This window comes from Hypanus sabinus, chromosome 1, assembly GCF_030144855.1.
Source record: "Hypanus sabinus isolate sHypSab1 chromosome 1, sHypSab1.hap1, whole genome shotgun sequence".
In the NCBI taxonomy this organism is placed as follows: domain Eukaryota; kingdom Metazoa; phylum Chordata; class Chondrichthyes; order Myliobatiformes; family Dasyatidae; genus Hypanus; species Hypanus sabinus.
The window spans coordinates 186329602-187417882 of NC_082706.1; the positions used below are offsets into that span (position 1 = coordinate 186329602).

Below are 1088281 nucleotides of genomic sequence, written 5' to 3' on the forward strand. Positions count from 1 at the left end.
AGGCTATCATGGCTTGCAGAGGGGTCTGCGTCAGAAGGAAAAATGGGCTGAAAATAGCAAATGCACTTCGGTAGGTCTTGCATAGAGAATGGTAGGGCACAGCACCATGTGGTAGAATGAAAGTATCTAGGAATATAGGTCCATAATCATTGAAAGTGGCGTCACAGGTAAATAGGGTCTTAAAGAAAGCTTTTGGCATATTGGCCTTCATAAGTTAATGTATTGGGTACAGGAAACGCGATGTTACGTTGAAGTTGTAGAAGTTGATGAGACCTAATTTCGAGTTTTGTGTGCAGTTTTGGTCACCTACCAAGGTTGAAAAAGTGAAAAAAAAAATTCACATGGACTTTGCCAGGTCTGGGGGACCTGAGTTATAAGAAAAGATTGAATAGGTTAGGACTGTATTCTTTTAGAATGTAGAAGTTTGAGAGGGATTTGATGGAGGTATATAACATTATGAGGGGTATGGATAGGGTAAATGCAAGCAGGCTCTTTCCACTGAGGTTGGGTGTGACTACAACTAGAGGTCATAGGTTAAGAGTGAAGGGTGAAAAGTTTAAGGGGAATATGAGGGAAAGCTTCATCACTCAGAGGGTCATGAGAGTGTGGAACAACTGCCAGGTGCATGCAAGCTCAATTTCAACATTTAACAGAAGTTTGGAAAGGTACATAGATAGTAAGGGTAAGGAGGTCTATGGTCCGAGTAAAGGCCAATATTAGTAGGCAGTTTAAATCATTTTGTCATAGACTATATTGGCCAAAGGTTTTGTTTTAGGTGCTGTACTGCTCATTTACAGAATATTTAAATGTTTGCATTTGACACAAACTTCTGGTAAAGGGAACATCTCAAGTGATGCCATGTTAACTTGTTGTTTCCTCACTCCATAACTTAATACCATTGCTGCAATTCGTGAGCAGTGTTTCATTGAGTTTATTTTTGAGGCTAATAGTAAAACAATGCAAATTCACATCTACTTTTAGCACATCATTTCCTTCCTGCAATCTTTTTCATTATTTAAGCATCAAAATGGTCTTGTGCAGTAAACTATCCAATGTTCTCCCAGAAAATTCTGTAACAGCTAACTTACGGAAATTACACAGGTTTTGCAAAAGCCAGATTTTGTGGATACTGATTAGAGTTTGAGCAGAACTGAAAAAAAGTTATCAGCTTGATGTACTAACAGTTTTAATCTACACATGCTGCGAACTTTTTTTTTACTTTTGTTTTTAATTTCAGAAAACGTAATTATTTTCAATAATGTCTCATAAAACTACTACTCAACCATCATTGAAAATGTAACCACGCTTTGAGGGCAGGTTTGGTAAAGTTGTCCAGGAGCTTTTAAACTGAATTACTGAATTGGCAGGAGGATCAGGACCGGAGGTACAGTGCTAAAGATGAGGTAGTTGGTTTACAAACAGAGGCAATGTATAGTGAGACACCTAGAGACGAGAGGCTGATGATGGGGCCAATTGCAGTGAACGGCACAAGTTGCAATGTAAAAGGCAGGCAAAGCCAAAAAAGGTAAATATGAGACTAAAAGTGTTATATTTGAATGCTTGCAGTATATGGAATAAGGTAGATGAACTTGTAGCACAGTTACAGATTGGCAGGCATGATATTGGCATCTCTGAATCATGTCTGAAAGAAGATTATCGCTGGGAGTTTAACATCCAAGGATACACATTTTATTGAAAGGATAGGCAGGTAGGCAGAGGCTTGGTTGGTTTAAAAAAAATGAAATCAAATCATTAGAAAGAGGTGACATAGAGTCAGAGGGTGTTGAATTGTTGTGGGTAGCGCTAAGAAATGGCAAGGGTTAAAAAAAACCATGGGGGAGTTGTATACAAACCCCCAAACAGTAGTAAGAATGTGGTCTACAAATTACAATGGGAGATAGAAAATGCATCCAAAAGGGCAATGTTACAATAGTCATGGAGGATTTCAATATGCAGGAAGATTGAGAAAAATCAGTCTGGTGCTAGATCTTAAGGGGGGTACTTCTGGAATGCTTAGGAGATGGCTTTTTAGAGCAGTTCATGGTTGAACCCACTAGGGGTTCAGCTATTCTGAATTGGGTGTTGTGCAATGAACCAGAATTGATTAGAGATCTTAAGGTAAAAGAACCCTTAGGGTAAAGTGATCATAATATGATCAAATTATCCATGAAATTTGAGGAGAAGCTAAAGTCAGCTGCATCAGTGTTACAGTGGAATAAAGAAAATTAGAGGCATGAGAGAGGTGTTGGCCAAAATTGATTAAAAAAGAACAGTGCTGCTCTGCCGTCATCCCTGCTAATGACTGGAATTTCTGGAAGCAATTCAGAAGACAAATAGGAAGAAGTATTCTAAAGGCAACAAGAATTAACCATGGCTAATAAGAGAAGTCAAAGCTAACATTAAACTAGGATCAGAGGACACAGCCTCAGAACATTGAAGCATTTTTTAGAACAGAAATGAGAAGGATTTCTTTTGCCAGTTAGTGGTGAATCTGTGGAGGTCCAGTCTTTAGGTACATTTAAGGCAAAGGTTGATAGATTCTTGATTGGTCAGGGCATGGAGGGATACGGGAAGGCAGGAGACTGTGGCTGAGAGGAAAACTGGATCAGCCATGATGAAATGGTGGAGCAGACTCGATGGTCAAAATGGCCTGATTCTGCTCCTATACCTTGTGTTCTTACCCTCTCAAGTCTAGGTTGCAGTGAGTGGCACATTCAGTAGAGGTCATTAGCTGTTAGCTACCAAATTAAGAGACCCGTTTATTCCCAGAGCGAAGAATAGAGCTGAAAAAATTACTGCTGACTCATCCCACACTAGCAGTCATTTATTTACCAAATTGCCATCAGGGAGACGTTGCAAGTCCATCATCACCAGGATCTCTGAAGCTTCTTTCCTGTAGCTATTCAGGTTCTCAACAAAACTCACTTAGGTGTAGTACCTCATCTGTCCCTGTACAACATCTGTTCAATGGTCCTTTTTTCTCCCCTTGTTCTGTTGATAATTATTGAGTCTGTTCATAAGCTCACATTTAGTAAATTTGATTGTTTAGGTTTGTGAATGTGACTGTTCTGCTAAATGTTGATTGCTCATGGCTGTTTGCATTATTGTCTTGTAAATTGTTGGTAGCCATTCTGTCTGTTATGGTATTGCCCTGTGGTTTTTGCTTCACATACTGGCAATAAAGTGATTTCAATTCTAATTCTCTAAGAATGGTGTATTGGGAAGATGGCATCCATCATTAAAGACCCTCACCACCCACCCAGGACATGCCCTCTTCTCATTGCCACTATCAGGAAGAGGGCACAGAAGCCTGACGGTATGCACTCAGTGATTCAGAACAGCTTCTTCCCCTCTACCATTACTAAATGGACGTTGAAACTATGAACACTACCTCACTACTTTTATTTGTATTTTTTGCACTAATTTTTAACATGCCTATTTAATAGACATATATACTTACTGTAATTCAGCATTTTTCTCTATTTCATTGTACTGCAGCCTGAAAGTCAATGAATATCATGACATATGCCAGTGATTTTAATCTGATTCTGATGTTCCCTGGATTAGAGTGAGATCTACCAGAAGTTTATAAGATTGCAAGGCATAGGCCAGACACAATATTAGTTTCCTAAGTTTTAAATGGCTAATACCAGAGGGTATGCATTTAAGGTGAAGGGGGAATTTCAAAGATGGGAGGGGCAATTAAAAAAAAAGTGATGGGTGCCAGGATTGCACTGCTTTGGGTGGTGGTAAAGGCAGATTAGGGACCCTTAAGAGATGTTTATATGGGCCCGAGAAATGCGAGGAAATTGAAAGATATGGACATTGTTTAGACAGATTAGTTTAGTTGACCATCTGATTACTGATTTATTTGGTTCAGCACAATACTGAGGGCTAAAGGACCTGTTCCTGTGCTCTACTGGTTTATGTTCCATGTTGTAACTGCTTGTATTAAGACAGCACAAGCTGTTTGCAATGGACAGTATTTCATAAGTTAGCTTGCTCTTTCCTGTAATATGTATTTATAACATTAGCTGTGTTGTTATTCATTTACCAAGTCATTAATTGATAAATTTTAAACACATAGTTGCCAATGACTTGTCTGCAGTGACTGGGAACAGAAAGCTATACAGTGGAGGATTGTTTGAAGATGTAAGAGCCATGTTCTTGAACTATTTCCAGGAAAAGAACAGGAAGCTCCAACTCTGGCTGCAGACTAACTGCAAATTGATTGGATTATGAGGAAATATGCTGAAAGTATGTAAGAAATAGCAGTAAGAGTTTGTTGCTGTTCCCTGAGATGGCTGCACCACTCAATAAAATTGCTGATCAGTTCTTGGCTTAACCCCAGTTTCCAGCTAACTTCCTCTTAGTTCAAACTGCTGTCAATAATAATCTTGAATATATTCAATGGTTGCTTTGGGATAGAGAACTTCAAAGATTCAAGACACTCAGAGAAGAAATTCCTTCACATCTCTCTATTAAATGGATTATATTCTGAAGCCGTAGCTCTAATTCTGGATCACCCTTCTAGAGGAAACATCTGTTCATTCAGAAAATATCCTTCAGAAACTTGCTTCATTTAAATTGCATCTCATTCTAAACTTCAAGTATAGGTTCAATTAATCACCATCTCTGGAATCAACCAATGAACTCTTTGCAGTTGCCAATGTAGACTGAATATGGAGACCAAAACTGTGCTTGGTATACCAGCTGTAAAGATAACTACACTTGCAAATGTGCATCAAAACCTCGGTACTTCATACTACTTGCAACAAAAACCCTAACCCTCACTTCACTAACCTTGCAGCATGTCCTGAATTGTAATTGAATAGATTAGAAATAGCTAAGTAACCGGCACCATTCCCTGTGGTATCCTCCTGTTTTCTAGATGAGAAACATACACAAAATGCTGAAGGAATGCAACATGTCAGGCAACACCTATGGAAATGAATAATGATGTTTTGGGCCAAGACCCTTTATCAGCACTAGAAAGAAAAAGATGCCAGAATAAAAAGCCGGGGGTGGGGAAGGACAAGCTGGATGATGATGGGTGAAGTTAGGTGGGAGGGAGGGGTTGAAATTAGAAACTGGGAAGAGCTAGGTGGAAATGGCAAAGGGCTGGAGAACAAAAAATTTGATGGGAGAGGAGAGTGAACCCTGGGAGAAAGGGCAGCATGGAGAGGTGATAGGCAGGTGAGAAGAGGTCAGAGTGGTGAACTGAAGAAGGGTAGGGAGAGGAAAAGATATTACTGGAGGGAGAAATTGATGTTCATGCCATTGTTTGGAGCTAGCTGGATGGAGTATGAGATGTTGCTCCTCCACTCTGAGTGTGGTCTCAATGTGGCAGAAGTATGGGGATATGAATTAAAATGGTGGGCAACTGGGAAGTTGTGCTTTTTGTGAATGGGGTGGAAGTGCTCACAAAGCAGTCCCCCAAATTACATTGGATCTCACCAATGCAGAAATACCAGATACAGTAGGTGATCCCAACAGATTTGCAGGTCAAGTGCTGCCTCACCTGGAAGGACTGTTTGGGGCTCTGAATTCAAGTGAATGGGCACTTCCTTTTGTAATACTCACTTAGAATGTACACTAATATATACAGTAAAAGATGCAATCACAGAAAGACTAAGAACTGTTACAAAACTGTGAGATTATGGGTAATATAAATTGTGCATGATAGAGGCTGCAAAAAACTAGCAATGAGACAGTACCATTGGCAAGAGTTTTCAACATGTCTAAATGTTCATCTAGAAAACACAAAGCATTTTGAATTTTGTATTTGACTTGCTTTAGCACTCAGCCCATTATAGTGCTTCCTATACTCATACTTACATTCAGCCACTAGACAGATCAACCTCTTAAGCTTTCGAAAGAAACCATATAGACATTGGTAAACAGCGTAGTTAACATGTGTGGAACATTATGTTTCACATCTGAATATTCAAATAAAATATACTTTTGATTTTGTTAGTCTGGCAGCTTTATAACTTTTAATTAATATATTTTCCTGATCAATTTTACAAGAACATTAATTTTCAATTCAAGGAAAAAAGGCTAAGAATCATCTCCATGCAGCCTGATTAGCACAGAAAGTAAACTGATGAGTGAAGGAGTTAAAGAAAACACCAGGCTGATTAACAGTTGGTTCTGTTGAAATGCTAATAGCAACCGAGTACTCAAATGATTTAAAAACAATGAGCACAAAATTTTTCTTTTCTCACATTCCTCAGATTGTCAACGTTTGTTATCTTCATCTAACTTAATTCAGTAAAACTGTAATCGGCTGAATATATGCAATGAAGGTGATTTCTCATGAAAATTGATGAATTCATGATCAGAAGGAAAGTTGAAGTTTTGAATTTTAGGCGATCCACTTTACAGTATTAAAGTATAATTTAAAGCAGAAGCAGTCATAGTATTTTCTAAAATAACTAACAAATTTACTCATTCGTACTAATAGTGAAAAGATGTGCAAATCATTTTATTTCCATTACAAGAATTTATACAACATGTTTAAATACTTTCTCAGTGGCTGTTATGTTAATGCTTTATACTTAATGGACATGTACACGATTCATTATTTTGTTAATTTTATGTTGTTTCTAATGAAAAGACACAAAATTTCATTTAAATATATAGGTTTTCCAATGATGGCCGAATTTAAGGGCACAGAAATGTAAATTTACAGTGTTTAATTATGTTAGTTACAAAGACTTTAGTACAAAGATGAAAGACATCAACAAGGTAGGCTGGGGAAGATTTCTTTTAGGTCAAGATGTCAACTACTTCAGCAGAAATCGTAACGGATACAGTTAGCAAGTGCTACATGATTCTATCAAAATTAGTATTCATTTGTGGATTAATGTGCCAAGTAGATGGGATAACATTACCAGAAACCATCCATTTTCAGGGATTTTCAATCACTAAATACAAGTATATCAAAAATAGCAAATGCTGTGAAAAAAATTCAGCCAGCTGCATCAATGAACTAGCATGAGCAGTTGGTTGGATAGTTTCTGAGCCTATAAGGAAACAAAGCAGAGCCACTCAGTTTTTTGAATTAGTTTTAAGATCCTCATGACATTATCATCTAATTCTGAAGGAAGCCTCCCATTATTATTTTCGACAGACTCTATAATAGGGAACAACAAGTGTTCTGTACTCCAGGAACCACAATGACAGCTGGCTTTCCCAAGCTGGAAGGTCAAATACATTTAGCTGTACTTAGAACAGGCTGTATCTGGAACTATTAATGAGTTTCAGAAGAAACAGTCACATGCACTCAGATGAAGCAGAAGTATTATAGATAATGAATATGTGGCAGGTGATGTCAGAGGGAGCCTGATAGCTACCTGAAAAATATTATGCAATTGGAAAAGCACAGGAGATCCAGAAATGGGCAGAGGATTGGGCTCAAAGACTTTCGTGAGGACAAGTGATCAAGTCTTGGGCAAGCTGAAAGAATCAATGGAAATCACAATTTATGACTGCACTACTACCATGGTGTCCTCTGTACCCTACCACGTATGGAAGACAGCAGTGGGTTAAAATGTGCAGGTGGCGTGAAATACATAATGAAACTGTTGTACAAATCCCCAGACAGTGCTCCACTGATTAATATGGGCGGAACAAAGTTACTGAATACCTGAAAGAGGTTATCAAATATGGATGGACCACATTTGTTGAACTCGCAACAACTGATGCTTTATAGAATATTTGTTGAAGAGAATGTGCTGAGGTTGATGGTGCCATTAGATACAGGAATAAAACGTAGCTCATCCAGGAGGGATGGTGAGAAGCAAGATAAATACAAGTATTCAATCAGTCAGCCACAGGAGGATGAATGTACCCAATATAAAGTGGCAACCACTGATTCTGACTGGTCCATTACACTGACTACCCTAACTGAAAGGCTCCAACACCTTAGCAGCACCCAAAAAGAACATCACACATGTGGACTGAGCATGGACAGTTGCCCAATATACATGCGGCATGTAAATCAACAGAATTTGCATTCATTCAATGAGTCAAATCTCAGGAAAGATGCTGCTGACCTACAGAACTTTACCAGCATTTTATATTTTTTGTTTCAGATTTTCTGCATCTACAATTAAAAAAAAATCACCTCTAGAAATGATAGTTGCTCCCTGGATAGGAAATTTAAGACAAGATAAACTTGGAGAATTTAATGTTAATTGTTACACTTGATGTTAATTAGCAATTACTTGCAACCAATTGGTGAAGGGCAGAAATGGGAAATGATGTACATTGAAGCCTTGTTTCATGAACTTAGACCGAAAGACATAGGAGCAAAATTAACCCATTTAGCCCAACTAGTCTGCTCCGCCATTTTATCATGACTGATCCATTTCCCTCTCAACCCCATTCTCCTGCTTTGTCTCCATAACCTTTGTTCTGACTAATCAAGAACCTGTCGACCTCCTCCTTAAATGCACCCAGTTACCTGTGGGAACAAATTCCACACGTTTATCACACTCTGGATAAAGAACTTTCTCCACATCTCTGTTCTAAATGGATGTCCCTTTATATTGAGGCTGTGCCCCCGATCCTAAATTCCTCCACCAAAGGAAACAACTTTTTCACATTCACCCAATCTAGCCCTTTCAACATTCGATAGGTTTCAACGAGATCCCCCCTTACTCTTAATTCCAGCGTGTACAGGCCCAGAGCCTTCAATTGCTGCTTTTATGATAACCCTTTCATTCATGACTTCTCAATGCCACAGCTGTTTCAGACATACAATGGTTCTCAAGTTAGTCAGAGTAAAGGATTTTTTTTAAACAAGAGTTACCATCCATCTACTTGTGCATCATGTAGAATCACAAACCACACACTCTGGAATAAAAAATGGTCAATTTGAGTATTTTATTTGGAAAGGAGCTGCTTTTATGATGTCCTCATGATGTGTCAAGGATACCATAAATGGTAAATGAAGTGGATCACCTTGTCATTTGTTCCATCTCTGAAACAGCTGATTTAGTTCAAATACTAGGTCAGTAAACAATATAATTAAATTTTCACATACATCTGGCCACCAAAGGTTGCATCTGTGTCTTGTCCTTTAATAAGGCATTGAGATGTCAACCTAGATAACATATTCAAATTCCAAAGTGGCCTTTAGGCAAATCTGCATTAGATTGATTGGTGAATGTTAGATGTCAAAGGTACTATATTTTGGATTTCAGTACTGCATTTAGGACAAGTAAAGTATGCATCAGATAGATAATTACTCTGAATGCAGTAATAACAAAAGACGTGCTTACAACCAATTACATGAGGCATTGTTGGCCAATCACCACAAATGGCACATTCTTTACAGTGGATTGATAGTGTGCCATCAGTGTCTTGGATATGGCCTACTGGAAGGAACCATGATGAAACAATTACTTTCAGCTTTCTGGTATTAATCAGTGGCAGAAGAAATATTAAGAATTCAGCAAAGCCATGCCATAAAAGTTCCCGATTCATATATTCAAAACCAACTTGACGAACACCTTGAGGTTTGCAGAACACAGCTCTGATTCCTATAAGTCGTTCTGGAAATGTGGCAAATCTACCATTCTGAAGAAAGATCAAAAAATTCAGTAGTCCAGCAACTTTCAGAAGTCCAAATGAAAAAGTTATGAAATATTTAAACTTGTGGATAATTGACTCTGGGGAACGACTAATTAAATCATGGGCTCTCTCTTGCAGCCACTTCCCTCCAATGGTACACAATGCATACCACAGCTTCTGACGTTTACTCATTGGTTTGTATTGTTGTCCTTGAGACAAGTCATTTTTATATCTGATGTTCAGAAGTGTCTGGCCAACTGTTGCATTTTGAGAATAGACTGTAAATCTCCATAACAAAATTTGCAGGATTGCTTTCAGTTCTGGTTCAAAGTTTGTAAGCAAGCCAGGTTTAAAACACTGGAAACACTGGGCAAATTGGGACCACACCAGCTGTTCTAAGGCTCTATCCAGTTCGAAAGCATCCAGTTGGCTTATTCTTAGTACTGGAGGCAGGGTACTTAAGTTGTCTTCCATGGAATCCATGTTTTCAGAAACCTACAAAAAAAATTGAAATATTGATGAAGTGAAAAACTGAAACACCAATGACAAGCAAAACAAATATGAAAAAAACTACTTACCAAAATTATGTAATGTCTTAAGTACCTTAACACATCAAGTTCCGATGTCTCAAACTGCTTCACAGGCAATGAAAATTATTTAAAATGAAGTCACCATTGTAAGAGAGGGTAACATAGTGGGTAATGCACATGACAAACTGCTACAATCAGCAATATGATCATTTTAATTCTGTCCTACTTTTCTTTAAGAGGGTGCTCATAATTCAACATATTCACAAAAGAAGACAAGGACTAAATCTGGCATCTCATCCAAATTGGGGTTTCAGTTTAACATCTCATCTAAAAGCTAACATCTCTGACAGTGCAACATTACCCCAGTACTGGAATGAAACGTCATACTTGATGAACATTGTTTGAATCAACCGATAATTCAAATATTAGTCACAGTTCTACAAAATATTTGATTACTATCAAGATATCCACCACATAAAATTAAAGGGAAAAAAAGCTGTACTGAAAATACATAAATGCAAGGTGCTGTTTTACAGAATTTCATTTTAATAGGAGTCAGTTACTAGTAGTACTGGATCCCACTGAATACCCATGACATATGGCAATATAGATTCCATTATTGGGACAGCCAAACATTTAGTTACTTAATTTAGAACACTTTCTTCACCACATGTGCTTGATACAAATACATTCTTGGCTAACCACATTCATTGGAGGATGCTGTAGAGGAAGATAATTTGAGTTATGAGCTAAAATAAACCAAAGAAACTACATTACTAGTTTTAGTCAAAATGACAAAAGATTCTTCACTCTGAAGCTAATTAATTGACCAGCAGTTTTGATAAGTAATGTATTTTACAATCAATTGAAAGCAAGAGCTTTCAGTTACATCCCATTGTGTGAAAATCTGCATTTAGCAATGATCTTGATTTTATATAATCCTTTTAATTAAGGATAACATTCCAAATTAGTTGGGGGCATAAACAAAAATATGCTCCTCAAATTATAGCAAGAAGGACGAGAAAAAGCAGAGCAAAAGGGATGAGTTCCAAAATCGTCATAAAGGGGAAGATGGATTGGGAGAGATGAAAAGGCTTTTGGTCCTTATACCAAGGTGAGCTAAAACATTTGAAATCATGCTGCTTGAGTCATACTGCTGCTGCAAAACAACAAATTTCACAACATATGTCAGTGATTAAAAAGACCTGATCCTGACTCTGCTTGGGTCAAATGGAGGGATGGAGGGATGAATAATGCACACCATTCTAGAGATCACAGAAAAAAAGGATAGGAGAAATTATGTTGTTGGAACTGTGATAGAGTAAGGACACAGAGGGATTTAAACACAAGGTTGAGAATGTTTAAGTATGTGGCTGAGAACCAAGAGTAAATGCAGATGATAGGCAAGTAGGACTTGGTTTAGCAATGGTTCTGCATGGACTGAAATTTTAGATATTTGGAAAGCTAGGAAAGCACTGGAATAATAAAGGTTAAAATGATGTATAACCTTGATGAATAAAGTGATGGTAATAAACAGTCATAGCGATGGAGAACAAGAAAGAATATCAGGATTTGAGAGAACATCAAGGCCTCCAGTATTCTGTTAAAAAAAAGCCATATTTGTAGAAGATGTCAAAATAGGTCAAGTCATAAATACTGTTCCAGAATAGCTCCCTTGCTTGTCTCAGATCAACACTACTCATAGGTCAGACAGGATGTTGTTTTAATGTCAGTCTGAAAGAAGGCATCTTTGACAATGCAGCTCAACTCCTTTGAGTTTGAACTGTGCTCAATTCTACGGAGTCACTTTGTATAGCCATTTTAATACTAAAACCAGATTCCTGAATGGGAAACTGTTGTATATGTGGCCTGTTTACACAACTATGTTATTTAATAAAAACACTGGAGACAGGAACTAAGTTTCATGGTTCTTTACTGGTAGAGTCTGAAGTTGACATACACGTACAGATCAATATGCGCCTAATAGTGCATGCATTGTCGTGTTACTACAACATAAAGCAGTCCCTTATCATAATGTAGGCTATACAGTACACTCCACCCCTTTTATTTTAAAAGTGTATCAACTTTCTTTTTACTGGGGCACTATGCTAAACAAAAATGTTTACCCTTAACATACAAACGCCTACCATTTGTTTACAAATTATAACAAAGTAACTTAATAATATCAAATTATAACAAGCCTTTTTCTTTTACTTTTTGTCTAAGACCCATTTAGAGCTGAAGTCCCTGGGGAGGTCTTCTCTGCCTCTCCGGGTAACGTCTGACCTAAAATGTTTGTTTTGGGGATTGAGACTCCACAGGTACATCAGGTGGTTCATCAGCACTGATGACAGGCTTATCTGTAGATGAGGCTGATGTGGTCACATCAGGAGTGTTTGCTTCTATGTCAGGGGAGTCTGGGCAAGGTGCTGTTGTGTTTTTCACCTGAGCATCCAGGATCTGGTCCACATGACGTCTCCGTACGTTGTCTCCCACCTCCACTGTATACATCAGTGCCCCATCTATGGCGGGAATTGTAGCCAGCTGCCACTTTTCAGTCCGGTAATCACATGCAAGAACTGACTGTCTCACACTGAATCTCTGTGTTGACTTAGTATTCAAGTGTTGGAACTGTCTGTTCTCCACATCACGCTGTACACCTGCTTTGAAAAGATCCATGCGGGACCTCAGGTTCCTGTTCAGAAATATCATCGCTGGATGTGGTTGCATGTACACCTTATCCTCGTTATATGTATCTTCAGACAACGCGGATTCAGTTATGCAAGGAACCTATTTCTACCAACGTCTCTTTATATTCATCCAAAACTCAGTTATGCGAGGAGCACTGCTTTCCTGCCAACACAAGTCACATGCGCACGCCTCACAGTCTCGCTGTTGGGATGAGAAGCACCGCCTTTCCCCCCAATACAAGTCAGATGCTCGCACCTCACAATCTCATTCTCGCCAGTCTCACATTGGCTTTGGCAAGGTGTGGATGTGGGATTTTACGCTCTTAAACTTTTGTTGGTTTTACCTATGGTGCAGTGATTTTGTGCTTGAAATACTTAACTATGCCTAAGCATCCAGTGTCATGTCCTGGGCCATCAGCCGAGCAGCAGAGAACTGCTTTAACACTTGAAAAAAAGTTGGAAATTATAAACAGTGTGGCATCAGGTGAAGGTAACACAGCTCTGGCGAAGCTACTACTGGGAACAGAATCTTGCCTTTAAAGTTCTTTTGTTGCTTGACAATGCGCCAGCCCATCCTAAACATTTGGACAGCATTCATCCTAACATAACAGTGCATTTCCAGCTGCCTAACACAACGTCGTTGATTCAACCACTCGACCAAGGTGTGATCCACATTCAAGGCTTATTTTTTTAAGGCGAACCATCTCTCAAGACGCTGCAAGCAACAGATGATTTTGAAAATCCCGGGAATTTACCAACAGTCAGGGAATGGTGGCAGTCAGAACACTTGGCACAAATGGTGATGGACATGGACCCAAGTTTAGAATGGAGTCAGCATTTCAGTCGTTCCCTGCCGTCAACCCTTCTTCCCTACAAATTTATGCTGAAAAACAAAATGCTGCCAAGCAAACAACTCTCACCACTTTCTTCAAACCAGTGTCATCTTCTGCTGCTGCCGGCAGTTCTAAGAGTTCTGTGAGTCTTCCTTCACCCCTTGCTGTGCTTGATATGATCCTGACGACCACAAGCATCCACCTTATACATGTAAAGCCACCTGAAACCACAACACTCACTCACCTCTTGGAGTGAACACACCTGCCACTATTGGTGAGTACTGTACACCCTAGTATACTAACTTCCTATGATTTAGTACATTGAATATTACCTTAAATTGATGAAATATTATACAAATGTTGCCTTGTGGTACAGCTTTTGTGTCGTATTGGTATGAAACTGAATAAATTACAGATAAAACATATTTAGGAAGCCCTCTGGAACGTATCCCTATTTTCTCCATTCAAATAATTACATTATGCGTCATTTGCGAAGAATGTATTCCCCACATATAATGAGGATAGGGTGTACTACATTATGATAGGCAAGGAGGAAGTTGCCTATCTTGTGTTGCATTCCTGGCGAACATGGCCCTCAGAACTGTAATGGTCTTTTCCAATGTGGTTGTCTTCATTTTGATGACCTCTGGCCATTTAGAATTTGCATCAACGGCGATTAAAAAGATAGAGTCCATGAATGGTCCAGCAAAGTCGATGTGCACTTGTTGCCATGGTGATAAGGGCCACTCCCATGGATGGAGAGGGGCTTGGTATGTTCTGGATCTTTTAACATCCCGAGCAGTTCTTGGTCAGGTCCTCAATCTGTTTATTGATTCCTGGCTACCACACATAGGCACGGGCAGGACTTTTCATCTTTATAGTATCCAGGTGCCCACTGTGCAGTTCCTCCAGCACTCTGGTACATAGCTTTGGAGGAATCACAACTCGTGAACCACACATTAGTGTTCCCCGACACACTGACAACTGCTCCTTCTTCACTGAGAAGGCTGGAAACAGTGTCTTACCATGCACAGGCCATCCCATTACCGTGATGTCATACACTTTTGACAACATAGGGTCATTGCATGTTTCTCTTTCACTGAGGCTGTTTTGTCACTGGTAATTGTTCAACTATTGTATGAAAGACCTCTGCTGAATCTGTTTGTGTAGTTATCTCTGAAGTTGGCAGTGGTAAATGTGACAAACCATCTGCATTGCCATGTTACTTGGTCCCATTGTGTTCAATGTTATACATGTGACCTCCTAAGAAAAGAGACCTTTGCTGCAGCCTTTGTGCTGTCATCACTGGAACGCCTTTCCTTGGGCTGAAGATTGACATGAGAGGCTAATGGTCAGTCAACAGAGTAAACTTTTGACCATACAAGTAGTGACTGAATTTCTTAACTTCCCACATAAGGCTTAGGGCCTCTCTGTCAATCTGTGCGTAGTTGCATTCAGTTGAAGTTAGCTTTCTTGAGGCAAAGGCTATTGGTCTTTTTGAGCCATCTGGAAACTTGTGCGATAACACAGCTCCTATCCCATAGGGTGAGGCATCAGCAGCCAGTCGGATTAGTAAGGAGGGGTCAAAGTGCGCAAGCACCCTTTCTGAAGTTATGAGTCTATGAGTTTCTTGAAACGCTTTCTCACAGCTCTAAGTCCACTTCCATTGTGTCCCTATCTGTAGTAGTTCATTTAGTGGGTGTAGGACTGTGGATAGGTTAGGCAAGAACTTGTGGTAGTAGTTCACTAATCCAAGATATGCTCTCAATTGAGACACATTTTCAGGTGGTGGTGCCTTAAGCACTACTTCTATCTTGTCTTGAGACATGTGTAAGCCATAAGCCATCCTCATTGATCACATGCTCACAGTATGAGTGAGAAAACAGTCATTGTAGTCATGTACAGAGATCACTATTAAAACTGAGCCTGTGTCCAACTCCATTTTCAATCTCACACCTGCCACTTGTATAGTGATCCATATTACTCTTCAATCATCTGTCTCTTTCACGTGTTACGTACCCTGTAACTGGGTCACTTATCAGCAAAGATAGAGAGGTCCGTTGAAGTCTGATGGTACTATTTTTAACACTATTTATTGATAAAAATACACAAAAATAATATCAATGCAAACATACAGATAATATACGTCGTCAACACTAAATCTAAAAGCACGGGTTTAATAATAATCAATAAGAAATATCATTGTCTAGGGGATAATGTATTGTCCGATGGAAATATAAGTCACTCAAGCTCATTCAAGCTGCAGCTTTTTGGTTGGAGAGAAAGACGGAGGTTTAACTTGCCCATTCCTTTTATGATGTCAATCCTTTCAGAGTCGTTGGGGAACTGATTTCCCCTTTTGTGGTTAGCTAAAGCCGTGCTTCCGTGGTAAAGACCCACCAATTCCGAGGCAAATGGAAAAGGACGCACGTGGGCTGTTTCCACCGGCTTTCGCTATTACGCTGTTACAGGAGTTCTAGCGTTTCTTCTGGTGCGTCTGAGAGGCTGTTCCCACAGACCCTCTTTTATCCTGACACACAGGGTCTCAGATGTCAATCAGGTTGGGATGATGCAATCCCTCCACCAACCCCCCCCCCCCCCCCCCGTGCTTCATTGCCTGGGGGCTTCGATGCATCATACAGGATTCAATACACAATTCCGTCTCCAAGAGACAATAGCCGGCTTTTTGGAGGCCAGGACACATTCCAAACTCTTTGTGGATTCTGCACGTCTTTCTCTTATTTCCTGGGTCTCCTGAACTGACTTAATAGTGATCTTGCGATTCTCAGAAAGGAGGGGCTACTTTGTACCCTTCGGCCCCTCAGAGTTGTGGCACATTCGTAACACCCCCTTTCTTCAAAGCGTTTTCACCAGTGGTGAAACCGTAGTACAGAGTCTTACAGGATTTTAGAATCTAACACAATAGTGTCAGAAACACACTGAGTCTCAGCAATTTGCAGAACGGTAAACTTTATTTTTCGAGTCTGCAGAGTCGGACCCAACCAGCTCCTGCTAGATTGAGTGCCGAATTACACTTTGCACAGTTTTTTTATACCCTAGTTGTTTACGACTTTGTGAGTTGCACCCATGTGAGGTGCAGACATTCTTCCTTAATCTCATTACAAAATTACAAATGTGACTACCCTTTGGCCCACTTATCAGCCTCAGCGCATTAACACCGTTATTGTTCAACCGTTAAGCATGTCTTCCCGTTACCTGTATCGCTTCTTTAATCAGCAAGCTATTGTTTCATCCTGATTTTGCAAATTGGTTTATACGTTGCCCTGCAAGTTGCTTTGCACGTTCTTTCTGTGTCAGCACATTCTAAATGGACTCCTTAAGAATCATTTCTCTCAATCCACCCTTTTTCTTTTTAGAATGTGCTATCAGTTGGGCTTTTGCCACGGGTTTACATAGGCTTCTTCCTCTAGCTCTATTTCCCTTTGTAGGAGTACCTGAACAGGATCAGCTGGGGCCCCTGGTTGCATGACTTGTCTTGCCACCCGAGCTACTAGCTCCCGCAAGCAGGGGATCAGACATGGTAGCAGAAGGAGGACCATCAATCCCCCTCCTATAACCCCTAAAGCGGTTCGCCACCAGCCTCCTTTCAACCATCCGTCCAGTCAGTCCCAATACCCCAGCGGCTTCCAGGTCTGTACCGGCACGTGGGCCAGTTTCCTTATTTTATCTGATATTTTTTGAACCACCTTTCCGTTGTCATCTATCTTTAAGCAGCAGTTGGTTAGATTAAACTTTCCACATACTCCTCCTTTTTGTTGTAGTCATAACATTTCTCGTTTACATGAGAGTGTGATACAAAGGACCCTGGAAAAACCGTCATGCCCACCCTTACCATCGTCCTGCACTTATCACATCCCCCTTCAGCGCTTCTCAACAATAGCAGTATTTACATTACAGTCCCAAAGTTCATTCTGTCCGTCTTTTGAGCTTTAGCACCATCGGGTCTTCTCCCTGGACGCAAGTCCATTCTGCACCTTCTTCGGGCTTTACGGGTCCCTTGATTCTCGCGGCGTGGGTCCACCCTTTTTCTTTTGTCCTTACTGCGGCTTCGGTGGTCAGTAGCACCTGGAATGGGCCTTCCCACTGCGGCTGTAACTTCTCTGGCTTCCAAGTCTTAATCAGGACCCAGTCACCGGGCTGAGTTCGGTGGAGTGCGAAGTCCAGAGGTGGGGTTTGTGCGAGTAACCCCTTCCTGCGCAATTCTGCAAAAGAACGAGATAGTGCCTGTAAATAGTCCCTTACAAAGACATCTCCCCCTTGCAGGGAAGGATAGCCCTCCACCTTGTTCCAATATGGAAGGCCAAACAACATTTCATAAGGGGATACTCCTGTATCTTTTCGAGGAGCCGTGCGGATTCTTAGTAGGGCCAGGGGTAGACACTTGGTCCAGGGTAGCTTGGTTTCCATCATTAGTTTTGTCAATTGCGTCTTCAAAGTACTGTTCATCCTCTCAACTCTTCCTGAGCTCTGAGGGTGCCAGGGGGTGTGCAGCTTCCACTGGATTCCTAAGGCGTCACAGATTAGCTGGTGTGTTTTTGAGGCAAAGTGTGTTCCCCTATCTGAATCAATAGACCCCATTATTCCATATCTCGGGACTATATTTTCTAATAGGATCCGTGCCACTGTAGGGGCGTCCGCTTTAGTGGTTGGGAATGCTTCCACCCACCTAGTGAAGTGATCCACAATTACTAACAGGTACTTCCATCTCTGAACTTGTGGTAGTTCCGTAAAGTCTATTTGGATCCGATGGAACGGTCGGACGGCTAGTGTTTGTCCCCCCTTATGGGTGGCACGCATCATTTTCTTGTTTACCTTTTGGCAGGTAACAGCCCCACACCTCCTGTTGAGCTAGTGTGAATATCCCTTTACAAACATAGTCCCTTAGGATAGTGTCGCAACATAGCTTGCACTCCCCAATGGCTTTGTTGGTGTAGTTGTTGCAGTATATGACGAGTTACTTCCTTATTCAGTACTTGCCGTCCGTCGGGGGTCTTCCACTCGCCTTCTGATGTTTGTCGGGCTCCCCTGTTGATTCCCCGTATAAGAACTGTGCCGGGTTACAACTATTGTTCCTTTCAAAGCTTACATCATCCCCGACCATCAGAATGGTTTCGTATTTCAGTATGCGAGAGTCCGTCAACCACCGCAGAGCTTTTTGGGCTAAGAGGGTGCTAACAGAGTGCTGGGTATACACCGTCATTCTTCCCCCAAAGGTTAATTTCCGTGCTTCTTCTACTAGTACGGCTGCTGCCGCTACGGCTTGTATGCACGTCGGCCATCCCCGGGATACCGGGTCTAACATTTTTGATAAAAAGGCCACAGGTTGCCGCTTTCCTTTTTCTTGGGTTAGTACTCCTAACGCAGTTCCTTCATTGTTTGTTGCATACAGCTGAAAGGGCTTTTCCAGTGCTGGCAGTGTTAATACCGGGGCCCGAATTAGTTGCCCTTTTATTTTCCTGAACTTCTGTTCTTCTTCTTCGGTCCAGCTGATTATTCCCCGGTCTTCCTTTGCCAATTTGTCGTACATAAACTTCACCAGGGGGGTATAATTCTCTATCCAAATCCGGCAATAGCCCACTAAGCCCAGAAATTGTCTTATTTCCTTCTTTGTCCTGGGAAGCGGTATTTTTAGTTATTCCCGCTATTCTTTCTGGGGTTATTTGGCGGTGCCCTTTACTGACTCTGTGTCCGAGATATGTTATTTCCTTCTCGACAAATTGCAGTTTCTTCTTGGACACCCGCAATCCTTTTTCTCCTAGGTAATTCAGGAGTCTTATAGTATCGTCTCGCACTACCTCCTCTGCTGGTCCCGATAGTAGTAGGTCATCGACATACTGTAATAGTTGGTTCTTTTCGGTACAATGGAATCCAGCCAATACTTGCTCCAGTACCTGTTCGAATAGGTTTGGGGACTCCGTGAACCCTTGGGGCAAGACGGTCCACCGGAGTTGCTTCTTCCGCCCAGTGAAGGGATTTTCCCATTCAAATGCGAACATATCTCGGCTACCTTCCTCCAACGGGCAACTCCAAAAGGCATCTTTTAGATCTATCACACTGAACCATTCATGTTCAGGAGGTATTTTGCTCATTAATGTATAGGGGTTAGGCACTACCGGGTATCGTGTTTGGACTACCGCATTTAAGCCTCTCAGATCTTGAACCATTCGATACGTGCCGTCGGGCTTTCGGACCGGTAGGATGGGGGTATTAAAGGGTGACATACATTCTTCCAGGAGTCCATCTGATACTAATGTCTCAATTACAGGTTGTAATCCCCTCCTCCCTTCCATGGCAATGGGATATTGCCGTCTTCTCTCTTCTGCTTGTTTGTCCCACTGTGGGTCGTTTACTGGAAATTTCCGGTCCCCCGGTAACTCATTCGGCTGTTCCCTTCCCCAAATTGATATTGCAGCTTGTCGTATCATTTGCCTCTCTTGTGCAGAAAATAGCGTTCCCATAATCGCATGCATTTCTTCCCAAGTGTAAACATTAGGTCCTAAGAATTGATCCAACTGTTCTGCCAGTCCCATTGGATCTTCTAATAAAGTTTTCATATCTTTCTTAAATCCTCGTACTTCGGTACTTGTCAGAGGGACGTTTACAAATCCTGTTCCTCCCCGTTCTCCTCCCATTGGAACCTCTCGAAGGGGACACAGCTGTACCTCTTCCTTTTTTAATTCGTCTTTCTTTTTCTTATCTGCTCCTGTCACACTCCTTGTTTCGATCCTTGCTTTTGCTTTTTCCCTAACATCCCTCTCTTCCCTCTCCGGGTCTATTTCTTCTGTTTTTTCACTTTCTTCACGTCCTCCCTCTGCTCCCGCAAGGGGCGCAGAAGGCTGGACATAGGGAGGGGGTAAATGATCGAGTGGGTCCCACTTCCGCTCCCCTTTAATGCCCAATTTAAAACTCTTTGTTGTTACTCCTGGCCAGGGAGCCCAACAAAAAGCATAAGCAATTTCTTCCGGTTTTACACTTGGTTTTGAATTAACGTAAATGTTTAAGGCTTGTCGTACCCAATCCTCCTCAGACCCAAGCCGCGGCCACCAGACCGCAGGTTTTTCTATCGGCTGTTTCGACCAAATTAAACAGTACTGTATCATTTTTTTCTTTTGTTTCCCTTTTAGTCTTCCACATCCCCAATTCTCAAACATTCTACCGAGGGGGCTATCAGGAGGAACCCCCGGGTATGGTCCCGGTCTCTCCGTTTCCTCTTTCTTTTTAGAGCCACCCCCTCCCATCTTATTCCGCTCTTACTTAATCCCGCACCCTTCTACTGCAACAGTAGGCACTTTACCCGGTGCGTCCCAAGGACTTTTATCAGGAGGACCCCCGGGTAGCGATCCCGGTCTTCTCCGTCCTTACTTATTCCCGCACCCTTCTACTATAATAGTAGGCACTTACCCGGTGCGTCCTGGGGACTTCCAGTACCAGGTACTGTCCCCTTCTCCCCGTTTACCGCTCTGCGCTGTCCGGATATCACTCGCTCAAGCCGCGTTGGAGCGACGAGCAAGGAGTCAGGGACCGCCAAACTCGGCGGGGTGCACCGTCTCCGATGTCCTTCCTCGTGTCCACCGCGACCGGAGTGTGGATCCCGGACGAGCCCCCACGTTGTCAGAAACACACTGAGTCTCAGCAATTTGCAGAACGGTAAACTTTATTTTTCGAGTCTGCAGAGTCGGACCCAACCAGCTCCTGCTAGATTGAGTGCCGAATTACACTTTGCACAGTTTTTTTATACCCTAGTTGTTTACGACTTTGTGAGTTGCACCCATGTGAGGTGCAGACATTCTTCCTTAATCTCATTACAAAATTACAAATGTGACTACCCTTTGGCCCACTTATCAGCCTCAGCGCATTAACACCGTTATTGTTCAACCGTTAAGCATGTCTTCCCGTTACCTGTATCGCTTCTTTAATCAGCAAGCTATTGTTTCATCCTGATTTTGCAAATTGGTTTATACGTTGCCCTGCAAGTTGCTTTGCACGTTCTTTCTGTGTCAGCACATTCTAAATGGACTCCTTAAGAATCATTTCTCTCAATAGAAAAGATTTTTTTTCTACAGAGTAATACAGTTATACATTCAATTCAGCATCTAAACAGTTAACAATTACAGTGTCTCTTCCTTTAATATCTTAACATCTTGTACCTTATTAAAATCTTGTAGTATCAGACTTCAATTTAATAACCACCTATTTTTATTTCTTTCCTTGAGCAAACAAAAACTAAAGAGTTGTGATCTTAGCTTATGTGTATACTACAAAAGTTCAAGCAAATACTAATCTTTATGTTGCTTTCAAACTTAACAGGCAGGCTTCCATGGGGTTGTCTTTATTATTCACATGCTTCGTCGAAATCCCGTAAAACTGGCTTTTGCTATTTAAAAATGGCGTTCCCATTAAGCCTCGCCTCTTTTCTGGTTAATTCCCACGTGGGGAGCTTGGGCCCCCTGGCGAAATAGGTTTTTGTCCGCTCCTTCCATAGGAGTTATTTTATCAACAATGTGTCCCAAACTTAGACCATCTTCTGAATTTCCACCCAATTCTTTAATTTTACGCAAGTTGCTAGTTTTCTCTTCAGGACCCTTCAGGCTATTAGTTTTCAGTTCGAACTCTTTGTTCAAACAGCATTTCAAATTCTGCCTTTTCACACCACACTCTGGAATAACAATAGCGTGTGGGGCCCCGTCACCTTCCAACTCAACCTGTAAGTGATCCGAAGGCTTTGTGGTATCACACCATTGTCTCTGTAGCCTGGTTGCTGCCTTTGACATCAATCCAGCCTTTAAATTTTCTTCATTCAATTTGGGAACTACATATTTCCCGTTTCCTTCAATAATAATATTCATCTCCCCACTTTTGATCTCCGCATTAACTTTTAACACACCTTCAAACATAAACACCTGGGAACTCTCACTTCCCACTATTACCAAGGTTAACCCTTTCTTCACTGAACCAAGTCTATCTGACCCACAAGGACTGCATTCCTTTTCAACTGAATCAAATACCTCAGACTTTTTCTGAGCTCCATTACTAGGTTCAGTACCACGTGCATCCACATCCTGGACACACTCAAATGGGACATTTGCCTCTTCCAGGCTTTCAATACCCATACCTGGTCCAAATTCTAAATTCCCAATTCTCCCAGCTACTCTCTGGGCAACTCCCTTCCGGAGTGAACTCAACCCTGCGGGCTGAAACAACCTCATCTGCCAACCCAGCAAACTTCTTCAAGGTAAGGGCACCCTTTTCATCTAGGGCAGCCCTCATTTCATTATCGGGAACACCTTTTGAATTTTCAACTTCTTCAAACAGTTCTGCCAAACCAGACAGATCATCCATGTCCAACTCTGGACCTTTTAACAGCTCTATCTGTTCCTCATCTTTATTTCCTGCCTCTAGAACTTTTCTCCTCGCTAAGGGCAGGTCTACCTCCTCTCCCTTACTTTCTTTCACTTTCCTACTCTTTGTTTTACCACCATCTAAAGCCTTGTGGTACAGGGTCGGTAAGAACGTCTCGGCCAAATCGATACTGGCCTGATTTAAACTGCTCTCTGTCTCAGCTGCCTTTCTCGACATGCTGCGAGTGACTGCGCATGCGGGATAGATCTTGGAATCTAGGGGCGGAGCCTCAACACTTACAGGCTGTTTTCTCAGCGTCATTGCTGCCCAAACCTTACCACTGGCTAAATCATTGCCCAAAAGGACATCCGCGTCAGTTCTTGGGAACTCTGATCGCACCCCCATTTCAACTGGTCCAGAGACTAGCTCACAATTCATAATGACCCTATGCAAGGGCACCATTTCCATCCCTTTGCCTATTCCTTTCACAGCTACCATTCCCGTCTTGCGACCAAAATCTAGTACCTTATTGCTGATCAATGATAGTTCAGCCCCCGTGTCTCTCCAGATCCGTACTGGAACTGGTGTGTCTCCCTCCCTCACAGACACGGTTCCGTTTGACGTACAAGTCTCGGACCCTTCCCATACTCTGTCTACCTGGGGATCTCTTGTCGATTTACTGATTACCACGGTACATCTGATAGGGACTGCTGCTTTCCTTTTTCCTGTCTCTTTCCTCGGAGCAAAGCACCTAGATGCAATATGCCCCCCCTTTGCGCAATTAAAACAGGTCAAGCCCAGAAATCTCTGGCCGTCTTGCCTTTCCCCCTCAATCTTACCACTAGCTCCCAGCGGGACCTCTGCCTCAGCCGGCGGGCTTTCTCGATCGTTCCCACAGTCTCTCTGGGAACTTTTATTCGAGGAAAACTTTGTCTTGTGGATTAGGGCGTATTCATCTGCGAACCTAGCAAATTCTGAAATGGACTTATTCGGCTTCTCATTCAAATACATCCAGATATCCTCCGAAACACAACCTTCAAATTCCTCAATCAGAATGAACTCCCTGAGATGCCAATAATCCTCGTCCACTATTTCTGCTGTACACCAACGGTCCAAGAGCACACCCTTCTCGTAGGCAAACTCGGTATACGTCTGATTCCGCTTTTTCTTTAAATTTCTGAACTTTTGTCTATACGCTTCAGGTACTAACTCATAACTCCGGAGAATGGCCACCTTTACTTTGTCATAACTCTCCTCCTCTTCCTCCTCCATAGACAACGCCGTATATGCTCATTGTGCCTTCCTTTTAACACACTTTGTAACACCACCACCCACTGCTCTTTGGGCCACTTCTGATTCACTGCCACCTTCTCAAAAAGCAAGAAATAACTGTCAACATCCGTCTCCTCGAACGGAGGTACTAGCCTCAACTCCCGACTAACATTAAACCGCTCCTCTCGGTCTGACCCTTGATCTTTTCGCCCTTGCCTTAACTTCTCCATCTCCAAGTCATGTTCCCTTTGTTTCTCTGCCTCCCCATACTCTCTCTCCTTCTCTTTCTCAGCTGCTTCCAGCTGTTTTAACTGAATTTCATGCTCTCTTTGTTTCTCAGCTCTTTCCTGCTCCCGTTTCACCTCTAACTCCTTTAGCTGGAGCGCATGCTCCCTTTCTCTCTCTTTCTCCTTCTCAGCTCTTTCCCTCTCTCTCCTTCTCAGCTCTTTCCCTCTCTTTCTCGGCTCTTTCTTTCTCCTTCTCAGCTGCTTTAACTTAATTGCATGTTCCAACTCTAATTTCTCCAACTCTAACTGAGCCACCCCACCAGCAGGTACCTTTTCAGGGATATTTTCCAATACCTTAGCTGCAAACACATTCTTCCCAATATAATACTGAGTTATTGCCCTTCCACCTCCCGCTTTTTCATGGACAACCTTACCTCTGCGAGGTTTAGCCCTTTTGCCAGATTTATCAAGTCCGATTTGGCGGCTGCCTCTAGTGCCTCTAGAGTCGGGTTTTCTATAAATTCATCCACGTCCATCTTTGCTGGTTTCCCGTCTGGCTACCCGCGTAACTAGATCCAAGTTTGGACTTACAAGCCCGATTCACCGGCCTCCCAATTTGGTGTCAAATCTCGAGACGAGAACCCCAATTGTTACGTACCCCGTAACTGGGTCATTTACCAGCAAAGATAGAGAGGTCCGTTGAAGTCTGATGGTACTATTTTTAACAGTATTTATTGATAAAAATACACAAAAATAATATCAATGCAAACATACAGATAATACATGTCGTCAATACTAAATCTAAAAGCGCGGGTATAATAATAATCAATAAGAAATAGCTCTATCATTGTCTAGGGGATAATGTATTGTCCGATGGAAATATAAAAGTCACTCAAGCTCATTCAAGCTGCAGCTTTTTGGTTGGAGAGAAAGATGGAAGTTTAACTTGCCCATCCCTTTTATGATGTCAATCCTTTCAGAGTCGTTGGGGAACTGATTTCCCCTTTTGTGGTTAGCTAAAGCCGTGCTTCCGTGGTAAAGACCCATCAATTCCGAGGCAAATGGAAAAGGACGCACGTGGGCTGTTTCCACCGGCTTTCGCTATTACGCTGTTACAGGAGTTCTAGCATTTCTTCTGGTGCGTCTGAGGGGCTGTTCCCACAGACCCTCTTTTATCCTGACTCAGAGGGTCTCAGATGTCAATCAGGTTGGGATGATGCAATCCCTCCACCAACCCCCCCCCCCCCCCCCCCGCGCTTCATTGCCTGGGGCAGGGGTCGGCAACGTTTACCACTGAAAGAGCCAATATGGACCCACTTCCAACAGAAAACACTGGGAGCCACAATACCCACTTGACATTTAAAATGAAATAACACTGCATACGTTTTTTTTTGCCTTTATGCTATGTATAAACAAGCTATAATGTATTGCATTTATGAAATTGATGAACTCCTGCAGAGAAAACGAAATTACATTTCTGCATGCAACAAAAACATTTTGAACTCCGGAAAAAAGACGTTGGGTTGAAGGTTACTCCATAGGTAGCCTACCTTGGATCGAAGAATTAAAAGAAAGTGCGCACTGGCAGGTGTCAGGCATTGGCAGTGGTGATGTATACTAATAGAGATAAAAAACACGTTGTAGTGGCGCTAAAATAAAGACACTGCAGTCAAAGGTAACTTTATTCGAACTAAACAGCCTTGATTTAAAGCCTCCCTCAACCCGTCCCCGTGGGCGCAGATGCTCCAAAAGACATGTACTCACAAACCCCCCCGTAGGCTATCTCCCTTAGCCGGAACGGTGGCTAATTGTGAGCCGGTTCGGATGTGCCAGGAAATGGGGTCTCCACAACGTTTTTAGATTGTACAAGATCACCATAATCTTCAAATTTCGAATTACATTTCAAAAACTAACAAACTACGGGAAGCCGCAGCACAGAGATCACGGAGCCGCGGGTTGCCGACCCTTGGCCTGGGGGCTTCGATGCATCATACAGGATTCAATACACAATTCCGTCTCCAAGAGACAATAGCCAGTATCAATGGTTTCGCCTTTTGGAGGCCAGGACACATTCCAAACTCTTTGTGGATTCTGCATGTCTTTCTCTCATTTCCTGGGTCTCCTGAACTGACTTAATAGTGATCTCGCGATTCTCAAAAAAGAGGGGGCTACTTTGTATCCTTCGGCCCCTCAGAGTTGTGGCACATTCATAACACATGCTATGAAGTTGCAGACAATACACTTTTGTCTGAGTCGTTTTCATCAGAACTGCTTTCTTCTTGTATTTTCCTTTCTGGGGTTTCTTGTTTCTCTGTATTTTGTCCTTTTTCTGCTATTTACTAGCTTTGTGTACTCTGCCAATGTGGCCCTGTTTGCCAGTTTCTGCATTCTTTGTTTTTAAACCAACAGTGTCAGGGTCATGTCACATGTTCTTACAATGGTAACGTTTCTTTGCTTCATTTCTGTTCAGTGACAATTTACTTGTAGCATATTACACAGATTTTTGTTGTATCTCTGTAGTACCTTGTGCTGCTGTTTCCAATGACATTGTAATGTTCAGTGCCTTCTCTAATGTAAGGTCTTTTTCACACAGGAGCTTCTTCAGTGTGGTTTCACAATGCATGCCACACACTAACCTGTCCCTCAATGTGTGCGATAGACCAACTCCAAATTGACAATGTTCTGAAACTTTGCACAATTCAGCACAATATTCAGAAATGCTTTCATTTTTGCTTGATTCTGTTTGTGAAATTTAAATCTTTCAGCAATGACCAGTTGTTTGGGGTTTGGGGTTTAAATGCTGATGGAGAACGTCTACTATTTGCTTGAACGTTTTGTCAGCTGTTTTTCAGGGGTTAACAAGCTCTGTAGCAGCCCGTATTTTTTAACTCCCATAATACTGAGTAAGGCTACGTCCACACTAGACCAGATAATTTTGAGAATGCCGGTTTTGCGTAAAAACGATAGGCGTCCACACTAGGTGTTTTAAAAAATATCTGTCCACATTGAAACGGATATTTTGGTGAATCTCCTCCTACTGCACATGTGCAGGACATATCTACTGAAAACAAGCGCCATGTTTGGTGTCGAATCTCGCTGCGTGTTTGTTCAGTTACAGACTAGAAAAACTTAAATGACGGGCAGCTGATGGCTCTTGCACAGGAGGACTTATAAGTTAAAAAAAAGCAAATACTGGAGCGTATGGAGGCAACCGATAGGGAGTTCACTGACAATATGACCCAGCTGACAATAAACATTGAAAACTGGCAAACTCTGTTGCATTAATAAAGCACATTGTTAAATGTGCAAAACATGTCTGCATCAGTATTATCTTGTATTACCATACAATGTTACATTAGGCTGTTACACATCTACTGTCAGAAGTATTTACATAAATAGGTAAAGCACCTTCATACAAGCAAGGACAGAAAACAGGGCAAAATGAGTATACTTATTTATTCAGTAAGTTATGGGTCAAAGTATTTGGTGAGTACATTTCTAACTCTTCTGGCTTCAGTCTCGTTGCCATCTGTTCTGAAATTGTTAGGTTGCGTTCAAGAAAACAATGAAATGGCGCGCTGCGGCCTGACAGCGTTTTTAGATTTCTCCGGTTACCGTCCACACTGATCTGCCCAAGTGGCCTTTTCAAAATTACACACCCTGGAGAACGTTTCAGAAAAGCTCTGGTTTCGGGGGACGAAAACGCCGTTTGAGTGTGGACAGAGGGTAAAAACGAAGAGAAAAAGCTTCGGTTACGGATTTATCCGGTGCAGTGTGGACGCTGGCTTTCTTTTCATTATTAACATAGTTAGCATCACAATATAACTCCACTCTTTCAATGTCAGGCTACGTCCACATTGCACCGGATAAATCCGTAACCAAAGCTTTTTCTCTTCATTTTTACTCTCTGTCCACACTAAAATGGTGATTTCATCCCCCAAAAGCTAGCTTTTCAGAAACACTCTCCAAAGTGTGTAATTTTGAAAACGCCGCTTGGGCAAATCAGTGTGGACGAGGTAACTAGAGAAATCTGAAAACGCTGTCAGACGGCAGCACGCCATTTCATTGTTTTCTTGAACGCAACCTAACAATTTCAGAGCAGACAGCAATGAGATGGAAGCCAGAAGAGTTAGAAATGTACTCACTAAATACTTTGACCCATAACTTACTGAATAAATAAGTATACTCACCTTACCGTTTTCTGTCCTTGCTTGTATGAACGTGGTTTACCTATTTATGCAAGTACTTCTGACAACAAATGTGTAATAGCCTAATGTAACATTGTATGGTAATACAACACTGATGCAGATATGTTTTATACATTTAACAAGGAGCTTTATTAATGCCACATAGTCAGCTTTTCAATGTTTGTCGTCATCCGGGTCAATCTGTCCATGAACTCCCTGTCGGTTGCCTCCATACGCTCCAGAATTTGTGTTTTTTGTTTACTTTTAAGTTCTCCTGCACGAGAACCAACAGCTGTCCATCGTTTTAAGTTTTTCTAGTCTGTAACTACACAAACACGCACTTTCACGACAAGATTCGACACCAAACATGTCGCTTGTTTTCGATAGGTGTGTGCCGCGCATGTGCAGGAGGAGATTCGCCGAAATCTCTGTTTCAATGTGGACAGAGATAATTCTAAAAACACTTGGCATGGACGCCTATAGTTTTTATGTGAAACCGGTGTTTTCAAAATTATCTGGTCTAGTGTGGATATAGCCTAAGTTACCCAGTTTTCAATGCTATTAAATGCTGTCATGGTTCCAATTATCACCATTACGTTAATTTAGTCCCATTTTCTTTTTAGCTAGCTTCTTGCAGTCACTGCATATTCTACTTGACTCATGTGTCCTTTTTGCTAGTGCCATGAGAGCACTCCGTCTAGGTGCATGTTGGCCTTCTTCATCGCCCTCTGTTCTCCTTCGAGTGTCGGTATCAACTAAAACATGGTGTTCTTATAAGATGTAGGTTCATAATTCTCGTCGCCAATTTGTTGTGTATGTAGCCTGTTTACACAACTACGCTATTTAATAGAAATGCTGGAGTTTTATGGTTCTTTACTGGTAGAGTCCAAACTTGACACACATATACAGATCAATAAATGCCTAACAGCGCATGCAACGATGTGTTACTACAACATAAAGTAGTCCCTTATTATAATGTAGTCTATGCAGTACAGAAACAAAGGTAACACCTCGTCTTATTTTCTGGGACTGGTATCAACTGTTTCTGGGGCATAAACAAAAATGCACCCATATAGTTAATCCAGATTAATTCACCACAAAAGCTTTAAAACTTTTATCATGAAACAATAAATGATGCCTGCCATTAAGTGTGAGCATTTCACTTTCAGCTTGGAGAAACTAACAAGACTGTCATAAAATTTGGTAATACCATGTGTTTTTAATGATATGGTATTAGTAGCCTTTGCTTGTTAAATGGCATCAGAATTACTGGACTCAGATCATGCCTTGAGTAAGTCAGTGCCAAGACGAAATAAGACAACTAAAAATCATTGCATTAAATTCAGGTTCTGAAAACATTACTCATTTGAAAAAGAACATTATCTGAAGCAAATGATCAAGAAACACATATATAGAAATGGTTAAAGGATTTATATTGAGCAAGTCTGAAACCATTAATAAGATAGAGGTGAAAGTAATTTGCTTTTTAGCCGATATGTTAAGGAAAGCAGTTATTGAAAATAAACAAATTGATTATTTTTTTCTTGGAAGAAATTTCAATGATGTGCAATTGTTGTATTTGGCTACTTGAAGCTATACTGTACTAAATCTAAACAAAGGTACTATCTGCTTCTGGAAATGGTTGCAGACAAGATGTTGACAGAGAATATTATAATACAGCCACCACACCTGAACCGATAGTGAAGTGATGAAAATTCGGTGATTCACAGTGCCAAGTTAGGAGAAAGACAAAGAACATGGGTAGATGCTCCTATGCCTTGTAAGTTACTTGGAAATGATGTATATTAATAGGTAGTTTCTATTGGAGATTTGTTTGGGTTTAACTTTCAAACATAGCCAGAATCAGACTGGAGCTTAAGGACAACTTTGCTTTTGATTACTTTGGGTCAAATTGGGTATCCACTTATAAAGAAAGTTTTTTATTTCACATATGCTCTCCCACCTAATTGCAAGCGTTTATTTTCGGTGCATTTGTTTATAAAGAACTGGACCTATCAGATCCAACCTGAGACTAAGGAGTTATAATAACTTTATTACCATAGTCACCCAAAACTTGACACGTAAAAGTTTTGGACACCCCAATCAAAATTTCTGTTACTGTGAATAGTTAAGTGAGTAGAAGATGAACTGATCTCCAAAAGTCATAAAGTTAAAGATGAAACATTCTTTTCAACATTTTAAGCAAGATTAGTGTATTATTTTTGTTTTGTACAATTTTTGGAGTAAAAAAAAGGAAAGGACCACCATGCAAAAGTTGGGGCACCCTAAGAGCTTTGAGCTCTCAGATGACTTTTCCCAAGGTCCCAGACCTTAATAATCTTGTTAGGGCTATGGCTTGTTCAGAGTCATTGTTAGGAAAGGCCAGGTGATGCAAATTTCAAAGCTTTATAAATACCCTGACTCCTCAAACCTTGTCCCAACAATCAGCAGCCATGGGCTCCTCTAAGCAGCTGCTTAGCACTCTGAAAATTACAATAAATGATGCCCACAAAGCAAGAAAAGGTTATAAGAAGATAGCAAAGCAGTTTCAGGTAGCCATTTCCTCAGTTCGTAATGTAATTAAGAAATGGCAGTTAGCATGAACAGTGGCGGTCAAGTTGAGGTCTGGAAGACTAAGAAAACTTTCCGCGAGAACTGCTCAAAGGATTGTTAGAAAGGCAAATCAAAACCCCTGCTTGACTGCAAAAGACCTTCAGGAAGACTTAGCAGACTCTGGATTGGTAGTGCACTGTTCTTCTTCTGGAAGAGTCATCAGAAGAAAACCTTTTCTGCGTCCTCACCACAAAATTCAGCATCAGAAGTTCGCAAAGGAAAATCTAAACAAGCCTGATGCATTTTGGAAACAAGTCCTGTGGACTGATGAAAGTTAAAATAGAACTTTTTGGCCATAATGAGCAAAGGTATGTTTGAAGAAAAAAGGGGTGCAGAATTTCATGAAAAGAACACCTGTCCAACTGTTAAGCATGGGGGAGGATCAATCATGCTTTGGGCTTGTGTTGTAGCCAGTGGCACAGGGAACATTTTACTGGTAAAGGGAAGAATGAAGTCAATTAAATACCAGCAAATTCTGGAAGCAAACATTACAGTGTCTGTAAAAAAGCTGAAGATGAAAAGAGGATGGCTTCTACAACAGGATAATGATCCTAAGCACACCTCAAAATCCACAATGGACTACCTCAAGAGGCACAAGCTGAAGCTTTTGCCATGGCCCTCACAGTCCCCCGACCTAAACATCATCAAAAATTTGTAGATAGACCTCAAAACAGCAGTGCATGCAAGCTGGCCCAAGAATCTCTCAGAACTAGAAGACTTTTGCAAGGAAGAATGGGTGCAAATCCCCCAAACAAGAATTGAAAGACTCTTAGCTGGCTACAGAAAGCACTTACAAGCTGTGATACTTGCCAAAGGGGGTGTTATTAAGTACTGACCATGCAGGGTGCCCAAACTTTTGCTTCGGGTTCTTTTCTTTTTTGTTATTTTGAAACTGTAAAAGATGGAAATAAAAAAAGTAATCTTGCTTAAAATATTAAAGAAATGTTTCATTTTTATCTTTATGCCTTTTGGAAATCAGGTCATTTTTTACTCGCTTAGCTATTCACAGTAACAGAAATTTTGTTCAGGGGTGCCCAAACTTTTGCATGCCACTGTATACTTGGGTCCTGTTGGGATTTGATTCAGGCAGCCAGGTTGAATTGGTTCTATTTCAAGATACACCCCTCTCCTGCTACTCTTGATAAGTCATTGGAATTTGAGTAGCCACGTAAGTGTAACGCCCTGATTAAGAATTCTACTGCTATACTGTAAGGTATTACGTTTCTGCAAAAGCAGTGTGCCCTGCTGGTAATATGTTTTGATTTTGGCTAAAGAAGCCCTGTTGTTCAACTTATGAATGATGTGTCTGCCAATTAGGATGGTGGCAGGTTCCGGGGAGGGGGGCGGGGGGGGGGGGGGGAGTTTTTTTGAAGGACAGTAGTGTGGTTTGAGATCTGTTGGCAGGAGCTGCAGAGTGGGACCAAAGGGAAGATGCTACAGAATGCTGTTGGAAGGAGAGTCTCTGCTACAAGAAGTGCTTTGTGCAGATGAATGGCTCCAAGGACGGAGAGTAAGAGAGAATGAGAATTTGCTTGAGAATGGTCTTTGAAGCGCGATTGAAAATGTAGTGGGTGTTGTCACGCAGACTCTGGGACCAGTGCATGAGGAAGAAAATATTCCAGTATGAGCTCCAATGGTTATGTGCACATTGGGCTGGTTTAATTGTAATGGGCCCTTTTATTTTTCCAATTAACTATGCGGTATACAATCTGTTATTTCATGCCGACCAATCACTGTGTTTGGACAGTATTTGCACATTTGTTTAAATCAAGGTTCTAGTAACTGGAACATCCCTATTTTCCTGTTTGGTCAAACCCCAAAACAAACTGACCCCAGATGTGTATTGTTTATAAAGGTTGCCTTCCCACTGCCGAGTCCCATGGCTGTTAGGCGAGTTAGCTATCAAGTCAAGTTTGCATACGAGCCCAGTGAGAAGGTTACGCAAGGTTTGAAGAAATTATCAGCAACTGCTCATATCATCTCCTTTCCAAACTCCTTCCATGGTCTGTTTCAAGTCCTTTGAGAATCTCTCTTGCTCTTAGCAGAAGCACAACTGCAAAGCTATTTTGGAACAACATCTGTTTTAGGGGGGATAAATCCCCCTAATACTTTAATGATTTGTTGAGTTTAGAAAGTTTGTGTTTAGCTAACTTTGAAGTAAAATCCTTTGTTAATCCACTTAAAACAAATACTATGTCAGACGACTTCCACACTATTTGTAAGTCAGCAATTTTATGCTGTATTACAAAAAGCTCCAGCAGTAACGTTTATCTTCTAAGTATATATTTTATAATGTATTAACTGCAACAGTATTTAACTGTGGGAACTTCCCTTGGTATTTTTTTCCTCAATGCAGTTATTGAGTAGTTTACAAATTATGAATTAATACATTTTATTTGGGAGCATATTATTGACAGAAACCCATCAATAGTAATGTGGCTATTGTCAGTAGCTTGTCAATATTAATGCAGTTATGATTTAGAGATCACACAGATGTAAGGCAGGCAGAACGATGTTTTCCCACAGGCTTCTATCAATAGCTACATTTCTATTGACAAGCTCCCAGGATGTACTTGGGGATCTATTACCATCAGAGTTTTCTGTCAATAGATTTTCCTTTTATTAAAAAAACACATCTGAATTTTCAAAGCTCAAGCTTATGGAGAAGCCAGTTTTGTTACAGCCACATATACTACAGGTAATTCCAACAAAGTATGAAAAATAAGCATTCTGCCTAGGTTACTGACAGCATTAAGTCAAGAATTAGACTAATTCAAAAGTTATTAAAAACAATACTGTCTAGATGTTGTCATTATGCAAGGAAAAAAACAGCTCTTTACTGTTGATTAAAAAATTCTATCTTGCTCTTATGTGAGAGGAAAATGAAGAAAACACATTCTTGAAATTATATTAGTTTGAAGTATTGCAAAATTGTTGAGACATGGATAACTTATTCCATGCTCAGGTTCCAGGAAAGGACATTTTAAATGTGACAATGTTTTCAATCATTGGTTACATGTACAGTTTTGTGGTGATATTAACAAACTTGAAGACCTGTTGCAATGGCTTACAATTTAATGTTGAAATGAGCTTGACTCACTGTGAGCGACTAGGTACATTTGTCATTACAAATCCTGAGCATTTATCCTTGCACAACTTTCATAGTCACAGACCTCAAATCCCAAAATGTTCTATTTATTTCAAATATTTTCTATTAACTGATCCTTACACCAGACAGATATTAACCCTAAAGTGAAAATCTTATTTTGTACAAAATTTTCATGTAGCAAACAACTGAATGCCTTCTGCATATTCAATTATACTGTGTATACTAAATTCCCTTAGCCCGCCAGACACACCTTTGGAAAAAAATTCTCCATAAGGATATCACTTTCATAACATGTTGACTTTCTCCAATTATAATCAGGACTTTGTCCTGTTGAAGGGCCTTAGCCAGAAATATCTGTTAATTCCCCTTCACAGATGCTGCCTGACTTGCTGAGATCCTCCAGCATTTTGTGTGTGTCATCCAATAATATTGTGACATGTTAAGTTGTCAGTACAGATACAATGCCTAGCCTTAAATAGTCCACTGGAAACAGCTTTCTCTTACCAATTCTATCCAAATACTTCCTAACCCTAAACACGTGCCCCACTGAGAACCATTTCTGTATCCCAAGCCTGTCAACAAATGCAAATTTCATTGGGTCATGACCCAATGGGTCCATGACTCTTCTGCAGCCCTGTGGCTCAAAGGAGTTGTTGAAAAATGATAATCCATACACCTTTATTTCACTTCTATGCCATAGAATACAACTGATCCATTCCCCAGAGTTGTATTTATGAATCACCTACCTCAGAGATCTGACAGTGACAGCAATCTAATATAAATGCTTCTCTGATAGACTAACTGATGAAGCACCGCTGCCACCCAGAGATGCTGAGCCATAAGTAGTACTTTTCTCTAGCAATTCCACAGCCATTAACTGATATTTTGCATTAGTAAAGTTCATGTGTTCATTTCTCTTTGCAACAGAAAGCCACTTTAAAATTTTCACATCAAAAGTTTAATGCAAAAACACCATGAAGTTACTGTAGTGAATTAGCACACTTTCTTATGGTGAAATGTTTGCAGCTTTTTTTTTCAGTATAATCAACCTGAAATTAAGCTTTAGCAATAAGGTCTGATTATCAAACTCACTATTTTAATGGTATATTGTAATATACTGTTTAAAGGACATAATATTTAATAAAGTCTTAGCCAATGTCTAACACAACTTTTTTTTTTACATTTTATTTCTTTGCATGAATATTTCAAAATATGGGATTTAAAGCAGCAGCTTCTTCAATCATAAGAACACGCTTTACTTGGTATGTTATAACCTTTGCTAAGTTAAAGCTTCTTAATTTCTTGACTGTGTGATTGGATGCAGAGCCAGCTTAGGAACATACTTCTTGAATTGATGAATAACAGGTCTCAGAATGAGAACATTTCTCAAAGCAAAGATCACCAAAACCTGTTTATTTCTAATCAGTGTAAAGTGCAGCAGCTTTACTAATGACGACAACCAGGTAAATACTGGATTTTATTTGTAGGGACCTAGCCTTACCCTATTTTTCCTCCCAGTAAAAAGATTTTAAGAATTTGTGTTGTAGGGAAAAGAATAATGAGGGCTAACAACTAGTAAATAGGGATATGGATTGTACTAGAGACAACCACAGACAAAGCCTAGAAGTAGAAACATTGAATGCAGCAGAGGATACCCAAGTTTTAGAACTTTACTCATTATGTTATACGTGGCCCTATTGTTGTAAAAGAAAATTGGAATTGCTATTAGACTTGTGCATAACTATTTTATTCTGTACCAGGACCTAGACCATTACTTAAGTTGTCCTGTAGATTCCATTCTGTTATTAAAATGTAATTACTTTGATAATCTTATCAACTGAGAATATAAAAGCTGTACCAAAATCATGCTCAGATAGATCAGCTTTAACGGGTCTCCTGGTGCATACCAGTTTTTAACAAATAGCCCATTACTTTGTGCACCAACTCCGTGTAGCCTTTCAGTTTACTCCTACAATTTGTACATACTGTAAAAGAACCGTTCTTTATACTTAAATTGTATTAATCTTATATTTGTAATGTCTGATTTGTCTTTTTCATTTTAATCAATATTCATTCAGTTAACACCAGATCTGGTTGCCTTTTCTGACCATCTACTTGAAGACCTCCCACTATACAATTGTTTTATTCCGTCATCTCATTGTGCACTCACAGTATCTGCACTAAAATTGCATGTTTATACATCATCTGCTTTGATTTAAAAATCAACAAAACCTTATATGTAATAATTCAAAAAGGTTTCTTCTACCATAAATTAAAAAAAGAAATAACTTCTTAATTTTCTTTTCAATTTAAAACAGCAAAGTTTGCAAATTCTGCTTATTGCAATAAATGTTAAAGAAGTTAAATATCAACCAACAGATGTCCTTGCCAAGAGCCAAAATTAATTTACATAATCTGGTTATTAGAATACCAGAATAATGACAAAATTTGGAACAGTAACAAAATACTGCCAAATATAAAAGTGGAGTAAAATTATATACTTATTGTAATATGTAATATATACATTTTCCATATGAAGGCTAAAAATAAGTAGCTCAACTGGGAATGGAGGATTCAAAATATTTGTTTAAGAAAAAATAATAGCCGAATCCAATTACTATAATTTTCTCCAAGTATCGTCACTATTTTACAGCAATACTCTTGGGAGACTGAAAATTGATAATGTTCTCACTACTTTCTCCAGGTGGAAAATATTACTCAAGTTATTTGGCTGGAGGCAAAACGTGCCATTACCCACATAAACTCTAGTAGAACGCAATTCTGGTCATTACAAAATTACTATCACTTTTTCCTGTTCACAACTAACAAGGCATTTCATGGGGAAAAGAAAATTGACTAAAATACAGATTGGGAGAACTGCTTCCTGGAATATACTAATTGCTTTAACAACTTTTGATTCAAACTTTAAAGAAAATCTGGCTTACAGCCAATTTAAAGTCATAAGAGAGAAGTGATTTCAATGCTCAACATGAATAATAGGACCAATGGGCTAGGAGAAATGAAGCTGAGTATTAGAGGATTTTAATGGAGAAGGGAGAAAAGGGTAAAGTGAATAACTAAACCGAAGTAAATATTTAAAAAAACATTGAGAATGGGGGCAAAAATAGGCATGAGTATTTTTCTAACCTTAGTTTCTGTACTGTAATCCACAAACAGACAATTTTAATTTCAAAACTCCCCACTCATATGCTTGTTACTTAGACAATATGCTGCAAGTCTTATTCCTCAGCTACTCTATTTACTATAAATTAGAAATGATGCAAAAATTATGAGTGTTCATAGATTAATACAGTTAACATTTTGAAAGGTTATACAGTGATTATTTCCAAGATCATATATCATTTTGAACTTCAGATGGAGTTAAAAACTTAAGAGGGCCTTGTAGAGGTTTATAAAACCATTAGGGGCAGAGATAATATGAATTGTCAGTCCTTTTCCCCACAAAAGGAGAGCCCAAGACTAGAGAATATAGGTGATAATTGCAAGCTTTAAAGGAGACTGAGACCAGATCTTTAAAGGGTTGTTGGTGCCAAGGAAATGGGAGAGCAATTACAATTACAATTAAAATATTTAGCATTAATATAAAAAGTATTAAGGGATATGAGCCACATGCAGGTAAATGGGACAAGCTCAAGAGGCAACTTTGGTCTACATGGATATTGGACACTATGACCTGTTCTGCGGTGTACCAAAAAGGATATATCATTATGAGCTGTATAAAAACACACACAAAATGCTAGAGGAACTCAGCGGGTCAGGCAGCATCTATGGAAATGAATAAACGGTTGACGTCTCAGGCAGACACCCTTCTTCAGGACTGGAAAGAAGGGGGAGGGGTGATAGGTAAAGTCAAGAGGTGGGAAAAGTAAAGGGCTGGATAAGAGGGAATCTGATAGAAGAGAGTGGACCAGAGGAGAAGGGGACATGAAGAAGTGTGATAATCAGGTGAGAAAAGGTAAGAGGCCAGAGTGAGGAATAGAAGAAGACAGGAAGGAGAGGAATTTTTTTTTACCAGAAGGGGAAATTGATTTTCATGCCATCAGGTCTGAGGCTACTCAGACAGAATATAAAGTGTTGCTCCTCCACCTGAAAGGTGGCCTCATTGTGGAACCAGAGGAGGCCATGGACCGACAAGACAGAACGGGAATGGGAATTGGAATTAAAACGTTTGGCCACCAGGAAGTTCCACTTTTGGTGGATGCAGGGGAGGTGTTCGATGAAATTTTTACGACCGGTCTTACTAATGTAGCGGAGACTGCATCAGAAGCACCAGATACAACAGACAACCTCAACAGACACCTGGAAGGACTGCTTGGGGCTCTGAATAGAGGTGAGGAAGATGGTGAATGGCTGGGTGCAGCACTTTGGCCACTTGCAGGGATAACAGCCAGGAGGGAGATTAGTGGGGAGGCACAAACAGACAAGGGAATCATGGAGGGAGCATGATCCCTGTGGAATTCTGAAAGATGTGGTTGTTGGGGGTGGGGGGGAGAGGAAAATAAAGATGTTTGGTGGTTGAATCCTGTTGAGGGTGATGGAATTTGTGAAGAAAGATGTGTTGGATTTGGAGGTGTATTAGGTGAGGACAAGAAGAGCTCTATCTGCTAGGGTGGTGGGAAGCTGGGGTGAGAGCAGATGTGTGAGAAATGGTGGGGATGTGGGTGAGGGCAGCAGCAATGGTAGAGGAAGGAAACCAGCATTCTTTGAAGAAAGAGAACATCTCTGATGTCCTAGAAAGGAATGCTTTATCCTAGGAACAGATGCAACAGAGATGAAGGAACTGAGAAAAGGGAATATTATTTTCACAGGAAACGAAGTGGGAAGGGGTATAGCTAAGATAGCTGTGGGAATTGGTAGGTTTAAAGATGTTGATAGACAGTTTATCTCCAGAGATGGTGACAGAGAGATGGAGAAAGGGGAGAAAGGAAACAGCCCAAGTGAATTAAGGGCAAGGCAGAAGGTAGAGGAAATGTTGTTGAAATTGACGTACTTAGCATAGGTACATGAAGCAGCATTCATTCAGTTGTTAATTTAGCATAGGAAGAGTTGGAGAGCACTACTAGGGAAAAGCTGGAAGACAGCTGTTTTATGGAGCTAACAAGAATGGCAGCATAGCTGGGGCAGTTTGGAGAAAGTGGGAGGAGCTGGAGGAGATTGTTGAGGTTGAAGACCAGTTCTGGCAGACTGGAGGAGGGTGGTGGTAGAGTCTTTTGTTGAGAAAGAATCAGAGAGATTTAAGGCCTTGATGAAGTATAGAAATGTATAAGGACATCCATAGTGAAAAGGAGGCGATCATGGACAGGGAACTGAAATTTGTTGAGGGGATTGACAGCTCAAGAAGTGTCATGAATGTAGGTAGGAAGGGACAAAACCAAAAGTGATAGAATCCAGTCAAGGTATGCAGACACAAATTCAGTGGACGGGAGCAGGCAGACTATGGGCCTAGTGGATCTTGGGTAGGAGGAAGAAATGAGCAGTGCATGGTAAGGAATGAGTTCAGTGGCAGTTTATGGGAGTTCTCTAGAGTTGATGAGGTTAGTGACGGTGTCAGAGAGAATTTCCTGATGGTCTGGAGTGGGGTCCTTTAAGGGGCAAGGCAAAGCATACAGAACAGAATTTTAAGTTTCTGAGGGAAATAGTAAGGTGATCCTACATTTAAAAAACAATTTCTCAGTTAGGAAAGAACAAAATATTTCAATTATCAGACAGGAGAAACTACTTATGCTAGAATCCGCACCAATAAACATTCCCGCCGCAGGAACTCTGCGATCCGAGCAGCATCGGGGGTGGGGATAAACTGGAAGTTTCGGCTCGAAACCTTGTATGGCGGGGTTCAATTAGCAATTATTACTTATCTCACATTAAAATATGTCTGTTTGGTAATAATTTGATATCACTTACCCAAAACATCAAGGTTAATACCTATGAAATTCGTGTGAAAGCGAGCAAATCAAATTTGTAACAGATGTTAAGCAAAATTGCCCCATAATACCGCAGGTAGGCCTCGGCTTAATTCAACGTCCTTTTTGAATTGACAGACTCAAACGCTGAGGCCGATTGTGCAGGCAGCAACGGCGCAGAAAGGTACGGAGAAGATAAAACCCGGTAAATAAGACACGCTTCGCCGACTGCAAGGCCTTTTTACCTGTCACCAACTCCGGCGCGGGCCAGCCAATCCCGCGGAGCGCGCGTTGTCACGTGCACGCGGGTCTCTCTCTCTCTCTCCCCCCTCCCCCGATGTAAACACGGGCGGTCGTCATGCGAGACGGGGTCAGTTGGCATCCTTCGGTGCCTGCAGCTTGACCCAGCCCGGCTGCGGACGGCGCCGCTCAGCCCGCCTCAAGCTCGCTGCCCGCCCCGGCCGTTGCAGTGACGTGGGCGGCCCCGAGCAACCCGCCCGGCCAATGAGAGCAGGGGGAGCGACTGTTCCGCGAGCGCGTCCGTTGGTTTCGAAGTGGGGCGGGGGCGCGCCGGGGGTGATGGTCGGCCGGCCCTGGGGCTGGCTGGAAGGGGCTTGGTGTGCCCCAGCTATCGGAGAGCAGCGGCCGTATGGAAGTCAGCTCTGACAGCGGGTTGGTGAAATGCCGTGATGCTGCTGGCGTTGGTTGTTGGTGGCGGGACGTGGACCTGTTAGGAGCGGGAGGCAGGAGATCGGCGTTATCGCCAGCGTCGGGAGTCAGGCAAAACATGAAGCACTTGTTGAACGAGCTCAGAGACATGTACGAAGAAAAATTGAGACATATGGGGAAAAAAGATGAAAGCAAAGATACGCTAAAGGTGAGCAGTCTATTGAAAACGAGAATAAATTTGTAAAGAACAAGGATGCAAAGTGTCTCTTTTAATCTCATTTTAGCAAAATAAATTTCTGGAAGCTTGATGTTATTTTCTTTCTTTGCCATGACGAATTGTACTGAATTGCACATTGCTGGTGCTGTCCACCTGTCCCATGATAAACAAAGTTCCAGAAGACAGTACATCTACGAAATGAATTCATCATATGAGGTTCAACTGCAGATCTCTGGATTAATTAGTTGTTACGCACTTACAGACCCTCTTGCAAAGATTTGTAGTGCTTGTTTACCCGTTGACGCCAAATTCAACTTTATTTCCTCATTCCAGATTTGTTTCGAAGAATTATATTCTTCTAACATTATTTCTGCTTCGATGCAATTGTGCAATAAAATAAACTGAATTTTCCGGTGCCATTATTGAACATTGTACTCTGGGATTCTGGTTTGGAAAAGAGATCACCAATTATGATAGTTGAATCTTGACGGTATAACTTAAGAATTTTTGTCAAATTTCATAACTAGCTCACTTGTTAAACTACACTCTTCAAATGTATTTGTATTGGAGCAAAATGTTTTTTTTCCAGAGCTATTCTTGTATATTTTTATATTTTGGAAAAGATATGAAACTCAGTGCATTACTGAGGAGGATGTTAGACTTCAGAGTTGGGATATAATAGACTACTGGTAGACAAAAAAAAGTACTGCACTAGAGCAGGAAGAATAAGATGAAACAATGTAAACTGAAATATAGAATTTTGAAGGGTCTGGAAGACCATCCTCTTCAGAATGATTAGTGTCACTGCTTTTCCTGACATCTGGAACTTGCTTCTACCCTCAGATCACTTTATTAGGTACAGGAATGGAACCCCCCTATGGTCTTCTGCTGCTATAGCCCATCCACTTCAAGATTCAAAGTGTGGTGCATTCAGAGATGCTTTTCTGCACACCCATGGTTATTTGAGTTGCTGCCATCACCTTGTCTGTTTAACCAATCTGGCCATTCTCTTCACTCCTCGTGGTAACCAGGTGTTTTCACACACAGAACTGCTGCTTACTGGATTTATTTTGTTTTTCGCACCATTCTCTGTAAACTCTAGAGACAGTTATGTGTGAATATCCCAGGAGACTGGAGTTTGGCAGAACAATCATTCCAATGTCAAAGTCACTTAGATCACTGAACAACAACTGAATTTTGCCCATGCTCTGCATGATTTGTTCATTGATTTGCTGGTTAAATATTTGCATTAATGAGCAGGTGTACCTACTGAAGTGGCCATTAAGTATATATTCACACAAATGAAGAATGAAAATAAACAAACAGTAATTGAGTACTGATCAAAGCGAAATGCAACCTGCCACTATCACCATCTGCCTCCTGTCAACAAGTGAATTTTGGAGCAAATTTGCCAACTTTCCCTGAGCTCTAATAGCTCTGGCCAATCTCATGCAGAAAAAAAGTGAACTACTAGAGGAACTTGGAGGTTGGAGCCAAAGGGTTAGTTGATGTTTGGGGTTGAGACTGTGTATCACAATAGGAGTGACCAATCTCACACCTAGGGTCTTATTGAAAGCTTTATAAACACCAGCCACACTATATTGATGCACTTAGTTAACTTTTGAAAGATTTAGTCAGATTATTCAGGCAAGATGCTATGCTGACCAACTGAAAGGAGACATAAGACTGCTAAAATGAGAAAATCTGCAGATGCTGTAAATCCAAAACAACGCACACAAAATGCTGGAGGAACTCTAACAACTCCCAGATTTCCAAACCCTCAGATTTACTTTGGGGGTCGATGTGCCTGATTTGTTTTTTTTGTGTGGGAGGAGGGATTTGAGGGTCAATGTGCCTGTTCTGTTTTCGTTTGTTTTTGTGTGGGGAGGTGGGACTTGGGGGTTGATGATCGTGCTACTTTTTTTTCCTTCCTTGGTTTCAGGGTTAACTGGAGAATTGAAGAATCTCAGAGTTGTATACTTTGTTTAAAAAGTGAACCTTTGAATTCAGTCCTTTAGAAATTTGTCCAATGATTTTCTTATCACTGACGTCAGACTCCGCGATCTGTAATTGCTACCTTATTCTTACTGCCCTTCTGAATAAAGCTACTACATTTGCTGACCTCCTGTCATCTGATGCCTCGCTTACCGGTAGCCAAAATTTTAAAATCTTTATAGAAGCCCTATTAATTACCCTTCTTGCCTCCTGTCACAATTGGTATAGATCTAATCAGGTTCTGTACATTTAGCCACTTATTGAGTCTGCTTTGACTCTAGTACCTTTTTAGTAATAGATTATTCTGGAATTTCAATGTCGTGTGGCTTGATTTCTTCAATTATGATGTCTTCATATTCATGTAAGACCATTTCTATGGTCTCTGGCTCTGTTATTCTTAATTACTCTCTTGCCTCAATACAGTTGCAAAATGGATTTTAGTGTTATTTATTGCTTTCTCTTTGTCAGCCAAATTTCTTTTCGAAGTACCCCCTCAGTACTTCCTATACTGTTGCCACCCTTCCCTTTTTCAGTTCTCATTAGCTTACTTTTAAAATTTATTACTATGCATCCTTGATACCCAGTATTCCTTAGACTTGTTGTTCTTACCTTGCATCTTAATGGGAACACTAGATCCTGAACACCCAATTTCATCAGGATCAAAATCAGGTTTATTGTATTTTTGAATAACCCTCATTTGTTGGATGTAGGCTAACCTACAAGTAAGTGTTGCCAGTCTACTTTTGCCAAGATCTGACTTGTGGTTGTGTACTTATCAGTTGGGTGTCAATCAATGAGCAATTTCTTTCATTAAAATTTGATCAAAAATCATCTTAATCAGCTACAGTCAAAATCTGCACCTTCTTTCACCATTATTTAAATTTAACAGTGACTTGTATAACAGAAATCTGTTACCTGTGAATGTACAATCTAAGTGTCAGGTTTTGCTTTAGGGTTTGCATGTAATTTATATCCAAAATGTTACTAAGAATGCCTGTTTTCAGCTCTGCAGGTTTACTTGTTCTAATCAATCTTCCATCATTCTGCTGAAATCTTATACAAATATCAGTCTGTAGATTCAAAGATTGTCTCCTGCTAAATCTCTGAAATTTAAATCTGTTGTGACTTTTGTCTGGGACTAATAGCTCCGTGTATCCTAACAAATCAGAAGTAAAATCAAAACTTTGTTGTCATGTAAATGAAGTTCCTCCCTCCCCCCCAAGTGTAGAGGATAACAAAGGAAAGAGTGCAACCACCAATCAGCCATTACCTTTTTTTATATCACAAAGACAATGGAGACACTGTAGTTTGAAAAGAAATATATACATACAAGAGAAGAGAAATTAAGGGGGTTTGCAACTTTCAAATCAGATATGTTTCATCCAAGTTTGGCAATTTATTCAAAACTGCTAAGAAATGCAAGGGAGAACACCTGTCATTTTCCAATGGTGTTTGGGCCTGTGAATGGTGCTGGAGATGTGCTGAGTTTGTGCCATTCTTCACAAAAAGGATATAAGGAAGTCTGAGTAATTAATAGCCTAACTGCAACGGCTGTGAGGGTCTATTATTTTGATGACACAGATTAGGTTATTGAGGTGCAGTGTTCTTGATATAGCCTGCAAGTACTTTAGCCAAGCTTTTGAAAAGATCTTATGTGGCAGATTACCAAAAATGTAGAAGGCTCAAAGGAAATGACTTTGAGGAAATGAAAGGTAAGAAGTGAAAGCTAATATTTTACAATAGTTTTTGTGACTGGAAAACAGTTTCTGCAGGTATATTGTTGGTAGGATACTAAGGAGTGGCATTTCAATATCCCATGGGAGAGTTTCTGGAAGTTGGCAGAACAGACATTAAAGATGGTTAAGACGAAAAGCAGAATATTTTCATTTATTAGCAGAGACATAGGAAAAGCAATTATATGTCAGTTGTAATGAGCATGTTAACAGACAATTTGGAATGTTGCTTATAGTTATTAAGTCAAAGATTTGTGAAGCACAGAAATAGACCATTTTGTCCATCAACACTAATATGCTTTATTTATGTGCATTTCTAAATGTCTTGTATGTATTATTTGTGTCTGATTCCTCTGGCATCACATTCCAGATATCAACTGCTCTGTGTTTTTTTTTGTAAAGCAACTTACCCCTAAGGTAACACACACAAAATGCTGGTGCGGGGGTCGGCAACCTGCGGCTCCCGAGCCATTTGTGGCTCTTTCACCTCTGTGCTGCGGCTCCCTGTGGCTTTGGGAAATAATTGGTCAGTATTTAATTAAAATGTATTTTATGTTAGTTTGTTAGCTTTTGAAATGTAATTCTAAATTTGAAGATTATGGTGATCTTGTACAATCTAAGTGTGGCGACACATTTCCTGGCACATCCGAAACGGCTCACAATTAGCCAGCATTCAGGCTAAGGGAGATAGCCTACGGGGGTTTGTGAGTACGCGTCTTTTGCAGCATCTGCGTCCATGGGGGCTGGGTTGAGGGAGGCTTAAAAGCAAGGCTGTTTAGTTCGAATAAAGTTATTCGACTGCAGTTTACTGACTGCGTGAGCACACCGCTACAACGTGTTTTTATCGCTATTAATATACGTCACCACTGCCAATACCTGACACCCGCCAGTGCGCGATTTCTTTAATTTTTCGATCCAAGGTAAGCCAACTATGGAGAATTCTAAAAAAAGAAAAGTGACTGAAGAAAACAGAACGTTTAATGATACGTGGACAGATTCATTTGCTTTCACTGTTGACGAGACTGGTTTACCGGTATGCTTAATATGCAATGAGAAACTAGCAAACAACAAAAAGTCAAATGTCGCAAGGCATTTCCAGAATAAACACGCAGCCTTTGCTCAAAAATATCCGGATGGAGATGAGAGAAAAAAAGCCGTTTCGGAACTGATGCGGAAGGTTGATCTGAGCAAAAATCATTTCCAGAAATGGATGAAGTCTGGAAAATCAACGACATACGCCAGTTATATTGCCGCTCAGGAAATAGTCAGGCACGGGAAGCAGTTTACAGATGGTGAATATATAAAAGAATCTTTCATTAAGATTTCAGAACATCTATTCACGGACTTTAAAAACAAGAGTGAAATTGTGCAGAAAATCAGGGATATGCCCCTCTCTGCAAAGACTGTCAAAGACAGAACCATAAAAATGGCAGAAGACATCACAAGACAGCAAATTAAAGACATCAATTCAGCTGTGGCCTACTCGATTGCCTGTGACGAGTCTAAAGACAAAGGTGATATTGAACAAATAGCGTTGTTCTGCCGGTATGTAAACTCTGCCGGGCCACAGGAAGAACTGATTGAGTTGATACCTCTAAAAGACCAAACACGGGGGGAGGACATCTGTGAGGCTGTCTTGAATTGTTTAAGAGCCAAAGGAATAAAGACCACCCATCTGGTGTCAGTAGCTACTGATGGGGCACCGAATATGACGGGAACGCACAAGGGATTTGTGGCTTTACTGCAGAAGTCGCTGGACAGAAAGCTGCTGACTTTTCACTGCATCTTGCACCAAGAGGCACTGTGCGCTCAAACATTTCCTCCGGAATGCACAGAAGTAATGGATGTTGTCATTCAGATTGTCAATAAAATAATGGCAAAAAGTTTAAATCACCGTCAATTCCGTTTGTTACTGGACGAGCTGGAAAGCGCATATTCTGATCTCCTGCTGCACAACAAAGTCCGGTGGCTGTCCAAAGGGGAGGTGCTGAAACGCTTTGTCGCGTGTCTGGAAGAAGTGAAAACTTTCCTGGGCAGCAAAGGGCTCAACTTTCCTGGGCAGCAAAGGGCTCAACTTTCCTGAGCTGGAACAGCCAGAGTGGCTGGAAAAGCTACACTTCATGGTAGACATGACAGCGCACCTGAACACGCTGAACACAGCTCTTCAACGGGGTAAGGACGTACAGCCCTGCACATGTTGGAGGATGTTTTGGCATTCGAGCGCAAGTTGACGTTGCTTGCCAGAGATTTACAGAAAGGCACATTGTCTCACTTCCCCAATTTGAGAGAGTTCAAACAAGGTCACGACATGATAAATTCGGAGTATTTACATTCTGCAATCATCGCAATGCAAACATCGTTTGGGAAACGCTTCTGTGAGTTCAGAGAGGAAAAAAACACATTATCCTTCCCGGTCACTCCCCTAAGCATCGATCCATCCCTACTAAATACGACTGCATTGTCAGGTGTGAGTCAACCTGAACAAGTATGATAAATATTTTAATTGCCTATTATTTTACGTATATTCATATGTTTTCATTGTTCAGTGAAATAGTCCTTTTATTTTTCAGGTTGACAGCTGGCTGACGTTATTTTTGGTTTGCTGCTGGCGGCAAATTTAAGTTTGGCGTTTTTCATAAATACAAGAAGGACTCAAATAGACGTTGAGTATTTTACTTAAAAGTAACCTTCAACCCAACGTCTTTTTTTCGGAGTTCAAAATGTTTTTGTTGCATGCAGAAATGTAATTTCATTTTCTCTGCAGGAGTTCATCAATTTCATAAATGCAACACATTATAGTTTGTTTATACATAGCATAAAGGCAAAACAAAACGTTGTATGCAGTGTTATTTCATTTTAAATGTCAAGCGGGTTTTGCGGCTCCCAGTGTTTTCTTTTCTGTGGGAAACGGGTCCAAGTGGCTCTTTCAGTGGTAAAGGTTGCTGACCCCTGTGCTGGTGGAATGCAGCAGGCCAGGCAGCATCTATAGGAAGAAGCACTGTTGACGTTTTGGGCCGAGACCCTTCGTCAGGACTAACAAATAAAAGATAGTAAGAGATTTTAAAGTAGGAGGGGGAGGGGAAAATCCAAAATGACAGGAGAAGACAGGAGGGGGTGGGGTGAAGCTAAGAGCTGGAAAGGTGATTGGCAAAAGGGATACAGAGCTGGAGAAGAGAAAGGATCATGGGATGGGAGGCCTAGAGAGAAAGAAAGGGGGAGGGGAGCACCAGAGGAAGATGGAGAACAAGCAAAGAGCGATGGGCAGAGAGAGGGAAAAAAAAGGGGGAATAAATAAATCAGAGTTGGGGTAAGAAGGGGAGGAGGAGCATTAACGGAAGTTAGAGAAATCAGTGTTCATGTCATCAGGTTGGAGACTACCCAGACGGAATATAAGGTGTTCCTCTAAACTGAGTGTAGCTTCATCTTGACAGAAGAGGAGGCCGTGGATAGACATATATGGGAATAGGACGTGGAATTAAAACGTGTGGCCACTGGGAAATCGTGCTTTCTCTGGTGGACAGAGTGTAGGTGTTCAGCGAAACGGTCTCCCAGTCTGTGTCGGGTCTCACCAATATATAAAAGGCTGCACCGGACGCAATATACCACACCAGCCGACTCACAGGTGAAGTGTTGCCTCAGCTGGAAGGACTGTCTGGGGCCCTGAATGGTGGTGAGGGAGGAAGTGTAAGGGCAGGTGTAGCACTTGTTCTGCTTATAAGGATAAGTGCCAGGAGGGAGATCGGTGGGAAAGGATGGGGGGGACGAATGGACAAGGGAGTCGCGTAGAGACTGCAGGGATCGCTCCCAGACAACAAACTGCAAATACAAAAGAAAAAATGTAATAAATACCAATAATATGAGATGAAGAGCTCTTGAAAATGAGTCCATAGGTTATGGGAACAATTCAGTGATGGGGCAAGTGAAGTTGAGTGAGATGATCCCCACTGGTTCAAGATTTAACCACTCGGTCAAATCGCAGCAAGAGGCAGAGAGGGAAGAGGTAAAAGAAGCTCGGAGAGAAGCTTTTTTTAAACTAATCACGGCAAAGAGGCTTGACTGCGCAGGTGAGTGATGTAGCGCGCCAAAGGTTTAAAAAGGAAGACCGCCATATACAGCGGCTATCGTCGTAGCAGACTGAGGCAGAGTGGGACGGCTTTGGCTCAAAAGGCTTCTGCGAGAACAGGCAGAGGCGAGGTTGAATGGGGCACAACTGTGCAAGCGCGTGAAAGTCAGCCCGTGAGGCAGCGGGAGAATTTAAATAGCGAGCAGAGGCTGAGTACCAGCTTCTCTCCAGGTAAGATAAGGCCGGGTAAGTCCTTTAATTAATCTAAATAGATTAGGAGTAGGTAATGGAGGCAGCAGTTAGGGCAGTTGAGTGCTCTGTTTGCAGTATGTGGGAAGTCAGGGTGAACACTGTTGTCCCTGATGGCTACACCTGCAAAAGGTGCATCCAGCTGCAGCTCCTGACAAACTGTTAGGGAACTGGAGCTGGAGCTGGATAAACTATGGATCATTCAGGAGGCAGAGGCAGAAATAGACAGGAGTTTCATGGAGATAGTCACCCTTAGGAGTCAGGAGACATGTAGTTGGGTGACTGTCAGGAGAGGGGAGGGGAATAGACAGGAAGAGCAGAGCACCCCTGTGGCCGTTCCCATCAACAATAAGTATACCGTTCTGGATGCTGTTGGTGGGGACGACCTACCAGGGACAAGTTGCAGTAGTTGCGTTTCTGACACAGAGACTGAACCCTCAGCTCAGAAGGGAAGGAGGGAAAAGAGGAGAGCAGTAGTGATAGGGGATTTGATAGTTAGGGGGACAGATAGGAGGTTCTGTAGAAGGGATGGAGAATCTTGGATAGTCTGTTGCCTCCCTGATACCAGGGTCCACAATATCTTGGATCGAGTTCTCAGTATTCTTAAGAGGGAGGGTGAGCAGCCAGATGTCATGGCCCATGTAGGGACCAATGACGTGGGTAGGAAGAGTGATGAGGCCCTGAAAGGTGAGTTAGGTGAAATAGGTCAGATGATGGAGGTATGTGTTGGGGAGCACTTTGGGTCCAGTGATCACAATGCCATTACTTTCAGTATAATTATAGAGAAGGATAGGACTGGACCCAGGGTTGACATTTTTGATTGGAGAAAGGCTAACTTTGAGGAGATGTGAAAGGATTTAGAAGGAGTGGATTGGGACATTTTGTTTTATGGGAAGGATGTAATAGAGAAATGGCGGTCATTTAAAGGTGAAATTTTGAGGGTACAGAATCTTTATGTTCCTGTTAGGTTGAAAGGAAAGGTTTAAAGTTTGAGAGAGCCATAGTTTGCAAGGGATATTGGAAACTTGGTTAGGTAAAAGAGAGATATCTGCAATAAATATAGGCAGCATGGAGTAAACGAGATTCTCGAAGAATATAAAGAATGTAAGAAGAAACTTAAGAAAGAAATTAGGAAAGCTAAAAGAAGATACGAGGTTGCTTTGGTAAGTAAGGTGAAAATAAATACGAAGGGTTTCTACAGTTATATTAATAGCAAAAGGATAGTGAGGGGTAAAATTGGTCCCTTAGAGAATCAGAGTGGACAGCTATGTGTGGAGCTGAAAGAGATGGGGGAGATATTGAACAATTCTTCGGTATTCACTAAGGAGAAGGATATTGAATTGTGTAAGGTAAGGGAAACAAATAGGGAAGTTATGGAAACTATGATGATCAAAGAGGAGGAAGTACTGGCGCTTTTAGGGAATATAAAAGTGGATAAATCTCTGGGTCCTGACAAGATATTCCCTACGACCTTGAGGGAGGCTAGTGTAGAAATAGCAGGGGCTCTGACAGAAATATTTCAAATGTCATTAGAAACTGGGATGGTGCCAGAGGATTGGCGTATTGCTTATGTGGTTCCATTGTTTAAAAAGGGTTCTAAGAGTAAACTTAGCAATTATAGGCCTGTCAGTTTGACATCAGTGGTGAGTAAATTAATGGAAAGTAGTCTTAGAGATGGTATATAATCTGGGTAGACAGGGTCTGATTAGGAACAGTCAACAGATTTGTGCATGGAAGGTCATGTTTGACAAATTTTATTGAATTTTTTGAAGAGGTTACAAGGAAAGTTGAGGGTAAAGCAGTGGATGTTGTCCATATGGACTTCAGTAAGGCCTTTGACAAGGTTCCGCACGGAAGGTTAGTTAGGAAGGTTCAATTGTTAGGTATTAATATTGAAGTAGTAAAATGGATTCAACAGTGGCTGGATGGGAGATGCCAGAGAGTAGTGGTGGATAACTGTTTGTCAGGTTGGAAGCTGGTGACTAGTGGTGTGCCTCAGGGATCTGTACTGAGTCCAATGTTGTTTGACATATTAATTAATGATCTGGATAATGGGGTGGTAAATTGAATTAGTAAGTATGCAGATGAACTAAGATAGGCGGCGTTGTGGATAATGAAGTAGGTTTTCAAAGCTTGCAGAGAGATTTAGGCCAATTAGAAGAGTGGGCTGAACGATGGCAGATAGAGTTTAATGCTGATAAATGTGAGGTGCTGCATTTTGGTAGGAATAATCCAAATAGGACATACATGGTAAATGGTAGGGCATTGAGGAATGCAGTAGAACAGAGTGATCTAGGAATAATAGTGCATAGTTCCCTGAAGGTGGACTCTCATGTGGATAGGGTAGTGAAGAAAGCTTTTGGTATGCTGGCCTTTATAAATCAGAGCATTGAGTATAGGAGTTGGGATGTAATGTTAAAATTGTACAAGGCATTGGTAAGGCCGAATTTGGAGTATTGTGTACAGTTCTGGTCACTGAATTATAGGAAAGATGTCAACAAAATAGAGTACAGAGAAGACTTACTAGAATGTTACCTGGGTTTTAGCACCTAAGTTTCAGGGAAAGATTGAATGAGTTAGGTCTTTATTCTTTGGAGCGTAGAAGATTGAGGGGGGACTTAATAGAGGTATTTAAAATTATGAGGGGGATAGGTAGAGTTGACGTGGATAGGCTTTTTCCATTGAAAGTAGGGGAGATTCAAACGAGGACATGAGTTGAGAGGGGCAAAAGTTTAAGGGTAACACAAGGGGGAATTTCTTTACTCAGAGAGTGGTAGCTGTGTGGAACGAGCTTCCAGTAGAAGTGGTAGAGGCAGGTTCGGTATTGTCATTTAAAGTAAAATGGGATAGGTATATGGACCGGAAAGGAATGGACGGTTATGGGCTGAGTGCGGGTCAGTGGGACTAGGTGACAGTAAGCGCTCGGCACGGACTAGAAGGGCCAAGATGGCCTGTTTCCATGCTGTAATTGTTAGATGGTTATATGGTTATAAGAGCCTGATGATTGAAGGCTAATAACTTTCCCAGAACCTGGTGCTGTGGGGCACTTCTGCAACTTAACATGCATTGTGATTATTTTTCAAATTAGTCTTGTATTAGTAACTGCGCATTTGCATTTTCATTGAACCAAGGATGGGAAGGCTTATGCTCTTAACGTGATTGAAGTTACAAATCCACTTTTCTGTGAAGGACAGTTCATTCCCTACCAAAGTATACACACTTCGATTAGGGTAAATCACAAAGAGTGTTGACCTGGTATATCAGGTTCTGGACCTGCTGTGTTTATTTTGTTAGGACTGTTGTAGCAGTTGTGGGATAGATTTGGAAACAGATGGAGAGCATTCCATCTTCCATTCGTAGGCCAGGACTACTAGCTGATCTGAGAGAGCTATTCTTGATGTTCAGAAAATTCAAAGCAAATTTATTATCAAAGTACATATATGTTGTCATATACTATCCTGAGATTTATTTTCTTTATTTTGTAATTGAAGAAGTACAATAGAATTGATGAAAAACAACACACAGCAAAAATGGAAGACACAACCAATGTACAAAAGACAACAAATTGTAAATACAAAAAAAATCAAAATAAATAAATATGGAATAAATATGAAAAAATGAATCTGATAGTGATAGTTAGATAATCCTTGAAAATGTGTCCATAGATTATCGTATCAGTTCAGTGTAGGGGTGAGTGAAGTTATCTCCCTTGGTTCAGGAGCCTGATGGTTGAGGGGTATAACCGTTCCTGAACCTTGTGATATGGGACCTGAGGCTTCTGCATCTCCTTCCTGACGGCAGTAGTGAGAAGAGAACTTAGATAGAGAGATACTTTATTAATCCCAAGGGTATTACAGTGTCACTGTAGCATTAGAAGGAGCATGGTGTCAATTTACTGTGTGTTGGATATTCCTAATATGACCTTCTCCTAAGGATTTTTAGTATTTTCCACTTCTATTTTACCAAAAGGAAAAGAGAAATTATATTTTAGAAGGTCACATTAGGAATATCAGTCAGCATTGTGCAGAGAAATAGAATTAGCATTTCAAGTTGGATTTGATTTGGTTTCGAGATACTGTGAAATAAGAAGGAAGGAGCACGAAGAAAATTTATGAATTAAGGAAGCTGCAAATTTGAGAAGCAGAATTAATATTTGAAATTAAAAAAAAAATCATCTGGATGGTGGAATTCTAAACTAAAACAATGAAAATTCTGGAATACTGTTTACCTGAAATTGCCAAACTCTGAGTCTGGTAGTCTATAATCTGCTATTTCTTAAACTAGGTTCACTGGAACAGCACTGGAGAACTGCTGACCAGCAAAGTTTTCCAGCATTCTCTGTTTTATTTCTGATTTCACTGGGCAACAAAGATTTTACATTTGGGTGTATCTTACGGATTTTGGGCTGTTAAAGTCATCATGAAATTTCCTTATCATGTGAAGTATCATGGAGTATGCCTGCTTATCATGGATGAATGCCTCACAGTGTGTCCTCAACCAGCTTGACTCCATTCAAAGAAAGGCTCTCAGGATTATAGGTGTAGATGAAGCCACAGCTCATGAGAAGTTAACCATCAGTAGCTTACACCACAGATGACAGGTTGCTGTAGCTACTGTGTTATACAAAATGCACACCAGCCACAGCCCTGCAGACTTTCGCGCCATACTGCCTTCATCTTATGAGAGACAGTGCACCACATCATCAAGTTTATCTATGCCTGTTCATGCTGTTATTATGCCTGATGTGAGAACCTACACACTGGATAGAAGCTTCCTTCAATGTGCTATCAGAATTTAGAACAACCTTCCAGATGCTGTGGTTGGAAACATCTGTGACAATCGGGTCCAAGCCTTCAAGAGTTGAGTGCACAAACACCTATCATCTCTGGGTGGGAGTCACATGGTTCTTCATAACATATCATGAAGGGAACCAGGATGGCAATGCTTGGTTGTTGGCAGGTAGGGTTAATACCTGACTTTCAAGAGCACTTGTGAGTTATGTTCCGGCTGAACTTAGTCCTTAAACTGCTGAAGAACAGTGCAGAATGATCAGGTGCTGTTTTTTCCCGGTAGGGATTAGTTTTTAGTTCCAAGTGCTCCTGTCACGTTTTGTCACCCTGTAACCTTATCCTTCAATCTCTCTAAATTATGGAGGACAGCATGTGCATACATGTCTCTCTCTAGCAGACTTCATCATGATCATCACAACTGCAGTATTTCTACTTTTTTTTAATGTTTCTTAATTGTACATTTTTTTTAATGTTCTATCGCTGAGCACCAGTAAACCATCTGATTGGCCTATCAGAGTTCTCTTTGGGAACTAGTTGACTTAATCAGCATTTCTGATCTGGCTATTGTTCACAATTGCACTTAATAAAAAAATGCAGCATTTTTTTGAAATCCCTATATTTGTTATTTTTATTCATAATACAAGTAAATTAAAATGTACAACGTAAGCTGCAAACTTTTTTTTCTTTTCCTGGTATGCCTGGGCATGCTTAGGCAGGGTGGATGCTGCATGGCAGGACAGGCTTTAGAAAGGCTATAAATTTCCATGAAGGATTTTGATGTTTGAAACAGATGTTTCCTAGAATAACTGATGGTAAGATTAAGGAAGGCAGTTTTGTTGGTCCACAAGTCAAACGTGTCATCAATGACTGGCAATTTGAAGAACTTCTTATGGGACTGGAGAAAATTGCATGGAAAGCATTTAAGGATGTTGAAAATTTCCATGGCAACTACAGAGCACCAAGCTGGTTGATGTGCTTAAAGCATACAAAACCATGATGTGCAACATGCCACTAAAGATTCATTTTCTGTGTTCCTTCAAATCTTGGCATGGTCAGTGACAAGCATGGTGAAAAATTTCACCAGGACATTGTGGTTATAGAGAAATAGTATCAGGCCAACTGGAATCCATCAATGCTAGCTGATTGTTTTTGGCCCTTGAGTAAGAAGCCTCAGTCACTGAGTACAAGTGAAAATCATCAACAAAACATTCTTAGCTTAGTTGAACTATTGCAAAGCATCAGCACTATTATACAATTAAACACATTATATTCAATAAAAATTAATTTCTTGTTTCTCCGAATTCCTACATTATACAAGTAGTCTAAAATTATAGTTGTGATCAGCTTCGAGCGGTCTATCATAGCCAAAAAAAAAATTCCAAAGAAAGCAGCACTTTTGAAGAAATTCGTTGTCCATTGTTTTTAGCATCCGTAGTGTCTTAGAAAAATAGAGGGCTGTGGGTAACCCTAGGCAATTAATAAAGTAAGTACATGTTCAGCACAGCTTTGTGGACTGAAGGGTCTGTGCTTTGCTGTAGGTTTTCTATGTTTCTTTGGTATTTTAGAAATCTCAATACCAAGTAAGTAGTGGAAGGAACAATTTACTTCATAAGTAAATACTGTATCCTTAATATTGTTTTGGTATCTTTCTGCAATTCATTTGTATTTATTTGTTGAAGTAGCTCACTGACAACTGGTGTTTATAAAGGTGGAAGGAAAATTGCGGTGGTGTTTTTTCAAAAAGAATTTCTAACTTTTGTTGACCTCCCTCCACTTCCACAAAGTTGGGCGTTGACAGTTAAACCTGTGCAGAATTGCTAATGGACTTCTACAAATGCTATTTTGGAAGTCCAGTGTAACAAGACTTCCTCCTTTTAGACTTCCTTTCTTACAGGAGAGGTGTTTGCCATTAAGTTGAAAGTCCTGTGGATATAATTTCCTTACAAGTTTAAATTCTGTTTGCCCTGTCATGCTAGTAAATCTTTGTGTCATAATATAGAATTATTCAGAGAATTGCTTATATAAATAGTTTGATTTGAAGTTGATTATATTCCATAAAACAATTAATTACATAATTTAAAAAAATTGAGCATACAGCATCATTGTATTTGAAAAGACTTTTTCACATTTATTTACAAGAAATTAAATTCTGTATTGTTCAGCACACTTGGTGACACCTTGTGGATTCCTCATTAAAACTGCCAGATGATAGCATGTGACGATAGCATGTAAAAGCGATGCCATAATCCAGGATAAAGATCTCAATCTGCCTGGACTACTGCAAAAGATGTGCTAATTTCCAGTACTATTTAATTTGCAATTTTGTACACGTAGCAATAATTATTGGTTACGTTGTTTGTGAATCAAGTTGCTGTTATAGTCATTGAACACTACAGCAAAAAACAAGCCCTTCAGCCCATCTAATCTGTTCCAAACCATTCATCTACCTAGTCCCTTTGGCCTGCACCTGGGCCATAGTCCTCCATGTACCTCCCATTCATGTACTGATCCAAATTTCTCTTAAATGTTGAAATTGAACCCACATCTGCCACTTTCACTGACAACTCGTACCACACTCTCATCACCCTGTAATTGAAGAAATTCCCCTTCTTGTTCCTCATAAACATTCCATCTTTCACCCTTAACCCATGACCTTTAGCTGTAGTTTCACCCAACCGTGGTGGAAAAAGCCTGTTAGCATTTACCCTATCGGCATCCCTCATAATTTTGTATACCTCCCATTCCAGGTAATAAAATTCTAACCTATTCACCCTTTCCCTATAACTTCAGTCCCCAAATCCTTACAAAGTCTTTGCAAATTTTCTCAGCACTCTTTCAATCCTATTACATCTTTCCTGTAGGGTAGGTGACCAAAAACTGCACACAATACTCCAAGTTAGGCCTCATCAATGTCTTATACAATTTCATCGTAATATCCCATCTCCTGGACTTAGTAGAATGATAAATGAAGGCCATTGTGCCAAAAACTTTCGTTATAACCCTATCTACTCTATCCACTTTGAAGAAATTATGGATCCTGCACCTATTTTCTATGTTTCCATCTGTGTTCCCAGATCCTTCTTTTCTATCGCACTCCTCACGAACATAATTCAGTCTGAATGTATGTACGTGTGAAGGTAGAATTCAAGTGAGTTTGAAGAGATTTCTGTAAGCATGAACAAGAAAGCTAAAATGAATCCTGCTTGATTTGACTTGAAAATTGGGCAAAATGTACATAATTCCATATGTTCTCTGATACCAGTCACAACTTGGATTTCAGATGAAGGATAACATTGTTCAATCTGCTCAGGCCTTCAGGTTGAAGTAAGCTTGGTGGTAATCATCGTGGCAAAAATTCAGTGGTCTAAAGTGTCTGGTTTAACTGATTTGGTTTTATTTGTAGATGAAGGCAAGGATTCTTCAGTCTTATATAAATGATCTTGGCAACCAAAACAAAATCTTGGTTCAGACAATCGAAGACCTTGAAAAAGAAGCAAATGAAAAGATTGTGAATCTGGATACCAGACTGCAGAGAGATGACCAACTATTAAATGTAAGATTATGTGTATATTCTTATTTCTTAGCTGTTGAAATTTGGGTCTGATAATTTGAAAATGCTTGGCGGGCTCTGTTGAAGTAATTGATGCTTGATTCTTGATTATTGTAGTCTGGGTAATGTTACTGGGTGGAATGTGAATGATTCCTTTAAACATAGATAGACGTGTACAACATATCCATTCCATAGCAGTCTGAACTTTTAGACCAACAATTTCTATTCTTACCCTAATAGAATACCAAACATTTCACATTTTAATGCTTTCTTGGGAACAAAGCATTGTAATTTGTACATATTAAGTACTGGAGGTAATAAATTTCTCAAACTTCATAAAACCTGTATAATTTCTTTGCCTTTAGTTTCACAGATTTCTGTCTGAAAGCAATGTGTTCAACATTGCTGGTCTTGGATTTAATGCATTTAATTCTATATCCGGTTTGAAAATAAATGCACATAAAATGACTATTCCACTCAGTCCAATAATCATTTTTTTTTATGGGGTAGTTGGTGCAGAAGAAAGTGATTAATATATTAATTTTTCCAATTTGTCTATGCTTGGGCACTGTGGTTTTCATTGGAGAAACATTAATTGAGGGGAATAAGCTGCTTCCTAGCTAGAGTATTTGAAATTCATAGGAGAAGGGAAACTAGAAGCCATTCAGATACATATACACCAAAATGTCATTTACATTTTCTTAAATTTTCTACTAACCTGAAATCCTTTCTTAAGCTCCTGATAAAGAAGGACTTTATATTTTGTAAAGTAAATGACAACTATTCTTTTGAGGATTGGAAAATTTATTGGGAACTTTTTGGAGATTGGAGATGACATTTGAAAATAAATTTGTCAAAAACAAGTTTATGGATCAGATACAGGCATTGTTTCAAAGGTTTCTAGAAAGAGTCTATTGTTTTCCCTTGTGTGTCTACTATTTCCTATAGATAAGATATGATCTGAAATATGCTGAAGAGGAGGGAAACAAATTCAGTCAGGGCTTTCAAAAAGGTAATGGATAAGCATTGAGGGGAAAAATAATTTACAGGCTAATGGCATATGAGCAAAGCTATGACCCTGTGAGAGTTATTAATTGAGGTACAAGTGCGGGCTCAATGGGCAGAATGCTGTCCTGTGTTGCGATAATACAGTGATTTCTGCATCTGGGATCCTGAATATTATAAAAAGCAATTTTATATTATTGGCAAGAACATATTTAAGATAATATGGCTGACTTTAAGGAGGGTGTCAAGGCCTTGGAGAATGTGAAAGCATTTGCCGTTGGGAAGTAATTTATAAGCATTGCTAATGAGTCACTCATTAGTATTTGAATTTGTGCCAGTAATGGTGATGGAACTGAATGGTAGAAACTTTTAAAGGGAATCTAGATTAACATTTGTAAAATAAAGAAGTTTGGCAATACACTGCTTTAGTTCCGCACATGATTATTAATTATGGGCAGGGGCTGTGTCAGGGTATTGAGGTTGTTAGTCTGTTTTACAGGATTCATTAAATGCGGATACAAAACTATAAACATTAATCAAAAAGATTAATGGAATATTTGCTTTGATCAGTTCCCATCTGAAATGTTGTATTCGTTTTAGGTTTGGGACCTCAAGAAATTAATGGTCTTCAAAGAATGCAATGATCTGTGATTGTGTTGTTAATATCTAAATATTGTTAACATTGGTATACTTCTCTTCAGAATGGTGAACGGGATCTTTATCATTTATGTGGTAAAAGGTTATGTGGTAGACCCACTTAAAACCAGATGTTTAACATTTCACTTGAAATAGGGTGTGTCGGTACATTATTCTCTTGGTGCTCATGTCAGTAGGTTTTCAATGGGTCTACCAGATTACCTTTCAACATTACATGGATTAACAGTGCTGCTGCAATCGAGATGTAGGTCCCTGCCCTGCTGTTTACGTATGTTAGTATATTATTTCTGCTAGGTTGGATGACTAGTTATTAAGGTATATATTGCATTGGATAGGTATTTGAGATTCCTATTTCAGCAAAGCAAACTTCTTAATGGCCAGACATTTTAATTCCCATTCCCAGATCATCATGTTGCCATCTCTTTTGCCAAGAGGAAGTCACCATCAGTGGAGGAGCAACACCTTATATTCCATCTGGTTGCCTCCAACCTGATGGTGATAACAGATCCGTCCTTTCAGTAATTTTCCTTTCCCCCCTCCTCCCCTCTTCTGTTCCCTTTTATCTCTTCTCACCTGCCTATCACTTCCTCCTGGGTCTCTTCTTCCTTTCCTTTCTCCTTTTATCCACTCTCCTCTCCTATCAGATTCCTTCATCTCCAGCCCTTTGCAACATACACAAAATGCTGAAGGAACTCAGTGGGTCGGGCAGCATCTGTGGAAAGGAATAAACAGTCAATGTTTTGGGATGGAAACCTTCATTTGGACTGGGAAAAAGGATGAGAAGTCAGAGTAAGAAGGTGGGAGGGGGAGGGAAAAGTACTAGGTGATTGGTGAAAGTGGGAAGAGGAGTGGGTGAAGTAAAGAGCTGGGAAGTTGATTGGTGAAAGGAGGATGGGAAATCTGATACAAGAGGGTAGAAGACCATGGAAGATGAGGAAGGAGGAGGAGCACCAGAGGGAAGTGATGGACAAGCAAGGAAAAAAGTGGCAGATGGAATATAACCATATAACAATCACAGCATGGAAACAGGCCATCTTGGCCCTCCTAGTCCGTGCTGAACCCTTAATCTCACCTAGTCCCACCTACCCGCACTCAGCCCATAACCCTCCACTCCTTTCCTGTCCATATACCTATCCAATTTTACCTTAAATGACACAACTGAACTGGTCTCTACTACTTCTACAGGAAGCTCATTCCACACAGCTATCACTGAGTAAAGAAATACCCCCTCGTGTTTCCCTTAAACTTCTGCCCCCTAACTCTCAAATCATGTCCTCTAGTTTGAATCTCCCCTACTCTCAATGGAAACAGCCTGTTCACGTCAACTCTATCTATCCCTCTCAAAATTTTAAATATCAAATCCCCCCTCAACCTTCTACGCTCCAATGAATAGAGACCTAACTTGTTCAACCTTTCTCTGTAACTTAAGTGCTGAAACCCAAGTAACATCCTAGTAAATCGTCTCTGCACTCTCTCTAATTTATTGATATCTTTCCTACAATTCAGTGACCAGAACTGCACACAATATTCCAAATTTGGCCTTACCAATGCCTTGTACAACTTTAGCATTACATCCCAACTTCTGTACTCAATGCTTTGATTTATAAAGGCCAGCATTCCAAAAGCCCTCTTCACCACCCTATCTACATGAGACTCCACTTTCAGGGAACTATGCACAGTTATTCCTAGATCTCTCTGTTCCTCTGCATTCTTCAATGCCCTACCATTTACTCTGTATGTTCTATTTGGATTATTCCTGCCAAAATGTAGAACCTCACACTTCTCAGCATTAAACTCCATCTGCCAACATTCAGCCCATTCTTCTAACCGGCATAAATCTCCCTGCAGGCTTTGAAAATCCACCTCATTATCCACAACACCTCCTACCTTAGTATCATCGGCATACTTACTAATCCAATTTACCACCCCATCATCCAGATCATTTATGTATATTACAAACAACATTGGGCCCAAAACAGATCCCTGAGGCACCCCGCTAGTCACCGGCCTCCATCCCGATAAATAATTATCCACCACTACTCTCTGGCATCTCCCATCTAGCCACTGTTGAATCCATTTTATTACTCCAGCATTAATACCTAACGACTGAACCTTCTTAACTAACCTTCCATGTGGAACCATGTGTAGTCCATATAGACTACATCCACTGCCTTACCCTTGTCAACATTCCTCGTAACTTCTTCAAAAAATTCAATAAGGTTTGTCAAACATGACCTTCCACGCACAAATCCATGCTGGCTACTTCTAATCAGATCCTGTCTATCCAGATAATTATAAATACTATCTCTAAGAATACTTTCCATTAATTTACCCACCACTGATGTCAAACTGACAGGTCTATAATTGCTAGGCTTCCTTCTAGAACCCTTTTTAAACAATGGAACCACATGAGCAATACGCCAATCCTCCGGCACAATCCCCGTTTCTAATGACATATTAAAGATCTCCGTCAGAGCTCCTGCTATTTCTACACAAGCTTCCCTCAAGGTCCTGGGGAATATCCTGTCAGGACCCGAAGATTTATCCACTTTTAAATTTCTTAAAAGCGCCAGTACCTCCACCTCTTTAATTGTCATAGGTTCCATAACTTCCTTACTTGTTTCCCACACCTTAGACAATTCAATATCCTTCTCCTTAGTGAATACCGAAGAGAAGAAATCATTCAAAATCTCTCCCATCTCCTTCGGTTCATAGCTGACCACTCTGATTCTCTAAGGGGCCAATTTTATCCCTCACTAGTCTCTTGCTTTTAATATAACTGTAGAAACCTTTCGGATTTACTTTCACCTTATTTGCCAAACCAACCTCGTATCTTCTTTTAGCTTTTCTAATCTCTTTCTTAAGATTCCTTTTACATTCTTTATATTCCTCGAGCAATTCCTTTACTCCATGCTGCCTATATCTATTGTAGACAACCCTCTTTTTCTGAACCAAATTTCTAATATCCCTTGAAAACCATGGTGCTCTCAAACCTTTAACCTTTCCTTTCACCCTAACAGGAACATAAAGATTCTGTACCCTCATAATTTCACCCTTAAATGACCTCCATTTCTCTATTACATCCTTCCCATAAAACAACTTGACCCAATCCACTCTCTCTAAATCCCTTCGCATCCCCTCAAAGTTAGCCTTTCTCCAATCAAAAATCTCAACTCTAGGTCCAGTCCTGTCCTTCTCCATAATTATATTGAAGCTAATGCTATTGTGATCACTGGACCCGAAGTGACACATACATCTGTCAGCTGACCTATCGCATTCCCTAACAGGAGATCCAACACTGCCCCATCTCTAGTCGGTACTTCTATGTATTGTTGCAAAAAACTATCCTGCACACATTTCACAAACTCTAAACCATCCAGCCCTTTTACAGAATGAGCTTCCCAGTCTACGTGTGGAAAATTAAAATCTCCCACAATCACCACCTTGTGTTTACTACAATTATCTGCTATCTCCTTACACATTTGCTCTTCCAACTCACGCGCCCCATTAGGTGGCCTATAATACACTCCTATCAGTGTTACTGCACCTTTCCCATTCTTCAATTCCACCCAAATGGCCTCCCTAGAGGAGCTCTCTAATCTATCCTTCCAAAGCACCGCCATAAGATTTTCTCGGACAAGCAATGCAACACCTCCTCCTCTGGCCCCTCCTACTCTAACACACCTGAAACAACTAAATCCAGGAATATTTAGTTGCCAATCACACCCTTCCTGCAACCATGTTTCACTAATAGCTACAACATCATAATTCCAGGTATCAATCCACGCTTTAAGCTCATCCACCTTTCTTACAATGCTCCTAGCATTAAAATAGATACATTTAAGATACTCTCCATCTCCTCCTCTCTTTCCATCCCTAACAAAGCATTCAAATTTATTATCCTTTTCTTTCTTCTCCCCTACATCTTCGGGCTGAGCGCATCCCTTCTCCATCACCTGCCTTTCCTCCCTCACACACTGTCTATTTACTTGCTCCACTGGTGAACTAACCTCCTCTCCCATAGTCTCCTCAAATAGTCTCCCGCCCCCCCATCTTATTAGTTTAAAGTCCGCCCTGTAGCCCTAGCAAACCTCCCCGCTAGGATATTGGTCCCCCCACGATTCAAGTGTAACCCGTCCTTCTTGAACAGGTCGCTCCTGCCCCAGAAGAGGTCCCAGTGATCCAGAAACTTGAATCCCTGCCCCCTGCTCCAATCCCACAGCCACGCATTCATCCTTCACCTAATTCTATTCCTACTCTCACTGTCTCGTGGCACAGGCAGTAATCCCGAGATTACTACCTTTGCGGTCCTTCTTCTTAACTGCCTTCCTAACTCCCTATACTCTCGTTTCAGGACCTCTTCCCCTTTCCTTCCTATGTCATTGGTACCTACATGTACCACGACCTCTGGCTCTTCACCCTCCCACTTCAGGATATCTTGGACGCTATCAGAAACGTCCCGAACCCTGGCACCAGGGAGGCAAATTACTATCCGGGACTCCCGGTCACCTCCACAGAAACGCCTGTCTGAGCCCCTGACTATTGAGTCCCCTATTACTATGGACCTCTTTCTTCTAACCCTACCCTTCTGAGCTACAGGGCCGTCCTCTGTGCCGGAGGCTCGGCCACTGTCACTCCCACCAGGTAGGCTGTCCCCCCCAACAGTACTCAAACATGAGTACTTATTGTCAAGGGGTACAGCCACTGGGGTACTCTCTAGTACCTGCCTCTTCCCCTTCCTGACTGTAACCCACCTATCTGCCTCCCGTGGTCCGGAGTGACCACCTGCCTGTAACTCCTCTCTATCACCTCCTCACTCTCCCTGACCAGGCGAAGGTCATCGAGCTGCAGCTCCAGTTCCCTAACTCAGTCCCTCAGGAGCTGCAGTTCGGCGCACCTGGCGCAGATGTGGACGTCCGGGAGGCTCGGAGACTCCAGGATCTCCCACATCCGACACCGAGAACAACAAGCTGCCCTCACACTCATACCTCCCAAATAACTGACAATAACAAGAACTAAAAGATAAGCCTACTCTGCCCTCTTCCGCCTAAGCCCTCTGAGCCCAAGCCCTACACTCTGCGTCCGGCTCACTCCGCTGCCCGCAAATGAAGCTGCCCGCTTCTTAAGGCGGCGTTCTTTATATATCTTCCCTCCTTCCTGAGCCTCCTTCACGCGCCTGCGCAGTCCTACCTCTCAGAACTCCGATCTGAGAAGCAATTGGACAATTTGAAAATGGCCGCCGCCGCACTTCCTCTCAAGCCTCGCTGTCCTCTTCCAAAAGAGAACTACCTCACTCAGTATCTCCTTTATATATCTTCCCTCCTTCCCGGGCCTCCTTCACGCGCCTGCGCAGTCCCGCCTCTCAGAAATATGGAATTGTCTCTCTAACCTTAGTGTGGCCCCATTACGATAGAAGAAGGTACCATGGAGGTGACATGTTAGAATAGGAATGGGAAGCAGAATTGAGATGGTTGGCTACTGGGAGATCCTGCTTTTTCTGGCCGACAGAGTAGGTGCTCAGTGAAGCAGTTTCTCAATCTATATCAGGTCTCACCGATACACAGGAGGCCACACCAGGAGCACTGGATGTAGTAGGCGACCCCAGCGGACTCAGATGAAGTGTCACCTCACCTGAAAGAACTGTTGGGGGCGTGAATGAGGGAGGAGGTGTAGGAGCAGGTGTAGCACTTGTTTTGCTTGCCAGGAGGAAGATCAGTAGGGAAGGTTGATACAGGAGTCGCACAGGGAGTGATCCCTGTAGAAAGTGAAAGTTGGGGGGTGAGGGGAGGGAAGGATGTGTATGGTGGTGGGATCCCATTGAAGTTGGTGGAACTTAGGAGAATTATGTTCTGGACACAGAGACTAATTGGGTTGCAGGTGAGGACAAGAGGAACCCAATCCCTGGTATTGCAGCAGAAGGATGGGATGAGGGCAGATGTGTGCGAAATGTAAGAGATGCAGGTGATGGCGACGTGGGTGGTGGAGGAAGGAAGGCCCTTTCCTTTGAAGGAAGAGGACATCTCTTACTTCTGGAATGAAAAGCCCCATCCTGAGAACAGATGCGGTGAAGATGGAGGAACTGAGAGAAGGGGATGGCATTTTTACAAGTGACATAGTAGGAAGAGGAATTGATCAGCTGGCTGCGAGAATCTGGTTTTATAAAAGATATCGGTGGACAGACTGTCAACAGAGATAGAGAAATCAAGAAAGGGGTGTCGGAAATGGACCAAGCCCTTTACCTTTCCCACCCAGCTGGCTTCACCTATCACTTTCTAACTAGCCTCCTTCCCCTCCCTCAACTGGTGACTTCCTCTTTCTATTTCCATAAGACATAGGAGCAGAATTAGGCCATTCAGACCATTAAGTCTGCTCAGCTGTTCCATCGTGGCTGTTCCTGGATCCCACTCAACCTTATACACCTGCCTTCTCGCCATATTTTTTGATGCCCTGACTGATCAAAAAACGATCAACTTCTGCCTTAAATATACGCATGGACTTTGCCTCTACCACAACCTGTGGCAGAGCATTCCACAGATTTACTGCTCTCTGGCCTCTCTGACTAAAGAAATTCCTCCTTCCCTCTGTTCTAAAGGATTGCCCCTCAATTTTAAGGCTATGTCCTCTAGTTCTGGATACCCCACCACAGGAAACATCCTCTCCACATCTACTCTATCTAGACCTTTCAACATTCTATAGGTTTCAATGAGATATTCCCCCCCCACCCCAAATTCTTCAAAATTTCAGTGAGTACAGGCATTAAGCTGCCAAATGCTCCTCATATGTTAACCCCTTCATTCCCGGATTAATTCTCATGAACTTTCTCTGGATTCTCTCTAATGATAATACATCCTTTCTGAGATATGGGGCCCAAGACTGTTGACAATACATTGAGCCTTTATAAGACAATGTTATCTCCTTGCTTTTATATTCTATTCTCCTTGAAGTAAATGTCAACGTTGCGTTTATCTTTTCTACCACAGACTCAACCTGTAAATTAACCTTCTGGGAGTCTTGCACGAGGACTTCTAAGTCCCTCTGCACCTCTGATGTTTGAACCTTCTCCCCATTTAGATAATAGTCTGCACTATTGTTCCGTTTACCAAAATGCATCGTCATACATTTCGTAACACTGTATTCCATCTGCCACTTTTTGCCCACTCTTCCAATTTGACTTAAGTTCTGCTGCAATCGCATTGCTTCCTTGGCACTACCTACACCCTCCATCTATCTCTATTATCTGTAAACTTTGCCACAAAGCCATCAATTCTATTATCTAAATCATTGACAAACAATGTGAAAAGTAGCAGTTTCCATACTGACCCCTGAGGATCACCACTAGTCACCAGGAGCTAACCAGAAAAGGCCCCTTTTATTCCCACTCCCTGCCTCCTGCCTGTAAGCCATTCCTCTATCCATGCCAGTATCTTTCTTGTAATGCCATAGGATTTTATCTTGTTAACCAGCCTCATGCACCTTATTAAATGCATTCTGAAAATCCAAGTAAATGACATCCACTGCCTCTCCTGTGTCTACCTTGCTTGTTACTTTCTTGAAGAACTCTAACAGATTTGTCAGGCAAGATTTCCTTTGACAGAAACCATGCTGATTTTGACTCATTTTATCATTGGTCTCCAAGTACTTCAAAACCTCATTGTTAATAATAAACTCCACCACTTTCCCAACAACTGAGGTTAAGGCTAATTGGCCTGTAATTTCATTTCTTTTGCCTTCCTCCCTTCTTAAAGAGTGGAGTGACACTTGGAGTCTTCCAGTCCTCTGGGACCATGCCAGAATCAAGTGATTCTTGACCAATGCATCTGTTATCTCTTCAACAACCTCTCTCAGAAGTCTGGGATGTAGTCCATCTGCCCCAGGTGACTTATGCCTGTGAGTTTGCCTAGCACTTTTTCCTTTGTAATAGCTATGGCACTTCCTCCTGCTACCTGACACTCACAGACCTCTGGCACACTGCTAGTGTCTTCCACAGTGAAGACAGATGCAAAGTACTCATTAAGTTCTTTTGCCACTTCTTTGTTCCCTATTACTATCTCACCAGCATCATTTCCCTGTGGTCTAACATCAACTCTCACCTCCCTTTTACTCTTTAAATTACTGAAAAAAAATACTGGTATCCTGCTTTATTTCAGGAAAAGATATCTGGTATTCTCCTTTATTTCAGTCCTGAAGAAGGGTCTCTCCCTGAAGCATTGAATATTTGTTCATTTCCATAGATGCTCCCTGATCTACTGAGTTCCTCCAATGTTTTGTGTGTGAAACTAAAATACGGTTTACGATATTTTTTATTTGACAGGAACAACAATTAAAATGGGAAGCATCCAAAGAAGAAATTGATCGTCTACGTGGAGAAAACATGAATGTAAAAATTGATCTCAACACTCTGGTTTGTGCTATACAGCAAGCTGAAAAATCACAGAAATTTGATGTAGGTGATCTCTTTTTTTATAATACCCTTAGAGCGTAAATATGTACAGTGCATAGTTCACTATTTTAATGCTTCTTTGCTATTGCAGTCCAGAGTTGTTGTTATTGCCCTATACAATCCAGGTAGTTCAGTAACCTCTCAGCCTCAAATATTTAGCTACTTTTCATTGAAGTATATTTTGATCTCCTGCCTCACTTGTTCTGTGGTGTTCATGACTGAAAGGTGGTATTTCAGTCTATGCTATGGAGTCTCAATCTTTGGCTAGTTAAGTGCTTAGCAGGCTTTCAGTCAAACTGCACATATGCATTCATTTAAATTGGGTATACAGCCAATGCTTGTGATTTTTGTGTTGGTCTTACCCCAAAATAAATTATTTCATATTAATTCCTGTAATCATTTCTGATGACTGAAATCCATTTCCACTATGTGCTCCGTGATATTCTGAAGACTTTGTTCGCATTGTCAATTTGTCAAACCTAATTGTATTGTTATCATAGTATTGTATACCAAGAACAACCATGAATTTTCATAATAACTTTTGGGATATACTCCCAGTCATCTTTGCCTCCAATTTAAGAAAGTTTACAGTATTTCACCTGAATATTCCTTTCTAAACCTTTCATTATTTCACTTTTATTACCTTTTGAATACTAACAATATTCCAAAGCATTAACACCCCTCAGTTTTGTACCTTCCTTGGAATGAACCTAAAGTCCCTGACCTTTTAGCAACTGCACTTTTTTTAATATGACAACAACTAAGAATGGACCACTTGCCCTCATTCTTTCCTTCCCTTCTAGCCCCCATCACCAAAGCATCTCCACCATTCATAGATAATGTCTGATCTCATGGTAACCTCAACACCATTTCAATCGTCCATGCTCCCAATGACCTTTTGTCCTCATTAGCTCTCCCACCTTTCAGTAGCACCTTTAGGAATTTATCTAGTATGCCTTTTCATAACTATTCAAAAATACTATTTCCACTGCTGTTTGAGAAAGGCAATTCTAAAGATTCACAGCCTTCTTGAGAGAAAAAAAATCAATTGATCTGTCTAAAGCAGCCAGTCCTTATTTTCTTAAACTGTGACCTCTGGTTCTAGATTTTCTTGAAAGAGAAAATATTTGTAGTGTTCTTGCTTGGGTGTAACAGAACGCCGAACTAAACACCGAGTTAAACCTTTGTCAATGACGACAGGATCACAGTAAGATTAACCATTTACTGTTCACTCTTCCACATTAACGTATGGTGAAAACTGTTGATAAAACAATACAAGATTTGTACAGCATTTGTTTCCTTCTTGATATTACATTTATATTGTAAAGACTTGCAAAAGTAAAACTACAACTACTACATTACATTAAAGTGCAGCATACAGTCAGAATCTACCTACGCCATTGACTGCTTTAAATACACTTCAACGCAAACTATCCGCAACTCTTTAACTAACGAAAACATAAACCTTATCGACCGTTGTTACTTTTAACAGGATCGGCGTTGACATTTTAATTCAACATATTGATTATCTCATGACTTACAGCGTTGCTCTCACTATGTTCCTAGTGCGTAGAAAGAAAACTTTGCTGCTGCTTGCGCTCGCACATGTCTCGATCCCCACCTTCCCATTTCTCCAAACCGGTATTTTCCCACAGGATGCGGCGAAACCAGATGTGACATCATCGCATGCCGCGATATTATCACAGAAAACGAATTTACTTTAAACAATCCTAACTTTAACTAGAATGCTAACAAATGAATTACTAAGTAAAAATATCATAAACTAAATAACTGCCATAAAGGCAACACAATATTCTTTTCACATTCTCTATGTGAAGACTCCTGAGGATCTTGTGCATAGTCAATTCTTCCAGTTCTTTTAAACATTGGCAGATTTGAGTCTAACCTTTCCAAACATTCCCATGCCAGGTATCAGTCTAAGTTAATTACAGTGCACTAATATCCTCTTTTTAAATAAGGAGATCTGTCCTAAACATTGAAAACAAAACCTTCCTATTTTTGCATTAACTTGTTCTGTAACTTGTTAAGTCTGTTTTACAAGTTATGAGCCCATGGTTTTGCAGGACATACTCTACCATGGATAAAGCAATGGCTGATTTGCAGGAGGCAAAATGTGGGAATAAATGGAGACTTTTCTGGTTAGCTGCCAGTGACCAGTGGTGTTCCACAAGGGTCTGTGTTTGGCATCGATTCTTTTTATGATATATGTCAATGATTTGGATGACAAAATTGATAGCTTTGTTGCAGTTTGATACATAGCTAGGTGGAGGGGCAGGTAGTTTTGAGGAAGTAGAGAGGCAACAGAAGGACTTGCACAGATTCGGAGAATGGGAAAGAAGTGGCAGATAGAATACAGTGTCAGGAAGCGTATGCACTTTAGTAGAAGGAATGAAAGGGGTAACTATTTTCTAAATGGAGAGAAAATTCAAAAAAACAATTGAGGTGCAAAGGGACTTGGAAGTCCTCATGCACGATTCCTAAAGGGTCATTTTCAGGTTGAGTCTGGTGAGGAAGGCAAATGCAATGTTCACATTCTTTTCAAGAGGACTAGAATATAAAAGCAAGAATGTAATGTTGAGAGCTCACTTGGACTATTGTGAACAGTTTTGTGCCCCTTATCTTGGAAGGGACATGTTGAAACTGGAGAGGATTCAAAGAAGGTTCATGAAAATGATTCCAGGATTGAACAGCTTGTCATATAAAGAGTGTATGATGGCTCTGGGCTGTATTCACTAATTCAAAAGAGTGAGGGGTCTCCTCTTTGAAACCTATTGAATGGTGAAAGACCTTGATAGAGTGGTTCAGAGGACACAGCCTCAGAATAGAGGGGCATCCTTTTAGAATGGAGAGGAGGAGCCAAAGAGTGGTGAATCTGTGGAATTTGTTGCCATGGCGGAGGCCAAGTCTTTAATGTATCTTTAAGGCAGAGGTTGATTCTTGATTGTTCAGGGCATGAAGGGATACTGAGAGAAGGCAGGATGTTGGGGCTCAGAGGGAAAATGGATCAGCCATGATGAAATGGTGGAGCAGACTTGATAGGCCAAATGGCCTAATTCTGCTCTTGTGTCTCATGGTTTTAAATTTCCTTCAAAATGAAGGTGACGGAACTACTAACTAACACATACAAAATGCTGTAGGAACTTAGCAGAGTAGGCAGTCACTATGGAACAGAGTGAACTATGGACATTTCGGTCTGAAGGGTCTCAGCCCGAAATATTGTCTGTTTACTCTTTTCCATAGTACTGCCCGACCTGCTGAGTTCCTCTGGCATTTTGCATGTGTTGCTAGGATTTCCAGCATCTGCAGATTTTCTTGTGTTTGTGAGGACAGCTAATTATCTGCTGTACTTTTATAATTGCTCTTCATGAGCCTTGAAGAAATACACTCGGATCCCACAGCATCTTAGAGCTCTGCAATGTATCACCACTTAGATAATACAATAAAACCCCATTAATTGGATGTTCTTGGAACTCTGGTGGTGGCAGACTGTCAATTTTAACAGACTGTTGGATGTTAATCCAATTAATACTCCAACACACATTTTCTATTTGCACATTTTTTAAAAAGATTATTGGTATAATGTATATATTATACATTATATATAATATATATTATATTATAAAAGATTATATATTGGTATAATGTTTTCCAGTACTTTCAGTAAGTTTAAAGGGACTGCAGGAAATAAGTCTGTATTGAGTTTAAAGGGAATGCCAGACTAGTGCCCCATTGAGGTATAGAATCATAGAACACTACAGGACGGAAACGGACCCTTCAGCCTATCTAGTCTGTGCTGACCCATTACTCTGCCTAGTCCCATTGATCTACACCAGAACCAAAAACGCCCTGTACTCCCATCCATGTACCTATCCAAATTTTGACCCCACATCCACCAGTTGCCCTGGCAGCTCATTCCACACTTTCACTAAGTTCAAGTTCAAGTTTATTGTCATCTGACTGTACATATAGAGACATAGAGAAGTACAGCACAGAAGCAGGCCCTTTGGCCCATTTAGCCTATGCCGAAATCATTTAAACTACCTACTCCCATCAACCTGTACTGGGACCATCACCCTCCCTATCCCTACTATCCATGCGCCTATCCAAACTTCTCTTAAACATTGAAATTGAGCTCGTGTGCACCTTTTGCGCTGGCAGCTCATTCCATACTCTCATGACCCTCTGAATGAAAAAATTTGCCCTCATGTTTCTTTTAAAGTTCTCACCTTTCACCCTTAACCCATGACCTCTGGTTGTAATCACACTAAATCTCAGTGGAAAAACCTGCTTGCATTTACCCTATCCATACCCCTCGTAATTTTGTATACCTCTATCAAATCTCCTCTCAATCTTCTACATTCTTAAGAGTACAGTCTTAAATTATTTAATCTTTCTTTATAACTTAAGTCTTCCAGATCCGGCAACATCCTTGTAAATTTTCTCTGTGCTCTTTCAACCTTGTTTACATCCTCCCTGTAAGGTAAGTAACTAAAACTGCACACAAAACTCCAAATTAGGCCTCACCAACCTCAACGTAACATCCCATCTTCTGTCCTCAATACATTGATTTATGTGGCCAAAGGGCCAAAAGCTTTCTTTATGACCCTATGTACCTGTGATACCACTTTCAATAGATTATGTAACTGTATTCCCAGATCCCTTTGTCATACCGTACTCCTCAGTGCCCTACCATTTACCGTGTAAGACTTACCCTGGTTGGTCCTGCTGAAGTGCAAAACATCACATTTGTCTGCATTAAATTCCATCTGCTAGTTTTCAGCTCATTTTTCTAGCTGATGCAGATCCCTCTGCAAGCCATGGTACCCTCCATTGTCCATTGCACCCTAAATTTTGGTGTCATCTGCAAATTTTGCTGATCCAGTTAACTACATTATCATACAGATATAGATGACAAACAACAAAGCACAGCACTAGACCCAGGCATCCAGTCAGAGAGGCCATCCTCTACTGATATTGATCTGGTATTGTCTCTTGTCACCCCTGATGGTTTTATTAAGCTGTACCTAGATTAGGGTCAAGGTTTGAAGGCCTCAGACCTGGACTTCATTAGGGAATGGATCTCTCTGTTCATCCATGGTTTCCAGTCAGGGAACACTTGAATGTCCCCTTTGGGACACAGTCCTCGACATACTTACTGATGAAATCTTTGACAACAGTAGCATATTCATTTTGTTTGGTCGCTGTGATATGGAGCAGTCACTTGACTTGATGCAGTCATGTAGAAGCTTATTTATTGCCTCTGACCAGTTTGGCTGTCTATATCACATCCATGTGGACGGTCCAATGAGAGGAGGGTCCTTATTGGACTTGTTGTTGGATAATGAGTCTCGCCAGGTGACTGATCTTTTAGTGGATGAACAGTTAGGGAACGGTCATCACAATTCCTTAACTTTTAGGCTAGCTATAGATAAAGAAGATTTAATTGGGACATCTTTTCTCTGGCAAGTCCACATTAGATGTGGAGGCTATTTAAAGAAAAATGGCTCTGAGTACAGTAAGGATATCTTCCTGTTAGAAGCAAAGATGGGGGTGGAAAGATAAGTGAACCTTGAATGCCCAAGAGATGATGAATTTAGTCAAGAAGAAAAAGGAAAATTATGTAAAACTTCAGAAGTCAGGATCCAATGAAGCACATGAGTATAAAGAAGCCAGAAAAGAACTAAAGAAGAGAATTAGGGAATTCAGGAAGGACCATGAAAAATCCTTGGCAAGTAGGATTACATACTACATACATGTGTGCATAAACGGAGTAAATGGATAACTATGGAGAGGGTGGGATCAGTCAAGGATAAAGGAGGGAATATTTGCCTGGATGCAGAGAATGTGGGTGAGGTACTTAATGAGAACCTTGCTTCAGTATTACCAAGGGAAAGGATTTGGAAGACCAGGAGATCAGTGTTGTGTGTATAAATACCTTTGAGCATTTAGAGGCCAAGGAGAAGGAAGTTTTAGACCTCCTAAGGAGTATTAAGGTGAATAAGTCTGCAGGGCCTGATGGGATTTACCCCATGTTTTTGAAGAAGGCAAGAGACCTCTCTAGCCACAGGTAAAGTCCCAGAGGTCTGACGAGTGGCTAATGTTGTACCTCTTTTTAAGAAGAGGGCAAGGGAAAATCCTGGAAACTATAGACTGGTGAGTCTCACGCCAGTTGTAGGGAAATTGCTGGAGAAAGCTCTTAGGGGTAGGATGTATGAGCATTTGAAAACCCATGGCCTAATTAAGGAGAGCCAGCACAGCTTTGTGTGTGGCAGGTCGTGCCTTAACAACTTGATTGAGCTTTTTGACAAGGGACAAAAGAGATTGAAGGTAGAGCAGAGGATTTTAGGAAGGTGTTTACAAAGTCCCTCATGGGAGGCTAATCCAGAAGATAAAGATGAATGGGATCCATGGCAAATTGGCTGTTTGGTTCAGAACTGTGTTGCACGTAGAAGACAGAGGATAGGGATTGAAGGGACTTACATGAGCTGGCGGTCTGTAATTGGTGGAGTTCTGCAGGGATCTGTGCTTGGACTTCTGTTGTTGTAATGTACTGTATATAAATTTCCTGGGTTAGTAAATTTGCAGATGATATCAAGATTGGTGGAGTTGTGGATAGTGTAGAAAACTGCCAAAGAATATAGCACGATATGGACCAGTTGCAAATATAGGCTGAGAAATGACAGATGGAGTTTAACCCAGATAAATGTGAGGTGTTGCATTTCAGTAGGACAGTTGGAAGGAGGCAGTACACTGTTAAGGGAAAGGTGATTAACAGTGTTACTGAGCAGAGAGATCTTGGGATCCAAGTTCATTGCTCCTTGAAAGTGGCTACACAGGTTGATAGGTGGGTTAAAAAGGCTTATAGAATGATTGCTTTTATTAGTTGAAGCATTGAGTTCCAAGGTCAGGAGGTTTTGTTGCATCTTTATAAAACACTGGATAGGCCGCATCTGGAGTATTGTGTGCAGTTTGGTTGCCCCACTGTAGGAAGTATGTTGAGGCTTTGGAGAGGGTTTTGAAGAAGTTCACCAGATGCTGTTTGATTCAGAGGGCTTGTGCTATCAGGAGATGCTGGATAAACGTGGGCTGTTTTCTCTGAAGTGTCGGAGGCTGAGGGGAGATCTGATAGGGGTTTACTAGACCATGATAGGCATAGATAGAGTGGCCAGAGAGTATCTGTTTCCCAGGGTTAAAATGTCTAATACCAGAAGGCATGCATTAAAGGTGAGAGGGGGTAGGTTTAAGGGGGATTTGCAGGGTAAGTTGTGGATGCCTGGAATGTGCTGCTGATTATTAGATCATAAGACATAGAAGCCGAATTAGGCCATTTGGCCTATTGAGTCTGGTCCACCATTCAATCATGGATGATCCTTTCTCCCTCTCCTCAACCCCATTCCTCGGCCTTCTCCCTGTAACCTTTGATGCCGTGTCCAATCGAGAACCTACTCATCTCTGCCTTAAGTATACCTAACGACCTGGTCTCCACAGCTACATGTTGTTACAGATTGGTCAAAGTCACCACCCTATGGCTAAAGCAATTTCTCCACATCTCTGTTTTAAATGGACATCCTTCTATCCTGAGGCTGTGTCCTCTTTTCCTAGACTCCCTGACCAGTCAGGGACAAGAGGGTGTACCTGCCTGTAAGGTGAGTAGTGCTGGAGGAGCCTCAGCCCTTGAGCTTGACAAACAGGTTTCAGATTCTTGCTCTCTGTGGATGAAAGTGGGGATTATACGAAGGGTGAACAACCTAACTGGCATCGTAGTTCAGGGAGCCATTCAAGAGGGGGGAGAGAAGAGAAATGTGGTAATTGGGGATGGTATTGTCAGAGAATAGACGAGAGTTCTCTGTCACAAGTATAGAGCATCCTGAAGGCTGTGTTGCCTGTCTGGTGTCTGGGTTCGCGACATTTTATCTAACCTGCAGAGGAATTTGCATGGGAGAGGAAAGATTAAGTTGTCATGCTCCATGTGGGTACTAGTGACATAGGTGGAATGAAGAAAGAGATTCTGCTGAGGGAATTTGAGCAGCCAGGGACTAAATTAAAAAACAGAAGCAAAAAGATGGTAACCTCTGGATTACTACCTGAGCCATTTTTTAAATTGGCATAGGGTCAAGAATGTTAGTTAAATGCATGGCTCAAGGATTGGTGTGGGAGAAGTGGGTTTGAATTCATGGGAAATTGGCACCGGTATTGCGGAAGTGGGGAGCAGTACCAATGGGGTGGGCTCCACCCAAACCATGATGGGACTTGTATCCTTGCGAATTGCATAACTAGAGCTGTGGATAGGGCTTTAAACTAAATAGTAGGGGATTGGGTTCAACAGATGGTAGAAGTATGGATAAAGTAAAAAAAAAGTATGGATCAAAATAAAATAAAAGCAAAAGATAGAAAAGAGAAAAGAGTGAAGATAACTCAAGTACAAAAGAGTAAAAGATTTCAAGATTTTTAAAGCACAGTGAATGTAAGGGCACTTTATTTGAATGCCCATAGTATTCGCAACAAGGTCAGTGAACTTATGGAACAAATCAGTACAAAGGGGTATGATTTAGTGGGCATTTCAGAGATGTGGTTGCGGGGTGGAGAGGACTGGGAATTAAATATCCAAGGATATCAGGTAATACAGATGGATAGGCAGGAAGGTAAGGGAGGTGGGGTAGCTCCCTTAATTAAAGATGAGATGAGGACAACAGTGAGAGATGATTTAAGATCTAAGGTGCAGAACATTGAATCAATCTGGGTAGAGGTTAGGAATAGTAAAGGGAAAAAAATCACTTGTGGGAGTTGTCTATCGGCCACCGAATAATAACATTATAGTGGTACAGCCAATAAACAGAGAAATATTTGAGGCATGTAAGAATGGAACAGCAGTTATCATGGGGCATTTTAACTTGCATGTAGATAGGGTGAATCAAGATGGTCGACGCAGACTTGAGGAGGACTTCATAGAATGCATCCAGGTTGGCTTTCTTGAATAGTTTGTTACTGAACCTACAAGGGAATGTGCTATCTTAGTTCTGGTTTTGTGCAATGAGACAGGTTAAAGTGATCTCAGTATGATTGAGTTTCTCGTTAAAATGGAGGGTGCAATAGTTCGATTGAAAACCAGTGTATTATGCCTAAACAATGGAGATTACAATGAGAAGAGGGAAGATTTGGCTAGTGTAGACTGGGAACACTGGCTATATCATAAGATGGTTGAAGAACAGTGGAAGACTTTCAAAAAGGCTTTTTCACAGTGCTCAACAAAAGTATATTCCAAGTAAAAGCAAGGACAGTAAGGGGATGGAAGAGCCAGCCTTGGATAACTAAGGAAATAAAAGAAGGCATCAAATTAATAGCTTGTGCATGCAAAGTCGCCAAGAGTAGTAGGAAACTGGAAGACCGGGTAAACTTTAAAAAGCAATAAACAATCACTAAGTGAGCAATAAAGGAAGGGTAGATAGATTATTCAGATTCAGATTCAGTTTCAGTTAAAAAATGAGACAACGTTCCTCCAGAATTGTATCACAAAAGCATATGACAAAACAGACTACACTAGAAAATCCGCATAACGTTTGGCTGTCCCCAATTCAGAGTCCGGAGAGGCTGCTGCATATTAATATTGCGCTACTGTCTTAGTGCGTTCCCTGGAAAGGAGCTCCAAATCCACCAGACAAACAAGACCGAAAACTAAAGCTACAAGACCTGCACAAAACCACATAATTACAACATATAGTTACAACAGTGCAAACAATAGCATAATTGATAAAAAAACAGACTATGGGCACAGTAAAAATAGTCCGAAGATGTTAAAGGACTATAAGTTCAAAAGAAACCACCACACAGTTTCCTCAAGTCCCCAGGGTCCCGACAGACTCACCATGCCATGCCGGCAGCAGAAGGGAATACCCCTGCTATGGACTTCCACGGCACCGCCCGACTCAGCCTCGCAGACGCAGCACACACTGAAAGCGACCTGACTGTAGCGGACTCCGAGTCTGTCGAACCTCCGAGCCGGCGACCATCCCCTCCGGCAGAGCTTCTCTGAGCACCATCCTTTGCCGAGCATATTAAGACGGCCCTGCCAATGGCCATCAGCAATGTGACCCCTGTGACCACTGTGAGGACTGGGGGCCCTTTCTTCCCAGCAGAGACCCAGACCTCACAGCAGCAGCAGCAATGAAGAAGGTCTTCCTGGAGATTTCTGGATGTTCCTCCATGCTCCCACGTCCGTTTTCAACCAATTATGATTGCGCACGCCACCCCACTTCACAAATAACAGATAATCTGCTCTGGAGTGGCAGCTGCAAGCTGCGTCGTGCCACCATCTTGGAATATTATTATGTAAGTAAACTAGCACAAAATATAAAAACAGTAGAAGTTTTTATAATAATGTAAAATGGAAAAGGGTGGCTAAAGTGAACGTAGGTTCCTTGGAGAACAAGAAGGGGGAATTGATATTGGATAATGAGGAAATCACCAAGGCTTTGAATGACTATTTTCTGTTGGTCTTCACAGTAGAGGACATATCTAACATGCCAAAGAGAGATGGTATGGATGTGATGGGAGGTGAGGACCTTGATACAATAGCTATCACTAAAGAGGTAGTGCTGAGCAAACTGTGGGCTTGAAGTTAGATAAGTCCCCTGGTCCTGTTGGAATGAGGCCCAGGGTACTGAAGGAAATGGCAGAAGTTATAGTAGAGTCTTTGGTGATAATTTACCAAAGTTCTCTAGAATCTGGGCAGGTCCAGGCATATTGGAAGATGGCGAATGTCACACCACTGTTCAAAAAAAGGTGTAGGCAAAAGGCAAGTTAACTACAGGCCAGTTAGTTTAACATCTGTAGTTGGGGAAAAATGCTTGAAATAATGAGGCATCCGGAAAGAAATGGATCCATCAGGCAGATGCAGCATGGACTCAGCAAAGGCAGGTCCTATTTGACACACTTACTGGAGTTCTTTGAGGATATAATGAGTGTAGTCAATAGAGGGGAACAGATAGACATTATTTACTTGGATTTCCAGAAGGCAATTGATAAGGTGCCATATAAAAGACATTCACAAGATAAGGATACATGAATTTGGAGGTGATGTATTAGCACGGATAGAGGATTGGTTAACCAATAGAAAGCAGGGAGTTGGAATACATGGGTGTTACTCTGGTTGGCATTCACTGGTGAGCAGAGTGCTGCAGGAGTCGTTGCTGGGCCAGCAACTGTTCATGATATACATTAACAACCTGGAAGAGGGAACCGAGTGTAGTGCATCTAAGTTTGCTGATGACACTAAATTGAGTGGAAAAGCAAATTGCAGAAGATATGAAGTGTCTGCAAAGAGACATAGATAGGTTAAGTGAATGGGCAAGGGTCTGGTAGATGGAGTACAATGGTGGTAAGTGCAAGGTTATCCATTTTAGAAGGAAAAATGGAAGATCAGATTATTTGAATGGTAAAAAATTGCAGCATGCTTCTGTGCAGAGAGACTTGGGACTGCTTGTGCATGAATCACAAAAAGTTGGTTTGCAGGTGCAGCAGGCTATCATGAAGGCAAATAGCGTTATGGCCTTCATTGTTAGAAGGATTAGATTTAAGAACAGGGAGGTTATACAGCAACTGTACACGGTACTGGTGAGTACACCTGCAGTACTGTGTGCAGTTCTGGTCTCCTTACTTGAGGAAGGATATTTTGGCTTTGGAGGTGGTGCAAAGGAGTTTCACGAGGTTGATTCCAGAGATGAAGGGTTTAGATTGTGTGGAGAGATTGAGTCACCAGGGATTGTACTCGCTGGAATTCAGAAGAATTAGATGAAATCTTAGAGAAACATAAAATTATGAAAGGGATATGTAAGGTAGAGGCAGGAAAGTTATTTCCTATGCAAACACGAGGAAATCTGCAGATGCTGGAAATTCAAGTAACACACGCAAAAAGCTGGTGGAACGCAGCAGGCCAGGCAGTATCTATAGGAAGAAGTACAGTTGACGTTTCGGGCCGAGACGCTTTGAAAGAAAAGATAGTAAGAGATTTGAAAGTAAGAGGGGGAGGGGAAATCCAAAATGATAGGAGAAGACAGGAGGGGGGTGGGGTGATGCTAAGAACTGCAAAGGTGGTTGGCAAAAGGGATGCACAGCTGGAAAGGATCATGGGATGGGAAGCCTAAGGAGAAAGAAAGGGGGAGGGGAGCATCAGAGGGAGATGGAGAACAGGCAAAGAGTGATAGGCAGAGAGAGGGAAAAAATGGAAGGGAGGGAAAATAAGTAAATCAGGGATGGGGTAAGAAGGGGAGGAGGGGCATTAACAGAAGTTAGAGAAATCAGTATTCATGCCAGCAGGTTGGAGGCTACCCAGACGGAATATAAGGTGTTGTTCCTCCAATCTGAGTGTGGCTTCAGACCAGTTATTTCCACTGGTAGGTGAGAATATAACTAGGGGACATAGCTTCAATATTCAGGGGAGTAGATTTAAGACTGATTTGTGGAGGAACTACTTTTTCCAGAGAGTGATGAATCTGTGGAATTCTGTGTCCAATGGAGGCTACCTCAGTAAATGTACTTAAGACAAGGTTGGATGGATTTTTGCAAAGTAGGGGAATTTAAGGGTTACAGTGTAAAAGCAAGTAGTTGGAGATGAGACCATGGCCAGATCCGCCGTGATCTTATTGAATGGTTGAGCTGGCTCAACGGGCCAGATGGCCTACTCCTACCCCTGTTTATGTTCTTATAAGAAACATCCTTTCCACGTCTACTCTGTCTAGGTCTTTTAACATACCTTATCATCCCTCTTAATTCCAGCAACTGCAGACCCATGGCCATCAAGTATTCCTCATATGATAACCCTTTAATTCCCGGAATCATCCTTGTGAACTGCCTTTGACCCTCTTCAATGTCAGCATATCTTTTCTTAGATGAGAAGCCCAAAGGTGAAGGTGAAGGGCCCACAAGTACCCGATAAAGCCTCAGCACCTACATCATTGCTCCTGTATTCTGGACTTCTTTAAATGAATGCTAACATTGCATTTGTATTCCTCACCGTTAACTCAACCTGCAAGTTAACCTTTAGGGTGTTTTGTACAAGGACTCCCAAGTCCCTTTGCATCTCAGATTTTTGGATTTTCTCCCCATTTAGAAAATAGTCTGCACGTTTATTTTTACTACTGAAGTGCATGATCATGCATTTTCCAACATTGTATTTCACTTGCCACTTTCTTTCCCTTTCTCCTAATCTGTCTAAGTAGTAAGTATGGTGGTAAAGGCAAATACATTAAAAGTTTTTAAGAGACATCTGGTTTGTCATGTGGATGTAAGGAAAATGGAGAGATATGGGCAACGTGTAGGTAGGAGGGATTAGTGTTTGGGTGTTTTTGATTGCTTTTTAGCTGGTTCTGCACAACATTGTGTTCCTGTGCTGTATTCTTCTATATTCTATGTTCTGCCTTCATGTTTCAGTTTCTGAACTAGGCTTTATATGGAGTAGGGCTTTTAGGGAAGCACAATAGCACAGATTGTTGGGCTGCTGCTTCATAGCTCCAGGGATCTGTGTTAAATCCTGACATCTGGAATTTACATATTTCACTTTTGAACCCATGGACTTGCTGTGGGTGATGTGGTTTCCTTCCAAAATGTGTGTGACTTGGCCACTGTATATTTGTGAGTGTTAGAATTTGGGGGAGTTGATGAGAATACTGTTACTAATATGAATGAATGTTTGATGGTTGGCGTGGATGCACTGGGTGAAGGGCAATCTTTATAGACTAGTGAAGAGAAGTGAGTAGAATTTCTAATGTCCTTTAAGTTTAGATATAAAAATAGTATGTTTCCTGGTGGTTGCAGGTGTAACAGAAAGCACATGGGCAAATGTTGGCCTGGAAGTTTGCAATAATAAATGTTGTTGAAGGTTTGCTCGATACAACAACGTTGATAAAAGTATTGTACTTGCCTGAATTATGCTGCTGAATGTCAGTATTTTAAAATCTCCCTTTTTGACCATTATTGATCATGATCAAGTTGAAATTCAAGTATATTTTCATTTATTTGTATGCACGTGTACTGCTAAACAAAACAACGTTCCTCCAGATCAATGTACACAACACAGTGCATGTAAATTGCATACAAAGCATAAAGGAATATTACCATAAATAAATTAACACATAATAAAATACATTCCATAAAATTGACATTTAGCATGAGGCGCATTACAACACAAGTTAGAAAGTATACAATATAATGCTATGGGTAGTGATATGGCAAATACTCATATAAAAACATGATAATGCAAATAGAATGCTTTTCAGTTCTTAGTGGGGAAATTTTCAGATTCATTAATTTGTCCACCTAACATTTATTATCCAGTCAACATAATTAAACTCTGAATATCTCTTTAAATTTTTCTTCTTTCTACTTTTGGAATCTTGCTCTTCCTAAATTGACTGTCATATTTCCTTAATTTACAAAAGTGACTTGACTTTTAAAACCAATTTTGCTGTAAATTATTTCAAAAAAGGTCTTGATGTCATGGAATGTAAAATGTGTATGTGAAGTTTCTGTTTTTCTGTTTTGTCATCTGTAGGCTAAATTTACCTGGTCCATTTCCGATACCTCCCTCCCATTTCTTAATCTTTCTGTCTCCATCTCTGGAGACGGCTTATCTACTGATATCTACTATAAGCCTACAGACTCTCACAGCTACCTGGACTATTCCTCTTCCCACCCTGTCTCTTGCAAAAATGCTATCCCCTTCTCATAATTCCTCTGTCTCTGCCGCATCTGCTCTCAGGATGAGGCTTTTCATTCCAGGATGAAGGAGATGTCTTCCTTTTTTAAACAAAGGGACTTCCCTTCTTCCACCATCAACTCTGCTCTCAAATGCATTTCTCCCATTTCCCGCACATCTGCCCTCACCCCATCTGCCTGCCGCCCCACTCAGGATAGGGTTTCCCTTGTCCTCACCTACCACCCCACCAGCCTCCAGGTCCAACGTATAATTCTCCGTAACTTCTGCCATCTCCAACGGGATCCCACTACCAAGCACAGCTTTCCCTCCCCTCCTCTTTCTGCTTTCTGCAGGGATCTACGCGACTCCCTTATCCACTCGTTCCCCCCCCCCCCCCCATCCCTACCCACCGATCTCCCTTCTGGTACTTATCCTTGTAAGCGGAACAAGTGCTACACCTGCCCTTACACTTCCTCCATCACCACCATTCAGGGCCCCAGACAGTCCTTCCAGGTGAGGCGACATTTCACCTGTGAGTCGGCTGGTGTGGTATACTGTGTCTGGTGCTCCCGGTGTGGCTTTTTATATGTTGGTGAGACCCGACGCAGACTGGGAGACCGTTTCGCTGAATACCTACACTCGGTCTGCCAGAAAAAGCAGGATCTCCCAGTGGCCACACTTTAATTCCACGTCCCATTCCCATTCTGATATGTCTATTCATGGCCTCCTCTACTGTCAAAATGAATCCAAACTCAGGTTGGAGGAACAACACCTTATATACCAGCTGGGTAGCCTCCAACCTGATGGCATGAACATTGACTTATCTAACTTCCGTTAATGCCCTTCCTCCCCTTCTTACCCCATCCCTGACATATTTAGTTGTTTGCCTGTTCTCCATCTCCCTCTGGTGCTTCCCTCCTTTTTTTCTCCCGATGCCTCCCGTCCCATGATCCTTTCCCTTCTCCAGCCCAGTATCTCTTCCACCAATCACCTTTCCAGCTCTTAGCTTCATCCCACCCACTCCGGTCTTCTCCTATCATTTTGCATTTCCCCCTCCCCCACTACCTTCAAATCTCGTACTATCTTTCCTTTCAGTTAGTCCTGACGAAGGGTCTCGGCCCGAAACGTTGACAGTGCTTCTCCTATAGATGCTACCTGGCCTGCTGTGTTCCACCAGCATTTTGTGTGTGTTGTTGTTTGAACATCCTTGTAAATCTTCTCTGCACCCTTTCTATAGTTTCCATATCTTTCCTGTAGTGAGTTGACCAGAACTGAGCACAGTACTCCAAGTGGGGTCTGAACAGGGTCCTATGTAGCTGCAACATTACTTCTTGGCTCCTAAATTCAATCCCGTGGTTGATGAAGGTCAATGCACCGTATGCCTTCTTAATCACACAGTCAACCTGTGCAGCAACTTTGAGTGTCCTATGAACTTGGACCCCAAGATTCCCCTGATTCTTCACACTGCCAAGAGTCTTACCATTAATGCTATATTCTGTCATCATATTTGACCTACTGTGATGAACTACATATACCTGTCTGGACATGCCCCCTGCTGACTGCTCCTGTGGCTCCTCCCACAGACCCTGGTATAAAGGCGATTGAGGCCTGAGCCCGGCCTCATTCTCCAGGATGTAGTATGGTGGTCAGCTACTGCTTGTTCTTTCTTCCAGTCAATAAAAGCCAATATCTCGACTTCACGTCTCAGAGAGAGTTATTGATGGTGCATCACCTACCAAAATGAACCACCTCACAATTATCTGGGTTGAACTCCAACTGCCACTTCTCAGTCAGTTTTGCATCCTATTGATGTTCCGCTGTAACTTTTGACACTATCCACAACACCCCCAACATTTGTGTTATCAGTAATTTACTAACCCATCCCTCCAATTCCTCATCCAAGTCATTTATAAAAATCATGAAGAGAAGGGGTCCCAGAATAGATCCCTGAGACACACCACTGGCCATTGACTTCCATGCAGAATATGTCCTGTTTGCATCCATTCTTTGCCGTCTGTGGGCAAGCCAAATCTGGATCCACAAAGCAATCCCTTGGATCCCATGCTTCCTTACTTTCTCAATAAGCTCAAGCTTTTCAGTCTGCTGTAACTCATCTGTACAATCGCCAAGATCCTTTTCTGTAGTGAATAGTGAAGCAAAGTATTCATTAAGTACCTCAGCTACCTCCTCCAGTTCCATACATACTTTTCCACTGTCACACTCAAATGGTCCTATTCTCTCACGTCTTATCCTCTCGCTCATCACGTACTTGTAGAATGCCTTGGGGTTTTCTTCAATCCTGCTCACCAAGGCCTTCTCATGGACCCTTTTGGCTCTCCTAATTTCATTCTTAAGCTTTTTCCTGCTAGCCTTATAATCTTCTAGTTCTCTATCATTACCTAATTTTTTGAACCTTTTATAAGCTTTTACTTTCTTCTTGACTAGATTTTCAACAGCTTTTGTACATCACAGTTCCTGTATCCTACTATCCTTTCCTTGTCTCATTGGAATGTACCTATGCAGAACTTCATGCAAATATCTCCTGCAAATTTGCCACATTTCTGCTGTACATTTCCCTGAGAATGTCTGTTCCCAATTTATGCTTCTAAGTCCTACCTGATAGCCTCATATTTCCCCTTACTCCAATTAAATGCTTTTGTAACTTGGCCCTCCCCAGTGCTATAGTAAAGGAGATAGAATTGTGAACACAATCTCCAAAATGCTCTCCCACTGAGAGACCTGACTCCTGACCAGGTTCATTTCCCAATACCAGATCAATTGCAGCCTCTCTTCTTGTAGGCTTATCTACATACTGTGTCAAGAAACCTTCCTGAACACACCTAACAAACACACCATCTAAACCCCTTGCTCTAGGGAGATGTCAATCAATATTTGGGAAATTTAAATCCGCCACGACAACCCTGTTATTATTACACCTTTCTAGAATCTGTCTCCCTATCTGCTGCTCGATGTCCCTGTTACTATTGGGTGGTCTATAAAAAAACACCCAGTAGGGTTATTGACCCCTTCCTATTTCTAACTTACCCTTACAGAGACTCCGTAGACAATCCCTCCATGTCTTCCTCCTTTTCTGCAGCCGTGGTCAGCAGTGCCACGCCTCTGCCTCTTTTACCTCCCTCCCTGTCCTTTCTGAAAAATCTAAAGCCTGGCAGTCTAAGTAACTATTTCTGCCCTTGAGCCATCCAAGTCTCTGTAATAGCCACATCATAGCTCCAAGTACTGATCCATACTCTTAAGCTCATCCGCTTTGTTCATGATGCTTCTTGCATCAAAATAGACACATCTCAAGCTATCGGTCTGAGTGTATCCCTTCCTTATCACCTGCCTATCCTCCTTCTCACACTGTCTCCAAGCTTTCTCTATATGTGAGCCAACTGCCCCTTCCTTTGTCTCTTCAGTTCAGTTCCCACCCCTCCAGCAATTCTAGTTTAAACTCTCTGCAATAGCCTTAGCAAGCTTCCGTGCCAGGATATTGGTCTCTCTCAGATTCAACGCAGCCTGTCTTTTTGTACAAGTCACACTTGATCCAAAAGAGGTCCCAATGATCCAGAAATCTGAATCCCTGCTGCCTTCTCCAATCCTTCAGCCACGCATTTAAACTTCACTTCATTCTATTCCTATATTCACTGTCGCATGGCACAGGCAGTAATCTCGACATTACTGCCTTTGATGTCCTGCTTCTCAACTTCCTTCCTAACTCCCTGTAGTCTGTTTTCAGGACCTCCTCCCTTTTCCTATCTATGTCATTGGTACCAATATGTACCACGACCTCTGGCTGTTCACCTTCCCATTTCAGGATATCGTGGTCGCGATCAGAAACATCCTGGACCCTGGCACCTGGGAGACAAACTACCATCCGCGTTTCTTTCCTCCGTCCACAGAATCGCCTGTCTGAACTCCTAACTATAGAGTCCCCTATCACTCTTGCCTTCTTCCTTTCCCTACCCTTCTGAACCACAGGGCCAGACTCTGTGCTTCCCCCAGGTAGGCTCTTCCCCACCCCCAACAGTACTCAAACAGGAGTACTTATTGTTAAGGGGGACAGCCACAGGGGTACTCTATGGTATCTGACTTTTGCCGTTCCTATCATTGAAACATCCGGGAGTAAAGGAGTTAATATATAAGCAGCGTTTGGCAGATTTGGTCCTGTGCTCACTGGAATTTAGAAGAATATGTGGGGATCTCATTGAAACCTACCAAATGTTGTATGGACTAGATATGTTGGATGCGGAGAGGATGTTTCTTATAATGGGTACATCCAGAACTAGATGGCACAACCTCACAATTGAGGGGTGATCCTTTAGAACAGAGGTAAAGAGGAATTTTTTTTAGCCAGAGAGTAGTAAATCTGTGGATTGCTCTGCCACAGACTGTGGTGGAGGCCAAGCCTGTGGGTATATTTAAGGCGGAAGTTAATAGTTTCCTGATTGGTCAGGGCATCAAAGGAGATGGCGAGAAGGCATGGTATGGGGTTGAGTGGGATCTGGATGGAATGGCAGAGCAGACTTGATGGGCTGAATGACTTAATTCTGCTCCTATGTTTTATGGTCTTATGATCTAAGGAGCACAGGCATTAGCAGAACATTGCATTTGCAATGGCTATAGGATTGAGTTTGACAGAACAACTCTACTGTGTTTCACCAAAGTCTTTTGGGACCGCTTGGTTAAGGAAGCCAATGAAATAAAACACGAGGAAAAGAATTTGAATAAAGATGAAGGTCTAGCTCCTAAGTATGAGCTAGAGTTTGATTTTAAACCAGTTTGGACAGTGGAGACATGCCCAGGCATGCAAAGGTATTTATCCCTCATTAAGAAGGTAGAGTTTGTCATCGAAATGTTGGTTAAAATTGGTACCTGTGTCCAGCTGAAATCCCGGGAAGAGTTTATTCATCATATATACCGGGAAAGCACTAACTCCTTTTTCATACCTAATGTTGTTCCATTGTTTTAAGTTCTAAGAATAAGCCAGGAAATTATAGGCAGATGAGGCTGACATCAGTAAGTGGGAAAGTTATTGGAAAGTATTCTGAGGGACCAGACTTATCAATGTTTGGATAGACAGGAACTGCTTAAGGATAGTCAACATGGCTTTGTAAATTTTACATTGTGTCCAACCAATCTTGTAGAGATTTTTTTTGAGGCTGTTGCCAGGAAAGTTGATGAAGGCAAGGCAGTGGATGTTGCCTACATGCATTTCGGTAAGACCTTTGACAAGGTCCTGCTTGGGAGTTTGGTCATGAAGGTTCAGTCACTTGGCATTCAAGATGAGGTAGTATATTGAATTAGTCATTGGATTCATGGGAGAAGCCAGAGGGTGGTAGTAGATGGTTGCATCTGTGACTGAAAGCCTGCAGCTAGTGGAGTGCTACGGGGATCAATGTTAAGTCTCTTGTTGCTTGTCATCAATATCAATGATCTGGATGATAATGTAGTTAACTGGATCAGCAAATTTGCAGATGACTCTAAGATTCAGGGTATAGCGGACAATGAGAAAGACTATCAAAGTTTGCAGTAGAATCAGGACCAGCTGGAAAAATGGGCGGAAAATGGTGGATGGGATTTAATGCGGACAAGTGTGAGATGTTGCACTTTGGGCAAACCAACGTAGGGTAGGTCTTACATGGTGAAGGGTCGGGCACTGGGGAGTGTGGTAGAACAGATGGATCTAGAAATGCAGATGTCACAGGTAGAAAGGGTTGTAATGAAAGCTTTTGGTACATTGACCTTCATAAATCCGTGTATTGAGTACAGGAGTTGGGATGTTGAAATTGTACGAGACATTGGTGAGGCCTAATTTGGAGTAATGTGTGCGGTTTTGTTTACCTACGTACATGAAACGTGTAAATTAGATTGAAAGAGTACGGAGAAAATTTACAAGGGTGTTGCAAGGATCTGAGGAACTGAGTTATAGTGAAAGGTTGAATAGGTTAGGACTTTATTCCCTAGAATGTAGAAGAATGAGGGGAGATTTGACAGAGGTATGCAAAATTATGAGGGATGTAGATAGCGTAAATACAGCAGGCTTTTTCTACTGTGGTTGGGTGAGTCTACAACTAGAGGTAATCGGTTAAGGGTGTAATGTGAAATGTCTAAGGGGTCAAATGTCTTGAGGGGGATCTTCTTCTCTCAGTGGGTGGTGAGTGTGGAATGAGTTGTCAGCTGAAGTGGTGGATGTGAGTTTCATTTCAACATTATATTGAAATTTGGATAAGTATGGAGGGCTATGGTCTAGGTGTTGGTTGTTGGGATTTGGCAGATTCGTGATTCAGCATGGACTATATAGGCCAAAAGGCCTGATTCTGTGTTTATAGTGTTCTCTGACCTATGACTCTTACGTGTGGCACTGCAGACCTGTCTGAGAAACAGTAGCACCTCTAACTAAACTACTCCAGGGTGAATCTTGTATGACCTTGGCATCCACCTCGCATTGACTGGGCATGTTCTTCCAACAAGTAAATGTACAGGCCTATCTGCCTAATAAAACAATGAATGATTTTGTAGATGGTACATTTGGATGCTGTTTACTCATAGTAACTTGGTGTTTCAGTGTTTAATATTGCTTCTTCTAGGATCAATTAGCTCCATAATGGATGATTATGTGACGGGTGGCAAAGTGGTTAAGGCGTTGGACTAGTGATCTGAAGGTTGTGAGTTTGAGCCCCAGCCGAGGCTGCGTGTTGTGTCCTTGAGCAATGTTCTTAACCACACATTGCGCCAGCCCACCCAGCGGAAAATGGGCACTGGCAAAATGCTGGAGGTTAATCTCGCAATAGACTGCCGTCCTATCCGGGGGGGGTTGGGGGGGGGGTGGGGGAAGCCTCGTACTCTCAGTTGCTTCATGCAACCGGCTTAAACACTGGCCTGATGAGCCTATAAGGCTTGGGACAGACTTTAACTTTTAATAATGGATGATTCAAAAATAGGTTAATGAGCTGATGTAAGGTAGGGTAATGCCTTTTGAAGTTAATGGCAGATTTTACTGAATGTTGTGCCAAGAATCCCTAATAACATAGTAGCCAAGAAAAAACTATTTGGAACACTCACTGCAGGCTGGAGTCGTGCCTGGTGCAAAGGAAGATGGTTGTAATTGTGGAAGACATGTCAAGTCATCTCAGCTTCAGAGCAGTGTTCTAGGCTCTGCTGCAAATTCCCCACCTGCTGCAAATTCCCTTTCCAGTTGGACACAATCCTGACTTGGAAATATATTGCAAATCCTTCATTGTCATCAAGTTAAAATTCAGGGGCTTCTTTACTGACAGCACGGGATATATCATTAACACAGCCTGTGCTGGTTTAAGTCAATGTCTCACCATCACCTTCTCAAGAATAATTATAGATGGAGTAAATGCTGGTCCTGCTTGATATCTACATGTAACCGTGCATGTACTTCATTTGTCATGTCAGTGGCATTTTCTTGTGAATGACATCAAGTTCTATAAGCATTTAGTTAAATTAACAGGAAGTTGTGATCCACCATTAAAGAAATAAGAGTTTAGCTATGAATGGTTTGAACTTCCTTACCAGTCTAATCGAATAGAATTGGGTGGACCAGAGAAATAATTGATGAAAATGAGCAGATGCTTTGTGAAACAGAACTCAATTTTCTTGAATTTTAGTAGCATTAAATAAAATAATTTTGCTGGAAGCTAACTAAGCTGCTGGTGTGAAATAAAGTTGATGATTTTGTTGACTGTGGCTCTTTGGAAAGAGTCTTCAGTTTCTTTTTATTAGATGTACCAGTGGAAGCATGTTTTAAAAATGTTATTTAGTTAAAATTAACTTTCTAAACTTTACGCTAATTAAACTAGAAAACTAGTTCAGATTAGATTCTTAGGTTGCCTCTACTTTTGAAATTAGTTTATATGTAGATGGAGTAATAAACATTTAGATTAAAATAAGTACTTTTTCTGTGAGGTTCATATTCACACTGCTACCACCTTCTTGCACTCAATAGTTTTTTGTTGCATTGAAAAATATATTCTGTAATGCCAACTAGTTTCTGGAATAGATTGAAAGGAAGTTAAATCCATTTAAGAATAATGAATATTCAAACATGAGATTTGTTTAGAGCAATAAATTTATGACAATATGAAAAATTGTAAATATTGCAGATTAAATTTACTTGAGGCCGCCCAGTGGCCAGATTGTGCAAGTATGTTGAAAATCATCCCATGAGCCACCTAGTGACTCTGACTTGTAATTGTGTCAATTTACAGGAGCATTAATTGGGAAATATTTGTATCAATTTACTATGGGAAAGGTTGATGCAAGTATGAAGGAAAAATGACTAATAAAATAATACTAGATAGGATGTAATTTTTGACAGTCTATTTGAGGGAATATCAAATCTCCATTGAATGTGCTTGCTATACATTGGCTCAGATACTTAAAAGATCTTGCTCTGACATGAATTATTCACTCTGATGCACTTCAGCCGCCTTTGTGCATTTGCTGATTTGCATTAATGATCACCTAATCCTGAGTTTGTATATGTACAGATCAAATAATCTGATACTTATTCCTAAGATAACTTGCAAATGCTTCTTCCCATCCTGAAAATTAAATCCTATTTTCTACAACATTCAGCTGTTGAAGAACTCAGGGAATCTATTCCTGGCTATTATAACTATCTTCTCAAATGAACTCGATAGAAGGTTGAATTAGTTGTGCTTTGATATGCAATAGCGTTTTGAGTTTAAGCAGAGAATAGATACTTGCAATGTAGTCTAATATATCTATAGGTATTATCAGAAACTGAGAGGCTGATTCATGCTTTTTTCCACGGTTGGAATTTGTGGGGCCACTTAAAAGTCCACTCAAAATTTAAGATAGTAAACCTAACTGCTATTTGTTGAAGGTTATGTCATTTGGATGAAACTGGTTATGACTAAATGTCATACATGAAGAAGATCAAGCTGTGGATCCATCTAAATATGTCTGCATCTGACTGATGACAATAAAATTCTCACCTTACCACATTTAATTGTAATCGATAATGAGTTAACAGCTAGCAGAGAAAAAAAACATGAATATCACAGTTGTCAGCTTTGTGAAAACCCAGCATAAGTGACAGTGTTTAACAGTTATTTCCCACTCTTATTTGTATCTGGGTTCCCACAGTCATACTCGATATGGTCCAGCTAATTTTGTTCACTCTAGTCTAATTAACTTCCTTTTGTTCATTGTATAATTTTCAAGTATAAATTCTAAGCATACACTATCTTTTTAAATCCATCAAAATTCAAGGCCATGGCATAAGGTTTTTACAGAAACATGTTTTAGAAACAAAAATGTCTGCAGATGCTGGAAATCCAAGCAACACATACATAAAATGCTGGAAGAACTCAGCAGGCCAGATAGCATCTCTGCAAAAGAGTAAACAGTCAATGTTTCGGACCAAGACCCTTCATCAGGACTGGAGAAAAAAAGAAGAGAAGTCAGAGTAAGAAGGTGGGGGAGGGGAGGAAGAAATGCAAATGCTGGTGATCGGTGAAACCAGGAGTTGGGGAGGGGTGAAGTAAAGAGCTGTGTTGATTAGTGAAGGAGATAAAGGGCTGGGGAAGGAGGAATCTGATAGGAGTGGACAGAAGGCCATGGAAGAAGGGAGGGGAAAGTACCAGAGGGAGGTAATAGGCCAGTAAGGAGATAAGTTGGAAGAGTGAAACAGGAATGGGGAATTCTGAAGGGGGGGAGGGGGTGCTGACATTACCAGAAGTTTGAGAAATCGATCTTCATGTTAACAGGTTGGAGGCTACCCACACGAAATATCGGTGTTGCTTCTCTAACCTGAGTGTGGCCTCATTGCATAGTAGTAGTCAAGGCCATGGACTGACATATTGGAATGGGAAGTGGAATTAACATGGGTGGCCACTGGGAGACCCTGCTTTTTTTGGTGGACAGTGCATAGTGCTCGCCAAAGTGGTCTCCCAATCTAAGTTGGATCTCAAGAGGCCACACCGAGAACACCAGATACAGTAGATGACTCCAACAGACTCACAGGTGAAGTGTCACATTACCTTGAAGGACTGTTTGGGGTCTTGAATGGTAGTGAGGGAGGAGGTGTAAGGGTAGGTGTAACACTTGTTCCGCTTGTAAGGGTCAGTGCCAGGAGAGAGATCATTGGGGAGGAATGAATGGACAAGGGAGTCACATTGGGAACAATCTCTGCAGAGGGCAGCAAGTTGTGAGGGGGAGAGGAAAGATCTGATTGGTGGTGGGATCCTGTTGGAGATGGCAGAAGTTATGGAGAATTATGTGCTGGATGTGGAGGCTGGTGGGGTGATATGTGAAGACAGGAACAACCCTATCTCTGGTATAGTGGCGGGAGCATGGGGTGAGGGTAGACGTGCAAAATGGAAGAGGTGCGGTTGAGGGTATTGTTGATGGTAGAGGAAAGAAAGACTCTTTCTTTGAAGAAGGTGGACATCTGCTTAGTTCTGGAATGAAAAGCCTCATCCTGAGAGCAGATGTGGCTGAGTGGATGAATTGAGAGAAAGGGATGGCTTTTTTTATAACCGGGTGGGAAGAGGTATAGTCCAGATAGCAGTGAAGGTCAGTGGGTTTATAAAAGATATTAGTAGATAAGCTGTCTCCAGAGATGGAGACAGAGAGATCAAGAAAGGGGAAGGAGATGTTGGAAATGGACCAGGTAAATTTGAGGACAGGGTGGAAGTTGGAGGCAAAGTTGATGAAGACGACGGACTTGGCATGGGTGCAGGAAGCAACACCAAGTCAGTTGTTGATGTAACATAGGAAAAGTTGGGGAGTGATACCAATGTAGACTTGGAATAAAGACTGTTTCTTGCAGTTGTCAAAAAGGCAGGTATAGCTGGGACCCACGCGAGTACCCATGGTTACAGCTTTTGTTTGCAGGAAGTGGGAGGAGCTGAAGGAGAAGTTATTGGTAATGAGGACCAGTTCCACCAGATGGAGGATAGTGGTGGTGGAGTGGAACTGGTTGGGTCTGGTGTCCAGAAAGAAACAGAGGGTTTTGAGGCCTTCCTGATAGGGGATGGAGGCGTATAGGGACTGGGCATCCTTAGTGAAAATAAGATGATCGGGGCCAGGGAACTTGAAATTATTGAAAAGTTAAAGAGCGTGTGAAATGTCACAAATGTAGGTAGGAAGGGACTGAACCAGCGGAGATAAAATTGAGTTGAGTTATGCAGATATAAGTTCAGTGGGGCAGGAAAAACAGAATTAATAGGTTTACCTGGACAGGCAGGCTTGTGGATCTTGGGGAGGTATTAGCTATGGGAGGTGCGTGGTGAGATAACCAACATTGATGGCAGTGCAGTCCACATTCTGAATCTGTTCGGGATCATTTTAGGAATATTGTTTAGGAGGAAAGGATGTGAAAGGTTAAGACAGGAACATGAAGGTCTTAAGGACATGGCAGTTAATATGCATAGGCACAGTTGATGGAGTGACTAAATTTAAGCAAAATGCCAAATTAGAAGGCTTATAAGGTTGGATAATATTATAGACATGGGAAGAGAGGAAATGAAAAAATGAGAATGAGAATTTTCAAATTAATGCATTGCTCAATCAGAAGCCAGTATATGTCAGGAAACACCCAGGGTGGTTAAACAGACTCTGAGTATTTTGGATCAGAGTGTGTACAGGGAAGAAGCCTGGTTAAAGATGCTTTGGATTGACAAGTATATTTACAGCAAAGATATGAAGGTTGCAGCAACAGATGAAGTCAGGCTAGGCTGAGATTATAGGTGGTCTTAGCAGTGGTATTAGTATGTAGTCCAAAGATCAACTGTGGGTGAAATGTGATATCGAAGCAGTAAATAATCTGCTTCAGTTTCAGACAACTGAAAGGGAATAGTCTGGCCCATTGACTAATGGTGGTCAAAGACTATTACTAAAGTCCTGAATCTACATCTGTGATACTTCACACACTCTTGATCTCTTCAATGATTTCAAGTTCTTTGGCCCCGATCATCTTATTTTTACTAAGGATGCCCAGTCCCTATACACCTCCATCCCCTATCAGGAAGGCCTCAAAGTTCTCTGTTTCTTTTTGGACACCAGGCCCAACCAGTTCCGCTCCATCACCATTATCCTTCGTCTGGTGGAACTGGTCTCATCATCAAAAATTTCTCCTTCAGCTTCTTCCACTTCCTTGAAACAAAAAGTGTAGCCATGAGTACTTACATAGGTCCCAGCTATGTTTGCCTTTTTGTCAGCTACATGAAACAGTCTATGTTACAAGCCTACACTGGTATCACTCTGCAACATTTCCTACATTGACAACTGAATTGGTGCTGCTTCTTGCACCCATGCCGAGCTCATCAACTTCATCAACTTTGCCTCCAACTTCCACCCTGTCCTCAAATTTACCTGGTCCATTTCCAACACTTCCTTCCCCTTTGTCGATCTCTCCTCTGGAGACTGATGTCTATTTTAGTCGATTAACTCTCACTGCGACCTGGACTATACCTCTTCCCACCCTGTTACTTGTAAAAATGCCATCCACTTCTCTCAATTTCTTCATCTCCACTGCATCTGATCTCAGGATGAGACCTTTCATTTCAGAACAAAGGAGATCTCCTCCTTCAAAGAACGGGGCTTTCCTTCCTCCAGCATCAACGTGCCCTCAACTGTATCTCTTCCATTTCATACACGTTTAGTCTCGCCCCATCCTCCCTCTACCCTACCAGGGATAGGGTTACTCTTGTCCTCACCTACCATCCCACCACCTCTTTGTCCAGCACATAATTCTCCATAAATTCTGCAACCTCCAACAGATACTACCATCAAGCACAGATTTTCCTCTCTCCCACTCCCTTGTCCATTCATCCAACCTCACTGATTTTCCTCCTTACACTTACCCTTGCAAGCTGAACAAATGCTACACTTGACCTGACACCTCTCTGCCATTTAGGGCCCCAAATAGACCTTCCAGGTGAGGTGACACTTCATCTGTGATTCTGTTAGGGGTCATCTACTGTAGTTAGTACTCCTGGTGTGGCTTCCTTTGTATCAGTGAGGCCCAACACAGATTGGGAATCCGCTTCACTGAGCACCTACGCTTCGTCCACCAGAAAAAGTGGGATCTCTCAGTGGTCACTCATTTTAATTTCACTTCCTATTCCCATTCTGACATGTCAATCCAAGGCTTCCTCTACTGTCATGATGAGGCCATTCTCTGGTTGGAGGAGCAAAACCCTATATTCCGTCTGGGCAGCCTTCAACCTGATGGCATGAACATCGAATTCTCGAACTTCCAGTATTGGCCTGTCCTCTACACCATTCCCCATTCCCTTTTTCCTCTTTCACATTATCTCCTTGCCTGCCCATCATCTCCCTCCAGTGCTTCCCCCCACCCCCTTTTCTTTCTTCCATGGCCTTCTGTCTTCTATTAGATTCCCTCTTCTCCAGCCTTGTATCTCTCTTGCCAATCAATTTCCCAGCTCTTTACTTTCCCCTTCCCCCCCCTCACAGTTTCACGTATTACCTGGTGTTTCTCCCTCCCCTTCCCTCACCTTCTAACTCTGACTCCTCATCTTGCTGAAGGGTCTTGTTAGATGATCTTGATAAATGTAAATTAATGAAATTAGTGGTCTAGTGATAAATCTTAATTAGGTGTAATGGTGTCGACATGAGAAAAGGAGTAAGTACGGTACTCAAAATTCCTTCACCAGGTAAACACAGAATATTCTTTATAATTGGGGCATCAGGTATGCATCCGTGCTGAATATTATGTTGAATATTCAACATCAGTATTAGCTTCTTCCCAAAATACCCCATTTGGCCATCTACTCAGTACAAAAAAAAGAGACCTACATCGAATCTGTATTTGAAGCAGAGTTCCTATATTTTTTCTATATACAGTATATCTGACCTGAATCAGGCAGATATAAACCAGTCCAATCCTTTCAGTCTCTGGTAAAGACTTGGGTAAAGTGCTGAGCCTTTAATTAAAAAAATACAATATCTGCCCCAATTCCAAGGACAAATATTTTTTAATAATACCTGACTTGATTGGAACCTGTTTGGTTTGGGTGGCCAGGCTTCTCTTTGTTAAATTTGCAAGTTGAAAAGTTGTCTTCTTCCAGCCATAAAAAGCAGAAAAAAATCTAACTCAATGTTATTAAGAACTTTCACAAGCAAAAGCAAATCTGCAGATGCTGAAAATCCAAGCAACACACACAAAATGTTGGAGATACTCGGCATGCCAGGGAGCATCTATGGAAAGGAGTATAGTGGACGTTTGCAGCCGAGACCCTTCATCAGGACCACAAGCAAAAGAAAGTCGGCAGATGCTGGAAATCACAAGCAAAAGAAAATCTGCAGATGCTGGAAATCATCTGATGAAGGATCACGATGATGGATCTCAGCCCGAAACATTGACTATACTCATTTCTATTGATGTTGTCTGGCCTGCTGAGTACCTACCGCATTTTGTGTATTAAGAACATTGCCACTACAAATCACACAGCAGGGTAAACCTGGAAGTTCAAAGAGCAGAAGTGGGAACAAGTCCACAGTAAGGCATTATTTGTCTGAAGACGATGTCGATGAACCTCAATAAAACTGAAGTCTGTAGTATAAAGACTTTCAACTACACTTGTGTTGCTGAGTCCCCTCTATTAGAGATTTGCTGACTTCTGATGCTTTAACATTCTTTCAACATTTCCAAAGGTTAAATTGAAGGTAAATAATTTTCTCCTGTGGGTGGACATAGCTGAAATGAGTCTCAAGTTCAATGTCAGAGTAATTTTGTTTATTCAGTTATTTTCTCTCATCTGTCAATGGTTTCAATACGGAAGTTTAATTAGAATATTGTGATTTCAGTATTTTCTGCCTACAAGACACTTCGTTTTATCACTTTGACTCAGGCAAAATTATGAGTTAGAAATTGTACCATGTCTGAAGAAAGACATGTTCACTAACATTGTATGGTGGTGGGGAAACTGGTTTAGTCTGAGGGTTGCTGGAAGTAATTCTTTTGTGCGTATAGCCAAGAAAAAGGCTTTGCCTATGTTATGAGCACAAATGCCTTTCATCTGCTAGCTAATACTTAGGTTGCAGTTTGCAAAGTGTGTGAGGATCATTGGGAGGAAACAGACAAACATAGGTTTGGAAAGATGCAGAGGATTCAATGAAGGTTCATTTGGAGAGGAATTCTGGGTGAAAATCAGTGGCGGGGTGGTCAGAAAGATGCTTGGGACCCTGAAGAGACACTGGGAAGGTTGCGTGGTGTTGGGGGTATAAGTTGAATAAAAGTGAGCACTAATCACCATTGAAAGGATGACTACTTCATTTCAAAGCTCAGGTACCTTGGCAATGAAGGTAGTGGATTAGTTATGTTTAAGCTCCCTTTAACAGTGAACAAAGCCTCAAGGCTTTGGTGCATGTGCTCCAAGTATTTGTGGATCTCTTGTATGTAGAAAAATCATGCTCAGAATGAGAACTGCAATGTATTTTATTGGTTCTTGAGGTATTTCTGTATAAATGATCTGTGTACCTGGTTGGCCTGAGTCTAATTTAAGAAAGTGTGCTAATTTCGATTGGATTTTTTTGATAATATTAATTTGGGTGGTACTCAAAAGTATTTCTTAATGTGATAGACTATTCAAGCCATCTTTCACCAAAATATCAAACATAAGACTAATGGCCCATTGTTTTTACTAATTTATTTTTAGTAGCTCAATAAATATGCATTTATCTGTTGAAAGTTAGCTATATCTCTATGGTTACTCTATAGTTAGGGGGTCAGACAGGCAATTCTGTGGATGCAGGAAAGAAACACGGATGGTAGTTTGCCTCCCAGATGCTAGGGTCTGGGATGTTTTTGATCATGTTCATGACATCCTGAAGTGAGAAGGAGAACAGCCAGAGTTGTGGTACATATTAGTACCAATGACATAGGTATGAAAAGGGAGGAGGTCCTGAAAACAGACTACAGGGAGTGAGGAAGGAAGTTGAGAAGCAGAACCTCAAAGGTAGTAATCTTGGGATTACTGCCTGTGCCACATGACAGTGAGTATAGGAATAGAATGAGGTGGAGGATAAATGTGTGGCTGAGGGATTGAAGCAGGGGGCAGGGATTCAGATTTCTGGATCATTGGGACCTCTTTAGGAGCAGTTGTGACCTGTATGAAAAGGACAGGTTGTGCTTGAATCCAAGGGGGACCTGGCGGGGAGGTTTGCTAAGGTTATTGGGGAGAGTTTAAAGCAGAATTGCCAGGGGGTGGGAACTGAACTGAAGAGATGGAGGAAGAGGTGCTTGGCTCACAAATAGAGAAAGCTTGTAGACAGTGCGAGAGGGAAGATAGGCAGGTGATAGAGAAGGGACGTGCTCAGACTGATGGTTTGAGATGTGTCTATTTTAATGCAAGAAGCATCATGAACAAAGTGGATGAGCTTACAGCATGGATCAGTACTTGGACGGCTCAGGGGCAGGAATGGTTACTTAGAGTGTCAGGCTTTAGATTTTTCAAAAAGGACAGGGAGGGAGGCAAAAGAGGTGGGGGCATGGCACTGCTGGTCAGAGATAGTGTCACGGCTGCAGAAAAGGAGGAAGTCGTGGAGGGTTTGTCTATGGAGTCTCTGTGGTTAGAAGTTAGGAACAGGAAGGGGCCAATAACTCTATTGGGTGTTTTTTATAGACCACCCAGTAGTAACAAGGACATCTAGGAGCAGATAAGGAGACAGATTCTGGAAAGGTGTAATAAAACCAGGGTAGTCACGGTTGGAGATTTTAATTTTCCAAATATTGTCTGGCACCTCCCTAGAGCAAGGGGTTTAGATGGTGTGGAGTTTGTTAGGTGCATTCAGGAAGGTTTCTTGATACAATATGTAGATAAGCCTACAAGAGGAGAGGCTGCACTTGATCTGGTATTGGTAAATGAATCTGGTCAGGTGTCAGATCTCTCAGTGGGAGAGCATTTTGGAGATAGTAATCACAATTCTATCTTCTTTACCATAACATTGGAGAAGGATAGGAAAGGACAAGTTATGAAAGCATTTAATTGGAGTAAGGGGAAATATGAAGCTATCAGGCTGGACTTGGAAGTATAAATGGGTAACAGACATTCTCAGGGAAATGTACGGCAGAAATGTGGCAAATTTTCAGGAGATATCTTCATGAAGTTCTGCATAGGTACATTCCAATGAGACAAGGAAAGGATAGTAGGGTACAGGAACTATGGTGTACAAAGGCTGTTGAAACTCTAATCAAGAAGAAAAGAAAAGCTTATAAAAGGTTCAAAAATTAGGTAATGATAAAGATCTAGAAAATTATAAAGCTAGCAGGAAGGAGTTTAAGAATAAAATTAGGAGAGCCAAAAGGGGCTATGTGAAGGCCTTGGCAGACAGGATTAAGGAAAATCCCAAGGCATTCTACAAGTATGTGAAGAGCAAGTGGATAAGACGTGAGAGAATTGCATCAATCAAGTTTGACAGTGGAAAAGTGTGCATGGTACCAGAGGAGATTGCAGAGGTACTTAATGAATACTTTGCTTCAGTATTCATTATGGAAAAGGATCTTGGCAATTGTAGGGATGACTTACAGCGGACTGAAAAGCTTGAGCATATAAATATTAAGAAAGAGGATGTGCTGGAGTTTTTGGAAAGCATCAAGTTGGATAAGTCATCGGGACCAGATGACATGTATCCCAGGCTACTGTGGGAGGTGAGTGAGGAGGTTGCTAAGCCTGTGGCAAAAACCTTTGCACCATCAATGGGCACAGGAATTGTTCTGGAGGATTGGAGGGTTGTGGATGTTGTTCTCGTTTTCAAGAAAGGGAGTAGAGATAGCCCAGGAAATTATAAACCAGTGAGTCTTACTTCCGTGGTTGGTAAGTTGATGGAAAACATCCTGAGAGGCAGGATTTATGAACATTTGGAGAGGTATAATTATATGATTAGGAATAGGCAGCATGGCTTTGTGAAAGGCAGGTTGTGCCTTACAAGCCTGATGGAATTTTTGAGTATGTGGCTAAACACATTGATGATGGTAGAGCAGTACATGTAGTGTATATGGATTTCAGCAAGGCATTTGATAAGGTATCCCATGCAAGGCTTATTGAGAAAGTAAAGAGCTTTGTGGATCCTGAATTGGCATGTCCACAGAAGGCAAAAAGTGGTTGTAGACGGGTCGTATTCTGCATGGAGGTCGGTGACCAGTGATGTGCCTCAGGGATCTGTTCTGGGACCCCCTACTCTTAGTGATTTTTATAAAGGACCTGGATGAGGAAGTGGAGGGATGTGTTAGTAAATTTGCTGATGACACAAAGGTTGGGTGTGTTGTGGATAGTGTGGAGGGCTGATGTTACAGTGGGACATCAATAGGATGCAAAACTGGGCTGAGAAGTAGCAGATGAAATTCATCCCAGGTAAGTGTGAGGTGATTCATTTTGGTAGGTCAAATATGATGGTAGAATATAGTATTAATGGTAAGACTCAGCAGTGTGGAGGTTCAGAAGGATCTTGGAGTCCGAGTCCGTAGGACACTCAAAGCTACTGTGTGGGTTGACTCTGTGGTTAAGAAGGCATACGGTTCATTGTCCTTCATCAGTTGTGGTATTGAGTTCAAGAGCTGAGAGGTAATGTTGCAGCTATATAGCACCCTGGTCAGACCCTACTTGGAGTGTTGTGCTCAGTTCTGGTCGCCTCACTACAGGAAGGATGTGGTGCAGAGGAGATTTACAAGGATGTTGCCCGGATTGGGGAGCATGCCTTACAAGGATAGTTTGAGTGAATTTGGCCTTTTCTCCTTGGAGCAACGGAGAATGAGAGGTGACCTGATAGACGTGTACAGAATGATGATGATTTGATCAAATTGATCATGTGGACAGTGAGAGGATTTTTCCCAGGGCTGAAATGACTAACACGAGAGGGCACAGTTTCAAGATGCTTGGAAGTAGGTACAGAGGAGATGTCAGGGGTAAGTTTTTTACAGGAGAGAGTGGTGAGTGCACGGAATGGGCTGCTCGTTATGGTGGTGGAGGCGGATACGATAGGTTCTTTTAAGAGACTCCTGGATAGGTACATGGAGTTTAGAAAAATAGAGTGCTATGGGTAACCCTAGGTAATATCTAAAGTAAGTACATGTTCGGCACAACATTGTGGGCCGTAGGGCCTGTATAGTGCTGTATTCCATCTATCTATATCATAGCTCAACTACTTTTGGCAACACTAATTACAACTGTAACCCTCTCTTCTGGGCTCGTATTCAGTCTTGACTGGTTAGCTTGGAATCTCATGTGGATAGAGTGGTGAAGAAAACTTTTGGTATGCTGGCCTTTATAAATCAGAGCATTGAGTATAGGAGTTGGGATGTAATGTTAAAATTGTACAAGGCATTGGTGAGGCCAAATTTGAAGTATTGTGTACAGTTCTGGTCACCGAATTATAGGAAAGATGTCAACAAAATAGAGAGAGTACAGAGGAGATTTACTAGAATGTTACTTGGGTTTCAGCACCTAAGTTACAGGGAAAGGTTGAACAAGCTAGGTCTTTATTCTTTGGAGCGTAGAAGGTTGAGGGGTGATTTGATAGAGGTATTTAAAATTATGAGGGGGATAGATAGAGTTGACGTGGATAGGCTTTTTCCATTGAGAGTAGGAGAGATTCAAACAAGAGGACATGAGTTGAGGTTTAAGGGGCAAAAGTTTAGGGGTAACACGAGGGGGAACTTCTTTACTCAGAGAGTGGTAGCTGCGTGGAATGAGCTTCCAGTAAAAGTGGTAGAGGCAGGTTTGATTGTGTCATTTAAAAAAAAATTGAATAGGTATATGGACAGGAAAGTAATGGAGGCTTATGGGCTGAGGCAGATAGGTGGGACTAGGTGAGAGTAAGCATTCGGCATGGACTAGAAGGGCTGAGATGGCCTGTTTCTGTGCTGTAATTGTTATATGGTACTCTGCTAACAGCCACATGATTCAGCGGTGAGAAGGCCACCTTTTATAACTTATGTATATATATATGTATATAGGGTTGGTATGATTTGGGGTTCTACCAAACAGGAACATTGTCATGTTCCAATTAAAAGAACCTAAAGAACCTTGATTTGAGCAAGTGCTGTGTAAGTATTACCCGTAGACATGTAGCGGTAGCCTGGAAATGACGGATCATACGCCAGCATAAAATAATAAAAGTATATTTACCAAATTTTCAATATTAACTAACAGTTACAGAAAAAGAAAAGAAAAATAAAATGGCCCATTACAGTTAAACCAGTCCATTGTACACATAAATATTTGAGCACATTCTGGAGTTGTTAGGGATATATCTGTTACTCACGTACTAGACCCACAGTCTGCGTGAAAGCACCCACCACATTCTGATTATCCCTGGAAGACAAATTTGAACAAACTGGCTATCTCTCAGGAGTACTGGCCCTTCCTCCTGTACCATTAATTGGCAAAAAACACTTCTTGCAATGGGGATGCCTTCCTACGGCATTCTGCGGCACCTATGCACCGCTCCACAGTTCCCGCCTGAAGACCCTAAATCATACTACTGTCCTTCAGAAAACTCTTCCTCACAGCTCTGTGAAACCTTCTCTCACATCCTATGATCCAGATTGGCTGACACACAGTGAACATGGCTCCTTATCTTTAGTGAAGCTAAACACACTTTCCAGCATGGCACACTGCTTTTACAGAAAACTGCTAAAATCAACTACCTCATAGCACACCAGAAGAAATCTTAGCCAGGGACTTACACACTTGTGGCAATGGTAATTCATTTGCTGAAACAGAAGATGTAGAATAACAAACAAAGAAATGTTGGAAGAACCCAGAGGGTCAAACAGTAGTCAAGCAACAATTTGTAAGTTCTGATGAAGAAACTTCAACTCAAAAAATTAATTATTTTCTCATTCCACTGATACTGAATGACTCTTCCTGCAATCCCAACATCTGCAGTTTTATTTGCTTTCCAAGATATAGGCTAACTTGTACTTTAAATTCAGATTTTAATGATGTTGCCATATGTACACCTGAAGGATGCGTGTTTAACCCATTACTCTACTCATGACAGTGTGGCCAGGCACAGCTCAAACCTCACCTCTAAGTTCATCGGAGGTATTATTGTTGTTTGTAGGATCTCTGATGGTATGAAGATACGTATAGGAGTACGATAGATTAATGTTTTAATTGTGTTGCAACAACAACCTAGCACCCAGCATTAGTAAGACCAAGGAATTGATTGTTTACTTTAGGAGAAGTTGGAAGAACACACATCAGTCTTCATTGAGGGGTCATTGGTGGAAAGGGTTAATAGCTTCAAGCTCCTTTGCATCAACATCCTGATCCCATTGATGCAGTCATAAAGAAAGTGTTTGTGAATATTTGATGTCACCGAAGACTCTAGCAAATTTCTGCAGATGTACAGTGGAGAACTTTCTGACTGATTGCCTGGTACAGAGGCTCCAACATGCAGGATCAAAAGAGGAAGCAGATGGTTAGGCAGCTCCATCATGGGCACTGACCTCCCCAGCATCCAGGACACCTTCAAAAGGTAATGCCCCAAATAAGAGGCATCGATCTTTAAGGACTCCCATCATGCAGGACATGCTGTCTTCTCATTGCTGCTGTCAAGGAGAAAGTACAGGAGCCTGAAGACATACACTCAATGTTTCCCTTATGCTATCAGATGTCTGAATGAACAATGAACCATGAATCCTCCCTTTGTATTTTTCCCTCTCCTTTTAGCACTACTTATTTAATTTAATTTTCCATCTTTTTTTTAATATATACTATCTTTTGTAATTTATGGTTTTAATTATTATGTATTGAAATGTACTACTGCTGCAAAACAAATTTCATGACATATGCCAATGATTAAACCTGATTCTGGTTCTGACCCCTCCCCACCAGTGAGGACATCTTCCAGAGGCAGTCCCTCAATGAAGCAGCATCCGTCATTAAGGACCCTCACCATCCGAGTCATGCCCTTGTCTCATTACTACCATTGGGCAGGATGTAAAGGAGAATAAAGATCTATGCTCAATTTTTCAGGAACGGCTTCTTCCCCTGTGCCATCAGATTTATGAACAGTCCATGAACCCATGAATACTACCTTGTTTTACTTTTACAGTATTTATTTTTGTAACTTATAACAAATTTTTATGTCTTGCACTGTACTTCCACAAAAAAAATCTCAACATGTGTCAGTGATAATAAAACTGATTCTGATACTAATAAGTGGCAGGCACATTAATTGGGAAGTTAACAAAATAGCATTTTAAAAAATTATCTATTCTTCTTTACTTTGTGAAGACAGAGATGTCTGACATTTTTCTTTCTACAGTTGCTGTTAGTGCCATTGTGTGATCATAGAATATGTATTGTTTTGTGGTATGACGGGTTCGTGCAAGTTTTTGTATTGTTCTGTTGCTGTTGAATACTCCATCTAGTGGCTGGGACAGGAAATGGGCAGTATGTGAAAACAGGTGATTCGATTTTAGTGAAGTTACATTTTAAAGTTTATTTCCATATTTCCCTAATATTTCCATTCTTTCCCTAATACAAGTTAAACCAAATGTATCAAGTATGACAGAGGAATCAGGAACACTAAAATTTTCAGATGAGAATTTACAGCAGATGCAGTTTTTAATTATTTCGTGTGATTCAAGGGATTTCTTAATGGAGGATTAAAATCCTACAAATAGAGATCAAGGCAAATCCAGATTCTGCAGAGAGTAAGATATTAACATATAGGTGAAGTTAGTTTTGGTGTTGTATGTCATAGCTGGTAAGTTTGTTTTCATCTATAATGCAGAGGCTTTATGAATTAATGTCTAATCTGCAAGCCTGTAAAACATGTTGCTTAAAGTTTGGAAATCAGTCAGTCATTTTCATTTTATTTGTTAGGTATTAGTCTTAAACATGAAGAATATGATCACTCAGTTGGTGTAAAATTGTTGGCTATTGCTGGTGATTCCAACCACAACTGCTGGCAATTTGCTTCTTGGCCATAAATTTAAGGTTTCTGTGCATGTGCCGTCAAATGTGGAAATCTTGGACTTATCAGAGCACCAAGCCAGCTACTTTGGGTCACTGCTGCCCTAAGCAGTGGAGCCCAGTCTTGCAGAGATTCCCCAGAATTTGTATTGTATCATATACCAGATCAGACCTGCTGCAAAATCTGCATTAACTTCAGTATGGATTGTATGGCTGTGGATGCAACAAAGAGAGAAGAGTGTCCTATTTTAAAAATTATTTAACTTTAATATACTTTTTAACCTTTGAAATTAGAAATGTAATAGGTTTGGATTGTAAAGTAGGAATCTAAGCTTTTGAAGGTGGGGGTTCCTTCCTGGTTCTTCCACTGCATATTCTATACTGGAATGTGGGATGTTCTAGGCTCCCTGCATCCATGCCAGTTAACTACAAACCTAGAGAGATCATGAGCAGTCAAAAACTTGGACTTATTCTCGAACATTTTCTCCAGATAGATGACACTTGGAGTTAAAATTTGTGTCATACAATAGAAGACATAGAGCACAGAAACAGTTCTGGCCCACCATTCCTTGCTGATTGTCAGAGTAAGTTCAACATAATCGTTTACCAGGATGTATTGGTTTTATTAAGTCATCTGCAATAATGATTTTTTTCCTTCTAGCTTGTAGCTTTTTCAAATAAAAGTAATAATAACCATTTTAACATTGACATTCTTACAGATAGATTGTTCCATTTTTATCATCTTTCTGAATTGAAACTTGTCATGATTATTTTTTTCCCAAATTGCTCAGAAGTCAGTGGGGTAAGGATGTATTAATAATGTTATTGCTCATGCTGATTATTCAAAGGCTGTAATGAGCCCAGATGGAAGATAAGACACTTCAAGCTTACATTGGGCCTCATTGGAACAATGTTAGAAGCCCCAATCAAGTAGATCAGAGCAGGAATAAAAAGGTGAATTCAAGTGATAGGCAATAAGAAGCTCAAGAAATTCAACAATTTCATTTAAATCCCTTGCTGTTTGTACCAGAACTGACTAGTTTTGTGTAAGTTATCCATTTGTAATGTTTACTCATTTTTTTTCTTTCCCTATTATTTCACGCTATTAATTAATAGTTGACGAAAATGATTCCAGAATTGAAAAACTTATCATATGAAGAGCGTTTGATGGCTCTGGGCCTGTATTCACTGGAATTCAGAAGAATGAGGGGTGACCTTATTGAAACCTATTGAATAGTGAAAGGCCTTGACAAAGTGGATGTGGGTAGCATGTTTCCAATGGTGACCAGAGGACACAGCCACAGATTAGAGAAACGTCCTTTTAGAACAGAGATGAGGAAGAATTTCTTAAGCCAGAGAGTGGTGAATCTGTGGAATTCTTTACCACAGGCAGATGGAGGGGCCAAGTCTTTATATATAAAGCAAAGCTTGATAGGTGCTGATTTGTCAGAGCATGGAAGGATACGGAGAGAATGTAGGAGAGCTGAGGGTGAACCTGCAGGTTTAAAAGTAGATGATATGTAATATGATTGTAAGGAAGGAGAAGCCAATGATTGAGTACAACTGCAGACTAAGCAAAAAGTTAAGTTGTATCACAGAGGCAAATTTCATAAAGGTGAAAAATGCAGGACTAAAGGTGTTGCATTTAAATGCACTTTGCATTTGGAATAGGGTGGATGAACTTGTGGTACAATTAGAGATTGGTTGGTATGATGTTGTGGGCATCACTGAGTCGTGGCTGAAAGAAGGTCATGGGAGTTTAATATCGAAGAATATACTTTGAATCGAAAGGACAGGCAGGAAGGTGTAGGCGATAATGTGGCTCTATTGGTAAGAAATGGAATTCCATCTTTAGAAGCAGATGACATAGGGTCAGAGAATGTCGAAACTTTGTGGGTGGAGCTAAGAACCTGCAAGGGTAAAAGAACCATTATGGATATCATATATTGGCCTCCAAGTAGTAGCCAAGATGTAGGGTTGAGATTGCAAAGGGAGCTGGGAAAGGCATGTAATAAGGGTAATGCCACAATTGTTATGGGGGACTTCAGTATGCAAGGGGATTGGTGTCAGATCGCAAGAAGGGGAATTTGTTGAATGCTTTCAAAATGGCTTTTTAGAGCAGCTTGTGCTTGAGCCTACTAGGGGAAAGGCTAACTTAGATTGTTGTGTTGTGTAATAACCCAGATTTTATTGGTCAGTTTAATGTAAAGGAATCCTTAGGAGGCAATGATCACAATATGATTGAATTCATACTGCAATCTGAAAGGGAGAAGCATATGTCACATGTGTCAGTATTGCAATGGAATAAAGGGAATTACAGAGGCATGAGAAAGCAGCTTGCCCAGGTGGATTGGAGGGAGATACTGGTGGGGATGATAGCAGAGCAGAGTTGGTTAAGTTTCTGGGAATAGTTCACAAAGTGCAGGATAGATATGTCCCATAGAGGAAGTAGTTCTCAAATGGCAGGGGTAAGCAACTGTGGCCGACGAGGGAAGTTATGGACTGCATAAAAACCAATAAAGGGTATAAAAGAAAGCAAAAGTGATGAAGTTGGATGATTGGGAATAGAATATAAAAACAAGGAGAACAAGCTGATCTTAATAAGACAATAGGCAGGTCGCAGTATTGTTAACAGTTTTGGGCCCCCTTATTCTCAGAAAAGATGTATTGTTATTGGAGAGCGTCTAGAGGAGGTTCACAAGGTTGATTCTGGGAATGAGGGGGTTAACATATGAGGAGCATTTGGCAGCTTTGGGCCAGTATTCTCTGGAATTTAGAAGAATGTGGGGGTGGTGGGGGCGGGGGAATCTCATTAAAATCTAACGAATGTTGAAAGGACTAGTACTAGAGGGCACAGCCTCATAATTGAGGGGTGACCTTTTAGAAGAAAAGTAAGGAGGAATATTTTTTATCAAAGAGTGGTGAATCTGTGGAAAGCTCTGCCACAGACTGCGGTGGAGGCCAAGTCCGTGGGTATATTCAAAGCGGAAGTTGATAGGTTCTTGATTGGTTGGAGCATCAAGGGGTATGATGAGAGAACAGGTGTATGGGATTGAATGGGATCTGGGATCAGCTGTGATGAAATGGCAGAGTGGACTTGTTGGGCTGAATGGCCTAATTTTGCTGCTATGTCTCATAGTGTTATGGTCTTATTGGGGCTGAGACGAAGATTGGATCAGCCATGATGAAATGTTGGAGCAGATGCGATGGACCAAATGGCCTAATTCTGCTTCTGTATCTTATGATCTTAGCTGTTGGTATTTGGTTCAAGATAAAATAGATTAAATAGCTTGCCAAATTGAAATGAACCATGAATAAGTATTTCAGTACATCAATTTCTACAGTCTGCTTCAAAGTCTGGTAGTTCTCAAGAAATGATGAGAATGAAGAAATGTATTGATATATAGAGACTTTCTTTCTAATTGCTTAGTAACTTTAAAATTCCTAAAAGAATGCATCAATGTGAGATCTTTTAATTCAAAGTTGATTTTTTATTTACACGGAGTGGTGGATGCCTGGATTGTACTGCCAGTGTGGTGGTGGAGACAGATAAATCAGAGGTGTTTAAGAGACTCTGAGTAGATACATGGATATGTAGAGAATAGAGGTATATGGCCTTTGTACAGACACAAAGGATTAGTATAACTTAGCATCATTAGCTTAGTTAGCTTGGTACAACTTCATGAGCTAAAGGGCCAGTTCATGTCCTGTTCTGTATTGTTCAATGTTCTAAGTTCTAAACACCTTTATAACTATGATAATAGTTCTGGTTCAATGGCCTGACTAGATTTCTAGTCATTATCTCACTTCTGGGGTAAGTAATATTTTGCATGCGTGCAACATAATTTTCTTGTTATCAATATATAGATAAATAAATTTCCATTTATTGTTATTTGTTTCTTGATTTATTCCCCCTGAAATGTGACTTCTGTTCTAACTTTTTGAAATCCTTGACTGATCAAAATGGAGAAGGAATATCCAGGAAGGGACTGTAACCACCTATTTCTTTGTTGGAGGCACAGGCCAGTCTGAAAATGGCAGAAGGAGTACACTACCTCCCATAGTACACATTTGCTTGTTTATTAAACATTAGCTGTGTACTTGTGGCAAAGTTGCAGATCCCACATAGCCCTCCTCAGCCAGTTGAGAATTCACAGAAGAGTGATACAAGAAATCATTGTTGACTCCAAGGAATCAGTCAACCCCTTGTTGACTGAAGGAAAAGACCATTAGCTTGACCATAATCTTTTGTAGTCTTGCATTCTTTGTGATAGTTTGAAGATTTTAAATTACAAAACATAGTATAAGAACAGTGACATTTGTGAACTCTGCAACATCTTGAATTGATTCAGTAGATGTTGGTGTCAATGTATTGCTATATGTATTGTTTATTGTAATGTTATATGTTCATATTTATCAGAATTGGCAATCAGCACATTTTTGATTTTAAAATGTATTAATATGTTCTTTAAAATTACTAATCTCCTTTTGCATTTTCTATTTAAAAAAACAAGAATTTCTCTGTAATGTTGTTTTCCATTTTCATTTGGAACATGTACCTTCCTAACTTTATCCACCATCATAATGATGAGAAAAATTGTGATTTCCATATTGAAATACCATAACCCAGTGGTCCCCAACCACCACTGCCATGGCCCAACCTTTTCTATAGTTATTGTTAAGTATATGTAGAATAGCCATAGAAGTATTTTCTAGTCAGTTTTCAATTGTTGTTTGAAAAGAGCTAATCTATGTATTTAATCACAGCACTGTTGACAGGTGGCATTTTTTTGGTTACAGAGTTAGTGCCAGGAAAATTCCCATCTTCACCCCTTATACTGAGGTGAATTATTAAAACTGCTATGACAATGGTCTTCCCTGTACTTAAAAATTTGGTTGGTTTCCCTCGATGAAATAACTTTCAACCTATCAGTCCAGGTTGAATTTGTTTTCATCTGTTTGAGTTCAGTTGGGTTTTGTGGAGTGGTATAAAAATACTGGTTTAGATTTGCTTCATGATGAGATAAACTAAAGCTATCATTTAGTCCTGGGGTTGTATATATGAGGACATTCATATAGTATGCACTATCACAACCATGAATTTAGGCAAAACTAACACCTGATGTTTGAAGTTTGACTAATGCTGTAACATTTTGAAGAATATGTATGATCAAAGTAATGAACAAAATAATACAAGGAAGATAGTGGCATAGATCGTGTGGATAGAATAGATCTTGTGGAATGCCCTGCCAGAGGAGGTAGTAGAGGCACAGACACTGGGGCATTTAAGAAATTTTTGGATAGGAAAATAGATGATAGAAGAATAGAGAATTATGTAGAAGGGAAGAGTTAAATTGATTTTAGAGCAGGTTAAAAGAATGGCGCAACATCGTGTGCCAAAGGACTTGTACCATGTTATCATGTTCTATACTGTGGCTTGGCTAACTTGTGGATCAGTGTAAATTTTGAACTATTTATGTGAAATGAAATTGAGGAATAAAACATGAGTAAGTTGGTTTGGTTCATTGTAACAGTAACATTTTTATTTAGCTGTGTTACAATGTATTTTTGTTTTGACAAATAAGAATAAAAAATGTAATGAATTTAATATCTTAAAAAAGAAGCACTAATTCTCAAAATTCAATTTAGAAGTTCATCTTAGACATGCAGTTCTATCCAGCAGTCTGCTGCAGTGGGATTTGAATTTTCATGTAACTGACAAAATTGTTAATCATTGCTGTGCATTCTGCTTCTTATAAACTGACAGAGCTGTGTTTACCCTTCTTAATAGCTTCCTTTATTGTTGCTAATTGATTTGCTTCATTATCATATTAAACCTTGATAATATGCCATTAGTGTAGTGGAATGCAGTAAATGAGCTGTTTGATGCTGGAGCTTAATGAACTAATTAGACTAATTAAAATCAATATGTGTGCAAATATCTAACCAGGAGTTCTGAATGCTACTTCTATCTGTGGAAGTCACCAACTAAGTAACTGTGATCTAACACTGATTTATGAGTGCCTGATGATCATTAGTTGGAATAAATTGCTTGTAGTAGCAGAAGCAGTATTATTTCAAGTAGATGATACTAAGTGCATTGTTAGGTCAGCAAACAGGGCAGGCTTACACATGTTGTAGATTGTCACCTTAAGCCCCAGTTCGTATATCAGACTGCTGATGTGAACAATAACTTCACACTTGTACTATGTTATTAAATGGCATGAATGAAATTGGTTCTTGATTGTATTTCACTAGTTGAACAAATGTTAAACATCAGACTGTTGTTTGCTCCAAATTAATATAATAGAGAAAAACAAATCTAAAAACATCATTGACAAGTTACTCTTTACAATGTTTCTAAATGCTACTAACAAATCCCACACGTGTTTGATGCATTCACATTTGCTTTGCTTTAGTGGAAGTTTTGGTGCTTTGTAAATGAGCTCCATGCACATTTAATACTACATCGAAATGTTAAATTCTGTAATTTGTTATTATTTTAGTAGTGGGTCATTTCACAAAGTGCTTAGAATTTGGGGAAGAAAATCAATAGAACAGAAGAAATGGATGTAAAAGAAATGTGCTTTTTGTGTAGCCTATGGAGGAATTTTGGTAAAGAGTTTTTCTGCATCCAGAAATGTCTGAAGGCATAACCATCAATGCTAAATGAGTACACAGAAGTGATTATTTAGAACAAAAGGAAGAAATAAGATTTGTAGTTTGATACAGCAAGATTCTGGAAATATGTTGGGATGAGGTTGTGGAAGGATTTGGAAATTGGGACAAGACTTTCAGAATCAGATAATCTGGCCTGGATGGGAATTGGGATGAGATCATTCAGAAATTTTGTAATGAGATAGGAAGCAGGTGCAAGTTTTGGGGGCAGAGAGAGGGAGAATACTGAATTTGAGATGATGACAAACGGAGAAATATATTCAATGTAACGTGCAAAAGAATGAACATCAAAGTTCGAAGTAAATTTATTAGCAAAGCATATGTGTATATGTGTATATCTATCTATATATATGTGTGTGTGTGTATACCGTATATGTACAACCCTGAGATTCATTTACTTGTAGGCATACTCAGTAAATCCAAGAAACATTAGAAAGACCACACCCAACAGGAAGGACAAACAACCAATGTGTAAAAGACAACAAACTGTACAAATATAAAAGAAAAAAAGAAATAATAAAAATAAATAAATAAGCAACAACTATTGAGAGCATGAGATGAGGAGTCTTTGAAGGTGAGTTCAGTGATTAGGCGAGTGAAGTTATCCCTTCTGTTTCAAAAGCCTGATGGTTGAGGGGTAATAACTGTTCCTGGACCTGCTAGTGTGGGTCCGAAGGATAGATTTAGGTTTAAAATGTAATTTGGGGCTAAGCAGGATCTGTTCATTTTCTTCCAAGATTTTATTGGAAGAAATATCAGAAAACAAAAGCATATCCCAATTAGCAACAGTAACATTTATATAGTCTGCAGTGGAGGGTTTATGTTAACTTAGTCATCACTATGCTTTTTAAGTGTAAATGGTTATTTCTAATAAACTACTGATGACAAAGTTTGGTGGTCTTTGGTAGAACTTTTTTCTGGTTCATTGGCCTTATGTGTTCATGTAAAAGGTTTCAATCCAAGACCGTGCAGACACAGCAGGCATTGCGCTCTACAACAGACTTTCCCATAGTGCACACTCTATTTACATTGTCATCAAGACAGATGGATGCCATTGTAAGATTTCATAAGTTCATAAAATTGGTAAAATGTTTGACACGTTGATATAAATTTTATAACTGGGATTAGGTAAAACAGATGTGAGAAGATGACTTCCATCCCCCCTTTATTTGTACTTACTATCTTGCAACTGTCTCTCAGTTGTAAAATTCAAGAAGATAACTGATTAATTACAGGCAAATAGTTAACTTGTTTTTTTCCCTTTGCACAATTTCATATATTTGGTGGAAGAGAGCAGGATAGCAAACTATGTTGATAGACTTTTTTATACTAAGATTTGGGTTAGAGGCTCAGTAACTATTACCCTGTTCCTGACAGATATAAATCGAATTTGTGTTATCTCATCAAGTACCTTTTTAATGTCAATACAAAACATGGAAACTGGCATAAGTTGGCAGTAAAAATGAGTAAATACTGAAAACAGGGGATAAATTTATACCAGGACAGTGTTAGGAGTATGTTGATTTTGCAGGCTTGTCTTCTTCTCCAGAGCCGAGAAGAATTAATCATGAAGAATGGACTTCAAATATTCTTTGAGATCCTTTCTTCAGTTCTTTGTTTTACTGCATGAAGCATGAACATATTATTCTTTTATCAGTGCAGTTATATGAGTTTAGAAATTAGGATTTTTCACAATTCTAGCTATTTCAATCACAATTTTTGATCAGATATTGTGGCACTCCAATTATTGTCCTTCATGTACTGTGAACTGTTAACTTTTATTATGTTTGTAGATCATTGTAGTGCCATGCTTTTGAGTTATTGGATGCTATCATCTAAGATCACCTTGGTGGATGAAACTTCTAATCCCTACTTTAAGACATAGACCAGTTTGGATCTTTTGACACTTGATGTTGCCATGGTATTCAGCCATTTTATTTAGTCTGTTCTTGTCATAGTGATGGGTTTTAACATCTGATCTTATAACACTGTTTAATGAGAGGTTTTTACATCTGTACTTATACAAGTGTTTATTAATGATGCACTATACTTTTGAGTTGAACTATATTAAATGGCAGGATGTACAGGCTTAGAAATATAAATTGTGTAGGCCAGTTATTGGCTTGTTGTGTACAGTGTGCAATAAAGGTTGGCATTATTTATCATCCCCAGAGCTTGTGTACTGGATGTCCAAGCCTGTTTTAAGTGTATCATGAAGAAGGTAAGCCAAATAGAACTTGATCTATTTCCTTCAGTGATTTCTGACTTCCTTTTGTTAATAGGTGTTTTACTTCGTCATCCTTATTCTATGTTAGAGTTCCATGAATATTCTGCAAATAATATTGTTTTAAAGGAAACCAACAACATTTCTTTTACCACGTTTCTTTTCTTATGCTCTTCAGTTTTCCAGTCTTAACTTGAGAAGTATTCAGCTGGAGAAAGTTGCAAGTCCAGCATTTCATAGTTCAATCATGTAAGTGTAGAGCTATATAAATTTAGTCTAACGTCAGTTGTTTTTGTTAGTGTTACTAAGTACTCTAAGATTGAATTGAAGTAACTTAACCTTTGCTTTGGTATACTATAGGCCCAACCAGCAATCTTTAATAGACTGTAGGAGGCTGCTCTACAAAAGGCTAATATGCAGTTTTTAACTTTGTGACCCAATGTGTTCCTGCAGAGTCTACAAATAAATCCTGTCTCACTGCTGGCTCATTTGGTTCTCCATTTAGGACTTTTTTTCCTCCTACCCCTAGACCTGATCTTTGTCTTCCTCTGACTAGTTCAATATTCAGTTGAGCCACATCATGTGTTTTTAACCTTAAAGCTACAGGAGGGCATCAGTTTGGTATATAATGTTTGGTGCATTAAAGCTGATCTGTCACCAAAAAAATGTTTTGGTCAAAAGTCATTTTTTTCCTTCCAATAACTTGTGCTTCCAGAAAGAGCCACACACTCCATTGTAATCTTGTAAATATTTTTTGTACCTCCCTGTTTTAAATGATTCAGGCTTAGGTGGTCTGGTTGTAGATTTGAACATGAAAGGATCGCTGCTGTGGTTATATTCCCTACTTGCATTTGCATAGGATCAGTTTACATAGGATTACATAGGACTGCATTTACATAGGATCAGTTAGTGTAACAACAGGCAATGAATATGAAACTTCTTGAAGTATTTGTTGTGGGCTTAAAATCATTGGAGTTCTCTCTGTTGTTCAGCCTTCCTCAGCTGGAAAAAATTGACATCTGCTGGTTTGGCACTTGACTGAATAGTTGTCAGCAGCAGGGTAGCTGCATACAGTAGCAGTTGGCTAGATGGCTGCATGCCAGCTTGTACCATCTGTGCACCTGACATTTCCTTCTAATTAACAGAAGGGTTAATTGTTCTGGCAGCCTCAAATGTAGTGTCTAACATTACCCAAGGGAGAAATGTACAAGTGCAGGAGTGGCAGGGGATTGGAGATGGCGGACCTAACATGCCATTTTCAAACAATAGTTAACAGCAACTGGTTTTACTGGCCAGGCATTTGCAATAAGGTTGAACATTTTCTTGATGAATTATCCCAGGCTTAGATAGATATAGAGAGAATTGTGCTAGCAAGGGAAAGACCACTGCTCGAGGCAATTATGGAGGAACAATTTGCATCCTATTACTGTATATTCCAACCTAATTTTGTTAGGTTGTGTTAATAGGATAGTATGACAGACAGAAAGCCCAGCATCAAGTGTATTGTCAATAAAGGTTTTGGGCTTCCTCTTTGTGTCAGTAGCAAATAATAATTATTTAGGTACAGATGTAGAAAGTGACAGTACAAACATTTGTTAGCCAGATAATCTAATTTTATAAAGCTATAATTTGTGAGGTTTGTTTCAGATAATAGTCAGTGTGGTAATGATGCAAAATTCACTGCAATTAAAATATGAAATAGTCTGAAATGAACAAAATATATATTAAGGTATTGGCATTCTCTCAATTATTATGCTCTCAGGTTTGAATTCTATGAGCTTGCTTTTTTGATTAAACCAAGATATTAAAATAAAGTTTACTTTTTAAATAGAATTTTAATGCTTAATTATGTAGTTACAATTACTAATTACAATTATAGATACATCAATTTATGCTTTGTTAATATGTTAGCTGGTGTTAGTTATATTACCAGTACCAGAGAGATGCTATAAATTGGAAATACATTAACATAATTAGTGTAAGTGCAATTAAAAAAGGAAGTATGATCATCAAAATAATGCAGGAGATGATTAATAATCAGTAATGTATTTGTGTTATACTTTATTTCTTTAAATACTTATAAATAAATTAGGGAAACTCTTTATTTTATGTTGACTATGAACTACAGCTATATATTTTTACCTAGCAGGAAAAAATCAGAAATCTCAAAGCCCCTTCTGGGAGCAATATTTCATTTGGAAACTAATGATGTGATGGGTAGAAGTCTTCATGAGGAATTAAAAGATGCATGGTGTGAAAGTGAACAAAGTGAGCTTGAGGTATGTTTATTTTTCTTCTTTCACTGATAATATGTGTAGCAGAAGAGAATGGGAACACAGTAGGCCAGTCAGTCTTTGTGGAGAGAATAATCAAGTGAAAGTACTTTGCATGAAGGTTTTTTCTCATTGAGGGCCTGTATCCAAATGTTAGCCCAAAACTTGCTTCCTCTACTGACCTACATAATTAGTATGACTTTACCATTTCCAGATGCAACAGTTTTGATATTGCCGCAAGCCATACCAATTCCAAATGCCAAAGCCCTCTGTGATAGCAGGGTATCATGCAGTGTAATATTGCATGGTGGACAGGCCTGTTCAAGCTTTGCATGTATATCAGCAAAATTTTAACCTGCAAATCTTGCTCTAAACTGTCAAGGGATTTGAAAGCTTCTGAATTACCTTGACATTCAATACAATGAAAAAATATAAAAACCAAAAAAAACCCAGTGAAATGCTCTAAACTTCAAAGTTGAAAATAAAATTTATTATCATAATATATACATGCCACCACATACAGGTTCTTTTTCTGTGGGGATACTTAGCAAATCTATAGAACAGTAACTATAAACAAGCTGTGTAAATGCAGATAGTCAATAAATAATGAGCATGTAACAACATGACAGAAGAGTCCTTAAGTGAGTGTAGCTATCCCCTTTTGTCCAAGAGCCTGATGGTTGAGGAGTTGTAACTGTTCTTGAACCTGGTGGTGTGAGTCTTGAGGCGCCTGTACATTATACCTGTTGGTACCAGTGAGAAAAGAGCATGGCCTGGGTGGTGAGGATCTTCGATGAATGCTGCTTTTCTACAGCAATGTTTCATGTTGATGTGTTCAATGGTTAAAGTGCTCAAAGTGATTTTAAATTAATGTAATGAACTAAAAAATAAATTGTCTAATATTTAGGCAATTTCCTTGCAGCTGTCCTCTCCATTGAGTTTAATAATTTGCAGTTCCTCTAACTTGGCACTAGTTTAGCAGGCAGATACTACATTGTAAGTGTTGGGGAACTGCAGCAGGTTGTTGCGTTACTGCTGAATTTCATGAGGAGTCCCAATGATGGAGCACAGTCAGCAAAAATATTTATATATTTTTTATTTATTGAGATACAGTGCAGAGTTGGCCCTTCGAGCCATGTCGCCCAACAACCTCCGATTTAACCCTAGCTTAATCACAAAGCAATTTGCAATGACCAATTAACCTATCAACCAATACGTCTTGGGACTGTGGAAGGAAATTGGAGCGCCCCAATGAAACCCACATGGTTATGGGGAGAACATTCAAATTCCTTACAGGCAACAGCAGGAATTGAAACTGAGTTGCCTGTACCATAAAGCAATGTGCTAACCACTTTGCTACTGTACTGTCCCAATTGATGGACAGCTCACAAATTTGGGATATTTCTGTTTATGAGGCAGTGTAAATTTTCTGCCACTTATGGAAGTAGTTTGACATGGAACTGTTAGCATTTCTCACCAAGTTTATTAATTTATCTACTTGTTACTTTTAATATATTGTAGAAGTTCATGTGAATTTACATCTGTTATTTTTTGCATTATTATTTAAGCTTCAATGCATCTCTTTCTCTCTTATAGTTCCCTGATATTCAGCATTTTCCTATAAAACACCTAATATAAATAATCACAAACAAGAGAAAATCTGCAGATGCTGGAACTCCAAGCAACACATTGAAGTAATTTCTCCGCATCTCAGTTCTAAAAGGATGTCCTTCAAACCTGAAGTCATGCCCTCTTGTCCTAGAATTCCCTATCATGGTTAACAACTTTGCCAAATCTAATCAGTTCAGGCCTTTTAACATTCGAAATGTTCCTATGAGATTCCCCCCCCCCCCCCCCCTCACCATTCTCCTGAATTCCAGGAATACAGCCCAAGAGCTGCCAGACGTTCCTCATACAGTAACCCTTTAATTCCTGGAATCATTCTCGTGAATCTTCTCTGAACCCTCTCCAATTTCAGATTATCCTTTCTAAAATAAGGATCCCAAAACTACAGACAATACCCCAAATGTGGTCTCACGAGTGCTTATAGAACCTCAACATCACATCCCTGCTCTTATATTCTATACCTCTGGAAATGAATGCCATCATTGCATTTGTCTTCTTCACAACCGACTCAACCTGGAGTTTGACCTTTAGGGTATCTTGCACAATGACTCCCAAGTCCCTTTGCATCTCCGCATTTTGAATTCTCTCCCCATCTAAAGAATAGTCTGCCTGTTTATTTCTTCCATCATAGTACATGACCATGCACTTTCCCACATTGTATTTCATTTGCCACTTTTTTTGCCCATTCCCCTAAACTATCTAAGTCTCTCTGCAGGTTCTCTGTTTACTCAACACTACTCGCTCCTCCACCTATCTTTGTATCATTGGCAAATTTAGCCACAAATCCATTAATACCATAGTCCATATCATTGACATACATTGTGAAAAGCAGCAGACCCAACACCGACCCTCTGTGGAACTCGACTGGTAACCGGCAGCCCCCCAGGATAGGATCCCTTTATTCCCACTCTCTGTTTTCTGCCGACCAGCCAATGCTCCACCCACACTAGTAACTTCCCTGTAATTTCATGGGCTCTTATCTTGCTAAGCAGCCTCATGTGTGGCACCTTGTCAAAGGCCTTCTGAAAATCCAAGTACACCACCTCTACTGTATCTCCTTTGTCAACCCTGCTAGTAATTTCCTCAGAGAATTGCTTTAGGTTTGTCAGGCAGGATTTTCCTTTCAGGAAACCATGCGGGCTTTGGCCTGTCTTGTCATGTGTACTCTGTAATCTCATCCCTATCAATCGATTCCAACAACTTCTCAACCACTGATGTCAGGCTAACAGGTCTATAGTTCCCTTTCTGCTGCCTCTCACCCTTGTTAAATAGTGGAGTAACATTTGCAATTTTTCAGTCATCTGGTACAATGCCAGAATCTATCAATTCTTGAAAGATCATCATTAATGCCTCCGCAATCTCTCCAACTACTTCCTTCAGAACCCAAGGATGAATTCCATCAGGTCCAGATTTATTCACCCTCAGAAAATTAGGGTTCCTGAGCACCTTCTCAGTCATAACTTTCACTGCACAAACTTCATTTCCCTGACACTCTTGAATGTCCGGTATACTGCAGACATCTTCCATTGTGAGGACTGATGCAAAATATGCATTCAGTTCCTCTGCCATCTCTGCATCTCTCATTACAACATCTCCAGTGTTACTTTGTATTGGTCCTATAATCTACCCTTGACTCTCTTTTACCCTTTATATACTGAAAAATGCTTTTGGTGTCTTTGATATTAGCTGCTAGCTTCCTCTCATAATTGATCTTTTCCTTCCAAATGACCTTCTTAGTTTCCTTCTGCAAGTTTTTAAAAGCTCTCCAATCCTCTATCTTTCCACTAGCTCTGGCGTCCTTCTATGTCCTCTCTTTTGCTTTTACTTTGGCTCTGATTTCACTTGTCAGCCATGGTAGTGTCCTTCTTCCTTTTGAAAGTGTCTTCTTATTTCAAACATATGTCTTGTACTTCCCTCATTTTTCACAGAAACTCCAGCCATTGCTGCTCTGCTAATATAAATAATGCAATATTAGTAACATGTTACATATTGAATTTTACATAATAAAGTAAATCACTAAGAATGTATTGACAGTGTTGTGTAAAGAGTATGGCCAGGTCACTGACCTTTCAGTGGGTGAGGGCTAGGGAACAATGACCAAAAATCTTCAAGTTTTAACATGGCTATCAATGATGACAAGTATGAACCTTGTCAGTCAGTATTAAATTGGAGCAGCGCCAAGTCCAAGAGCATTAGGCAGGATCTAGGGAGAGTTAATTAGAACAGCTGTTTTTGAGTAAGTCCACATCCAACATGGTAGCATAGTAGCGCGATGTTATTGCAGCTCAGGGTGTTAGAGTTTGGAGTTCAATCCTGGCGTCCTCTGTCAGATCACAGACAAGAGAAAATCTACAGATGCTGGAAATTCGAGCAACACACACAAAATGCTGGAGGAACTCAGCAGGCCAAGCAGCACCTATAGAAAAAAGTACAGTCGACATTTGAGGTCAAAACAGTTAGGAAGAATGAACACCGATTTCTCAAACTTTCAGTAATGTCACCCCCTTCACCATTTCCCATCCCCTTTTCCCTCCCTCATGTTATCTCCTTGCCCGTCCATCGCCTCCCTCTGGTGCTCCTCCCCCCCTTTTTTCTTTCTTCCATGGCCTTCTGTCACTTTTACGAATCAACTTACTAGCTCTTTGCTTCATTCCTCCCCCTCCAACTTTCACCTATCGCCTGGTGTTTCCATCTCCCCTCCCCCCACCTTTCAAGTCTACTCCTCAGCTTTCTTTCTTCAGTCCTACCGAAAGGTTTTGGTGTGAAATGTCGACAGTACTTTTTTCTATAGATGCTGCCGGGCCTGCTGATTTCCTGCAGCATTTTGTGTGTGGTCCTCTGTCAGATGTTTGTACAATCCCCTCCAACCCCCGCCACCTCGTGGAATGTGTGGGTTTTCTTTGGGTACTCCAGTTTCCTCCCAAAGACGTATCAGGTTAACTCAGAATTTTTGGGAATTGCTGGGTGGCATGTATCAAAAGGCCAGAGGGGCCTATTCCATGCTGTATCTCCAAGTAAATAACTTAGACATAAAAATCATAAATGGGTTTCAGTAGCATTATCACAGCAAATATAAAATTTAAATTCTTATTTTAAAGGTAGTCATGACAGTTGTTCCGAACAGTGAAAATTCGCTCTTCAGTACTTTAATATCACCATTCTTGAACTAGATATTGCAGTCAATATTCTTGAAAAAAATATTTACAATAAACCTGAGCTTTTTCTTATTCATCTATTCAAAATAGTAGTGATTTTAATAGTGCTTGCATTTTTATGAGTGTCTCTGTTGAAACATCATTAATATACTGTACATTTTCTAATAAATCAACAATTTTTGCAGATTCTCATCAGTGTAAGCATTATTTTCACAGATCTTTTAAAGCAATAACCAAAATATTGTTATAGGTACACAGTGCCTATAAAAATTATTCACTCCCCTTAGATGTTCTCATGTTTTATTGTTTTACAACATTGAATCACAGTGGATTTAATTTGACTGTTTTTACACTGATCAACAGAAAAGGAATTTTTTGTGTAAAACTGAAAACAAATCTCTACCAAGTCATCTAAATTAATTACAAATATAAAACATAAAATAATTATTGCATAAGTATTTGCACCCTTCAAGTCAGTATTTAGTAGATACACCTTTGGTAGCAATTACAGCCTTGAGTCTGTGTGGATACTGTAGGTCTCTATCAGCTTTGTACATCTGGACAGTGTAATTTTTTCCCCCAACCTTATTTACCAAACTGCTCAAGTTCTGTCAGATTGCATGGGGATCATGAATGAAGAGACCTTTTCAAATCCAGCCACAAATTCTCAATTGGATTGAGGTCTGGACTCTGACTTGCCACTCCAGGATATTAATTTTGTTGTTGTTAAGCCTATGAAGCTTTGACTTTATGTTTGGAGTCATTATCTTGCTGGAAAACAAATCTTCCAACTCGTAGTTCCCTTGCAGACTGCATCAGGTTTTCCTCTAGGATTTCCCTGTATTTTGCTGCATTCATTTTACCCTTTACCTTCACAAGCCTTCCAGGGCCTGCTACAGAGAAGCATCCCTTAGCATGAGGCAGTCTTCACCATGCTTTATAGTAGGGATGGTGTGCTTTTCATGCTGTGCGGTGTATAGCTTATGCCAAACATAACATTTAGTCTGATGGGCGAAACGCTCAATTTTGGTTTCATCAGTCCATACAACATTCTTCTAGCTGATATCAGAGTCTCCCACATGCCTTCTGGCAAACTGTAGCAGAAATTTCATTTGAGCATTTTCCAACAGAGGCTTTCCCTTTGCCGCTCTCCCATAAAGCTGTGACTAGTGAAACACCCGGGCAACAGTTGTTGTATATGCAGTCTCTCCCACCTTATCCACTGAAGCTTGTAACTCAGCCAGATTTGACATAGGCCTCTTGGTAGCCTCCCTCACTAGTCCCCTTCCTTCACAGTCACTCAGTTTTTGAGGATGCCCTGTTCTAGGGTGATTTACAGCTGTGCCATATTCTTTCCATTTCTTGGCAATTGCATTAACTGTACTCCAAGGGATATTCAGTGACTTTGAAATTTTCTTGTATCCATCTCCTGACTTGTGCTTTTTAATAACCTTTTTGTGGAGTTGCTTGGAGTGTTCTTTTATCTTCATGGTGTAATTTTTGCCAGGATACTGATTCATCAGCAGTTTGACCTTCCAAATACAGGTGTATTTTTACTACAATCAATTGAAACACCTTGACTGCAATGGTCTCCAAACCATTTAACAAATTATGTGACTTCTAAAACCAATTGGCTAAACCGTGATGATTTGGTGCATCATATTAAAGGGGGGGGGGTGAATACTTATGCAATCAATTATTTTGTGTTTTATATTTGTAATTAATTTTAGATCACTTTTTAGAGATCTGTTTTCACTTTGACACAGAAGTATCTTTTTCTGTTCATCAGTATCAAAAAAGCCAAGTTAAATCAATGTTGTAAAACAATAAAACATAAAAAGTTCTGGGTGGGGGGAGGTGGGGAATATTTTTTATAGGCACTGTATGTGATTTGGTGTAGTGTTAGTAGTTGATGATCTGTAGTATTTTTATAACTTGGTGCTTTAGGATGAAATTATTATCATTAACATTTTAAATTTCCAATTCACAAAACAAATGGTACTAAAAACATCATAAGGTCAAAACAAAGTGACAATATATCATTCTGTATGCATTTAACTTTCATCTGAGGACAGTCCAGTCCTGGGTGACACTGGCTGACCTGGGTGTCAGCACTTGTTCTTTTTTGGCAAGTTGTCGACCTAAGGGAAAGCTTTAGTTTTGTATTAAGTGAGGAGAAATGGCAACTTCATTTCTCTTTATTCAGACAAGCTCACTTCATGATGAGGATGAATATCTTATCACTTGTGTCAGAGATTTGTATGACGCTTATTAATGATGGAAGATGCGGGAACTTGGTCTTTCTTGTCTACAGTATTGATTGCCTTGTACTGTGTAGCTGCTGACTAAGATGGATGGACACATGTGGCACAGTACCATAAAGTTTCCTGTGATCAACTAATATTGCAATGCTGACATCCATCAGATACTCTGCTTTGATAACTATCTTTTTAAAATATATTTTGTTGCTGTGATCCCAGCATCTAAACCTTTTGACACATCATGTATTGCTATTTTTATGATACTTTCACGTTCTGTTAAGTAAGGGCTGTTCTTGAGTTTTGAGAATGTTAATATTGTTGCTTCATCCATATTTTGCCCTTAGTGAATATATCAATTGGGACTGTAAGATGTAACAAGATTATTTGGAAGGCATAATAATTTGTTTTTCTACTTTGCTCATTCTGACCAGATGATCAGAGCCTGTTAAAATATTGGATGTTGAAGAGTTTTATTAGTTTTAGATTCAATATAACAGATCAGTGAATCCATCTTATGAGTTAGAGACTCATTTATTTACCATATCCATATAGTATTCGTCTATTTTTTTTGTCAAAAATTGAATCCATTTTACTTAGGTTATGGATGAGGACTACCTATCACCTCACCTCTATATCCTCACATGTGACTGCCTATAACCTCACAGTATACCCTCACAGGTGGCTGCCTATCAGCTCACAGTATGCCTTCACAGGTGATGGCCTATCACCTCGCCTCTATATCTGCACAGGTGACTGCCTATCACCACACAGTATATCCTCACATGTGACTGCCTATCACCTCACAGGTGACTGCTTGTCACCTCCTGTTGATGAGAAGTATAATTTAATTAATGTGAATTAATTGGCCCTGGGTGCCATCAGACCATGGGTGCCACTGTCACGAAATCTGGCTCAAATGACCTCATGAAGCTCTTGACCTCAGAACTCACCAACGCCAACTGTGGTTCCACCAACCCAACAGACTGCAAATTACGTGGCCCATAGCTTCGGTTCCAGCCCCAAATTTGGCTCCAGACCCAAACCTTTCTTGCTTCTGCTAGGCTGCTGGGCTCCTCTTCCTTCACTAATACTCCCAACCCCGGGTCTCTCAGGCTCCCTGTCACCTCTTGGGCCTTCAGAGCCTCCATCTTCTTCCCACCCTACCTTTCCTGAAGGTCCTAATCCTCCCCTCTTCTCTGACGCCACCAACGCTGTCCTCCGCCCCCCGCCTCCCTGATCCCAGCTCTAATCCCTGCCCTGTTCTCATCATTCCCTTTTGATTTTCCCCTCTCTTTAAGGTGGAACGTTCTGACTTCAGCAGGGGCCTTACCTCTTATTCCCTTCATTTGTACCTCAGTGAGTACAGTGCCTGTCACGATGCTGAGCTCCTCTTCCATCACTTCTATCTCCAAGCCCACTTCTTTGGCAAGGATTCCCAACTGATGTCCCCCTTCTTTCATTTCCAACCCTCATCCTCAACTTGTACATCTTGGTCTGGTTTTCTGCCTGATCTGGATCTTTCTATCTTTAATTGCTGATGAGACATCAACTGGCTCGACATTAGCACTCCTCTCTCCTCTTTGAACTTTACTCCCTCTGATCACACTGCTCACTCTTTCCTCATCAATCCCAACCTCACCATCAAACCTGCAGGCAAAGTGGGTGCTGTTGTACTGTGGTGGACTGACCTCTACCTTGCTAAGACCAGGCAGCAACTTGCAGAAACATCCTCTTGTTTAGCCCTTGAACAAGACGCCACTGAAGACCATCAGGCCATTGTCTCCTGCACCATCACCAACCTCATCAACTCTGGAATTCTCCCATTCACTGCCACCAACCTCATAGTTCCCTTACCTTGCATTGCTTGTTTCTACCTCCTACCCAGTAACCACAAGATCCATTGTTTCTGCCTGCTCCTGTCCCACTGAACTTTTGTCCACGTACCTCAACTCCATTTTATCCCCCTTGGTGGTTCATTCTCTTCCAACCTACATCCATGACATTTCACATACTCTCAAGCAACTTCCAAATCCTTATCACCGATCACTTTATTTCCACCACGTATGTCCTGTCCCTATACATTTATAATCCCCATTTTAAAAAACCCTTAAAAGCTCTCCAGTTCTTTCTTGACACCAGACCCAACCAGTTCCCCTCCATCACCATCCTTCTCTGTCTGGTGAAACTGGTACTCACCCTCAACAATTTCTTTGACTCCTCCTACTTTCTCCAAACTCAAGGTGCAGCCATGGGCACCCGCTTGGGCCCCAGTGAAACCCTGCCTTTTCATTGGTTATGTTGAGCAGTCCATGTTCCAAGCTTTCCCTGACAATTATCCCCAACTCTTCCTGCGCTACATTGTGACTGCATTGGTACTTCTTCATGCACCCATGCTGATCTTGTCAATTTCATCAATTTTGCCTCCAGCTTCCATCCTGCCCTTAAATTCACTTGGTCAACTTCTGACACCTCTTTCCCTTTTATTGATCTCTGTGTCTCCATCTTTGGAGACCAGCTGTCCACAGATAACTTTTATAAACCTACTGATATCCCACGGATATCTTGACTGTACCTCTCCCACATGTAAAAATGACATTCAGTTCTTTGATCTCTGCTGCATTGGTTTCTAGGATGAGTCTTTCCAGAACAACAGGGATATTCTCCTTTTCCCACCATTGATGCTGCCCTCATGCTCATTTCCTCCATTTCCTGGACATCCGTGTCATTCCCATCTGGAAGACTTTAAGAGTGATAGAGTTCTTCTTGTCCTCACCTACCACCCCATGAGCCTCCCCATCTAGTATATCATTCTCTGCAATTTCTGTCATCTTCAACAGGACTCTACCACCGAGCACATCTTTACCTCTCTCCCACTCTCTACTTTCTGCAGGGATTGCTCCCTCAGTGATTCCCTTGTCCTTTTGTCCCTCCTCACTAATGTCCCTCCTTACGTTTATTCCTGCAAGCAGCTGAAATGCTATACCTGCTTTTCACTACCCCTCTCTCCTCCATTCAGGGCCCCAAACATGTCTTTCCAAGTGAGGCAACACTTTTGTTGCACATCTTTTGGGCTTGTCTACTGTGCCTGGTGCTCCCGATGCAACCTCTTCATTGTTGAGACCCGGGGTAGATTGGGGAATCACTTTGTTGAGTATATCCACTCCATCCACAAAAAGTGGGATTTCCCAGTGGCCAACCATTTCAATTCCTATCCCAGTTCCTGTTTTGACATGTCAGTCCATGGCCTTCACTTCTGCCACAATGAATCTCAGTTTGGAGGAGCAACATCTCATATTCCGTCTAGGTTGCTTCCAACCTAATGGCATACCATCAATTTGTCCAACTTCTAGTATTTTTTTCACCTCCCGCTTCCCTCTTCTTCAATACCCCACTTTGTCTTCTCACTTCTTTTCCTCACTTGCCTATCACCTCCCCCTGGTGCCCTTCCCTTTCTCCCACAGTTCACTCTCCCCTCCTATCAGATTCCTTCTTCTCAAGCCCTTTGCCTTTTCCACCCTTATACGTTTGTTTGGGATTACTCTTTAGGATAGTGGACTCACCAGGAAAGGTTGGAGCTCTTTTAACTAGAATTGTATTTAATCGAAGCAACATTTATCTTGAAAATCCATGGAAGAATGCACACTTTCACAATGTACAATATTTTGATTCAAGATTCTTTAGTGTCATTGCCTGTACGCAAGTATAAAGGAGAACAAAATGGTTGTTAATCTAGATCTGATGCAGTACTAACAAAAAACATAAAAGAAAGAACAAAATAATAATAATTAAAAACACAACGAATATCAATATAACAGATAGGTTATTTGCATACATTGTTCAGTATGTCCAGAAAGTAACGCTAGGCACAGGAATGTCTGTATGTAAGGTGACTGACATAAAATAATAAAGTAGTGGTGTTTGGGGGCATGGAGGTCTGGGTTAGTGTGTAGAGATGTTGAACAGGTTTACAGCTTGGGAAAAGTAGCTGTTTTTGAGTCTGGTGGTCCTGGTATCCTGAGTTGATAACTTAAATTTTGTTACTACTGTTATGTTTGCAGCTCCAAAACATAAAACTAATCTAAATAAAAACATGGAGACAGGAATAATTTGTTTAACTTGGTTTTTACTTTAAGCAAAGCATGCTTGTATGGCGTGGTGGCTTAATGACTTATGCCATTCATGTACTTTTACATATAACTGTAATTAATTACTGTATGTAAACAGCAAAGATTGCTTAATCAATATACTTAACAGTATTTCTTAAATATTACTGAAATATTAAATACACAACTACCATTCTTCAACTATATTTAGATTCCCTAATCCACCTAATCTACATGCGGCTGGTGAATTAGTAAGGCAGAATGTTAAATTACCTGTGGATTCTTTGAACTTCTATTCTTTGAAATAGAACAATAAGGAAACTAGACTCTTTATCTAGTCCACGATACTTTTTATCTCTAATTGTGTACTCACACGTTTACTCATTGTCTTTGGATATACATACATTCATCTCATTTTCACCTATCCATTCTAATCTTGTTTATTGACATATTATTGTGTAAATTAATTTCATAGTCATGCATTAATGCAGGGTTTCTCAACTGGAGTTCTGTGAGAGCTCACAATTTAAGTAATCGAAACATTGTTTTTTGAACTTTGCACGATGCTATTGCTCGCAGTGGTGGGCAGTGACCAAGCAGCTCCATTAGCAATCTTGTTAGCGGTCTCTCAGCCTAGTACGGCAGTATGCAGTAGGGCTGTGTCCATCCTCAGTTTTTGATATGAGGTAGTGGAGGCTGTTGATAATTGGTGAGTGTTGTGTTGGTGCATGGAGGGGAGGATGGAAGGCTGATAAGAGAGTGAAGTGTGTTTTCCGAGCATTGAATGGAATCACCCAACCTGGGCTGTGACATCAGCCTCTCCCTCCTGAGTTACCTCCCCGAAACAAGCAAAGGCCAAGATATATTTAATGTTTTGTCTTCATATTGAAAACAGAAGGTCTGTCTTGGAGGAACTGTGTTGACATCTGTACTGATGTCAATGGTTGACTCCATGAGAGATTTCATTTGTAAAAACAGAAAATCTTAATGTCACAACACACTGCTCTCTTCATGGAGAGATGCAGATGTCAAAAACTCTTAGAGATGAAATAAAGCAAGTTCTGGATGCTACAAAAATGGTTAACTTTATTAAACAAAGAGCAGTGCAGTCAGGAATGTTTAAAAAAACTGTGAAAACCTGGACAAAGAGCACAACAGTCTCCTGCTATAGACAGAAATCCAATGGTTTAGCAGGGAAGAGTTCTCAACAGGATGTTTGAGCTGGAAGTTGAATTGCAGGAGTACTTTCATAGAAAATAGTAGTCCAGATTTTGCTAAGTGTTTTGAAGATGAAGAATGGCTGCAGAAGCTAGCCTACTTAGCAGACATCTTGCATAATTTGAACCAGTTGAACGAGTCTTTGCAAAACCCTGGAGAAAATGTTTTGACTACAAGAGACATAGTTCTTGGATTTAGAAGGAAACTGGATCTTTGGAAAAATCATGTTGCAAAAGGAAATCTTAAAATGCTTCTACTGCTGCTTGATCTTGAGAGTGAGGAAAGGTACCAGAAAGTCTTGAGTCTTATTGAAAATCACCTGGAAGAACTGCAGAACTAAATTGAACAGTATTTTTCCTCCCTTTCAACACAAGTGCATGACTGGGTGAGGGACCCTTTCTCTGAATCTTCTGCTCTGTCTGAGAACTTGACTTTGAGAGATGAGGAAGAACTTTGTGAGCTGCAGTCTGATCATGCACTCAAAATGAGATTTACCAACCTGCCCTGGACAAGTTCTGGATTTCTGTGAAAGAAGAGTTTTCATAGGAAAGCAATGAAAATTTTGCTGCAGTTCTTGACTTCTTGTATATGTGAGCAAGCTTTTTCTTCTTTAACATGCATTAAGAGCAAAGATAGAAATTATTTCATTTCAGTTGAAGGTGAAATCCAAGTGTGCTTATCTGATGTTCAACCCAGAATTGAGTATTTGTACAGCAAAATGTAGTGCACAGGTCTCGCATGCTAGGCCTATATTTGAGCCTGATCATGTCACTTAGTAAGAAAATGTTTTGTTAAAGTCTTGTATAAAATTATGACATGTTATATTTTTATTCATATTGCTTTGGCTAATGATTTTTAGTAACTTTACTATTCAACATTGTCATTAAATTAAAATCAATTTACAACTTTTATTTAAATCAAACCTACTGAGCCTACTGTTAAAAAAATCCATTTTGACTTAAGCCAGATATTTAATAGAAATTTATTTTGCTTGGCTTATGAGTTTTTAAAATTTATAAAAGAGAAAGAAAGAGGTTAATGTCAAGAAAGGTAAACTAAGCTTAACTACAAACAAGAGAAAGTCTACCGATGCTGGAGATCCAAACAACACACACAAAATGCTGGAGGAACTCCAGGCAGCATCTATGGAAAAGAGTACAGTTGATGTTTCGGGCCGATACCCTTCATCAACCCCCTCAGTGCTAATCACTAAGCTTCAGAACCTGGGCCTCTGTACCTCCCTCTGCAGCTGGATCCTCGATTTCCTTAACAGGAGACCACAGTTATTGTGAATTGGTAATATCATCTTCTCCTTGATGATAATCATTTCAAGTGCACCTCAAGAATATGTGCTTAGCCCACTGCTCCACTCTCTCCATATTTATGACTGTGTGACAAAACACACCGTCTATAAATTTGCCAGTAATTCCACTGTTAGGCGAATCTCAACGTTATGAGGAGGTGTACAGGATCGAGTTAGATTGGCTGGTTGGATAGAGTCTCAACAACCCACACTCAATGTCAGCAAAACTATGGAATTGATTGTGGACTTCAGGAGAGAAGTTAGGGAGAATACATACCTGTAACATTAAGGCGTGAAAACAGTGAGGAGCTTTTAGTTGTTGGGCTCAATGCATTGATGCAATACTTATTTAGGAGTTTGAGGAGATTTGATACCAAAGTCGCCTATAAATTTTTGTAAGTGTACAGTGAAAAACATTCTGTCTGGTTGCATCACTGCAGAGTGTACAGGCTCCAATGCACAGGATCAGAAGAGGACCCAGCCAACTCCGTCATTGACATAACTCTTTCCACCATCTGGGAAATCTTCAGGAGGGAGTGTATCAAGGCAGTGGCATCTATCATTAAGGATCCTCACCATCTGGAAACCTGCCCTTATTACTGTACTGTCATCGAGGAGGTGGTACAGGAGCCTGAAGGCACAGCTTCTTCACTTCCGCCATCAAATTTATGAATTGTCCATGAAGCTATCAACACTACCTTGCCTTTCCTTTATTTTGCCTTAGTTATTTATTTTTGAATTAATATAATTTTTATGCTTTGTCCTGTACTACTGCAGCAAAGTTTCAGATATCAAGTTGTATAAGTCAATGATAAGAAACCTGATGGTGATTCTAATTTTGAAAATAAAATCAGATCAGTATTTAAATGGCTTGAGTCAAATGAGTGCTGATGCTCAGTAAGATCCATCTGGCTATCCTTTAAAGGAGAGCCACCAGTTAGTTAGGGAGGAAAATTGCAAGGGGAACTGTTGCTATAATCGACAATGTTTTTGTGAGACTTCACCTGGAGTCCAATGTGTAGTTTTGGTTTTCTGGTAGGTGGAATATCAAAGTGGCTCATGGTGTGCTTCTATTGCTTGGCTATTGGATGCATCAATATTAGTGCTGATCTCATTTTTAAAAAAACCTGTTGCATCTCTGTGGATCAACTTATCTTCACACTATCAGAACAAGATCATGGACAATGATAGGTATAGACAAAACTTAAGAGATTTTTCTGGTTTTGGGTACAGGTGAAGAAACTCACAACACCTGGTTCATACTAGGCAGGAGAATATGAAGGCAAACAATCTCGTGATCAGAGCACTCTGAAAAGTATTTCCTTCAGCCACGACTATGCAGAGATGCTGCTAACAAGCGGTATCACTATATGGTACAGAAACTGCACAGCAGGGGCAGGAAGGTTCTGTAATGGGTAGTCAGGGACATGCATACAGAAAGATGATGGCAAAGGGCAGTTACATCATGAAGATTTCACCCTCTGATCATGGACTGTTTGTCCCTTCCCATCAGGGAGGAGGCAATGCAGCATCCAAGTCAGGACCACCGACTTAAAAAATGGTACTTTCCCCCAGTTGTAAGGCTGATCGACACTTCCACTCACTAACCCACCTGTCCACGCCCCCGACCTATTACTTCCTGTCAGAATCATCTTATGCACAGGCACTCCTGTGCCTGTCATCACTTTATGGATGTGCAGTTGATCTATGTATATAAGTTATCTTTTGTATTTATATTTATTATGTTTTAATTATTATGTTCTTTATCTTATTCTTTTTTTGTGTTGCATCAGATCCAGAGTAACAATTATTTTGTTCTCCTTTATACTTGTGTACTGGAAATGACATTAAGCAATCTTAAATCTATAATATAGAAACAGTTCAGTGCCCACATAGAACAATTCTTATAATGTAAAGTCTTATTCCACTTTGTTCAGTCTTGCACTACCCATTGAACCCATAATTTTCAGGGTGGCTGGCAACTATTTTAACATTGAGGAATATGTGGATTCTGTGACCAGCTACATAGAGAAGAGTACTGAGGATGTTGCCACCACTTAACACATCCGTGTAAGGGCAAATCAGAAGCCATGACTTACTGCAGAGGTCCGTGCATGGCTGAGGGATTGCTATGCTGTGTTTAGATCCTGGGACATGACAGCTTTCAGTGAAGAAAGAACTGTGCTTTCCCACTCCATCATGAAGGTGAAATGGGAACATTCTCAGAGTATGTACAACCACTTCTGTTATACCAGAGACACGAGGCGCATGTGGCAGAGAATTCAGAGGATTACAGACTACAAGTCTAACCTATGTGTCAGCGACCAGAATGCCTCATTCCCCGACAGGCTAAATGTCCTATACGCCCAGTTTGATGCACAGAATAAAGTATTGGCAAGGAAGCTACACCCTCCCCCCAGGGGAGCAGACACTCTCTCTCTTTGAAGCTGAGATGAGAAAGACTCAGGCTAGGGTCAACTCACATAAAGCTGTGGGGCCCAGTATCTTACCAGGTTGGGTTCTGAAACACTGCGCAGCCCAGCTAATCGAGGTGCTGATGGATATATTCAGCATTTCTCTGGTGCAGTCCATTGTCTGCTTGGTTTTCAAGGCAACAACTGTCATTCCAGTGCCAAAGAAAGCAACAATAACCTGATTAAATGACTATCATCCAGTGACATCGACATCAACCATTATGGAATGCTTTGAGCGAGTAGTCATGGAGCATATTAAAGCCTTTCTTCTAGCTACACTGTACCTTTTCCAGTACACTTCTCACTCAGATTGAACCACTGACAATGCAATAGTCTCTGCTTTCCACACTGTCCTGTCCTATCTGGAAAATAGGGTCTCGAATGCCAGGCTGCTATTTATAGATTTCAGTTTGACATTTAAAACCATCATACTCCAGAAGCTTGTGGCCCCCACTGGGTCTCAGCACATCCCTCTGTAATTGGATCCTAGTTTTCTTTACAGAATGACCCCAGTCAGTCCGTGTGGGCAGTTATGTCTCTGGTCTCGTTACACTGAACACTGGTACTCCCCAGGGCTGTGTGCTCAGCATGCTACTGTTCACACTGCTGACTGTGTAACTTGATTCAATTCAAACCATATCATCAAGTTTGCGAATGATACAACTGTGGTTGGCCTCGTTAACAACAATGATGAGTTAGAGTACAGAAAGGAAGTGGAGTGGCTGGTGGACTGGTGTGAGAACAGCAGCAAACATTTAAATGCAGAGAAGACCAGGGAAATGATTGTGAACTTTAGAAAGGTGCAAATGAACAATCCCCCTCTGTGCATACATGGCTCCTCCATAGAGAGAATTAAGTGCACCGAGTTCCTGGGAGTTCACATCATGGACAACCTCATCTGGCCCCTCAATATCATCTCCTTGAAGAAGGAGGTACCATTTCCTGAGGAAATTGAGACAAATGAGACTCATCCCTAGCCCCCATCTTAAAAAAGTGTTCTGACAAGCTGCATCTCCACCTGGTATGGGAACACCAGAGCATCGGATTGGAAGTCCCTACAAAGGACTGTGAGAGGATCATGGGGGTCTCCTTATCTTCCATCAGGGACATTTATCAGGAGTGCTGCGTACACAGGGCCCTTAGTCTTCTGACCTCCCTGCTATATTTGAAATATCACCAGATAATTTCTACCATACTGAACAGTATTTAATTTATGTACTTTACTTTCTTTATCTCTGCATAATTCATTTATAGATGTAATTTTTACTTTTCCAAGTTATTGTGTTGTTATATGTACACTAATGTGCTTTCCACCCTGGTCTGGAGAAATGTCTTATTTGATGGTATACATGTATGTAGTTAGATGACAATAAACTTAACTTGACAATTATGACCTTTCCCTTTCATTGCCAGTGACCTCCCTCAATCACATCTCTGAACTTCAATTCACCTGTTCCTACAGTGGCCCTCTGCACCTGCTCTTCTCTTAACTGTAAATTATTCATCTTCTCATATCACAGTAATATTTCACATAACTACAACACAATTTCACCTTGCCATGAGCATCCTGAAAACTGTCCATTATTCTTAATAGACATCTTTCATGAAAAATAAGCTCACAGAAATAACCATAACCAGTGTAAGATTTCAAAGTGATTCAACTGGATGAGAGAACACATTAGAATCTGTTTATTTAAATAATGCGACAGTTGCGTAACACTGGGAGTGAAACAAAGCAGATGCATTGGAAGGAACTAAAGTATTAACAACCCAATGAGACCATATGGCTGTCAGCAGTGTATCAATGCATTTTCCATTGCTTCTTTTTTGACTGCCCTGAATCTTTATTTTAAATGGTCTTCCACTGAACAGAGACACAATCTTGTGATGTAGATATACAGTACAAACTGTTCTAAACTATAATCCTGAAGCAAACAGCCATTTGACATCTCTTTTCTTTTAACTATGGGATGCAGACTCTTTGACTGTCCATAAAACTGAATAACAAATTGTTATCAGTTATTTTTTCACTTCAGTACAGTTGGCCCTCCTTATCCGCGGGTTCTGCATGCGCTGATTCAACCAACTGCAGATTGGGAAAACCCGGAAGTTCTCTCTCCAGCACTTGTTGTTTGAGCATGTACAGACTTTTTTTTCTTGTCATTATTCCCTAAACACTACAGTATAACAACTATTTACATAGCATTTACATTGTATTAGGTATTATAAGTAATCTAGAGATGATTTCAAGTATACGGGAAGATGTGCATAGGTTACCGCGGATTGGGAATCGAAAAAAAAATGGGAGTTCTCTAAGTCGGAACAGGTACATCCAGTATTATTTAGTGTCAGTTAGTCAAACGTTTGTCTTAGTATACAGTAGTGGTTGCCAACCCGTGGATCACAATTAACTCATTGATCTTTGAGACTTTCCCAGTAGATCCCAAAAAAAATGGAAAACAAATACTGTTGAGAGATTGTTTCCAGGTTGCGGGGTTTTAGTTCCATTCTTTCTGCCTAGTGCGCATGTGTATAGCTCCCCTGCCAGGCACTACACAGTGTACTTCAGTGGTCCCCAACCACCAGGCCGCGAGGAAACGATATGAGTCAGCTGCACCTTTCCTCATTCCCTGTCACACCCACTGTTGAACTTGAAAGCACACAAGGCCATTAGTCGCCTAAATGCAGTGATACCCTCGCGCCAGTGATCACTGGTTGGCTCGGGTAACTGGCCAGTGAGAAGTGCTGTTGGTACTGGCATGGAGCATGGACAGATGGGTGCCGCCTCTAGACCTGTTTAGCACACCGAATGTTCGTGGGGAACCCGATGCTAAAATATTCGCAGATGACCTAATTCGGGCTCAGGGTTTCATAACTAGCAGAGCAGCTACCTTGCTGCGATCTACTGAAAGTCATCCCTCGAGCCAAACTTTTGTCGGCTGATAAATCCTGCCTATCTACAAGGGGGGGGGGGGGGGGCGGGCGGGTGCGTGCCCTGTCGCACTCCTTGCTCGGTCAGTCGCCCTCTCCAGACTGCGACTGCCGCGGCCCTGTTATGGGGACCTATGGCTGTTACCTTGTCCTCTCACCCCACCCACGACCAGCGGCACCTGGCCAAGGCATCTGGTGGCGGGCGCGCAGAGGCTGGAGTTCCAGCCCGGAGGCTGTCTAATGAGGCAATGAAGCACTTAAAACTGCTTCAGTACCCTGAATCCAAGCACTCTGCACTTAAAGACAAACCAGTTGAGTTTTTTGAGCGGAAAAAATGTGAGCAAGCAGGATAGAAGCAAGGGCTGAGAGCCACGTAAATTAAATTGTGGAATAGATTGGACGCAAGGAACCTGCTTTGAGTATCGCTGTATTCCGGGTGTGTTTAACACCCCTACCCCCCTCGGTCGCCCGGTCCGCAAGAATATTGTTAATACTAAACCGGTCTGCGGTGCAAAAAAGAGTGGTGACCCCTGGTGTACATACATTATTTCTACTTACGGGTTGCGGGTTTTACTTCTGGTCTTTTCTGCCCAGTGCGCATGCGTGTGACTAACCAATTTAGTAGGTCAATCTTGCCTTTCACTAAGGCTAAGGTAGGGGAGCTTGGGCTTAAAAAGGTTGGTGACCACTAGTATATAGTATATATTTTACCTTTCTATATATGTGCGTGTATATATATAAAAACACTTAAGAAATGTATGTATTTCAGTAATTAAACCACTGAGTTGCTTAGTAATAATTATATCTTTCATCGGGGCAGGGCCTTCACATGCTCCATTATTCTCACTTTATCCTGACTGTAGCCTAACGCTTTTCCAGTGACCGATGGTATTTCAGCTCTTTCAGATCGCTTTATTATTTCCACTTTATTTTCAATCGTGATCATTTTCCAGAACAGAAACACTGCAGGCGGCGGGTCCCGAGCTCTGCCAGGTCCTAAAGTCCACCACACTGAGACAGGTTAAATAAGCACTGGGGCTCCGCAGGGTCTTAAAGTCCACTGCACTGAGTTAGGTTAAATGAGCTTTGGAGCTCCGCCGGGTCCTAAAGTCCACCGACTTGAGCATCCGTGTTTTTTGGTATCCGTGGTGGTGGTGGGGGGGGCGGGGTCCCAGAACCAATCCCCCACGGATAAGGAGGGCTGACTGTATTTACATCTTATACATTCCAATTCTTGAAACTTCTTTGAAAACCATTATGAATAACAAAGTCTTTAGAATATTTAAATGACCCCTTCTGATTTAACAGTACATTTTATGACATTTTTCCTTTTAAGAAACCTATTCCATATTTGGCCAAACATCTAACATCTCATGAAATGATTGTTTGGTTTTTGAAGGATTTTTTTCTGTATCTGCTAAAGGGCAGAGTGGAGATAGCCAACTACGGGCAGAGATCCCTACTGCTGAAATCGTAAGTCCTATTAGCGTAACAATGTGGCCAGGACCATGGTGTTTTTAAAGTCTTGCAAGCATGTCCTAAAACATATTTCCCTTCCCTTTATCAATTACTTTTCACCATGCACATTACATACATGGCACTTGATAAATGTCTGCATCTTTTTAAAGTCCCTCATTAGTCTCTCCTTGCCCTTAGCAGAACTTGCTGACTACTTTCTTTGACCCAGAAGCACCACAAGTACCTTTGGAGCAGGGAAAAAAAAATGAGCAGTAGTTCATTGAACCAGATTCCAGCTCAGAGACAGGAACCTATATAGCAGAAAGGGTTTTATGGAGGGCATTGCACTGAGAAGATGAATTGTCATTAGTTGTCTGTTCTACTGGGATAAGTATAACATTTTCTCTATAATACTTGCCCCAGTCAATTTATTTGCATGTTGGTTACCTGGGCATTAGTAATATGCTCAGTCATGTAGTCTCCTTAACCAAATGAATGTCACCTAAGGTTGCACATACTTTGCCTTAACATTCCTGATATATAAGCAAAAATATATATTACAAAAAGGGATGCGTCATTTTTTTGCCTCAATCTTTCCTGATTTTCAATAATTAAAATAGACCTGGATAGAAATCTGTGCATTTTTAAAGTAGAAATTACAATTGAATTTAATGATTCTTAAGAATAAGTGTTTATATATCTTAATTATTTTTAACAAACAGATATTTACAGTACTGTGCAAAAGTCTTAGGCACATATAGCTAGGGTGCCTAAGATTTTTGCATAGTCTGTAAATTATGATTTTCCAGTTACAAAATAAATTTAATACTACTGAGCAAATACAAGGCTAAGTGCTCATATTTCTGTTTCCCAACCACCTTCCTATTTTAACCAATATATAGTACTGTGCAAAAGTCATAGAGAAGTACAGGATAGAAGCAGGCCTTTCAACTCATCTAGTCCATGTTGAAAGCATTTAAACTGCCTACTTCCATTGACCTGCACAGGGACCATAGCCCCCGATACCCCTACTATCCTTGCACCTATCCAAACTTTAATTGTTGAAATCAAGCTTGCATGCACCATGTGTGCTGGCAGCTCATCCCACATCCTTGCGACCCTCTGCTTGATGAAGTTTTCCCTCACATTCCCCTAAAATTTTTCACCTTTCACCCTTAACCCATGCGCTCTAGTTGGAGTCCCACCCAACCTCAGAGGAAAAAGCCTGCTTGCATTTACTCTATCTATACCCTTCATAATTTTGTATACCTTGATCAAGTCTCCTGTCAACCTTTTACATTCTATGGAAAAATGTCATGACCTATTCAATCTTTCCTTATAACTCAGGTCCTCCAGACCCGTCAACATTCTTGTAAATTTTCTGTGTACTCTTTCAATTTTATTTACATCTTTCCCATAGGTAGGTGACCAAAACTGCACACAGAACTCCAAATTAGGTCTTATTAATGTCTTGTGCAACTTCAATATCCCATTCTATCTCTTGTATTCATTACTTTGATTTATGAAGGCCAATATTGCAAAAGCTTTATTTACAACCCTGTCTACCTGTGACACCACTTTCAATGAATTCTGGACTTGTATTCACAGATTCTTTTGTTTGACCACAGTCCTCAGCGCCCTACCATTCACTGTGCAAGACCAACTCTGGTTGGTCCTACTGAAGTGCAGTACCTTGCACTTGTCCATATTAAATTCCACCTATCATTTTTCTAGCTGATTCAGATCCTTCTGCAAGCCATGATAGCCTTCCTCACTGTCCACTACACTCCCAATCTTGGTGTCATCCACAAATTTGTTGATCACATTATCTAGACTACATTATCATCCAGATCGTTGGTATAGATGACAAACAACAACAGACCCAGCACGGATCCCTAGTCACAGGCCTCCAGTTAGAGAGACAACTATTATTTCCACTCTCTGGTTTCTCCCACAAAGCCAATGTCTGATCTAATTTACTACCTCATCTTGAATGCCAAGCAACTGTACCTTCTTGACCAACTTCCCATGCAGGACCTTGTCAAAAGCCTTGCTGAAGTCCACGTAGGGAACATTGTCCACTTTCCTGGTAACTTCTGCAAAAAAATTCTAAGATTGGTTAGAATGATCTACCACATGCTAAACCATGCTGACGTCCCTTGATCAGTCCATGCCTATCCAAATAATATATCCACTCCCTCCCTTTAATGCCTTAATACCTTCCAAGAATTTTCCCACAACTGATGTCAGACTCACTGGCCCATAATTTTTTGGTTTATATGTTTAAAGCCTTTCTTAAACAGTGGAACAACATTGGCTATCCTCCAATCCTCTGGTAGATGCCCTGTCTCTAAGGATGCTTTAAATATCTCTGCTATGGTCCTGGCAATTCCTACACTTGCCTCTCTTAGGGTCCAAGGAACACCTTGTCAGGCCCTGGGGATTACTCCACCCTTATTTGCTTCAAGATAGCTCTCCTCATCCTCTGTAATCTGTACTGGGTCTATGAAGTTGATGCCATTTTGCCTCACTTCTGTTGATTCGATTTGCTTCTCCTGAGTATATACAGGTGCAAAAAATTTAAGATCTCTCCTATTTGTTTTGGATTACCATTCTGATTTTCCATAGAGCCTGTTTTGTCCCTTGCAATCCTTTTGCTGTTAACAATCTGTAGAAAACCCTTAGTATTCTCCTTCACCTTGTCTGCTAGAACTATTTCCTCCCTTCTTTTAGCGCCAATTTCTTTTTTTAGTATTCTCTTGCATTTCTTATACTCCATCAGCATCTCATTTGTTCCCACCTGCCTATATTTGCTATGCTCCTCTTTTTTTTTCCCCTCTCTTAATATCTCTTGAAAACCAAGGTTCTCTCCAATTGTTATCTGTACCTTTTATTCTGACAGGTACATACATGCTTTGTACTCTCAGAATTTCACTTTTAAAGACCCCCCACTTATCAAGTATGCCTTTGCCAGAAAACAGCCTGTTCCAATGCACACTTGCAAAATAATTTCTGCTACCCTCAAAGCTGACCTTTCTCCAATTCAGAATCTTAATCTGTGGACCAGACCTATCACTTTTACATATTTTCTTTAAAACAAATGGCATTGTGGTCACTACATGCAAAGTGTTCCCTTTCACATATTTCTGACACCTGCTCTGTCTCGTTCCCTAATAGCAGATCCAGTATCACCCACTCTTTCATTGGGGTGTCTATGTACTATAACACTTTCCTGAACACATTTGACAAATTCTATCCCATCTAGTCCTTTGACAGTATAGGAGTCCCAGTCAATATGTGGAAAGTTAAAATCACCTAATAAAACAACCTTATGTTTCTTGCAACAGTCTGTGATCTGTCTACAAATTTGTTCCTCTAAATTTTTCAGACTGTTGGGTGGTCAGCAGTATAGCTTTAGTAACATGGTCATGGTTCCACCTATAACACCTCACTAGATGAGTTCTCCTGTCTGTCCTGATGGAGCAGTGCCATGAAATTTTCCCTGGCTCATGATGCCACACCTCCTCCTTTAATGCCTCCCATTCTGTTATGTGTAAAACAATGGAACCCTAGAATATTGAGCTGCCAGTCAATATTCTCACTAATGGCTACAATATAATAATTCCAGGCGTTTATCTATGCCCTGAGCACATCCGCCTTTCCTACGGTACTTCTTGCAATGAAATATATGCAGCTGAGGACACCGATCGTACCATGCTTAACCTTTTGATTCTTGAGTTTTTACCAACATCTGTCTCTACAACCTCTCAACTAACTGTTCTGGTACTATGGTTCGCATACCCTTGCAACTCTAAACCCCACCGTGCAGCATTAGTAAACCTTCCTGCTAGGTTATTAGTCCCCTTCCAGTTCAAACAGTCTCCTCTGTGCAGGTCACACCTTCTCTGGAAGAGAGCCCAGTGATCCAAAAATCTGAAGCCCTCCCTTCTACACCAACTCCTTAGTCTTGCGGTTCTTCCTATTGCTGGCCTCAATAGCGTGTGGCACAGGTAGCAATCCTGAGATCATAAGCCTGGAAATCTTGCTCTTTAACTAAGCACCTATGAATCTCAACCCATGGTATTGAGTACAGAAGATGGGATGTTATGTTGAAGTTGTATAAGATGTTGGTGATGCACCATCAATAACTCACACTGAGACGTAAGGTGAGATATCGGCTTTCATTGACTGGAAGAAGGAACCAGGAGTGAGTGTCCATTATACTATGTCCTGGAGACTGAGGCCGAGCGTCAGGCCTCAGATCGTCTTTATACAGGGGCCTGTGGGAGGAGCCACAGGAGCAGTCAGCAGGGGGCGTGTCCAGACAGGCACATAGTTCACCACAGTTGGTGAGGCCGAATTTGGAGTATTGCGCATGCATTTTTGGTCACCTAGCTACAGGAAAGATGTAAACAAGGTTGAAAGAGTGCAGAGAAAATCTACAAAATGTTGCCAGGTCCGGAGGACCTGAGTTATAAGGAAAGATTGAATAGTTAGGACTGTATTCTTTAGAACGTAGAAGATTGAGAGGAAGTTTGATACAGGTATACAAAACTATGAGGGGTATAGATAAGGTAAGTGCAAGTAGCTTTTTCCACTGAGATTGGGTGGGACTACAAACAGAGGTCATGGATTAAGGGTGAAAGGTGAGAAGCTTAAGGGGCACATGAGGGGAAACTTGTTCACTCAGCAGGTCATGATAATGTGGAATGAGCTTTCAGCAGAAGTGGTCAATTTGGATGTTTAAGAGAAGTTTGGACAGGTGCATGGATAGTAGGGGTATGAAGGACTATAGACCCTGTGCAGGTCGATGGGAGTAGGCAGTTTAAATAGTTTCAGTATGGACAAGATGGACTGAAGGGCCTGTTTCTGTGCTGTACTTCTCTATGACTCTAACACCCTGAATTCCCTTTGCAGAACCTCGTCACACACATTACTCATATCATTGGTACCTAGAACAGTCACAACCTCTGGTTGTTCATCCTCCTACCTGAGAATGCTGAAGCGTGATCTGACATGTCCTGGTCCTTGGCACCCAGGATGCAACATACATTCTAGGAATCTCATTCTTGCCCAGAGAACATCCTTTCTGTTCCCCTAACTGACAAATCCCCTATCACCTCAGCCCACCTCTTCTCCCCCCCCCACCTTCCCTGAGACACAGAGCCAGACTCAGTGCCAGAAATTCAACTGCTGTGACTTTCCTCTGCCAGGTCATTCCTCCCAGCAATATCCAAAGCGATACACTGTATCTTTGGTTGAGGGAGATGGCCACAGGGGTATTCTGCACTGGCTACTTAACCCTTTTCCCCTTCCTGATGGTCACTCAGTTTCCTGTGTCCTTCATCTTGGGTGTAACCACCTCTCTCTATGTCCTATCTATTATGCCCTTACCTTCTGAATGATTTGGAGTTCATCCAGTCCCAGCTCTTAACTCCTTAACACAGTTTGTTAGAAACTGAAGCTGGATGAACTTCTTGGGGGTGCAGTTGTTAGGGACATTGGAGGTCTACTGCCTGGCATCTCTGTTGCCCTAACCTAGCAAATATCAAGGGACGTGGGTGGAAAACTGCTACCTACTGCCTTTTCTTTTTGCCTTCTCTGACTGAAGCTCCTCTTCACTGAAGCTTTGAAGAGCTAAAGCCTCAAAATCTAAACTCTGACGATGGCCGCTCCACTTTTTATTTTTCTTGCTAATCAATACCAAACACCAATTGGCTGCTGCTCAAAGCTTCAAAAAAACTGCCGTGGCTCACTGCCTTTAAGTCGATCAGCGAATCTGAGTGAATTACGTCCTCTGAAGCTTCAGATCTCTCTGAACGGTTGCTGGTCAAAACTACAGAAATTGTTGTGAGTTGCTGCTTTTAATAACTGATCAGCAAGCCTGAGTGAATTACGTCCTGTTAAGCTTCTGATCTCTCTGGGTGCTGGTTGAAGTATTGGGCACTCTAGTTATATACATGTGCTTCAGACTTTTGCACAGTGCTGTATCTAGTTTTTCAGTTTATTAAAATAATCTACTTCTCCTGTCAGTTTAGGCTGCTGAGCTGTATATTCACTACTCTCTGCAAAGGCTATGAAATAAAAACAAAAGTCTGCTTTTCTTTTAACCATGAATTGTTTCCCTTGAATTTATTACTGTATCAAACATTTAGATTTAGTTTTTCTAAACCCCAGGCGCTTACATTGCAGCCATCTGGACTCGTATTGTAACTTAAGATCTTGTTGGCTTTCTTTACTGCTGCACATACTACACTGATAGTTTTATGCAATTTATCTCAATTGTTTCCAGATTCTTTGAGCTCTATTCTGTAAACTAATATAGCTCCATTACAATTGTTGGTACTGATCACAGTACCTCACTATTCATGTCGACAATGTTGTAAAAGCAATAATGACTATTTTCTGTATAGTGAAATTCTCAGTTTGAACTTTTGATACTTTAGATTTAAAATAATTGCAACAGTTAACTTATAAAGATAGCTCAGTACAGTGTTAGGTTAATCGACTTATACCACTTTTTATCTGATTGCGTTTTTAATACTAATGCCTCCAGTGTGTTATTTTGTTAATTCTAGTATTGAAGCCCTTTACTGCCAGCATTATATTCACCAAAGAGATAATGTTTCTGACTTTCACGTCTGTGTACAGTACTGCTGCAGACCTGGCACATATCCCTCCAGGCAACAGAAATGCCACACTTGCCTATTCACATCCTTCCTTACCTTCGTTCAAGGTCTCAAAACGTCCTTCCAGGTGAGGCTAAGTAGCCTTCAACCTGATGGCATAAACATCAATATTTCCATCCAGTCATTTTTTTTTCTCTCCCCCTTCCCTTCTCCTTCTGGTCCCCACCTTGACTTCTTACTTCTTCTCAGTTTTGTATCACCTCCCCCAGTGCCCTTCCTTCTTCCCTTTCTCCTAGGGTTCATTCTCCTCTCATATATCAGATTCCTTCTTCTCCAGCCCTTTACCTTTCCCACCAACTTCACCCGCCATCTTCTAGCTAGCCCTCCTTCCCTTCCTACCTTCTTATTCTGTCTTCCCCCTTCCCTTCCAATCCTGAAGAAGGGCCTTGGCCCAAAATGTCAACTGTTTGTTTATTTCCGTAGATGCTGCCTGACCTGCTGAATTCTTCCAGCATTTTGCGTGTGTTGCTGTAGACCTGTATGATATTGTGAACCTATAGAATCTTATTACTGTGCTTTGGATGACCTTCTTTCTTTCATATATAGTGAATTCAGTATTGTGTTAGAAACAATATTCTTGAAGAATCTCTTCACTTTTCATTTCACATCAAAAAGTACTAGATAGATTGAAAAATAATTGCATTCTTTCCAATTTTTCCATAAATTTAAACTAACACAGGCTGTATATGACCAGTGGTGCAATGGAACATATTTTTTAGAGATACAGCATAGTAACAGGCTCTTCTGTTCCAATGAGTCCATGCCGCTGAATTACACCCATGTGACCAATTAACTTGCATGGCTTTGGAATGTGGAAGGAAACCAGAACACCCAGAGGAAACCCACACAGTCAGGGAGAATATGCAAACTCCTTATGGTAGCAGAATTGAACCTGAGTCACTGGCTCTGTAATAATGTTACATTAATCGCTATAGTAATGACATATACCTGTCAATACCTGTCAATTATCTCAAATTGGATTCTTAATCAGGGCAGGGCTATATCATAATTTACTTAAGTATTGTAATTGGTAATATGTACAAAACCATATATACAGAATATGAATATCTGGGCAGCAAAATCATGCCACCATCTTCAGTGTTCTGAGTTTTTATAAGACTATGAAACCATAAGACGTAGGAGCAGAATTAAGCCATCTGGTCCATCGAGTCTGCTCTGCCATTCAATCATGGCTGATCCTTTTTTTTCCCCCTCAAATCCAGTTCCTAGCCTTCTCCCCGTAACCTTTGATACCATGTTCAATCAAGAACTTATCAATCTTTGCCTTAAATACAGCCAATGACCTGTCCTCCACAGCTGCATGTGGCAACAAATTCCATAAATTCACCACACTTTGGCTAAAACAATTTCTCTGCATCTCCGTTTTGAAAGGGAGCCCCTCTGTCTTGAGGCTGTGCCTTCTTGTCCTGGACTCTTTCACCATGGGAAACATCTTTTCCATAACTACTCTGTCTAGGCCTTTCAGTATTCAAAAGGTTTCTATAAGATCCTCCCTCATCCTTCTGAATTCCGGCAAGTGCAGACCCAGAGCCATCAAACGTTCCTCATATGATAACTCTTTCGTTCCTGGAATCATCCTTGTGAACCTCCTCTGGACTCTCTCCAAAGCCAGCACATCTTTTCTTAGATGAGGGGCCCAAAAATGTTCACAGTACCTCAGGGTGGGGCCTCATCAGTGCCTTATAAAGCCTCAGCATCACACCATTGCTCCTGTATTCTAGACCTCTTGAAATGAATGCTAACATGGCATTTTCCTTCCTCACCACCAGCTCAGCCTGCAAGTTAACCTTCAGGGTGTTCTGCACAAGAACTCCCAAGTCCCTCTGCATCTCAGATTCCTGGATTTTTTCGCTGTTTAGAAAATAGTCCGCACATTTATTTCTACTATCAAAGTGCATGACCGAGCATTTTCCAACATTGTATTTCATAAGGGTCCATAATCCTAAATCTGGCCTTTGGCTACAAAACAATGGTCCAAAAGCATTGCTCTTGTTGTTTGAGTGTATAAGGGGCCTTTCTGTCGTTAATGCTTGAATAAGCCAAAGTCAAGATTAGGACTTTTAATTGTAGCAGATAGTGCTTACTGTAATTTAAAGTCCTTGGTGTAATTAATTTGACCTCTTTAGTTGAGTGTACAATGCTAATGCAAGGATAACAGCATGAGGACTCAATAACATGTTATGTTTCTCCTATGAATTTTGATGAAATGTTGGAATGTTGACTCTTCATTCCCCTCTATAGATGCTGCCTGACCTGGTGAGTTTCTCCAGCATTTTTTTTGTGTTGCTCTGGATTTTCTGCATCTCCAGAACCTCTTGTGTTTATGTTCCTCCTATGCTATCAGGGAAATCAGGACAATTCCAGTGTATCTAGTGACCAAATGTGTAGAATATTGTTAAGTACCTTTTTGCTACTTCTTATAAAAAAACAAGTTAACTCAGATGGTTCAATCATATGTGCATTTACTTTACTTGCAACAAAGGAAGACTAGCACTGTACAAGAACCAGTGATAGCTGCGAAAAAAAAACAGACAACTACCCATGCCTCAGTTCAAGCAAAGGGTGCATTCTCTTCATTTGCTTAATCAGTATATTTGCCATTTTCCCAGTAATGCATCTGCTGGTCTGCCGTTTGTCAAAGACTCGGGTTCTATCAGCATAATGTTGCCCGAACACTATGAGGAAAGTACTCTGATACTACACAGGTTTCATTTTGTTGCAGACAGAAGTGCTATTTTGTTACTACAAATAAAGTACATTTTCACAATGTGGGTCCAGCTGCAACTCCTGACTGACTATATTGCTCAAGTAGAGGTGTGGATGGATTCACTATGGAGATGTATTCTATTGAATATCAATGGGAAAAAATGGTTTCTAGGGGTAAAACAATAGAGGTCAAGTTTATGGCATTATGAATGGCTTTGTTGTACAGGAGAAGAGGAGAAAAATTAGGAGAGCTGTGGGTATAGGGGGTTTCAGTTGTCAGAAGAACAGACAGACATTTCTATGGTGGCAAACAAGATTCCCAGGGGAGGTTGTCTTTGTGATGCCTCAGAAAGACTATGCAACATTCTGAAAGGGAAGGCTGAAGTGCATCGTCCATTTTGGTACTAATGTAAAAGAGGATTGAGATCCTGCAACATGAATTTAGAGCACTAGTTCATAGATGAAAGAGATGGATTTTTAAGAATGTAATCTCAGGAGATTCCTTTGGTCACACATGCTAATATCAACAAAGATAGGAGGATGTGTCAGATGAATGTCTAAAATAATGTGTAGGAGGGACAGCTTAAGATTTCTGGATTGACAGGACTACTGGGGAATGTGGGTTCTGTACTAGTTAGATAGGTGCACTGAACCATAACTGGACTAACATCCTAGCAGCAAAGATTGTCGTTGTTATTGGAGAGTGTTGGCAGGGAACCAGTACAGATTGGGTATGCAGTTCAAGGGATGCCACTTTGAAATATTGTACAAAATTAAGTCAGTCCAGTAAGCAGAGAGAACATGGGCATGTTAAATAATATGAGAAGAATTCCAAGTTAAATTGCAATTAATTTAATTTAAAGAGTCTGACTACTAAGGCAGATGAAGTTAGACCATAGATCGGTACATGGGAATATGATAAATATGACTATCACAGAGATGTGGTTGCAGGAAGGACAGGACTGGAAGCTCAATATTCCACAGTATTGACTCTTCAGGTGTGGCAAACTTGCTGGGGATGGGGAGTGGGGAATGGTGGTAATATAGAAAAGAATGCAGTTTGTGGTTCTGCAGTATTGATTGAGTCCTCTGCTGTAATATGAGCATAGATATCCTGGAAAGCTCTCAAATGAAGCTGTATGTATAGAATTTAGAAATTAAAGAAAGGACAATCACTTTGTTGGCCCTATACCACAGGTCTCCTAACATTCAGTATGGCAAATCACAGAAATGCAAGGAAATATTCTTGTAGGGATTTCAGCTTCCTCAATGTTCCCTAGGATTGTTTTGCTGTGAAAGACTTGGCAGAGGTGAGGGGGGCTGGTTAGTAAAATCTTTGAAGTGCATCCTGGAGAGATTTTTGAGACCAGATGTAGAAAGGACAGTACTATATCTAATCTTGTAATGGTGAAAGGAAATAACAGTAAGTTAGGGAGTCCTGAATGTCAATTGATATCAAGGGCTGGAAGAGGGGTGGGGGGAGACAAGCATATGACAGATACAGAGGATTATAAAAGGAGAGGCCCTTCAGGAATTTAGGAAGTGTTGGAAAGTACTTAAAAGAAATCAGGAGGGCAAGGCTTCAATAAGCTTCAAGACCTTGGCCTCAGTATCTCCTTCTGCAATTGGTTCCTCAATTTTCTCACTTTCAGGCTTCAGTCAGTTTGCATTGGCAACATCTGCTCCGCTATCTCTATCAGCACAGGTGCACCACAAAACTGTGTGCTTATCCCCCTGCTCTACTCACTTTATATTTATGACTTGAGGCTAAGCACAGCTCCAATGCCATATTTAAGTTTGTTATTGACTGAATCAAAGGTGGTGATGAATCAGCATATAGGAGGGAGATTGAAAATCTGGCTGAGTGGTGCCACAACCACAACCTCTCACTCAATGTCAGCATGACCAAGGAACAGGCTATTAAGTTCAGGATAAGGAAGCTCGAGGACAATGAACCAATCCACGTTGTGGGATCAGAGCAACTTTAAGTTCCTCTGTATCTGTCCTGGGCCTAGCACATATGTGCCATAATGCAGTAAGTATGGCAGTGCCTGAACTTCCTTGGAAATCTGTGAAGATTTGGTATGACATGTAAAACTTCGACTAACTTCCGTAGATGTGTGTTGGAAAGTATATTGACTGGTTGTATCACGGCTTGGTATGGAAACACCAATGCCCACGAATGGGAAATCCTACAAAAAATAGTAGCTATGGCTCAGTCCATCAAGAGTAAAGCCCTTCCTACGATTGAGCAGATCTACACAGAGCACTGTTGCAGTAGAGCAGTATATATTATTAAGGACCCCCACCATCCTGGCCATGCTCTCTTCTGGCTGCTGCTATCAGGAAGAAGGTACAGCCCACACCACTAGGTTCAGAAAAAGTTATTACCCCTCAGCCATTCAGATTTTAATAATTGTTTAAGAAAAAACACTTTTCTCTCATTCTTTGTCTTGCTTATATTGAATATTATTTGGACTCTGCATTTCTCTCTGAGAACTAAAAACAACCCAAATTCTAGAAATACGAAATAAAAACTGCCAAGAAAACAGGAGATTAGAAAACATCCATGGAAAGAGAAACATTTTAATATTTCAGATCCAGGACCGTACATCAGAACATTTTCTATTAGATCTCTTTATTTTACTTGGTTGAGGAAATAGGTCACTATTTCTTCATAATCCCATTAATTCCCGATAGAGGATACCACATTGACGATACCACGATTGACCCGGCAGGAACCAGGTATTGATAGTAGATGATCAGCCATGATCTCAGAATGGCGGTGCAGGCTCGAAGAGCTGAAAGGTCTACTTCTGCACCTGTTGTCTATATAATCACTCCATGCTGATCAAAATGTTTGATAGAAACTTAGTTAGAAAGGTGGTTATTTTCCTTCATAGCTTACTGTAAAATCAGATTCAGTTGTTCTAAAATGTGGTAAAGTTCTTCACATTTGGAAGCTCTAGAAATTTCAACAACATCATGATTCATTTACTGATTCATATAGGAATATAGCAAAAGTTACTAGAATCTATGGTTTTGAAATACAGGTGTTATTATCAGTCCTTTCACACTTATTTTCATTTAACTAAAAGACTATCCCTGAGGTATGAAGTATAATCACATTGATGCAGAGGCCAATCAACAACTTTTCTGTGCTAATTAAGTGCTTAACTTTCAGGATAGCATTTTCTTTCTGACAAGGAGCTAAGTATGGCGACAGTCAATGCAGAGTTACTACATCTAAACAAAAGGAAAATATTATGGACACTTGACATAGTAAGCAAGACAAGGACATGCTGCAACACTGAAGGTTAAGCAGCATTGATAGGAGCAACAGTAAAGATTTCAAGCTAAAGACCTTTATTGAGCTGAATAATATTAGAGCCTGGTAGGTCTGGACAATATTATAAAGATTGACAAAAATGGAGGAGAGGAGACTAGAAAAATACAAGGGTGATAGGGTAGAGGTAAAGAGTGATTAAGTAATTGTTCAATGATACCAGGCAAAAATGGGGTTATAGTGGACAATTAAAAGAATAGAAAGTGAGTCCAGAAGAGAATATTTATGCCAAAAAGTAGGTTATGTTAGCTTCATTTGTCATGTGTACATCGAAACATTCTGTGAAATGTATTGTTTGCATCAACAACCAAAACAAAATCTGAGATGTGCTGTGGTAGCCCGTAGGTGTCGCCATGTCAATGTAGCATGCCCTTTACTTAACCCTAACTTGTACATCTTTGGAATATTGGAGGAAACCAGAGAACCTGTAATGACTGGGTTGATCAAACCAAAAAAAAGACAAACAATTTGAGTGTCTGGGAGATTTGGTAATAAGCATACAAGCACAACAAAGTAACTTAAGCCTGATTTATCATAAAATAAAAAGCGCAAATAAACAACCCAAAATACTCTATAGTAAGTTACAAAGATTTCAGGCCTCATGGTTCGTAGCCTCCACTTGATTGTTGCTATCGTCATGGACTAGGTTGTTGTTGTCATTGGAGGAACTCCGAATTCTGACTCAGTCAGTGTATCAAGACACAAATGCTGGAATCTGTTGCAACAGCAATCTGCTAGAACAGGGGTCGGCAACCCGCGGCTCTGCAGCCGCATGCGCCTCTTTCATCTCTGTGCTGCGGCTCCCTGTGGCTTTGGAAAGTAAATGATGAGTATTTAATTAAAATGCATTTTATGTTAGTTTATTAGTTTTTGAAATGTAATTCTAAATTTGAAGATTATGGTGATCTTGTACAATCTAAATAAAACATTGTGGCGACCCATTTCCTGGCACATTTGAACCGGCTCACAATTAGCCAGCGTTCTGGCTAAGGGAGATAACCTACGGGGGTTTGTGAGTACGTGTCTTTTGGAGCATCCGCGCCCATGGGGGTGGGGGGGGGTGGGTTGAGGGAGGCTTAAAAGCAAGGCTGTTTAGTTCGAATAAAGTTATCTTTGACTGCAGTTTACTGACTCCGTGTCGTTATTTTAGTGCTGCGTGTAGCACACCGCTACAACGTGTTTTTTATCACTATTAATATACGTCACCACTACCAATGCCTGACACCCGCCAGTGTGCGATTTCTTTTAATTTTTTGACCCAAGGTAGGCTAACTATGGAGTAACCTTCAACCCAACGTCTTTTTTTCGGAGTTCAAAATGTTTTTGTTGCATGCAGAAATGTAGTTTAGTTTTCTCTGCAGGAGTTCATCGATTTCATAAATGCAACACGTTATATTTTGTTTATACATAGCTTAAAGGCAAAAAAAAGTATGCAGTGTTATTTCATTTTAAATGTCAAACGGGTTTTGTGGCTCCCAGTGTTTTCTTTTCTGTGGGAAATGGGTCCATATGGCTCTTTCAGTGGTAAAGGTTGCCGACCCCTGTGCTAGAAAATCTCACTTGGTTAAGAATCACCTCTGGTGCAAAAGGAATTAAAGTCCTTCATTGAGCCAAAACATCAATAATTCATTTTCTATCTACAGATGCTGCTCGAACTGCTGTTTTTCTCCAGAAGATTGTTAGTTAGTGTGTCTTGTTTTTGCATGCATCCATAAAGCATCTTTTGTTAGTTAGCAAATACCAACTAAGTATAGCTTCAATGCACCTTGAACTTTTGATGCTTATTAATTGTCATAGAACAAATAGGATTTGATAGGTGAAACGGTGGGGGAGGTTGGATTCAGGGTTAGAATTCTTTGTATCTTTTGTCATTCTGTCTGACTCCCAAATAAAATCAAGGCTTTGATATTGAGGATAGATATGGTCCTAGAGATTTTTGCAGCATAAGGAAATCTGGAAAAACTTGAACTGAACAAAGTATTATGCAAAAGTAAGCAGAACTATCCAGCAAATCATACAGTGTTTTCTGGAACGAGGAACAGTAAACAAATCAGGTCAGCAATCTTTTATCAAAACCAGTACCTCTGTCATATTTCGAGAATCTACAATACAGTTTAAATTATTGGGCACAGTTGTGGTCTTCATACTACGTGAACAAAACATTGGATGTAGCGAATGATACAAAGAAGGATTGGAACTACTTTAATGAAACTGGCTGGGTCTTTTTTTTTTCCTGAGTAGATCGCAAGATGTTCCTTTTATAAAAAGTACCTTCCAGTAGTGAAGATGTCCAAAGCTGGTGGACGTAAACAATTGCTGAAATATATTAAATGACAAGTTCAGCAGTAAGTTCTTTTAAGTTCAGACTGGTGAGGATATGGAATGCATAACAACAGAAATAGCTGAAATAAATATCTTTACATGTTTTAAATGGCATAGTTTAATTGAGAATGGAATTTATTAAAATACTTTGGGAGATAGAAATAAAGTGAAAGGTGCAATGATTACCTGAATCTAAAGTTTAGATGTATTAAGTAATGATGTTACACTGAAAAATATAAAAGTAAGTTATCTGACTTAATTGAGTTCATGAATAATAATTTTAAAAATTAATCATGAGTTTGGTTTCATCAATATAATTAAAATTAATTTATATTTATGTATTGAAATAATATTGAATTAAGCAGTTAGAATTATTTATTAAACTGGTTAAATATTTATAAAACTGAAGTTACATACCCTTCAAAAATATTAATCATTTATTGAAATAACTGGGTAAAGTGCTGGGTAGGTGGATTAGTGTTCCATGTGTTTTAGACTCTGTTTAGAGGATGCTTCTCAGTGCTGGAGATACCAGACCCAGTAGCACAATCTCAAAACAGAGCCCATTAATCGTAAGATAAGTAATGTATTAAAAGCTGGAGGAGCTCAATGGGTCAGGCCGTATCAATGGAGGGAAATGGACAGGTGATTTCCTAAGAACAAATGGAGGGTGCTGACCTGAAACATTGACTGGGTCCAGATGAAGCGTCTTACTCTGAAATTTCGACTGTCCATTTCATCCCATAGATGCTGCCTGACTTACTGTTCCTCCAGCTGTTTGTGTGTTGTTTCAGTGCCCAGCATCTGCGGACTTCTGTACCTCCAAGTGAAGGTAAAGGTTTTTAGTGGAGGGTTAACTCAATAAAAAAATTAATCTTAGTGGTTAAGTACTATGATATTGCTATTAAGTATGGAGGGTAAGTGTGAGATGTGGGAATTGAACAAATGGATGTATAGAAGAGTATGTACTGGAGATGGAGTTGAAATCTAGTAGCAAATGGAAATTGTTCCAAAGAATGCTGGAATGACTCTATTCCCAACCATGGGACAATTGGAAGTTTTCCCAGTAAGGCAAACAGGATGACGTGGAGAAAATATTAGATGTATAATAAAACAAAAAAAAAGGATTGTGAAAAAGTGGGAAGAACTGAGGTGAGACCTGTTCCTGAAAACTGATGGATTGTTTTAATGAAAATATTAAAATTGAGAAAAATTGACATGATCAACTTTTTTTCAAAATGTGTTAGCTGACTGGTTAGAATACCACCTGTAACGTGGGTCTGCTTTATTAACACATGATGGAATTGTACTGATTATCTGGAAGTATTGAAGTTGGTCTTCAATGGTGCAACTAGAAGCATGAAAGGAAATAATGAGATGTATTTCTTGAAATCAATAAATTGATATAATGCTGGAATGCTTAACAGATCAGTCAGCTTCTGTGGGGTAGGTGGGTGGGGGAAGAAAGAGATGGTATCTGACCTACTGGTATCTTCTACTTTGATTTCCGATTTCTAGCCACTACAGCACTTTGATTGTCAGAGTTATGTTAACACTGGAAAACTCCTTGAGGAGTTTTACCTATGTTTAAAATGATGTTTGTGATATACCCACTTGCCTGGAAATTCAGAGGTGTAGTACTGCCATCTTTACGTGCTGTGAATGTGAACATATGTCTTTCTTGGCGTGGAATGCATTAATCATGGTTGTATAGCGGTGTGCTACACGCAGCGCTAAAATAACGACACGTAGTCGGTAAACTGCAGTTAAAGAAGATTTTATTCGAACTTCACAGCCTTGCTTTAAAGCCTCCCTGATCCCGCCCTCCCCAGGCGCGGATGCTGTAGGGGGCACGTACTCATAATCCCGCGCAGGCTTTTCCCTTTGTTGGTGAAGCAGACCTGGCGCCCTTTCGGGACTGGCCTTTCTGCCGTCGCGCTGGCTATTTGTGAGCCGGTTCGAGTGTGCTAGGAAGTGGGTCACCACAGTTGCATTATTTAATTGTGCTGTTGTGAAATTTTGACCAGATGCTTTCTGTTGCAAATTACACTTGAGTTCAATGTTCTCTAGCACAATTGTAGTAGAAGCAACACATACAAATTGAGTGAGACCATAAGACATAGGAGCAGAATTAGGCCATCTAGCCCATCAAGGCTGCTCCGCCATTCAGTCATGGTTGATCCTATTTTTTTTAAAATCTCATGCTCATTCCCAGTTCTTGGCCTTCTCCCTATAACCTTTGATGCCATGTCCGATCAAGAACCTATCAATCTCTGCCTTAAATACATCTAATGACCTGGCCTCCATAGCTGCATGTGAACAAATTCCATAAATTCACCACCTTTGGGCTAAAGAAATGTCTCTGCATCTCTGTTTTGAAAAGGCGCCCTTCTATACTGAGGCTCTACCCTTTTGTCCTAGACACTCCCATATGGGAAACATTCTTTCCACATCTACTCTGTCCAGGCCTTTCAACATTCGAAAGGTTTCATTGAGAACCCCTCTCGTCCTTTTGAGTTTCAGCGAATACAGACCCAGAGCCATCAAACGTTCTTTGTATGATAACCCTTTCATTCCTAGAATCATCCTTGGGAACCTCCTCTGGACACTCTTCAATACCAGCCCATCTTTCCTAAGATAAAGCGCCCAAAACTGTTCACAATACTCAAGGTGAGGCCTCACCAGTGCCTTATAAAGCTTCAGCATCACATTCTTGCTCTTGTATTATAGACCTCTTGAAATGAATGTTATCATGGAGTTATGAAATCCCGTAACTGGATCACTTACCAGCAAAGATAGAGAGGTCCGTTGAAGTCTGATGGTACTATTTTTAAAAGTATTTATTGATAAAGGGCACAAAATTAAGATTAATGCAAACATACAGATAATATACGTCGTCAATACTAAATCTAAAGCGCGGGTATAATAATAATCAATAAGAAATAGCTCTATCGTTTTCTAGGGGATAATGTATTGTCCGATGGAAAAATAACAGTCACTATCAGTTCGTTCAAGCTGCAGCGTTGTTGGGTTTAAAAGCGATGCGGTTTAAACTTGCCCAAGTCTTTTATGATGCCAATCCGTGGAGTCCGGAGCGGATTCCCCCGTTGTTAGCTAAAAGCCGTTTTCCATGGTTCCAGCCACCAATTCCAGCCACGGAATTGAATGCACGTGGCCTCTTTCCGATGACTTCCTGCTGTTACATGGTCGCTTAACGTTTCTTCTGGTGCATCTGAGGGACTGTTCCTACAGACCCTCTTTTATCCTGACTCGCAGGGTCGTAGATGTCAATCAGGTTGGGGGTGTGCACTCTCTCCCTCAGCCATCCCACTTTGCCTGAGGGCATTCACGTAGTATAGTAGCTCAATCCACAAATTGGTCTCCAAGAGACAATGGCCATGTCCCGTAGCTTTACATCGCCGGGGAAACGAGCCAGTCTGCACGTCTCTTTTCCCATTTCCTGGGCCCCTTGACCCAACCCAACAGTGATCTGGCGATTCTCACAAAGGAGGGGGCTACGGACATAACAATGGCATTTGCCTTCCTCACCACTAACTCGACCTACAAGTTAACCTTCAGGGTGTTCTGCACAAGGATTCCCAAGTCCATCTGCATCTCAGATTCCTGAATTTTCTCCCCGTTTAGAAAATAGCCCACACATTTATTTCTACTACCAAAGTGCATGACCATGCATTTTCCAACATTGTATTTCATTTGCCACTTTCTTGCCCATTTTCCTAAGCTGTCTGAGTCCTTCTGCATCCTACCTGCTTCCTTAATACTACCTGCCTCTCCACCAATCTTTGTATCATCTGCAAACTTCATGCCATCAGGTTGGAGGCTACACAAAGGGAATAAAATGTGTTGCTTCTCCATCCTGAGGATGGCCTCATCTTGGCACAAGCAAAGGCCATGGACTGACATTTTGGAATAGGAATGGGAATTGGAATTAAAAGGTATTCTTCAATTATGTGAAGAACAAAAGGATGACAGGAGTGAAGGTAGGACCGATTAGAGATGAAAGTGGAAAGATGTGCCTGGAGGCTGTGGAAGTGAGCGAGGTCCTCAATGAATACTTCTCTTCGGTATTCACCACTGAGAGGGAACTTGATGACAGTGAGGACAATGTGAGTGAGGTTGATGTTCTGGAGCATGTTGATATTAAGGGAGAGGAGGTGTTGGAGTTGTTAAAATACATTAGGACGGATAAGTCCCCGGGGCCTGATGGAATATTCCCCAGGCAGCTCCACGATGCGAGGGAAGAGATTGCTGAGCCTCTAGCTAGGATCTTTATGTCCTCATTGTCCACGAGAATGGTACCAGAGGATTGGCGGGAGGTGAATGTTGTCCCCTTGTTCAAAAAAGGCAGTAGGGATAGTTGAGGTGATTATAGACCAGTGAGCCTTATGTCTGTGGTGGGAAAGCTGTTGGAAAAGATTCATAGAGATAGGATCTATGGGCATTCAGAGAATTATGGTCTGATCAGGGACAGTCAGCATGGCTTTGTGAAGGGCAGATCATGCCTAACAAGCCTGATAGAGTTCTTTGAGGAGGTGACCAGGCATATAGATGAGGGTAGTGCAGTGGATGTGATCTACATGGATTTTAGTAAGGCATTTGACAAGGTTCCACATGGTAGGCTTATTCAGAAAGTCAGAAGGCATGGGATCCAGGGAAGTTTGGCCAGGTGGATTCAGAATTGGCTTGCCTGCAGAAGGCAGAGGGTTGTGGTGGAGGGAGTTACATTCAGATTGGAGGTTTATGACTAGTGGTGTCCCACAAGGATCTGTTCTGGGACATCTACTTTTCGTGATTTTTATTAACGACCTGGATGTAGGGTTAGAAGGGTGCGTTGGCAAGTTTGCAGTCGACACAAAGGTGTTGTAGGTAGTGCAGAGGATTGTCGAAGATTGCGGACAGACATTGATAGGATGCAGAAGAGGGCTGAGAAGTGGCAGATGGAGTTCAACCCGGAGAAATGTGAGGTGGTACACTTTGGAAGGACAAACTCCAAGGCAGATTACAAAGTAAATGGCAGGATACTTGGTAGTGTGGAGGAACAGAGGGATCTGGGGGTACATGTCCACAGATCCCTGAAAGTTGCCTCACAGGTAGATAGGGTAGTTAAGAAAGCTTATGGGGTGTTAGCTTTCATAAATTGAGGGATAGAGTTTAAGAGACGCAATGTAATGATGCAGCTCTATAACACTCTAGTTAGGCCACACTTGGAGTACTGTGTCCAGTTCTGGTCGTCTCAGTATAGGAAGGATGTGGAAGCATTGGAAAGGGTACAGAGGAGATTTAGCAGGATGCTGCCTGGTTTAGAGAGTATGGATTATGATCAGAGATTAAGGGAGCTAGGGCTTTACTCTTTGGAGAGAAGGAGGATGAGAGGAGACATGATAGAGGTGTACAAGATAATAGGAGGAATAGACAGAGTGGACAGCCAGCGCCTCTTCCCCAGGTAACCACTGCTCAGTACAAGAGAACATGGCTTTAAGGTAAGGGGAGGGAAGTTCAAGGGGGATATTAGAGGAAGGTTTTTCACTCAGAGTGGTTGGTGTGTGGAATGCACTCCCTGAGTCAGTGGTGGAGGCAGACACACTAGTGAAGTTTAAGAGACTACTAGATAGGTATATGGAGGAATTTAAAGTGGAGGGTTATATGTGAGGCAGGGTTTGAGGGTTGGCACAGCATTGTGGGCTGAAGGGCCTGTAATGTGCTGTACTATTCTATGTTCCATGTTCTAAAATGTTTGGCAAGCAGGAAGTTCTGCTTTTGGCAGATGGAGTGGAGCCATTCAACGACTCAGTCCCTCAATTTACAACAGGTCTCACCAATGTAGAGGAGGCTGCACCAGGAGCCCTGGACACAACAGATTTGCAGGTGAAGTGATCCCTCATCCGGAAGGACTGTTTGGTTCTGAATGGTGGTGAGGGAGGAGGTGAATGGGCAGGCGTAGCACTTTGGCTGATTGCAGAGATATGTGCCACGATAGAGATTAGTGGGGAGGGATGAATGAAATGGGAAATCATGGAGGGAGCAATCCCTGTGGAAAGCAGAGAGAGAAGGGGAGGTAATGATATGCTTGGTGGTAGGATCCCTTTGGAGATGGCGGAAGTTTTAGTAGAGTTCACTTTCTGTTAGACGCTCAATTCCAGTGCCATTTCCTCTTTAGTGATATTACATTAAAGGAGCTGTAGCAAGTGCAAGCCCAGTGCCTGGAACACAACTTTAGCAGGTTTTCCAATTTATTTGGTTGTTAGACTTTGGCTGTCTCCCCCACCTCTCACCTTCCATAGCATTGACTTTTATCCCCACCATCTCACATTCATATCTTCACTCCACCATGGTTCTGCCATGGTCTTAAATTTCCCAAGCACTTTCTCAGACTGATCACATAACCTTCATCTAGCCCAGGCCCTGATGCATCACTCTCCTTCCAACACATCTTGTGATCTATACACCCTCATCCCAATACTGATCATCACTGTGAACAGGCCCCACCCATTTTCGCTTATATACCCAGCATAAGTACATTTTTAGGCGGCAGATCCGCAACCATAAATATCATGGATGCAGCATGTAACTATTAAAAGCGTTGGTAAATTATAGCCAGTTTCTTTTCATCTATTAAAGATGCATGAACATGAGTACGAAACTGAAATTGGATGAAAGATGGTAATGAATGTTGAAGTATTACTCCCTACAAAATGTTGAGTTCTGGTGTACACAAATAATTTGTTGTACTCATATGTTGGGTTTGGTAAAATTGAACTAAAAACTGTTGGCAGGGTTTCAGTCCCACAATGTGTTGAAAAATTGATTTACTTTTAAAAATTAGTGCAAAATGACATGAAGGAAAATAGCATGGCTTTTTTGATCCATTTGGGAATAGGTTTTCACCTATTCCTTCCAGAATCTTTTTAAAATTGTCATACTGATATTGCATCGGTCTAAGTTGGTGAGCTTTGCTTGATTGCCCTTTAAGGTCTCTAGTAGCTGAAGCTGAAATTGAAATCCAGCAACACTGCATCTCATTTCCACATATTTTAAATAATTTGTCATTTCAGTGGAGTTGGGCTTTTTTTTAAATTTTAGAAACTTCTTAGATTCTGCTGACAAAGATATACCTTTTAAGATGCGCAGATTTGCTTGTTTTTAAAGTACTTGGCAAGTGTCAATTTTTCAAATTTATGTTAAGTGAATTCCTAACATTCGACTTCACAGTTTTAAAGTAGCCCTATTGAATTGAAAATTGTGTAGTAGTAGTATCATTACAATCTTGTCTTTCTACCTCTTTCCTCTCCCACCTAAATATCTATGTAGAACACTTAAAATTGTCCAGTTAATTGATGAAATAGTGATTCTTGAAATGATTAGATACAGTTCTAGCTTCCATTTATTTACCAAATATTAAGCTGTTCCTATAATTTCAATAGCATGCATATTTGAATTTGATGTCCTTGCCAAGATACGTTTAATTGATGTTAGTTAAATTTGGACAACATTCTTCATAAACTTTCAGGCAATCATGGACAGTGGAATGTTTTCAGCATGTGTTGTTTATGTAATCAAGGTGTACAAAGGAATCATATGACCAAGTAGATAATTGAATCCATCCTATCTTAACTTCTGAAATATGTAAATAAACGCCAGGATGTAAAATTGTCATGAATTGATGCTCTGAATAATATTTACCCGTATTGTGTCCTGGTCCTACTCTTTTCTCTCAGAACAGTTACTCTGATCTTTTCAATTATATGTGATTATAAGAATCATGCAGCATGTTTGCATATTGGGATAGATGAAAATGACTAAACATGAGAATGTCCTTTGTTTCCATCCCACTATCTCAAATTGTGTTTCATGTATAATACGGTTTTGCAAAAGAATTCAGGTAACACTTGAGTTGACAAGGTGTTTGCTTTCAGTCTAATTTAATTTCTCCCTTCCTTTATAGTTTAGTTTATTTATCTCCTTGTTATCTACACTCTTTATCTCCCTCTCTTGCTCCTTAACAGTAGTGTTAGTAGTGTTACGAATCCCGTAACTGGATAACTTACCAGCAAAGATAGAGAGGTCTGTTGAAGTCTGGTGTCACTATTTTCAAACGTTTTTATTTATAAAGGGACACAAAAGTAGGGTTAATACATACATTCAGATAGTGCACATCGTCAACATTCAATCTAAAGCGCGGGTATAGTGATAATCCTCATTAAGTGAGCTCTGCTGATGTCTAGGGGTTAATAGATTGTCCATTGGAAATATAAAAGTCACTCCGAAAGTCTGCTGGCCTCAGCCCTTTGAAAATCACTGGGTTTTGCGTGGGGCGACCGAGAGAGAGAGATTGGGGGGGAGAAGAGAAAGAACTTGCCGAGTCTCGATGAATCTTCCGTGAAATCGGGGGAGCGTTGGTTTCCTCTCCCCGATGTTAGTTAAAGCGGTTTCCTGTGATTTCAGCCACAAATTCCAATCCCGGAATCTAACGCACGTGGCTTCCTTCAGAATGGCTTCCCGCTGCTGCGGGAACACTCTCGTGTCTTCTGGGTGCGTCTGAGGGGCTGTCCCCCTGAGACTCTCCGTTATACTTCCTCACGGGGTCGCAGGTGTCAATCAGGTTGGGATGATGCAATCTCTCTCTCAACCAGCCCACCTTGCCCGAGGGCTTTTCACGTGGTCTCCATGAGACAATAGTCGCTGGCATCTTATTCTGTATTCCTCGTGGGACGTGCAATTTTTCACGTTTCTCTCTCTCTCACTTCCTGGGTCTACTGACCCCCCCCCCCCTCAACGGGTGCTCTTGCGATTCTCACAAAGGAGGGGGCTGGGATCATAACACCTCCCATCTTAAAAAGACGTTTTACCAGTGGTTAAAACGGAGTGGTCCACAGTCTTACAGGAGTTTTGGATCTAACTCAATACACAAGTTTTTCTTTTCACAAAATACTACCGTTATACATTCAAGTCAGTATCTAAATAGTTAACGATTACAGTGTCTCTTTCTTTCATATCTTAACATTGCGAACCGTACATCAGACTTCAATTCAATAACCACCTATTTAATTTTTTTTTCTAAGCAACAAAACTAAGGAGGTGTGACCTTAGCTTAGGTGCATTTACAAAAGTTTACGCGAATACTAATCGTTTCAGTCGTTTAACTTAACCGGCAGGTCTCCAAAGGGCTGTCTTTATTATTCACAGGCTTTGGCTCAAACCTGTTCAACCTGCCTGGCTGTCTAACAATGGCATCTCCATTAACCGTCGCCTCTTTTCCGGCGAGCCCCCCCGTGGGGAACTTGAGTAGTTTTGCGTGGTGAACTCCCGCCCGCCCCGCTCATCGGGGTTATTTTAGCAACCCCATGCCCCAGACTTAGACCATTTCCACCCAACTCTTTGATTTTACCCAGGTGGCTGGCCTTTTTATCAGTACCCTTCAGGCTATTGGTGTTTGATTCAAACTCTTCACTCAAATAGCCTGTCGAAGGCAGCCTTTTCACACCCCATCCTGGCGTAACAATAGAGTGGGGGGCCCCGCTATTCCCCAGCTCACTCTGTGAGCGATCTGCCAGGTTTAAGATTTCTTCCTTCGATTTGGAAACTACAGGCTTTTCGTTTCCTTCGCCAACAATCCTCACCCCCCCCCCATTCTTAAATTCTGCATTAACTTTGAACACTCCTTCGAGTACAGACGCCGGGGAGCTCACACTTTCCCCGGTTACCAAGGTTAACCCTTTTCCCACTGAACCGAGTCCATCTGACCCACAAGGACGGCCGCCCCGTTCCACTGAATCAGATACCTCAGACTCCTTCTGAGCTCTGTTACCAGGTTCAGCACCTCGTGCATCCCCATCTCGGACACACTCAAACGGGACATTGGCCTCTTCCAGGCTTTCAACACCCGTACCTTTTTCAAATTCTAACTTCCCCCGATCCTCCCAGTTACTCTCTGGGCAGCTCCCACCTGGGGAAGGCGCAACCCTGCGAGCTGAAACAACCTCCTCGGCCTTTTCAGCAGACTCCTTCGAGGCAAGGGTATCCTTTCCATCTAGGACTGCCCTCCTCTCGTTATCGGTAACACCTTTAGAACTCTCAAGTTCTTCAAACAATTCTGCCAAACCAGACAGAAAGGTCCAACTCTGGACCTTTTAACAGCTTTATCTGTTTCTCATCTTTATTTCCTACCTTTAGGACCTTTCTCTTCGCTAAAGGCAGATCTATCTCCTCTCCCTTACCCCCTTTCACTTTACTACTCTTCGTCTTACCACCCTCGAAACCCTCATGGCACAGGGTCGGCAAAGACGTCTCGGCCAAATCAAAACTGGCCAGATTTAAACTGCTCTCATTCACAGCTCTCTCTCTCGACAGGCTGCGAGTGACCACGCCGGCGAGAGGGTCCTTGGGCGCTAGGGACGGGGCCACCACACTCTCCGGTCGGCAGGTCGGCAGCATGGCTGACCAAACCTTACCCCCTGCTAAGTCATTTCCCAGCAGGATGTCCACGTCATCTCTCGGGAATTCTGAGGGCACCCCTACTTCAACTGATCCATACATCAGCTCACAATCCAGAATGACCTTATATAAGGGCACCATTTCCATACGTTTATTTATTCCTTCCACCTTTACCATGCCCGTTTCCCGACCAAATTCTAGTACCTTACGGCTAACCAGGGATAATTCAGAGTTCGTATCCCTCCAGATTCGTACGGAAACTGGTGTGTCTCCCTCCGTCACAGACACGGTTCCGTGTGACAGACAACTCCCAGAGCCTTCTCGTACTCTGTCTACCCTCGGCTCTCTGGTCGATTTGCTGATTACCACGGCACACCTGATAGGGACTGCGGCTTTCCCTCTTCCTATCTCCTTCCTCGGAGCAAAGCATCGAGATGCAATGTGCCCCTCCTTTCCACAATTAAAACAGGTCAAACCCGGAGCCCTCTGGCCGTCTTGCTTTTCCCCCTCAACCTTACCACTAGCTCCCGGTGGGACCTCTGCCTCACTCGTCGGACTTTCTCGATCGTTCCCACGGTCTCTCTGGGGACCTTTATTCGAGGGAGTCTTTGTCTTGTGGGTTAGGGCATATTCGTCCACCAACCTACCAAATTCTGAAATAGACTTATCCGGCTTCTCATTCAAATACACCCGGATCTCCTCCGGAACACAACTTTTGAATTCCTCAATCAAAAATAACTCCCTGAGACGCCCATAATCCTCGCCCACTCTTTCCGCGGTGCACCAACGGTCCAAGAGCACCCCCTTCTCATGGGCTAGCTCGGTATACGTTTGATTCCACCCTTTCCTTAAATTTCTAAACTTTTGTCTATAGGCCTCAAGTACCAATTCGTAAGCCCGGAGAATGACCTTTTTTACATCATAATTCTCCGCTCCTCCCTCCCCCAGGGACAAAGCCGCATATGCTCGTTGGGCTTTCCCCTTTAACACACTTTGTAACAATGCCACCCATTGCTCTTTTGGCCACTTCTGATTTACTGCCACCTTTTCAAAAAGCAAAAAATAGCTATCGATATCTGTCTCCTCGAACGGGGGCACCAATCTCAACTCCCTACTAATACTAAACCGCTCTGCTTGGTCTAACCCTTGATCTCTTCACTCGTTTCTCATCTTCTCAATTTCCCTGTCATGTTGCCTCTGTTTCTCTTCTGCTTCTAGCTTCTTTAGGTGAATTTCATGCTGCCTTTCCCTCTCTCTCTCCTGCCTTACCCTTTCTCTCTCTCTCTCAGCCGCTTCCAGCTCTTTTAACTTAATTTCACGTTCCAACTTCAATTTCTCCACCTCTAACTGAACCGTCCCACTTGATGGTACCTCTTCAGGGATATCTCCCAATACCTCAGCTTCAAACACCTTCTTCCCAATGTAATACTGAGTTATGGCCCTTCGTACCTCCTGCTTTTTCATGGACGACCTCACTTCTGTGAGGTTCAACCCCTTCGCTAAATTTAACAAGTCTGATTTTGTGGCCGCCTCTAGCGCCCCTACCATCGGGTTTTCCATAAATTCACCCACGTCCATCTTTGCTGGTTTCCCGTCTGGCTACCCGCGTAACCAGATTCAAGTTTTTTTTTTGATTTACAAGCCCAATTCACTGGCCTCCCAATTTGGTGTCAAATCCCGGACGAGAAACCCAATTGTTACGAATCCCGTAACTGGATAACTTACCAGCAAAGATAGAGAGGTCTGTTGAAGTCTGGTGTCACTATTTTCAAACATTTTTATTTATAAAGGGACACAAAAGTAGGGTTAATACATACATTCAGATAGTGCACATCGTCAACATTCAATCTAAAGCACGGGTATAGTGATAATCCTCATTAAGTGAGCTCTGCTGATGTCTAGGGGTTAATAGATTGTCCGTTGGAAATATAAAAGTCACTCCGAAAGTCTGCTGGCCTCAGCCCTTTGAAAATCACTGGGTTTTGCGTGGGGCGACCGAGAGAGAGAGATTGGGGTGGAGAAGAGAAAGAACTTGCCGAGTCTCGATGAATCTTCCGTGAAATCGGGGGAGCGTTGGTTTCCTCTCCCCGATGTTAGTTAAAGCGGTTTCCTGTGATTTCAGCCACAAATTCCAATCCCGGAATCTAACGCACGTGGCTTCCTTCAGAATGGCTTCCCGCTGCTGCGGGAACACTCTCGTGTCTTCTGGGTGCGTCTGAGGGGCTGTCCCCCTGAGACTCTCCGTTATACTTCCTCACGGGGTCGCAGGTGTCAATCAGGTTGGGATGATGCAATTCTCTCTCAACCAGCCCACCTTGCCCGAGGGCTTTTCACGTGGTCTCCATGAGACAATAGTCGCTGGCATCTTATTCTGTATTCCTCGTGGGACGTGCAATTTTTCACGTTTCTCTCTCTCTCACTTCCTGGGTCTACTGACCTCCCCCCCCCCCCCCAAACGGGTGCTCTTGTGATTCTCACAAAGGAGGGGGCTGGGATCATAACAGTAGAAAGCAACAACTATATTGAAATCGACTTGTGTTTGAACCTTGAGATGTACTGAAAGTTGAAATGCTAATGCCACTACACTCCTTTGGTTAGACTTGGGACAGTAGTTAAGGGTAATGATGCTCTCTGTGTTTGTTTCCTTCATTGACTTGAATGTGAACACCCAAGATTAATAACTAACAGGAATGAGGAATGCAACCATATTTATCAAACCCACCACATTCCATGTCACTTAATCTCCAGTTCTTTAATTTGTAGCACTTCTTGAATTTCAAAACTATGTGGTGCAAATATTGAATTCTTGTTCGGATATAATTTGGTGCTGTGTGAACTTGCATTCATGCAAAATCAGCCTGTTTTGTATTTGGCACAAGATAGAATATGCCACTACTATATTCTCTCCTAATATCCCCAGTGAATTAGATTCTAAATCAGTATTTTATTTAATCCTCTCAGGCCTTGTCTCTTCTTACCTTTGCAACTCTGCAGCTTCGTCATCTCAAAGTGGAAGTAGAATGAATGCACATCAACCAGTGAACAAACCTTAAACAATCTTATACCATTCTGTAATTCCTGCTTTGAACTGGATTTTCTTGTTACATGCTTCACAATTTAAATTAACTTGTGAAGTCCCCTGTTACTTCCACGTGTGGAGTTCAGTCAGTTAATGATGCTCTGTGATGTGGATTTTGATTTTTAAATAAACATTCTATTACTTGGGTGCCAGAATATGTCTGTTGGGGTAGTGGGTGTGGTTGTAGGAAAAATGGAGATGCCAAATTGATAGAATGTTACAGGTCGCCCATGGTGGTTTTACTTTCTTATGTAAGCTTCCAAAGTGCTAATTTCAGCTTGGTCCACAAGTAATGCTCTTGACTATGTAAGTAGGTTGTTGTTCAAGCCTTGATCTATTTGAATTCACAGTTAAGATACTTATGTATTGAGGGAGATGAAGGGCCTTTTCAGGAAAATATGAACGTTTTCAAGCCATTATACTGCTAAAAAGAGCACAATCAATAGACAATAGACAGTAGGTGCAGGAGTAGGCCATTTGGCCCTTCTAGCCAGCACCGCCATTCACTGTGATCATGGCTGATCATACACAATCAGTACCCCGTTCCTGCCCTCTCCCCATATCCCTTGACCCCGCTATCTATAAGAGCTCTATCTAACGCTCTCTTGAATGCATCCAGAGACTTGGCCTCCACTGCCTTCTGGGGCAGAGCATTTCACATATCCACCACCAAGTTTTTCCGCATCTCTGTTCTAAATGGCCTACTCCTTATTCTTAAACTGTGGCCTCTAGTTCTGGACTCACCCATCAGCGGGAACATGCTTCCTGCCTCCAGTGTGTCCAATCCCTTAATAATCTTATATGTTTCAATCAGATCCCCTCTCATCCTTCTAAATTCCAGTGTATACAAGCCCAATCACTCCAATCTTTCAACATATGACAGTCCTGCCATTCTGGGAATTAACCTTGTGAACCTACGCTGCACTCCCTCAATAGCAAGAATGTCCTTCCTCAAATTTGGAGACCAAAACTGCACACAATACTCCAGGTGGGGTCTCACCAGGGCCCTGTACAGCTGCAGAAGGACCTCTTTACTCCTATACTCAATTCCTCTTGTTATAAAAGCCAGCATGCCATTAGCTTTCTTCACTGCCTGCTGTACCTGCATGCTTGCTTTCATTGACTGATGTACAAGAACACCTAGATCTTGCTGTACTTCCCCTTTTCCTAACTTGACTCCATTTAGATAGTAATCTGTCTTCCTGTTCTTGCCTCCGAAGTGGATAACCTCACAATTATCCACATTAAACTGCATAAATGTTTGAATCTTTGAAATCTTGTTAATAATTATGGCTCAACTGTTTGTGGAACCTTGTTACTACATTTGCCAAAATGGCAGTTCTCTCATTTACCAGAGTAAAATTTCGGAATAGGGTAACAAAGCATCGTCAAGGAATTTCTCAGCCACAAAGTTTTGTTTGAATTTCTCCCTTCTAACTTCTCTGTCATTTAAAAGCCATATCAATTGACAAGTTTGGCTGCCTTTTGACGTTGAATGTTCTGGAAAAAGCAAAACAAGGAATAAGGAGGTTTAAGAATGGTGTGTGGGGGAATGTGTTTTTACATTCAGTTTATTAGGGAAATGAGATGTGACTTGATAGAGGTGTATAAAATGATAAGGGGGAGAAGTAGAGTGGATAGCCAGTGCCTTTTTCCCAGAGTGGTAATGGCCAATATGAGAGAACATATTTTCAAGGTGAATGGAGCAAAGTATAGGGAGACATCAGAAATAGATTTTTTTACACAGTGGTAATGCATGGAAAGCACTGCCAGAGATGGTGATCGTTTGAGTACCTATCAACTGGGCTAATGAGACTTGTGGTGGAAAATGGCATCTGGTTGTAGTTCAGTTACAACACAAAGTGGTTGATATGAAAGTGTTTGAAAAGACTAGGAGCTGTCCCAGTCTTATACCCTGTTCGATTATAATACCATAAGACATAGGAGAACTATTGGGCCATTTTGCCCATCGAGTCTGCTCCACCATTCAATCATGGCTGATCCTTTTATCCCCCCTCCTCAACCCTATTCTCTGGCCTTCTCCCCATAATCTTTGATGCCATGTCCAAACAAGAGTCTATCAATTTCTGCCTTAAATACACCCAAAGCCCTGGCCTCACAGCTGCCTGTGGAAAAAAATTACCTAAATTCACCACCCTCTGGCTAAAGAAATTTCTCTGCAGCTCTGCTTTAAATGGACACCCCTCTATCCTCAGGCTGTGCTCTCTTGTCCTAGACTCCCCCACCGTAGGAAACATCCTTTACACATCTACTCTGTCTAGGCCATTCAACATTCAAAAAGGTTTCAATGAAATCCCTACCATTCATCTAAATTCCAGTGAGTACAGAAATAGAGCCATCAAATGTTCCTCGTATGATAACCCTTTCAGTCACGGAATCATCTTGTGACCCACCTCTGGACCCTTTCCAATGCCAGCACATCTTTTTTAAGATGACGGGTCCAAAACTGTTCACAGTGCTCAAGGTGAGGCCTCACCAGTGCCAGTATTCCTGCTTTTGTATTTAAGACCTCTTTGCATTTCCCTTCCTCACCACCAACTCAACCTACAAGTTAACATTTAGGGTGTCTGCACAAGGGCTCCCAACTCCCTTTGCATCTCAGATTTTTGGATTTTCTTCCCACTTAGAAAATAGTCTGCACATTTATTTCTACAAACGTTTGTACTACCAAAGTGCATGCCCATGCATTTTCCAACATTGTTTTTGATTTGCCACTTTCTTGCCCATTCTCCTAACCCAGGGGTCGGCAACCCGCGGCTCCGGAGCCACATGTGGCTCTTTTACGTCTCTGCTGCGGCTCCCTGTTGCTTTGGGAAATAATCGGTTGTGGCGACCCTTTTCCTGGCACATCCGAACCGACTCACAATTAGATAGCCTACGGGGGTTTGCGAGCACAGAGCTTTGGAGCCTCTGCGCCATGGGGGGCAGGTTGAGGGAGGCTTAAAAGTGAGGCTGAAGATTTCGAATAAAGTTTTTTCCTTCGACTGCAGTTACCGACTCCATGTCGTAATTTTAGCGCTGCGTGTAGCACACCGCTACATGGTCAGTATTTAATTAAAATGTATTTTATGTTAGTTTGTTAGTTTTTGAAATGTAATTCTAAATTTGAAGATTATGGTGATCTTGTACAATCTAAATAAGATGTTGTGGCAACCCATTTCCTGACACATCCAAACCGGCTCACAATTAGCCAGCGTTCAGGCTAAGGGAGATAGCTTACGGGGGTTTATGAGTACGTGTCTTTTGCAGCATCCGCGCCCATGGGGGGCGGGTTGAGGGAGGCTTAAAAGCAAGGCTGTTTAGTTCGAATAAAGCTATCTTTGACTGCAGTTTACTGACTGCGTGTAGCACACTGCTGCAACATGTTTTTATCGCTGGCTGTCCAGAGGGGAGGTGCTGAAATGCTTTGTCGCGTGTCTGGAAGAAGTGAAAACTTTCCTGGGCAGCAAAGGGCTCAACTTTCCTGAGCTGGAACAGCCAGAGTGGCTGGAAAAGCTACACTTCATGGTAGACATGACAGTGCACCTGAACACAGCTCTTCAACGGGGTAAGGACGTACAGCCCTGCACATGTTGGAGGATGTTTTGGCATTCGAGCGCAAGTTGACGTTGCTTGCCAGAGATTTACAGAAAGGCACATTGTCTCACTTCCCCAATTTGAGAGAGTTCAAACAAGGTCACGACATGATAAATTCGGAGTATTTACATTCTGCAATCATCGCAATGCAAACATCGTTTGGGAAACGCTTCTGTGAGTTCAGAGAGGAAAAAAACACATTATCCTTCCCGGTCACTCCCCTAAGCATCGATCCATCCCTCCTGAATATGACTGCATTGTCAGGTGTGAGTCAACCTGAACAAGTATGATAAATATTTTAATTGCCTATTATTTTACGTATATTCATATGTTTTCATTGTTCAGTGAAATAGTCCTTTCATTTTTCAGGTTGACAGCTGGCTGACATTATTTTTGGTTTGCTGCTGGCGGCAAATTTAAGTTTGGCGTTTTTCATAAATACAAGAAGGACTCAAATAGACGTTGAGTATTTTACTTAAAAGTAACCTTCAACCCAACGTCTTTTTTTCGGAGTTCAAAATGTTTTTGTTGCATGCAGAAATGTAATTTCGTTTTCTCTGCAGGAGTTCATCAATTTCATAAATGCAACACATTATAGTTTGTTTATACATAGCATAAAGGCAAAACAAAACGTTGTATGCAGTGTTATTTCATTTTAAATGTCAAACGGGTTTTGCGGCTCCCAGTGTTTTCTTTTCTGTGGGAAATGGGTTCAAGTGGCTCTTTCAGTGGTAAAGGTTGCTGACCCCTGTCCTAACCTATCTTAAGTCAATCTGCACCCTACCTGTTTCCTGAACAGTACCTGCCCCTCCACCAATCTTTGTATCGTCTGCAAACTTGGCAACAAAGCCATCTTTCCATTATCTAAATCATTGATAGATGGCATATAAAGGAGTGGCCCCAACACTGACCCCTGCGGAACACCACCAGTCACTAGCAGCCAACCAGACAAGGATCCTTTTGTTCCCACTCACTGCCTCCTACCAATCAGGCAATGCCCTAACCATGTTAGTAATTTCTTGTAATATCAAGGGCTCTTACCTTGATAAGCAGCCTCATGTGTGGCATCTTATCAAAGGCCTTTTGAAAGTCCAAATATACAACATTCACTGCATCCCCTTCATCTATGCTCAAATCTCCTCAAAGAATTCCAACAGGTTTGTCAGATGAGATTTTCCCTTAAGGAAACCACGCTGACTTTGTCCTATCTTGTCCTGTGTCACCGAGTGCTCCATAACCTCTCCTTAACAATTGACTCCCAACGCCTTCCCAACCACTGAGGTCAAGCTAACTGGTGTATAATTTCTTTTCTGCTGCCTTACTCCTTTCTTAAAGAGTGGAGTGACATTTGCAATTTTCCAGTTCTCTGGCACCATGCTAGAGACAAATGATTTTTAAAAGATCATTGGTAATGCCTCTACAATCTCTAATGCTACCTAATTCAGAACCCTAGTGTCAGTAGGTTCAGGAATGGCCCAAGTGCCGAGAGAGAGAGACACTGAAGTGAGTTAAAAGTTCACAGAGTTTAATGCGAACAGAGTAGAGGGAAAGGAAAACAATAAACACTAAGCTAAACAGGGCTGTTAACTATTACTCTCAAATGGAAAATTGAGAGTGAGGAATGAAAAATTAACACTGTGGCTGAAAGGATTAACTAAATGTAAAATGAAAGCCTCTAGTGTTCAGAGCCAATTGACTTGACCGTCCAATTTCTCAGGCAAAGCCAAATTCAAGCAGGTAGCGAAATGTTGCTATGCTTTGCTCAGGTCTCAACAAGTGCTACAGTGATAACAATAGAGCTACATACCATCACATTGAAATAATAATTGGTTGACACATGCATATTCACGAGTGGAATTGCCATATCTGCTGCGCTGCCGTATCTGTGGTTGTGACAGGGACCCCATACCTAGGAGCTGCCCCTGAGGCACCACAGACCTCCGTCCATTGAACAACTTGTTCAAGATGTCCTTTACTGGGATTCAAGAATGTGCTTTTGGACCAAACCCATCCCAGCCACAAGGTACTGGACCTTAACACATACCCAGCAAGATGCCAGAGGCGCCACATTGTATAGACCAGGGAACCATCTACCAAGTGGGGAGAAGGGGGAGGAGTGGGACTGAGGCCAGGGGAAAGGTAGTAACCAGCTTGAGCTGAGACACATGGACTATTGGATGGATCTTCAATGATGCTGGTAGATGTAATTTATATGACACCTTGTTAACAGCCTTCTTCCCTACAGATGGTCCCATGTAGTGCTGTATTAACTTGCAGCTCTCAGCTTTCAGGGGAAGATTCTTCGATATCAACCAGACCTCCTCTTCTGGCTTGAATGGCCTTGCCTGTCGGTGGAGTCAATCAGCCTGCCAGGCACGTCGTTTCTGGGAGTGCAGCAGAGAAACTGTGGCTCATCTCCAGGTGTGCTTGTAGTGCTGGATCAGCTGTTCTGGAATCCCTTCTGGCATTCAAAGGGAGATATATCTATGGAGGACGAATCAAAGTTATTGTGGGCGACCTCTCTCCAAACCAGTTGGGAAATCCAGGATGTGGGGTTGGAAGAGACAAGGCAACGCAGGGCTTCCTCCAACTTCAGTTTCAGTTTCGCAGTCTGGCCTTTGGATTGGGGATGGAAATCAGAAGAGAGGCTAGCTGTGGCTCCTACAAGAGAGCAAAAAGCCTTCCAAAAGAAGGAAGTGACCTGTGGTCCACAATCATACACTATGTCTTGAGGAAAGCCGTGGAGCCTGAACACATGTTGAACCATGAATGTTGCAGTCTCACAAGCCAATGTGAGCTTTGGGAGGGCAATGAAGTGGGAAACCTTGTAAAATCAATCCATAATGACCAAAATGGTGGTGTTTCCATTCGACATGGGCAGCCCAGTGCTGAAATCTACTGAGAGGTGGGACCAGGGGCGGTGGGGCACAGGCAGTGGATATAACAGACCTGCAGGATGCTTGTGTGATATCTTGTTCTGAGTGCAGTGGGACAGGCAGATACAAGGTCATGGACGTCCTGGGACATAGATGACCACCAAAATTGTCTCTTTATAAACTCCTGGGTCCATTGAATTCCTGGATGTCCAGCCAGACGGGAGGAGTGACCCCATTCCAATGCTTTGGAACACACCGCAGCAGGGACAAACAGCCAGTTTGGGAGGACCACCACCCGGGTCTGGGTCCGACTGTTGGACAACCCTTACCTCTTCCTCTATTCCCCAGATCACCGGAGCAGTGATACATGAGCAAGGAAGAATGAGCTCTGGATTGGCGTTGACCCAGAACAAAACCCCGGAACCCTGAAGGCAAGCTCATCTTCCAGGCTGTGTCTTTGGGATATCAAAAAGCAACTAGTCATGAGGCCCTGAAAGTGGGTACCATCCCTGAAAAGAACCAAAATCAGTGTAACTCCAGATCATGGTCTTCAAAAGAGCCCCCCCACACACTGAAAAGGGAAGATATCAAAGGTAGAAATAAAGCTGTTTTTGAAGATGCAAGCAAAGGAGTCGCTGTTTAACTACAACTTAACTTTGCCCCACCTCATAGTGGCCATTAGATATGTTGAAAGCTGTCTTCCACTCATCTCCTATCATGTGAAACAGATTGTAAGCATTGCGCGGATCAATTTTGGAAAACATGGTTGCTCCCTGGACATGCTCAAACATAGATGCCAGCAGGATAAGACGGAAGTGGTTCTTCATAGTGATGTTGTTTAGAGGTCAATAATTGATATAGGGATGGAACTTGCCTTCTTTCTTGCTCACTAAAAAGAAGTCCGCTCCTGCCAGTGAGGTTGAAGGGTGGAAAAACCCCATAGCCAATGCCTCCTTGATGTATTCCTCCATGGCCACCATTTCAGGATGAGAGAGGGACAAGAGACTGCTCTGGGGAGGACTAGTGCCAGGTTGAAGATCTATGGCACAGTCGTACAGCCGGTGTGGGGGCAGAGAGGTGGCCTTGCTTTCACTGAAGACCTCAAGAAGATCCACATGTTCAGCTGAAATCCCAGACAGGCCCACATCTTTAGCTTACACAGGAGGGGATTCATGGAATGGAGCTTGAGCTGGACCCAGACAGGTAGACAGGCATGCTGGTCCCCACTCTTGGAGTACCTTCAGACACCAATCGATTTGTGGGTTACGTTGGGATAACCAGGGAAGACCAAGTACCAGTGGCAGTTCAGACAAATCAACTAGATAGAAGGAGAGTCCTTCACTATGTTTGCCTTTAAACACAAGGTTGAGGAGCACGGTGGAAAGGTGGATCTGGCCGGAGCCCAGAGGTTGACCGTCCAGTGCCTTGATGTTGATCTTTTCTCTTAATTCCTGAATAGGAACTCCCTAACTTTGAGCTAGAGAGATGTCCATGAGATCTGCGGCTGCACCGGAATTGATAAATGCCTTAGGTTCATGGGTCTGAGATCTTCACAACAAGGAAGCTGCAAGCATTACACAGTTAGAGGAAACTGACTGAAGAGTAAACCAACCCATCAGGACTCCCTTCCCTGCTGGTGGGTATCCTCTTTTTCTGGACACTTGGGGCATGCAACCTGGAAATGTCCTGGATCACTACAGTAGAGGCAGGAACATGTTCTCCTGCACCATTCTTATTCCTCCTGGGGCAGGCGCATGTGCCCTACTTGCATAGGCTCCTCTGTGGTCTGGGAGCTGGGTGGTGAGGGCGGAGGAAAGGGCAAGGAAAGATGGTGATTGGACGGCACATAGGAAGCTTGAAACATTCTTTTCTTGTGCACCTGGTCGTCAACTCAAATAGCCAGTTTAATCAGGTCATCCAGACTAACCTGTTAGTCCCAGATGGTGATCTCGTGCCAAACCCTTGCATTCAGTTCATGCTGGAAGGCAGTGTGTAGAGATCTCTTATTTCAACCTGTCTCTACTGCAAGTGTGTGGCATTTGACTGCATAGGCTCTCACTGTCCCTCTGCCTTGGCTCAGGTCCAAGAGTCAGTGAGCACCCATACTGGAAGGTCAAAAATCCTCCTGAACTCTGTAATGAAATGACAGAATGACTGGGCTGCAGGGTATCCTTGCTACCATAAAGCATTGAGCTGGCTGAGTGGAGGTCCATCTAGGAGATTGACTATGTACACCAGTTACCATGCATCATCACCAAAACGACCAGCTTGGGCTTGGAACGTCAGCATGCATTGGGTAATAAAATTCCTGCAGCCATCCGAATCACCAGAATATCTGCCTGGTGGTGGAATGCTAAGTTGCTGTACGGACATGGGAGTCAGTTCTGGTCTGGGCACAGAAGCGAGAGCATTAGTAGCAGAGGTTGTTGGGCAACAGAGAAAGAGGACCTGTGAGATGCTGGGTGTGGGTCTGACCATTGCCAGAGGCTACTGAATTGCGTTGGCGAGAACGTTAATAGCAGTCAGCTGACGCTAGCTGGTTGCAGTGAGCTCATGGACGGCGGCTGTGAGAGCAGAAGTTGCAGACACCCGAGTCCAATTGTCTGCAGTGAACTGTTGAATAGTTGTGGCTAGGGATGATACCTGTTCTTCCAGATGAAACTGGGCTTGTCGGTACAAGATTATCTGCCTCATTGCTTCGGTAATTTCACTCATTACAGATGCAATTGCCTGTAGCTTGTCCCCTACCTTACCAATGAATCTCAGGGCCAAGGTCAGCTGATCTCTGTCTGCTGGGTCCATTTTTGTGTATTCGAGACTTGCTGTCAGTACATTCAGGCATGGCTCAAGTGCCGAGAGAGAGAGACACTGAAGTGGGTCAATAGTTCACAGACTTTAATGTGAACAGAGTAGAGGGAAAGGAAAACAATAAATGCTAGGCCAAACATGGCTGTTAACTATTACTCTCAAATGGAAAATGAAGCCATCACTGCAGCTGAAATGAATAGCTAAATATTAAATGAAAACTGCGAGACTTCAGAGCCAGTTAAATTGACAGTCCAATTTCTCAGGCAGGGCCGAATTCAAGCAGGCTGTGAAACGTTGCTGTGCTTTGCTCAGGTCTCGACAAGCGCTACAACAAAAACAATGGAATTAAATACCATCACAGCGAAATGATAATTAGCTGACACGTGCATGTGCATGAACACAATTGCCGTATCTGCTGTACTGTGGAATTCGTGGTTGTGACACCTAGGATGCAGTTCATCTGGTATGGGTGACTTATGTACCCTTAGGTCTTTTAGCTTTTTGAGCACCTTCTCTCTTATATTAGTATCTGCACTTATTTCTCTTCCTTTACACATTACAACATCTGGAACACCTCTACTGCCTTTTGCAATGAAGACTGATGCAAATTACTCATTTAGGTTATCTACCATTTCCTTGTCCCCTGTATTTCTCTGTCTTCATTTTCTAGTGGTCCTATATCCATTCTCTTTCTTTTATTTTTTACGTACTTGGAAAAAGCTTTTACCGTCCACTGTCATATTGTTTGCTAGCTTGTTTTCATGTTACCTTAAGTTTCCGAATCGCTCCGGTTCATGACATAGTACACATTCCAGTCTAGCTGATCCCCTAGTAGGCTCAATGACAAACTGCTCTAAAAAGCTACCTTGTAGGCATTCAACAATTCACTCTCTTGAGGTCCATTACCAACCTGATTTTTCAATCGACCTGCATGTTACAATCTCCCATGACTGTCCCAGCATTAACCATTTGACACGCCTTTTGTATTTTCCGTTGTAATTTGTGGTCTACATCCCAACTACTACTGGGAGGCCTGTATATAACTGCCAATAGGGTCCGTTTGCCCGTGCAGGTTCTTAACTCAACCCACAAGGATTCAACATCTACTGATCCTATGTCACATCTTTTGACTGATTTGTTGCCATACTTTACCAGCAGAGTCACATCACCCCTTTTGCCTACCTTCCTATCCCTCTGATACAAAGTGTAACCTTGGACATTCAGATCCTGACTACAACCATCATTCAGTAATGGCTGCAACATTATACCTGACAATCTGTAATAGTGCAACAAGATCATCCACTTTATTTCTTATATTCTGTGCATTCAGATATAACTCAGTGCTTTATTTGATATCTTTTTTGATTTTACATTCCTAATGCATCAATACTTTTCTGATGGCTGCAATTTTGTCCTACATCTCCCTGCCCTTCCTGATAGTCTGACTGCATGTTATCTTTGCTTTTTGTGTTGTTGGTTGTGGGTTGCAGGAGGAATGGAGACGGGCTAACCTCTATTGACATCAATGGATCTGGGGTTGAGAGAATAAACAGCTTCAAGTTCCTTGGCACCCACATCACCAAGGATGTCAAGTGGTCTGTACACACCAGCTGTGTGGTGAAAAAGGCACAATAGTGCCTCTTTCACCTCAGATGGTTGAGGAAATTTGGTATGAGCCCCCAAATCCTAAGGGCTTTCTACAGGGGCACAATTAAGAGCATGCTGACTGGCTGTGTGACTGCCTGGTATGAGAACTGTACCTCTCTTAATCGCAGGACTCTGCAGAGAGTGGTACGGACAGCCTAGCGCATCTGTAGTTGTGAACTTCACATGATTCAAGACATTTACAGGGAGAGGTGTGTAAAAAGGGCCCGTAGGATCCTTGAGGACCCAAGTCCATCCCAACCACAATCTATTCCAGCTGTTACCATCTGAGAAGCGGTACCGCAGCATAAAAGCCAGGACCAACAGGCTCTGGCATAGCTTCCACCAGGCCATCAGTCTGATGAACTCATGCTGATTTGAGTGTACTCTATATTACATTGAATGTTCTATTTATTATTATAAATTACTATGATTGCACATGGAGACATAACATAAAGATCTTTTACTCCTCATGCATGTGAAGGATATAAGAAATAAAGTCAATTCAATTCAATTTCCATCCGTCCTATCCTGAATCCCTTCATTATGGTTCCCACTCCTCTGCTAAATTAGTTTAAACTTTCCCCAACTGCTCTAACAAACCTGCCTGCGAGATTATTGGCCCCCCTTTGGTTTAGCTGCAACCTGTCCTTTTGTACAGGGCTTACCTCCCCCAGAAGAGATCCCAATGATTCAAGAACCTGAAGCCCTGCCCCCCACACCAGCTTCTCAGCCACGCATTCATCTGCCAGATCATCCTGTTTAAGATATCATAAATATACCCCAATAGGCTTTAAAAATGTGTCTATTCAACTGATTGTTTCTATGGATAATTCATAGGGAGAGTCCTATTGAATCCCTCACAATTAATGTGAATGGAAAGATAAACATTTTTTATAAAGCACTTTACTCACTGTGCACCTTGTATCTAGCAGGAAGGTACATATTGCGAGTTTTGACTATAGCAACAAAATCCCTTGTGGCTCCAAATACTTCTATTTTCTAATTTATTTTGCTTTAATGAAAACAAATGTGTTTTTCTGCCACTATGTAACCCATTGATGGATAGACAGTTGGTTGGGGGAAGGCTGAGAGAGACATATGATTGGAGAAGGGTAAGGAAGTGAGAGAAGTATCATGCTGATCTGTCTAGCTGTATATTATCCGTCAATCTTTTCAACAGTTACAGCTACGAATCCTGCCGCTTTTGTGCCACACTCCTCTCTTGTACACATCCTATAGAAAATGGCAGTATTATTTAGTGAATCCTGTGAAGAACAGACCAAAAATACAGTAAGTCCAGTACAGTAAGAATACTGACGGTCCAACTTAAAAAAAAACAAAGTCACAAAATTACTGATCCTTGGATAAAAAGTTATTGAACACTACAGCATAGAAACAGTTTCTTCAGCCCATCTAGTTCACACCAAACTATTAATCTGGTAGTCCCATCAACCTGCACCTGGAGCATAGCTGATTCTATTCATGTACCTATCCAAATTTTTCTTAAATGTTGAAATCGAAGCCACATCCACTGGCAGCCCGTTCCACATTATCACCAGCTTGTTCCACACTCTGATCACCCTCTGAATGAAGAAGTTCCCCTTAAACATTTCAATTTCTCCCATAACTCATAACCTCTAGTTCGAGTCTCACCCAGCCTCAGTGGAAAAAGTCTGTTTGCACTTATCCTATATATATATATCCCTCATAATTTAGTAGTCCTCTATCACATCTCCCCTCATTTGCCTATGCTCCAAGGCAGGGGTTCCTAATCTGGTGTCCACGGACCAATTACTTAATGGTATTGGACCATGGCATAAAAAAAAAATTGGGAATAAAGTCCTAACCTATTTAACCTTTCTCTATAACTCAGGTTCTCAAGTCCTGTTGATATCCTTATAAGTTATTGCTTCAGTCTTTCAAACTTATTGACATCTTTCCTATATGTAGGTGATCAAAACTGCACACAATACTCCAATGTCTAATGCAAATTTAACATAGGATCCCAACTCCTGTACTCATACATTGATTCACGAAGACCAGTGTGCCAGAAGCTTTCTTTACAACCTTATTCACCTGTGATGTCACTTTCAAGGAATTGTGGATCTATCTTTCGAGATCCCTCTGTTCTACCAGACTCCTCAGTGCCCTACCGTTCACCATATTGTACCTACCTTGGTTTGTCCTCCTCACACTTGTCTGCATTAAATTCCATCTGTCATTTTTAGCACATTTTTCTAGCTGGTCTAGATCCCACTGTAAGCTTTGGCAGCCTTCCTCACTGTCCACTACGCCCCTAATCTTGGTGTTATCTGAAAATTTACAAATTTATTAATCCAGTTTACTATATTATCATCCAGATCATTGATACAGATGTGAAACAACAATGGATCCAGCACCAAACCCTATAGAACACCATTAATCACAGGCCTCCGGTCAGAGATGCAATCTTCTACTACCACTCTGGCTTCTCTCACAAAGCCAATGTCTAATCCAATTTAACACTTCTTCCTGAAAGCCAAGGCATTGAACCTTCTTGACCAACCTCCTTTCTGGAACTTTGTCAGAGGCCTTGCTGAAATCCATGTAGAGAACATCCATTTCCTTGACTTCATCAATTTTCCTGGTAACTTCCATGAAAAACTCTTTAAGATTGGTCAGACACAACCTATCATACACAAAGCCATTTCAACAATCCCTCATCTGTCCCTATCTATCCAAGTACTTATATATGCTTCCTTAGAATACCTTCCAATCACTTGTCCACTACTTAGGAAAAGGGGAAATACAACGAGATCTAGGTGTCCTTGTTCATCAGTCACTGAAAGTAAGCATGCAGGTGCAGCAGGCAGTGAAGAAAGCTAATGGCATGTTGGCCTTCATAACAAGGGGAGTTGAGTATAGGAGCAAAGAGGTCTTTCTGCAGTTGTACAGGGCTCTGGTGAGACCACACCTGGAGTATTGTGTGCAGTTTTGGTCTCCAAGTTTGAAGAAGGACATTCTTGCTATTGAGGGAGTGCAGCGTAAGTTCACGAGGTTGATTCCTGGGATGGCGGGACTGTCATATGTTGAAAGATTGGAGCAACTGGGCTTGTTTACACTGGAATTTAGAAGGATGAGAGGGGATCTGATTGAAACATATAAGATTATTAAGGGATTGGACACGCTAGAGGCAGGAAACATGTTCCCGATGTTGGGGGAGTCCAGAACCAGAGGCCAGCATTTAAGAATAAGGAGTAGGCCATTTAGAATGGAGTTCAGGAAAAACTTTTTTCACTCAGAGAGTTGTGGATCTATGGAATGCTCTGCCTCAAGGCAGTGGAGGCCAATTCTTGGATGCTTTCAAGAAAGAGTTAGATAGAGGTCGTAAAGATAGGGAGTCAAGGGATATGGGGAGAAGGCAGGAATGGGGTACTAATTGTGGATGATCAGCCATGATCACATTGAATGGCGCTGCTGACTCGAAGGGCCATATGGCCTACTCCTGCACCTATTGTCTACTGAAGTCAGGCTCACCAGCCTATACAGCGCCTATAAAAAGTATTCACCCCCACAGAAGTTTGCATGTTTTATTGTTTTACAACATTGAATCACAGTAGATTTAATTTTGCTTATTTTTACATTTGACTTTTTTGTGTCAAAGTAAAAACAGATCTCTTCAAAGTGATCTAAATTAATTATAAATATAGAACACATAGCCAAGGAAACAGGAACTACAAGAGTAGACTTGCAAGAAACATAGAAATAATCCATAAGAGCTTCCATAAATATGTAAAAAAAGGAGAAAAAGAATGATTTTAGCCATTGTGAAACCTTTACAGATGAGAGAAATTAAGCAAGAAGAAAATGGTGAGGAAATTAAGCAAATATGTTGTGTCCGTCTTCATAGAGGACGCAGCAAGCTTTCTATAAATGGAGTTGATCTCAAGGGAAATGTTCAAAAAGGTCATACATGGCAAAAATTTGAGAAATTAATGGGATTGTAAGGTGATACATCCAAAGAATGCAATAATTTGAATCTTATTGGAAGTGTTTATTGATATAGTTCATCCCCAAGATGTAACATTCCAAAATTCCTTAAATCATAAAATAGTACTCACAGGTTAGAAGGTATCAAAAATCACTATTTAAAATAAGTGGGAAGATTAAAAACAGGTATTTGTATAACACTTAACTTGACATCAGGTGTAGGAGAATATATTATTGAAGAAGTGGTAATAAGACACTTAGAATTTTATAATAGAATTGTTTAGAGTCACCATGAACTTATGAAAAGAAGATCAAGACTAAATGAGGACAACCCAGTTGATTTAGTGTATTTGGATTTCCCAATGGCTTTTAGTAAGATTCCACCCAAGAGATTATGAAGCACAATTAGTGTAACTTGCTGGTGTAATAGAAAGTAAGTAAAAGTGAGGTTACAGGAATATGAAACATGAATATAAATGCTGGAAAAACAATCTGTTTCAAAGAGGAAAAATGCAAATTATTTTCCTAAGTTACAAAATTATGTGAGATTGTGGACTTTGAGGTGAATGTAATGAAGTTTCAGGGTGATATAGACTGTGTGCAAAGATATAGACTGTAAAGCTGAAAATATGGGGTTGTCCTGTATGTTAAAGAAAGTAGAAAAGTAGTACATTTCTAAATGGTAAGCAGTTTTTGGATTTTTCTGTTCAGAGGGACCTGAACATTATTCTTATGGTCTTATAACATTAGGAGTCAGATAATATTTTAAGTACACCAGGCAACTTTTGCCGTAGTAGAGTGTGGAGGATTCTCTCTACAATCTCATTCAGAGCAGAGCCTCACATTGTCATATGCCATTAGAACCATTCTCCAACTGTACTAAGAATGCACCATCTGTAGAATGGTGTCACATTAGTAGGAGGCATATACCAGCAGTGCTTTTCCTGTGCTGACTTTGTTCCAGTAGATACACAAACAGTAGTGTTGTACCTTACTGATAATGCCACTATACACCTGAGTTGACATGCCTGGACAGTGTTGGATTCTAATAGTGCTGTGCTCAGCATTTTGTGGGTAAGGAAGAATTTTAATATAATGTAATTTAAAAATTTATGGAAGCTTCTTGTTGGTGTAGCATGGAGATCTTTTGTGCATGGTTGATGCCTATGGGCTAGGGGGCAAAGAAACAACTTAATGTCTGCTCTTGCTCAATTCTCAAGGCATGATGACAGAACAATTCAGATTCAGTTATCCTATTCATTACAATCAAAAAGTTTCTGAGATCCAAACAGCAGCATCCTGGAGAACTAATTTTCATTAAGTCCCCAATATTTGAAGGATGCAGGAGAGGAAAAGACCTGTGAAGGAAAATTATTCTTCACTTTTAGTTTCCTTGCGCATAGACTACACATATGCATATTTTTCTCTGACCCATAGTAGGATTAATTTTTGAGTCCATTATCTCAGAGATAATGAAGAATTTAGTTTACAGTTGTTGCTTACATTATTGGCTGTAGGCTACTGCATCAGGCTCTGTTTGTGGGATGCAATGACTCATTCCATTGCTGCCTTGATGGCCAATTGCGTGGACCAGTCACAATACAAAGGCAAGTCAATTTCTTTGGGAATTGAGGAGCTTAGTCTGCACTGCCACGAAGCACCAGAGGGATTGACATCTATTGAAATTGAAGTGTTAGTAGTTCAGTCAAGTGTGGCTGCACTAAGTTATGGTCTTCCAACACAAAAGGCTGGTAAATGTAGCCAGTCACTGCCATTGCTAGAGGACCATCCAGCCCATTTCATTATTATTTAAAGGTACGATTAAAGCTGCAGTTAACCCTTGATTAATTTTTAAAGTAATGGTTTTTTCAATTGTATTTTTACAATTTGTTAGTGATAAATATAGAAAATGTATCATACTGTGTGCACCCTCATAGATTAATTAGTTAGGCAAAAGAGGATCAGTGGTTGGATATCTAACAAAATTCACAAAAGAAATTCTAGATGTCGCATTGATCTTCTTTTCATGGGTGACAGAAAATCTACAGAACACATTTTTGTTTGTGAACTTTTCTATTCCTTTAGAAAAGAACCTGTTCATTTTCTTCTACCAGAGAAGGTAGATACTAAAATCCATATAATAGTGGAATACTATGTAAATAAAGAATTTTAAAATTACTGTGAACATAGAAGTAATTTTTAGAATTAAAAAAAAACAATTAAAACCAATTCAGAATAAGACTATTTAAAATTGGTAACAACTTTCCTGACCTCTTCCTAATCCCTAGGTTTAGATTCCTTATTGAAATTTTTGGTGCCTCAGTTCTCCCACTTTGATCCTGGCAAACCCAAGGAAGGTAGGGTTCTACCATTGGATTTCATCTTAGAGGCAGTAACAGAGTGCTGCAGGTGCCAACTATTGGTTGTTTTTCTTCTTCATCATCTTTTTTTTCTTGACTAGATTTTCAACAGCCTTTGTACACCATGGATCCTGTACCCTACCATCCTTTCCTGTCGCCTTGGAACGTACCTATGCAGAATACCACACAAATATTCCCTGCACATTCACCACATTTCTGCCGTACATTTCCCTGAGAACATCTGCTCCCATTTTATACTTTAAAGTTCCTACCAGGTAGCTTCATATTTCCCCTTACTCCACTTAACTGTTTTCCTACTTTGTCTGCTCCTATCCCTCTCCAGTGCTGTGGCAATGGAGAGAGAATTGTGATCACTATCTCCAAAATGCTCTCCCACTGAGAGACCTGACACCTGACCAGGTTCATTTCCCAATACCAGATCAAGTACAACCTCTCCTCTTGTAGGCTTATCCACATTCTGTGTCAAGAAACCTTCCTGACCCACCTAACAACTCCTCACCATCTAAACTCCTTGCTCTAGGGAGATGCCTATCAATACTGGGGAAATTAAAGTCCCCCATCACGACAACCCTATTATTATTGCACCGTTCCAGAATCTGTCTCCCTATCTGCTCCTCAATGACCCTTCCTGTTTCTAACTTCCACCCACAGAGACTCAGTAGACAATCTCTCCATGACTTCCTCCTGTTCTGCAGCCATGACACTATCTCTTATCAACAGTGCCATGCCGCCATCTCTTGCTCCACTCCCTGTCCTTTCTGAAACATCTAAAGCCTGGCACTCTAAGTAGGCACTTCTGCCCCTGAGTCAACCAAGTCTTTGTAATGGCCACAACATCATATCTCCAAGTAGTGATTCATTCTCTAAGCTCAACCGCTTTGTTCATAATACTTACACTAAAATAGACGCATCTCAAACCATCAGTCTGAGAACCCTTCTCTATCACCTGCTTATCCTCCCTCTCACACTGCCTATTAGCTTTCTCAATTTGTGAGCCAACCACCCCTTCCTCCGTCTCTCCAGTTCTGTTCCCACACCCTCAGCAATTCTATTTTAAACTCTCACCAATTGCCATATCAAGCTTTCCTGCCAGGATATTGGTACCCCTCGGATTCAGATGGATCCCATCCTTATTGTACAGTCACGGCTGCCTGAAAAGAAGTTCCAGTGATTCAGAAATCTGAATCCCTGCCCCCTGTTTCAATCTCTCAACCACACATTCATCCTCCACCTCACTCTATTCTTATACTCACTGTCACATAGCACAGGCAGTAATCCTGAGATTACTAGTCTTGTTGTCCTGCTTCTCAACTTCTTTCCTAACTCCCTGTAGTCTGTTTTCAAGACCTCCTCAGTTTTTCTGCCTATGTCGTTGGTACCAATAAGTACCACAACCTCTGGTTGTTCTCCTTTCCACTTCAGGATATTGTGGATGTGGTCAGAAACATCCCAGACCCTGGCATCTGATAAGCAAACTACCATCCATGTTTCTTTCCTGTGTCCACAGAATCGCCCAACTGACCCCCAACTATAGAGTCCCCTATCACAACTGCCATTCTCTTCCTTTCCCTACCCTTCTGAGTCACAGTGCCGGACTCTGTGCCAGAGGTACGCCCACTGTTGTTTCCCCCAGATAGGTTGTTCCCCCCAACAGTATTCAAACAGGAGTACTTATTGTTATGGGGGACAGCCACAGGGGTACTCTCTAGTATCTGAATCTTTCCAAGCTCCTGACTGTTACCCACTTATCTGTCCCCCGAGGCCCCAGTGTGACTACTTGCCTATAGCTTTTCTCTATCACCTCCTCACTTTCCGTGACCAGACGAGGGTCATCGAGCTGCATCTCCATTTCCCTAACCTGATCCCTATGGAACTGCAGCTTGACGCACCTGGCACAGGTGTAGCCGCCTGGGAGGCTGGGAGTCTCCTAGACATCCCACATCTGACACCCAGTACAGAACACCGGCCTCGCAGACATACTTCCTATTCCTATTCTTCACAAGTAACTTGCCTCGCCTCGACCCGTTATTGCCGAAGCCCCATTGAGCCAAAGCCCTCCTGCTCTGACTTCTACTTTGGCGCTCGCTCTATAAAGCTGTCTTCTTTTTAAATTCTTCTGGCTGGTCTATGTGCCTGCTCAGTTGTGCCTCGATCAAGGCACTGAAGAAAAATGCTCTCCTTTTAAATTCTTCCTGCTGGTCTAACTTGCTGATGTCTACATGCCTGCTCAGTCATGCCTCAGTCTGCAATATTACCAGTAAATCTATGGTTTTCAGTAGTGGGAAGCATTAGAGACACAAGAGATTACAGATGCTGGAATATGGAGAAAAGAAAAACAATCTGTTGGAGGAACTCCATGGACTAAGCAGCATCTGTAGTTGAAAAGACATTGTTGACGTTTAGGACTGACATAATACAGGGTCCTGACCATTATTGTAAGTTCTTTCCTACAATGCACAATATTTTGTCTCAGAAATAGCCTTGTTTTTTCTCTTACAAATCTCCATGACATGCCACAGGAGTAATTTCACATAGACTGAAACAATTCACCAAGGCTGCTCACCATAATCTTCTCACTTTAAAATAGGGAAGTGCAGTAAATGCTACCCTTGGTAGTGAACACATGTCTGTGATCTTCTGTGGCTATAGCCCATTCACTTCAAGGTTCAGCGTGTAGTGCATTCAGAGACGATTTTCTGCACACCGCTGTTATGGCATGTGGTTATTTGAGTTACTGTTGCCTTCCTGCTAGCTTGAACGAGTCTGGCCATTCTCCTCTCTCATTAACAAGGTGTTTTCGCAACAGAATTGCCACTCCCTGGATTTTTTTTGTTTTTTGCACCATTCTTTATAAACTCTAGAAAGTGTTGTATGTGAAAATCCCAGGAGATGAGCAGTTCCTGAGATACTCAAGCTACCCAGTCTGGCGCCCACAATCATTCCACCATCAAAGTCACTTAGATCACATTTCTTCCCCATTCTGCTGCTTTGTATGAACAACAACTGAACCTCTTGAACATCTTTGCATGATTTAATGCATTAAGTTGTTGCCACATGATAAGATGATTAGATATTTACATTAATCTATAGGTGTACTAATAAAGTAGCCTGTGTATATATTTTAATATATATAAGCGTAAAAGGATAAAATGTTAATGAAAAGTTACACAAACTTATAAAGCTATTGTAAATTTAACTTTGGTTTCCTACTTTTTAAATTTGTGCTGTTTATACTAATTTTTTTCCAGATATGGTTGTGTGTTATGTATAGGTTTATCTCCTTTTTCGTAGGTATGCATTATATTTTGAGAGAATAAATTGTGACTTGCCTTAAGTCTAGAAAACAACCGATTCATGACTTGAAATAAATATTGTTATGTCACATAACTGAAGGGTGTCCATTAATATAGCATTCTCACTTGACCTACTGTGCATGGACTAGGTGCCTCACCATGGTAACCTTGGCCTTGTGAATTTCAAATCGGTAAATCATTTAAACCCTTTCCATGTAATGCTTTTAATGGCTGTGCAATTGAAATGTCATGCTTCACAAACAAAAAGGCTAGTAATTTCTTATGGGTGATTAAACTATCTTTATAATGTAGGAGTGTGTATAGAAGTGTAATACCATCAGTCAAAGTAAAATTCAGTATTTCTTTCCAAAATCCTATTGTAGGCATGCTTTTCAGTTTATGTTATGTTGTATTTCATTTACTTATGTTTTGATAAGTGATGTTTGTTTTAGGAATCTCTTTTTAACACCTGTAAAGAAATAAAGCTTACATTGATTTTCTAAAAATATTGTGGTGAGCATTTGGTCCATAATGACAGACAAGGAAGCTTGTTGAACTCAACAACTGTTTTATTTTATAAACACAAAACAGATCGGGCACTATGACCTGGAGAGTGAACCCCACCCAGTCTCACACAGATGGAGGAGGTGACCATCACACATCCGGGTTAAAATTAGGGTGACCAACAAATACACAAGCAAATAACTGTATAAACCAAGCTAAAATGTGACAATGAATAAACTGCTCACCATAATCCCACAATAATTCTATTTAATATCATAAAATGTATACAATATACAACCTGAAATTCAGAAGAGTGCCCCAAAGAATGACAGACAGTAAAAATATTAGAATCCCAAAGCCACCCTACCCTACCCCCTCCCACCTTTGCACACACAAGCAGCAGCAAATAATCAATCTTTCCCCCCCCCCCACTTATTTAATGCAATGTTCTGCTACCACTGATTTCTCTAGGTAACTCAGCGGATACACTTCTGGAGAAGTTGGTGGTAGCAGAACTTTGCATTCGCAATGGCTATAGGATTGACTTCGACAGCACAAAACTACTGTGCTGTGCCAATCTTTTTTGGGACTGCCTGGTAAAGGAGGACATTGAAATAAAACTAGAGGAAAAGAATTTTAACAAAGATACAAACCTCGCTCTAAGAAAGAATTGGAATTGATTATAAACAAGGTGGGACAACGGAAAGCTGATCAGTTGATGACTAACCTGCATTGCACTTTCTCTGCGATTGTTGCACTTAATTTTGCATTGTTATTATTTTACCTTGTATTACCTCAATGTATCATGCAATGATTTGATCTTTATGAGGAGAATGCAAGACAAATTCTTCACTGTACTTTGTTACATGCGACAATAATAAATCAATTCCAATTCCAGTGCTGCAATGTTTTGTGATTTGGACTAATTTTCCTGCTGAATTTTGAAAACTCCATGCAAATTGAACACACTGCATACTACGATTTGGTAGTATTGGTATCAAATTAACTTTGCTTTTAGATGTCACATTCTGTCTATCTGCCTTGCATAATTCTGGCGTATGTAAGATATTGGAGAGTTCTTCTAAATACAACTAGCAGAACAGATTGCTCTACAAATCTACGTGCATCACACTAAATTAGTACATGAACATCTGCCAATCCACTGAAACCTCCTCAAACAATCTGAAATTAACCTATGATCTCTTTCCTATGTAAAGTCCTTGAGCAGTTCTCTTAAGTTGTTTGACTCCATCTAAAAGCTCCATACTAGATTATCAGCTGGTATATATATGTGTATCTAATTACAGTTGATTCTGAGTATTTATATATATTTTTACAGTTGTATATATTGTCACTTTATTTTTAATGATTTGCCCGAGATATTTAAGACCATAAGACATAGGAGCAGAATTAGGCTATTTGGCTCATCAAGTCTGCTCTGCCATTCCACCATGGCTGATTCACTATCCTCTCATCCCTATTTTCCTGCCTTCTCCCCATACCTTTGACACCTTTACTAATCAAAATCCTATCCACTTCTGTTTTAAGTCTACACAATGACTTGGCTTCGACAGCAGTCTGTGGCAATGAATTACACAGATTCAACACTATCTGGCTGAAGAAATTTCTCCTCATCTCTGTTCAAAAGGGATGTTCCTCTATTCTGAGACTGTGCCCTCTGGCCCTAGACTGCACCACTATAGGAATCATTCTCTCCAATCTATCTAAGCCTTTAAATATTCAACAAGTTTCAGTGAAATTCCACCACCCACCCATTCCCTAAACTCCAGCGAGTACAGGTCCAGAACCATTGAATACTCCTCATGATCTATTCCTTTCATTCCCAGAATAATGCTCATGAACCTCCTTTGGTCCCTTTGTGTAGGACTAACCAGGATAGGTCTTACACAGTAAATGGTAGGGCACTGAGGAGCATGGTAGAACAAGTGGACTTGGGATACAGGTCCATAATTCATTTATTGGGTTGTAAAGAAAGATTTTGGCACTTTGCCCTTCATAAATCAATATATTGAGTACACAAGATAAGATGTTATGTTGAAGTTGTATAAGATGTTGGTGAGGCCCAATTTGGAGTCTTCTGTGCAGTTTTGGTCACCTACCTATAGGAAAGATGTAAGCAAGGTTGAAAGAATACAGAGATAGTTTACAAGGACATTGCCGGGTCTGGAGGAGCTGAGTTATAAGGAAAGATTAAATAGGTTAGGACTGTATTCTTTAGAACATAGGAGACTGAGAGGAGATTTGAGAGAGGTATGCAAAATTATGAGGAGTATAGATAGAGTAAATGCAAGCAGGCTTTTTCCACTGAGGTTGGGTGGGACTCTAACTAGTATTCATGGGTTAAGTGTGAAAGGTGAGCATTTTAAGGATAACACGATGGGAAACTTCTTCACTCAGAGAGTTGTGAGAGTGCGGAATGAACTGCCAGCAGAAGTGCTGCATGCAGACTTGATTTCCACTTTTAAGGGAACTTTGGATATGTACATGGATAGTAGGGGTATGGAGGGCTGTGGTTCTGGTGCAGGTTAATGGGATTAGTTAGTTTAAATAGTTTAGGCATGGACTAGATTGGTTGAAGGGCTGGTTTCTGTGCTATATTTCTCTATGATTCTCCAATGCCAGCATATCTTTTCTTAGATAGATAAGGGGCTCAAAACTGTTCACAATACTCCAAATGCAATCTGACCATGCTTGATAAAGTCTCGGCATTTCATCCTTTCTTTTATGTTCTAGCCCTCTAAAAGTTAATGCTAACAGTGCATTAAGACTCCCAAGCCTTTTGCACCTCTGCTTACCTGCACTACATTCCATCTGCCAATACTTTGCCCATTCTCCCAATGTGTTGAAGTCCTTCTGCAGTCTCTCTGCTTCCTTAACATGACCTGCCCCTCCACCTATTTTCAAATCGTTTGAAAATTTGGCCACAAAGCCATCAATTCCTTGATTTTGCTGACACTTTCAGAATTGAATGCTGTCACTATCCATTTTTCAGTGTAAGCTTTATTGGTCTCTTAATTTCTCTCAATATTCCTTACTGTTATATCTGCAGGAGGCTGACCACAATATGTTAAAACAATGTTTGTTAAAAAGGTAGATTTATTTAACAAATGCATCTAAATAACTAAGTTTAACCACTACAAAAAAGTCACTTATAAATGGGAGCAAATGCTGTAAAATTATGCTGTAAAATCAGTAAAATTATGACTCCTCACATGGGTGGTTGGTCAGGAAGATTCAGTTGCTTGGCATTCTCCCACATTGGCATTGTGGGAGAAGCCAGAGAGTAGTTGCAAATGGTTGCCTCTCTTACTGGAGGCCTGAGACTAGTGGAAAGCTCCAGGGATCGGTACTTGGTCCTTAGTTGTTTGTCATGTGCAATACCTATAAAGAGTATTCACCCCCCTTTGAATTTTTCATGTTCAAGTTATTTGAAATATTACAGGAAACTCGAGATCTAGATTCAAAAGACCTCCACCTAATCAGAAATCTGTACTAGAACCAGACTGCCACTGTAAGAATAGATGAAGAAGTGAGTCTGTTTACGAAAATTAAGAGAGGCGTTAGAGAAGGGTGTGTTTTCTTCCCTGATTTGTTTAATGTGTACAGTAAAACAATGTTACAAAAAATAAGAGACATCTTGGGAATCAAAGTTGGCGGTGAAAACATCAACAATTTCAGATAGGTGGATGACACTGTGTTAATTGCAAGTACAGAGGAAGAACTACAAAACAATTGATATAGTTGTTGAAGAAAGTGCAAGAATGGGTCCATTTGCAAAAAGACAGAATGTATGGTGATATCCAAAAAGAAGTAGCATCCTATCTGCAGGCTGAGAATAAATGGGGAAGACATAAAAAAAGTACAGAACTTTTGCTACTTAGGAAGCTGGGTGACATCAGATGGCAGGTGCGACATGGACATCAAAAGAAGAATAAGGATGGCAAAAGACACCTTTACGAGAATGAAGAGTATACTGATCAACACTAAACTAGGCATGACAACCCGCCTCAGAGTACTGAAATGTTACATTTATCCAGTTATGTTATATGGATCAGAATGTTGGACAATATCTAGTAACATGAAGATACAAATTGAAACAGCAGAGATGTGGTTTTTGAGGAGGATGCAAAGAATATCATGGATGAAACGAAACATCATCTAATGAGGATGTCACAAACAGAGCCAAGACAAAAAGAGAGATAATGTATGAGATCATGAAAAGGCAACGTAACTTCATTGGATATGTGATTAGGAAAGAGGAGTTAGAATGCATGGTAATTATGGGAAAGATTGAAGGGAAGAAAGCAAGAGGAAGGTAAAAACAAATGATGATGGAGACAACAGCCAGAGAACTGGAAGTGAACATCAATGAATTGATCCACATGACCCAAAACAGGAGTGTGTGGGCCATGCCAGTCAAAACTCCAACTGGGGATGGCACCTGATGATGATGATCTAAATTAATTACAAGTACAAAACACAAAATAGTTGATTGCATATGTATTCACCCCCTTTAATATGATACAACAAATCATCACTGGTGCAGCCAATTAGTTTTAGAAGTCACATAGTTAGTTAAATGGAGATCACAATGTGCAGTTAATGTGTTCCAGTTGATTGTAAGTAAAAATACAGCTGTATCTGGAAGGTCCAAATGCTGGTGAATCAATATCCTGGCAAAAATTACACCATGAAACAAAAGAACACTCCAAGCAACTCTGCTTAAAGGTTACTGAAAAGCACAAGTCAGGAGGTGGATATAAGAAAATTTATAAGTCACTGAATATCCTTTGAAGTACAGATAAGAAATGAAAAGAATATGACACAACTGTACACCTGCTTTGAACAGTCTGTCCTCAAAAACTGAGTAACCATGCTAGAAGGGGACTAGTAAGGGAGGCCACCAAGAGACCTATGACAATTCTGGAGGATTTACAAGCTTCAGTGGCTAAAATGGGAGAAACTGCGTATACAACAACTGTTGCTCGGGTGTTTCACGGGTTGCAGCTTTATGGGAGAGTGACAAAGAGAAAGCCGTTGTTGAAAAAAACTCACATGAAATCTTAGCTAGAGTTTGCCAGAAGGCATGTGGAAGACTCTGAAATCAGCTGGAAGAAGGTTCCATAGTTTGATAAAACAAAAATTGAGTCTTTTAGCCATCAGAGTAAATACTATGTTTGGCATAATTCAAACAGCACACATCATCAAAAACATACCATCCCTAAAGTGAAGTGTGGTAGTGGCTGAAGTGGGATGTTTCACTGCAGCAGGTCCTGGAAGGCTGTAAAGTTAGAGGGTAATATAAATGCTGCAAAATACATGGAAATCCTCGAGGAAAACCTGATGCAGTCTGCAAGAGAATTGCGACTTGGAAGAAAATTTGTTTTTCAGCAAGACAATAACCCCAAGCATAAAGCCAAAGTTACACAGGAATGGCTTAAAAACAACTAAGTTAATGTTCTGAAGTGGCCATTTCAGAGTCCATGCCTCAATCCAATTGAGCATTTGTGGCTGGACTTGAAAAGGATGTTCACTCATGATCCTCGTGCATTCTGACAGAGTTTGGGCAGTTCGTAAAGAAGAATGGGGGAAAATTGCAGTGTCCAAATGTATGAAGCTGATATAGACCTATCCACACAAACTCAAGGTTGTAATTACTGCCAAAAGTGCATCTACTAAATACTGACTTGAAGGGGGTGAATACATATGCCATCAGTTATTTTGTATTTTATATTTGTTGTTCATTCAGATTAGTTAGCAGAGATCTGTTTTCACTTTGACATGGAAGAGTCTTTTACTGTTGATCAGTGGGAAAAAAAATCAAATTAAATCCACTGAGATTCAATGTTGTAAAACAATAAAACATGAACACTTCCATAATAATGTCCTTAATAATATTGCCATCGACCTGCACTAGGACCATAGCCCTCCATAACTCTACCAATTCGGTAGGACCAAACAGTTAAGTCTTACACAGTGAAATATAGGGCACTGAGAATTGTGGTAGAACAAAGGGAACTGAAAATACAAATCCATAATTCACTGAAAGTGGCATCATAGGGTTGTACAGAAAGCTTTTTGGCACATTGGCCTTCATAAATCAAAGTATTGAGTACAGGAGATGGTATCCTATGTTGAAGTAGTATAAGACATTTTGAGGCCTAACTTTTGAGTATTGTGTAGTTTTGATTACCTACCTACAGGAAAGACAGAAACAAGTTTGAAAGAGTACAGAAAAAATTACAAGGATGTTGCAGGGTCTGGAATTATAAGGAAAGATTGAATGGGTTAGGACTTTATTCCTTGGAATGTAGAAGATTGACCACATTGAGTACCTTGCTAACCCACCAGCTGCCTACACCAGAAGTAAACCCATACTGTGATGGGGAGAATATGCAAACACTGTGTAAACAGTGTGGTACATGTTGAATTCAAATCCTTATACAATAAAAGTGAACATACTGCTTCCTAACTGCTTGTTCGACTTTCTTGTTAATATGTAGTAATTCATGTTTAGCATCCGTTTGAAACCAATACCTTCAATTTGTCACTAAATAAAGAAGAATACCTGGCTGTTCTATTTTTCTTTCTGCTGAAATCAAGAAGCTCATACTTAACATTGCTATATTCTATGTGCCATGTCTTTGTTTATTCAGTTTTCTTGTTTGTTGTTCAATGATAAGTCACCATGCTCAAGTTGGCAAGATACCGTTAACTTCCCTTCTCAGTTCTATAATCCTAAAGAAAAGGCAGGATCTACAGGAGTGTCTAAAGGTTGCTAGATATGGAATCACTTCTGCAAATGTTTTCATTGTTTCATTGATCTGCCTGTATTTTAATCATTCTGTCTTACTAGAGTGAACTCTATGTATATTGCATTTGTTGAATGTGGTCTAGTGTAATACACATATAACCTTCATTTAGGGTTGGAAATGAATCTGGAATAATTCGGTGATGGTCCTTGGGCAGTTTACACTGGTAACACACAAAGCTGTATGACGTACTAAACGAGGGATGAAATGCACTATTTAAGTGGGCTATAGATGCGAATCTTCAATAAGGATTTGGCCTCATGAGAGAAACTTGAATAAATTCTTAATAATGCTTTGTTAAATTATCCTTTTCCCTGTTTTTTTTCACATTTGTTCTAATTATAGTGCTTCTGTGCCGACAGCACAAAATGCTTCTGGGTCTCAATTTTCACTTGATTACTTTACATCATCATGTCATGTGCCAAGTCATATGACATGGGCAAGCCATCTGTCTTTAATCTGAGAAGTTCTAACAATCTCCTCAAAACATTTGCCTGTCCATCCCTTGACATGGGTGCCATGTGCTGTCAACCACGACTTTTCCTTCCATCAATTTTTCCTGCAAGATGTTTGAGCTTCTCTTTCCTCAGTACATGTTCCGAACATGTATTTTATGTACACTTACATATATACATATAATCTTAATTCTTATTTGTTGTAGCTGAAGGGATGTGGTAAGTGTTTTGAATTTCAAGCTCTGCTTTATTATTGAAATTGTGGTTTTTGATCACTGATGCCACGAGTTTTAAATTGTCACTATTCTGTATGTGAAAACAACAACAGTAATGTCTGTTTGCATGTGTGTGGGCATGTTTGACAGGACTGAGTGGGCAGGATTGCAAAATTGACATGAAAGTGTAGCACTTAAAGTGTGAAGTTGCAATACAAAATATTCTGAGACGTACCCTATGTTATAATACCCAATATATTCTGACTTTCTGATTCCATATTCTTATCTAAAAGAACTTCAGAGTACCATCTGAGAAAATTTGCAATATCTCAGTCATAAAGCTGTGCTGAGCAGAAAATGGGCCCTCCAGCCCAAATTGTTCAAGCTTACAAAGTTGCTTAAACCTGTACTAGTCCCACTTGCCTCCATTTGATCCATATCCTTCCAAATCTTTCCAATCATGTACCTGTCCACGTTAGATCCTTGAGCTCACAGTCTACCAGTAGCTTGTCCTGGTCAACCACATAGGTGCTACAGCAAAGAAAATTTACAAACTTCTCTACCTCATCGGAAGGCTAAAGAGACTTGTCAAACCTTATACATTTTTATCAATGCATCCGAGAAAGCATTCTGTCCAGATGCACCGTGGTTTGCTATGGCACCTGCTGTACCCTTGACAGCAAAAAAACTGCAGAGTTTGGACACAGCTCAGCACATCTAGAAATCGGCCTCCTCACGATGGACTTTGGCTGTACTACTTGCAGCCTCACTGTCTGCCTTATTACAATCATACACCTTATTGTTGACCTACATTGCACTTCTCTGTAGGTATTACACTTTATACTGCATTGTTATTGTTTTGTCTTGTTCTACTTCATACCATGGAATAATGATCTGATTTGAACCGTTCACTTTTCCTGTATCTCAATATATGTGATGATAATAAACCATTTCCAATTGTATTTTAAATACCATATTTGTACCTGCCTTTACCACTTTATATGGGAGCACATTTCATAAAGAGTCACCTTCTGTGTGGAAAAAGTTGCCCCTCAAGTTCCATTTAAACCTTGCCTCTCTCATTTTAAATTGTTGACCTACAGTTTTTGGCTCTGCTACCCCCTGGAAATGACTGGCTATTCGTTGCATCTAAGTGGCTTATGATTTTATGAATAATAATAAAGATTATTCAATCAAAGAATTTTACTGAGTAATAGAGGAATGAAAATTACTTGTATGAATATTCACAATAAGTATGGAAAACTGGCTTATTTTTGTTAAACAAAATAGCAAAATTTTCAAATCTCATTTTCAGTGAAATTTTCACTCACCCTTATTGATCTGAGGAAATAGCAGTTCTTTACTCATAGACTAACCAAATTTTCCTAATACTATATGTTCCTAATGTCGAAATGCTATTTAAATACCAATAAGACTTAAACTAGATTTCTAGCAAATGACTGCTGTTATGTTCTGTAACTCCAAAAACTAATCAAAAGAGAAACATGGGAGACCCAGGCATTAGTGAGGCAAGGCTGATGATAGGGCAAAATTGCAGTCAATAGGATAAGTTGCAATGTAAAAGGCAGACAAAATTATATGTGAATGCATGCAGTATACGGAATAAGGTAGATGAACTTGTAACACAACTGTAGATTGGCATCTATGATGTTGTAGGCATCACTGAATGTATGGCTGAAAGAAGATGATATTTGGGAGCTTATCGTCCAAAGATGCACATTGTATCAAAAGAATAGGTAGAAGGCAGAGGGGGTGGTGTTGCTCTGTTTATAAAAAATGAAATCAAATCATTAGAAAGAGATGACATAGGGTCGGAAGGTGTTGAATCATTGTGGATAGAGCTAAGGAGCTGCAAGAGTAAAAACTGATGGGAGTTGTATACGAATGCCCAAGCAATAGTAAGGATGTGGTCTATAAATTACAATGGGAAATAGAAAATGCATGCCAAAAGAATAATGTTACAATAGTCATGGGGGATTTCAATATGCAGGTAGATTGGGAAGATCAGGTTGGTGCTGGATTCCAAGGGGAAAATTTCTAGAATGCACACAAGGTAGCTTTTTAGAGCATCTTATGGTTGAGCCCACTAGGGGACCAGCTATTCTGGACTGGGTGTTGTGCAATGAATTGGAATTAATTAGAAAGTTTAAGGTGAAAGAACCCGTAGGGGAAAGTGTTCATAATATAATCAAATTCACCCTGCAATATGAGAAAGAGAAGCTAAAGTCAGATGTATCAGTATTACAGTGGAGTAAGTGGAATTACAGAACCATGAGAGAGGAGTTGGCCAGAATTGATTGGGAAAGAACAATAGCAGGGATAATGGTAGAGCAGCAATGGCTGGAATTTCTGAAAGCAATTCAGAAGGCACAGGATATATACATCCCAAAGAGGAAGAAGTATTCTAAAGGCAAGATGACACACACTGAGACTAACAAGAGAAATCAAAGCTAACATAAACGGAGGGCACATAATAGAGCAAAAATTAGTGGAAAGTTAAAGGATGGGAAGCTTTTAAAAACCAACAGAAGGCAATTAAGAAAGTCATTAAGTGGATAGAGATTCAATATAAATGTAGGCTAGCAAATAATATTAGGGCGACCAATCTGGCACTCAATGTCAGTAAGACGAAAGAGCCGATTGTGGATTTCAGGAAGGGTAAGACAAAGGAACACATACCAATCCTCATAGAGGGATCAGAAGTGGAAAGAGTGAGCAGTTTCAAGTTCTTGGGTGTTAAGATCTCTGAGGATCTAACCTGGTCCCAACATATCAATGCAGTTATAAAGAAGGCAAGACAGTGACTATACTTCATTTGGAGTTTGAAGGGATTTGGTATGCCAACAAATATACTCTAAAACTTGTATAGATGTGCCGTGGAGAGCATTCTGACAGGCTGCATCACTGTCTGGTATGGGAGGGTTGCTGTACAGGACTGAAAGAAGCAGCAGAGGGTTGTAAATTTAGTCAGTTCCATCTTGGGTGCCAGCCTACAAAGTACCCAGGACATCTTCAGGGAGAGGTGTCTCAGAAAGGCAGCGTCCATTATTAAGGACCTCCACCACCCAGGGCATGCCCTTTTCTCACTGTTACCATCAAGTAGGAGATACAGAAGCCTGAAGGCACACACTCAGCAATGCAGGAACAGCTTCTTCCCCTCTATCATCTGATTCCTACATGGACATTGAATCCTTGAATACTACCTCACCTTTTTAATATATATTATTTCTGCTTTTTGTACGATTTTTAATCTATTCAATATACGTATACTGTAATTGACTTATTTATTTATTATTATCTTAGTTTATTTCTTCTATATTATGTATTGCATTGAACCGCTGTTGCTAAGTTAACAAATTTCACGACACATGCTAGTGATAATAAACCTGATTATGATTCTGATATTAAAGAGGATACCAAATGTTTCTGCAGATTCATTAAGTGTTAAAGAGAAATGAGAGTGGATATCGAACCACTGGAAAATAATGCTGGAGAGGTATTAATGGCAAGAAAATGGCAGAAGAGCTGAATAAGTATTTTGCATTAGTCTTCACTGTGGAAGACACAAGCAGTATTGTGGACGTTCCAGATGTCAGGGGTCATGAAGTGTGTGAAGTTATGATAACTAGGAAGAAAGTTCTTGGGAAGCTGAAGGATCTGAAGGTAGATAAATCACCTCGACCAGATAGTGTACATCCCAGGGTTCTGAAAGAGGTGGCTGAAGAGACTATGGAGGCATTTGTAATGATCTTACAAGTATCACTAGATTCTGGAATGGTTCCAGAAGACTGGAATATTGTAAATGTCACTCCACTCTTCTGAGAGAAGTAGAAGTATGGAAACTGTAGGCCAGTTAGTCTGACCTCAGTGGTTAGAAGCATAGAAAACCTACAGCACAATACAGGCCCTTCGGCCCACAAAGCTGTGCCGAACATGTCCTTACCTTAGAAATTACCTAGGGTTACCCATAGCTCTCTATTTTTCTGAGCTCCATGTACCTATCCAGGAGTGTCTTAAGACCCTTTCATTTCCACCTCCACCACTGTCGCTGACAGCCCATTCCATGCATTCACCACTCTCTGTGTAAAAACTTACCACTGTCATCTCCTCTGAACCCACTTCCAAGCACCATAAAACTGTGCCCTCTTGTGCTAGCCATTTCAGCCCTGGGAAAAAGCCTCTGACTATCCACACAATCAATGCTTCTCAGCATCTTATACACCTCTATCAGGTCACCTCTCATCCAATGTCGCTCCAAGGAAAAAAGGCCAAGTTCACTCAACCTATTCTCATAAGGCATGCTCCCTAGTCCAGGCAACATCCTTGTAAATCTTTGGGACTGCAGGAAGTAGTTCTGACAGCTCTGGCCACCTTTCTTCCCTACCAATTGACACTGCTCTCCTCATCTGATCGATGTGTTTTCTCCAGTTAACATCAGATGCTATCTCTTGTGTAGGAAAGTGGTCCAGTCCTGCCATTAATCCAAGTACCTGCTTTTGATCACCTCTGTAGTCCTTTGCCAGGACTGCTTGTCCAGGTGCGAAACATCAGACCTCTTTTGTCTGAGGGGCCCTCAATTTTTCTTGCAAACTCCTGAGTTTGAGTTTGAGGAGCCCTGGCTAATCAAGATCCTATCTATCTCTGCCTTAAATGCACCCTATGACTTGGCATCCACAGATTTACCACCCTCTGACTGAAGTAATTTCTCTGCATCTCAGTTCTAAAAGGACATCCTTCAATCCTGAAGTTGTGTCCCCTTGTCCTAGATTATCCTACCTTGGGAAATAACTTTGCCATATCTAATCTGTTAAGGCCTTTCAACATTTAGAATGTTTCTATGAGATCCCGCCTCATTCTCTTGAACTCCAGGGAATACAGCCTCAACATAAACAAAATGCTGGTGGAACGCAGCAGGCCAGGCAGTATCTATAGGAAGAAGTACCTTTGACGTTTCGGGCTGAGACCTTTCGTCAGGGCTAACTGAAAGAAGGCATAGTAAAAGATCTGAAAGTGCAAGGGGGAGGGGGAGATCCAAAATGATAGGAGAAGACAGAAGGGGGAGTGATGAAGCTAAGAGCTGGAAAGTTGATTGGCAAAAGGGATACAGAGCTGGAGAAGGGAGAGGATCATGGGTCAAGAGGGCTGGGAAGAAAGAAGGGGGGAGGGGAGCACCAGAGAAAGATGTGCCAGGAGTGATTGTGAGAGGGACAGAGAGAGAAGAAAAAAAGGGGGGAAATAGATAAATAAATAAGGGATGGGCTAAGAAGGGAGGAGGGGCATTAATGGAAGTTAGAGAAATAAATCCTTTTTTTTCTATTTCTTTTTTCTCTCTCTGTACCATATGTACCAAGACTTCTGGCTGTTCACCCTCTCCCTTCAGAATACTGTGCACCTGATCTGAGACATCCTGTACCCTGGCACCTGGGAGGCAGCATACCATGCGGGTATCTCTATCAGACTGACGGAACCTCCTGTCTGTTCCCTTCACTATGGAATCACCTATGACTACCGTATTCCTTATCTTCTTCTCTCCCTTCTGCACAATGGAAGTCTGATCAGTGCCAGAGACCTGATCGCCATGGTCATCCTCAGTCAGGTCATCCCCTTCAATAGTATCCAAAACAAAATATCGATAACTAAGGAGGATGGCCACAGGGGTGCTCTCTACTATCTGAGCTCTTCCCATTCCTTTCTTGACAGTCGCCCACTTATCTAACTCCTGCAGCCTCGGCATGATACTTTCTTGTAGCTCCTATCTATCTCCTGCTGACTTTCCCTAGTAAGCTGTAGGTCATCAAGCCGCAGCTCCAGACCCCTAACAGGGTCTCTCAGAAACGGCATCTTGGTGCACTTGGAGACTGGAAGATTCCCAGGATTCCCGTATTTGACACCCAGAGCAAACTATAGACTTGCTTTCTATTCCTCCAAAAAATATGCAAGGAAAAAATGAAGTCCGCTTACCTCACCGAAGCCCAAATGAGCCAACGCCCTACCACTCTGACTCAGACCACTCCGTCGATGACCGTTCCTTTAATGACCACTCTGCTAGGCAGTGTCTCCCTTTTATGCCTGAACCTTCCCTGCTCTCCGACTCATGATTGGTGCTCTGGTTATAGCCAAGTTTCCACAAAGCTTTCCCCTTTTAAACTTCACTCCCAGACCTGTGCACCGCCTCCTCTCTCAGATCTCTCCAACTCACGACTGGTGCGCCAGTTGTTGGTTGTGACATGTGCTGCAATGTGATATGCAAGGAGGAAATTGGCTCATTGATGATTCAGTGTCAGTGTGGTATATTCTGTTGACATTGCTTGCAGTACATTTTTTTAGACTCCAGACAAACCTTTTTGACAAGCCAAGAAGAAGGTGGCACCTGCAAACAGCACAACTAAAAGTGACATTCTTCTGACAGTTGACAAAACTACTTTTACTTTGTCTTCTTTCAAATATCCTGCTACGATTACAACCTGTGATTTACATTTATGTGGAGTGTTTTTGGGCTGATTGGGTGATCTAGTGCTTTGCTATCTACGAGGGAGTTCGGTGACATTTCGAGCAGACCTGGAGATGGGGTGCAATCACATGATCGTCTCCATTTCTTGCTGATATTGCTGATTAAAACATCAAACAAGATGTTCAGCAGGTGTCTTGTGCCGCCTGCCTGTGTTGTACTGGTCTGTCTGTCTCTCTCTCTCTCTCTCTCTCTCTCTCTCTCTCACCCTCTCACCTTCTCTCTCCATTCAACAATTACAGGTGTAATGCCCTAGTTAAGATTTCTGCTGCTATACAGTGAGCTGTTTTATTTTAGCAGTTTTCTGTAGAAGAAGTGTGTCCTGCTGGAAAGAGTTTTTTGGCTTCGGCTAAAGATAAGGAACCATGTTGCCATGTTGTCCAACTTAGGAATGTTGTGTCAGCCAGTCAGGATCATAGGATGCGAGAGAACATTCTAGAGGGCTGCGAGGAAGAGTTTTCTGATGGATGGTAGTCTGGTTTGTGGTCACAAGGGAAGGTGCCACAGAATGCCGTTGGAAGTAGAGGCCCGGTTGCAAGAAGTGCCTCATGCAGATGAATGGCTCCAAGGAGTGGCCAGTACTCCTGAGAGAAGCCAATTTGTTCAAGATGGTCTTCAAGAGAAGTTCAGAATGTGGAGGGTGCTTTCATGTAGTCTTTGGGTCCAGTATTTGAGTAAAAAGATATACCTCCGACTACTCCGGAATGAACCCCAATGTTTATGTGCATATTGGACTGTTTAACTGTAAAGGGCCCTTTTATTTTTTATTTTTGTTTTCTGTAACTGGTTGTTAAAGTCGAAAATTTAGTAAATATGCTTTCATTAAAATATAAGCTGTTGTACGTTCTGGTCATTTCTGGGCTGCCAATAACAGTGTGTAGGCAGCATTTACACAACGTTCACTACAACTTATGTTCCTTAATTGGAACATCCTAATTTTCTTGTCTGGTTGAACTCCAAATCATACCAATCTTAAACGTATATTGTTTATGAAAGGTGGCCTTCTCATCAGTGGCTATTAGCAGTTAGCTAATGAGCCAAGTTGGTGTACGAGCCCGAGTGAGACGCTTGCACAGGCAACTATACATTCCAGCCCTATTGAATTTATTCATGATTTCAAATGTACTGAGACCACAATGATTTTTCTCCCCTAAATGGGAAGCTCAAACTCTCAAATTACTTTGCAACCTCATAAATGCATTTCAATAAGATATCAATCAGAGGTATTAACTTTGTCATTGTTAGTTCATATTTAAATCAAAGTGATGTTTTGTATTTATGCACACAACTTCTATTTTTCACACATATTATGTATGCATCTTGAATTAATTTCATCAGACAGTGAATGTGTCAATGGTAACCAATTATTCCTATTTAATATCTTTGCAGCTTCTCATCAAATGGCCTGTGTCAGAACATTTGTAGTCAAGCACACTAATGGATGTTTTACATTAGAATGATGTAACATAGCAAAATTATGTAATGAGGTCAGAATTGCATTTAATAATTTTGGAGTCATATGACATGGAAACATTTGTTCCCACCCCCACATCCAGGCCAACTAGTTGCAGCCATCTGTGTTAATCCTGTCTTCCAGCATTTCGTCCATAACCTTCTACGCCTAGACAATTTATGTGATCAGAGGCTTCTTAATTGCTGTCAGAGTTTTAAGTTTTTAAGTTTTTTTTAATTTAGAGCATAGCCTTTCCCTGTATCACCTCATATTTATGAGGATTAAATGCCTTATGGTATATTTCAGCCCATTTCACCAACATTTTAATATCACCCTGCAACCTAAAACTATGCTCCACACTGAACTATCATTTATGAGCTCACTGATTATGCCTCCAACAGCCAAATCTAAATCTTTGTATACATTACAAACAGTAATGGTCCCAGTACTAGTCTCTGGAACATCACTCGGTCTCAGGTACCTAGGCACTGACCTACCCCTCTACTATTACCCTCTATCTCCTACTGTAGGCTATTTTTGTATCCAGTCTGTCGACTTACCCTAGATGCCATGGGTCCTAAACTTTTGGACCAGGATCCCTCTGGGACCATGTAAAAGGCCTTCTGAAGTCCATGTAAACTACATCTATTGCATTTCCCTCATTAATACACTTATTACCCCCCCCCCCAAAAGAATTCAGTTAAAATTTCATGATCTGTACATGCCAGAGCCATGCCATACTCATCATGTTTAATCAGTTCCTTCCTTTCCAAATGACCAGTAATCCTGCCCCTCAGAAGATTTTCCAATAACGTTCTTCAAAGTTCAAAATAAAATTTATTTTCAGAGTATATAGGTGTCACCACATACAATCCTGAGATTTTTTTTCCTGTAGGCATACTTAGCAAATTTATGGAACAGTAACTGTAAACAGGATCAACGAAAAACAAACTGTGCAAATACAAATAGAAGTAAATGGTAATAAATAATGAGAGCATGAAATAACAAGATAAATAATCCTTAAAACGAGACAATTTGGTTGTGGGAACACCAGAAATAGAATGAGTGTAGTTATCCCCTTTTGTTCAAGAGCCTGTTGGTTGAGGAGCAGAAACTGTTCTTGAACCTGGTGGTGTGAGTCCTGTGGCACTTGTACCTTCTACCTGATGAGCGCAGGGAGAAAAGAGCATGGCCTGGGTGAGGAGAATTGTTGATGACAGATGACCCTCTCCACCTCTGATCCTTTGATGAGAGTGGCTTATGGACCTCTGATTTCCCTCTCCTGAATCTACCAATCAGTTCCTTGGTCTTATCTTTTCTAATGCAACGTTTCATGTAGATATGCTCAATGGCTGGGAGGGCTTTACCCATGATGTACCAAGCCAAATTAACTACCTTTTGTAGAACTTTCCACTCAAAGGCATTGGTGTTCCCATACTAGGCCATAATGCAGCCAGTCAGAACAGTTTCCAGCACAGTCTATAGACCTTTACCAAAGTTCATGATGATATTCCAATTCTTCACAGACTTCTGAGGAAGTATTGGTGCTCTCGTGCTTTCTTTGCAATTAGATCTATATGATGGGTCTAGGGTAGGTCCCCTGAAATAGTGACACCCAGGAATTTAAAGTTACTGACCCTCTCCGCCTCTGATCCTTTGATGAGAGTGGCTCATGGACTTCTGATTTCCCTCTCCTGAATCTACCAATCAGTTCCTTGGTCTTATTTAAACTGAGGAGAGGTTGTTGTTATTACACCACTCAGCCAAATTTTCAATCTCCCTCTTCCATGCTGATTTATCACCACCTTTGATAGGGCCCACATCAGCAAACGTATATATGTATCCTATTCAGAATGTTAATCTCATTGGTCTATAATTAACAGGCTTTTCTCTGCTGCCTTTCTTGAAAAAAGGGATCACATTTGCTGTTTTCCAGTGTTTTAGTACCTCATTTGTGGTCAGCAAAACTTAAAAAATTTCAGCAAGAGCCACAACAGTTGCTCCCTTTCTTCCTATCACTGACTTCTGGTCTCCACATTACACCTCATAGTACTAAGTGTGCCAAAGCAACCACCATCCCCTTGCCCTTCACCTACAGGCTCCTGATCCTGTACATCTTCTGTATGACTGCTGCCTTTCTATTCTAAAACTGTTTGTGCTATGTGTAAGAATCTCTTCCTCAGACTTCACAGTTGGGAGCAAGTCCAAGAGCAGAGATAATAATGGAGCAAGAACAGATGGGTGCAGCACAGAGTGAGAATGGGAGAGAGCTGTGGAGAGGGATTGTCAGCGAGAGCAGTAGACAGACAGGCATGTGGAGAGAGGGAAAGGAGCAGACTGACAGAAATGGAGGGGGAGAAAGTAAGGGGTACATAGACAGGATGAGCACCAGAGGACTGCAGAACAGACCAAGGAGAGAGAGGAAGTTATTCATTTTGTAGTTTTACTATTTGATCTGACCTACCATGTTTGAAGTTGAATTTATTATCTGTGATCGTGGGTAGATCAAAATTATGATGGTGGAATTTCATGTTTAAAGTTACAAACTAACTCAAGAATTTAAATTATTCACAGTTTTAAGGATTCCTCCATCAGTGAAATTTAAAGTTCAAATTAAATTTACAATGTCTATAAAAAGTATTCACACCCACCCCCTGAAAGTTTCATGTTTTATTGTTTTACAACATTGAATCGCAGTGGATTTAATTTGGATTTTTTTGACACTGATCAACAGAAAAAGGCTCTTTCGTAGCTGTGTGGATAGGTCTCTATCAGCTTTGCACATCTCGCCACTGCAATTTTTCCCCATTCTTCTTTACAACACTGCTCAAGCTTTGCCAGATTGCATGGGGATCATGAATGAATAGTCCTTTTCAAGTCCAGCCACAAATTCTCAATTGGATCGAGGTCCAGACTCTGACTTGGTCTTGCTAGAAATCTTCTCCCAAGTTAAAGTTCTCTTGCAGACTGCATCAGGATTTCCTCTAGGATTTCCATGTATTTTGCTACATTTATTTTACCCTCTACCTTCACAAGTCTTCCAGGGCCTGCTGCAGTGATGCATCCCCACAGCATGATGCAACTATCACTATGCTTCACAGTAGTGATGGTGTGTTTTTGATTTTGTGTGGTGTTTGGCTTACGTCAAACATGACATTTAGTCTGATGGCCAAAAAAGCTCAATTTTGGTTTGATCAGACCATAGAACCTTCTTCCAGCTGACTTCATAATCTCCCACATGCCTTCTGGCAAACTCTAGCTGAGATTTCACATGAGTTTTTTTCAACAGTGGCTTTCCTTTTGTCGCCACTCTGCCACAAAGCTGCGACTGGTGAGGCACATGGGCAACAGTTGTTGGATGTGCAGTCTCTCCCATCTCGGCCATTGAAGCTTGTAACTCCTCCAGAGTTGTCATATGTCTCTTGCTACCCTCCCTCACTAATCCCCTTCTTGCACGGTCACTCAGTTTTTGAGGACGGCCTGCTCGAGGCAGATCTACAGTGGTGACATATTCTTTCCATTTCTTGATGATTGACTTAACTGTACTCCGAGAGTGACTTGGAAATTTTCTTGTATGCATCTCTTGACTTGTGCTTTTCAATAACCTTTTCACAGTGTAGCTTGGAGTGTTCTTTTATCTTTATGGTGTCGTTTTTGCTAGGAGACTGATTCAACAGCAGTTGGATACAGATTTATTTTTACTACAAAGGTCTCCAAAAACAGATCTCCATTTAACTAATTATGTGACTTCTAAAACTAATTGGCTGCACCAGTGATAAAGGGGGGGGGGGGGCATTGTTGTTGAATACTTATGCAATCAATTATTTTGTGTTTTATATTTGTCATTAATTTAGATCTTTTTGTAGAGATCTGTTTGCACTTTGACATGAAAGAGTCTTTTCCTGTTAATCAGTGTCAAAAAAGCCAAATTAAATCCATTGTGATTCAATGTTGTAAAACAATAAAACATGAAACCTTCTGGGGGGGGGGGGTGAATACTTTTTATAGGCGCTGTTTTATCAAAGTACTTATACAGTACTGTGTAAAGTCTTAGACATATAGAAAGAACTAGTGCCTAAAACATTTAATCGGTACCTTAGTAATTTTATGTATTACACGGTACTGCTGCCACAAAAAGAAACTAATTTCATGACCTATGTGGGTGATCATAACTGTGATTCTGATATGGGTTTCTATTGTGGACTGAGAGTGGGAAGGTGCAGGGAGAAGGACTATCATGGTTGGGAAAAGGGGAAGGGAAAGAGAAAGGACGGGAAGCACCAGAGATACATTTTGTAATAAGGAATAAACCAATTGTTTGGAATCAAATGACCTTGTCTGGTCTCAGAGCTGGGTGTGTCCCATCTTGCGTCATCCAATTGATCTTTAGTTGAGAGGACAAAGACATTAACTATTTTTTAATTCAGTACTGCTTGTATCAATCTCCTGAGCATTACCTGTATTTTCAGTTTTTGTTTCTGATTTCTAGCATTTGCGGTTTTCTGATTTTCTGTTGAATTCATACTGCTTTTCTATTAGGACTGCTAACTTTGACTTCAAAAATTTCTGCTTTTTCTGATAGGATTTCTGTTTGCCTCATTCACTGGCAGTAGTTTCTGTTCCCTTTTTCTTTGATAAATAATGAACAAAATCTCTCTATCAGAGCTGCATCTCCTTCCTTGGCTGTTGTCTCTGACTTCTGTTCTAATTCATCTCATGCGGATTCTAAATGAAATTCCACCCATCACAATTTGTATCTACTCAGGATCATAGGTAATTGTGACTTCTGGTTAATATGGTGCTACTGAATGCATGCAACAGCTCTGAAGTAGTTAAAAAGCTAAGAAAACCAACTAAAAACATCACTAAAAATACTTTTTCTGAGGTAATTTGTGTTACCTTATCACCACAAACAGTGAAGTGGCAAGTGATGGTGAGGCAAGTTCAGAAGATGATGAGCGGAAATGGTGTGTTGCAGAATTATTGCAGGTGGAGTTCTGATGCCCGAACAAATAGCCCAGGAGCGAGATTGGATCACTCTGGGTGCCGAAAGGAGAAGTTGTGGCCCAAGCAGAGGAGATTTGGTGCTCTTACAACTGACTGGGGTGTGAAGATGGATCACTTTGATTTAAAGAACTTGAGAACAGCTTCGGGCTGGGCAGTGAAATCTGGGCCTGGAGTGAGCCATTGGGTGGTGTGGTCTAGGCCTGGAGACTGGCTGCAGCAGTGCCCAGGTCCTGGTGTGGGGTACAATTCACTGTTCAGACAATTTAAGTGCCAGCTCAGATTGGTGGCGAGAGCAGTTTTTTGTTCATCCTCTGTAATGATCATTTCTCTCCCCATGGCACTGAGGCTATGAAGACTGCCCTGGCTCCTGTGCTCTGTGCCTGTTAATATAATGACAGCAAGGGTTTGGACCTGAGAACTCTTATTTTGGTTTGGAATGTGGTTATTCGCTTCAATTGTTTGCATGTTTTGTGTGTTTTGTTTGTTCTCTTGGTGTAGGTCTTTTATTTTATTTTTTTTAAATTGGGTTCTTTCAGGTTTCTTGCTTTGTGGCTACCTGTAAACAAGCAAATCTCAAGTTGTATGATTTACACATTCTTTGATAATAAATATACTTGAATCTTGAATCTGAATCTTGAACTATTCCATTGTCACTGTTCAAAGATTCAAAGTACATTCATTATCAAAGTATACATACAGAATTGAATTGAATTGACTTTATTTCTTTCATCCTTCACGTACATGAGGAGTAAAGATCTTTACGTTATGCCTCCATCTGAATGTACAATGTGCAATTCATAGTAATTTATAATAAATAGTATGTAGAACAGGACAGTCACTATAGTTTAGAAATACAATTGTGTCTGCGTGAATTAATCAGTTGGCCTGGTGGAAGAAGCTGTCCCGGAGCCTGGTAGTCCTGGTTTTAATGCTGTGATGCCAATTCCCAGATGGTAGCAGCTGGAATAGTTCGAGGTTCGGGTGACTCGGGTCCCCAATGATCCTTCGGGCCCTTTTTTACATACCCGTCGCTGTAAATGTGCTGAATAGTGGAAAGTTCACATCCACAGATGCGCTGGGCTGTCTGCACCACTCTCTGCAGAGTTCTGCGATTGAGTTAAGTACAGTTCCCATACCAGGCAGTGATGCAGCCAGTCAGGATGCTCTCAATCGTGCCCCTTAGAAAGTCCTTAGGATTTGGGGACTCATGCTGAACTTCTTCAACCATCTGAGGTAAAAGAAGTGCTGTTGTGCTTTTTTCATCACCACACAGCTGGTATGTAGAGACTATGTGAGGTCCTCAGTGATGTGTATACCAGGGAACATAAAGCCCAGATCCATTGATGACAATAGGTGTCTCCATTCCTCCTGTAGTCCACAACCAGCTCCTCTGTTTTTGCGACATTGATGGAGAGGTTGTTTTCTTGACACCACTGTGTCAGGGTGATGATCTCTTCTCTGTAGGCTGTACACTATTGTTTGAGGTAAGGCCAGTCAATGTAGTATCATTTGCAAATTTAGTTAGGAGATTGGAGCTGTGGGTGGTGAGCCAGTCCTGGGGGCTTTACAGAGAGTAAAGGCGGGGGCTTACAACTGTGAAATTTGTCCTCCTGCAGGCAGCCATGAAACAAAGAAACATCATGGAATCCATTCAAGAAAACGTCAATCCCAATGTGTGAAAAAAGAACAATTTACGCAAATGGCAAAAAGCGTGCGAACAACACATAGAGTATCAAACATCAAACCAGGAGTCCAGTATTCAGCTTAGTTCAGTTCAATTCCACTAGTCCACTGCAGGCCTGTGCCCCCATCCACATCACTCTCCCTGATCAGACCACTCAAAAGCATCCAAAAAAGGGGGTAACCAGAATCCAGGAACACATGCAGTGTGAACCTCAAAGTCCCCCAATGCGAGTCCACACCCTTGTCGATCAATCCTTGCAACATGGATCCCAAGATCCCTGCACTTTCCATGAATAATGTTGTTCTTGACCTCTTTTAGCAATAACATGACTTTACTTAAAGCTGCTGTCCATAGTTCCAGTTTATTCTTTGCTGTTGAATCCTAATGCAGGGTTTCACCCTGAAACATCAACAATTCCTTTCCTCTTGCAGATGTTGCTCCACCCACTGGCACAGACTAGAAGGGCCAACATGGCCTGTTTCCATGCTGTAACTGTTATATGTTATATGGTTACTTCAGCAGATTTCACTGGACAGCAAAGATTCTGTTTACTGAATCCTTTTGGGTGTATCTTATGCATTTTGGGCTGCTAATATGAAAATCACTAAGAGATTTCTCTATCACACACCATTTATTTGAAATTACCTACATTTGTTATTTCAGGTTATAATTCAAGTCAATTAATATGTTGTTCACAATGTAAGCTGAAAAGTTTTTTATCTTGTTCTGGTGTACCCGGGCATGTTTAGATAGGGTGGATGCTGCATGGCAGGGCTGGTTTTGGAAAGGCTATAAAACCATCATGCACACACCATTCTATGCTTTGTGTTTGCATGCACTGCGGTTTGTGATCACATTTATGTGCTTGTTCTATGCGCACAGCATATTGTGTGTACTTATTACGATTAAGTACTTGTATTTTCAGGAGTATTTGTGATAGCAAAATGTCTCATCAGTGTTGCAACAGCTGCAATACTTTCTATTATATTTGTGGTGAGTATACGATTAAATCTTATAGACGGAGCATGACTCCTCTTATTAAGGAAGCCTATGAGCTCTACCTTTGGTGTAAAATTGGTGACCAGGCCAAAGCCTGGGCTCCTCACATTTGTTGCGTAACATGACCTGTCGATCTTAGAGCTTGGCTCAAAGATACTCAGAAGTCAATGCCATTCGTTCTCCCAATTATGTGGTGAGAACAGAAGGATCATGTGACAGACTGCTACTCCTGTCTGACCAGTGTGTCTGGTTTCTCTGCTAAAAACAAGAAATCTATTGAATACCCCAATCTCCCTTTGGCTTTAAGACCTGTGTCGCATGGCACAGTCTGCCAGTACTGAAACCACAAGAGACATGGAATCTAAAGGAGGCAGACGAAGATGCCACAATGCATGAGCCAGAAATGGAAAATAACATTGATACTGATATAGATATTGAACACTGTATGTTGAGTGAGCCTCATCTGATAACTCAGTCTGAGTTAAATGACCTGATCAGAGACTTGGGTTTGCCAAAGGCAAAAGCAGAATTACTGGGTTCAAGACAGCAGGAATGGAATCCGCGGTCACCAGACTCTGAAATTTTTGAGACAGCTGTTCCCCAGAATAACTGATGCCAAGATTAAGGAAGGCATTTTTGTTGGTCCACAAATCAAACAGGTCTTCAAAGACAGGCAATTTGAAGAACCTCTTGTGGGACCAGAGAAAATCGCATGGAAGGCATGTTTTTGAAAATTTTCTCGGTAACTACAGGGCACCAAACTACATGCAGATAGTTGACAATGTGCTTCAAGCATACAAAAGCATAAAGTGCAACATATCACTAAAGATTCATTTTCTGCATTCCCATTTAGACTTCTTCCCTGCAAATCAATGACGAGCATGTTGAAAGTATTCACCAAGACATACTGGTCATGGAGAAATAGTACCAGGGCAACTGGAATCTATTAGTGCTGGCTGATTATTGTTGGACACTTAAGTGAGAAGCCTCAGACACTGGGTACAAATGAAAATCATCAACAAAACATTTTTAGTTGGGTTGAACTATTGCAAAGCATCAGCACCATTATTTAATTAAAGGCATTACATTCAATAAAAGTTAATTTCTTGGTTTCTCCAAATTTCTATGTGATACACATAGTCTGAAATAATATTTTTTGTTCAGCTTCAAGTGATCTGTCATAACCAAAAAGTTCTGAGGAAAGCAAGACTTTTGAAAAAATATGCTTTCCGGTGAAATCAGTCAATCATTTTCATTTTATTTGTTAGGTATCAGTGTTAAACATGGAGAGTATGATCATTCAGTGACTGTAAAATTGTTAGCTATTGCTGGCAATTCCAACTGCAACAGCTTCTCAGCCATACATTTTATCCTTTCCCACATTTGGCGATGCAGCATATGTCTTTTTCTCCTCTCTTTCAACTCTAAAAAATTAATAACGTCAGCAACTCTTGAATTTCACTACAACAGATTTTTCCCCCTTTATTTTCCTCTGACTTCAGTTTTTCTCCTCCAGTTCCACCTCCTGCTGTGTTTGCTGTCTTTTATCTACCCCTTTCTGATCCTGAGTGATCTGACCTTAGCAGAGGTATCCAGTGAATACCCCTATGCTAACATTTTAATTAATTTTGAACCTGACATTATGTTGAAATACTACCAATTGCCAGGAATTACGGGAGTCTTAGATCCCACAACACTAGGTTGGAACAGTTAATACCCTACAACCATCAGGCTTATGGACCAGCATGGATAACTTCATTGTGAATTCACCTGTGAATTGACTCCACAGTCTACGGAGTCAATTTCAAGGACTTTACAACTCATTTTCTCATTACTTACTGTTTATCTTTCTATCTATCTATTATTTACTTTCTCGGTTATTTTGCACAATGTATCTTCTTTATCATATTAGTATTAGAACATAGAATAGTATAGCACATTGCAGGCCCTTTGGCCCACGATGTTGTGCCAACCTTCAAACCCTGCCTCCCATATAACCCCCCTCCACCTTAAATTCCTCCATATACCTGTCTAGTAGTCTCTTGAACCTCACTCATCTATCTGCCTCCACCACAGATCCAGGCAGTGCATTCCACGAACCAACCACTCTCTGAGTAAAAAACCTTCCTCTAATATCCCCCTTGAACTTCCTTCCCCTTACCTTAAAGCCTATTAATTGCTAATAGAACTGTAGTATCATTGGTAAGTTGAGGAATGTCATGAAAACTATTCAATATGTTGTACAAAGTGTAGCACTACTGATGTTTCTGTGTGTTTCAGCATCGCACCAGGTATAATTTAATTTTTAACACGTGTTTGAGTCACTTCTTTCTGAGGTTTCTGAGCCTGTTAATTGCTAATAGAACTGTAGTATCATTGGTAAGTTGAGGAATGTCATGAAAACTATTCAATATGTTGTACAAAGTGTAGCACTACTGATGTTTCTATGTGTTTCAGCATCGCACCAGGTATAATTTCATTTTTAACACGTGTTTGAGTCACTTCTTTCTGAGGTTTCTGAGCCTGTTAATTGCTAATAGAACTGTAGTATCATTGGTAAGTTGAGGAATGTCATGAAAACTATTCAATATGTTGTACAAAGTGTAGCACTACTGATGTTTCTGTGTGTTTCAGCATCGCACCAGGTATAATTTCATTTTTAACACGTGTTTGAGTCACTTCTTTCTGAGGTTTCTGAGCCTGTTAATTGCTAATAGAACTGTAGTATCATTGGTAAGTTGAGGAATGTCATGAAAACTATTCAATATGTTGTACAAAGTGTAGCACTACTGATGTTTCTGTGTGTTTCAGCATCGCACCAGGTATAATTTCATTTTTAACACGTGTTTGAGTCACTTCTTTCTGAGGTTTCTGAGCCTGTTAATTGCTAATAGAACTGTAGTATCATTGGTAAGTTGAGGAATGTCATGAAAACTATTCAATATGTTGTACAAAGTGTAGCACTACTGATGTTTCTGTGTGTTTCAGCATCGCACCAGGTATAATTTCATTTTTAACATGTGTTTGAGTCACTTCTTTCTGAGGTTATTATAATATGTAGAGGCAATGAAGAATTATAATTGATTGTTATTGCTTTATCAAAAAATGTTTATTATAAATGTCATTTTCAGATTCAGTTGAAGAGAAGCAGCTTCAAGTCGTTTTTTTTTTCTCTCTTTCGAAAACATAGACACAGAAAAAGACAAGTGCCTGAGAATTTTAGTTGGCAGTAAATTAATGATATCAACTTGATCTAAGAAGAATGATTTAAGGGAATCCGTAAATGGACTGTAATTCCACTATCCATGTAGAACTCCTGTACATTGGGAAACCTAAGCCAGCACCATGAGAAAAATTATGTAAAGAATCATTTTTTAAAATACTCATTATGTTAAAAAGCTTAAATCCCCCGATTCCATGCTTTATAAAAAGCTTGCCCAGCTGAAAGCGTTGATTATGTTTGCTTAGGATTAATGTTGGTGTTTAAATCAAATAAATCCTAGTTGGAGAAAAATTAAGACATTGGGATAATAATATCTCTAATAATTTTTCCAGGTATCCCTTAGACATTTCAATATTTAAGAATGCATTGCTGGATCCTTTTAGAATGTTGTCAAATTCTTTTGTAAATACTTTTTTTTTGTCAAATTCTTCCAATTTTTACTAAGAACTGCTGCCTACATTAATATTAAGTCTGGACTATGCCTTTCTGTGGAGCTGTTATGAAACACTGTGAATGCATGCAATATCAGTAATGACAGCTACTGGGCATTTTTCTGCCTTTTCATCACAATTGGCACCCTATTGTTCCAGGTCCATCTCTAGTTTTAGCACATCAACAGTGACCCTCCATTGGTCATCTCATAAAGCACTGGGTGTGATATTTCTCGGAGTACTTAATCAAATATGAAGCTATGTGTATACTCTGCCTAGTTTAAAACTGAACCCTTGTACCTTGTGGTATGGCTACTGTGGCCACATTAGGGACTTTGATTATGATATATTTCTTCTAATTCTAATGCTTTTATCATAAATTTGAATCAGCAAAAGACCTGCTTTTACCAGCATTGATACAATCTTTGAGGAAAGTATAAGGTTCTTTGGAAAAACTGAGTCAAAATAGTGTCACGATCTTAAGTCATTCAGGTAATTATGTCCAGGAGACTTTCCATAGATCCAAAGGATGCCTCCATTCCCTTTGTGATTCAATGTAAAATGACGTGTCTTACATGTTTTGCACTTTAACTAATTAGTATGAAGTACTTGATTTTTGTGACTTTCAGTTTTTTAATAAATGGCATAAAGTTGGGATAACATTGTGTTGATATTATTTATTCATTCATCCATCCATCCAGCAAGTAGTCATCATATCCTAGGAACTTAGCTTTATTGACTACAATCCCATCTGGAAATGTAGCAAGGTGTGATTATTGAAAATGGCAACTTTGTATTTCCCAGAAAAATCTCTTTTGCTTGCAGATTTATTTGCAGCATTGATCTGTGTTATATGCATTTTCTTGGTCTGCTATCAGTACCTAATTTGATTACCATACACATTTTCTTATTTGTGAGATTACTGTCATTAAAGCCATTATATTAGTGGTTTTGATGCAAACTTTCATTTTTCTAGTAAATGGAAGGGTTCTCTTGTAGATGCTCCAAATGAAATTCTACAACCAATCTTAATAAATAGGAAATAATGCGGATAAACTAAACTGAATCAAAACTAAGAGATCACTAAGACCTTAAGTTATAACAACATGCTTGAGAATGGACCTGAGGCAGATCACACAGTGATTGTTCTGTCTCTAGAGATGTTGTTCATTTTGTATGCAGTTAGTTTTGTACAAACATCACTTCCTGTTTGTAAGCTGTTTTGTACATCATGTCCTGCGTGGGTTAATTTGGATTTCGACTTGGAACAAACACAGTAGAAAGACATACATCTCCATTCACTCTTTATTTTCCCTTTATACACCAATCTCTGTGACACTTAAGCTTTCTTAGTATTGATAAAGATTTGGTAGATGGCTCTGATGACTACACGTGTGGTAAGTTTATCCAGCTACAGCTTGTAATGATCCACATTAAGGAGTTGGAGCTGGAACTGGATGAATTCAGAAGGCTGAAGGAGTAATAGATAGAACATATAGAGAGCTAAAAGAGGACCTATTGCTCGTTACAACAAAGGTGCAGGAGACAGAAAACTGGGTGATAGTCAGGAAGGGAAAAGGGGTTAAGGAGCCAGTGCAGGGTCCAGGATATCTCAGATTGAGTCATCAACATTCTTAAGTGGGAGGGTTAATAGCTAGAGGTCATAGTTCATGTAGGCATCAATGGCATAGGTAGAAAGAGTGACGAGTTTCTGCAAAGTGAGTTAGGTGTTAAGTTAAAAGACAGGAACTCCAGGGTTGTGATCTCAGGATTGCTACCTGTGCCATGTGCTAGTGAAGCCAGAAATAGGAAGAGTATACAGTTTAACACATGGCTAAGGGCTTGGTGTAGGAGGGAAGGTTTCAGATTTCTGGATCATTGAGCTCCCTTCCAGGGAAGGTGAGATCTCTGCAGAAGAGATGGTTTGCACCTGAACTGGAAGAGGACTAATGTCCTTGCGGGAAGATTGCTAGTAAGAAGTATTGTAGGAAAGATAGATTTATGGATCAACACCTGAAATTATGATATTGTAGCCATTAGTGAGATTTGGTTGCAGGAGGGGCAGGACTAGCAGCTCAATATTCTGGGCTTCTGCTGCTTTAGACATGACGAGGCGGGAGAGATTAAAGAGGAGGGGTGACATTACTAGTCAGGGAAAATGTTATGGCAGTGCTTTGTCAGGACAGACTGGAGATCTTGTCTAGTGAGATGTTATAGGTGGAACTGAAAAATAAGAAAGGTATGCAATACACACAAAAACCAGTCCTGATGAAGGGTCTTAGGCCGAAACATTGACTGTTTACTCTTTACCATAGATGCTGCCTGGCCTGCTGAGTTCCTCCATCTCTTGTTTGTAATAAGAAAGGGATGACCATGTTAATGGGCCTATATTATCGACCCCAACAATCTAAGGAATTTAGAGGAACAAATTTGTAGAGAGATTGCAGACTATTACAAAAAACATGAAGTTGTTAGAGTGGTTGATTTTATTTTTCCACATATTGACTGGGACCCCCAAACTGTAAAAGGACTAGATGGGATAGAGTCTGTCAAATGTGTTCAAGAAAGTTTGGAATAGGCAGCCTAAATGGTTTGGCATGGACTAGATGGGCTGAAGGCCTGTTTCTGTGTACTTTTCTTTAACTTTATGTACTTTGAAGAAGGTATTATGGTTAACACTCTTCACTATTAAGCTATTGTTGTGCCACAAGTTCATTCTGATTTACGGCATATTTCCAACTACCGGTAAGTGTCTCTCCCTCAGGAGAAGATAGAATGTAGCTCTGTAAAGTACCTTGGAATATATTGAGGTTGTGTGAGTTTCCATTTTTTCCTTGGCAATGCCATTAAGTGTTAGTGGCAGTTGGCTGAGCTCTCTCTTAATCAAAATAGACATTAACTGGTGGTTATGTGGTATGAATAATACCTGTAATGTCATTTGTATACAGCTTAAGCCTGACACTAGTTGCTTTATTAATGAACTTTATTAACCCCCGCTGATTTTCATTATCAACCCGTTACTGCGTGTACTGCAAAGGATATTTAACTTGGTTTTGATACTTAGATTTTTTCACTGGATTAAGATGACTAAAATAATCTTTATTTAAGGATATTTTGTAAAATCAAGAAGGAATTTGATGGTGAGCATTTGTGGTTGGAGAATTGGTGGGGAACGATGATACTTTAAAGTTATCATTCAATGAGGAAAAAGCTTAGGAGGAATTTCTTTCCACCTAGGTTTTGGACATGGCAGGGCCAGAGGAGAGGGACTAGAGATTGAGTTGTTACAGGAATGAGGCTCTTTTCCCCTCTCTGTAATAACAGCCTAATAAGGAATATGGCCACTGCTCTGGCACTGGGATAAAGGAGGTGCCATGGGCATTTCTGTCAGCCAGAGGTTCTTAATTCATATGGGTGCCGAAGGTCACGGATGAGTGGTGAATCTGTTGAATTCATTGCCACAGCCTTCTGTGTAGACCAAATCATTGGGTATATTTAAGGCAGAGGATGATAAGCATGAAGGGATATGGAGAGAAAGCAGGAGACTGAGGCTGAGAGGGAAAATGGATCTGCCATGATGAAATGGCAGAGCAGACTCGATGGCCTAATTCTGCTCCTATATGTTATGGTCTTATGGATTCCTTTCCAGAAACGATTGGCAAATAAAGTGTTGCATGGAAACTTTTTAAAATGTTCCGTACAGAAGGAATTACATTGGTGCTATGTGCTCAGATTAGAACATTCCATTTCAACTTCCATAATATAATGCATTCTCTTCTCCTACCTCAGCTGAAACTCAGCATGTCAAGATAGGGCTTCCCTCTTTCTACTTTACCTAAATTCAAGGTATTCTAGAATGTTGTTGCCTGTGATCTAACTCCTATCAAATGCTGTTCACCCATCACATTTGTGCCTTCGGACATGCCTCCAAGTAACACAATGCTTCAATTTTAAATTCTCCTTGAATATTTCAAATATCATTTTACCAATAATAATCGTGTCTTCAGTTTCCTAGTTCTAAACTCGTGAAGTCTTTTTTGAAATTTCTTTTGTTTTTCTTTCCTCCATTCAGACTCTCATTGAATCATTTAAATTTGACAAAGCTTTTTCTGTGCTGATACCTCCTTTAGTGACTTGTCTTTAATTTTTATTTGATCATGCTTCCGAGAAGCTATTTGGGAAGTTTTGCTGCGATAAAGGAATTTTATTAGTAGTCAACATTATTTAAATAAGGAACATGTCCTGAGATAATACACAGGCAAGGCTTCCTTTTGTATTGTGTACTTGTTCCTGTGTTCGATATGGATAAAAGGAATCTCCCTGAAATAGTTATATTTCCTTATGTAAATGTAATTTTTTAATGCTCTTGAGAAGGTTTGTTGAATTCCAAGAAATAATACTCTAAACTTTCTTTTTCAATCTTTTTATTAAATTTCATATATAAAAAAAAACAACACAAAATAATGAATAGATTACAGATTCAATAAACTTGAGATTACATTAGTAATAGGATAATAATATCCTATTAAAACATCCATCAACAAAAGGTACATAAATCAATCAAGTCTATATAAATATATATGAAAAAAAAAACAAAAATAATCGTCGAAAAAAGAAAAAAAAAATTGAAATTATATATGAGAAAAAATATATATTGAAAAAAAATACTAAACTAAAACTAACATGGGCAATAATAGCACTTTATAAATATATAAAGGTGTCAAGAAAAGAACTCCAGAACTCCATACCTGAACAAGTATAAGTAGAGAAAAGGATCTGAAATAAGCCAAATTAATTCATATGAAAGTGTCGAATAAATGGTCCCCAGGTTTCTTCAAATTTAATTGAAGAATCAAAGATACTCTAAACTATGCTCACAGAAGAAAACTTTTCAGTCATATCTGTTTCTGTGGTGGAGGAACCTTTTATGGACCAGAGTATGTTGAGGGATTTTGGCAATTATGCACTAAAATCCTTTTAATCATTTTGTTGTCAGAAAATTTGGCACTCAAACAAGTTATAAACCTACAGGATAAGCTGTACTGGAAGTTTACCTGAGTTTTTGCACTAATCTTGTGGTTGCACACCATGGAATCAACAAGCCCATTTGTCTGACTGGAGACCAAGAACTGAAAGACAAAGGCAAATATTCTGTAATTTCCATCAATATATAGTACTTAGCTGAGTTTGCGTAAATATAAACAGTTTAAAATGCTAGATTTTAAGTATGTATCAATTTATCTTAATTGCTTCATATCTTTTTATTTTTTGAGTGTTTGGTAGACAGCATAGCTGGATGTCAGGTTTGTTTACTATTCATTTTTTGGATGGGGCTTGTTTCGGTCTGTTCACTTTGTGATGTGTTATGCAAAGCCCTGCTTTTCTGCTTGGCTTAGTTACTTTGGATCAGGACAGATAGAACATAGAATGTAGAACATAGAAATTTAGAGCACATTACAGGCCCTTCAGCCCACATGTTGTGCAGAGCATGCAACCTACTCCAGAAACTGCTTTGAATTTCCCTACCGCATAACCCTCTATTTTTCTACGCTCTATGTACCTGTCTAAGAGTCTCTAAAAGATCCTATTGTATCTGCCTCTACCACCGTTGCTGGCAGTATGTTCCCCACACCCACTGCTCTCTGTGTGAAAAACTTACCTCTGACATCCTTCCTGTACCTACTTCCAAGCACCTTAAAACTATGCCCCCTCATGTTAGCCATTTCAGCCCTGGCTATCTACATGATCAATGCCTCTCATCATCTTATACACCTCTATCAGATCACCTCTCATCCTCTGTCACTCCAAGGAGAAAAGGCCAAGTTCACTCAACCTACTTTCATTAGGCATGCTCTCCATTCGAGGCAATACCTTTGTAAACCTCCTCTGCACTCTCTCTATGGTATCCACATCCTTCCTATAGTCAGGTGATCAGAGCTGAACACAGTACTAAGGTACTAGTGAGTTCTTGTATAGTTGTAACATTGCATCACAGCTTTTGAACTCTATCCCACAGTTGATGAAGGCCAACATACCATATGCATTCTTAACAACACTGTCAACCTGTGCAGCAGCTTTGAGTGTCCTATGGACATGGATCCCAAGATCTCTTTGATCCTGCACATTACCAAGAGTATTACCATTAGTATTATATTCTGTCTTCAAATTTGACCAAAATTAACTACTTCATACTTTGCTGGGTTGAACTCCATCTGACACTTAAAGTCAAGTCAAATCAAGTCACTTTTTATTGTCATTTCGACCATAACTGTTGGTACAGTACATAGTAAAAATGAGACAACGTTTTTTCAGGACCATGGTGTTACATGACACAGTACAAAACTAGACTGAACTACATAAAAAACGACATAGAAAAAAAACTACACTAGACTACAGACCTACCCAGGACTGCATAAAGTGCACAAAACAGTGCAGGCATTACAATAAATCATAAACAAGACAATAGTGCAATAGGACTTCTCAGCCCAATTCTGCATCCTATCGATTTTATCATCCTTTTCCTGCCTTAATGGAACATACCTATGCAGAATGCCATGCAAATGTTCCCTGAACATTCACCATATTTCTGCCATGCATTTCCCTGAGAACATCTGCTCCCGATTTAGATTCCCAAGTTCCTGCCTAATAACATCATATTTCCCCCTACCCAATTAAATGTTTTTCCAATTGCCTGCTCCTATCCCTGTCCAGCACTATGACATAGAGTTGTGATCACTACCTTCAAAACGCTCTCCCACCGAGAAATCTGACAACTGATCAAGTACACTTCACAATACCAGATCAAGTACAGCCTCTTCTCTGATTGGCTTATCTACATATTGCATCAGGGAACCTTCATGAACACACCTCCAAACACCTTGCTCTAGGGAGATGCCAGTCAATATTGGGAATGTTAAAATCATCTATCTCAACAACCCTATTATTATTGCACCATTCCACAATCTGCTTCCCTATCTGTTCATTATTGTCTCTTTTTTTGGGGGGGGGGTTATAAAAACACCCAGTAGAGTTATTGCCCCCTTCCTGTTTCTGATTTCCATCCACAATGACTCCATGGACAATCCCTCCATGACTTCCTTCTATTCTGTAGCCGTGATACAATCCCTGATTAGCAATGCCATGCCCCACCTCTTTTGCCTCCATCCCAGCCATTTTTGAAACATCTAAAGCCCAGCACACTCAGCACCCATTTCTGCCCCTGAGACATCGAAGTCTCTGTAATGATTCCATCACTAAATTCATAATGGTCAATCTATAAAAGGTAAGGCTGTATTTCTCATACATGTGAGCATGACCTAATGTGTTAGAATGAATTAATAGCATGCATGATCCCTAATGATTAACTAGAATTTTTTTATTGAAGGTCACACCACCTCAAGCATAACTGTTGCAATAAGATTGTTTTATAAATAAACCAAAAATTTTAAATTACTTCCTTAAGTATATTTAAAAGGTACTTTAAGGATAGAGAAGGTTTGGAAGGATTTGGGCCAAATGTGGGCAAATGAGACTGGTTTAGATGGGAATCGTGTCAGCATGAACTGTTGAGCTGAAGGGTCTGTTCCCATGCTGTTCAATTCAATGAGTCTAAGAATTTTTTTAAATCAATGTGATTAATTTCATAATTAAAATTTTTAGGCCATAAGACATACGAGCAGAAATAGGCAATTTGGCTGCACCATTTGATCATGTTTGATTTATTTTACCACACAACCCCATTCTTCTTGCCTTCTCCCTGTAACTTCTGATGCTTTGGCTAATCAGGAACCTATCAACATCTGCTTTGAATAGACACAGTGGCTTGGCCTTCATAGCCATGTGTGGCAACAAATTCTACAGATTCACCATCCTCTGGCTAAAGAACTTTTTTCTCATCTTTGTTCTGAGGTAGTACACTAGACTCCCCCGCTATTGAAAACCTCCTCTCCACATCCACTTTATTAAGGCCTTTCAATATTCAGTTGATTGCCATGAGATCCTCCCTCATTCTTCTAGATGCCACTGAATACAGGCCCAGAGCCATCAAATGCTCCTGATACATTAACCCTTATATTCCCTGGATCAAAGGTTATGGGGAGAAGGCAGTAGAATGGGTTTGGGAGAGATAATAAGTCTACCAAGGTGGATTGGCAGAGCAGACCCAATGGCCTGAATGGCCTAATTCTGCTCCTATGTCTTAAGGACTTATGGAAACATCTGGTGAAATGCATTGTTTACATTTATAAGCAACACAATCTAGGGATTTGCAGGGCGGCATAGGTGGGGAGTAGTGGGAGGGGGATGGTGAACAGCATGTAAGTGTTTGGCTGAATAACACAGAACACAAGAAACTACAAGACAACAATAGCAAACCAGCTACCTATACACACAGATATCTCCCAACCCTTGGACGGGCATCCGGCATCCAATCTCCAAGTTTTGACTTCCAGACTACCAATCAACTTTTGGGCTTCAATCTTCAGTATTGACCCTCAGACTAGCCAATGATGGGACTCGAAACTCCAAGGTCAAACCCACTGATCAGCACTAGTGCCTCCTTGTGCATTCTGCTTACATGGACTCCTGGTCGTTGGCCTTCAGGTGTGGAACAGTGGCCTGGATTGCAGATGTCCTAAGTAATCTGACCATGCCACTGACTTTCGAGTATGAGTGGAGGCCTGGAATATGGATATTCTTCATCACCTGTCACTGGACTTTAATGTGGAAGAAGTAGCATAGGGTGGAGATTAGATCTCTAACTCCTCCACATCCCTATTAATAAACCCTACTCTAGCCTCTAATGTCTCCACATAACTGTTCCTAAATCTCCTCTCTGGCCCCAGAAACCATCCTTAATAACTTAAAAAAATAACTGACAGCATCTGTTAACCATAAGCTGGAACAATTTGATTCATACTGGGAAAAATGGTTTAACTACACAATGCCTCATAGGCCTGATTTTATTCTCACAAATCAATGAATCTGTTGTAAAAAAAAGATCACTCCCTACTTGTTTATAGTTCTTTCCTTTTGCTTGTTTTTTCTTTCCACTCTTTTCTATAAGGGTATACCTCAGATAAATACTTTATGGAGATTTGTGATATATATGATTATATGATATATATGTACAATGTCTGAAATATATCCTATGGAAATGTTTGATGATGAATTTCAATAAAAAATAAATTACAAAATAAATTTTAAAAGAAGAACTGAATTGGAGTGACAACCTTGATGGAGACTGCAGCTGAGCGCTATCTTGAAATTAAAATGGTTCCAAATTTGAGAAGGATATGCTGGTATTGGAGAGGGTTAAAATAGTTATCCCAGGAATGAAAGGGTTAATGTATGAGGAGTGTTTGATAACTCTGGGCCTGTACTCGCTGGTGTTTAGAACTATGAGGGGGGATCTCATTGAAATTTTCCAAATATAGAAAGGCCTAGATAAAGTGGATGTGCAGAGGATATTTCCAATAATGAGAAACTCTAGGACCAAAGGGCACAGCCTCAGAGCAGAAAGACCTCCCTTCAGAATGGTGGTGTCAGGGATTTCCATAGCCAGAGAGTGGTGAATCTGTGGAATCGCCACAGACAGCTTTGGAAGCCAAGTTACTGGGTATCATTAAAATGGAGGGTCATAGGTTATTGATTAGTAAGAGCATCAAAGGATATGGGGAGAAGGCAGGAGAAAAGGGTTGAGAGGGAAAGTGAATCAGCCATGGTCAAAATGCGGAACAGACTGGATGGGTTGAATGGCCTAATTCTGCTCCTGTGTTATCATGTATGGTCATGTTTAATTAATGTAATAATTAAACCATCAGGGTTCTCAACTCCTAACCAGAGTGAATAACTTCACTCACCCAACACTGAACTAATTCCCGAACCTATGGAATCACTTTCTAGGACTCTACAACTCAAGCTCTCAATGTTTGTTTATTTATTATTATTATTTAGTTTTTTCTTTTACATTTGCGCAATTTGTTGTCTTGCATATTGGTTGCTCGTCCATCTTTCTGTGCAGTTTTTTCATTGTGTGCAGTGTTTCTTTTATTTACTGTGAATATCTGTAAGAAAATGAATCTCAGGGTAGTATATGGTGGCATATATGTACTTAGATAATAAATTTACTTTGAACTTTGAAATAATTTGCAGACTTAGAAAGTGTACAAACTGTACAGCTCAGGCTTAAGCCACTTAGGAAATTTGTCTTAAAGCTCTGCCGCATTATTGGCTTTTGGGATATGTTCCACTGCTTTTCACGAACAACTTTCCCTTCAGTGGTTAATATTCTTTTTGTATTTTATTTCAAATAAAATTGGGATCATCTGCAACAATTGATCAATCTGATTGGAATAAAAATGCTCACTTCATTAACAATATAACCAGTGAAAGAGGATGCCTTCAGCAGATAAAAGCTTCTGACAATTAGTCGGAAGCAACATTTTTTTCTGTCTGGGTCCTCTCTACAGAAGTTCTCTAGTTAGCATTTATTAAAATAATTAATCTCAAAAGAAATTATCTCATTAACTACAGAGCTTAATTTAATTGATACCCTTCAAAAATGTGATTATATGACTGTTATATTGACAGTTATGTTCCAGCTACTAAGGATATCTTTTCACTAACAAAAGAATTTACCTTAAAATATTTGAAGTGAAATTTAAATACAATTAATAACATTGTGTAGAAATCGATTATCATGGTAAGGGTTTAATTGCTTAAAACAGCATTTGTCAGCTTTATGTTTTATTGACAAACTTTATCGATTTATCCAAATTTGGACTTTGACTTGTCTCTGGTACATAAAATTCGCATGTGCTGTTCAAATGGGAAATGGTTGTATTGATTTCCTTGACTTCAGCTGAAATGCTAAAGATTTTTGGATAAGCGTTCTCATTACTTAAGTCAAAATCAATATAAAAGAGCTTCTTTTAATGAAAGAGCAGTCTCAACACCTACTGTTGAAATGGAGTCCTGTTCATCCTTTGCCTTGGGTATTGATCACCTGGGTTGTATTACGGATGTCCAATTGGTTGACATTGTGGCTTAGTTATGTGTGTAAACTTGCAGGTTCAGAAAAGAGAAGGCACGATAAGAGTCAAACATGTAAAATCCATTTCTTGCAATGGAAAATGGTTGGGTGTTTTTTATAGGCATAATTTCAAAAACAAACTGTAAGATAACTGGGTTACAACATTCTATTAAATAATTTGTGATTTAGTTACAATCTGAGATGTTCTTTGTGTTATTTACTTATGTTGGCATGAGGGAAATGAAGGAATCTAAACTGAGTTTTCAGTTTTCGTATCTGTAAACAGTATTTTTCATTGCATCATAAAATCCACATTCAGTGTCTGATTTCCCTTATTGAAAGTCCATTTGTTCTATTGTTGGTTGATTACTTTGTTTATCTAATTATTTTCTGGATTTCTTTCAGCCTGAAGTGAAGGAGCACAGAGCTTGTGATCTTGAAGCAGAACATCAAACTAGGAAGACCCAAGCTCAAATGACAGCACTGCAAAACTGGAGTGAAACAAATGTTAACCACAAGTCATTTCAGCAAGACCAACATAAGGTATTCTGCATGGATACAATTAATTATTCCATACTACATAAATTGTCCAATTACCCTGGAGTTAATTAAGTGAAATAGACATTGATACATAGACAGATGCAGGTGTCATGTTATTGTGTTGTAAATTTACTCCCTTTTAGTTAATGGGCCCAGCATGTAAGCTTCCTAATAACAAAGCTACATAAAATTATATTATAATTAGAACTGTTTTGACCCATAGCTAGAAAATTGTATTTTCATGTACCTATCATTTTTGTTCAACTTTAGGTCAATTCATGTTTCCTGTTTTATTTTAAACTTCATGATGTTCAAAACCTGATTGGTTTTATGTTGTTTCTATGAGTAAGCATCTAAAAATAAATCTATATTTTAACAGGCTTAATTACACAGGTAAGTTATAGGAAAATGCATCTAGCTTTTATACATTCTTCAATCTTACATTCGTATTAGATGTGTTTCAATAAACTTCTATTTAAATTGTGCATTTTTTCATGAATGCTGTCTAGCATAAACTTGCAGGATGTAATAACCAATATCTCTGTCAATTGCAAAATCTGGAAGGATCTGGATTGACAATATTTTTGAATATTTTCTCTGTTATCCTGGTATTATCTTCCCCTGAAACGACATAGAAAACAATGTAATTTTCAGCATTTTGGTGTTGGGCATGTGAATGATGCGATCTGCCCAACACAGTTCTGTATCTAATTCTCATGAAAATGTTAGGGATGTTGGCTGAGGAGGAAGCAGTGACCTTTGCTGCTTATCATTTAAATAGTTTTTTTGGATATTGTGGCGACATTTTTATTGGCTGTATTATCACAAAATATAGGCACGGATCACTGATCACAAACAAGGGAAAATCTGCTGATGCTGGAAATCCAACTCACACAAAATACTGGAGGAGCTTAGCAGGACAAGCAGCATCTATGGAAAAGAGTATAGTTGATGTTTCAGGCTCAGACCCTTCATCAGGTCTAGATATGGGCTACAAATTACAAATGGAGATGGAAAAAGCATGTCAAAAGAGTAAAGTTACGAGAGTCAAGAGGGATTTCAATGTGCAGGTAGGTTGGGCAAATCAGTTTAGTGCTGACTCCCAAGAGAGAGAATTTGTAGAATGCCTATGAGATGGCTTTTTAGAGCAGCTTGTGGTTGAGCCCATACGGGATCAGCTATTTTGGATTGGGTATTGTGTAATAACCAGATTTGATTAGGGAGCCTAAGGTAGATGAACCCTTAGGAGACAGTGATCATAATTCACCCTGCAATTGAGAGAGAGAAACAAAAGTCAGATGTATTGGTATTACAGTTGAGTATTGGAAATTACATAGGCACGAGAGGGGAGTTGGACAAAGTGGATTGGAAGGGGACAGTAGCAGGGACGATAGTAAAGCAACAGTTGGTGGAGTTTCTGGAAGCAATTTGGAAGGTGCAGGATAGATACATCCCCAAGAAGTAGTAGGATTCTAAAGGCAGGATGATGCAACTGTGGATGACAAGGGAAGTCAAAGCCAACATAAAAGCAAAAGAGAGGACAAGTAATAGAGCAAAAGTTAATGGGAAGTTAGAAGATTGGGAATCTTTTAAAAACCAACAGAAGGCAACTAAAAAGTCATAAAGGGGGAAAAGATTAAGTATGATGATAAGCTTACCAAAAATATCAGATGATACCAAAAGATTTTTTTTTGACAGACAGACATACTTTATTGATCCCGAGGGAAATTGGGTTTCGTTACAGTCGCACCACCAAGAATAGTGTAGAAATATAGCAATATAAACCCATAAATAATTAAATAATAATAAGTAAATAATTCCAAGTGGAAATAAGTCCAGGACCAGCCTATTGGCTCAGGGTGTCTGACACTCCGAGGGAGGAGTTGTAAAGTTTGATGGCCATAGGCAAGAATTACTTCCTATGACGCTCAGTGTTGTATCTCCGTAGAATGAGTCTCTGGCTGAACGTACTCCTGTGCCTAACCAGTACATTATGGATTGGATGGGAGACATTGTCCAAGATGGCATGCAACTTGGACAGCATCCTCTTTTCAGACACCACCATCAGAAAGTCCAGTTCTACCCCCATAACATCACTGGCCTTACAAATGAGTTTGTTGATTCTGTTGGTGTCCGCTACCCTCAGCCTGCTGCCCCAGCACACAACAGCAAACATGATAGCACTGGCCACCACAGACTTGTAGAACATCATCAGCATCGTCCAGCAGATGTTAAAGGACCTCAGTCTCCTCAGGAAGTAGATACGGCTCTGACCCTTCTTGTAGACAGCCTCAGTGTTCTTTGACCAGTCCAGTTTATTGTCAATTCGTATCCCCAGGTATTTGTAATCCTCCACCATGTCCACACTGACCCCTTGGATGGAAACAGGGGTCACTGGTGCCTTAGCCCTCCTCAGGTCCACCACCAGCTCCTTAGTCTTTTTCACATTAAGCTGCAGATGATTCTGCTCACACCATGTGACAAAGTTTCCCACCGTAGCCCTGTACTCCACCTCATCTCCCTTGCTGATGCATCCAACTATGGCAGAGTCATCAGAAAACTTCTGAAGATGGCAAGACTCTGTGCAGTAGTTGAAGTCTGAGGTGTAGATGGTGAAGAGAAAGGGAGACAGGACAGTCCCCTGTAGAGCCCCAGTGCTGCTGACCACTCTGTCTGATACATAGATACATAGAGAGTAAAAGAGAGGTGAGAGTAATCATTGGATTGCTAGAAAATGATGCTGGTGAGATAGTAATGGGGAGAAGAAAATGGCGGAAAAACTGACTAAGTATTTTTCATCAGTCTTCACTGTAGAAGACAGAAGCACTATACCAGAAGTTCAAGAGTATCGAGGGCAGAAGTGAGTGCAGTTGGAATTACTGTACTTGGGAGAAGGTGATTGGGAAACTGAAAGGTCTGAAGGTAGCTAATTCACCTGGACTTAAGGGACTACAGCCCCGGGGTTCTGAAAGAGATAGCTGAAGGGATTGTGGAGCCAGTATTAATGATTTTTCAAGAATCAATGGATTCTGGATTTTCAAATTTCAAATGTGACTCCACCCTTCAACAAGGTAGAGAGGCAGAAAAAAAGAAATTATAGGCCAGTTAGTCTGACCTCAGTGGTTGGGCAGATGTTAGAGTAAATTTTTAAGGACATGGTTTTGGGGTACTTGGAGGCGTGTGATAAAACCAGCATAGCTTCCTCAAGGGAAAATCTTGCCTGACAAATCTGGTGGAATTCCTTGAGGAAGTACATGCAGGAGTGAGAAAGAAGAATCTGTGGATGTTGCGTACTTGGATTTTCAGAGTACAGTGATATGGTGCTGCACATGAGGCTGTTTAACAAGGTAAGAGCCCATGGTATTACAGGAAAGATACTAACATGGATAGAGTATTAGCTGATTTGCAGGAGGCAATGAGTGGGAATAAATGGAGCCTTTTCTGATTGGCTGCCGGTGACTTGTGTTCTGCAGGGGTTAGTGTTGCTTCTTTTTACGTTGTACATCAGTGATTTGGATGGATGAATCAATGGCTTTGTGCCCAAGTTAGTAGATGATACAAAGATCAGTGGATGGGTAGGTAGTGTTGAGGAAACAGCAGGGCTGCAGAAAGACTCCTAAAGATTAGAACTATGGCCATAAATGTGGCAGATTGTATACAGTATTTAATTTGCAGGTTGAGTCAGTGGTAGGGAAGACAAATGCAATGTTAGCATTCATTTTGGGAGGATTAGAATATAAAAGTAAGGATGTAATGCTGAAACTTTATAAGGCACTGGTGAGGTCTCATGTGGAGTATTGTTTGCAGTTTTTGGCCTCTTACTTAAGAAAGGATGTACTGATGTCAGAGCAGGTTCAGAAGAATGATTCTGAGAATGAATGGCTGATTATTTGAGGAGTGATTGATGGCTCAGCCTTTACTAACTAATATTTAGTGAAGAGAGAGAGGATCTCATTGAAAACTATCGACTGTGGAAAGGCCCAGGTAGAGTGGATATGGGGAGAATGTTTCCTATAGTAGGGTAGTCAAGGACCAGAGGATACATCCTCGGAAAAGAGGGACATTCATGTAGAATGGAGATGAGGAGGAATTTCTTTAGCCAGAGCATGGTGAATCCGTGGAATTCATTGCTACAGGCATCTGTGCAGGCCAGGTCTTTGGGTGTATTTAAAGTGGAAGTTGATAGGTTCTTGATTGTCAGGGCTTGAAAGGTTGTATGAGGAAGGCAAGAGAATGGAGTTGAGAGGAAAATAGATCAGCCATGATGGAATGGCGGAACTTACTCAATGAGTCAATTAACCTAATGCTGCTCCTTTCTTATTGGTCTTAAGACTCCACAACTCATGTTCTCAGTATTGTGCATTTACTTGTTTATTTTTTATTAACATTATTTGTTTTTTTTTCTACATTTGCACAGTCTGCTTCCTTTTGCCCATTGGTTGCTTGTTTGCATTTGCGTGCAGTTTTTCATTCATTCTGTTGTGTTTCTTTGTTCTGCTGAGAATGCCTGCAAGAAAATAAATCTCAAGGGGTAGTATATGGTAACATGTATATATTTGATAATAAAAATTTTCTTTGAACTTTTTACTTTGAAAAATTCTGCCTTCTCCTGTACTTTCACCATAAAGTGATGCCAGTTAGCACAGAGAAGTCCAATCCTCTGCTGCTCGCAGTCTTCTTTATGATGCACATACTTATTTATTCTCTGTCTACTGCAGGCTACTTGGAAGCAAACCCTCAGCAAAGTATTGCTCCTTTTTATCTGGATTTAGAATTCACCCTAAGTTTCTTGGATATTCTCAGCTCTTACAACAGTAAAGGACTTATTGATAAATATTACAATGCCACCTCTTGCTTGACATTGCTTTCTGTTCTATCTGAGCAGTATATACCTTGGTTGATTGTCTTGCCCATCTTGCAACTACGTCTCAAAGATGGGAACAATGTTTTGTTGCTATCTTTAATTATAGGCGTGATGTAACGAGCTCTGCTTTATAATGCATTAAAATAGATGCATTTCAGCCTTGCATTCCTCCTTTGTGTCTAGAGACTTGGTTTTTCCCCTACATTTATCTGTTCCTTGGCTACCTCTTTATTCGTACCCTGTGTTCGGTTTCTAGCCAATTTATTTAAACCCTCCCCAGAAGATCTATAAATCTATACTGTAAATCCTTTTTTAAGGGCATTAGACATGATTTAGACGCAACCCGTCAATCTGGTACCAGCCTCACCTTTCCCAGAAACAGTTCCAGTTATCCAAAAATCTGACTTTTGAATTTAATAATATTATGGGAGTTCGTCAATATGCATAGGTGTCCATTTGTCAGGTGCTCATTGCCTAGGAGTAGCCTGTATATGCTTCCCTCATTCATTTAAGGATGTTGATGTTGACCTTACCTTGATTGAGATTTATTTTTCCTTCATGGTCACAGTGTTTACAATTTGTTACTGGAACTTGGTTGGAGAGACTGAAAAAAAAATGGCATTGTCATTTACTAATTAAGATAGACATCTCAGCAGTTAGGAAATTAATTGGTTTTCAAAGGATGTTCTTTTTACTAATTAAATGTTATAAATCAGATGATTTTAATCCACAAGCTCTGATATCAGTCTGTGGGCTGAACAGGAAATGAAACATGCTAGTATTCTAATTTTGCTGGCTTTTGTTTTACATCGCAAGGAGCTTGCCTAAAGCTAATGGGGATTCACTAATGGATGGAATTCAAGGCATTAACTAATACTTCAGTGCTGTTTAAAACTTGATAGAAGTAAAACTTAGAGAGATTGATGCCACAGAGACAGTGAAAGTGCTATTGGACCATAGAATCCATATGCTGTTGCTGGACTGGATTCCAATTCGAAGCTTATTCCAATTCTAAGTCAATAAAGGAAATTTCAAGATTGGATTGCTAAGCTCATTTAAAGCTTTAAAATTATTTTTAAATAATTTTATCTGTGGCATGATGTGCACCATAATAAAGCATATAAATGTGCTGTTTAGAGTTATATTGTATTGCATATAGTAGCAGGAGCTTCATCCTTTATAGTCAATATGAATGATGACAAAAGCCATTCCTAGCAACTAGGTGGTATTGGCCAAGAATGGGGTGCTTCAATTCAACTAAAGAGCATTGCATCAGGAGTCTGTGCTCTGTATGGAAGATCATTGAGTCTCCTTGCAGTACAATGTGATGTCGACTGATGCCTAATGGATTATAACCAAAGGTTTGTTATTCAACACATTTGTAGCTTTTCTCTACTAGAAATAAGAAAATAGTTGTTGCAAGCAGCTGTCACAATTCTTTTATCCAGCAACACTAAACTTCAGTCCAATATTCCATCCTTCTGGAAAACTGAAAGGTTTATTGCTGAGAAACGAGGAATGATGATACATGTATGCCTCATGAAAGCCTTGTGCTCATTATTGTAGCTGAACAACATGTGCATAAATTAAACCATGGAACCAGTAGGAGCAAAATTAAACACATAATAGGATTTTCCATACAGAAATTCATATCTTGTTAGGCTAAACGTGCTAAACGTGGGATGTAGAATATTGGTTCTCAGGGGTTTATTGATTTATTTTAGTCAAGCAAAGTTCTCTAGTAGTATTTTTCACTAATATCTATTGCATTCAGTTCCTCATTTTTATTTAATCCTTAGTCCTTTGGTATTTTTGGCACGTTTTTGGTATATTCTTCTATGAAGACAAACTCAAAGTAGTGATTCTCTTATTTCTTTAAGTGCACCCATATCTGTCCACAAATGACTCACATTTGCCTTCCCTACTCTATTCCTTTTTATATACTTCTTAAGGCCAGAGTCCAACCTGATATTACACTGATATATGAACAATGTAATCCATGAGGTATGAGTCTGTAAAGTTGCACTGCTTTCTTTCTGGCACAGGAGATGCCAATTACTAACATAAGATGTAGTGGATTTCAGGCGGCCCCCAGGCTGAGTCATAAAAGTGCAACACTAGAATGCATATGGCAGGGAAATTAGGCATGCTAATGAATTCATCATAAGATTGCATACATTTTTATATGTAGAGATATATTCAGTAGTACATGTTAGCATTTATCTTCTCTGAGAGTAATAGTTAAAATTCTATTTTCTTACTTTCGTTCCAAAGTTCTCATTTCCCTTTCCAACTACTAGCTATTCTTAATGTTAATACTTTCACTGCTTCAGTCAATAAATTTGGTAGTGTTGCCATAGCCTAATAACCACATGTGACAAAAACATTTCTCCACTTTTTTCCCTAAATCTTATCTAATTTCTTACTATCAAATCAGCTTTAATCTCCTTTTCTAATAAGCAGTTGTTACCCAGCTTATAGTTCAAATTCAAGTCTGAGTCATAGAAAACCACAGAACAATATTAGGCTCTTCAGCCCATTTAGTCCATGCCAAGCCATTTAAGCTGCTTAGTCCTATCAACCTGCACCCAGATCATAGTCTTCCATGCCCCTCTCATCCATATACATACGTATGCAAACTTATCTGAAATATTAAAATCAAGATTGCTTCCACCACTTGGCTGGCATCTAATTCTACACACTCACTGCCCTTTGAATGAAGAAGTTGCCATTCATGTTCCCTTAAACATTTCACCTTTCACACTTAACCCATTATCTTTAGTTGTAGTCTCACACAACCTCAGTGGAAAAAGCCTGCTTACATTTACCCCATCCATACCCCTCATAATTTTGTATACCTCTATCAAATTTCCCTTCAATCATCTACATTCTAGGGAGTAAAGTTCTAACCTATTCAATCTTGCCTTAGAACTCAAATCCTTCAATCCTAGAAACATCCTTGTAAAATTTCCCTGTACTCATTCAATCTTGTTTACCTCTTTGCTGTAGGTTGGTGACCAAAACTTCACACAATACTCCAAATTAGGCCTCACAAATGCCTTATACAACTTCAACATAACATCCCATTTCCTGTACTCAGTGCCTTGATTTATGAAGGCCAATATGCAAAAAGATTTCTTAACAACCCTATTTACCTGTGATGCCACTTTTAATGAATTATGGACCTGTATTTCCAGATCCCTTTGTTCTGCCACACTCCTCAGTGCTCTGCTGCTCACTGTGTAAGACCTACTCTGGTTGGTCCTTCCAAAGTGCAACAACTCACACTTGTCTGCATTAAATTCTATCTTCCATTTGTCAGCTCATTTTTCCAGCAGGTTCAGGTCCTGCTGCAAGCCCTGATAGTCTTCTTTGCTGTCCACTACACCCCTAATCTTGGTGCCATCTACAAATTTGCTTATCCAGTTAACCACATTGTCGTCCAGATGACAAACAGCAACAGACCCAGCGCCGATCCCTGCAGCACTCCACTAGCCAGAGGCCTTCAGTGAGGGAGGCAACCATCTACCATTCTCTGGACTCTTCTGCAAAAATGTCTAATCCAATTTACTACATTATTTTGAATACTAAGCAACTGAACCTTCTTGACCAACTTCCCATGCAGGACCCTATCAAATACCTTGCTGAAATCCACGTAGACAACATTCACTGCCTTACCTTCATCAACTTTACTGGTATCTTCCTTGATAAACTCCATAAGATTGGTTAGACATGACCTTCCAAGCACAAAGCCATGTTGACTATCACCAATCAGCCCCTGTCTGTCCAAATACTCATATATCCATTCCCTTAGAGTACCTTCCAATAACTTTCCCACTATTGCTCACTGGCCCTTTTGATGGCTCTTGGTCTGTACTTGCTGGAATTCAGAAGGATGAAGGGGGATCTCATTGAAAGATTTTGAATTTTGAAAGGCCTAGACAGAGTAGATGTGGAAAGGATATTTCCCATGGTGGGAGAGTCTAGGACAAGAGGGCACAGCCTCAGGATAGAGGGGCGCCATTTCAAAACAGAGATGCGGAGAAATTTCTTTAGCCAAAGGGTGGTGAATTTGTGGAAATTATTGTCACATGCAGCTGTGGAAGCCAGGTCATTGGATGTATTTAAGGCAGAGATTGATAGGTTTTTGATTGGACATGGCATCAAAGGTTACAGGGAGAAGGCCGGGAACTGCGGGTGAGGAGGAGATAGAAAAAAAGGATCAGCGATGATTGAATGGCGGAGCAGACTCAATGGGTCAAATGGCCTAATTCTGCTCCTATGTCTTATGGTCTTATGGTCTATAATCTCCTAGGTTATTTTGAGTGCCTTTTTCAAATGGTGGAAAAACATTAGCTATCCTCTAATCTTCCAGTACTTCACCTGTTGCTAAGGAATACTTAAATATCTCTGCTAGGGTCCCTGAAATTTCTGCACTGGACTCCCACAGGGCTCAAGGGAACACCTTGTCAGGCCCTGGGGATTTATCCACCCCAATGCATCAAGATAGCAATGCCTCCTCCTCTGTAACCTGTAGTGGGTCCATAACCTTACTGCTGCTTTGCCTCACTTCTATAGACTCTGTGTCTATCTCCCGAGTAAATACAGATGCAAAAATTCCAGTTAAGGTTTCTTCCATCACTTTTGGTTCCATTCATGGATCTTCCAGAGGGTCAGTTTTGTCCCTTGCAATCACTTTGCTCTTAACGTATATGCAGAAACCTTTAGGGTTCTCCTTCACTTTGTCTGCTAGAGGCACCTCATGCCTTCTTAACTACAAAGTGTTTCTTGTTTAAAATTACTTATCTATGAGGCATATTTTCGGGGTCCCACAGTCGCGTGACTATTACAGCTGTGGGCGTTGGAGTTTGGAGTTTAATGTCAGTGTCCCTGTCAATGTCATCATCCCTGTGGAATGCATGGGTTTTGTCCAGGTGCTTTGGTTTCCTCCCACAGGTTAGTAGGTTAATTGGTTATTGTAATTTGTTGCTGGGTGGCTCAGCGCAAAGTCAGAACAGCTTATTTTGCACTTTGTCTCTAAATTTAAAAAAAGCCTCTAAAATGCTCCCACTATTTCATTAGATACGTAAATCATAGAACCATAGAAAACTACAGCACAGTACAGGCCCTTCAGCCTTCCATGTTTTGCCGACCCATATAATCCTTAAAAAATGTACTAAACCCACACTACCCCATAACCCTCCATTTTTCTTTCGTCCATGTGCCTGTCCAAGAGGCTCTTAAATACCCCTAATGTTTTAGCCTCCACCACCATCCCTGGCAAGCCATTCCAGGCACTCACAACCCTCTGTGCAAAAAACTGACCCCTGATGTCTCCCCTAAACTTCCCTCCCTTAATTTTGTACATATGCCTTCTGGTGTTTGCTTTTGGTGCCCTGGGAAACAGGTACTGACTATCCACCCTATCTATGCCTCTCATAATCTTGTAGACCTCTATCACCCATAAGACTCCGTGGAAATACCACTCTCGTGCCTTTGGTGTAAGAGCAAAGTCATTCTTGTTGATTCTGTGCAAAGCTGCAATGGAACACACAGGTGCTGCTAATATTAGTGGAATCCAGTCACCATGGCAATAAATTTAAGAAAATATTCATTTTTTAATAAAAGAAATGTAATTATAGTTACAGCCTCAGTTTTTTTTTACAAAATAAATGAATGGTTGGTACAAAATCTGTTTTTCTGGATGTACACTTTGCTCTTGTTCTTAACTAACTGACCTTTTTAAAACAGGTTTTCTGGGAGACACAAAGGTGTAAATATTGTTGCACCAACCTTATGCTGCAAGCACGGTATTATAAAACTTTGGCTATGAAAGATTAAGGCAATTGTATATTTAATTGTAATTTTTATTGAATATCATGAATGTTATAATTTAAAGTGAAAAGAAAAATTGTCAAATTACTTAAAACAGCTATTTTGTAATTCCATTGGTACTCAGATTGATTCTATGGAACTTCATGAGGCCCTGACAAACAAATCTGAAAAAAAATCATGAAATTATGAAGTTTATTGTCATTGCTTGCTTATATATATTTGATTAAACAAAATACATATTTATATATATATATTTTGTGTTGTGTTAACTATAAATACCTGCTGCACACTTGTAACAAAATTGTGTGAGGATATTGTGCAGTAGAAAGTCTGTAAAGAATATACACATGGGAAGGATGTAAAACATATGGCATATTAGTGGTTATGGTATGAAGCTTTCTGATCTTATCTTTGCTTTCTTTAATAACACAAGGGTATATTACAAAATACAATGGAATTTTCTTTATTGTTCATAGTGAATCAAAGATCTTGTGTAGTGCTGTGGAGACTGATTTACCAGCATTGGGGTCAGTAAAGTAGAACTGAGAAAGAGCCTTTGCAATTTTTCAAGTGATGTTCCATGGTTAGCAGTTGGAATGGCATGCATCATTTGAGAACCTGGAAGGGAAGTTTATAACGATAGCGACATGAATATATACTTGGGAATAGCAAAGCTATGTTGGAATGGATTCAGTGTATGACGAATATTAAGTGCACTATTTCTGTTCAGGAAAGAAAATGAAGTTGGTCATGTTAGCCTGACAGATTGCTGGGAATGGGAAAAAGGCAAAATCTTTTTGTGAGAAAGTGTTACCGAGGCATTTAGAAAATTATTATTTATTTATGTTGGACACAAGAACTTGAGGAGGCTATTTAGCCTTCAAGCCTGCCAAACTGTGGTGTAATAACAACAATTCACCTAAAATGTATCTCTTTATAATTCAGTTTGTTCTTAAATCTATTGCTCAAATAGGGAGGGATGCTGTGGGAGAAGCTCCTTAATGATTACAATACTGTAGCACCACCTTCTGGTGTGTATTCCCTGAAGAATAAGTTTTGTGATTTGCTCTGCTGAAACTTGGCATTACTTTGCAGGATGAAGCAAAATCAAGCATAATATTTATAAAGAGAAAAAAACTACAAATTTTAAAATAATTAATGCTGTTAATGTGACCTTCCACATATTGTATTAACTCACAGAAGGTTTTTTTTCAGGAATAAAAGCAGGATATGCTTCAAGGTAATCAGCCAATCAGATGGCAACTGTGGAGAGGGAAACAGAACTGATGCAACAGGTCGATGCCCTTTAACTGTTGCCTATCTGCTGAGCATATTCTCATGTTTATTTCTGATTTCCCTTTTTTTTTGGTTATTTTTGTCTTCCCAGTTATTATTTTTCCTTTTTACATTTTAATATTTCAGTGTCAGTTTGGCCACGTTGTACTTTGATGCCACAAGTCATTATCATGATTTGTCCATCGTTGTTTTACATTTCAGATTTTTCTATATCATTCTATGAACATTGACCTTCCTTTTGGTCCCTATTCATGTTGAACCCCTATGAGTGTACATTCAGTAAATGTCATTCACCGGAATTATGTCGTATTCTCGTAAATAGGCAAAATCTGTACTGTTATTATATTGTATTTGATTCCAGTACCAGTGTTTATGTTCCCAAATGATAGATTTCAATGCCGTCAGCCAAAACATTACAAGTATTTTGGATGATACAGTAGTCTCTGATTTTCATCTAAATTACTGGAAATATTTGATTTACAATTATGTTACAAGTGAGATCGTAAATAGAGTGAACTAGGACCAATAAATAACAATAATCCCATCATGAGAATTTGACATAGGTTGGAAATTCTGTCATAAAATTCTTGCCTTGAATCACATGGAAAACAGTGGTTCAAGGATGGTTGCTTACTGCCACTTTTTCAAGGAAAATAAATTCTGGCTTGGCGATAATATCCATAACATATGCATTAATTTTTAGGAAGTAGTTCGTTAATTGTCAGGATATCAAATTTGTAAGATATTTATAGTAAGCATTTCCATTCAAGAAATGGCAAGGACACATGGTTCATATGTGAAAATTTTGAATTAATATTCTTTAAGAAGAATTAAGTTTGTAAAGCACCTCCAACCATGACAAAATAAACTTGGTATCGCAAAGTCTGAATGTGCTCTGATACATCAGGTTTCTGATTAAACCAGTTAAAAGTTTGTCACCCATTAAGAGATGGTAATTCTGCTTCTCGGAAATGTGTTGTCACACAAAGAACACTTCAGCAGAGTTTCTCATCTGGTATACTATCAACAATTTGCAGGTGACACTGGGGGTGTAGTGACAGTGAGAAAGGTTATCATAGTTTGTGGAGGAATCTGCATCAGCTGGATAAATGGGCTGGAAAATGGCAGATAGAATTTAATGCAGTGTGAGGTTTTGCATTTTGGTAGGACCAATCAGAGTAGGTCTTACACAGTGAACAACAGGGCACTGAGGAGTGTGGTAGAGCAAAACAATATGGGAATACAGGTACATAATTTGTTGAAAATGTTATCACTGGTAGATAGGGTTGTAAAGAAAGCTTTTGACACATTGGCCTTCATGAATTGATGTAATAGTACAGGAGATGGGATGTTATGTTGAAGTTGTATAAGACAATGGTGAGACTTTATTTGGAGTATTGTGTGCAGTGTTGGTCATCTACTTACAGGAAAATTGTAAACAACGTTGAAAGAGTGCAGAGAAAATATAGAAGGATGTTGCCAGGTGTGGAGGACCTGAGTTAAAAGGAAAGTTTGAATAGCTTAAGACTGTATTCTTTAGAATGTACTAAAATAAGAGGAGATTTAATAGAGGGGTATAGATCGGGTAAGTGCAAGCAAGCTTTTTCCATTGAGGTTGGGTGGGACTACAACCAGAGATCATCGGTTAAGGGTGAAAGGTGAGAAGTTTAAGGGGAACATGAGGGGAAATTTCTTCACTCAGAAGGTTGTTAGAGTGTGGAATGAGCTGCAGGCACATATTGTGCATGTGAGCTCAATTTCAACTTTTAAGAGAAGTTTGGATAGGTATGTAGATAGGAGGGATATGGAGGACTATGGTCCAGCTATAGGTCATTGGGAGTAGGCAGTTTAAATTGTTTCGGCATGGATATGTGATATGGTGCAACTCAAACTACCTGCGTCTCATTATCACCAAGACCAAGGAGATGGTGGTGGACTTTAGGAGACCTAGGCCTCATATGGAGCCAGTGATCATTAATGGAGAATGTGTGGAGCAGGTTAAGACCTACAAGTATCTGGGAGTGCAATTAGACGAGAAGCTAGACTGGACTGCCAACAGATGCCCTGTGCAGGAAAGCACAGAGTCGACTGTACTTCCTCAGAAGACTGGCGTCATTCAATGTTTATAGTGAGATGCTGAAGATGTTCTACCAGTCAGTTGTGGAGAGCGCCCTCTTCTTTGTGGTGGCGTGCTGGGGAGACAGCATTAAGAAGAGCGACGCCTCACGTCTTAATAAGCTGGTAAGGAAGGCGGGCTCTGTCGTGAGCACAGAACTGGAGAGTATGACATCGGTAGCAGAGCGGAGGGCGCTGAGTAGGTTACGGTCAATCATGGAAAACCCTGAACATCCTCTGCACAGCACCATCCAGAGACGGAGAAGCAGCTTCAGCGGCAGGTTGCTGTCAATGCAATGCTCCTCAGACAGGATGAAGAGATCATTACTCCCCAACGCCATTCAGCTCTACAATTCAACCACCAGGGGCAAGACATGTTAAAGTGCCGGGGTTAGGACTGAGCTCAAGTTACCGCTCAATGCACTTTAGTAAACTATTTAAGAACTTTTTAAAAGCTATTTATTAATGCTTTTTGAGAGGGTGATTTTAGATGCATATCATATTTATACTGTTAAATACTGTATGTAATTAGTTTTGCTACAATAAGTGTATGGGACACTGGAAAAATGTTGAATTTCCCCTTGGGGATGAATAAAGTATCTATCTATCTGTCTATCTATCTACCTCGACTGTATAGGCTGAAGGGCCTGTTTCCATGACTGACTCTCTAAGTGAGAAATATCAAACAATAAAGCTTTTTTCCTCACTCAGACCATTGAAGATTATTTTTATGCCAGAAAAGCATGAATTCTATTCCCCTATACAGCAGTTGTAATAACGTTCATTATTTAGATCTCCAGGTCCTGAATATTTTGAGTCAATGACTCAGTGACTTTCCAACACATTATCACAGAATTTAGACTAATTAGTCAGCAGCAAATCACAAAGAATAGGACTCACCTTTGCTAAAGCCCAGGGTTAAAGATCTATTTTTGTGGTGATAGTCCTTGTGATGTGAAGGAGGTTCCCTACACAGATGCTCCACAGGTGACTGCAGTATTCCATTCCTGTGAACTGTTTATAACACGGTTTGCAAGCTGGAAATGCAACTACAAATACCTGCAGTCAAGTGGCAGCTAGCAAATGGTTCTCCTCCATTTCCCAAATGTTCATTTGTATGTGCAGGCTGTACCCAAGTCAAACATTTGTGAGCTGGGAGGGACCTGTATGCACATTTTGATAATTGTTAATAGGCTTGTTAATAAAAGCGATCAGAACTGGCATACTTGTCATGCAGTTTTTCACTCTTCACTTGAACCAGCTTGCTGCAATTCATCAGACATACGGGATGAATAGTTAATATAGCAGAAAGACTTTTATATTAGTCAAAGCAGGTAATTCAAAGAAGTTAAGGTGAGTGGTGGCATTGAATTAAACAACGCACAGTTTATTTTGATTTTTTATTTTCCGTTAGTCCTCATTCTTACACTTAATTTCTTAAATCTGGATGTATTACTTTATTTTTATTGTTTACTTTATCATCCTGCTTGAAGGCCTCCTTTTGAAGAATGGTGAATTTGCTATGACTGTATTCAAATTCTTCAAAAATTATTTGAAGTCTGAACCCACTTGGTAAGCAGGTCATTGGTAAGTTTTTGTATGAATTGATTGGATTGTTTTTTAATGCTTTGAGGGCCACAGTGGACTAACTGGAAAGATGGACCATTGAGTCTGCCAAAGTAAATATCCCCTTGCTGTTATTTTGTTCTCATGTGTATCAACACTTGGGACAATAGTAAAGAATAGTTTCAGGGAGTACATTTATCTAGCAGATAATTAAACAAAGCTCAGGATAATTATAAAGTCTTTGTTTGATCTGTATCTGCAACATGTTTGGCAGATACTTAAATTATAGTTTGGTTCATTTCATTCTCTGCCAGACACAACTAAATTTCTTTTTCCCTCAGTTTCTCTTTTTTAAAACTTCCTTCTTAGAATTTATTTCTGTTTTACAATCCAAAGCACTGGATAATTTGATGCATCTTTTCACCTAGTTTGAATCACCTGACTTAAATAAAAGGTTTCCTGCTACCCCTTTGTCTTCTATGATTGATGCATAGATAACCTTGATCATTCATTAAAACATTACTGACCAATACAAAGTCCAAGAGACCTCAAAGTCTCCAGGCCTCCACTCAATTAACTACTATTGATGACTTCATTGGCATCATCACTCAAGTAAATTTCCATTCTTATTTTAAACATGTTAACACTGGTCATTTACTATCTTAAATGAACTTGTTGATTGTTGCCTTATTTCAACAAATTTCCTGAACCACGTACCATTGATCCAAACCAACAAAATGGACTCTTGACTATTGCTGATATTTGCTTTCTGGGTGCATTACGATGGACTCTATATTGTAATTCAGTCCTGCTTTTTGGCATGCAGGGCTAATTTGGGGATTTTGCATTCCTGGCAGGCAGCCTTGCCCACCAAAGTGTGTGCAGGGAGCTCTTGTACAGATCAACAAACATTATTCTGTCACAACAAGTAATAAAGAACACAATTACTTTAAATTTCTTATATAAATAACCCAGTATGCTTTATTTTTGACTTTTTTTTGTACTTTTCTGATCTAATAGATCTTTTCATTACTTTGACCTATCCATCTGTGCCAGGGACTTAACTAAAAGCACTCTAGCATCTTGCTTTAATCATACCTGCCATTCTATTGCCTCTTGTAACCTGACTCCTGAATAGTGTTTTGATCAGTCTGAACTATTCCCAGCTAAGTTTATCTCCTGCTGCAATTTTTGTGAATGTTATATAGGAGTACTATGTATATAACTGCATTAATCAGAGGCAACTTCTATCTTGATGCTTAGTCATGTCCCTTGCCAATTTTCAGATATTGTAAATGAATCTCCTTTTCTGTCTTCAAGGTATGATGACTGAATCATGAAAAACACAGGAGGCAGCTGTTTTGCCTATGCAGGAACCATCCATTGGTTCCGTCCCTTGGTCTTTCCCCACAGATTTGCTTTTTAATGTTAACTTTGAATCACTTTTCAAGATCCAGAGCACAACTCACTGTGCAAAGGAAATGTTTAAAATTTCTCCATTCACCCTTTGACACAGGTGGGGTCCTACCTAAGGAATTGGCTGGTGTAGTTCACCTTACTTCATAGTTCAGGTAGAGATTTCCTATTTGTTGTTTAGTTTATTTCAGCATCTTTAACGGAGTGTGGTAGTACTTGGAAGATTTGCTCTGAACTAATGACTGTGTGACAAGTGGGACCATGTAGATAACTGCATTCACTATTTCACATACATAGAACATAGAACAGTACAGCACAATGCAGGTCCTTTAGCCCATGATGATATGCTGACACTTTAACCTTCTCCAAGATCAATCTAACACTGCCCTCTCACATAGCCTCCATTTCTCTTTCATTCATATACCCATCTAAGAGTCTCTCAAATATTCCTAATATATCTGTCCCCACCACCACCTCTGCAAACCATTGCACACACTTACCACTTTGTGTAAAATAACTAGATCTGACAACAACTTCCCCACCCCATACTTTCCTCTCAACAACTTTAAATGCCCCCTTGTATTAAGCATTTCTACCCTGGGATAAAAACTCTGGCTGTCCACTCGATCTATGCCTCTCATCCACCTTCTCTCCAATGAGAAAAGCCCTAGTTCCCTCAGCCTATCCTCATATGCTGTCTAATCCAGGTAGCATCCTGGTAAATCTCCTCTGCACCTTTTTTAAGGCTTCCACATCCTTTCTATAATGAAGTGACTAGAACTGACCACAATATTCCAAATATGGTCTAACCAGGATTTTATAGAGCTGCACCATTACTTCGTGGCTCTTGAACTCAGTCCCTTGACTAATAAAGGTTAACTCTCCATATGCCTTCTGAACCATCCTATCAACTTGCACTGCAACTTTGAGGGATCACTCAAGATCACTCTGTTCCTCAATACTGTTAAGAATTCTGCCATCAGTCCTGTATTTTGCTTTCAAATATGTCCTTCACAAGTAAATCACTTCACACTTTTACCAGACTGAACTCCATCCACCACTTCTCAGCCCAGCCTTGCATCTGATCAATGTCCCATTGTAAATTGCTACAACCCTCTACAACATGCACGACGCTACTAATTTTTGTGTCATTTTCAAGCACACTATTCACTTCTACTTCCACATCCAAATCATTTATAAAAGTCACAAAGAACAGATCCCTGTGGAACACAACTGGTCACCGACCTCTAGGCAGATAATACTGCATCTACTACCATCCTTTGCCTTCTGTCCAAATTCACACAGCCAAGTTTCCTTCCATGTTTCCTAACTATATTCCTACACATTCATGTAATTCCATTGTTACCTCATTACAAGTTATGATTTTTGTTGCTCATCATTCTTAATTCATGCATTGAACTAGGGTTAGAATGGCTCACAGTAAAACATTATCCATCATAACAGATTATGTCCATGCATACTTACTTTCTAATAAATACTCATTTTCCATTTTGTGGATCTGTTCTTACTATGATTTACATAGCACAGCATGATGCCACACTAACTAACAAGGTAAAAGACAAAAATAAGACACTGTTTAGCCATCCTTGCCAAATTTTCCAAAAATCAAAATTAATCCCACAGAAATTTTAAAATTTAGTTTCTTCCATGAAAGATAGTATTTGAACATTTGACAAGCAAAAATAAGAAATATATATAGGATTTCACTGTTCTCTTGCATTTAAGGGTGTGATGTATAAAATAGGAGCTTTCATTGGCCGTTTGACCCTTCCATATAGCATTCAGTAAAATTGTGTTTGATTTGAGCTTGACCTCAGCTCTGCTTTATTCTGTGTCCTATATCTTTGACTCCTTGGTAGAAGAAAAAAAGTGTTAATTTCACCCTCAAACATATTCAATAATTTGGGTCTCTGAAAGAATTTTCTGCTCGTCACTATCTTAAAAGTTAAATTTTGAGTTCTGAAACTGTCCCTGAAGACGGGAAATATCCTCAGCATCTTCCTATCAGAATCTCCCTCAGAATCTTACATATTTTAACAATATCACTTCATACTATAAACTCATGAAACAACCTAATGCATCTCCAGAATCAATCTCATGAACTTTCTTTGACCCATTTACATTGCAAGTATATTCCTCCTTAAATAGGCAAATTGAACACAGTACATCAGTAATGCTGTTGCCAAAGTTTCCTTCTTTAATCTTTATTTAATGGTTCTGGTTATTTAATTCTCCATTCACTCTGCAACAAAGGCCATCAGTCCATTTACCTTCCCCAGTATTTGCTGTAGCTGCATATTTACTTCATATTGTCAGCAAATATGACCATAATACACATGGTTCCTTCATCTGAGTCATTAATAGATTATAAATAATCATGGCTCACTAGTGAGTCATGTGGCATCCCAATAGTTACAGCTTGTCAACCTGAAAATGACCCATCGTTCCCAACCTTCTATTTTCTATTAGTTATTCAATCCTCTAACCATGCTAATATATTCCCCCAATAACTTCCATGACCTGATTTATGTGGTGTATCATAATCGAGGAATATTCTGAACAGCGTTACAGCCAATGAATACTTCTCTTGACCATGGTTTTGATGTAATAAGTACAGCAGCCATGTTCTGGAAACAGCAGTGAGATTATGACTAGATTTTCATGAAAATTAGATTATAACATTCAAATCACCAAGGAAGTTTAATTCCTTCTGCCAGTAGTTTAACCAGGGTATTAACATGAGGGTATAGTACTAAAAAATCATAATTTGGATTTATTTTATTATATATGACTGAGAACACATTCATATTAAAATGAACTCAAAATGTCATGATTTGGTTTTATTCTTACTTGCTGACTTCCTTCAAATTTAAATAATCATGGCTTAATTGAATATTTTCTTCTCAGCTGCCTTAAAAAAATATTCCAAGTATCAAAACTGTTGAAGATGCAAAACCTGAAATTTTTACACTACTGAAACTAGTTTTATAATTAAGAACCTTTGACTATATTGGTTATCCAGGCAATGTGCTAAGGGAGCAGCTCTCAACTCAAAATGCCAGTCATGTTTTTGTAATGTATGGCACTGGAACAAAATCATGTTCCGTGAAGAGACACAAAGACTTAGTTTACAAATCCTGGAATTTAGTTTGAGGCACAGCTATTTAATGAATAATAAGTGAAATGCTTGTTGCACATAGGTTCATCAGGAAAGGTTTAGGTTGGTAGAGGGCTCTACTGTAAATAATGAATTGTGAAATGCAACCAGGCTTGTAGAAAGTAACTATTTGAGGGATGGTGCATGACGAAAGCTGTAATTTTGACAGGTGGCAAGGTGTCATGTCATCAGCCCTTCTGAAGTCTTATATCTCATACTCATTGATTAATGGCTCTAATTAAGGAATTAAATCAAGCATGTGAAGACAGGGGATCGCTTTAGGTCGTTGTTTGGTGGTTTTCTCTTCCAGGTGCACAGCTCATCCATCTAAATATCACTGCTTTTTCATTTATTATAGCTGGATGATACCAAACAATAACTAGAGGGGATTCAGACTGATTTGAACATTGCTAACCATGTAACACAGTGAATCTGAATAATAAGTGCATTGTAAAAATGGCCAGTGCATTAAATTTTGAAATTACTTCTCTAGTGTGGTCCACATAATTTTTAATACCATTCCAGTTTTAACCAAGTACACATTCTTATTCTTTCACACCTATTCATTTCTTAGTAACCAGATTTGAAAATTACATTTAATTTTTGTTAAATGTAAGAAAAAAAACCTGCTGAAATAATTGAAAGAAAGAACAGTAAATTATCTGCTAGAAAACATCATATTTTAAAGCTAAAGAGGAAGGAAACATATTTTTAGAAATGGAGAAAAGGATTTCTAAAAAATCCTATTAAACCTGGTTAAATTAATGATTTCAGTGCTGTGTGTTTGTTCTGCAAGCGAAGCCACACAAACTGCCTACTAACAAGGCTCAAAGTCAGGCATTACATTGCACTGCTAAATAAGTCCCCAGAGAGGGTAAGCAGCTGCTTTTGGCCTGCATTATAATGCTTTATTATTGAATCCCCTATTGGTTTTAGGGCTGGGGTTGTGAGAGAGAGCCACCGCCTGGAATCTCTAGTCTATAAAAAGGAATTTTAGGTTACTTGAAATGTTTCACAAAATTCTCCATGAATGCTCTGCTGCACACATACACACAAAGCGCCTGAACATGTATTTAAATTAGTATGCTTTAGTTTGCCAACTTAAATAAACAAAAACAAAAATGTGTTTAGCACGAGGATAAAAACCTACAACTATCTTTTGTCTTCCCTCAAATAATAATTGATACTCTATTTGTAAAATGATTTTAAATTCTTAAAAATTGGATTTACCTAACTGCATTTATATATTATATTATGTTCCTTTAGCATCTACAAAACAAAAAAATGTATTTCTGATGAGTTCTTGCATGACCATATGTGGCATTAGTCAGTGTGAGGTATTGCTAGCAAGCTCATTGCTTTCAAAAATCAAAGTTAAATGGTTCATCTATCATCAGAATTTGTGGCTGGGAGACTTGTCTGAACATCAGTATGATTTATGGTTTGAATTGGAGGAATCAACCATGCATGTTTCTTAGTTTATCGTTTTATGCTGTCTTCAATTAAATGTCTATAAACATGGTGATGGCTTTACGACATTGTCCATCAATAAAGACCATCCGGTTTTTGCATGAGAATATGTAATTTTCAGGAAAATATTGCCCTTCTGACTTCTGATAAAGTAGATTCTACATATGGTTTGTATTATACGGAGACTTAAAAGCTGGTCTCATCATACTTTGATTTCAGTCTTCCAGCATAATTAGGTCAGTAGCCAGCATAATAATTTTATTTATATTTGATGTGCTGTGCCTTTATCCTGTATCTAAGGACGTTTGTGAAATACATTTTTAACCTATTAAGGTCTGGATCTGTGATTTATGTCTATGTTTGTATGCACCCATTAAGGCTAAAAATGAAGCTCATGGAATGAGTTTGTATGTTTGAATTTTACAAAAGGATTTAACTTTTTTAAATATAGTCAATATATAAAGGAATACCACAATGGATATGTACAGTATGAGATTATAAATATATTGCAATGGCTAACCAAAATCTATATAAGTGCTTCAGCAAAAGGAATGATATTCAGGCTTTTATTTTCTTTGGGGATGTTGAATCACATCATTGTCCTTTTCCATGTTTAATTCCTGTGGCATTCATGATAGCAGCATGTCATTCTAGATCATTATATGTGCAGCTATGCCTCAATATGACTCTCAACAGCTCAACCTTTGTGGCTGTGATATACATTCAGTAGGATATTTCATAGCTTTTTCAGAATAAAATATATTTGTTATTTTAATTGCTTTGATACATCAATAATCATTTAACATTAGAATTTTAAAAATAAAATTAATATCGACATATTAAAAGATGATTGCATGATCAAGAGGATGTATGAAGGATGGGAAAGAGAAGAAATTGGGTGGGAGAATAGAGTCAGGGAACAGAGTGAGAGTGAAATTATTGAAGAAAAGGATGTTACCAGAAAATATAACCTCTAACTGTTGAACTATTTCTATATTTTTAACTGAAAATGCCTAAGGCTCCATGAGTTGTTTAAAAATTTTAATGATCCAGGTTAATACACCAAAATAAAGTCAGAGCTATGCCTTCTAAAGCTAGTTATTTCTTTTTAGGTAAATACAGAAAATGTATTTCCCCAGTTATTTTCTTTGATGCCACCTTAACTTTGACATAATAGAACTTGTTCTTTCTAGGTTTTGGTCAGTAGCACACACAAAATGCTGGAGGAACCCAGCAGGTCAGTTGCATCTATGGAAAGGAATAAACAAAGTTTCTGGCTGACACCCTACACCCTTCACGTGCTTGTTAGAGCAGGAATTGTACAAATGAATGAGTGGATGAGGAAGTGGTGCAGGGGGCAGGGTTTCAGAATTCTGGATCTTTGGGATCTCTTCTGGGGAAGGTGCAGTCTGATCTGCACAAAGTGGACGGTTTACATCTGAACCCAATGGGGACCAATCTCCTTGCAGGCAGTTTTGCTCAAACTGTTGGGGAGGAGTTAAGCTAAGTTGGCAGGGGGAAAGGGAACCACATAGTAGGGCCGAGGATGGGGCATTTGGTATACATGCTGATGCACTGTTTAGTAAGACTGTGAGGTAGGACAAGCAGATGATAGGACAAAATTGCAGTCAGTATAATGAGTTGAAGTGTAACTTGTGGCAGAATTGAAAAGGGTGATGAATACAGGCCTGAAGGAGTTATATTTGAATGCATGCAGTATACGGAATAAGGTAGATGATTGTGTAACACATTTACAGATTGACAATATATGACAATATGACATTATCGGCATCACTGAGTCATGGCTGAAAGAAGTTCAGTTGGGAGTTTAATATCCAAGAATACATGGTGTATCAAAAGGACTGGCAAATAAGCAGAAGGAGTGAGTGCCTCTGTTGTTAAAGAATGAAATCTAATCCTTAAAAAGAGGTGACATAGGATTGGAAGATGAATCCTTGAGGGTAGAGTTAAGAAGCTTAAGAGTAAAAAGGCCCTGATGTGAGTTATATTTAGGCCCCCGTAAGTAGCCAGAAAGTCGAATATAAATTTCAACAGGAAGTAATAAAGGCATCTGACAAGAGCAGTGTTACAACAGTCATGGGGGATTTAAATATGCAGGAAGATTGGGAAATCAGAATGATGTTGGATACCAAGGAGCTTGGAGATGGCTTTCCAGAGCAGCTTGCAGTTGACTCCACTAGGGAAAAGGTAGTTCTGGTAAGGAACCAGATTTGATTAGGGGGTTTAAGATAAAATAACTCTTCGGAGGAAGTGATCAAAATATGATAGCATTCAACCTGCGGTTTGAGAGGGAGAAGATAATGTCAGATGTTTCAGTATTACAGTGGATTAAAGGGAATTACAGTGGCATGGGAGAAGAGCTGCCAAAGTTCATGGAAGGGGACACTTGCAGGGGTGACATAAGAACAGAAAGGCTGGAGTTTCTGTGGGCATACAATATACAGTGCCTCTAAAAGGTGTTCACCCCCCTCGGATGTTTTCATGTTTTATTGTTTTAAAACATTGAACTCAGTGGATTTAATTTGGCTTTTTTGACACTGATCAACAGAAAAGACTCATGTCAAAGCGAAAACAAATTTCTACAAATTGGTCTAAATTTGTTACAGCTATTAAAAACAAAATACTTGATTGCATAATTACTCACACCCCTTCAAGTCAGTATTTAGTAAAGGCACCTTTGGCAGCAATTTCTGAAATTGTCTGTGCGGATATGTCTCTATCAGCTTCACACATCTGGACACAGCAATTTTTCCCCATTCTTCTTCTTTACAAAACTGCTCAAGCTCTTTCAGATTGCATAGGATTGTGAGTGAACAACCACAAATTCTCAATTGGATTGAGGTTTAGACTCTGACTTGGCCATTCCAGGACATTAACTTTGTTGTTTTGAAGCCATTACTGTGTAGCTTTGGCTTTATGCTTTGTGGCTTCAAAATTACTGGAAAACAGATTTTCTTCCAGGTTGCAGATCTCTTGCAGACTGCATCAGGTTTTCCTCCAGGATTTCCCTGTATTTTGCTTTCTACAATTGAGAGCATCCTGACTGGCTGCATTACTGCCTGGTATGGGAACCTCATTCGCAGGACTCTGCAACAAGTTGCGCGGACAGCCCACCACATCTCTAGATCTCAACTTCCCACTATTCAGGACATTTATAAAGACAGGTATGTAAAAAGGGCCTGAAGAATCATTGGGGACCTGAGTCACCCCAAACACAAACTGTTCCAGCTGTTGCTATCCGGGAATAGGTACTGCAGCAGAAAAGCCAGGACCAACATTCTCCGAGACAACTTCTTCCACTAGGCCATCAGACTGATTAATTCACACTGATACAATTGTATTTCTATGTTATATTGATTGTCCTGTTGCACATACTATTTATTACAAATTATTATAATGGCACACTTAGACAAAGACGTAACATAAAGATTTTTACTCATATATACGGAGTAAGTAATAAAGTCAATGCAATTCAATTCATTGACAGACCTGCCAGGGCCTGCTGCAGTGAAGCTTCTCCACAGCACAATGCAGCCACCACTATGCTTCATGGTAGGGATGGTGTGTTTCTGATAATGTGCTGTGTTTGGCTTACACCAAACATGGCATTTAGTCAGATGGCCAGAAAGCTAAATTTGGGTTTCATCACACCATAAAACCTTCTTCCAGCTGATTTCAGAGTCTTCCACGTGCCTTCTGATATTTTTACTACAATCAATTGAAGCGCCTTGTCTGTGCACAAGTAGTCTCATTTAACTAATTATGTGACTACTAAAACCAATTGGCTGCACCAGTGATGATTTGGTGTGTCATATTAAAGGGGGTGCATACTAATGCAATGAATTATTTTGTGTTATATATTTGTGATTAATTCAGATCATTTTGTAGAGATCTGTTTTCACTTTGAAGAAAAGAGCCTTCTTCTGTTGATCAATGTCAAAAAATCAAACTAAATCCACTATGATTCAATGTTTTAAAACAAAAAAAACTTGAAAACTTCCAAGGGGGGAGGTGTTGAATACTTTTAATCACTGTATAGCAAAAAAATTAGTGGAAATTTAGAGGATAAGTTTTAAATCCAACAGAAGGCAACTCAAAAAAGTTATAAATTGAGAAAAGGTGAAATATCTGAAAAAAATCCTGGTATCCTCTTTGATATTAGGGATACAAGTGAGTCTTGAACCAAAGGGCACTGACTTAGAATAGAGCAGTGTCCATTTTGAACAGATATGAGAAGGAGTTTCTTTAGCCGGGGAGTGGTGAATCTGTGGAACTCAATGCCATGAATGGCTGTGGAGGCTAAGTCATTGAGTATAATTAACATAGAATTAGTTAGGTTCTTGGTTAGTCAGGGCATCAAATTTTATGAAGAGAAGGCAGGAGAATGAGGTTCAGAAGAATAATAAATCAGCCATGATGAAACAGCTGAGTAGATTCAATGTCCTGACTGGCCTTATTTTGCTCTTATATCTTTTGAGTCCTGATGAAGGATCTCAGCTAAGGTTGACTGTTTATTCCTTTTCATTGATGCTGTCTGACCAGCTGAGTTTCTCCAGCTTTTGTGTATGTTCCTGTGTATTCCAGCAACTGCAGAATCTGATTTGTTTATGTTATTGCCCAGTAAACCTTCTTTGAATTGCTTTCAATGGATTAACATCCATATATAAATAGCAGTGAAGAAAAAATGGCAAGTTCTTTCATGGGGAAAATTTGACACCCAGGCTTATATCTGGTGGAGCGTTGGACTGCGAAACTGGCATTGAGTGAAACATTTTGGATTCTGAGGGGCTTGAAAAAGTGGATTTTGAGAGAATGCTTCATTTTATGGAATAATCTAGAAACAGGAATCACTGTTTACAATTAAGTGTTCAACTTTTAAGACAAAAATTAGTTAATTTTGTTTTCTTTCTCTGAGGATTGTGCGTCTTTAGAACTATCTGAATATTTTTTAAGGCAGAGGCAGAAGTAGATGGAAGTATAGAGTTGAGATCACATTCAGATGAGCCATGATTTTATTAAATGGTGGAGAGGGCTTAAGGACACCAAGTCATCTATTTTGTTGCTAGTTTACATCTATGATCATCTGAAGTTCAGATTCTTTTTTTATAAGAAGCTCTAGAAAAAAAATATCTTAAGTCCTTTGACATGCTTGACAGTCTTTGGATTTACTAGGGTTTTCAGATGGCCTTTGATGAAGTGCCGCACATGAGATTGTTAAACAAGATATAAGTCCATGGTATCACAGGAAATATACAAGCATGAATAGAAGATTGACTGACTGGCAGGAGGCAAAGATTGAGAATAAAAAGGACCTTTTCTGGTAAAATCCCGGCGCCGTCCTTGTCAATGATTTTCTTTCTTCTCATTTCCAATGAAGACAAACAAAGACATTGTATTAAGGAAGATGTATACCATACAAATATATTTGTATTTTAATTGAATCCCTTAAATTAAGGCTAGTTGAGTGACAACACTTTTCTGTTGCCCAAGAAGGGAGTGGATAGCTTTGAAACTCACTAGCAGCAATAAGCAAACAGTGTGGGAATGACAACAGAAACACCAAGGAGCAGGTCAAGTGTGGGTGAGATTGACTGAAAGATGCTGTGATTTGAATGCTGATAGGAATGTGACAAGAAACTTACTTGTGATGTGCAATACTGTGCAAAAGTTTTAGGTAAATTTCATGACATACGTTAGTGATGATAAACCTGAACCCGATATGGGTCTCTATTGTGAAATAAGAATGGGAAGGGGGCAGAGAGAAGGGAGTGGGAAGCACCAGAGAGACATTCTATAATAATCAATAAACTAGTTGTTTGGAATCAAATCCCCTTGCCTGGTGTCTCATGGCTGGGTGTGTATGCATCTGCACTGCTCCTGCCCTTGGCACTCCTCTGCCACCTGTCCCACAACCCTCCGCAGTGCTCCACAGATTTAGAAACCCGCTGTCCACTCTACATTGACAAACATAGTACCGTGCAAAAGTCTTAGGCACCCCAGCTATATACAGTGGCATGCAAAAGATGGGCACCCCAGTCGAAATTTCTGTTACTGTGAATAGCTGAGCGAGTAAAAGATGACCTGATTTCCAAAAGGCATAAAGATAAAGATGACACATTTCTTTAATATTTCAAGTAATATTACTTTTTTATTTCCATCTTTTACAGTTTCAAAATAACAAAAAAAAGGAAAAGGGCCTGAAGCAAAAGTTTGGGCACCCTGCATGGTCAGTACTTAGTACCCCTTTGGCAAGTATCACAGCTTGTAAAAGCTTTCTGTAGCCAACTAAGAGTTTTTCAATTATTGTTTGAGGGATTTTCATCCATTCTTCCTTGCAAAAGTCTTTTAGTTCTGTGAGATTTTTGGGCCGTCTTACACGCACTGCTCTTTTGAGGTCTATCCAAAGATTTTCGATAATGTTTAGGTGGGGGATAGTGAGGGCTCTGGCAAAACCTTCAGCTTATGCCTCTTGAGGCAGTCCATTGTGAATTTTGAGGTCTGTTTAGGATCATTATCCTGTTGTAGAAGCCATCCTCTTTTCATCTTCAGCTTTTTTTTTACAGATGGTGTGATGTTTGCTTTCAGAATTTGCTGGTATTTAATTGTATTCATTTTTCCCTCTACCAGTGAAATGTTTCCCGTACGACTAACTGCAATACAAGCCCAAAGCATGATCGATTTCCTCCCCTCTACACCCCGCCCCTGTGCTTAACAGTTGGGGAGGTGTTCTTTTCATGCAATTCTGCACCCTATTTTGTCCAAACATACCTTTGCTCATTGTGGCCAAAAAGTTCTATTTTAACTTCATCAGCCCACAGGACTTGTTTCTAAAATGCATCAGGCTTGTTTAGATGTTCCATTGCAAACTTGTCACTGAATTTTGTGGTGAGAACGCAGGAAAGGTTTTCTTCTGATGACTCTTCCATGAAGGTCATATTTGTGCAGGTGTCGCCGCACAGTAGAACAGTGCACCACCACTCCAGAGTCTGCTAAATCTTCCTAAAGGTCTATAAGAAGATAACAAAGTGTTTTCAGGTAGACATTTCCTCAGTTTGTAATGTAATTAAGAAATGGCAGTTTAACAGGAATGGTGGAGATCTAAGTTGAGGGCTGGAAGACCAAGAAAACTTTCCGAGAGAACTGCTCGTAGGATTGCTAGAAAGGCAAATCAAGACCCCCGCTTGACTGCAAAACACCTTCAAGAAGAATTACTGTTCTACTGTGCAGTGATACCTGCACAAATATGACCTCCATGGAAGAGTCATCAGAAGAAAACCTTTCCTGCGTCCTCACCACAAAATTCAGCATCAGAAATTTGCAAGAGAACATCTAAACAAGCCTGATGCATTTTGGAAACAAGTCCTGTGGACTGATGAAGTTAAAATAGAACTTTTTGGCCACAATGAGCAAAGGTACGTTTGGAGAAAAAAGGGGTGTAGAATTTCATGAAAAGAACACCTCTCCCACTGTTAAGCACGGGGTGGGGTGTGGAGGGGGGGATAATCGATTATGCTTTGGGCTTGTGTTGCAGCCAGTCGCACGGGGAACATTTCACTAGTAGAGGGAAGAATGAATTCAATTAAATACCAGCAAATTCTGGAAGCAAACATCACACCGTCTGTAAAAAAGCTAAAGATGAAAAGGAAGGTTTCTACAACAGGATAATGATCCTAAGCACACCTCAAAATCCACAATGGACTACCTCAAGAGGCACAAGCTGAAGGTTTTGCCATGGCCCTCACTGTCCCCCAACCAAAACATCATTGAAAATCTTTGGATAGACCTCAAAAGAGCAGTGCATACAAGATGGCCCAAGAATCTCACAGAACTAGAAGCCTTTTGCAAGGAAGAATGGGTGAAAATCCCCCAAAGAATTGAAAGACTTTATTTGGCTACAGAAAGTGTTCACAAGCTGTGATACTTGCCAAAGGGGGTGTTACTAAGTACCGACCATGCAGGGTTCCCAAACTTTTGCTTCAGGCCCTTTTCCTTTTTTGTTATTTTGAAACTGTAAAAGATGGAAATAAAAAAGTAATCTTGCTTAAAATATTAAAGAAATGTATCATCTTTATGCCTTTTGGAAATCAGGTCATCTTTTACTAGCTTAGCTATTCACAGTAACAGAAATTTTTGTCCAAATTTTTGCTTGCCACTGTACTTTGTTCTCCTTTACATTTGTCTACTGGAAATGACATTAAACAATCTTGAAAAACTTAATCATAAGTTTTAACCAATTTTCTTATATTTTTTACTTCTGCTTTCATAATTAGCTTAAATATGAGGTTCATTTCTAATAATAGAATGTCTTGGCTTTGCAGATTATTATGACAAGGGTCTTATGACAAATAGTTATTTAATCATTGAAACAGAAAAAAGATTGTAATTTTTTTCAGAATTGTAAAGGAAGTTCATTATTATGTTATGATTACATCAGGCACTTTGTAAATGTTTACATAATGCAAATTTATAAGTATTGTTAAAGAATATTATTGGACATTTATTTCCTAACTGAAGGTTCTAAACAAGAAAAACACCTTCACTGAATTGAAAGATGAAATGAGACAACTTCAGCAGCAATACAATGAAACAGTAGAAGAAAATGGACGTTTACAGGCCCGGCTTGAAGCTTGGATGATCACTGCTCAGAGTGAACACGAAATTCTATCAAAAGAAGTAATTTATTAAATTGTTTAACAAACATTCAAATAAATCTATCTAAAGATCTTTTTAGCATATTCAATTTGTAAATCTGCAGGTACTTTGTAAGGAAGACATTATCCATAAACTACGAATGAAGCAATTAAGTCAAGATGAAAAATGCAATACAGCAGAAGAAAAGGCAAGCTTCCTTTTTTACATTCATATACACTCATCCAGACAACTTTGATGGTTTTAATTATTTTCAGACAAAACACATATATGTATATCAAATGCTAATTTTATTTTAAACGTGCTTTGATAGAATGCAAATTCATATATCCTAATCAAAATTAGCCAATGTTTTTGTGTTCTACCAAAATATCTGTGGTATGTTTCCTCATTCAACGTTCTTCACTTACTCAAGAGAAGGTGCTGGTTATTTTTGGAAAAATATTCCCAACGTGATAATTTAAGGAAGATAAACACAGAAGTATTGTTGGTGCTGGAACAAGCTTGATTAAGTTATGATACTAATTAACCTGTTTCCATTGTTTTCAGTGATAGCATGATGCCAGCAGGCAATTGACTGGAGGAGATATTGCCATGTCTGGGAATTTTGGATGAGTAGGAGAGATGTGTTTTAACTACCTGGTAGACTAAGACTATGGGCCATTTTGCAATGATAGTTAGTACCTGTAATGCAGCTCCAGTTACCTGAAAGTAAAGTCACAAGAGAAGGATTTCATGCTTATAGTCAAACAGTGAGTGGATCATCAAAAGCTACAGACCAACCAGTAGTTACATAGAACAGTACAGCACAGGAACAGGTGCTTTGGCTTACAAACTGTTGCCAAACCAACTAAATTAATAATCAAATGGCCAGCTAAACTAATCTCTTCTGCCTACACAGTATCCATATCCTTCTATTTTCCTGAATTTATGTATCTCTCTAAAAGTCTGCTAAATGTTCCTAATATATCTGCCTCTACCATGACGACAAGGCAGTACATTCCAGGCATCCACCAATGTTTGTGTAAAAAAAACTTGTCCCTCACATCTGCTTTGAAATTACACTCTCTCATCTTAAATGTATGCCCTTGGGTATTAGACATTTCAATCCTGGGAAAAAGATACTGTCTGTCTACTCTACCTATGCCTTTCATAGAAAACCTACAGCACAATACAGGCCCTTTGGACCACAATGTTGTGCCAAACATGTCCCTACTTTAGCAATTACTAGGCTTACCCATAGCCCTGTATTTTTCTAAGCTCCATGTACCTATCTACAAGTCTCTTAAAAGAACCTATCGTATTGCTGGCAGCCCATTCCATGCACTCACCATCCGCTGCGTAAAAAACTTACAGACTGACATCTACTCTGTACCTACTCCCCAGCACCTTAAACTTGTGTCCTCTTGTGGCAACCATTTCAGCCCTGGGAAAATAAAAATCCTATAAATATCTACCAGAACACCCCTCAGCCTCCACCGCTCCAAAGAAATTAACACAAGTTTGTCTAACCTCAAAACTAAGCAATGCCCTCTAAACCAGGCAGTGTCCTGCTAAATGTCTTCTGCACCCTCTCCAAAGCCTCAATGTCCTTTGTAGAATAGGGTGACTAGTTCTGTATGCAATACTGCCAATGCAGCTTAATTGGAGTTTCATAAAGCTGAAACATAGCTTCCTGACTTTAGGACTCAACTAATGCCTCGATTAATAATGGCAAGCATGCCACATGCTTTCTTAACCACTCTAGCACTCTGTGTAGCCACTTACAGAGAATCATGAATTTGGACCCAAAATCTGTCTGCTCATAATCATTGTTAAGTGTGTTGCCATTAACGGTGTACCGTCTATTTACATTTCACCTGTCAAGGTGCAACACTTCATATTTGGCTGTGTTTAACTCTGTTGGCCATTTCTCCATCCATATCTGCAACTGATCTATATCCCACTGAATCTGTGCCAGTCTCTTATGCTATCTTCAACACCACCAATCTTCGTACATCTGCAAACTTACTAACCCACCCATCTACATCCTTATCCAGGCTATTTATGTACGTACATTACAAACAGCAGAGGTACCAGTACAGATCCCTGTGGAACACTACTAATGACAGACCTCCAGCTAAAACAAGTCTCTTCAACCATTACCTCCTAAATCCAAACAGCCAATTTATCATGGATCCCATGATTCTTCCTCTTCTGGATGAACCTGTCATGAGAAACCTTGCCAAATGACTTGTGGACAGCATCCACAGCTCTACTTTCATCAATCACCCTCATCGCCTCATCATAAAACTCAATCAAGTTAGTAAGAAATGCACAAAGCTATGCTGGCTCTCCCTAATTTAACCATGGTTTTCCAACTCATAAATCATAAATCCTATCCCTAAGAATTCTCTTCAGTAATTTCACTACCACTGAAATGAGACTCACTGGTCTGTAGCTTCCAGGATCATCCCTGGTTGTCTTCTTGAATAATGGAACAACATTATCTTCTTGCCAGTCCTCTGGGATCTTGCCTATGGCTAGAGAGGACACGAAGATAGTGGTCAAAGCCCCAGCTATTTCTACTCTTGCCTTTCTCAGTAACCTGGGATATAGCTCATCAGGCCCTGGAGACTTATCCCCCTTAATGCTTCCACGCACACTTCCTCCTCCTTTACCTCAAGATGCCCTACCATATCAATACACTGGAGCCTGTTTTTCCGATCTCCCAAACCTCCATATACTTCTGATTTAAAGTACTCATTAAGAATCCTCTGAATTCAAGCAAGTGTTCCTCAGTTATTCTCTTGTTCTTGATATATATATATGTATACACACACTGTTGAAAGCCTTACGATTCTCTTTAATCCTACTTGCCAAGCACTTTTGACTTTTCCCATCATGACCTTCCTAATTCCCTTTCTGAGTTCCTTTCTAGCTTCTTTATAATCCTCAAGGGCTCTGTTTGATTATATTTTCTTAAGCTTTATATGCTTTCCCTTTGTCTTCTTGACTAAATTCATCACCTCTCTCGACCTCCAAGGTTCTCTTACCTTTCCATCCTTGTCTGACTGGAACATACCTGTCTTGTACTCTGTGGAGTAGGTCATTCAGCACCTTCCATATGTCAGATGTGGACTTGCTCAAACAATTGTTCCCAATTAACTATCAGTATTTTCTTGCTTTTATAATATTCTATTCCCCTTGAAATATGATAAGTTTTTATCTGCAATTTGAGAAGGATAAGGGCAGCTCGGAGGTGTCAGTGTTGCAGTTGAACAGGGGAAACTATGGAGCCATGAGGGAGGAGCTGGCCAAAGTTGACTGGACGGATAGCCTAGCAGAAAAGACAGTGGAACAGCAATGGCAGGTATTCTTGGGAATAATGCACAAGGTGCAAAATCAGTTCATCCCCCAGAGAAGGAAGGATTCAAAGGAGGGAAAGGTGCCACAGTGGTTGACAAAGGAAGTCAGAGATTGCATAGCATTAAAAAGAAGGAAGTATGACAGAGCTAAGGTGAGTGGGAGGACAGATGATTGGGAAGTTTTTAAGGAACAACAGAATTTAACTAAAAAGACAATATGGGGAGAAAAATTGAGGTACGAATGCAAGCTAGCCAGGAATATAAAGGAAGATAGCAAAAGCTTTTTTAGGTATATGAAGAGAAAGAAAATAGTTAAGAACAATGTTGGGCCCTTGAAGAATGAATTGGGTGAAATTGTTATGGGAAACAGAGAAATGGCAGAACAATTTAATGAGTACTTTAGATCTGTTTTCACTAAGGAAGGTACAAGCAATCTCCCAGATGTATGGATGGGCCAAGCACATAGGGTAACAGAGGAAATTAAACAGATTGACGTTAGGAAGGAAACGGTGATGAGAAGACTGATGGGATTGAAGACTGTCAAATCCCCAGGTCCACATCCTAGGGTACTAAAGGAGGTGGCCCTGGAAATTGCGGATGCATTGGTAATCATTTTCCAATGTTCCTTAGATTCAGGATCAGTTCCTGAGGATTGGAGAATGACTAATGTTATCCCACTTTTTAAGAAAGGAGGGAGGGAGAAAACAGAGAACTATCGACCTGTCAGCCTGACATCGGTGGTGGGGAAGATGCTAGAGTCCATTATTAAGGATGAAATAGTGGGGTATCTAGATAGCGGTGGTAGGACTGGACCGAGCCAGCATGGATTTACCAAGGGTAAATCATGCTTGACTAATCTGTTGGAGTTTTTCGAGGATGTAACCAGGAAGTTAGACGGGGGAGATCCAGTGGATGTAGTGTACCTCGGTTTTCAGAAGGCATTTGATAAGGTCCCACATAGGAGATTGGTAGGTAAAATCAAAGCTCATGGCATTGGGGGGAAGACATTGACATGGATAGAAAACTGGTTGGCAGATAGAAAGCAAAGGGTAGCGGTGAATGGGTGTTTCTCGGAATGGCAGGTGGTGACTAGTGGGGTGCCACAGGGCTCAGTATTGAGACCACAGCTGTTTACAATTTACGTCAACGATTTGGAAGAAGGCATTGAAAATAACATCAGCAAATTTGCTGATGATACTAAGTTGGGTGGAAGTGTGACATGTGATGAGGATGTTAGGAGAATTCAGGGTGACTTGGGTAGGCTTGGTGAGTGGGCAGATACTTGGCAGATGACGTTTAATGTGAATAAGTGTGAGGTTATCCACTTTGGGAGTAAGAACAGGAAGGCAGATTATTATCTGAACGATGTAGAGTTAGGTAAGGGAGAAATACAAAGAAATCTAGGAGTCCTTGTTCATCAGTCACTGAAGGTGAATGAGCAAGTGCAGCAGGCAGTGAAGAAGGCTAAAGGAATGTTGGCCTTTATTACAAAGGGAATTGAGTACAAGAGCAAGGAAATCCTCTTGCATTTGTACAGAGCCCTGGTGAGACCACACCTGGAGTATTGTGTACAGTTGTGTATTGTGTTGAATTTCCCCTTGGGGATGAATAAAGTATCTATCTATCTATCTATCTATCTATCTAGTTTTGGTCTCCAGGGTTAAGGAAGGACATCCAGGCTATAGAGGAAGTGCAGCGTAGATTCACGAGGTTAATTCCTGGGATGTCTGGACTGTCTTACGCAGAGAGGTTAGAGAGACTGGGCTTGTACACGCTGGAATTAAGGAGATTGAGAGGGGATCTGATAGAAACATATAAGATTATTAAGGGATTGGACGAGATAGAGGCAGGAAATATGTTCCAGATGCTGGGAGAGTCCAGTACCAGAGGGCATGGTTTGAGAATAAGGGGTAGATCATTTAGGACAGAGTTAAGGAAAAACTTCTTCTCCCAGAGAGTTGTGGGGGTCTGGAATGCACTGCCTCGGAAGGTAGTAGAGGCCAATTCTCTGGGTGCTTTCAAGAAGGAGCTAGATCGATATCTTATGGATAGGGGACTCAAGGGATATGGGGACAAGGCAGGAACCGGGTATTGATAGTAGTTGATCAGCCATGATCTCAAAATGGCGGTGCAGGCTCGAAGGGCCGAATGGTCTACTTCTGCACCTATTGTCTGTTGTCTATTGTCTAAATGCCAATGTTGTATTTGCCTTTTTTACCACAGACTCAACCTGTAAATTAACCTGTTAGGAGTCTTGCACGAGTACTCCTAAGTCCCTCTGTAGCTCTGATGTTTGAACCTTCTTCCGATTTAAATACCAGTTCCCACCAGCGTTCCTTTTACCAAAATGAGTCCGTGCTCTAAGTTCATCACCTTTACTCATAATACTCATAGCATTAAAATAAACACACTTCAACCTATCCCTCCCATCATATCTATTACTTTGCTCCTGCCTGTTTTTACTGGCCTTCAGATCTACCTTTCTCTCCACCCTCCTCTTTCTGCCTTGGTGTTCTGGTTTCCATACCCCACCAAACTAGTATAAACCATCTTGAATAGCACGAGTGAACCTTGGGACCAGGATATTGGCTCTCTTCCAGTTTAGGTGCAACTCTTGCCTCTTTTACAGGTTACCTCTGCTCAGAAGAGGTTCCAGTGTTCCAAGAACATGAAACACTTACCCCTACACTAATTCCTCAGCCACTCAGTCATCTGTTTTGCAGCCATCATTCATCCAGTGTAAGATGGTGCTACTGAAGGTGTGCGACTGTTTGCTGGCAGTTCAAATGGCAAGAAATTCAACTAAAAATATTACTAATAACACCTTTTCTGAAGTAAATTGTGGTAGATTATCACTGCAAACAATGAAGAGGTGAGCAAAGGTGAAGCAAATTGGAGAGATGAGCCACTTTGGTGTGTTGCAAAAATCGATGCAGATGGAGTAAATGATTTGGAAAGGAAAAGTCAAGGCAGAGGAGTTTTGATGTCTGTAAAACTAACCTGGGTAAGAGGTTGGTTTGCATTCAGTGCTGACCCAATTTGCAGAGGTTGAGAATGACTTCAGCCTGGGCAGTGAAATCTAGACTCAGAGTGAATCAGTGGGCGATGTGGTCAAGGCCTGGTGCATTTCACTGCACTGGGGCCCGGGTCCTAATGTGAGGTACAATCCATTGTCTAGACAATTTAAACAGAGGTCCAGATAGACCGGAAAGGCAGTGTGTTAGGAACAGAGGCAAGAGTAGGGCAGATTTCGCTCATTCTCCTGTGACATTCACTTCTCCCTCCATGGAACTGAGGCAGAGAGACTGCCCCTAGCTGCTGTGCTTCTGACTGTGAGGTTCGCAATTATTTTCCCAGCTAATATGATGAACTGATACCAAGGCTTTGGGCCTACTCCAGGCTGCTCTGGGGATTCGGATCTAAGGACTCAATTTTGTTTAGAATGCTGTTGCTCGCTTCAGTTATTTGCATGATTATTTTCTCTTTCTCTGCACATTGGGCTTTATTTCTTTTAAATGGGTTCCTTTGGGGTTCTTTCTTTGTGGCTGCCTGTAAGCAGACAAATATCAAGCTTGTATAATTTATAATCTTTAATATTAATCTTTGGTAATAAATGTGCTTTGAATCTTAGAATTTGTACTATCTTTCTATTCCTGCCCTGGCAAGCACATGGTATTGGGAGTAATCTTGAGACTACTGCCTTCCTAACTCCCTATACTTACTGCGCAATACTGCCTTTTTATTTTTATCTATGACATTGGTGCCAACATGTACCATGATCTCTGGATACTCCCCTTACCCCTAGAACATATTCTGCAGCCACTCTGAGACATCCTGGACCCTTAGCACCTGGGAGGCAACACACCATCCTGATGTCTCTTTTACAGCCACAGAATCCCCTGTCCATCCCCCTAACTATTGAGAATCCTATCACCATCTGACCGACTTTACTGCTGAGCCTCAGAGTCAGCCAAGAGCCACTGGCCTAGCTGCTGCTGCTGTGCTCAAGTAGGTCATTCTCCCCTGCCCTTGCCACCACCCCTGCAGCACTATGGAAAGGGTGTACTTAGTTGCACGGAGTGACTGAGGAGAACCCAAGTGCAGGACGCAGGCACAGAGATTGGGTTGGGGATGCTGGTGCAGACGAGAACGTTGAAGTGCAAAAAGGTCAGCTTAGCAGAGCAGGGCTATGCGTGTGTCTTCTCAGATCTTGTGACACCAGTGGAGATGGGCCTGAACAGAAGGCACAGCAATATCCTCTTCATGAGCGGAGAACAGAGTGTGTTGGTAACTGAGGGAGCATTGAAAGGGAGACATTCTGGTGGTGGTGCTGACCAGGGAGTTGTGGGCGTACTCTACCCAAGTGAGATGGGTGCTCCAGGCAGACAGGTTGTTGGCAGTGCAGTGCTGCTTCTAAATCCTGGTTAGCTCACTCTGTTTGACTGTTCATCTGCGGATGAAAGCTGGACGACAGACTTACTGAGGCACCAGGGGCTTGACAAAAAGATCTCCAGACTTAAGAGATGAATTGGGAACCCCGGTCAGAAATAATGTCCGAAGAAATCCCGTGAAGGCAGAAGACATGATGCACGAGAAGGTCAGCTGTTTCCTGAGCTGTAGGGAGTTTGGGAAGGGCTACAAAGTGCACAGCTTTGGAGAAGTGGTCCACCGCAGTGAGTACGGCAGTGTTCCTTTGTGAAGGGGGTAATCCCATAATGAAATCCAGTGCTATGTGAGACCAAGGAAAGCTAGAAACAGGTAGGGGATGAAGCAATCCAGCAGATGATCGGTGGGAGGCTTTTCCCACAGGCACAAACAGAACAGGCAGAGACAATGGAGCATCCATGGAGGCCCACCAGAAGTGCCTCTTCAGAAGGGACAGCGTCCAATCAATCCCGGGATGGCAGGCGAAACGAGACGTGTGCCCTCACTGGAGAACCTGAGATCGAACGGAATTGGGCACAGAAAGTCGATTGGAGGGTCCATTGCCTGGGTTAGGTTGGGCCCGTTGGGCCTCTTTGTCTATGGCCTCGATCTCCCAGGTGAGGGCAGCCACTACACAGGATGGCGGAAGGATGGTCTCGGGGTTGGGAAGGACCTCCTCGGAAATGTATTGATAGGAGAGAACATTGGGCTTCCCGGTCCTGGACCCCAGACTATAGGTAAGTGTAAACCTGAACCGGCCAAAAAATAATGCCTAATGGGCTTGGCAGGAATTCAGTCGTTTGGTAGTTTGGATGTATTCAAAGTTCTTGTGCTCGGTCCAGACAATAAACGGATGTTCCGCTCCCTCCAGCCAGTGCCTCCACTCCTCCAAAGCAAGTTTGACTGCCAGTAACTCCTGGTTCCCTACTTTGTAATTTCATTCAGCAGGGGACAGCCGGTGAGAAAAGAAGGCACAGAGATTAAGTTTCTGATCAGGGCCTGAACGTTGGGAGAGGACCACTCCCACCCAGAGTCAGAGGTGTTGACCTCCATAATGAATTAACAAGAGGGGTGTGGTTGGTCCAGGATGGGAGCGGATGTGAAACACCTCTTCAGCTCTGAGAATGCTGAGTCAGTTTCGGAGTCCCAATGAAAAGGCATCATAGGTGAGGTGAGTTGGGTAAGGGGCGCTGCCACCCAACTATAATCCCTGATGAACCGGTGATAGAAGTTCACAAATCTCAGAAATCACTGGGGTTGCTTGCGTGTCGTGGGTCTTGGCCACTTTGCCACCACCCGGATCTTCTCGGGATCTGCTCTCAGTTGCCCGTTCTCGATGATGTACCCTAAGAAGCTGACTGAGGAGACATGGAACTCACACTTCTCAGCTTTAACGAATAATGTGTTCTTCCAAAGCCTCTGTAGAACCTGACGGACATGATGGATGTGTTCCTGGAAACTGTTGGAGAAGATTAGTATGTCATCCAGATAAACAAACACAAAGCAGTTAATAAAGTCACTTAGGACATCGTTGATCAGGGCTTGGAACACGGCGGGAGCATTGCTGAGGCCGAATGGCATGACCAGGTATTCGAAGTGGCCTAGAGGGGTATTGAATGCTGTTTTCCACTCATCTCCCTCCCTTATTCTGACCAGATGGTAGGCACTTTGTAGATCCAACTTGGAGAAGATGGTGGCTCCGTGAAGTGGTTCGAAAGCGGAGTTTATGAGTGGCAGTGGATACTTGTTCTTTATGGTTATATTATTTAGGCCTTGGTAGTCAATACAGGGACGTAGTGAACCATCCTTCGTCCCCACAAAGAAGAACTCTGCACCCAAGGGGGAGGATGAGAGTCGGATAATGCCCACCGTGAAAGATTCACTGATGTAACCCTCCATTGTTTCCCTCTCTGGCCGGGATAGGTTATACAGCTGACCGGTGGGTAGAGGAGCTCCGGGGAGAAGGTCAATAGCACAATCGTATGGTTGGTGTGGAGGCAGGGAAAGGGCCTGTTGCTTACTAAACACTTGTCCCAGGTCGTGGTACTCCAATGGAACCCTGGACAAGTCAGGGGGTTCAGCAGCAGATGAAGTCTCGGTGGCTTTTACAGGGGAAAGGGCCGACTGTAGACAAGTGGAGTGAAAAAACCTACTCCAGCTGGCTATCTTCCCGGTGGACCAATCAATGTGGGGATTATGGCAGCTTAACCAGGGGTACTCAAGAAGTATAGGAGCTCGAGGAGAGGAAATTAGGTTAAATTGTACCTGTTCCCAATGGTTCCCAGAGAGAATCAAAGACAGTGGTGATGTACAGTGAGTGCTCGGGCAAGAAGTCTTCTGTCCAGTGCCCGGACTTCCAGAGGGGTACTCAATGGCTCATGAGGAATTCCGGCCCAGGAAACTATGTCTTTTTCCAACTGATATCCCTCGGCACTGGAGTCCACCAAGGCGGACAAAAACAGGGACTGTTGGTGGTAGCTTACAATAGCTTGAATCTGCATCCAGGTTTGGGGGACAGAAGGGAATGTTGTCTGACTCACCCGGGTCCCCCTTTCAACTGGTGAGCCCTCCCTTTTCGCTGAAGGGAACGTAGCACGAAAATGGCCAGACTGACCACAATAGAGACAATCCCCTGCTCTTAATCTTCAGAGTCGCTCTGTGGGAGAAAGACAGATCCGTCCCAGCTGCATTGGTTCCTCTCCTGGGATGGTGGAAATGGTCGGACTGGGAGCTATTCTAGGAGCGGGAGGAGGAGAGAGGCTAGGGCTGGGAGAAGATGGTAAAGCATGCTGAGGGGTGAACAAAGGTATAGGACAACCAGTCTTCTCTCTCTGACGTTCTCGGAGTCGATTGTCCAGCCTGGTGGCTAGGGAGATCAATGAATCTGGGCTGTTAGTGTCATCCCTAGCCACCAACCCATCCTTTACCATGTCACAGAGGCCTTGCCGAAATACCTCCTGGAGTGCCTCATCATTCCACCCTGAGTCGGCCACATGCGTCCAGAACTCCACGGAGTATTTGGCAACACTGCGTGAGCCCTGATGGAGGGTGAGTAGATGCTTAGCAGCATGTTTACTGCGGATGGGATGGTCAAAAATCTTCCTCATTTCTGAGATGAAGGTGGGGAATGAAGAGCAGGTCTCTGGCTGATTATCCCAAATCACAGTGGCCCACGCTAAGGCACTTCATCACAATAACCCCATGATATAAGCTATCTTTGATCTGTCTGTGGCATATGTGGATGACTGCTGCTCAAACACCAAGGAGCATGGCAGCAGAAAGCCTGACACTTCCCCAGATCCCCAGCGTAGGGTTCTGGTTCAGGTACATGTGGCTCTCTTAGTGGTCATGTTATCGACACATAGGGCGTTGTCACTACAGGCTGTCTGAGCTGGTCAGACAGAGTTCCCGGAGTGGACAGGGTAAGATGAGCGGATACTTGGTCAACCTGTTCATTGACCTTTCTTACATTCACTGACAAGGAACAGAGGTTCTCCATGACATCCTGGAGTAGCTGATCATGCAAGCCCAGTAAGGAGCCCTGGCTGGCAAGAGCTTGTTGCAGGGAATTCGTGTCTGCTGGGTTCATTGTGGCCAGTTCATTCTGTTGACAGAGCAACTGAGGAGAACCCAAGTGCAGGACACAGGCACAGAGATTGAGTTGGGATGCTGGCGCAGATGTGAACATTGTACAGCAAACGGGAGGAATCTTGACACGGAGGCAGGGTTTTCAGGGAATATCTTGAAACTGGAGCTGAACTTAGAACTAATAGTTCTAATCAGTCAGGAAGCAAAGTAACACAAAGGAGTAGACTAACAAACTGGTGATCAGTGGTTGTAACACCAGGGTTCTTATACTGCATTTCTTGATGGAGACCAGGTGTGCTGTCATCAAGTGAATTAACAGTAAATAGGAAATTAACGATTGGAATCAAGGCATAATCAAAGGAGATTGGGGCAAAATAGGGAATTAACAATCGGGACCATGACAACTTGTTACTGAGGGGAATGGCTACAGGGAAACCCTGTACTGACTGCTGACTCCCCTTATTCTTCTAGTGGTCACTCATCCACTATTTGACACCTGCACCCTGGGTGTGATCAACTCAGTAAAAGTTTCATCTATGAGTTTTCCAGCCTCCTGGAAGGTCCTGAGTGTATCCAGCTTCAGTTTTAGTTCCTTGACCTTGTCTGTCAGCAGTTGAAGTTGGGTGCACTTCCAGCAGAACCATTTGGCTTTATAAAGTGAATATGGTAATATATGGTAATATAATAACAGTTGGAATATGGTAACAAATTTCTGGCCTATATATGAGGAAAGATATGTTCGCGCTGGGGAGTGTCTAGGAGGGATCTCATTGAAAACTACCAGAGGCTGAAAGGCCGGGAAGGAGTGGATTTAGAGAGGATGTTTCCATTAACTAGAGAGTCTAGGATCTAAGGATACAACCTCAGAATAAAGAGATGTCCCTTTAAAATTAAAATGAGGAGGAATTTGTTCAGCTAGAAGCTAGTGACTGTAATTTGTTGCCACAGTGGGCTGTGGAGTCCAAGTTATTGGGTTTATCTAAGGTGAGTTGAAAGAGGGATTGAGGGTTATGGAGAAAAGGGAGAATGCAGTTGAAAGAAAAATCAGCCATGATTAAATGGTAGAGAAGACTCAATAGACGAATGGCCTAAATTCTGATTATATTTTTGTTCTTAATATTCTCAGTAAATGCTTTGCACACCATTCCCCATTACATACCTCCCTACAGCCTCCAGCATTTTGAATTCATATTTAATGTGCAATATGTAGATTACCCTTCCCTTCACATATGTGTCTCTGATTTCCAGTTTAAGATGGTGCTGATGAGTATCAGGCTACGTCCACACTAGACCAGATAATTTTGAAAATGCCTGTTTCACGTAAGAACGATATGCGTCCACACCAAGCGTTTTTGAAAATACCTCCGTCCACATTAAAACGGGTATTTGGGCGAATCTCCTCCTACTGGGCATGCGCAGGACACATCTACAGAAAACAAGCGACATGTTTGGTGTCAAATCTCACAGTGAAAGCCCGCGTTTGTGCATTTATAGACTAGAAAATCTTAAAATGAAATTGCCAAACGACGGACAGCTGTTGGCACTCGCGCAGGAGGACTTAAAACTAAAAAAAAACAAATACTGGAGCGTATGGAGGCAACTGACAGGGAGTTCACGGAAAGTATGAACTGGCTGATGATGAACATTAAAAAACTGAATAACTGTTGCATTAATAAAGCACCTTGTTAAATTTATAAAACATGTCTGCATCAGTGTTATCTTGTATTTCCATACAATGTTACATTAGGCTGTTACACATCTATTGCCAGAGAAGTACTGGCATAAATAGGTAAAACACCTTCATACGAGCAAGGACAGGAAACAGGGCAAAGTGAGTATACTTATTTATTCAGTAAGTTATGGGTCAAAGTATTTGGTGAGTACATTTCTAACTCTTCTGGCTTTAGCCTCGTTGCTGTCTATTCAGAAATTGTTAGGTTGTGTGGGGGTTGCGTTCAGGAAAACAATGAAATGCCGCCATCTATTCTGGCACGTCATGACGCCATTTCTAGAAATCTCCGGTTACCCCGTCCACATTGCTCTGGCCCGTCGGCGTTTTCAAATTTACACACTCTGGAGGGCGTTTTAGAAAAGCTCCGATTTTGGGGGAGGAAAATGCCATTTCAGTGTGGACAGAGGGTCAAAATGAAGAGCAAACGCTTCGGTTACAGATTTATCTGGTTCAGTGTGGATGTAGCCTCAGTGACTTCTGGCTGGCGGTTAACCAAACAAAGAAAACAATTAAATACTTTGTTAATCACCTTTTTTCTGGTTAATGATCACCACAGGCAATGGCCTGTAACGTCCCTTTGGACTTGGAAGCAATTCAATGTGGCAGAACCAAGGTGAGGCAAGTCAGCAGGCCCATCGCCAAGAGCGAGAAATGCCCAAGGTTCCATCAATTTAAACACTAGGCCAAATTGGAAAGGTTGGTTGCAGGCTGAATCCAGGCATCATATTGAAACAACTGAATGCAATGACTGGATGAGGATTTAAGTGCAAGGCTGAATTGGAAAGGTCAGGTTCAGGCCAAATTGAGGCGGTGCGGTCCAAGTCCCTGAGTGTACCAAAGTGCTTGAAGCTGATGTTTGGGCCACTTAGTGCTGGGCCAGATTGAAATGGTGAAGATGACCGGACCCAAGGCAAGGGATGGGCCAGTTCAGTTTGCTGTTCCACTCTGCACTGAACTAAGGGTCTTTGGACAGGACTGTCTTTGTGGACTTCAGTTCAGAATGTCATTTGCTTGTGTTTATTGTTTGCATGATTTGTTTTTTTTCTGTGTACACTGGGTGTTTGATGATCTTTTTTTACTGTCTCTTTGGGTTTCTTTGTTTCATGGCTGCCTTTTATGGGACAGATCTCAAGATTGAATAATGCATGCCTACTTTGAAAATAAACGTATATTGAACTTTGATTTTTATGTCATATCTGCATACGTACATTTCATAGCCTGTATACAGAGGCAACTATTGAACAATGGCGCACACACATGCCAAGTACTCATTGCACTGTTCTCCTTTTTAGCGGGATAATGCATTGTATAGTGATGAGGGGTAAAAGTCATAGCTGCATGATAATGCCACTTTTAAAAGACAATGATCGCCATCACAGTGCTGATCGTCACCGTTGGTCTTGAGGAGACCTGGCCAGTAATGATGCTAAAGGATAGAAAATCATGTGCCTTCATTGTTAATCCTCTCAGCTTACCTCTTCCTTATCCCACACATTCTTCTGATTTAGAAGCCTAATATATGTAAACATTGGTCAAAGAATCATAGGTTCATTTTATTGTCAAATAATGCATGTACAATACAACTCTGATATTTGTCTGCACCAGATAGCCATCAAGTACAGGAAGACCATGGATGTTGATGAAAGAAACTCCCCCCACACCAGCACTAAAGATAAAAGGAACAGAATTCTCAGACCCTAAAATCCTCCCCCCCCCACCCCAAGCAAAAAACAACCACAACAACAATCACTGACCCCCTGCTTATAACAATTCCCAACCCCCTCACTTGCAGAAAAGAACAGAGACAGTAGCATGGATTCGTACTCTGCTTGCAACCTCTGCTCAACCCTTCCTCATTACCCCCGTAGTATAACTTTACCTTTATGCCCTTCTTTTTTCAGGACTTCAAACACTTCAACCCGACAATGGTAGGGAAACAAAAGGCTCCATAGTAAGGATAACTATCTTCCCTCAGCATTGCATTCATAGCAGCTAGCTCAGATAGGGATAGATAATAATTTTGCAGACAAATTAGGGATATTATTTGCACATAGTGTGACACTAAACATGATTGGTCCACTGCTAGACCACAGATAAATTGATGCAGATGCCAGTTTTTCAAAGCCCAAGGTCACAAACAATTTCTGTGACAAAGGACTCAGATGAGAACTTCACCAGGGCAGGCTGCAGAAATGGTTTTAACTTTGGTATATTAGCATGTCTGGAAGAGAATTTGCATCTATTGTCTAGCAGCACAGAGGACAAACCTTGCACTTGTCTTTCCGCCAACCCTGGGTCCATCTTTTTCAGCTGTAGGTGATGGACATTCCCTTTCGTGCATTTCCAAAGGATTATTTCTCAGCCTCCAGTGCAGCACATTTATTGTCACCCATTTTCTTGGGGCTTCCATTCTTCTACACATGGTCAGACAGCTTCCCCACTGCTACAGAGTGTTTATGCAGGATGTTACAACTCTCCAGGAATTTGTTTTCTAGCAGATTGTTGAGGTACCTTCCTGGTTAAATTGGTAGCGGTATTATGGAGCACAAGCCTATTGTCCTTTCTTAGGGAAACACTGTTTATCTTCTCACTGCTACCGTATGCTATTATTTCCAGCAATTGAACTGTGACTTCTGCATCTGAAGTTGTCTGCAGTCTTTTCCACTGAAGGTCAGTTTACACTTTATCAGTAGTAACAACAGTACAGAAAAACACATTGAAACTAAGTCTACAGGGAATGTCCAAATATAATTCCTTAACAATTCTATGTAATATGACATGCTTTGGTTTGAAATGTTTATTTTGTAAGTTTTCTATTATTCCTTTGTGTCCATGTGGATGCTGGGATAGTCAGTAGAAGTGGGAGGGTGCATTATAATGCCCCCAGTGGTTGGAGATTGGGAGTTACATTTACTAGTGCCTAAGTTCCAGTGAAAGCCAAGAGGAACCTGGTTGTCTAGATTGTTTCTTCCCTCCTTCCTTCATCTTATCACATATAATGGGACAGAATAGATTTTGTAGCATGCCTCATATCCATGTGTATGTACACAGATGACCAACTAGAGTCATAAACCATGTCATATGTGGACAGACCTTGTCATTCTCTATTCACCCTTTGGTTTGTCATTTAGACTTAAAAACCAATGACCTAGTAAACTGTCACTGTGGAGTTTTGACTTGTAGGATTCACTGTCTTTGGTCACATCAGAGTTAATGATATCCTACATCCTGGGGTTACTGTACTTCTTTCAAAGCAATGTGGCCTAACAAGTGAAAGTGAAATTTAGTTTTCTCACTTAGAATAGGGAATGTTAATGATCTTCAGATCCCCATACTTAGCCTGCAGCCAGATACACAGTCATTCATTACCATAAATATCTTGAAAGCCAGTGGTACTACTTATACTTCTCTACAGTTGCAATTGTAGTTGTGGTAGTTGGAAGATATTACTGAGAACACCTTTGATAAAGTGGAGATAACCTCCACACACAAATCTTCAGTAAGGTAAAGCTGAGATAATTGCTCCTTGAATTCTTCTATCTACCCTCTCATTCCTCATTCCTGCTCCTCCTGTTGTACCTCTCTTTTTGCACGTTGAGCTGCTACTGAGTTCATTTTTCCTCTCATTTTTTGTTTAGAGTCCTCATTTTCCAACTGGTCTTCTCACCTGGGAGCAACATTTTTTTGCAAAAGACTTCAAGTCAGATAATGCCTTTCTGTGTCTCCAACAATTCTTGTAGACTTTTGCAGCCTTACTAAAACGCTGCTTACGCAGCACTCCATTCAATTGAAATCAGTCAGTAACTAACTTTAAAGTAAATTATAATCTCTTTCATTAACACTGGTCAGGATCATTTCTGCTCAGAAAACAAGTTAACTGGAATGCAATGCTTCAAAATTACATTATCACTTAATTCTAATTTACATTTGCCAGCTTCTGATAGCTGATAATAATTACCTGTTTGCTGATGACCTTGTCGATGTCGTCCACTGTGGTTTTCAACAACTGTGCACGTTTGCATTGGATTCTGTCTTTTTATGTAAATGAAACATGCATTGTCTAAAATAACAGAAGTTACACCTGTTTTTCATCCTTGCTCTTCTTTGGCATTGACAAAATAGCATCTTATTGCATTTTCTACTTTCAGTCTGTTTTATGTACTTTTCTCCATTGTTAGGAGAGTAAGAAAAGGATAAAAAGAAGGATAAATTGGAACAATTATATTGCCAGAACATTTGAGCCAGGAATGATGTATGTGTGTGTGTGTGTGTGTGTGTGTGTGTGTGTGTGTGTGTGTGCGTGCGTGCGTGCATGTGTGTGTGTACAAAATACTTAAATTTTTTTTTAAAGATATACTCCCTTAGTTTATTGAGGATTTATACAGCTTAACAGCCTTTATACAACTTTTTTTTAGCTGAGGTAGGACTTAATTGAAAATGGAATTGGGCCTTGCCAGTATTGTATATAGTTGATGAGGAATCAGTAACCTCTTATACATAATTCTTATATCCCTTTCTATTAATGTCAGTAGAAAATATAATTGGATTCATTGTAAAACAGACTGCCTATTCATTTTGTGCTATTGGCAAAAGACCAGCTTAATTTCTAATATCCATGGTTATGCTATTTTCAGAGGAGATAGATAGGGAAGAAAAAAGAAACAGATGGGGTTCAGAACTTCTGTTGGGAATTGATTCTCTGTGTATAGGATTAAGTACCAGAAGGAAACAGAAAAGCTGCTTGAAATGGCGATGCAGTGGTTAACTTATCTGACTAGCAATCCAGATGTCTCAGATTACAGTTTTGCGAACTGAGTAGAAATCCCATCTTCTCAATTGGAAAATTTAAATTTTGTTACTTACTGTATATACGTTCAAATTAAACCATCTGGTACACCAGTGTCCTTTAGAGAAGCAATCTGCATTCCATTATTTGGTCTGCTCTACACTGGAATCCATTCCTGTGGTATTGTGAACCATATGTGCAATGGAATGTGCAATGACCATTAGCATTGGTTGTGACTGAATTATCATGCAACCAATGGATAAAATGTTTTATAGACTCGATCCAAAGACCTAAATTTCCAAAGTGAGGTTATTTTTTATTAGAAACTCAACTAGGCTAGCTATGAAAATGCAATGGCTGAAAAAGCTAGCAAGAGGCTGGATATACTGTGGCAAGTGATTCAGTTGTGGATGCTCAAAGCCTTTACTTCTCTACAGTGCAGTACTTAGGAGTGCGATTGAACATATTCTACTTCCTGGAGGAGTAAATAGTATGTCTATCAGATATATATTTATTATATGGAGAAAAAAAGATTTTATCACAAAAATAAACATATCTCAATGACCTGATTTTAAATAACTGAAATTATCTTTAAAATGAAATTGTTTGTGCTGCATTTATGTGCAGTTAGTTGTCAGAAAAATGTTTAAACTCTTCTAAGATGAGCCTGTTATTGCCCGAGAGCCTTCTCAGATGTCCTTAAATAGATGTAATTGGTATAATTTTCCCTTGGTTATTAATCGATTGTGGAATATTGCCAGTAGAATGTTTGGGCAGGGCTGGGTCTAATGAGGTTTCTTTCCTACCAATGAAAAAAAAATCTGGAATGAAAACTGTAGTACACATAAATTTGTACTTGAAATTCCTCGACTTTTTGCATTGTGTTTTGTTGATTTTAGGTAAGTTACATTCCAAGTATGTGCAGCCTGGTGGAAGATCCTTGCCTGTTTTGCATAGAAACATAGAAAACATAGAAAATAGGTGCAGGAGTAGGCTGTTCGGCCCTTTGAGCCTGCACTGCCATTCAGTATGATCATGGCTGATCATCCAACTCAGAACCCTGTACTTGCTTTCTCTCCATACCCCCTGATCCCTTTAGCCACAAGGGCCATTTCTAACTTCCTCTTAAATATAGCCAATGAACCGGCCTCAACTGTTTCCTGTGGCAGAGAATTCCACAGATTCACCACTCTCTGTGTGAAGAAGTTTTTCCTCATCTCGGTCCTGAAAGGCTTCTCCTTTATCCTTAAACTGTGACCCCTTGTTCTGGACTTCCCCAACATCGGAAACAATCTTCCTGCATCTAGTCTGTCGAATCCCTTTAGAATTTTATACGTTTCAATAAGATCCCCCCTCAATCTTCTAAATTCCAGTGAGTATAAGCCTAGTCAATCCAGTCTTTCTTCATTTGAAAGTCCTGCCATCCCAGAAATCAATCTGGTGAACCTTCTCTGTACTCCCTCTATGGCAAGAATGTCTTTCCTCAGATTAGGGGACCAAAACTGCACACAATATTCTAGGTGCGGTCTCACCAAGGCCTTGTACAACTGCAGTAGAACCTCCCTGCTCCTGTACTCAAATCCTTTTGCTATGAATGCCAACATACCATTTGCCTTTTTCACTGCCTGCTGTACCTGTATGCCCACCTTCAATGACTGGTGTACAATAACACCCAGGTCTCGTTGCATCTCCCCTTTTCCTAATTGGCCACCATTCAGAAAATAATCTGTTTTCCTGTTCTTGCAACCAAAGTGGATAACCTCACATTTACCCACATTAAATTGCATCTGCCATGAATTTGCCCACTCACCTAACCTATCCAAGTCACCCTGCATCCTCTTAGCATCCTCCTCACAGCTAACACCACCGCCCAGCTTCGTGTCATCCACAAACTTGGAGATGCTGCATTTAATTCCCTTGTCTAAATCATTAATATATATTGTAAACAACTGGGGTCCCAACACTGAGCCTTGCAGTACCCCACTAGTCACTGCCTGCCATTCTGAAAAGGTCCCATTTACTCCCACTCTGCTTCCTGTCTGCCAACCAATTCTCTATCCACATCAATACTATACCCCCAATACCATGTGCTTTAAGTTTGCACACTAATCTCTTGTGTGGGACCTTGTCAAAAGCCTTTTGAAAATCTAAATATACCACATTCACTGGCTCTCCCCATCCACTCTACTAGTTACAGCTTCAAAAAATTCTATAAGATTCGTCAGACATGATTTTCCTTTCAGAAATCCATGCTGACTTTGTCCGATGATTTCACCTCTTTCCAAATGTGCTATTATCACATCTTTGATAACCAACTCCAGCATTTTCCCCACCACCGACGTCAGACTAACCGGTCTATAATTCCCCAGTTTCTCTCTCCCTCCTTTTTTAAAAAATGAGATTTAGTTTAGTCCAAACACTGGCTGTGACATGGAGGCAATTAGCATTTCATTCAAAGTTTTATTGTTAAGAGCAAAACTACGCAACTAACTTTTTAAAAAAATCAGTTATGGTTTAGTTAAAATGATAATATTTCATTCAAAACAAAGTAATAAAACTTTTTATGTGTTCTCTTGAAGCACACATTTTGCATTAGTCAGAGCACTGAAAACACCATTAAATGATAGAATGCCAGCAGTCTCTTGGTTATGCAAGGGTTACTTTCTGGGAACTGCCTGTAAACCAGTTTTTCTGTACATCTGAAATTTAACAGTGAGGGTCAATTCATATGAACATCTATTTGTTATCTGTATATTTATATTTACCCTGTATATTTACAATGGTGCAGAATCAACTTGTCCCATATCCAATGGCTATCTTCTACGGCTTTGAAGTATCAATGGGTGTTACATTGTTTGATGAACTATTTTTCAAGTGTCAAGAGTTTTGTCTTGTCATTTTCATTAGGAAATCTCTCCCGCTACAAACAGCTGCTGCATTCATAAAGATAATGTATTTGAGGTTACATGAAAACAATTTGTTTTGAAGATTTGCCATCTTTAGATTTAACTAGCTGCCATCCCTTGTTCTGAAGATGTTTACATTTCTGTAACTATTTTTCCTGTCTTGAAAATACTGTGGGAGAGTTTACATAATTGATTTCCATAAATCAGATCTGCTGTAGTCTAGGGAGCCCCTCAGTACTGTATGGTTACACACACAAAATGTTGGAGGAACTCAGCAGGTCAGGCAGCATCTATGGAAATGAACAAACAGTCGACGTTTTTGGACTGAGACCCTTTATCAGGAAAAAAAGGTGAAAAATCAGAGTAAGAGGTGGGAGGAGGGGAGAAGGAAGTACAAGATAGTAGGTGATAGGTGAAACCGGGAGACAGGGAGGGGTGAAGTAAAGAGCTGTGAGGTTGATTGGTGAAAGAGATAAAGGGCTAGAGGAGGGGGGATCTGATAGGAGAGGATAGAAAATCATGGAAGAAAGGGGAGGAAGAGGAGCACCAGAGGGAGGTGATGGGCAGGTAAGGAGATAGGAGAGCGAGTGAAACATGAATGGGGAATGGTGAAGGGGGGGGGTGCAATTCTGAAACTATATGGTTAGCACAATAAGTTTGTACAGGTATTTATGCTCGATAAGCTAAATGTTGTAAATTATTAATTATGTTCAGTCATCCTGCTGGATAGGATCTATGTGCTTCATGTTTTTGAGTTGACAAGATCATGTAAATATATCACTTGTAATTAAGCAGATCTTATTATATAAAATTTATTTTAGATCCAGCATCAGGAGACGCTGCTGAATCAACTACATCAAAAGTATTTAACTGCAGTTAGTGTAGTTGAAAACCAACAACGGATGATTCATTCTTTGGAACAGGATCTTCAAACTGCCGTGTTCACTGAAAAGGAAATGACCACTGGGGTAAATCAACAACTTTTTTGAAACGGGTTATAGCTTCTCTTTGTTACTGCGGGTAATGCCAAGCCAATAAATGCAGTTTCATGTCATAACTAGCTATATCAAAAATAATTGCATCATGATGAATTAGGCGCAATAGATTTTGTAAAATTGTTTCCTAGCGTTCTATTTATTTAATTCTATTATCAAATCTTCAAAAACATAACATAAATTATACATTATATTTTCTTATTTTACATTTAAAATGTCTTTGGAAAGTGATTTTCCATTTCTTGTGAATAGAAGATTTTTTAATGGGAGAGGAAGTGTTTTCTAGATTTTTTGGATTTGTGGTCCAAACTTGCTGCTTAAATATACTATGTTAATAATGGAAGAAGCATGTTTAAAACAAATGGCTAATTGTGGCTGCTCTACTATTCAGTAAGACAAGGCCTGTCATGAGGTTGCTCTTTTTCATCTGATTATCACCCCACCCTGCCACGCCTGATGTAGTGATGTTTAAAAGATTAAATCTGCTATATTCCAGACAAAACAAAAACGCCACATGAAGATGGCTCTAACTTCAGTCTGTAGTACTTCCAAGTTTTTTATCTTAACACCAAATATCCATTTTCTGGCTCTTAGTTTGGTCCAACTCTCCATATCACCTTTATCAAATTTCTGATCTACTTCCAACAAAAAGGGCTGAAGAGAAATTTCATACAAGGTTACAAAATCTTGATAAGATTGGATGGGATAAAACATCTAGAAAGAAATCATTGTCATTAGAGAAGGGGGTCAAAGATTTAATGTGATTGGCAAACAAACCAGGAATGGCATATGGAGAATTTTTTCATGCAGTTGGTGATTGTTAAACATAAGAGCAGAATTAGGCTATTTGGCCCATCAACTCTGCTCTATAATTTGGAACCCATGGTTTCAAAGTGTAATTGATGCAGCTTCAATGGTTGTTTTCAATGAGGAATTAAATCAATATTCAAGAGTAAAATTTTGGTTTTGCTTTGAGAAAAGACATGGGATTGACATTTACAGGACTGCTTTGCCAGGAGTCAACATGCTCTCAAAATGCCAAAGGTTAACTTGTCTGCCATGATTACTTATGATGCAATGATCTCACATTGAGCACTCTTATTAATGATTGATAAATCCACAATTTTAATAGGGCAGTGTGATACTTTGTAATTAATTAAATTTTAATAAGTTCTTAATAAATTTGTATTCTTCAAAAAATATAACTTAAGTTTGATTGTATTTTTCTGATTGTTTTTCCTTCTTGTTTGCTTTACGTGGACAATTTGAAAGTTCATGGACAGAATATAGATGGCAAAAATGAACTACACCTTCAGAAAATGCAGTTATATTTTCTGTTCACTTGTAGTAATTAAATGAAATAGCAATTGTCAAATAAATGTGATCAGTTGAACTTGTCATCAGTTTTGGCTGGATTATAGATAATAACATAATTTTCCCATCTCCCAAGTGTGCAAGCACAGGAATTATAGAAATGAAAAAATAAACAATCATGTGCTTTTTTGCCCTTTCACTGCTGATTACTATCTCTATGTCTTAACCTTGTGGTATTGTGCATACTTTTATTGAAGTAGAATAATGAACATATTATTGGAATTGTGTCTTGAGTTGCCATCTGAAGAATACAATAATGTAAACAGATTATAACACAAAAAATGCTGGAGCAATTCAGCAAATCAGGCAGCATCTATGGAAAGGAATAAACAATCAACATTTTGGGCTGAGACCCTTCACCAGGATATAGAAGGAAGGGGGAAGAAACCCACACGGTTACCTGTAAAAAAAAATGTTATTCCCTTTTCTCAGTCTTTTGTCTGTGGTGCATCAGTTTCCAGAGTGAGGTTTCCTTTTCAGAAATTTATTGGTGTCATCCTTCTTCAAAGAATTAGGACTCCATTCCTCCACCATTGATGCTGACCCTACTGCATCTCCTCCATTTCCCAGACATCCACACTCACCCCATCTTCCCGCTGACTTAACAGGGAAGCTCCCTCTCCTTTCCATGGTCCACACTCCTCTTCTATCACATTCCTTCTTCTTCAGCCCTTTACCTCTTTCACCTATCACTTCCCAGCTTCTCATTTCATTCCCCCTACCCCAACAAGCTGTCTTCACCCATCACCTCCTAGCTTGTACTCCTCCTCCTCCCCCTTTCTTATTTTGGCTTCTTTCCCCTTCCTTTCCAGTCCTGAAGGTCTTGACTCAAACCGTCAACTGTTTATTCCTTTCCACAGACACTGCCTGACCTGCTGAATTTCTCCTGCATTTTGTATTTGTTACTCTGAATTTCCAGGAGCTGCAGGATCTCTTGTGTATAGGTGTATAAATAATCTATTGATTTCATTCAAGCTGCAAGGAAAATACAATGTGCTCCCCTTCAATTAGGTCAGAACAAGGTATATTTGTTTATACTTATGGTGATCAGTGATCAATGGAGTTTGTTTTTGCCATGGAAAGCAGACTGTTGAGATCTCACATTAGGTTTCTTTCATATACTTTATTTTTTTATAGTTTTGAGTACAATACTAGGCAATTCCACAAGTTAGTCACATCCTTGCCTTTCAGATGTAAGTGAAGGACTTGTTTTTATAGTACGAACCCAGCAGCTTTTGAGTATATTCCTGTGATTGCCTTCAGATCTGCATTATCTCATAATTTGCTATGAAGCAAAGTGAACTTTTGACCTCTACGTTGACAGTTTAGTACTATAACCAATTTACTGGCACACATTTAGAATGATTTACATTTGATGCACAATATTAACATGCATATATGCTGCTTTCCAAATATGAAACCTCTTTGTTAAAAGTCATATATAATAAATATATATGTTCAGCTAAAACTAATTATTGATTAAACTATGCCAAGATCTGAGTAAATCAGGGCTTAAATAGGGTACATGCCGGCAGAATGATTTGAACTTTACACTATATTTTCATCTTTCTCTCTTTATTTGTGATCATTGACAAAGTTCTTGATATATTGCATGCAAAAATACCATTTTTTGCAGCAGAGTTATCCCTTTGAGATCCATGTTAGCTTGTAAATTATTTTTATAGTGAAAGTTGGCTGTCATTTTTCTTCATATAGGTGGCTGAGTGTGAAGAAACCATTAAACATTTGGAAATGGAATTATCTTCATTACATTCAGCACAAGAATTGGACAATAAGACCATTACCCAAAAGAAGCAGGTTATTCATGAGCTACACCAAGAAAGCAATTCACTGAAGCAGAAATTGAAAGAAGCCCTTTGCAAGGTAAATGATATTTAGTGATTATTTATATTACATTAGTTATATCTATATCCATTTTAAAATAAAATGTAGCATGTGTTTTCCCTGATAACAAGGTTTACCTTCTTGTGCTGAAATTGTCTTCTACCTTTCTGTGCCATCCTTTGCAATTGTTAACTTTTAATTCCACATTTCCTACCAAGTTCTATTTTATTTTTATTTATTTAGTGATACAGCATGGAGTAGGCCTGACCCTTTGACTCACACTGCCCCAACAACGCTCGACAAACCTGATGAACTCTAACATAATCATGGGACAACTTACAATAAACAATTAACCTACCCAGTGTGTCTTTGGACCTTGGGAGGAAACTGGAGCACCCAAGGAAAACCAACACGTTCTATGGGGAGGACATACAGACTCCTCACAGATGGCACCGGAATTGAACTCAAAACTCCAAACACATGCTAACCACTATCAGGCTAGGCAGTTTAAATGGTTTGGCATGACTATATGGGCCAGAAAGTATGTTTCTGTGCTGTAATTTTCTTTGACTCTATTAGTCATAAGATGAATCTCATAAGATCAGCTATTGTTTCTCTGCTATATTATGTACAGAAAGTACAGTAAACCTTATTACACATACAAATGGCATTTCCACCACAGAGTTACTGTGGTACAACAGGACCAAATCTGACAACAGACTGCTTCTGACTACAGATAACAAATCTGACTATTTTTTCCCCTGTAAAGAACTCAAAATATTTTCTGAACTGAAGTTTCTGCATGATTCCTCCTGGTCAGAAATTTATTATGGTCAAAAACTTGTGTTCACTGCTGATCTCTAGAAAATTCTGACCTTGTTCATCCACTGTTGTCACCAGCACTGGGTCTTTTGTGACTTTTACAGTTTTCAGGGAGCCTGGATAAAGGCCCATCCACAAAGCAGTTGAAATGACATTTAATAGGTAACACAACCTTATCATCACTTATGCAGCTGTCAAAATATATCATATTTCTGATATTTAGGTAAACATTAGAAGCTTTTAGAAACTATTCAAACTATTAAAATAATTTGTAAAGATTCATTTTTTAAAAATGTGAGATCAACATGCCACTGGCAATGGCAACATTTTGCGGGCAGTTCACTAAACCAGCAGGTATAGGCAGTCCCCGGGTTATGTACGAGTTCCGTTTCTGATTCCGGCTTTAAGTCGGATTTGTACATAAGTTGGAACAAGTACATCCGGTAATATTTAGAGTCAGTTAGTCAAACATTTGTCGTAGTATATAGTATATATTTTACCTTTCTGTGCATATAAAACACTTAAGAAACGTATGTATTCCAATAATTAAACCACTGCGTTGCTCAGTAATGATTGTAGCTTTCATCGGGGCACGGCCTTTCACATGCTCCATTATTCTCACTTTATCCGTTATCCTTTAAAATTGTTCTGATCGTTGACCAACTGTAGCATAATGCTCTTCCAATGACCGATGGCATTTCACCTGTTTCCAGACGCTTTATTATTTCCATTTTATTTTTAATCGCGATTGCTTCCTGTCAAAGGAACTGATACTCTGTGGGTGGCAGGTCCAGAGCTGCGTCGGCTGCCGAGGTCCGCACTGAATTCCCCGGGTCCTAAACTCCACCGCACTGAGACAGGTTAAATGGAACAAGTGAGGGGCTGTGCTGGGTGTGGGTATTTGATTCTCCACAATATTCCGTGTGGGAATTTAAACTGGAGGTGACAGTGTTTTTTTTACAAGGTCAAGTTGCGAGCTCGACATCAACGGATGGTACGGGAGTCACTGGTTCAACGTCAACCCGGCACGGGAGTGGTCTGTCATTAAATTGAACTTGGGAACCTCCGATCTCCAGCTCGGCGCTGATCTCACTGCACCACCAGCCGACCAGATTGGGGTGGGGGGGTACAGGGTCAGGGTGAATTTTACTAAGAAAAATATAAGCCAAATACAAAGTTAAACACTCAACACAGTGTCAATGGCAATGACTTAAAATGGCGGATGGCGTTCACCTTCCTCAGTTCATAAGTACGAGTTGTCCGTAAGTTGGACGTTCGAAACTCAGGGACTACCTGTACTTGTTTTAAGCTACTTTGAACGTTGAAATGTGAAGCATGCAGAAATACTTAAATATAATGAAGTAATTAAAAAGGACTACCTGGAATAATGCTTAGCAATGAATCAGAATCAGATTTAATATTACTGTTGTATATCATGAAATTTGTTGTTTTGTGCAGCAGTACATTGCAATACATAATAACAAAAACTATAAATTGCAATAAGTTGTACACATATAAAAAGAAAATTAAATTAAATCAGTAGTGGAAAAAGAGAGGTAAAATACTGAGGTAATGTTCATGGGTTCCATAAGACATAGGAACAGAATTAGGCTCTTTGACCCATCGATTCAGCTCCACCATTCACTCATGGCTGAACCTTTCTTCCTCTCCTCAACCCCATTCCCTAGCCTTCTCCTCGTAATCTTTGATGCCATGTCCAATCAAGAACCTATCAACCTCTGGCTTTTATACACCCATTGGCCTGGCCTCCACAGCTGCCTGTGGTAACAAGTTCCGCAAATTCATCACTCTCTGGCTAAAGAAATTTCTCCGCATTTCTGTTTTAAGTGGATGATCGTCTATCCTGAGGCTGTGCCCTCTTGGCCTAGACTCCCCCCACCATGGGAAACATCCTTTTCACGACTCTATCTAAGCCTTTCAACATTTGAAAGGTTTTAATGAGATCTCCCCGATCCTTTTAAATTCCAGCGAGTACAGACCCGGAGCCATCAATTGTTCCTCATATGATAACTCTTTCATTCTGCCGCTAGACCCTCTCCTCACCCTTTCTTAGATAAGGAGCCAAAAACTGTTCATGATACTCAAGGTGAGGCCTCACCAGTGCCTTATAAGGGCTCTTGTATTCCAGACCTCTTGAAATGAATGCTAACATTGCATTTGCCTTCCTCACTACTGACTCAACCTGCAAGTTAACCTTTACAGTGTTCTGCACAAGGACTTCCAAGTCCCTTTGCATTTCAGATTTCTGGATTTTCTCCCCATTTAGAAAACAGTATGCACATTTATTTCAATTACCAAAGCCGCATGACCATGCATTTTCCAACATGGTATTTCATTTGCCACTTTCTTGCTCATTCTCTGAATCTGTCTAAGTCCTTCTGCAGCCTAGCTGTTTCCTCAACACTACCTGCCCCTCCACCAGTCTTTGTATCATCTGAAAACTTGGCAACAAAAAGCCATCTATTCTATCATCTAGATCATTGATATACAGCATAAAAAGAAGTGGTCCCAACACCGACCCCTGTTACTCCATAACCTCATTCTTAACAATTGACTCCCAACATTTTTCCAACCACAGTCCTTTGGCACCATATCAGAGTCCAATGTTCTTTGAAAGATCATTGCTAATGCAGCCACAATCTCTAATGGTACCTCTTTCAGAACCCTAGAGTACAGTTCTTCTCCCGTGTAATAGTAACTGCACTCACTTCTCTTCTGTCAGATATTACCACCTCTGGCACACTGCTAGTGTCTTCAGTAGTGAAGACTGATGGCAAAATTCTCAATTAGTTCATCTGCCATCTCCTTGTCCCCCATTATTATTTCTCTGGCCTCGTTTTCTAGGGGTCTTATTGTCCAGTACCCACTCTCCTCTCTCTTTTATTTTTCACATACTTGAAAAAGCTTCTAATATCCATTTTGATATTGTTTGCTAGCTTACTTTCACATTTCATCTTTTCCCTTCTAAGTTCCTCTCTCTCTAGGCTTTTAGAAGCTTCCCAATCCTCTAACTCTCCCTAATTTTTACTTTGTTGTATGCCCCCTCTTTTGTTCTTACATTACCTTTGGCTTCTCTTGTCAGCCACAGTGGCTCTATTTTGCCATTTGAGTATTTTTTTTGTTTTTTGGAGTACATCTGTTCTGCTCTGTCTTCATTTTTCCCAGATCCTCATGGCATTGCTGCTGTGCTGTCATCCCTGCGAGCAGCTCCTTCCAATTTACTTTGGCCAACTCCTCTCTTTTACCACTGTAATTTCCTTTACTCAGCAGAAATACTGCTATGTCAGACTTTACTTTCTCCCTATCAAATTTCAAGTTAAACTCAATCATATTGTGATCACTGGTTCCTAAGGGCTGTTTTACCTTAATCTCCCTAATCGCCTCCGGTTCATGACATAACACCCAATCTAGTATAGCTGATCCCCTAGAAGGCTCAACGAGAAACTGCTTTAAAAAGCCATCTTGTGGGCATTCAACAAGCTCTTTTGAGATCCATTACCAATCTGATTTTCCCAATCGACCTGTATGTTCAAATCTCCCATGACTGTCATAACATTGCCCTTTTAATATGCCTTTTCTATTTCCTGTTGTAATCTGTGGTCCACATCCCAGCTACTGTTGGGCCTGTGTATAACTGCCATCAGGATCCTTTTACCCTTGCAGTTTCTTAACTCAACCCACAAGGATTCCACATCTTCTGATCCTATGTAATATCTTTCCACTGATTTGATGTGATTTTTGACTAGAAGAGCCATGCCACCCCCCTCTGCCTTCCTTCCTATCTCTCCGATACAACGTGTAACCTTGGACATTCAGCTCCCAGCTACAACCATCCTTCATCCATGAATCAGTGATGACCACAATATCATACCTGATAATCTGTAATAGTGCAACACGAGCATCCACCTTATTTCATTGTCTATTCAAAAATCTTCTGGTGAAGGGGAAAATAAACTATTCCTTTTTTAAAATAATGTTTTTAATTGAATTTTCAAATGGTTACAGAAGGAAAAAAATTATCAACCCTTCTCCCCTCCCCCCTAACATATCCCAGTAGAAAGAGGAAATAAGAGAAAAAAAAGAAAGAAAGAAAGAATGCCTGGATATCAGAAGATCCCTACATGCTCCATGGAGTTCATAATAGCTTTAGTATATATATTTATTTATTTTCCCAAATAACCAATAATTTTATCTTCAGAGCACCTATATATTTAATCCTATCTTTTGTAAATAAGGGCGCCAAATTTTCAGAAATATTTCATATTTATCTCTTAAATTATAAGTAATTTTTTCAAATGGAATGCAGCTAAAAGCTACATCTATTTTCATTTTCTTAATGTATGTTAAAATTCTTTTTTCTTTTCACTAGTCCATTAAGCCCATTAACATTGAAACTTTAAAAATTCAGTAAATTAGTCATTATTTTTAACAGGGTTACTCCAGTCTATAGTAATACCTAATGTTTCAACCCTAACGTTTCAACTTTCATTTTAAAATTCTCTGTGTTGCTATGTGTCTCCCCCCCCACCCGGATTGTCCAGGCAAAGAAAGAAAGATTAAAGAAAAATAGATCATAAAGAAAAAAATAACAAAATACCCCCCTACTAATGTTGTGAACAAAAAAAACCCCACAACATTACCCCCCTCTGTTGTACGGGTCATGGCAATCGCCATGATTACGCATGTGAATCCCGTAGCAATTGATCCGAAGTTCCCCCAGCTCCCCATAACATAAAAAAGTATATATAAGAGAAGAAAAAATAATATCACTACTCTCAATTAATATTTCTCAAATTTTTACCTTCCTCCCCCTGTATCATATAATTAAGAATATATTTAAATATTCTTCTGTCCTTAAACATTCATCAACCCCATTCACTGTCCCTGTCTTCATCTTTAATCCATTTCACTTTTAAATCTCTGGATGTGGTTAGCGACTATTTGTGAGTTCTTGTGCAAATTCTTCTGTATCCGGATAATCAGTAAAAGATCTTCTTTTTCCGTCATCCAAAAAAATTATCAGGGTTGCTGTGTGGCGCAATATAAATTTATAACCCTTTTCCCATAAAACTTTTTTTGCTGGGTTAAATTCCTTCTTTCTCTTCAAAAGTTCATAACTTCTATCAGGGTAGAAAATAACTGTTTTCCCTTCTATCTATCATCAATGGCCCATTTCTCTTTCTGGCACGTCGGGCAGCCGCCTTCAGGATCTTTTCTTTATCTTGATAACTTAAGCATTTTATCAAGATTGATCGTGGGTTTTGATCAACTTGTGGTCTTGATCTTAAGGCTCTGTGAGCCCTTTCAATTTCAATTAACTGGGTTCCTTCCTCCATTTCCAAAATTTCCGGAATCCATTTTTGAAAAAAATTTATGAATCCTCTCCCTCTATACCTTCTTTAAGTCTAACAATCTTAATATTATTTCATCTGCTAAAATTTTCAAGTACATCCACTTTTTCCAACAACCATTTGCTTTCTGATGTACAGGCAGAAATATTATCTTCCCTTTTATTCATTCTATCAATGGTGTCTCCAGTTGTTTCTTCCAAGTTTTTAATTTTCTTGTCCATTTTGTCCTGTCTTTTCATAATTTTATCAAACATAATCTTCATATTTTTAATATCTTTTTTATTACTTTTAATGCTTTTAATTCATGCATTATTTGCACCAAAGATTTTTTAATGTCTCCAATATCACCTCCAACCTCTTACTGTTGCTCTTCTTTGTTTGTCTCTTCATCTTCGTCTGATTTATCCAGAGAATCTGATTCCACCTCATATTCACTTTCACTTTCAGTTCCAATCATAGCTGGGATTTGTAGTTTGGGTTGCTTGTGTTTGCGCACGCCCCTTCCTTCATGCATGCGCAATTCCTGTTGCTCTTTTTTTTTGGAAACGGTTGATGTTGCCGCAGTTTCCTGTTCTGTATCACCGGAGGTAAAATGCACTTGAGCCCGAGGCTCTTTCATGGCTGCCGGCCTTGATTCTTTTCCAACTTGTGTTGTCGTCAAAGTAGTAGTTTTCTTCTGCTTCTGTTTAGAAGACATATCTTAAGACAATCCTGAGTAGTTTATAAGTAATTTTTAAAAAGTATTTACTAACTTTTCTTCACTTAAACATTATTTTACTGGTTTTTTACGGGAGAGCTGGATTTCCACGTCTCGCTCCTATGTCATCACGTGACGTGTCCCCCCCCCCCCCAAATAAACTATTCCTGAAACACTGAGTGTGTGTCTTCAGGCTGCTGTACCTCTTCCTCAATGGTAGCAATGAGAAGAGGGCATGTCCTGGGTGATGGGGATCTTAATGATGGATACCACCTTTTTGAGGTATTACTTTTTGAAGCATCCTGGAGGGTGGGAAGGCTAGAGCCAATATGGAACTGGCTGAGTTGACAACTTTCTGCAGTTTTTTCTGATCCTGTGCAGTGGCCTCTTGATACCAGATGGTGATGCAACGAGTTGAATGTTTTCCATGGTACATTTGTACAAATTTGGCAGTGATATATTAATTCTCCTCAAATTCCTAATGAAATATAGCCACTGTTGTGCCTTCTTTATAATTGTATAAATGTGTTGGGCCCGGGATAAATCATCTGGAATGTTAACACACAGGAACTTGAAACTGGTCATCCTTTCCACTTCTGATCCCTCAATGAGAACTTGGGTGTGTTCTCTTGTCTTCCCCTTCCTGTGGTCCACAATTAATTCCTTTGTCTCACTGACACTGAGTGCATAGTTTTTGTGTCACTGCTCAACCAGCTGATCTATCTCTCTCCTGTACAACTCCTCATCACCATCTGAAATGGTTGTGTCATTGGCAGTTTTATAGATGCCGTTTAAACTATGCCTAGCCACATAGTTGTGGGTTTAAAGACAGTAGAGCAGTGGGCTAAGCACACATTAGTGAGATGTATCTGTACTGATAGACAGCAAAGAGGATACGTCATTTTCTTTCCACACAGACTATGGTTGCTTGGTGAGGAAGTCAAAGATTTAGTTGCAGAGAAGGGTACAGAGACCCAAATTTTAGAGCCTGTTGATTTGAACTGAGGGTGTGATTGTGTTGAATGTTGAACCTTATGTATTCATGTAATGCATGTCAATAAGCAGCAGGCTATTTTCTAGCTGATCCAAGGCCAAGTGGAGAGCCAGTGAGATTGCATCCGCTGTAGCCCTGTTGTGGCTATAGGCAAATTACAGTGGGTCTAGGTCCTTAACTCGGCAAGAGTTGCTTGAAGCCGTGACCAATCTTTCTGTTATGTTTGTTCTTTGTAAAAACAAACAGCATGGGTAGAAACACAAACACGAGAAAATCTGCAGATGCTGGAAATTCAAGTAACATACACAAAATGCTGGTGGAACGCAGCAGGTCCACCAGCAATTTGTCTGTAGCATGGGTAGAAATATTTTATTTACAGATTTACCACAGTGGCTTTTGCTTCAGTCCAAGCACGTGTGACAAGCTCACTTGCGTCATTTCTGGTTCCGGGTGAACTACCCACATTACCCACTGGGAACTGAAGTATACACAAGTATACATTAAATTATGAATGTACATAGTAACACATCTTCCCCCTTTAATGAAAAACAAACAATACTATGCCCCCATAAACATGCAAGAAATAATATTCCTTTGCAACAAAGATATTTATATTCTGTAGCCAGTCTCCTTTTTGACTTAGCAGCTTTCAGTCAGTCTCTGAGATGATTTAATGATCCTTTTTGGTCTTCTACATGTTTCACAGGTGTATTGCTTGTATTTGGTGCATTGATATTTGTGTCTTCCTGAAAATTCTGATCAACAAGTTTATTCTTTCCATCTTTTGTCCCCTTTGGAGTACTGACTGGTGATGTGCCACAGGGATGGACCTTGTTGTCATAGGTTCACACGGTTCCTTCGCATAGGTGTTTCTCACTCCATCTGGATCTAGTAGGAATGTAGAGCAACTTCCTCTTGTAAATATCTTTGCATTGATCATGTACCAGAATCATGATCTCGAATTTGCAATTGATCTCTGGGCTTCAGGATTGGTCGGCTTTTCACAGTATTGTTGTGATAATATTTTTGTTTCTCTTTCCCTTTTACTTTAGCCAATTTTACCTTGTGTGCTCCTTTAGGTGTCAACAGGATTTCATGCACTGGAAAATTAGTGCAAATGCATCAACCCATCAGCATTTGGGCTTGTGAAAGGTCATTCTGCAGTGGCACACTTCTATAAATCATCAAACTGTTGTGGAAATCCTCTTGTCCATCTTTTGCTTTTTCCATAAGACCCTTCACAACTTTGACCACACTCCTTGCTAGGCCATTAGATTTTGGTTGATATGGGCTTGAAGTTATATGTTGAAACCCCCAATTGTTGGCAAAGGATTTGAATTTACAGCTTGAAAATTGTGGACCATTGTCTAATACCACTTCACATGGAACTCCGTCCCTCACAAACACAGGTTTTAGGAAGGTGATGACCACTTTGCTGGATGCTGATTGGAGTGCTGTAGCCTCTGGGTAAATGGAAGTAAGTCTGTTACAACATTACATTCAAACAAATCCACTCTGACTTTGAAGTACGGCCTGGTTGGTACAGGGTGTGGTGTCAGCAGTTCTACTTGCAGCTTTGGTCTGTAGGTAAGACAGTGAATCAGTGGTGTGGCTGATGTTTTGGTTCATTCTTAGGCAGTACATTACCCCTTAAGTACTTTGTTTACAATTTTCCTCACTAAGACACCCTTCATGTATCTTCTGGATCACTTCCTTGATTAGCAACACTGAAATCACAAACCTGTTCCCTTTGAAAACTAGTATCTTCCACTACTGACAGTGCAGCTCTGCATGCCCAATAATCCTGAATACACATTGGGCAGTTGTTCTTAGTTGCTGGCCATCCTTTCTGTATTTTCTGTTTGAGTACTTTCATTGTTTCATCTGTCCCTACTGCTATCCTAAACTTCTCTGTTCTATTAGGAGATACGAGAATGTAGTTGATAATCATGTCAACATAGAACCATAGAACACTACAGCACAGTACAGGTCCTTCAGCCTTCCATGTTGTGCTGACCCATATAATCCTTAAAGTACTCAACCCACACTACCCCATAACCCTCCATTTTTCTTTCATCCATGTGCCTGTCCAAGAGGCTCTTAAGTACCCCTAATGTTTTAGCCTCCACCACCTTTGCTGACAAGTCATTCCAGGCACTCACAACCCTCTGTGTAAAAAAACTTACCTCTGACATCTCCCCTAAACTTCCTTCCCTTAATTTTATACATATGCCCTCTGGTGTTTGCTATTGGTGCCCTGGGAAACAGGTACTGACTATCCAAATTATCTATGTCTCTCATAATCTTGTAAAACTCTATCAAGTCCCCTCTCATTCTTCTACGCTCCAAAGAGAAAAGTCTCAGCTCTGCTAACCTTGCTTCATATGACTTGTTCTCCAAACGAGGCAACATCCTGGTAAATCTCCTCTGCACCCTCTCCATAGTTTCCACATTTTTCCTATAATGAGGTGACCAGAATTGAACACAATACTCTGTGCAATCTCACCAGAGATTTGTAGAGTTGCAACATGACCTCTCTACTCTTGAACTCAGTCCCCGTGTTAATGAAGCCTAGCATCCTTCTTAACCACCTATCAATCTGTGCAGCGACGTTGAGGGATGTACGGATTTGAACCCCAAGGTCCCTCTGTTCATCCACGTTATTAAGTAAATGACCATTAATCCTGTACTCAGTCTTCTGGTTTGTCCTTCCAAAATGCATCACCTCACACTTGTCCAGATTGAACTCCATCTGCCATTTTTCTGCCCAACTCTGTAGCCTGTCTGTATCCTCTTGTAACCTTCGACCACCTACAGCTCCATCCACAACTCCACCAATCTTCGTGTCATCCGCGAACTTACTCACCCATCCTTTCGCCTCTACACCCAGGTCATTTATAAAAATCACAAATAGCAGGGGTCTCAGGACAGATCCCTACAGCACTCCACTAGTCACCGACCTCCAGGCAGAATACTTTCCTTCCACAATTACCCTCTGCTTTCTTCCTTTAAGCCAATTTTTCATCCAAACGGCCAAGGTTCCACTGATCCCATGCCTCATGACTTTCTGGATGAGTCTCTCATGAGGGACCTTGTCAAATGCTTTGCTGAAGTCCATCTAGACCACATCCACTGCCCTACCCTTATCAATTTCTTTTGTTACCTCTTCAAAAAACTCAATCAGGCTCATGAGGCATGATCTTCCCTTCACAAAGCCATGTTGACTATCCATGAGTAGACTGTACTTCTCCAAATGGTCATAGATCCTATCCTTAAGAATCCTTTCCAGTAGTTTGCATACCACCGATGAAAGATACACCGGTCTATAGTTCCCAGGTTTCTCCCTATTAACTTTTTTAAACAAGGGAACTACATTTGCCATTCTCCAGCCCTCCGGCACTTCCCCTACAGCCAAAGAGGATTCAAAGATCATAGCTAATGCTCCTACGATCTCTTCTCTCAATTCCCACAACAACCTGGGGTGTATCATATCCGGCCCTGGGGATTTATCAATCTTAATGTTTTTAAGAAGATTCAGCACTTCTTCTTCCTTAATCTCCACATTTTCCAGCACACAGGCCCGCTTTACTTCGACCTCATCCTGATCAAGATCCTTTTCACTTGTGAATACTGAAGCAAAGTATTCATTTAGGACCTGCCCAACCTCCTCTGCCTCCATACACATGTTACCCTCTTTATCCTTCAGCGGTGCCTCTTTCGTTCTCATCATCCTCCTATTCCTCACATATGCATAGAATGTCTTAGGGTTCTCTTTAATCCTACATGCCAAGGCCTTCTTATGCCCCCTTCAATCTCTCCTAAGTCCTTTCTTTAGCTCCTTCCTGGCTACCCTATATTTCTCATAAGCCCCTCCTATTTCCTGCTTCTTATATCTAACATATGCTCCCTTTTTCCTCTTGACGAGTTGCCTCACCTGTTTTTTCAGCCATGGTTCCCTTTTCCTACCATTTTTTCCTTGCCTCAGTGGGACAAACCTATCCTGAAGCCAGCTCAAGTTGTCCCTAAACTTCTCCCATATTATGTCTGTGCTTTCCCCTTTGAACTTCTGTTTACAATTTATTCTCGCTAGTTCCTGCCTCATCCCTTCCAAGTTAGCCTTTCCCCAGTTAAGCACTTTACCATTTCATCTGATTTTATCCCTTTCCATAGCCTGCTGAAGCTAAGGGAGTTGTGGTCACTTTCACTAAAATGCTCCCCCACCAAGAGGTCTGTCACCTGACCAGGTTCATTACCCAGAACTAGATCCAGTATGGCCTCTCCTCTCGTCGGGTGGTCCACATACTGTGTCAGGAATCCTTCTTGAACACACCTGACAAATTCAGCCCCATCTATCCCCCTTGCACTTAGGAGGTGCCAGTCAATATGAGGGAAGTTGAAATCACCTATAACTACTACCCTGTATTTCCTGCACCATTCTAAAATCTGCCTGCTCCTTGGTGTCCCGAGGGCTATTTGGGGGCCTGTGGACTACTCCCAGCACAGTGATTGATCCCTTCCTATTTCTGACTTCCACCAGACTGACTCTGTGGACACTCCTTCTGCAGCATCATCCCTTTCTATAGCCGTGATACAATCCCTGACCAGCAATGCCACTCCCCCCCCTCCTTTCTACCTCCCATCCTGTTCCTTATAAAACACCTGAACCCGGGGACCTGCATCATCCAATCCTGCCCTTCCTCCAACTAAGTTTCAGTAGTGGCCACAACATTGTAGTTCCACGTACTAATCCATGCTCTAAGTTCATTCTCCTTGTTCCTAATACTCTGAGCATTGAAATAGACGCATTTCAATCCCATAAATTGGCTACAATTATGATCTGTCCCCTGCCTGTCCTTCCTCATCAACTCAGAAATGTTAGCATCATGCCCTTGTCCTTCTACCTTAATCCCTGCACTCACATTCTGATTCCCACCTCCCTGCCAAACTAGTTTAAACCTTCCCCAATAGTTCTAACCTGCCCACCAGGATATTGGTTCCCCTGGGATTCAAGTGCAACCCGTCCTTTTTGTACAGGTCACACCTGCCCCAAAGAGGTCCCGATGATCCAGAAATCTGAATCCCTGCCCCCTGCTCCAATCCCTCAGCCACGCATTTATCCTCCACCTCATCCTATTCCTATACTCACTGTCGCGTGGCACAGCTAGTAATCCGGAGATTACTACCTTTGAGGTCCTACTTTTCAACTTCCTTCCTAACTCCCTGTAGTCTTCTTTCAGGACCTCTTCCCTTTTCCTACCTATGTCATTGGTACCAATATGTACCATGACCTCTGGCTGTTCTCCCTCCTGCCGCAGGATATCTTGGATGCGATCAGAAACATCCTGGACCCTGGCACCTGTGAGGAAACTACTATCCGAGTTTCTTTCCTGCGTCTACAGAATCACCTGTCTGAACCCCTGACTATAGAGTCCCCTATCACTACTGCCTTCCTCTTCTTTTCCCTACCCTTCTGAGCCACAGGACCAGACTCTGTGCCAGAGGCACGGTCTCTGTTGCTTCCCCCAGGTAGGCTGTCCCCCACCAATAGTAGTCAAACAGGAGTACTTATTGTCAAGGGGTACTGTCTAGTACCTGACCCTTCCCCTTCCCTCTCCTAACTGTGAACCATTTCTCTGTCCCCCGTGGCCCCAGAGTGACCACCTGTCTGTAACTCCTCTCTATCACCTCCTCACTCTCCCTGATCAGATGAAGGTCATCAAGCTGCAGCTCCAGTTCCCTAACACGGTCCTTTAGGAGTTGCATCTTGATGCACTGGGTGCAGATGTGGCTGTCTGGGATGCCAGGAGACTCCATTACCTCCCACATCTGACACCAACCACAGAAAACTGGCCTCACATACATACTACCTCCTTTAGCAATCAACAACTGCCTCACCTCGTCCCATTACTGCCGAAACCCGTGGAGCCAAAGCCTCTGCTGCCTCTCACTCTGCTGCCCGCTGGATATGGCTGCCTTCTTTTTAAATTGTTCGTGCTCAACTGGCTGACGTCACGCGCCTGCGCAGTCTGGCCTCTCTCTTCCCCCGAGAACTCAAAATGTCTTCCTGCTGGAAATCCTTAGGTGCTCTCTTGCTGCCTTCTTGTTCCGAATCAAAAATCAACATATCTACATGAATCTCTTTGTCACCCTTTTCTTGTTGACTGCTTGATACAGCACATCAGCAGCAAACATAAATTTTCCCTATGTGTACATCTTTTTCATGTCATATATTTGCAACCTCATCAACATGTGCTGTATCCTCGTGGGAGTCATTTAGTGGTATGGACATAATTGAGACCAGTGGTTTATGGTCTGTCTCCATTTCAAAAGCTGTCCATAAATGTACAATGGAACTTTCACATGCATCTGTGCTGGTGAGAAGCTCTTTCTTTATTTGTGCATTGTTGACTTCTGCAATTGATGCATAGGCCCCAGGTTGCCATGTGTCATCATGCTGCTGCAGTAGTACTGCTCCAAGGCCGTACCAGTACAAGATCCTAGTACACCTTTCTGGATCATAAAACTTCAGAACATGGAAAGGACTCTTTTCAGCAAATGTAAACACTCTTCTTCCATGTGAAACAAAATCCACTCATTTTCTGCTCAAGGTGTGACCTAGGTGGTGCTGACATAAGTAGACAGTTGAGGGATGAACTTACCCAAGAAGTCACCTTCCCCAAGAAACATCACACCTATTCCTTGTTTTGGGGCCTGTCTATGTCTTCAATGGCTGACATCTTTCTTGGGTTAGGCTTCATTCTTCTGATATGACATCTCCTATGAAAGTCAATGAAATCACACCTCTTATGAAATCACATTTCTCTTAATTTAATTTCAAATTGACATTATGTCATCCATCATAGCCTTAACACCATCAAAGACCATATGGATGGTTTATGGTAGAGTTCTGGTGTGGACAGAATTCCATATGGTACCTAAGAAAACAATATCTTCCCTTTGATGTGTCAAAAGTGCACATTCTCTAACTTGCCTTATGCAGCTTCATCTTCCAAAATCCAGATGCCACATTGAGTTTGCTATCCAATTGACACCTACAAACCAGGACATGATAATCCTCACATGTTGGCGATTAAAAATACTCTGTCTTGATGGCTTTATTGAGATCTCTTGGGTCTAGCCATATTCACAATGCTCCATTTTTCTTTTGTGTAATTGTTACGAACCCCGTACTGGGTCACTTACCAGCAAAGATAGAGAGGCCCGTTGAAGTCTGATGGTACTATTTTTAAAAGTCTTTATTTATAAAGGGGCACAAAAATAAGATTAATACAGACATTCAGATAACATACATCGTTAATACTCAATCTAAAAACGCGGGTATACTAATAATCATCAATTAAGCAATAGCTCTATCGTTTGTCTAGGGGATATTGTATTGTCCAATGGAAAGATAAAAGTCACTGTCCTTTCAAGCTGCATCTCTTTGGGTTTAAGAGAGACGGTTTTAAACTTGCCCGGGTCTTTTATGAGGCCAATCTGCTGAGTCGAGGGAGTTGGTTCCCCATTGTTAGTTCCAAGTCATTTTCCGTGGTACCAGCCACCAGCTCCCAGGCAAGGGAACCGAACGCACGTGGCTTCCTTCAAATGGCTTCCCGCTATTACGGGATCGCTAGCGTTTCTTCTGGTGCATCTGAGGGGCTGTGCCTACAGCCCTCTTTTATCTTAACTCGCAGGGTAGTAGATGTCAATCAGGTTGGGGTGATGCAATCTCTCTCTCAACCAGCCCACTTTGCCCGAGGGCTTGCACGTAGCATAGTCCCCAATCCACAAACGTTGTCTCCAGGAGACAATGGCCATGTCTCTCTCTCATTTCCTGGGTCCTCTGACCCAACCCAATAATGCTCTTGCGATTCTCACAAAGGAGGGGGCTACCCCGCATCCTTCAGCCCCTCAGAGCTGTGGTACATTCATAACATAATGAACAATTTTCGGTGTGTCATTTATCTATTCTATGCATGCTAGTTCTTATTTAAGTGTGTCTCTAAGCGCAAATGGATCTTTCCTGCTTACACAGACATCAGGAGCTACTGTCTCACCTGTATGGATTCTGTGCATACCAGATAGACATCCAAGCTTTTCACATGCACTTAGACCTAATATTGGTTATACTTTCACAGATTTACCTGGACTCCAGTGTTAAGCTTGAATAGAATTACTGAGTAACTCACAGTCATTGGGACAATCCATTGTTCTACCAACACCAGCAGTCAGCAGAAAATCTACAAAGACTTCCTCCACTTCCTCAGCAACCAGATGCACTTTTTACTTGGTATCCCCACCTTTGCAGCACTTTCCAAAATGATTCTTCTTCCCACAATTACTTTTTATAAGCAGGAGATATCTTTGGGATGTGCCGCATTTGCTGTTTGAGCCTTCCTTTTCGCTTTGGTGGCGCTTTGGGAAATGCCTTGTGCTCTGCCCTGTTTTCACAGCATGCACAGTTCCAGGTGAACTATCAGCATTTCAGTGTCTGCTTGTGTACAACTCATAAATGTAAGAATCAAGAAGTAAGCATACCAATTTATGCATTGACTATCACAGCTATTGTTCTGCATCAAAATTAATTCAAATATTTATCTTGAGTCAGAAGTGAAAGACCAGAGCAAAATTACAAAGATGCTGCTATATGGGTCTTGCTTTATATAAATATTATGTAAAAAATCACGGTAGCTGACCACAATTCAAAGATCTATGCATTTATGCAAGAATGATAAAGCTGCTACTGATTTCCTGTGTAACTATATTTGTTAAATACATGCATAAAGTGTCTTCACTCTTCTACTACTTTTATTACAGTTGTTATTTGACACCACCTTCACTCTAAAATTTGGACTGAACTTTGATATACTTTGCCCAAATCTGAGCAATTTCTAATCTGTCAGCAGGTGCGGTGCCATTAAGTCTGCACACCTTCTAGTAGATTTTTCTTATCAGCTATTTTCTGAATTGTTGGGATAAAATATGAGGACAAATTTCAACCGTTTTATTCATTCATAACATTTAAAAACATATCTTGGTGTATATTTTATTTCCTGTTAAACTTACAAAATGGCATTAAAATGAATGGTGCAAAAATCTGTGACTTATGGTTTCAGATAAAACAACACCTTCTGTGACAAAGGATCAGAAACAGGTCTAATATCACCAGCATACGTCGTGTAATTTGTTATTATGGGGGAGCAATACATTGCAATACATAACACTAAAGACTGAATTACAAAAGTTATATATCCTATATAAAATAGTTAAATTAAATAAGTAGTGGATGTGCCAAATAGCAGAGTTGTGCCATAGCAACAACCTGGCGCTTAACGTCAGTAAGACAAAAGAGCTGATTGTGGAGTTCGGGAAGGGTAGGACAAAGGAGCACATACCAATCCTCATAGAGGACCAGAAGTGGAGAGAGTGAGCAGCTTCAAGTTCCTGGGTGTCAAGATCTCTGAAGATCTAACCTGGTCCCAGCATAGCAATGCAATTTTAAAGAAGGCAAGACAGCGGCTATACTTCATTAGGAGTTTGAAGAGACTGGCATGTCAACAAATACACTCAAAAACTTCTATAGATGTACCATAGAGAGCATTCTGGCAGGCTGCATCACTATTTGGTATGGGAGGGTTACTTCACAGGACCAAAAGAAGCTGCAGAGGGTAGCTCCATCTTGGGTACTAGCCTACAAATTACCAAGGACATCTTCAGGAAGTGGTGTCTCAGAAAGGCAGCGTCCATAAGTAAGGACCTCCAGCACCCAGGGCATGCCCTTTTCTCACTGTTACCATCAGGTAGGAGGTACAGAAGCCTGAAGGCACACACTCAGCGATTCAGGAACAGCTCCTTCCCCGCTGCCATCCAATTCCTAAATAGACATTGAATGTTTGGACACCACCTCACTTTTTTAATATACAGTTTTTATGTTTTTGCACATTTTAAAAATATCTATTCAATATATGTATACTGTAATTGATTTACTTGTTTAGTTATTATTATTTTTTTCTCTGCTAGATTATGTGTTGCATTGAACTGCTGCTGCTAAGTTCATATCACATGTCAGTGTTAATAAACCTAAATCTGATTCTGATAGTGCAAAAATAAAAGTAGTGGGGTGGTGTCCGTGGGTTAAATGTCCATTCAGAGATCTTACTATCTCTCATTTGCTTATTATTTTAGTGTCTGCTTGAGCACAACTCATAAAAGCAAGAATCAAAAATTAAGCATAACAATGTATGCATTCAATCAATACCAAACCATACAATTGTTGGCTAATAAACATTGTGTATTTATATAATGCACATCTCCCGCTTGCTATTGCTATTCCAATTACTTTTTCAAAATATTCCCTCAGTAGAGATGGTTGCTCATTTGCTTTGGAAGACGATGCTGATAGCCATTAAGATTATCAGATTATCTTTAGTCCTGCTGGCTCTGCTTTGAATTGGACTCCATTACCATGTGAGGCAACAGTCTGCTGATTGGCAACACTAAAGTCAATATCAAAAAGGCAGATCAAAAAATAAATGTTATCACCCTGTGGACAGCATTCCACTCTACTCCACTAGGCCAGAATATTAATGATTCTCAGAATCTACTGAAGAACAATTTCTTGGAGTACTATCACACTTCGAAAGTCCATTTGAACCCTGGAGTCCAAAGCCATGGTAGTAGCAGTTTTTGCTTGGATGACAATAATTTTCACTGCTACGCTCAATACAAAGTGGATATGAAAGATTAGAACTGAAGGCATGACACACAAGCTTAAAAGCAACCCTGACAGTACCTTAAACAACTAAACGTGCATGCTTTCCAGTCTCTTCCTATAGGTAGCAGCATCATGGTTTTCAGAAGGGTACTCCAGAGCAGAGCTGGTGTTGAAATAGCACTCTTTGTTATTTTCCCTGTACTTTGCTGAAGTCTACTCATGCCGGGTGACTTATCCACGTAGATTTCAATTCTAACCTGCAGTCTGCTGTTGATAGATGCCAACAACTGAGCTAAATTTATAATTATCAGAGGATTGACTTGGTGCTTTCATCTAGAGGCTTATCCCTACAGGATTCCTTGTGCATCCAAGTTGAGAAATGGTTGCAGTGAGGTGAGGAGTATGTTAGAGAAGTATGCTTGTTAACATCCAAACCATATAATGTGGAAGAGATAACACACACAAAATGCTGGTGGAACACAGCAGGCCAGGCAGCATCTATAGGGAGAAGCGCTGTCGACGTTTCGGGCTGAGACCCTTCGTCAGTAATGTGGAAGAGATTGTGGGATTAGGAAAAACGGGTTCTGTCAGTGATCTGCAAGTATGGGAATAGCTATTTGAAGCTAAGTTATGTAAAACATCTTCACACAGAGGTGGTGAATCCCTGGAATTCTGTACCCCAGAGAGTTGTGCAGTCTGGGTCGTTAGGCGTATTTAAAAAAAAGATGTAAACACATTTTTGAAAGTCAGAGAATTGAGGATTATAGGGAAATGACACTGAAGATGAAATGAGCCCTATGCAGGTCAGCCTTAATCATATTGAACGGTGAGTAGACTTGATGAGCTCAGAAATGACTTCTCCTAATATCTTATGCTTTTATGTTCATATTGTTGCGGGGGGGGGGGGGTGCGACTGAGGAGAACCCAAGTGCAGGACATTGCTTTTCACAATTTCTGATAACTGCTGGTCAAGATCTTAATTGAAGGTTAATCATCCACACCCTCTTCATTCTGACTAACAGATGGTGTAGATGGTACCAATTTGGAGCAGTTGTACATCACTGCTTTCTACAAGAGATAGTAGAACTTAAGTGAGTGCTTCACAATATTTCTGGGAAATGTGATAGCTTATCATGTGTTCCACTCAACACATTTGGTCTGGACAATCTTAAACTGTGTCTTTTGAGACGCAGTCATAATTTGAATCACTCAAATGACTTTCAACTGGGATTGCTGAAATGATTTCCTGGTACTGTATACTGTTGCATAAAATTGTGTGATTATTGCTCCTTTGAAGTTGAAATCATGTATGTACTTAATTGTGCAGACTGAGGAGGCGGTGAGCATAATATCATATAATTCAGCCAGCAGTGTGAGAGGGAAAATGTAAAAGTGAGATGTATCGGTATTACAGTGGAGTAAAGCAAATTAGAGAGGCATGAGAGAGGAGCTGGCCGAAGTTGATTGGAAGGGGACACTAGCAGGGATGATGGCAGAACAACAATGTCTGCTGTTTCTGGGAGCAATTCGGAAGGCACAAGAAAGATACATATTAAAGATGAAGAAGTACTGTAAAAGGTGGATGAAGCAACCATGGCTGACAAGGGAAGTCAAAGAAGCATAAAAGCAAAAGGAAGGACAGGTAATATATCAAACATTAGTGAGAAGCTTTTAAAAACCAACAGTAGGCAACTGAACAGCCATAAAGAGATAGGAGAACTATGAAGATAAGAAAGCCTATAAAGTAAAAGAAGATACAAAATGATTTTCACATATATAAAAAGTAAAAGAGAGAAGGGAATGGATATTGGACCATTGTCAAATGACGTTGGGGAGTTAGTAATAGGGAACAAACAAATTGTGGCAAACTGAATAAGTAATTTGCATTAGTCTTCACTTTGGGAGACACTAGTAGAATGCCAGAAATGCCAGAGCGTTGGGGGCAGAAGTGAGTGTCATTGCTATTACTAAGGAATAGGTGCTTTAGAAGCTGAAGGTTGATAAGTCACCTGGACTAGATGTACTACATCCTAAGATTCTGAAAGAGGAGGCTGATTAGTAATGGTCTTACAAGAAAAACTGGATTCTGGAATGGTTCCAGAGGACTGGAAAATTGCAAATGTCACTCTAGTCGTTAAGAAGGGAGGGAGGCAGAAGAAAGGCACTTATTGTCCAGTTAGCCTGACTTCAGTGGTTGGGAAGATATTGGAGTGTGTAATAAATGATGACTTTCAGGGTACTTGGGGGCACATGACAAAGTAGGCCAATCAGCATGTTTTCCTTAAGGGGAAATCTTGCCTGACAAATTAGTTGGATTTCTTTGAGGAAATATCAGACAAGATCAACAAAGGAGTCAGTGAATGTTGTTTACTTGGATTTTCAGAAGGCCTTTGGCAAGGTGAGGCTGCTTAACAAGATAAGAGCCCACTGTATTACAGGCATATACTAGCATGGATAGAAGATTGGCTGATTGGCAAGTGGCGAGGCTAGGAATAAAGGGGACCAATTCCGGTTAGCACCCAGTGTCTCGTGGTATTCTACAGGGATCAGTTTTGGGACCATTTCTTTTTGTGTTATATGTCAGCGATTTAGATAACAGCATTGATGGCCAAGTTGTGGACAATTCAAAGATAGGTGGGCAAGTAGTGCAAGCAGGGTTGCTGCAGAAGATCTTAGACAGATTGGGAGAATGGATAAAGAAGTGGCAAATGGAAAACAGTGTAGCAAAGTGCATGCCCACGCACTTTGGTAGTAGGAATAAAAGCATGAATTATTTTCTAAATGGGGAGAAGTTTAAAAAATCAAAGGTACTATGGGACGGGAGTTTCATACAGGATTCCCTGAAGATTAACATGTAGGTTGAGTCATTGGTAAGGAAGGCAAATGCAATGTTAGCATTCATTTTGAGTGGATTAGAATACAAGTGCAAGGTTGTTAATGCTGAGGCTTTATAAGGCATTGGTCAGAATACACTTATTTGGTTTGGTCCCCTTATTTATGCTGGCATTGGAAAGGATCCAGAGAAGGTTCACATGAATGATGCAGAAATGAAAGGGTTAACATATGAGGCCCTGGGCCAGTACTCAGTGGAGTTTAGAAGAATGAGGGGATCTCATTGAAACCTACCAGATATTGAAAAGCCTCTATAGAGTGGATATAGAGAGGATGCTTCCTATAGTGGGGGTGTCTAGGATTTGATGGTGCTGCCTCAGAACAGAGGGATGTACATTTACACCAGAGTTAAGGAAAAAATTCTTTAACCAGATGGGGTGAATTTGTGGACTTCTCTCCCATAAATGGCTATGCAGGCCAAGTCATTGGGTATATTTAAGGAAGAGTTTAATTGTTACTTGAATAATTAGGGTGTCAAAGATTAATCAGGGAAGAAGGCAGGAAAATGAGTTTGACAGGAATAATAAATCAGCCAAGATGGAATGGCAGAACAGACTTGATAGGCTGAATGGCCTAGTTCTGCTTCTCTTTCCTATGGTCTTATGGCTGAATGGATTTTACCAAGAATGAATCTACTTCAAACTCATTATATTTTATTTGGAAACCAACAAGGATATTGTGCTCTGTGAATGCCTAATGGCATCATATCTCCTTGCAGTGGTGGGGGGGGGGCAGTGGGGGAGAAGCCAGCTGGATACACCAGGAAAACAGAGCTGGAGGGAGCACAGACATTTTCTGCTTCTGGATTCAATGTAGGAAGTGGATCATGGAGGGTGGACACAACAAAGAGCTCCCAATAAAAGATGACTCTGAAATAATATGTTGTAACTGTTCATGTGCTATAGTGATCACTGATTATTTATGATTTCTACCAATGACAGTTGAAGGGACTGATTGCAGTGTAGCCAACTTCGCTCTTAATACAAAGATAGTTAGGAAAGCAAGTGTGAGGAGGGCATGCCCTATCTTGAAGGTGATGTAGATATGCTGAGCAAGTGGGCAAAAACTTGGCTGATGAATGAACTATGAAGTAAGGATATAAGATTGTCCATTTTCTAGGAAGAACAGAAAACCAGAGTCCTGTATGACTGGAGAGAGATTACAGAACAGCTGTACAGAGGGAGCTAGATATCCTTGTAAATGTAGCTCATGAATTTAGCATGTAGATGTACTGTAAGAAGAAGGAAGGCAATTGAGTGTTGGCCGTTATTAGTAAATACCGTAGATGGAGATTAAAAGTAATAGGTTTGACTTCAATTGTATGGGATGTTGGGGAGACCATTCTTGGAATTCTGCATATAGTTTTAATTTTTTAAGACTCTTTTATACTTTATCTTTTATACTCACATTCTAGATAGGTCTAAGAAGCTTCACTAGGTTGATGCCTGGGATGATGCCACTGTTATGTGAAGGTAACGTAGGTTAAATAGCTTGGGCCCAGAAAATTCTGAGAGGGCTTTATGGTGACATAAAGATCTCCCCTCTCTCCTATTCCGTTGGAGAATTAAGAATTAATCTGCACAGTTTTAGAGTAAGAGATTGTCCATTTAAGATGGGGGTTTGGAGGAAATTTTCTGCCTGAGGGTCATGAGTCAATGGAATTATTTGCCCATGACATTGTGAAAGTTAGGTCAGTGAATATCACTAAAGCTAAAAAAGGTAGATTTTAAGACTATACAGTGGTCAAGTGTTATGGGGGGCATGCAGAAAAGTGGAGGTGAAAGCAAGATCAGGTCAGCAATGATTTTTTTGAATCGTGAAGCAGGCTTGACTGACACAATGCTCGGATGCTCGCCAGCTGCTCCTATTTTTTTGTATTCTAATAGTTAGTTAGTAGCAGAGTTGGGAAATAGAAGAAAGATACAATTCAGAGTGATCTCATTCAGTGATAAAATAGGGTTGAGAGAATGGATGGTCTTTTGATCATATGAGTCAAGTTTTCTTCGTAACATAATGCACACTGAATTATTAGAGACTAGAAATAAATTGTGTTACAAAGCGACTTCTACTTTTCTCATAGCGTCCATTTTTCTAGGGTGCTACTATATTTCACAAGGTTTACTTGCGGCTGAATAATTGTCATTTTTAAGTCAAGTTCAAATATTAAAATACCACAAAAAAACTGCAAAAATGTTGGGTATGCGAACAGGTTCGACAGCATCTGTGAGAAAGCTCTAAGTTGATTCAAGCAAAATGTAACATAAATGTAGTGTAAATAAAGGCAGGATTTGTCCTCTGGTAGGGGAGTATATATTTGTGGATTTCGCCTTCAGCAATTTACTAAAGTTTTTTTGATAATCTTGAAAGTATAATAAGTTGATAGGAGGAATTCATGTATACGTGGTCTGGTGTCCCTTGAAAGGAGTTGTATCCAAATATGTTTTTTGCTGTAGTGAGAAGTGGTGTAGACTGTAGATGGAATTTTTGTTTTCATTTTTTAGTCTTTCGTTTCTGTTGCACATTTAGAGCAGTGGGATACCAGATAGGATAGTGGAATGCTGTATTTGCAGGATGTGGGAAGACAGGGAGATCTCTAGTATCCCTGATGACTACACCTGCAACAAATACAGCTGGCTGCAGCTTCTAATGGACCATGTTAAGGAATTGGAGCTGGAACTGGATGAACTCTGATTCAATTGGGAGGCTGATGGGTTGATGGTCAGTACATACAAGGAAGTAGTTATACCCAAGGTGCACGACACATTAAACTGGGTGACCCGTCAGGAGGGAGAATGGGGGTAGGCAGCTAATGTAGAGTACCCCTACGGCAGTTCCCCTCAATAGCAGGTATAATGTTTTGGATATTGTTGGCAGGGTGGGAGGAGGAGGCAATCAGTTTGCAGAGGAAAGCCACTGTGATCATATCTCTGGCACTGAGTCTGGCTCTGTGGTTCAGAGGGGAAGGGGTGGTGGGTGAGAAGATTTGAGCTGTAGTGATAGGGGATTTGTTGGTTAGGGAACAGAAAGGAGGTTCTGTGGACAAGAATGAGATTTCCAGATGGTATGTTGCCTCCTGGGTGCCAGGGTCAGGAACATCTTGGATTGAGTCCACAGCATTCTTAAGTGAGAGGGTGAGCAGCCAGAAGTTGTGGTCAATGGCGGTACCAGTGACAGAGGTTGGATGGTTGACAAAGTGCTGCAAAGTGAGTTCAGGTAGTTAGGTGCTAAATTAAAAGATAGGACCTCCAGGGTTATGATCTCAGGATTATCACCCGTATCATGTGCTATTGAGGCCAGAAATAGGAAGATTATGTAGTTTAACATATGGCACAGGAGATAGTCATAGAGAAGTACAGCACAGGGACAGGCCCTTTGCTAAACCCTTTAAACTGCCTACTCCCATTGACCTGCACCAGAATCATAGCCCTCCAAGCCTATCCAAACTTCACTTGTGTTGAAATCAAACTTGCATGCAGCACTTATGCTGGTAATTCATTCCACACTCTCACAACCATCTGAGTGACAGTTTCCCCCATGTTCCCCTTAAACTTTTCACCTTTCACCCTTAACCCACGACCTCTGATTGTAGTCCCACCCATCCTCAATGGAAAAAGCCTGCTTCCATTTACCCTATCTATACCCCTCATAACTTTGAATACCTCTATCAATTCTCCACTTAATCTATGTTTGAAGGAATAAAGCTCTAACCTATTCATCTTTCCTTATAACTTAGGTCCTCTAGACCTAGAAACAACTTTGTAATTTTTTTTCTGTAGTCTTTCAACCTTAATTATATCTTTCCTGTAGGTAGGTGTCCAAAATTGCACACAAGACTCCAAATTAAGTCTCACCAATGTCTTATGCAACTTCGGCATAACATAGTATCTCCTTTATTCGATTGATTTAGGAAGGCCAATGTGCCAAAAGCTTTCTTTACAACCCTATCTATTTGTGATGCCACTTTCAACAGATTTTGGACCTGTTTTCTCAGATCCCTTTGTTCTGCCACACTCCTCAGTGCTCTAGCATTCAATGTGAAAAACCTACCCTGGCTGGTCCTAACAAAGTGTAATACCTCACACTTGTCTGCATTAAATCTCATCTGCCATTTTTCAGCCCATTTTGCCAGCTGATGCAGATACCTCTGCAGGCCATGATAACCTTCCTCGCTGTCCACTACATCCCAATCTTGATGCCATCTGTAAATTTGCTGGTCCAGTTAACCACATTATCATCCAGATTGTTGATATAGATGACAAACACTGAAGGACCCAGCACCGACCCTTGTGGCACACCACTACTAAAGGCCTCCAGTCAGAGAGGCGACTTTCTATTACAATTACTACATCATCTTGAATTCTGAGCAATAGTGGAGGAGGGAATGCTTCAGACTTTTGTGTCATTGAGTTCTATTCCAGCAAAAGTGGGACCTGTACAGAAAGGACAGTTTGCACCTGAACTGCAGGATGACCACTATTCTATTGGGAAGATTTGCTAGTGCTGCATGGGTAGTGGGGGGTAGGGTGGGTGCGGTGAGCAAGTTTAAACCAGAGTTGCAACAGTTCGGAATAAGTGGGCCAGAACAGATAGTGGAGTGGTTGTGAGAATGATGTACAAAGCAAAGGCAGGAATCAAAAGATTGACCAGGATAGAATTAATGTTCTGAGCTGCGTATATTTCAATGCAAGGAATATTATGGGAAAGGTAAGGGAGTTGAGGGCATAGATCGGCATGTGGAATTATGACATTGTAAACATTAGTGAGATTTGGTTTCAGGAGGGGCAGGCCTGGCTGCTCGGTGTTCTGAGGTTCTGTTGTTAAAGACGTGATAGAACCAGAATGGATTTAAAGAGGAGTGATGGCATTAACAGTCAGGAAAATGCCACAGCAGTGCTCAGCCAGGACACGTTGGAGAACTTGTCTGGTGAGGCTTTATGGGTAGAATTGAGGAATAAGAAATGTATGACCATGTCAATGGGATTATCTTATAAACCACCAAACAGTCCACAGAATTTAGAGGGGAGATCACAGGCTGTTGCAAGAAACATAAAGTTGTGATAGCAGGTGATTTTAAACTTTCCACATATTGACTGGGACTCCCATACTGAAAAAGGGGTGGATGGGAAAAAGTTCTTTAAATGTGCTCAAGAAAGTTTCTTTAATCAGTACGTAACAATCCCAACCAGAGAAAGTGCAACACTAGATGTCCTATTAAGGAATAAGACACAATTGACAGAAGGATTATTTAGGATAGATTCCACTCTCCTGAACTGATCGATGTGCCATCTCCAGATGACATAAGATGCAATACCCACTATGTAGGAGAGTGGTCCAGTTTGATCCTTAATCCTTCCAAGTATTCACCTGATCACCTCTGTAGTCCCTTGCCAGGACTGCTTGTCCAGGAGTGAAATATTGAACCTCCTGGCTTGAGGAGCCCTCAGTTTGTCTCAGCTGTTTGTCCTTTTGAGATTGGGTTTAAGAAGATCCAAGTGTGAACACAAGGGATGATGTAGGAAAAGCACGTCTGGTGAGTTGTTGATTGCGGAGTGTACTGCATTGTGATATGCAAGGAAGAAATTGGTGAGCTTCTGGTTCCATGTAAGTGTTGTGTCTTCTGCTGACACTGCTTGTAGAGTTTTCTTTAGTCCTTGGACAAACATTTCTGCCAGGCCATTTGTTGTTGAGCTATACGGTGTCAGTGTAATATGTCTTACTCCATTCATTTTCAGGAATGACTGAAACTGTTCAGCAACAATTTGTGGTCCATTGTCACTGACTAAGTATTCTGGAACTCCAGTCCTTGAGAAGAGGCTTCTTAACACATCAGCAATGTACAAGGCCATGGTGGAGGCTATTTGGAACAGTTCTGGATACTATGTAGGCTACCAAGAAATATATCCTAATGAATGGTCCATTAAAATCCATATGAATCCTTTGCCAGGGAATGCAGTTCATTCCCATGGATAGATAAGCACTGTTCTTGGCATTCTGAATAGTGTATAGCAAGCTGCTCAATCTGTTGATCAAGCCTAGACCACCAGACAGAGCTTCAAACTGATGTTTTTATTTTGACCATGCCTAGATGACCGACATATAGCACCTCCAACACCTTAGTTCTCAGCTTGGAAGGTACAACTCTCAGTCTCCATACAAAGCCATCCCCATTGAGGGCCTGCTCATCCTGGCATTGGTAAAAATGGGGGAACTGGAGTTTTTGCTGTACTTTCCAGCCATTTCGGGTGGTCATGTAGACCTGTGGCAGTGTGGAGTCATTTCTGTTAACCTTTTGGATCATCTCTACCATAATAGGGAGACTTATGACTTGCATTAGGGAGAATACATTAAGAGCAGTGCGCTCTTTTGCAAATTTTTCCGGTATTTCCTTTCCCAAGGGTAAATGCAACAATCCACCAACATTTCCATGATTAGTTGTCCTCTTGAATTCGATCTTATAATTGTATCCTCCAAGAAACAGAGCCCATCTCTGCATTCGTGCTGCTGCTTTTAGTGGAACACCCTTCTCTCAATTGAAAATGGTCACCAGTGGTTGATGATCAGTAATGAAGGTAAACTCTCTCCCATGCAATAACTGGATGAAACATTTCATACCCCAAAACAGACTCAAGGCCCCTCTGTCAATCTGTGTGTAATATTTCTCTGCAACGGTAACGATATTGATGCACCATCAATAAGTCAGAGACATGAGGCGAGATATAGGCTTTTATTGGCTGGAAGAAAGAACAAGCAGCACGTGACCACCACACTACATCCTGGAGACTGAGGCTGGGGCTGTGTCTCCAATCGCCTTTATACCGGGGTCCTTGGGAGGAGCCACGGTCTGTGGGAGGAGCCACTGGAGCAGTCAGCAGGGGGGCGTGTCCAGGCAGGTATATGTAGTTCACCACAGATATGTAATGCAAAGTTTATGGGGTGTTCATTTCCATCATTCATTATATTACATGACTGCACCTGTACCGTAAGGTGAAGCATTACAGGCAAGTTTCATAATGCGTGAGAACAGTGTCTGACATCACCATTTTCTATCTCCCATTGTAATTTGTAGTCCACGTCTTTACTACAGTTTGGGGGTCTCTATATAACTCCTATTAGCGTCTTTTTACCCTTTCAGTTCCTTCCGACAACTTCGAACGCTATGTAATTTCTTTCTAATGATTTGATTTCATTTTTTATGAACAGAGGAACACCACCCTTCTACCTGCTTGCCATGAACATCAAGTTTCTAGATCTAATCTTCTTTTAGCCATGATTCAGTGATGCCTACCACGTAATACCTTCCAATTTCTAACTGTGCTACAAGTTCATCTACCTTATTCCAGATACTGCGTACATTGAAGTATAACACCTTAAGTACTGTATTCACAAGGAAATCTGCAGATGCTGGAAATTCAAGCAACACACACAGAATGCTGGTGGAACGCAGCAGGCCAGGCAGCATCTATAGGGAGGAGCACTGTCGACGTTTCGAGCCGTGACCCTTCGTCAGGACTAACTGAAAGGAAAGATACCTGACGAAGGTTCTCAACCCGAAATGTTGACAGTGCTTCTCCCTATACATGCTGTCTGGCCTGCTGAAGTCCTGTACTCACCCTTTTTGATTTTGTCTACTTTATATGTTGCAACTCAGCCTGTTGACTGCAATTTTGCCCTATCATCAGGCTCTCCTTGCTAGGAAGCTCACTACACATTGCCTCTGTTTCTAAACCAACTGCTTCATCTTCAGCAATATCACTCCCGTTGCCATCCCCCTTAGTCTAAACCTACCCGAAGAATTCTAGCCCACTTGCCTACATGGCTATTGGACCCTGTTGGGTTCAGGTATAACCCATCTCTTTTGTATAGGTCATACCTTCCCCAGAAGAGATCCCAATGATCCCTGCACTCGTTCTTCGGCCACACATTCACCTGTCAAATCATTCTATTCTTACCCTTACTGGCATGTGGCAGAGGCAGCAATACACAGATTGCTACCCTAGAGGCCCTATTCCTCAGCCATCAATCTAGCTCCCTAAATTCTCTCTTCTGGACCAAGTGGTGTCTCATGCTCGGCTTGAGAATGCCATGGACCCTCTCTGAGAAGTCCCTAATTCTGGCACCAGGGAGCAACATACCATCTGGATGTCCATATCATGCCCACAGAACCTTTACTCTCTTCCCCTGACTAGGGAATCTCCTATCAACACTACAGTCCTCTTCACCACTCTGTTCTTCTTTTCCACAGCACCAGACAATGCCAGAGACCCAGTCACTGTGGCTTCCCCCAGTAGGTTGTCCCCCTCAATAGTATTTAAAGTTGTGTATTTATTGTTGAAGGTGTACTTTGCACTGGCTGTGCATTTCACCTCCTTCTCATGACAGTCACATAGTTACCTATCTCCTCCAACCTAACGGTGACTACTTCCCTGTAGCTCCTTTTGTCACCTCCTCATTCTCCTATATGATTCATAAGTTATTGAGCTGCAGCTCCAGTTCCTTAATATGTTCTCTCAGGTGCTGCAACTTGGTGCACCTGGTGCAGATGTGTTTACCTGGGAGACTAGAGACTTCTCACATGTTAGAGTACAAAACACTTACCCTGTAGTCACATTCCCTAATCTTCTATGCCCTAACAGATGAGGAATGAACAAATAAGGACAGGGAGCGAGAATCTTTCAAGATAATGTTCCTCACCCAAAACCTGATCTTGACTAAGCCTGATGAGCCAAAGCCACTTTTTACGCACTGCCTCTTGCTGACTGACTGGTCACTATTCAATTTCAGTTATATCAGTAAAACTTATTTTGGCTGGTTTGGTTGGAGCACTAAAACTTCTCAGCAAATGGTAAGCTTTTCCACCCAATGCACGCAGAAAAATGGGCACTCACTTTTCAATGGCTATTTCATTTGCTTCAAAAATACTGTTTAATTCATTCAGTCTAGAACAACTAGTTATCTCTTGTGCAATTAAATGTGTCTATCTTTCTGATGTAGGGAACAATTTCTGCTTTTTTTTAAAGATTTATGATTATTATCACCTGGCATTCACCATTTATGAAGCTGTGAATTTTACATATAACCTATTATGAATTATTTAAACAAAGAATGCTTAATCAAACAATATATTTACAATATTACTCAAGCATTGCTGAAATATTAAATACACAACAAATAGGTTTAGGGGTCCTTGGTTTTCCAGAGGCCCTCATTAAGTAAGTAAAGATGGGTAGGAATAAATGAAGTACTTGAGGAGTATAGGAACTGCAAGAGAACAATTAAGAAGGAAGTCAGGAGGGCTGAAAAAAGGCATGAGGTTGTTCTAGCACACAAGGTGAAGGTGAATCCCAAGGGATTCTACAGATATGTTAAGAGCAAAAGGATTTCAAGGGACAAAATTGCTCCTCTGTAAAATCAGAATGGTAATCTGGTGTATGCATGGAGCTGTAAGAGATTGAGAAGGACTTAAATGGGTTATTTTGCATTTGTATTTACTTGGGATATGGACACGGAATCTATAGAAGTATGACAAAGCAGCAGCAAGATCATGGACCCTATACAGATTACAGAGGAGGAGGTGTTTGCTGTTTTGAGGCAAATTAAGATGGACAAATCCTCAAGGCATGACAAGATGTCCCTTAAATCCTGTAGGAGGCTAGTTCAGAAATTGCAGGGTCCCTAGCAAAGATATTTCAAACATTCTTAGCCATGGGTGAGGTGCTGGAGGATTCCATTGTTTAAGAAAGGCTCTAAGAGTAAGCCAGGATATTATAGGCAGATGAGCCTGACATCGGTAGTGGGAAAGTTTCTGGAAGGACCAGATATATAAATAAGTATTGGATAGACAGGGACTGATAGGGATAGCCAAGATGCATCCCTATCAGTCCCTGTCTATCCAATACTTATATATCTGGTAAGCCAGGTTCATGGTAGGTCATATCTAACCAATCTTCTGGAGTTTTTAGAAGAAGTTACCTGGAAAGTTGATTATGGCAAGGCAGTGGTTTTGTCTACATGGACTTTAGCAAGAACTTTAACAAGGTCCCGCATGGGAGGTTAGTCAAGAAGTTTCAGTCACTTGACATTCAAGATGAGTTAGCAAATTGAGTTTGACATTGACTTCGTCGGAGATGCCAGAGAATGGTAGTAGATGGTTACCTCTGACTGGAGGCCTGTGACTAGTGGTGTGCTGCAGGATCGGTGCTGTGTTCATTATTGTTTGTTATTTATATCAATGATCGGAATGATGATGTGGTTAACAGGATCTGCAAATTTGCAGATGGCACCAAGAATGGGGGTATAGTGGACAGTGAAAGAGACTATTGAAGCCTGCACCGGGATCTGGACCAGCTGGGAAAATGGACTGAAAATGGCAGATGGAATTTAATGCAGACAAATATGAGGTATTGCACTTTGGGAGGACCAACAAGGGTAGGTCTTACACAATGAGAGGTGGGGCGTTGAGGAGTGCAGTAGAATGGAGGGACCTGGGAATACAGATCCATAATTCCATAAAAGTGGCATTACAGGTAGATAGGGTCATAAATATATCATTTGGCACATTGGTCATCATAAGTCAATGTATTGAGTACATGCATTGAATGTTGTGTTTAAATTGTATACAATTTTTGTGAAGCCTATTTTGGAGAATAGTGTGTGGTCTTCATCACCTACCTACAGGAAAGATGTAAATAAGGTGAAGGATTGCAAAGAAAATTTACAAGGATGTTGCTGGGAATTGAGGACCTGAGTTATAGGGAAAGGTTGAATAGATTAGGACCTTATTCCCTAGAACATAGAAGATTGAGGGAGATTCCTTTTGTTTATTTAAAACCATAGAACACAACAGCACAGTACAGGCCCTTCATCCCTCCATGTTGTGCCGACTCATATAAAACTTAAAAAAAGTACTAAACCCACACTACCCCATAGCCCTCCATTTTTCTTTCATCCATGTGCCTGTCCAAGAGGCTCTTAAATATCCCTAATGTTTTGGCCTCCACCACCATCCCTGGCAAGTCATTCCAGGCACTCACAACCCTCTGTATAAAAAACCTACCCCTGTTGTCTCCCCTAAACTTCCCTCCCTTAATTTTGTACATTTTTATCTGGTGTTTGCTATTGGTGCCCTGGGAAACAGGTACTGACTATCCACCCTATCTATGCCTCTCATAATCTTGTAGACCTCTATCATTCCCTCTCATTCTTCTATGTTCCAAAGAGAAGAGTCCCAGCTCTACTAACCTTGCTTCATATGACTTGTTCTCCAAACGAGGCAACATCCTGGTAAATCTCCTCTGCACCCTCTCCATAGCTTCCATATCCTTCCTATAATGAGGTGACCAGAATTGAACACAATACTCTTAAGTGCGGTCTCACCAGAGATTTGTAGAGTTGCAACATGACCTCTCTACTCTTGAACTCAATCCCCCTGTTAATGAAGCCTAGCATGCTATAGGCCTTCTTAACCACCCTATCAACCTGTGCAGCGACGTTGAGGGATGTACTGATTTGAACCCCAAGGTCCCTCTGTTCATCCACATTCTTAAGTAAATGATCATTAATCCTGTACTAGTCTTCTGGTTTGTCCTTCCAAAATGCATCACCTCACACTTGACTGGATTGAACTCCATCTGCCATTTTTCTGCCCAACTCTGCAGCCTGTCTATATCCTCTTGTAACCTTCGACAACCTACAGCTCCATCCACAACTCCTCCAATCTTCATGTCATCCGCAAACTTACTCACCCATCCTTCTGCCTCTATACCCAGGTCATTTATAAAAATCACAAATAGCAGGGGTCTCAGGGCAGATCCCTGTGGCACTCCACTAGTCACTGACCTCCAGGCAGAATACTTCCCTTCCACAACTACCCTCTGCTTTCTTCTTTTAAGCTAATTTTTTTATCCAAACAGCCAAGGTTCCACTGATCCCATGCCTCAGGACTTTCTGGATGAGTCTCTCAGGAAGGACCTTGTCAAATGCTTTGCTAAAGTCCATGTAGACCACATCCACTGCCCTACCCTCATCAATTTCTTTTGTTACCTCTTCAAAAAACTCAATCAGGCTTGTGAGGCACGATCTTCCCTTCACAAAGCCATGTTGACTACCCATGAGTAGACTGTACTTCTCCAAATGCTCGTAGTCAACGTAAGACTCACCGGTCTATAGTTCCCAGGTTTCTCCCTATTACCTTTTTTAAACGAGAACTACATTTGCCATTCTCCAGTCCTCTGGCACTTCCCCTACAGCCAAAGAGGATTACAGCATTAGCTATAGTTCATAGCTAATGCTCCTGCGATCTCTTCTCTCAATTCCCACAACAACCTGGGGTGTATCATATCAGGCCCTGGGAATTTATCAATCTTAATGTTTTTAAGAAGATCCAGCACTTCTTCTTCCTTAATCTCCACATTGTCCAGCACACAGGCCTGCTCAACTTCGACCTCATCCTGATCAAGATCCTTTTCACTTGTGATTACTGAAGCAAAGTATTCATTTAGGACCTCCCCAACCTCCTCTGCCTCCAGGCATATGTTGCCCTCTTTATCCTTTAGCAGTCCCACTTTCGTTCTCATCATCCTCCTATTCCTCACATATGCATAGAATGTCTTAGGGTTCTCTTTAATCCTACATGCCAAGGCCTTCTTATGCCCCCTTCAATCTCTCCTAAGTCCTTTCTTTAGCTCCTTCCTGGCTACCCTATATTTGTCATAAGCCCCTCCTATTTCCTGCTTCTTATATCTAACATATGCTCCCTTTTTCCTCTTGACGAGTTGTCTCACCTGTTTTGTCAGCCATGGTTCCCTTTTCCTACCATTTTTTCCTTGCTTCAGTGGAACAAACCTATCCTGAAGCCAGCTCAAGTGGTCCCTAAACTTCTCCCATATTATTTCTGGTCTTTCCCCTTTGAACTTCTGTTTCCAATTTATTCTTGCTAGTTTCAGCCTCATCCCTTCCAAGTTAGCCTTTCCTCAGTTAAGCACTTTACCATTTTGTCTGATTTTATCCCTTTCCGTAGCCTGCTGAAGCTAAGGGAGTTGTGGTCACTCTCACTAAAATGCTCCCCCACCAAGAGGTCTGTCACCTGACCAGGTTCATTACCCATAACTAGATACAGAATAGCCTCTCTTCTCATCGGCCGGTCCACATACTGTGTCAGGAATCCTTCTTGAACACACCTGACAAATTCAGCCCCATCTATTCCCCCTTGCACTCAGGAGGTGCCAGTCAATATGAGGGAAGTTGAAATCACCCATAACTACTACCCTGTATTTCCCGCACCATTCTAAAATCTGCCTGCTTATCTGCTCCTTGGTGTCCCGAGGTCTATATGGGGGCCTATAGACTACTCCCAGCACAGTGATTGATTCCTTCCTATTTCTGACTTCCACCAGACTGACTCTGTGGACACTCCTTCTGCAGCATCATCCCTTTCTATAGCCGTGATACAATCCCTGACCAGCAATGCCACTCCCCCCCCTTTCCTACCTCTCTTCCTGTTCCTTTTAAAACACCTGAACCCGAGGACCTGCATCATCCAATCCTGCCCTTCCTCCAACTAAGTTTCAGGAACGGCCACAATATCGTAGTTCCATGTTCTAATCCATGCTCTAAATTCATCCTCCTTGTTCCCAATACTCCTAGCATTGAAACAAACACATTTCAACCCCTTTAACTGGCTATGATTATGATCTGTCCCCTGCCTGTCCTTCATCATCAACTCAGAACTCTTAGCATCATGCCCTTGTCCTTCCACCTTAATCCTTGCACTCACATTCTAATTCCCACCCCCCTGCCAAACTAGTTTAAACCCTCCCCAACAGTTCTATCAAACCTACCTGCCAGGATATTGGTCCCCCTGGAATTCAAGTGCAACCCGTCCTTTTTGTACAGGTCACACCTCACCCGAAAAGAGGTCCCAATCATCCAGAAATCTGAATCCCTGCCCCCTGCTCTAATCCCTCAGCCACGCATTTATCCACCTCATTCTACTCCTATTCTCACTGTCGCGTGGCACAGGCAGTAATCCCAAGATTACTACCTTTGAGGTCCTGCTTTTCCTCTCTAACTCCCTGTAGTCTTCTTTCAGGACCTCTTCTCTTTTCCTACTTATGACATTGGTACCGATATGTACCATGACCTCTGGCTGTTCTCCCTCCCACCGCAGGATATCTTGGACGCGATCAGAAACATCCCGGACCCTGGCACCTGGGAGGCAAACTACCATCCGAGTTTCTTTCCTGCGTCCACAGAATCGCCTGTCTGAACCCCTGACTATAGAGTCCCCTATCACTGCTGCCTTCCTTTCTTTTCCTACCCTTCTGAGCCACAGGGCCAGACTCTGCGCCAGAGGCATGTCCTCTGTTGCTTCCCCCAGGTAGGCTATTCCCCCCCCCCCCCCTCAACATGTCACTTGTTTTTGGTAGATGTGCCCTGCGCATGCGTAGTAGGAGGAGATTCGCTGAATTCTCTGTTTCAATGATGACAGAGATTGTTACGAAATTCCTGTAACTGGATCACTTACCAGCAAAGATAGAGAGGTCCGCTGAAGTCTGATGGTACTATTTTTAAAAGTCTTTATTTATAAAGGGACACAAAATAAGATTAATACAGACATTCAGTTAATATACGTCGTCAATACTCAATCTAAAAAACGCGGATTTAATAATAATCATCAATTAAGCAATAGCTCTATCGTTTGTCTAGGGGATATTGTATTGTCTGATGGAAAGATAAAAGTCACTGTCCTTTCAAGCTGCAGCTCTTTGGGTTTAAGAGAGAGACGCTTTGAAATTTGCCCGGGTCTTTTATGAGGTCAAACCGTTGAGTCGGGGGGAGTTGGTTCCCTGTTGTTAGTTCCAAGTCGTTTTCCGTGGTACCAGCCACCAGTCCCCAGGCAAGGGAACCGAACACATGTGGCTTCCTTCAAATGGCTTCCTTCTATTACGGGATCGCTAGCGTTTCTTCTGGTGCGTCTGAAGGGGTTGTTCCCCCAGACCCTCTTTTATACTTCCTCACGGGGTCTCAGATGTCAATCAGGTTGGGATGATGCAATCCCTCTCTCAACCAGCCCACTTTGCCCAATCCACAAGTTGTCTCCAGGAGACAATGGCCATGTCTCTCTCTCTCATTTCCTGGGTCCTCTGACCCAACCCAATAATGCTCTTGCGATTCTCACAAAGGAGGGTGCTACCCCACACCCTTCGGCCCCTCAGAGCTGTGGTACATTCATAACAAGATATTTTTAAAAACTCCTAGTGTGGACACTTATCGTTTTTACATGAAACCAGCATTTTCCAAATTATCCGGTCTAGTGTGGATGTAGTGTAAGTCAAGTGTATTTACAAGTGTGGATGAACAGGGTTAAGCTTGAGAACTGGAGGTTGGCAGAATCATGGGGAGAGCATGATAAAAAAACAGAATGGGTCTGTCTTTGTTCTAACAATAGATCATGTCAACAATGAGGACCCAATTGTACAGTTGCTATTGTCTGAGAGGCAATGTGATTAACAGATTGTTTGGTACTCTGATCAAAGAGAAACCAATTGTTGTGTAAATGTTGTGTAAATTGTAGAAACTGTCTGGAGACTGGCTGACCTAGTGTCATTAGATTTACTGTAAAATTTGAATTATAACCTTGCGTTGGGGGAGATGTGTGGAACGGCTCCTCGTGAATTCACGAAATAAAAGTGGTAACTAGTTTTGAGGTCTTTGCCTTCTTTGTGTTTGATTGGTACTAAATTCTCCAACACCAAGTCTATGGGTGGGTTTAGCGACCTGCTGAGTAAGATCTAGGCTGTTCACTAAGCTCATGAATTCAGCTGCCATAGAGTTTGCATTTGAGATATCATTAATATAAATATTGAAATCACTAACTATGACAATCCTGTCATAGTTCAATATAATAGAGGATAAAAAATTTGAGAATTTAGAGAGAAAACAAGCATTGGATTTAGGAAGGGGATAAATGATAACACAGATGACAGGACCCATATAACAAATTCTAAACATTATACTTCAAAACTTGAAAAATTGTCGACAGAGATTAGATTGCTCTTTGAACACAGTGGCAAACCTGCTATCTTGGCCACTAGCCTTGGTATGCTGAAACCATCATAGTCAGGGGGACACAGTTCATTTAACTGGCTGTACTCGTTTGGCTTGAACCAGATCTCAGTTAAGAACATAAAATCAAGGTCTATATAGGTGATAACATCATTTAAGGTAAAAGCAACACACAGAAAATGCTGGTGAAACACAGCAGGCCAGGCAGCATCTATAGGGAGAAGTACAGTCGACGTTTTGGGCCGAGACCCTTCGTCAGGACTAACTGAAAGAAAAGATAGTAAGAGATTTGAAAGTAGGAGGGTGGGGGGATGATGCGAAATGATAGGAGAAGACCAAAGGAGGTGGGGTGAAGCTGAGAGCCAGAAAGGTGATTGGCAAAAGGGATACAGAGCTAGAGAAGGGAAAGGATAATGGGAGAAGAGGCCTTGGGAGAAAGAAAGGGGGAGGGGAGCACCAGAGGGAGATGGAGAATAGGCAGAGTGATGGGCAGAGAGAGAAAGAAAAAACAGGAGGGGAAAAAAAAGAAAAAACTAAATATATCAGGGATGAGGTATGAAGGGGAGGAGGGGCATTAAAGGCAGTTAGAGAAGTCAATGTTCATGCCAACAGGTTGGAGGCTACCCAGCCGGTATATAAGGTGTTGTTCCTCCAACCTGAGTTTGGATTCATTTTGACAGTAGATGAGGCCATAGATAGACATATCAGAATGGGAATGGGACGTGGAATTAAAATGTGTGTCCACCGGGAGATCCTGCTTTTTCTGACAGACCGAGCATAGATGTTCAGCGAAACAGTCTCCCAGTCTGCATCGGGTCTCACCAATATATAAAAGGCCACACTGGGAGCACCAGACGCAGTATACCACACCAGCCAACTCACAGGTGAAGTGTTGCCTCACCTTGAAGGACTCTCTGGGGCCCTGAATGGTGGTGATGGAGGAAGTGTAAGGGCAGGTGTAGCACTTGTTCCGCTTACAAGGATAAGTGCCAGGAGGGAGTCGGTGGGAAGGGATGGGGGGTGGGGGGAATGAACGGACAAGGGAGTCGCATAGGGAGCGATCCCTGCAGAAAGCAGAAAGAGACGGGAGGGAAGCTATTTAACGTAAAAGTCTTATTTGAAAGGGATCTCACACTTCAAAGAGCTAGCCTAAACAAAGTAGCCTAGAGTTGTGGAACAGGGGAGGTAGATTTTAAAAGTAGGAGGTTATTTCTGTTTATACCTGTAATAAGATAGTTCAATCGGGAGGGTCTTCAAGGAACAATGGTCTGAATAAGAGGGGTAACATTTACAGAACTGGTGGATGGTGAGGAAGAAGTTGATCATGATAGGGTGCGGTAGAATATGTTTGCAGACAGCATCCATGAACTCATGTTTGGGTGAAGATCGTAGGGTTTAAAAAATGTGGCGCATTCCCAAAATAGATTAAAACTGACAAGCCAAAGTTGAGTGATCGACATTATGTCTAAAGCCAATCATGCAGACTGAGAAGCCTGCTCAAATGCCCAGAGTCGAGACCCAGCTTAACAATTGGTCCGGAGATAAAAACGTCCTTGCCACTGATTTTTAGAAATTCAAGGAGATCACTAAAGTCACGATTAAACACTCAGACTGTCGCTGAATAATGTCATCTTGCCAATGATGTCAAATAATCGGAGGAAACTAATATCAAATCTGAGATAGGAGTTCCACACAGTTAACAAAAGCAAGAATTAGTGTTGCCAAACATAAATGCACTTAAGGGTATTATATTTCCAGGAATAGACGGTTTCCATTCCAAAGGTTTATGAATATTTATGGAAATGTTACTCAAATCCTAATAATAATTTGTCTAATCCAGGAATTATTCCTTTAGATTGGTTTAAACTAATATGGCAGGGGGATGGGAACCAGTGTAATGGAGCTGAGGATGCGCCTGTGGGTTTAAGAGTAGATAATGTAATATGAATGTAAGGAAGGGCAAGCCAATGATTGGATACAACTACAGATAGAGCAGAATTAAGTTGTATCACAGAAGCAAAATTAAAAAGGGCGAAGAATGCAGGACTGAAAGTGTTGTATTTAAATGTGCATAGCATTCCGAATAAGATGGACAAACTTGTGGCGCAGTTAGAGGTTGGTCGATAATGACATTGTGGGCATCATTGAGTCATGGCTGAAACTCCCATAGATGGGAGTTTAACATCAAAGGATATACTTTGTATCAAAAGAACAGGCAGGAAGGCATAGCCGCTGGTGTGGCTCGATAATTAAGAGATGGAATGACACCTTTAGAAAGAGGTGACATTGGATCAGAGAATGTCTAATCTTTGTGGGTGGAGTTAAGAAACTGCATGGGTAAAAGAATAACATTATAAAAATTGTATATAGGCCTCCAAATAGTAGCCAAGATGTGGGGTTGAGATTGCAAAGGGAACTGGAAAGGGCAAGTAATAAGGGTAATGTCACAAATGGGAGACTTCAATATGCAAAGGGATTGGGAAAGTCAGGTTGGTGTCCGATCATAAGAGAGGGAATTTGTTAAAATGAGATGGATTTTTAAAGCAGCTTATGCTCGAGCTTATAGGGGAAAGGTTATCTTAGATTGGGTGTTGAGTAATAACCCAGATTTCATTAGACAGCTTAACAGAAAGGAACCCTTAGGAGGCAGTGATCATAATATAATTGAATTCATACTATAATTTGAGAGGGAGAAGCATAAGTCACATGTATCAGTATCACAATGGAATAAAGGGAGTTATAGAGACATGAGAGAGGAGCTTGCCCAGGTGGATTGGAGGGGTATACTGGTGGGGATGACAGCAGAACAGAGGTGGCGGAAATTTCTGGGAATAGTTCGCAAGGCGGAGGATAGATATGTCCCGCAGAGGAAGAAGTTCTCAACTGGCAGGCATAGCCAACCATGGCTGACAAGGGAAGTTAAAGGACTGCATAAAAGCCAATGAAAAGGCATACAGGTGTTCCCCACTTTACGAATGTTCACTTTATGCCACTTCACTTTTACAAAAGACCTACATTAGTAACCTGTTTTCACATTACAAAGAGGATTTTCGCTTATACTAAAATTTTATCCATATTAATCAATGGCTTTACGCCATTTTGGCTTAAGAAAGGTTTCATAGGAATGCTGTACCTTTGTAAGGGGGGGGGGGCACCTGTATAAGGTAGCAAAAGTGAGTGTGAGGTTGGCTGATTGGGAAGCCTTTAAAATCCAACAAAAGGGAACTTTAAAAACTGTAAGAAGGCAAAAGATAATATGTGAGGGCAAACCAGCTGATAATGTAAAGCAGGATACTAAAAGTTTTTCAGTAATATAAAAAATAAAAGGTAGGTGAGAATTAATATTGGACCACTGAAAAATGATGTTGCTGAGGTAGTAATCAGGGACAAAGAAATGGCAGATGAAGTTAATGAGTACTTTACTTCAGACTTTATTGTGGAAGGCACTCGCTGTATGCCAAAGGTCCATGAACAGGAGTGAGTGCCATTGCTATTACAAAGGGACAAAGTACTAGGGAAACTCAAAGGTCTTAAGGTCTCAAAGGACAAAAGATGAATTACATCCCAGAGTCCTGAGAGAGTTTGTTGAAGAGATAAAGGATGCATTGTTCATAATCTTTCAAGATCATTTGATTCTGGCATGGTCCCAGAAGACTGGAAAATTGCAAATGTCACATCCACTCTTTAAGAAGGGAGGAAGACAAAAGAAAGGAAGTTATAGGCCTGTTAGCCTAATATTAGTGGACGGGAAAGTGTTGGAGTCCATTATTAAGGACGAGGTTTCGAGGTACTTAGAGACTAAAATAAGTAAAAGTCAGCAAGGTTTCTGTAAAAGGAAATGTTCGCTGCCAGTGACTAATGGTGTTCCTCAAGAGTCAGTATTGGGACCACTACTTTTCACATTTTTGTCAGTGATTTAGATAGTGGAATTGATGGCTTTATGACAAAGTTTGCAAGTGATATGGAAGGGTAGGTATGCTGTGGAAACAATGTGATTGCCCAGAACGTAGACAAATTGGAAGAATAGGCAAATAAGTGGCAGATGGAATACAGTGTTGGGAAATGTGTAATAATACATTTTGGTAACAGGATTAATAGTGCAGACTGTTATCCAAATAGGGAGAAAATTCAAACATCAAAGGTACAGAGGGACTTTCGAGTCCTTGTGCAAGACTCTCAAAAGGTTAATTCACAGGTTGAGTCTGTGGTAAAGAAGGCAAATGCAATGTTGGCATTTATTTCAAGGGGAATAGAATATAAAAACAAGGAGATAAGACACTAGACAGTCCACACTTCAAGTGTTGTCAACAGTTTTGGGCTCTTATGTCAGAAAGGATGTGTTGTCATTGGAAAGAGTCCAGAGGAGGTTCAGGAAAATGATTCTGGGAACGAAGGGGTTAACATATGAGGGGCATTTGGTAACTTTTGGCCTGTGTTCACTGGAATTCGGAAGAATGCGGGGGGATCTAATTGAAACCTACCAATAGGACTAGATAGGGTGGATGTGGTAAGGATGTTTTCTGTTGTGGTGTTATCCAAAACTAAAGGCACAGCCTCAAAATTGAGGGCTGACCCTTTAGAACAGAGGCAAGGAGGAATTTTTTTAGCCAGAGAGTTGAAATCTGTGGAATGCTCTTCCACAGACTGTGGTAGAGGCCAAGTCCATGTGTATGTTTAAGGTGGAAGTTGATCATTTCCTGAACGGGTTAGGGCATCAATGAGTATGGCTACAAGGCAAGTGTGTGGGGTCAGCCATGATGCAGTGGCAGAGCAGACTTGATGGGCTGAATGGCCTCATCTTACTCCTATTGCTCATGGTCTATGGTCTAAAAACTGCATGTCAGCTAATTAGTAAAGTTAGAGGTAAATTGGTTACCCTAAAATTAATTGTTGACAAATTGTTGGAATTTATAATATAAGGTAGGACTCCTGAATACTTTCAAAATCGTAACTAATCAGAGGGAACATTCCAGAATTAGGAAGAGGTAGGTTCTGTCAGGCAAACTGGAATTACAGGTTTTCACTGCTATTCGAAGGTAGAGTGTTCCTATGAAATGGTTCGTAAGCCTGAATGTCGTAAAGTGAAGAAGAAATTACCATTAATTTATATGGGAAAAATTTGTGAGCGTTTGCAGACCCACAAAATAACCTACCCAATCATGCCAAATAACACATAAAACCTAAACTAACAGTAACATATATTAAAAGCAAGAATGATCTGCTAAATACACTGCCTATATAATGTAGGAATACTTTTCTACAATTATTTCACCACTGTCCACCGCAGCAAAAATCTCAAGCAAGCACTCTCGGCAGAAACACATGGCGCACGCGCTCCCAGCAGAAACACTCCTTCCAGTAACCTTTAAGCTATGAAGCTGCCAAATAACACATAAAAATGCACAGCCTATATAAAGTAGAAATAATGTACGCCCAGTGTAGTTTCACTTACTGGAATCGGGAAGACAGTGAGCACACTGATGATGGTGTGTTAGGCTGAGTCATCGGAGGTTGGGGTGGTGGGAGGTAGAGGAGACTGGGGTGACATCTCATCATCGCCTGTTTCCATCAGGGCTGGCAGATCACCTTCTTCTATGTCTGCCTGCCTCAATGTCAAAGGTCGAGTTTTGTTGTCTGCTGTGGCTGATGTGGAAGGCTTGAAAAACGACAGTATGCTTGACTGCTTAGCCTCACGCATTTTTCTATCATACAGTTCTTTGTAAGCACTCAAACCATTGTGCAAATAAGCCCTAAACCTACATACCCTTTCAAAATTAAAGTCATATTTTTCAGTAATCATTACAGCGTTGTCAATCGCTGCAAAAATCTCACGTAATTGCTTCCCGTTGAGTTCCTGGACGACTTCACTTTCAGGCCGTTCACTACTGCATTCAGTTTCTATTGTTATCCTTTTCTCTTCATCAGCTCTTCATCTCTCAGTTCTTGGTCATGGGATGCCAAAACCTCTTCAACATCATCTTCGTCAATTTCCACAAACCCTTAGCCAAACTCACTATGTCCTTACTTCGTTCAACACAATCGAAAATCTTAATTATGTCTCGTTTTACGCTAAGTGTAACACCCATACTTGTTCTTTTAGGCTTTTCTGATACCTTAGAACTTATCTTGCTAACAGATGCACAAAATAAATCGACATAAAGCACAGATGCTCACAGGCAGGTGTTTAAGCAATGCCGGCTAGAATGCAGTTCCGGGGGAGGAACTTGGCTGCTCGCCGCGCGCTGCCTTTTTTCGTAACAGTGAAAACACCTTCTGTTAGCAAAAACAGTTAACTAATGTAGGTCTTTTGTAACAACAAGTTGACATAAAGCAAACGTTTGAAAAATGGGGGACACCTGTAATCGTTTTGAGGAGGCAACAAATCAGCAGATAACTACTTTTGTAGGCATAGAGAAGGCATTAGTTAAAATTTTTCAGAAGTTGATATTAAAAGAATTGAAGGTGAATTGTTGAATTGGCTTAGGGATTACTAAAGACAGGAGTTAGAGGAGGGATGTCTGTCAGACCTTGTAGCTGGCAAGATATAATGAGTGGTGTTTTTGGAATACATAGGATAATAGATTGGGTTTGATCGAGGCACAACTGCGCAAGCGTGTGAACGTCAACGTGTTAGACCGGCAGGAAGGATTTAAAAGAAGAGTTTTTCTTTAGTTTGATCGAGGCACAACTGTGCAAGCACGTGGATGTTAGCAAGTTAGACTGGCGGGAAGGATTTAAAAAGAAGACAGCTTTATAGAGTGGGTGTCAGAGGAACAGGCGACAGAGTAGAGGGAGTCAGAGTAGGAGGGCTTTGGCTCAGTGGGGCTTCGGCAGTAACAGGTCGAGGTGAGGTAAGTTACTTGTGAAGAATAGGAATAGGAAGTATGTTTGGGAGCCGGTGTTCAGTACTGGATGTCAGATGTGGGATATCCGGGAGTCTCACAGCCTCTGCACATCTGCAGCTAGAACGCTGAGCTGCAGTTCCTTAGGGACTGGGTTAGGGAAATGGAGATGCAGCTGTATGACCTTTGTCTGGTCAGGGGAAGTGAGGAGGTGATAGAGAGAAGCTACGTATAGGCAAGTAGTCAGACCAGGCCTCGGGAAACAGAGAAGTGGGTAACAGTCAGGAGAGGTAAGGGCAAGAGTGAGATACTAGAGGGTACCCCTGTGGTTGTCCCCCTCAACAATAAGTACTCCTGTTTGAGTACAGTTGGGGGGGGGGGGAACAGCCTATCTGGGGGAAGCACCAGTGGCCGTGGCTCTGGCACAGAGTCTGGCCCTGTGGCTCAGAAGGGTAGGGAGAGGAAGAGGATGGCAGCAGGGATAGGGGATTCTAATTAGGGGGGCAGACAGGTGATTCTGTGGACGCAGGAAAGAAATACGGATAGTAGGGATCTGTTCTGGGACCCCTTCTCTTTGTGATTTTTATAAATGACCTGAACGAGGAAGTGGAGGGATGGGTTAGTAAATTTGCAGATGACACAAGGGTTGGGGGAGTTTTGGATAGCGTAAAGGCTGTCAGTGGTTACAGCAGGACATTAATAGGATGCAAAACTGGGCTAAGAAGTGGCAGATGAAGTTCAACCCAGATAAGTGTGAGGTGGTTGATTTTGGTAGGTCAAATATGGTTAAGAAGATGTATGGTGTATTGACCTTCATCAATCATGGAATTGAATTTAAGAGCCAAGAGGTAATGTTGCAGCTGTATAGGACCCTGGTCAGACCCCACTTGGAGTACTGTGTTCAGTTCTGGTCACCTCACTACAAGAAGGATGTGAAAGCCATAGAAAGGGTGCAGAGGAAATTTACAAAGATGTTGCCCTGATTGCTGAGCATACCTTATGAGAATAGGTTGAGTGAATTTGGCCTTTTTTCCTTGGAGCAACATAGGATGAGAGGTGACTAGATAGAGGTGTATAAGATGATGATAGGCATTGATCGTGTGGTTAGTCAGAGGTTTTCTCCCAGGGCTGAAATAAATAACACAAGAGGACACAGTTTTAAGGTGCTTGGAAGTAGGCACAGAAGAAATGTTGCGGTAAGTTATTTTACACAGAGTGGTGAGTGCGTGGATTGGGCTGCCGGCAACGGTGGTGGAGGCAGATACCATAGGGTTTTTTAAGAGGCTTTTAGATAAGTACATGGAGCTTAGTTAAATAGAGGGCTGTGGGTAACCCTAGATAATTTCTAATGTATGTACATGTTCAGCATAGCTTTGTGAGCCAAAGGGCCTATATCGTGCTGCAGGTTTTCTGTGTTGTATATTCTATGTTCTATAAGTGTTTCTACTGATTTTGGAAATTGAAAACAACGCACAGAAAATGCTGGAGGTACTCATCTGGACAGGCAGCATCTATGGAAATGAATGAACTGTCGATGTTTTTTTATCGCTGAGACACCTCATCAGGACTGGAAAGGAAAGCGGAATAAGAAGGTGGGGGGAAGGGAAATAAAGGACAAACTAGAAGTTTATTGAATTGAACTGACTTTATTTCTTATATCCTTCACATACATGAGGAGTAAAAAAATCTATATGTTACATCTCCATTTAAATTTATGGGTGAAATCAGGTGGGCAGGGGGAGAACAATGAGGTAACAAGCTGGAATGAGATAAAAGGCAACGGGCTGGAGAGTAAGGAATCTGATAGGAGAGGAGAGTGGGCCACGAGAAAAAGGGGAGGAGGAGGGACAGCAGGAGAAGATGACAGGCAGGTGAGAAGAGGTAAGAGACCAAATTAGGGAATTGAAGAAGAGGGAAGGGGGAGGGGAAAATTATCAGAAGATGGAGAAATCAATGTTCATGCCCAGGTTGGAGGCCACCGGCAAGAATATGGAGTGTTGTTTCTCCAAACTGAGCATGGCTTCCTTGTGGCAGAAGAGGAGGCCTTGAAATGACATGTTGATACGGGAATAGGGAGAGGAATGAACATTTTTGGCCACTATAAAATTACGCTTTTTGTGGATGGAGCAGAGGTGATTAACAAAGTGTTTCCTCAATCTGTGTCGGGTCTCACCAACATAGGGGAGGCCACATCAGAATCACTGGATATATTAGGCAACCCCAACAGATTCACAGGTTAAGTCTCACCTCACCTGGAAGGATTGTTTGGATCTCTGAATGGAGATGAGTGAAGAGGTGAATGAGCAGGTGTAGCACTTATGCTGCTTGCTGTGATAAGCCATATATCTGGGTCTGTTAATGGAACTAATTTCAGGAGCATTGCAAGCAATGTAGAGAAACACAAAACAAATAAACAGAGCAGTAGTAAATGGATTTCAGTGCATGCATATATGAGGCTAGCCATTTTGGACCTAAAATGTATCGGAGAATCACGGGGAATTTTGGAAGTCCAAGAAGACAATCTATAGAAATCATTAAAATGTTTTTAATAAGTACAGGAAATAGCCAAAAAGAGTTACAATGTAATAGACCTCAGATGGTGGAATCTGGAACAGGACTGCGAGTCATGTTCCAAACCTAGTCCAGCATCACCGCTGTACTCTCCACTATTACATTGACAACTGCACTGGGGTGCTGCCTGCAAAATACATCAACTTCATCAACCACTACCAATTTCATCCCTGTCCGTCAAATTTACTTGATCCATTTCTGATACTACCTTTCTTCCCTTTCTTGATCTCTTTGTCTCCATTTCAGCAGAAAGATGATCCATTAATATTTACTACTGGCTCCTTGACTTCACCAAGACTGCACCTCCTCTCAATTGACCATGGGTTTTGTCTCACTGAATGTGTTGTCACTATGAACCTACCACTTTAGTGGACAATGTTTACCTGACCCACTAAAATACACATTAACTTTGCAGAGGATGGGATAAGATCCTTGCCACCCACACAAGCTTTGCATTATGAGATACAAACAATTTTAAGATGGCATTTTGCCTCACTGTTTGTGGAAAGACCATGACTCCAGATGGTCCCAACACTGAGTTATGTGCCAGGTCATACTTTGCACTGGAGTCCACGTACATGGGTTTTGGAATCTAGTCTCAAATGTGAGCATGAACAACTGCCCACACAGTTTCTGCAACACCATTACATTATGCCTGTCTATTGTATATTCTTGTTTTAATAATTATATAAGTGATCACTCAGCATATTTGAATAGCTACCTTCACGAGTGAAGAACAGAAAAAGAGAGCCTTGTTCTTTGGCCATTTACAAGCAAACCTCAAAATGGCAGCCCAAGCATTATCATTCTCCCTCTCACTACTTAATGTTTGGACAACATCAATTGTTATTCATCCAGAGGACTTCTGCTTAGACAAGTAAACTGAGGAAATAAAGACAGTCCAGTTAAGACTAAGCAAATACATTCAAATGATAAAAAATAATCTTTGACGAATAAAAAAATAATTTTCAATCAATTTTCATTGAGTAATTGTTTATTTGGTGGAACTTAGAAGTAATGGATATCATCAGTATTTGAACCATGGGCCATGCACCTTGAGTGCATGATTCTTGCTGTTAGTTATGAGGAGTGTGTATTTGTATACATGATTTTCTTCAGAAAGCGAACCAATGATTCTGTAATATGTACAGTATGTTTATACTATGGATACTGTTCATCTAATATTTCTGAGAACATGACCTTGATGCTGACCTAAATATCAGACTTAACTTCTAGTTGGCAATAGATCAAGAATAGTATTGCTCAGACAAAATTACTGCACTAACAGTTGTCTAAATAATAAGATCATCAATCAAAAGCTGGCTTGGGTCACATAAATAGAAATAGTTTACTAAAAGCAACTGTTTACATGATCCCACCATTATTGAGCCAAGTAACTTGCTGGATATGACAAATTCATCAGTTTTACTATAAATTTGGGGTAAAAATGTTCTAATACTGTAATTTAGATAAAATTACTTGCTAGAATTCTTGAATTTTGGAAATGCTTATTTTTCCCCACATCACTTAATTATTTTTTGTTCTAGTATTTTTGTCACATCCTTTTTTCCCATGAACCCTAAAAATAAAGCAGGTCATCAAAAGGATGTTTCCTGGATTGGAGAGCATGCCTTATGAGAATAGGTTGAGAGAACATGGCCTTTTCTCCTTGCAGCGACGGAGGATGAGAGGTGACCCAATTGAGGTATATAAGATCATGAGAGGAATTGTGGATAGGCAGAGGCTTTATCCCAGGGCGGAAATGGCTAACACAAGGGGGCAAAGTTTTAAGGTGCTTGGATGTAGGTACAAGTGGGATGTCAGAGGTAAGTTTTTCCACACAGAGAGTGGTGGGTGTGTGGAATGCACTGCCAGCGACAGTCGTAGAGGTGGATAAAATTGGGTCTTTTAAGAGGCTCTTAGATAAATACATAGAACTTAGAAAAATGAGGACTATGCAGTAGGGAAATCCTAGGCAGTTTCTGGAATAGGTTACATGGTTGGCACAACATTGTGGGCTGAAGGGCCTGTAATGTTCTGTAGATTTCTATGTTCTATGTTATATCAATGACAACCCTGGAGGAGTTTGCTCAAATGGGAGAGACTGCAAATACTACAACTGTTGCCTGGGTGCTTCACTAATCAAAGCTTTATGGGAGACTGGCAAAGAGAAAGTCACTGTTGAAAAAAATTCTCATGAAATCTCAGCTAGAGTTTGTTGGGAGGCATGTAGGAAACTCTGAAGACAGCTGGAAGCTGGACAGCTGATGAAACCAAAATTGAGTTTTTTGGCCATCAAACTAAACACTATGTTTGGCATAAGCCAAACACTGCACATCATCAAAAATACACCATCCCTACAGTGAAGTATGGTTGTGGCTGCATCATGCTGTGGGGATGCTTTGCTGCAACAGGCCCTGAAAGGCCTGTAAAGGGTAGAGGGTAAAATGAATGCTGCAAAATACAGGGGAATTCTAGAGGAAAACCTGATGCAATTTCAAGAGAACTCTGACTTGAGAGAAGATTTGTTTTCCTGCAGCACAATGACCCCAAGCATAAAGCGAAAGCCACACAGGAATGGCTTCAAAACAACAAAGATGATGCCCTGGAATGGCCAAGTCATGGTCCAGACCTCAATCCAAATGAGAATTTGTGGCTGGACTTGAAAAGTCCATCCCCATACAATCTGAGAGAGCTTGAGCAGTTTTGTAAAGAAGAATGGGGAAAAATTGCAGTGTCTATTTGTGCAAAGCTAATAGAGACCCATCCAGACATACTCAAGGTTGTAATTGCTGCCAAAGGTGCATCTACTAAACACTGACTTGAAGTGGAAGAGTAATCATTTATTTTGTGTTTAATAATTGTAATAAATTTAGACCAATTTGAAGAAACTTATTTTCACTTTGGTATGAAAGAGTTGATCAATTAGTTGTCAAAAGAGCCAAATTAAATCCACTGTGATTGAATGTTGTACGCAGGATGATTGATAAGTCTGTGGCCTAAGGTAGATGGAATCAATTTTAGAAAACCTAGCACATTTATTTTTCAACAACCTCCTACATTTACACACTTAGTCCAATAGTCGTGGAGTGTATGGATTTTGAAAGTGTCCACAGCAGGGGTGATTGATAAGTTTGTGGCCTAAGGTAGAAGGAGATGAGTTATTAACTTCAAACTTCCTGCATAATCACTGAAAGAGTTGACCTGCATGTGCATGTAACAAGAGCTGTATAACTCATCTCCTTCTACCTTAGGCCACGGACCTATCAATCACCCCTCATAAAACAATAGAACAAGAAAACTTGCAAAGGCTGATGAATACTTTTTATAGGCACTGTACTTGACTGGTGAATTAATATTAAAGGTTTTCATAAAATATTGTGTATTTGATTAGTCTTCTATGAAAGCTTATTCATTAATAAGTTGGAGCTGCTCAAACTATAATTATAGAACATATTACGTAATTACATCGCAGTACTGGCCCTTAAGCCGATGATGTGCTGACATTGTAACCCACTCCAAGATCAAACTAACTCTCCCTGTCACATACCCCTCCATTTTCTTTCATCTATATGCCTATCTAAGGGTCTCTGGGGAAAACGTTGCTGGCTATCCTCTCTATTTATGCGTCCTTTCATTTTATACACCTTTGTCAAGTTGGCTCTTATCGTTCTTTGCTCCAAAGCTAAAAGCCCAAGCTCACTAACTTCTCATCATAAAACATGGAGCATCCTGATAAATCTCCTCTGCAAACTCTCTGTAAAGATTCCATATCCTTCCCATAATGGAGGAAGCAGAACCGAACACAATACTCCAATTGTGGTATAATTTTATAGAACTACAACATTACCTCATGGTGCTTGAACTCAGTTCCCTAACTAATGAAGCCAAGCACACCATATGTCTTCTTAACCAGCCTATTAACTTACATGGCATCTTTGAGGAATCTATGGATTTGAACCCCGGATCCTCCTGTTCCTCTACGCTGCTAAGATTCTTGCAGTTGTCTTTGTACGCTCCCTTCAAGTTTGACCTTCCAAAATCGTCACTTCACACTTCTCCAGACTTAATTTACCACATCACTGACCAGCTCTGCATCCTAACAATGTCTTATTATAGCCTACAAGGACCTTCTGCCCTATCCACAACATTAGTAGCCTTCATGTCATTCACAAATTGGATATCTTCCCAATCCAAGATATTTATAAAAAACACAAAGAGCAAGAATCCCAGAACAAATCTCTCTAGAATACCACTCGTCACAGACCTCCATCTACTACTACCCTCTGCCTTTTGTAGATAAGCCAATTCTGAATTCATATAAGCCATGTATACCTGGATCCCATGCCTCCTGACTTTTTGTATAAGCCTACCATGAGAAACCTTGTCAAATACCTTACTAAAATCCATGTACACCACATCCAGTGCTCTACCTTTATCAATCTGTTTTGTCACTTCCTCGAAGAAGTCAATCAGACTCGAGAGGCATGTCTTACCCTTTACAAGGCCACTGACTATTACTAATAAACTATGTTTTTCTAAATGCTTATAAATCTTGCCTCTAAAATTTCTGTCCAGTAGTTTGCCCGTGACTCATATAAGTGACAGTGGTCTATAATTCCCAGGGCTATTCCTATTTCTTTTCTTGAACAGAGTAATATCATTTGCCACCTTCCGATCTTCTGATGCTACTCCTATGTCCAACGAGGACACAAAGATCGTTGCTAAAGGTGCAACAATCTCTTTCTTAATTTTTGGTAGTAACCTGAGTTATATTCCATTTTATCCCAGGGATTCATCTGACCTAATGCTTTTTTTTTCAAGTTCCAGTACATCCTCTTTCTTAACCTCACATTTATCACTGGTGAATACTGAAATGACATATTCATTAAGGGTTTACCCTACCTTCTGAGTCCAGACAGAGGTTTTCTCTTTTATCCCTGATCAGTCCTGTCCTCAATCTAGTCATCCTTATATTCTTTACATATGTGTATAATGCCTTGAGATTTTCCTTAATCCTACTCATTTTCTCATGTTTCCTTCTAGCTCTCCTAAGTCCTTTCTTATGCTTCTCCTGGCTACCTTTTACTTCTTAAGAACCCTGTCTGATCCTTGCTTCCTTCTGAGTAATATAGCCTCTCCTCTAGTTAGTGTGTCCACGTATTGCGTCAGTAATCCTTCCTCAACACCCCTAACAAATTTTGCTTAATCTAAACCTTTGACACAAAGGAGACATCCACATTTACTACCTAACCATAAATATTTTAACTTCAATTTTGTTAATATTATTGCCATCCTTACATCTCACACTATTATATGTATGAGATCATTCATTTTGATACAAATTTATTTTGTTTTTACAGATGGTGAACACATTTTTGATTCATAGTAAAGCAAAAAATAGGAACTATACCTGTATTGAATGTCAATGATGTATTTTCAGGCATCTAGAAAGATAAAAAGAAATATAAAGAGTATAATCCTTCAGTAGTAAAATTTTATTGTCGAAGATAACATACTGTATGTTTCCATTTTATCTTTAAGGATATTTCTCAAAAACAAGGGAAAATAAGACTAGAACAGGGGTTCCCAAACTTTTTATGCCATGGGCCAATGCCATTAAGCAAGGGGTCTGTGGACCCCAGTTGGGAACCTCTGGTCTAGAATTAGAAGCTAATTGGTTGCTTTGCAGTGGAGCAACAACCATTTTGGTTATGGACCCATTGATAATTGAAAGGAGACTAGGTTTGGCAAATGTTGCAAGCTAATGAGGAGAATGGATGTGGAAGGAGAGGTGAGGGTGTACTGGATGCTGGGTTAAAGTCAGTGAATAAATCTTATCTTGTATTCATAACACCAAAGAAAAATGCTATTCAGTCTATCACATCCTTGCCAATCCTGAGCGGAGCAATTGCATTAATCCAATTCCTCTTCGTACCTTCTGCAACTCAGAATCAGAATTAAGTTTATTATCACTTACATATGTCATGAAATATGTTTTTTTAGCAATAGTACAGTGCAAGACAGAAAAATTACTGCTAGTTACAAAATAAATAAATAGTGCAAAAGATCAATAACAAAGTAGTGTTCATGGGTTCATGGACCATTCAGAAATCTGATTCCCTTTGATTCCTTTTGCCTTCAACATACACAATGGAATAATTTGCAGTAGCCAATTAAGCTATCTAGGTAGAAGAAAACCAGAACACCCAGAATAAATCCATGTGTTCACAAGAAGAGAAGTGCCAGCATTGTGTTTGTTGCCAGGTTGGGACCTGCTCGAGGATATGGGTATGTGGGACAAGAGTAAGCTCTGCAACTATATATAGCTTACTCCATTATGAATTAAAATGCTGAAAATGTGCATTGCACTTTGTTGGATATTACTGTGCATGTAATTCCTAATTCTTTAATGCATAAGGCAATAGATGCATGGAGGAGACTAAATGAAAATCATGAATTTTGTGAGGCATAAAAAGTCCCTGATTATAAGGGATTATTTTACTTAGAAATGGGTTTTGTGTGTGGATTACTTTTATCTGTATTATATTTCAGTATAAGAAATATAGATGTTATCAGGGAAATGCTTGTTTATAATATGTTGCTAAGTGAACATAAATTTAAATGTTTCTGTTGTGGTTAGCAATTGTTAATATACCAAGATTTCTCCTTGAATTATGTAAAATTAGGTTTTGTAAGGTAATAGCTATGTCGAAATACAAAAGTTGTAGTCTTATTTCCAGTGTAGATTAAATTCATCATTTTAAAAAATGTGCCTATTTATTTGGTATGACCTTGCTGTTATATAGTCCCCTAAAGCAATTATTCAAGTGGATCATCTTAAAAGTAACAAAAAGTGGTCATGTAATTTTGAATTGGTACAATTCTAGATGTGAGCAGTTTTAGAAAATTATTTATTATTTATTGAGAAGGAACCTGAGGTAATTAAATCTTAGCATATGATTGTGACATATATATATATATATATATATATATAGAAACAAACCTATAACGTGAAATGAAATAAAAAGGACAGTCTCCAAAAACTTGCATCATGCTCTCTCATCTGAGACCATACTTCACGAGTGCAGGGTGAAGGTCAAGGAGCTATCTTAACTCCATCAATCCTGTGGACAGTTACAAATGACCTTTCACTTTCTATAAGACATTCAATATTCTGAATTGTGGGGATACATTTTTCTGTGTTTAGAAAATGGGAAAATAAAAGACTTTCATGCTGCTAAAGGTGCAGGATCTTCTGAACGCTTCATTCACCCTGTGTGCTGATACAAACTAATATCTAATTTACACCGACTGAGCCATATTCTGAAAAATTGAATTTCTAAAATTGTTATTGAAACCATAGGTAAACTTTCAGCATATAGAGTAGGTTATTAGTCACTAGATTGGGCATTTTATCATTCTAAATGGAAACAGAGAATTTGTGTATTTTTTTATTTCTATCTTATATTGAAATATTAAATTATACAGTCTGTATGTTCAGCAGTGGATTATTTTCAATATTTTCATAAAGAAGTGTGATATTAAGCCGGGTATAGGAGGGCAAATATTTGTAGATTAGCATTATAAAGATCTCAAAAAATTGTACTATTATGCTTTAATTTTGTAGATTCATCAGAAAGAAAGCAAAATTAGTGTTTTGGAAGAAAAGCTGTTGGATGCCCGAAAGCAAAATTCTGTTCACTATGAAGAGGTATTAATTTTAAGAATAAATAAATGTTGCAACCTTTTTAATGACTTACTAGTTAGTAAGGACTGCTGCTCCAATCTTTTACAATAGCTTACTAAATTGGACGGATTGTATGCTGAAGAAAATATAAGGCAATATTATCTGTGATGTTTTATAAGACCATAAGACATAGAAGCAGAACAAGGCCATTCAGCCTATCAAATCTGTTCTACGATTCCATCATTGCTGATCCCGAATTCCACTTAACCCCATACGCCTGCCTTCCCGCCATGTCCCTTGATGCCCTGACCAATCAGGAAATTATCAACTTCCGCTTTAAATATACCCATTGTCTCGTCCTCCACTGTGGTCTGTGGTAGAGTGTTCCACAGATTCACCACCCTCTAGCTAAAAAAATTCCTCCTTACCTCTGTTCTAAAAGGTCACCCCTCAATTTTGAGGCTGTACCCTGTAGTTCTGAATACTCCCATCAGAGTAAACATCTTCTCTGCATCCGCCTTATCTAGTCATTTCGATATTTGGTGGGTTTAAAAGAGATCCCCACACATTGTTCTATATTCCAATGAGTACAGGCCAAAAACTGCCAAATGTGCCTCATATGTTAACCCCTTCATTCCTAGAGTTATCCTTGTGAGCCTCCTTTGGATTTTCTCCAACGATAACACATCCTGTCCGAGATATGGGGCCCAAAACTGTCGACAGTGCTCCAAGTGCAGCCTGAGTAGTGTCTTATAAAACCTCAGCATTATCACCTTGTTTTTATATTTTATTCCTTTTGAAATAAATGCCAACATTATAAAGTGTGAATATTTTCTGGCATAGAATATCTTACAATATACTCTATTAGACTTGTTTATGTGCATTTAGATTTTAAAATGTTTGTCTTTCATCAGCTGTAAATGAACTAATTCAGGTGAAGTGGAGTAACAGAGCATCTGGACTCTGGTGAACAACGGAACAAACAATGTACCTCTTAATTAATGGTTGAGGACTGAAATAAATAAATAAATATTTGCAAAAATCTGCAAATACCATGATGCATAACATTTTTATTCCTTATTACTAGTTGCTGAATAATTGCTGGGCTTTTTAACAGCAGTATCTGAGCCATTTGAGTCACAATGTTAATGAACCATAGTAAACTTATTCTAAGAATAGTAGAATCATGATTGTCCACAGTTCTCTGATTCCCAGACGTGAGGGATAGAAAAGATATTCTGAAAGTACTGAGGGATAAAGTAGTTTTGTTATTAAATGGAAAAGGTTTCAGCCCAAAAGATCGACTGTACTCTTTTCCACAGATGCTGCCTGGCCTGCTGAGTTGCTCCAGCATTTTGTGTGTGTTGCTAGTGTGTGTTTCCAGCATCTGCAGATTTTCTCTATTATTAAATGTTGAGATCGCCGCACTGTGCAAGGACAGATGCTCAGGATGGAGAAACAATTGGTTGAGATAAGCCATACAATAAGTTATTAGTGGAGATAGTACATAGGCTCCAAAATAGAAATTATAAAGGACAGAGCAGAAATCAAGAAATAAGGAGACATTCCAATGTGCCTGCAATAATTTTGACTATTTATATCATATATGTAGATTAGACAAATCAAATTTGCAATGATAACCTTGAATACAAGCTCACAGACGGTTTCTTAGAGTAAAATGCTGAGATACCAGTCAAGGAGATGAGTATCTAAGGTTTTGTGTAATGAGATCAGTTTAAAGAGGATCTAGTTCTTTCCCAGCGTATATGACGAATAAACATTTTTCGTGCTTCCAGCCGTGTAAAGTTATCAATTGTAGTAGATGATTCAATAACAGACTCTGCTGTCATCATCAGGGATGATACCTGGGCATGTCCAGTCCAGTGGCATTTATAACCCCAGAGTCCACCCCTCCTGATTGGTTAGTCCTCATCCAATCAGGTTTCCTCTGGTTTTATTTCAATGAGACATGGTGGAAACTTGTATCAAGGAGCACAGGAGGTGTATTTGTTTGGGTTACCCAGAGAAATCGTGGTACATTCGCAATAGCCCTAGGTTTGACTTTGATGGCACAAAACTACTGTTCCGTGCCAATGGCCTTTGGAACTGCATGGTAAAGGAAACTTGAAATGGAGACACCTCTTTCTCCCTTCTTAGGGAGAGAGAGGGAGAGGGAGAGGGAGAGAGAGAGAGGGGGAGAGAGAGAGAGAGAGAGAGAGAGAGAGAGAGAGAGAGAGAGAGAGGGGGGAGAGAGAGAGAGAGAGAGAGAGAGAGAGAGGGGGGGAGAGAGAGAGGGGGAGAGAGAGAGGGGGAGAGAGAGAGAGAGAGAGAGAGAGAGAGAGATTGATTTGAGAATGAGAAACCTGGATCTGTTGTCTTAAATTTAAACAAAAGCCATTTACAATGGTATGAGTACAGTTGGCCAAAGTGATTGAAAAAATACTTTTAAAGGGTAAGTAGAGAGACTTGCAAGAGTAGACATTTAAGGATACATTTCATAAGTCTCAGAAAGGTATATTCTGTTGAGAAAGTAAGGCTCTGCGGGAAGGGCACACATTTGCAGCCAAATAAGGATGTTAAAGAAAGTATTCAAATGAAGGGAAAAAATCCCATAATGTTGCAAAGGTTAAGGGCAGACATTCTAAATAATTATTTTGGACTAGCCTTCATGTAGAAGATACTAAAAACATCAGAAGTATCAAAGAAGGGAGGAATGTAAAATATTCCATTTTATTCAAGTAAAAGTACTAGGCAAATTTATGGGGCCAAAGGTATGCAAGTTTACTGGATCTGATAGTTGGTGTCACAAGATATTAAGGGAAAAGTTGCTTTTGCTGTAATAACCAAAACTCCACAGTTATGTCCAAGTGTGCATCGCCCATGATCTTACTGAAGGTTGGAACAATCTCAGGACTCTGTTGGCCTAGTCCTGCTCCTCATCCTGTCTCTAATGATTGCATCTTAGTTTGATAATACATGTATACCTAAAAGTTTGTGAAATGGTATTAAAAAGTATTATGCTGTAAAAGCAAGGAACTGCAAATGCTGGACACCTGAAATGAGAAATCATTCTGATTATCAACTTGAAATGATAATTTTCTAAGTTCCTCTCTCCATGCATGTTCCCTTTCCTGCTCAATATTTCCATCATTTTTCTGTTTTCATTGTGTGTTATACTTATTGAGTTATATTAGCAAGCTGAATAATGGTTACTGACAAGATATTTTAATGCTTATTCCAAGATCTAGTTTATAAGTAAATTTTTGTAGGACAAAATAAAAGAGGATACATCTTAAACACCACTTTGTGCCATAATTATTCTTCCCAAAACTATAGGCTATATTCTGATCTGCGCCAAAGGCAGTCCATGATGTTGTTTTGAACATTGGATTTCACCGTTAGCCTGACCATTTACTAGGCCTCAGACACAACCCTTTTGGCTGCCACTTCAGTGTGCAGATGGTGGGAATGGAGAATAATCCTGGAACTTACTCACTGTCTGGTCTCATTGCCTGCAATCTCTGCCCATCCACTCTTACTTCTTGGAGATGTAGAGGGCCAGAGGTGACATTGAAGCTGACGGGTGTCCCTTGAGATAGCATTGCCTATGAACAATGTAGACTTTAAGATGCTGCAAAGTGAGATTCTGCACTGGAATGCCTTGTGAACCTTTTGCAGGCAGCTTCCTACCATAGGATTTTAAAATTTATTTTGAATATGTTTGATCAACAGAAACATTTAAAATCTATGACTGATGTTTTACTTATTTATTTAACAATACAGTGCAGAGTAGTCCCTTCCAGGCCTTTGAGCCATGCTGCCCCAGCAACCCCACAATCCTGATTAATCCTAACCTAATAACAATTTACAATGACCAATTAACCTACCCAGTACATCTTTTGATTATGGGAGGAAACTGGAACACCTAAAGAAAACCCACACTCTATAGGGGGAGGACGTACAGAGATTCATTACAGAACAAACTTGTTTAGAAATAATAATACTTCAAAACTGATACAACAAATAACTTTCAAAATTAAAGCATTGAAATACAGTGAAACCAGTCAAGGAAATATTTGCGCTTACCTTTTCCATGACTTTGGTGACCTCATTCAAATGGGTAGGTTGCTGTTTGTACATCAGCCCTTCCTGCCATAAAGCTGAGCATGTGAAGTCCCTTTGTTGCCTTTCACTCTACATTTGTAGGAGTACAGGATGTGGTCATGAATAGCTGATAGCTGCCAGTTTGATCTGTAGGATGTAAATATTATTAATGAGTTTTATGGCTAAATGTTATATGTATCTTAATGCATTCCTGCTTCTTCAAAGGAGTGAAGCTCAAAGTTGGACTGACAAAAAAGAAGTAGATTACATATTATGATTCAGCCAGCAGAATAGAGGGAATTTGCACCCTGTTGAAGCTAGTGATGGAAACAAGGATGGAGAATTTTTATTAATGTACATCAGTTGCATAGGATAAGTATTTATGTATTTCAAAGTCTTGAATTATGCTTTCCTGCACCCTTTTGCCTTCACTTAACCTCACCTGAACTTCCTGAATGCATTTTAGGATTGAACACAATGATACAGACTCCTTAGGGGCATCAGGAACATCAATGAAATTATCAGTTTTATGGGAAGGGTGGAGGAAAGAAGGATGTGGGAGAGAGAAAGGATTGAGAGAAGGATATTATGAAGAGGAGGAGTAGAATATTTAAACTCCATATCTCTCAAAAATACTTTTTCCTAGACAACTGCTGAATAAGGCAGATTTTCAGATCACACAGAGGTTACTGCTACTGTAAATATTACAAAACAATGTCATAAGATAAACAAGTAGCTGCAGCAGATGAAATAATTTGCCTCCACCAGGGTCAATTAGGTTGTTAATCAGCAGCAGAACAGCTGATGCATGACAGGTTTTAGTAATCTTGATTATCTTCACAAGTTTATTTAGTTGCTAGACCAGGGCCAGAATAGGATCCACCTCAAAGATTTCTTGGCTTTTAGTAGTCTGTCCATACTTAATCTTCTTGGCAGATTAGATTCTATCTTCTGAGAGGTTGGAAAAATGCTCCCAATCCATTGGTATCTGAATTATTCTATCCGATTACTGAACCCATCATTAGCAGCATGTATTGAACATGAACTCTTACCCATTTTTGTCCTCTTCTCAAGATTTAAGAAGAAACTAGGCTGCTAAACAAACAACTGAAAAAGAAAAGTTAAAAATAAAAAAAAAATTGGAACTATTCAGCAGTTTATGCAAAAACCTGCTTAGAGGAAAATAGACTTAACTTTTTAGATCAATGCAAGTTTTTTTTCTTTGGTGGTCCTTTTACCAATTTCAAGAAAGTTATGAACTCAAGTCGGATGCTAGCAAGATGGTGCCAGTGACCAAAGCAACTAACAGTGACATTCTGCACACAGTTCATGAAGCTACTACTTCTTCTTCTCTGCTTGTAAACATACTTCTACTACTACTCAGTGGATGATTCGAGCCTGTAATTTACATTTTGATAATGTGTTTCTGGTCCGTCTGAGGAATCTGATGCTTTTGCTGTCTCTGAGGGAATACGGTGTGGTTGAGAGCGAAATTGAGAACAGAGCGTGCAACCTAATGATGGAGTGCGAGCCCATGATTGACGCCATTACCTGACAATCTGGCCGATTGAGGTGTTGAGCAAGATTGAAATCAATGAGGACAAAAGCAGAAGGGGATAGGGTGTTCAGCGGCATATGCTTGTGTTTGACCAGTTTCTGTCTCCTTCTGAGCTGTCTGAGCAAGGTTCTGGAGTCTTGGGTCCTGGGCACAGTTTGTGAATTGGTCTCATTTTTAGAGGACTGTGCATTTTATGTTACATGTGGTTCTATTGTTATTTTGCACAAATTTGATCAGGGCACTTTGACACAGACTGGATCTGCGGTCTGCAGTCAAATGTAACGCAGTGCTAAATTGAACTGAATTGAACTATGCTGCATATTTCTAGACTGTTTCGAGGACCGTGGTTTAATGTTTAATCTTCTGTGCGTTATTTGCTGTTCTTTTGCTGTTTTGCATGACTTGTTCTTTTTATTGCATGCTGGGTGTTTGATGTTTTCTTTGAATGGGTTCCACTGTGTTTCTTTGTTTAGTAGCTGCCTGCAGGAAGATGAATCTCAGGGTTGTATATTGCGTACATGTTTAGATAATAAATCTACTTTTAACTTGGGACATTAAGTCATTAAATCTCTCTTCACAGATGCTACCTGACTGGCTGAGTATTTCTAGGATTATTTATATATGACTTCAGGTAGCCATCTTTAAAGAAATTTCATACCTTGAATGTGAACTTTGTTGTTAGTTAAGTGACAGTTCTTTGACATTTGAAGAGCTTTCTATGTAATGGTACATAAGCTATCTTTACTGGTTAGCTGCAGTTTTTATCCTTTGTGGCTTCACAAGAAATGCAGCTTGTCTGAAAGCATCTAATCATAAATATGCATGTCATAAGTAAGAGTTCAGCTCACTTTAATATTCATTCCATTGTTACAGAAACAGGAGCACTTTAACTGACATGTTACAAGGTTTTATTTTCATATTCTGGCATATTACCATCTGAAGACATGGAAGGTGCTTCTACTTCGTCAAGCAAATATAATTGCTTATTAATAGAGATGTAAAGCAGCAAACAGGTGCACACTCTTCATCATAGAGTCTGAACTTTGACAGCTCTTCCTGATTTATTACATAACACGATCCTGCTGCCGTAGTATTTTAAGAGTAACTGGATGGCTGCTTCTGATTGAATTAGGGAACAAATTCTTCCACAACATTAACAGAATACTTATTACTAGGTTGGATATGTGAAGCTGCAACAAGAATTAAGGGGCCAAATAGGAGTTGACCATTTAGCTCTTGAACCTGTTCTGTCAATCAGATGGATAATTCATGACAGAACTTAAAATGTATGCTCTTTCTTATATCTTCACATAACATTAATAGAATCTAGCAGCATTAGTCGTTGTTTGCTGAAGGGGTTCCAAAATCCATCTTTTCCAAGGAAAAGTGTTTACTAACCACCTTTCAGGAACGTTTTAGGAATAGTCTTCCCCTCTGCCATCAGATTTCTGAACGGTCCATGAACTCTACTTCACTATTGATCTTTTGCGTTATTTCTTTAGTTTTGCTTTTTATTGTAACTTATAGTAGTGTTTTTTTTTTGTCTTCCATTGTTCTGCTGCCACAAAACACAAGAAATTTCAGAATATATGTCAGTGATAATAAACCTAATTTTTATTCTAAGTTGCAGGCTGGCACTGTCCTGGACCCAACAACCAAAGGAAACAATTTAACATATACACTATATCCCTTAGCATCCAACAAACTCTTAAACTTCTAACTTTTAGTCAATCTAACTCTAATGTGTTACCTTCCTTTTTAACTTACACTGAGAGCCCAGATGTCATGCTGGTAAACTAGTGCTGCTGTCCTAAACTGTGTCTCTCTAGAACTTTGTATGGCAAGCATGCAATTTGTTCTGATTATTTTCCCTGTTAATCATTCTTGAACTCTTCTTGCCTAAAGAGAAGATACCTCTTTATTGAAATGCTTCAGAAGACTTGACCATCCTAATTCCAGAAGCTAACCCGAAAAATGGAACATGGTGTTTATGAAACTTCATTAAAATTAGGATAATTTAAATACTGTATATTGTGTGTATTTGTGCTGGATTATACCATTGACTGCTGTATTTCTCCAAGATTGTTGTCATGTGTATTATTATTCCATCTGCTTCCTTTTGATTTGATTACTCCTGCTTTTAAGAAATTTTCAAATTCTTACTGAAGATAATTTATAAACATTTCTTCAAAATATTTTTTGAGAACAGTCATCATTAACTCCATTCAGGCCCAAAGAATGCACTTTATTCTTAGCTACTCTCATATCTTGCTTCTGGCACTATTCAAGCAGATCCTGTCCCCTCGCAATCTAGTTATTTCACCATATTCCCATTAACTGCTGACCATTTATCTTCTGGGCTGCATGAAAGCCTCTGTTATTAGACAGATCGGGCAGAATGTGGAAAACACCTGGAAACAAAGTCCGATATTGTCACTTATGGCTATTCGTAGCTTTGAGAAGCCATGTTTAATTCATTCTATCCGGAGTTTTTCAATGATTTCTGTGCAGAGGCATGCGCTGTTTTTGTGCCTGCAACAGCTAGAAGCCCAATGTCTAGATTTTCTTGTGTGACTGGTAGGTCTGCATTTCACGAGGAGAGATGTAGTGAAGTTGTAACATATGGTCAGACAACTTTTAAGGATTGTGATGTTCTGATAATTTAAGGAAAATATGAACATGCACCAAGAATTTCAAATAATTCTTGGTAGAAGAGGTGCAAATTAAGGGTAAGATCCTGCATATACAGAGTTAAACAAGCAATGGGAAGGAAACAGCAGATGATATTAATGCCAGAGTGTTGCTTATCAATCACAAATGCATAGTGGTAACAAATGATTTTACAAGAATTGTCAAAGTGAATTTATCTTCAAATGGGATATTCTGTCATCTGCACCACTAACTTCATCCACTGCTTAACGCACGTGACTTGCACCACTCACTTACTACTAATCTCTCAATCGGGATTCAATCCTGATATTCATATGGTTTACTTGTTCTCGCCCCATTAGCAATGTTGCCGGTTTCACACTCATGACATGTAGGTTTTGCATATTGCAACACATACACAAAATGCTGGAGGAACTCAATAAATAGGTCAGCATCTATGGACATGAGTAAACAGTCAGCGTTTTGGACTAAGACCCTTCATCCTGACTGTTGAAAACACGAGGAAATCTGCAGATGCTGGAAATACAAACAACACACACAAAATGCTGCTGGAACGCAGCAGGCCAGGCAGCATCTATAGGAAGAAGTATAGTCGACGTTTTGGGTGGAGACCCTTCGTCAGGACGGGTCTCGGCCCGAAACGTCAACTGTACTTCTTCCTATAGATGCTGTCTGACCTGCTGAGTTCTTCCAGCATTTTATGTGTGCTGCTTTGGATTTCCAGCACCTACAGATTTTCTTGTGTTTCTGGTGCTTTTGCACATTGATGGCTATGCAACCATAATAGCAAAAGCACCTAAAGAATGGAATATGTTAACCAAGGGGCAATACTTGGGTTATGGTAATGCTGAGTGATTCATATCAAAGTACAGTATATGTATACATATTTAATCTTCTTTTCCTCATCTCTATTGTAGCTAATCTCTCTCACTGATTATTTCAGGGCAGTCTCTGTGAAGGGGTATGCTGATGTTAGACCATAAGACATAAGAGCAGAATTGGGCCATTCAGCCCATTGAGTCTGTTCCACCATTCTATCATAGCTGATCTCAGATTCCATTCAACCTCATACACCACCCTCTCACTAAATCCCTTGATGCCCTGACCAATCAGGAATCTATCAACTTCTGCTTTGAATATACCCACGGACTAGGCCTCCACCACGGTTTGTGACAAACATTCCACAGATTCACCATTTTTTGCTAAAATATTCCTCCTTACTTCTGTTCTAACAGATTGCTGCCGAAATTGCACCCTCTAGCTCTGAATACCTACAATAGAGGAAAATCTTCTCCACATCCACCTTATCTGGTTTTTTAACATTGGGGAGGTTTCAATGAAATCCCCATGCATTTTACCAAGTTCCAATGAGTATAGGCCCAAAGCTGCCAAATGCTCCTCATATGTTAACTCCTTCATTTCAGGAATAACCCTTGTGCACCTCCTCTGGAATCTCTCCAATGATGATACATCCTTTCTGAGATATGGGGCCCGAAACTGTTGACAATATCCAAGTGCAGCCTGACTAGTGTCTGATAAATCTTCAGTCTTATCTCCTTGTTTTTATATTCTATTCCCTTTGAAATAAATGTCAATATTGCATTTGCCTTCTTTACTACTTACTCAACCTGTGAATTAACTTTCTGGGAGTCTTTCACAGGGACTCGAAAGTCCCTCTGTACCTCTGATGTTTGAATTTTCTGCCCATTTGGATAATAGTCTGCACTATTGTTCCTTTTACCAAAACACATTATCATACATTTTCCAACACGGTATTCCATCTGCCACTTTTTTGCCCATTCTTCCGATTTGTCTAAGACCTGCTGCAATCGCATTGCTTCCTCAATACTACCTACCCTCCACCTATCTTTGTATCATCTGCAAACATTGCCACAAAGCCATCAACTCCACTACCTAAATGACTGACCAACAATGTGAAAAGTAGCGGTCCCAATACTGAACCCTAAGGAACACCACTAGTCACCGGCAGCCAACCAGAAAAGGTCCCCTTTATTCCCTTTGTTCCCTCCTGTTTCTCAGCTATTCCTCTATCGATACCAGTATATTTCCTGTAATAACAAAGGATTTTATCTTGTTAAACAGCTTCATGTGAGGCACCTTAATCAAATGCTTTCTGAAAATCCAAGTAAATAACATCCACTGCTGCTCCTTTGTCCACCCTACTTGTTACTTCCTCGAAGAATCCTAACAGATTTGTCGGGCAAGATTTCCCCTCACAGAAACGATGCAGACTTTGACTTATTTTATCATTAGTCTCCAAGTTCCCTGAAACCTCATCCTTAATAATGGACTCCAACACTTTCCCATTCACTGATGTTAGGCTAATTTGTCTATAATTTCTTCTCTTTTGTCTTCCTCTCCTCTTAGAGTGCAGTGACATTTGCAATTTTCCTATCCTCTCGGACCATGCCAGAATCAAGTGATCCTTGAAAGAGCATGACCAATGCATCCATTATCTCTTCAGCAACCTCTCTCAGGACTCTTGGATGTAGTCCATCTAGTCCAGGTGTCTTATCCACCTTAAGGCCTTTAGTTTGCCTAGCTCTTTTTGTTGTTCTCTCATGTGTCCTTCTACACATGTGCATAAAGTATGTGCATCTGAACCAAGCTCAAGACATTACTGTACAGTAACTGTAGTCAAATGCATCTGGCACTGTTACAAAGGGAGGGTCCAGTAACTGTTGTCAGGCTATGACAGTATTCTGCTAGTGGTTTCATGTAGCTGAACACTGTGGAAATGACCTGACTCGGGATTCAGCAAAAAGTCATGGTTGATGTAAGGCATATGCAAAGTAGTGTTTGTGTGGTCAACACCACCCTGAACTATGGGAAGACTGCAATCTGAGCAAAGCTTTGTGTTCACTCTTTCTACAAATCTGTGGCAAGAAGTAGTTAGATGAAATAGCCTCCCTTCATACAGATGGCACCACACAGTTGCATCAGGCTGACTACAAAGTTTTTCTTACAATGAGATTTGAAAAAAAAACAAATACTTAAATTAAAATCTGGACTTGTTTTGATAATCAACGATTACGAGGCCCTTTGAAATTTGACATTGTCAGGTTTTACTAACACTTCAGTAACAAACTAAAGGAACTTCCTGAATTTCTCCTGTTTTGAAGTTTAATTAAGAAAAATTATCCCTAAACATCCTGTATCAATATCAGATCATGCTTGGGAACTTCTAGCAGATTGTAGTCAAGCTTAGTGAGAAGGCTCTTTCTGTCATCATGTCTGGAGGATACTAATTTTGGTAAAGTCTTTAAACCTCCATAACCATTTTTTATTATCAGCCATTCCACTCCGTGTAGACTAAAGAAACTTTACAAATATAGTTAAGCTCTAAAAATGTCTAAAACACAGTAATCCATGTGTTAACGTGTACCTGGCTCATGGTGCGGTGGCAGAGTCAGTGTAAGCTTAAGGTCCTTCATGCTGTTGAAGACTTGATGAACTGTGAGGGGTTAAAAGAGGCCATTGGCCGGAGCATGCTGTTTGAAAATATCAATGCTGGTGTCAAATCAATGTTGCACACTGATTGACATTATAAATGACTTGCTCTCCATGCTGGCTGTGTGCACACAATTTCCTTTTTACCAAAATGGCACCCACTACAGTCCCCATCAGAGAAATTGCAAAGGTTTCTCAGCTTGAAATATGGTTGACTCGTTGTGACAGGCATGTTGTTGATGTGAGCTGCAGCATTAGTACTGTGAAGTGCAGGAAGGACAGAATTCTTTATCAAGTAATTGATGCAGCATTGATTCCACTTTGGGAGCCAGAGAACTGAGAATCAGGTCCTGCCCTGCACCACCACACTGGTACTTCACATTCTCCATCCTTATCTTTTTACCTCCATTTAGTCATAGCTCCCATTAGCCCTGCTAAAATCTATACATGGGTTAGAATCATTTGAGGCTCTTCAAAAGCATTTTGGTATTTTTGTGCCATCATTTTGTAATATTTCCCCTTAAACATTCTCATCAGTATAAATTTGATTCCTACGCAATTTTACTTTCATTACACTAATATACACCTCAGATCAATCTTGGTACTGTAAGTAGTGCTGGTTATAAGATATACTGGAGAACTGAATGCTATTTGCAATTGACCTTTCAGAAAGTATTTCTTTACTGGTTGGAAATGACTGGAAGTGAGCGTTGGCCCTATTCTATATTTTTTTAAATTAGAAGAACAGTAAAAAATAATCTATGTCATTATATATTGAACCATCAAAGAAGAAACTTACTTGACAGTACAACGCCACAGAGCTGTAATGTGTCAGCAGAACATTCCAGAAAATTGTTCAAGGTTTGTTTTCTGTCTGTGAACGAAATATATTTCATTTGAAAAAGGATAGCTATATTTGCTGTCAATAATGTATTATGAATGACTGTAACTCTGAGTTCTTCGAATATATTCATGCTGAAAATTGTAATAGTTGTTAGAATTCAAGAACATAATGAATATGATTTGAAATAATGGCTGCAACGTTCAATTTTGATCTTAGTTCCTCCACAGAGAAAAATTCATGCAGAAGTTAAAAGAAGAAACTGTAGAGTTGACAGACCAAATAAAAAAGCATTCCCAGGATATCAGTGCACTCAGTGCTGAGAAGCAGAAAATAGAACTGGAGATGACAGTAATTACTGAGAAGTATAGAACTGCTCAACAAGAGGTATATTAGACTTGTCAATAAAAAAATATAAATTGTGCTGTCACTCTCTCCATATTTTTATTAATATTTGGGTAGAGTGAATTTCCTACACTGAAATTAACCTTAAGTTAAAATTGTTGTGCTGTTATTAAAAATGTAGAAGATTTTAAGTAGCTGTTAATGAAATGAGGTTAAAATGGTCACAATTAATTCTACATTGTTTTCCCAATATTACAAAAAAAACAATGCTAGAAGAACTCAGTAGGTCAAACAGCATTTATGGAGGCAAAAAGTGTAAGGTGCAACCCTACAAAAGGACTGAGAGGGAACAGGCAGGATTGGAGGATGGGATAGAGGCTGGAGAGAGATAGATGGAACCAATTAGAGAGGTGATTATGGGTAGATGAAATTAGGTAGGGGGAAGGGGCTGGAAGGATGAACAAGGGACAAGAAATAAATATGCATTTTTATATAAAATTATATGCACACAGTTTATATGGAAACCTCACACATATTTCCCCAATTTCCCATATGTCTGCACTGATAACCCCCTCCTTCATCCTGAAACCTGGCAAAAATGATAGAGTTCCCTTGGTCCTCACCTTTTACCCTGTCAGGCTCTGCATCAAACTTATTCTCCTCTGCCATTTCTGCTGGCCTCAATATGATCCCACTGCCAGTTATATCTCCCTGCCACCCCTGTTTTCCACTGGCAGCACTGTCTGTGAATTAATGGTCTGATCATACCCCTTTCCAGCCCTTCCTGTCCTTGTAACTGAAAAGGAGTTGTAACACCCGTCCCTATATCTCCCTCCTCATCATCATCCAAGGATCTACAGAGTTACTCATCCACTTGCTACAGAGAGGTCAAGTGCAAATTGCTTCATATGACACCTCGTATTCCACTTGGATTACTTTTGTATGAACATTGTATTTTCCAATTTCAAGTAACCCACACTCGCTGTTCTTTTCTCGCGTATACTTACACATCCACCTAGTTTGTTTCTCCCTTTGTTCATCCCTTCTGTCCACCTTACATCACTTCCTCTGCCAGTTCCACTTATCAACTGTCCCTCGCCAAATCCCCAACATGGTTCTATCTGCCCAATGTCCTCTTCCCACCTGCATTCTTTCCTACTCTTTGTATTGTTCTATACTGTACTGGCAATCTTTTCTATTCCCTCTCTGTTCTGTACTAGGTCCTCAATGTGAAACATTAATTTACAGCTTTTGCCTCCATGGATGCTCCTGAGTTCTTCATGTCTAATTATTTTTATGGCAGAATCCAGCATCCGCCATATTTTTTGCATTCATGTCAACATTACAGTCCAGCTGTTGTTTCTATGATCAGTTTTCATGGTTTATGGCAGATCGTGCTTGTTCAGGATATAGCTGTAATTCTTGGCAATTTATTTAAAGCACATCACTGGTGTTACAGAGTGAGAAATAATCGGTTCTAGTTAGATGTATTTTTTGTAAGCATAACATATTAAAATCAAATTTAAGATGGTACATAGGGGAATTTTGTTAAGATTCATTTTTACTCCATTCATTCAGCTGTATGGAACTTGACAACCTTATCTGAAATTGGAACATATGCAGTAGCAAGAAGTTTAACAAATAAAAAGACTTGTTACATGTAGCAGATGCTAAATACTGATTATAGAACATAGGCTTTGAACAGTATAGCACAATTCAATGTACAAGAAGAAATTTAAACGGTAGTGGAATTAATTTTACAATGTACTGCACTCATGATCTTTGTAGTGCCCATTTCTAATTATTTTCTACTCTCTGTTGTGGGCACTAATATGTTTTGTGGATTAGTGCTTATTGTTGCACTTTTTAATATGCTAAACAAAAGAATGGAAATCTTTCTGCTGAAGCTGACCGAATCTCTCTCCTGAATTCTGGTGGTCAATGATGTCAAATAATTAATTAATAATCCTAATTGCATAACTTCAGATGGAATTATTCAGTTTGCAATACATGCTTTATTCAGTTTATAAGCACCTGCATATTCACATTTGTGCTGTGTTATTTGAAATCCAGGTCAGCAAACGAGATGAGATTATTCTAAAACTAAAGACCGATTTGAAAACTGCACAAAAAAAATATGGGGGAGCACAAGAAGATGTATGTATCCACTGAGATTTTGATTTAGTTTTACAAATATTGATTGCTTTTCAACTATTTAATTTCCTCATAAATTATTATCCTATTTTTACCTTAATTAAGCCCCCCTTCTCTGTGGTGTTATTATACTCTTTGCAATGCTGTATAAGATATAATAAGGTAAGATTCATTTGTCACATGTACATCAAAAAATCAAAACATACAGTGAAATGCATTATTTGCATCAACGAGCAACTGTACACAGTCAAAGTTTGAGCTGGAGGCAGCCCCTGTCAGACCTATACATGCAAGCTCCTCCCAGTCTCTACCCTGCTACCAGGAGTCTCCTGCCACTCGTTTACAACTCATTACCTGCAGCCTATTTAAACCAGCTCTCGTCAACAATCCTTGTTCACTGGTATGAACCAGCCAGCCTCAACCATTTGGTCCTAGCCTTCACTTACCATGTTGCCTTGTCATGTTAAGTATCTGATCACTCACGTTTTGTGGCCCCTTGTGGCTTGTTATTTTGTAGTTTATTATTAAAGTTATCGCTCACCATAAATTGTCTCCACTGCTCTGAGTGTGGGGCAAGTCTCCTCTACATTTCCTAACAGCCTGCAAGTGTCACCATGCCTCCGGTGTCAAGATAGAATGCCCACAACATACTAATCTTATTCTGTTCATCTTTAGCATGTGGGAGAAAACCAGAGCATTGAGAGGAAACTCTCAGTCACAGGGAGAGTGTACAAATTCTTTAGACAGTGGCAAGAATTGAACCCTCTTTGCTGTTCCTGTAAAGCATTAAGCTAACCAATGTGATTTTGTTATGTTTCTCCATTTTCACGTACTAATATGATAATAAAGACACTCCACAAGCATTCTGAAACCTTTTGGCTTATTGGTTAGTATAAGCTTTGTCTCATATGATAGCCTCTTGGGTTTTGTGTAAAGGTTTTGAATTCAAGATCCTAATCAGACATAAGCCCCAAAAAATTGACATGAACAAATCCATTGATTGGGGGAAGAGGTCGAATTATCTAGGGTGCTGCTTTGAGATTCAGATAGTAAACAGATTTCCTTTAAGACTTTTAAGACTGACAGAAAAAATCCCATGCCACTACTCTGAAGAAAATAGAACAAGTGAGATATCTTAGAATCCCTGGTCAAAATCTATCCATCACTCAACATTCATTTAAAAACATAATTTGTTTATTATCATGTTAGTAGTGTGGGAGCTTATATATAAACTAACTGTTTTGTTTCCTATGTTACATGATTGTCTACAAACTTTTACAAAAGTGTCTTTGCTTATTAACTACTTTAGAGCATTTTGAAAAGCCTATGAAAAGACATGCTACAGAAGTGCTAGTCTTTCATTGTCAATAGAAATTCCTCTATTTACAGAATGAAAAAAAATAAATTCTTATCTTCAACTGTTTGCGACTTGACTTCTCCCAACTTCTGGCTGTGGCTGATTACCATGGTTTTCTCCAACCTCACTTCAACCCTATAGTGTTACTATCACACCTTCAATGTGTTTCCAACCCTTGGCTCAGAGTACATGTGTAAATATGTTGCCAGTTCCTGGCTTCAGCCATGCGTCATCACATATTCACAACTCCTGGAGCATTTTACTTCATTAATGTAAACTTGTCTGCCCAGTTAAATTAGAGTCCAGTTTATGCTTGCAAATGATTGCATGAAACCCCTGGCACTAACCTACGGGTCTACCAGCTAACATTGGTATCAAACAATTAAATATCATAACATCAATACTTCTCAATGTTTTTGCTAAAATGTTGCACCTCATCTCACCTCTAATAAACTTCCTTTGGAGTGAAGTTGTAATTCAGAACTAATAGGAAACTCTTCAACATCAAACAATACAGTAGACCCTTCAGCCCACGGTGTTGTGCCAAACCAAATAAATTTGTAATGAAATTGGCCACTAACATAATCCCCTATGGCTGCACAATATCCATATCCTTCCATCTTCCTCACATTCACGTGCCTACTGCGTCTAAACATCTCTAATGTACCTACCTCTACCACCACTTCAGCCAGTGCATTCCAGTTACCCACCATTCTCTATCTAAAAAATAAACTTGCCCCTCACATATCCTTTAAAATTACCCCCTCTTACCTTAAATGCATGCTGTCTGGTATTGGACATATCAACCCTGGGATAAAAGAAACTGTCTGTCTGCTCTATGCCTTTTATAATCTTATAAACCTCTGTCAGATCTCTCCCCAGCCTCTGTTGCTCCAGAGAAAACAACCCAAGTCTGTCCTTTAATCCAGGCAATATCATGGTAAATCTCTTTCTGCATCCTCTCCAAACTTCACCATCCTTCCTATAATGGGGCAACCAGAACTGTATGCAATACTCCAGATGCAGCCTAACTAGAGCTTTATGAAGCTGCAATATAACTCTTGACTTTTGAACTCATTGCATTGAAAAATAAAGGCCAATGCCATGTTAGTGTCACATGCCTTCTTAACCACCCTATCAACTTGGGATGGCCACTTTCAGGGAACTATGATCTTGGTCCCCAAGATCCCTTAGCTCATCAATGCTGTTAAGTACCTTTGTCATTAACATTGTACTTTCTCTTTACATTTGACCTATCACAGTGCAACACTTCATATTTGGCCAGGTTAAAATCCATCTGCTATTTCTCCACCCATATCTGTAACTGATTTATATCCCACTGTATTCTTTGACAGTATCTATGTTATCCACAATACCACCAATCTTCATAACAGCATTAGGGTTAACCTTTCTAACCTACCTTTTCATCCCAGGTAATTTGTATACAGTGCATACAGCAAAAAGGTCCCAGTACAGATCCCTGTAGAGCACCACTAATCACAGACCTCCAGCTTGAATAAGTCCCTTCGACCACCACCCTAGTCTTCTTTCGCAAGCCTCTTCTGAATCTAAGTAGCCAATTCACCATGGATCCTATGCATCCTAGTCTTCTGGATGAGCCTCAATTGCGGAATCTTGTCAAACTCCTTGCTAACATCCATGTAGACAGCATCAGCAGCTCCATCTTCATCAATTACCCATGTCACCTCATCAAAAAAACTCAATCAAGTTAGTAAGATGTGACCTGACCCACATAAAGCAATGCTAGCACTCCCTAATTAGGCCATGATTTACCAAATGTTCATGAATCCTACCCTGAGAATATTATCCAGTAACTTCCCTACAACTGACATGAGACTCACCAGTCTGTGGTTCCCTGGTTCACTTCTTGAATAATGGAACAGCTTTAGCTACAGTCTTCCAGAACCGCACCTGTGACTAGAAATGACACAAAGATATTGGTCAAGGACCCTGCAGTTTCTTCATTTGCCTCCCTCAATAACCTGGGGTCTGTCTCATCAGGCTCTGGGGACTTAGCCAGCTTAATGCTCTTTAAGTGATCCAATACTACCTCCTGCTTTACCTCAAAATGGCCTAGCTTAATAATGCTCAGGGCACAGATCTGCCTATAATCCACATCCTTCTTGGTAAATACTGATGTAAAGTGCTCATTAAGAACCTCACCAATCAGAATCAGAATCAGGTTTATTATAACCGGCATGTGACATGAAATTTGTTAACTTAGCAGCAGCAGGTCAATGCAATACATAATGTGTTCCTTCGTCTTACCCTTCTTGAAGTCCACAGTCAGCTCTTTCGTCTTACTGACATGCACATGTTCCCCTTTCATCCCACCCACTCCCTAGTTATCCTCTTGCTCCTGATGTATGCATAGAATACTTCGGGATTCCCTACTTCCAAAGATTTTTCATGGCCCCTTCTGGCGTTCCTGATTCCCTTCTTGAACTTTTCTCTGGCTTTTTTATAATCCTGAAAGGCTCTGATTGATTGAAGTTTCTTAAGTTTTACATCCTTTATCTTTGGTAATATCCCAAGCTATGGTTACCACAGCATCAGTAATTGTGCTCTAGTATGCAAACGATGCTTGTGTTTCCACACATTCTGAGGCTGTCTTATTCACTAAAGCATTTGAGAAGGCCTAAGACTTAACACCCTAAATCCAATGCACTCTACCAACTGGCCCCCAATGCACCACACAAAAACCCAATGATAAAGGTTTACAGTGTGACCCTGGAAAATGTGGACCACTTCCTATAATGAGGGAGACATTTCTCATGATGAAAGTCATTAGTTTCTTCAATTTGCCAATACAGCCTTTGGTCAATTGAGGGAATGGGTGTTTGAAGTTCAGGATCTTAGACCCTATGTAACAGTCATGGTCTAGCAAACAACCGAGATCACTGTCTCCTACGGTATCTGCTCCTGAGACCATGACTACCTAGATCATGCAACTTCAAAAAAATTCAGAACTATCATCCGCACTCCATAGATCTTCCAGATTAACTTGACCAATGTCAGATTCAGATTTATTTATCTCATGTGCATTGAACCATATAATAAATAGATCTGTAATGGTGTCCCTTACCAGACCAATGTCCCAAACCACACTTAGTTGGCTATATTAGGCAGGCCATGCTGTTCACATGTCCAATACTAGAATCTCGAAGTGGACGTTTTATTTTGTGCTCCCCACCATTTGTGGGAATCTCTGGCCCATGACCATTCAAAGTGGAGAAGAAACATACAGAACGGTATTGAGAACCCAAATCCAGACATAATGTATCAAGGTACGGTGAAAACCTTGTCTAGCATACTGTTATCATTACATTGTGCATTGAAGTAGAATCAAGTAAAACAGTAACAATGTAGAATAAATTGTCAAATCTCCCAAAAAAGTGCAGTGCAGGTAAGTGATAAAGCTCAACATCCTAACGAAGTAGCTTGTAAGGCCAAGAGTTCAAGTTATTGTATAAGAGGTCTGTTTAAGAGTCTGAAGACAGTGGGATAAAACCTATCCTTGAGCCTGGTGGTACATGCTTTCATGCTTTTGTATCTTCTATTTAACTACTTCATATTCTGCAAAACTAGAGTGGAAGCAATTTATTCTTTATTATGAGGTACTGCCAAAATGAAGGTCCCTAATTTCAGTTTAATAGATATCAATTATTGATTTAAAGCAATTTCTTAATGTTCTCTGTTGGTTCCTACAGTTGGCACATAAAAATTAGAAAATATGCATTAGTCTCAGCTGGAGACTGTTAATCCTTTAGGGGAATACTATTCCATAAACACTTTACTCAGGAGGAGGATAACACTTGAATGGTAGTTCAGCCTTTAGTCAAAGCATGTGGAGGATGTTACTTAGAGTAGCAAATGTATGTGTGAACCTCATGCAAAGATATCCAGAGTACCTTGAGGAAATCCATGCAGTCATGGAGAGGACGTATAAATTCCTTACAGACACTTCTGGGAATTGAACCTGGGTCACTGATACTGTAAAGCATTGTGCAAACCACTACACAACTACTGTAGTTAGGACATTGGTGCCACCACATCCGAAATGTACAGTATTGTTTTCTTTACTTAAGAAAAAAATTAATGTATTATAAACAATTTGGGGAAGGTTACTGGACTAATTGAGGAACAGGTTGATTGTCTTATGAGGAAATATTGAACAAGCTGGGTTTTACCCACTGAAATTAGAAAAGTGAGAAAAAATGATGGAAATATATAGAATGCTGGAGAGCCTTGATAAAATTTGGCGAAAAAGATATTGTAGAACATGCCAGAACTGAAGACTGCCTTTGAGTCATCCATTTAAGACAGATTAGGCATTTTTTCTGTCAGAGGAATGTGCATCTTTGTCACTCGTTCCCTCAAAATATTGATGGAATTGTCTTTGAGTATTATTAAGGCAAAGGTTGAAAAATGATTAATAAGCAAGGGAATTAAAAGTTCCTCTGTTAGGAATATAGAGTTAAGATTACAATCAATTCAACCATGATCTTGTTAAAGCTAGTGTGTGATTTAGGGCCAAGTGGCCTAATCGTTTGGATATGACTTTTTATCTTTTATGACTTAATCCAGGACCTTGTGTGTTTGGTTTCATCTGAGTGAAATATAATTCAACTGTTTGTAATACACCATTATCCAGTGAGTTACAAGGACCAGCATTTATGCTTTTAACTGTCCCTCCAAGCATAAATTCATTACACGTTTATTCCCAATGCTATTTTTGGGACTTTATTCTGCACCGATCAGCTTTCTACATAACCAAAGCGACCAACTCAAAATTAATGGATTAACTTTAATCCTTTAAAATGCTTTTGCCAGATATGAAAGATGCTATATCAATGGGTTTTCTTTTATTCTAACATTTGGTACAATTGTCTTTTGAGCTTCACTGGATAATTAATCAAGGGTACTTTTTGTTGATATATAACATTTTTCTTTTTTATATCTCACCGTTTGTAAGTTCAAGAAGATCACAGTGTAATTTTGCATTCATGGAAGCTGAAGGACTTTCATGACATGCCCTATTCTATATTCTAAGCAACTTCTATAAAATTCATTGCATCCTTGAGCATTGTACAGAGGACAGGCAATGCTTAGCATTTAAAATAATAATAGCTACTGTCAGTTTCAAAAAAGAATTCCTATAAGGTATAAGAACCCAACAGAAGAGTGACTCATCCATTGCTGACAAAAGAATTTGAAGATTAAGTCCAAGGGAGAGGATTAAAAAGTTTCCAGAAGTTGCTTAAGGATTCTGAGTGATTTAGGGCTCACTACAGCAGGACCAAACAATTGATAAATAAAGCCAACATGAGGCTAGACTGGGACAGAAGTAAGTGTAATGTAATAATTTCTAAGTAAAAAGAAATAATAATGGGACAAGTATAACACCCTTACAAACAGCACTGGAGTACTTTTGATTGGAAACAGAAATAACAAACGAGTGAAACAATTAATTTGCCAAAGAAGGCAGCAAAATCTGCCTGAAATATCAAGGAATCAAGGGCAAGAATAAGGAACTGAAAGGAATAAGTAATTGTATAAAAATATAAACTGAGCAGTTGGTGAGGTCCAGAGACCACAATCCCAGAGATCTAATGATCTACCTGCAGAGTTCAGAAGGAGGTTGTCATAAAGTTAGTGCATATTCTGGTTATCATCTTCCAAAATTCTGTATATTCTGGAGTTATTCCTGTGGATTGAATGGTATCAATTGTAACCCATTATTTAAGAAAGAAGAAGACAGTAAATAAAAGAGGGATTACAAACGGGTAATAATGCTAAGGATGTGGTAACAAAATGGGTTGAAAAGATTAATATGACTGATCAGGGATGACATAGAGTTATAAAAGAAAAATTATGTTTGAATAATCTGTTGGAGTTCTTTAAGGATGTGATGAGCAGAATAGAGAAGGAGAAAATCAATGCAAGAATTATATCTGGAATAGTCTTCCTGCTTGACTAGTGTAACCACAACTAAACTGAACAAGCTTGACATTATACACTGCTTACTAGCCTGTTCAGTCGATACTGCGTCTATCATCCTCAAACTTCACTTCTTCCTCTCTTATCTCATTTCTGGTACATTTGTGGAACATTCGATGTGGTGCGTACATGGATGTAGCAAACACAAGCTCTTACAAGGCAAACTAATTAGAAAATATCAGTCCAGGGCATCCAAAGGAAAGTGGAAAGATGAATGTAAAATTATTTCTGAGCTAGGAAGCAAAAGTTAAAAGCAGTAAGAGCTCGAGTAATTGTGTGACCCTTAAAAATGATTTATTTTTAAATAATGGGACTGTGCTCAGAGGTTTGCACTCAATGAAAAAATTGGCCATATGGATGATAATGGAGAAGAAATCTGTAGTTACCAGCATAGCACCAATGGGCTGATTAAGTGGACAGAAAATTGGGGTAATGTAGTGATTAGAGCAATGCTTTACTGTAGTACCAGCAATCTGGTACTGCCTGTAAGGAGTTTGTACGTTCTTCCGTGACCTAGTGGGTTTTGTCTGTGAGCTCCAGTTTCCTCCCACACTCCAAAGATGTACAGGTTCATAGGTTAATTGGTTATTGTGAATTATCCTGTGATTAGGCTAGAATTAAATCGGGGGATTGCTGGGTGTCATGGCTCGAAGGGCTGGAAGGGTCTATTCTGCGCCTTGTCTTAATAAGATCATAAGATATAGGAGCAGAAGTAGGCCATTCGGCCCATCACATCTGCTCTGCCATTCATTCATGGGCTGATCCATTTCTTCCAGTCATCCCCACTCCCCTCCTTTCTCTCCATACCCTTTGATGCCCTGGTTAATCAAGAACCTATCTATCTCCACTTTAACCTATCTATCTCTGCTTTAAATGCATCCAATGACTTGGGCTCCACAGCTGCTCATAGCAACAAATTCCACAGATTTAGCACCCTCTGAATAAAGTAATTTCTCTGCTTCTCAGTTCTAAATGGATGTCCTTCAATCCCGAAGTTGTGCCCTCGTGTCCATGGGAAATAACTTTGCCATATCTAATCTGTTCAATAAATAAAAAGTTTAAAAATTTAAGAAGTGGCAAATGGAATTTAGTCTGGGGAAGAGTGACGTGATGTGTTTGGGGAGGACACACAAGGCAAAAGAATGCATAATGAATAGCAGGATGCTGAGAAGTGTAGAAGACCAGAAATTATCTGCCAGCTTGTATTTCACTTCCCCTAAACTTCTATTCTGGCTTCTTCCCCCTTCTTTTCTAGTCTTGATGAAGGGTTTCAGTCTGAAATGTTGACTGTTTATTACCCTCTTTAGTTGCTGCCAGCATTTTATGCGTGTTGCTCAAGAAAAATTGATGCATGTTTACAGGTTCCTGAATCAGACAGTAAGTAGGTTAAAATTGGCTGTTGTATACTTTCCTTAATTCTTTCTTTAGTTTTCCTCATGCTGTAAAAAAAGGCAACGGCCATGGCTGGAGAACTACATTCAGATTTAGTCATCATGTAATTGCATCAGATAGGATTAAAAGGGATTTCTCACCTTTGTTGCAAAGGACAGAAAATGTTAATTGTTAGTAAAGGATTGTCCCTGTTATGGGGTTATGCTATACTTGAGGGTAGATTCTGTTAATAGGAAAGACATGTTGCCTTTAGTAGAGTGGTTCACAGTTAGAATAACAGAAAAGGTTTACAAGAATGCTGCCAGAACTTGAGGAACTGAGTTATAAGGAGAGGTTGGACAGGCTAGGACTTAGTTTCTTAGAATATAAGACTGAGAGGTGAGCTTATAGAGCAGCATAGACAAGGTGAATATACTCAGTCTTTTCCTCAGAGTTGGCATATCAAGAACTAGAGGGCATAGGTTTAAAGCGAGAGGGAAAAGATTTAAGAACTTGACGGTGAAATTTTTTACATAAAGGATTGTATCTGTGGAATCAGCTGCCAGAAGAAGTGTTTGAGGCAGGTACAATAATAACTTTAAAAAGACAAATGGATAGATGGATGGGAAAGGTTTAATACGCTTTGAGCCAAATGCTGACAAATGGATTTAAAGATTAACAAGTAGCTTTATTTGTCATCTGTAATGTATCACTTAAATTAGGACTAACCTGGATGGAGCATCTTGGTTGGCATAGACCAGTTGGACTCAAGAGCCTATTTCTGTGCTGTATGACTTTATGACTCTAATTTAGGTGCATGAATTAAAGATATTTAATAAATGAATGAGGGAGCGGCCGATAAATTTTTCATCATCAACTGAGGGAGTCTGGAATTTTCTATCTTAAAAAGGTGATTGAGACAGAAAACATCAAAGAGCACTTAGATCAGAAGTTCCCAACTTTTTTAATGCCACGGACCCCTAACATTAACCAAGAGGTTCATGAATCCCAGGTTGGGAACTCCCGACTTAGAGGATACGTGATGTGGTGTAACCTACAAAGTTACAAACAGCACGATCATATCAAAAAATAGAATAGAGTCATTTCGATACTGCACAGAAACAGGCTCTTCAGCTCCCCAACAATGTATCAAGTATCAAGCACATTTTCACAGTAATCGTACCATGACCCATTTCATTTTCCCCACATTTCTCATATGACCTCTTGGATTCTACTAGTCATCCATATACTTGGGGGAATTTGTGGTGAACAAATAACCCATTATCCTGTACATCTTTGTAGGAGGAAACTGGAGCAATGAGGCAGCATCTCTACCAGATGTGCTACTGTGGCTGTAGATAAACTTGGCTGAACTTAAACTGTTCAAGGCAATTGGGGACAATGAATGCTGCCATTAACAACTAATCTGCATTTTGTGAATGAATAAATAAAAAAAAACACTGACTTTCCTTTGACAGTCCAGATGTGATGGGTGAAATGGCCTCCTTCTTAACAATGAATTTCAATGATCGTGTATGTCATCTACAAAATGCACAATAGCAATTTTTTAAGCTTCCTTGGAAAGCCAGCAATCTCTACTACATGGAACAATAAAAGCAGCAATTGCAAGAATGCAACACCACCTGTAAGATAGCCTGCAGGTCATTAACATCTCCTAAATTAAAATTATATCTGTAAGCCACTGTGTCAAGATTCTGCAGACACCCTCTTTACAGCATTCTGGTGGGACTTCTATTGTTAGCAGGTTAAGGAGCTCCCTTGCATCCATCTCCAAGGTACTTAGGAATGACCACAGAGACTTAAAGGATAGAGGAAGACCATTCAGCACATATGTTCATGCCAGTTGGTAAAGGATATTTGGGTATTCCCTCAATTAATCGTGGCATATCGTATACATATTAATAAACTTTTTAAACTGATGGAACATTCTGGACATGCTGTGTTGGTGCCAAAATGTGTGGTAATACCTGAGGGCTGTCTGCAGCCCATCCTTGGTTGTGTTGATTGTTAACACAAATGACACATTTCACTATAAGTTTCTATATACATGTGCTAAGTAAATATGAATCTAATTTCTGTCTGTGCCATCTTTCAGCAGACTCTGACCCTATCATTCTTCAGTGGAAAACAGATTTTTGATTTCCTCCTTAAATGAAATCAGTCCTCCTATTTCATTGTGTCCAAAGCTCTTATGATTTTATATAACCCTATTTAAAGCTAGTCTCTTTCAATCCAGAGAAAATAACCCATTTTCAATCAATTAGAAAGATTTAGGTGTCCTCCTCAGCATTGGTTCAGTGGAGATGAACTGGTAGTCAGCTCTCAGGATAATATTATTTGTGATCATGATGTCTTGTGACTGAAATTATCCAACTTTGGATAATTTTATAACTTTGGATAAAGGGTAATGCTACACCCTTAAATTTGGTGACCAGAACTATACTCTGTAACTCAACTGTGGTCTAATTAGTGGAAAAAAAAGGAGTAGACAGGACTGCTCAAGAAAAAGAATTGACCAATAACTTGCAGTCCGGTATTCAATTTAGGATTTGCAAGAACGACTTACCTCCAGACCCCATTGTAGCTCTGATTCAAAGTTAATCAAAATAGGTAATTTTTAGAGGTGAAACAAGAATGGTGATCCTTGGAATCAAGGAACCATTTGACTGAGTAGAATCCAAGAATAAAGTGAATGAAATCAAGAGGGGAATTCTGCAGTGGTTAATCACATTTTCTAGCACTTGGTTTGTCATGGCATTTTAAGTCCCTATCTAAGTACTTAAATATTGTAAGAGCACTTGCCTCTGCCAACCCCTCAGTAAGTGAATTCCAGTTTTCTCAAGCATCCTCCAAAATTTCTCACTGCTTACCTGTAACCTATACATTCTTGGCTAGTTGCTTGACTGGTGACAGCAAATTTGCTAGCAGGTTTGTAGAATAGCAGTGCAACCATCATAAATAATAGCATCCTTGGAGAGGAGAGTCAGTTCTCTCTCCTCTGAGCCACTGGCCCTATCTTAGAGGGACACCTCAATCATCTTAATATCTGTAGGCAAATGGGCTGCTGGAAAACTGTGGGATCCTCAAAGCCTCTTTAAGCATTGTACCAGTCCACCCCAGTTTACAAGTGCCCAACTTACATTCACCGCTACATATGAACAAGCATTTGGGAAACCAGTGGATGGATTTCCTGACTGCTTCAAGGCTGCTGGCACCTTCTAATGTATGGTCCATGGCTGTCAATTTTTAAGGTTGCAAATGGTTCACAAGAATGGAACCCTATCACAACCTGGAGAGGACATGTATCTGGAATCATTACAGCAGTAAATAAAAGTTCAGGCTTGTGTAACATAAGTTTCATATTCTAGTTGTTGACCTCTTCCATGGTTAAAATTCCTCCATCAATGCAGCCTTCAGTCATGTCCATATGCAGCAAAAATAGGGGCTTCTAATGTGGATAGGGTGAGGATACTTCATCTGTCCCTGGGCGTAAATTACTGGTAAAATCAGGAGGATTTTTATTAATGCTTATACTAGTTTCAAAATCAAAACTACAGTTCTCTGGATTCATCTTTGATTTGACTTATAAGGAAGTACAATGATGAGTATTTAAGCATTATTGTCTTCAGATGACAGGGACAAAATGTAAGTCATGAAAATTCCTTCTTCTAATAAACAGATTGGAGTTCAAACAGCTGAGCTCAACAGACTTACTGAAAAATTAACAAATTTGCAGCATGAAGTTTGCAAGCTAAGGAACATTGGTGATGTACAGCAAGAACAGTTGAATGAAGCTGGAAAGTCAATTCAGGAATTTGAAAGTGAACGGAAAATGCTCATGGAGGAGGTTAGTGGAGGGCAAAGTGAGCCTCCCAAATTTAAATACTGAGTGTAATGGTGATTTTAACCAGTTATTCATAAAATATTTTATAATATGCAAGTCTTTCTATGAAAAATCACTGGAAATAATTGACTATACCTTCTAATTTTTGTCACAGCTTATATATTTTATGTACTTTACTATCCTACCGGCCGCCTGTGGCTATCAAGTTCCATATAAAGCTCGTCCTTCAAAAGCTCCCTTAGATGGACATCATTTAGTTGGGAACCTTGTCTATTGAAGTCATTTGCCTATTGAACACAGCAAAATGGTGGGCAAGCCTAAATTGACATAAAAGTGCACACACTATCAACAGAAGTCTCTGGGAAACATTTGGAGGAACTGATCTTCCTTTTTCTAACCAAAATGCTAAATAGAGCTTGGAAATGATGCCAACTGAATCCACAATGTAATTGTTTTAATTATAGAATTCTATATAGATTTATCAATTTGGTAAAGTCTATGTGTTTTAATTATAGATCCAAACCAAGGAAATGAAAATAGTTCAGTTGCACAAAGATTTAGATGTCTCAAAGCAATCTTACACTGATGACTTAGAACGATGGTCACAGAAAAACACTTTGCTGCAAAATTCTTTGGATTCAACTATCACTGAATTACAGGATACTCGTAGCAAAGTGCAAGAATACAAAACAATTGGAATAAACCTCAAAGAAGACTTGAAGAAGCAAAAGCTTCTTCAACAGGAAACTGCAAAATTAGTAAGTATTGTAAAATGGACCTTTGATTAAATCTTTCTTCATTTACATTTTTAAAAATTATGTATGAAGCTCAGTCTATGTGGAAAATACTCTTCTACGTATTTTCATTCTTGCATATATAAGTAAGCATTGACAAATATATTTAAGCAAATTAGGTGGACTGACGGTTCAGTTGGTGAATTTTAATAATTGGCATCATTTGTTTAATTTCATAAGCGTGAAGTGAAAAGCCGTTTCTGGAAGGTAAGATAGAACATCAGTGAAGCTGGTTCTTGGCAATTTTCCATGTATGCGTAGTTGTTTTTATAAGCAATTACTACCTCATCAAATATTGCTGCAAAACTGATATCAGGTTTATTTAAATTAATTTTCTACAAAGGAGCATCTAATATTGCTGTAATGTTTAAATAAAAAGTTGGCACATATTTAAAGTTGCAGTTGCTGAGGTCATTTAATATAATTTATGTCTTTTGATTTTGGAGTTAATCTGCAGGAACTGAATTGAAAAGGTGTGGAAAGCATGCTCTGGGATTGTGATACCAATTAACCTGTGCTCAGTGCCAGGTGCATAGAAAAATTGTGCTTTCTTCCTTGTTATTACAATTTAATGTCCAGAAAGCTCTTGACTGGCTTTTGCTATATGTATCCACTGGATCCAGTTTTATGAATTTCTATCACCGTTTGTATTTGACCAATGTATACTTAAATGGAGATCCATAATATTTGCACTCAGTCGTGGGGATAATTCTGAATTGTTTGGGTATTTGATGGAAGCCATAGCAGAGCATAAATGAGAGATGGCTGATTATCAAGCTGGCCCCTTACTATTGCATAAGATTTTTGCTTGAAAATCCAATATGGGTGCATTCAAGCATACTAAACAACTTTGCACTCAATGTCAGTAAGACCAAAGAGCTGATTGTGGACTTAAGAAAGGGTAGAATGAAGGATCACAAGCCAATTCTCATAGAGGGATCAGAAATGGAGAGAATGAGCAATTTCAAGTTCCTGGGTGTCAAGATTTCTGAGAATCTAACCTGGTCCCAACAACTATGAAGAAGGCAAGACAGTGACTGTATTTTATTTGGAGTTTGAGGAGATTAGGTTTGTCACCTAAAACAGTCGAAGACCTCTACAGCTGTATTGTGGAGAGCATTCTGACTGGCTGCATCACTGTCTGAGATAAGGGAAGAGAGGTGGCTGATATACAGGATCGAAAGAAGCTACAGAAAGTTGTAAATTTAGTCAACTCCATCTTGAGTACTAGTCTCCATAGTATCCAAGACATTTTCAAGGAGCAATGTCTCAGAAAGGCCTTGTGCATCATTAAGGACCCCCATTAGCCAGTACTTCACTTTTATTATTTTATTATTATTATAGAAATATATATTTACTGTAATTGGTTTACTCATTTTTTTCCCTATATTATCATGTATTGCATTGTACTGCTGCTGCTAAGTTAATAAATTTCACGATATATGCCGATGATATTAAACCTGATTCTGATTCTGATATGGATGTTCTTATTGTTGGTGAATCCCTATTGATTTGCTGACTGCCACCGTGTATCTCAGAAGAGATAACTTCCCTCTCTGCATATAGATATCCTCTGTCAGTTCCAGATTATAATGCAATGTATACTGTGACTCCAAAATCACCTTTGTCTACACTGACTTAATGCTAACAAACATACTGAGGGTCATGGTTACTTACTACTAAACATTTGTAGGAACAATTGTGGGAGATCTTGGCCATCAAATCCAAGCAAAGCTCCTCTGGTGACGCAGACATCGCACAGCTCTATGCATGCAAAAATTTCTCTAAAGTGGGAATTGAGGATGCCTTGCATCCACTCTATGATTCTGCATTAAGAGGTGGTTAACGAAGCCAATGTGGGAACAGCAGGCTCTTTCACTAATGTGGCAGCAGGTAGTTGATGGAGCAAGTGGCTGGGTTATTTTTTTGAGGTGGTGCTCTACTTCTGCCAATTACACAGTGCTTCTGTCTGCTTCCTGTGCGATGCTCGAAGTTCTCAATGCCATCCTGAATGCTCCCTTTGCATTAGGACTGGTCATGGGCTAGAGATTCCCGTGAATCAGTAGGAACATTTTATGTTTTTCTCTGTCTACCTTGTGAACTTGTTCCATGATAGGGCTCACAATGGAGTGTTGGCTTTGGCTGCCATCCATTTGAAATTTAAAGTGGTTTGTCCACCCTAATCGAGCCATCTTAGAGTATTGATAGCCTCACTGCTAAGGTTGTTGGCCTGGGAGAGGATGCTGATGTCAGTTTCCTCTTCCTCTGCTGAACTTGGAAGTTATACCTATTTGGTTTAAAATATTCTTATAACAGGTTGCCTTGCTATCTGAGATCCTTACAGCTTCTCTCTTAGGCTTAAAGGAATGAACAACAATTTCACATTTATACCAGCAAATACATAATAGGCAAAAGTATAATTTGAGAACATGTTATCAACTCTTTCCAAAGCACTTTCCATACTGCATGGTGAAAATTACCCCGATGTTGCAATTAAGAATCACAGTTTTCTCCCACTGAATTCCAAATCAAATATTAACCAAACTAGAAACCTTTCTAAATCCCTTTGAATTAGACAAGAAGTTCTTAATGTTGTTTGACCAAAGTTTAACATCTTATATTAACTGGATTGCTAAGGCCCAACGTGACACCACACTATCCAATTTGCTAAGCAATGTCAAATGTGTCAAAGTTGAGTTTATTGTCATCTTCACAATACATGTATACACAGTTGCATCAGAAAAACTTACTTGCAGTAGCGACATAGCACATCACATCTTCTTCTTGGAAGTCCGTTGGGAACAATGATGACATCAGTGACATCTCTCATGAGAGTGAGACTTGAACTGGGAAGCGTATCAGATAAGCAGCATTGACAAGAAAGTAATTAATTAAGCACTAGTTATGAGCTAGAAGGCAATTTGAACAATAAAAATGAATTATAGTGCAAAGTGATCAAAGTGGTCATAGTGTTTCTATACTGAGGTAGTGATTAATATTGTGCTGATTGGTTCAAGCTGTACCTGAGCCTGGTGGTCTGGTATTTCAGGCTTTTCTACCTCCTGCTAGATGATAGCTGTAAGAAGAATGCATGGCCCAGATGTTAGGCATCTTGATGACAACTGTTGCCTTTTTAAGACAGCACCTATGTAGATATTACCAATGGTGTGAGGGATGTGACTATGATGCATTGGGGTGAATCCACTACTCTCTCATTTTTATGTTAAATCATAAACAAAACTGGGAAGAAATCTGACTTATTGCACCATAAAAAGCAGAGCTATGCTGCAGTTTCCTAGTTTGCATTTTATAATGATTTGACATTATTCTTTACACAAATTATTTCTGGAGAATACAGATGACCCACATGTTGTAGGAGAGATTGGGTGTCTAGAAAAAATAGGTGTGTCCTGATTTTCTGTAAAGCATAGCCACATTATGTGCACAAGTATCAAAATATGTCTTTATGTACTTATTTTTCTGAACAATTCCGTAAGAGTAAATTTTGATTCTATATCCCAGATCTTTTGGTAATAATTTGTGAATTTTATGAAGGAAAAATGTATACAAACTGTTTTAATGCATGAGACTGCCTGTACACCCATTAATATGTCAATTTCTGAAAAGCTAAACAGCCTGTCACAAGACAAGGAAAATTGCAACTGCCTTTTAACAAAGTAAGCTAATTGTTTCATAGGTTGAAAAGCATGAAGATACCATTAAAAAACAGAAATCTGAGGATATGCATTTAAGAAAGCAGATTGAACTTCTAAAAAATCAAGTTACAGAAAGTCACAATCAGGCATTGACTTCTGAATCCACTGCAGATCTATACAAACAGAAATATCAGACAAGCACTGATAGGATACATCACCTGGAGAATCATGTGCAGAACCTTAAAGAACAATCAAATCATCAGGTAGGTGTTATGTTTGACTCATCTGTTTGTTTCTAAGTTGCATAACTACTCGGTTTCAAATCCTTGTCTTCCAATCCATCAGCTGCATAGTCAATCCCACCATTTCCAGTACCCCCAATGTAATGCTATCAGCACATATCTCTCCATGCTTCCTCTGTCAGCATTATGAAGGATCTGTGGTGCAATACTGTACATTAACTTATTCTCCTATCACTATTACACATCTTTCCCTTACCATGCAAATGCTGGAGATGCAACATTCTCCTTTTACCTCCTTCTTTTCTCATTCTTTGCAAACTGATGCACCATCAATAACTCACTCTGAGACGTAAGGCGAGATATCGGTTTTTATTGACTGGAAGAACGAACAAGCAGTGAGTGACCACCATACTACATCCTGGAGACTGAGAGGCCGGGCTCAGGCCTTGATCGCCTTTATACAGGTGTCTGTGGGAGGAGCCACAGGAGCAGTCAGCAGGGGGCGTGTCCAGACAGGTATATGTAGTTCACCACACAAACCCAAATGTACTCTTGAGATGAAATTGTGATATACTTGCATTTCCTTCGCCATACTTTCCTGCATTCATTGCTAACAATTCAACCTGTTCTGTAATGGGGAAAACCCTCTTTTCAGTCTAAAATCATGACTGAACTTCTGATCGTGCACCCCTATAATTCTCCTTCAATTCCTACTTTGACTTACTCTGTTCAGTCTCTTCAGTCTCCTACACTGCTCCAATGAAGCTCAATCTGAGCTTAGGGTCATGTTTCAACCATGTATTTTGCAGTGTTTTTTAGATTCAACAATGAGTTCAACACTTTCAGATAAAGGTTCGTTCCTTGTGGTTATATCTCTTCTAATTCAATCTTTTTTTTAATTCCATTATCAATCTCTTTTATCTTGTCTCAGTGTGTCTTTTAACCTAGTGTAATTCCTCACTGCCTTAGAAACAATTTGACACAACGTATTATTTTTTTCTTATAGGAACTACAGTATATGCAGTTAAATTATTCTGTTTTCACTGATGGTAAAAGAATCTGAAGTACTTATTTACTGCTCTACCTTCTACCATAGAATATCAATGCAAAATGTGGCTGGACTTAGTGTGATATCAATTAAGCTGTTTCTTAAGATCACATTACTCATCATGCCCCAGAGGCATAATAGAAATTAGTCGTAATTAGACTTTACAAATTAATGATAAATGTCACTCACAAGGCTACTTAAGTTATATGTACTGGATGTGTTTTCCTTTGAGCATAAAGTTTAAAAACAGTTAATTATTTTCTGGTCAATAAACTGACTAGAGTACACCAGTTGTCCTGAGTAGGTTTTATTGACAGTTTTAATTATTTAAAATCAATTAACCAAATGTTGGATTAGAGTCTGCTTTTATTCCCTCCATATTATATCAACTCTATTTGCTTCTATATTCCTTCTTGTTACTCCATGTCATTTGGCTACCTTCATATAAAAATTTATTTATCTCTGTCTTTATGACTGTGATCAACTTAACCTCCTTAGCACTTTGGATGGTTGATTCCAAAGATTCAAAGAGTCAGTCATGGAATCATTCATCACAGAAATGGACCCTTTGACTCACTAAGTCCCTGCCATCTTTTTTGCCCATCCACACTAATCCTATTTGCTGTATTAGCAGCGTATTATTTAATGCTTTGCCTGTTTAAATACCTTGGAAGTGAGACATGCTATCTCTTTCCACCACTTCCTTTGGCAGCATGTTCTAACTATCAGCCACTCTTTGTGTAAAAAAAAAACTTCCCCTTCAAGTTCCTTTTGTAAAGCCCTGGTTCATTTTTTTTTACTGTTATGCTGTTCTGGATTTGGTTTTTGTGCTGTTCTCTGCAAGCTGCTTGTTTGGGTTACCATTGAAGATAGGAGATAGGAGAATTGTGTGTCATCCAAATAGGATAGCCAAATTATGGGGAGGTTTCTCTGGTGAGGGACATTAAGGTTAGGCTTGGGGCATTTGTTAAGAAGAGGAAGAGAGAAGCTGCCGGAGAGAAGAGGTCATAGATTCGACCCAGAGCAGGGCCATGATTCGATGAAGCCCGGGGTGAGATCGAAGGAGGATCAACGAAGGGGAAGCCGTGAGCTCCAACTTGTGCACATTAGACTGCTTCATTAAAATGGGCCCTTTTCTTTTTTTTTTGTTCTTTCTTTACTAACCCTTTGGTCAAATTAAGAATTATAAAGCTAAATCGTTTAATTGTAGTGTACTGCCTGTTATTTCGTGGCACTTATTTGTAATGAATCACGCAGCATCCACACAAACAGGGGTTTTGGGTTGGGCTTGCACCTCAAACTCACGTGTTTGGCAGGGCCAGTGCTTGTCTTCCCTAGACTTGCGCAGCTGACAGAACCAGTGTTTCACTTTCAAAACTCCTTCTCACTTCAAACTGATGCCCTTTTGAGTTTGACATCCCTACCAAAGAAAATAGATTTTGACTCTTCCCTGTGCTTCTCATAATTTTATATACTTCTGTCATCTTCCCTCTCTTGAATTAGGGAAAAGAAATTACTCCTCATCTCTCCCCGAAATGACATATCTATTATTTTCAAACTGTGACCCATGCTTTGAGCTGATTCTTTAGTGGGGTTTCTTTACAGTGTTTATTGTATTCTGCTATTGTTGTTTAGCACCCATTTAACTTCACCAGGATAAGACAGTGATGCTCCCTGTAGCTCTCACTGCTCTCCATATTAAACCAAGACTGGCCTCTTTGTTAAATTGGCAGAGTAAAAGGTAAGTTATGGATAAGAGTTTATAATTTATAGGAGAATTTTTTTTGCTGATAGCCCAGATCCAGATAGATGAGCTTCTGGTTATTTTGTATATCTAAACTATTTAGAAGCATTGTAGTTTTTTTAAATCCTTTTTTGAAATTTGCATATCAATGGCAAGTCCAACATTTATTGCCAATTGCTAATTATCCTTGAGCCATTTTCTTGTAACTTTGTCGTCTGTCTGGTGTGTAGTAATTTCCACGATTTACAACCAGGGATTATGAAGTAACAGTGATATATTTCCACTTTGCAATTGTGTATGATTTGGAAGAAGACACTGTTGGTGGTAGTGTTTCTACGCACCTAGTATTTTTACCTTTCCTAGTGGTAGGAAGCATTGTTGGTGTAGCTGGTCAAGTTATTGTAGAGCAATTTATAGATATATATGTTACTGCCATTGTGTGGTCATGTTAGAGAAAAGGGATGTTTACAGTGGGGCAGCAGATGCCAATTAAAGAAGCACCTTATCATGGATGATGTCACATTGATCATCTGTTGTTGGAGTTGAACTTATGTGGGCAAGTGAAGATTATTCCATGGCACTCTGAACTCATGCTTTGTTAATAGTAGGTTATCCAGCTGTAAGCTGTTCAATGCAGGTTTCCCAACTTCTTATTCATTTCTGACCTGTATTTATGTGGCTTGTTAAGATTCTGGTCAGTGCTGATCCCCAAAATGTTGAAAATGGGGATGTGGCAATGGTAAAGGAATTGTGTGTCAGGAGTAAGGGTTTGGACTGTCTATTTTTTTATATGGTCGTTATATATGTGACTAAACTCTCCCACATTGTAGATGGTTACAGGTTGGCACTTATGTGGCATATGGCTTACTTTCAAACTATCAGACTCTAGTTAAGTATTGTGTATGTCTTGCAATATTTCAAATGTTTCAAAGGTACATTTAATGTCAGAGAAATGTATACAATATATATCCTGAAATTCTTTTTCTTCGCACCCATCCAGGAAAACAGAAGAGTGCCCCAAAGAATAAATGACAGTTAAATGTTAGAACCCCAAAGTCCTCCCACAATTCCCCCGTCATTGCAGCAAAGCAATGATCCCCCCTTCCCCCCGCAACAAAAGTATCTGCACCTCCTCCCCCCAACGAGCACTCAAGCGTGCAGCAAGCATCAATAAAGACACAGACTTGCAGTGCCCTAAAGACTACTTGTTCACCCAGTAATTCAGCTCTCTCTCTTTCTCTGTCTGTAATAAGGGAAAAAGATGTGTCTCTGTTTCACAGTAAGAGGGGGGACAACAAACATGTAACATTTTATTCAGAGGTGTAGTGTTTCTGAGCTAGTCTTGAAATTCATCGCCAAAAGTAAAGTGTTTACCATTACAATTCTTAATACATCCTTCAATTGTTGTTAAGTGGGGTATTATTGATTCTTCTGCTGAAGACCCAAGGTGTTAACTGACAGATGCCAACTACATTGTTACATATAACATGGAGACCTAGCTGGAAACAAGTGACAGATTCTATTCTCAGAAGGGAATTAGTGAATCAGACATGTTTGGTTCCCACTATTACCTTCTCAATTGGCCCAGATCATTTAGCATACTGAATTTAAATTCCCCAACTGGATTTAAACCTATATTCAAAATTCATTAGCCAAGAACTTTGAACAACAACTTTGGAAATTTAGCTATTTTATCTCCATCCTCCTTGGGACCTTTTGGAACATCTTCTTTGAATTTCTAGCCCATTATCTGTCCAAATGATAATTCACTTCTCAGAAGAGAGATTTGCAATATCTTGCTACTCTTCTTTCATGCTAAGGGCAAAGATGATGTAATAGAAATATATATTTCTAAAAATTACAAATAATTGATGCATTTGAAATTAGATTGTTTTTTCTTGGAAATTTGTATTGGTAGATATTAGCAACAAATGAAACCATCTGTAATTTATAAGATGAAATAGTGGCTTTGCAACGTCAATATGAAGAAAATTGCAGCCAATTGGAAACCTGCAAAGAGATGATTGATCAGCTGTCAGAGAAATTAAATAGAAATCAAAAAGACTTTCAAAGTAACAAGGACTATACTCAGCAATGCGAAGAATTAATCCAGCGATTACAAAATGAGGCCCAAAAGATCCAAACAGAGGTTAAAATATTTCACTTACATTTTGTGTGTATCCAATATTAAACCTGAAGTAAACATGGTGAAGTATTGACTTAGAAGTAATTGAAGATAAGGTGCTGAATGTTAGTGTCATTACATGTGGATGGATTTCTGTCTCTGGAGAGTTTGAGTCTAGATAAACCTACATAGAGCCAGCAGATGCCAGGTGGCTTGAATGGCATCCTTCCATGTTGTGAACTCTCCATGATGCTGTGTTTCTATAATGCACAAAACATTCCATTCATTACATTTCATCAGCTTTCGTATGTATTGCAAATGAACTTTTTATTTTTTTAAACATCACCCAGAATCTTTCAAACACTAACTTTCTCCAGCCTCTCATGGTTTAAATAACACATTTCTGTTTTTCTACTGAAGTGGATAACCAAACATTTCCTTGCATTAGTCTCCCATCTGCCATTTTGTTGGCTTCTTAAAATGGTTCATGTCCTTTGCAAACATTGTATGTTCTCCTCACAATATGTATTCCTACCTATCCATCTATAAATCAGCAACACACATGAATTTTTGGATTCAAGATACTGTACTTAAATCATTAGAGCAAAATGTAAATAGCTGTGGCTATTGCACCAATCCCTGTGGGATTCTATGGGTTGTAGTCATTTTCATTGCAGATTTCCAGGATCTGTATATTTTCATCTGTTATAGCATTGTTGCTTAAGTAGTTCAGAGAATTCGGTGCAAACTCAAGGATACTGATAGATAATGCACCTGATGTAAAGTGAAAAAGTCTGACTGATCTTTGTGCATGATTTACTAGGATCGATTAAACTCTAGGCAGGATGTAAAGATAATGTAGAAGAACAGCTAGCAAACATGAACTCTGCAAATGCATTCTCTTCTTTTAAATCTTGTTTGACCATTTTATGCTCTATTCTGATTGGAATTTTGAACTGGACATCTGATGTGTATACTATCCTTGCTAGTTACTTTGATATTTATCTGCAGCTTCTTAGTTAGCTGACTCAGTTCACCAATGAGCCATTCTTAAAAATTCTTCACCACCCCTCAGCGCGATGTATTGATTTGTTGTCTGCGCATACGCTGTCATCTGTGTTTTGTTATCTCTCTCTTGCTGCAATGTGAATACACCAGTTAAAATAATCTATTGTGTGCCAGCTTTTATGTAATATATACAGTGTTTATGAAAAGTATTCACCCCTCCTTGGAAGTTTTTATGTTTTACTGTTTTACAACAACAGTGGATTTAAGTTGACATTTTGACAACCTTGAACAGAAAAAAGGACTCTTTTGTATCAGAGTGAAAAGGGATCTCTACAAAGTGATCTAAATTAATTACAAATTCAAAACACAAAATAACTGATTGCATAAGTATTCACCTCCTTTTAATATGACACACTAAATCATTATAGGTGCAGCCAATTGACTTTAGAAGTCACAAAATTAGTTAGGTGGCCTGGCTATATACAGATCTGTGTGCAGTCAAGCTGTTTCAATTGATTGTGGTAAAAAAAAAACACCTGTATTTGGAAGGTCTAACTGCTGGTGAGTCAGTATCCTGGCAAAAACTACACCATGAAGACAAGCAAACACTTCAAGCAACTCTGTGAAAAAGTTATTGAAAAGCACAATTCAGGAGATGGATACAAGAAAATTTCCGAATCACTGAATGTCCCTTGGAATACAATTGTCTGTCATCAAGAAATGGAAAGAATATTGCACAGCTTTAAATCTGCCTAGAGAAAGCTGTCCTTAGAAACTGTGCAAGAAAGAGAAAAGACCACTAAGAGACTCATGCCAACTCTGGAGGAGTTACAACCTTCAGTGCCTGAGGTGGGAGAGAGTGCGCATACACCTGTTGCCCAGGTGCTTCACCAGTTGCAGCTTTATAGGAGAGTGGAAAAGAGAAGCCACTGTTGAAAAAAAAACTCACCTGAAATCTTGACTGGAGTTTACCAGAAGGCAAGTGGGAGATTCTGAAGACACCTAGAAGAAGTTTCTACGGTCTGATGAAACCAAAATTGAGCTTTTTGGCCATCAGATTAAGTGCTATGTTGGTGTAAGCCAAACGCCGCACATCATTTGTTACATGGCCACAGTTTCGATTCTCATAAGTGTCACGTGATTTTAGTTTTGTTTACTGGTCTGTATTGTTGGAAGCTCTTAGTTTTGATTGCTGGGACATCATGTGATTAACTGGGAATCCATGATTTTATTTCTGTGAGCGATATGTGATGACATATCCCAATGGTATATAAGAGCAATGCCAATTGCTCTGAGGAGCCGTGTTGGAAGAAGTTGCAATCGGCATGGACAGGAGTCATTGAGTCAACGGGAGAAGAGTGAGAATGAAGATTGCAATGAACCCAAAAGGAATGGGTTAGACGGCAGCATGCTGCGCATTTCAAATTGTGAATGACATTTCAAGAAATCCATATGTGGATTTGTGGCACCCACTTTTGGTTAACCTCGCATGGTCTCGGGTTCTGTGTGGAGGCCATTCCGGCGAAAGGGACAGCCCCTGTCAGTTACGTTGTGAAATCTCGCTCTTTGTGGACTCTTCAGAACATTACGTCACGGCTGGGAGTGGCTGCAACTCCTACTTCATTTACCCAGCGTTCAAACTCTGTGGACTTCGGGAAAGATGCTTTGTGCTGCTGCAAACTTATGTAACTGTTGCTTTGCCTCTTCAAGATCACTTCCCTGCTGTATTTTTGAATCTTTGTTCCTTCAAATATTGCCTCTTTGCCACATTTTAGATTTAAAAGTCTCTCCTCTCAACTACCCTATGATTCACTGAAACTTTTGAACTGCCATTCTGAAACTGTGCTTGAGTAAGACTTTGTTAAGAATTGTTTCTAAGTTTAACTGTTAGGAGCCATAGACGCATAGTGCTGTTAACTTATGTTTAAGTTAGTCGTTTGTTTAACTTTCTATGTTTCTGCGTGAGTGTTAATAAATTCCGTTGTTCTTCAATAATTTCCCGACTCCATTCCATATCTATTGTTGCTGGTTCCACGTAACATAAAATTGGAGGCTTGTCCGGGATTGGAACAACTTAGAGCTTATTAGTTAATTATTGATCTGACTGGGGAAGGGAAATACCCAATTCTTTTTGTTTGCTTGGTTTGTGTGTAGACTTAAGCAGCAATGGATATTGGAAATTTTCTGGAAACACCAACCCCTGTGACATTAGGAAAAGCGAAAACGGGTGAGTTGCTGGAAATTGCTAAACAGTTTAAGCTTGCAGGGATAACAACGGCCACAACAAAGCCAGTGATTCAGAGGAAGATAGTTGAGCACTATACAGCTACGGAAGTGTTTGATGAGGAGTTGTTAGAGAAATTTCCAGTAATTAACCTTGAGATGCAGCTACATTTGGAACAAATGAAGTTAGAGAGATTTAAAGTAGAGGTTGCGGAAAGGAAGAGAGATAAAGAGAGACAAGCTGCAGAGAAACAAAGGCAATTTGAAGCTAGAAAAGCAGATAAAAAGATGGAATCTGAGCTAGCAATGGAGGGGTTAAGGTCTGAGAATCAGGCTTCTGGTTCTATGAAACAGTTTGTTGCTGGTCAAGAAGTTAAATTGGTTCCTCCATTTAATGAGGCGGAAGTTGATAAGTACTTCCAGCATTTTGAGAAAGTTGCTCAGTTCCAAATGGCCAAAAGATAGCTGGCCAATCCTTTTACAAAGTGTAATTAAAGGTAAAGCACAACAAGTTTATACAGCTTTACCCGTTGAACAGGCAGCTAATTATGATTTTGTGAAGAAGTTTATAGTTAAGGCTTTTTAGCTGGTTCCAGAAGCTTATAGACTAAGGTTTAGAAATCTAAAGAAATCTGTGAACCAGACTTATGTAGAATTTGCATATGACAAATCTGTGTATTTGGAGAGATGGTGCACATCCAAAAATGTGGATGATGACTTGGACAACTTAGAAGAGTTGGTTCTAATTGAGGAATTTAAAAGGTGCGTCCCTAATGACATGAAGGTATATTTGGATGACAAGGGCGCTACCATATTACAAGAGTCTGCGAACTTGGCTGATGAGTTTGCCCTAACCCACAGAATTAAGTTTACCCCGAGTAAAACTTTCCAAAAAGTAACATGGATAGTCAGGGTAAACCTGGAATTAAATTGGGAACTAGTGAAAAAGGTAAGGATGAAGGGAAGCAAGTGAAGGGAAAGCATTTTGGTCCTATTTGTCACTATTTTAGGAAATCTGGGCATGTTATGGCTGTCTGTTTCTGTCTGAAGAAGGAAAAAGGAGGCAGATCCAGATGCCTGTGTGCAACACTTTGAGACACCCATAAACCAACAGGTCCTTCAAATGAAGCTCAGCCCCTGACTGAAATGTCTGACTGAGTCAGAGAGGAATTTGCTCCTTTTGTGTCAGAGGGATTGGTGTCAGTGAATGAAGGGTCCACCCCGGTACCAGTAAAACTTCTTCGGGATACTGGGGCTTCTCAATCACTTATATTAGACAGTGTTATAAAGTTTAGTGATGAGACTGACACTGGTGAGGTAAATCTTATTCGAGGTATCGGGGTGACGTTATGCCTGTATCTCTGCACAGAATAAATTTTGTGTCAGGGTTGGGTTCAGGACTTTCTACAATAGGGCTAAGATCCAGTTTACTGGTGGGGAGGGGGGGTTCTTTGTTGTTAGGGGCTGATCTAGCAGGTGGAAAAGTTGTTCCAACTAAGCCCATCACTGATGATCCAAAGATGGATTCTAGCATTTATCCCTCCTGTGTGGTAACCTGACCTATGACCAAGAAGTCTGTCAATGCAGGTGGTTTGCTGCAGCATGGTTCTGCTGCCAATGATAGTTCAAATCGGGACTCAGATTTTGATGATTTGTGTAACTTTCCTACCTTCATTGTTTGAGCAAGATCCTTGCAGTAAGTCTGATAATACAGATTTGTCTCTGTCTAGGCAGGAGCTTATAGCGGAGCGAAGCAGAGATCCTGAGATTGCCACCTTAAGAGGACACGCTGTTCCAGAAAATGAGATTGTGAAGGTGCCAGTAGGGTATTATTTCCAGGGTGAGTGTTAATGAGGAAGTGGAGACCACCTAAGATTCCTGCAAGTGAGGATTGGGCAGTTGTTCACCAGGTAGTAGATCCTAAATTCTATAGGAATGAGATTTTAACTTTGGCTCATAGTATGCCCTTAGGTGGCCACCTTGGTGTGAATAAAACTGTGAACAAGGTTTCTAAACACTTCTGGCCTGGGTTGAGGAAAGATGTGGTGACATTTTGCCAAACTTGTCACACTTGTCAGGCTGTGGGTAAACCTAAACAAGTCACCCAGGTGGCCCCACTGCAACCAATTCCTGCATTTGAACTATTTTCTAAAGTTATTGTAGGTTGTGTTGGGCCATTTGCTAACCATCATGTGCACAGCATCTAGATTCCCCGAAGCCATACCTCTCAGAAGTATAAAAGCTAAAACTGTGTCAAAAGCTGTCATAAAGTTTTTTAATTTATTTAGTTTGCCTAAAGAAATCCAGTCTGATCAAGGAAGAAACTTTATTCATCCAGAATCACTAGGAGCCTTAGAAAAGTTCCATTCTACCCTCAAAACCATGATTAGGACATTCTGTGTTGAAAATGAGAAGGATGGGATGAGGGAGTATATTTGCTTTTGTTTGCAGTGAGGGAGTCTGCAGGCTTTAGCCCCTTTGAACTTGTGTTTGGGCACCAGGTCCGAGAACCTTTGGCATTGTTAAATGAGCAGTAGGTAAACAAGGAACTACATACTAATTTGCTAGATGTCTTAAGATTTAAGGAAAGATTGCAAAAAGTTTGCAGTTTAGCAAAGGAAAATTTAAAATTTACTCAGGAAAGCAAATGGTTATATCGTTATAAGAATGAAAACTTGGTATGAGAAGGAAGCTAGAAGGAGGTAATTTAAGCCAGAAGATAAGGTGTCAGTGCAAATGAACCCTTTACAAGCTAAATTTCAACCCTTTTCCCAGTGCAAATGAACCCTTTACAAGCTAAATTTCATGGTCCTTACAAGATTATATCTGAAGTTGATAATGTAGACTATGTAGTTAAAATACCCGATCAACAAAGGCCAATGCAGCTTTGCCATGTGAACATGTTAAAACCGTATTATGAAAAACAGCCCACCGTGGTGACTGTTGTCAATAACAATGAGTCTGACCTCTCTGGGAACTTGGTAGCTGATCCATCTGAGACCTATTTTAAGCCGAACATTATTTCCGCCAGACTGGCAAACTCCACAACTTTGGAAAATATTGATGAGAAATTGGCTCATTTGCAGCCACAGCAGAGGCAGCAAATGAAGCAGTTAATTATGAAATTTATATTTCCTGACGTTCCAAAAAGAACCACGGTAATCTCACCTGATGTAGATGTTGGAAATGCCAAACCCATAAAACAACATCCATATCGAATAGACATGGAAAAATGTAGAAGAGCTGAACAAGAAATTGAATAGTGTTAGAGCATAATATTATTAAACCCTGTTCTTCAGATTGGAGTTCACCTTGTGTCATGGTACCTAAACCAGATGGTAGTTTTTGGTTTTATACTGATTACCAGAAGGTGAATGCTGTAACAAAAACAGATGCGTATCCAATCCCTGGAGTGGATGATTGTGTGGACAAGGTGGGAAAAGCTAAGTTTCCTACAAAGATTGATCTGTTGAAAGGGTATTGGTGTGTTCCACTAATGGATAAAGGTAGAGAAATCTCTGCACTTGTAACACCATTTAGGTTGTATGAATACAATGTTTTGCCATATGGAATGAAGAATGCTCCAGAAACCTTCCAGAGAATGATTAATTCTGTAATCCAAGGGTTACAACACACAGATGCCTATATTGATGATTTAGTCACAGGGAAATTCACTTGGGAAGCACACATCTCTGCAGTGGAAAAACCGTTTGAAAGGCTTTCAGAAGCTAACTTAACTGTTAATTTAGCTAAAAATGAATTTGGCCATGTCACTGTGACATTGCTGTGACACTGTTTTGTTCACTGAGTATGACGTACCTATGGTCTTGTATTGTTCAAAGCTCTTTGTTTCAATTCCTGGGATGTCACTTGATTTACTTGGGAATCCATGATTTTATTTCTGTGAGCGATATGTGATGACATAACCTAACGGTATATAAGAGAAACGCTGATTGCTCTGAGAAGTCGTGTTGGAAGAAGTCACAGTCAGCGTAGACAGGAGTCATTGAGTCAACAGGAAAAGAGTGAGAGTGAAGATTGCAACGAATCCAAAAGGAGTGGGTTGGTTGGCAGCACGCTCTGCATTTCGAATTGTGACTAACATTTCGAGAAATCCGTACGTGGATTTGAGGCACTCACTTTTGGTTAACCCCTGCATGGTCTCGGGTTTTGTGTGGAGGCCATTCCAGCGAAAGGGGCAGCCCCTGTCAGTTACGTTGTGAAATCTCATTCTTTGTGGACTCTTCAGGGACTCTTTGGAACATTACGTCATGGCTGGGAGTGGCTGCAACTGCTACTTCATTTACCCAGCATCCGAACTCCATGGACATTGGGAAAGGTACTTTGCACTGCTGTAACTGTTGTTTTGCCTCTGCAAGATCACTTCTCCGCTGTATTTGTGTACCTCTGCAAGACTGCTGTGTTTGTGTATCTCTGCAAGATCGCTTCCCTGCGGTATTGTGTATCTCCAAGATTGCTTCTCCATTGTATTTTTGAATCTTCATTCCTTCAAGAATCACCTCTTCGCCACATTTTGAGTTTAAAAGTCTATTCTCTCAACTACCCCGTGAATCACTGAAACTTTTTGAACTGCCATTATGAAACTGTGCTTGAGTAAGACTTTGTTAAGAATTATTTCTAAGTTTAACTGTTTAGGAGCTATAGACACAGTGCTGTTAACTTCTGTTTGAGTTAGTCGCTTGTTTAACTTCCTATGTTTCTGCGTGAGGGTTAATAAATTCTGTTGTTTTTCAATAATTTCCCAACTCCATTCCACATCTATTGTTGCTGGTTCCACGTAACACATTAAAAACACACCATCCTACCGTGAAGCATGGTATGGGGATACTTCAGTGCAGCAGGCCCTGGAAGGCTTGTGAAGGTAGAGGGTAAAATGAATGTCGCAAAATACAGGGAAATCCTGGAAGAAAACCTATTGCAGCCTGCAAGGGATCTGCAACTTGGGAGATTTGTTTTCCAGAAAAATAATGACCCAAGCATAAAGCTATGCAGGAATAGCTTAAAAACAACAAAAATAATGTCCTGGTCAATTCAGAGTCCAGACTTCAATCTAATTGAGAATTTGTGGCTTGACTTGAAGAGGGTGGTTCACTCACAATCCCTATGCAACCTGACAGAGCTTGAGCAGTTTTGTAAAGAAGAATGGGAAAAATATGCAATGTCCAGATAGCTGATAGAGAGCTATCCACACACTCAAGGCTGTAATTGCTGCCTAAGGTGCATCTACTAAATATTGACTTGAAGAGTGTGAATGTTTATGCAATTAATTATTTTGTGTTTTATATTTGTAATTGATTTAAATCACTTTGTAGAGATCTGTTTTCACTTTGACATGGAAGAGTCTTTTTTCTGCTGCTCAGTGTCAAAAAAAAGCCAAATTAAACCCACTGTGATTCAATGTTGTAAAACAATAAAATATGAAAACTTCCAAGGGGTGAATACTTTTTATAGGCACTGTATGCAATGAGATGCAACAAATTAGACAGGTGTGCGATATGTCTCCTAATGGTATTGTCATTACAAAAGATAGATCTGACCGCTGGGTACGTTTGCTTCAAGGTCTCTAACATGTGCAGAACGCAACTACGCACAGATCGACCGAGAGGCCTTTAGTCTAGTCTGAGGAGTAAGGAAGTTCCACCACTACCTTGACAGACAAAATTTTGTGCTAGTGACAGATCACCAGACTCTTGTGTCCATTTTCAATCCAGGGAAGGAAATTCCAGTAATGACTGCTACCCGGTTACACTGTTGAGCACTATTCCTGGGAGCCCACTCCTATGACATACAGTTCAAGTCTACCAAATGACACAGCAAAGCGGGCGGCTTGTCACATCTCCCACTGTTGACAACTGAAGAAAATAAATCTTCATACTGTGACCCAGTAGAAGTTTTCCACACTGGGTGGACCAGTTGCCGGGAACAAATTCTGAAGTACGAAGGGAAACAAGGAATTTCTCAACATTGTCAAAAGTCTATGAAATCACCATGCAAGGATGGCCAGCTCCTGGTAACCCTATGTTTCCAGAGTTCTCAGCAAGAAGAGTCTAACTGTCAGTATGTCAAAGAACGCTGATCTGTTGTGGTTCTCTCTAAACTGGGCACTAGAGTGTTAGAAAATCTGTATGAAGGACACCTGGGTACAGTAAAGATGAAGAGTCTCTCCAGGAGCTACTTGTGGTGACCAGAAATAGATAAACAGATTGAAGACTTGGCCAGAAGTTCAAAATGCACCCCCACAGGCACCATTACACCCATGGGAGTGGCCATCTTTACCATGGCAAAGAGTACATATTGACTTTGCTGGGCCATTTATGGACTCCATGTTTTTGATTCCTGTGGATGCTCATTTGAAGTGTCTGGAGATTATATCAATGAAGTCAGCCACCTCAGAAAAAATTGTCTCCAGTCTGAGGACTATCTTTGACAGAAATGGCTTACCAGAGCAAATTGTGAGTGACATCGTATCACAATACACATCAGAAGAATTCTGACTGTTCATGAAGTAAAATGCCATCAGACATTTCAGGTCTGCTCCTCAGCACTCAGCAACAATTGGGTTAACTGAAAGGTTTATCCAAACTTTCAAGAAATCCATTAAAGCGGTGGTCAACGAGGATATTTCTCTACAGCACAAGGTGGGCAACTTCCTTTTTGGGAATCGGAACTCTGTTCATGTGCCAACAAATCGAACACCTGCAATGCTGTTCATGAACAGGAATCTGAGATCTCAGATAGAAACCAGATCTATGGAGGGAAGTGTAGGATAAGCAATTCAGCTAGTTGCCAAGTAAAGTAGCAAGGAGCTTCAAGATTGGACAGGAAGTCCTAGTGTGTGATTACTGAGAAGACAAGTGGACACCCAATAGTATAGGTACAAGAACTGGACCAGTGGCTGATGGAGATCAGATATGGTACAGTCATGTGGACCAGATACTGGAAGCTAAGAACACATCTACATTGACTGCACCCAACAGGCAGACAGATTACAGTCACCGGACTTACCTCTCAGTGATGATGTCACTGACAGCACACGTAACAGTAAAAACTGAGAACATTGTCTTAGACAAGACACCTACCAAACCTGAAACCACTCCATAGATCCGGACGTACAACGAGAATGTTATTGTTGACAAGACACCTGCCAAACCTGATGCCACTCCACAGGTCCAGGGGCGCTATCCTGAAAGAAACATAGTGCCAGGCAAAAGACTGAACCTTTAGAACTGTGAAGTTAGTTATGGACTGTTATTGTGAAAGTATGTTTATTTTTTAATATGGGTTTATGAAAGGGAAATTGAATGTTCTGTGCAGATACAGTTTTATGTTGCATTAATCTAAAGGGGGAGGAAGTGGAATGTATGAATCTATTTCTTTTAGAGCAACAGCAATGACCCCGGCCCCCAGTGCTACCTATTGATCTGTTGTCTGCGTATGCACTGTTGTCTGTACATACGCATTGTTCTCTCTCTCGCTGCAAAGTGAATACACCACTTAAAGCTATCTACTGCACGTATGCTTTTATTTAATATATATGTAGTTGTGCACAGCCACAACATGTACTAAGCCAGGGAACAATAACCTAGTCAGCCTGACATCAGCAGTGATGAACATGCTTGAGGACATTCAGAGGGACAGAGTTTACCAGGATTCTCCCTGTAACTTTTGATGCCCTTACAAATCAAGAACCTATCAACCTCCACTTTAAAGATACCACATGAATTGACCTCCACAGTTGTTTGTGGCAATGACTTCCACAGATTCACCACCCCCTAGTTAAAGAAATTCCTTCTCATCTCTGTACTGAAGGGATACCCCTTCATTCTGAGTCTGTGCCCTCTGGTCCTAGACTCTACACTATAGGAAACATCCTCTCCACACCCATTCATCTGTGTCTTTCAATATTCAGTAAGTTTCAATGAGATACTTTACTAAATGAGATGAGAATTCTTCCAATCTACAGGAGTACATGCCCAGAGCCATCAAAATGCTCCTCATATGGTAGCCCTTTAATTCTTGGATTCATTCTCATGAACCTCCACTCAACTCTCTACAATACCAGCACATCTTCTCTCAGATATGGTGCCCAAAACTGCTAATAGTACTCCAAGTGTGATCTGACCAATAATAATAATGTATATAGAGGGTTTGTTGGCACGTGGCCTAGTGGATAAGGCATCGGTCTAGTGATCTGAAGGTCACTGGTTCGAGCTTCAGCTGAGGCAGCGTGTTGTGTCTTTGAGCAAGGCACTAAACACCACATTGCTCTGCAATGACACCAGTGCCAAGCTGCTTGGGTCCTAGCGCCCTTCCCTTGGACAACATCATTGGCGTGGAGAAGGGAAGGCTTGCAGCATGGGCAACTGCCGGTCTCCCATACAACCCCATCCAGGCCTGCACCCTGGAAACCTTCCAAGGAGCAAATCCATGGTCTCACAAGACTAACGGATACCTATTAGAGGGTTTATGCTTGATAACCCTTTTGAGATTTTGAAGAGGGCAGTGAATGTTTTCTGTTTGAATTTTAGCAAGGCCTTTGACAATATTTTCATAACTTTAAGAAATATTATTCATACTTTGAATAACATTGAATACTGCTTTCATAAAGGTAATCAATTTCCACAACTTTAGGAAACGTTATTCAGAAGTTCTTTTTCTTATTTTCCATTTTTAACGATTTAAGATCATATAATTTTGTATGCATTTATCAGGTGGCATCTGCCATAGACAATGCTTTTACTATCATTGACATCCATGGTGCCACAAGAACCAATTACTCAGATTTTAGTTATGATGTCCAGCCCTGCCACTCCTCAGCTCATCTGCTGCTGAAATCTTCATCTGTGTTATTGTCATTTCTGGTCCATACTATTCCAAGGCATTCTTATTTTAGCCTTGCTGTTTCATTTTCTCTGTACATAAGGCCATCCAATATAGACTCCAGACTCAAAATTCCACCAGATCCCATTCAACCACTTTTTCATTGCTTGCTAGCCTATATTGACTCACATTTAAGCACTACTTCAATTAAAAAGTCAACTTTGTTTTCAAGTTCCTTAACTGCTTCATCCTATTTCTCATCTCTTCCTTTCCTATAATCCAGCTAGTTTATATGCATTCTTCCAATGCTTACTTCTTGACTATCCCTGAATTTAATTGCATCACCACTATTTATCAAGCCTTCAACTATTGAGAACCTAACTTTTAGAATGTCCTACTAAACCTTGAAAAGTCAGTAATTCATTTTCCTACTTTAAGATACATCAGATTTTTTTCTTTTATTTTCCTCCTTTATGGTGCATCTTTAAGATCTTTCACTATGCAAAGTCCTTGATTTTCAGCTGTAGTCTCATCTTTGCCGGCCTAGTATCAGAATTGATAAAGAATATTTGAAGCACCTGGGAATATGTTGCAAATTTAGCAATGCTGCATAAATACAAGCTGGTGTCTTCCATTGTTGAATCTTCTTTGGACAATATGTATCTATTAAATTAACAGCCTGAGCCGAGGGGGCAGTGAGCTAACTTTGCATGATTAAAGTTGCTAGTGCAATCCTTATGCATTGAATGACTTCAGGCTTTGTCGCAGTAAAAATGGTGTTCTTGAAACAGCAACACTTCCCACAGAAAGAAAGAGTGCTATTTGTATTGTGTATGTCATTTTGTGAGCAAGAGCTGCCAAGCTAAATGCTGACAGCCACATAATTTTTCAATAGTTCAAGCAATTCATGGACTAAAACAGTGTATCAAGTTACATAGAAATCCAGCAATGGGATTCTAGAAATCACATGTCAGAACATCGGCACCTCTGATGGAACTTAAAAACAGCCTTTGTGTGCAAGACAATACTGTTATTGCACCATTGAAACATGGAACAGAATTTGTGGGCTCAGTTGTGTTTCAGTGATGTTGAGACCCAACTATTAGAACAATAAGACTATTCCTCTGCAATGTAAGTACCTATTGTCATCAAAATTTGAAATTAGCCGGGACCATTTACTCCATGGCAATTAGAGCACACACATACATATGACACCGTCTAGCTTCAGTAACCTCTGGTCTAATGTCACTAAACTGTAAAAGAGGATGAAGTATGCTTAGACCATAAGACATAGGAGTAGAATTAAGCCATTCAGCCTATCAAGTATGCTGTGCCATTCCATTTTGGCTGATTCATTATCCTTCTCAATACCATTCTGCTTTCTTCCTATCAGCTTTGATACCCTGGCTAACCAACAAACCTATCAAGCTCTGCTTTTAATATACCAAATGCCCTCCACATCCATCTGTGGGAATAAATTTCACAGAATCATCACCCTCTGACTAAATGAAATTCCTCCTCATCTCTGTTCTAAATGGACATTCATTCCTGTGTTCTGAGGCTGTGCCCTTTGGTCCTAGGCTCTTGCAATATAGCAAACATCCTCTCCACATCCACTCTATCTCGGACTTGCATTATTCCTCAGGTTTCAATGAGGTCCCCTTGCATTCATCTGAACTCCAGCGAGAACAGGCCTAGAGCCATCAGACACTCCCCATGCTAACCTGTTCATTCTTGGAATCATTCTCATGAACATCCTCTAGACTCTCTCAAATGCCTGCATATCTTTTCTTTGCTATGAGATCCATAACTGCTCACAATACTCCAAAAGTGGTCTGTCAAATACCTTATAAAGCATCAGTATTACATCCTTGTTCTTGTATTCTAGTCCTCTCAAAATTAATGCTAACATTGCATTTGTCTTCCTTCCTACCAATTCAACTGCAAGTTATCCTTTAGGGAATCCTGCAAAAGTACTCACAAGTCACTTTGAAACTCAGATTTTTGCATTTTCTCCCCATTTAGAAAATAGTCTTCACCTTTATGTTGTACCAAAATGCACGACCATACACTTCCCTACATTTTATTCCATCTGCTACTTCTTTGCCCATTCTCCCAATCTGCCCTAAGTAATTCTGAAGACTCCATTTCCTCAAAACAACCTGCTCCTAAGCTTATCTTCATATCATCTACAAACTTGGCAATAAAGCCATCAATTCTATCTTCCAAATCATTGACATATAACGTGAAAAGAAACTGTCCCAACACTGAACACCATGGAGCACCAGTAAACACCGGCAACCACAAGGGAAAGCCCTTTATTCCCACTCTTTTTCTCCTGCCAGTCAACCAATGCTCTATCTATGCTGCCATCTTCACTGTAACACCATCGGTTCTTATCTTGTTAGGGAGCCACATGTGTGGCACCTTGTTCAAAGACCTTCTGAAAATCCATGTAAACAACATGCACTGACTCTCTTTTGTCTATCTTGCTTTTTCTTTTGTCAAAGAATTCCAACAAATTTGCAGGCAAGATTTCCCCTTAAGGAAACCATGCTGACTTTTAGCCTATTTTATCATTGCCTCAGAGTTCCCTGAAACTTCATCCTTAACAGTAGATTCCGAATATCTTCCCGACCACTGGAGCCAGGCTAACTGGCCTATAATTTCCACTTTTCTGTCTTTCTCCTTTTCTAAAGAGTGGAGTGACATTTCCAATTTTCCAGTTTTCAGGAATCATTCTGGAATCTAGCGATTCTTGAAAGATCATTACTAATGCCTCTACAGTCTCAACTAGCTCTTTCAGAACCCAGGTGTATTATCCACCTTCACACTTTTGAGTTTTCCAAGCACCTTCTCCTCAGAAATAACGGTGACACTTCAGTTCTTCTCCCTGTCACTCTCACATTTCTGGCATTTCTGCTAGCGTCTTCCACAGTAAAGATTGATACAGTATACTCACTCAGTTCATCCTCCAGTTTTTGTCCCGCATTATTAGCACTCTGGCATCATTTTCCAGTGATCCAATATCTACTCTTGCCTCTCTTTTACTCTTCATATATTTGAAAAAAAACTATTTATTTACTCTTTTATATTATTAGCTAGCTTACTTTCATATTCTGTCTTTTCTCTCCTTATGCCTTTTTAGTCGCCTTCTGTTGGTTTTTAAAATCCTCTTAATCCTCTCATTTAACACTTTTTCTCTATATTATATGCCATCTCTTTTGCTTTCATATTGTCTTTGACCTGCCTTGTCTGCCTCCATTGCCTCATCCCCCCTTTAGAATACTTCTTTTGGATGTATTTATCCTGCGACTTCCAAATTGGCTGTAGCTTTGCCTCCACAGATGCTGCTTGACCTGCTGAGTTCTTCCTGAAATTTCTATTTGCTCTAAATACTGGCATGTAGGTACACAGATGTTTGAATGTGACGGGGCAACTTGAAATGGTAAAATGAATCCTTACTTTTGTTAATAGAGGTATAGTTCAGGAAAGAAATATAGTTATGCTAAACCTTTGATAACATTGATCAGGGTTTAGTAGGTGACAGGGCTTTATGAAGGGTGACAGGAAATTGGAGAGACTGCTAAAAATGTCTCTGAAAGGATTTCAAAGTTTTGTGCAGAATATAGGGTTATTACTCTTTTGGTGGAGAAGATTGACAGCAGTCTTTAAAATCATGAAGCATTTTGATAAAGAAAGTGAGTAATTGACATGGACAGAAAGGAGAGTAAATACAGGATGTATATTTAAGATAATTGTCAAAGGTGTCAAAGCAACATTTATGAAGTACTTTAGTTTGATTTAATTTTACCACCTGAAAGCATAGCAAAAGTTTGTTCTGTAGTAACTTACAAGAGTGAATTTTAAAAAATAATTGAAGGAGAGAAGTTTGAGTTCTTACAAGAAAAGAGCAAGTCAATGGACCTGAGGCAAGATAAGCCAAATGGCTTCCATCAGTGTTAGATTATTCCCCCAAGAGTAATCCAAAGGGCAGTGAATACTTAATGGAATGACTTAGTAGAAACACGATCAGTGGTCAATTTATAACATACTTTAACTCCAACTTAGTAATTAAATAAAAATAATGACCACTTAATCCAATTATATTTCAGTAATTGAAGAAATTAAAAATTAGCACCTACAAAATATATTAGTTAAAGTAAAGAAGTAGACTTTGAATCCAAGAGGATCGAATTAAAATTTATGAATGAAATAAAAGGAAGAAATATATTGTGCCTTTGCTGAAATACATTAATAAAGTAAGATCAACAGGAATCAATTATGCAACGGCCATGAGTGGATTGGGAATATTTTCAGATCTATTTATGTAATGGCAGAGATTTTAAAATAATTTTATGGGATAGATATAGAGAAGGGTTTTCACAATGGTCAAATCCACAGTACATAATTTATGGATTTTCTGGAACCACAAGAGACTGCAAATGATAGAATACAGAGTGTTAGAGGATTAAATAGGTCAAGCAACATCTCTGGAGGGTCAAGACCCTGGGTCAGGACTCAATGTAGTGGGGAGATTACCATTATAATAAAGAGTTAAAGGGGAATGGTGAAGCAGGGGCTGGAAGGCTATAGGGGGAACCAGGTGAGGAGATGGATAATGGATAGCTAGAATCAGCAATAGAGATGGAAGCAGGAAGGAAATATAGAGACACATGAGGCTGCAGTTGCTCAAATTTGCTAAGTTAGGAAGGAGTTAAGTGGAACAAGATAAGAGAGGGATAATGGAACCAGTCTGGAGAGGAGATAGGATATGCAAAAAAGGTTGGAGGAAGGGTGGTTTGGAAAAGGGGTATGAGAGATCTTAGGGTAATTAGGAGAGAGAAAGGGTTACCTGAAATTAGAAAATTCTATGTTCATACCATCAGATTATAGATAATCCGGGTGAACTATGAAGTTTTTTCCTTCAAGTTTGTGTTTGGCTTAATTATTGCAGTGAGGAAGACTGGAGATAGACAGGAATGGGAATGAGGGTTGAAGTGGCATGCAGCTGGAAGGTCAAGATGGCTATTGTGGATAGAGCAAGGATGTTCCACAATACAGTTATTTTGTCCATGCTGGGTCTCGGCAGTGTGGAAGAGGCTACATGGAGAACGCCGAATGCAGTAGGCATGTTTGGAGAAGGTGCATGTGAACCACTGCCTGTTCTGGAAACACTATTTAGCTCACTTGGGATGTCTGTTGCACTTCCTATGGTTCCTATGTTTGTGTGTATAAGCACAGGAATGGGTGGGTGGAAGATGGAAAGGGATAATTAGAACTGCTTTTAAACTAGTCCACTTCAGCAAAGGGCATTTATCTCTCCAAACTTGACTCTGAGATTAATTTTCTTGCAGGTATTATCAGTAAGTACAAAGAAACACATTACAATCAATGAAAAACCACAGACAAAACAGATAAACAACCGATATGCAAAAGACAACAAACTGTGCAAATACAAAAATAAAATCATAACAATAATTATTATAATAATAAATAACTAAGCAATAAGTATCAAACACATTAGATGAAGAGTCCTTGAAAGTGATGGATTGTGGGTACAGTTCAGTGATGGGGTGAGTGAAGTTGAATGAAGTTATCCCCTCTGGTTCAGTAACTGTTCCTGAACCAAGTGGTGTGGGTTTTGAGGCTCCTGTACCTCTTTCCTGATGGCAGCAGTGGGATGAGAAAATGGCCTGAGTGGTGGAGATCCTTGAAGATGGATGTTGCTTTCCTTCAACAGCTCTCCTTGTAGATGTGGCTCAATAGATGGGAGGGCTTTACCCATGATGGACTGGGCTGTATCCATTACTTTTTTGTAGGCTTTTCATTCAAGAGCATTGATGCAACCAATCATGATATTCTTCACTTCTCATCAATAGTAATTCATCAAAATTTTAGATAACGTACCAAATCTTCACAAACTTCTAAGAAAATTGAGACAATGCAGTCCCTTCTTTGTAATGACACTTAGACACTGGACCCAGTAAAAGATCCTCTAAAATGATAACACCAAGGAACTTAAAGTTGCGGAGTTTCTCAACCTCTGATTCCCCCAATGAGGATTGACTCACAGACCCCCAGTTTCCTCCTCCGGTAGTCAATAATCAGCTCGTTGGTCTTGCTGACATTGAGCGAGGAGCTGTGTTGTGGCACCAGTCAGCCAGATTTCCATTCTCTAAGCTGATTCATCACCATCTTTGATTTGGCCAACGACAGTAGTGTCATAAACACTATTACATACAGTATCCATCTGGAATCCACCTAAGAAGGTATGAAGAAAAAGTTATGTATTTAGGTACATTCTGTGCAATGGTATTGAAATGATGCTGCTATTACTAACATTGGGTCAGAAATGATTTCGGAGTGTGTTAGAAATTCACTGCTCTGAGTGTAATGACAAGGGATGTGCACCTTATGTGGCACAGAAATATTGAGAACTTAGAAGTGTTCCAACAATAGTCTTGAGATGTGAGAGCCTTTGGAGAGTGGCAGAAATGTATACAACTTTCAAAAAATGATTACTCAGTATAGTTACTGGGAAAAAAGGATCTTGAAATGGTAGCAGAGCAGAGGTGATTCATTGCACTATATTTGAAAGCTCTTGGAAACATTAGGATATCAGGGCTAAAATGTTGTAAACTGAATTCTTAAAATCATATTATCATAAAGCAACATAGTAGGAAATAATTGTGTCAGTTACAGGAAATGTCACCAATTTTTATTCTATACTATTTATGCTTTATTGCTTAGATTGCAGAAAAAGATGAAGAGATTCTACAACTCCAGTCACGCTTAATACAGTATCAGATCAACCATGGTCATTCCAATGAAGAATATGATGGACAGGTTGCTCTTGTTAAACACCTAGAGAAGGTCAGTTTTGTACTAAACAACTGAATAATAAAAGAGAACTCAATAAAGGACTGAATTTAATTTTAGCTACACAATACTGTTAGCAATCTATTGTAGCTTCCATTCTAAATAATAGAGCATGAACAAAATAATAGAGGGTTACATCACTTCTAACTGAAACGTATTCATTAAACCACAGGTACTTGCCCAGACCTTTGGATTACATGACCGGTGAGGGTTCAAGTCATGATAAAATTATGTATCTGATTCATAAATGTTCTTCATTAGATTTGAAATTTTTATTTAAATTATTCTAGAAATGCTTTCTTTAAAACTGTGAATTTCCACTTGAATTGAATGAATTGAATTGAATTGAATTTCGGTTTATTGTCATTTAGAAACCACAACTGCAATGCAGTTAAAAAAATGAAACACCATTCCTCCAGAATGATATCACAAAAGCACAGGACAAAACAGACTACACCAGAAAATCCACATAATGTTGGGCAATCCCCAAATCCAGAGTCCGGAGAGGCTGCTTCTTATTAATATCGTGCTACCATCTTAGCACATTCCCCAGAAAGGAGCTCCAAACCCACCAGACAAAACAAGACTACCCAGACACACCAAGTCAGGAGACCAACTCTACCACCCAACAAACCAAAAACTAAAGCTACAAGACCTACACAAAACCACATAATTACAACATATAGGTACAACAGTGCAAACAATACCATAATTGATAAAAAAAAAACAGACCATCAGCAGGTGGCAAAAGGGAATACCCGCGCTATGGACTTCCACGGCTCGCTGGACCCAGCCTCACAGACGCAGCACACAGTGAAAGTGTCCTGACCGTAGCAGACTCCGAGTCCGTCAAACCTCCAAGCCTCCAACCATCCCCTCCAGCACAGCCTTTCTGAGCACCATCCTCTGCTGAGTGCACTACGACACCACCAGCAATGTGACCCCAAGGACTAGGGACCTGTTCTTCCCAGCAGAGACCTGGACCTCACAGCAGCAGCAACGAGTGACTTCCCATTTTGTCATATAATACTTCAAATATCTGTTTCTTTTAAAATGTTTTTTGCTTCTTTAGAGACATCGTATTTCCATATAAAAAATAGCTAACTTTGAGTCAAGGATAAACACAGTTTATTTGAAACTGCTATTTTATCTTTCCAATGATGGTTTTAACTCTTTGAAAAGGATACATTGTGACACATAGTACTTTATTTTTTGACATCAAAACCTGTCCCAGGCAGTCTTCTGAAGAAAACTTTTCTTCCTTGGCTCCATGAGAGCTCTGCACGGAAGGGATATGAACAGTTTCAATGTGATTCTAATGGTTTATAGATGGATTTATAAGACAGGCCAGTTTATCACCATGTTTACATATGGATACTTGGTGCCTTTGAGATAATCCATTGTCTCCTACCTCAGAGAACTTTTGGCCTCACAATCAACATTATTATGATCTTGCACTTTGTTATTAATCTGCACTGCACTCTCTCTGTAGTTTTTATACTTAATTCTGCATTGTAATTGTTTAACCATGTTTGATCTCAATGCATCATGAACATTATATAAGACAAGCTTTTCACTGTATATATGTACCAATAATAAATAATCAAGGAAAACCAGGACTGGAACAAAAAATGATAGCCAAATTCGCACTGCTGGCACTCTTGGTATGTTACATCCTTGTATCAGTAGTAAAGATTACTTAAATACAATCTGATATAATGTGCATCTCATGGCAAAAGTGACACTCACATCTAAGATCTCATATTTCTATAATAAATATAGTGTGAATATGATTAACTTGATAATATTCATTGGAGTGAGATTAAACAGTAATACAAACCAGCTGGTTATTTTATATCCTGTTTCATTTTCTTTCTCTGATTTACTCTCTTAAATAATAAAGTAAATCAGGCAGAATGTAAACTCTCCTGCCAATAGATTGTACATGTTTTGCATCTTCAAATCACACCTTGTTGTTTAAGCAAAATAAAATTATAGAATGCATGAGACAATAATGACTCACTTAAAGGAATTTTATATTTCTGGAAAAGGCATTGATCATATGAGTAATTTTATCAATTTAGCAAGCTTTATACAAACATCACTTAACAAGTGATTTTATTATGTACTTATTATAAAAACATAAAGCCATTTATTACTCATAGTCAGCTGTACTTTTATAATTATCATGTATTAATTCTGATATTTTACACATTATTATTCAGAAGATGGGTTTGATTGGCTATATGATGTCTCTTTGTTCCGTTTTAACCTTCATGTTTTATCTTATGGTTGCCAGGAACTTGAATTGGTGAAAAGTACTTGTAATGAAAAAAATAGTAGAATTGGAGAATGTGAACAAACAATCCTTGATCTCAGAGCAGAAATAACAAAATCTGACAATCAGCAAAAGAATTGTGTCCTTGAAGTACAAAAACTTGAACAAGCTTTGCAAAATCTTAATCTGAATTCAGCAGATTCCGAAAATAAGTACAAGCTGGAACTTGTACAACTGCAAAAGCAAATTACCCAACTCGAAAGCAACCTCACAGATTCCCAGGAAAGCTGCAACCAGATGCAACAGGTCTGTTTACATGCTTGCTAATGAAAATTCTTAAAATACTCACTGCAACTGCAGTGAGAGACCAATTTCCCTGTAATTTTGCAAATCAGTGGTGAAGTTACAGTGATTAATCAGAAGAACCCTCAAGATTATTTGCAATAGAATTGATTTTTCTAACCTATAAGGAAAAAAATGATATAATTTCAAAGGTAAAATAAATGTGTTGCCTCTAATACAGTTACGGTTGGATAATGATGAAAATTTAGCTGGTGTATCAGCTACATTATCAGTTATTCATTCCCTGGCTTCCTTAGTTGTTGGGCCAGATCTTGCTAGCCCAATGCCTCACACAGCATTGCTTCCTGCTACAACTCATCCTGACTCTTAATTAATACATATATTAAAGTCAATGTTCTAAGCCTTACACAACATCTTGGTCTCAGCCATTCTGCATGCGATGCCAGAGACTCAAAGTAGCTCACCGGTCAAATACAGAGCTTTGATTTGGTGCATGCCTTTTAAACATAAGCACAAGCCAATACTTTTACTGAGGTTTAAAAGAAACATTACTTTTTGAAGCTTGAACCCTGTGTAATTAGATGGAAAATGGAAAACCTACAACATCTGTAATCAAAGATCCCCAGCATCCAGATCATGCCCAGCATCTCACAGACATTCCATTAGACAAGAGGCACTGAAGCCTGATATCCCACAACACAGGTTCAAGAACAGCCTTTCAATCATTCAGTTCTTGAGCTTGCCTGCACAATACTAATCCCTACCTCTGTAACAGCAATACAGCGACTACTTGCACTACAAATGGATGTGGAATTCTGTTCAGTTTGTTTCTTTTTCCTTCTAAAAATTGTGTATAACTTATGTTTAATTTATGTTCTTTTTTCCTTGTGAATGCTGCTCATGATGCTGTGTGCCTGTGATGTTGCCAGAAGTAAGTTTTTCATTGCACCTGTGCAAGCATTTACTTGTACATATGACAATAAACTCAACTTTGACTTTAACAACACAATTGATAGCCAGTTTTGAGCCACAAAATCCATTATGAATGGAACCCATTCAATTTAGTCATGAAGCCACACAAGGAAATAAAGGCTGTAGTCAAGATGAAAATTGAGGTAACAGAACTATACAGCAATTAATTCTGCTAATAGTGTTACAGAAAGATGCATCTGTAATAGATAGATTGGTGAGGATGAGATCAGTTACATTTATCCTGCATGTTAGTTGGCTCATCACCTGCTGAAGAGGTGTAGTGTTCTCTATCACAGGTGTAAAATCTCTGAACTAAACACCACTAAACTAAACGAATGCCATAAGGGCAACACAGAGGTATTCTGAATGTTATTTCCAAGGTTTGGCCAGACCAGACAGCTGAGATGCTTGTGGATTAGTTTCCTACCCAATATGCATTCTGCATCTTTGCTCTTTTCTACAATTCTTCAAATATCTTTCAACATAGAGGTGCTGAGAGAGTATGGTAGATTGTAATCAAGTTGAGATCTGATGTCATGTAACATCATAGGATTCAAAGGCAATTTGGAAACACCATTCCTCTTGCAATTTATACCACTGAGCAAAAACTTTGATTGACCTACCCTCTAGTTGGACAGCCCGCAGCTAAGAACCATAGTGCAAAAATGTGAGATGCTAGCTTTAACTTACTGCAGTAATGCAATATTTTATAAGACTTCTCCATGTTATATCATGTATAGCAAACTAAATTTTGAAAGTCAATTAGATTTAGTTTGAGCACTGGGTATTTCTCAGATGTTTAGCACTGAATTCAAAGGTGTAATAACAGAGTATCACTTTGCCTTGACCAACATGAATAAGAAAGAACAAAAGTTTGCTTAGTTACACTTACTAATTTTAAAAAAAAGCTTGGACCATGAATTATAGAACATGGAACTGATGGAAGGATATTTCAGAAAACAAATAGACTCTTCCACTATTAATTTAGCTATATGTGATCTGTACTTTTGAACCCATCAAACAACCCATTGTTGATTAGAATTCCTTGAAACCATTATTAATAAAATATCTACCTTCAAAACAATCAGTTTACACAGCGGTCATGTTGCATGAAGCAAAAAAAATGACATGAATAACTTTATGGATATCAGCTGAACAGTACATATTGGAAAAAATGTCCTCTGTTGCTCTTTGAATCGTACAATGGAATGTTTTCCATCTACCTGAGTGGTTAGCTGGGATCTTGGTGTAATATCTCATCTTAAAGTTGGTATTTCTGAAAGTGTAGTATTCTTTCAGCCCTACATTGATGTTTCAAGTTGGTTAATTTGTTTTGAATTATGTTAGGGATGAAAGAGTTAAATTGCAAATATTCATAAACATAGAGTATGAGGGCGTATGGTGAGGCAAATCAAGAAAAGGTTTACAACATTATGTGCTTTGAATCATTTACAAGATAACAAATACAGATTTTCTTGACTTTAGTTTTTAATGGATATTGATATCACAAAATGATATTAATATTACAGCTGCTGAGTGGAGTACTATAATAGTACAGGATTGAGGAACTAAATAGAGTACATTTCTTAGAAAACCAACAGCACAATGCAGGCTCTTCGACCTACAAAGCTATGTTGAACATGTCCTTAACTTAGAAATTACCTAGGGTTACCCATAACCCTCTATTTTTCTAAGCTACATATACCTATCTAGCAGAATCTTAAAAGACCCTATCATATCAGTCTCCATCACTGTCACCATTCCACACACTTGCTCTCTGTGTAATGAATGTACCCCTGATATCTCCTCTGTACCGACTTAAAACTGTGCTCTCTCGTGGCAACCATTTTAACCCTGGAAAATAGCCTCTGACTATCCACACGATCAATGCTTCTCATCATCTTATACACTTCTATCAGGTCATCTCTCATCCAAGGAGAAAAGGCCCAGTTCACTCAACCTATATGCATAAAGCATGGTCCCCAATCCAGGCAACATCCTTGTAAATCTCTCCACCCCTTCTTGGTTTCCATATCCTTCCTGTGGTGAGGCGGCCAGAACTGAGCACAGTACTCCAAGTGAGGTCTGACCAGGGTCCTATATAGCTGCAACATTACATCGCTCCTAAACTCAATCCCACGATAATGAAGGCCAATGCACCGTATGCTTTCTTAACCGCAGAGTCATCTTATGCAGCGGCTTTGAGAGTCCCATGGACTCAGGTCCCAAAATCCTTCTGATCCTCCACACTGCCAAGAGACTTACCATTAATACTATATTCTGCCAACATATTTGACCTACCAAAATGAACCACTTCGCACATATCTGGGTTGAGCTCCATCTGCCACTTCACAGCCCAGTTATGCATCCTATCAATGCCCTGCTGTAACCTCTGATAGCCCTCCATACAATCCACAGTATCCCCTACTTTTGTGTCATCAGCAAATTTATTAACCCATCCCTCCACTTCCTCATCCAGGTCATTTTTTAATACTCACAAAGAGAAGGGATCCCAGAACAGATCCCTGAGGCACTCCACTGGTGACCGACCTCCACGCAGAGTATGACGCGTCTACAACCACACTGTGTAAGGCAGTTCTGGATCCACAAAACAAGTTCCCCTTGGTTCCCATGCCTCCTTACTTTCTCAATAAGCCTTGCATGTGGTACCTTATCAAGTGCCTTGCTGAAATCCATATACACTACATCTTCTGCTCTTCCTTCATCAATATGTTTAGTCACATCCTCAAAATATTCAATCAGGCTCGTAAGGAACAACCTGCCTTTGACAAAGCTATGCTGACTATTCCTAATCATATTATGCCTCTCTAAATTTTCATAAATCCTGCCTCTGAGGATCTTCTCCATCAACTGACCAACTACTAAAGTAAGGTTCACTAGTCTATAATTTCTTGGGCTATCTCTACTCCCTTTCTTAAATAAGGGAACAAAATCCCCAACTCTCCAATCCTCTGGGACCTCTCCCATCCCCACTGATGATGCAAAGATCATCGCCAGAGGCTCAGCAATCTCCCCTCTCACCTCCCACAGAAGCTTGGGGTACATCTCGTCCAGTCCTGGGGACTTATCCAACGTGATGCTTTTCAAAAGCTCCAGCACATCCTCTTTCTTAATATCTACGTGTTTTTCAGTCCACTCCAAGTCATCCCTACAATCGCCAAGATCCTTTTCCATAGTGAATACTGAAGCAAAGTATTCATTAAGAACCTCTGCTATCTCCTCCGGTTCCATACACACTTTTCCACTGTCACACATGATTGGTCCTATTCTCTCACGTCTTATCCTCTTGCTCTTCTCATACTTGTAGAATGCCTTGGGGTTTTCCTTAATCCTGTCCACTAAGGTCTTTCTCATGACCCCTTCTGGCTCTCCTTATTTTGTTCTTATGCTCCTTCCCGCTAGCCTTATATTCTTCTAGATCTCTATCATTACCTAGTTCTTTGAACCTTTCGTAAGCTCTTCGTTTCTTCTTGACTAGATTTACAACCGCCTTTGTACACCAGGGTTTCTGTACCTTACTATCTTTTCTCTGTCTCATTGGAATATACCTATGCAGAACTCACACAAATATTCCCTGAAAATTTGCCACATTTCTCCCATACATATCCTTGAGAACATCCGTTCCCAATTTATGCTTCCAAGTTCCTGCCTGATAGCCTCATATTTCTCCTTACTCCAATTAAACTCCCATAATTTCTTAAGCTCCAGCTTAGCCATTGTTACTATCATGTGCTTTTGAAATGCTTCTTTTGTTTAAAGTTAATGGATAAAGTGTATTTAATTTCTGTTGTGATAGGCAATATGGGAAAGAGATGACCTTCTACAGCAACGAGAAGCCGAACTTCAGGAGTCCCAAGAAAATGTCAAAAAGAAAATGTCAGAGATGAAGGTTTTGGACAACATTGTGACAGACCTGCAAATAGAACTGCAGAATTTGCAGATTCACAAGATTCAAACTCAAAATGAAAATACAATACTAAGAGCTGATATTCAACAATTAAACCAGAAACTGCAGGGACTCCATCAACAGTACAGAGAGAAAGGTAAACTTTATTTTTCTAAAATAAGATACATCACAGTACAAATAATTCACTCGCTTGCCTTGCTATAGTTTTGAAATATGTAGTAATTTATATACAACATGAAGACTAAATGTAGATTATGACAATCATGCCTAGTGATGACTCACATTATCAATTGGCTATTTTAATCAATTCCCCTTTAAATATGTGCACACTTAAGATTTATTACAAAAAGATATGGACTTTTATCTAAAGTTTGTTGAAGTATTATATTAAACAGGTGGGGGTTCAGAATTTTAACAGAGGTTATATTTGGTACTTCACTCATGGAGGCACATTCAAAACCTCTTTGGAAAAAAAATATATTAAGAGAATACAAGAGATCTTGCAGGTGCTGGAAATCCAAATTGTAAATGCTGGAGGAACTCAGCAAGTCAGGCAGCATCTATGGAGAGGAATAAATAAACAAAATTATTTTTGTGGCTGCACTGTGACCATATCTTTATACTTTTCTGAAAAACTGAAGCAAACACCCAATCATAATAGATGCTTCCACTTCTTCAGTCGAAAACTGGCATTTCACTCACTGAATCCACAGCGGTTGCTTTAGTTGTTGTACTTGCTTTGGAGATTTTATACAGCAGAAAGAATCAATAAGGTACTGCACTTCAGAATATTGCTTAACCTTAATTGATTTTTTCAGTGTCAATGTCTATTCCTCAGTAAAATGTTGAGTATGTAGTAATGTACCTGCATCAGGAAGTCCATCTTACACCCACTATCCGCTATCTGCAAGAGTCGTTCCTACTCCTTTGATTTAGCGTATGGTGTATGTTTAACTAAGCTAACAATTAAGATTTACTGCACTTGTCACATTCTATAAATAGTTTCTTACAGCTTTGATAGTATCCTCAGCTTTATTATTTGATTGTGTATATAAAGATGAAGTTATCACGTGTTTATAAAACTCTATCTCTGAGTAGACACAGCTAATTTTACATATATAAATTGTGATTTATTATCAATAGCTAGGATGGCTAGTATTTTAAATCTAGCAAACGCTATTTGAAGTTCTATGAAAACATGCTAATACTTATTGAAATAAGTCCAGACACTTCAATGAAGTCAGTGTAATAATTCCAGACAAGCAGAGTAAGATAATGTAACTTGCAAAAGTAAATCCCAGTATTTGTTAAGCCTTTTCACAGTATTGTGCTGAAATGGAGGTTACTTGGCAAACGTCATTGTGCCAAACAAATAATACATTTTGAAAAATAGTATTCAATCTCAAATGCCAACCTTAGCCAATAGGAAATTATCATACTTTAGAAATACAACTTTTAAGATGATAAATACTGAATGAGCAACTGCCATTAACTCTTAATACAATCCAATTGGTTCTATGAAGTGTTGCTCAGAATATTTGTATTTGTGTCAGGATAAGTCCAAAGACAAAAGCAAGAATATTGAGTACAACAGCAAGGAAATCCTCTTGCATTTGTACAGGGCCCTGGTGAGACCACACCTGGAGTATTGTGTACAGTTTTGGTCTCCAGGGTGAAAGAAGGACATCCTGGCTGTAGAGGAAGTGCAGCGTAGATTCACAAGGTTAATTCCTGGGATGTCCGGACTGTCTTACGCAGAGAGGGATCTGATTGCAACATATAAGATTATTAAGGGATTGGACAAGATAGAGGCAGGAAATATGTTCCAGATGCTGGGAGAGTCCAGTACCAGAGGGCATGGTTTGAGAATAAGGGGTAGGTCATTTAGGACAGAGTTAAGGAAAAACTTCTTCTCCCAGAGAGTTGTGGGGTTGTGGAATGCACTGCCTCAGAAGGCAGTGGAGGCCAATTCTCTGGATGCTTTCAAGAAGGAGCTAGATAGGTATCTTATGGATGGGGAATCAAGGGATATGGGGACAAGGCAGGAACCGGGTATTGATAGTAGATGATCAGCCATGATCTCAAAATGGCGGTGCAGGCTCGAAGGGCCGAATGGTCTCCTTATGCACCTATTGTCTATTGTCTGTTGTCTAAAAGAGCGATACTAACTTGACCCTAGCCCTTGCTGGTTTAATGACAACCCACATTTGCCCCTGATGTTAATCATCTGTGGCTGTATGATTGAGCCATACTCTGGATACACGTGGAAGAGTTTCACAGTGATCAATTTCTTTCAGACTTTGTACAAAATATTGGGTATAAACCTCTGTCATGTACGCTTTGCTCTGTGTATCTGCCAGGGCTATTTTTTCCCATTTGTGTACAGTACCTTCAGAGAAAACCTGTAATATCAACAGCATCCTCAGTAATCTTTTGAGTACATTATTTAGTGTTTTGAGAATAAATGTCTCTAACGTTTGATTGTTTGTTTCAACGTTTACTGTCTCATCTGAAAATATTCTGTTAAAGCTGACCTCAGACAAATAAAAGTGGCAAGAGTTCCTTTTTGACTTCTGCATATCTCATCTCTGCCTCTGTTGATGTCCTTGATGCATAGGTAACTGGTTGTCTGTTCTGCGTCATTATTGGTCCATGTCCATTCTGAGAATCATCAGATTGTAAACATGTCTTCCTTATGAAAATTATATCTAATTATTGATGTGTTAGTGTCTGTTATTTAATATTTTTCAGTACCACTTCTTGGCATTTTTTCCAGAACTACTTTGTATTTTTCCATTTTAAATCTTTTCTTCAATGGAGAGATTTATTTTGATGTTGAACAAGTTCCAATACATATAGAGTTCCCATCACATCAATGTAGGCATTTCCAAACCTGGCTTAGTTTTGGCTAAGTGTACACAAAGTTCTTGGTCTGTGTGAATAAGTCACATAAAAACAACCTCCTTCCTCAAGCTTTAACTTTATTTAGTATTATTTCACACTCACTGCAACGTTGAAGATTGTTTCCAATGATCTTCCATTCTTTATTTCAACATTTCTCCAAAACCTATGGCCAAAGTATTATTAGGAATGACTTCAGTATCTTGAAGTCCTTCCATCAATTCATGCATTTTCCTTTTTCTGGCGCAAAGCTGATCTTCAATAGCACTCACTTCCAGCTGTATCTCAAGAAGTGAATGGAATGCTATTAGGTATGACAACTGTCATCTCAACTTGCATGTCAACACTCATTTTGAACCTGTTATCCATTACATAGACAGTGGATAATGATGTCTTTTAACAACAGACCATCTAGCATTAGTTACAGTTCATCCCTTAGAGCTACTTGCAGCTTACAAGGTGCATTTTACACCACGTCTTATTTTAATTCAGGTTTAAGTTAAATATCGTCATGTAACATAAAACTATAATTTGGCATCAGACAATCTGTTGTTAATGGCTTAGTTATTTAACTCAAATATTGTGACTCCAGTGGATGGTGTTCTATCCATTGCTTCTTAATTTTTCTATTTGTTAAGATCCATGTACAAACATACAAACGTTTGTACCATGCTGAACAGGCCTAAGAGTCATGCTGTGCAAAAATTTGCAGTCCATCAGAGGTGATATAGAGGAGTTATAAGCAGGTGGTAACACCGGGGCCACAGGAGACAGACAAGTGGGTAACACTCAGGAGAGGGAAGTGTAAGAGTCAGGTACTAGAGAGTGGATGTTCCCCTTGACAATGAGTACTCTTGTTTGAGTACTGTTGGCGGGGACAGCCTACTTGGGGGAAGCAACAGTGGCCGTGCCTCCGGCACAGAGTCTAGTCCTGTAGCTCAGAAGGGTAGGGAAAGGAAGAGGAAGGCAGTAGTGATAGGGGACTCCATAGTTAGGGGGTCAGACAGGCGATTCTGTGGTCGCAGGAAAGAAACTTTACCTCCCAGGTGTCAGGGTCCAGGATGTTTCAGATTGCATCCAAGATATCCTGCAGTGGGACGGAGAACAGCCAGAAGTCGTAGAATATATTGGTACCAACGACATAGCTAGGAAAAGGGAAGAGGTCCTGAAAAAAGGCTACAGGGAGTAAGGAAGGAAGTTGACAAGCAGGGCTGCAAAGGTAGTAATCTTGGGATTACTACCTGTGCCGCACGACAGTGAGGATAGGAATAGAATGAGCTGGAGGTTAAATGCGTGCCTGAGGGATTGGAACAGGGGGCAGGGATTCAAATTTCTGGATCATTGGGACCTCTTTTGGGGCAGGTGTGACCTGAACAAAAAGGACGGGTTGTACTTGAATCCCAGGGGGACCAATATCCTGGTGGGGAGGTTTGCTAAGGCTACTGGAGTAAGTTTAAACTAGAATTGTTGGCGGGTGGGAGCCAAACTGAAGAGACTGGGGAAGAGATGGCTGGCTCACAGATAGGGAAAGCTAAGAGACAGTGTGTGAGGGAGAATAGGCAGGTGATAGAGAAGGGACGTGCTCAGACTGAAAGTATGAGATGTATCTATTTTAATGCAAGGAGTGTTGTGAACAAAGCGGATGAGCTTGGAGCATGGATCAGTACTTGGAGATATGATGTGGTGGCCTTTACAGAGACTTGGATGGCTCAGGGACAGGAATGGTTACTTCAAGTGCCTAGTTTTAGATGTTTCAGAAAGGACAGCAAAAGAGATAGGGGTGTGGCACCGTTGATCAGAGATAGTGGCACGACTGCAGAAAAGGTGGACGCCATGGAGGGATTGTCTACGGAGTCTCTGTGGGTGGAGATCAGGAACAGGAAAGGGTCAATAACTTTACTGGGTGTTTTTAATAGGCCGCCCAATAGTAACAGGGATATTGAGGAGCAGATAGGGAAACAGATCCTGGAAAGGTGTAATAATAACAGATTTGTCTTGATGAGAGATTTTAATTTCCCAAATATCAATTGGCATCTCCCTACAGCAAGGGGTTTAGATGGGGTGGAATTTGTTAGGTGTATTCAGGAAGGTTTCTTGACACAATAAGCCTACAAAAGGAGAGACTGTACTTGATTTGGTATTGGGAAATGAATCTGGTTAGGTGTCAGATCTCTCATTTTGGGGAGTGTGATCATAATTCTGGCTCCTTTGCAATAAGCATTGGAGAGAGATAGGAACAGACAAGTTAGAAAAGTGTTTAATTGGAGTAAGCGGAATTATGAGGCTATCAGGCAGGAAATTGAAAGCTTAAGTTGGAAGCAGATGTTCTCGGGAAAAAGTACAGAAGAAATGTGGCAAATGTTCAGGGAATATTTGTGTGGAGTTCTGCATAGGTATAGACAGGGAAGTTATGGTAGGGTACAAGAACCGTGGCGTACAAAGGTTGTAATAAATCTAGTCAAGAAGAAAAGAAAAGCATACAAAAGGTTCAGAGAACTATGTACAAGTAGGGAGTGATCTTTTGTTTTTACAACAGATTCATTGATTTCTGAGAATAAAGTGAGGCCTATGAGGCATTATTTAGTTAAACCATTTTTCCCAGTATGAATCAAATTGTTCCAAATTGGATAAAATTCTCTTATGTTTGATTGGATTTAATAGCCCATTGACATTAAAAGCAATGAATTTTACCTTGTCCTTAGCCATCTGTGTTTATCTGTCAATGTATCATTGAAATTAGAATAAAACTTAATTGATCTACTCCCTGAACAAATACGAACCAAGAAACGCAGATAATAACAAAAATGGCAACGAACATGTGATTCCAAGGCTGAGGTCACATAGTTCTTCCCTTTTGCTTGTTTTTTCTCTCCACTCTTTTTTCTATAAGTGTGTACCTCAGATAAATACTTTGTGGAGATTTGTGATATATGGTTATAATATATAGGTACAATGTCTGAAACACATCTTATAGAAATGTTTGTTTGATGATGAACTTCAATAAAAAATAAATTACAAAAAAAAACAAAAGGTTCAGACAGCTAGGTAATGTTAGAGATCTGGAAGATTATAAGGCTAACAGGAAGGAGCTTAAGAAGGAAATTAGGAGAGCCAGAAAGGACCATGAGAAGGCCTAGGCTGGCAGGAGTAAGGAAAACCCCAAGGCATTCTACAAGTATGTGAAGAGCAGGAGGATAAGTTGTGAAAGAATGGGACCTATCAAGAATGACAGTGGAAAAGTGTGTATGGAACTGGAAGAAATAGCAGAGTTACTTAACGAATACTTTCCTTCAGTATTCACTATGGAAAAGGATCTTGGTGATAGTGATGATTTGCAGCAGACAGAAAAGCTTGATCATGTAGATATTAAGAAAAAGGGTGTGCTGGCGCTTTTGAAAAGCATCAAGTTGGATAAATCGCCGGGACCAAATGAGATGTACCCCAGTCTACTGTGGGAGGTGAGGGTGGAGGTTGCTGAGCCTCTGGCAATGATCTTTACATCATCAATGGGGACGGGAGAGGTGCCAGAGGATTGGAGGGTTGCAAATGTTGTTCCTTTATTGAATTGAATTGAATTCGGTTTATTGTCATTTAAAAACCACAACTGTAATGCAGTTAAAAAATGAAACAATGTTCCTCCGGAATGATATCACGAAAGTACACGACAAAAACAGACTACACCAGAAAACCCACATAACGTTGGGCAATCCCCAAATCCAGAGTCCGGAGAGGCTGCTGCGTATTAATATCGTGCTACCATCTTAACACATTCCACAAAAAGGAGCTCCAAATCCACCAGACAAAACAAGACTACCCAGACACACCAAGGCAGGAGACCAACTCTACCACCCAACAAACCAAAAATTAAAGCTACAAGACCTACACAAAACCACATAGTTAAAACATATAGCTACAACAGTGCAAACAATACCATAATTGATAAAAAAAAACAGACCATGGGCACAGTAAAAATAGTCCAAAGATACCCCGAGGACTGGGGGCCTGTTCTTCCCAGCTGAGACCCAGAACTCACAACAGCAGCAGCAACAAAGAAGGCCTTCCGAGGAGATTTCCAGATGTTCCTCCGTGCTCCCACGTCCGTTTTTCGTCAGATTAAGATTGTGCATGGCACCCCGCTTAACAAATTCAAGAAAGGGAGTAGAGATAACCCAGGAAATTATAAACCAGTGAGTCTTGGTAAGTGGTTGGTAAGTTGATGGAGAAGATCCTGAGAGGCAGGATTTATGAACATTTGGAGCGGTATAATATGATTAGGAATAGTCAGTATGGCTTTGTCAGGGGCAGGTCGTGCCTTACGAGCCTGATTGAATTTTTTGAGGATGTGACTAAACGCATTGGTAAAGGAAGAGCAGTAGATGTAATGTATATGGATTTCAGCAAGGCATTTGATAAGGTACCCCATGCAAGGCTTATTGAGAAAGTAAGGAGGCGTGGGATCCAAAGGGATCTTGCTTTGTGGATCCAGAACTGCCTTGCCCACAGAAGGCAAAGAGTGGTTGTAGACGAGTCATATTCTGCATGGAGGACAGTCACCAGTGGAGTGCCTCAAGGATCTGTTCTGGGACCCTTACTCCAGTGATTTTTATAAATGACCTGGATGAGGAAGTGGAGGGATGGATTAGTAAGTTTGCTGATGACACAAAGGTTGAAGGTGTTGTGGATAGTGTGGAGGGCTATCAGAGGTTACAGCGGGACAATGATACAATACAAAAATGGGCTGAGAAGTGGCAGATGGAGTTCAACCCAGATAAGTGTGAAGTGGTTCATTTTGGTAGGTCAAATATGACGGCAGAGTATAGTATTAATGTTAAGACTCTTGGCAGTGTGGAGGATCAGAGGGAATTTGGGTCCGAGTCCATAGGACTCTCAAAGCCGCTGCACAGGTTGATTCTGTGGTTAAGAGGGTGTATGGTGTATTGGCATTCATCAATCATCGAATTGAATTTAAGAGTCAAGAGGTAATGTTGTAGCTGTATAGGGCCCTGGTCAGACCCCACTTGGAGTACTGTGTTCAGTTCTGGTCGCCTCACTACAAGAAGGATGTGAAAGCCATAGAAAGGGTGCAGAGGAAATTTACAAAGATGTTGCCTCGATTGGGGAGCATGCCTTATGAGAATGGGTTGAGTGAAATCTGCCTTTTCTCCTTGGAGTGACGGAGGACGTGAGGTGACCTGATAGAGGTGTATAAGATGATGAGAGGCTTTGATCGTGTGGATAGTCAAAGGCTTTTTCCCAGGTCTGAAATGGCTGCCACAAGAGGACACAGGTTTAAGGTGCTGGGGAGGAGGTGAAGAGGAGATGTCAAGAGGAAGTTTTTTATTCATAGAGTGGTGAGTGCGTGGAATGGGCTGCCGGCAAAGGTAGTGACGCGGATACGATAGGGTCTTTTAAGAGACTTTTGGATAGGTACATGGAGCTTAGAAAAATAAGGGCTATGGGGAAGCCTAGTAATTTCTATGGTAGGGACATGTTCGGCACAACTTTGTGGGCCGAAGGGCCTGTATTGTGCTTTAGATTTACTATGTTTCTATCTGGGAAATGGCCTGGATTGGAATGTCTGGGTCATTAACAGGGATTGGACAGGCTAGGTCTCTTCTCCTTCAAGTGAAAGAAGTAGAGGTGACAAAAGAAGTATATAAAATTGTAGGATAAACATAGAAACATAGAAAATAGGTGCAGGAGTAGGCCATTCGGCCCTTTGAGCCTGCACCGCCATTCAGTATGATGATGACTGATCATCCAACTCAGAACCCTGTATCTGCCTTCTCTCCATACCCTTTGATCCCTTTAGCCACAAGGGCCATATCTAACTTCCTCTTAAATATAGCCAATGAACTGTCCTCAACTTTTTCCTGTGGCAGAGAATTCCAAAGATTCACCACTTTCTGTGTGAAGTTTCTCCTCATTTTGGTCCTAAAAGGCTTCCCTTTTATCCTCAAACTGTGACCCCTCGTTCTGGACTTCCGCAACATCGTGAACAATCTTCCTGCATCTATCCTTTCCAATCCCTTTAGAATTTTATACGTTTCAATAAGATCCCCCCTCAATCTTCTAAATTCCAGCGAGTATAAGCTCAGATGATCAAAACAGATTGGTGCTATACCCTCCACTCCCCACCCCAGTGTTCACTTGAAAATGGACTCGGTCTGAATTATGCGTGTGTGTATAATTTGTATGCTTGTTTGTATTTAACTGATATCCTATGTGTGCTTACTGTCTTGTATGTGCAAGGGCTATGCCTCAGGCCGCAGAGTCACTTGTTTACAGCTGTTGGAGACAGGTGTCGGAGCCGGTGTGCTTCACTGGTGGTGGCGTGGCACTGCGTTGGTGTTGCTCTCGGTTCACTCGGCAGAAGACAAGCTCTGTTGTGGTGGCATGTAGATTTTTGCAGCATTGGATGGGTTGAGTTTGGATTCTCATTTCGTGGCTTTGTCTTTCTATGTGCTTTGTGCTGTGGGTGACTGTTGGTACCTTGGCTCCAGGGTAATGCAGTCTTGTTTGACTGTATTCATGAATATTCTTATTGAATAACCATAAGATATAGGAGCAGAATTAGGCCATTTGGCCCTTTGAATAAGCTCCACAGATTCCGCAAATGACAATTAAACTTGAATTGAATTGAATTGGACAGATAGTCACTTCTGATTTTCAATATAAGTGTATCTGAAACTAGAGAGAATAAGTTGAAATTGAGAGGGATGAGATATAATAAATATCTAAGGAGTTAATTTTTCACACAAAAAGCAGTTGATATCTGGAATGATCTGCCACTGGAGATGATGGAGGAAGGAATATTAACAATGATGAAGAGGCATCTTGGTAGATACTTGAATGAGCATGAGATTGAGGGATATGAAATTAATGCAGGGAAGTGGGATTAGTACAGACACATTTCACTTTATGTTTCAATGTACATGTGACAGTGAAGATAATCTCTAATCTCATAATGATGGGCTATGTAGTGTCTGTTTTTTGACTGCGCAACTCTATGGGTCTATGACTAACTTACTTTATATAATCACTAAGTTGAACTAACAATAAAATCTGTTTTTAAAACTTAAAGATGAATGCCACTATCTGATATGATTACACAGTTGTATTAAGTGGTTAAGCAAGTTTACAGTTGTATTCTTGTGTAAGTGAAATGAAATTATGTTACTCCTGTATCTATTTGAAATCTCAGGTAGTTGTTTGATTCTGAGTGTAACAAATTTCATCATTCAAACCATAAGGACTTACCTCATTGTGACAAAAACTATTGATCCTGGTTCTTTATCAACTGTTCTGGTGGCTTGTTCATGTCTACTTGATTTTTTTTTTCTCCATAGCATTTCTTTGCAATTTGATTGTCCTAGAAATATCAAAGGCAAGACACGCTTGTCCCCTGTGAAACTCATATTTCCTCTTAGAGTTCTAGCATTCCTGTACTGTTTTGAGTTTTCCTATCCCTACTTGAAGCTATTTTCCTGTCGAATCCTGAAGACTTCTTTACCTTTATATACTGAACTCTCGTTGATAGCTTAGTAATCAAACTCCTATGTTTCTGATGTATGCCAAACATCTATTTTCTTTTAGGTCAATTAGATTTCTTAAAATAATTCTTCTTACACCCTTGAGTCTGTAATTATATACACAAATCCATCTTTTGACATTTCTTCCAGTATGGAACTGATAATGTTTTGGTGGGTTTAGAGAGGTGTTCTCTATTGATTGTATCATTCCCCAATAACTTGTCTTTGCCTCAAAAAATAGTATTTCTCTCAATATTTTGTGCATGATTGAAAATATTTCTGTAAAATGGGTACAATATTTTTAATGAGTTTTTACAATGCAATGAAACAAAAAACAATAAAGAAAAAGAGGTTTATACAGAGCAAAATGTACAATTCATAACAATTAAGCAAAGCACCCATAGTAGAATCATGTGAAGTTAGTTACCTCCCTAGCCTCCCACTACCCAACTCCAAGCCAACCTTGCAACATATAAAAAAGTTAATCAGAACTGTATCACCACAAAGCTGTATTTATAAATAGAAGGTATATAGCCTACTACCAGTTTATACTTTTATACTCCTCTTCAGTTTGGCTGTGGAATACATTTTGAATTTCTTCTATCTCTTGAATAGTATGTACTGCTGCTTCCTGGTCTCATTTTGTCTTTTGCTGCAGCATGATTACTACAGTATAATCCTATCAAACTAGCTTAAGTACCTTCTGTTGTAGTGGACTCATCCTGTTGTATATTTCAAGGGCTTGTTCTGGAGAAAAAGTACTTCTTGACTCCATCATCCCTGTAGTTTAAACAACACAACCAACTCAGAAATGCACACCAATATAATTTGAGAAGCACTTTACACAATCTTATGCAGTTGCTGCCACCATTTATTGATCTAACTTTAATTAACAAGCATAGTTGAGATTATTTTTAACCAAATTATATTTTTATTTAAAGTAGCTACATTTAAATGAGGAAAATGTGATATTTTACAGATCCTTGCAGCTTCACACAATGCCAAGATCCTACTCATGAGATCTGACTAAACACTGCCAGAGTATTTGCTTATTGAGCTCATAGACCCCTTCACATATTGCCAATTCATAAGAAAATGTGATGAAACATGTCATAATCAACGTGTAAGGTACTGCCAGGTTTTGAATTTGGTTTCAAGACTGATCTCATCTGCAGTGGCGTTTTTCTTACTTGTAAAGACTTATTCATCTTTATCAACTAGGACAATGATGGAAAAGTGACAACCATCTCAATGACAAGAGTGAATATGTTGTCTTTATTTATATTCATATGACATTTCCCTATGGCATTTCTTTTTGCATTTCTTGCATAAGGCCGCATCAAATGAGCTACATTTTAAACCCAAACATCAACGTTAACTTTCATCACTGTATAAAATTCTGGCAGTTGCTGGTTGGCTATCCACAATACTTTTCATCCAATTTCCCTTTCTTTTAGCAATCAACAGAGACCACAGCTGTTCCACAAAATTGAGCTGATTTTTCATTGCTCAAATTAGGTGTCCAGCTAGGTCCATCTACCCTACTCTGACTGCACTGGCTTCAGTATCCAGGACCATCTTTGGCCTAGTAGATCAACATACTGGAGGCAGTGTAAGGACTTGATCTATGTATAAATCTAGTTGGGTTGCAAAGGACAATTCCAGTCTAGTGAGAGAGAGATTGTGGGCAGGCAGCCAGTTGCAGTGCCAGTTCAATTTGAGGTTTTATCCACCTAATTTTTTTTACAAACCATCAGTATTTTCAATTAGTGGCAATTAGTTCATGTATTTAAATGAAACTATCCCAATTCAGCCTGAACCACAGGACTATTCATACTCTTCAGACATAAAAGCTCAATCTTGGCACTTAAAGTTGGGTCCAGTGGAGACTGCAAATCTGAAGACAAATCAAGAAACACTGAATCTTCTCTGCAAGACAGGCTGCAATGAGGGAGGGAAAAACAGATCAGATTTCAGGCAACACACTCAAAATGCTGGAGGAACTCAGAAGGCCAGGCAGCTTCTCTGAAAAAGAGTGAAGTCGACATTTCATGCCAAGACCCTTCATCAGGAACTGGAAGATTTCAGGTCCTGGTCCTACTAACAGTACACCAGAAGATCAGTCATATGAAATATAGGGTCCTACATTCTGCCCCAAAGCGACATTCAATACCACTTGGACCCTATTACCAGACTCATTCAATTATTAATATTAAATAATAAAACTAATAAACATCCACTCACTCTTACAAATACACATATTCACACACTTAAGAACAATTTAAAATACTTCATCTGGTTAAACCAATTAAAAACAATAATTTACCCTTACTCTTTCACTTGAACAGGCCCACTATACTTGCACCTGGTCTAACCTGATGAAGCCCAAATAGGCAAATTTCCCTGCCAAATGTTGAGGAATGGATGAGGAGAGAGTAAGTTGTAATGAGAGAGACTGTAGGGAGAATAGAGTGGGGTTTGAGTGAGGAGAGGTGAGGCTGGTGGCAAAGGAAGGAATGAGAGAAGGGGAGGACTGCACTGATGTTGGCCAAAAGCTCTGGTGTCAATACCCGAGTCAGGACGGAATACTTATTTTCAGTAATCTCCTGAAAGATGCAATGCAGGGACACACCATAGGACTATTTGATTCATGTTTGTAGTTATGGTCCAGTTGAGTCCCCTCCATAACCTCCTCTTCTTTTCCTTGTAAGGTTTAATTGCAGTTGACAGACCAACATAAGGTGCATTACCACCACTGCTGAGTTGGAGTGTGGAGCAAAGAGACAAGAAGTATACCCACTAAATTTCTTCCCCCAATAAAATGCTTTTCAGAACATCAAATATGCATACATATACATTATATTGGCAGTGATATCCTAACAAACTTTTGATGTTAAACTACAACAAATAAGAAAAAATCTGCAGTTGCTGCAAATCTATGGAAAAGAGTAAACAGTCGATGTTTCGGGATGAGGCCCTTCAACAGGACTGGAGAAAAAAAGATGAGAGAAAAGATACAACCACTCAATATGCACATCAAAAACTTCAGTCGACCACAATGTCCCTGGTGGAGTGCAGTGGCCCTGCCCCTCACCAACCCCGTGTGATACCACAGCTTGAGGCCCAGTCCGTGCATTTACAAGATAACAAGCCCAAACAGAATAACAGTAAAACATACTATCACACAAAATATACAAGTATATTGTTAGGTACCCGTGGGTATCTTGTGACTGTCACATGACCATGATGTAATTGAGGCTCTGCTGGGCATGATGTAATGGTCTTGAAATGGTGGAGTGATGTAATTTTCCCACCAGTGAGAGGTCATGTGATGGCCTGTTTCAACAGGGTATAAAAGGAGAACCCCTCCCTGTGACGCAGGTCAGTTCATGGTTTAATTCGTCAGTGACTCCGTTCTGCTGCGTATTTGATTTTATGATGCAGTTTTAAAAGTGGAGTTTTAATTTTTACTGTAAGAATTGTTGTGCCAGCAGTTCTGAAAATTGCTGCCAGTTAAAGTTTAGTCGGAGAGTGAAGAATTATCAAAGTTCGAAAAACCCGAGGGATTGAGAAAAGTTGGTGTTGTAGTCGGTGAAACAGGTTCAACCTTATTTAATCTTCATTTGGAAAGAATTAGTAACCTGAATCCAAGATATTCCCTGCTAAAGAGCAGAAAGGACTAGAGCAAGGTTTCACTAAGGAAAGGTCAGTGCGTTTAAGCTGTTTTATTTCCTTCATCTTAAATCCTTTTGATAAGGCATACTTCAGCTGGGATCAGCAGTAATGTCACGTAAGAGAATTTATTACATCAAGGGAAGTCTCTCCTAACGGACTGTGTAAATCATTTTGACTTTTGCATCTACTACTTTAAAGAACTGAGTTCGCATTTCTTGCTTTAAGAACTGTTCGAGCCGTCGTATAGCAGCCGACTTCTGGTTAAATTAGTTGTTAGTTTACTTTTGGGTTTTTTTGAGCAGTATTTAATAAATGTTTTATTTGTTATAAAAAACCTGTCTGAATTATATATTCATTGTTGCTGGATCATAACAGTATAGTCCTGATCTTTGAAATCTTCAGTTGACTACTGTCAATGGGACCTATTTCTATCAGTAATGCTGAAATTGGGGATGATTTAATAGCACCACAACATAAGCTCAGTGTTTGAGCTTGAACTTTATCTAGGTGCTTTAAGATCACTGGTGAGGCTGACCAATCAGCAATACACCCATAATCAAAGACAGATATGATTAAAGCAATCTCCATTTTATAATTGACCACCTACTTGCACCCCAATCATTCCCAAAAGAACACCTGAACACATGAAGGGCTTTAAACACTTCTCTAGAATTTTATTCACATGCACCTTCCATGACCATCCACATACCTAGAAGCTTTATTTCTAACTCTTGTTTCATAGATTTACCATTAAACTTGAGATTAATTGTAGGTGTTATTCTAGTATTCCATTGTAAGATTAGAAAAACTATTAACAATACTCCTTTGAAGTCTGAACATTATCTGCTCCTCCTTGTATGGCATCATTAATAACTTCTAGAATTAAGTCTTTTATCTATAGATGTTTTTCTGCAGCATTCAATATAATCTTATTCTGCTACTTTTAGTTTGTGCTGTATAATTTATTTATCACATCTGCCATGAAAGAGACAAAATACAGTTTATCAAGAATCAACGAGTCCTTTGTTAAATCAGGCACTTCACAAACTGTCTTTAATCTATCTGTATTCTGGTTATTACTTGGTCCCATTGACACTGTCTTCTGGACTTATTGCACAGCCTCTGCATATGATATGCCCATTTACACCCAAGCACGCTGTATATCCATAGCTTTCTTATACACAGGAACCCCGAATAAGCAGAATTGTGTTCTTCTCCACATTTGCTACATTTTTTTTACAGCAGAACAGCTATGTCTGGTGTTTCTGGGATCAATTCAGCAGGTGCAGGATAGACACATCCCAAAGAAGTATTCTAAGTGCAGGGTGAGGCAACCACGAGTGACAAGGGAAGTCAAACTCAATAAAAAGCAGAAGAGAGGGCATATAAGAGAGCAAAAATTGGTGAGAAGTTAGAGGACTGGGAAGTTTTAAAAACCAACAGAAGGCAACAAAAGCCATAAGGAGTGAAAAGATAAAATACGATGGTAAGGTAGTCAATAATATCAAAGAGGATACCAAAAGATTTTTTTTAGAAAGAGTAAAAGAAAAGTGAGAGTAGATAGAGGACCACTGGAAAATGATGCTGGAAAGGTATTAATGGCGGGGGTGGGGTGGCAAGGAAATGGGTGATGAACTGAATAAGTATTTTGCATCAGTCTTTGCTGTGGAAGACACTAGGAGTATGCCAGAAGTTTAAGAATGTTGAAGTGCAGAAGTGAGTTCAGTTTCTATTACCAGGGAGAAAGTGCTTGGGAATCTGAAAAGTCAGAAGGTAGATAAATCATCTGGACCAGATGGATGACACCTGAGGGTTCTGAAAAGGTAGCTGAAGAGATTGTGGAGGCATTAGTAATGATCTTTCAAGAAACTCTAGTTTCTGCATTGTTCTGGAGGACTAAAAAATTGCAAACGTCACTTCACTCTTTGAGGAGGGAAGAAGGCAGAAGAAAAGGAATTATAAGCCAATTAGCCTGACTTCGGTGATTGGGAAGATGTTGGAGTCTATTATTAAGACTGAGGTTTCAGGATGCTTGAAGAAACACAATAAAATGGGCCAAAGTCAGAGGGTGGTGAATCTCTGGAATTCATTGCCACAGGTGGCTGCGGAGGCCAGGTCTTGAGTATATTTAAGGGCAAGATGGATTTATTCTTACTGTCAGGGAGTGAAAAGTTATGGGGAGAAGGCAGGATAATGGGGTTCAGAGGGAAATGGATGAAATGGCAATGCAGTCTTGATGTGCCAAGTGGCTTAATTCTGCTCCAACGCCTTATGATCTTTTAGTCTATGTATATAAGCTATCTTATATATTTATATTTATTGTACTTTTTATTATTGTGTTCTTTATCATATTGTGCTTTTTTGTGTTGCATCCGATCTAGAGTAACAATTATTTTGTTCTCCTTTACACTTGTGTCCTGGAAATGATATTAAACAATCTTGAATCTCTCTCTGATCCAGCCTAATAACCCTTCCAACTATCTGAGAGGAAGGAGACCACTGTTCATGTTTCTGGGGCCATCTCCCAGTATTGTTGCCTTTCTTGTAAACCTCTTTTGCGACTTTTCTGGTGCCTCTCTGTCCTTATGATGCAAAAGGATCTCTTGGCAGAAGCTTTATCCAGATTATAAATCCATTGTGTTTTTGTGTATCTGCAGTATGATGTATTACCATATTTCATAAGCAATAAATGATAAGAACCTATATTAAACTTCTAGAAACATTTACTTATTTATTTAACTGCCAACATTTGGAATTATTTCTTGAAGAAACTAGCTTGTAAAGTTCATGGGTTTTGAAATATAAATGTTTATATTGGAGATCGCCGACTGTAATGAGTTCATTAAAAAGAATAGAGAAAACTAGCCATGACATTGCTGCTTAATGACATTGTAGTGGGGCAAGGGAGGTGGGATGTGGACTCTTGAAGAGCTGCAGTACCCACAACTGCAATACTAGGAGGTTTAAATACAGTACACCAGACTTGAGTGGAAACCTGTCAAGTCCCTGCTATGTGCAAGCTCCATCACCATCTTCACTTAGGTAGTAAAATGTACACAAAATATTATTCTAAGCAGAAATCCCCTGCATCATTGATATCCACATTGGTGGAGGGGCGGCCCACTGGTGTGGCTTACAGCCGCTAAATTTAGATTCAGTCCCGACCTCAGGTGCAGCATTTATGAGTTTACATATTCTGCCTGTGACCACATTGGTTTCTCCTAGGTGCTTCAGTTTCTTCCTACAAAACAAAATTGTCGAATTTGGTTGGCAATTGTAAATCATGAAGTTTATTTTTGTGAAAAATTGATAGGAATTTAGCCCATAAGATTATAAGACCTAGAAACATAATTAAGTCACTCAGCCTATCGAGCTTGCTCTGCCATCCCATCATTGTTGGTTTAGTATCCCCTTCAACCCCTTTTTCCTGCCTTCTCCCTATAACCTTTGATGTGTTGACTAACCAAGGACCTATCAACCTTTGCTTTAAATATACTCAATGACCTGGCCTTTACAGCTGTCCATGGAATTGAAATCCACAGATTCAGCACCCCTGGCTAAAAAAGCTCCTTCTCATCTCCGATGTACATGGACATCCCTCTATTCTGAGGATGTGCCCTCTGGTCCTGAAACCATTTCATTCCCGTAATCATTCTCATGAACCTCCTCTGGACTCTCTGCAATGCCAGCAGATCTTTTCTTAGAGAAAGGGACCCAAATCTGTTCATGATACTCCAAGTGCAGTCTGACCAATGCCTGATCGAGTTTCAGAATCACATCCTTCTTCTTAAATTTTACTTTCCTTGAAATGAATGCTAATATTGTATTTGCCTTCCTTACTACCATATCAACCTGCATGTTAAACATTAGGGGATCCTGCACAAGGACTCCCAAGTCCCCTTGCAACCTCAGATATTTGAAATTTCTCCCCATTAGAAAATAATCTATACCTTTATTCCTTCTACCAAAGAGTATGACCATACACTTCCATCTGTCCAAGCCCTTCTGGAGACTCCCTACTTCCTCAACACTAGCTGCTCCTCCACCAATTTTTGTATCATCTGCAATCTTAGTGGAAAAAAAACAGCAATTCCATTATCCAAATAGTTGGCATATAATGTAAAAAGGTGCATTCCCAATGCCATCTCCTGAGGAACACCACTTGACCCCGGTAGCCATCCAGAATAGGCCCCCTTTACCCTGACTCTTTGCCTCCTGCTAGTCAGATAGTCTTCTATTCATGCTAGTCTCTTTCCTGTAATACCATGTGCTCTTACCTTGTTGAGCAGCCTCATGTGTTGTACCTTATCAAAGGACTTATGAAAATCCGAGTAAACAACATACACTGACTCTCCTTTGTCTATCTTGCCTGTTATTTCCTTAATGAGTTCCAACAGATTTGTCAGGCAAGATTTCTCCTTAAGGAAACCATGCTGACTTTGGCCCAGTTTATCATGGGCGTCCAGTTATCCCGAAACTTCATCCTTAATAATCGTCTATAGCTTCTTCCCAATCATTGAAGTCAGGGTAACAGGCAATAATTTCTTTTCTCCTGCTTCCCTCCCTTCTTAAATAGTGGAGTGACATTTCCAATTTTACAGTCCTCCTGAACTATTCCAAAATGCAGTGATTCTTGAAAGGTCATTTCTAATGCCTGCACAATCTCTTCAGCTACCTCTTTCAGAACCCTGGGGTGTAGTCCATATGGTCCAGGTGATGTATCTACCTTCAGAGCTTTCAGCTTCACAAGCAGCTCCTGCTTAGTAATAGCAACTACACTTCCCTTTGCTTCCTGACACCCTTGAACTTCTGGCATATTGCTAGTGTCTTCCACAGTAAAGACTGAGGCAAAAGATTTATGAAGTTCTTCTGCCATTTGTTTGTTCCCCATTTCTGTCATTTTAGAGTGGTCCAATATCAATTCTCTCATCTCTTTTACTCTTCATATATCAGAAAAAAAAACTTCTGGGATTTTCTTTGATATTTTTAGAAAACATACCTTCATGTTTATTTTTTCTCTTATTTTTTTTATTTGCCTTCTGTTGGTTCCCACTATTTTTTGCTATATTGTATGCCCTCTCTTTTGCTTTTATGCTGTCTTGGACTTTCTTTGACACCCATGGTTGCCTCTTCATCCCTTTAGGATTTATCTATCCTGTGCCTTCTAATTTGTCCCCAGAATTTCCAGCCATTGCTATTCTGCCATTATTCCTGGTATCGTCCACTTCCAATCAACCCCTCTCTTGCTTCTGTAATTCCCTTTCCTCCACTGTAATAGTTATATGTCTTACTTTATCTTCTCCCTCTCAAACTGCAGGGTGAATTCTATCATATTAAGATCACTGTCTTCTAAGGCTTCCTTTATCTTAAGCTCCCTAATCAAATCTAACTCATTGCGCAACATCCAGTCCAGAATTCCCTTTCCCCCAGTGGGCCCTTGCAGTTTCTGAACACTACCCACAAGGATTCTATATCTTCTGATCCTATGGTACCTCTTTCTAAGATTTTGATTTCATTTTTTACCAACAAAGCCACCTCATTGCCTGTGCTGACGTGCCTGTCCTTTTGACACAAGGTATATTCTTGGATCTTAAGCTTCCAACTATGACCTTCTTTCAGCTACATCTCAGTGTTGCCTACAACATTATACCTGCTAATCTCTAACTGTGCTATAAGATCAGCTACCTTATTCTGTATACATTCAAATATAATACCTTCAGTCCTGTATTCTTCACCTTTTTCAATTTGCACCCAAGTTGAACTTAATCTTATCCCACTGACTGCAATTTTGCCCTATCATCTGCCTGACCTTCTTCACAGTCTTACTACACACTACCCCATACTCAGATCTATCAGTCCAGATCCCATCCCCCTGCCAATTCCTCAACAGCTCAGGCAAACCTGACTACAAAGATATTGAGCCCCCTCGGATTCAGGTTTAACCCATCCGTCTTATACAGATCATACTTTCCCTAAAAGAGATCCCAATGATCCAGACCTGCACCACTTCCTCAGCCACTCATTCATCTATACCATTATCTTATTCTTGCTTTGACTAGCATGTGGCACTGACTGTAATCCAGAGATTGCTACATTGGAGGTCCTGTTCTTCTGTGCTTTCCCCAGCTCCCTATACTCACTCTGCAGGACCTCTTCCTCCTTTCTACCTAAGTCATTTGCTGCTAATGTGCTCTATGACATCTGGCTGCTCACCCTCCTCCTTGTGAATCTTCTGCAGCCATTCTGAGACATCCTGGACCGTAGCACCTAGGAGGCAACACACCATCCTAGCTTCTCTTTCAAGGCCACAGAATCTCCTGTCTGTCCCCTTACTCTTGGGGGAGAAATATGTAGGTAGAATACTGGTAGATTATGATTGATAAAAAATAAGCTATACACTTAAAGTGTGCCATGAAAGACCTCGTACAGCGGTGTGTTAAGCTTTGAATAATCATCCCTGCCCCAGACTCTCTCTTAGATTTTATTCTTGTGGCATATGTATCTAAACTTGTGAGATGCTGCCGTTTATGGTAGTTACAGCAACTACGGTGGAAAGGTGAACAAATTTATGTACCTGGATATCAGCATTTCAAAGGATCTATCCTGCACCCAACACATTTATGAAATCATGAAGATGGCATGATAGAAGTTTGTAGAGACTTGGTACATCACCAAGGACTGTAGCAAATTTCTATTGATTTTCAATAAAGAGAATTCAGACTGGTGGCATCACTATGTGGTATGAAGACTGTTCAGCTGCAGGATCTCCTTTTCAGTAGTGCACTGACTCTGATTTCAGCCATAAATTGTCCCTGTTTGTTATAATTTCATATCAGAGTTAATATCAGAGTTCTATGTTGGGTAGTTGACCTTGCTCTGACTTGATTTACTAGAGGATTGCTCATTATAGAGTTGTGCCTTTTCTAAGTTAGCACAGTCACCACCAGGTTAGAAAAGCATAACTGGCTTTTTCCACATAGTTTGAATAGAAGTCAAGATTCTATAATTGAGTGTATCAGTCTTTCTGGAATCTTGCAATTTGCAATTATAAAGATATTGCCTTAATGGATGAGTAATATTTAAACTTTTCAAATCATTAAATGTTTTTTTTTCACAGACTCCAAATCTATGTGCATTGTTTTATCAATTCTTTGAAGAAAACTTATAGAACAAATTTTAAAACCTCTGTTTAGATAAAAGTTCAAATGGAACATAACAGACTGAACTGATCTGACAACCGTTTGTTGCACCCTTTCCTTTTGAGATAATGATTTGATGCTTGACTTTTCCTGTACTAGCATCTGATTCCAGATAAGTATTTGGATGTTGTATTGATTTAGAATCATTGTGCACAGGAAATTGTTTTTTTCCCAAAAAGTAAAATAATTCCCCCTTTTTTTGGTTCTAATTCATGAATGTACTTCCTGTAACTATTACCTGTGAGAAAGGCAAGGTGAAAACATGTGAAAAATTGCCTTTTGACAAGAATCTATTATTGATCTTATATCAAAAGAATATGTTTGACATAAGATTGCTTACCAGTATGAACACCAGGTACACTGTAATAGCCCTAGGCAGTTGTAAGGCTGCCAAAGGGATTATAAGTAAAGCATGCTATTTTGTTGCCTGTGCCCCGAAACCAACTAAGGTAAGGCAGAGAATCAAAATAAAACTGCAGGTACTAGAAATCTAAAATACAAACTGAAAATCCTGGTGTCTGGTGTCAATCCTGATGAAGGATCTTGGTCCAAAGCATTAAATGTCCATTTTCACCCAGAGATGGTGCCTGGCCCATTGAATTCCTAAAGTGTGTGTGTAAATGCTCAGCAAGTCAGGCTGCATCTGTTGGAAGAGAAGCAGAGCTAATGTGTCAGGTCAAAGATCCTTCTTTAGAACTACAAAATTTTGGTTTATATTAAACAATTGATATAAAATAAAGTTTTTTTTATAATTCTCTCTTTTAATTATATTATTTATATTACATTGTTAATCTGTAAAAGCAAATAATCCTTCAACTTGATGGGAAATTTATGATTATCCATAAGGATATGTAACATGTTAATAGTTAAATGCTAGTCAGTAGTAGGGAGGGAAGACATGCTAAGATTTCTTGTGCTCTTTTTGAGTTTGAGGAGTCACCAACAAAATCACTACACATGAATGGTGAGGGTAATGTTGAGGGTTGGGGGTGTTGTGGATAGTGTGGAGGGCTGTCAGAGGTTACAGTGGGACATATAAAGCCTGCAAAACTGGGCTGCAAAAAGTGGCAGATGGAGTTCAACCCAGACAAGTGTGAGGTGGTTCATTTTAGTAGGTCAAGTATGATGGCAGAATATGGTAATAATGGTAAGACTCTTGGCAGTGTGGAGGATCAGAAGGATCTTGGGGTCCAAGTCCATAGGATGCTCAAAGCTGTTGCACAGATTGACTCTGTGGCTAAAAAGACATATGGTGCATTGGCCTTCATCAACCATGAAGGATTAAGTTTAAGAGCTGAGAGGTAATGTTACAGCTATATAGAACCCTGGTCAGACCCCACTTGGTGTACTGTGCTCAGTTCTGGTCACCTCACTACAGGAAGGGTGTGGAAACTATAGAATGGATGCAGATTTACAAAGATTTACAAAGATGTTGCCTGGATTGGGGAGCATGCCTTATGAGAATAGGTTGAGTGAACGCAGCCTTTTCTCCTTGGAGCAGTGGAGGTGACCTGATAGAGGTGTATAAAACAATGAGATGCATTGATCGTGAGGACAGTCAGGGGCTTTTCCCCAGGGCTGAAATGGCTAATACGAGAGGGTACAATTTTAAAGTGCTTGGAGGTAGGTACAGAGGAGATGTCAGGGGTAAGTATTTAACACAGAGAGTGGTGAGTGAGTGAGTGGAATGGGTTGCTTGCGACAGTGGTAGGGGTGGACACAATAGCGCTTTTTTAAGAGACTCCAGGATAGGTACATGGGGCTTGGAAAAATTGAGGGCTACGAGTGACTCTAGGTAATTTCTAAAGTAACTGCATGTTCGGCACAGCATCGTGGGCTGAAGGCCCTGTATTGTGCTGTAGGTTTTCTATGTTTCTGTGTAAGCATCCCTCATGTCAGACCTCATGATATTGGTGCCAGCAATGAGCTTGGTTTCTTTAGTATGAAGTGGTTGGGAAGAGTAGAGATGAAGAAGAAAAGGGAAGGCATTGAAATAGAAACCAGTGGAGGAAAACAGAGATTGTGGAGATCGATAAATAGAACGTAGAACAGAAAAACACAATACAGAAATAGGCTTTTAGCCCACAATGTCCACGCTGAGCAAGAAGTCAAATTAAATTTATCCATTCTGTCTGCATGTGAGCCATATCCCACCATTCCCTGCATAGGAATACCACTATAATACCTGCTTCCACTGCCACCCTGACAGTCATTCCAGGCACCAAACACCCTTTAAACTTCCCGCCTTACCTTACCTTTACCATAAAGACCGAATCTGGAGTATGCAACATTTGTTTTCTGGATAAAAGAATCTGGCTGTCTATTCTATCTGTGCTGCTCATAATGTTACAGACCTCTAGCATGACTTGCCTCAGCCTATAATGCTCCAGATAAAGCAATCTCCAGTTGGTCTAATCTCTTATTATAACTAATAACCTGTAGTTCAGGCAGGATCTGGGTAAACCCATTATAAGTCATCTCCAAAACCTCCTTATCCTTTCTGTAATGGGGAAACCAGGACTCCATCTAACCAAGGTTTTATACAACTACAACTTAACTTTCCTGGTGCTTATATTCAGTGCTCCGAGTGATGAACATAAATGTACTGTATGCCTTCTTTACCACTGTATCTATTGGCATTGCCATTTTAATAGAGGTATGCACTTGCACCCTAAAATCCCTCTGTACTTCAGTGTTGTTAAACTGTATACTTTCCCCTTACATTTGCCCTTCCAAAATACAATACCTCATACTTGGCCAGATTAAACTCAATCTGTCATTCCTCTGCTAATTATAAACTGATTAATATCCATACAGTTAATGACTTGTAATCCTGAATAACTAGAAAGCAATGGAGGGTGTAATTGGTAATGAGCATCTGGGAGGTGTAGATGATTGGTGGACTTCTGGGATGCTGGTTTCTTCAAATGTGTGGGATCATATTGCTTACTTCTTGAAATCAAGTATTGTTTCATGTTTTATGTAAACCCAAAACCTGATTTTCCTAAATGTCCCTCATGCTGTATACTCACAGAGGAATCAGAAATGGAAAGAGTGAGCAATTACAAGTTTGTCGATGTCAATATCCATGAGGACCTAATCTGGATGCAACAAATTGATGCAGCTGTAAAGAAGGCAAGACAGCAGCTATATTTCATTAGGAGTTTGAGGAAATTTGATTTGTCAACTGAAACACTCAAAAACTTCTACAAATGTACCGTGGAGAGCATTCTGACTGGCTGCTTCATTGCCTGGAATGGGCGTTGGGTGGTGGGGTGGAGTGTGGCTACTGCACAAGATCGAAATAAGTTGCAGAAACTTGTAAAATTAGTCAGCTCCATCATGGGTACTAATCTCCATAGTATCCAAGACATTGTCAAGATCTTAGGAAGGTGGCCTCCGTCATCAAGGATCTCCACCACCTAGGACATGCCCTTTTATTGTTACTGTTGGGAAGGAAGTACAGGAGCTTGAAGGCACACACTTAGTTATTTAGGAACAGCTTCTTCCCTTCTGCCATCAGATTTCTAAAGGAAGATTGAGCCCATGAACTCTACCTCACTACTTTTTTATTTCTTTTTTTTTTTGCACTGCTTATTTCAACTTAACTATTTAATGGACATTTATATACTGAATGTAACTCAGTTTTTTGGTCTATATTTATTTATCATGTATTTCATTGTACTACTGCCATAAAGTTAATAAATTTCACATCAATGCCAGTGATATTAAATCTGATTCTGATTCTGCTATCACCAACTACCTCAGGTCAAACCAATTAGAACCTTGCCTTAAATATGCAAACAGGCCACTCAGGTCTGAGATTGTTTAATATTTTTTTTCTGTTAACTGAGTTTATTGTCCTGTATACCTGAACTGCTAACTTGTGTTCTGTAAACCCGGATTCCTCATACAGTCATCAATAAATGAGCAACAAATATTTGCATTCTTAAGAATTTAGTAATCAATGTCACCTGAGTGATTTCCTAAGGCAGAGCTAAAATGTTTCTGTACTGCAGACACATATTAATCATGAGTGCTGTATAATTTTACATTACAATTTTTTCCACAACAAAATTATGTGAATCTTCTGGGTACACTTGGCTTGATTTTATTGTGTTTAATAATTCATGTTAATTTCCATTTACTAACACATATTAAATAATGTTTCCTTGTATATTTGACAATGATTTTTATTTTAGTCTGTGAGCTGAAATAATGGTGCAAAAAATTAAAAGGGTCTTCACAAGATGATACACTATGTCTTCATTCAAAAATACATCTGAGGCATTTTTTTTAATTGTCCAATTAAAAGAACTATAATATGATGCTTGAATCTTACATCTTAATGTTACCAAGTTTTGCCAAGTTATTTTGATGTTTGTTTTCTCTGTGACCAGAAATATAGCGCCATCTATTGCTTTATTATCATTACAAGGTGTAGGCAGTATTTTCCTCTTGCCCTCCAATTGAGTATTTTCTTTCCTTCCTCTGAAAGTTTTGCATTATATATACTGAAATATAACTGGCAATTAGAACAGTTGGCTGTCGATGCAACTTATTAATTATTATCTCACAATCAGACATTATGATTTGCAGAGGTAATTTGTAGGTCAACCATTATCTGTTGTCAAAATAATCCAGATTACTTCTAAAATACAAAACAAATGTTCCAATATTACAATTTGTTCAACAATAGCACCTATAAATTAACAGCATTTACAAGAAAACATGCAAGTTAATTGGCAGATGTGAACCCAGTTGCTGCACATGGCTTCGGTTTTGAGCAAAACCAGAGATCCTTTCTGCCTACTCTCCAAGACTTTTGTTAGAAATGTATGTATGAGGTTAGACTTGTTGCCCTTAATTAAGACCTAAAATCCATCGTCAAGATGTGCCACAAATCCTGCTTATTGTAACAAACAGCAAAACACCAATGAAATTAGGCTTACAAAACCAATGTTTCATGTAAGGAAAGGAAAAGGCAACTGTAGATGGGGGAGAAATCAGACATGCACTTAATTCGCAAACACGAGAAAATCTGCAGATGCTAGAAATTCAAACAACACACACAAAATGCTGGTGGAACACAGCAGGCCAGGCGGGAGAAGCGCTGTCGACGTTTCGGGCCGAGACCTTCATCAGGACTAGCCAAAATCTTTCCTTTTGGTTAGTCATTACTAAGGGTCTCGGTTCGAAACATCGACAGCGCTTCTCCCTGTAGATGCTGCCTGGCCTGCTGTGTTCCACCAGCATTTTGTGTGTGTTGTTGTATGCATTTAATTCATTGGTTTGCGGTATCAAATATTAAAATGTTGAAGTGTTAAAAGTAATTGTCCAGAAGTGTGCAAGTTATGAGCATTTTGATATTAAAAGTTATTGCTGTCTAATTATAGCACAAAAGCTTACAAATCAAGAAGAGAAATTAATTTTACTGGAGTCAAACCTACTAGCTACAGAGAAGCAGCTAAATAACCAAACATCTGAGGCAGTCCATCAAGAGCAAAAACAACAAACATTGCACATGCAAATAAGAACACTGAAAAAACAGCTTGAAACCACAGAAGAAGAGATGAACAAATACAAGTAAGCTATTGTTTCTTTAAAAGTTTCTTTTCTGTTTGATGTGTTTATTATTGTGTTTCTTAGATCAAATTTATATCATTTCTTAAATCATTGCACAAACGAAAATAATTTATTTTCTTAGCTGTCTAAGTAAATCTGCTTTACCCTTATCAACTCTCACAGCTAACTCAGCTTCAGGACTGAGAACGTTGAGGGAAGATAGCTAATATACAGAAGTGAGAAGGAGGGATGAGACGGGATGATAGATGATAGGGGAAATCTGTTGAGAAGAGATGATGGGTCGGTGGAAGAGAGGGTGGTATCAGGCAGAGGCTGGCAGGTGAAAGATGCCAACATAAGAAAAAATTAGACAGATAGATTCAGATACGGGAGGGTAGGGGGCTGGATAGAGACAGAGGTTGGTAGGTGATACGTGGAATCAGATAAGGGAGAGATAGGGGGAAGATGGCAGATGTGGAGGGCCACTGTGAGACTCGATGTAGATTGGGAAACCGCTTCGCTGAGCATCTGCGCTCCATCCGCCAGAACAAGTGGGATCTCCCAGTGGCCAGCCATTTTAATTCCACTTCCCATTCCTATTCTGATATGTCCACCCATGGCTGTCGTGATAAGGGCACAGTTAGGTTGGAGGAACAACACCTTATATTCTGTTTGGGTAGCCTCCAACATGATGGCATGAACATTGATTTCTCAAACTTTTCCCTCTCTCATGTTATTTCCTTGCCCGCCCATCAACTCCTTCTGGTGCTCCTCTCCCTCCTCCATTTCATTCTTCCTTCTATGGCCTTTTGTCACTTTCACTAATCAACTTCCCCCCCCTCCAAGTTTCACCTTCTCTCTCTCTCTCTCTCTCTCCCTCCCCACCTTTCAAATCTACTCCTCAGCTTTTTTTCTCTAGCCCTGCCAAAGGGTTTCGGCCCAAAACGCCAACTGTACCAAAAATAATGTCTTGGTTTCTCTTGCAAATAACAAGCTTTGTAGAGTGGATCAATGGAAATGACCTATAACTTACTTTAAAATGGTTTGATGTAGAGTTTTTCTTAAATGAGGAAGACTTTGATTTTTGCAAGATTTTCAGGTGAAAATGGTGAAGACAACTAAAAGAATCTCTGATCTGTTTTGGTATGATGGAGCAGGGGATCTACCAAATGTCAGTCAGAGAGCAACAGTAGGCATATGGGAGATAAGGTTAGAGGAAATTTTGTATCAATGATGGAGCTGGTCCATGAAAATTTTGAGCTTAAGGTTTAACATTGCATTGTCCAACAATGAATCAATGTTAATTCACAAACATTAGAATGTGTTGGTGCTTGGCCAAGTGGTTAAGGCATTGGTCTAGTGATCTGAAGGTCGCTAGTTCGAGCCTCAACTGAGACAGCTTGTTGTGTCCTTGAGCAAGGCACTTAACCATACATTGCTCTGCGAAGACACTGGTGCCAAGCCGTATTGATCCTAGTGCCCTTGCCTTGGACAACATTGGTGGTGTGGAGAGGGGAGATTTGTAGCATGGGCAACTGCCGGTCTTCCATACAACTTTGCCCAGGCCTACGCCTTGGAAGCCTTTCAAGGTGCAAATCTATGGTCTTATGAGACTAACAGATGCCAATTAGAATGAGAAATTAACTATAATTAGCTGGGCCACAGAATGGAGTAATAAATTTTCCACTAGCAGGATTCTGGGGAAGGTACAGAAATGATGATTCAAGGTGATATTAAGTGGGCTTATGGGCTCATCTCACCTTTACAATCTTTGACCTTGGGTTGGGGCTCTCATCTGTAGTTATTGACCATCAAATTTCAGTTAGTTTGACAATCAATTCACCCTGATTCTGAAAACCAGTACTCCCAGAACAGATCTGACATATTCTAACATTGAACTCTTCAAGGGATGATCAAACTCCTGCTCCAGGTAGCTTCTCGGCAGTGACATTGAAAAATCAACCTATTCGACTTACAACAGATCTAATCTTGGTCTTATCCTATCCCATCAAATATTTGTACTATCCATCTCTCCCCATCCTCTCTGCAACTTAAAACTAACTTGTTTTCTTCTTTATCATTTCTGAAGAAGAGTCTTTGATCTGAGACTCTTGTTTCTCTTCCGTCAATGTATCCTGACTTACTGAGGGTTTACAGCATTTTCTGTTTTATTTCAACTTTCCAGCATCATCAGTTATTTTGATTTTCTAACCTGATGCAAGTTCAGTCACTCCCTTACTTCATGGGAGGGAAATAATTTCCAGTATTTTCTATTTTGTAACATATTTTAATTTTTACATGAATAACATGGTATTTAATAATAGTTGAATATTTAAGATTGTTATGGACTTAGTGGCTAGATAGCTCTGACTCCATCAATGGCTTAACCAGATCAGTAGTGACCAGACAAGTTTCATGCACATAATTCTTGTTGGAAGGTTCATTCCTGGAGAGTGCAGAACAAGCTGTAGTTAACCACATTCATTGGGAGTTACTTCTTGGCTGGGGCCCAGTTCTTTAGCACACTGCCACTGTGTAAAGAGAAACAAAACTATTACAGATATGTGCAGTAAAAAAATAGAGTAAATGTAATCTTCCATGTTGACCTTTCCCCCGTTAGTGGTTATCACTGTTATCCTTGCAAATCAAGATATGAATTTCATAATCTCCAAAAAAAATCTTGACAGATAAAATCAGTGTACGTGCAAACAAATAAATCATAGACCATAGAACAATACTGCACAGAAACAGACCATTCAGCCCACTATGTTGTGCCAGACCAATTAAGTTAGAAATCAAATGGTCAACTAAACTAATTTCTTCTAATCAGAGAATTAAAAAAATGGAACTGTGGGGACTACACATTCCGTATCAGCCCTCTATGCACAGTAGCCACTTTAGTAGGTATGTTCTATACTTAATAAAGTGACCAGTGATATTCTGCTGTAGCCCATCCACTGTAAGGTTTGACGTGTTGTGTTTTCAGCGATGCTCTTCTGCACACCACTGTTGTAACGCATAGCTATTTGAGTTACTATTGGCATCCTGTCAGCTTGAACCAGTCTGACCATTCTCCTCTGGCCTCTCGCATTAACAAGGTGTTTACAGCCATAAAACTGCCACTCACTGGATGCTTATTTCTTTTTATTTTTCACACAATTCTCTGTAAACTCTCGAGACTGTTGTGCATGAAAATCCCAAGAGATCAGCAGTTTCTGAGTTACTCAAATCACTCCATCTGCCACCAACAACTATTCCACCTGTCAAAGTCACTTAGATCATATTTCTTCATCATTCTGATGTCTGGTCTGAACAATAACTAAACCATAACCATGTTGCATGTTTTTATGCATTGAGCTGCCACCACGTGATTGGCTGATAGATATTTGCATAATGAGCAGGTGTAAAGGTGTACCTAATAAAGTGGCCATTGTATGTATGTTCCTTTGACGTGAGCTGAATGTAACAGGTCTCTGAGTTCTTTCAACCCAATGGGCTTCACATTCATATGCTGCTGAAAGCTTTCAAACTGGATGCAACGTTGAAGCATTTCCACCGAGGGAGATAGCAACATTTTGCCCCAGTGTGCTCACAAAGAAGAACTGCTAAACGTGCAACTTCCTAAAGTATTCTCTGCATCTGGAAGCTAATACAGGCTAATGCTTCAATGTCAATGAGCAGATATGTTGTACTGCATCAAATACCCCTGTTGTTATCGTGACAATACGTACAAATAGAAGATCATTTATTTCTTATTTAGAGATACTGCACGTATCAGGCCCCACCAGCCCAATGAGTTACACTGCCCAACAATCCATTCAACCCTAGCCTAATCACAGGATAATTTACAATGACCAGTTAATCTACCAACCGGTACATCTTTGGACTGTGAGATGAAACTTGGAGCACCCAGAGGCAACCCACACACACACCGAAAGAACATACAAACTTTCTTACAGAGGATGCCGATATTGAACGCTGAACTCTGACACTTGAGCTGTAATAGCGTTGCGTTAACTGCTACGCTACTGTGCTGCCTTCATTATCATTCTGTTATTAACGATATTTATGGCTTTCAGTCAAATGGATACATTAAAGGTGCATTCAACCATGCACGGTGATTGATATGTCAACATTTGTAAATTCCATACTGTAATATAACTGCCTATAACAATTACCATAAAAATGCTTCTATGATTACTTGAATTTCAGTTATTCTCAGCATTCTCTTAAGCCAGTTAGCCATGCAATAGACCTGCTAGAGCTACAAATAATGCAATCAACTGCTGGAATATTGACTTTAAAACACTTTATGTTGTTTAAGATCTTTAGATGTCTGTGTTAGTTTTTGCAGTTCTAGCAGCTCATCTCTAAACCTGAGCAAATGAGTGCAAATACTTGTAATGCTCAGGCTCAATTGGCGGCGATAATGTCCATTGGCTGAGCCCTGCTTCAGCCCTTGCAGGGTTCCACTGCAACCCAGGCTGTCCACAGATAGCCCCCCCTCCCTCCAATCTCACCTGATTCAGTATGAGAATGGTTGCAAGTCTCTTCTTCAATCAATGGGGAGTTAGTGAAAGGCAGGATATACCACACCTCCAGGTCCTCATCCTCCGAATCAGTATCTCATTTAGGGGCAGGGGCCAGTCTAATCTCTCCTGCTATTGATCCTTCAGTGGTCCTGCATCACAACAGAGTCCTTTTACTAGGTGTATGCTCCAGTCGGGCTCTGGTTCAACCTGCTCCTCTTGTCCCAGAGACAGAAGGTGGTTCTGATGGAGAATCTTGACAGGCCCTTTCTTATCCTCTGGTTTCATCTGGGAAACTGGTACATTTGGCATCTGACTCTTCACTACATTGGGTATAGCCACCCAGCGGTCGTCCAACTTATGCTTCCCAAGTAGCCCCAAATTCCTTAAGAGGACTCCTTAAGATTCCTTAAGAGTTGTGAGAACCTCACCTTTTAATTGTACCTCCTCTTATTTCCTTGATTCTGTTTGGCAAGTGTGACCTCAACTAACTCATAAGCCTTTCTCAACTCCCTTCTCATATCAGACACCTACGTTAGATGAGTCTTTGGTGGTAGGTTGTCCTCGTCAGTCCCATCATATGGAGCAGGGGGAGGTCACACTCACTGATAACAACTAGGACATCTCAGTTCTCAAATCTGCCACAATCTCCTCCACCTCTCCTGGGGGCAAGCTATACGTGGTCACCTCACCGCAGGGGATCACTACCGAGGACTGTACCCTGCTGACGGAGGCTTCCTGCGCCTCTGACACATTCTCCTCCTCTCGTACTTCTCTGATCAGCTGAGCAAATGAGGGAGAGGGGCGCATCTTACGAGACAGTTGGAGACCCCAAGCAATCAGGTCTTTGGACTGGGCTTCCTTGGCTATCTGGTCCATCCTTAGCTGATCCACCTCAGCTGCCTGAATAACCCCTCTGCACCGCAAACAATTTAGCTGCCTCTCTAGCTGAAAGATGTATGCAGAAAGCTTCTCCTCCTTCTTCTGGTGCTCTGAAACCCCGTCATCAGCTCCATTTGGCTTCCTGTTGTGCCAAATGCATTTTCCAGTGCTCCCATGTAATCGACAGCTTTAGCTAGGGGGTACCAGAACTTCACAGCTCTCACCACGTCGATAGCCCACCCACTCAAGCTTTCAACCAAATTCTGTTGCTTTGCATCATCAGAGCACTGCCACACTCATCTAATAACTGAGAGTTCTGCTCCGCCCAAATCAAATACTCCTGTTCCCCCTTAGGGGCGGGTGTTATTCCAGAGAATAGGCGGAGCCTACCATAGCTGGGACTTTGAACCTGGGCATTTTTCCATTTATTCGCCAGAGAGGTAAGGATGATACTAACTCAGAATTCTCACTCTTCCCTGGGGGACAGGGACTAATTAGACATTCCAAATCCGACCACTCCTTCCCCTCACTCCTCAGAAACAATAGAACCATGTCTTTGAAGTCTCACCCCCAGCTACAGGAAACTTGACTTGTGATTCGGTCCGCTTCGCTGCCATTACATCAGTGCTAGTCTGCGGTAAAACAAGGGCTGTGCCCACCATTTTAACAGACCTCCACCCCGCAATCATAACTTCAGCAGTACTTAACAGGCGAATTAACAATTCATCCAGAGTACGAATATCTACCCCACTCAACATGCACTCATTAGTTACCCATAACCCCCGTGGATGAACACCACCACTCCACTCCGGCATCATCCATACCAGCACAGATTTAAAACATACAACCCACTGGTTCAGTGCTCAGGGTAATCACATGGTAACCAATGAAATCAATCCCAGAACGATACCCCCAATTGTAAGCCTCAGGTTCAGCCGACGGCATTAATCTAGGGGAAGACACTCTCTGGCCCGCCAAATTTGTGAAGTCGCATTTGTGTGGATGCTGCGCGATGTTTTCCCCTGTTACAAATCAGTACCACAAAATAACAAACAGTGCACCATATGCAATTAAACGATTTAGCTTTATAATTCTTAATTTGACTAGGGGTTTGTTTGTTACATCTCCCCGCTTGCTAGGAAAGTGGAGACACCCCTTTCGGCCTTATCAGGGAGAGAGAGAACCTGTGGTATGTCGAATACTGGGTGAAACGTGAAGTCTTTAGGGTAACTGTGAGCCTGTGTATTTGCTGTGGCTTTGCTCAAGCTTGATTGCTTGGTGGCAGTGCTGATGATTTTTTTTGCTGGTGGGGGGGAGTTTGGGGTTCTAACATTTAGCTCGTTCATTCTTTGAGGCACTCCTTTGTTTTCATGGATGGTTGCAAAGAAAAAGCATTTTTCAGGATGTATATTGTATATATTTCTCTGTCATTAAATTGTATCTTTGAACTTTCGAACCTTGAAGGTTACTAAAGAAAACAAAAAGAAAAGGGCCCATTTTAATGAAACAGTCTAAAATGCACATTGGAGCTCACAATTTTCCCACTTGTTCATTCTACATCGATTTCCCCTGGGTGTCGTTGACTCCCAACCCCATTCCACTTCCACTCAGTCCTACAGTCTATGGCCTCTCCATTCTGGTATTTTCTCTCTCTGTCTTCTGCCAAACTAAAGCCCGCCAATACCTTGCTCTCGGGCACACAAGAAAGAACAACCCTCCCCTCATTGGACACCGGTATCTCAAGCCATAACCCAAACACTGCTGCTACAGAGGAACCATTACATTAGCAGTGAAACCTTTCCCAGGGCGTTACACACTTCAGAACATCAGGTTAATGAGTGCAAGCACTTCAGAAAAGATGGGTACCAAAGATCCTGCAATGGTAAAATTATGCACATTTTAGACAAACTCAAAAATGGACATCAGGAGAATGAATGTGAAGGTTTGATTTGGCAACATACTTGGGCATGTTGATACAGTGGATACCTTACAACCTTGCATGAAGTGAATAAGATCTCAGCATGGGTAGGAATTCTCAACAAATAATGACTAATTATTCACACTGTATGTTGGATTTCCTTTTGCCTTATTGCATCATTGACTTTTGTTAGGTTTATCAATGTCTTTGAAATGACTACCTATACCTAAGCACATTTATTCATTAGAAATTGGTCTAGTCCAATTAAAAAACTACCACTGTGGAAGACACTAGTGGTGTGCCAGATGTTGAAGGGTGTAACGGAAGAGAAGTGAATACAGTTACTATTACAGTGCAGAAGGTGTTCAAAAAACTGAATGACCAAAAGGTGCATAGGCCACCTTGACCTTAGCTAATTGGTAGGAGGCAACAGGTGGGAATAAAAGGATCCTTTTCTGGTTGGCTGCCTGTGACTAGTGGTATTCCGCAGGGATTGGAGTTGGGACTGCTTTTTTATGCTGAATATCAATGATGTAGATGATGGAAAAATGGCTTTGTTGCCAAGTTTACAGATGATACGAAGATTGGTGGAGGGGCAGGTTATGTTGAGGAAACAGGAAGGCCACAGAAGAACTTAGACAGGTTAGAAGAATGGGCAAGAAAGTGGTGAATGAAATACAATGTTGGAAAATGCATGTTTATACACTTTGGTAAAAAAAATGTACTATTTTCTAAACATGGAGAAATTACAAAAATCTGAGATGCAAAAGGACTTGGGAGACCTTGTGCAGAATATCCTAAAGGTTAACTTGCAGGTAGAGTTGATGGTGAGGAAGGCAAATGCCATGTTAGCATTCATTTCAAGAGTTCTTGAATATAAGAGCAGCGATGTGATGTTGAGACTCTATAAGGCACTGGTGAGGCCTCACCTTGAGTATTGTGAACAGTTTTGGGTTTCTTATCTAAGACAAGATGTGCTGGCATTGGGAGGATTCGAGGGGGTTCACAAGGATGATTCCTGGAATGAAAGGGACATATGAGAAACATTTGATTGCCCTGGGCCTGTACTCACTGCAATTTAGAAGGATCTCACTGAAACCTTTTAAAAGTTGAAAGGCCTAGACAGAGTAGATGTGGAAAGGTTGTTTCCCATGGTGTGAGAGTCCAGGACAAGAGGGCAGAGCATCAGCATTTAAAATAGAGATGCAGAGAAATTTCTTTTGTCAGAGGGTGATGAATTTGTGGAATTTGTTATCACAGGCAATTGTGGAGGCCAGGTTGTTAGGTATATTTAAGGCAGAGATTGATAGTTTCTTGATTGGCCATGCCATTAAAGATTATGGGAGAAGGCTGGGGAGTTGGGCTGAGGAGAGTAAAAAACAGGATCAGCCATGATTGAATGGTGGAGCAGACTCGTTGGGCCAAATGGCTTAATTCTGCACCTATGTCTTATGGTCTTAGTGATGCTGTGATGCACTTGCCACATGCTTCCTGACAAAATTACATTGCTAGCATTTGTGCAAAACTGAAAGCTGTTTGTGTTCAAGGAAACACAAGGAGTGCATGAATCATTGAATGTTAGCATCAAACAATTAGGAAGACAGAAAGTATGTTGACATTTATTAGCAAAAGGATTTGAATTCAAAGGTAAAAAATTGCCATGTTCTAGTTATATGGAGCCCTGATGAAACAAACTGGATTATTGTGCACAGGTCTCCACTCCCCTTTACTAAGGAACTGTGATAAACGGCTTGCATCAAAGGTTCGTTGGACTGATTCCTGGGAAGGCAGGTTTATTGTATGAGGAGACATTAAACTGGCCAGGCTTATGTTTGAGAAGAACAAGAGATGATCTCACTGAAAGCTATAACATTCTAGAGGGACTTGACAAAGTGGATGTACAGAGAAGGTTAGGGTGACAAGTATAAAGGGCCACATTCTTAAAATAGGGATTGGTTCTTCAGATGAGATTAACAAGAAACATCTTAGCCCAGAACAAAGTGAATCTTTGAAATTCTGTACCACAGGTAGGCTGTGAAGGCTCTTTCACTAAGTATATTAGAGATCAATATATTAAGGGAATTAAGAGATATATCCTGTAGAGTTAGTGGAAGAAAGTAGTGCTGAGGTAAAGAAACAGCCATGATCTTAATGTAACAGGTTGCAGAACAGTTCAACTATCGGAGGATTATGATATGTAAGATTTTCAGTGCAGCACTAAAGGTTTGATGGAGGAAGTTCAAACGATAAAATATGTCAATCTACAGCAGGGGTTCCCAACCTTTTTTATACCATGGGCCAATACCATTCAGCAAGGGGTCTGTAGACCCCAGGTTGAGAACCGCTGATGTACAGAAAGAGGATCATACTTTGTCCTCTGTTGTATCCTCTTGTATCAGCCAGGTATGGAAACACCAATGTCCTTGAACAGAAAATACTACAAAAAGGAGTAAATACGACCCAGTTCATCACAGGTAAAGCCCTCCCACTATTGACGATATCTACAAGGAGTACTGAGAAATTCTAAGGGTAGAAAGACCCTAATGGGAGTTATCTACAGGCCCCCAAACAGTAGTCTGGATGTAGGGTGTAAGTTGAATGAAGAGTTAAAATTGGCATGTCGCAAAGGTAGTGATACGGTTGTCATTGGGTTTTCAACATGCAGGTAGACTGGGAGAATCAGAATGGCACTGGACCCCAACAAAGGGATTTTGTGGAGTGCCTCTGAGATGGATTCTTAGAACAGCTTGTACTGGAGCCTACCAGGGAGAAGGCAATTCTAGATTTAGTATTATGCAATGAACCAGATTTGATCAGGGACCTCGAGGTAAAGGAACCATTAGGAGGTAGTGACCATAATATGATATGTTTTAACCTACAATTTGAGAAGGAGAAGGGAAAATCGGATGTGTCAGTATTACAGTTGAACAAAGGGAACTGTGGAGCTATGAGGGAGGAGCTGGCCAAAGTTCAATGGAACAATACCCTAGCAGGGAAGACAGTGGAACAACAATGTCAGGTATTTCTGGGAATAATGCAGAAGGTGCAGGATCGGTTCATTCCAAAGAGGAAGAAAGATCCTAAGGGGAGTAAGGGGCGGCCGTGGCTGACGAGGGAAGTAAAGGGCAGTATAAAAATAAAAGAGAAGAAGTATAACATAGCAAAGATGAGCGGGAAACTGGAGGACTGGGAAGCTTTTAAAGAGCAACAGAAGATAACAAAAAAGGCAATACGCCAAGAAAAAATGAGGTATGAAGGTAAACTAACCAAGAATATAAAGAAGGATAGTAAAAGCTTCTTTAGGTATGTGAATAGCAAAAAAAATAGTTAAGACCAAAATTGGGCCATTGAAGATAGAAATGGGTGAATTTATCATGGGGAACAAGGAAATGGCAGACGAGTTGAACAGGTACTTTGGATCTGTCTTCACTAGGGAAGACACAAACAATCTCCCAGATGTAATAGTGGCCAAAGGAACTAGGGTAAAGGATGAACTGAAGGAAATTTATATTAGGCAAGAAACGGTGTTGGATAGACTGTTGAGTCTGAAGGCTGATAATTCTCCGGGACCTGATGGTCTGCATCCCAGGGTACTTAAAGAGGTGACTCTAGAAATCGTGGATGCATTGGTAATCATTTTCCAATGTTCTATAGATTCAGGAACAGTTCCTGCTGATTGGAGGGTGGCTAATGTTGTCCCACTTTTCAAGAAAGGAGGGAGAGAGAAAACAGGGAATTATAGACCGGTTAGCCTGATGTCAGTGGTGGGAAAGATGCTGGAGTCAATTATAAAAGAGGAAATTATGACACATTTGGATAGCAGTAGAAGGATCAGTCTGAGTCAGCATGGATTTACGAAGGGATAATCATGCTTGACTAATCTTCTGGAGTTTTTTGAGGATGTAACTATGAAAATGGACAAGGAAGAACCAGTGGATGTAGTGTACCTGGACTTCCAGAAAGCTTTTGATAAAGTCCCACATAGGAGATCAGTGGGCAAAATTAGGGCACATGGTATTGGGGGCAGAACTGACATGGATTGAAAATTGGCTGGCTGACAGGAAACAAAGAGTAGCGATTAATGGGTCCCTTTTGGAAAGGCAGGCTGTGACCAGTGGGGTACTGCAAGGTTCAGTGCTGGGACCGCAGCTGTTTACAATATATGTTAATGATTTAGATGAAGGGATTGAAAGTAACATTAGCAAATTTGCCAATGACACAAAGCTGGGTGGCAGTGTGAAATGTCAGGAAGATGTTATGAGAATGCAGGGTGACTTGGACAGGTTGGGTGAGTGGGCAAATGTATGGCAGATGCAGTTTAATGTGGATAAATGTGAGGTTATCCACTTTGGTGGCAAGAACAGGAAGGCAGATTACTATCTAAATGGAGTCAAGTTAGGAAAAGGGGAAGTACAATGAGATCTAGGTGTTCTTGTACATCAGTCAATGAAAGCAAGCCTGCAGGTACAGCAGGCAGTGAAGAAAGCTAATGGCATGCTGGCCTTCATAACAAGAGGAATTGAGTATAAGAGTAAAGAGGTCCTTCTGCAGCTGTACAGGGCCCTGGTGAGACCCCACCTGGAGTATTGTGTGCAGCTTTGATCTCCAAATTTGAGGAAGGACGTTCTTGCTACTGAGGGAGTGCAGCGTAGGTTCACAAGGTTAATTCCCGGAATGGCAGGACTGTCATATGTTGAAAGATTGGAGTGACTGGGCTTGTATACACTGGAATTTAGAAGGATGAGAGGGGATCTGAATGAAACATATAAGATTATTAAGGGATTGGACACACTGGAGGCAGGAAGCATGTTCCTGCTGATGGGTGAGTCCAGAACTAGAGGCTACAGTTTAAGATTAAGGGGTAAGCCGTTTAGAACAGAGGTGCGGAAACACTTTTTCACCGAGAGAGTGGTGGATATGTGGAATGCTCTGCCGTAGTAGGCAGTGGAGGCCAAGTCTCTGTATGCATTCAAGAGAGAGTTAGATACTCTTATAGATAGCGGGGTCAAGGGATATGGGGAGAGGGCAGGAACAGGGTACTGATTGTGTATGATCAGCCATGATCACAGTGAATGGTGGTTCTGGCTAGTGTGGCTGAATGGCCTACTCCTGCACCTACTGTCTATTATCTACTGTCACAGGAAAGCAGCATCCATCATCAAAGACCCTACAACCCCTCCCCCACCCAGGCCAGGCTCTTTTCGTGCTGCTGACATTAGGAAGAAGAATCAGAAACCTCAGGATCCACACTACCAGGTTCAGGAACAGTTTTTACCTCTCAACCATCAGGCCTCAATGCTGAATTGACTCAGTGATTGTGTTCTACAAACATTTGTCTCCTGGGCAGGCTGAAACCCTGAACCAACACCAAGGCTGTGGACTCACTTTCAGGCACTCTGTACTTAATGTTGTGTGTATTATTTGTTTACTTTTATTTGATTGTTTGCACATTTTTTTTTCTCACATTGGATGTTTGACTGTCTTTGTGGTGTTGGTTTTTTTGTGAATTCTATTGTCTTTCTTTGTCTTGTGGCTGCCTGCAAGCTTGTATATGGTGTACATAATTTGATAATAAATGTACTTTGAAATTTGAATATCCATCTCCTTTCCTTCCTCCAAACCAAATTGGATCTCATCAGTGTCATTGACCAAGCGCAGTTTTCTCTTGCTAACATCTAAAAGGCATTCAAAAATTGCGAAATACAAAAGGTTCCAAGGTTAATTTATTATCAAATTATGTATGCAGTGTACAACTCTGAGATTTTTCTTACCCCGATATCCACAAAATCAAAAAAACCATGCAAGTCAATTCAGAGAGAAACAGCAAACCCACCCCACTCCCAGCACAAATTAGAAGAGCAACACAACCGTAACCCCTCCCTAACTTCTTTCCCCCGCACAAAACACAACAAGAGCATTGGCCATAAAATCCCCCTCTCCTCACACAAAAAGCTAACAAAAAATGCAGCAAGAACATCAAACCTCAAACTCTCCTCCCCTGCACAAAACGCCACAAGGCACTTACAGAAAATATCTGGTATGAATAATAATAACCTTGACGAAGTTTGTCAAAATGGTGTGGAGAATTTTCAAATATATTTCAAAATTCCTCTTTGACCTCTAGCAACAAGTGCACTACAAAGTGACGTACCATTTGGCACTGCTCAAAGTCCTTTGTAATGACTGTATTATCTCCAACATCAGGTAGTTGTTCAGTGGTAAACTTCAGAACCTGCTTCTCTATCAAATCGGCAAAAAAAAGTATGTAGAAGCTTGTAGGCTTACTGCTCTGGACATCTAAGTTCAAAAATCTGAAACTTAATCTGACAATAGACTGACACTTAAGTACTGAGGAAATAGTAACTTCCATAGGAGACTTTGAACTTCACATAACATAAGAATTTTTGTCACCATATCCAGGAAAGAATACTTTAGCATATACCAATGTTTATCACAAAATATACTTTATTAATAATACATTATCTGGTCATTATCAGATTGTTATTTGTTCTGCACAAGTTGGCTTTAACATTTACAACAATACAGCAATAACAACTCACTGGCTGTAAGGCACTTTGCACTAACAAGACGTTATGAAAGGCATAGCGTTAAAGCATACATTTCTTTCTTTAACCAGCAGTGACATTTTAAGACCTCCACCTTGACCACTTTGAATAATGTTTGTTGCCTAAAATATACTGAAGGAATCTTCTTTATTCTTTTCCTCTGCATCTTACCTTCTATTTTATGAACAAGTCCAGCTTTACAGCCAGAGAAAGGGAGAAAATTAATATATAAACACCATTAACTGAAAGTTTGGAAGGAATTATTTCACTATTTCAAATTCTAATGCTTCTTGCAGCTGTTAAAAGTTGTTAGAACATCCATCTAAGAAGCTGGAAATTGTAATAATTTGTAGAATTGATTGTTTGAAGCTGTGTGTTGTAGCCCCTTGTGGAAAGGCAGAAATAGACATAATATTGATTAAATTTTGTAGCCATACTTTTAAGGCATAATTTTCACCTCTCATCTGTGTGCTGCTGACAATAGTTTTGTTCATATCAAATAACTCATTACTTGTCTACCCAAGGGACAAAGGGGAGTCCTGCCTCCTGTATATTCACTTCAGTCACAATCTATTGAAATAATTGTTCTAGTTACACATGCTCATACTGCAGCTTTTCTCAAGCATTTCAAAAGCTTCAAAAGTTTGTTTCCTATGTTATTTCAAACACCAAAATTCTATTTTAACTTATTAATTGATTGCATGTCTGCTCAAATATGCCTAACTCAATAATGAATAATCTCATTATTCACTGAAACATACTTTTGAAGAATAAGCCTGGTAATTTATTAACATGTACATCAGGATTTCCTGGAATGCTGTAGTGCCATCATAAACTAACTGTTAATTTCTATATGTTACCATTACCATTAATTCAATAACAATGACAGTTGTTATTGTTTTGCGAGTTCATTTAATATTAAAATCAATTTTAAAAGAATAATTTATTTTGAGAAAATCATATATTGAAACAATTACTGATATTAGATCTTATTAGTCAAATAATAAAATATTGCAGCATGGAATGAGATTATTCAAATCATACGTGTGCTATCACTCTGAAAAATCTAGTTGTCCAATCAACCTGCCCCTTCACTAATATATATTTTTTTCCTTTTTGCAAATGTTTATATGCTTACTTTTTAAAAGTAATTGAAGAATCTGTTGTTATCCTAAGCAAAACCTCTCGTAATCTGTTTTTTTTTATTTACTTGATACTAAATATTCTATTGAAAGGTATAATTTGAGTATGTCAGAGTGTCTCTTGGCTATGTTGGCCACAGCTCTCTCAAATCCAGCATTAGTTAATGAAGTAGACTTTAAAGCAACAAGTTTTGGTGTATTTCTGTCCTATCTATTGCCTAGTTTGATGCCAGGTTGTCAAACTGACCTTGTTGTCAATGGTTTTGCCTCTTCAGTTAAAAGTGTTATGTTATGTGCCAGCAGCCATAGACCACAGACACAGATTTTAATGTAAAACAAATATATTTTGAATACCTACCCAAAATATAGACAACCAAAACAATTGCTCCTTTAACCAAAAATTTACAGTGCGATGCATCTTAGCTCACAAATTCTGGAGGTCTGGAAACAGTTCCTCCCAAGTCTTACTCAAACAGAGTCCTAGGATGGCAATCCAGAAGGTTCTGGAATCCATGGGAACAGGTACAGGTGTCTGTGAGGAAGGGTTCATAAATCCATATTAAGATGACACAAGGGAAGTTCCAGAGGACAAGTGATTGTCACGTAACACGCTGGATCCACGCAGGGATAACGAGTTGACAGTCACAGAAGATTCCAGAAGTTGAGTGGTCGTCACTTAAATACTAGAGTCAACGCAGGGATAACAAAGTGATGCCTAAGTTCCAAAATCCACATAGGGATATCACAAGGTGATGGTCACAGAATATTCCTTAACACAAGTGGTTGCCCATGTAACACACCTGAATCCATGTATGGATTAACAAAAAGTGGTCACCACTGAACACTCCAGAAATCTAAGTATGGATCATACAAAGTGACAATCACGTATCCAATATGCACTAGGTGCCACAAATTATCACAATCTTCTGGACACAGAGAAATATTGGGAACGCCCACTGCTGTAGTGCACTCTTCAACTAACTTAACTCAACACTCTCTCTCGCTGGTAACTCACAGTCTGTTGCATCATCTAGCTGCAGAAATGATCAGAAACCTCACGAATTCAATAGAAAAAGCCTACACTCATTTGTTAAATGACGTCATCCCCAAGCCCCTTCCATGCTCACCTAAATGGACACTTACGGTTAATCCAAGCAACATTGACAGCTAACTAGACTCATGTGCAGGTCAGATATCTTAAGGCAGCGAGTTCTTTCCTTGAAGGACATTAATAAACCATATGAATTTAATGAGAATCCAATACTTCAGCATAATCAATAGTACCAATGCTTTTAGCTTTGAAATTTTATTTTAAAATTGGGACTTGTACTCCTTTTTAATCAAAAGTCCAGTTTAGTCTTGTAAGGTAAACAAATTGCCACTGAGCCCATTAGTTACTGACTTTCCAAGCAGTGAAAACCATACTTTATCAAAAAATTAATTTTATGGTCTTTGTTTTTGAAAACATTAGTTTTTTTTAAACACTTTTCATAACAGGATCTCTAAAGCCTAAAACATGTTCTACAATTGGTAAATTAGTTTATTATTTGTCACGTGTTGTGATACAGTGTAAAACTTGTCTTGCCTACCACTCATACAGATCCATTCATTACAATGAAGCGTTGAGGTATAGTGCAAGGTAAAACAAAGGCAGTGCAGAATAACATGTGTCAGCTATGGAGAAAGTACAGTGCTGGTAGACAATAAGGTGCAATGTCTTTATAAGGAGGGTTGTGAGATCAAAAGTCTATCTTATCATACTAAGGAACCATCCATAATCTCACAACAGCAGTGTAGAAGCTGTCTATGAGCCTGGTGGTATATGCTTTATGTCTTTTATATCTTCTGCCCAACAGAGAGGGGGTGGGGAAGAAGGGAGACCAATGGGAATAGGTGGGTCTTTGATCATGGAGGCTGCTTTACCAAGGCAGTGAGAAGTATAGACAGAGACCATGGTAGAAATAACATTTCTATCAATGTGATAGGAAGTACCACATAGTCCATCCAGGTAGCCTGGATGGGATAAAGGTAAGAGCAGGAATATGAAAGTTTGAAAGCATTGTGTATACTTACGCATTTTATTCTACACTGTTTTGAGTTAGATATTGTTGCACTGTTTGGGATAAATATTTCCCTTGTAAAGCTCCTAAGTCCCTATTGGCAATTTAAAAATAGGTAATCAATTTTGGTGCAGGAAACTCATTCAACCTTGATTATTAAACAATGTTATTGTTTAAGTTGTTGATTTGAGTCACTGCCCTCAGGGGGGCCACTGATTTGAGTCACTTCCCTCGGAGGGACTGCTGGTTCAAGTTGCTTCCCTCAGAGGGTCTACTGGTTTGAATCACTACCCTCAGAGAGGCTGCTGTGTCCCAATGCTCTTGGAGGTGTTATCAAAATTCTAAGATTTGTGGATTGGACTGTAGCTCAAACTAACTGTAGTTTATATTGGATTCTTTCAGTTCTATGTTTTTTTCTCATGTTCTTGCCAATTCTTGCTTGTTGCCAATTGGTGAGCTGAGGGTTAGGGGTTTCATGTTCTTATTGTTTCTCCATCTGTGTATTCTGTTAGTTTTGTGCAAGGGAGGAGTGGGGGGGTTTGGGATTTGTGAGTTATTGTTTCTTTTTGTTCTTATGCGGGAGGGATTGATGTCTTTCTTTCAACTATTTCTACGGTTTTCTATATTTTATGGCTATCTAGAGAAGGCAAATCTCAGAGTTGTATTTTGCACACGCTCTTTGATAATAAAATGAACCTTTGAAGTACATTCACCATACACAGTTGGAGCAGGTGGTGAATTAATCAAAGAAATACAGTGATAAGTGGGTATCACTCAAATCCATATTGAACCAATGCAAGAAAGTGTGGTAGTGAATGGGATGAGGATTGTTCAAAACTGAACAACATAGATAAGATGCAATGTAATGGAAAAGGACAAGGAAAGTCAAGTTCACCAAAATAAGGGATCTAGAAATATACTGGCAGAAAAGTTAGTAAATAAATTAATGGATTCTTGGGTGAAATCTATTAAATGACAATTTGAACCCTCAGAGTTCATATCTACTGTATATCTTCTTCAAGATACGGATTGCTAAATTTTACTTTTTATAAATTCCTAAGAAAATTTTAGAGTATTTCTTTTTAAGGCATAGTGACTCTTGGAATTGTTAGCATGCTGCAGATGTGGGAAACTTTGGCTGCGATATCAAATCACTAATTGGAATATTTCCAGTAGAACAGAGTTTTTACATGTTGGATATCGATAAAGTGGAGACTTTTTCTTTTGGTTCTGGAATTAGAGCCAAAGGATCAGCAGTTTAAGGTTCTCATTGAGAGTGTGAACAAAAATGATAGAAGGACTCCTTCATCTGTAGATTGTTGGAGTTTAGAACTTGTTACCAATCAAACTTACCAGTGTACTCTTTTAAATCAAAACATTGACACACAAAGGTGGATTTTAACATGAATTGCTCTAGCAAAAAGTTTGCACAGACATAATGAAATAACTAGTCTTTTTGTGCCCCAAACATCTGCAGACCAATAATTGTGAATTATTTCATTGCATTGTTTCCAAGCAACCCACAATACCTAATCACCAACATTAAGTACTGCCCTTGATCATGTATGAAAATGCTATTTTTGTTATTTACCCAGACAAGAACATGAGGAATTGAGAAATGAACTGAATATGATAAAGCAACAGCAGGAAATCCTGGACCACCATGATGACAGTCAAAGCACCTTGATGGAACTGGGAAACACTAAAGATCAGATCCAAACTCTACGGCAGCAGGTAATCAGTTATCAGATCTGAGTGTAAAATGCTTGCAGTTTAAGGAAAATAAATCTGTATGGATACGCAACAGAATATGGAGTCATGGGAAAGTACAACACAAAACCAGACCCTTTGGCCCATCTAGTCCATGCCAAAAACATTTAAGCTGTGTGCTCCCATCTACTACACGGGGACCACATCGTCCACGTACCTATCCAAACTTTGCTTAAATGTTGAAATCGTGCTCGCTGCACTACTTGTGGTGACGGCTTGTTCCACACTCTGATGGCCCTGTATTCTCTCATGAATATGTATTTATTTTGGCTCATTCATGGTCATTCTTTTTTTAATGTACTCTTGCTTTGGTGATTTTGTCTACTTTGTCAGTTTCTCACCTGCAACAGAAAAATCTAGGGCACTACATCAATTTACTAATTAATTTATGGAGATCTTAATAACAGTAATATCAAATATGAATGACAAGTGATAAAGTGTGAAATTATATGCAAGTTATTTAAGTTTGTAGCAAACTTCTAGATTTCATATAGTGGTTGAAATGAATAAAGTCATAGAAAGACACAGAACAAGCTGAGACAATCAGAATGGGGAATAGATAATAACTTTTCCCTCAGCAAATGTTTACAATGGTACTGAAGCTGAGAGGGATGAGAAAATATTATATACAGATCCAGTCTTCAGAGTATTTATGTGTTTAATGCCAAATCTCACTCATCGATTGCATAATAAGTGTGATTTAATGTGAAATTCATGCAATTTACTTGCAAAGATAAAAACAGATTTTGACAGTTAAAACATTCAAATAGCAAAAGTACCAATGATTATTTTGTGCCTGAAAATAAATCCATATTACAAATTCCTTCAGTGAAAACTGGATGAGCAGATAATCTTAGTATTGAATTTCAGATTCCTCTGAAACCAGATGGGGAGAAGAAGGTATAGTCTGACTAAGGAGGTTTTCATAATCAATACTGCGCAAAATATATTTGACTGGTTTTTACAATAATACTCAGAAAGAAGTTAAACTTCAAAAAGTATTTAAAAGGTCTGAGCACTTTTATGATAATTTATATTTTTCATATGCATAAAATCCAGCATAAATGTTGTGCAGTAATATTTGCATGTTATCCACCGTTAGCGTTTAATTTATTTTCAAGCTAATAAGACATCAAAACATCTTGTCTTTAGGTAAGAGATCTGTCCTTGACCACTATCCAATAATGCAGCATGTTACAATGTTCTCTATTACTATTGAAGGAAAGTTACCTTCAGTAGCAATAGAGAGCATCCTGACATGTTGGATCACTGCATGGTATGGCTAGTGAACTGCAGTGGACAGGAAGGTTCTATAATAGAGAGTCAAACTACCCAATGCTTTGCCGGCACCAACCTATCCATCATCAAGGACATTTATACAAGAAGGTGCTGGAAAAATGCTAGTAATATCACGAAGGATCTCACCAACCCTGCTCATGGACTGTTTGTCTTATTCCCAACTGGAAGTCGGCTACGTGGCATCCATGCCAGGGCCACCAGACTCAAAAATAGTTACCTTCCCCAAGCAGTAAGTCTGATCAATACCTCCACATACTAACAGACCCTCCTGCCCCCCACCACATCTACTTTATCATTTCCTGTCAGAGTCACTTTATTTACAGATGCTCATGTGCCTAATATTACTTTATGAACATAATATCAATCTATGTATATAAGCTACCTTATGTATTTATAGTTATTGTGTGTTTTTATTATTATGTGCTTTATCTTATGTTTTTTGTGCTGCATCAGATCCAGAGTAACAATTATTTTGTTCTCTTTTACACTTGTCTACTGGAAATTACATTAAACAATTTTGAATCTTGAATCACATGTACACTGGCTAGTGTAGGTTTTATTTTTCCATTCTTGACTTTGACCACTTCACTATAAGCATTGAAAGGGGTGTCACAGACATGTCATAAACAAACTGATGGAGTTACTCAGTAGGTCAGAATTTATCTGTGGAGGCAGAGGATAGTTGATGTTTCAGGTCAAGGCCCTTTATCAGATCCTGATACAAAGTCGCAACCAAAATTATCAATGACCCCTTTGCCTCCAGTCATGCTGCCTGACTCACTGAGCTCCCCCAGCAGCTTGATTATTTTTTGCATTGCAAACTGCCTCTAACTCTCTGGCTAAAAATTACCCGTAATGAAACATTGTAAAGACCAACCTTTTGACTTCCACTCTTACTACAAATTCCATTCTCAGGCTGTTAATCCCATTGAGTATAGACATACGAAATATAGCTGCAATACATATTTTAAAAATGAATGATTCTGCTGAATCTTGCGTTCTTTCTATCAGTAATATTGTTGAATTTCTGACCGGTAATATTAGTCTCTGCTTTATCCTAGCCCATTTGCTGCTACCCATTCTTCTATAATTTGAGTTCAATTATTATAATATTCTCAAGATCTGCTTTGGTTCCTCCCTGTTGCTTGAACTGTAACCTTTGATGAGTTATATTCTCCCATCAACTCATAGTTAATATGTTACATCATAGTCATGAACATTGATAAAATATCATTCACCATATCTCCAATTTACAATGTTCATCCTTTTGTTCACATGCCCTTCTTTCTGATTCTCTCCAATGAAATAACCATCTGAGAACTCCATGTTCCTCTAATCTCTTGTTCCTGACAGATGTCCTTTACCCCTTAATTGACATGTACCTTCAGTTTGTTAGGGTTGAATTCTATGTAGATTCCTTTACTATGCTTCTTAAAAATTTGCCTGATTAAAAAATCTTTCTAGTTGATGGTGTGCTTTCCTTTCCTGATTATACCAAGTCCAGCATCTTAAGATAATTTACTAATTTTTGTATGTTGAGATATTTTACTAATTAAGTATTACTACATAAATGAAATTTGTTGTGCGGGCTAAGCACTTTACCAAGAGATTATGCATGGTAGGGTGGACCTTAGCTTCTGGAAACTCCTTTCTATTGGTTTTCCTTTACCTTAGTTTACCAATTTTTATCAATGTGCTATGAAAGGTGCCCTATCTGGATGCATAAAGACTTGGTACAGTAACTGTTCTGCGCATGACTGCAAGGAACTTCAGTGAGTTGCGGACACAGTTTAGCACATCCCAAAAACCAGCTTTGCCTCCATGGACCCTGTCAGTACTTCTCACCAAAGCAGCCAACATAATCAAAGACCCTACCCATTCCCAGAAACTCTCTCTTTTCCCCTCTCCTATTAGGCAGAAGATACAGAAGCAGTATGTAGCAACAAATAGTAATAAAAATTATAAATTAAAATATGAAGTATGTATTAAAATAAATTAAATACAGAGTGCAAAATGAGAAGGAAAAAAGTACTGAGATAGTTCATACTTCATTCAGAAATCTGATGGCAGAGGGGGAGATGCTGTTCCTGAAATGTTGAGGGTCCTGTACCTCCTTCTTGATGGTAGCATTAAGTAAAGCGCATGTTGTGGGTGATGGGGGTCCTTATTGATGGATGGTGCCTTTTTGAGGCATTACCTTCTGAAGGTGTCCTGCATGCTGAGTAACTAGTCCCCATGATGGAACTAGCTAAGTTTACAACTTTCTGCAGCTTTTTCATATTCCATGCAGTGGCACTGCCATGCAAGACAATGATGCACTCGTTAGAATGCTCTCCACGGTATATCTACAGAAATTTGCAAGTGTCTTTAGTGACTTACCAATTTTCTTCAAACTCCTAACGTAATATAGCTGCTTCGTTGTACCTTCTTTGTAATTGCATCAATATGTGGGGTCCAGAAAAGATCCTCAGAGATTTTGACACCCAGGAACTTGAAACTGCTCCCTCTTTCCAATTCTGATCCCTTGACGAGGACTGGTATGTGTTCCCTCGACTTCCCCTTCCTGGTCCATAATGAATTCATTGGTCTTACTGACATTGAGTGCAAGGTTGTTACTGCAACACCAATCAACCTACTGATCTGTCTCACTCCTGTACACCTCCTCATCACTATCTGAAATTATGCCAACAATAGCTGTGTTGTTGGCAAATTTATAGCTGGTGTATGAGCTGTTCCTAGCCATACGGTTGTGGGTGTAGAGAGAGTAGAGCAGTGGGCTAAACATGCGTCCTAGAGGTACATCAGTGTTGCTTATCAGTGAGGAGGAGAAATTATTTATGTGGTCTTCTGGTGAGGAAGTCAAAGATCCAGTTGCAGAGACCTAAGTTTTGGAGATGTTTGATTAGAACTCAGGTTATGGCTGTACTGAATGCTGGAGTGCAGCCAATAAACAGCAGCCTGATGCAAGTATTGCTGTTGTCCAGGTGATCCAAGGCCAAGGGAAGAGCCATTGAGATTGCGTCCGCTGTAGACCAATTGTGGCGATAGGCAAATTGCAGCAGGTCTTGGTTATTGCTTAGGCAGAAGTTGCTTTTGGCCATGACCAACCTTTCAAAGTGATTCATCACAGTAAGTGTGAGTGGCACTGGCCAATAGTCATTGAGACAGCTCACCAATCTCTTCTTGGGCACTGGTATGATTGTTGCACTTCTGAAGCAGGTGGGAACCTCCGACTGCAGCAATGAGAGACTGAAGATGTCCTTGCACATTCCCAACTGCTGATAGGCAAAGGTTTTCAGAGCCTGGACACACAAGATGTGCCATCAAAAATACCATGATATAGGTTTACTTGCCACGTCTGAAGATTGATGTTACTCTGCCATCTTATAAAGCTATATAGTGTTTTAAACATTTTGTCAAGTTTTTAATCAATTCTGTAAACAATAAAGCATGGGACTGGTGATATGAGGATAAATGAGTTAATATAGATAATGCTGGGGTTGCTTATTGCATCCAGTGCTCCTGATGCAGGGAACCCCTTCATCGAACACCTCTGTTCCATCCGCCAAAAGCGGAATTTCACAATAGCCAAACATTTTATTTTCTGTTCTGACATGTTGGGCCACGGCCTTCTTTTATGCCACTCTCAGGGTGAAGGAGCCACACCTTGTTTCTGTCTGGGTAGCCTCTGACCTGATGGCATGACCATTAATTTCTCCTTCTGGTTAAAAAAAAATTCCTCACCCTGCTCTTTTCTTCTATTCCCTACTCTGGCCTCTTACCTCTTCTCAGTTGCTTATCACCTCCCCCGATGCCTCTCCTTCCCTTTCTCCTATAGTCCACTCTCATTTCCTATCAGATTCCGTCCTCTCCAGCCCTTTACCTTTCCCACCACCTGACTTCACCTATCACCTTCTAGCTATCCTCCTTCAATACCCCCCCCCCACCTTTTTATTCTGGCATTTCCCCCTTCCTTTCCAGTTCAGAAGAAGGGTCTTGGCCCGGAATGTCGACTGATTGTTCATTTCCATGGATGCTGTCTGATCTGTTAAGTTCCTCCAGCATTTTGTATGTGTTGCTTTGGGTGTCCCATCTGAAGAATTCCTCGTGTTTATCACACGGATGTCCAGTTAACACCAGCAGAAGAAATGTCAGCTCAGGAGATAATGACTAACCATGTTTTTCCTCTTTGGCCCTTCATCCATTTCCACTAACATCACATGTCCATGATAAAGAGTGCATAGAGAATAAAACCAAATGCTGCTTGGAAGCCCGTAGCAAAATCAGACCAGTCAGGACTCTATGAAGGATTAAAGCCAGCTGTGATTTTGTAGCAGAGAGAAAAAAAGAATATGCAAATGATCAGAAGAATGCTGGCTGAGGAAAAGCCTGCTGAAAATATAGAAGAGCTACATCCATGACACAGTCACAAACTAACATAGCATTAACATGGCAATTTCAAGGATCGTTTAAAGGGAGATGCAAATAAAGAGTGATTGAGTTGCAAAGGTCAAATGGTAATTTCTTTGTCAAATCTTTGGAATGCATATTAATGTGTAGGTGTACAGGCTGAAGGACTTGATTAATGTTGAGAAACCCAGATAGATATGATGTTTATTTGTCAGTAATGTTTTAACACAGCTAAAACAACATCATATGGTTTATGGTTATCCTAACCAATTAGTATCTGTATGCATTATAATGATCCTCCATTGGGAACAGGTTCTCTTTATTCACTTGGTTTTAGGTTTTTCTTGATAGAACACATCTATCAAGGCTTTTTAAAGGAGAGTATCCCACCTACTTCTTCCACCCACATAATTAAACCATGAATCTATTCCTGTACCTTTACTAAATCTTCTCAGCCTTCCTGAAGCTCAGTCTTCAGAAATAAACATGATACTTCAGTAATGCCAACCCAAGATGTTATAGAGGTTTAACCTAGCTCGTTTTCTTTTCTCTTATAAAAGGTTTTTATTAAAACCCCAAAATTCTGTTTTTTCCATCTACTTTATCAATCTTATTACCATCTTCAAAGAGTTTTGTACATATGCATCCAGGTCTTTCTGTTGGAATTCTATTCTTATTGTATTATTTATACTTATTCTTCCCAACAAAATTTACTTACTTGGGGATACAGCACAGAATAGGTTATTTTGACCCTTTGGCCCACACCTCCTAGTAACACCCCACAAAATCTCATTTAACCCTAACCTAATCCTGGGACAATTTACAATGATCATTTAACCTACCTGGTGCATCTTTAGACTGTGGGAAGAAACCAGAGGATCCTGATAAAACCCACATATTCCACAGGAAGGACATACAGAAACTCCTTACAAAGAAGGAGTTAGATAGTGTAGAGGATTGTCAAAGATTGCAGAGAGACATTGATAGGATGCAGAAGTGGGCTGAGAAGTGGCAGATGGAGTTCAACCTGGAGAAGTATGAGGTGGTACATTTTGGAAGGACAAACTCCAAGGCTGAGTACAAAGTAAATGGCAGGATACTTGGTAGTGTGGAGAAGCAGAGGGATCTGGGGGTACATGTCCACAGATCCCGGAAAGTTGCCTCACAGGTAGTTAGGGTAGTTAAGAAAGCTTATGGGGTGTTAGCTTTTATAAGTCGAGGGATAGAGTTTAAGAGATGCGATGTAATGATACAGCTCTACAAAACTCTAGATAGGCCACACTTGGAGTACTGTGTCCAGTTCTGGTCTCCTCAGCATAGGAAGGATGTGGAAGCATTGGAAAGGGTACAGAGGAGATTTAGCAGGATGCTGCCTGGTTTAGAGAGTATGGATTATGATCAGAGATTAAGGGAGCTAGGGCTTTACTCTTTGGAGAGAAGGAGGATGAGAGGAGACATGATAGAGGTGTACAAGATAATAGGAGGAATAGACAGAGTGGACAGCCAGCACCTCTTCCCCAGGGCACCACTGCTCAGTACAAGAGGACATGGCTTTAAGGTAAGGGGAGGGAGGTTCAAGGGGATATCAGAGGAGGGTTTTTTACTCAGAGAGTGGTTGGTGTGTGGAATGCACTGCCTGAGTCAGTGGTGGAGGCAGATACACTAGTGAAGTTTAAGAGACTACTAGACAGGTATATGGAGGAATTTAAGGTGGGGGGTTATATGGGAGGCAGGGTTTGAAGGTCAGCACAACATTGTGGGCCAAATGGCATGTAATGTGCTGTACTGTTCTATGTTCTATGTTCTAAGAATGCCAGAATTGAACTCTGAACAGTGGGCTCTTTAAAATTGTGTCCTGTTTTCTCAGGTTTAAGCCATTAATTAACAAAAGCTGTTCTGAAAGGGACATATCATGGTACAAACAACACTCTTCCAGATACCGTGGTGAATCACAACTGAATCAATGATGCTGCAAGTGAGGAGAGAAAGGGTGAAGCAGATTGATCCATTGGAGTAAGGCAGACTTAGACAGGCTGGTAGAGACCATTGCCTGCAGGAAACATGAGGATAACAAAGATCTGACAGGACATGGGGAGGGATACTTCTGTGAAGATATCTATGCCCGTCTGGGGAAGACAGCTGTGAAGCCAATGACTGTGCCCACTGTGTCAACTCTCCTAAGCTGAAGGAACAGTGATGAAGCATCCTCCTTTTATATTGATATGAAATAACAGCAGCAGAAGCTGAGGTACTGAGGTGGCCCTGGCATCCATGGGGAAAACAGTTCAGGTGTATAAATGAGATTGCATTGTATGTCAGAGATCTTGTCGAGGGCAAACAGAGTTTGAATGTTGGTCCTTTAATGGGCACAGTTCCAGGTGAAAACAGTGTTAATAAAATATTGTTGTTCAACAAGTAAAAAGAAGTAGTTGTTTTTCAGATCAATGTTTTCACTAGAAACACATTTTGCATGTTGCACTATTGTCATTACCTGGGAAGCATTACATCAGGAAAAAATATACTACAGCAAACAAAAGTTATACTAAAGCATTAAGAGTTGAATTTCACAATAGAAAAGTGTACAGGTTATGTCATTTTTCAAATCGCAGCATTTTCATTTGGAGTTGTGCAAAGCTTTCTAAGCCCAGTATCATCTTATTCATCCTAATTAATTATACCTTCAGCAAATTCCTGGTAACCTGTCATTTTTAATTTTATGCTGAGAAACTGTGCAAACACAAAAGAAAGGAAGATAGACAGATAGATAGATAGATAGATAGATAAATAAGCAAGCAATAAGTATCAAGAACGTGAGATGAAGAGTCCTTGAAAGTGAATCCATAAGCTGTCAGAACAGTTCAGTGATGGGTTGAGTGAGGTTGATTTAAGTTATCCACACCAGTTCAAGAACCTGATGGCAAGTAATAACCTGGTGTATGGGTTCTGAAGCTCCTATGCCTTCTTCCTGATGGATGGAATGAAAAGAGAGCTTGCCCTGGGTGGTGGGGTGCTTGATGACGGATGCTGCTTTCCTATGAAACTGCTCCATGTAGATGAGCTCAACGGTGGGAAAGGCAGTATCCACTACTTTTTGTAGGATTTTCCATTCATGCAATCAGTCAATATGCACTTCATCACACATCTATAGAAGTTGCCAAAGTTTCAGATATTATGCTGAATCTTCACTAATTTCTAAGGAAATGACAGCTTTCTTCATATTGACGCTTATGTGATGTGCTGATTATGCACTTATTGCTGACCCTTTCCATCTCTTGATAAGGACTGGCTCATGCACCCCTGGTTCCCTCCTCCTGAAGTCAATAATCAACTCCTTGGTCTTGGTGTCATTGAGAGAGATGTTGTTGTTGTGGCACCACTCAGATTTTCAACCTCCCTCTTATATGCTGATTCATCACCACCTTTGATTCAGAAAACAATAGTAGTGTCATCAGCAAACTTAAATATGGCATCGGAGCTGTGTCACGGTCAAAAGTATAAAGCAAGTCAAGCCGGGGTCTAAGCACACTGCATTGTGCACTACATTGTCCACCTTCCAGTGCTCTGGCACCAATATCATCAAAGTTGCAACTCCATCTGCACCCTTTGCTGGATTTGTGAAATAAAAGCTTTATCTAATAGCGCACGATTCAGTTGCTAAGTGACTCTAGTGATGGTCAAAAAATTCAAGGGAATGTGAGATAGAACACTTTTCTGCAGAGCAGTTACTGTATAATCTGGTCTCAATGTCTGTGGCAGTGGTGGAAACATACACTCAGTGCTATCCAAAGGGATTTGGATCAGCGCTGAAAAAAAACCTTTTGGGGAAGTGGATAGAGATGTTGCTCCATAATGAGGCAACACAGACTCAATAGGCCAATGGCTGCCCTTGTTCTTTGTCCTACTGCTTCAATGATTCTAACTGATCTTGCAAATCTGCTGCAAAACTGCACCTCTGGAGATCTTTCATGTGTTCTGACACATGAGAGCAGCTCACATACACACAGGTGGCAGCACAAAGGTGATTCAAAATGAGATGTCTTTAAGGTGTGACTGCACTTGCTTGGCGTTGTTCCTTTGATGATTTTCCTCCAGAAATTACAAATAAAGACGTGTGCCCATAGGAATTCTGCTGACAGCATCAGCTCTATATAATATCATAGAAAGAAGATGCAGTACAGATTTAATTAGCTGTCAAGAAGAGATCTTCAATTTTTTCTAATCATCAACAGTTTCAAAATAGTCAGTTGCTCAGAGTCAGCAATGTATCTTTAACAATAAGCATCTCAATGAAGTGAGCAGGTTCTCTTATATTGTTAGTGATTTCATAAAATGACTGACTTTGATTGGAAAACTGCTCATACGACTTTAATCCAGTGGGAATGTTCACAGAATCTGCACCTGTCTTTTTCCTGAAAGATTGTCCATTTACGCCTGAGCCCATCTTCTGAATATTTTGTGTTGATATGATTGTTTATACCAAGTTGACTACCTTAAGTTCATTCTCCAAAATGGGAATAAAACCATCCACTTAGTATGCTTGTATAAAAGCAGCTATTCCAATTCCTTACATGAGGCTGTCATCTGTGCTGCTACTGTCACCATGGTGTGACTTTTTGGTATTTCCATGGCCATATTCTTTCATACAAATGCATCCAGACTTTCTGCCTATGCCATGCAAATTTATGCGAACCCTATTTTCTATCCTCCTGGATGCCGCAGCATGTGTCTTCCCTCATGATGCATGTGCATGTTTGCTTTTTTGCATCCTCAGATGGCACCATGCCTTCTTCGAAAAGCTCTCTAATTCGAGCATCTCCTGTGTTACTGAATCTGATGCCTCTTTTGCGTGAAGTCCTTTGAGAATCAGCAAAGTAAATAGTTATATTAATGTAAGTCTTCTGTATCACTGTAATTTTTAGTATGTAGTTCATAGTTTTTACTACTTTTATTATTGTCACACTTACCAACATATAGTGAAAGTCTTTTGTTTGTGTGCCATCTAGTCAGATCATGCCATACATACATACTGTAAGTTTGCTGAGCTGGTAAAACAAAACACAGAATGAAGAATATAGTATCATGACTACAAAGAAAGTGTAAACAATCAAAGTGCAAGGACAAGTTCGAACAAGATAAGGAGATCAAGAGTTTAGTGTTAAGAGTCTGATAGCAGCAGGGTAGAAGTGTGGTGAACTACATATACCTGTCTGGACACACCCCTGCTGACTACTCCTGTGGCTCCTCCCACAGACCCCTGTATAAAGGCGATCAAGGCCTGAGCCCAGCCTCTCAGTCTCCAGGATGTAGTATGGTGGTCACTCACTGCTTGTTCCTTCTTCCAGTCAATAAAAGCCGATATCTCGCCTTACATCTCAGAGTGAGTTATTGATGGTACATCAAGAAGATGTTGTTGACTCAGGTGGTATGTGCTTTCAAGCTTTGATATTTTTAGCTATTGAGAAAGGGGAGAAGAGAGAATGACTGGAATAGGAATGGTCCTTGATTGTATTGGCTGTTTTCCCAAGGCAGCTGAGAGTGACTGTGAACATGTGAGTTGACATTCCAAAGACAGACCAGTTAGTAGGTTAATTGATCATTGTAAATTGTCCTGTGATTAGGCAAGGGTTAAGTGGGTGGGTTGCTGGGCAATGCAACTTGATTGGCCAAAAAGGCCAGTTCTGTGCTAAATAAATGATAAATAAATATGTCATTGTTAATAAACCTAAGTCTGATTCTTAAGTGGAGTGCAACAGCAGATAAACTGGCAAAACTGGTATTGTGAATCTGTTGGTAAAATTTCAAGTTCTTTATTTGACAGTACATGCACTAAAATCCTGTCCACTGTTTAAACCAATAAATACAATTAGTTCTAAAAAAAAATCAGTTGAGTTCAATATCAAAACAGCAAGATCATTTTTATAAATGTGTGTGTTGTGTTCATGAAACAATAAGCACCAGTTCATTGCCACATACTGACTTAAGTACTCTCTTTTGACTTTTTATTATCTGGTTTTAGAATATTGAGAAGTTACCATGCAAGCTGCACCAGATTTAACATTATCCTGACTTTAACCCAGCAAGATGCCACCCATTTGTCCAGAGCAGGTGGAGAAGAGCATTGAGAACACATTTTGGGTTGCTAAACAGGAAGTCACTGGCAGGATGCTCTCCAGTTGCCTCCACCCAGCAGCTTACAAGCTGCTCCCAGGATCAGAGTATGAATTCTGTCCATTAAGAGCTGCAGTTGGCATGATCATCATTGCTAACCAATTTTTTTTAAGTTGCAGAGAGCAAATTTTAATGAAGTTTTTCACTCTATTCATGGAAAGGGACTGTATAGAATATTTCCCAGATTTAACTACCATCAGAATTTCTCTCCATCCATGTCTGCTTCATGATTGCATGCAAGTGTGATTCTAACCAGCAGGTCCAGCACTGATCCATTCACAGTTTAGTTTGGAGTCAATCAACACATTCCTCAATTTTTCTTACAGCATAATTTTGTTGGAATTAAACTAATCAACAAGATGAATAAGAAAGCATTTGGTAAAATACCCCATGCAAGGCTAATTGAGAAAGTAAGGAGGCAAGGGGACGATGCTTTGTGGATCCAGAACTGGCTTGCCCACAGAAGGCAAAGAGTGGTTGTAGATGGGTCATGTTCTGCATGGAGGCTGGTGACCAGTGAAGTGCCTCAAGAATCTGTTCTGGGATCCCTACTGTTTGTGATTTTTATAAATGACCTAGATGAGGAAGTGGAGGGATGGGTTGTAAATTTGCTGATGACACAAAGGTTGGGGGTGTTGTGGATAGTGTGGAAGGCTGTTAGTGGTTACAGCTGGACATTGATAGGATGCAAAACTGGACTGAGAAGTGGTAGATGGAGTTCAACCCAGATACATGTGAGGTGGTTTATTATGGTAGGTCAAAATGATGGCAGAATATAGCATTAGTGGCAAGACTCCTGGCAGTATGGAGGATCAGAGGGATCTTGAGGTCTGAATCCATAGGACACTCAAAGCTGCTACACAGGTTGACTCTGTGGGTAAGAAGGCATATGGTGCATTGGCCTTCATCAATCGTGGGATTGACTTTAAGAGGCAAGAGGTAATGTTGCAGCTGTATAGGGCCCTAGTCAGACCTCACTTGGAGTACTGTGCTCAGTTCTGGTCACCTCTACAGGAAGGATGTGGAAACCATAGAAAGGGTGCAAAGGAGATTTACAAGGATGTTGCCTGGATTGGGGAGCATGCCTTATGAGAATAGGTTGAGTGAACTTGGCCTTTTCTCCTTGGAGTGATGGAAGATGAGAGGTGAACTGATAGAGGTGTATAAGATGATGAGAGGCATTGATCGTGTGGATAGTCAGAGGCTTTTTCCCAGGGCTGAAATGGTTGCTGCAAGAGGACACAGGTTTGTGCTGGGGAGTAGGTACAGAGGAGATGTCAGGGATAAGTTTTTTATTCAGAGAGTGGTGAGTGTGTGGAATGGGCTGCCGGCGGCGGCAGTGGAGGTGGAAACGATGGGGTATTTTAAAAGACTCCTGGATGGGTACATGGAGCTTAGAAAAATTGAGGGCTATGGCTAAGCCTAGGTAGTTCTAAGATAAGGACATGTTGGGCACAACTTTGTGGGCCGAATGGCCTGTATTGTGCTGTAGGTTTTCTATGTTTCTATACTGCGTTTTCTGCCTCTACTCAGGTTGACTCTACAGTGGTTGAGACAGATGCATTAGAGGTATCTAAGAAACTTAGTTAGGCAGATGGATGGGAGAAAAAAATGGAGGGTTATAAAGGAGGCAAAGGTTAAGTTGATCTTAGAGTAGGTTAAGAGGTCAGAACAACATTGTGGGCCTAAGGGCCTGTGGTGTGCTATTAATCAAAACCACTCTGGCCTCACTTAGCCAAGCAGCAGCTTGTAGGCAGCAAGATGAGAGGCTGAGCTCTACCTGCTCTCTGACAAAAAAGTGCACAGTGAAAGCCTGGAAACTCTTGAAGTATGTTTTGTCTATTTTCTTACAGTGAAGGTAAACAGTGTTCTGTTCCTTCTTCAAAGTGCCAGCACAGACCACGCCCAGTTGAGGAAAGTGCATTAGAAGATCATGAGTCCATAATTTACACAAAACTGATATTTCAGATCATGTGTCCCAAGACTAAATGTTGATCAAAGCTCCTATTTCTCATTTTTAACTGTATGTGCCAATATTATCTACTGGAGGCCAACATCTACTGGTATGACCTCTTTGCTTTTCCCTCCACTAATTAAATCACTTAACAAGCAGTCTTAATCAGTTTGGTTCCGATTACTATTGTCTATAAGGAAAGGATTACCAGTGGTGATTAGGACCCAAGAAGCAGTTAGTACTTTTTCAATTATAACAACCATATTTGCCTACATTACTACTGTTGCAAATGATTAATAAATATCTTTTGATCACAAATACTACAAGGCTGCCAAATACATTATGTCCTAATTAAAGTAACTAGAACATTTTGGTGCCTGCACAGATTAAGGAAGAAGAGATCGCATATCTGAGAAACAAATATTATAATATCTGCTTGGAGCTAATGAAAGAGAAGTCTCAAGTCAAAGATCTTCAATTAAAGTTGGCTACAGAGGAGGAAAAGGTACAAAGCCACAAAGGAGAGGTAGATTATAATTTATTTTTCAGAAAAAGAAACTGCATTACCACCAGTTATTTATTTACCTTTCAGAAATCCTGTTCATTTCATTTGGAGCTGATGCAGCTGTTAAAACAGAACTTGAAATACACTTTAACACAATAGTAGTTAAATAAGCTGGTTTTGGTAACATTAATGAAGAATGGTTCATTTAATTGGAGTAAAAATATTCATTGAATCTCTATTACCAACTAAGCTATTTACAGGACCAATTTCATCTCGAGCTCTGTGCCTTTCAGAAATCTTCTCACTTTGCAATCAGCTACTAATTTGGTTTTATAACACATTGTGTTATTAGCAGATCATTGTTTCTTGCATAAGAAGATGTCAATGGCCACGTATTAGTTTTCATCAGTATTTTTTTATTTCCAAAAATTCGCTGCTGTTCTGAATTGCTCTCTTTTAGACCTGTTTTCTCCCCTTAAGTCCCCTGCAATCATTTTTAAATCAACACAAGAGATTCTGCAATTACTGGAAGTCTTGAGCAAAACAAACAAAATGCTGGAGAAGCTCAGCAAGCCAGGCCTTCATTAGGACTGGATAGAAAGGGGGCAGAAGCCAGAATAAGGAGGTGGGGAGAGGGGAAGGAGAACAAGCTGGCAAGTGATAGGTGAGACGGTAGGTATGTGGGTGGGATAGGGAGATGAAATAAGAAGTTGGTGGGAGAGGTAAAGAGCTGAAGTAAAAGGAATATGACAGGAAAGGACAGTAGACTCTGGAAGAAAGAAAAGGAGGAGGACCAGAGGAAAGTGATGGGCAGGTGAGCAGAAGAGAAAGGATGAGAAAATAACCAGAATTGGAAATGGAGAAGGAGAGAAGGGGGAGACATTTGCCTGCTTCAGTCCTTCAGTGTTCGTTTGGTGGAAGGACTGGGGGATCAAGTCTACAGTCATGCCATTCAGGGACTTGGACTATATTATTTTCTTTATTTTGCCTGTATGCTTTCTTCTGAAATCATAACCAAATGTGCCATTTTTGTTATATGCTATGTGTTGTTGGTGATGTGCATTGTACCTTGGCCTCGGAGGAACGCTGTTTTGTTTGGCTGTATTCATGTATGGTTGAATGATAATCAAACTTCAACTTGACAGGACGATGGAGAAATCGATGTTCATACCATCAGGTTGGAGGCTACCCAGACAGAACGTGAGGTATTGTCCCTCCAACCTGAGTTTGACTTCATCGCGACATTTGAGGATGCCACAGACATGTCAAAATTGGAATGGGAAGTCAAATTGAAATGGGTATCTACCAGGAGATCCTGCCTTTTGCACTGGATAAAGCAAAGGTGCTCGACAAAGCGGTCCCCCAGTCTATGTCGGATCTCACTGCTGTAGAGGAGTACACACCTGGAGCACTGAATGACATAGATGACCTGCACATACTTGAAAGTGAAGTGTTGGCTCACCCGGAAGGACTGTTTGGGAACATGAATGAGGGAGGACATGTAAGGGCAGATATATCACTTGTCATGCCTGTAGGAGTAATTGCCAGAAGGGAGATCACTGAGTGAGGACAAGAGGACTATGCAGTCCAAAGAGAGAAATTCGTCCAGAAAGTAGAGAAAAAAGGGTAGGGAAAGATATGCTTACTAGTATGATCTCATTGGAAATGGCGGAAGTTACAGAGAATAATATCCTGTATCGGACTGCAAAGAACTCCAGCGTGTGGTGAAAATTGCCCAGCGGATTATCGGCACCCAGTTGCCCACCATTGAGAACATCTACCATAAATGCTGCCTGGGCAGGGCGAAAAGCATTATCAAGGATGCATCTCACCCTAACTATGGACTTTTTACTCTCCTTCCATCCAGTAGGTGCTACAGGAGCCTCCACTCCTGTATCAGCAGGCACAGGAAGAGCTTCTTCCCCTAGGCTGTGACCCTGCTGAACCTCACATTAAGGCACTAGTAGTACTGCACCCATATTGTACTCTCTCAGTACTTTTACATTTGTGTGCTTAGCACTTACTTTTTATTCGCAGTTATTTTGAAAATAACACTATTCTTTGCATTTCTGGTTAGATGCTAGCTGCATTTCATTGGCTTTGTATCTGTACTTGGCATAATGACAATAAAGTTGGATCTAATCTACCCTAATCTAATCTAATGTGCTGGATATGCAGGCTCACGTGGTGGTAGGCAAGGACAGGGGGATCCCTGTCCCTGTTAAGACAGCAGGAGGGTGGGCTGGGAGTAGATGTGTGGGAAATGGAGGGATGCGGGTGAGAAGCAAGAGAAAATCTGCAGATGCTGGAAATCCGAGCAGCACAAACAAAATGCTTGAGGAACTCAGCAGGCCAGGCAGCATCTATGGAAAAGAGTACAGTTTAACATTTCAGCCTGCATTCTGTACAGCGTTTTGTATGGGATACGGGTGAGGACAGCATCAGTGATGATGGAAAGGAACCCTGTTTGAAATAAACAAGAACATCTCAAATGTTCTAGAATCGAAAACCTCATCCGGACAACAGATGTGGTGGAGATGGAGAAACCTCCTCCCCCTCCCTTTCTTTTAAAATTAAAACTTCTAGATTGAATAGTGCTATATATTTGTCCTCGGTCTTTCTTCAGTGAAACAGAAGACATTTTCAAAATAAAAATATGGACTTATGGTTATTTACATGAATTCTGTATTCTTTCTTTCCAGTCATATTTTTGATGATACAGAAAAATTGATTTTGTCTCACTGAATATTATCTGACCCACAGAGTAATCATATTCCCTGACTAGTTTTCATGAGTAATCTGTTCTCTCCATATTCCCATCAACTGCACCAGATTCTAGCACCTGCTTACACTCAGGACAAATTAACCGACCAACCAGCACCTCACACTGAAGGTGAGGATTGAATCTGCATCGTTGGAGCTGTAACTCAATAATTTGCCCTGACACACACAGGGCAACCTAAGCAATGTACTACTTGCCCTGATACCACCTCTGTGAATGGACCACTCATGAAGAAGTTTCGGCTTGATGGGGTTGGATGCTGCTGACAGCCAGCTGATGGTTCTGTGGAGATTCTTCAGCTGGAGTTAGTACATGGATTACCATGTCCCAGATTTTCAATTTAATGATGCTAGTTACCGTACATTATTAGCAGTTTTATGTATATTTTATTTGACTTTTTTTCAAAATATGGCAGTAAAAAGGATGGGGTTTTAGGAAGATTGTCTTGAGGCTTGGTTATTATTGATGTCTGCTCCACTCACAAATCTGATTTGTTTGCAGCACACATGTAATGTGGCTAGTGGGCTCATGCAGTGGTGAGCCCCAGCAGTGGGTTGGATCAAATCAAGCACAATCCAAATGCTGCATGACTCACTGAGTATCTTCAGTAGACTTTTTCTTAAGTATCTTCTCTTGTGTTGCTGTTAAATTTTATTTGATCTTACTTCTTTGAAGCACCTTGGGATATTTCAAGGAACAATGCAAATGAAAATTGTTGCTGGTTATTAATGATGCAGACTCATATCATCACTTGTATTAGTAATCACAGTGTCCATCAAAGAATTGTTTCTCCAACTGGAAAATAGTTAGGTGTGGGACATGAAGAAGGAATGCATGGCATGTTATGTCACTAAACAGGGTAGGAATCATCTTGTGTGTTCACATTAGTGGGTTTGTGAGCTCTGAGTTAACTGATGTTCATATGCTCGAGGCAAAGTAACTAAAGAACACTCTTACCTAAGGAACATTCCCCACCACACTGTTGGTAATGCTCACTCTATACCAAATTCTTGCTCCAAGTTATTGGTATAGCTGCAAGATACTTCTTTTTGCTTCCTCTTGTATTTGTAGCTGTTGATTGACATCGGAATCTTCCCTCTTCTTTCAGAAAACAAATTGCTCTTGCTCAAATGAGGTCATGTTTTGTGGAAGAAGTGGACAGTCAGCTGAGCTTCTACTCTCTCGTAACGCGATCATGTTGCCTTTCAAAATATCTTAGATAATTATTTAAAAATTAGAACGATTTCAATGATTGATGGAAACCATGCATACATTATATAATCCATTACAATCTTTGTTATAACAAACGAACCTGAAGGATGTCACTTTCACTAACTGTTCCTTGTTTACTTTTAATATATGTAAATTAAGTTATTATATCCTCTTGAGAGTGCTGGATAGCCTAAAGGCTTATGTTTTAAGTGCAGTATTTGCATTTGCAAATCATTATTTTTGGTGAGGCCTGAAAGAATTTGATGGTATGGTGTCAGTGTCTGTCTCTATGTCATTGTGAGTGTAATTGATAATGATACTAGCTGTAATTGCTCATGCATGCAAATGAAAGTCTTTGAAATTTTAGCTGAATGTAAGTAAGATTTTAATTTTAGATAGTTATTTTTTAGGACTGCGTTGATATCAAACTTTATCTTGTTAGAATTATCACGATGCCATTAATATAAGTTGAAATGCATTCAAAGATGAATAGTTGTAATATTCTAATTAGTGTTTTCATTTGCTAAGCTAATGAGATTTAACTAGTATCACAAATGGCCTGCAGTATATGACAGCAGCCAAGCAACTGGAAATTACATCTTATTGACAAAACCGGTTGCATTATAAGCTGTTAACGGGCTACTTTGTTGCTATAAAATCAGCATTCAGTTTGTTGATCAGCAAATGTGAAATTCTGTTTAATAAGGATAATGCTAGTGAACAGTATTAAGAAAGGAATTAGTAATAAAGAATTTACTTTAAGTGTAATAAAAATATCTTTGAACATTTACATCCCTATGAACATTTGAATATTTACATCCCAAGTATATTATTAAGGTGAACCAGTAATCACAGAGGGATCTCAAGTTCAGTTCAGTCTAGCATAAAAGTAGAAAGTTTCCAGTTAAATCATTTATCAATGGCTTCAACTTCTGTAAAAGGTGAAAGCCAATACTATTGTTATTAAGTAGCTCTTCAAAAAAACTCACATGAGAACATGGTGAGATCAAACCTGGACTTGGCACAAATGCTGGAGTCAAGAATGTAAAACCAGTATAACTTGAAAAGAATAATAGAATTGAATCAAGTGAACATGGGTTTATAAAATGAAAGTCACATTTGACTAACCCGCTGAAGCTCTTTGAGAACATAATGAGTTGAATAAAAAATGGGGTAACCTTGGGATGTGGTGTATTTGGATTTTAAAGCAATTTGATAGGTTCCCACACAGAACATTGATCAACGAAGTTAAGTCTCTTAAGTTTGGGGATAATATATTGATCTTGATTGAGAATTACTACTGGGGCTAAAGCAAATAGTAGGAAATAGATGTATTATTCTCAAGCTGGCAGGCCTGGACTCGTGGATTACCATAGTTATCAGTGCTGAAGTTCCAGAATTTTACAATCTACATTGAGAAGACAAAATGCCATGTTTCCTGGTTTGCTGATAATACTAAACATGGTGGATAATGAATTTAGAGGAAGATTACAGTAATTTCAAGGGTAAATGGACAAGTTGAATCAGTGAGAAAATATATAATAATGGAATGCAATGTGGAAAATATTCTGGTATCTATATCAGAAAGGCAAAGTCTGTTAAATGATCAGAGACTGGTTAACATGTTCACAAGGACCAAAGTATGCTTGTGTACACATCACTGAAGACCAATGCACAGGTGCACTAAGCAATTAAAAGGGCAAATGGTATATTGGTTTCTATTATGAGAAGATTTGAATGCAGAAGTAAGTAAGTAAGCCCTATCAGAGGACCCTGGTGTATGACATTAGTCTCTTTATCTAAAGGGTGTAATTGTGATAGAGGGACTGCAGTGATGATCCCAGGTTCCGGGGAAAACAGACTTGCTGTTTGAGGAGAGGTTGCTTAGGTGGAGAGTGTATTCCCTAGTACATAGACGAATCAGAGCAGATCCAATTCAAATTTGATCCCCGACAAAGGAGATGAGAACATGCGGCACAATATCAGAACATGTAGGTTGCTTAGTACTGGGGTGATGAAAAACTCCTCAATTCGGAGTGAGATGAATCTTTACCTAAAAGCACTTTGGAGGTTTCAACAATGCATCCAGTCAAAACACAGTGGCACTTTTCTGGACATTAATGAAATAAAGGGGTGTGAATGCATACTGTATGTTGGAGGCACTGAGATAGTAGATCAGCTATGAATTTAGTGAATGATGGAGCACACTTGAAGGGTCAGGTAGCTTACTCCTACTCCTTCTCCTACTTCTTATGTAACAATCTATGCAGAGTAACTGAATAAGAGCAGCTTTAGCTACTTGATAGATTATACAGCAGTGAAGGAAGAAGGTTGTCAAAGAAGAAAATAGTAGTTGAAGGGAGAAGGCATCTAGCTTGAAATAGAGAGCCGATTCTTCTTTGGAAATATTACCCTCTCCTTCCACATGTTGAGAATATTGCTGTAGTTTGTTTTACTCTTTGTGGGGAAAATTGATTTCTGCGAAATGGAAATCAATTATAAAAGTATCATACATGTTTCATAACAAGCAGATAATACAATATTCAACTCCAATTAAAATTTTGTTATTGAAGTGAACTGTTTCTTTTAAAATTTGCAACCAACATGTTCTATGCATATTTTTGACTATGTTCTTCCAAATGTGTCCAATAACAGATTTTAAGTGTACAATTTGCATTCTTTCCATTTTTAATGCATTTTAAAGTATGTTCCTAATAGGTAAGCTCATATGTTTCTGGATAAATAAAACATTATAATGAGAATTTTGCTTTCCTACATAACTTATACATTTTTACTAATTTTTATTCCCCTTACATTTATTGATCTCGATTTTCCTGTGAAATTTCACCAGTTCCATGTGAGTTTCAGGAAGTTCATGATCTCCATGTTAGTTTATTTCAGTGCATTTAATCTACTTAACAGCATTGGGATTGTCACAGCCAAATCTAATCTTATTTTCCCGTATCTTTTGAATTGCAAACTTCTTTAGGGTTTGTTGCATTATTAACAGAAACACAAAAGTAATAAAATCAGCCAAGATTGGTGAGATCTTCTTACTGCAGAAATCAATGAAATTAATTTGAAGGAAGACAGTTAATTATGAAGCTTCAGATACTTATACTTACTTCTGTGAATATCTGATTTACACTGCACCCAAAAGGAAGTTATATAATACAATACTAGCAGAACATTTTTTCAAGAACTATTTACCTATGCAAAGGATTGTACAAGTCAATGGAGCACTCCCAATTATGCAGTGATCCTTTTTGAGCCAGTAGCTATTTGAACTGCGGACATGAAACAGTAAAAGCAAGCCTGATGCTGCTGAATATTTTAATAAAGCAAATACAGCTGTGCTCAGTAAAATGTCTTACTAAATATGCACTCTTAACCAATTGGAAAAAATGTTATTTCAGTCATTAAAGCAGCCATGTAATCTTGTTAAGGGTCACCTGTCAAATCCAAGATGAAATATTTAATCTAATGAATGATCTCCCTTTATAAAGAAGATGCAGAGTGATGGGCAGAAAGAGAGCAAAAAGGAGGAGGGGGAAAAAAGCTAAATATATCAGGGATGGGGTAAGATGGGGAGGAGGAACATTAATGGAAGTTAGAGAAATCAATGTTCATGCTAACTTCCGTTACTGCCCCTCCTCCCCCTTCTTACCCCATCCCCATCCCTGACATATTTAGCTTCCCCCTCTCCTTTTTTTTCTCTCTTTCTGCCCATCACTCTGCCTGTTCTCCATCCCCCTCTGGTGCTCTCCTCCCCCTTTTTTCCTTCTGTCCCATGATCCTTTCCTTTCTCTAGCTCTGCCAATCACCTTTTGCCAATCACCTTTCTGGCTCTCAGCTTCACCCCACCCCCTCCATTCTATCATTCACATTTTCTCCTCCCCCTCCTACTTTCAAATCTCTTACCATCTTGCCTTTCAGTTAGTCCTGACGAAGGGTCTCGGCCCAAAACGTCAACTGTGCTTCTCCCTATAGATGCTGCCTGGCCTGCTGCATTCCACCAGCATTTTGTGTGAGTTGCTTGAATTTCCAGCATCTGCAGATTTCTCATATCTCCCTTTATAATGCATCTTTTCTATTTTTATAACTGACTGTGCAAATAATAATTACTATTATATTGTTAATGCTGTTAATAAAGATTGAACAATGTAAATAAACTTCAGGAAGTTTTCACTCTGGCCAAAATTAGGGGAATACATTGAGAGAACACCTAAAAAGCAACTGAAAATTACGACCTTACTGACAAGTCACGCACATGATATAGAATAGGTCCTATAGGGTAGATAGATACTTCAACGTGCTTTATGAACTGCTGCGGAACTTATATCTAAAAGACAAAAAAATCATAACCTATTCCATTTATCAAACTCAAATTGGCCCCATTGCAAGCATTTCAACTTTGATAGTGGTTGGTTACCTGTTCATTTCCTACATGAAGCTCATAAACTGTCCTATAGGATAGTCTATCCACCTCTCTGACCCCTGGTGATGCATAACTCTATGAAGGGAATTCTGTTTCACTACCTACCATTTATCAATCCTATCTATACTGCTAATAATTCTGTATACTTCGGTCAGGAAACCTCCCCCTTTGCTCCTCTACTGCAAGGAAATAAATCCAGTCTAGTCCCTTCTCATAACTAAAATATACCATTTCAGGCAACATTCCAAGATTTTATCCCCCCAGTGCAATCATGTCTTCTTTCCTGTAGTTTGGTGACCAGAGCAACACAATAATATTTCAATGATGGCTTAACCAATATTTTATAAAATTAAACAACAGCCTTCTTACTTTTCTATTCCATGCCTTACTAATGAGAACAAGGATCCCAAATGCCTTCTTCACCACCTTATCTACTTGTGATGCCACCATCAGAAATTCTTGATCTTGTACACCATGGACTGTCTGTTTCCCAATATATCCTAGGATCCTGCCAATAATTGTGTATGTTTCTTTGTCATTAGTCCTACCAGGTTACATCATCTCACATTTATATCCTGAATGCCAACCTTCATGACTAGCCTACCATGTGGGACCTTGTCAAAGACCTTGCTAAAATCCATGTAGACAACATTTGCTGCCTTTCCTTTATCAACTTTCCAAATAACCTCCTGGAGTGATTTTATAAGATTGGTTAGACACAACCTACCATCCACAAAGCCATGTTGGTAATATCTAATCAGATCCTGTTAATATTTATCCTGTCCCTTAGAATACTTCCCAATACCTTACCCACTCCTGACATCAGGCTCACTGACCAATAATTTCCAGGCTTTTTCATAGAGCCTTTCTGAAACAACAGAACAGCAAAAGGTATCTTGCAATCCTTTGGCACCTCACCCATGGCTAAGAACATTTTAATTCCTCTGATGGGCCCCTACACTGCACTAGCCTTTATCAAGGTCTGAGGTGACACCTTGTCAGGCACTAGAGATTTATCCACCCTAACTTAGCCTAATGACAGCAAGCACCCCATCTTCTGTAATCTGTATGCAGTTATTGACCTCACTGCTGTCTTGCTTCACTTCTACAGACTCTGTGTCCATCTCCCAAGTAAATACAATTGCCAAAAATCCATTTAACATCTCCCTCAAATCTTTCATCTCTATGCATAGGTGACCACTCTGATCATCCAGAGGACCAGTTTTATCCCTTGCTGTCCTCTTGCTCTTAATGTATCTGTAGAAGCTGTTAGCATTCTCCTTCACCTTGTCTGCCAGAGCAACCTCATGCTTTCTTTCAGCTTCCCTGATTTCCCTCTTTACTGTTCCCTTGCATTTCTTATGTTCCTCGTACCTTATTTGTGTCTTGCTGCCTATACTATACCTGCAATTCTCCTCCTTCTTAATATCTCTTGATCCTACGTGAGAGAAACCTCTCTCAATATCTCTCAAAACCAAGTTACTGTAAACCTGTTATCTTTGTCTTTTACTCTGACAAGAGTGTACAAACTCTGTACTCTCAAAATTTCACTTTTGAAGGTCTCCCACTTACCAAGCTCATCTTTACCAGAAAATAATCTATCCCAATCTACACTCCCCAGATCCTTTCTGACACCATAAAAAAATGAGCCTTTCTCCAATTTAGAATGTCACCCTAAGAACCAGACATATCCCCATCCATAATTATCTTGAATAAATGAAATTATGATCCCCGTCAGAAGTATTTGCCCACACACACTTTTGTCATCTGCCCTGTCTCAGTATCTAATTGATCCAGTATTGCACCATCTCTAATTGGATCCTCTGTATATTGATGAACACACTTGCCACACCCTATCCCAGCCAGGCCTTTTACAATATGGGAGTCCCAATCAATATGTGGAAAGTTAAAAACACATGCTATCACAACCTTATGTTTCTTGCAATTGTTTGCTCTTCTAAATTCCTTTGACTATTGGGTGGTTTACAATTTAAAGTTCAAGCTCAATTTATTGTTATTCTACTGTACACATGTATATAGCTAAACAAAATAATGTTCTCAGGGACCAAGGTGCAAAACACACTATGTATAATCACATAAAGTAATGTTAACATAATAATATTAATAGATAAAGGTATTCTGTAGACATAGAAGTTGACATAAAGTACATATGTAGTTACATATACAACAGTGTTACTTTTACTTGCAAATTTCGACCAATATAGAGTAGGTTAAGCAATGTGGTGAATAACATGGCAGGAAGAATATTTATTTTGTGTGGGGACTACAGGAAACCCTCAACCCCTCCCAGAGGTAGAGTAGGAAGTTGACAAATAGGTCACTGAAAGGCACTGAGTGCAGTGTATGAATGACTGCACTTTGGGGAAATCTGCACTAAAATAAAATCCTCATGCCTATCTCCCTACATTCCTGCTCTTGTAGGTTAAGCAAAATGCAAGTAACATTTCCTTGAGTTTGGGATGTGGATGACATTCCTAAGGAGGTAGTGAACATTCAACTATGTTATGATATATGGCAGAGATCAAATGGAAAGCTGGAAAGGCTGGGACCCTAAAATTGTAAATATGGACATCGGATGTCAGAGATCCAAGAATTTGAATCAGGTTTATTATCAGTGTCTTATATGACATTAAATTTGTTGCTTTGTGGCAGCAGTACAGTGAAAAGACATAAAATTGCTATACATTACAAAATAAATATATAGTACAAAAATGGGAATAATCAGGTAGTGTTCATGGGTTCGTGGACGAGTTCATAAATCTAATGGAGGAGGGGGAGAAGCTGTTCCTAAGTCATTGAGTGTAGGTCTTTAGGCTACTATACCTAGGCTGGTGGTAACGCACAAAGGCCATGTTCCAGATGATGAAGGATCCTTAATGATGAATACTGCCTTCTTCAGCCATCTCCTCTTGCAGAGGCCCTTGATGTGTAAAGAGCTGTGTCCACGGTAGGAGAGGCTGATTCTACAACTCTCTACAGCCTCCTGTAGGAGCTTTCAAGCCAGGTTGTAATGCAACCAATCAGAATGTTCTGTTCATCTAGAAAATTGCAACAGTATTTGATGACAGAATTTATTTCTTCAGACTCCTAACAAAGCAGTGCAACTCCCATGCCTTCTTCTTGCGTGCAACAATGTATTGGTGCCCAGGATAAATCGTACAAAATGTTGACATCCAGGAGCTTGAAGCCACCCACTCTTTCCACCGCTGACCATCTCTGAGGATGGACGTGTGTTCTCCAGACTTCTTCTCCCTGAAGTCTACAATCTGATGTTGAGAGCATAGTTGTTGTAGTGAAACCATTCAACTATCTCATTCCTGTACATTCCCTCATCACCATCTTAGATTTTTTCAATAACTGTGGTGTCCTCTTCAAATTTACAGATGGAGTTTGAGTTATGCTCAATAAGCACAATGAATCCATTATGGATTTTGGCTCTTTAAGTAGTAGAGTTTCAGGGGAATTTAGACTTGGTGATTTTGAGTAAAAATAAGAATTGTTAGTTTGAAGATCTGATTGCAGACACATTTTATCTGTTGACCTATATTTGGATGAGATCTTACGCTGTAACAGAAAATGCCAGGAAGAACAAAACTCCCACTGATAGTCAAGACATTTCCTGATTAACACAAAGACATAACATCTGCATTGATTTCATGATGGTTCTGATAGACCTGCACGACAGTCAGAATGTACATACAGTAGGCACTTTATCAAGTACATCTGTACACTGCTCTGTAATGCAATTGTGCAGCAGCAACTCAATGCATAAAAGCATGTAGACATGGTCCAGAGGTTCAGTTGTTATTCTCACCAAACAACAGAATGGGGAAGAGATGTGGTCTAAGTGATTTTGACAATAGAATTATTGTTGGTCAGAGGGGTTGGTTTGAGTATCTCAGAAACAGCTGATCTCCTGGGATTTTCACAAACAACAGTCTCTAGAGTTTACAGAGAATGGTGCAACCCCCCCCCCCAAAAAAAAACATTCAGTGAGTGGCAGTTCTGTTGGCAAAAATACCTTGTTAATGAGAGAGATCAGGGAAGAATGGCAAAAGTGGTTCATGTTGTCTGGAAGGTGACAGTAATTCAAATAACTACACTGTGCAATGGTAGTATACAGAAGAACAATTCAGAACACACAACATGTTGAACCTTGAAGAGGACGGGCTACATCAACAGAAGACTACAAATACACATTCAGTGGCTACTTTATTAGGTACGAGGGTGCCTAATAAATTGGTCATTGAGCCTAAATTAAAAAAGCCTATTCATTTTAATTGTGCATGTTCATATGGCTATTGGAAATATTAGAAACATAAAGAGAGATTATAAAATTACCAGAATATTTCAACTATAGAAATCAACTTGGAAGTCTTTTTTGTACCACAACCACATATGAGAAAGTTTCAATACAAAGTAGACACATGACTCAATTAATTTAACACCCGATTCCTCTGTACAAATACAATTCTTCTTAATGTTTAGTTGAGTTTTTTCATATATAAGCAGTGCTTACTCATGGCCATTGAACATGAGTTAGCCTGTCCCACCATGTTATAATGCCTTTGGCCAAACAATTTGAAAAAGCACATCGGTATTGCAACATGGTTGAAAGATTAAGTTTAAGCTTAAATACTGTGATGGTGCACAATGGAGGTTTCACTTCTAATAGTTAAGTACAAAATGTCCATTAGTCATGCAGTTTTAATTCCCAAGCTCTCTAGGCCTAAATTAGTCTCCATCAAAAATCTCTTAAAATCTTTCCTTTCAGTTAGTCTTGACGAAGGGTCTCGGCCCGAACATCGACAGCGCTTCTCCCTATAGATGCTGCCTGGCCTGCTGCGTTCCACCAGCATTTTGTGTGTGTTGCTTGAATTTCCAGCATCTGCAGATTTCCTCATGTTTGTCCATTTAAAATATGGCTTTTTCAACATAATTTGTTTAAATACTTTGTCTAATTAGTCAAATAAATGTGAGCAGAGTGGGCCTTGAATATCTTTCATTCTGACCATTGTCAAGTTTTATCGTGATAATAATGAAAATTAATTTCTGGATCTTTTAGACCATAAAACAATGATATATGAGCAGACTATGCTATTCGGCCTATCTAGTCTGTTTGTCATTCTATTGTGGCTGATTTATCCCTCTCAACTCCATTTGAATTTATGACATCTGACTTTCCGTAATTCTTTGTAATGTTTTTTTTTATTTTTATGTTTTAATAGCCATTGAGGAAGGATTAACTAAATTATATGAATATTTTCCAATGAGGTAATCAAATCTGATTGACTCATCAGATATTATTAATGGGCACCTTTATATTTTGGTGATTAAGCCAGTGTCTCCTGACCATACATTTATTTCTTTCAACAACTTTGGTGCGTTAGCACGGTCAACTACCATAATTAACATTCACATTTCATTAGCAAACATCTCAGATCAGTGAATAACTTCCAAATAATGATTCTTATCTGTTTGCTTCCATAATAGATTTATGGTAACATATGGCCCAGATTATAGTTAGCGGTAGACTGTGTGTCTGTCACCACTTCAGCCTTATGTAAAGCTCTTCTCCAAAATGTACTTATACTCTTCATTTGTCATAAAAATCACACTAAATCCAGCTTCCTAGGAAGTACCTTAATAGGAAATTATTGAGGTTCAGTGAGGTTAAGAGAAGTTTTTTTTAATGCTTTATTTTGCTTTTCAAGATCTCTCTATCAAGTAAATGTGTGCAGTCTTTGTGTTGATTTTGTTACGTTTTCAAAGAGGACTATTTCATTTATACTGTAGAAAGGCAAGGTAATAATCATAAACACAAGAGATTCTGCAGATGCTGGAAATCCAGAGCAACACACAAAATGTTAGAGGAACTCAGCAGGTCAAGCAGCCTCTATGGGAATATATAAACAGTCGACCTTTCAGCAGAGACCTTCAATAATCATGTCCTTTGTCAGTGAATTGAACACTGCAAAAATTGTAATTTTATCTTGAATAATGCTTAATATACTTTAGGACCACTAATCATGATTAATTGTTCTGGTTACAGTGTAGTCATTAAGAAGGTTTAAGCTTTTTAAGTGTCTGCTTATGCTGTTGCCTGCTAGCACCCACCTCCCACTTCTTTCTTTGCATTTCTTGGACTCCTCCCCACAAGATCCTGAGTCACATCCTGGACTCCTCTTGAACTCTCTTCCAACATTTCACCCCAACTATAATTAGCTACTTTCCAGATCCATGCTCTGAACAGCACATTAATAATACCAAGAAAATACCAAGATACTGCTGCTCACAAACAAGAGAAAATCTGCAGATGCTGGAATTCCAAGCAACACACACACACACCATGCTGGAGGAACTCAGCAGGCCAGGCAGCATCTATGGAAAAGAGTAAACAGTCGATGTTTTGGGCCCAGGCCCTTCATCATAATGGGAGAAAAAGATGGGAAGTCAGCATATGAAGGTAGGGAAGGGGAGGAAGAAATACAAGGTAGTAGGTAGTAGGGAATGGGAAGTGGAATTAAAATGGAGATCCCACTTTTACTGGCAGATGAAGCATAAGTGCTCGGTGAAGTGGTTTCCCAATCTATGATGGATCTCACAAAGGTAACAACAGCTACTTCTTTGTTTTAACACTATTTCCTATTTTTAGGATATTTTCTTTTTGGGAATTACATAGCATACTGGCAATAATGTCACATTTCCCTCGAAGCTTGAGAATTAATTTCCTTTGGAATTTCAAAGTTTTTTAATGTTTTTGACATTCAGACATCAAAGTAGAGGGAGAAAAATTGTTTAGAAGTTAATTATTTTGTTATCAATGCAAAGGAGTCCATTTAACTAACTGCCCTTAGTAAGGCTACAGCCTCATGTGCTTCCTAGTTTCTATATGATAAGTTATTGTGTGTTTGCTTGAACATTATTTATAAAGCTCAGCCTGCTGCATCTTTCCACTTTTGGGTATTATGCATCTTTACAATTGATTTAAATATCAATATCAAATAAATCAATTGAAAATTTAGATATGATTAGATTAGATTAGGTTCAACTTTATTGTCATTGTGCCAAGTACAGATACAAAATCAATGAAATGCAATTAGCATCCAACTAGAAATGCAAAGAATAGTGTTATTTACAAAATAACTGCGAATAAAAAGTAAGTGCTACAGCACACAAATGTAAAAGTACAGAGATAGTACAATACGGGTGCAATACTGCTCAGCGCCATAACGTGAGGTTCAGCAGGGTCACAGCCTCAGGGGAGAAGCCCTTCCTGTGCCTACTGGTGTGGGAGTGGAGGCTTCTATAGTGCCTACCGGATGGGAGGAGAGTAAAAAGTCCATGGTTAAGGTGAGATGCATCCTTGATAATGCTTTTCACCCTGCCCAGGCAGCGTTTATGGTAGATGTTCTCAATGGTGGGCAATTGGGTGCCAATAATCCGCTGGGCAGTTTTCACCCCACGCTGGAGTGCTTTGTGGTCCAATACGGGACAATTGCCATACCACACTGAGATGCAGTTGGTGAGTATGCTCTCAATGGTACAGCGGTAAAAGTCCATCAGTTTCCTGGGACAGAGGTGAGCTTCCTTGATGCTCCACAGGAAATAAAGGTGCTGTTGCACCTTTTTGATCAGGATGGAGGAGTTCGGGGACCAGGTGAGATCCTTGGAAATGTGGACACCAAGGAATCTGAAGCTCGATACATGCTCCACTACAGCTCCATTGATGTAGACAGGGACGTGAGAGTGGTTCCTAGCATGCCTTAAGTCCACAGTGATCTCCTTTGTCTTCTGGGTATTAAGGGCTAGGTTCATGTCAGCAATCCATGCGGCCAGGTACTGGACCTTGTCCCTGTAGGCTGTCTCATCATCCCCTCTGATCAGGCCAATCACCATGGTGTCGCATGCGAACTTGATTATGGAGTTAGAACCATGTACAGGAATGCAGTCATAAGTGAAAAGGGAGTACAGAAGAGGGTTCAGCACACAGCCTTGAGGCACGCCAGTGTTCAGGATGAAAGTGGAGGAGGAGAGGTTGTCTAACTTAACAGATTGGGGTCTGTTAGTCAGAAAGTCCAAGGTCCAACAGCAGAGGGATGAGCTGATACCAAGCTGGAAAAGTTTGGCAATCAGCTTGGAGAGGTCACAGTATTGAATGCTGAACTAAATGATCCATTTAGTATTATACAAAGAAAGATTTCAATTCAGAGCCTTAAATGTTTTTGATAGTCTGAGGCAGCACAATAACGTTGTGGTTAGCCCAATGCTTTACGGTACAGGGCACCTAAGTTCAATTTGCACCACTGCATGTTTGTACATTCTCCCTGTGACCACATGGGTTTCTGCTAGGTGCTCTGGTTTCCTCCCACAGTCCAAAGATGTACCAGTTGGTAGGTTAATTGATCATTGTAAATTGTTCTATGGTTAGGCTAGGATTTAATCTGGGGATTACTGGGCTGCATGGCTCGAAGGGCCTATTCAATGCTGTATCTCAAAAAGAAACATTAAAAAATATGTATCTTCTCTCTGAAATTTCAGAAGGAGCATATTATGCTCTTGCTCTGACAATCTTGAAAACAGTACAGTATAATGATCTACAAAACTGGACCATTTAAGTATGCATAATGTTCAGTTTCTGATCTTTTCTGTTCATTCTGTCTTGAGTAATGCATATTGAGTACCCTTACTGCATAGTGTTATGGACTGAAGATGATTTTGGAACCAGTAATTTTGTATTGCAAGGTAGCAAGTAAGTTGACAAATATTATAGCAATTGACAGCCCTTCTTCTGTATGTTCCATCAGCAGCATGTATACACCATGGGCTGAAAAATAAAGTAAATCAATCAGGATTACCAGTAGCAGCTCTTTAACCCCTTGTTTTCCATGGATAGATATGGTTTTCGTAGATGGGATCAAATAATATCAAACTTCCATAATAAAACAAAGGAATTATCAAAGCTTTGAATTATTTAGAATGTCCACAGGGAGAGTTTTTTTAACTTTTATGATCAGATTAATACTTTTAAAGTATAGAGTTCAGAAAGTTGCCATGGCTCATTTGTTCTGGGAATCTGAAAGAACTAAAAAATGGAAGGCTTCTTTTTTAGAAAGAAGTCATTCTCTGACAGAAGGACCAGATAATATTGCAGGTTGATCAAAGAAGTTACATGTTACATATATTACACAAAACTGTGGGAAAATATTTTGGTTTTATAACTATTCAGTCGTTGAAACAAGCTCCCTAAGAAGATGGGGGAATCAGTTAATGTTTAGATTTTTTTGGAACATTATGGTTTCAGTATCATTAACTTGAGGATTAATATGCAATAAATTTAGTTTGCTTGCAAGGAACAGGTTAATTAGACCTGTGTTTCTCAAATGTGCATCAGCGACAGCTGTAGATTAATTGATAAGCATTGATTCCTCAATACTCTGCTACCTTTATAACGTGATCACCATCAGTGAAGGGAAAGTTTGTTCGAATCCACAATTATTAAGGGACTTGAGGAGAAGATACAGTGTAGATGTCTGTACAGGCCTTGAATCAGGAGTATCATGAACCAGGAGATCACGTTCTCATTATAGGGATTGTACATTCAAATTAGAGATAGGAAAGTTTCTTCACCCAAATGACAACAAATCTTTGGAACTCTGTACCCGAGAGGGTCATGGAGGCTTAGTTGCTGAATGTACTTAAGAAACAGGCCAATGGATTTTTGGATTTGAAGGGAATTGAGGAATATGCTGTATATGCAGGAGTGTGTGCCTAAGCTGAAAGATCAGCCATGATTTTTTTTTACCTGAGTTGGGCAGTTGCACGTCACCAAAGGGTACACTTATGTTTCTGTTTCTTCCTTTAAGGGTTTATTTCCCATCTAGCATTTCCTTAATCCCCAGAAACGTCTCCTTAAAATTCTGCTTTCAAATGATGCTCATGCCACGCAAGAATAGCAATGAAACATCATGGAATTAATTCAGATGTAACTATATACTGCCAGGGGGTGCACTTGTGAAGAGACAAACAATGTGACAAGGAAGAGTTATGTATTAAGTACAGTATTCATAATATTGGGTTTCTATCACTCCAAATCCAGTGCGTGTGTGAGTATGATCAATTTTGTTTATTAAGTTCTAAAATCATCCAGTATAACCTTAAATCAGTTCTGTTTAGTGTTTGCTTATAGTGAGGGAAAATACATTACTTGTCTGTAAATACAACTTCTGTCTTACCGACGGTATTTATTTACCAATATATAATCTTTTTTTACACACCACTATGTTTCTGTTTCAAAGCTCCCAATGTCAGTTGTTATCATTTAATATGTCTGTATATTTTATAGATAAAAGCAAACAGATAATAAATATGTAAGTTCATTAATATTAGTCAGCTTATGAAAATGTTTTAGGACTGCACAAGCAGTTTGGATTTTACAATTTACCCTTTAAGGAATTTACAATAAGGCACCTTGGTCAACCTTTATTCTGTCCACAGCTCTGGCAGCTGGTTGAAAGAAAAAGAGCTACAAGTAATCAAAATATCTGTATTGTATGGCCATTTAGAGTTCCCTATCAAGTCACAGAAAAATGTTAATTTTAGAAGATTTATTTTATGACCTGTAATTACTGTTATTAAGAAAGCTCTAGAGACTAACATGGAGCTTTGACTGAAATTTAGCTTGACACATTCCATAATTAATGCTGAATTAAAATCCTACATTATGTGCCAGACAAAATTACTTTCCTTGCATGCAGCTAGAAATGCATTCAAAACAAAAACTATGTAATGCTATACTGGTTAGCAAATAGCATCTCAGGAAGCTGAAAATCAAAAAAAAAACTTTTCAGAGTAATGAAATCCAAAGGATAAAAGGAATATTCTTTTCTATTAGCAAGAATTGCTAAGATTGATAAACCAAAATCCATGGTTTCTAAATAGAATGATGAGCAAAAGGTTTATAATTTCATAAGATAATTTTATTGTTCACAATTTATAGTGGAAGCTGCAAATAAGCCTTTTGAAAGAATGTGTTGTACACAAATAGAGCTTAGTGACAAAATGTATTGATTTATATATTTATAGGAAAAAGAAGATAATAAAACCTTGCATAATTTTCTCCAGGCTAAGGTCAGATAGGCAGCAACAATCATATTTGTTATGCAAAGTTCTCTGAATGCGATGAATGTCGTCCCATGCATAACAAATAATAGGAAAGTTCTATCTTGACAAGTTGAACTGCATCTAATTGAGTTATCAATTTCAAAGTCTACGAATGTATGAAGTTCAAATACATGACTCTTATTTCAAATTGAGTCTTTTTTCACTTTAATAATGTTAATAGGAATTTGTGATTGTAATAACCAAACTATTGTCATTAACTTTAATTATAGATTCAAAGCTTTTCCATATGATTGCAGCCTTTCCCCATCAGAGTCAAAGGCAACTGGCTGAATTACCTTCAGGTTTATATAAACCAGTCACACAATGTAATGATAAGTTTAAGTGTCATACAGCACAGAATAAGGTCCTTCATTTCACGAATCCGTGCTGACATTTTTTGCCTATCATGCAAAACTTTTGCCCACATTCAGTCTGAATGCTGATGCCTTAAGTGTCTGCCTGAATGTCTTTGAAATACAGTGATTGAATCTGTTTCCACACTTCCTCTGGCAGTGAGTTCCCAATTTCAATGAATCTCTGTATAAAACAACTTTCAAAACTCCAATTTAAAACACCTTCCTCTGTATTTAAACCTGCACCATCTTGTTTTTGATATTCCTTCCACAGGAAAAAGTTTGTGACTATCAACCCTATTTATGCCTCTTAGAAATTTATATTCTTTCTGGTCTCCCCACCCTCCTTCTCTCCACAGAACACTCAATAAGGAACTCAGGAAAGCTAAGAGAAAACTTGAGGTTGCTCTAGCAGACAAGGTGAAGGAGGGCTCCTACAGATTTCCTCCCCCTCCTCTTTATCTCTATTTCCCACTCTGGCCTTTTAACACTTCTCACCTGCCTGTCGCCTCCCCTGGGTCCACCCACCTCTCCAATCAGATTCTTTCTTCTGCAACCCTTTACCTTTCCCATCAACCTGACTTCACCTATCACCTTCCAGCTAGCCTTCTTCCAATCCCCCCCCCCCCAGCTTTTCATTCTGACATCTTCCCCCTTCTCAGTCCTGATGAAGAGTCTCAACCTGAAAGTTTGGCTGTTTATTCATTTCCATAGATGAACCTGACCTGCTGAGTTCCTCCAGCATTTTGTGTGTGTTGTTTTATATGCTATACCCTAGCCTATGAAGGCATGCTATCTACCTTCTTGCTGACACCCTCTCACTCTCTTTGTGAATGCTGTTCTTCTGGAAGGTTTACTTGATTTTTTTTTCATTCTTTAGCAGGGCAATGCTTCACCAGTGAGTTGTTGAGAGAAATATCTCTCTTTGCTTGGCTCCCTAGCTCCTTGAGAATATTAATTGAACCGAAGAACAAGGCTGCTTGGAACTAAATGCAGAATGCTTATCAAGGTTCCTGAGATTTCCTGCTCATAATTTCTTCCAGAGAATGTCTAATATTTTCAGTCATTTGTGTACTGTGCAATTCAGTCATAATGGGGGACCAGTTTCTGTTAGTGCACCCTCCCCAAAGTAACCAGAGCAGTGAAAAGATAAGAAGCAAGACAGAAGGCAAACTGCCTGAGATACAGTCAGTTCCCCAGCTATATACCCAAACAGTCTGGCATTCCCTCACCTCGTACTGTATTGAATCGACTTAGAATCCACCTGTCCCTGCCTTTCTGTATTCACCTGAGCTGGATGTGGTGAGTCAAACAAGTTGATTGGAAGTTACAAACAAGGCATAGAAAAGCTTCAATGACAACAAGGCCCCAGTCTTGGTAGCCCAGAGGCCACACTCTCCAAACTAAATGGTGCTTTTGACTGGAGGCAATACTGCAAGTGGAGTTTTACAAATACATCTGATATTCATTGATATTTTTAAAATAATTAGAAAATATACATGTAGTATCTATGTAGTATATATAGAAAATAAAAAGAACTCTTGTAATCTCAGAAGTTCCAAAATGATTGTGAGGTCTGTCTGCAACCAGATCATTAGGTCTTCTGTTGGTCGGGGTTGACCATGGATGTTGCGTCCTAGCTGTCTACATGAAACTTATAAGACCATATACATAAGATATAGGAGTAGAATTAGGCCATTCAGGCCATCGAGTCTGCTCCGCCATTCCATCATGGCTGATCCCAGTTCCCACTCAACCCTATATATCTGCCTTCTCACCATATCCTTTGATGCCTTGACTGATCAGCAAACGATCAATTTATGCCTTAAATATATGCACGGCCTTGGCCTCCACCACAGTCTGTGGCAGAGCATTCCACAGATTCACTACTCTCTGGCTGAAAAAATTTCCTCCTTACCTCTGTTCTAAAGGGTTGCCCCACAGTTTTGAGGCTGTGATCTACAGCGCTGGATACCCTCACCATAGGAAACATCCTCTCCACATCCTCCCTATCTTGTCCTTTCTACATTTTGTAGGTTTCAATGAGATTCCCCACATTCTTATAAATTCTAGTGAATACAGGTCCAAAGCTGCCAAATGCTCTTCATATGTTAATAAGGATATGTAGCAAGCTCCTCCTCTTTACGCATGATGAATTCAAAGGATATTCAGAGACCGATACAGTCTGACACCAGCAGTATCGCAGCAGTTGGCAGACAGTGTTGAACTCAACATAGGACAGCCTTAGGTACTCCAATTCAGGATTTTTCCCTAGGTGTTTACTCCTGAAGCCTTCCCAATGAGTGGGTATAGCTGCAAGGCAGCTGAGGTTTACCTTCTCGGAGATAAACTGTCAACTGTCATCTGCCCGAAGCAACTGATTTTAAGGCACCAGTATCCCACTTTGTTTCTTCTCCTGTCAGTAGAAACGCTTCCACTGGACTTAGTAGCTAAGCCAGATGTGAAGGCCTGGAGCTAGTCTTGGTTGTCAGAGGCTATTTGCGATGCATGTCATTGCAAGGACAGCTGGATCGCAGGAGTGCCCAGCATAAAGCCAGGCTTCCAGTATGTCTAAGCTCTATCTTTAGACTCCTGTCCATTATTTTTGGAGAGATTTTGCTCTGTAATCCTGGTTAATTGGGCCAGCGGTTCTTCAGGCCAACTGTTTCTTTGGGAAAACTGTTAAAGAACAAAAACTAATCGAGAATATAGCCAGAATTCACTTCGTTTATTGGGACACTATGCCGTTTAATTGGAGCAAGAGACCACTGTCAAACAGTTCTAACTAGCATCAGTGCATGCACTTTGTGAGGCCGTTAGATACCACAGTCAAACAAAAGAATGTGGCAGCATACTCTGGATGCATTCCTCCATTGATAACTATTAGAAACTAATACATAGTTTTCTTGTACTGTCGTACAGTTCTAATTTGTTCTGTATTTCAATTTTTTAATAACTTTTTAATTATTTCCATGAAACTTTAGCTAATTTGGTGGCTGTTTAATTAGGCCCGATGTGTCCCAATTTACTGGAATCCACTGTATTTAATTCCTGACCCAATTCTGTCAGCCACTGTCACCATATTAAGTTTATATGTTTCAATGTCCAAGTTTGCTTTCTGAAAGGGGCAGGTGAAAGCCAGGGCCAGATCCACGTGTGTGCAGTTATTTATATGTGCACATGATTCACTTACACTAGAGTATTTTGAGTAAACGCAAGTAATATGATTTCTTGTGCAATCAATTTCTACCTGATGCTGTGCCTTGTGCACAACTTCTGATGAACAGTTAACATATTCAACTGGCCATATTCAGCTCTTGTGGGTATATTGAGCAAAATACATGGCAAGGAGGAGGTAGATTCCAACTTGATCCAGCACACTATATCATTTGTTGTACTTTAATAACATCCATATAATCATTATAAGAATATATATTTCATTAAATTGATTTTTGTGGAACTGCTGAAAACATAAGCTCAAAATTTATTGTGTGAGTTTCTGTAAGTTATGTGTGAACTTGAGCAAAGCCAAGAACCAGATTTTATGTGAGTTTAAACAGAGCCTACAACCACACATCGAAAGGATACTAACATTATTGTAAATTGTCTGGGCACCCCTTCTAATCAAGACAGAAAAATATTAAGGTCCAATGACTGCCTCTGTTCTGACAACTTTATATGTCATTTGGAGTATTTGCATGTAGAATTTATCTAATACAGAACATGTTAATTTTTGCAAGTTATCAAGCATGTTTTCACTACTAAACTACAGGTTATTACATTAATTAAATTGAATTTGACAACTTGGTGGCTATTTAAACTAGTTATTGAATTGTTTATCCTTTTGTCACCTCACGTTACTGCAAGGATTTGAAAGAGAACTATGAATCTTAATTTTTGGAAGAGTTTAAAAAATTCAAAACAAAATTAACTGAACTTAATAAGTGGTTTAATCAAACATTGATAAAGAACTAGGAAAGCTTTAAAGATTTAATTACTAAAAATGAGCAACTGATTATGCAAAAGGAGATGGCAATGTTACAAGAAAAGCTGTAAGGCAACAAAGTGGAGATATAGTGCTGATGGTACTGTAGCACTTTGATGAATATATAATTCTACATATTCTAGAAAATGATAAAATTATTGCCATTCTTTTGTTAGTAACTCATTACTCCTCTTTCTTGTGATATCTTAAAGATTACTTTGAAATCGTTGAAGAAAGTCTGCACACAAGACCGAGTGTCCTCGTTGTATCAAAAGGACAGGCAGGTAGGCAGAGGAGGGTGACGTGGCTCTGCTGATAAAAACTGAAATAGTATCCTTAGAAAGAGGTGACATAGGATCAGAAGAAGTAAAATCCTAGTGGGTAGAGTTAAGGAACTGCAAAGGTAAAGATATCTTGATGGGAGTTATATTGCCAGTCTCCAAACAGTAGCCAGGATGAGGGCTACAAATTTCAATGGGAGATAGAAATCGCATGTCAAAAGGGCAATATTACCATAGTCAAGGGGGCTTTCAATATGCAGGTAGATTGGGAAAATCAGGTTGGTACTAGGTCACAAGAGAGGGAATTTATAGAATGCTTATGAGGTGGCTTTTTAGATGAGCTTGTGGTTGAGCCCACAAGGGTAATGAACAGTAATAATGAAATGGATTTGATTAGTGAGCTTAAGGTAAAGGAATATGGTAAAGGAGAAATAATCATAATATAATAGAATTCATGCTGCAATTTGAGGGAGAAGTTAAAATCAGATATGTCAGTATGACAGTGGAATAAAAGGAATTATGTAAACATGAGTGAGAAGCTGGCTGAAGTTACCTTAAGGGAAAATCTTGCCCAACAAATATGTTGAAATTCTCTGAGGAAATAACAAGCAGGATGGACAAAGGAGAATCAGTGGAGGTTGTGTACTTGGATTTTCAGAATGACTGACAAGGCGCTGCACATGAGACTGCTTAAAAAGATAAGAGCAAATGGTATTACAGGAAAGTTGGATGGAGGATTGTCTGATTGGCAGGAGGCAAAGAATGGGAATAAAAGGAGCCTTTCCTGGTTGGCGGCCATTGACTAATGGTTCAGGGCTCAGTTTGGGACCACTTCTTTTCATGGTATATCTCAATAATTTGGATAACAGAATTGATGGCTTTGTAGCCAAGTTTGTGCATGATATGAACAGAGGTGGAGGGGCAGGTCATGCTGAGGAAGCAGGGAAACTGTAGAAGGACTTACACAGATTAGGAAAATGGGCAAAAAGTAGCAGTTGGAATATATTGTCGGGAAATGTATGGTCAAGTTCTTTGGTAGAAGGAATATGAAGAGCAATTGATGGCTCTGGGCCTTTACTCACTGGAATTTAGAAGAATGCGGGGGGATCTCATTCAAACATATTGAATGTTGAAAGACCTAGATAAAGTGAACCTCATGACGATGTTCCCTTTGATGAGGGAGCCTAGGACCAGAGGATACTGCCTCAGAATAGGAGACATCCATTTATAATATTATAATTATTATAATAAAGGAATTTCCTTAGCCTGTGGATGGTGAATCTGTGGAATTTGTTGCGATAGGTGGCTGTGGAAGCCAGATCATTGGGAGTATTTAAGGTGGAGATTGATAGGTTCTTGATTAGTCAGGGCGTGAAAGGTTATGAGCAAGAGGCAGGAGAATGGGGTTGAGATAGAAAACAAATCACCAAGGATGAAATGGCGGAGCAAATTTGATGGGCCAAATGGCTTAATTCTGCTCCTATGTTTAATAGTCCTTTTGTCCTCAAATCTATCCCCTACTTTAATTCAATTCCCTAGCCCAATTTTGTGCTGACTTCCCCAATAACATCTATTCCTATGATCTGCAAAGTGCACCTTTTCAATCTAATGCTTGTCTATTGTACTTAATGCATTGCCGCTCATGTCTAATGTGGTTTTCTGAGTGCCCAGGAATTTCTAGCAAATCTCGCAAATGTAAAATATTTTTGTAGTCCTTCCATCATATTTTTGAGATGAGGTAGTTCTTAGACACTGATGATTTGCTTCAGCATTTTGTGTGTGTATCCCATTCTAGTTGGGACCTACAGAATTTGCATAGGAGGAGCAGGAAGTGCAGGAGTGGGCAAATGGGTAGTTTGGGAGGAATTGAGCTCCTTCTATCATTCAATCTGGGCTTCAGTTTACTCCTAATTAGAGTTGAAGCTTCTCAATGGTATCTCAAATCCTCCACCTTTTTAATTGCCACTTTAATATTTGACACTTTCAGCCCTCTAAAGCTGTCTACCAGTCCTTAACTGAATTTCTATTTTAATGAATTCAAAGTCTTCTGAACATACAGATTCCTATCAAGCATTACACATGACTTCAAAATTGCAAACTGGATAATCACTTACATACACACAATGCTAGAAAAACTGATGAAGGGTCTCACTTTGAAGCGTTGACAGTTTATTTCCCTCTATAGATGTTGTCTGACCTGTTAGGTTCCTTGAGCATTTCATATGTGAAGCTCAAGATTTCCAGCATCTGCAGAATCTTTTGTTCTGTGGATAGTCACATGGTTTCTTGCTGACTTGACAAAGAACTGCTAAATCTTCAAGACTAGATGTTACTTGTATAATTTATGAATGATAGGTATGATTAAACAGAACGTAAGTAGGAACATTTTTGAATTTGATGCAAGAGTAATCAGTCAGCTTCTCAATATATTCATAACTGATCATGTTATTACTAAATCTGACCATTCAGCCCTCCCAGTCCATGCCGTACTTATGTTCAACATGAGCCTTCCTTCCACCGTTATTCATCTGAATAGGATTATTTTTCTGTCCCATCTACCTGTCCAGCTTCACCATAAATATATCTTTTTGGTCTTCAACCATTCCCAGTGGTAGTAAGTTCCATATTCTTGCCTCTTTCAACTAAAGAATTATGATTTTTTTTCCTCTGAATTCCCTACTTGATTTCTTTGTGACTATCTTATAAGAACAACATCAATGAGAATATTCATTCTAAATCCATTATTTTAATTTTGTGGTGTAATTTTTAAAACCCTTACTCAATAAGCCACCAGTTTCTTAAGAAAACAGACTATCTACTTTAACAGCCCTTCCAGGTGAGGCAGAAAACATCATGCATCTTCTATCACTTGGTCTTTCATATTCAGTGCTCACCATGTAACCTCCAGTAGAGAGGTAAGACCAAGCATAGATTATGTGCCTGTTTTCACAGCAGCTACATTTTGTCCACAGTGACCTTATTGAGCTTCCAATGTCTTGTCCCTTCCTATTCCCACGCATTCTACCTTCACCCTTCTCCATTGCCATAGTGAGGTCAAACTAGAAGAACAGTGCCTCAGATTTTGCTTGGGTAGTTTAGATTCTAATGGTATGAACATTGAATGTTACAAATCCAAGTAATGCACTCCCTTGGTCTTTTCCCACTCCCACCAGTGCACAGAACCTGAGATTCTGCTTTTTAGTTAGAGTCTAGCTCTTGGTATTCTTCCTGCAGGGCACTCTCCCTGTTCCTCCTTATGTAATCTGTTCCATTGTGGAGCCCAACAACTGGGTGCATTCTTGCCTTTTTCAGGATCATTTCCATTAGCTAAGACATCCCTTGCTCAATCACAGAGGAGTCACTACACTCATCATGGATTCTCTTCCTTGGTTACAGAGGATTCTATCTATTCGCCCTGATAATAGAGTACCCATCATGACAACATTTCGAATCCACTCATCCCACCCCTCCTTCAATGTTCTCCCACATATACCCTTCTTTCCAGCACCCCTCTCCTGATCTCTAGCTCACAGTGCTTTTATCCCCTATCCAATCCATCTGCCATTACCAATACACTTCTCCCACTCCGTCCCTCCCTCTACAGTTCCCATCTAGCCACTATCCCTCAGTCATTTAGTTTCTCTTCAGCTTTCTTTCATATCATATTCCACAATCTTCAGCCATTTGCCTCCACCCATCTCCTCCCAGCCTTTGCTGCTATCTCCAACCTTACCTTCCAAATGCCCCCGAGTATTCATTACCCCTCCTTGCTGACATTCTGATCACTTGCCAGCTCTTGCCCCACCCCTTCTTGATATTGGCCATCTCTCCTCTTTTACTCAAGATGAAAAGTCTTGACTCAAAACACTTCCCTCCACAGATGCTGTCAGACCTGTTGAGCTCCTCTATCAGTTTGTTTCTTTACTCCATGTTCTAGCATCTATCGTCCCTTGTGTCTACAGACATTTTTCTGGCAGTAATTGTCTAAAAGCATCAGCTCTCTTTCTTCTGATACATGGTTTGATATATAATGTATATAGTGCCTTACTGTTCGATGAATAAAATCCAACATCATGACAATAATGTCATTCTTGCAGTTTGTAAATGGCACTTATTAATTCACTGAAGCAATTTGGAAAGTGAATTCTGACAGGGTAACTATTTATTGAATTAGAGACATTTGTGTCAAAAAGTATCCTACTACACCAGTACAGTGGTGCTGGTAAAAATGGCTTTGAAGATGATAGATTGTTATATAAATCCAACTAGTTCATTAATGTTCAAGAAGGAAGATAACTTGTCTAATATAATTAGACCTAAATGTAACTCCAGTCTCATGCCCATGTGGTTGACATTTTACTGTAGTGAGAGATACTTCTGTGCCCACAGCAAACCTAATTAAAGATGGGCTATCAGGTGGCAGAAATATCATTATCCTGAAATCAGGAGCATTATTTATTAATAACACTATTCATTTGGTAAGCTCCCACATCTGTTTCCTACTAGAATTTGTCAGAATGTCAAGGAAAGGATGATAATTTGTCAGAAATAGCTTTTCTCAAAAATTCTTCCCACTCTGTCCAATTATATTGCACTAATTTCACAATGAATATTCAAACTAGAAATTATGTGCCCCTACATTTATTATTATAGCTTTGGCTATAATAATAAATGTAGATTAGCTGTACAATAAAAAGCATTGTTGATCATACACCTGAGAACAGTTACAATTTTGCTTTTAGTGAATAATCCTTTGGTGTATAATCTGAGTCAGCCTTTGATTAATGAAAGTTTAAGGGGTCTAATGTAAATGTATAACAGTTCTGTCGGTTATGTTCCATTTCTAACTGTAAAGTGTTGCTGCAACAAAAAAAAACATCTTTACATCTGTGCCTGAACATGGTTCAACTCATATTTTTTTCTCTGATTCAAATCAAATTCAAACATATCTACATATGTCATCCACATTATTATCGTTACGTGTTCTCACAGTCTTGATGTCTTTCATACTGATTATTCATAAGAAAACTAAACATAATGTATTAAATAAAAAACTTAAATTGATTAAATAAATAAATGAGCATTGATGGTCAAAGAAACCAGATTTTAGAGATTATATTTGTTAATACAAAATAGAGAGATGTCAATAACTTGCATTTGTAAAGTAAATATCATGACACTTATGTAACAAAATATAACATGCACAAAACATGACCACTCCGACCAACATAAGACTAGCCACATAACATGACCAAAACCAAGAAATACTAAATAAAATACCGTAGATGGGGATCCCAGAATCAAATAAGAGATGCAGAGTACTTGAAGTTTGGCAAGAGACCATGAAGAGCTACAGGGGAATAGCTCATGATCGCATGCTTCTTGGTTCAGTGATCTGTTTTCTGATGTCCGGTCAGAGTTCCACAGAAGAGACTTAAATAATTGGAGCACATAATCAAAGACACGGCCACTCTGCTCTTTTTCCCTTTGAGCAGAGGATACGGGGGCTTGGGACCCCTGGCACCAAGCTCAGGTCAGCTTTTACTGGTGTCCAACATTTGAACAACATCTCACATGATAAAACCCGAACTCTTAATCTTGCAGTCTACCCTGTTGGGTTCTTGCACTTTGTACACTGCTCTTTCTGTGTTCTTGCACATCTACACTCAGTAGCCATTTTATTAGGTACCCCTTGTGCCTAATAAAGTCACCACTGAGTACATTCATGGTCTTCCTCTGTTGTGGCTGATGTTATGCATTCAGAGATTCCTTCTGCACACCACTGTCGTAGGAAGAGGTTATTTGAGTTATTGTCACCTTCCTAACAGTTTGAAGCAGTCTGACCATTCTAATCTGACTTCTCTCAATAACAGGGTGTTTCTTGTCCAGAGAACTGCCACTCACTGGATGCTTCTTTTCATTTGCACCATTCTCTGTAAACTCTAGAGACCTTTGTGCTTGAAAATCCCAGGAGCTCAGAAGTTCCTGGGGTGCTCAAACCACCCTGTCTTGGAGATAGGGAGAAATTTAAAAGCTAGATACCAAAGTTAGTAATTTTTACAATATTCACAAAATGCTGAAGGAACCCAGCATGTCAGGCAGCATTCATGGAAGTGATCAAACAATTGACGTTTCTTCAGGACCGGAAAGGAAAGCGGAAGGCGCCACTATTTTAGTAATTTTTGGACGGCTACAGTCCTTCACATCATTCAATACAGGAATAGGAGGAAAGGTCAAAGAATGGGTGACAAAAAATGTGTTGTTTGGAGTGATGGGTTGGATTCTTGTGGCAGTTCAGGGGAGATAAAATACTTAATAACCAGACATGTTGCATGTCATTAGGGCCAGGACCAATATTCTTCAAATGTCATTAGAAGTTAGACCAGCTTGTCCATGAGAAGGAAATAACACATGTTGAGTGGTGTCGCAGCAACAAGTTTGCACCCAACATCAGTAAGACCAAAGCGCCAAATGTGGACTTCAGGAAGGCTAAGGAGAGGGAACATAAACTAATCCTCATAGAGGGATCAGAAGTGGAGAATGAGGAATTTTAAGTTCTAGGTGTCAATATCTCTGAGCACCTAATGATGCAGCTATAAAGAAGACAAGACAGTGGCTACATTTTAGTGTGTCAACTAAAGCACTCAAAAACTTTTACAAATATACACTGGAGAGCATTCTGATTGGCTGCATCATTGTCTGGTACGGGGTGGGGGGGTACTGCACAAGATAGTAAGTTGCAGAACCTTGTAAAATTAGTCAGCTCCATCATTGGTACTAGCCTCTGTAGTATCCAAGATATCTTCAAGGAATGGTGCCTGAGGAAGGCGGCAGCCATCATTAAGGATCCCCACCACCCAGAACATGTCCTCTTCACACTGTTACCATTTCAATGAAGTACAGAAGCCTGAAGACACACACTCAGTGATTCAGGAACAGCTTCTTCCCCACTGCCATCAGATTTCTAAATAGCCATTGAACTTATGAACACTACCTCTCCACTTTTTATTTCTTGGTTTTTTCTTTTGCACTACTTATTTTAACTTAACTGCTTAATAGGCATTTATATACTTAATGTAATGGCCGTTTTTTTCTCTATATTTATTTATCATGCATTGCATTGTACTGCTGCTGTAAAGTTAACAAATTTCATGACAAATGCCAGTGATATTAAATCTGATTCTGATTCTGATACAAAATCAGAAGAGGCCAAACTGGATTTAGAAAGTAAGCGTGGAGTAAACAATCCTACTGGCCCCTGTCTTACCCTCCCTCTCCTCTTTCTACCTCACAAATCAACTTTTAAATTTTACCTCTCTCACCTTAAATCCCTTTTGCCACTGTTTAAAGAACGTCATAAATGAATTGTAATCAGTTTAATAAGCTTTATTAGAATGATTCATGGAATGGGAATCTTAGCTGTGAAAAGGTTGGACAGGCAAGGCTTATATCTGCTGCAGTTTAGAAAAGTGAGAGAGGACTTGATTGAAATATACAAGATCCTGGAGGTTCTTAGCAAGGTAACTGTGGAGAGAATATTTCTTCTAATGGGAAAAATATTGAACTATTTAAACTCTTTAAGTCAGAGAAAAGGCAATTTTTTCCCTGTAACTTCTGAGTCTTGGAACTCTTCCTCAAAGAGTAGTAGTGGGAGAGGCTTTGAAAATTTCTTAGGCAGCACTTGACAGGTTTTTTTGAATTGTGAGGCGTTAAAGGCTCAGTGGAATACAAAACTGAGGTAACAATAAGATCAGCCATGATTTTATTGAATGGCGGAACATGCTTGAGGAGCCGAGTGGCCTATTCCTGCTCCTAATTTATAACTTCATGTGCCATTACAGTGCAAAAAGGATATGATTGCACGAGAGACAGCCCAGAGCAGTATTAAGAGGATGTTGTCTGAGCTGGAGAATTATAGTTATGTGCAGAAACTGTCTAGACTGAGATTGGTATCTTTGAACAAAGGAGACAGGGGACACTTAATTGTGGAGTATGACATTTGAAGAGAATCTCAGTCAGCTTGAGAATTTGTGAGAGAATAAAACATTGTCATTTGCTGCATGTATGCCCTCGGAACCACAGTCCTGACTGAGAATTCTGTTGTTACCTCCTGCTGTTACCTGACTCTTTCCTGCTCCCTCTGAACATACAGGGTCATTCTACTCCTTTTCACCACTACTACCAAAACCTTCATGCATAATTATTATAAAAACATATTTGAAAAGATTCAATTTTAAAATAACACACCACTTTTTGCAACCACAGTTATCTCTCCTTTATGAGGTATGGATGTATTTAAGCTGCAGCATCTAAGTCATGCCTAACAGAATCTGTGCAACCAGTAAAGTCTGGAGGCTTGCTGTCTGCACACGGCAATATAAGTTAACACAGAGATGATAGTTGCTATTTTCATGATATTCTCTACAGTTCTATAGGATAGGGAATATCATGGAAAAAGTTAATAAGCTCTATTATAAATTTCCCTTCTATACCTTGGTGTGAGGTGTTGGTGTGGAGATGTTTTGGAGCTTTATGTTGTGTTGAATTTTTCCAAGAATCAGGTTGAGAATGAGATACTTGGATAAGCAAGGAAACAGAAATACAATCTGTATCAGGGGTTTTGAAGTTCACAGGAGAGCGAGATCGGGGTTGGAGAAGAAGCCTAATGGCGATCAGAAGATTGTAGACTGGGCTTTAGGGGAATATTATATGCTCAGGATAAAGATCAATGGGGTTTGGGGAGAAAGTGGCAGGGGACGGTTATTGCAATGCAGTAGTCTCAATGTGAAATTGAGGGGCATTCCAGCAAAGCACTCATGGGACAACGAAGATTATATAGTTGTCCAAGGAGTGCCCAATGATATTTACTCTGGAGTGAGGATGGTTCACCTTCCAATGTTTAAAAAAAAAGTGATAGCCTCCAGGGTTAGTAATATCACTTATGCCCAGAAGTGGAAATCAACTCAGGGATGATTCACCCAGAATTATCTAGTGGTATATCTGGAGTGATGTGTAGTAAACTAGAAATTGTTTTCTTTTCAGTTCACTCCCAATAATATACAGATGCACATTGTTGAAGAGTATAAACAAATTTTAGAGCATTTCTTTTTTACATAGTGTAGCTTGCTTTGTGAAGAGCTTTATTCACACTAAAATGGGATTTCAAAATAAAATATTGCAAGCAAATTTGAGGGAGATCTTGGAAATTTGGGAAGACCAGAACACTCCTAGGCAAAGAAAAATTTGATGTAGACACTTGAGTTTGAGATTTAAATGATTTCTCTCCCTCTTTTATCTGTCTTCACCCACAGCTGGAAGCCCAGAAACAAGCACTGGAAGCTGCACAGAGTGACAACAATCGGCTCCAAGAAGAAAGTGAATTAATGGTTTCGAGTGTTAAAGAATGGATCACAGAGCAAGGGTGAGGAAAACTTATCATTGCTTAACTTTGGAATCTTACAGTACAGAAGGATGTCATTCAGTCCATTTTGCCTCAATATTATTGTGACATTATAATATATTTAGCCCTCATGCCTGAATCTGCCATACAAAAAAATTCTTATTTTTCACTTTAAATCCGTTTCACCCCATTACCCTTAATATCTTTAGTTAGCTGTAATCTCAGATTTAAAATTGACATTGACCAAGCATGAATTGTTACAAAGCTCTCCAGTTCAACTACCTTCTCGTGGCATTCATGTGATATAGCTTTGCTCCACCTGCTTTGTCTATCAGATGTCCTATCTGCCTGAACCAGTGGTTGCGAAAGATCTCACAGTACTTTTTGAAAGGGAAAGAGAAGCTCTTCCAATGATCCTGATCAACAACTGTCCTTCAGTCAACACTAACAAGAATAAGTTTAATGGTTGCTCTCATAATCACAGTTTGCAGGACATACATGTGCACAAATTGGGTATCAATTATGTCTCTAAAGCAAGGGTTCCCAACCTGGGATCCATGGACCCCTTGGTTAATGGTAGGGGTCTGTGGCATAAAAAAGGTTGGGAACCCCTGCTCTAAAGCAACATAGAACACACTTTAAAAATAAAAGGAAAGATCACTGTACAAAAACAAATACAGTGGATTCCAGTTAATTGGGACACATCGGGACCAGTTACATTTTGGCCAAACTTTCATGGAAATAGTTAAAATGGATACAAAAGACAAACTACTGTTTAACTGAGTAACAAATTATGCATTCAAATGAAATACAAAACAAATTAGAAGGCTACCAATATTACTGGTGGTTGCCCATTGTATACCACAATTACAGGAAACCTGAGGAAGAGAGTTTTTAAAGGAGGACAAGCTGTTTTACTGGGGCAGTTCTACTCTCTCAACCTCGGTAGTATAGGTTTATGGTACAAGTAGTCATCACATCTCGGATTTTCCCTGGTTGCAGTGGATTACCATCACTTCTGGGCCTCATCATGCTCTTCAATCTCCATGGGGCATTGCAGAACCATCTTCCTGACCCTTGAATCTCTCAGTTTGCCAGAGTTGACTTTGCCTGCTAGGACTGCCATGTCCCAGTCTCACCAGGCTATGAAAATCGCTGGCTACCCTCACATTGTTTAGCCCACCTATTAAAGCAGTTGTACCAGGGTGTGGCCATTGTTGCATACAAAAAAATCTACTTGGAGCCACAGATGAGAGTTGAGTGTCCAGGGAGAACAAAGGTAACATTCATGATGATTACCAATACCTTCAAATTCTTCATTATTCTTAACTTGTTGAAGTAGTGAAATCATTTTAGTTTCATTCCCGGCCACTTCTGACATCTCGAAGCCTGAATGCTTGAAAACTGCAGAGAGCAAAACAGTTCTGAATTGGCTTACTGCTTATTTAATGCTAACTATCAGTGACAAAGATCACTGGTTTTACAACACAAACGCATGCAACTGACACTATTTAGAAACTGTTCACTCTAAGTATGGTGTGGCGTCTTAACAGCCACACAAGTGCATGCTGCTGACACAAGTGAGAACCTGTTCAGCAAGTTTCCTGTCCGGATTCAGGAGCATAATATCACAAATAAACAAAAGGAATCCGGGCAATTTTCTCGATTAGTTTTTGTTCTTTAAGAGTTGCCCCAGATAAGTAATTGCTCTGATTAACCAATGGCCCAATTAACTGGAATCCACTGTACTTAATTATCAGCAAGAGAAAACAAAAAAAATGAAGTAGCATGCAATTTACAGAGGAAACGTAAGAATTATTGTGTCTCCATAACTAAGAAAATGACATTTTATTTGATTAAGGTAACAGTCACCCATGCAAAGGCAGTACTTACATATGACAAAAAAAATAGCAGTTTCACCTTATATACATCCATATCATTGACGAGTAAACTTCTTTTCTTTCTAAATCTTTTTATTAATATTAGTAATATGGACAGAATACAGATGATATATTGATAAAGAAATTACCAACATAGACATTCCATTACATATGAAAAAAAAACATACATAATAGTTACAATATAAATGAGTTTACCAAGACATAAGCCATAAGATATATGTATGGACATAGTAAATCTAAATATTTCATAATGTATAATATAAAAAAAAACAGAAAAAAGAAAGAAAAAAAAACAAAAAAAAATTATATAATGCAGAACTAGCTAATCTAATCTAATAACTATAACTAATAAGTAATATAAAAGAAAAAAAAACAAAAAAGAAGGAAAAAAAAAACGGCCTTTTATAATATCTCACAAAAATAAGTATTCATCAATGCCGTCACTTCCGGTCCTCTCAAAATACATAAGCTGAAAACTGGGAAATCAAATGAACTTGGCACAGGGTCATATTACATCATATGAAAATGTTGAATAAATGGTCTCCATAACTTTTCAAATTTAATAGAAGTCTCAAAAGTACCACTTCTAATTTTTTCTAAATTTAAACATAACATAGTTTGAGAGAACCAATTAAATACAGTGAGAGGATCAATTTCTTTCCAATTCAACAATATAGATCTTCTAGCCATCAGAGTTAGAAATGCAATCATTCGACGGGCTGAAGAAGATAAATGCAGTGAATCTAACATTGGTAAACCAAAAATTGCGGTAATAGGATGAGGTTGTAAATCAATATTCAAAACCGCAGAAATAATATCAAAAATATCTTTCCAATATTTCTCCAAAAATGAACACGACCAAAACATGTGAGTTAAAGACGCAATTTCAGAATGACATCTATCACAAATAGGACTTATATGAGAGTAAAAATGAGCTAATTTATCCTTGGACATATGGGCCCTATGTACGACCTTAAATTGTATTAGTGAATGTTTGGCACATAACGATGATGTATTAACTAATTGAAGAATTCTATCCCAATTCTCACTAGAAATACTAAAACTAAGCTCTCTTTCCCAATCCTGTTTAGTCTTATAAAGAGGCTCTGAACGTATCTTCATAATTATATTATATTATATTATATTATATTAGACCCTTTTTGAAAAGGGTCTAATTCAAATAAACTCTCCAAAGTATCTGAAGGCACAAAATTTGGAAATGTAGAGAGTACAGAACTTAAAAAATGTCTAATCTGTAAATATCTAAAAAAATGAAATCTCGGCAAGTTATATTTGTTGGATAATTGTTCAAAAGACATGAAACAATTATCTAAAAATAAATCAGAAAATCTTAGTAATCCCTTAGTTTTCCAAGCTGAATAAGCTTGATCTATAATGGAAGGATGAAAAAAACAATTAGATACAATAGGACTATTTAAAACGAATTGAGTCAACCCAAAAAATCTCCGAAATTGAAACCATATACGCAATGTATGTTTAACTATCGGGTTGTCAATTCATTTCGGCAATTTAGAAAGAGCAAAAGGGAGAGAAGTCCCTAAAATAGAACCCAAAGCATAAGCTGATACCGATTTAGTTTCTAAACTCACCCAACAAGGGTCAAAAGATCCACCCCCATCTTTCAACCAACATAACAAATAACTAATATTAACTGCCCAATAGTAAAATCTGATATTAGGTAATGCTAACCAACCTTCCTTTTTTGTCTTCTGTAAATATGTTTTACCTAACCTGGGATTTTTATACTGCCATATATATGAAGAAATTTTAGAGTCAACATTAGTAAAAAAAGATTTCGGGATAAAAATTGGTATCGCTTGAAAAATATATAAAAACTTAGGTAAAATAACCATCTTAATAGCATTAATCCTACCAATTAGGGATAGAGACAAAGGTGACCACTTAGTAAACAAACCTTTAATCTGATCAATTAAGGGTAAAAAATTAAATCTAAACAAATCTTTATGGTTTTTTGTGATTTTGATCCCTAAATAAGTAAAAGAGTCATTAACTAATTTAAAGGGTAAATTTCCATAAATTGGGACCCGTTTATTCAATGGAAACAATTCACTTTTATTAAGATTTAACTTATACCCAGAAAACTCACTAAATTGAGCCAATAATGATAAAACTGCTGGAATGGATTTCTCCGGGTTAGAAATGAATAATAATAAATCATCTGCATACAAAGATAACTTATGAATATCTGTCCCACGATTAATACCCAAAATATCCTGTGATTGTCTGATGGCAATTGCCAAAGGTTCTAAGGCAATGTTAAATAGTAATGGACTAAGAGGACATCCCTGTCTAGTGCCCCGAAATAGGCGAAAAAAGGGAGATCTTTGATTATTGGTAACCACTGAGGCTACTGGAGTATGATAAATCAATTTAATCCATGATATAAATATCGGACTAAAATTAAACTTCTCCAACACATTAAATAAGTAAGGCCATTCAACTCTGTCAAATGCTTTCTCCGCATCTAATGAAATCACGCATTCTGAAGTATCATGTGAGGGAGTATAAACAATATTCAACAATCTCCTAATGTTAAAAAAAGAATAACGATTTTTAATAAAGCCAGTTTGATCATCTGAAATAATTTTGGGTAATACCTTCTCCAATCTAGATGCCAGTAACTTAGAAAAAATCTTGGAGTCTACATTCAATATAGGTCTATAAGAAGCACAATTAGTAGGGTCTTTATCTTTCTTCAATATTAGAGAAATGGAAGCTCTATAAAAAGATTGTGGCAAATTCCCTAATCTAATGGCCTCCTCAAAAACCTTACCTAACCAAGGGGAAAGAGTAGCGGAAACGAGTAAACTTCTGACAGCATTTCTAACAAATACACCAAGAGTTAATTTGGGATGCTGTGTGAGGAAGGTTATTGCTTATTAATGCATAAATATTCATTTATGCCAAGATTTCTTTTTTACAAATGCAACCAATGCAACATAAACTCTTGGACTTGGCTTCAAAAATGGATGTTATTGTTTTCTTCCTCTTAAACAAGTTGTATTTACATTTGCACTTCTCACATAAACACCAACTTTTCCATAAGACTATAAGATATAGGAGCAGAATTAGGCCATTTGGCCCATAGAATCCGCTCCACCATTTCACCGTGGCTGATCCATTTCTCCTCTCAGCCCGAATCTCTGGCCTTCTGACCATAACCTTTCATGCCCTGACCAGTCAAGAATCTAACAACCTGTGCCTTGAATATGCATGAAGACTTGGCCTCCACAGATGCACGTGCCATTGAATTCCACAGAAGCAACACTTCCTGGCTAAAAAAATTTCTCTTCATCTCCAGTTTAAAAGGACACCCCTCTATTTTGATGCAGTGTCCTCTGGTCTTAGACACTCCTACCACAGGAAACATCCCTTCCGCATCCATTCTATCAAGGCCTTTTACCATTCAATATGTTTCAATTAGTTCACCCTCATTCTTCCAAATTCCAGTGACGACAGGCCCAGAGCCATCAAACACTTTTAATATGACAAACTGTTTAATCCTGGAATCATTTTTGTGGACCTGCCTTGTAACCTCTCTAGGTTCAGCACGTCCTTTCTAAGATAAGAGGCCCAAAACTGCACACAATACTCCAAGTGAGTCCTAACTTTATTAAGTCTCCTTGCTTTTATATTCAGTCCTCTTGAAATTAATGCTAATATTGTGAAACCACCTGGTTTCCTTGGCTGCGTTAATCTAAGAAATACACATTCTGGTCCCACCAAACATGTGAGATTGAGATGGCTCTCCCACACAAAACCCTGATTTGTGTGGATGCTGTGTAATCTGCTACCCTTTTACAACTCAGTGCCAAGAAATAACAGACAGCACACTGCATACAATTGAATGAATTATATTTATGAATCTTTACTAAAGAGTTAGTAAAGAAAAGAAAGAAAAAACAAAATGGGGCCATTGTAATTAAACAGTAAAATGCGCACAAGTTGGAGTTCAACTCTACCAAAAGTAACGCATATTCACCAATCCTCAGCAAACCCTGGCACTTTGCTCCATCAAATCATGGTCCCCTATACAACCATAGAACATTACAGCACAGAAACAGGCCTTTTAGCCCTTCTTGGCTTTGCGGAACCATTTTCCTGCCTAGTCCCACTGACCTGCACCTGGGCCATATCCTTCCAAATCCCTCTCATCCATATACCTGTCCAAGTTTTTCTTAAATGTCAAAAATGAGCCCGCATTCACCACTTCATCTGGCAGCTCTTTCCACACTCTCACCACTCTCTGTGTGAAGAAACCCCCCATAATGTTCCCTTTAGATGATTTAGATGAGGGAATTAAATGCAGCATCTCCAAGTTTGCAGATGACACAAAGCTGGGCGGCAGTGTTAGCTGTGAAGAGGATGCTAAGAGGATGCAGGGTGACTTGGATAGGTTAGGTGAGTGGGCAAATTCATGGCAGATGCAATTTAATCTGGATAAATGTGAGGTTATCCACTTTGGTGGCAAGAACAGGAAAACAGATTATTATCTGAATGGTGGCCAATTAGGAAAAGGGAAGATGCCGAGAGCTGCGAAAACTAAATTGGGGAATAGACTGGACATAAGGACCTGCTTCGAGTATCACTGTATTCCCACCGTGTTTAACACCACCCCCTCCCCGTCAGCCGGTCCGCAAGAATATTGTCAATATTAAACCGGTCCGCGGTGCTAAAAAAGGGTGGGTACCCCTGGTGTTTATACATTATTTCTACTTCCAAGTTGCGGGGTTTTACTTTCGGTGTTTTCTGCACCAGTGCGCATGCGTGTAACTAAATTGATCTGGGGTTGATCTTGCCTTTTACTAAGGCCAAGGTAGGGCATCTTAGTCTTAAAAAGGTTGGTGACTACTATTCTAGCTTATCACTTTTCAAGTTCTCATCCAAGTACATTTGAATGTGATGAGATCTTGGACTTCACTCTTTCAAGTAATGAGTTCCAGTACCCTTCTACATTTTGCTGAAATCATTTTTCTCAGCCCTCCTCCATACCAAGGTCCTTTGTTATGGACATCTTATGCAAGGTACACAGGGCAGTTGTGCTCATAGCTTTATCCTTTCAAAAAAATCACAGCACTTACATAACCACTTACAACTTAGTTACTATCCTTGTAAATCTACAAGTGTTATTGCATCCTTTCTGCAGTGTGGTTACCAGAATTGTACACAAAACCTCTATTGTGACAGAACTAAGAATGTACATTTCCAGCATGACTTTCCTGCTCCTATCTAATCCTAGCTATCTGCTAATGAAGACAAGAATCCCATATGTCTTCTTAACTAATATATCTACTTATTCTGCCACCTGTGGGCATATGCTACAAGGTTCTTCTTGGTATTTTTTGATCTTGGTATTATGTAATATCGTGTTACCCTTTTGGTATTACCCTTTGTAATAGCCTAACTTCACAGCTTTATCATTAAATTCCATTTGCCATATTCATGTCCAACAAGCTACTTTCTGATATCGTAAATAATTAGAATTGAATTGAATTAAATTTCGGTTCATTGTCATTTAAAAACCACAACCTGCAATGCAGTTAAAAAATGAAACAATATTACTCCAGAATGATATCACAAAAGCACATGACAAAACAGACTACATCAGAAAATCCACATAATGTTTGGCAATCCTCAAATCCAGAGTCTGGAGAGGCTGCTGTGTATTAATAACGTGCTACCATCTTAGTGCGTTTCCCAGAAAGGAGCGCCAAATCCACCAGACAAAACAAGACTACCCAGACACATCAAGTCAGGAGACCAACTCTATGATCCAACAAACCAAAAACTAAAACTACAAGATCTACACAAAACCACATAGTTACAACTGTGAAAACAATACCATAATTGATAAAAAAAAACAGACCATGGACACAGTAAAAGTAGTCCAAAGATGTTAAAAGACTATAAGTTCGAAGGAAACCAGTACACAATTTCCACAAGTCCTCAGGGTCCCAATAGACTCATCATCCCATGCAGACAGCAGAAGGGAATACCCCCACTGTGGACTTCCACGGCTCCATCAAACCCAGCCTCGCAGACACAGCACAAGTTGAAAGCGCCCTGACTGCAGTGGACTCCGAGTCCATCGAACCTCCGAGCTTCCGACCATCCCCTGCAGCACAGCCTCTCTGAGCACCATCCTCAGCCGAGTGCACTATGACACCCCACCACCGGCCACCAGCAACGCAACCCCAAGGACTGGGGGCCTGTTCTTCCCAGCAGAGACCCGGACCTCACAACAGCAGCAGCAACGAAGAAGGCCTTCCTGGAGATTTCCAGATATTTCTCCATGCTCCCACATCCATTTTTCGTTAGATTAGGATTGTGTACAGCACTCAGCTTGACAAATAACAGATAGAACTGGCAGAGGCAGTTCAGCCCATCATGTATATGCTCAGTCCCACCAGAGCATCATTCCCCTGCTCTTTCCTCATAAGTTTGCAAACTGTTCTTTCACAGGCATCCATTCAGTGTGCATGTGTATACTTATGTGTATACTTACGTCATCATATCCTTTAATCAAAATTTTAAATCTGCAATCGTTGGCCATTAGGCCTTCTGAGAATTGTAAAAGTTCCATTATTTACTTTCTCTAAACCACTCCTTTATCAATTACCTTCTATCAATCTTTGCGCAATCTGCAAATTTTATCCTATCCGTCACCTTCCCTCTTGGTATCATTTACAAGCTTCCTATTTACTGTATGGTGGTCTTATTTAAGTCTGTGTCATTAATCTGTATCTTTAAAAGCAAAAAGTTGAGCCCTAGAGATTAAAGTGGGATAACTTGCCATGATTATAGTCACTGAGACGGGAAGTAAAAGGGAAAGAAAACTGCACATTGAGTTGCTTTTATCAGCACGATGTAAATGACAAATAGATTATTACTCTTATATTAAACAGGATAGAATTTTTTGACTTATTAATTTATGCAGTATACTTAACTCTTAGAAAAGATAAAGTAATCTTGCACTTTTTTTCTCTTTAGGCATGCAAATAATATTTTGAGTTCAAAAATCCAACAGCAAAACCAACTTGTCTCACGCTTAACTATGGATAAAGTGTAAGCAATCAAATATCTCTGCATTTAATATATGTTGTAACGTATGTCATAGTTTGTCCTCCTGCTGTGCTTTTAACAAATCCTGTGTTATTCTATCTATGTTCTCATTTGCTAACTGCTCCCATTCACTTATTGGTCAGATAAAGGCATGTCCTCATGATCAGCTCAGTTTTATCCTAAAAGAGACAATCTTCTTTCCCATCCTCCATACAGCTTAACAGTCTTTTTTTGGTTACTCTGTTCTGATGGGGGGTCTTGAACCTGAAATGCCAACTCTTTTTCTCTTTGACAGATACAGCCTGACCTGTATCAGTCCTGTATTTTCTATATTTTCTGTTTTTGTTTTACTGGTTGGAAGTTAATTAACCCAGTTTAAATACTGTGATTAAACATAAAATAATGAAAACCATGAAGGTTATCTTTTAAAATGGCAAATTAAGTGATTCAAATATTGTCTCATTTAATAAAGTGGCATATGATTAAAGTGCATACAGAAAAGGGTTTGAAAACAGTAAATGAACTAATGAGATTGTAGATTGTATTCAAGAACTAATAGGGCAGATCTTCCAATTAATGGCAAATCAGGCACGCATGCATTCCCTCTGGACTGTTTCTTCAGACATGTTCCCAGGCACAACCTCCCAAGGTGAATATAGCTGATTGGCAAAGACTGTTCCAGGTGAAGTCCTTCCAACCTAAGTGGCCAGCTTCTCTCCTCAGTATTTAGACATCTGGAAAGGCCTCACCCCAACTCACTGGCTTTTTAAGACGTTAGGTTACATATGTAAGACAGGTGGGTGTTGATCTACTACAGTCAACCTACACAGCTGCTTTGAGTGTCCTATGGACTCGGACCCCAAGATCCCTCCGATCCTCCACACTGCCAAGCGTCTTACCATTGATACTATATTCTGTCATCATATTTGACCTACCAAAATGAACCACTTCACACTTATCTGGGTTGAACTCCATCTGTCACTTCTCAGCCCAGTTTTGCATCCTATCAATGTCCCGCTGTAACCTCTGACGGCCCTAAACACTATCCACAACACCTCCAGCCTTTGTGTCATCAGCAAATTTACTAACCCATCCCTCCACTTCCTCATCTAGGTCATTTTTAAAAACCACAAAGAGTAGTGGCGCCAGAACAGATCCCTGCGGCACCCCACTGGTGAGCGACCTCCATGCAGAATATGACCCATCTACAACCACTCTTTGCCTTCTGTGGGCAAGCCAGTTCTGGATCCACAAAGCAATGTCCCCTTGGATCCCATGCCTCCTTACTTTCTGAATAAGCCTTGCATGGGGTACCTTATCAAATGCCTTGCTGAAATCCATATACACTACATCTACTGCTCTTTCTTCATCAATGTGTTTAGTCACATCCTCAAAATATTCAATCAGGCTCATAAGGCACAACCTGCCTTTGACAACGCCATGCTGACTATTCCTAATCATATTATATCTCTCCAAATGTTCATAAATCCTGCCTCTCAGGATCTTCTCCATCAACTCACCAACCACTGAAGTTAGCCTCACTGTTCTATAATTTCCTGGGCTATCTCTACTCCCTTTGTTGAATAAAAGAACAACATCCACAACCCTCCAATCCTCCGGAACCTCTCCGGTCCCCATTGATGATTCAAAGATCATCGCCAGAAGCTCAGCAATCTCCTCCCTCTCCTCCCATAGTAGCCTGGGGTACATCTCATCTGGTCCCGGCGACTTATCTAACTTGATGCTTTCCAAGAGCTCCAGCACATCCTCTTTCTTAATATCTACATGCTCAAGCTTTTCAGTTTTCGATGGCATTTGATAAGGTCCCACATAGGAGATTGGTGGGTAAAATCAGAGCTCATGGCATTGGGGGGAAGATATTGACATGGATAGAAAACTGGTTGGCAGATAGAAAGCAAAGGGTAACGGTGAATGGGTGTTTCTCAGAATGGCAGGTGGTAACTAGTGGGGTGCCACAGGGCTCGGTATTGGGACAGCTGTTTACAATTTACATCAACGATTTAGATGAAGGCATTGAGAATAACATCAGCAAGTTTGCTGATGATACTAAGCTGGGTGGCAATGTGACATGTGATGAAGATGTTAGGAGAATTCAGCGTGACGGGTAGGCTGAGTGAGTGGGCAGATACTTGGCAGATGATGCTTAATGTGAGTAAGTGTGAGGTTATCCACTTTGGGAGTAAGAACAGGAAGGCAGATTATTATCTGAACAGTGTAGAGTTAGGTAAGGGAGAAATACAAAGAGATCTAGGAGTCCTTGTTCATCAGTCACTGAAGGTGAATGAGCAAGTGCAGCAGGCAGTGAAGAAGGCTAATGGAATGTTGGCCTTTATTACAAAGGGAATTAAGTACAAGAGCAAGGAAATCCTTTTGCATTTGTACAGGGCCCTGGTGAGACCACACCTGGAGTATTGTGTACAGTTTTGGTCTCCAGGGTTAAGGAAGGACATCCTGGCTATAGAGGAAGTGCAGTGTAGATTCACGAGGTTAATTCCTGGGATGTCCGGACTGTCTTACGCAGAGAGGTTAGAGACACTGGGCTTGTACATGCTGGAATTAAGGAGATTGAGGGGGGATCTGATTGCAACATATAAGATTACTAGGGGATTGGACAAGATAGAGGCAGGAAATATGTTCCAGATGCTGGGAGAGTCCAGTACCAGAGGGCATGGTTTGAAAATAAGGGGTAGGTCATTTAGGACAGAGTTAAGGAAAAACTTCTTCTCCCAGAGAGTTGTGGGTGTCTGGAATGCACTGCCTGAAAAGGCAGTGGAGGCCAATTCTCTGGATGCTTTCAAGAAGGAGCTAGATAAGTACCTTATGGATAGGGGAATCAAGGGATATGGGGGCAAGGCAGGAACCGGGTATTGATAGTAGAAGATCAGCCATGATCTCAGAATGGTGGTGCAGGCTCGAAGGGCCGAATGGTCTACTTCTGCACCTATTGTCTATTGTCTATTGTCTAAGTCTGCACTACAATCACCAAGATCCTTTTCTATAGTGAATACTGAAGTAAAGTATTAATTAAGTACCCCTGCTATTTCCGCCGGTTCCATACACATTTTCCCACTGTCACATTTGATAGGTCCTATTCTCTCACGTCTTATTGAGGAAGTTTAGGTTTAGGATAAAGAGGCTTAGGCAAGAATGGCTGAAGGCTATAGGTCGATTTTCTCTTTTTAAAGTTTCTTTCTTTCGTATTGCACAGTTATATTAGTGGGAATGCCTCTCAGGATAGTGAAATCCTCCTGTTGTGAGATATGGGACAGCAGGGAGATCTCCAGTGTCCAAATGACTACAGCTGCAAGATGTGCACCCAACTGCAGCTTCTTACTTACTGTGTTCAGGAATTGGAGCTGGAGCTGGAGTTGGATGAAATCTCAATCATTCAGGAGGCTGATGGGTTGATCAACAGGTGATACCGTGGGGTAGTTATACCCAAAATGCAGTACACAGGTAACTGGGCGATAGTCAGGTGGGGGAACAGGAATAGGCAGCCAATTCAGAGTATCCCTGTGGCTATTCTCCTCAACAACAGGTATAGCACTTGGGATACTGTTGAGGGGATCTCCTAGCAGAGGAGCCAGGTCTCTGTGGCTCAGAAAGGAAGGGATGAGAAGAGGCAAGCTGTAGTGAAACATAAAACCAAAAGCTGTGGATGAACCATAAGCTACGCCATTTGCTGACAGCTAGATCTATGGCATTTAAGTCTGGTGACCCAGGTCTGTCCAAGGTATGACTTGTGGAGGGCTATTTCAAGAGCAAAGATACAATTCTGAGAAAGGTTGGAGGCTACATTCGATTCATGTCAACTCTGGCAGGGCTTGCAAGGCATTACGTCCTACCAAGCGAAACCCAGTAGCTTAAATGGCAGTGATGCTTCACTACCAGATGAAGTCAAAGCTTTCTATGCCTGCTTTGAAAGGGGAAATATAATTACAGCTGTGAGGATCCCTGCTGCAAATGGTGACCCCAGGACCTCTGTCTCGGAGGCTGATGTTAAGCTGTCTTAAAGGAGGGTAAACCCTGGGCCTCTGTACTTCCCTCTGCAATTGAATCCTTGACTTCCTAACCAGAAGACCAAAATCTGTACTGATCGGTGATAATATCTCCTCTTAGCTGACAGTCAGCATTGGTGTGTGCTTAACCCACTGCTCTACTCCCTGTATATTAATGATTGCATGGCTAGGTATAGCTCAAATGCCATCTGTAAAGTTACTGATGATACAACTGCTGTCAGTAGAATCTCAGATGGAGATGATAGTGCATACAAAAGCAAGATATACCAGCTAGTTGAGTGGTGTTGCAGCAACAATCCTGCACTCATTGTTAGTAAGATGAAAGAGCTGATTGTGGATTTCAGGAAAGATAAGATGAGGGAACATCAACCAATTCTCTTAGAGGGATTGGAAGGGAAGAGAGTGAGTAATTTCAAATTCCTGGATGTCAAGATTTCTGAGGGTCTAACCTTATCCAATATATTGATGCAGTTATAAAGAAGACACAACAGTGGCTATATTTCATTAGGAGTTTGAAAAGATTCAATTTGTCACCTAAAACACTTGAAAACTTCATTAGATGTACCATGGAGACCATTCTGACAGGTTGCATCACTTCTGGTATGGGGATGGGTCCTACTGCACAGGCCCAAACAGGAAGTTGTAAAATTAGTCAGCTCCATCTTTGGTACTGGCCTTCATAGAATCCAGGACATCTTCAAGGAGTGGTGCCTCAAAAAGGCTATGTCCATTATTAAGGACCCCAATCACCCAGGGTATGCCCTCTTCTCATTGTCACCATCAGGAATGGGGTACAGAAGCCTGAAGGCACATACTGAGTGATTCAGGAACAGCTTCTTCACCTCTGCCATTTGATTCCTCAATGGATATTCAACCCATGAATACTACCCTACTTTTTTTTTCCTTCTTTAAAACATATTATTTCTGTTATTACAAATTTTAACCTATTCTATATATGTGTATTCACTGTAATTGATTTACTTGGTTATATATTTATTTTTCTGTCTAGATTATCACATATTGCATTGAACTGCTGTTAAGTTAACAAATTTCACGACACTTGCAGGTGATAAACCTGATTCTGATAGGGGACCCAATGGTTAGGGGAACTGACAAGAGTGCTGTGGACAAAAATGAGTTTCCCAGGTGGTACTCTATGTTTCCTCCTGAGTACCTGGCTCAGGAACATCTTGGATTGAATTCCTAGCTTTCTTAAGTGAGAGAGTGGGCAGCCAGAGGTCATGGTCTATGTCACTACCAACGAAATGGCTAGAAAGGGTGATAAGGGCTTGCAAAGTCAGTTAGGGAGTTAGGTGCCAAGTTAAAGGACAGAACCTCCAGAGTCATAATTGCAGTATTGCTACCCGTGCTACCTGCTAGCAAGGCCAGAAATAAGAAGATCATACAGTTTAACATGTGCCTAAGGAGTTGCCTTATGAGGAAGTGCTTCAGATTTTTGGATCATTGGGCTCTCTTCCAGGGAAGATGGACTTGTACAAAAGGGATGTTTGCACCTGTACTGGAGGAAAAATCCCTAAAGGAAGGTTTGCTCATGCTGCATGGTGGTGTGTGGGGAGGGGGGGGGGAAGAGGACAGGCTGAAGAGCTCATCTACAGAAGCTACAAGGGTGGAACAGAAGAGTAAGAAAGGTATGACTATGTTCATGGGATTATATTATAGACTTCCCAATAGGTAGTGGGATTTACAGGATCCAAGTTGTGGAGAGATTCTGGACTGTTATAAGATATATGAGATTATGATAATAGGTGATTTTAACTTTCCAGAAATTGATTGGGACTTCCATACTGTAAAAGGGCTGGTTAGGATAGTATTTGTCAACTGTGTTCAGGAAAGTGTACTTAATACGTAGAGTTTCCAACTAGAAAGGGTATAATATTAGATCTCCAATTAGGGAATGAGACAGGGAAGGTGACAGAAATTTGTGCAGGGAATACTTTGTATCGGGTGATCAGAATGCCATCAGTTTCAACATAACTCTGGAGAAGGATAGGTCTGATCCTTGGGATGAGATTCTAACTTGGAAAACGTCTCATTTTGATGGTATCAGAAAGGATCTAACAAGTATGGATTGGTGCAGGTTGTTTTCTGGCAAAGACATGCTTGATAAATGGAAGGCCTTCAAAGATGATATTTTGAGGGTACAGAGTTTGTATATACCTGTCAGAAAAGAAGACACGAATAACAGGTTTAGAGAACCTTGGTTTTCAAGAGCTATCGAAGCCCTAGTTAAGAAGAATAAGGAACAAATGAGGCACTTGAGGAGTATAAGAAATACAAGAGAACACTTAAGAAATATATTAGGAGGATTAAAAGAAGGCATGAGATTGCTCTAGCAGACAAGGTGAAGGAGAATCCCAACAGCTTCTACAGATACATTATGAACAAAATGATAGTAGGGACAAAATTGATTCTCTTGCTAATCAGAGTGGTCATCTATGCATGGAGCTGAAAGAAGTGGGGGTGATCTTAAATGGATTTTTTTGCATCTGTATTTACTCGGGAGACAGACACAAAGTCTATAGATGTGAGGCAAAACAGCAGTGAGGTCATGGGCCATATACAAATTACAGAGAAGGAGCAGTTTGCTGTCTTGAGGCAAATTGAAGTGGATAAATCTCCAAGGCCAGACATTGTGTTCCCTTGGATCTTGTTGAAGGCTAGTGCCGATATTGTAAGGGCCCTAGCAGAGATATTTAAAATGTCTTTTGCACTAAGTGAGGTGCCTGAGAATTGAAGGATCGCCAATGTTATTCCATTTTATAAGAAAGGCTCTAAGAATAAGACAGGAAATTATAAGCCAGTGAGCTTGATATCACTAGTGGGTTTATTATTGGAAGGTACTCTAAGGGACCAGATGTATAAGTATTTGGATAGACAGGAACTGATTAGGGATAGTCAACATGGCATTGTGCATGGTAGGTTGTGTTTAACCAATGTTCTGGAGTTTTTTAAGGAAGTAACCAGGAAAGTTGATGAAGGCCTAGTAGTGGATGTTGTCTACATGCACTTTAGTAAGGCAAATGACAAAGTCCCGCAGGGGAGGATGGTCAAGAAGGTTCAGTCACTCGGCATTCAGGATGAGGTAGCAAATTAGATTAGACAGTTGTGCTTGCAGGAGAAGCCAAGGAGTGGTAGTAGATGGTTGCTTCTCTGACTGAAGGCCTGCAACTAGTGGTATGCCAGAGTGATCGGTGCTGGGTCCATTGTTGTTTGTCATCTATATCAATGATCTGGATGATACTGTAATAAACTGTATCAGCAAATTTGCAGATGACATGAAGATCAGGGGTGTAGTGGACAGCAGGAAAGCTATCAAGACTTGTAGCAGGATCGGGACCAGTGGGAAAATGGGCTGAAAAATGACAGATGGAATTTAATGCTGACAGATATGAGCTGCTGCACCTTGGGAGGACATACCAGGGTAGAGCGTTAAGGAGTACAGTAGAACAAAGAGATCTGGGAATCCAGATGCGTAATTCCAAGAAAGTAGCATCATAGGTAGATAGGGTAGTAAAGAGAGCTTTTGTTACATTCGCCTTAATAAATCAAAATACTGAGTACAGGAGTTGAGATGTTGAGATGATACAGGAGGCCGAATCTGGTATTGTGTGTATTGTGTACAATTCTGGTCATCTACCTACAGAAAAGATATCAAAAGGATTGAAAGAGTGCAGAGGAAATATATGAGATGTTGCTAGGCCATAAAGACCCAAGTTAAAGAGAAAGGTTCTAAAGTGTAGGAGAATGAGGGGAGATTTGATAGAGGTACAGCATAAGCAATTATGGGGTGTGTAGCTGGAGTAAATGCAAGCAGACTTTTTTTTTCCCCACTGAGGTTTGGGTGAGACTAGAACTCGAGTTCATGTTTTAAGGTTGAAAGGGGTCTTCTTCACTTAGAGGGTTGTGAGAGGGTGGAACGAATTGCCAGCAGAAGTGGTGGATATGGGTTTGATTTCAATATTTTAGAGTCATTTGGATATTGGAATATCGATGGGAGGGGTATAGAGGGCTTCAGGCTGGGTACAGGTCAATGGGACTAGGCAGATTAATAGTTCAGCATGGACTAGATGAGACTTAAAGTCTGTTTCTGTGCTGTAGACTCCCTAATATTTCATTCAACTCTCTAATGTTTCATTTAAAAGTTCAAATGAGAATGATCCAGAGTAATTTGATAGTTTCAGTAAGAATCTTGCTTCTAATTAAATCTTTGTAACAAATGTATTTCTTAATGATTACAATGTCACAATATTGTTTCACAGTTGTTTACAGGAAACCATTAAAAATTTGAACCAAGAATTGAAGGTGGTAAAAACTGAGATGGAAGAAAAGAAGAACAAAACAGAACAATTAAAGATATATAAAGTACAGTATACGGTATTTCCATTGCGCAGTTTTAGCAGTAATTAATGTGATTTGAGCAGTAATTGATCTTATCCAATTTCATATTCCATTCTGCCTTCAAATCATAAAGTTGTGAACTTTCACATTTCCAGTGCCTTGTTTATTTTTATGAATAAACCTAATCTTTCCAGTTAAAAGGCATAAATTGTAAAATAAAATCTTTTTTGTTTTAGCAAAGTCTCTTGTTCTAAAATTTAAATATTACTAGCATTCAAAAACAGTAACACACACAAAATGATGGAGAAACTCATTAGGCCAGGCAGCATCTATGGAAACAGTACAATCAAGGTTTTGGCCCAAAACATCAACTGTACTTTTTTCCACAGATGCTACCTGGCCTGCTGAGATCCTCCAGCATTTTATGTGTGTTACTCAGATTTCCAGCATCTGCAGATTTTTTTGTTTAGTGTTCTGTAATTATTGTTTGTGTTTCCTTCATGTGTATAGTACTTGATAAGCTTTAATAGTCAGAATACTCAATGACTATAATAGTGGTTCTTTTTAATAGGCATCCCGCTTGGTGGTGCAATAACATCAGCGCTGGACTCTGGAGCAAAGGTTCCCGAGTTTGAATCCAAGTCGGGTTGAGTGTCAAGCTAGCAACTTGGCCTCACATAAACAAGAATAGCTTGCTACGGAAACACCGTCATGACAGTGCCCTGATAACTCCACTGCCAAGTTAAGGGCTATTCTTCTTCTTCTTCTTCTTTTAATAGGCATTACAGAGTCACGGTGGCAGTCAACAAATACTGCTCAATCAACACGATAGTCAACTGAAGGATCAAGAGTAAGTGATTATGTCATATCTACACTTAAATACTGTATCTTCTACTGCATTTGTTTATAAGTAATATTTTTAGCATATTAGTAATTTCACTACGCCCAATGAGCTTTAGCTAAGCTTTTCTGTTTCAGTAACATTCAGAATGAACCACTAAAACTATATTTTAATATTTCTAAAAAGTAATTGAAAGTCAAAGCAAAAGTCAGTTTTATTCGAGTTCAACATAATTAAAATTTGTTCCTTTTTATTGTGTTTTAAGATGGATTTGGTTTACAACAATATAAATAAAGGTGAGCACCACATGGCCTTTCTGAGGCAGCTGACTCTGTAATTGGAAATTCAATGCTGGCGGTGTTGTCCCAGAGAGAGTGGTGAGGATGGGCTGCCAATCACTCCAACAGATTTGGAGTATTTACAGAGAGAGTATTGGTGCTTTATGGATCACTGAAAATAGCATTTGCCTCTTGGTAGAAATGTTGGTATCTTTTATGCTTAAGTCATTGCTTTATTGTATGAAAAGATGCTTCACTGAAGAATTAAGTAACTGTTTAAACTGTTCAGTCGAGATATAAGAGATTGCAAATGTTGGAATTAGCACCTGCAGTTCAATGCATAGACACTGCTGTACTCTCCGGGTTCCTCCAGAAGATTTTTTGTTTTTTTCAGATTCCAATGAAATTTCACGACACATGCTGGTGATAATAAATCTGACTCTGCAATTGCTAATATTTTGGTCTCTCCTCTGACGTTAAACCTATGGCCTCTAGTTATAACTCCTCTGACCTGGAAAAGATTCTGACTAACCTCACATAAACTTAATATTCATTTGTTCATTATGTGCCATGTCACATGATGTGGGAAATCATGGTCTTTCCATTACCATGATTGTTCTTGGCAAATTTTTCTACTGAAGTGGTTTGCCATTGCCTTCTTCTGGGCAATGTCTTTACAAGACGGGTGCTTGGCATCTGTGGTTGCATAACCAGAACTTGTGATATGCACCATCTGCTCATATGAACATCCACCACCTGCTTCCTTTACAGGGAGAAGGCAGGAGAATGAGATTGAGAGGGATAATAAATTAGCCACAATGGAATGGCAGGGCAGTCTTGATGGACCAAATGGCCTAATACTGCTCCTGTGTCCTTCTGAGACATCATCCTGATGAATCTCTCCTGCACTCTTATTATTGTTACCAAATCCTTCCTGTAGTATGGTAACCAAAACAGTACACTTGCCTTGAAATTGAGTGTCACATAACTGAAAATCAGTGAAATATGGCTATAACTGTGTTCTGTGGAAAGTTGCCTATTTCCAAGCGTGACTTAGCTTGTGCCTCTGATTTTAGTAATTGCAGTGGAACTTGTTATGTCTGGAGTGACTGTCATTAGACACTGAAAAGACAGTGTGTTCTTACCAGCACATTGCTAGATTGGGAAGCTTATCAGTTGTCATTCATTTACCATGCATGCTTCAGCATCCCCAATCTAATTCCATCCAGTGTGTGGAGTTACAATGATATAATCGAAGATTTGTCAGACTGGCAAACAAATGCAGTGAATGCAGCCAATGGTTGTGTTAATCCTTGAGAGCTACTGTAGAATTGGTGGAGGGTTATGAAGTGGCATTAGGTTGCAGCAACTGGATCTATCTTCAAAGATGCATGTGGATTTCTGTTTGCCCAGTCTTTGCAAGGCATTGATAGGTTCACACCAATGAGTATAATGGAAGCTATTAGAGCAGAACATCTACAATAAACTGCAATAAAATTAATCAAAAACATGATTCCTAACTTCAAGTTCAAGTTTAATTATCATTCAACCATACATGAATACCCATGAATACAGCCAAACAAAACAGCATTCCTCCGGGGCCAGGGTGCAAAACACATTACCAAGAGCCATTTGTGTGCAAGTGTAAAAGAAACAGCATAAAGTAAAAAAAAATGAAATTTAACCATTTATGGCTCAATAAAAGAATCCATTCATTTTCTCATGTTCACACTGGCCACAATGGAACAAATTGGTCTGCTTCCACTTTGCAACTTTAAAGCTGTGAGTTTCATACTCCACATTCTTTAGTAAAGAAATTCCTCCATTCCCCTCTAATCATTATATCAATTTGTTTAAATCCATTGTCCCTAGTTTTGACTGTTTCACTAACAGAAATAAGATCTTTCTGTTCACCCTGACTGGGCCTCACATGATTTTCTGTACTTCATTTACATTACACTCCTAAACAATCATAATTCTATCAACTTATCCAAAGCCTTGCAAATCTGCTCTGTGCCCTCTCAAGTGCTGTTGCATCCTCGTTGCAGTGGTGTATTGAGGCCTTTGAAACATATAAAATTCCAAGGCAATTCAACTGGGTAAATGCAGGGTTGATACTTCCCCTGGATAAGGAAGCCAGAACTAAGAAGGTGATCATCTAAAAATAAGTGGTTGATCCTCAGAATTCAGAGGATAATGAGTCTTCAAAATTATTCCTGTGAAGGCCAATCATTGCTTGCAAACCAAACAATGATCGGTATATTCCTGATGATAAAAGAATTAAGTGATATGGGGATAGACAGGAAAATAGTGCTTTAGGTCAACCATGATCTTGTTGGATGCTAGGCAATCTAGAGTAGGCACAAGACATACTCCTGCTCCTTCTCATGTTGTGTTTTTGTATTGTAGAACATAAGCATTCTATATGGTGACATAAACAACATATCTACCAATTCCACAGCCTACAGGAGTCCGCAGATTTACACTCCAGATCTGTTGTACTTTTCATTGCTTTATGTGCCATGCCCAAATACATTATCTCAAGCTTCTCGAGGATCGCTTTTGGTTGGCACATTTGTGCGTACTTAACTAGTTTTGCTGCAGATTTCCACATTCATATTTCATAAAAAGCAAAAGAACTGATATTGAGCTCTGCAGAATCACATTGCACACAGCCTTGCAGTTACCAAAACTCCTGTAGACATTATGCTTTTCTTTATCTGTTGAACCAATTTTTAATTTAACATGCCACTTTCCCTTGAATGTGATGGGCTCTTATCTTCTGGATCAATTTACCATATGATACCAAATGTCTTGCTAAAATGTATGTAAATACATCAAATATTACCCTCACCCCTGTCTCCTTCTAAAAGCTTCCATGCTGGAAGTTGTCTTTGATCAACTTGTGCTTCTCGTAATGCTGATTAATGCTCCCCCCTGGGAATTTTTTTACAATGATTTGCCCATTGTCAGTGTACAGCTGACCAATCTTACTGATCTATCCCTTTCTCCATTTTTTACCCCATAGCACTGATCCTGTGCTATTTTTTTCATTGCTTCTTTTGAGAACCCAGGAAACACATCTTTTAACCGGCTATTATGATTTACCCATTTTTGAAGTACCTGGCCCCTTAACATATCCTGTCACAAATAAGAGATCCCATAAAAAATTATTAATATTATTATCATTATTCATGTTATTCACTGAATAACATTTTCTCATGAACTTGCAGATGTTTCTTTTCACAAATAAAATCTCAATTCTAAAACTATGATGGATGAAATTATGGTATAGTATAATGGATGCTAAGTCAATGCTCTCATTATAAAAACATATAAAATTTGTTGAGCCTTAATTGGAAACTCAACTGTGATGCCATCAAAAAGACAACCTCTTTCTATTCAGATCAGAGGTAACATGTAGATTTTTATTCTCTGCATCAAAGAAGATTAAATATCTTAACTGGATAATTTCACAGTGATGGACCTCTGACTGGTTGACATTTTCAGTTATAAAGTTCTCCAGCTATAGTATCACATATCAAATAGAGGGCTGTTCCTTTGCTTACCTTTCATACTATTGATGATGTTCTTGAAGAACTAATCAAACAAAACCAGGCTTTGTCCATTTTTTTTGTCATTACAACTTTTCTTTAGAAATGATAAATAATTAAAACAACATTAAAATTTGTTACAGCAAGCTACGTTTTTTTCCTTTTGACAAATATTATTTTCCCTTACCGTCTATGGGAGAGCTGCTTTTAATCTAAAGGTATTATCATATCCAATCTACTGTGTTTGCATTTTAGATAGAGTTGAATTTGGCTTCATCTGTCTGTTCTTTCCTAAAACGGCTTTCCAGTTATGTCCAACATCAAATTTAACTTAACAGTCTATGATTTGAATTATCTGTGTAAATGTATTCTGCATTTGAACCTGCTGCCATATGTGACTTGAATCTTCAAAGAGATGTCTTTTGGTTGAGTTCTGAGATAGATTCTAACATGCCAAAAATTATTAGTGAGCAACAAGCACTTGTCATCGATTTCTCCTTCAAATAAATTCTCCAGGCTTCTTCTGTCCTGAAGCCAATGGCAAATTCCTAAGTAGTCACTCAATCACTTCAGAATGATCTTAATTTAATGCCAATAAGTATGTTCTACAAAGACCATTGAACCTTTTTAATGTTAATTTCACTGTTCATGATATTTGCTAATCCTTGTTTTGCTTTCCACAAGAAGAGAAAATGTGCTTGTTTGTCTTCATAACTTACCTCATTTTATTATACCCACTCCAACAGAATTTTTTTTCTTTTAAAGTGCTATACCACACAGGATATTACATTCTGCTTGGCAGTTGTTATAAGAGATGAAATGCAGCTGCATAGGTCACTGAGCATACCTTTTTAAACATTCTTGAACTAGCCAGTTAAACAAAACAAGGAAGACAGTACTTAGCACAGGCTCAGCTGCATTTAAACAAGGTCTTTTAGTCCTTGGATTACAAGGGCACTGTTTCCTTTGGCATAACATTAAATACCCATTATATTCGCTTCACTAAAAGAGCTTAAAGAAACAGATGGGAAAATACAGCTATTTTAATTAAGAACAAAGACACTTATTCCAATAAGTACCATGCTAATATTTAAGTCAGATAGTATGCAGTTTTAACTATGCTATACAGGAGTAATGTATCATAACTACCATGCAACTACGAAATACGCAACTATGACCTTTCATGTCTAAGTGTCTAAATGTTCTTCTTAGACAGTCCATGAGGATTGAGGATGGCTTACTTCCTCTCTGAATCTTTGGGTTCTGAAGTGACTGATGAGGCCAATGTAGAACTACAGACTCTTTCACAGATGGGGCAGGAGATTGCTGGTGGCAAGCAACAGCTCATGCAGAGATACTGTAGGATTCCAATACAGGGCTTCAGAACTCTGAATGCCATCCAAAATGTTCCATCTACACCCAGAGCAGCCATGGATCAGGCATTATTGGAAAAGGATGTTGCCTTGTCTTAACGAAGCTTCAAGAGCATCCTTGAAATTTTCTTCAGTCATCCCTTTGAAACTTCGACCTATCACATGGCTTCAGGCATTATTTCCATTCACCCTTCAAAAGGCAACAATTATACCAGTGCCTAAGAAAAATAATGTGAGCTGCCTTAATGACTATCACCCTGTAGCACTCACATCTATAGTGCTGAAATGCTTTGAGAGGTTGGTCATGACTAGACTGAACTCCTACCTCAGCAAGGACCTAGATACGTTGCAATTCACCTATCGCCACAATAGGTCAATGGCAGACGCAATCTCAATGGCTCTGCACACAGCTTTAGACCACATGGACAACACAAACACTTATGTCAGGATGCCGTTCATCGACTATAGCTCAACATTTAACACCATCATTCCCACAATCCTGATTGAGAAGTTGCAGAACCTGGGCCTCTGTACCTCCCTTTGCAATTGGATCCTCGACTTCCTAACCACAATCTGTGTGGATTGGTGATAACGTATTCACCTTGCTGACAGTCAACACTGGTGCACCTCATGGATGTGTGCTTAGCCTACTGCTCTACTCTCTATATACACATGACAGTGTGGCCAGGCATAGCTTAAATACCATCTATAAATTTGTTGGTGATACAACCATTGTTTGTAGAATCTCAGGTGGTGATGACAGGGCATACAGGAGTGAGATATGCCAACTAGTGGTGCGTGGTGTCACACCAACAACCTGGCACACAATGTCAGTAAAACAAAAAAGCAGATTGTGGACTTCAGGAAGGGTAAAGCGAAGGAACACATACCAATCCTCATAGAGGGATCAAAAGTGGAGAGAGTGAGCAGTTTCAAGTTCCTGGGTGTCAAGATCTCCAAAGATCTAACCTGGTCCCAACATATCGATGCCATTATAAAGAAGGCAAGACAGCAGTTATATTTCATTAGGAGTTTGAAGAGATTGGCATGTCAACAAATACATTCAAAAACTTCTATAGTTGTACCATGGAGAGCATTCTGACAGGTTGCATCACTGTCTGGTATGGAGGGACTACTGCACAGGACCGAAAGAAGCTGCAGAAGGTTGTAAATCTAGTCAGCTCCATCTTCGGCACTAGCTTACAAAGTACCCAGGAAATGGGACCTTTTCAGAATGGCAGGCAGTGACTAGTGGGGTACTGCAAGGCCCAGTGCTGGGACCCCAGTTGTTTACAATATATTTTAATGATTTAGACGAGAGAATTAAATGCAGCATCTCCAAGTTTGCTGATGACACGAAGCTGGGCGGCGGTGTTGGCTGTGAGGAGGATGCTCAGAGGATGCAGGGTGACTTGGATAGGTTAGGTGAGTGGGCAAATTCATGGCAGATGCAATTTAATGTGGATAAATGTGAGGTTATCCACTTTGGTTGCAAGAACAGGAAAACAGATTATTATCTGAACGGTGGCCAATTAGGAAAAGGACAGATGCAAAGAGACATGGGTGTCATTATGCACCAGTCATTGAAGGTGGGCATGCAGGTACAGCAGGTGGTGAAAAAGGCAAATGGTATGTTGGCATTCATAGCAAAAGGATTTGAGTACAGGAGCAGGGAGGTTCTACTACAGTTGTACAAGGCCTTAGTAAGACTGCACCTAGAATATTGTGTGCAGTTTTGGTCCCCTAATCTGATGAAAGACATTCTTGCCATAGAGGGAGTACAGAGAAGGTTCACCAGATTGATTCCTGGGATGGCAGGACTTTCATATGAAGAAAGACTGGATCGACTAGGCTTATACTCACTGGAATTTAGAAGATTGAGGGGGGATCTTATTGAAACGTATAAAATTCTAAAGGGATTTGGCAGGCTAGATGCAGGAAGATTGTTTCCAATGCTGGGGAAGTCCAGAACGAGGGGTCACAGTTTAAGGATAAAGGGGAAGCCTTTTAGGACCGAGATGAGGAAAAACTTCGTCACACAGAGAGTGGTGAATCTGTGGAATTCTCTGCCACAGGAAACAGTTGAGGCCGGTTCATTGGCTACATTTAAGAGGAAGTTAGATATGGCCCTTGTGGCTAAAGGGATCAGGGGGTATGGAGAGAAAGCAGGTACAGGGTTCTGAGTTGGATGATCAGCCATGATCATACTGAATGGCGGTGCAGGCTCGAAGGGCCAAATGGCCTACTCCTGCACCTATTTTCTATGTTTCTATCTTTAGGGAGCGGTGTCTCAGAAAGGCAGCATCTATTATTAAGGACCTCCAGCACCCAGGGTATGCCCTTTTCTCACTGTTACCATCAGGCAGGAGTTACAGAAGCCTGAAGGCACAAACTCAGCGATTCAGGAGCAGCTTCTTCCCCTCTGCCATCCAATTCCTAAATGGACATTGAACCCTTGGACACTACCTCACCTTTTTAATATACGGTATTTCTGTTTTTTGCACGACTTTTAATTTATTCAATATACGTATACAGTAATCGGTTTACTTATTTATTTATTATTATTTTTATTTTATATTTTGTCTTCTATATTATGTATTGCATTGAACTGCTTCTGCTAAGTTAGCAAATCTCATGTCACACGCCGGTGATAACAAGACGAAGGCAACAGAATGAGATTGAGAGAGAGATAATAAATCAGCCATTATAAATTGGCAGGAGAGATTCGATGGGCCGAATGGCTTAACTCCTGCTCCTGTGTCTCATAAGATCTATTATATCCCCATACAAGAGAGGCCAGGCTTATTTAAACGCCTCATTGAAAAGGCAGAATATCCATAATAATGGGCAAGTAAAATATTTTTAAAATTAAAACCAGTATATGATGTTTTTCTTCCCATTCAACACCTAACTTTGTCAGATTGAGAGTCTGCTTTTGGCATAGTAATTATGCTGTGGACTGACACCAATTATCAGAATAATGTAACAATTGATGTGTAGGTCAGATGTACAGCACATTTTCAGGCGCTTTTATTTCACTTCAGTTACCACTTCCCTTTCTAATCTCCAGACTCAGGACTGTGTAGACTGATAATAAGGGCAGCTGGACTTGGGAGAGAATGAGGCTCTTGTCTCTCCAGATGGCAACACATTCACCCCAAATGAACCCTTCACTGCCCTGTGACCTTAACAATGAAAAAACAACTTCAAGCAAACATATGGGCTCGTGCTACCTAAAGTGGAGCCCCTTTGATCTCCAGGGCCTCTCTTTGATACTCGGCCGACACCAACTCCCACCACAGGGAATGCATGACAAGATTCACCGCTTTATTTGTGGAGACCAAAGACAAAAATGCTAACAGAAGGAAGAACACTATAGGAATGCACAGTAGAATCTGGCAGAGCTAGGCTGAGTAAGTGAGTGTTACATTTTAAGGCCCTTTTTCATTTCCTGAACTGCCCTTTCCCTTGTACTATTTCTCCTGATGCGTGTTGATGACTCTTGCCCTAACCCTACCTCATCACAACTTCTTCAGTATTTTCAGATATTTTAGTCATTTTCAGACACTTCTCTAGATATTTTGCTTGTCTATCATACAGCATAGAATGTACGAACAATTATTGCCACCCATCAATTTCTCTTCATGTCAATTGAGGTAGAGCATTGTGATCTCAAGAGCTGATCTCATTATGAGCTGTTCTCAGCCTCATATTTATTTGATCACCAAAATTGCTGACATAAGCCTTCCTAATATTGCCTATCTCTATTATTACCTTCCCCGCCTATTCCTTAAGTCTACATCCAAGTCAAGTCAAGTTCAATCCATTGTCAAGTACACCTGCACCTACAATGAAAAATTTGCTTGCAGCAGCATCACAGCTACACAGGTTTAGATGACAATAGGCCATAAATTATACCACTTGAGTTTCTATGTAAAGTCTTGGTGGAACTCAACAGATCAAGCAACATCTGCAGAGATTAATAAACCATTGATGTTTCTGGCAGAGACACATCATCGGGACTGGAAAGGAAGGGAGAAGATGCCAGAACAAAAAGGTGGGCAGAAGGGGATGAGGACAGACAAAAAGGTGACAGATGAAGTCAGGTGCTAGGTCAGGAAGGTTGATGTAAGAAGCTGGGAGGTGATAAGTCTAAAAGACAAAGGGCTGGAGAAGAAGGAACCTGATAGGAGAGGAGAGATCATCATGGAAGAAAGAGAAGGAAGGGCACCAGGAGGAGGTGATAGGTAGGTGAGGGGAAGAGGTAAAAGGCCAGATTGGGAAAATGAAGAAGGGGGAGCAGAAAAACTACCAGAAGTTAGAGAAATCAATATTCATGCCATCAAGTTGAAGGCTACCTAGATGGAAAATAAGGTGATGCTCCTCCAATCTCAGAGTGGCTTCATTATGGCTGAAGAGGAGGCCATGGAACCGGCATGTCAGAAAACCTCCTCCCCATCCACCCACCTTCGCCTACCCAGTCTCACCTATCACCTGCCAGCTTGTACTCCTTCCCCTTTCCCTTCCCCACCACCTTATTCGAGGTTCTGCCCCTTCCTTTCCAGTACTGCTGAAAGGTCTCAGCCTGAAATGTTTATTCCCTCTTCATAGTTGACTTGCTGAGTTCCTCCATCATTGTGTGTGTTACATAGAAACATAGAAAACCTGCAGCATAATACAGGCCCTTCGGCCCACAAAGTTGTGCCAAAAATATCCTTACCTTAGACATTACTAGTCTTACCTATAGCCCTCTATTTTACTAAGTTCCATGTACCTATCTAAAAGCCTCTTAAAAGACCCTATCATATCCGCCTCCACCAACATCGCTGGCAGCCCATTCCACGCACTCACCACTCTTTGAGTAAAAAACTTACCCCTGACATCTCCTCTGTACCTACTCCCCAGAACTTAGACCAGGGAAAAAGTCTCTGACTATCCATCTCATCATCTTAGACATCTCTATCAGATCACCTCTCATCCTCCTTCATTCCAAGGAGAAAAGGCCGAGTTCACCCAACCTATGCTCAGAAGGCATGCTCCCCAGTCCAGGCAACATCCTTGTAAATCCCCTCTGCATCCTTTCTGTGGCTTCCACATCCGTCCTGTAGTGAAGCGACCAGAACTGAGCACAGTACTCCAAGTGGGGTATGACCAGGGTCCTGTATAGCTGCAACATTACCTCTCAGCTCCTAAATTCAATTCCACAATTGATGAAGGCCAATACACCATACACCTTCTTCACCACAGAGTCAACCTGTGCAGCTGCTTTGAGTGTCCTATGGACTCGGACCCCAAGATCCCTCTGATCCTCCACACTACCAAGAGTCTTACCGTTAATACTATATTCTGCCATCATATTTGACCTATCAAAATGAACCACTTCACACCTACCTGGGTTGAGTTCCATCTGCCACTTCTCAGCCCAGTTTTGCATCCTATCAATGTCCTGCTATAACCTCTAACAGCCCTGCACACTATCCACAACACCTTCAACCTTCGTGTTGCTCATAATGTCCAACAATTGTGAATGGAATAAAGTTTGTGCTTCTCTTATTGAGCCATTTGGGATTATTCTGTGGGTTAGAATGGCCAGTTGGTGCTGTTATTTAAAATGATTCATATTTAGAACCATGAAGACATTCACATTGATGAATGAGTGTGTATTTCATACTTGAAATGTTATCTCCTTGGTGTATCACCATGACCATTAAATTGCAATCTGATTCAAAGCTCTAAGTACATTTATTATCAAATGCATACATGTCACCATATACAACCTTGAGATTTATTTTCTCGTGGGCATTTTAGCAAATCTATTGAATAGTAATGATAACAGGATTGATGAAAGAGCAACCAGAGTACAGAAGATGACAAATTCTGCAAAAACAAATATAAATAAATAGCAATAAATAATGAGATAAAGAGTCCTTAAAGTGAGATCATTAGTTTGTAGGAACATTTCAATGATGGGGCAAGTCAGTGTAGTTTTCCCCTTTTATTCAAGAACTGATGGTTGAGGAGTAGTAATTGTTCTTGAACCTGGTAATGTGAGTCCTGAGGCCCTATACCTTCTATTTGATGGCAGCAGAGAGAAAAGAACGTGATCTAGGTGGTGGGGATCTCTGATGAAGGATGCTGCTTTCCTATGACAGTGTTTCATGTAGATGTGCTCAATGGTTGGGATGGCTTTACCAGTGATGTACTGGGCCGAATCCACTACATTTTGTAGAATTTTACATACAAAGGCATTGGTATTGCAATACCAGGCCGTGATGCAGCCAGTCAACATACTGTCCACCACACATCAATAGAAGTTTGTCAAAGTCTTAGATCTCCGCAGACATCTAAGAAAGTAGAGACGCTGTCATGCTTTCTTGGTAATTACACTTATGTACTGATTCAGATATTGTGCACACAAGAAAATCTGCAAATGCTTGAAGTCCAAAGCAACACACACAAAAAATTGTGAAGTGTCTTTCTTAGAAATGAATTGGCTGAAACGTCCAACAACATAAGAAAATACTTCTGATGATTTGCAAACATCTGTAAATTGAGGGAGTGAGAACATTTCCTGATGGTGGGTGTAAATTTGCAGTCTATTAATGGGATTCCTTTTGTATGTTTTCATTTAATGGCTGCCTCGTGGATGTTATCACAGTGTGTTGCATGCTTCACAACATTGCCAGCTGTAGACAGCAGCCAATGCCAGAAAGCAAAGTTGTCTGAAACAAAAGGGCAGTGATAGGAAGTGAGAGGTAGAAGACTTAGATGGGATCTGAAGGGGAATTCTTCCACACCAAGAGCAGTTGGAATCTGGTGTGCATTACCTGAGGAGTAACGGTGAAAGATATTCTCACATCTAGACAATCTTTTCATTCACTAAAGCATAAACATAATGAAGGTCAGTGGGACAAGTACAGATATATACATATATAAGAGGCTAATCACAAATAACTGCTTCCTAAAAATGGGACAAAAATGAAATTCTTCTGGTGATTTGCAAACATCTCTGTATTGAGGGAGTGAATTACTTTCCTGATGTTGAGCATAAAGCTGTTGTTTATTAATGGGAGCTATTATGTATGAGTTTATTTGATGGCTTTCTCATGGAAGTCAGTAATACTGAGATGCCCTTTCTCTTGACTAAAATCAAAGTATCTGAAATCATTCCTTTGTGAATACAGGCAACCCCCACATTACAGGGCACTGTGTTCCATCAGTACTTACAGTATTGTGATTTTCTGTATCACAAAATCATGTTATCTGCACATGCATCAAGTATCATGAGTTGAAAAAATATTTTTATTTATTTACTTTTTTCCTTACATACATTTAGTAAGAGTGGATTTTTTGCTGTATTTCATAATCTTGGGTAGTGATTTCTGAACTCTGTAAAGGTGAATTTCTATTATCTTAACAGCCATAATACAGTGGTTGCCTCCACATGTCCCAGTGGCCTTTCAGATGCTGAGAAATTTGCAAAGAACAGACAAAGGGCTGGGGAGTGGAACTAGTAGATTGCTCTGGTACAGAGCTGCTGTAGACGTGATTGGCGAAGTGCTCAACCCCTATTCTGTAATCATTCGATGATTCTCTAAAATTGAGGGACAGCTGGAAAGATCCTGCAACAAGGAGGCTGAAGTTAACTTTACTGACCTCCACATTGATAGTAATGGAGCAAAGGTCTCCTTGCAGAATTTTGCATTTTTCTTTGCAACAATCTTGTAAAAGCTGAGCTTGTGAATACATTACTTACATAGAAAGAGGCATGTGGAATAGGAGTGGGCTCTTCATGGAGTGTTGTGTCTTTGCTTCTGCTAAGGCTTCCATGAGATCCAACCGGCTTGATCAGTCATGTTCATAACACCAGATCCAGTAGTGATATCAACAAAAACAGCTCCTACCTAGATTGCCAAAAGCTTCCATTCCTGTGACAGTTCACAAGTCAGAAATGTGGCCACAAAAGCTAGCAACTCCATTGTGCTGATCTACCAAATGTTCCTTCGTATGTATGGGTAGTGCATAAATCAGAGGATCAGAACCTGGGGAAGACCTGTATTACTTTTCATTGTGAGAAAAGCAACAAACGACTCCAATGAATTCCTAGTTCAAATATGTTCCATGACACCTATTACATGAAGCTTTGAACTCCAATTGATATCAGCAGAGTCGGAAACAGGTGTGCATTGGATATACCTGGTCCAATTTCACAAATGTACCATTGCATCTTGAACTGATTACTGATGGCTCGCTCTGAGTGAATTGAAAGGATTGTGTAGTACTCTTTATTTCAACATTGCATGATTCAATTTCTCAGCAATTTGACCACAGCAATAAGAGAAGTTCAAAAGAAAAAGTCTGATTGTGAAATATTTGTATACTGATTTTTTAAATCACTCCTTTACAGGGCACAACTTTGTAAAATCAATGTACTGTATAACTGTACCTAGAAAAAGAAGCAGCATTTGTTATTATCCTGAAGTAGTTATTACTGTAATTTCAATAAATCCTCAGCAAGGGTTAAAAAAAACCTGATGCACATAACTGTGTTATGTACACAAACATGGCTGAAAGATAAAGCCCATTTGTCTGTAAAGATATTGACAGAGGAAATTATTTTCAAGAAGCTGTTTCTAATACAAATGAACTTATTAAAAATGATAGCTCAGGGCTGATTCTGGCTAAGCAAAAAAGCATCTGGCTTGATATTTTGGGCAGCAAGCCAGAAAAATATGGTCTGGGCCCCTTTTTTATTTTTGTTGGTATGCTAACAATTACTGTACCATTTTTGTTTAGACACTAGTTTACTGGCTTTAGCAACTTCCAAAATACAGAGATATTACCATTTGCTGTGCATTGGCCAAACAAAAGCATGTTTCGAAAGGACATGTTTCAATGTGTTTTATTGTATTAAAATTTTGAATCTGCCTTCAGCACTATGGGTTTTTTAGTGCTTGCAGTGCTGAATGTTTACATAAGTTGCAATCGATGTGCTGTCTGCCAGTTAATCCATTACAGTTCTAATATACTGTATGTTATGGCATTAAGCAGTAATGATTCACTTAAAATTATGCAGCAGAATTTATAGTTGTACATGCAGTTCTGTAATTTTTCATTTCAAAGTGGAAGTGATATTACTTCATTTCTCAATATCTACATTGCAAAACATCAAAACAAATTGAATCTCACCAAGAATGGGTGAAAGTATGGGAAAAGACAACCTACTTGGCAATTTAAACACTTTATATTTACCCTGCTTGATCTTCTGAAGGACATGAAAGTTATTCTCCAGGTTCCATTTTTAAGCAGTCATTCTCTGTAAAAGCTCACTCTGCCTAGTACATGATCTTGATTCAAATGAATATGAAATTTTACTGGCCTAATTATTTGGTACTTTGCCCCTCAGATGATATTTTAATGATTTCATAGAAGTTAAGGTATTGCCTTATTGCCTTATTCCAAGATGTGTTTTTATACCAGCTCACTTTCAATTATAAACACAATCATTATAACTTAGCTCATCAAAACAATGCTCTTAACACTGACAGAAAATACAATCTCAAGCTTTGTTTTACTTAAGTATTGATAGTTTTACATTTTCCTCTATTAAACAATCTACTGTACCTACCCCTTATTTAAAAAAAAGCTTTCGGTTTACATTTTGCTTCTGACCATTTTAATTCCTCATGTTGCCAACTTTATGTGTGAAGTCTTGTGTCACATAGTTAATCCCAGTCAGCGTACTCTGAATTCTCCTTTTATTTCAATGTCAGTTTTGTAATATATTCCAACAGTTTGTACAATATGCTAAATATTAATTAAATCAGACAGATTTCTCCCCATGTAATCTATAGAAGTAGTAGGTTAATTTAATTGAAGTTCTTCAGAATTTCTTTCTACTTTATACACTTTTAAGTTTTTTAGGATGCATGCCTCTAGTCTGTTCTCTTCCCCGAGACCACTGTTACCAGCAAACTACTGAGAACTAAGCAGCATCTTATAAAGTTGATTTTCCCTTTTGAGCCTCAGTTTGCTCACTTGCAGTTTGCCTTATAACTAATCAATAGGAATAGGGTACTTTCAGCCGAGAGTCAGCAGTAATACCCAATGCCTTGGACCAGGGCAAAATATCAATCCAGCAAGCTAATAGAATGTTGGTTTTACCTCAGGGCTGCAATACAAATAGGAAGAAGTTATGCTCCAGTTGTAAGGAACTATAGTTAAAAATAATCTGGAACTTTGCATACAAATTGGGACACTGCACCTCAGGAAAAATACATTGGCCTTGGAAAGATTCATTTGATTGATATTAATGTGAAGTAATGAGGACAGGCTGTACCATGTACTATAATATTCCCTTGCAATAAGAATACTGAGAGGGGATCAATTAATTTGTTTAAAGGATTTGATCAGATAAATACAGGGTAACTATTTTCTGCAGTTGGGAGTACAAAAGATGAGAGTTTAATGCATAGATTAGAGGTCGTTCAAGAATGAAATTGAAAAGCACTCTTTCAATAAGTGATGAGTGGAAATCTGAAATTCAGACTACAAAAGGCTATGGATGCTGGATCTGGTTTTCAAAACTAAAATCAACAGACTTTTGTTAAGAATGTCAAGGAGCATTGAACAAATAAGGAACTGTACATAAAACATTGGAACAGTCTTTAGGGGCTGAAAGACCTCCTCCTGTTTGTAGTTATTGATTATATATAGCTAAACGGCTCCAGGTAGGTCATACAAAGGCTATAATTGCCATTCATTTTATCCAGTAAATGGACCTCCTCAGATTAAGAATGGAGAGAAGATAAAATCTGTTGTATATTCAATGTTTTAGTAGTATTGAGTAATGTTATACATAAATATATATAATATACAAAGCATAGCAAAATCATTTAAGTCAATTATCTGTTTAAAACAATGGTAAGACAGTTAATAACCAAATAACAGTTGCCTCTCCTCCTTCCTCTCATCATTAATTTCTTGAGTTATGAGAACTTTATTTTTTCATTTGAGAGAAGGAAATGCTCAGCTGGTCAAGAAGTTACAGTTAAATTTTTAAGTTGATGACCATCCTGAGGAAAAGTCATGGACCTGAAATAAAGTGTTTATTCTGTTTCTCACTCCACACATGATGTATGACCTACTCCATACTTTCAGCATTTTCTTGTTTTATTTTAGATTTCCCATGTTTACAAACTTTTATTTTCAGTTATTGGTAGACTCATATTGGTTCTTTATTGGAGTTCCATGATATTTCAAAGACACCTATAATTAATGACATTTCATTAAGAAAGGTGTTCAATTCCACAAAAACAGTACATTTCATGACTTTCTGTAAGACACAGCCATATTATGTAAATTCCATCAAGAAACATGAGTGAAAAAAAGATGGGACACAGATTCTATGAGGTGAATTTGTTTCCATTTCTCAGATTTTTGTTAGTTATTTGTGAATTGTAACTGCCATAACTCAGCGATGGCCTGAATTCTTCTGATCATTTAATTCACAAACATTGATCCTTGGGTCTTTATGTTTAAATTATTGTACTTAAGACTGGTGCCAGGTCAACCTAGAGTGGCATTGGAAATTAATTATGAGTGGCTATAAAAATGTATATTTTTGTTATTAATCTTGTGTTAAAAATGGGGATAGAGATTGGAGCAGACAAAACCATGAACATTTCTTAAGTCGGCATCAAGAGTAAAGCCTTGGGAAACCCAGTTATAAATTATTGGTGACTGCATTACCTTTAGAGTCATGGAGTGATAGAGTCTATATCATAGAACATAGTAATCTACAGCAAATTACAGGCCCTTTGGCCCACAATGTTGTGCCGACCATGTCGCCTACTCTAGAAACTGCCTAGAATTTCCCTAGAGCATACCCTCTATTTTCCTAAGCTCCATGTACCTATATAAGAGGCTATTAAAAGACCCTATTGTATCTACTTCCACCACTACTACCGGCAGTTCATTCCACACATCCACCACTTTGTGTGAAAAACTTACCCTGACATCCCCTCAGTACCTATTTCCAAGCAGTTTAAAATTATGCCCCTTCGTGTTAGCCATTTCAACCCTGGGAAAAAGCTTATGGCTATCCACACGATCAATACCCCTCATCATGTTATACACCTCTATCAGGTCACCTCTCATCCTTCATTGCTCCAAGGAGAAAAAGTCAAGTTCACTCAAACTATTCTCATTGGTTATGCCCTCCAATTCAGGCAATATCCTTGTATATCTCCTCTGCACTCTCTCTATAGTATCCACATTCTTTCTGTAGTGAGGTGACCAGAACTGAACACAGTATTCCAAGAGGGGTCTGACCATGGTCTTATATAGCTGTAACATTACCTCACAGATCTTGAACTCAATCCCATGACTGATGAATGTTAGAATTGGATCAGCCCATGATTGATGGTGGAGTAGACACGATGGACCAAATGGCCTACATCTATTCCTATATCTTATGGTCTTATGAACCTGATTGAATTCTTTGAGGATGTAACAAAGCACATTGATGAAGGTAGAGCAGTGGATATAGTGTTTATGGATTTCATACCACACCATACACCTTCTCAACAACAATGTCAACCTATGCAGCAGCTTTGAGTGTCCTATGAACACAGAACCCAAGATCTCTCCGATCCTCCATACTGTCAAGTCTTACCATTAATATTACATTCTGTCTTCGAAATTGACCTACCAATACAAACCACTTCACACTTATCTGGGGTGAAGTCCATCTGCCACTTCTCAGCCCAATTCTGCATCCTATCGATGTCCCCCTGTAAACTCTGACAACCCTCCAGACTATCCACAACACCCCAAACCTTTGTTCATGAGCAAACTTATTAACCCACCCTTCTACTTCTTCAGCTAGATCATTTATAAAAATCACAAAGAGGAGGGGTCCCAGAACAAATCTCTGTGGAACACCACTGGTCACCAACCTACATCAAAGGTTCAAAGATCCAATTTAATGACAGAGAAATGTATACAATATACATCCTGAAATACTTTTTCTTTGCAAACATTCACAAAAACAAAGAAGTGTCCTAAAGAATGAACAACAGTCATACGTAAGAACCCCAAAGTTCCCCCCTTCAGCAGAAAAGAAGCAAGCATCGGCACCGTCATTGAACGTGCTAGCATGAACAAAGCAATAGCAAAGACACAGACTTCCGGTTACCCCAAAGACTTCGCATTTCACCCGGCATTCAACATCCCACAGGTTCTACATGCAGAATATGAAACTCCTACAACCACCCTTTGCCTTCTGTGGGCAAGCCAATTCTGGATCCACAAAGCAGGGTCTCCTTGAATCCCATGCCTGCTTACCTTCTGAAGGAGCCTTATCAAAAGCCTTACTGAAATCCATAAACACTATATCCACTGCCCTACCTTCATCAATGTGTTTTGTTACATCCTCAAAGAATTCAATCAGGTTCATAAGACCATAAGATATAGTAGATGTAGGCCATTTGGTCCATCGTGTCTACTCCACCATCAATCGTGGGCTGATCCAATTCTAACAGTCATCCCCACTCCCCTGCCTTCTCCCCATACCCATTGATGCCCTGGCTAGTCAAGAACCTTTCTATCTCTGCCTTAAATACACCCAATGACTTGGCCTCTACAGCCACTCCTGACAACAAATTCTACAAATTTACCACCCTCTGGCTAACATAATTTCTCCAGATCTCTGTTCTAAATGGACATCCTTTAATCCTGAAGTCTTATCCTAGACTCCCCTACCATGGGAAATAACTTTGCCATATCTAATCTGTTCAGGCCTTTTAAAATTGAGAATTTTAAAATTGAGAATGAGATCCCCCCTCATTCTTCTGAACTCCAGGGAATCCAGCCCAAGAGCTGCCAGACATTCCTCATACAGTAACCCTTTCATTCCTGGAATCATTGTCGTGAATCTTCTCTGAATCCTCTCCAATGTCAGTATATCCCTTCTAAAATAAGGAGCCCAAAACTGCACACAATACTCAAGTGTGGTCTCACAAGTGTCTTATAGAGCCTCAACATCACATCCCTGCTCTTATATTTTATACCACTAGAAATAAATGCCAACATTGCATTTGACTTCTTCACCACTGACTGAACCTGGAGGTTAATCTTTAGGGTATCCAGAACGAGGGGTCACAGTTTAAGGATAAAGGGGAAGCCTTTTAGTACCGAGATGAGGAAAAACTTCTTCACACAGAGAGTGGTGAATCTGTGGAATTCTCTGCCACAGAAAACAGTTGAGGCTGGTTCATTGGCTATATTTAAGAGGAAGTTAGATATGGCCCTTGTGGCTAAAGGGATCAGGGGGTATGGAGAGAAAGCAGGTACAGGGTTCTGAGTTGGATGATCAGCCATGATCATACTGAATGGCGGTGCAGGCTCGAAGGGCCAAATGGCCTACTCCTGCACCTATTTTCTATGTTTCTATCCTGCACAAAGACTCCCAAGTCCCTTTGCATCAAGGCATGACCTGTCCTTGACAAAGCCATGCTGACTATCCCTAATCAGATTATGTTTCTCCAAATGTTCATAAGTCCCACCTTTTTTACCTCCCTCTCTGTTCTTTTTGGAACATCTAAAGCCTGGCACGCTCAGCAGCCACTCCTGCTCCTAAGACATCCAAGTCTCTGTAATAGCCACAATGTCATAGTTCCACCTATTGGTCTGCACTCTAAGTTCATCCGCCTTGTTTATGATACTCCTTGCATTAAAATAGGCACATCTCAACCATCAGGCTGAGGGCATCTTTGCTGTAATACCTGCCTATACTTCCTCCCAAACTCCCTACAAGCTGTCTCTACTTGTGCTCCAACCATCCTCTGCCTCTTCACTTCAGTTCCCACCCCTCCAGTTTATCTGGTTTAAACCTTCAACAGCTTTAGCAAACCTCCCTGCCAGGGTATTGGTCCCGTTCAAGCACAACCAGTCCTTTTTGTACAGGTCATATCTGCCCAGAAGAGATCCCAGTGATTCAAAAATCTGAATCCATGTCCCTGCTCCAATCCTTCAGCCACATTCTCATTCTGTTCCTTTACTCACTGTCATGTGGCACAGGGAGCAATCCCAAGATTACTACCTTTGAGGTCCTGCTTCTTAGCTTCCTTCCTAACTCCCTCTATTCTGCTTTCAGGACCTCCACTCTTTTCTACCTATGTGTTTGGTACCAATAGGTACCACGACCTCTGGCTGCTCACCCTCCCATTTCAGGATATTGTGTATGTGCTCAGAAATATCATGAACCCTGGCACATAGGAGGCAAACTATCATCTGTGTTTCTTTTTCACATCCCCAAAATCGCCTATCTGTCTTTCTATCTATAGAATCCACTACTACCACTGCCCTTCTCTTCCATTCCCTGCCTCGTTGGGCCACTGTTTCTTCCCCAGGTAGGTCGCCCCCCCCACAACAGCACTCAAACTGGAGCACTTATTGTTAAGGGGGACAACCACAGAGATGCCCTCCACAATCTGTTGCCCTCCCTTCCTTCTAATGGTCACCCACTTACTTGTCTCCTGTAGCCCCGGGGTAACTGTCTGCCTGTAGCTCCTGTCTATCACCTCCTCCCTCTCCCTAACAAGCCGAAGATCATCGAGCTGTGGCTCCAGTTTCCTAACTTAATTTCTAAGGAGCTACAGCTCGATACACCTGGCACAGATGTGGCCATCAGGCAGGCTGGAAGTCTCCTGGACATCCCACATCTGACACCCAGTATGGAAAACTGTCCTCTCCGTCATACCCACGATATTCTTGATGGGGGGGAGAAAAAGTTAACCTACCTTGCCTTGGCTCATCCTCGCCAAAGCTCCAATGAGCCAAAGCCCTACTACTCTGACTTACACTACTCCGATGACTGCTTGCTAGGCAGTGTCTCTCTTTTATTTTGGAGTTTTCTCAAACGTCCTTGTGTGATGATGAGCTACTGTGTCTGCACACTTCTCCACGAACTGTGAAAAGCTCACTCTTTCTTTGAATTGATTGGTCTGCTGCTAATGCGCCAAGCCCTGCAAAATGCTCCTTTTTTAAAACTTTTCTCCCTGTGACCTGTGTGAAGCTGTCTCTCTCTTTGAACCAATTGGTCCACCATTAATATCCTTCAAAGCCTTTCTTATTTAATGTAACAATTCTATATGATTCCATCACCTTTTGTGGCAGTACATTCCAGATATCAACTATTCTCATGATACCCATAAGATTCCATTTAAATCTCCTACATCTCGCCTTAAAGCTATGCCCTCTTGTTTTTGATCTGCCTGCTACCGAGAAAAGATTTTGACTATCAAACCTATCTATGACTCTCATTATCTTAAAGATTTCAGAATCAGAATCAGGTTTACTATTACTGGCATGTGTTGTGAAATTTGTTAACTTAGCAGCAGCAGTCCAATGCAATACATAAAATAGAAGAAAAAAACAAAATAAAATATCAGAATAAATAAATAATAAATTAATTACAGTGTATGTATATTGAATAGATTGAAAATCCTGCAAAAGTGGGAATAGTATATATTTTAAAAGTGAGGCTGTAGCCAAGGGTTCAATACCTCCTACCTGATAGTAACAATGAGAAAAGGGTATGCCCTGGGTGTTGGAGGTCCTTAATATTGGACGCTGTCTTTCTCAGACACCGCTCCCTGAAGATGACCTGGGTACTTTGTAGACTAATACCCAAGATGGAGCCGACTAAATTTACAATCCTGTGCAGCTTCTGTTGGTCCTGTGCAGCAGCCCCCCTACACCAGACTGTGATGCAGCCTGTCAGAATGCTCTCCACGGTACATCTATAGAAGGTTTTGATTGTATTTGTTGACATACCAAGTCTCTTCAAACTCCTAATGAAGTATAGTCACTGTCTTTCCATCTTTACATAGAACACAGAAACATAGAAAAAACTACAGCTCAATACAGGCCCTTCAGCCCACAATGCTATGCCGATTATGTACTTACTTTAGAAATTACCTAGGGTTATCCATAGCCCTCTATTTTTTCAAGCTTCATGTACCTAAACAGGAGTCTTTTAAAAGACCCTATCGTATTTCGTACTTTTTTTTAAGGATTATATGGGTCGGCACAACATGGAGGGCTGAAGGGTCTGTACTGTGCTGTAGTGTTCTATGGTTCTATGGTATCCGCCTTCACCACCATCACCAACAGCCCATTCCATGCACTCACCACACTGCGTAAAAAACTTACCCCTGACATCTCCTCTGTACCTACTTCCAAGCACCTTAAAACTGTGCCCTCTCATGATAGCCATTTCAGCACTGGGGAAAAAGTCTCTGACTATCCACATGATCAATGTCTGTCATTATCTTATACACCTCTATCAGGTCATCTCTCATCCTCCCATCGCTCCAAGGAGAAAGGGCCAAGTTCACTCAACCTATTCTCATTAGGCATGCTCCCCAAACCAGGCAACATCATTGTAAATCTCCTCTGCACCCTTTCCATAGTTTCCACATCCTTCTTGTAGTGAAGTGACCAGAACTGAGCACAGTACTCCAAGTAGGGTTTGACCAGGGTCCTATATAGCTGCAACATTACCTCTCAGCACGGAAACTCAATCCCATGGTTGATGAAGGCCAATGCACCGTATGCTTTCTTAACCACAGAGTGAACCTGCGCAGCAGCTTCGAGTGTCCTATGGACTCGGACCCCAAGATCCCTCTGATCCTCCACACTGCCAAGAGTCTTACTATTAATACTATATTCTGCCATTATATATGACCTACCAAAATGAACCACGTGGCACTTATCTGGGTTGAACTCCATCTGCCACTTCTCAGCCCATTTTTGCATCCTAACAATGTCCCGCTGTAAACTCTGACAACCCTTCACACTATCCACAACACCCCTAACCTTTGTGTCATCAGCAAATTTACTGACCCATCCCTCCACTTCCTCATTCATGTCATTTATAAAAATCACAAAGAGAAGGGATCCCAGAACAGATCCCTGAGGAAGTCCACGAATCACCAACCTCTATGCAGAATATGACCCGTCTACAACCACTCTGCCTTCTGTGGGTGAGCCAGTTCTGGATCCACAAAGCTAGGTCCCCTTGGATCCCATGCCTCCAGATTTTCACTATAAGCCTTGCATGGGGTACCTTGTCAAGTGCTTTACTGAAATCCATTTACACTACACCTACTGCTCTACCTTCATCAACGTGTTTGGTCACATACTCAAAAAGTTGAATCAAGTGCGTAAGGCACAACTTGCCTTTGACAAAGCCAGGTTGACTACTCCTAATATTATGCCTCTCCAAATGTTCATAACTCCTGCCTCTCAGGGTCTTTTCCATCAACTTACCAACCACTGAAGTAAGACTCACCAGTCTATAATTTCCTGGGCTATCACAATGCCCTTTCTTGAATAAGGGAACAACATCTGCAATCCTCTGGAACCTGCTTTGTCCCCATTAAGGTGCAAAGATCATTGTCAGAGGCTCAGCAATCTCCTCCCTGGCCTCCCACAGTAGCCTGGGGTACATCTCGTCTGGTCCTGGAGACCTATCCAACTTGATGCTTTCCAAAATCTCCAGCACATCCTCTTTCTTAATGTCCATATGCTCAAGCTTTTCAATCCACTGTAAGTCTTCCCTACAGTCGCCAGGATACTATTCTGTAGTAAACAGCGAAGCAAAGTATTCATTAAATACATCTGCTATCTCCTCTGTTTCCATACACACTTTTCCACCGTCACACTTGATTGGTCCTAGTCTCTCACATCTTATCCTCTTGCTCTTCACATACTTGTAGAATGCCTTGGGGTTTTTCTTAATCCTGTTCGCCAAGTCCTTCTCATGGCCCCTTCTAGCTCTCCTAATTTCATTCTTAAGTTCCTTCCTGCCAGCCTTCTAATTTTCGAGAACTCTATCATTACCTAGGTTTTTGAACCTTCCTTAAACATTTCTTCTTAACTAGATTTTCAACTGCATTTTTACAAAATGGTTCCTGTACCCTACCAACCCTTCCCTGTCTCATTGGAATGTACCTATGCAGAACGCCCACGCAAATAACCCCTGAACATTTTCCACATTTCTGTTGTATATTTCCCTGAGAACATTTGTTCCCAATTTTTGCTTCCAAGTTCCTGCCTGATAGCTTCATATTTCCCCTTACTCTAATTAAACACTTTCTTAACTTGTTTGTTCCTATCCTTCTCCAATGCTATAGCAAAAGAGGTAGAATTGTGATCACTATTCCAAAATGCTCTCCCACAGAGAGACCTGACACCTGACCAGGTTCATTTCTCAATTCCAGATCAAGTACAGCCTCTCCTCTTGTAAGCTGATCTACATATTGTGTCAGGAAAGCTTCCTGAACACACCTAACAAATTCCACCTCATCTAAACCCCTTCCTGTAGGGAGATACCAATCAATATTTGGGAAATTAAAATCTCCCACCACGACAACCCTGTTATTATTACACCTTTTCAGAATTTGTCTCCCTATCTGCTCCTCGATGTTTCTGTTACTATTGGGTGGTCTATAAAAAATACCCACTAAAGTTATTGACCTCTTCCTGTTTCTAACTTCCATCCAGCAAGACTCAGTAGACAATCCCTCCGTGACTTCCTTCTTTTCTGCAACCGTAACACTATCTCTGATCAGCAGTGCCACTCCCCCACCTCTTTTGCCTCCTTCCCTGTCCTTTCTGAAACATCTAAAACCTGGCACTTTAAGTAACCATTCCTGCCCCTGAGCCATCCTAGTCTCTGTAATAGCCATAACATCATAGATCCAATTTCTGATTCATGCTCTAAGCTCATCCGCTTTGTTCGTGATGCTTCTTGCATTAAAATAAGCACATCTCAAGCCATCATTCTGAGTGTATCCCTTCTCTATTTCCTAATGGGAACAAGTTAGTGATCTTGACTCCCAGGAACAAGAAACTGCTCACTCTGATCACCTGCTCTCAGACTCCTTCACTTCAGTGAAAACAATCCTGGTAAGTCTTCCTTCTACTTTCCCCAGTTCTATTACATTGTTGTATTTTGGTCTAGATAGTGCAGAAACTTCTATGTTACTTTTAGGTAACAATTTCCAGAATTTTTCATCAATGTAGTCACATCCTCCCTGTAGTGTAGTAAAGGGAACTGTGCTGAATACTGCAATTATGGCCTAAACAGTGTTTTATAAAGTCCCAACTCATATATTCTAAGACCTATGAAGGCAGATATGCCTCTGTCTTCTTTGCCACCATATCCACATGTATTGCCACTTCCAGTGATCTAGTGTGACACAGTTATACTACAGAGTGAATTATGCACCCTCTCTGTCTGTTCATTAGCATTCCTTAGTGCCCTGCCATTCAACTTTGCTGGTGATCCAGTTATATGGCACACGATCGAAAACTTTCTGGACAATTTCTTACTCAATATTTACTGTATTGCTCTCATTAACTCAATCTGTTATCTCATCAAACAATTCCATTAAGCTGTTTGCTAACCATGTAAATTTTTGTACAATGGAGAATATATGGAATGTTTTGGAATTTCCATCCATATCATGTGACATCTTGTTCCATATTTTGCCACCTAATTGTTTGCTTCTATCATACCTGTGAATATTTATACAACAAAGAATATTTCAGTTGCTCTAATTTATTACTCTGTAGGGAACTGCAAGTCTGAAAAAAATCAAACATGGCATGTGGTTACCAGTGGCAAGGCCAACACAGAGTCATAAAATTGTTCAGCACAGCAGTAGGTCCTTCAAATCCTCATGTCTGAGCTACGAACCAACCAATCTGCTGGAGGAATTCAGTGGGTCAACAGCAACTGTGGCATGAAAGGAATTGCCTACATTTCCAGTTGAAACCCATGTCTGTTTCAACCTTTTAGTCCTTATACATGGATCCTACTTGTCCACATCAGGCCTGTATCCCACACAATGCCTATTTATCTCTGTCCAAATGTAATATTATATCAAATTCCTCGAACAGGATAAGGTTTACACAATAATGAGAGACATTGATCATGTGGATAGTCAAAGGCTTTTTCCCAGGGCTGAAATGGCTAGCAAGAGAGGGCATAGTTTTAAGCAGGAGATGTCAGGGGTATGTTTTTTATGCAGAGAGTGGTGAGTGTGTGGAATGGGCTGCCGGCAGCAGTGGTGGAGGCGGAAGCAATAGGGTCTTTTAAGAGATTCCTGGATGGCTTCATGGAGCTTAGAAAAATAGAGGGCTGTGGGTAAGCCTAGGTAGTTCTAAGGTAAGGACGTGTTCGGCACAGCTTTGTGGGCTGAAGGGTGTGTATTGTGTTGTAGGTTTTTTATGTTTCTATGAACTCATCTAACAGTGAGTTCCAGATATCAGCAACACTCAGAACAGGTTTCTTATCATCGGCACGTGATGTGAAATTTGTTAATTTAGCAGCAGCAGTTCAATGCAATACATAAGTTAGCAGAGAGAAAAAAAATAAACAAGTAAATCAATTATGTATACAGTATTGAATAGATTTTTAAAAAAACATGCAAAAACAGAAATACTGTATATTAAAAAAAGAAAGTTAGTGTCCACAGCTTCAATGTCCATTTAGGAATCGGATGGCAAAGGGGAAGAAGCTGCTCCTGAATTGCTAGGTGTGAGCCTTCAGGCTTCTGTAACTCCTGCCCGATAGTAACTGGTAACTGATGGTAAAAGGGTATGCCCTGGGTGCTGGAGGTCCTTAATAATAGACGCTGCCTTTCTGAGACACCGCTCCCTGAAGATGTCCTGGGCACTTCGTAGGCTAGTGTCCAAGATGGAGCTGACTAGATTTACAACCTTCTGCAGCTTCTTTCGGTCCTGTGTGGTAGCCCCTCCATTCCAGACAGTGATGCAACCTGTCAGAATGCTGTCCACGGTACAACTATAGAAGTTTTTGAGTGTATTTGTTGACATGCCAAATCTCTTCAAACTCCTAATAAAATATAACCGTTGTCTTGCCTTCTTTATAACTACGTCAATGTGTTGGGACAAGGTTAGATCCTCAGAGATCTTGACACACAAGAACTAAAAATTGCTCACTCACTTCACTTCTGATCCCTCTATGAGGGTTGGTATGTGTTCCTTTGTCTTACCTTTCCTGAAGTCCACAATCAGCTTTTTCATCTTACTGATGTTGAGTGCCAGGTTGTTGCTGCAGCACAATTCTACTAGTTGGCATATCTCACTCCTGTATGCCCTCTTGTCACCACCTGATTCTACCCACAGTGGTGGTATAATCAGCAAATTTATAGATGGTATTCGAGCTATGCCTAGCCACACATTCATGTGTATATATAAAGTAGAGCAGTGGACTAAGCACACACTCCTGAGGTGTGCCAGTGTTGATTGTCAATTAAGAGAATATGTTATTACCAATCCACACATACTGTGGTCTTCCAGTTTGGAAGTCGAGGATCCAATTGCAGAGAGAGGTACAGAGGCCCAGGTTCTGCAACTTCTCAATCAGGATTGCGGGAATGACGATATTAAATGTTGAGTTATAGTTGATGAACAGCATCCTGACGCAGGTGTTTGTGTTGTCCATGTGGTCTAAAGCCGTGTGGAGAGCCATTGAGATTGTGTCTGCCGTTGACCTATTGTGGTGATAGGCAAATTGCAATGGGTCCAGGTCCTTGCTGAAGCAGGAGTTCAGTCTTGTCATAACCAACCTCTCAAAGCATTTCATCACTATTGATGTGAGTGCTACCGGGCAATAGTCATTAGGGTAGCCCACATTATTCTGCTTAGGCACTGGTATAATTGTTGCCTTTTTGAAGCAAGTGGGAATTTCTGCTTGTAGCAGTGAGAGGTTGAAAACGTCCTTGAATAGTCTTGCCAGTTGGTTGGCACAGGTTTTCAGAGCCGTACCCGATACTCCATCAGGACCTTCCGCCTTGCGAGGGTTCACTCTCTTTAAAGACAGTCTAACATCAGCCTCTGAGACGGAGATCACAGGGTCAGCAGCGATCTTCACAGCTGTAGTTGTGTTCTCCCTTTCAAAACGGGCATAGAAAGTGTTGAGTTCATCTGGTAGTGAAGCATCACTGTTATTCACACTATTGGGTTTTGCTTTGTAGAGTTGCTGTGCATCTAAAATCGCCTCCAACCTCATTTGAAATCGTCTCTTCGCCCTTGAAATAGCCCTCCACAAATCATACCTGGATTTCTGGTACAGGCCTGGGTTGTCAGACTTGAATGTCACAGATCTAGCCTTCATCAGACGACGTACCTCCTGGTTCATCCATGGCTTTTGGTTTAGGAATGTACAGTAAGTCTTTGTTGGCACACACTCATCCACACAGGTTTTAATGAAGTCAGTAACAACTGCAGCTTACTTATCCAGATTCAAAGATGAATCCATGAATACAGTCCAATCCACCGATTCAAAGCAATCATGTATATGCTGCTGTGCTTCCTTTGTCCAAACTTTCTTGGTCCTCACTGCTGGTGCTGTAGTCTTCAGTCTCTGCCTATACTCAGGGAGTAGAAGTACAGCCAGGTGATCAGACTTCCCAAAGTGAGGGTGTGGAATAGCAGGGTAGACATTCTTGATAGTGGTGTAGCAGTGGTCCAGTGTGTTGGTTCCTCTAGTATTGCAAGTGATCTGTTGATGGTAATTGCTTAGTGATTTTTTTTCAGATTGGCCTTGTTAAAATCTCCCAAAAAGATGGTGAAGGCATTAGGGTGTTCTGTTTCGTGCATGTTGACCCCATTACTCGGATCATCTAAAGCCTGAGGTGGAATGTAAACTGCTTTCAAAATGATCCCAGAGAACTCTCGTAAAAAGGATGGCACTTAACTGCTAGATATTGCAGGTCTGGAGAGCAGAATTGGGACAGCACTGATATTTGAAGAGTTGATCATGAGGCATACTCCTCCACCTCTGCTTCTGAGAGACTCTATAGATCTATCCTGACGGTGTATAGTAAACCCGTCGATCTGAATCGCTACATCTGGTATGAAAGGGATTAACCAGGATTCCGTGAAACAAAGGACACACGTGGTCCTAAGGTCCCTCTGATTCAGCACCCTGGCTCTGAGATCATTGATTTCATTCACCAGAGACTGCACATTTGCCAGCAAGATAGTCAATACAGGGAGCTTAATAACCTGCTTCCTTAAACACACTTGTAACCCCGATCTACAGCCACGCTTCCTCCGAGATGTCCTCTGTGGGCACTTCCGACCACAAACAATGTTGTTTCCATCATTTGCAGCAATATTTTGTTTAAATGCATTAAGACATCTTTGCTGACTGTACTAACATTACTAGTAACTAACTGTACTAAAACTAACATTTTAGCTGTAACAGGCTGAAACGGGAATATTTAATTGTATTCATTGAGAGAACTGCTGCTACTCGAGTTGCCCCTAGGTGTATCCCCTATAAAGCTCCTTCTTCTTGCCTTAAGTCTACTGTGTGCCCTCTTAATTTTCATACCCCTATCATAAGGAGAAAGATTCTGACCATCTACCTTACCTATGCATCTCATAATCTTTTAGGCTTCTAATAGGTCATCCATTAGTCACATTCGCTCCGGGAAAAACTGGCCCAGATTATCCAATCTCTCCCTGTAACTAAAATCCTTTAATCCAGGTAACATCCTGGTTCATCTCCTCTTCACTCTCTCCAGCACATTCACATTTTCCTATGATGAACCATGGCAGTCCAGGTAGTAAAGAAACTTGTGTATTGCTCTTTAGACAGGGAGTTCCAGGACTTATGGCCAATAATAGTGAAAGAATGGCAATATATTTGCCAAGTCAGGAGATTTGTAATTTGAAGGGTAACTTAGAAGGGCTTTCACATGCCTTTGCATTTTCTGTGCTCACTTTCTGAAGTACTGAATTGGAAAGTGCAGTCAGAGAAACCCCGATGAGTTATCTCCATACATCTTGTAGATTCTATGAACTACAGCAGCAAATGCTAATGTTACAGGGAGGGGATATTCTGTGTGGTTAATCAATATGTTGTTTTGTCCTAAGCACCATTGAGCTTTTTGAATATTTTGAATATTGATGGAGTTGCATTTATTTGGACAAGTGAGGAGCAGCACTATTCACTTTTGATAGCTTTAAGGAAACAAAGGCTCATTCAGTTCAATAATCCAGACCTAGAAATCCCATCATGCAATCCAGCTTAATTTTTGAGAACTGCGGCATCATCACTAGAATTGGAAACAGTAGTTTGCATTGAGATTTTTGATAGTTCTGTTCATAACTTCCACAACAAGTTGACAATGTATTGTTCCTATAAAAACAACATGTTTCCTTGAAAAAGGATCAAGTGCTTTCACAGCATTATGATGAATAAACTCTTCATGGGTTTCCACCCAAGTACAGGTATCAATTTTACCAACATTTTGATGAAGATGGTAGTATTTATTATCAAAACGTCAATTAAAATTGATATCTGTCCCGGCTGGAAGCCTGCAAAGAGTTTATTCGTAAATATGTTTCATTACTTAAAATGTAAGCTTATTAATCGTTGTGTTCTTGTGAGTTCCCAGAATGCTGTTCAGTATCATTTGAATATCTATAAATGTTTACCCTCAGTGTCTATACATTCAACCGTTTCTGGCATAATTTATCCATTTCTGTTTAACACTCCAAGTTTGTGAGTGAGACAATAATAAGCTTCTGTTATTGTGCAAGTTTGCCGAGTCGGGAGATGGGCTAACATAATGTTTGATTTGGCATCTCTGGCTCTAATGTCAATAAGACTTTTGCTTTGTTCACTTTGGAAGTGCATTCAGATTCCCCCAAAGGAAACACTTTCCTCACCACACCATTCAGTGTAATTGAAATACCAGAGGTTATTGGGGCAAATCTATCAAAATTCTTGCCAGTAATTTTAGATTTTTCTTCATGGATAAAAATACAGATGACAGAATTAATATTTTTCATGTAAAGGCTGATGGAGATGCACAACTAGATGGTCAGTGTACTGATAGGCTTGCCTCACTGAATGGCAGAAATAGCAAAGGATGCAGAATATATCCTCAAGTTAACACAGGTTTTTTTTGTGGACCCTTTCAACCAGAATTCCATTGTGAGGAATGCACACACTTCATTATTGAGTAGTACTAACAATCCCGTCATAAAGCATTTCCTGTTTTGGTTGACAGCGGTTATAAAGGAACCAAGTTTTGCTGCCTCTACTAAGTTTTCCATTATCCAGCTGGAGCTCTGACTCAGCCACATCTAGGTAATTTACAACTCTTTAAAAGCAATATACCATTGGAGAACAACTTGATGATTTCACTGAGCAGAGAAGTTCCAGTTGTAAGTACTGTATATTATACTTCTCAGAGGATAAAGGAATTGTGCCCATGAGTGCTTCCAATTCTACACGGGCAAAAGGAGGATGCACAGCTGCAGTCCTGTTTGGGCAAAAAATGTGGGAGCATCACCAGGCAAGATTCCCTCCATATTGCAGATAATCCTCTCTTGGTAATATATTGCCATTCTGAACACAATACCTGGAGTATTGTGTTCAGTTTTGCTCTCCAAATTTGAGGAAGGACATTCTTGTTATTGAGGGAGTGCGGCGTAGGTTCACGAGGTTGATTCCCGGGATGGCAAGACTGTCATATGTTGAAAGATTGGAGTGACTGGACTTGTATACACTGGAATTTAGAAGGATGAGAGGGGATCTGATTGAAACATATAAGATTATTAAGGGATTGGACACGCTAGAGGCAGGAAACATGTTCCCGATGTTGGGGGAGTCCAGAACCAGAGGCCACAGTTTAAGAATAAGGGGTAAACCATTTAGAATGGAGTTCAGAAAAAACTTTTTCACCCAGTTAGTTGTGGATCTATGGAATGCTCTGCCTCAGAAGGCAGTGGAGGCCAATTCTCTGGATGCTTTCAAGGAAGAGTTAGATAGAGGTCTTAAAGATAGCAGAGTCAAGGGATATGGGGAGAAGGCAGGAACTGGGTACTGATTGTGAATGATCAGCCATGATCACATTGAATGGCTGTGCTGGCTCAAAGGCCAAATGGCCTACTCCTGCACCTATTGTCTATCATCTATTATCTTTCTTCATACCTCCATAACCAACAGAATCAAGTGAATATCTTCCCCAAACATACTCTAGTGGTTTAAGAAGGAGGTTCACCACTACTTTCGTAAAGGCAATGGAGGATAACAACTTCTCAGAACAATTAATGGAGAAGATGTGTCCCAACCCCCCTTCACCAACTCACCCCATCCTATCCTTACACTTTTTTTCATGATCAGAGTCCCATTATGACTACAAAGAGCTGACTCTGAGGAAAGAACTGCAGATACAACACCTGTGATGTAAGTGGGGTGGGGGGGAAGTTCTGTTGTTTGGATCAAATTCGGTTAAAATGGTAGTAGAACATCTGTGTGCCAAAAAGCTGTTGGATTATAGACAATAGACAATAAGTGCAGAAGTAGACCATTCAGCCCTTCGAGCCTGCACCGCCATTCTGAGATCATGGCTGATCTTCTACCTTCAATACCCAGTTCCTGTCTTGTCCCCATATCCCTTGATTCCCCTATCCATAAGATACCTATCTAGCTCCTTCTTGAAGGCATCCAGACAATTGGCCTCCACTGCCTTCCTAGGCAGTGCATTCCAGACCCCCACAACTCTCTGAGAGAAGAAGTTTTTCCTTAACTCTGTCCTAAATGACCTACCCCTTATTCTCAAACCATGCCCTCTGGTACTGGACTCTCCCAGCATCTGGAACATACTTCCTGCCTCTATCTTGTCCAATCCCCTAGTAATCTTATATGTTGCAATCAGATCCCCCCTCAATCTCCTTAATTCCAGCATGTAAAAGCCCAGTGTCTCTAACCTCTCTGCGTAAGACAGTCCAGACATCCCAGGAATTAACCTTGTGAGTCTACGCTGCACTTCCTCTATAGCCAGGATGTCCTTCCTTAACTCTGGAGACCAAAACTGTACACAGTACTCCAGGTGTGGTCTCACCAGGGCCCTGTATAAATACAAAAGAATTTCCTTGCTCTTGTACTTAATTCCCTTTGTAATAAAGGCCAACATTCTATTAGCCTTCTTCACTGCACTTGCTCATTCACCTTCAGTGACTGATGAACAAGTACTCCTAGATCTCTTTGTATTTCTCCCTTACCTAACTCTACACCTTTCAGATAATAATCTGCCTTCCTGTTCTTACTCCCAAAGTGGATAACCTCACACTTATTCACATTAAACATCATCTGCCAAGTATCTGCCCATTCACTCAGTCTATCCACGTCACCATGAATTCTCCTAACATCTTCATCACAACTTCCTGACGGTTTGCCAAGTTCAGACCATTGATGTCCATCTTTGCTCTGTTAAAAATACAAGTCAAAATGTTCCTAAAGGTAAATAATACTGACGGTGCAAAGGAGGACCGCAAAACTAGTAATACTGCAGACATGTGAGATATTGATGTGTTTATTTGCACCACAAATTATGGATAAAATCTATTGCAAAGATGTTATAAAAGTTCTGACAATTCAACCTCGCACGTTCAAAGATTTTTGATAGTTTAAGTTCACGTTTATTGCATTTCAACCATAAACATGTACACCACCAAATGAGACAACATTCCTCCAGACCAAGATGCACAATACAGCACATATGACTCACACACAAAAAATATAAAGAAGTATTACAGGTTTCCCCAGCAATCCAAAGGTAGAGCATTCCTATGAAACCGTTTGTAATTTGAAATGTCATAAATCGAAGAGGCAATTACCATTAATTTATATGGGAAAAATTTTTGAGGATTCCCAGATCCAAAAAATAACCTACTAAATCAAAGCAAATAATACATACAACCTAAAATAACACTGACACATAGTAAAAGCAGGAATTATATGATAAATGCACATCCTATATAAAGTAGAAATATTGTAGGTACGGTGTAGTTTCACTTATCAAACTCAAGAAGACAGCAAGCCAAAATCGATTTGGAGAATAAAATCGGCACGTACACACATGCGCAAACAACTGCCTGCACAAGACTTCACAGTCATTGTAGTCTTTCTCGGGGTAAACACACATATAAGGCGAGCGTCTTTTTTTCGTAAAAGTGAAAATCCTCTTTGGTTAGTGAAAACAGGTACTAATGTAGGTCTTTCGTAACAGCGAGTTGTCGTAAAGTGAACGTTCGAAAAGCGGGGGCCACTGGTACCACAAATAAATTAACAAATAATAAGGTGCATATACGGTACAAGTTAAAAAGTAAACAAGTATACTGGCACTTCATGCATGATGGGACTCAGGTAGTGGTAGGGAATTCAGTAGTTTCATGGCCTGGGATTTGAAGCTGTACCCCATCCTAACAGTTCTTGTCCTAATGCTATGATACATCCTGTCTGATATTAGGGGATTAAAGGGTTTGTTAGATAGATGGGAGGGATCACTGACAATGCTAAAGGCCCTGCATACACAGTGCCCCTGAGAAATATCTCTCATTGATTGGTGCTGCTGTGCTTTCTTGACCAAAGAGGTAGTGTTGAGGGACCAGTTGAAATTATCTGTTATGTGCACTCCCAGAAACCTGGTGCTCCTAACTCTCTCCATTGAGGAACCAGGTATGTGTAGTGAGGAGTGGTCAGCCTGCACCTTCCTAAATTCCACAATCATCTCTTTGATATTGTCCATATTGAGACCCAAGCTGCTGTACTTGCACCATTCTATCAGCCGCATAATCACCTCTCTGTATACCATCTCGTCATTGTTGATGAGGCCAGTCACTGTTGTGTCATCAGTGAAATTGATTTGTTTGGAACTGGATTTGGCAATGCAGTCATTCATCAGCAGTATGAGCAGCAGCAGACTGAGTACAGAGCATTGGGAAGTGCCAATGCTGGTTAGCATGTGTAACCAGGGCCAAGTTCAAGTTTAATTTTATTATCTTAGACATATATACTCAGGGTTTATATTCCACAAAATTTTGCTTTTTGCAGCAGGAACACAGTACATTCCAAATATGACAAACAGGAGTTAATGTAACCTTAACATCAATTATAAGTAATTTACTTGGCAAAATAAATATAATGACACCAATGTAAATTGAGAGTCTGATTTATATAGTTTGAGGTAGGATTAGGGTTTTCAGATCAGTTCAAGAACCTGATGGCAGTGGGGAAGGAGCTGTTGTTAAACCATGAATGGGTTTTCAGGCTCCAGTATTTGACTGAGTTCCCTACACTCTGCATTCCTGTGCATTGAAGTTTCCATACCTGGCCGGGATACAAACAGTCAGAATGCTTTCCATACATCTGTAGTTTTGTCAGAGTCTTCAATGATATGTCAAATCTCCTGAAAGTAGAAACACTGGGGCATCTTCTTTATGGTTGCCTCTTTGTGATGCACTTAGGATGACTCCTCCAAGATGAACTAGAAGTAGCTCATCCTTTCCACCACAAACCCTTCATTGAGGACTAGTGCATGTTCAGCTTCCTTCCACTCTCTAAAAACATAGAAAACCTACAGCACAACACAGGGCCTTCAGCCCACAATGCTATGCCAAACATGTACTTACTTTATAAATGATCTAGGGTTATCCAAAGCACTTTACTTTTATAAGTTTCATGTACCTATCCAGGAGTCTCTTAAAAGGCCCTATCATACCTACAGTCGCCGACAGCCCATTCCACGTACTCACCACCCTCTGCATAAAAAACTTACGCCTGACATCTCCTCTGTACCTGCTTCCAAGCACCTTAAACCTGTGCCCTCTCGTACCAGCCATTTCAGAACTGGGAAAAAGCCTCTGACTATCCACATGATCCTCAATGTCCACAATCAGTTCATAGAACATAGAACATAGAATTCTATAGCACATTACAAGCCCTTCAGCCCACAAAGCTGTGCTGAACATGTCCTTACCTTAGAACTACCTAGGCTTACCAATAGCCCTCTATTTTGCTAAGCTCCATGTACCTATCCATGAGCCTCTTAAAAGACCCTATCGTTTCCGCCTCCACCACCACCACTGGCAGCCCTTTCCATGCACACACCACTCTTTGTGTAAAAAACGTACCCCTGACATCTCCTCTGTACCTACTTCCAAGCACCTTAAAACTATGCCCTCTCATACTAGCCATTTCAACCCTGGGAAAAAGCCTCTGACTATCCACAGGATTAATGCCTCTCATAATCTTGTACACCTCTATCAGGTCACTTCTCATCCTCCGTCGCTCCAAGGAGAAAAGGCCGAGTTCACTCAACCTGTCTTCATAAGGCATGCTCCCCAATCCAGGCAACATCTTTGCAAATCTCCTCTGCATCCTTTCTATGGTTTTTATGTCCTTCCTGTAGTGAGGCGACCAGAATTGAGCATAGTGCTCCAAGTGGGGTCTGACCAGGGTCCTATATAGCTGCAACATTACCTCTCAGCTCTTAAAGTAGTTTGCCAACCTACTCTGGAAACTGCCTAGAATTTCCTTAGCACATAGCCCTCTATTTTCCTAAGCTCCGTGTACCTGTCTAAGAGTCTCTTAGAAGACCGTGTTGTATCTGCCTCCACCATCATCACCAGCAGTGTGTTCCATACTTTTCAAAAGCTCCAGCACATCCTCTTTCTTAATGTCTATATGCTCAAGCATTTCAGTCTGCTGTAAGTTCCTTGGTTTTGCTAATCTTGTTATGACAACACCCAACCAGCGAACTTACCTCACTGATGTACACCTGCTCTTACCATCTGTAATTCTGCCAACAACAGTGGTATCATTGGCAAATGTATTGATGGTGTTAGAGCTGATTAACCACACAGTTGTAGAAACAGAGAGGGTCTAGCAGAGGGCAAAGCACACAGCCATGAGGTTTTTAATCTTAACAGATTGTGCTGTCACAGTGGGAAGTTGAGTATCTGATTGTAGCATCTTTGGTCTTAGAGCTTAATAATAGGTTTTGTGGGGATGATGATATAGAACATAGAGTTAATGAACAACAGCCTGACATACCTGTTCCTGTTGTGTAGGTGGGCCAGAGCAGAATAGAGAGCCAACCAGATAATATATATCTAAAATTAGAGAATTAGAGAAATTGAATTGGGTCCAGATTCATACAGAGACAGAAGATGATTCGAGCCATAAACAACCTTTGAAAATACTTCATTATTATAGGTGTAAGCATTACCAGATGGTAGAGGTTGAGACAGGTCTTCCAGCTCTTCTTTGCCTTTGAGATAATAAATATCTTCTTGAAGCAGATGGGAATATCAGACTGCAGAAGGAGAAGGCTGAAGATGTCCCTGACAGTTGGTCAGCACAGGGTTTTAGCTCCCAACCAGAAACAGCGTCAGGGTCTGACATCTTGCAAGGGTCTGCTCTCCTGAGGAATGTTCTGATGGCATTTTCCGACACTGAGATCACAGGGTCATTTTATGTTTATTTATTGATTTAACAATGCAGCCTGGAGCAGACGCTAATTGCCACCCATACCGGTACACATCAGGGTATGTCGTTATTCTCCCACTCAAAGTGTACAGAAAAGGCATTAAGCTCATCAAGGTGTTTATTATAAACACAAGAAAATCTGCAGATGCTGGAAATCCAAAACAATACACACACACACAAAATGCTGGAGGAACTCAGCAGGTCAGGCATCATCTATGAAATCACTCAATGTTCCGGGACTGGGAAGGAAAGAGGAAGACACCAGAATAAAATGTGGGGGGAGGGAAAGGAGGATAGATAGAAGGTGATAGGTAAAGTCAGGGGGTAGGAAAGGAAAAGGGCTGGAGATGATAGGAGAGGAGCGTGGATCATAGGCGAAAGGGAAGGAGGAGGAGGTACACCAGGGGCAGGTGAGAGGAGGTAAGATGCTGGAGTGAGTAACAATAAAAGAGAGGAGGGGGAGGGATTTTTTTTGCCAGAAAGCGAAATTGATATTCATGCCATCAGGTTGGAAGCTATCCAGATGGAATAAGGTGTTCTTCCTCCACCCTGGAATAGATATTGTGGCAATTTAGTTTATAGTTTTAAGTGCATAATTTGGAAACTAGAACAAGAGCAGATTTATTTTTAATTACATTTATAATTGTTGACTACAAGTATATTTCCTTGAAATAATTAGTAAATTTTTCATGTACTTAAGCAGTTAATTGGCAAAAGAAATTATGCTGTGTATGTAGTAGCTGGGAAGGGATTGTTAACTTTTTCAAAGGGAAAACAATGCTGAAGTGTGTGTGTGAGTGTGTGTGTGTGTGTGTGTGTGTGTGTGTGTGAGAGAGTGTGTGTGTGTGTGTGTGTGTGTGTGTGTGTGTAATTGTACTGTTGCTTGAGCATCAATTGATGACAATAAAAGAGGTTAGGTAGCTCTATCCCTATTTTTTGACTTGCTATGCAGTGATACATATAGATGTTGGCATTAATTCAAATAAGCACTGTAAATTTTGCAATCTGTTTAAGCAGTCTGCAGTGAACTTTGGAGTGAGCTAGAGGGGTCTGTGGATAAGGGCAGCCTGTCCTTTAAATGGAGAATCACCATTGATGGGACTTGTGGGTCTGAATAACCTGCATATTACCACACAATCTGATCGCAAGGCATTCAAGCCATACTGACGTGGCATGGTGTACTTCTAGCTGTGCAGTAGTTGTTTAACAAAGGCAGCAGATTGTGCCCAAAAGCTGTGGTTTATCTTAGTAAGGGAGGAAATGACTGGTAACTTCACTAGCTGCGTGTCTGATACAAGCCAAACATCAGATGCCAAGGTGAATTGTACACTGAAGTGCCGGGGCCAATTGCCCAATAGGTGTAATTTCACATGGAAATAGTCACTGGTACAATCTACCCCAGGGTGAAAAAAACTCTTCACATGTAATTTGCACTTTCAGAACACATGTTAATTGATCCAATTCCTATGTTTAATTGTCATCACTCTAGTCTAGTTCATCACTGTTACTTTGCCAGCTATTTACAATTCATTCATTTATCTCCTGCTCTCCTTCCTGTAGAACCTCTTGTCCAGCTTCCTCAGCAATGCCATATTTAAAATAAAATCCTCAGATCACAACTGTTTATTATTCCGCATCCAAATTGCCTCGATTTTTATTTCTCCTACTTTGACTGATGTGCTCTGTTTATTTTCTCCTAATGCAAACAACCTCAAGACACCTTACTTGCAAATGATGAACGTTACTGACACGTAGGTTAATTCTGCCGCTGTTAAATGAAATCTTGTTATCTCAGTAAAATTAATCAGTGTAGTTGCAAGCAAAAAGATGAAAATAATGATCCAGGTAAGGTTTCTGTTTAGTGTTGCCTACATCAAAAAATGCTCTTTCTAACAGTGTACATATTTCCCAACATGCAATGCTTTTCTTCCACTCTAAGAGTAATTGAGAACAGCAGCGTGTGTTGGTCTTAATCATTCAGCAGTTACACCAGTCAGGTCCTCAGAGAAAAGAAAATTCCCTCCCTGCCTGCAGAAACTGAAGTGGTGATAAATAATAAGCTAAGAGATGATTTCCATAACCAGCAAGAAACCTGATAGCCTGTAGGAGGCGGTTATGTTGCCAATGCATGTCTGCAGGACTGCCAGTAAATCACATTTTCAAAAACATTCTTTCCAGTGGAAACAAATTTTAAGGAAGCATAGTCCCTAAAGCGCTTTATTGATAGAAGACAGTGAATTGTTTCTGTTCTTTTTGCATTAGGTATGAGTGGGCAAATCTCATAGCGGAAAAAGTTGAAACTATTGAAGATATGCATAACAGATTGAAAACCAGTATTCAGTCAATGCAACTCCTGCACCAACAGGTAAAAGTACATAGAAAGATCCAATTTTAATACAATAAGTGATTAAATGCTCAATAAATATTGTTTGATTACCTTAAGTCTTAAGGAATTGCACTTTGTGAAGACAAACTGGGGTAGGACTTGCACAGTGAATGGTAGGGCAATGAAGAGTGTGGTAGAACAAAGGGATCTGGGAATACAGATCCATAATTCCTTGAAAGTGGCATCACGGGTAGATAAGATTGTAAAGAGAGCTTTTCGCACATTTGACTTCTTAAATCAAAGTGTGGGCTGAATGGCCTTAATCTGCTCCTATATCTTCTGGACTACGGTCTTATTGAGTACAGGAATTGGGACATTGTATTGAAGTTGTATTAAGATTTTGGTGAGGCCTAATTTGGAGTATTGTGCCCAGCTCTGGTCACCTACCACAGGAAGTTATCAATGAGGCTGAAAGAGTGCAGAGAAAATTTACAAGGATGTTGCAAGGCTTTGAGGACCTGAGTTATAGGAAAAGGTTGAATAGGTTATGGCTTTATTCCCTAGAAAGTAGAAGATTGAGGGGAAATTTAATAGAAGAATACAAAATAGAATGGGTGAATGTAATCAGGCTTGAGGTTAGGTGAGACTAGAACTAGAGGTCATAGAACACAGGTGAAAGGTGAAATGTTTAAGAGGAACCCCAGTGGGAGCTTCTTCACTCAGAGGGTGTTGAGAATGTGGGATGAGCTGCCAATGGAATGGTGAATGCAGGTTCAATTTCAACTTGTAAGAGAAATTTGGATGGATATACGGTGGGAGGGATATGAAGAGCAAAGGTCCTGATGCAGATCGATGGGGCTAGGCAGATTAATAGTTCAGTATGGACTAGATGGACAAAGGGCCTATTTCTGTGCTGTAGTGTTGACTCTATATTGTTTCACATTTCTTTACAGGAGACCATTGGGCTGTAGTACATTCTATGACTCTATGAATGAAGAGGGTTTGTTTTTAGGACTTAATATTCTGATTAACAGACGACTGACTAAATAGGTTTGAGGTAACGATGACCACTTACCTTGTATAAACCTAAATGAACTAGGCTGTAATAGATTTATATTACACAAACACCTACACTTGTAAATGTCCATCTAATTGATAACTATGGAAGTATTTGTATATCTATCTGTCACGTGCAGATGCAATAAGATTATGAAAAGCGGTTTCATAAATTGCTCTAAGATAGTTTTCTGGAAGGTTAGTTGGAAGAACATTTGTTTGCAGATTGTTTATCTGCTGTTCTTAACTGGAACAGATGCATAAGTCTGTGAGATCATATCTTTTTGTATAAAAGCATTCATAGAGCACAGAAACAGCCTAATTATATTTGCCAAAAGGCCACAAAATAGATCAAATCAAATCCTTCCAAATAATCCATGATAGCTTTTATGTACATCTGTATAACTCAACATCTCATCCAAAAGATGATTTGGGGTTGATGTATAATACAGCCTTTGTTAATTGTAGAGGTTGCACATGCAGACCACTTCAGAAATTAAATTCCATTGATTTTCATCTGCATCCAAGGAGCAGATGTGGTGACCGTTCTTCCCTAGAAACCCTTCCCTTCACCTTGATATTAAACTTCCTGTCTACCATAAAAAAGGACCATTAGATGAAAATTGCCCAGATGATATAAAGTGTAATTTTTAAACAAGGTCTAAACAATCTATCACTTGTACAATTCCTGCCCCATTTCACCATGAGAACAAATCTCCAAGCAGTAGTAAAAATGGAAGAGGAATCTGTTAACACTTCTTAATGGATTTGCTGTCCATTCACTTTTCTATCTCTCCCGTCAACCTAATCCAGAGAGGAAAATATAGCTTTAATTTTTTATTGCAGTATTGAAAATGTGTACTTCACACTGGTGACCCATTTGTCCAGAACTCCAATAATCATGCACAGAGTGGTGAACGACTGTGCCAGCTCTGAAAAAATATGAACACTGTCAATCGTGTAAAGCATTGGTGGTAAAGTGTTATATAATTTACAAAAATTATGAAACCACAAATTTCAGAATTGTGGTTTTTCAAGAGTTAAGGTTTATATAAAATGTTTATCTGAGTCCAAAGTTCTTCACTGAGATCAGTATTGGCAATAATTTTGTTTCTTCTTTATAGTTAAAAGAAATATCAGTAAAAATTTTATAACTAAAATGCTTTTTTATCCTCCTAATTTTAAATGCTGTTTCATATGATCCAATTGTATTGCTTATAATTCTGTCAGAGATTAGGTTTATATTTAAGTTATTTTCTATTAATTCGGAATGTCTGATTTTTGTCTTAAGTTAACAGAATCAGCTTAAGAGAGTTAATACGGCAGCATAGGAATAAGTCATTAGACTGTTTTGGGAATAAGAAGTGAAAGAGGCAAGTTGTGAAAGATTCACACTATAGGCCATCTCAGTAATTATCTGACATCTACAGATGGAGTCAGTTCTTAATCAAAAGAATGAATCATTACAGATATTGATTCAAACTAAGTTGTTTCAAATAATGAGGCCAGTCAAGTCAGTACAAATTCAGGAGGAAATTCTGCAAATTTGACTGCAGAGTCTTAGCTTAAATAATTTTAAATTACCTAATTTTACTTCATTGTTATAATTAAAACAGTATAAGGACTTTGTTAGAAAATTTGGGCTATATTTACAGATGAATATGTATAACATTAAGTTTACTATTAAAGTATTTAGATGGCTTTTTGAAATCTTTATAATTATTCTTATAATATTGAGGTAATTATAGAAATCAACAACTATCTTGAAAATTCATTTCAACCATAATTCCATATCTACAAACTGTGCTATTTCTCAGTGATACATTTTTATTTCTGAAGAATAGGGTAATTTTTTTTTAAAGAATAAGCCTTACCCCAACCATTCTAAATTACATCTGTATGTAATTCAAAATCTGAAACATAATGAAAAATAATTTCCTACTCTAGTCTTATTCCTTGTATGCAGGAATGCTTTAATAAATTTTACAACATCTTTTGCCTATTTTAAGATTTAAAGCATCTGTGTGCATGGAATGTAAGTAAATTGTTCAATAAAGTAAGTTCTCAGGTTTAAAAAAAACTATCAAAGCACAATGGTGCAATTTAGAGTACCTAAGATTTTCTTTCCTTAAAGACAAATGTAAAGACAACTTGAAGAGAGGCCTTTACTTGTTTACAGTCTATTATTAGCACCCTTCCCATTAAACTGTACCTTAATATTAGCATCCTTCATTTTAACAAAAGTTAATTACCTGCACCAGTTTGTGCACTTTTTACTCAAAAATTTAAAAAACTGGATAAAGAAGGGAATGACGGATTTATTCTTTTAATTTACCTTACATTTCCAAAAGAATTTAAAAACCCACATCTTTGCATAGCATTTATTCATTGTGTCCAAATGTATTTTACTATTACAAAATTTATGATTTCCTGATAAAGAAAAATGCAAGGAATAAAGGAGGAAATTTGTTGTAAGTACATGTGGATGGAAAGGTCGAAAAAGCATGTGTGTCTTTAACTCAAATGGAAACAAGTTTCAGATATAACAATTAAGCATGGAGACAGAGAAAGAGATATTGCAGAAAGAACAAAAAGAATCTCTGATAAGGTAAAACAGATAACATTAAGTGGTAAAAGCTATGGAATTGTAAGTCTGAAGGGTGTAGTAATAGGTTTCTATGATTCCATTCATTGAGTCCATGAAGGCATAAAAAAGCAATAGCAAGATCATTGATATGTGGAGTTCTCCAAGATTAATAGGGTGGTGTTAAGATCTAAGTTCACTGTTGAGTGAAAGGTGCTGTTTCTCTTATGTATGGTGAACTTCCATAGACTGATGTCAGTGACTTAGGACAGATGCCTTTAGCTTGGTGTTTCACAGAGGAAGACCATAACAGATTATTAACGTTTAGCATTAACCCAAAATGTGAAGCTTTTCCTCAAAGAGTCTGTGATATGGGTTTGAAATGATGGGCAGTGAGAAGACAGAAAGTAAAATGACATCTCCTACTGTTGCATGAGCAAGTGTCAGAGCATGTGGGTGGTAATTGGGTGGTCCACTCACAATGTTAAGGGGGAGAAAATATGTTTGATGATTTTGTCTTGTTAAAGGCAGAGGATAATCTATTGAATATGAGCCTCAATAGGAGCAAAAAATGGCTATATGCTCACTTTGTCAACCTCTACCATTCTGTAAGGTCACGTCCAATCTAAACTTTGGTCTCAAGGTTTTCCTGTCTGATCCAATTACTCTGGGATCAAAGTTCAAAGTAAATCTTTTTATCAGAGTACAAATATGTCATCACATGCAACCCTGAAATTTTCCTGCGAACATACTCAGCAAATCTATAGAATAATAACTATAACATGATCAATGAAAGATCAAGTAGAGTACAGAAGATAACAAACTCTGCAAATGCAAATATAAATAAGTTGCAAGAAATAACAAGAACATGAAATAACAAGATAAAGAGTCCTTAAAATGAGATCATTAGTTGTGGGAACATCTCAATGGATGGGCAAATGAGTGTAGTTATCTTCTTTTCTTCAATACCCTGATGGTTAAATTGTAGTAACTATTCTTGAGCCTGGAGATGCAAGCCCTGAGCCTCTTGTCCCTTCTACCTAATGACATAAGCGAGAAAAGAGCATGAGTGGTGAGGATCTCTGATGATGGATGCTGTTTTACTATGACAGTGTTTCATGTAGATGTGTGCGATAGTTGGGAGGGCTTTGCCCATGATGTACTAGGCCAAATCCACTACCTTCTGTAGGGTTTTCCATTCAAAGGCATTGCTGCTTCCATACCAAGCTGTGATGCAGATAGTCACTATACTCTCCACTGATGCTGTTATTCAGAAATCTAATTATTGGAGCCTTGAAATTAAAAATAACAAGATGACTTGACATACAAAGAATTCCAGAACTCCAAAGCCACAGAAGAAAAGAATTTCTCCTCATCAGGTGACAATGGTGACCACTAATCTTACAACAATGGTCCCTGCCTCTAGATTCTACCTCTCAAGAAAAGCATTATTAGAGCAGTGATGCTATGAAGCTCTCACAGAATCACATAAGCTTCAGAGAAATCACCTACCATTCTTCTGAACTCAACTTATTATAGTCTAATTCTACTCAATCTGTCCTCATGGGGCAATCTTCTCATCCAGGAATTAATTTGCAGAATCTTCACTCTATTATCCAATGTAAACCCATCTTTCTTTAAATAAGAAGAACATAACTTATGTCATATTCCATGTGTGATCTCCTGAAATTAGATAATAGTGTTTTGTACTGTATACTCATTGCAATTAAAGGCTATATGACATACTGATTGGTATTGTACCCACCTGCTGACATACAAACATAAAAAAAAGCAAAATACAGGCCCTTCAGCCCACAATGTTGTGCTGAACCCATAGCCCTCTATTTTTCAAAGCTCCATGTACCTATCCAGGAGTCTCTTAAAAGACCCTATTGTATTCGCCTCCACCACCGTTGCTGGCAGCCCATTCCATGCATTCACCACTCTCTGCGTAAAAAAACTTACCCCTGACATCTCCTCTGTACTTACTTCCAATCAGCTACTGGGAAAACCCTCTGACTATCCACACGATCAATGTATCTCAACTCAAAGGAGAAAAGGCCAAGTTCACTCAACCTATTCTCATAAAGCATGCTCCCCAATCTAGGCAACACCTTTGGAAATCTCTTCTGCACCCTTTCTATCGTTTCCACATCCTTCCTGTAGTGAGGTGACCAGAACTGAGCACAGTACTCCAAGTGGGTTCTGACCAGGGTCCTATATAGCTGTAATATTACCTCTCAGCACTTGAACTCAATCCCACGGTTGATGAAGACCAATACACCGTATGCCTTCTTAACCACACAGTCAACCTGCGCAGTAGCTTTTAGTATCCTATGGACTCGGACCCCAATCCCTCCATGGTGTCCTCCTTTTCTGCAGCCGTGACACTATCTCTGATCAGCAGTGCCATGCCCCCACCTCCTTTGCCTCCCTCCCTGTCCTTTCTGAAACATCTAAAGCCTGGTTCTCTAAGTAACTACTCCTGCCCCTGAGCCATTCTCGTTTCTGTAATGGCCACATCATCGTAGCTCCAAGTACTGATCCACACTCTAAACTCATCTGCTTTGTTCATGATACTCCTTACATTAAAATAGGCATATTTCAAACCATCAGTCAGAGCACGTCCCTTCTCTATCACCTGCCTATCCTCCCTCTCACGCCACCTACAAACTTTCTCTATTTGTAAGCCAACCGGCCCTTCCTCCATCTCTTCAGTTTGTTTTCCGATAACATTGCAGATAGCTCTCCACACGAGCATTAAATAGCCTCACATCATTTAAGTCTATTTGTCCGTTCTTCTTGTGTTGCATTTCCCACATGTTTCCCTATTCGTCATTTCGTTGCCCTTTCACTTCAACTGTCTGCATCTTTTTTACAGACACTTCATGCTTTCCTCATCAAAATATTTCACACCTACCTTTATGTCATCAGCAAATGTATAATGAAATTCAAGCCCTTCATCTAGAACAGTAATGTAGGGTATAAATAGCAACATCATTTTGGAAGGTGGCATCATCAGAGCAGATACAAAGGTGATTAGTACGCTATGAGAAGGGAAATGACTTGTAGGAAGTGCCACAGTGAAAATGAAAGCAAAGTAGCAGGGAGCCAGATGATTATTAGTCTATAGCCCATCACCAGAGACAAGTTAATAAATAGAAGAGAAGACAGAGATGGTCCATGTTTAGTTACTCATTTATTTGGAGGTACAGCATAGAAAAGGCCCTGTTGGCCTAGTAAGTCGTGCTACCCAGCAACCCACTTATTTAACCCTAGCCTAATCACAGGACAATTTCCAATGACCAATTAACCTACTAACCAGTACACTTTTTGACTCTGGGAGGAAACTGGAACACCCAGAGCAAACTAGAGTACCCGGAGGAAACCCATGGAAAGAGCGTACAATCTCCTTACAGGGGATGCCGGAATTGAACTCTGAACTCCAGCGCCCTGAGCTGTAAATAGCATTGTGCTAACCATTACACATACCATGAATATACTTGTTGAAAAAGTAGGTTTATATATGATTTTTCATATAATATAATTTTCATATTTATAAATATATATTTAAACTACATTGTGTTAGTTTCAGAGTGAGCAATGTTTCATCCCATTCTGTGAAATATGTGAATGTTTTAACCTCAGATCAAATAATCCTGTTTTCTCCATTTTAATGTTGTCTTGAAAAATGAGCAGAAATAACTAGTGTGCATGGTCCTAATTGCTTTAAAAGTTTTTGCAAACTTCCAAGAATATCTGTCCCCAGACACCATCTGCTGGATGTTAAACCTTATTACAATATTTGAATAAAAATATTCATATGGCAATAAATTGGAATTGTTATCAGTCCTTTTTTGTGTACTACAATACTCCAAGAGCTGCTAGAGATTAATTGTGCCATGCAGTAGATAAGATAGAATGCCTGTGCAAACTGGCTGACTTCTTGCAATGTGCCATCCACCCTTGCTTAAGCATGGTTAGTGAACATCTTTGTTTAAACCGAGAGAACCAAATTTAAGCACCACCTGTCAGAGATGAGAAAATAAGGAGAACATGTGTTTTTTTCATCAGGAATGCAGGCTTCTCCCATAGTGAATCAGCATGAAGTTTATATAGTACATCTCAACAATCCTGTACACCAGAAGTGAAAAGGATTCATCACCCCGAAATTATAGTTGTTGTGTGACAATAACTGTTACTCATGGCAGTCAATGCTTGGATTATTACAGTAGTTTGTCTGTTCCTCTGCAATCCAAACTCAAAGTGACTACATGGGCTATCTGTTGATGCTGTTTCTTATACACTGCATGTGGACAATAAAACATGCCTAATGCGCTGAAGATCTGGTGCTGGGCAGTGATATACTATTTATACAGAGCATTGATAAGAACCCACTGAGAACATTGCATTCAGTTTTTAATGCTGCCCATCACAAAGGATATGTTGACCTATATTTTGGCTAAAGCACCATTTTCCATTGACCAAGGTGTGCGGTACGCCCAGTCTCAGTGGCCACTCCAGCTCCAACTAATGGTGCAATTGTTTGTCCTTATGCCCATGATTGCAGAACACTGCTGGATATTCAGAACACCGCGTACTCCAGGTCTACCTCACTAGAGCTGTTGGATAGCAGATGAACTCCACAGCATGGGCTTGTTGCGTTCCGTGTTGTCTCTTGCGACAGCCATCCAGGAGAGATGCCATCTGAAGCGGTGCGTGAGGAACCAAAGTACAGAAAATGCACTGGTATTCATGCAATACTGAAGGCAAAACCCTGCAGGCCAGCTCTCCCATCAATTTTACTTTCAAATGTTTAATCGCTGGAAAATAAACTAGGCTACCTGTGTCTGAGACTGAATCAGAGTGAGATGAATGACAGATATGTGCTCATCTTGACGGAAACATGGTTCCAGGATACCACTCCTGAAGCAGCTATCTAACTAGAGTGTTTCATCCCCTTCTGGACAGACAGAATTCACATGAATTGTCGTAAGACCCATGGTGGAGGTGTATGTATCTACGTTAATAAGAACTGGTGTGTGAACACTTCGGTAGTGAAGACCCATAGTTCACATATAGTAGAGTACTTAATGATGAAACATGGGCCCTTCTATTTACCAAAGGAGTTCACTGCTATTGTGATTGAGGCTGTATATGTCCCCCAACCACCCCCCGCCATGAGCTCTATGGTGGCATCAGTGACTTACAAACCACACCCCGATAGTTTCTTTATTGTTGTTGGCAACTTCAACCATGCTGTCTTAAAAATAGTCCTGCCTAAGTCAGCGCATTGATTTTGTTTCCAGAGGTGAGAACACATTATACCAACATCGGAATCAGGTTTCTTATCTCCAGCATTTGTCATGGAATTTGTTAACATAGCAACAGCAGTTCAATGTAATACATAATATATAAGTAAACAAAAATAATAAATAAATAAATATAGAAAAAAATCCATTACAGTATATGTATATTGAATAGATAAAAAATCATGTAAAAACAAATAATATATATTCAAGAAGAGAGGTAGTGTTCTAAGGTTCAGTATCTGTTTAGGAATCAGTTGACGCAGGAGAAGAAGCTGTTCCTGAATCGCTGAGTGTGTGCCTTCAGCCTTCTGTACCTCCTATCTGATGGTAACAGTGATGTCCTTAATAATGGACACTGCCTTTCTGAGACACTTCTCCTTGAAAATGTCCTGGGTACTTTGTAGGCTAGTACCCAAGATGGAGCCGACTAAATTTACAACCCTCTGCAGCTTCTTTCGGTCCTGTGCAGTAGCCCAAATCAGACAGGATGCAGCCTGTCAGAATGCTCTTCCCAGTAAATCTATTGAGGTTTTTGAGTGTATCTGTTGACATACATAGAGAAATACATTTAGGACAACACCATTATTAAATGCATCTATGTGAGGGCAAATCAGAAACCATGGCTTAAATGTTGTGTGTTGATCTGGACTAGATTCTGCATACTAGGGAACCCCAACCTTAATAATGTTCTTTCCTTCCTTTGATACAATTTAAAACTCATTATAGTACTACAAGCAGGTTTTAAGCAGCCCTCTTCTTTGATGTCTGATCTTTTGCAAAGTTGGTCAATGAACTCTACGACTATTATTTTTAGACATGCACTCACTTTAGAATATTTGTATAAGTGGACTGTCAAATCCTGTTGCTCTTCTACACCATGTGGTTATTCACCAGTTACGAAGCACTCTGTTATTTTCTCTTGGGCCTGTAGTTGGTCAACTCAACTTTTTCATCATAAACACTGCCATTTTCTGCCAACTCAATTTTATTTAATGTCCCTTTACAAACTTTCTGCTTGTATCTCTACTATTTACCCAACCTATTTGAAAACTAGAGACAAGATTTCCAGTATTAGTGCAATGAGCCAATTTTGATGTTTATTCTGATGCATTCTAATTGAAAGACAAAGGAGCGGCAACATTTTCTCTTAATACAAAAATGCATTAAACCTGATATGTATAAGGTATGAAATTTACCAGGAAGAGAATGAGATGACTAAGCATAGAAAACCAGTTGTAATATAATGAGTAACTTTACATGTTTAGTTGACTTGACAGTATAAAATGCAATATTGTTTTCCTCAGAAAAGGAAACATCTATTGTGCCACAGCTTCAGTCACGTCATTTTTTCTGAATAAATGTTATTTATTGGGAAGTAAAGTTAATCTACAATATAGCTTTAAATATTTCATATATACTGCAGCACAAATATATTCCCAGCATTACAGATTTGATTTTATATCTTTGGCCTATAAATAATGTGAAACATACTGTATATTTATAGGGTTGATTTTTTTCCCTTATTTATGTGTGTATGTAAAAGCAATGGAAATTAACTAGTACAAGCATTTTTGTTGCTTTTGAACAGCTGCATACACTTGACAGAGAAAATCCGAAACATGAAAGACGGCTGGAAAAGGAACAGACCCACCATCATCAGCTGGAATTGCAGTTGGAAACCCTTGGTCAGACCATCGCATCCCTTAGGACCCAGCTGAAAAGTCAAAGATTAGCTGGTAAGCGAGTAACTTCACTTGATGGGAAATTGGCTTCCACTCTTTTAAGTGGAACAAAAATCAGTCAGTGTTCCCCAAAAACAAAGAGATGAAATTTTAACTAGAGAAGCTTTAGTTATAGTAATACTGGAAAATACAAATATTACTGATCCAGTCATACTAGACAAATTTTATTGGATCCAGAAAGTTGGGGAACTTTCTACTGAGCTGCAAAAAGGCATTGAATAGCTCAGTCAAAATATATGAGCTAACAAAGAAAATTGAGTATTTTAATCCCGTTTTTCCCACTGAATAATAGGTTCTGATTGAATAAATTCAGAGAGCAAAATAGCGGCATAAGTTTCTTTACTTGATAGAGACAATGTCCACAAGAACTGTTAATAGAGATAAAATGATACTGTTGATTTCATCCATAAACCATTTGTAATGTAGAACTTACACAAAATATTTATCAATTGCAGATTCACAGGAAAAAACCTGTGCAATATCAAAAAGAAGAGTTCATAAAAATTCTAAGCAACTCTATCCAGACCTCTAAAAAGACTGCTGAAGAAAGTCAAGGAAGTGTTATGTATTCTGCATAATTAAAACTCCTTAAGGTTTAAAAACAATATATTTGATTTATTTTTTTCTCTGAAAGGGAGCCATTTTTAAGATGAAGAAATGAAATGTGAAGCAGTTGAGTAGTTGATTTGTTTTAACTGGATATGCAATGTTGTCACCAGAGATGATTTAACATCTCAGCAGCTGCTAGTGAAGAGGATGAGGTCCTATTTATTAAATTTATTACAAGATTCCACATATTTAAACAATAATAAATATGAATCGCTTGTGAAGTCCATGAAAAGTTATGAATAAAGGTATTAGAATGTTGAAATAAAACTGAAAGCTGGTAAGTCACAACAGGGCAGTCAGCATCTGTGGAGAAAGAAACAGGATTTACAAACAATGGTTTAAAAAAGACACATGACCCAGAAAGGGGAAAGGAGAAATCTGGACAAAAGAGAAATGTAGTGATAGAATGGAATGCAGGTGAGATTAAATGATAATGATGTCTGGCAAGGTGGGTGTTAATCAGATGTAATGAAGCTAGGATGGACCTACAGGGTTGGAGTGGGGAGGGTCATAGCCTTATACAGGCCTCAGACACACCATAAACATGCCTGCCATCAGATATCTAACTATGCTAATACCATCTACTAGCATTCAGCCTACAGCCTTATATGAGATAGCATTTCAAGTGATAATCAAAATACTTCTTAAGTTTTGTAAGAATGTATGCCTTCACCAACCCCTCAGGCAGTCCTCAGGTTATGACAGGTTTCCAATCCTGCAAAATGTTCATAACCCAAACTGTTCCTGTTGTAAATGTACAAAGTCAGTGTGTGAGAGAGGATCGCAGAAGCAGCTGTGATGGGAGAGTGAACAGACACAAGAAGAGTGGCCACCTACTGGCCTCTTTAAATTAGTGAGTGAGTGAGTCTGCCCTGTGCCCCCAGTTCCACTCAGTATGACTTGGCCCTCAGTTGTTACAGCTTGGAGGTGCCAGGAGAAGTAGGGTAGGGAAAGAAGACAAATGGAAATGTCCCATTATCACCCAGCAGAAGATCCCCGTCCAGTCTCCCAAACCCTCATTCACATGTACAAGGTGTCCTTAATCTAGGTGTTCAAAACCTGCAGACAACCTGCAAGTGGAATGGTAGAATCATAATCTGAGATAGATGGATTCTAGATGGTGGCAATCTGCAGGTCTGAAAGGTGAAGTTCTGGTCTATTGGATTTCATTAGAAATGTATAGAAAGTTAGGGACAGAAGGGTCAATCAGGAACAGGGAAACCCAGGACCAGGCCTGCAGACTGAGTGTAGAGTTCCACAAGGCTGTTGTCCAATGTACTTTTGGTCTCTCCATTGTCGGGGAATGTTGTCAAGATCTGTAAATTAAATGACATTCCCCAACAAAAGAGAGAAAAGTTTGCCTGAAAAGGATGCCTGAGACCTAGACAGGTACAGAACCCATAGTAATGGAACAACCAACTCAGTGACTTTAATGACATGCTGTAAGAACTCCATTCCTTTCTCCCAGTTTCTACCAGAGATCCCAGCAGTGGAATCAATGTTTCTGCTTCGTCGCGTTTCTTGTAACAATATGGTATTCACTGTATGCACGTTTCCAAGAAGTGAGTGTGAAGCTCTCTGGAATCAACATCCAGGTCATCAAAGGGAATCCTCCAGACCAAGAACTCCCTGTTGCTTTGTTCAGATTGAAGTCATTCATCAAATCAGTGATTGAAGATAACCTGCCTGCTGTCAAGAAGCTAGGTACTGAGTTACTTGATGCTCTGTATGTGCTATACAGCAGCTGGCTGTTGATACTGTGAAATCATGTCCAGACTCCGTACATCTCAGAATTAGTGTGACATCCATGGTGTAGCTTTTGTGTAGTCAGTGGCAGAAATTATTATAGAAAAGCTCACTAACCTGGTAAAAAACATGATTACTCCATGTGAAGCTCGTTTAGTCTCCCAGGAGACCCTTAAGTTTATCTAGATTGAAAGCTATTTGCTAATCTTCAGCCAATACACTTAGCTGATTAGGATCTCCCTCTAATCTTTCATTACCTTGTACCCTCTCTACAATACAAACTATTTTAGTATCATCTGTAAATTTCTGAACTGTGCCTTGTACATTCACATCAAAATCATTTATATAAATTACAAACAACAAAGGTCCCAGCATGAACTCGTGGCATACCACAATGATCTCCAGCCTGAAGAGCAACTCTCAACCATCACCCTCTGCTTCCTACCACCGAGCCAATTATAAACTCAATCCGCTATCTCCTGGATGCTATATAATTCAACCTTCCACACTGGCCTTGTAAAAGGCCTTCTCTAAGGTTGGAGCACGTGTCATATTTCATAAAGATACTTCTCGCCCGATATGTAAGCAAAAAAAATACTACCTGAAAATGACCTCCCGCTCAGAGCCTGCCCAACCTCCTCTTCCTCCTGGGTCTTTGGAAGCTTTGTTCTGCTCCACTCCTCCACCTCTCCTTTCCTTGTGTTCTGTTCAATCTCCCAGACATCCTTCACACTAAAGAGAAATAGCAATTTGCACATCCATTGATCTGTATGGAAACTTGGAACCAAGCCAACAGCCTTTAGCTCTTTACATAGCACTCCATGCACATTTAAAAAGATGTTATCAACAGCCAGACTCATGTATAGTTCAGGCAGCAGTTTGTAGGTAGTATTCCCAAGCTAACTCAATAATCCATTAAAAAATCTGATTATTCAGTTGGGGTTTGAGGGGAGGGTGTGAAAATTATTCATACTGTGGAACACTAATTTATCAGTGCTAGGTTTGAAAAGGCCGTTAGCTAACTGTTGAACTCCATTTGGGCATCACTGACTATTAATGGTATAATCCTACATTTCCACAGGATTTACCTTTGCAGTAGCTTTACATTTCAACATGTGTGTGTGAGCTTGCAAAATTCATAGTGCAAGCAAATCAATATGCATGCTGTTGACTAAATCACAAGCAACTCAATCATCAGCACTACAGACCCAATTATTGGGACTTACATCTTTGCAGCACAGAATTCGGTCAAATTTACTCAGCCCAGGACTGCCCTTTGAATACTATACATCGCTGTAATCAATCCATGGCTCACATTTACCTGGCTCTATCCAGGAGGTTTTGATTTCTTGGCAGAGTAGGCAGTGCAAACATTCGCTAAGGCCAGTAGTTACAAGGGTGAGAGGTGAATCATCAGCAAAGGGCATCTGGGGCACCTCAGTAGCATAGCGATTCGTGCAAAGGTATACAGCTCAGGGTGCTCCCGAGTTTGGAGTTCAATTCTGGCACTGTTGTGCAAGGTGCTGTCTGTGTGTCCTCCCTGTGGATTGAGCAGGTTTTCCCCAGGTGTTCTGTTTCCTCCCACAGTCCAAAGACATAATGGGTAGGTTATTTGGTCATTGTAAAGTGTACTGTGATTAGGTTAGGGTTAATTGGGGTTGTGGGGGTTGCTGGCGTTCTGGAGCAGCATGGCTTGAAAGGCTGGAAGGACTTACTCCATGGAGTTAAACTAAACAAGATAAATAAATAAACCCATCCTCGAAAATTCCCTGAACGCAGCTTAAACTTCTGAATTAACTACCCTCTGAAATACTTTTGAAAAAATATTTTAAAAATTGACTGTAAAAATTTGCAAATTTCTAGCAATTTTTCCAATATTCCAAAAGCATCATTAGGTTTGGGGTTTGGCCTGACCCAAGCTCCCCAACTTCACAGCACTTTAGCAGGGATAACTTTGGAAATTTTCTGCCAAGCTGTCCGCATCTACCAGCAGGATCGAACCCATTCTTTTTCAACAATGGCTTGCTGGTAAGGTTTGGTGTATGCGATATTAGCCTTGAGCAATAATTGTTACCTTAAGGATATCACCAGAATGTATCAAGTGTACGATAAAGACACCGATAAAGCTTCACTTCATGTGTGGTGTACAGTTAGAATAATAAGATGTCATCCCATTGGAATTTATACAGTTCTTCCAGGGTTCAACAGGTGGATGCAGGGAGGCCATTTCCCATATCAGAAAAGTTTGGCACCAGGTCTATCAATTTCAGCATTAGGGAAAGATCATTTGGGACTGAGATGAGGAGAAACTTCTTCACCCAGAGGGTAGTGAGACTTGAATTTTCCTACCTGCAAGCTGTGAAAGCTAGGTGACTGAGTTCATTTAAAGCAGAGATCAGTCGAGAGCTGGATATTCAGGAAATCAAGGGATATGGAGCTAGGTCAGGAAAATGAAGTTAAGGTAGAAGATCCACCATGATCGAATTCAAGAGCCAAATGGCAGCACTGGTTGTTAGTAATGCAGTGAAGAATTTCAAAAGCTGTCTGTGTCACACACAGTCTAGTTTGAGTTCCTTGAAATTTTGTTCAAAGTTGGGAACCACTTTTCACACATGCTTTGCAGTAAGGAATATGTGAAATGGATGTGAATATTCACTAATTTTAAGAAATTATCTAATTGCTCTGATATAATTGAGTTACACCAGCTAGTAGTTTATATTTATTTATAACTATGTTTGGAGAAATCACTTAACTTTGCTCACTATATATTAAAGGATATAAGATTTTATAAGTACAAAAATCATTAAACCATTTGACACAAAATATTACATACTATTTAAATAAACTTTACATAATACATCTAGTCTTTTATGGCCAAGTTCCAACTGAGGTTAGGTAGGGCTTTGCCTTTTTACTATTGATTCTGAGTGTATTTAAAGGTTGATTAACTGTCACCAGAAAAAGAGTGGCTATCTTTATACTTATAACATTTTTTAACGACTCATAAATTTTCCAGAACTTTATAAAGGGGAAGTGTGGTTGCAAGATTGGAAGGCGAGCAATTATAGAATTAGCGTGTGTATTCATATTTCACCTCCCAATTTTATCAGAGCACTTTTTTATACAGTAATTGTTTTGCAGTTTAGCATTAAAAAGTAAATGTCAGTTTTAAACCGAGGAATATAGATGGTGGATTACACTTCTCTATGATGCAGCAACACCCATTATAGTAGTCACCAAATTGGATCCTTTATATTTCTACTATAATGTACTTCAAATGCAAACAGACTTTCAGGAGCAAATTAGTCTACACTACAGGTATCAAAAGGCTGCAGACTTACACTGGCAGCTTCTATTGTAAAATAGATGGACAAATGTTAACATAGTGTACAAAGATGCAACTTCTTAGTGTATCTATATAAAATCAAAATATGATTGAATAATTTCCAAGGATATGATTTCTCTATATCTATATCCTGTCTGATTGCCTATATTTAAGAGTTTATGTATGAAAACAAAATAGGAATACTGTTGAAATTAAACTTCAGGGTGACTATTCCCATTACATTGACTGTTCTATTTATTATAAATTGCTATGATTGCACATGGCACAGACAGATGGAGACGTAACATAAAGATTTTTACTCCCCATGTATGTGAAGGATGTAAGAAATAAAGTCAATTCAGCAGTGTTTTCTACTGGAAGATGAGGACATTGCCCACATCAGTGCTGTCAGAAAATTTGGCTTCTAATGCAAAGCCACAAAGCCCCAGTATATTGGAGAGATTTCACTTTTATTTGGATTAAACATAATTCCTTACAAATTACATCATGGAAATCAGCCGTAGAAAGATATTCCATAAGACACTCATCTCTCTGTATCACCCTATCCTTTCAATCTCATGTAGCTTTAACTTAAGTAGTATTTATGATATTTGAATTAAATGCTTAATGAGAACCAGGGTTCAAATTTCTCAAGTTTAACTACAGAGTACACTCCAGGTGATATTATTTGTGTATAAAAAGCATCGAATTGTAACTAATTGTTAAAAGAAGCTGACAGTTTCCATCTTTGAACCAGTTATTTTAAAAATATTGATAAGTAATTGACAAACTAATGACTTTATTTCATAAGGTTTCTAATATGATATTATTAGGCAAACCTTGTTCTTTTTTTGAAATTTGATTACTGAATTCTTTTACATTTTAAATACAGATCTATTTAATTCTGATCATGGTTTAATTTGAAAACCTGACAAAATTTCCAAAGACGTTAGGGGCTGTTTCACTAACAATATTCTGAGTAGTTGAAATGTATTTGATGAAAAATTTAATCCCATTCTCTGGCGACATTCTGTTTCTATTTGCTTCTTCAATTATCAAGAGGTGCAAAATTATCAGGTGTACATCATGACTCAGTATAAGTCATCTGATTCTCTTTCTGAGTTGCGATTTGTTGACAATTTCATCATGTAGTATAATATATTTTAATGCAGTCTGCATATAATATTCCTTAACACCTTTGATTAACCATGATATCAAACAGGCTTACATCTATTTTTATATATTCAACTAACTCAAGAGTAAAGTTGCTTATTATTCATAATGATGAGAGTTGATTAAGTTAAAGAAAAATAAGACCTGATATTCAAAGAATGGCATTATTTTCAATACTCTAATAGTACTGCTTTGGGTAGCAACAATTCCGTCATGGTGATGACTGCTGTATACAACAAACTCAGCAGAATACAGACAAGTGACCACTATTAACTAATTTTGTTCTGCAATGAATTTTTTACAGTGTGTTTATGTGTCTTGTCAGAAAAATAATAAAATGATGAACAGAAAATATTGAAAACTATTAAACCTGGTTTGTGGCAAGATTCTTTATTTTACTGATGTGGTTACTTTCCAAATAAAATAATTTAAATAAACATGAATATGAGTTATGTAGTTATTAGTTCCAATATATTATAGCACACCATTAGTTAGTTGGGTTATGATTATGATTTTCATATGTTTAACATCAGAATTAAGTACCAAATATTTAATGAAGAGTAATGTTTGAATATTTGCTATTTTTCACTCTGGGTTTGGATTCACATAGTTTCACATGTGAAAGTTAAGTGCAAAAATCAGAATATGCTGCTCACAAGCAGAAGTATAACATTCCTTTGATTCTCCAATTTCTTTGTTAAATATGATTTCCATAATATTGGCACAGTTTTTAAAAATGAAAGCACTTCAGTTGGATTGATTTCTGATTGAGGTTAAAATGTCTCTCAGCACATATGAATATAAGATGATAGAAATTAGCTATCACCACAGCAAATAATCTCTTATTGAAATAAACATGGTGAATCTTTCTACTTTGTCTTCATAGATTTATCATGTACCTCAAGGACTTACTAATACTGTGCTCCATCTTTGTATATCTGTAATGGAAATTGAAGACCACTATAATTTCTCATTTAAATGAAGAGCTACCAGGAATCAACGCATGAATATCAACCAAATTCTGTTTGGACTTCCATAAATATCACAATTCAATTATATTATGTGCCATACAACATTTCCTTTCCTTTTCTTCAATAACACTCATAGCAACTTCAAAGATAGTGCCTTTAGTGCCTTATCACATTAATCATAAGGAATAATTTATTATTGCTTAATGTAACAACAGAAAATGGACTATTATGGTAACACCAGATTAAAATTCACTTTGCTCTGATCTGGAGTTAGCCTGGTTTGTTTTAATGTTATAATCTTGAAATTACATTTATACCATTAAATAGACATATAACAATGGTAAAATTGCTTTCTGAATAATATTCTATTAATACTAGGAATGACAAAATTTGGAGGAAGTATGCTGGTAAAAGACAAATCTCTATATTTGCTAAATGGGCAGAAGTCAATACAAGAGTTGGGGTTTTACAAACCAAAATATCTTGATCACTTTCAGGTGCCATCTATATAGTTCCATTTTTTAAAATCAAATTCTAATTCTAATTCTGAAACTGTCAATTATTAACCAGAACTTCTGAATTACCAGACTACTAATATCCTCCGTAGTATCCAAAACATCTTCAACGAGCAGTGCCTCAGGGAGCTGGTGTCCATCATTAAAGACCCTGACCACCCAGGACATGCCGTCTTCTCATTGTTGCCATCAGGAGGGAGGCACAGAAGCTTAAAGGCAAACACTCAACAATTCAGGAACAGCTTCTTCCCCTCTGCTATTCAATTTCTAAATGGACCTTGAACCCATGAATACTACCTCACTACTTTTTCTATTTATTTCAGTTTTTGCACTATTTTACATACACATATATATATACTTACTGTAATTCAGTTTTTAAAAAGATATTTATCATGTGTTGCAGTGTACTGCTGCCACAAAATTAACAGATTTCACGACATGCGGATCATATTAAACCTGATTCTCACATCAATGCATCTGAATTGGATGGTCCTAGAAAATTAATTTCACCATTAAACCTGATGCAGGCAGCACACAAAATTGTGCTGGCTGCTTATGGTCATGGTTTATGTGTTATCAATTTCCTTAGTGTATTAATAGGAGATATAGTTTTGGGAGTGATGAACCCAAGTTCGGGCTAGTCAGAGTAGATTGAAGCCAACTTGCATGGTAACAAGACCAGTGATGTTATTCATTCTCAGGTTTCAGCAAATTGCTGGAGGTAATGGTAGAACTTGGGAGAGAAAATGGGACTTGGATTTTCAGGCATAATATTGAAAGTCTTGGTAAACTCGAGAGAAAAAAAGAGAGGCCTTCCACTTGTTAGAAGGGATTGGAAGGCCCCCCAGAAACAAACTAAAACTGCATTGTGAAGAGACAATAGTTAATAATAAAGTTTGGAATGCAGCACTAATGACCATAAGTTGTTAATCACCTCCAATTACAAAGGTTGATGTATGCGCCTTTGAACATCACGTCATGCCATCTGCAACACCAGCCCCAACACTCAATGTGCCAATTATCATTTTTAAGGACAGGACTTAACTTACATTTTGCACAGCACACCTTCACAAAGGCACCCACCTACAACCAAGTCAAGCCTCAAGGCCTCATCCCATGTACGGCTAGTCATGTTGCATCACCCACACGCATTAATGTTGCTCACTATTATGCTTCTCTGTTCTCTGCAGGAGAGATCCTTGTCATGTAGTTATGTCAATGTAATATAATCAGGTGACTGTAAAGGCATCATCATACCTGTGTTTATATCAATGATGTAAATATAATTTACTGGGCATTTCTGTAATTAGAGTTAGAATAACAGCCTTGTTTGAAGTTCCTGTATAGTGTAATTGTTCATATATGTAGAAATTAACCAGTCTCTGGTGGTTTTCCATGGTACTACTGGACTTTACACGAAGATATATTACAACCATTGATGCAATAGGTGACAATGATAAGAAAAAGCTTTTAAAAAATCATTTCACAGCATTGACCTTATCCACTGGCCCCTGAAAGCTCCACAGTTCCAAGCAAAATGACAAAAAAATACCCTAAAGGTAGAAACTTCTCACTGCGGGCTCAGTCAGCGTATCCTCTGCCGAATCTGAGGATCAGGTCAAGGGCAGATAACGAGAGCTCCACACATATTTTTCACATGTTCCTGAGGCTCCACCTATCAGTGAGTTAAGGAAAATTAATGTTACATAGAGAGGATAAATGTGTAAACAGTGAAACAGGCTGAAAGTAAACATGCAAACACAGGCTGAAAGAAAACTAGAGTGGCATAGCACAGTTTTGGCAAAAAAAAGTCAGAAAATAGCAAGTCTGCAGATGCTGGAAATCCAGAGCAACACACACACAAAATGCTGGAGGAGATCAGCAGGTCAGGCAGTATCTACAGAAATGAATACATGGTTGACGTTTTGGGCCAAGAGCCTTCTTTGGGACTGAGAAGGAAGGGGCAAGATGCCAGAATAAAAAGGTTGGGGGGGGGGAGTGAAGGAGGCTAGCTTGAAGTTGATAGGTGAAGATATGTGGCTATGGTAGTGAGTCTGGGTGAGTACACGGTTGAAGAGTCAGAGAGTGGCAGAGATCACAGAGGCTGCACTGAACTCCTGTGGAAGAGGATTTAAACTTCTTCAGGGTAGGCATCACTTGAATAGACTTTGTAGTAGAGTAGCAAATCATAAACACGAGATTGTCTGCAGATGCTAGAAATCCAGAGTAACACACACAAAGTGCTGGAGAAACTCATCAGGCCAGGCAGCATCTATGGCAAGCAAGTTTCACAGGCAACTTGAGAGTAAAACAAGGCATGTCAATCAAGCCATAGGGTTATGCAGCACTGACTCAGGCCCTTTGGCCCATCTTACCTATGCTGTCAAACAAGAGAAAATTTGCAGATGCTGGAAATCCAAGCAACACACACAAAATGCTGGAGGAACTCAGCGGGTCAGGCAGCATCTATGGAAAAGAATAAACGTTTCAGGCCAAGACCCTTCATCAGGATTCATGAGATGAAACTTCAACTGTTCACACTTTTCCACAGATACCATCTGGCCTGCTGAGTTCCTTAAACATCTTGTGTGTTTCTCATCTATGCTGACCAAGTTATCTACCTGAGCTAGTCCCGTTTGCCTGTGTTTGGCACATATCCCCCTAAATCTTTCCTATACATTTATTAAACTAAATGTCTTTTAAACGCTGTAATTGCATCTGCCTGTTCCACTTTCTTTAATAGCTTGTTTCATCTACCTACCACCCTCTGTGCAAAAAAGTCTCCCTATTTATGCATTTTAAATCTCTGCCCTCTACTTGAAGACTCCCTTACCCTGGGACCATCCACCTTATCTGTGCCTTCAATAAGGTCAATATAAATACAACATAATAAATACCTCAATGTGTAAGTAGACGGTGTTTATGTAGTGTGGCTTTGTAACTCCTATTCAGTCCTCCAAGAGGGAACAGCAAGAGATTTCAGCCAGGAAGCAACACACAAGTAGTATCAGTTCCACACTGTTTTATAGAACAGCACAAACAACAGGCTCTCCAGCCCATGATGACTGTGCTAACCATAAAGCCAATTTAAGCTAATTGTATCTGCCTGCACGTGGTCCATATTCCTCTGTTCTGTACTGTCTAAATACTTTTCAAATGTTGCGACGGAATCGGCTTCCACTACCTCACCAGGCAGTGCTCCAGGCACCTTCTACAGGCTGTGCAAAAAACTTGCCTCATAAATCCTGCCCCTCCCATACACATAGCTCATACCTTTTATCTACATCTGCTAGTATCTGACATTTCCACCTAAGAGATAGGACTCTATCTACCCTGTCTATGCCTCTCATAAATGTGTATACGTTCTATCAGATCACTCGTCAGCCTCCGAGAAAACGATGAAAGTTTGTCCAGTCAATCCATATCACCAGTATTCACTAATCCAGGCCACGTCTCGGTGAACCTCCTCTGCACCCTCTCTAAAGCCTGCACATTCTTCCAGTCATGTGGTGGAGAATACAATACACAATACTGCAAGTGTTGCCAAACCTACGTTTTAAAAAGCTTGCCAACTTTTTACACTTAATCCTTTCAGTATAAAGCCCCAACCTATGAAGGCCATCTTCACCAATCAATCCTCTTGTGTTGCCACTTCCACAAAGCTATGGGCACGAGCCCCAAGATCCCTCTGTAACTGGTCCTGTCATTTATTCATGCTCTTTCATTTGACCTACCAAAGTGCGACACCTCACATTTGTCTGGATTAAACTCCATCTGTAGTTCCAACTGATCTATATCATGCTGTGTCGTTTGACAACTTCCCTCACTATCCACAATTCTGCCAATTTTTGTGTTTTCTGCAAGCTTACTAATCAGCCCAATTACATTTTTGTTTGGATTATTTATACGGGTGATGTCAAAGACAAGTTCTTTACACAGAAAGTGGTGGGTGTGTAGAAAATATTGATGAGGGTGTTGATAGAGGCAGCTACATTAGGGGCACTTAAGAAATTCTTAGATAGGAACCCAGATGATAGAAAACAATTAAGCCTATGTAGGAGAGAAGGATTAGATCAGGAGACCACAGACACTTTGCTTAATGGTATTGGTCCATAACATTAAAAAGTTTGGGAACTGCTGGGTTAGACTGAATTTAGAGGACGTTAAAATGTTGGCACAACCTTTTAACTGAAGGGAGTGTGCCATGCTCTAATGTTTTATGTTCTAAATATAACAAACATCAGGGGTCCATACCTACTGAATGCCACTGGTGCCAAACTTACAGCCTGAATAAGATCTCTCCACAGCAGCACTCTTCTATGACCAAGCTAATACTGATTAATAATTCTCCTGCTGTCCCATATGTCTTAATCTTCTAGATCAGCATACCATGAACATTGGTTATTCTCCTGTCCTCAGAAATTAAAGGTCCCTGCAATTCTCTCCTGACTTCCTCAACAACCTGGGATAGATCCCATCAGAGCTGATGACTTATCCAACCTACTGTTCTCCAAGAAACCCAAATAGCTCCTCCTTCTTGACATCAACATACCTGAGAGAATCTGGTTACCCCTTTATGATCTCACTATCCTTCTCCATAGTGAATATTGATGTGAGATACTCTATTAGTATCTCAACCATTTCTTCTGGCTCCAAGCCTCCTTTGATCTTGAGTGCCCCTGCACACTTTGTAGCTATGCTTTTTGCTTTTTAATGCATGGTAGGGTAGTGGTTAGAATAACGCTTTACAGTACTTGCAACCCTGGTCAATTCCCGCCACCAGCTGTAAGGAATTTGTACGTTCTCCCTGTGACTGTGTGGGTTTCCTCCAGGTGCTCCAATTGCCTTCCACAGTCCAAAGATGTACTGGTTGGTAGGTTAATTGTTAGGTGATTAGGCTAGGGTTAAATCGGGGTTTGCTGTGTGGCACAACTCAAACGGCCGGAAGAGCCTGTCCTGCACTATATCTCAATAAATTAAAAAAATTGATAACTTACTTTCAGATTCCCTCTAATCCTACTCAACAAGGTTATTGGCCCCTTTTAGCCCTACTGATTCCCTATTTTAAAAAAGATCTGTAACTCACTTGGTTCAAAGTTCTTGAACCTGGCTATCCTCATTTTTCTTCTTCGTAGAAACAAGTTGGTCCTGAATTTGGACAAGTTGGCCATTAAATGACATACACTTGTCAGGTGTGGACATGCCTTTAAGATAAGGGGAGGGAAGTTCAAGAGGGATATTAGAGGAAGGTTTTATACTCAGAGAGTGGTTGGTGTGTGGAATGCACTGCCTGAGTTAGTGGTGGAGGCAGATACACTAGTGAAGTTTAAGAGACTACTAAGCAGTAATATGGAGGAATTTAAGGTGGGGGGTTATATGGGAGGCAGGGTTTGAGGGTCGGCACAACATTGTGGGCTGAAGGGCCTGTAATGTGCTGTATTATTCTATGTATTCTATATATGTCTATGTGTGGGCTTACCCATTAACAACTGCTCCCAATCTAATTTCCTCAGCTCCTGCCTAACACTGTTGTAATTATCCTTCCCCAAATTTAGCACTTTCTTCCCAAATTCTTGTCTTATCTTTATCCATCTGGGATCTGAATAATTACAGAGTTATTATCACTCTTCGCAAGATGCTCTCCACTGAAACGCTAACCAATTGGACAGGTCTATAGATCTAATATTGGCCAAGATCTAATATGGGCCCTTCCCTGGCTTGAGTATTTACATACTGTTTCAACAGCTTTCCTGGTTTCACCAAAGTCTATTCCATCTAACCTCTGGCACTAAGGAAGTCCCTGTCTGTGAACTAATGGTTTATGAAGAGCACAGAGCAGATCTCAACCTACTAGAGAGGTTCTGACATCAGCAACAGGCTCAAGATCACTTGGACAGCTTTTGAGGAATTCAGCAGTGAAGGTCCATAGAAAATAATTTCTCCATTGTGCAAGTTTCTTCTTTGTGTTAACATCCTAAGCAGTGACCCACTCATGCCATGTGATTAGTTACCTTTCTTGCCTTTCCAATGTCTTTCAGGACTCTCAGATAATTTCCAACTGTTCTCCAACTCCAACCCACACAATGTTCTACCAGCTCCTACCTCATCAACTGTCTTCCTACCCTAGCCAACAATATATCCAAACTTTCTGACACCGTGATCTCCTCCCCGCTCACTCACAGAACTCCTTGGTCCTTCCTAACTTCCCCCCTATTTTCCCAACCATCTCATACCTCACCTCCTCCACTGATATCCTACCAAGCCCCACTAATCTTCTTGCTGCAATGCCAGACTTTTCACCTGGTGCTGAAAGCCGTGCCCCATGTTCTCACTTCCTATTCATCTCCCCACCACCCTGGAAGGAATATCCTACTCTTGTCACTCTGTACTCTCCCATCTTTTATCCCATTGCCCCAATCTTTTCCCCATCCTCTTCATCCCTCCTGCATGGCTTTTCTATGCCCTCAGCCATTTGAACAAATATCCTGCCCCCTTTGCTAAGGTGGGAGATAATGGAGGCATGTGGTTCTGAGCTAATATGCCTGCCTAGCCTAGGACTGTTCATTCTAGCGTAATACTATGAGCATAGTATGTATTAGCCTATCAAGCCCGGGGGTCCTCTTTAGAAACTGGTGAAAGTCCTCATTACAGTGCTCCTTCAATATGTATTTCCATGTATTGAAGGATTCTAGCTTTATAGAATTATTAAATGAAGAGGATCAATAAAGTAATTTACATGGATTTTCAAAATTTATTTGATATAGTGCCACATCATTATGGCAAATATTAATGAACCTTGGTTGATGAAGTCATATTAATAAAGCGTGGTTTCCTGGCCAAAAGGATTTTGTGAAAGTACCCTGCAAGGTCATGATACATAAGTGATTAAAAATTGAAGGAATGCTTAAAAACCTGGTGATGATAGCGCTTTGAGAAGTTACGACAAGTTGGACAAGCTGTAGTGAAGATTGTGAATCACTTGAAGGAGGACTTAGATAAACAAGTTGCAAATGCATGATCATACACTTTAGAAAAATTGCAGTGGTACGTTTGAATATTAAGGAAACTTGATAAATAATGCCTTAAACAGAGTTGAAGCTCCTTTGAAGATATGTTTAAAAATGTAATAAGTATCGCAACATTATTACGGTATGTCTGGAGGCATATTAAACAAAAATAAAAAGCTGATGTTGAACCCGTTCAAGGATTTATTTATCTCGTTTCTCTGAGCATTGTATTTGAGTTTTCATGTTTCTATTAGCAAAAGGACAAAAAAATGGAAAGGAAATATGTAACATGGTTGCATTTGGCCATATTTAGAAAAGATAAGAAGCTGACAGTTCATTTTACCTGAGCAGAAAAGTTTAATAGGTAACTTAGTTCAAAATAATGAAGAGTATTAAGTGTTTAAACATAAGTAAATTGTTTCACTTTGATAAATGGGGAAGAAATAATAGTGTAGAACAATTACTAAAAAAAATAAATGGGGAAGCTGGAAAAACAATTTTGCACAGAGGGAGGTGAGAATATAGAATTCTCAGCCACAAGCTCCTTCAGATCTGAATTCAGAACATTCATCTTCAGCCGTAATGTAAAATGATCATTACAGCTCACTCCAGTATAGTGGAACAATAGGGGTCCTACAATCGGAGTAAACATTCAGTATATATGCGCATATATTGAAGAATATGTGGATCGACATTTCAAAATGCATTGCACATATACAGTTACCTTAGTAACAAGCTGTCAGCTGGAACAATTCAACTGGGGGAGGGGTAGTTTTATAAAAAGGTAGCAACTTACAGATTGTGAAAATTCATAGCAATTCTTAAAACACTAGCTCTCTAAAGTTCCCCCTTCTAAATGTATGAGTTGGATAACAACAGCTGGAGGTATTTGAGTCTGTCTATAATGTGTAATGTGATCTCTTTGACTCGCTCCTATGTACCGTGGATCTGTTGACTGATGTCTCAGTTCCTTGTGCAGAATTTGTGTTCACAATATATTTTTTAATGGAAATAAGTACTTCTAACTGACATCACAAAACTGTTGTCATTTTGAGAGCAACTTTTCATATGACACCTAATTTACAGTTTAAGATTTTTAGTATAATCTTTTTATGCTATCTGGCAACCATTCTGTCAGCAGAAACTTATTCTCAATGGATCTGGAATATGCATATGTTTTGTCTGCTCACAACTTTACACACAAGTATGTAGGGTGAGGCAGTCAGTGGCAAGGCCACCATTTATTGTCCACACCTAATTACCCTTCAGAAGACACTGGTGCGGCACCTCCTGAACCATTGCAGCTATAATGGTGAAGGTGTTCTCCCAATGCCGTTGGTAGGGAATTCCATGATTATGACAAATGCTGCTTTGTTTCCAAATCAAGATGGTGCACACCTTGGAGCGATACCTGGAGGTGGCAGTGTTTCCATGTGCCTGGTGTTCTTGCCCTTCCTGATGGTAGAGGTTTGAGAGGCACTGTCACAGTGTCCTGAGTGAGTACTTGATACACATTGCAGACAGTAAGGGTTGAGTGAGGGAATTCTCTTCAATGGGAATTCAGTGAGACCCTGAGTCATTGCTCCCCTTCTGCGGTCTCTGCTGCTCTCTGATAGCTATCCCCTCTCTGCTACCTATCACCTTCCCACTTGTCCTCCCTCCCCACCTCCCCCCACATCTTCCTATTCTGCTTTCTTCGCCCTTCTTTTCCAGTCCTAATGAAGGGTCTCGGCTCAGAAACTGGCTCTTTATTCCTCTCCACAGATGTTGCCTGGCCCGCCGAGTTCCTTCTGCATTTGTGTGTGTGGCCCAATTTTCAAGAGTCTGACTGGCTGGAAGCAACTTTAATGAATATCAGTCTAGAGACTGGATTAGCTTCCAATTATTAATTTCCAGAATTGTTAATTACCTGAACTTAAATTGATACACTTCCCATGATAGGATTTGAACTCAAGTCTCCGGATTGTTAGTCCAAGCCCCGGATGCATTTATTGAAACGATATTGATCCCAGATCAGCAATAATCTGATATTAAATCTTCAATTTTTGCAACTTACTTTTCTTGATTTCCGCATTAGCTGTGTAACTCTCCATGGATCTTGTGTTTGGTTACCACTGCAGTCAGTGCTTTAAGCTGCTTTAGGCACTATGCTTTGAAATTATCTCCAATACCAGTTTGCCTCTGTACCTTCCCCTTCTCGTTTAATGTAGTCCATAAAACCTACCTCAATATCAAAGCTTTCTTGACCCATCTAATATTCCTGTCCATGGTATGGTGTGTTTGTTTGATAGTGCTCTGGGGAAACTCCTGGCATACAATGATTGAAGTGCTATTTGAATGCAGATTTTTATTGTTGTTCTTCTGTGTACTATCCACATGTTATGAGAGGCAAGTGATTATTTTGACTAATCCCTAAACTGCAATTAAAGCCTTTTTTTATAATAATTTGTTCAATGTTGAAGACATTAGACATTTAATTAAAAAAGTAAAATTACAAAATATTGCAGGAGTCAGAAATCTTAATTGAAAACAGAAAATGATGGAAGTGTACTGCGGATCCAGCAGCAAGACAATTCTCACATTTTGTACAGTTTTGGTCTCCTTATCTAAGAAAGGGTTTAGAGTGCCATTCAGAGAGTGCTGCTACAATTCACAAAAGTGGGTCCAGAGATACTGGGTTTACTGTAGGACACTTTAATTCGACTGTATTCTCCAGAGGCTGCAAGCAAGAGGCGCAGGCCCAATGCAGAAAATGGGATTAACATCAATAGGCCTGGATGAAGCACACAGGAGAGAAGGGTTCGATTGGTCTTAGAGTTGGTGAAAATGTTGGGGACAATGTCTTGGGATGAAGGGTCTGTACTGTGTTCTAATGACCTACATTCTATGAGGTGGGATGTAAGGCATTGTTTCTGTGATGTACATATCTATGGTTCTATGATTCAAAGACCGATTTGTGCTTTGGGTTTCCAGTATCTACAAACTTTACCTTGACTCTGATTCAATTACCTATTTCTGCTATTGTTCCTTAATTTCTGATGGTTATCCAAAAAGGCTGCTAAAGCTTATTTCTTATATGGGACTGATCTTGAACTTTGGACAGCTGACCAAAAGATTGGACAATTTGGCTATCCATACCAGGAATAGGAGGCGAGGGAGATGTAGCTATGATATGGAGGGCAAGCCCTACCTGAATTAGTATCAGTGTAAACTGCTTTACAAAATCTTCATTGATGTGAAAATTGGCTCCTATATGTGTAGAAATTTCCTTTAAAATTGCTGATACTCTAGTACCCCCTACGTAGCGAAAGTGATATTGATATTATCTACTGAGAGACAAAAGCCATTGCACGTGCAGGACAAATTAATTTGTTAATTAATTGGTTCAATGCTTCTATATTGAATAAACTAATTATTTATGTTGAGGGAAGCCACCAGCTAATTAAATCATGGTCATTTGCTATTTAGATCACAGGTACTATTTAACTATTACAACCAAGCAGAAAAGCAAATCAGATGAATAGTAGCTCAGATTTTGTCCAAAGCTGCAAAATCAAACTTACTTTTCTCAGTCTCCTCGCATCCCAGTAATCAACTGACACATTTAAATTTCAATGTATTGAAGAATCCACACAGTTACTACCAATCCATATGAAAGATAATTTGATTCTTGAATTATTAATATAGGTGAGTGGAGGAGCAGGTAGTACTGAGGAAGCAGGGAATCTGCAAAGGATTTAGACAGATTGGGAAAATGGGCAAAGAAGTAGCAGATGAGATACAGTGTAGGGTAGTGTATGGTTGTGCACTTTGGTAGAAAGATTGAAAGTATGGAATATTTTGTAAATGGAGAGAAAATTCAAAAATCAGAGCTGCCAAGGAATCCTCGTACAGGATTCCCTAAAGGTGAACTTGCAGGTTGAGCTGTTGGTAAGGAAGGCAAATGCAATGTTAACTTTCACTTTGAGAGGACTACAATATAAGAGCAAGGCTGTAATGCTGTGGCTTTGTAAGTTATTGGTCAGATCACACTTGGAGTATTGTGAGAAGTTTTGGTCCTCTTATATTAGAAAAGTCCTTCCAGGTGAGGCAACACTTCACCTGTGGATCTGCTAGGCTCATCTGTTGCGTCTAGTGTTCCCAATGTGGCCTTCTCTACATTGGTGAGACACGCTATCTCCACTCCATCTGTCAAAAGCAGAACTTCCTGGTGGTTAGATATTTTAATTCCTATTCCAACATGTCGGCCCATGGCCTCTGCCAAGATGAGGCCATCCACAGGGTGAAGGAGAAACACCTTATATTCCATTTGGGTAGCCTCTAAACCGATGGCATGAATATCGATTTCTCCTTCCAGTTAAAAAAAATTCCTTCACCCTCCCCTCTTCTTCCATTCATACTCTGGCATCTTATCTCTCCTCACCTGCCTGTTCCTTCCTCTGAACAACACACACAAAATGCTGGAACAACTCAGCAAGCCAGGCAGCATCTCGGAACAAAGTACAGTCAATGTTTCGGGCTGAAACCCTTTGGCAGGACTGGTTCCCCTCCTCCTTCCCTTTCTCCTATAGTTCACTCTCCTCTTCTATCAGATCCCTTCCTCTCCAGCCCTTTATCTTTCCTACCCATCTGACTTCACCTATCACCTTCTAGCTATCCTTTTCACCCTCACCCCATCTTTTTACTGCAGACGGCTCTCAGCCCAAAATGTCAATTATTTATTCATTTCCATAGATGCTGCCTAGCCTGCTGAGTTCCTCCAACATTTTATGCGTGTTGCGCAAAGTGAGGATACAAAATGTATTTTCAGATATATAAAAGGACAAGAGTGGATATCAGACTGCTAGAAAATGAGGCTGGAGAGGCGTAATGAGGGGCAAAGTAATGAGGTTTAAGGGAAGGAGGCAGCAAAAGTTAATAAATATTTTGTGTCAGTCCTCACTGTGGAAGACACTAACTGAATACCAGAAATGTGAAAGTGTCAGGGGACAGAAGTAAGTGCCATTGCTATTACTAAGAAGAAGGGGCCTGGGAAGCTGAAAAGATTGCTTTACAAGCAGGGTACTCGATTGGATAGAAGATTGGGTGGCAGGCAGAAGGCAAAGAGTGGGAATAAAGTGGTTAGCTCTCAGTGACTAGTAATGTTCCCAGAGGTCAGTGGTGGGTTCACTTCTTTTAATGTTGTATGTCAATGATTTGGAAGAAGGAATTGATGGTTTTGTAGCCAAGTTTCAAGATGATACAAAGATAGGTGGAAGGGCACATAGTGTTGAGAAACAGTAAGTCTACAGAAGAACTTAGACAGATTGGGGATGGGCAAAGAGATGCAGATGGAATATGATGTCGGGAATTGTATGGTCATAAACATTGGTAGAAGGACTAAAGGTGTCTAAATGGGGAGAAAATTCTAAATCAGAGGTGCAAAGGGTCTTGGGAGTGCAGGATACCCTGATGGTTAGCTTGCAAGTAAGTAAGGCAAACGCAATGGTCGCTTTCAGTTTGAGAGGACTAGAGTACAAAAGCAGAAGTGTGATGCTGAAACTTTATTAGTTACTTACCCCTGACATCTCCTCTATATCTACTCCCCAGCACCTTAAACCTGTACCCTCTTGTGGCAGCCATTTCAGCCCTGTGAAAAAGCCTCTGACTATCCACACGATCAATGCCTCTCATCACCTTATACACCTCTATCAGGTCATCTCTCATCCTCAGTTGCTCCAAGGAGAAAAGGCCAAGTTTACTCAACTTTACCATTAATACTATATTCTGCCATCATATTTGACCCACCAAAATGAACCACTTCACACTTATCTGGGTTGAACTCCATCTGCCACTTCTCAGCCCAGTTTTGCATCCTATCAATGTCCCACTGTAACCTCTGACAGCTTTCCACACTATCCACAACACCTTCAACCTTTGTGTTATCAGCAAACTTACCCCAAGCCTTGCAAGGGGTACCTTATCAAATGCCTTGCTGAAATCCATATAGACTACATCTACTGCTCTTCCTTCATCAATGTGTTTAGTCACATTCTAAAAAAATTCAATCAGGCTCATAAGGCACAACCTGCCCTTGACAAAGCCATGCTGACTATTCCTATTCATATTATACCTCTCTAAATGTTAATAAATCCTGCCTCTCAGGATCTTCTCCATCTTACCAACCACTGAAGTAAGACTCACTGGTTCATATTATAGTTTCCTGGGCTATCTCTACTCCCTTTCTTGAATAAGGGAACAACAACATCCGCAACCCTCCAATCCTCTGGAACCTCTCCCATCCCCATTGATGATGCAAAGATCATTGCCAGAGGCTCAGCAACCTCCTCCCTTGCCTCCTACAGTAGCCTGGGGTACATCTCATTCAGTTCTGACAACTTATCCAACTTGATGCTTTCCAAAAGCTCCAGCACATCCTCTTTCTTAATATCTACATGCTCAAGCTTTTAAGTCTGCTGCAAGTTAACAATACAATCACCAAGATCTTAATTTGCACCCAAATGCACCACCTCCTTCATCCTTTCAATTACCACAGCACTTGTAAGTTACTGATGGAAAGTAAGGTTAGGGCAAACAGGCAATAACTGAATTTTTATGATAGTCTCATTGAATGTGCAATGAAACCTCTGTTAAATTTGCCTATGCTAAGAAATGCCAGCAAGTTTCCTTTATAAGATCATCAGATCCAAAGTATTTTTTTAATATCTGAGACTTTTAAACATAGCTTGCAAACACAGCTTTGTTTTGGAGCTCTACCCTGGAGTCACTTTACCTGGTAATAAATGCAGATGTGCGTTTGTTACCTGTGAAGATGTAGAAGAGAAAGGTCTGGTCTTAGTACTGTGAAAATTGAGTTCAATTTTGGATGAGTGAGTCTTCTATTGGGTTCAGCTATCTGTTCACTTTGAATAACAAGTTGTTTATACATTGATGTGGGGAAAATCTGTTGCTTGATTTTTCAAATTAACAACCTATGAACAGAAACTAATTAGTCAAAAGGTTAAGGATTACAGAGAAATGCGGCATTTATGTCAATGACCAACACAGTCTGAGGATATGCTGGGGAAGGCCTGCAATTGTCTCTATGCTTCCAGTGAATATGCCCACAACTTATTCACCCTAACCAGTTCATCTTTGGAATGCCTGAGGGAACCAGAGCACCCGGAGGAAACCCACACAGTCACAGAGAGAATCAGAGAGCAGTGGAATTGAACTGGGGTCACTAGCAGTGTAATAGTGCTACATTAACCACATTTTCATTTACATTTAGAGATACACTGTGGAACAGGCCCTTCTCGTCCATGAGTCACACCACCCAGCAACACATTTAAACACCGGACAATTTACAATGACCAATTAGCTTACTAATCAATACGTCTTTGGACTATGGGTGGAAACCGGAGCATGTGGAGAAAACCCATGTAGACACGGGGAGAACATACAAAGCTCTTACAGAAGATGCCGGAATTGAACTCTAAATTCTGACACCCCATGCTGTCAAAGTATTGTGCTGCTATGCTACATTACAGTGCCACCCTACTTCATGCAGACAGAAGTAGATAATACAATCATAACTGTTGTGTTCATTCCTATGTATTCCATTACTTCCCAACCATGGCCCAATACCATTAAGCAAGGTGTCTATGGACCCCAGGTGGGGAACCCCTGACCTTGGAAGTGCTTGCAAACAAAAATAATATCTCCTTTCCCATGAGCCTCTGTTTTGCTGGCACTTGTCCTTTACCGTGTTTGTCTTCCAGTGTGTGGCCAGGGAAAATGGGGCCAGGAATGAGTGGACAATAATGGTAAGATGTGTTTGGGTGAATCTTACTGATGTTGCAATGTGTCTGTGGTTCAGTGTATTAAAAATGTTTTACTGATCCAAAGTTCGAGAGCATTTGGAGCACATGTAGATGAGAGGGAAACTGGGGGAGCATGCAGCCAGAGAAGTTGGCATGTGGATTGTGAGACTGATTCAGGTGAGTGTATCATGCAGTGTACACTATGAATGTAGAGCAAAAGGGGAGTCTGGCAAGGCCTGAACATAAAGCTGGCCTGAGAAGCATGTAGATGGGAACTAAGAGCTAGAAGAATTTCAAAGTTATTGTTGAAGTATATGCTATATACAATCTTGATATTGGTCTCCTTACAGGCAGCCACAAAACAAAGAAACCCGATAGAATCTATTAAAAAAAGACTGTCAAACACCCAATGAGCAAAAAAAGGAACAAATTGCGCAAACAGTAAAAGAAAGCAATTATTATTCAGAACTGAAATTCACAGAAGTGAGTCCACAGCCATGAAGCCATCGCTACAGACAGTCCATTAGCCTGTTAGTTGCAGACCATAGCCTCATCTCAGTGCAGATTTGAGTAAACCTCTTGGAACAGCGAGCTGAGCACCAGCCTGCTCCTCATCTCCAACTTTTAAACCCTGACCTTTTCAATCTGGCCAGGCACTTAAATTGATCAAACCTCAGCTCTTTCCTCAGTCTCAGGCCTGGGCCCTTCCCCCATCTTGATTCAGCCTGTACCCAACCTGTTCGATCTGGCCAGTTAAACATCGGCTCATTTCTTACTCTGCAGCAAGGGTCACATCGCTTTGAATTGGCTTCAGATCTGCTCCAGTAATGGCCATACTTTGGCGCATCCCTCACTCTCGGGCCCCACTGCCATGATTTGGCCTCTACATGCCATGCCACAACCGACCTTCAGTTCACACTGCAAAAATGCCAGGTCGTACTGGTAGTTCATAGGCTCAATGCCGAAAGGGAAGTTACAGACGATTGACTGCAGTGATCATACTTTGAACTTTGATGTCCTCCGAAGTGACTGTCTTTGGAGGGTCCTCAGCTGGCTGTAGAGGCCGATCCTGAATTCACATATTCTGGTGCAGTGTGAGCAAGATTGTTCCCTGTAGTATTTCGTTCTTGTGTAGCACAGGTCCCTGTATCTACTGAGAGCAGAGTCTTCCCCGTTCTTAGACATAATGTTGAATTTCATCAGACTGATTTTGATGTTATCCTTGAAGCATTTCCTTTGCCCGCTGGGAGCTTGTTGACCTTCCTTCAACTGGGTGTAAAGGATCTGTTTGGGGAGACGTAAGTTAGGCACCCAGATGCCAAGCTTATCCATGACATATCCAGCTGACAAAACAATCAAAAGTTATACTACATGACATACATAGTTCGAACTAATGCACTCACATTCATACACACAGACTGCCACCATTTTAAAATGTAATAAACCCATGCAAAACACAAATTAACTTCAGACATTTAAATAATGTTTCCAATTGACAATTAACTGATTGATTGTACAGACAGTTTTTAAATTTAGCAGAATTTTTAAAAAATTTACTTTATTGAGAGATATAGCACAGTACCAGACACTTCTAGCCCACGAGCCTGTGCTGCTCAGTTACACCTATGTGACCAATTAACCTGTTAATCTGTATGCCTTTGGGATGTGGGAGGAAAGTGGAGCACCCGGGGGGGGGGGGGGGGGGGGAAACAATCAGGCAGTCGCAGGAAGAATGTACGAAGTCCAAACAGACAGCGTAGGAACCGTTACACTACCATCTCTACACTGAAGTACCTATTCCAGGTACAGAGAATCACTTATGCAAATACATTGCATACAAAGCCTACTTTACAACCTGTACTACAATTGTCATCTTAACCATGGATAATCATAAAAATATTGTATTTTTTACAGTATTAACCCTAATCCTCCATGAATATTAGCTATCAAGGCTAACAATTCCTGTTAAACCTTTCATCACATCCAAAAATGCATAGTTTCTGTAACATTCTTAAATTTAAAAATACTGATTAAATTATACTTCTTCTTGGAACTCCCAATCTCTGTGCCTCTGCAATCCATCTGTGATGGAGATACTCTATCCAGAGAAAGGGGACCATTTTGCCAAGCTCAGCTGACACTTGAAGAGACAAAGAGTTGTTTTTCAGTGAGTTAAGCTTCCAACCAATATTCTTTGTTCAGCTTCTTGTTGTAAACAGGAGCTAGTTTTCAGTTTTAAAAATGTAAATGGCAAGCAATAAGCAGTCTCAAGTTAAGAGGACAAACAAACAGCACTGCCTATCGAGCGCAGACTGCTGGCCCACAGCACAAAGCTGATTGCTCAAGAGATGTAGTGTAAGACAATGGAGCTGTGTTAATTGGCCCTACATCAAACCAGACAACATTGGCTAAGTTATTTCATTCAAGGAAGTCTGCAGGTCAGATTGATACCATCATTTAGCACATAAAATAACTGATCTATCAATAGCTGGAAGATTTGTGTACTCAGAGAGTCAGCATTCACTGCATTAATTTTTGGTGTCTGGGACCTTTGCTCTGAGAAGCTTTTAAATCATCTGTGTGAAAAGGTAAGTGAAACACGTGAGTGAAGTCAACAAGTGGCAGAAAATGTATAAATGTTAGAGAGCAGCCATGCTTGTTAGGAATGATCAGGGTACTGCAAGAGGAATGACAGGGATGGGGTGACCAGAATCCATTTCTCTGCCTTCAATTTTTGCTACAGATGACTTGTTTGTCTGCAACTTGTTGGTATGCCCTTCTAGCTCATAGGAATTGTACCTGCATTTTGGAAGTTCTTTTTATTTCAGAAATCTGTTCTAATTTACAAATCTCTTATAAGAAAGAAAACCTCTATGATTAATGTGGTGAACTACATATACCTGTCTGGACATGCCCCCTGCTGACTGCTCCTGTGGCTCCTCCCACAGACCGTGGCTCCTCCCACAGACCCCTGTATAAAGGCGATTGAGGCCTGAGCCCAGCCTCTCAGTCTCCAGGATGTAGTATGGCGGTCACTCACTGCTTGTTCCTTCTTCCAGTCAATAAAAGCCGATATCTCGCCTTTACGTCTCAGAGAGAGTTATTGATGGTGCATCAATTAACCTTTGTGTGCTTTAACAATTTTGTCAGGATTTAAACATGTACGTTATAACTAAAAATAAATGAAATGTGTTTAAACTGGAAGTTAACTCTTGTTAGCTGGAAGTGCCTCCTCCTTGGTGGGAGGGAGTCCCCACCACTCAAACAGTTGGTATTGACAACTAAACAACTAAACTGGGAAGTGATCTAGCTTTTGAACAGTAGGTGGCTGCAGAACACATAGCCTAGAGTGCCTTGTAAAAGTATTCTGCCCCCAACTCTTTGTTCACATAAATGAGTATTATAACCAGGGATTTTAACCAATTTAGCCGAGAATTTTTATTTGTGAATCATATGCTCCATTTTAGAGTAGAGCCCATAAGGCAGGGAAAATTATAAAGCATGAAAAAAAAATTCAAAAACAGAATGTCAGCAGTTCAAAAGTATTCAGCCCCTTTGCTCAGTACTTACACTGCCTCCCAAAGATATTCAGCCCCCACAACTATACTCATATTTTACTGTCCATTTTCTAAATATAGAATATATTACATTGAAGTAGGATTTTGGAGAAAATCTACAAAACATTGTGTATCATGTCAAATCAGAGGAAAAATTCCAAATACTGTCAACAATTGTACTAAAAAATTAAAAACCAAAATTGTGAGGCTGAAGAAGTAATCATCGCCTTTGTAATTACTATGTTAACTTGCCTCAGGTGAAATTCTATACCAAATCATCCACTGTGTTAATATAGAAAACTGGAGAATCACCTGAATAAATACCCCCTCTCTCTGTAAGGTAGATTTTCATCAGACCAAATCAAAATGAAGACAAAAGAGCATTCAAGGCAAGTCAGGGAAATGATAATAGAGAAACACAAATCTGGGGAAGGGCACAAGACCATCTCAAAGGGACTGAACATAGCTTAGAGCTCAGAGCAGACCATCGTGAAAAACTGTATAAAATATGAAACCACAGCCACACTGCCAAGGTCAGGACACCACTCTAAACTTAATTGCTGGAGAAGTATGGCACTTGCAAGAGAAGCTACTGTGACACCAAGTTACTCTGAGTGAGAGGTGAAGTTCATTACTTCAGGCTTTGAACATAAAGGGTGTTTGTGGGAGACCATAAGACATAGGGGCAGAATGAGACCATTTGGCCCATCAAGTCTGCTCCACCATTCAATCACAACTGACCATTTCTACCCCCCTCTTAGTCCTATAAGAGTGGCAAGGAAGAAGCCCTGGCTGAAAATAAAGCATTTCCTTGCCCAGAAAGACTTTGCAAAGTGTCATTTCGATGATACTGTACAGATGTGGAAGGTCTTGTGTCGAATGAGACTAAATTGGAAATTTTTGGCTTCAACACTAAGTGATCCACAAGGCATAAATATAATACTGGACATCAGTCAGATAACACCATCCCTACTGTAAAGTATGGTGGAGGTGGCATCATGCTATGGGGATGCTTTTCAGCAGCAGGGACTGGAAATCTGCTCAGGGTTGATGGGAAGATGAATGTTCCTAAATGCAGAGAGATCCTGGATAAAAACCAACTAGCCTCTGTCAGAAAGCTTAAACTGGGGAGGAAATTTGTACTTCAGCAGGACAATGACCCAAAGTACACTGCCAGAGAAACTATGGAGTAGCTTCAAGGGAAGGAAACTGATGTCCTGGAGTGGCCTTAACCCATCTGAACATCTCCGGCAAGACCTCAAGATTTTTGCTCACTGCTGCTGCCCAACTAACCCAGCACAGCTTGAGCAATTTTGCAAGGAAGAATGAACAAATCTTGCTCCACCATGTTGTGCAAAGGTTAATAGAAACACATCCAAAAAGGTTACTGACTGTGATAGTTTCAACCACATATTCCATTCAGCATTTCCAATTCCACCTCTTCATCATCAGAAACCTGCATATTTTAGTAAGAGCAACGCACACAAAATGCTGGAGGAGCTCAGCAGGTCTGGCAGCATCTATGGAGAGGAATAAAGAGTTGACGTTTTGGGCCAAGGCCCTTCACCAGGATTGGAAAGGAAGGAGATGGAAGCCAGAATAAGAAGTTGGGGAGAGGGTGGGGGGTGGGGGGGAGAGAGGTGGCTTAGTTGAATGTGTCTACACCATTGCAATCTTGGGTCAGATCAGGTGTGGGGCCCATTCTCCACCAGCACATACTTTTGGTGGGTGTAATACATCCTATACGATGATGATTATAACACTGTAATCTTGTACAGAAATTCTGAGATCCCTCAATTCTGAAAGCTCTCTTAGCAGGGCCTCCTGTTTCTCTTCCTGATGTGACTTGTACCCTCCCTGCCTGTGGCAATCAAGCGACCTTTGTATTTTCCACTAGTAGATTTACATAACACACAGACAAAATAGACCACAGTACCATTCCCCTTTCTGTGGCCTTGTTTTTCAGCTGTACCAGAGAATCATGCTCCAAGCAAGACTGTTTCACGGTGCTGGCTCCATGTGGGTGTCTATTCCCCTTGCTGCTTCAAATGCTAAGTACAGCATACCATAAGGTTTTGCTTTCATACGCCAGCTGGAAAAATAACATTTGAAGATGGTACTATTTAGCCTGACCGCATATTCATTAACAATTTCCTCCTGTCCCTGGCTGCATCTTGAAATTTTCTATTAGTGCTGCATTAAACGCCTTTTCAAGGATTAGTATAGTAAGAGATCACATCCATGGTTTGTTGTACTCGTACTCTCTCCAACCTCTCATGTGTCTCTGGTTTTATCATCAATAAAATTACTAATTTCATCTTTCTATGTTCCATACCCAGGATCTTGGCGCTATTGTTTTGCCTCAGAAATATCTCTGGGTCAAATGGCTTAAGATCTTTAATAATTCTCAAACTCCCTGACCTTTCTACCATCACATCAGCTTTACCTCAGAAATTAAGGTCTCTCTTTACTTGTATTTGATCACTGTCCTCCAGTTTCTCCAAACAGAGACATCTCAAGCCTGTCACTGCCCATAAAGGCAAGCCACAGAGGTAAGGCTACCAACAGAACCTCCTTTCTCAAAGGCATGATCACTTAACTAACAACAGTGGTTGCTACAGCAATGCATCAAAAATAACACCATGTGGTTACTTATAGACTGTTGTTAAAGATCCATTCATATTTATTTATTCACTGCCTAGCAGTGCCAACTTTTGACATTTACAGGTCAGAAGAGCCTCACCAGCACAGAGAACACCAAAACAACAGAGTGATGCTTTGGGGAAAATATATCAGAAAGGGCACTTTTGCTGAAGAAAAGACTTCTCTTGTCTTGGCTTTCTCTTGTCTTTATTCCTACATTCTGATTGTTGTTTAAGTTCCATCGGACAAATGTACAAGTCTTCAAATTATTTCATATTGGAAGTGGACACATGGTTTTAATGAGACAGTGCTAATATGTAGTTAACTAGTCTGTGAATTTCCTTTTCAATCAAGCATTCGTTTGATAAAAAAAATGTTCTCTAAAATTGAAAAATTCCAGTCTTTTGCTATTATATGACCTGAAGGTGACCTCGTGTCATCTTCTGTTCATGTACAGTTATCTAATAGAAATAGTTAGAGACATTGTTTGGACAGTGACCATTTTGAAATTAAGTACGTACTGTCACCCAGAAATCTGAATTACTGGATGGTTGTAAAGGTGACCTGCATAATTTTAGACCAAATGAAGTGAAGCCAATGTCCAACCTGTCATTATCCAATCATTTATAAATAAAGCCCTCTTTTGCGAAGTTTAGGCACTGAGGCTTCATTTCACAAAGCATTCTCTGATTTGCTAACATATTTCATCTTTATAGTTTCTCTCACAAGTGGTGGTTCTTGATTGCCCCGAGCAATTTTTTTTTCCACTTTGGCATTTTCAGAGTAATTGTTGAGAGATGCATTAGTAACAGCTTTATGAATGCTAGCCTTAATTATGCAAGAAGCCACTAGTTTTGTAACACCATCAGTAATTGGTTAACATTAAAATAAAATAGCTGCAACAACCTACAGTCATTGCTATTTAATTGTCAAGCAGGAAGCTATTGAGCGTTTTTGTCCCCATTCAAATTCACATGAGGGAAATAGATTTTTTTTGTCCATATTGAAATTCACATGACATTGCTTTGTCCTATAATAACTAGGCTGTCATCTTGGATGCCACTGCTCAAAATGCATTTCAGCATCAGTTCGCATCCTCTTACCCAAAGGACTGACGCTCTAATTGAGATTATAACCCCTGCTAAGAAATGCGAATGGCAAGAACCGGTAACATAATTTCGTGGTGTAATTCACTGCGAGTAAATCCATTTCAGCAATCAATTTAGACCCTCAACTACAACAAATGGTTTGAAGTTCACAGGAATTTACTTTCGGACTTATTTTGTGCTGTTTCTGTGTCAGAGAAAAATGGGACTAAATGGACAGAAGTTTTTTTTTAGTCGAGCAATTGTTCATTGTTCTTTCTGTCGGATACCAAGACCTTTAATTTTCTGTTTCATTGCACAGACGTGTAAGTATCTCATGAAAGTGGTAATTTCAGAATTGTAATGAACTAGGGTGCAGCGTAAGACTTTCATTCCACACCAGGTGGTATTTTGAACTTTAAGCCTAGAAGGGAGGTGACCTTTATCCTTATATGCTCAGTCATTTTTATCAAGCCTCTCCAAAGGGACTCATCATATGCAGAGCTGTGTGAAGAAGAAGAAGAATATTGTCCTTATCACCTCCTTCCAGAAAGTGGCAGAGTAATAGGACTTTGTAAGTAAAAATGAAGCTCAGTCTGATTGCTGCTGATTAAAAATTGACTCTGCCACATCAAAGAAGAGTTGAAGGTGAAAATGATGATCACTTCCTTCTCCCTGGGATATTGCACTGTTTCCTTTATTCAACCTTGAAAGGTCCTTTCTGAATAAGATAATATCCCATGGGTCTATCCAGCTAGGCAGTATGAAAATGAATATCAGAATATCTGTTCTTTGTGGAAAATAATATGCCATTTTGTTAATGACATGGCACTTTAAAGCTTTTGCTGCCTATCCTAAATGCAACAAAATTAATTCTTGGCTAACAGTGCAACTTAAAATTGAAGGTTAGCTTAATTACTGACTTCTGTTTAGTCAGAGATTTAATAAGATGGCAATCAGAGTCACTAAGTCCATTAATTTCTCAGAAGCAAAATATTAAGATTGACACCATTTGTGTAGAATAAAAATCTACCAAGAACAGGAATTTTATATAACACTTTGAGGCACAGGACTGTGCTTTATGATGGTTTTAATGACAAGTGATGCAGAGTTGAACTGTTGGACACTTGTGCCGTCTTGTCATTATTGCTTTGATTTGGTTGAGCTGAGGTCAGACATAATGACAACTTTGCCCAAACTTGTCTGCATTTAGTTTCCAACTTAACAGTGCCATCCTACATTTTTAGTTAGCAACGTGTCGAACAGTTTGTATTCATTTAATTATAACCTAGCACGTTGATTCCCGAGTATCAAAAGGCTATGAACTCAAGGTGATGATTAACTGCTCTGTCAAATAATTGCAAAAACGATTGCTTATAGAGGGCTACATTATCCTTTTGAACAGTGTGATCATTAACTCCTTAAGGAAAAATGAAATGTGAAAGTGCAGTTTAAGCTGCTTTATTTTCTTTTCAAAAATCTCAAGGCTTTTAAGGTAAGGTTACTTAAAAGACACCAAAATTCTAATTTCAGATATAATTAAGTATAGTTCTATTGAAACATAAAAAGATGATTAAATTTCAACAAACAGCATTGTAAAATGCTTAATAAGACAGAATAATATTATTCATCCCATAGCACTTAACAATTACACATAATATTCATATCTTACCAATATCTCTTTTGATATATTTATAAGCTTTAAGATTTATTTTAACATTTCTAATGTTCCTCATTAGCAATGCAGTAATAGAATAATTTATAATACAAATGCAATTTTCTTTTCATAGAATAGTAAAATTGATTCTGACTACAAGCCTACTTAAAATATGCAATGCTGGAAGTATAAAATATGTATGAAATTATGCAAATCTAGTGGAAAAAGACTTCTGGCAAATTATGTCTACCAGATTTCAGAAGGTTTGCCAAATAGAAATAGAATGAGCATTCAGAAGAATGTTGGGACATCTGGTTACTTTTTCTCTTAATTTGAGGAAAATATTCTTTATGCACTTAGAAGCACTGCTACAATTGCTATTAGCATTTAAGGGAGCAGTGCATGCATTGTGAGTCCTGCTATAGTTAACACAATTCCTTAAAGAAATTCAGGAACGTGCCCTGCTCTTCCTCATTTTACTCCTCGTTTTAAGATTCAAGAGCTTGAAACAAAATTGCAATGACATACCTCGCCCCCCTCTAAAACAGGTGCAGATTAAGCAGTGTAGGATTAATGCCAATTTTTTGCTCCATTACACACGTCATGCCAATTCTATGCTACCTTCTGATTTGATTTGCAAAAATTGCAGCATCCAAATAGTGTTGGAATGGTCGCACACCACAGCAGGGGTCCATTATTGTGCATGACTGGTTTCTGTTAAAGCTAAATGCAAAACATCTCAGAAATAAACTGGAAAATTCCAGAAATAGTCAGCAGGTCAGACAGCATCTGTGGAGAGTGAAACAACATTAATATTTCATATTTGTTAACCTGATACATGAAGCAGAATTAGAATTTATCTTCAATGGAAGCCTACCACCAGACACATTTTTACCTCCCCTTCTTTCTCTGCTTTCCACATGGATTGCTCCTTCCATGATGATCTTGACCATACATCCCTCCACACGTACAGTATCCCCCTCCTGGCACTCATCCCTACAAGCTGAAGTGCTATACCTGCTCATTCATCTTCTCCCTCACCATCGTTGGGGTCCTAAACAGTCCTTCCTCGTGAAGCAACATTTCACCTGCAAATCTGTTGGGGTCATCTGTTGTATCTGGTGCTTCCCGTGCTGGCTCTTCTGCATTGATGTAGATTCGGGGACTGCTTTGTCGAGCACTTTCACTCCACTCGCAAAAAGTAGGATTTCCTGCTGACTAACCATCTTAATTCCAGTCCCCATTTGGACATGGCCTTCTCTACTGCCAAGATGAAGCCGCTGTCAGGTTGGAGAAACAACACCTCATATTCCGCCTGGGTAGCCACCAGCCTGATGGCATGAACATCGATTTTCCCTACTTCAGGTAACATTCCCCCTCCCCCTTCCCTCTTCTTCAATTCTCCACTCTGGCCTCTTACCTTCTCTTCTCCTCACCTGCCTATCTCCTCCCCTGGTGCCCTTCCTCCTTCCCTTTCCACCATGGTCCAGTCTCTAATCCTATCAGATTCTTCCTGCTTCATCCCTCTGCGTTTGCCACCAATCATCTCCTAGCTTCTTATTTCATCCCTCCTCCTCCACCCACCTGTCTTCACCTATCACCTCCCACTTTGTACTCCTTCCCCTCCCCCTACCTTCTTATTCTAGGTTTCCAATCCCGATGGAGGGCCTCAGCCCGAGACATTGACTGTTTATTAATTTCCATGGAGGCTGGCTGACCTGCAGAGTTTCTCCAGCTTTTTGTAGTGTTGCTCACAATCAGAACTCTCTTTGCATCTCTTAAAGTGAGGTGTATTGCAACTTCACAGAGATTTGGAAGCTGTTCTGACATGAAAAAAAAGGTGTAGTAGTGAAATAATTTAGAATAGACACACATTGCACAGTAGATCGTGGTCATGAGAGTGGAGAGGAATGGAAACATGGTTTTTCTACAGGTAACCAGAAAGCCTTTTGAGCAATAAAAGGCAATGGGAGAAAATATTGAGCCCTGAGGGTACAGATACAGCACTGTAAGTTCAGTAAAACATGGTGAAAGTCAGTGAATTCATCTTCAAAGGTCATGCTCCAGTAACTGTCCCAGCGCAGCTCAGTACACATTCTTATTATCAAAGAATGTATATTATATACCACCTTGAGATTTGTCTCCTTACAGGCAGCCACAAAACTAAGAAACCCAATAGAACCCATTTAAAAAAAAGGCCAGTAAACACCCAACATGCAGAAATAAAAAAACAAATCATGCAAACAATAAAAAGTAAACAAATGACATTCAGAACCGAAGTTTATGAAAGTGAGTCCACAGTCATGAAGCCATCATCATTGCAGTTGGTCCATTAGCCCATTAGTTGCAGGCCACAGCTTCAGTTCAGTGCAGAGATGAGTAAACCTCATGAGCAGTGAGCTGAAGACAGGTCCATCCCTTGTCTCTGGCCCCAACACCCTGACCTTTTCAACTTCCCTGGTACTTAAATTGGCCAAACACAGGCCCTGCCACTTTGATACGCTTTCAGGCCCAGGCTCTGGCACCTCGATATGCTCTCAGGCCTGACCTGGAGCCTGGTGTGGCTTGGTGCCTAAATTGGTCAAACCCTGGCTTGTTTGTTGCTCTCAGACCCAGGCCCCACCACCTTGACTCTGCCTTGCCGTGGTTCTGCCTCTTATAATCGCCTCCAAGTGCAACCTAACAATGGCCAAATATTGTCTTATTCCTCGCTCTTGGCTTTGGTCCCTACTTACTCGATTCAGCCTGTAAATGCCACAGTGGAACCACCCTGCTCCTTTGTAACTTCAGTTCACACCACAGACATGCACGGTTGTACTGGTGGTTCAAAAGATTAACTCTGGAAGGGAAGTTACAGGCTGTTTTCTGCAGTGATGGTTTTCGAGGAACTGAGTGATCAAGAAAGTAGTTAATAGTTATGTTTGCTGCCAACAAGTCGTCGCTGTGCTTCACCAGTGCCATCTTAATCAGGATTTGTGACTAATCCTCCTATGCATTACTGCACCCTCACAGATTTATCACTCCTGCAGAGTACAACCAGCACCTTACGACTAGCAAACATTGACAGCTGGGACTGGGGCTGTACAAGATCAATTCCTTGATGATGCTTCCTCCTCCCATGCTATACTCCTTTATCCTGTGACCTGTTCAAATATCCAAGCTGCAAATGCTATGTAAAGGTACTTCATCCTAGGAGTCCATTCACTTGGAACTAGTAGACTCCACTCCTCAAATCTGCTAGCCCTACAATCTGATCCTCAAGGTGCTTTCTGAGAAGGATAAGTGCAGCAGCTGTATCTACAAGGACTCCATCCTTAGATAATAGGGGCCTATTGCAGACAACTAGTTAAATTTGTTACACAAACACACAGAGATTTTAATTCAGGAAGCCTTTAGAGAAAATTGGATATTGCTCAAACTGTTTCAAATTGACTGGAAAATTTTTTCACTGAGGGCAATAAACAATTGATATTTTGGCTGAGACATTTCATCAGGACTGAAACGAAAGGAGGCAGGAGCCAGAATAAGAACGTGGGGTGGTGGGCAGGGGGGAGGGGAAGGAGAAATAGATGATATTTGCCGACTGCTAACTCGCAAAATGGCCGCTCAAAAGTCAAACTTGCATCAAAGTAGCACAGATTATCTACTCTATACACATTTAGGCATTACCAGCTCCACACCAATGTGGCATCTGGCACAACTTTGTGAGTGTCATTCTGGAACTGAAATCTAACCTGCAGCGACCCCAACTCAGTACCCTTGGAGAAACCGGTCCTTCAGTTTGCTTTTAAAAGCTGATGCACATGAGCAGCAAACGAAGCCAAGAGCTTAATCAGAGATTGTTTAGAGATGCCAGCAGACACCATTCTCACTTCTGGTTTTACGTAATCTGGGAATGACTAAACCACATGCCAAACATCTGCTTCCATTTAGGACAAAGACGTCAAGATCATTATGAATCCATAGTATCGGAAACTGTGGAAGCTATTAATGCATTTGTACTGCTGGAGCTGCCTGGTCTGCCCACACACACGCACACACACACGCGTGCACGCGCACACGCACACACACACACACACACACACACACACACACACACACACACACACACACGCACACACACACGCACACACACACGCACACACACACACACACACACACACACACACACACACACACGCACACACACACACACGCACACACACGCACACACACACACACACACACATACACACACACACAGAGTTATACTGTATATCTCAAGTTAATAGTGATCCCTTTTCTAATTTTAATGTTCCTTAATAAATTCTTACCTAAAAAGTTATTAAATGTGTGGCATGTTGAATTCTATTCAATATACTGGACGTAATTGTTCACAATGAGTGTGTAAAATTTCTGAAGAGTCAGTTCGATAGGTATAGCAATAATCTCATAATACCTGTAGAAATATAGTTTAATTAACAATAAGGATTAAATGTGTTTTCAGAAAAATAGAGGATTATGTGATATTGCTCATCTTAGCAGCCTGTTCACTTGGAACCAGTAGAATTAATCCTACAGCTCCCCCAAAAGTATGATTTAGTTCTGCTGAGCTGAATATTAGAATATTGGCTGTTATCCTGAGTCAACATACACAAAGTTTTTAAATAAGTTGGAACAACGTTCATAAGCTTTCCAGTCTACTTGCCCTCGTATTCACTCGGTGCTGTCCTCCAGTGTTCACTCTATGGAAAGACAAGCTGGACCAGGGCAACTTGCCATCAATTCTTGCAGTTATGTCACTTAGGGACTTGGGCTATATATTTTTTTCTTTATGACTGTATATATTTTCTGAAATCATAACCATATGTGATAATTGTGCTGTGCGCTGTTGGTGGCGTGTTTTGCATTTGGCCCCAGAGGAATGCTCTTTCATTTGGCTATATTTATATGTGATACAATGATAATTGTATGATCGTGGTAATCGTATGATAATTGTGTGATCGCGCACTGTCACAGCAGGAGGAGAAGTGAGGGTCTCGGGGGAGCACTGAGTGCTGGGAAGCAGCTGAGGAGCTGAGGTGAATGTGCTTTAAAAGGAGCGTGCAGGGCAACTGAAGGATTAAGCAGAGTATTGATTAGTTGATTAGAGGGAATGAGTACGAGATAATTGGCAGGGACAAATAAGAGGAGGGGTAGCTGAAAAGGAGTGGCCAGTGTGTGAGTGCCTCAGGGTAGGAGTGGAGATTTGAGGCTTTGGTGAGCAGAGACTGAGGATGCGCTTTCTCCCAGTGAGGTAAGGCCGGGTAAGTTCCTTTAATTAATTTATATATCTTAGGAGTAGGTAATGGAGACAGCAGTTAGGGCAGTCGAGTGCTCCATATGCAGGATGTGGGCAGTCAGGGACAGCAATTGTCCCTGATGACTACACCTGTAAAAAGTGCATCCAGCTGCAGCTCCTGTCAAACTGAGTTAGGGAACTGGAGCTGGATGAACTTTGGATCATTTGTGAGGTAGAGACAGAAATAGACAGGAGTTTCAGGGAGACAGTCATCCCTAAAAGTCAGGAGGTAGGTAAATGGGTGACTGTCAGGAGAGGGAAGAGGAACAGACAGAATGAGCAGAGCACCCCTGTGGCCATTCCCATCAACAATAAGTATACTGTTTTGGATAATGTTGGTGGGGATGACCAACCAGGGACAAGTTGTAGCGGTTGTGTCTCTGGATGAAAGGGGGAGTAGTGGCATTACTAGTCAGGGAAAATATCACAGCTATGCTTAGACTGGACAGCCCAGAGGGCTTGTCTACAGAGGCCATATGGGAGGAGCTGAGGAACAGGAAAGGTGTGACCACACTAACAGCACTGTATTATAGACAGCCCAATAGTCAGAGAGAATTGGAGGAGCAAATCTGTAGAGAGATAGCAAACCGATGTAAGAAACAGAAAGTTGTAACAGTAGGGGATTAACTTTCCACATATTGACTGGGACTCCCACACTTGAAAGGGAACCTTGGCTTTCAAGGAATATTGGCAATCTGGTTAAGAAATAGAGAGAGGTGTATAGCAGGTATAGGCAGCAAGGAACAAATGAGGTACTTGAAGAGTATAGAAAATGTAAGAAAATACTAAAGAAGGAAATCAGGAAGGCAAAAAGGAAATATGAGGTTGCTTTGGCAGATAATGTGAAGGTAGACCCGAAGGGTTTCTACAAGTATATGTAAATGGATAGTAAGGGACAAAATTGGTCCCCTAGGAGATCAGAGTGGTCATCTATGTGTGGAGCCTCACAAGATGGGGGAGATCTTAAACAGTTTTTTTGCATCAGTATTTACTCAGGAAACTGGCATAGCCAGTGGTATATGGAAGGAAGGGAAACAAGCAGTAATGTCATGGAACATATAGAGATTAAAGAGGAGGAGTTGCTTGCTGTCTTACAGCGAATAAAGGAAGATAAATCCCCTGGGACTGACATGATATTTCCTCAGACCTTGAGAGAGACTAGTGTAGAAATTGCAGGGGCCCTGGCAGAAATATTTAAAAAGTCCTTAGCCATGGGTGCAGTGCGGGATGATTGGAGCTCATGTTGTTCTGTTTTTTTAAAAAAGGCTCCAAAAGTAAACCAGTAATTACAGGCCGGTGAGCTTGACTTCAGTAGTAGGTAAATTATTGGAAGGTGTTCTGAGAGATCAGATATACAAGCCTTTGGACAGCCAAGAGCTGATTAAGGATAGTCAGCATGGCTTTGTGCCTGGTAGATCGTGTTTAACAAACCTTGTAGAGTTTTTTGAAGAGGTTACCAAGAAAGTAGATGAAGAAAAGGCTGTGGATGTTGTGTACATGGACTTTAGTAAGGCATTTGACAAGATCCCACATGGGAGGTTAGTTCAGAAGGTCCAGACTCTAGGTATCTATGGAGTAGTTGTAAACTAGATTCAAAATTGGCTGTGTGAGAGAAGACAGAGTGGTAGTGGATGATTAAAAATTAAAATCTCTGTGTGTTCTAACAATTTTAGATTTTTTTTTTAGGAAATAGAATGGAACACAATAAAGGGTTTGGCCTGAAGCATTGACCGTTTACTCTCTTCTTTAGATGCTGCCTGACTCACTGCGATCCACCAGCATCTTGTGTGCGTTGCTTTGGAGTTCCAGCATCTATAGATTTTCTTCTGTTTGTGAGGCCTCTATTACACTTTGTAATTATATCTGAACAAATATTCACTGGTGCATTTATCTTTCCATTGCCTGACTGAGATCAACAGTTTTAGCATGGAAGAGTCAGGCAGCAATCCTTTTACATCCTTTGTCTTGATCGTTCTGGTGACTTTCAACTCATGAAGAGTTCTGTATATGTGAGCTTGCCTCTGGAACCAGTATTCCAGTAAGATGGTGGTGCAATTGAATGCAGCGTCCTCTCTTGGGCCAACCTAAGGTGCACTTTTCTTTTCAAAATGCATTTTTTATGGTTGTAAGATTATACTGGACTCCAAGAATTGCGGGGAAAGCAGGCCTACTGCATCAGTGATCTGCTTGTTGTTCAGAGCAGCCAGCCGGAGTGCAGAAAGCGTTAGTGCTTGCGTTGGAGAAGGAGAAGCTGGCGGTCGGGTCAGAGATGGAGAATCCGGCAATCAGGCTGGAGAAGCCGAAGCCGGTGGGCACCCGGGTGAAGGAAAGCCAGCGGTGGGCTGGAGAGGAGCAGACCTGTGTGCAGACACGTGCTGCTGCCCGCTACTTGAAAACATCGAAGTTGGTGTGCGAAAGCAGCGCGCAGTGTAACTGTGAGTGATGTTGCTCTTGCGATTGCAAGTCCCTGTTGGATATTGATAATGTATGATGCGGCATGGCCTGTTTCCCTCGTTTGGTGGTGAGGCACGTGACAAGGCAGCAGTGTGGCCTCGGTTGTAGCAAAGACTGAGTCTCAAGCCGCCAACTTGCCTGCTGCTGCGGTCCAGGCGAGGAGACGTAGTGAATTGTGGCACCATGCTCAGGTAGAGGCTGTCCTCTCTCGTCAGTGCTGCTCTCCAGTGTCTGACTGGTGGAATGACCAGTCGGATTGCCAGGAATTGTACCATCAATTTGTATGCTACTTGGGACCTTGGACTATACAGATCCAATACTTCTTGTGTAATGATATGTGTTTTTTTTCCTTCTCACTATTTTGAATGTATGCTGTGCCCCTAGGCCCCAGAGGAATGCTGTCTCGTTCGACTGTATCCAGGTATGGTTTGAATGATAATTAAACCTGATTTGATTTAATTTGATTCATTTTCCATGTAATATAGCTGAAATAAACTGAGAATGCAAGGCAGAGCTGAGTAAACATATAGGCTTTTGGTGAAGATAAAAATATTTAGTTCTGTGCACATCCTGTTACTCAAGAGTCACTGGAAGTGTGGAATCGGCTCTACCGGCCTTTCAAGCCTCGCTGCCCAGCAGTCCCCCAATTTAATCCTAGCCTATTCACGGGACAATTTACAATGACTATTTAGCCTACCAACTGGTATGTCTTTGGACTGTGGGAGGAAACTGGTGCAACTGGAGAAACCCACGAGGTCACAGGAAGAACCTACAAACTCCTTACTGGCAGCAGTGAGAATTGAACCCGGGTCTCCTGTACTGTAAAACATTGTGCTAATCACTGCACTACTGTGCTTTGTAGCTGCTTTTGAACTGTTTTAACATTCGTTTACCATAAACAGAGACTTTGGTGGATGTTGCTGTCAAGTCCAAGCATCTATACTGTACATGGTTTTGAATTGAAAATCTATGTTGCAATTGACTGGTTCTCCACTTGCCTTAACTTAGTAAGCCTGTGCTCTTTAGAATTTATACTAAAGAAGTTATCTCTTTAAAACAAATGTGAAGCTAGGATATTTGACAGACTAATAATCGCTGTGTGGATGTAGCTCTACTGTGAGTGTCTGGAATAAATGGACTCATCCTGGTATTCAAACCAAAGTAAAATCCTTCTTTCAGTCAGCTTGTAGGCTTTCTCAAATAAAATGAAGTGAGGCGTTTTATGTTTAACGAAACCCGTAATACTTTCTATTGAACTCCAAAACATAAACACCAAAGCGTGCTGAAACACTTTATGTAAAAACGTCATCATATCAGACCAGCCTCTTAAAGTGAAATGCCAACTCAATGTCAGTGGTTGTGAATTATGTACTATTTTCCCATTACCGCCCCCCCCCCCAAGAATTCATTGGCATTGTGAGCCTGTCTGGAGTTCAAATGAGCTGTCCAGCTCAGGTCCTGTTCTCCTCGGATGGAGAAAAAACAGGTGCCTGTGGCTTGTCCAGACCTGTGTCGACCTGCTCGTGGTCATGTGCTGGTTGCGGCTTGGCAGTGGAATACTCCAAATCTTGGTGGGCCAGGTTAAGGCAATCTACTTAAGTTGATCAGGTTTACCCTTCTTATCTGTATAAAAGCCTTTTTCTCCCTGTTCCAAAATGCAGAACAGGCCATCAAAAGGAGCCCTAAGGGGACGTTGGTGAACATCATAGCGGAATGTAGATCAACAGGAATCTACAAGTGCTGTACGCCATGATGGGAGGTAGGAATAGGTGAAAAGGAAGTGAATTTACTGAAGAGAGGAACCAGGCAGCAATGGCATCAGTAATGGGATCACCTGGCACTTGTAACAGCTGCCCATGTACCAACTCAGCTGCGGGCTACTGTAGCTCTTCTTTTGGAGCTGTTCTGAGCCCCTGCAAGACCTAACGGAAATGATCAAGCTCTCAGAGCTGCCTTGAGGAGCAGTGAAACTGCTGGCGTAGGCCATTGGACTGCGGGTGTTACGCCGCGGTGCGATGGAGCCTAATGCCGAGGTTCTGAGCCGACGCACCCCAGAGAGGTCTCTGAATTAGAGACTATGGTCAGAGGAAGTATCAGATAGTGTCGAACCGAGCAATCCAAGGCCAATGAATGCCCAAGCCTTGTCTGCAGCTGTCGTTGACGCCAGGAGGATGACCTCTGGCCACCTGGTGGAACAGTCCACCGTGGGAAGGAGATGCATGAAACCACGGGAGGGGAGAAGAGGACCAACAAGGTCCACATTGATGTGGTCAAACCATCAATTAGGGACCTCAAAAGGTGCCAAAGACACCTGAACATGATATTTAAATTTTGCCCACTGGTGCTCCACACAGGCTGCAGTCCAATCATGTGTATCATTTCTGAGGCTGTGCCAAACAAACCTTAGTGCAATCAGATTCTGCGAGGCCTTCCAGTCCAGATGCGAAAGGCCTTGTACAGAGTTCAAAATAGTCTATCTCCAGTTTGCGGGCAAGGAAGACAAGTTGAAAAAATGGACAGGATAGAAACCCCAGTTTCTCCAAACTTAATATTAGCCAGCCGGGGGCCCAGGACTGCTGTTCAGTAAGCCTGAATGTTTGGGTCACTAATTTGGTTGGCTGCCATGCCAGCATTGTCAACACCTATGTGTACGGTCTCCGAGGCTGGCCATGAGAGGCAATCAGCCACGGCATTACTTTTCCCCATGGTATGTTATACATCCATTGTGAACTTGGCTACGCAGGTCAGGTGGCATTGCTGCCGTGCAGACCAAGGCTCTGATATTTTGACCATTGTGCGCACGGGGGGTGGGGGGAGAGGTGGTGTGGTTATGGTCAACAAATGCTGTGAAATGGCGAGCCTCTGGAAGAAAGACTGAGAAGCTCACAGTCAAACATGCTGTACTTCCTTTCAGAGGGATAGAGCTTTCGGTTGAAGAAGGCGAGCGGCTGCTACACGTCTCTAACCAACTGTACAAGCACAGCACCCACAGCATAGTCTGAGGCATCAGTAGTAATGGCTATAGGTGCATTGAGGAGTGGGTGCACCAGTAGGGTCGCGTTAGAAAGGGCTTGTTTGGTATCATCAAATGCCCTGGTCATGTTCACTGATTAAGGCTATTGCCTTTAAGTACACTATACACAGGGAGCATAAGTTCAGCAACTCGCGGAATGAAGTGGTGACAGAAATTCACCATGCCTGAAAACTCCGGTAGTTTTTTAGTAGTGGCTACTTCTGATGGGAGGAGTTTCAGACCTTCTGTGGAGATGTGATAGTCAAGAATGTCAATGGTTGACAACCCAAACTGGCTTTTAGCAGGGTTAATAATCAATCCGTGCTGGCTTAAGTGCTCAAAAAATGTGTGGAGATGAGATACGTGTTTGGATTTGGACCCATGTAAGCAAAAAGAAAATCTACGTCTTTTAATACAGAGTCCATCAGCTATTGGAAAATCTGTACTCCATTTTCCAGTCCAAATGGCATGCACAGGAACTCACATAGGCCAAATGGGGTTACCACTGCCATTTTTAGAATGCCCTCTAAACACACGGGCACCTGATGGTAGCCCCTAACTAGATCGACTTAGGGGGAAAAAAATTACCTTTCCTGCTAAATGTACCGAAAAGTCTTGGATGTGTGGGCTGGGTAATAATTGGGGATAGTGGCCTTGTTCAGGTGTCTGTAATTCCCATTGGCAACTACCATCGGATTTAGGGACCACATGGAGGAGTGAAGCCCAGGGGTTAATGACGTACAATGGGTATCTTTCCATGTTGGCAAACTACATCCTTCATAGTTGCCTGTTCTTCTGGGTCCAGTCTACACACATGGGCATGGACTGGCAGGGAACATGGTGCTTAACCCCATATCTTGTGACTGTAGTGGCAAATGTGTGCTTTGTGAGGTCTGGGAATTTGCCTAGCAATTGATAAGGTCACATGCGGTGATTATTTCCTTCACAGAGTTGTTGTGGGCAATTTACTGGAGGGGCAGGGTAATGACCCAAAGTCCTTGACATCCACAAGCCAGCAGTTCTTACAATTAATCAATAATCCTTGGGCACACAGGAAATCTGCACTTATCAGTGGTCTAGCCACCTGAGCCAGGACAAAGTCCCAAGTGTAACGTCGCCCACTGAAGCAGAGTGTCAGCTGCTGTGTCCTGTAAATTTGGATCTTGCCGTCATTGGTGGCCTCCTGCGAATTTTCGTCACTCTGCCTTCTCGTCAATAGGTGACGCTGGCAGTACACTCACTTGAGCACCCATGTTGCCCTGGAAGGGTGTCGGTAATGAACAGTAGATGACGCTGGCATCTGAAATCCACAGAAGTGATGCACCGCTGCCTAGCTGAGTGTAGACTATCAACCATCTTGGTAAGTTCCCTATAGTCCTTCACAGGTGCATTAGTGAGGGCTATGCAAACTTGATCAGGTATTTGTTGCATGAAGCGTTCTTTAAAAATAAAACAAGGATGGTGATTTTCCAGGAGGGATGGCATGTGATCTACTAACTCTGCAGGCTTACCATTGCTAAGACTGGGTAAGGAGAGCATTTAACGCGCTAAGACACCGATAGTCCAGAAGTCTGTAAGAAGTGAGTTTTCAGCCATCGGTATTGATCATATTTAAGCAGGTGTTCAAGCAGACTCACCGCTCTCACAGCCATGGAGTTTCCAAGCGACGCTACCACGCAGTAGAGTTTGGAGTCATCGGCAGATATTTCTCGCAGAGTGAACTGGGCATCGGCTTGTACAAACCAAGCAACGGCATTTTGCTCCCAAAACTCTGGCAGTTTCAAAGTGACTGCATTGGCCGACATGTTCAACAATTCCAGAATCGTCAGGGCCACCAATGTATGTTTCTGCAAATAAAACCAATTGAGGCATTTTATGCTTAACGAAACCTGTAACTTATTCTATTGAACACCAAAAGCTAAACACCAAAGTGCACTAAGCATCTTTACATAATGATACCATAGTGTCAGACCAGCCACTTAAAGCAAAACCCCACCTCAGTGTTGGTGGTAGTGAATTATGTACATTTCTCCCAGTTCCATTACCCTACAAGCTTCATAATTGTAAATGTTTTCTCAGTAGATGTAGTTTGTAATTATGACAATAGAAATATGTATTCCCACATTTTAGAAATAACCCAGGGGTCCAGGAGCCAGTAATCATCGGAGGATCAGAGGTAGAAAAGATCAATAACTTTAAATTCCTGGATGACACTATCTCAGAGGACCTGTCCTGAACCCATCATATAAAGATAATGCAAAGAAAGCATGACAGTGCCTGTACTTCCTCAGGAAGTTTGCATCGAAAAAGTTGGCAAACTTCTATAGATGTGAGAAGCTAAGTGTGCTGACCGGCTGCATTACAGCCTGGTATGGGAACACCAATACCTTTAAAAGGAAAATCCTACAAATGCTAGTGGATTTGCACCAGTCCATCATCAAAGACCTTCCCCACCCAGACCATGTTCTTTTCTCACTGCTAAAGGTACAAGTGCCTCAGAACAGTTACTACCCCTCAACCATCAGGACCTTGAACAAAAGTGGATAACTGCACTCATTCTACTTCTGGTCTTTCCACAACTGATAGGCTCACTTTATGAACTCTTTAATAAATTAATAAATTACTGTATATGTATATTTAATTAAAAACCATGCAAAAAACAGAAATGTTGTATATTAAAAAAGTGAGGTAGTGTCCAAGGGTTCAATGTCTATGTAGGAATCGGATGGCAGAGGGGAAGAAGCTGTTCCTGAATCGCTGAGTGTGTGCCTTCAGGCTTCTGTATCTCCTGCCTGATGGTAACAGTGAGAAAAGGACATGCCCTGGGTGCTGGAGGTCCTTAATAATGGACGCTGCCTTTCTGAGACACTACTCCCTGAAGATGTCCTGGGTACTTTGTAGGAGCTGACTAGATTTACAAGTCTCTTCAGCTTCTTTCAGTCCTGTGCAGTAGCCCACTCCCCATACTAGGCATTAATGCAGCCTGTCAGAATGCTCTCCATGGTAAATCTATAGAAGTTTTTGGGTGTATTTGTTGACATACCAAATCTTTTCAAACTCCTAATGAAGTATAGCCGCTGTCTTGCCTTCTTTATAACTGCATCAATAAGTTGGCACCAGGTTAAATCCTCAGAGATCTTGACACCCAAGAACTAAAAATTGCTCACTCTCTCCACTTCTGATCCCTCTGTGAGGATTGGTATGTGTTCCTTCGTCTTACCCTTCCTGGAGTCCACAATCAGCTCTTTTGTCTTACTGACATTGAGTGCCAGGTTGTTGCTGTGGCACCATTCCACTAGTTGGCATATCTCACTTCTGTACACCCACTCATCACCATCTGAGATTCTACCAACAATGGGTGTATCGTCAGCAAATTTATAGATGGTATTTGAGCTAAGCCTAGCCACACAGTCATGTGTATATAGACAGTAGAGTAGTGGGCTAAGCACACACCCCTGAGGTGCACCAGTGTTGATCGTCAGCAAGGAGCATATGTTATCACCAATCTGCATGGATTGTGGTCTTCCGGGTAGGAACTTTAGGATCCAATTGTAGAGGGAGATACGGAGGCCCAGGTTCTGCAACTTATCAATTAGGATTGTGGGAACGATGGTATTAAATACAAGTCTCTAGCATTTACAGAGAATGGTGCAAAAAAAACTAATGATCCGTTGTTCGATGGGCAAAAATGCCTTGATAATGAGAGAGGGTAGAGGTGAATGGCTTGACTGGTGGTTCAAGCTGAAAGAAAAGCGACAGTAACTCAAATAACCACATTACAACAGTGGTGTGCAAAAAAGAATCTCTGAATGCACAACACAATGAAACTTGAAGTGGATGGGCTACAGCAGCAGAAGACCATGAACATACACTCAGTTTTCACTTTATTTTGTACAGACCATGTATAAAGACCATGTGATCTGTCATTGCCTCTTATACGCTACTTTCGAAGACAAAATGATCGCTGGGAAGCTCAACTTATTAATATGCAATATACATAAAATATAAATGTACCACTAAATGTAATTTCATTGCTTGGGATAATATATGATTAAGTTAGCAGCAATGCATTATTATAAAAAGTAACTAGGTTAGAGCATTTTGTTATTGTAATAAACTTTAATACAAATGAATAGCCATAGGAACTATTTTCATCACAACATGGTAATCTGAAAACCTGCTGCCACTATGTGTATTAACTTTGTTTTTGCAACATTCATTGAACCAACCAAACTTGAATCAAGGATCCTCCATTGTAGATGGCATGTGTAAAATTATGAGGGCCCCAGAAAGCTGAAGGATCAAAAACTATGAGGCATGCAGGAGGAAAATAGGTATTTATTTTTCAACCTAAGGAAAGGATGGGTGTCGAGCTCAGAGTCTGAAAGATAGTGGAAACAGAATTATTCATCATATTTAGAAAGTGCCTGCATACTTACTTGAAGACCTTACCTGCAGGAGCTATGGGCAAGTAGTGAAAGACAAGATTGACATTTCTTTTCTGACCAACATGTTAATGATAGACTGAATAGTTTCCTTCTGTGTTATAAATTTTCTATGATTCTATGAAGATATTCCTTCTTCTTTCTTCTTTTACCCATTATGCCACTGGCGTTTAGGATAGCAATGAAGGTCCTCCATCTCTGATGGTGTTCAAGGCTTCCTTTATCATGTCAATAAATTTCTCTCAGCTTACTGCCAGTCATGCAACTTCTGGATGCAGACTCAGGAATACTGTTGTACACAGATGCAGAAGGATTCTTCATAGCTGTTTTTGTGACAGTTTTGTGTGATCAGTCAGGATTATTAGCACTGAGCTGAACCCCCAAACCTAGAGGATCGGTGAACCACTCTTAGTTTGGTCTCTTTCCTCTCATCTGTTTGGCATGGCTTACCATACCAAGAGCCAAAGCATAGCTCTCTGGGTAATTGAGGCTCATGGGCTTCCAAACCACAATGAGGTTTTGGTCCTCTTTGAGGGCAGATATTCCTTACTGAAACATATATGAAAATAACTGCATAATTCATGATTGTAATTTGGGATGTGTAATGCCTGGCTCATATTTTTACTGTTATGCTGTATGTATTTCACTTTGGCAGTTCTGTAAGAGCAGTTTGCTCCATTTTCGGCTTGTTTGGGTTATTGTTGAAGATAAGAGATGAGGAGAGATGTGTACCATCCAATTAGATAAGTCGAAAAGGGCAGGTTTCTCTGGTGAGGGACTCTAAGGTTGGACTTGCAGATTTTGTTCAAGAGGAGATGAAGAGGGAAGACACGGGAGAAAAAAGGTCATAGGTTTCAACCCGGAGTGGGACCGTGATTCGACGAAGCCAGGGGTGAGATCGATTGAGGATTGGTGACTACGGAGAAACCGTGAGCTCCAACTTGTGCACATTAGAGTGTTTCATCAAAATGGGCCCTTTTCTTTTTTTTTGTTCTTTTCTTTATTAACCCTTTAGTCAAATTAGGAATCATAAAGATAATCTTTTAATCGTACGCGATGTACTGTCTTATCTCATGGCACTAATTTGTAACAGGGTAGCGGATTTCACAGCATCCACACAAACGGGGTTTCAGATGTAAACGCAATGAAATAAAATAGAAACCAGTATGTCAATATTTTTGTCTAATTCTCTGTGATACATCTGGTAATTTATTTGAAAGGATTGACATTGAGTTCTGATTGTTCTACTAAGGCTGGATCTTAAAGCCATGAGTAGTTCTGCCAGGTTTTGTAAAGTACTTTATGGGGCTGCAGGAATGCATTGCTGAGCTACTTAAAATTACAAAGAAATATCCAAACTAAATTTTTGACACAAACTACACCATTGTTTTTTCCCAGGCACTGTTTTAATAAGGTGTATGAAGATTCAAATTTGTCTGTTTTGAATTACAGCCTTAGGAAGGCCAAGAAGAAGGAACGCTTAATCGATCATATTAGATTTGTTCTATCCCCAAGCAGCATGTATCGTTCTGGATTTCTTTATTGTAGGACATACTTTAAACATTTTACTATGGAATATTAGAAAAATAACAGGCACCTAGGAATGCAGATAATATTTCTACAGCCATTTTCTCTAAGATTCTAACATGAAAGTTATAATCTTTTTGAAGTTATACAAAGATGATGTGAACGTTTTCAAAGGGTTGATTCTGGAGAATGTGCTCGATTGATATTCCATCTGCCTTACAGGTAGGTGAAGAAGTGGATAATCCAACATTTGATATTTATTGGCAGTGTTCAGTTGAGATGACAGCAAATAGACACAACAAAGGAATACCAGGGTTTGTTTTACAAAGTGTCTAGATCAGTTAAGTAATGCTTAATCCTATTAAAACTGTATTGGTTAGGGATTTGCTAACCTCTATGGATGAAGTGATTTCAGAAATAGTCCCCAGTTCATTAGTTATTCAATATTATCTCAATTAGGCTTCAGGTGCAAGTTTATTAGCATAGAATATTCTTTAAGATACAGCAAACTGCTAAGCTTCAAAAGATAACCATAAGGTAATTTAAATTATGTATGTCTTTCAATGAAGTATTTCACATCTTTAAGCATAATATAATTTGTACTTTAGAATGTAACTTTACTTCATGTCATAGAATGTTAATCTTACCATAACACGATTAATAAAAACATCTTGTTATTTAATTCGATACTTCCTACTAACTTTTGATTTTATAGCAGCTGATAAGCTAGCTTCTATTTTTTTACCTATGTGAATTAACAGTAAATATAGGGTAATAATATTTATTTTTAATTGGTAGAAATAATGTAAGCATGCTAATTCCAGGAATATAAAAATCCTGATAAAAATACAAAACATCCTCAGCAGATAGTGCAGATTGTAAACTTTATAGCTGCAGCTTATTATTTCAACACTTGACAATTTTTGCATAAAGTCCCTTGCAATATATTTTGCATAAAGTTCAATTTTGCCCAGAAATTGGATTTTTTAATATAAAATCTATAAAAATATTATGTCAATAATGACCCCACAGTTGCTGATTATAAGGATAGTTTATTTTTTTTTATAAATTCAAACTTTTAATTCTGAAATAATTTTATTCTGAGCTATTTTCTTTATGTGAAAAGCCATTGGTTTTATAAAGATTGATATGAGCAATCAAAATATTATTAAGGTAATCCCTTTTGATGCTTAACAAGAGTGAAACTGAATTTCTATGAGATTGATAATGTCTCCTAAAATACCTGTAAGAACTAAAATTAATTATTTTGTTAGGAGTGTAATTTACTGGAGTTCAATAGGCAGATATGTCAGCCATTTTCACACAGCAAAATGGCTGCCACAAGCAGGAAAACAAATGGAAAACTAATGAACCTGATTTGCTGGCTAATGCAGGGACATTGGGAGGATTCTGCTCTTTGAATAGCATTTTTTAAAAATATTTGCATCAAATTCCCAATGTATGTGTCTAATATAAAATGAACTTTTAAAGCTGTACCTATTCCTTGGCAAAGCATGGGAACCTTGGAAAAATATAGCTGAATAAAATGTTAATTTTGTAGAATTTCAACCAAGTGGTTAACTAATTTGCAGCTTTAAATATGAATTTATTTTTCTTTGTCACCACCTGCTTTACAAACAAAAACTACTCCAGTTGTCAGTCTATCCACCCTGAGGAGTTATTCTAATTTGCAGTGCTCAAAACTGCCTAGACCTTATCCTTTTCTGACAAAGATCACACAGCTGACATGAGATCCCATCTCTGCTCCTGTGCTCCCCATATTAAGCCGTTGCTTCTAGCAATCATGCCAATCATTTCAAACCACACATCTAGTTCTTAAGATTCACCTGGCATATTGTATGTTGAAAGTGTACTGAAACTTGATCTCTTCAACATCTTGATTTAAAGCTATGTGACATCCAGAGTTTCTGATTTACAAGCAATGAATTTCTGACAATATATGACTCTAAATCTTGGGTTTATCCGCTTGAAGTTTTCATCTTGTATTCGTTTTGACGAAGAATCTGTAGGTATGCTACGAACTTCCATTGGGGCACACAACGCAAAATTTTCTGCCCATTTGTCATAAATTGTGCCGAAGTATTGTACACAAGCTGGAAAAAAAAAGATCAGTGAACTGGATATGCACAGGAACAAGAGCCAAATTATCTCTAAAAATAGATGTAATGATTTGCTGTAATGATCCTTGCTGGATGTAACATCGAAGGCAAATACTTCAGAACAGAATTGAAAAAAAATCTTTCATACACAGTAGGCCAATCATTGCTCTAAGATACTGTTAAGATCTTTAAGTTAATTTTACATACTTTAGATACAAGATTTCCTATTCAGAATGAGGTGATCTTGGTGATGAATACTATCGGGCCTCAGCCCAAAATGTTGACTGCTTATTCCCATCCATAGATGCTGCCTGACCTGCTGAGCTCCTCCAGCAGATTGTGTGTTTTACTGCCGTCTTTATCTGCGATAGAGGAGCTGTTGTTCACCCATTTCAGCAAAGAAGCTCAGTAAGATACAAACTGAAGACAGGAATTTGGAAGAATTATCAAACTTTTTTGCAGATATATATTCTAAGTATATACATAGTTATGTTGTACATGTGACCTTTTGCTTTGCATTTACTTTGAGTACTGTTCAAATGCTTAATTAAATTTTATTTGTAAAAGATTGGAAAACATTTTTGGCTTTTAAACCCTTTTCTAACTTCCCTTTATGTAGAATTATTTCCTAACGTCCACTCATTTTCTTTACCTGTTGAATGATTGTACACTTTATCCGCATGAGCTATTAAACTATTGAACCGTTCAAATTATGGTTTAATTAGCATCAATTGTTCCATTCTGAATTAAGACCAAGAAGCCTTGACAGCCTACTAGAGACATGACCCTTTATTAAATCATACCTTGTCCAAGCCTACAGTTCAGGTTTATTGTTAATGAATATTTATTAGGGTATATTTTGACAGGCTGCATCACTGTCTGGTATGGAGGGGCTTCTGCACAGGACCGAAAGAAGCTGCAGAAGGTTGTAAATCTAGTCAGCTCCATCTTGGGTACTAGCCTACAAAGTACACAGGACATCTTCAGGGAGCGATGTCTCAGAAAGGCAGCGTCCATTAATAAGGACCTCCTGCACCCAGGGCGTAATACAAGTGCACCCAGTGGTGGGTGCGTGGAATGTACTGCCAGAGAAGGTGGTGGAGGCGGATACAACAGGGTCTTAAGAGTCTCTTAGACAGGTACATGGAGCTTAGAAAAATAGAGGGCTTTGCAGTAGGGAAATTCTAGGCAGCTTCTAGAGTAGGTTACATGGTCGGCTCAACAGTGTGGGTCGAAGGGCCTGTAATGTGCTGTAGATTTCTATGTTTCTATGTAATACCATTCTGTCCATTAAATCTGCTCAGCAATTCCATCATGGCTGATTTATTATCCCTTTCTACCCTATTCTCCTGCCTTTTCCCATAACCTTTGACACCCTTTCTAATCAAGAACCTATCCACCTCAGAATCAGGTTTATTAATACAGGCATGTGACATTAAATTTGTTAACTTAGCTGCAGCAGTTCAATGCAATACATAATCTAGCAGAGAGAAGAAAAAATAAATAATAATAATAAATAAAATAAAACAATAATGAGTAAACAAGTAAATCAATTGCGTATTTTGAATAGATTTTAAAAATGTGCAAGAGGAGAAATACTGTATATTAAAAAAGTGAGGTAGTGTCCAAAGCTTCAATGTCCATTTAGGAATCTGATGACAGAGGGGAAGAAGCTGTTCCTGAATTGCTGAGTCTGTGCCTTCAGGCTTCTGTACCTCCTACCTGATGGTAACAGTGAGTAACTATTTGTGTCGTGTGCTGTGAGTGTCTGTGTGTACCGTGTTTTGCACCTTGGACCCAGGGGAATGCTGTTTTGTTTATCTGTACACATATGTGTGGTTGAATAACAATTAAACACGAACTTGAAAAATGAAAAGGGATCCATTAAAATGTGTCATAGTCGAGGAAAGATTGGCAATAGCCTTCCAGGATTTTTAGCGAGGATTGTAGGTAGCGAACAACAAAAAAAGTCTTGCCCCATGCTTGACCAAAGTCTCTATAGCTCCAGAACTTTCTGGTAGGATTTGCCAAAGGATGCCGACAGATAAATTTGAGATATGATATGAAAGATATAAATCCATGAACATGAATATAAAAAGAAAGTGCTTATGCTGGAAATCAGAAATAAAAGCAGAAAAAGCTGGAAATACTCCGCAGCATGTGTAGACTGACAAACAGAGTTATTGCTTCAGTTGGGAGGCACTCCACCAAGATAAAGGATCTTGAACATGCAGTGCTAATGTTTCTTTTTCCACAGATGCTGTATGATCTGATGAGTGCTTCGAGCATTTTCTGTTTACAGACCTGTGAATAGACTTATGGAAAGGCTTGCCTAGGGTCTACCAAAGGCATGCCTGAATATGATATTACATTTACATTGTTTTGTAACAGATTTAATATAAATTATTTCAGATGTTAGGATTATTTTAGACCAAAATGAACAAGAAATCATTCATGAACATAGAACATAAGAACTTACAGCACAGAATAGGCTCAATGGCCCATGAGGTTGTGTTGAATTTTTAACCTACTGTAAGGGAAACATAGCCTTTCCCTCCTATATAGCCCTCCATTTTTTGATTATCCATGTGCCTCTCTACGAGTCTCTTATATATCCCTAATGTATTTGTCTCTATCACTACTAGTAGCTGGGCATTCCAGGCGCTCAGCTGTCTTTATGTAAAGAACTTACCTCTGACATCCCCCTATACTTCCCTCCACTCACCTTCAAATTAGGCTCCCTTGTAGCAGCGATTTCCACCCCGGGGAAAGGTCTCTGACTGTCCATTCTATCTATTCATCTTCTCATCTTGTAGTGCGATCATACAGGTCGAGAATGATGTTCCCTTAAGTGATTGTCCTTTGGTAGGTCCTCAGGTGGTGCAGAGGCCGATCCGGGATCCTTGCGTCCTGGTGCAACGTGGACAAGAGTAAGTAGTGGCTGGGTCTTTGGATTGTTCAGTCCCTCCTTTCTCAGCTGCTATTTGTTCTCCACAACACAGTGGAGGTTCCTCACATGCAGTGCAGCTCCCTCTTGAACAGATCTCCTCCAGTTGTATCTATTGAGTGCAGTTTTTAGATCTGACTTTAATTTTGCCTTTGGAATGTTTCCTATGCCCACCAGGGGCTTGCTAACCTTCTTTCAACTGGGAGTAAAGGATCTGCTTGGAGAGATGTGGGTTAGACATCTGAATGGTATGCCCTATGCATTGCAGTTAGTGTTGCATTATCATTGTGGAGATGTTGTTCATATTGGCCTCCTCCAGCCTCCAGTACATGGGTGTTGGTGTGTCTGTCCTTCCATCTGGCCCTCAAAATCTTTTATAAGGTTCTTTGGTGGCATTGTTCCAGTGTTTTCAGGTGCCTACCGTAGGTGGTCCATGATGTAGATCTATATAGTAATATAGGAAGGACAACTGCTCTATAGACCAAAAGTTTTGTTTGACTTGTACATTCTGGTCTTCAAAGACTCTTTTCTGTAATCTTACATAGGCTCCACTAATACTACTTAGGCAGTGGTTGATCTCTGAGTCGATGTCTGCTTTTGAGGGGAGACTGCTGCCAAGGTAGTGAAAGTGGTTTATACTTTCAAGAGCGATATCGTCAACTTTTATTAAGGGCTGGATAAATGGCTGGTTGAACAGTGGCTGATACAGAACCTAAGGCCTGAGTCTTTTTTGTATATGCTTTGGCAGAGATGTTCAAGATACATTTGGGTTTTCAGATTGTGCTGCAATGGCATTATCATCGGCATTCTGGAACTCCATGCTACTGATAATGTTAACCTTGTTCTTGGCCTTGAACCAGTTGAGATTGAAATGCCTGTTGTCCATAAGACCATCAGACCATAAGAAACAGGAGCAGAATGAGGCCATTTGGCCCATCGAGACTGCCATGATTGACTGTTCCTTTATTCCCCTCCTGAGCCTCACTCCCCAGCCCTCTCCCCACATAACCTTTGATGCCATTTCCAATCAAGAACCTATCAATCGCTGCCTTAAATACACCCAATGACCCAGCCTCCACAGCTGCCTGTGGCAACAAATTCCACAAATTCTATACACGATTGGGAATTCCCTGCGGCAGGTCTTACTCAATGAGATGAAGGACGGCAGTAATAAAGACTGCAAACAGGGTGGAAAGCACTAGCTAAAGGATCAGAAGGCTATCAACGATCGACGGAGAGAGCAATTTCGTTACCATGATGGGACTGCTGAACCAAAGATTACTGACTAAATCCTCTCAAGACCTGTGAGAGAAGACATGGGGAAGCCTCCCAGTATGAAAGAGGTCCATGACACCACCAGGAACCTGAAAAGCAACAAAACCATTGGTCCTAACAGGATCCCAGCAGAGATCCTCGAAGGTGGACAAGCACTCCTGTACCACATCAGTGCCCTGCTCCTGAAGGTCTGGAAAAAGGAACAACCATCCTCAGAGCTCATGGATGCTCTATTAGTAACCATATTCAAGAAGAGAGACAAGGCAGATTGTGGTAATTATAGAGGCAGCTCCCTCATATCAACAGCAGGCAAAGTGCTTGCATGTATCCTTGTTAACTTGCTTGTTCTGCTATCTGAAGAAGTACAGAACTGCATTGTGATTTCCACCCATCTAGAGATGTTGCTGACATAATCTTCACAGCACACAAATTACAGGAGAAGTGGCAAGAGCAAAGACAACCCTTGTACTTGGCTTTCAGAGATTTGACAAAGGCATTTAATACAGTCGCTCTCTGGCGTATACTACATGGCTACCCTGACAATTACTTACAAATACAGAGGCTACTGCATAATGGCATGCCAGTCACAGTAGTCTGCAATTGTGGTGCTGAATCAGAACCCTTCACTGTCGTGACAGGAGTCAAACAGGGCTGTATCATTGCACCCACCCTATTTGCCATCTTTATTGCTCCCATCCTTCATCTCATTGAGCAAGACCTGCCTCAGAAAACTGCATTAGTGTATAGAATGGACAACCTGCTTTTCAACCTCAACTATCATCTCGTACACCCCCATAAAGTCATCTCTCATCTTCCCTCACTCTAAAGAGAAAAGCTCTAGCTTGCTCAATCGGCCTTTATAACACCTAAGAACCAAATGATGAAAGCATTGTTGTCATTGCAGCAGACATCAGTTGATTAGATCCCCCACTTAAATGAATTTAAATCTAATTTCCAGACCATGGTCAGGGCCTCCGGATTGCTGGCCTGCTAACAACCACCGTAGGTATAGGCAGTGAGCAGAATCACAAGACCATTCAGAAATCTTGCACCTGTCCAGTAGAGCTTGAGTGATGAGTAAAACATGAGAAAGAATATAATGCACCAGAATAAACTACAGGTGTACGAAACCAAAGTGAAATGGGGCAACAATGTGTGATCTACATCAGGATGGGGATGGCAGATATGATGAGACTAGTAACCATTCTCACCTCTCTTGATAGTCTAACCATGCTTGCAGCCTCATAAATGAGAACCATCAATACAACAGTGATTATACAGTAATTGCACCTACTCAGAATGCGTTAGAGTTTGTTCATGGCTTGGCAAATGAAAGCGCGGAAGCAGGATTTCAGGTAGGATCATCAGATCTCCAGTTATAAATCTGGCTGTTCAGTAGAGTTCAGCAGAACCCTATTAGAAATGGCCATTAGAGACTTTGCTAAAGTTATGATAGATATCAAGCAAAGCCTCAGTGGAATTTGCAGTGAAACTGATAATCCAACAACCTTGGGAATCTGATGATGCTGCCAAATTTTTGGGACGAAAGGGTAATTATTCCTATTGAAATTCTGAAACATCTTAAAATAATTTATTCTTGGCTATTAAACAATGGCATAATGATATTATACGATAGTGTGATACATTTTCTAGTGAATCTGATTAATTTAAAGGGATAGAAGGGGTTTAGAGTGATACAAGTTAAACACAAGCAAATGGGACTATCTTGGTGGACACAGCATGGATGAGTTGGGCCAAATGGCCTGTTTGCCATAAGATATAGAAGCAGAATTAGGACTTCATAATTCAATGAGTGCAGGAAACAGAACCAAGGTTCCTGAACAATTGCCTGGCAGCCTAGCAGAGTTTTATAGTACTGAGTGGTTCCTTAAGGATGTGATAGCCAGGCTGATAATGGGGAGAAGTTCCCACTACCTATGAAAAGCTCCCAATGGCATGCATCTCAAATAGCCTCTGACAACCAAGTCCAGCTCCTGACCTTGATGTGTGGCTTAGCTACTAAGCTCAGTGGAACCATTCCTACTCAGAGGAGAAGGGGCAAAGGCAGGCTGCTGGTGCCTTAAGGCCAGTCGCTTTGGGCAGATGGGGCTCGTCAGCCATGGTTGGCAGCTCATCTAGGAGAAGGAAAACTCTGATCTCAAACCTCCGCTACCTTGCGGCTACACCCACCAATGGGGACGGTTTGGGAGTAAACCTCAAGGGAAAGATCCAGAGCTGGAGTCCCTAGGACAGTCCTACATTGTGTTCAGTGCTGACTGACAGCTCCTTGTGATGCTGTGGTGCCAATCGGTATAGGTGTCTTCTGTTCTTTTGGGTTCATCAGCTGCATGGAGAGACAGAGAGAGCTTGCAACATGGGCAATAGCTTGCTTCCCATACCTTGCATATCGAGGCAGCTGGGATACAATATCCATGATTAACCCTGACCAATAGAGGCTCCTCTTGTTGTACTGAGAACTGCTTTTATGACTGAAGCAGGGTTAGTTCAAAAGTACTGAGGCGCTTGCAAACTTTCCTTTGTTTCAGCAATGGATTGTGACTGGGATGTCAAGGGAGAATTGGGTTTCCTACTGTATGAATTCGACTTCAGTCAGAGCCTAATTGTAGGCAACCTACTGCTCTTTTAATAGCAATGTTAGAAGTCACATAACATGCAGGGGTGAACTATGCTCACTGGAGACAGTGATTCTGGCTGGAATTTTCACTATTCAGCTGTTTAAACACCAGTTCTACAATTTCTATTCATCCACTGACAAATTTCCAATAATGAAATTTACTGAGTGTCTGCTAGCTTCTTCATCTCATATTCTCAATATTTATTTCTTATTCATTATTATTATTTCTTTCTTTTTGTATTTGCACATTTTGTTCTCTCCTTCACTCTGGTTGTACACCCACGTTGAACGGTCTTTCATTGGTTCTGTGACGGCTATTGTTCTGTAGATTTATTGTGTATGCCCACAAGAAGATGGATCTCCAGGTTGTATATGGTGACATATAGGTACTTTGAACTTTCACATCTGTTGCGCGCTCTATTAATCCATAAAATCTAGTGATGAGTTGCAGAACTGAGGCCCTCTCGAGAAGAACAGTGAGGAATCCCCAATCCTAAATCAGGCCAGACTGCATAGGGTCTGACACTCTACTCACTGCAACAGAGCTCTAGGATTTAGAAACAAAAGGGAAAGTAAGCATTTTTTAAAATATTTTATGGAGAGACATGGCATCAGAGAACATTTTAACAGGCTCTTCAGTGCACTGAGTCCACGCCTTGTACTAATCCCATATGATTTTTCCATCAACTTCTCCTCCAGTTACCTACACATTAAGGTCAAAGTAAATTCATTATCAAGTATACTATTAATATAGGCATCCGTTAGTCTCCAGAGACCATGGATTTGCGTCTTGGAAAGTTTCCAGGGTGCAGGCCTGGACAGGGTTGTATGGGAGATCGGCTGTTGCTCACGCTGCAAGTCTCCCCTCTCCATGCCACCGATGTTCTCCAAGGGAAGGGCAAGGGCTGATACAGCTTGGCACCAGTGTCGTCGCAGAACAATGTGTGGTTAAGTGCCTTGCTCAAGGATACAACATGCTACCTCAGCTGAGGCTCGAACTAGTGACCTTCAGATCACTAGACCAACGCCTTAATCACTTGGCCACGTGCCAACATCAAAGTATATGTCACCCTATACTACCCTGAGATCCATTTTCTTGCAGGTATTTATAGGAAAATAAAGAAATACATTGGAATTTATGAAAAGCTATACATAAACGAAGACTGACAAGCAACCTATGCAAAAGATACAAGTTGAGTAAATAAAAAAATAAGACTGAGACATGTGTTTTTGAGCCTTGAAACTGAGTGACTAGATTGTGGAATCAGTTCAGAGTTGAGGTGAGTGAAGTTATCCACGCTGGTTCAGGGGCCTGATGGTTATAGGATAATGACTGTTCCTGAAGCTGCTGGTGTGAGACCTAAAGCTCCTGTACTTCTGCCTGACGGTAGCAGTGAGAAGGGAGCCAGGCTTGGATGGTGGGGTTTCCTGTGGCAGTGCTCTTATAAATATGCTCAGTAGTGGGGAGAGCTTTGCCTGTGATGCACTGGGGCAATTAGTCTTCTAACCCTACTCCAATAATTAAATTCTTTCAGCTTAATGCTTTTAATTCTTCCCACTTTTCTTTGTTGTTCTTAATTAACAAAACCTTTTTAAAATTTGCATTGTTTTTATCAATTCTCGTAGATTTTAATCTTCAAGTCAGAGAAAAGCTGTGGAATGGCTTTATAGCTATTAGAGGTCCAGGTTTCGACTCCATTAGAGGCCGTCAGTGGTGACAGGAAACTCAGCTCAAGGTGATTCCACCTATAGCCTAAACCAGCACAAGGGACTGGAGAGTCAACAACATTCTCGCAGGAAATGTAGCTGACAATTCTGAGTAAGGGGGTGGTGTCAAGCAAAAGCTGGCCTATCTGCATTTATAAATGCTCAATCTGCATACCAAAACCATCATTAATCTGGTCTATATGGTTTTTTTTGGATTCCAGTCTTTTTTTGAAATATTTCATTCCTGTTTGACCTTCACCTTTTCTGGAGTGATGTGACCTTACAAGGACTGTCTTCTTTAATGTTCGGTAGTCTATTTCTTCTTGGAAACAATCTTGTACCTCCTATTTTGTTCCTCCTATAGTTGAAGGAGCCTTGATTTCCCCTAAACACAAGTTTTGTGATATATAAACATTAACTTGTATTCAAGCAACCCCCACAAAATGCTGCTGGAGCTCAGCAGGCCAGGCAGCATCTATGGAAAGGAGTACAGTCGACAACCCTTCATCAGGACTGGAAAAAAGACGACGAGTCAGAGTGAGAAAGTGGGGGGAGGGTTCTCAGTTTGAAACATCACTGAAGTGTGATGAGTGTGTTGTTTGGATTTCCAGCATCTGCAGATTTTATCTTCTTTGTGATTAGCTTGTGTTCTTTTGTCTTGCTGGTTTTTACTGAGAAGCTGAATATTCCAAAAGTATTAACTAACACTGCTGATCAAAGGGACGTTGCATGGAGGATAGATTGGTTTTAGCGCAATCATGATGCACCATCAATAACTCACACTGAGACGTAGGCGAGATATCGGCTTTTATTGACTGGAAGAAGGAACCAGGAGTGAGTGTCTATCATACAAGGTCTTGGAGACTGAGGCCGAGCGTCAGGCCGCAGATCTCCTTTATACAGGGGCCTGTGGGAGGAGCCACAGGAGCAGTCAGCAGGGGCGTGTCCCGACAGGCACATAGTTCACCACAAATCAACAGAGTCCTGTACTCAGGCAACGAAGAAAATTTAGGAAAACCAGTTTTGCCTTTCTCGCTGGTGTTAACTGCAGCCCGAGATAAACAATCGACCTTGTTATCACGATGTTGCAGCAGGAGTCTCAGTCATTGGTTAGGAACATGCTGCCTGCATATTCTGCTTGATTCTAGGACCTCACATAAGTGTGGGTCATACTTTTAAAGTGCAGCTTCTTTATGCATTGTTTCTTTGGAAGACTTTCATTATTCTGGTGGGAGTTGCATACAGACCCCTCCAAACAGTAATAAGGAGGTTGCCTACAAATTACAACAGGAGATAGAAAATACATGGCAAAATGGCAATGTTACAACAGTCATGGGGCATTTCATTATGCAGGTAGATTGGGGAAGTCAGGTTGGTGCTGGATTACAGGAGAGAGAAATTCTAGAGTGCTACAAGAAGGCTTTTTAGAGCAGCTCATGGTTGAGCCCACTAGAAGATAACCTATTCTGGACTGGGTGTTGTGCAATGAACTGGAATAGATTAGTTAATAGAAACATAGAAAACCTACTGCTCAATACAGGCCTTTTGGCCCACAAAGTTGTGTCAAACATGTCCCTACCTTAGAAATTACTAGTCTTACATATAGCCCTCTACTTTTCTAAGCTCCATGTAGCTATCTGAAAGTCTCTTAAAAGACCCTATCATTGCTGGCAGCCCATTCCATGCACTCACCACTCTATGAGTAAAAAACTTACCTCGGACATCTCCTCTGTACCTACTCCCCAGCACCTTAAACCTGTGTCCTCTTGTGGCAGCCATTTCAGCCATGGGAAAAAGCCTCTGACTATCCACATGATCAGTGCCTCTCATCATCTTAGAGGTTACCTCTCATCCTCCATTGCTCCAAGGAGAAAAGGCTGAGTTCACTCTATCTATTTTCATAAGGCATGATCCCCAATCCAGGCAACATCCTTGTAAATCACATTTCTTTAAGGTGAAATAAAAGAACCCTTGTGGGTCAAGTGATCATAATATGATCGGATTTGCGCTGAAATTTGAGAAGGAGAAGCTAAAGTCAGATGTATCAGTATTATAGTGGAGTAAAGGGAATTACACAGAGGTATGAGAGAGGACTGGTCAGAAATTATTAGAAAAGAACACTGGCAGGGATGACAGCAGAGCAGCAATGGCAGGGGTTTCTAGAAGCAATTTGGAAGACACAGGATATATACGTCCTAAAGAGGAAGAAGTATTCTAATGGAACGATGAAACAACCATAGCTAACAAGGAAAGTCAAAGCCAATGTAAAAGCTAAAGAGAGAGCATATAATAAAAGATTAGTGAGAAGTTTAGAGGATTGGGAAAACCAACAGAAAGCAACTAAAAATGTCATTAAGGTAAGGATGGAGTAAGAAAATAAGCGAGCCAGCAATATTAAAGAGGATACCAGAAGTTTCTTCAGATATATAAACAGTAAATAAGAGACAAGAGTGGATATTGGACTTCTGGCAAATGATACTGGAGAAGTACTAATTGGGGACAATGAAATAATGGATGAACTGAATTAGTCTTCACTGTGGAAAATGCTAGCAGTATGGTGGAAGTTCCAGGTGTCAGGGGTCATGAAGTATGTGAAGGGGCAGGTAGTTTTGAGGAAATAGAGAGGCTACAGAAAGACTTAGACAGATTAGGAGGATAGGCAAAGAAATGGCAGACATAATACAGTGTTAGGAAGTGTATGGTCTCGCACTTTGGTAGAACAAATGAAAGAGTTGACTATTTTCTCAATGGAGAGAAAATACTAATTACTGAGGCACAGAGGGACTTGGAAATCTTTGTGCAGGATTCCTTAAATGTTAAGTTGCAGGTTGAACCTGTGGTGAGGAAGGCAAATGTAATGTTAGCATTCATTTCAAGAGGTCGAGAATATAAAAGCAAGGATGTAATGTTGGGTCTTTATAAAGCACTGGAGAGGCCTGACTTGGAGTATTGTGAGCAGTTTTGGGCCCCTTATCTTAGAAAGGATGTGCTGAACCTGGAGAGGGCTCAAAGGAAGTTCACAAAAATGATTCCAGGATTGAATGGCTTGTCATATGAAGACTGTCTGATGGCTCTGGGGCTGTATTTACTAGAATTCGGAAGAATAACGCATGACCTCATTGAAGCCTATTGAATGGTGAAAGGCCTTGATAGAGCAGATGTGGAGAGGATGTTTCCTATGGTGGGAGAGTATAAGACCAGAGGGCACAGCCTCAGAATAGAGGGGTATCCTTGTAGAATGGAAATGAGGAGGAATTTCTTTAGCCAAAGAGTGGTGAATCTGTGGAATTCTTTGCTACACTGTGGAGGCCAAGTCTTTATGTATATTTAAGGCAGAGGTTGACAGATTCTTGATTAGTCTGGGCGTGAAGGGAATCGGGGAGAAGGCAGGAGATTGGGGCTGAGAGGAAAATTGGATCAGCCATGATGAAATGCGGAACAGACTGGATGGTCAAATGGCCTAATTCTGCTCCTATATCTTTATCTTATGGTCTTATGCAGACAGTATTTTGAGAACAGAATGGCGCACACAAGGTTGAACGAAGTGTAAGTGGATTCCTGGCTCACTTGGCAAGGTTTCCTCTACATTTGAGAAATCGAACGCTGAATTCTGTCCATAAGAGTGACTCTGAACTTCTGGTCGCTACCACTTTTAACTGCTCCTCTTTCCAGGGATGAAACCTGGCCTGCTGACTTCTTCCAGCATTTTCCCTTTCTCTTTTGGGTTCCCCGCACTTTTTCATTTTCCCTTCATTCCCGCCTGTAGCTAGTGTGGGCCTAATTCCTGCCCTTCCAACAACAAAGGAACTTCCGAAGCTGATCCCTTCCATTGGCAGGACTCTGAGAAGGAATTAATAACAATGTCCTTTCCCTTCAACCTGTAAGTACATGTTTTTCAGGGTGAGCAAAGAGGCTCCAACCTCTCAGTTTTGCACATATCCCTGTAACGCATGGAAAGGTGTAAGGTAAACACAACCTCTAAGTGTCTGTTAAGCATCAGCTGATGCATGTTTGAATAAATCAGTTGCATATGTTCTAGCAGCTCTCTGTATCTCTTCATTTTTCACTACTCAACATTGGTCGGAGTTGAAAGAAAAAGCATGCGCACAGACACTTTACAGTTGACACATTTTGAAGCCTGCCCAGTTCAAGGGGGTCTGCAGCAAAGAAGGCACATCAGAGCCTGAATGAGAAGTACAACCGAGTTCACGTCCATTCTGAAGTGCAGCACAACTCCCTTTACCCTTTATGTGATTTGTCTTCAGACAGCCTTTCAATTCTCAAAGGAGTGCCTGACAATTCTCGCTATAAGTGGGTAATTCGGCAGTGCATCTACCAAAAATGAGACATTACCTGTCTCCTCAGCTTTAACAACTGGTGCCGAATCTGGATGACATGGATAGAAAGGGGTAACAGGTCCTGTGTAGTGAGTATGGAGAGTTAGGGAAGATGTTGAAGAGCAGGACCTCCAAGGTAGTAATCTTTGGATTATCCCCAGTCACATGTTCTAGTCAAGGCAGGAATACAATGATAGTATAAATGAGTGAGAGGGTGAGGAAGTGGTGCAGGGAGCAGAGTTTCCGATTTCTGGATTATTGGGATCTCTTCTGGGGAAGGTAAGACCTGTACAAAAGCGACAGATTACACCTGAAGCTGAGGGGGATCAATATCCTTGCTCGAGCTGTTGGGGAGGTTTTAAACTAATTGGACAGGGGGCTGGGAACCGGTGTGATAGGACTGAGGATGGGGTAGTTGGTGTACAAGTAGATGCAGCGTGCAGTGAGACTGTGAGGAAGGACAGGCAGATGATGGGGAAAATTGCAGTCTGTAGGATGGGTTGAAGTGCAACATGCGGGCAAAATCAAAAAAGGGTGATGAATGCATCACTCTTGTGAATGTTATATGTGAATGCACACAGTATACAGAATAAGGTAGATAATCCTGTAATCATATATCCTGTATGATGTTGCCGGCATCACAGAGTCGCAGCTAAAGGAAGAACATAGTTGAGAGATTAATATCCAAGGATACACATTATATTGAAAGAACAGACAGATAGGCAGAGCAGGTGTGGTGGCTGTGCTGGTGACAAATGAAATCAGAAATGGTGATACAGTATCAAAAGATTTAGAATCTTTGTGGGTAGAGTTAAGAAATTGCAAGGATAAAAAGACTCTGATGGGAGTTATATACAGTCTCTGAACTGTGGGATATGAATTACAATGGAAGGTCGAAAAGGTATGTAAGAAGAGCAATGTTAAGATAGTGATAAGGGATTGCAATATGGAGGTAGATTGGGAAAATCAGGCTGATACTGGATACCAGGAGAAAAAGATTATAGAAAGTCTATGAGATGGCTTTTTAGAGTCGGTTGTGGTTGAGCCTACTTGGGGAAAGACAAATCTGGATTGGGTGTTGTCTCATGAACCAGATTCATTTAGGGAGCTAGAGGTAAAGGAACCATGAGGAGGTAGTGATCATAACATGACAGAATTCACTCAGCAGCTTGAGAAGGAGAAGATAAAGTCAGATGTATCACTAATACAGTGGAGTAAAGAGAAATAGAGAGACATGAGGGGGGAAGATGGCCAAAGTTGATTGGAAGGGGACACTAACAAGGATGATGGCAGAACAGCAATGGCTGGAATTTCTGGGGTGAATTCAGAAGGTGCAGGATAGACACATCCCAAGGATGAAGTATTCTAAAGACCAAATGAGGGAACCGTGGCTGACAAGGGAAGTCAAAGACAGCATAAAAGCAAAAGGAAGGTCATATAATATAACAAAAGTCAGAGAGAAGTTAGTAGATTGGGAATCTTTTAGAACCAACAGAAGGCAACTGAAAAAGCCATAAGGAGAGAAAGATGGAATATGAAGGTAAGCTAGCTAATAATATAAAAGAGGATACAAAATCTTTTCTCAGATATATAAAGAGTAAAAGAGAGGCAAGAGTGGATAAGAGAGGCAGAGTGTTGGACAATAACGTAGGAGAGTTAGTAATGGAGGACAAAGAAATGGCAGATGAATTTAATAAGTATTTTGCATCAGTCTTCACTGTGAAAGATACTAGCAGTATCCCAGAAATTTGAGCATGTTAGTGGGAAGAAATGAGTATAGTTGCTATGGAGAAGGTGCTTGGGAAGCTAAAGAGTGTGAAGGTAGATAACTCACTGGGACCAAATGCACTAACCCCATGGCTGTGAAAGAGATAGCTGGAGAGATTGTGGAGGCATTAATAATGATCTTTCAAGAATCACTAGATTCTGGAATGGTTCCAGAAGACTGGAAAAGTGAAAATGTTGCTCCACTCTTTAAGAAGAAAAGAAATTATAGGCTAGTTAGCATTATTTCAGTGGTTGGGATGATGTTGCAGTCCATTATTAGGGAAGAGGTTTCTGAGTATTAGGAGGCACATGATAAAATAGGCCCACCTCAGTATGTCTTCCTAAGGGGAGATCTTGCCTAACAAATATGTTGGTAATTTTTGAGGATATAACAGGCAAGATAGACAAAAGACAGCCAGTGGAGGTTACTTACTTGGATTTTCAGAAGGACTTTGGCAAAATGCTGCACATGAGGCTACTTAACAAGATAAGAGTGCATTTTATTGCTGGGAAGATACTAGTGTGGATAGAAGATTGTTTGAACGGCAGAAGGCAAAGGGGGCCTTTTCTGTTTGGCTGGCGGTGACTAGTGTTATTCCACAGGTATCAATGTTGGGTCTGCTCCTTTTCACGTTTTATGTCAATGATTTGGATGATGGAATTGATGGCTTGTGGCCAAGTTTGTGGATGATACAAGGGTAGGTGGAGGGGCAGGTTGTGTTGAGGAAGCAGAAAGTCTGCAGAAGAACTTAGACAAATTAGCCAGGAGAATAAGCAAAGAAGTGGCAAATGGTATATAGTGTAGGGAAATGAATGGTCATGTATTTTGGTAGAAGGAACAAGTATGTAGACTATTTACTAAATGGGAGAAAATTCAAATATCAGAGGTGCAAAAGGACTTGTGAGTCCTGAGGCTTTATATGGCATTGGTCAGACCACACTTGGTGTATTGTGAACAGTTTGGATGTCTTATCTAAGAAAGGATGTGCTGGCATCAGAGGAGGCACATGAGAATAATTCTGGGAATGAAGGGCTTAACATATGAGGAGCATTTGATGGCTCTGGGCTTGTACTGCTGGACTTCAGAAGAATGAAAACAGTGAAACCTACTGAATATTGAACGGCTTAGACAGAGCAGATATAGAAGGGATGTTTCCTGTAGTGGCTGAGTTGAGGACCAAAGGCACAGACCCAGAATAGAAGGACATCCATTTAGAACAGAGATTAGAAGGATTTTCTTTAGCCAGAGGGTAGTGAATCTCTGGAATTCATTGCCACAGATAGCTGCGGAAGTCAATCATTTGGAGTATTTAAAACAGAGGTTGATAGATTCTTAATTAGTGAGGGTGTCAAGGGTTACAGGCAGAAGGGAGAGGAATAGAGTTGAGAGAGATAATAAATCAGCAAAGATGGAATGGTGGAGCTGACTCAATGGGCTGAATGGCCTAATTCTCCTCCTATGTCTTATGGTTTTATGGTCTTATTTATATTCAACAAAGAAAACATGCTGTAATTTAATAATGCAGGATAGATACCGACGATATCTATATTTAAGTAATCTCATGTAGGACTGAAGTGAATCTTGAATAAATTTACATGTTTTACTATTAAACATACTAACAAATAATACATTGGCATCATATACTTTTATTGGTCATATTAGAAATATCTACTTATACGAGGCAATATAAATGATGGACAAAAGTTAATAGCCACTACATTACACAAACTACAAAGAAATTTCTATTAAGAAAAATCTTTCGGAACATCAGAATATTTTCAATTTTTGAAGTAAAGGGTATGTAATTCATGCCAAAGGAACTTATCAGCTATATATGGACAATTCAGTTATTTATCGTAGCTTTATGCATAATTAATACCGCCTCTGTTTTCATACTTAGTAAGTGGAGAGCAATGATTATTAAAATAAAATCCAATAGGTTTGCAAGATGCTTCCATAAGACCATAAGATATAGGAGCAGAATTAGGCCATTTGGCCCATCAAGTCTACTTCACCATATCATCACGACTGATGCATTTTCTTCTCAGCCCCAGTGTTCTGCCTTCTCCCAATGTCACTTCATGCCCTGACTAATTAAGAATAAATTAACCTCTGCCTTAAATATAGTGGCAAAGTCAAAAATACCTAACATAGCTTTGTTGCTCCTAGGTAGATGAAATGTAGGGATAAACCTTCAACTTTGATGTCAGATACATAGGAAAAGTCTAGGACTACAGTACCCAGCCTCAGAATAGAGGGGTTTTAGAATGGAGATAAGGAGGAATTCCTTCATCCAGAGACTCGTGAATCTGTGGAATTTGTTGCCACAGGCAGCTGTGAAGGCCAACTCTTTGCGTACCTTTAAGGCAGAGGTTGATAGATTCTTGATTGGTCAGGGCATGGAGGGATACAGGGAAAAGGCAGGAGGTATGATAGAACATTGAACATAGAATAGTACAGCACATTACAGGCCCTTTGGCCCACAATGTTGTGCCGACTTTCAAACCCTGCCTCCCATATAACCCCCCACCTTAAATTCCTCCATATACCTGTCCAGTAGTCTCCTAAACTTCATTAGTGTATCTGCCTCCACCACTGACTCAGGCAGTGCATTCCACGCACCAACCACTCTCTGAGTGAAAAACCTTCCTCTAATATCCCCCTTGAACTTCCCTCTCCTTACCTTAAAGCCATGTCCTCTTGTACTGAGCAGTGGTGCCCTGGGGAAGAGGCGCTGGCTGTCCACTCTGTCTATTCCTCTTAATATCTTGTACACCTCTATCATGTCTCCTCTCATTCTCCTTCTCTCTAAAGAGTAAAGCCCTAGCTCCCTTAATCTCTGATCATAATCCATACTCTCTAAACCAGGCAGCATCCTGGTAAATCTCCTCTGTACCCTTTCCAATGCTTCCACATCCTTCCTATAGTGAGGTGACCAGAACTGGACACAGTACTCCAAGTGTGGCCTAACTAGAGTTTTATAGAGCTGCATCATTACATCTCGTCTCTTAAACTGTATCCCTCGACTTATGAAAGCTAACACCCCATAAGCTTTCTTAACTACCCTATCTACTTGTGAGGCAACTTTCAGGGATCTGTGGACATGTACCCCCAGATCCCTCTGCTCCTCCACACTACCAAGTATCCTGCCATTTACTTTGTACTCTGCCTTGGAGTTTGTCCTTCCAAAGTGTACCACCTCACACTTCTCCGGGTTGAACTCCATCTGCCACTTCTCAGCCCACTTCTGCATCCTATCAATGTCTTTCTGCAATCTTCGGCAATCCTCTACACTATCTACAATACCACCAACCTTTGTGTCATCTTCAAACTTGCCAACCCACCCTTCTACCCCCACATCCAGGTCATTAATAAAAATCACAAAAAGTAGAGGTCCCAGAACAGATCCTTGTGGGACACCACTAGTCACAACCCTCCAATCTGAATGTACTCCCTCCACCATGACCCTCTGCCTTCTGCAGGCAAGCCAATTCTGAATCCACCTGGCCAAGCATCCCTGGATCCCATGCCTTCTGACTTTCTGAATAAGCCTACCATGTGGAATCTTGTTAAATGCCTTACTAAAATCCATGTAGATCACATCCACTGCACTACCCTCATCTATATGCCTGGTCACTTCCTCAAAGAACTCTATCAGGCTTGTGAGGCACAGTCTTCCCTCCACAAAGCCATGCTAACTGTCCCTGATCAGACCATGATTCTCTAAATGCCCAAAGATCCTATCTCTAAGAATCTTTTCCAACAGCTTTCCCACCACAGATGTAAGGCTCACTGGTCTATAATTACCTGGACTATCCCTACTACCTTTTTTGAAAAAGGGGACAACATTGGCCTCCCTCCAATCCTCCGGTACCATTCCCGTGGACAACGAGGGTAAAAAGATCCTAGCCAGAGGTTCAGCAATCTCTTCCCTTGCCTCATGGAGGAGCCTGGGGAATATTCCGACAGTCCCCGGGGACTTATCCGTCCTAATGTATTTTAACAACTCCAATGCCTTCTCTCCCTTAATATTAACATGCTCCAGAACATCAACCTCCTCTAATCAGTCCTACCTTCACTCCTGTCATCCTTTTGTTCTTCACATAATTGAAGGATGCTTTGGGGTTTTCCTTTACCCTGCTCGCCAAGGCCTTTTCATGCCCCCTTCTTGCTCTTCTCAGCCCCTTCTTAAGCTCCTTTCTTGCTACCCTATATTCTTCAATAGACTCATCTGATCCTTGCTTCCTAAACCTCATGTATGCTGTCTTCTTCCACCTGACTAGACTTTCCACTTCACTTGTCACCCATGGTTCCTTCACCCTACCATTCTTTATCTTCCTCACCGGGACAAATTTATCCCTAACATCCTGCAAGATATCCCTAAACATCAACCACATGTCCATAGTACATTTCCCTGCAAAAACATCATCCCAATTCACACCTGCAATTTCTAGCCTGATAGCCTCATAATTTGCCCTTCCCCAATTAAAAATTTTCCTGTCCTCTCTGATTCTATCCTTTTCCATGATAATGCTAAAGGTCAGGGAGCGGTGATCACTGTCCCCCAGATGCTCACCCACTGACAGATCTGTGACCTGACCTGGTTCGTTACCCAATACTAGATCTAGTATGGCATTCCCCCTAGTCGGCCTGTCAACATACTGTGATAGGAATCTATCCTGGACACACTTAACAAACTCTGCCCCATCTAAACCCTTGGAACTACTCAAGTGCCAATCAATATTAGGGAAGTTAAAGTCACCCATGATAACAACCTTGTTATTTTTGCACCTTTCCAAAATCTGCCTCCCAATCTGCTCCTTGGTATCTCTGCTCCTACCAGGGGGCCTACAGAATACCCCCAGTAGAGTAACTGCTCCCTTCCTGTTCCTGACTTCCATCCATACTGACTCAAAAGAGGATCCTGCTACATTACCCACCCTTTCTGCAGCTGTAATAGTATCAGGGATAATGCCACCCCTCCTCCCCTTTTCCCCCCTCTCTATTCCTTTTAAAGCACTGAATTTCAGGAATATTGAGAATCCATTCCTGCCCTGGTGCCAGCCAAGTCTCCATAATGGCCACTACATCATAATTCCATGTAAGTATACAAGCTCTCAGTTCATCACCTTTGTTCCTAATGCTTCTTGCATTGAAGTACATACACTTTAGCCCTTCTACCTTACTACCTTTATACCCTTTATTCTGCTGCTCTTTCCTCAAAGTCTCTCTATTTATTGGATCTGGCTTTACTCCATGCACTTCTTTCACTGTTCTATCGCTCCGGGTCCCATCCCGCTTACAAATTAGTTTAAACCCTCCCGAACCATGCTAGTAAATCTACCAGCAAGGATATTGCTCCACATCGAGTTCAGGTGCAACCCATCCAATCTGTACAGATCCCACCTTCCCCAGAAGAGATCCCAATGGTCCAAAAATCTAAAACCCTGCCCCCTGCACCAACTCCTCAGCCATGCATTCAACTGCCATCTCCTTCAATTCTTACCATCACTATCACGTAGCACTGGCAGCAATCCTGAGAACGCCACCCTTGATGTCCTGTTCTTCAGCCTTCTGCCTAGTTCCTGAAACTCACACTTCAGGATCTCATCCCTCTTCCTGCCTGTGTCATTGGTCCCAACATGTATCACAACTTCTGGTTGCTTTCCCTCTCGTACCAGGATGTCATGCATCCGGTCAGAGACATCCTGGACCCTGGCACCCGGGAGGCAACAAACCATACGGGTTTCCTTCTCACGTCCACAAAATCTCCTGTCTACTCCCCTGACTATAGAGTCTCCAATGACGACAGCTCTCCTCTTCTCCGTCCCATCCTTCTGCACCACAAGGTCAGACTCAGGGACAGAGGCCCTGCCACCGTGGCTCACACCTGGTCGGTCGTCCTCACCAACAGCATCCAGGACGGTAAACTTATTATTCAGGGGAATGGCTACAGGGGTGCTCTGCACTACCTGTCTACTCTCCTTCGCTTTCCCCCCTTGGACTGTCACCCAACAACCTGCTTCCGGCAGCCTAGGTGTGACTACCTCCCTGTAGCTCTCATCTATGACTGCCTCAATCTCCCTTATGAGTCGAAGGTCATCCAGCTGCTGCTCCAGATTCCTCACACGGGCTTCCAGATCACCCAGCCGCAAGCACTTCTGGCAGAAGTGTCCATGCGGGAGAGGGAAGTTCCCCCAAGTCTGCCACATATCACAGGAGAGGAACATCACCGTCTCAGGAGGCATTGTAAAGACTAACTGGGAACAAGCTCGTCCTCCGCCTCCTCTCGTCGAAGCCTCTCGAGTCAAAGCCTCAAATCTCCACTCCTTCACTGGCCCACTCACTCAATGGCCGCTTTCCTGATCTGAGAGGAAAATTGGATCAGCCATGATGAAATGGCAGAGCAGACACAGTGAGCCAAATGGCCAATTCTGCTCCTATATCTAATCATCTTATGGACATGATGATAAACCTGATTCTGATTTTGGTCTCTATTGTGGACTGAGAGTGGGAAGGGGAAAGGGAGAGCAGAGTCATGGTGGGGAAAGGGGGAAGGGAGAAGGGAGCCAGCAGAAAGCACTAGAGGTACATACTGTAATGATTAACAAACCAAGTGTTTGGAATCAAATGGCTTTGCCTGCTGTCTGAGGAATGGGTGTGTCTGCACCCAACTGCCCACTGCTCTTGGCACTCCTTCTCTGCCACCTGTCCCATTCTCCACACACGGCGCTCCACCCTCCTTCTCTGCCACCTGTCCCATTCTCCACACACGGCGCTCCACCCTCATCATTCCCAACATCCTTTGCTCTTGCTAGATGTACGAGTTTACTCTGCTCCATATTGACAAACACAGTACTGTGCAAAAGTCTTATGCACCCCAGTGTGTGCTCTCTCTCTCTCCCCTCCCTCCCTCTCCCTTCCTCCCTCTCCCTCTCTATCTCATGCCTAAGACTTTTGCACAGTACTGTACATGTTCCAGTTCCCTTTACTGTACAGTAAAATGAATCAACATGTGGGGACAGTTAACATTTCAGACTCAGTGCAAGTGTCTCTGGTGATTTATTTAGATTCAACAGAAAAATCAAATGATTTAACTTTCTCACACGCTTCCAATACCTTCCTTGGAGACCAATTAGAAGTTTTAGGATGAAGAAAAAGCATTGAAAGTTCAAAGTAAATTTATTATCAAATTATGTCTGTACATGCCACTATAAACCACCCTGAGATACATTTTTGTAGGCATTCACTGTAGAACAAAGAAGTACAATAGAATCAAGGATAAACTACACACAAAGGCTGATAATCTACCAATGTGCAAATCCAAAAATAACAAATAAACACACAAGCAAACAAATTAATGGATAGATAGATAGATGTATAAATAAATACTGAGAACATGTGTTGTAGAATCATTGACAATGAATTCATAGATTGTGGACTCAGTTCAGAAGGTGAAAATTAAATTTAAAACCTGTATCCACCCATGAGGTATGTCATTTCGATGTCAACAGATGGTGGTGGAGCACATTTCAGATGGACAGAGAGTTCAGGTGTCCAGCATAATTCCTCTGGCAACAGTTTGCAGATGAGTAAAGCAACTGGCATTCTCAATGTAGTTTCTGTGAACAGCATGAAGCACTACATTTTAATTTCACAAATGCAAGACCCATAAACACAAAATAAATTATCAAAACTTCTGGGAAATCAGCATCACATTCCTCCCACAAGATGCAATAGACTCCACCAGCCTGTCCCTTTGTGTCTAGCATGCTATTTTTTTCTTTTGCAGCATGCAATGGGAATACCATGATCACAGACTTATTTAATAATGTTATGCAAAGAACTGCTCACTGCTCTGCAAAGTTAGAGGCAATTGCTAGCCATTGTTAATTTTATTTCTATTTTTTGTCCTAGCTATAAATAAATCAGATTTTTCTTCTTCTTGTCCCCAGGGAAATAAGTGTCAACCATGGTTCCCATGTTTGTCTCCCAGCTTTTGAGTGAAAATCTGTGCAGGTTCATAATGCTGCAGCTAACACTTGAGCACTTAATCCAGAATGCCACACCACACCATGCTATGAGAGTGCCACACTTTTGAGCATGTCTTCTTTCAGGAGAGATATACTGCCAGATAAACACAAAGTTCCTATGGCACTTTTCAAAGAAGAGCAGGGCAGTTGTCCTTGTGTCCTGACAACCACCATCACTGAAATAAATTGTCTGATCATTATCTCATGCTGTTTGTACAAACTGGTTCCACGTGTATTGACTGCTAAATTTCCTCCATTCTAACAATGACTACATATTGAAGAGTTCTTCAATTGATGTGAGGGAAATGGAATATATTGCCTTCATGCCATGTGTTGTATGGGTTTGGAAAGCCAAATCCTGTTAGCTCTAGCCTTCAACGATAATGAGAAACAAAGCTGACAAAGGCAAATCCAATTACACTGGCATTTCTGCAAGTGTCTGAAATCATTGTGTATGCTTATATATAACTGGTGGCAGAGTAGTGTAGAGCTGCGTGTAACACCATTACTGTGTGGGCAACTCTGGTCCAATACCACAGCTGTCTGTGGAGTTTGTACTTTCACCCCATGGCTTTCCTGTTTCTTCCCACATTCCAAAGACATGCGAGTTAATAGGTTAATTGGTCACATAGGTGTAATTGGGCAGAGTGAGCTTATTGTGTTGTAAGAGCTTGTTACCCCACTGGTATCTCTAAACTAAACCAGGCTTATACCCCAAAATTCAGTAATGTACCAAATAATATTTAATTGCAATGTGTTTAAAGTGTAGAGTGAAATCAATTAAGATCAGGATGTAATAGTGCACATCTTGCAAAATGTGAATGCGTCCTTTTGATGTCTATTATTTACCCAATTGAGCCCTGTGAAATTGATTCTTATACATGTCATGATCATAGATGCCCAGGGAAGCAGATCTGAACTGTAGTGACAAGCTCTGAAACAACGCAAATGAAAAATTGTCAATCAGTTTCAAGTATTTTGGGGTGGTAATCACTCTGTCAAAGATGCATGAAGACTCTTGCTGGAGACATTGAGAAAAATTTTGATGAACCCTGTTATGGAGAATGGAAGCATCAGTCAGGGACTGCTGAGCCTACAACATTAACTGGAGCAGAGGGAGAGGACCCAATGAAAAGCCTCATTTATAGGCCACACAAACAAGGGCGATGATACAAATAACTTCCTGAAAGTGAAATACACTGTAAAGTCACTAGATGGGTAGAGTTTGTCAAAAGTGTTCAGGAAACTTTCCTTAATCAGTTTGTGGAAGAATGGGATTGTGTGTGATACTCAATCTCCTATTAGGGAATGAGACAGGACAGGTAACAGATGTTTATGTAGGAGAACGTTTTGCATCCAGTGACCACAATGCCAATGGTTTCAAAATAAATACGAACAAACATAGGCCTGGTCTGCCGGTTGAGATCCTAAATTGAAGAAAGGCCAATTTTAATGGTATCAGAAATAATCTGGCAAGTGTGGCTTGGGGCAGACCGTTTACTGGCAAAGGTGTACTTGGTAAGTGGGAGGCCTTCAAAAATGAAATTTTGAGAGTACAAAGCTTATATGTGCCCATCAGAATAAAAGGTAAAGACAACAAGTGTAGGGAATCTTCGTTTTCAAGATACGAGGGGTGATTGATAAGTTTGTGGCCTAAGGTAGAAGGAGTCCATTTTAGAAAACCTAGCACATTTATTTTGCAACATAGTCCCCTCCTACATTTACACACTTCGTCCAGCGGTCGTGAAGCATACAGATCTTGGACCTCCAGAAAGTGTCCACAGATGGGTGATTGATAAGTTTGTGGCCTGGCTAGAAGAAGATGAGTTATACAGCTCTCGTTACATCCACATGAAGCTCAACTCTTTGCGTGAGTATGCAGAAAGTTTGAAGTTAATAACTCATCTCCTTCTACCTTAGGCCATGAACTTATCATTCACCCCTGCTGTGGACACTTTCTGGAGGTAACAGGGGCTTTGGAATGTGCGCCGTCCAATGTTGTATTTTGTCGTGTGCCTGAGACTAAGGTGATCTGGGTCTTTTGTTCAGCAGAACATGAAGAGAGAATATGCCAGAAAGGAGAGGTCATGGACAGCAGGAAAGAATGGACCAAGAGTGGGATGGCAGTTGATGAAGCCCGGGGAACTCGATGGAGGACTGGTGGAAAGGAAACTGTGAGCTCCAACTCATGCACAGTAGACTGGTTCATTAAAATGGAACTTTTTCTTTTTATGTTACTTTACTGACCCTTTAGTCAAATTAAGAATTATAAAACTAAATCATTTAATTGCATATGGTGCACTGTCAGCTATTTCATGCAACTGATTTGTAACAGGGTAACACATCACGCCAACCAAACAGGTTTTGCACTTCAATCTCGTACATTTGGTAGAGCCAGAGATTATCTTCCCTAGACTTCCGCAGCCGACAAAATCTGAGCATTACACAGTTATAGGCAGGAAGGAACAAATGAGATGCTTTTGGAGTATAAGAAATGTAAGACAACACTTAAGAAATAAATCAGGAGGGCTAAACGAAGGCATGAGGTTGCCCTGGCAGACAAGGTGAAAGAGAATCCTAAGGATATCCAGATATGTTAAGGGAAACATTGGTCCTTTGGAAAATCAGAATGGTAATCAATGCACGGAGCCAAAAGAATGGGGGAGATCTTAAATTAAATTTTTTTGCATCTGTATTTACTCAGGAGCCTATGGAGGTGAAGCAGAGTGGCGTTGACTTCATGGAACCTACATAGATTACAGAGGAGGAGGTGTTTGCTGTCTTGAGGCAAATTAGGGTGGATAAACCCCCAGGGCTTGACAAATTGTTCCCTCAGATCTTTGGAATGCAATTGCAGAAATTGCTGGGGGCCCAGCAGAGATGCTTACATCATCCTTAGTGACAGGAGAGATACCAGAGGATTGGAGGATAGCCAATGTTGTCCCGATGTTTAAGAAAGGCTCTAAACATAAGCCAGGAATTTATAAGCTGTTAAGCCTGATATCAGTGGTGGGAATGCCATTGAAAGGTATTCTAAAGGACTCGATATATGAGTATTTGGGTAGACATGCACTGATTAAGGAAAGTTTGCATGGCTTTTTGTGAGGTAGGTTGTGTTGAACTAATCTTTTTTCAAGGAAAATACCAGGAAAGTTGATGAAGGCAAGGCAGTGGATGTTTCCCACAAAGACTTTAGTCAGGCGTTTGACAAGCTCCTGCATAGGAGATTGTCAAAGAAGGTTCAGTTGTCTGGCAATCAAGCTGAGGTGATAAATTGGATTAGACATTGGCTTTGTGGCAGAAGCTACAGAGTTGTAGTAGCTGATTGCTTCTCTGACTGGAGGCCTTTGACTGTTGGAGTGCCATAGGGATTGGTGCTGGGTCCATTGAAAGGTGGCCGGAGATGGGGACGTTGTAAGCGGTGTGTGAAGAAGCAGAAGCAAGCCGAGCCGGCAGGAGTCCGTGCCAGGAAAAAAATAAGCCCTAGTCGGCCGGCCCTCCTGCCCATTCTGATCTCCGATGTCTGCTTGCTGAGGGAATCGGGCCTGCAGTCCTCGGGTCCATTGTTGTTTGTCATATTTACCAATGATCTGGATGATAATGTGGTTAACTGGATCAGCGTGTTTGTGATTGACACCAAGACGGGGGTGTAGTGGACGACAAGGAAGAATATCATGCCTTGCAGCGGGATCTTCTAGGCGGCACGGCGCACGGCAGCAGCGGCCTTTCGGATCTGGTGCTACTTTTATTTCATTTTTTAATTTAATTTTACGGCACGATTAGGGTTTAGGGCAATGGATAACAGAGTGACTATCTACCATCGCCAGTTACTGCTACAGTACAGAGATCGCTCAAAAACAAACCTTCATGAAAATCTGCTGGTTACATTGCGCAACCTCGGCTTGCTGAGGGAATCAGGCCTGCAGTCCTTGGAGTCGCCGAATGCTGGGGGCTGGAGGTGGGGACAGCGTAAGCGGTGTGTGAGGAAGCGAGGCGAGCGGGCAGGAGTCTGTGCCAGGAAAAAAGCAAGTCCTAGCTGGCTGGCTCTCCTGTCCATTCTGCTCTCCAATGCCTGCTTGCTGAGGGAATCGGGCCTGCAGTCCTCGGAGTCGCCTGATGCTGGGGGCCGGAGATGGGGACGTCGTAAGCAGTGTGTGAGGAAATGGAAGCGAGGCAAGCGGGCAGGAGTCCATGCCAGGAAAAAAGCAAGTCCTAATCAGCCAGCTGTCCCATCCATTCTGATCTCCAATGGACATTAAATTGGACTACATCTGTGGCAACAAAATCCTCAGTGGGAGTACAGAAATGGACACAATCCCAGATGCTGCCATTCAGCTACCAAACTACTGCCCTCTGCTGTGCCTATTGTCTTGTTTATAATTTATTGTAAAGCCTGCACTGTTCTGTGTACTTTATGCGGTCCTGGGTAGGTGTGTAGTCTCGTGTCGTTTTTGAGTTGGTTTACGTAGTTCAGTGTAGCTTTTGTATTGTTCATGTAGCACCATGGTCCTGAAAAACATTGTCTCGTTTTTACTGTGTACTGTACCAGTAGTTATAGTTGAAATGACAATAAAAAAGCTGCTTGACTTGACTTGACTTGGGATCTGGACTGGCAGGAAAAATGGGCTGAGAAATGGCAGATGGGATTTAATGCAGGCAAGTACAAGATTTTTCACTTGGTAGGACCAACCTGGGTAGGTTTTATACAGTGAATGGTAGGGCACTGAAGAGTACAGTAGAACAAAGTGACCTGGCAATACAGGTCCATAATTCAATATGTCTTCATAGGTGGATAAGTTCGTAAAGAAAGCCTTGAGCACATTGGCCTTCATTAATAAATGTATTGAGTACAGGACATGGGATGTTATGTTGAAGTTGCATAAGACATTGGTGAGGCCTAATTTGGAGGATTGTGTGCATCTTTGGTCACCTACCTAAAGGAAAGATGTGAATAAGCTTGACAGAGTAAAGAGAAATCACCATTTTCACAGCAACAAAGAAAAACCGTGTGAGAATGGAAAAGTATCATGTGTTTGGTTTTGATACTAATTTGGAGAACAGGAAAAAAGGGAGCTGCAACCGAAAATTAGACATTTAAGTAAAGGAAATCTTGAACAATTGAGAACCAAATTGTCTATAAGATGGTGGCTTTGCCAAATTGACACACTGTGGGAAGAAGTGAATGAAACAACTTATACGGTACAAAACCACTGTAAAAAAAATCAACAAGGGAAATTATTTCACATTTTAGGCAAAAAATATTTCAAAAATGAAAACAATTTATTTGATTGTAAGCACAAATAGATCTAGGGTGGATAGAATGATAAAGGAAACAGAGATACCATGGTAGCAAAAGTCAGAAAGAAATAAAAAATGAAATTGCAAGCTAATAATAGATATTCAGGCATTTATTGCAATATTTTGTTTATGCAAATTAATTTAATTCAGTGTCTAATTAATAAACACATTTAAGTCCTGTGTGCATGAAAATTTTTCCTAGGTCATCAGTATATTTGACACATGTAAGCCTGGAGGCAGCTAGGAATTCAGAATGGCATCAAATGCTGCACATTCCCTCCACAGATGCTACCTGACCAGCTGATTACTTCAGTATTATCTTTTTAAAGAAGAACTTACTAATAATGTAATTAACTGCCCACATAAAAAATGGTCTTCCTATTACAATGCATGTGCGTTATGCCCCATCTCAGAAATTCTGTTTTTTTATCAATGTTGAAAGTGTAGTACTATATTATACATTTATTTCAAGTATCCAAGATTTTTTTTTGCCTCCAGACTAATTATCTGAGCCAGGAGTTCAAATCCCACCACAGCAGCTGGGGAATTTAAATTTGGTTAATTAATTAATCTATAATTAAAAGCTAATGCCATTGATAGTGACGGGATCATGATCTGTCTCACAAATGCCTTTAGGGAAGGAAATCTGCCAACCTTATCCAACCCAGTACCAGGTTAGCCAGTGTGGCTAATTTTGAAATGCCTAACAGGCTATTTATTTCAAGGGCAAGTAGCCCTTGCCAGTCACACCGTCTTCCTGTGAATAAGAAACACAAGCAAAGGAACTTAGAGGTGAACACGAGAAAATCTACAGATGCTGGAAATTCAAACAACAACACACACAAATTGCTGGTGGAACACAGCAGGCCAGGCAGCATCTATAGGGAGAAGCACTGTCGACGTTTCGGGCCGAGACCCTTTGTCAGGACTAACTGAAAAGAAAAATAGTAAGAAATTTGAAAGTAGTGGGGGGAGGGGGAAATGTGAAATGATAGAAGACCGGAGGGGGTGGGATGAAGCTAAGAGCTGGAAATGTGATTGGCAAAAGGGATACAGAGCTGGAGAAGAGAAAGGATCATGGGACTGGAGGTCTAGGGAGAAAGAAAGGGGGAGGAGAGCACCAGAGGAAGATGGGGAGCAGGCAAAGAGTTATTGTGAGAGGGACAGAGAGAAGAAAAAAAGGGGGAAATAGATAAATAAATAAGGGATGGGGTAAGAAGGGGAGGGGGGCATTAACAGAAGTTAAAGAAATCAATGTTCATGCCATCAGGTTGGAGGCTACCCAGACAGAATATAAGGTGTTGTCCCTCCAACCTGATTGTGGCTTCATCTTGACAGTAGAGGAGGCCGTGGATTGACATATCAGAATGGGAATGGGACGTGGATTTAAAATGTGTGGCCACTGGAAGATCCTGCTTTCTCTGGTGGACAGAGCATAGGTGTTCAGTGAACCAGTCTTCCAGTCTGTGTCGCGTCTCACCAATATATAGAAGGCCGCACTGGGAGCACCGGACGTAGTATATCACACCAGCCAACTCACCTGGAAGGACTGTCTGGGGCTCTGAATGGTGGTGAGGGAGCAAGTGTAAGGGCAGGTCCGATTCCCATCCCACTCCCATTCTGGTATTTCAATTCATGGCCTCCTCTACTGTCAAGATGAAGCCACACTCAGATTAGAGGAACAACACCTTATATTCTGTCTGGGTAGCTTCCAACCTGATGGCATGAACATTGATTTCTCTAACTTCCGTTAATGCCCCTCCTCCCTTTCTTACCCCATCCCTGATATATTTAGTTTTTCCCCCCCTCCTCTCTTTTTTCTGTCTCTCTGCCCATCACTCTGCCAGTTCTCCATCTCCCTCTGGTGCTCCCCTCCCCCTTTCTTTCTCCCTGGGCCTCCCGTCCTATGATCCTCCCCCTTCTCCAGCTGTGCATCCCTTTTGCCAATCAACTTTCCAGCTCTTAGCTTCATCCCTCCCCCTCCTGTCTTCTCCTATCATTTTGGATCTCCCCCTCCCACTCCCACTTTCAAAGCTCTTACTATCTCTTCTTTCAGTTAGTCCTGAAGAAAGGTCTCGGCTCGAAACGTCGACTGTACTTCTCCCTATAGATGCTGCCTGGCCTGCTGTGTTCCACCAGCATTTTGTGTGTGTTGCTTGAACTTAGATGTGAGTTGTCTCAGATGACAATAACGCAAGTACTAAAGATAAAGCTTTGCTTCCCACTGGCAACTTTCTGTGGGCTCTTTCTTGAAGGATCCAATTAATGTGGTTGAACTTTATAAGGAATTTGTATACACTTAGTGGCCACGTTATGAAGTGGACGCTGAGTGCATGTTCATGGTCTCTTGCTGCTGCCCGCTTCAAAGTCCAAAGTTTTGTTCTTTCAGAGTTGTTTCTGTAATGCCGTTACAGAAACATTAATTAGACACATGTAGAGCCATTCTGTAATGATCAACAAGCCAATCAAATGACCTTATGTGGTGTCTCAGGACTTGGTGTGTCTGCATCCATGCCCCCACCCCCCTAATGGGACATTCCTTGTCTGGCACATTGCTCCACACTCACTATTCCCAGTATCCTTTACTCCCATGAGATTTAAAAACTTGCTTTCTGCACCAGGTTGACAAATACAGTACTGTGCAAAAGTCTTGGGCACTCTAGCTATATACGTACATATGTGCCAAAGACTTTTGCATAGTACTGTAGAGTGAAGGGAAGAATGAAAGTATGCATTCAGTAGAAAGGCACTGAAATGTGTTACTGATTCAGAGATTTAAAAGTTAAGATATACAGTTTTTACAAAGTGTGAGTACAATAGATAAATATTCGTGATTTTTAATTGGCACAAAGAATACGAGAAAAATGAGTTTAATGAACTTATTGAAAATATTAGTTAAGTGATAGATAAAGACCTGTCTGTAATATTAAGCATTGTATTTTAGAAAGGAGTTTTAAACCAGGATCAATTCACAGAATAATGCCAGGGAAAGATTTAACTACAAATGTAAAAACTGCAAATATTGAGGATTCACAAGATACTTTCAACAGTGCAAGGAAGACAGATGTGGAAAAAGCTTTCAAAATTCTGAAGGGATTTCCTTTAGAGTGAATTGAGAAAGAATATTGCTGATGGGGGTTCATCACTTTAAAGTTTTAATTGAGTGAGCAAGCAAAGAGGTTGAGATAAATTACAGAGAATGGTGATTGGAAAGGGAAATGTTTTCCTCTAGGTTAAAGCTGAGTCAGAGGGCATTTCATCATTTTAAAAGAAAGTGCAATAGGAATTTGAAGCAGGGAAGCATACTCAATGGAGAGATTTTCGGGCAGTGCAACTGATCCAGCAAATGGTTAGCAAAGACTTGATGGGCCAAAATATTTCTTTCAACTCTTCAAAGGTTTGGTGGCTTATTATAGGGAGTTTTCATAACCCTGTGCATTTGCCTGTAAGGCACTGCCTTCCATCAAACTCTATGGATGCTAAAAGTCCTGTGCATCCTCCACTTGGTACATCTGTTTTACAATGAAGTAATATTGCACTCTGCAGATGATAGTGGTCTGAAACCTGAAAATCTCTTCATGTTTAGCCTGATTCTTTCACAAGCTGGCCTTTTGCTCTATGTAATGTCACCCTATCATTCTAGAACACAGAGCATTGGACATACAACACAGAAAATCTACAACACATTACAGACCCTTCGGCCCACAATGTTGTGCCGACCATGTAACCTACTCCAGAAACTGCCTTGAATTTCACAACTGCATAGCCCTCTACTTTCTAAGCTAGTCTCTAAAGAATGCTTTTGTATTCTTCCTATAATGCAAGAAGTATATTACTACAAAGGGATTTTGAGTCTTTCAACACGAGACACCAAAACAGAAGTAGTTTCTGTTTTCCACCGGTTACCATTTATCAGACAGAACTGGTCCTCACACTCAATACTTCCTCCTTCAGCTGCTCTCACTTTCTCCCAACTCAAGGTGTAGCCATGGCATCCACATGGGCACTGACTTCGCCTGCCTTTTTGTTGACTACATGGAACATTTCATGTTCCAAGTCTTCCCCAGTAATGTTCTTCAGCTCCTTCTGAGCTGCATTGATGATGGCATTGGTGCTGCTTCATGAATCCTTGCTGAGCTCATCAATTTTATTAACTTTTTCTCCAACTTTCACCTTGCCCATAAAATCATTTGGTTTATTTCTGACACCTCTCTTTCTCAATGTCTGTCTCCTTCTGTAGAGACAAACTCTTTACCAGCATTGTTTATAAACCTACCAATTCCTATGGCTACCTTGGCTATACCTCTCCCCACCCTACCTCCTATGAAAATGCCATTCCCTTTTCTCAGTTCCTCTGTCTCCACCTTAGCTGTTCCCATGATGAACCTTTCCTTTCTAGGACATTGAAGATGTCTTCTTTCTTTGAAGAATGGGGTCTCCCTTGCTCCACCATTAATGCAGCTTTCACCCCCATCTTCTCCATTTCCAAGACATCTGTGCTCACCCCATCTTCCCCCCATCTTAACAGGAATAGAGTTTCTCTCGTTTGAACCTACCACCCCATAAGCCTCTGCATCCAAACACATTATTCTCTACAACTTCCGCCATCTTCAATGGGACCCTACCACCAAACAGATCTTTACCCGCACTGCTTTCAGCAGGGATCGCTTCCTCCTTGGTGCCATTGTCCATTTGTCACTCCCCACTAATCTCCCTTGTGGCACTTATCCCTCCAAATGTCAGAAGTGGTACAACAACCCATTCACCTTCTCCCTCACCTCCATTCTTACCAGGTAAGGCAGCAGTTCACCTGTGGGCCTGTTGGGGTCATTTACTGTATGCAGTGCTATTGGTGCGGCCTCCTTTACATTGGTCAGACTCGACATAGATTGGGGGACTGCCTTTGCAGTCCAGTACCTTTGCTCCACCCACAAAAAGCAGGATTTCCTGGTGGTTAACCATTCCAATCCCCATTCCCATTTTGATATGTTGGTCCGTGACGGCTTCTTCTGCCATGATGAGGCCACTCTCAGGTTAGAGGAACAACAACTCTGCCATATAGGAGGCCTCCAAGCTGTTGGCATAAATATCTCCCTTCCCTCTTCAATTCCCCATGTTGGTCTCTACACTCCTCCTCATCTTCCTCTCACCTCCCCCTAATGCTCCTCTTCCTTTCCTCTCCAATCAGATTCCGTCTTCTCCATCCATTTGCCTCTTCCACCTATCAGCTCTCAGCTTCTTACTTCACTTCCACCTCCACCACTTGGCTTCACCTGTCATTTTCTAGCTTATTGTACTTCTCCACCCCACCCCCCCCCCCCCCCCGCCTCTAATTTCTGGCATCGTCTTCCTTCCGATCTGGTCCTGATAAAGGGTCTTGGCCCAAAACATTGACTATTTATCTTTTCCATAGATGCTGCCTGACCTGCTGAATTCACAGAAACATAGAAACATAGAAAACCTACAGCACAATACAGGCCCTTCAGCCCACAAATTTGTGCTGAATATGTCCTTACCTTAGAAATTACTAGGCTTACCTATAGCCCTCAATTTTACTAAGCTCAAGTACCTATCTAAAAGTCTCTTAAAAGACCCTACCATATCCGCCTCCACCACTGTTGCCGGCAGCCCATTCCACACACTCAACACTCTCTAAGTAAAAAACTTACCCCTGACATCTATCAGGTCACCTCTCATGCTCCGTCATTCCAAGGAGAAAAGGCTGAGTTCACTCAACCTATTCTCATAAGGCGTGCTCGCCAATCCAGGCAACATCCTTGTAAATCTCCTCTGCACCCTTTCTATGGCTTCCACATCCTTCCTGTAGTGAGGTGACCAGAATTGAGCACAGTACTCCAAGTGGGGTCTGACCAGGGTCCCATATAGCTGCAACATTACCTCTTGGCTCCTAAATTCAATTCCACGATTGATGAAGGCCGATACACCATACGCCTTCTTAACCACAGAGTCAACCCGCACAGCTGCTTTGAGTGTCCTATAGACTCAGACTCCAAGATCTCTCTGATCCTCCACACTTCCAAGAGTCTTACCATTAATACTATACTCTGCCATCATATTTGACCTAACAAAATGAACCACTTCACACCTATCTGGGTTGAACTCCATCTGCCACTTCTCAGCCCAGTTTTGCATCCTATCAACATCCTGCTGTAACCTCTGACAGCTCTCCACACTATTCATAGCACCTCCAAACTTTGTGTCATCAGCAAACTTACTAACCCATCCCTCCACTTTCTCATCCAGGTCATCTATAAAAATCACGAAGAGTAAGGGTCCCAGAACAGATCCCTGAGGCACCCTACTGGTGTCTGACCTCCATGCAGAATATGACCCGTCTACAACCACTCTTTGCCTTCTGTGGGCAAGCCAGTTCTGGATCCACAAAGCAATGTCCCTTTGGATCCCATGCCTCTTTACTTTCTCAATAAGCCTTGCATGGGGTACCTTATCAAATGCCTTGCTGAAATCCATATACACTACATCTACTGCTCTTCCCTCATCAACGTGTTTAGTCACATCCTCAAAAATTCAATCAGGATCGTAGGGCATGACCTGCCTTTGACAAAGCCATGCTGACTACTCCTAATCATATTATACCTCTCCAAATGTTCATAAATCCTGCCTCTCAGGATCTTCTCCATCATCTTGCCAACCACCGAGTTAAAACTCACTGGTCTAAAATTTCCTGGGCTATCTCTACTCCCTTTCTTGAACAAAGGAACATTTGCAACCCTCCAATCCTCCAGACCCTCTCCCCATCCCCATTGATGATTCTTCCAACATTTCTCTGTGTTACAATAGTTTCAATCTAATAATTTAAAAAAGGTATGAAAGACAGACCTCTGGACTGCCTTCAAATTTCCACTGAAGTGAAAGAGCCTTTCAACCAAAGAGGGAAGTTATGATACAATAGTATGATGGGTATAAATAGGGTAAATACAAGCAAGCCCTTTCCACTGAGGTTGGACGAGGCTCGAACTAGAGGTCATGGGTTAAGGATCAAAGGCAAAATGTTGTACGGAGAGCTATGGTCCTGGTACAGGTCGATGGGGCTAGGCAGATTAATAGTTCAGCATGGACTAGAAGGGCCAAAGGACCTGTTTCCGTGCTGTAGTGTTCTATGACTCCGTGTAACTATACCAGCGATGAGTTTCAATATTAAACGCTCCCTAGTAATTTTAAGCTGATGAGTAGATCTTTGGATATACATATGCAAACTGAGATTTGCTATTTCTCTGAGTGGACTTGTACCTTCCACAAATCACGTGTTTGGTTCATGAGACAGCAGCACTGGGTATCCTGTAGATCTGACCATCCCTTCCGTGTGGATAATGTAGGTTTTTGGGATGGGAGGACCACAGTTAAGTAAACTGTAATCAGTAGTCCTTGTCAGAATAGTTTTATTAAAAGGGCCACCTTTTTATTTAAATGCCATAACCTCAGAAAAAAGTCACCTGAGTAAAGACTTTGTTAATTAATTTTCAGATTATTTGGTGAGTATTAGTCATTTCACACCATTTACTATCAAACTTTCTTTGAACAATTAGTCCAGACTGAGGCTATTCCTCAGAGAAAAGATATGACTCAAAGAGTTTACTTTGATCTTGCCTATTTGAATAGATAAAGAGGAGTTTTACCAAATTAATTGAATACTGACTGCACCTACAGAGCTAACATTAAAATAATCGCAATGACAAGTAAGTGAACTGGAATGTGCTTACTTGTAATCTTAACCCTTTAGGTAAACTCGGCTGTACTCCAACATTAAATAGATGTTGAGTTACTGCCTAGGCATCAGTACTTACTGCAAGATGTATCATTTTCCTTTGAAAAGCCCATTAATTTTGAAATTGCTGAAGAGAAAGGCATGGATGCAAACATTGCTTTGTTGATAAAATAGCAAAAGATTTCTTTGAAGCATCCAGCTGAGGAGACAGCAAGGATCAGTACATGAATAAGATAATATAGACCAAATAAAACAAACAAATTTATCGTTCTCTTGGTGTAGTAGGTAGGAAAAATCTATTACAATGCAGCACAAATGAAGGTTCTGCATATCACTGCAACATTAAATCACAGTACAAATGGAATACTTAATGGCATTTTGATGTTCTCTGGTTAACTCTTTCATTAAGAAAATAGGTTATATATTTTCACCATTTCTCAATAGAACATAAAATGAAGAATTTGTTAACATTTTTATTACTATGTAATTATGAGGTGATTTGAACTTCCATTCTTTCAATGAATCTTATTATTTTTCTGCTTCTAAAATTACTGTAGAGAATGATCAAAGCGTACAATGCAATCCAAGCATATTTCTTCAGAAGCAGAAGATGGTGGGTTCATTCCAATAAATAGTGCATGTGGAAAGGTTTCATCTCTAAAACTCTATGCTATGTAATTTTCAGATTAGAAGTTAGCCTTTGCTTTCATTGAAAGTATTGCATCTGGAAAAATATGTTTGCAGAAAGTCACTTATTAATTAAATGTGTTTTGCAAATTATGAACAACATAATTATTCTTGTAATCATTATACAGTTGAGATTAATTCTTAATTCTCCAGTGTTTTCTTCTCATTGTCTGCAAAATCAAGACTAATTTTAATGAATGAACCTTCTGGGACTGCCTACATAAATGCCACCTCTTATCTTCTCTGCACCCAGAACTATATTAAAACGAACACCATTTATTCATATTTTGGGGTTATTGTGTTGAAATAAAGTAAAAATCAACATATAAATATGTAATTATATTTCCCATCACATTCACTGTTACAAGATCTTTATTTTGGACTCTATCAGAGTTGATGATATGCCCTTTTAAAATTTAAAGGTTGCAAATCCTATGCATTTGATCAGTAAATTAATAAATATATTGGCCTAAGTACAAAAATCCCTTAAAGCTAAATGTTTTATTTTTATTTAACTTACGAACAGGAGCACTGGGTTTCTGATGAATTTGCCATACCAGTTTTCATTTCCAGCACTATAGACCATAAGCTGTAGGAGCAGAATTAGGTCATTCGGCCTATCAAGTCTGCTCCACCATTCAATCATGATATCTCTCAACCTCATTCTCCTGCTCTCCCCCTATAACCTTTGATGTCCTTACTAATCAAGAACCTATCAAACTCCACTTTAAGTACAGCCAATAGCTTGACCTCCACAGCTGTACGTGGCAATGAATCCCACAGAGTCATTACCTCTGGCAAAAGAAATTCCAACCCATCTCTATTCTAAAGACTCTTCTTTGTATTTTGAAGCTCTGCCCTCTGGTCCTAAATCAACCACTATAGGTTTGATCTTCTCCATGCCTACTCTATCTAGGCATTTCAATATTCGATAGGTTTCAATGAGATGTCCACTCATTTTTTTAACCCCTGCAAGTACAGGCCCAAATCTATAAAATGCTCCTCATGCATTTACCCATTCGTTCCTGGGATCATTTTTGTGAACCTCCTCTGGACCCTCTACCAAGCCAGGAAAACTAGCAAATGTAATCCCAATGTCCAGTTAATCTATATCTACTGTCATGGTCGTCTTAACAGCCGAATATCCGGAGGCCATGAGGTTAGATACAAAATAATTTGAATTCATCTGAAAGGAAGGTCAGCAATTCAAAGCTGGTGTCAGCAAAGAAATATGTACACAAACACAAAAAATACCTGTAGATATATGCACATGCCTGAAAAACAGAAAATGCGTCAAAGGGATGATAGGTCAGGCACATTTTGGCGTGTGGCCGAGTGGTTGAGGCTTTTGGCTGGCGATCTGAAGGTTGTTAGTTCGAACCTCAGCCGAGCTAACGTGTGTATCCTTGAGCAAGGCACTTAACCGCACACTGCGCCTGCATGCTTTTAACCCGGTGGCGGTTGGTGCAGTATGAACATGACATCATCTTGAGACAGAGAAAGAGTTCATGCTTCAGTCGATGATTCTTCATCATGTGTACTTTGCAGGAAAGCATTCTGGGCCTCCTTCATTGGCCTTGTCTATATGCTATCAAATTCATGCAGCACAATGATTGCACTTCAGCTTTCAAATACGTCATTTCTATACAACATTATGAAAGCACCTCTTCGCACAACAGTTAAAAGCACATCACCTTAGTCTCGATGAAACTAAGAATGGTCAAATAAGTTCTGGTTTGGCTATCATTACCACATCCTGAAAATGAGTGAACTTTGCTGTGTTGTAAATTATCATGATGAGTGTCAAGCATCATCTAGAGTTGGTCTGGTTGTACATGGAATGGACCAAACCTTGTTATCATCCTGGTGCCTTAGCAGATGCATTAACTTTTCATCGCCGATGAACATGCACAATGAGGTAACTACAAGGCTAATATAACTGCCCTGGTTGTTCTGCTTGGTGGAATGGGCTACAGAACCTGAAGAAGGATCTCAACTGAAACATTGACTGTTTATTAAATTCCATAGATGCTGCCTGATTTGCTGAGTTCCTCCAGAATTTTGTGTGCGTCACTCTGATTTCCTGCTTCTGCATAATATTTTGTATTTTTGTCTATGTAGAGAACTTTTTTTTGTAATTTTTATTGCATTTCTTTATTGTCCTCTAAGTGCCTGCAAGAAATTGAATTTCAAGGCAGTATATAAACGTCTTTAAAAAAAAAGCATCTCAAGGTATGGTGACATATACGTACTTTGAAAATACATTAGCACTGCAGTTAGTGTACCACTATCACAGCACCAGTGAACCAGGTTCAATTCCCGCCGCTGTCTGTAGGGAGTTTATACGTTCTCCCTGTGGCCGCATGGTTTCCACCCACATTCCACAGATGTGTGTGGTTAGTAGCTTAATTAGACACAAAGGTGGAATTGGGCAGTGCAGTCGCGTGTGGCTGCAAGGGCCTGTTACCGTGCTATAATGCAAAATAAAGAAATAAATTTACTTTGATTTACACCGTCATTGACATTAGGCTTCCAAGTTATATCACTGGTATTTTGAGTTTGTTTTCCTGGGAAGGAAGGAAGAAGGGCGGTGGAGGGGGGGGGGGGGGGGGAGACACATGAGATGTCCAAATTTAAGAGGAGCTGACCTAGGAATGACAGTAGCAGTTGTAGAGTCTTTGAGGTATAGAACACTGCAGCACAGAAGAAGGCCCTTTGGCCCATTTAGTCTATGCTGAATTAATATTCTGCCTAGTTATATCGACCTTCACCCGGTACCCCTCCCATCCATGCACTTATCTTACTTAGCTAAATGTCCCTTAAATGTTGAAATTGAACCCGCATCTGCTGTCAGCTCAGTCCATACTCTCGCAACCCTCTGCGTGAAGAGATTTTCCCTCATGTTCCCCTTAAAAGCTTCACTTAGCCCATGTCCTCTAGTTCTAGTCTCACTCAACTTCAATGCTTGCAATTGCCCTATCTACACCCTCATAATTTTTTTTATTAAATCTCCCATCATTCTCCTATAATCTAGATAATAAGGTGCAAGCCTATTCAGCTTTCCCTATAACTTAGATCTTCAAATCCCAGCAACATCCTTGTAAATTTTCTCTGCATTCTTTCAATCTTATTAATATCATTCCTATAGATAAGTGACTAGAAATGCGCACAACATTTGAAATTTGTCTCACTAATGTCTTATACAGCTTAAACATAACCTCCTAACTCCTATATTCAATACTTTGAAGGCAGGATGGGAAAATGGGAGCATTCTCAGAGAATATACAGCCACTTCTGCAATACCAGGGACATGAGGCACATGTGGCAGGGAGTTCAGAGGATTACAGGCCGCAGGTCCACCCTGCGCATCAGTGACCAGGATGCTTCACCCCCTGAGAGGCTGAATGTCTTCTACACTCAGCTTGATGCGCAGAACAAAGTGCAGGTGAGGAAGGCACCTTCTCCCCAGGGGAGCAGACACTCCGTCTGGCTGAAGCTGAGGAGAGGAAGACCTTGGCCAGAGTCAACCCACACAAAGCTGCAGAGTCTGATAATATACCAGGTCAGGTTCTGAAAGACTGTGCAGCCCAGCTGACCGAGGTGCTGACAGGTATATCCAGCATTTCCCTGGACAGCCCATTGTCCCTTCGGTTTTTGAGGCAGCCACCATCATTCCTGTGCCAAAGAAGGTGACAGTAACCTGTCTAAATGACTATTGTCCAGTGACATTAACATCAACCATTATACAATGCTTTGAGCGGCACATTAGAGCCTTTCTCCTGGTTACACTGGATTCTTTCCAGTTTACTTATCCCTCAAATCAATCTACTGATGATGCAATAGTGTCTGCCTTCTTCTCTGTCCTGTCCCACCTGGAAAATGGGGTCTCATGTGCCAGGCTGCTGTTTACAGACTTCAATTCGGCATTTAACATCACAGAAACTGGTGGGGAAACTGTCCTCGCTGGGTCTCAACACTTCCCTCTGCAATTGGATACTGGACTTCTTAGCAGAAAGGCCACAGTCAGTCGGTGTGGGCAGCAACATCTCTTGTCCCTTTACACCGAGCACTGACACTCCCCAAGACGATGTGCTCAGTCCACAGCTGTTCACACTGCTGACTCATGATGGTGTCGCAAGATCCAGCTCAAACTGTGTCATCAAGTTTGTGTATGACACCGCAATGGTTGGCCTCATCAACAACAATGACAAGGAGTACAGAGAGGAGGAGAAGGAGCGGCCGGTGGATTGGCATAAGAAGTCTGAACATGGAGAAGACCAAGGAAATCATTGTGGATTTCAGGAAGGTGCAGATGAACTGTCCTCCTCTGTGAATATGGCTCCTCTGTAGAGAGAGTTAAGTGCACCAAGTTCTTGGGAGTTCACATCATGGATGACCTCACCTGGTCTCTTAATATCACCTCCCTGAACAAGAAGGCACAGCAGCGCCTCCACTTCCTAAGGAGATTGAGGCAAGCGAGTTTCTGCCCTTCCCCCACCCCACTCCATCTGAACTGCATTTTACCGGAGCACCATCAAGAGTGTCCTGACAAGCCGCTTCTTCATCTGGTATGGGAGCAGCAGAGCATCAGAGCAGTGGTCCCTACAAGTGACTGTAAGGATGGATGAGAGGATCATGGAGGTTTCCCTAGCATCCCTGGGGAACATTAATCAGGAGCACTGCATACACAGGGCCCTTAGTATTATTAAGGGTCCCACCCATCCATCCAACCTCCTCTTTGACTTTCTACCATCAGGCAGGAGACTCTGACGCAAAAAAACAAGGATGGTCAGGATCGGAAACAATTTCTTCCCTCAGGCCTTCAGGCTTCTGAACTGCCTGCCACATCAGGTTTGAACTTTCTGCCACATCGCTGGTTAGTCCATTCTATACCTTACAATATTTAATTTATGCACTTTAGTTTGTTATTTATATGTGATTCATCTGTAGATTTTATTCTTTACCTTCATAAGTTATCATGTATGTGTACAGTACTACTGTGCTTTACACCCTGGTTCAGAGAAACAATGTTGCATTTGATGATATACATGTATATATTTAAATAACAATAAACTTAACTTGAATTGACTTGTCTTGAAAAGCTCTCTTTATGATCCTATCTACCTGTGACACCACTTTCAAGGAATTCTCATTCGCTAGTGCCCTAATAGGTCCTACCATGGTTTTCTTCCCAAAATCCAATGCCTATCATTTGTTTGCATTAAATTACATCTGCTGTTTTTAATCTGATTTTCAAACTGGGTCCAAATTTTCCTGCAAGCATTGGTAACCTTCTTTTCTGTCCACTAATCTCCCAATCTTGGTGTCATCCATAAATTTGCTGATCCAGACCATTGATATACTATAGATGACAAACGGCACCCAGCACCGAACCCTGTGGCGCACCACATCACTTGCTTCCAATCAGTGAGGCAACCATCTATTACCAATCTTTGGCTTCACCCACAAAGCCAATATTGAATGCAATATTCTACTTCATCCTGAATGCCAGGTGACTGAACCTTCTTGACCAAGCTCTTTCCATGAGGTTTGTCCCATGGTTGAGATATTTAAAGCTATTAGGATAAGGATAAGTGCTAAGAGGTTTAGAAGGATCTGAGAAAGAAATAGTCAACCAGAGAAGATGGCAGAGGTAGAATTCCCACAGTACTTAAGAAGTACCTAGACAAGCAATTGAATAATCAAGGTATAGAACAACTGCAACAGGTAAGACTTCTGTAGATGAGAAACTGATGGTTGCCATGGAGATGATGGACTGAAGGGCCTATCCCTGTGCAACACCATAAGCACATGAATCTATTTTGGCAACTTGTTCTCTCAGGCTTTTACAAATTTTCAAATATTTCTTATTATCAGAGGCAATTCTAATAAAAATTAAAAATTTAATAAGTCAAAAACTGTTTGAGAATAATTAAACAAATTAGAAACATTTAACTGCCATAAATCAATTAATATTAAAGTAATATTATAAAATAAAATCCAGTTACTTTCCCACCACACTAGCATTGAAAGGGTGCTAGAGACACTTCAGACTAAAGTAAAGCTGAGGGCAGATATGAAATTCTCTATGGAACCTTGTTACCATAATCTTTAATTTATAATACAGTCCAGCTCTGCTGGTCATCATGAGCTACAAGAGTTAAGCTGGACTTCTTGTTACAATAGCCACCACTATTAATGATATTTGTTTTATTTCCAAGTTTTTTTCAACTTAGTATTTATTGGAAACAATGTTTTAATTTGACATGATATCGACCAGCATAATACTGTCATCCTAAAGACGGTTTGAAACCACAGATCATGAAATCCTTTATGAATAATTGCCTTCAAGCTGCTGAATCTTAACAAGATGATAATAGATTTAGTAATGTTCAACAATATTTCTAGTAGTGTTTTTAATTGTGGCATTTTATAAGCTGGCAAAATATTTGCAAGTATAATGCTTGATTACATAAATCCTGTGGTATGCAGGATTTGTGTAAACTAAATTTATAGGTAAAAATTTCTTTGCCAAAATTAAATTTTAATGGAGATGAAAATAACATGAGTTATTTTTGAGGAAAGTGTACATTTATCCCAATTCTGTACCATCAGCAATACACTTCAGTATGAGCCAGTGCATTTGAAAACTTGTCATCTTTATTTTTTCATTGCATTTATAGTCCTCTCTCAACCAATATTATAAAAATCCAAATTCCATTGGGAGAGTAATGTGCATGATTGCAGGTTTGCCTTGTCAAAATCCTGGCTGTTTTATACAGTCATCTTTATCCATGAATAATGCATGACATAGTATCTCATTATATTTCATTTTCTTTACGGCAACATCACCACACCTAGATGGGTTACGATTCCCTTTGGCCCTTCTCAGCTCATTCTAGTCTCATTTCTGTTTAAATGCCTTGTGAGATAACACTGACAAAATAGGTGTATTTGGCCTGTCATATCATAGTTTCTCTGAATTATTCACAGAGGCCTTGCATAGGTTTATGTAATAACAAACCTTGATGCCTAGAGCTGTTTACTGATATTCTTCTTTTCCTGGGTTCTTGATACTATTTTCTATAAATCTGTTATTCCAAACCAATATTTGTGCAGGTTTGGGGGGGAAATAACAAAAGAGCTTGTGGCTTTACATTCTGTAGTTATTTATTGGTGAGTGGAATGAAAGTTGCTTCAGGTAGGGAGACTGTTTGGGTTTTTCCTTATTGACATCTTGATTAATGCTCAAATTGAACAGGAAGATGGCAATCAGTGTATCAAATAATTGTGGAAAAGTAACAGCCACAGAATAAAGAGAACTTCCCTACATTTTATTTCGCCTTATAGGCTTCTAGCATTGTGAAAAATCTATTGCAAGGTATCTGTTTTGAAGTTTCGTCCTTTGTTCAAGTTAGTCAGTTGATCGATAAATACATGATATGACATAATCTTCTGGCTCTGTGACAGTTCAAAGATCAACAGCCTTTTAGTGGAGCTCATGTATTTCAATGTGGTGAGTGAGCTATTAGATTATGCAGTTTGACACAATTCTAAAGTCTAGGAAGCAGGGTTTTATGTGGAAATGAATGGTCACACTCTTCCCTATTGGAGGTCACAAAATAAATATTTTTAATGACAACCGCTTATATCACAATGTAGGCATAACTGCAGTTAGAGCACTAACAGAAAGGGGGAGGTGGGGGCATATGAGAAAGCCAACACTTATTGCCTACCCGTAATTGCCCTTGAGAAGCTAATTTAGCAATGATTTCGGAACAGCTTCTTTCCTTTGCCAACAGATTTCTGATTGGTCCATGAACCCATGAAAACTATCTCACTCTTCCCCTTTCTTTGCACTATTTATTTATTTTATAAGTTATATTATTTTGTATTTTATATTTATTTATTTTGTAATTTTTATGTCTTTGTACTGTACTGTTGCTGCAACACATTTCATATTATAAACATGATGTGGCTCGGTAGCATAGTGCAACGCTCTACAGTACTGGGGACTCGGGTTCAATTCCCGCCTCTGCCTGTAAGGAGTCTGAACGCTTTTCCCCATGACTGTGTGGCTTTCCTCCCACTATCCAAAGACATACTGGTTCGTAGGTTAGTTGGTCATTGTAAACTGATTAGGATTAAATTAGGGGACTGCTGGACGTCGTGGCTTGAAGGGATGGAAGGGCCTATTCAGAGCTGTAGGTCAATAAATAAATTTTAAAATTCTGTAGATGCTGGAAATCCAAAGCAGCACACACAAGATGCTGGAGAGCTCATCAGGTATGGAAAGGAGTAAACAGTTGATGTTCCGGGCTGACACCCCTCTTCAGGACTCTTTCATATTATATTAGTCAGCGATCATAAGTCAGATTCTGAATGTGAGCTTCTACCTTTTCAGTGGTGGGATAGGGTGAGATATCCTCCCACTTCTGATGAAGGACCTATGGCCTAAATTGTATATCTCTCCACGCATGCTGCTTGAGCTGCTGAGAGCATCCAACAAATTCTGCTTTTGGGTCAGATTTCCAGCATCTGCAGTACTCTCCCACAGCTGCTGAGGGGAAACTCCCAGAATCTGGCACAGTGATAAAGGCGAAAATTCCTGTTCATCTCCTAATTAAACAGATTCCATTCAACTGGTGATTTTATGCAACCATACAATGCATGTTTTTCCTTGTTATATTCTTAAAGTGCATAATATGTTATCTTTTACCTGGGTAAAACAAAGTGGATGATGAACACATTGCTTAGTTGTGCATAATTTGTGAAGAAATATGTGAAAATCGAACAATTGAAAGTGCAGTTATTAATAAACACAAGAGATTCTGCAGATGCAGGTGATCCAGAGTAACACACACAAAATGCTGGAGAAACTCAGCAGGTCAGGCAACATCTATGGAAAAGAATAAGTAGCCAATGTTTCAGCCTGGATTGCAACATGCAATAAAAAAAACAATCAACAGTTATACAGAGTAAAGAATTATAAAAAATAAACTTAGAGGTAAAGCTGTGAATAGGGAACAAAATATGCATAAATGTATAAATATCAACATATATTTACAATGTAAAAAGCTTTATAAAAAGTGGCTTACAGTGTTTACAGTATGCTGACTGAGGAAATAGATAGAGGGGGTGGGGGTCGGGAGCTAACTAGAATGGTTGATTAGATTTACTGTCTAAGGGAAGAAACTTCTATGATGATGTGAAGTTTGTTGCTTTAATAGTCCTATAGTGCTTTGCAGAAGGGGGCCTTTCAAAAAGATAGTTTGCTGGGTGGGTAGTGTCTGTAATGATTTTACCTGCTCACTTCTTTGTCCTGGACTCATACAAGTCCTGCAGTGACAATAATTTACAACCAAAAGTCTTTTCAGCTGATCTGACAGTTCTGTATAGTTTATGTATAATGTGAGAACCAATATACGAAAGGTTGAGAACTAATCTGTACCAAACCAGAAAAAAAAGGATGTTTGAGGGGTTTATACAGTTAATCGCTTCTATAAGATCTATCTTCATATTAAAGAAATATAAGTAATGGAGTGGAAGTTTCTATTCAAAAACTCTTTTGCAGTACATCCTCCCAGTAAGATGGTGGAATGCTTGGATATAGCAGCCTCTCTGGGGCTAACCAAGGAGTTTGTGTCTTTGTTTAACACGTTTTTTATGATCACAAAACAATACGGGACATTCAGAACTTCAAGAAGTGCAGATCTGCCCCATCATCGAATTGCTTGTTAGTGGAGGAGCTGGATTTTGTACGGATCGAGTTACTGCCTGGTGAAGAGAGGCATCAGAGTCTGTGTGCAATGGCGGCAGGCAGTCTAACAGTGAGTGGTCGTCTTGGATGTGTTTCTTGTGATCACAAGGCCCCAGCTGGACATTGGTACTGTAAAATGCTGCAGGTCTAGTTCACTGGTTCATTAGTGAGACTGAAGATGGGGAACTGCATGGCCTTGGTTGTAGCATGGACTAGTCCTCATGCCACAGGTTCACCTGTTGCAACTGCCCAGAAGAGGAGATGCTGGAGGTCATGTGGCGCAGCATCAACGCAGGATTGGAAGCCCATCAGTGCTGCTCTCCTGTGTTTGCTCAGAGGAAGACAAGCTAGGTTGCGTGCACTCGTCTGCAGATGCACTAACAACAGCACCTATGCACCATCAATTTTCTGGACATGTCACTGATGGACTTCAGCTACATATTTACCATGTGACTGCATGTTTTCTGCTATCTTGTATATGAAATATGTGCTTGTGCTGTGTATAACTATTGATACCATGTTTTGCACCTTGACCCTGGAAGAATGTGGTTTTGTTTGGATGTATTCCAGTATGGTTAAATGATAATTAAACTTGACCATGAACTTGATTTTCTTGGGTTTCTATGATAACAGAAGATTTCACCTGCACGTCAGCACATGTACCAGGATTACGAGATATTAAGAGGAATAGACAGAGTGGACAGCCAGCACCTTTTCCCCAGGGCAACACTGCTTAGTACAAGAGGACAGGGCTTTAAGGCAAGGGGAGGGAAGTTCAAGAGGGATATTAGAGGAAGGTTTTTCACTCAGAGAGTGATTGGTGCATGGAATGCACAGCCTGAGTCAGTGGTGGAGGCAGATACACTAGTGAAGTTTAAGAGACTACTAGACAGGTATATGGAGGAATTTAAGGTGGGGAGTTATATTGTTTCCTACACCTTACACAGTTCAATATCCTTCTCCTTAGTGAATACCGAAGAGAAGAAATCGTTCAAAATCTCTCCCATCTCCCTCGGCTCCACACATAGCTGACCACCCTGATTCTCTAAGGGACCAATTTTATCCCTCACTATCCTCTTGCTTTTAATATAACTGTAGAAACCTTTCGAATTTACTTTCACCTTATTTGCCAAACCAACCTCGTATCTTCTTTTAGCTTTTCTAATCTCTTTCTTAAGATTCCTTTTACATTCTTTATATTCCTTGAGTAATTCCTTTACTCCATGCTGCCTATATCTATTATACACATCCCTCTTTTTCCGAACCAAGTTTCTAATATCCCTTGAAAACCATGGTGCTTTCAAACCTTTAACCTTTCCTTTCAACCTAACAGGAACATAAAGATTCTGTACCCTCATAATTTCACCCTTAAATGACCTCCATTTCTCTATTACATCCTTCCCATAAAACAACTTAACCCAATCCACTCTCTCTAAATCACTTCGCATCTCCTCAAAGTTAGCCTTTCTCCAATCAAGAATCTCAACTCTAGGTCCAGTCCTGTCCTTCTCCATAATTATATTGAAGCTAATGCTATTGTGATCATGGGACCCAAAGTGCTCCCCAACACAAACATCTTTCAGCTGACCTATCGCATTCCCTAACAGGAGATCCAACACTGCCCCATCTCTAGTCGGTACTTCTGTGTATTGTTGCAAAAAACTATCCTGCACACATTTCACAAACTCTAAACCATCCAGCCCTTTTACAGAATGAGCTTCCCAGTCTACGTGTGGAAAATTAAAATCTCCCACATTCACCACCTTGTGTTTACTACAAATATCTGCTATCTCCTTACACATTTGCTCTTCCAACTCATGCTCCCCATTAGGTGGCCTATAATACACTCCTATCAGTGTTACTGCACCTTTCCCATTCTTCAATTCCACCCAAATGGCCTCCCTAGAGGAGCTCTCTAATCTATCCTTCCAAAGCACCGCCATAAGATTTTCTCGGACAAGCAATGCAACACCTCCTCCTCTGGCCCCTCCTACTCTTATCACACCTGAAGCAACTAAATCCAGGAATATTTAGTTGCCAATCACACCCTTCCTGCATCCATGTTTCACTAATAGCTACAACATCATAATTCCAGGTATCAATCCAAAATGGAGCTGGACAGGATGAGGTCTGCTTCACTACCTTTCAAACCCAAGGATAAATTCACTACCTTGTTTGTTCAAGAATAGTTATGATAATTATTTTTAGCTTTAGTACTGACAGTTCTGGCCAAGGAATTTTCCTAAGCAACACACACAAATTGCTGGAGGAACTCAGAAAGTCAGGCAGCATCTATGAAAAAACACTTGATGTTTGGGCCCAGTCCTTTCTTCAGGACTGGAAAGCAAGGGGAAGATGCCAGAATAAAAAGGTGGGGGGAGGTAAAGGAGGATACCTAGAAGGTAATAGGTGAAGTCAGGTGGATGGGAAAGTTAAAGGACTGAAGAAAAAGGAATCTAATAGGAGAGGAGAGTGCCAAGATGAGGCCACTCTCAGGATGGAGGAGCAACACCTTATAATTCCCTTTGGGCATCCTTCAAACTGAAGGCATGAATATTGATTTCTTCTTCCAATAACTTTTATTTACCCTCCCCTTCCCCCTTCTTCCTTTCTCCATTCTGACTTCTTTCCTCTTCTCACCTGCCTATCACTTCCACCTGCATCCCCTCCTCCTTCCCTTTCTCCTGTGGTCCACTCTCCTCTCTATCAAATGCCTTCCTCTTCAACTCTTTACCTTTCCCACCCACTTGGTTTCACCTATCACCTTCTAGCTGTTCTCCCTCCCCTCTGCTCCCCCCACCTTTCTATTTTGGAGCCTTCCCCCTCCCTTTACAGTCTTGAAGAACGGTCTCAGCCTGAAATGTCGAATATTTATTCATTTCCATAGATGCTGCCTGACCTGCTGAGTTCCTCCAGCAATTTGTGTGCGCTGTTTTGGATTTCAGCACCTGTATTAAGAGGTTTTCCTGTCTCTTCTTTGTCTAATTTTTGGTCTATCTTGGACAAGATTTTAAGATATCTGTACAGACCCTATCTTTACCTATATTCTTATTCAATTAATATTGTAATTTACAACACATTCTCTCTCCCTCGTAAGGAAGCCATACTATAGTGGTGTACATATAAAGTTGGTTGTGACCAGCATTTGCTACTTTAGCAACAGTCAAATGACTAGAGAAACTCAGTTAGTCAGGAAGCATTTATGGAAGGAAATGGACAGTTCACCTGACAGGTTGAAATCCTTCACCCGGACTGAAAAATAACATGCGTATTTGTCACTGGCTATTGCTAATTTCTACGTGGAGGACCCTGAGGAGAGGGCTCAGGGTTCATCACCATTATGCCCCAAATGCTTCTTCAGATATGTAGGTGACATTTTCGTAGCATGGCCCTCATGTACTCCAGGCACTCCTGCAGTTCCACAACAATCTGAACAGCATACATCCAAACATTCAATTTAAGATGGAGATGAAGAAGAATGGTTGCCTCCTGTTCCTAGGCACTCTAATATGACAGAAACCCAACGGTAGCCTCAGACATGTCATCAATTGAAAACCCACTCACGTGGACTTGTACCTCAACAATAACAGCTACCATCGTGCATTCCAACGTAAAGCAGTTCTTCTTACTTTGATTAACTCTGTGAAAACTTTTTCAGACCCAGAAAGTCTTCACAAAGAAATAAGACAATTATGCACAACATTCCTACAGAATGGTAACAAGGTGAAAGAAATCAATCGTGCTCTTAAAAGAGCCAATGGAAAAACCGGGGAACATAGCAACGAGGAGGGACCCATCACCTCCACCTGTCTTCCCTATATTTCCGCAGTCTCTGGAAGGGTTCACCAGGATCCTGAAGCAGTACCAGATTAATACCATCCACAAATCACAGCTTATGCAGGTCAAAGTTGACTGAAACTCAGGATGGCTGTCGTTCACAGAATTCCCTGCGAATGTGGAGCAGCGTATATTTGCCAGATGGGACATACAGTGGAAAGCTGCATCAAGGAGCTCAGGAGGAGTATCTGTTTCAGTTATCTGGAAATATCAGCGATAATAGAACTTTGCCTCTGCGATGGCAATAGGATTGACTTCCACTGCATAGAACTATTGTGCTGCACCAGTGGGTTTTGGGACTGCCTGATGAAGGAAGCCATTGAAATAAAACTAGGGGAAAAGAATTTTAACAAAGAGGAAGGTCTCGCTCTAAGTAAGAACTAGAATTTGATTATAAACAAGGTTGGACAGTGGAAACCTGATTGGATGAGGACTAACCAATCAGGAGGCACAGAAAACACACACCTGACAGGTCCTGCTGAAGGGTCTCGGCCGGAAATGTCGACTGGACTCTTTTCCAAAGATGCTACCTGGGCTGCCGAGTTCCTCCAGGAGTTTGTGTGTGCTAATTGGATTTCCAGCATCTGCAGATTTTCTCTTGTTTGCGACGAAGTACAGATGATGGGAGTGGGGGTGGGGTGGGGATATATACCACCGACTAGACGTGCCCAGGCATTATCCCTGATCAAGATGATAAAGTTTGCAATCAAAACATTGGTTAAAATCAATACCTGTAACCGCCGGCTGGAAGCCCGAGAAGAGTTTATTTTTGGCGGGAAGGGATTAGGCAAGTGCTAGCACGTACATCCAGGTGATGGGGTGATAAACCAAATGGTGAGGGAAGAGAGAAAATAACAGAAGCTGGAAGTGAAAAAGACGTTGAAGATGATGGAATATACTAAGAGAGGGAAGTGAAGCATGAAATGACGGAGTGCAGTGAGGAAGGCAAAGGGGGCTATCGGGCAATGGGCACCTGTGGGAGAAGTGGGGGGGAGGTGATGGGTGGACAGAGAGGGTAGGGGAGGGACAAGAAACGTGGTGACAGAGTGGATAAAGTTACCCAAAGTTGGAGAGATCAACGGTGAAAAGTGAAATCTTGGGGGAATTGATAGGAATGCAATGAGAATAAATGGGTTAGGTGAAAATGGAAGCTCACCGGTCAGAGCAGACATGGTTGTCTGAAGTTCCTGCTTCCATGCTGTAGCATTCCCTGACACCCATGCTGCTGTCAAGGAGTAGGCAAGATGTTCCCGAGTCTCTTTGCCATCCTCAGCGAGTCTCTGTTCTGCAGACTGAGCGACACCACATGAAACCCAATATGAAGCACGCAATACAACCAGTATACGAATTTAGAAGAATGAAAAGTAATATGAAAATGTAAAGAGTATTTGACAGAACAAATGCTGAGGGACACCTTTCCTAGAATAAAGAGTTGTCCATTCAGTCTGTGCAATGAAATCAATTATTCCACATTTACACTGCAAAAGGCAGGACCAATCATTAAGGACCCATCACCCAGGACATGCCCTCTTCTCATTGCTGTCTCTAAGGAGGTGAATCAGGGGCCTGAAAACACACTCTCAATGTTTCAGGAAAAGCTTCTTCCCATGAATTCTGCCATTAGATTTCCGAATGGCCAATGAACCTGTGAACACTAACTACATCAGTGTCTTTCCTCTCTTTTTGTACTACTTACTTAATTTTTCTTTTCTTCTATCTACTTCTTATTGCAATTTATAGCTTTCATTATGCACTGCAATGTACTGCTGCCGCAAAAGAACAAGTTTCATTTGCCAGAGATATTAAGCTTGAATTTGATTCTGCAGATGCTAGAAATCTAAAACAAAATACAGTAGAAAATACTGGAAATACTCAGAAATACTGGAGAGGCTGCATCCTTGGGAAGAAAAGCAGAGTCATTTCAGATCAAAGATGCTTTATGAGAACTGGGAATGGGAAGAAAAGAAGCTTGTAAAGCTGTGTTAAAAGTGAGGGGTGGCTGGGATGTCTCTAATAAACTAAAGCCAGGGTGACTATGGGATATGTGGTCAATGAGTGAATGGAACAATTAGAGAATGAGAACATAGACTAAAGAACGTAAGCAAATGAATGTTTGAGCTGCAACCTGTAGAAGCTGGAGGGCTTACCCAGCAGGTAATGCTGGCCATGTACTCCACTCCAAATGAGAAAGAATGAAACCTGAACTAATAGCATAGATAGATACTGATGAAGATCAAGAAGTCAAGTTACCCCAAGTTATAGAGTTCAATACGATGTCCAGAAGTTCACAATGTGCCCAGGTGGAAGATAAGATGTTTCTTCTTCAGATGGCATCAGGAGTCTCTGTGACAATGCAGGAGATTATAGACCAAAGGGAGAGAGTGAAAGCTGGAAGGGAATTAATGTGAAAGGCAGTGGGAAATCAGGGTCATTGGAAGACAGTTCTGTTTGCAGCAAAAGTGTTTGTAAGATGCAAGGAAACTTCAATATAAGCAGATCCTTAGTTCACACAGCACCAGGTTCAGGAACAGTTGTTATCATACAACCATCAGACTCCTGTAACAGTGGTTAACTTCACTCACAACTCTGAAGTGATTCCATAACTTATAAGAACTCTACAACTCATATTCTCAGTACTTTGTTCATTGCAAAAACTGTCTTCTTTTGCACACTGTTTGTCAGTTATTATCATGGATAATTTTCTCTTCTACTTAATTTTTTTGTAAGAAAATTAATCTTAAGGTAGTATATAGTTTGAAGTTAATAACTCATCTCCTACCTTAGGCCACAGACTTATCAATCACCCTGGCTGTGGACACTTTCTGGAGGTCCAAGATCCGTATGCTCCACGATCACTGGACTGTGTGTGTAAATGTAGAAGGGGACCATGTTGAAAAATAAATGGGCTAGGTTTTCTAAAATTAACTCCTTCTACCTTAGGCCAGAAATTTATCAATCACCCCTTGTACTTTGACTGAATGCAAGGAGAGCCTATTAGAGTCATGTTCAGTCAAGTCAAGTCAAGTCACTTTTATTGTCATTTCGACCATAACTGCTGGTACAGTACATAGTAAAAATGAGATGACCATGGTGTTACATGACATATTACAAAAACTAGGCTGAACTATGTAAAAAAAAACAACACAGAGAAAAAAAAACACACAACAACTACACTAGACTACAGACCTACCCAGGACTGCATAAAGTGCACAAAACAATGCATGCACTACAATAAATAACAAACAGGACAATAGGGCAAGGTGTCAGTCCAGGCTCTGGGTATTGAGGAGTCTGATAGCTTGGTGGAAGAAACTGTTGCATTGTCTGGTTGTGAGAGCCCAAATGCTTCGGTGCCTTTTCCCAGATGGCAGGAGGGCGAAGAGATTGTATGAGGGGTGCATGGGGTCCTTCTTAATGCTGTTAGCTTTGTGGATGCAGCGTGTAGTGTAACTGTCTGTGATAGCGGGAAGAGAGACCCCGATAATCTTCTCAGCTGACTTCAATATCCGCTGCATGGTCTTGCGATCCGAGATGGTGAAATTTCCGAACCAGGCACTGATGCAGCTGCACAGGATGCTCTCAATACAACCTCTGTAGAATGTGTTGAGGAGGGGGGGGGGGGGAGATGGACTTTCCTCAGTCTTCGCAGAAAGTAGAGATGCTGCTGGGCTTTCTTTGCTATGGAGCTGGTGTTGAGGGACCAGGTGAGATTCTCCGCCAGGTGAACACCAAGAAATTTGGTGCTCTTAACGATCTCTACCGTTGATGTTCAGCGGGGAGTGGTCGCTCCGTGCCCTCCTGAAGTCAACAACCATCAGTGGTTATCAGTGTAGAGTCAATGTGATTGAACCCTCAGGTAATCTTTCTGAGCCAAATTGGGGTTAGTGAAAGTGAGTGAACAGTACCTGTTCTTATCCTGATCATGCTGATGAAGAAGTCTGGGTACTGACATTTTTGGGGCAGCATTAACAAAGGGATCCCATATAGTAAAATGGAAATTACTCAAAAGTAGTTAGGCAGTTTTAGCAAAATATATGCAAATGTGATCACTCCAGATTAATATGATTCCACTTGTGCGTCATGTGTTTTTGGCATTGTATTAACATATTTTCTTCTGACTCACATGTGGTACTTTCTTCTGGTGAAAAATAAGAAGTTTACAGCATGAATGTCCAGACAGAAACTTGCAAAAATCTTAGAGCAGACTCATCTTTTTCAAGTAGTGGGTTTTCTGTTTTTGGCTAAGGAGGTCTGCAAACTATACCCTTGCAAGTCTATTAACAGAGAGGGTCCTTGGGTTAAACGTGACGTAAATTAAGATAGGCATGGAAATATTGCAGAGAGCGGATAATGTGATGGGGCAGAGATGCAGTTTTAAAATATATATATATGTATATCTCAATGAAAACCTGTGGGACATTAGAAACAATTGTATAAAATTAATTTCCATATTTTGCATGAATGTACATAGAGTTACTGTCACCAGAATTGCAGTAGACCAAGCATTCAGAGAGGGCAATTCCATCAATTCAACAGCAATGACCTGTGAGTTAGGTGGTCTTTTGGGCATACCTGTTTTTTTTTCTTGTTGGATTATGTTGTGTGAGATTGTCCCTATTCTGTTTGGAAAGTGATATCTGAGGTAATTGTCTCTGTCACTGGCAATGTCTCGAAGGTCTGCATTATTACAAAAGGAAATGATATGACAAGTGCTTTATTTAAAATAAACAAGTTAGGCATCTTACATGTATACTAGTATAACAAGGTTATTTGCAACATAAGCCTTTCCAATACATTTATTGATTGACCTGATAAGATTATTTTACAAGGAGAAACTACATCTTGTGTATCTAACATATTGTGATAAAATTTATCATAAAACTTTGCTTAAGGCATTATTAATTAATAAAGATCAGAAAAAAATGTTGGCTTCAGCCTTCAAAGGTCATTTTAGCTTTCTAAAGTGATGTGAAATCTTGATTTCCATTGAAATCGGAAAAGATGCCTGTCTCTAAATATATGCCATCAGGAACTACACAACAATATGGATAGAATCCCACTCCTGATGTCTAGATAGAACAACAACTTGTGATCATTTGGCCCCTTACAAATGATCAAAGCTGATTGAGAAGAAGGTAATTAAAGAGCAACTGACACAGAGCCTCAATGAAGCATTAGACCAGTGACCTCAGAGAAGGGACAGAAGTATATTTTTAAGGAGGGCTATTCAGAAGGATAGAGGACCAGAAGGATTATGGAAGCAATGCCAGACATTGGGTAGCATTCAGTAGGAATGAAGCAAGGAGAGCAGGGCAAGGTATGAAGTTCCTTGGAAATTGTAAGGCTGGGGAAGGTTATGTAAATAAACAGAGCTGAGACTTTGGGATAATTTACAGTTGTCATTGAAGAAAATAACTTCAGGCCTGCTAATGTTGTATTGTGGCTCATTCAGGAAAAGATGACACAGTACTGTGCAAAAGTCTGAGATGCATATATACAGCTAGGGTGCCAAAGACTATTCCACAGTATTGTATTTGTCAACGTGGAGTGGAGAGCAAGTTTGTACTTCTGGTGGGAATAAACGATGTTGGGACTGAGACCCATTCTGGTTGGCTGCTGGTTACCAGTAGTGTTCCACAGGGGTCCGTGTTGGGGCCGCTTCTTTTTACGTTGTGTATCAACGATTTGGATTATGAGTTAGATGACTTTGTGGCTAAGTTTGCTCGTGATACAAAGATAGGTGGAGGGGCTGAGGAAACAGAGAGTCTGCAGAGAGACTTGGATAGATTGGGAGAATGGGCAAAGAAGTGGCAAATGAAATACAATGTTGGAAAGTGTACAGTCATGCACTTTGGTAGAAGAAATAAACAGGCAGACTATTATTTAAATGCGGAGAGAATTCAAAGCTCTGAGATGCAACAGGACTTGGGACTCCTCGTGTAGGATACCCTTGAGGTTAACCTCCAGGTTGAGTCGGTGGTGAAGAAGGCGAATGCAATGTTGGCATTCATTTCTAGAGGAATAGAGTATAGGAGCAGGGATGTGATGTTGAGGGTCTATAAGGCACTGGTAAGACCTCACTTGGAATACTGTGTGTAGTTTTGGGCTCCTTATTTAAGAAAGGATGTGCTGACGTTGGAGAGGGTTCAGAGAAGATTCACTAGAATGGTTCCGGGAATGAGAGGGTTAACATATGAGGAACGTTTGACCACTCTTGGACTGTACTCCTTGGAGTTTAGAAGAATGGGGGGGACCTCAAAGAAACATTTTGAATGTTAAAAGACACGGACAGAGTGGATGTGGCAAAGTTGTTTCCCATGGTGGGGTAGTCTAGTATGAGAGGGCATGACTTAAGGATTGCAGGGCGCCCATTCAGAACAGAGATGCGAAGAAAGTTTTTTAGTCAGAGGGTGGTGAATCTGTGGAATTTGTTGCCACGGGCGGCAGTGGAGGCCAAGTCATTGGGTGTATTTAAGGCAGAGATTGATAGGTATCTGAGTAGCCAGGGCATCAAAGGTTATGGTGAGAAGGCGAGGGAGTGGGACTAAATGGGAGAATGGATCAGCTCATGACAAAATGGCGGAGCAGACTCGATGGGCCGAATGGCCAACTTCTGCTCCTTTGTCTTATGGACTGGAGAGGGTGGAGCACTGCAGGAGGGGTGAGGGATAGGTGGCCAAAAATTAGTGCCAGGGCGTGGGAAGGGGGTGATGCGAGTGCAGACTCACCCAGCCCTGAGACACCAAGAAAGGTCATTTGATTCAAATAATTGGTTTATCAATTGTTACAGAATGCCCCTCTGGAGCTTCCTGCTCCCTTCCCTCTCTCTTCGCCTTTCCCCAAACGCGATTCCCCCTTCCCCGCCCACTTCCCACACTCAGACCCATATCAGAATCTGGTTTATCATCACTCAAATATGTTATGAAATTGTTTTTTTTGCAGCAGTACGGTATAATACATAAAATTACTGCAGTACTATGCAAAAGCCTTAGGCACCCTACTATATAATTGCATACCTGAGAGTGTTTCACAATACAGTAGAAGACACGGACAGAGGGTGTTGAGATGGAAGTGGGCATCATCGCTATTGATATGACACTCAATGCAATGCCTATGAATGATGTTCCCATGTGGCTCACAGATCCATAACATCTTTACAATTGCTTTATACATCTGTCAAGCACAATCAGCTTGATATTTAATATTTATCATATCTAATTTCTATCAGAGGTATTACAGCTGCTGTCTGCTCATGAACTGTCACTATTGTATCCATGTCTACGTTAGTATGTGAAATGTTCCGAGTGCCTGAAGTTGGCAGTTCCCACAAAGTTAATGCATCCCTCACCCACTGCTTCAGTCTGCATTAGAGCTCCATTCCCACCTGGGTGCTCCGTTTCACCCACTGGGTTTTGCATCAGGGGAACTATCAGAAGCTGGTGTGCTGAAGATATTCTAGTCTGCCAAGAAGCCCTCGCTGAACTAAAGGTCACAGTTGCGTTTTCAGAGGGCTGAACTGGCTCCTAACTCCCTGATATCCTGCATCCACCAGCAGCACAGGAAGAGTGTATCTGCAAGGGTGTCTTCACTCATTTTCTATTCCGGATCTCCCTGTGCTAGTGCCATGTATACTTCCAGTCCTTTTCACTATGCTCCAGATAAGTGCTTCTCTAGTGGACATCAACTGGATACCGCCGTCTAATATGAACTATTTTCATTTCCACATCCACATCTATACCACTGCCTCACACTTCTTAGCCAACAGCCTTATCCTTCTGCACATAGAACTTCCCCCTAGCTAGCAAGAACTGCTTTCTTGGAACTTGCATGTGATTTGTTATGTATGGCATAGACCATTTGACTGGTTCAGACTGCATTCCTTTAAGGAGTATTAGCAATGCCGTACTGCGCCAAAGAACTTGTGTGTCAATAGATAGAACACATGGAAGCTGAGAACAATAAGGTGCCCTGTAAAGTATGCTTCCGATACCTCCAGGTTTGTACAATATAGAGTGATAGACCACTACAGAGCAGACACAGGGTCTTTGGCCATCTAGCCCATGCTTAGTCTTAATAACCTACACCTGCACCTTGGCTCTCCAAACCTTTCTCATCCATGTATCTATCAAATTTTCTCTTAAATGTTGAAACTGAACTTCTGTCAGTTCATTCCACACGTCCACCACCCCCTATGTGAAGCTCCCCCTCACATTCTTTTTAAATATTTCACTTTTCACCCTGAATTCGTGACCTCTAATTCTAGTCTCCCCAATCTCATTGGAAAAGGCATGTTTTCATTTACCCTGTCTATATCTCTTATAATTTTGTAGACTAGAATATAAAAGGTGGTTGTCCTCCATGTCCAATGATGACAGGAAGCCTGCATGGCAGAGTTTTTAAAGTGGAAAAGCCTTTGCACTGAGGCAGTTGCACTCTCTTGGCCAATGAAGTCTGGTATGAACAAGTGTCACAAACCGGGGTCTTCCTTGGTTACAATGGATGATAATAATGTCTTCTATGCCTTGTCAAGTCTTTCACTGTCTAAGGGGCATTGCAGAACCGCCTTTCTAACCTTTGGAACTCACAGTAGATCTCACTCACACAGTCTGCGAGAGCTAACCTCGCATTCTAGGACAGACATGTTCCTAAAACAAATGCACATGATTATGGGAAACCTCCTTAAAGGCAGCAGTGGGAACTGAACCCAGATCTAACAGCTACTGCTGTAAAGAATTGCTCTAAACACTACTGTTCAGGTTAGTAGAAAGTGAACTTCTGATGCCAGCACTGTTTATATATTCAATGGCATTCTGAGAAGGTTTGTTGTTGAAAAAATTATATCAAGCAATGCAGCTTTGGAGTAAGTCTACTAGCCACTTTTTAAAAAAAAACTTGCTTAAAAGGTAAACACGAGGAAATCTGCAGATGCTGGAAATTCAAGCAACACACACAAAATGCTGGTGGAACTCAGCTGGCCAGGCAGCATCTATAGGGAGAAGCGCTGTCGACGTTTCCGGCCGAGATCCTTCGTCAGGACTAACTGAAAGGAAAGATAGTAAGAGATTAGAAAGTAGGAAGGGGAGGTGGAAATGTGAAATGGTAGGAGAAGACTGGAGGGGGTGGGGTGAATCTAAGAGCTAGAAAGGTGATTGGCAAAAGGGATATGGAGCTGGAGAAGGGAAAGGATCATGGGACAGGAGGCCTAAGGAGAAAGAAAGGGGGAGGGGAGCACCAGAGGGAGATGGAGAACAGGCAGAGTGATGGGCAGAGAGACAGAAAAAAGAGGGGAGGGGGAAACACTAAATATATCAGGGATGGGGTAAGAAGGGGAGGAGGGGCATTAACGGAAGTTAGATAAGTCAATGTTCATGCTATCAGGTTGGAGGCTACCCAGACGGTATATAAGGTGTTGTTCCTCCAACCTGAGAGTGGCTTCATCTTGACAGTAGAGGAGGCCATGTTCAGATATATCAGAATGGGAATGGGACGTGGAATTAAAGTGTGTGGCCACTGGGAGATCCTGCTTTCTCTAGCGGACAGAGAGTAGGTGTTCAGCAAAACAGTCTCCCAGTCTGCATCGGGTCTCACCAATATACAAATATCCTTTATATAAAAGGCTGAACACCTACGCTCTGGAACTCTTTGCCACAGGCAGCTATGGAAGCCAAGTCTTTTATATATATAAGGCAGAGCTTGAAAGATTCTTGATTGGTCAGGGCATGACGGGATACGGGGAGAAGGCAGGAGATTGGGGCTGAAAGGAAAATTGGATCAGCCATGATGAAATGGCAGAGCAGACACAATGTGCCAAATGGTCTAATTCTGATCCTATATCTTGTGGTGTTATGACCTTATATTAGAAAAGGGATATATCACTATATCTTTATATTAGAGAGGGTGTAGAGAACAACACACACAAAATGCTGAATGAACTCAATGTGTCAGGCAGCATCTTTGGAGGGATAAAACAGTTGCCATTTTGGGCAACTTCATGAGCGCTGGAGAGGAAGGGGACAGAACTTCCAGCTTCTGACCCTTTCTTTTTCAACCTTAATGAAGAATAAAAGCCCAGTACATTGACCGTACATTTCCTTCCATAGATGGTGCCTGACATATGAGTTCCTTCATTATTTTGTGTGTGTTGATCCAGATTTTATGACTCTGCAAAATCTCTTGTGTCTTCTAGGTTCAGAGAACCTTTATAATAATGGTACCAGAAATACAAGGATATGCACATTGGGGAAAGATGGACAGACTAGAGAAAAGGAAGCTGGGAGTTGAGTTAATGGCAGTCATTAAAATGCTGAGAACTTTTGGCAGAACTGATGGAGAGAAAATGTTTCCAGTTGTGGGGAAAATGATAGCCTGAGGCCATCAATACTTGAGGGTCAGTAAGAAATATAACAGGAAATTCAGAAGAAACCTCCTTATAAAATAAGTGTTGGGAATGTGGAATTTAATCCCACAGGAAGCAATTGAAGCTAAAATTTAGAGACATTTAAGGAGATATTACACATCTATGAGATAAGGGAGAAGTGAGTTCATTAATAAATATAGATGAGGACAAAGGAAGGAGATAGGAAATGGAACATAAGGAATAGTATACCCAAAGATTCAATTTTTTAAATTTTGGTGTATGTGTTCTACATAAGTTGATAGGAATAACCAGTGGCATCTTCAGAGGGTCAAGGGGACATACCAAATTCTGTTCACCTCTTGAGGAATTAGAGGCACTGATGCACTTTCTTTGAAGATGGTGTTGCTCACACTTAAGAACCTAAAGCTGAAGCTTTTATCCTCTCATCCTCACCGCAGTATACAAGAGCATTTGCACCACCCTCCTTCCTGAAGTTAATGAGCTGCTCTTTTGTTATTTTTGGTCAGGTAGTCAGGGGTGAAGTTACAAAGGGAGGCATTGCATCCCAGTCTAGGAGTTTGGAGATAGGTTTGCTTTAGAAGGTTTCGTGAGCTGCTTACAAAACATCAACAATATATATCACCAGCATCATCTTCATCGCCAAATTGGTTATTTATCAGCCTATGTTTATGTATAGTTTTTCATAAATTCTATTGTACTTACTTATGTGTAATATTAAATAAATACCCTTATCATGTGGATTTCAGGAAGGCATTTAATAAGGTACCCCATGCAAGGCTTATTGAGAAAGTAAGGAAGCATGGGATCCAAGGGAACATTGTTTTGTGGATCCAGAACTGGCTTGCCCACAGAAGGCAAAGAGTGGTTGTAGACGGGTCATATTTTGCATGGAGGTCGGTGACCAGTGATGTTCCTCAGGGATCTGTTCTCAGTGGCCATGATGAAGGATGAAGTTTCAGGATAAAAGGCACAGGATAAAATAGGCTAAAGTCAGCATTGTTTCCTTGAGAGGAAATCTTGCCTGAGAAGTCTTCTGGAATTCATAGAGAAAATAACAGGCAAGTGGATGTTGATCACTTAGATTTTCATAAGGCCTTTGACAAGGTGTCACACATGAGGCTATTTTAGATTTCCAGCTGTCTACATGATACACACGCAAGGGAAGTATGAAAATGGAGAACAAGCTGTTGCCCAAGTTGTAGGCTCCCCCATCCATGCAGCTGGCGAATCCAAAGGAACAACAGAGAGTGGTACAGAGTGGCAATGCAGGAGTTGCCAGTCAGCTTTGAACTCAATGTAGGACTGCATTATGACTCCAGCTCAAGATTTTTCTCGAAGGTTTACTTACAAGGCCTTTACCTTTGCCCCAAGAACCTGATGGTTCAGGGGTATAACTGTCCTTGAATCTGGTGGTGGGAGTCCTGAGGCTGCTGTACTTTCTCCCTGGTGGCGGCAGAGAGAAGAAAGCATGCCCTGGGTGGAGGGGGTCCCTGATGATGGATGTTGCTTTCTTGTGACAACGCTTCATGTAGATGTGCTCATTGGCGATGAGGGTTTTACTTACAAGGAACCGGACTGCATCCACTGAAAAGCAAATTGAGCAGGTGGTCAGCACACAGCCTTGTGGTGCTCCTGTACTGATGGAAATTGTAGGAAATATGCCAATCTAAACTGACTGGGGTCTGCAAGTGCATAAATCAAGTTTCCCTCGGGATCAATAAAGTATATATGTCTGTCTGTCTGTATCTAATTAGACAATAGACAATAGGTGCAGGAGTAGGCCATTCAGCCCTTTGAGTCAGCGGCGCCATTCACTGTGATCATGGCCGATCATCCACAATCAGTACTCCATTCCTGCCTTCTCCCCATATCCTTTGACTCCACTATCTCTAAGAGCTCTATCTAACTCTTTCTTGAAAGCATCCAGAGACTTGGCCTCCACTGCCTTCTGAGGCAGAGCGTTCCACAGATCCACAACTCTCTGGGTGAAAAAGTTTTTCCTCAACTCTGTTCTAAATGGCCTACCCCTTATTCTTAAACTGTGGCCTCTGGACTCCCCCAACATCAGGCACATGTTTCCTGCCTCTAGCGTGTCCAATCCCTTAATAATCTTATATATTTCAATTAGATCCTCTCTCATCCCTCTAAATTCCAGTGTATACAAGCCCAGTCACTCCAATCTTTCAACATATGACAGTCCTGCCATCCCGGGAATTAATCTCGTGAACCTATGCTGCACTCCCTCATTAGCAAGAATGTCTTTCCTCAAATTTGGAGACCAAAACTGCACACAATACTCCAGGTGTGGTCTCACCAGGGCCCTGTACAACTGCAGAAGGACCTCTTTGCTCCTATACTCAACTCCCCTTGTAATTGCACAAGGAGGAATTGAAGCCAAGATCTTGGAGCTTATTGATCAGTTTTGAGGGGATGATGAGATTGAATGCTAAGCTGTAGTCAATAAAGGCATTCTGATGTATGCACCTTTGCTATCCAGATGTTCCAGGGTTGAGTAAAGGGCTAATGAGAGGCATTAGCTGTGGACCTGTTGCACTGTTAGGCAAATTGGAGCAGTCAATCCTCAAGCAGCAGTTGATAAGTTTCATGAAAAACCTCTCAAAGCACTTCATCACTGTGAATATAAGTGCTACTGGACAAAAGTCATTGATACAAGTCACCATGTTCTTCTTCGGCACCAGTATAATTGAAGCCTGCTCAAAGCAGGTGGGTACCTCAGACTGCTGGAGTGAGAAGTTAAAGGTCTCAGTGAACACTCCAGCCAGTTGATCACCACAGATCTTTAGTACTTGGCTAGGTGCCCATCTGGGCCAAATGCTCTTCATGGGTTCATCCTTCTGAAAGCTGCTTGTATGTCACCACCAGTTAGTGAAATTGCAGGATCATCGCGGACTGTGGGAGCTTGTGATAGTTTCTCCATGTTTCGACAATCTAAGCAAGCAGAAAAGGCTTTGAGCTCATCTGGAAGTGAAGCCTTATTGTCACCCATGTCATTTGATTTAAGTTTTCAGAGATAAACTTAGCGCCAGAGAAATGTATGCAATATACATCCTGAAATGCTTTTCCTTTGCAACCATCCACGAAAACAGAGGAGTGCCCCAAAGAAAGAATGACAGTTAAATGTTAGAACCCCAAAGTGGCCCCCCCGCTCCCCCCTCCCACACGTAAGCAACAGCAAAGCAACAATCCCCCCTCCCCCACCAGCAAATAAAAAGCATTGATGGCCTCCACCGAGCACTCTAGCATGCAGCAAAGCATCAATAAAGACTCAGACTTGTAGTACCCCAAAGACTACTCGTTCACCCAGTATTCGACATACCACAGGCTCTCTCTCTCTTCTTAATAAGTGAAAAAGAGGTGTGTCCATTTCACAGTGAGAGGGGATACATAACAAACAACTCACTGATTTGTGATGTTAAAAATCCATAACGTCACTTTTTCAGAGCTCTGTGTCCAAAGAACTCGGGTCTCTGGGCACACAGCCAGCAGCCAGCTTGCTGCTTTTGATCTTCCATCTCCCACGACACGCCAAGTTCCTGCAGAGACTCCGACCTTTGGTCCACCCAACTCCAGAGCCATGAAATCCCGGTACTCTGAAGGCGAGCTAGTCTCCGAGGCCACGTTCCTGGCATATAAGATAACGGCCCCTCGTGAAACCCCAAGAGCGGGTCCCGTTCCTGCAAAGAACCAAAGTCAGCATATAAGTCTAGGTCATGGTCTTTAAAAGAACCCTGAAAGGGACAAATACAGATACTAAAGATAGAAATAGAGCTGTTTCCAAAGATGCAAGCAATGGAATTGCCATTAGACACCATTGTCTCTTTTAAGCTCCTTAGGTGATCATATTCAAGAGGTGAGCATCCTTTGCTGATTTGAGTTTAGTACAAAACTGCCACTTCACCCGTGAGATGGCTTTCCAAAGGTCGTACTCTTGTAACGTTCTTGGTCACCTGACTTGAATGCTTCTGATCTGGCTGCCGGCAGGCTGTGGATCTCATGGTTAATCCAGCACCTCTGATCGGGGAAGACTCTGGATGATTTTGTGGGAACACACTCACCTACAACTGTTTTAATAAAGTGTGTGACAACCGTGGCTTACTCATTCATTATCTTAACAAAGATAAGAGCCCATGGTAATACAGAAAGGGTACCAGCATGGATAGAAGATTGGCTGATTGGCAGGAGGCATAGAGTGGGAATAAAAGAGGCCTGTTCCGATGGGCTGCCAGTGGTAGTGGTGTTCCACAGGATTTGGTACTGGGATCGCTTGTTTTCACATTATATGTGAATGATTTGGATGACGGAATTGATAGTTCTGTGGCCGTTTGCAGACAATATAAAGAAAGGTGAAGGGGCAGGTAGTGTTGAGGAAGCAGGGAGTCTGCAGAAGAACTTGGACAGATTAGGAGGATCAGTAAAGAAGTGGCAGATGGAATATAGTGTAGGAATGTGTGTGGTCAGGCAGTTTGGTAGAAGGAATAAGGGCATAGACTATATTCTAAGCAGGGGGAACATTCAAAAATCAGAGGTGCAAGGGAACTTGGCAGTCCTTGTGCTTGATTCCCTAAAGGTTAACTCGCAGGTTGTGTTGGTGGTAGAGCAAGCAAATGCAATGGTAACATTAATTTCAAGAGCTCTAGAATAGTAGTACAGGTGAGATAAAGAGGCTTTATAAGGCATTGGTCAGACTGTGCTTGGAGTATTGTGAACAGTTTTTGGGCCCTTGTTCTCAGAAAAGATGTACTGGCATTGGAGATGATTCCAGGAATGAAAGGGTTAATATATGAGGAGCATTTCATTTCCCTGGAGTTTAGAAGAATGGGGGGGTGGGAATCTCATTGAGACCTACTTAATATTGAAAAGCCTAGACAGAGTGGATGTGGAAAGGATGTTTTACTGTGGGTGAGTCTAGGACCAGAGGGCACAGCCTCAGAATAGTGAGAGATGCTCTTTAGAACAGAGATGAGAAGGAATTTCTTTAGCCAGAGAATGGCGAATCTTTGGAATTCACAGTTTTGCATATGTAATGCAGAGGTTGGCAGGTTCTTGAGGAGTCAAGTTGTCAAAAGTCACGGGGAGAAAGCAGGAGAATGGTGTTGAGAGGAACAATAAATCTGCCAAGATGGAACGGTGGAGCAGACTTGATGGGCCAAATGGCTTAATTCTACTCCTGCGTCTTATGGTCAATATTTCTACAGCTCGGAAACCCTACAGGAGTGCAAAATGGTCCCATTTGTGCTAGTTGGATTTCTTTCTCAAGCCGGGAGCTTGCAAGTTAGCTGACCCCGAATGTGTATCCATGGTCATTGCACTAGCTATTGGACATCACTAATTATTTCTCATTTGACTTCTGTCTGATCAGGGGTTCAATTAGAAAATCTATGCTAATATGTCACTCCCGTTTGACTACAGTATTGACAATAAAGTGACATTACGAATAACGCTCTGCATCATGGGAATACATTAGCTAATTTAGATTGCCTAATATCCAAATTCTAATTTCTTTGAGAATGTGAGTATGCTTGTTATAATTGTGTCTCCTCTACTAGGTGCATAATGAGTTAGACCACTCTTGTTTTCCCTCTAGATCTCAGTTCAAACCTGGTGCAGACAGATGGGATGAATTTCTCCTTCTTTCTTTGATGGTTGTTAAAAGTCCCAGATGACCTGAGCTTGGGCAGTCACCACCCAGATCCCTGTGGGCACAATTCACAATACAGAAGCAGCCATAATTTGGCACTAATTGGGTAAGCTGAATCAAAAGGAGCATGAGGATAAATGTTATGGGAAATAAAAATGTCACACTTATGCACGATGGGCTGCTTCGAGACATTATTTTTGGAACTACAGAGAGAAAATTGAACATCTCATCTATGCTATGTTAATGCAGATCCGAGTGCTTTTGATGTTGGTGCTATTGCAGAATCTAAAAATCTTACATTCCCCAGCAGTGATATCCCTTTGATGGAAATGAAACATAAAATTATAAATATACATCTATGTTGTGTTCTACCTGCATATCTTGATATAGCGAGGAAGCCTCTTTGATCAGCATTCAGCTATCTAATTTCTGGAACGTATATTAATAATTAATAACCTCATTGTCAATACTTTAGTTCCTCCAACTAATTTCCTATTCAAGGCCAGATCCAACAGTATAATGAGGGAGAAGATAAAATTCCTGCCTGCACAGAAAAAAAATACTTGCCACTCTACAGCATAATTCTGAAGTTTTAGGAGAAAAACTGAAATTTTAACTTACCTTTTCAGATCATGGAAATTTGGATCAAGACTCACATTTTCAAGTAAAAGTCATGACCACTTCCTTTACCAGATACTTACAGACTTACTTCATGTTGGAATTAGAACATAGGACAGTAGAGCACAGTGTAGTCCCTTCGCCTGATAGGAGTTTATGCGTTCTGCCTGTGACCATGTGGGTTTCCTCCGGTGCTCTGATTTCTTCCACTGTCCAAAGATGTACCAGTTGGTAGGTTAATTGGTCATTATAAAATGTCCAGTAATTGGGCTAGGATTAAGTCAGGGGATTGCTGGGAAGCGCGGCTCGAAGGGACAGAATGACCTACTCTGCGCTGCATCTCAAAAAAAAAACATTATTTATTCCCACCATTTACTTTGCTAACAAGCTGTAATGAATTTGAATAATAAATATAAGCACATCTAAAACCATTCTCATCTGCATTACAGACTGGAGTGTTAATAAAGGAAGAGAACTTTGGTTAATTTTGGAAAAGAACCTCCTGTGTTCCTTCATTGCTTGAGCAGAGAATAATGTAATACAGGATCAAGTAATCTTTCACGTGACCTCGTCAAAGACTAGGACCCACATTGATGAGAAACCTAATGTTGTCTTTTAGCTCCTTGACTATTCTGGCCATTGCTATCAAAAGGCACACACAGTTTTAATTTAATTTAATTTATTTTATTTTATTTTATTTTATTTAGAGATATAGTGCAGAACGGGCCCTTCCAACCCAATAGCTACACTGCCCAGCAAACCAGCTATTTAACACTAGCCTAATCACAGGGAACAATTTATAATGACTGATTAAACCTACTTACTAACTAACCTGCTGTGACCAATTTACAATGACCAATTAACCTCCATCTTTGCCCTGTGGGAAGTAACCAGAACACTGGGTGAAAGCCCACATGGTCCTGGGTAGAACATACAAACTCCTTACAGATGGTGCCAGAATTGAACCCTGAACTATTCTCTTCTTTCCTGGACTTGCTTGAGGATGGTGGGATATTCTAAAATTTGACACATCTATCAAAAGTAATTTCATTTACCTAAATTAAAAAGATAATGTAAAGCCCATTCTGTGGTAAATGTTGTCCCTCCCTGTTAGAATGCATTTCATTCAGACAAAATTGATAATTTACTTGAAAGTAGCTCATAATCAATTTCTCCACCCCCCCTTATTTGATCTTTTTTGATGTGCAGTTCCAACTGCGTTAGTGCAGGATACACCTCTGACCCAAATGAAGGGTATTTTTTAAGCTTGGATTAACAGTAATAGCTACTGCTAGAGCTTACATGTGAGAAACAGATATCTCAATGATAATTCCAACCCAATCCTGACTCATAAAGTTACCTTTAGCCAAACCATGTCCAATTAACAGAAGACACACGAGAGACTGCAGATGCTGGAAATCTGGATCAACACACACACAATGCTGGATGAACTCCGAGGCAGGCAGCGTCTATGGAGGAAAATGAATACTTGATATTTCACACCTTTCATGGTGACTGAGAGGTTCTTGACCCAAAATATCAACTGTTCATTTTCCTCCATTAATGCTGCCTGACCTGCTGAGTTCCTCCAGCATTTTGTGTGAGTTGATCCAATTGGCAGAAAAAAACAACTATGTACACTAAGTGGCCACTTTCTTAGGTAAACATGTACACCTGTTTGTAAAGGCAAATATCTAATTAACCAATCATGTGGCAGCAACTCAATGCATAAAAGCATGTAGACATGGTCAAGACTGAACATCAGAATGGGGTAGAAATTTATCTAAGTGATTTTGACCGTGGAGTCATTGTTGGTGCCAGATGGGATGGTTTGAGTATCTCTGAAAATGGTGATCACTTTGGATTTTCATGCACAACAGTCTCCAGAGTTTACTGAGAATGGTGCAAGAAACAATAAAACATTCATTGAGAGGCAATTCTGAGGGCAAAATCACTTTGTTAATGAGAGAGGTCAGAAGAGAATGGCCAGACCCATTCAAGCCATAGGAAGGTGACAGTAACTCAAATAACCATATGTTACAACAGTGGTGTGCAGAAGAGTATCTCTGAATGCACACATATTGAAAGATGAACTGGATGGGCAACAGCAGCAGAGGACCACACCAGGTTCCACTCCTATACCTAATAAAGTAGGTTCTAGTATTGAACTAGGTTGGGCATTTAACACATCAGATGCCATTACTGATTTGGTTGGCCCAAATAATGGGATTATTCTGTCTGCTGAAGGGTCTCAGCCTGAATCATCGACCACACTCTGTCCCATAGCTGCTGCCTGGCCTGCTAAGTTCCTCCAGCATTTTGTGTGTGTTGCTTGCATTTCCAGCATCTGCAGATTTTTACTTGTTTTAGATAGGCTCGTGGATAAATGAAGACTGGAGGGCTATGTAGGAGGGAAAGATTAGATTGATCTTAGAGTAGGTTAAATGGTTTTCAAAACATCATGGGCTACAGAGCCTGTCCTGTGCTCTAATATTTTGTTTTCTTAACAGGAGCTAATCAAAAATATGATGGCCAATCCCAGGTCCCCAACCCATTGAGTTCCTTTAGCATTTTGTGTGTGTTGATCCAGATTTCCATCATCTGCAGTCTCTCATGTGTCTTCTGTTAATTGGTTTGGCTAAAGGTAACCTTATGAGTCAGGCTTGGGTTGGAATTAGTATTGACACATCTACTTGTCCCAAACTTCTTGGTGTGCAAGGAAGAATTTCTAATAAAAGATTGTGGAATACTGCGATCAGCACAAAATATTAAATGGTTTTTCTCTATGCAATAGGGAACTGAGGGAAAGGTGTAGAAGAGATAGAGAGAAGAGGGAATATAAGTGTGAAGACGACTTATAGAAAAAGGATAAGCAATGCTGACCGAACAGTGAAAGGTAATTCACCAGAGAGAGGGAAACAGATGGAGGGGGAGAAAGGGACAGAGAGAAATGGAGGGAGAGAAGGCGCAAGAGGGAGAGACAGGGAGAAAGAGAAAGAGATGAAATTGAAGATAGCAAGAAAGTAAAGGATGGACAGACAAAAACAGGAAAAGAAAATACACTAAGAATTATTCAGAGATGAGAGAAGAAATAAGACTTACAAAATGACAAGCTTTGAATAATTTGATAGAAGTGCCATAAAGCATGGATTCAGCATTGTGTCATCAACAAATGTGCTCTCCATAGAGAGCAGCCATTTTATTTTCAACATCCAGTTTTGAGCATTGACAAATAAACTGTTTACAATGCAAGTTCTACATGAGGTTCCCAAGGCTACCTCATTCTTCTCCTCTTGTTTGGATGTAGAAACATGCAGTACTGAAAACAAAACTGCAGAACTAAAGATTTATTTACTGTATAATCTTAACTCAGCTGGTAGTTCTGTCACTTGTTGTGAAAAACAGTACAGGACATGTTGGAACATAACAATAGATCTTGTGAGTGCCATTGCTATTACGAAGGAAAAATTGCTAGGCAAGCTCAAAGGTCTTAATGTGGATAAGTCACCTGGACCAGATGGACTACATCCCAGTGTCCTGAGAGAGGTTGCTGAAGAGACAATGGATACATTGGTCATGATCTTTCAAGAATCACTTGATTCTGGCATGGTCCCAAAGGACTGGAAGATTGCAAATGTCACTCCACTTTTTAAGAAGGGAGAAAGGCAAAAAAAAAAGGAAATTATGGGCCAGTGAACCTTACCTCAGTGGTTGAGAAAGTGTTGGAGTCTATTATTAAGGAAGAGGTTTCGGGGTAGTTGGAGACTAATGATAAAATAAGTCCAAGTCAGCATGGTTTCTATCAAGGTAAATCTTGTCTGACAAATTTGTTGGAGTTCTTCGAGGAAGTAACAGGCAGGGTGGACAAAAAGGCAGCAGGTGTCATTTATTTGGATTTTCAGAAGGCATTTGATAAGGTGGTACACATAAGGCTGTTTAGCAAGATAAATCCGATGGTGTTACAGAAAGATATTAGCATGAATAGAGTAGTGGCTGTTAGGCAGGAGGCAGCAAGTGGGAATAAAAGGGGCCTTTTCTGGTTGGCTGCTAGTGACTAGTAGTGTTCATCAGGGGTCAGTATTGGGACCACTACTTTTCACATTGTTTGTAAATAATTTGGATAATGGAATTGATGGCAAAGTTTGCAGATGATACAAAGATAGGTGGAGGGGTAGGTAGTGTTGAGGAAGCAATGTGATTACAGCAGGGTGTAGACAAGTTGGAAGAATGGGCAAAAAAGTGGCAGATGGAATACAGTGTTGGGAAATGTATGATTATGCATTTTGGTAAAAGGAACAATAGTGTGGACTATTATCTAAATAGGGAGAAGATTCAAACATCAGAGAAACACAGGGACTTAGGAGTCCTCATGCAAGACTCCCAGAAGATTAATATATAGGTTGAGTCTGTGGTAAATAAGGCAAATTCTATGTTGGCATTTATTTCAAGGTGAATAGAAAATAAAAGCAGGGAGTAATTCTACGGCTTTATAAGACACTAATCAGGCTGCACTTGAAGTATTGTCAACAGTTTTGGGCTCCATATCTCAGAAAGGATATGTTGTCTTTGGTGAGTCCAGAGAAAGTTCACAAGAATGATTCCAGGAATGAAGTGGTTAACATATGAGGAGCATTTGGCAGATTTGGGCCTGTACTCACTGGAATTTAGAAGAATGCGGGGGGGGGGGGGGGGTAGAATCTCAATGAAACCTACTGGATATTGAAAGGACTGGATTAGATGGATGTGGAAAGGACATTTCCCGTGCTGGGGGTATCCAGAACTAGAGGGCACTGCAATGGAATCAATGGAATGCTCCACCACAGACTGTGGTGGAGGCCAAGTTCATGGGTATATTTAAGGCTGAAGTTGATAGTTTCCTGATCAGTCAGGGCATCGAAGGATATGGTGAGAAGGCAGGTGTATGGGGTTGAGTGAGATCCGGGATCAGCCATGATGGAATGTTGGAGCAGACTCAATAGGCTGAATGTCCTAATTCTACTCCTAAGTCTTATGATCTTATGGTCTTACAAACATGTGGTTCATCTAACTTGAAATGGTGTCCTTATGTGATAGCATTCCTTCATCTCATTTGTCTGGAACACGCAGAAGTATCAGTGTAAAGCTCCAACTTCACCAATTCAAAATGTGTTCTGGTACTTTGGCCCATCTAGAACTCAGCAGGTTTCATTCCATTTGCTGTACTCCCGGAGAGAAATAAAAAACAAAATATACAACTTTTGTCTCAATCTCACTTCTTTCTTTCTCATCAACTCTGGAACCACACATTGTTATTAGCTTTGAAATTGTCACTCTAGATGCAAGTGTTTCCATATGAATGGCCTCTATCCACTTAGAACATGACTACTCTAACTATAATCATTTTCCCCAAAAAATTGAAAAGGGTACAATTGAGGGGATCTCAGAGTTAAATGTTGCTTGTTTCAGCTTGTTCCTTTTCCCAGTACTGTGCAAATTGGGACAGAAGAGGTATTTAGTTAGTTATATGAATAGAAAGAGAATGGAAGGATATAGACAGTGCAATTTCACTCTGCTGTTGCTAATGTTGCTTAGATGAAAGTAAATCGGACTTCACCCATTCTGCAACATATTTGCTTCATCTTTTCTATGTACATACCGGTTGTTGACAGATAGGATGAATTAGTTTGAAGAACATTTATATACAACCTTGAGATTCATCTCCTTAGAGGCAGTCACAAAACAAAGAAACCCAATAGAACCATTTAAAAATTTAGACCATCTAATGTCCAATGTTTAGAAATAAAACAAGTCACGCAAACAACAAAAGCAAGCAAAAAAACTGAAGTTCATGAAAGTGAGTCCACAGCCACAAAGCCAGTCATCACTGCATCTCAACTGTTAATTGCAGGTCACAGCCTCAGATCAGCACATAGACGAGTAAACCTTGTGGAGCAGTAAGCTGAACTGTACTGTTCCTTGCTTCAAGCCCTAACACCCTGACCTTTTCAATTTGGCCTGGCACTTAAATCGACCGTATCTCGGGTCGTTCCTTGCTCTCAGATGCATTCTTGCCTCTTTGCTACACTCTCGGGCCCAGGTCCCGCTAGCTCAATTCGGCCCATGTCCAATTCAGTCCGGTGTGTAAATTGATCAAACCTTGGGTCATTGCTTGCTCTTGGACCCGGATCCCACTGGTTTGATATGGTCTCGGCCCTGGGCCCTGACGCCTATTCAGCCTGGTGCTGAAATCGATCAAACCAAGACCATTCTTTGTCAAAGCGTTCAGTCCGCATTGATCGCCTAATCGAACTGATTAACAACAGCGTAAAAAAGTACCAGAATCCAAGAATACATGTTCCCCGAAACAAGTCCACAGCCTCGGTGATCGATTCTTGCTATGTGGATGCCAAGACTCATGCTCTTTCCTCCGACAGCAGCTAGTGAGAGGGAGGGGAAGACCAGTTAAACACAGGCAGATGGAACCGAACACCCTCCCGTACTCCAATCTCAATACAACCTCAAATCACCGTTTCAAATACCAGTTGAGCTTCTAATAAGTTGGCCATACCATGCCATGAACTGCTGCAGGTACAAAAGATTTTCATTAAGTTCAATGAAATTCAACAATTTTAATTGGCCCTGCAGTCTCAGAGCCCCAGAAAACAAACCATAAGTCTCATGAAAGTCTAGGCACTCTAGAGTGAGGGAGGGAGGGAGAGAGAGAGAGAGAATAGTCATTTGGATATTTAAGAAAGTGAGAGTGAAGGCTAGAACAAGGCTAAAGCCCTTTCATAACAAATTCCTTGGTAAACACAAACAATCCTCCAGATGCTGGAAATCCAAAGCAATGTACACAGAATGCTGAAGGAACTCAGCAGGTCAGGCAGAGTCTAGGAAAATGAATAAACAGTTGACATTTTGGAAAGAGACCCTTTTTCAGGACTCGAAAGTAAGGAGAAAAATGACAGAATAAAAAAGATAGGAGGGCAGAAGGTGCCAGGTGGAGCCAGGTGGGTATGAAAGGTAGGAATCTGATTGTAGAGGAGAAAGGACAATAGGAGAAAGGGAAGGAGGAGGCAGTAGTAGGCAAGCAAGAAGAGGTAGGGGGCTGGAGAATTATGTGCCTGATGCAAAGGCTCAGGGGAATGGCAGGAAAGGACAAGAGGAACTATCACTGTCAAGGCAGCAGGAAGATGGGGTGAGCACAAATACTCGGGAAATGGAGGAGATGTGGGTGAGGGCAACATCAATGGTGGAAGAAGGGAAACCCCATACTTTGAAGAAAGAGGACATCTATGATGCCCTAGAAGGGAAAGACAGATCCTTGGAACAGATGTGACAGTGTGAAGGAACTGAGAAAAGTGAATAGCATTTTTCGGGAGACAGATTGGGAAGAGGTATAGTCAAGATAACCGTGGGAATTGGTAGGTTTATAAAAGATGTTATTTGACAGTGTCTGTCCAGAGATGGAGACACAGACTTTGAGAAAGAGGGAGAGGTATCAGAAATGGAGCAAATGAGTTTAAGGGCAAAGTGGAAGTTGGAGGCAAAGTTGATGAAATTGACGAGCTCAGCATGGGTGCGTGAAGCAGCACCAATGCAGACGTCAATGTAGTGCAGATAGAGCTGGGGAGCATTACCAGGGAAGGTTTGGAACATGGACTGTTCAATGTAGCCAATGAAAAGGCAGGCATAGCTGGGGCCCATGTAGGTGCACTCGAGTCTGGAGACAGTGGAAAGAGCTGATGGAAAAATTGTTGAGTGTAAGGACCAGTTCTGCCAGATGGAAGAGAGTGGTGGCGGAGGGGAACTGGTTGGTTCGTTTATTAAGAAAGAAGTGGAAGAAAGAACTCCTTGGTAACCCACCATCAAAGAAAGGCTGTTCCAAAATATAAACTTCTATTCCTTTTAATATTCTAATAAAACTACAGGAAAATTCCAGCCTTTTCCATTTTGTTTAAGTAACGGTAAGTGCATGTCTACAGGCTGTGAGCTTAACCAGTTCTAATGAAGCAGAAAATTGTTATTTTAGCTCTGTGAGGAAGGCATCCTAATGAATACAAGGAAAGTCATTAGAATATTATGAAATTCAGACGTTGAGTGTGATTCTTCAATTTGATGTTCTTAAAGGTTGAAAAATGATGTGCCTGTAGCCCAGTCTGCTTCCTGTCCATTGATTTAAATGAATAGAAAATTGGAGACTGTAGATTTTCACTTTACTGGAAAGCATTCTCTTCAAGTACTGCTCCTTTTTGAACATCCTGATAGTCAGCCTTGATGTATTGGGTTCATTTATTCTATTGCCATATCTTAGCACAGAACCATGCAATCAGTGGCCACTTTATTAGGTACAGGAGTATGGTCTTCTTCTGGGTAGTCCATCCACTTCTAGTTTAACTTGGGCATTCAGAGATGCTCTTCTGTACACCACCCTAATAATGAGCAATTATTAGAGTTACTGTTGCTTCCTGTCCACTTGAATCAGTCCAGCCATTCTCCCTCGCCAGCTCTCATTAACAAGGCATTTTTGCCCACAGAACTGCCGCTCAGTGGACTTTTTTTTTGGTTTTTTGAACCATTCTCTGTAAACTCTAGCAAATGCAGTGCGTAAAAATCCCAGGAGATCAGCAGTTTCTGAGATACTCAAACCACCCCATTTGGAAGCAACAACCATTCCATAGCTAAAGTCATTTAGATCACACTTGTTTTTCATTTGTATGTTTGGTCTGAACAACAACTGAACCTGTTGACCATGTCTCTATGTTTTTATGCATTGAGTTGCTGCCACATGATTGGCTGATTAGATATTTGTATTAACAAGGAGGTGTACAGGTATGCTTAATAATATGGGCACTGATGTTGCTTAAGGCTTAGGGATGTTGAAGTAACAGCCCCAATGTTGAAATGCTCATTGTCATGACAGCACTACCACCATCAAACATGTTGTATTCAATAGGATGCATGAGAATATCCAGGCACATGTTCAGCCCCAGAACAAGCACTGTGTACAGAGACCAAATACTTTCTTCCATGGATCTAACTTGTGTGTTTTTCACTGGAGCTGTTTTATTTCAAAGTATATTCTGAAACAAAACCCTGTATTTCCATAATTTATCTAGAATATTCTGGATACGGATTACCAGTGGGGAGAATTTCTTTAACTTTCGTGTCAGAAAGGTAATGTGATTAAAGGAAAGTAAATTTCTTTGACAACACGCTTGGTGTTGTTAGTCTTGCTTAGATGGTCACTTTAAGCAAATTACATCTAATTGCTTGCTGAAGAAATCCCAGAGGGAGAGAAGAGAGTGCGGGTGGATGGATTCATATATTTCCTTATTTCTGAAAATGAGCTGAAATCGTAATTTATTGCCCTTGGATCAAAATAAATTATAATAAGTGCTATGACCTTTGGTAACAGTAGCTGACATGCCAGCGATGGATTTTTCTTACACTGTGAGCTTTGAATGATGCAAGTACCTGAAGCCAGACAACAAAAATATATCAGTAAACCTTGCTAAAAACAAAAATCCATCAAGTCCATTAAATTTTAAACTGGCTATTCCTAAATTGGTTTAATGTCCTAAATGGTACGCACTTACGTCCATAATGATGCATTGCATTGGTACATCTTTTGCTGAGCAAATTATATTATATTATTTGATTTTATTTTAATATAATGATATTGGAAGGAGCATTGCACATTGTTAAATGTCATTATATCATGTAAGTGCCCTTACATGTATTTGAGTAAATGCAGTTAATATAGAAAGCCTTAATCTTATTTTGATTGTCAACTGTCCACACGTAAGTAGTTGTGCACAGAATGCTAATCTGACCTCATTAAACTGTCACAGGGTTATGATCAGAGTATCCAGTGAATATTGGGAAATAATGCTATGTATGGTCCTTACACCATTACAATATTAGGCCTCAAGGGAATAGTCTGCTTAATGGCTGTAAGAAACATAGAGTATATCATGCAATGAGACTAAATTCATTTTAATTCTTTGTAAACAATAAGCAGAGTGAAATCAAGGCACAAGAGATAATACAAAAGGGTGAAAATCCCATTATCAGCAGAAATAAGCGTAATGAATTAACAAAAAAAAACATCCACCATCTCATTTGTAAGCTTCGGTGAACCATAGCAGCTGCTTCTCTTTTTTCCGTACCAGCAACTGCAGTTTTCTTTAATTTACTTGCAGGACCAGGATTCAAAAAAAAAATTACCAGAAATCTACAGACTATTTTAAATCCACAGAAAATTATTATTTTTTTTGTTGGAAATTGAAATATATACAAGAAACATTTCTGAAAGTTACAGGGTTAATACATGATGGTTTACTGGTCATTGCAATAGATATAACTGTGGAAATGAGTTCTGGTATTACTCTAACACAATCTTATTCACTTTGGGTTCCTTCCCAGAATGCTTCTTTTGTGAAAAACAATAGACCATGAGACCAGAAGACACAGGAGCAGAATTAGGCCATTTGGCCTGTCGAGTCAATTGTTAATAGATGGGTATTTAGGGCGTTAAACCAATTTAAGATTAATGGATAGCCACATGTTGGAATTTAAGTTTGCTGAATTTGAAGGGGCTTGTTCCTAAAATGTGTGTTTGACTGTGTCCATTATTATACATCTTCCACGGACAAACACTGTTTTGCTTGTCCCAATGCACAGAGATATGCATATGTACACTTCTGGAATTAGGTCAAACTTGAGATCACGTCTGAATGTTAAAATAAACAGCCCTCTTGGTGGAAAATTTAGTTTGGCCACAAATAATTTCCTGACGGTAGGGAGGAAAGGTGGACATACTGTTGGCAGCAAGGAAGTTTGCCCCAGTTGGTTCTCTAGTACAGGAAGAGACTACTAGACAGGTATATGGAGGAATTTAAGGTGGGGGGTTACATGGGAGGCAGGCTTTAAGGGTCAGCACAACATTGTGGGCTGAAGGGCCTGTATTGTGCTGTACTATTCTATGTTCTATGTTTTAACATGAACCAACAGTGCTTGCTCTGGTATAGTGATTGGAGAACCAAGATATGCAGAAACACAGCTAGCTTTTCCTATCGTGCTAAATCCCAACATACATAGAGTTATAGAGTAGAATAGCAAAGAAACAGGCCCTTTGGACCATCTAGTGCATGCTGAACTATATTATACCTAATCCCATTGACTTGTACCTAAGCTATAGCCATCCATACCCCTCCATTCCATTTACTTATCCAAACTTCCCTTAAATATTGAAATCAAACCTGCACTGCCACTTCTGCTGGCAGCTCATTCCAAACTCTCACCACTCTCTAAGTGAAAAATTTCTCTGTCATGTTCCCCTTAAATATTTTGACTTGCACCCTTAATCTATGACCCCTAGCTCTGAGCCCAACTTCAGTGGAAAAAACCTGCTTGTATTTACACTATCTATATCCCTCATAAATTTGTATACCTCTATCAAATCTCTCCTCCTCCTCCTACAAATCCAGGGAATAAAGTCCTAACCTATCCAACCTTTCCCTATAACTCCTGTACTCAAGCTTTGGTCTGGTCCATTTAAGCACCATGATATACTGCCGTTCATTCACCTTAACCATGAAAAATTGCATTTAGCGTTATTTGAAACATATTGTATTAGCATTCCCAGTGAGGCAAATCACCCACCAGGAAGGCAAATAAGGCAGAATTCAAAATCATTACTGTGAATTTTGTTGGTCCATGCTAAAGTAGTGTGTGGAATTGTTATTTTTTTGTAGTTTGAGTTTCTGAAGCTTGTTTATAATTTTTACATACATATGTGTCACTATTCAGTAATTTTTCCAGTAGTTGTACTATAGCTGATTCTGTATTCTTTTAGAAGCTTCTCAGTTCTTCTGCCACTGCGTTATATGTTAATTGTTATCAATGGAATGTACTTCTAACTCTAGTCTGAGCATGAGATGACCACAACTTATTTTCCCTTGTCTTCTTTTCTTTGTTCATTCTTTGGTCCATTACGCCTCATGAAACAGCAGCAAACACCAAGCTTTATGTCTCATTCACGACTACTGAAGAACCTCCAGATTCATATCACCAGAGCCAGCAGCCATTTTGACGAACCGTTGCAAATATACCTGCACCAATTTTTCAACTTTCCCCACTGGGAGCAGAAAACCTGAAAATTATACATTTCTTTAGTTGAAAATGAATATGTAATATTTTAAAATGTAAGTAGATATTAATATCCAACCAAACTCATTAAACAATTTCAATTAAAACTCTTCTGGTTGAAATATTAATCTGTGAATTGAACAATAACAGAAGAAGAAGAAGTTAAAATAAAATTCTGCTACAATTAAGTATCTTCTGATTTATATTTTGGACCTATATTCCATCCTGTTTCTTTGTTCTACCATAAGCTAACCAATAATATTAAAGAGGATACCAAAAGTCTCTTCAGATACACAAAGTAGAAAAAAAAGGCAAGAGTAGGAATTGGGCCACTGGAAAGGAATGCGTTGAGAGGTAGTAAGGTGGACAATGAAATAGCAGAAGAATTGATTAAATATATTGCATCAGTCTTCACTGGAGAAGACACTAGCAGTATGGTGAAAGTTCCAGGTGTCAGGGGGCATATGAAGTTTGTGAAGTTACTGTGGTAACTTCTACTTTACAAAAAGACCACTCGATAACTCGATGGCCAAAAGAGAATCTTTATCCGGGACGGCAAATGATATTTCCAATAGAGAGGCTTCCATGTACCTCGTGCGGCATAGGTGGAGGAACTATATGCAATGCATACTGAGAGTAAAAAGAGCGGAAGTAAAGACCCCACCAACCCCGGATCCTGCCTCTTGCTACCAACAGCTTCCCGATTAGTATTAACTTACTTTTAATAATACTCACATTACAACAGTTACCATAACTAGAGAGGAGGTTCTTGGGAAATTGAAAGGTCTGAACGTATAAGTCACCTGGATCAGATGATGTGCACCTCAGGGTTTTGAAAGAGGTGGTGAGGAGATCGTGGAGGCATTAAAACCATAGAACATTACAGCACAGAAACAGGCCTTTTGGCCCTTCTTGGCTGTGCCGAACCATTTTTCTGCCTAGTCCCTCTGATCTGCACCTAGACCATATCCCACCATGCCCCGCTCCTCCATGTATCTGTCCAAGTTTTTCTTAAATATTGAAAGTGAGCCTGCATTCACCACTTCATCTGGCAGCTCATTCCACACTCCCACCACACTCTGTGTGAAGAAACCCCCCTAATGTTCCCTTTAAACTTTTCCCTTTTCACTCTTAAAAAACTCCTCTGGTTTTTTTTTTCTCCCCTAGCCTCAGTGGAAAAAGCCTGCTTGCATTCACTCTATCTGTACCCATCATAATTTTATACACCTCTAGCAAATCTCCCCTCATTCTTCTACACTCCAGGGAATAAAGTCCTAATCTATTCAACCTTTCTCTGTAACTCAGTTTCTCAAGACCCGGCAATATCCTTGTAAACCTTCTCTGCACTCTTTCAATCTTATTACTATCCTTCCTGTAATTAGGTGACCAAAACTGCACACAATACTCCAAATTCGGCCCCACCAATGTCTTATACAACCTCACCATAACATTCAAACTCTTACACTCAATACTTTGATTTATAAAGGCCAATGAGCCAAAAGCTCTCTTTATGACCCTATGTACCTGTGACGCCACTTTAAGGGAATTTTGTATCTGTATTCCCAGATCCCTCTGTTCGACTGCACTTGTCAGTGTCCTACCATTTACCTTGTATGTTCTACCTTGGTTTGTCTTTCCAAAGTGCAATACCCCACACTTGTAATTATTATTCATTAATCATTAGTAATGATCTTTCAAGAATCATTAGATTCTAGAATGGTTTTGGAAGACTAGAAAATTGCAAATGTCACTCCACTTTTCAAGAAGGGAGAGAGAGGCAGAAGAAACAAATCTTTCTTCAGCATGTTAGTCTGACCTCAGTGGTTGAGAAGATGTTGGAGTCGATTATTAAGGATGAAGCCTCAGGGTACTTGGAGACACATGATAAAATAAGCCACAGTCAGCGTGGTTTCCTCAAGGGAAAATCTTCTCTGAAAATCTGTTGGAATTCTTTGAAGAAATAACAGCAGCAGGATAGAGAAAGGAGAATCGGTTGCTGTTGTGAGCTTGGATTTTCAGAAGGTGCCCCACAAGAGGCTGCCTAACAAGTTATAAGCCCAAGGTATTAAAGGAAAGATTCTAGCATGGATAAAGTAGTGGCTGATTGGCAGGAGGCAAAGATTGGGAATAAAAGGAGCCTTTTCAAACTGGTTGCCAGTGAGTAGTGGTGTTCCATAGAGGTCTGTGTTGGGAGCGATTCTTTTTATGTAAATGCCAATGATTTGGATGATGGAATTGATGGTTTTGTTGCAATGTTTGCAGATGATATAAAGATCACTGGAGGGGCAGGTAGTCTTGAGGAAATAAAGAGGCTACAGAAGAATTTAGACAGATTAGGAGAATAGGGAAAGAAATGGCAGATGGATGGTATCAAGAAGTGCATGGTCATGCTCTTTCATATAAGAAATGAAAGGCTGACTATTTTCTAAATGAAGAAGAAATACAAAAAACTGAGATGCATTGGGTCTTGGGAGTCCTCATGCAAGATTCCCTAAAGGTTAATTAGATCGAGTCTGTGGTGAGGAAGGTGAGGAAGTATTCATTTCAAAAGAACTAAAATATACAAGCAAGGTGATAATGCTAAGGTTTTACAAGAGACTAATCAGGCCGTACTTCGAGTATGGGAAACAGTTTTGGGCCCTTAAGTCTTAGAAAGGATGTCTTATCACTGGAGAGTCCAGAGGAGGTTCACTAGGATGATTCTGGGAATGATAGGGTTAACATATGAGGAGCATGTGGCAGCTTTGGGCCTGTACTCACTGGAATTTAGAAGAATGCAGGGAGACCTTATTGAAACCTACCAAATGGTGAAAGGACTAGATAGGATGGATGTGGAAAGGATGTTTCCTATGGTGAGGGATATCCATAGTTAAAGGACACAGTCTCAAAATTGAGGGGTGACCTTTTAGAACAGAGCTAAGGAGGAAGTTTTTTCAGCCAGAAAGTAGTGAATCTGTGGAATGCTCTGCCACAGACTGTGGTGCAGGACAAGTCCGTGAGTATATTTAAGGCAGAAGTAGATGATTTCCTGACTGGTCAGGGCATCAAAGAATATGGCGCGAAGGCAGGTGTTTAGGATTGAATGGGATCCAGGATCAGCCATGATAAAATGGTGGAGCAGACTCAATGGGCTGAATGGCCTAATTCTGCTCCTATTTCTCATGATCTTATGGTCTTATAAAAACGATGTAATGTTGAAACCTCTTGAAGCACAGGTGTGGCCTCACTTAAATTATTGTGAGCAGTTTTGGGTCGCTTATATAACCATATAACAATTACAACACGGAAACAGGCCATCTCGGCCCTTCTAGTCTGTGCCGAATGCTTACTCTCACCTAACCCCACTGACCCGCACTCAGCCCATAACCATCCATTCCTTTCCGGTCCATATACCTATCGAATTTTGCTTTAAATGACAATACCGAACCTGCCTCTGTCACTTCTACTGGAAGCTCGTTCCACACAACTACCACTCTCTGAGTAAAGAAATTCCCTCTCATATTACCCTTAAACTTTTGCCCCCTAACTCTCAACTCATGTCCTCTTGTTTGAATCTCTCCTACTCTCAATGGAAAAAGCCTACCCAGTACTCAATGTTTAACATTACATCCCAACTCCTATACTCAATGATCTAAGATACAAATATCTTAGAAAGGGTGTGCTGAAACTGGAGAGGGTGCAAAGGAGATTCATGAAAATGATTCCAGGATTGAATGGCTTGTCATATGAAGAGAGTCTGATGGCTCACTAGAATTCAGAAGAACGAGGGGTGACCCCATTGAAAGCTATTGAATGGAGAAAAGCCTTGATAGGGTGGATGTGGCGAGAATGTTTTCTATTGTGGGAGAGTCAAAGACCAAATGACACAGCCTCAGACGTCCTTTTGGAATGGAGATGAGAAGGATTTTTTTTAGCCAGAAGGTGATGAATCTGTGGATCTCTTTGATACAGGCAGCTGTAGAGGCCAAGTCTTTATGTATATTTAAGGCAGAGGTTGATAGATCTGAAGGAGTGGCTTAAGGAGGAGCAGAGAGAGAAAAACTTGAAGGATCTGAATTTTAAAAGTAAATGTCTTGGTAAAACCAGCAGAGAGGAGAGGAGTGGTGGTGCAGAGTAGCAGAGGGACAGCAGTATTATGGGTGAGCTAAAGGTTGAGGTTGAGGTTGAAAGGCTAGTCAGGAATATGCTGGAGGTAAGTGCATGGATAAGGCTTTCACCAGCAGATTAATTGAAATGGAAAAATAGGTGTTGTGCCATTGAGTTGAATATAGCTGACCTTTGCATTAGAGTATGTACGGTTTAAAAGGTTAATTTAGGGTCAAACAGTAATTTTGAAGAAATGATATTGACCTCAAATGCTTCTGTTTTTCACTCCACAGATACTGTCTGAATAATGTGTATTTCCAGTAATATTCTGCATGTGTTTTTGATTGCAAGCTTATTTTGCTTTTGTATGTTGTATATTTTGGATCACAGGAGAGGGAATTTGTTGAATACCTGGGAAATGGCTTTTTAGAACAACTTCTGCTTGAGCCTACTCAGCGAAAGGACATCTTAGATTGGTGTGTGTAATAACCCAGATCTTATTAGGGAGCTTAATGTAAAGGAACCCTTAGGAGGCAGTGATCATAATATGATTGAATTCATATTACAATTTGAGAGGGAGAAGCATAAGTCATTTGCGTCAGTATTGCAAAGCAATAAAGGGAATTACAGAGGGGTGAGAGAGGAGATTTCTCAGGTGGACTGGAGGATGATACTGGCAAGGATGATGGCAGAGCAGAAATGGCTGAAGTTTCTGAAAATAGTTTGCAAGGCGCAAGATAGATATGTCTCAGAGAAGAAGTTGTTCTCCAGTGGGAGGGGGAGGCAACCAATGCTGACAAGGGAAATTAAGGACTGCATTAAAGCCAAGGAAAGGGAATATAAGGTAGCAAAAGTGAGTGGGAGGTTGGATGATATAAAGAGGAAAAAAGAGGTGAGAGTCAATACTGGACCACTGGAAAATGGTGCTGTTGAGGTAATGATGAGGGACAAAGAAATGGCAGATGAACTTAATAGGTACCTTGAATCTGTCTTCTCTGTGGAAGACACTGGCAGTGTGCCAGAGGCCCGTGAGTGTCAGGGAGCAGGAGTGAATGCCATTGCTATTACAAAGGAAAAAGTGCTAGGCAAACTCAAAGATCTTAAGGTGATTAAGTCACCTGGACCAGATGGACTACATTCCAGAGACCTGTGAGAGTTGCTGAAGAGATAACAGATGCATTGGTCATGAACTTTCAAGAATCACTTGACTCTGGCATGGACTAGAGAATTGCAAATGTAACTCCACTCTTTGAAAAGCGAGGAAGGCAAAAGAAAGGAATTTACAGGCCAGTTAGCCTAAACTTGGTGGTTGGAAAATGTTAGAGTCTATTATTAAGGATGTGATGTCAATGTACTTGAAGATTAATGATAAAATAAGTCAAAGTCAGCATGGATTCTGTCAAGGGAAATCTTACCTGACAAATTTGTTAGAGTTCTTCGAGGAAGTAACAAGCAGAATGGACAAAGGGAGGCAGTGGATGGCATTTACTTGGATTTTCAGAAGGCATTTTAAAAAGTGCCACAGATGAGGCTGTTTAACAAGACAAAATCCTATGTCATTGCAGGAAAAATACTGGCATAGTTAGAGAAATGGCTGGCAGGCAGGAGGCAGTGAGTGGGAATAAAGGGGACCTTTTCTGGTTGGCTGCCAGTGACTAGTGATGTTCCTCAGGGGTCTGTATTGGGACCACTACTTTTCACATTGCTTGCCAATGATTTGGATGATAGAATTGATGGCTTTGTGGCAAAGTTTGTGGATGATACAAAGACCAGTGGAGGGTTATGTAGTGCTGAGGAAGCAATGTGATTACAGCAGGATCTAAACAAAATGAAGAATGGGCAAAAAGTCAAAAAAGTGGCTGATAAATGCAGTATAGGGAAAGAAACAGAGGTAAAATTAGAAATTGAAATAGACAAGATTATAAGAATGGGCAACGGGGATTATTAAATCATCCTTAAAAATCATTAAAAAAGATCAGGAAGAAGCATGTGATTGACAGAAAAACAGAGAACACATGCTGTGTGGGAGACCAGCATCTACACGTACACTCAGTGGCCACGTTGTTAGGTACGGGTGGCCATGAAGTGCATGTCTGTATTTCGTGGTCTTCTGCTGCTGTAGCCCATCCTCTTCAAGGTTCGATGTGCTGTTTGCTCAGAGATGCTCTTCTACTCAACACTGTTGTAAGGCATGTTTATTTGAGTTGCTGCTGCCTTCCTGTCAGCTTGAACTAGTCTGGCCATTCTCTGACCTCTCTCTCTAACAAGGCGAGCTGCTGCCACGTGATTGGCTGATTATATATGTGGATAACGAGCAGGTGTGCGGGTGTACCTAATAAAGTAGCCACTAACTGTATAGAGTCTGACAGAAATCAAAATACAATCGAACGGAATGAAACTGCGAGAAGGCAACATCAGTTAAAAACGTACCGGCGGGAGGAAGAAGCATAAGAAGTATCAAAAGCCTGCAGAATTGGTTTTCCCTTTCCTTATCCACAATGAACTTATTAGATTTGCTCATATATGTGTGACAGACGCAGCTGCATTTGCAGTGAATGGCAGGGCAATGTTTACCTTGACAGTATTCAAAATGATAGCTTGTGAAATTAATTTGTGCCTCGGACATGTCATTTATTAACTCCTAATATGTATGGATATTGTCAAAAATTGTTCTCATGTTTGTGCTCTGTGTTCACCTGACACAGCCCTTGAATTAAAGTATTATGCCTATTAGACTGTGACATTGTAAGGATCAAAAATCCACAGGATTATGCTGTGCAAGTAAATCTGAATCATGTTTAATACAGCTGACATATGCTGAAAAATTTGTTGTTTTGAGGCAGCATTACAGTGCAATATATTAAAAATACTATAAATTACAATGCGAAACATATATATAAAAATTAAATTATATAAGCAGTACATAAAGAGAGCAGAAATAGTGAGATAGTATTCATGGGTTGGTTCATTGTCCATTTGGAAATCTGATGTGGAGGGGAAAAAGCTGTCCCTAAAACATTGAGTTTGTGTCTTCAAGGTCTTGTACCTCCTTCATGATAGAAGTGATAGAAAAGACCATGTCCTGGGTGATGGGGGTCCTTGATGATGGATGCCGCCGTTTTGAAGCATCACCTCTTGAAGGTGTCCTTGATGCCGGGGAGGCCAGTGCTCCTGATGGAGTGGGCAGAGCTCGTGACATCCATGGCTTTATCCAACCCTGTGCAACAGCCCCTCCAGAGCAGGCATTGATGCAACCAGCTGGAATGCTCTCCACCCGACATCTGTAGAAATCCAAGTTCTGAATTCCTTAATAAGATAGCATTATAACAAAGAACAAAATAGTTTATTCTGTAGGCAATGCACACAAAATGCTGGTGGGACACAGCAGGCCAGGCAGCATCTATAGGAAGAAGTAAAGTCGACGTTTCGGGCCGAGACCCTTCGTATTCTGTAGCTCCAATTTGTATCTTCATTAATAAGACTCCTGTACAATGAAAATGATTGTCTGTAGCAGAGTATAAGGGAGAAGGAAACACAATCTTCCATCCTCCCTTACTGATATGTACTGAGACTAAAGTAATGCCTTTGAGTTTAACTTTTTTCAGTTTTGAATCCACACTACAATAGGGTAAGTATATATTAGATTATATTCTCTGCTCACTACAGGTTATTTATTTGCCATCTTAGGAGCTTAGAGAGAGCAAATTTGCCCCAAAACCTACTGGTGAACTTTTAGTGACATGTAATTGAGAGCATACTGACCTACAGCATGAGGGTGTGGTACAGTAGCTGCACCAAGATTGACCAGAAAGTACTTCAATGAATGTTTAGAACTGCACAGACCTTCACTGGGACACAACTACCAGATATGGAAACCATCCACAATTCATGATGTCTGAAGAATGGGCTGAACGTTGGCAGATGGAGTTTAATGCTGAGAAGTGTGAGGTTCTACATTTTGGCAGGAATAATCTAATTAGAACATACAGGGTAAATGGTAGGGCATTGAGGAATGCAGTGGAACAGAGAGATCTAGGAATAAAAGTGCATAGTTCCCCGAAGGTGGAGTCTCATGTAGATAGGGTGGTGAAGAAGGCTTTTGGAACGCTGGCCTTTATAAATCAGAGCATTGAGTACAGAAGTTGGGATGTAATGTTAAAATTGTACAAGGCATTGGTAAGGCCAAATTTAGAATATCGTGTACAGTTCTGGACACCGAATTATAGGAAAGATATCAATAAATTAGAGAGAGTGCAGAGACGATTTACTAGGATGTTACCTGGATTTCAGCACTTAAGTTACAGAGAAAGGTTGAACAAGTTAGGTCTCTATTCATTGGAGCGTAGAAGGTTGAGGGGGGATTTGATCAAGATATTTAAAATTTTGCGAGGGATAGATAGAGTTGACGTGAATAGGCTGTTTCCATTGAAAGTAGGGGAGATTCAAACGAGAGGACATGATTTGAGAGTTAGGGGGCAAAAGTTTAAGGGAAACATGAGGGGGTATTTCTTTACTCAGAGAGTGATAGCTGTGTGGAATGAGCTTCCAGTAGAAGTAGTAGAGGCCAGTTCAGTTGTGTCATTTAAGGTAAAATTGGATAGGTATATGGACAGGAAAGGAGTGGAGGGTTATGGGCTGAGTGCGGGTAGGTGGGACTAGGTGAGATTAAGAGTTCGGCACGGACTAGGAGGGCCGAGATGGCCTGTTTCCGTGCTGTGATTGTTATATGGTTATATGGTTACAAAGGGCTCGCAAAATCATGATGGGCTTATCCCACCCCAGTAATCTCCTGATCAATCTCCTACCATCCGGCAGGAGACACAGAAACATCTCTATACGGACATCCAGACTGAAAATCAGCTTCCTCCCCAGGGCTGTCGTGCAGCTGAGCAATGCCCCATTTCAGAGCTGTTTGCTTTTAATTCAGTTGTAACTTAGATGTCACTCTAAATAACTCAGACATTATTTTAAATTTAGTCATTGTGTTTTTGGTAATTGAATTGCCAGTGTGTTGCTTTGTACAGAATGGAGTAGCATTGCAATCTCATTGTCCTCAGCAATGACAATAAAGCTCTAAATAACTGAAAAAATTCACAATAATTGTGATTACTCAGGCTGGATCAATCTTTTTATGCTGCACTATTGTAAGCAATAAACCTTCAAGCATAACATTGATAATCTAAACAATTCTCTTCAAAATAAAAGTAATTTTAGATTGGTACCAAGAGACTGTCATTGTGAGCCATTTGGCACTATTAAATCAACTTCTCCTTACCTGAAAAAAGCATACAGCAGTTTTGTGGTATCAACCTACCACATTCAGGGGAAGCTGGATGGGGTCCATAAGCTGGATCATGGAATTTGATCTTGTGGAATCAAACCTAAAACCTGAATGGGGAAAGACCAAGAATTTTGGGATCAGAGTACTGGCACAAATAATATGTCTGCTTATATGAATAAAATCTTTGTGATAACCAGAACCCCCACCCCCCTCATCTGAGTCTACAAACTGTAATTTTCTCATCTCTACTTACCGTCTTCCCAGTTTCTGGCTGCTGATAGAATATGGGAACTCCAGCAGAGAAATCTGCTAGCACTCCTGAATTGATCTCACTGTAACCAACAATCATGAATACAGGAACAAACAATAATCAGAATCAGGTTTAATACACACAGTATATGTCGTGAGATTTGTTAGCTTTGCAGCAGTGGTACAATACAATACAAGATAATAGAGAGAAAACAGATAACTGTGAATTAAAATATATGTGCATGTGTGTGTGTGTGTGTGTGTGTGTGCGTATATATATATATATATATACTTACTGTAATTCACAGATATCTGTTTTCTCTCTATTATCATGTATTGTATTGTATTGCTGCAAAGTTAACAAATTTCACGACAATGACTATATATACACACACACATATTAAATAGTTAAATAAGTAGTGCAAAAAGTAGGGAATTATGGAAGAATTAAGGTAGTGGTCATAGGTTCAGAGTCTATTCAGAAATCAGATGGCAGAGGGGAGGAAGCTGTTCCTTAATTGCTGAGTGTCTTCCTCCAGGCTTCTATAATTCCTATCTGATGGTAACAGTGAGAAGAGGGCATGTTCTAGGTAGTGGAGGTCCTTAGTAATGGACGCTGCCTTTCTGAGGCACTACTCCTTGAAGATGTCCTGGGTACTATGGAGGCTAGTGCCCATGATGGAGCTACTAATTTTACAACTCTCTACAGCTTACTTCAATCCTGTGCAGTAGCCCCCCACACACTAAGCAGTGACACAGAGTTAGAGTGCTCTCCACAGTACATCTGTAAAAATTTGTGGGAGCTTTTAGTGACATAGCAAATCTCCTCAAATTACTAATAAAATATAACTGCTGTCTTGCCTTCTTTACTGCTGAATCGATATGTTGGGTCTAGGTTAGAGTTATTGGCACCCAGGAACTTGAAATAGCTCACTCTCTCCACTTCTGATCCCTCTATGAGGACTGATGTATGTAAAGTAGTTCTGGCCACAAAATCAAGTGTGCTACGCCAATCACTACCGATGCCATTGGGGATACCATATTGAAAGAAATCAGTCTTTGGTCAGCTGATTTTGAGTAGTATGTACAACAATTGTTCAACAGGGTACACATAAGATATTTTTCAAATTTGTTTTTGTAATGCCCCTCATCTCTCCTTATTGTTGACTTCCATGTAGCCTTGGTTAACACTTACAGCATCCTATTTCCTTTCTGTAGCTCCTGTTCAATTCAATGATGCGTCAGTTGCTTCTATTGAGTTCTGGGTTCCAAAGACTGATCTTTTTTTTTGCAGTGATAACCGATAGTCCACTCAGGTCATAACCTCTCCCAGTCAGTTTTTAGTTTTGTCTTTAACATCAAGAACTTACTGTAGTTCAGCAAAAACAATTTTATCTCCCAATTAAACACACCATCTAAAACCTATAATTCTAAATATTACTAATAAGTCAAAAGTGAAATAAGTGAATAATTACTAATAAGTGAAATAGTGATAATCCTAACAATAATCATCATTCCTAAGTTCAGCCAAATTGTAGCAGGATTCCTTTGGTGATTGGCTCAAAGTTTTTCATTTGTATTAATAAGAGATATCATAATGCATTCAGAATAAAAGGCTATACACCTCAGTATTAGCCTTCTTTACCCTGACTCTTTCTCAGAAAATGAGGAGGCCTGAGGCTCTTGTTCCTAATTACCACCTGTCTCTCTTGGTTATTAAATTGCTTGATTCAGCTCTTAATCCTTTACTACAGAGACCAAAAAAAAATGATGCAAGGTCCCACATTTCCATGTGATTTTGTACCTATCCATTTATAGATGATCCATTTACGTCTGCGAAAACCCTATTAGAGCATCTTTGAAGTAGCATCAATTTCAACATATAAATCTCCTGTAACAGTGTTTGGTACAGTCCTGAATTATGGCTCGATAAGCAACCATGCAATTTCAAATCTTCAGGAGAAAAAGATATTAAACTCACTGAAGATCTATCCATCTGTCCAGGGAGGAATTACTTCATTTTGACAAGCTGTGGTGAGGTGGAAACTCACTCCAGAAGAATTTTTCAGAATCTCGCAACTTCACCATTGATTAGATATATAATACTTGATGAAGATTCGCAGAATATGACATATATCTCACAAGTGAGCTGGGCCAGTAACTCATGAGCAATGAAGTCATGAGTGAATTACGATTAGAACTATAGGAAGATAAATCATAACCTATCACTTTTTATATTGCAGTGTACAAAAAAAATATTTACAGTAATGAGTGAACCAATAACCAGTTCAGTACTGGATAGGGACCAGCTTTAGTTTTGTTATTTTGAAATGTATGGAATTACTGGCAATATAAAGCAAAATAATAGTTATTTAATTGCATGGATAATTACTAAGTTGTTAATAGAACTATTTAGCTGTTCTTCCCTTTCAACAGGCTAAATATACAATTGTCCCTAACGGAGACATCTGAACCCTAATCGGAGAATGCCTAATGCCCAATGGTGAGGCTGAAATCCTACTTCATTATTTTCAGTGTACTTGCCTTACAATTTTGTAAAAAGATGTGGTACTTATAGAATGGGATATCATAAGCAATACTTAAAGCAGTGAAATACATTCAGTGGCCTCTTTACTAGGTACACCAGTACACCTGTTCATTGGTAGAAGTATCTAATCAGCCAATCGAGCCACAGAGACATGGCTCCAGGGTGACCAAGGATGGGAGCTCAACATCAAGGGATATTCAATATTCAGGAGGGATAGACAGGAAAGAAAAGGAGGTGGGGTAGCATTGCAGGTTAGAGAGGAGATTAACGCAATAGAAAGGAAGGACATTAGCCTAGAGGATGTGGAATCGATATGGTAGAACTGCATAACACAGAAGGGGCAGAAAACGCTGGTGGGAGTTGTGTACAGGCCACCTAACAGTAGTAGTGAGGTTGGGGATGGCATTAAACAGGAAATTAGAAATGCGTGCAAAAAAGGAACAGTAGTTACAATGGGTGACTTCAATCTATATATAGATTGGGTGAACCAAATTGGTAAGGGTGCTGAGGAAGAGGATTTCTTGGAATGTATGCAGGATGGTTTTCTGAAGCAACATATCGAGGAACCAACTAGAGAGCAGGCCGTTCTAGATTGGGTATTGAGCAATGAGGAAGGGTTAGTTAGCAATCTTGTCGTGTGAGGCCCCTTGGGTAAGAGTGACCATAATATGGTGGAATTCTTCATTAAGATGAAGAGTGACATAGTTAATTCAGAAACAAAGGTTCTGAACTTAAAGAAGGGTAACTTTGAAGGTATGAGACGTGAATTAGCTAAGATAGACTGGCAAATGATACTTAAAGGGTTGACGGTGGATATGCAATGGCAAGCATTTAAAGATCGCATGGATGAACTACAACAATTGTTCACCCCAGTTTGGCAAAAGAATAAACCAGGAAAGGTAGTGCACCCATGGCTGACAAGGGAAATTAGGGATAGTATCAAGTCCAAAGAAGAAACATATAAATTAGCAAAAAAAAAGTGGCACACCTGAGGACTGGGAGAAATTCAGAGACCAGCAGAGGAAGACAAAGGGCTTAATTAGGAAAGGGAAAAAAGATTATGAGAGAAAGCTGGCAGGGAACATAAAAACTGACTGTAAAAGCTTTTATAGATATGTGAAAAGAAAAAGATTGGTCAAGACAAATGTAGGTCCTTTACAGTCAGATACAGGTGAATTGATCATAGGGAACAAAGACATGGCAGACCAATTGAATAACTACTTTGGTTCTGTCTTCACTAAGGAGGACTTAAATAATCTTCCCGAAATAGTAAGGGACCGAGGGTCTAGTGAGATGGAGGAACTGAGGGAAATACATGTGAGTAGGGAAGTGGTGTTAAGTAAATTGAAGGGATTAAAGGCAGATAAATCCCCAGGGCCAGATGGTCTGCATCCCAGAGTGCTTAAGGAAGTAGCCCAAGAAATAGTGGATGCATTAGTGATAATTTTTCAAAACTCCTTAGATTCTGGATTAGTTCCTGAGGATTGGAGGGTGGCTAATGTAACCCCACTTTTTAAAAAAGGAGGGCAAGAGAAACTGGGGAATTATAGACTGGTTAGTCTGACATCGGTGGTGGGGAAAATGCTAGAGTCGATTATCAAAGATGTGATAACAGCACATTTGGAAAGAGGTGAAATCATCGGACCATGTCAACATGGATTTGTGAAAGGAAGATCATGTCTGACAAATCTTATAGAATTTTTTGAAGATGTAACTAGTAGAGTAGATAGGGGAGAGCCAGTGGATGTGGTATATTTAGATTTTCAAAAGGCTTTTGACAAGGTCCCACACAGGAGATTAGTGTGCAAACTTAAAGCACATGGTATTGGGGGTATGGTATTGATGTGGATAGAGAATTGGTTGGCAGACAGGAAGCAAAGAGTGGGAGTAAATGGGACCTTTTCAGAATGGCAGGCAGTGACTAGTGGGGTACCGCAAGGCTCAGTGCTGGGACCCCAGTTGTTTACAATATATATTAATGATTTAAGCGAGGGAATTAAATGCAGCATCTCCAAGTTTGCGGATGATACGAAGCTGGGCGGCGGTGTTAGCTGTGAGGAGGATGCTAAGAGGATGCAGGATGACTTGGATAGGTTAGGTGAGTGGGCAAATTCATGGCTGATGCAATTTAATGTGGATAAATGAGAGGTTATCCACTTTGGTTGCAAGAACAGGAAAACAGATTATTAACTGAATGGTGGCCGATTAGGAAAAGGGGAGATGCAACGAGACCTGGGTATCATTGTACACCAGTCATTAAAGGTGGGCATGCAGATACAGCAGGCGGTGAAAAAGGCAAATGGTATGTTGGCATTCATAGCAAAAGGATTTGAGTACAGGAGCAGGGAGGTTCTACTGCAGTTGTACAAGGCCTTGGTGAGACCGCACCTAGAGTATTGTGTGCAATTTTGGTCCCCTAACCTGAGGAAAGACATTCTTGCCATAGAGGGAGTACAACGAAGGTTCACCAGATTGATTCCTGGGATGGCAGGACTTTCATATGAAGAAAGACTGGATTGACTAGGCTTATACTCACTGGAATTTAGAAGATTGGGGGGGGATCTTATTGAAACGTATAAAATTCTAAAGGGATTGGACAGGCTAGATGCAGGAAGATCATTTCCAATGTTGGGGAAGTCCAGAACGAGGGGTCACAGTTTAAGGATAAAGGGGAAGCCTTTTAGAACCGAGATGAGGAAAAACTTCTTCACACTGAGAGTGGTGAATCTGTGGAATTCTCTGCCACAGGAAACAGTTGAGGCTGGTTCATTGGCTATACTTAAAAGGAAGTTAGATATGGCCCTTGTGGCTAAAGGGATCAGGGGGTATGGAGAGAAAGCAAGTACAGGGTTCTGAGTTGGATGTTCAGCCATGATCATACTGAATGGCAGTGCAGGCTCGAAGGGCCGAATGGCCTACTCCTGCACCTATTTTCTATGTTTCTATGTTTCTATATGGCAGCAACACAATGCATAAAAGCATGCAGGCATGGTCAAGACATTTAGTTGTTGTTTGGAACAAACATCAAAATGGGGAAGAAATGTGATCTAAGTGACTTTGTCGGTGGAATGACAGTTGGAACCAGACAGGATAGCTTGAATATTTCATAAACTGATGATTTTCTGAGACTTTCATCCAAACCTGTCTCTAGACTTTACAGAGAATGGTGCAAAAAACACAAAAACGAAAAAAAAACTCCAGTGAGTGGCAGTTCTGTGGGCAAAAACACCTTGTTAATGAGAGAGGTCAGAGGAGAATGGCCAGACTGGCTCAAGCTGACAGGAAGGCTATTATAACTCAATGTAACTTGCACATTACAACAGTGGTGTGCAGAAGAGCATCTTTGAATGCACACACATTGAACCTCAAAGTGGATGGGCTATAGCAGCAGAAGACCAGGAACATATTCTCAGTGGCTCTTTATGATCTACAGGAAATATATTAATGTAGTGGCCACTGAGTGTGTGTAATCAAAATCAGATTTATTATCATTCACATCATATGTCATGAAATTTGCTGCTTTGCAGCAGCTGTACATAAAAATCTCTATAAGCTACATCATCATCATGTGCCATGTTGTATAACATAGGTGATCGTGGTCTCATGACCACGATTATTCTTTTCAAATTTTACTGCAGAATTGGTTTCCCATTGCCTTCTTCTGGGCAGTGTCTTTACAAGACTGTAACCCCAGCCATCATTAGTACTCTTCAGAGATTGTCTGCCTGGCACCAGTGGTGACATAACCAGGACTAGTGATATGCACCAGCTGCTCACTTGACCATCCACCATCTGCTCCCATGACTTCACATGACCCTGATCAGGTGGCTAGGCAGGTGCCATACCTTACCCAAGGGTAACCTGTAGGCTAGCAGAGGGAAGGGGCAACTTACCCCCTCCCCCCGCCATGGTGGAGACATATCTCCATCCCACCGCCCAATAAGCTACAATAAGAAATATATAAATATTTATAAATAAAGATGCAAAAAGAACACAAAAGTGAGGTAGTGTCCATAGGTTCATGGACTGTTTAGAAATCTGATGGTAGGGGAAGAAGCTGTTCCTAAAATGTTAACTATGCATCTCCGGGTTCCTGTACCATCTCCCTGATGGCAGTAATGAGAATATAATTGAAAGCACGTGTAATGGCAAAAATAGCTGGACTGAAATGCAAACAAGGTTAAAAGCAAATACCCCTCTTTTTCTGTATAGTGGTAGGGATGACCTTTCTGCTTGGAACTTCGATGGCATTAATAAATCCTATTCAGAAATGTTTCTGCAGAAGCCATTGTCTCAAAGCCTCAGGTCAATGCCACCAATGGAAAGTTGCACTCCCAAGAATAGCTTAGGTTAAGGATTACTGTAATCTTTTAATTACACCCAAGAATTATTGATTACATTACTACATATTTTGTGATAGGGTTATTCAATTTTAATGGCATTATATAGATTTGTTCTTATTTGTTTTGTTGTTATAGATTCCATTCACAGCACCATCTGGTGCAAGGAAAGCTGATGTTTCATTTAATGGGTTAACATGTTATTGTCTTATGTTAGTAAATGATACTCAATTGGCATCAATATCTGGATGGAAATGAGACCAAGCTTTCCCAGCACAACTGCATACAATTCTGTATAGGAACTCAGAAATCTTTTGGACATATATTTAGTCATATAGTCAGCTTCACCTGATCAGTAATCAGCAAATTTTCATATTTCATCTTCCTACTGGTTACTGAGGATTGTCTTATATTCAGACAGTTTTATTTTCCATTTGATGCAAAATCATTCAATATCTTGGATACATTTTATTTCAGGTATTTAATATACTGTGTGAAGTTACATTTGATAGAAGAAAATGTATTCCTAATATAGCCAATAACTTCCACTGTTAACAAATTCCCTAGAACTAGATTCAACTTCTCTGGAATAATTTATGTAAGTTGTCATAGTGAATATTCCAACAACCATGGGAAATTTAGTTTTTCTGTCTGATCAAAGTTTCAAATTATTATGGACAATTATTATATAGAGAGAATTCTCCTGTAATTGAAATATGGCTATGTGCCTAGTCCCCTGCTCTACCTCATTTACCCTTGTGACTATGTGGCTAAGCAGAGCTCCAATGCCATATTCAAATTTGCTGATGATATCACTGTTGCAGGCTGCATCAATGGTGATGAAGAGTCAGCATATAGGAGGGAAATTGAAAATATGGCTGAATGGTGTCTTAACAACAAGCCCTTACTGCATGTCAGCAAGATCATGGAGCTGATTATTGACTTCAGAAGAAGGAAACCAAGGTGCATGAACCAGTCCTCATCAGAGAGTCAGCAGCTTTAAATTCCTCAGTGTTATTATTTCGGATAATCTGTCCTGGGCCCAGAACACAAGTGCAATTACGAAAAAGTACAGCAGTGTCTCCACTTCCTTAGAAGTTTACAGAGATTTGGCCTGTCATCTAAAGCTTTGACAAACTTTTGTTGATGTGTGGTGGAGAGTATATTGACAGGCTGCATCACAGTTGGGTATAGAAAAACCATTGCCCTTGTAAGGAAAATCCTATAAGAAGTAGTGGATATGGCCCAGTCCATCATGAGTAAAGTCTTCCCCTCCTCTGAGCACATCTACATGAAACACTGTCGCAGGAAAGCAGTATTTGACATCCAAGGCATGCTCTCTTTCACTGTTGCCATCAAGAAGCATGTACAGGAGCCTCAGGACTCACAGCACCTGGTAAGAGGGATAGCTATTATCCCTCAACTGTCAGGCTCTTGAACTAAAGGGAATAACTTCATTCAACTTCACTTGCCCCATCTTTGAAATATCCCACAACAAATGGACTCACTTTCAAGCACTCATCTCATGTTCTTAATATTTATTGCTTATTTATTGTTATTATTATTATTTATTTTTGTATTTGCACAGTTTATTGTCTTTTGTACACTGTTTGAATGCCCAAGTTGGCGCAGTCTTTCATTGTTTCTGTTATGGTTATTATTCTATAGATTTATTGAGTGTGCCCACAAGAAAATGAATCTCAGGGTTGTACACGGTGACATTTATGGATATGCTCAAAGTTCAAAGGAGGTACACAAACATGATTCCAGGATTGAAAGGTTTGTCATATGAAGTGTTTGATGGCCCTGGGCCTGTATCCACTAGAATTCAGAATAATGAGGAGTGAACTCATTGAAACCTGTCAAATGATGAAAGCCCTTGATAGAATGGATGTGGAGAGGATGTTTCCTATGGAGGGAGAGTCTAAGGCCAAAGGACACTGCCTCAGAATAGAGGAGTGTCCTTTTAGAATGGAGATGAGGAGAAATTTCTTTAGCTAGAAAGTGGTGAATCAATAGAATTCTTTGCCATAAGCAGCTGTGGATGCCAAGTCCTCATGCCAAAGGTTGACTGATCCTTGACTGGTCAGGGCATGAAGGGGTATGGGGCTGAGAGGAAAAATGGATCAGCCATGATGAAATGGCGGAGCAGACTCAATTGGCCAAATGGCCTAATTCTGCTCCTATATCTTATTATGCTCTTATACATATATACGTATTTTGATAATAAGGTTATTTTGAACTTTGAAATATAGTCATGGAAGATGATGCACCATTGAAGTGGAACTCATATCATAACATCAGAGGAATTTTAGTATAAAGTACACAGTTCCAGAAAGCTGCAGTTTAATACCATGTAGTAACAACAGGCATCTTCAGGATACCAGTACACATTCAGTGTAGTTAGAAAATTTCGAATTTATGGGGAAATTCATTTGGCTCTGCTTCCCCTTTAAGACGCTATCAATATTCAGCTGGGGATACAATCTCAAGGCAGATATGCCTGACACAACAAGGCAGAAAGGCAGACAGATGAGAGAGGAAAACCAGGCAGCAGATCCCATGGGTGCAAAGCTACATTAGTGACAAGCCTAGGAGAGGATACATTGAGTAGTTTATTACAGTCTACCTCTGCAAAGAGATGCACAGGGATTTCTGTTCCACTACTTATAATAAAATCTTTATTGAAGAATTAATTGTCTTACATCTTCATTTTAAGCTAATCCTTCAGGGACTGGAAACTGGCAGACATTATAACCTGCTTGATCTGCTTCTGCATGTAGCTACTTTTGCCTGCGACTGTTGCAACTTGCTAAATTTTCTGCAGCTATTGTCAATGTTTGTATTTAAAACAATGTAATGGTAACAATTTTCCAATCGGTTCCACATTAGCCAGTATAGGAAGTGTGCCAACTGGTAGAGAAACAAGTCAATTTGACAGCTCCTCCACAGTGCCGAGCTGCCAGTAAACACACTAAAGGAATCAAGGAATCTTTGAGTGACCATAATTGGGTGGGAAGACTATTAGCAGGTCAAAGGGGATGACATGATTCTACAAAACTTAGCGCCTCAGCTTTGCTGTAATGGCTTGTAATAACATTTCAAAACTGCAAAGATGCCCTAAAGGGTATAATATTAATTTGGTTTCATTTAGAGATACGCATGGTAACAAGTTCTTCCAGCCCAGTGAGTTCGCTTCCACCCAATTACACCCACGTGACCTATTAGCCCGTAATGTGAGAGGAAACCCAAGCATCCAGAGGAAGCCCATGTGATCATGGGGAGAACAGACAAACTCTTTACAGGCAGCAGATGGAAATGAGCCTAGGTCGATGGTTACACTAACTGCTGCTCCACTCAAAAATCTTCTATGGTGCAAGGCAGGAGATGTGAATCACTGGCAGAGCAACAGGGCGCAGTCTGTGGTTTCGGTTAACACTGAATGGGTGTTGCACCTTCTCTTAACCAGAATTTCCTGCCAGGAGCAGGGAGGGGTCTGGAGGTGGGGTGCCGTGTCAGAATGGCCAGTGATCACCGGCCTGACTTGGTCAGTGAACTGGAGGTCTATGTGGAGATTGTGTTGTATGGGAGCAGTAAAGCAGCTGATTCCAAGCTTGTTCCATAAGTAGTGAGGTCCAGTGGTGCCAGAGGACTCTACTGTGGTATCAACGAATCATGAGTTTAGAAGTTTGTGGGGCTGGGCCTGTTGAGAAATTGGAGTGTCAAGGACGTAAGTATCCATGGTATTGGTGGGGGAGGAGATGCAGAGCAAAGCAATGAATGGCAAGGAAAGTTAGAAGGAGCCAGACTCAAGTGCAAGGTTAGTGTCATAGACGTACATGCACAGGGTACAAGAGCCATGAATGCCAGGTCTGTTGGTGTTCCATGAAGACCTAATTGCTGTGGAATAGGACCAGAGTTGGTCCTTGAGCAAAATGATCTAATTATTTTGTCATGTCCAAAGAGAACATTGCACTTGGATAATATCACCTTGTACACAACAAACTCACACCCAGACAAGATCTGACAAACTTTCAATGACTGGAAATGACTTAGATGTAGCCTTCATCATGGTTCACTTTGGAAAGAGAAAAGTGTATAGTTGAAAACAAAGTTGTTGTGCAATTGAACATCTAGGCATAGTCAACGATTCACTAGGAAGAGTTTAGCATCACTGGGTGCAGTGAGGAGATCATGCGAAAACGGAAACATGTGGTGCGGACAGCTACTATGCATATTCAAAAACCTGATAGAAATTTTCTGTACCATTGGGCCAGACTACAGAAGTACTAGCTCACTAGGTGATGGCCCATGATCTTCTACCTGCAAACACCTCATTTGCAGCTGAGAATATGGATTGGAAGGACCAATGTTCACCACATTTTCAACATACCAGCCACAGAGACCAGAACTGATAACAAAGCATGACTGAATGCAGCACTGCACTCTAAAGCATTTCTAAGCTGTCAAGAAAGCGTATCTATGTGGTGTCACACAGGAACTTTGCCTTTATTTTATTCTTCATACTTTTAGTCGGGATTTACTTCTCTTGTCTTCAGTAGGTCAGTTTCTATCCTACTTTTCCTCGGCTGTCTTACACCTCTTGCTCTCAACACTTATTTTTCAAACCACCCAATGTCCCCTTTTGACTTTTCTGCCCCATATACAATGTACAAGGTGGAAACCCCCGTGATAATTTGTTCAACATGACCGCAGCAATGCCTAGTCCTTATACAGTTGAAGTGCTGCTAAGCTTTGCTGACCTACTTCACCATTCAAATAAAATCAAAATGCATAATGCAGCTGTTCATTCACATTGTTTTAAGCAGCCAGCAAATCTAGGCTGGGAGGTTAACGTGATAATATATTTGAACCGAATAAAAAATTAAAGAAAACTCCATTATTGTATATCCCGATCTAGTTTTAACTGTGAAATTCCATAAAAGTAGCAGATTTAGAGAATACAGCCACCTAAACAAGGAAACTACGGCAAATTTCATCCAACTCTCGTTGGCCAAATGAGGCAAAATTAAATTCACACAAATACTTCCCTTGTGACAGTGAGCTGCTGTAAATTTTTTATGAGGACCGCCTTCTTTCCTGTGGCAGAGCTTGTTTATTTTATTTGTCTTTTGGGTAACTCACTTACCAATTAAGTTTTTAGACCATAAACGAATGGGGCTTCCCATCTGTGATGTGAAAGCTGAATTTAATGAACCCACCATCCAATAATTATCAATATGCTGCACAAGATATTCATAGTTGGCACATAGCGGAGACGGCTCTTCATCTCGGAATATTTCATTGATCTGGTGGCATATCAGTCAAGAGAATGCATGCTTTATTTAGCGGGACACTCAATTGATTAAAGAGGCACTGGAGTAATAAGAGGACATTAGTGAACTATTATTTACATCTATCTACTAAAATTGAAAAAGAAAGTTAATAAAATAAGTCCACCTTCTGAGAATGAGCAACCTTAGCTGCAAAGCGTCCAAATGAAGAAAATGCTTAAAACCAATTTTAGTGGCATTAGCATTCAGAGTCAGCTGCATTTAAACAGTCAATATGAAGTTTGTAGATTGAGTGAATACTGAGGAAACAAAAGTTTACAGAGCATTCAAATTTCATTGTAGTTTTTCCCAGTCCATCTTCAACTATGGACTGCTTATTTAACCCAAGTCTCTCTATTCCATGCTAAATTAGAAATTTGCCTAGCTTAATTAATTGGCCTGTAACCAGGGAAAGAGAAACAGGATTTGTGCTTTTAGCTAGTCCTCTGAATATTTTGGCACTCGCTACTCCTCTGAATGGCAGAGAAGTGCTCAGTGCAGAGTACTGGGAGACATTCATTGGGTTACTTGTGCCAGAAGGAAGTCAAGTGTCTTGATAGGTCTTCTTATTATCATAGAGTCATTCAGTCTTTCATTCCAGCTTTACCACTCATTTGAAATATGACTGGCCTTTTATTTAAGCACTTCTTATTTTTTGCACTGACCCTGTATTTCTTAAGCTGATCAATCTCTGTCTTGTTTGTACTGAGTGATTAAGTCTCCAGAGCTTTCTTCAGTAGAGAGATCCAAAAGATTCACCATCCCTAGGAGAAAAAAATTTCTCATTTCAGTGCTAAATGGCCAGCCACTTACATATAGCTGACTTGTACATGTAAAGAAAGAGACAATGGTAAAGAAAATAGACAATAGACAGTAGGTGCAGGAGTAGGCCATTCGGCCCTTCTAGCCAGCATCGCCATTCATACACAATCAGTACCCCGTTCCTGCCCTCTCCCCATATCCCTTGACCCCGCTATCTATAAGAGCTCTATCTAACTCTCTCTTGAATGCATCCAAAGACTTGGCCTCCACTGCCTTCTGGGGCAGAGCATTCCACATATCCACCACTCTCTGGGTGAAAAAGTTTTTCCACATCTCTGTTCTAAATGACCTACCCCTTATTCTTAAACTGTGGCCTGTAGTTCTGGACTCACCCATCAGCGGGAACATGCTTCCTGCCTCCAGCGTGTCCAATCCCTTAATAATCATATGTTTCAATCAGATCCCCTCTCATCCTTCTAAATTCCAGTGTATACAAGCCCAGTCACTCCAATCTTTCAACATATGACAGTCCCACCATTCCGGGAATTAACCTTGTGAACCTACGCTGCACTCCCTCAATAGCAAAAATGTCCTTCCTCAAATGTAGAGACCAAAACTGCACACAATACTCCAGGTGGGGTTTCACCAGGACCCTGTACAGCTGCAGAAGGACCTCTTTACTCCTATACTCAATTCCTCTTGTTATAAAGGCCAGCATGCCATTAGCTTTCTTCACTCCCTGCTTTACCTGCATGCTTGCTTTCATTGATGTACAAGAACACCTAGATCTCATGGTACTTCCCCTTTTCCTAACTTGACTCCATTTGGATAGTAACCTACCTTCCTGTTCTTTCCACCAAAGTGGATAACCTCACACTTATCCACATTAAACTGCATCTGCCATACATTTGCCCACTCACCTAGCCTGTCCAAGTCACCTTGCATTCTTATAACACCCTCCTGACATTTCACACTGCCACCCAGCTTTCTGTCATCGGCAAATTTGCTGATGTTACTTTTAATCCCTTCATCTAAATAATGAATGTATATTGTAAATAGCTACAGTCCCAGCACCGAACCTTGCGGTACCCCACTGGTCACAGCCTGCCATTCCAAAAGGGACCCGTTAATCACTACTCTTTGTTTCCTGTCAGCCAGCCAATTTTCAATCCATGTCAGTACTCTGCCCCCAATACCATGTGCCCTAATTTTGCCCACTAATCTCCTGTGTGGGACTTTATCAAAGGCTTTCTGAAAGTCCAGGTACACTACATCCACTGGCTCTCCCTTGTCCGTTTTCATAGTTACATCCTCAAAAAACTCCAGAAGATTAGTCAAGCATGATTTTCCCTTCGTAAATCCATGCTGACTCGGACTGATCCTTCTACTGCTATCCAAATGTGTCGTAATTTCCTCTTTTATAATTGACTCCAGCATCTTTCCCACCACTGACGTCAGGCTAACCGGTCTATAATTCCCTGTTTTCTCTCTCCCTCCTTTCTTGAAAAGTGGGACAACATTAGCCACCCTCCAATCAGCAGGAACTGTTCCTGAATTTATATAGAACATTGGAAAATGATTACCAATGCATCCATGATTTCTAGAGCCACCTCCTTAAGTACCCTGGAATGCAGACCTTCAGGTCCTGGGGACTTATCAGCCTTCAGACTCAACAGTCTATCCAACACCGTTTCTTGCCTAATATAAATTTCCTTCAGTTCATCCATTACCCTAGTTCCTTTGGCCACTATTACATCTGGGACAACACACACAAAGTGCTGGTGGAACACAGCAGGCCAGGCAGCATCTATAAGGAGAAGCACTGTCGACGTTTTGGGCCGAGACCCTTCATCAGGACTCAAATTTGGAGACCAACACTGCACACAGTACTCCAGGTGGGCTCTCAACAGGACCCTGTGAGTCCTGACGAAGGGTCTCAGCCTGAAACGTTGACAGTGCTTCTCCTTATAGATGCTGCCTGGCCTGCTGTGTTCCACCAGCATTTTGTGTGTGTTGTTTGAATTTCCAGCATCTGCAGATTTCCTCGTGTTCGCTCATTACATCTGGGAGATTGTTTGTGTCATCCCTAGTGAAGACACAAGGTACTTTGTTCAACTCATCTGCCATTTCCTTGTTCCCCATAATAAATTCACCCGTTTCTGTTTTCAATGGTCCAATTTTGGTCTTAACTGTTTTTTTGCTATTCACATACCTAAAGAAGCTTTTACTATCCTCTTTTATATTCTTGGCTAATTTACCTTCGTACCTCATTTTTTCTTGGCGTATTGCCTTTTTTGTTATCTTCTGTTGCTCTTTAAAAGCTTCTCAGTCCTCCGGTTTCCCGCTCATCTTTGCTATGTTATACTTCTTCTCTTTTATTTTTATACTGCCCTTTACTTCCCTCATCAGCCACAGCCGCCCCTTACTCCCCTTAAGATCTTTCTTCCTCTTTGGAATGAACCGATCCTGCACCTTCTGCATTATTCCCAGAAATACCTGCCATTGTTGTTCCACTGTCTTCCCTGCTAGGATATTGTTCCATTGAACTTTGGCCAGCTCCTCCCTCATAGCTCCACAGTTCCCTTTGTTCAACTGTAATACTGACACATCCGATTTTCCCTTCTCCTTCTCAAATTGTAGGTTAAAACATATCATATTATGGTCACTACCTCCTAATGGCTCCTTTACCTCGAGGTCCCTGATCAAATCCAGTTCATTGCACAACACTAAATCTAGAATTGCCTTCTCCCTGGTAGGCTCCAGTACAAGCTGCTCTAGGAATCCATCTTGGAGGCACTCCACAAACTCTCTTTCTTGGGGTCCAGTACCATCCTGATTATCCCAGTCTACCTGCATGTTGAAATCCCCCATGACAACTGTATCATTACCTTTGTGACATGCCAATTTTAACTCTTCATTCAACTTGCACCCTACATCCAGACTACTGTTTGGGGGCCTGTAGATAACCCCCATTAGGGTCTTACTACTCTTAGAATTTCTCAGTTCTATCCATATTGACTCTACATCCCCTGATTCTATGTCCCCCCTCGCAAGGGACTGAATATCATTCCTCACCAACAGAGCCACCCCACCCCCTCTGCCTGTCAGTCTGTCCTTTCGATAAGATTTATATCCTTGAATATTCATTTCCCAGGCCTTGTCCGCTCGAAGCCATGTCTCAGTAGTTTCCACAACATCGTACCTGCCAATTTCCAAATGAGCCTCAAGCTCATCTACTTTATTCCTTATGCTTCATGCATTCATATATAACACTTTACTCCCCTCACCTTTCATATCAATACTTATTTCATTTGGCCATACTATATGATCTCTTCTTGAGCTTTCTGCTCCATTGATTCTGTTGTCCCTTTTAACTTTTCCTATTTTCACTTTCCCTTTAACTCCATCTTTATATTTCGAGTTCACCACTACTTAGTTTAAACACATCCGTGTTGCAGTGGCAAACCTGTCTGCCAGAATGCTGGTCCCCCGCCGATTAAGGTGCAACCCATCCCTTTTGTACAATTTATCCCTACCCCAAAACAAACCCCAGTGGTCCAAGAATATAAATCCTTGCTTCCTGCACCAGTTCCTCAGCCACACATTCAGATCCATTATCTCCCTGTTCCTGCCTTCTCCAGCACAAGGAACTGGAAGCAAACCAGAGATAACCACCCTGGAGTTCCTGCTTTTCAGCCTTCTTCCGAGTTCTCTGAAGTCCTGCTGCAGAATGTCTTTCATGTTCTTCCTGAAGTCATTTGTGCCGACATGCACTACCACTTCCGGCTGTTCAGCTTGAGGATTCCCTGCAATCGGTCCGTGATGTCCTGGATCCTAGCACCAGGGAGCCAACGCACCATCCTTAAATCTCGCCTGTTGCCGCAGAAATTCCTTTCTGTACCTCTTACTATGGAGTCCCCTACTACCACGGCTCTTCCTGATGTCTGACTCCTCAGCTTTGCTTCTGCACCAACTTTCGACTCACAGACCTGTCCGCCTCTCAGACTGGCAGTATCTTCTGTCCTGACAGCTTCCAAGAGGGTGAACCTGTTTATGAGAGGTACATCCTCTGGTGTCTCCTGTACTTCAAGCACCCTTTCCTTCCTCATCGTCGCCCCCGCTTCTTTCTTCCGGTATCCTCGGTGTAATGACCTCACTGTAGGTCCTGTCCAGAAAACTCTTGTTTTCACAGATGAACCTGAGGTCATCCAGTTCTTTCTTCAGTGCTGCAACATGCTCCTTCAGAAGCTGAATCTGGTCACACTTTCCACAGCTGTAGCAGCCGGGGGCACCATCAGTGTCCCTGACCTCCCACATCATGCACGTAGCACACTGAATCAGCTTAGCAGTTATGTCTTCACCCTCTCCAATTGTGGTGTAGTCTCCTCCCTCAGCCTTCTCGCCAAAGACTCTTGAAGACAAAATACCTGGGCTCTATTTGTTAACTATAAACAACTGGAGAGAAAAAAATGCCCTGATATGTCAATAGGAATGGTGTCTAGGGCATTGTAATGCTAAACTAATCCAAATCCAGATAACCAGCTCCCTCCATCTCTTCTGATACTCAGGCAAGAAGACTTGGAGCGATCATTTTCTTTACTTTAAAAGCACCAGACCGGTGCAGCCTCCTGCACTTACTCGATCATACTCACTCATTACTATATTTACTTGATGGCTTGGTAAGTGGTCAGGCCAGTGTAAATCTATTACAGTCCAAGCAATCCAGGTTCAATTCCCAATGGAGTTTGTATGTTCTTCACATGACTGCACGGTTTTCCTGCTGGTGCTCTGGTTTCCTCCAACATTCCAAAGACCTACATGTTGGTAGGATAATTGGTCACATGGATGTAATTGGGTAGAGTGGGATTGTTGGACCGGTTACTGTGCTGTATCTTTAAATAAATTTTTAAAATAAAAGTAAAAGTCACACTTAGCATCTTGTCTCTTTCTTCTATTTACATTCGATATCATCCATTTGGGAGCCAATTTTTCAATTAACCGCCACTCCCAGGATAAACAAATTGCTTAAGAAAGGAGAGAAAATCTGCAGATGTTGGAAATCCCAGCAACACACACACACACACACACACACACACACACACACACACACACACACACACACACACACACACACACACACACACACACACACACACACACACACACACACACACACACAAGATGCTGGAGGAACTCAGCAGGCCAGGCAGCATCCAGGGAAAAGAGTCAAGAGTTGACATTCAGGGCTGAAACCCTTCTTTAATGCGGGAGAAAAAAAGATGAGAAGTCAGAGTAAGAAGGTGGGGGGAGTACAAGGTGGCAGGTGATTGGTGAAACCAGGAAAGGGGGAGGGAGTGAAGTAAAGAGCTGGGAAGTTGATAGGTGAAAGAAAGGACAGGGAGGTGGGAGCATGGCACTGCTGATCAGAGATAGTGTCACAGCTGCAGGAAAGGAGGAAGTCACGGAGGGATTGTCTACTGAGTCTCTGTGAGTGGAAGTTAGAAACAGGAAGGGGTCAATAATCACTAGGTGTTTTTTATGGACCACCGAGTATTAACAGGGACATTGAAGAGCAGATAGGGAGACAGATTCTGGAAAGGTGTAATAATAACAGGTTTGTTGTGGTGGGAGATTTTAATTACCCAAATATTGATCGGCATCTCCAAAAACAAGGGGTTTAGATGGAGTGGAACTTGACAGGTGTATTCAGGAAGGTTTCCTGACATAATAAGTAAACAAGTCTACAAGAGGAGAGGCTGTACTTGATCTGGTATTGGGAAATGAACCTGGTCAGGTGTCAGATCTCTCAGTGGGAGAGCATTTTGGAGATAGTGATCACAATTGTATCTCCAGCATAGATAATTTTACCATAGCATTGGAGAGGGTTAGGAACAGACACGTTAGGAAGGCTTTTAATTGGAGTAAGGGGAAATATGAAGCTATCATGCAGGAACTTGGAAGCATACATTGGGAACAGATGTTTTCAGGGAAAAGCATGGCACAAATGTGGCAAATCTTCAGGGGATATTTACGTGGCATTCTGCATAGGTATGTTCCAATGAGATAGGTAAAGGATGGTAGAGTACAGGAACCATGGTATAAAAATGCAGATAAAAATCTAGTTAAGAAGAAATGCTTATGAAATGTTCAAAAAACTAGGTAATGATAGAGTTTTAGAAGATTATTAGGCTAGCAGAAATGAACTTAAGAATGAAATTAGGAGAGCCAGAAGAGGCCATGAGAAGGCCTTGGCGAGCGGGATTAAGGTAAACCCCAAGGCATTCTACAAGTATGTGAAGAGCAAGAGGATAAGGCATGAAAGAATAGGATCAATCAAGTGTGACGGTGGAAAAGAGTGTATGGAACCAGAGGAGACAGCGGAGATACTTAATGAATACTTTGCTTCAGTTTTCACTACGGGTAAGGATCTTGGCGATTGTAGGCAACACGAGTGAATCTGCAGATGCTGGAAATAAATAAAAACACTAAATGCTGGCAGAACTCAGCAGACCAGACAGCATCTATGGGAGGAGGTAGTGACTACATTTCAGGCCAAAACCCTTCATCAGGAGTGAAGTAACATGGGATGGTAGAGGGGGGATAAGAAGTGAGGGAGGAATGAAGTAGAGAGCTGGGAAGTGATAGGCTGGAGGGAAATGGGTTAGGGAAATGGGTAAGGCTGGGGGGAGATTATAGTGAGGGGGGAAAAGAAGAGAGAAAGAGAACCAGTCTAAAATTATAAACAGGGATGGGGTAAGGGGGGGCAGGGGTATCAACGGAGGTCTGTGAGTTGGATGTTCATGCCAGCAGGTAGGAGGCTACCTAGGCGGGAGATAAGGTATTGCTCCATCGACCTGCGTGTGACCTCATGTTGACGGTAGAGGAGGCCATGGACAGACATGTCGGAGTGGGAGTGGTCTGTGGAATTGAAGTGTGTGGCCACAGGGAGATCCCGCCACTGCTGGAGGACTGAGCGCCGGTGTTCGGTGAAACAGTCTCCCAGTCTGCGGCGGGTCTCCCCAATGTATAAATGGCCACATTGGGAGCACCAGATACAGTATATCACCCCAGTTGACTCGCAGGTGAAGTGGTGCCTCACCTGAATGGACTGTCTGGGGCCTGGGATGGTGGTGAGGGAAGAAGTGTGGGGGCAGGTGTAGCACTTCTTCCGTTTGCAGGGATAAGTGCCCAGAGGGAGGTCGGTGGGGGGGGATGGGGGGATGAATGGACAAGGGAGTCGCGTAGGGAGCGATCCCTGCGGAAAGCCAAGCGTGGGGGGGGGAGGGAAAGATGTGGCTGGTGGTGGGATCCTGTAGGAGGTGGAGGAAGTTACGGAGGATTATACGTTGGATCTGTAGGCTGGTAGGGTGATAGGTGAGGACCAGGGGGACTCCATCCCTGGTGGGCTGGCGGGGGGATGGGGTGAGGGCAGAGGTGCGTGAAATACGGGAGACGCGATGGAGGGCAGAGTTGATAGTGGATGAAGGGAAGCCCCTTTCTTTAAAAAAGGAAGACATCTCCTTTGTCCTAGAACGAAAAGCCTCATCCTGAGAGCAGATGCGGCGGAGGTGGAGGAATTGAGAGAAAGGGATAGCATTTTTGGAGGAGACAGGGTGGGAGGAGGAATAGTCTAGGTAGCTATGGGAGTTAGTAGGTCTGTAGTAGACGTCGGTGGATAGGCTGTCTCCATTGATAGAAACAGGGAGATCTAGAAAGGGGAGGGAGGTGTTGGAAATAGACCAGGTGAATTTGAGGGCGGGGTGAAATTTGGAGGCGAAGTTAATGAAGTCGACGAGCTCAGCATGTGTGCAGGAAGCAGCGCCGATGCAGTCGTCGATATAACGCAAGAGGAGGACAGATACCGGTGTAGGCTTGGAACATAGATTGCTCCACGTGGCCGACAAAAAGGCAGGCGTAGCTAGGACCCATGTGGGTGCCCATGGCTACACCTTTAGTTTGGAGGAAGTGGAAGGAGTCAACGGAGAAATTGTTAAGGGTGAGGACTAATTCCGCGAGTCGGAGAAGAGTGGTGGTAGAGGGTGACTGGCTGGGTCTGGAATCCAGGAAGAAATGGAGAGCTTGGAGTCAGAGCGATTGTAGGGATGACTTACAACGGATTGCAAAGCTTCAGCGTATAGACATTAAGAAAGAGGATGTGATGGAGCTTATGGAAAGCATCAATTTGGACAAGTCTCTGAGATCAGACAAGATGTACCCCAGACTACTGTGGGAGGCAAGGGTTGCTGAGCCTCTGGCGATAATTTTTGCATCATCAATGGGGATGGGGAAGGTTCCAGAGGATTGTAGGGTTGCATTTGATAAGGTACCCCATGCAAGGCTTATTGAGAAAGTAAGGAGGCATGGGATCCAAAGGGGCCTTGATTTGAGGATCCAGAACTGGCCTGGCAACAAAAGGCAAAGTGTGGTTGTAGATGAGTCATCTTCTGCATGGAGGTCGCTGATTAGTGGAGTGCCTCAAGGATCTGTTCTGGGACCCTTAATCTTCGTGATTTTTATAATGGCCTGGATGAGGAAGTGAGGGATGAGTTAGTAAGATTGCTGATGATACAAAGATTGGAGGTGTTGTGGATAGTGTGGAGGGCTGTCTGAGGTTACAGCGGGACATCGTTAGGATGCAAAACTGGGCTGAGAAGTGGCGGATGGAGTTCAACCCAGATAAGTGTGAGGTATTTCATTTTGGTAGGTCAAGTAGGATGGCAGAATATAGCATTAATAGCAAGACTCTTGGCAGTGTGGAGAATCAAAGGAATCTTGGGGTCTGAGTCCATTGTACACTCAAAGCTGCTGCACAGGTTTGTAGTTAAGAAGACATACGGTGCTTTGGCCTTCATCAACCGTGAGATTGAGCTTAAGAGCTGAGACGCAATGTTACAGCTAAATAGAGCCCTGGTCAGAACCCACTTGGAGTACTGTGCTCAGTTCTGGTTACCTCACTACAGAAAGGATGTGGAAACTATAGAAAGAGTGCAGAGGAGATTTACAAAAAATTTGCCTGGATTGGGGAGCATGCCTTATGAGAACAGGTTCAGTGAACTTGGCCTTTTCTCCTTGGAGTGACAGAGGACGAGAGGTGACCTGATAGAGGTGTATAAGATGATGAGAGGATTTGATCATGTGGATAGTCAAAGGCTTTTACCCAGGGCTGAACTGGCTATCATGAGAGGGCACAGTTTTAAGGTGCATGGTAGTAGGTACAGAGCAGATGTCAAGGGTAAATTTTTTGACACAGATAGTGGTGAATATGTGTAATAGGCTGCCAGCAATGGTGGTGGAGGTGGACTTGATAGGCTGTTTTAAGAAACTCCTGGATAGGTACATGAAGGTTGGAAAAATAGAGGGCTATGGGTAATTGTAGGTAATTTCTAAAGTAAGTACATGTTCAGCACAACATTGTGGGCTGAAGGGCTTGTATTGCGCTGTAGGTTTTCTATGTTCTGTGAAAGAGCTAAAGGGCTGGAGAAGGGGGAATTGAATAGAAGAGGACAGAAGACCATGGAAGAAAAGGAAGGGAGAGGAAGACCAGAGAGAGATGATACCAATTAATCAGAGAATTGTGGTCAAAGTCCAAACTTGCCTCTATGTTTTAGTGGTTAGCACAGTAATTATTTACTCTGTGCCTGTTCCACCCCACAAAACCCCACCCACCTCCCTTTACCACAACAGTTGTATTCATTTCTTCATTTACAGATGTGAAATTTTGAATTTTATTTGCCAGTAATGAAGATGGAATTTGTGAGATTTAGTCTTGTTCCACAGATAATTGAAGTATATAAATGTTGAAGTAAGCTCTTCTATTATACATGAAATATTTCCACTATGTCACATTCATGTCACAAACTCCTGCGTGAGAAATGGTCATCTAGAACTGTACTTTTGTTGCCCCAATGAATTTTGCAGACTCATCCTTATTCTTTGCTCGTAATTCCACTATGGTCATCCAAAGCATCACCATGTGATGCTGGAGCACACATTTAAGTTGTGAGAATGCAGGGACATGGGTGTCAACATCACTGAAGATCTATGCTGGGCCCAACATATTGGTGCAATTATGAAGAAGGAACACCAAAAGTGGTATTACATCAGAAGTTTGTGGAAATCTGATATGTCATCAAATTTCTACAGATGTACTGTGGAAAGCATTCTAACTGATTGCATCATTGTCTGGTATGGGGGTGGGGAAGGGAGACTACTGCACAGGATCAGAAAAAGTTACAGAAAGTTGTAAACTCAGCCAGATCCATCATGGCACTAGCCTCTCTACCATTGAGGACATCTTCAAAAGGCAATGCATCAAAAAAACAGCATCCATCATTAAGGACCCCCACACCCAAGACATGCCCTCTTTTCTTTGCTACCATCATGGCAGTAGTATAGGAACCTGAAGTTGTACACTCAACATTTTAGGAACTGTTTCTTCGCATCTGCCATCAGATTTCTGTACAGACAATGAACCCATGAACACCACCTCATTATTATTGCTCTGCCTTTGCACTACTTATTTAATTTTGCTTTTTATTTTTGTATGTATTTATTAGTGTAATTTATGGTATACTTTATGCATTGCACTGTATTGCAAAACAATGAATTTCATGCCATAAGTCAGTGATAATAAACCTGATTATGATTCTGGGCCATGATACTACTTGTCCATTCTGCCAAGGTCACTCAGCCCAGAAATACAACCATTGCATTATCACCGTTGTATCAGAATTCTGTAAGTCCTTACCCAATAATACCTTCTTCACACAGCGCAACATTTCAATAAAGCAGCTCATCAGTACAAGCAAAGTAGGCATTAAATTTCAGACTTATCAGTGGTACCCACATCACACATATGGATAAAAATGGATATGGGTCACAGGAAGTGCCATGTTGGTGAGGGGTTTGCTTATTTGCTGGTTGAAAGCCGCTTCCACTCGTTTGATTGGCCGGCTTAAAAGTTGCAGCCGCTCTTTGCTTTGGTTGCCTCGTGCCTTGTGTGCCACGGCACCAGTGTCCTCAGTGGTATCAGAATAGCACATGTGGAAGGCTTGCTTTGTCTCCAGGGCACACTTCACAGAACCATTGGGAAAGTATGCTCCAGACTTAGAAAGCGCTCACATCTTAGCTAAATACCTGTTTGTTGAACATTTAATTTTGCAGTTTATGTAACTTGGGGGTACTTAAAAGTTTGGTCGATTATTTTACTGTTTGTAAATAAATGATTGATATGCTTATTTGTGGTCAGTGTCCTCTGTCTCACTCACCAAACCCGTGAACCTGCTTCCACATTACAGGAAGGCTCTGCCAGAAGTTGTAGAAGAATCACAATTCCTCAAAAATGCATTTGTGGAGAATTGGCTTGGGAATAGAAGATAGAGGGTGGTGTTAGATTGTTGCTTTTGTAATTGGAAGCTGTGATTAGCAGCAACCTCAGCAATAAGTGGCTGGCACCCTTGGCGTTTGTAATCTACAGTACATTAACAATTTAGATGTGAGTGTAGGGGACACCATTAAAATTGGGGTGTTGTGGATAATGTGGAGCATAGACTTAAGTTACAGAATTATATCGATCAGCTCATAAATTTTGCAGGGTACAGTGCAGATGGAATTTAATCCTGGCAGTTTTGAGGACAGACACTTTGGAAAGGAAGGAGATACCAATGAATGGTAGGCCCCTGTAAGTACTGAGAAACAGAGTTCTTTGGTTTACAAGTTTATAGATTCCTGAACATGACAGCAAAGATAGATAAGATGGTGAAGAATGCTAACAGGATGAATATCATCATTAGCTAGGCCCAGAACATAAGTACTTGGAGATCCAGGTACAACTTTATAAAATGCTGGTTAGACCACAGTTAGAATATTGCGTGCGGTTCTAGTTCCCACTTTATATTAAAAAGTATTACATAGGAGAGGCTGTAAAGGATGTTTCTCAGCTTGAAGCATTTTAATTCTGAGGAGAATTTGGGTGGGCTGTTTTTTTTTAGGGCTTGCTTAAGGGTATACAAAATTTTGAGCTGCACAGCTTGAGTGGACAGCTAGAAAATTTTCCTCATTGCCTAAGACCAGATAGGTTTAAGGTGAGGCACGAGAAGGTTAGAGGGGATCTGAGGATGAATTCTTTCACCCAGAGTGCAGTTTAATCTGGAACACGCTGCATGAATGGCTATTGGATGCAGTTACTCCCATAAGATTTAAAAAGCATCTGGGCAAGAATTTGAATCACTTGGGTTTTATGACTACATATCATATGCTGGTAAATGGGATTAATACATACAATTACTCTTGGTTGCTTGTTTCTGTGCTCTGTGACTCAATGATAGAAATACCTTTTTCCCAATACTTATTTGATCCAGAGAGCACTCTTAACATATATTCCCAGATATTGAGAATTGATTAATTGGGAAAGTAGTCTACTACCTGAACACATTACCACACATGGAAATAGCTGAATTGAAAATTTCTAGGTAGTTTGCTCCTGAGTGATGCAATCAAATTATCATAATTCCATAAAACATATGGTTCTCATCTTAGCAAGCTCATTGTGGTGTTATATTCTCTTGCAAACACTATGTAATAAAACTAAACTGTGACTTCAGTAAATGAATGAGGACTTATTTGAATAATATTTTTCTTAAATTGTCCCAAAAGGCCAATTGAAATTTAAAGAGAGTTTTATATTTTAAAGACCAGGACTATTTATTCATTTACAAAAAACACATCCTCTGCCAATTTTCCTGAAAGGATATTAGTATACTGTGCAAAAATGCAGCTTGTAAGTTTTCGTCACATAGGTGGTGACATTTTGCTTTCTCTGCTTAAAGAAAGAAGTCCAGGTGGGATGCATTATCTAAAGGACCAGCTGAAAATACTCATCCAGTCAAGTACTTCAAATAATGGATACCACCTGACAGCAATTTTTTTTTTTCCTTAACAGAGAGTTTAGTTCATAAGAAAATCACCAACAGAGAGGAAAAGGCAAGGGTCAATAATGTGATTGATGTGGTCAAAGCTCACTTCTCATGCAATGTGATAGAGATGGGTTTTGATCCTGGATTTAGGCTGCATGAGTTGAAATGCCATTTTTTGAAATCTGTCTGGGAAAGCCTCACATTAACAATATAGTCCCAAGGTCTGGACTACAAACAGCTTCCACACAAAATGAATAAATGAACTTGCTTTTGTCCACCTTTATTTTGCCATCTCGGGACATCATGGAGGCATTTACCAGCAATTAATAAGCACTTGTAGATAAGGCAATGGGTGCTACAGATAGAACTTGTTTCATTAGTTGGTCTTTTTGTTTGAGGTACTATGAAAATCTGATTGAATCTGTGAGCAACACAACTGGTCTTGAATGATCCAATGCTGGAGAATGCCTAGGTTCTATTTCCTGTTGGCAGAGGATCAGTGGAAGTCCTGGAGATGGGCAGAAACAGCTAGAATATGGCTCTAACTATCCAATGTCTTGGGCACAGCAATCTGTTTAAATCAAACTGGCAAAGAGGGTCCGGAGAATAGAGAACCTGGTAACACACAAATTAGGACAAGCATCTTGGCAACAGTGCAGGAAGTTGCAAGATACTGTCAGATGCTGTTGAGATATTGTGCACTGGCAGCACTGGGAGAAAAGAGACTACAGGTACTGGAATCTGGACCGACAAACAATCCGCTGGAGGAACTCAGCGAGTCAAGCAGCATCTGTAGGAGGAAAGGAATTGGTAGATCCAGGTCGAAATTCTGATACAAGATGGTGACCTAAAACATCGATAATATCTTTCCTCCCTCAGAGATGATTGTAGACTTCATGAGAGGGAAACCAGAGGTCAACGAGCCAGTAATCATTGGTGGATCAGAGGTGGAGAGGATCAGTAACTTTAAGTACCTGGGTGTCACCATCTCAGAGGACCTGTCTTGGACATATCATATAAATATAATTGCGAAGAAAGCACAACAGGGCCTCTTCTTCCTCGGGGGTCTGCGGAGATTCAGCATGTCATCAAAAAACCTTGGCAAACTTCTATAGATGTGTGGGAAGAGTGTTATGGCCTGATATGGGAACACCAGTGCCCTTGAATGGAAAATCCTACAGAAGCTAGTGGATTTTGCCCAGTACGTCATGGGTAAAACTCTCCCAACCATTGAGCATATCTACATGAAATGTTGGCCTAGAAAAGCAGCATCCATCATCAAGGATCCTCAGCACCCAGCCATGCTCTTTTCTTGCTGCTGCCATCAAATGGAAGGCTCAAGTGTCTCAGGACTCGTACCACCAGGCTCACAGTTACTACCCCTCAACCATCAGGTTCTTGAATAAAAGTGAATAACTACATTAATTTAATAACCCTTTTACCTTGTTGTTTCATGATCATTATTTATTCCTATTTATTTATATCTGCATTTGCACAGTTTGTTTCCATTGAAATTCAAGCCTATTGATACTTGTGTTTTTACTGCTTTGCCCATCAATTCCTCATCACAGTTGTGAGAAGTAAGTTTATAGATGACATAAAAATTGGTGGTGTGAATAGTGAGAAAATTTGTCCAAGACTAAGCAAAGCATAGATCAAATAGAAAGATTGATAGAGTGTTGGCATATGGAATTTATTCTCAGTTAAGTTCTAGGCGATATTTTAGGATGTCATTTAGGGGTAGGACATGGTAGGGTGTTAAGGAATGGTGATGAACAGAAAGATCTTGAGGTTCAGGTCTGTACTTCACTGAAAATCTCAATGCTGGAAGACAGAATAGTAAAAAGGCATATGATATGCTTGACACCTGTGGTTAGGTTCTAGAATGTAAAAGTTGGGATGTTATATTACAACTTCCCAAAACCCCGGTTCGGCCTCACTTGGAAGATAATGTTCAGTTCTTTTTAGCACACTAGAGGAAAAAAAGTGGTTATGCAGAGAAGATTCATCAAAATGTTGCTTGAACTAAAGGACTTTAATTTTGGGGAGGGATTGGATAGATTAGGTTTATCTTCCCTGAAGCAAAGAAGACTGTCAGATGATTAGGTTGAGATGTAGACAACTATAAGACATGCAGATGTATAGCCAGAATCATGTTTGAAGTATCTGAAACAAAATAGCAACGTGGGAGGATGAAGTCTTAAAGGGGATTTCAAATGGTTCAGTTTAATATCAGAAAATCTATACAGTATACAACCTGAAATTCCTACTCTTTGTAGGTATTCACAAAACAGAAAAGAAATGAAGAATGTATGATAGAATCCCAAAGCCCACCTTCCTCTCCCCCAATTAGCTCCAGCAAAACACCAACCCCCCCAACCCCCACCCCCCACCACCCACCATGCAAGCAATAGCAAAGCCCCAAAGAGACAATGATCTAGAGTCCTTCAAAAGAAAGCTACTGTCCATCCCAACACTTCGACATCTCAGAAAGGCTCCCTCTTTCTTGCACTCACTGATGAGGGAGAGAGAGAAATATATCACAACTGCAACAAACAAGAGTGGGAGACCAGCAGCTCACTGTTTTGATGTTACAACCTGCTGCGTCAATTGACCGAGTTTCCCGACTCAAGGACCAACAGACTCTCACTCGAGTGCAAGGGTCTTCCAACAGGAGCACACACTGCCAGTTTTCACCTCCTGTAATTCTTTAGTCAGTGACATCGGCAAGGAACCGGATCACCTATGGGGCCACACCCTGAAGGCGCACATCTCCTAGCGGTATTGAAATGTCAGGCCACACAGAAAATCCCAGAGTGAAAACCCATCACCCATGGAGAACCATAGTTTGAACTGCAACTGTAGATCATGGACTCTGACAGGACCCCAGTCACCTTGAAAAGACAATAGAAACATGAGAAAAGAAGAAGAAATAGAGGAAGCTGTTCCACAGATGAACTGGAAGAAGTCACCTGGGTCTGTAAACCCCTTTGGCACCATTTTTTCTAGCTCCTCCCACTCCAGGTGAAAGCTGTTACACTGAGTGATTGATATTTGGAACTCATGCCAGAGGAGGTGGTATAGTCAGATGCCATCATTATGTTTGAGAGACATTTAAACAAGCACTTACATAGGTAAGATATTGAATGACACAGAGCTAAAGAGGACAAATGAGATTGGGGTTGATGGACAACAGGTTGGCATGGATGTTCAAAGTAAGTTTATTACCAAAGTACATATATGTCACCATATACAACCCTAAGATTCATTTTCTTGTGGGCATACTCAATAATCCAATAACCATAATAGAACCAATGAAAGACCACACCAACAGTGTGGACAACCAGTGTGCAAAAGACAACAAACCATGCTAATACAAAAAGAATGAAAAGCAGAAAAAATAATAATAATATAACACCACAGACTCGTAAAAGAAACAATCTCTCACTGTAAATACAAGCCTTATCCAGTTTTAGAGTCAGAGTCCTACAAGTTATGTTATCACTGATCCATTACCACAGACAGGATGATCCACAAAAGCCATCCAGATGTAATATTACAGAATAAACAAGCAAGCCCAACGAACTTCATAGATACAGCTATTCCAAACACACAAAACACACTGAAATCAGTAAGTGAAAAACACCAGAAAGTGCTAATTTAGAGGAGGAAATTGAAAAACTATGGAACATGAATAGGTTATACATTGTTCCAATAGTAATAGCTTAAGTGGTATCATTCCAAAGTCACTACACAATAGCATTAAACAATTAGGCCTACACAACAATATTCATGCAAATATCCAGAAAGCCACAATACAAAACACCATTAGATTAGTCCAAAACTTCCTAGCAATTGAGAAATGAATATGCTTGGCTATTATCTACCTTAGGTTTTATCTGCTTTAGCTGAGAAAAAATAAATAATAACAATAATTATTATTATATCTATTGTCTATTAACAACAAAAAAGACAACCACCATTATCCAAATGAGCTGAGACATTTTCCAAGGTGATTCTCGAAGCCCACTATAGTTTTGATTAGCTTTAAACACACAGTTTAATTTACTTAAATAGACAAAAATAGGGTATCAAATTAGAAACAACCAAATGAATTCTGCCTTGGCACATCTTCTATACATGGATGATTTGAAATTCTTCATCAGCTCCTTCATCAGTAAAGTTAAACAATTAATTCAAAAGATAGAACTATTTTCTAAAAATATAAACATGAACTTGGACTAGATAAATGCAGAACATTAAACATAAAGAAAGGTGAAATAGAGCTAGTAGAATATAAAACAGAGCAGCAGGATACAATATGAAATATATAAGTATCTGGGATATCAACAAGCAAACATAATAGATCATAGTGTGATACAGGGAAAACCCTCTACAGAATTTACTTCCAGGATTTAGAAAATCTGCCGAACAGAACTCAATAGTAAAAACATAAAAAAGGCAATAAACACTTATGCTATACCCATATTAGCATATTCTTTTGGCGTAATATATTGGCGGTGCAGACACGAGGGGCCGAATGGTCTACTTCTGCACCTATTGTCTATTGTCCGAAACTGATCTGGAAAATTTACAAAGAAAAATAAAAACTGAAATGACAAATTTTGGAAAAGAAGGCATTTAGAGTAACAGTACCAGATGTTAATAATAGACATAAAAATGTATATAACAGATAAAGGGTATGTTTCTAAGGATATGTTTTCTTCAACAAAAACACATGGATTCAGCACTACATGTGAGCCTATGCAATTCTGATAAGAAGTGAAGTGAAGTGAGGTGAGGGCCTCTGTCAGTCAGAGTTGACGATAGATATTATGCCCTAGCTGTCTAGATATGCAGACTTGGGCAGTACAATAGGGAGAGCAAGCTGTGGCCCAAATAGCAAGTCCATACACCTCCATGCATCTGATGAACCCAAGGGAACAACAGGGACCGACACAGTTTGGTACCAGCAGCATTGCAAGAGTTCCCAGTCAGCATTGAACTCAGTGTAGGACTGCCTTAAGGACTCCAGCTTGATTTTTCTCTCAAAGTTTACTCCTGAAACCTTCCCCATGAGGGGGTATAGCCAAAAGGCAGCAGAGGTTTGAGATCAGAGTTTTCCTTCTCCTAGATAAGCTGGCTGATGAGTTCCTACTGACCAAAGTGACAAGCTTTAAGGTGTCAGTAACCCATCTTTGCCCCCTCTCCTGGCAGTAGAAATGATTCAGTCGAGCTTACTAGCTAAGCCATAGATGAAGGCCAGGAGCTAGAGTTGGTTGTCAGAGGCTATTTGAAGTGCACACCATTGGGAGCATTTAATGGGTAGTGGGAGCTTGTTCCCATTACCACCCACGGCTATAACAACCTTAACTTAAATGAAAGTGCAACTCAGAAAATGAAGAAATTATCACTATAGGAGAAAAAGTTAACCAGTGGAAGATCATGGCCCTCCTTGGACAACATCCTCATAATCTGTGCTGACTAAATGTTGGCAAAAAAGTGTCAAACCCCTGGCTCAGTGTTAGAGATCGCTTCCCAGAAACAGAGTGGTTCCTTATGGCAAGAGAGGACCAAGTGGTTAACAGGAAAATATAAAAAAATACATAATAAAAGACCAACAAATTCAAGATGCTAAATGCCAAGAGAAACCAAAAGCAATTCAACACGTTAAAGGATCCCACAGTGGTTTAACTCAATCTGATTACTTACAATCAAGTAACAAATCAAGTGACAAATATCATTCACCAAAATCTTTCTTTAAAATACAAACTTATAAAAGACATCATAGCTTACTATAAATACAATCCTGATACAGTTTTAGAGTCAGAATCCAGCAAATTATATTATGACTTATTCATTATTACAGATAGGAAAATCCAGAATAACCATCTGGATGTAATATTACAAGAAAGAACAGCTTACTTAATAGATATACGCATTCTAAACATATGTAGCATATAGAAATTAATAAGCAAAAACCATCAGAATCATTACATATATGTTGAATTAAAAGAGGAAATTGAAAGACTATGGAACATGAACAGGATATACATTGTCTCAGTAGTAATAACTACAAAGGTATCATCCCAAAGTTGCTATGCAATAGCATTAAACAATTAGGCCCTCACAGCAATATTTATGTAAATCTCCAGAAAGCCATAATACTAACCTCCACTAAAATATTTCAAAAGTTCCAGGCAATTGAGAAGTGAGTGTGCTTGGCTATGCCCGTACCTCAAGTTTTACCAACTTGAGCTGAGAAAATATAAATAAACACTAAAATTGAGAACATGAGATGGAAAGTCCTTGACAGTGAGTCCATAGTTTGTGGTAACAGTTCAGTGATGAGGCAAGTGAAGTTGAATGAAGTTATCCCCTTTGGTTCAAGAGATTAATGGTTGAAAAATAATAACAGTTCCTAAACCTGGTGGTGTAAGTTCTGAGTCTCTTGATGGCAGTAACAAGAAGAGAGCATGGTGGGGTTCCTTGATTTTGGATGCTACTTTCCTGTGTCAACACTCCGTGTAGATGTGCTCAATGGTGGGGAGGGCTTTACTAGAGATGGACTGGTCCACAACCACTACTTTTTGTAGGATCTTCCATTCAAGAGCATTGGTGTTTCCATACCAGGCTGTGATGCAACCAGCCAATGTATTCTCCACCACACATCTATAGAAGTTTGTCAAAAGGCCCAGTTCTAGGCTATACAACTCTATGACTATGATTCTAAGAAAGGCAGCAACATTCAAATTAATTTTGTTGAAGCTGACACTGAAACAAATAATGTCTACAATGACAATGAGGTTGTTCTTTACTGACCAAAGATTTGATGAAGCAACTTACATGGGCAATATACTGTACTTTTGCTTAACTAAGAATTGCCTCCATTAAATCAATCTGTAAATTTAATTTTCTAAAATCACTTGATCAAACAAAAGATGCCTGCCATGACCATATTTTATCATTTGTGGAAATGCTGTACATCTTTAATGAAACATATACTGTAGTCTTTTATGAATTGCTGTACATATAATCCTGTATCTTAATCTTGCTGAATGACATTGAATGCAATCCTTGAATCTAAGTCTATTTATCGCTGTTGTTCCTTTTCACTTTGCTTACTTAGTTCCAGTCTGTGATCTGTGCATCACTAAAATAATAATACAGGAAAGTTTGATTGTTCATAATGCAGTTGCAAATAAAATTATCATGGAGGCACTGTGGGATTCAGGAGAGCAATTTTGTACAATGCCATGTCTAAAATGAGATCTTTGAGACCCTCTAATTTCATATATTAATAAATCATTCAGGTAACCCAACTTTATTGCAGAAGCAAAAACTGCTATAAAATTATATTAAACTATAACAGTTCTACAGTAGATGATGCCATCATGCTAATGACAATTCTAATTTATTCTCTATTTGATTATTAACTTTTATTTCTTATCACCTTCCCATAACTCTTGCAGGATTCATTTGTATTGCTTTGGGAAACAGAAGGAAAAAAGGAATAATGGGTAAATCTATTGAGAAATAATTAGACAAATAAAGGCTTTTGGGCAACTTCCAGAAATTTTTAAAATTACGAAAGGTACATTTCTTTAAATAAAAAATAACCTTTCCTTAAATCACCAAAGGATCAAATTAGCTATCCTGTTAAGAAACATGAATCTCAGAATCCCTATTTGTTTTATTCTTTCCTGCAACTATACTTTGTGTTAAGGAAGCTCTCTGCATCCTTCTGCTTTGCTCTCTGACCAAAGGCAATAATTTAATTCTTTCTGCTTTCACATGATTGACATTTTGAAGTTTCTTCCTTTCCTTCCTCAAATTAAGCTCACAATTAACCTTCTCCAGAATCCTTTCTGTTTTCAGCTGGAATCACTTCAGACCATCAGTGTCACAGCTTTATGGTCAGCTTCAGGAATACCTCTTCCTTGTTACAAGATGTTTAATAACCAATTCCTCCAGTTATTTTTCCAAGGTTAGGTAGGTGGGGGTGGGGTGGGGAAGAGAGAGGAAAGAGGCAGAGGGAGAGAGGGAGGGGGAGACAGGGTGAGAGGGAGAGGGAAGGAGTCATAAAATTATACCACAGACTATTTATTTCCTTCTTTATTCTTCTTTCACTTTCACTATTCTTCAAAGAATTAAATACTTAAACATAGAATGAGGAATTATGTAGTTCTGAAGATGTGATGTATTTTACAAGATAAAGATACAGTACCTATAAATAGTATTCACCCATCTTGGAAGTATTCATGTTTTATTGTTTTACAACATTGAATCACAATGGATTTAATTTGGCTTTTTGACAATGATTAACAGAAAATAAACTATTTTGTGTCAAAGTGAAAACAAATTGGTCTACAGTTATTACAATTATTAAACACAAAATTATTGATTGCATAATTACTCACTCCCTTCAAGTCAATATTTAGTAGATGCATCTTTGGCAGCAGTTACAGACTTGGGTCTGTGTGGATAGGTCTCTATCAGCTTTGCATATCCGGACACTGCAATTTTCCCCTATTCTTCTTTACAAAACTGCTCAATCTCTGTGAGATTGCATGGGGATCATGAGTAAACAGTCCTTCAAATCCAGCCACAATTGGATTGAGATCTGGACTCTGACTTGGCCTCTCCAGGGCATTAACTTTGGTGTTTCGAAGCCATTCCTGTGTAGCTTTGGCTTTATGCTGGGGTCATTACCTTGCTAGAAAACAAATCTTCTCCCAAGTTGCAGTTCTCTTGCAGACTGTGTCAGGTTTTCCTCCAGGATTTTCCTGTAGTTTGCTACATTCATTTTAACCCCTACCTTCACAAGCCTTCCAGGGCCTGCCACAGTGAAGCAAACCCACAGCACGGTGCAATCACCACCATGCTTCATGATAGGGATGGTGTGCTTTTGATGATGTGCTGTGTTTGGCTTACATCAAACATAACGTTTAGTCTGATGGCCATAAAGCTCAATTTTGGTTTTATCAGACCATAGAACCTTCTTCCAGCTGACTTCAGAGTCTCCCACGTGCCTTCTGGCAAACTCTAGCTGAGATTTCATGTGATTTTTTTCAACAGTGGCTTTCTCTTTGCCACTGTCCCATAAAACTGGGACTGGTGAAGCACCCGTGCAGCAGTTGTTGTATGTGCAGTCTCTCCCATCTCAATCACTGAAGCTTGCAGCTTCTCCAGAGTTGTCATAGGTCCATTGGTGGTCTCCCTCACTAGTCCACTTCTTGCATGGTCTATCAGCTTTAGGCATATTTACAACTGTGTAATATTCATTCCATTTCTGAATGATTGACTGAACTGTATTCTAAGGGATATTCAGTGATTTGGAAATTTTCTTGTATCCATCTTCTGACTTGTGGTTTTCAATAACATTTTTGCAGAGTTGCTTTGAGAGTTTTTTGTCTTCATTGTGTAGTTTTGTGAGGATATTGACTCGCCAGTAGTTGTACCTTCCAGATAAGACCATAAGACCATAAGATATAGGAGCAGAATTAGGCCATTTGGCCCATCGAATCTGCTGTACCATTCAATCATGGTTGATCCTTTTTTTTCTTCTTCTCAACCCCATTTCCCGGCCTTCCTCCTGTAACTTCTGATGCCATGTCAAATCAAGAACCTATCAGACTCTGCCTTAAATACACTCAATGATCTGGCCTCCAAAGCTGCATTAAGCAACAAATTCCACATATTCACTATTGTGCTGGCTAAAGAAATTTTTCTACATCTCTGTTTTGAATGGATCTATCCTGAGACTTTGCCCTTTTGTCCTAGACTCTCCCACCATAGGAAACATCCTTTCCACAGCTACTCTGTCTGGGCCTTTCAACATTCGAAGTTTCATTGAGATTCCCCCCGTCCTTCTAAGTTCCAGCGAGTACAGACTCAGAGCCATCAAACATTCCTCATATAATAACCCTTTAATTCCTGGAATCATCATTGTGAACCTCCTCTGGACCCTGTACAATGCCAGCATATTTATTCTAAAAATGAGGAGCCCAAAACTGTTCACAATACTCAAGGTGAGGCCTCACCAGTGCCTTTTCAAGTTTCAGCATCACATCCTTGCTCTTGTATTCTAGACCTCTTGAAATGAATGCAAACATTGCATTTGCCTTCCTCACTTCTAACTCAACCTGCAAGTTAACCTTTAGGGTGTTCTGCACAAGGACATCCAAGTCCCTTTGCATCTCAGATTTTTAGATTTTCTCCCCGTTTAGAAAATAATCTGCATATTTATTTCTACTACCAAAGTACATGACCATGAATTTCCCAACCTTATATTTCACTTGCTACTATCTTGCCCATTTTCCTAAACTGTCTAAGTCTTTCTGCATCCTGCCTGTTTCCTCAACACTATGTGCCCCGCCACCAATCTTTGTATATCTGCAAACTTGGCATCAAAGACATCTATTCCATCATCCAAATCATTTATATGCAGCATAAAAAGAAGTGGTCCCAACACCGACCCCTGTGGAACACCACTAGTCACTGGCAGCCAATCAGACAAGAATCCTTTAATTCCCACTCACTGTTCCTTCCAATCAGCCAATGCTCTATCCATCTTAGTAACTTTCCGGTGATACCATGGGCTCTTCACTTGGTAAGCAGCCTTATGGTGTAGCACCTTGTCAAAGGCCTTCTGAATGTCCAAATGTACAGCATCCCCTTTATCTATCCTACTTGTAATCTCCTCAAAAAGTTCCAACAGGTTCACCAGACAGGATTTTCCCTTAAGGAAACCATACTGATTTTGTCCTATCTTGCCCTGTGTCACCAAGTATTCTATCACCTCAACCTTAACAATTGACTCTAACATTGTCCCAACCGCTGAGGTCAGTTGAACTGGTCTATAATTTCTTTTCCGCTGCCTTTGTCTTTTCATAAAGAGTGGAGTGACATTTACAATTTTCCAGTCCTCTGGCACCATGCCAGAGTCCAATGCTTTTCGAAAGATCATTGGTAATGTTGCCATAATCTTTAATGCTAACTCTTTCAGAACCCTAGGGTGCAGTTCATCTTGTCCAGGTGATTTATGTACCCTCAGGTCCTTTTCAGCTTTTTGAGCACCTTCTCCCTTGTAATAGTAACTGTACTCACTTCCCTTCCTTCACACACTACAACATCTGGCACATTGCTAGTGTCTTCCACAGTGAAGACTGATGCAAAATACTCATTTACTTCGTCTGCCATCTCTTTGTCCCTGTTATTGTTTCTGCAGCCTCATTTCCTAGCATTCCTATATCTACTCTCATCTCTATTTTATGCATACTTGATAAAACTTTTACTATCTATTTTGATATTATTTGCGAGCTTGCTTTCATATTTCATCTTTTCCCTTCTAATGATTCTTTTAGTTGCTCTCTGGAGGTTTTTAAAAACTTCCTAATCCTCTATCTTCCCACTAATTTTAGCTTTGTTGTATAGCCTGCCTTTTGCTTTTACATTAGCTTTGACTTCCCTTGTCAGTCACAGTTGTACTATTTTACCATTTGAGTATTTCTTCATTTTTGGAATACTCATGTCCTGCACCTTCCTCATTTTTCCAGGAAAAGCATGTCATTGCTGCCCTGCTGACATCCCTGCCAGCAGCTCCTTCTGATTTACTTTAGGTAACTCCTCTCTCATACCACTGTAATTTCCTTTTTACTCCACTGAAATACTGCTACATTAGACTTTACTTTCTCCCTATCAAATTTCAAGTTGAACTTAAGCAAATTGTGATCACTGGTTCCGAATGGTTCGTTTACCTTCACCTCCTGTTCTTTACATAACGCCCAATCCAGTATAGCTGATCCACTAATGACAAACTGTTCTAAAAAGCTATCTCTTAAGCATTCAACAAACTCACTCTCTTGAGATCCATTACCAACCTGATTTTCCTAATCAACCTGCATGTTAAAATCTCCCATGACTATCATAACATTGTCCTTTTGACTCACCTTTTCTATTTCCTGTTGTAATCTGTGGTCCACCTCCCAGCCACTGTTGAGAGGCCTGTATATAACTGCCATCAGGGTCCTTTTACCCTTGCAGTTTCTTAACTCAACCCACAAAGGTTCAACATTTTCCAATCCTATGTCGCATCTTTCTACTGATTTGATGCCATTCTTTACCGGTAGAGGCACGCCACCCCCCGACTACCCTCCTATCCCTCCAATACAATGTGTAACCTTGGATATTCATCTTCCAACTGCAACCATCCTTCAGCTGTGATTCAGTGGTGGCCACAACATTATACCTGACTATCTGTAATAGTGCAACAAGATCATCCACCTTATTTCTTATACTCCGCGCATTTAGATACAACACCTTGAGTACCGTATTTGCTACCTTTTTGATTTTGCAACTCTGATGTTGGCCTCACCCTGGTGGCTGTGGCTGTGTCCCATTGCCTGCCTGCCCTTCCTGATAGTCTGACTGCACACTATCTTTACTTTTTTACCATCTGTCCTATCCTGAGTCCCTTCACTCAGGTTCCCACCCCACTGCCAATTAGTTTAAACCTTCCCCAGCAGCTTTGCCCATGAGAATATTGGTCCCTCTCAGGTTCAGGTGCAACCCATCACTTTTGAACAGGTCATAACTTCCCCAGAAGAGATCCTAATGATCCAAGAACCTGAAGCCCTGACCTCTGCACCAGCTTCTCAGCCACGCATTTATCTGCCAAATCTTATTTCTAATTCTTGCAAGTTTGATTTGCATTTAAGTTATAAGACCATAAACTTGGGAGCAGCATCTGGCCATTCAGCCCATTAGTCTGCTTTTTCACTCAATAATGACTGATTATATAGTCATACAATAGTTAGCACAACATTTTACAACACCAACAACCAGGGTTCGTTTCTCATGACTGTCTGTAAGGAGTTTGTATGTTCTCCCCGTGACCACATGGTTTTCCTCTGAGTGCTCCGGTTTCCTTCCACATTCCAAAGATGTATGGGTTAGTAAGTTGTGGACATGTTCTGTTGGAGCCAGAAATGGTGTCACCAGCAGCCCATCCTTGGACAAGGTTGGTCATTGACACAAGTGAGTTATCTTATTGCAAGTTTCGATGTTTCTATGTACGTGTGAAAAATAAACCCAATCTTTTTTTTTCTTACTTATTTTGTCTCTCAACCCCATTGTTCTGCCTTCTCCTTATAATCTTTAACACTTTTACTATTCAAGAACCTATCAACCTCCTTTTCAAATATTCCCAATGACTCGGCCTCCCCAGCCATCTGTGCAATGAATTCCACAGATTTATCACCTTCTGGCTAAAGAAATTCTTCCTCATCTATTTTCTAATGGAATGTTCTTCTAGTGTGATCCTGTATCTTCTGATTCAAGACTCTCCCACTATTGGAAACATCTTCTTCCTATCCATTCTAACCAGACCTTTCAATGTACCAATACATCCGATTTTAGCTTCTCCCTCTCAAACTGAAGGGTGAATTCTATCATATCATGATTACTGCCTCCTAAAGATTCTAAAGGTATTTATTTATTAATTGAGATAGAGTGCAGAACAGCCCCTTCCAGCTATTTGAGCAATACCACCCAGCAGTCCCCCAGTTTAACCTTAGCCTAATCACAGGATAATTTTTACTACAACCAATTAACGAAATAACTGTTGTGGCTTTGGAATGTGGGAGAAAACTGGAGCACCGGAGAAAATGCACACATTCCATGGGGAGGATGTACAGATTCCTTACAGATAACACAGGAACTGAACTCCAAACTTCAAACCCCCAAGCTGTAATAGAGTTGCACTAGCCACTACACTACCATGGTGATTCCCCCCCCCCCCCAATCCCGTATTCATCACCCTCCGTGTTGCTTGAAGTTAAGCTCTTTTCCCTTTCTAAATTTGTTTGTCTTATTCTTTATTCTGGAGTCTTCAGTAACCTCTCTTGCACTCCCTTTCACTACACATAATCCATACTTTTTCCAAGCTATTGAAACCACTCCTATACAATTTATTTAACGTGCTATCCACTGACCTAGTTAGATGATTTACCAGCACACTGGTTCTGGCATGGTTCAGGTGGAGCTATCCCATCGGAACATCTCCCACCTTTTCCAGTACTGATGTTATTGTCCCTCAAATTCAAACCCACTTCTCCCATATCAATCTCTGAGCCTCATATTTAACTCTTTCATCTTGCTAACCATGTGCAGATTTGCACTAGGCTCAGTAACCATCCAGATTTTCTCAACTTTTTGGTTTGCATTTCAATTTAGTCCTAGTTGCTCAAATTCTCTCAGCAGAACCTCGTTTCTTGTTTTTTCCTACATCATTGGTACCCACATGGACCACAATCTTTCTCTTCCCACTCCAAGTTCGTTTGCAGGTCAGAAGAGATGTCCTGAATCTGGACACCAGGCAGGCAACCCAGCCTTTGGGACTCATAATGCTTGCAACCAAGAATTGTGTCTATTCCTCCGACTGTACTATCTCCAATTACAGCTGCATTTCCTTTCTCTCTCCACCTCTTGAATTGCTCCCTGAACCACAGTGCAATGGTTCAGTTGGTCATCCATTCCACACCCCCCGCTCTCGTCCTCACATGGAACAACAATATCAGACCTGTTGCACAAAGTCAAGGGCTGAGACTCCTCCAGCACTGCCCCTTGGAATCCCCTTCCTGCCTGACGGGCAGCCCCAGGCCAGGTCATTCCACAATCCATACGATACTACTGGTGTAATAAATATGACTGTATATTAAAGAACTGGATGTGCGAAATAACCTAAGTCTGATTCGTTCTTGTACCAGACAGTCATTGTGAGTTACTGTCCACAGTAAAGGATATTCTGCTAATAACTCTACCTCTGTTTATTTTATTCTTTGCAGAGTGCAACATTAAACAACAAACAGGAACAGCATTCATGACTGCTGTTGATCAGCACAAGGACATTATTTATTGATTTCAAAACTGACAAGTAAAAATCCAAGGACTCTTACTTTAAGTAGAATTGGAGCCATGAAAGATTCCCCAGAAAATTCTCTGCGATGAATGAGAAAACTAGGAAAGCCTAAGAGGCAGAAACAGAGGCCAATAAATTGTTCTTTGTACCTCAGCAATTCAGCTGTAGAATTAATTTCACTCAGTGCTTATTTCTTTAAAAATGTGCAACAAAAGGTAGTTATACCAGAGGATATGAAAGTAAGATAGTACTTCTGACCATTATCTGTGTTTCATAGGAGCCTTAGAGTCCAAGAGTCATAGAATGCTACAGTCTATGCTGAACTATTTATCTGCCTAGTCCTATCAACCTGCACCCAGTCTATAGCCCTCCATATCTTCCCATCCATGTACCTGTGCAAATTCTTCTTTAATGTTTGAATTCAAACCCACATCCACTATTTCTACTGACAGCTCATTCTACACTCTCACCACCCTCTGAGTGAAGAAGTTCCCCCTCAAACCCCCCTTAAACATTTCACCTTTCAACCTTAGCCTCTACTTGTAGTATCTCCCAACCTTAGAGGAAAAAAACTGCTTGCATTTACCCTTTCTATACTCATGATTGTTTTGCCTAACTCCATCAAAATTTCTTTTATCTCTTCTACGCTGTATACAATAAAGTCCTAACCTATTCAACTTTTCCATGATAATCGGATTTTCCAATCCTGGCAACATCCTTGTAAATTTTCTCTGCACTCTATCTATCTTATTGATATATGTCCTATAGGTAGGTGACCAAAACTGCACATAATACTCTAAATTAGGCCTCACCAATGTCGTATATGTAACATGAACTTCTGTATTCATTACTTTGATTTATGAAGGCCAATGTGATGAAAGCTCTCCTTCTGACTCTACCTATCTACTTCAAAGAATTGTGGATCTATAAGTTCAGATCCCTCTGTTCTACTGCACTCCTCAGTGCCCTACTGTTAACCATATAAGTCCAACCATGGTTTGTCCACCCAAATGTCATACCTCATACTTGTCTGTATTATTTCAGCCCATTATTCCAGCTGGTGCAGTTCCCTCTGCAAGCTTTGAGAGAATTCCTCTGTGTTTACTATGCTCCCAATTGTGATGTCATCCACAAATTTGCTGATTCAGTTTACTACATTATCATACAGAACAATGATATAGATGACAAACTGCAACAGACCCAGCCCAGACCATGGAGCACATCACTAGTCACAGATCTCCAGTCAATGAGACAACCATCTAGACCCTCTCTGGTTCTCCCGCAAAGACAAAGTCTGATCTAATGTACTACCTTATCTTGAATGCCAAGTACTGTACCTGCTTGACCAACTTCCCATGCCGGACTTTGTCAAAGGTGCCACAAAAGTCCATGTAGGCACCATCCATTGCATTACCTTCATTAGCTTTCCTGGTAACATCCTTGAAAACTTCTGTAAGACTGGTTAGACATGACCTACCAAGGCACAAAGCCATGGTGACTATCCCTTATTAGTCCCTGTCTATCCAAATACTTATATATCTGGTCCCTTATTGAATACCTTCCAATAACTTAATCAATATTCATATCAGGCTCACCAGCCTATAATTTCATTGCTTATTCTTAGAACCTTTCTTTAACAATAGACCAAAATAGACAATAGACCATGCTACAAATGTCCAGCACTCACCCATGGCTTAGGATGTTTTAAATATCTCTGCTAGGCCCCTATAATTTCTGTACTAGCATCCCACAACGTCCAAGGGAACACCATGTCAGAACTTAATTGTTTTCAAGACAGCAAACACTTCCCCCTCTTTAATCTGTGTACAGTCCATGTCCGTATTGCTGCTTTGATTCACTTCTATAGACTCTGTGTCCAACTTCCAAGTAAATATAGATGCCAAAAGGAGCCATTTAATATCACCCCCATCTCTTTTGGCTCCATGAATAGATGAGAACTTTTATCTTCCAGAGGACCAATTTTGTTCCTTACTATCCTTTTGCTCATAACATATCCGTAGAAGCCATTGGGATTCTCCTTCACCTTGTCTGCTAGAGCAACCTCATGCCTTCTTTTAGCCCTTCTGATTTCCTTCTTAAGTGTCTCTTGCATTTCTTATACTGCTCAAGTACCTCATTTGCTCCTTCTTGTTTATTCCTTCTAAGCAATTCTTTCTTTTTCTTAACCAGGGCCTCAATGTCTCTCAAAAACCAAGGTTACCTAAATATGTTATCCTCAGCTTTTATTCTGACAGGACCATATAAACTTTCACTTTAGAAAGTTTCCTACTTACCAAGTAAACATTTGCAAGAAAACAACCCGTCCCAGTCCACACTTACCAGATCCATTCTGATACCATCAAGTTTGGCCTTTCTCCAATTTAGAATCTCAACCTCAGGACCAGACTATCTATATTCATAATTATCTTGAAACTAATGGCATTATGATCACTAGATGCAAAGTGTTCCTTACATGAACTTCTGTCACCTGTATGTCTCATTCCCTAATAGGAGATCTAGTGTCACAACCCTTTAGTTGTGCTTTCTCTGCACTGATTAAGGAAACTTTCCTGAACATATTTGACAAACTCTTTTCCATCCAGCCCTTTTACAATATGGGAAACTCAGTTAATAACACCTACAATTACAACCTTATCTTTCTTGTAACAGACTTCAATTTCTCTACAAATTTGTTCCTCTAAATCCTGCAGACTGTTGGGTGGTCTATAATATAATCCCATTAATGTGGTCATCTCTTCCTTATTCCTCAGTTCCACCAATATAGCCTCAGTAAATGACCTCTCCAGTCTGCCCTATTTGAGCACTGTCGTGATATTTTCTTTGACTAGCAAAGCTATCCCTCCCCCTTTAATCCCTCCCATTCTATCACATCAAAAACAAAGGAACCCTGGAGCGTTGAGCTGCCAGTCCTGCCCCTCCTACAACCAAGACTCACTAATGGCTACATTGTCATAATTCCATGCTCTGATCATTGACCTAAGCTCATCTGCCTTTCCCACAATACTCCTCTGCATTGAAAAATACACAACTCAGAACACTGGTCCCACCATACTCGACCTTTCAATTCTTGACATAGAATGTAGTCTTAACAACATATTTCTCCACAACCATTCCATTATCTGCTCTGGCATTTCAGTTCCCATCCCCCTGAAGCTCAAATTTAACCACCCCCCAACACCATACAACACTAGCAAACCTTCCCACAGGGGCACTAGTCCCCCTCTAGTTCAGGTGAAAACCATCCCTTCTGTACAGGTCCTACCTTCTCTGAAAGAAAGCTTAATCATCTAAAAATATGAAGCCCTCTTTCGTCCCTTTACATCATCTCATTAGTCAGGTGTTAAGCTGTGCGATCTTCCTTTTTAAGGCTTCACTAGCTTATGGTATGGGTAACAATCCTGAAATCACAACCCTGGAGGACTGTATCCTTTAATTTAAGCACCCAACTCCCTGACCTCATCCCCCATGTCATTGGTACTCTTGCTGCTCACCCTCCCAATTAAGGATGCTGTGGATCCGATCTGAGATGTCCCTGACCCTGGAACCTGGGAGGCAACATACCATCTGGGAATCTTATCCTCATTCAACAAATCTTCTGTCTGCTGCCCTAACCATTAAATCTCCTATCACTACAGCTTGCCTCTTCTTCTCACTTCCCTTCTGATTAATGAGCCAGAGACGTGACAGCTGTGGCTTTCCTCTGTGAAGTCATTTCGCAATCTCCCCCCCAACCCAACGGTATCCAAAATGGTATACCTGTTGTTAAGGGGAATGGCACAGTGGTACTCTGCAGTGGCTGCCTATCCCTTTTCCCTCTCCTGATCGTCACCTAGTTCAGTTCCCTGTGTCCTATACCTTGGGTGTAACTATCTCCCTGTACAGTATGATTTGTTGATTAACCCCTTATCCTCCCGAATGATCCAGTTACAGCTTTAATTCCTTAACATGGTCGGAAAGAAGCTGCAGTTAGATACCACATGAGGTTCATTCCACTATCCTGCTTGGTAGTCCCACTGCTCTAATTGTGCCATGAGAAAGAAATGAAGAAAAATTAACCAGAGAAAACCTACTTACAGTCTTCACTTCCTTCACTGAAGCCTCTATGAGCCAAAACTTGAACTCCCCTCTCCAACTCTAGCTCACTCCCACAATGGCCAATCTGCTTAAACCTAATTTATTTTTACTAGCCCTTGCCAAGTGCTTAATTTTGCATAATCTGATATCTTCATAGGAAATGAGGCACATCAAATGACCCGAATCCCCCCACTTGCTTTTTATGAACAGTCTATCCTGCTACACCACCCAACATCTCCTCTGGAACTATTGGGCAAGAAAACTTTTCAACAAACTTTCATTCTGTACCATAAACAAGGGTCCATGACAAATAGCACAATCAGAGTGATGGTTTTTACTAAGACAGACTTACTAACACAGCTCAGAACTCAGAGTCAAGCCTTTGAAAAGTAGCACATAAGAAACAGATCCCCTGTCCCATTTGTGATACCACCAGGCTGAAGGATAGTTTCTGTCTCGCTGTTATAAGACTATTGCATTGACTTTTTGCATATTAAGCTGGATTTTTGACTTTGAAAGCATGATTTTCACCTCATTGTCTCCCTGCACTGCACTTTTCTATAGCATTATATTTTTCATTCACTCAGTGTTTTCCCTTGCACTGATGTGATGAAATAATCTATATGATGGCATGCTAAACAAAGTTTTTCACTATATCTTAGCACAGGTGACAGTACTAAAACAATTTACCAACTTAGTTACATCAGGTACCACAAAAGTGCAATGGAAACATGTCATCCTTGTTTCCAAGGTACTATCTGAGAAGAAGAAAACAAAGAATATTCAGGGCTCAAGGCATTAACCTAAACACCAAAACTATTGTAATAAAAAATGATGTACAATATGCTTTCTTTAATGCCTACTGAGCTTGCAAATTAACTTTCAGTGATATGTCTCTAAACACCTTTCAATCTCTCACCACTTAAGCAAAAATTCACCTTTCAGCTTTATCCAGTGCATGGCTTAATTTTCAAATGACAGTTTTCAACCAACTCATCTGTGGAGACCAAACCAAACAAACACCAAAGCCACAGCCTCAGAATTGAGGGGCAGCCCTTTAGAATAGAGGTAAGGAGGATTTTTGTTTTTAGCCAGAGAGTAGTGAGTCTGTGTGAGCTCTGCCACTGACAGCTGTAGAGGCCAAGACCGTGGACTTAAAGTGAAAATTTCCCGATTAGTCAGCGCATCAAAAGTTATGGTGAGAAGGCAGGTGTATGGGGTTCAATGGGATCCGGGTTCAGCCATGATGGAATGGCGGAACAGACTCGATGGGCTGAATGGCCAAATTCTGCTCCAATGTCTTATGGTCTATGGTCTAAACTATTGTTGCTGTTGAAGGCCCTGAAGATTTGTTATACTGGCATGACATCTCCTCACTACTATAATGATTGCTCCAGAAGTCAAGGATATGTATTCGATCCTTTATTAGCAATTAGCAAGCATCCAACCCTGAGGCAATGAAACTGAAGCATACCCAAGTGTAAGCTAAGCATAGCTGAGCGGTCAGCAAAAAATATAACATCTACCGGTCCCCAGCTACAAACTGCAAGGAACAAAGCATGAAGACGTAACTTATTCCCTTCACATTTTTTATGCCACCCCCCCCCACCCCACAAGTTACCATAATAAACGTGCAACTCAGAATACAATACAGATAGAAACCAGATGCATGTCTTTTCTCATATACCTAAGCTGTCCATATCCTCCCCAGTGCACACTGATGGACAGAAAGCTAGAATAGCAAGAATATGGAATTTGGATAAACACAATTTAGGAACAGAAATTGGGTATTTGATCTCTCAAACTTGTTCTACCACTTGATAAGATTGTGGCCTATCTGACCATGATCTCATCTGTGCAGTCCTAAATCTCTAAATTAACCTTACACCCCTTTCTTATTAGAAATTGCTACTTTTACCTAAGTATATTCAAATACTCTGTTTCTGTTATACTTTGAGGAAAAGAGCTCCACAACCTCTTAACTTGCTCAGAGAATACCACTTTGTTTCATCTGTGTTGTAAATGGGTTATCTTTTCTCTATCGGTGATCTTGGGTTCTACATTCTCACAGTAAAGAAAACATTTTCAGCACATTCACCCTATCAGGATTCCTCAGGATCTCATTTTAAAATCAAGTCCTTTCTCCAGTGAATACAAATCTATCTTATGCAACCTTTCTTCTTAAGGAAGTTAGCTAAATTCGGTCTTGCAAATCTTTTCAGGATGCCTCCCAATGCCGTCAGAGTTTGTCATTGAAATGTCAGTTAAATCAATAACTCTACCTAGCTGGAAGCCCAAGAAGAGTTTGTTCGTCATATACACCGGGAAAACACTGAATACTTTTTCAACAGCATAATACTGTACGCAGGACTTTAGATGTGGCCTTGCTAACTCCCTATATTAAAGAAGTGTGGTGACCCATTTCCTGGCACATCCAAACCGGCTCACAATTAGCCAGCGTTCCGGCTAAGGGAGATAGCCTACGGCGGTTTGCGAGCACAGAGCTTTGGAGCCTCTGCGCCACGGGGGAGCAGGTTGAGGGAGGCTTAAAAGCAAGGCTGGTTATATCGAATAAAGTTTTTCTTCGACTGCAGTTACCGACTCCATGTCGTAATTTTAGCGCTGTGTGTATCACACTGCTACAGAAGCATATTATCCTTTAGTGAATCATGCAGGGGACAACCAGAGAATCTCAGAGCTTTACAAGCCTTTAACATTAAGATAATTTCCTTCTTTTTGAAAGTTTTCCTGCAAAATTCACATTTCCCAGATTATATTTCAATAAGCCAGATTTTTGCCTACTGTATAATTTATAATTCCTTGATAATAAATATATTTGCTGACTTGAGTTGTAAGTTATCCCCATGACCGTGTGGGTTTCTTGCCAGTGCTCTAGTTTCCTGGCATAATCCCAAGACATACCAGTTGGTAGGTTGGTCATTGTAAATTGTCCCATATTTAGTGTAGGATTAAACTGGGAAATTGTTGGGTGACATGGAGTGAACGGCCAGAAGGAATTTTTCCACACTCAATAAATAAATCCCTTTGGAACCTCATTATATTGTCTTTATAACTTTTTCTCCTACCCATCTTCATGACATCAGCAAATTTTAGCAACCATACTTTACGCACCATTTTCCAAATCAATAAATAACTTGTAAAAAGTTAAAGCATCAGTGCTGATCCCTGAGGTACTGATTACATTTTGTCATCCAGAAAAGACCTATTTATGCTTACTCTGCTTCCTGTTAGCCAGCTAATATTCATCTGCCAATATGTTACCTCGTATACTATGAGCTTTTATTTTCTGCAATGCTTTTTGATGCAGCATCCTATTGAATGCCCTCTGAAATCATAACTACTACTGCATTCTCCAATTTCCCTTTAGTCATGTCACATATTACTTCTTCAAAGATTTCCAAAAACCTGATCTAGCATCATTTCCATTTCACAAAACCATATTGACTTTACATGATTGATTACCCCGAATATTTTTCCGTGCCTAGCCGTAATATCTTACATCACAGCTTTTAACCGTTCCCTTATGACAAATGTTATGCAACAACTCTGTATTTTCCTGTTGACCAGCTCCCATTATTTTTGAACAAATGGTTTATGTTTGCTATTTTCTGAACTAAGGGAATTATCTGTGAATTTACTGAAATTTGGAAAATTAAAACTACAGTATCAGCTAACTCACTAAGATGCATTCTATATGTACTCAGAGAGTCATCAACCTACACTTCCCTTGTTCTTATAACTTTCCAAAGATTCTTCCATCTTCCAAATATTTGATTTCCAGTTATTCCTGGACTGTTATTTATATCCTTTGTGGTGAAAACTTGTGGAAAGAACTGTGTTGCAAGACACTTCCTTTCAGTCCACAAGGAAAACCCTAAACTATTAGTCTATTGACATTCTCCATCTCCACCCATTCTGACTCATTTTCATTTGCTTCCTACATTTCTCCAAAGGAGCCCAGTCTAAGCTTCGGGAACAGCACCTCACCTCTGCCGGGTATATTTCAGCCTTTGGGACTTGATTTTAGATAAACATTTTCAGGTAAACAATCCATTACCCCCTCTCGTCAGAGATGTTGCTGTTCTTTTCTCTGTCAATTTGTTGCTCTTTTTGTTTTGTTTCTCTTATTTTTAAAGCCATTGGTAATTTCACAGTTTGTCACAAACATTCCCTCAGTTCTTAAAATCCTGCCCTTCTCTGAAAATTAAATACGCTTGCTTAAAACATTAAACTGATTAACTCCTTTTGATCTGAATCTTTAACATGATTCTCTTCCTGCTGAAGATGCTTGATATTCTGAGTGATCCTAGGATTTTCTATCTTTGTTGAGAAATATACTAGTTTAAATTTGTCACCTCTTTATTTGCCATTACTAATTCCCAGGCTCACATCCTATAGGACACATGTCCACTTTGTTACGTCTTTTTAAAATATCTTTAAAAACTCTTACTGCCCTATTTTTATATTTGTGACTTACTTCAATTCTTGCTCTAACGTTTCTTTTATTTTTGTGACTCTTTGCTACATTTCATATTCCATCCAGTTTTCTGATTGCTACCTATGTCTGTTTGATGTTCCTCGCCATGATTTGTGGTGCATCGGGTGGCAACCTTGCCAGTTTCTTCAGCATTTTATCTGTCTTTTATGAGGTTGAGTTTTTGTATTATTCTATTATGGAATATTTCTCTCTATTGTTCTAAGGCCAGATTTACGCTACAGAGCCACTCCTTCTTCTTACGAAAGGTTTAGATCCTTGAGAAGATTAAAAAGGTATACAAAGGCAAAGTCATGGTTGCATTTAACCAAAGGATGTGAATTATAAAGTCAAAGCACTGCAAGACTATAGTCAAATATCAACCAATGCAATGCAACAGTTTAAACTTTAGAAGTTTGTGAAGATTTGGCATGTCACCTAAAACTTTGCCAAGTCTATAAATGCACAGTACAGAGTATCCTGACTGTTTGATTATGGCCTGGTATGGAAACAGCAATGGCTATGAATGAAAAATCCTGCGAGAACAGTGAATGCAGCCCTCCCAACCACTGAGCACATCCACATGGAGTGCAAAGCAGCATCCATCATCAAAGACCCCACACGCACCACCATCCAGGCCATGCTCTCTTCTTGCTGTTGCCTTCAGGAAGGAGATATAGTGAGCCTTAGGTCCCACACCACTAGGTTCTGGAGCAGTTAGGCTCCTGAACTGCTGTGGATAACTTCACTCACCTCAAAACTGAACTGATTCCACAACCTATGAACTTTCTTCCAAGGGTCTACTACTCAGGTTCTCAATATTATTTATAACTTATTTATTTATTATTATTATTATTAGTTTTACTTTTCTCAGCTCAAGCTGGTAAAGCCTGTGGTACAGACATAGACAAACACATTTCTTTCTCAATTGCTAGGAACTTTCAGCCAATTCTAGTGGTATTTAGTACTATGGTTTTCCAGAGATTTACATCAATATTGCTGTGTAGGCCTAATTGTTTAATACTATTGTGTAGTGACTTTGGAATGACACCACTTGTAGTTATTATTATTGAGACAATGTATACCCTGTTCATGTTCCATAGTCTTTCGATTCCCTCTTTTAATTCAGCATACATAGAGTGTTTTTCACATATTGCTTTCTGTAAGTTATGAATTTTTGGAATGGTTATAACTATTAAGTAAATTGTTCTTGCTTGTTTATCTTGTAATATTATATCTGGACTGTTATTATGAATTGTTCTATCTGTAATAATGTCAGTCATAATACAGTATAATTTGTGGGACTCTGATGCTAAAACTTGATCAGGTAAGATATGGTGTCTCTTATGAGCTTGTATTTTGGTGAATGATGTTTGCCACTTAATTGTGCCTGTGCAGGCAATCAGATTGAGATAAGCTGTTGCTGTATCCCATAATGTGTTGGATTGTTTTGGGTTTTCCTTGGCTTTTTCTGCATTTATCATCTTGAATTTGTTTGTCATTTATATGTAATTTTGATAATTTTGTTTGTGTAAATCACCTGATCCTGTATTTGCACAAGTAAAACACTCTGTTTTTCATGTGCAAAGTTGGAAGAGGTCTCCAACTCTGAGCCAGGCTTTCAATGGAGTTTAATGCTGAGAAGCGTGAGGTTCTACATTTTGGCAGGAATAATCCAAATAGAACATACAGGGTAAATGGTAGGGCATTGAGGAATGCAGTGGAACAGAGAGATCTAGGAATAACAGTGCATAGTTCCCTGGAGGTGGAGTCTCATGTAGATAGGGTGGTGAAGAAGGCTTTTGGAATGCTGGCCTTTATAAATCAAAGCATTGAGTACAGAATTTGGGATGTAGTGTTAAAATTGTACAAGGCATTGGTAAGGCCAAATTTGGAATATTGTGTACAGTTCTGGTCACTGAATTATAGGAAAGATATCAATAAATTAGAGAGAGTGCAGAGACGATTTACTAGGATGTTACCTGGGTTTCAGCACTTAAGTAACAGAGAAAGGTTGAACAAGTTAGGTCTCTATTCATTGGAGCGTAGAAGGTTGAGGGGGGATTTGATTGAGGTATTTAAAATTTTGAGAGGGATAGATAGAGTTGACGTGAATAGGCTGTTTCCATTGAGAGTAGGGGAGATTCAAACGAGAGGACATGATTTGAGAGTTTGGGGGCAAAAGTTTAAGGGAAACACGAGGGGGTATTTCTTTACTCAGAGAGTGATAGCTGTGTGGAATGAGCTTCCTGTAGAAGTAGTAGAGGCCAGTTCAGTTGTGTCATTTAAGGTAAAATTGGATAGGTATATGGATAGGAAAGGAGTGGAGGGTTATGGGCTGAGTGCGGGTAGGTGGGACTAGGTGAGATTAAGAGTTCGGCATGGACTAGGAGGACCGAGATGGCCTGTTTCCGTGCTGTGATTGTTATATGGTTATATGGTTAAGCAGCTGAATTTTCTCAGTAAATTTTGTTTTATTTCAGTTTTCCAGCAGCTTCATTTTTGTTTTTGGATTTTTCAATTATATCACAATATTGAAGGTGACGAGAGGATAGATTTTGGAGCCATGAGGTTAAGGAAGAGGAATAAAATGTTAGGTTTTGAAGTAAACAGACACAAAGGGTTTGAGGGACAACCTGCGTGTCTGAGTGAATAGTTTGAAGTGCACCTAAATGTCTGGGATGAGGGGGCACAGTCTCAGAATAGAAGGTCATTCCTTTACAACAGAGATGAGGAGGAATTTCTTTAGCCTGAGGGTGGTGAATCCACAGAATTCATTACCACAGATGGCTGTGGATGACAAGTGATTGGGTATATTTAAAGAGAAGGTTAATAGGTTCTTGATTCATATGGGCTTCAAAGGTTATGGGAAGAAGGCATGAGAATGAGGTTGAGGGGGTAATAAAGCAGCCATGATGAATAGCAAAGCAGACTTGATGGGCCAAATGGCCTCATTATTCTCCCATGTTGTATCATCATTTTCTTAATAATGGAATTTGTATCTCATTATCTGAAAACTGCGATTTGTGGACAAGTAAAAAGTAACAAGATCAGACTTGTATGTATGTTCAAGATTATTTGGAGGAAGCAAGGCTGGGACTGAATGTTTTGAGTGGTAGAATGGATGGGTGATATTATCAATAAAGAGGAAAAAGCAATGGAGATTTACAAAGAGCTGTCTCAGCATGGCCAAGGTCAGGGACATTGATAGGATGCAAAAATGGGCTGAGAAGTGGCAGATGGATTTCAATCCAGATAGTATGAGGTGGTTCATTTCGATAGGTCAAATATGATGGCAGAGTATAATATTAATGGTAAGACTCTTGGCAGCATGGAGGATCAGAGAGATCTTGGGGTCCGTGTCCATAGGACACTTAGGCTGCTGCGCAGGTTGACTCTGTAGTTAAGAAGGCATACGGTGCATTGGCCTTCATCAATCGTGGGATTGAGTTTAAGAGCTGACAGGTAATGTTGCAGCTATATAGGACCTTGGTCAGACCCCACTTGGAGTACTGTGCTCAATTCTGGTTGCCTCAGTATAGGAAGGATGTGGAAGCCATAGAAAGGGTACAGAGGTAATTTATAAGGATGTTGCCTGGGTTGGGGAGTGTACCTTATGACAATAGGTTGAATGAACGGCCTTTTCTCCTTGGAGCGACAGAGGATGAGAGGTGACCTGATAGAGGTGTTTAAGATGATGAGAGGCATTGATCGTGTGAATAGTCAGAGGCTTTCTCACAGGGCTGAAATGGCTAGCAGAAGAGGACACAGTTTTAAGGTGCTTGGAAGTAGGTACAGAGGAGATCTCAGGGGTAAGTTTTTTCTCATGCAGAGAGTGGTGAGTGTGTGGAATGGGCTGCCGGCGATGGTGGTGGAGACGAATACAGTAGGGTCTTTTAAGAGACTCCTGGACAGGTACATGGAGCTCAGAAAAATAGAGGGCTATGGGTAACCCTAGGTAATTTCTCAGGTGAGGACATGTATGGCACAGCTTTGTGGGCCAAAGAGCCTATGTTGTGCTGTAGACTTTCTATGTTTCTAATACCTGGCAGTAGAGATGGAAGGAAACAGGGAAAATAACAGTGGCATACAGGATGGGATTGGGGCAGCAAATGTGAGGTGAGCAAATCACTCGAGTAAAGGATTAGGGTGGAGGGTACAGGTTTGGTATTGAGCAAATTGCAATATTCCCTGTCTTCAATTCATAGCTCATAGTAGTATTCTTTCTTTTCCTCACAGCAGAGTGAGCTCTGTATTTTAACAAGCTTAACATCACGGCAACCTGTCACTTTCATTTTAATGGTATGAAAAGCCTCACATTTTCCAATACTCTTTGATACTAAACTACAGATGTATATTTAAGGTAATTTTATGGCCCGTTTTATAAACGAATCTGGGTACAGGTGGATACGCCATCTTGGAGTCTGATACAAATTAGGCTGAGCTGACATGTTGAAAGCACTGTTTTCATCATGCTTCAGAAGGAGAAAAACTTTTGCTGCTATTTAGCACAAGACCTTTGAAGACATTTTGAGTAGTCTAATATTAAATTACCTTCTTCATAATGAGATTAAAAATCACCTACAATTGTATGAGATCTAAAAGTTTGACATAATTCTACACTGTCATCATAGAGAGCATCCTCAGATCAGTCATTGCTATCTGGTTTGGTGTAACATCCTTTCAAAATATATGAAAACTACAGCAAACTGATAGGTTATTGGCTTCAGTCTACCAGCCCTGCAGGACTTGTATGTACCCAGGACAAAGAAGTGGGCAGAGAAAAATCTTTGTAGACACTACCCACCCAGAGAACTGCTTTTTCCAAAATCTCCCTTCTGAAAAGTGCTGTTGGGCTATTAAAAAATAACTTCATGTCAGCCCCCAGTTAGTTAATCTGATCAACCTTTCTAGTTAGAGGGTGGTAGGGGGTCTATCTATTACCTCAGTCACAGCATTGCACTGAAAACACTTTAAACCATTTTTATAATGCTGTCTATAGTCTGTTTACATGGTGGTATTTATGCTCATTTTATTCCACATCAGTACATTAACCACCAGCTTTACTTTTATATAATTCTTTATAATCATTGAGTATTTTTTTATTATTTTATTTATTATTTGTTCCATGTCTCACCAACACACTACTGCAAATATACATGCTGATTAAAGTTGATCCTTGATCCTTCATGAGAGACAGAAAATGGTATTAGACAACAAAAAGGGCCATACCTCCACCAACGTAATCCTTGCATGCTCAGATAGCTACTTCATGGAAGTATGAAGCATTATGATGACACAATGCAAATACTAGCACTAAGTTTCCAGTCGATATATTACAACAAGATAGGACAGCCGTCCCTATTGTGGCAGAAATTTGAGTGGTCCGGAGACTAAGGGAGGATCCATTATGCCACAAATTCTTTCCTTAACTCACAGTATCCTTGGGATTTGGATATTATGGGACGTCACTCTTTATGGTACAAAAGCTAATGAGGAGAGTTGACTGTTCATTTCTCTCTATAGATGCTGCCCAACCTGTTGAGCTCCTCCAGCATTTTGTGTGCGACGAATGAAGAGACTGCTTAAGATAAAAATAATTTTTGTAAACATGCCCGTTCCACTACAAATCACACCTTGATTTTATATTAGTCCATCTTAGTCCATTTAAACTTAGACTATTATTTTGACACTCAATTTAGTCAGACTTAATGGAGAGCACACACAAAATGTCGAGTTCCTCTGGTTGCTCGGATTTTCAGCATCTGCAGATTTTCTCTTGTTTGAGGCTTAATGGACAATTATGTCTTCAAAGAGGAAGTGATCTGATATTAAGGCTTGCTTACCAAAAGCAGCTTCATTTAAATCAGAATGTGTTAGCGAGAAGATTCATATATCAGAGTCTTAATCTTATAAACTTAGAGAAGATTATTGGTTTTCATGTTACTTGACCAAAGAATTCTGCTCAAAGACGAGTGTATAATCTACAGTATGCATTAAATATAAAGTTAGAACTTGTACTTACTTCTCTTTGAGAAACCAGCATAATATTTTTATAGATTTGCTCATTCATTCTCCCTTCCCAATGTACTGCAGCCCACACCCCTCCACCCTCATTTTTAGGCATCTGGGACCAAGTCCTACCTTGACCTTTGCTGGATGTCAGAGACCCAAAACAAGTCTGAAGTCATTGTGGAATAGAAGTGAGAATTCTATAGAATTAATGTAGATTAAGAGGTTGGGATCGGGTTCAAAAGTGACTTTGCTTTTACAGGACATCCCGATTAGTTCACAGTCAATTACAAACTTTAATGATGTCCTCACTGCTGCACTGTCAGAAGTATGTAAAACAATTTGCGGAAAACAGGAATCTAATGGTGATTTGATTTGTGATGCTGGCTAAGAGATAAATATTTCCAGAATATCAGCCAGACTTCAACACAGCATCCTGGGAAATGCTTTTTGTTAAGGATATGATATCTTCTCTGAAAGACAGACCTGCACCAATGCAACAGTCACAAAGTACTGCACTGTAGAATCAATTGAGGTTTTGCATTTATGGAGTTAATAGTATGGCTTCCTATTTAGTATCCTCCCAGCTCAACCATTTTTTTTCTTTTATCTGGAAGATGGTTCGAGGTACTTAGTTGGAATCCTAACGCTGGGTATGTTTGTTTTCTATTGGTTAGTCCCATTTGTTCATATTATCTTCAGTGAAAGATTTGTAGAAACACTCAATATCTGGCAGTCAGTCAAGAGAACACCACGACGACTTAACCCTGATATATCAAATGACAGGTTACAGTCTACTGGAGTTGTCATTTTGTCAAAATTTCAAAAGGTGAATCAGATGGGATTTCCCATTTTGACTCCTATTATGCTTACTGTCATTTCATTAAACCTCATGTATAGTCATGATGACTGGTTCCATTTTTTTAACCTAAATGATGAATTCGTCATTTTCCAGATTATTTTGTCGCCGATTTCAGCAAGTGTTGGCTGTGCCAGGTCCCCAATCTGTTGGTCTTTTTACTCCCTTTCAATGGGTCTGCTGTGCACATTATCAGTTTTGGGCTGAGGAAAGTCCTGGCCTGTTTTTCTTCTCCTTTTTACAGATCTCCCTCTATTGCAACTAATCTTCTTTGGGTTTAATGGAACTCCTACAATAAACTACAGTGAAGTTTGCCAATGAATCTGATTCCCGGTCTAATTCTGTGGTCTCCTCCCACACTACCACAGTACTTATATTGGTTGAGTGCCTGGAAGGGTTGTGGATTTACAAGCCTGTTTCATCTCAAAATTTTAATTCTAAAATGTCATATATTTGATACTCCACTGGAAATATTAATATAAATAGAATGAATGTTTCCATGTGCCACTTTTGTCTGTGGCTTCATGGCTTATCCCAGGATGCTGAGTTTTTGTGTTATGTGGAGTTATGTCTCCCTCTAGTTGTCAGATATGCACTTCAATCAAGCCTTGGTTACTTCTAGTCTGATTTTGTTGTGTCTTCATCTGAGATCTTATCTTTTTCCTCCTCCTGAAAGAAGACCACTCCAGAATTAATGACACCAAGATACTTTCTCAGACCACAAGCAATTACTGTTGAGTCTCCAGGGCTCAGGCAACTGAAATCACAAGAAAGGAATGGGTTGGCTGATCTCTGTATGCTCTGAATTAAAGCTTAAATCTTTATTTTGAAGTAGTATCCTCCCCATTCCATTTACTGGAATATTTTATGTTCTACCATAATTTTAAACATTTCCCTTGATACATAACAGAGTTTAAATTATTGTTTTCAAATATCATCAGGTCTCTATGCTTTCCTTTAGCTGTTTTTGTTTTCTCTTCTTTTTCCTTGTTTGTCTGTATCATAACAGGTTATCATGGCAACAGTGACTCTTTTCCAGACCGACTGAAATTACTGCTGGGCTTCCGCAAACCCGGGATCAGTTCTTGACCCAAGGAAGCTGCACTAAAAAGAGCAAAAGGAGTGAACTCAAATGGTTTCTGCCCTTTTAATTCCCCTCTGTCCATCATAGTCCTTCGCCTTTTTTCCCACACACTCACATCTAACATGTTCTGCTCCTGTTTTTCAAACACACACACACACACACACACACACACACACACTCACACACATTTTTCATTTCAGTACTCAGTCTTGGCAATGGATTGGATATGTAATCAGAGGAGTCTAGCTCAGCACCAAGACTATGAAGAGTCTATCTTGGCTTCCAACTGTTTCAAGGAATGTAAGCAGTATCAAAGGTAAAGTTTTGGCCTTCCCGAAACGAGAAGAAATTTCTGTTTATTAAGTAATGCTTACCAGATTAACAATGCAACAAATTTAAGAGATTGGAAGGGTTAGGTGACTTAGGGCTCGAGATACTGCTTGAATATAATATTGCTCTCAGAAAGTACCAAGGAGGTACATCTTGAAGATTAGTAATGGGGGGGGGGGGGCAAAAAATGAAATTCTTTGGAGGGACAGTAGTTGTACTGCAGTGGGAATAAGAAGAGAAGCAGCTGCAAGTGATTGTCTGCCTAAGGTTTAATAGATAAGAATGAAATTAGCCTTGGGCAATTCCACTAGCCAATCAACGGACTAGTGATACAGGAAGATAATGGTGTGATCAACTGTGGTGAAGGCTTGAGATAGTACAGTTAAGGGCAGACGTTTTAATGCATTCCGTGATTTCATTATGAGTGGTTTCAGTATTGTTATAGAAGCAAAAACCTGCTTGGAGGGATTGAAAATGGAATTCACAAATATTTAGGTGTGGATTTAGAAAATAATTATATGCTTAAGAATTTCAAAGAGAAGAGGGAGGTAGGAGAAAGAATGGAGAATTATGACAACAGAGGTCTCAGAGGTATTTTAGGAGACACTAATGATGGTAGATTTGAATGCAAAAGACGAAAATACCAGAGGAAAGGCAGTGGTTAACAATATCATCTAATGCAAGGCCCAGGAAGAGTGGTTAACAATTTTATTAGAACAGTGTTAAAGCAGCATGAGAGGATCCTTCAACAAGATGAAAAGATGAAAACAGAGAGAGAATAAGAAAGAGAGTTAGAAGATGAAATAAAATCTATCAGATAATGTCACAATATGAAAAACATTTAATTACAATGCATTCCAATATTTTTACAAAAGGTTGGGCAATATGATTAAAAGGTCAAATATATAGATTGATGTGAATCTGAAAGGATGGTTAATGCATTAATAAACTGTCATGATCCTTCAGCAGAAGAATCAATGTATAGACATGAAATAACAGACCTGAAATAAAACCAAAAGAAATGTTAAAAGAAATTTTAGTTCAGAATTTGTTGATAGTAAGCTAGGTAATTTTGTTCTGAGATCAGACAATCAATCTATTAGCTAAAATAATCTAAAAGATATATTTTACAATATAAAATTTTGCAATGTGCATATATGACAAAAATTTCCAAAGCTGGCATTGCAGGATCAGTTATACAAAGTAATATAACTTACACCTGCAGATTTCCGAAAGGTATTCTATTTTCTGTCACGGAGTCCGTTTATTAAGCACTCTTTTCGATCAATTGTTTTACATAGCAGAATTCCCACATCCCACATTTTCCTCTTGAAGTTAAACAAAAAAAGTATCTTGATTCAACTGAAACTTCTTTGTTGCTTGAAATCCTGCTGATTGGCGTACCTTCTTGTTTTTTATTATGAATTCATAACTGAGCTGGAGTGGTGAGTGAAGAGAGAATTGATGTGAGTGAAATAAGAGTGAGTGGATTGCACTGCTGCCACAGAGGCAACAAATTTCACAAAACATGCTGGTGATATTAAGCCTGATTCTGATTCCGGAGGGATTTGAGAGAGATTGTGCTAGTGGGTATGCTGGGAAGGAGATTGAAAGAAGGTGTTACAGAGTCATAAGGTAAAAAAGTTATAGAATCATACAGCACAGAAACAGGCCCTACTAGTCCCAGATTCCAGCAATTGGTCTGTACCTTCTATGGTTTGGCAATCCAAGTGTTTGTTTAAATATTTCCTTCACTCTTCTGAGTGTTTCCGCTCCACCAGTGTGTTCCAGATTCCAACAACCTTTTAGGTGAAAGAAATCTTCCCCAAAAACCCCCTAGCCCTCCTACCCCTGCGATGAACCAATGATGTTTCTCCTCATAACTTCCATCAGGTTTCCCCCTCAGATTCCTCTGCTCCAACCTTTCTAATCGCTCCTAATAACTGAATCACTATGATGCAGGCAAGACCTGAAGAATCTCCCTGGATGAGAAATTTCTTTAGAGCGTGGTGAACCTGTAGAACTTTTTTCGCACAAACAATTGTGGAGGTCATCCCATATGGTATGTTTAAAGTGGACGTTGATAAGTAAGGGTGTCAGTGGTTACAGGAGAATGGGGTTGAGGGGGATAATAAATCAGCCAAGATGGAATGGCAGAGCAGATTCAATAGGCTGAATGGTCTAATTCTGCTCCTATGTTTCATGGTCTTAACAAGTTCAAGTTGAATCGAATTGACTTTATTACTTACATTCTTCACATACATGAGGAGTAAAAATCTTTATGCTAAGTCTCTGTCTAATTGTGCAATGTGCAGTTTATAGTAATTTATAATAAATGGTACGTACACACAGAACAGTCAATATAACATAGAAATACAATTGTATCAGAATGAATTAATCAGTTTGATGGCCTGGAGGAAGAAGCTGTCCCAGAGCCTGTTGGTCCTGGCTTTATGCTGTGGTACTGTTTCCCAGACAGTAGCAGCTGGAACAGCTTGTGGTTGGGGTGACTCGGGTCCCCAATGATCCTTCAAGCCCTTCTTAACACCTGTCTTTGTAAGTGTCCCAAACAGTGGGAAGTTCACATCTACAGATGCGCTGGGCTATTCGCACCACTCTCTGCAGAGTCCTGCGATTGAGTACAGTTCCCATACCAGGCAGTGATGCAGCCAGTCAGGATGCTCTCAGTTGTGCCCCTGTACAAAGTCCTTAGGATTTGGGGGCCCACACCAAACTTCTTCAACCATCTGAGGTGAAAGAGGCACTGTTGTGCTTCTTTTACCAAGCAGCCGGTGTGTGCAGACCACGTGAGATCCGCAGTGAAGTGGATGCCGAGGAACTTAAAGCTGTTCACCCTCTCAACCCCAGATCCATTGATGTCAATAGGAGTGAGCCTGTCTCCATTCCTCCTGTCGTCCACAACCAGCTCCTTTGTCTTTGTGACATTGAGGGAGAGGTTGCTTCCTTGACACCACTGTGTCAGGGTGATGACTTCTTCTCTGTAGGCTGCCTCGTTATTAGCTGAGATTAGGCCTACCAATGTAGTATTATCAGCAAATTTAATTAGCAGATTGGAGCTGTGGGTGGTGACACAGTCATGGGTATACAGAGAGTAAAGGAAGGGGCTTAGTACATAGCCCTGAGGGGCACCTGAGTTGAGGGTCAGAGGGGCAGAGGGGAGGGAGCCCATTCTTACCACCTGCTGGCGATCTGACTGGAAGTCCAGGATCCAGCTGCACGAGGCAGGGTGAAGGCCGAGGTCTCTGAGCTTCTTGTCGAGCCTGGAGGGAATTATGGTGTTGAATGTTGAACAGCATTCTCACATAAGCATCCTTCTTCTCATTGTCATTCATCCATACACATGCGTACTGCCAAATAAATGAAACAGGGTTTCTCCAGACTAAGGTGCACAACACAGTACGCATGACTCACACGCAACACATAAAGTAATGCTACCACAAACACATTAACAAATAATAAGGTGCGTTTATGACACAAGTTAAAAAGTAAACATGTGGCGCCACTGGTACTTCATACATGAGGAGACCTGGTTAGTGGCAGAGAGTTCAATAGTCTCACGGCCTGGGGGAAGAAGCTGTTTTCCTATCATAACAGTCCTTGTCCCAGTTCTCAGTACCTCCTACCTGGTGGTAAGGGGGTTAAAGTGATTGTTGGATGGATGAGAGGGATCATTGACAAAGCTAAGGGCCCTGTGTATTCAGCACTCCTGATAAATACCTCAGGTGGGTGGAGGAGAAAGGCTGATGATCCTTTCGGCAGAGCTCTTGGTTCTTTGTCGGGTCATGTGACAGCTGCCTTGCAAATCCTCTATCAGACTCAGTGGTCCTCCTGTAAAAATTGGTTAGAATGGGTGTGGGAAGCCTGGCAGAAGGCTGGTCTGTGTGAGGAGTATAAGGGAAGTGAGGGATGAGGGTAGGGGTACAAGAGAGGGAGCAAGGAAAATGACAAAGACAAGAGCATTTGTTTCCATCCAAATGAATATGTCTATCAGAGGGAGAGTTTAACTGTATGTGCTGTGTATGCTTTCGTGCCTACTTGAATGGTATACTCTCATCGTAGTCCGTGCAGAAAAACCTACTCTCCAATCGTCTCTGACCTCCTTATCACTGGACCATGACCTCTGTCAAATCTGCATTGTGGCTGGTATACAACGGCCACCCTATATCAAAGAATTCTTGCACAAGCACCTCCTACTCATCAAAAATGGAGTGGAAGCAATATACCATTAACCTCAAGGGACAGCCTCCGAAGGAGAAGAAGATGAACTTATACATGATTAAAAATGTGTAAACCAAGTCTGTTTTAGCTGAATGTTTTGATATGTTATTGGAGAGGTCAAAACCACTTTTCTATTAAACAAAGGAGAAAATCAGACAAATCAGGAATGCAACTAATAATGCATCATATTTTCAGTGGTTATAATTCAATTAATATAGAAAAAAAACAAATGGGATTTATTACAAGCTGTAGCTCTTAAGCCTGAAATGTTATTTGCTTGTCCAATGTTACCCCTCCTGCAGATGTTGTGAAAAATGCATTGTTCTATAATTATCTGTTACCTTTGAAGAGCATAAATCCCAAGCGTCCTCTCATCAATAATTTTCACCTGTTAATTCATTTTGTGTGAGGTAATAACCACAGCATAATAACAAATGTGCAAGCACTCAGACTTTGCAATTAAAAACAGTGGGGGTTCCAATTTTGATCATACAGAATGTGGCATTCATCAAAGAAAACAATTCCAGCCTTTCAGGATGACAGATGCCACAGTGATGGCTCTACTAACTAACCACCCGTCCTAAAAAAATAATTGTCTTACTGCAGTCTACAGCTGCAAGTTATCTGATAGCTTATGACCGCTGAGTGTAGAATACATGCAGTGACTAAAGTACAAAAAGGTAATTTTACTTCTGAAAATGAAGCTCTTACAAGATTGCAGTGACCCAGATGCTGCTAGTGTGAGGAGTTGGTTGAATTGCTGAATAAATAACCTATCAAGATTTATGAGGGAGCTGCAATGTGTCACTTTCTGAATTGAAAAAAAATTCAATATGCATGATTAGGGAAAAAAATAAGAGGAAAGATACCATTGTGCAAAACCTTTTCCCTCTGCTGCCTTATTCTTTTTTTTTAATAAATAATATTTAAGGGGTTTGTTGATTTTGCAGTTCAAACTGAATTTAAAAGCCAGGCAATCCAAACATGATTTCATGTCATGTTCTATGCAATTCCTTGGCTGAGCAATGCTTAGAGAAGAGTAATTATATTGTGTTATGCTGGAAGGAAGCATCTACTGGTTGATTCATGCTATTATACAAATTATTGGTCTTTTATGGGTCAAGGCAGATTGAGTGCACACTGCATAGTAATCTGTTAATGTAGATATTCTGATTATTCATATCCTGCATTTGACTTATGTGGAAATAAGGCTATGTGTACCAATCAGATTCTGCTTTGTCAGTGTGATTTGTCCCCTAATTGTGACAGAATTATATATCACAGTTTTATTACAAATATAGTATGTTTGGGAATGAAACAGATTTTTAAAGGTCTTTTTTGCATTCTGCTTCCAATTGTTTTGCCACACTTGAATTTGTAACTATTTCAAATGTAGAGGCCTTATTTATCATTGTATTCAGTTAATTACATTTTAGCCATCTTTAAATGTATGGCTAAATTTAAGGATGACGCAATCATTATGACCACAATCATTACATCAATTCCTTATTGACAGGGATTCCTCATTGATAGTAAATCAATTCTTTTAAAAGTTCTGATGCTCTTATTAATTCATAATAGGGAAAACACAGCCATTGATGGATATTTATTATCAGCCTCTCTACACTCTTTGTAATGCCCTATAGTAAATTGTGTAAATTGGATTTCTGAAAATAGGGATAGGTTGCTGGCAATTAGTAAAACTCAGTAAAAGACATCAAATCCGTGGACTTTGGATATGAGGAAGAGGGCAGAGAGTTAGCGCCTTCTTCCTCCCCAGACTCTGAGTGCAATACTAGTTACCATATCTAGAATTCCCCATTATCAATCATAGTTTACCTTTCCACCATAGTAAACCCTCCACATGTCTGCTTGGTCACATTACAAAAGAGAAAGCTACAAAAATCACTTTAAAAATGAAATCATTCAGGTTACCCTTGTGTATTCCTCTCTCATCCACTTTCAAAGTGTCTTTGGTATCCTGGTACTCTGATCAGGCAACTCCTCAACTGTAAAAGGCTTCCCATGCAGAAGTTGCAGTTGCCTTTGGAAAATGGCATCATGCATCCCTAGTCCTAGGAGGTTGTACATTCTTGGCACGGATGATAAAAGACCAGGCTGGCTGGCTGATAGTTAACTTTAAGAGCTCTGGGAAGCTAGCAGGAATAATAAGACAAATGGCATCTTCCTGAGAATGATAAGCAGCCACTACCATTTCCTCAGGGCAATGTCTCAATAATCAAGATAGACCTGAAGATTGAAGATCAGATTGTGGAAATGCCATGGCACACTGCAAAACACTTTGAGCACCGCTGTGTAGAGCCATGCTGACTGCATGTCGATGCTGTATGGCAACGTGCCATTCACGAGGTACTTGGCGAACCCTTGAGGATCTGAAGTAGATAGGGATGAAGGGCAACACACACAAAATGATGGAGGAGCTCAGCAGGTTAGGGAGAATCATCTACAGTCAATGTTTCGGGCAGAGACCCTTCAAAGAAGCCTGAATGAAGGTAATAGAGATAAAGGTAAATATATCGTAGATTCAGGGGCTGAAAAGGAGAGATGTGTTTTGTCCATTTGCGGCATAAAAGCAGAAGAGAGTGTAGCTCAAAGAAGAGGTGAGATGTGAGTAGAATTGGCTATGACAATCCCATAATCTTTAATGTGAAAGCCCCATCATTCATCATTGCAATAATAGCAAACAGCACCACCATTAGTGGTCAAGAGCATCTAGGTTTGCCGGTCCTTCTCCAGCAGTTTCCTTGGCTGCCAGTAATATGCCTACTTGTCCACCAAGAGGGAAATGAAAGTGTTTTGTTTATGCGTATTGTGATTGAATTGCTGCCAGTGAGGGAAATGTCTGTGAGATTGGTACTAGTGCCAACTGCACAAGATAAAGTGGGGTAGATGAATCTGAACAGGAGATTGCTTGCTATGTGAGAGGGGCTTGATGTTCAATCAGGCAACATCCAGGACTAATATGGTAAAGGTCCTTTCACTGACCTTGACCACACGCAAGCTCATTGAATTTAACATGCTGCAGTATCCAGATCCCAGAGCTCGATTTTGTTGCTTGGTATCACAGCAATGTATTCTCACTGCTCTCATTCTATGAGGGCCTCTTGCTGATGCAAGACATTCCTTTGACTGCAGCTATTCGACTGTGGTCTCTGCTAAAGTTTCTAAGTACCTTAGAGATCACTCTCTCCCACCATGTTCCACTCCTCATACTTCCCAAGGTCAGACTCACTTCCTAAATGGCTGCTGATACCTGCTGCAACTCTAATTCCATTCACCCTGGTCAGGCTTTAAAATGCAGTGGCCATCTTTAACTGGAAGAAGCCGGTTTTATTCAGGATGGCTAAAATGTAACTCTAAGTGAATATGATGATAAATAAAACTGCTGCATGTTAAATAGTTACAAATTCAAATGAAAGCAGACGGCAAAGAAAACTTAGAAGTGATTTTGTTCTACTGCCAATATAAGAACATAAGAGATAGGAGCAGGAGTAGGCCATCTGGCCCGTTGAACCTGCTCTGCCATTCAATAAGATCATGGCTGATCTGGCCATGGACTCATCTCCACCTACCTGCCTTTTCCCCTTAACCCTTAATTCCCCTACTGTGCAAAAATCTATCCAACCTTGTCTTAAATATATTTACCGAGGTAGCCTCCACTGCTTCATTGGGCAGAGAATTCCACAGATACACCACTCTCTGGGAAGAACAGTTCCTCCTCATCTCCATCCTAAATTTACGTTCCCAGACCTTGAGGATATGTTCCCTAGTTCTAGTGTCACCTAGTGTCAATTTTATGTTTCTACAAGGTCTCCTCTCATCCTTTTGAATTCCAGTGAGTACAGTCCCAGGCGACTCAATTTCTCCTCATAGTTTAACCCCCTCGTTTCTAGAATCAACCTGCTGAACTTCCTCTGCACCACCTCCAAAGCCGGGGTAACCAGGTTTTGGCAATGAAAAGCTAATAGTGTAAACATCCATAGATTCCTAAAGGTCTCAGCCTGAACAGACAAAGTGGTTAATAAGGCATAATGAATGCTGGCCTTAGTTAACCGGGCCATAGAACATAAGAGCACAGAGACCATCAGACAGCTTTACAAAACTTCAGTTAGGCCACATCTGGAGTATTGTGCGGAGTTCCTATCACCACACAATAGGAAGTATGCATTATGTGTTTAACACTTAAGCAATATTTGAGTAATATTGTAAATATGTTGTTTGTTTAAGTATTCCTGTTGTTTACATAATGCACTGGGGGTTCTATGTGAAAGTATATAAATGGCATATGTCATACATACGTGCCTCACTTAAAGTAAAAACAAAACTAAGATATGTTATCTCTGGACTCCTATGATTTCCTTTCAATTATATTAATGTTTTGGGGTCACAAGACTGAACAGTGGCAACAAGGAAGTTTTAAAATGAACCTGAGACAACTACCTACCTGTGGAAGCACAGCAAGAGATTTCTGTTAAAAAAAAAACGCTGTCAGAAATGGTTGAGTTAAAAAAGCACCACAGCATGTGTCTCTTTGAAAGAGGGAGAGAGAGATGGTTAAATTTAATAAAAGGCAGAAAATGAATAAATTCTTGGGTTCAGAAACATTGAGTACCAGGTGATTAAAATCATAAATAAAACAAGCAGATATGGCTGATTAGATTGAAAAGATAGATGCATTCGATTGCAAAAGAAGATAGCTGGCTGCTGTATATAGAACAGATCAAAGCAAATAGAACAGCCAACAAGAAGTGAGTGCCAATTTTACTGAGTGCGTTTGATTTAAAACATAGTTTGCTTAGAAGTGTGACTGCTCAACTAAACCAGCCAAAATGAGCTTTGCTGATGTCGTGAACATAATACAGGAACTGAAATCATTGTTGATTGCAAAACACTTTAGGTTTCATAAGCAGAATCAAAAGAAAGGGGAGTCCATTTCAACATACCTGGCTGAATTGAAGAGATTGTTTGAGTATTGTCAGTTCAATGATAGGCTTAATGATGCACTTAGAAATAATTTAGTTTATGGAATCTTATGAGAAAACATTCAAAATGGCTCCTAACTGAAACACGACTTCCATTTAAAAGAACAGTTGAAATAGCTACATTAATAGAAACAGCAGACAGAGATGCAATTGAGTTGAAATCAGGAATGGAAGTCAACACGAACAAAATAGCAATGTCTAAACAGACAAACACGAGAAAATCTGCAGATGCTAGAAATTGAAGCAACACACACAAAATACTGGTCGAACGCAACAGGTCAGGCAGCATCTATAGGGAGAAGCGCTGTCGACATTTCGGGCCAAGACCCTTCGAAACCAGCCTGATCGAACAAATCGTGTTACGAGTCTGGCAGGAGCTCACATACACTAGCCCAAAGCAGGTTTAAAGGTGAACCTTGCAGTAATGCTATAGAATAGGACACATACAATGACCATATTGAGCAGACATGTTGGGCATAAGTGGGTGATACAGGGAAGAGGTAAAGATTAAAATAAAGTTGCAGTTTCTATAACAGCACTAATCTGCATGTCATTGATGAAATATTTGAAAATGATAAAAGTGGCACAGGAATGGGTCGCCTTAATATTTACAATGTGAAAGCTATTAGGAGACAAGCAATATGGCTTGCACCAAAAGTGACAGAAAATTAATTGAAATGCAATTGGGCACTGGATGAACTGTTTCAGTCATTCCACAAAAATTGAAGATACTAAACTGAAGTCTGTAGATATCCGACTAAGAGCTTATACCGGAGAAAAGATAACTCCTGTGGGAATGACATTTGTAACAGTGAGTTACAACAACCAATAAGCCACATTGGACGTGTGTGGTAAAAACATGATTACCAGCGCTGTGGGCGGGGGGATGTGATTGGCTGAAGCAATTACAACTTGATTGGAGATCAATCCACTATTTGAGGAATGACTGGATAGGCTGAGCTGATAGAGGTACACAAAATGATGAAGGGAATAGATAGGGTGGATGGTGAGAAATATTTCTTCCCGTAACAGAAAAATCTCAGACCAAGTAGTACTAAAGAAGGGTCTTGGCTTAAAACGTCAACTGTTTATTCCTTTTCATAGATGCTGCCTGACCTGCTGAGTTCCTCCAGCATTTTATATGTATTACTCTAAAACCAGATATCATGGGTTTAAAGTGAGAACGATGGGGATTAGAAGGGATATGAGGACTTTTTTTATCCAGAAGATGGTTGCCATCTGGTATCCCAGCCCAACAAGGTGCTGGAGCCAGGTATTCTCACAACATATCTGGACAAACACTTGAATTACTGGACAGAAAGCTTCAGATCAACTGTTGGTAAATGGGATAGGTATCTGGTTTTTCGGTGTCTTTTGTCCCTATGACACTATGATTCAAAGCTAGAAAAAAAGGACAATTACAGTGTAGACAAGCAAAATTGAATATGTTACTCAAAGTCTATTAGGAAGGGACAAAGCTCACGAATGTAAGAGCATATCCCCAATTAGGGTAAGAATAGAGAAAAAAACTGTAAAAAAAAACTGAATTCATTTGAATAGACACAGTATTCACTAAAAGGCATGAATAGAAAAAACTGTGCATAATCTAACAGTAATTACAGAGATATGGCTGCAAGTATTGAGAATTGAATATTCAGGAGACTTAACTGAAGATAAGAAAATTGGAAAATAGAAAGGGAGGACAGAGTGTCTTGATAATATATGGGAGGGAAGGAAATGTTCATTACTTGGAAAGTTAAGAATGTAGAATTATTTGGGTGGAACAAAGAAACAACAAAGGATAAGAAGCCATTTGTGGGAGTTGTCTAGAAAACTAAGCACAATGCAGGCAGTGACTATGGTAGGTTGGAAACCCACATTCAAATGTATGAATTCGAAGTTCAAAGTACACTTATTATCAAAATATATGTACATTATATAACCTTGAGATTCATCTACTTATAGGCAGCCACAAAGCAAAGAAATCCAAGAAGACCCATGAAAAATGAAGACTGTCAAAGACCCAACAAATTGTGCAAACAATAAAAATAAGCAAATAGCATTCAGAAAAAAAGTGAGTTCAGAGATCTGAAGCCGAAAGCAGTCAAACCGCAGCCTCTGCCTTAGTTTAGCATAGAGCCGAATAAGTGTGATGGATCTCTCAGACAGAGACCCTGGAGCAGGCCACAGCCTCAGCTTCAGTTCAGTGTAGAGTCAAGCAAACACTGCAGAGCAGTGGGCGTTTAAATCATCCGAACATCGGGCCGTTCTACACACTAGGACATGAGCCTTGTCACATTAATATACTCTGGGGCTGGACCCACTGCCACATTTTGGCCTGTACCCAACCTTTCCAAATCATCTTGGCACTTAGAGCAACCAAACCTCACTCTCGGTTTAGGTGGATGGGCCTCGACTCTGTCCCTCCACTGCCCTGTTCACCCTGACTTTGCCTCAACCTCGCCTCACACCCATATGCTTCGATCCTCGACTCAGCCTCACCTTAGTCATCCTCTTCACTGCTTGCAGTGGCAATAAATTGCATTAAAGACTTAATATGTAGTTTTCAACAAATCTATATATATCTTTAAGGCCCAGAAACAGAAGAGGAGGAGGTACTCAATTGGTCAACCAGACACATTAAAGGCTGACTTGAACAAAAGAAAAATAATGATGATTTCTCAATAAGATTAGTGGCCTGAGAATTGGGGAAATTTCAACATTCAGCAAAAATGAATCAAGATTTAGTAAATAGAATCTGAGAGGTACCTACTGAGGAACACCAAAACAAACTGTAAAGGCTTCTGAGATACACAAAGAGGAAAAGATAAGCATGTTACTGTGAACACCTTACCGATCAAGATAGGTATCAGGGACTAAAGCAACAACAGAGAAATTAAACAAATACTTTATGTCTGATCTCATAAAATCTCTGGGAAAAAAAAGTGGAAATTTGTAACCTGAGAGAGGGGAGGGGTCTGAAATAAATCAGCGATTTAGATAATGGGACGAGGTTCGACATCTCCAAGTCTTTTGGTCATATATATCTGGACAGCAGTTTGAGTTTAAGAGTGCTCAGTGACTAAGTATATTCAAGACATAGACCTTGAGACTTTTGGATAATGGAGGAATATTGTATAATTGTACAAGATGATATTTAAATAGGAAAAATCAGCCATAACCCACTAATGAGGAATTAATTGTCTTAATCCTGCTCCTATTAATTATGTTCTCTTAATTCAATATTACTGTTTTTAAAGTCATAAATAAGGGAGACAGTATTGAGGCAGGTAAAATTATTAAAGACTTTATGAACTTACTTATAATGATTCTTATTTATTTCCAAGTTTTCAAAACTGAATTTGTTCTTCACAAATATGAGCCTTATTTCACTCTCTCTATACTTTGGGGAAAGAACACACATTATGCATTGGAAATCAAATGGATTTTCTGCCAATCCAGCTCACATATCCTTCCAAATCATTCACAGTGATAAAACAATATTCCCATTCATAGCAAATCAAATAATTCATTTACTTTCAATGAATGCATCAATCAATCAATCAGGTTTATTTTTACTGCACTAGTCACAGGAAATATACCATACATCTGTTTGGATGATTGGATATCAGCAAGCTTCACAAATTTGCTTTTTTTTATTTGTTTCGGTATATGCCTGTGAATCAATTCAAAAATGCAGCATCACTTCAAACAGGAATGTGTATATATATCTGGTTTGAAATAGAATTGGTGATTATATAGAAAGGAGCAAAGAAAAATGATCAAAATACTCCATGGGGTTGGACGACGAATTTACCCAGCATGAGAATCCGAATAAAACTGAAGAAGGTATAAAAACATTCATTTGTCAGAAATAGGCCCTCGAGTGTATTGTCAGATGGTGAAGGCAGTGTCATATATGGAGGTCTTTTCTGTAGGGTTATATAAATAGGGCATATCTGTCAGCAAGCAGGTAGTTGTGTCCCATCAGAGACACAAATCATACAGGAGAGGGAGTTTATCCTCATATGTCAGAAACTAGATATGCTTATGGACTCTGTGTAACATGGATTCAATCAATTATGCAGTGACAAAAGTACATTACAAGACATTTTTTAGCATGATGAAGCCTGATTATCGCAGCGTGTCTTCTTATTGCACAATTACATCACATTCAGGCAACTGAAAGCTGTCTCGATGGAAATACTTCAGGCATCATTAAGTAGCATTGTGGCTAATATACCTCTCCAACATGGGAATAACCCTGTCGTGCTTTTCTTTGTAGATACTTCCAAAGCTCTCTCGGTGCTAATGTGAAATTTGTATTAGAAAACATTGCACTATTATCTCAATGTAATTTCACCGTAATATTTATTTACTTCATTATTCTTGGTATGGAACTGTGACATGGAACTGCACCATGGTTACATGTTTCAACTGATTTATTCTGAACTTAGCTTCATTGTGTTTGGATACTTTACATTGTTCAAAGTTCAAAGTAAATTTATTATCAAAATACAAATACATCAAGATATACAACCCTGAGATTCATTGTCTAGTGGGCATACACAATAAATCTAGAATAGATTAATAACCATAGTAGAATCAATGGAAGACTGCACCAACTTGGACATTCAACCAGGGTGCAAAGGACAACAAATTGTGCAAATACAAAAAGAAAGACATAATAAATAAATAAATAAATAAATAAATAAATAAATAAATAAATAAATAAATAAATAAATAGGCAAACAAGCAAGCAAGCAAGCAAGCAATGGATATTGAGAACATGAGATGAAAGTCTTTGAAAGCAAGTCCTTACGTTCTGGGAACATTTCAAAGAGGGGCAAGTGAAGTTGAGTGAAGTTATCCCCTTTGGTTCAAGGGCCTGATGGTTGAGGTGTAACAACTATTCATGAACCCAGTGGTGTGAGTCCTGATGGCAGGAGCAATAAGACAGCATGACCTGCGCGGTGAGGAAGTTGGTACACACTGCAGTCTAACTACCATATATGATGAACCTTAACTCAGTCACAGTCCAAGCTGTGAGTTGGAAGTTCACAAATTCAAGAGCAGGGACAAATTGATTCTTCATTATGGCCCTTAGAATGTACAGTAGTACAGTTTGAAGTTGGAAGTGTAGTCTTTCACATTGACAGGTTAAGCTAATACAAAACACAGCAACCAGAATCCCAATATGACTTGCCCCTTTGGCACTTGTGAAATCTTGCTGTGAACAAGTATCACCCATTATCACAAAAAAAACATGCCTGTACCCTCTGCTTCTTCAATCTACTGTCATCTCTGACCTTCCATTTCTATCTAGAACCTTGTAGGTGATGCCATCTCTCAAATCATCATTCCCACTATTCCATACGTGAATATAGCCATAACAAATCATCCCTTAGTCCCTGACCCGCCTGTAATCTTTGACATGCTTCGCCATATCCTCCTTCACATTTTCCCTCTACCATCCGCACCTGATATCAATTTTAACTGTCTCTGCGCAGCCCAGATACCTTCTGTAATGTTTTCTCTTCACGTTGCCATGACTGCAGTCTTTTTGAGCCATTAGAGGCCTATCCTTGGCCTCTTCCTACTTTTGAATTCACATGCTGCTCCCTCAGTGACAACATGCTATAATATATCAGGTTGCACATTTACTCTGATGACACCATCTTCTACCTTATCATCATCTCTTTTGCCCTTCTTAATTTATCACACTGCTTATCAGAATATACAGATATTTCTTCTCATTAGAGATATGAAAGATTAAATCATTGCCTTTGTTCCATGGTATAATTTCTATTCCCAATTTATCATCTCTAGCTCTCTCTCCAGTAATTGTCAGAAGGCATGCAAATGATACAGATTCACTTCAATGACTTTGCCTCAATACACTCCAGCCTCAGCATCTGAGCTACTGAAATCCATATACAGCCTTTGTTAGCTCTTGGCTTGGTTATTTAAACACTGTCACGTGTCACTGACTATTCTCGATCTTCAATCTTCTATAAATTTGAGCACATCTAAATCTCTGCTCCTAACATCTCACAAATCCAGTCCCATCCAACCATCTCTCCTCTCCCTGAACAATGCCTGATCCCAGTCCAGTAACACCTCAGTTATGACACTTGTTCTTTTTAGCTGATCTCCCAGTGATCCTGCACCTCCCTTTCCCAGCATTCTCTTCCATCTCTATGACCTTTTGCAATTCCTGCATTCTTTTGTGCTGTCCTTTTGAGAAACCCTCTTTTGATTACACCTGCATTAGCAGGCGTACTATCAAATGGCTTGATCCTGAATTCTAGAATTCTGTCCCTAAACCTCTGAGCTCCTCTAGTTCTCTCACCCTTTAAGAATAATCTTTAAAATTTATGTCATTGACAGTCACTTACCTAATAGCTGCCAATTGGTTTGATGCCATTGTTTAATGCCCTCAATCAGATAGGTTTATTTGCTTTAGAGCTTGCAGGCCTATAGGGAAAGATTCAGGAAATAACCACATTAGAGCTGGAACTTTAAATTTGAAGTGTTACTTAACTAGATGTCAAAATCTTTCAGGAGCTCAGAGGTAATGGACAAAGAAGACATGAAATTATTTGGTGTATTGGAAACAGAATTCATGTAACCTGAATTTTGCGGAGAGTAGAATGTGAAACAGTCAGTCCCTTGATGGATGTGTATGAGCTGAGTTAGGGATGAGGTTAAGCAAAGCTACGAAGGTGAAAATGGACTGCCATAGTGATGACAGGATATGCGGCCCAAAGAGCATCCCAGGAGCAAACGGGAAAACAAAACGATGGTTCCGCTTTAGATCATTGCTTAAGTTGAAGGGAGGAATTGAATTAGTGGTGATGAAATGAAGTTTATGAAGGAGGCCATAGACATTGGCTTTGGGCTTCTGTTCATCCAGTGCCAAAAGTTTATGTGGTGTCTGGCCATTTAGAAGCAATGGCAGAGTCAAGAGGAGTACTGGGAGAAAGATCTGGGTGTTAGCAGTGTAGATTTTTAACATAGAATATAGAATAATACAGCACAGTACAGGCCCTTCAGCCCACAATGTTGTGCTGACCCTTAAACCCTGCCTCCCATATAACCCCAACACTTTAATTCCTCCATATACCTGTCAAGTAGTCTCTTAAACTTCACTAGTGTATCTGCCTCCACCACTAACTCAGGCAGTGCATTCCATGCACTCTCTGAGTGAAAAACCTTCCTCTAGTATCCCTAATATCTAATATATTAGAGAATCTTTTTGTAAATTATTGCAGAAGGGCAGTCAGAAGATAAGCAGTTATGGGAACGAATGGTAGGAAATGGCCTGTGTAATGTATGGAAAATCCTCTTCTAATGACCCTCTGATTCCAAACAATAAGAACATTTTAAACACAAGAGGTTCTGCATATGCTGGAGTTAAGCTAATGCAGTTCCACCTGGCAGATTGATCGTGGAAGTTACTTGCAAATCAAACATGATGAGAAGGGTAAACTATCTTCGTCACAATGTTGTTAAAACCATTTTCACACTGCAAAAGGAGGCAAATCTGATTCAAAGAGAAAGCTCTAGGAAAACTTGATCTCCACTTGGGCTACAATATGCTCAAGAACTTTAATATGGAAAGAGATACATGACATAGAAGGAAGGGGAAAAGTTCTGTTTCATATGCAGTGGGATGATAGGATTGTTCTGCACCTGGATACATTTATTCAGTCCCATTCCTTACTGATTAGTCTGTGGGGGCCAAGCCAGTAGTTATATTTAGAGCAGAGACGGATAGGTTCATGATTAGGAAGGGCATCAAAAGTTACAGGAAGAAGGCAGGAAATTGGGGTTGAAAAATAACGCAGCAATGATGGAAGGGCAGAGCAGACTTGATGGGCCAAATGGCCTAACTCTGCTCCTATGTCTTATGGCCCGTCCAAGACCTACAAAAACTTTCTTACATTTCACCTCCCAAGGGAAGCTTTATTGTGAGGTCAGTAAATACTCCAATAAAGATGGTTACACCAGCATCATACCTATTCAGATATCCTTCTTTAACATGTAGTGCTTTTTAAATTGTCTTGTGCAGATTTTCAAACTGACAAATAAAAATGCATAATTAAATAGATAGAATACAATAAGATTTTTGAATGGAAGCCAAAATTACCATATATCAAAGCAAAATTTTATAGTTAGCATTTCTATTGTTTCAAAGTAGCCTTAATAACAAGAATATTTTGCACCCTCCAGGTGTTCGATTTATTTTAAAGCATAACACTGGCTCGGATTATTAATCTCCAGGGACAACTTTGCCCCGATGCTTCCTGTTTTCCATTCCATGCTCCAGAGGTCACACTTCTCAATCTGCTTCTGGTGTCAATCAGTCTCATCCTTCATTTTACTTCCAAAGAATTTTAAAAAGAGCTGCAGAGAAATAACCTCCAATGACTCAAGATCAGCTTTTGATATTTGTGTAAGTGATTCAGTATCTCAATATTTTATATAATATGAAACAGGCTACTAAACAATTTGTAAGCTGCTTAGAAAAATCTTCGACTCAAAGGCTGAACTCTATTGCTTTGTGCTATGACTTAAATATACATCAAAGTAATTAATTTCTGTAGCAGTTATCAATTGTTTTAATTTTTTTCTAGCACTGTGTTATGTTAAGCAGTTGAAAACCATGAAGTAACCCTTTTTGAGAGTATCAGACATTGTCGTATATAGCACTGCCAATCTTAATTAACTATGATTAGCAAATTAACCATAGATTTGCGCAAGATTATAAGTGGATGCTTACAAAGTGTTGCTGCTATCAAATGTGTTTTACAGTACTCATCGTAAAATGTTTTAAAGCTGCTCTATCAATAGTTTTGTTTTAAACTTCAGCATTTCTTGCTGTTTCATGTAAACTGTTCCTTATAGTCAGCTGCTGAGCCCTTAGAACGCTTGTCATTACCTTTGACTATAACTTCTTAGCAAGATTGACATTTGTAACATATGAACTGAGTTGTGATATTTGCAAAGAAAATAAAAAATATATAACTGTGTATATTTCCAGAATGTCAATCCTTACTGGTTTTTAAAGGAAATCACTCAAATCACTTTTCTGTCAGTCAATTAGTCAAAAACAAAATGGGTGTTAAATTCCCACAACTTGGACTTCACACTACTATAAGAATTGGGCCTGAGTTTAAGTGTTCCATTATGCACTTGAACTCTGGACATGTCCGTATCAACATGCAGAGCTACATGCTGTCGTGCTGTGAGGCTTCTCTAGGTACTTGCAGAACAGTCCAGCACACAGTGGGTGGTAAGAAAAGGCCACACTACTTAGAACGATGAATTGCAAACCTGTCTGCACTCACTCTTTTTTAAATAGGAGTCACCCACTTTGGTTTAAAATTGAGACTTGTTTTAATATATTTCACACTGAATAATAAATGGTACTTTATACCGTTGAAAGTCCAACTGGTGAAGTTCACAAGTGAATACTTAATGCTCTCACATTACGTTGCTCTGCACATTATATTTATGTAGGTGTTAATCTAGTTAAATAGGCTAATTCTGTGGAATAATACATACAAGAATGTAGTACATGGTGACCCTTTGCCTATATTCTCCATTGATCGGAATTTCTACCCTTATGTGTTTATTTGGGCTTGAAATTGATTTTACTGTTTTTAATCCTAAATGTCAGTAATAACACAACAGCAATTTTGTCAGCTCAGTTGAATTTTCACTTTTAGAAAACATCAAAAGCTTTCAAAAGAAGAGTCTCCGAATCCTTTTTAGCACAAAGGGAACAGCTGTGCTTTAAAACGCCAGTCTGCTCTCTTTGTCTTTCTTAAATAAACTGAATTGCTAATTGAGTCAGCCACTGTAACCAATAATCTCTAAACACCAAAATGCACAAGCACTGTCTTAATTAGTTCCAAATTAAATTATGGTATTTAAATTATAATTTAATTATGCAGAGTAACAAATGGTTTTTCATGCATTAACAAGCCTCTACAGATAGCCATATTTTACTTAGGAAGTTTGTGGAGTGTGATCTACAACATTACAGGCCAGCTCTAGATTATTTTCTGTTGCTGCACGTTTAATATGGCTTTTTGATGTAAGAAGATAGATGGCTGGAGACTGTAGAGTAAAGGCAGTGTAGATTTTATAAGTCTTCTAGTGTTTGATTCCAGGGGCACTATTCTGATTATGCTGCGATCACTGAAGTCAAGTATGATGCTGTCCCTAGGGCCTGTCCACATGGCTGCGGAGGCTGATCCAGCATCCAAGTCTTCTGTTAATGGAGAAAGCCTGTGTGTGACTTTGCTTAACATGAGGAACCTGATGCTCAGGGTGCCACCAGACTGCAGATCAGGGTTGGGTGGCATGAAATGCAAGATGACTGGGGGACATCATCTTCTACCAACTGCATTGCTGAGGTCTTGGTTAGATCTTCTTTTGCCTCTACATCACGACAATTGAAGGCTATTCCAATCAGACTACAGTGACAACAGGTCAAACCAAAATCAGATCCATTTGAAATGAACTAACGAAGGATGTTCAACCAGAAATGTTGACTCCATGTCTTTTTCCACGGCTGCTTCCAGATACACTGTATTTCCACATTTTCTGCTTTTATTTTGGTTTCATTTCTTAGATACAACAGTCATGAGAATCATTCTCAGCAATTTGCTGATTGAATTGAAGGAATTATATAGTTTATTTAAGTGATAATTTCTCAGAAGCAGGATTACATCAGGAATTCATGTAACTTACTTTGCTGTTAGAAACCTCACTTTGAAGTTTCTAGTTGAAATGTTTTCAGATTTCAGCAAGTAAGAAGCAGACAGAGGTCTAATCACTTTGTTCTTTGAGATGCAACATACAGTCTACTACAATTAAACTGATCTACACATACAAAATACTGGAAGAACACAGCATGTCCAGTAGCATTTACAGAATGGAATGAATGGGACTGAAGGGTCTTGGCCCATAACATCAACTGTTTATCCCTTTCCTTAGATACTGCCTGACCTGCTGAGCTCCTCCAGCATTTTATATGTGTTACTCTGGATTTCCAATATCTGCAGATTCTCCTATGTTTATAAATTGGTCTACCCAAGTTTATACTTACAGCCCGGAATTTCTTTGACTTACAGTTAATAGACCTAAATTCATTTCAATGCCTATGTCGCCTTCACCAGCAACAGGGGTTGCATGCAAGGTTCTTGGATAAATTAATCTGATTAAATTTTGATGTAAATTCTGCTTTAAGTGAATTTGGAAAGGACAATGAACAGTTTAAGGTCTAGGAAGCTTTAGCCCAGTAGCTGCTCAGCTGTTGAACAAGGGGAGATTTCAAACTCTCTTTCCTTGCAGCCCTTTGCATCTTCTTCAATTAGGACATCTTCCATGAATGTCATTAAGAGCCTCTTGCCAGAACCAGTCACAGGACACAATGGTGTCCATGGAACATTGAGACAGGACAGCATAAAATTTAATACTTGTGAATTTTTCACAGAGAAAAATAATCTGCAAGCGCTGCTGGAAGAGACAAGACAGGGATGTGACCTCTGGGAGTATCAGACACGAAGTCATTCAGCTGTTACCAGCTGCAGCATGCTAGCCAAGGTAATCTTTGGTACTATCTTTCTGCCTATACACCTTCTGCATGTATTGCTATTCCTTCTCCGAATCAAAATAGGTACAACAATAATAAAATGGTTGGTAAAAATGTCTGTGAAACCAGACATCAGCAGGAAAACTTCGTAGACTTTTCTAAGCTTCGGAAGGGATCATATGACGGGGGAGTGGCTACACCCATTTTATGTATCTGAAAGAACAAAATAATGAGGTAAAGGCATACATGCAAGTCTTGGAAACACAGTATATTAAAAGTGCCAGTAAAAATCATCTTTTGTCCATTACTTCACTTGTGCTTAGTTTATTTTTGTGGAGTAACAGTATCACGGGCGTAAGGTAGGGAGAGAGTAAAAAAATCAGCTCCAGTGATTTGTGTGTAAAGCTGACATATTAACTTAATCAGTTAGCAGATTTTTCCTGTGATAATCATCTAACAATTATATATTAGGTGACAGAAATGTAGAATTCAAACTCACCAATCTTAAAATCCCAGCCAACTTGATTTTGATTTCAAATCAACAAAGCTTGGAATCAAAATAGAGTTGTTCAGGATCTCAAAGGGCTCCATTACTTAGTGTATACCAATATATTTATGCAATCCTAGAATTGATGAGTCATTTATTTTTCTCTAAGTCATTGGAAATATATTTTATCTTCAGCAACACACTCAAAATGCTGGAGGGAGATGAACAGTCAACATTTCAGGCCAAGACCCTTCATCAGGACTTCTATGGAGGGAAATGAGCAGTTGACATTTCTGGCTGAGATTTTTAATCAGGACTGACTAAGGAGGGAAATAGAACATAATTCATACATAGAACATAACAACCCAGAACAGGCCCTCCAGCCCATGACATTGTGCCAACCTTTTAGCTTTGTCGAAGTTCATTCTAACCCCTCGTACACAGCCCTCCATCTTTCTATCAACTATGTGCCTACCTAAGATTTTCTTAAATGCCTGTAATGCATCTGGTTCTACCACCACCCCTGGCAAGGTGCTCCACATACTCACCACATTCTGTGTAAACAACTTATCTCCAACATCCCCCTATATAGTACATTCGTCCTATCACCATAAAATTATGGCCCCTTGAATTAACCATTTTCACCCCGGCAAAATGTCTCTGGCTATCCACTCTAGCCAAGCCACTTATCACCTTGTACACCTCTATCACGTCACCTCTCATCCTCCTTTGCTCTGAAGCAAAAAGACCCTTCTCACTCAACCTTTCTTCATAAGGCATGTGCTCTAGTCCAGAGAGCATCCTGGTAAATCTCCTCTGCGTAAGTCACCTGGAATCAGAATCAGGTTTATTATCACTGGCATGTGACGTGAAATTTGTTAACTTAGCAGCAGCAGTTCAATGCAATACATAATCTAGCAGAGAAAAAAAATAACAATAATAATAAATAAAATTTAAAAAGTAATAATAAGTAATAAATCAATTAAAGTATATGTGTATTGAATAGATTTAAAAAACATGTAAAAATAGAAATAATGTATATTATTAAACAGTGATGTAGTGTCCAAAGATTCAATCTCCATTTAGGAATCGGATGTCAGAGGGGAAGAAGCTGCTCCTGAATCACTGAGTGTGTGCCTTCAGCCTTCTGTAACTCCTGCCTGATGGTAACAGTGAGAAAAGGGCATGTCCTGGGTGCTGGAGGTCCTTAATAATGGAAGCTGCCTTCCTGAGACACCACTTCCTGAAGATGTCCTAGATACTTTGATGGCTAGGTGGACTACACACCAGCGTTCTGAAAGAGGTGGCTGAAGAGATTGTGGAGGCATTAGTAATGATCTTACAAGATTCACCTGATTCTGGAATGGTTCCTGAGGCTTGGAAAATCACAACTGTTATTCCACTCTTTAATGAAGGATGCAAGCAGAAAAAAAAGAAAATTATACGCCAGTTAGCCTGATTTCAATGGTTGGGCAGATGTTGGAGTCCATTATTAAGGATGAGGTTTTTAAAGTACTTGGAGGCACATGATAAAATAGACTAAAGTCAGCATGGTTTCCTCAAGGAGAACTCTTGCCTGAGAAATCTGCTGTAATTCTTTGGGGAATTCCTTGAGGAAAGATACTAGCATAGGTAGAAGATTGGCAGGCCAACACGAGGCAAAGAGTGGGAATAAAGGGGACTTTTCTCGTTGGTTGTCAGTGACCAGTGATGTTCCGCAGGAGCTGGTATTGGAATTGCTTCTTTTTATCTCAATGATTTGGATGATGGAATTTATAGATTTGTGGCCAAGTTTGCAGACAATTGAAGATAGGTAGAGAGGCAGATGGTGTTGAAGACATGGGGGATCAGCAGAAAGACTTTGACAGATTAGGCATATGGGCAAAGAGTTGGCAGATGGAATACAGTGTAGGAATGTGTATGATCATGCACTTTGGTAAAAGGAATAAAGACATATATTCTTTTCTAAATGGGGGAAAATCCAAAAATCTGAGATAAAAAGGTACTTTGGAGTTCTTGTGCAGGATTCCTTGAAGGTTAACTTGTGGGGTGAGTCAGAGGTAAAGAAGGCAAATGCAATGTTAACATTTATTTCAAGAGGACTAAGATATAAAAGCATGGATGTAATGCTGAGGCTTTATTAGGCATTGGTCAGACCACACTTGGACTGTTGTGAGAAGATTTGGGGCTCTTATCTAAGAAAAGATATGCTGGCATTGGTGAGGGACCAGAGGAGGTTCGCAAGAATTATTCTGGGAATAAAATGGTTAACATATGAGGAGCGTTTGATGGCTCTGGGTCTGTACTCTCTGGAATTTAAAAGATTGAGGGGGGATCCACTGAAACCTATTGAATACTGTAAGGTCGAGTTAGAGTGGATGTGGAAAGGATGTTTCCTATAGTGGGTGAATCTAGGAGCAGAGGGCACAGTCTCAGGGAGTTTATTTAGAACAGAGAGGAGGATGAATTTCTTTAGCCAGACAATAGTGAATCTGTGGAATTCATTGCCACAGACAGCTTTGGAGGCCACATATTTAAAGTAGATGTTGATGGGTTCTTGATTAGTCAGGCCATCAAAGGTTATGTGGACGAAGGTGGTAGAATGGAATTGAGAGGCATACTGAAGCAGCCATGACTGATTGATAGAGAAGACTTGATGGACTGAATGGCCTAGTTCTGCTACAATGTCTTATGGTTTATTTATATAATACACTGTATACATAAATACATACATACATGCATACACACTCATTCAGGAGGTGGTCAATAAAGTGGCTACTGAGTGTATTTCTGTATGTTCAAGGTCTTCTGCTGCTGCAGCCCAATCAGTTCAAAGTTCAATGTGTTGTGCACTGTCCCCTTCCTGTCAGCTTGAACCAGTGTCCATTTTCCTCTGACCTCCCTCATTAACATATTCACCCATAGAACTGTCGTTTAAATCAAATAGTTCAATTAAATGTCAGAGAATGTATACAGTATACAACCTGAAGCATTTACTCTTTGCAGACATCCACGAAACAGAAAAAATTCCAAAGAATAAGTGACAGAAATATCAGAACCCCAAAAACCCCTCCCATGCACAGGCACCAGCCCACATCCTCCTCACCATGCAAGCAATAGCAAAAGCTTCCAAAGAGACCATGATCTGGAGTCTATCAGAAAAATACAGTCCATAACCCAACACCTTGGTATCCCAGACAGACCCTCTCTCACTGGTAGGTCTGTAGAAAATTGCTAGAGTCTTTCCTGTGGTTCATAGGAACAAATGCATGTATGTATGTCTGCCTTCTGAATTCATTAATAATGTGAGAGCTCGTTCATATGTAGGGGTTGTTGATCATTCAGGCTTTCATATCCCGAAGGTGGTCTGCACACGAATGACAATTGTGCCAAAACTCAACGAATGATATCTTAACTTGTATTAGATCCCAAGAATTCCAAATGAAAATTAGGAGTTTTAATGTCATGCATTCAGCAAATAAAAACAATACTGAAAACAGCATTGCTAGGTTTAACTAATGTTGCATACAAAATGATGTTTTAGCTGAGGGAAAATATAAACTTGGGCCAAATTGTGTCCTTCAGTATTCTTTAGCCATTTCACTCAATCTCTATGATGTGCAGTCATTAACCTTCACAAAAGCTTCTTGGAAATTGAAGCGAAACTTCTCATTTTTGGCCTTAATTTTTTTTTAAGCGGAGTTTGTACAAGCATTATTTTCCCACTCTAAGAGAAACGCAGACGACGTACAGCACGCAGTAGGCACAAACGGCTAGCCAAGACCGAAGATGCCTAGGTTGTTTCTTTGACTGCGTAAATTAAACATGAGCTGTGCGGAGCTAAAGAAGTGAAAGCACCCATCTGCCCTCCTGCAGTCAACTGCTTGTTTTGGATCTGAAATATTCTATTGATAATTAGAGCAGTTAATTGAATATTCAGGTAGGCAGAGTCATCAACAGGACGATACAGCTTTGTGGATAAATCACCATTCAGAACCTAATATAGTAATGTGTCAATGTCGAGCTGTATTATGATGAACATAGTTAGGGAGCATTACTCTGCTAATGCATTAATTATCCAGCAAATAAACCAGCATTTATTTTGCTTTATAACAAGGTTACTTATACTTCACGGAGCAGGATATGAATAATACCAAACTCTTCATTGCTTATGACAAGCAGATAAATGGGAAGTTGCTTCCGTTGCAATAATGATTAATTTACATCCTTACAAGAATAATTGATATGACTGGATATTCCTCCAACGCCAACATCACAACATGCTGGTTGTCCTGCAACCCCTTTGAATTATAGCTCCTCTACACTTCGCTCAGGTGAAGCTGGAATGCAGGATGGAACAGCTCCAAGAAACCGCTGGAGGAATCCAGCAGGCTGGGAAGCATCTATGGAAGAGAGTAAACTGTCAGCGTTTTCGGCCAAGACCCATCTTCAGGAATGTCCTGAAGAAGGGCCTCAGCCTGAAATGTCAAATCTTTAAGATTCAGGATTCATTTATTATCAAGGGATGTATAAAATACACAACCTCGAGAATTGTTCGCTCACAGGTAGCCGCAAAGCTTGAAACTGGAAAGAGCCAAATTAAAGAAAAAAACAGAATAAAAATAAAAAAAGTGTAAAACATTCGATTCCCAAGAGAAAGAATAAAAATACAACTCGCGTGAACAATTGCAGCGAACAACAGCATTCTGAACCAAAAATGAGTCCTCAGGTCCGAGCCCTGGAGCAGCCGGGAGTGGGCACAAAGCCTCGCACATCAGTTCTTCATATTAGCGGGCATGGAGCACAGCAGCCAGGGCAGCCTTCGTAGCCTCAGTGCCACGGAGATGGCCATCACAGAGAATGAGCGAAATAGGCTCTCATCCCCACCGACACCCTGACTTTTCAATCTAGCTGGGTCAACTCAGATTAAGTTTACTCTTTTCCATAGATGCTGCCTGGCCTGCTGAGTTCTTCCAGCATTTTGTGTGTGTTGCTCTGGAGTTCCTGCATCTACAGATTTTCTCCTGTTGGTGGAACACCTCCAGGAAGGTTTCAGGCCCTATGGTTTCCACCTGATACTCTGTTCCTGCACCACCGTAATTTCATTGAATATTTGGCAGGAAAATAATGAACACGTGGCAGTGCAGAGTCAGAAAGTTGGAGGAAATAGAAGGCTACAGATTCATTCAGTCCATCACTTTATCGTTATCAAAATGATGTCAACTCTATAAAATGATAAGTGCTTTCCTTTCTAAACTCCAAATGATAGCAACCCACTCCTTCCTTCGTTTTTGCACAAGTTAGATGGAATTTGGATTGGAATAAATTACGGAGGGGAATAAACAGTCGACAATGCAGGCCGAAGCCCTTCATCAGGTTGTTCATTCCCCTCTCTTGATGCTGCCTGACCTGCCAAGTTCCTCCAGTATTTTGTGCATGTTGCTCAAGATCTCCAGTATCTGCGGATTCTCTTGTTTTAATCCGGCAGAATGCCTCAGAGACATTCTTTCATCCCATATTTTCTGCACTCACACAGATGAGTCTATAATTTCTTATTTTATTTTATTCCTTATATCCTTCAGATTCTGAACTTGTTTACATTGTGAACTTGCATCCAGTAGGAAAAATCAGCACATAAAAAAAAATAGAAGATAATCTTCCAAAAAGGCCTTAGGAGTCAGTGGGATCAAGAATTTTTATCTTACTGTTCTAAGATGATTTAAATTAAGATCCCTGAGGGAAAACATGATGTTTTTAACTACACCATTACATAACCAGCCATATCTTGTTTTTAATAATTTATCCAAAAGGAGATTTATTCTTAACTTCTCTGAAGAAAGGTCATTGACCAGAAGTGCTAACTCAATTTCTCTCTGCACTAATGCTGCCTCACTTGCTGAGTGTTAGCAGCATTTTCAGAGTTCATTTCAGATTTTAATTGGTATTGATAGCCACATTATTCGTAAAGTACCTCCATGCTTCCTGACAACATAAAACTAGACATAAAAGAAGATGTGCGGAGGACACACTGCACATGAAAGGGATCTAGGCACATTAAACGTATGTGTAAGCAATTTGTGTACTGAAATATAACGTGGGTGCATATGTTGGATAATCTTTTAGATAATAAAACTAATCTTTAATCTTAATTCACTTGAATAAAATGCTGATGTACAGAGGAATTTGGAACCCAATTACATGAGTTATAATGCTATTAAGCAGGTACAAACCTCCAAGAGGACCACAACCTTGTCATGGCTTGGAGACTTGTGTGCTCACTGGCCCAGAGATCTACGTTGGCTGGAGTCAGGGCTTTATGCTTTAGCTCCTGGTAGGGTCACCAATGCCAAACAGGTCAAAGGGTAGAGGTCTGACTAGGATTTGTCCACTAGTCCTCCAGGTTCGGGGGTTCAGCTTTAGGCTAACAACCCCAGCTGGTAAAACAAGGTTATTCCAGGAACAGCAATGAAGAATCCTTCTGCATCTGAGTGCAATGGTATTGCTGAGTCTCCACCTGATGGTAGTGAAAAGCAGAAGAAAGCTACTGACATGATGAAGGAAGGCCTGAACCCCGTCAGAGATGGAGGATCTTCATTGCTGCTCTAAACACCAGCAGCATAATGGGCAGTAACAAACAGGTAATCAAAAACAGGAAGGCCAGATTTTACTCTTTGGATTCTGCCTTTCCCCAAAACTGGGATTGAATGTTCAAATTTCAAAGTAAAATTTATTATCAGAGTACATACATGTCACCCCATACAACCCTGAGATTCTTTTTCTGTGGGCATACTTATCAAATCTGTGGCGCGTGGCCAAGTGGTTAAGGCGTTGGACTAGCGATCTGAAGGTCGTGAGTCCGAGCCCCAGCCGAGGCAGCGTGTTGTGTCCTTGGGCAAGGCACTTACCACACATTGCTCCAGTCCACCCAGCTGAAAATGGGTACCAGCAAAATGCTGGGGGGGGGGTTAACCTCGTGATAGACTGGCGTCCCCTCCGGTGGCGGGGGTTGGGGGTAGTCTTGTACTCTCAGTAGTTTCACGCCATGGAAACCGGCATAAGCACCGGCCTGATGAGCCTATAAGGCTTGGGACAGACTTTAACTTTAACCTAGCAAATCTATAGAACAGTAAATGTAAACTGTAAACATCAGAAACTATAAACTGTATACAAATTATGAAAATGCAAATATAAATAAATAGCAATAAATAAAGACCATGAAGTAACAATATTACAGAATCCTCAAGTGAGTGTATCTATATCCCCTTTTGTTCAAGAGCCTGATGGTTGTGGGGTAGTAACTGTTTTTGAACCTTGTGGCGTGAGTCCTGGCTTGTGTGGTGAGGATCTTTGATAATGGATGCTGCTTTTCTACGGCAATGTTTCATGTAGATGGTTCAGGAGGTGATCCCAAGTCTAGAACTGCAGATGGTGGAAATTGACTACAGGAAGTGACAGTGACATCAGTATTATATATTACCCTGGAAAGAAATCAATTTTCTCTTGAATAACAAAAAAAAAGGGTAGTATACTGAAGCTCTACGTTAGTCTTTGTTGCAAGAAAGTTGGATCATGAAAGATATTACTTCATTATGTAGGACTTATGTGATCCTACCCCTGGAAAATTGAGTGTAGATTTGGTCTCATTACCGAGGAAGGATATATTTGATATAAAGGGAGCATTGATTTATTTCCTGAGGTGAGAGAGTTTTTCTGTCGGGTCAAGCTGAGAAGAGCAATCCTTTACTTCATAAAGAATGAAAACAAAATTCATTGAAACATACTTGTCAAAGGGTTGACAGGATTGATTCTGAGAAAGGGTTTCCCATGACGGAAAACTCTCAAGCCTTGGCTTATTGCTTAGAGGTAAGGACACAAAGGGAGTCGAGGGATGTAGGGCTGTTGGGAAAATGGAGCTGATCTCGTTGACTGATAAAATCAACCAAGATTTAAAATACTGGAGCAAGCATACACAACCAGTAGGAGAAACCTTCAGCATTGAGATTCCGAGGGTTGGGGTTCAATTGGCCATCTAAAGTTTTAAAACTTCAAACCACACTCCTCCACTTACAGACTACCTATGTACTGATTTGAAGGAAGTGAGGGAACAAAGAAATCAATTCACTCTGAGGATGCAGATCAAAATCATAGAATCTTTTTTTGTGTAAAACATGGCCATTTAGCCCATTGTATCCATGCTGGTCAAAAATGAACCAAATATTAATCCTTGGACTTTTATGCAGTCGTCAAGTACTTTCTAAATGTGGTGAGGGTTTTCCACCTCTGCAGCTGGGGAAGTGGTACTGAGATATAAGCTCAGTCATGATCTTTCTGACTAGCAGAAGAGGTTCAAAGAAGAATATAGGCTACTTCTGTCCGAATTTGTCGCATAACCAAAGCACTGACATCAAAACTAGAATCGCACAAATCAGAATTCTAAATAGTGGGCAGTGTATTTCTAGATCCAAACCACTTGCTGAGTGAGGAGCATTTCTCTGCCGGGGAAGACAGAGGCCAGAGGACACAGCCTCACAGTACAGGGATGTCCTTTTAGGGTGAAGATGAAAAGGAATTTCTTTAGTCAGAGTTTGGCGAATCTGTGGAATTCAGTGCCTAAGGTGGCTGTGAGGCCAAGTCACTGGGTATATGTAAGGCAGAGGATGATAGGTTCCTAATTAGTCGTGCCATGAAGAAGGCAGGAGATTGGGGCTGAGAGGAAAATTACATCAGTCATGATGAAATTGCAGAGCAGACTCGATGGGTCAAATGGACTAATACTGCTGCTATATCTTATGGACTTATGGTCAAGTAGTTTGGATCCAGAAATGGGTCTAAATCCATTTAATTATTCATTCAGATGCATAATTCCTTGAAAGTAGTATCACAGGAAGATAGAGTCATAAAGAAAGCTTTTAGAACATTGGCCTTTATAAATCAAAGAACTGAGTACAGGAATTAAGACGTTGTTTTAAGTTGTGCAGGACATTGCTGAGGCCAAATTATTGTACAGTTCTAGTCACCTACCTATAGGAAAGAGTAAAGAGAAAATTTACAAGGATGATGCTAGGATTTGAGGACCTGGGTTATAGGGAATGGTTGAATAGGTTAGATCATTATTTCCCAAAACATGGAAGAATGAGGGGAAATCTTATAGAGCTATACTAAATTATAATGTGAATGCATTCAGGCTTTTCCCCCAGGTTGGGTAAGACTTGAACTAGAGATCTTAATTTTCTAGTTAGAGGCAAAATATTTAAGGGGAATCTGAGGGGGAGCTTCATTCATCAGGTGGTGGAAATGTTGGACAAGCTACAGACAGAAGTTGTAGGCACTGGTACAGTTATAGCATTGAAGTAAAGTTTTGATAGACATATGGGCTTGCAGGGATATGGACTGGGTGCAGGTGGGTGGGAATAGGTAAAGGATCAGATTGCCGTGGACTACATAGGCCAAAGGGCCCATTTCTCTGCTGTAGTACTCCATGAATCTATTGCTCTATAATTATCTTAAATTGATAACATCTAATTATTGTCCAATCAGCTCAACGCAAATGTGGAATAAAATCACTTCCTGGTCTCACTTGGTCTGAAGAAAACAACTTCAATCAGCACACTCTCTCCTCACCCACACTTTTGCAAAGTGGTGCCTCAGACATACAGGTCTAACACTTGCTGGCCAGGATCCCAGTCTTTTAGGGAGCATTGCAGTCAAAGGATGGTGAAAGCAGTATTATTGGAATCAAAGTGACAAGAGGAACAACAGAACATCACCCAGCCTCTCGCATGATTCCCTGCTTCCCTTCAGAGCTGCCCCGTCAATGGCCCATGAACCAAAAAAAACCACCACTAACTCCATGAGAGCTATCTGGAATAGATGATTAAACCACTCTCACCTCCAGGAACATGAAGCAAGTCATGGATCAACCGTTTACATGATGAGACTCTACCTTTGGTACAAGTGATCGCCTACTTGTGTCAATTGGATGGCAAAGGGATCCATGGTAACTCTGCCAAGATCACCCTGTAAAGTCTGTGTAGTTGCATATTTTTTGTTGACACAGGCAGCCACCAGCACATTGAGCCTATGTGACTCACAGGAAAATGCTGTTTTTCCTGATTTCCCTTGTTCCGGTACAGTACAGCAGCATCGTGATTGGTGCAATCACTTTACAGCTCCAGCAATCACCAATTATGGCTCGATTCCCGCAGCTATCAGAATCAGGTTTATTATCATCGGCATGTGATGTGAAATTTGTTAACTTAGCAGCAGCAGTTTAATGCAATACATAATCTAGCAGAGAGGAAAATAATAATAATAATAATAATAAAAATGAACAAGTAAATCAATTACCTATATTGAATAGATTTTTAAAAAGTGCAAAAACAGAAATACTGTGCATTAAAAAAAAGTGAGGTAAGGAATTTGGATGTTTTCCCTGTGCTTTTTGGGTACTGCGGTTTCCTGCCATATTCCAAAGATATACATTGAAGGTTAGGGTTAGTGAGCTGTAGATATGGAAGCATGGTGATGCTTGCAGGCTGACCCCAGGACCATCCTCGAACTGTGTTGATCGTTGATGCAAAACAACTTATTTCACAGTATATTTTGATGTTTTGATGAACATGTAACAAATAAAGCAAACTTTTCTTTAGTCTTTTTTTTCCCAGCATTCCCATCATTTTCCCACAGATCCTTCACACTGTGGGCAATTTAGAGCAGCCAAGTTAGTGACCAACATTTTGTCATTTATGGGGAACAATGTTACATGTACCAACTAAAGACATCTGCTACACCATTTGGCCTTTTCTTTAGATCCCTCTAAATGTTGCTGATAGACTTTGTAATAAACACAAGAGATGCTGCAAATGCTGGAAATCCAGAGTTACACACAAAATGCTGAAGGAACTCAGTAGATCAGGTAGCATCTAAGGAAAGGAAACAGTTCGAAATACAATTATTTAAAATGGACCATCTCTCTATAAGGAAGTGCTGGCAACTCATGCAAAAATTATAAACAGGTTCAAACTTAAACTTTAGACTTTGTTTTAGGATACCTATTTCAAGACAAACAATGAACCTATGGTGATGCATTTCTTTTGTTGTGTGTTCACAATACTGTCTTCTCCTGCATTGAAACTATGACCGCACTTCAATAGCAATGAAGCACATTCAAACAATCCAGGATACAAAATATATCAATTCTCTCCCCTCTTTTATTCAAATTGATATTTAGTTACTGGTAACAGATAAATGATCCTGTCAGCTCATCATAGTTATTTTCCCCTCTGAAAATTATTGTATTAGTTTTACAATTTTGGATGCAATATTTTGGTAAAAATATCATGCCACCTGTTCACATTTCATGACAGTTCTTTAGCTGAATGATTACACAATTCTTTTAGTTTTTCTATGCCGTATATCACACTGTACTAAAGAAAGCACAGAGAAAACCCTCTAGAAAATAAACTGTAGATTAAAATGACTTGATAAATAACAACTCCTATTCTTCTGAGGTCTGCCTTCTGCATCAACTGGTCACCCACCAGGGATTATTAACATTCTTTTTATCTACAATGACCATCTGATCTTCATTTCCAAGCCACTATGGAATGAAATGGATTATTCTGTTTGTTGGCATGTGATTAAATGTCATTGACTGTATTCAAACTGAAATCACAGCATGTTAACCTGGAATTCCTTTTCAAACTTTTATACCCCACTGGGAAAATAAAATGACTTTTTTTTCCACTCTGAAACTGCAACTGTACCATTTCAGAAGAAAAATAAACTGAAATTTATTCTGTAGAATTCTGTGTGGGCATCATACAAGCCCCATGACTGAGGGCAAACATCTTAATGACAAGTTATTCATTGTGGTGTTCACATACTTAAGTTATGAGGTAATGTTATTACAGCCATTAAAGGTGACTGCTCCTGAGCAAATTTATGGTTTTGTTAGAAATTGTTTCCTGTTTACAATTCTAATTTCTTTTTCATTATTCTGCTTCTGAAAACTGTGCTTCAATTTAAGAGACCTGATGGAGAGCCAAATCTGTTGCAAGAAAATAAATTCATGCATCTGAAGGTGCCTCAGCCGTCCCTGTGGGAGAATTAGGAGGCACGAGAATGTACAATTTTACATTTTCTTAAAAGATATGAGCACTTTTTTTTTTAAAAAAAGAAGGCATTTTCCAAACCCTTTAATTACTTGAGTTCCACCATTTCAAAAAATATTGCGTTTGAAAAGTCCTACGTGGATGTAGCTGGAGCAGCTACCCAGTAATACATAGTTTATGTCTGTAATAAAAAAATCAAAGGGCTGCACTGTAATTGGGTTTTACCCTGGAAGCTGCCCCATGTGAATTATGTGCAACAATAAAGGCTTTGGGATCTGCTTTCAAAAATGAGAAGATTCTGCATCTCCCGTCATGTGTGATAGAGTATTCTGATTCTCATAAACAAGTGTTCTGCATGCAGTTTGGAAGGCTATGAAATCTCAGTCCATATTAAAGCAAACCCTCACCATCTTTAATGTTATGAAATAGAAAAATAGACTGGAAATGGATCTTAGATTAAAAATATAATTAGGAGAAATTAATTTCAATTAAAAGGGAATTGTGAGGTTGTGTAAATTAGAGACACCAAGTTAGATTGAACTACTGCCCTTGATTGATTTGGTGTTGATTTTTTAAAATGGTGTGGGTAGTTTATTGACGGACTTTTCTATCTTCCCCAAAATAAAAAGCTCTTTGTTGTTTCATAAGCTATAAAAACGTATAGTGCTAACGCACTCTGAACAGCAGTAAAATGACCCCCTGCTGGAAGTCTGTGCGTGTGTGGGCACTAGGGGACACAAGATCAAGCTCAGCTGTGATTCCTTCATTCACCATTGACACATACTTCCCAAGCTCATAAATGAATAATGGCCGTTTGGAAAGACCCTAGTGAGGTAATTAATGCCTTCAGGCTAGAAGATAGGCAGAGGGCAGAAAACTAAAAAGAGCCAAAATAATGCACGTGGACTGGCAAATTGTATCTGTAACTCTAGGGAGTGGGCTGCAAGAGCTGGAAATGAGGCCAGAAACCGGATAATTTGAATGTATCCTTACCTTTAGAAGATTGGTAGGGACCTTGAATGGGTCAGAGCTACATCCTGTTCCCATTCAAAGCCACGACATAGGAAGGGTGGGCTCGGGGCATTGAAATTACCCATAGTGAAAGTATAGAGTAAGATTGGGATCACAGAACACTCCCATGTCTCTGGACCACAAAATAATAATTTCAACCTTCACTTTACTGGATTCCTCTTACCTGTTCATGGTGCAAATGGATGTGTGCCGATTGGCTGACTAATTCCAATTAAAATGACATCTTAGCTGGACATCTCCTTTGGACATTCCACCATTGGCCCCTTTCAAAATGTTTGTCTCAGGTGGATATTAGCATTGTACATGACTAACCGCTACTAAACCTCTGAGGCATCCAGTGCACTGATGGGATTTATAGAGTCGTGGAGTCATTAAGCATAGAAAGAGGCCCTTCAGTCCACCACCTCCATGCCAGTTCTTGGCCCATACTCATGCCTTGCCTACTTAGATGCTCGTTGAAATGTGATGACTGCATTAGATTGCTCTACCTCCTCTGGCAGCAAGTTCCAGGTATCAGCCACACCCTGTAGAACATATTTTCTCCTAGAATCCTCTTTAAAGGTACTTCCTCTCAACTTAAAAGTATGCTCTTTTAGTTTGACACCACTCCCAATGGGGCTATCTGAATCTTATGTGATTTCCACAGGTGGGGCATGTGGCGCTGGGTAGTTTGGGGCATTGTTTGTATATGGCTTCCATATACAGACAGACAGACAGTCATACTTTATTGATCCCGAAGGAAACTGGTTTCTGTTACAGCCACACCAACCAAGAATAGTGTAGAAATATAACAATATAAAACCATAAATAATTTAATAATAATCTTAATCATGCCAAGTGGAAATAAGTCCAGGACCAGCCTATTGGCTCAGGGTGTCTGACACTCAGAGGGATGAGTTGTAAAGTTTGATGGTCACAGGCAGGAATGACTTCCTATGTCGCTCAGTGTTACACCTCGGTGGAATGAATCTCTGGCTGAATGTACTCCTGTGCCTAACCAGTACATTATGGAGTGGATGGGAGTCATTGTCCAAGATGGCATGCAACTTGGACAGCATCTTCTTTACAGACACCACTGTCAGAGAGTCCAGTTCCACCCCTACAACATCACTGACCTTACGAATGAGTTTGTTGATTCTGTTGGTGTCTGCTACCCTCAGCCTGCTGCCCCAGCACACAACAGCAAACATGATAGCATTGGCCACCACAGACTCGTAGAACATCCTCAGCATCGTCCGGCAGATGTTAAAGGACCTCGGTCTCCTCAGGAAGTAGAGACGGCTCTGACCCTTCTTGTAGACAGCCTCAGTGTCTTCTAGAGAGTTGCAGTGTTCACTGCCATCCCAGACCTCCCTTTGCAGTTTGAGCAGTGAGAGGCCAGGGGTTTCTGTGGCTTGGCGAGGATGTTACACTTTCCCAGGAGATTTTGACGAGGTCCTGGAGTGTTCTTCTTTTCTTCTGGGAACTTCTTTCCATGATGGAGCTCAATGATCTGGGATGGCAGGGTGAAGTTGAAGCCTGTACAGAAGGCCCCACTCATCCACCAGCACTGAACGAATGAGATCATGGTACCACTCTACAGGCTGTTGGCCCAGGAAGGAACACTGGGTTGATCTATTCTGCCAGTGGTTTTGGATTATATTATGGAGATGTAATTCTTTAGTGCTTTGTCATTATCCATGACTCTGCAAAAATGCAGAGAGGTGGCAGCATCTGCTTTAATGGAAGGAGGCTCACGAGATATGGAAAGGAATTCAAGGTTTCTACAGTCTTCTCATGCATTTTGATTATCAAAGGGCAGAGTTGTCTGGCTGGTCCGGGTTGGGAGAGAACATCCATCTTCCAGACCTGAAAGTGTAGTATCTGAATGTGCGCAGTATATGGAACTTGCAGCATAGTTGCAGATTGGTAGATATGATGTTTTAGGCATCATGGAATCATGTCTGGAAGATTACAGCTGGGAGCTTAATGCCCAAGGATACACATTGTATTGAAAGGATAGGCAAGAAGGCAGAGGAGGTGACGTGGCTCTGTTGGTAAAAAATGCAATCAATTCATTAGGAAAAGGTGACATAGGGTTGGAAGGTATTGAATCATTGTAGGTAGAGCTAAGGAAATGCAAGAGTAAGAAGACCGTGATGGGAGTTGTATACAAGCCCCCAATTAGTAGTAAGGATATTGCCTATCGCCTTCTGGAGACATGGGGGTAGATTTAGTCTCACAATTTCTTTTTTTCCTGGCCTTTTTCAGGCTCAGGAGAGTCTCTTTTCTGTGGGTGGTGGGCGGGGGGGGGGGGGTTCCCTGTTAATTCTATTGCTCTTTTTATTAGTTTTTCTAGCTTTTTTCATTTGGGCTGATTTCAAACTTCTAAAATGTCCACTGTGTCGTCATTTCCGGGTCCTCCCCTTATTTTTGTTCCTCTTCCGGGTGCATGAGTTCATACTTCAGTTAACTCTTTATATACCAAAGGATTGATTTTAGAAATATGGCTCAGACCATTAATTTTGTTTCTTGGAATACTAATGGCTTAAACCATCCGATTAAACGGAAAAAGATTTTTAAAGTATTCCAAAGACTGAATGCGCATATTATTTTTGTACAAGAAACTCATGAGGAAAGAGGATAATCAGTGTTTTTTTTAGGTTTTGGAAGGATCTACAGTACCATTCGAATTCGAATGCCAAAGTAAAGGGAGTTTCAATTTTTATTGACTCCTCTATTGCTTTTGTTCAACACGATATTATTTTGGATCTGAGTGGTAGATTTTTGTTAATTACTGGGTTACTTTTTAATAAGAAGGTTGCTATTGTTAATGTTTATGCTCCAAATGTGGATTATCCTGATTTCTTTAAGTCTTTATTTACTTCTCTACCTAATCTAAATGAATATATGTTAATAATGGGTGGTGACTTCAACTGTTGTTAAATCCTTTGCTTTATATCCATTCAGACTTTACCAAATAAGTCGGCCACTTACATCAATTCTTTTCTGACTGATAATGGAATTTTCGATATTTGGAGATTTCTGCATCCTAAGGACAAAGAGTTTTCATTTCTCTCATATGTTTATCATTCTTACTCGAGAATTAACTTTTTTTTATTGACTCTCATTTTATGCCATCTGTAACTGGTTGTAATTATGACATTATAGCCATCTCTGATCATGCTCCAATGAAACATTCTATTAAATTAATGGATACAGCTTCTAGTACTAAGCAATGGCTATTTGATTCTACCTTACTGCAAGATCCGGATTTCATTAAATTTATGAAGAAACAGATTGATTTCTTCTTTTCAACTAATTTCACGGATGAAATTTCCTGTGGAATACTTTGGGACACTTTTAAAGCATATATATGGACAGATTATCTCCTATTCTGTTGGTTTGAGAAAATGTATTAAGAAGGAAACTCTTTCATTGGTTGATAAGATTAAAGAAATTGACAAGAAATATTCGATTGCTCCTAGTAAGGAGCTTTACAAACAAAGGGTTGAGCTTCAAATGGAACATAGTTTATTACTTACATCTTCAATTGAAAATCAATTAATGAAAACCAGAACTGATTTTTATAAACATAGTGATAAATCGGGTAAACTGTTAGCTAACCAATTGATAAATGCTTCGGTTAAACGTCAAATTATTAAGATTCGTCAACAGAATGGTGAACTGACAGTTGACCATGATGAGACAAACAAATCTTTTCAGGATTTTTATACCTCCCTGTATAATTCTGAATTTCCTCATGATCATAATACCATGCATGATTTTCTTGGGAAATTGAATTTTATAATTTCAAAAATTATCATCAGAAGAACTTTTAATATTAGAAACTCCTATTACAGATGCAGAAATTAAAGGTGTTATTTCCTCTATGAATTCTGGGAAAGCACCAGGTCCAGATGGGTATACAGTGGAATTTTTTAAAGTGTTTTTCCTCTACTCTTTCTCCTTGGTTATGCAAGATTTTTGAAGAAGCAATTAGACTAGGTAAATTGCCACAATCTTTTAATAGAGCTTCCGTTTCTTTAATATTGAAAAAAGATAAAGACCCTACTGATTGTGCATCCTATAGACCAATATCCTTATTGAGATTCCAAGATCTTTTCCAAGTTACTGGCGACTAGGCTGGAGAAGGTATTACCTCAAATTATCTCGGAGGATCAAACTGGTTTTATTAAAAATCGCTATTCTTTTTTCAATATTAGGAGATTATTGAACATTGTTTATACTCCTTCATGTAGCACCTCAGAATGTGTCATTTCATTAGATGTGGAGAAAGCATTTGATAGAGTTGAATGGCCATATTTATTTACTGTGCTTGAGAAGTTTAATTTTAGTCCGACATTTATATCCTGGATTAAATTGATATATCATACTCCAGTAGCCTCGGTTTTTACTAACAATCAAATATCTCCCTTTTTTCGTTTATTTCGGGGTACTAGACAAGGTTGTCCTCTTAGTCCATTATTATTTGATATTGCTATAGAATCTTTGGCAATTGCTATTAGAGTATCACCTAACATTTTTGGCATCACTTGTGGGATGGATATACATAAGTTATCATTATACGCAGATGACTTGTTATTATATTTTTCTGATCCTAAGAAATCCATTCCTGCAGTTATATCATTGTTGGCTCAGTTTAGTAATTTTTCTGGGTATAAATTGAATCTTAATAAAAGTGAATTGTTCCCCTTAAATAGACAGGTTCCAATTTATGGAAATTTACCTTTTAAATTAGTTAATGACTTTTTTATATACTTAGGGATTAAAATTACAGATCCCAAAAAAATTATTAATTTTTTACCCTTAATTGATCAGATTAAATGTTTGTTCACTAAATGGTCACCATTGTCTTTATCGCTGATAGGTCGGATTAATGCTATTAAGATGATTATTTTACCCAAGTTCTTATATATATTTCAAGCGGTACCAATTTTTATTCCAAAATCCTTTTTTGACAATGTTGATTCAAAAATTTCCTCATATATATGGCAGAACAAAAATCCTAGATTAGGTAAAATATATTTACAGAAGGCAAGGAAGGAAGGTGGACTGGCATTGCCAAATTTTAGATTTTATTATTGGACAATTAATATTTGATATTTGAAATATTGGTTAAGGGATTGGGATTTATCTCCTAGCCCTCATTGGGTAAATCTGGAAACTAAATCTGTACAAGGATTTTCATTGGGTTCTATTTTAGGGACTTCTCTTCCCTTTCCTCTTTCTAAATTGCATAAATGAATTGACAATCCGATAGTCAAACACACTTTATATATATGGTTTCAATTTTGGAATTTTTTGGGTTGAATCAATTTGTTTTAACTATTCCTATTGTATCCAATTTCTTTTTTCATCCTTCTATTATGGACCAAGCTTATTCAGCTTGGAAGACTAAAGGAATACTACGATTTTCTCATCTATTTTTGGATAATTGTTTTATGTCTTTTGAACAATTATCTAATAAATATAATTTGCCCAGATCTCATTTTTTTCAGATATTTACAGATTAGGAATTTCTTAAACACCTTTCCAAATCTTGATTTTTTGGGTATTTTGGAGAAATTGTTAGAACTAAATCCTTTTCAGAAAGGTGTAATATCAAATGTTTACAATAAAATTATGAAAATACGTTCAGAGGCCTTTTATAAGATTAAAAATGATTGGGAAAGAGAACTTAACTTTATTATCCCTATTGAGAATTGGGATAAAATGCTTCAATTAGTTAATTTATCCTCTATATGTGCTAAACATTCATTGATACAGTTTAAAGTTGAGCACAGGGCTCATATGTCCAAGGATAAATTGGCTAATTTTTATTCCCATATAAATCCTATATGTGACAGATGTCATTCTGAGATACCTTCTTTAACTCGTATGTTTTGGTCATGTCCACTTTTGAACAAATATTGGAAAGACATTTTTGATATTATTTCTACGGTATTGAACATTGATTTACAACCACATCCTATTACTGCAATCTTTGGTTTACCAATAATGGAGTCAATCCATTTATCTTCTTCTGCTTGTTGGATGATTGCATTTCTTATATTAATGGCTAGAAGATCTATTTTGTTGAACTGGAAAGAAATTAATCCCCCTACCATACTTCATTGGTTTTCTCAAACTATGTTATGTCTAAATTTGGAGAAAATTAGAAGTGTCGTATATGACCCTTCTATTAAATTTGAAAAGATTTGGAGGCCATTTATTCAATATTTTCACATGATGTAATTTGACCCTGTTCCAATCCTATTTGTTTTTCTGGTTTTGATTTTATATATATATATATATATATGTTGAGAGGATTGGAGTTGGGGACTCTGATGATTTTGTAATTTTATTTATAGATACTATAAACAGCCCATTTATATATTTTTTATATATTTTTTTCTTCCTTTTTTTCTTAAAAGTTTAGTTTTTCTTAGGGTGTTAATTTTTTTTTCTTTTTCTCTTTTCTGTTTTTTTTCAACATGAATTACTCAGTTTTTTTGTCTCATTTATATGATATTTGTATCATTCATGATTTGGGAAGACAACTATAATGTACTTATTGCTTATGTATCCTTTTATGTTCATTTTAATTTTCTAAGTTTGTAATCCCATTATCTATGTACTAATCTTATGTAAATATTAATGAAAAGATTGAAAAAGGATATTGCCTAGAAATTACAATGGGAGATAGAAAATGTATGCCAAAAAGCGCAATGTTACAATAGTCATGAGAGACTTCAATATGTAAATAGATTGAGAAAATCAGGTTGGTTCTGGATTACAGGAGAGGGAATTTCTAGAGTGCCTATGAGATCTCTTTTTAGAACAGTTCAGGATTGAGCCCACTAGAGGATTAGCTATTCTGGATTGGGTGTGGTGCAATGAACCAGAATTGATTACAGAGTTTAATGTAAAAGAACTACGAGGGGAAAGTGATCATGATATGGTGGAATTCACCATAAAATTTGAGAAGAAGCTAAAGTCAGATGTATCAGTATTACAGTGGAGTAAAAGGAATTACAGAGGCATGAGAGAGGAGTTGGCCAGAATTGATTGGAAAAGAATACTTGCAAGGAGATTGGCAGAGCAGCAATGGCTGGAATTTCTGAAAGCGATTCAGAAGACACAGGATCCCAAAGAGGAAGAAGTGTTCTAAAGGAAAGATGACACAACCATGGCTAACAAGAGAAGTCAAAACCAACATAAAAGCTAAAGAGCGGGCATATACTGGAAAAAAGATTAGTGCAAAGTTAGTGAACTAGGAAGCTTTAAAAGACCAACAGAAGGCAACTAAAAAAGTCATTAAGAAGGTAAAGATGTATTACAAAAGCAAGCTAGCTGACTGAAAAATGATGCTGGTGAGGTAGTCATAGTGGATAAACTGAACAAGTATTTCACTCTGGAAGATACTAGCAGTATGGTGGAAACTCCAGGTGTTAAGGGGGCCTGAAGTGCATGAATTACTAGAGAGAAGGTTCCAGGAAACTGAATGGTCTGGAGGTGGATAAGTCACCTGGACCAGAGGGTGTTCACTCCAGGGTTCTGAAAGAGGTGGCTGAAGAGATCACGAAGGCATTATTAATGATCTCTGAAAAATCACTAGATTCTAGAATAGTACTGGGAGACCGGAAAATTGCACATGTCACTCCACTCCTCAAGAAGGCAGAGAGGCAGAAGAAAGGAAACTATAGGCCAGTTGGTCTGACCTCAGTGGGTAGGAAAATGTTGGAGTTGATTATTAAGGATGAGGTCTCAGGGTATTTGGAGTCACATGATAAAATATGCCATAGTCAGCATGGATTCCTCAAGGGGATATCTTGCCTCACAAATCTGTTGGAATTCTTTTAAGAAGTAATAGGCAGGAGAAACAAAGGAGAATCGGTTGATGTTTTATATTTGGATTTTCAGAAGGCCTTTGACAAGATGCCAAAGGAAGCTGTTTAACAAGCTATGAGCCAATGGAATTACAGGAAAGATTCTAGCATGGATAAAGCAGTGGCTGATGGGCAGAAAGATGATGATTTGGATGATGGAATTGATGGTTTTGTTGCAAAGATAGGAGGAGGTGCAGATAATTTTGAGGAAGTAGAAAGGCTACAGAAGGACAGACAGATTAGGAGAATGAGCAAATAAATGGCAGATGAAATACAATGTTGGGAAGTATATGGTCATGAACTTTGGTAGAAGAAATGAAGGGGTTAACTATTTTCTAAATGGAGAGAAAATACAAAAACTAAGATGCAAATGGACTTGGGAGTCCTTGTGCAGGATTCCCTAAAGGTTAATTTGAAGGTTAAATCTGTGGGGTGAGGAAGGCAAATGCAATGTTAGCATTAATTTTAAGAGAACTAGAATATAAAAGCAAGGACATAATACTAAAACTTTATAAAGCTCTGGTGGGGCCTCACTTGACTATTGTGAACCGGTTGGGGCCCCTTATCTTAGAAAGATGTGCTAAAACTGGAAGGGGTTCAAAGGAGGATCATAAAATACTTCCAGGATTGAATGCCATGTCATTTGAAGAGCATTTGATAGCTCTTGGAATGTATTCGCTAGAATCCAGAAGAATGAGGGGTGGTCTGATTGAAGCCTATCAAATGGTGAAAAGCCTTGATGGAGTGGACATTGAGAGGATGTTTCCTATGGTTGGAGGGTCTAAGACCAGAGGACATAGCCTCTGAATAGAGAGATGTCCTTTTAGAATGGAGATAAGAAGGAATTTCTTTAGACAGATAGTGGTGAATCTATGAAATTCTTTTCCACAGGCAGCTGTGGAGGCTAAGCCTTTATGTACATTTAAGGCAGCATTGACAGATTCTTGATTGGTCAGGGCATGAAGGGATCTGGTGAGGAGACAAGAGATTAGGTTTGAGAGGGAAATTGGATCAGCCGTGATGAAATGACAGAGTGGACTCAATAGGCCAAATGGCCTAAATCTGCCCCTATTTCTTTTGATCTTATCTTTAACTTAAGGCTCATTTCCTCATTTCCTTCAGTGAGGGTATCAGTGATTATTTGGAAGTTGTCAAATGTATGTCTTCCATCCTGTAATCTAACAGTTGTATTTTCATACACTTTTGTGTTGTTACACTTGAAAGACCCATGTTTGGGGCTACTTAGCAGCATAGTGCTTAGCACAACTCCACATATAGGCAATCAGAGTCCTGTCGCCGTCGGAAAGGAGATTGCACGTTCTCCCCATGACCACATGGGTTTCCCCTGGGTGCTCCAGTTTTCTCCCACAGTCCACAGACATATCCGTTGGTAGGTTAATCGGTAGGTTAATTGGGGATTATAAATTGTCCCAGGATTCTAGGATTATATCGGAGGATTGCTGGTGGTGTGGTTCAGAGGGCCGGAAGGGCCTATTCCACACTGTATCGCTATATAAAAAATACATTTGGAATGTTATCAACTTGCTAAAAAAACTGTCATAAAAATTGTCCATTTGTGTGCAAATGCATCTTTGAATCTTTTTTTGCTCGTATTTTGGAAGGTTTTTTTTAAGGTACATAAATGACATCACTTTAACGCAGTCAGTGGAATTTCACCATAGACAACATCATAGTGCCTTCCTCATTAATAACACACAGAACAGTTTCAACCATTTACATTGGTCTATATCTGTGTTATGTTTTGATTGAATGAAATTCAAACATTTGCAAAATGAGTGATTCTGAATGCCAAGCAGTAGGCTGATTTTAATGAGAGCATAGTTGGACAATCAAGGTGCAGTTGTTAAGTTCTATATCTATTTTGCTTTACAATCTTCTTTACTGATACCAGTTTTATATTTCCAGATTTCAAATCTTCAGCTGGCTTTGGAGTCGCATTCTCTGGATTATTACTGTAAGTCTCTGGATGAATGATTTAGTAACACAATCGTTGTGCAGTGGTTAGCCATGCGCAGTCATATTCTTCTGTGGGATCAACACACTCAAAATGCTGGAGGAACTCAGCAAGTTAGAAAGCATCTATGGAAATGAATAACCAGTTGATATTTCAGGCCGAGACCCTTCTTCAGGGATGGGGAGAAGATACCAGAATAAAAACATGGGGAGAGAGGACAGAGGGCTAGCTAAAAGGTGATAGGCAAGGCCAGTGGGTGGGAATGGAAAAGGAATGGAGCAAAGTAACCTGATAGGAGATGAGAATGGGCATTAGGAGAATTGGGAGAAAGGGAAGAAGGAGGGACACCAGGGGGAGGTAATAAGCAGGTGAGCAGAAGAGATAAGTAGCCATGAAGTTGTTCATGCCATCAGGCTGGAGGCTACCTAGACAGAATATGGGGTTTAGGATGTTGGTGAATACTGGTAGCTCCAGTTCTGGTGTTTGACATTGTGGTGTTTGCTAAGTTTGACAATTAACTTGCTTACAGTTCATCACCAGACAATGTGACATTCTTAGTGTGCTTCCCCACAACCCGCCCCCTTCATTCGCAAGCCTCAGTCCTGATTGATTACCCCATTAACTGACCTATGAATTGAGGAGTGCTGAAGTCCAGGGAGTTGCTGTGTCGTTGGCAGTTTGAGATGCAAAGACCCAGAGCAGTTAGGGAACTGAAGCGGGCTGTCTAAGGAGGGGAGCAGGACTGGAGACAGGGTGTCATGTCATTGGTGCGGGCTGGGGAATCCTTGCTCAAGAAGTGGGCTCAGAGAAGGAGGTGATGGAAGAAGAGCTGGGCGTTGTGGCAGACGTGGAACTCACTGAACTGCAGTTGAAAGGTGACAATGGTAAGGACAGAACGTTCCACCTCAGAGAGGTGAGGGTCAGATTGAATGGTGAAGACACAGCAGAGATTAGAGCTGGGATCAAAGGGGGAGGAGAGCTGGTGGCATCATAGGAGGGGGAAGGGTTGAAGTATTCAGGGAAGGTGGGGGTGGTAGGAAGATGAAAGCTCCAAGGACCCAAGAGGTGATGTGGAAGCTTGAAAGACTCATGAGGAGCCTGAGTGCCAGCGGTAGTGAAGAGGGTCCTGGTCTGCAAGTGGTGGCAGCTGAGGTCCAGGCTGAGGCTGGGGCTAGAAGCTGTGCAATTCGCAGTCTGACGGTATCCAGGGTCATTGAAACTGGAGTTGGCTGCGGTGGGATCCGCAGTCTGGAGTTGTCCCGTGTCATTGGAGCCATTGGGAGCTATTGGGAGCCACGGTCCTGAGGCATCCAATCAAATCAAGGTCCAAGCGGGTGGTGTCCAGGGCCATCAGAACTGGAGTTAGAAACTGCAGGACCTGTGGTCTGCAGACAGGTAATCTTCTGATCCTTCCTGGATACAAGGAAGGTGAAGAACTGGCAACTCAGGGTATAGATTTGACAAAGGATGAAATGTCAGAGACGTCCATGCTAGTTGGAGGATACCTGGAACCATGAAACAGGGCCCACAAGTATCTCCACATAGCTGAGAGGGTGGCATGTACAACATGGAAGGAGACGTGGCAAAAGAAGCTGTCAATCAAATGTAGGTACCTGGGATCCTTGGTGGGTCCAAACTGGGAGGCTTGAAAATACAGCTGGAAGCCATGTGGAACAAGATGGTGGTTCCCAGGAAGAATATGTGGCTGTGGTCACAGCATGGCCGAAGAGTCAGAGGGCAGCAGAGGTCACAGAGGGGGAGAAGTGAGAGAGGTTCTCACAGAGACCTTGCAGTACAGCAGCAAATCCTAAACATGAGGTATCCTGGAAAATCCTGTTATGAGATTACTGGGATGTGACTGTTTTGCATCTGCGGTGTGTGCTCCATTCAGATGTCTCTGCATTGCTGCTCTACTTTCCAAACACAAACACAGAGGGCATTCTCAATAGGAAGCCTGTTGTGCTATAGAAACAGTACAGCACATGAACAGGCCCTTCAGCCTGCAATGTTGTGCTAAACCAATTAAATTAGGAATCAAATGGCTAACTAAACCAATCCCTTCTACCTGCACAATGTCCATGTCCTTCCATTTCCCTCACATTCATGTGCCTATTTAAACATCTCGTAAAAGCCTCTACCACCAACCCAGCCACCACTCTGTGTAAAAAAAAACTTGCTCCTCATATCCACTTTGAAATTGCCCCCTCTCACCTTAAATGCATGCCCTTTGATATTAGAAATTTCAACCTTGAAAAATATTGTCTATCTACTCTATCTATGCCCCTCATAATCTTATGAACCTCTTTCAGATCTCCCCTCAGCCTCTGCCACTCCAGAGAAAACAACCCAAATTTGACCAACCTCCCATGTCCTTTAATCCAGACAGTATTCTGGTAAACATCTTCTGCACCCTCTCCAAAGCCTCAACATTCTTTTGGTCATCTTGGGAGTGAACAGAACCGTATGCTATATTCCAGATGAAGCCTAACTAGAGTTTTATAAAGCTGCAACATAACTTCCTGACTTTTGAACTCAATGCCTCGACTAATAAATGCCACCCGATTAACCTGTGTAACCATTATGTCACCAATGATTGGGAAAAGCCTTATGTCAAAATAATGGTAGGTAACTGGCAGCAACCAAAATACTACTTACCTAAATCAAGTTATGTAAGTTCTGCAAACCTTCTAATACAGCTGTTGGACTTCTAATACAGCTGTTGCTTTTCACAAACATTTCCCTCACACCTATTAACCTGGGATGAACATCAGTGAGAACCAAAGGAGATCAAAGTTAAATGACAGGAAAATAAAGAAAGCTGATCACTTCATTTATATGTGGACTTATAAACTGAGGTGTTAGAGTATGCCTGGAGCACTATTGGAAAGGAAGTCTTAAATTCTTCTGACCTTATATACTTAGTTTATACTTCTGCAAAGTGTTGATGAAGGACTGTTTGAAATCCAGTTTGATGGTGCAAAGTCCTGCAAGCCCCACAGAGATACCTGATAAGGTTATCAGTTCAAGGTTATGGGCCAGATTGTGCTGATTAGGCTTCCTACCCAGACTCAGTCTCTACCCAGATCCCACAACTACAATTGGCACCTGTGGTAGCTGACCTCACCCCCTCAGCCTTCCTAAAAGACTGAGTGGATGCAAGCAGTGAAGATTCTTGGTGGCAGATTGTGAGGCTGTTCCCCCCGGTGGCTTGAACATCAGAGAGTTTTAAAATAAAAATTAACTGAAAATTAGCTTTCTACTTTTAAAATAGTTTAAACTAATGTAAAGAGAAATAAGAAAACCACATATATTTACACACCTCTTGAATCAAGTGGCTGATCCCATCTAAAGGAATCAAGCTGCACTTTATACCCTAGCCATTCCTGATGATAAACTGAGAAGCTGGGTGTCAGAATCAGAATCATGTTTATTATCACTAACAACACACACAAAGTGCTGGTGGAACACAGCAGGCCAGGCAGCATCTATAGGGAGAAGTCCTGACGAAGGGTCTCGGCCCGAAACGTCGACAGTGCTTCTCCTTATAGATGTTGCCTGGCCTGCAGTGTTCCACCAGCATTTTGTGTGTTGCTTGAATTTCCAGCATCTGCAGATTTCCTCGTGTTTGTTGTTTATTATCACTGATATAACTTGTGAAATTTACTGTATTGTCACAGCTGTTCAGTGCAGGACATAAAATTACTATGTTACAATAAAAAAATAAAATCAATAAATAGTGTAAAAGAGGAATAGTGAGGGAGTGTTCAGGAGGTAATGGACTGTTCAGAAATCTGATGGCAGAGGGGAAGAAGCTGTTCCTAAAATGCTAAGTGTGTGTCTTTAGGCTCCTGCACCTCCTCCCTGTTGGTAGTAATGAGAAGACATGTCCCAAATGATGAGGGTGCTTGATAGCAGATGCTGCGTTCCTGGTGCATTACCTTTTGAAGATGTCCTCAGTAGAGGGGAAGCTTAGCTCATAATGGATTTGACAGAGCCTATAACCCTCTACAGCCTCTTTCAATCCTGTGCATTGGAGCCTCTATATCAGGTGATGTTGCTGCTACTCTGACTGGTCTCCATAGTACATCCGCAGACATTTGCTGAGATTTTGGTGACATCTCCTCAAACTCCTAAGGAAGTAAGCCACTGGTGCTTCTTCTACATGGTTGCATCAATACGTTAGGCTATACGCCAGGCAGTTCCTCTGAGATGTTAATGGCAGGAACTTGAAACTGTTTGTCAATTTCACTGCTGACCCCTCAGTGGGTTCTCCTGACTTCCCCTTCCTGAAGTCTGCAGTCAGTTCCTCGGTTTTGATGATGGTAAGGGCAAAGTTGTGGCAACACCACTCAAACCAGCCAACCAGCCTCGCCCCTGTATGCCTCTTGTTGCCATCTGAGAATCTGCCAACAGTGCTGTCGTCAGCAAATTTATAAATGCCATTTGAGCTGTGCCCAGCCTCACAATAATGAGTGTACAGAACATGACAGTGGGCTAAGCAACATCCTTGAGGTGCACCTGCATTGATTGTGGATGAGGCAGGTGGATGTGAAGAGCACCAGCTTTATGAACAGGTGTTCCACAGCATAGAACCCCACAGCAGAGCAGGAGATCTACCTGTCTAACTTCTGCATAGCAACGTGGAGGCTCAGAAATCAGAGAGAGGGGCTGACTCAAGCGAAGGACATTGATGGCTGTTCTTCACAAAATTCAAAAATATTTCAACTAATAGTTTTAGAAAGTAGTTCTTTTTGAAACATGAGTGGATTTCCCTTTTTTGAAATGTGCTGCAGGGGTTTTCATGATGAGAGGACACACATCTGTAAGATAAATCCAAGTTACATTTGATTCAAATTTGCTCCAACCCCTCAGTAACTTGAAAGTTGTTCAGTAAGATTTAGGTTTAATATGTGATATAATTGGCATGAAGACTTCATTAAAATATCTGTTATACCGACATTTGATTCAATAAAATGAAAACAGTTTGAGAATTTCACCTGTTTAGGCTCATTAGAAGCTCTTTGAGTTATTAGCATCCCATCACTTACTTTACCTATTTGTTAGGTATGATACAGTCAGGGATGATTTTCAAGACTAGCCCTTTTGTGAACACAAAGTACACTGCAGATGCTGTGGTCAAATCAACACGTTCCTTTTGAAAGTTATATTTGATAATAATATTATTATTTCTACATGTTTACCAAATACATTCTCGTAAACCTTGTTAAATTAGGTTGTATTCTGCTAAAAAAATGAACTAAATGAGTAGTTTATTAACATAGAAACATAGAAAAACTACAGCACAATACAGGCCCTTCGGCCCACAAAGTTGTGCCGAACATGTCCCTACCTTAGAAATTACTAGGCTTACCCACAGCCCTCTATTTTTCTAAGCTCCATGTACCTATCCAAAAGTCTCTTAAGAGACCCTATCGTATCTGTCTCCACCACCGTTGCTGGCAGCCCATTCCACGCACTCACCACTCTCTGCGTAAAACTTAACCCTGACATTCCCTGTACCTACTCCCCAGTACCTTAAACCTGTGTCCTCTTGTGGCAGCCATTTCAGCCCTTGGAAAAAGCCTCTGACTATCCACCCGATCAATTTATAATATTTTCCACACTTCAGCATTGGATCATTTTGCAATGCCTCATGCCAGGGATTTGAAAATTGATGAGACATTCAGGGCATGTGTTGAGGCATTTGTGTCTTTTAATGTTTTATTCAGATTAACTGACAAGGGCAAATAAATTGTCAGAAACTTGAAAATGGATTGAGCCTTGTTTTTCATTAATTATCATTGTTCCAACAATAGATAGAACGTGGAAGAGAAGGAACGTATAAAACCAATGCCAGATTTTGTTCGCTGAGAGGCAGGATTTATGAACATTTGGAGAGGCATAATATGATTAGGAGTAGTCAACCTGGCTTTGTCAAGGGCAGGTCATACCCTACAATCCTGATTGAATTTTTGAGGATGTGACTAAACACATTGATGAAGGAAGAGTAGTAGTTGTAGTGTATAAGGTACCCCATGCAAGGCTTATTGAGAAAGTAAGGAGCCATGGGATCCAAGGGGATATTGTTTTGTGGATCCAGAACTGGCTTGCCCACAAAAGGCAAAGAGTGGTTGCAGACGGGTCATATTCTGCATGGAGGTCGGTCACCAGTGGTGTGCCTCTGTTCTGGGGCCCCTTCCCTTTGTGATTTTTATAAATGAACTGGATGAGGAAGTGGAGGGATGGGTTAGTAAATTTCCTGATGACATAAACATTGGGGGTGTTGTGCATAATGTGGAGGGCTGTCAGAGGTTACAATGGGACATTGATAGGATGCAAAACTGGGCTGAGAAGTGGCAGATGGAGTTCAACCCAGGTAAGTGTGAGGTGGTTCATTTTAGTAGATCAAATATGATGATAGAATATAGTATTAATTATTGGTAAGACTCTTGGCAGTGTGGAGGGATCTTGGGGTCCAAGTCCATAGGACACTCAAAGCTGCTGTGCAGGTTGACACTGTGGTTAAGAAGGCATACGGTGCATTGGCCTTCTTCAATCGTGGGATTGAGTTTAAGAGGCGAGAGGTAATGTTGCAGCTATATAGGACCCTGGTCAGACTCCACTTGGAGTACTGTGCTCAGTTCTGGTCGCCTCACTACAGGAAGGATGTGGAAGCCATAGAAAGGGTGCAAAAGAGATTTACAAGGATGTTGCCTGGATTGGGAAGCATGCCTTTAGAGAATAGGTTAAATGAACTCGGTTTTTTACCCTAGGAGTGACGGTGGATGAGAGGTGACCTGATAGAGGTGTACAAGATGATCATGTGGATAGTCAGAGGCTTTTTTCTAGGGCTGAGATGGCTAGCAGAAGAGGACACAGGTTTAAGGTGCTTGGAAGTAGGTACAGAGGAGATGTCAGGGGTAAGTTTTTTTACGCAGAGAGCGGTGAGTGCATGGAATGAGCTGCCGGCAATGGTGGTGGACGCGGATACGATAGAGTATTTTAAGAGACTCCTGGATAGGTACATGGAGCTTAGAAAAATTGAGGGCTGTAGGTAAACATAAGTAATTTCTCAGGTAAGGAAATGTTCAGCACAGTTTTGTGGTCCGAAGGGCCTGTATTGTGCTGTAGGTTTTCTATGTTTCCTCTCCCTTATGGTCAGTTCCTGAAACAAATTCGGGTCAGTGAGATGGTAGCATAGCAGTTAGTGGGTCACATTCACAGCTCAGGATGTTCTGAAGTTTGGAGTTCACTTCTGGCGCAGTCTGCAAGGAGTCTGTAGATCTTCCCTGTGGAATGTGTGGGTTTTCCACCAGGAGCTCCAGTTTCCTCCCACAGTCCAAAGAAATAATCGGTCAGGAGTACAAGCTAGACAGTGATTGGTGAAGCCAGCTGACGGGGAGCGGGGGAGGGTAGGTGGGTGCGGAAGGAGGGATGAAGTGAGAATCTGGGAAGTGATAGGTAGAAAGGGTAAAGTGAGAAACTAGGAGATGACAGGCGGAAGGAATCTAATAGGAGAGGAGAGTGGACCATGGGAGAAAGGGCAGGAGGACAGGCATCAGTTGGCGATGATAAGCAAGCAAGGATTTTGTGAGTATTTGATTTGAGGCATGTATTACTGGAATAATTATACCACGATTATGATCAATATTGAGAAGCACTGCTGAGAACAACGTTAATCGCATTATGTGCTACTTCTACGGAGCTATACTGGGGAAACAGGAAATAGGAAAGCTTCTGTGGAGATCCCACCCCAATCATTTATGTCAACAGCTGCCTTGCATACTTTAGAGAGTAAATCAATCACAGAAGGCTGCACAGAGAGTTTAAACATGCTGGGAGCATAAAGACGTTAAAAATGAACATGCCTCCCATTTACTCCACCCACACAGATGCAACTCATCTGTCTATCAATTATCAAAATGGTCATAACACAAAAATACAACTGCAGAAGCTGTGGATCAAAGAATACGTACACAACGCTGGAAGAACTCAGCAGGTCAGGCAGCATCCGTGAGAAAAGAGTAGCCAACGTTTCGGGCCGAGACCCTTCATCAGGAATGGTGGGGGGGGGGGGGGGAAGAGAGGACCGAAGCCCAGTAATAGAGATAGGGGAGGGAGTAGGGTCCAGAGGCGCCAGGTGGAAAACCAATCAGAGGAAAGATAAAGGGGGGAGGGAGAGGGGATAAGCATTGAAGAACTGTAGAGATAAAGAAGCAGAAAGTTGAAAGGGGAGAGAGGCAGAGAGGGATCTGGGATAGGGGAAGGGAATTAACAGAAATTGGAGAATTCAGTGTTCATACCACCAGGCTGGAGACTACCCAGACGGTAGATGAGGTGTTGCTCCTCCAGCCTGAGTTTGGCCTCATCATGGCAGTAGAGGAGGCCATGTATGGACATATCTAGATGGGAATGAGAGGCAGAGTTGAAGTGGGTGGCAACCGGGAGGTCCTGTCTATTGGGGGGAGGTCCTACTCTCCCCACCTACATCCAGGATACATCCCATGCCTTTCACCTCTTCAATAACTTCCAATTCCCCGGCCCCGACTGCTTCATTTTTACCATGGGTGTTCAATCCTTATACACCTCCATCCCCCATCAAGAAGGCCTCAAAGCCCTCCGCTACTTTTTGGATAACAGACCCCACCAGTTCTCCAGCACCACCACACTCCTCCGGTTGGCAGAGCTTGTTCTAACTCTCAATAACTTCTCCTTTGGTTCTTCCCACTTTCTCCAGATCAAGGGCTTAGCCATGGACACTTGCATGGGCCCCAGCTATGCATGCCTCTTTGTGGGTTATGTGGAACAGTCTATGCTCCAAATCTATACTGGCACCACTCCCCAACTTTTCCTCCGCTACATCGACGACTACATTGGTGCTGCTTCCTGCACCCATGCTGAGCTCGTCAATTTCATCAACTTTGCCTCTAACTTTCACCCAGCCCTTAAATTCACTTGGTCCATCTTGAACACTTCTCTCCCCTTTCTTGATATCTCGATCTCCATCTCTGGAGACAGACTATCCACTGACATCTTCTACAAACCCACTGATTCCCATAACTATCTTGACTACACCTCTTCCCACCCTGCCCAATGCAAAAATGCCATTCCCTATTTCCAGCTCCTCCGTCTCCACCACATCTGCTCCCAGGATGAGGCTTTCCATTCCAGGACTTCTCAAATGTCCTCTTTCTTTCAGGATCATGGTTTCCCTTCTGGCGTCATCAAAGATGCCCTCACCTGCATCTCCTCCACTTCCTGCACTTCAGCCCTTAACCCATCCTCCCGTCACCACAACAGGGACAGGGTTCCCCTTGTCCTCACCTACCACCCCACCAGCCTCCAGATCCAGCATATTATCCTCCGCAACTTCCACCACCTTCAACAGGACCCCACCACTAAACACATCTTTCCCTCCTTACCCCTTTCTGCATTTTGCAGGGATTGTTCCCTCCGCGACTACCTGGTCCACACATCCCTCCCCTCAGAACTCCCACCTGGCACTTATTCCTGCAAGTGCAAATGCTACACTTGTACCCACACCTCCCCCCTTACCACAATTCTGGGCCCCAGACAGTCCTTCCAGGTGAGGCAACACTTCACCTGCGAGTCTGCTGGAGTTGTCTATTGCATCTGGTGCTCCCGGTGCGGCCTTCTCTACATCGGCGAGACCCAACGCAGATTGGGGGACCGCTTCGTCGAGCACCTACGCTCCATCTGTCACAATAGACAGGATCTCCCGGTTGCTGCCCACTTCAACTCCGCCTCTCATTCCCATCTAGGTGTGTCCATACATGGCCTCCTCCTCTACTGCCATGATGAGGCCAAACTCAGGTTGGAGGAGCAACACCTCATCTACCATCTGGGTAGCCTCCAGCCTGGTGGTATGAACATTGAATTCTCCAATTTCTGGTAATTCCCTCCCCCTCCCCCTTCCCCTATCCCAGGTCCCTCTCTGTTTCTCTCCCCTTTCAACTTTCTGCTTCTTTATCTCTACGGTTCTTCAATGCTTATCCCCTCTCCCTCCCCCCTTTATCTTTCCTCTGATTGGTTTTCCACCTGGTGCATCTAGGCCCTACTCCCTCCCCTATCTCTATTACTGGGCTTCGGCCCTCTCTTCCCCCCCCCCCATCTCTGATAAAGGGTCTCGGCCCAAAACGTTGGCTACTCTTTTCTCACGGATGCTGCCTGACCTGCTGAGTTCTTCCAGCGTTGTGTACATATCAAAATGGTCATGCTGGATTGTAAATTTTTTTAAACAAACAGAAAAAGAGCATCTAAAACTCAAACAACCAATCTGTTCAAAAGTGAGAGTATACCCCTTTCTAGGTGATTACTATTAAATGTTAACTGCTCTAGAAGATTATCAAATATGTTGAGAAAAATTATATTTATCCCTCTACTCTATAACCTGCTCAGGCCAGAAACTGGGCAATCAATGCAATAGACTGAACTTTTTTAAAGGCATTGCATTAAATGCTTTATTGAAGTATATGTCACTAGGATCAATTTAAGGAAATCAGAGCCTTGTCGGCTGGGAATGCATATCTGGAATCCACACATGTACTTCCTCGCAGTTTTCCATCTGTTAAAGTGATAGGCAGAAAATGATATGGGTCATATACCCAAATACTTTATAAACATTTCCAGCTGCAAATGCTCTGCCCTAGGAACACCTCACCTGGGAGAAGCATTTCTGCAAACCCATGTGTTGACTGGGGCCTGTTCTCTTTCTACTTCCAGGAGTAAGATTTTAGCACTGGTCTGCATAGAAAGCATAGTTACCCAAAGTATTTGTTCCCAAATTGAAGGGGAAAAAAAAACTAAGGTACTGTGGAAACTTTAAAAGTGAGGAAAAGTTATTAAAGAGAAAGAGCTCAGAGAGTGGAGGCGTGAGATGGCTGAAGCCTGTCAGCATGGAGAGTGCTGAGGGCTACCATGTTAGAGGATCAAACAAAACATCTGGTTAAGCTTACAGATGGAGGATGCCATGAAGCAGGGAAGCAATTTCAAACTGAGGATGAGAAAGTTGAACTTGAGGTCTGACCATACTAGAAAGCAGTCAATGGGGGTAAAGTGTGAACAGGGCTTAATAAGGAAGAATTTCAGATCATATCATCTTGGATGACATAATTTGCAAATCATGCATTTTGGAAAATCGGTGAAGAAGACATTGCAGAATTTAGGCCATAAGACATACAAACATAATTAGGCCAATTAGCCCATTGTGTCTGTTCCACCATTCCATCATGGCAAATTTGTTATCCCTCTCAAGCCCATTCTCCTGTCTCCCTTTGATGCCCTTACTAATCAAGAACCTTTGTTTTAAATATACAAAATCACTTGGCCTCCACAGACATCTGTGACAATGATTTCCGCAGATTCACCCACCCTCTGTTCTTAAGAGGCATCCTTCTATTCTGATGCTGTGCCCTCTGGTTCTAGATCTCCCCACTACAGGAATCATCATCTCCACTTCCACTCTAACTAGGCCTTTCAATATTCAATCTGGTTCGATGAGATTTCCCCCTCATTCTTCTAAACTCCAGCGAGCACAGACACAGAGCCATCAAATGCACCTGATACGTTAACACCTTCATTCACGGAATCTGTCTTGTGAATCTCCACTGGACCCTTTCTATTGCCAGCCCATCCTTCCTTAGTTAAGGGGTCCATAAGCTCCCACAATACTCCAAGTGTGGCCTTATAAAGCCTCATCATTAAATCCTTGCTTTTTCGTTCTAGTCCTCTTAAATTAAATGTGAACATTTCCTTGCCACTGACTCGATCTGCAAGGTAACCTTTAGGGAATCCTCACGAGCACTCCCAAGTACCTTTGCACCTCTGATTTCTGAATTTTCTTCCTGTTTAGTTAATAGCCTACTCCTTTATTCCATCTACCAAAGTGCATGACCAAACACTTCACTATACTGTATGCCATCTGCCACTTCTTTGTCCATTCTCCTCGTCTTTTGTCACGTACCCTGTGACGGGTTAAAGAACCAGCAGAAACAGAAAACACTTTGGAGTCCAGTATTGCTACTAACTAAGGGTATTTATTAGTAACTACGCAATACAATAATATAAATTTAGAAATATTAAGCAGTTTAGCAATGATTATATATATAAAAGTGTGGAAATATATGAAAACCAAACTTCTTCAAGCCTAGGGGTGAATGGATATAGTCTTACAGTGATGAGTAAAGTTCAGTTCAGTTTGTGGTGTGGAATTGAGTAGTGATGGAGAGAGAGAGATAGTTAGTTCTTCAGGTGAGCTGATGCTGTTGATCTTCCCGTTGTCCTCTGAAATCCTTTAGAAGTCTCCGACTGTGACCACAACAAAGGCGACCATTCTTCCGTGGTGGAATTATCAATGCAGGCGGGGGTTGGACACATGAATAACTCCCCACATGTCACACCCTTTCACACTGCGAGAGCCACTGATCAATCCGCCTGATCGATCCTCCAAAACCCACCTTTTCTGTGGGCACAACAAAGCTCATCCAGTGTCCAAAACCATGTGTCTGTAGATCTATCAGCTGACCTTCTATTTATCACACGGTGCTGAACAACAGCTGTCCATCAAGCAGCTCCTCCTTTCTCTCTCTGTAAGAACACAGAAGCTGACAGTGTCCTTGCAAATGAGTAAACATGCTAGCAGAGAAACTATAAAACTATCTCCGAGCCTCTCTCTCTCTTAATAACAAGGTGTCTGGTGGTGAACAACAACTCCCTATCTCTTTTCAAAAGCACAGTTCATAGGGGTAATTCAGGACCCATCACACTATCTAAGTCATTGGTTCCTAAATATTTTTGGGTTTTGCCCCTTTGGCTCCCAGACCACATACCCAGAACACTCCTCTTCCTCTCTTAAAAACTATAAAGGGCTTTGATTTACAATGCTCAGTGAAAGAAAGTAGGGACAGAAAAGTCAAAGTAGTGACAGATAATTGCAAAAATTATTCAAATATCATTAATGCTACAAATAAAATTATCTCTTTATTTAATTGCAGTAAAACAACTTTTATCAACACTTCCAGACTGTACATTAGTAGCCCTACTATTCACAACTTCATTGCTTTTTCACCTTTCAATGATATTAATGGGCTCCAGTGCAGTGATATCAGCTTCTCAACATCAGGCTGAATGTCTCTCAGAAGAAGTCTCACATCCCTATGTTCGGTAATTTGCGATCTGTTTCGTTGCTTCGAGGAAGTTGAACAATTGTAATGAAACTATGCTCCAGTAAATATGATATTGAAAAGGCAATAAAGAACATCTTGACCTTTTTCCACAGTGCAGGTTGATGTTCAGAGATTTCTTTCTACAATCTAAAGTTTTGATATGATATTTTGAATCTGGGCTTCAACTGAAAGTTATTTTCAGATGAGATCTGTTATTCTTCCATCCTTCCTGTTATTTCCTCATTACATGATTTCAGGAGTAAATATCTTACCAGTCTGGAATTTGGATCTCAAGAAGACCCTGGAATCTCTCTACTATGCCTTTATGCAGCTCAGCCAAGTTTGCCAGTTTGGTGAGTGGGGACAGAAGAGAAGTTGACAGGATGTGCAGTTAAGTGCAGAGTGAGGGACACTGAAGCTGATCAGCTGTTCACTGACTTTAATAGGAACTGTGCAGAAAATAAGGGGATAAAGGAACAAGAAACACATGGCCAACAGGGCTGACAACTGGAACTGCAAATTAAAGCTAACACCAATACAGCAGCTCGGCCATTGTAGCTTCGTACTAAATAAATATCACTCCTTAAGAGTGTCAGGCTAAACTGTAGCCTTCTTTCCCGGAACCAGGACAACAGTAAATAGGGAGTGTAGATGCTGCTGTGCTTTTGGTCAAGTGTTGACAAAACTGGAATGAGAGGCAAGGAGTTAAATACCACCATGATGTAATACTAATTGGCTGGAACATGCATACCCATGAGTGTGATTGCCGAACCCATTCTACAGTCTGCCTGTGAGGGCACGCAAACCCCACTGCAAAGTTTGTGGTTGTGTCAGGGCCCCCTCCTTAGCTTTAGCTCCTGAGGTGCCAGAGACCTGTGCCTACTTTAAGTCCTGGATGGGAGATTTGTCCGGGATATCATTAGCCAGAATCCGTGAGTATTTCTAGTGCCATAGCTCTCCAAATACTCAAGATACTGGGCCCTGCCCTGTACCCAGCAAGATGGCAGGAGGCACAATACAGAACAGACCAGGAAAGCATCCACCAATCAGGGAGGAAGTGAGGGGGATGTGACTGGAGCAAGGGGAGAGGTAGTCACTGACTCGAACTGAGAAACATGGATGGATCTTCATTGATGATGGTAGGCTCCATCTACCGTATATCAGACTTGGTTAACAGCCTTCTCCACTATGAATGATTCCACGTTACGTGGGGCCACCATGTGGCTCTCTGCTTTAAAGGGAAGATCCCTAGATGCCAGCCAGACTTTATCCCCTGGCATGAGAAGCCTCACCTGTCAGCAGAAGCAATCAGCCTGCCAGGAATGTTCTGAGCACAGAGCAGAGAAGCCCTAGCCTGACTCTACATGTGCTTGTAGCGTTGGACCAACTGCTCAGCAGCAGGAACTCCCACGTCCATGTTCAGGGAAGAACGGTGGCTGGAATCCTTTCTGGCATTCAAAGGGGGACATGCCAATGGAGGACAACTGGAACCCAAGCCAAATGGAAGCTCCAGGACATGGAGCTCCGGAAGAGGCAAGGCAGCTCAGAGTTGTCTCCAGCTCCTGATTCACTCTCTCGGTCTTGCTGTAACATTGGGGGTGGAGAGACTAGCTGTGGCTCCCACAAGAGAAGAGAAGCCCTTCCAAAAACAGGACATGGCTCTCTTCCAGGGCAGAGATGAAGTCATCTACGTCAGGTCTCATCGGTATACAGGAGGCCACACTGGGGGCACTGGATGGAGAATTTGGTGCTGGACATGGAGGCTGGTGGGGTGGTAGGTGAGAACAAGAGGAACTTTATCCCTGGTGAGATGATGGGGTAGGAGTGGTCGTGCATGAAATGGAAGAGATGTGGTTGAAAGCAGCATTGATGGTAAAGGAAAGGAAATCCCTTTCTTTGAAAAAGGAGGACATCTCATTCTGGAGTAGGAAATGGAGGAATTTAGAGAAGGGGATGGGGTTTTTAAAACTAAAAGAGTGGGAAGAGATATAGATATGGAGAGGGTGCAGAGGAGATTTACCAGGATGTTGCCTGGTTTAGCAGAGCTGGGACTTTTCTCTTTGGAGCGTAGAAGATGAAGGGGGACTTGATAGAGGTCTACAAGATTATGAGAGGCATAGATAGGGTGGATAGTCAGTACCTGTTTCCCAGAGTACCAATAGCAAACACCAGAGGGCATATGTACTAATAAGGGAGGGAAGTTTAGGGGAGACATCAGGGGTAAGTTTTTTACACAGAGGGTTGTGAGTGCCTGGAATGACTTGCCAGGGATGGTGGTGGAGGCTAAAACATTAGGGGTATTTAAGAGCCTCTTGGACAGACACATGGATGTAAGAAAAATGGAGGGTTATGGGGTAGTGTGGGTTTAGTACTTTTTTTTAAGGATTTTATGGGTCGGCACAACATGAGGGCTGCAGTGTTCAATGGTTCTATAGTCCATGTAGCTGTGGGAGTCCATGGGTTTATTACAGACATCAGTAGATACACTGTCTCCAGTGATAAAGACAGTGAGATCAAGAAAGGGGAGGGTGGTATCAGAAATGAGCCAAGTAAATTTGAGGGCAGTGGAAGTTGGAGGCAAAGTGGATGAAGTTGATGAGTTCAGCATGGGTGCAGGAAGCAGCACCAATGCAGCAGATGATGTAGCGTGGGAAATGTGCGGGATGGTCACCAGAGTAGGCTTGGAACATAGGTAGTTCCACGTAACCAACAAACAGGCAGGCATAACTGGGAGGAGCCAAAGGAGAAATTATTGAGAGTGAGGACAAGTTCCACTAAACAGAAGAGAGTGGTGGTGGAGGGGAACTAGTTAGGTCTGATGTCCAGAAAGAAACGGAGAGCTTTGAGGTCTTCCTGGTGGGTGATGGAGGTGTATGGGGACTGGACATCCATAGTAAAACCAAGATGATGGGGGCCAGGGAACCTGAGATCATTGAAAAAGATCCAGAGTGCGTGAAGTGTTACAGGAAAGGACTGAACTAGGGGAGATAAAACAGGGTTGAGGTATGCAGATATGAGTTCAGTGGGGCAGGAACAAGCTGAAACAATGGGTCTACCTGGACAAGTGGGTTTGTGGATCTTGGGTAGGAGGTAGAAACGAGAGGTGCAGAGTACGGGAACTATGAGGTTGGCGGTGGTGGATGGGAGATGTGGAGGAACTCAGCTGGCCAGGCAGCGTCTGTGGAAAAGAGTACAGTCAATGCTTCAGGCTGAGACCCTTCAGCAGGTCTGGAGAGAAGAAGATGAGGTGTCAAAGTTAGAAGGTGGGGCGGAGGGAGGGAGAAATACAGGGTGATAGGTGAAACCGGGAGGGGGCGGGGTGAAGAAAGAGTTGGCAAGTTGATTCTCCTGCCCTGCATTTCTTTCATAAATCCAAGCAAGACGGTTTGTTATATCGGCATGATGGGGATTAAACTAGAGTTGTAGGGGGGGTGGAACCAGAATGGAAGAACATATAGTAGAGAAGTTTTGGAGGAAGGTGTTGGAAAGACCTCAGACACAGTAAGGAATCAAAAGTTTGAGCATGCTGCATCTAGTGTCCTGAGTTGCCTATGTTACAATGTAAGAAGAATGTCAGTGGACAAAATTGAAAAGGGTGAATACAGACTGAAGGTTCTACTTTTTGAATGTGCACAGTAAACAGAATAAAGTAGATGAACTTGTAGCATAGTTACAGATCGGCATGTATGATGTTGGAGGCCTCTGAATCATAGAAACATAGAAAATAGGTGCAGGAGTAGGCCATTCGGTCTTCGAGCCTGCACCGCCATTCAGTATGATCATGGCTGATCATCCAACTCAGAACCCTGTACCTGTTTTCTCTCCATACCCCCTGATCCCTTTAGCCACAAGGGCCATATCTAACTCCCTCTTAAATATAGCCAATGAACCAGCCTCAACTGTTTCCCATGACAGAGAATTCCACAGATTCACTACTCTCTGTGTGAAGAAGTTTTTCCTCATCTCGGTCCTAAAAGGCTTCCCCTTTATCCTTAAACTGTGACCCCTCATTCTGGATATCCTTAAACTGTGACCCCTTGTTCTGGAATGACTGGAAGAAGATTATAGCTGGGAGCTTAATGCCCAAGGATACACATTGTATCGAAAGGACAGGCAGGGAGGCAAAGGGAACTGAACGTTTGTGAATAGAGCTAAGGAACTGCAAGGGTAAAAAGACTGATTGAAGCTGTAGACAGACCCTGAGGATATGGTCTTCAAATTACAATGGGAGATGGAAAATAGATAGAGATAGATAGATAGATAGATACTTTATTCATCCCCAAGGGGAAATTCAACATTTTTCCAGTGTCCCATACACTTATTGTAGCAAAACTAATTACATACAGTATTTAACTCAGTATAAATATGATATGCATCTAAAATCACCCTCCCAAAAAGCATTAATAAATAGCTTTTAAAAAGTTCTTAAATAGTTCACTAAAGTGCATTGAGTGGTAACTTAAGCTCAGTCCTAACCCCGGCACTTTAACATGTCTTGCCCCTGGTGGTTGAATTGTAGAGCCGAATGGCGTTGGGGAGTAATGATCTCTTCATCCTGTCTGAGGAGCATTGCATTGACAGCAACCTGCCGCTGAAGCTGCTTCTCTGTCTCTGGATGGTGCTGTGCAGAGGATGTTCAGGGTTTTCCATGATTGACCGTAGCCTACTCAGCGCCCTCCGCTCTGCCACTGATGTCATACTCTCCAGTTCTGTGCCCACGATAGAGCCCGCCTTCCTTACCAGCTTATTAAGACGTGAGGCGTCCCTCTTCTTAATGGTGCCTCCCCAGCACGCCACCACAAAGAAGAGGGCGCTCTCCACAACTGACCGATAGAACATCTTCAGCATCTCACTACAAACATTGAATGACGCCAGCCTTCTGAGGAAGTACAGTCGACTCTGTGCTTTCCTGCACAGGGCATCTGTGTTGGCAGTCCAGTCTAGCTTCTCGTCTAATTGCACTCCCAGATACTTGTAGGTCTTAACCTGCTCCACACATTCTCCATTAATGATCACTGGCTCCATATGAGGCCTAGGTCTCCTAAAGTCAACCACCATCTCCTTGGTCTTGGTGATATTGAGATGCAGGTAGTTTGAGTTGCACCATAACACAAAGTCCTGTATCAGTTTCCTATACTCTTCCTCCTGACCATTCCTGACACACCCCACTATGGCCGTGTCATCAGCGAACTTCTGCACATGGCAGGACTCCGAGTTATATTGGAAGTCTGATGTGTACAGGGTGAACAGGACCGGAGAGAGCACGGTCCCCTGCGGTGCTCCTGTGCTGCTGACCACCGTGTCAGACCTACAGTCTCCCAACCACACATACTGAGGTCTGTCTGTCAAGTAGTCCATTATCCAAGCCACCATTTGTGAGTCTACTCCCATCTCCGTTAGTTTGTGCCTTAATATCCTGGGCTGGATGGTGTTAAAGGCACTAGAGAAGTCCAGGAATGTAATCCTCACAGCACCACTGACCCTGTCCAGGTGAGAGAGGGATTTGTGCAGCAAGTACGTGATAGCATCCTCCACTCCCACCTTCTCCTGATACGCAAACTGACGAGGATCCCGGGCGTGCCTGGTTTGTGGCCTCAGATTCTGGATTATCAGCCGCTCCATGGTCTTCATCACGTGCGACGTCAAAGCAACAGGTCTGAAGTCATTCATCTCCCTTGGTTGTGGTTTCTTCGGTACCGGGACAATACAGGATGTTTTCCACTGTCTGGGTACCCTTCTCTGCTCCAGGCTCATGTTGAAGATGCGCTGAAGGGGTTCTCCCAGCTCAGACGCACAGGCCTTCAGTGATTGTGGGGATACTCCATCCGGTCCAGCCGCCTTGCTGGTACAGATCTTCCTCAGTTGACCTTCCACCTGTGCGGCCTTAATCTTGGGCGTGGGTAAGGTCTCCTGTGAGTGGCTATTTTCCTGTGAGGGAAGTGAGAGGGAGGACGAGTAGTGAGACAAGCCTGGTGTGGAGTTCTGCGGTGAGGATGAGATTGTGCTATCGAACCTATTGAAGAAGTTATTCAGCTGGTTCGCTTTCTCCACATCTCCACTTACGTTTGCCCCCCGCTTTGCATCGGAATGCATGCGGAAAAGGCAATGTTACAATAGTCATAGTGGATTTCAATATGAAAATACATTGGAAAAATCAGGTTGGTGCTGGGTTCCAAGAGGGCGATTTTCTACAATGCCTACAAGATGCCTTTTTAGAGCAGCTTGTTGTTGAGCCCACAAGAAGATCAGATATTCTGGATTGGGTGTCGTGCAATGAACCAGAATTCATTAGAGTGCTTAAGATAGAACATCACTTAGGGGAAAGTGATCATAATACGATCAAATTCACCCTGAGACTTGAGAAGGAGAAGCTAAAGTCAGTATAACAGTGGAATTACAAAGGCATGAGAGAGGAGTTGCCCAGAGCTGACTGGAGAAGAACACTCTCAGGGATGATGGCAGAGCAGCAATGGCTGGTATTTCTGGAAGAAATTGGAAGGCACAAGATATTTACTATATACGACCCAAAGAGGAAGAAGCATTCCAAAGGCAATATAACAGAACCGTGGCTAACAAGAGAAGTCAAAGCCAATGTAAAAGCCAAAGAGAGGGCATATAATAGAGTAAAAATTTGTGGGAAGTTAGAGGGTCAGAAAGCTTTTAAAAACCAACAGAAGGCAGCTAGAAAAGTCATTAAGAAGTTTAAGACCATAAGACATAAGTACGGAATTAGGCCATTCAGCCCATCAAAGATAGAATATGAAAAAAAAAGCTAACTAATAATATTAAAGCAGATAAAGGATTCCTCAGATATATGAAGTATAAAACAGAAGTGGAAGTGCATATCAGACTGCTGGAAAATGATATTGGAGAGATAGTAATGGAGGACAAGGAAATGGCAGACAAGCTGAATAAGTATTTTGTTTCAGTCTTCACTAAAGAAAAGAATTCTTCAATGCCAGTCTTGAAAAAGATCCTCGTCCATGTACCAGTGGGAGACTCACTGAAACTCCTGGGCTGCTTCAGTGCCAGGCTCAGAACAAGTGTAATCCTCTAGGAAGAGCATGATTGGCAAGGAAAGAATAGAGCTAGCTGACTGCAATAAGCTACATTCCTGACAGAATGCCTGAAACACTGTTTTGTCCGAGATGGTACAAGTCTATTACAAAATGTCTGATCCAGGCGTTGGCATTAGTTAATGTATGCCACTGAGTAGGATTCAACAAGATGTCTGCAGTACTGACAGCGTGATAAGTTCTCACAACCACTATCTATTCTGTCCTGTTATCTCCATAATTTAGGCCTGGCCCTAAATTTAAAGTAGGAAGTCTCAAGGACCCCACAAAGACAAATCTTTCCAGACAATATCTTATAGAATTTCATCTAAAACACAACGGCCTATAAATTACATCCTACCACGAAGAAATGTATAATAGTGTAGGATTGTATGGAGGTCTTGTATTAGATTTTGTAAATCATTGGATGAATGTCCCGAAGGTCAAAATGACAATTTAGCTCTTTCTGATCTTGTAGCACACAGGGTCTGTTAGTGACAAAAGTGTCTAGTAGTCACTTAGAGAGCTAGGTTGAAGGATTCTTTCTTAGTGTCCGCATTCAAGCTTATTGTTTATGTCTGTAAGTATTAATGTTCTTTTGAAAGCTCCGAGGAATGTTGCATCCAAAGCACTGGAATACTATTGGATGTACAGTAACTATTAAATTATCTAATTGTTTTATGAGGACTCTATTGTTGGTGTGTTTAATTAGTTAATGTAGGATCAACTAAGCACTTGCACTTGTGAAACTCATGCCTGTAGTGGTTCCTTTCCTGGTTTCATTGGACATCAACCAAGGGCCAGAAATCGCATTTGGTGCCTAAGACCCAGGGGTAGTTTCACGAGCGAGTCGGAATTCGGAGCTCCCCCAACAATAGCAACAATTAAGTGGTGACTAGGAACCATCCCTGAAATCTTTATGCCTTGCAGAAGTCTTTGTGACTTGGTATGTTGTATTTTGTGTGGTTTATTTGTGCATTCTGTTCATAATAAGCAAGGCATAAGTTACTTTGTTATGCCCATACACTTATTACCATATCTCCTGAACAGTCAAATCATTTGAGTCTGATTAATCCTGCCCATTACAGGACCTTTGATGATGTTTTGCTGAAAAGAGGACAGGCATTTTCTTGCCTTTGTGATACATAAAGGATATTGATATCATTTGCCTTCCACATGGTGACAATGTAGGTATCACAGGTTATATGTAGGTACACAAGCCAACCCTTCTCTTGAAGAGAGCCCAATTATCTAAAAACCTTATGCTCTCTCACTCCTACACCAGGTCCTTAACCATGTATTAATCTGTATCATTTTCTAGGTCTGACCTCACTAGCATGTGGCATGGGTAGAAATCCTGAGATCTCAACCCTAGACATCCTACCCTTTAACACTTAACACACTGAACAGAGCTACATCACTCGTTCTATCCACGTCATTGGTACCTAAATGGACTACAACTTCTGGCTGTTCACAGTCCCCCATAAGAATGCTGAGGTCTCGATCAGAGATATCCCAGACCCTAGCACTTGGGAGGCAATATACCATCTGGGAATCTAGTTCTCATGGACTGAACCTCCTATCTGTTCTTCTAACAAATCTCCTATCACCACAATGTACATTTTATCTCCCTTTCCCTTCTGAGTCACAGAACCAGACTCAGTGCCAGAGACCTCTCTGTGACTTTCCTCTGTTAGGTTAACCACTCCGACAGTATCTAAAGTGATATTGTTGATGGGGGGGGGGGGCTACAGAGGTAATTTGCAGTGGCTACTTAAGCCCGTTCCCCTTGCTGACTGTCACCCAGCTTCTTGCATCCTGGGTGTAACGACCTCTCTATATGTTCTAACTATCACCCGCTCAGCCTCTGGAATGATCCAGAGTTCGTCCAGCTCCAGCTCCAACTCCTTAACATGGAGCGTCAGAAGTTGCAGCTGGATGCACTTGTCACAGATATAGTCATCAGGGACACAAGGAAATCCCCCTGCCTTCCCACCTCCCGCAAGAGGAGAATTCTGCTATCCTGCCTGGCATCTCTTCTGTCCTAGCTATGCAGATATAAAGAAGGGAAGAAGAAAAAGACAGCCTGGTGTTTTTCCTTTCTTTTGCTTTTTCCAATGGAAGGGCCTCTCCTTGCTGAAGCCTCGAAGAACATCATGCCTCAAGATCAGCACTTTGACTCTGGTTGGATTAATGTTTCACTGGGTGAGCAATCAGAAGAATGGTGTTTAATTCCTGCAGCAGCCTATAAGGAGTGCATTCATTCTCCCTGTAGTCATCTGGGTTTCCTCTGGGTGCTCTGAATTCCCCCATATTTCAAAGATGTATGAGTTCAGGTTAGAAAGTTATAACTGAGCCCTGTTGGTGCCCGAACCGTGATGGCACTTGCAGGCTGCCCCCAGCATATGGAGTCAAGGAACACAGAAACAGCCCCTAATCTATGACCAGCCATTAATCCCATCGCACTGCAGCTAGTCCATAGCCCTCTGTACCTCTGCCAGCCATCTACCTATTGAAATCAGCCCAACATTCACCACTTGTGCTGGCAGCTTCTCCAATACTCTCACCACTTTTGATTAAAGAAGTACCCCTCATGATCCCCTTAAACATTTCACCTTTCATCTTTGAAAATCATGTCCTCTAGTTCTAATCTCACCCGCCCTCAGTAGAAGAAGCCCTGTTTGCATTTACCCTATCTATAACCCTCATAATTTTGAAAAGCAGGCAAACATTTTGTCAGGTTCTGTGGAATTATCCATTGTAATTTGCCTGAAAACAGCAAACACCTCCTCTTCTGTAATCATTCTTGGGTCCATGGCTTCACTGCTGCTTTGCTTCACATCAATAGACTCTGTGTCATCTCCAAACTAAGTACAGATGCAAAAAATCCAGTTAAGATCTTCCCTATCTCTTTCAGCTCCCTGTCTACATTGCTCCTCTGATTTTCCAGTGGAAGCATTTTGACCCTTACTATTCTTTACCAATTAATATATCTGCAGAATCCCTTAGGATTCTCCTTCACCTTGTCTGCTAGAGCAACTTCATGTCTTCTTTTGGCCTTCCTGATTTCCTTCTTGAGCGTTTTCTTGCATTTCTTAACTTCCTCAAGTATCTCATTTGTTCCTGTCTGCCTATACATGTTATGCACCTTCTTCTTTTTCTTAATCACAGCCTCATTATCTCTCAAAATCAAGGTTATCCTTGCCTTTTATTTTGAAAGGAACATACAAATTCGGTACTCTCAAAATTTTGCTTTTAAAGGCCTCCTATTTATCAAGTACACCTTTGCCAGAAAACAACCTGACCCAATCCACACTTGTTAGATCCTTTCTGATGCTACCAAATTTGGCCTTTCTCCAATTTAGAATCGCAACCCAATACTTGTTCAGAATCCAAGAGACAAGCTTATTGGTTGCACACCAGCTACCTTGGAGGTTTTATAGAATTACTTGGATTTCAAGCATCTGCAGATTTTCTTTTGTTTATCCATTTTCATCTACTTTTTTCTGGACCTCTCACGCTTGATCTTCTCCACCCATTATCTCCTCTCCTTTACTCCATCACTGAACTCTAAGCTCCCCCTACAGTCTACCAGTTACCCTCCTAGCCTACAGTCCTTTTCACTACAATTGCCCTGTTTTTACTCAACTTATGGCTATATCTTCCTTGTATACCAGGTTTGTTTCCACTTGTCACCCACCTACTATCTCTCCCAATTCCAACCTACTAACCCTCCCCATCTAATTCCTTTGAACATCATCCTTGGTCCACCTATCACCTATCAACCTTTGTCTCGCCTTTTGCTCTCTCTTCTTTATACTGGCAACTTTCCCATTTCTCTCTAAGGCCTAATGCAGAGTCTTGACCTAAAATGCTAGCAGTTCCTTTCCTTCCACAGTTGCTGCTTTACCAGCTTAGCTTCTCCTGGATATTATTTTTTTGCTGCAGATTCCAGCATCTACAGTCTCTTATATCTTTTGGAACATTCTTTTCCAAATGTGAACATTCCTGTGAGCTTAATTTTACCTCTGCAACATTACTTCCTCTGTCCTCAATATCACTGAAACACTTGTTAACTTTTTGACAGCTTGAACTCAACTTAAGAAGCTTAAGGTAAAGGAACTTCTAGAAGACACATTGCTAAAATGAAATGCGTCAGTATTACAATGGAGTAAAGGGAACTTCAGAAGCATGAGAAAGAAGCTGGCCAAAGTTATTTGCAAGAGTATACTAGCAGGGATAATGGCAGATCAGCAATGGCTGGAATTTCTGGACAAATTTAGAAAGTGCAGGATAGATTCATCACAAAGAAGAAGTATTCTAAAGGGAGGATGAGACAATCATAGCTGAACAAGGAAGTCAAAGATAGTATTAATAAAAAACAGAGGGCATACAATAGAGCTAAAATTAGTGAAAAGCTCGAGGATTGGGAAGCTTTTAAAAACCAACAGAAGACAACAAAAAATCAAAAAGGGGAGAAAAGGTGAAATATGAAGGTAAGCTAGCCAATAGTACTTTTCAGATTATATAAAAAGAGAGGTGAGAGTGGATATCAGATTGCTGCATGATATGATGCTTGAGAGATAGTAATGGCAGTCTGAGAAATGGCAGACCAACTCAATAAGTATTTTACATCGGACTCCACTGTGTATGCCAGAAATTTGAGAGTTTCAGGTGAGTGTAGTTGCCATTACTAAGGAGAAAGTGGTTGTGAAGCTGAAAGGTCTGAAGGTAGATAAATCACCTGGATCTGAAGTACTACACCCCAGAGTCTCAGAGAAGTCACTGAAGAGGTTGTGGAGGCATTACAAGTGATTTTTCAAGGATCACTTGATTCTGGAATGGTTCCTCGTCTGAAAAATTGCAGTTGACACGTCACTCTTTAAGAAAGGTGGGAGGCAAAAAAAAGGAAAATAAAGGGTCAGCAACACATCCAAAATGCTGGAGGAGCTCAGCAGGCCAAGCAGCATCTATGGAAAAAAGTACAGTCAACATTTTGGGCCAAAACCCTTCAGCAGGACTGGAGAAAAAAATAACAGTTTCTCCAGTCCTGCCAAAGGATCTTAGCCCTAAACTTCAACTGTACTTTTTCTCCACGGATGCTGCCTGGCCTGTTGAGTTTCTCCAGCATTCTGTGTGTTGATTGGATTTTCAGCATCTGGAGTTTTTCTCTTGTTTGTAATTTAATTATAGGCCAATTAGCCTGACTTCAGTAAGGTGTTGGAGTCCATTATTAAGGATGGGGTTTCGGGGCACTTGAAGGCACATAATAAAAGTCAGCAAGGGGAAATCATGCCCGACAAATCTGTTGGAATTCTTCGAGGAAATAGCAGGCAGCATAGACAACGGAGAGCCAGTCGATGTTGTTTATTTATATTTTCAGAAGGTCTTTGACAAGGTGCCACAAAACAAAATGCTATAAAAGGAAAGAGCTCATGGCGTTACAGCAAAGGAACTAGCATGGATGGAAGATTGAATGGTGGGAAAGAGGACAAAGTGGGAATATAGGGGGCCTTTTCTGGTTGGCTGTTGGTAACTAGTGCTGTTTCCAGGGGTTGGTTTTGGGACAGCTTCTTTTCATGTTATATGTCAATAATATGGATAACGAAATTGCGGATGATACAAGGATAGGTGGAGGGGTCGGTAGTGTTGAGGAAACGAGGGATCTGCAGAAGGAGCTAGGTCAGTGGTTCCCAAAATATATTGATATTGTTCCACCTGGGGGCGGATGAGTTTCTAAGGGGGCGATAAAGATAAAGGGTGCAATCAGGAGGGGTGCTTAGAATCAAAGGAAACAGCTGAGGGATTAATGGCTTAATTGAAGAAATTCATTACTTATTACAGTATAAGCATTTGATCCTCAGTACCTCATAATTGATTACAATGATCTCATAAACACTTATCTCTTGCTAACCCAACATTCTCTTAAACTTTGCTCAAGGTGCTTTATAATTGTTGAAAAGCAATATGATACTTTTTTGTGACCTATTTGGCATATCTTGAGAAATATAGACTGAAGAAATTGTGTCATTTCTTGGCCTGGCCCATGCATTATTGCATTCACTTCCGTAGTACAGTGTTAGCCAGTATAATTCTCATACTCTAATCATGCAGTGACGAAATTCCTGTGAATTATGGTATGACATCCATTGGGGTAAAGTTCAGAATTTGCCCCTTAGAATGGTCCTAACTGCATTTCTCTAGCCCATGGCCTAAGCAAAATATCACTGCCCCACTTTGTGTACCTTCAGGCAGAGTCAGAGGTACCTTCAGGTTACCTCTGATAACCTGCCTGAGTTATCAGGACATGATAACTTTCCCTTTTATTGACTGCAGCACTTGATTTTGCTTAACAATAGACCACAGTTATTAATCTACATCAAAAATGGCAGAAGCAGACTAAATGAAAAAGAAGTGTGGACAGTTTAGTGTGGAGTATCTCAAATATGGATTTATACCAGCACCAAGCAACCAACAGCAACCAATATGTCTGTTCTGTGAAAAAAAATTTCCAATGAGGCAATTGAAGCTGCTCCTTGAACATTAGAAAAGGATACACTCTGATAAAGCAAAAAAAAACTTCTGGCTTATTTTCAGGAGCGTTATGCAAACCCTCAGAAATGGAAAAACTTCAAAACATGTTTGCCAGTAGTTCACAATAAAACAGTGATGGTTGGTGTGCTTCATACAACATTTCACTGCTCATTGCTAAATCTGGAAGGCCCCATACAATTAGAGAAGAACTGATTCTTCCAGCAGTAAGGGAGGTTCTGAGTACAGATTTGCATAAGTCACCAGACCAAATAATTAAAGCTATTCTTACTAGCAACAACTCTGTTCAAATGTGAACTGATGAAATGTCTGAGAATGTGGAAGGCACACTGCACAACATACTGTACTTAGGACAACAGAATTTGCTCTGCAGTTCGATGAGTCAACTTTGCCAGCAAATAAATCTTTGCTTCTTGGTTATTGTTACGTATCCCGTAACTGGATAACTTACCAGCAAGGATAGAGAGGTCTGTTGAAGTCTGATGTCACTATTTTCAAAAGTTTTTATTTATAAAGGGGCACAAAAGTAAGATTAATGCAAACATTCAGATAATGCACATCACCAACACGCAATCTAAAGCCCGGATATAGTCATAATCATCATTAATCTCGGCTGTTGTCTAGGGGATAATATTTTTGTCCATTGGAAATATAAAGAGTCATTCAGAAGACTTTCGAGGAATTGTTGGGTTTCACGTGTCTTAGAGGGATCGGTGAGAACGAAAAGAAGACTTGCCCGTATCTTTTTGACCACTCCGTTAAAATCAGGGGAGCGTTGGTTTCCCCGTTGTTAGTTCAAAGTCCTTCTTGGTAGTATCAGCCACCCGCTCCCCAGGCAAAGGAGTTAGGAGCACACGTGGCGCGGAATGGCTTCCAGCTCTCCCGGGAGCGTTGAGAGAGCAAGTTCCTCTGGTGCATCGCTAGGGTACTGCCTCCTGCAGTCTGCTTTTATCTTTACTTGCAGAGTTGTAGCTGTCCATCAAAGTAGGGGGATGCAATCTCCACCCCCACATGGCCCGAGGGTGTTCAGGTTCATGGTAGTTGTCACGTAGCTGGGACTTGCACGTGACACAGGTGCCTCTAAGAACAAATGGTCAAAACCATTGTATTGTCTCTCACTTCCGAGTCCCGAATTAATAGCGATCTTGCGATTCTCCGGAAGGAGGGGGCTGCTCCCACTCCTTCGGCCCCTCAGAGCTGTGGTACCTTCATAACATTATGTTCACTTCATAAAAGATGAAAGTATGGTTCAAGAGTTGTAATTTGCAAAGGGATTAGAAAAGGATATGAAGAGGGGTCAATATTTCAGGTTGTTGAGCAATTTTTCAAAGAGAAGGACCCTTTCCAATTTCCAAGCTTCTCTGAGTTGGAAGAGAAAAAAGAATACCAAATGATGATCTTCAAATGTACTGTGCTGTTGTGCCCAACTTAACCGCTCAACAAAAGCCACCTCCGCTTGGGAGGCAGGGACTGGCCTACGGAAGGAACATTGCAACCCCTCCCACTAGTTTCCATTTAGCTGATGATTTCACAGTGCTGATAAGGTTTAAATCTACAGTAAACATGTGGTTCTTTTTTTCACTTTCGATTCACCATGGACTAGGTAGACAAGGGTGCTGCAGAAACCATAGACGGTGTGGATGTGCTGAAGTGAAGGGGGCCTGGGAGTATACTCTAGATAAGTACTTGCCACTGTGTGTATGTTCAGTGTCTGTTTTGTCTTGTAAGTAAATATCTAATTTACTTACCGCCGTCATGACCATGGACTCTGCTGAAGGGTCTGTGTACCCTTGCAGGCAGGCTGTGGAATGGGTTCGGCAATCATACTCTTAAATGTACCTGCTCCAGCTAATTAGTGTTTTATTGTGATGGTATTTAACTTGTTTCCCCTTGTTCAGTCTTGTTGAGACTTGACCAAAACCAGAGCAAAAACAGTCCCTGCTTACCATTGGCTGGCTTCTAGGAAAGAAGGCTACCATTTAGCCTGACACTGTTAAGGAGCAGTATCTGTTTATTATGAAGCTACTATGGCAGAACAGCTGTATCAGTGTTAGCTTTAGTTTGACAGTTCTAGTTAACAGCCCTTTTGGACTAGTAGAAACAGAAACATAGGAAACCTACAGCACAATACAGGCCCTTCGGCCCACAAAGTTGTGCCAAACATGTCACTACCTCAGAAATTACTAGACTTCCCCATAGCCCTCTATTTTTCTAAGCTCCATGTACCTATCCAAAAGTCTCGTAAAGGACCCTATCATATCCGCCTCCACCATTGTCGCCGGCAGCCCATTCCACACACTCACCACTCTCTGAGTAAAAAACTTACCCCTGACATCTCATCTGTACCTACTTCCCACACCTTAAACCAGTGTCCTCTTGTGGCAACCATTTCAGCCCTGGGAAAAAGCCTCTGACTATCCACACAATCAATGCCTCTCATCATTTTAAGTGTTTATTGTTTCTCCCCCTTATTGTTGCTTGACCTAGTAACATTAAAGGAACATTAAAAAAATTTCAATATATTTCCACATCAGAAATATCAGTGATCTGTGGAATTTGAAGCTGGTGGTTTTGTACATATCGCTGGCCATTTTCGTCAAGGTCATGGATTTGAATGCTGTTTGAAAGAATCTCAGTGAGCTGCTGCAAACCCTTGTTGAAAGATGGAGCAGACGAAGTGTGTTGCTGATAGCGGAGGTGCACGGCCAGATCTGGGACATCTATTAACTGAGTTGCTTTGCCATGGTTGCTATTGTTGAGTGTTGAAGGAGCTAGATCAGTTTCCATTTTTGCAAGTATGTATTCTGCTGGTATCTTCTGAAACTGAGACTGGAGTTCAAAGCAATAGCTAATTTCCAATTTCAAATCCTATTTTAGACTGCTTTTTATAAATTCATATGAGAATGCTAGAATGGATTTAACCTTCATCATCTTTCCCATTCCAAAAGGCCCTACGGTTAGATCTCCATATTATAGATTACATCCTCCCCTGTTCCTGCGAATCATGGGACTTGTTTTTTCCCTCCTCAGATTAAATGAAAGATTTGCCATCTGAGATTTGCCCACTGGTTAGAATATAATCAGCTCCGTTGATTTAAATGCAGCAATGACAGAATTTAATAAAGTGCTGGGATGTTAATTGATTTGGGACCTAACCTGCTATTCTCAGATGTTTCATGAGGTTACAGACTTTACATCATCTGATGAAGATTTTTAAAACATCGCTGTTGAAAATTTAGACTCGTGCTTATTTTAGAACATTAAGATGGCTAAATGAAAAAAAATGTACTAATGGGTATTAGCTATGTCTGGTGCTTTCATGATCAAACAAATGCTATTATTTAGTCTAAAGCATAGGTCATGATGACATAAGGGCAAGTCCAGAGGTCAAAGCATTTAGGAGTTCAAAGTCAGCTGTTTTACCCAAACCTGTTAAACTTAAAATGAATCATAATTATTGTTATACTGTGGCCCTATGGATAATTCTTTTAAAGAAATCTATCTGGTTTGTAGTTGATATAATCAACGTCTATTGTTCCATAGTCACAGTACATAGAACATAGAAATCTACAGCTCATTACAAGCCCTTCAGACCACAATGTTGAACTGACCATGTAACCTACTCTAGAAACTGTCTAGAATTTCCCTACCACATAGCTTCTGTTTTTCAAAACTCCATGTACCTATCTAAGAATCTCTTAAAAGACCCTATCTGCAAATACACAGTAAGGATATTGTTTCATAGATCTACTACTAATTTACTGAAATATTATTTCAATGAATAGTGTTGAGCATATGTTGTTCTAAATGTAGCATAATTTTCTTGAATATTGCGGAATGGTATTGATATATCAGCAGTAGAGAATTCCAGGAATTTGTGGACAGATTACTTCGAACTTATCAAAAATTCCATGGAACTGGTGCCAATGCAACAATGCTGTCCTCAAAATGGAGAGAAGCTCTGTTTTCTGCTGCGTTCAGCGAAGACCACAGCATTTCTGGATTTACACCACAACTGCACAGTCTAACAAATGGTGGTGCAGGTAACTGTTATGATTTATGGCTCTCATACAAACCTTGTCTGGGAAGGTGAAAAAGTGGCATTCAAGATGTGAAACCTAATACCTTCAGTCTGGAAACTGTTCTCAGATATACTTTTATGATTTTCTTTCATTTTTTCTGCTTTCCCATCTAACGGTCTTTTGAAGAAATACATTCAGCTCACCTAATGCACACTGTACATTCAGAAGGTGAAAGGACTGTAAGTACCCACTGGGCATTACCCTGGTCATAATTTTATTGAGCAATAGGGAAGGCAGGGAGCAAGAAGGATACAAATATGTCCATTACTCTGTTAAGCAGTTTCAATAATGCAGTATTTGATGTTGTGAATGATGAAATAACCTGAAGAAAAAAATGATAACAATTGCAAAGACAGTGGTAAAATAGCAATCAAGTAAGCTCAAGAGATTCAGCAGATGAATGTGTTGGTCTTATTTTCTCATTTCATTGTTGAGTGGTGTTTAGCAAAATGGATAATGTGGAACACATTGCTTGATCTGGTATAACCTTATTCTTGCTCTGTGTAACAGGTAATTATACTCCTGATGTCAGCAATTAGTCTGTAATTGTGTGTCACCTTGTCATGTAAGAAGATCAGGTCATCTTATGTTTCAGATCCATTTTCAGCCATCTAAAGAATAACATCATTTTAACTTTATAGGCAGACTGTCACAGTCGAACTGATTTCAATTTGGGTATTAATTGTACATCCATTTACACAACATAATAATCAGGTTGCATTTCATTGTTCTAGACCTTCAAAATTTTAGCGTAATTGTTTGGTCTAATTATAACAGCATGGTTGATTGGGATCGTTGCAATTATTGCTCTAGGTGTGATAGGATAAAAAATTTATATCAGTGTGCAAATATAAATTTAAAGCAGGTTAGCCTTGAACAGATACATCAATAATTCACAAGTAGATCCAGTAAAGGACAGTATAATATAATTGTTTGAACATGAATTATTCTGCTTTGAAAGCAGCATACATGGGGATCAGGATGCATTCCTGGGAACAAAAGTGCTAATTGACTGAGCTCTTACAGTGTTTGTTACATACTGTGTGTTCATTGGCTGACTGCCAGTAAATGATGTACAGTACTCTCTCTTTGACCAAGTGAGTAAGAACTTTTATCAGCACACTGTCAGAAGATGTCCGTAAACTGGTAAATTGGTAAATTTTGACATTTCTTCTTTTATTTTCCTTAATAGTACTTTTTGAAAATGATAATTTTCATCCAAGCCAAGGAAGTCCTCCCCACCTTATTAATGCCCAAATTAGCTCAAAATGTATAGAAATATATGCAACCTTGAGATCTATCTTCTTCCAAGTAACCAGAAAATAAAGAAACACAATAGAATTTACAAAAAGGTACACATTGCAGAGACCAACACTTATGTACAACCCGTGCATATGAGCGAGCATTTGAAGGACTGTCAGGATGCATTTGCCAGCTACCACAGGCAGGCATCCTCTGCCATATGGGAACCCAGCCTGCGGCTGTGTTCCTGATTTGTGAACCATTTGAATAATGAACACTAGCATAATTCTATCACCATGATGGGCATTAGGCTCCCCACCATCAACGGCATCAACAAAAGATGATACATCAAAAAGGCAGCATCCACCAGGACGTGCTCTCTTCTCATTACTACCATGAGACAGGAATACAGGAACCTGAAGAAACACACTCAATAGTTTAGGAACAGTTTCTTTCCCTCTGCCATCATATTTCTGAAGGGACATTGAATCCATAAACCACTTTTTTTCTCTCTTTTGCACCACTTATTTATTTTTTTATATATTTCTTATTGAAAATTATATTTTACATATTGCCCTGTACTTCTGCTGTAAAACAACAAATTTCACAACATATACCAATGATAATAAACCTGATTCTTTCACAGAAGTGGGGTTTTTCATAGCCGGGGGAAGAGCTGAAATGAATTAGTGTTTTGCTTAGCAGTGCTAAACAAGATGCTGGGTAAATACACAAGTTCTAGTTCCAACAAACATCACAACAATTACTTCATAATTATCTTACATCAGTTGGAGAGAAAAATAATCATAGCTTTGGTGAAACTGTATTTACTGACAGAAAATTCTAAAAGTGCAGTCTTATTTCTGTTGGTCCATGTAAAGGGCTTATACAATTAGTTAAGTGCTATTTTGTTTGATTGTTTTTATTTTGAATAAACATTGGCAGCTTCCTGCATTATGCTAATACAAAGCCAGTTTAATCTTCCACGTGCATTGCAAAATAAAAGTTAAAATCAAGGATGTCAAAGTGACTCCTCAGGAATGGATCTAAGGGAATTTTCATTTGTGATAGAGAGGGCCTGTTGAGAGGTCCAAGTGTTAGGATGGACAACAGTTTTTGATGGACTCTGAATCATAGTCTCTGGGGACTTGCTATTGCTTGCATTGTGAGTGGTGGGAGGGGGCTTTTGCTTCTGCTTGTGTGTGGGATGGGGAGTGCAGGGCTTTGGGGTTCTGGTGTTTTTCCATCACTCATTCTTTGTTTTTTTCTCTCTGTTTTGCGGATGTCTGTGAAGAGTAAGAATTTCAGGTTGTATACTGTATACATTCTCTGATTTTCAGTTGAGTGATTGAACCATTTGCAGTGCTAATCCATTAATTCTCTCACCATATTTCATGCAGCTAAGTAATTACTATTAGAAGACCACACCATTCTCACTTCAGCTTCTGTCTCATACGATGGCAGGCATTTTACCAATTTCCCGTAGATGTTATTTGCCATGTCAGGAAACAATCAACATCAAACAAGTAATACATGCAGTATTTTGATAACTAAAGAAGCCAATCGACACCTTTTTTATTTTTTTTAAATGGAGTTACCTCTTAGGAAGATCATTAATTCCCCCCCCCCCCATTAAGGGCAAATGCAGTACACGTGCTTACCTCTGTTGGCAGCAACTTCAACTTCCTGAGTCAGAGGTGTAGGTTCAAGCTTCTTTCTTGGGGAGTGAGCAGTGTTGGGAGTATACCACATTAGTAATAATGCCATGGTTATCTCCCTGTTTGGATAATCAGTAAATTATCTGATCATTATTATGTATTTGCTTTGGTTTCCCGGACTACAAAAATGACTTCACTATAAAACGTACTGCATTAGATCACCAGAACATCACCAGTCCATCAGCCGAGTATCATACTGACTGCATTTCAAACTTTACTAAATTCTCCGATAAAGACATTCAGGTCGACTTGAACTTATGGAACGTGTGATAATCTATAGCTTATGGAAACACAAATGGAATACATCAGAGCTTTTCAGCATTTAATATTGTGTTTAAGACTGTTACCATCACACTACCATGCAGAAAGTTTCTGCTAGCTGTGTGAATATCCCTTTAATGAGATTTTTAGAGTTAGTCTACAACTAGGAAGGGAATCCTCTTGGAATCGATCATTTGAGAACAAATTTGCACACAAAGAGCTTTCCAGAAAAAAGTCAAATTCACAAAAGCACAAGGGAAAATGTGACATGTCCTTTAAATCTGTCGACACTTCCTGGGGGGTTAAAAAAAAACCTAACATAATCAAGGAGCACAATCCACCAGCCTCAAGTACTGATTTCCATGCTAGAGTCAGAATCAGATTCAGGTTTACCTTCCCCGAACATATATCGTGAAATGTGTTGTTTTGCAGGAGTACAGTGCAAGACAGAGAAATTACTATAAGTTACAAACAAATAAATAAATAATGTGGCAGACAAGTATCAAACCCACTTTGGTCTTCAGTCTGCTCTGGATCTTTTCATTGCTAACTGCTGACAAGACATCAAAACCATCTCAACTTTACTACTCCCCTCTCCAATTTTAACCTCACTTCTTCTGAACACTTTGCTCTCCACTCTCTGCAAACTAAATCTAACCTCACCATCAAACCCACAAATACGGTGGGGGGGGGGGGTGTAAAAGTCTGGCAGAATGACCTCTACCTTGCTGAGGCCTGGCGACAACTATCAGACACCTTCTCTTACTGATTCCTCCAACAGTACCTCACTATGGAGCACCAAGCCATTGTCTCCCACACCTTCACTGAGCTAATTAGCTTTGGGGATCTCTCATCCACTGCCACCAACCTCATAGTTCCCTTATCCTGCACCTTCTGTTTCTACCTCCTGCCCAAGATTTACAAACCTGCCTGTCCAGATCGACCCATTAATTCTGCTTGGTCCTGCCTCACAGAACATATATCTGTTTACCTCGACTCTGTTTGAATCCCCCTGGTTCTGTCCCTTCCTGCCTGCATCTGTAACACTTCACGCACTCTGGATCTTTTCAATGAATTCAAGTTTGATAGTCTCATTTTCTTTTTTTTCTTCCCCTTTTAAATATTTTTATTTATTTATTAAATTTTAGAAAATTACAAGAATAAGAGAGATGATGAAATAGTGAGAAAAATAATATTAACCCAACCCACCTTAACCCTTGTCTAAAGAAAGAAAAAAAAGAGTAAGATTGCCTGGATATCGGAGGATCCCCACATGCTCCATGGAGTTCAAAATAATTTTAATATTTATTTTTACTTTCCCCAATTACTTTATAATTTTATCTTCAAAGGACCTATGTATTTAATCCTACCTTTTGTAAGTATGAGAGCCAAATTTTCAAAAATATATCATATTCATTTCTTAGATTGTATGTAATATAAAAATAAATCAATCCTTGAGTAAGTTTTATGTCTATTTGAATAAAATGAATAATCTCTTTCTCTTGGATTAATTTTTCTCCATATATCAATCAGGTTTAAGTCTTTCATTAATGATAAAGTTAGTTTTATTACTTTTGATTTTGTAGCAACTTTAGTTGACCTATCCAAAACTGGATCTAAACAAAAATTAAAATCTTCACCTATTAATATTTTATCATGTGCATCAGCCAAGTTCAAAAAAAAACTTCTTGTATGAATTTTGCATCATTTTCATTTGGTGCATAAATGTTCATAAAAGTCCATAATTCTGAAAAAATTTGACAATGTATAATCACATATCTCCCCACAGAATCAATTATTACATTTTGTATTTTAATTGGTAAAGATTTATTAACCAAAATTGCAACTCCTCTCGATTTTGAATTAAATGAAGCTGCATTGACATCTCCAACCCAATCCCTCTTTAATTTCTTATGTTCTGTTTCTGTTAAATGTGTTTCTTGTAAAAAAAAGCTATATCTCCTTTCATTTTCTTAATATATGTTAAAACTCTTTTTCTTTTCACAGGTCCATTAATTCCATTAACATTAAAACTTAAAAAAATAAGTAAATTAATCATTCATAATACCTTGGGAACTCTTTAAAATTCTCCATGTTGCTATGAGTCTCTCCCCAACCATCCAGGCAAAAAAGAAGAAAAATAGAAAAAAGATAACTAATATATAAGAAAAAAAAACAAAGAACCCCCCCCCACTAATGTTGCGAATAAAAAGAACACAACATTACCCCCCCCCCATTTTACGGGTCATGGCAATCGCCATGATTGTACACGTGAATCTCGCAGCCATCGATCAGGAGGTCCTCTAGCTCCTCTGCAAAAAAAAAGAAAATATATTAGTGACAAAAAGAAAGAAAATAATTAATGTCTCTACTCTCAATTAATACTCCTCAACTATTTTTTTATATAAATGTCCGTCAAGTCCAACCTTGTTTCAGTCTTTATCATTAGTCCATTTCATTTCTATAATTCTCTACTTCTCTTCGTGGACATCAGGTAATTCTTGTACAAGTTTCTCCGCTTTCTGGTAGTCAACAAAAAATCTTTCTTCGTTATCCAGGAAAATTATCAATTTTGCTGGGTAGCTCAATAAAAATTTATAGCCCTTTTTCCATAAAGATTTTTTCACTGGATTAAATTCCTTCCGCCGTTTCAGAAGATCATAACTTATGTCTGGATAAAAAAAGAACTCTTTTCCCTTCTATTGTCAATGGCCCATTTCTCTTTTTAGCACCTTGAGTAGCTGCCTTCAAGATCATTTCTTTATCTTGGTACCTTAAGCATTTTATCAAAATTGATCTTGGATTTTGATCTTGTTGAGGTGTTGGTCTTAAAACTCTGTGTGCTCTTTCAATTTCAATTACTTGGCTTCCCTCTTTCATTTCCAAAATTTTCGGAATCCATTCTTGAAAGAATTTTATTGGATTTTCTCCCTCTGTACCTTCCAAAAGACCAACAATTTTGATATTATTTTATCTACTTGAGTTTTCAAGTGCATCTATTTTTTCCAACATCCGTTTTCTTTCTATTGTCCAGGCAAGATTATTGTCTTCTATCTTGTCTATTCTTTCAGTGTTTTCTTCCACTTTTACTTCAATCTCTTTAACTTTATTATCCATCTTCTTTTGTTTTTCCACCACATTATCAGGTGTATTCTGCATCCTTCTTATAGCTTTTAATTCATTCATAATATATATCAGGATATCTTTTATGTCTCCTTTAATTTCCTCTTTCTTTTCCTTTTCTTCTTCCTCTGAATTTCCCATAGAGTCTGACTCCACTTCCGATTCACTTCCAGCCGTAGTTGGGATTTGTAGTTTTGTTAATATCTGTTCATGCATACTTGTTTCTTCGCACATGCGTTGTTCTTGCCGTTTCTTCTTAGAGACCGCCGACGTTGCTGCAACTTCCTGTCCCGCATCATCAGAAGTGCCATGCACTTCGCCGGGAGGGGATCCAACTTGAGTCCAAGGCTTCGCTGATACAGTTAGGCCTTTTTCCCTGCCGATTTGCGCAGTCTTCAAAGTAGTAACTTTCTTCTGTTTCGGTTTAGGAGCCATATCAAAAGATAATCCTGAGTTACTTATAAATAGTTTCTAGTAAATGTTTGTTAACTCTTCTTCATTTAAACCCTATTTCATTACTTTTTATGAGGGAGCTGGATTCCCAATGTCTCGACCCTACGTCATTACTTGACATCCCCCCGATAGTCTCATTTTCACCATGGATGTCCGTCAGGATGGTCTTAAATCTCTCTGCTTTGTTCTAGATAGCAGACCCATTCTGTTCCCTTCCACCACCACTCTCCTCCATCTTTTGGAACTTGTCCTCACTCTCAATAATTTTTCCTTTGGCTCTTCCCACTTCATCCAAATCAAAGGTGTAGGCATGGGTACTCACTTGAGTCCAAGCTATGCCTGCCTTTTGTCAGCTATGTGAAGCAGCCTATCCTCCAAGCCTACACTGGCATCCCTCCCCAACATATCCAATGCTACATCAATGACTTCATTGGTGCTGCTTCCTGTGCCAATGCGGAGCTTGTCAACTTCATTAACTTTGTCTCCAACTTCCACTCTGTCTTCAAATTTACCTGCTCCATTTGCAACCCTTCCTTCCCTTTTCTCAATCTCTCTGTCTCTATCCCTGGAGACTGTTCATCTACTAATATCATTTATAAACCCTCTGACTCTCACAGCTATCTGGACTGTACTTCTTCCCAACCTGTCACTTATAAAAATGCCATCCTCTTCTCTCAGTTCCTCCATCTCTACTGCATCTACTCTCAGGATGAGGGTTTTCATTCCAGAACTAATGAGATGTTCCCCTTCAAAGAACGGGGACTTTCCTTCCTCACACATCAATGCTGCTCTCAGCCGCATCTCTTCCATTTCGTGCACGTCTGCCCTCACCCTATCTTCCAGCCACGCCACAGAGATAGGGTTCCTCTTTTCCCCACCTACCTCCCCAGAAGCCTCTGTGTCCAGCACATAATTCTCTGTAACTTCTGGCTTCTCCAATGGGATCCCACCACAAAGCACATCCTTTCCTCCCCCGCAACTTTACACATTCTGCAGGGACAGTCCCTATGCGACTCCCTTGTCCGTTCATCCCGCCCCACATATCTCCATCCTAGTACTTATCCTTGCAAGCAGACCAAGTTCCACACCTGCCCCTACACCTCTCCCTCACTACCAATCAAGGCCCCAAACATTCCTTCCAAGTGAGGCGACAGTTGACGTTTAAGCCTGTTGTGGGGGGAGGTGTCACCTACTATATCCAGAGCTCCTGGTGTGGCTTTCTGTACATCAATGAGACCTAGATTGGGAGACCGCTTCACCAAGCACTGCTCCATCTATCAGAACAAGTGGGATATCCTGGTGCCACCCATTTCAATTCTATTTCTCATTCCCAGTGCGTTATGTCAGTCAATGGTGTCCTCTACTGCCATGATGAGGCCACACGCAGGTTGGAAAAGCAACACCTTATCTTCTGTCTCCAACTTGATGGCATGAATATTCATTTCTTGAACTTCTGTTAATTAACCCTTTATCTCTTTGACCTATTAACTTCCCAGCCCTTTAATTCACCCCTCCCCTTCTCCCAGTTTTGCTTATCACCTTGTATTTCTTCTTACCCTCCCCACTTCTTGCTCTAACTTTTTTCCCCAGTCCTGATGCAGGTTCTTGGCCTGAAATATCAATTGTTTACTCTTTTCCATAAATACTGCCTGGCCTGCTGAGTTCCTCAAGCTTTTGATGTGTGTTACAAAGTAGTGTTAGTAGACAATAGACAGTAGGTGCAGGAGTAGGCCATTCAGCCCTTCTAGCCAGCACCGCCATTCACTGTGATCATGGCTGATCATACACAATCAGTACCCCGTTCCTGCCCTCTCCCCATATCCCTTGACCCCGCTATCTATAAGAGCTCTATCTAACTCTCTCTTGAATGCATCCAGAGACTTGGCCTCCTGGGGCAGAGCATTCCACATATTCACTACTCTCTGGGTGAAAAAGTTTTTCCGCGTCTCTGTTCTAAATGGCCTACCCCTTATTCTTAAACTGCGGCCTCTAGTTCTGGACTCACCCATCAATGGGAACATGCTTCCTTCCTCCAGTGTGTCCAATCCCTTAATAATCTTATATGTTCATGGATGCTTTGACTGTTCAGAAACCAGATTTTGAATTGAATTGAATTTGTCACTTACATCCTTCATATACATGTGCAAGGTGCAATTCATAGTGATTTATAATAAATAGTATGTACAACAGGACAGTCAATATAACATAGAAATACAATTGTATCAGCATGAATTAATCAGTCTGATGGCCTGGTGAAAGAAGCTGTCCCGGAGCCTGTTGGTCCTGGCTTTTATGCTGCAATACCGTTTTCTGGATGATAGCAGCTGGAACAGTTTGTGGTTGGGGTGACTCTGGTCCCCAATGATTCTTTGGGACCTTTTTTACACACCTGTCTTTGTAGATATCCAGAATAGTGGGAAGTTCACATATTCAGATGCAGAAAGGAAGAGGTTATTCCTAAATTATTGAGCATGGTCTTCAGGACTCCTGTACCACTGCTTCAATGGTAGTAATGAGAAGAGAGCATTTTTAGAGAGGGTCCTTAATGATGATGCCACCACCTCGAGGCACAATCTCTTTATGATGTTCTTGATGGTGAGAGGGTTGTGCTCATGTTGGAACTGGTTGAGTCTACAACCCTCCGCAATCTCCTGTGATCCTGTGCATTGGTGTTTCCATACCAGGCGTCAATATAACCAGTAAGAATGCTCCCCAAAGTACATCTATGGGAATTTGCTCGAGTCTTTGGTGATATGTCCAATTTCCTCAAACTCCAAATGAAATATAGCTGCTGGCATGGCTTTATTTTTGTGATTGCATCAATGTATTGTCTCTAAGATGCATCCCCTGAGATGCTGATTCCAGGAACTTGAAGCTGCTCACCCTTTTTCACCACTAACCCCTCAATGAGGACTGGAGTGTGACCTTCCCAACCTCCCTACAAAATAATGAGTCTTTATGTGCAGCCCCCTCAGATGCAAACTTTAGCTGGCTCTGCTAATAGCCACAGAATTCAGTGGGAGAAAGCTACCTTTTATAAACAATGAACACCTGGGGTCAGTATGATTTAGGGTTCAACCAAACAGAAACGTCATGATGTTCCCATTAAAGAAATCTCGATTTGAATGGATACTGTGTAAATACTGCCCATACACAATTGTCAGCCGGCAAGAAATAACAGATAAAATTATAAAGAATGTATATTTGCAAATTTCTGCTTTATCAAACAGTTAGTAGTAAAGAGAAAAGAAAAATATAGATAAAAACACCCACTGCAGTAAAAATCTGGTCCAAATGTGCACATATAGTTGGAGTTTATCCTGGAGTTCTCTTTTTAATCGTGTTCTGGACCCACAGTCTGCATGAAAGCACACACCACATTCCAAACCTCACTCAAAATCCATCTCGAAACAACTGGCTCTCTCTGGAGAACTGGCTGTTCCTCATTGGAGCCATTCATCTACACAAAGCACTTATTGCAACTGGGACTCTCCTTCCCACGGTATTCTCAGCCATTTTCCTCCCTGCAGCTTCTGCCAAAAAGACCCGCAAACCACACTGCCCATCACCAAAGCTCTCTTGAACTTTCTCCCGATTCTACCATTCTGGTTGGCTGACACATTCCTAAACGGAACAGCAGGGCCCTTACCCCCAGCCGAAAGCAAAGCATTCTACAAGCAGGACGCACACAAAATGCTGGAGGAACGCAGCAGGCCAGGCAGCATCTATGGAAAAAGTACAGTTGACATTTCGGGCCGAGACACTTTGGCCAGACTGGCTGAAGTGTCTCAGCTGAAACATCGACTGTACTCTTTTCCATAGGTGCTGCCTGGCCTGCTGAGTTCCTCCAGCATTTTGTGTATGTTGCTTGGATTTCCAGCATCTGCAGATTTTCTCTAGTTTTTTACAAGCAGGACACACTACTCTTGCCGAAAACTGCTGAAATAAAATACCTACAGTATAGCAGTATAAATCATAACCAGGGCGTTACATATGCATTAAGGGGGAAAACAAAACCTAGAAGAGAAAAGTGGTTTTAAAATCAACAGCAGTAAATTATTCTGAAGTTCCACTGTGGGTCTCCGAGATTCCAGGAAACCCTGCAGAATGTCAGAGTCAAAAGGCAACAACCGAGCTAGGTAGGATTACAGACTCAAACAAAAACTAATCAACTAAAAATTCCATAACTCAATGAAAAGATTGGACTGATTATCTCAATTAAATTGGCTTCTTGAGACAACCAGCTTTCAGTTTTTAAACACTGCAGTGGGGATTATGAACAAGCAGCAATATTTTGCGCTTCTATAATTTTTAGCATCGTACTAAAATTCTTATTTATGCTTCTAAAGATAAAATGAATCAGAATCAGTTTTATTATCACTGACATATGTTGTGAAATTGAAACAGCACACGCAAAATGCTGGAGGAACTCAATAGGTCAGGCAACGTTTATGGAAAAGAGTGAACAGTCGACGTTTTGGGACAAGACCCTTCATCAGAACTGGAAAAGAGATGAGAAGTCAGAGTAAGAACGTGGAGGGAGTGGAGGAAGAGGTAGCAGGTGGTAGGTGATGGATGAGACGAGGATAGTGAGAGGGGTGAAGTAAAGAGCTGGGAAGTTGATTGGTAAAAGAAATACAGGGCTGGAGAAGGGGGAATATGATAGAAGAGGGTAGAAGACCATGGAAGAAAGGGAGGAGTACTAGACAGAGGTGGTGGGCAGGTAAGGGGATAATGTGAGAGGGAAGTGGGAATGGGGAGTGGTGAAGGAGAAAGGGATCATTTACCAGGAATTCAAGAAATCGATGTTCATGCCATCAGGTTGGAGGCTACTCAGATAAAATATAACGTGTTGCTCCTCCATCCTTAGTGTGGCCTCATTGCAGCAGAGGAGGAGGCCAGGGACTGACATATTGGAATGGGAAATGGAAGTGGAATTAAAATGGGTGGCCACTGGGAGATCCTGCTTTTTCTGGCGGACAGAGCGTAGGTGCTTGGTGAAGCGGTCTCCCGATCTACATCGTGTCTCACCGATATATAGGAAGCCACACCGGGAGCACTAGGCACAGTTTATGACCACAACAGACTCACAGGTGAAGTGCCACCTCAACTGGAAGGATTTTTTGTGGCTCAGAATAGTAGTGAAGGAGGAGGTGTTGGGGCAGCTGTAACACTTGTTCTGCATGCAAGGATCAGAGATCAGAGGAGCAAAATGTGAAAGTTCGTTGTTTAATGCCAGCATTACAATGAAATATATAAAATATACAATAAATTACAATCAGAAATATATATACCTATAAAGAATAATTAAGAAGTGCAAAAATAGCAAAATAGAAATGTTTATGGGTTTATGGACTGTTCATAAACATGATGCAAAAGAGAAGAAGCTGTTCCTAAAACATTGAGTTTGGCCCCTCAAGATCCTACACCTCCTCCCTGAGAGTAGTAATGAGAAGTGAGTCTGCCTTGGTGGGGGTTCTTAATGATGGTTGTCATCTTTTTTGAGGCATCACCTTTTGACGGTGTCCTGGAAGCTGGAGAGGCTAATGCCTTGATGGATCTGGCAGAGTCTAAAACTCTGCAGATTTTTCTGATCTCTTGCAACTCCCCCCCACCCCCCCTCCACCATACCAGACAGTGATGTATCCAGTTAGAGTACTCTCCACGGTACATCAGTAGAAATTTTCAAGTGCCTTTTGCGATGTACCAAAGTCCTAATGAAATATAGCTGCTAGTGTGCCTACTTCATAATTGCATCAATATGTTGAGCCCAGGGTCGACCTTCAGAGATGTTGACACCCAGGAACTTGAAACTGCTCACGCTATCCGCTACTGACCCCTTAGATGAGAACTACTGTGCATTCCCTTGACTTCCCCTTTCTGAAGCCCACAATCAATTCCCTGCTCTTACTGATGGCGAGCACAAGATTATTGTTGTGACACCACTCAACCAGCTGATCTATCTCACTCCTATACGCCATCTCGTCATCATCTGAGATTCGGCCAACAAAATTGGCACCATTATCAGACTTTTGACCAGACCTCTCATATGCTAAGTGATGAACTCTTGATCTCCCGGTCTATCTGAATGTGGCACTTACAGCTCATTTGTCTGCCTGTATATAAATAGGGATGTGGTTGAATGCAAGCGCCAAAATAGCATTGCAGTTAGTGTGATGCTATTACAGTTTGGGGTGTTCTGGAGATCCCGGAGCTGTCTGCAAGGACTCACTGTATGTCCTTCCCCTGGAATGTCTGGGTTTTCATCGGGTGTCCGGTTTCCTCCCACAATCCAAAGACAAACCGGATAGTTTTGTAAATTGGCCCATGATAGGATTAGGGTTAGTCCAGTTTGATGCAGTTGCTAGAGTGACATCGCTCGAAAGGTTGGTAGGACCTACTCTGTGTTATATCGCTAAATAAAATAAATGAGAATAGTTTAGATAGACATCTTGGTCAACATGGACTAAAAGGCCTCTTTCCATGCTTCGTGACGTGTGTATGGCAAATCTGTCTAGATGGCACACACAACAAAAGCTTTTCACTCTATATCTGCACATATAACAATAATAAACTAATACCATGTATTTTGGGTAAAATGTTAAATAACAGTCTTAAAAGTAAGGTTTATAATGTTTAGTGAAAGTAAGAAAAGTTGTTAGTAATGCACTTTTAAGTCAACATGCAAAAATGCCTTTTCAGTACAAATAGATACAGTACTGTCCAAAAGTCTTAGGCACATGTGGAGAGTTAGGCTGTCTAAGAATTTTGCACAATACTGTATTTGTCAACTACGAGTGGAGAGTGAATGTGTAACCCTGGTGAGAGCAAAGGCTGTTGGGAATCGCAAGGGTGGGGTACTGTGGAAGGGTGTGGGACAGATGGCAGAGGAGGAGTGGCAGGGGCATGGGTTGGCATGGGTGCAGACACACCCAGTTTTGACACACCTGGCAAGATAGTTTGATTCCAAACAATTGGTTATTGATCTCTACAGAATATCTCGCTGATGTTTCCCTCTCCCTCCTCTCTCCCTTCCCCTTTTCCCAACCATGATTCCCCTCTCCCTGCCCCCTTCCCACTCTCAGTCCACAACAGACACCCATCTCGGTGTCAGTTTCATTATCACTCACATATGTCATGAAATTAGTCTTTTTTGTGGCAGCAGTACCTTGCAATACATAAAATTATTACAGTACTGTGTAAAAGTCTTAGGCATCCTAGTTTTATATATACTTAAGACTTATGCACTGTACTCTTGAACATGTGGACAAAGATAGGGGTGAAGTGTAATTGAGCATCATCAACATGTGTCATTTTTTGCAACAGTGTGGTGCAATACATGAAATTCATAGAGTACTGTGTAAAACTCTAGCTATATATATGTGCCTAGAAATTTTGCTCAGCACTGTATTTTGAAGTTGTACACAGAAATAGATATCTGTAATTACTCATTACATATAAGTAAAATAGTCTAACAAATAGCAGATTGGAGTTTAAGTGGCGCTATCTAGTGGAGAAGGTAGAGAGGTAGTAGGTGCAATGTAATGGATACTCTGTGGCCACATTATTAGACACTTCCTGTACTTAATAAAGTGGCCACTGACTATGTCTGTGATCTTCTGCTGCTGTAGCCCATCCAGAGATGCTCTTCTGCACATCACTGTGGTAAGGTGTAGTTATTTGAGTTACTGCTAACTTCCAGTCAGCTTGAATCAGTCTTCTCATTCTCCTCTCACCTCTCTCATTAGTCCACAGAACCTCCACTCAGTCGCTGTTTCCTTTTCATCTTTCACACCATTCTCTGCAAACTCTAAAGACAGCTGTGTGTGAAAATCCCAGGAGATCAGCAGTTTCTGAGGTACTCAAACCACCCTGTCTGGCACCAACAATGATTTCACAGTCAAAGTCACTTTTCCCCACTCTGATGTTTGATCTGAACAACGACTGGACCTCTTGTCCACGTCTGCATGCTTTTATACAATGAGTTGCCGTCTCATGATTAGCTAGTCAGATATTTCCATTAACAAACTAATAAATTGTACCTAATAAATTGGCCACTGCACATACAATCTAGTGTTCATACTAATTACTTAACCCTTCCCACTCTTACTTTGCACTTTTACCCAAAAAATATTATGAGAGTTCCATACCTTCCAATTTCCTGAAGGTGCATTCCATGTCTCTGTGTCAAAGTTCTGCGAGTTAAACTATTTAAAAACAATGTCAAAAGAAGTATGTGATGTGTTTTTCTCTAATTTGCATAAAGTCAAGAAAAATTTAAAATAAACTGAGTACATACCAAAGAAATATTTGACTGTGTTAGAAAAGCAATTATAAAAAAGCATAAATGGAACTTAGACATTTCCAAAAACATTAACATAATTTAAGAATATTAAAAAGATCATTTCTGACATTTTGTCGTGTAACTGGTTCTCATGAAAAGTGCATACCTTGAGCTAATGTGTATTCTTTACAGATGCCATCAGAGCTGTTATATCTTTCCAGTGCTTTCCGTTTTTATTTTATGCTTTTGTATTAGTTTGGAGCCTGCCAATCACAGCACTCAGTGCTCTGCTCAGTTTGTTGTCCGACAGCATTAAATGCAAATAGATCATGTGAGGGCAGTTGAATGAACTGTCAACCAATTTTGACATATGCACCATCCCTGTTGCATACAGAAATAAAATGGAGTCACGCCCTGGAACATACTGGGGAAAAGATTGTATGTCAATGCAGTCTATTAGAAAATGCTTCATTGATTGCCTGGAATGCCTAAGGCATTCCCTGGGTGTAGTTTGGCCAATTGATCAGGTGCTTAGCATTGTTAATTGATAAATAAGTTTGGGACGTAGGTGATGAGGTAGAAGTAGACTTAATACATTTTTTTCAACTGCATTGTAAATTAAACTTCCTTCAGATAAATACTAGGTTTCACAGCACAATATTTTTTATCCCATGTGTTTACTGAAGGAAGACCATAACATCAATGGTCACAGATGGCCCACATTATCAGAATAAATGCAATAAACCTGTACTCTTCTTTCCTTGGTCTCCTTGTTATAATAAACTTCCTGGCTGGAAGCATAAAATTCAAGAGAAGAACTTAAATAGTAATGTCGAAGATTCGTGAATGAAAACAGAATACAAGCTGAAACAAGTTATGTAGCTGTTTTTCAGAAAGGTTCATTACATTCATGGTTACAATGATATTTAATGAACTGATTAATATAATCACAGATTTTTAAAATTATTCTTTGTTCATTTTCTTAATAGGTAATGCTTTCTTTGGACCTACTCATTAGCCTTCCACTGACGCTTTTAAAATTTGACGAAAGCTAAATTTTCAGTGACAGAAGTGTAATACATCGTGAATTCACTTCAGCTCAATAATAGGAGAGAAATTTAATTTATAGCTGCCTGCTTTTATCAATGGTACAACCAGTGAAAATTTTCTATATATTATATCACTATTTGACACACTCAAACTGAGTTAGAAGTGTGTCGACTATACAGTTTTGACCTAGTTTTCTGTAGTCTGTCAATTCTGGGTACAACCACAAAGGTAAGGAAATTGCTTCACATGTGAAGCCTTGGATTAACTCATACAGCATAATGATTTGATTTGGGCACCACACCTTAGGAAAAGATATATTGAGTTCGGAATGGATATGGATAGTTTCATTAAAATCAAGTGAAGGCATAAAATATTACATTAGGAGGAAAGAATATCATTTCACGGTGAGATGGTGGTGCACTCAGATGTAGTGGCCACACCTGGTCCAATCAAAAGTATATTTGTTCAGCGGCCCTACTGAAAAGTTTTGGCCCAAAATTTCGACTGTACTTTCTTCCATAGATGCTGCCTGGCTTGCTGAATTCCTCCAGCATTTTGTGTCTGGTGCTCAGATTTCCAGCATCTGCAGATTTTCGATTGTTTGTTCATCTTGTATATCTTTTTTTATGATACATCAAATACTGCAGGACTATCCCATCGCAGAGTTGCGTGATAGCAATGGAGTTGGTCTTATTGTGTACTGTTGCTGTGCTATCACATGGACTTGTATACTATTGGATGATGTACGTTCCAAAAGAAGGTGCAAGTGATTTTCTTGTGCAACTCTCGCTTCAGCTAGTGGCTTAATATAGGGTGTGATAACCCTCAGCCCACCCAAACTTAAGAAATCTCTCATTTGGTTGGATGCTGCACGATGTGTCCTTTGTTACAAATCAGTACACCAAAATAACAAACAGTGCACAATATCCAATTAAACGATTGAGCTTTATAATTCTTACTTTGACTATATGGTTAGTAAAGAAAACAAAAAAAAGAAAAAGGGCCCAATCTCATGAAACAGTCTATTGTTGAATGTTGGAGCTCACTGATAAGCCGGTTGTCCATCATTGACCTCCTCCAACCATCACTGACCTTCGGACCCTCGCTCCAAGTCCACTCCATCCAGCGGTCTACCAATTCTCTCCATTCGTCTTCTCTCCTCATCTCTCCCCAGCAAAAGACCGCGAAAATCTCTCTTCCAGACTCATAAGGAAGAACAACCTTTCTCTCATTGGGTAGCCCCAGCATTCCAAACCCCGTTATCTCTAGTCATAACCCAAACCTTGCTGCTACAGAGAAATCGTTATATTAGCAGTGAAACCTTACAGCATGTTACACATGGATGTTTTTTATTGTGATTGTAAGATCCTGTTGGGCATTGTTAACCAGCTTTTCCTCTATTTCTTTTACAGTTATGTGGCCCTACATTTTTACATGGGCAGAACACTTAAATGTGGTACTTTAAATGTGTTTTGCTTTTGTGATCAGAATCAGGTTTAATATCAGTAACACATGTCATGAAATGTCAACTCAGTCCAAAACATCGACTGTTTACTCTTTTCCTGGCCTGCTGAGTTCCTCCCACATTTTGTGTTTGTTGCTCAGATTTCCAGCATCTGCAAATTCTCGTGTTTGTGTCATGAAATTTGTTGTCTGTGCAGTAGCGGTACAATGCAATACATTATAATAGAAAAATGTGAATTACAGTAAATACATACAGTATATGTAATCATTAAATTAAATAAGTAATGCAAAGGTATAAATAAACAAGTAGTGAGGTGGTGTTCATGCGTTCAATGTCCATTCAGAAATTGGATGGCAGTGGGGAAGAAGCTGTTCCTGAATCGCTGAGTCTGTGCCTTCAGGCTTCTGTTCCTTCTTCCTGACGGTAGCAATGAGAACAAGACATACCCTGGGTGATTGGGGTCCTTAATGCTAGACGCCACCTTTTTGAGGCATCGCTCCTTGAGGATGTCCTGGATGCTATGGAAGCTAGTGCCCATGATGGAGCTGACTAAGTTTACAACTCTCTGCGCCTTATTTCAATCCTGTGCCCATCCTCCCCTTCCCCCATAACCATACAGTGATGCAGGCAGTTAGAATTCTCTCCATGGTACATCTGTGGAGAATTGCAAGTGCCTTTGGTCAAATACCAAATCTCCTCAAACTCAGTTTACTAACAATGAGCTACCAACTTCCATTCTGTGTTTATTGTTAAAATTTGTAGGTGTTGTAACTTGAAAGACTGACAATGTATGTATGTTGAAGCTCTAAAATGTTTCAAAGTAAAGGTTGTGGTAAGATTATTATGTAGAAAATTTATGGATTATATTCACGAACCACATAATTAGTTACAGGGCATTTCACAAATATACTAACATAGGTTTCAGAATTGTATTAATATCATACAAAAGATAAATCCAGCTGTTTGGTTACATGTGCGGGAGCATTTCAGTTACTGCACGGCCGCGCACATGTGCAGCTTAGAGGGATCACTGTTAGTAACGTAGAACATTGCAAGTCCAGTTCAATGATTCACTGCCGAGACTGATGACAGGGTGGTTGCATTGCTTTGGTTGTGGCGCGAACTAAGCCTAGGCCGCAGGGCTGGCTGTTGCCGTGGCCCAGGAAAGGAGATGCTGAGGCAGTGTGGGAGAGTCCTCTGTGGGCACGTTAGAATCCACTCTGGGTTGGGGCTGGCCCCTCCCATCCCCGCTTCTCTCCAGCATTCGCTCGGTGCTCACTCAGCGCTTCTCTCCAGCATTCGCTCGGTGCTCACTCAGCGCTTGCCTCCAGAGTTCGCTCGGTGAAAGAGTAAACTGGACACGCTGGGACTTGGGCTATATAAATATTTTTCTTTGTGACTGTATTCTATTTCTAAAATCATAACAATCTGTGCTATGTTTTGCTATGTGCTATGTGTAGTGTGTTGTTGCTTTTGGTAATGTGTTTTGCACCTTGGCCTTGGAAGAACACAGTTTCATTTGGCTGTGGTGACTGTGATCAGAGTCACTGGAGAGACACTGAAGCTGGTGATAGAGAAGTCTTTATTCAGCAAAACAAGATTCTCATGAAGACATTCTCAGTAGAGGCTCCCAACCCCAAAGGTACATCAAATTTTTATGTCCTTAAGATCAAAGCTGATACAATACAATTTCAATAGTTACAAAAAGTTTCCTTTACTATTTTGATCTGACAATGCATCCTTTGAATTATATACACTACTGTGTGAAACTCTTTGATAGATTTTCTATATACATTTTCTTTGTTTTTTTTTTGTCTTCTGCATAATTGTGTCAATAGAAAAGTGCATATTTGGATTTCCAAACATTCATTTCCCAAAAAATTAAATAATGCAGAGAAATATTAGTATTTCATTAAAGAAGTAACTGTGGTAACTTCTACTTTAAAAAAGGACCACTTGACAATTTCATGGCGAAAATAACATTTTTATCTGGAATGGCAAATGATATTTACAATACAGAGGCTTACTGGTATGGGTGGTGGAATGATATGCAATGCATACCGGAAATAAAACCCCGCCAACCCCAGAACCAACCTCTTTTTAAAAACAGCTTCCCGATTAGTATTAACTTACTTTTAATAATACTCACATTACAACAGTAACATATTAAGGAGTAGACCACTTTTCAAATAAAAACGTAATTACTTTGTGAGTATATAGCCCAGTGCATGATTAAGGAAAGATAATGAACAGGTGCCATAATCAATGACTTAATGAATTCAATGAACTGAACTGATTAACTGAAACAAAAACAGATGCAGAAGGAACCAAACTGGCCGAACTAAAAGGTGAGGGTGTGATAGATGTAACAATTTAACTTTCAAATCATCAATTCTTACACCATGGCAAGAGTGAGCATGGCAACAAGGCACAAGGTGGTCATCCTGCATCAGCAAAGTCTCTCCCAAGCAGAAATTTCACTGCAGACAAGAGCTTCAAGATGACCTGTTCAAGCACAAAGAAATGGGTATAATTGAAACACGGTGGTCAGCCACCGAAAGTAAGTGCAGCAGACAAACTGAAATCCTAAGTTGGAAGAAGTTCAGCGCTGCTATCATCTCTGGATTCACAGAAACCATTGGAAACCCAGTACACCACTTTACAATCTGGAGAAGTCTTGTCAGAAGAAGTCTTCATCAAAGAGTTGCTGTCAAAAAGACATTCCTCCAAGTAGAAGCAAAGCCAAGACACCTATGCTAAAAACAAGCGCAAGGACAGGCGTATTGAACATTGGCAGCAGGTGCTCTGGTCTGGTGAGACAAAATGTGAAGTTTTTGGCTCAAACAGGAGGCAGTTTGTAGAAGAGCCAGACAGCGCTGCGTGGGTAAATTTCTTCAGCCACAGTGAAGCATGGCAGAGGATCCCTGCAGGTTTAGGGCTGCAATTCTGCAAATGGAGTTGGTGATCTGGTCAGAATTAATGGAATCCTCAATGCTGAGAGGTAAAAGCAGACTCCCTCCTATCATGCAATGCCATCAGGGAGGCATCTGATCAGTTTGCAGTAGGAGAATGACTTCAAACACACAACAAAGGTCATAAAGAACTTTCTTCAGTGAAAAGAAGAACAAGAAGTTCTGCAACTGATGGTATTATCTCCCTGATCTCCACATTATCAAGGCTGTCAAGGATTACCTAGAGCGGGGGTCGGCAACCCGCGGCTCCGGAGCCACATGTGGCTCTTTTACGTCTGTGCTGCGGCTCCCTGTTACTTTGGGAAATAATTGGTTGTGGCGACCCTTTTCCTGGCACATCCAAACCGACTCATAATTAGATAGCCTACGGGGGTTTGCGAGCACAGAGCTTTGGAGCCTCTGCGCCATGGGGGGCAGGTTGAGGGAGGCTTAAAAGTGAGGCTGAAGATTTCGAATAAGGTTTTTTCCTTCGACTGCAGTTACCGACTCCGTGTCGTAATTTTAGCGTTGCGTGTAGCACACCGCTACATGGTCAGTATTTAATTAAAATGTATTTTATGTTAGTTTGTTAGTTTTTGAAATGTAAATCTAAATTTGAAGATTATGGTGATCTTGTACAATCTAAATAAGATGTTGTGGCGACCCATTTCCTGACACATCCGAACCGGCTCACAATTAGCCAGCGTTCAGGCTAAGGGAGATAGCCTACGGGGGTTTGTGAGTACGTGTCTTTTGCAGCATCCGCGCCCATGGGGGGCGGGTTGAGGGAGGCTTAAAAGCAAGGCTGTTTAGTTCGAATAAAGCTATCTTTGACTGCAGTTTACTGACTGCGTGTAGCAACCGCTACGTGTTTTTATCGCTGGCTGTCCAGAGGGGAGGTGCTGAAACGCTTTGTCGCGTGTCTGGAAGAAGTGAAAACTTTCCTGGGCAGCAAAGGGCTCACCTTTCCTGAGCTGGAACAGCCAGAGTGGCTGGAAAAGCTACACTTCATGGTAGACATGACAGCGCACCTGAACACGCTGAACACAGCTCTTCAACGGGGTAAGGACGTACAGCCCTGCACATGTTGGAGGATGTTTTGGCATTCGAGCGCAAGTTGACGTTGCTTGCCAGAGATTTACAGAAAGGCACATTGTCTCACTTGCCCAATTTGAGAGAGTTCAAACAATGTCACGACATGATAAATTCGGAGTATTTACATTCTGCAATCATCGCAATGCAAACATCGTTTGGGAAACGCTTCTGTGAGTTCAGAGAGGAAAAAAACACATTATCCTTCCCGGTCAACTCCCCTAAGCATCGATCCATCCCTACTGAATACGACTGCATTGTCAGGTGTGAGTCAACCTGAACAAGTATGATAAATATTTTAATTGCCTATTATTTTACGTATATTCATATGTTTTCATTGTTCAGTGAAATAGTCCTTTTATTTTTCAGGCTGACAGCTGGCTGATGTTATTTTTGATTTGCTGCTGGCGGCAAATTTAAGTTTGGCGTTTTTCATAAATACAAGAAGGACTCAAATAGACGTTGAGTATTTTACTTAAAAGTAACCTTTAACCTAACGTCTTTTTTTCGGAGTTCAAAATGTTTCTGTTGCATGCAGAAATGTAATTTCGTTTTCTCTGCAGGAGTTCATCAATTTCATAAATGCAACACATTATAGTTTGTTTATACATAGCATAAAGGCAAAACAAAACGTTGTATGCAGTGTTATTTCATTTTAAATGTCAAACGGGTTTTGCGGCTCTCAGTGTTTTCTTTTCTGTGGGAAACGGGTCCAAGTGGCTCTTTCAGTGGTAAAGGTTGCTGACCCCTGACCTAGAGAGACAGAAGCAAATGAGACAGCCAGAGTCTGTAGAACTGTGGGAAGTTCTCCAAGATGCTTGGAACAACCTACCTGACAAGTTTCTGATGAAACTACACAACAGTGTGCCTAAGAGAATAGATGAAGTTTTAAAAGCAACAATTGGTGGCTGAGCTCTTCTTCCGCTACCTTTGACTCTGCGCCTATTTCTTTGGCAAGGACTCTCCAGCCTGCACCAATGACCCTTTCTCCCATCTTCAACCCTCCTCTTCTTGCATACCTCATTCTGGCCTTCAGCCTGCTCTGGATCTTGTCATTGGTAACTGCCAATAAGACATCAACTGTCTCGGCTTCACTATTCCTCTCTCTAATCCTCACCTCAATTCTCCTGAATTCACTGCTTTCCACTCTCTCTGCACTAATCCTAACCTCACCACCAAACCTGCAGCTAATGGGGGGGAGGGGGGGAGATGTGCTGTAGTAGTCTGGTGGGCTGACCTCTACCTTGCTGAGGCCTGGCAACAACTCTCAGACAGCACCTCTTACTTACACCTCGAACATGACCCCACTAAGGAGCACCAGGCCGTTGTCTCCCATACCATCACTGACCTTTAACTCTGGGGATCTCCCATCCAATGCCACCAACCTCATTGTTCCCTCACCCCGCAACACCCTAACTTCCTAACCAAGATGCACAAACCTGCCTGTCAGGTAGACGCATTGTTTCTGCTTGTTTGTGCCCCACCAAACTTGTATCTGCATACCTCGACAGTTTTATCCCCCCAAGGTCAGACCCATCCTACCTACATCGGTGACACTTCACACGCTCTTGATCATTTAAATGATTTCAAGTTCCCTAGCCTCAATTGTCTTATTTTAACTATGAAAGTCTTGTTCCTATTCACCTCCGTCCCCCACCAGAAAGGCCTCAAAACTCCCCATTTCTTTCTGGACATCTGATCCAACCAGTTCCCCTTCTCTACCACTCTCCTCTGTCTGGCAGAACTGGTCCTCACTCTTAATAATTTCTCCTTTGGCTCCTCCCACTTCCTTTAAACAAAAGGTGTAGCCAATGGGATGCACATGGGTCCAAGCTATGCCTGCCTTTTTTGTCGGCTATGTGGAAATTTCTAAGCCTACACTGGTATCACTCCCCGACTTTTCCAATGCTACATCACCAACTGCACTGGTGTGCTTTCTGCACCCATGCCGAACTCATTGACTTCATTAACTTTGCTTCAGCTTCCACCCTGCTCTCAAATTTACCTGGTCCATTTCTGACACCTCCCTCCCCTTTCTCAGTCTCATTGTATCTCTGGAGACAACTTATCTACCTATGTCTATTACAAGCCCATGGACTCTCACAGTTACCTGGACTACACCTCTTCCTACTCTGTTACTTGTAAATATACCATACCCTTCTCTCCAACGTATCTGCTCTCTTTTCATTCCAGAACTAAGGAGATGTCCTCCTTCTTCAAAGAAAGGGGCTTCCCTTCCTCCACCATCAATACAAACCCAGGCTTTGGCCATCAGACCTGAACTTCTAGAATTATAATCAGCCTTCTGGCTTTGATCCAGACTTCCAATCGACCTTCGGGCTTTGAAACATTCAAAGTTACTAAGGTTGGGGATGAATAAGTTGAGGGTGAATCTAGAAAAAGGATACAGAATCTTAAAAATTTGAGGTAGGCTGTTTAGGAATAAATAAACACTTTGCACAAACTGGAGTTCAAATCTGGAAATTGCTCCAAAAAGATTGAGAGTCCTAGGCCTATTGAAACTAATAACCATATCACAATTACAGCATGGAAAAAGGCCATGTCAGCCCTTCTAGTCCATGCTGAATGCTTACTCTTACCTAGTCCCACTGACCTGCACTCAGCCCATAACCCTCCATTCCTTTCCTGTCCATATACCTATCCAACTTTACTTTAAATGACAATACTGAACCTGCCTCTACCACTTTTACTGGAAGCTCGTTCCACACAGCTACCATTCTCTGAGTAAAGAAATTCCCTCTCGTATTACCCTTAAACTTTTGCCCCCAACTCTCAACTCATGTTCTCTTGTTTGAATCTCCCCTACTCTCAATGGAAAAAGCCTATCCACGTCAACTCTATCTATCCCCCTCATAATTTTAAATTCCTCTGTCAAGTCCCCCCTCACCTTCTATGGTCCAAAGAATAAAGACCTAACTTGTTCAACCTTTCTCTGTAACTTAGGTGCTGAAACCCAGGTAACATTCTAGTAAATCTCCTCTGTACTCTCTCTATTTTGTTGACATCATTCCTATAATTTGGTGACCAGAACTGTACACAATACTCCAAATTTGGCCTCACCAATGCTTTGTACAGTTTTAACATTACATCCCAACTCCTATACTCAATGCTCTGATTTATAAAGGCCAACAAAATGAAACTTCTGTTTTAAGATGGTGCAACCGAAAAAATGCAACAGTTTACTGGCAAGTCATAAGGCAAGAGAATCAACTACAAATATAACTTAAAACATCTTCCATGAAGCAAATTGTTGTGAACTATCACCGCAGAGAGTGAGGAGGCAGTGGAGGCGAGGCTGGTTCGGAGGTGTGAGCCACACTGGGGGCTGCCGGGTTCACGTGGTGGTATCATTGCCTGCAGTGGAGTGAGCTTTTTGGAGAGGAGTCGAAGCAGAAGAGTTTTGATGCACATGCAGCTTACCTGAGTGCGAGGTTAGGTTGCTCCAATTTGAGGAGATCCAGAATGTCTTTGTGGGGTGGGGGGTGGGGAGGGCAGTCCAGGCATATCAAGGCACCTGGATTCGGGTCCTGGAACATGGCACTACCTGGTACTTAGACAATTTAAACGTCAGACTGGAGGCCCGAGTGTCAGATACGGAGGCAAGGATTGGGCTGATTTTACTCACTTTCCTGCAAATGCTCATTCCTTTCTTCATGGCGACGAGACTGTGAACTGATCCGGCTGCTGAGTGTTCCTGCCCCGCTGGTGTGAAAACTAGAGACCAAGGCTTGGGCCTCCTCTGGCTATTCCGGGAGCAGATCTGGGGCTCAGTCTGGTCGGGATATTGTTGGCCTGGATTCAACTGTTTGCACAATGTGTGTTTTCTTTCTCTCCCTCAAAGTTCAAAGTAATACAATCATTAGGTTTGGCTCCTAACAAGCAGCTGCACAGTGGTTTTTAGTTTTTCTGCTTTTTAAAATTGTGTTATTTGAGTTTCTTGATTTGTGGCTGCCTGTAAGCAGACAAATTTCAAAGTGTATAATTTATACATTCTTTCATAATAATGTGCTTCAGATCTTCTGAGCATCAGTAACTAATATCACCAAGGCTGAAAGGTACTAGTCTGGAAGTCACTGATCTAACAGATTGAGCAGTCTGCGGCTTGGTTAGTGCTTGTATGGGGAAACTCCAAATGCAGTTTGGTTTGTTGGAAAGGAAAGGGTACAACTAGGTCACTTTGCTCAAAAAACTCCCAAGGTGCAAATTGACATTTGAAAATTATGGCGGATCAGTAATGTTCTTGTATGGATTGGCTGTATGGTTGAAAAGCTTAAGGAATTGAGCTTAAGACAATAAGATATAGGAGCAGAATTAAGCCATTTAGCCCATCAAGTCTGCTCTGCCATTTCACCATGGCTGATCCAATTTTCCTCTCAGCCCCAGTCTCATGCCTTCTCTCTGTACCCCTTCATGCCCTGACCAACCAAGAATCTATCAACCTCTCCCTTTTAAAAAAAAAAAAGACTTGGCCTCCACAGCTGCCTGTGGCAAAGAATTCACCACACTGGCTAAAGAAATCCCTTCTCATCATTCTAAAAGGACAGCCCTCTATTCTGAGGTTGTGTCCTCTGGCCATAGGAAACATGCTCTTTACATCCACTCTATCAAGGGCTTTCACCATTTGATGGGTTTTAATGAGGTCACCCCCACCTGTCATTCTTCTGAATTCCCATGTATACAAGCCCAGAGCCATCAAATGAGCCATCATTTATATTTCAAGCCTTTCAATTCTGGAATAATTTTTGTAAACCTACTCTGAACCCTTTCAACTTTCGGCACATCCTTTCTAATGATAAGGGGCCCAAAACTGCTCACAATACTCCAAGTGAGGCCTCACCAGAGCTTAATAAGGCCTCTGTACCTCCCTCTGTAACTGGACCCTCAGCTTCCTAACTGGAAGACAATAATCTGTGCAGATTTGGTAATAGCATCTCTACATCACTGACAACTAACACAGGAGTTCCACAGGGATGTGTATTTAACCCACTACTCTTACTCTCCCTTCACTCATGATTGCGGGAGTAGCTCAAACAGCCTCTGTAAATTTGCTGATGATACCACCGTTGTTGGCAGAATTTCTGACGGTGCCAAAAGAGAATACAGAAGTGAGATATGCCAGTTAGTTGAGTGGTGTTGCAGCAACAACCTTGCACCCAGAGAGCTGATTGTGGACTTCAGGAAGGTTAAGATGAAGGAACACAAACCAATCCTCAGAGGGATCAGAGGTGGAGAGAGTGAGCAATTTCAAGTTCCTTGATGTCAGTATCCCTGAGGACATAACCCGGGTGCAACATATAGATGCAGCTGTAAAGAAGGCAAGGCAGCAATTATTTTTCATTAGAAGTTTGAGGAGATTAGTTTGTCAACTAAAATGCTTGAAAACTTCTACAAATCTACCCTGGAGAGCATTCTGACTGGCTGCATCACCATCTAATATACTGTACAAGATAGAAATTAGTTGAAGAAACTTGTAAGATTAGTCAGCTCCATCATGTGTACCAGCCTCTGTGGTATCCAAGGCATCTTCAAGGAGTGGTGCCTTTGGAAGACTGTGTCCATCGTTAAGGATTCCCACAACCTAGACCTTGCCCTTTTCTCATTGTTACCATCAGGATGAAGGCACAGAATCCTGAAGGCACACACTCAGCGATTCAGGAACAGCTTCTTCCCCTCTACCATCTGATTTCTAAATGGACATTGAACCCATGAATACTACCTGAATACTTTATTATTTCTGTTTTTTTGCACTACTTACTTTAACTTAACTATTTAATAGACATATATATACTCCATGTAACTCAGTTTGTTTTCTCTATAAAGATAACTAATTTCACAACTTAAGCCAGTGATATTAATTTTGATTCTGAATTGTATCACCTTCCTGTGACCGATTCACATTCTTATAGCACTATAATAGAATTGAGGCTGCCTTTTGACTATGAGTTTTAAAAAAATGTAAAAGGTTGCTAAGGGAATGCAACTCTTGTGATTCTCTGTCCTTCCAGATCTTCTTTAAATGGAACAGGTGAAGATATAGTGAGTGGAACAGCAACAATATCCCAATGATAGGTACTGGCTGCAGAAAAGTCTGTCCATATCATACTACTTTACTTGGTCTCTCCAGAAACTGTAATGGAAGCAGCAATGCAACAATAATATACAGTCAGATTAAGTACTATTGCTTCAGCCCTGCTGGTTACACCAAAAAGCAGTGTACCTTCTGACTGCATTGCTAATGCCTCGCTCCACAGGAAATAACAGGAATCAGAGAAACACCAGTGAGGCTATCCTGCAAAAGCTCCACCACAATTCCTGCTGGACAGGAACGCTGAGTGTTTAAATCAAGAAAATCTCTATTAAGTGCATTACTTTTAATAATATAATGAATAATAAATGTAATAATAATTATATCATTAGTTTTAATAATATAATGAATCAATCTTATGTCAATTAACCAATGTTAATTTTTTTCATATTTTTGCATTATATTATTTTACAATTTTCCACAAGCACCCAATGATATTAATTCAACATGGTGTCTTGAACATCATTTTCTTGGTAGCTCAACAAAGACTACTTAATGACTCAAACAATGCTTGGGCACTTGAGGACAATTTAAGAGTTCACTTAAAACTGGGAACATACAAAAAGTTAAAGGTTCCAAAAGATTCAGGAAGTAGCGCATACGTGTGCACTCACCCACACACCCGAATATGGATTAAAGCAAGCTTGCCATTTCAATGATGGATGCATCCAGATAATTATTAATTTTAATTAAGTTTATTCCTGGATATTCAAAATTAAAACAATTGATAAAATATCAAGTGTATATATACTGTAGTCTATTCCACAGAGTTGTAAGTCGAAACACAAGGGTATTTTTTATTGATACCTTTTATTATTCTTTTATAATGCATTCTTCAGTTTTAATATAGCTCTCTCATCTCTGTACCAATCATTACTTTAGCTCATGATCAGTTATGAAAAGGCAATTATTAAGGTAAATATATGTTACATGCTATTGTCTGGTAATTGCTGCAAATTCTATTGCACATTTAACACCATTTTAAATATTTCTGTAATGCAATTTCATCTGCTGAGATTCACAATAGTGGAGTTTGCAAATAGAAAAACTGCAAAATACCAAGATAATTACAAGATCACAAAGCTGAATTCAAGGGGAAAAAAGAGAAATTGGAACATAATCAAGTCCATTTGTCGTCTTTTTGCAGATTTCAGGTTTATTGCTGTTAAATGGGAGCATCTTGGTAGATTACAAATCAGTACAATCAAGGAGTTGGGTTTGTTGATCTTATTGTACAAACACTTATCATGCTTGTGCCAAGTTCTTTTCCCTTATGCTTGAAAATGTATTGAATAAATCCATTGTTAAATTAGTGGAGAAAGAAATTCAATATGAGTGTACTAAGGGCCCATAGACTAACATTATTGACAGTACACTGATAACTCTAAGATTATGTAAGTCAATATCAAGCCTAGAAGGACCGACTTTTGTGGCATTGCTGCCTAACTGCATGTAATGTGTAGATTTTTAGTTCTGTAACTGAAGTGGATAACAGCAACAATATCCCAATTCCTTAGATTTGTTACAGTAATAAACTACTGGAGTCCAGGCTAATTCTGGAAACATTGAGAATAATGAAAAGAATATGTGCTATTGAATTACATTAATTGCACTCATGAGGATTTAATTTAAGATCAAGGACAGTGTATTCTCCCCCTCGGGGATTTTTGTATACGATCCCAAGATTTGTCCTAAATCCCTAACATTTTGAGATTAACTAGTAGCACATTGTTCATTGATTTCAGTAGCCTTCAACTATCATGTATTTGGAGTTTACTTCAATCTCCTTAACCTGTAAAGGGAATCTACTTCATTTATTTCTAAACCAATAAGAAAAACAACAAATTAATATTACCTGTTCAGTTCTGGTCGGCTCATTATGGGAAGCTTTAGAGAGGGTGATGAGGAGATAAACCAGGACACTGGTTGAATTAGAGAGCATATTTTATGATGATAGGTTGAGCGAGCTAGGCTTTCCTTTTTGGGGCAAGGGAGGATTAGAGGTGACTTGATAGAGGATACAAAATGTTAAGAAGCATAGATTGAGTGGGCAGCCCAAGACATTTTACCAGGGTGGAATTGGCTAATATGAGCATAAGGGAAGCTCAGAGGTTATTTATTTATTTATTTACACAGAGAGTGTGAGTAGTGGGAGAGGCAGATATATTAGGGACATTTAGGAAACATTTAGATAGGCACAACGTAAGAAATAGGAGCAGGTGTAGGCCATCTGGCCCATCAAGCTTGCTTCACCATTCAATAAGATCATGGCTGTTCTGGCCATGGACTCTTCTCCACCTACATGCCTTTTTCCCATAGCCCTTAATTCCCCTACAATGCAAAAATCTATCCAAACTTGACTTAAATATATTTACTGAGGTAGCCTCCACTGCTTCACTGGGGAGAAAATTCCAGAGATTCACCACCCACTGGGAAAAGCAGTTCCTCCTCATCTCTGTCCCAAATCTACTCCCCCGAGTCATGAGGCTATGTCCCCTAGTTCTAGTCTTACCTGCTAGTGGAAACAACTTTCATGCCTCTATCTTATCTATCCCTTTCATAATTTTATATGTTTCTATAAGATATTCTCCCATTCTTCTGAAGTCCAGTGAGTACAGTCCCAGGTTACTCAACCTATCCTCATAATCTAACCCCCTCATCTCTGGAAACAACCTGGTGAACCTCCTCTGCACCGCCTCCAAAGCCAATATATCCTTCCTCAAGTAAGGAGACCAGAAATACACGCAGTACTCCAGATGTTGCCTCACCAGTACAGTGTACAGTTGCAGCATAACCTCCCTGCTCTGAAATTCAATCCCTCTAGCAATGGAGGCCAACGTTCCATTTGTCTTCATGATAGCTTGATGCACCTGCAAATCAGCCTTTTGTGATTCATGCACAAGCACTCCCAAGTCCTTCTGCACAGCAGTAGGCTGTGATTTTTTACCAATCTGCTCTTTCATTTTTTCTTGCAAAGTGGATGACCTCACATTTACCAACATTGTTTTCCATCTGACAGACCATTGTGCACTCACTTATCCTATGTCTCCCTGCAGACTCTCTGTATCTTCTGCACAATTTGTTTTCCACTCATTTACACACAAAGCTATTAAAAATACATAGGAGAGAAGGGTTAGGTTGATCTTAGAATAGGTTAAAACGTTGGACATCATAGGCCAAAGGACCTGTACTATGCTCTAATATTCTATATTCAACACTCAGTGGCCACTTCAGAAGGTACCTGCCCTACCTAATAAAGCGACCACTAAGTATGTTTGTGGTCTTCTGCTGCTGTAGTCCATCCATTTCAGGGTTCCACTTGTGCATTCAGAGATGCTGTTCTGCACACTGCTGTAGTAACGTATGTTTATCTAAGTTACTGGAGTCTTCCAGTCAGTTTGAACCAGTCTGGCCATTCTCCTCTGATCTCTCCCATTAACAATGTTTTTGACCACAGAACTGCTGCTCACTCAATTGAGTTGCTGCTAGTTGATTGGCTGATTCGATATTTGCATAAACGAGCAGGTGTACGGGTGTATCTAATAAAGTGACCACCCACTGAGTGTGTATTCTATGTTCTATGTTTTGAAGTTATTTAACATCCATCTGGCTAAAACAAAGAGACAGGAATGAGCCCTAAATATTCTTGAACACAATATTAAGGAAGAATAGTGAAAGGAGAAACAAGGGGACAATTGTACAGGACATTAGTGAGATTATATTATCAACACTGTGTGCTGATTTACCTTGTTACTTAAGATAAAGTGTACATACAGCAAAAGTAGTTCAGGGAAGGTTTAGTAGACTGATATCTGCAATGGTATGATGAAGAATTGACTGGCTAAATTTGTGTCCACTAGAATTTCAATGTACATGCGACAAATAAAGATAGCCTTTCATCTTTGATTTAGAAAAGTTAAGAGTGACTTTGAAACATGTAAGATCATGACAGCGGAGAAAGTAAAAGATATTTTCTCATATGAAAGTCTAAAAGTGGGGACTATTGTTTAAAAATCACAAAATTTTCTCCCCCAGGATTGAGAGTTTTCAGAGCTTTCGGTCATAAAGAGAAAACAGAATTGGAATATTTTGCAGGTGGCTTTAGGATAATTCTTGAATTGTATTGGTGCTGAAAGATTACTCTAGGCAGGAGAAAATGCAGAGATGATTTACAAGTCATTGAATGATGGACTAAATAATAAGAATACTGAGTAGAAAATTTCCAGAGAAGTAACTACAAACCATCAGCATAAACGGAGCCAGAACTAGAGTTCTTTTGGAGAAAGGTGGATTATTTAGTAGAAACCAGGTTGGATTTCTTAAAACTAAATTCCATTATATGTAATTAATATTTCTAATTGTACGTAACTAACATTTCTAAGTTTTTGATGAAAATGCACAGAGGGTCAACAAGGGAAATTTAGTTTAGATGGTTTGTTTTGACTTCCAGAAAGCATTTGATAAAGTACTCCATGATAGCCTTACCATCAAGAACTGGAATTTAAAGGGATAGAAAATTGACCAAGCTTTGAGAAAGGTTGGTTTATACTGGAGCATGTTCCCCTGGGGTAGTTACTTTTCACAGTGTATAGTACTGGTATCAACATGGGTCCACAGGGCACAAATACCACATGCGAAGATTACACCATATTAGGAGGTATATTAAGGGTAGCAATGGGGTTGACAGAGATATGAACTGGTTTGAGGAATGAATGAAAAGGTGCAGATGAAATTCTGAGGAAATTGGAAGTGAGACATTTTGGTAAAAAGGAGGGGAAGAGGCAATAACAACTTGACAGAATCAAGAATTGTTACAACCAGAATAAGGGTATTTGGCCCATTGCCTCTCTACTGTATTTTTGTTAGACCAACTCACTAGATTTCTGCCCACTGACATTTTTTCTGTAGCCTTACAATTATTTTCTACAATATATACAGTATTATCGAATTGCCACTTGAAAGCCCCAGTGGAACCTAACCTGAGCACCGTACATTCCAGACTCCAGCCACATTGGCTTCCAACCTGATGACATGAATATTGAATTTTCCTTCCAAAACTTCCCTCTCCCTCCCCTTTTCTTCTATTCCCCTCTCTGGCTCCTTAACTTTTCTCACCTGCCTAACACCTCCCTCCGGGTCCCCTCCCCCTTCCCTTTCTCCTCTGCTCCACTCTCTTCTCCAATCAGATTCCTTCCTCTCCAGCCTTTTACCTTTCCCACCCACCTGGCTTCTCCTATCACCTTCCTCCTTCCCCTCCCCCCCAATCTTTTTATTCTGTCATCTTTCATCTTCCTTTGCAGTCCAGAAGTAGCCCGAAACATCGGCTGTTTATTAATTTCTGTAGATGCTGCCTGACCTGCTGAGTTCCTCCAGCGTTTTGTGTGTGTTTCACTGGCCAAAGAACATTTTCCTCATGTCACTTTGAGTTCTCTTCCTTTTTTTTTGTACCTGTGACCTCTAGACCTTGAGCCATCCCCCACTAAACAGCCTGCAAACTATCCCCTCTCAGCAGTTCACACATCTTCTGGTATTACAACTCCAATAATCCAGCCTGATCACAACTCCTGTCCAGGCTTGGCAGATGTTCTGTCACAGTGAATATTCTATTAATACTGCAATACTCCTTTAGTCACATTTTTTAGATATTTTGTTTTTTTGACATTGCTTTATAAACAAAATGACTTTTTCCAACAAGACAGGCAAAATAACCTCCAGCCAGCCAGGTGATTTGAAAGAGAAGGTGAAAACTGGGGCCCAGTTAGTGAAAGGAGCAGGCAGGAACCAGGACCATTTCAATGAGAAAGCAGCATGAGAACCAGCATCCCACTGAGTAAAAAGGGAGCATGATACCCAGAGCACAGGAGAATGCAAAGGGAACACGGCAAATGTCATCCTGTGAACCACATGACAAACTTCCTCCACCATCAACGCTGCCCCCAACTGCATCTCTTCCATTTCACACAAGTCTGCTCTCACCCCATCCTCCCCTCACCCTACCAGGGATAGGGCTCCTCGTGCCCTCACGTACAACCCTACCAGCCTCTATGTCCAGCGCATAATTCCCCAGAACTTCCACTATCTCCAACAGGATCTCACCACCAAGCACATCATTCCCTCCCCCCCAACTTGCTGCTTTCTGCAGGGATCGCTACCTATACAACTCCCTTCTCTACTCGTCCCTCCCCACTGATCTGCCTCCTAGAACTTACCCTTGCAAGCAGAACAAGTTCTACACCTGCCCTTACACCTTCTCCCTCACTATCAATCCAGGTGAAGTGACACTTCACCTGTGGGTCTGTTGGGGTCATATACTGTGTCCGGTGCTCCTGGTGTGAACACCTGATATCGGTGAGACCTGATGTAGATTGGGAGACTGCCTTGCCAAGTGCCTACAATCTGTCCTAGTAGCAACCCATTTAAATTCCACTTCCTATTCCCATTCCAATATGTTAACCCAGGGCCTCCTCTACTGTCGCAATGAAGCCACATTCAGGTTGGAAGATCAGCTCCTTATATCCGCCTGGGTAGCCTCCAAACTGATGGCATGAACATCAATTTCTCAAACTTCCGGTAATGCCCCCCCCCCCCCATCCACTCTCCTTCAGCAATCCCCATCCCCTTTTCCCTCTTTTATCTTATCCCCTTGCCCGCCCATCGCCTCCCTCTGGTGCTCCTCCCCCTTTTCTTTCTTCCATGGCCTTCTGTCCTCTCCTTTAAGATTCCCTTTTCTTCAGCCCTGTACTTCATTCACCAATCAACTTCCCAGCTCTACTTCATCCCCCCCCCCCCCCCCCCCGGTTTCACCTACCACCTTGTGTTTCTCCCTCCGCTCCCCCCACCTTTTAAATCTAATCCTCATCATTTTTCCTCCAGTCCTGCTGAAGGGTCTCAGCCCGAAACATCGACTGTACTTAGTTCCATAGATACTGCTGGGCCTGCTGAGTTCCTCCAGCATTTTGTGTGTGTTGCTTTGATTTCCAGCATCTGCAGATTTTCTCGTGTTTGCACATGACAAACTAGTGTGATTTCAAACAGCTGGATACAGAGTATTTATTATCATTGTGTTTAGAGATTCAGCACAGTAACAGGCCATTCCAGCCAAATGAGCCCACGCTGCCCAGTGACCAATTAACTTACTAACCCATGCGTCCTTGGAATGTGTGAGAGAATTGGAGGACCTGGAAGAAAACTACGCATCACAGGGAGGACGTATAAACTCCTTTCAGACAGCTGAACCTGAGTCGCTGATACTGTAACAGCATTACGCTAACTGCTACGGTACAATTATCATCACCTTCCTTCAGCCTTCCCTTTTCCAAAGACAGCAATTGCAGCCTATCCAATCTATCATTTTAACTATAGACCATTATTACAGGATGCATTCTCATAAATCTTTTCTTGACCCTCTCAAATGTTTTACTCTAATGTAGCAATTCTGAACGAAATACAAATCTCCAGTTGAGGCATTGTTACAGTCACACAGGTATTCGCAGTAGATCTGCTACCTTACAGTTCTGGCGATAAGCGTTTAATCCAGATCTCACGAGATAAAGTGTGGAGTTTCCACACTTCCCCTTCACCACAGGTTTACTCCTGCATTTCAAAGGCTTTCGAAATGTGTAGTTTGAACAATAAGATCTGGAGGAATTTGCTGGAAACAAGGGGAGAATAAAAATAGAATTATTTGATGGTCAGTGCATATTGAATGCACTGAAAGGCCTGTTTCTGTGACAATCAGACTTTAGCATAACATCCTAGTTTCTATAATCTACTTAGCAGCCACTTTATTGGGTAACTTTTGTACCAAATTGATGCACCATCAATAACTCTTGGAGATTTGAGGTGAGATATAGGCTTTTATTGGCTGGAAGAAAGAACAAGCAGCAATTGATCACCACACTACATCCTGGAGAATGAGGCCAGGGCCCTTTATACCGGGGTCCGTGGGAGGAACCACAGGAGCAGTCAGCAGGTGGTGGGGGGGGCGTGTCCGGACAAGTATATGTAGTTCACCACACAAATATAGTGGACATTGAGCTTGTGTTCATGGTCTCCTGCTGCTGTAGCTCATCCACTTTAAGGTTCTACATGTTGTGCATTCAGAGATGCTCTTTTGCACAGCACTATTGTAACTCATGGATATTTGGGTTACTGTTGCCTTGCTGTCAGCTTGAACCAGTCTGTCCATTCTCCTCTGACCTCTCTCATTAGCAAAGTGTTTTTGCCCACAGAACCACTGCTCACTGGATGTCTTTATTTTTGGCTTTTCTGCACCATTCTCTGTAAACTCTGGAGACCATTGTGCAGAGAAAAGCACCTAGGAAATCAGCAGTTTCTGAGATACTCAAATCACCCTGTTTGGCACCAACAATCATCCATAGGTCCAGGTCACTTAGATCTAATTTCTTCCCCATTCTGATAATTGGCTTGAACTACAGCAAAACCTCTTGCCCATGGCTGCATGCTTCTCTGCATTGAGTTGCTGCCAAACGATTAGCTGATATTTACATTAACGAGCAGGTGTACAGGTGTGTCTAATAAAGTGGCCACTGAGTGTGTGTCTCTATTTAGGTGCCCAGAGGATTTTTATTATTTCTGGCAACTGCTGGAGTACAAAAGCAGAGAGAGTTTTGAGGTAGCTGTAAAGTTGATCAAAAATGGCAGTGTGAGCTTAGGTGTTAAATGTTGACGGGTATAAAGGAAGCCACATCGAGGTGGTTCAGCCTCAAGTGGAACATGATGTATTTTGTCAAATGGTCAAAGGGAAGTAGCTGTGCTGGAACCCAACGCTGTGGAGCTTCAGGCTTGTTCTGGATAGTGCTGACCTTTGATGCTGCCTTCTTGTCACAGCACATCCTGCAGATACCACTGACTGTGTTACTCTCTGCTGCTTCTTGCATCCCTGCACATTTGATTTGCCAGAGAGATCTTTGTTACAAGCTGAATCCCCCTAATGCCCTGAGAAAGTGAAGATGCTAGAGTGCTTTCCTTATGATTGCATTTATGTGCTGAGCCCAGGACAGGTCACCTGATAACATCCACACTCAGGAATTTAAAACTGCCAATTCTCTCCAACTCCAATACCCCAATGTATACTGGCACATGTTCAACCCCCTTTCCCTTCCTGCAGTCAACAATCAAATCTTTGAGCAGGATGTTGACGGTGAGACATGCTACCAGGTGTCCTATCTCACTCCAGTGTGCTGACTCACCAACAACAGTAGCGTCATTAGCAAATTTAAAGATGACAATGGAGTTGTGCTTAAGTGCACCGTCATGTGAGTATGCAGACTAATGTATGGGACTAAGCACTCATCTTTGAGGTGCACCTGAGTTTTCGATCAGCGAGGAGGAGATGTGGCTACCAATCCTCAGTGACTGATGTTTACTGCTGAAGAAGTTATGTACAGTGTACAGCTGCAGAGGGATGTCTTGAAGTTTGTCGATGAGCTTAAGTGTGGGATGGATGTGCTGTAAGCCGAGCTGTAGTTGATAAACTACAGAGAGTGTGGGGAGTGTACAACAAGCCGCCAGCACAACTCGTGAATGCAGGTTCCCTTTCAGCATTTAAGAGCAATTTGGATAGGTGCATGGATGAGGGGGGAATGGAGGGCTATGGTCTTGGTGCAGCTCATTGGGAGTAGGCAGATTAATGATTCAGCAAAGACTAGATGGGTCAAAAGACCTGTTTCTGTGCTGTAGTGTTCCATGATTGTAGCTCTAACAGGAGCCTGATATTGGAGTTCCTGTTGTCCAGATGATCCAGAGCAGGGTGAAGAGACAGAGAAACTGCTTCTGGTGTTGATAAGTTGCAGCTGTAGGCAAACTGGAGTGAATCCAAGTCATCTCTGCATCATACCCAGTTCCCTGAAGCACTTCATTACGGTTGATGTAAGAGCCATCAGATGATAGTCACTAAGGAAGTCACCACGCTCCGCTTGGGCAATGGTACAAAAGATGGCTTCCTACAACATATGGAACCTCAGACCACAGAAATGAAAGGTTGAATATATTCACATATATTCCAGTCAGCTGGTCTGCACACATCTTTAGCACATGGCTGGACCAGTAGCCTTTCGTGCATTCACCGTCTTGAAGGATGCTCCAACCTCAGCCTCAGAGACTGAGATTACAGGTTCATCACGAAATGTGGGGTCTTATGTGGGTGTGTTAAAGGTCTCCCTATCAAAGTATAGCATAAAATGAACTGAGCTCATCTGGGAGTGATGGGTTATGGCTACTCGTAGTGCTGGAACTCACCTTATATGTTTTAGTAATATTTTGCAAGTCTTGTCACAGCTGTTGAGCATCCATCATTAATTCCAGTTTAGCCCAAAGTTGCCTCCTGGCACTCACAATAACCTCCCAACTTCCAGAGGTCGTACCTAGTCTTCTTATAACTCCAGGTTGCCAGCTCTAAACACAACGGATCTCGTCTTCATCAGATTATGAATCTCCAGAAGTTCTAGTTGGGGATGATCAAAACATTTTTGCAGGTAAACACTTACCTATACAGTATACATCCTTATGAAGTTGCAGATTACTGTGGGATATTCTCTTAGGTCTGCTGATGAATCCTTCAACATAGCCCAGTCCACTGACAATCCCAAATTCACTACTTTGCTTCTGCTATCAGCTGTTTGTAGATCACTTCACCAATGCCTCCTTCTTCTAGCTCTGTCTGTACAGAGAGGTGGTCAGATTTACCAAAGCAGGCAAGGGAGGTATTCTTGATGGTGCTTGAGAAGTGGTAGAGTCTATTGGATCTAGTATTGTAGAATTGCAGGAATAAATAGTTTGTTTAGAAATAAAGTGTAAAACTTTCTCTCGTTTGATTCCTCAATGAGGGATTAGTCGTCTGATGAAAGACAGAACAGAATGAGCCTGCATTCTCTAGAATTTGGAAGAATGAGGGGCTTTGAAAGAGCAGATGTGGTGAGAATGTTCTCCTGGTAAGTCAGACTAAAATGAAAATGAGTGAGGCAAAGCAGCAGATAATGAGTCAACTACTTAGGACCAAGGAGAGGAAGAATTTCTTATCTTGGTGGAATTTTCCCTTGGAATTCACTACCTTTGAGGTTGTACAGTTCACGTCACTAAGGCTGAGTTCGAGTTTTGTACTGATGGAGTATAAAGGCTAAAGGCGATGCAGCAGGAAAATCGAGTCAAATCCAAAGACCAATCGTTACCACAGTGAATATTATTGAATGGCCTGCTCCTACTCCTGCTTCCTATGTTCCACTTATGCACACAAATGTGAAATCTGCAACTTGTACAAAATCTTGTACATTGAACCCGTGAATACTATCTCACTTTTGTTTACAAATGAGAATATCTGCAGATGCTGGAAATCTGAGCAACACACACAAAAGCAACTCAGTAAGTCAAGTAGCATCTACGGAAAAGAGCACCATTGATGTTTCAGGCTGAAATCCTTCAGCTATTATTTTGCATTGTTTTTAATCTAAATATTTAATATACATATATACAGTATACTTACTGTAAATGATCTCCTTATTTATTTTCTTTCTATATTATCATGTGTGTACTGCTGCTGCTAAGTTAACAAATTTCACGATGCATACTGGTGATAATAAACCTGACTCCGATTCTGATTTTGATCTTGACAACAAATTCTCTTTTCTTGTCAGTTCTAATATGTTTATTCAATAAGCTCCCCTTTCATCACCTCTGTGTTGTTGCTGTAAATTGCTTTGCAACAACTCAACAAGCTTTGTTCAGCAATATCCTTCAAGCCTATAGTTTCCTACACATGGAAGACCAAGAGTAGGAGATTTATTAATAAATCATAACAAATATACTGTCCAATTGTTGAAGCGTCCTGTCTTCCTGTGTTGAAACCTTAAAACTCCATTACACTTAATTCTACAGCATATCATCACATGGAAATCGGGGGTTCAAGAGCCAATAGACCATATTTCTTTCATGCCATTAAGAGATGGGAAATATTTGATGCCATTGTCAGTCCTAAAATTGAGACAAACACAAAAAACATTGACTTTCACATCTGTAAATATGCATCTTATTGGTTTTCTTTCACTGATTTCTAAGTATTTGTGCATGTTCTTACACAAACATGGGCCACTTCTATGTACTGATTAAGGAAACTTCCCTGAACACATTTGACAAACTCTATCCCACCTGGTCCTTTTACAGCTTAGTAATGCCAGTCAATATATGGAAGATTAAAATCATCTACTATTATAACCTTATGTTTCAATTCAATTCATTTCAAATTTAAATCTCATTCAACCATACATGAATATCCACAAATACAGCCAAACAAGGCAGTGTTAACCCAGGGACAGGTGCAAAACATAGTACACACAGTCACACACAGCCAAAGCAGACACAGCACATGCAAGATAGCAAGTATATAAGGTATCTGTAAGATACAGCCACGCGATAAAAAGGAAGTCCAAACCTGAGCCAACATTGCAGAGACCTGTGGCTGATCACAATAGAGCTTGTTTTCTTCTGACTGAATACTGGTGCGGAGGGGGGGCCAGTGCCAATTCCAGGCCGGATGCCACCCCCAGTGGAGTGCCCTCTCCTGCCGGCTGTGAACAGGCAACACCACTACTTGAGGCCCCAAGTCCATTGACTGCTGCAGAAATCTGCAGTCAACCACAATAAAGCTCTTGTTGTCAACTGCAGATTTTTTGTAACAGTCTGCAATTCCCCAAACAGATTTGTGCCTCCAAATCCCACAGACTGTTGTGTGGCCTATAATATAATACCACTAATGTGGTCATGCTTTTCTTATTCCTCAGTTATACCCATAAAGCCTCACTGGATGAATTCTCCGGGCTATCCTCACTGAGCACTGCCATGACATTTTCCTTGACTAGTAGCACCATCATTCCTCCTTTAATCACTCCTGCTCAGCTGTGACTAAAAAAGCGGAACGCCAGAATATACAGTTGCCAGTCCTGCCCCTCCTGCAACCAAGTCTCACTAATGTCACAATATCATAATTCCATGTGTTGATCTATGCCCTGAGCTCATCTGCCTTTCCTACAATACTTCTTGCATTTATGGAATATATGGTTAGAGGTTTGATCACTACTAACGTGTGTGTTGTTCTGGTGGCCAATTAATACAATAGCAAGATTTCAAATAGAAAATGAACCGAACTGATGTTTGCCACTTTTTGTGATATTATCTATTACTTGGGACATTGGAAGACCTCACTTCTCTTTTAATATTGACCTGAAATTTTTACCATCTATTTGAATGGACAAACCAATATGAATCATTTTAACTTTGGACTGAAACAACAGTGTTCTCAATCTATGAGATGGAAGTAAATATGAAAAGATAGCAACAGTGAGACACAAGAGGGAAACAATTGAGTTGCAATGCTTTGTTTGGCTTTTAAAAAATGAGATTTTAGAAAGTGTAAAGATAGGGCAATTGCAAAGACAAATTGGCACCTAGAAATGGATTATACACCCAACAAAGCTGTCAAGCCAACCTTTAGATGATAAGGGAATATGGGCTTCATCATTCACAGAGCCATATTCTGTGGTCAAGAAGGCTGAAGAAATTTAATAAAGGCCTTCAAATCCGTGGGAGATTTTGATAGAGTGAGCAGTGTGACACTAATTCTTGTCCAAGAAGTCATGGATAAAGAGTTGCCAATTTAAAATGGGGCCAGATTTTAAGTTTCTATGCCTATTGGACAACTGGTTAGAGTGAATCAGTTATATGTTATGCTGGTCGATTTTCATTTCCACTACAGCCAGTGGAAAGGAATTCTACAATGATGGACAGCTCATTTACTTTGCTGAGTTTGCCAGCATACAATAGAAGTTGATTAATATCAATTCCAATAAACATAAGACAGTACAGAACAGTATAGGCATTTCAGCCCATGCTGTTGTGCCAAGCTTTTAACATACTCTAAGATCAATCCCTCCTACACAACCCTACTTAGTTGAATCATCCATGTGCCTATCTAAGTGTTCCTTAAATGCCCCTAAAGTATCTGCCTCTACCACCACTCTTGGTAGCATGTTCCAGCCACAACTCTCTGTGTAACATCTCCCGCTCTCTCCCTATATATTCTTCCAATCATCTTAAAATCGTCAAAACAGCCGACATGGATCACCAACACCTCGCTGTTTGTAAAAAAAACCACAACAAAGCCTCTTCTTCCTCAGAAAGCTGAAACAGGCCAAACTACCACAAAAGCTGTTACTTAACTTCTACAGAATCACAATTGAAACCATCCTGACCAACAGTGCCACAGTGTGGTATGCCAGCTACACAGCCGCTGAGCGACAAGACCTGCATTGCGTGGTGAAGGCGGCCCGGCAAATCGTCAGGATGGAGCTCCCAGGACTGGACACCATCTATTCCAGCAGACTCAGGAGGAAAACAATCAGCATAACCAGAGACACCACACACCCCAGCCACTCCCTATTTGACCCACTGCCATCCAGCAAAAGGTTCAGGACACTAAAAGCCAGAACAAATAGACTGAGGAAAAAGCTTCTACCCCAGAGCTGTGGCCTCCATCACACCACTCCCACAGAACAATGACTGAATCTGTGAGCACACACATGCACACACAAGGACTCAAATACTTGCACTACCGGCACTTTGTGCATTACTGTGATATTCTGGTGCTGCTGCAACTTATTTTCTGCTACTTATCTATTTAATAGTGTTTTTCTATTACTGTTTTAATCTACCGCTTTATTTAATTGCCTGAGAGGAAGCCAAACAGAGTTTCATTGTATCTATGTATAATGACAATAAAGATCATTTATTTCTACCCAAGGAAAAAAAAATCTCTGGCTAACTACTCAATCTATGTCTCTTCTCAATATTGGGTTATCAAGGCAGATTTTAGATTCCTGATACAGTGAAATCAGCTAGAGATCAGCAAGCAAAAGAATTTTACAGAATTTACAAAATAAGCATTTTACAGAAGTCTGTTGAACTCGGTCATAACGTTATTTTTGCGTTGTGAATCCTGACTCTGGGTTTCAAGTTGAAACATTGACAAACCCTTTCCTCCCACAGATTCTCCCACTGAGTTTCTCCAGCCAATTGTTTTTGCTGTTTCCAGCATCTACCATCTCTGATGTCTCCATTATTTCTAATTTTCCTGGTCATTTATGTTGAACATAATGAGGCCCTCACTCAGTCAGGGTCAACCATGGATGTTGCCTCCAAGTGGTCTATGTGTTACACAAACTAGTAAACAAGCCAGGGTGACACAATATGGAGAGCAAGCTGTTGCCCATGTAGCAGGCTGCCCCTCTCCACATAGCTGATGAAGCCAAAGGCACAGCAGAGACTGTTGCCAGTCAGCATTGAACTCAAAACGTGAAGGCCAGGAGTTGGACTAATTGTCAGAGGCTGTTTGAGACGCACACCATTGGGAGCATTTAATAGGCAGTAGGAGCTTATCCTCACTACCTGCCCTGGATATGAAAACCTTAAGGAGTCAAAATTACACTATATCAAGTCTATGTAAAGTGATACAATATGTGTAGCTATAGAAAATGATGTTTCTGGCTTGTGGAGCAATCATCTCAGGAATGGACCTCTCACACATTTGCTGTATATCTAAAGACGTGGCCTCCACCACCCTCGGGGGACAGAAGTTTTCAGAGATTCACTGGCCTCTGAGAGAAGTCCTATATACCTCCGACTGAAATGACCAGCCCGATTTTGTGTGCTGTGTCCCTTTGTTCCGGAAATCCACTCCGCATATTCCAACTTGAACCCGTAAAGGCCTGCCAATGACTCATTGATTAACATCTTGTGATTTGCATCTTACTTGTTCCAGGAGATTCCCCACGCGAAGCCAGGTGTAACCAAGTTAGATGTGTTTTTCTCAAGTACTGTTTTTAATTCTCCAATTGTTCAATTCATGGAGTCAAGGAAGCACACAGGATGCAAAACAGACCTTGCAGTATACCAAGGCTCACCAACCATCAAGCATACTACACTAGTTGTATTTAATTTTCCTCGCATGTTATTTAAAATTTTATTTCATTTTGTTTTATTTTCCCGTCAGCTGTCCCCTCCCCCCCCCCCCCCACCCACCCCGCCAAGTTTGTACCACACACCTGCATGCTTAAATTTGCAGAGGCCAAAAAACCTACCGAAACAGAATGTGGAAAGAAACAACTGGAGGAAACAGGGAGAACAGGCAAAGGCCACACTCACACACCGAAGCTCTGGATCAGGATGCTGTGGGGCAGCAAGTCTGCTCGTTGTGCCACTGTGGTAACCCATCCCTTCTACTCTGAGACTCAAGATGGGTGTTAGAAATGTTCCTTTCAGCTCTTCCTGTCGGAGTACAGAATACCTTGTGACATGGAGTGGGTGAGGTTCAGACAACCACATTTTTTAAGTGAACTTAAGTAATTGTTTTAGCTGAGAGAGATATGCGGAGATAATGATAGAGCTGGGCTGGGGTGCTCAACAGCCTATTCTCATGGTAAGTGAATACAAATTATTGTGTTTATTCTGAGTAGACTTTCTGAAGAGAATTTCTGGGCACTTTCTTTAAGTCATGTAAACGGACACTCAATGGGCACATCATGAAGTATGCCTGTACGCCTGCTTGTTATTGCAAATATCTAATCAGACAATCACACGGCAGCAACTCAGTATATTAAAACATCCAGATGTGGTCAAAAGATTAATTTGTTGTTGGGACCAAACATCAGAATAAATTGAATTGAATTGAATTGGTTTTATTACTTACATCCTTCATATACGTGAGGAGTATAAATTTTTACGTTATGTCTCCATCTAAATGTGCAATGTGCAATTTATAGTAATTTGTAATAAATATTATGTACAATAGGACAATCAATATAACATAGAAATACGATTGTATCAGTGTGAATTAATCAGTCTGATGGCCTGGTGGAAGAAGCTGTCCTGGACCCAGAGGTCCTGGCTTTTATCCTGCGGTACCGTTTCATGGATGGTAGCAGATGGAATATTTTCTGGTTGGGGTGACTTGGGTCCCCAGTGATCCCTCAGGCCCTTTTTACACACCTGTCTTTGTAAACATTCTGCAGTGTGGGAAGTTCACATCTAAAAGCGTGTTGGGCTGTCCGCACCACTCTCTACAGGGTCCTGTGATTGAGGGAAGTACAATTCCCAGACCAGGCAGTGATCCAGCCAGTCAGGTTGCTCTCACCTTGTGCCCCTGTAGAAAGCTCTTAGGATTTGAGGGCCCACACCAAACCTCTTCAACCATCTGAGGTGAAAGAGGCACTATTATGCCTTTTTCATCACACAGCTGTTATGTACAGATCATGTGAGATCCTTGATGAAGTGGATGCCGAGGAACTTAAAGCGGTTCACCCTCTCAACCCCAGATCCATTGATGTCAATAGGGGTGAGCCTGTCTCCATTCCTCCTGTAGTCCACAACCAGCTCCTTTGTTTTGGCAACATTGAGTGAGAGGTTAGTTTCGTAACACCGCTGTGTCAGGATGATGACCTCCTCCCTGTAGGCTGCCTCGTTATGATTTGAGATTAGGCCAATCAGTATAGTATCGTCATAAAATTTAATTAGCAGATTGGATCTGTGGGTGGCGACACAGTCATGGTTATACAGAGAGTAAAGGAGGGGCCTTAGCACACAGCCCTGAGGGGTATCTGCAGTGAGAATCAGAAGGGCAGAAGTGAGGGAGCCCATTCTTACCACCTGCCAGCAATCTGACAGGAAGTCCAGGATCCAGCTGCACAAGGCAGGGTGAAGGCCAAGGTCTTTGAGCTTCTTGTCAAGCCTGGAGAGAATTATGGTGTTGAATACAGAACTGCAGTCTAAGAACAGCACTCTCACATAAACATCCTTCTTTTCCGGATGTGTAAGGACGGTGTGTATGGGGTAGAAATGTGATCTAAGTGACTTTGATGATGGAATGATTGTTGGTACAGATGAGGTGGTTAGAGTATCTCAGAAACAAAAGGTTCAAATGCTTAAAGGTTCACCTTGTTCTCAAAGTATGCATATACAATACAACTCTGATATTCCGCTTCTCCAGATAGCCATGAAATACCGAAAGACCGTGGGAGGCATTGAAAGAAAGGACATCAAACCCCCTCCCAGACGAAAAAGAAAAAGAAACAAAACTCGCAAACCACAAATCCCCGACCCCCTCCATCGCACAAAAAGCACATCTCCCACACAGAAAACGGCAGCTGGAACACCAAACCCCCCTCCCTGGGAAAAAAATAGCGACAATAACATCAAATCCCCATCCCTCTCCCTTGGAAAAAAGAACAGCAACAATAGCATCAAGCCCCCAATCCCTCCCTCACACACAAAATCTAACAGATCGTACCTACAGAAAAGCAGCAACAAGAACATCGGACTCCAAATCCCCAACCCCTCCCTCTCACAAAAGTAACATATCACCCAACGGCCAGTCAGCAACAAGAAAGGAAACACAGAAAACTGAAGGAAACCAATAGTAAGTGCAGTCCAATATTCACATAAATCTCAGATTTCAGAAACACTCTCTCATCAGCGTTCAAGGTGAATGGCCGCACAAACTGTCTTTCCGTGAAGAGTGACTACCACACCAGGTCTGAACCCATGGCCTCCACAGAGTGTGACCACTGACCTCGCTGTTTCAATCACCCTTGACGCTTCAAAATGGAGTCGATCACAGCATCATGACCCGTCTCTGTTCTTCTCCATGCGGCAGCTCATACTGGCAGTCCCTTCTGGGGACACTGCTGAAACATTCGATCCTATTCCAACCTGAACGTCACAGGTTCCAACAGCTTCTGAAAGACAATCAAGAATGAAGAACAAGCAGAGGACACAGAGAAAGTGAGATAATTGAAGAGATTGGCTAGCTGAAAGATGTCGCTTGAGGAATCGTTGGCCAGTGGCATCCTGATCGAAACTGCTGCTCTCCTCAGATTTTTACACACAACTGTTTATAGAGTTTACAGAGAATGGTGTGCAAAACGAGAAAGCATCCAGTGAGCGACAGTGTTGTGGGTGAAAATGCCTTGTTAATGAGTGAGATCAGAGGAGGATGGCCAGACTCATCAAGCTGATAGGAAGGTGACAGTAACTAAAATAGCCACACATTACAACAGTGGTGTGCAGAAGAGTGTCTCTGAACAATTGTAATACACCCAGTGGCCACTTTATTAGTACACCTGCTTGATAATGCAAATATCTAATCAGCTAATCATGTGGCAGCAACACAATGCATGAAAAACATGTGGACATGGTCAATCAGTTCAGTTGTTTTTCAGACCAGACATCAAAATGGGAAAGAAGTCTGTCCTAAGTGACTTTGACCATGGAAGGATTGTTCGTGTCAGACAGGGTGGTTTGAATATCTCAGAAACTGCTGATCTCCTGGGATTTTCACGCACAACGGTCTCTAGAGTTTAGAGTGTGCGGAAGGGCATGTCTGAATGCACAACATGTCGAACTCTGAAGTGGACGGGCTACAGCAGCGGAAGATCACCAACATACATTCAGTGGCCACTTTATTAGTTGCAGGAGGTACCTAATAAAGTGGCTACTGAGTGTATAATGTAATAAGGCAATTTGTTTTGGAGAAAACACTTTGGCATGTCAGATCTGTCATAGTATTATTTATATTTTGAATCATTTCAGCATGCAGCATAGGAACATAAAACATCTTACTATGACCATTGTATTTACTTGTTCTTTTAAGGCTTGTACATAATGTACATATCCAAAATAACACTGTTTTACACAATTCTGCACATATATTTTAGGAAGGCGGAATTCATTTCTGAAAGCATCTAATTTCTGAAATAAACGTGATGCATCACGTAGGCTTCACTATAATGTAGCATTGGTCTTGATGCCTTCGTCTAGAAAATGCATGAATTCTAATTTCCGAAATGTCACTCGTGCATTAAATACAAAATATATATCATATTAAATCCAGTTGTATTGCACAGATTTACTAACAGGTATTTTCTTAACAGTGATGTTCAGCTCACAACATGGTCAAACAGACAGACAATTTTCCGAATTTTGTTTCATTGACTGAGAAAAGCAGCAGATTTTCCTTGTCATGCAGGTTACTGCACTAAGATTGCTGATGCATTTTTCAGAACCTGAACTCATAGCATCCCTTTTCTGGAAAAAGGATGATTTATCTGGCCAGTGGTACTGTTACATTCTGCCTCACTCCTAATAGATCGATAACACCTCTTTCTCAGCCATTCTACTTTCCTGCTAAGTACGAGTTTCTAGTTCAATTAAAGTCTTCTTGCAATTTTCTTTTCCATTACACCAATCTCACAACTCTGATTAACAATATTTTGTGAGATAGTCCAAGCCCCTACTTTGCAATCCAAAATGTCTCATTATGCCTGCAAGCTATAAATATAATTGTGAGCCAATATCATTTTAATTGTTTCTCTTATGTCTTTTTTAAATGATTCAACGGTCATCAATAAGATAAGTGTTTTCATACCCTGTAGGCTAATCGAAGGATGGTGTTATAAAGGCACTGTAACAGAATTTCTGTATAATGAAACCTTATGCAGAAGATAATGACAAAGCACTTATATCTCTCAGAAGATAAATGAAAACAGTAGATCTTCTTTTCTCTCTGTTATAACTACCATTTTGCCTCCCATTTCAATGGTCAGACCTCAGTAAAACAGATTATTCTAAGGAGAGGATGCATGCAGTTCTCTTAATTTCACCATTCATTTCCCAGTTCCTGACTGTGAGTGATGATATTAACGAACTATACAAATCTTCTTGTTCATTAACTAAATTTTAAAAAGCCAATAAATTATCCCTAATCCCACTAGATAATTGCAAATAAAGATGCCTCAGTCTTTCATACTTGCAAATCGACTCTTGTAATTCTGCCAGATACTTCACGGGAATTTATTAAGCAAACAGCAGGTTGCAATTATAGTTTACTGGTAGTCCGATCCTTTGCTCAAGTAATAAACAGCATCACGTAATGACATTAATTAAAGAAATAATTGCCTATTAAAGAGTTGCAGTGTAGAATTACAGCATAGTGGGAACAAAAAAAAATCAAGACAATGTGTGCATTATATTTGAGCTTTACTCACAGCAGACTGCAGCCTAATGTGAAACACGTAATTTAACACATTTGGCCTCCAATATATATCTTGGTTAAATACGGTGCTAAACATGCCCTGTCTTTTTCTTTGAGTCTGATTCTGTAAATTCTCAGTTATTTTCTATCAAGCTAATATTTCCTTCATCTTCAGTGCTGACATAATTTGATTGCAGTTTTTCACAAAGGCAGTCTATTCTAAGCCAAGCTTTCAACCTTTCTGACATGATGGATGGGACCACATTCACCCATTAGAAATGAGTTTAAAAAATGAACTGCTGTCACACTGAACTGAATTTCCGACAAACCCACAGGTCACCGTTTGTCTATGAAATGTCACTGGAGAAGTGAGCAGTCCAGATTCATCTGCCTATGGCCGTACATTTCAAACCAGAGAAGTGTAGAACGAATACAGGGGAGAATTCTTAAGCCCTTCACAAATTAGTGTCACTTTAAAGCTTTTAGTGTTGAGAAGTGCAGAACTGAAGACTTTTTTTTCTTTGTTTTACATTGTAATTACGATCTACTTTATCGCTGCCCATTACACTGCTGGCATTTAGGACCGCAATGAAGCACCCTCCATCTCTGGTGGTGTACATCATTTCAGAAGCTTCCTGTCAGTTTTCACTATTGCAGTCATGCAAGTCCCAGGTGGAGACTCAGGGATACCATCACACTCAGATGTAGAAGGATTCTTCACTGCTGCTTAGAAACATAGAAAACCTACAGTACAATACAGACCCTTTGGCCCACAAAGTTGTGCCAAACATGTCCCTGCCTCAGAAATTACTAGGCTTACCTGTAGCCCTCTATTTTACTAAGCTCTAGGTACCTATCCAAAAACCTCTTAAAAGACTCTATCATATCTGCCTCCACCACCGTTGCTGGCAGCCCATTCCATGCACTCCCCACTCTCTGAGTAAAATCTTACCCCTGACATCTCCTCTGTACCTTCTCCCCAGCACCTTAAACCTGTGTCCTCTTGTGCCAACCATTTCAGCCCTGGGAAAAAGCTTCTAACTATCCACATGATCAATGCCTCTCATTATCTTGTATACCTCTATCAGGTCACCTCTCATCCTCCTTCACTCCAAGGAGAAAAGGCTGAGTTCACTCAACCTATTCTCATAAGGCATGCTCCCCAATTCAGGCAACATCCTTGTAAATTTCCTCTGCACCCTTTCTATGGCTTCCATATTCTTCCTGTAGTGAGGGGATCAGAACTGAACACAATACTCCAAGTGGGGTCTGACCAGGGTCCTATATAGCTGCAACATTACCTCTCGGCTCCTAAATTCAATTCCATGATTGATGAAGGCCAATACACCATACGCCTTCTTAACCACAGAGTCAACCTGAGCAGCTGCTTTGAGCGTCCTATGGACTCGGACCCCAAGATCCCTCTGATCCTCCACACTGCCAAGAGTCTTACCATTAATACTATATTCTGCCATCATATTTGATCTACCAAACTGAACCACTTCACACATACCTGTTTCCATAATAATTTTGTTTTACTATTCAGGATTGTTAGTTCTGAGCTGAACCCCTGAGCCTTGAGGACTGGTGGATCACTCTTAGTCTGGCCTCTACCCTTTGACCTGATTGACATGGGTGACCCTACCAAGAGTCAAAGCATAAAGCCCTGACTCCAGCCAACATGTATCTCTGGGTCATTGAGGCACACAAGACTCGAAGCCCTATGAAATGGTTGTGGTCCTCTTGGAGGTTTATAATCCATGACCTTACATTTAACAAGAAATGCGCCAAGTTCTTCTTTATTTATTAAAATACACACAGAATAGGCATTTCCAGCCCTTTGAGCTGCACTGCCCAGCAATGCCCTGATTTAACCCTAGCATAATCATGGGTCAATTTGCAATGATCAATTAACCTACCAACTGGTATTTCTTTGGGCTATGGGAGGAAACCAAAGCACCCAGAGGAAACCAACGTATTCATGGGGAGAACATACTGCTTCTTACAGGCAGCAGCAGGAATTGAACACAGGTCGCTGGTACTGTAAAACATTGTGCTCATCAGCATGCTACAATGCCACCCGTTCTGCATGAATAGAATTCATATTTTCTATAAAATAAATGCTTGGAAATGAGTGGTGTATTAAAGAGGCAGTGTGGTTTTACTCCTCTACATGGGCTATCTTTAGAGCTACTTTAGAAATTATAATTCTGAATACGCAGCTACAAACATGCTGACATCTGGTGTAGTGCGGAACTGCACAGGGGAGTATGGACCAGCTTAAAATGTTGCTCTGTTGTTCAGGACAGTTTAAACTGTTCACAGGACGCTAAAGCACTAACTCAGCTATGAGGAGGGAAAGAAATTGATCCTTGTTATCATGTGATACTTGTGGTTCTAGCATGAAGACAAACCCATGGGTGAAAGGGGAAGATTGTTTCATCGGCAAGTAAAGACATCCCCTCCTTTTTATTATCGTCATTTTTTATTCTGCCAGATAAAATCATAGAATCATAAAGTCATAATTCACAACGCACAGAAACAGGCCCAGCCTAGTTAGTCCATGCTGAACAGCTATTTTGCCTAGTCCCGTAGACCTGCACCTGGGCCACAGTTCTCCATACCACTCCCATCCACATACTTCCACCTAAATGTTGCAATCAAAACCAATTGGTTTGCTTGTGTTTCATTGGTTCTGTTGTATTTCTTTGCTTCACCATGAATGCCTACAAGGAAATAAATATGCAGTGTGTACTTCGACAATAAATTCAGTTTGAACTCTACATCCACCACTTATGCTGGCAGTTCATTCCACACTCACACCACCCTCCGAGTGATGAAGCTCTCCTTTGACCTTTCATCTTTAACCTATGACTTCAAGTTCTAGTCTAACTGCTTGCACTTACCCTATCTATACCCCTAATATTTCACAGAAATTTATTAAACATAGAGTAGTTTATGGTGCGGAACAGTGGCATGTCTCGTTGAGTTTCTACCTTTCAGTTTCAGTGACCTGGCTTCACACATGATCTCTGGTGTTGTCTATGAAGATTTTGCACATACTCTCTGTTATCCTTAAGGGAAAATTTTGCCTGAAAAATCCGCTGGAATTCTTTGAGGAAATAACAAGTAGGATAAGCAAAGGAGAATCTGTGGATGTTGTGTACTTGGATTTTCTGAAGGCCTTTAACAAGTGCCTTGACAGACAAGATAAGAGCCCATGGTGTTACAGGAAAAATACTGACGTGGACAGAGCGTTGGCTGATCGTCAGGAGGCTAAGAGTGGGAGTAAAGGAAGCCTTTTCTGATTGGCTGCTAGTGACTAGTAGTGTTCCACAGGGGTTGGTGTTGGGACCAGTTCTTTTTACATTGTATGTCAAGGGCTTGCATGATGGAATTGAAGGCTTTGTGGCCACGTGTGCGGACGACACAAAGGAGGGCAGGTAGTGTTGAGGAAGCAGGGAGGCAGCGAAAGAAATTAGGCATGTTAGGAGAATGGCAAAGAAGTTCAGATGGAATACAGTGTTGGGAAGAGTCTGATCATGCATTTTGATTAGAAGGAGTGAAACACAGACCACTTTCAAAAATTCGAGATGCAAAGCGACTTGGGAGTTGTGCAGGATTCCCAAAAGGTTCATTTGCAGGACGAGTTGAGATGAATTGCAATGTTAGCATTCATTTCAAGAGGACTTGAATATAAAAGCAAGGATGTAATGCTTGATAAGTCAGAGATGAGACCTCACTTGAGGTATTCTGAGCAGTTTAGGATCCCTTATTTAAGAAAGGATGTGCTGACATTGAAGGGGCTTCAGAGAAGGTTTATGGAAATGATTCCAGGAATGAAAAGGTTAGTGTATGAGGAGTTTTTGATGGCTCTAGGCCTGTACTTGCAGGAATTTAGAAGAATGGGGGGCTGGAGATCTCATTGAATCCTATCAAATGCTGTAAGTTATAGATAGAGTGGATGTGGAGAGGATATTTCCTATGGTTGGGGAGTTTAGGCTCAGAGTGTACAGCATCAGGATAGAGGAACATCCATTTTGAATGGAGATGAGGAGGAATTTCTTTAGCCAGAGAGTTGTGAATCTGTGGAATTCATTGCAATTGGCAGCTGTGTTAGCCAGGTCATTGGGTGTATTTAAGGTGGAGGTTGATAGGTTCTTGATTCGTCAGGGGATGAAGGTATACAGGGAAAAGGCAGGAGACTGGGTATGAGACGGAAATGCATCAGCTATGATGAAATGATGGAGCAAATTTGATGGGCTGAATGGCCTAATTTTGCTGCTATGTCTTACTGTCTTGGGTTTCCATGATTGCACCAGTTTCATCCCGCATTTTTTAAAAAATTTTTTTAATTGAATTTTCAAATAGGTTACAGAAAGAAAAAAAATTATCAACCCTTCCCCTCCTTAACCCTCCCCCTAACATATCCCTATAGAAAAAAAGAGAAGAAAAAAGAAAGAAAGAAAGAAAGAAAGAAAGAAAGAAAGAATGCCTGGATATCGGAAGATCCCCACATGCTCCATGGAGTTCATAATAGCTTTAATAGGTATATTTATTTCTTTCCCCAGATAACCAATAATTTTATCTTCAGAGCACCTATATATTTAATCCTATTTTTTGTGAATAAAGGCGCCAAATTTTCAGAAATATTTCATATTTATCTCTTAAATTATAAGTAATTTTTTCAAGTGGAATGCAGCTAAAAATTTCATTCTTCCAACGATCTATACTTAAGTATGAATCCGATTTCCAAGTAACTGCAATAGCCTTTTTGGCTGTTGCCAATGCAATTTTTATGAATTCTTTCTGATATTTATTCAATTTGGATTTCGATTTTATCCCTTCAATATTGCCTAGTAAAAATAATGTTGGATTATGTGTAAGTTGTATTCCAATAATTTGTTCCAGTAAAACTCTTAAATGTGTCCAAAAAGGTTGAATTTTAAAAACAAGACCAAGTAGAGTGTAAAAAAGTACCAATTTCTTGATTACATCGGAAACATTGATCAGATAAATTTGAGTTTAATCCATTTATTTTTTGTGATGTAAAAAGTTATATTTGACGTAAAAAGTTATATTGTACTAATCTTAGTCGAACATTTATTGTATTTGTCATACTGTCAAGACATAATCTTGACCAACTTGTCTCATCAATTTTAATATTTAAATCAGTTTCCCATTTTTGTCTTGACTTATGAATTCCTTGTTTAATTGCCTGTTTTTGAATCAAATTATACATACCAGAAATAAGTTTTTTAATTTTTCCTTTATGAGTTAAAGTTTCTATTTCATTAGGTTTCAGCAATAACATTGTTTGACCCAGTTTATCTCTTAAATAAGCCCTTAATTGGAAATAACAGAAAAGAGAGTTATTTGATATTTTATATTTATTCTTTAATTGGTCAAGTGACATTAATATACCTCCTTCAAAACAGTCTCCTATATATCTAATCCCTTAGTTGATTATAAAAGTTGATTATCCATTGTAAAAAGGATAAGTTTATTTTGAATTAAAGGTCTCTTTGTTAATAAAGATTTCTTTATCTTATCATCAACATTTATCTTATTCCATAAATCAATCAAATGTTTTAGTATAGGAGATTCTTTCTTTTCCCGTATCCATTTAGATTCCCATTTATATATAAAATCTTCTGGTATATTTTCTCCTATTTTATCTAATTCTATTCTAATCCATGCCGGTTTATCTTCATCAAAAAAAGATGCAATAAATCTGTTGATTTGCTTTGTAATAATTCTTAAAATTTGATAATTGTAACCCTCCTAAGTCAAATTTCCATGTCAATTTTTCCAACGATATTCTTGACATCTTACCTTTCCAAAGGAATTTCCTCACACATTTATTTAACTCTTGAAAAAACTTCTGCGGTAATTGTATTGGTAGTGTTTAGAATAAATATTATAATCTCGGGAATATATTCATTTTTACAGCATTGACTCTACCTATTAATGTTATTGGTAACATCATCCATTTATCAAGATCCTCTTGAATTTTTTTCAATAATGGCAAATAATTTAATTTATATAAATTCTTTATATCATTATCAACTCTTATACCTAAATACTTTATACTATTTATCGGCCATCTAAACTGAGTTATTAATCGACATTGACTGTAATCTCCTCTAGTAAGGGGTAGAATTTCACTTTTATCCCTATTTATTTTGTACCCTGATATTTTCCCATATTCTTCCAATCTAGAAGATAGTTTACACAACGAATGCAGTGGGTTAGTTAGATAAATCAGAACATCATCAGCAAATAAGTTAATCTTATATTCCTCCTGATTAACTCTGAAACCAATAATATCTGAGTCAGTTCTAATTAATTCAGCTAATGGTTCTATCGCCAACACAAATAAAGCAGTTGATAATGGAAAACCTTGCCTAGTTGACCTTGTTAACTGAAATGATGTTGAAATTTGGCCATTTGTCACCCATTAGCTTTGGGGTTAGCATTTAAGGTTTTAATCCATTTTATAAAAGATACTCCTAATCCATATTTTTCCAATACCTTAAATAAAAAATTCCATTCCAATCTATCAAATGCTTTTTCTGTATCCAAAGCAACTGCTACACTCATTTCTTCCCTCTTTTGTGCCAAATGAATTATGCTAAGTAACCGAGTTACATTATCTGCCGATTGTCTATTTTTAATGTCCTCTTTGAACCATGTGTATTAATTTTGGTAAGTATTTAGATAATCTATTAGATAAAATCTTTGCTATTATTTTGTAGTCCGTGTTCAACAAAGAAATAGGTCTATATGATGTTGGCTTTAAAAGATCTCTGTCTTTTTTTTGGCAATACTATTAAAATAGCTGTCAAAAAAGATTCTGGAAGTTTATGCGTTCTTTCTGCTTGGTGTATTAGCTCCGTAAAAGGAGGAATTAATAAATCTTTAAACTTTTTGTAAAATTCAGGTGGAAAACCACCTTCTCCTGGAGATTTATTACTCTGAAGTGATCCTAGAGCTTCTTCAACCTCTTTTAATGTAAAAGGCACATCTAATCCCTTCTGTTCTTCTGAATTCAATTTTGGGAGAGTTATTTGTGATAAAAACCTTTCTATCTCAGCAATATAATTTTGTGATTCTGAATGATACAGTTCAGAATAAAAAAATTTTAAAGTTTCATTGATTTCTAAAGGTTTATAAGTAATTTTATTTACACTTGTTCTAATTGCATTTATCGTTTTGGAAGCCTGGTCTGTTTTTAACTGCCAAGCAAGAATCTTGTGTGATCTTTCACCTAGTTCATAATATCTCTCTGTTTAGCTCTCTTAATTGCTTTTTCTGTTTGTTATGACTGAAGTGTATTATATTGTAGCTTCTTATTAACAAGTTGTCTTTGTTTTTCTTCTGTCATATATCTTTGAGATTCTTTTTCTAATTTTGTAATCTCTTTTTCCAATTGATCTATTTCTACCATATATTCCTCCTTAATTTTAGAAGTATAACTTATTATCTGGCCTCTCAAATATGCCTTCATTGCTTCCCATAATATAAATTTATCATCAACTGAATGTGAGTTTGTATCTAAAAAAAACTGAATCTGTTTTTTCATAAAATCACAAAAATCTTGACGTTTTAATAATATTGAATTAAATCTCCATCTGTAAATCAATTCCTCCTTATCCATCATTATCATTATCATTATCATTATCAAGGGGGAATGATCTGACAAAATTCTTCCTTTATATTCCATATTTTTCACTCTGTCTTGAATATTCGCTGATAGAAGGAAAAAATCTATCCTTGAATAAGTTTTATGTCTATTTGAATAAAATGAATAATCTCTTTCACTTGGGTTAATTCTTCTCCATATGTCAATCAAATTTAAATCTTTCATCGATGATAAAGTTAATTTTGCTACTTTTGGTTTTGTAACAACCTTTGTTGACCTATCTAAAACTGGGTCTAGACAAAAGGTAAAGTCTCCACCTATTAATATTTTTTCGTGTGTGTTAGCCAAATTCAAAAAAGCCTCTTGTATAAATTTTACATTGTTTTCATTTGGTGCATAAATATTCATCAGAGTCCATAGTTCTGAAAAGATTTGACAATGTATAATTACATATCTTCCCACAGAATCAATTAATACATTTTGTATTTTAATTGGTAAAATTTTGTTTACCAAAATTGCAACTCCCCTCGCTTTTGAATTAAATGAAGCTGCTATACCATTTCTGACCCAATCTCTCTTTAATTTCTGATGTTCTATCTCTGTTAAATGTGTTTCTTGTATAAAAGCTATATCTATTTTCATTTTCTTAATGTATGTTAAAATTCTATTTCTTTTCACCGATCCATTAAGCCCATTAACATTAAAACTTTAAAAATTCAGTAAATTGGTCATTATTTTTAATGAGGTTACTCCAGTCTATAATAATACATAATATTTCAATTCTCATAGTACCTTAGGGAATTATTTTAAAATTCTTCATGTTGCTATGTGTCTCCCCTCCGATCATCCAGGCAAAGAAAGAAAGATAAAAGAAAAATAGATTATAAAGAAAATAAACAAACCCCCCTCCCCCCACTAATGTTGTGAATGGAAAAAACACAACATTCCCCCTCTCTGTTGTGCGGGTCATGGCAAACGCCATGATCACACACGTGAATCCCGTAGCGATTGATCTGAAGTTCCCCCAGCTCCCCATAACATGAAAAAAGTATATATAAGAGAAGAAAAAATAATATCACTACTCTCCATTAATATTTCTCACATTTTTACCTTTCTCCCCCTGTATCATATAATTAAAAGTATATTTAAATATTCTTCTGTCCTTAATGTCCACCAACTCACTTCAGTGTCCCCATCTTCATCTTTAATCTGTTTCACTTTTAAATCTTTACTGTGTCTAGTGAATATTTGGGAGTTCTTGTGCAAACTCCTCTGCATCCCGATGATCAGTAAAAAATCTTTTTTTTCTGTCGTCCAAAAAAATTATCAGTGTTGCCGGGTGGCACAATATAAATTTATAACCATTTTCCCATAAAACTTTTTTTGCTGGGTTAAATTCCTTCTTTCTCTTCAAAAAGTCATAACTTATATCAGGATAGAAAAGAACTGCTTTCCCTTCTATCATCAATGGCCCGTTTCTCTTTCTGGCACATTAGGCAGCCGCCTTCAGGATCTTTTCTCTATCTTGATATCTTAAGCATTTTATCAAGATTGGTCGTGGGTTTTGATCAGGTTGAGGTTTTGGTCTCAAGGCTCTGTGGACCCTTTCGATTTCAATCAACTAGATTCCCTCTTCCATTTCCAAATGTTCCGGGATCCATTTTTGAAAAAAAATATTGGATCCTCTCCCTCTATCTCTTCTTTAAGACCATCAATTTTAATATCATTTCGTCTACTAAAATTTTCAAGCACGTCTATTTTTTCCAACAGTCATTTTCTTTCTGATGTCCAGGCAAGAATATTATCTTCCATTTTATTCACTCTATCAATAGCGTTTCCCATGATTTCTTCCAGCTTTTTAACTTTCTTGTCCATTTTCTCCTGTTTTTTCACCATTTTATCAAAAAATATCTTCATATTTTTAATACCTTCTTTTATTATTTTTAATGTTTTTAATTCTTTTAATTCATGCATTATTTGTGCCAAAGCTTCTCTTATGTCTCCAGAATATCTTCCACCTCCAACCTCTTCCTGTTGTTCTTCTTTTACCTCCTCATCTTCATCTGTATGTTCCAGAGAATCTGAATCCACCTCGGGTTCATTTTCACTTCCACTTCCAATCGTAGCTGGGATTTGTAGTTCAAATTGCTCATGTTTGCGCATGCCCTTTCCTTCACGCACACACAGTTCCTGTTGTTCCTTCTTGAAGACTGTTGATGTTGCCGCCGATTCCCGTTCTGTATCGCCGAAGGTGAGATGCACTTGAGTCCCAGGCTTCTTCATGGTGGCCGGCCCAGCTTGTACTGTCTTTGAAGTAGTAGTTTTCTTCTTTGTCTGTTTAGGAGGCATATCTAAGGAAAAGCCTGAGTAGTTTAGACGTAGTTTTTAGAAAATATTTACTAACTTTTCTTCACTTAAACATTAATTCATTAGTTTTTTACAGGAGAGCTGGATTTCCACATCTCGATCCTATGTCATCACGTGACGTCTCTCCCCCCACCCCCGCATCTAAAAGATATGCAGGTAGACAGGTTAGTCAGTAATTGTAAATTGCCCTAGTGTAGACTGGTGACAGAACTGATGGGAAGGCGGAGAGAACAGGCTATAGGAAAAAAACTTAGTGGAGCAAATTTGATTGCTCAAAGAGCCATCATAGATTTGATGGGTAGAATGGCCTCCTTCCAAACCAGAAAAAAGAAACAATTAAGCAGATGGCTACAAAAAAGAATGTAGCAGGAACTCAGTAGGTTAAGCAGTATCCATGAAGGAGAGAGAGTTAAGTCAATGGGGACCTTTGGGATAAAGGCGGGGGGGGGGGGGTTGGGTACAGAATAGATGTCAGTTATGGAAGGATTGTTAGACAAAAGGAACTAGATGGAGAAGGTGCTGAGGAAGGATGTGAAAGGCAAACAGAGAGATAGAATTATATAGTCATATATCATGCCATTCGGCCCATCTAGACCATGCCGACCTGGTCTTGTGACTAGTCCTATCTACCTGCACTTGGGCCATAGTTCTCCATACCCTCTCATAATCCAACCTTTTTATTAATGTTACAATTAAACTCACATCTACAACTTCCACTAACAAATCATTCCACATTCTCACCATCCTCTGAGTGAAGAAGTTCCCCCTCATGACCCCCTTAACTAATTCACCTTTCACCTTGAACTTATACCCTCTAATTCTAGTCTCAACCTGCAGGGAAACAAACTGTGTTCAATGTCTTCCCCAGCCAGAAGTTCTGGATGAACCATGAGATCCACAATCTGCTGAGGGCCAGATCAGTAGCACTCAGGTCTGGTGACCAAGAAAAACTCAAGAGATGCAGGTATGATCTTCAGATCACTGCAAAGTGGCAATTCCAGACCAAACTTGAATCACTGAAGGGTGCTGAACAGCAGTGGCCAGGCTTTGATGCTATCACCTCTTACAAAGTGAAACCAAGCAACAGAGGTGACAACAAGGTTTCACTCCCCAATGAGCTCAGTGCCTTTTATTCTCACTTTGATTGACAAAACATGGAGGTACCTTCACAAACTTCCACAGTTCCTGACGACCCTGTGATCTCAGTCTCTGAGGCCAATGTGAGAGCATCCTTCAGAAGGGTGAACCTATAGAAAGCATCCAAGCTAGATGGTGCATCTGGTCAAATACTAAAGACCTGCGCTAATCAATTGGCTGGAGTGTTCACCAATACCTTTAACCTCTCACATCGGCAGTCTGAGATATCCATCTGCAAGAAGGTTTCAATTGTACCAGTGCCCAAGAAGAACGTGGCAACTTTCCTTAATGACTATCACCCATTACACTTACATCCACTGGGATGAAATGCTTTAAGAGTTTGGTGATGAAACGTATCAACTCCTGTCTTTGATCAGCTCCAGTTTTCCTACCATCACAACTGGTCAACAACAGATGCCATTTCATTGGATCTTTGCCAAACAATGGAACATAAGACCATAAGATTTAGGAGTAGAAGTAGGCCATTCAGCCCATTGAGTCTGGTCTGCCATTCAATCATGGGCTGATCCACTTCATCCAGTCATCCTTACTGCCCTGCCTTCTCCCCATATCCTTTGATGCCCTGGCTAATCAAGAACCTATCTATTTCTGCCTTAAATACACCCAATGACTTGGCATCCACAGCCACTCGTGGAAACAAATTCCACAGATTTACCACCCTCTGACTAAAGTAATTTCCCCGCATCTCAGTTCTAAAAGGACGTCCTTCAATTCCGAATTTATGCCCTCTTGTCCTAGAATCCCCTACCGTGGGAAATAACTTTGCCATATATAATCTGTTCAGGCCTTTTAACATTTGGAATGTTTCTATGAGATCCCCCCTCATTCTCCTGAACTCCAGGGAATACAACCCAAGAGCTGCCAGACGTTCCTCATACGGTAACCCTCTCATTCCTGGAATCATTCTCGAGAATCTTCTCCGAACCCTCTCCAATGTCAGTATATCCTTTCTACAATAAGGAGCCCAAAATTGCACACAATACTCCAAGTGTGGCCTCACGAGTGCCTTATAGAGCCTCAACATCACATCCCGGCTCTTACATTCTATACCTCTAGAAAGAATGTCAACATTGCATTTGCCTTCTTCACCACTGACTCAACCTGAAGGTTTACCTTTAGGGTGTCTTGCACAACAACTCCTAAGTCTCTTTACATCTCTGCATTTTGAATTCTCTCTCCATCTAAATAATAGTCTTCCCATTTATTTCTTCCACCAAAGTGTATGACCATACATTTTCGAACATTGTATTTCATTTTCCACTTCTTTGCCCATTCCCCTAAGCCAGGGGTCGGCAACCTTTACCACTGAAAGAGCCATATTGACCCGTTTCCCACAGAAAAGAAAACACTGGGAGCCACAAAACCCGTTTGACATTTAAAATGAAATAACACTGCATACAATGTTTTTTTTGCCTTTATGCTATGTATAAACAAACTATAATGTGTTGCATTTATGAAATCGATGAACTCCTGCAGAGAAAATGAAACTACATTTCTGCATGCAACAAAAACATTTTGAACTCCGAAAAAAAGACGTTGGGTTGAAGGTTACTCCATAGTTAGCCTATCTTGGATCAAAAAATTAAAAGAAATCGCGCACTGGCGGGTGTCAGGCATTGGCAGTGGTGACGTATATTAATAGCGATAAAAAACACGTTGTAGCGGTGTGCTACACGCAGCGCTAAAATAACGACACGGAGTGGGTAAACTGCAGTCAAAGATAACTTTATTCGAACTAAACAGCCTTGCTTTTAAGCCTCCCTTAACCCGCCCCTCCCCCCCGCGTGGGTGTGGTTGCTCCAAAAGACACGTACTCACAAACCCCCATAGGTTATCTCCCTTAGCCGGAACGCTGGCTAATTGTGAGCCAGTTCAGATGTGCCAGGAAATGGGTCGCCACAACATTTTATTTAGATTGTACAAGATCACCATAATCTTCAAATTTAGAATTACATTTCAAAAACTAATACACTAACATAAAATACATTTTAATTAAATACTCATCATTTATTTTCCAAAGCCACAGGGAGCCGCAGCACAGAGGTGAAGGAGTCGCATGCGGCTCCGGAGGCGCGGGTTGCCGACCCCTGCCCTAAGCTATCTAAGTGTCTCTTTTCTTCAACACTATCCACTCATTCACCTATCTTTGTATCACCGGCAAATTTAGCCACAAATCCCTTCATACTGTAGTCCAAATCATTGATATACATTGTAAAAAGTAACACAGAGCCCTATGGAACTCCACCGGTAACCAGCAGCCAGAATAGGTTCCCTTTATTCCCACTCTCTGTGTTCTGCCGACCAACCAACGCTCCACCCATGTTAGTAACTTCCTTGTAATTCCATGGGCTCTTATCTTGCTAAGCAGCCTCATATGTAGCACCTTGTCAAAGGCCTTCTGAAAATCCAAGTACACCACCTCTACTGCATCTCCTTTGTCTACCCTGCTTGTAATTTCCTCAAAGAATTGCAGTAGGTTTGTCAGGCAGGATCTTCCTTTCAGGAAGCCATGCTGGCTTTGGCCTATCTTGTCATGTGCCACCAGGTATGCTGTAATCTCATCCCTAACAATCAATTCCAGCAACTTCCCAACCACTGATATCCTGCTATCAGGTCTATAGTTTCCTTTCTGCTGCCTCCCACCCTTCTTAACAGTGGAGTAACATTTGCAATTTTCCAGTCATCTGGTACAATTCCAGAATCTATCGGTTCTTGAAAGATTATCGTTAATGCCTCTACAATCTCTCCAGCTACATCCTTCAGAACCCAAGGGTACATTCCATCAGGTCCAGGAGATTTATCCAACCTCAGACCATTAAGCTTCCTGAGCACTTACTCAGTCATAATTTTCACTGCACAAACCTCACTTCCTTGACACTCTTGAATGTCCGTTGTACTGCAGACGTCTTCTACTGTGAAGACTGATGCAAAGTACACAATTACTTCCTCTACCATTTCTGCATCTTTCATTATAGTATCTACAGCGTCATTTAGTATTGGTCCTATATCTACCCTTGACTCTGTTTTACCCTTTATAAACTTAAAAAAGCTTCTAGTATCTTCTTTGATATTAGTCACCAGATTCCTCTCATAATCCATCTTTTCTTTCCGAATGACCTTCTTAGTTTCCTTCTGCAAGTTTTTAAAAGCTTCCCAAGTCTCTATCTTCTCACTACCTCTGGCTTCCTTGTATGCCCTTTCTTTTGCTTTTACTTTGGCTCTGACTTCACTTGTCAGCCATGCTAGTGTACTTCTTCCCTTTGAAAATATATGTCTTGCACTTCCCTCATTTTTCAAAGAAACTCCAGCCATTGATGCTCTGCTGTCCTTCCTGCAAATGTCCCTTTCTAGTTAACTTCGGCCAGTTCCCCTCTCATGCTATTTAAAATTCCTTTATTCCACTGATACACAGACACATTAGATTTTATTTTTTCCATCTCAAATTTCAAAGTGAACTTAATCATATTGTGATCACTATTCCCTAAGGGTTCCTTAATCTTAAGCTCTCTTATCACCTCCGGATCATTGTACAGCCCCCAATTGATCCCCTAGTGGGCTCAATAACAAGTTGTTCTAAAAAGCCATCCCTTAGACATTCTACAATTCTCTCTCTTGAGGTCCATTACTGACCTGGTTTTCCCTATCCACTTTCATGTTAAAATCCCCATCGATGATCGTGACATTGCCTTTCTGACATGCCTTTTCTATCTCCTGCTGTAATTTATAATCCACATCCTGGTTGCTGTTTGGAGGCCTGTATACAACTGCCATTAGGGTCCTTTTACCCTTGCCATTTCTTAACTCAACCATAGAGACTCTACATCTTCTAATCCTATGTCATCCCTTTCTAGTGATTCAATATTATTTCTTATACACAGGGCCACACCACCCCCTTTGCCTACTAACCTATCTTTCTGATGTACCGTATATCCTTGGACGTTCAGCTCCCAATGGCAGCCATCGTTTAGCCAAGCTTTAGAGATGGCCACAATGTCATACTTGCCAGTCTGTAACTGAATTACAAGATTGTCTATTTTATTCCTTGTGCTGCATGCATTCAAATGCAGCACTCTTAGTCCAGTATTTGTTGCTTTCCGATTTAACTGCACCACACCTCTATTGCCCTGTAACTCATGCCACTGGCTTTGATTGAGCCTCATTTTCTGGTTGTTCTTTCTATAATCTCAGTTGCACACTATCTTTGATTTATTTCTATTTTCCCCTTCCTCAGCCCTATCACTCCAGTTCCCATCCCCCTGCCAAATCAGTTTAAACCCTCCCTAACAGCTCTATTAAATGTGCCCACCAGGATATTGGACCCCTTTGGGTTCAGGTGTAACCTGTCCTTTTTGTACAGGTCGTACCTCCCCTAGAGATGCCCCAGTGATCCAGAAACCTGAAGCCCTGCCCCTACACCAGTCTCTCAGCCACACATTAATACGTCTGATCATGCTATTCTTGCACTCGCTAGCACGTGGCACAAGCAGCAATCCTGACATTACTACCCTAGAGGTCCTGCTTTTAAGTTTCCCACCTAACTCCCAGAATTCTCTCTTCAGGACCTCCTCCCTTTTTCTACCTATGTCATTGGTACCAACATGTACCAAGACTTCTGGCTGGTCACCCTCTCCCTTCAGAATACTCTGCACCCGATTTGATATCCTGTACCCTGGCACCTGGGAGGCAACAGACAGACAGACATACTTTATTGATCCTGAGGGAAAGTGGGTTTCATTACAGCCACACTAACCAAGAGTCTCTGGCTGAATGTACTCCTGTGCCTAACCAGTACATTATGGAGTGGATGGGAGTCAATGTCCAAGATGGCATGCAACTTGGACAGCATCCTCCTTTCAGACACCACCATCAACACACCATGCAGGTATCTCTATCAGGCTGATAGAACCTCCTGTCTGTTCCCCTCACTATGGAATCCCCTGACTACGGCATTCCTCATCTTCCTCTTTCCCTTCTGTACTAGGGAACAAGGCTCAGTGCCAGAGAACATCTGGACAATGAAGATGCATACATCAGGATGATCTTTATTAACTACAGTTCGCCATTCAATGCTATGAAAATAATCATAAGCTCCAAAACCGTAGCCTCAATATCTCCTCAATCCTGGATCCTCGATTTCTTGCAGACTTGCAGACCCCACTCAGTTTGGATTGGTAACACCATCTCCTCCACAATCAGCAAGGCACATCACAAGGCTGTGTGCTTAGCCCCCGCTCTACTCGCTTTATACTTCTGACTGTGATGCTAAGCACACCTCCAATGTAATATGTCAATTTTGCAGATGACACTGCTGTCGTTGGCTGAGTCAAAGGTGGTGACAGATCAGCATATGGAAGGTAGGCTGAAAACCTGTCTGAGTGGTGCCACAACTAGAACCGTTCACTCAGTGTCAACAGGACCAAGGAGCTGATTATTGACTTCGGTTGGGCGGGGGGAGGGGGGGAACCAGAAGGTCCACGAGCCAGTCCTCATCGAGTGATCAGAGGCGGAGAGGGTCAGCAACTTTAAATTCCTCTGTGCTATTATTTCCAGGGATCTGACATGGAAATAGCACATAAGTGCCATTACAAAGAAAGCACAGCAACTCTTTTACTTTCTTAAAAGTTTCTGAAGATTTGGCATGTTATCTAAAATTTTAATACACAGTATTTCTATAGATATGCAGTGGAGAGTATACTACCTGGTTGCAGCATGGTCTGGTAATGAAATACAAATGACCTTGAATAGAAACAGCAAACAAAATGTAGTGGATACAGCCCTGTCCATCATGGTAAAGCACTCCATCAACACATCTACAAGGAGCGTTGTTGCAGGAAAGGAGCTTCCATCATCAAGGACTCTCATCACCCAGGCTGTGCTCTCTTCTCGCTGCTACTATCTGGAAGGATATAGTACAGCAGCCTCAAGTTCAGGAACAGTTATTACCCCTCACAAGTATGAGAAAATCTGCAGATGCTGGAATTCCAAGTTACACACATGAAATGTTGGAGGAATTCAGCAGGCTAGGCAGCATCTATGGAAAAGAGTAAACCGTCGGCATTTCAGGACAAGACCCTGCATCAGGACTGGAAAATAAGGTGAGAAGTCAAAGCAAGAAGGTGGGGGGGGGGGGAGGAAGATGTACAAGGTGGTAGGTGATAGGTGAAGTTGGGAGGAAGATGAAGCAAAGAGCTGGTAATTTGATTGGTGAAAGAAGTAAAGGGCTGGAGAAGGGGGAATCTGATAGGAGAGGGTAGAAGACCATGGAAGGTAGGGAAAGGGGGAGGAGCACTATAGGGAGGTGATGGGCAGATAAGGTGAGAGAGGGAAATGGGGAAGGGAGAATGGTGGTGGTGGTGGGGGGGGGGGGCGGTGGAAATTACCAGTAGTTCGAGAAATTGATGTTCATGCCATCAAGTTGGAGGTGGAGTAGCCTACAACCTTATGGAATGAATATCGATTCCTCAAACTCATCTCCTTACCTTTGCATCTCCTCCCTCTTGTGCTCCCGGGTGCTTTCTGTATTACCTAGAACTGATAAGTTCATTGGGTTGTAAGCTACCCTAGAAGTGTATGAGATGCTGTTATTGCATTTAATTCAATAGCCCAATTAAACATTTGAAAGAATCTAAAACATGTTTTTCTCTTTATACTGCACCTACCGCCGCCACTGGTCTATAAACGTGCAGGAGCAATGTGTGGTTAAGTGCCTTGCTCAAGAAAACAACACACCGCCTCAGCTGAGGCTCGAACTAACGACCTTCAGATCACTAGACAGACGTCTTAACCACTTGGCCACGCACCACACATTCACTAAGTCATCTTAATGAACTTTTTAAACATAAGTTACCCGAAGTTTCAAAGAAAGATTCAAAGTACATTTATTATCGAAGTATGCATTGAATTGAATTGACTATATGTAGTATATAACCCAGAGATGCATCTTCCCCACAGACAGCCACAAAACAAAGAGAAAAGCAGGGAACTTGTTCAAAGAACAACATCAACCCTACCCCCCACCACACCCGTGCAAAAAAACAACATATCATGTAAGTGTCAATACAAAAAAATGAGCAAGAAACACAGAATATAAAACACAAAATTGAAAGAGTCTGGGCATATTCTGTTCAGCTCGATGTTCATTATCCGCAGGCCAACCTGATTCAAATTCGCCCAAAATAGCAATAAAGAATGGAGCATCCTGAAACCAGGAACACATCAGAACATGAACTAGAGTATTAACCACAAATTGCACTGGTTAAGCTTTGCGCTGGCATCATTCTCTGACAACATTGAGGGAGAAAGAGATAATTCGGACGCAGGTACGCTCCTCCAATGGCAGTGAGCAAGAGGGAGAATGAGACCATCACATGCAGACACCTTCCTCCAGCAGCAGTGAGGGAGAGACTAACAGAGGGTGCTGAACACCCATTCGCCTTCCACTCACTCTTCAATTATTTCATTGACGCTTTATTCGGCGAGAAATGGAGTTGATCCTGGGTTCGCACCCCGGCTCTAGACCTCTTGGCCTTGAGACCGCACACTTCACTCGAGGCTTCATGGAACCCTCTTGGAGACAGCAAAGCACCAGATGGCTCAATTGGCCCAAAAGCACACCACTGAAATGTAGATCGCCAGCACTGAACAGTGGAACATAGGCCCCAACAGTAACAGAAGCTCATTCGAAAGATAAAAAAAGACGTAAGCAAAGTGAAAGAAGTAGCTTCATGAGCATTCTGGAGGATGTCATCGTTGGTCATGTTGTTCGCTGGTGCCACCTTCTTTCGGAAGAAAACTCCGCAATTTTCAGCAAACATACCAGTCTCCTTTCAAGTTCTGCTGTCTGTTGAAAGGAATGGAGTAGTGGAATGTCTGTATGCACATTGGGTTAACCCTGGCAGACACTTAGCCAGCTGACTTTACAAAATGTCAGATGACTGTGGAAGTTCACAATTTCTTTTTGGACTTATTTCAGCATTGACCGTAATGCATGCCACAACTGCTATCAGCTGTGTAGAAATTAAAGACCTCCATGACAGTACATTTTGTGCAATAGGTTTGAAATGCTTCACAGTCATGGATCTGTTAACTCTTTAGTGATAATTCTTGGCCATTGAAGAAAACATGTCCAGCACAAGGCCATGGGCACTGGGAGTTTACATTGAGATTTGTGCTGGTAAAAAATATTGACTTCACAGAAAATGCTATTAATATTCAGCAAGTCAGGCAGCAGAGAAATAGAGTTATTGTTTCAAGTGTCATCGACCTTTACCAACTTTTATCGACGCACCACATGAAGAATTCTATCTGAATGCATCATGGCTTGTTATGGCAACTGCTGTGCATGTGACAGCAAGGAACTGCAGAGAATTGTGGACACAGGCCAGAATCAGAATCAGAACTAGAATTGGAATCAGGCTTAATATCACTGGCATATGTTGTGATATTTGTTGTTTTACTGTAGCAGAACGTAGCAACACGTAATAAAAAAGAAAAAAATTACATAATGAAATATGTATTAAAATTAAATTAAATAAGTAGTGCAAAAAATATAAAAGCAAGGTTGTAATGTTGAAACTTTATAAAGCACTGGTGACACGTCACTTGGATGATTGTGAGCATGTATGGGCCCCACACCTTAGAAAGGGTGTGCTGAAACTGGGGAGGGTTCAAAGGAGATTCACGAAAATGATTCTAGGATTGAACGGCTTGTCATATGAAGAACATTTGATGGCTCTGGCCCTGTAGAGAGCAAAGAAAGTAAAAATGTAGTGAGGTGTTGTAGTGTTCATGGGTCAGTGGCTGTTCAGAAATTTGATGGCAGAGGAGAGGAAGCTGTTTCTAAAACTTTGAGTGTAAACCCATCACATAAACAAATTACCCCTACATGGATTCTGTCTATGCTTCTTGCTGCTTCAGTAAAACAACCAGCCTAATCAAAGACTCCCACCCACTGGACATTCTCTCTTAGACCATGGGTCATCTATAAGATTATAAGATATAGGAGCAGAATTGTTCCATCTGGCTCATCAAGTCTGCTCCATCATTTCATCATGGCTGATCCAATTTTCCTCTCAGCCCCAATCTCCTGCCTTATCCCCATATCCCTTCATGCCCTTACCAATCAAGAATCTATCAACCTCTGCCTTAACTATACATACAGACTTGGCCTTCACAGCTGCCGGTGGCACTAAATTCCATAGATTCACCACTCTCTGGCTAAAGAAATTCCTCCTCATCTCCGCTCTAAAAGGACAACCCTCTATTCTGAGATTGTGTCCTCTGGTCTTAGATTCTCCCAACATAGGAAACATCCTCTCCACATCCACCCTGTCAAGGCCTTTCACTATTTGATAGGTTTCAATGAGGTCATCTCTCATTCTTATGAATTCAGAATACAGGCCCAGAACTATCAATGCTCTTCATATGACAATGCTCTTCATATTCAATACTGAAAACACTTTTGTGAACTTCCTTTGAACCCTCTCCAGTTCCAGCACAGTCGTTTTAAGATAAGGGACCCGAAACTGTTTGCAATACTTCAAGTGAGGCCTCACTTTACAAAGTCTCTCCATTACATCCTTGCTTTTATGTTCTAGCCCTCTTGAAATGAATGCTAACATCTTTTTATTTCATCTGCAAACTTTGCAACAAAGCCATCATTTGCGTCATCCAAATAATTAATATATAATGTGAAAAGAATCGGTCCCAACACAGATCCCTATGGAACACCACTAGTCACTGGCAGCCAACCAGAAAAGGCTCTCTTTATTCCTAGTCTTTGCCTCCTGCCAGTCAGCCACTGCTTTATCCATCCTAAAATCTTCTCTGTAATACCATGGGCTCATAGCTTGTTAAGCAGCCTCATGTGTGGCACCTTGTCAAAGGCCTTCTGAAAGTCCAAGTACACCACATCTCTGATTCTCCTTTGTCTGTCCTGCTTGTTGTTTCTCTCTTCTCCCATCAGGCAGAAGATACTAAAGTCTGAAGGTAGGTACAGTCAGGCCCAAGGACAGCTTCTACCCTACTATTATCAGACTCCTGAATGGACCTCTTATATAATAAGTTGGACTCTTGACCTCACCATCAACTGTGTTATGATCTTGAACCTTATTGTCTAACTGCGCTGCACATTATTTGTAGCTGTCACACTTTATTCTGCATTGTTATTGTTTTACTTTGTTCTACCTCAATGCACTTTGTAATAATTCGATATGTATGAACAGTTTGTAACCTTTTCACTGTTTCTTTGTGCATTTGCAATAATAAACTAATACCAATATCAAGTCCAAAATGCTCTATAAAATGAAATTCAGAATAAATAGTCTCCAATGTGAAAATTCAGCTATTTTTGTTTTGTTCTGTGATTTCAAAGCATTAAACTAATTCAAAGGAAGACATGGGAGTCAAAAATGAGAGTCTAGCTTTGAGTTTACTGTAAGCAAGGCATGTACATATCATGTCGTAGTGTGACGATGTATGCAGTCCATGTATTTATACAAACAACTAGTCATGAATTATTTTAAACAAACAATAATGCTAAATCAACAACATACTTACAAAATTACTCAAATATTACTTAAAAATTAAGTACACCACTATTTCTCTTTCCACTGATGCTGTCTGGCCTACTAATCGTTCCCAGCATTTTATGGCTTATTTCAGTTGCCCAGCATCTTCAGTTTTGTGTTTGGTTTTCAACATCGTGTTTCAATCTCAGTCAGCAGCTTCAAGAAAAGCAGAAGCAAAATTACAAACAGTGGGAGTGGAGGGTCAGGAGAAAGGCATACTCAGGGCCTCATCATTATTTTCCAATGAAGTTTCAACAAATCGAAGGAACAATTAAATAAAAAGGAGGATGGCTTTTCAGACATCTTGACTTAACTCTTCAGTGTAGATTGTTCCTGAGTAATTTAACACCATCTTGTTATATTAAGATGCAGATGGAATTTAGTTAGAAAATTGTTTCTATGAACTATGATTTTCTCCATTAGGTATACTTGGACAGAAATTATTTGAGAAATTCCATGCAATTATGGCAATAGATGACAGCTAACTGATAATTTTATGGATTTCATTTAATACCTATTGTGAATATAACATGTTTTAAATAACTTAGCCAGAACAAAACTATATAAAGCAAACAAAAGCCGCGTTTTGGTCTGAACTGCATGAAGTCTGTGTCTGTTCAATATTTGTACCATTTGTTCTCATAACATTCACACTTCTCAATGAGTTCAGTCCAGCCGCCGCGGTGACTATAAAATCTACCGTGGCAGAGAATGGGTTCGATTGTTGAAGTGCTGAGCACACTAAAAGCACTCTGTATTACTTGGCACATCTATGGACTGGAAAGCCATGAGAATAGGAGCAGGAAATGAAGAACGCAGAGATAGCTGCCACAGTTCTCAAAGCGCACTTATGTTTGGGTTTTCACCTTATTGCTTTTTGCCAGATGTATTTTTTTCTCTGTTTTTATTGTTGACAGATGATGTGTGGTTTTCTTTGGGCTCTGCAAGTATTTTTTTTGCAGAAAAATATGCAGCTCTGTATTGTGAGAGGGAAGGTTGGCTCAGTAGCATGATAGTAGGCAAGGATGAGAGCTTTTCTTTATTTGATATATCTGGAGGTTGAAATACCTTAGTTCATTCATATACTGCCCACAGTCTCACATCTATCTATGTGCTGTATAGACCAATTCCTTTGCAAAATGAATTCCAGCTGATTGAAATGCCATCGATCGGAGTACCCATAATCTGGCATTCCATTGTTGGAAATCTCAGAATTTGCCCTCTGACTTGTTCATTAGACTGGAATGTGAGCTGTGGATGCAGAGTGAAAGCAGCGCAAGTGGCTGAAGCCAGCAGTGTACAGTGGCCAGGGTCCAGGCTGTGGGCTTGCGAGCAGGAGGCACCAGGTTCGCGTCTGGAGTACCAGGAGTCAGGAACGTGGGCTGGGACTGAGATCCAGTGTGCCTGGATATTTCCCTTTAAACTCACAGGTTCACTGGAAAGTGTATTATACAAATGTGTAATGTTGCAAAAGAAAGTGAAATAAAACTATGGGTATTGACATACAATAGTCTGGAAACTCGACTATCCAGCACTACCGAAGTCTCAAGAGGGCTGGATAATTGAAGTTGTACTGCATTGGTCATTTACACTGATCTGAGTAGGTGAGCTAAGCATATCTGCACAAAACGCACAAATATTAGAAAGGTCACTCAATCTTCACAAATCTCAAAGACAAACTGTATCAGTGCCTACTAAATCATTTCAAATTTTAAGGAAAGGATTATTTTTAGATGGTACATATAATGAGGCGTGGCTACTCACTAGGCTGTGTCCACTGTGCTGCCTCAGTTGATCTTCACAGTGATAGAGTGATAGAATGCAATTACCTAATCTGCATTTGGTTTCTTTGTTGTAGAGGAAACAACGTTGTGAAAACTGAATACAGTACACTAAGCTGAAGGAAGAGTAGGTGATGGCTGCTTCACTTGGAAAAGTTGTTTTGGTCGGAGGAGTTGAATGTTGGGAATGGAAAAGTTGAAGACCCTTGTTGTGAGACCTTCTCTTTCTGCATCCTCTCTTCCATATGAGGTAAAGGGTAGGAGAGGAGATTTGGCACTCCTCTGTATGACCACCTGTTCAAGGACTGAGCCACCCAAAATGACCAACCACTGACTGATAACTCGGAAGTCACTTAGACTCCATCATTCAATTTCTAGGTGGGTATCTTTGTGTTTTCAGTGTATTTCATTCCCTGTCTTTCCTCAGTCACGTCCAACTTCCAGCAGCTTAACAGCTCCATCTTTGATACTTTGCTACCTCAAGTAGCCTTCGATTCTTGTTCAAATCATTTTTCCTTCTCTTGCCTTCATCTTCACTCATCAACATCCAAAAGACATGAAATTGAATACTTCTTTTCTTTATATTTTCTAACATAATTATTGCAATTAGTCTCAGTTGCACAAAGTGTTAAATATTTTGATGTTCCATTTTAAAAGAATGCTCGTGATATTCTTCAATGCTATGAACTTTGAAATAAAAAAAAACCTTGAATTTCTAAGGTGCATCTCATGTCCTGGGTCCTGGAATCAGATGTCCATGTGAGCAGGAGGCATATGGGCCAGTGACCCCAGTTGGTGAGTCCAGAGGTTGAACACCAGAGTTTGGGGTCCTATCATCAATGAGTCCAGAGTTCAAGGCCAGGAGTTCAGGGTTCTGCCATCAACTAATCCTGGGATTAATAGTGGAGATCATAGCTCTGGAGTTGAGAGAGTTACTAATGGTTACTAAGGGACAAAAGATTGTCATTTGTTTAATTAAATAATTTAAACATAATACACAGTGGGAAAGACACAAAGACCAATAAAATAAGGATATTGGTCTTATAATGAGGAGGTCCAAGAGACCGCAGATGGTGTAATACGGAGTGAAAGATATCAAACTGCTGGGGGATCTGAGATGGTCAGGAAGTTTCTGTGGAATATGTGGAAGACTACACATGCTGATTTCCTGAATGAGCTACAATGTAGGAAGTCTCCTAAATTTGATGAGTGCTTTCACTTACTGGGCTTCCCTTCCATCCATGTTTCCAGATGTGCCTCCACACAACGATAAATATGTATTTTGGAGAGTGGTGTTATTTTCTGTAATTTGTATTTTATGTTCATTTCTATAACCGTATTTTTTGTGGAGTCCTATAATAAAGAAGACAAATTTCTGTGATAGTCAAGATTTCAAAGTACACAACTTAAAGTTGTAAGTATTAAGTGGAAAGGAGGATTTCACTTAAGGTATGTTCAAAGCTATTGCCCTGAAGACACAATTAAGAATTATAATTCTCATCAAAAAGATCACTGGTAATATATTATCAGCGGGTAACATGTTTATTTTTTAATTAGTGATAGAATGCAGAGTAGGTCCTTCCAGCCCTTCAAGCTGCACCACCCCAATAACCCCCAACAAATCTGATTAACTAATCATGCTAATTACTAATTACTAATTAGTAATTACTAATTACTAATCATGCAACAATTTACAATGACCAATTAAGCTGCCCAGTCTGTCTTTGGACTGTGGGAGGAAATCGGAACACCTGGGGAAAACCAATGCATGGGGAGGACATACAGGCTCCTTGCAAAACTCTGAATTGAACTCCAAACTCTGGAACACCCCGAGCTGTAATAATGGTGTGCTCACCACTACACTACCATAGTGCAGAGGCTGTGGGTTTAAGAACTGAGCATGAAGTTTGCATATGAAAAAATCCTCTCAACTTGATTGCCCTTATACCAACATTTAGAGACTGGTATCCAAGATAAGTAAGCTCAGCTTGTGTCTGGCTTTTGTCTAGGCATTATGTTTACACAACAAACACTCTGCTCAAAGATATGTTAGAAACATAGAAAATAGGTGCAGGAGTGGGCCATTTGGCCCTTCGAGCCTGCACCTCCATTCAGTATGATCATGGCTGATCATCCAACTCAGAACCCTGTACCTGCTTTCTCTCCATACCCCCTGATCCCTTTAGCCACAAGGGCCATATCTAACTTCCTCTTAAATATAGCCAATGAGCCAGCCTCAACTGTTTCCTGTGGCAGAGAATTCCACAGATTTACCACTCTCTGTGTGAAGACGTTTTTCCTCATCTCAGTCCTAAAAGGCTTCCCCTTTATCCTTAAACTGTGACCCCTCGTTCTGGACTTCCCCAACATCGGAAACAACCTTCCTGCATCTAGCCTGTCCAATCCATTTAGAATTTTATACATTTCAATAAGATCCCCCCTCAATCTTCTAAATTCCAGTGAGTATAAGCCCAGTTGATCCAGTCTTTCTTCATATGAAAGTCCTGCCATCCCAGGAATCAATCCGGTGAACCTTCTTTGTATTCCCTCTATGGCAAGAATGTCTTTACTCAGATTAGGGGACCAAAACTGCACACAATATTCTAGGTGCAGTCTCACCAAGACCTTGTACAACTGCAGTAGAACCTCCTTGCTCCTGTACTCAAATCCTTTTGCTATGAATGCCAACATACCATTTGCCTTTTTCACTGCCTGCTGTACCTGCATGCCCACCTTCAATGACTGGTGTACAATGACACCCAGGTCTCGTTGCATCTCCCCTTTTCCTAATCGGCCACCGTTCAGATAATAATCTGTTTTCCTGTTCTTGCAACCAAAGTGGATAACCTCACGTTTATCCACATTAAATTGCATCTGCTATGAATTTGCCCACTCACCTAACCTATTCAAGTCACCCTGCATCCTCTTAGCATCCTCCTCACAGCTAACACTGCCGCCCAGCTTCGTGTCATCCGAAAACTTGGAGATGCTGCATTTAATTCCCTCGTCTATATCATTAATATATATTGTAAACAACTGGGGTCCCAGCACTGAGCCTTGCGGTACCCCACTAGTCATTGCCTGCCATTCTGAAAGGGTCCCATTTACTTCCATTCTTTGCTTCCTGTCTGCCAACCAATTCTCTATCCACATCAATACCATACCGCCAATACCGTGTGCTTTAAGTTTGCACACTAATCTCCTGTGTGGGACCTTGTCAAAAGCCTTTAGAAAATCTAAATATACCACATCCACTGGCTCTCCCCTATCCACTCTACTAGTTACATCTTCAAAAAATTCTATAATGTTCATCAGGCATGATTTTCCTTTCACAAATCCATGCTGACTTTGTCTGATGATTTCACCTCTTTCCAAATGTGCTGTTATCACATCTTTGATAACCAACTCTAGCATTTTCCCCACCACCGATGTCAGACTAACTGGTATATAATTCCCCGGCTTCTCTCTCCCTCCTTTTTTAAAAAGTGGGGTTACATTAGCCACCGCAAGAACTAATCCAGAATCTAAGGAGTTTTGAAAAATGATCACTAATGCATCCACTATTTCTTGGGATACTTCCTTAAGCACTCTGGGATGCAGACCATCTGGCCCTGGGGATTTATCTACCTTTAATCCCTTCAATTTACCTAACACCACTTCCCTACTCACATGTATTTCCCTCAGTTCCTCCATCTCACTAGACCCTCGGTCCCTTACAATTTCCGGAAGATTATTTATGTCCTCCTTAGTGAAGACAGAACCAAAGTAGTTATTCAATTGGTCTGCCATGTCTTTGTTCCCTATGATCAATTCACCTGTTTCTGACTGTAAAGGACCTACATTTGTCTTGACCAATCTTTTTCTTTTCACGTATCTATAAAAGCTTTTACAGTCAGTTTTTATGTTCCCTGCCAGCTTTCTCTCATAATCTTTTTTTCCCTTTCCTAATTAAGCCCTTTGTCCTCCTCTGCTGGTCTCTGAATTTCTCCCAGTCCTCAGGTGTGCCACTTTTTTTTGCTAATTTATATGTTTCTTTTTTGGACTTGATTCTATCCCTAATTTCCCTTGTCAGCCATGGGTGCACTACCTTCGCTGGTTTATTCTTTTGCCAAACTGGGATGAACAATTGTTGTAGTTCATCCATGCGATCTTTAAATGCTTGGCATTGCATATCCACCATCAACCCTTTAAGTATCATCTGCCAGTCTATCTTAGCTAATTCACGTCTCATGCCTTCAAAGTTACCCTTCTTTAAGTCCAGAACCTTTGTTTCTGAATTAACTATGTCACTCTCCATCTTAATGAAGAATTCCACCTTATTATGGTCACTCTTACCCAAGGGGCCTGAAAACTATCCCACATACATTCCAAGAAATCCTCTTCCTCAGCACCCTTACCAATTTGGTTCACCCAATCTATATGTGGATGAAGTCACCCATTATAACTACTGTTCCTTTATTGGAAGCATTTCTAATTTCCTATTTAATGCCATCCCCAACCTCACTACTACTGTTAGGTGGCCTGTACACAACTCCCACCAGTGTTTTCTGCCCCTTAGAGTTATGCAGCTCTACCCATATCGATTCCACATCCTCCAGGCTAATGTCCTTCCTTCTATTGCGTTAATCTCCTCTCTAACCAGCAATGCTACCCCACCTCCTTTTCTTTCCTGTCTATCCCTCCTGAATATTGAATGTCCCAGGATGTTGAGCTCCCATCCTTGGTCACCCTGGAGCCATGTCTCTGTGATCCCAACTATATCATATTCATTATTAACTATCTGCACATTCAATTCATCCACCTTGTTACGAAAGCTTCTCGCATTGACACACAAAGCCTTCAGGCTTGTTTTTACAACATTCTTAGCCCTTATACAATTATGTCGAAAAGTGGCTCTTTTTGCTTTTTGTACTGGATTTGCCTGTCTGCCACTTTTACTTTTCACCTTACTACTTTTTGCTTCTACCCTCATTTTACACCCCTCTGTCTCTCTGCACTTGTTCCCATCCCCCTGCCACATTAGTTTAAAGCCTCCTGAACAGCAGTAGCAAACGCTCCACCGGGACATTGGTTCCAGTCCAGCCCAAGTGCAGACCGTCCTGTTTATACCAGTCCCACCTCCCCCAGAACTGGTTCCAATGCCCCAGAAATTTGAATCCCTCCCCCTTGCACCATTTTTCAAGCCATGTATTCATCTGAAATATCCTCCTATTTCTACTCTGACTAGCACGTGGCACTGGTAGTAATCCAGAGATTATTACCTTTGTGGTCCTACTTTTTAGTTTATCTCCTAACTCCCTAAATACACCTTGTAGGACCTCATCCCATTTTTTACCTGTATCGTTGGTACCTATGTGCACCACGACCACTGGCTGTTCACCCTCCCATTCCAGAATGTCCTGCCACTGCTCAGAGACATCCTTGACCCTTGCACCAGGGAGGCAACATATTATCCTGGAGTCTCGTTTGCGGTCGCAGAAATGCCTATCTATTCCCTTTACAATCGAATCCCCTATCACTATAGCTCTCCCACTCCTTTTCCTTCCCTCCTGTGCCGCAGAACCACCCATGGTGCAATGATCTCGGCTGCTGCTGCCTTCCCCTGATGAGACATCTCCCCCAACAGTATCCAAAACAGTATATCTTTTTAGGAGGGAGATGATCTCAGGGGACTCCTGCACTACCTGCCTACTGCTATGCTGTCTAGTGGCCACCCCTTCCCTTTCTGCTTGTCCCTTGGTCACCTGACCTCAATTGCCCAATCAGCTGCTTTCCGCTGAGTCTGAGCTATTCAAATCTTGATTGACTTGATTGCACAGTCCAGCTGCCAAAACTGTCAGAATCTCTTGAGTCAAAGCCTCAAATCTCCACTCCTTCACTGGCCCACTCGCTCACTGGCCGCTTTCCAGTGTTGAATTAATGTTAAATACATTAATTCTGAATTAGAAAATGCATCAGAATTTGGCTTGAGTTTAATTTCAGAACAGTAATTTCCTGGTTCCATTGATGGCATTTCCACTTCAAAGGAATCTGGGTTCAGTTTCACTCCACGTAATCCAGGCTGATACTCCAGAGCACAAGAGATTTTGCAGATGCTGTAAATCCAGAGCAACAGACACAAAATGCTGGACAAACTTAGCAGGTCAAGAAACGGTCATGGAAGTGAATAAACAGTCAACATTTCGGGCTGAGACCAATGTCCTGATGCAGGGTCTCAGCCCAAAATGTCGACTGTTTATTCCCAGCCATAGATGCTGCCAACCTGCTAAGTTCCTCCAGCATTTTGTGCCTGATACTCTAAAGCAGGAGTTCCCAACATTGAGTCCAATGGACCCCTTGGTTAATGGTAGTGGTCCATGGCATAAAAAAGATTAGGAGCCCCACGTTTTAACACTTTTGAGAGAATTCAGCTGGGTAGACATACTATCTCTGTTGCATGCACTGAACCCACTTTAGTATAATGCAGGGTTTCCCAACCTGAGGGCCACAGACCCCTTGCTTAATGGTATTGGCCCATGGAATAAAAAAGGCTGGGAACCCCTTATGTAGCGTGAATGCTCACTGATGGGGAATATCAAAGCTTGAGTCAGGAATAGAAAGGAAATGTGCATCATTTTTAGATAACTGGGTATGAATCTCTCGACAAATATAAAATGTTTAAGACCAGGCTTAAGACAAATCAGGAGGGTAAAAAAATGTCATTAGATGTATTTTGTAGGTAGGCTTAAGATTAATCATAAGAGATTTGTCCGTTATATTAACAGTAAAAGAGTAACTATGGAGAAACCACATCCTCTTAAAGATCACCACGGCCACTTCTGTGTGAAGCCATGGGAAATGGCCAAGACTTTTTTGCTGTCTATTCCTCCTTGATATTATTAAGGAGAATATCATGGATGCCAAAAAAATTAGGGTGTTAAAACGTGAAGTCTTGGATCACGTGGATATTATGAGGAGGGAGGTATTTGCATCTTTGAAGCACATTAAGGTGGGGAAATAGCCAAGAATGGAAAAATGAAGCTCTCAGCCCTCTTGATGTAAACAAGAGCATGCGCAATAACCCCCCCCCCCCCCCGCCCTTCCTGGAGTCAATGACCAGCTCTTTCTTTTTGCTGATAATGAGAGAAGGGTTGTTGTCATAATACCACATCACTAGGCTCTCTGCCTCCTACCTGTGCACATCTGATTATCACTTGAGATACTGCCCACTTGGGTGGTGTCATCTGCAAACTTATAGATGGAGTAAGTGGAGAACCTGGTACACAGCTGTGAGAGTATAAGGAGTAGAGTAGGGGTTGAGGATGCAGCTTTGTGGGGCAGGAGTTGCTGTCTATTCTTAGTGGTTGCAGTCTGTTGTTCAGGAAATCAAGGATCCAATTACAAAGCAAGATCAAAGACCGTAAGATATAGGTTCAGAATTAGGCCATTTGGCCCTTCGCATCTGCTCTGCTATTTCACCAGGGCTGAACCATTTTCCTCTCAAACCTAGTCTCCTGCCTTCTCGCCGTATCCCTTTATGTCCTGACCAATCAAGAATCTATCAACCTCAGCCTTAAAGATACATGAAGGAGGCCTCCACAGCTGCTTCTGGCAATGAATTCCATAGATTCACCGCCCTCTGGCTAAAGCAATTCCGCCTCATTTTTACTCTGAAAGGATGCCCCTCTATTCTGAGGCTGTGCCCTCTGGTCTCAGACTCTCCCACGATAGGAAACATCCTCTCCACACCCACTCTATCAAAGCCTTTCACCATTCGATGGTTTCAATGAGGTCACTCCTCGTTCTTCTGAATTCCGGTGAATACAGGCCCAGAGCCATCAAACATTCTTCATATGACAAGCTACTCAATCCTGGAATCATTTTCATAAACCTCCTTTGAAGCCTCTTCAGATTCAGCACATCCTTTCTAAGGGGCAAAACCCTGCTCACCGTACTCTGAGTACTCAGTACTCCAAGTGAGGCTTCATTCAGCATTACATCCTTGCTTTTACATTCCAGTCCTCCTCAAATGAATGCTGCCATTGCATTTGCCATCCTCACCACAGACTCATCCTGCAAATTAACCTTTAGGGAATCCTGCACAAGGACTCTCAAGTCTCTTTGCACTTCATTTTTTTTGTATTTTCTCTCCATTTAGAACATAGTCAACCCTTTCATTTATTCTGTCAAAGTGCTTGGCCATACATTTCATGCCACTGTTTTCCATCTGTCACTTCTTTTCCCATTCTTCTAAACTGCATAAGTCCTTCTGTAGCTTCTTTACTTCTTCAAAACTACCTGCCCCCCCCACCTATCTTCATATCGTCTGAAAACTTTGCAACAGAACTATCAATTTCATCATCCAAATCATTGATGTATAATGGGTAACACCCTAGTTCACAGTTTTACTGCAATGCTGTAAGTATTTCATTTTAGCAGTTCTGTAAGAATGGTCTGTTTTGCATTCAACCTGTTTAGGTTATTTTTGAAGATGAGGGATGCTGAAGACTGTGTGCCATCCAATTGCAATGATGAACTCGGGGTGGGGAGGGGGGAGTTGGTTTTGTGAAGGACACTAAGGTTGGTCTTGGGTTTTTTTTTGTTCAGTGGAAGATGAAGAGAGAAGACACTGAACAGAACCAGTCATTAGATTTGACCCAGTGGGGGATGGTGATTTGGTGGAGCAAGGTTCAGAAAACATGTACGACTTTTGGGAGAGTTGAGCTCCAACTTGTGCACATTTGACTGTTTAATTATAATGGGCCCTTTTTGATTTTTTTGTCTTTACTAACCCTTTAACTAAGATTCATAAATATAATTATTTAGTTTTATGCAGTGTGTTGTCTGTTATTTCTTGACACTGAGTTGTAACAGAGTAGCAAATTGCACAGCATCCACACAAACTGGGGTTTGGGGTGGGAGAGCCGTCTCAATTTCACAGGTTTGGCGGGACCGGAGTGTGCATTCCCTAGACTTATGCAGCCAAGGAAACCAACGGGGTTTCAAATGAAAAAGGAATTGGTCCCAACACAGACTCCTGTGAACACCACTCCTCATGAGCAGCCAGTTAAAGAACTCCCTTTATTCCCACTCTTTGCCTCCTGCCAATCAGCTACTGCTATATCCATGCTAAAATCTTTCCTGTAATACCATGGGCTCATAGCTTGTTAGCATCCTCATGTGCGGCACCTTCTCAAAGACTTTCTGAAAATCCAAGCATGCAACATCAACCAGTTCTCCTTTGTCTATCCTGTTTGTTACTTCTTCAAAGAATTTCAACAGGTTTGTCAGGCAAAATGGTCCCTTGAGCAAACCATGCTGACTAAAGCCTATTTTATCATGTGGCTCTAAGTACCCTGAGACCTCATCCTTAATAATCAGCTCCAATATCTTCCCAACCACTGACGATGGATTAACTAGCCCACAGTTTCCTTCCTTCAATCTTGAAGAGTGGTGTGACATTTACAATGTTCCAGTCTTCTGGATCATTTCCAGAACATAGTGTTTCTTAAAAGACCATTACTAATGCCTCCATGACTTCTTTAGCTACCTCTTTCAGAATTCTGGGGTGTACACCATCTGGTCCAGGTGACTTATCTACCTTCAGATCTTTCAGTTTCCCAAGATTGTTTTCTCTAGTTATGGTAAATTCACACAGTTCATGACCCCTGATACCTGGAACTTCCAGCATATTGCTAGTGTTTTCCATAGTGATGCAAAATACTTATTCAGTTCATCCACTATTTCCTTGTCCCCCATAACTAACTCTCCAGTATCATTTATCAGTGGTCCGCTATCCACTCTCACCTCCCTTTTACACAATGTATCTGAAGAACCTTTTGGTATTCTCTTTAATATTACTTGCTTGATTACCTTTGTTTTCCATCATAATGATTTTTAATTGCTTTCTATTGTTTTTAAAAGCTTCTCCTTCCTCTAACTTCCTACTGGTTTTTGCTCTATTATATGCCCTCTTTTTGGCTTTTATGTTGGCTTTAACTTCTCTAATTAGCCATGGTTATGTCATTTTCACTTCAGAATACTTCTTCCTCTTTGAAATGTATATATCCTGTGTCTTCTGAATCGCTTCCTGAAACTCCAGTCATTGTGTCATTGTTGTTCTACCATCATCCATGCCAGTGCTCTTAACCAATCAGTTCTGGCCAAGCTCTCTCTCATGCCTCTGTAATTCTCTTTACTCCACTGGAATACCAATACATCTGACTTCAGCTTCTTCTGAAATCCTATGATGAATTTGTTCATATTATGATCACTTGTCCCTGAGGGATCTTTTACCTTAAGGTTCCTAATCAAATCTGGTTCATTGCACAACACCCAATCCAGATTAACTAAACCTCTAGTGGGATCAACCATGAGTTGCTCTAAAAAGCTATCTCATAGGCACTCTAGAAATTCCCCCTCCTGTAATGCAACATCACTGTAATTTTCCCAATAGATCCACATATTGAAGTCCCCGGTGACTATTATAACATTACTCTTTTGGCATGCATTTTCTATCTCCCATTGTAATTTGTAGGCCACATCCTTACTGCTGTTTGGGGGTCTGTATACAACTCCCATCAGGGTCTTTTTACCTTAACTCTATCGACAATGATTCAACATCTTTGATCCTATGTCACCTCCTAATGATTCAATTTCATTTTTTACCAACAGAGCAACGCTTCCCCCTTTGCCTTCCTGTCTGTCCTTTTGACACAATGCATATCGTTGGACATTAAACTCCTAGCTATAATGTTTCAGCCATGATTCAGTGATGCCTACAATATCATACCTACCAGTCTGCCTTATTCTGTATACTGCATGCGTTCATCCTTTTCAATTTTCTGTGCCTTTTATATTGCCTCAATCTGTTGACTTCAATTTTGCCCTATCAACAGCTTCTCCTCACTACTCATTGCCTCTGTTTGTAACCACCTACCTCACCTTCAGCACTATCATCCACCTTTCTTCTGTATTCTGTCTTCTGATCCCATTTATGTTTTACAATAAGCAGAGCTCAAGACACCATCCTATTACTGCACAATGGTTTGCATCGCGTTGATTTACACTTTACCAGTGTTAATCGTATTATTCTCACAATTACATGATGAGAATTGATAGTTTACATAAAAGTAAGCTGGTATCTATTTAGTCTGCATAGCTCATGACACCAGAGGTGCCTAACGTCGTTCTCTGATTCATTTATACACAGATATTTGAGTTCCACATGGATAATCTGTTGCTGCTCTGAGCAATTTCCTTTATTGTTGTCATCAGCCATTTTTCAATTTTTTGAATAGAAAAACAACAGCAGACTATTTATTAAGTACTGATGCGCAGCTCTTTCTTCAAGTGTAGTTTTGTCTGTGAAACCAGGTTAGCATATTATGAGCAGAACACACTTCATACATACTTTTCTGGTGAGCACTCAACAATTAGTTTCTATGCCTGAAACATCGGCTGTGTTGGATCCATGCAATTTTGCAAACTGGAGGTTCTTCGAATGTCAAGAATTGAGGCATTAAACTTGTTGCTTGTGACTGTGTGTTGAATGTCACAAGAGCAAAGAACTAACAAAGGAAAACCAGAAAGTACAAAGAATCCGTCATCATCTTGTTCAAAAACTATCTCAAACTAGAAAGGTAACAATACGTGCCAGGATAATTAAACACTCTGTTTTCCTCAGCTGTATAAATCTAAGGAAGACAATCTCCGGCTCTGCCAGATGTGTGAGATTGAGTCGTGAGCCCCCTCCCACAAAGCCCCTGTTTGTGTAGGTGCTCTGTAATTCGCTGCCCTGTTACAAATTAATGCCGTGAAATAACAGACTGCATACAACTAAATGAATCATATTTATGAATCTTAACTAAAGGGTTAATAAAGAATAATAGAAAAAAAATGGCCCATCTAATTAAATACTCAAACAAGTTGGAGCTCATCTTGAACTTCTGCCACTCACGTGTTGGGCCCTCGGTCAATGTGAAAGCCCCCACTGCCTTCTGAACGTTGCTCACAATCCATCTCGAACAAACGGGTCTCCCACCAGATCATATGCTACGATCGGTTCTCCCCAGTGTCTTCTCACTCCATCTCCCCTCGAACAAAAGCCCAAGACCAACCTTAGTGTCCTTCACCAAGAAAACCTCCTGCTAATTGGATGGCACACATTCCACATCATCCCTTATCTTCAACGATAACCCAAACAGGCTGAAAGCAGAACAGACTGTTCTTACAGATTTTAAGATTGGATGAGCAGGAACCGTGAGTCTGCGATATGTTACTTTGGAAGTAGACCACTGTAGTTCTGCTTTCCCTCTAACTTTGCATTCTTATCCAAATTACTAATATACTATAGATGACAAACAACAATGGGTCAGCTCTGACTCCTGAATCATGACAGTAGTAAACCTCCAGTTCAAGAAACAACCTTCTACATCACCCTCTACTTTCTACCATCAAGTCAATTGTGTCTTCAGTTGGCGAGCACTCCTGGATTCAATGTGATTTAACCTTCCAGAGCAGCCTGCAATGTGGAACTTTATCAAAGGCCTTACTGAAGTCCATATAAACCACATCTACCACCTTGCCCGCATCAAATTTCATGGTAACTTCATCAAAAACTTCAGTTAAGTTCATCTTCCATGATCCAAAGCCATGCTGACTATCCCTAATAAACTCACAACTTTCTAGGTGTACGTACATCTCAGCCCTCAGATCTCCTGTAGTAATCTAATTATGATGTATGTTAGACTTACCAATCTATGGTCAACAAGTGATGAAACCAGTTAGTTTGCTCCCCATGGTATATCTGTAGAAATTTGGTTGAAGCTTTGGTGAGATATCAAATCTTGTCAAATTTGCTTAATCCCAGCTGCTGGAGCCTAACCTATGCCTTCTTTTTCCTGGTCAGGGCCTCAAAATCCTTCATCATCAAGGGTTCCTTTCCTTTCAGACAGGAATATTCAGACTTTAAGCTCTCATTATCCCACCTTTATAAGCTTCAGACTTGTCTGTGATCCCTTCACCCACAAACAACCTGCTCCAATTAATCTTTACAAGCTCCTGTCTCGTACCATCAAAATTTACTTTGGCCCCAGTTTAGAACTTAAATTTGTGGACCAGTTCTGTCCCTTTCAGTAACTATTTTAAAATAAATAGAATTATGGTTACTGATCTCAAAGTCATCTGAGTCACTTGCCCTGTCCTATTACCCAACAGTAGGCTGAGCTTTTCACTCTCCCTAGCAGGGACTCTATAATATTGTCAAGAAAAGTTCCCTGAACAAGAATATTGAGCAATTCTTTTGAACAGACTGAGCCAGATATGTGCAAGAACATGGTACTGTGCTCTTCATATACAACAAGCTCTTAGGACTTAAGGTAAGGACATGTTTGGCACAGCTTTGTGGGCCGAAGGACCTGCATTGTGCTGTAGGTTTTCCGTGTTTCTATTTAAGTCCAAGCCTGACCAGGGGACAACAAAATCTGTCATGTTAACACAAACCAGTTACAAAGGGACTGGCTCATAGGTCAGAGCTAGTCCAGCAAGGAACGTTAAACTTCTACTTCTGTTTGAGCTTCATCATGAATCAGGTAGATTGAGTATATGAGTGCAGACATGTAAGGCTTGAGAAAGAGTAAGATAAACAGAGGGGATTCTTGCCTTCCCTATGAAAGAGATTAGAGAACTCTGTTGATGTTGGCCATTTGTAAAAACAAAAGGTAGAAACTGTGACAATGGAATTGTTACTTACAAGCGGAGAATGCCAAGATAAACTCACAAAAGTTCGTTTAAAATTTTAAGCTCAAGTGTAAGGGCTAAAGGATAGAGAGGACTGTGGTCTGAGTGAGGCCATTCAACATGGGTACGTTCAGATCCAGGTGCCCCAGTGAATTTACCAAATCTATTACACAAGACAGAAAAGTAAATGAATTTCAAGTGCGTGATTTGGTTGTATGTGTTCCAGCACCACTTTGTGAATTTTTTTCATCCCTTCATGTTGCAGAATATCAGTGTTTTATTCAGCGTGGTCCTTTTTGTTTAAGTCAAGGCCTTTCGTGTACCAGCAATCAGAGTAAAGCACATGCCACTTAATGCTTTCTTTTAAACCATCCTTGCTGAACTCAAGGATCTTCTGCCAACCTCTCTGTTTATTAAGTAGTATTACTCTATTAGAAAACAATAAACATTTTGCTCTTCACTTTTTATCATTCCATTTTATGCAACAAGTAGACAATTTTCACTCTGGATTTGACAACAGCAACACGTTCAAGGGCACAAAACAAGTCTCTATTACTGAGCAGGTAGCATCTGCCTTCTGCCCTGGCAGGGAAACCAACTTGTATTAAAGAATATTACCAACTTGTTGTTTGTCACTCCAATGTAAATTTTAAATAATTTATATGATCTGTCTCATTCCAACTGAGACAGTTTGATTGTTCATTTTTTAATACAAATATATTTGAGGAGGAGATAATGGCAAGAGATTAGAAGCACCTCAATTTTGTTTTGAGAACTTAAAATTGTGTTATCTTCCTTACTGATTGAGGATCAATGTTCACAACATGCTTCTGCATTCTGGAATTTCTGCCTCAATTGGGGCTTCAATGTAGCATAATAGTAAGCAGAATGCTTTACAGCACAGGTGACCCAGGTTCAATTCCCGCTGCTGCCAGTATTGAGTTTGTATGTTTTCCCCATGGCAGCGTGAGTCTCCATCGGGTGCTCCAATTTCCTCCCACAGTCCAAAGACATACCAGTTGGAAGGTTAATTGAACACTGCAAATTGTCCTGTAATTAAGGCTAGGTTTAAATCGAGGAATTGCCTGGCAGCACAGCTCAAAAGGTAAAGGGCCAGAAGGACCTATTGTGTATGCTGTCTCAAAAAATAAATAAATTCTCCTGCAGGTAAACCCTAAAAATATGCAAATTCTCTGCTCATTTTACATTTGTTGCCTCCAAGATGCCATAGATATATAGATGGTCTTTGAGCTCTGTGCCAGGTCTTTCAAAGAAAGCTTCCCAAAATTGATTGTACTTATCTTAATGTCTATTCTACAGAGGCCTACCATGATACACCAATCACAGTTTGCATATTAACTACACCTCCAACACAACTTGCCAGTTTGAATTTTGGTACTGACTTCTGATCCCATATATGTTTTACAAATAAGCAGAGCTCAAGACACCATCCTATTACTGCACAATGGTTTGCATCGCATTGATTTACACTTTACCGGTGTTAATCGTATTATTCCCACAATTACATGATGAGAATTGATAGTTTACATAAAAGTAAGCTGGTATCTATTTAGTCTGCATAGCTCATGACACCAGAGGTGCCTAACGTCGTTCTCTGATTCATTTATACACAGATATTTGAGTTCCACATGGATAATCTGTTGCTGCTCTGAGCAATTTCCTTTATTGTTGTCATCAGCCATTTTTCAATTTTTTGAATAGAAAAACAACAGCAGACTATTTATTAAGTACTGATGCGCAGCTCTTTCTTCAAGTGTAGTTTTGTCTGTGAAACCAGGTTAGCATATTATGAGCAGAACACACTTCATACATACTTTTCTGGTGAGCACTCAACAATTAGTTTCTATGCCTGAAACATCGGCTGTGTTGGATCCATGCAATTTTGCAAACTGGAGTTTCTTCGAATGTCAAGAATTGAGGCATTAAAATTGTTGCTTATGGCTGTGTGTTGAATGTCACAAGAGCAAAGAACTAACAAAGGAAAACCAGAAAGTACAAAGAATCCGTCATCATCTTGTTCAAAAACTATCTCAAACTAGAAAGGTAACAATACGTGCCAGGATAATTAAACACTCTGTTTTCCTCAGCTGTATAAATCTAAGGAAGACAATCTCCGGCTCTGCCAGATGTGTGAGATTGAGTCGTGAGCCCCCTCCCCCAAAGCCCCTGTTTGTGTAGGTGCTCTGTAATTCGCTGCCCTGTTACAAATTAATGCCGTGAAATAACAGACTGCATACAACTAAATGAATCATATTTATGAATCTTAACTAAAGGGTTAATAAAGAATAATAGAAAAAAAATGGCCCATCTAATTAAATACTCAAACAAGTTGGAGCTCATCTTGAACTTCTGCCACTCACGTGTTGGGCCCTCGGTCAATGTGAAAGCCCCCACTGCCTTCTGAACGTTGCTCACAATCCATCTCGAACAAACGGGTCTCCCACCAGATCGTATGCTACGATCGGTTCTCCCCAGTGTCTTCTCACTCCATCTCCCCTCGAACAAAAGCCCAAGACCAACCTTAGTGTCCTTCACCAAGAAAACCTCCTGCTAATTGGATGGCACACATTCCACATCATCCCTTATCTTCAACGATAACCCAAACAGGCTGAAAGCAGAACGGACTGTTCTTACAGAACCGCTAAGTGAAATACCTACAGCATAACCGTGAAGATGTGAACCAGGGCATTACAAAAACAAATAATTTATGAAATAGTTAGATTCAAGTGGCATGACATTTGCTGCAGAAAAACTTAGAAGCTTCCAGAAAAATACAGAAGCAGCTACACTACAACTATAGAAAATTCACTGAACAATTGCAGTGCAATCAGTGCCCACGCCTGCTCATTAATGCAAATATCAAATCAGCCAATCAAGTGGCAGCAGCTCAATGCATAAAAGCATGCCAACATGGTCAAGAGGTTCAGTTGTTTTTCAGACCAAGCATCAGATTAGGGAAGAAATATGACCTAAGTGACTTTGCCTTTGGCATGGTTCATGGTGCCCGATGGGGTGATTTGAATATTTCAGAAACTGCTGATCTCCTGGGATTTCCACATGCAACAGTGTCATGAGTTTACAGAGAATAGTGCAAAAAATTTTTTTTAAATCATCCAGTGATTGGCAGTTCTGTGGGCAAAAACACCTTGTTAATGAGGGAAATGAAAACACAAAATACTGGCAGAACTCAGCAGGCCAGACAGCATCTATGGGAGGAGGTAGTGACGACGTTTTGGGCCGAAACCCTATGGGAGGAGGTAGTGACGACGTTTTGGGCCGAAACCCTGGGGTTTTGGCCCGGAACGTCGTCACTACCTCCTCCCATAGATGCTGTCTGGCCTGCTGAGTTCTGCCAGCATTTTGTGCTTTCATTTATTTCCCGCATCTGCAGATTCACTCGTGTTGCTTGTTAATGAGGGAAGTCAGAGAGAATGGCAGACTGGTTTAAGCTGACAGGAAGGTGACAGTAACTCAACTAACCACGTGTTACAAAACTGGTGTACAGAAGAGCATCTCTGAATGTACAACACATTGAACCCCGAAGTTGATGGGCTGCAGCAGCAGAAGATTAGCAAGGTACACTCAGTGGGCACTTTATTAGGTACAGGCGGTACTAATAAAGTGACAATGAGTGTAGGTGATACTTTAAAGATAAAAGCAAGCATAGGAAAATTAAATTACGAGAAGAATTGCAATTTTACACTCGTCCAATATCTGTAATAAAAACAATCCAATATTTGCAAAACATGAAACATATGATACTCAGTTTGAGGATAAGAATTATGTCAATAGTTTCTACTCCATGCAGTGCACTGCTTTGGAGATCCATTGCGTTTGCTGGAAAATTATTTGCTTTATATGGAGCTGAACTGCACACACTGACAGTCAGCGGTTCCCTGGAGAACTGTTGGCTGCCAACCACTAATGGCTCAGTTCACCTCGAGCTTCATCAAAGAAATGAGGACTGAAGCCAATTGCAAGACTAGTGCAGCGCATCAGGTCTCACCCTTTGATAATACACTGATATGCTGAGGAGTGGGCTGTATCCACTTTCCACACAGCCCTCAGTTTTATCACAAAAATGGCTGCTGGGCGAATGATTGAATGGGTCCACTGGTGTTACCAGTGCTATGGAAAAAGTCAGGGTCCAGGTAAGTGAGAATTTTTATTGCCACATAGTTTAATGTTTTTAATTATTTGTTAGCATTTTAAATTCATTTTTATGCTGAAAAACTATAAAATATTTGTTCCTTTAGTTATCTAAATTCACCTATAGTGTTTTTAAATGTCTCTGCCTCCAAAACATAAAACTAATTGAAAGAAAAAACACAGAGCAAGGAAGAATACGTCGACATCATTCTATAGTTAGATTCACTTTATTGAGCCGCGCACTTACAACATGGTGGAGTGATGATGTGTGCCACTCATGTACTTTGTACATATAACCCATAGTGAATTATGTAAACAACAAAGAATAATTAATCAAAAATGTATTTACAATATTGCTCAAGCATTAAATACACAACCTTCCTCCCTGCTTAGGTATAAGCTCCAATTTAATATACAGCAGAATGCATCTCAACTTGAATATGTAAAGTATTGCTTTCCAAACATCTTTTACGTGTAATGCCAAGGTAAAGGTTTCACTGCTAACATAATGGTCTTTCTGTACAAGCAGAGTTTGGGTTATGGCTGGAGATAACGGGTGCTTTGGAATGTGATCTATCCAATAAGGAGAGCGGGTTCTTTTGTGTGCCTGACACCAGTGTGAGCTGGGGCTTTGTTCTGCGGGAGATGAAGAGAGAGGACGCTGGAGAGAACCGGTCGTAGGAGTCAACCTGTTGGGGAACCGTGATTCAATGGAGCAAGGTGCAGAGGCCGACTGAGCATCGATGAACATGACATTTGCAGGAGTTGAGCTCCAACTTGTGCACATTTGATTATTTAATTATATTGAACCCTTTTTGTTTTTTTCTTTCTTTTCTTTACTAACATTGCTGAATATAATTCCTTTATTTGTATGCAGTGTCCTGTCTGTTTTTTCTTGGCACCAAGTTGTAACAGGGTTGCAAATTACACAGCATTCACACAAACTGGGGTTTGGGGTAGGAAAGCCAATCCAATCTCATGGATTTCGCAGGACTTGAGTGTGTATTCCCTAGACTTATACAGCCCAAGAAAACCAGGGTTTCATACAGTATACTATATAATACAACAGCTATTTAGACATCCACTGCATAGTAAATTTTAAATGGTCATATTCGGGCCTCAAGATTAAAGCTGTGGAGGATTTCTGTTCTTGTGGGATAACATCTTTCCTGATGGGGGTGGGGGGGGGGTTGGTCGGTCAGCTTGGCAGCTGAGACTTGTGGCTGTAAGGCAACCTTAGATCCTACTTCGTGGTGGTGGTTGTAGGAGTTGACTATGGGACTGCAGGAAGTGGCTCTGACAGCTCTGGACTTCTTTCTTCTGGATGTGTTCGTATCACAAATAGTGCAAGGTGAGCTGCTCGATCTGTTGGTCTATTCCATGCCACCAGACAAAGCTTTGAGCCAACACCTTTATTTTGACCATGTCTAGATGACCAGCATGTAGCTTCACCAGCACTTTAACTCTCAGCTTAGATGTACAACAACTCTCAATCCCCACTTAAGTCAACCCCCATCAAGGGCAACTGGAGATTTTGCAACACATTCCAGCCATTTTGGTGGCTATGTAGACCTAAGAGAGTATGGGGTCTTTTCTAGTTTCCCTTTCCATCATCTCTGCCCTAATAAGGTGAATTTTGATTTGCATTAAGGAGAATATGTTAAGAGGTGTGCCCTCATTTATAAATTTTTTGGGTATTTCATTTTTCAAGGGTAAATGGGAACATCTGTCAGAAAAACATTTCACATATACCTGTACGGGAGAGAGTTTACCCTCATTATTGATCATCAGCCACTAATAACGCACACTCAAAATTCTGGAGGAAATTAGCAGGCCAGGCAGCGTCTATGGAAAAGAGGAAACAGTTGATGTTTTAGGCTGAGACACTGGAAAGGAAGGGGAGAAGTCAAAGGAAGAAGGTGGGGGGAAGGAGGAGGAAATTCGAGGTGACAGGTGATCGGTGAAACCGAGAGAGGGAGAGGGGCAAAGTTAGGAGCTGGGAAGTTGATTGGTGAAAGAGGTGAAGGGCTGGAGAAGGGGAATCTGATAGCAGAAGGCAAAAGACCATGGAAGGAAGGGGGAGGAGATGGGCAGTTAAGGAAAGGAAAACAGGAATGGTGAAGCAGGAGAGGCAATTACCGGAAGTTAGAGAAATTGATGTTCATGCCATCAGGCTGGAGGCTACCCAGATGAATTATAAGGTGTTTCTCCTCCAGCCTGAGTGTGGCCCCATCGTAGCGGTAGAGGAGGCCATGGAGTGACATGTTGGGATGGGATTGGGAAGTAGAATTGAAATGGTTACCACCAGGAGATCCTGATCTTTGTGGCACTTGGAGCAAAGGTGCTCAGAAAAATGGTCTCCCAATCTACATTGCGTCTCACCAATATACAGGAGGCCACCCCATAAGCACTGAATACAGTAGATGACCCCAGCAGACTCATAGGTGAAGTGTTGCCTCACCTGGAAGGACTGTTTGGGGCTCTGAATGTTGGTGTGGGAATGTGGGTATAGGGTAGAAGAGGGCAAAGGAATCATGTGGGGAGCGATCCCTGCGAAAGCGGAAAGTGGTGGTAGGGAAAGATGTGCTTGGTGGAGGAATCTCAATGGAGGTGGCAGAAGGTACGGAGAATTATGTGCTGGACACAGAGGCTGTTAGGCTGGTAGGTGAGGACAAGAGGAACCCTATCCCTGGTATGGCAGTGGGATGATGGGGTGAGGGCAGGTGTGCGCAAAGCGAAAGAGATGCGGATGAGGGCAGGATTGATGGCTGAGGAAGGAGGACAGCTCAGTAGCTCTGAAATGAAAAGCCTCATCCTGAGAGCACATGCTGTGGAGCCAGAGGAACTGAGAGAAGGGGATGGCATTTTTACAAGGAAAAGTCCAGAAAACTTTGAGAGCAGGGGTTTTATAAAATATATCAGGTTTGCTGACTTCCTTCAGCATTTTGTGTGTGCTTTGGATTTCCAGCATCTTCAGATTTTCTCGTATTTGTGATCAACCACGAGAGTCCATTTTCAGTCCACAGAAGGATGTTCCACAAACAAGCAGCAGTACAAGTGCAAAGATGGCCTCTGTTTCTTGGATGACACAATTACAAGCTCAAATTCAAGAGGACAACTCATCATGGAAATGCTGACAGATGTTCCCATTTGCCCTTGAAAAATGAAATACCCGAAAAATTTACAAATGAGGGCACACCTCTTTTGGTGTGGAGCACCAGTGGCCAGCTTGGGCAGGAACACGTTATAGTAATTGACAAATCCTAAAAAGGACTGCAACTGTGACACATCCTTTGGCTTTGGGGCATCCACCAATGCTTGATTCTTCTCTGCACACTTCTGTAATTCTTGTGGGTCCACTGTAAGTGGTACATGGTTTAAAGAATTCACATTTGTTATGTCATGCTCTGAGCTCATAATCTTCTAATCTTCTTAACATGGTCTGGAGCTGTTCCTCGTCATTCTCACTGGTAAATCTGAGCGCCTGGCAGCTGTGCTGCTGCTGGTCCAGAGCTTTCTGCCAGAGTGCAGGTGTAGAGGCTACTTCAAAATAAGCCTATTATATTGTTAAAGACTTCTGTGAGTGTTTCTAGTGAGAAATGTTTTGGACTGTAGGTAGATGATATACCACCATCAAGGACACTTACAATGCCATCCCACGGCAACACTTTAGAAGGTCTGATCTCCTGGCTACTCCCAGGATATAGGCAGAGACTAAAGACTGCAGCACCAGTTGTGAGGACCAAGAAGGTAAGGTCAAGGGAGGCAGAGGAGTGCTTACAACATTTCTTTGAATTGGTGTACAAGACCATATTCAGGTATTCAACTTTGAGTTTGAATGAATACACCACAGTTGTCACTGATTTCATCAAAACCTGTGTAGATGACTGTGCGTCTTCTAGAACATACCAGACATGGCAGAACCAAGAGACCTGTAGTCTGCTGAGGGCTAGGTCTGTGGCATTCAAGACCATGATTCGGAACTATACTAGAAGTTCAGGTATGACCTACAGAAGGCTACCTTAAGAGCAAGAAAACAATTCCAATTGAAAGAATCAGATGTACGCCAACCCTGGCAAGGTTTGCAGGCTATTACTTCCTACAGTGTGGGACCTGACATCATGAATAACAGTGATGTTTCACTCCCAGATGAATTTAACATCTTTTATGCATGCTTTGAAAGGGAGAATAAAACTACATCTATGTGAATCCCTGCAGCATCTGGTGATCCTGTGATTTCTGTCTCAGAGGCTGACATCCGAACATCTTTCAAGAGGGTGAATTCTCACAAGACATCATGCCCTGATGGAGTACCTTGTAAAGCACTGAAAACCTGTGCCAACCATCTAGCGGGAGTGTTCAAGGACATCTTCAGTCTCTCAGTTCTGCAGTCAGAAGTTCCCACCTGCTTTGAAAGACAACAATCATACCAGTGCCCATAAAGAGCAGGGAGAGCTGCCTCAACAACAATTGCACAGTGGCACTCACGTCTACTGTGATGAAGTGGTTTGAGAGCTTGGTCATGGCTAGAATCAACTTCCGGCCAAACAAGGACCTGGACCAGCTGCAATTTGCCTATTGTCAAAATAGGCTACAGTGGATACAAGCTCACTGGCTCTCTACCCAGCCTTTGATCACCTGGGCAATAGTAATACGTTGGGCTGCTGTTTATTGACTACAGCTCAGCAATCAACACCAGCATACCCTTGTTACTAATCAACAAACTCCAAAACCTGGACCTCTGTACCTCTTTCTGCAAATGGATACTTGACTTTCTCACTGGAGACCACAGTCAGTGTGGATCAGAAATAACATCTCCTGCTCACTGGCGATCAACAGTAACACACCTCAGGGATGTGTGCTTAGCTCACTGCTCTATTCTCTCTATATCCATGATTGTGCGTCTAGGCACAGCTCAAGTGCCATCTACAAATTTGCTGATGACACAACTATTGTTAGCAACATTTTAAATAGTGATGTGGAGGTGTACAGGAGTGAGACAGTTCAGCTGGTAGAGTGGTGTCACAGCAACAACCTGGATTCAACATCAGTAGGCCCAACATGTTGGTTGTGGACTTCAGGAAGGGTATGTGATGGGAACACTCCAGTCCTCATCGAGGGATCAGAAATGTAAAGGGTGAGCAATTTCAAGTTCCTGGTGTCAACATCTCTGAGGATCTGTCTTAGGCTCAACATATTGATGTAACTACAAGGAAGACACAACAGTGGCTATATTTCATTAGGAGCTTGAGGAGACTTGGTATGTCAGCAAATTTCTACATGTAATGCTCTAAGGTTTCGCTACTAATATAATGGCCTCTCTGTAATGTTTCACTGCTAGTGTAGGGGTTTCTCTGTAGCAGCAGAATTTGGGTTATAACTAGAGATAACCGGGGCTTTGGAATGTGACCCATCCAATGAGAGGTGTGTTTTTTTCTTTCTTGTGAGCCCAAGAGAAGATTTCATGGGCTTCTGTTCAGCAGAAAATGGAGAGAGAAGATGCCAGAATGGGGAAGTCGTAGTCTGCAGGACGGAGTGGACTTGGAAAAGGGTCAGGAACTGACGCTCGGGGGTGGGGGGGGGAATCGATTGAGAACAAACAGAAGGGAAAACCGTGAGCTCCAACGTTGCGCATTTGACTGTTCATGAGAATGGACCCTTTCACTTTTTTGTTCCTTTACTAACTCTATAGTCAAATTAAGAATTATAAAGCTCAGTCATTTAATTGCATATTGCATACTGTTTGTTATTTCGTGGTACTGATTTGTGACAGGGGAACACCGTGCACCATCACCCAGACAAGTTTGGCCGGGCCGGGGGCTGTCTCCCCCAGAGTAAGCTGCCAGCTGAACCTGGGGGTTACATACAGATGAGAGCATTCTAACTGGCTGCAACACTGTCTGCTATGGAGGGGCCACTTTACAGAATTAGAAAAAGCTGTAGAAAGTTGTAAACTCAGTCAGCTCCATCATGGGCACTAGCCTCCCCAGTATCCTGCAAAAGGTGAAGGATCCCTCAAAGTGGCAGCATCCACCATTAAGGAGCCCCATCATAAGACCATAAGATGGACCATTTGGCCCTTTGAGTCTGCTCATGCAGGACATGTTATCAGGGAAGATACAGAAGCCTGATGCCACACATTCAATGTTTCAGGAACAGCTTCTTCCTCTCCACCAACATATTTCCGAATGGACAATGAACCCATGAACACTACCTCAGTACTTTTCCCACTCTCTTTGCACTACTTATTTAATTTAATTATTGTATATATTTCTTATGGTCATTTATGGTTTTCATTACTATGCATTGTATTGTACTGTAGCCGCATAATAATAAATTGCCATGCCATATGTCGGTAACATTAAATCTGATTCTGATTCTCTAAATCTGCTATTTTATGTTATGCATTATTTTTGAAATCTTAAGTGATAGAAATGTTAGTGTTATAAATTGTCCATAGCAATAATCCTTATAAATCAAATGGAAAATGCTGGAAATACACAACAGGTTAGCAACATCTGTGGAGATAGAAACAGATACTGCAAGCCCGAACATGTTTGACCCATGGCTGATTGCATTCACCTCTGCACTATATCTGTACTAACTTTTTTCAAACCTGCGGATCACAACACACATTTCTCAAGTGCTTTAGTTAAAACGAGAACAAAAACACTGCAGGTACAAAATAAAAGCTGGAAATTCACACGGGGTCCAACTAGCTTCCAAAGGAAAATGATAGATTTATGCTTTGCTGGGATTCTGAATCAGAACAGTCCATTGAAATGCTGATTATTAGTTAAAAAAAAGAGGAAAGAAAACTCCCTTCAGCTTCGATGTGAATGCAGATATCCAATTTGTAAGTAAAACCCTAGCCTTAAAAAAAAACAACAGAAAAACAAGTAAGACTTCTGGATAAATACTTCTGATTTCTTTCAAGTAAGTGCCTAAAGAGGCTTGTGTTTTACAATGTCTGATGTTGCATGAGAAACCAGCTCTACCACACGTGGGGAGATGGCACGTATCTCATCAACAAAACATGAGAGGATACTTGAGTAGAAAATCACAATCTGTTTGCCACAGGCAATTTTCCAGTACCTCATGCAATATGCTGGGCACGCATCTTTCTCTTCCCTTTTTGAAAATTAAATGAGATACTTCCAACCAAGGGCTTGAAGCTGTTGTCAGTATGTGCAAACATCATGCTCAAATTTCTTTGTTTCTGAAGAAATATGTAAACGAAGAAGTTGTGTAGGCCTGATTAGAATTTAGTTTATTTAGGGCCACAAATCAAATATCTCTTTAATGTGTTTATGCAAATAGCAGTGGAGTAGATGAAAATTGACATTTGGATACAAAGTGAGACCACATTTTTTTCCTCTCAAATGGATTATAAATAGAGAGAGCTCTCAGCTATACAAAGTACTTAACATGTTCATTTCAAGATTGCAGCAACATCTCAGAATTAGCGCGTACGCCCTATTTTCATTCCTTAGGGAAATATTTTCCTTTCAAAATGTATTTAAAAAGGCTTGATTGAAAAATATTAACAATTTCTGAATTTTAGAAATGAGGTTTTATTGCTGAGAATAAGCATATCTGTAATCAGGAACATTTCCAGCTTTTTCTTTCCTAATTCCAAACATCCATTATTAACAATCTGAATTTAATTTCTAGCATTCTGGATCAGTTCACTGTTTTGATGGAAACACACTTACAGTTTAAAGAAATCTTATTTTCTTCCTGATCTGAGCCATAAATCAGAAACCTATTCAGAAATTAATGATATATGTGGAATGTCAATAGTCCAAACTGAAACGGTAAGTGATTCCATCAGAATTATGCACCTAGCTTGTGGTGTCCTCTTAATTATAAACCACTTATTCCCAGGGATACTCATAATTTGTTGTCACATGGGACAGGTGGTCCCATCTGCACTGGATTGAATTTTATTGGAGTTCTTTCTTTTTATTTTCTTTCTTCTTCACAGCTAGTCAAACACTTTGAGGTGGAGTTCTATGTTGACAATAGCTCACTTGCTCTCTACTTTTCTGATGCTTAACCTGCAAGTCCTACTCATTTTCCTTTAAGGTGGAATAAAATGTCGATTATCATTGTTTAAAATAAAACAGTTGATTTGCATTCTCCTGAGTTGTTCCTGGCAGCCTTCGCCGTTTAAAGCACTCCCTATGTTGGGATTTTAAGTCACAATGCAACAATAATTCACAAGACTGAATCCCCCTATGTTTTCCAATGCAGCTATTTTATAGTGGGCACAAATTGCACTTTAATGACTGAACAGGAAATGAAATTCACATATCTCTAGTGCATAGTGACCTTCAAACGACTTAGACTCTTCTCTGGAAGGGAAGGACTGACCCATGAAAGCAGTCCTAACTGTATCTGAGCTCTCTCAGTAGTAAGTGACAGACTTTATTGTTCCACGGGGAATTGGTGACTGCGAGGTCGGAATGAAACAAATTATTCGAACTTGCCATCATTCAGACCAGCACAGTGTCAATTTGAATAGATAATCCTTTTGTCATAACAGGGTAGCATGTGAAGAAATGAACCTTACTTTGGTGGGTCCCTGTTTCTGAGAATTTATGCTAAACTATGTTGCTGGTAGCTTGGGGGCAAACATCTGATTCAAAAGGACTTCTTGCTATTTTTACACAGTACCACTGGTGCAATCATCTCAGTGGAGGTGGGGTGGGAAAGCGGGACGCTGACTGACTGTTGCTTTGGTGTACAGTGCGTGGAATGAATTCCAAAGCAACAGGGTCTTTTGAGCAACACGGCAGGGCCTGGGTTCAAGAGCAAGGTATGACCCAAGGTTCAAATGATTTAAGCAACAGGCCAGATCGAGAAGTTCTTGATGTCAGGGCCTGGAGGTGAGGACGGGCCAGTACAGCTCGCTGCTCCGCAATGTTTACTCAACCACGTGCTGAATTGAGGTTATGGCCTGCTCCTGAATTGGCTGCAGCGATGCCTGACTTTGTGTCTGCGGACTCACTTATGTAAAATTTAGTTCTGAATGTTATTTGCTTACTTTTATTGTTTGCATGATTTGGTTTTTTTTTTGTGAACATTGAGTGTTTGATAGTCTTTTTTATGGGAGTTTTTTTGGGGGGGGTTCTTTGCTTTAGTGACTGCCTGTTAGGTTGTATGAAGTATGCATACTTGGATAATAAATGTACTTTGAACTGTGATGGAATTTGTTAATGGCTCCAACTACACTGATGATAATGCTTTTGGTTGGTGCTGATTAGAGAATGACACATAAATTTCCAGTTGAGTGGAAAGGAACTCTGGTGGTTGGTATGAATTTCAAAAGGCTGCACCTTCAATGAGCACTAATGTGGCTTCTGCTTTGACCCCCAGAGAAATTGCTTTGGCAGAGTATGGCAAATGAGGCCTTCAATGGAACTGGTAAATTCCTGGATTCTCAAAACACTGGACAAGGCTTTATTGCAGTTAGTTTGGTTTCACAAGGGGATACCAAGACAAAGTCTGCATGAGACCTGGAGAGAGGTATATAATACACCAACACTCAAACTATCTATCTCAGCAACACACACTGGAAGAACTCAATGTCAGGCAGTAACATTTTGCGCCAAGAGCCTTCATTAGGACGGGTAAAGCAGGGGATAGAATCCAAAATAAGAAGGTGGGGAGGAGAGGAAGTGCAACCTACAGGTGATAGGTGAGGGGGATGGTAAGTAGATGGGAGAGGGAGGATAAAGTAAGGAGCTGGGAGGTGATAGGTGGAAAAGATAAATGGCTGAAGGAGAAGGAGAAGGAATCTGATAGAAGACAACAGCGAAATATGGAAGAAAGTAAACGAGGAGGAGAACCACAAGGATGTGATGGGCAAGTGAGAAGAAAAGGGGTGAGAGGGAACCGGAATGGGGAGTGGTAAAAGAGAGAAGGAGGGAGTGTGGATAAATTACCAGAAGTTAGAGGAATTGATGTTCATGCCAACAGGTTGGAGGCTACCCAGAAGATGAATGAGGTATTGCTCCTCCAACCTAAGGTTGGTCTCAGCACGGAAGTAGAGAAGGCCAGATATATCAGAATGGGAATGGGATATCAAATTGAAATGAGTGGCCACTGGGAGATTGTGCCTTTTGCGGCAGACAGAGTGAAGGTGCCCGACAAAGTGGCCCCACAATCATTGTTGGGTCTCACCAGGGGCACCAGGCAGAAGAGGTGACCCCGGCAGATTCCAAGTGAAGTATCACCTCACTTGGAAGGACTGTTTGGGTCCCTGAGTGGTGGTGAGGGGGGAAGTGTAGAGGCACTCGTCACACTTGCAGGGACAAGTGCCATGAGGGAGATTGGTAGGAAGAGACTGGTCAGCAAGGGAGCATGCAGAGAATGGTCCGCACAGAAAGTGGGATGGAAGGGGGGGTAAGATGTGCTCGATGGGAGATTCATAGGAGATGGCAGAAGTTAAGGAAGATGATGTGCTGCATTTGGAGTCTGGAAATATTGGCTTCATACAGGCAGAGTATTTAATGATCTTATGCACTGCACCTTTCTGAGACCCAACTTCCAACCTGCATCTCACTTGTATTTTTCTCCCTCTCCCCCAAAGCACTACAACCACCTTTCCACTCACTTCCCTTCTTCCCAATGCCACATGCTTCCACTGCAGCAATAGCCTCATCAGCCACTGCCCTTTAGAGCAAATGCACAGAGAGAAGATTCCTGTTTTCATTGTGTGATCTTCACCCACCAGTTAGCCGCAACTTAGCAACCTACTCTATCCTGTCCAAGCAATGCACATAAAACTTTGGAGGAACTCAGCAGGTCAGGCAGCATCTATGGAAAAGATGATGGAAGTTATGGGCAATCATCTACTGTATCCAGTGCTCCCAATGGTGCCTCCTGGATATCAGTGAGACCAGACGTAGATCGGGAGACCACTTCGCCGAGCACCTACACTCCATTCACCAGAAAAAGCGGGATCTCCCAGTGGCCACCCATTTCAATTCCAATTCCCATTCCCAATTCCAGCATGTCACTTGATGGCCCCCTCTACTGCCACGATGAGGCTACGCACAGGTTGAAGGAGTAACAATTATCTTCCATCTGGGTAGCCTCCAACCTGATAGCATGAACATTGATTTCTTGAACTTCTGGTAATGGCCCCACCCCCTTCGCAATTCCCCCATTCCAGTTTCCCTCTCTCACCTTATCTCTTTATTTGTCTATCACCTCCATCTGGTGCTCCTGCCCAACCCTTTCTTCCATGCTCTTCTACCCTCTTCTCCCCCTTCTCCAGACCTTTATCTCTTTTATCTACCAACTTCCCAGCTCTTTACTTCTCCCCTCCCCCTCCCAGTTTCACCTTTCACCTACCACCCTGTACTTCCTCCTCCCCTCCCCACCTTCTTGCCTTCTTGCTCTAACTTTTCATCTTTTTTTCCAGTACTGATGAAGGTTTCAGACCAAGACGTCAACGGTTTACTCTTTTCCATTGATGCTGCCTGGCCTGCTGAGTTCCTCCAGCATTTTGTGCACGTTGCTTGGATTTGCAGCATCAGCAGATCTTCTTGTTCTATTGCTGCCTTAGTAAACATGGTTGGTTGTGATGCTTCACCATTTCTCACGAACCTCAGTGACAATCAAACGTTAATGGCACTCCCTTCTGTAGGATGAAGGCTCTACTTCCCATTCAATGCACTGCTTCAGGTTTCAGGGGAGTATTCTTATAATCACAATTCAAATCCAGAATGTCCCAGGATGTGACTGCCTTGTTTAATTACATCTAGGCATACAAACAAGCTCCCATAATATTATTAAATTCAAAGTTCATTTGCTTCTCGTTGTGAATGGAACAATGAGTTTTACTCACTCGCCACTTTTAGTAATTGTTCTTTCAATCTTATGTGCTTTTGAGGTCATTCATCACAGATTTGTGAATGTTCAGTTAGCTTGTCAGACGATCATTCTGTATTTCCTGACATAGGGACAAAATTGACTTATTGACGTCTTTAAAAACACAACCTGTTCATTACCTGGGGACAATGTGTAACCTGTTTCCTGAACCCCCATTATGAATGGGTCCTATCCTCATCAACAATCTTGTTCTTCGCTGGTGTAGGGTTCATTCTGCATGACAGAACCCATAAGCTGCTCAGTTCCTGTGATGTGGGTAAAGATCAAGATTAGCTTTATTTGTCACATGTACATCGAAACATACAGTGAAATGTGTCTTTTGTGTCAAGAATTTGCTGAGGGAGCAAGTGTTGCCACACCACAAACAACCTCAATCATCTTACAAACACTGCAAACATACCACTGCCCTTCTCAACTCTGCTTCAGCCAGCTGGAGATCTGAGGGAAATGTGGTCCTTTTATTCTTATTTGCAATTGTTAGATTTTGAAATCTTTTATCTTATGGAATCAAATCCTGCAGTCCAAAGCATATTTAGCTTTTTTTTTTATTAAGTAATTCTCCAGGTGATGTTTCTTTTTCAGCTTTAAATGGGATTACCACAAATATACCCAAGTCAACAGAATTTCATTCCACTGCAACCCTTACCACATAGAAACAAGGTCAGGAAAAGTCTAGGAGCGCCGGGGATGTCTCATTTGTGTATCATCACCACAATAACTGCCAATCAGCAGCTTGGGACTCCTCTACCTGTGGTACCTATATTCCAAGGACAAGCATGACACAAATTCTGCATGATGCATTCATTTCCATGTCCTCTTACAAAGAATAATAATTACAGAAAATACTGGAAGTTTTTGGAGAGGCATAGAATGATTTGACCATAGCATGGCTTTGGTCAAAGGCAGGTCATGCCTTACGAGCCTGATTGAATTTTTTGAGGATGTGACTAAACACATTGATGAAGGTAGAGCAGTAGATGTAATGTATATGGATTTCAGCAAGGCATTTGATAAGGTTCCCCATGCAAGGCTTATTGAGAAAGTAAAGAGGCATGGGATCCAAGGGGGCTTTACTTTGTGGATCCAGAACTGGCTTGCCCACAGAAGGCAAATAGATGAGTCTTATTCTGCATGGTGGCCAGTGACCAGTGGTGTGCCTCAGGATCTGTTCTGGGACCCTTACTCTTCATGGTTTTTATAAATGGCCCGGATGAGGAAGTGAAGGGACAGGTTAATAAATTTGCTGATGACACAAAGGTTGGCGGTGTTGTGGATAGTGTGGAGGGCTGTTAGAGGTTACAGCCGGACATTGATAGGTTGCAAAACTGGGCTGATGGACTTCAACCAAGATAAGTGTGAGGTGGCACAGCTTTGTGGGCTGAAGGGCCTGTATTGTGCTGTAGGTCTTCTAAGTTTTGAGAACACTTGGTAGCATCTGCAGATAATAAAGTATGATTAATATAAGCACAAGTGATTCTGCAAGTTCTAGGTATCAAGAGCAACACAAAAAGTGCTGAAGAGATTCAGCAGATCAGGCAGAATCCATGGACAGGGATAAACAGTCAATGTTTCAGGGAGTTTCCAGTTCTGATGAAGGGTCTCGGCCAGAAACGTCAGCTGTTTATTCCTTTCCATTGATGCTATCTAACCTGCCAAGCGCAATTAACATTTTAGGTCAATGGTACTGCTCTGCCCAGTTCAGATCCAGGGTGTTTATAGGTCTTGTCGTAAAACTCTAGCACAACTACCTTGCACTGCAGGATCTCTTTATTCCAAGCCCCATCAATGCCAACTTTCAATGCCTTTGTAAAATAGACAATTGTGGAATTTTGAGCTGGGGGTAGAGATGATACCCTTCAAAAGCTCATTTCTGCTACTGGATTCTGCCTTGATCCTTGGTTCTTCTGCTGGTTAGAGATATGCAGGGAGACCAGTCATCATATCTGGCATAACTTCTTTTAAGCTTATTTGGTGCATACAAAATTCCTGAAGCCAGTCAATTTGTACATTTGATTTCCATTTAACGTCATGCTGTGCCAGCAATCACAACAACCGAGAGCACCAGGAAGCCCAGTAAAAACAGTGCAAGAGTTATGGGACCTCACAAAGCTCCCATTCATCCATTCCACCTGGAATCTCCTGCTCCATCTGTGCTGGAGCATGGGTGTCCCCCAAATGCCTACTTGATCACCTCTGAACTCGAGAACCCATACTTCAAAGCAAGCCATCCTCAGTCTCAAGTGGTTCCTCAGAGGATGACAAAAGGCTGAGTTATGTCTGACAAACCTGCTGAGATATCTGTAGTCTCCCAGTGCTTTATGAATCTCTAATGCCCTGTTCAGACCTGTCAGAAATATTCCGTCTCACACGAGGAGGATTTGCAGTCTTGTGCTGAAGCACAAACATTGTTTCTGACGAAGAGTTCTTCTCACAGAGTATAATATTCATTCAGTTCAACAGCTGACATTGTTAATACTTCTCGCTCTTCAGGGATTTACCCATTCCCTTTTATCCTTCTCCCAACCTCAAACTAAAACTCATAAACTCTCCTCAAAGACCCAAATCCCTACTTGTGCTTTTTTTTCTCCAGTTCCTCGAACACTTTTCCAAACTCCCACTGGAATCGTGCTGCCAGCTTTGTTTCACCTCTAAATGGGCCTTGATCAACATCCCAAATGGCACACTCTGTGACACTGACTATGATTTATTAGCACTCTGTACATCAAAGCCGTTTAGAATCTTGCCATTAACTGTTTACTGTCGCTTACGTTTGACCTCCAAAGTGAAACACCTCACATTTAGCTGGATTGAACTACATATACCATTTCTCTGCTGGATTGAACTACATATACCATTTCTCTGCTGGATTGATTGGAGGGAGGGAGTGCTTAACAGAAGCCAGCAGGGGCAGTCAGTAAGCTTTCTGCACCACTGTCCCGAGGAGACACCAGATTGCTTGGAGGGAGAAGGTGTTTAAAAGAAGCAAGCAGAGGTTGCAATAAACAAGAGAAAATCTGCAGACGCTGGAAATCCAATCAACGCACACAAAATGCTGGAGGAACTCAGCAGGCCAGGCAGCAGCTATGGAAAAAAAAGTACATTTTACGTTTCAGGCCGAAACCCTTCAGCAGGAATGGAGAAATAAAGTTCAGGTGTAGATTTCAAACAAAAGAAGATCTACAGACACCAGAAATTTGAGCAACACACATATGTTTTGAGGAATAGATTTAGAAGTGCGGGAAGGTAGAAAGAAACGTGAGGTGATAGGTAAAGGCCCACCATCCACTCCTTCATCATACTCCATTCCCTTTTCCCTCTCTCACTTTATCTCCTTGCCTACACATTGCCTTTCTCTGGTGCTCCCCCCTCCATTTCTTTCTTCCATGGTCTTCTGTCCTCTCCTATCAGACTCCCCCTTCTCCAGCCCTATACCTCTGTCATCAATCAATTTCCCAGCCCTTTACTTCACCCCCCCGTCGGTTTCACCTATCACCTTGTGTTTCTCTTTCCCTCTCCCACCTTTTAAACCTACTCATCTTTCTTTTTGGTAGTCCTGCCGAAGGGTTTCAGCCCAAAATGTCGACTGCACTTTTTTGCATTGATGCTGCCTGCCCTGCTGAGTTCCTCCAGCATTTTCTCTATGTTGCTGTGAGCAGGGGCAGTCGGCACAATTTATGCACCACAGTCCTGAGGAAACATTAGATTGTGCATATGTAAGCACTTGGAAAGAACCAATTAATAAAAGGTTGGGTTTAAATGGAGCAGCCATTGTATGAGTGGGCCAGGGTTGGAGTGAGGAGTTGAGGCTTTGGTTCATCGAGACTTTGGCAAGGAGAGGCCAGGCCATAGGTAGATTATTTTTTTCATTATTGGTTCTTTCTTTATTTCTTATTGCACAATAGAATAGTGGTGATGCGAGACAGGATACACGAGTGCTCCTCTTGCAGGAAATGGGAAGGTAGGAAGACCTCCAGTGTCCCCAATGACTACACTTTAAGTGTGTCCTGCTGCACTTTCTAGCAGACCATGTTAAGGATTTGAAGCTGGAACTGGATGAAGTCCAGATCGTTCAGGAGGCTGAGGAAATGATAGGACATACAGAGAAGCAGTTAAACCCATTGTGCGGGACACAGGTAACTGGGTGACTGTCAAGAAGGATAAGGAGGATAGGCAATCAGTGCAGAGCACCTCTCTGGCCATCCTCTTTGTGTACCGTTGGGAGAATGTCCTGGCAGAGCAAAGCCACAGTGGTCAGGTCTCTGACACTGAGTCTGGTTCCGTGGCTCAGAGGGGAAGGGGAGAGAAGAGGTGAGCTGTAGTGATAAGGGATTCATTGGTTAGAGGAACAGAAAGAAGATTCTGAGGACTAGAACAAAATTCCTATATGGTTTGTTGTTTCTCTGGTGCCAGGGTCAGGGACATCTCAGATTGAGTCCATGTCATTCTTAAGGAGGGAAGGTGAGCAGCCAAAGGTCCACAATGGTACCAATGACAGGGGTAGGATTGGTCCTGCAAAGCGAGTTCAGGGAGTTAGGTACAAAGTTAAAGAACCATATCTCCAAGGCTGTGATCTCAGGATTCCTACCCAAACTACGTGCTAATGAGACTAGGAATAGGAAGAACATACGGTTTGGCGCTGTAAGGTGTCAAGGAGTTGGTGCAAGAGTGAGGGCTTCAGGTTTGTAAATCATTGGCCTCTCTTCCAGAGAAGATGGGACCTGTACAGAAAGGACAGTTTGCACCTGAACTAGAGGGGATCTAATATCCTAGCGGGAAAGTTTGCTAGTGCTGCACAGTGGGGTTTAAACTAGAGTTGCGGGGGATGGGAATCAGAGCAACAGAACAGACAGTGGAGTGGTTGTGAAGAAAGTTGTTGTTAATCCGACATACAATGTCAGGAATGAAAAGGTTGAGCATGGTGTTGTGAGCTGTGTATATTTCAATGCAAGGAGTATTGTTGGAAAGGCAGATGAGCTTAGGGCATGGAACAGCACTTAGAATTATGACATTGTAGCCATTAGTGAGACTTTCTTGCAGGACGGGCAGAGCTAGCAGCTCAATGTTCTGGAGCTCTGTTGTTTTAGATGTGATAGAGTGGGAGGGATGAAAAGGGGGGAGGTTGGCATTGTCACAGCAGGACTCAATCAGTACAGACTGGACAGCTTGTCTACTGAGGTTTTGTAGATAGAACTGCAGAATAAGAAAGGTATGACCATGTTAATGGGGTTATATTATAGACCAGGATTTAGAGGAGCAAATTTGTAAAGAGATTGCAGACTACAGTTGCAGACAACAAACATAAGGTTGTGACTGTAGGTAATTTTAACTTTCCATATATTGATTGGGACTCTATACTGTAATAGGGCTGGATGGGAAAGAACTTTTCAAATATGTTTGGAAAAGCTTCCTTAATTAGTATACAGAAGTCTCAACTAGAGAGAGTGTGATACTAGATCTCCTTTTAGGGACTGAGGCAGGGCAGGTGGCAGAAGTTTGTGTAGATGAACTCTTTGCATCTAGTGATGGTAATGCCATTAGTTTCAAGTTAATTATGGAAAAGGATAGGTCTGATCCTCAGGTTGAGCTTCTAAATTGGACCAAGACCAATTTATATATATTTGAAAGGATCTGACAAGTGTGGATTGGGATGAGTCGTTTTCTGGCAAAGATGTACTTGGTAAGAGCAAGGCTTTCAAAAGTGTAATTTTGAGAGTACAGAATTTGCATGTTCCTGTCAGAATAAAAAGCAAGCATAACAGGCTCAGTGAACCATTGATATTGAGGCCCTGGTTAAGAAAAAGAAGGAGGTGCAAGCAGGTATAGGCAGGAAAGAACAGATGAGGTACTTGAGGAGTATAAGAATTGCACGAGAACACTTTTAAAGGGAATCAGGTAGACTGAAAGAAGACATGAGGTTGCTCAAGTGGACAAGGTGAAGCAGAACTCAAAGGAGTTATATACGACATATTTTAAGAGCAAAAGGATAGCAAGGGACAAAATTAATCCTCTGAAAGATCAGAGTGGTAATCTATGCGTGGAACTGAAATAGATGGTGGAAATCCTAAATGTTTTTTTTTGCTTCTGTATTAACTCAGGAAATGAATAGATATATGTAGACCTTGCAGCAGCAAGTTCACAGACCCTACACAGACTACAGAGGAAGAGGTGTCTGCTGTCCTGAGACAAATTAGGATGTATAAATCCACAGGCCCCAACAATGTGTCCCTTGGAGGCAAGGGCAGAAATGACATGGACCCCAGCAGAGATATTTAAAACATCCTTTGCAATCAGTGTGGTGCTATATGATTGGAGGATAGCTAACGTTGTTCCATTGTTTAAGAAAGGCTCTAAGAATAAGCCAGGTGAGCCTGACATCAATAGTTGGAAAGTTATTGAAAGGTATTTTGAGGGACTGGACATATAAGAATTTGGATAGACATAGAATGATTAGGGATAGTCAACATGGCTTTGTGTGTGTTAAGTCGTCTAACCAATATTATAGAGTTTTTCAAGGAAGTTACTTGGAAAGTTGATGAAGGCAAGGCTGTGGATGTTGTCTACATGGATGTTTAGCAAAGCCATTGACAAGGTCATGTATAGGGGGTTTGTCAAGAAGATTCAATCACTTGCCATTCAATATCTGTCAGTAAATTAGATTAGACATTGGCTTCATGGAAGAATCTAGAGAGTTCCTCTCTGACTGGAGGCCCGTGACTAGTGGAGTGCCATAGGGACTGGTGTGGGTCCGTTGTTGTTTGTCATCTATATCAGCAATCTGGGTGATAATGTGGAAAACTGGATCAGCAAATTTGCGGATGACACCAAGACTGGGGGTGTAGTGGACAACAAGAAAGAGTAGCAAAGCTTGCAGTAGGATTTGGATCAGCTGGTGAAATAGGTTAAAAATGGCAGATGAAATTTATTCCAGGCAAGTGTGAGGTGTTGAACTTTGGGAACAACAGCCAGGGTAGATCTTACACAATGAAGAGTAGAGCACTGAGAAGTGCAGTAAAACAGAGGGATCTGGGTATACAGATTCATAATTCCTTGAAAGTAATATCACAGGTAGTCTATGGATGGGAGACTGGTAACCAGAGTGTAGCCAGAGTCTACGGACAGGAGACTGGTAACCAGAGTGTAGCCAGAGTCTACGGACAGGAGACTGGTAACCAGAGTGTAGACAGAGTCTACGGACAGGAGACTGGTAACCAGAGTGTAGACAGCGTCCATGGACAGGAGACTGGTAACCAGAGTGTAAACAGAGTCTACGGACAGGAGACTGGTAACCAGAGTGTAGACAGAGTTTATGGACTGGAGACTGGTAACCAGAGTGTAGACAGCGTCCATGGACAGGAGACTGGTAACCAGAGTGTAGACAGAGTCTACGGACAGGAGACTGGTAACCAGAGTGTAGCCAGAGTCTATGGACTGGAGACTGGTAACCAGATTGTAGACAGAGTTTATGGACTGGAGACTGGTAACCAGATTGTAGACAGAGTCTACGGACAGGAGACTGGTAACCAGAGTGTAGACAGTGTCTACGGACAGGAGACTGGTAACCAGAGTGTAGACAGTGTCTACGGACAGGAGACTGGTAACCAGAGTGTAGACAGTGTCTACGGACAGGAGACTGGTAACCAGATTGTAGACAGAGGCTACGGACAGGAGACTTGTAACCAGAGTGTAGACAGCGTCTACGGACAGGAGACTGGTAACCAGAGTGTAGACAGAGTCTATGGACAGGAGACTGGTAACCAGAGTGTAGACAGAGTCTACGGACAGGAGACTGGTAACCAGAGTGTAGACAGCATCTGCGGACAGGAGACTGGTAACCAGAGTGTAGACAGAATCTATGGACAGGAGACTGGTAACCAGAGTGTAAACAGAGTCTATGGACAGGAGACTGGTAACCAGAGTGTAGACAGCATCTGCGGACAGGAGACTGGTAACTAGAGTGTAGACAGAGTCTACGGACAGGAGACTGGTAACCAGAGTGTAGACAGAGTCTACGGACAGGAGACTGGTAACCAGACTGTAGACAGAGTCTACGGACAGGAGACTGGTAACTAGACTGTAGACAGAGTGCACAGTTGCGAGACTGGTTTCGGTGAAATGTCCATATCGACAGATCTTGAACTCAGGAGTGGACCAGGTTCCAGAAGCTGTAATGCGCGAGTGCTCCTATTCAGATTCAGTTATATATCAGATGTACATTGAAACATAGCGTGAAATGCATCATTTGTGCTAACAACAAACACCATTTAGGGATGTGCTGGGGCAGCCCACAAGTTGTGCACAAGTTGTGGCTCATCTTAAACTTCTCAGTCACTCATGCACTGGGCCCTCAGTCTGCGTGAAAGCTCATATCGCCTCCTGAATGTCACTTGCAATCCACCTCAAACAAATGGGTCCTACAAACAGTTCTCCCCAGCATCTTCTCTCTTCATTTCCCACCGAACAAAAGCCCCAAGACCAACCTTAGTGTCTCTCACCAGTTCCAGCATCCTAATTGGATGGCACATATTTCTCTCCCCAGTTGCTGCATCCTAATTGGATGGCACACATTTCTCTCCCCAGTTGCTGCATCCTAATTGGATGGCACACATTTCTTCCCCCAGATGCTGCATCCTAATTGGATGGCACACATTCCTCATCGTCCCTTATCTTCAACAATAATCCAAACAGGCTGAAGGCAGAACAGACTGCTCTTACAGAACTGCTGAGTGAAATACCCAGAGCATAGCAGTAAAGATGTGAACCAGGGTATTACACTATAATGAGTGTTTCCTAATGACTGCTACCTCACTTGAAGAACTTAGACTTCCACAGAATAAGTATCTACTGTGAGATTCACTGCTGATGTGGACTGTGGCATATAGATCTCATTGACATATTTGGGAGATCAGAACTCTTCTTCACTTTTGCTGGACGTGGGATTTCCCACTCCTGAAGGAGGATGTAGTTATCTTCTGCCAAGCTCCTCAATGTGTACCTGGTGAAATTCCTGCCCAACCTCACCATTGATTTCCCCATTTCTCTATCCCCTTCTTCCATTGAACATTCTGAACAGGAATTGTTTATCCCTTTAATTGAATATGGAAGTTTATTTTTCACTTCCCTTGCAGTATTCAATCACTCCTTTTCAAATATCTTGCTAGTTGCTTGCTGCTATAAGAATGTGCCTTTAAGGAATGATGGCTTTCCCTGTGTGAGATCCAGTCAGGAATCATGGAATTTCTGTCATGGTGCTGGTTTCTGGTTTATACACACCAATACACTAGATTTTGACCATTTCATTGCTATTTTTTCCATACAGTTTCCATGGGCATTGGTTCTCAACATACCATCATACACCAAGTATGGGGGCAATCCAATTTCTAATTAAGTCTGTTGAGAGGAGACTGGGAAAAGTTAATGAGGTTTGCAGAGTGGAGCTAATAGAAGATTTGCTGTGACCACCTCTTCTCTAGTGCATAGTGGAAGAGAAATTGCATGCTCACGTGTCCAGATTACGAGACAAATTGATGAGGGATGGGGTTGAAAAATGTACAAATCATTGGAGAGATGAAGCTCACTGAATGTTACTCTCATATTCACTTCAATGAAACTAACTGTTTTAAAACTGGATTTTACAATTCAATCTCAGAGGACATTAATTCAGATCTTTTCTTTATTGTTCATAACGAGCACATTAGAAATACTTCTCAGGTAGAAGTTTCATGGAATACCATGTACCATGATCTTTAATTCTACTGCCATCATTGTAGTCTTGCTTATCTTGTTCTATCAACAAAGATTAACTTTGCTTCATTTCCTCCTATTTACATTCAAGCTCTCAAAGTTTGACACTTGCAAAACCACTTCTTATATTTTTGAGCATAAGAACTTTCCTTCAGGCAGACCTGCTAAAATTGCTGTGGTCAAAGCTCAATCTTTGATGGTGGCCAGCAACCCAGAACTTTGCAATTTATGTTGTAGGTAAAAGCACAGTTGTTCCTCAGTGCTGGCGTAGATCATCTTCACATCAAATCATACTTATCATATAATCATACCTATATGTCTGGAGATAAAGAATGTCTACCAAAATGCTAATATAATAATGATCAACCAAATAATATTAATATATTGGCTTGGTGCAGATTTGATATTTTCTCATTTTTGTTTGTTATCCTCAGCTTTATAGAAGAATTATAAAGCTGGCAGAATGTTTCATGAAATAAAGTTCAAACTAAAGTTCTTAAGAATGAAATATTGGATATTGACAGATTTCTGAGCTTTCAGGGAAACTGCAATGGAAAGATCTTGTACCTTAATTCAAGAGTCTGTGGAGCCATTTTTAGATTTTCCACAAATTCAGTGAAGCCAGCAATCCAGTGAAGCAGGAAATAAGAGTGGGATTCAAGTGATAACATAACTACAGCACTTAAAAAAGCAATTGGTTCATGAACAGAAACAGGTTTGAGAAGTTACAAGAAAAATCAATCCAAGGGTAAGGCACCATGATCATATTTACTGTCACTGATATATTTTCATACTCAAATGTCTCATTGGAATTTGGGTTTACCTGATGATTGAACAGTATTTATTAGCCATGATGATAAAATGAGTAGGTTACAGAAAAGCAGTGTCAGAATTGAATATGTGTTCATCTTAAAATCAATTTTAACTCTGATAACTTTCAATGGTATTCCATAAAAATGTTAAATTCTAATTCATGGTGTACATGCTACGAAGGAAATACCAAGTATATTGTATAATTACAGTTGAAGCTAAAAGAACAGTGAAAAATTGAAACGAAGCAGCCCCAATGATTATTTTCCACCTGCTAAATGAATTTTCACTGGTCTTGACTCCCTTTGCGTTTCAGCTGTTAGAAAGGTTAAAGAGCGCATTACCTTTTTAATTGGTTAGGTGTCTGTATTGTCAATTGGTTCTTGAACTCTTGCTGATTGGAAGGAGCTCAGATAATAGGCATCTTTAAATAAAGCACATTTAGAATATAAAACATTAATTTATATTAACTCAATATAATTTATGTAACAGTAAAATAATATGTCTGGCATTAGTTGTAGATAGGAAAATAGATTACTTTGATTCATGAAGACTATCAGAAAACACCTTGAGGAATATTTATATACTTTCCATACAAACAAAGTATTTTTTAGAATAACTTGCTGAATGGTGAGCTTACTAGTAAATTATATGTCCGAGGGGGGAAGCCAATATGTTCTGTAAAAAGACTTTAAGAGAATAAGAAAATAAGAAGTGGAAGCAGGAATGGGCCACACCACCCCTTCACCCTGTATTATGCATGATTCCATTTTGGCTTCAACTTCACTTTTTTGCCTGTTTCCCAGAACTATTGAGATACCCGTAGACAAAAGTCTGCATCCCTTGACTCTGAGCATGTTCAAAACTTCTGTTTCCTCAGCTCTCTAGAGGAGTTGGTCAAACTTGGATTGCTTTCTCTGGACCATCAGCAACCTGAGAGAAGCATATAAAGAAATTAAAGTGGATGGGGTGGACTGTCAGAGTCTTAATTTTCCCAAGGCTAGAGGACATGGGTTTACGGTGAGTGAGGAAGGTTTAACAGAAATTTGTGAGGCAAGATCTTTTTACACAGAGATCAGTTTGTTCCAGGAAGCCAGAGGAAAGAGGTTGAACCAAATACAATAGCAGTTTTAGGTAACAGGCAGGGAATAGAGGAGAGCTTCCATCCAACTGTTATCAGACTCTTGAACAATAAGATGTCTTCTTGACCTCAAATCTACCTCATTATGATCTTGAACTTTAGTCGTTTACCTGCACTAAACTTTCTCTACAGCTCTTGCACTTTATTCTGTTTTGTTATTGTTTTACGTTATTCCATTGTGTAATGACTTGATTTGTGTGAACAATATGCAAGACAAGTTTTTCACTGTAACCTAATGCATGTGCCAATATTAAACCAATGCCAATATTGCAGGCAAATGGAATTTATTTAGTTTGATATTGATGGGCCCGGATATGGCAGGCCAATTAGCCTGTTCCTGTAATGTACCTTTTTAGGGTCTATGTTCTACTTTAAAGGGCAAGCCTTCACTCTGACTTTACGCCCCCGATTCCAAATTCCATAATGAATGGAAACATCTGCTCAGCATCTACCTTGGCAAACCCACTCTGCATCTTACATACTTCAATAAAAATCACCTCTCTTTCTTTTAATCTCAGTAAGTCTGGGTCCAATCTGCTCATCTCATCCTCACAAATCAATCCTTCCATCCCAGGAGGCAACCTCTGAAATGTTCCAATACAAGTATATCCCTCTTTAAATAGAAAACATGTACAAAATACGCTTGGTGGCCACTTTATCAGGTACCTCTTGTACCTAATAAAGTGGCCACTGAGTGCATGTTTGTGGTCTTCTGATGCTGTGGCCTATCGACTTCAAGGTTCAAGTTGTTGGGTATTTACAGATTCTCTTTAGCACACCATTGTTGTAGTGCGTGGTTATTTGATTTCCTGTCACCTTCCTGCCAGCTTGAATCAGTTTGGCCACTCTCCTCTGACTTTGCTCATTAACAAGGCATTTTCACCCACAGAACTTCCACTCCCTGGATGTTGTTTTTTTGCGCTTTTTGCACCATTCTCTTTAAATTCTGGGGACTGCCGTGCGTGAAAATCCCAGGAGCTCAGCAGGAGATCAGACCACCCTGTCTGGCACCAATAATCATTCCACAGTCAAAATCACTTGGATCACATTTCTTCCCCATTCTGATGTTTGGTCTGAACAACAACTGCACCTCTTCACCATGTCTGCTTGCTTTTATGCATTGAGTTGCTGCCACATGATTGGCTGATGAGCTATATGCCTTCATGGACAGGTGTACGTAATAAAGTGACCACTGAGTGTCCTTCACCACACCCTTCACTGTGGTAAGAAGACCTTTCTACCTGAGTACTTCACTCCCTTCACAGTAAAGGTCAACACTGACTTTCCTAATTACTTGCTTCACCTGCATGCCGACTTTTAATATTTCACATATGGGATATATGTACTAATCATTAGAAACAAGTAAAGCTTAATGAACTTCTGAATGCCTGACTGTAAGCATTTAATTTTTGTTAGATTTGAGTTGAAAAGATCATCAACATGAGTATGTACCAAAATGTATAATTCAAATTATCAGCAACTATCAACAAGCTGATAGCAACTATCAACAAGGTGAGTCTGGTTACCCCGGTGGAGAGAAATGGACTAGTCATATCCACTAATCCAGATGAAGGGACTTGACCCAAATTGTGCAACAGCCCCCTTTCTGTAGTTATTGACCAGCTCTTTTGTTCTGCTGACACTGAGGGAAAGGCTATTGTCACGACACACCATGTCGCTAGGCTCACCGTCTCCTTCCTGTACACCAAGACTTTGTTATTTGAGATATGGCCCACTTTGGTGGTATTATCTGCAAAACGTGTAGATAAAGTTAGAGCAGAAACTGTCCACGGTCTTGAGTGTACTGGGAGTAGGGGGGTGAGGATGTAATCTTGTGGAGCATCAACGTTGAGGATAATAATGGTTATTAGGTGGTGCTGCTTATCTTTACCGATGCCTTCTTCTCATTGCTACCATCTAAGAGGAGTACAGAAACCTGAAGGTACACATTCAATGATTCAGGAACAGCTTCTTCCCCTCTGCCATCCAATTTCTGAATGAACATTGAACACATGACAGTACCTCACGACTTGTTATTTCTGATTTTGCACTACTTATTTAGTTTAATTATTTTATATATATGTACACAGTATACTTACTGTAATTCCTATTTTTCCCTATATTATCATGCATCGCATTTTAATGTTGCTGCAAAGTTAACAAATTTCACGGTGTATGCCGGTGATACTAAACCTGATTCTGATTTTGGTTCTGCTGGTGCTCAAGAAATCAAGTATAGATTCTTGGAAGAAAGAAATCTATGGTTGTATTCCATTAGAAAAAATTACTTATAATTTAAGAGATAAATATGAAACATTTTTGAAAATTTGGAGCCCTTATTTACAAAAGACAGGATTAAATATATAGATGCTTTGAAGATGAAACAATTGGTTATTAGGGGAAAGAAATAAATATACATATTAAAATTATTACGAATTCCATGGAGCATGTGGAGATCTTCCAACCACCAGGCATTCTTTCTTTCTTTCTTTCTTTCTTTTTTTTTCTATAGGGCAGTTAGGGGGGAGGGGTTAAGGGGAGGGGGTATGGGTTATATACATTGTTTTTTCATACTTTGTAATCATTTAAAAATGCAATAAAAAATTATTTAAAAAAAAAGAAATCAAGTTGCAGAAGGGAGGGGCTGAGTCCCAGAGTCCAAAGTTCAGTGATGAGTTTGCTTAGAGGTATGTTATTCCTCTCTGCGCCTTGTGGCACATTGGGACACAAACTTGCCATTTCTTCAGCAGGTGTCTATTTTCTTACAAGGCTGAGTTGCTAGCTGAAAAGTGTGCAAGGAGCCAGCCGAATTCAAACCTGGGACTACTCGCCGCGAAGTCTGGTGCTGATACCCCTACACCATCAGCCAGCTAGAAAGTAAAGTGGGAGACTAAGACAGCATCATTTTGGAGCAGCCAGAGTTTAGTATAATCATGGTGGTTGTGTTGCTACCTATCCTCACTGATTGTGGTCAGTTAGTCAGGAAATCAACGGTCCAATTGCAGAGGGAAACATTGCCTCCCAGAGTCCAGAATTTGGTGATGAATTTACTGGGAATTATAGTACTGAAATCACACTTATAGTCAATAACAATGGCCTGACATAGGTATCTTTACTGTCAAGACCCTGCAGGGATAAGTGTGTGGTCAGGGAGATGGCATCCACTGAGAATCTGTATCAGCTGCAGGCAACCTGCAGTGGGTTGAGATTGTCTGGAAGACTGGAGTTTATGTGTGACATGACCAACCTCTCAAAGCACTTCCTGATAGTAGACGTTGAGCCGCTGAGTGGTAGTTGTTAAGCCACGTTGCCTTGTAATCTTGGGTGCTGAGACGATAGCAATCTTCTTAAAACAGAAGAGAGCCACATACCGAACTGGGAGAGGCTAAGAAAGTCCGCATGTACCTCCGCCAGCTGATCGAAAGACGCAGCCAGGAATGCCATCTGGGCCAAGTGCTCTCTGTGGATTCACTCTCCAGATTTCTTTGTTTCGCTTTAGGTTTTGGACAGGTTAACTTAGTAACAAAGCAAGCAACAAAGAGGATGAGTTTCATTGAGAAATTAATGAATACACATAAGCTAAAAATCAAAATGAAGGTACGTTGGTAATACTATACTGTGTTACTAAGAGCAATGTAAAAGCTCACTATTTGTAATTATGAACATTGTTGCCCTGCTTATTGGTTCTGCACATAAAGATATAAACCAAGCAGCAAACACTACACTACAATTACAGTCATTATTCTTCTCTTCCTAATTTTAGTATCAGCCCAGCCAGATGTAATGCACTGACATTAAGAAACATTAGAAAAAGCCCACCATGCTGTTGTCATTTATTCTGCTCAGTCCAAAGCATTTCTAATCAAACAAGACGAAACACTTTTCTTTCATAGTACAATAGCCCAACCAAGTGGTGATAAAGGATATTGTCAGCCAATGGCAAACAGCATTGGTCGAGAGCAGGAAATAAAAGGATTTGATATACTGCACTGAAATGGAAGGATCTCAGATACAGCTCCCCTGCAAATGTGCTAATTATAACATTACATGATAGTCAATGAATTTCAAGGTATGAACACATTTAAGGTATGACATCATGAACCGTGAAAGAGAATCTCAATTTTTTTCATTAATATCACCTCAACCCTGAAACATATTATTGCCTAGAAGCGCACACCGTATTACGGACTTCTGATTATTTTCCATTTTAGCTGACAGGATGGGCAGTGATAGATGGAAGGTTGTGAGAATCAAATTACATGATTTAACAAGTGATGGTACTGTAGCATTGATCTAACAAGTAACAAGAGTAGACTAACATAGATATCATGATTTCTTTCATTGACTTACAAAGGAGAATCATAGGCTGTACCGATTATGAAGCTACAACACATTCCCAATGTTCCAAGAATGTTATAATCCCCAAAAGAAAAGCTTGAATGGATTTATATGCTATTCAAACCCAAGAGACTATATTTTATCTTTCAATGCACATACAGCTGTCTTTTATTTATTTTCATTTAATTTTTTGCCGCTGGAGTTTGTATCTTTTATTATATCTGGAATTGTCCTTTCCTATCGTTAAAGTGGCTGTCAATTCTGTCACGTTTCTTCATACCATGTGACAGAAGGGCAGGAAATCAACAAGATTAATAACCATACCAGGATTTTATTAGTGTCAGCTGACAAGGAGAAGAATTTGATGGAAAATTGCTTCTAAAAATTTTGAACATTTTTGAGGTAGAGATTAGTTTTTTTTAAAATCGGGGTACATTCGCATTTTACGCATTTAGAATTAGTTGTAAATATATTCATGGAATGCCTATTTAAATGTAGTCTTTCTCAATTCAAGTTCAAGTTTAATTGTCATTCAACTACACATGAATACCCACTAATACAGCCAATCAAAACAACGTTACTCCGGGTCCAAGGTAGAAAAACACAGTACCAGCAGACATACACATATAAGCATATAAGACAGAAAGCATGTATTAGTATCAGTAAAATGCAGTGTTTTAAAACTCAATGTAAATATGACCAGCATAGTGGGAACCTAATGTACCTGGTCTTTGAATGCAATCACTGGGTATTTTGATTTTCCAGTTTGGAAGTCCTTTAAACCCCTCTGAATATATGGGGCAATCCCCATGCAGACTAATATCTACAAGAAGCACAGCTTCAGAAAACTTATGGATGGAGACCTTGAGATTTCTGTCTGTTTCAGTTCACAGTCATGTCACACAACTCAGCCAACCCATAACTCCCATCCACTCTAACCTAATACTAATCCATTTTTTTGTCCTTTCTTTTTCCTGTCAACCCTCCCCTCTACCCCATCCATCTGAAATTTGTTACAATGCATTAAACTTTCAATAATTTAAAAATTGAATGAACCTTTGATAAAATGGTTTGGCATTACAAAATAAAACCAGAAGCCAAGAGAATCTTTTGTGTATGATTGAATATTAGGGATATTTTAAATTCTATAGGAACAGTTAAAGCAGTAAAATATTATATAGCTTCACTGGTTTATGCCAGTGTAATCTCTTAAATCTGATAAATATTATTGGAGAATACAGGTCGGAAGTGGAGAAGTGTGGATTTTGGAGAACTAGAAGAGAAAAATGGAGTATATTAACAGTGCAGAATTTTCACTCTTTGTAAGTTAATACTTTAGAGAGAAATAGAGATTAGCTTTATTTGCTACATGTACATTGAACTATCAAAACATACAGTGAAATGTGTCATTTGCATTATTGTTTGTGCTGCACTGGGGCAACCCCACAAGTTGCAACCCCATGCTTCTGATACCAACATAGCATGTTCACAACTCACTAACATTAAGTAAACATCTTTGGAATGGGAGAGGAAACCAGAGCACCCAGCTTAAATTAGCCCTTGCTAAGGATGCCCGGTCTCACTAAAGTGCACTGCATTTGCAAATTTCTAGACGGTGTTTGAGCTGTAAGTGTGCCAGTGACACCACTGTTGTTGGCAAAATCTCAGATGGTTATGAAAAGCTGTACAAGAGTGAGGTCGGTTGGCTGGTTCAGCTGTGTCACAGCAACTATCATGCACTCTAAGCAAGCAAGACCAAGGATCGTGGTTAGGGCACAGTAGCCACTGGTGTTGCTTCTCACACTGAGGACTAACAAAAGGCAGGAAAAATGTTAATCATTTCCTGGAAAACTCTTGAAGCTTATTCAGGATGGGAGGGAATAATTTGTTTTATCTTGAATAATCAAATGATATGAAATTCATGATTCAAAGCATAACACTATGTTTTACTTGGGTCTTGGTAGGAGAATTTCATAAAATATTTTTTGATGCTGTAAAGAGCTTTACAGTATATTGGAACCAAAAGTCCAAATGGTGGTTGGACTTCATTTGAATCTTGGGAACATGATAAGGTTGCACAAATCGGGTATGAGAGTGAATGCGATGTTCTTTCCCACATTCAATGCCAAACAATACCAGATATTTAAACTATTTTTTCATTTCTTATCAGCAGCAAATAAAAGAACTTTGATAGCTTTGTAATTAAGCACACATGCAGGGAAAATTATGATGATAAAATTGAAATGAATGGTATATTTGAACAATATATTGTAAAGCTTTAATTGGATATGATTACAGTAATGAAAAGTTGTCATTCATTAGCTTTGAATACATGCTACACAAAGAGTTTAAATCCTCTTGTGTAGCCTTACCCTGTAACACAAGTAGAAGGAAATACACAATAAAGACAATGCCAAATGGATAAGCATAAATTAATTTTTAAAAATTGTTACATTAAAAATAGAGCTGTATTTGACAATGCAATAGCTTGTTTCAGATATAGCTCTGAAGCTGGGATCAGTGGAAAGATTATTTGTCACTGCTATAGAGAGACCTGACTCTTTCTATGCATCTATTTATCTGTTAACTGATCAAAGAGGTCATATGTACTTCTATTAAAGCTGTTCAATTTGTAGAATTAATCCTGAAAGCAGGCAATTTTGTTCTTGCTGAAGGGACTAAGCATTTGCAGCAGACTATACTTCCAGAGCAAGTATTGATTTCAAATATCAATTGAGGTTCCATTGTCAAAATGGAAATAAAGTTTTGCAGTAATTTGATCACAACTAATGCTTGTTACTAAAGACTGAGTTTTACTATTGTCTGTGATTATCATGTTGACAATTACATTTTATGTGCATGCGGAGATGTGGTTAAATCAAGTAATGGATGGTATATTGAAATTGATGATTTGCCTGTTTTGATATCCCTGATGAACTTAGTCATTTTTTTGCATTTCTGTGCTCTCCTCCACAATATCCATCAGCACAGGAGCACCACATGCTGTGTGTTTAGCCATCTGCTCTACTCACTTTACCACCATGACTGTGTGGCTAAGTACAGTTCAGACAGACAGACAGACATGCTTTATTGATCCCGAGGGAAAATGGGTTTCATTACAGCCACACCAACCAAGAATAGTGTAGAAATATAGCAATATAAAACCATAAATAATTAAATAATACTAAGTTAATCATGCCAAGTGGAATAAGTCCAGGACCAGCTTATTGGCTCAGGGTGTCTGACTCTCCGAGGGAGGAATTGTAAAGTTTGATGGCCACAGGCAGGAATGACTTCCTGTGATGCTCAGTGTTCCAGAGCCATATTCAAGTTTGCTGATGACACCACTGTTGTGGGCCATAACAAAGGTGGTGATGAATCAGCATACAGCAGGGAAATTGAAAATTTGGCTGTGAGTGGTGTCAGAACAACAAGTTCTCACTCAAGACCAAGGAGCTGATTGTAGGCTTCAGGAGAGGGAGACCAGAGGTCCATGAGCCAGTATTCATTGGAGGTGGAGACGGTCAGTAACTTTAAATTCCTGGATGTCACTATCTCAGAGTACTTGTCCTGGACTCATCATATAAATGTAATCACAAAGAAAGCACAACAGCACCTCCGCTTCCTTAGAAGGCTGCAGAGATTTGGCATGACATCAAAGACATTAGCAAACACAAACTCCTATAGATGTGTAATGGAAAGTGTATTGACTGGCTGCATTACAGCCTGGCAGGGGAACACCAATGGCTTTGAATAGAAAAACCTACAAAAGGTCCAGCAGGTAACGGGTAAAGCCCTGCCAGCCATTCAGCACATCAACATGAAATACTGAAATGCAGCGTCTCTCATCAGAGATCCTCACCACCCAGACCATGCTCTTTTCTCGCGGCTGCCATCAGGCAGAAGGTACAAGTGCCTCAGGACTCTCACCACCAGGTTCAAGAACAGTAACCCACCCCTCAAATATCAGGCTCTTGAACAAAAGAGGATAATTACACTCATCTATTAAGATGTTCCCACAACAAATGGTTTTACTTTAAGGACTCTTTATCTTGTTATCTCATGTTCTCGTTACTTATTTCTATTTAATTATAGTTCCAGTTCTACAGCCTGTTGCCTTCTATGCTCCTGCTCTTTCATTGACCTGTTTACAGTTACTATTCTGTAGATTTGTTGAGTATGCCCATAGGAAAAAAAGAATCTCAGGGTTGTATGAGGTGACATGTAGGCACTCTGATAATAAAATATACTTTGAACTTTGATATTATGTTGACCTGTGGCTCTAGTCTGCCTTTAACTTAATTTTTTACTCCATTGATGAACATCGGTTTCTGGATAAAAGCTTACATAAAGACTATGTGATTACAGATGCTGGATTATGGAACAAAATCTGATTGTTAGAAGAACTTCATAGAAGAGGTAAGTAGTGAGGGGGTAAATGGCAATTTTTGGTTGAGACCCTGCATCGGGTCTGAGACGGAAGAGGAAAGATTGAATATAGGAATAAGAGTTTTGGATAGGAACGAGTGATTGGGTAGAATCAGAAACACAGGAGATTCTACAGATGCTGAAAGTCTTGAGCAGCAGACACAAAATGCTGGAGGAACCCGGCAGGTCTGGTAGCATCTATGGAAGGGAATTAATAGTCGACGTTTCAGGCTGAGATCCTTCGCTGGCACTGGAAAGAAAGGAGGAAGCCAGAATAAGAAGATTGGGCGAGGGGAAAGAGTACAGGCTGGGTGGACACATGGTCAGAGAGCAGCAGAGATCACAGAGGGGAGCAGTGAGACAGGGTCTCACTGAACCCACATCTAAGAGAAGATTTAAACTTCTTCAGGGTAGGCATACCTTGAGGAGACTTCAAATGATGGGCAGATGAAACCGAGTGACGGGAGGGGAGGGGAAAGGTGAACAAAGCGAGGAGTAGACTAGAAGTTCAGGTGAGTGTGTGTGGTAGCCAGGAAAAGGCATACATGCTTGTTCCTTGATCCTGGAAATAAATTTTAAAATCTTTATATTCCCATCTATCGCTTTCATATTCATGATTATCATCAATCCATCTCTACCTATTTAAGTAATTCTGGTTCCAAGGCCCTTTGAGGAAGGGGCTCATACTTCAGAGAGAAAAACAGTTTGTGTCATCTCTTAAATTGATACCCTTTTATTTTTAATTTGTGATCTCTAGTTTTAGGTTCCCCTAAAGCAGGAAACATTTTCTCACCTGTCAAGACCCTTCAGTATCAGATGTTTCAATTAAGACCCCTTTCATTCTTCTAAATGCCAGTGGATGCAGGTCTTCACTGAACTGCTTTCAATATGTTAACACAACTTCCTTTAATAAATAGATCAATGTCATCTGGTCAGATGTGGTCTCCCAATTGCTCCACATAACCTCCCAACTTTTAAAAAAATTAAAGAAATGCACATGCTGGGAAGGGAATCCAAAGTGGAAACAGAAAATGCTAGAAACATCCAAGCAATCAGGCAGTGCCTGTCAAAAGAGGGAAAACAGTTCCTTTTTCAAGTCAAAGATCCTTCAAGAGAATTAGGTAAGAGGAAAAATGTCAATTTTAATTTGCAGGGTGGGATAAAGGGAACCACAGATAAAGTCCATCACATGTAAAGCCCTCCCCACCATTGAGCACATCTTCAAGGAGCGCTGTTGCAGGAAAGTATCATCCATTTTCAATGGCCCACGCCACCCAGGCCATGCTTTCTTCTTGCTGCTGTCATCAGGAAGGAGTGCAGGAGCCTTAGGTCCCACACCATCAGGTTCAGGAACAGTTGTTACCCCTGACCCATCAGGCTCCTGAACCAGAGGGGATAACTTCACTCACTCCAACACCAAACTGAGTCCACAATCTATGGATTTATTTTCAAGGACTGAGAACTCATGTTCTCAATATTTATTACTTACTTATTTATTATTATTATTTTGGTTTTTTTTTAAATTTTCTTTGTATTTGGGCAATTTGCTTTCTTTTGCACACTGATTTTCATTGATTCTTTTGTGTTTCTTTGTATTTACTGTAGATACCCACAAGCAAATGAATCTCAGTAGTAAATGATGTACTTTGATAATAAATTCACCCTGAGCTTTAAATGTCTCTGAAGGGTGAGGATAGGAGTGTCGTGGTGATAAGCTGTTGATCTACTTCATTAGCCATGAAGAAAATCAGGGACCGAGATAATAAACAATAGAGTCTGTGAGTTTCAGGTCAGAAGTGGAGGAAATGCTTGGCCGTTCAGGTGGTGAGAAAAAATGATTTTATAATACCAACAGATGAGTAATATTGGAACCAGCTAGGAAGTGAATTAACTGAAATTGTTGGATTCAATATTTAGCCATTAATGCTGCAAAGTGCCCAAACAGCTCATGCTGAAGTTTATATTGAGCTTCAATGGCCCAGTGCAGGAGATCACAAACAGATCATTGTCAGAGCAGGCTGAAGACTGAAACTGATGGGCATGACAGAACTGCAGACAGAACATGGTTGCTCTGCGAAGCCATCGCCTAAGCGGTGTTTCATTTCTCCAGTGTAAAGGAGACAACTTTGTGAAAACTGGAAACAGTACATCAGATTATAAATGCTGCAAGTGCATTGCTTTTCCACCTGGAAGTACTATTTCAGTTCATTTAGTGAGAATGGATGAGATGAAAAGGTGTGTTGTTACATCGTCTCTAGTTGCATGGGTAAGTGTCGTTGGGAGAGGATTAGATAGTGATAACAACTCCGTCTATGGCTGCACCTTGAACACGTTGTGTTCTGGCTTTGTGATGCTCCCATGCAGCCTGCCCTTTGAATTTGCTTACTGTCTGCTTGCTTCTTCATTGTTTGTTGTGATAGTTGACCACAATTTATTGCAGAATTATTACAAATATTTGGTGCTTTTCTAACCATGTTGATAGATGGGAATCACATACAGATCAGAGTTCTTTCTTGGTAAACACCGGTGATCCAAATGGTAACACACACAAAGTGCTGGAGGTATTCAGCAGGTATAGGAAGGAACAAGGAGTTGACATATTGGGCTGAGACCTTTCAGCAAGACCAGGGTCATTTCATTGACATCCAGAGGCCTCATGGTTCCTGTCACTGACTAGCTGTATTCAAATTGCAAATTTTCAATGACTGCTTGAATTTAAATTTTCTGGCATTTCATTACTCTCTTCTTTCTTTATTCTTAAAGATCAATTGATAAAGTTCTAAACACAGTAAACTCTGCAGATCCGAGAAGTCTAGAGTGACTCATACAAAATGCAATGCTGGAGGAATTCAGCAGGTCAGGCAGTATCTGTGGAAAGAAATAAACAGTTGACATTTCAGGCTGAGACCCTTCATCAGGACTGGAAAGGAAGGAGGAAGAGGCCAGAGTAAAAAGGTGGGGAGAGGTGGTGTTCCAGGGTTCCGATGTTTCAGACGTGATAAAGTCAGAGGGATGAAGGGTGGTGGGGGGTGGCATTGCTAGTCAGGGAAAATGTTACAGCAGTTCTCAGGCAGGACAGATTAGAGGGCTTGTCTACTGAGGCCATATGGGTGGAGCTAAGAAACAGGAAAGGTATGACCACTTTAATGGAGTTGTATTGTAGACCACCAATAGTCAGCGAGAATTTGAGGAGCAAATCTGCAGACAGATCAAGATCCAAGATGGCGGCATGACGCAGCTTGCAGTGGCCACTCTGGAGCTGATTATCTGTTATTTGTGAAGCGGGGTGCTGTGCACAATCATAATCGATTGGAAATGGATGTGGGAGCACGGAGGAACATCTGGAAATCTCCAGAAAGACCTTCTTTGTTGCTGCTGCTGCTGTGAGGTCCACGTCTCTGCTGGGAAGAACAGGCCCCAGTCCTTGGGGTCGCGTTGCCAATGGCCGTTGGCGGGGTTGTCTTAATAAGCTCGGCAGAGGATGGTGCTCGGAGAAGCTGTGCCGGAGGGGATGGTCGTCGGCTCAGAGGTTCGACGGACTCAGAGTCCGCTGCGGTCAGCAAGGCTGGTTTCAACGGAGCTTTCATTGTCTGCTGCGTCTGCGAGGCTGAGTCAGGTGGTGCCATGGAAGTCCATAGCGGGGGTATTCCCTTCTGCCGCTGGTGTAGGATGGCAAGTCTGTCAGGACCCTGAGGACTTGTGGAAACTGTGTGGTGATTTCTTTTGAACTTATAGTCTTTTAACATCTTTGGACAATTTTTACTGTGTCCATGGTCTGTTTTTTTTTTTATCAATTATGCTATTGTTTGCACTGTTGTAACTATGTGGTTTTGTGCAGGTCTTGTAGCTTTAGTTTTTGGTCTTGTTTTTGTCTGGTGGATTTGGAGCTCCTTTCTGGAGAACGCGCTAAGACGGTAGTGTGATATTAATACGCAGCAGCCTCTCCGGACTCTGGATTGGGATTGCCAAATGTTATGTGGATTTTCTGGTGTAGTCTGTTTTGTCATATGCTTTTGTGATATCATTCTGGAGGAACGTTGTCTCATTTTTTAACTGCATTGCACTTGTAGTTTCTAAATGACAATAAACTGAATCTGAATCTGAATCTAAGATAGCAGGCAGCTGCAGGAAACATAATTTTGTGATAGTAGGACATTTTAATTTTCCACATATTGATTGGAACTCCCATATTATTAAAAGTCTAGATGGGTTAGAGTTTGTGAAATGTGTTCAGGGAAGTTTTCTAAATCAATATATCAAGGTACAGACTAGAGAGGATGCAATATTAGATCTCCTATTAGGAAATGAGTTAGGACAGGTGACAGAAGTGTGTGTAGGGGAACACTTTGGTTCCAGTCATCATAACACCGTTGGTTTCAACTTGATCATGGATAAAGATAGATCTGGTCCTCGGGCTGAGGTTCTAAACTGGAAAAAGACCAAATTTGAAGAAATGAGAAAGGATCTAAAAAGCGTGGATTGGGACAGGTTGTTCTCTGGCAAGGATGTCATTGGTAAGTCGAAGGCCTTCAAAGGAGAAATTTTGAGAGCGCAGAGTTTGTATGTTCCTGTCAGGATTAAAGGCAAACTGAATAAGAATAAGGAACCTTGGTTCTCTAGTGATATTGGAACTCTGATAAAGAAGGAGGGAGAGATGTATGACATGTATAGGAAACAGGGAGCAAATAAGGTACTTGAGGAGAATAAAAAATGCAAAAATACTTAAGAAAGAAATCAGGAGGGGTAAAAGAAGACATGAGGTAGCTTTGGCAGTCAAGGTGAAGGATAATCTAAAGAGCTTCTTCAGGTATTTTAAGAGCAAGGGATAAAATTGGTCCTCTTGAAGATCAGAGTGGTTGGCTTTCTATGGAACCAAAAGAAATGGAGGAGATCTTAAATGGGTTTTTTGCGTCCGTATTTACTAAGGAAACTGACATGGAGTCAATGGAAGTAAGGCAAACAAGTAGTGAGATCATGGAACCTATACAGGTTGAAGAGGAGGAGGTGCTTGCTATCTTGAGGCAAATCAGAGTAGATAAATCCCCAGGATCTGACAGGGTATTCCCTCAGATCTTGAAGAAGACTAGTGTTGAAATTGCAGGGGCCCTGGCAGATATATTTAAAATGTCGGTATCTACGAGTGAGGTGATGGAGGATTGGAGGATAGCTCAAGTTGTTCCATTGTTTAAAAAAGGCTCAAAAAGTAATCCCGGAAATTATAGGCCGGTAAGTTTGACATCTGTACTAGGTAAATTATTGGAAGGAGTACTAAGAGATAGGATCTACAAGTATTTGGATGGACAGGGACTTATTAGGGAGAGTCAACACGGCTTTGTGCCTGTGAGGCGTGCAGTAGAACAGAGGGATCTGGGAATACAGATACAAAATTTGCTAAAAATGGAAACTAAATATAACCCTAAGAGTTCAACTGGTTTGAACAAAAAATAAGTAAGTACTTCTTGTAATGGAAATGAAAATTATCACACTAGTCAATAACTTCCACAGGAAATGTGCTAATTAGGATGCTGAATGGACTCAGCTGTGATGTCACTGATTGAAAAGGCCTAGCATTTGTGAGGCACCATTTTATTGAAGTGTAGATAGTGTGTATCCACACTGAACTTCATTTAACAGTTACTGCCTTCTTTATGGATCAACTCTTACCTTACAGCCGATAATAAAACTGAACACAGAAGGAGAGAGAGAGAGAGAGAAGGGGAGAACAGAAGATAAGGGATCACCAAAGGAATGGTCCAACAGAAAGTGAAGGTGATGTTTCAAGTGATGGAAGTGCACTTGTACTGGAAGTTATGGTGCATGATTTTTTGATTCTACAGTACTGTGCAAAAGTCTTAAACACATATATGTATATTAGGCACATCTATAGCTAAAGTACCTAAGACTTTTGTACAGTACTATAAGACCATAAGACATAGGAACAATATTAGGCCATTTGACTGATCGAGTCTGCTCCACCATTCAATCATGGCTGATTCATTTTTACTCCTCCTCAGCTTCACTCCCCGGCCTTCTCCCCATAACCTTTGATGCTATGTCCAATCAAGAACCTATCAAGCTCTTCCTTAAATACATCCAATGACCTGGCCTCCACAGCTGCCTGTGATAATAAATTCCACAAGTTCACCACCCTCTGGCTGAAGAAATTTCTCCACATCTCTGTCTTAAATGGACACCTCTCGATTATGAGGCTGTGCCCTCTTGTCCTAGATTCCCCCACCATGGGAAATATTGTTTCCACATCTACCATGTCTAGGCCTTTCAATATTCAGAGTTGTTGTAATTTTATTTATTGCACTGTACTGCTGCTGCAAAAAGAAACACATTTCAGGAAATACGTGAGCAGTGATAAACCTGATTCTGATTTGGGTCTCTATTGTGGACTGAAAGTTGGAAGTGGGGGCAGGGAGAGGGTAATCATGGTTGGGAAAGGGGGAAGGGAGAGGGGAGGGTGCAGGAAGCACTAGAGGTACATTCTGTAATGATCAACAAACCAAGTGTCTGGAATCAAATGACCTTGCCTGCTGTCTGAGGAATGGGTGTGTCTGCACCCAACTGCCCACTGCTCTTGGCACTCCTTCTCTGTCACCTGTCCCATTCTCCACACACGGTGCTCCACCCTCCTTCTCTGCCACCTGTCCCATTCTCCACACACGGTGCTCCACCCTCCTTCTCTGCCACCTGTCCCATTCTCCACACACGGTGCTCCACCCTCCTTCTCTGCTACCTGTCCCATTCTCCACACACGGTGCTCCACCCTCCTTCTCTGCCACCTGTCCCATTCTCCACACACGGCGCTCCACCCTCCTTCTCTGCCACCTGTCCCATTCTCCACACACAGTGCTCCACCCTCCTTCTCTGCCACCTGTCCCATTCTCCACACACGGTGCTCCACCCTCCTTCTCTGCCACCTGTTCCATTCTCCACACACGGCGCTACACCCTCCTTCTCTGCCACCTGTCCCATTCTCCACACACGGCGCTCCACCCTCCTTCTCTGCCACCTGTCCCATTCTCCACACACGGCGCTCCACCCTCCTTCTCTGCCACCTGTCCCATTCTCCACACACGGCGCTCCACCCTCCTTCTCTGCCACCTGTCCCATTCTCCACACACGGCGCTCCACCCTCCTTCTCTGCCACCTGTCCCATTCTCCACACACGGTGCTCCACCCTCACCATTCCCAACATCCTTTGCTCTCGCCAGATTTACAAATTCACTCTCTGCTCCACGTTGACAAATACAGTGTTGTACAAATATCGTGTGTGTGTGTCTGTGTCTGTGTGTGTGTGTGTGTGTGTGTGTGTGTGTGTGCATGCCTAAGACTTTTACATAGTACTGTAAAGGCTGGCAGGGTGAATACCAAGGAAAAGGAAATTCTGTGCCTTAGCTTTTTGTATTTTCCATTCAGCTAGTGGTAACTTGATAAGCATATATATCCGATATATATTCCTTCTCTAAAGGAATGCCGCGTTGTAAACCGTTTCAATATGGCTATGCTCTGAATGTACAAAATAATGTTCACATTAGTAACATTGAACAATTCTGTTCAAATCAACGCAGAGTTCTGGAAGCAATAAATTCTAATTAGGATTTGATTCAGTCCATAAGCATATACTACGTAATAACGTGGTTGTCACTTCGGACATGGTACAAGCAGGATCTTCCCCTGATATAAAAATTAAATATATACATATGATCAAATGTGTACTTGGTCTTAAACAGAAAGAAACAAGTTCATTCAGGAGTGATTCTGTCCATTGATTTCTAGAACCGGGAAGTATTTCTCCACCCCAATTATCTATCTCTGCATAAACGTAACTCTGCAGAATCCTTATAACATTGGCGAAGGCAGGAAGTCCTGCACAATCTGCTTTTCATTAAAGCATTTTGAAACAATGTGATGATTTGCCTTCATACAATAATTGTTGTTTTGTCCCTATGGGGTAAATATATGCAGGAAAAAAAATGTACTCGGTCTCTGAAGAGACATTTTATCTGTTATAATACACAGTCATACCCATCACAGTGTTTAATGTAATTTTGATATTAGAGCTATCTGCTTCACGTCTACATAATTAAAATGAAAATTTAATTTCTCAGATTGCTTTTTGTGCACATGTAGCTTAGATGCTCAATTTCTATGGTGAGCTGGTACTTGCTGCTTGTAGCTATAACAATTTTATGTGCGAGCACAAATACTTCATTAATTATTCACAGGCTCATTTTATATTTTCTACTAGCTTCCATAAACATCTCCTCTTACCAATATCTGGCTCACCAATTCTGTGTGCTTAGCAAAATGATTCAACAGATAATAGCAATGTTTTATATTAATTTATGATATGGTGTGCTGTGACACCTGTATGCTGTGTATTTATATATTAAATATATGTCTTTGCATTGTTGAATATTAAATTTTATGCACACTTTTAAGTTTGATTCATATTTTGATTTCACTCTGTTCTCCTGAGTTGAAGACAATGGACGAGCACTACCATCATGACTTATATTTTAGCAGATATGTATTAAGTAATGTTTTAAATCAAAATCTTGCATTTTGACATAATGTAATATAAATCCTGTAATAATAATCAAGATTCAGATTCCAAATTGATCTATGCTATTCTAACTCTTTGGATTCAAGACAGGACAAAATGAAAAAGAAGCAGATTAGTTATAAAAATTGGGTGTCAGAGACATTTAGAAAAGTGGTGCGGTGTGATATTATTATGTAAAACAAAATTGCACCCACTGTAATGGACTGCCATAAAATTGTATTTTTCTGCAAATAGCAAAGACTGCAATAATTATATCTTGTTAGTGTCTGCATCTTTCTATTTGTGATTTATGCTTTACTGCACAGATGACAAGCAAGCTTGAAAAATAGACAAACTGAGTGCTAATAAATGTGTCTAATATTTGAATCTGCCTGAAAATACTTTACACTCCAAACTTAAATCAAAGCATTCATCACTTTTGTTGCATATTGCCACATATTTCAGAATTGAAGCCAAAAGCGATTTGTTTTTCCAAAGTAATAACTGGCACAGCGGAAGCATTCATTTTTTTTTTAACTGAGCTCTAAAAAAGATAAAATGTCATTCTTGGGTAGAATAGCTGGTTATGTCAACAGCAACCCATGAGAAACTGGTGGTATAACAAAAATAATTAGAGCTAAATTTGAAAAATTCTCCATTTTATCTTCAATTTACTTTAATTCTTTCTTTTTATTGACCACAGAATACTATATTTTTGAATTTATTTAACCTCCTCCCAATTATGATTCCAATAAACAACCATCTCTTAAATATCTTCTTCATTTGGGGTAGGGGGAGTAGCTTAATTGGTTGATGACACTATAAGCTGTTGTTAAAGCTACTTTTCATTAAGTGAAGCAAGGTCTAATTAGATATCTTGGCCTAGAGCTCAATCTCTGTAGGTGTATAGTGCAAAAACTATTGATAGATGTGATTGGAACCACCTATAATGTAATGCATAATGCTCACTTATTTTGTTATGTATAGTATGCATAAACACAAGGTATTCATGCTTTGGAAACAGACTATTTTATAATCATTTCTGATACATGTCATAAATTCAAATGAGCATTTCTTGCACACCCATACCTGACCTTTTTGAGTATCAGGAGCTAATCCTGATGAATAGTCCTAATAAAGGCTCTCGGCCCAAAACATCAAGTTTTTATTCACTCCGCAGATTCCACATGACCTTCTGAGTTCCTCCAGAATACTTTATGCGTGCTACTCTGGATTTCCAGCATCTGCAGGGTTTCTTGTGTTTATACACCTAACAATGTCACCATTCAGACAACTTCCTTTCCTGCCTGTATCAACATAAACTGGAATTCAAAGCTTCACACTATAGTTGTTCTGAGATGGTCTCATTTCAAGAGACACGTGACCTTAGGCTGTTACTTTTCTTGGTATTTTAAAGAAGCACTCTACTGACATCCTTCTTCACCAGGAAGCTTCTGTGCAGATATCTTCCAAAGTCCTGATTGTGCTAAAATTAACAGAGTGCTTTCTGCGTCATTTAGCTGTTGAATTACTTATTCAATGGTTGCTTTAGTGGCGGTATTGCTGGCAGCACTCCATGACTGGAGAGGTTGTTATGGCCATGGCTGAGCCAGAGACCTTGGTGGAGGAGTCAAAGAACAGTGGGAGCCCATCTACCATCTGTGGGAGCCAAATTCCAGAAATCAGAGAAACTATATCCTACCCAGTATATCTCCAAAAGCAATCCATTCACAGGCTTACTGTCATCTCTGAGATGAATGACAACATTGGGATTGCAGCAAAGCCTTCAGAGGCACATTTGTTCTCTCTATAGAATTGAAAGCCACACCAGCATAGTGGTTAGCTCATCACTTTACAGTGTCTGATGAGGGTTCGATTCCAGCCTCTGCCTGTAAGGTCTCCCCATGACCACGTGGGTTTCCTCCAGGTGTCCCAGTCTCCTCCTACATACTAAAGAGGTACACATGGTTAAGCTTAGTGGGCATGCAATGTTGGTGCTGGAAGCATAGCGATATTTGCAGGATCCAGGATGCAGCACAAGCTTCACTGATTTGATTTGATGTATTTCTCTGTATGTTTTGATGTACTGTACATGTGACAAACAAAGCTAATCTTTTTTTTTCTGTTTTTAGCCATGTTGACTCTCGTCTTCCTCACCACTGGGTCTTCCTAAGTGGCCACTGAAGAAATCTTTCATATTTCACAGAAGATACCTGAGCAGGATGAATTCTTCTATTTGTTTTCACTGCAGAACAGGCAGCATCTTGGGCATCATAATCTCCTGAGTGAAAGCACTCAGTGATTGCACTCATGTGCCTCAAAAGCTCCCTTTACTAACTTAAGCAGTTTAATGAACTAGATAGGTTTTCACCCCTCATGCCTGTGGTTATGTATCACACCCTAATCCCTTCTGGTCAGTGCCATGTTACAAGAAGCACATCCATTTCCAGTGGCTGACGTTGCTTTTATCTCTGCAGCTGTCCACATCAGAATGTCCTCCAGCCACAGCAGCTAAGCACAGAGGGAACGAAGCCACACAAGTGCCAGGATAGCAGTGGAGAGCACCATAGTCTGCTGAAGATGAGATTTTATTACCCACACCATTCTGGTCATTCACTGACACGATCATCACATACTGCATGCTGCACAACGTTGCTTGCCATAAAACAGTAGCTCAAGAGGATCAAGGTGACAATGAACCTCAGGCCTGTGAGGCAGAACCTGGAGAGCGTCAGATCAGTTCAGGAAGGAACCGAAAGCCTCTGGAAGATACCCCTCTTATCAATAGCCTCACCTCCAGATGAGCTGAGGAGGTACGCGTTGACCCCATGGAATAGAAGAAACTCTACAGAGAAGATCATTCTCAAGAGTCTGAAAAACCATCATCTACATCCTAGAACTAGGTTACCTCTCTACACAGCAACTTTAACAATAATACAATATCAACGATCCAGCAGAAGAGCATGGGGACACAAAAAGCCATTTCATATCTTGGTAAGATTAGTATAAATATGTGCTTAATGGTCAAAGCTGACTCCATAGACTGATGACCTATTTCCATACTCTATAACTCTCCCCGTCAGCCTCTCCTTCCCTCCATGGTAGTTATAATGTGTATTGCTGTCTGAGTTGGGCAATACACTTTAAAAGATGATTCTTTGATTGCTTTGAGCTGCAATGAGCTGCCTGTGCAAGATACAAAACACTGAAACTTCTTTCTTGGTTTAAACCACCCAAAAGACATTTTTAAAGTCACTTTAATTGATTTTATGGTGTTTTTTTTATTGGAACTCACTTTGCAACAACTTGTACATCAAAATAGGTGAAATCCAATTACTGGGCATTAGAATATTCAAGGATAGCATTCTCTGCTACCTTCTCTGTGAAACGAAGTCACATGTACACAGAGATTCACACAGGGTAAACATCATCTCATACAGCAAATAGATGGTGAGAGGACGACTTTCCCCGTGGGAGAATATAGAAGTACATGGCTTCTGATTAAGTTGTCACGCATGTAAGATAAAGATGAGGATGACTTCTTCCTTCCAGAAGATGCCGAATCTTTGGAACCCTCTACCCTGAACATCTGTGGAAATGGAGCAACTGAGTACGTTCAAGGCTGAGTGTAGTTAAGAATTATAGAGAACAAGTAGGGAAATGGAACTGAGTCAGATCGAATAGGAAACTTGAGGGAAGTGTACTCCAGAAGGGTAAGAGACAAGGGATCTGAGATGATCCACAGTTGGCTAGACAATAGGATGCAAAGAGTAGCAGTGGATGAATGTTTTCCATTTGGAAATCTGTAACAAATAACTTACTTCAGGATCTGAGCTACACCTTTGTAATATACCTTTGAGTGTATATAAATGACTTGGATGAGAATGTAGGGGATACAGTTAGTACACTTGTAGACAATGTGAACACTGGTGGAGTTGCGGACAGTTTAAAAAATTGTCTAATGATACAGTGAGATACTGAGCCACTGAGAAATCAGGCAGAGTGTTGTCATGTAGAATTTAGTTCAGATAATGGTGAGGTGTTGCATTTTGAGGGGGTGGGGGAGAAAGTCAACTTCAAGTGAGATGTATAGAATACATAGAGACCTTGAGGTGCAAATCCACGGCTCACTGAAAGTGGTGGCAAAGCTGGAACAACGGAGGGCAGAAGGCATTGGCAATGCTTGCCTTTGTAGGCTGAAGGTTTGATGGGATAAGAGTTGGGATGTCATGTTGCACTTGTACCAAGTATTGATAATACCACACTTAGATTATTGCAGGAACACAAAAAGTGCTGGAGGAACTCAGCAGGCCAAGGTGAGGAGGAGAGTTAAAACACAAGGTGACTGGTGAAACCGGGAGGGAGAGGGGTGAAGTTAAGAGTGGGGAAGTTGATTGGTAAAAGAGATACAGGGCTGGGGAAGAGGGATTCTGAGGGGACGGAAGGCCATGAAGAAAGGAAAAGGGGAGGAGGCAATGGACAGGCAAGTAGGTAAGATGAGAGAGGCAAAAGGAGGTGGCGAATGGTGAAGGAGAGTGTGGCCATTACTGGAACTTTGAGAAACTGATGCTCATGCCATCAGTTTGGACAGAATATGAAGGGTCCTCTAACCTGAGTGTGGCCTCATCGTAACAGCAGAGGAGGCCATAGATAGACATATTGGAATGAGAATGGGAATTGGAATTAAAATGAATGGCCACTGGGAGATCTTGCTTTTTCTGGCAGATGGAGCGTAGGTGCTTAGCGAAGCAGTCTCCCAGTCTACGTTGGGCCTCACCGATATACAGGTGGCCACATCGGGAGCACTGAACACAGTATATGTATAGTGTCACCTCACCTGGAAGGACTGTTTGGGACCCTGAATGGTAGTGAGGGAGGAGGCGTAGGGGCAGGTGTAGCACTTGTTCTCTTTGCAAGGCTAAGAGTCAGGAGGGAGATCAGTGGGGGAGGGAAAAAAGGACAAAGGAATCATGATTGGAACAACCCCTGCGGAAAGCAGAAAGTGGAGTGGAAGGGGTGAAAAATGTGCTTAGTGGTGGGATCCTGTTAGAGATGGAGATGGGGAATAGATTATTGTGTACACTTCTATCTGGTACGTTTCTAGAAACACATGGCAACAACTGAGAGAGTGCAGAAGAGAATCACCATTATGTTGCTTGGAATAAGGGGCTATATTTATAAGGAGAGATTGGAAAATTGGGATCTATTATCACACTAACATAGAAGATGGAGGAGTGACATTATAGAAGTTTATTAAATTTATGAGGGGCATGGAATTATATGTAGTCAGAGACAGGCATGAATTAATAAAGGATCCTCATACCATATGTTTAACATGTCCAGTGACTTTCAAAGGTCTTGCTTCTGCCTTGCTTCTTGCTCCTTGCTTCTGAACACTCTCTGAAACTGTGCTACATGATTTAACTTACTAGCTTATATGACATCATTTCACTCCATTTTTTTGTTTGTTCTGTATTATATTACAACAGTGCCTCTTTCACCTCAGACGGTTGAGGAAGTTTGATATGGGCCCTGAAATCCTAAGAACTTTCTACTGAGGCACAATTGAGAACATCCTGACTGGCTGTATCACTGCCTGGTACGGGAACTGTACTTCCCTCAATCGCAGGACTCTGTAGAGAGTGGTGCGGACAGCCCAGCGCATCTGTAGTTGTGAACTTCCCATGATTCAGGACATTTACAAGGACAGGTGTGTAAAAAGGGCCCGTAGGATCACTGGGGACCCATATCATTCCTACCACAATCTATTCCACCTGTTACCATCCGGGAAGTGATACCGCAGCATAAAAGCCAGGACCAACGGAGTCTGGGACAGTTTCTTCCACCAGGCCATCAGACTGATGAACTCACGCTGATTTGTGTGTACTCTATATTACATTGACTGTTGTATGTATTATAAATTACTATGATTGCATATGGAGCATTTAGATGGAGACACAACATAAAGATTTTTACTCCTCATGTATGTGAAGGATGTAAGAAATAAAGTAAATTCAATTCAATTCAATATTTTCACTTTGAGATACAGCATGTGAAAACGTCCCTCCTGGCCCAACGTGCCTGCACCACCCAATTACACCCACATGATCAATTAACCTACAAATCTGTACACCTTTGGTACATGGGAGGAAATTGGAGTACTTGGAGGAAACCACGGTCATGGGGGAAATGTAGAAACTCCTTACAGACAGCGGCAGAGTTGAACCCAGGTCACTGGAGCTGCAAAAGCATTACACTAACCGCTAGCTATATTGATGACCACCTTCCTGACTTCTTAACAACATCTCCATCATCAGCAAATTTTGAATTTTTATGCCACCCTCTCAAATTCAAGTCATTTATATCTTTCAGATAAAGCTGTAGACCAGGGCTGATCTCTGGGAGACACATCTGCCTGCAATCCTCTCATCTGAAAAGCTATCAATTATCATCACTTTCTGTTTTCCATCCTTCAGCTAATTGTTTAATCTATGCTGCCACTGGTTACTTTATTGCATGAACTTCAGCTTTTTTAACCAGTCTCTTATGTGGGTCTTCTTAAGTCCATATCCCATACAGTCCAAAAGCCACATTTATTCCAATTTATTCATCAACCTTCTCTGCAAGAAAGTGGACAAAGTTAATTGCCAATGAAACAAGCATGAATTAATAATGGATTCTGTACAGACCTTTTGAAATCATAGTACTACTTATGGAGGGGTAACAGGGAAAGTCAAATGTTGTTGACATATATTTGAATTTTAAAAGCATACTTGATAAAAATGATGTAAATAATGCAGCAGGTCTGAGGCTTATGGAATACAAAGGGAAATAGGAACATGGATAAGAAGTTGACTAAAGGATAAGAAACAGAAAGACTTGGACAACAGCTGTTTTTTCTCAGGCTAGCTAAAGAATTCAATGTGTTTATTCCCTATGACTGGTGACTGGACCATTGGTTTTCTCTGTGGTTTGGACTTAAGTGTTCAGTATACAACTTCAAGGCTTGCAGATGATATGAAATTTGGGCATGGGGTAAATGTGAGGATGTTCTTCAAATTCTAAAGGTTATTGGCTATTGAAATGGGCTGACACAGGGCAGCTAAAATTTAATTCAGACAAATGCTTTACTTGAATATCTTCAGGGATACAACATTTCAGTTATCTAGATAGATTAGAGAAGATAGGTGTAAGCTCCCTGGAGCAGAGAAGGTTGAAAAGTAACTTGACATTAATGGTCAAGATGATTTAGAGTCTAGAAGTGGTGAATAAAGAGACATTGTTTTCTTCACTGTACAGATCAAAAACCAGTGGTCTCAGATTTAACACAATTGGCAAAAGAGTTGAAACATGACTGGGTGAGAAACTTTTTCACACAGCAATATAGGTTCACCAGAAATGATGAGAGAAGCAGATTCAAATTATAGTTTTCAAAATGCAATAAAGTCAGTACTTAAAGAATATAAAAGGGTCATGAGCAAGAAAATTGGCAATTGACCTAATTGAATTCCTGTTACAAAAAGTTGACAATAACTTGATTGGCCAAATGGACTGCTTCAGTGTTGCAAGGATTCTATGAATGACTTTATCATCCAGTCCTCAGTGTGTCTTACTCTCAATTGTACAGCTGGATGGTTCTTGTGGGAAGTACCCACTACCTTTGGTTCTTTGCTCCAGTACACATTCATTACCAAGGGCATAGGAGCAGGGAAAGTTTAGAAGAGATTGCATATGTGGTTACCGTGGAGCAATTCCTCTATGTGACCCAACCAACAATGCTCTCTAGAGAAGGTTTCACACAGTACAATGCTGACTCCCCACTGGACAATCATCAGCTCACTTGCCCACTGCATAGAGAAAGAAAGGGGTTATAGAGAAGAATAAGAGGAAGGAGGAGAAAAAAAAACAAATGAGGAGAGGGAGAGGGCAAAGATAATAGCAGCAGTGAAGCTGCGTCATCAGAGCAGAGATTATTCTTCTGAGGATCCGGAAGGACTACAGTCCACCAATTCAGGGAAGAAATGGAGGAAGCAGCCCATACCCAAGAGGAGCAAGATTTTGCCACAATATGTATTTGGAAAAATGGTATCAAACAAACCTGCTTGTTCTGTGGATGACGTTAGCCAGGGGATTAACGTTAATGCCCCTCCTCCCCTTCTTACCCCATCCCTGACATATTTAGTTGTTTTTTTTTCTCTCTCTCTGCCCATCACTCTGCCTGTTCTCCATCTCCCTCTGGTGCTCCCCCCCCACCCTTTCTCCCGAGGCCTCTCGTACCATGATCCTTTCCCTTCTCCAGCTCTGTATCACTTTCACCAATCACCTTTGCAGCTCTTAGCTTCATCCCACCCCCTCCGGTCTTCTCCTATCATTTCACATTTCCCCCTCCCCCCACTACTTTCAAATCTCTTAGTATCTCTCCTTTCAGTTAGTCCTGACGAAGGGTCTCATCCTGAAACGTCGACAGTCCTTCTCCCTATAGATGCTGCCTGGCCTGCTGTGTTCCACCAGCATTTTGTGTGTGTTGTTTGAATTTCCAGCATCTGCAGATTTCCTCGTGTTTGCTCATTATGATCTTGCATTTTTTTGTTTATCTGCAGTGAAAATTCGCTGTAGCTTTTCAAGTCAAGTCAAATCAAGTCACTTTTATTGTCATTTCAACCATAACTGCTGGTACAGTACACAGTAAAAATGAGACACTGTTTTTCAGGATCATGGTGTTACATGACACAGTATAAAAACTAGACTGAACTACACAAAAAAAAACACAGAGAAAGCTACACTGGACTACAGACCTACCCAGGACTGCATAAAGTGCACAAAACAGTGCAGGCATTACAATAAATAATAAACAGGACAATAGGGCAGTGAGGTGTCAGTCCAGGCTTCGGGTATTGAGGAGTCTGATAGCTTGGGGGAAGAAACCTTTACATGGTCTGGTCGTGAGAGCCTGAATACTTCGGAGCCTATTCCCAGACGGCAGGAGGGAGAAAAGTTTGTATGAGGGGTGCATGGGGTCCTTCTTAATGCTGTTTCCTTTGTGGGTGCAGCATGTAGTGTAAATGGTCGTGATGGCGGGAAGAGAGACCCCGATGATCTTCTCAGCTGACCTCACTATCCGCTGCAGGGTCTTGCAATCTGAGATGGTGCAATTTCCAAACCAGGCAGTGATGCAGCTGCACAGGATGCTCTCAATACAAGCCCTGTAGAATGTGATGAGGATGGGGGGGGCGGGGGGAGATGGACTTTCCTCAGCCTTTGCAGAAAGTAGAGACGCTGCTGGGCTTTCTTTGCTATGGAGCTGGTGTTGAGGGACCAGGTGAGATTCTCCGTCAGATGAACACCAAGAAATTTGGTGCTCTTTATGATCTCTACTGAGGAGCTGTCAACGTTCAGCAGGGAGTGGTCGCTCTGTGCCCTCCTGAAGACAACAACCATCTCTTTTGTTTTGTTCACATTCAGAGACAGGTTGTTGGCTCTGCACCAGTCCGTTAGTCGCTGCACCTCCTCTCTGTAAGCTGACTCGTCGTTCTTGGTGATGAAACCCACCTCGGTGGTGTCAACTGCAAACTTGTTGATGTGGTTCGAGCTGTGTGTTGCAGCACAGTCGTGGGTTAGCAGAGTGAACAGCAGTGGACTGAGCACACAACCCTGGGGAGCCCCCGCACTCAGTGTGATGGTGTTGGAGATGCTGCTTCCGATCCGGACTGATTTTATTCAGCATTGTTACTGTTTTATCACAATGCACTGTGTAATGATCTGATCTGGATAACCAGTATGTAAGACAAGTTTCTCACTGTAACAGAATCAGAATCACTTTGCTACCAGTTTGCGAAACATACCAGAATTGATTGAGGTTCAGTGCCAAGCATGAAACACAGGATAATAACATAATGACAACACAATAGACACCAGCAATTTAGAAGACAATAGTGAAAGCAGCCATGAGCAATCACCAATCAGCAGAATAACATACGCAAATATCAATAATCAAACTTAAATAAGTGAACATATGAACAGACTCAGTAATAATCAACAGAACAAGGAAAGCAGGGAAGACCATTTAACACTTGCTGTGTGGGGACAGGTAGGGTATTACACCAGAGTGAGTTTTGTTGAGGAGCTTGATAACTACAGGAAAGAAGCTTTGAAGGTAATGTGTAGTCCCGGTGGTGATGGACTTGTAGGGTCTTCCTGATGGCAATTTGGTGAATAGGTGATTGTTACGGTGGGTGGAGTCAGCAGTAATTTTTTCAGCTCTTTCTGTTGCTCTGGTGATGAGCGGGCCTTTTTAAGTTGGTAGCTAACAACAAATTATCTTCTCTGCTGAGTGGACCACACTGCAACCTGGACTTGGAGAGGGAGGAAGCGACGGAGGTGCTCACAGAACTCTCAAATTGACTGAGTAAAAATTCATCAGTATACACCCTGAGAAGTTTCATAAGGAAGAACAATCTCTCCCAGAGATTGTATCTTGTACATGTATCTTGGTACGTGTCAATAATAAACCAATACCAGTACCCTACAAGTAAAGAACATTCCCCTACTTCAAAGTTTCCTTTAGACTTTTCACTATTATAAAACAAGTGAAATCAGCACCATAACTTACCATCCCATCACCACTCTCAGCTGCCAGTCAAAACTCCAAACCCTACCACATAATGTTCCATACTGCCCCTTAGTTTTTTTTTAGCATATATATTCCATCACAAAGTGATGTAGTTTGTTTGCTGGTTATATGAAGATGCATTTTGCATGTTGCAGTTTTGGCTGCAGTATTTCATGACTTCAGATCTTCCAGCTTCCCAAGCACCTTCTCCTTAGTAATAGCAACTACTCCCACTTCTGCTCCTTGACACACTTGAAGTTCTAGCATATTGCCAGTAAGGATTGATGCAAAATACTTATTAAGTTCATCCACCAGCTATTTGTCCCTCATTACTGCCTCTCCAGTATCATTCTCCAGTGGTCCAGTATCTACTCTTTCCTCTCTATTATTTTTTTATATCCGAAAAAAAAACTTTTGGTATCATTTGCTATTAGTGGCTAGCTTACCTTCATATTCAATCTTTTCTCCCCTTATGGTTTTCTTTAGTTGCCTTCTATTGATTTTTAAAAGCTTTCCAATCTACAAACTTTCCACTAATTTTTGCTATATTATATGCCCGCTTTTGCTTTTATGCTTTTTATTTCCCTTGTCAGTCATGTTTGCCTCATCCTCCCTTTAGAATACTTCTTCATCTTTGAGATGTATCTATCCTGCACCTTCCAAATTGCCCCCAGAAACTTCAGCCACTGCTGTTCTGCCATCATCCCTGTAGTGTCCCCTTCCAATCAACTTTGGTCAGCTCCTCTGTAATTCCCTTTACTGATGTACATATGACTTTATCTCAAGCTGCGGAGTTAGTTACCTGATTGTAATTAACTTGACTGAGTTTTTTGACATGATGATGAGGGTAAATGATGAAGAGCTGTGGATGTTAGCTTCATGGACTTTGACAAGTTCCCTCATGGGAGGCCCATCCAAACGACTAAGATACAAGATATCTGTGGCAAACTGGCCATGAATCTCATGTTATTGTTGTTATAGCTGTGGTGATATCACGTGTCATGTGTAAGAATGTGATTGGATTGAGTTCTGAGCATGCACAGAAATGAGAGAATGATCTAGAAACTTGTATGGTTTAAACGTAGTTGCTATTTGCTGTTAAATAAAAGTTCCAGTTATATTTTTCCAGAATATGGTTTGTCTTAGTAACCCATGGTACGTATAAAGAACACAACATGGTGTCAGAAGTCGGTCTGGAAGAATAATACATTTCGCTAACACGGGAGAAGAAAAGTTAATCGGGAAAAAAGAGCGCCAACTTTTTTAGTGTTTGCTAATAGCTAACAGCTTTATATATGGAAGGGTTGCAACCTCGGAAAACACTTCAGCTGAAAACTGGAAAAAATTCAAACAGCGTTTTGAAATTTATTTATCAGTGATCAGAGCAGACAATAAAATAAATGGAAAAAATGAAAACAGCGATCCTACTCCATGTAATAGGGGATGTTGCAATTGAGGTATATAAACATTTTACTTTTGAAAATGGAGATAATTTGAATCTAAAAGCGATAATGGACAAATTTGACTCATTTGAGTCATTTGACTCAAAGTGCAATGAGGCTTATGAACGGTACAAATTTTTCAAATGTTGGCAGAGACCTGGTCAAGCAATTGATCAATTTGTTACAGAATTGAGAAACCGCAGTAAAACATGCAAGTTTGCAGAGCTGACGGACACTCTCATTAAACAGCATTGATTGCGGCATTCTGGATAATGCTCTGAGAAAAAGACTCTTCAGGGAACCAGACATGGATTTGGATAAAAGCTTTGATTCCCTGCAAAGCTTTGGAATCTGTGACGTCACAGGCTAAAGAGCTTTTTATTGAGAGCTACGTAAACGCTGTAAAGCACGAACATATTAGAAAAAATAACGAAGCGACAATGAAACCAACAGAGAGCAAGACGTCATCTGAAAGAAAAAATTACTGTGGGCGGCAGCATCGACCAAAAAAGTGACCAGTGTATCGGAAAATGTGCAATGATTGTGGTAAGAGTAATCCTTTTTCACACTCTTGCAGAAATAGAAAGAAAATAAAACAAGTAAATGCAGTGTTTGAAGATGAACACGAGGAGTTTTATATAGATGTGCTTTGTGAAACAAACAGAGTAAGAATACAGCACTATTCCATTGCAAGTGAATCAAAACAATATTCTGTTTAAATTGGATACTAGAGCACAACTAAATGTTCTTGCAGAGTCTGAGTTTAATGCATTAAAGCTGAGACCAAAGTTACATCAGAGAAATATAAAAGTGACTGGGTATTCAGGTGCAGACATTCCAGTTAAAGGAACATATGTGGTGAAAGTATCACACAAACATAGTGTGCACACGCTTTCATTTGTGCTCGTGCCAAAATATGTACAGTCAATACTGGGTCTATCTGCATGTGAGAGACTGAATTTGGTGAAAAGAGTATTCGGTGGCATCTGTCAGTCTTGAGAGGCCTTGGAGCTGCGCCTGGAGTTTCCAGGGTGCAGGCCTGGGCAGGGTTGTATGGGAGACCGGCAGTTGCCCAAGCTGCAGGCCTTCCCCTCTCCATGTCACCGATGTTATCCAAGGAAAGGGCACTAGGACCCATGCAGCTTGGCACCAGTGACGTCACAGAGCAATGTGTTGTCAAGTGCCTTGCTCAAGGATACAAACACGCAGCCTCAGCTGAGGCTCGAACCAGTGACCTTCAGGTTACTAGTCTGATGCCTTGCCCACTAGGCCACGTGCCAACAACAAAAGAGTATTAGTCCTGGACAGTGACACAGAGTCAGAATAAAGTGGCTTGATGAAAGAGCAAGAGAGAACAGAATTTGATTCCAATGTGGCAAAAGTAAAATAAGTCATAAAGAAAAATCCCAGACCCCTTCCTTTGTTACCAACATCTGACAAAGCATTGTCACCAAAACCAAACTTGCCGGTACAGTACAATACTGATCTGAAGCCAAAGAGAGACAAGAATCAGGATCCAATTGAAGAAGTGAAAGCACAAGTGAAGGAATTGAGAAGTTTTGTTGAAATGATGAAGTCTCAGCATAAAAAAGAGATTACACAGTTAACGAATGAATTAGATGAAGAAAAGAAGATTCGTATTTCATTACAATTGGAAGTGGAAGGAATTAAGAAAGCCACAGTACTTGAAGAAGTACAACCCAGATCATACATGGCCCAAGCAGAAGAAGGAGCAGTGTTAAGAAATTGCAAAGACCTCAAGAAAGAGCCAACTTCTGAGTTTCAGTTAACTGATGCAGACCAGACAAAACATGAAATTAACAACAAAACACAAGAACTGTGTGAACCACTTAGGTCTACTCGTGTCCGTAAGGCCCCAGAGAGACTGATAGAGACATGTTAAATTATGCATTTGTTTTGATTAATGTTGCTAATTGTTTTCTGTTTAAGGAAAGGAAGATGTGGTGATATCACGTGTCACGTGTAAGAATGTGATTGGATGGAGTTCTGAGCATGTGCAGAAATGACAGAATGATCTAGAAACTTGTATGGTTTAAATGTGGTTGCTGTTTGCTGTTAAATAAAAGTTCTAGTTATATTCTTCCAGAATATGGTTTGTTCTTAGTAACCCACGGTACGTATAAAAAACACAACAATAGCACACGGAGCTTCTCTTGATTTGACTGCTACAGCATTTGAAGTCTAAGAATCACTGACCGATTAATTCAATGCAAGGGAATGATCATGTCCATTGAAGTTGTATATTTTGTAAAGTTATACTAGAATAATTATAGCAACTGTCAGTTATTAGCGAACAATAAAATCACATTTTCTTTGACACTCTGCATATCCTGTGGTCCTTGGAGAAAGTTAAAATCTGAAAGTTATAAATAGTAGGTAAATATGAAGATTATTACTAACTGATTAAAATAAGCAAAAATATTTGCAGTCAGATAAAATAAAGAAAAAAATTAAAATATTAAATTTTTATTAAAGGTTTGCTTCATTATTCAAGAAATTGCTTTTTAAAGTTACCAATATAATCAATGCTTTGCTGACAAATGGAAATTTCAATATTAGCACCCTGATATATGCACCAACTTTGGAGATATGGGAATTCAGGAAATGAGGAATATCTGCGTTTGTTTAGGGAACAGAGAAATATCTCACTACAAGGCAAAGAAACAGCATCAATTACTCAGCTGCAACTGGAGATGCTGAAAATACTCTGCAGTTCAGGAAGCATCTCTGGAGTGGAAACACAAATACTGATTCAGATTGGCAGCATTTCAAGAATTCAATAAAACTCATTTCAAGTTTATGTTACAGCCAAGCTTTTATTGTAAGTGTTGACCTTCTCCAGAGCTGTGGATAGGAGTTTATCGATCTCACTCACCCAGTGAGACACCCTTTATCACAAGGTGAGAAATAGCGATGCCCAGCATTACTTGCGCAGCACTCAGCTTTGTTTTCAATTGTTAAGATAATAAACCGGTCAATGAACACATTCAGCAAGGCCTGTCCAACATCTATACCAGGAATTTTAAACTACAAGTAATGCCATTCCACGGAAGAGATTAGCAATAACTATTTCCTCACCTTTCTCAGGTTTGATCCTTGCACCAATATGATGTAATGTGTTAAATAATCTAAATCAGTGTTTTGCCAAGGCACTCTCTTCACCACCCTTAAAGGTTTTTACTGCTCAGCTGACCTGCCACTGGGTGCTTTGGGACAAAGAAGGCTGAGGAGAGATTTAATCATGATGTATAATATTATGAGAAGCTTGATAGGGAAGAGAAATTTCTCTTGAATAGATGAGAGGAACCAGCACCATGCTTGAAGTGCTAATGTGCCCCAAGCTGTCTTTAGACCTTGTGTAAGAAGCTGAGGTTAGGTTGAGCAGGACTTCAATGGCATCCACTATCACCAAGTTCAATGTTATTGCTATCGACCTAAAGCTTAGTTTGAGATAAATGCAGTGAATACAGGAGACGGTCAGATACTGTAGTGAACAGTTCAAGTAAATCCAAAATGCAATGGTAAGTAGGGATAGCGACAAAACATTGACATCATCCAGACAAAGCAGTCTATGGAATGAATGCCACCATCCACCATCCTAAACGTACCTTATTCAGGCTCAGTTATGTCATAAATGCAAATGGCTTCCACCAGAAAGACTCCAGGAAGTGAAAGAGAACATAGAAATTTTAAGAGCACCTTCATGTGATGTAATTAGAACCTGGTATTGTCCATTTGTAATTGCTCAGCTGAAGTCAAATGGTATGAAGTAATTCAAGAAGAAATCCTGCCATTGCTGATTAACCAGACTTGGGAAACTCACACTTGTTCCTCAACCAGACTTTATTTACTTGTGCACAAAGAGAAAAGCTTGGCCCCTGACACCACACTGGTCTGAAGTCTGAACAGAGAAATTACATGTTATACAGAATTGACTCGCAGTTACGGATAACAGTATGTATGTTCATGTTCTTTATTTACAAGAACAATTGCCATTCACAGCACGTGTTAAAAGTCATTATAAACTACAAGCTAACAAATAATGATACTAGCTGGTAAAGTAATTGTCCTTTAGTTAGTGTGGGTGCTCCTTGCATTCTTTGAATGCATTCTTATCTCATCTCTGTAAGCCAAAATGGCTCCAGTTCCCCATTGTGCAAATGCTCTTCAAAGGCCTTACTTGCCTTAGCTATCTGAAATCCGTCCTTGACTGGACATGATGTTAACCCTGGCCTTGCCACAACTTCCACAACCATTTCAGTGTGACTGAGCCTGATCTGGAAATTTAGTTTAACTGACTCCTACAGTGCATCCGAAGAAAGGATTAAAAAACAATGAAACCCACTGGAGACAGAGTGCTGCCTTTCTAAGCTGCATTATGAAAGGAACTATTGTAGCCTCGGTTCTTCAGCTTTACCGCGTGACAAAAAGCTTTACAAAAATATCAGTTCCAGTGGTCTTTACCAAATCATACAGTAGGGCCCAATAAATAACTCTTATACCTTTCTTTATGTTCAATACTTTCACAGAAATACTGAACAACAGACAGCATTAAACACTAATTCTGATTTGGAACAGAAATGCTCTGATATAGATGTAATACCTATATGTTTGCTGAGATGTTTTCCTAAATCTACTAGCTTTTAAATCCATAGGAAAGATTCATAAAGGAAAGATTCATAAAGGAAATATTCTGTTGTCATGATGTTTTATAATATGTTTAAATCCAAAATTTTTATGATATTGAGATGGAATACAGAATACACTCTCTCGGGCTAACACTCCTATATATTGGGATTTAATTACACTCAACCAGCTCCAAAAGGAAAGCATGCCCAAGCCAGACATTTGAGGTGGACCTTCTGCTCTAAGCACTGTCCTGTCAACATTACCACCTGGACAGAGGAAATGACTCAAACTTTGTTAAGAGACTCTAATAGTCACACTAATGTGTGGTTAACTCTGGACCACACTGCTCAAAATGGAGAAGCATGCAATGGGGTACAGATAACTTCGAATCCATTCCTTCAGAGCACTGGAAAGCCCAGTGTAAGCAATGGAAGGAGCACTGAACTACTCAAATAACTCACTCGCTCTCTTGACCTGGCTGTGGCAGCACCAGCAGATTACACACTGGCCTCATGATTCACCTCAGAACTCACAAGAGTGGAATCAAGTCACCCTCAATCCCAAGGGAAGCAGCTAAAATCACTGAGCACTGAAATAGAATATTTTATTGCTATATACTTGATAGCAATATTGCTTTGGTAGACGTTATGGTTATTACAAGCCAGAAGAAGATGACTACAGATACAAGCAAATTTAGAGAAGGATGAGTTGTTCTCCAATCTTGGCAATTCACTTGCATTGAGTTGTTCTCAAATCTTGGCAACCCAACCATCACACCGCCCGAGTCACACATTTTCCAAGTTAAGTTTAGAGTTAGTAATACAAATCTCAGAAGTATTAATGGCCATAGTGACAAAATTTGATTGTCAAGCTACGTGATATTTCTACGTTCTATGTTGTTCCATAATTTATTATTCTCTTAATCTTTGCAAATGTATTTGCTAGTGCTGCTGCATTCTGTATCTACAGACATAAATATAAATACACATAGATATATAATTACTTCACATAGTTGCATGAATAATGGAATGTTTATTCCTCACAATGGAACTTCATGTGATAATCCATTATCAATCTGAAGAACAGGTTACGCATGATTAAATGATTATTTATCAATAACAACAGATGCACATCCTTGAGCCGCAAAGATTAATGGTGGTTTGAGTATGTGTACTTAATTTAGATTGGTATAAAGCTGTTGTTTATAAGAAAGGTTGTATTAAGTATCTCACAGTGAGAGTAAGTGAACTCTTCTTCAATGCCTGCTTTTCCCACTTCATTCTCAGTTTATGTTTTCGTCAAAATCCTCATGCTTGGAAAGAACCAAAGGAGCCAGAAGGGTCCAGATGTAAAGGGAGCTACAAACCCATATGGAAGCAAACTTCATCCAAACTGCAATCCAGCTGCTTGAAATGCTCTTGAAATCAGGTCTGTGACTGAACGTAGAATATAAGAAAGTTATTACAGATTATCTTAAACTTTCCAGAAGTTGATCTGATAAATGGCTTTATTATTTATAAATGAAACCAAAGTGAATTTTTTTGTAAAAGTTAAATTTCTTTATAAACTACTGCCATGAAAGTATGCTGCACAGTAATTGGATACAAACACAGAATATGTACAACACGGTAGCGTAATGGTTAGCACAGGACTCTACAGTACCAGTGACCTGGGACCTGTTCCCACCACTGTCTATAAGGTGTTTATACCTTCTCCCCATGACTGCATAGGTTTTCTCCAAGTGCTTCGCTTTCCTCCCACAGTTCAAAGACGTAGCAGTTGGAAGGTTAATTGATCACTGTAAATTGTCCCATGATTGTGCAACCAGGATTAAGACCATAAGGCCATCCGGCACAGGAACAGAATTAGGCAATTCAGAACATCAAGTCCACTCCGTCATTCCATCATGGTTGATCCCAGATCCCACTCATCCCCATACACATGCCTTCTTGCCATATCCTTTGATGCCCTGACCGATCAGGAGACGATCAACTTCTGCCTTAAATATACCCACAGTCTCGGACTCCACTGCAGTTTGTGGCAGAGCATTCCACATATTCACTATAGGCTAACTGGCCTATAATTTCCTTTTATTTGCCTTTCTCCCTTCTTAAAGAGGAGTAACATTTGCAATCTTCCAGTTCTCTGGGACCATGCCAGATTCAAGTGATTCTTGAAAGATCATGACCAATGCATCCATTATCTCTTCAGCAACCTCTCTCAGGATTCTGGGATGTAGTCCATCTGGTCCAGGTGACTTATCCACCTTAAAACCTTTGATTTTGCCGTGTATTTTTTTCCTTTGTAATAGCAATGACACTCACTCATGCTCCATGACACTCATGGACGTCTGGCACACTGCTAGTGTCTTCTTCAGTGAAGGCAGATGCAAAATAGCCATTAGGTTTATCTGCCATTTCTTTGTCCCCCTTTCCTACCTCACTAACATTATTTTCCAGTGGTCCAATATCAACTCTCACATCCCTTTTACTTTTTATATAACTGAAGAATTTTTTGGTATCCTGCTTATATTATTGGCTAGTCTGCCCTCATATTTCATCTTTTCCCTTCTTATAGCTTTTTCAGTTACCTTTTCTTGGATTTTAAAAGCTTCTGAATCTTCCTACTTCCCACTCACTTTTGCTACATTATATACCCTTTCCTTGGCTTTTATGCAGTACATAACTTCTTTTCTCAGTCACAGTTGCCTACCCCTGCCATTTGAGAACTTCCTCTGTGGGACGTATCTATCCTGCACCTCCGAACTATTCTCAGAATAGTTGTGCCATGAGTTCATCCACCTGATTCCGAATGCTACACGCATTTAAATACAGCACCTTCTGTCCTGCATTCTTCGCCCTTTTGAAATTTGCCTTTGTGGTGCAATTTAGCTCTTTGCTCTGTCTGAATTTGTACCCAATCATTGGCTTGTCCTTCCTTACATTCCTGTTACATCCACCACCTACTTGTAAACCTGCTGGCCCATCCTCAGCTCTATCATGCTGGTTCCCATCCCACTGCCATATTATAAAATCAAGGGTTGCTGAGCAGTGCAGCTTGGAGAGCCAGGAGGACATACTCCATGCTGTATCTCAATCAGTAAATAAACAAATAAATAATGTGCCTGATATTCCAACCAAACCATTGATCGTTTTAGATTAGGGTTAAAAGACAGTAAACTGGACTTTTGGCCAAACATATTGGCTTGGCATTTCCTAAGAGGAGTGAAACACTCACATTTAATTGACACTGGAATCTTAAATTCCCATCAAAAACTTCCAGACCTGACCAGAGACTTCACAGAATACAGGGCCTTAAGATGGTAAATATCTGAATACTTGGAACCTATATGTTTAATGTTAAGAATATGCCTCAAAAGTAGAGTTTTTTTCTTACCTATGCCAATTAGTTAGTGTCATCATAACATACATAGATGCCAGGAAAAGAATGAAGTGGAAAAATGAGTAACTGTAATGAACTCCTTCCTTTTCATTGTCCTGAAATCGATGTACTTCTTCACAGCCCTCCTGGATTGATACACTTTCCAAAGATCCGGCATCTATATTATTGATGGAGTGGCCATGCCTCTGTGTGCAGCTCGACTTCCTAATGCTGACAAAACACAGTATCGATAGAATTAGTTAAGAAATCAATAGTGCTCAGTTTTAATAAGCTGTGATTGTAAAGGGCTTAGGAACTTAGAAGACTGCAGCTCTGGAAAGGAACTGAATGAATGAACTGTTTAAGCCCGCCTAACCAGCCCTATATCCCTAATCTACATGTTAGTATTTCTCTGGCCTTCCTTTAATCTTTTCCCACAGTTTTACTCACTGGACAACCTGTTGTTCATAGATGCTACTACATGTGCATTTTTCCTTTTCTATCTGTGTTTGAGTGTTCAGTTTATAGGAATCTCACATATATATTTACCTCTTCTTTCCATAAGCTTGAATACTGAAATAAAAACTCCATTGAATCTTTTCTCTTGAAAGAGAAACAACATTAGCTTTTTCAATCTTTCCTGGATATCACTGTAGTTATGTTTTGTCCAGAAATATACACAGGCACTAGTCAAGGTATCTACATTCAATAGTTATGTCACCTTCTTTTTAAACTACTCTTGGCTGTGCAGCCTAGTCCAAAATCTAAGTTGTGCACTCACCTGGTGCTAACTGAATTAACAATGTGAGATGGACTGCTATTGTCCTTTTGTTTCTATCTGTACTTTGAACTTTCAGATCAGAAAGACCTAGTTCCTGTGAGTTGCTTTCCATTTTAAATGTTGTACTTTATAGAAGCCGGAATGAGTAGAGTGTGCCCTCTCCATCAAAAATGGCTAGTGGTAAATGAACACTGGTCTACATTTTCTGCAAGACCAAAGTGGAGCAAGATTATCTAATGAGGCTGATCACTGGGTCTGGCCTCAACTGAGGAAGGTAAAGGAACTGCACAGAAGTTTAAAGGTAGAGGTGTTCACAAATACACACATATTGCCAGGAGACAATGGATCCACATAAGAATCATTTTTAAAGACCAATGGATTGTTCTTACTAAAAATACTGCTGGAGATTGCAGGATCCAACTTCAGATGCAGCTGGTGAGAATGCACTGGGAAAAATTTCAGGTTTTGGCACTCTCTCCCAGGAAGAATAATGCACCTGATTGGTACAAAGGCTAAAAGTGGCAAATTGTTAGGACAGGTTGCAGAGACTGTTGGGATTCTGAACAGGGCTAAGAATATTGCTAAGTTCTAAATACTAGAGGGACAGTAGAGCTCCAAAAACCTCAAAATAAGACTGTATCCTTTATTCTAGTTCATCATCAATGAGGGGAGAGGAGAAGTGATCTTTGTTCCATCTATAAAATATATTGACCAATAAATGTATGTCTTAGCACATAGATTTATAGTCATAGATTAATAATGATTAACAACCTGAATGTAATTTTGAGTATTAGACCACTGTGGAGTCAGAAAGCACATCTTCATAGCATAGCTTTGAGATAGTCGGAAAATTTCCCTGTAAAATGTTGTGGAGACTGGGTCAGAATTGACATTTATACACAAATCAACTGTGAAGAATTCACCGCAAAACAAACTTGAAGCATGTTCCACATTTCCTGTATCTTCCCGATATAATTAGTCTGACTTCTTAAAAATACTGGTTACATTGTGGCTTTTGTCAAAAATAATGTTGAAGACCAGTGTTGTATTACATTTGTAATAAAATACCAAAGTAACTAGTACTCATAATTACCTCAAATATAAGATGCAAATAAGAAATAAAACTAATCCGACAATGCATTGGATATCCCATTTTAATCCTCTGTCTAAGGCATTAGTTGTGATTGCAGTGTTGTTATTTAAGTCAGAGCTGGGAATTGTCTGCTCAAAGAAGCTCATTATGATGGGATTGCATTTATCATCTGAAAACAAAACACAACCAAAGGTTACACTTACTCTGAAGTAAAGTTCATCTTTTAATCAACAAAAATATCTTATGTTGGCTAATACTCCCTTGATTAATGTTTTCTATCCATAAGTACCTTTTGGTAACGTGTTCATTATGCAAAAGTTAGCTTTAAGTCCAAGGCCAAAGAAGCCAGAGAGTATTTACAATGTATTTCATTACAAATAATAGCTAACAGATTTTTTTTGTTTGTAATTAAAATTACTTGATGGTTATTCATTTGGACTTTAATTCTGACCAATCAAGAATTTCTATTGAGAGAAAGCAATTTCGTTTTGATAAGCAAACAGAAATTCAAGTGCTTTCCTTTACTCACTGTGAGAAAGATCAGAATTTTGAGATAATTCTGATAAAAATAAAATAGACTTATTTTTCCAGTCTGCCAGATAATCTTTCACTTTCAGTTACAATACATAAAGTTCATAAGGTATCCATTGTCAGTTGCTAAGCCAGTACACATTTGCAGTTAAGCAGAGAATCCAACTCTGACACACATACTGAAGTATGAAGTACTTACACACTGTTTATTAGGTTATTTTTAGTTAGTAAAATCTACCAAACTTAGCAACAGTTCGACAGCTTATGTGCAGAAGCTAAATTAGCAGAGAAGATCTACAATGGTCATATTTATTTCAGCAACTGAAATCTTAATCAAAAGATACAGTTAATTAATTAGCTCCCATAATTAGATAGTAGATTAAAAAAAAGAAACTAGTCATTTGAAAGAATATTTCAGAATATTGCTTGTTACCTTTTTAGAAAATATATTATAAATATGAATTGTATGGTACTGTGCAAAAATCTTAGGTATATATATAGTAGTACATGGAACTGTAGCAATTTTATGTATTGCACTGTACTGTTGACGCAAAAAAAAGCAACAAATTTCATGACATGCAAGCAATGATAAACCTGGTCCTGATATGGGTCTCTATTGTGGACTGAGTGGGAAGGGAGCAGGGAGAGGGGAACCATGGTTGGAAAAAGAGGATAGAGTGGGAGCACCAGAGAGACATCAATAAACCAATTGTTTGGAATCAAGTGATGTTGCCTGGTGTCTCACAGCTGGGTGTGTCTGCACCCGTGCCAACCCTTGCCCCTGGCAGTCCTTCTCTGCCACCTGTCCCACACCCGTCTTGCTGCACTCTACCCTCACCATTCTTAACATGCTTTGCTCCTGCCAGATTTACAAGCCCCGCTCCACTTTGACAAATACTGTGGTCTGCAAAGGTCTTGGGCACCCTAGTTTATATATATATATATATGTGCCTAAAATGTTTAAGATGTTTCTACAGTACTGTATTATTAATCATTTAATTACTTGTTTGTAATTTAAGTCAGGCTTCTGCTTCTGAAATTCTCAACTACTTTCTAAGTTGATGTAAACCACATAAAGACAAGAACACTTGCTGTGTTGAACAAAGAACAATACAGCACAGTACAGGCCCTTTGGCCTACAATGTTTTGCTGACCCTTAAACCCTGCCCCCTATATATCCCTCCACCTTAAATTCCTCCATATACCTGTCTAGTAGTCTCTTAAATTTCAGTAGTGTATCTGTCTCCATCACCGACTCAGGCAGTGCATTCCATGCACCAACCACTCTCTGAGTAAAAAACCTTCCTGTAATATTCCCTTTTAAGTTTCCACCCCTTACCTTAAAGCCATGTCCTCTTGTACTGAGCAGTGGTGCCCTGGGGAAGAGGCACTGGCTGTTCACTCTGTCTATTCCTCTTAATATCTTGTACACCTCTATCATGTCTCATCTCATCCTACTTCTCTCCAGAGAGTAAAGCCCTAGCTCCCTTAATCTTTGATCATAATGCACACCTTCTATACCAGGCAGCATCCTGGTAAATCTCCTCTGTACCCTTTCCAATGCTTCCACATCCTTCCTATAGTGAGGCGACCAGAACTGGACACAGTACTCCAAGTGTGGCCTAACCAGACTGAATCAACTATCAGTAGAAAGGCCATTTTTGAAAAACAAAGAATTGTAGATTAAGCTTCTTCAAGCTGAAGCACAACTTTGTCCCTTTGGAAGAAAGTGAAGAGGAAGGAGCACCAGACAGAGGTGATGGGGAGGCAAGATGATAAGGTAAGGCAGGGAAATTTTTATCATGTTTACGCTATTGATAATGCTGTTTACAACACCTTTTATAATACTTGCTGGTATTCATGTATTTATGCACGTTTTGATCTATATCTGCCCTTTAACCTGTAACATTATCTTAATGTAATTCTTATCATTGTTAAATGTTGCTGTTTTTTTTTAGTTGCATGGTGTGCCCAGATCAACACACCACAGCAAATTCCTAATGTAGACAACGTAAATGTATATGGTGAATAAAGTTGATCCGTGATACATATCTGAATGAAGGTTTGCAAAGAATGCTGCAGTTCTTTTCTATTGCACATTTTTCAACTTCCTTATCTCCAGCACAAGCAGATCCCAAGTTCACATGCCTTCCACAACCTTAAGTCCAGCTTTAATACCAGGGTGAACCTTTGCTAGAGCACATTGGATGTGGAACCAAGCAGTCCTTTACTTTCTGTTTTTTTTACATTCATACATTCAACGTGCCAGACAGTGAGAAAAAGGGACAAAGTTGTGCTTCAGCTTGAAGAAGCTTAATCTACAATTCTTTGTTTTTCAAAAAATGGTCTTTCTGCTGATAGTTGATTCAATCAACACAGCAAGTGTTCTTGTCTTTATGTGATTTACATCAGCTCAGAAAGTAGCTGAGGAGCCTTCTGTCCTCTCCTCTCAGATTCCCTCTTCTCCAGTCCTTTCCTTCACCCCCTCCCCTCTCCCAGTTTCACCTATCACCTACTACCTTACACTTATTCCTCCCCTCCTCTCACTTTCTTAATCTGACTTCTCACCTCTTTTTTCCAGTCCTGATGAAGGGTCTTGGCCCAAAATGTCGACTGTTTACTCTTTTCCATAGATGGTGCCTGGCCTGCTGGGTCCTTCCAGCAGAAACATAGAAACATAGAAAACCTACAGCACAATACAGGCTCTTCAGCCCACAAAGCCATGCCGAACATGTCCCTACCTTAGAAATTACTAGGCTTACCTGTAGCCCTCTATTTTACTAAGCTCCAGGTACCTCTCAGAAAGTCTCTTAAAATACCCTATCGTTTCCGCCTCCACCACCGTCACCGGCAGCCCATTCCACACACTCACCACTCTCAGCATAAAAAACTTACCCCTGACATCTCCTCTGTACCTATTCCCCAGCACCTTAAACCTGTGTCCTCTTGTGGCAACCATTTCAGCCCTGGGAAAAAGCCTCTGACCATCCACACAATCAATGCCCCTCATCATCTTGTATACCTCTATCAGGTCACCTCCGTTGCTCCAAGGAGAACAGGCCGAGTTCACCCAACCTAATTCATAAGGCATGCTCCCCAGTTCAGACAACATCCTTGTAAATCTCCTCTGCACCTTTTCTATGGCTTCCACATCCTTCCTGTAGTGAGGCAACCAGAACTGAGCACAGTACTCCAAGTGGGGTCTGACCAGGGTCTTATATAGCTGCAACATTACCTCTCAGCTCCTAGATTCAATTCCATGATTGATGAAGGCCAATACACCATACGCCTTCTTAACCACAGGGTCAACCTGCTCAGCTGCTTTGAGTGTCCTGTGGACTCAGACCCCAAGATCCCTCTGATCCTCCCCACTGCCAAGAGTCTTACTATTAATACTATATTCTGCCATCATATTTCACCTACCAAAATGAACCACTTCACACATATCTGGGTTGAACTCCATCTGCCATTTCTTAGCCCAGTTTTGTATCCTATCAATGTCCCACTGTAACCTCTGATAGCCCTCCACACTATACACAACACCTCCAACCTTTGTGTCATCAGTAAACTTACTAACCCATCCCTCCACTTCCTCATCCAGGTCATTTATAAAAATCATGAAGAGTAAGGATCTCAGAACAGATCCCTGAGGTACCCCACTGGTGACCAACCTCCATGCAGAATATGACTTGTCTACAAACACACTTTGCCTTCTGAGGGCAAGCCAGTTCTGGATCCACAAAGCAATGTCCCTTTGGATCCCATGGCTCCTTACTTTCTCAATTAGCTTTGCATGGGGTACCTTATCAAATGCCTTGCTGAAATCCATATACACTACATCTACTGCTCTTCCTTCATCAATGTGTTTAGTCACATCCTCAAAATCATTCAGGCTCATAAGGCACAATCTGCCCTTAACAAAGCCATGCTGACTACTCCTAATCATATTATACGTCTCCAAATGTACATAAATCCTGCCTCTCAGGATCTTCTCCATCAACTGATAGCCTCATAATTCCCCTTACTCCAATTAAACACTTCTCTAACTTGTCTGTTCCTATCTCTCTCCAATGCTATTGTAAAGGAGATAGAATTATGATAACTATCTCCAAAATGCTCTCCCACGGAGAGATCTGACACCTGACCAGGTTCATTTCCCAATACCAAATCAGGTGCATCCTCTCCTCTTGTAGGCTTATCTACATTCTGTGACAAGAAACCTTCTTGAACACATTTTGTGTGTGTTACTATTGTAAAAAGTGGTTTAAAGTGTTGCCAGGGCAATGAAGTGATGGGGGTGATAGATGGAAGTATGGGGAAGCTAACTAGAATGGTTGATCAGATTAATTGCCTGGGATTCTATATTCTAGGCAGTTACTTTATATGGGATTCCATCCCAAATTTATTTTATTTCATTCTCTCCCTTTAAACTTACTAGGTTTTGTTTCCCATCATTTATTTAAGTTCCCCTGGTTCAGTTAAACATTTATTATACCACCGTGTGATATCTAAAAAAAGTGAATTAAAAGTAGACTGGGATATTAATAACATGGCTGAAGCATAAGCATCCACCATTTAAATTGAATAATAAAATAACTTTCCAAATTACTTGCTGTAACTACATCCAAGCTCTTCGTGAAGCAGACACAGATCCCTCTGCATGTCCAGCTTCTACAAACACTTACCACGGCACTTCTCTCTCTTTTCTTTTCCTGGCACCATGGATAATTCAACATTGTGTTGAGCTCCATTTCCCAGATCTTTGTCCATTCACTGGACCTCTCTATACGCCTTTTGCAGTTTCCTCAAGCCCTCTTTCCAACTTATTTTCCGACTCATATTTGTATCAATAAATTTAGCATGCATCCCTTCAGTACTTTCATCCACAACATTTTGTATCTTCATCCAAAGTACATCTCAGAGTTTTGATAATTCTTCTAAGTTCATGAGCATACCCTTTCCCTCTCTTTTTTTGAGAAGTACAAGAAAATGCTTATTTTGAAAAGAAGCTAATGAAATAGTGATGATAGCCATTAACTCATAATTAAATCCTACATTGGTCAATACATTTTTGACTGATGATAGCTTGGTCATTGATAACTAACTGGGTAGCTTCAAAAAAGCTGATATTGAACAATTAAAACTATTTCATCATGTTGGAATGTGTTTCAGAAAAGCACCTTCTCTGAACGTCTACAGTGCTGGCAGCAGGATCTAATTTAACTGTCATGGTTGTTAACTTATGCAATATTCTTTGGTTTAATTTACTGAATAGATGCAAATAATGATGTGATTATTTTACCCAGTCAGTGCAATTTTAGATAAGCTGGTTAAGAATTTTGCAACACAATCTAAAAACTATAATTTCCTTTCAACCAGGTAATTGTTCCCGGCAGGCACAACTGCAACATAATTGCTGGATTTCCCGGCCCACATTTTTCCAGTGACTATGACTATAAAACGTGATTGGTTTCCCAGAAATCAATTTGCTATTCTACATTGCACACTATCCAATGTGCATCAATGTTTTTTTTTTATTTTAGACTATAATAACAATGCTTTATTCTTTTTTTTGTTAAGAAAGAAAGTTAAATATTACAAAGCAAAGAAGATCAGGAGGAGGATTCATGTAGAAGACATTATTTTCTTGGCATGTATAACTAACTTAAGCTATCAAAATGAGCCTTGCAGCAAAAAAATCAGGAGGATATGATAATCTTTAGAGAAAATAAGCTACTTACCTGGCTCATTTGTCATTGCTGACCAGGTAAGGTACATAATATACAGAGAGATGATGGAGGGCTGAAGGCCAGTACAAACCTGGAATTCCTACAATTGAATAAAATTCAGTGAAGACCATTATTATGTATAGGAAGCATTCTTAATTTTAACTTTCAGGATATGACAGTAAGTCAAATGACATTCTTTCAAATGTTATTGATCGCAATCTTCGCTACTCACTGCAGTCTTGTGCAATCTCTGAGTAAAAGTTGCCAAGCAAATTATCATGTAACGGTTCTCATATAACACCAAAGCATTTTAAGATATTGTTTAAACTGACTTTTGAAATGCCCCATGTAATTTAACAGCTCTGAAAAACACTTGGTATTATGAACAAATCTAAAACATAAAAGTTAGACTAAAGGAGATCCCTGGCAGCTGCTCAATGCAACACTTAATCTACTTAGCTACAATTGATACGAATGACATTCTTGTGAAGTCAACAAATAAACACCTCTTTTTGCCACTTCCCTGCCCATTTTCCATTTAAGTTGCTGTGAATATCTTTGTCTTCCCCCCTTTTCGTCCATGTACTATGTAAGATGATCACAAGCCTTTCTCGTCATACTGTCTTCGTTGTAGTCCCCCTGACTCTTTCTCTCACTCATCTTGTTATCTGTAGCTGTGCAACTGATTGGGTACAGTTATTCCACCAGCCCCATGAGTGTGAGGCAATAACTGTGTTAGAAGCATACAAAATTACGAGAGGCACATATATGGTGGAGGGTCATAGAGTTATAGAACACTGCCGCACAGAACCAGGCCCTTTGACCCATCTATTCTGTGCTAAATCATTTAAACTCCCTAATCCCATCCACCTACTCCCAGACCATAGTCTTCGATAGCCCTCCCATCCATATACCCATCTGAACTTCTCTTTAATTTTGAAATCAAAGTCGTATCCACCACTTCCACTAACAGGTCGTTCCACACTTTCACCACCATCTGAATGAAGATGTTCCCATCATGTTCCCCTCAATCATTTCAACTTTCACCCTTAACCCATGACCTCTAGTTGTCTCACCCAATCTCAGTAGGATAATCCTGTTTGCATTTACTCTAACTATATCCCTCATAATTTCATCAAATCTCCCCTCAGTCTTCTACATTCCAGGGAATAAAGACCTAACCTATTTAATCATTCCTTATAACTCAGATGCTCCATTCAGACTCTGTTTTCCAAAGGTGGAAATATCAAATCCTGGAGCCTATTGAGGGGATACAAGCAGAGCACTTCTAACCTTTTGTCATAGGATTTCCTTTAATCCTTCTCTAAGCATCTTCTAACATATTTCACCTTACAAAAAACAAGGTACTCCACTTGAAGTTTAACTAAAGGCCATTTAGAATTGAAACATAACAACTTCACTTTGGTGTTCAAACCCCTAGCAATAAATTCTGTGAGCCTTCCCTACTTGCATGCTAGATTTCTTTGAATTATGCACTAGTTTTTTTTTTGTGAGGGAGGAGAGGTTTGGGGATCAATATTCTTGTTGTGTTTTATGTGTGGAGGAGAGGATTTGGTGGGGAGATTGATGAATTTCTTGCCTTTCTTTTTCTGTGCAAAGGGGGTGTTTTGATGTTTCTCTTTGAACGACTTCCACATTTTTTTCTTTGTTTCGCGGCTCTCTGGAGAAGATGAATCTCAGAGTTGTATACTGCATACATTCTTTAATACTTAATGAACCATTGAACCTCTTTAACACATCCAAGACATCATAATATCCATCCTCTGTGATCCCTCACCATGTATATAAAATGCTTCTGTTTTCTTTTTCCTGAACAATTTCATGTTTTCCCAAATCAAACTAAAGGGGAGAGGATGTGAACAGCTATAGTCACAAAGAAGCAATGTTTTGAAAATGAGATAGAAAATACACAGAAGGGAATGTACACACCTGGACAGAGGGACTGGAGTGTTGGATCAAGGCACAGACAAAGATAGGACTGGGTCTGAGAAGACTTGGTAGGATCAAGGCACAGACAAAGATAGGACTGGGTCTGAGAAGACTTTCTGCTCTGAATCACTCTAACAGAAAGAGGGAGAATGTGGGCTGAAAGAGCTCCTAACTAGTAGGCAAATAAGCTTGAAGGTACAAGAATGAGTTAGGGAGATCATGAATTAGGCAAGTGGTCTTCGAAGTAAATGGGTCAGATAAGCCAGGCTGGGCTGACAAGAAGATTGGAAGAGGTTATAGGAAGTTGAAAATCTATGGAATGCTACAAACCATCACCAGATTGGTTTCAATCCCAACTGCACACTTGACTGATCCTTTCAGGCTGTTCTGAAAAATGAACTAAGATGTGTGCATTGGAAGTTAAAGTGGAGCTGTGGGCAGAGTCTGGTAAAATGGTCAATCTCTACTTACATTTAGTAAGAAGTAAGCCCTTTTAAGTTTTTAGATTTTGGTATTTTCATCCTGAGAACCCTGAAAAACTCTGAGGGTAGACTTGATTAATAACAACATTACCCAAACCTATTCCTACTTTAGGATTTAATGATCAGGTCTGCCACTTTCCACCAGAGCAGGTAAAAATGAGGGCAAATGAGCAGCCATGATGATGAATACTGCATTTATTTTATTCCATATAAAAAGAACTATCAGAGAAAAAAATCACACACACAGGATATGATTTTAATAGTTTCCATTAAATGTTTTGTAATTATTTAATATTCGAGTGTATCTATAAAATGCTGTCAGAGGAAGTGGTGGAGAATGGTGTAACAACAGCATTTAGGAGGTAGCGAGGCAGGTACATGAATAGTCAAGGTAGAGAAGCTTATGTCCCTAATGCGGGCAAGTGGAATTAGTGTAGATGGCTACATTGCTCAGTGTGGAGATGATAGGGCAAAGGGCCAAAAGTTGTACAGCTCTAGAACTCCGAGTGAATTTTCTCACCTTATTGGATCTTACATGATTCTAACATGCCTGCCATGTCAGAATTAGCATGGAGCAGAGGAGCAGTGCAAGATGAGTGATAATGCTTCTGGGATAAGGAGCACACACCTATGTACTCTGCTTTTGGTTGCTCAGTGGCTGAGTCCCTGCCAAAGAATTCCATCAGTTGATAAAGCTGCCAGGCTAAATATAGAAAGCACAGAATGTAGTACACACACAATCCATAGTGCATTGCACCACAGTGGTGAATGGTGCAAGGGCATTATCATCCCTTTTCACTTTGTGACTGGGCAAGATGCAAGCGCAGATAGACTCATTGACCTCCCTGATGCACCAGCATCAAAAAAGTGTCTGCAGCATAACTGAAGGTTCAAAGTTTGTAAGAAATTTATGATCTAATTATGTATACTTCACCATATACTAACTTGAGATTTTTTTTGCAGGCATTTACAGGAAAATAAAGAAATATAATGGGACTTAAAGAAAACTAGACAAACAACCAATGTGCAAAAGAAGACAACTTGTGCAAATAATAAAAAGTAAAATGGAGGACAGAAATTGTAGAGCCCTTGAAAGTGAGTCTGTATGTTGTGGAAGCAATTCAGAGTTGAAGCAAGTGAAGTTATTCGCTTTGGTGTAAAAGGGTGATAACTGTTCCTGAACCTGGTGTGTGGGAACTAAGGCTCCTGCACCCCCTGCCTGATGGTTGAAATAAAAAGAAAGCATGGCCCGGATGGTGGGGGTCTTTGATGATGGATGCTGCTTTCTTGTGGCAGCACTTCATGTAAACATGGTCGAAGGCGCGGAGGGCTTTGTCTCTGGGCTACGTCCACCGCTTTCGGTAGACTTTTGCAAATATTCTGCTTTAAAACAGCAACGTTAAATTTCAAATCAATATTGCTGCACATGGAATCATTCAAGTGGTTTTATTACGTTGTTCTCTGTTTATCATAAAACTGAATTTTCTCTGAAATAAAGACACCGTTTTGTGATTTTTACCTTGTGCACAGTAAGGTACTTACAAACAGTTATTAAGTAAATCAGCAGTTAGCTGTTTTTGTTGGCAACCTTCAAGAGAGAAAGTCACTCTGGAGACATCATCTGAATTCCTTTGGCGTTATGGATTATTTACTTATTGATTGATTGAGATACAGTACAAAATAGGGCCTTCCAGCTCTTCGAGTTGCGCCACCCGCAATTCCCTGAATTAACCCTAGCCTAATCACGGGACAACTTACAATGACAAATTACGTCCAATATGTCTTTGGACTATAGGAGGAAACCGGAACAACAGAGAAAACACATGTATTCCATGGAGAGGACGAAAAGACTCCTTACAGATGAGGCTGGAATTGAACTCTGAACTCCGACGCACTGTGGTGTAATAGTGCCATGCTAACTGCTAAGCTATACCATGACGCCCAACCTTTATATCTACTCAAACAGAGCAGCATTACTTTAAATTAACAGATAAAGAAAATGTCTCTCATAATGCAACACTCCCATGCTGAAGTTTCAACCATGGTTTACACGTACATTCCTGGATTAGGAAATGGATCAAAAACTATCGCACCAAGCAAGGTGTAACCTATTCATCCTTCACTGCTCACAAGGAATGCAACTTAGCAGTGGGTGATGTTTCAAAATTTGGTTACATTATGTAACATGAACAGCAGACAACAACTTTGCATCACAATGACAACTAAATATTAAATAAGAAGAAAGGACCTGTTTAAGCTGTATGATGGGTGAACCTCTGATTTTGCACGTGTGTTAATGCAACTTGTCCATTTTACTTCTTTCACTACTGGAAGCTAGCCACTGTTTCTGTTTTAGAAAAAAAAATACTTAATGATGGAAATTAAAATCAGGGAACTGGAAAAAAGGGATTAAGTATAAAAACAATGCACACAAAATGCTGGAAGAACTCAGCAGGTCAGGCAGCATCAATGGGAGTAATAAATAGTTGATTCCCTTCAAAAAGATGAATAATTTCTGATCCTCTGCCTGGAATGTCGACTCTCAACCACATTCTCTTGCCTTTGACACTCTGACAAACCAGGAACCGATCAACCTCTGTTTTAAATATTCTCAGTGACTTAGCCTCCACAGCTGTCCATGTGAATGAATTCCACAGGTCACCACCCTCCAGCAAAAGAAATTCTTCCTCTTCTCTGTTCTAAATGGATGTCCTTCTATTCTGAGGCTGTGCCCTCTGGTCCTAGTCTCCTCCTTTACAGAACACATCTTCTCCACAACCACTTTATTTACACCTTTCAATAGTCGATATATTTCAATGAGTCTCCCCCTCATTCTTCTCAACTCTAGCGAGTACAGTCCCAGTGCCATGAAACCATATGTTAGTGATTTCATTTCAGGAAGCATTCTCGTGAACCTCTTCCGGACACTCTCCAATGCCAGCAAAACTTTTCTTAGATAAGGAGCCCAAAACTGCTCAAAATACTCCAGGTGTGATCTGACCAATGCTTTATAAAGCCTAGGTATTATATCCTAGTTCTGCATTCTAGTCCACACAAAATTAATTTCATTTGCCTTCCTTACCACCGACTTAACCTGCAAAACATTTTGGAAATCCTGAACAAGGACTCCCAAGTCCTTTTGCACCTGCTTGTGCGTGGGAGATTCTAATGCTTTTCTGTTGTTCATTCTTTGGGGTTCTCTTCGCTTCTTTTGTGGATGTCTATGAAGAGTAAGAATTTCAGGTTGTACACTCTATACATTCTCTGATATTAAAATTTGAACCTCTGATTTTTGAGTTTCCTCATCATCTAGAAAATAATCCATGGTTTTTTCCTTCTACCAAACTGCTTCACCATGCCCTTCCTTACAGAGAAACACAGAAACATAGAAAACCTACAGCACAATACAGGCCCTTCAGCCCATAATGCTGTGCTGAACATGTCCTTACCTTAGAAATTACCTGGAGTTACCCATAGCCCTCTATTTTTCTAAGCTCCATGTACCTGTCCAGGAGTCTCTTAAAAGACCCTATCGTATCCGCCTCCACCACTGTCGCTGGCAGCCTATTCCATCCACGCACTGTAAAAAATTTACCCCTGACATCTCCTCTGTATCTACCTCCAAGCACCTTAAAACTGTGCCCTCTCGTGTTAGCCATTTCAGCCCTGGGAAAAAGCCTCTGACTATCCACACAATCAATGCCTCTCATCATTTTATACACCTCTATCAGGTCACCTCACATCCTCCATTGCTCCAAGGAGAAAAGGCCAAGTTCACTCAATTTATTCTCATAAGGCATGCTCCCCAATCCAGGCAACATCCTTGTAAATCTCCTCTGCACTCTTTCTGTGGCTTCCACATCCTACACAATACTCCATCTGCCGCCTCTTTGTCCATTCTCTCAATCTGTCTGAGTCCTTCTGCAGACACCCGGCCTCCTCAACACCACCTGCCCCTCCATCTATCTTCATATCGCCTGCTACCTTGGCCAGTTCCTCCATATAACGTAAAAAGAAGCAGTCCCAACATCGACCCCTGTGGCTCACCAACCAACACTGGCAGCCAACCATAAAAGGCTTCCTTTATTACCACTCCTCCAATTCCAATCCTCCACCTTTCCACTAATTTTTGTTATATTATATGCCCTCTCTTTTGCCATCCTTTGTCAGCCACAGTTGCCTTATCCACCTTTTAGAATAATTCTACATCTTTGGGATGCATCTATCTTACTCCTTCGAGTTGTTCCAGAAACTCCAGCCATTGCTATTCTGCCATCATCCCTGCTAATGTCACCTTCCAATCAACTTTGGCCAGCTTCTCTTCATGCCTCTGTAATTCCCTTTACTGCACTGTAATACAAATATATTCAATTTTAGCTTCCCCTTCTCAAACTTCAGGGTGAATTCTGTTATATTGAAATTACTGTCTCCTAAGGGCTCATTTACCTTATGTTCCCTAATCAAATCTGCGTCATTACCTAACACTCAATCCAGAACTGCTGCTCCCTTGGTGGGCTCAACCACAAGCTGTTCTAAAAAGCCATCTCGCAGGTATTCTATAAATTCCCTTCCTTGGGATCCAGCATCAACCTGATTTCCTCATTCTACCTGCAAATTGAAATACCCCACATCCATTGCAACATTATACCCTTCTTACATGCATTTTTTTAATCTCCCATTGTAATTTGTAGCCTACACCTTGGCCACTGTTCGGATGCCTGTATATAACTCCCATCAGATTCTTTTTACGTTTGCAGTTTCTTGAAGTTTACATCTTCTGATCCTGTGTCATCTCTTTCTAAGAATTTGATTTCAAAGCCACCCACCCCCTCAGCCTACAACCTGTCCTTTCAATACAATGTATATCCTTGGATGTTGAGCTCCCAACTATGATCTCCTTTCAAGCATGAGTCAGCGATGCCCACAACATCATATCATCAATCTCTAACTGTGCTACAAGATCCTTTATCTTATTCTGTATGCTGTGTGCATTCAAATATAACACCTTCAGTCCTGTATTCATCACCCTTTTCAATTTTGGCCCACTGTTACACTTTAACGCATTCCACTGACTACAAACTTGCCCTATCTTTCCTCACAGTCTTACTACACACTGCAACTAGTTGTACTGTAAACCAACTGCCCCACTCTCAGCACTATCACACTGGTTCCCACCCATCTGCCAAATGAGTTTAAACCCTCCTCAACGGCTCTAGCAAACAAGGAACTTGATTCCCCTCAGGTCATGTGCACCGCATCCTTTTTGTACAGGTCATACCTTCCCCAGAAGAGATCAGCGATCCAGAAATCTGAACCCCTGCCCCCTGCACCAATTCTTCAGCTATGCACTCATCTGCCAAATCATCTTATTCTTACCCTCAGAGGCATATTTTCAAAATTATGTTTGTGCACAAGTTTTCAGAAATCCTATTGTATTTCTTTCCTTCCTGTAAATGCCTGCAAGGTAGTAAATGGTAACAAATATGTAATTTGATAATAAATTTACTTTGAAATTTTAAACCTGTTCAGATGCACAAGTAGTTATCTAGCATGACGAGTTCCAGTCTGTGGCCATGTAAGTATAGCAGGAAAGCAAACTACTTTAAAACAGGTGTCATTTTTGCTCCTTAGATACCATGACACATCACTTCATAAGATCACCCATTCAGTGTTGTGTTCAGTGCATAATAACTTCTGTCGTTTGGATTTATAAAGTGCTTTGGACTCTGTACAGAGGCTGAAACACATGAAGTGTTAAGTCTTCCACTTCCAAAGACTTTATGATGCCACAGTGCTCACAGATCTGTGTGTAGAGTTCAGCTTAATCCACTCCACTGAAGGAACAATCGAGGAAGCCACTGCTTCTGAAACAAATAAGATCAAGGCAAACTACAAATAGAGCATGGGCCATAACAATCCAGAGGTTCGAGATTAAGATGACTACCATAACAGCCAGCAGAACAGTCCAGGCATGTCTGCAGAAGATCTCAGAACTGTTTCAGCAGTGGCTTTGGTAAACAACTCATGGACTCACTGCTTCTTGTAGATTTGTGAAAGGAATACGGTTCCACAAACATTCTTGAAGGGTAGGTTCTGCGGATGCCTGAAGGGTAGGTTCTGCGGATGCCTTCACCCTCAAAGCAGCCGTGCGTAACTGCCCTCCCTCGACATCTGATCTGCAGATCCAGGTCGTGCAGCATTACAGTGATCCGAGGCAATATGTGGAAATTACAATGGTCCTCACTCAGCATCGCTGTGGTCAATGGTGCCAGCCTTCTATAGCAGCAAGTGGGCTTCTTAATATTCTCAGGAGACAGCAGGGTGATTGTCAGATTTGTTTGTGGCCCTTTAGAACACTTCGCTTTGAGGTAATGAGCCCTTCACATGCCTGTGTAAGAGGCCAATGCTTCACATGGTAGAAGAATCCCGTGTTTTCTTTAAGTACTCTGTGCATATCGTGTGTGTGCTCCATCTGCCGAACTTGACAGCAAGATGCTGCTTACATCGCCTGAACTTATGATTATTGTGCTTTCACAATTTATTCTAACATCAATTTTCTGTTGCACAGCCGAAGAAAGGGTCTCCTACCCAATCCAAGCTACAGCCTCATACTTTAAGATCTTTGTGGTTCTCCCATCTGTTGCTATAGAAGCTATCTATGAGAAAATATATCAAATTTTATTATAAAGATTTTCAAGATATTTTCCTTTTTGCTGGAAATTAATTGAAGGAGTCATAATCATGTCATCTTTTTTTCTACAGAAAGCATAGTATTATTTTTATTCCATCAGTAAGACTGGGAATGCAGCATTTATTACTCATCCCTAGTTGCCTTGAAGGTATAAACTGCCAACCATACTGTCTGCAATTGGACTGACATGCAAGTGAGACAGCACGGGGAAAGGATGGTCCCTACCCTGAAGGCACTAGTGAATTAGATGCTTTAATGGCGTTTCTCAGTCAGAAATTTTACCAACTGTATTGAAACATCAATCATATAATTTAGCGAAGCTGGAAATGATCCCATGAACCTTGCTCATTTCATTGGCAAGATACCATAATCAACAGGCTATCAAACAAATCCTGCTGAAAATACCTAGGTCACCATCCTCATAATCATTACTTTCCTTATATTCAGGTAAGAAATCAACTATTAAGGAGCAAAAACTTTGTTTTAATTTATAAATTATTCTCTCATCTTTCTATCTATTAATCATCATACCAATTCTTGAACAAAGAAAAATCTTAAAGAAATCCATTTAAAATATGCAATATTTTCAGAAATAAAGCTTGTGTTAATTACTGATGTCCTGTATTCATTTTAAAATACAGCCATGTAAAAAGACATCATGAGATCAATACATATAATGTGCTTACCTGAATCTTTGGATGAACTGATATTAAAGAAGCTACAACACAAATAAGTGTGTTGAAGCTAATAACAAATTTATTTTCAATACAGCCATCTACTGCAGTGTAAAACATGTAGCAGAGGACTGCAGTGGTTAATGACAAAACGTAGTTAAGACAGGTAACTGATAGAAGTGCTGAAAAGACAGAACACAGAATAATGCGATTAAAATGTTACGATGACAACACCAATAACTTCAGAACAAAGTCTTTAAATCACAGATTATTATGCAGAAGATATAAATGCCACTTTGTACTATTCATTAGAAAGGATGACAAAGCACAAACTAAAAGTGCACTTTAATAAAGTGCTGAAATATTGCCCAATCTTGAAGACCTTGTCTGGTAATTGTATGTTTTATCCTGCTGCCAGCTCCTCTCAGCTATTCTCGAAACTAATTGGGTTTTCACGACACATAAGCATTTTTTTTCCTTCCCTTTTTATTCTCAATTTTCTGACTGAATTCATTCACTTGTGCAGAGATGCTTGATTTCCAGGTGTGTGCCCCGCAAAGCTGGGCTTTAGCTGATCCATTCCGGTTTGAACTATTTAGCTTTGTATGGGCTGGTGTTTAAATCCTTTAACACATCAAGCTCAATTTCAACAGCAAAAGCAACCAGCTCCATGTGGGGAGAAGGGCTAATCTGGCTGTGGGGCTGCCCAATTTTGGTTCTAAGCAATCAGCTAGATGACCACCAGATCTAAAGATATTATTGTAATATAAGGTATATTATTGAGGCTTTCATTTTTCCAGATGCGTTTTCTTAGTTGGATCTTTCTGAGTTTAAGAGCAGAGTTTGCTTATATTCCTCATTCTTCAAGTTACCTCCACCTAAACAATCTCTAAAAAGGAGGCAAAAAAAAATTTCCATGAAGACACTAATTAAGCAGACATTCAGCTTTTGTTCTGGGATGTTGCCCAGCAAAGAAAAATTGGGGCTCACGAGTCAAAAGCAGCAAGTTCTCAGATTCAGATTTTGAACATGTTATGTGGTGACATCTAGTGGTGATATGTATTAAAACAACTTGTAAAAATACAACACACATAAAATGCTGAAGGAACTCAGCAGGCCAGGCGGCATCGAGGAAAAGAGTACAGTCGACATTTCCGGCGGAAAACTTTTTCCGTACTCTTTTCCTGGATGCTGTCTGGCCTGCTGAGTTCCTCCAGCATTTTGTGTGTGTGTTGCTCATATTTCCAGTGTCTGCAGATTTTCTCTTGTCTCCAAAAGCACAAGTTTCGAAATGACAAACACAAGAGATTCTGCAGATGCTGGAAGTGATGCAGCCACTGAGAATTCTCTCCTTGCTACCTCTATAGAAATTGAGTCTTCTCAAGCTCCTCATGAAATATAGCCGTTGTCATGTCTTCTTTTTCGCTGCATTGATATGTTGGGTCCAGGTTAGATACTTAAAGACATTGACCCTCAGGAATTTGAAATTACTCACTCTTTTCACTTCTGATCCTTCAATGAGGACTGGTGTGTGTTCCCTCATCTTACCTTTTCTGAAGTCCACAATTGCTGGAATGAAGGGCCAGAAAGACCTATTCCATGATGTATTGCTAAATAACTGTGGTGAACTACATATACCTGTCTGGACACACCCCCCCCCCCCCCCCCACTGACTGCTCCTGTGGCTCCTCCCACTGACCGTGGCTCCTCCCACAGACCCCGGTATAAAGGTGATTGAGGCCTGAGCCCTGCCCTCAGTCTCCAGGATGTAGCATGTGGTCAATTGTTGCTTGTTCTTTCTTCCAGTCAATAAAAGCCGATATCTCGCCTCACATTTCAGAGAGTTATTGATGGTGCATCAATAACACCTGGTGGAAATCCACACGGTCATGGGGAGAACATATAAACTCCTTACAGACAGCACTAGAATTGAACTCCGTACTCCAGGACAGCCCAAGTGCCCTATTGCTTGTCTTTGACAGGGAAATGTTCTCAGAGGGCAGATGCAGAGCAAAAAGCTGCAGTGCTTATGCTAGGGATTGTGCCTAAAAACCTCCACCAAGTCAGAGTTGGTGCAGGAAAAGTAACTTCATTCATTTGTTTTAAGAACATAAGCAGTTGAATTTTAGGTTCAATTAACCTTTGCAATTACATGTGTTTCATTAAATAACTTCTTATTGTTTAAGTACAATGGATACATTGTGTGCCATAATATTTGTAGAATGTTCAAAAATCAGTTTAAAATGTTCATCTTTTTAACTTACTGATGCTGAATATTGTTTTAAATTAATTTATTGGTTTTTATTAATATCTTATATTTTTTAATTATTTAAATAAATTTCAACTCTTTATATCACAGTCTCTGAAAAGTACTGAGGGTCAGAAAGCCATCAGGGCAACACCAGGACAGGGCTTGATAAATTACGCCATTCACTCTGCCTGGCCAAAGGGCTGCAGCAATGAAGTTATCGGGATTTAATATCAATGTCACAAACAAGAGAAAATCTGCATATGCTGGAAGTCAAAGTAATACACACAAGATGCAGGAGGAACTCAGCAGGCCAGGCAGCATCTGTGGAAAAGAGTGAACAGTCAATGTTTTGGGTCAAAGCCCTTCATCGGGACATTTTGTATTTAATATCTACGTGGCAGCGGAAGTTAAGTACTGTCACAGGTATCATGTGAAAGGTGAATGTGAGACACAGTTCAAGCCCAGAGCAATCTTGCCCAATATTTGAGCTTTGCATGATTAGAAGAAGGGACAGAGGTCCAGTGACTGTAAATTCTAAATTAGAACACTATTGGTTACTTTTCGGCAAGTGAAGATATTGGAATACAAAATAAGTTTCTTTTCCAGATTATCCCCATGATTATTCTGGTTATCCAAGCAGAGAGAGCACCTTCCCCTACCCACCTTAACAAACTTTTTTTAATCTCTTTTCTAGTTCTGACTAAGGGTCTTCCAGCTAAAATGTTAAGCTCTCTTCTTCTTCCCATGGATGTCACCAGGCCTTCTGTGTGCTTCTGACATTTACTATTTTGGTTTTGGACTTACAGTGTCTGCAATTTTTTACTTTTATTTTCATGGACTTAATTTTCTGTGGCCTGAGATTCCAGCACATAAACATCAAAGCTTGGGCTTTGCTGTTAATTATAATTATTATATATTGTCACTTAAATGGTAAGCATGGAGAGCATTCTGACAGGCTGCATCACTGTCTGGTATGGAGGGGCTACTGCACAGGACCGAAAGAAGCTGCAGAGGGTTGTAAATCTAGACCGCTCCATCTTGGGTACTAGCCTACAAAGTACCCAGGACATCCTTAGGGAGCGGTGTTTCAGAAAGGCAGCGTCCAGAGTAACACACACAAAACCCTGAAGGAACTTGGCAGGTCAGGATGCATCGATCGGAATGAATAAGCAGACAAAGTTTTGGGCCAAGACCCTTCTTCAGGACTGGATAGGAAGGGGGAAGATATCAGAATAAAGAGATGTGCAGAGGAGAGGGAGGGCTAGCTAGAAGGTGATAGGTGAAGCCAGGTGAGTGGGTAGTTAAGAGTGAGAAGGCAATGCAATGAGGAACTGACTGACCTTCCGAGGGTAAGAGACTATTCCAATCATTTGAAGTACAAATAATTCCTGAGTTTCACAAAAAAAGGCTAGTGTGGTATCTTATCAATGTGTTTAGAAAATCCAGATACATTAAACCCACACCTTCCACTTGTTCATCTTTATAGAACTAGATTTGTCAGATTAGATTTTTCATTCATAAAACCATTTTGATGCAGTATAATCATATTAAGAGTTTCAAATATCTTGTTCCTAAGTGCTTAATGATGGATTCCAACATGTCATTGGCAAAAGTACATAATTCGCTAATCTTTCTCTCCTTCCTCCCCTAAACTGTGATATTGAACTTATTGATTCCATTCTAGAATCCAGGAGATTCTGGAAGATCTTCACTAATGTCTGTACAAAAGGGATTATGACTCTCAGGCATTCACAAGTCAAAACATTTAAATGTTTAAATTCTTATGCTTTTTGCCTGTTTTGCTTCCAAAGTTCTGCCATTTCTATATCTGTAGGCACTTGAAATGAATTTAACAGCTCTGTCAGATGACCCTGTTCTGAATGATCAATCAGTTATTCTTTCTCTGTTATCAGTCAGTAAATAGCCATCATCTACATATCAGTTTCTGATTAGAAGGAACAAAACTCCAGAAAGGCCTATTATTGATTTTGTTACAGAGTGGTACAAAAGATCGTTGCAAAGTTGATACTAACACCAAATTTAGGATACAAGACAATTTTAGACATGTGTTTGGTGTTTGTTCAGGAAAATAAAATGCTTTCGACCAATAAGATAGGCGCAGGATTAGGCCATTTGGCCCATCAGTCGGCTCTGTCTGTTCATCATGGCTGATGCATTTTCTCTCTCAACCCCATTCTCCAGCCTTCTCCCCATGACCCTTCATGCCCTGACTAACCAAGAACTCATCAGCTTCCGCCTTAAATATATGCACTGACCTGGCCTCCACAGCTGTATGTAGCAACAAATTCTACAGATTCACCACCTCTGACTAAATAAATTCCTCCTCATCTCCATTCTAAGTACACATCTCTCTATTCTGAGTCTTTGCCCTCTGGCCTTATACGCCCTCATTATAGGAAACATTCTCTCCAAATCCACTTGATCTAGGCCTTTCAATATTCAATAGGCTTCGAGAGTGTCCCCTCATTCTTCTAAATTCCAGCGAGTACAGGGCTACAGCCATCAAACACTCCTCATACGATAAACCTTTCATTCCCAGGATTGTACTCGTGAACCTCCTCTGAACCCTCTGCAAAGTCAGCACATCTTAGCTAAGAGGCCCAAAAAGTGTTCATAATACTACAATTGCTCACAACTCCTCAGCTTTGCATCCTTGTTTTTGTACTCCAGTCTTCTTGAAATGATTGCTTCATCACCAACTCAACCTGCAAACTAACCATTAGGGAATCCTGCACGGGGACTCCCCAGTCCTTTTGTACCTCAGACTCAGATTTTTGAATTTTCAGCCTGTTTCGAAACTCTTCTACACTTCTGTTCCTTGTACCAGAGTCCATGAACAGACACTTCCTGAGACTGTATTCCATCTACCACTTCTTTGCCCATTCTGCTATTGATCACCTGCACAAAAGACGGAACTGAAAGGTTGTTTTCAATTGTGACGTTGATCTTGGAAAAGATTGAGTGTGACAGGAGGTAAGGATGAGAACATTTCCCTGACCTTATTTGAACTGAAGCCACAAAGCTTTGTATATTGTGATGCTGTAAACTGTAGTCACCCTCATCTTGCCATATCTCACTGTGGATCAATTATGCTCATTATATCTTGCTGGGGATCCTAATAGAGAAATCTATGATGTTAGCTAATCGATGTCACTTATCTTGGACTTCTCATTCATCAGTCCAAAGGAAAACGCTTCCCATTTCAGCAGCAGTTTATAGATATTGTTTAGACATTGGACCATCACCAGGGCGGATAGCCTTAGTTATAACAGGCATTACAAAGAGGGTGAAGAATACTTATAGGATTGAATGATTTTGATCATTCCATTGGGACCCAATTTCTTCTTTTTATCTGCTTTTAATTTTAAAGCAACACACTTAAAATGCTGGAGGAACTCAGCAGGTCAGGCAGCATCTATGGAAAAGAGCAAACAGTCAACAGTTCAGGCCAAGTCCCTTTTTTTGGGACTGAAAGGGAAAGGACGAGATGCCCAAATTAAAAGGTGAGGGGAAGAAGGCTAGCTGGGAGGTGAAGCTAGGTGATTGGGAAAGGTCAAGGGCTGGAGAAGAAAGAATCTGATAGGAGAGGAGAGTAGACAATAGGAAAAAGGAAAGGGGGCAGGGGGAAGTAATAGGCAGCTGAGAAGTAAAAAGTCAGAGTGGGTAGTAAAGGGGGAGGGGAATCTTTGTTCATCGGAAGGAGAAATCGATTTTCAGTTCTGGATTACACTTTAACACTAATATCCTGAAGAGCCACACTCAACATTTTAAAAACCTTTTCCAAACCTTCTGAATGGTCCATGAATTCATGAACATTACCTCATAGTTTATCTTTTTGCACTATTTATTTATTTTGTAACTTACAGTAATTTTCATGTCTTGCACTGTACTCCCATCACAAAACAACACATTTAACTGTTTTCTCTACAGCACATATATACTTAGCCAGATACAAAATTCTGGCATTTTTCACCTGAAAGGTCATATACAACCACCATGTGACAGACTAATCACTTAGCTGATATATGCAGCTGTAGTTTTGAAAAATCCTCTGTGTCCTTTGGCAGGATGCAATGGTGAGTGAATGCAACAGTCTCATACAGAACAACAATCTCACACTGAACAGCAATCTCATGCTGAACAAGGGACTCGTGCCCTGAAATGTATTTTCGTTTGCTCCCTGCAGACTTTTGCATTGTAGAATTCTGTTTTGATTTTGACACTTTCCTTTAATTATGAGCATCTCTTTAAATTTCAACCCTGATTTTCTGTTCACTTCATGTTTAAAACTGTGAGAAGAAAGAATCTGCATTTTTAATATAAGTACACAAAGCATGACAGCACACAGCAGGTCAGGCAGCATCTGTGGAGGGAAATGGACAGTCGATGTTTCAGATTGAGACAACTCATCTTAAAGGATCTCAGCCTGAAGCACAGATTGTATATTTCCCTCCATAGATGCTGTCTGGGTTGCCCCATCACTTTGTTGCTCTCTATTCCAGCCTCTGCAGTCTCTCCTGCCTGAACTTTTAACTTTGATTCCTTTAAATTGCTGTTAAGGTCAGGATGCACTCCTCTAGGAATGTGGGCCCTGACAAAAAGCATTTCAGAGAGCGATTATGAGTCAGTACATTGCTGTGACTCCAGAATCACATACACAAGGTCAAACGGGGATGGGAAATTTTGTTTCCTTGAGATATTGTTAATTTGCTTTTGATTTGCAAATGGGAAAAAAAATGCTAAGTTTGTAATGCTAGTAATTAATACTAAAGGATATTTTATATGACCGGAATGGACTAAAAGATCTCAGTAAAACATTTTAATTAGTTTACCATGTATTTGAAACATCCAACTGAGATTTCACCTTTTGTCAGTTTTTGAAGACTTGCATTAATAGAAATGAATAAATTGATTCTTGGACTAAGTTTATATTATGCAGTTAAGGATTGATCATATTATCTGATGTCCATTTACTTTCTATTTATAAAAATGAAATAGATCTTTTTCTACTTATGTTTTAATTGATTAACAATTTAGAACATAATGTCCTTTATCTTGACTGTCAAAATGCTTCCCGCTGATGAAACATCATCAGTGCATAACAAATAATAAGGGTACATACCAAAATGCCAACAGCGCGATCCGCCCTCTTCTGATTTTTTCAGCCAGGATTCATTCCAGGAGTTGCCAAAGTCAATCAGCAGGACCAGTTGTGTTAGGATGAAACAAAAAGCACCAGCTGAACCAATTCCAAATGACACTAAATGGGGAATAATATTTAATCTTTTTTAAAATAAACTGCAAATGCTGTATACTAATCCACATCATCCTCAAGTTTTACTTTTATGTAAAATGACCACATAAATGAAGGTCTCATCAACTATGACCTGCCACAAGATTCTTTCTGTCTGGTATTTCTGTGAATCCATGGGCATCTCTTTAGGCTAAAACTGAGTATCATTTCTTGCCATTACCTGTCATAGTCTCCTATTACCACATTATTCCACAGTAATGTATATTGTAATGGTGCAATATGCATCAATCTAGAATAATCTTTCTGACATTTAATGGAACATCACACTTATTTATCCCGAAGCAACAGGATTTATTCTCAACATTCTAAGTTATTCTATCAAACCCGGATGTGGAGGCGGAGTTAAGATGGCGCTAAATGGCGACTCCTTTGCTTGCATCTTCTCAAACAGCTCTATTTCCAACTTTAATATCCTTACTTTCCCCTTTCAGGGTTCTTTTGAAGACCCTGGCCTGGAGTTAAACACGGACTTCGGTTCTTTGCAGAAATGGGACCCGTTTTCAGGGTTTCAGGACTGGCCATTATCCGAAATGCCGGTTCGGCCTGAGAGTCCCACTGGTATTTGGAAGCTGAAGATCTCTGGTCTCTGGAGACAGGTGGATCGAGGGTCAGTGTCCTGGCAGGAGACTCGTGTGTTGTCGGGGGGAGGGCAGAAAATCTTTCGCTGTGGGCTTGAAGACCCGAGATCTTTGCGACCTTCGGGCACAAAGCTCGTAAGAGTGTGACGAAACGGACTTTTAACATCGTAAACCAGCGAGTTGTTGTTATGCCCCCCCACTCACTGTGAAAATGGGAGACGCTTCCCTCTCCTTATTAGTGAGAGAGAGAGAGCCTGTGGTTTGTTGAATGCTGGATGAAATGCGAACCCTTTGAGGTAACTGCGAGTCTGTGTCTTTGCTATTGCCTAGCTCACGCTTGTGCTCGGTGGTAGTGCTGATACTTGCTTTTATTTTGCTAGTGGGGGAGGGGGGATTGCTGCTCGCATGTTTAACTGTCGGTCATTCTTTGGGGCACTCCTCTGTTTTCCTGTATGGTTGTGAAGGAAAAGCATTTCGGGCTGTATATTGTATACATTTCTCTGACATTAAATTGGACCCTTGAACCTTTGAAATGTCCCATCATGATTCTGGTTGCTGCACTTGGCTTTTAAATTGATAAGAGTCCTGCAGCATGGAAAAAGGCCATTCATCCCACCATATCTATACTAACCAATGGAGTTTTTCTTCTCAGTCACTGCAAGATCTGGAGGGTAGTTGCGACGTAATTTACCATCAACCCAACCTGCAAGTCAACCCTTAGGGAATCCTGCATGAGGACTCCCAATCCCTTTGCATGTCTGATTTCTGAATTTTAACCATGTTTAGAAAATAGTCTATATTCATTCTACCAAAGTACATGACCATACACTTTCTGACACTGTATTCCTTCTGTTACTCCTTTGCCCGTTCTCCTAATCCATCTATTTCCTTCTGCAGACGCCCTGCTTCCTCAACACTAACTGCTCCTCCACCTATCTTAATATCGCCCACAAACTTGGCCACAAAGCCATCAATTCCATCATCCAAATCAGTGACATATAATGCGAAAAGGCGTGGTCACAACACCAGCCCCCGTGGAACACCACTAGTCACTGGTGGCTAAAAGAAAAGGCCTGTTTTATTCCCACTTTTTGCCTCTTGCCAGTCAGCAAATCGTCTGTCGATGCTGGTATCCTTCCTGAAATACTATGGGTTCTGATTTTGTGTAGCAGCTTCATGTGTGGCACCTTGTCAAAGGTTTTCTGAAAATCAAAGTTAACAACATCTACTGTGTATAAGATGATGAGAGGCATTGATCGTGTGGATAGTCAGAGGCTTTTTCCCAGGGCTGAAATGGCTAGCACGAGAGGGCAAAGTTTTAAGGTGCTGGTACAGAGGAGATGTAAGGGGTAAGTTTTTTACTTAGAGAGTGTTGAGTGTGTGGAATGGGCTGCCGGCAACAGTGGTGGAGGTGGATATGATAGGGTCTTTTAAGAGACTTTTAGATAGGTACTTGAGCTTAGTAAAATTGAGGGCTATAGGTAAGCCTAGTAATTTCTAAGGTAAGGACATATTCAGCACAAATTTGTGGGCCAAAGGGCCTGAATTGTGCTGTAGGTTTTCTATGTTTCTATGCTACTGGCTCTCCTCTGTCTATCCTGCCTGTTATTTCCTCAAATAATTCTAACAGTTTTGTCGGGCAAGATTTCTCCTTAAGGAAACTATTCTGACACTGGTCTGACTTTTATATGACAGTAAACTCGACTTTTAGACTCAAGATTAGAATCTGGGTATTAATGTTTTGAAGAAGCAGGCACATTGAAATACGGATAGCACATGTACAAAAAAAACAAGTTACAGCAAAAGCTACAAATCTAAAATCACCTTTGGTAGTCAGAATGGTCAGTTCCCTTTACAATTTTGCCATAAATCACACACAGCACAAAAATAATATTAAAACAATAATATTAATAGATAATAAAAATATTTCAAAGGTGTACAAGTTGTCATAAAGTACATATAGAACATACAGTTAAATAAACAACAGTATAATGCTACTGGTGCTGCCATTAATAATGTGCACTGGGTGACAGCAGGATATTCAGAAGTCTCACAGCCTAACAGTTCTTGTTCTTATACTGTGGTACTTTCTGACTAATGGTTGGAGGTCAACAAGATTGTAGGACAAACAGGAGAGGTCTTTCACAATGTTGAGGGCTCGGCAGATGCAGTATTTCTGCTGTATGTGGGGGAGTGGGATTGAGACGTCGATGATTCTCTCTGCACTCCTCACAATACGTTGCAGGGTCTTGCGGCAGATGCCTTGTAGTTCCCATATCAGATAGTAATACAGCTGCTGTCGATGCTGCTCCAGTAGGATGTGGTTAGAATGGGGGTGAGGAGCCTCACACATCTCAGTTTCCTCAGGAAGTGGAGGTGCTGCTGTGCTTTCTTGACTAAAGAGGCGGTATTGGGGGACCATGTGGTATCATCTGTGATGTCCACTCCAAGAAACTTGGTGCTCCTGATACTCTCCATGGAGGAGCTGTTGATGTACAGTTGGTACTGGTCAGCCTGCAACTTCCTGAAGCTCACGATCATCTCGTTAGTCTTGTCTACGCTGAGAATCAAGTTGCTGTGCTTGAACCAGTCCACAAGCCTCTCTGTATCATCACTGTTGCTGATCAGGCCAAACCACTGTTATGTCATCAGCAAACGTAACGATGTGGTTAGAGCTGGATCTGGTAGTGCAGTTGAGAGTCAGCAACATGAACAGCAGCAGGCTGAGCACACAGCCCAGGGGACACCAGGGCTAACATGACAGAGCTAAAGATGGCCAACATGGACGTCACAAATAATAGACTTAACTATCGAATAGATACACTCCTCCCTCGGAGTGTCAGACACACTGAGCCAATAGGCTGGTCCTGGACTTATTTCCACTTGGTATGATTAACTTATTATTATTTAATTACTTATGGTTTTATAATCGCTATATTTCTTCACTATTCTTGGTTGGTGCGGCTGTAATGAAACCCAATTTCCCTCGGGATCAATAAAGTATGTCTGTCTGTCTGTCTGTTTCCACTTCACCCAATATGACACAATCTCCTGTACAAGACTCTATAAGCTTAACACAGCCTTCGATAGTTCTATGCTTCTTTATATAAATTAAACTTTTCCATTACTTCTGCAAATACTAATTTCCAATTAGCAACATTTTTTTTGCCTTTCACTGAATTCAACTCAATGTTGTCCATATCTCTTCGCACAGACATAGGACTGTGGTCCACGGCTGCCAAGACAGTCCTCTTCATTGAGTTAACCATCCCATGGGAGGAAGGAGTGGAGGCTGCCCACGAGCAGAAGAACTGAAGTACTCAGACTGGCAGCTGAGTGTAAGGAAGCTGGTTGAAGAACCATCATCTGCCCTGTGCTGGGGGCTTCGTTGGCACATCGATGTCAAGGTTACTTTGTGATATGGCAGTGACTGGAGTGAGGCTCAGGAGGGCCACCAGAGAGATGGCTGAAGAGGGAGGAAAAGACAGCTGTTGGCTCTGTCAAAGGAGAAAGTACAGAAGATGGGGGACTGACTAACCCCATTGGAAACTGCAGGGGGTGGCAGGGAGATGTTCCTGCCACTGCTCCACCACAAGGAGATGAATCCGGGGCTAAGGGAGTGAAAAATCAATGAGTAGTGATCCCCAGCTGATGACCTGCAGCTGACCTAAGGGCACTGTTGGAATTGCAGTAGGCAGCAATGCCCGACAGGAAACAACATATTCCTGTAAATCTCATTGAAACTTCTGGGTATCCAGCGACTGCAGTGAAAGGGCAATTGGAGTCCAGGGAAGACTGGATAGCTTCAGGAAAGTCTGCACTAGGAGTGGCGGTTAGTCACCCAACCCACTATTCTCTTATGGCAGAGACACCTGTCAATGACCACACAGATGATTAAGAGTCGACAACCCAAAGGCCTTTCAAGAGGCAGGATAGAAGATGGGCCCACTATTTTTGCTCTATTATAAACCCTCTCTTTGGCTTTTATGTCAGCTTTGACTTCTTGTTAGCCATGGTTATGTTATCCTGCCTTTAGAATACTTTTTCTTCTGGGATGTATATATCCTGTGCCTTCTGAATTGCTTCCAAAAATTCCAGCAATTACTGCTCTGTCGTCATCCCTGCCAGTGTTCTTTTTCAATCAATCTTGGCCAACTTCTCTTTCATACCTCTGTAATACCCTTTACTCCATTATAGTACTGATACATCTGTCATTAACTTCTTCCCATGTTTCAGAGTGAATTCTATCTTATTATGATCACTTTTCCCTAAGGGTTCTTTTACCTTCAGCTCTCTAATCAATTCTGGTTCGTTGCACAACCCAATCCAGAATTGCTGATCCCCAAGTGGGCTCAAGCACAAACTGCTCTAAAAAGCCCTCTCATGGGCATCCTAGAATATTCCCCCTTGGGATCCCGCGCCAACCTGATTTTCCCAATCTACCTGCATAGTGAAACCCCTCCCCCCCCCATGGCTATTGTAACATTGTCCTTTTGGAATGCATTTACTATCTCCCGTTGTAACTTATAGACCACATCCTTACTACTGTTTGGGAGTCTGTATATACAACTCCCATTAGGGTCTTTTTACCTTTTCAGTTCCTTGGCTCTATCCACAATGATTCAATCCCTTCTGATCTTATGTCACCTCTTTCTAATGATTTGATTTGATTTTTGCCAACAGAACAATGCCACTGCCTCTGCCTTCTTGCCTGTCTTTTCGATACAATGTGTATTCTTGGATGTTAACTTCCCAGCTATAATCTTCTTTCAGCCATGATTCAGTGATGCCCATAAAATCATACATATATAATGTCCTGGTTCATATTTTATTCTTATGCTGTATGTATTTCATTTTGGCAGTTCTGTAAGAGCAGTCTGTTCTGTTTTCAGCTTGTTTGGGTTACTGTTGAAGCCACTTGACAAAGTGATGTTACAAAATGTCCTATAGTGCACTTATAGTGCATATAGTACTTAGTCACGATGGCGCTAAACAGTGACTCCTTTGCTCACATCTTCGGAAACAGCTCTCTTTCCACCCTTAATATCTATTTTTCCCTTTCAGGGTTCTTTTGAAGACCCTGACCTGGAGTTACACACTGACTTCGGTTCTTTGCAGGAATGGGACCCACTCTTGGGGTTTCACAACAGGCCATTACTCGATATACCGAGGACTCTGCCTAAGAGCTACGCTTGCCTTTGGAGGTCTGATATTTTGTTGCTCTGGAGATGGGTGGATCAAAGGTCAGTGTCCCGGCAGGATATTGGTCTGTTGTGGGAGTCGGAAGATCATGGCTGTGTGCCTAAAGACCTGAGATCTTTGAGCACAGAGCACAGAAAAAGTGATGCAACGGACTTTTCACATCGTAAACCAGTGAGTTATTTGTTAAGTCCCCCCTCTCACTGTAAAACAGAGGCACCTCTATCTCCCTTATTAGGGGGAAGGAGAGAGCCTGTGGTGTGTCAAATACCGGGTGAACGAGTAGTCTTCAGGGTACTGCAAGTCTGTGTCTTTGCTGTTGCTTTGATGCATGCTTGAGTGCTCAGTGGTGGGTGCCGATGCTTTTTTGGCTGGTGGGGGATGTGGGGGATCATTGCTCGCTGCCACTTACACACGGGAGGGGGGGAGCTGGGGGGACTTTGGGGTTCTAACATTTAACTGTCATTCATCCATTGGGGTACTCCTCTGTTTTTGTGGATGGTTGCAAAGAGAAAACACTTCAGGATGTATATTGTATACATTTCTCTGACATTAAAAGTACCTTTGAAGCCACTGATCTCCCAGAATCACAGCCCCATTAACCAATTCAATGGTCTGATCCCCAAACACTTTTCCGGGCTTTTGATAAACTTACAGCATTCAAAAATATAAGAGTACTGACCCTGTGATTTCAGTCTCTGAGGCTGACATGAGAGCATCCTTCAGGAGGGTGAACCCACACAAAGCACTTGGCCCAGACTGGGTGTCCGGCCGAGTACCGAAGGCCTGTGCTGATCAACTGGATGGAATGTTCACTTATATCTTTAACCTCTTGCTTCGGCAGTCTGAGTTACCCAAATACTTCAAGCTGGCTTCCATTATACTATTGCCTAAGAAGAGCGTGGTAACCTGCCTCAATAACTATCATCCAGTAGCACTGACATCCACCATGAAGAAATACTTTGAGTGGTTGGTGATGAACTGTATCAACCTCTGCCTAAGGGGTGACTTGGATCCACATCAATTTGTCCTACAGCAGATGCCTTTCCATTGGCTCTTCGCTCAACCCTGGAATATCTGGACAGTGAAGATGCATATAATCTGAATGCTCTTCATTGGCTACAGCTCTGCTTTCAAAACCATCATTCCCTCAAAACTAATCAATAAGCTCCAATAACTTCAATGCCTCCTTATGCAACTAGATCCTTGATTTCCTCACTTGCAGACTCCGGTCAGTTTGGATTGGCAACATCATCTCCTCTACAATTACCATCAATACAGGTGGATCACAAGGCTGTGTGCTTAGCCTGCTGTTCTACTCAGTTCGTGCTTATGACCATGAGGCTAAGCACACCTCTAATACATTATTTTAAGTTTATTGATAATACCACTGCTATCGGCTGAACTAAAGGTGATGATGAATCAGTGTATACGAGGGAGAATGAAAATCTGTCTGGGTGGTGCCACAACAATAACCTCTCACTCAATGTCAACAAAACCAAAGAGCATGTTATTGACTTCAGGAGGAAGAAACTGGAGGTCCATCAGCCAGTCCCCATTTGGGTATAAGAGGTGGAGAGGTCAGCAGCTTTAAATTCCTTAGTGTTATCATTTCAGAGGACCTCTTCTGAGCCAGTATGTAAGCCCCATTACAAAGAAGGTACAGTAGTGCCTCTACTTAGAAGTTTGCAAAGATTTGATATGTCATCTGAAATTTTGATGAACGTCGATAGATGCACGGTGGAGAGAGTCCTGACTGGTTGTATCATAGCATGGTATGGAAAGACAAAAGCCCTTGAACATAAAAGCCTACAAAAAATAGTAGATATGGCCCAGCCCATCAAAGATCTCCTCACCATTGAGCACATCTAGAAGGAGTGCAGTCGCAGGAAAGTAGCATCATCATCGAGGACCCTCACCATCCAAGCCAAGCTCCCTTCTCATCACTGCCATCAAGAAGGAAGTATTGAAACCTCAGGACCTGCACCGCCAGGTTCAGGAACAGTTATTACCCCTCAACCATCAGGCTGTTGAACCAGAGGGGATAACTTCACTCAACATCACTCACTCCAACAGTGAACTGTTTCCACAATTTATAAATTCACTTTCAAACAGTCTTCATCTTACTTATTGCTTACTAATTTGTTGTTGTTATTATTATTATTATTATTATTATTATTATTATTATTATTATTATTTTGTTTACTTTTATTTCTTTTTGTATATGTACAATTTGTTGTCTTTTGCACATTGGCTGTCTGTCGTGTCCTGTGCATTTTTTATTGTTTCTATTGTGTTTCTTTGTACTTACTGTAAATGTCTGCAAGAAAATGAATCTCAGGGTTGCATATGGTGGCATGTATGTACCTTGATAGTAAAATAATCCCTAAGATTTTTTTGATGGGAAAGTTGATGTAAACTGCACCTATCTGCTTGCTATTAATTAGGTTTAGTTTTGCACAAAGTTAATATGACCAGTAATAAAGCTAAAGAATAAAATTGTTGCTAAGTCTCAATAACGTTTATCAGAATCCAGTACTGCAAATGTATCCCTGCCAGATTTTTCTCATGAGACTGAGAGATTGGGATCCAGCCAGCATCAATCATTCTTTATTCAATGCTCATGGTGGTGGCCTTTATTCATCCCTCTTACAACCTCCAGTTCACTTTTGTTTCACAGCTGTAGAAATTGATCATTTTTATTCCTATTACATACTAAAACTTGAACAGAAACATGCTAAATTGTGAACAAAAACATGTGTTCTCATTTTGATCAATTTTTTTTAATTATCTTAACCTCAGCAAATAAAGTATACTGTCTTGTACAGCTGGCACCTATTATCTGTGAAAACATGCCTTATTTCTCAATAGCTGCTTTTGCACAGCATTTTAAATCTTTGCTTCTCTGACTTAGTCCTCACTACCTTTTAAATGGCTCAGCATGGGCTAGATGGGCCAAAGGGTCTGCTTCTGCACTGTACTCTTCTATGACTCTAAGACTTCTTTTGAACAAATAGTCCAACAGCACTCTTGACCTTTTCAACCCTCCTACATTTCTTCACCTATCACTGATTGTCATGTCACCTTCTTCCCAACAACATAAACAAAAATACAATTGAAAATTAATGACACAATTCAAATTCATGTATTCCATCAAGGCATTACGTAGGACACAGCTCTCAGAACAGCCAGGAGAAACTTCAGCAAGAGGGCAAAGACTGCCAATACACAAAAAATTCAAGAACATCTGTCCGTGGCCAGTGGCACCGGAACCAATCATCATAAAGAGCTTGGAACGGCAAGTAATACCAAAAACTCCATTCGTGCTACACTAGACAGTCACCAATGTGCTTACAGACAGAATCACCGCACGAAAGCTACAACAGCATTTGTCACGCACCTCGTCCTGACACATCTAGAAAACCAGGACACTTACTTCAGAATGCTCTTTCTGGATTTCAGTTCGGCAGTCAACACAATTGTCCCACAGACCTTGGTGAACAAACTCCTAGTCCTCGGTCTACTGGGTAATTGAATGTTGGATTTCTTAATCAACAGACCTTAGATAGTCAGGATGCACAAATGATCCTCCCTCCCCATCATACTCAACACAGGTACTCCTGCCCCCAGGGCTGTGAGATAAGCCTGTCGCTGTACACTATGCTCAACTGCACGGCCAAATACTGAAGCAATCACATTGTCAGGTTCGCCGGTGACACAACAGTGGTGGGGCTCACCACCGCCAACGATGAGATGGCCTACGAAAAGGAGGTGGTGGAGCTTGAGGTCTGGAGCCAGGCAGATAACGTCTTCCTCATTGTCAACTCAACAAAGGAGAGAGTTAACAACTTCAGAAGAAGTCACACTATGCACACCCCTCATTACATCAGCAGCAGAGCAGTTTCAAACTCCTGCAGTGCACATCTCGCACAAACACTCATGGTACGAGACAAAATGGAAGGTGAACAAACAGCTTCAGGCTGAGTTCCTAAAATCACCTGGTGGAGGTGAGCAGTAACTCCATGCTTGAGAGTATGGATGCAATGAAGAAGAACATTAGAAAAATGAGGGGAAAGCTCATTGAAACCCATTGAAACTTGAAAGGACGAGACAGAGTGGATGTGGAAAAGAAGTTTCCTGTTATGAGGGAATCTAGGACCAGAGGGCACAGTCTCAGAATAGAATAGGACCTCCCATTGGAACAAAGATGAGGAGGTTTTTCTTTAGCCAGAGGGTGGTGAATCTGTTGAATTCATTGCCTCAGACAGCTATGGAGTTAAAGTTATTGGGTATATTTAAAGCAGAAGTTGATTGGTTCTTGATTAGTAAGGGCTTTAAAGGTTACAGGGAGAAGGCAAGAAAGTGGTGTCGAGAAGAATGATGAATTAGCAGTGATGTAATGGCAGAGCAGACTCAATAAACTGAATGGCCTAATTCTGATCCTATGTCTTACGGTATTATGGTCCGATGGTCAATGGCAAACATGGAAAAGTGCAGCAGCAACGTGACAACTTTCTGACCGACTTTTCCATATTTCCCATTGCACCAACCATTTAGATTTCGGCACTACACAACCATCTGTAGCCTACCCCATTACAATCTTCCTCTACATCTGAGGCACAACCAAATTGCAATGTCACCCTGCAGTTTACAGCCAACTTCTCTCCTATAGCCAATCTCCTCTGAGCACACAAACACTGTATTGGAAAGCTGCAGATTCCTCCCATAACCTGTCCTCTAATATGAGAACAGAGGTAGAGGAGTTTGTCGCTTTGTATTTCAAACCTCCACTGCCATTTATGATCATGGCTATTCCACCCCATGCTTCATCTTGTCTCCTATGCCAGTTCCACATTTCCCTCTATTCTCTGATCTTTCAAACATGTATCTACCTCCTTGTTTTCCAGAGTCAAACTGTGAGATAAAGTCATGATGTCTCCATCTTGACTTCGCTCTTATCATCTTTCCACTACTAGGTTGAATCCTCAATCCTGGGCAACAGAAATAACACACAAAAATGAAGAGGGGAATGGTGAGAGACGAAGAAGTGCTTGCACTTACCATCTTCGCCTAGATGTCCAGAGCAGATTGAGGGCTGAGAGAAAAGTGGGATGAGAGAGGAATTATATCGTGATATTTCACTGTCAACCTTTTCAACATCACTATAAGAAGAGGCTTAGTGCTGCTTGTTCCCAAAATGGCCACCACTATCTCCTCCTTGAGGGCTAAAAGTCCATTCATTGCTTCTGCCTGCTGTTATGCACCAGCATTCATTATGTGCCAGGTTGTATGACCATGATTATTCTTGGCAAATTTTCTACAGAAGTGGTTTCCCATTGCCTTCTTCTGGGCAGTGCCTTTACAAGACAAGTGACCCCAGGTTATATTAATACTCTTCAGAAACTGTCTGCCTCGTGTCAGTGGTTGCATAACCAGGACAAGTGATATCCACCAGCTGCTTATACAATCATCCACCACCACCTACTTCCATGGCTTCACATGACCCAGACTGAGGCAGGGAGGGGATGGGGAGGGGGTGGCTAAGCAGGAGCTACACCTTGCCCAAGAGTGACCTCCAGACTAGCGGAGGGAAGGAGCGCCTTACTCTTCCTTTGGTAGAGACATAACTCCACCCAGCCACCCAGCAGCACTCTAACCCGGGAAGAAAGCAAGATGTGTTCCACGGAAAAGCACAGAATATCTTTGGGTACTGTGACTTGTCCTGGGAGAATAACTTCTAGTGAGGATAAGCCATCAGTTATGGCTATGCTTGCAATAGAACTAAATCCATGTATGAGAAATAATGAATTGTGCAGTTGAGGTGAGAACTGACTGACAAAATATTTTTTGAAAGACAGTTGACATGATTGTAATGAATTGAGGGATGATGTAATTGGTATACCATGAACATGGTAACTGTAGCAAATTAGGAAAGGCTGTATCTCTTCCTACATTGCTCTGCAATTGAGCAGTACTTCCAGAACTGGCATTTGCCAGCCTTACATCTTATCAAGGAGTGAATATTCTTGGACTTCGTGTCTCATTACCAACAAGATAAGTATCCTCCTTGTCCTGCACCAAAGCTCTCACTGCATTACCTGAAAATCCTAATGAATTCTGTCTCACCATTCAGTCACTGCTCAAGGTATCACAGTTCTAGTTCAACTTTGGACATAAAACTCCAAACAGTTGCTGCAATCATGAAGTATGTCTTTTGTAAGAACAGGACAATTTACCACTCACAGGTTGATAGGGTGATTAAGAAGGTATATGACGTGTTCCCCTTCATTAGTCAAGAAATTGAGTTCAAAAGCCATTAGGTGATGTTGCAACTCTAAACCCCCAGTTAGACCTCACTTGTGTTCAGTTTTGGTCACCTCATTATAGGAAGGATTTAGAAGCTTTAGAGAGGGTGCAGAGGAGGTTTGCCAGGATGCTGTCTGGATTAGACAGCATGTCATATGAAAGTAGGCTGAGAAAGCTAAGGCAATTCTCTTTGGAGCAAAGGAGATGATAGTTGACTTGATAGAGGTGTAAACGACGGTAAGGGGCATAGATCGAGTGCATAGCCAGAGATGTCTTCTCAGGATAGAAATGGTTAATATGAGTGTGTGTGGAGGGGGGGGGGAGGTATTGCTTTAAGGTGTTTGGAGGAAAGTATAGAGGGGATGCAGAGGTAGCTTCATTTTTACAGTGGGTGTGTGGAACACATTGCCTGGTGTAGTGGTAGAGGCAGATACATTAAGGACATTTAACCAACTCTTAGATAGGCACATGGATGATAAAAATATGAAGGGCTATGTGAGAGAGAAGGGTTGGATTGATCTCAGAGTAGGTTAAAGGGGGTAATAAAACAGATGAAAATATTCATTAGTTCAGACAGCCTTTTGGTCAGAGGAGCACGTTAGTTCTGGTTTGTCAAAATGAATGGGTTTTTTTTCCAGAAAAATAACCATTTTGGTGTATTTTTCATGCAATCTGATCAATAATTTTGAAAGTAAGCAAATGTTTTGGTTCTTGGGTTGAGATTACAATACTTTAACAGCATCTGGAATTTGTAGATGTAGGAAGGTTGGAGGTGTGTGTGGGAGACCATGTAAACCCATAAAAGATCGACTCACTTATTTAAAATATGAGAACAAATGACAAGAAACCACTGAAATACAAACCGTCCACAAAGTGAAAACACTGCTTTGATTTTCCGAAATAGTTGGATCTGATGCATGTCTTACAAAGAGACTTTCACTTCAGTGTCATATCAACTTCCAGTACATAACTTAAAATGCAGATACTATAAACCACTAATTGAATTTACTGTCCTTGCCATAGGCACAAGGGTATTCAATTAAGCATTTAGTGCAAAAGTGCATCAGGAAATGAAAGAAGAATAGGTTATATTTCCTTTTTAATCAATTTTAAATCAACAGATCCATCCAGGACACCAATGACCTAACTCATAAAAGGTTACGAGAATTCGTGTAGGATTCAGAATAACAACACCATTTAAGCAAGGACTAATAATCCTATAATCAGGAATTATTACATTAATATAATATTGCTTTTAGCAAAACTTGGTCCTCTTGCCATTCTATCTTCCCCAGTTCATTGTTTTCAACCCATAAAAAATTTTGGGATGAAATTTTGATTTTATTGCCTGTTCCCTTTGATGATTTATAACATTTAAAATGTATAATAGTTTTGATATGAAGGTCAGCAGCATACGTTGGGAAACTGGAAAGTGGAGTTAACAATAAGGCCATGGTATAGGATTAGATGAACATGGAAATCTGTGCATGGGCTATTGGGTGACGGCTTTGTCAGGCACCTTCACTCTGTCCATAACAAGCAGAATTTCCCAGTGGCCAACCATTTTAATTATAATCCCTATTCCCATTCCGACATGTCGGTCCACTACTACCACAATGATGATAGAGAAGCAACACCTCATATGTTGTCTGAGTAGTTTTCAACATGACGGCATGAACATTGATTTCTCTAACTTCCAGTAATTTCTCCCCTCCCCCTACTTTCTTGTTTCCATTCCCTATTTCCATTTCTTGTTTCATCCACATCTATCAAATCTCCTTCAGCATTCTCTTCTTCAAAAAGCAGCCTCAGTTTCCTTAACCTAGCAAAGTAATTGTAGTGCCCCATACCAGGAACTGCTCTTGTATCTCTCTTCTGGACCTCCCCTAGTGCCTTCACATCCTTAAAGGTAAAGATTAACTTTATTTGTCACATACATCGAGACATACAGCGAAATGCACTGTTTCTGTTAATGACCACAACCCTTGGCATGTTTCCAGCACTAACATAGCATGCCCACATCTTACTCATCATAAGCAGTAATCTCTGGAATGTGGGAGAAAACTGGAGAACCACGAGTAAACCCACACAGTCACGGAGAGAACATACGGACTTATTACATACAGAAGTGGGAATCGAACCCTGATCTTACAGCTAACGCTGTAAAGCATCATGTTAACCGTTATATTAGCGTACCATAATGGCTTCTCATAATTATCCTATTTTTATATTCCCTGCTTCTTTTTGACACAGGCCATGGGCCATATTAATCAATTTCTCAATCTGACCTTCTTCTTTCAATAATTTGTACAAATTTCTCTGTTTCTTACAACACTTTTAGAACAGCATTCTTTATTCTATGTTGCCCCTTCCCATTCTTCCCAGGAAAATGCATCACCTCATGTGACCATTCTACCTGTTTATTTATACCCTTCTGCAAAACATCGCTATTCTCTTCAATATGTTGTAATCACCGTACTGTCAGTTGTACTTAGAAATATTGCCTTGCACACACAGTCTAGACCACTAATATAGATATTTAAAAATCAAGGGATCTAACACTAATCTCTGGGAATTGCCATGACAAACCTTTCCCCAGAACGAAAAACGAGAATTTGCCATGATCCTCTGTGCTCTATTACTCGCCTAATTTCATATTCATGTTATTACTCTCTGATTGTGTCATACGTTTCAATTTTACCTATAAGCCTTTAAGTAGCACGTTATTAAAAGCATTCTGGAAGTCCATTACACTACATCAACTGCATTACACTTATCAACTCTATCCATTAGTTCATCAAAAAATTAAAGGCATAATCTACGAGCATTAGTCTAATGAAAGCAAATTTGCTCTATTCCCAAGATTCTTCGATAGATATGTCAAGGAGAGTATATTGACAGACTGCATCACAGCCTGGAATAGAAACATCAATGTCCTTGTACAGAAAATCCTACAAAAAGTAGTAGATATGGCCCAGTCCAACACAAGCAAAGCCATCCCCACCATTGAGCACATCTACACAGAGTGTCATCGCAGGAAAGCAGCATCCATCATCAGGGACCTCCATCATCCCAGCTATAGACTCCTCTTGCTGCTGCCATCAGGAAGAAGGTACAGGAGCCTCAGAGTCCACATGGCCAGGTTCAGGAACAGCTATTACCGCTCAACTCACAGGCTCTTGAACCAAAAGGGATAACTTCACTGAACTTCACTTGACACATGACAGAACTGTTCCCACAACGTATGGACTCACTTTCAAGGACTCTTCATCTCATGTTCTCGATAATCATTTCTTTTTTTATTTGTTATTATTATTATTTCTCTTTATTTCTTTCTTTTAGTATTTGACATGTTGTTGCCTTTTCCACACTGGTTGTCTGCCCTGTTGGTTCAGTCTTTCATTGATTCTCTTATGGTTATTGAATTTATTGAGTATGCTCACAAGAAAATGAATTGCAAGGTTGTATATGGTGACATACATGTAGTTTGATAATAAACTTACATTGAACTTTGAAGATATGTCTGGAAACAATAATCCAACCTACTATACTCATCACCACCTAAAGTACTATTTTCTAACTTAAAGCAGAGTACTTTAAGAAGAAACTAAAATTTAACAGCATTCAACTCCACAAGAAGATTAGGGGATCTTCAAAGTAATGGTGATACAGATCTTTCTGCCATTTCCCTACATGGTCTGCTGGTCTTCTGCCAGTGGAAGGCAATTTGAATCTTAGTGAAATTTCAGTAACAAAATGTTTTAAGGCTTGCAAATGCGTGGATACAGCTAGAAACAAGGGGGGAGATGAATAAATAGTTTCAGAACATTCAACACTCACAAGGAAGTTCAACTGACTTCCTGGAAAAGCTGTGCAAGGAGGATAGGGGCAGAGACAGAAGGGGCATAGAGTATTACAAGAGATTTCTAAAGGTGAAGATAGATTGCTGCAGATTTGCAATTTATTTAAAGGCCTTAATGAATTCTAATTGCATTTTTTTGTAATTTTCAGCAATATTATATCTTTGCATTGAACTACTGGCACACAATCACAAGTTTCACATCATGATAGTCAGTGATAATAAATATGATTCTGATTTGGGAGTGCACGACTAGCAGGAACTGATCACAGAGCCTCTGCATAGGTACATGACCCAAATGGCAGCATCACCAACCACTCTGATCCTGAAAGGAAGGGATGAGCAGGCCAATGCCATGTTTGTAGTGCATCTGTGGACAGCTGTGCTTGTAGTCCTTGCACACTGAGAGCGGCCTCAGGAGATCATCAATGTCCTGAACACTGAAGGCCACTAGTAGTAGTAGGCAGACTTTGATCCCAGGGGATCATGGGTTTGCATCTCTGGTGGACCGTGTCCTCTCCAGGGTGCAAACCTGGGTGGAACGATTTGAAGAACCGGCTGTTGCCCATGCAGCGGGATCCCCCTCTCCACGTCACTGATGTAGTCCAAGGGAAGGGCAATCATCGATACAGCTTGGCACCAGTGTTGTCGCAGAGGGTGCCAGAGTGAAGTTATAAACAACATCAAACTGCTTTAGGGTCCCCAGCTCCGGATTTCTTCCTCAGGGTTTACTCCTGAAGCCTTTCCTATGGGTGGGTATGGCCGCAAGGCAGCGGAGGTTTAAACTCTTTCTCAATATGCGGGCTGCCAGCCAAGGCTGATGAGCCCCACCTGCCCAAAGCAATTGGTTTTGAGGTGCCAATGGTCCACCTTTGCCCATCTCTTATCAGTAGAAACAGTTCTGCTGGGCCTAGTAGCGAAGCCACACGTGAAGGCCAAGAGTTGGACTTGGTCGTTAGAGGCTGTCAGAGAGGCACGCCATTAGGAGCACTTTACAGGTAGTGGGAGCTTATCCCCACTATCACCCCGAGCTATGACTACCTTAGGAACCAACAAGCAACCATAGGCTACCATCAATATGTGGATAATTTCCATGTGCTGGGCATGGATATCATTCACTAGTAATATCTTGAATACTTGTAATATCTTTGGAAATACGGTACCACTCTGGGACCCCACTTTGAACATTTATCCTAAAACTCAAGAATTGCAATAAAGGTCATCGAGGACAAGGAAGAATTTACTATCAATCTTAACTTTAATAGCTATTAATATATGGTAATAGCTATTGATCAACAATTTGTGATCAATACCCACTGCCATCTGTAAGGAGTATATATTCCCCCCCCCCTCCCCGACTGTGTGGATTTCCTCTGTGCTCCAGTTTCCTCCTACATGGCAAAGATGTAGACATTAGCACTAGTAAGTTGAGGGCATGCTCTGTTGGCGCCAGAAACGTGGTGACTCTTGCAGGCTGCCCCAGCACACATTTGGACCATGTGGTCATAAATGTTTTTCCTGAGGAAGGATCTCAATACGAACCGTCAGCTGTACTTCTTCCTAGAGATGCTGCCTGGCCTGTTGTGTTCAACCAGCATTTTGTGTGTGTTGTTTGAATTTCCAGCACCTGCAGATTTCCTCATGAATGCCCTTCACAGAATGTTTTGATGCACATGTTACAAACAGCTAATCATTTTAATACTTGCCCTCTCTTCCTCCTCACAGCAGAACCAGGGCCTTTTTTCTGTGCAATGACATGATGGTCCAGTTCAATAGAAGCTAGTGTTGTGGTATTGAAGAATTCAAAGAGGGATGAAATTCAGTCATGCTAATTGGGTGAATGTACATTACAGCTGTCATATTTGTCAGCAAATCTCCTAGTGCCACAGACTACAGATAAGATACTATAAAGACACAGGGAAAATCTTGAAGAGGTGGTTGAGAGATATGAAGTTTACTTTTGCAAACAAACATTTAGTCACTATGGGGCTAGGTTAAGTATATTTAAAGTCAAAGTAAATATTATCAAAGTACATATATGTCACCACATACTACCTTGAGATTCAAGTCCTTGAAGGCATTTACAGGAAAATAAAGAAATAGAATAGAATTTATGAAAATCTATACATAAATAAAGACTGACAAACAACTCAATTTACAAAAGAAGACAAATTGTGCAAATGAAATTAAATAAATAATACTGAGAACGTGACTTGTAGAGTTCTTGAAAGTGAGTCTGTCGGTTGTGGAATCAATTTGGAGTAGAGATGAGTGAAGTTATCTATGCCATTTCAAGAGTGTCACGGCTGTCAGGCAATAACCGTTCCTGAACATGGTGGTGTGAAGCCTAAGATTTCTGTAGCTCCTGCCTGATGGCAGTAGCAAGAAGAATGTGAGGTCCTTGATAACGAATGCTACTCTCTGGTGGCAGCAATTCTTGTAAGTGTGCTCAGTGGTAAGGAAGGCTTTGCCTGTAATGGACTGGGCTGTATCCACCACTTTCCGTGCAGTTTCATTATAAATAAGGTACAATTTCAAGATCTTATAAATAACTAGTCCAAAATGCATTTACTGAAAGTATCTTGAAAGAAACTGCAAGTTGTTCCCTGCTACGCTATGGTAATCAAGCCTTCTGACCCAGCCCTGAAGAGCTGCCATGTGAGAAATCAAAGGATAGGTGGGACTTGCTGGAAACACTTAGAAAATCAAGCAAATTAAAGTAAATCAAAACAGTGTTAATATTCTGGGGCAAATACTCTGAAATAGAGGATGGTTGACTCAAATACAGAGTAGCAGAGACGATTTAGCAGTGAGTGATGTTTTTAATAATAAACTGAAAAATAGTAAGTCAGGAGGGGCCACGAAACAAGAGAGAACAGATATATAAAACAACAAGGCAACAAGAGAACTGAAGGATAGGAGCAACTATTTAAGGTGACTAGTTTGATGGGTGATCAAGGACTGTGGATTAGAGCTGGGTTTAAATAGGCTGCAGGTGACAAGTTGTAAACAAGTGGCAGGTGATTCATGTTAGTTGGATGGAGATTGGGAGGTGCCTGCTGTGCAGGTCTGACAATGAAATGGTTAAGAGAGAAAATAAGTGAGCTTTAAACTGCATGTAAGTGGGGAGAAGGAATGGACATGACATAAAGAATATTAGTACAAAGGAAGTAATGAGATGGACTACGTGAAAGAGAGAGCAGGGTAGAAAAGTAATTTCTTTTCAGTGCAATAGGCCACAACAAATTATCCATTGATGTCCAGGCAGAAGAATTGCAGGAGAGAGCCCCAACAGGACTGAGTAGATTATGTGATGATGCTCAGAAGAGACAGATTCCTTTTAAATTCCACTCCAACAATGAAGCCCAAGGATGAAAGGAATGCAAATCATGGATGGACATTATACCACTGGATGTGGTCTATGATAACCTGCTTAACGATCAGCAGTGCGCCTGACAACAAACAGAACAGTTGTTCTCCAAAAAGTTATCTAGGGTTGGAATAGGACAAGCATATTATATCATCACAACAAAGGGAATCCTAAGTGGAAGAATATTATATTTTAAAAGTACAAAAATACTATCTTGCTGAACTCAAGTCTTTGTAACCATGTTCTCTACATGCTCATCTTTCTTGTCAATGGGGTCTACATACTGATTTCCAGAATCTTTTGTCAGCAAACTTGTGAATACCTAGCAATCATTCATAGTGCAGATGGAAGCTGATGATTAACAGGTCTATTGCTTCATGAACTGCTGGTTGATTTTATTACATTCTATTCTCTGGTACTCATCTCTAAAGACAGACTACTAGAGTTACTCAAAAAAGACATGACATATTAGGTAACTGATTGATCACAACTAAGTATAGTCAAACTTCATGTGGTAGTCATGCCTTACAAGTTGAGACATCATCACACTCCATGGTACATATTTGTAATATACACATATATTGGATATATACATGGGATATATACATCCCAAAGAGGAAAAATTATTCTCAAGAAAAGATGACACAACCATGGCTAACAAGAGAACTCAAAACCAATATAAAAGCCAAACAGAGGGCATATAATAGAGCAAAAGTTTGTGGAAAGTTAGAGGATTGGGAGGCTTTTAAAAAGCAACAGAAGGCAACTAAAAAAGTCACGAAGAAGGTAAAGTGGGAATACAAAAGTAAGCTAGCCAATAATATTAAAGAAGATACCAAAAGTTTCTTCAGATACATAAAGTGTGAAAGAGAGGTGAGAGTGGCTATTGGACCACTGGAAAATGATGCCGGAAAGGTAGTAATGGGGGACAAGGAAATGGCAGATGAACTGAATAAGTATTTTGCGTCAGTCTTCATGGGTGGAAGTTCCAGGTGTTGGGGCATGAAGTGTGTGGAGTTACCATAACTAGAGAGAAGTCTCTTGAGAACTGAAAGGTCTGAAGGTAGAAAAGTCACCTGGACCAGATGGTGTACACCCCAGAGTTCTGAAAGAGATTGCTGACAAGTTCACGGAGGCATTCATAATGATCTCTCAAGATTCACAAGCTTCCAAAAGACTGGAAAACTGCAAATGTCATTCTAGTCTTCAAGAAGTGAGAGAGGCAGAAGAAAGAAAACTATAGGCCAGTTAGTCTGACCTCAGTGGTTGGGAGCATATTGGAGTCGATTGTTAAGGATAACATCTCGGGGTACTTGCAGGAACATAATAAAATAGGCCATAGTCAGCATGGTTTCCTCAAAGGAAAAGCTTGCCTGACAAATCTGTTGGAATTCTTTGAAAAGATAACAAGTAAGATAGACAAAGGAGAGTTGGTTGATGTTGTGTAGTTGGACTTTTTAACACATGAGGCTGCTTAACAAACTACAAGCCCATGGTATTACAGGAAGTATTCTAGCATGGGTAAAACAATGGCAGATTGGTAGGAGACGAAGAGTGGGAATAAAGCAAGCCTTTTCTGATTGGCTACTGGTGACTACTGGTGTTCCACAGGAGTATGTGTTGGGACTGATTCTTTTTATATTATATGTCAATGATTTGGATGATGGAATGGATGGCTTGGTTGCAAAGTTTGCAGACAATATGAAGGTAGTTGGAGCAGCAGGTAGTTTTGAGGACATAGAGAGGCTACAGAAGGACTTAGACAAATTAGGAAAATGGGCAAAGAAATGCCAGATGGAATACAGTGCCCAGAAGTGTATGGTCATGCACTGTGGTGGAAGAAATAGAAGGGTTGACTTTTTTCTAAATGGAGAGAAAATACAAAAAAAAGAACTGAGGTGTAAAGGGACTTGGGGGTCCTTGTGCAGGATTCCCTAAAGTTTAGCTTGCAGTTTGAGTTGGTGGTGAGGAAGGCAAATGCAATGTTGGCATTCATTTCAAGAGGTCTAGAATATAAAAAGCAGGAATGTAATGTTGAGACTATAAAGCATGGGTGAGGCCTCACTTTAAGTATTGCAACCAGTCTTGGGCCCCTTATCTTAGAAAGGATGTGCTGAATCTGGAGGAGGTTCAAAGGATGTTTACAAAAATGATTCCAGGATTGAGTAGCAGAGAAATGGCAGAGCATACTCGATGGGCCAAATGGCCTAATTCTGCTCCTATATCTTATGGTCTTATAAATTACTAAATTGCATAACCATGCAGGTAAGAACTTCTTCATCTTCTTCTTCATTAGAAGGGATCCACCAAATGTACTTTCTGACAAACTGAGGGTGCCACATTAGTGTAGTAGCTTGATTGGTCATCATATTTCCTATTTCTGCCACATACAGTATAACCAATTAAAATCATATAACTGAAATCAAACATTAAACACTATTTAATCTGATGTAACCACAAATTGCTTTCATCAAAGTACACTTTCCATAACAATCTTGCTCTATAGAGCATAAATATTTCTTTCATGCTATTACAACCTATATTTTAAAATCACTAATTGATTTACAATACTCCCCACAGAGCTTTACTGGCACAGAGTGTCTTTGATTTCAGACATAGTAGTTTTACACAGCTTAGTTTCAAATACTGAATGTAAAAGTACTATAAAGTATCTTAAAGTCCATTCACGATGAGCAACTTTACACTTACCTCGGCTGAAATATCCTTCAGGGATATAAAATGCACCAACCATAATTGAAACAAGTGCTCCAAACTTGAATAGCCAGAAACTGAAAGGAAAATATTAAAGGAATTATTAGTTATAAATGAGTTTATATTATACACAACATTCCTTGTTATACTATCCCAAATGTTTTAAATATGTGTCATAGTTTATACTCAAACAGTAAAAGAAACCTTTAGGTTATTTTAACAAAGGTCAATCACACTTCACATGTATTTTAATTTTATACAAAATGAATTTCCTTTTAATATTAGGAGTTGTTTGGCATTCAAAAGAGTAAAGAATAAGCATTGACAAATTCTTAGTGAATCCTATACCTTTGAAAGGAGCTTTAACTTCCATCAACCTAAGTCAATTATTGAAATTACAAATTATGTTGCATGCAGTTAAGGATTTCTGTCAAGAATGAGTCTTTAAATATAGCTTATTCTTTTTAAGACCAATGCAATGATTAAAAACTTGATCCAAAACTTAATACAAAAGGCAACTCCCAAAGGAAAACTTACCCGTTATGCACCAGGGCCCTTGGATCTCTGCTATTTCTGACATTGATCATAAGCAAAGCTAAAAGCAAAAAGAAAGTGGCCATTCCAAAGCAGGTGCGATACACGGACTTGTAACCAACCAACACTCTGCATATGGCAGGATTCTCTTCAGGCAACTGGGTATTAGAACCAAACTCGCAGAATCCTGGAATCTAAAAGACAATATTTCAGGGACATTGTTTCAGAGACTAACACCATTTAAAATATTTTGAAAATGTCTGAAGTATCTGTGTCATATATTTATTCCACATACTTCAGAGATGCATGCATAATATTCCATTCCTTTTTATTGCCCATATGCATTTGTGCCAGAAAACACGCTGGCTGCCCATCTTACAGGCAATGCAAAATCCACACCATCCGGCAACTTCCAAAACTGATTCCAAAAATAATTGTGCTGAAGGTCGCAGGGAAGTTAATTAATTTGTCTAATGTGCATAGGATCCCAATGACTAGAGCAGCCGGTGCCTAAAATATTGCCGTACTCCTTTTCCAGGGAAAACAGCAGATCTTTTTTTCCAGGCAGTTGCTAAGATAGTCACCAGCTGGGTTCAGAACAGGTTTTACAATTTCTTTGATTCATTACTTTCTTCAGGGTCTAGACCGCAATCTTAAATTTTGAATGCAATGACCATCACTACACCACTCTCTTTCTGCACCACCTCAGATCAAACCTATCTCTGATGGACTTGTAAGCCAATTCATCTGTTTTCTATGGTTGCAACACCTATCACTCTTTTGCCTACCTGATGATTCCGAAGTTCCTCCTACGCAATGTCAAAGTCAGGTTTGTTGTTAATTGCAAGAGCACATGTATGCACAGGTTCAATTAAAGTATACTGGCAGCAGAATCACAGGCACAGAGCATTAGAAGGAGGCCCTCCATTGGTCAGGTTTGAGCATGGATATTGCATCCTAGCTGACGACGCAAGTATGCAATTATGCAAGCCAGGGCAGTACAATATCGAGAGTAAGCTGTTGCCCATGCAGGAGACTCCCCCTCTCCATGTAGCTGATGAATCCAAAGGAAAGGCAGAGATTAGTTTGACACCAGCAGCATCACAGGAGTTGCCAGTCAGCAGCACTGAATTCAATGTGGACTGCCTTATTGGGTCCAGATTTTTCTTCAGGGTTTATTCCTGAAGACTACCCCATGAGTGGGTCTTCCCTCAAGGTAGCAGAGGCTTGAAATTAGAGTTCTCCTTCTCCTAGATGAGCCTACCATGATTGATAACCCCCCCCCCCCACCACCTGGTCAGACCCCACTTGGAGAACCGTGCTCACCTCACTACAGGAAGGAGCAGGGAACTATAGAAAGGATGCAGAGGAGATTTACAAGGTTGTTGCCTGGATTGGGGAGCATGCCTTATGAGAATAGGTTGAATGAACTTGGCCTTTTCTCCTTGCAGAGATGGAGAATGAGAGGCGACCTGATAGCGGTGTATAAGATGATGAGAGGCATTGATCTTGTGGATCATCAGAGACTTTTTCCCAGGGCTGAAATAGCCAACACGAGAGGGCACAGTTTTAAGGTGCTTGGAAGCAGGTACAGAGGAGATGTTAGGGTTAATTTTTTTTACGCAGAGAGTGGTGAGTGCATGGAATGGGCTGCAGTGAGAGTGGTGGTGGCAGATACAATAGGGTATCTTAAGACTCTTGGATAGGTACATGGAGCTTAGAAACATAGAGGGCTATGCGTTACCTGAGGTAATTTCCATAGTAAGTACATGTTCAGTACATCATTGTGGGCCGAAGGGCCTTTATTGTGCTGTAGGTTTTCTACGTTCTATGTTTCTATGTTCTAAATAAGCTAATATAGCATTAGATACACAATATCCACAAGAAAAACATAAGATAAACAAAAATTTATGCAATTGTTGTAAGATAGAACGTAATTGGAACAATAAAATGGAAAGAAACAATTGTTGGATTTTGTTCAAACATTTCACCACAGAAAAAAACTGAATAAATTTTTAATGGATTAAATTTCCAGAATTTGAGAATCTTAAGGGATTCTACAGCTATGTTATGAGCAAAAGCATTGCAAGAGACACAACTGGGTCTCTAGAAGATCAGAATGATATTCCACATGTGGAGCCAAAACAGATGGGGGCGATCTTAAGTAAATTTTTTTGCATCTGTATTTACACAAGAGATGGATACTGAATCTATAGAAGTGAGGCAATGTGGCTCAACTTCATGGACCCTGTATGGATTATAGAGGAGGAGGTGTTTGCTATCCCGAGACAGATCAGGGTGGATAGATCTCAATGGCCTAACAAGGTGTTCCCCTGGACCCTACGGGAAGCAAGTGAGGTAATTGCCAGCCCAGCAGAGATATTTAAATCATCCTTAGCGACAGGAGAAGTACCAGTGGATTGAAGGATAGCCAATTATTTTTATTGTTTAAGAAAGGCTCTAAACATAAACCAGGAAATTATAGGTCAGTGAGTCTGATATCAGTCGTGGGAAAATTATTGGAAGGTATTCTAAGTGTCTATATATGTAAGTATTTAGATAGAGATGGACTGATTAAGGACAGTCAGCATGGCTTCATGCATAATAGGTCATATCTATCTAATCTTATAGATGTTGATGAAGGCAAGACAATGGAGGTTGTCTGAATGGACATTAGCGTGGCATTTTATGTGGTCCTGCATGGGAGATTGGTCAAGAAAGTTCTTTTGCTTGGCATTCAGGATAAGGTAGTAAATTAGATTAGACATTGGCCTTATGGGAGAAGCTAGAGAGTGATAGTAGATGGTTGCCTTGCTGACTGGAGGCCTGCGACTAGTGGTGTGCTGCAGGGATCGGTGCTGAATCCATTGCTATTTGTCATCTATGATCAACGATCTGTATGATAATGTGGTTAACTGGATTAGCAAATTTGTGGATGACACCAAATTGGGGTGTAGTGGGCAGCGAGGAAGGCTATCATGGCTTGCAGAGTGATCTGCATAAGTTAGAAAAATGGGCAGAAAATAGGTTAGGACTTTGTTACTTAGAACATAGAAGACTGAGAGGAGATTTAACAGAGATATACAAATTTATGAGGGTTATAGATAGGGTAAATGCAAAGCTTTTTCCACTGAAGTTGGGTGGGACTACAGCCAGAGGTCATGGGTTAAGTGTGAAAGGTGAAAAGTTTAAGGGGAACATGAGGGGAAACTTCTTCACTAAGAGGATTGTGAGAGTGTAGAATGAGCAGTCAGCACAATTGGTACATGCAAGCTCGATTTCAATGATTAAACCACGTTTGAAGAGGTACGTGGATAGTAGAAGTATGGAGGGCTACGGTTCTGGTGCAAGTAGATGGGAGTAGGCAGATTAAATGGTTTAGGCATTGTCAAGATGGGCCAAAGGGCCTGTTTCCACTCTGTACTTCTCAATGACTCTAGTTGGCTGACAGCTAGGTTGAATGGAAAAAAGTAAACAAAAGATAGCTAATAAGATTAACTGAAAATTGTTTCTCCTAAATTCAAAATAATTAGCAACCCAGCAGCTTACACAAGTGAAGAGATACTTAATAGGATGCTCAGTTTACTGAACATCCAGCTACTCCACATTTTTGTATTTTAGAAATAATTCTACAGTATCACTTGCAACTTTTTAATAATCAAAGTACTGTTCATTATCCCCAGTTGCAACTGCATTAATAAAACCATGTTCAGTGAATCTCACTCAAAGCACTGAGTGCATCTCCAACTGAAACTCTTGACGGGAGATGGAGAGCGTAAATGGAAGTGCCTTATGTTGCTTAATGTATTTATGGCAGATTTAAATTTGTTCCACTCTTGGAAGATCTCTTCTGATTTATTAGGGGGTAGTACAATCCAACATTTTAAATCAATTTATGGTTCATTGCTCTATTGCCATTAGACTTACATGAGAGAAAGAGCAAAGCAAATAGTTCTCCAAAGAGCTCAAATACACTGAATGGGACAAATGGGCTCCAATTGGGCTGCAGAATTATATAATTTTATAAGTCTGCGCAAATGTCACAAACTTTCAGCCACAATTTATTCATTTTCTAATCAATGTGCCGCTGTTTTTGATAGTATTGTACCATATTAGAAAATCTGACAAATTAGAATTTCTGATTTCCATTTGTATGATTAATATTATTGGGTGATAATAACTTTCTATGCAATAAACTATTTTAGGTACTCACTGATTATTTCTCCCAAATGTAACAATTCTTACAAATAAATTTTCCTGCCCTCAAGGTAATCTTTTCTTACATATTCAAGAGTTGTTTGGATTTTGAATGAGATTCCAATACTTTATTTTCACTTTTTCAAGCACTACTCATGAATATGATAATATTGTCAAGGAGTCTCTCATAGCAGAACCTGCTTTGAATGTCTAGCAGATTGCACCTGGGGTTATAGGGCCAGTACTTCTAGCCAGTTGGGTGCTTTCTGGTTATATGATCAACTTCTGCAATGACTGTCCTACTGAAGAGTCTTGGCTCAAAACATTGACTATACTCTTTTCTGTAGATGCTGCCTGGCCTGCTGAGTTCCTGCAGCATTTTGTGTGTGTTGTCTGAGTTTACCTCGTTCGTTCGTTACGTGCCATGTTGTCTGGCATAGGTGATCATGGTCTTTCCATTACCATGATTGTGCTTGGCAAATTGTTCTACAGAAATGGTTTGCCATTGCTTTCTTCTGGACGGTGTCTTTACAGATGAATGACACCAATACTCTTCAGATTGTATGCCTGGCGTCTGTGGTCGCATAACCAGGATTTGTGATGTGTACCAGCTGCTCATGCGACCATCCACCACCTGCTCCTGTGGCTTCATGTGACTCAGATTGGCGGGAGGGGGGAGGGGGGCCTGCTAAGCAGGTGCTACTGTTACGAAGGATGAACAACTCTGATGGGCAGAAGAGTGCAGAGTGCTCCCCCCCCCCCCTTTGGAGAATCGCAAATCGCTACTATTTTGATGCTGTTATCAAGGAAGTATGAGAGACAAAGGAAATCTGCCAGGGCAGTTGTTATTGATAACAGCTCATGAAAGTTAATGAGAGAGAGAGACAGCTCAGAGACACAAGGTGGAATGTCTCCTGCTGACAAAAGCCATTGATTTACTGCTATTGTCTTTTGGAGAAGGATTGTTTACTTGGTACTGTTCTATTCATTGAAACACCTCATCAGGAGGCAACCAGAGTGGGCTGGTTTGATGGGTTACATCATCCCAACCTGATTAACATCTGAGACCCCGTGAGTGGGGATAAAAGTGAGGTCTGGGGTAACACCCCTCAGACGCACCAGGAGAAACGCTAGTGAGCATCAGAACCCCCACGAGAAAGGGTGGGAGATCGGAGAGCGAACGAAGGGTCGGTAACTTTTAACTCACAGTGTTTTGTAGCGAGACCGGTGGGGGCTTGTGTGTGTGTCCACCCTTGCCTAGGTGACGAGTCCACCATGGAAGAACGTTCTAGCTAAAGGACGGAGGGGTCATACGTGAATGGTCACAAGAACAACACATCGACGGATCAAAATTGTAAAGGAAGGTTGGCAAGATAATAGCTGTTATTGTTCACACGTTCTCTCTCTCTCCAACAATTGCAACACATCAACAAACAACTACTGCAGCCTGCATGAACTGAACTGAACTTTATATTTCCATTGGACAATTCATTATCCCCTAGACAACGATAGAGCTTGTTTCATTAGTGATTATTATTATATCTGCACTTTTAGGTTTAGTAGTGCTAATGTATATTCTCTGTATATTCGCATTGATATTATTTTGTATATTTTTGCTAATAAATATTGTTGAAAATAGTATCACCAGACTCCAGACTCCAACAGACACTTCTATCTTTGCTGGTAAGACACCCAGTTACGGGGTACATAACACTACACCTTGCCTAAGGGTGACCAGCCGGCTAGCAGAGGAAAGGAGTACCTTACACTTCCTTTGGTACAGACTTACCTTCATCCCGCCACCCAAGAGCTTACATAGCATTCAATATATTAAAAATGAAATACTTACAACATATGATATCACAAATTAAAAACTTGAAGCACTTAAATAAACTTAAAAAACTTTAAAAAATAATATTATCTAAATTCTACCTCCTACTTTACTCCTTTGCAATTATGTCAGATCTCCTAATACTTAGAGCTAGTCTTCTTCTGAAATCAATGTCAAAGAATTTCTTAGGCCATTTCCAATGTGCCTGCCATCATAAATGGCATGGTGTCTATACAAATGCTCTGGGAGTCTGAGGTTGTAGTGATGTGGTGTCCGATGTCAAGTGCAATTAGCAAAGCACCAGCAAATAGTGATTAGCAAGTCTGTGACATGCACATTAATGCAGAGCTATGCAAAATGTCAGTCTGCTGGCACTTCTATAAGGAAATTGTGGAGGTTCTATGTGAAATTGTTTGTATTTCCTCATAAAATTCAAATAGTGTTGTAATTTATAAATCTATTTCTTTTAGAGCAATGACTCCCCTTAGCAATCTGCATGGACTGCTAACTTACCTAGGCACATTGATCTATTGTCTACACATGTGCATTGATCTGCTCCCTCTCTCTCTTGCTCTGCAACATGAATACACCAGTTAACCTCATCTCCGACGTGCGTGCTTTTATTTAGTTGATATGTGGTTGTACAGACACAGCAAATTGGTGACGAGTATGAACCTGAATGCCTGAATGTTGGCAAATATCACCAACTGCACCAACAGTTACAAGACGACAGAATTCGGAGGAAGGGAGAGGGACAGCAAGAGGAGAGAGCTAAACAGTACAGAGAAGGCCACAACAGATGCTAACAAAGGGACATGTGAGTAACAGTGCACCGGATACAGAGCGACTCACAACTAGCAAAGCTAAAGTGAAAATAACCTGATGAAATCCTTAGTTGGGAATGTTGAAGAATTCAATAGCACTAATGAGGACTGGAAATCATGTATTGAGAGGGTTGAACTGCGAACGACGTGGGAGAGGAAAAGAAACCTTCCATGCTTCTTCGCTTAATGGGTGCTAAAACAAACAGACTCTTACACAACTCCTGAAAAGCCAGAAAGCAACATTCAACAAAATTATTTACAAAATCACTTGAGCCCTATAATGCTGGTAATGGCTGTTAAGTACCCATGGGTATCCTGTGCCTGTCACATGACCATAATGTAATTGAGGCTCTGCTGGGCATGATGTAATGGCTTTGTGATAGTGGAGTGACGTCATTTTCCCGCCAGTGAGAGGTCATGTGATAGTTTTTTTTCAACAGGGTATAAAAGGAGAACCCCTCCCTGTGACGTAGGGCAGTTCGTGGTTGAATTCATCAGTGACTCTGTTCTGCTGCATATTTGATGTTATGACACAGTTTTGTTTTAAAGTCAAGTTTTACTTTCTGTCTTAAGTCTCAAATGTTATTGCCGGCAGTTTTGCTACAATACTGCCAGTTTAGTCCAGTCAGAGAGTGAAGAATTTATTGAAGTACGGAAATCCCGAAGGATCTAAAAAAGTTGGTGTTGATGGCAATAAATAGGTTTGACCTTAGTTAGTCTTCATTGGGAAGGAATTAGTAACCTGTGGTTCAAGATAGCTCCTGCTAAAAGAGCAGAAAGAGTTGGATGCAGTGTTTCGCCAAGGAAAGGTCAGTGCCTTTAAGCCATTTTATTTCCTTCGCTGTGAATTCTTTGAGCAAGGCATATTTCAACTGGGATCATCAGTAACGTTGTGACATCAGTGAGGAATTCATTACTTCTAGGAAAAGCTCTCCTAAATGACTGTGTAAATCATTTGGACTTTTGCATTGGACTTCTAAGAACTGTTTTTACATTACCGCTTTAAGTACCATTTTAGCATTATCGTTTTAAGAACTGTTCGAGCTGCCATATAGCAGCAGACTTCCGGTTAAGTTAGTTGTTTGTTTACTCTTGGGTTTTTTTTTAGCAGTGTTTAATAAATGTTTTATTTGTTATAATAAACCTGTCTCAATTCTATATTTGTTGTTGCTGTGCCATAACATAGCTGAGAGATTTAGATTTTACAAAACAAACCAGTCAAAGGATGAATGCATATCCTAATACATCGCAGAACTGTACACACTTTCCCAGTACTGTGACTTTAGAGATGGATTTTCTGTTGCACTAAGGGACAGGCTTGTATGCGGCATGCATAGTCAACGCACTCAAAAGAAGCTACTGTCAGAAAGAGATCGAACCTTAGAACGGGCATTGACCATTGCAATATCAATAGAGACTGCAGAAAAAGATGTGGCAGAACTACAGAAAAAAGTTTAGAATGTGAAATAACCAAAATATCCATGAATGATGCAAAAAGCTAAAAATGTAGCAAATCCTCCCGTGACTGTTGGTTCAAAGAAAAAGTTGTCAAAGGAAGTGTCACAGACAAGTTCATATAGTGAGTGTGCATGTCAGACAGAAAGCACAACCAAAGAGAAATACCACAAAGAATGAACAGTTTCCAACACAAAACTAAACAAATGCATAAGGTGACTAAATGTGAGAAAGTATCAGACGACTCAGAATCTGAGAAAGGTGAGCTGTCTTGCCTAGAACTGCATAGCATTACTGAATCAGATCACAAGAAGATATGGATCACAATAAATGTGTCTGGTGTAAAACTGAAAATGGAGCTGGACACAGGGTCAGCTTTGTCTGTAATTTCAACGGCTGACAACCACAGACTGTCTTCTAAGCTACCATTAGAATAGTCTTCAGTGATGCTGAAGACTTACACAAGTGAAAAAGTGTCTCCCAAAGGCAAACTGAGAGTGAATTTGATACATGGAGGCCAAACTTAGCAGTTAAGAGCTTTATGTATTGAGAAGTGGAGGGCCAGCACTTCTCGGACATGAATGGTTGAAAAAAATCCAACTAGAGTAGCACACAATCAAAACACTTAATATGTCAACAACAGACAACAGCCCAAAAAGTAGCACTAACCAGATGTTGTCACAGCTGCTTAATGCTAATGAGAAAGTGTTTGAGAAGGGGACTTCTAAACTCAAAGGCATGAAGGCCAGAATGAAATGGATGAAGCAGCAACATCAAGATTCCATAAAGTGTGTCCTGTGCTTTACGCACTACATCCTAAATTGGATGCTGAACTTCAGAGCTTGGAGGCATCTGGCATTCTCTCTAAGGCTAAGTGGAGAGATTGGGCCATGCCCATTGCCCCAGTAATCAAGAAAGGCCAGAGCTCTTCACATCTATAGGGACTTCAAAGTGAGCATCAACTCCAGCCTGTGTACTGTGCAGAATTCCCTGCCATGAATAGAGGACATTTTTGCATCTTTGGCAAGCAGGGAGAAGTTTTCAAAGATTCACATGTCATAAGCTTATCTGCAAATGAAGAAGCAGGAAGTTTCTCACAATCAACACTCACAAGGGACTGTTCCAGTATAATCATCTTGTCTTTGGCGTTGTATCAGCCTCAGCCATTTAACAAAGAGCAATGGACCAAGTGCTCCAAGATATCCCAAGAACAGAACGTGACCTTGATGACATCATTGTGACTGGCAAGAATGATGAAGAGCACCTCCAGAACCTTTGTAAAGTGTTTACCAGTCTGAGTGAGTATGGTCTGCACACAAAGAGAGAGAAATATGACAAGCATGACTCACATAATTCACATGAGAAGACTGAAGCAGTGCTGCAGGCACGCAAACTGGAAAATGTGTCACAACTCAGGTCGTACTTGTGCCTTGTAAACTACCATCACCAGTTTCTCCCAAACATTGCTACAGTGCTGCACCCATTGAATGCACTGCTGTAGACAGCAGCAAAGTGGGAATGGTCAGAAAGATGTGAAAGAGCATTCAAGGAAACGAGGAGAGTAATAATATCAGATGAACTGCTCACCCATTATGAGCCATCTCTGCCCATCAGACTGGCGTGTGATGCATCTCCTTAAGGCATTGCTGCAGCTTTGTTCCACACTATGAAAGATGGATCTGAACATCCAATTGTATTTGCATCAAGATCACTGACGAGCGCAGGATGCAACTACACACAGATCCCTTAGCTCATTATGGAGAATAAAGAAGTTCCACCACTATCTCTAAGGACATAAGTTTACACTAGTGACAGATCACCAACCCCTTGTGTCCATTTTCAATCTCAATGTGGACAGCTTGTCACATAGTCCACTGCTGGTAAATGAAGAAGTTTTCATACTGTGACCCAGCAGAGGTGTTCCACACAATATTCGTGCACCAGTTGCCAGTAACAAAGTCTAAAATACAAATAGAAACAAAGAACGACTCGACGTTGTCAAAAGTCTATGACATCGTCATGCAAGGATGGCCAGCTCATGGTAACGCGATGTTTCCAGAGCTCTCAGTGGGACGAGGCCAACAGTCTGTATGTCAAAGATCACTGATGTATGGATTTCATGTTGTGGTTCCCTCTAAGCTGTGCACCATAGAGTTAGAGGACCTGTATGAAGAATACCTGGGTACAGTCAAGATGAAGAGTCCTGTCCAGAGCAATGTATGGTGGCCAGGAATAGATAGACAGACTGAAGACTTGACCAAAAGTTGTTCGGGATGCCACAAAGTTCAAAATGCACCCCTACAGGCACTGTTACACCCATAGGAGTGACCATAAAGAGTGCATATTGACTTCACTGGGCCATTCCTGAGCTCCATGTTTCTGCTTGCTCATTCAAAGTGGCCAGAGGTCATACCAATGAAATCAACCACCTCAGAGAAGACCGCTTCCACTCCGAGAACTGTCTTCAGCAGAAATGGCTTACCTGAATGAATTGTGAGTGACGAAGGACCACAATGCATATGAGAAGAGTTCAAACTATTCATGAAGAAAATTGACATTAGACATTTCAAATCATCTCCTTGCAAACCAGCAACAGATGGGTTAGATGAAAGCTTTATCCAAACCTTCAAGGAGTCCATTAAAACTTTGGGCAAGGAGGACATTTCTCTACAGCACAAGGTGGACAATTTCCTTTTTGTGTATTAGAATGCTGTCCATGCGATGACAAATCATACACCTGCAACGCTGTTCATGAGCAGAAATCCGAGATCTCGCATGGACCTCCTGAAACCAGATCACTGGAGGGAAGTGCAGAACAAACAGTAACAATTCAGTCAGTTGCCAAGTGAATAAGCAAGGAGCTTCGAGGTTGGACAGGAAGTCCTAACGCCTGATTACAGACAAGACAAGAGGACACCCCATAGGACAGCTACAACAACTGGACCGTTGATACTGGAGATCATATGTGGAGACTCATCTAGACCAGATACTGGATGCTCAGCCAAAGAACACACCTGAGTCGACTGCATCCAACAAGACAGGCATATTACAGCCATCGGACCTTCCTCTCAGTGATGATCATGTCACTAACAGCAAAGTGGCACCTGCAGCAGAGAAAGTTGTCTTAGACAAGACACCTGCCAAACCTAATGCCACTCTGCAGGCCCAAAGGCACTATCCAGAAAGAAACAGAGCACCATCCGAAAGACTAAATCTTTAGTATAGTGAAGTTAGTTATGGACTATTATGTGAAAGCACATTTATTTGAATATGATTTGTTAAAGGGAAGTTGAATGCTGTGTTACATATGCAGTTTTATTTAACATTAATCGTAATGTACGGATCCATTTCTTTTAGAGCAACAACTCCTCTTAGCATTATTTATGGATTGATAACTTACTTCTGTGTACTGATCTGTTGTCTGCACATGCATATTACTCTGTTCTCTCTCTCTGCAAAGTGAAAGCACCAGTTAACCTCATTCCCTGTGTGCATGCTTTTATTTGTTTGATTTGTAGTTGTACAGACACAACAAGTGTGTTTTCAAAAGGCAGCACCCCCTTGGAAAACCTGACTGAGATGTCAATATTAAATGTGCTCAATTGTCTGGAATGGGAGCTCTCAATGTTCTAACTCTGCACTGAAAGGTCAAAGTTAAAATGGGTAATAAAGTACAAGAACATTATGCTATTGGTAACAAAGAAGCACACGTGTTTGAATGGATTCCTTAACATAGTTGACAAACATAGTTGAATTGTACAAAGTGACAAAAGTCCCTATATTATCCCCTGCTATTCATTGGGACCTGGATAAAAGTAAGAGTGGGTGAAATGAACTAAAACAGGCAGTTTTGACCATTTATTCATTAATGAGCAACGTAATGAGGAATGATTGTCTTCTCTGAATTTAGAGAATAGCCACAGCTTTTGCAATGCACTCAGAATAAAATAAGAATGGGCTGATTGCATACACTCAGTGGGAGAAAAATTATTAGAAAATGTTTGTAAGGGACAGGATTAATCTGCACTTAACAAAGCAGGGCTAATCAGGGATAGTCAGCAAGGTTTTGTTATGGTTAGGTACTGTTTGGCTAATTTGATTGAGATATTCAAGGAGATGGCTAATGAGGGTAGTGTGGTTGACGTAATCTGAATATATTTCAGTAAAGCTTTCATAGGAGAACAGAGACATAGCAATGAGTAGGCATACGGTATTGAGATAGATTGGATGGTTGGGCAACTTTATAACAACGACCACACACTCAACATCAGCAACACCAAGGAATTAACTGTAGACCAGGAAGGGGGAGTTGGGAGAACACACACCAGTCCTTAATGAGAGATTAGCTGTGGAAAAGGTAAGTAGCCTTTCAGTTCTGGGCATCAACATCTCAGTGTATCTACCCTCAGCCTAACACACTGATTATTCATGAAGTCAGGCAATCCATTCGCTGTTGGAGCAGGTTTGGTAATTTCTACGGAAAAAGAGTAGACAGCGTTCTGATTGGCTGCAGCATAGACTGGGACGGGGGCTACAATGCACGATGCATGGGATCACAAGACCCGGCAAAGAGCTGCAGACTAAACCAGTTCCATCAAGGACACAACACTCCCCACCATCATAGACATCTACAAGTAGTGCTGCCTAAAGACATTTATCATTAAGGTCCCTCACCATCCAGGACATGCCCCCTTCTCAACACTAGCATCAGGAACCTGAAGACCCACATTCATCCATTCAGAATCAGCTTCGTCACCACGGCCATCAGAGTTTTTAATGGTTCACTAACCCTCTTTAGTCCACTTCCTACATTATTTATTTTGTAATTTGTAGTCATCTCTGTCTTTGCTCCCTACTGCTGCCACAAACCATCAAATTTCATATCATTGAAGACAGTGTGATAAACCTGATCTTAATTCTAGTGTACATGTCCAAGGATTTCTGTCGGCAATGGTGCTACAGAAAGAGAAGACAGTTAAAGAAGATATACCAGATATTTATTTTCATTAGCCAAGCACAGATTGTAAAAGCAAGTGCATTAACATAGAACGGAACAGGTCCATGATGTTGCAACAACCCTTAAATTTACTCTAAGGTCAATCTAAACCTTCTCTCCCACATAGCTCTCCATGTTTCTATCATCTATGTGCCTATCTGTTTAATGTGCCTAATGTATCTGCTTCTACCACCACCCCAGCAATATGTTTCACTTAATTAACACTCTCTGATTCAAAAAAAAACTTACTTTTAACTTCCTCCTATACTTTATTACAGTAAAGACCTTTCAGTCCATAATGTTGTGCCAAACTTTAAATCTACTATGATACAACTATATCTTAGGCCAATGACTGAATACCATTCACAATTCTGGTCACCACACCATAGGAAAGATGTCATTACACTGTAAAAGAGATATAAATAAGATACCCTAGGATGTTGTCCGGAACAGAACATTGCATCAGTGAGAAGATACTGGTTGGGGTACATTAACTTACCATGGAGTAGTAAAGGCTGTAGGAGGGCCTGATTACAAACAAAAACTTCTGACAGGCATAGGTTGGGTAGACGGTGAAAAACTTTCTAATCCCTTAGCAAACTGTTTATAACCAGTGAGCAAAGGTTTAAAGCAAGGGTTCAGAGATTTAGAAAGAAAGCGAGGAAAGTGTTTATCATCCTGAGGGTGGTAGAAAGTTAAGAGCTCTTACAGCATTTAATTGACCACTTGAAATGCCAAGGCTTGGAAAGTCACAGGCCTATTGCTGGAATGTTGGAACGGAGTAGATAAGTAGTTGAAGGTCATGGGGGATAGAGAGGTCTGTGTTGTGTGACCCCAGCCCCATTTATTATCCATGTATTACTTCCAACCACATTGTATATGTATGGCAAACTGTATCCACTAAACCAAGTCAAATCAGACAAAATGTTCATTATCCTCATAATATAGGCTGGCACAGTAGCATAGCAGTTAGGCACCAGTTATTACAGCACCAGTGACCCCTGTTCCATTCCACCACTGTCTTTAAGGAGATTATACATTCCCCCTGTGACCACGTGGGTTTCCTCCAGGTGCTCTGGCTCCCTCCCACATTCCAAAGACGCACGAATTAGAATGAGTAAGTTGTGGGCATACAATGTTGGTGCCAGAACCATGGGTACACCATCCTCAAACTGTGTCCACAGTTGACACAAACAATACATTTCACTGAATGCTATGATTTTCAATACACATGTGAAAAATAGAACTAATTTGATGATGTCTAGTCCTGACGAAGGGACTCGGCCTGAAACGTCGACAGCGCTTCTCCCTATAGATGCTGCCTAGCCCGCTGTGTTCTACCAGCATTTTGTGTGTGTTGTCTAATGATGTCTCAGATGTTTTAGGAAAAGCATTAAAGGATTTTGCACCCATTTCATGAGGACAGATGTAGTTAGCGATGTAGTATCATAGGCATCATTTTCTCCCAATTTTCTTACGTCTGGAAAGAAATACTACAGCCCCTTGAAATTGGAAAACTGCCTTTAGAACATCACGTTGTCATATTCCTTGTGGTGTGATGAACAGCACAAAAAGATTCAGCACTGCAGGTTATCTCAGGCACTCTCAGATAGTGTGGCTTTCCTCATGGGCACCCTCTAAACTACTTTAAGCATAGAATTGATGCGGAAACTAAGTTTGTGGGCAACCCACTAACCATGTTCATGAAATCCGTTCTCCTTTTAACAAACATCTAGGGATAATTACCTCCATCTACTATCACTTCAGACAAATAGCTTATTATTTACGAAAATGATCCAGCACCATACCTTCATCAATTGATCTTCCACCGCAGGAACAAGCATGATGCCAGCAACACATGTACCAATCAATAGTATAGTTGTATAAACCAGTCGTGTTACAATTGAAGTTCTCCCAGTCGGGCAACAGGAGCACACCAGACATGGAGCACCACTGCACAGACATGGGATCTGTAAACACAAAGATAAGAATTAATTTTAACATAGTATGTATATTAACTCTGTCACCTAGATGCAAAGTTGGAGCAAATGCAAAGCATTTAACCAGAATAAGAGATTTTATTTATTCCTTTTATTTATTTAGAGATACAGTGTGGTAAGCCCTTCTGGCCCTTCGAGCTGCGTCACCCCACTCAACCCTAGCCTAATTATGGGACAATTTACAATGACCAATTAACCTACCAATTGGTATGGTTATGGACTGTATGTGGAAACCAGAGCACCTGGAGAAAACCCATGTGGTCATGGTGGGAGGGCAGACAAACTCCTTACAGACGATGACAGAATTCAGCTCCAAGCTCCCACACGTCAAGCTGTAGTAGCATCGTGCTCACCACTACGTTATCATGGCACCCCGGGGAGGCTCCAGGCCAGGCCTCCAAGTCATGTTGCTCCACTCACTCAAAGTGAGCACTGCTGCGTTGTAGGTAATTGAAAACTTTATATATTTGGAGGCTACAACCCCAACTATGAGTCCAATAGTCTGGAGAATGAAGCCTACCCATTTTTCTATGAACTCTGGTGATATAACTTTGCCTCTGGTATTTGGCAGCATGCTGATACATAAGGATTCATGCCCAGAGAGCTAGCATTGACATCAGTTGTTTTACATGATCATAACTTGTTGATGTTTAAAGGCTCTGGCGTCCCCTTTGGCAAGAGCAGTGGGAACAACGTACAAGTGTGCAACATTAACTATAAACAATGGGTGCTGCTTAATTGAAAGTTTAAACTACAAGCAAATATAATCAGGAAAGCAGTGAACAGATGAGTACACAATCCAAGAGATACTTGTGAGAAAGAAAGCAAAAACTGCAGCATAATGAGAGCAATGAAATGGGTTTTCCAGCAACCCTCAAACTATGCCAGGCATTGATATCCTGACCTGCATCATCATTTACTTCCTGAGCCAGAAGTCCTCATAGGCAGCACTGGAGGAATGCAATATGCTTGAAGAACTCTTATTTTATTTACATTGGCAGAATGCAGGCTTGTTGAGGATATGATTAGCTTCTAAATAAAAAGGGAATTGGATGCAGTCCAGATAATTTTGAAATGAGCAAGATGTGACCTCAAGTTACTACTACAAAATCAACGGATGCCAGAAATTAGTCCAAATGGAGGACAACTAGAATAATGTTAAAGAGATCACTTTGAGATCCTACATTGTCAGCCAGGAATTCCACTCGTAGAGAAAGCACATAGTCAGAAACTCAGATGAGTGACATATAATTTCTACAACACTAATGGGAGGTGAGAGGAGAAGTACACATAATTCCCACAGCATTAACAGTATTTGGAATTTCCATCTGGAAGCACTTTGAATAAATGCTAGCTGAGAAGTAAATAATTGGTATCACGATGAGTGGATTAGATGAGAAAGTTTATTTGAAATTTGTCGGCTCAGTTATGTTTTTGGCTTCAGAAGTTCTACAGTGTAGTACTGAGAATATAGTATAGTCCCCTTTGGCAAGAGCAGTGGGAACAATGTACAAGTGTGCAACATTAACTATAACCGGATTCTCTAAGAGAATACCAGGTGAGAAACCTAAAATTCTATAATGGATAACCTAAGTCCCCCTACAGCTATGGAGTTTACCAGCAATTTAGCTGATAATTGGAAACGCTTCAAACAGCAATTCAATATATATTTGGCATGAGCAGAGCCGGCAAGATGAAGAAAAAATGGAAAGCGTCTAGCTTTCTAAACATAAATGGACATCTACAACAGCTTTCAAATTAATGAAACAAACATTAAATTGACAAAAATTTGAGGATGATTTTTTCCAAGTAAAAACACCACATTTGCAAGGTGTAAATTATTCTCCTGTGAATGGAAACAAGGTGTTAGCTTTGACCAATACTTAGCTGAGCTCCACACTTTGAGTAAGTCCTGTGCATTTGGAGACTTGGGAGACTCACTAGTCAAAGACAAAATAGTTTGCAGCATCCCAGATAATGGGCTCAGAGAAAACTTGCTCTGTGAAAAAGATTTGACTAGAAAAGGCTGTGAATATTTGCAGAGCAGCGGAGACCACACGAGCACAAACTAAGGAGCTGCACAATACGGAAACAACACAGCATGCTGTGAAAACAACAGGACAAAATAACAGCAAAGCAAAGAGGTAGAATCAAACAGTAAATGTGGAGGCAGGCACATCCCCAAAAAAATGTCCTGCTTATGAAGAGTCCTGCAATAATTTTGGGAAGAAAAATAATTTTTCAAAGTTCTGCAAAGCTGGCGCTACCAAGGGGAAGGTACAAGCTGTTGAGGAAATCGAGAAAGTTTTTGCAGATTCTCTGTACACTGCTGGTGCTGATAGAACAGAATGGATTGTTCCAATAACTGTGAATGAGACAGTAATTCCATTCAAGCTTGGCACCAGAGCCCAGGTAAATCTGTTATCGGTAAATGATTACAAGATTCTCAAAGTAAAGCGTAAGATTTAGCCAGTGAAGTTAAAAGTGGCAGGCTATACTGGAGAGAATGTTCCAGTAAAAGGAGCCTGTGCAGTAACCTTCAGGCACGAGGGACAGAACCTAAAGGCACAGCTAATGACTGTTGAAAGAGAGTACAGGCAATAGTAGGTCTGACTACATGTGAAAGGCTCAAACTGGTGGAAAGAGTTTTCATAGTGGCCTCACAGACCTAGGACGACCAGGCAAAACTCAATAAAGAATACACAGATGTCTTTGAGGGGCTTGGATGCTTACCCGATGTAACTTGAGAAACAGCATCTATGGGAGATTGAGAGAGGTATGCAAGAGAAGCACAAGAACTCCAGCTTCCATGGACACTCGTACCAGGAACACCAGCATGACAGTCAGGATGCCAGTGCTGAACAGAGTGATGGCAAAGAGGTCGTCGCCAGTCTTGCTTCCACATCGTGCAGCTGTGGTGCAAAATCTGCTTCTAATCAACTTCCAGTTAAAAACCGGAAATCAGAAACGTCTCACTATCCTCACCGAAGTTGAAGAGGAAAAATAAAAAGGAAGATGGGGAGACCACACAGCCCCCAAGGTCAGAACAACAGCACCAGTTCGACACAAACCAACAGGAGGAGTTGCTCTCTATGAAGTGCGGCCAACAGAAGGAGTTCTGTGCATTGAGACAGAGTGTGTTGGAACTTATACAAAGACTCACTGATAACATGGATGTAGTTCAGGACCTGGGCCCTGCCACTTTGGGACACTCTCTGGCCTGGGGCCTGCCACCTCGATTCAGCCCACAATCCACCTTTCCAATCTGGCCCTGTGCTTAAATTGGTAAACATCAGCTCGTTCCTCGCTCTTGGGCATGGCCTACCACCTGGACTCTGCCCCGCCTTGTTTCTGCCACTTCCAATCACCTCCAAGACGGCTCTAGCAAAAGCCAAACGTTGGCTTGCTCTTTGCTCTTGGGTCTGGGCTCTGCTGCCTCAATTCTGCCCTTGCATACTACACCATGACTACCCTGCACCTTTCAATCTTCAAATCACACCGCAAAAACAGGGAGCTCGAAAGCTCAAATCCAAAAGCAAAGTAACAGGCCATTGATTGCAGTGAAAGTTTTTAAGAAAAAGAGTTTTCGAGTAATAAGGTAATTAATAGCTGAGTTTGCTGCTAGCACCAGCACCATTTATACTGGAACCAAAGAATATTCGTATCAAATCTAAAAGGTAAGATTTAACATGAATGCCAAAATGTATTCATTGAATCAGCGACATCACCTTTAAGAATAAATTGCTAAGGCCCAGTAGAAGTGTTGTTAAATGGTTAATATATCTCAAGGTGTTCCAGTTGCTGAAACTATCTTACAGACAGTTGAGCTTGCATCATGAACAATTATGATTATTTTGACTTAAAAGGGTTGAATGGGATTTCCCAAGTTTCGCCCTGATTTGGCCAGTTACTTTTCTCTGCTCATCTAACATCCAAAAGTTACCTTAGCTTAATGATCTACAAATGCTTGTAAAATTATTTAGATGAAGCCGTTGCTCTTTCTCAATTGTCTGTCCATAAATTTGTACAAACGATTGGTGTGTCTGCAACATAGCCAGTTGCCCCTGATCCCAAAGGGGCACAGCCTATAATGAAGCCAACTCTGAGCCCTGCTCCCAGAAATCTTTATTCCCTTTCATCAATAGATACCTCATAGGTTGCTGCCACTGGAATTACATACTTGATGGTACAGATGGACAAGGGGGATGTTAATACTAACCATGGATCATATTTAGGAAATTAGCATCTTAGTAAGCATCAGTATGATTTGATTTACAGTTCCTTTATAATCAGGTGAGAGAAACAGTGCAGTTGACAACCTTGTGCATGCAGGAAAGTAAATAGAGTGCACTCACAATTTTCACAAGTCTGGGAAAGTTACAGGGAGTAGAATTACTTTTCTATATTTTGTATCCTTTAATCTCCATACCTAGCCCCGCCAGTCCATTCGCAAATTCAGATTCAATGTCACTGAATGCCAAAACTCAGGCTGTTGAACCAGAGTGGATAACCTCACTTACCATATAACAATTACAGCATAAAAACAGGCCATCTTGGCCCTTCTAGTCCGTGCCGACACTTACACTTACCCAACACTGAACTGTTCCTACAACCTCTGGACTCACTTTCACAGACTCCTCATCTCATGCTCCCAATACTTACTGCTTATTTATTTATTATTATTATTTTGCTTTATTCGTATTTGCGTTTTACACATTGTTTGTTTTTCTGCCTTGTTGTGTGCAGTTTTTCATTGATTCTACTGTGTTTCTTTGTATTAACTGTGAACGCCTGCAAGAAAATAAATCTCCGGGTTGTATATGGTGACATAAATGTACTTTGATAAGAAATATACTTTGAATTTTAAAACATGTCAATTTCCCAGTAACTTCCTCAATAATAGCCAAAATTGCTGAACGTCCTTGGGAATAATGGCATTCAAAAACCACATTAAATCTTTGCAGCTGCATCCAAAAACTGCATCAAATCTCTTCCAGTATGCATCCACCTCACAGCAAACATCAACATCTCTGTCCATCAAAACTTCTAAGCCTGCCATATGTTTACTTGCCTGTTGAAGTTAATGTAGTACACATTCAATTACCCTGAAAGTAAAGTGTTGTACTGCTGAAACTGAACTTAAGCAGAGCAGAATTCATACATTTCTGAGATTCAATCACTTGGAAATTTGCCTCACCATTTTCTGACAGGATTTACATCTGCCTTAATACTTGATTTTCTCATGCAAAACATCCCAATGTGAGGCCCCCTTTCATGTAACATGCAAAATCCATCTCCAGTGAGACCTCGACCTTAGTGTGAGAAATAAAAATTCCCACACACAGAAAAAATTAAGTCATCCCTGAAACTATGCTATTTAAAAAAGCCAACTCTCAAACTGCATTTTTGTCCTCCCTAGATCTATAACACCCTTAAATCTTCAAAGACAAATTTGTGCCCTCATTGCTTTGTCCATGGTCACTCTTGACTTCCTTACCTCAGGATTATTCCAGGCTGCTATTACTAACCTGTATTACATTACAGATTTTGCTGCTCGTTTATGTATTAAGGAGGTCACAAAAATCCATAACCAAGGAGAAAAGATTTCAAGTACTTTTCCTTCAGCTCACAGGAGCTGGAAGTGTTGATAATATTTCCAACTTCATCAAGTACTTGTGGATCTTAGTCATGCTTTTAATGGTTTTACAGGGATCTCTCCATCAACTTTTTACCAGGAGAACCAAGGTTTAGTTCTGAAAGACAACACATCACCTGCAAATCTGCTGGGGTCATCCACTGTATCTGGTGTTCCCGATGCAGCCTCCTCTACATTGGCGAGACCCGTTGTAAATTGGGGGTCCGCTTCATCAAGCACCTCTGCACTATCTTTCAAAAGTGGAACTTCCCAGTGGCCTAACAGTTTAATTCCAATCCCTATTCTCATTCAGACATATCGGTCCATGGTCCCCTCTTTGTCCCATGACGAGGCACCCCCAGAGTGGAGGAACTTCTATTCCGTCTGCATAGCCTCCAACCTGATGGCATGAATATCGTTTCTTCATACAATAAAAATTTTTCCTCCCTCCTCTCTTCTTCTATTCCCTACTATGACCTCACCTCTTCTTACCTGCCTATCACCTCACCTGCTTCCTCCCCTCCTTCCCTTTCCCTTATAGTCCATTCTCCTCTCCTATCAGATTCCTTTCTCTCCAACCCTTCCTGCCCACCTGGCTTCACCTGTCACCTTCTAGCTACTCTCCTTTGCCCCCACCTTTTTATCAAGTCAAGTCAAGTCACTTTTATTGTCATTTCGACCATAACTGCTGGTACAGTACATAGCAAAAATGAGACAACGTTTTTTCAGGACCATGGTGTTACATGACACAGTACAAAAATTAGACTGAACTATGTAAAAAACAACACAGAAAAAAGCTACACTAGACTACAGACCTACCCAGGACTGCATAAAGCGCACAAAACAGTGCAGGCATTACAATAAATAATAAACTAGACAATAGGGCAGTAAGGTGTCAGTCCAGGCTCTGGGTATTGAGGAGTCTGATAGCTTGGGGGAAGAAACTGTTACATAGTCTGGTCGTGAGAGCCCAAGTGCTTTGGTGCCTTTTCCCAGAAGGCAGGAGGGAGAAGAGATTGTATGCGGGGTGTGTGGGGTCCTTCATAATGCTGGTTGCTTTGCAGATGCAGCGTGTAGTGTAAATGTCCGTAATGGCGGGAAGAGAGACCCCGATGATCTTCTCAGCTGACCTCACTATCCGCTGCAGGGTCTTCCAATCCAAGAGGGTGCAATTTCCAAACCAGGCAGTGATGCAGCTGCTCAGGATGCTCTCAATACAACCCCTGTAGAATGTGATGAGGATGGGGGGGGGAGTGGGAGATAGACTTTCCTTGGCCTTTGCAGAAAGTAGGGACACTGCTGGGTTTTCTTTGCTATAGAGCTGGTGTTGAGGGACCAGATGAGATTCTCCGTCAGGTGAACACCAAGAAATTTGGTGCTCTTTACGATCTCTACCGAGGATCTGTCGATGTTCAGTGGGGAGTGGTCGCTCCGTGCCCTCCTGAAGTCAACAAGCATCTCTTTTGTTTTGCTCACATTCAGAGACAGGTTGTTGGCTCTGCACCAGTCCATTAGCCGCTGCACCTCCTCTCTGTAAGCTGACTCGTTGTTCTTGCTGATGAGACCCACCACGGTCGTGTCATCGGTGAACTTGATGTGGTTTGAGCTGTGTGTTGCAGCACAGTCATGGGTCAGCAGAGTGAACAACAGTGGATTAAGCACACAGCCCTAGGGAGCCCCCGTGCTCAGTGTGATGGTGGTATTTTGGCATCTTCCCTCATCTGTTCCTGTTCTGAAGAAGGGTCTTGGCCCAAAACATCATTTTTATTCCATAGATGCTGCCTGACCTGTTGAGTTCCTTTAGCATTTTGTGTGTGTTGCTTTAGTGCTGGAATGCCTCCTGTGGGCATTGATCTTCAATAGACTGTCCAGATCCTTCTAACCCCCTGACAGTACTCTGCCACCTCGTTCCATCATTGCTGTATCCATTCAGTCAACAGCAGCACTCCCCTGTATCTGGTAGAACACGGAACATCGAACAGCCCATCTGCCAACGAGGTTGTTCCAAACTGTTAACCTACTCTAAAATCAATCTACCCCTTCCCTCACACATAGCGCTCCATTTTTTTTTATCATCCTTGAATGCCCCCAATGCATCTTTCTCTACCACCTCCATGGCAGCACAGTCCACACACCCACTACACTCTGTAAAAAATATAGCTCCATCATTCCCCTACACTTTCCACCAATCGCCTCAAAATTATGCCCCCTCATACTAGCCATTTCTGCCCTGGGTAAAAGTATCTGGCTGTCCACTTGATCTATGCATCCTATCATCTTATCAAGTCAGCTCTTCACTCCAAAGAGAAAAGCCCTTGCTTGCTCGATTTACAACATGGACCTTTAAGATTTAGCTACCAAGATCATACCTGTTGTGTCTCATGCAGACAACTGTGAGAACTTGCAACAATAGGGAATAATGTATTGATCTCGACAATGTAAGTTTCAGCATGGATTTACACTGGGAAGCCGAACAGTCCTGTGAGTTTTGCAATTGAAGTCTGTGTTTTTCTTACAACTTTTACAGTGCTATGATGAGAGAGAATGCTGTTGTAAACATCAGAACTAGATGACTTAAAGCAATTTCTTGAACAAAGTCTTTGACAAGCTTTGTTACTTTTCTTAATGTATTCACTGCTTGATGCCACATTTTGCATGTGATCTGTATGTTGTTACTAGTGCTGCCATTTCTTCAGCTTTCTCTGCTTTGTGAAGACTTCTGGCATAATGAACTTCTTCTGTCAAAAGCTTGCTTCCTTTGCTTCGCTGAAGCGCTTGTCTTGCTCTTCTCATGGTGATGCCAAACTAATTGAAGAGCTAAACAGCTTCTTTGCTCGCTTTGGGATGGTTGTAGACAATGAGGAACCAGTGGTGAGGGCCTCAATATTGCATGGAGGAGCTGTTCTGACACTGTAAAGTCAATAAATGCAAAGCAGCAGGACCAGATGGCAGAAGTTCTGACAGGTATTTATAAACTTTCCCAATCCCAGGTTATGGTTCTTGCATGCTTCAACATGTCAGCAGCAACATGTCTTAATAACTACAGACCAATGGCACTCACTCCCAAGTGGCCAAGTGTTTGGAAAGGTTGGTCATGCCACACATCAAGGACATAATTCTAGCTACGTTGGACCACCTCCAAGGCAAATAGAGCAACTGAAGACAGCATTTCTATGGCCCTTCATACTGTCTTGAAACCCTTGGAGCACAAAGACACCTATGTCAGAATGCTTTTCATGGATTACAGCTCAGCCTTTAGCACCTTTTACTGAACAAGCTGACTCTCAAACTCCACAATCTAGAATTCAGCACGTCAACCTGTATCTAGCATCTTGGAGTTAATTTATTGATTAATTCAAGTCAAGTCAAGTCAAGTCACTTTTACTATCATTTCAACCATAACTGCTGGTACAGTACATAGTAAAAATGAGACAATGTTTTTCAGGACCATGGTGTTACATGACACAGTACAAAAACTAGACTGAACTACTTAAAAAACACAGAGAAAAAGACAAAAAAACACACACAACTATGCCAGACTGCAGACCTACCCAGGACTGCATAAAGTGCACAAAACAGTGCAGGCTTTACAATAAATAATAAACAGGACAATAGGGCCAGCTGTCAGGCCAGGTGTTGGGTATTGAGGAGTCTGATGGCTTGGGGGAAGAAACTGTTACATAGTCTGGTCTTGAGAGCCCGAATGCTTCGGTGCCTTTTCCCTGATGGCAGGAGGGAGAGGAGTTTGTATGAGGGGTGCGAGGGGTCCTTCATTATGCTGTTTGCTTTGCGGATGCAGCGTGTAGTGTAAATGTCCGTAATGTCGGGAAGAGAGACCCCGATGATCTTCTCAGCTGACCTCACTATTTGCTGCAGGGTCTTGTGATCCGAAATGGTGCAATTTCCAAACCAGGCAGGGATGCAGCTGCTCAGGATGCTCTCAATACAACCCCTGTAGAATGTGATGAGGATAGGGGGGTGGGAGATGGACTTTCCTCAGCCTTTGCAGAAAGTAGAGATGCTGCTGGGCTTTCTTTGCTATGGAGCTGGTGTTGAGGGACCAGGTGAGATTCTCCACCAGGCAAACACCAAGAAATTTGGTGCTCTTAATGATCTCTACCGAGGAGCCGTCGATGTTCAGCAGAGAGTGGTCACTCCGTGCTTCATTGAGATACACTGCAGAATAGGCCCTTCCAACCCTTGGAGCCATGCCACCCAGCAGTCCCCTGAATTAACCCTAGCCTAATCATGGGACAATTAACAATAACCAACCTACTAACTGGTACATCTTTAGACTGCGGGAGGAAACCGGAGTACCCAGAGGAAACCCACAAAGTCACCGGGACTTCCTCATTAATTGTATTCAGACGGTGAAACTACTCAAGTGTACATCAACCCCCACTAACCCTGAAGACCAATAAACCAAGCCCACTTCTCTATACTTTCTTCACCCAGAGGGCAGAGCTTAGTCAAGATGGTGCTAAACAGCAACTCCTCTGCTTGCATCTTCAGAAACAGGTCCATTTCTGTCTTTAATACCTCTATTTTTACTTTTCAAGGTTCTTTTGAAGTCACTGACCTGGAGTTACATGCTGACTTTAGTTCTTTGCAGGAATGGGACCCGCTCTCGGGATTTTACAACTGGCCGTTATCTAACATACCAAGGGCTTGGCCTAAGAGCTCGGCTCACTTTCGGAGCCCTATGACCTCAGGGCTCTGGAGACCAGTGGATCGAAGGTCGGTGTCCCGACAGACCAATGTGTCATGGGAGCTAGAAGATCTTTGGTTGTGTGCCCAGAGACCTAAGATCTTTGGGCACAGAGCACGGAAAAAAATGACACAACGGACTTTTAACATTGTAAACCAGCAAGTTGTTTGTTATGCCTCCCCTCTCGCTGTGAAATGGAGACATCTTGTTCTTCATTATTAGAGAGCGAGTGAGCCTATGGTATGCTGAATGCTGAGTGAACAATGTAGTCCTTGGAGTACTGCAAGCCTGTGTCTTTGCTGTTGCTTTGCTCACGCTTGAGTGCTCGGTGGCGAGTGCTGATGCTGCTTTTGCTGGTGTGGTGAGGGGGGATTGTTGCTTGCTGCCGCTTGCTTGTTGCTGGGAGGGAGGAGAGCTGTGGGGGACTTTGGGGTTCTAACATTTAACTGTCACTAATTCTTTGGAGCATTCCTCTGTTTTTCGTGGATGGTTGCAAAGAAAAAGCATTTCAGGATGTATATTGTATACATTTCTCTGATATTAAATGTACCGTTAAAATCTATGACTGCACTCCTTAATCATCAGATCTGCAGACAACATAACTGTGATTGGCCTAATCACAAACAATAGCAAATCTGCATGTAGAGAGGAGATTCTGAAGTTGTCTGATTGGTGCAGGAACCACAACCTAGCAGTCAAAATCAAGAAGACAAAAGAAACATCCATTGACATTGGGAAGGCAATGCCCCATTGTGTGGTAGCGGATAGAATCTCCTTTTCCAAGTTTTTGAGGATGAACATCGCTGAGGAGCTCTCTTCGTCTGTCAACACTACCTCAATAGTAAGGGAAGCACAGGAGTGACTGTATCACCCGAGGTGCTTAGGGAGAGCAAACTTGCCCCAAAAATTGCTGGCCAACTTTTATCGATGTGCGATAGAGAGCATGCTGACAAATGGAGTGACAGTGTGGTACTCTAGCTACAGCAAGGCAGATCACAAAGCACTCCAACCGGAGATTAGGATGGCTCGGCACATCATTGGGACTCAATTACTGGACCTAGAGCCAATCTATAACTCTTGATGCCTATAGTGTACTTGTAACATCCTATATCCGGACAGTGTCTGTTTAATCTCCTGCCATTGGTAGAAGATTCAGACACATGTTAATTAACACAGTAAGAATGAAAATCAACTCATTCCCGAGGGCTGTTGTGCAGCTCAACAGTGCCACAACCCAGCTTGTCAATGGCCTTTGAGTGTTATGGACTATTAGAATCACTTGTTGCATGTAAATATGGGATTTTTAATTAAGCTGTACCACATAAATTGTAAGTATCTGTTTTGAATGGACTGGAGTTGTATTGCAGTCTTATTTTGAGGACTGACAATAAAGTTCTATTCTATTCTTTTAATCACGACATCCTTTAAAGTTCATTTTCCTGCAGTTTTCATTTTATTAGACCTGTATTTACACCTGTGATTGTAAACATTCACTCAAATTATCTTAGGCAAAGAATTGAATTTGTCTTATTGAAGACATTTTGGGTGAGCTAAGCTGTTATTAATTAACTTAATATGGATTAACCTGCAGATGAAAATCAATTCCATTGATTCCAGAACTAACTGCAAATAGAATTAATAGTAGAGGAATGTAAAATAGATTTAATCCATCCATTCAAACTAGTTAGGTGTTAGAGCAGCGGCCAGAGATCATTTTAGTTACAAAACCAGTAAATTTCAGTACAACCTGAAGTTGGGACAAAATGAGCCCAGAACACATTCTACACAATCTGGAAAGCTCACCAATGTCTCCACATTCTGAGAAGGCCCAAGAGAGCTGGACTTCGCACATCTATACTCACGTCATTCTACAGACGTGCAACAGAATGCATGCTAACAAGCTCCATCATATCATGGTATGGGAACTGCACCTCAGCAGACAACAAGGCTGCACAATAGGTAGCCAAAACTGCCCAATGCAACACCAGCACCAACCACCCACCATCAGGGACATATACACAAAAAGGTTCCGGAAAAGGGGTAGCAACATCAGGAAGGATCCCAAAAACCTTTCTCGTGAATTGTTTGTCAAACTCCCATCGTGGAGGAGGCTACATACAGAAATGATGTAGGATTGGTGATATGATTCCAAGTCAGAAAGGTGTGCAACTTGGAGATGGGTGGTAAGTGGTGGTGGTACCATGAACTTGATGCCCATGTGTTTTGTGAATGTGAAGATCACAGGTTTGTGAGGAGCAACCTGGACTGCTAATGGTAGTGCCTTCTGTCGATGATACACAGTGCAGTTCATTGTGCATAGCGGTCAAAGTCACAGACAAAGTCCATTTATTATCAAAGTAGGTATGTCATATACATACTTACCTTAAGGTTGTTATAGCTAGGGAAGGTAGTAGGGATAAGCTTCTAGATGCAAGATTCAAGATTTTAAAAACTTTATTGTCATTCCAACCATACAGCAGTTCTGCAGGGCAGAATGAGTCAGCGTTTACCAGAGGCAAGTGCAATCATAACATAACAAATGCAACAATAAATAGTAAACACAACAATAAATAGTAAAACACAACAGCCACATGTCGGTTAAAATCAAGTTATAAGTGTCCAGTGCAAGTTAAAAGTGTTCAAAGCAGAGTCAGGCAGAGCAGCTATTTAGCAGTCTGACTGCCTGTGGGAGGAAGCTGTTTAGTGGCATTGTGGTTTTTGTTTTGATGCTTCTGTAACGTTTGCCTGATGGCAGAAGAACAAACAGTTTATGGAGAGGGTGTGAGGGGTCATTAATGATGTACCGTGTCTTCTGGAGGCATCGACTCTGAAAGAGGTCTTGGACATAAGGTAGGGAGACCCCAATAAGCTTCTCTGCTCCCCTAACCACCCTCTGTAAGGCTTTTTTGTCGGCAGCACTGCAGCTGGAGTACCAGGTTGTGATGCAAAAGGTCAGCACACTCTCAACCTCGCCTCTGTAGAATGTAGTTAAGGTGTTAGTGGGAGTGATGCTTGCCCACTAGTTTCCTCAGAAAGTGCAATCTCTGCTGGGCCCGTTTCACAATCCCAGTGGTGTTCCTGGACCAGGTGAGATTGGCCAAGATTTCCACTCTCTCCACTGTGGAGCTGCTGATGCTGAGGTGTGTGTGCTCGGGCTGAGACCGTCTGAAACCGACGATCATCTCCTTGGTTTTGGTGACATTAGGCATCAAGTTGTTGTCACTGCACCAACTCTCTAGGTGTTTGACCTTCTCCCTGTACATTGTTTCATCATTTTTGCTGATGAGCCCCACCACTGTGGTATCATCAGCAAATTTAATGACCAGGTTCCCCTTCAATCTGGCTGCACAGTCATGTGTTAGCAGTGTAAACAGCAATAGGCTGAGCACACAGCCTTGTGGGGATCCAGTGCTCAATGTGATGGAGTCAGAGATGTTCCTGCCAACACAAACTGACTGTGGTCTCTCTGTCAAGAAATCCAGAATCCAGTGACACATGGCAGTGTTAAGGCCAAACAGTGACAGTTTCTCCACTAGTTTCTGGGGGATGATGGTGTTGAACGCTGAACTGAAATCAATGTACAGGATTCTGGCATAAGTGTCATTATTGTCCAAGTGAGAGAGAACTGTGCAGTGTGGTGGATATTGTGTCCTCCGTAGAGCAGTTGGGACGATAAGCAAACTGTAGAGGATCCAGCGATGAGGGGAGGCTGGCTGTGATATGAGGCTTGACAAGTCGTTCAAAACATTTCATCACTATGGGGGTCAGGGCAACGGGACGGTAATCGTTCAGACAGGCTGCAACTGACTTCTTTGCTACAGGGATGATTGTGGAGATTTTGAAGCATTTAGGGACAATGGCTTGACTAAGGGAGATGTTGAAAATGTCTGTCAGGACATCTGTTAATGCATCAGCACATTCCTTGAGCACACATCCAGGGATGTTGTCCTAATACCTATAAAATGTTCTTAATGGTGTGCATCTCAAATAGCCTCTGACAACCAAGTCCAGCTCCTGGCACTCACACATGGCTTAGTTACTAAGCGCAACAGTTTTTACTGACAGGAGAAGGGACAAAGGCAAGCTATTGGCACCTTAAAACCAGTCGCTTTGGCTAGATGGGATCATCAGCTGTGGCTGGCTGCTTATCTAGCAGAAGGAAAACTGATCTCAGGATCTTCTCCATCAACTTACCAACCACTGGGGTAAGACTCACTGGTCTATAATTTCCTGGGCTATCTCTACTCCCTTTCTTGAATAAAGGGGCAACATTCGCAACCCCCCAATCCTCTGGAACCTCTCCCGTCCCCTTTGATGATGCACAGATCATATCCAGATGATCATTCATTCTAGCTATCTTGCTATTCCAACTCTGGCTAGCACGTGGCACCAGTAATGATCCTGAGATTATTACCTTTGAGGTCCTACTCTTTAATTTATCTCCCACCTCCCTAAATTCAGCTTGTCGGACCTCATCCCACTTTCTTCCTATATTGTTAGTACCTACATGCACCACGACTGCTGGCTGCTCACCCTCCCCTTTCAGAATGCCCTGCAGCCTCTCTGAGACATCTCTGACCCTTGCACCCCGGAGGCAACACACCATACGGGAGTCCCGTTTGCTGCCACAGAAGCTCCTCTCTATTCCCCTTACCATGGAATCCCCTACCACAACAGCTCCGCCACTCTTTTTCTTGCCCTCATGCACAGTAGAGCCACCCACGGTGCCATGATTCTGGCTACTGCTGCCTTCACCTGATGCGCCATCTCCCCCAACTGACTCCAAAGCCGCATATCTGTTTTGGAGGGAGATGATCGCAGGAGACTCCTGTACTATCTTCCTGCTACTACTCTTCCTGCTGGTCACCCATTCCCTATCTTTCCTTAGATCCTTAAACTGCAGTGTGATCAACTCACTAAATGTGCTATCCACAACATTCTCAGCATCTCGGACTCTCCAAAGTGAGTATTTTGACAGGTTGCATCACAGCTTGGTACGGAAACACAAATACCCTTGAATGGAAAGTCCTACAAAATGTAGTGGATAAGGCCCAGTCAATCCATGAAACATTGTCACAGAAAAGCAGCATCCATTATCAGAGACCCTCACTACCCAAGCCATGTTCTCTTCTCGTTGCTATCATCAGAAAGAAAGCACAGAAAACTCGGGACTCACACCATTACATACAGGAACAGTTATTACCCTCAATCATCAGGCTTTTGAACCAGAGGGGATAACTTCAGTCAACTTCACTTGCTCCATCACTGAAATGTTCCCACAACATCTCACTTTCATCTCATGTTCTCGATATCCATTGTTTATTTATTTATTATTTCTTTCTATTCATACTTGCACAGACAGTTTGGTGTTTTTTACACACTGGTTGAACAGATAGTTAGTGCAGTATTTTACTGATGCTATTCATGGGTATATTGTGATATACAGAGATGCAGGAAAATTTGTGAATCCTGCAGAATTTTCTCTATTTTTGCATAAATATGGCTGCAAATGTGATCAGATCTTCACATAAGCCCTAGAACCCAGTTAAATAAATGACATTAAAAATTACAGTTGTTCATTTATTTATTAAGAAAAATGATCCAATAACACATGTATTTGTTGGGAAAAAGTATATGAATCACTGGGATAATGCCTTCTAGAAAAGCTATTTGGAGTCAGGTATTCCAGTTAATGAGATGAGATTGGAGGTGTGCGTTGGAGAGGTGCACCTCCCTATATATAAAAAAAACACACACAAAGTCAATATACTGCCAGAGCCTTCTCTTCTCATGAAGGATCACCATGCATGGATCAAAACAACTTTCAGAGGACCTTAGCAGAAGAACCATAGAGATGCTTTAAGTTGGAAAAGGCTACAAAAGCATTTCTGAAGACCTGAGTGTTCATCAGTCCATGGTAACAGAAATTGTCTACAAATGAAGCAAACTCATTGCTATTGCTACTCTCCCAAGCTGCAGACGTCCTGTAAAGATCACATCAAGAGTACAGCGTGCAATGTTGAAGGAGGTGAAAAAGAACCCAGGATAACAGCAAAAGACCTGCAGAAATCTCTAGAACTTGCTGAAGTCTCTGTTCATGCGTCTGCTGTAAGAAAAACACCAAACAGGAATGGTGTTCATGGAAGGACACCATGGAAGAAACCATTGCTTTCCAAAAAACATTGCTGCATGTGTAAAGTTTGCAAGACCACATGGATGTTCTACAATGCTTCTGGGACAATGTTCTGTATGCAGATGAGACAAAAGTTGAACTTTTTGGCAGCAATGCACACTGCTATGTTTGGAAGAAGAAGGGCACTGCACAACAATCTAAAATCTCATCCCAACTCTGAAGTATAGTGGAAAGAACATCATTGTTTGTGGCTTCTTTGCAGCCACAGGACCTGGATAGCTTGCAATTGTGGAGGGAACAATGAATTTTAAATTGCATCAAGACTTTTTACAGGAGAATGTCAAGGTTGCAATCCATTACCTGAAGCATAATAGAAAATGAATAATGCAACAAGACAATAATATGATAAACAAGTAAATTAATAACAGAATAGTTTAAAAAGAAAATTTATACTTTGAAATGGCCCAGTCAAAGTCTTGACCTTAGGTCTATAGCAAGCAGTTCATGCAAGGAAGCCCACCAACATCGCAGAGTTGAAGCAGTTTTGTAAGGAGGAATGGCCTAAAATTCCTTCAAGCCAACATGCAGGACTGATCAACAGTTACCAGAAATGTTTGGTTGAAGTTATTGGCGTACAAGGGGGTCATACCAGTTACTGAAAGCAATGGTTCACGTACTTTTTCCAACAAATACATGTAATATGTGATAATTTTTCTCAAAAAATAAATGGACAAGTCTAATATTTTTGTGTTACTTATTTAATCGATTTCTCTTTAGTTTTAGGACTTACGTGAAGATCTGACAAAGTTTTAAGTCATTTTTAAGCAGAAATGGAGAAAATTCTACAGAGTTCACTAACTTTCTAGCACCACTGTACACGTACTTTGATAATAAATTTACTTTGAACTCTTCTCCAACAATGCAGCTATACCTGCATTTTCAAAAGTCTTTAGCCTTTAGGATACTTTAAAAATGGCAGGTAATACTGACGGTTCAAAAATACAACCCACAAAGTGAAATTGCAGGCTGAAGATTGCAGTGATGGGTAGTCCAGAAAAAATATATATTTAGTAGAATAGTTGGTAGTTTTGTTAACTGCCCGCAAAAAGTCATCATCTCTTGCCAGCACCATCTTGAATGAAGTACCAATCAGCGGTGATGTTCTTGAGGGTTATTGGAACTGCGCTCATACTGGCAATTGGGGTTTTAGGAATCAGGTGGATTGGATTTTTTGGGGGGAATGGGATATTCCTGGGTAATTTGTCAGGTAAATGTCAGTGTTAAATGAGGGTGCAGGTAGTTCTGGAGTGAAGTTTTTCATTACCACTGCTGGATGTTGTCTGGTCACACACCTCTGCTGTATCCAATGTTCTCAACCATAACGCACAGAGTCAATCCAATTGGCTGGAGACTGGCTTCAGTAAAGGCGTGGTCTCAGGAGAATTTTAACAAGGGGTAATAGCCTTATTGGTATACATTCATTTAGAGAGAACCCGGAGTAAGGCTTATTTCCGGTGATGGAGATTATTCACCATATTAATTCAGACCCTTGCCAAAGATACATTGTATCACAGAATAAGATCACTTCAGAGCTCCTCAAAAGTGTTGATAGGTCTTTATAAGTCTTGGAAAGGAGAAATGATCCTCAGGAAACTCACAAGTATCTCGATGGCCCCGCTCTGAGCCATCGACGAACACTACGCTTACCCCAAAGCTAAACTTGCTGGCAAAATTATCCTAACGCCTGCTTATTTTCCTGCGGCGTAATTATCAATCATCACAGCAACAGGATGCGAGGGGGGGGGGAGCATTTTAATTGCCAAACCGGATGTCACCCAAGCGCAAACTTAACCCCTCAGTGTATCAGCTCCTGCTTTAATAATGTATGACCGGTCTCCTCGACGTTATAAATCAGTGTATTTTCGATAACACCATCACCCGCGCGAAGGTGGCAGCAAGCTTCCTCACAGCAGGTAGAGGGGGGCAGGAGAGGGTGGATCAAGGTGGGAAACAAAGTAAGCGGGAGTGAAGGGAGCGTTCACGAAAAGACGTGAAGAAAACGGTTGGAAAATAAGACGGGAACCGAGTGAGCATTGTACTACCATTCCAAACATTATAGCAGCTGCCCGGGCAAGTCTGATGCTATTGTCCTGTTCTGTATCTCGGGCATTTAAACACACACAAAAGGACGACGAAGCGGTGGCATCTGCAGAGGAAGGGACGCTGTATTTGATATCACTGGGTGACCGAATCTGCCAAATCAGTTGGTGCATTAACTTCAGTTAATGAAAGTACAGATGGGTAGCCGTATTTAAATACTGTAAATATGATCATAACGTATCTTGACATTGAAAACGGATCTGTTCGATGCTGTAGGGGAAATCGGAGCTCACCAGGCGGCTGTCGGCTAGAAACAACTGCCTTGAGGTTTCGAGCAAGGTAGAGATATTTGAATAGACGTTATTGACTAGAGAATAAATATAATAAAGAATCGAACTCTACCAACAAAAAACAACTTATTTGTGATCATTATCTACCGACATAAGTTCGATTTTGAAATGTTGGCTATCACTATCTCCCCCCCCCCCCCCCACACCCTTATTTCCCAATATTGTTTCACGAGAGGCAGGTGACTTCAAAACGCACCTCCTCACCTCCTTATACCGAGTTTGGTCACCCTAATCTCCAAAGCGCACACATACTTCAATACCCCATCCTCATCTACACCAAACTTCACAGTAACACAGAAACCATACTCACATACACATACACACACCCGCACCCACACTGATACACACACGTCCACTCTCCTCCTCAGGTAACTCCTTCGCCCACGGCGATAATTACACCTCACACCCCATACACATAGAGAGACACACGTCCACATTTCACACTCACGCATTTACACACCCCACAAGCACGTCTGCACAATACTATATCATATAACCATATATACACACAAAATGACCAAAACACATACAAACACCCACCCACAAACAGGCATGCACGTACACACACAATAAGTATCAGGAAATAAATGGGACGCCGCGGCGCATGGAGGCTCGTCCCTTTCACTGCCGGAGCCCGGGTGGCCGCGCTAAGCCCCGTGTGCTCACCCAGCTGCCGATGGTGGAAACCAGACGCCAGCCCATTTTGTTGCAGTCTGGTAGAGACTGGACGAGCGTGCGAGCCGGCGCTTCCTGACGTCAGCCAGGTGTGAGCCCCCTCCCCTCCCTCTTCACTCCTCCCCTCCCCTCCCCTCGGCACTGCTAAACCTTCCCTGATCACACAAATAAATCTTCCATTCTTCCCAAACCTCCACTTCCCAGAAATAAATCTTCCACCCCCCCCCCCTTAATAGTCACTGCAGAGGAGTAACTGGGATGATTTTCTCTTGTGGGTTAATATCTATGGAAATCAAAACCAGACCCCCTTAGAATATTTTGCTCACAACTTCTCAAATGATTGTGGGTTTCCTTAAAATATCCCCAATCCCTCCTCTCCCCAGTTTGAAAATGACTCGCCTGCTTTGCTTTTACAATATCATTAAAAGGTCAACAATGTAACTCAGCTATGCTGCAAAATTCCTTATAATTGTTTGTTTGCTGGGAAGTTTTTTTTTTGGTAATTCATACTTGGCATCTGGATTTGCTGACAAAATTAATATTTATTCCCATCCCTCATCTTAATGTACCATGAAGAACTAAAAGCCCAAATACCTTGACATTCACAACATTAAGATCCACCCCCTTATCATTTTGTATGGCTCACTATCAAATTTTTGTCTGATAACTTTCCTGGGAACTGTTGTAGGGTTCTCAATATGTTAAAAATGTTGTATAAAATGCCATTTGTTACTGTTTAGTCATAATATTCATTTTGTATTCATTCGTTCATTCACAGATTGTAGTCATTGCTACAGAGCCAGGATTTCCCTTGAGAAGGTGACAGCAAGCTACCTCCTTGAACCATTACACTCCACATAATAAAGTTTTATTTTCACAATGCTTTTGGGTGGAGAGTTCCAGAATAAGTTCTGACCCTGTCACACTGAAGAATACATTTCCAACTATGATGTCAATGGAAGCTACTGTGAAAAATGTCCTTTACTGTCCTTGCCCCTCCTCATGACAGAAATCAAGCATTTGGGAGGTCCGGTTGGAGACATCTTTTTGAATGTCTGCTGTGCGTCTTGCAGGCCGTACAAACTGTGAATGCAATGTGAAGTGGAGGAACTAAATTCGCTTCTTAAAACAAATAGAGAATATTTCATCTCCGGATCCAGGAACAGTTATTACCCTTCAACCATCAGGTTCCTGAACCGGTGTGGATAATTTTACTCACCTCAACACTGAACTGATTCCACAACCTATGGAATCACGTTCAAGAATTCTACAACTCACGTACTCAGTATTATTTATTAGTTTTATTTTTTATCAACTGAAGCTATAAAAACCTGAGGTTTAAACACAGCCAAGTGCACTCATTTCTCAATTGCTAGGAACTTTTGGACTATTCTAGTGGTATTTAGTGTGCAAACATGAGGAAAGCTGCAGATGCTGGAAATTCAAACAAGAACACACACAAAATGCTGGTGGAACACAGCAGGCCAGGCAGCATCTATAAGGAGAAGCACTGTCGACATTTCGGGCCGAGACCCTTCGTCAGGACTAACTGAAAGGAAAGATAGTAAGAGATTTGAAAGTAGTGAGGGGAGGGGGAAATGTGAAATGATAGGAGAAGACCGGAGGGGGTGGGATGAAGCTAAGAGCTGGAAAGGTGATTGGCGAAAGTGATACAGAGCTGGAGAAGGGGAAGGATCATGGGATGGGAAGCCTCAGGAGAAAGAAAGGTGGAGGGAAAGCACTAGAGGGGAATGGAGAACAGGCAAACAACTAAATATGTCAGGGATGGGGTAAGAAGGGGAGGAGGGGCATTAACGGAAGTTAGAGAAGCCAATCACCTTTCCAGCTGTTAGCTTCATCCCACCCCCTCTGGTCTTCTCCTATTTCGCATTTCCCCCTCCCCCTACTACTTTCAAATCTCTTACTATCTTTCCTTTCAGTTAGTCCTGACGAACGATCTCGGCCCAAAACGTTGACAGTGCTTCTCCTTATAGATGCTGCCTGGCCTGCTGTTTTCCACCAGCATTTTGTGTGTGTTGTTTGGTATTTAGTATTGTGGCTTTCTGGCAATTTACCTAGATATTGCTGTGTAGCACTAATTGTTCTTCTTCTTCTTCCATTTCCAGCAGTTTAGACGCATCTAGGCGTATGACTGCCTCCCGCAGGATGTATAATTACAGAGTTTCAAGAAACTCAAATTCATGAGTATACACTAGTCACACATAGAAACAGAATAATAAACTTTTCAATCAGATGGTGGTTCTCTTGGTGGCCAAACAAAGATTTAACAGAAAAACAAAATACATTTAAGTCAGACAGCCTCTTGAACCATATGCTTCTCTCAATTTTATATTGATTACAACTCAGCAAAACATGCTGAACTGTCTCTGGACTACCACAGTCACATAATCCAGTAGGATGTCTTCCTATTACCTTTAAGTAATAGTTTAGCCCACAATGCTCCAACCAATTAATTGTTTAATGCTATTGTGTGGTATGTTTAGTATGGTATCAGCTGTAGATATTACTATTGGGATAATATATACCCTGTTCATGTTCCATAATCTTCCAATTGCCTCTTTTAATTCAGCATTTTTCTGGTGTTTTACACCTATTGGTTTCTGTATGTTTTGTGTGTTTGGAATGGTTGTATCTGTTAATCATTTAATATTATATCCAGATATTTATAATGGGTTGTCCTAAATGTAATAACAGATTGGTCAGAATGTAATTTGTAAAACACAACTCTAAAACTAGATCAGGTTTTTATTTTTAGTAAGGTTTCTTTTATGAGCTTGTATTTGAAAGCAAGATTTTGGTGAATGATGTTTACCACTTGACTATGCTTGTGTAAGTAATCAGATTGAGATAAACTGCTGCAGGATCCTGTAATATGTCGGACTGTTTCTGGTTTCTCTTGTGATTTTCTGCAATTTTTGTCTTGAATTTGTTGGTCTTTTATTATGGATTTTGATAACTTTTTGCATTCACCACTGGTTCTGTATTGCAAAAAGAAACCTTCGTGTTTCTGGGCAAAGGTCTCCAACTCTGAGCCAAGCATTCAATGCTTCGTTGTCAACATCTAGTCTGCTCAGATCATGGGGATGTCTTCCATAGAGGATCACACTCTTCCACTGGTTAACTTTTCTTCTGTAGTGATAAATCCTTCATTTTTCTGGGCTGTGCTTTCATTGAAGTTTAGTGGTGTGTACATATCAAAGTTGCATATGCTTATGTGGAGTGCTGAATCCTGTTTTTGTTGATTAAACTGCATCCTTAGCAGTTTTACCTGACTGTTATGTAATTTTTTTTATGTCTCTTATTCCCCTTCCTCCTTCTGTCTTGGTCATGTTATTCAAAGCACATTTGAATGTTAGTGGTGTTTTCTAAAATTTGTCATTTCAGTTCTTATTTTTCTTTGTAAGTTTTCCAGATTTGTTTTGGACCAAGATATTATGAAAAACTACATTAATTATGGTTATAGACAAAGTTTTTATAGCCTTTGTTATATTTTTACTGTTGAGCTCTGTTTGGCAGATTTTCTTAACCCTTGTAGGTACCCTTTACCCTTCAGGTAAAAGTTTTCACTTTATCACATTATGACCTAATTTCTTTGCTTGTTGATATCCCAAATACTTACGGTATGTGTTTCATATTCATCCATCGGTTGTATTGTATCCTGCTGCTCTGTTTTGTATTTTATTAGCTCTATTGCACCTTCATATTTATATTATTAGAAAGTAATTGTACTATCTGAATTAATTGCTTTACTGATGGAATATATAATTTCAAGTCATCCATGTTGTTGCTGTTGTTATTATTAGTGTTGTATTTGCACAGTTTTATCTTCCTTTGCACATTGGTTACCTGTCCATGTTATTTTTGTGTGTTGTTTTCCATTTTTTTTGTATCTACAGTGAATGCCTGCAAGAAAATAAATCTCCAAGTAGCATATAATGACGTATACATATTTTGATAATAAATCTACAGTTGAACTTTTTTCAACTTATGATAAAATTCATAAGCAATATATTCCATATGGTAGAGAGATGTTGTGGAGTCAGTTGCTGCAGACCACCCAGTCCTCTACCTGCTCCTGGAACCACTGCAGAATTTGTGTTACAGACCAGTTAAGATTTTATCTGTGACCGTTCTTAGGAAGTTAATGAGGAAAGGACTTAGACAATATCAATGTTGTGAATGGGTGGGACATTAGATTCTTCTTACTTGAAGCTGATTATTGTCTGGCACTGAAACAAACTGTCCTTGTCAATCATCCTGGTAGGTTGTCCAGGTCTTTCTGCATCAAATCTGGAACTGATTAGTGGCATTCACTTCAGCAAAATTGTCTAAATTAAGAAACAAGAGAAATCTTGAAGAGAAGTTACATAGAGCGAAGCACAACAAACATTGAAAAATAATTTATTATAATTTCTCTGTAACAATCATTTCCTTTTTGGAATTTAAGTGTTGAAACATAATATATAGATTACATATTATAGATTAGCAAGACTAAAAGAATGGACCATAACACACCAGACTTCACCTAATGTGTACACTTGAACAGGATGTCAGTTTTGGAAACTTGATCTGATGGAGGAGGTTTAAAAAGCAGCAAAGTTGCCTTCAACCTTTAACTCCAAAGAAAGTCACAAGGCAGATCTCAAAAGTATTTTCCTTTCAGACTGCAGGGGAGCTAAAACAGAATCTGGTTCAATTATTCAATGTAGCACTGATTATATTATACATGTCTATGTGCTTTATTGATGTTCAAATTCCAAAGCATTACCTTTTTCTCAAAAAGGCAAATTACTTTTCAATTTGTATTTTTTTTTCCAATAAAAGCAGGAAATTTAACTTAAGACCATAAGGTACAGAAGCAGAGTTAGGCTATTTGGCCCATTGAGATTGCTGTGCCATTTCATCATGGCTGGTCTATTTTTGCTCTGAGCCCCAATCTCCTGCCTTCTCCCTGTATCGCTTCATGCCCTGACTAATCAAGAATTTTTCAACCTTTGCCTTAAATATACCTGCACAGCCGTCTGTGGTGGCAAATTCCAGAGATTCACCACTCTCTGGCTAAAGAAATTCCTCCTCATCTCCATTCTAAAAGAATGCCCCTCAGTTCTGAGGCTGTGTCCTCTGGTCTTAGATTCTACCAATATAGGTAATATCCTCCCCACATCCTTTCAACATTCAATAGGTTTCAATTAGGTCAACCCTTTTTCATCTGAGTTCCAGTGAGTACAGGAACAGAGCCATCAAACACCTTTCATATGATAAACCTTTCAATCCCAGAATCGTTTTGGTGAACCTCCTTGGAACCCTCTCCAAAGTCAGCACATCGTTTCTTAGATAAGGGGCCTCGCAATACTCACAAATGAGGCCTCACCAGTGCTTTATAAAGCCTCAACATTACTCTCTTGCCTTTATATTCTAGTCCTCTAGAAGTGAATGCTCACATCACATTTGCCTTCATCACTGACTCAACCTGAAAATTGACCTTCAGGGAATATTGCATGAGGACTCTCAGGTCCCTTTGCACCTCAGATTTTTGAATTTTCTCTAGATTTAGAAAATAGTTTACCTTTTTATTTCTCCTACAAAAGTGCATGATCACATACTTCCCGACACTACATTCCATCTGGCACTTCATTACCCATTCTCCTAATCTACCTAAGTCCTTCTGTAGCTTCCCTATTTCCTCAAAACTAACTGCTCCTCCATCTATCATCGTACTGTCCACAAACTTTGCAACCAAGTTATCAATTCCATTATCCAGGTCATTGACACATGAAGTAAAAAGAAGTGGTCCCAAAACAGACCACCACCAAAACACCACTACTCACTGGCAGTCAAACAGAAAAGGCTCCCTTTATTCCTACTCTTTGCCTCCAGTCAATCAGCCACGCTTTCTCCATGCCAGTATCTTTCCTATAATACCATAAGGCTCTTATCTTGCTGATCAGCCTTATGTGTGGACCTTGTCAAAGGCCTTCTGAAGATCCAAGCGGGAGATCAGAAGCTTGAGAAGACGTAAGTATTTGGATAGACATGGACTGTTTAAGGTAAGTCAGCATGTCTTTGAGCATGGTAGGTCATGTCTAACCAATCTTGTAAAGTTTTTACCAGGAAAGCAAATGAAGGCAAAATAGTGGAGTAATCGATTTGGACTTTAGCAAGGTCCCGCATGGGAGAGTGGTCAAAGGCTCAGTCCCTCAGCATTGAAGATGGGGTAACAGATTGGATGAGACACTGACTTGATGGGAAAAGCCAGAGAGCGATGGTAGATAGTTGCCTCTCTGACTGGACACCTGTGACTAGCTGTGTACCACAGAGATCGGTGCTGGGTCCATAGTTGTTTGTCACCTATATCAATGATCTAGATAATGTGGTTAACTGGATCAGCAAATTTGCGAACGACACCAAGAGTGGGAGTGTAGTGGACAGTGAGAAAGGCTATCGTGGCTTACAGTGGAATCTGCAACAGCTGGAAAAATGGGTGAAAAATGGCAGGTGGAACTTAATGCAGGCAAGTACAAGGTATTGCACTTTGGTAGGACCAACTAGGGTAGGTCTTTAGATGGTGAATGGTAGGACACCAAGGAGTTCAGTAGAACAAAGAGATCTGGGAATATAGGTCCATAAAACATTGATAGTGCTATCACAGGTAGATAGGGTCATAAAGAAAGTGTTTAGCACACTGACCTTCGTAAATCAAAGTATTGAGTACAAGAGATGGAATGTTATGTTGAAGTTGTATAAGACATTGAAGAGGCCTAATTTGGAGTATTGTGTGCAGTTTTGGTCACATACCTATAGGAAAGATGTAAATAAGATTGAAAGAGTACAAAGAAAATTTACAAGGAGGTCTTCAGATTTGGAAGACCTGAGATTAAATAGGTTAGAACTATATTTCTTAGACTGTAAAAAATTCAGAGGAGATTTGATAGAAATGAACAAAATTATGAGGGGTATAGATAAGGGAAATGTAAGCAGGCTTTTCAACTGAGGTTGGGTAGGAGTAAAACCGGAGGTCATGGGTTAACAGTGAAAGGTGAAAAGTTTAATGGGAACATGAGGGGAAGCAACTTCACTCTGAGAGTTGTGAGAGTGTGGAATGAGTGATCAGCACTATTGGTACATGCGAGTTCGATTTCAACGTTTAAGAGAAGTTTGGATGGATACATGGATAGTGGGGGAATGGCAGGTTGATGGACTAGCCATGGTTTTGGCATGGACTAGATGGGCTGAAGAGCCTGTTTCCATACTTCTGTATGACTGTGACAACATCCACCAATTCTCCTTTGTCCATCCTGCTTGTTATTTCTTCAAAGAATTCCAACTGATTGTCAGGCAAGATTTTACCTTGAGGATTTTACCATGCTGACTAAGGCCTACTTTATCATCTATCTCCAAGTACCCAGAAGCCACATCCTTAACAATCGACTCCAACATCTTCCTAACCACTGAAGTCAGCCTAATTGGCCTATAATTTCCTTTTTTCTGCCTCTCTCTCTTCTTGAAGAGTGGAGTGACATTTGCAATTTCCCAGTCTTCCAGAATCTAGTGATTTTTGAAAGAGCATTACTAAAGCCTTCACAATCTCTTTCAGAACCCTGGGATGTACACCATCTGGTCCAGGTGACTTATATATCTTCAGACCTTTCAGTTTCCCAAGACATTTCTCCCTAGTAATTACAACTTCATACACTTCTACTCCCTGACACACTTGAACTTCTGGCATGCTGTCAGTGTCTTCCACAGTGAAGACTGATGCAAAAAACTTATTCACTTGTCCCCAATTTACCTGTCCTCCTTTACTACCTCCAGCATTGTTTTCCAGCAGTCTGATATCCACTCTCACCTCTCTATTACACCTTATGCATCTGAAGAAACTTCTGAAATCTTCTTTAATATTATTGGCTAGCTTACTTTTGTATTCCATCTTTACCTTCATAATGATTTTATTAATTGTTTTCTGTTGGTTTTTAAAAGCTTCCCAATCTTCTAACTTGTCATTAATTTTTGCTCTATTATATGCCCTCTCTTTGGCTTTTATGTTGGCCTTGATTTCTCTTATTAGCCCCAGTCGTGTTATTTCTCCTTTTGAATACCTCTACCTCTTTGGGATGTATATATCCTGCACCTTCCGAATTGCTTCCAGAAATTTCAGCCATTACTGCACTGCAATCATCCCTAACAGTGTTCTTTCCCAATCAATCTTGCCCAACTCCTCTCTCATGCCTCTGTAATGCCCTTTACTCCATTATAGTACTGATACATCTGACTTTAGCTTCTCCTTCCCATATTTCAGAGTGAATTCTATCATATTATGATCACTTTCCCCTAAGGATTCTTTCACCTTAAGCTCTATAATTAATTCTAGTTCATTGCACAACATCCAATCCAGTATAACTGATACCCTAGTGGGCTCAAGCACAAACTGCTCTAAAAAGTTCGTTGTGTTTTCTCTTTATTTTTCTTTTTTCCTTCAGTCCTGCCAAAGGGTTTTGACCCAAAACGTCAACTGTACTTTTATCCATAGATGCTGAGTTTGTCCAGCATTTTGTGTGTGTTGCTCGGATTTCCAGAATCTGCAGAATTTCTCTTGTTTATGGTTGGCCACATCCTTACTGCTGTTTGGGGGTCTGTACACAACTCCTATCAGGATCTTTTTACCCTTGCAGTTCCTTAGCTTCATCATCATTGATTCAACACTCTCTGACCCTATGTCACCTTTTTCTTATGACTTGATTTAATTTTTTAACAGCAGAACAATGCCACAGCCTCTCCCTTCCTGCCTGTACTTTTGATACAATGTGTTTCCTTGGACATTAAGCTCCCAGCTCTAATCTTCTTCAAGCCACGGCTCAGAGATGCCCACAACATTATACCTGCCAGTCCCTAACTGCGCTACAAGATCATCTACTTTATTCCGTATGCTCTTTGCATTCAAATATAACACTTTCAGTCCTGTATTCACGCCTTTCAATTTTGTCTGCCTTTAACACTGCAACTCATCCTCTTGACTGCAATTTTGCCCTATCATCAGCCACTCCTTGCTAGCAGTCCCACTGCAAACTGTTTATAAACAAAATACCTCATTCTCAGCACTATCACTCCAGTTCCCATCCCTCTGCCAAATTAGTTTAAACCCTCCCAAACAACTCTTTCCTTGGTTTTTATGTAGTCCTTAAATTCCCTTGTCGGCCATGGTTGCCTTGCCCAACAATTTGAGAACTTCTCCGTGGGACATATCTATCCTGCACCTTGTGAACTATTCCCAGAAATTTCAGCCATCTCTGTTCTGCTGTCATCCATGCTGGTATCTCCCACAAATCCACCTGGGCAGCCTCCTCTCTCATTGCCTCTGTAATTTCTTTTAATTCATTGCGATACTGATACATGTGACTTGTACTTCTCCCTCTCAAATTACAGTATGAATTCAATCATATTATGATCATTTGCTCCTTTGGGTTCCTTTACGTTGAGCTGACTAATAAAATCTGGGTTATTATTCAACAACCAATCTAAGATAGCCAGTCCCCTACTAGGCTCAAGCACAAGCTGCTCTAAAAAGCCATCTCATTGGCATTCAACAAATTCCCTCTCTCGTGATCCAACACCAACCTGAATCCTAATCCCCTTGCATATTGAAGTCCCCCATTAAAATTATGCCTTTACCCTATTTACATGCCTGTTCCAGTTCCCTTTGCAATATTAACCCTACATCTTGGCTATGATTTGGAGGCCTATAAATGATTCCTATAACATATTTTTTTTTACCCTTGCTGTTTCTTAACTCCACCGCAAAGATTCAATATTCTCTGACCCTATGTCACCTCTTTCTAAAGATGTAATCCCATCTCTGACCAACAGAGCCACACAACTGCCTATGCCTTCCTGCCTGTCCTTTCAACACAAGGTATTTCCTTTGACATTAAACTCCCAAAAATGACTTTCTTTCAGTGATGCCTGCAACGTCATACTGACCAATCTCTAAATGCACCACGTGTTCATCTACCTTATTCCAAATGCTACATGGATTTTAATACAGCACCTTCAGTCCTACATTCTTCGCCCTTATGAATTTTGCCTCTGTGGTGCAACTTAACTCTTTGCTATATCTGCAGTTGTACCCATCATTGCTTGTCTTTCCTTATGTTCATGTTACATATTATATCATCTACTTAGCAATGATCTATAAATCTGAACCCTTGTCCGCTGCACCAATTCCTCAGCCAGTAAAGATTCAAAAAAACTTCTTAATATATGGTACAGTATGTTTAATTTGAAATGTGTGAGAGATGACAATAGATCTTTACAGTTGTTTCCATTATTTCACCCTCTTTCTTTGTGCCTGGGATATTCCAGAAGTACTTATTTTTCACCATTTGAACATTTAGGTAACTTGCTTTATCAGTTTGTATCAGAACCGTTGAGCTCTGGAGTTGGTTACCCATTTCTAGTACTCTGTATTTGTTCCTCCACTGATGCTGCCTGTTGTGTTGGATGTTTCCTAAAGCTCTGATCTTTCATCCTGTACACATCCCTTTGCTCTTTCTTTAACTGTCCTCAATTATATATGATCCAGATAGGTTCATTGAAGTCTTATCATCCTGGCACCACCCTACACATATATTCCCTTGCCTTAACCATTCTACTCTCCTGTCCACCTCCTCTGCAATTTAAAATTAACTTATTTTCTACATTTGTCAGTTCTGCAAACCAGTCTTTGACCTGAAATATTAATTCTGTTTATCTTTCTACAGGTGCATTTTTTTTTTTTTTTGCTCTTAACCTGCTCAGGTATGTCCTGGATTTACACAGATCTTCTGACAATTGTAGACACAATGAGAGACATTCCTGCATCTATCACTCCACTTCATTGCTGGTTACCACAAAAAATCAAAATGTAGAGGCTAGTCTTGCTGAGTCAGCCTGTGTCGGGTATATCTGTGTCAGAATTGGAGACACCATTCATTCAATGGGCTCTCAGCTCAGAAACAATTGGTCTTGTTCAATTATTTGCCTTTATTTTACTCTGTTACAATTTACTATGTGTTTTCCTTTATTTGTTTAATGAGCTTTTAATTAATTTCATTCTTTTGAAATATTTAGACTTTTAAAAATTGTAAACTTTAGTTTAAATAGCTTATTAAGATCCCTACAGAAGAAGCACTAATAGTCTCTGCACAGGTTTGGAAGGAGACACACCTTTGCTGTCTGCCAGTGGTTGCACTGATGATGGAATGAATAGGGGTTAAAGACCGTAAGAGCATAAGACATTGGAGCAGAATAAGGCTATTCAGCCCATCGAGTCTGGTCCTCCATTCTGTTACTGCTGATATATCATCCTTCTCAATTCCATTCTCCTACCTTCTCCCAGTAAACTTCAAAGTCCTGGCTAATCAAGAACCTATCAATCTCTGCTTTAGTTCAAAGTTCAAAGTAAATTTATTATTAAAGTACATATATGTCACCAAATACAACCCTGAGATTCATTTTCTTGTGGGCATACTCAATAAATCCATAATCGAATAATGCCCATAATAAAATGAATGAAAGACCATACCAAATGGACTATTCAACTAGTGTGTAAATACAAAAATAAAGTAACAGATAGATAGATAAGCAATACATTTCGAGAACATGAATGAAGAGTCCTTGAAAGTGAGTCTTTACGTTATGGGAACAATTCAGTGATGGGTCAAGTTAAGAAGAGAATTATCAAAGGAGCAAAAATAACACATTTTGTTTTTACTTTTTGTTTTTTGGTTTGATGTTGTGCCTCATTTGTAAGTTTTTGTTGTGGAATATTGAATTATTTCTGAAATCAAGGGAGGTGTAATTTTTCTTCTCAAAAACCACCAGGATGTTTTCAATACCCAATATATTCAGGTCTTGAAACCTTTCACTCCATCATAGCTACTATTAGGAAGGAAATCCTTGCAACAAAATTAATGTACCAGATGGTGGAATTGTCATTTGAAGTGATATTTTAAACTATCTATTAAGTCCCCTTCTCTTAAATGTTGTAATTGTACCCGCCTCAACCACTTCCTCTGACAGCAAATTCCAGGTACTGATTACTCCTACATAAAAAAGTTACTTCTCCAGCCTCTTTTAAAACACCAGGACCATAGTCCTCCATACCCCTCTATCCATGTACCTATCCTAACTTCTCTTAAACATTGAAGTCGTGCTTGCATGTATCACTTGTGCTGGCAGCTCACTCCGCACTCTCGTGATCCTCAGTGAAAAGTTTCCCCTCATTTTCCCCTTAAAATGTTCACATTTCACTCTTAACCCATGACCTGTGGTTGTAGCCCCACTCACCCTCAGTTTTCCGCTAAATTGGAAAATAGAATTATTATTGTCACATGTGCTGAGGTACAGTGATGTACCTGTCTTGCATACCGTTCTTACAGATCAATACAACAGTGTATCGACATAATGAGTAATATAAAACAGTAACAGAGTGCAGAATAAAGTGTTACAGTTAGAAAGAAAGTGCACTGCTGGAAGACAATGAGGCTCAGGGGCATAACAAGGTAGATCATGAGGTCAGGAGTCCATTTTATCATGCTAGGGAACCATTCAGTGGTGTCATGACAACATAGTAGAAGGTGACCTTGAGCTTAGTGGTATGTGCTTTCAGACTTTTGTCTTCTCTGACCAATCAAAGGGGGGAGGAGAAACTATGCCCATGGTGGGTGGGGTGTTTGATTATGCTGGCTGCTTTACCAAGGCAACAAGAAACGTACACAGAGTCTAAGGAAGGGAGCATAATTTGGTGATGTGGTGAGCTGTGTCCACAACACTCTCCAGTTACTTGTGTTCACGGACTGAGCAGTTGCCACACCAAACCGTGATGTATTCAGTTAGGATGCTTTCTACGATGCTTCGATTAAAAATTGGCGAGGGTCAAAGGGGAAATGCCGAAGTTCTTTAGCCCCCTGAGGAAGTAGAGACATTAGTGAGCTTTCTTGGCTGTGGCATCTATGCGTTGAACCAGGATGAGCTATTGATGATGTTCACTCCTAGGAACCTGAAGTTCTCAACTATCTCCACCTCAGCACCATTGATACAAACAGAAGCATTTAGACCATCCCCCTTCCTGAAGTCAATGACCAGTTCTTTTGTTTTACTGACATTGAGGAAAAGGGTGTCAGGATACCATGCTATTATGCTCTCTATCTCCTTCCTCTACTCTGACCAATCATTATTTGAAATACAGCCCTCTACTGTGGCATCATCTGTATACTTGTAGATGGACTTAGGGCAGAATCTGTCCACACAGTTGTGAGTATATAGGGAGTGATATAGAGGCTGAGGACTCAGCTTTGTGGGGCACCAGTGTTGTTGCAGAGATTTTGCTGCCTATCCTTACTGATTGTGTTCTGTTGGTCAGAGAGTCAAGGACCCATTTGCAAAGGATAGTGTTGAGACCCACGCCTGAGAGTTCAGAGATAAGTTTACTTGGAACTATAGAATTAAAAACAGAACTTTAGTCAGTAAGAAAAAATAGTCTAACATAAGCAGCTTTACTGTCCAGATGCTTCTGAGATGAGTGTAGGGCCAGGGGAATGGCACCCTTCATAGATCTGTTTAAACAGTAGGTGAATTGAAGTGTGTTGAAGTTGTCTAGGAAGTTGGAGTTGACTTAAGCCATGACCAGCCCTCTGAAGCACTTGATGGTGATAGATGTCAGTGCCACAGGCAGTAGTCATTAAGGCAAGTTACCTTGATTTTTTTAAGATACTCGAATATTAGAGTTTTTCTTAAATCAGGTGGAAACCAAAAATTGAAGCAGGGAGAAGCTGGAAATGTCTGCAAATGCACCTTAAAGTTGATCTGTGTATAATATACAGATAGAGCAATGGACTCCATTGAGGCCATTGCTGTCAGCAATGCTGCCTGACAGCAATCAAGTTTGGGTGAGAAGTTTCATCCAGGGCCCAACATGTTGATGTTATTGCAAAGAAGGCTTGCCAGCAGCTAATGTCACCAAAGGCTCCAGCAAATTTCTACTGGTATCTCGTGGAGAGCATTCTAACTGGTTGTGTTACAGTCTGGTATGGAGGGGCCACTGTACAGGATCGGAAAACGCTGAAGAAGCTTGTAAACTCAGCCTGCTCCATCATGGGCACTAGGCTTCCCATCATTGAGGACATCTTCAAAAGGCAATGCCTCAAAAATGCGGCAACCATCATGGAGAATGCACACCATCGAGGACGTGACCGCTTCCACCATCAGGGAGGAAGTACAGGATCTTGAAGACACATACTCAATGTTTTAGAAGCAGCTTCCTCCATTACATTTAAGAACAGCCAATGAACACTAACTCACTATTTTTGCACTATGGGCTTATTTTTAACATTTATTTCTTATTAAGAACATAAGATATAGGAGCAGAATTAGGCCATCTGGCCCATCGAGTCTGCTCAACCATTCAATCACAGCTGATTCTTTTTTTCTCCTCCTCAACCCCAGTTCCCGGCCTTCGCCCCGTAACCTTTGATGCCATGTCCAATCAAGAACCTATCAATCTCTGCCTTAAATATGCCCAACAACCTGGCCTCCACAGCTGCACGTGTCGACAAATTCCACAAATTCAGCACCCTTTGGCTAAAGAGATTTCTCTGCATCTCTGTTATGAAAGTGAGTCACTCTATCCTGAGGTCGTGCCCTCTTGTCCTAGATTCCCCCACCATGGGAAACATCCTTTCCACATCTACTCTGTCTAGGCCTTTGAACATTCGAAAGGTTTCAATGAGATTCCACCCCCCCCCCCCATCCTTCAGAATTGGGTTTGTTCCACCGTCTCATCATGGCTGATCAATTTCCCTCTCAGCCCCAATCTCCTGCCTTCTGTCCACAACTCTTCAAGCCCTGACTGATCAAGAATCTATCAGTCTCTGCCTTAAGTACACCCAATGACTGGTCCTCCACAGCCGCCTGAGGCTATGAATTCCACACGTTCACCACTCTCTGGCTAAAGAAGAGTATTAAGAACATGGTAATTTATAGCTTTTTTTTGTGTATTGCACTGTATTGCAGGCTGCAAAACAACAAATTTCACAACGTACTGTATGTCAGTGACAATAAGCCTGATTTTGATTCTGATTTGCTTAGTCCGTTATAGCAGGTAAGCCCTGCCACAAGTGACGACTGGTCTGGCCCTCAACTTTGACAGGTATTGTCTCAATATCTGCCATGATACTACTGCACAAAATCAAGTGAAAATCTTCAGGACATTTAGCTCAAGAAGGAAGTGGATGAGATAGCCTGTGAGGATGCTCAGATTTGTTCCTTGCATGTGTGAAATAACTGGAAAAGAAACAGGAAATGTAGATCTGTGCAAAATTAGTTAAGAGTTTATTAGTTCTAACAAATGTTTCAGTGCAATTTGTATTCTCAGGGTACTAAAAATATTATTAAATTGTTGGTTGAATACATAATACACAATGAGATCAGGCAAACATTAGGAAGAGGAAGATCATGTGAGGCCATATTAAAATTTTGTATAAATAACCACAAGATGGCGTTAGTGTAAATTTATACCATTGCATTAAAACAAAAATGTATATCCATTAAACCCTTGATTATAGTTTAATTGTGAATGAAATAGATAAATAAATATGTGTTCTTTTCTAAAATTAAAATGATAAATGATAAACCTATGAATAAAATTTTACTCCCTATTTGTATTAATTTAAAGACAATTTGAATAATTCTAATGATATTACACAAGGAATAATTATCTATTCACCTACATTGCCTGCATTTCCAAATCCCTCCAACACATTGCAATGCCATGAGTAGCTGCACTCCTTTCTATCAAAAGATTTCATGAGATGTAGGAGTTGCTGTATTTATTTTTGCAATGTATCCTTTCATTGGATGTCGTGCACCCTCTCAGCATTTCTAATGGTGGTGGTAGTGTGCACTATTGAATAGCTCCAGTTCATGTGGCATATTGTTTATAAGGAGTTTTTAGTTGTTACCCTACTGTTAATGAAGAACAGTCAATGTTCTCAGCCAGGGAGTAGTATGATTTTCTGTTGAAGGGAAAATCTCTGGTGACATTTTTGGCAGATTGACCTTTATATATCAAAGTATTGAGTACTGTACTGGAGTTGGGATATTATGTTTAAACTACATATATAAGACCTTGGTGAGGCCTAATTTGGAGTATTGTGTGCAGTTTTTGTCATTTACCTGCAGGTAGGATTGAAAGAGTGCAGAGAAATTTTACGAGGATGTTGTCAGGGCTTGAGGACCTGAGTTATAAGTGAAGGTTGAATAGATCAGAACATTTTTTCCTAGAAAATAGGAGATTGAGAGATTTGATAGAGATGTACAAAATTATGAGGGGTATAGACAGGGTAAATGTGAGCAGGCTTTTTCCACCGTGGTTGGGTGAGACTACTAGAGGCCATGGATTAAAGTTGGAAGTTTTAAGGGGAGCATGAGGGGGGAACGGCTTCACTCAGACGGTGGTGAGAGTGTGGAACAAGCTGCCAGTGTAAGTGGTGGGTGTGGGTTTGATTTCAACATTTAAGAGAAATTTGGATAGTTATATGGATGACAGGGGTATGGAGGGCTATGGTCTGGGTTCAGGTCAATGGGACCGGGCAGATTAATGGTTCGGCATATGCTAGACGAGCCAAAGGTGCTGCAGTGCTTTATGACTCGTTGAAATTGCTGGTAATAATTAGGTTTAGGGACCTACCCTGAAGAACCTGCTGGGATACATTGCGTTGACTGCCTTCCATCATTCACAGCACTTCCATTGTGCCAGCTGCAGTATGTCTCTAACGATTAAACATTCCTTAATTCCATTCCCTGATCCCATTCTCGATCAGTGCTGCCTTGATGACCAGACAGCCACCTGCACCTCATCTGAAAATTTAGCTCTTTGCCTACGTGAAAGAACTGAGGGCATTTTAGCCAAGTCTGCCTTTGATACAAAGGTAGGTAGAGGAACAGGTAGTGCTGTGGAGGCATGGAATCTGCAGAGGAATTTGGAAAGTTTGGAAAAGTGAGCAAAGAAGAGGCAGATGGACTACAGCACAGGTAAGAGTGGGGCTATGCACTTTGATAGGAAGAGAAAAAGTAGACTATTTTCAAAATGGGATGAGAATTTAGAAACCAGATGTACAAAGGAACTTGGGAGTCTTAGCTCAAGATCCCTTCAAAATTAATTTTCAGGTTAAGTCACTAGTAAAGAAAGCAGATGCAATTGTTAGATTTCAAACACAAAGTATATTGCAGATGCTGTGGTCAAATCAACACGTACAAACAAGCTGAATGAACTCAGCAGGTCGGGCAGCATCCATTGAAATGAGCAGTCAACAATGCTGCCCGACCTGCTGAATTCATCCAGCTTGTTTGTATGTGTTGAATTGTTAGATTTATTTTGTGAGGACTAGAATATAAAAGCAAGGATGTACTGCTGAGGATTTATAAGACATTGGTGGGACCTCTTTTGAAATATTGCAGGCAGTTCTGTGGTCCGTACATAAGGAAGGACTTGGACAATGTCCAGAGGATGTTCTCAAGAATGATTCCAAGAATGAAAAGTCTTAATGTATGAGTAATGTTTGATGAGACTGGGACAATACTTACCACAGAAGGCATGTGGCTGTAGACATGTTATATTCTGCATGGGAGTCGGTCACCAGTGAAGTGCCTCAGTGATCTCTTCTGGGACCCCCTTCTCTTCGTGAGTTTTATAAATGACCTGGATGAGAAAGTGGAGGGATGGGTTAGTAAGTTTGCTGATGACACAAATGTTGGGGGTGTTGTATTGGCCTTCATCAATTGTGGGATTGAATTTAGGAGCTGAAAGGTAATGTTGCAGCAACATAGGACCCTGGTCAGACCCCACTTGGAATACTGTGCTCAGTTCTGGTCGCCTCACTACAAGAAGGCTGTGGAAACCATAGACAGGGTGCAGAGCAGATTTACCAGGATGTTGCCTGGATTGGGGAGCATGCCTTACGAAAACAGGTTGAGTGAACCCGGCCTTTTCTCCTTGGAGCAACGGAGGATAAGAAATAACCTGATAGAGATGTATAAAACGATGAGAGGTATTGATCATGTGGATAGTCAGAGGCTTGTTCCCAGGACTGAAATGGTTGCCACCAGTGGGCACAGGTTTAAGGTGATTGGGAGTAGGTACGGAGGAGATGACAGGGGTAAGTTTTTTTACACAGAGAGTGGTGAGTGGGCTGCCAGCAACGGTGATAGAGGCAGATACAATAGGGTCTTTTAAGAGACTTTTGGATAGGTACATGGAGCTCAGAAAAATAGAGGGATATGGGTAACCCTAGGTAATTTCTAAGGTAGGGACATGTTCAGCACAACTTTGTGGGCTGAAGGGCCTGTATTGTGCTGTAGGTTTTTCTATGTTTCTATAATTCTTGAGAAAGATGAGGAGAATCTTATTGAAAACTACTGGATACTTAATAGTTTGGATAGAATGGATGCAAAGAGGATGTTTCCTTTATAGGAGAATTCCAGGCCCCAGCGTCACAATATTATTATATCACTTTAAAACAGAGATGAAGACCAATTTCACCAGCTAGAGGGTGGTGAATCTGTGGAATTCCTGCCTGATTGCCAGTGACTAGTAGTGTTCAGGAGGGGTCAGTGTTTGGACCACTTCTTTTCACATTTATATGTCAAAGATTTGTTTGATTGAATCTATTGTTGAATCAATAGCTTTGTGGCCAATTTGCAGATGATACAAAGATAGGTGGAGGCCAGATAGTGTTGAGGAAGCAGGGAGTCTGCAGATGGACTTAGACCGATTATGAGAATGGGCAAAGAAGTGACATTTGGATTATAAAATATAGCATAGATGGATGTGCTGGCATTGGAGAGGATGCAGAAGAAGTTCACAAGAATGATTCCAGGAATGAAAGGGTTAATGTATTTGGCTCTAGGCCTGTGCTCGCTGGAGTTTAGATGAATGGGGAGAAGGAGGTAAATCTCACTGAAACCTATTAATATTAAAAGAGTGGACTTAGAGAAAATGCTTTCTATAGCGGGGGTGTCCAGTGTCTCGGACCAGAGGGATCAGCATCAGAATAGAAGGACGTCTCTTTAGAACACAGATGAGGATGAATTTCTTCAGCCAGAAGGTGGTGAATCTGTGGAATTCTTTGCCACAGGCTGCTATGGAGGTTGTCATTTGGTATATTTAAAACAGAAGTTGATAGGTTCTTGATTAATAAGGGTGTCAGAGGTTACGGAGAGAAGGCCTGAGACTGCAGATAATAAATCAGCCACAATGAAGTGGCAGAGCGGACAATGGGCCAAATGGGCTAATTCTGCTTATTCTCCATAATGTCTTATGGAGATTCTGTCTATGTGAAAGAGACACCTGGATTTGGTAACCTCTTTTATATTATAGGCTAGCTTGCATTCATATTTCAATTTTCTCTTCTTCCAGCTTTTTAGTTGCCTTCTTTTGGTTTTTCCCAATCCTCCAACCTCCTACTAATTTTTGCAATATTATATGCCGTGTTTTTTGCTTTTTATACTGTCTTTGACTTCCGAGTTGCTCCCAGAAACTCCAGCCATTGCTGTTCTGCATCCATTCCTGCTAGTCTCCCCTCCCAATCAACCTTGGCCAGCTCCTCTCTCATGCCTTTCCTCCATTGTAATATTGATATTTCTGACTTTACCTCCCCTCTTTTAACTTGCACGGAGAATTCTGTCATGTCATAATGAATGCCTTCTACTGATTTCTTTACCTTAAACTCCCTAATCAAATCTGGTTCATTACACACATCCTACCCAGAATTGCCTTTTCCCTAGTGAACTCAAACATGAACGGCTCTAAAAAGCCTTCTCATATGCATTCTACAAATTCCCTCTCTTGGGATCTAGCACCAACATGATTTAAATTATATTGCCCTTTCTATCTCCTATTATCATTTGTACCCATTGGAGCAGAATTAGGCCATTCAGCCCATTGAGTCTGCTCTACCTGTCCACCATTGCTGATTTATTATCCCATTCTCCTGCCTTCTCCCTGTAAACTTTGATACCCTGACTAATCAAGATCCCATTAACCTCTGCTTTAAATATATCCATTAACTTGGACTCCACAGTTGGCTGTGTTAATGAATTCTACCACTGTCTGGCTAAAGAAATTCC

General features: G+C 40.5%; 3 protein-coding genes across 25 annotated transcripts; 1 reads left to right on the forward strand and 2 right to left on the reverse strand.

Moving 5' to 3' along the window:
- Positions 1-6463: 6463 nt before the first annotated feature.
- On the reverse strand, positions 6464-40851 carry pex2 (peroxisomal biogenesis factor 2). 7 transcript variants are annotated; one of them, XM_059983439.1, is made up of 4 exons: positions 40570-40695; positions 32131-32186; positions 26045-26111; positions 6464-10077 (listed from the first exon to the last, which is right to left on the reverse strand). In XM_059983439.1, exon 4 carries the CDS (start codon positions 10063-10065, stop codon positions 9160-9162), a length of 906 nt encoding a protein of 301 aa, XP_059839422.1. In that variant the 5' UTR covers positions 10066-10077; positions 26045-26111; positions 32131-32186; positions 40570-40695; the 3' UTR covers positions 6464-9159. The 7 variants fall into 7 exon arrangements, with proteins under 7 accessions (XP_059839422.1, XP_059839385.1, XP_059839376.1 ...); XM_059983402.1 differs by lacking the exon at positions 40570-40695 and adding an exon at positions 40326-40563; XM_059983393.1 differs by lacking the exon at positions 32131-32186 and having other exon boundaries at positions 40570-40851.
- LOC132401241 (interaptin-like) lies at positions 40836-658623 on the forward strand. Of its 17 annotated transcripts, XM_059983257.1 has the most exons (31): positions 40837-41201; positions 57444-57593; positions 67564-67695; positions 114432-114502; positions 116400-116532; positions 225012-225149; positions 255422-255580; positions 255663-255746; positions 277162-277308; positions 280426-280593; positions 335151-335234; positions 348074-348241; positions 350273-350356; positions 362803-362970; positions 363483-363725; positions 367459-367680; positions 391402-391524; positions 393830-394114; positions 398901-399147; positions 425715-425904; positions 444576-444714; positions 458967-459107; positions 483253-483324; positions 492633-492742; positions 501655-501729; positions 510047-510149; positions 510905-510975; positions 550826-550928; positions 561430-561577; positions 637304-637428; positions 658561-658623. In XM_059983257.1, the coding sequence occupies exons 1-31, from the start codon at positions 40974-40976 to the stop codon at positions 658597-658599; spliced, it is 4350 nt and encodes a 1449-aa protein (XP_059839240.1). In that variant the 5' UTR covers positions 40837-40973; the 3' UTR covers positions 658600-658623. The 17 variants fall into 17 exon arrangements, with proteins under 17 accessions (XP_059839227.1, XP_059839250.1, XP_059839356.1 ...); XM_059983244.1 differs by lacking the exon at positions 658561-658623 and having other exon boundaries at positions 40836-41201; positions 637304-637536; XM_059983253.1 differs by lacking the exon at positions 658561-658623 and having other exon boundaries at positions 116403-116532; positions 637304-637536.
- Positions 658624-980956: 322333 nt separating this feature from the next.
- LOC132401314 (serine incorporator 1-like) lies at positions 980957-1068174 on the reverse strand. The gene is made up of 10 exons (XM_059983448.1): positions 1068095-1068174; positions 1048311-1048472; positions 1033203-1033393; positions 1032663-1032742; positions 1010450-1010587; positions 1003068-1003237; positions 993271-993358; positions 986999-987167; positions 985140-985355; positions 980957-983179 (listed from the first exon to the last, which is right to left on the reverse strand). Exons 1-10 carry the CDS (start codon positions 1068128-1068130, stop codon positions 983026-983028), a joined length of 1404 nt encoding a protein of 467 aa, XP_059839431.1. The 5' UTR covers positions 1068131-1068174; the 3' UTR covers positions 980957-983025.
- Positions 1068175-1088281: the final 20107 nt, after the last annotated feature.

What these genes read in the sequence shown, in the direction of transcription:
- LOC132401314 (XM_059983448.1), bottom strand. Translation starts at nt 1,068,130, where the DNA reads ATGGGCTGGCGTCTGGTTTCCACCATCGGCAGCTGG. An exon ending in AGGGCCCTGGTGCATAACGG is followed by an intron (nt 1,032,743 to 1,033,202) that starts GTAAGTTTTCCT and finishes TTTTCCTTTCAG; the next exon opens with TTTCTGGCTATTCAAGTTTG. An exon ending in ATTTGCATCTTATATTTGAG is followed by an intron (nt 985,356 to 986,998) that starts GTAATTATGAGT and finishes GTGTTTTGTCAG; the next exon opens with CATTAGGAAGTCGAGCTGCA.
- pex2 (XM_059983393.1), bottom strand. Translation starts at nt 40,706, where the DNA reads ATGCCAACTGACCCCGTCTCGCATGACGACCGCCCGTGTTTACATCGG. An exon ending in CGCGCCGGAGTTGGTGACAG is followed by an intron (nt 26,112 to 40,569) that starts GTAAAAAGGCCT and finishes TATCTCTATTAG; the next exon opens with TATACATCACCACTGCCAAT. An exon ending in TTTTAATTCTTCGATCCAAG is followed by an intron (nt 10,078 to 26,044) that starts GTAGGCTACCTA and finishes TTTTTTTTGTAG; the next exon opens with GTTTCTGAAAACATGGATTC.
- LOC132401241 (XM_059983244.1), top strand. Translation starts at nt 40,974, where the DNA reads ATGGAAGTCAGCTCTGACAGCGGGTTGGTGAAATGCCGTGATGCTGCT. An exon ending in AAAAGGAAATGACCACTGGG is followed by an intron (nt 277,309 to 280,425) that starts GTAAATCAACAA and finishes TTCTTCATATAG; the next exon opens with GTGGCTGAGTGTGAAGAAAC. An exon ending in GAAGAGATGAACAAATACAA is followed by an intron (nt 425,905 to 444,575) that starts GTAAGCTATTGT and finishes TTATTTACCCAG; the next exon opens with ACAAGAACATGAGGAATTGA.